The sequence below is a fragment of the Cetorhinus maximus genome, chromosome 2 (assembly GCF_964194155.1).
Source record: "Cetorhinus maximus chromosome 2, sCetMax3.hap1.1, whole genome shotgun sequence".
Taxonomy (NCBI): Eukaryota; Metazoa; Chordata; class Chondrichthyes; order Lamniformes; family Cetorhinidae; genus Cetorhinus; species Cetorhinus maximus.
Window position 1 is genome coordinate 209,591,063 of NC_135880.1, and position 945,795 is coordinate 210,536,857.

The 945,795-nt window shown below is 42.4% G+C and overlaps 2 protein-coding genes and 3 long non-coding RNA genes across 17 annotated transcripts; 1 reads left to right on the forward strand and 4 right to left on the reverse strand.

The window, feature by feature from the left end:
* The first annotated feature begins 126,107 nt into the window (after positions 1 to 126,107).
* LOC144669582 (neural cell adhesion molecule 1-like) lies at positions 126,108 to 611,954 on the forward strand. 13 transcript variants are annotated; one of them, XM_078532174.1, is made up of 22 exons: positions 126,108 to 126,316; positions 389,115 to 389,189; positions 409,834 to 410,046; positions 410,773 to 410,916; positions 423,262 to 423,399; positions 424,280 to 424,397; positions 427,933 to 428,096; positions 431,358 to 431,500; positions 440,454 to 440,483; positions 478,420 to 478,570; positions 487,391 to 487,575; positions 490,049 to 490,145; positions 497,709 to 497,879; positions 505,108 to 505,242; positions 507,128 to 507,145; positions 527,446 to 527,487; positions 540,524 to 540,648; positions 550,150 to 550,330; positions 598,998 to 599,208; positions 600,879 to 600,995; positions 601,921 to 602,775; positions 609,135 to 611,954. In XM_078532174.1, exons 1-22 carry the CDS (start codon positions 126,265 to 126,267, stop codon positions 609,232 to 609,234), a joined length of 3,465 nt encoding a protein of 1,154 aa, XP_078388300.1. In that variant the 5' UTR covers positions 126,108 to 126,264; the 3' UTR covers positions 609,235 to 611,954. The 13 variants fall into 13 exon arrangements, with proteins under 13 accessions (XP_078388300.1, XP_078388214.1, XP_078388226.1 ...); XM_078532088.1 differs by lacking the exon at positions 601,921 to 602,775 and having other exon boundaries at positions 126,113 to 126,316; XM_078532100.1 differs by lacking the exon at positions 601,921 to 602,775 and having other exon boundaries at positions 126,113 to 126,316; positions 599,001 to 599,208.
* LOC144669653 (uncharacterized) lies at positions 597,542 to 646,211 on the reverse strand. The gene is made up of 3 exons (XR_013573708.1): positions 646,154 to 646,211; positions 598,199 to 598,235; positions 597,542 to 597,685 (listed from the first exon to the last, which is right to left on the reverse strand). It is a non-coding gene; the product is annotated as an uncharacterized LOC144669653 (long non-coding RNA).
* Positions 646,212 to 646,720: 509 nt separating this feature from the next.
* On the reverse strand, positions 646,721 to 648,280 carry LOC144690964 (uncharacterized). The gene is made up of 2 exons (XR_013578999.1): positions 648,071 to 648,280; positions 646,721 to 647,372 (listed from the first exon to the last, which is right to left on the reverse strand). It is a non-coding gene; the product is annotated as an uncharacterized LOC144690964 (long non-coding RNA).
* Positions 648,281 to 777,690: 129,410 nt separating this feature from the next.
* Positions 777,691 to 788,847, reverse strand: LOC144690969 (uncharacterized). Its single transcript, XR_013579000.1, has 2 exons — positions 788,656 to 788,847; positions 777,691 to 779,352 (listed from the first exon to the last, which is right to left on the reverse strand). It is a non-coding gene; the product is annotated as an uncharacterized LOC144690969 (long non-coding RNA).
* A 53,856-nt stretch (positions 788,848 to 842,703) lies between these two features.
* LOC144689766 (interferon-induced transmembrane protein 2-like) lies at positions 842,704 to 843,889 on the reverse strand. The gene is made up of 2 exons (XM_078557151.1): positions 843,791 to 843,889; positions 842,704 to 842,856 (listed from the first exon to the last, which is right to left on the reverse strand). Exons 1-2 carry the CDS (start codon positions 843,887 to 843,889, stop codon positions 842,704 to 842,706), a joined length of 252 nt encoding a protein of 83 aa, XP_078413277.1.
* Positions 843,890 to 945,795: the final 101,906 nt, after the last annotated feature.

Consider the following 945,795-nt stretch of genomic DNA (forward strand, 5'->3'; position numbering starts at 1 on the left):
GTGTGTGTGTGTGGCCATACTGAACAGAGTGTGTGTGTGTGTGTGTGTGTGTGTGTGGGGGGCCACACTGAACAGAGTGTGTGTGTTTGTGTGTGTGTGTGTTTGGCCACACTGAACAGTGTGTGTATGTTTGTGTGTGTGTGTGTGTGTGTGTGGCCACACTGAACAGTGTGTGTGCGTGTGTGTGTGTGGCCACACTGAACAGAGTGTGTGTGTTTGTGTGTGTGTGTGTTTGGCCACACTGAACAGCATGTGTGTGTTGTGTGTGTGTGTGGCCATACTGAACAGAGTGTGTGTGTGTGTGTTTGTGTGGGGGGCCACACTGAACAGCGTGTGTGCGTGTGTGTGTGTGTGGCCATACTGAACAGAGTGTGTGTGTTTGTGTGTGTGTGTGGCCATACTGAACAGAGTGTGTGTGTTTGTGTGTGTGTGTGGCCATACAGAGTGTGTGTGTTTGTGTGTGTGTGTGGCCATACTGAACAGCGTGTGTGCGTGTGTGTGTGTGTGGCCACACTGAACAGAGTGTGTGCGTGTGTGTGTGTGTGTGGCCACACTGAACAGAGTGTGTGTGTTTGTGTGTGTGTGTGGCCATACTGAACAGAGTGTGTGTGTGTGTGTGTGTGTGTGTGTGGCCACACTGAACAGTGTGTGTGTGTGTGTGTGTGTGTGTGTGGCCACACTGAACAGCGTGTGTGTGTCTGTGTGTGTGTGTGGCCACACTGAACAGTGTGTGTGTGTCTGTGTGCGTGTGTGGCCACACTGAACAGAGTGTGTGTGTGTGTGTGTGTGTGGCCACACTGAACAGCGTGTGTGTGTTTGTGTGTGTGTCTGTGGCCACACTGAACAGCATGGGCAGAATTTTGCCCTTGATGGGCGGGCGGGCCCGACCAGCTCAGAGGCGGACGGGCAGCCCCACCGCCATTTTAAGTGGGCGGGCCACTTAAGGCCCACCCAGCGTGTTGCCCAATGGGAAGCGCCATGCGCTCCCTGTGTGGGGTGAGGGGGCTTCCCTAACTGCCAGAGTGCGCTCTTTCATGCATGTGCACGAAACAGGGCACATCTCCCTGAGGCTAAGTGCTGTCTCAGGGAGAGCGCTGGAAGCTTTATAAACTTTAAAAATAGAAAAATAATAAAATCCTTAACGTGTCCCCCTCATGTGACAATGTCACATGGGATGGGACATGTTAATAAATTTCACTGTAACTTTAATAAACTTTTTTAAACCCTACATGAAACCACATCCCGCCGGTGGATGAGGTTTCATGTTTTATCGGAAGCCCGCCAGGGCTCCTGGCCTGCCTGACAACCTTAAGGTTGGACGGGCAGGTCCTTTAATTGTTTTAATTATCCTGTCAATGGCCAGTTGAGGCCATTGACAGGTCAGCGGGCAGACAGCTGATCTTGCTGTGTCCCCGCCTTCCTGAAAATTTAAATGGGGCGGGATGTTGTCGGGGGTTCTCCCCAATGTAGTCCCGTGTCATTTTCCCGTCGGTGAGCGGGTCCTGCCCTCTGCTCGCCAATAGAAAAATTCAGCCCTGCGTGTGTGTGTGTGTGTGTGTCTGTGTGTGTGTGTGTGTTCAGCTCACTCCCAGTCTGCGGCTCTCTCTCTCTCAAACACACGCACAGACACACAGACTTTGCAGCTTCAATGAAAAAGCCCAAACTTCTCAAGTTTGTCTCCTAACTCTGCCTCCTTATCCTTCAGTGGTGAACCTACAATGCACCTTTTCTATTACTTTTATAGCCTTTCTATTTGAAGGTGCTCAAAACTACACAGTAATCCCAAGTACACCTGGTTATGGTTCTGTAAAATTCGAATATTATCTCCTTTCTTTTGTACTGTGTACTTCTAGACACACCAAGGATTCATTTATCAATTTTTATAGCCCTCTGTACTTGTGCTCTTATATTTTTGATAATCTGTTATCTGCACAATAAAAATCCTCGGCTCCATTTACCATTTCACATTTTTGATGTATGTATTTCTTTCCCTATTCTTACTTTCAAAATCCATCACTTCACATTTTTCTACATTGAAAACTGCACCTGCCAAATCTCTGACCCTTTCTACATCCCACAAGCCTATGTCCTGCTATGGTCTTTCGCAACCTGCACTCACTCACCCCCGGGCCCAGGAGGGTTTGTGACTAATATCGCCGAGGAGGAGTCCGGGACAGGTGTGAAGGTTGAAAGATGCTTTTGTCGCTTGCCATTTCAACACTCCACTCTGCTCTCATGCCCACATGTCCGTCCTTGGCCTGCTGCATTTTTCCAGTGAAGCTCAACGCAAACTGGAGGAACAGCGCCTCATCTTCTGACTAGGCACTTTACAGCCTTCCAGACTGAATATTGAGTTCAACAATTTCAGATCATGAACTCTCTCCTCCATCCCCACCCCCTTTCTGATTTTCCCCCTCCTTTTCGTTTTGTCCAATAATTTATATAGATTTTTCTTTTCCCATTTATTTCCATTATTTTTAAATGTATTTCCATCCATTGTTTTATCTCTACCTTTTAGCCTTTTTCGATTCCTTCACCCCACCCCATCCCCACTAGGGCTATCTGTACCTTGCTTGTCCTGCTTTCTACCCTTAATTAGCACATTCCTTTAGATAATATCACCACCTTCAACACCTCTTTGTCCTTTTGTCTGTGACATCTTTTGGTTATCTCCACCTATCACTGGCCCTCTATCCAACTCTTCTTGTCCCACCCCCTTAAACCAGCTTATATTTCACCCCTTTTCTATTTTTCCTTAGTTCTGTTGAAGAGTCATGCGGACTCGAAACGTTAACTGTGCTCCTCTCCACAGATGCTGCCAGACCTGCTGAGTTTTTCCAGGTATTGTTGCTTTTGTTTTGGATTTCCAGCACCCGCAGTTTTTTGCTTCTCTTGGCCCCGTCTAACACTCCAGCTGCCTGGGGCCTCACATTGCTGCAGCCACCTCCACCTCCTGGCCTCCCCACTCCGCCATCTTGGCTGCTGTCGTCCTTTAGTGGGTTGCATGGGGGGGGGGGGGTGGCCAAAGGCAGACTGCATCACCCAGAATGCACCGTGTTAAAACAAATGGCTGCACGGGCTCGGGCTCTTGCTCCCGGACAGTCAGTGCTCGAGCGCCCACACCATACACTTACGTGCGGCCACAATGAGATGTGAGGTAGCCGCATGAGAGAGGGGATGGTGCTGCCAAGCCCAGGCCCCCTGAAGGCACAGATTCCAGAGATTATCACCATGGGCAAACCCCTCTCCTGGGCCCTGATCAATTGCAGCTTGGAAGACCACTGCACAACATAAACTGCAATTCCCCCAACCACTCTACTACCTCATCAAAATACTCAATCAGGAGGAAATGTTCCATTCTCCAGTGCTCATGACCTGCATGAAAATTCACAGGAGAAACAGCAAGCAGAATAATATGAATTCTACCTTAATACTGCTGGAACACAATTGGTGCAATCACCACTTCATTTAGACTGGACAAATGAACCCATGACTTCCAGTGAATATAATTAGAAGCAATTCAATTTTTCCCTGAAACAATTAATTATGTTTAGATTGGATAGGTCAACAATGTGTTAGTACTTTGCTATACTGGTGTGAACTAATTTGTACATATTTTCAGAATGCTTCCACTGCTGCAAGAGATAAGCATGAAATATCCAACATTATTACAAGTGGTGAAGGGATACTAGGAACTTTGCATTAAAATTCTTGCAGGCTGTATCATTTATGATCAATGAGAAAAGTTGAGGGCTTTCATTATGGAATATTGTGTTTGTATGTGCGCAAATCTCATCAATGATTATAATAGAATAATGGGATCAGGATAATGCAGCAGTTAAAAGAAAGTTAAACCAAGAAGGTAAAAGGATTCGTGTGACAGCATCAATCAAATCAATTTGTCACACAATCCGCATTCACAGGCCATTCATTTTGATTTCGTCTGAACACATTTTTTTCTTAAATGGAAAGGCTGGGGTGTTGCCAACTAAATCCTCAGTCAGGAATGAGCACATTTATTGTCACAGGGTTAACGTTTCGAGTCAAATCTGACTCTTCAGAGTGCAACAAAGTAGGCAGAATGAGGAGTTCATGATGTCAGTCGGTGCATAAAGCCGATTGGACTCCAAAGGTGCTATTTTCAATCTGAATGCTTCTGCTAACATTCCCTTTTAACCTCACACATGCGTTCAGCAGCAGCAATAACTCTCCCACCAATGCTATTTAACAGGATCAACGACTACATTCGTGTTAGTTGTTAACTGATTTCTACTTGCTTGCTGCCTGCATCGAAAGCAACAAGGAATGGATTAATCCCGCTTCACACTTCCTGTACCTGTTTTTGAGTTTTGTCGAATTTTGCAGCCAGAGTGAAATTGGACAATGGGGCTCTGAACAACAGGATAGGGATGGTCAGTATTGGGAGTCCTTTCAAGAAGGGAGATTGGAACCTAGCATACATGTTTGGTGGGAGGGAGTAACATATTTTGGATCCCACAAAGGCAGGGCACTGAGGACAGAGCTGGGAAGAACTTCAAATTGCAAAGTTCCATTTTGAAAAACTTACATCTTGCAGCATCTGCCAAATTTTCTGAAAATAAATACTAAATTGCTATTTGAGCTTCTTCTGGGGGGGGTATAATCCAATCCTGATGAAATCCTAACCATTATTGAGAAACATCAAAGGTCATCGGACATTGCCAGCTGAGTGGGGGACAGCTGCCTTTTTAGCACATTTCACTTTAACCAGTCGAAAAGGGTGCAGATGGGATATTTTTGGGAAAATTTGGGTTTGCAGCACAGTTCAGTCTTGAACAAGACACTGAGGCTACATACTAGCAGGTTGTTGTATCAGTAGCAACCCAGCTAAAATAAATGGGTTTATGTCTCTGTTAAAGAGAAATGGCACACAAACATGTTAAACAGTTGTCACTACCGCCGCCATTAGCAGTTTCTAACCAAAAGTGTAAATTTACCTTTCGTTATATAGAGAAGTGAACGAAGCTGGTATCATTGAAGAGATGCTGGTTTAGCTATTATTGCCGTACATTTAGAACGTCTCACAGTCCACTATATCAGCACGGAGTGTAGCGTTCAGCTAACTGACCAACTGAGTGCTTCTCATTCACTTCTGGCGGGCTGGAATTTTTGGCACTGTTTTAATGCTGAAGCAGTGCAGAGTTAAAGGTGCGATTTCTTGCTGATCCACTGTGATTCAATGGCATCCATCAATTCCACCTGATGTACAAAACCCTGGTTCATATTGCACCAGCGAGCCCACCGGAGAACTTGACATACGTTTCTTGGCCTTTGTGCTGCCGCCAGGGGAACAGACGGAAATACAGGCCAGAATTTTATGCGGTAGTGTCGGGCGGCCAGCCGACCCGGAAGAATGTCAAATCGCGCATGATGATATCGGGCACACATCCCGAAGGCATCGCGCGATTTCACGGTAGGCGGGAGCGCAGCAGGAGTCTCCGACAAATAATCAGCCACTTAAGGCAATTAAAAGGGCAACTGACTGGAATTTTATGTTGCCCGTGGATTTTTCGGCCTGTGCACAGGCAACACGGGCAAGCAGCCATCCCACTTTTCTCATCCAAGGGGGGGATAAAAGGGGGCAGCAGCATTGGCTGTGTGAGTGTTTAGGAGTTCGGGTGAGATTTTGCTGTTGCTTTATTGTTGAGATTTCAGACATTTTCCTCTGATTTTTTTTCAGAAGTATTTGTTTGTTGGCCTTGTTCTGAGGACTCTTTGTTTTGTCAACTCTGTTGGAGTATTTCTGCCCAGACCAGCCTTCAGTGCACAGGGGCAGTGCCATCTGCATCTCGGCAGAGGGGGGGTTGTGTACTCCACTGGGGTCACCTCCTCTGAGGAGGAAGAGAGGGGCAGAGGGGAGAGGAGGTCAGGTGTCTGCAAGCAGCGTTGTAGGGAAAGACCTGTGGGTGGGGAGGCGCAGGCACAGGGGGTGCAGGGCCAGCAGGGACAGCAAGGCAGAAGGGTCGTGCTGCCAAAATGTACAGATACCTCAACATGTCTGAGGTCCAGTGCCGCTGAAAGCTCCACCTCTCTACGACACCGTGACAGCATTATGCCAGATGATTGGGCTGGCGATCGCCTCCAACAGTGTGGGTGGGCACCCAATGCCAGTGGCTCTTAAGGTCAGTGTGGCCCTCAATTTTTCTGCATCCGTATCTTTCCAGGGGTCAGTGGGGGAATCTGTGTGGAGTGTCCCAATAAGCTGTCCGTAGCTGCATCGAGCCCGTAACTGATGATCTGTTCAGTTGGGTCCACACATTCATTACCGGACAGACCAAGTCAGCCTGGCTGAGTGAGCCAGAGGGTTTGCAGCAATTGCTGGGTCTCCCGCATCCAGGGTGCCATGGGCTGCATTCATGTGGCCATCAAGGTGCCAGCGGGTCAGCCAGGTGCCTTTGTGAACTGAAAGGGCTCCCACTTCATGAACGTGCAGATAGTTTGCAACCACAAGACCCAGTCTCTGCAGCTCTGTGCAGGGTACCCTGGCAGATCCCATGATGCATACGTCCTGCTACACTCCCAGGTGCCAAGGCTGTTCGTGGCTCCAGCTCAGCTGGATGGTTGGTTGCTGGGTGACGAAGGGTATCCATTGAAAAGGTGGCTCATGGTGCCACTCTGACACCCTAGGACAGAGGCGGAAGAGAGGTACAATCGGAGTCACGCCTGCACAAGGGCGGTGGTTGAGAGGACAACGGGGCTACTGAAGGTGAGGTTCCACTGCTTGGACTGTTCCGGGGAGGCCATTCAGTACCCTCCAGCGCACGTGTCGCTTACCGTCAAGTCTGCTGCGCTCTGCACAGTCTGGCACAGGCAAGGGGGAACCGACTCGAGGGTGAGGATACTGAGGCAGCTTCACATGCCTCAGAGGAAGACTCCACAAATGGATCTGACAAGGATGCTGGGCAGGCACAGGTTGAGGACAAGGAGTCAGACTTAATGAACTTCAGGGAGGCAGGCTCACTAGGGAGGCTTTGATTTAACGCTCCTTCAGCTGGGCTGCCAAGGCTTCTATCTCAGTGTAAGGGCACCGCCTCCGTCACTCACATTTCTGAGAAGGCAGTGGCACAACCCCAATGTTACCTCGCAACCTCTGTAATAAACTTTGCTGCCCCTGCCGTCTATGGTAAGGTACTAATGAGACCTGCACCCATGGAAAACATGAGGGACACTCAGGGACATTGAAACTACATTTTGATTTATATCTTTACCAGAGTTGCAAACAAGAAACAAAACATAATTTGGTTGCCAAAGTCACACAAAAACAATATGTAGCACTGATGAGATGAACGCATGTCACCCGTGAAATCCCCATTCTGTACTCACAGTGCCTTAAATGTTACACATGTGAGTGCTACAACTTGGTGGCCCCCACCCCTCGCTGGCATTGGCATTGGAGGCAGATTACTGACTCTGCTGTCGTGTCAGCCCTGATGACCTTGGCAGTCATCCTCTGGCTGGCAGGGCCTGAGCAGGATGCACTTGGGAGGGTGCGGCCAGCGACATGGCTGGGCACTTCTCGATTATCTTGGCCTCAAAAGATGCCACGGTCACTGGCAGAGGTGCGGAGAAGCTGCAGACCTTATCTGGAACACCAGGAGAGGAGCCCACAAAGACGACAGGCAGCTCGTCCGCCAGCGTGAGGTATGTCTGGACCTCCCTGCTCACCATTGACGGGCGGGCACCTAGCAGGGAGACCAGGTGCCTCATCCATCTCCCACACTGGCAGTGACCTCCTGAAGTCACAATGGTGGGTGGGCTTGCAGGTCCAAGCACAACCCCAGGAACCCCATATTCTGTTCCTGGAGCAGCCTCTGCATGAGAGTCACCACTCTTTCAAAGGAGGACGCTGTGCACTCAGTGCTCAGGGTCAACACAGAGCTCCAGCTCCGCATGGACACCTCCATGACAAAGACCATGGCATGCAGACCCTCATGGACCTCTGCCAGATCTTTCCGCGCATCCCACTGGACATCCAGCATCTGCTGCCTGATGGACAACTCCAGAGCTCGTCATCTACCTCGGACACAGCATGGTCCTGGTCTCCATCAGTCTTCTGACTGCTGGCACCCTGGGTACTCTCTGCCTTCGCCAGCTCCTCATGCGAGTGTGATGTGCTTTCACCACAGTGCACTCCAACTGGAGCCGACATGCTATAACCCACCGACATGCTTGTACCTGCACTGGTGCTTGGTGCAGAGAGGGGATGTGATGCGGGTGCATCACTTGGTGGTTCTTCCTTAGATGTCTAGGGGGGTCCTCGGGATGGCGCTTCTGAGGGAGAAACAGAATATGTCAGTTAAGAACATCATCACTAATTGTCTGTGCGAGCACGATGGTTGCTGGCCAAAACAGACACGTGCCTCACTGAGGCACTGAACGGCCAAGGGATGGGTACTCTGAGTTTGGACTTCTCTTGGAGATGCCATGACCCTACCCTTCTTGCACACTCCTCCAGTCTCTCATCTGCCCACTGCACTCTTACCATCCTCCGAGACCCCTGCCTCTCCAAGACCTTTGGGCCTTGCTCCTCGCTTGAATTCCATGTCCAGAACGTCCACTTTAAATCTGGACAGGATCAGGATGTTGGCCACCACACCACCCGTTCGTGTGTACTCCAGCACATTATGGCTTCTCTTCTCCTGTACGTAAGCAAATGCAATCATTAGTCCATCCTCCGCCTGTAACACCATTCCAGCCTCATCACCCCCCCCAACCCCCCCCACCTCTAACCCACCCAGCCAACTTGAAGTGCCTGTCAGATTGGCACTCCTCACCCTGCTATACACACCAGGTGAGCAGCAACATCTCCCACGCTTGGCAAGCACAGAGACGTGTGCCATTTGGCACTATGCATCTCACACCGCTGATCGCCATGACTTATGGCCACCCTCCAAGACATCTATACTCATTTCCATACCAAGTTCCAGTTCCATGCTTGCGGAACGCAAAGATCATTGAACTATGTGTGGCACTGGATCCATGTGCAGCACACCACATCATGCCCACTCACCTGGGTGCCACCTCTGTCTGGCCTTCTTTGCCTGGTGGGGTGGCCTCCTCTTGCCACCCCGCGGCATGAGTATTTCATGCCAGGCAGTCACTCTGTCCGCTAGAGCGCATAGGCAGTTGTCTGAGAATCGTGGGGCAGAGTGCCTGCCAGCATTGGCACCCCACCTGCTGTGCCCACCAGGTGATGAGGTCATCAGTTATGCCAAATTTTCCTCTTCCTTACAGCCGGGGGTGTTTGTTGGGAAGGGGGCCTGGTAGGTGCTGTGGCGAACAGTGATTTACAATCAGACCTATGTTGTGATGTAGTCACACTGGCGATGACAATGCTCCAATATCACATCATCGTGGAGAGCCTTATCAACGGGTTAACAGGGGCGTCATCACAACCAAGTTGTATCCTATCTATCTTATTGACATCTACACCTGCACTTTCGAACAGTAGTCACAGGATAGTAATCGGGAGTGGAAACCATGCCTGATTCTTTCCATCCCACAGCTAAACTGAGGGTGTTGAGGCCATCTGTAGTACCCAATTGCAGCATCCCCCCCTCACAATCTAAGATCAGCTAACTCCCTGAAGACTAGTGACCGAATTTTTGTGGAGGTAGAATCAGGGGCCAGCAGAGCTACCAGCCCACATGAGGCAGGTAGCCGATTAGGCTCTGAAAGAGGCGAATTGAGTCCAATTAAAGTTCCCTGCAGGTGGCAGAGGCCAATTTAAGTGCTTGGAGATAATGTCCAAGCAGCAGGCCAAGTGTGTTGGGGCAACACTCCAGGCAGGATGAGAGGTGCTTCCTCACTGCCTGGGTGCAGGGACTGCCACAATGGCCTGTTTCTGTACCATATATCCTATGTAATCCTATATAAGTTGCCCTGGAGAGGGGATTACCCCTTAGCCCCACAGAAGTGGCCTGGAGTGGCAAAAGCCATTTTTTAATTACAGAATCTTGGGGCACCCTCTCTCTTACTTACCCTCTGTTACTGCTTGTGGCTGCTTTCAAGCTGGAAGACCTCTGATTAGACCACTGGCTGCCTCTTGTTCTTGATTGGATGGTGAACCTCTCTCCATGACAATTAAGGGGCCTCCCCTGTGAAATATCCTATGAGTGGCCGTTTCCACCTTCCACCCCACTCGGGTGGGTTCAGCACCCCAGAAACAGCCCCAACCTCTGTTTTCCAACCTGGAGGGAAAACCCAGCCCTGGGTATTGAACCCAGCACCTTTCTCATCTGTAAAGGGCACTTTTATGCTAGGCACTGACCGAAAGAGCCAATGGTGCAGCTCTCAGTTATTCTCTTATTCATTAGAAAGGCTGTCATACTACTCTGCAGAGTTTGTGAATGATTCATTTTTCTTTTCTTTTACTGTGGGTGGCGCATCCCCACCATCAGCCACTTCTGTCGGGATTTTCACTGTGGTATGCAAGCAACGTGAGCACACAAATCCTGATGAATGGGGATCAGTGGATGATTCAAATGGTTTCTCTCTCCCGCCCCTTCTCCACCCTACAAACACTGAAACATAATTACACCAGTTTAGGCCAAATGTGTGCCAAACATAATATGATGTCTTCGTACATAAGGAGTGAATTATATAATGAACCCATGAGGAGGCAAACAGGTCTAGTGGCATTTACTGGTCAACCTCTCCAATGTAATGAGTAACACATTGGAAAGCTCACAGGGAGAAGCAATACTATATCTGACCTGGACAAAGGCATCGTGTTCTATATGATCTGGAGATCTAATAATCTCCAGAGGCTGAGGAAACCTAGATCTGGCTGAAATATATCGGCCTCCAGCGTCCTGTAAAACTGTCATTATTAAATACTTTCTAAAAGCAATTAAGATTTTTAACATAATAGTTCTGAGACAGGTCACTTCACTGCTGAACATGGACATATTTTAAATAGTTTGAGGAAAATTATGACAAATATTAAACTAATCCTCTTTGTTAATGTGCATAACTTGTAATCAATTGTGAATTTGACATGGCAGGAGTAACATCAGTGTTTAATTGCTTGCGTAAAAGTTTCCCTTTTCTCCTTTTATAAAAGGGTTCATCGATCTTACACTGACGTTTACCTTCTTTAACTATTTGCCTAATATGCAGACAGAAATTTTATTTCTTGTTAGAGTTTGCCCACAAAGTGTATATTCTTTCTTAACTGCACAGCCCTGGACTTTCCCAGTGACTATGGTGTTTGTAGTTCTGCATTATTTGAATTCCCCTTTTCTAGTTAAGCATAAGAGATTCTGCTCCCAGTCAAACTTTCCGATGCTGAAGAGTTCAGGATAAGCTGTTCAAAGGAAGCACCTGATATCGCCATTTGGAATGTGTTTATTTTAACACTGGCAGTTGCATTCAGGAATTGTCCTTTCCTTCACGTTCAGATGAACTGATAATGAGGCGTTTAATGCAATCAGAGCCCATCGAGAACAATAGACTTAGTTCAAATGTTATTTAAATTGTCGGAGTGAAAAGTTAAATGAAAGTCAATGACACTAATGAATTGAGAAAAAATAAAATGGGATGGTGGTGTCACAATGAACCCCTTGCTTGATATTTGAGCATTTTAATACAATTATTAAAAATTAAAAATTTCCAATAAAACTTGATTTCAAAGTATAAAAAGATACTAAATAAATGTTTGCACCATTGCTGAGTTTTGAAGTGCTTTAAATTTGATGTTTTATTGTTAAAAACATCTTGATGTCATCATGTAATTATGATTCCAGCTGATGTTAATACTGGACAAGTCAAATCCCAGAGTGAAACCTGGCTTGGTAGATCCTAACCTTGTTTTTTTTTAAACTAAGGAAGTCAGTTACTGAACACATTCACAAGAGTCTGCCAGTGTACTGTTAACACAAGGAATGAAATGTTTATTAAACAAGAAAAATTGAAGCATATTACACTAGACAAAAATGTTTGAAAGGTTTCAATACAGATACCAGAAAATGATTCAAACTCACACTATTCCTTTTACCCCAGCAACCCTTACAGACACAAAACCCCAGTGTAGATTTACCATTGTCTCAACACCAAAGTTTCTTGCTTGGTTTAGTTCAGTTTCTTCTGGTGCACTTCTGAGCATTCACTAGATGCTTTTCATCAGCTGGTATCTCTCCCGAAGTCACCCAAAACCTGCAATCTAAACTCACTATTACTTCAACTTCAGAGCAAACACATGAGTTCCCTAAACTTGGTTCCCCAGCAGGTTTGCAGGATTCCTTATTAGAGATTAGACCTTTTGCCTGCACTCTCTGGTATACACACACTAATTGACTTCCCTTCTGTGTTTCCCTGTCTCTCTGTGTTTCTCTGGACAGCAGTTTTTTCTAGTCTATTTTTTTTAACTTCACTAAACTACGAACCCCTTGGCAACCTATTTCTTCACTTTGAGTGTTGTAAACCCTCATTAAAAATGCATGTATACAAACAGGGCCCCAGACATTCCAGCACCCATAGAAACATAGAAACTAGGAGCAGGAGTAGGCCATTCGGCCCTTCAAGCCTGCTTTGCCATTCATTATGAACATGGCTGATCATCCAACTCAATAGCCTGCTCCCACTTTCTCCCCATACCCTTTGATCCCTTTCGCCCCAAGAGCTATATGTAACTCTTTCTTGAAAGCATACAATGTTTTGGTCTCAACTACTTTCTGTGGTAATGAATTCCACAGGCTCACCACTCTCTGGGTGAAGAAATTTCTCCTCATCTCAGTCCTAAATGGTCTAACCCATATCCTCAGACTGTGACCCCTGGTTTTTGACTCCCCCACCATTGAGAACACCCTTCCTGCATCTACCCTGTCTAGTCCTGTTAGAATTTTATAGGTTTCTATGAGATCCCCCCTCATTCTTCTGAACTCCAGTGAATATAATCCTAACCGACTCAATCTCTCCTCATATGTCAGTCCCGCCAACCCAGGAATCAGTCTGGGTAAACCTTCGCTGCACTCCCTCTATAGCAAGTACATCCTTCCTCAGGTAAGGAGACCAAAACTGCACACAATATTCCAGGTGTGGTCTCACCAAGGCCCTGTACAATTGCAGCAAGGCATCCCTGCTCCTGTACCCAAATCCTCTGGCTATGAAGGCCAACATACCATTTGCCTTCTTTACCGCCTGCTGCACCTGCATGCTTACCTTCAGCGACTGGTGTACAAGGACACCCAGGTCTCGTTGCGCATTCCCTTCTCTCAATTTATAGCCATTCAGATAATAATCTGCCTTCCTGTTTTTGCTACCAAAGTGGATAACCTCACATTTATCCACATTATACTGCATCTGCCATGCATTTGCCCACTCACTCAGCTTGTCCAAATCACACTGAAGCATCTCTGCATCCTCCTCACAGCCCTCCCTCCCACCCAGCTTTGTGTCATCTGCAAATTTGGAGATATTACATTAAATTCCCTCATTTAAATCATTAATATATATTGTGAATAACTGGGGTCCCAGCACCAATCCCTGCAGTGCCCCACTAGTCACTGCCTGCCATTCGGAAAAAGACCCATTTATTCCTACTCTTTGTTTCCTGTCTGCCAACCAGTTTTCTATCCATCTCACCCAGTTCACAAAAACCTCTAAATGAAACTAAAACCAGATTTTGCCTTTCTTAACCCCCAAATACAAAATGTAAATTAAACCTGAAGCTATACATTATTCCTAAAACATCCTGCAGGGAAAAAAACTGAAAAGGCATCTTTTGGAGGCATTTTAATTTTCTGTTATAATCTCCCCTTATCATTATCTCTAATTTACTTACACAAATTTTACTCTGCCAGAAACAATGTATTTACAGCAAATATAAAGGACTTTTCCAGATACATCATTTTCTACACTAGTCCATTTTAATCATGGCATTCTGGTACCTCCATATTTGCCCTTGATAAAGCATCTGCTATAATATTGTCTCTTCCCACTACACGAATGCTTTTCAAATTGTATGAATGTAGCATTAAACTCCAATGAAATGGTCTCAGATTCTTGTATGAAACTTTGCTAAAAAAGGCTAAAGGATTGTGGTCTGTATAAATAACAGTCTCTGCAGAGTTGTTGGATATGTAAATTTCAAAATGTTGTAGAGCCAACACCAAACTCAAGGTCTCTTTTGAGTATTGAGTATATTGGGCTCCTCTCCTGGTGCTCCAGTATTGAGTATTCAGTTGAGTATTTCTGCTGGTGAGAATTTAACTTTCCAGAAAAGTAACTGACTGGCGTTCAATCCCCATCTCATCATCCTGTAATAAAAATCCATCAACCCCTATATCACTAGCATCAACAGCCAGTTTAAATGGCTTAGCATAATTCAGTGCTGCTAAAACCAATATGGTAGTCAGTACATCTTCAAGCTATCAAAGGCACTTTGACACTCCTTGGTCCATTCAAATTTCTTGCCTTTCTTTAACAAGCTTGTCAGTGGAGCCACTACACAGTGCTGAAATTCAGAACAACCATTCATGCCTATATCTCTCATTTTGTCTTAGGCAGTGGAAAATCCAAGATAGCCCTTATTTTTGATTCCCTAGGTGCTACTTTGGCCTTGTCCCATTGTGTGACACAAATAAGTGACTTTTGATTTTGCCAATTCACTTTTTACCAAGTTTAAGACCAAACTGGCTCTTTGAGCAGAATTTTCCATTTATGAGGCTAAGTGCAGTGGCAGGCGGTTTTAGTGGCACCCACCTCGCTGGCCAGAATGGCAGGAACTCACGCCCAATTCCACACTTGGAAGCTTATTAAATATGCACAGGCGAGTTTTGGACTGAATCACCTGGTGGTTCAGGAACTGATCCATCAGTCGAAGATCCAGTTTAAACACCAGTTGACACATAATCTCATTGTCTCCAGCCCGTCTGTCTCCAGGAGATCATTACTATTGTCTTCCACACACAGGAAGAAGGCCGTAAGCCTCAAGAAGAAGGCAGCACCCGCTTCACCCACCAGGCTCTTGAGGCCTTGTTCAGAGGAGTGTGGATGCACAGGCATGTCCTGTATCCCAGGAATGGATCCAGAAAGCAGAACAGCCTCACCTCTACAGCTTGGGAGGCCACCGCACAGGAGGTCAGCATGGCTGCCAACTGCACCCAAAACGTCATCCAGTCAGGAAGAGGATGAATGATCTCATCCGCTCTGCCAAGGTAAGTCATCCTTCAACTCCCTCCAATATCAAACTCTCATCATGGCATCATGCGCTCAAATGGCTATTTTCTTCAGGGATCTCACATAACCATTCGCAGAGAACACATATCACCACTCATTCTCTCAAGGAAACTTTCAAATCACCACCATCCCGCCTATCATGTTGCTCACTCTCCATCCTCTGCTCCATCTGGGAAGGACTCACCACACACAGGGGACGTGAATCTCACCCAGCCTCTGCTCCATCCCTTCTCATCACATGCCTTTCTTTCATCTTCATACAGGGCAAGCTGCCACACAACAAAGGGAAAAGGGCACAGATCGGATGAAGAACAGCCAACATCTTTGCCCTCATTGAGTTCAAGGGGGCTGCAGCCAAGCTGGCTGGGGAGGGCAGGGATTGCTCCTGTGGCAAAGGGGAGGTTATTTTGTCCCACCGATTTAGTACGGATCACAGCTCTATCACTTCATCACATCCTGACAATCACGGTGAGTCACGTGCAGACTTACATTCTCATGCTCATCAATCGAAACTGTTATCTCCATTTTTTAGGCAGTAGCAGATTGGGGCCACAAGGCAGCCTAGCATGAGTCCAAACCCCCAAAACCATATCCGAAGAGGAAACTTTGGAAGAACCATCATTGTGCTCAACCGTACCCTCCACCTGGGCAGAAACATACACCTCGGTGAGACACAGCTCTAAATTAGGCACGGGGTCACTCTCTGGAGGACACCTCACTATCACATCCCCACAGCAGTCAGAGGCAGGGACAGCCCAAGTCTCCAGCACTGGGAGGGCTGCTGGAGACCAGCCACCTACTCAGTCTGAGTCAGATGATGACCCTCTGGAAGTGGCCCCCAACTCAATGCTGGAGATGCAACGACAGGTGGCGAAACATCAGGCAGCGACTCGACAGTCACTCAGCAGACTAGAGTGAATGACGGGGGAGACCGTCCGCGTTCTGCCTGATGTTGTAGCTCCAACATGCAAGCACCTTGAGTCTCCGTGGAAGATTGACGACCACCAGGGAGACCTTGGTCTAGCAGGTCTTCCCTGATTTGCGCTTGGCTATGCACTCCATAACCACACACCCTGGTGGGCACCATCAAGATGTAGGCGACATGGTGGCAAGGCATCTTGACCCCCCTCCAGGTGCACTATGTCCTGCAGAAGCCAGGACAGGGCCCTCGGGAACCCACAGGGAGGATGAGCATCAGCCAGACACCCCAGGGCCTCTTCTCAGGATGCTCCAAGGGGATGCAGCCACTCACAGCCCCCTCTGCCTGTGACCCCTTCCACTCCAGCTGTTCAGGCCGCTGAGGGTGCATCTGCCCCTGAGCAGAAGACTCTTATTATACCGAGGCCCTCCAGACTTTGAGCCACCAGAGGATGCCCGCAAGGTCATCACAGACATCAGGACGTAGGAGTTAGGTGACTGACTCCACCTCTGCTGCAGATGTTGGGGCTGCGCCCAGGCATAGAAGGAGGTTTAGGAAAGTTAAGAAACTTTGATGTCACTTTTGGGTCATGGGTGTGCTACCACTATAAAGAAATTGCACTTTTATGAATACATTTGATAGCAATGTGAATGTTTTGGTCAACTGAAGGCATGGTGAATTTATACATTGGAATCATCTTATATCAAGACTTAGCCACCCTCCGACTCAGTGATAGTATTCCACTGTGACAGTAACATCCATGTGATGTCAACATCACTTGAACTAGTCTCCACGTCCTTCTGTGATGTGAGCGTTTCTAACCCTTCTTCCTCAAGGAACGCCATTGAGTGAGGGCAGCTCATCAGCAATGATATTCTAGCGGCATTTGTGTCTCCTCAGTGGTAGTGGCAGGAGACAAGACATACACGGGAGACAGAGATCCATAGACATGTCCACATCTCAGTCGCAGCAGTGTTTATCATTACATGGTGGAGAAATCTTCAAGTCTTCTCTTGCATCGCTCTTGTTACTCAGTGGATTCTCAGTCCCCAGAGTGAGCACATTTACATGGCACCAAGGACAAATGCAGAGATCATGGCCTGGAGATTCGTGAGGCCAAAACATGCAAGTGTAAATGCTGGACTCATTCTCGCTGCGAGTGGTTGGCCATCCCCTGAGATGAAAGGGAGTGACATTGAGGGCTAGGAGAGATGTGACCATATTCCCTCACTTAACTTTACTCTTCCTGGAACCTGTCAGCAAATAAAATGTCACCGGCATGTCTCCAATGTCTTGCTTCCTCCATGATGTGATCACGCTCATACTGACCCTCAACAGCCTCCTGAGGTTCCTGGGCCTCATCCTTTGATGAACTCTCATCCTCCTCCATTACAGCCTCTGGCAGGGGATCACCTATTTGCATTGCCAGATTTTGAATGGTACAACACACAGTGATGATGTGTGAAACCCAATCAGGAGGATATTGTAATGAGCCACCTGAGCGGCCCAAGCACATCTTCAGAAGCCCTGTGGTCTGCTCTATAAGGCAGTGCGTAGAGCTGTGAGCAGCATTGTACCTCTCCTCGGGATGACTCTGAGGACAACGCACCGGTGTCATCAGCCAGTGTTTCAGTGGGTATCCCTTATCCACAAGCAGCCATCCCTGCAGATATATAGACCCCTCGAAAACGTCAAGCACTTGGCCGTCATTCAGGATGTAGGAGTCGTAGCAACCCCCAGGGTACCATGCACAAATGTGCAGTGCTGGTAATCACATGCCAGTTGCACATTGATGGAATGGTAGCCCTTGTGGTTTATAAACATTAGGGGCTACTGTCATCAAGCCCGTAAAGCCACATGGTTGCAATCTTTTGCACCCTGCGCTCTTGGGAAGACTGAGATGGAGGCGAAGCCGGTGAATCTCGGAGCCTGGCTATCTTCATCCAGAGCAAAACTGACGTAATGATGTGCTTTCCTACAAAACGCACCTGTGACCTCCTTTACGCTTCTATGTGTTGCGGACTGAGAGATGCCACACAGGTCCCCTGTTGAGCTCTGGAAAGACCCAGAGGCAAAGAAATTGAGCACTGCAGTCATCTTCAAAGCCACTGGCAGGGCATACCCTCCAACCCCACATGGTGCCAGGTCTTCACAAAGAATGCAACATATGTGATGTACCAGAGCTCAGGACAAGTGCAGATGTCTCAAGGCATTGTCTCTCACTCATTTTTAAATAGGAGACTCTTCTATGGTATACCCTAGGTCTGGCGATTTACCTTCATTGTCTGGGTCTCTCCTCCTGACCCTCCTGCTCTGGCTCCCTTTGACCATGTCTCTCATGCGGGGCCCCCTGCTGGAGCTGTGCTCAGTGTCGCCTCTCTCTCCTTTGCCTCCTTCATTGCATTAGGACCATGACAAAGGCAACATTGAGCCCTGGATCCATTTGTGCTTTTGCCTTCTCTCTGAAATGATACATTGAAGACATTAACGATTAAAGGGTCAAGAAAGTTTAAGGTCAGGACATGAAACATATGGCAACTGTAAGGGTCTATAGATTTTCGTGCTCTACTTCCATGGTGACTGATGCAGCCTTGTCCTTGAGACTCGAGCACGCACATCGAGGTGAACAAGATGAAATTCCAGATATGTGACATTTTGAGCCCTGCGTGGGGTGATAAGGTGTAAGTGAGATAAGTGACCCAAGGGAGTAGGCAGAAATGTGGAGTTGAGGCCACAATCAGATCAGCCATGATCTTATTGAAGGGCAGAGCAAGCTGAAGGCACCAAGTGGCCTAATCCTGCTCCTATTTCATGTGTTCATATATAACAACGAACCCTAAGGAAAAAAAAATCAATTTTTCATGTCATCTGGAGGCTGGGCACATTTCATTTCACTGGACACACAGGCCTTCAACAGTACGCTCTCCCCGATTTTCTGGGGGGAGGGAGAACTCCATTAGCAGGGGAATGAGTGCCGCCAGTTTTGTCTGCATGACCATGTTTACCTTTTAAATGACAAGCAAACATGCCTGATGGAATGTAAAGTCCAGGACCAGACACAATTAACTGGCCATTTTGTGGCGATTCCCACCATTTTGGAGTTACAGCAGGTGTCTGATGACACGGTTAAGGAATTATGAGTCCCCAAGGTGCTCCCTTGGTGTCCGATAGCCCCAGAGACAATGTTATGAAACCACCATTGACTGCAGTGTAATGCAGCAAAATCAATTTCTCAGCGGTCAGAATTAGATTTTTTTTAGTCAGAAACAGGCCAAAAAACTCCCATTAGTTAAGCAGCAAGCAACCTCGATGTAATGGATGAGCCCTTAAATAGTACTGCTGAAGAGTCCACCCTGCCTGTTAGTATCGCGAGTTGCTGGACAAGTTTATCATGTGACAAGTCCAATATCACAAAAAGATAGGACCCTTATTTGAATGTTTTAATCACCCATTTTAATTCTTCTGGTGTGTGCAGTGGACAGAGTGGCGCAATCCAATATAGCGGGTGGCGCACTTCTGGATTGTACTCGCCTGACCCGCCATTTTGGATGTTTGGCATCTGAAAAATAGGCACAGAGCCAACAACTTTCTAGGTACAAATTTTGGCAAAGGGCAAAAGGGGAAAATTAAGTTGTGAATTGACTGTCGCACAAATATATCTTAATGGCTATTTATTGAGCAGCATAGGTCCTCAGGCAACCTTTTTATTTTGAGAATGTTGCCCGGCATAAAAAAGCAAAGGTAAAGGTGGAGTTAAAGATGAATCATCATCACTGGAAATTGTTTTAAAAGCAGTCAATGTTGAAGAGCCTTTGTATCGCTAATAATGTTTATGTCAGTAACGCCTTTAGGCTGGTACCTCTGAAAGTGTCATCAGCACTATTGTTTAAACATAAAAATTCCAAATATTACCATAGCAAAACAGAGGGAAATTACAGTTAATCATAACCCTACCACTGTTTGATTTTAAAAAGTGTTTTGGTGTTGAGATTTCGCTTTAGTTTTATTTATTTAAATAACACAATCTCTAAGCTGCTGTTGATAATATAGCAATGATTGGTAATTATGTTAAACTCAACCAAGATTTCAATCACAAGAACGCCATAAACATTTTTGCATTTCCTTTTATAAGATTAGTCCCGCTTCCTCAGTTTTCACATAATTTCCTTCTCCATCCATCATGCCAAACACAAATCTGCAGCTGCGAAGGCAGGTTGGGAATCAGCCTTTCCAAATTGTTATTCTTGCTCTGGCGCTGGGAGATGAGCAAGAGCTGGCTGGATGACTCAACCTGCAATTTTTCTTCCCTATCTAATTTCTTTCACGGTCAGGATCATGGGCTATTACTGTGGTCCTGCTGGCTCATTCTGCCTCCTTCACAACAACACACGTACATTACCTCATCTTCGGGCTTTTTTTCAGTAAAACAATTTTTGAGTTATATGAAGATTTAATTCTGAAAACTTGTTCATGTTCACTATGAGCATACACCACACAACCTTGAAAGCTGGTACTGCATTTGATCCAACAGAAGGGCGATTTCTTGACCACGTGATATAAGATCTCATGAGAAGAGTAACTGTACAGTGATTGGTACACAGAAGCAGTTCCTTCTGCATTTAAGTGGATGGCAAACAGAATGCCCTGTTGCACTGAGAAATGATCAGTCTCCCATTGCCTGTAAATGTCATTGCTGTACTATGAACTTTTGTTGGAGAATGAAAGGAGCTGCTAATACCAAGAGCAACCTTGTTACTGGTGGTGTCTGAGTAAATGATCTGAACCTATTTGCTGAGGATTGAATGTACTCCCTTGGATCCCAGAACACACTGTTGTAGCCGCTGCCTGTTAGAAATTTGAAAACAAGGGAACACTGCTGCTGGAAACTGAGTGCACTGCCAGTTAGGGAGCAGGGCTTTTACTACTTCTATTGCACTACTTCTGAGCTTCCGGGAGTCGTAACTGAGGAGTACCCCAAAGATGCACAGTGGAACTGCACACTTCACCGTCCACCCCAGAAGTCCCCAGGTAAGAATTGCCTGGCAATTGCCTGGGAAGTTCAAACTTCCCTTAGTCAATTGCCCTGCAATCGGAACCATTCGAAACTGCGATTTAAATCACAAATTTTGGATGGTTTCGACTACCTTAGAAAGGTTAGAAGAATTAAAACCACTTCTAACTCCTGAGTAACTATAGCAATGACCCCCCACCCCGCGCCACCTCCACGGAACCCCCCTGAACACCTGACACTGAACACTCCCCCACTGACCACCCATCTGACCACTTGAGCACCCCCCGAATACCCAACCCTCCCCACTGATCACCCATCCCCCACCGCCCACTGACTACCTGACCTCTCCAAACACCCGCTGCCCCCCCCCCCACTGACCACCCAACCTCCACCCCCCACTGACTACCTGACCCCGTCAGAGACTACCCGAATCCAGGACACTTGACCCTCCCCGACCGACCTCACAAAACAATGGCTTTGACCCCACCCCCACTAACTGCCCTACACCCGCTCCCCCATTGACTACCCAACTCCCACTAACCCCAAACCCCCTGGCCACACGACCCCATGGAAGTTCAGGACCAGTGTGTAATGTATTTTTGCAGCAATGTTATCATCTCTTTGGTACACTGCCATGTGCCTTTCTTTCTCTTACATTTTCTCTTTCAATCTTAATGAGACCCTAGAATCATCTGTGTGTAATTAAAAGATTTGACCCTGTGATGCACATAGGACCCCAGTGCCTTGGGTGTGGACTGTCTGGCATGGGCACTTTACCGAATAAAACCTAGTGGACCAGCGGTAGAGACCCCTTAGGATCAGTACTAAAATTTCTTTTTTGGGAACAAAAATAACAGGTGCGCTCCTCAGGATCCACGAGAAATATGTGGCCCAGTGCTGCCCCTCACCACAATCGCAATTCCCTCAATCTTATCATTAGCATTAACCATGATCTCTGGAGGCTAATTGTTTGGAGAGGCTTTAGAAGACACAAGCAGAAATGAAAAGCTTAGCTGGGTGAGAAAAAGGTGCATAGTAAACAGAGGTCAGCAAATTGTGCACCTTCGCAGCCCATTGTCTTCCCCTGCAGCAAATGTAGCAGAGACTGCTATGCCAGGGTGGGGCTCCTGAGACACACCAGGAGATTCTTAACACAGAGTTGGTCACCATGGCGCAAACCATCATCTGAGATGACAGAAGACAGCCAATCATCACTTTTGCCAGTCAATGAGGAATAACCTACACCCAACTACAAGAACATAGTCCAATTATACTCCAAGTATGTGTTTAATTCATGATACCTATTTAAGAACTTTCGAAGCAAGAGACAGACAAATACAGTTAAGCAGAAAAATTCTGTGTTATTAATGATACCTGGCAATTGACTTTTATCAGTGAGACAGATGCAGAGTTTGGCCCACCTCACACAGGTTGCTCAGTGAGATACATCACCGGGTATTTCATTTTGTAGAACGAAGGCTAAGACAGCTTTCTTGGTGAAGATATATGGCATCAGCGCTAATGAAAATGTGCAGAACTCTGTGACCTGGCTGGCTGTTCTTCTCTGGGCATTTGTATAGGGTTGGACCAGAAAAGAAATAGCAATAAAACAAAAAGTACAGGCACTAATGAAAAGTAAAGCACAATGTATTCAATGTACAGTGTGATTACCTAAACTTTTGTGTGAGGAAGATAATACTTGAAAAGACACTCTATCTGGAGCTTAAGGGTAAGCCAGAAGAAGCTATGGTAAGGAGATATGGTTCTTTGAATTCATCAAGGATGCTGATGTCAAACGTGGAGGGGAAGGAAAAGAGATTAACAAATCTTGGGACGCCAGATTCTTTGCTCCTGGAAAGTTTCCATGAGACCCTACAGAACTATAAATATTTTCAGATCTTATTTTCAGAGGCTGCATTTGAAGTGAAGAAATGAATCACCGGTTATCCTGTAGATAAAGGGCTTCTCAAGCTGATGTCCAGAACCTTTCCAATCAATCAAGGAAACTGATCTTATATTCAGAGTGATTACATTCAGGATGTGAAAGATAATAGCCTGGATTTTGCTGTTGTAACAGCAGTGAGGCTATCAGTGCTCACCATTATTACAGGATAAATGTGACAGCAACTTCTGGCACCCACACATGTGCAGTTAAACATGCAAATTCAGAAATCGCTGTCAGAGATACCCAGCTCTTCCAGAGGGTTCACTGTTGGAGTCCTCACTGACAGACACGGAATTAAAATCACTGAAATGCCATGAATTTGGGATGCTTCCACACTAAAGATGAACGAAAAGTTAGGGCTAGTGCATTCAGGAATTGTTGATGACATAATTAGTGATAATTACTGCTGAGCAACTCTCTTTGGCCCTGAAAAGTAGTTTTCAAATATGGAGTTTCATTCCCTCAGAAGAAAATTAATGCTGCATATTTTTTTTAATGGTTAGTTTTTAAGTCTATCTGTTCCTTTTTATCTCTTTTTCTTAATCCCATATTGATGTCCCATTATTTTGCTTTGCATATAATGATTTAAATGTAATCTACAGTTTCTGGGTTTTTTTTTACTTCCTGTTTGCTGCCTTTGCGTCTGAGAGGATCACAGGAGGATAGTGCAATCTCATTGGTTGAAGAGCTTCACTGTCGCTTGATCTCAAATCCCCTATAGGGGGCGATACATTGAAGCGGACTCCAGATTAGTAGAAGTCTCCACTCTGAAGCCATCAGAAGATTTGGGGACAACTGCAGGTGAGGTGAGTGGCAAAAGCCTTTCCTTCACCAAGGAGAGCAAAATATGGCCATTGCAAACAAGGCAAAAAGATAGAGAAATATGTCATAGAGTGACCTATTTCAGACAGAGACAGTTAGAGAAAATAATTTAGAAGGAAATTCTAAATAAGAATTCCAAGAAAAGAAAATCAGTCTGCTGTATTCACTGGGAAGGAACCTCAAGCTATATTTGCAACAGAGAACAGATTACATTTTAAGATAGGGCTTTCATTTGCCTGGGAGAACCTATAATTAAACCATAGTAATTATTTTTGAACCCATGAAGCACAAAGAGGAGAGGTGCAAAAATTTCAGTTTCAGTTTCAAATTTAAAGCTTAATATTAGGAGCTATTTAGTTAACAAAATTCACACTTAAAAGAAAAAATATGTAACAAAGTATTACTCCATAATGTATGCGACCAATAGAAGCTTTTGTCTCTAAGACAGCTGGTAGTAATGGTGTGGTTATCACTGGCAAAGTAAGGCATTGCTAAGTCTATTTTCAGAAGGTTTATAGAGATTAATGTTTACAGCACAAGGGCCACTGGTCTGTAAATTATGCCATTAAACATGTCATTTGTGTGTGAAATTAGTCCAATTACATTTAAATATTTTCTTTAGTAGCAAAGAGCTATTAAACCCACTACTCTCAAACACAATAATTGGGAACACTGATTAGATTCAGGAGAACAAGAGAATGCTGCTAAGAAAATATTATATATATAATATATATATATCAAAATTCCTAATATTGGTAAAGAAAAATGTGAATCATTTTACTATAACTATCTCAGTTTAATTAGATTCCCTGCTTTTTCCCCCAAGTATTCTCCCTCTTCTCTCTTGTGAAGAAGTTTATGCAAAATTACAGTTAAAACTTCACTCATCTGCTCTTGATTTACCATATCTGAATTTGGGAGGCTACCCAACTGTAGAAAGCATACAAATTGCACTTGATTCTGCCCTCTGCCAACATTTCTTCACAGGCGCACTCCGACAAGACTCAGAAAACAGTGTTCAGGATTAAGAACTCTGGTGATTATTTTACTTGTCCTCAATCCAGAGTAGGTCCTTAATCCAGAGTAGTGACAAGATCAGATAATTTGCTGCAGAGCAGAGACTACGCATTGTCTTACCCCTCTGACCAGCAGACAGGAAATGTGTGAGTGGTCAGGGCAAGGTATAATGTATACTGGAATGGTTGGGAATGCCATTCCAATTTTAACATCGTTGACTCTAGCAGCAACAGTTTTAAATTCTTTAATACGATTGCAACATGTTTTCACTAGCCATGAATTTTAGGACTGAATTATGAAAGGACGTGTTCTTCTGCTGTGCAATTTGTTTTTTAACTACTCCCACATGCTTCTAGACCAATTTACAATTATTAGTGTAGGCAGGATTGCCACTCTATCCTTTTATCAGCTTTTTGCCTCCTCATCAGATTTGTTGCTGAACCCTCCCAGCTTGCAATGAAACCTATCTGCCTTGTCATTGCCAAACCCTCCTTGCAACCGCTTCCATTAACATTAGTGCTCCAACCTGCCAAAATTGTTGGCACTTGCACCAGTCTTGATACAGGCCCTGTAGACTGTTCCCACCTTTCTTGGCCCTGTTGCTACTCTTACCAGCTTCGCTCTTGGCCTTGTTGCCATCCATGGTGACTTTACTCCCAGTTTTTCTGCCAAGAGTGTCACTAAGTCATTTTCCCTTCAGAATAAAATCTTACAGGGTTCAATGAGGGTAGGGCTGAAATTTAAGAGTTGACTAAATGGTTATGGTTTGGGATTGGTGTTAGGAATAAAACTGGTTTTAATTTAGGGCTATAGTGAATTTATTTCGGAAAAACCAACTATATTTCATCATCTTGAGGTGAATACTTTGTTCTGGTTGAATTTGCTGGAACATATTTCCACTATCCCTTCTAGCATCACTGCTTCCCATTGACCATGCTATTGTTGGACCTTGGAATTAAAGAATGCAGCACAAGACTCAAAAAGTGCCAGTATGGACAACTTGCCAGGAGCTGGGACAAAGGTACACAAATGGTACTAGTGGGTGAATAGCTCTTCTTGCCAAATTATGCTTTACTGTCATCAAAATATAATTATTTTTATAAGGTTATTGGGATTTATTATAAAGTAGGAATAGTGGAGTCTGAATAGTGTGTGTGTGTGTGTGTGATTTAATTGAATTAAAAACAGCTGGTCCGAAGGCTTTGATGTTACAGAAGAAAAGCTAGGTTTGAAATGCTAAATAAGTAAACATGGTTGAAGTTTTCGAATTGAGGTGTAAAAGGAATAGTTGCTTTTTGAGATAAACCGGTGTTGTCATGAATTTCAAAGAGAGGGTGAAATGTTACACTTAGTCAAAAGAAACCAAACAGTGTGTTTATTTTTCTCAAAGCATACTGATAAAATTGTTACTATGAAATATTTTTATTACTAGAAAGGTAAAGTCCAATGACATATTGACACAATGGTATTTACATTAAAAATGGAGAAACATGCATAAAGGAGATGGGGTTATGTGTAAGGAAAGATGGAATTCTAAGATCTAACAAGTGTGAAGAGCCTCCAGCCTCTATGTACCAAGCTACTGCCTGTAGGAACAAAAGCTAAGATAATTCACTGTGAATATCCCTGTCCAGGGTATTGTGTGCTTTGCATGAGTCTGTCAAAATCTATTTGTTTTTACTGTTGCCTTAACGGAGATGCAACTGGAAGTTAGATTGATTAGGGGAGCTAGCAGTTATCATAGTAGTAATTTGTAGACCTATGTATGTGCTTAAAATTGTTTCTTTCATTAATAAATGTTTAATTTAGTTTTATAAAAATCTTTAAGTCTCAGTAGACTCATTGCTACTGAATTCAAAGCACGCATCTCGAAATCAAAATACAAATTGCAAAACAGTTGTGGCAGTTGTTTCAAGTTTCCCTCTGGGATTTGAGCAGCTCAGCATTTACCATCCGCTGTGCCAGAACAACTACCAAATGAACTTATGATTATCTCTGCTTCAAATGTGCCCTTGGAAGGAATGCTTGAGAAAGATCTTAACTTATATCCATCACACAGTCTGACAACAATCTGATGGTCAGAAGGAAGTGGTACCCAGAACGAAAAAATGGTAAAAACTGGGAAGGATACTGGTCTGAACTGGTCTTGTATACCTTAAAATGGAACACCAGTAAAACTGTGAAATAAGAATACTGGTCCAAACTGCTTTTTCTTTTTGGGTAGAGAGATAGATCTGGGGTCATTAAAGTACGTATGGGAGCTGACCCCTGTGAATGATATCACAGAGGAAAAGTATGTAGATAAGCCTTTGGGAAACTCTGAAAATGACTGTAAAGGGATGGAAAAGAAAGTTAAGCTGGAGATGCAGTGACCACCCCCCCCCTCCTCTCCCTTGAGAAATCACCAGTAGGAATTCAATCATAATTACTATTACTTTGCAAAATCCTGCACCTTTGTGACAGTTTATATTGATAAATTGCATTCTTTAATGCTATCAGTGTCATAAATGCCAGCACGGTGGCTAGCAAAGTACACATTTTACTCAAACTCCCATAATATACTTGTCGCATAGCCTTGAGGTGTACTATAAAGCTGTCGTTATACAAAAGTGAATTCTTTTTCAGAAATGTCGCTCAATGTTTGACAACAGCAAAGTCATGTGTCGAATTAGCTCAGTGGAAGGATGTCAAATAACAGTAGGCCTCTGCAGTAACTAGTACCAGTAAAAAATGGTCAGCATTTTATAGAAGAGCTAATGACAAAATTGTTGACCACATTCAGCAAATTGACAGTTTAAATAGCTCACTCAATCACCATGTTGTGCAGCTGGGGTTGCCAGTTGGAACCAAACATGTGGTGCAGTTCCTGATCAAGTATACTATATTTAGCCTACAATGGTTGGAACATGTGATAACATTGCTACTTGGGCTTCCAGATTAGTGGCTTGTGGCCTATCACTAATGTTAGGAATCTCTGGTATGGCTCTTGACAATGCAGTTTCCATTCCAGTCACTGAATATTCTTTTTACAAAGCCATATTCCATTCTCCACATTTCTGAAATGCCAGTATCATCTTGAAAATGTTGGCAAGATGGTCTGAAATTAAGGCAAATTAAGCAAGGTGAACCTAGAAAGGAAATGCAACTTTTTATATCACCTTCATAATCTGCACATTAGCAACAGAGTTGCACAGAGATAAACACCAGCTGATACTTATTCAGCAGCCCTGAGTAAATCTTAGTTTGTGAAGCTGTTCAACAGATGGTGAACTGTGGGCCATTTCAATGTCCGCAGAAAGTACAAATGCCATGGGTATGTGGGATGCACAAATGGTGGAAAAGGATTGTATTAGCAGGAAGCTGATTCCCTCATCACTGTTGTCTTTATGGGAATGTTCTGAGAGACTCCTAATTTCACAGCTGAATGGACAGGTGTCCGACTATAAGTGAATATTTCTGGATCTACCCTACTTGTAGAATTTCATACAGCTTTACTGTGGTGTATTCTTCCTCCTACGTTCAACTTGTTCACAGGCATTGAATAGTAACAAGTGGTCTGATTTATTTTAATTACCTCCTTGTCATATTTTATTATTTTAAGAGTACTTCAGATCTTATTTTCAAGCATCACTTTTCTGCTCCCTGCTGTTTTTGATGCTGACAGACTTATCTTCCATTAAATTCCATGCGGCTAAGAGGAAGTAACTTTACTTTTTGTAATGAGTATTGCTTAATGACAGATTTTTCTTGCCTCAATTAGAATATGTTTAGCATGCCAGAGAAGCACCGGTAACTTTTTTACTTAGAATACTTTTATTTCCCTCAGGTTTTTCTGTCTTTACATCATGATGGATGGTATCACACTTGGTAAGTATTTTTAGTAAAAAGTAGCCATCTGCACATAATGGCATTTGGCTGATATTGCAGCTGCTGCAGCTTTCAGAATCAGCTTTATACAGAACAGATAGTTAACAAAGAGTAAAACAGAAATTGAAGTATTAAGAGGCTGTAAGTTCTGAACAACTATGATGGCATACTCAACTGAATTCATAAGCTCCAGTCTAAACTAGTGGAGGAGAGTCCACACACCACAAGGCCCTGATCTTTACAGGGAGGCAGGATGGGAGCTAGGGTATGTGTTTGCAGGGAGCAAACTCAGAAATGTCAAGAACACGGAGGTCCTGTTGAATATAAAAGTAGGCCCTCATTAGTAGCTCTTAACTCCACTTCCCCCTCACCGGTAGGCCAGGTTGGTCGGCCAGGTGGTTGTTGGCCGGTATAACCAATGCTAGAAGACCGCTGCCAGAAGAAAGCATGGGGTCGGTGGGAGGCATCAGACTACCAATCTAAAGTGAGAGGACACAGAATTAAACATTGTAGAGCTGGATGGAAGAGTGGTGGTGTTTGGACCGGCCATCTGGAGGGAAGGGTCACAAGCTCAGGATTGCGGGTTAGGGGCTAGCAACCAATGGTGACAGAAAATTTACTTGAGGGACCAGGAGAGCACACCTTGACCACCTTGCACACAGTCTTGTGGATAGCCATGAGTAATATTAAATAAATGGCCGTCTTGAATTCTCTGAAAAACAGGTTATGACTAACGGCCCCATACACAGTGTGAACTACCTACCCAGTGGAGGTGACGGTGTTAAAAACCCAATATCTTTTGAGCTCAGGGCAGAGATATGAGTGAAGACTATACAGCTTCAGTAGAACACAAATAACTGACAGAAGACTACACAGCTGTTTAAAGAACTCCAACTATCAGAAAAAGCCCTAGCTGTCAAAGAAGTTAAAACAGCCATTCCATAACTTGATCACGGCTACTATCATGGGAGCAAACAGGATAATGTTGTTTTATTCTTTAATATTGGTGAGGGATCCTAATGTTGTTTTGATCTCCATATTATTATAATTGCCTTCTAATTTTTTGATACTTTTGCATGTTTGATTTTACCATTAATAAATGAGATATTAATTACCATTTGGTTCCATATCCAGATGTTTTACACCAGCCTGAAGCACACATAGCCAGGTGTATTTATGGTATAAGGATCCGACATATAGAGAGTTAATGTGGGACTGAGAACGGTACCACCCATACAATGATATAAGAAGGCACATGACCCAGACCTAGGGTCAGTGGGCTGTTGGCCAGAGATGTATAAAGATCTAGACATGGAGATAGCTCGTTGCCTGTACCCTTTACTATATAGCTACAAGTAGTTAATAGAGACTTGCTGTTAACATGCAGAAGACTATGAAGACTTCCTTAACAAGCATGTTCTGTAACCAACGCCATTACAACATATTTCTTATATGAACATCATATGTATAATTTGTCATATTGAATAAACATCTGTTTTCATCAAAATGAGGAACATAGGTGCCATGGAATGCAATGCTTTCTCACTTTTGGCACTTGGTGTTGCACTATGCATTGTATAATTAGTACAGCTCCCTCTGTTCTGCTCCAACCATGTGCCTTAACTCCAAAATCAGTCGAATGGTTCCTACTGTACCCGCATGATTTTTTCTAATACCTAAATACATAATTCTTAAAGCCTTTCTGAGCAATGCAGTCAATCTGTCTAATGCCAGTTTTGTACCAGATCATGGGCAGTTCGTTGCTGCTGATTCATGCCAAGAGGAGACTTGACTCGGATTACTCAAACTTATAAGATCTTTTCCGCAAGGATAATGAAAAGATTTTCATCCCACCAGTCAGGCTGGATTTGGGCTTCAATTGCTGAAGCATCAAGTAAACAATTAAAGTGAAATTGAAGACAGAATAGCCCTGATTGTGTGAAAACTGCCATTTTAAGATGTAGCTATGAGGGTCCCAAGTACATTTTTGTGATTATAGAAGAGACTGCACTCAAAATGTTCTACTCAACCACATAAACTAGGCATAGAGGGAGTCTCAAGAAAAAACTTGCTCAATTTTGATTCTTACATGTGATGTGGGCATCACTGGCAAGGCCAACATTTGTTGCATCCATTTATAATTGCCCACAAGGTTTGCTAGACTCAGGGGGCATTCCAGATGTTATTAATTAAATTTACTCGGCTGGAGTGGTAGAATATGAACCTCTGTCGCCAGAAGAATAGCTTGAGCCCGTGGTTTAACTAGGCCAGTGACAACCACTACACCACTGCCTACCTCTGCTTGATAGAGCTCTTAAAGCTAAATTTGAGCTCTGTTGGAATTTAATGTTGTCTTGCATTTTGCTCCATGTTTTACTTGATTTTGCTGAATTCTCCATTTGTGCACATTTGATTCCTTCCCATCCTTAGCATCATTACTCTTGGCCAGCACTAGATTTGAAATCACTCACAAGGAGTTTCTCTATTGTAACATATTTATTTCTATATATCACACAGTACAAGGAGGCGAGAGGTATTCCTCTGAGGATTGCAAGTACACGGCACAGTTAAGATGAGAATAAAAGTTGATATGAGGCTCTGTCATGAAGAGATTAATGCCTATAATGTTTATTTTTTTTAAAGTAGAGCTTAGTGGTGGCTGTGTAATAATTGGATTAAAGCCAGCTGATCTAGAGGCTTTGATGTATTGAAAGAAGTAAGTTTGAAATGGTAATTAGATAGACATGGAGAAATTTAGAAAAGTAGGTGTCAAGGGGGTACATTTGCATTTATTGAATAAACCATTCACGACTGTGGGTGAAACCTTGTACCTAGCCAGAAGACGACAAGCAATGTGTTCGTTTTTTTCAGCTTACCATATAATTGGTGAAATCAAAGGATGTTATTGTTAGAAGAGGTAAAATAAAAACTTAATAATAAAATGGAAAAGTTCCATCCAAAGAGAAATAAATGTATAAAGGAGAAAAGAGATTGTGTGCAAGGAAGAGGCATTTTAAGATCCATCAAGTGTGAGAAGCCTCCAGCCTGTAAGCCCCAAGTTTATCTACAAAGACCCAGGGCTGAAAGAAACTAATTTTGAATGCAACTGCCCAGGGTGTGCTCTGCCAGGTGTCTCTTTAAACCTGTGAGTTTTACTGTTGCCTTAATGGGGGTGTAACTGAGAGTCAGGTTAATTAGGGGATTTTTGTAGTTACTACAGTAGTAATTTTGTAGACATATGTATGTGCTTACAATTTTTCTTGTATTCATAAATGTTTAATTTAGTTTTATAAAAGAACCTCTTGAGACTCAGTGGTCTTATTAATACTGAATTCAAAGCCTGCATCTTGAAACATACAAATTGCAAAAAATGGGTTATTACAGTTGTTTTAAGTTTCCCTCTGGGATTTGGGCAACTCAGCCCTTACCATCAACTGTGTCATAATAAGTTCATAAGTACAGGTGTAATTGTTTCTGAGGCACTTTAGTTATATGTATCACCATCTAGGACTTGTATTAATTGACCTCTCTATGCATTCTTGGGATGGAGAGAAGTTTCCACCTTCCTTGCATCACATAAACATTCATAACAATAATTTGCAATTAAATGATTTGTTTAGTACATAAATCATTGTAAGGTCTACCTTCCTTTTTCTTGGCATCAGCTGGACTAGAGCATAGCTATCACTGGGTAGCTTAGTTCCCTTCAGTTGAAGGTACAATGCTCAGTACCCATGTGGCAGCAAGGCTCCTCATGTCAACACCTTAACAACACCTCATAAACAGAAAGGGTTTGCATTTGATGATTTCCCTGGTAGTATCTGACCACAGAAATATGGTCATGAATATCGAGGTCATTCTGCAGGAAACAGCAATTATACCTTCATTGTGTCTCATTCACTACAATACATGATTTGAAGATAATGAATTACTAAGGGCATGGCACTTAGGAAAATGAATGATCCTCTGTATCAATGGTTGATGAACCCAAAGACAAACCTCTAGGGCAGAATTTTGCCCTTGGTGAGCAGGCTCGGTGGAGGGTGGGCAAGAGCGGTCAGAAAGCTGACTGCCGGCCATGCTCGGGACCGGACCACAATTTCACGCTGGTGGACCAATTAAGGCCCACCCAGCATGAAATGCGAGTGGCAGCGCAGAGCACTGCCTGTGTGGGGGGGGGGGGGGGAAGGGGAGGGGAGGAGGGCGAGCGAGCTGAGCTCTAACTTCGAACATGCGCACGAGTGAGCACTTCATAATCCCCCTGAGGCAGAGCGCTGCCCCAGAGAGATGAAGTGTTGTTAAAAAAAGAAAATGAAGAAAATAAAAATGTAATAAAACATGTCCCCTCGTGTGGCTCTGTCACATGAGCAGGGACATATTATTAATTCAAATTTAAAACTTTTATTTTATTTTTATTTGCTTTTGGAAACCTCATCCTGCCCGTGGATGAGGTTTCCAAAAAAATGCAAAGGCCGCTTGGCCTTTTCGCCAACCCGCCAACCGTTGGGTTGGACAGGCAATGAAAATTTTAAGTTAATTGATTGTTCAATGGCCTTAACAGGTCTTTTAATTGTCGGCGGGCGCACTGCCAGCTCGGGCGCGCACCCGCCGACCGAACTATCGTACAGCTGTGCATTGATGTCGACACACTTGGCCATCATCAATGCATGCATTTCATGCTCGAGCGGGGCGGGCACATGCCCGCCCGCCAAGCGAAAATTTCTGCCCCTAGTCTGGACACTCAGGCATCCAGTTTTTACTTGATTTTTAGAATTAGAACTTTAATTTTGACATTAAGTGCTAAAATGGCCAAACTAGCTTCCAAGTCACTATTATATCCAGTCATAGCAAAATGCCCTTGAACTCATTCACTTCCTGCCCTCCCCAGTAACATTACTGAGGTCAAAAGCTCATTGTAATTTGCACACAATCACTTTCCATGCTCTGTCACTCTTACACTTTAATTGCACCAAATAATTTTTAAATATCTTGACCAAGCATTTTGCTCAGTCTACCTGCTCGGATTACTCGGTTGATGTAAAAAGTTTGAAAAGCCATAGGCCTAGCTATTTCACTGGTCCAGCATCAACACAATATTCTTATACAGTTGTCAATTCTAAGCTGTATAATTTGAGAGAATGCTGTATTCCTCAGATAATACCTTTTCCATGCTATCACCAAGACAGCTAGTCTAAGATCTAAGGGTATGATACAGTACAGCAGGAACCTGTCTGCCACTCCGAATGCACTTTGAAACTCTTGCCCTTGGAGGGTAGCCTGAGGTGCATGCAAACTTGTTGATGAGCAAAAGATGAAAAGAACGACTATGACCTTAGCTTTTTAACTCTAGATTTTACCAAGCTAACACCAGGCAGACTTGCAATCTGACAACCTGCCAATAAATGTGACAAGGTCTTAAGGATTTTAGATAACCTCAGTCACAATATCGCATTACTCAAGGATGTCATGTTTGTCCTAAAAATAAGGAAAGGCCCCATCTAACTTTGAGCAAGAACTAGTTCTAATGGGTATGAAATACAGTTTGTTGCTACCTAAATTATTGAAAGTATCGAAACTTGTACTGTGAGTTCAATGTGTATCATGTAGACATACCAAAAACTCTTCAATAATTTAGCATGATACAGTATGCATGTCCTGAAGAAAGTGCAGTTTCAATGAATACTATTAATTTTAAATAAAAACTAACCATAAATGTTTCACATGAATATATCTATATTATGAGAGCCTCTATGTTGTCTTGTTGTTATGGTCAACATCATTTTTTGGTACTCCTAAAAGCAATGACTGTTGAAGTCAGGCAGCAAGTAAGTATGCATGCAATGGCTGTAGGAGTGGGAAGGGAGTAATAGCAGACAAGCTGCAACAAACTCAGCACCATGTCTCATTTCAATGTGCAAGTTATTCATTTAGAAATATACATTAAATGTAACCATTCAATAATGTTAGCTGCTTAATCATGCCCAGGATGCAGGGAACTGTCACGCTTATTCTATGAACCAGCAAATTAATTAGGCTATATATTAACTTGCCCCTGGTGTAAATTCCAGATAAATACATAGGGGGTGGAATCATCCCAGAAATCGGAAAAGTGCAATATCGGGCGGGGAAATCGGCGTGTGACCCGCCAACTGCAATGGCAGCTTTTTTCACCGTATCATGCCCCACTTTGTTTAAAAAATTGAGAGGCACGGGTTTTACATTGGATCACTGTTAGGGTGGCCTCTGATTCCCCCACCCCGCCGTGAATTTAGGCCTTCAGTAAACCGGGTGCCATATTTAAAGGCCTCCCCTCCACGGAGCTAGCACTCTTCAAAGCAAAGGAAGCTGCTGGGAACAGATGGCTGCCAAAGGGAGGAAACATGCTGCACACAAACTTAGCAACGCCTCTCTCAAGTGGCTATGGGACGCAGAGGAGGCCCTGTCACAATGTCCTCTACCCCCGCTCTGGGTGAAGAACCTCATCCAAGGTGACAAATCCAGCATGGGAGGCAGTGGTAGCGCTGGTCAATGCCAATGCCCTGCAAAAAAGGACAGCCACCGGGTGCCAAAAGAAGATGACTGATCTCCTGCATTCCCAAAGAGTAAGTCACTCTTCTCATCACTCTCAACTCACACACTCGCGAACCCATCACACATCCGCAGGGATCTCACTCATTGCCAGCTCAAGGGACATCACCATTCACTCTCTCACATACACCTTCGCCTGCCCTGCGGACCCTGTCCTCATCCTGTCCACGGCACCACTCAGCACCCACATTTCCTCCTCATCTGGCCTGGCAGGTGTCCTGCTGGCACTCTCTCCATCTGTATTCATGCAGGACAAGCTGGCACAGAACAAAAGGGAGAGGTCCCAGACTGGCGGAGGAATGCCTGAAATCAAGGTCCTCACAGACTTTGAAAATAGAGCCATCCAGCTGGCCGGCAATGATGTGGGCCATTCCTGTGCTGACGGTGAGGTCGGTAGCATTCAACCAAGTGACAATCCAGCAGTGCAACATCCATCATACAACTATTCCCCTGTTCCGCAGCCCCCTGCAATGCTCTAATTATCTCTCTTTGCTTTTGCAAGTACATTTGGAAAGCAGCTGAGGAGGTCCATGAGCCAGCTCCTCAACTTCAGTCCCGAGGACACCAAGGAAGAGGAATCCGCAGACACCAAAATTGAACCTCCGACACAACGCTCACCCATTCCCTCCACCAGCGCAGGGGCACACACCTCGGTGGGACCTAGTTCTAGAGTAGCCTCGGGGTCACAATCTGGTGAACACATAGCACTGTCTGATCCACAGCAGGCGGAGGCTGGGACTTCCTAGCTGGCACTCACAGGACTGCTGGAGGCCAGAAGTCTGTTGAGTCCAAGTCAGATGTGGACTCCGTCATATATCAGTTGCTGCAAAGGCACACTTGGGAACATCAGGAAGGGATGTCCACTTCATTCCTCAGATTGAAAGGCACGATGCAGGAGTCCGTCCACCTTCAGCCTGAGGTGATAGCGCTGGCGTGCCAGCGCACCCAGGTCAACACTGGTAGGATGGCTGCCACCATGGAGACCTTGGTCCAAGACATCAGTCCTGCACTGCTGCAGGAGCTGTACACCATCGCTGAGGCACTTGCAAGCATCCATGAAAGTCAATACGAGAGGGAGGGGGTGGGGCATCTTCAGCTCACACCAGCTGCCCCTTCGTCTAAAGGAGTCAGCCAGGGGCCCTCGGGCAATCATAGGGAGGAGAAGCAACAGGTGCACAGTCCAGGGCCATCCATCCAGGTGACTCCAGAGTGTCCAGCACATCCGAATCCCCTCTTCCTCAAACCCCAGAAGCTCCAGCTCTACAGGCGAGGAGGGTGCCGCCACCACATAACAGAATCCCGAAAGCAGGCCGGGGCCCTCCAGGTCTTGGCCCTCCAGAGGATGCCCGCCAAGTTCATCACAGGCAACAGGGTGTAGCAGTCAGCAAGCTCCCTCCACCTTCACTGTGGATGTCGGGGAAGAACCAAGATGTAGCAGCAGGGTTAGGAAGGTCAAGAAGATGTAGTTGCATAACATGGGCGTAGGTGTTAATCACTTATACTTAATGTTGACCATTGTAAATACACTCCCAAGAATGTCTCCTTATCTATGGCTCCTTGTTATGATGAGCAGTATTTGTGTAAATCAGATGTGAAACCTTGCTTCCTGCACAAAATCAAGGCTAGTGCCACAGTTCAGGGCCTTTCCCTTGTGCAGTGTGTAACTTTTTGAGCACAGTGATTGTTCTGCTTCAAAGTCACTCTCCAGATCAGTGATGCCTGCACCTCCATGTGGCTTTTGTTTGCAGCAATAATCTCGTACCCAAGCGTCACTGGGTTCCGTGATGTTCCCTGTGTGCTCTCAGCACTTTCGAGGTGGGGCTGCACCCCAACCCACACCCCCACACCCACAATCTCATCACCATTCCTGACAGGTGAAGGTGCTGTGCTAAAGGGAATAGGTGATGCAGCCTGCCAAAGGATCAAGTTGTCTCAAAGTCCATGTGCGTTCTTTATCTCAGAAGCGTCTCGATGATATGACCCTCTTCACAAAGTGTATGTTTGCTGCCCCCAGCCAGACAGATGTCAGACGTTCCCAGATGCAATGTGAAGATCTCAGGAGTGTCCTCACTGAATGTCCTTGTCATCACAGGATCACAGAATCACAGTGCAGAAGAGGCCCTTTAGCCCATCGAGTCTGCACCGACACATGAGAAACACCTGACCTACCTACCTAATCCCATTTACCATCACTTGGCCCATAGCCTTGAATGTTATGACGTGCCAAGTGCTCATCCAGGTACTTTTTAAAGGATGTGAGGCAACCCGCCTCCACCACCCTCCCAGGCAGTTCATTCCAGACCGTCACCACCCTCTGGGTAAAAAGGTTTTTCCTCACATCCCCCCTAAATCTCCTGCCCCTCACCTTGAACTTATGCCCCCTTGTGACTGACCCTTCAACTAAGGGGAACAGCTGCTCCTATCCACCCTGTCCATGCCCCTCATAATCTTGTACACCTCGATCAGGTCGCCCCTCAGCCTTCTCTGCTCCAAAGAAAACAACCCAACTCTATCCAATCTCTCTTCATAACTTAAATGTTTCATCCCAGGCAACATCCTGGTGAATCTCCTCTGCACCCCCTCCAGTGCAATCACATCCTTCCTATAATGTGGCGATCAGAACTGCACACAGTACTCCAGCTGTGGCCTCACCAAGGTTCTATACAACTCCAACATGACCTTACAGGGCATCTTGCACACACCATGATCCGCTTCTTATGGTCACAGACCAACTGAACATTGAGAGATGGAAGCCTTTGCAGGTTACCAGGCTGCTTTTTGCCAGGGAGCTGTAAGAGCCACGTGAGTGCAGTTGATGGCACATGCTCCCTGTGGGAATACAGAAACCTCAGCAAATCTCAGTGTTCTTGCTTCCTGGCTTGCCAGATCTCTGTCGAAGTTGACAAAGTCATGTGCATTGGCAAAAAGGCATCTGTGACCTCCTGGATACATTTGTGGGTGGAGGCAGCGAGATCTCGCACAGATCCCCATTGGAGCCCTGGAAGGAGCCACTGTCATAGAAATTGAGTGCAGCGGTAACTTTAACTGCCACTGGCGGTGGATGCCCTCTGATTTCCTGAGGTGCTAAATCCTACGGAATGTCAGTTGAGCTCAAGCTGCACGAGTGCTCATCTTTGACATGTTTTGGCACCTGCCCAGACATTTTCTCCCCCCAACCCCGGCATGACGTTGTGTTCAAACTTCAGTCTGTGATGCCATGACCCCCACCATGCACTCTAGTCCTTAATGCAAGGTTCCCTTCTTCCCTGCACTGTCACCCCTGCCCGAGGCTACCTTCTCCCAGGCACTATCACGCTTACCCAAAGGTTCCCTTCTCCCCGGTACCGTTGCCTTGCCCCGAGGTACCCTTACCCCCAGCACTGTCACCTTTGCTCCAGCACCAGAAGTCAGACTTGCCTGTGACCTCCACACCCCCCCCTCCGAATCCATGGAGCCACTTCCTTGCATTGGGATCATGGTGACCACTGCGCAAAGTTATGTGCACTCACCCCCCACCCCCAAAAGTTCCCCTCGAAGTTCAGGTCGCCAGGTTCATGCCTTTTAAAGGCAGATGTTAATCATACTGTCGTAAAATCATGCTAACGTGAGCTTTAAATTTGATGTGGGCTTGATTATGTCATGCGGCCACAATAATGAGATGCAAATGCATTCAAATTAAATTCCCAATGTTCGAGGATGAGAAACACGGCCCCGCATTGGCGGGAGAGGGGACAATCGCATCCTGCATTCACGTTGCTGGGAAACGTTCCCAGGGCCATCTCATAAGATTCTCTGATCTCACTAACGAACACGCCCGTGGTATTCAAAACAAAATTAATGAATTAATGGCATAATAGAGGTTAATAGGTATGACCTTATAGCCATTATGGAGACATGGTTACAAGGAGATCAAAGCTGGGAACTAAATATTCAGGGATATGTGACTTTTTCAAAAGACAGGCAGGAAGGAAAGGGTGGTGAGGTACCCTTGTTAGTACGAGATGGAATAAGTTTGATAGCAAGAAATTATCTTGGATCGAAAGATGTAGAATCCATATGGGTGGAGGTAGGAAGTAACAAGGGGAAGAAGACACTGGTGGGAGTATTCTATAGGCCCCCTAACAGTAGCTATACTGTAGAACAGAGAATAAATCAGGAGATAATGAGGGCATGTAAAAAGGCAGTATGTGAATCATGGGTGACTTTAATCTTCATGTAGAGGTAGCCAGGAGTAAGAATTCATAGAGTGTATTTGAGACAATTTCCTAGAACAAGATGTTGTGGATCCAACCAGGGATCAGGTTATTTTAGATCTGGTAATGTGTAATGAGGCAGGTTTAATAAATGATCTCAGAGTAAAAGATCCCCTAGGAAACAGTGAACATAACATGGTAGAATTTAGCATTCAGTTTGAGAGTGAGAAACTTGGGTCAGAAACAGCTGTAATAAGGGTAATTACACAGGAATGAGGGCTGAGTTGGCTGGAGTGGGAAAGGAGTTTAGCAGAAAAGATGGTTGATGAACAATGGCAGGCATTTAAGAAAATAGTTCATGACTCACAACAAAGATATATCCCAGTGAGGAAGAAGGATTCTTGGAAGGGGATAAACCAACCATGGATAACCAAGGAAGTTAAGGATAGTATCAAATAGAAAGAACTAAACATACAATGTGGCAAAGATTAGTGGTAAGCCAGAGGATTGGGGAAGTTTTGAAAACCAACAAAAGATTATCAAAAAAAAATAAGAGGGAGAAAATAAACTTTGAGGCTAAACCAGCAAGCAATATAAAAACGAACAATAAGAGCTTCTTTAAATATATACAAATGAAGAGAGAGGCAAAAGTGAACATAGGCCCCTTAGAGAACGAGGCTGGGGAAATAATAATGAGGAACCAGGAAATGGCAGAGGAGTTGAATAAATACTTTGTGTCAGTCTTCACGATAGAAGACACTATAGCATTCCAAAAATATTAAATAATCAAGGGGAAAATGTCGGGGAGGAAATAAATACAATAACTATCACTAGAGAAAAAAGTATTAGGGAAACTAATGGGGCTAAAGGCTGATAAGTCCCCTGGACCTAATGGGTTGCATCCTAGAATATTAAAGGAAGTAGCTACAGAGATAGTGGATGCCCTGGTGGTAAGAATCCTTAGATTCTGGGAAAGCCCCAGAGGATTGGAAAACTGCCAATGTTACTCCCTTATTTAAAAAGGTGGGGGGGGAGACAAAAAAACAGTAACTATAGGCGAGTTAGCTTAACATCTGTCTTTGGGAAAACGTCGGAGTCTATTATATAGGTTGTAATAGCAGAGCATTTAGAAATATAATCAAGCACCATCAGCATGGCTTCATGAAGGGGAAATCATGCCTCACAAATTTATTGGAATTCTTTGAGGAGGTAACAAGCAGGTGTAACATTGCAATTCTTAGATCTTGGTTGGTCTGTCCACATTTGAGAATTAGGGATTTCACCATGTGAACCATTTGTTCAGTTGGACCATTAAACCTAGAATAATGAGGGGAAGAAGTATGACTGATATTCCACTGCTGACACATATCCTGAAATAATTTAACAATAAATTGCAGACCATTATCCATAATGATCTCTGTAGGCACATCAAATAAACTGAAAATAGCACTTAGAGTGTGTGCAATATTTGCACTTGACAAATTGTGCAATTGTCAAATAATGGGCTACTTGGTAAAGGAGTTGTAAATGACAATGAGTTCAGTGCAATGGGCATTAAAGAGATTGGAAGCAATTTTGGACCAAGGATGGGTAGGAACTTCATGTGGAATCAGTGGTTCTTTGTGCAGACTTGGCATATGCTCTTGACATGCCTCGTACTTCTTGATGACAACTTCAATGTCACTATTCATATCCGTGCATAGACTGTCTCTCTTTCAAGTCTTCTCATCCGATCAATGCCCATGTGTGAGTGATGAAGCTGTTGAAGAATATCAGGTTGCAAAGTTTCCGGTATGATGACCTACCTGCTTTAAAAATGACTCAATGGGAAATGCCTAGCTCATCCCAATAAGGCCAAAATGGACTCACATGTTCGTGGACATGCTGGATTGAATCAGGCCTTTCTTCAATGATGGTTTTCCACAGTTTATACAGTGTAGAATCCTTCACCATTCCTTCCTGTAGCTGCTGGCATTTGCATTGTGCAAAATGTACCAGATCAATTTGGAGAGCATCTTCAAGTTCAATGTCAGTGAAGTTAACTTGTAGATCTAAGGATATATCTTCTGTTTTCTCTGGGTTAGGCAACCTGGTAATTGTATCTAACGTCACCATCAAGTTACCTGGCTTATATCTAATCTCACCGTCATAACCATGAATCTTTATCAAGAGATGTCGCAATCTTGGCAGTGCACTGGTCAATGCTTTTCACCAATCATCTCCAGTGACTTGTGGTCAGTCTCTGCCACAAATATTTTACCAAAGAGATAGGTATGAAAATGTATGATTCCAAACACTAAAGCTAATGTTTCCCGCTCAATGTTGGAGTAGCTGGCATTGCGATATGGGCAGAGATTTTGAAGCGAATGCAATCAGTTTGCCTTTTTGTGGTATGCATGCTCCCAGACATTTCTGTAAGGCATCTACCTCCAGGGTAGTTGTCTCCCTGTAAAATTGCAATGTCGATGTTTCTGATAACGACTGTTTCAGGGCATCGAAGGTGTATTGGTGGCCTTTGTGCCACTGGGAAGGCACACCCTTTCACAACAACTCCCTTTGCGATGAAGATTTTTAAAATGAAATTGGGAATGTATGGAGACAAATTACAGAGGCCCAGGCACCTTTGAAGATCGTCCTTATCTTGAAGAGTTGGCATGGCTTTAATATCCCCTATTTTGCTGCTAATCCTGACATGTTCAGCATGTGTAGACCTTCATTCCCAATTACTAGGTGAATTTTTATAGCTTGCTTGATGGTTCTGAATGAAGAAACCACAGCTCTGTATGTTGTTTAAACATGTTGAATTTGATAGTAAGTCCGCTGGATCTGAATTCAAACTGGGGAATTTTGTGGACTTTCTGACAATACCGTTTTGACTTCTCTTCTTCGGTAGTATCTGGGATGAGTGTTGCTGTAGCCATTTTCACACACTTTTCTAAAGCTCCACCCATGAAAATGAGTGATGGTGGGAACGCACCACAAAGTAATGGCGTCTTTGCTTTTTATTCAATTTTTGTTCAGCAGCTCTCAGAGCGTCCATTATAATCACAACCTTCTCTGGCCTGATTTTTATGATTTTTTTTTTGGTTTGACCCTCCCTTGCCCACTTTGGACCCAGCCCACACCCTGGTCATTCTTCTTTCCTGACTGAGCTAACCAAGTGCTGGTTCTCTTGATGCGATGTCCCATTCATAGAACTAACAGGCTATGTGTTGCAATCTCACACAAGAGATTCATCTGCTTACCTGCTTCTTATTTGAGTACTAGCTTGGCGCCATGTCTCCAAAGTTTGTCTTCACAGTCAAAATGCTACATTTTCAACACTCTCCAGTGCTGCATTGTCATTGCAGTCTGATCAGAACGTCAAGAGTCATCTCATGCATGTAGCGTGATATAAGGCTGTTCACCATGTCATATCTGTACGTAATCTTGCTGTCAGCTGTCTTACCACTGCTGATCACTATATTGTGTTACTATAATGATATAAGCCCTTGAGATTAATTGCTGTATAAGGCAAAAGGCACCAATCACTCATAAGGGATTGGGTAAACACGTTGTGGATTCATTTATAAAGACTAGGCACATGGGAACAGTTATACATAGATATAAAGCTTGAAGACATCAGAGCTGTGTGTGTGCGCTCTGCTCAAAGTAAAAGTAAAACTAAGACTTCATCATATGACACATCGCATTACAGCAGGCTCCCTCTTCCTAATGTTGGGTCCCTCGATCAGGCACAGAGTGCCTTTGCACAAGGGACCCCCGCCACCCCCAGTGGCCCCCCCACCAACCCCCTCACTCCACCCAGGAGCCTGCAAGCAACAGCACAGAGGGTTGCTTGTTGTGTACTCCACATATCAAGCTCTCCACCTGCCGCTAGGTTAATACCAGCAATGGTATTAAATGGTAATTAAATGAACATTAACTGGCCACTTAAGGGGCCTCAATTGGTGATGGGGTGGGAAGGCCACCCACAAACTTTCCCACCATGGACTTAAGCGGGGTGGAGGCAGGAAGGTGGTGGCTTCCCCAACCATCCTACCACCTGGCTAATTGCTTCCCTGCCACCAAACTTGCCATGGGGGAGGGCACAAGATTCCAGCCTATTGCACATAAGCCAATTCACACGTGTGTCATAAATAAAAACAAAAAAATTCTGGAAATATTCAGTTCTGATGGAAGATCACAGAGCTGAAACGTTAACTCTGTTTCTCTCTCCACAAATGCTGCCAGGCCTGCTGAGTATTTTCCAGTATTTTCAGTTTTGATTTCAGATTTCCAGCATCCACAGTATTTTGGGTTTGCCACGTGTGCCAGACTGTTCATCAACCTTAAGCGCCAAAGATTGTTTCAATTTTACTACAGAGATTTATTTTCTATCAGCTAATATAGTCTAAAGCTGTTTGCTGTAAATTTACGCTCTGGGACATTACAGTGCTGTTTGTAGCTGTCTTGCAGGAGATTAGAAGGGAGGGAACGAGTGAGGTTTTATATTCCCCAAATAGAAGGCAATTCAAACTTCCAAAATAACTTCTTAAAACTTGAAAACCCCTTTTCCAGGCCAAGCATTACTGTGTGTAATTGAAACCTGAACCATTTATTGGGAGGATAATCACTGTAAGTTTTGTTTGCTCGCTGCATTGGAGTTGGTGACACTTCACACACTCATCCAGTCATCATCATAAAATAAACCCATGCAGACTTCAATTTATTTTGATGTCATAACACTTTTTTGTAGCTTTACTTTGACTTCAGGCTGTTTTATGGCAAAATATTGTTTCTCCAAATATGAAGCATATTTACATAAACTTATGTAAACAAAGCTCTGCACTAAAGCTGACTGCTTTGTCTCAATCTGACTCCTACATTTTAGGCAATAAAACATATTTATAACTTGGAGTAAATGCATTTGTCAGCTAGAAGCTGCCTATTCACTTGAATAATTACTATTTACTAGAAAAGCACGGGATTGCTGTGAAGTTACTCAGTTATTCTACTACCTTGATTTTCTACTTAACATTTTCTACTGAAAAGTAATGTTATGCTTAGTATGTTTAGAATTAGATTTAGTCTGCATGTGTGGTCTGTACCCCCTAAAGAATATAAGTTAAATAAAGAAACAAGTACAGGAGATCTTGCTGGCGACAGAAGACCGAGGTGTTTTGGTAAGGGTGTCAGTTTGCTTAGAGGCAAATTCTTAACATTAGCTCCAACAAAAAAACCACTTAAAGGAAAATATACCAGTTAGAAAATGCCTATCTTTCATGGCAGTAAACATGTGACTGCATCTAATTTTGTTGAAAACATTTTGGAAGTTTGGAACAATATTCTATTTTATATTTAGATTTTTTAAATGTCCTCTCCCTTGTGCCAGCTCACTTACTGTGGCATGTCCAACCTTAGCAATAAACATGAAAAATCTTTGATTTTTATTAACCTTCACTGTTAAAACTTCCAATAAAACCATTCACAAGGGAGAAGTGAATTAAGTTAATAATTTTATTGTGAGATAAATTAAATTTCCTCAGACTTACATACTGTATTCTGTTCAGAGAAACTTTGATGTCAAAACTGATCTGGTCATTGCTCGGTTGTGTAATTTCATATATCAATTATATTGATACGCCAAATGAGAGCTTCAAGAGTGCCTTACAATTATTTCATACACCTCATGAGCTTTTCATCCTGTTTCTGTTTCCACGGGCAGGATTGTCCCAGGTTTGCATTAAGTGCAGTAGCAGGTGGGAAGAAGAACATTTTACCCGCCGGCAGCAATGGCGGCTTCTCAAGCCATATTGTTCTAAACTCACCGCATTAGTTATGCATTCCTGGGAAACATGCTGTTTCCATAGCGGGCTCTGACTCGCCCGCCACACCGTCACCTCGCCGCTTCATCACACTGGGCACCACATTTAAAGTACAGCCGCACGCACACCTCTCAGTGCTTCCAGCTCAGGATTGCTGCAAATAAGACATTGCCCCGAAAGGCAAGAAGACTGCAGCCCCCCCCAGGTTTAGTGACATGTCCCTCGAGTGCCTTTTAGATGCTGCGGAGGCCCACCGTGATGTCCTGTACCCCGGCTCTGGCCGCAGGAGGGCAACAACATTACCACTCCGGCTTGGCATACGATGGCAGTGGTGATCACTGCCAATGCTGCACAGAAGGGGTTGACCATACAATGCAGATACAGGATGAACGATCTCATCTATGTCGCCAGGATAAGGTAACCTCACACACTCATGTCAATCACACATTCACTGGCATCTCACTCACTGCCAGCTCAAGGGACATCACCACTCACTCTTTCACACACACCCTCACATCTCCATCTGGCCTCATCTGCTCTGGAGACTGCCTCTTCACCATCTTGAGGCCACTTGCACAGATCAACTTGTGCCCCCAAACAAATCCCAGGATACCCCCTTTCCTCAGTGCAACCCTCACCCTGCAGCCTCTTCCCTTGCCTGAGGCCACTTCTCCCCCTTCCCCAAGCAAGCCCTAGCCCTGCAGCCATATAAAGCCACCCCCGCCTTACGGCTGCTCTGGTAGGTAGACACCTGCCCATGAGCCCCCCCATAAATATGCTGCGGTGCTGACTGCAAAGCCTGATACTGATGACTGCGAGTTCTGTGCGAAGCAAGGTAGTCAAACAAAACTCAAAGTCCCTAGTGAAGTGTAACTCACCAGGTGCACGTCACTATGTGCAGTTGTGAACCACGTCGGTGTGATTGAGGCAGGTGATCCAGCATGGGGTGATGAGTCTGGCGGGCTAACCTTGTAATGATATGCTGATATATTACAATGAGGTTCCCGGCGTCCGATGGTGAGTAACGTGGCCCACCATCAATGGGCTGAGTGGACAATCGCAAACTGGTTTCACAACGTCGTGAAACCGATTTGTGGCCTTCTCGCCATATTGTCTGCTAATGCCGCCAAACACGCTGCAGTTCATGGACAATTCCGCCCCCCTGCCTTAAACCTAGCCACTCACATTTTTGCCAGCATTAGGTAATATTTGAGTAATATTAGAGGTTACTACCTAGAGAATCTTGCTCATTATAGCTGGCAAGATCTGTTATTCTAATTGATCAAGCAATTAATTGAATGACAGTAATAGATTCTTACTATTTAACACTACCTTGTGATGTCAGTATGTTAAAGCACATGATCAAACCTACGAGAATCATGCTGAAACAGCTCAGCAACTTCAAGTTAACTACTACAGTATAGCCTCCGTTTTATATTGACAAACAAATCACAGGTCAAACATTACAGCAATAAAATGTTTACCTATTCAACTTGACCTACCAAATCAGAAGCAAATTTTGGCATTTAAAACGATGAAAAAGCAGGTTGAAGTTACTGATAATTTCCAGAATCCAAAGAAGCAAAACATATATGAAGTGCATTGTTTATTGTCAACCTTTACTTTCATTAGGTGTATAGTTAAAAGATTGAAATTCACAAAAAAATGACAATGTTCTGCAGTAGAATCACTCCACTTTAAGCCAGCATCTGTTTGTTGAAAAGTGAATAATTGTACAAATGAGAACACACCTTTCCTCGGTGTGTTGAAATCCTGACACATTGCACCATTTCCTACTCTAACTTTCCTGAGGCTTCAAAATTGTGAAACTCCTTACCTCTTTCTGTCTCCCCTTCCTGCTATAATTTCATATAATTAAAATCCAATTTAGCAGCATCTAATCACTATCTGCCCATCTGCTTCAGCTCTTTGGTTACATCCAAGCTTCGAAATGTCTTGTATTATGGGCCAAGGGCTTTCACATACACTTCACAATTCAAAAACAGACTTTAGCAGAAAGCTCCAAAGCCAGTGGGTCAGATTTACATTTTTTTTTTAACAAAAAAACACATTTTAATTTTAACAACCCTCCTAATCAAAAAGATGGTTGCTTATGTGTGCTGCGGGCAATTTTGCCTATGCCAACTCATTAGGAGGAATAACAGTAAACTGGACCATCACAATCTGTTTTTCATAATAATAATTTAACACTTCTTTCACAGCTGACAGAGTTTTTGAACAGGATAAGAGAGGGGTGAATCATTGACCTAGCTGTCGCCTGTGAATATCTGCAGTGAAATGGTTGCGAACAACGTAAGAGTAGTGTCGTTTATTGACCAGACTTTGAGGATGAGACTTTAGAAAGGCATCACCAGCTTCTTGAGCAAGGAGTGGCCCATAAGCCGACAGCACAGTTTTGGAGCACAGCTAAATTTAGACTTGGCTGCTGTGAAGAACTGAAGAGAAGTTAGGTTGGCAGACATACAGCACAGTTACACCCATGGTTAGACAAGTTAATTTAGAACAAGGGCCACTTACAGAATATTTACAGAGGAGCATATGAATCCCAAGTGGGATTCAAAACAGAAAAATGCAGAGCAAGTATAAATTAAATCTATCCTGCGGTTTGCCTGTGAAGCAAAGGAAACATCAGTCCACAAAAACTAAAATAAACTGAGAACATGCATCTCTTTGTGAAAATGAAGTAAATAATATTTCTGTGAATTCTAAGTCTAATCGTTATATAAACATGCTGGGTTCACTCGAGGAAGCATCGCTCACTCTTTCTGATACTTCTCTTCATGGGCCGGCTTTTCTTCTCCTCGTGGAGTCAGGAATCAGCTTGCAAAATGCGGGACATGATTTTCCTGTGCCATCCCCTTGCCATGTTGGTGCAGCCTTTTCACCGGTTGGGAGGACCTTGGACGCAAAACGCACAGGCAGCTCTTTCCCCCGTTTGGGTTCCCCCGTTGTAAGGATCACAGGAACATTGTATTTCCGCCCCGCACACGATTTTCGTGTGGTGGTGCGGAATTTGGAAGCCCCAAAAAAGAAAACGCACCTCCTCAGAGAGTTCAAGACCACTGGTGAATGCCTGCTGAGGAGTTGGGAATACTCCAGCGGTTCAGTGTAAAATATTTTGACACCTTCAAATGTCGCTATTAGATGCTCTACTGTAATATAGAATGCATTTTTAACGTAGTGAATCATCATAGGGCTGAGGTTTATAACATTATTCTCATATAATTTGGTATATAAGAGTGTTATATTTTGGGACTGTATCTTTAAATTTAGGGTAAATGAAAGGGGTCATGTGACATGTGCTGGAGTCTGTCCAAGAGTAAGCCTGGGTGGTTTAATAGAGATCAGAAGAAGAAGACTCAGATTGTTTTAATGAGATGGAAGTACAAGGCATTAAAATGTAGAAAAATGTATTGGTAATCCCTCCTATTATGTTTGGTATCGTGATTTAAATGTACAGATGGCTCCGGCTTTGAGGAAAAAAAACCCTGCTGTTATAAGTTTAAAAAAATACAAGCATTTGCTCTCCTCCATTGACAGATAATCTGCTTTGAAATAGAATTGTAACACCCTTTGTTCTTTCAGTTTCAGGGTCTTATATCTGAAATCTAATTTTTTGGTTGCTGTGGCCATTATGCATGCTTGGCTGAGTTACAAAAGCTGTGAGGGGTTCTTAGCTTGGCAGATGCTCTATTGGCACAGCTGCTTAGGAGAATAATTGACATTTTGAAGAGGTTGTAATAACATAACCTGTCTTTGATGTGGTTTCTCACTACATGGCTGTTTGTTTACACAATGTAATAGCCACCCAAGTTTTTTTTTGCAGTATCAATGATAGAGGTTTGAAAGAAGTTTTTTTACAGTGTTACAGGTTTACATTTTTTACACCTGCATTTAAAAGAATTTCCATTGCTATTGCATGGCTCCTGAGGCCTGTACATAGTGCATATGGCGTGCGTGGCTATGGAGGATACATAGAGGGGACATGACAGGTATGAGAGGGCATAGAGCTATCATGGGACTCCATAGGGGATCTGAGAGGGCATGGAGGATATGACAGGGAATGGAGGGGGCATGGGGATATGAGGGGGAATGGAGGGGGAAGGGGAGTGGTTGGGGGTGAGAGGTGAAGGTTACAGGGCATATAGACAATATTGGGAGCTGTGCTGCAGTTTCTGAGAACCCGCACTCTTCCCATACTCTATCGTGGCTTGAAAATTGCACTGCAAACCTGAACCTTATATAAAAAAAAACAAAAATCCCCGGTAATGTGAGCCGGGTGGAGCGACGAGGAGCGTGGGGTCGGTGAGGGCCCTCGATCTGCACCAACCTGTTCATGATTGAGGGCATGGACATGAGGCAGTAAAGTTACCACTGACAGCCTCCCTCCTGCCCTTGCTGCCAACCCCAATGACCTCCCTCTCCCCACAAGCGCCGCCCCGCAAGACCCACCCCAACAGCACAGATCCTTTATCCTGGGTCGCTCCGCGATCCTGAGGCTCTAGGGGGGGCGTTGTTATGGCAGCAGCCACAGCCTCCTCCATGGTGCTGTTGAGCACAAGAGCTGCCAGCCTCTGATTGGCTCGCAGCTCTTGGTGGGCATATGCCATCTTCTGTGACCCTTAGTCTAGAGGAATGTCTACCCCTGTCCACTTTATTGCCTGATGGACAGAAGATATGGCAGGCTTTCCTCCTCAGAGTCAGCACGTGCGCCTCGCCTTTTTTTTTCAGGCAGCACATGAGACACCCACTGAGAACGGATTGTTTAAGAAACCCAAGATCGCTTCAAATAGGATGCGGTAAGCTTATGTGCCTCATGAAATCTAATCTCTGCTGGGTGTGGGGTTAAGCAGGAGTGTCATCAATCATAATTCTAGCTTTTAACTCCATGAAACCATTAGGAGGAATTTTCTGTGCCCACTGGCACCGGGTGTCATCGTAGGTGCGAGTGGACAATATGGCGGGAAGGCCAAAACTCAGTATCACGCATCGCGAAACCAGTTTGCAAACATCCGCTCTGCCCGTCAACGTCGGGCCACATTTTCCACTATCGGACGTCGGGAACTTCATTGTAATACATCTGCATATCATTATAAGCCCAGCTCGCCGGAATCATCCCCCCACGCTGGATCATCCGAGCAGCTGACGTGTTTCACAACAACACGTAGAAGGCGTGCACTTGGTGAGCTGCACTTCGAGGGGAACCCGGAGGTGGGTGCACAGTGACACTGCGCAGCGCTCGCGAGAGTCGCCTGTTGGACCTCACGTTTGGAGCGCCGCGCATTCAGGCGAGGGCACAGGCAAGTCGCTTTTTCCCAGCCGGCTGACAGTGCGGTGCCAGGGCAAGGGTGGCACTACGGTTGAGGCGAGTTGGTGGGGAGGGGGGGGTGGGCGAGGGTTGCCCTGCAGTTGAGGAGTGTTTTGGGGGTGGGGGTGCAAAGGCAGCATTGCGATTGAAGGTTGTGCACAAGCACCTGCGGGGGAGGGGTGGAGGAAAGCGATCGTGCATATCCTAAACCTTGTATAAAATAATCATTCTTCCACAGCTGAGGCAGCTCAAACGCAGCCACTTGTAAATGCTTCGAGTTGGGCCTCTAGCTCATCTGTCCACTCAAGCAACGCAGAGACATGAACGTGCCACCAAGTGCTCCAGAGCTTTTCCCCCCTCGGGCACAGACTGCAAACTAATAAGCATTTTGGTGGACTGCGGGGCAAGTTGCACAATTTCCTTGTGAAAGCTAGACTTGGAGCAGTCACTGGTCGAGGTGCTCACAGCTCCTTGCAAAGTCAGGATCCTGGTTGGGGGCAGTACCCCCTTGTTTCAAGCTAACAGTGCAGCCTTGCAGTGCAGGCTAGGAGAATGCCTGAGCCTGAGCTGACAGCACAGCATGCAGTCCAGTGGGTGAAGTTGCCACCAATTAGTCAGGTGGAGTAGAGTGGAGTTGGGTGAGGTCTCGGGCAGCCGCGCCATGCGCTAAACTCTGGCCATCCAATTGGCGGCCAGCAGTCTCTGGGATGTGTTAAGGGACCTTCAAACTTAACCAAGACAGGTTCTTAGACCACCCATGCTAATCCACGCATCTCTCTCTTTCATCCTGCAGGAGGAGTACATCAGGAGCCTGGTAACCTAGCTGTATGCCTCAAGACTTACAGAGAGTGGAGATGAAGGAGAAGAGAGCAACAGAGGCACCTGGCTAGGCAGAGGGAGGAGCAGCACCATCAGGAAGAAGTGGATCCCACACACACTGCTGAAGAGCCAGAGCTAGCTATCGCTGGTCGGTGCCTAGCTAGACCCAGGGTTTATAGATGCCACCTTTCATTCCTGCAGATAACTGAGAACCAGTGTCGCCAAAGATGTCTCGGGAACTGGTCGGTTACCATGGGGACATGAAGGGCATCCACTGCCAGTGGCTATGAACATGACCATGGCGCTCAATTTTTACTCCAGTGGCTCCTTTCAGGGCTCCACAGGTGACCTCTGTGGGATATTCCAAACCTCCACCAACAAATGCATCCATGAGGTCACGGACGCCATCTTCAGGGAGGCACCCAACTTTGTGCATTTCGACTGGGACCAGGAAAGCCAGGATGCAAGAGCCCTGGGATTTGCCCAGATGAGGGTTTCCCACAGGCGCAGGGTGCCATTGACTGCACTCACTCAAATCTCCATCGCAACAAGGAGTCAACTATGTCAACAGCAAGGGCTTCCATTTGCTGAATGCTCAGCTGGTGTGCGACCACCACAAACACATCCTGCAGATCTGCGCGCGCTTCCCATGCAGTGTCCATGATTCCTACATTCTCAGCGGTCACAGATCCCTGAAGCCTTCCAGGGTCTACAGAGGCTGCAGGGATGGCTCCTCGGGGACAAGGGCTACACGCAGAGGATGTGGCTGATGACACCCGTGCAACGGCCTCAGACTGCAGCAGAGCAACGGTATAATGAGGCCCATGCTGCAACCCACAACTTGGTAAAGCAAACCATTGGGATGCTGAAAATGATGTTCCGGTGCCTGGACCGGTCTGGTGGAGCCCTGCAAAATCATCCATAGAGGGTGTAGCACATCACCGTGGCCTGCTGCGCCCTTTGTTACAACCCTGCACTGCAACGGGGAGAGGAGCTGGTTGAGGAAGAGATGGAGAAGCTGGACATCTCCTCCAATGAGGAGGACACCAACAGAGATGAGGGTGAGGAGTCCTCAAGGACGAGGATGATGGCGATGAGGTCATCACACTGGGCAGATGATGGAGACGCACTCGAAAGTCCCTCATAACTGCTAGATTTGTGGAGGATGCTGATGACATGCAGTGAGGAGACACCATAGATCCTCACATTGCATCTGTGAACATTTGACTTCAGTCTGGCTTATGGCAGTGCACATACACTCTGTGATAAAGCTCCTGTCATCGAGACCCTAATAGTTGCTCAGTTCCAGGAGGATGATGACGACATGCAATGAGGACACTCCATAGGTCTTCACATAGCCTCTGAGAATGTCTGACTCCTGTCTGTCCAAGAGCAGCTCGCTTGTGCTCTGTGATGGGTCATATCATGGAGACACAGCTGTGAAACTTTAAAAGCACCTGATTCTTTGTCAGTCTTCAGCACCTGACCCCTTTAGGAACACAGTGTCACTGGTCTCAGATGCTAATGAGATGGGAGGCCTGCCCCACCTCAAAGGTGCTGAGAGCACAGAGAGAATGACGGAACTCTGTGACGCCTGCCCATGACATTCTGGCAGCAATGACAAGCACCATCGAGGTGCAGGCATCACTGATGTCTCCATTGAGTGTGACCATCACTTTTGTCTGAAGGATACACACTGCGCAGGGAAGAGGCCCTTGTCTGAGACACCTGCTTTTACCTTGTGCAGGAACCAAGGTTTCACATCTGAGTGACACGAACACTGCTCATCAGAACAAGGAGCCATAGGCAGGAGAACATTCTTGGGAAGTTACTTACAATACTGAACATTATGTACAAGTGATTAACTTGTAGGCTTTGCAAATACATCTTCTTAACCTTTCTAACACTGCCTCTCTGTCTTGGTTCTCCACCGACAGCGGAGGTGGAGGCAGCCCACTAACTGCTACACTCTGTCTGTTAATACCTTGACGGGCGTCCTCTGGAGGGCCAAGTCCTGGAGGTCCCCGGCCTGCTTTCAGGGTCATGTTGTGAGGAAGTGGTTCCCTCCTCGGCCTGTAGAACTGGAGCTGCTGGGATCACAGCAAGAGGGGATTTAGATGGGCCGGACACTCCTGGAATCACCTGGATGGATGGCCCCGGGTATGCACCTGCTGGTTCTCCTCCCTATCAATGCCTGGGGGCTCCTGACTGACTCATTGAGGAGAAGGGGAAGTTGGGATGAGATGGAGCTGCCCCTCACCCCTCTCATGTTGACACTGCTGGAGGGCAAATATGTTGTCAATGATGGAGTTAAGCCCACGCAGTAGTGCAGAAGCGATGCCCAGGACCAAGGACTCCATGGCAGCCACTATCCTACCAGTGTTGGTTTCGGTACGTTGACATGCCGGTGCTATCACCTCAACCTGAGGATGGACGGATTCCTCCATCGTGCCTTGCAATCTGAGGAGTGCAGATGACATCCCTTCCTGATGTTCCCGGGCTTGCCTTTGCAGCTCCAGCAACTGAGGTCTGACCGAGTCCAAAAGCTCGTCATCTGACACGGACTCAGCAGATTTCTGACCTCCAGCAATACCCCGAGTGCCGGAAACCTGTGAAGTCCCTGCCACCACCTGCTAAGGATCAGACAGTGCGATGTGCTCGCCAGATCGTGATCCCGAGGCTCCTCTAGAACTAGGCCCCACCGTACCATGTGTCTCTGCGCTGGTGGAGGGTGTGGGTGGACACTATGATGAGTCTTCAATGAGGGTGTCTTCTTCCAATGTGTCGTCAGGGCTTGACTGGAAGCCCTGGGTTGTGGACTCCCTCACCTGTTTGATGGATCTACCTGAGAAAGCAGGGAGAGATAATTATGTCATGTGGTCTGTGAAACAGGAAACATCACTCATAGCATAGTTGTCTGATGGATGTTGCATTGCTGGATCCTAACTTGGTAGAATACCACCATCCTCACCGTCAGCACAGGAACGGTCCAGATCTTCGTCGCCCAGCTGCATGACACATTTTCAAAGTCCCCGAGGACCTTGACTTCAGGCATTCCTCCACCAGTCTGTGACTTCTCCCTCTTGTTGTGTGCCAGCTTGTCCTGCATGAAAACAGATGGAGAGAGTGCAAGCAGAATGTCTGCCAGGCCAGATGAAATGCATGCCTGGCATGTGTGGGTGGTGAGTGGTGCCATGGATTGGATGGGGACAATGAAGTGTGCATGAGAGAGTGAATGGTGGCAGTGAGTGAGATCCCTGTAGATATATGATGGGTTTGAGAGTGTATGAGTTGAGAGTGCTGAGAAGAATGACTTCCCTGACAGAAACGGCAAGATAATTATCGCTTTTCGGCACTGAGTGACCGTCCTCTTTTTGCAGGGCATTGGCACGGACCACTGCTTCCACCGCCTCCCAAGCCCAAGTGATGTTGCTGCCCCTCCTGCAGCCAGAGTGGGGGTAGAGGACATCACGGTGGGCCTCCATGGCACCCAAAAGGCGTTCCAGGGACTCGTCACGAAATCAGGGGGCTGCAGTCTTTTTGAATTTCAGGGCCATGTCTTCTGTGCAGCAGACCGGAACTGGAAGCACTGACAGGTATGCCCGCAACTACACTTTAAATATGGCACGCGGCATGAGGAAGCGGTCAGGTGATAGCATGGCAGGCGAATCAGTGACTGCCGCCATCAAAACGGCATATTTCCCAGGAATGCATGATTAATGAGATAAAAGCAAAATACTGCAGATGCTGGAAATCTGAAACAAAAACAGAAAATGCTGGAAAAACTCAGCGGGTCAAACCTGCTGAGTTTTTCCAGCAATTTCGGTTTTTGTTGCATGATTAATGAGGCTGGATTGGGATGATTCAGGGTGAAAAGGAGCCACTGCAGCCGGTGGGTAAAACGTTCTTCTTCCCATACGCTACCATGCTTAGTGCAAATCTGGGATGATTCTGCCCATTGACACATATTTCCCTGTGGCAACCATCACATAAGACTTCCAGATTGTTCAAATAATATCCCTTCTTCTTTAAGATGCCGAAGGATTGTGGCAGGCATGTTAATAATTTCATGTGTACAGGCAAAAATGCTCCTTACCTTAGTGAAGTAAATATATTGGTAAAATTATAGCTGTCTCCACATTTTCCTGCTCACTGTATATAGGGTGCATGGCATCAGAGGCATTTGGTTACCGCATCAATGCACCAGTGAATGACACAGTGGCTAGCTACTGTGATACCTCCTGTGGATATCTGAGAGACATTTATTGAGGGCATTGTTGCCTTTCACTTCTGCTAATAGTGCATTGCAGGTAGTTGAATGTCCCTATGGGTCATGCAACATGTTAACAGGAACCATGTTGAGCCTGAGCAACATTATGTACTGCTCCATTGTGGGGTTGTTGTAGTTACACCTATTTCATTATTCAATCCCTGAGACACTTTGCTCCATGTGCTCAATGCTTCCCTTTCATTCTGTAGTCATCAGCAGCTTCTCCTCCAGTTCAGCAAAAACAAAACTGTTATAATTTTCCATTAGTCTAACTTCTCTTTTCATCACAGTTACTTTCCATTAAAATTAATATCGAGAAGTAAAAATGGCCTGATGAGAATTAAACTGTTTGCTTGAGGAATCATGTAAAATTAATTAAAATCGCTCTATGATACTGATTGTGGCGATTGTTATTATATCAATTTGGATTGTGATCCATAAGCTGGATATAAATCTTTTCTTGTTTCTTGGAACAAAGTGAAAACTATCATGAAGCATTTTGCAACCATCTTAAGCCAGAAGTGCCAAGTGGATAATCCATCTCGGTTTCCTCCTGAGGATCCCACCAACACAGATGCCAGCCTTCAGCCAATTCAATTCATAAAGCATCTGAAGGCACTGGATACAGGAAGGACTATGGGCCCTGACAACATCTCCAACCAGCTGAACCTTTAGACAAGCTGAAACCCTGGCATCTACCGTACAAAGTGGAAAATTGCCCTGGTATGCCCTGTCCACAAAAGGCAAGACAAATCTAATCTGTCGAATTACTGCCCCATCAGCCTATTCACAATCATCTGCAAAGTAACAGAAGGCGTTGTCAACAATGTTATCAAGTGGCATCTACTCACCGATGTTCAGTTTTGCCAGGACCACTTAGCTCCAGACCTCACTACAGTCTTTGTCCAATGATGGACAAAAAAGCTGAATTCCAGATGTGGGCTGAGAATGACATCATTTGACCGAGTTTAACATCAAGAAATCCTAGTACAATTAAAATTATTGTTAAACACGAGGAAAACACGCCAATAGCTAGAGTCATACCCAGCACGAAAGTAGATGGTTGTTGTTGTTGAAGGCCGATTATCTCAACCCCCCAAACACCACTGCAGTCGTTCCTCAGGTGGTGTCCTAGGCCCATCTTCAGCTGCTTCATCAGTTACCTTCCCTTCATCATAAGGTACAGTATATGAGGATTTGCTGATGATTGCAGCTTTCAGTCCCATTCACATCTCCTCAGATAGTGAAGCAGTCGTGCTTGAACTGAGCAAAATCTCAACAACATTCAAGTTAGGGCTGATAAGTGGTAAATAACATTTGCAGCACCTAAATACCAGGCAATGAATATTTACAATAAGAGTATAACTACCTTCCCTTGACATTCAATGGGATTATGATCATTGAATCCCCTCTATCAACATCCTGGTGATGACGATGCACCGGAAACCTAAGTGGACCAGTCACATAAGTACTGTGACTACAAAAGCAGATGAGAAGCTGGGTATTCTGCAGCAAGGGATTCACCTCTTGACTCCCCAAGGCCTTTCCATCATCTACTAGGCACAAATCAGATGGGATACTCTTCGCCTACCTCAAAGAAAGAAGCTCCAAATACACTTACAAAGCTCAGCACCCTCCAAGATAAAGAAGCCATTTGATTGAGACCCAATCCACCGCCTTTAGCACTCACTCCTTCCACCAGAGGCACACCATGGATGCAGTTTGTACCATCTACAAGATGCTCTGCAGGAACTTGCCAAAGCTTATTCAACAACAGCTTCCAAACTTGCTATTGCCTAGAAGAACAAGAATTACAGGTGCATGGGAACACCGCCATTTGCAAAGGCTTGCCAGCACCTGCTCAAGGTGCAGTTAGGGATGGGCAATTAATGTTGACCTTCCCAGTCACATCTACATTCCATGAATGAATTTTGAAAAAAATCAGGTCATAAGTTCAACAGAAGGCAGTCTGCTCATGGGGCTTCCATCTTACTATAGGGCAGCTGCACCATAATCAGTTGACTCACCTAGAATTGTAAAGATGTTTTTTTTTAAATCACTGAAGTAATTTAAATTACAGATCAGAGGCCATACCTGACAAGATATTCATGAGATGCTGTCTGAACTGTGAGGGAGCTAAAAAAAATATATTATTTTTGGCTCAATATTTTATCTGCCTAAATATGAGAGATGCTCTCTGATCTCCAATTTCACTGAATGTTCTTAAATTTTACAACTTTGGGACAACAGTTGCCCGCATAGGTTCATTCCCTGATGGTAAGCTGATGGTTCTGAGAGATTTTTTTCACAGGCCATTAATGCATGCATTCAGCTCCTATCCTTATTCTATAATCTCTGTGGTGTGAATTACCAAAATGGAGGAGTTTTACATTCAAGCAGGAATTGTGGCAGACTGTGAGAATTCTGAATGACGTAACGATTCAGCAATGATTTTGATCCAAAATGATTTTCCCGTGCCAAAATTATACTGTGATAGACATTTCAGACAAAAACATATTACTGCTCATGCAATGAAAACAAAAGTTACCTCTGTGTTGACTACATCGTTGAGTTTAAGATTCTTAACCTCATACATACAAAGTAGGTCATTGGCCCTGATATTCCTGTAGCTGGAGAGGGCATCAATCGCATTCAAGGAATCAGTTGGACCAGGCTTTAAGCTCCAGATGGAAAGTTGTGGGCGGATGTTCCATCTACCTCTACATCAAGGAGTGTGACAGGGCAGCTCCCATGCTTTGCCAGGAAATTCCTTCCATTACGGAGAGACTTGACTGCAACAGTTCTGGTTGAGACCTGGGGCTGCGTTTTGCATGCCCCCACCTTATCTTGTAAAAAAAACTTAGTTGACTCTTCCACAATTTTCTTTGTGGTAATATTTCTCAAAAATATTGCTTCAGGAAACCTAGTAGACACATCCATTGTTGTCAGTAAGTACTGATTTCCACGTTTGTCTTAGGGAGGAGTCCTATACAAACAATCATGACCCTAGTAAAAGGTTCTTCAAATGCTCGAATGGGAATTAAAGGTGCCGGTTTAACCACTGCTTGTGGTTTCCCTATCACCTAACATGTGTGACATGTTCTACAGAATTTGACAACATCCCAATGCAATCCAGGCCAATAAAAATGTTTTTGTATTTTCACCTGTGTCTTCCTAAATCTTAAATGTCCCCCACATTGGAATTTCGTAAGCTATCCTCAGACTCTTATTCCTATTTCCAAATGGCATTATAATCTGATGCACTTCCCTCCAGCTTGCATTTGCTGAAGCATGGTAAGGCCTCCATTTTCTCATTAAAATATTACCCTTAAGATAATAACATTCTGGAATACATTTTGCCTCTCTTTCTGAGTAAACTGTCTGAAAAAGCTATTATATTTGTGAATCCTTTTTCTGTAACTCCACTAACTGTCTTGAGTTGAACACCTCAGCTGCATTGTCTTCCAGTCTTCCTTCCTGAACAACCTTACCAAACACAATGTCAGCTAATTGGAATTCAACACCTTCCTTCTGCCTTTGAGTTTTCTATTTTTCTTGTTTCAACCTATGAGCCTGTGATCTTGTTATCACACAATCTCGAAACAATCCAGGATGCTCTTTCTGCAACGGGCATTTTTTCCACTACTGCAACAATCACCTCACCTATTTTCCACTTACTCTTTAAATTTACCTGCCACAATGGAATAAGTTTAGCATCTCCATGAACACCACATATTATCACCTGTACCTGCAATACTCCTTTCTGATCAATAAATGTCACTATCCCACAACATTAAGGATTGACTAGCCCCTATGTCTCTTAAAATTTTAACATCTTTAACTACTCCACCCTATACATATGGAAAGATTTTCCCTTTACACAAAATCTTTAAACATTTCTATAACCTGCTCCTCAGAATTCTCTTGGGTAAATTGCGAACACATTCCCACTTCTTTATCTATCACTGATTCTTCCTATTTTACTTGTATACAAACCATTGGTCTTTCCTGTGCCTGAACCTCAGAACCCACTGTACTTCTACTTCCAGAACTTTTCTGCACTCCTTTGATTCAATTTTTGAGTGTCACTTCTACTCTTAGCACCTTCCTTTTTATTTTGACAAAAAGCTTCCTGGGAATTTCCACCTATTCCTTCTCTTCCCTGATTACCCACCTTCCTTTCACCTTCCCACATTCTATCCTTTTCTATTATAACCTAGGTTTTAACAACAATGTCCAGTTTTCCTGTGGCCATTTCATTTGTTTAGCTAGCTTCTCAAATGAAATAAAGAATGCTTCAACATCTCTTTCCTCAATCTTTGGAAGAACTTGTATAAATTTAAACATCTCCCCACTGGGTTCTGATCTGGAAATAAGGGCTTCCTCACCTCCTGCTGTCTCTTTTTTAACTGACAACATTTGAAGTTGGAATTCTCTCTTTCTCTCTCTTCTCCTTTTCTAACCTTGCCATTTCTAATTCCCTTCCCTGTTTTCTTTCTCTGTCCTGCCTTTCTGCCTGTTCCTATGAAATACTCTTTTTCTTTTCCTTTTTCTGCTGCCTCTAGCTCAAGTTTTTTTTTATTTCCTTTGCTTTTTCAAATTCAAGCTTCTTCATTTGTAACTAAAGTCTCACTAGCTCCAGCTGTGACTCACTAGTGTCAGGTATCACATCCAACTTTAAATGCTATCTATATCTTCAATTATGTCTGAGTCCTTTGCCTCTGCAGGTAATCCCAATTGTAACTTACCCAACAATTCCATTAACTTAACTTTATTTACCTTTTGTAAACCAGCCAAAGTTATAACTTCAACTCCCAGACAAGACTTAGCAACTGCCCAAGCCATATTCAGGTCTCCCCAATTCAAAAAAAAAACCTCACTCCAACCCCTGAATTCAAAGTGTTTCTCGTACTCATAACCTTAAGATTCACCAACTCCAAACCAATCAAGGAATCTCAAATATATCCTGCAAAGAGCCCCCAATTTCTGTTATGGCAGGCGGATGGTAAATGCCAAGCTTCCCAAATCTCAGAGGGAATCATGAAGCAGCCGCCACAACTATTTTCAATTTGTACTTATTTCGAGATGCAAGCTTTGCATTCAGTAAAAAAAAAGGTCACCAAGCCTTATAGGTTTCTTACAAAACTAAATTAAACTTTTATTAATGTAAGAACTTATTTTAAGCACATACATAGATCTACAAATTACTACTATGATAACTTCTAAATCCCATAATTAATCTAAACCCCAGTTACACGTCTGTTAAAGCAACAGTGAAACACATAGGTTTTTTAAAAGACCCAGGCAAAGTATCACACAATACCCTGAACAGTTGAATTCAAAGTGAGTTTTTCTTAGCTTCAGTTCCTTGTAGACAGCAGCTTGAGCTTAGGTGCTGGAGGCCTTTCACACTTGTGTTAGATCTTCCCTTCCACACAACCTTCTCTCCTTTATACATATGTTCCCCTTTGAATGCAAATTCCCATTGTTTCACAATATATTTGTACTTTACCTCTCTAATAGTAGAAATCCATCAAAGCACCAATTTTACCAGTAATTTTTGGGAAAAATAAACACACAGTTTCTTAACTTCTCCTGGCTAGGTGCAATATTTCACCCCTTCCTTTGAATTAAATCCAGTCTGGTTTATTTATAATTGTAAATGTCCTCTTTGCACCTTACATTCTAAAACTTCCCCCATGTTTACCTACTTAACATTTCAAACCTAGCTTATTCCCTGATACATCAAAGCCTTCAGACCAGCTGCCTTGAATTCAATAAAGCCACACACACATGCATGCACACATGTATGCACACGCATCCCCATAGACATAGACCCCACTATTATTCTACTTTACAATAAATTCCAATAACATTATGAAAATGATTACATCTTCCTGACAGTGGCTGGTTGGGCAGAAGTGAGCGGGCCATTTTTGTAAAAATGTTTTTAAAAGGATGAGATAGAATGAGGATACGATCATTAGGGGGGTGCCCCTTGCACATCGAGGGAAGCAACGCCCCCACTAAGATAGTACCTCCCCTTCTTCTTACCTGTCTGCTCTCTAAAGCCCACACCCCTTGCCCCTGCCCCCTCTCTAAGCTGGCCAAACACTCCCTGCCCATTACCCTGGACTTACCTCACTCCAGGGTTCATTGGGTCATCTTGTTGGGGCTAGTTGCAGTCTGGGCAGTGCCCACTAATGAGCTTTTGGCACTGCCGGGACTGTTAGAGCCGCAGGCAAATCATATTGGCCGGCAGCTCTTGAGGGCAGTGAGGAGTGGAAGTCCCACTCTCCACCCACAGCCTGTTATGGCTTGCGGTGCAGGCTGGCATGGAGCGATTTGGCTTCCAGCCAACTTTCCTTCCGGGGGCAAGCCTTCTGCTTTCCCATAAGGCAGCCCTTGGTATGAATCCCTCTCAGACATTCTAAATGTTCCAAACCTTCCCTAGAGTATAGTAATCAGCTCAGAAAGGATTGATTTCATCTTCTGGTTGGAGTGGCTCCAATGGAAGGCAAAGAGATTTTTAAAAAACATTCTTCAGTCCTTCAGTGCTATAACCATTCGATGATTCTTTTCCAACAGAATATTAGCTTGGAAGGACCTTAATTACGCAGACCAGACTTATTGTTTAAAGAATCCTAAATTTATATAAGCAAAGTGAGGGCAGAGGCAGATCCCACCAGGCACGTGAAACACTGCCATTGATACCTAACTTGCGCAATTTTCTTATTGAAGCATAGCTTGCATTAGCCACCATCAAAACCACTGGGCAATATTTAATGTAGATGACTGGGGTCTTGCTCCCATTTGAAGAGCCGTCAAGAGCCCCACTTTTAAGGAAGATCTGCCAAATTAAGTGCCATTCAGACACTTAACTGGACAGTGGCAGGCCTTCCTTGGGATCCAGGACCCCAGGGAGGAGGTTCCACCTGCCAAGAACTGCCAGCCAATCAGAGGCCGGTACTTCTTTGAACGGTAATGCCACCGGAGAGGCAGTGCCTGCTGCCGGTACACCCAACCCGGGTTTCAAATTGTCACTGGATCCCAGGCCAGAGGTGAGTGATGGCTAGAAGGAGGGGGAGAATCACAGGGTGGGGGTCATGAGGGGGTGGTAAGGGGAAAGGGGGAATTGGCTGCAAGCCCATGGGGTTGGCTGACAGTGGGCACGAGTACCTTGATCAAGAAATGAGTGCCTTTGAATGAGGGACCCCACTAGCCACACCCCCACCCACCCACCAGGAGCCCACAACAACCCTGCACATGTTTGCTATTTGTGCTCACCACATGGCAAGTTGCCTATCCTCTGCTGAGTTAATATCAGCAGTGTCGGGATAAGGCCCTTAATTGGGCATTAATTGCTCACTCAATGACCTTAATTGGCAATGGAAGGCCACCAAGGAGCCTTCCTAGCAGGATGGATGCAGAAGAGCGCCGGGGTCCCTATCCACCACCTCCCGCCCAATAAAATGAGCCCCACCACGAAACTTCTCATGGGAGTGAGCATTAAATTCCACCCCTCATTTTATTCACTATATAATGTAGCAGGCTGCGTGGTGAATTAGATCCTTTCATCAACGGCACATTGTATTAAGAAAGGAAAACTTACATTCATTTGGCAGCTTATCACATCTCTCATGATCTCCCAAAGCTCTTCGCACACAAATGAGTTGCTTTGAAGTGCAGCCACTGTTGTTATGGGAGCAAATGCAGAAGCTATTTTGCTCACAGCAACATCCCACAAACTGCAGTGAGATAAATAGCCAGTTAATCCAGGCTTTGGCGGTGTTAGTTTTTGGAAAAATGCTGACCAAGATCCCAGGTAAACAATTCTTTAATTAACGCTATGGGGTCTTGTGAATCTGCCTCAAACACTAAATAAGCAGACATGGTATTGGTTTAATGAAATCTCATCAAAAAGGCAGCACTTCTGGTTATAGATCTCCCTCAATATCTCACCAAAGTATCAGCGCAGTTTAATGGGCTTAAGTCCCAGGTGGGATTTGGAGTCATCACCTTCTGACTCTTTCTGAAGTAATTGTGCCAAGCAATTTCGACAGGATTGACTTCCATTTTTTGAATCTGTTGCACTTCAGCTCTGAAAATTGTGGAGGAAAACATGGTTGCCACCTTCTCAATCCTACTTTCTTACGTTGAGTCCAATTCCTATGTTACCATTTATTTTTTACTATGGCCCAGTGCGAGGATCAGCCAAAGACAGCTAAACCCAAAATAAATCGAGAAGCACCGACACGTACGAGCTATTTACATGATTATGCTTTAATGAATTCTTTCCTTCAGCCAATTATCTCGCTTGGCAACCACAGGTATGTAAAACCAGCGAAATGAGAATTGCAAGGGTGGGGGGGTGTGGAGCACCAGTAGAAAACAGTGTAGTCTTGGTGGAAGGGAAGAGACAGATGCATGATTCACGAGTAATGCTCACATGCTGATTTACTGGCTCTGAACAGGGTGTTTTGGAATTGAGACCAATTATTAAAGTGGATCCTGATGAACAACTTGACCACTGGTTGAATTAGATTCACTTAATATTCTAGAAGGATGTCAAGTCCAGAAAATTAAGAGATTTTGTGAATAAAGTATATTTTTGCAAAAAAAAATATGAATATGATATCCTTTGGGAATATGGAATAGAGCAAAAGGGTTTATGAAGGTAATATTTTACACTGCTTTGTAAAAATGTGAAACTTAATTGCAGTACTTCCTGGAAACCTGAAGCCCAGTGTTTGAACTTAATGAAACTGATTAAGCCAAATTCATATTTATGGAAGACATTCTCAAATTCATTTCAGCATTGCTAATGTTCAAAAGCTGGTCTCCTTTTTACTCTCATAACCAGATGTAGTGAAATCCTACTCTCGAGATTGCATTTCAAAGCAGTTGTTTTCATATAATCAAGACATAAACATGTGCCTAGGCTCTTGCTCTGAATCAGCTCACATTCTACATGAAGTGTGTAATGCCAATGTTCAAACTTACTCAATTCACTTTTTGGCTGCAATTCCAGCCATTGTCTAGATACACTCACAAGATGGAATTGGTCTGGAAAAGGGAAAGAACCTTCCTTGGTTTTCTAAGTGCACAACAAAATTGATTTTCAGCTTAATATCTCAACAAGGTTAGTGAGTGAGCTTATTTTCCTGACGCTGATGAGAGACCAATCACTACAATTCATTTCTATCAAGAACAAAAATTGCTTTTATTGAATATTGTTTAGATCTGACTTCCCTAAGTCTTGAATTTCACACATATAAGGTAGAATTTTGCCCTTGGCAGAGGTGGGCACGGGCAGGCGGGGGGCGGTTGGGAAGCCAGCCACTGCCCATGATCGGGACCAGACCATGATTTCGCGCTGGTGGGCCAATTAAGGCCCGCCCAGCGTGAAACATGAGTGGCAGCACTATGGGGGGGAGGAGGGTGAGTAGGCCAAGAGTGAACATCGAGCATGCGCGTGAGTCTTCATAATCTCCCTGAGGCACGGAGCTGCCTCAGGGAGATGAAGGGATATAAAAAATAATCTTAAAAATAAAAATGTAATAAAACATGTCCCCTCATGTGACTGTCACATAAGCAGGTACATGTTATTAAATCAATTTTAAAACTTTTGTTTTATCTTTATTTGCTTTTGGAAACCTCATCCCGCCGATGGATGAGGTTTCTAAAAAAAATGCAAAGGCCGCTTAGCCATTTTGCCAGCCCGCCAACTGTTAGGTTGGACGGGCAGCAAAAAATTTAAGTTAATTGATTACTTAATGGCCTTAAAACAGGCCTTTTAATTGTTGGCGGGTGCGCTGCTGGATCCAGCGTGCACCTGCCGACCGAAGTATCACGCGACTGCACGTTGACGTCGGCATGCTCGGCTAACATCAATGTGCGTCATTTAATACTCGAGCGGGTCAGGCGCGGCCCACCCGCCAAGTGAAAATTTCTGCCCATAATGTCCATATATCAGGAAAACAATTGGACTTCAGGGATAAAAACTACCCTGTTAAATATTCTAAATGTAAAAAATTTCTTTGTCAGTTGGTACAGATGCTTGCCTGAACATGCCTTGAACACAGATTGCAACTCAGGATCGAGCAAAATCATTGACATAGATCAGGAGCAATGGAGGTGTATATGGAAAATCTGTGATTTCCATACTCACCTATGTAAAATTTGGCCCAATTTTCCATGTACTTCAATATAATGTTTCCCATAAATCATAATGTACCTTATTTAGGTTATATTATATGTTCATTTCAAATGCTTGCATGTTCATTCACCAATATAGTTGCTTGGTAGTACAGAACTTGAGCATTGCCGATAAAAGGGACATGCTGTCAAAGCTTTTTAACTGCACTCATCAGGACAGATGCAAGAATGCCAAATTTCAATGGGAGCAACTACTGAATGAGAAAAAGACGCCGATTAGTTGACAAGCTTACTCTGATTGGTCAAGGTATTGCTATGGAAAATGTAACTACGCTTTTGTTCTAATTCAAAAAAAGGTGCAATGTCTGGACATGTTCCTCTTACCTGCAGAGGACAGGGCCCTGCGTATGAATACATGTAACTTCTAGCAAGCATAAGTGAGCCACATTGCAAGCCCAACTGATAATCTTAAATTGGTTGTTAGTGCAAATCTCAGCACACTCAGGTTTATTCAGCAAGTGCTGTCCAATCAGAATCACATCTAGAATTACATTAGACATCATGCTGTGAGCTTTGCGAGCATGGGCTAGTTGAGTACAGTCAATACTCAGCCTATTCCAAACAGCTGAAGAGATGTGCTGTTTGATACAATCAGCCATATGGTACACTGGCTTCGCAGTGGTATCGAAATTCATATACCACATTACTCACTTGTGTGGTACGCTGAACATCTTTTTGGCTTGACGGCAGTATCCTGTTAGTGGAAAGTACCATTTGTGCTGCTACGACACAGTAGCAGTGTGAAACACTAGCTGTACCTGTTGCTCAAACTTTTGAAATACGTTACCTTTCCAGGGGAATTTGAAGTAGGCTAGGCACTTTTCAGAATCAATGTGGTGGCTTTAGAGCTATTTGTGAGTATGCTCAATATGCTTTGACCAATCAGAGTCAACTTGCCAACCAATCAGCACTTTTTTCTCATGCAGTATAAATGGCCGCTCCCTTTGAAATTTGGCATTCTTGCGTCTGTCCTGACGAGTACAAGAAGAAAAACTTCATCAACATGTCTCTTTTTTCAACAGTTCTCACCAATATATTTATTGATTGACTTGGGTTTTTTAAATTCATTTCTTTTCTATCTGATGGCACATTGGAGTAGAATGTTGCCTTTGTCAAAAGTCTATGTGCTTGATATATCCCAAACATACAGGGGAGAATTTTCCCCATATCGCTGCTGGCCATTGGGGCCATGCCACCATTTTGCGAGGGCGGGCCAATTAAGGCCCGCCCAGCGTGTTTGGCGACTCCTGGGAATGGCAGGAGTGGGCGGGCGAAGGAGGAACGGTAATCGCCGCCAGGTCCAATGGCGCCCCGGTGGTCTGTTTAAAGGCCAAGCTGCAGCTGCACCAAGGCTGCTGTCCATGGCCAGAGGTTGGGGGCAAGGCAAATCATAAAGAGACATGCAGGAGGGTAGGGCGGGTGGCCAGCGTGCACCCAGGTTCTCCAATGAGTGCCTTGCTGCCCTCCTCGAGGAGGTGGCAGTACGGCGGGATGTGCTCATCCGCGATGACAGGAGGAGGAGAAGGCCACCCCACTTGACCAATCGTGCATGGGAGGTGGCTGCAGAGGTGTGAGCTTGCACGACGTGGTGCGGCACTCATGGACCCAGTGCCACAAGCGCTTCAATGACCTGTTGGGCACAGGAAGGATGAGTAGCATGTTGGCATCGTTCACTTCACCCATCATGTAACCTTCTCCCCCGCTGGTGGACAACCCATGTTTGAGTGGCCTGAGTGCAATGAATCATTGACGGCATGTGTCCGTGGCTGCGCATCGCACCAAAGATTGCCTGTGCGTTCATCAGCAAGAGAGGGTTGTGATGAGATGGATTCTGCACCCACAGCATGTGGTGCAGTGACACCCACATGACTGGCGAGTTCAACCTGGAGGAGCTACACCCAGTCGCAGTGCTCGAGCTCCATGTCATGTGGAAGTCAGGGTGATGACATGGTGTGAGGGGATCTTCAATATCCTGTGGCACATATGGATGTCTGTCCTCAGGCCCCCACGTCATTGTGTCTTCTTGCAACGTGGTACAACTGTGTGTTCCCAACTGTGATGAAGGCAGCATGTGGTTGGGGAGTGGGGGTGGGCGCAGGGAAAGGACACAACTGGCATATTTGTGTGAGTACCAGCCACCAGCGGGGGAAGGATGCACTGCAGACCTGCAATGGCCAACTGGGCTTGGGGTGGGCTGGCCACGAGGAGATTGACGGTACAAGTATCACTTATCAATGCAATTTTTGTATTTGCAGGAGAATTCTCGTAACAACGCCGATCGGCTGAGGACTGGCTGTGAGCCAGCCCAGATATTGATACTCAACCGCTATGAGCAGGAGGCACTGGACCTGGAGAGGTGGCACGCGCCCAGGCCCACTGGAGCTGGAGAGGCTGGGGTTCCACAGGCAGGTACGTATGGCCAGTACTCACATCACCAGTAGTCTCCCAACATCCATGCCCTTGCTGATTGTTGAATGAGTGACGTTACCAACATGGCGTGCCCATTGAGTGTAGAATGATGAGCGCTTGATGAGCCGGGGGACAGGTATGTACATTGACATTGCCCTCAGGCTAACTGATCGAATGTCTTTACCCTTCCTTCCAGCATCAGCGGCACACGGCCGGGACCCAGAGCAGCAGGTGCTCCCTCTGATACCTAAGGGGCATGAAGTTGCACCATCAGAAGTATCACACCATCTCTGCCAGGCAGGCACCAGCATAGATGCTGGCACCTCAGTGGGCATCATATCTTCGGTTAGTGTCCCGGGTCACAGCGGTGAGGGCACTTCACAATTGCTGGAGCAGCTGGCAGAGGCAGAGAGTGCCCATGGTGCCAGCAGTCGGACGACTGAAGGGGCCCAGGCACATGCTCAGTCCATGGCAGATGATGAGCCTCTCGAGCCGTGGGCGATGCAGCCCAGTGCTGACATGTGGCCGGGTGTTCAGGAACAACAGTTGGAGATACATGAGGCTCTTCTTGGTTTGGTGTCAGTGGTGGAAGTGTCTACGTGGACTGTAGCCAAGCTTCCTCCATGGAGAGATTGGCAACTCTCATGGAGAGGCAGCTCCAGGGACAGGATCAGGGGTTCCTGGGGTTGCGCTCGGACCTGCGCGCCCTCACAGGGGCATTGACCTCGCCTGGTCATTGCCCATGTGGGCAGTGGTTTGGCCACCAGGTATTCCACCTCGGTGCCCATCCATCTACGGTGAGCAGGGAGGGCCAAATGGACCTCATGTCGGCTGAGCAGCTGCCTGTCGCCCCTGCTGGCGCCTCTCAGGGCACTGCGGATGAGGGCAGCAGCTCTTCCGGGCCTCTGCCAGTGACCGAGGCACCCAATGGGGCTGCGATGACTGGGGAGATGCCAGCTGCGGAGCTGGCAGCTCCCTCCCAGGCGGGTCATCACAGGCTCGACAGGCCAGAGGACGTCCGCCAAGATCATCGAGGCCAACAGGACATCAGAGAGAGCAGGCTGTCTCAGATACCACTGCCAGCGACAGGGCACCACAAAGACTTAGCACCCACAACTGAAAGATGAAGGCACCTTAGGTACACCCCGGGTACATGACTGGTGGCTTTCTGTTGCCACCCCCCCACCGTCAAGAGTTTATTAGAACTTTGTGTGAAGTCCAACAGATTTTGATTTCTGTAATTTGACGAGACTTTGGTAACAATGTTAAATTAATGTTGTCTCAAATGGCTGTGGGTTCCTCTTTATTTGGAATGGTGCATGGATTCCTAAGATTTGATAAGTGATTTGTGCGTCTTTTAGATTTATTGACGGCGCACATCGCTAATCCTCCTATCCAGACCGATGAGGTCTCCAGGATGGGGGATACAGACCAGGCTTGTGTTGGAGATCCATATGTGTTGTGCTAGCTAAACGTTCCTTGGATTAGAGCATTCCGGGTATCCCTCCCTGGAGTATGCCCAGGTCAGTGTGTGGCCCCTCATCATTTCCCTGTGTGTGCTCATCCTCGGACTCACTGCTGGACTCATTGTGCTCAGCCCCAGCCACTCCGTCCACATCTTCTTCGTCCTCAGCATCCCCCATTTGCAGAGCTAGATTGTGGAGAGCGCAGCACGCAACCACTGTAAGCGACACTCGATCTGGGGGTTACTGGAGTGTGCCCCCGGAACGGTCCAGGCATCTGAAGCGCATTTTGAGAAGACCGGTGTCTCTCTCCACCACAGCCCTTGTGGAAGCGTGATTTCTATTGTACCGCTCCTCAGCTTCTGTTCCTGGATGACGGAGAGGCGTCATGAGCCACCTTCTGAGGGGATAGCCCTTGTCTCCCGGCAGCCATCCATCAAGCCGGGCTGGAGCACTCAAGAGCCCTGGCACCTGGGAGTGTCTGAGGATGTAAGTGTCATGGGAGCTGCACAGACTTGTGGAATCAGCATCCTGTGGTCACACACTATCTGCACGTTCATGGAGTGGAAGCCCTTCCTGTTGACAAAGCCACCGGGCTCACCTGCTGGCGCCTTGATGGCCACATGTGTACAGTCTATAGCATCCTGGACACGGGGGAAGCCAGCAATGGCCGCGAAGCCTCTGGCTCGCTCTGTCTGGCTTGCATGGTCCCAACGGTAGTGGATGAAGGTCAGTGCACGCCTGAACAGAGCGTCTGTGACCTGCTTGACACAAGTGCGGACAGCTGATTGGGAGTCAACACGGAGATCACCAACCAAGCCCTGGAAAGAGCCGGAGGCATAGAAGTTGAGGGTAGTTTTGACCTTTAAAGAGATGGGCATGGGGTGTCCACCCACACAGTTAGCTGATATCTCTGGGCCAATCATTTGACAGATCATGCCAACTGTCTCCCTTGACAGACGGAGCCTCTTTCGGCACCGCACCTCAGATAGACTGAGGTAGGTAGTTTGCGCTTTGTATACACTGGCAGCAGGATAATGGCATCTTCTGTGGCCCCTTGCACCTTGGACCACCCCTTGGCCCTGCACCCCTTGACCCTGCACTTGTCCTCCCAAAGGTGGCTCCCCTGGAGGCTGAATGTGCACTGCTGCCCTCCTCCCCCTTCTAGCCCTCCCTTCCTCCTCAGATGAGGTGCCTCCAGTGGATAGATCACCTCCCATCCCCAGGCTCAGGGAGGCTTGCTGAAACCTACAGGCCCCAAAACAAATCCTCACTGAAAAGTGCTGACCTGAAGGTAATGAGTGCAGTCCAGGCAGCTGCTATGCGTTTGAGACTTCTCCACCTCACACACACAACTTTCAATAACTTCTGAGCACTAACTGTTAAGTGCCTGGATTGGCAAAAACAATTACCCCTCTTTCCTGCCTGTGGATGAGGATCATTAAAGTTTCGGATAGCCACAAGCCCGTTGCGCCCGTGCGATGAGCTGAATATCGCGCGGACGCCTTAAAATCCACGACAATTGGAGCCATAACTGCCTTAATTGGCCCAGTAATGACTGGTGGCTGCGCAACAGACATCGTCACGCACCCGCCTAGCGAAATATCGCGATGGCGTGCGGTGACATTGAGATGCGACGTCACCGCACGTCATTTTATGCGTTGGCATGCGGGTCCCGCCCCCTGCATGCCAATGGAAAAATTCTGCCCATGTTAATGTTTTCAGGAGCAGTCTGATAGGCTTTAGGCTAGGGCTGAAAACCCTTTGTGATACTTACTATTCCTTTCACCAATACTGGCTGATGAATCACCAGTACCCTTCAGGCAGATTAACGCTGTGGATACCAACAACAAAATTGAGACATTCTCTGCTGACGCACACTTCTACAATGGCTGCATATGACTTGTTCTCTCCATGAGAGAACAGTGATCAACTGGACCCATTGGTCATTGGTAGACCCATAAAGTTAAATGTTTCTCAGAGGCAGCCGATATTCAGATTCATCCATATGTGCTCTGCCTGAAGGCAGGCCCTTGGCTCATTGTCTGCTGATGCTTCATCCTGAGCTGTTTTTTTTTTGTCAGTTTTTGTCAGTGGTGGTTGTAGGTCCCAAGTCTACCTTATCCAGAATAGGAATCAAGCCCGCACTGTTGGACATTACTCTGAAGCACACGCTAGCCATTTGAGCTAATCGCGCCCCCCCTAATATTTAGATTATCATTGGCCATTGCAGTGACATCATTGGTTGCTTTTTATTGTTCCGGTCAGACCCCAGATGGTTCACCATTCTTAGGGGCTGACAGTAAAGTGGTCACTTTGTCTCAAAATGTCATCTCTTCCTTCCTAATATTTGTTGTTGTGAAGGAAGTTGAATCACCAATTCCATGATCTCTCTCCATTTAGTAGAAAGGGGATCTCAAAGTGTTTTCCATGGAGATATGTCAGTTTGATCATATGTGAACATACAAAATAGGACCAAAAGTAGGCCATTTGGCCCCTCAACCCAGCTCCACCATTCAATAAGATCATGGTTGATCTGTTTGTGTTTCGAATTCCACATTCCCATTAACTTTTGGTTACTCAGCCTTTGCTTTTTAGTAGTTGACAGAAATGGTTGTGTATAATTTGCTGTCACTTGTTGACTAAGATCAAAGTTACTGCAATAATTTGCAGTGCTTGAGGAATTTTAAAGCTATTAGCTGTTTCAAAAATGTAAACTACATTACTGCAACGCTGCCACTTGTAGAAGAAAACTGGTGTTTTGCAATTTTAAAACATAAGCCCTAGAAAGATAATAAATTAACAGCCTGTACTCTGACGCAGAGTTGACAATAGGAAGGAAACTAAAGACTAATTAGAAAATTTCTCTCCAAACAAAGTTTTAATTTACTGCGAAATTCAATTTGAAGGAGGAGCAGCGATGAATTGTCATTAATTCAGACTCGTCTTCCATATCCTAGTAGAATACAAATGAAGTCTATTAGTGTTATTCAGACCAATTTACTGCTGCTGTTTGAGCCATTATGTTGTTTTTGATTTGTTATGATCCCCAAGGGGCAAGCATAAACCAAAATAACCAAATTTACCGAATGACCCCCAAATGAAGAAACTACCAACAAGCTTTCACTTTTTGTAACTTCTACTTTAACACAAATCAGAATCAATATAGGTTAAACATGAATTAACAGGCAAATGATACTTCAAATAAAAAGGTAAATTTCAATTTAAATAGTTTTCAGTAGTTAGTTGAGCAAAGATAAGTCTTACACAATCACAGACACAAACACCCCCCCGACGGCATTCCGTAGGGATCGTTCCCTCCGGGACACCCTGGTCCACTCCTCCATCACCCCCTACTCCTCAACCCCCACTTATGGCACCTCCCCATGCCCACGCAGAAGATGCAACACCTGCCCCTTCACTTCCTCTCTCCTCACCGTCCAAGGGCCCAAACACTCCTTTCAAGTGAAGCAGCATTTCACTTGCATTTCCCCTAACTTAGTCTACTGCATTCGTTGCTCCCAATGCGGTCTCCTCTACATTGGAGAGACCAAACGCAAACTGGGCGACCGCTTTGCAGAACACCTGCGGTCTGTCCGCAAGAAAGACCCAAACCTCCCTGTCGCTTGCCATTTTAACACTCCACCCTGTTCTCTTGCCCACATGTCTGTCCTTGGCTTGCTGCATTGTTCCAGTGAAGCCCAACGCAAACTGGAGGAACAGCACCTCATCTTCCGACTAGGCACTTTACAGCCTTCCGGGCTGAATATTGAATTCAACAACTTTAGATCTTAAACTCCCCCTCCCCCCATCCCCACCCCGTTTCTTCCCCCCGCCCCCCCCTGCTTTTTTTCAATAATTTATATAGATTCTTCTTTCCCCACCTATTTCCATTATTTTTAAATCTAAAACTAAAACCTTGTTAGCCTTTCCACCCCACCCCCACTAGAGCTGTACTTTGAATATCCTGTCTTCCATTCTTAATTAGCACTTTTCTTAGACAAATATCACCACCTTCAACACCTCTTTGACCCTTTTGTCTGTGACATCTTTTGATTATCTGCTCATCTCCACAATCACCACACCCTCAACGTCTCTCTCCCCTCCCCCCCCCCCCCCACCTTATATCAGTTTATATTTCTCCCTTCTCCTAACTATGCTTCAGTTCTGTCGAAGGGCCATGAAGGCTCGAAACGTTAACTGATTTCTTCTCCGCCGATGCTGCCAGACCTGCTGAGTTTTTCCAGGTAATTCTATTTTTGTTTTGGAATAAAATTCACATTGCCAAGTAATATATCCAGGTTTTCTGACAATACAAAGCTAGGTAGGAAGGTAAACTGTGAGGAAATGCAAAGGTTGCAAAGTTTGTTTGTGTGGTGCCTATATTTTCAATGTTATGACAGCCATTTAAGGCCCAAAATGGCATCTGCACTGCACACACACCCTCAGGTACTGGATGCACAGACATCATTTTGGTAATGCCATCAGTGTGGATGCAGGGAACATTGCTGGAAGGATGCAGAGTGGACTTATCATAATGTCAGACAGCGTGTAATGCTGATTTGATGCCAGCAGTGTCATTTTCAATATGAAAACTTCAACTTAACACCCACTATCAAATCTCGCACAGCTGAACATGCATTCAGTAATCGGAAGGATGCCCCACAAGCTCTATTTAAAAAGATCAGCAACTACTTAGACTCTCCGCTTCTTCCTCGAACAGAGGCCCGAACAATCCCCATCCACCACCACTCTCCTCCATCTGGCTGAACTTGTTCTCTCACAGAACAGTTTCTCCTTACCCCGTCTCATTTCTTCCAAATAAAAGGTGTGGCTATGGGTACCCGCATGGGCCCCAGTTATGCCTGCCTCTTTATGGGGTATGTGGAATATTCCTTGTTCCAGTCCTACTCAGGCCCCCTCCCACAACTATTTCTCCGGTACATCGATGATTACTTCGGTGCTGCTTCATACTCTCATCGGGACCTGGAAAAATGTATTAATTTTGCTTCCAATTTCCACCCCTCCATCATTTTCACATGGTCCATCTCTGACACTTCCCTTCCCTTCCTTGACCTCTCTGTCTCAATTTCTGATGATAGACTGTCCACCAATATTCATTACAAACCTACCAACTCCCACAGCTACCTCGACTACTGCTCCTCACAACCCGCTCCCTGTAAGGACTCCATCCCATTCTTTCAGTTCCTTCACCTCCATCGCATCTGTTCTGAACAAAAACAGTTCCTCTGACATGTCTTCCTTCTTCCTTAACCGAGGTTTTCCACCCACGGTGGTTGACAGGGCCCTCAACCGTGTCCGGCCCATCTCCCACGCATCCGCCCTCACACCTTCCTCTCCCTCCCAGAACCATGATAGGGTCACCCCTTGTCCTCACTTATCACCCCACCAGCCTCCACATTCAAAGGATCATCCTCCACCATTTCCGCCAACTCCAGCATGATGCCACCACCAAACACATCTTCCCTTCACCCACCCCCTCCCCGGGCAGCATTCCGCAGGGACCGTTCCCTCCGGGACACCCTGGTCCACTCCTACATCACCCCCTACCCCCCTACACCTCAACCCCCTCCCAGGGCACCTTGCCATGCAACCGCAGATGGTGCCCCTTTACTTCCCCCCTCCTCACCATCCCAGGGCCCAAACACTCCTTTCAAGTGAAGCAGCATTTCACTTGCACTTCCCTCAATTTAGTCTACTGCATTCGCTGCTCCCAATGTGGTCTCCTCTACATTGGAGAGACCAAACGCAGACTGGGTGACCGCTTTGCAGAACACCTTCGGTCTGTCCGCAAGCATTACCCAGACCTCCCTGGCGCTTGCCATTTCAACACCACCCTGCTCTCATGCCCACATGTCCGTCCTTGGCCGGCTGCAATGTTCCAGTGAAGCTCAACGCAAACTGGAGGAACAGAATCTCATCTTCCGACTAGGCCCTTTACAGCCTTCCGGACTGAATACTGAGTTCAACAACTTCAGGTCATGAACTCTCTCCTCCATCCCCACCCGCTTTCCAATAATTTAGAATTTTTTAAGATATATTTTTCTTTTCCCACCTATTTCCATTATTTTTAAATGTATTTCCATCCATTGTTTTATCTCTACCTTTTAGCCTATTTCGATCCGTTCCCCCCATCCCACCCCCACTAGGGTCACTTGCTTGTCCTGCTTTCTACCCTTAATGTCACCATTAGCACATTCCTTAGCTAATATCACCACCGTCAACAACCCTTTGTCCTTTTGTGTATGACACCTTTGGCAATCTCTTCTTTGCCTCCACCTATCACTGGCCCTCTATCCAGTTCTACCTGTCCCACCCTCCTCAACCAGCTTATATTTCACCTCATTTCTATATTTCTTAGTTCTGATGAAGAGTCATATGGACTCGAAACGTTAACTGTGTTCCACTCCGCAGATGCTGTCAGACCTGCTGAGTTTTTCCAGCTATTTTTGTTTTTGTTTCAGATTTCCAGCATCCGCGGTATTTAGCTTTTATCTTTTTACTTTCAGATTAGTCGCTGAGTGATTTCTACTGGATGCTGCTGAGCTAGTTTGGTGATGTGTATTGTTATTTAAAGTTGCTGAAGTCACACCAGGGAGTGGTGTGGCACCTGACAAAGGACTTGGCCCTGATTTCAATAGACTAGTTCAAACCACTTGTTCTCAGAGAGGGGTGCGGTCTGCAACGGAAGAATGAGCGGAGGCAACACAGAGCACGACAAGCTGTTGAAAGAGAGAGAAGGAGGTGGAGGAGGAGAGGTTCCCTCAGCAGAAGGTCTGATCCATCCAGGGAGCAATTCTCCTATCTCAACCTCGGCATGGAACAGTGTGTTTGATGCCCCCACTTTAAGGAGTTGCTCACTTAAATCTGCTATCTGTTGCAACCTGAACTAGAGCCTCAGAGAAGGGTGAGGATGGCACGACCAGTGGCTGTGAAGGTGAGTGTATTCATCAACTTTTTATGCTTTGATCTCCTCCAGGCTAGAGCAGCAGTATTTACAACATTTCCTAATTTTCCGTCCACAGTTGCATATAGCAGGTCACCAAGTCTCTGCACTCCAAGAGAGCTGACGATGTTCCATCCTCTCTTACATGGGAGCAGCAGGTGGAATAAACATGAGGTTTTCAGTGGATCAGTTTTGAGGTACCATATAGCCTAGACCTGCTTCTATTTCATATGTCACTGCCACTCATGCTACAATATAATACAGATCCCTTTTCTCATCAAATATGATGAAGCTTTTTTCTAGATTTTCCCAGCTGAAATTTTGCTCCATTTTGGTTAACTTCTGTTTCAGTTAAATTCAATTTCAGCATGTCTCCCCACCACGTTTGTTTCCATTTCCTTCTGCAACCATTCCCCACTCATTCTTCCAGCTCAACTTTACCCCACACCACACTCCTCCTACTCTCACCACGCCATTCTCCACACCCTTAATTTCCTCCCCACTCCCAATCTCTTCCCCTCTCTTCCCCCTCCAACTTTCTTCCCCCAATCTCTTCCCCCTCCCACTTTGTCCCTCCCACTCTTTGCCCCTCCACACTCTCACCCCCCACTCTATCCCAGTCCACTCACTGCCCCTTCATTTTCTGTCCCCTCCCACTCTCTGCCCCCTCACTTTCTGTCCCCTTCCACTCTCTGCCCACATCCACTCTCTGACACTTTGACTCTCTTAGCCATCCCATTCTCTGCCCCTCCCAGTCTCTGCCTCCCCCACTCTCTGCACCCTCCCACTCTCTGACACTTCGACTCTCTGCACCCTCGCACTCTCTGCCCACCCCCCATTTTCCACCTCCTACTTTCTGCCCCTCTTAATCTCTACCCCCTCCCATTCTCTGCCCCCTCCCACTATCTCCTCACTTAATAGAGGTTTCTGTCCAACTTGCCTTTTTCTTCCCCCACCTTGCATTTCCTTCCCATGAATCACCAACTTCGCCAGAGTTTTCAGTCTTAAACATTTGATAGCAATAAAATCTTGAGATTAACATTAAATATTTAAAGAGTCCAAGATATACCATACTGTAGGCAAATTCTTCAAGAATTGTTTTCTACAATGAAAATTGTTTGTTCATGCATCCTTTATCATGTTATATTTATAAATTTGCAACCTAACATTATGTCTTCATCGTTGAATGCAGATGCACATTTTCCTGTACTTGGACTGTTTCAGAACTATCTGAAAATTCTAAGAGTGGGAGTGTTTCCCAGTCAGCCGTACTGTAGAAGGCAACAGCAAATCCCTGCAGTACTTTGCCAAACATAATCACAAACCAATCCAGTGGAACTCAATGGTCGCCAAGCCCTCTCAGGGGATGGTATCTGAACGAGAAGGAATTAACAATATATTCTTCCAAAAGTGGTATAAGTGAAAAACAACAAAATTTATGTCATTGATTCCCTGTCATTCTGCAGAATTAAGTATTTTTTTTCCATTTGACCTGCTCTCTTGCTTTGCTTTAATTCCCCCTTCATTTTTCTCACCCTTTCTGCCAGACTTAGGCACTGAAAGCTTGTATCTTTCAATTATTAATTGGAGCCCAGCTACAGTTTCATGCTGCTTTTCACTCTGCCACATCTGATTTAGAGGCTCATGTCTCCTGCTACCTAAATATTCAGTTGTACAGTTAGATTTAAAAAGTTACAAATCCAGTAGGCTGCCTGTCTTGAACTATGACAACTGATGTAAAGAAAAAATGGAAACGTGTTAGGATTTTGCCTTGTGTGAGCTGGGACAGAGATCACCTGTGTCAGTAATTACCCTTATACATATTTCCACAGAGTAAAGCATGTGCTGAAATGTATCATTCATTTAGAGAGGCTGGATCAATATTGGCTTTGGAAATATACCTTGTAAGAGCAGCACTGAATGGGTGATCGTCACGTGGACTACAGGCATGCCGGGGGGACCACCTGTTTTGCTAACTGTGTGATTCAATGTGTGCAAAGGGCGGTTTCAGGGGGAATGAGTGATGTAGAGGATCTGTACTTATGTCAGGAAAATATAATAATTTTCATAATGTTATTGGAATTTATTGTAAAGTAGAGTAATAGTGGGGTTTGTGTCTATCTATGTATGTGTGCTGTGGATGTGGGACTTAACTGAATTAAAGACAGCCAGTCTGAAGGTTTTGATGTATTAGAAGATAAGCTGGGTTTGAAATGTTAACTCAGTAAACATGGGAGACGTTTGAGAATTTGAGGGGTTAAGGGAACATTTGCATTTTTAAAAATAAACCAGACTAGCTTGAATTCAAAAGAGGGGGGTGAAATGTTTCACTCAGCCAGGAGAAGTTAAGAAACAGTGGACAGCAATTTTCACTCAGAGGCTGGGCGTGCGCCCAACCTGCTCGAGCGTTAAATGATGCGTATTGACGTTGGCCGAGCGTGCCGATGTCAACGCACAGTTGTGTGATAGCTTGGTCTGCGGGGGGGCGCCAGAGCCAGTAGCGCGCCCAGCGACAATTAAAAGGCCTGTTAAGGCCATTAAGTAATCAATTAACTTAAGTATTTCACTTGCCCCTGCAACGGGCAGGTGAAAAGGCCAAGTGGCCTTTGCATTTTTCTGGAAACCTCATCCACAGGCGGGATGAGATTTCCAAAAGCAAATAAAAATGAAATAAAAACTTAAATATTTCATTAATAACATGTCCCTGCTCATGTGACAGATGGAGTCACATGAGTGGACATGTTTCATTCCATTTTTTATTTTTTCAGATCTCTTCATCTCCCTGAGGCAGCACTGTCCTTCAGGGAGATTGTGAAGCACTAACTCGGCACATGCATGAAGTTCACGCTCGGCCCACTCACTCTCCTCCCCCCACCCCACACAGGCAGCACTCAGTGCTGCCGCTCGAGTTTCACACTGGACAGGTCTTGATTGTTCTGCCAGTGTGAAATTGTAGTCTGGTGCCAATCGCAGGCAGGGGTCAGCTTCCCAACATCCCCGCCTGACCCCGCCCGCCCCCGCCGAGCCCACCCGCCAAGGGCAAAATTCTGACTAGTGTGTTTATTTTTCCCAAATAATACTGGCAAAATTGGTAGTGTGATAAATTTTTTAATTAGAGGGGTAAAGTCCAAAGCCATTGTGAAACAATGGGAATTTGAATTCAAAGGGGAAAATATGTATAAAGGAGAGAAGGCTGTTTGCAACCAAAGGAATTTTTAAGATCTAACAAATGTGAAAAGCCTCCAGCCTCTGTGACCAAAGTGTTGTCTGCAAGAATTGAAGTTAAGAAAACCAACTTTGAAATTGACTGCTCAGGGCATCGTGTTACTTTGCCTTGGTTTTTTTAAATCTATGTGTTTTTACTATTGCCTTAATGGAGGTGTAACTGGGAGTTAGATTAACTAGGGGAGCTAGGAGTTATCATAGTAGTAATTTGTAAACCCGTGTATGTGCCTAAAATCATTTTTGTATTAATAAAGGTTTCACTTCATTTTGCAAAAAGCCAATCAGACTCGGTGGTCTTATTACTATTGAATTCAAAGCCTGCATCTCAAAATAAATACAAATTGCAAATAGTTGTGGCAGCTGCTTCAAGTTTCCTTCTGGGATTTGGGTAGCTTGGCATTTACCATCCACCTGCCATAACAAAATTCAGGGCTCATTGCAGGATGCATTTGAAATTCTTTGATCGATTTGGAGTTGGTGAATTGTAAGATTATGAGTGCAAGAAGCTCTTTGAACTCAGGAGTTGGTGTGAGGGATTTTTAAAGTGGTGAGACTGCAAAACTGGCTGTATCCAAGGCTAAAACTTATTTGGAAGTAGAAGATGTAACTCTGATTGGGTTACAAAAAATATCTAACGGTGAGTTAACAGAGTTGGCAGATACGTTGCAGCAGAGGTTACCTGTAGAGGCAAAGAAAGCAGACATAGTTGAAGTGACAGCATTTAAAGCTGGAAGTGATACCTGACACTAGTGAGTCACAGCTGGAGGTAATGAGACTTCAGTTAGAAATGAAGAGGCTCGAATTTGAACAAGCAAAGGAACTGAGAAAATTTGAATTGGAGGCAAATGAAAAGGGAAAAGAATTGGAAATGAAAAAACTGAACTAGAGGCAGCAGAAAAAGAAAGGGCATTCCAAAGGGAGAAAGCCGAAAGACAAGAGAAGGAAAGGAAGCTGGAACTGGAAATCCAGGCAAGAGAGAAGGATAAAGAAAGCAAGGCAAAAGAAAGAGAGAAGGAACGAGAAAGGGAATAACAGCTTAAAAGGCTGCAAGTTAAAAAACGAGATCTCAGATTCTGAGGAAAGTTCTGCTGATGTAAAAACCTTTAACCTAAAATCCAGTGGGAAGATATTTAAATTTGTACAAGCTCTTCCAAAGTTTGAGGAAAGGGATATTGACACATTCTTTATTTCATCAGAGAAAATAACTAAACAGATGTAATGGCCACAGGAAAACTGGACATTGTTGTTACAATCCAGGTTGGTGGGTAGAGCACATGAGGTTTATGCTTCACTGTCAGAAGAAATGTCGGTGGACTACGATGTGGTTAAAAAAAAAAGGCTATTTAGAGTGCATATGAGTTGGTTCCTGAGGCACAGAGGCAGAAATTTATCAATATGAGAAAACAGCCTGGGCAAACTTATATTCAGTTTGAAAGAGCAAAACAGAGTAATTTTGACCAGTGGATACGGGCAATAAATATAGAGGCAGCATATGCAGTTCTTAGAGAGGTAATTCTGTTGGAAGAATTTAAAGATTCAATTTCTTTGGTAGTGAGAACTTGTGGAGGAACAGAGGGTTCAAACAGTAAGACAAGCAGCAGAGGAAGCTGGTGATTATGAGTTAGTTCATATAGCTAAACCTTTTTTTTTGCAGAAATGTTTAAAGATTTTGTGTGTGAAGTGAAAGTCTTCTCATTTGTACAGGGTGAAGTAGGTAAAGATTAGAAGTTTAAAAGACACAGGGGCTAGTCAATCCTTAATGTTGTGGGGTAGTAATGCTTGTTGTTCAAGGGAAGTATTGCAGAAACAGGTGATAATAAGTGGGGTTCAAGGAGATGCTAAACCTATTCTATTGTGGAAGGTAAATTTAAAGAGAAAGTGGAAAATTGGTGAGGTGAGTGGTTAAGTAGTGGAAAAGTTGCCCATTGCAGGGGTTCAATTTATTTTGCATAATGATATCGCTGGGTCATAGATGTGAGTGATGCCTATGGTAGTTGAGCAGCCTGTAGAGGTGTTTTCAACAGAATTTTTGCAGAGAGAGCATCCTAAATTGTTTCCAGATTGTGTGATAACAAGATCACATGATCATGATTAAAACAAGAAGAACAGGAAGTTCAAAGGCAGAGGGAAGGCGTGGAAGTCCAATTATCTGGCACTGTTCTAATAACTTTGTTCAGGAGGAAATAACAGAGGACAATTCAGTTGAAGTGTTTAACTCAAGTCAGTTAGCGGAGTTGCAGAGAAAAGATTTGCAAATAAAACAGTTAAATCAAACAGTTTACTCAGAAACAGAGGCAAAACGTATCCCAGAATGTTATTACCTTAAGGGTAATGTTTTAATGAGAAAATGGTGACTGTATCATGTTTCAGCAAATGAAAGCTGGAGGGAGGTCCTTCAGGTTGTAATGCCATTTGGACATAGAAATGAGTTTCAAAGAATTGCTCATGAAATTCCAATGCAGGGGGGACATTTAGGATTTAGAAAGACACAGGCGAAAATACAAAAACATTTTTATTGGCCTGGATTGCATAGGGGTGTACTCAAATTCTGTAGAGCATGTCATACATGTCAGGTGATAGGGAAACCACAATCAGTGATTTAGTTGGCCCCTTTAATTCCAATTCCAGCATTTGAAGAACCTATTACTAGGGTCACAATTGAATGTGTAGGACCTTTCCCATGACTAAAAGTGGTAATCAGTACTTCTTGACAATAGTGGATGTGTCTACCAGGTTTCCTGAAGTGATAACTTTGAGAAATATTACAACAAAGAAAATTGTGGAAGGGTTAACTAAATTTTTTTTTTACAAAATATGGTTTACCTAGAGAAATACAATCAGGGTCCAAATTTCAGGTCACAGCTGTTCAAGGAAGTATTGAACAGTTTGGGGATAAAACAATTTAAGTCAACAGCTCACCATCCTGAGTCACAAGGGGCTTTGGAAAGATGTCAGGATTATCCACAGGATAGGGATAGGGGAATTCCATTCTTGTTATTTGCTATTAGGGATGCTTCTTTGTAAAGATGTCAGGATTATCCACAGGATTGGGATAGGGGAATTCCATTCTTGTTATTTGCTATTAGGGATGCTTCTTTGTAAAGATGTCAGGATTATCCACAGGATTGGGATAGGGGAATTCCATCCTTGTTATTTGCTATTAGGGATGCTCCTATTGCATTGACTGGTTTTAGTCCTTTTGAACTTGTTTATGGTCATGAGATAAGGGGACCATTGAAAAAGATTTGTGGGAAATTAATGTATCAAAATTCAGAAACTACCCTCCTGAGTTATGTATCAAACTTCAGAGAGAGATTGGACAGAGTATGTGAGGTAGCTAGGGAACTTTTAAAGATTTCACAGCAAGTGATAAAAGTGAAGGCAGACTGGAAAGCTACAGCTGTAGCTGGGGAGAAAGTGTTAGCTCTGTAAGCAGTACTGGGTGGCTCATTAAAGGAAAGGTTTCATGGGCCTTACCAGATTGAAAAGGAACTGAGTGAAGAAAATGATTTAATAAATACTCCATATAGAAAAAAGAAGCAGAGGGTGTGTCATGTAAATATGTTTAAAAAGTACTTTGACAGGGAAGAGGACAAAAAGGAGGCATTCATGGTGGTAAATGGAGAGAAAGAAGTAGAAATGCAGGATTCTGAAATTGATTCTCCTCTAATCAAATTGGATAGTGAAGGGATACTTGAAAATTTAAATGCAATATTGAGCTACCTTCTAGACAAGTGTCAAAGTGATTTGGGGAAGCTATTGCAGCCACACAAATCTATTTATGGAAATAAGTTGGGAGGACAAATTTAGCTATACATGATGTATGTGTAGAAGCTTTATCTTCAATAAGTCAACATCCTTATAGATTAAATCTGGCAAAGTTATCACAAGTACAGAAAAAAATGGAATTCATACTTCAAAATGATATCATTAAGACTAGTTGCAGTAACTGGAGTTTGCCTATTGTGCTGGTACCGAAAGCAGTTGGAACACAAAGACCAACTCTGGACCATCAATAGGTGAACGTGGTGACAAAAGCAGATTCATATCCTATACCACGGTTGGAAGACTGCATTGAGAAAAATGGAAGAAACAAAATTTATCACAAAGGTTGACTTGCTAAGAGGATATTGGCATGAACTATTATCGGAGAAAGCAAAGAAGATATTGGATGCTGTAATGGCAAATGAACTATATCAGTTTAAAGTCATGCCATTTGATATGAAAAATGCACCTGCAACATTTCAAACAAAGTAAAGGCAGGCCTGAGCAATTGTGCAGTTTATAGTGATGACTTAATAGTTTTCAGTCAGACATGGGGGGAGCATTTACAGCATCTGGAAGAATTGTTTTGTTTTCAATTACAAGAAGCTAATTTGGTGATGGACTTGGTTAAAAGTGAACTTGCAAAAGCGCAAGTTACGTATCTAGGCCAAACCATTGGACATGTTAAGGTGGCCCTGAGAGATGTGAAATTCAGGGCTATCATGGATTTACCCAGGCCTACAACAAAATGAGAAGTTTTGAGGTTTCTGGGCCTGAGTGAGTTTTATCGGAAATTTATACCAAATTTTAACAGGGTGGTTGCTCCACTGACTGAACTATTAAAAAGGAGCAAGAAGTTTTAATGGACACAATAGTGTCAGAAGTCCTTTGGCAGTTTGAAGACTGTATTAACAATAACACCAGTTTTGGCAGTACCCAATTATGCCAAGCAATTTAGGTTGGCCATTGATAAGTGATACAGGCATTGGGGCCTTACTATTACAAGAAGATGAAAATGGAATTGAGAAACCGAAAGAGTATTTTTCACTGAAGTTGAATGTACAACAGAGAAGACATTCAATGATTGAAAAGGAGACTTTGGGATTACTGTTAGCATTGCAATGTTTTGACATTTACATTGCAAACATTTCATCAGAAACAATTGTTTATATAGACCACAATCCTTTAAAGTTTCTGGACAATTTTCAAGATAAAAGTGCAAGGCTATTCAAATGGAGTTTATTATTGCAATCATTTAATCTACAAATTACACATGTGGCTGGACAAGAAAATCTAATTGTAGGTGCATTGCCAAGAGTTTGAAACTGAAAAGGGATAATTGGACATTTAAAATCTGGGCACTGGGCTGGATAGATTTCTGTTGATACAAAGGATTTGTATATATATTGTCATGTTAATGCATGCATCTTGTAATGTAATACTGTAATAAATATAGGAGGTAATGTTAGATAGGTTCAGAAAATGAAACTGTCTTTTTAAATTATGATGGCTAATTTTAATAGGAGGGGGTTGTCAGGAAGATATAGTAATTTTCATAATGTTATTGGAATTTGTTCTGGAATAGAGTAATGGTGGGGTCTATGTCTACGTGTGTGTGTGTGTGTGTGACTCAAGACAGCTTGGATTAAAGACAGCTGGTCTGAATGCTTTGATGTATCAGAAGATAAGCTAGGTTTGAAATGTTAAATAGGTAAACATGGTTGAAGTTTTAGAATGTGAGCTGTAAAGGGAAAATTTGCATTTTTAAATGAATAAGAGTAGATTGAATTCAAAAGAGGGGGTGAAATGTTACACCTAGCCAGAAAAGTTAAGAAACAGTGTGTTTATTTTTCCCAAATATTACTGGTAAAATAAGTACCATGATGAATTTTTATGAGTAGATAAAATCTAAAGACATAGTGAAACAATGGGAATTGCATTCATAGGGGAAAATATGTATAAAGGAGAGAAGGCTATATGTAAAGGCAGGCATTTTAAGATCTAACACATGTGAAAAGCCTCCAGCATCTAAGCCTCAAGCTGCTGTCTTCAAGAATTGAAGTTAAGAAAACTCACTTTGAATTCAACTATTCAGGGTTTCGTGTTACTTTGCCTGGGTCTTTTAAAATCTTGTGTTTTTACTGTTGCCTTGACGGAGGTATAACTGGGAGTTAGATTAACTAGGGGAGCTAGGAGTTACTATAGTAGTAATTTGTAGACCCATGCATGTGCTTTAAATCATTTCTTCTATTAATAAATGTTTTGTTTAGTTTTGTAAGAAACCTATAAGACTCAGTGGTCTTATTACTACTGAATTCAAGGCACGCATCTCAAAATATACAAATTGCAAAACAGTTGTGGCAGTTGTTTCAAGTTTCCCTTTGGGATTTTAGCAGCTTAGCATTTACCATCTGTTGTGCCATAACAAGACTGATTGGTTCAAAGTTGTCTATTTTGGAGCTGAGTAGGGAGATTGTAGAAAGGTATGAATGAGAAAAAGTGATTCAGCCCACCAAACAAACAGCTCTACAGATGATCTACAATTTAGCCTGTGATGGACTCTACTACAATTAGTTAATTTTCAATTTGAAGGTCCAGCATAATTTGCCTCTGACCTACAAAGGTCATCAAATGGAACGTTACAACGTCTACCAGTTTGCAGCTATGAAATGCATCTGGATATTCTCAGCTCAGTTCCACACTGATATGGGCCAGGCCACAACTGTCAATTTCACACGGAAAGGCTGTAAAAGTGACTATTTTGGAAATTTCAGGGGATGGGTGGAGTGGTTGGAAAAATCACTTTGCTGGTTGTTCCTCTGAGGTTGGGTTTAAGACACATTGGTCTGGATTTTCCAGTCAGTGATGAATGAACAGCTCTCGCCATTCACCTCACTGACAGCTGCCCACAAGGCTTTTGCCTGATCTGGAGCGGCGACTTGCTTCTATCCAGCTTCTGATCCAATCTGATCCACCCCACTCTTACAGGTGATCTGTGACATCTCTGAGAAAGGGAAGAAACAGTGAGGCTGTTCAACCCATTAGATACTGCTCTTGTAGCCACACTATTTACATGGCTAATTCAGTTCAGTTTCTGGCCAATGGTAACTATCAACATCCTAGAGGGTACCATTGACCAGCAACTGAACTGGACTAGCCATATAAATACTGTGGCTACAAGAGCAGGTTAGAGGTTAGGAATTCTACGACTCTCAATTCCTGACTCTCCAAAGCCTGTTCATCATCTACAAGGCACAAATCAGGAGTGTGACGGAATCTCTCCACTTGCTTGGATGAACGTAGCTCCAACAACACTCAGGAAGCTTGACACCATCCAAAACAAAGCAACCTACTTGATTGGCAACCCACCCACAAACATTCACTACCTCCACTGCTGACGAACAGTGGCAACAGTGTGTGCCATCTACAAGATGCTTTGCAGGAACTCACCAAGGTTCCTTAGACAGCGCCTTCCAAACCTATGACCGCTACCATCTAGAAAGACAATGGCAGCAGACACATAGGAACACCACCACCTGGAAGTTCCCCTCCAAGCCACGCACCATCCTGACTTGGAAATGTATTCCTTCACTGTTAACAGGTCAAAACCCTGGAACTCCCTCCCTAACAGTACCGTGGATGTACCCACACCACATGGACTGCACCGATTCAAGAAAGAAGTCACCATCACCTTCTCCAGGGCAATTAGGGATGAGCAATAAATGCTGGCCTAGCCAGTGATGCCCACATCCCATCAATGAATAAAAAAAAGTATTGAAGAATCATCACTGAGACACGTAGACTCAAAACCAGGAAGTTATTTTTCCTTTATTCTTTCATGGGATTTGGCCTCACTAGTATTTGTTGCCCATCCCTAATTGCCCTTGAACTGAATAACTTCACTGTGTCATTTCAGAGGAAAGTTAAGAGTCAACCACATTGCTGCAGGTCTGGCATCACATGTAGGCCAGACCAGGTAAGTGTGGCAGATTTCCTTTGCTAAAGGACATTAGTGAACAGAGATGGGTTTTTATGACAATTGATAATAGCTTTATAACTAGACTAGCATTTGATTCCAATTTTTTATTTTAATTGAATTTAAATCCCACCAGCTATCATGGTGGGATTTGAACCCACATCTCCAGGACATGCACCTCAGTCTCTGGATTACTAGGCCTGTAATGTTACTATTACCCCACCATTTCCCAGAGGAAAGCAGAAATACAAATTAGACTTAAATCATGTACAGAGAGGAAAATAAAAATTGGGAAAGGCAGTCGGGATAAAGAGGGAGAGAGCTAAAAGAGATAGACATGCAAAGTAACAAGTTTTTTTTATTTTATTTGATTTTAAATCTCTAAAGCAAAACTAACTTCTGAGAGAATGAGACTACACAAGCGTAAAATTTAATTTTCAAAGCCAGACAGGTTGCAGGGCAATACTTATCATTCCGTTAAATATTCACTTGCATCAAGATCACTAGCATTAACATTTTCTGGTGTACTTAATGGATAACAAGTGGGTCAATATCCAAACCTCACTGCATAGATTTTAATGTTGAGTCTATCAGTAAGGCGTTGTTTTGGCACACTTGTGGAAGAGCAGGGGAAATCAAACTGTATTTAACTAAGCATGGGCATACTCCAGCAGTTGCTGTCTGATTTAGTCCATGATAACAGCGAGCACTGATGGCCTCACCATATTATTAATTCAAGTCTGGGCCACTGCTGCGAGGGAGTAGAATGATGGTGTGTGACCATGTTATAGCTAATCTGCGACTGCTACCTGAACCTTGCTATTACATTGTGTGAATATATGTCTCTATGGGATTCTTCTTTCTTCCATTTTAACAAAAGAATTAACTCTGGTATAACCCCATCTTGCCTGATTATGCCTCTGTTAAAACCAGAGATGAAGAAATTGCATGTGGACTTTTAAAGTCTTTGGACACTAATATTCATGAAGCGTAGTTTCAAGGTTTAAGTGTCCAAAGTGCAAAAGTATTTCATTTCCAGGGTTTGTATCCCTAACCATAAAGGTCACTAGCTCCATGGAACAAAGTAGTCTTGCTGTAAAGAACAGGTATAGCAGTCACACTTAATACACTAAACTGCATTAAATGTGCTACTGCCAAATTGATTTGTTTATGAATATATTGCCTACATAAATTGATTCCAACAGCAATTTGGGATATAAGAAATGTTATTTTATTCTATTTGTTACTGAATAGTTTTCTTTCTGCCCTGAGACATTTTTTAACCTTTTACGTTTGATTTTCCTGTGTTGTCTGTTTCTCTCTACCCCACAACTTTCTTTCAATCCCTTTCTCCACTTCTGTCTCAATTGTATTGATTGTTCTTTCTACTAATGTTCCTTATTGTATTGCTATTTTATTTTATTTATATAACCCCTCAACAGTGCCAACAACTATAGAAAAATCCAAGTTGTCCCTCCATTCAAGGTTGATTATTCCAGAACTGTAAGTATTACAAAATATGCAATTATCCCAAAAAATGGCTGAATTCGGCCAGGTTTTTTTTACTTTCACTTGTTTGCTTGCCTCAGTTTCCACCTCATCCATTTTCCTTGATTCCTAGTGGTTTCAAATGTGTTATGAGACAGCGTAAAGTGCAAATGCAACCTACCTCTCTTACATCTCAAAACTAGTACACATCAAAGAACCCAGACTAGCTGGCTTTAATCCAATTACGACATACCCACAGACTAAACCTCTATTTTAAAAGAAAAATATTTTCCAATGATATTATATACATTAATAGCTTCATGGAACCCCTCCCCATCAAAAAATGAACCGTCATAATTCTAAAAGACGGCTTCATTTTAATAGCCCATCTCACACTATCTCCTACACTATTACATTACCAGATGCATGCATTAACATACCAAGGACTTGGTAACAACAGGAATCACTCCAGTTCAAAGTCTAGGGTTTTAAAAATGTCCAATTGTCCTTTAAGCTTCAAACTCTTGATAACGCATTAGCAAACAGATTTTCTCTTCCAGCAATATGTATAATCCATAGATTAAACGGTTGTAATAATAGACCCCATCTGAAAAGCTTTGCACTTTTGTCTCGAAATTTGTCCAAAAACTTCAAAGGATTATGGTCTGTATAAACAATTGTTTCTGATTAATTGTTTGCATCATAAGTTTCAAAATACTGCAATGCTAACACCAAACTCAAAGCCTCTTTTTCGATCGTTGAATATCTTCTCTGTTGTACATCCAGCTTCCGTGAAAAATACCCTATTGGTTTTTCAATTCCAGTGTCATCTTCTTGTAACAGTACAGCTCCAATGCCTATATAGCTTGCGTCAATGACCAATTTGAATTGCTTGGCATAATTGGTGTACTGCCAAAACTGGTGTCATAGTTAAGATAGTTATCAAACTATTGAATGACTCCTGACACTTCATTGTCCATTGTCACTTCTTGTTCCTTTTTAATAATTCAATCAGTGGAGCAACCACTTGGATAAAATTTGATACAAATTTCCAGTAAAACCCTCTCAAGCCCAGAAATCTCAAAACTTCTTATTTTGTTGTAGGCACTGGGAAATTTGTGATAGCCTTGACTTTCACATCTCTCAGAGCCACCTTACCATGTCCAATGGTATGGCCTAGATACGTAATTTGTGCTTTTGTAACTTCACTTTTAGCCAAGTTCATCACCAAATTAGCTTCTTGTAGTCAAGTAAATAATTCTTCCAGATGCTGTAAATGCTCCTCCCACGCCTGGCTGATAACAATTAGATCATCAATATAAATGGCATAATTGTTTAGACCTGCAATTACTTTGTTTGTCAGTCTTTGAAATGTTGCAGGTGCATTCTTCATACCAAATGGCATGACTTTAAATTGATATAGTCCACTTGGTATTACAAAAGCTGATATCCCCTTTGCTCTCTCTTACAAAGGTAACTGCCAATATCCTTTTAGCAAGTCAATCTTTGTGACAAATTTCAATTGTCACACTTTCTCAATGCAATCTTCCAACCGTGGTATGGGATATGAATCCATTTTTGTCACCGCATTCACCTTTTGATAGTCTACACACAGTCCTTGTGTTCCATCCGGTTTCAGGTACAATAGGCAAACTCCAGTTACTACAACTAGACTCAATGATATCATTTTGAAGCCTGAAATCAATTTCTTTTTGTTTGTGTGATAACTTTGCCAGATTTAATCTATAAGGTTGTTGCCTTATTGAAGATGACATTTCAATGCATGCATCATGTGAAGCTAAATGCGTCTTTCCCAACTTTTTTCCACAAATAGGTTTGTGTGACTGCAATAGGTTTTCCAAATCACTTTGACACTTGCTTGGAAGGTAACTCAATATTCCATTTAAATTTTCAAGCACCCCCTCATTATCCAAATTGATTAAAGGAAAATCAATTACAGAGTCCTGCATTTGTACCACTTTCTCATCATCCGCCATCATGAATACCTCTTTTTGTTCTTCTTCCCTGTCAAAGTACTTTTTAAGCATATTTACATGACACACTCTCTGCTTCTTTTTTCTATCTGGAGTATTTATTAAATCATTTACTTCATTCAATTTCTTTTCAAACCTGTAAGGCCCAATAAATCTTGCATTTAATGAATCACCTAGTACTGGTAAAAAAACGAATACTTTCTCCCTAGAAACAAAACTGTGAGTTTTAGCATTCTTTTCTGCTTTCACTTTCATCACTTGCTGTGATGTCTTTAAATGTTCCCTCACCAACTCACCTACTCTGTTCAATCTTTCCCTGAAATTTGATACATAATCCCGGAGAGTAGTTTCTGAATTTTGACCCATCAATTTCTCATTAATCAATTTCAGTGGTCCCCTTACCTCTTGACCATAAATTAGTCCAAAAGGGCTACAACCAGTCGATGCATTAGGAGCGTCTCTAATAGCAAATAACAAAAATGGATTCCCTGTATCCCAATCCTGTGCATAACCCTGACAGTATGCTCTTATCATAGTTTTTAAAGTTTGATGCCATCTTTCCACAGCTCCTTGTGACTCCAGATGATAAACTGCTGATTTAAACTGTTTTATCTCCAAACTGTCCATCACTTCCTTAAACAGCTGTGACATGAAATTTGACCACTGACCGGATTGTATTTCCTTAGGTAAACCATATCTTGTAAAAAATTAATTAACTCCTCCACAATCTTCTTAGTTGTAATATTTCTTAAAGGTATCGCTTTAGGGAACCTGGTAGGCACACCCATTATTGTCAGTAAATACTGATTTTCACTTTTAGTCTTAGGGAGGGGTCCTACATAATGAATCATGACCCTGGTAAAAGGTTCTTCAAATGCTGGTTTTAGGATTAAAGGCGCTGGCTTAATCAGTGATTCTGGTTTTCCTCTTATTTGCCATGTATAACAGGTCCTACAGAATTTGACTACATCTCTATGCAATCCTGGCCAAAATTCGTAATTCCTAAATGTACCCCCATTGGAATTTCATGAGCAATCCTCAGAATCTCATTTTTATACCCTAATGGGATAACAATCTGGTGCACCTCCCTCCAGCTTTCATTTCCTGAGACTTGATCCAACTTCCCGAAGATAATAACATACTAGAATACATTTTACTTCTATTTCTGAATAAACTTTCTGATATAACTGTTTTAATTGCAAATCATTTTTCTGTAACTCCGCTAACCTCTTTGAGTTAAACATTTCAGCTGAACTGTCGTGTATTTCTTCCTCTTGAAAAATGCTATCAAATACAGTGCCAGCTAATTGGATTTCAACACTTTCTTCTTGCCTTTGAACTGCCTGTTTACCTTGTTTATCTTGTTCTTCCCAATTAGCCTTTGATCTCATTACAACATGATCAGGACAAAATCCAGTATGTTCCTTCTGTAACATCTCTGTTGAAAACACTTCTACAGGCTGCTCAACTACCATGGGCATCACCCACATTTGCGATCCAGCTATATCATTACACAGAATAAACTGAACCCCTGCAATGGGCAATTTTTCCACCATTCCAAATATAAATTCACCAGTATTCCATTTGTTCTTTAAATTTATCTTGCACAATGGAATAGATTTAGCATCTCCATGAACCCCACCTATTATTACCTGCTCCTTCAATACTCCCTTTGAACAACAAATATCACTATCCCACAACATTAAGGATTGACTAGCCCCTGTGTCTCTTAAAATTTTAACATCTTTACCTACCCCACCCTACACACATGGAAAGACTTTCCCTTCACATACAAAATCTTTAAACATTTATGCAACCTGCTCCTCAGAATTCTCTTGAGGAAACTGTGAACACATTCTCACTTCTTTACCTTTCACTGATTCTCCCTGTTTCTCCTCCACACAAACCATTGGTTTCTCCTGTGCCTGAACCTCAGAACCCACAGTACTTATACTTCCAGAGCATTTCTGTACCCCAACAATTCCAACAGATTTTTCGTTCACCCTCCAACACACTGAATTTGTGTGTCCCACTTTATTACAATGAGAACACTTCCATTTTCAAATGTCACTTCTACCTTCAGCACCTTCCTTTTTATTCTGAGAAAAAACTTCCTGGGACTTCCAGCTACTCCTTCTCTTCCCTGACTACTGACCTTCCTTTCACCTTCCCACCTTTTATCCTTATCCAATTTGAAAGCGTGACGAAACAAAAGGTTTAGCTCTGTGAACTAACTCATAATCATCAGCTATCTCTGCTGCTTGTCTTACAGAATCAATCATCTGTTCCTCCACATGAGTTCTCACTACTGAAGGGATTGGATCTTTAAATTCTTCCAAAATAATTACTTCCCTAAGAGCTGCGTCGGTTGTTTCTATCTTTAACGCCCATATACACCAGTCAAAATTATTTTCTTTTACTCTTTCAAACTCAATATAAGTTTGCTCAGGCTGTTTTCTCATATTCCTAAATTTCTGTCTGTATGCTTCAGGAACCAACTCATATGCACTTAAAGTAGCCTTTTTCACCACATCATAATTTACCAACATTTCTTCTGATGGCGAAACATATACCTCATGGGCCCTATCTAACAACTTGGACTGTAATAATAAGGTCCAGTTTTCCAGTGGTCAATTCATCTTTTTAGCTAGCTTCTCAAAAGAAATAAAGAATGGTTCGATATCTTTTTCCTCAAACTTTGGCAGAGTTTGTACAAATTTAAACATGTCCCCACTGAGTTATATTCTAGGGATAAATCCTTCCTCACCTACTGGCATATCTTTTTTAACTCTCAACATTTTCACTTGGAATTCTCTCTCTCTCTTTTCTTTTTCCTCCTTCTCTATCTTCACAATTTTGAATCCCCTTTTAAAAGCCATTTCCTTGTACTTTGCTTCTAATTCAAGCTTTTTCATTTGCAACGGAAGTCTCACTACCTCCAGCTGTGACTCACTTGTGTCCGGTTTCACTGCCAACTGTAGATACTGTGCTATACTTTTAATTATATTTGATTTACTAGCATTCACAGGTAACCCCAATTTTAACTTACCTGCTCTGTTAACCCCAACCCAATCATAGTTATCCCTGCTACTCCCAGGCAAGTCTTAGCAATTGCCAAAGCCACCTTGCAGTCTCACCACTTCTAAAATTCCTCACCAAATCCTGAATTCAAAGTGCTTTACGTACTTGTAATCCTAAGATTCACCAATTCCAAACCAATCAAGGAATTAGAAATATTGTTATCCCAGCAAGAGCCCCCAATTGTTATGAGACAGCATTTTGGTAAAGCTGAGTTATTTAAAAATCCCAGAGGGAAACTTTCAACAACTGTCATAACCTATATTTTAAGTGGTATGATTGAGATACTCTAAATTTAAGAAGCAGACCATCAGTTCTCAAGAAGTTTTATATTAAACTAAATGAAACATTTTACTAAGTTACAACACATTAAACATACACATAGCTACAAATTACTACTATCATAACTTTTAACAAATTCCCAGACTAACCTCCATTAAGGCAACAGCAACCCATAGACTTTTAGCAAACACCAGGCAAAGCATTTTTACCTTACAAATTCAAAATGAGTTTCCTTTCACTTTGGTTCCTGTGGAGACAGTTGTAGGCTCACAGCTATTTTGATCTTACATTGCCTCTCCTCTGTACACACAAAAACTGCCCTCTGATGTACCTGGCATATCTCATTGAATGTAAATTCTCATTGTATCACCAGCCTCTTTTAATAATAAAACCCCTTTCATAGTACCAATTTTATTAGTAATATAAACACATTGCTTGGTCTCTGCTAGCTAGGTGCAAGATTTCACCCCACTTCTTGAATGCTCTATTCAAAAAATGCAAATACACTCTATCTCTATTATATCTAAAAACTAGAAAACATCAAAGCACCCAGACTAGCTGGCTTTAGTCCAATTAAGACACACCCACATGCCACATGCTAAACCTCTATTTTAAAAGAAAAATATTTTCCAATAATATTATACACATTAATAGCTTCATGACAAATGCAATATGGTATCCTGATATCAGCACAGCAAAACAAAGCATAATTCCTATTGATCTCAGGACAATCTATCGGTTTGTAAATATTTCATAAATTTCAATAATTAGATATGTTTAAAGTGAAAATCAATATCAAGCTGTATCATTTCTTGGTTCCAGATAGGCTCAGTGATAGCACAAACATATTTGATGGGTTTAAGCCCTCCTCTAAGAGAGTGAATTCAAAGAGGAGCAGGGAACAGAGTGCCCTGGCCAATTTCCATCTTTTAGCCAACACCAGCAAAGTAAATTAATTCGGCCTGCAGTTTATTGGTACTTTGGAGAATTTGCTGTGCATAAATTAGCTATTGTGTTTGATTACAAAAACCACACTTCAAATGTATAGATGCACTTTGACGTGAGAAGTGTTGTATAAATGCAATTTCTTTCTTTCCTCTAATTTTTTACTTCAAGGGTATAATAAAGATTTTAAGAGTCAGGGGCCAGTTTCTACAAACATGCACCTTTACATCCTTCCTTCTCACCTTCCAAGGCTCCAAACTTTCCTTCCAGGAAAACGACGGTTTACGTGTACTCCTTTCAATTTAGTACATTGTATTCACTGCTCATAAGATTTCCTTTACTTTGGGGAGACAAAACGCTAATTAGGTGACCTTCTGTACAGATGTCACCATACTGGAATCCACCAAAACTCTGTGAAATACCTAAATATGAAGCTCTTTATTCCTTGAACAAGTTAACAGCTATGCAACCGTGGGTATAAGTTGAACAAACTTGGATTGTATTCCTTTGTGTTTAGAAGGTTAAGGTGTGATCTAATCGAGGAGTTTAAAAATTATTAAAGGATTTGATGGAATATATAAAGGCGTGGTATTTCCTGTGTTGTGGAAACCCAGGCCAAGGGGTAACAAACTTGCTCAGCCTTACAACATTCTTCTTACTGAGTGCATTTGTGGCAGATCTCTCCTGGTTAGGCTTGGCATTGGAGGAGAATCAGCCTTGCCACACTGAACCTGCCAATATGCCAATCTATTTCCCTGGGTTCAGGATCATTAATTATATAGGGAAGGTGGTCCTTGTTATACAGGACCACCTTGGGGAGTCTGCCAAGAAAAATGTAATGGTGCTGAGTTAGCTCATTGAAATTTCCTCCTGCGGTTCATTCTCCTTGTGTGTGTTGCAATTTCCATAACTACCATTTTCTCCTCTAGTGCCTTACTAGCTACATTTTTGTCAATATTTCTGTGTGAATACAGCAATTTCTCTGCACAAGTTTAGAAATTGCAATTTTTCTTCATGCCCACATAAGCTTGGTGCTACTTCTGTGTATTTCCTTTAAGTCATATAACTTTCTCCAAACTTTATTCAAGCTGTTGATGCAGTTCGTGTTGTCTATGACATATTGCTATGCTTATTGCCTCCAAATTATAGTGGTGGGGTTGTCCTCATGCCCTAAAACAATCACCACTTTCTCGATTATGCAGTAGACAAGCAAGGGTTCAACATTACTACTGGTTTTGCCTGTGTTCAATGAGCAATTTGTGCATTTCACAGCTGGAAAATAAGTTTTTACGGTGTTGATACTAGTTAATTGGTTTGGAAGTGTTATGGGATAGCTATTACAACTGTGTCATAGCTAGCTGCGATTCTTCACAAATCATAGTTATAATGCCACCATTTTGTGAGCATAGTCAAAGTCAGCTTAAAAGGTCATTTAACCTATTTTTTGGCAAGGAAAAAAAATAAGGCCTATGATGTTCATCTCAGAGAATGTGCAAAACAGATTCCCATAGCTCCTTCCCAAAAAAACTATATAAATTCTCTGTTGTATACATACAATCTTCACAATGGAGATGAGAAAGTAACAGTGTAAGTTACCAAAAGCCTTGAGGATAAAATTGCTAAGGAAATGACTTTACACAACCCAGGTAGGTTTCTTCTATGTACTGTTTCTACTGGCATTTTTAAATCTGTTTATAATCTGTTTAGAATTTTGCTACAAGCAGTGAAGAGAAGATTCCCTCTCGCATTTTCCTTTGGAAATCTCCTGGATACAATCCAAACCATTGAAATAATTTCAGTTTATCTGTGAGGTCTTTCTCACCAGCTCACCCCCACAATTTAATTTAACTATTGTGTCCTGCCTGCAGCCTCAGTTTATGATCAGCACACGAGTCATTTATTGTGTCCTGCATTCCAGTCCAATGGGAATGATTGTTTAATTAGACCCTTTTGGCCATTTCCTTCAAGTTATAGATCTAACCTGTCTGAGAGCTAAACTGACTGTTAAGTACATTGGTACAGATTACAGCCAGATTCTTCATAAAAGGAGGTGGAATTTCACCAACAACATAATTTGCTCTTGACCTAAGTTGGACTTATCAGGAGTTCACCAGTCTGCTGATGTCAATTAACCTAATAGTCATGAATTATTTCTAATTTACTTATTGTCCAGCCGTTTTTACATTGCTGCTTGTTCAGTTTGGATGCAGGGAGACCTCAGTGCCCAGCATTTGCACAAGTAATTCTGGTTCCTTTATCCGGGGGTCATTGTCTGCTGCCAGGAGCAGAATATTAATAGTCTAGATGCCTGAAGTAGGCTCACAGGCAGACTTGCTGGCAGTATGAAAAAGGATTTTAATAAAGTAAGCGGTAAAAGGAAAAATGGATTTGGATGCCGTATTTCATATTATGCTGTATTAAGTGAAGTGTTATTATTGTACAAGGGGTCATTTTACCTCCTTTTAAAAATTGTATCTCTAGTTTTAAACTAGTGGTGACTCACAACCCTCTACTTTTGGGAAATTGTCAGAGAATGTTAGGTTTAATAGCTGAAGTGTAAAATATTTGTAAATCTTTCTCTAAACAGCCAACCTTATCTCAAAATCAGTAAAGATAGTTGCCAAATTTCTAAAATGTCAACTCTTCCTCTGAGTTTCCTTATTTCTCCCCTTCTCCTAATATCCCTCTTTTTTTAATTAATTCTTTCACAAGATGTGGGCGTCACTGGCTAGACCAGTATTTGTTGCCAATCCCTCATTGCTCTTGAGAAGGTGGTGGTGAGCCACCTTCTTGAACTGTTACAGTCGGTGTGGTGTAGATAACCCACAGTGCTGTTAGGAAGGGAGTTCCAGGGTTTTGGCCCAGTGACGGTGAAGAACCGTTGATATAGTTCGAGGCCAGGAAGGTGTGTGGTTTGGAGGGGAACTTGCAAGTGAAGTTGTTCCCATGTACCTGATGCCCGTGTTCTTCTAACTGGTAGAGGTTGTGTGTCAAGCAAGGCTTGATTAGTTGTTGCAGTGCATCTTTTATATGGTACACATTGCTGGCCCTGTGCATTGACTGTTTAAGATGGTGGATGGGGGTGCCAATCAAACAGGCTGCTATTATGCATTTCCTTGGCTGACAGGCCAACTGGATAAGCTCCCTGGTCACAAATGCTGTTACCTATTCTACTGTCAAGATGGTTGCCCAGATTGTGCAGCATATGGATAACCCAACTCTTCCTTTCCTCTGCTTCCATGGTGAAGAGGTGCATGGCGTTTGTGGGATACCTTACCACAGCAATAATACAGTTGAGATTAAAAAGTCACTTGAATGAGGGATTGAATTTCTATCTTGTTACAATAAGGTGCTACATTTTGGAGCTCCAATGACAGCGTTGCAACACCACACATGACCTACCATCCTTTTTTTAGGAAACGGTCACAGTTTTGGCTGTGATTTACCCTAAAATATTGTTCATTTTTTTTCCACTCAAAGCAGAGAATCCTAAGCCACCTGTTAAATGTGTTCTCTGGCTGGATAGGTGGTCTAACCATCAATATCCAATTTGGCGTTCCTCCTGCTGCTTGTTAAGGTATGATATGCTGATAGTGTATCACTCCCTCTGCATTAATCTGAAGCAAAGACTCACTTCTGATCATCTTTGCAGAGATTTGAATAAACCACAAATTAGTTCTGTAGGCTCTTTAACTCTGCTTATCCTGTGACTTTTCTCTCTGACTGGATGGATGATGTTTCAGCTAATGAGAAATATTCTGCGAGCATTCCTTTTGAAATGAACATTTTATTCTAGTTTTACTTAAGGAATTTTATTCGAAAGAGAGTTTTCAAAAAGAAAAAAACTTGAAGATCTCTTTCTACGTAAATGTTAATTTATACAAATTTTAAATATCACATCTATTATCCCTAATCGGGTACATCCAGAGAGTCCCATTCAATCATTTCTTTATCCCTTGACCATCATGCCCATTTTTGAAAATATTTAAGGACTAATGAAGGCAAAGAAGTACATGGATAAAGCAGCTGAAGTACACAGCCTGGTGCACATGTCAAATATGGTCGAGAAAAGGCTGGGAAAATTTCTTCCAATCAATCTTTCCACTTTTCAGTTATATTTTGAATCATAGATGTTCAAAACTGTGTTCATTATTTTAGCCTTAAAATTATGCTTTCTCAGGGTAACCTATTGATGTTTACTGAGATACGAGATGGAAGCAGTCCTGTCACACATCTGCATAACTCAGTGTAATACTAAAATATTTACCTGACAAACATGATGCAGTTGCAGTGCATATTGTGCAAATGTTTGTAAATGCAGGTCTGTAGGTGAAATGATACAATTGTGAACTGACACAGACATGCTTCTTTTACCACTCAACTTTTAGCATCTCTGTTAAACTATTTCCATCAGCTTATATTTACCAACATTTACAGCTACCAATAGGCCAGCTAAAACTGTTTCAGCTTTGCATTGACATAAACTCTACAGTATAACTCAAAAGTGAGCATCCAATGGCCTTGAGGTAATGTCACAACACTTGCAAGTAAAGTTTTAAATAGTTCTCAAATTTGCTTTTGCTGCAATTTATTAATGTTGGCAAAGATTCCACTCCCCCATTTAAGCAACATAAAATTTCACTGGCATGTGGATGTCAGTAAGCAAAAGCTTTGTCTTGCTAAACAGCAATGTGGAACTAGCCAAGTACCATAAACTGCTGTGTACCTAGTGTACAACTAGCTTAGGCAGCCATTTCCACAGCTGGCTGAAGCACATCATACACTATCCAATCACAGTCTTTGCCCAACTTTCCCACTATTCTAGGATTCACCATTATCTACTTCAGTGTAAACCATTCTCTTCAGCCTCTCCACCCTTACATCTAACAAAGGATGTGAGAAATTCATCAATTTCTTTATTACAAAGCTAGAAACCACCAATCAGCTGCCTGTTGCTTCCTTCCTTTCCCTTGTCTATCAATTTAAGCATTCCCTCAGACCCTTCACTTTCACACATTCTCTAGATTCCCTCATGTCCTCTCCAGTTCACCTCTTCCATGAGATCTACCTCCTGCACTTTTGACCACATTGCCACTAAATGGCACGGGTGGAATTTTACACCCACCCTGGGAGAGGGCTGGGAGGCAGGATGGCGTAACATCTGGTAGCATAGCAAGGCCACTGTACCTGTTTCCTGCCCCCTCTGCTGGGATTTTATCAGTGGCAGGGAAGGTATCAGGCAGCCTGCTCAGCCTTGGCCTGATTGAGGCTCTTAAGTAGACAATTAATTGCCACTTAAGGGGCCCTTCCCACCTCCGCTGCTATTTTACCAAAAGTGGGGTTGGAGCTGGGTGTTGCAAAGGCTGCCAGGTGAACGCCTGCCCGCCTCCCAACCCCACCCCCCCAACTTGTTATGCAGCTCCATTGACAGTATTGTGGATTGACTGCTGTCCCATCAGTGACCACCACTTCCAGTGGAACTGTTGGGACTAGATTACTGCTGGCCATTTGGAGGCAAGACTTCCTCACAGATGGGGGAAGAAGTCTTGCCCTGAGTCAATTAATGACCCGATGTTGTAATATCAGCTCACTGAGAACATTGAGGATGATGGTATATTCTTGTCTTACCCACACACCACCCCCCCACCCCCCCATCCCTTCTCAAATCCCAGTTCACACTCATCCTGCTATCTGACATGATGGGCAAGTAGCTGAGGATGTGACCTTGGATCTCTTGCTTCCTACTACACCCAATTTCCCTCCCGTCAATCTTCCCTTTTGGATTTTCGGTTTTCAGGTACCCAAGAACTACCATCTGCCCAACCACAACAGCCCCAGGAACAGGAGAGAGAGAGAGAGAGAGAGCAACAGCACAGAACTGACGAAGAAACCTCCTCACTTGATGTGATGCTTGCACTCACCAACTCAACATGTACCTTAGAGATAATATAGAGCTAGGATTAGAATGTCACTGGGCATGAGTGGGCTGGAGCAAAGCCAGGGATTTGCTAGCTCACCAAGGACAAAGTAACAGACCAATCCTGCTACAAAGCACTCAGATGAGGACTTTGATAGGTCCTTGTGGTTAAAGCAATGAGCTCGCAATGATAGGATTCAGGGATGGCCTAAAAAGATCAGAGGAGAGGTATACTAGCAAACAACAGCTGAAGCTATGTTATTAAATGGTTGTTACCTACTGATGTTCTAATTTGTATACTTCCAGCTACAATAAAATAAATAAAATTTTCACTGCCTTGGGACATTGACTACAGCTTACTGAAGCAAAGGGAAATCAAAGAGAAGTGAATAAGTATAAGATTCTAAAACTCTTAAGGGAATGTTTTTTGGTAAAAAATGACTGCTCTTAGTCTCACTCTAGCTCAGTAACATTAGTCAATTGACCATAAAGAGTAGTTATTTATTTTTGTGCAGCTAACAATATATTGGAAACAGCCTTAGAGAGCAAACACTTTATTCCTAGTCCAGCACTTCAATTAAAAGTACATGAACTTATCATCTTTTCATTTTATATTATCCAGTAATTTATAGGCACAGATCCAATGGATACATGACCCATTTTGATGTGCAATAACATTAAAGTCAACATTTTTAACAATTCTTCAGACTTCTCATCAATCCCACTTGAAAATGAAGAAATAGAACATGTGAAAATTGTGGCTGAGAAATACATTGGTGCCACATCTGATTTGCAAGCGATAAACAGACACCTAAGCATCCATAAGGCGAGAGGTGTGCGTTCATCTCAAGGTAAAAGTGTAGCATCTCCTATATTGTATGAGGCTTTTCCATAAGTGTCCAAGGCACATGGCAGACGTATCTTAGACAATAATTAAGATACTTAATTAAGAATCCTACATTTGTCATTGGACCCTTTTTATGAAATTTGGTTGCCCCAACACCTGACATGATAAAATCATTCTGCAACTTGTGGCACTAACAGGCAACAAGAAGCCTTCAACAGCAGCGTTTAAGGAGCTCATCTGTTGTCAGTTTGTCCTTTTAGACTTCTGGTTAACTTCTGAGCATTATTTGGCCTATCTTCTCACTCCTCTCTTTTTAGCTGGCTATTGACCTCTGAGAATTTTTTTGGCTGGTGCTGCACTGTTTTAGGTCACATTCCAAATGGTTCCACTGAGTCATGCAGTCTGGTAATGCTGCTTTTGGGGCTGGAGGATGATGGGAAGTAGTGAAGAAGACAGGAGAGAACAGGAGCAGTAAGGAGAAGTGAGAGGGGTGGGGCACAAAGCAGGAGGCCACACCCACATTGGGTATTCAAGGCAAACTTCTCTTGCCTCAAAATCATTCAGAAACAATGACACAGGCACCTCCACAAAGGATCTATCTTCAAGCTAAGCCCCAGTACAATATTGAGGAAGTACTGCACTGTTGGAGGTGATGTCTTTCAGATGAGACATTAAACTGAGGCCCTCTGCTCAGTGAATACGTAAGATCCCATGGCACCATTTCAAAAAGGGGCTTATGGTTTATTCGTGCTTCTATTTCTTATTTACTTTCTTTCTTTCTTATGTTCACAAGGAGAGTCACAGAGCAGATCCTTACTGTGGTACCTATGGGTCAGAAATTTTTGCCTGTCGGGCGGGTTGTGTGGGAGCGGGCACAGGCGGGCACAAGCAGGCCCGGACCTGATTTGGCACCCCCAATCGGATCCACACTGCTATTTTACGTGGGCAGGCCAATTAAGGCCCGCCCAGCATGACGCACGCCCGGAAGCGCTCCCTGTGCGGGTGGGGGGGGATTGCCTGAGTCGGGGGTGCACTGTTTCGTGCATGTGTCCAAAAGAGCTCAGAAATCTCCCTGAGGCACAGAGGTGCCTCAGGGAGATAAGTTTTAAGGTTAAACAGCTTAATAAAGTGGTGAAAATTTTTTTATGACATGTCCCCTCATGTGAAACTGTCACATGAGCTGGGATATGTGCATTAATTTTAATAAAAATTTTTGTGAAAATTTAAAATCATGCATGTAACCTCATACCACCCATGGATGAGGTTCCATGAAAAACATGAAGGCGGTCTGGGCTCTTCGCCTGCCCACCAACCTTAAGGCTGGATGGCCAGCTCAGGTAATGGCTTAAGTGGCTTTATAAATGGCCTTAATAGGCCTTTGACAGTTCGGTGGGCACACAGCCAAAATAACGCGCAGTGACATCAGGTTGCATGCCCGACGTCACCCCACGTCATTTTACGCCTTGGCCAGCGGGCCCCACCCCCACTCGCTGAGCCGAAGATTCTGACATGGTTTTATCTTATGTGTTGTATACCATTTAGAAGAATGTTATACAGGAAGACCACATGATCTTGTATAACCAATAATGGAGTAGCGCAGGCTAACTCTGTAGTTAGTTGGAAGTCAGTAGCCCACAAGTGACCAGCAGAAGTATGTAGATAGAGTTTGGTGTAGAAGCACACATGTGTAGCTGCTGAGTATCTTATAAATAAACAGAATGTGTTCCACCTAAGAAGTGCCTGCAGAACCACTCTATATAAAGTACCAACTTGGTCACCCTGCAACAAGTGTGCAATTGGGACTCACAGGTCTCAACAAACTGGCAACGAGGATAAAACGAAGATAAAGTGGAGACCCAACAAACTTGCGACAAGGATGCAACAAACCGGCAATAAGGATAAAGTAAGGAAAAAGTGAGGATAGAAGGAAGATGCAACAAACTAGCATCAAGAGTAAAATCAGGGAGGTACTCAAAAGGATTGAAATCGGGCTGTACCTCACACAGTTGGTGTAAGTAGAAGTTTCTGTTCAAATTGCCGAAGCAATACCCCCAAAGTATGCCACAATTTGGGAGAATTGATCCATTCAACCCAGCCACGGATTATTGGTCTCATTATATTTCCAAGCGAACAACATTACAGGGGATGAGAAGAGGTGGGCAATCCTCTTATCGACATGTGAGAATAAAGCCTTTGGCTTAATTGGAAGTTTGATGGCACCCAGTGCCCCAGATTCAGAAAATTTTGAGGAATTGGGGGACTTCATGAAGCGTCACTACCATCCATATCCTCGGTAACGATGCATCGTTTCAAGTTTAATTCAAGGAATAGAGCTCCCGGGGAGACAAATGCTTGTTGTGTGGCAAGTTTGAAACAATTAACAGAACATTGCAAGTTTGGTACATCTTTAAACGATACGCTCAGAAATTGTTTAGTGTGCGGTGTGAATGAGGACATGATTCAGAAGAGATTACTGTCAGAAACAAATTTGGGTTTTAAGAAGGCGCTAGAGATAGCACTAGCCATGAAAGCGCAGTAAGGGATTTTAAAGCCATACAAGGAGTGCAAAATGGCGCCATCCTCCACATGGGGAGGGAAACCCCAGCCAAAATGGGCGCGAAAATGCAAGACTCTGCCGAGAAGTGGGAACCAGCCACCATTAGCAGGAAAGATAAAAATAATTGACTCAGCAGCAAAAATAAGGAAATTAGAAATGGAAACTAGCAACGATTGGCAGTTTATAAAAATCAAATGCTTTTATTGTCATCGAAATGGACACATTGGGCAGGGTTTTCCCATCATCGGGGGTGAAGTTGAATTGCAGGCGCGCACAGGCGCGCCTCTGATCGGCGCCCCCAGTCGAGGGCTCAGCGCCATTTTATGTGGGTAAGCCAATTAAGGTCAGCCCAGCGTGACGTCCGCACGGAAGCGCTATGCGCTCCCTTAGCGCACTCATCTCCCTGAGGCTAAGTGCTGCCTCAGGGAGATCGGCTGTTCTGTCAACAATATTAACAATAGAAAAAAAAATTCTGACATGTCCCCTCATGTGACACTGTCACATGAGTTGGGACATGTCCATAATTTTTTTAAATACTTTAATAAAAGTTTTTAAAAACCTACAGGAAACCTCATCCCGCCCGTGGATGAGGTTTCATGCTTTTTCTAATTCCCGCCAGGGCTCCTGGCCTGCCCGCCAACCTTAAGGTTGGACGGGCAGGTCCATTAATTAATGAAATTACTCTGTCAATGGCCTCAATTGGCCATTGACAGGTCGGCGAGCGTGCAGCTGATTTTGCTGCATCCCCGCCTTCCTGAAAATTTACATGGGGCGCGGTGACGTCGGGAGCTCCGCCCCATGTCACCACACGTCATTTTACGTGTCAGCGAGCGGGCCCCGCCCCCCACTTGCCGACAGGAAAATCCTGCCCATAATGAAACAGTGTAAGGCAAGAATCAGGCAGATTTTCAAACAAAAGGGAAAACCCCATAAGATTTACAGTGTAGAAGAACCTGAAGTAACCAGTTCAGATATTTATTCATTATTTCATTTGAAGATTAGGAAAACAGAACCAATTTATGTAACAGTAAAAGCGAATGGCAGACCTATTCGGATGGAAGTGAACACACATCTTTAAATACCTGAACTTGGAAGAAACTGCTGCAAAATTAAAAACTTACACGGGTGAAGACATCCAAGTCAAAGGCATAAGTGGAGCTACTGTCCATTACGGAAGCCAATCAGCCAAGCTACCTTTGATGGTGGTAGCAGGTGAAGGGTCAAATCGCTTTGGATGAAACTGGCTAAAGGAGGTTAAGTTAGAATGGGCTGAAACTTTCCAGCTGAGAGCAAGTGGGTTACCAGAGCTACTACAAAAATACACCTCAGCCTTCAAGGATGAACTTGGGAAGATCCAGGGGCTGCAAGCAAAATTTCATGTGGATCCACAGGCAACCATACAATTCATGAAGGCAAGACCATCACCTTATGCACTGTGGGAAAATGTTGACACTAAACTGGACAGATTAGAGAAACTGGGCTTTATACAATCTGTACAGTTCTCAGAGTGGGCAGCGCCAATAATCCCCGTACTTAAACCCAACCAAAGTGTCCGAACTTGTGGAGACTACACTTTGGCAGTTAACAAAGTAGCTAAGCTGGACAGACACTCTATACCAAAAATCGAAGACCTGTATGCCAAGTTGACAAGTGGAACCCCCTACACTAAGCTTGATATGAGTCATGCTTGTCAACAATTAGAGTTAGAGACGGCCTCCCAGGAATTTGTCACAATTAATATCCATAAGGGATTGCACCAATACACTCAATTACCTTTTGGTGTCTCCTCAGTCGCGCCATCTTCCAGAGAACAATGGAAAGTTTACTGTAGGGAGTTTTACTGTAGTAAAATGAAAACATTTTACTCCTCTTTAGCTCTGAAGAGGAGTCTTAAGGACTCGAAACATTAGCTCTGTTTTTTTTCTCTACAGATGCTGTTAGACCTGATGAGTTTTTCCAGCATTTTCTGTTTTTGAGTGAGGGAGGTAATCTATTTGGGTCACTGGGTAGATTCACAGGGCTGAGGAGAAAGTGAGAGCCATAAGCGAGGCACCTGCGCCAAAGAACACCTCAGAGCTCAAATCATTCTTGGGAATTATTATGGGTGTTTCTTACCCAATTTGTTTACAGAACTGGCACCCCTGCATTCTCTAATCATGAAGAACCAACGTTGGTCTTGGGAGGCACCCCAGAAAGAAGCTTTAAACTAAGGTGAAACAATTGTTGCACTCGTCCAACCTATTAGTACATTTTGACCAGAAGAAAGAATTGGTGTTGGAATATGACGCATCCCCCTACAGAGTGGGAGTAGTGCTCTCCCATCGGATGGTTGATGGCACAGAACGGCCTATAGGATATGTGTCAAAAACACTCACCACGGCAGAAAAGGGATATTCACAGATAGAAAAAGAAGGCCTGTCAATCATCTTTGGTGTCAAGAAATTTCACCAGTACGTACACGAAATGATAGTCATTTTACTATCGTTTCTGACCACAAACCACTGCTAGGATTGTTCAGCGAGGACATGGCTATACCACCCATAGCCTCAGCAAGAATACAACGTTGGGCCCTGATCCTGGCAGCATACGAGTGCACTTTTGTTCATAGACCTGGAAATCAAGTTGCAAACGCCAATGCTCTTGGCCGTTTGCCTTTACAAGAAAATAATGCAGATGTCTCAGGTCCACAAGAACTCGTGTTATTGTTAAATTTCTTAGATTCATCACCGGTATGTGCTAGTCAGATCTGAGACTGGACAAGTAGGGACCCAGTCCTATCACAAGTACGAGAACAAGTGCTTCATTGTTGGTCACAAGAACCTGTATCTGACGAAATGAAACCGTACTTTAAAGGAAGACATGAAATAACCAGCCAGGATGGTATCTTATTGTGGGGAGCACGAGTGATTGTTCCTCCAAAGGGAAGGGAGCCATTGTTAATTGAACTACATAGTGCACATCCAGGAATATCCTGAATGAAGACCGTAGCATACAGCTACCTATAGTGGCCTGGATTGGATGGAGAAATAAAGAGCTTAGTGAAGTATCATGTGCAGTGTTAGCAATTGCAAAAGTTACCTTCAGCAGCTCTGTTAAACCCTTGAGACTGGCCAGGAAGGCCATGGGTACGATTGCACGTTGACTATGTGGGGGCCTTTCATCGGAACAATGTTTCTGCTCAGTGTTGATGCCCACTCAAAATGGATGAACATTTATGAGGTGAAGTCACTGTCTTCTGCTACAATTGAGAAGCTATGTCAAAGTTTTACAATTAGTGGACTACCAGAAGTGGTCGTATCTGATAACAGCACAGCACTTGCGAGTGCTGAGTTGCAACGATTTATCAGCCTCAACTGTATCACTCATGTGAAAACTTTGCCGTACCGCTCTTCTTTGAACGGACAGCTGAAAGAGCAGATTAAAATTTCAAGTCAGGCATGGAAAAGTTAATTGGAGATTCCCTAGCAACCAAGCTAGCACGCTTTCTTTTTCATTATAGGACCACACCTCAGACAACAACAGGCGTCACACCTGCGGAATTATTAAAGAAACACCGTCTCAGGATGAAATTGTGCTTAATAATGCCGAACTTAGTCGGGGAAGGTGAAAAAGGGTCAGGGAAGTCAAAAAACTGGACACGACTGGTGTATTCATGACAGGAAATTTACCGTGAGAGAGACGGTATATGTGAAAAACTTTGGAGAAGGACCAAAGTGGTTACCAGGTGAAATAAGTGCAGTGACTGGACCTCTATCTTGCCACGTGAAGGTGGAAGGCTGTATGAAAACATGTGGATAATTTGATGAAGAGAGAGACAAACCACAAGAAATGATTCTACCAGTGTTCACGACCAAGTCAACGTTTCCTGTTGGGAGAACTCAACCCAGTACAGATGTGTCTGTTGTACCTGCAAGAGTTGAAGAAGCAGATTTGCAGGTACCTGCCGAAGAACCTGATGTTCAGACAACTCCAGAAAATGAGGTTCCTAACAAAGCATCTGAAGTTGTAGAGCTGAGACTTTCTACATGCCAAAGGAAACCCTGAGAAAGACAGAATTTATAAATTACTCATCAGTGAAAATAATTTGCTATTTTGAAAAGATTGTAATTGTCAATGTAAAAATATGTTTCCAAGTAAAGGGGGAGGGATGTGGTAACTGTGGTTTTACCTAATGTGTAGTATACATTTAAGAAAAATGTTATAAAGGAAGATCACATGATCTTGTGTAACCAATCGTGGAGTAGCGTAGGCTAACTCTGTAGTTAGTTGGAAGTCAGTAGTCTGTGAGTGACCAGCAGAAGTATGTAGATAGAGTTTGGTGTAGAAGCACACATGTGTAGCTGCTGAGTACCTTGTAAATAAACAGAATGTGTTCCACCTAAAAAGTGTCTGCAGAACTACTCTATCTAAAGTACCAACTCAGTCACCCCACAACAAGCGTGCAATTGGGACTCACAAGTCACAATACTTCCTTTGCTCCAGAGCAGAGTCACAGGGTGGGTCTAAACTTACAAAGAGTCCTCACGGGAGTCAAAGAGTGACTCTGTACTTGTAAGCACCACTGGGAGTCATAGAGTGGATTTGTACTTACAGTGAACCCCACACCCCAACCCTCAACTCCAAACGGCCGGAGTGAAGCAGGATGAGAAAGCATTGTGATTTGTGCATATTGCCATGCAAGGTGTCACAGACAGCACTCACATTGTCTTAGATGCTGTCCATTGCCAGCTTGTTATCTTTATTAATCAAAAGAGATTCTCTTCCCTCAGGGTCCAGCTTATTCACAACCTTAGAAAGTGCATCAACTAAGTCTTTGCCTGGTTTCCTGACAGCAGTCATGAAGCATAGGAACACAGGACTTAGGAGCAGGAGTAGGCTATTTGGCCCTTTGAACCGGCTCCACTGTTCAATAAGACCATGGCTGATCTGGCTGTAGCTTCAGCTCCACTTTCCTGTCTGCATCCCATAACCCTTGACTCCCTTGTCTAACAAAAATCTATCTAATTCAGCCTTGAATAAATTTAAAGACCCAACATCAACTACCTTTTGGAGAAGAGAATTCCAGACTTTATTGGCCGTCTGAGAGAAAATAAATCTCCTTATCTCTGTCTTAAAGTGGGAACCTCTCATTATTAAACTATGTCCCCGAGTTTTAGTTTTGCCCCACAAGAGGAAACGTCCTTCCAACATCCACCTAATCCAGTCCCCTCAAGATCTTATATGTTTTAATAAGATCACCACTCATTCTTTTAAACTCCAATGGGTATTGGCCTAACACGTTCAACTTTTCTTCATAAGATAAGCCCCTCATCCCAGGAATGAATCAAGTGAACCTTCTCTGAACTGCTCCTAAAGCAATTATATCTTATTCTCTGTACAAGGCACTCCAAATGTGGTCTCATCAGCACCCTGTACAGCTGCAGTAAAACCTTCCTATTTTTATATCCCATTCCTCTTGCAATAAATGCTAACATTCCATTTGCTTCCTATTGACTTGCTGTACCTGCATGCTAACTTTATGTGATTGACGTACCAGAACACTCCGATCCATCTGTACCACCAAGTTCTGCAATTCCCCTGACTCACTCTGTAGAGGACCAACAACAGCTTTAGCTTCTCTTTTCCTATTCAAATACTTGTAGAAACTCTCACTGTTCTTATATTACTAGCTAGTTTTCTCTCATACTCTGGTTTCTGCCTCTATTATCCTTTTAGTCAAGCTTTGCTGGTTCTTAAAGCTACATTCATTACATCCCAGTCCTCTGTGTCTCCTTGAGTTGGGTTAGGTTATAGGTTGACTATGTGGCAATGAGAGCTATTTTCCTCAGATTTGGATGCCTCCTATCTGGAACCTGGATACAACTGTAGAAGTGGCCTGCAACAAGAGTCTGGATGTCACTAGAGCACCATTGAGTAGACAGTCAGCATGTTTAAGGAATACTTACACTGCCTGAACCATGTGGTAGGAGCTCTGCAGTACATCACTGAGCAGATGTGTGGTAATCTGCTGCATGCTGCAGTTTTTTTTATTATTCATTTATGAGATGTGGGCACCACTGGCAAGGCCAGCATTTGTTGCCCATCCCTAATTGCCCTTGAACTGAGTGGCTTGCTAGACCATTTCAGAGAGAAGGTAAGAGTCAACCACATTACTGCGAGTTTGGAGTCACATGTAGGCCAGATCAGGTCAGGATGGCAGATTCCCTTCCCCTAAAGGAGCATTAGTGAACCAGATGGGTTTTTACAACAATTGATGATAGTTTCATGGGCACCATTACTGAGACTAGCTCTCAATTTCAGATTGAATTCAAATTCTACCAGCTGACAAGGTGGGATTTGAACCCATGACCCAGAGCATTAGCCTGGACCCCTGGATTTCTGGTTCAGCAACATTACCAAAATGCCACCATATTTTTTCCATCAAGAGGGATGAGCCCCTACCTAGGAAACAAGAAGTTCAGCAAGGACAGGAGTAGAAGCAACAGCGCAAAGAGTTCAAGTAGTATCAACCATCAATGTCCTAGCTGCTGGAGCTATGAAGGAGGAGTTTCTCCAAGATTGCTCCACATGAGCCATCATAACCATACCCACTACATCAACAGTCCTGGAATCTTTATCAACACTGTCCTTACTGTCACCATCCATTTATCTTTGTCAGTCCAGCCTTAAATCTTAACACTTCATCACAAGTATAAATGCCAATACTAAATCCTGAACAAAAAGCAAATTTATTAATTTATTCGACAACTTAATTCCATTTGTACAATATATTTAACAGAAATAACTAAGCATTAACTTTGTGCAAGTACTTAGTACCTGCTTGTTTATCCACCCTAGCACTCCCATGAAGCATTTCCCCAGTGACCACAGCTGGGAAGGTGAAAGGCTGTTGAGCTTCCATTGAGTACACTTCAGATTGTTGCGATGTGAAGGGAGAGCAAAGAAGAAGTGCCTGATGAAAGCCAATGTAGTTTGCCATACAGAATGTGTAGAGTGAGATAGAAGTAAGATGGAACAAAAAGAGGATAAGGGGACGAAGAAACCTTGTGTGGCATCTCGTCCAGCATTTACCACTTACCATGGCCATGATTCTCCCCTGCCTATGATGACAACCTGCTGACACAGTTCATTCATGCACAATCCTCTCCTGCAAGAATGATGGGGATGTGTTCGTAGTATTCTTGTGAGATGTTTAGATAGTTTAGCTGTTTTGGTGGAGTAGTTGTTATGCAGTTTGTAAATGTGGGGAAACGAGGTGTCCAGTAATGATGAGTGTGTGTGTAAAAGGAGAAGAAGATAGATTGAAGTGCGGTGCAGTTATTGTTAGAATGTGAAGGGAATTAGTGGTGAGGAATATTGTGACTGGCAAGGCAGAAAATGTGAGCAAAGAGCAAGAGAGCAGTACTCTTACTTTGACAATGCTGCTGAGGTAATTGAACCTCTTTTGGTTGTAGCCATGTCTTGAGATCTATGTACCCAATATTGACCTTCTCTGGCAGTGAAGGAGTTGCCTAGATTGTTTTCTTCCCCTAAAGAGAACAAGATTTCTGTCCCCCTGTTCATTGCCTGGACCAAGGTCATGTGGCATCAGAGAACTTGGATGCCTCCTCTGAACCTTGTCCAGTCATTTTCTTTAATCCAGCAAGTTTCTCTGTTTTCTGAAGCCAAAGTGCGCCTCTCCTTTTCGAGGTGATGGCTGCCTTTAAGTGGCATCTCAGACGTTTGGCTTCCCCTCCCAACAGTGCCCACCCTCCCTCCCTCCCCACAAACAACATGCCCACCTCCAAATAGGTGTATAGGTAGTGAATATCATGATAGCACTAGCAGCATGCCTGAATCATTTTAATGAGGTCCCATCACCAATTTAATGTGATCTCTAGAACCATGTGAAGAGGCACTTGCAGCTTGCCCCCTGCCCCCTAAGTGCCTGTGTTCAGGAGCAATTGAATTTCTAGGCCTGTTTGTTTTCCCTATTCTAGAGGACTTGTGCCAATTTGTTAGGGTGATGTTGGCTCTTATTAATTTGTGCTTCTCCTATGAGATATATTCAGTGAGTGGGTGGCTACTGTTTGGATTAAAGTACACAACATGAGGAGTGAGAAGTAATTAGGAAAAAATTTAGAAAATGTTATTGGTCAAATGGAATCCTTGTCAGGTGCCAATTGACTTTAGTCCAATGCAACCCATTAGTAAATTTATTTTACAGCCAACCAACCATTTAGCATATTGTCAATTACATTTTGACATAATTTGCTTTCAAGGAAGGTGAGCTATCAGGAAAAAGATAAACCAAAACCTAAGTGATGAACATATAAAGGTAAATATAACATTGATGGAATGTTAGGATCCTGTATTCTTTGATATTTGCATCGCTCTTTAATGGCTATTCCATTTGCTGGCCAAAGGAAGAACAAGTGTCCCATGCTAGGGCATGTAAAAGAGTGACAGGAAATTATTAGCCTCCAATCAGTTCCTCTCCTTGACAACCAAGGTCAGAGACTCCAATGTTGTCTTCCATGTCTACCTGACTGTTGCCCTTCGTCATCCTTTGCTTCTATCTGCCCAGGATGGCATTTCAGGCTTCATTCTCCATCCCCATCCTGCTGCTTGACGGTGTTTTCCCTCCATGTGTATAACTGTAATTTTGAATTTAATGAAAGCTATTAGAAGAGGCGGCCATGTCGTTTGATTAGGATCAACCCTTTTTCTTTTCACCAACTTTTAAAAAACGTTAATGGTCCTGAGCTGATGTCTTTGGTATTTTACAGTAACTGTGTGCTAATTTTTGCTAATTGGGTAGCAGTTATGTTACTTGAGTGTTTAAATTGTTATCTGAGGAAAATATTTCATTAATAAGTTTGGTTATTCCGTTCCTATTTTTTACTTCTTTCTGCAATTTATTTCGGCCTGCTACACCACAAATTATTTCTTAACCTAAAGGACAGGTAGGTGAGCTGCTGCTCACCTCACCCACTGGTTCATTAGGGTCAGTTTATGAGAGCAGTGTGGGGCGATTCACCAACCAGTTGCCCCTACGAAGAAAGACTTCGCGGGCAGCGATCGGCTCCACAACTGCTCCTGCCCAGCCCGCCCGCCGCCTAAAAAATTCAGGCCATAATGTTTCACTCAGGCCAGAGTGAGGTCCATGTGTTTTCACAAGTCCCTAAGCATATCCAATGAAAGAATGCCTATGCTCTATGGAACAGGATGACATGCAGCATAATGTCGAGGATAAGCAGGAGGATTAATTAATTTTTCTGTGGCAATACATTTGGGTGTTTGCCCTTATATTATTAAAAGAACAGTTTTTCCTACTGCAAGGGGAAAGAGAAATTAAAGGAAACTTGGAGCCACTGCCAGGAATTAGCAAGCAGGAGCTCTGATCTTCTGGGCTGAGGATGGGCCTTTGGGCTGCTGATGCTGTACTGCCTGTGCACATAGAGCATCTGTCTTTGGGATACCATGAACTGAATGGGCAAGGAAAGTGTGGAGTTAAGTCAGAAAGGGGGATTATGTATCAGCCGTGGTTCAGTTGATAGCCCTTTCATCTCTGAGTCGGAAGGTTGTGGGTTCAAGTCTCACTCAAGAACTTGAGTGCAAACTCAAGGTCAATACTCCAGTGCAGCACCGAGGTGCTGTCTTTTGGATGAAGAGGTCCTACCTGCCCTCTTTGGTGGATTGAAAAGGCCCCATGGCACTATTTTGAAGGAAGGGAGGTGAGTTATCCCTGGTGTTCTGGCTAATATTTATTCCTCAATTGTGAGATTGAGAGAGTGAACGAGTTAACAAGTGTATTTGAGAGCAAAAGGGTGAATATGAGAAAGTAAGTAATGTGGGACTGAATGAAAATGGGAGTGAGTGAATGAGTTTGAGTGAATATAAGAAAGTGTACATCTTTACTGTGTATGGGAGAATGAGTGGAAGTCAGTGAATGACTGATACTAAGAATGTTAAACCAGGAGATACAACAAGCAGCCTGCAGTGAGCTCTGACATCAGCACTTGCCTTCTCAACTACCCTCCTGCAGTCATACTCGAGATGGGCAAAGGAGACAAATTTAAGTTCTTACACATTGTAATCACGGCGCAATTATCCAGATATTATACGAGATTTCATTATAGATAAAGCAAAAATAGATTGATTCTGAGTTGTCATGTAGCTGATTGAACTGAATAACATTGATGTAATCCCTACTGAAACTCAGGTTCCTGGGTAGTAGGCAATATTTAACCCCTCAAAATTAAAAGGGCAAGGAAATTGTCCCAATGGGAGATCAAACCAGTAAAAAAAATCTGTATTAAAAAGAACATTTCCTTCTTGATATAATCAAAGAGCATACTGAGGGACTAATGATAAATAGGAACCTTTCATAATGTCTGCTTATACGCTTGGTTCTATTGTACAGGGCAGAAAAATGTATGTGGTTTAACTTTGCACCTAACATTTGTGATGAGGCTATTTACATAATTTATATAACTATGAGTACCAGTACCTATGAGTTATGGCCGTATTATGTAAGACCATAATTATTTTGCAGCCGAACTACTTTCCTAAATATCCCTAATCCACACAATAAAAATTGTCTCCAACACCCACAGCCCCAACACCCGCCACCCCCCCCTCACCCCCCCCATGCTCCCATTGCCCAGTTGTAATAGATGAATATCATTCCGCTTGTGCCTTCAGATTTTCTTGCCTCTTCACCCCAGTGTTCTTTCTCCCCAAGTCTGGCACTTACCTAGATGGCCAACAGATAGTTCAGATGGAATACACCAGGCCTGTACCTGGGTTGAACCTTCTATTGCACAATGCTTTTGGCACTTCAATTTGAAATGCTAATGTTCATCTCAGTTTGAGGCTACCCTGACATCACATTCTCAGCCATTCATAGTTAAGAAGAAAATTGAATCCTCAAATGAATTTTCACAAATAACATTGTAATAATCATCTCGCAGTTTATTTCTTTTTGAAACACCTGCTTTGTATCTACAAGCGAGTCTAACTCCCTGTACCTGAATCAATTATGAAATTGTGCTAAATGTAATAATCACTAATGCTGCCAAAATGATTTTCATGCTGCCAAAATTATTCCTATGATTAAGTATTATGACAATTCTGAGAAAAGTAGAAAGGTTTGCATGTATCCCAATATCGGGTGAAGCGGTTTCTGGGTATTTAGCGTCAAGGAATGAACATGAAGCCTTAGAAGAGGCCAAGCCATTTCTAGGACAAAATGTTCCACAGACAAGCCTTATTCTCAAATGGAATGGAGGCTGCCTAATTTACTCATTCTAGTTTTCGATGAAGTTTGAGAAAATTAAATGCTGAATGCAAAAATAAGTTGGTGGTATGAAGTTAAATGACATTTCTTCAAGTGCAAAGTTTTGCTACGTCTTAAAACAAAAAAAAAGATGAAGTTCCATTTTATCTCCATGGGCAGAAATTTTCGCTTGGCGGGCAGGCGCGTGCCCGACCCGCTCCAGTGTGAAATGACGCGCATTGACTTCGGCTGAGCTTGCTGATGTGAACGCACAGTCGTGCGATAGTTTGGTCGGTGGGCGCGTGCTGGAGCCGACAGCGTGTCCGCCAACAATTAAAAGGCCTGGTAAGGCCATTAAGTACTCAATTAAATTTAAATTTTAGCTGCCTGTCCAACCTAATGGTTGACGGGTGGGCGAAAAGGCTGCCTTTGCATTTTTTTTGGAAACCTCATCCACGGGCGGGATGAGGTTTCCAAAAGCAAATAAAAATAAACTAAAAAGTTTACTTTTTCATTAATAACATGTCCCTGCTCATGTGACAGAGCCTCAGGGAGATTATGCAGCGCACACTCACGTGCATGCGTGAAGTTCGCACTCCTCTGACTCACCCTCCTCCCCTCACCAGCACAGGTAGCGCTTAATGCTGCCGCTCGCGTTTCACACTGGGCGGGCCTTAATTGGCCCGCCAACATGAAATCGCAGTCCAGTGCCAATCGCGGGTAGCAGTCAGCTTCCCGACCGCCCCCACCTGCCCCCACCCAGCACCCATGCCAAGGGCAAAATTCTGCCCCATGGGTATAAATACAGCTTTAGAAGTGCCAACAGAAAAAATTGGCTTCTCTCAATTCTAATATATGAGGAACCTCGTCAATACTCTCGGGTAGGTACAGATAACCAGCCCCAAGGCTCAATTCAAATCAAGGCATGAAAGTTGAATTCTTTTATCTATATGTTAGGGACAATTCTGGAGCATCACTGCAATATTTATCCCTTGAAATATGCAAGTAATGAAATTAGTCATTTGGTGTAGCCTCAGCGATAATTGGCTGTATAGAAGAAAAGCTTATGGGCAGAATTTTTCACTCGCCCAACACTTTCGAGCATAAAATAGCGCGCGATGACATCGCGTGAGCGTCCCGACGTCATTGTGCAATATTTCAGTGGGTGGAAGAGTGCGAGACTGGCAGCGCGCCCACCAACAATTACGAGGGCTATTAAGCTCTTTAATGGTGCAATTAACTGGGATTTTCCGCTGCCCGGCCAACGTTATGGTTGGCGGGCGAGCAAATCGGCCAGGCAGCCTTTCCATTTTTCAGGAAAGCTCATCCAAGGGCGGGATGAGATTTCAAGATTAATTTTAAAAAAGATAAAAATGGCTGGACAAAAATCTCAGCACCCATATGTTCAGGTGACACGTTCCGATGCGTGGGCATTTCGCCGGATTTTAAAACCTGTTTTTATTGAATTTAAATTCTTCAGCTCCCTGAGGCAGCTCTCTGCCTTCAGGGAGCTTCCTGTGAGTGCTCTCCTGCGCCTGCGCTGACTTCAGCACTCACCCTCCTCCCACCCCCACCCCGGCAGCGCTGAGCCTTTCAGCGCGCCTTTCACTCTGAATGCCCGTTAATTGGCCACCCGGCGTGAAATCGCGGTCGGGGGCAGATCGCGGGTGACGGTCTGTTTCCCCAGCTGCTCCCAGGCCCACCGATCGCAGCCACACCCGACGACCTGAAAATCCTGCCCTATGTCATGATTAGAGTCAAGACATAAGCCAGCTTTTGTAGTTCCAACAAGGTTGCTATCTATCATTCTGCACAGAGTATTCTATTTTTTTACTTTCTTTTCATGGGCATGTAACCTTTATCTGAAATGCAGTAAAACATATCAAGCGCAGATTATTTTTTCTCGCAAATCATGAAGTGGTATTTGGGGGATAAAAATAGATAGATCATACATGTATTTATACAATCCTGTGACTTTGGCGTGATCTTATTAGGTTTTTATGCCTTAAGCATGTTTTGTGTCAGCCATGCCTCGGCTGGTAGCACTCTTGACTCTGACTAACAAGGTTGTGAGTTCAATTCCCATACTAGGGCTTGAGCACAAAAATCAAGGCACTGAGGGAGTGCTTCATTGTTGGAAGTGACACAAAATTAGTGGCAATGCCATCAAGGATAAAGAGAAGGTTGTACCATTTTGAAAGCTAATCCTTTTAAGAATCAAACCTTTGCAAAGAATTGTGATTAGAATTGACAACTTTGTTTTGTCCCATCCCTTTTTGTCGAATGTCAGGTAGATTTTTGTTAACGGGTAAGTGCTAATGGCATCCATGTGTGCCCTGGCTGGACAAGTAACTGAGACTGATGGTATGAAGCAACTGAATAAACATCAGTAGAAATGTATTTGTTGACCTCAGAATACTTCAGCGTTACTGCATGTTAGCTAAGCTTCCTCATACTGTCATTTTAATACTTTTTCCAAATGCTACCATTAGTATATGCTGATTGCATAAAAATATTTTAAAAGTTGACAAAACGTGGATGGAGCAAAGCAAAAGGATATCAAAGTTCCGCATTGTTCTTCAAAACCATTTAAGTATTAGAGAAATCCTGCAAGACTCTTTCTTCAAAGAACATCCTTACTCTAAATATCTTCTCATACTCCTCCAATTTGACACAATAGTGAATTCTCCTCTAAGACTTTGATCTTTGCTGCTGTTTTATAATGTATTTCATATTTAGTTACCTCCCACTAATTTTTTCTAGTTATTACAATAAATTCAATAATACAAATTTATAACAGTCCCTTGTCGAAAGAAAAATCAAATGCACATTCTAACTTCATCCACATTAGTGGAAATTATGAAACGTGTAGAAAAATGTAATCAAGATATTTTTCATTACTTATTGCTCGTTCCCATCTTGCAACTGAGTACTGTGCATGTATTATATGTAATTATTCAAATATTTGCTAGGCGTTACAAATTTTTTAATTTTGGTTTTATTATAAATTAGGAAAGTTGCATAAGAAAAAAAGGAATAATAAGATGCAGTCATCAAATACAGATAATAAGCCTCAAAAGCATAAAACGGTTACAGCATAGAAGGAGGACATTCAGCCCATCGTGTTCCTGCTGGCTCTCTGCAAGTGCGCCTCACCTAGTCTCATTCCCCCGCCCTTTCTCCATGTCCCTGAAAATTTTCTCTTCAAGTATTTATCCAATTCCCTTTTGAAAACTTTGGCTGAATCTGCGACAGCCAAACCCTCAGGCAGTGCATTCCAGATCTTAACCATTCACTGCATAAAAAAGCTATTCCTCATGACACTGTAGGTTCTTTCACCAATCATCTTAAATCAGTGTCCTCTGGTTCTGGACAATACACACAAATGTAAATAAACCTCAATATGTTTGAAAGAAAAGACACATAAATAACAAATAACAAAGATTAGGAGAAGGTCAAGGTTGACCAGCATTTATCATTTTTAAAACATTACTTGACATTTTTGGCCTAAATGCTATTTTTTGAAAGATGATTTTGATTGTTTCCCTCACTGGTCCAGAATATTATAAAGCTACTCACTGATATTAACTTAGTATCTGAGAGATAATATGGCAACCGATGGAAATTTCTAGGCTTCAGAAGATCCTTTCATTGGTAATAACCCATTTCTTGCTGTATCGTTGTTATAACATTGAGCTATTTGCATGACTGATGAATAATGAGGATTGGAGAAATTTAGGCTTTTAATCCTTGAAATGTAGCAATGAAGAAAGGATCTCATTGAGGTAAAGAAGAAATAAATGGTAAAGAGAATCTAAATCTGGGAAAGTGTTTCAAGTTTATTTCTGGTGAGAGGCCAATTGTCAGGAAGTCTCGTTTTTTAGAAAAAAACATCAACATGTGCGGATAGGGATTGCTCTCGTTGCTATGGATAGCAACATTGTAATTATATTTATGCAGATTCTCATTGGTTGCTATTTCTGGAAAAGCTTTTAAATGCTGTAGAGTAGAATCCACCAATGATTTTGCTGGAAACACCAGTCAGAGAAAGTCTAGTCAAACACCTTTTGTTTAAACAAGGAGGCAGGAATTTAAAAATTTCATCAGGGGTAACTATTATAGTGAGTGAATTAATAGGAGTATTAGTGCTTAGCAAGCCTATAGACATTAATTAAAATTGATAGTTTAAGCAAGGTACTAACTAGATACTAAAAGTGGCAACAGAGTTTTTTTTTAGATCATGGATGGGTAATTTGCAATTCCTGTGCCATGTGGGAAGTTCAGGACACGTCATGTGTCTTGGAAAACCTTGTGTGTTGGAAATGTCTCCAGCGGCTTAAGCTCAAACAGTCACTGAGGAGCATCAGCACGGATGAGAGCTTCCTTGACTGTACTTTCCGGAAACTGGCCACCCCACAGGCAGAGAGAGTTCAGGATAGTAGATAGATCATCATCTGGAAGAGTAGGGAGAGGCAGGGATTGCAGGAATCTTTGGGGTGTGTGCCACTCTCAGAATGGTGCTTAGCATTGTAGGGATGCTAGGAATTATGATACCCCGAAGGACTGCAATCTAGTCTATATGGCACCAATGGGCAAGGGACTGCACAGGAGGGAAGAGCAAAGAGTAGAAGTGCAGCTGTTATAGGAGCTTCTGTACAGACCATCATTGTGAGTCCCTGATGCTGTGTTGCCTCCATCATGGAGAGGGTGCAAAATATTCTGCAGGGGGAAGGGAATGAGCCAGAAGTTGTGGTACATATAGGCACTAGTGGCATAGAGAGAGCAGGTATTGAGGACCTACAGTCAGGCTTTCAGAAGCTAGAAAGGAAGTTAAAAGTTAGGCCCTCAAAGGTAGAAATTTTAGGTTTGCTCCCAGTGTCATGCACTAGTGAGAGTAAAAATAGGAAGATAGGTTAGATCAATGAGTGGCTTGAGGCATGGCGCAGACAGGAAGGCTTCAGATTCTTGGGGCAATGGGACCAGTTCTGGGGCAGGAGGCACCTATTCAAAATGGATAGGGGTTACACCTCACCAGAACTGAGACTATGTCCTCGCAGGGTGGTTCATTTGTTTGGTTGGAGAGGGTTCAACTCAATTGGAAGGGGAATGGGGACAAGCATACAGAAGGAGGAAAGAGGAATAAGGTGCAAAAAGGCTTGAGAATTTGGAAAGTAGTAGCGAAGGAAATAGTGCCATATTAGGAGCAGACTAAGAAGAACTATGAGGAACACAAAGACAGGGTTATGATGAGTATATGCAAATGCACAAATTGTGGTGAATAAGCACAAATAGCTGTGTCATGAAACTAATATTTTTTCATTATATTATTGTGGTTTATTGTCAAGTAGATTTACGGGTGTGAGTGTAGATGGCTCTGTATGATTTAATTGAATTAGAGTCAGATAGATGGCAAGCTTGAAATTATCAAAAGGAGTTAGGGGTAAAAGGCTTTTGAAATGCTGATGAGTAAACATGGATGAGGTCTTAGTATGTAGGGTGTGAAGGAAACTTGCAGTTTTAGATACGTGAAGGGGTTGTTTGGGTTTCAAAGGGATGATAGGATGTTTATAACTAGCAAGATAAGCAAGGCCAAATAGTGTGTTTATGTTTCCCAAATGTACTGACCATATTGGCAACATAAAACATTTTATATTATGGGAAAAGTAAATTTCCAGAGGCATGTAGAACAATGGAATTTACGCATTAAAAGAGAGAAATATGTATAAAGAGAATGGAAGGCTATGTTGTGGGGCCATTTGAAATCTAAAAGGCCTGTGTAAAATAGTCTTGAGGAAGTGTCTAGCCACTCTAGCAGAAGTCTGCTGTGCCCAGTATCCAAAGCTTTTGGATTTCCACTGTTGAGTGGGTGCTATGGTAAACTTGCTGGCTTGCTATTTAAATTTAAAATCTATTTTAGATTGTTGCCTTAAAGGGGGTGTGTAGTTGGGAGTCAGTTTAATTAGGAATTTTAGGATTTGTTGTTGTATTAGGTAACTGTAATCTTATGTATGTGATTGAAATATTTTCTTTCATTACTAAATGTTTTAATTTAATTTTTAAAATCTCTGAAGTGCTAGTGAACTCATTACCCCTGAATTCATTGCACAAACCCTCTCGTAGTAAATACAAATTGCAAAACTATTGTGTTGCGTAGCCAAGTTTCCATTGTGGATTTGGTCTGCCTGGCACACATCATCTGCCACGTCATAACAGCTGTCTGGGAATATGATGCAGAGGCAATAATGGAAACATGATTTAAAAATGGTGAGGTCTGGGCACTTAATTTTGAAGAATGCAACATCTTCAGAAAAGATAGGGAAAGGAACAAAAGATGTGGGTGGCAGTACTGACTAGGGAAGACATTGTAGTGTTGGAAACAGATGTCCTTGAGGGGGAAAAGGCAGAATCCATTTGGATATAATGAGAAGGAAAGAAGATATGATCACATTACTCAGGGTATTCTCTAGGACTCCAATAGTGAGAGAGAGGGAGAGGGGGAGAGGGAAAGGGACAGAGAGAGAGAGAGAGAGAGAGAGAGAAGAGCCAATCTGCAAGGAACTCCGATGTGCAAGAGCTATTGAGTGATGACATTAGAAGACTTTATCCCAATTGATACTTGAGTAATTATTGTTACAGTAAATGGTAAAGAAGGGAGGGGAAACATTTCAAGGCTGAGTTAGATTGATTGACAAAGGAGTCAAAGAGTGTAGAGAGTTGGAAGGAAAGTGGGGTTGAGGCAACAATCAGATTAGCCATGATCTTATTGAATGATGGAGCAGGTGTGAGGGGCCAAATGGCCTACTTCTGCTCCTAATTAATATGTTTGTATAGATTAAGCATTTTTTTTAGCGTCCAATAGAAGTTAAAGGTATACAAGTCATGTAGACTGATGACTTGGAGGATTTCAGGCTGAGCTCAATGCTTCCTCTGGATCTGATGTCAAGATGATTTAAATATGTTTACGGAAGGTTTATCTCTGTTCTTATGGAGTTGGCAGCTGCTGGGTTGACTTTTAAAATTCTGCCTGTGGCACATGGATGGTCCCATAGCAGACAGCGTCTGAAATTGTAAGTTGGATGGGGAGGGAGAGAGAGAGAGAGAGCGAGGGAGGGAGACTGTCCAACTCGAAGTCCTTGTCTCTTGGGCATCTCTTCGACTTCTGCTTTGGGTTCTGGAACCCAAACAGTTTCTTACACACAAAAGGAAGTTAGCTGGCTTGTCACATGATTCTTTCTCTCCAACTGACCATTTGCCCCAAATATGGTCATGGTTTGCTCCCCATGATTGTCTGTATACTTTGTGAAAGGGGTAGGGGATGGTCCCATTCATGCTTCTTCAAGGCAATTGTTTCTGATTTAGCTTCCTAGACAGGCTAATTCCATGTGAATGGTTTTGGAATACGTAAGGTAGAGTCATGCAAAAATGTTCAGCCATCTTATAAACTGCAATTTCAAATCACTGGAATGTTGCTTCAGTTTTTCAATTCTTTATCAGTGGTTTTCACATGAAGTCATTTTTGATATAAGGCATGGCCTTATAACATTTATTTGTAAATTTTATACAGTTTTAAAAAGCAGAAACACAATTTTATTGAAAATCTAAGGAGGAATTCATCCACCAGCCAAATTGATCATTTTTAAAATTTCTTATTCAGTTAAGAAGGTGTTTATCGCCAGGTTTATTTTCACTCCTTATGGGAAACCATCATGCCTTTTTAAAATTCCTTTACCAAAAGGCCGATGGCAACCCCCATGAAAGCATTCAATATGTAGGGGATTGCAAGTGAATCCTACCACTTCAGTGTACAGAACATCAGTTTACCGCCTGATTGCTGCTTCAATCTGCCTACTGTCTTCCCAGTAATGATAATTAGAGTCACATTTAGATGTGCATTCTAAACCAGATAGTGTTGTGGCCCTGCAGCACAATATTGATTATTGAGTTAGCTTTGTCCTGGGAAATGGACACATTCTCCTTCAGAATGCACCTGCAAAATAACTCTTAGGGTCTGATAGCCACAGTCAAAATTCTTGATTGGGCAAGATTTATCAGATTATTTAAAGGACTTGCATTGTCTGGTGCATTGGCAAAGCAATTTACCAAGTAAATAAATAGAGCAGAGATCATCGATGCAATTAATAACACAATGTCAGTTTTAGCTGAGCAGAGTACTCTTGCCTCAGAATTAGACGATTGTGAGATTAACTCAAATCTCAGTCCAGAAGTTTAAGCACAAAATTTAGGCTGACATTTCAGTTCAGTGCTGAAGAAGTGCTGCACTGTCATAGGTGCTGTCTTTCAGATAAAATGATAAACTGACGTCTGGCTTACCCCCTCAAGTGGATGTAAAAGATCCCATGGCACTATCTGAAGAATAATTGGGAAGTTCTCCTGATGTCTGGGCTAATATTTATTCCTCAACTAACACACAAAAGTGATTATCTGGCCTTTTCAGCGACATTGGTGCGTGCAAATTGGCTGCCACATTGCAATATATCATGACAGTGTCTACATTTCAGAAAATAATTAATTGGCTGCAAGGATGCCTTGAAAGGTGCAATAGGTTCTTTCTTTTTATGATGTTACAAATAATATTTAGTCCCAAAATATTTAAATTTAAAATTACAATATAACAAGAGCAATATTATGAAAACTACAATGCAAAATATTGCTTCCCATGTAGCATCTGCTATAAGAAGACTGTTCTCCAAAGGACCACCTTCAGTGACAATTGGGTGCAACAGGTATAGAGTGACTTGCAGGTATTGTTAATATTTTGACTTAGTTAAGGAAGTATCCCTTAGTTTTTGGCGGGACGCAATGCTTATTTTGGCATATTTTGGTTTGATCGTACCATGCCACATTTGAGGGGATACTTGTGATGATGCATGTTAGGTGACCCAGGAGCACCCCACTGGGTTGCCATATAAGTCTCAATGACCAAGATGCCAGTTAGATCAGAGGGATTACAGCAGAGTACACACCCATCTGCCCAAAAAAGCCATTCATTCTTTAAATTGGGCAACCATATTTGTCGCTGGGCCGAAAACATTCCATTCCTCATTATGTGAGTTATTTGAGGTTCAGTCTTGCCTCTGAATCAGAAGATCCTGGGTTCAAGACTCACTCCAAAATTTGAGCACAAAAATCAAAGCTCACACTCCAGTGCAGTACTGAGGGAGTACTGCACTGCCTGAGGTACTGTCTTTCAGATGAAATGTTAAATCGAGATTCAACATCTGTCCTCTTGGGTGGATGTGAAAGGTCCCATGGCACGATATTGAAGAAGAGCAGAGAAGTTATCCTTGGCATCTCGGCCAATATTTATCCTTCAATCAACATCGGATTATCCGGAGGCTATCACTTTGCCGTCTGTGTGAGCTTGCTGTGTGTAACTTGGCTACTGCGTTCCCTACATTACAACAGGGGCCACACTTCAGAAAGAACTTCATTGGCTGTAAAGCGCTTTGAGACATCTGGTGGTCGTGCAAGATGCTATATAAATTCAAGCTTTTCTCTCTTTTAAACTTTGGGCTTTGAGATGTCTGCCGAAAAGGCACTATATAAATGCAAGTCTTTCTTTTTTAATATAAAAGAAGTAGAACCCCTGGCAGTGCCTTAAATCCCAACTCTTGGTGAAATCTTCTTGCACCTTCTGCAATTGGAAAGAGGGGGACACACACACACACAGGCAGGCAGAGAAAGAGAGAGATGGGGGGGCAGAAAGTGATGCCCCCCCCAACATTAACCTCAATGGATGAGAGGGAGAGCGAATCCAGTGCGGGCTTTAAGAATGTCCGGGGGAGGGAGTGGGGGGGAGAGGGGGGGCGGAGGGAGACAGATAGACAAGTGGGTAAGGGGGACTACTTGCGGAGTGTGGCAGCTCCAGCGGGCGGATATGGCGCGGATTAAAGGAGGGCGGAGTGATTAGGTGGAGGCAGAAGGCAGAAGTGGCTCGCGAGCAGCGCGCGCGGGGATTGTCGTCTGGTCGCAGCGAGTGAGCGAGAAAAGCGGAGCGAAAAATTCACCAGTCATTTACCTCCAAGAGCCAATTCCAAGCACCAACAATGTTACAAACCAGGATTTTCCTAACCGGGCTACTCTTTATTAGCACCGCAGGTATGATTTAGAATTTTCCCCCTCCCCTAGAAAACATTAAAAAATTGTTGCTAAACGTACTGAATTCCTTGCAAAAGCAACAGCGAGCAATATTGCATTTTAATTTTCTGCAATGCAATCTTTCTTTCTTAATTCAGTGGAATATATTAAAAAAAAACACATCAAAAATCCAAATTCTGTGCATCTTATTTTAACGTGTACGGGCAGCAAGGGCAAGTGTTTCTGCTCGTTTAATATAAGGCAGTGATTTCTTTGTCTTCTGGTGGTCTTCAGTTAAGGTAAAATATTTGAGTAATCTCCTTTGCTGGTGTAAAATCTGTCCACGTTCTCATGAATAAATGACAGGTTTCTTGAATAGCAGTGGTCTGTTCCTCGCAAAATCTGCGAAATTGTATTCCATCCTTTTGCTTTTGGGGGCTCTTTATTTTTTTTTCATTATTAATTACAGAGCTTTTTTTTTAAAAAAAAATAAAAACAAAAATTGAACTAGTGTCTTGAATAAGGGGCATAACAGTGAAATAAGGAGCTGGTCTGAATTTGTTTTCCAGTAGGAGGTGCTAAATGAACTCTTGTTAATTGGAACCTTTTGTATCTTTCATCTGATTGTATCCATTTTTGATACCACTTAAATAAAACATGGGTTTAAAGAAATGGATGATTACCCCCCCCCCCCCCCCCCTCAATTTCTCTGCTGAGGTTGCAATGTTTGCAATAAATGGGACATCCAACCCTCCTCTTGCTGATATAAACTCCTGTTTATTTATGGGCTCTGGGACAATAGGGTCGGTTGCGTTGCTTTCTTCAGTGTGACATGTTTGGAGAAAATAAAAGCTTAATTTGTGGTGGTGGTGGTGGTGGGGGGGGGAGAAATTGATGTGAGATTCTCACTCCCTGCACGTCTGACCAAACTGTTCCTATTTCACCCTTGGGCGGGAAACCGTTATCTTTTTACTCGCTGCTTCGTATTTTTTTTGTGATCCTTTTTTTTTAAAAAAGGGGGAGAGGATGAATCAAAATCGTGCATTTTTTTTAAGAGATTGCGGGTTGGTTGGTCTTGGGAAAGGAGCGAGTTGTGTGTGTGTGTGTGGTGGGTTTTTTTTGGGAAAGGTAACTGAATTTGATCTGGGACACGGTGCGGGTCCCACTAGGTGACGTAAGTGCGAATTAAATAGGGTAAAACAAATAATTTTCTGATCTCAGGGGGATTGGGGGAAACAATACAAGGTGTTGATTGCACATTTATGCTCTGGGTCTGTGGTCTTTTTTTTCCCCTCTGTCGACTGTGTGACTGCCCTTATTCAACACTTCACCGTTTCTTGAGCCTGACACAATGTTACAGAGGATTTAAAGATTAATATAGCGGCGTCTAGTCTCCCGGTGACCGGAGGAGCGCTGCTATCCGCTTCTTTCAGAGAGAGAGAGAGAGAGAGCCTCTGAGGGGGATCGAGTCTCGGCCAAATCTCTTCTTTTCTCTCTCCCCCCACCCCCCCAAGCTTATAAACACCAGAGCCAAACACAATAAATAATTAGATTCGAAGGAAGGGTCGTTTCCAAATCTCCCTTTTTGGATTATGTCCAAAAATTTCCCCAAATAGGGGGAAAAAAAAAAAGCCGGGCGGCTGTAATCAAGAGTGAAATAGCATCTTTTGTTGAAGGAAAATATTTTTCCATTGACAAGGGGATGCCAATTTATTGCCACTTCCCCTCTGGGTTGATAATGCAATTACCCAAAATGTTTGAAAAGCTCCAACTAACAGTTTCTGCTTTGCAAGTCGGGGTCCTTTGTTATTTTACAGACTGGGGGGTTCTGTGTTTGTAGACACGAGTCCCAGTAGAGTTTGAAAGGGACGTTCATAATAAATAAATATATATATATATATCTACGTGACATCTTTAATCCATTTTAAAAATTAAAAACATTCTTGAAAAATTGGGAAGGGGAGGCACAGGAATAACAAAACCCACGCAGAATGCATTTAATGATCCCCTTTGATAAATTTATCTCGATTACACAGGGCGAAATCTCGCCATCACCCACCCACCGACCCAACCCAAGACTTGCTCTTTCCCTCACCCCGGGCTCGCTTATTTATTCTCTCGGCATCTTTCTGGGTCTAAATATTCGTCGTTCGTGCAAAGGACGGTCGGCACAACATCGAGGGAATGGAAAAGTTATTTGGCCAACAAGTCAGTGAAGTCCTTTGCATTTTGTATTGGACATCCTTTCAACGATGTGAATTCAGGGCGGAGTTCGGCACCTGCTGTTACCCGTCTGAGAGGGAAATGATAATCTTTAGAGGAATAAATTTTGGGGGGGGGGAGAGGGGAAGAAGAAGCCGGATGATTTCTCTGAGAGTAACGCTGGAGCAACGGAAGCCACTTTTCCGCCTTGTTCCAAGCCGAGAAACCGCCGTGTAGAAAATGGCAATGGGTGTGTTAGCTCACGTGGTTTAAATGGCATTTTGAGGCACTGTTGTCAGGATTTAGTGTGTTGTCTGTATCAACAATCCGAGAGCAGACTTGCAAACCATGGACTGTGATTACAGCGCCCGTGGTCCCCGCCCAGAGCACGCAGCCAGGATGAAACTGAAGAGAATTCACGTATCATCACATTCTCTCTTTCTCTCGCATCAGTTTCTGTATGTGACACTTCGACGGCAAAGAGGGAATGTGAAGGAGTCCAAAGGCGTGAAATGGAAAATTCTGAAGTGGGAATTAGGTTTTTATTTTCAAACAACGTGTGGTCCATTCGAGGACAAAAATAAACTTTCGCAACCCAAGATGAAATCTGAAATCGGGAGTAGCGATTGAAAATTAAACTTTCATGAAGATAAATATAGCAGCAATATTCTAATCTTGAGCGCAGGAATATGATTGAGGTGGAACCTCATCTCGCAGCCCAACAGGGAAGGCGTGGTGTTCAGCCTCTGCTGTGCACCCTGAGCCTTTCAATGTCAGGACAGCTAAATTCGACTACATCTGCTTCGTTCGACTGTTTAGCTTTTTGAAGCCCCCCAATGACAGGTCAATGTCGGGCTTCTAAGCATTACTATATGTTATTTATTTGCTGCTCAGTTGATGCAGACATCCATGCAAATACTGTAAGGAAAGTGACTGCTTCCATGAGATTTTTATTTGCTTCTGTTTGATATCACACCACAGAAAGCAGAGGTTTAACTTTCATACCGGGTATGATCTTCTGGTCCATGTTTTATCTGTTGGATAATTAACATGCAAATTTCCCCTTGCAAATCTGACTAATAACCATTCTTGTTCATTTGGTGTCATACAATTAACGAACAATACTTAAGAACCTAAGAAATCGGAGCAGGGGTAGGCCACCTAGTCCCTCGAGGTTGCTCCGCCATTCAGTAATATCATGGGACATGACACCAGGTCACTGTTTAAAAAATAAGGCGTTGCCCATTTAAAACGAAAAAGAAGTGAAATTTTTTCCGCTGAGAGGGTCATGAGTCTTTGCAACTCTCTTCCTGAAAAGGTGGTGGAGCAGAGTCTTTGAATATTTTTAAGGCTGAGGTGGGTAAGCAAAGGGGTGATAGGTTATCGGCAACAGGTGGGATGCAGATTTCGGGTTACTAACAGATCAGCCATGATCTTATTAAGTTGCGGAGCAGGCTCAAGGGGCTGAATGGCCTACTACTCCTGATCTGATCTTGGCCTAAGCTCCACTTGCCTGCCTGCTCCTAATAACCATTGACTCCCCAATAGTTCAAGAACCTGCCCATTTTAGCCTCGAATATACTTAGTGATCCAGCCTCCAGAGCTCTCTGGGATAGAGAATTCCAAAGATACATGATGCTCTGACAGAAGAAATTCCTTATCATCTCTGTCTTAAGAGGGCGAGCCCTTATTCTGAAACTGCTCCTCTAGCTCTAGATTCCCTCATAAAGGGAAACATCCTCTCAGCATCGACCCTGTCAAGCTTCCTCAGGATCTTGTATGTTTTAATAAGATCACCTCTCATTCTTCTAAAGCCCAATGAGTATAGGCCCAACCTATTCAACCTTTCCTCATAGGGCAAATCCTTCATCCCAACTTAGTGAACCTTCTCTGAACTGTCCCCACTGCATGTTTAAAGAGGGAGATTTGCAGCAAAAAAAGAAGTTTTTTTTTAAAACTTAACATTTACCAACTGGTAATGGAAATAGAGTTGAAAAATCTGATAAAGATATTGTGTGTCAAACCCAGTCTTATTTTTAAAAAAAGTCACAGATGTGTGTACATTCATGATGAATTTAACATGTTCATTATCCCTGGCATTGACACAAGAACCCTGGACGGATTTAACTTCAAAGTAGAAATGACAGGCAGCTAAACCCTAATTGATCAGAAATGTATGATAGGTAACCTTTTCAAGGGAGATGTGTGCCGTGTTCATGAAATTAACCAACTCTGTTTGAAAGGGGAGGGTTTAGGCTGGGCACAAACTGATGGGAGGTAAAACCTGAGCCTTGATATTTTATATTGTTTTACACTCAGTTGCTGTATGTCAGCTATTAGTGTTTTTTGGGGGAAAAAAATCTATCCAATTTATATGGAACGGTGGATATCCAAGGGCAAATAACAGGACTATTACTAAATTGATGGTATCCTATGGTTACAAGGGTAAATCTGGAACTCCAATTTGGATTATAGCTTTCAACCATATTTTATTGATTTTTCAAGAAAAAGAAAGTACAAAAGTGGGTCATGAAAGTACATTGTAATGTGTTGCATTACATACAACCTTATTTAAAGTTACTCACCACATAAAGAGGATTATAAATCTGTCACTACATTGAAGTGGGCAATGGAAGACCTAAAAAACTGGTCAGGCTTACTAATTTTAGTGTCTGATATTACTGCCTAATTTTACACTCTCAAGTTAGCCGAGCTTAATATTGGGTGGGGTGTTTAACTGGTGTTCCCGAACCCATGGGATTTCTCACCTGACGAGTTAAGTATTGTAACTGTCCATTGTAATTGTCTCCCTCAATATTTGAATATTGGTTGTTTACACAAACATGTCATAGCAAGTAATGGCAAGGCTATCTCTGCCTAAGTTTCTAGCAGAATGATGTCCTCTAAGTAAATGCACTACAGCAATAGTACGCATTACATATGCCAGTTTTGTTGGCTTCCCCCTCCTGCCCAAACTAGCCTCTGCTTATTTCTTTCCCTCCTGGACCTGTCTGAAATATGGGAGCTCCCAGTGTATAGAAACGTAGACACACAACTATATCTGACTGACTGTTTTACTGGAGTGAGTTAGTACAGATGGTCAGTGTTGGGATATAATGTATGAGATTGTTTGGAAAACATATTACATCATAGAGCCCCAACCTCCAAGGTTAACCTGGCAATTCTAGTTTTGATCTGAAATTCTTTCTAGGCTTCTAGCAATGGATTGGAAAATAAAATCCTATTTTGCACTTCTTTTACAAAGTATTTGATCCCAAAGGATGTGAATACTTGCATTGCACTCCTGTCCCAGAGCTAATCCAAATTCTGTGTCGGTGACAGAGTTATCTGTTGGGTTCAAATAAGAGCGCGCGCGCACAAGATATCAGGGCTTTATCATAAAAAAAATCAAAACACTGCAAATGCTGGAAGTCTAGAACAGAAACAGAACATGCTGGAAACACTCAGCAGGTCAGGCAGCATCTGTTGTGAAAACTGAAGAGTTTTTTGTGCCTTAGCTTTTTATTAAAACTGAATTGCTACGAAGGGTCCACACCAGAATCATCAACTCCTCTCTACAGATTATGCCTGGTTTGCTGAATGCTCCAGTATTTTCAATTATCGTTGCACAGACTTGTCTGTTTAATTACATTGACAGCAATCCGTTACTATTATGGTACCAACTGAAAATTTCTTCCAAGCATTTTCTCAGGGCTTGAAGTGCCATTTTCCATTATTTTCAGTACATTGATGGACAGTGGAGTGGGGATGGATGGAGCAAACACTTTTAATTAAGGAGTTTTCATAAAATGTTAATACTTGTGTAATTTTGTTTGTTGCTATTTCAGCATGTATTCTAGAGTGTGCTACTACTTCTGTATGAAATAGAAATGGGAAATACTGGAAATAGGTCCATCAGCACAATAAAAGAGAATTTCCACTTCATTTGTAGACGTGTCTTCTCAGCTGGTGAACCTATCTTTCCTCTTTTCAAATTGTGGCAGATTCTTATCAAGTCGTCTTTATTTTTCAACATCTATTTTCCCACATTTTCTGTTTGGTAACATTACCTCAGATTTAAGAAGGAAATAACATGCAATCAAAGCATAGATTTATCCTTTATGAAATTTATATAAGGGTAGAAATTTGTGTGGACAAAGGGCAAAACAAGTTCTATTTCATGCCAATTATACCCCCATCCCTCCCTGAGCTTGGCATTCAATTCCATTGACGCCAACAGAGCTGAATATCAGATGGGACATCTAACGGCTGACCAAAGCAGTACCTCTAGTTTTAAAATGCCCACCCAAGACAAATTTCTACCCCTTGTATTTTTGTCTTTTTACCTATTCTTTGGGCAATTCACAAAAATGTTACTAAGTTACTCATAAGATGAGTCAGTTAGTTTTAGGAATACCTTGAGGAAATTACCCTCCACAGGACAGCCAATCCTTCTGTGATCTGGACCTTGACTCCGAGTTGGAAATTTCACACGTGCACCAAAATTCTTTGTGTGAGATGGAGTTCCAGTGCAGATGTTGTTTTTTATTGGGGCTTTTTGCAGCTACAACATCCAGAGTATACTGCAATGATCTGTCATCAATGAGGTAGCAAATTTTCAAATGTCAGCTATGGCACAAGTAATCGTAATAAGATAGCGAAAGAAAGAAAAAAAATCACATTTTAATTTTAAGTCATTCAGTTTTTTAAAAAAAGTGATACTTTGGGCTGAAAGTTTTTTGAAGGGTTATTGAGGGTGGCTGATATTCGTGCCAGCATTGGCAGTACTCTTTTAGACACTTTCATACTGAGTTCGGGTTTTAGAGCCAGAGACTAGTCAGGAATGGTGAATCACCATCCACTCAAGGCTAGTCATTGGAGATTTGACAATGGGAAAATTCTCCTCCTTGTTGGGAAAATTTCCCTTATGTAGCACTACTCCGCTGATAGCTTCAGTGAGAGCTACAAAACCACTGCCAGAAGAAAGGAGGAGAAAAGAAAAGAAGGAAGGGAAATTTTGGGGCAGGAGCTAGTAAGAATAGACAAATAAAGGCTTAAACATAGATGGAGAGCAAAAAAAATAGAAATAACAATGAGGAGGAAGGAAGAAGCAGGTTACTTGCACCTTATACAAATTTTGTAGAATGATAGGCAAATATTACAAGTATATTTGAGGCCTTTTTCAATGAGTGTAACGCTTTTACTTTGTGTCAGCCCAAGTGAGATGTCACTCCAGTGGAATTGTTTCACAGTTTTTACCACTGCTGTTGTAGTCAGACTGAGTGGTACTCTGATAGACATGAAACACCCCTGCTGCAGCTCCCACACTATACTCGAGAGCAATGCCATGGGAAATTTACTAGTACATTGTTAAAACTCTGTTGAATCTTAAATCACGAAGTGTATATTTTAACATTAGATGCTCAGAGCTCTCCTTAATCTGTGTGAATTGGTCATCTTTGTTTAGTTTACAAAGAAAAAAAATGAATTAATAGTCACCTTGTGAGGATATTAGAAAAATGCCTATTACCAAAAGTGCCTTATGTTCTAGTAAATGTTTTTAATGGAGGTATATCATTGTCTAAATGGACTAGATGACGCTATGGCCATTCTATTGTTTGTTGACCATTACTCAATGCTGTCAATCCTTTAATTAGCACTTGGCTCTTCAGTTTTGTTAGCACTCAATATTTAAGGGTATGAACAATATTAATAGAAATAATAGTATTCATTTTGCAATGTTCTGTGTATAGAGACTGTTCAGGTATAACATTGGTTAATGATGAACGGTCAGCATTGGTAGATATAATTTAAATGGTCTGAGTGAATAGCTTCTCTAGGATTTATTGTACAGATAATCATGTTCACCACTTGTCATTTGGCCAGTGTGTGTAAGTAAACTGTGGTTTTATACACAGCATTGTTACAACAAACTTATTTTTTCCTTTGTGTGTCAGCTATTTGTTTCACTGTGTATGCTTAGTCTGCTGTAACTAATAAATGTAAATTGATTGACTATCCACATCGAATGGTAAAGGAGAATAATAGGATTCTTTCATTTTACTCCTGTTGTCTGAAAGGCACCAGTGCATCTTGGGACTGTGTTTTCTTGAACACCATTACTAAAGCATGAATAATATCTATTACACTGAGTATAGTTTATTTATGAGAAATAGCCCCCCATCTTTTATCTAGATAGTTTGCATGTACATCTTTGTAGTACAAGAGTTATCTTCAACACTTTTACCTAAAGAGATTAAACTTTCTGTTTTCAAGCACCTATCTTTTTCACAGAAACTAATCTTAGAGAGTAGACTGACGTTGTCCTCACAATGTAGTTAGCAGAATGTATAGAGATTTGTAGCTTCAGTGAGCTTATCGATGGTGTAGCACCTGGTATGGTAACTGAAAGTGTTGTCACAGCCATTTTCTAACTGAAAATACAAGACAGCTGCAAAAATTCCTGAAGCTGAAATTTGACTCATATAAGGGTCCCTGAACTAATGAGTGCATGGGGCGGGGGGGCTACCATGCGGGAAACTGAGGATATAAAACAACTGTGTGGAGAAAAATGTTAGAAAGTAAAATAATCGTGTTGTGGATTTTATTGCCTGTCAGATGTGCATGTGGTGTGAGGTACATTTTTGGAATATCTTATTTTGTGTGGAGATAGGGAGATATTTTGTTACACAGCAAGTCTAAACTAAGTGCAGAGGACAGGCTGTAGTGAGGCTGATTAGACAAACTATATGCAGGCTTCTGTCTAAAGTCACTGTAGGAAATAAAATGGTTTTGATAATCTTTGAGGTGGAAAGTTCATGGCAGAGGGGGAATCTATGTCTGCCGTGTACAGCTGAAGTGACAGTAACAAGAGGCGGAGAGGCAACGTGTAAAAGGAGGTACTGTCGTTCATGGAGGGGGTTCCATGGGAACATGAGAGCCGTTCGTGTGAAAATAAAACTGGGATGACATTAAATAAACACAGGACGGATGACTGGGTGGTTTGCATTGGAGCAGAAACACAATGTGAATAAAGCACTCAGTAGAGAACACAATGGGAATAGGCTGGACGATGAGGGAAGGTGGTTGATGGGTCAAGTACTGGGATTTGGTGTTTAACAATGAAGCAGGATCAACAGACATGCTTACTAGCTGTCAGCCCTTCACATTTTAACTATACATTTTGCCTCAGAATGAATGAAAACCATATTGAGGAAAGTATGAAATAGTAGTCACACTAATAGGGGTTTGAGGTCAGTAGTAGTTTAACGTTTGGTTTAATGTTTGTCTTTTAAGACCACACAATTTTCCTTTTTGATTATGATAGATGAAAGGGGAGAAAAATATAGGTATTTAAACTGATTTAAGTTCTCACTTGTACATTTTAGTTACAATATTGAATAAATAGAGAGTTACAGATGGCTATGAATGTATTACGAGATTGTAATATGAGAGGGATTCGGATGACATCCTAAGCTACGAGTCAATCTGAGTACCCTGTGTATTTTGCACTTTGTAATCTTAGTCGTCTTTTACTTATTATGCAATCATTTGATTCCCATATTGAACTTCTTGTGTTTGAATATTAGTGTCACAGTTGCCCATTGCAACTATTAATTTTTTGTTACTATGGAATTGTTATCTGGAACATACATGTAAACAATCAACATGGTTCAATTTTCTCCTTCTACACCACCTTCCTGTTGAAAACATCATGACTTGTTTAATATTGGAAATTTGCTCTGAAATTTATTGAACCACTTCATGTTGTAACAACATCAATTCATGACCATGGTTTCAGTAGACAGTTGACAGGAAAAACACTACTCTAACAACTACAGTAATGATTTAAAATGTACAGCAAAGAAGCAATAAAAACTTTGAAAGTACATGCTTTAAAAGTGCCAAAATTAGGTAACATCAGTTTCATCTGCAAGGAATTTTGGAACTGCAAATGTGTGATGTTAATTGTTCTCTGGTGTAATTAAGACTTCAGTTTGTTAGCTGTTATAAATACCCAAGTGCAAACATTACACTGACTTAAGTACATTAGGCTTAACTGGAAGTTAGTCAGATTGTCCATTTCATAATATGCATGTAGATGAAGTTAACAATACTGCATTCCATATTTTATTGTGCATGACAATTTTAACTTAAAAGGTGGTGCCCTTGTACATCAGCATTTTATATATTCAGTGGCACAGCAAGAGAAATGCCAGGAAGGGGTGGGTCTAAATAGAAAAAATGTAGATGGAATTCTAGGCAGGGATTGCAGCTATGTATCACTGCTGGTTTATGTGGTATATTATTGAACTATTCTGATCTAGACAAAGTGATTTTGAAGGCAATTTCAAAGAAATGTTCCTCTGGAGATAATGAAACATTGATCTAGATGTGTTTTCATGTTGAGAGTTTGGGTTTGTCATTTATTTTTATACTTCAAGTCCCTTGTGGAAGAAGTTGAAACCATGATTGCATTTTAATGAAATTTAATGCTATGAAACAAGTGTGGTAGCAGACATAGTCCATACATGCCAAAGTGAAAATACATTGTCATCACAGGAGATATAGGAATGAATGCTACCAGAAAAATATTTGAAGATAATTGTTAAAATGAAATACTAATCTGTAGTGGAATTGTGCTTTCTGGTGGGGAAACCCGACTAACCAGCAACAACACAGCTCCCAGTGGAATGTGTTTGAAGCAGATTAAAGCAAACCAACCATTTTAATCATAGGTGTAGAAAACATTATCATGGGGTTGGGTGTTAGGTGTGGGTTGTGTGAAGAGTGTTTGACATTTTTCTTGAAAAGAAGCATAGCTATGAAGTGATTTCACATTTCCATGCATCTTTGAAGATGTGTTAAAATGGCATTTAGTTGTCAAAAAAACTGTGGTTGCAGGTACTCCAGAATTGGCCGATTAACACACTATTTGAAACAGTTGCATATAACAGATTCAGCACTGTACTGTTCTATTCTGATGGCTGCAGTTGTTAAAATTGAAGGCAACCTAATGCCATACTGTGTTTTTAAAAAAAATTATGGTTTGAATCTCTCTGGTCATAGAATCATAGAAGGATGATGGCACAGAAAGAAGCCACTTGGGCCACCCAGCCTAATTCCACTTTCCAGCATTAATCAGGGAATATGACATGAGTACGACAACAGATTGCGTGTAAATTTTTATACATCTGTTTATAGGACATCTTTTACATTTATTTTGTTTAGAGAAAAAGCACAGTAAATTGTTGATGTCGCAGCTGAAAATGTAATGAAGGGGATCCTCAGTAAAACAACCAAGGACAATGTTAGCCAATCCATGGGTGATCTCTTCCCCTTAATGCTGGCAAGCGTCAGCATGCTTGAGGAGGTATATTGGTGGTTGCTTCCTAGTAAACCTGCAGGCTGTCTCTGCATATTAATCACTTAATGAAAGAAAGCTGGCCTTATTTGCATTGTGCAGGCTTTGAGAAGTCTCATGGTGTGCCTGAGAAAAATACAAGTGTGGGGGGGAGTGGGGGAAGGAATTGCGATTGTCGTTTTGAAAGGGTTTTCATCCATTCAAGTGGAAGAGCTGAATACGAGGGAATTAGCACACTGTTTTGTGCAAAAGCAATCCCATTCGGCAACCACATTTCACGTTGTTTAGCGGTCCTGTCCCGCAGGGAGTCAGTACATTGTGTTGGGTTTTTAACTGGGAGTGACTCATCTTTCGATGATGTAATCAACAGCTCTGATAAGCTCAAGGTACACGCTGAATAAACTTCTTGTGAAATGGCTATGTCATTTAAGTAGAAGTGCATATGCTACAGTGACCTCTATCCCAGTGAATAATGGAAGGTCTGTTTGTTAGCTCAGTGATTGTTAAATCTTTAGGAGTTAAAACTGCCTTCCTCTCTCGCATTATTCAGGGAGATGAAATTCTTCCAGTGGATACCTTTAGTGAATAATTGGGACTTTCTACTTTATAAATTAAAATTAAAGAGGAGCTTTATCCCCATAACGCTTTCAGTTTGGTTTATTGCTGTTAAACGTAGCTAAAACTGCCAGCTTATTGGACACTTCATATTTTATCTCACAACAGTTTTTTTTTAAAGCTTGTTACATTTTACAGATGTTACTGGTAGAGAGAGATATAGTGATTAGTGTATTGTACATTTCAGTAAGAGGTCATGCTATATATCAAAATGATCTAATGCATTAACACTGGAATTAATACAGGCACAGCCAAAGCAGTCCTTCAATGACTGCCTCTTATGCTAGCAAAGAAATTGAAACAGTATGGCATAAACTGTAGCTTTATTTTGAATGAGATTGTAAATGGATGCTTAGAATCAGTCCAGCATCATGGCAACTGTTCACTAACGGATGTTTAATTCTGTTGCAATCCACACGTAATCATTAAAGCTTGACGCTGCTTGATTAAGTTCTCATGCGCAACTCTGCTGCTGGTCCAAACAAATTAGTCATCACAATACATTGCTGGTGAGAAAGTTGTTTAGCTTTCAGTCTGTTTCATTGTACCACGGACGTGTATATCCACAACAAGATGAAGCCCCAGCAGATGAACAGATAATTGCTTCATGTAGGTCTTAAAACAGGTCAGAGTCTTTCTGTGACATAGCTGAGATTTTAGATGATTAGTTGTGGTATGCTATCGTTCTGTGAAGACTTTGCCACCATTTGTAGATCTTGTTACATACGAACATACGAATTAAGGGGCAGGAGTAGGCCATTTGGCCCTTTGAGCCTGCTGCGCTATTCAGTAAGATCATAGCTGCTCTGATTGTGGCCTCAACTCCACGTTCCACCAACCCCCGATAACCTTTGACTCCTTTGTTAGTCAAGAATCTATGTACCTCTGCCTTAAAAATATTAATTGACCCTGCCTCCATCACTCGCTGAGGAAGAGAGTTCCAGAGATTCATGACCTCTGGGTGGAATTTTCTGTGCTCACTGGTGTCGGGTGTCTTGAGTGGCATGAGCGTACAATATGGCATGAAGGCCAAAAATCGGTTTCATGGCGTCGTGAAACCAGGTTGCCATTGTCCGCTCAGCCCGTCAATGGTGGGCCACATTTCCTGTCATTGGACGCCGGGAACCTCATTGTAATACATCTGCATATCATTATAAGCCAGCCTGCCAGAATCACCCACATCGGTGGGAAAACATGCGCTGCAGAACATGTTTTGACGTGCAGAAGTCGGGACTTACTGCCAAGGTCTTGCTCACATCGCGGACATCCGAGGAGCAGAAGATGCTGGAACCAACAGCAACGAGGCCTTGGAGGTACGTCCATGGCATGGTGGGTGGGTTCTCAGGGACATGGCTCCACCGCGAAGCAGCTCGTGCAAGGTGGAAAGTCACCGTTGAGGGTCTGCTCACAACGGATGATTGCTGAGGGGATGGAGAAGAAGGCTCCACGGTGTTTGGGAGAGGAAGATATACTGGGGGTGGGAGAGGAAGGTCTGGTATTGACTGGGAAAGGATGGTTTGTCGGGGTGGGTGACGTTGGGAGGGGGTGAACGAAGGTGTCGGGACTGGAGGGCTGAAGGTGTCGGGGTGGGTGAGGAGAGTGGAGGAATGAAGATGTTGGGAAGGGGAGAACAAAGGTGTCCGGGGGGAGAAGATGGTAATTGGGGAGGTAGATGTTAGGGACCTGGAAGGTGTAGGGGGAGGAGTTTGGAGAGGAGTAGGAAGGAGTAAGGGTATCAGAAGGATTCAGGAAGGGGGGAGGACTAATGGGGGAGTCCAAGGGGCTGGGGGGAGGGACGGACATACTAAGGGGGTGTGGGTGGGGGTTTGAAGGGGGCAGTCTCTAGGTGAATGTACAAGGGAGGGCTCTGAGTCCATGACTGTCTCCTGGGGAGCGAACTGAGTGGGAATGGTACTAGGGAATGGTGAGAATGACTGAGGACAGAGTGAGGTGGTAACGTGGGAGGGTACGGGTTCAATGGTACTGGTGGAAGGGATGGCGAAGATAGTTGGTGAGAACCCTGAGGCAGACTTGGACTCCGGTGGGGTGGGGGTGGGGGTGGGGGAGGGGGGGGCTGGTGGGGAGAAGAAGAAGAAAGGAAGGAGGAGGTTGGGAGGTTAATGCAGATGAGGGTGGGATTCCTGGGAACGTTTTGTGAATGTTCACCTGGACATCTCTGAAGGAAAAGGGTTGTGGCTAGTAGGTCACGGAGGGGAGGTGGAAGGTGATGCCGGGGTGGTCGACATTGATGGGAGAAAGAAAATGGGTGACTGAGGGAGGGGAAAAAGAAGGGGGGGTGAAAGAAAAATGGTATATAACATTGGCTAAATCGAAAGTGAAATGAGAGTTGAGGTGGGTGAGATCAGGTGCTGCATGGGATTTTATGGCTGGGTGGAGCTGCAGGTCAGCTCAGATGGTCAACTGAAAGCAAACCTGCAGGCAGCATTGAAAATGCTCAAGAAATTGAGATGTGTGATACAGGAAGGATCCACATGCGTGGGAGAGTGCTCGCATAAGGCTCCCTCCAGAATCCACTAGTGGGCCAGCTGTGTGCAGCTGAACTGCTAGTGGGGTGGGGAAGGGGGAGGAGGTGCATTGTAAGTACTCGCAAAGCCTGTCAATGAAGCTGAAAGACACCATTACACATTATTCAGTGAAAGTGAATATATTTCCAGATTGTAAAGTGACGTGTTCACCCATGCAACCAACTGTGATCAGAATTTCTTTAACTTTTGAATGCCTTAGACTTCTAGTTGCTGCTCTGACGGGGTGGAGACAGCCTGTACAATGGTCGGCCCTGTTGCCTCTGATGCCTTCTGCGTGGGTCTTCTGGAGAACAGAGGCCTTTAGGGCCCCGGCTTGTTGGCTGTCCTCCTGTGAGCCAGCTGCTCCCTCTGTGGTAACCGAGGATGAGGTTGAGGGGGTCACAGGCAAAGGGGACTCGGAGGGAGAAGACAGCCTCTGAAATTCTTGAGCGGGTGACCCGCTGCCGCTCCTCCATCCTTTGGGTGCCCAGGGGCCCAACTTGACTTCCTGTGGGGAAGGAGCATCTTGGGGGACGTCGAGGTGCCCTGTTTTCCCCCCTCGCGTCGCCACTCCAGGAACTCACCCATGGCTCCCGCAGTGGAGGGCAGGTCTGCGGGCATCTCCGCATTCTTCTAGACCAGGGCCTCCATGGCGTCCACCATCCTCCCCATGGAGACCTCAATACGCGCACATGTGGGCACCACTTCAGAGAGCAGGCGGACCCACTCCTCCGACTCATGTGCCACTCTGTTAAAGGCTTCACACACAGCTGTTGGATGTTCCCCCGCCTTCTGCTGACTCTCCAGGAGCATCTGACTCTGACCTCACAGATGCGTCTTCCCCAGCAGTCCTCGAAGTGCCGGGTAGCTCAGCTGAACCTGCCGCCTCCTGCTGTGATCAAGTGTCCTTGCGGTGACCGCCAGATTGTGTACCCAAGCTGCTCTAGGTCTTGCTCCCACCTGGTTTGTGTCTCTGCGCTGGTGCTGGGTGTGGGTAAGTGCTGTGACGGGGTCTTCCAGTCTGCTTATTTCCAGCTCTTCAATGGCGGATGCATCCTCTTGGCTGGATGTGAGGGTGTGGATGGAGCTGAGGGACTGGCTGGCTGAAGGTGTCAGTAATTTGGCAGAGCTCCCTGTGAACCGAAGTAGAGATAATTAGTACATGGCGGCAGAGTCAAAAGCAAGAAAGAAAGCGCACACAGTTGCATTGAGAGAGACATGATGTCATGCAGGGTCCTCATGAGGGTGTTTGCCGCCAACCTCAGCATCGCCGCAGGCAGGGCCACATCCTCATCTGTCAGCGTGATGGCAAGCACCTCAAAGAAGTGAGGAGCCTAATATGGGCCACTCTACCCCTGATCTGGGACCTCCCCCTGCAGTTGTGAGCAGGCTTTTCTTGCATGAAAACAGATGGAGAGAGTGTAAGCAAGACACGTGGCATTGCATGGAATGTTTTTGTGGTGAGCGGAGACATGGACGGGATGAGGCCATGAGCTCCGGGGGATATGAGCCTGATGGAGATGTGAGGGTGTGTGTGAGAGTTAGTGATATTGTCCCTGAGGTGTGAGATCCCTGTGGATGTGTGATGAGTTTGTGAATGCGAGAGTTGGGAGTAATGAGAAGGGTGACTTACCCTGGTGGAATGGTTGAGACCATTCATCCTGTTGCAGCACAGGGTGGCTGTCCTCCTTTGCAGGGCGTTGGCGCTGACCACCGCCCCTCATGTTGGATTGGTGACGCTGCTGCTGCCCTGCAGCCAGAGTAGAGGTAGAGGACCTCCACTGCGTCCAAAAGGCGCTTGAGGGACGCGTCATTAAACCAGGGGGCTGCAGTCTTCTTGCCTTTCAGGGTCATGTCTTCTTTGCAGCAATCGTGGGCTGGAAGCACCGAGAGTTGTGTGCACGGCTGCATTTTAAACGTGCTGCCCAGTGTGATGAGGTGGCGAGGTGATGGCATGGCGGGTGAATGAAGGCCTGCCTGCCATCAAAACGATGTGTTTCCTGGGAATGCAAGATTAATGAGGCGAGATTGGGACGATGTGGCGTGAGAAGCTGCCATTGTGGCCGGCAGGTAAAACATCATTTTTTTCCCCCCTCCCGCTACTGCATGTAGTACAAATCTGGGATGATTCTGCCCACTGAGAGAAAATTTCTTCTTATCTCTGCCTTAAATGGGAGAACCCTTATTTTAAAATTGTGTCCCCTAGCTCTGGTCTCTCTTACAAGAGGAAACATCCTTTCAGCATCCCCTTTGTCAAGTCCCCTCGAGGTCTTATATGTTTCAATAAGATCACCTCCATTCTTCTAAACTCCAATGGATAGAGGCCCAGTTTGTCCAACCTTTCCTCGTATGATAACTTCCCCCCCAATCGCAGTATGAGTCGAGTGAACCTTTTCTGAACTGCTAACATGTTTATGCCCTTTCTTAAATAAGGAGCCCAAAACTACACAGTACTCTAGATGTGGTCTCACCAATGCCCTGTACAACTGTAGAAAAACATGCCTACTTTTATACTTCATTCCCCTTGCACTAAACGGCAACATTCTATTTGCCTTCCTAATCATTTGCTGGTCTGCGTACTAACTTTTCCTGATTCATGTACCCGGACACCCGGATCCCCTATTCCTCAGAGTTCTGCCATCTCTTTCCATTTAAATAATATGCTGCTTTTCTATTCTTCCTGCCAAAGTGGACACGTTCACATTTTCCCACTTTATACCCCATCTGTCAAATTTTTGCCCACTCACTTAACCTATCTATGCCCCTTCGCAGACTCCTGATGCCCTCTTCACTACTTACTTTTCTACCTCTTTGCGGTATTTAGTAATCATGCATTCGCTCCCTTTATCCAAGCCACTGATATAAATTGTAAATAATTGAGGCCCCCGCACTGATCCCTGTGGCACTCCACTCGTCACGCCTTGTCAACCCAAAAATGACCCATTTATGTCAACTCTGTTTCCTGTTAGCTAATCAATCCTCTAACCATGCTAATGTTAACTCTACACCATGAGCTCTTATTTTGTGTAGTAACCTTTACATCACCTTGTCAAATGCCTTCTGGAAATTTAAGTACAGCACATCCACAGGTTCCCAATTATCCATGTTGCTCATTACTTTCTCCTCAAATAACTTAAATAGATTTTTCTTTCACAAAACCATGTTGACTCTGCCCGAGTGCATTGAAATTTTCTCGAGTGCCCAGCTATAACCCCCTCAATAAGAGATTCCAGCAATTTCCCTATGACAGATTTTAATTTAACCAGCCTGTAGTTTCCTGATTCCCCTCTCCCTCTCTTGAATAGAGGAGTCACATTCACTATTTTCCAATCTAATGGAATCTTCACAGAATCTAGGGAATTTTGGAAAATTAAAACCAATGCATCTACTATCTCAGTAGCCACTTCTTTTAAAACAGTGGATGAAGTCCATCACAACCTGGGACTTGTCAGCTTTTAGTTCTAATAATTTTCGGTACCCTTTTCCTGGTGATTTGTAGTTGTTTTAAGTTCTTCCCTACCTTTCACCTCCTGACTCTCTATTTTTGGGATGTAATTAATGTCCACTACAGTGAAGACAGGCATGCAATATCTGGTCAGTTTATCCACCATTTTCTTATTTTCCGTTATTCCATATTCTGACCAACACTCACTTTACTTTTCCCTTTTTAAATACCTGTAGAAACTCATACTATCTGTTTTTAAATTCTAGCTAGTTTTCTCTTGTAATCTAATTCTCCCTCCTTGTTAATCTTTTAGTCATTCTTTGCTGTTGTTTATATTCTGTTCAATCTTCTTACCTGCCACTCATCTTTGTGGTATTGTATGCTTTTTGTTTCAATTTGATTCCAGGTTTAACTTGGAAAACATTTATGTGAATGGGAAATGAAAATGTATATTTTAGAAATTCAGACTTTTTCATTCACATCGAATGAGACTGTTTTTCTTAAAAAGTGCTTCCTTTCTCTTGTCACTGTTTAAGACAAGTTTGATGAGGATTACACTGCTCAGAATGATGACTACCCAGCACCATACTGCTCACTCCTCTTATTTCTTAAATTTATTCTGAAAGCAGTCATTGATCACCGGGCTACTGCTTGGACTGTTGGATTTCAGGTTGTGCTAGCATTCCTATTCCCATCACTTTATAACTAACAGCTGACCTAACAGGTGTTGTTCTGTAACTGATTGCTAGTTTTACAACTCAGCCTGTACGGGAAATCCATTTTTTTTTCAATTTTATAAACAAACGGTGGAAACTCGGAGTAATAACCATTCTTGTAAATTTCCTGACTTTTGGTTTTTATTGTCTTTATTTTGACTGAAGTTTGGAAAGCTCTACAGAAAAGCATCAAAAGGTTTTCTTCATTCCAAAAATGCCTTAAAAGTATCTCTTAAAAATACCCTCCCTGCTTACATATCCATACAATGCAACGTGTTTAATGCAACAAGTATCCAAAGACTTAAGTAGAAAGTCCTTAAAGGCCAAACCAAGAATCAGCTCTTCAGTGCACAAATGGGCAGGATTGCCTGTGCTTGCAAAGAACCAGCTTCTGTATATCCTATTTCTTGAACTATGTATGTTACCTATTCAAACAGTCTCCCAAACACACATGAACTGACCTATAATGTAAAACATTTTTTTCTCACTGACCCAAACATCTGCCAGAACTTAGCCTCAGGAGAGCACCTTAACTGAACCAATGTATTTCCATTTTGCACATTAGCCAATCTTATGGCCTGCGGGACTACTGGTTGGTGCCAAATGATAAATGGTTTATGCTATGGATTTTGTTTCCCTGGTACTGACTCCAATCAGAATTGCTTTGCTTGAGACCTTTGCGGCCATCCCAAAGACCTGGATAACAAAGGATACAGGAGATGAAGGGAAACTGCTAAATTTGTTTTACCAGGCTCCTCCTGGTAAAATGTACCTATTTATTGCATTTTCTCCATAGTTGCAGAGGAAGAATGCTCACTTTCTACTGCTATATGCTTTTTATAAGACAAAAAAAAATGCTTTGGGAAAGAATACAAAAATCATAGCAGTTTGATCACAATGTCAATGCTAAAGCCACAGAAGCTTTGAAGCCTTAAGTTGATTTAAATTGACACCCCAACTATATCAAAGAATTCAAATGCCTTACTGTGATGTACTTTTTTTTACTCTTTCACAGGATGTGGGTGCCTCTAGCTAGACCAGTATTTGTTGCTCATCCCTAATTGTCCTTGAGAAGATGGTGGTGAGCTGCCTTGAACCGCTGCAGTCCATGTAGTGTAGGCAAACACAGTGCTGTTAGGGAAGGAGTTCCTGGATTTTAACCCTGTGACAGTGAAGGAACGGCCATATAGTTCCAACTCAGGATGGTGAGTGGCTTGGAGGGGAACTTGCAGGTGGTGGCGTTCCAATGCACCTGCTACCCTTGTTCTTTTAGGTAGTAGAGGTCATGGGTTTAGAAGGTGCTGTCAAAGGAGCCTTATTGAGGTGCTGTAGTGCATCTTTCAAGTGGTTGCCACTGTGTGTCGGTGGTGGAGGCAGTGAATGTTGAAGGTGGTGGATGGGGTGCCAATCAAATAGGCTGCTTTGTCCTGAATAGTGTCAGGCTTCTTGAACATTGATGTAGTTGCACTATCCAGGCAAGTGGAGGGTATTTCATCGCACTCCTGACTTGTGCCTTGTAGATGGTGGTGAAGCTTTGAAGAGTCAGGAGGTGAATTACTTGCCACAGAATTCCCAACCTTTGACCTGCTCTTATAGCCACAGTATTTATATGGCTGGTTCAGTTAAGTTTCTGGTCAGTGGTAACCTCCAGGATGTTGGTAGTGGGGATTCAGCAATGGTAATGCCATTGAATATCAAGGTGAAATGGTTAGGTTCTCCCTTGTTGGAGATGGTCATTGTGGTGTGAATGTTTCTTGCCACTTAACAGCCCAAGCCTCATTGTTCAGGTCTTGCTGCATATGGACACGGACGTGCATTAAAATATATCATTTTTAATTTGGTTAGAATATATAAAAAGGCCAACCTTGTATAAGCTGATTCATTAATAAAAAATCATCTTTGCTGTTTCCTAAGGTAGTACACTAACCTCTCCAACCCAGAATGCTTGGGACCAAGTCAGGGTTTTGGAATTTTCTGGATTATAGGATGATGTTAGTATGTCTAACCACAAGTTTGTGAACTTGACAACACTTTGGATATAAATATTTTTACCTGAAGCATAAAACAGTCATAAAATGTTGCAGAGCAGGAATAAAAATTGTTTTACTTATCAAAATATTGTATCTTTCCATGTTCCAGCTCCCAAAGTACTGTTCTAATTGGAGGCCAATGCCATAGGACCCGCTGAAAATTGTCGGACAACTATGTAAATGATTCCCTACCTGCTGTCATAGGAAACCGGAGTTTCTGTTTACAAACTCAAATAGGAGGTCTTACCAATAAGCCATATGATTGTAGAAAATAAACATTTACAACATTGTAACAAACTCCCAATTAGCTTTCTTTCCATGTGTACTAATGGTGCATTGTATTATATGCCTGAATGTTGACGAGTCTGGTGAGTATTCCCCTTGTGGTACGCTAGATGATTAGTGGGAAATGGTGCAAAGGTTTGGATCCCCAGAGCTCTCATTACAACATCTATCCTCGTTCTACAACACCTGGGCGGTTTCTCTCAGTTTCCCTGCCACTCGGCATTTTACACGTAGCATTGAGGCACTCCGTATTTTAGGCAAGACAGCTATATTATTAACTGTTTAAAATATTAAAAATCAGTTGGAGAACTATTTGCGTAAAACTCCAAGTTGGGGATTTTCTCCATGATTATTAGTGATCAAAATATACAATGGCTGGAATTTCCCAGCACAGTGCAGCAGGCCCCGACATTGCGGATGTGGTGAGCCAGCCAAAAGTCCATTGGCTGGACCAGAAGATGCTGCTGGCAGGTGGGGCCGGAAAACCAGTGTTTATAGCCGGGCATATAAAAAAGACTTTGTATTCTCTCCACTGGAGTTTTTTTTCACACAATGCCTTAAAGTGCAACTTTGAAACCAACTCTTGTCTGAAGGATTTCTTTATGGATTGAAAGCACCACACCGTAACGTTTCCAGTCCAGAATGTTTGGGACCCAGTGATGTCTGGATTTCAAAATTCCCTGGATTGTAGAATTATGTTAGAATGCCTAACCACAAGTGTGTGATCTTGGATATAAATATTTACCTGAAGTATAAAACAGTCATAAAACATTGCAAAGCAGCAATAAAAATATTTTACTTTTCAAAACACTATCTTCCATGTCTGAGCTCCCTAAGCACTGCACTAAAATGACGCAAATGATGTCCAGTGTCCCCCTTAAAAAAAATTCTGGACAACTGGTGCTTCTGGACTCTAGAGTTTACAGTGTATTAGGTCTAGATTTTGTAGGAAGCAGAGTTGCCATCTCTATTGTAGACCTGTTGCTAATCCTTTGAGTTAGATTCATGTCACTCTCATGCAGTTGATTTGCTCAGTTTACCGGATGTCAGTGTTTTCCATATATTGAATTACTTTGAAGTTTAATTGTTATTTAGGTGAATGTAGCAGAAATTATGTATCCAAGATCCCTCAAATAGCAATGAAATGAATGGCCAGTTAATTTTCATTTGGTGGACCCTGATTGAGGGTTGAGTATTTGCTAGAGCAGTAGGAGAACATGGGGGTCGTTACTGTCTACCTGAATCACCAGAAACATGTTTAATGCTTCATCTGTAGGGTAGCATTTCTGCTAAGGATGATACCAGAACTGAGAGGACACAACTGTCAGGAAAGACAGCAGAAGAGAAGGCTTGAGGGCTGACCTAATAGTGGTCTTTCAAATTGTGAAGGAGTTTAAGGTAGATGTAGAACAAATGTTTCCACTTTTGGGAGAGTCCAAAACTATATATCATAGTATAAGATGGTCATTGATAAATTCAATATGGTATCCAGGAGAAACTTAATTTCCCAGATACTGGTTGGAAGGTGGAACTTGTTACCACGCGGAATAGTTGATGTGAATAGCATAGATGCATTTAAGGGGAAGTGTGATAGGTGCATGAAGGAGAAAGTAATAGAGGTGTATGCTGATAGGATTATATGAAGTAATGGTAGTAGGCTCACATGGAGCATAAACACAACCTAGATCAGTTGGGCTGAATAACTTGTTTGTGCCATAATTTCCTACATAATTCTATGTAATGCAATCATCCCTCAATATTGCACTAGCTTGTCAGCCAAGGCGTTATAAATGTAGTGGGGCTTGAGCCAACAGCCTTCTGAAACAGACACAAGTTCTGGTAAAGCATTTGCAAAGTGAAAATTCCAGTTTTAATTATCTAATATTATTGTCATAATTATTTGATATACATATTTATAAATGATACAGAACCGTCATAGAATTATATTTTTCTTTGGGAGGTTAAAACACTGAAAACAAAGATGAGCATGTGATGTCACCCAGAGATGTTTTTCTAAACATTACATTTTGTATATCTTATTTGCCTCATGAAGTCTCTTGACGCCTTAGAGGTTAGAAATAAAACAATGTTAACATTAGAAGGCTTAAAATATGTAGCACAATATTGCTTTTTACTACTTTCTGGTTTGGCTTTCAGAGACTTGCATTGTATCAAATATGAATGTTAATGACAGTGGTTTGTATTGTATGGGTGGCCAGACAGACTGACCTTTGTTTTCAGCATTCTGCTAACAATAATAGTTGTTAGTCATTTAAAATGTGAAGCATAATCAGGCAAAAACTGCTTTAAAATTTATATTTTCAGGTGATATCACCACTTCATTATCAGATAGTGAAGTTAAAACTACTTTTATTTTGTCCATCATTTGAAGTAATTTTTTTTGTAATATTTCTTTGTTTAAATAGAATTGCAAATTATTTTCAGAAAAAGTTATTGTGGAGCCTGGTGGTGCAGTGCATATTACACTAACAAACTGGACCAGAAAGGGTAGAACTTGGATTCATATTTGCATTTTCCAACTCTGATTCCTAAATTTATCTGAGCCAGGGAGTGGTGAGTAGATAGTAATAAGAAGGTAAGAAATAGGAGCTTGAGCAGGCGATCTGGCTGCTCAAACCTGACCCACCATTTATTATAGATCATGGCTGATGATCTACCTGAATTCCACTTTCCTGTAGTATCACTAGATCCTTTGATTCCCATAATGTGCCCCAAAAAATTATTGAAGGAAGTCTTTCCAGCAGGGAGAGAAGGGACTGAGGAGTCTGTTGGCGATCTAATAGTGAAAGAGCCTGTTCCACCATTCAGTTAGATGATGGCTCACCTGTATCTCAAATTTATTTACCTACCTGTGTTCCATATTTCTTCGTGACCCTACCTAACTAAAATGTACTTAACCTCACTGCTGAAAATTTCAATTGACCAAGCAGCCATAACTTCTTGGGGACCAATGTTTCCTCTACCCTTGTGTTTTAAAAAAAATACTCCCTTATTTCACTCTGAAATGACCTAGCTCTAATTTGAAGATTATGACCTCTTGTTCAGGATTCCACCACCAGAGGAAATAGTTGGTCTGTAGATAACCTATTGAACCCCTTATTCATTTTTTACCTTCATTAGAAGGCTGATCTAAACTCAAAAGGATAGAAGCCACATTTCTGCAACCATACCTCATAATTTGGCCCTTTGAACCTTGGCGTCAATCTTTGCTGCACCCCTTTCAAGGCCAATGTACGGTCTTGAGGATCGATGCCCAAAAATAAACACAGTACTTCAGATGGGGTCTGACCAAGGCTCTGTATGGATGAAGCCTCACTTTCCCCACTGTTGAATTCCAGTCCTCTTGAGGTAAGAGTCAAATTTCCATTAGCCTTTTTGATCACTTACTAACTGTGCACTTACTATTAGTGATTTATATACCTGGACACCCAAACGCCTTTGCCTCTCTACAGCCCCTGATTCCTCACCATAATATTCCAAATAGCCTTTCTCAGATCCAAAATAGGTGGACCTTTAATTTCCCTTCATTGAACTCAATCTGCCATAGTTTTGCCAGTCACTTTGTATACCTTTATCCCTTTTATAATCCGCTCGCCTCATTCACACAGCTTAATATGCCACTTGTGAAGAGAAAATTTGTCAGATGGGAGGAACCCAAGATCGGAGAAAAGTACATATTCTTTTCCTTTTTAAGGATGGAATGTTATAAGTATTGTACTGTTCAAAGGGTTAAACTGTGACATCACAAGACCACTACATTCTGCAGAAAGCAATGCTCTAGGGTTTTCGCCTGATACTCTTTAGGGATTGGCTTTGTATTCACTGTCAAAGCAATAGACACCATTTAATTAGCCTGTTCTTAGTTCGGACAGAAGGTGTGCAATCTCTCTGTAATGCTAATATAGGGATAAGTCAGCCAGATGACATGCATAGTTGTGTCATATATAACAGTTCAGTTGTGCAGATCTCAGGGGAAAAGTTGGGAACACCAACTGGAGCAGGCAATTCAATGACATTGAGACATTGAAAATTATTCTGATTTATTTTTAGAGCAGCTTGAATGATGTGAAAATAAACTCACGACATAATACGTTTTGAATTTATAGTTTTTGTTCCACACGTGACTAAAATACTAGCAAAATTGCATATTTCAGCTTGCCTATTAGGAGGGAAACATTACCTTCTTGGCCATGACTTTTGCATAATCTCATTTCATGCCTTGCCTTTCGAGAGAATGTTGAAGTTTTTAATTATGGCATTGCTTATTTGTAAGTGTAATCAGTAATCTAAATGCTATTTGTTTGCCAAGCCATAGCTCAATAAAAGGCCTCTCCTGATCAATACTATTTCATAAAATAATCCAGATGAAAGGGGGACTTTTTATTTGAATACCTGCCAACTGGGCATTCAGCCTTTTGTTGTATTTCCAGACAAATTGCATAGTCACTACTCTTCTCCTTACTACTCGTGCTACCCTAACATACTACACACAAACAGTGATCTCTGTAGTGAAGTGGATGATAAATTGGAAATGTTTAATACAAATCTACAAGCCTCTGAAACTTCCAGAGAGTGTGTGCAACAGGAATAAAATGGTTACAGGCAATGCTCAGAAGGCTATAATCATCTTACTCAGCTGGGCAAGCAAGTGAAAAAATGTAATTGATCAAAAATAAATGGATGCCATCTCTGGCAACAGGGCAACTATTAATCTTAAACATGGATGTGCTCTCAAGACATTTCATTTCCTTGTATTTTCTGAAAGTGATGTTTCTGTATATTGCGCATTGCTGTCAGAAAATTAAATTATTTTTAATTTCTGTAATTCTGTATCCGCGTTAATTCACGTATTATGCTATTACACTTGTGGCATTAGATACATATTGCTGCTACAGTCTGTGCATTTCAATTACACTGAAGTGATGCAAGCCTGTTTAGAGTGCAAACAAGGGGGAATAAAAGCCTTGGAAATATAGTGCGAAAAATGATGAATTACTGTTACAGATGTATATGTGCTGGGTTTTGGCTTCAACATTCAAGCACATACTCACCTATAACTGACTCAAGGACTGATTTGAGTTGGTCCAAGTCGAGTGGAATGCCTGAGGTGGTGGCTGCGGCGTAGGGCGTTGCGTCCTGCAAGGCGTCGAAACAGTCACTGACTAAAGTCACCAAGAAGCCGCCTAAGAAGCAGAGAAAACCTCGCAAGCAGAGCTATTCCACTGGTGTACAGGGTGCTGACCCAGGTCCACCCTTCCACCAGGATCTTGTTCAAGGCTATGAGTGTTATGAATTCCTTCGTTGTCGACATTTTCGAGCGCATCGCCTCTGAGGCTTCGCACCTCATTCACTACAACAAGCGCCACACCATCTCCGCCAGGGAGATCCAGAGCACCGTCTGCCTCATGCTGCCAGGGGAACTGGCCAAACACGCTGTCTCCGAAGCCGTCAAAGTGGCCACCAAATACACCAACTCAGTTTAGGCCGATCATTCTAAAGATTATATAACTGACCCGAGGGAAATTTCATATGTGCATACATGATTTTCAGTGTGTAAATTGAGTTTTGTTTAATATATTTATTAACATTTTCTGTACAGTTTTTACACAAGTACTGCAGAATGTGTGCAAGATATTAATAGCTCTTTTTCTGTTTGTTGATCAGAATGTGGGATAAATGGAATTAAAATGGTTATATATATATATGTTGTAATTATTATGGAAACTTCTTGAATATTCAAAACTTTGACTTGTGGCTCATGGACATCTGTAGCTTATACCGTGGTTGCAATCCTTCAGTGATTTTGCCAGGGCAAGTGGTCCAAGCTGATCTTACAGTATTCAGAATATGATTTTAAAGAGAGTGGATGAATTCTGGGCACTGAAATGAAACTCTAGGTTTGTAGCTACAAGATTATATTTATTCAGCTTTTCTTTAAAAGAGTGAGACTCCTTTTTTACACAACAGTTTCACTCCTTCCTCTTTCTTGGCTTCACCAATGGCACACAACATTTTGACTGCATTCAGACTTGGGCTGATAAGTGGCAAGTAACATCTGTGCCACACAAGTGCCAGGCAATGACCATCTCCAACAAGAGAGAACCCAACCATCCCACCTTGACATTCAGTGGCATTATCATTGCCGAAACCCCCACTATCAACATCCTGGGGGTTAGCATTGACCAGAAACTGAACTGGACCAGCCATATAAATACTGTGGCTACAAGAGCAGGTCAGAGGCTGGGAATTCTGTGGCGAGTAACTCACTCCTGACTCCTGAAAGCCTGTCCACAAGACAAGTCAGGAGTGTGATGGAATACTTTCCACTTGCCTGGATGAGTGCAGCTCCAACAACACTTGAGAAGCTTGACAACATCCAGGACAAAGCAGCCTGCTTGATTGGCATCCCATCCACCATCTTCAACATCCACTCCCTCAGTGGCAGCAGTATGAATCATCTCTAAGATACACTGCAGCAACTCACCAAAGCTCTTTCGACAGCACCTTCCAAACCTGCAGCCTGTACCACCTAGAAGGACAAGGGCAGGAGATAACATGGTAATATCACCACCTATAAGTTCCCCTCCAAGCCACACACCATCCTGACTTGGAACTATATCACTGTTTCTTCACTGTTGCTGGGTTAAAATCCTGGAATTCCCTCCCAAACAGCAGTGTTGGTGTACCCATGCCATATGGACTGCAGTAGTTCAAGAAGGCAGCTCACCACCACCTTCTCAAAAGCAATTAGGGATGGGCAATAAATGCTGGCCTAGCCAGTGACACCCTCATCCCATAAAACAATAAAATAAAACAGGAGGTGAATTATTCCCAGGCACCCACTAATGCAGTTCTGAAGCTGGCTGGTAGAAGGTCAGTGAGCTTGGCCGTGTGAACTTCTGTTCAGATTTTTATTTTCTATGTTCCCCAGAAAGCTAACACACTTAGCTATTCACTGCATTAATACAGCTGAAATTGTAAACTCAGCATGATGATAGCTGATCTTAATTGCCCTGTGGGACAGTGCCTATGGAGGGGCTCTGACATGCTAAACCAGCATGGTATCTCATTGCAGCATTATGTAACGCCTGAAAATTTAGACTGGTTAATAAGTGAAAAATAATTATACTTACCTGATGCTACATAACATTAGAATGCTGCAGACCATGATGAAAATATACTGTATTTGCATTATTTGGGGTGCTAAGGAACTTGGGTGCTGGGTGAACCACAGTAATAATTGATCACTCCTTTCAATTGGAAGTTCACTTCCTGTGCAATTCCAACTAGTTGGTCAGCGCAGCTAGTTCTTGAATTGCTCGCACAGAAATCTCTGCCAGAAGAAATAAAAACTGATATCGTTTAACCTTTGTAGATACTTTTCATATATATCAAATGGAAAAGACGGGCAAATTAACATGTTATAAATTTCTGGAAGAAATAGTAGATTGTGCATTGAAGATTTATTTTAGGAATTGAAATTACCACCACGCTGAATCACTGTGGCATGTAATGAGAGGATGCTAACTGGATTCATTTTTTGGTGGATGTGAGTCTGTGATGGCTGGTATGCAGTGATTGATGGTGTTGGAACATTCACCTTTAGTAGCCGAGGTGAAGGTAAGCAACTACTGCTGGAATGGGAATAGTTTAAAAAAGATAAAATGGGATTTAAAAATTTAAACCTCTATTAGGTTTATTTCAGCATGGGTGTATGCCTAATATATATATTTATTGATCGTGAAATCTTTATTTTGTTTAATTCTGGCACAAATGTGGAATAAGCGGTGCTGGCATGTGGCTATGCACAAGGAGTGGCAAAGCTGCCTAAGCATAAATTAATTTCAATGCTTTGCCACATTTTCATTTGTGCCTGTTAGTTCAGAAAATTTAATGGATGTGTTGTGCTCAAGCTCTGTTACCTAGGACAGAATCACCTGGCCCCGTTGGTGGCAGGCGTGAGCAGACAATATGGCGAGAAGGCCAAAAGTCGGTTTCACGTCATCATGAAACTCAGATTGTCTGCTCCAGCCACATTTCCCACCACCGCACATCGGGAACTTAATCTCAATACTTTAGCATCCCCCCCCCCCCGCCCCCCCAACATTACATTTACCACCCACGTCGGCGTGAAAGGAAGTACATAAGCACATGCTGGGTGTGTGAAGGGAGTGGGGGGTGAGGGAAGTGGCCATGCACTTGGGAAAGCTTGTCAAAAGTGAGCATTCTTCCGCAGTTGAGACCATTCAGCAGCAGCTACATTGACATGCTTGGAGTTGTGTCTCTGAAGCCTTACTGTCCACTTAAGCAACGCAAAAGCATGAAAGTGCCACCAACTGTTCTAGAACTTTCACCCCTTGGAGGCAGGCTGCAAATTAATGTGTGTTTTAGGGGGCAACAGAACAATTGACCGACTGGGCAAGTTGTCCAATCTCCTTGCAAAAGGTGTCCATGGCGCAGTCATTGGTGGAGACACTTGGCCCCTTGCAACACCTTTTTATTAAGATTTGGAACAGTATCCCTCGTGGATCAAGCTAACAGCGAAGCCTTGCAGTGAGGGTTAGGAGAATGCATGCACCTAAGCTGCAGTCCAATGGCCAAAGCTGCTACCAATCAGACAAGTGGAGTGGGGCGGAAGTGGGTGGAGTTTCGGACAGCCATGAAGTGCACTACACATTGGCTCTTCAAGTGGTGGCCAGCACTGTCCTGCAGTGCTGAGTGGCATCATGGATGGGATGAGGACGCAGTCTCCAGAGAGATGAGGCCAGATGGAGATGAGGGTGTGTGTGAGAGTGTGTGTGGTGATTCCCCTTGAGCTGGCAGTGAGTGAGATGCCAGTAAATGTGTGATGGGCTTGAGTGGATGAGTTGAGGTTGATGAGATGGTGACTTACCTTGGGTGCCGCAGATGAGATCTTTCATCTGTTTTCTGCACTAGATGGCCAACCTCTTGGGTGCAGCATTGGCACTGACCACCTCTGCCACCGCCTCCCAAGCTGGAGTGGCGAGACTGCTGGGTCTCCTGTGGCCAGAGCAGGAGTAGAGGATTTTTTGGTGGGCATCCATGGCCTTCAGAAGGTGTCCCAAGGAGGCATCACTGAATCAGGAATCTGCAATCTTTCAGGCTTTTGCGGCCATGTTTTCAATGGAGCAGTCCTGGACTGCAAGCTTTGAGAAGTGTGCATGTGGCTGCATTTTAAATATGGCGCCCGGCATGAGGAAGTGGCGAGGTAATGTGTGGTGGGCCATTCGGAGGCCTGCTGCCAGCGATCTGGCATGTTTCCCATGACTGCATAATTTATGAGCCAGGAAGGGTATGATACGGTGTGAAAACCCGCCATTGCAGCTGGCAGGTAAAACCACTTTTTTTCACCCCTCCTATTGCCCTTAGTGCAAATCTGGGATGATTCCGCCCCTATTTTTTAAAAAAATAAACATACTGATCAGATTATGTTGAAAATCAAATCCACTTTTAAAATTCGGAGCATTTTCCATATTTTTATTTTTTAAATGGACTATGACCATTGTCTTTTTAATTCGGGCAAATTCATTGGCTTCTTGCTCTTGCGGCAAACAGGTGGCAGCTCTCAGATAGCATAGGATGGATAATTAAGGCCACAACACCCCAACCCATGGTTCCTTTGACCATTGAAAGTTCTTTAAATTGAAGGTGCACCGGGGAAGTGATGCACAGGAGGCTGGAGTCAGGAGAGTGGAGGGTACTTCCTTGCAAGTAGGGCTGGAGAAGGTTTAAGAGATAGGGCAAGGATTTGGAATGCAGCACTTTGTGGGGATGGATTGGCAATAGAGGTTAATATGGATAGGAGTAATAGTCAAGTGAGGCTGATGAGGGATAGGATGTGGACAGCAGTTTTGGACATGCTGACGATTTAGTGTGTAATTTGGGAGGCTGGTGAGGAGAATTGGAGAAGTCAAATCTCGCGGGTGGGGCGGGGCAATGACAGCAAGGCAGTGTTGAAGAGATGAGGTGAAAATAGATGATCTTGCTGATGATTAGTCTATGGGGTTTGCAGCTTCAGCTCTGTTATAGGATATGGTCACCATAGTAACATGTTAACCCATTCTAATTTGCCATAATTGTTCAAAGTCACTCAGTTCGTGGGAGGACTGACAATATCTACATCTGGTTGAAAGGGTTATTTTGAAGGTTACAGTTTTTAGTATTCACACATGTCCTTTTAACTAGTTCCCTTTGTAGTCAGCAGTATTGCAAATCATTAGTTTAGTAGGCAAAAAAATTTGAAAGAGTACTGTCTTATCTTAAAAAAAACTGTTAATCTAATCCCTTTAGGGACTTGCAGTGCAGTCAGTAGTTTTATAGCACATAGGGTACAGGGAAATATAGTACTGAGTGATGTGGGACTGCTGATTCCCTAGGAATCTGTACTTTAAATGGATTACCATAATCATAAAGAACAGATCCCTTTGTTCCACTTGCTTTAAAACTGAAGTGTGATATTTGATAATGCAGCGCTAAACAAATACATTTTAACTTTAGTATTTCAAAACCATTGAAGCTTTTGAATACTCTAAAACAAACTTATATTTTAAATGCTATCTGCCTCAGTTTCTTTGAGGTTAAAAATTAATTGACCATGAAATCTAAACGGGTTTAGTGCAGATAGGCTGAATGACTTTGATGCCATAAGGTGTATTTTTGATGGTTTTTACTTCACACAAGTTATGAAGATGAAGCTTTCAATCCTATCAGATCTGGGGGACTTAATCACATGATTTCAGAACATGGTATCAAGATTTTTTTAAATTGGTAAATTGAATTTAAATGATTTGAAACCATATGTAAACAGTATTTAAATGGAGAAACATGTGAAAATGGGGTGAGATTTAGAACCAAATCCTTCAATTGGTTTCAACTAAAACCAATCCTATGGTGTGTTTTATATTGGAAATTTACAGTGTGAATTCTCAATGGGAAAGGTATACAAGAAAAGTATCTTCCATTGGAACACAGAAAAGGTCAGAACAAACTTTGAACTGTTAGAACTCAGTCAGCAAGACTGTGAAGAACTGGAGCCTAGCCTTAATACTCTTGTAAGCTTCTACTTACAGAAAAAGATATGGTATTACATGTCATGAAATTCCAATCCAACAGCTTGAACTTGTATATATAAACACAGGTGAGTCCCCAAATAATGTGCACTACTTAAATACAATTAAACACCCATTTTTCTTCTTCTTCAGTTCTGAACCCTCAGAACATCTGTTCTGACCCACAGCGCTATGCCCTTCACCACAAGCAGGTCAAGGAGGCAGGTCCCAAATCCACCCCAGCGAACGCCGTGCTGTTGGCATCCGTCTGATCCACACTGGCTGTCCAGCCACCTGAGCCAACAAGCAGGTCAAGGAGGCAGGTCCCGAATCCACCACCCCCTCCCCCAAGGAGTCAGAGTTGCTTTGGCAACATACATTTTACATGCGTGTTATAGCCTGGTGCTATGGATCATGATGGAAGAGACTTCAATTTCTTTCCATCGCATGGCTGACCAGGAATCTGTCCAGTTCTTATTGGCTGTAATTGGCGTATGTTGGAAGGATTTACAAGTCGATTCTCGCTTGGTGATGAGGTCCTGGAGTGGGACTTGAACCCAAAGCTTCTGGCTCAGAGGAAAGGACACTATCCACTGCACTACCAGACCTTATATGCAATTAACAACTGTCTTTTTTTAAATAAATGTTGGATGGAGTGAATATACCATTCAGACATCTTAATATTGCTTCCTTTGGTATCTTGAGTGGTTCAAGCTCTGTTCGATCACTATTTCTCAAATTTGGGTCATGTTAAATTTTGTACTATTTCAAGGCTTTAGAGATTGGATAATAATGTGCATTTTTTAAAAAATGGATTGTGAAAAATATTGGGCTGCTTACTTTCAGCTGGATTTGGTTCTATTGCTGCCAGATCTGTTCTAACACCTCACAAGGTGGCTGTTCTTTGTATGAGACTAGATTCTAAGAGTTGATGGGCTAGGGGCATTACTGTTATCCAGTCTTTACAAATGCACATTTCCAGCAAAAAAAGTAATTTGGCCATATTTTCCGCTGTCTTTAACTCAAGAGAACTGGGGCTAATTGAAGTGCCTCAATGTCAGTCCTGGATAAAATCAGCTAACTTCACAGGCATGTCTGTAAGATTCAGTCCTTTTCTGATTGAGACAAATCCAATTGAAAAACTTGGACAAATGTTTTTACAATATATTCATAGTTGTAAAACTGAGCCTCAGAACAAGTTCACAGTGGTTTCTGCTATGAATTCTGTTCTAGCAGAGATAATGCTATCAAAGAGTCAAGAATGCTTGCCTTCATTCAATGGAGAATGCTTTGAGATTTGCTTGGGAACTGTTCTTTATTCCTTCTGTTTTAACAGAATTGTCAGGAATGTTGTTTTTCAAGGTGTCTTTGTAACTAAATTTTTAGTAACAAATGAACACGTGGAAATTTCATTGTAGAGTTAGCTTTTCAGACATGTCTCAATGTATCTGAATTTCAATTTCGTGTTTCTTCTTTGTCCATAATCCAACCATATTTTTATAAATGCAATACTCTTCGGATTGTAAAAAAATATTTTCTAGGATGCTTTTCTAATATTCTCCTTATGTAAGGTCATTTGCTAACTCAGTGTAACCAATTGTATTGTCATGATGCTTATTAAATCCTATACATGAACTCAATATTTATAGTGCCTGAGACAGTGTTCATTGTGTAAAAAAAAGAAATGCAGTCTGCCACGTTTATAGTTGCTAAACCTTGAGCTCCATGTGGAATGGACAGTATATCCTCAATATTTTACTGCCAAGGAAATTAATAACTTAAGTACAATAAATTAGTGTGTTGCATCGAATACATATGTAAATTACATAATTTGAATATTAGCGTGAATTCACGATTCACTTTCTGTATGAAACATTTTGGTAAAAACGTTTGAAAATTATTTATTAATACTCAGCTATTTTCACAGTCTCGGGTACAGTCATTTTATTCAAAGGAACATAATAAGCACCTGAGAAAATGCTCACAACTCCCTGTCAATACTAAACTCTCCAAGGCATTTAACTATGATCTTCAAAGCCACTGCTGGACTAACTCATCCCATGAAGCTGCTGAGTATCCATTGTTCCAAAGGAGAACTAAGGACTTTAGTGTTCAGCGGTTCAATTATTCTCTTTTTGATTGAGTGTTTACTGTTTATGCTCACTGTGCTTGATTTGTTTAGCCTGGGTGTGGACTCGGAGTAAAGTAAACAAAGCTGTAGAAAGAGCTGGAAGCCTGAGCTTAAGTATGGAGTAGGCATTTTAAAGTACTGTGAATAAAAGCTATGGTACACATGCAAACCTGTCATATCTGCTGAGATATAAAATATAGTACCAGACTAGATACTAATGTTTCATTACTCTGTGATCTATCTTGCCTAATGACACATGCAGTGCTTAAAGTTATATCATTTAAAATCTGATTCCTCACATAATAACAGTGTATAATGGAATATTGTACCAGGTCATTTTTGTGTGTGACAGGTCGATTAGCACGAGTGCTTTTTGCAGCAGGATAGTTGTGTTTAATTCACAAGTAAGAAAGATCTCTATAGTGTCCTGAAACAGCAGCTGCTCCTGAATTTTGGGCCTACCACTAAGATAAAATGAGTTCGGTAATTCAATGTTACTGGGACACTAGGTTTGTGTTTCTGGAAAAGCTACAAAGCTCCTCTACTTTAGTCTTTTCATGCTAGAATGCCAATTTTTTTTTTTACAATTGATCATATGCCGAAAACCACTGTTAGAGTTGAAAACAAAGACATTTTTGTTATAGTGCAAAACAGCTCTTCTAAATCAATATCAGTAATGGCAAAAAGACACAAGCAATAAATCATGGCACCTTGCCCCCTGGCGTTTATTTATCTGTGTGCGTCAGTCTTCCCCCTCCCCCAATTCCTACGGGGACTGTTGTATCCATGGAAACTCTTTTGTACCCACCATTGCTTTGATTGTACCATTTGTCTTTGGTAGAATTAGAAGAGGCAAAAGGCACAGTTGACTAGTAACACAAAATATAGAAATCTCCCATTAAGTGGCCTTTCAGTTCTGAATCCAGGACTTATAACAGAATTTTTTTTGTCAGCAGTTATACTAGTCAGCAAAATCTCAGTGCTTTTTATAATTTGCAAAGTACTAGTAAAGAAACAGATCTTTGGTAATAGCAACTCTGCTTTCAAACATGCAGACAGCATATCTGAATAAGTTGCTATTGTATGCTTGTGTGAACTGGACCACAGTTTCTAAACCATTCCGTAACTTCCTATAAAATGTAACAAATATGTAAGTTCATTTTAAGGAACGTTCAAATAAAATGTGTATTTTTCCCAGTAATGTTCACCTTGTATAATCTACTGAATTGCAGCTTAAAGAAAGGCTTTGGAAAGAAATATTAAAACTAACAGCTTGTGTGAAAGATAATTTGGAACATATTGAATCTTGTAGGTTAGAAAGATATCAGCTTTTTGCTGTCTTGGTGGGTAAAGCAAATTCTTTGTGTTTATGAACTAATGAATTAGGTATATCTCCAGATACATAGATAGGACACTTCATATTGTGAGAGAACTAAGTATGCCACTCTGATATGCGAAACATGATCTTGATTTGTCTGCCTTCTGTTCCTTTTCATTTGAATCAATTTCATACTTTCTAATATCTTGCTGATTTTCTCAATGAGTAAACACAGACATTTATTAGCTTCATCAGATCATCCAGAATCAATTGATGAGGTATGAATTGCTAAATTAGGATATCTGACTAGGAAGAGGTTATTTTTCTTCTGTAATTTTCATCTATGTAAAGCTTGGTTGCTTTATTTAGATGCATCCATTAGCACCTTTAGGCCATCAGCTGGACATTTAAGGTCAAATAAACAAGCAGTGAAGTTTATTATAGGACTTTTTACAAATAATGCAATTTAAATTTATTGCCAAATGTATTTCCTAAATTCTAAAAAAAATTGTGTTTCTTGTGCTTTGAAAGCACATTGATGAAGAGATCATATTTGAAAATTAATTGCAGACTGAGTGCTATGTTCTTAAGCAAAGTCAGTGTTCTTTCGCTTGGTCAGGATTTAGTTCTTCACAGTCACTCAGTAATGGGTCTGGATTATTGCACAAACCTGAGAGGAAGCTGACATTAATTCCAATAGATATTTGCTTATTAGGCGGGAAGGGATGATTTAAAAGTTATCCCAAAATATACAATGTTGAGAAATCTTTTTTTTCTCTCTCATGAAGCTGCAAAATAGCCAAATTACCAAGTGATTTTATAACCAATGCAATTAAGTTTGAGGTAAAGATAACACTTGACAAATGCTGATTTGATACTGGTATGATTCAATATTTTGTAACTGAAATGAAGCTATAAATGCCAAAAAAATGTGCCTATATATTTTTATAATGTTAAATTACAGCAAGTCATAACAAAGTGCACTTTTGTTCATATAAAACCATTTTCTATATCCTGTAATTGAGGCATCATTATGTGGCGTCTTAAGGCAAGCGCTTTTAAAGATATTGTTACCAATTAAATCTAATCTGAGGGAGGTGATAAATTACTAATTCTGTATCTAGTGTCCCTATTTATAAAAATTGATACATGACATCATGCTTTAATTACTTTGAGAAAAAGCCACAGGAGACATTAAGAGGTAAGGGCATGTTTGCTGGTAAGAATAATGTTTCAGCCAAACAGATGGTACCAGCTTCGTATATTTTCCATCAGCCAAACCCAGGATGTGTAGAAGACAGCAGATAGAACATCATTCCCCAAGGCCTTCTCCTTCTACATGGCCTCACCAGTGATTTTAGCAGACATGACAGATTTGGGACTGAGAAGGCTGCAGGTATCTTGAAACAGAAAACACTGCATCATTTCAAGATTTTTTTTTTCTGGAGCAAATGCTTACTTTCAGAAACTTGTGACGTTCATCAGCATAGCCTCTGAATGTTACACTACTGCAGCAGAATTTGTCTCACAGAAGTAAAGGTCCCTTACTCAGTTAATTTACCCAGACCATGCTAACCATGATTTTTCTAAGCTGTGTTGCTTGAAAAGTAATACTGCAGCAGAGAATTGTTTGTTGAAAATTTAAAGTCCTTGGTGGATTGTGATAAAACTTGCTGCACAGTTACTGCTGACATTCATTTTATTAAGGTTTGATTGTAAGCTAGGAAAATGCCAAGAGAGTGCCTTTTTTCTGATAGTACAACTTCACGCCAACAGAAAATCGAAAATGCATATTTCAGTAACTCAGGCTTTATTCTGTTAACAATAGCATAGCAAATCTCACTTACCACTTCATTTTTTTGTAAGACAATACTCCCATGTTTCTTTTGACTAATTTTTTTTATTTGATCACTGTTACCGTTAAATTAGGATTGGTGTGAAAATACAACAAGCTTCTAATTATTTTGCACAAATATGCTTTCAGTTAGACAAAGTAATGGCCTATTTTTACTTATTTCTGGTTTGGGTATAGTTTGAAAGAAGACATTCAATCCCATGTTTTGCATCTTAAAATATTTTTAGAAGTTCACTGGTTGCAAGAATCAATCTTTGCTGGAGTATCAGTCTCTGGCTTTGTGTTTTTATTTTAATGTATTGGAATAGTTTTTAATATATTTTAATTAAAGTTAGATCTCTGTGATTAGGGTAATTTTCTTTTATTGTTATCAATCATTTATATGCAATGTTTTTAATGAACAAGCAGTGTACCTGCAATGAATTTCCGTAAGCACAATAAAGTGAATTGAAATTGAAAAAGGCATTGGGTAAATTACAACATTTTTTGATTAGATCCTGTGATGTTAGTAGGAAGTTGATGAAATTTGTATTTGCTGATAAAAATAATTTTAAATGCACTTGTTTAGCATCATACTTTATTTGGCTGAGTCTCATAGGTGTTTCAGTCCTTCACCTCTGAAGATCTGGGATAAAAACAATCTCTGCTTTATTGATGGTCAGAAGTTGTTTGTCAATAGTAGTGTGGTTTGCAGTGGTAAAGTGCACAGATAATTGGAAGGAAACAATCAAAGTGGGTAATTACAGCAAGGATAGACATGACATTGTCCGAAAGCAAACTTCCTGATATACCAGGTGATGTGTGATGATAGCCCAGGCATTTGAGTTATACATACTCTTAAATTGGGTGAATTCTACTCCCCAAAATCATTTTTGTGTAAGCAACAAGCTATCTTTTCAGAATTCTGAGTGACATTGTAAACCTGCAGGATAAAAACTCTATGTAGAAAGAATTGGGCAACAAATTGTGATAATTTTGCTTCTCTTAACCATGCCTTAACTACTTCAGATATGGTCTAGACCTTATTACGGTGACATATGGTGCATTAACACTTAATGGCTAGAAACCTTTCAAACTTTGCATCTGCACATGGTATCTATTTCCACTTTAGATTCAATTCCACAACAAATTGCTCCATCAAGCTGGGTGCTTCCAATACCCCGCCCCCTAAATGCCACATGAAGGACAATAAGTGAACTGGATAGTAAACCTTACTTATATTCTAGGTTTCATATATTTAGATCATCACAATTACAATAAAGACAGGCAGCAGATTTTAGGGGTTACATTGCAGGTAAATTCCTAATTCAGGATTTCTCTAATTTTGCAATGATGGAAATATTCAAAAGAATTGTGCACTTAAATTACATGCTTCCATTTGTTGACTGATGAACTCCTGAATCTCCAAATAGTTTTAATATTTCACTGTTCCTCTTGGTGTGTGGCCGCTCTTTCAGTTTTAATTGTCTTCAAGGAAATCAGAGGCACTGCCTTGCAGGTCTGCCGTCTTAGTGTGCAGTAGTGTGGGAGAAGTTGGCAATGAATTGTTAATCAATTTAAGGAAAGCCAGGCAGAATACTGCTCTAATTCACCTATTTAAAAGAAAAATACAACCATTATTTCTTCTCAGTTGCTAATTTCCAAATGATGCTACTGTAGCCATCTGGTTAATCTACCAGAAAGTGCATGTAAGTGACATTAGAGAACACATCTTTCCAGACTGCTTTCACTTAATGGGAAACTGAATTGTAACCAGTTATTGAGAATTGTGACTCAGACCTGTTAGTAACTGGAGCAGGAACTCAGGCTGCTTTTCCCCTTCTTAAACTAGGGGCATTGAAACAAATTCAATTCACTCCCCATGATATCAAGAAATGGCTGAAGGCACTGGATACTGCAAAGGCTGTGGGCCCTGACAATATTCCGGCAAAGGTACTGAGGACTTATGCTCCAGAACTTAATAATAACCTGCTCACTGATGCCCAGTTTGGGTTCTGCCAGGGCCACTCAGCTCCTGGCCTCATTACAACCGTGGTTCAAACATGGACAAAAGAGCTGAACTCTCAAGGTGAGATGAGAGTGACTGCCCTTGACATCAAGGCAGCATTTGACAAGTGTGGCATCAAGGAGCCCTAGCAAAACTGGAGTCAATGGGAATTAGGGGGAAAATACTACGCTGGTTGGAGTCATACCTAGCGCAAAGGAAGATGGTTGTGGTTGTTGGAGGCCAGTCATCTCAGCTCCAGGACATCACTGCAGGAGTTACTCAGGGTAGTGTCCTAGGCCTAACCATCTTCAGCTGCTTCATCAATGACCTTCCTTCCATCATAAGGTCAGAAGTGGGGATGTTTGCTGATGATTGCACAATGGCCAGCACCATTCGCGAATCCTCAGATACTGAAGCAGTCCATGTCCAAATGCAGCTAGACCTGGACAATATCCAGGCTTGGGGTGACAAGTGGCAAGTAACACTCATGCCACACAAGTGTCAGGCAATGACCATCTTCAACAAGAGTGTATCCAACCATCGCCCCTTGATGTACAATGGCATTACCATTAATGAACCCCACCCCCCACTATCTACATGCTGGGTGTTACCATTGGCCAGAAACTGAACTGGACTAGCCATATAAATACTGTGGCTACAGGAGCAGATTGGAGGCTAGGAATCGTGCGGCGAGTAACTCACCTGACTCCTAACGTTTGTCCATCATGTACAAGGCACAAGTCAGGAGTGTGATGGAATACTTCCCACTTGCCTGGATGAGTGCAGCTCCCACAACACTCAAGAAGCTTGACACCATTCAGGACAAAGCAGCCCACTTAATTGGCACCACATCCACAAACATTCACTCCCTCCACCACTGACGCACAGTAGCAGCAGCATGTATCATCTACAAGATGTACTACAGGAATTGACCAAGGCTCCTTTGCATCTTCCAAACCCACAACCACTACCATCTAGAAGGACAAGGGCAGCAAATAGATCGGAACGCCACCACCTGGAGGTTCCCCTCCAAGTAACTCACCATCCTGACTTGGAAATATATCGCCATTCCTTCACTGTTGCTGGGTCAAAATCCTGGAACTCCCTCCCTAACAGCACTGTGGGTGTACCTACACCACATGGACTGCAGTGGTTCAAGAAGGCAACTCACCACCTCTTTCTCGAAGGCAACTAGGGATGGGCAATAAATGTTGGCCCAGCCAGTGAGGCCCACATCCCATGAATGAATTAAAAAAACCAACATTTTTACCACCATCTCCTTATCACCATCATCCTGGCTGAGATGCAGTATAAAATGTCCTAAGGCGCTTTACCCTTATCCTTACCTTTGCCTATCCGCTGCTCAAGCGCTCATCTATGGCTTTGCCACCTTTATGCCAGGCTATTCCAAAGTTCTCCTGCCTGGCCCCTCATCCTCCATCCTTTCTGAGCATTTAGTCTTCATAGCGCTTGACTATGTTCCTTGAGAGGTTGTCTGCGGTCATTGTTACAGGAGATATCACTTGTAACTTCAGCCAAGGCAGCTTTGACACAGAGACCGAAATGTAGCGACTGGAACATGATGGAAGGGGGCTCATTTTCATCTTCAGCGTAAACTTGTAGATAGTGTGTAAGACTTCCCCTCGTTCTGCCCGATGGTGCCAGTGGGAGGCTTGATAGCTCTCGTAATCTGGCTTTATTAGAATTGCCAGCTGCACTAATCCCATTATCTATAGGCAACTAACCATTTTGGAGGATGGGAAATCTGGTGGGACTGATGCTGATCATGGACTTGCAGATGAACGTTTGGTTTGGTGGGGAGGGAGAGTGTGACAGTTAATAGAGCAGTTAATTTTAGCATGCAAGTTGTTTAAAGAACACGCCCTTCTGAGGAAGGAATTGAAGTGAGGGAAGCCTTTAAATCCAAAAATAATCAAGAAAAACTAAGTGCCAGGACTGCTGTAGCTGTCCTTTACTGCAGTGCTAGTAAATGCAGTCTCTGCACTTGTGTTGCTCATAACTTGTGGGCAGATCAAAGAAAAAATGGAGTCTTAACTGTTATTTAACACTTCACATATGTTTTTTAGTGTTTCACTGATTTTCTAGTAGTAGCATTGGAGACTTAAATTAAGGTTCACTTGAATGTTAAAATGATTGCACCTCCAGCAGCAAGCTGAAGGGACCTTTTTTGTGCTGTCACCTCGTTGTATATGGTGAGATTAAAATTGTGTTTGGAATTTTGCAAAACATCATCATGGACTGGACAAATGATAGTACATTTGAAGACATTAAAGGTAATAGTTGGGGGTGGTTGATGAAGAGGGCGATTTTGAAAAGCAAACATAGAGACCTGAGCATTGGAGGCTATTAATTGGCTTGGCAGCATGAGTGCCAGGAGAGGTAATTGAGTTATTCGGACTTGAGTGGGGAGGGGGTTTATGGAGGAGGAGGCAAGTGTATTGTCAGCAGTGAGAGGGAAAATTCATTTGCAGCTATTTTCACACACTTCTTTACCAGGATATTTCACACTAGTTTTCACACAAGTGCAAAATGTTCTTGATGAAGTGAGGTTTACACTTTTTCCCTAAACATTATGACAAACAGAAGGGGTCATTTTAGTACAGAATTCTGTTGGGTCCTGCTGATTTCCATGGCTAGATTCCTGATGTGTGCGTTTACACGGAGATGATTCACGCTGGGGATGTGAATTTACTGTGGCCCTGCTGGCCTAGTTTGTGTTGCATTTTGCAGGATGTTTTCAGGAAGGAAGGAGTATTCGGCTGCCTTGAAAGTTATAGTCATGAATTTGCATGAGAGCTTCAGGAGCAACAGAGAGTGTAAGGTGATAACAGGAAGGTTTTATTTTCTGCACATAACTAAATCTGCAAACCGAAATGAAGACGATAGTTATTCTGAAAGCTTATGACCTTCAATCCACTGGTGTTATTTTTCTGTGAACAGTTAGATATGAAGGTACAGCACTGAATATTGGCAAAGACGTTGAGAACACAGTGGTTTTTTGGCAATACTTGTGTTGGTGAAAGTTCAGAATTGTTAAATAAAATGGCAGTGCTCTACAGTTACCCTGCAATTATATTTTTCAAAGACATTTTAGGTGGGAGCCAAAGAAGCTTGTTTCTTTCTGAAAAAGATCTTCCTAATTCAATCTATTATGAAGATATTCAAAGTTATGCATTGGAGTTCAATTTCTGTCATGAGGGACTTGTATACTTAAGGCACTAGACTCAATTTTTCATCACAAATTTATATTTCCATGATTAAGCCATCTTGAAGGTTTCTTTGATGAGAACAGCTTCCTTATAGTGTGAAATCCTGTTATTGCCACTTGATGGTAATTGTATTTTTGCTGACTGACGAATTTTAAGTGGTAATAATGTGAATTGACTACGTAATAAAGTCTTATGTCATATAGGGGTGATATTATTTGTCCAACATTTATGAAATGTTGAAATGATTATAAATTTCAAGTAAAGCAAAAAAAATGCTGGAAACAGGCCTGGCCAACATCTGTAGAGTGAGAAGCTGAGTTGACATTTCAAGTCGGTGAACTTTCATCGGAGACTTAAAAACTTCGCTTTTACATCTCTCCAATTGCATCTCTCTCATTGCATAATCTTCTCCCTCCTCCCCTGAACAAATTGACTCCTTGCTGGGTATTAACACCAAGGCTGGGATTTTCCAGTCCCGTCAATTGTGGGAACGGAAAATTTGGAGAGCCAGTCAAAAGTCCAATGACTTTCGGTGGCACACAGAAAATCCCAGCTGTGGGTGGGGCCAGAAAATCCCAGTCGAAGTGTTGTCTAGATCTTTGCCTAGGTGACAATTCTTAAGAAGTGAGCTAAGGCAGTGAGCATGGGGAGGTTATTTGACTGCAGCTGACTTCACACTGGAACCTGATCTTGTTTGCACTTGACATTGGCACAAGTGGATTTTCAGTAGGCATCACTGGGATAGGAGTACTGGCTGATTGTCTCTTTCCGCCTTTACCTTGTTCAATGGAGCTGCAACCAATTGTAGCATCTCTGCAGCTTCTTCTGATTCTGAGGTTGGAGTGAACTTCAAACAATGGCAGGTGTGAATTTCACAAAGGGGTTCTGTCTAGGCAGGTCCATTCAAGGGGAAGTACCCCACCCAGGATGACTCAATTTGGGACATTCCATAAGCCTGGCATAGTCTGTGCTGAAGTTGGAACATAGCAGCCATCTAGGCCATCTTGTGAGTGTCCATTTGAAAAAAACAATGGTGTTATAGACATTTTAACTGCAGAAAATGGTTCATCTTCAAGGACTAAGAACATTCTGGAAGAATTTGTTTCTTAAAATACACTGTCCCTTAAAGGGTTATTGCAAGGACTCTGGTTGCTGCTGTTCCTGGAAAAGACAGAATTTTACAAGAAAAGGTAATTAAGCAGTTTTAAAGAAGTTAGAAACCTCTTGACCCTGATGGACTGTTTACAAGAGGGTGACATTGTCGTTTATGGCCTTGAAACAAACAATGCCTTGAAAACTGTGTTAAAAAGCTTACCAGCTCTTTTGCTTTGGAGGAAAAAAGAAGGATCAACCGCTTGGGTAAAGAAGACAACAGCTCCTGAAGCTCCTGACCCAGTCCAAAACAAAAAATGAATGGAAATTGCTCTGAAGTCACTATGTTCTGAAATCGACTGACTGCAAGTTTTCCTCTAAGTCCACCTGAGAAGTCGTGCAAGAGTCATCAATTGTTTCCCATACCAGTGCCAAGACACCAACCCTATAACCCAGATGTATGTGTGTATTTAGAGTCATAATTATGCTTTCATATTTCATATTGTTTGTTAATAAGCTTTGCCTTTCTACTTGATAAGTCTGGTTTCATAATAAATTAATAATTTTGTTGTTAATTGAAGAAATCTGGGCATTGAGTGGTCATCCTGAGACTACCAGGTAAAGCACATAGGTGGCCGTATAGCTAGCTGGAAAAATCATTTGAATATATGTTGTGATCGGTGGAGTAATGGGACTGCAGACAGAGAGTGCACTCCTCCCATCTCAGTCATAGCAATAGACAGCTCCAGAGGCTTCCGCATGTTTGAAGTTATGAAAAGGACATGCCTTCACTGGGCATAACACTGAACTGAAGCCGGGATTTGACTCTAAGGATTAACCACACATGATGGTGACCAGCTGCAACATTGAGAAAGCTCTTCCCCACTTTACTTAAGGAGCCTATAATGTGTCCATTTAATTTTGCCTCAATTCTGATAGGTTTCTGGAAGTCTGATCATTCTCTGTAGTGGAATGTAAATTTGAGTAGCCATTTTCCATTGTAAATAACATATCTTCTATCTTCTGTTGGACTGTGGATTAAAATTACAATGGCTGCAATTGAAAGACATGTCCACTGGAACAGTGTGAGGGATATATACAATGTTGCTGTCCTAGAACAGAGTGTACCATGAAAGACTGGATGGCACTGAGGAGGAGTCTGGCCTAATGAGGAAATGCCTGTCAACAATGCTTTAATTGGCTCCTGACCAGGTGACCAGTGTTTGTGTGAGGGCAGTGCAGCAGAATAGCTCCTAGCTTGAAAGGAACAACACCTAAAACCTCCCTCTCCTGTGTGTAAGACTCCAGTAATCCTACAATTTGGAAGACATTGATCAAGATCCGCCCATCAAATCCTGTACTCAGGAATTGTGCTATTGCTGTTTCATCCCACCCTTAAAATCCATGTTTTTGTGTGTCTTCTACGTGTGTGTATAGGGATTTAAAAAGGGGTAGCGTTTAGGTTAGAGTTAGAAATTAGCAGTTCATATGCTCCTTAGACAGCACCTTCCAAACCCACGACCAATACTACCTAGAAGGACAAGGGCAGCAGATAGATGGGAACACCACCACCTGGGATTTCCCCTCCAAGTCACTCACCATCCTGACTTGGAAATGTATCGCCGTTCCTTCATTGTCACTGGGTCAAAATTCTGGAACTCCCTTCCTAACAGCACCGTGGGTATACCTACACCACATGGACTGCAGTGGTTCAAGAAGGCAGCTCACCACCACCTTCTCAAGGGCAACTAGGGATGGGCAATAAATGCTGGCCCAGCCAACAAAGCCCACATCCTGTGAATGAATATAAAAAAAAATATTTATTTTGCCATTGGTCAAAGACAATTTGTTCAATAACAGCTATTTGCTTATTAAATTTACAAACCTGGTGCTTGTATTTTGTTAACCCAAATTAAACAATTAGGTGGATTGATCAAACTTTTTTTCACATTAGTAGCAGCTCGGGGAGCAGTGGGGCTTGATATTGCAGTGCACTATTCCCAGTGAGTCGTGACACCATGCATTTAAAGAAAACTATTAAGAGATGTTAACAATTCAATAGAAAAACTGGAGAAAGGTAAAATGAATTGGCAGTTAGAAAACAATTATCAAACCAAGAATAAAGCATTCATGTTAAGGCTGTCAGTTTAACAATAAATTACTCTGGTATAGTAAAAATAGATGACAATTATTTTTAAAAATCTGAATAAGTTAATCAAATAGGAGGAAATGGAGTTCAGCTTGGAATTTGGATCTGATACAGTGATCTGGCATTCAGGGACTAAGGAGCACAAATGGCAAACACAAATACCTATGAAGGATTGGTTAGAACTGGCTGATCCAGGGATCAAAATTGTAAAGAACTGAGCTGTCGGGGCCACATGCTGCTGCCCCAGTTTGAACATATGCTCATGAAAATGTACGATGCACTTTGTCAGGAGAAGACCAAATGCTGGTATTGAAGTGGACAGTAAAGCCATCAGTCTTGAAGCTCCTATAGTTCCAGCCTTATTGACTTTATAAGCTTCAGAGGTAGGGATATGGCTTAAATGATCAAAAATGATCTTTTCAAATTTCTGTTGTATTTTTCTATTTTCATAGATGCCCTAAAATAATAATGCAATTCACATAAGCGAGGGGCTTGATTGAAAAGAGACTGGGAAGGTTGAAGGAATTTTCAAATCCTGAGATCTCTTGAAAGCGTAACCATGGTGAGCCTTGATAGTGTCATTATGTTTAATTTACTGCAATTCCTAGTGCTGGAATTCAAAATCTATCCATTTGTATTTGCTATATTAGTATGTTGAAATCCTATGAATCATACAGATCCATGGCTATTTCACAGTGGCCTGTTATATAGGACTGAGTGTCATTGACAAACCCCTGAAACTAGGTTCTTTTTGAGTAACTTGAACAAGAGCATTTTCATGTAGTAATCTTTAGTAGAATCCAGTGCAATGTCCTATTTGCACAGCACTATGCATGTTTCAATATTACCAATATTATTACGTTATATTTTACTCTGTTTACAAAAGGATTTGAGGATGGAAATTAACTTGGTTGGTGGTGGGAAACAGGTGGTATTGCATCTGCCAGTTTATACCCTCTTCCCACAATTCAGTTCCATTGCAGTAAGTGGAACTGAATAAGGTAATGGATGTATAAAGGGGTGATACTGACTGTTTTATCTTCCAAGTCGTTAAGCTTTAGCCCCTTTTTTGTATCTTTGACATTTCCATAAAATACAAATGTATTGTCCTGGTAAACCTTTCAAATGATAGGTATGAATAGAAGGTCAGTAAGAGGTTTCATTTCCAGGAACAATGCCCTTTGTCCAGGCCTGGAATGGTAGACATTGGGCATTATGATCCTAGACATACTATTTATTGCCATGCATATGCAGACTTCATGTTCATACCATGGGCTGCATGTGAGAAATAAATTTTGTATTTCACCACACACAACATGTAGGGCCTCATGTGCTAGGATAGATATAAAGAATTTAGCCAGCTGAATAAATTTCTGATACATGTCACTGGCACGCAAAGCCCTGGGCGAGTTGCGCTAAAGGTGAATTCATTCCATGATATTTATGGGATATCTTTTCCCATAACAGCTACACTAAGAACATTGTCTTCACTTATACAGTAAAGCAAATTTTATGTTGTCTAATAAATATTCTTTGCAAATAGACTTGCCAATGAGCAGGACATAATAAGGATACATTTATACTTCTGCCTGCAGCAGCTTGTATCTGGAAATCTTCTATTCCTAACCTGAGAGTTTCTGTCCATTAATTGTAATTGACAGAAAAATCATGTGCTTTGGCTAAGTAATTTCACAAACCTGCTCACGAGCCTTATAGTGCAGGGAAGATGGAATGCTTGTGTCGAGGCCTACAAACTAAACATTACGCTCTCACTTTTGTCTACGTCCGGTCAAAATCTGTCTACAAAAAGTGAGATAAAGCCAATTCCTGCTCCAGCAGCCTACTCTCAATTATCAGCAAAGTTACAGAAGGTGTCATTAACACTATTATTAAGGAGCGCTTAGAATCATAGAATGGTTACAGAAAGTGGCCATTCAGCCTGCCTTGTCTCTGCTGGCCCTCCTGACGGAGCTATTCACCTAGTGTCACTCCCTTGTCTTTTCCCTGTAGCCCACAAATTCAGGTAATGACCCATTTTCTTTTTGAAAGCCCCGATTGACCCTGCCTCCATCACACTCTGGCAGTACATTCCACTCGCTGTATGAAAACCTTTTAACTCATGTTGCCATTGTTTCCTTTCCCAGTTATCTTAAATCTGTTGCCTCTGGTTTTCAACCCTTACTCATCAATAACCTGTTCACTGATGCCCAGGCCAGGTTCTGCCAGGACGACTTGGCTGCAGACCTCATTACAGTGTTGATCTAAACATAGACAAAAGAGCTGAATTCCAGAGGTGAAATTGACTTACTGCCCTGGATATCAAGGCAGTAAGAAACCCTAATAACATTGAAGTCAAAAAGATTAGGGGGTAAACGCTCCACTGGCTTGAGTCATAGCCAGCCTAAAATAAGATGGTTTTGGTTGTTGGAGGCCAATCACCTTAGCTGCAGGACATCACTGCAAGATTTCCTCAGGAAAGTGTCGTAGCCCCAACCATCTTCAGCCACTTCATCAATCATCTTGCCTCCATCTAAAGTCAGATGTGGGGACGTTTGCTGAAAATTGCCCTGTTCAGTTCTATTCCTACCTCAGATAATGAAGTAATATGTATCCATGTGCAGCATGACCTGGGCTAATAAGTGGCAAGTAACGTTCACACCACACAAGTGTCGGGTAATGACCTTTTCCTATAACAGTGTGTCTAACCACTGCCTCTTGACATTCAATGGCATTACTATACCATCGACTTCCTGGGGTGGGGCCGGGATGGTGGGGGGTGCGTGGTCATCACTGACCTAGGGAGGCAGTGGCGTCATGGTATTGTCACTGGACTAGTAATCCAGAGACCCAGGGTAATGTTCTGGGGACCCGAATTTGAATCTCACCACGGCAGGTGGTGGAATTTGAATTCAATAAAAATCTGGAATTAAGAATTGAATGATGACCATGAAACCATTGTCGATTGTTGTAAAAACCCATCTGGTTCACTAATGCCCTTTTAGGGAAGGAAATCTGCTGTCCTTACCTGGTCTGGCCCACGTGACTCCAGACCCACAGCAATGTGGTTGACTCTTAAATGCCCTCTGAACAGGGGCAATTAGGAATGGGCAATAAATGCGGGCCTGGCCAGTGATGCCCACATCCCATGAATGAATTAAAAAAAAGCTTAACTGGACCAGCCACAAATGCTGTGGCTGCAGGAGCAGGTCAGAGGCTGGTTATTCTGCAGCAAGTGACTTACTTCCTGACTCTGTTTCCTTGTTTTTCCACCATCTACAAGGCATAAGTCAGGAGTATAATGGAATACTGTCCAACTTACATGAATGTGTGCAGCATCAACACTCAAGAAGCCCGACACTGTCCAGGGCAAAGCAACTCACTTGATCGGCACAACAGCCACAACCTGAAACTTTTAACCCATCCTACACTGGTGCACTGTGGCTGTAGTGTGTCTACAAGATGCACTGTAATAACTTATCATGTAGCACATCAAGGTGCCGTCAGCAGCATCTTCCAAACCTGTGAACTCTGCCACCTAGAAGAACAAGAGTAGCAGGTGGATGAGAACACTACCACCCCCAAGTTGCACACCATTCTGATGTGGAAATAAATCTATGTTCCTTCACTGTCATTGGGTCAATATCCTTGAACTTCCTATCTAATGACACTATGTGAGTACCTTCACCACATGGCGAGTGCAGCGGTTCAGGAAGTCAGCTCACCACCATCTCGAGGGCAATTACAGATGGGCAGTAAATGCTGGGCAGCAATGTCTGTATCTCATGAATGAATTTTAAAAATGCATGGGTCTGGTTATTTGAGTAAATATCATAAGCTTCAAGCATAGCTTGGGCCTGCCAGGCATTTACTTTGGAGAAAATCTCAGAAGCAGCTCAAATTTAAAGAGTTGCACCCATAAAGATGGAACTACCTCTGGTGTAACATGATCTAGCCTTTCTCGAGTTTCAAAATGGATTTTAACTATCATCCCCTGTCAAGGGCAGGAAGAGTGATGGAGGGAGGGGTAAGAAATGCCAGAAGAAAATGAAGTAATAGAAAATTTGATGTGAAGTCCTGTAAAGGATCTGACTTTGGCTGGAAAAATGGGCATGTTGCTTCATGAGTTGAGTGCAAGGAGTGTAGCTCTCTTGGCAATCTTGGATACTGTCGTCAGAGGACAGTAGTGCCCCTTTCCTCTCGGGTGGGGGGTGGTGGTAGTAATCAGTCTTCATTGTTTGTACAGTATGTGGATGCCATTTTGTCATGTTGGAATTCTAACAATGAGTCCAGCACTCTAGAGGCGATGCCTCCCTAAGCAATGGACAAATTTTCCCTTGTAAACAAGGCTTCTATTTGCGAAGGCCAAGGTGTTGCATAATGTATCTACAGAAGATTTGGTATATTTCACTGCTGGTTCTTTACACTGCCAAACCCTTCTAAACATTTTAAGACAGCAGTTTTCTGCTCGCAGGAAGAGTCATCCTCCTGGTGCATGTTAACATAGCTATGTGGTAGCCTTCTTTATGAAACGGAGGCACCAAAGATAGGTTCCCTCGGAATTACCTAAGAGGACCCTGCCTGGGCTGGAAGTTGCAAATCCTATTTCATTATGACATTACTGCTGAGGTGTTATGGTTATGCTGCCTGCAGACCTGAGGGGCAGAATTAAACCTCATGTCAGCATCATTGAACCCATAGATGAGGCCCAGTAACCCATATCAAAATGGAGGAAGAGGCAAACCAGAGTAACATGTGATGCAGCAGCTTGGATGAGTTCCGACTAAATAACTGGTTTGCCAGCATTTGAAAGATCAGACTAATTTTCTGTAAATTATTCAATTAAACGGAAGAGGAAAAATGTGCTGCTTGTATTAAGCGAACTTGTATTATGCATTTTGGCAGCACACAAACCCACAAACTAAACCTGGCCTGTTCCCACAATGTTTGCAGAAATTGTGCTGTTGCATTTTGCATTAGGACCAAGACTGCATAACTGAATCTTGGCACCAGAGCTATGGCTGCCTTCTAATAAAGCTTTGTAGACTTAATCTCTGAGGAACAACTAAACGCTTGGAAAGTTCAACAATTTCCTATAAGATTTAGAAATTGGCATCAGGTAGCTGTTGCCTTTAAAACCTAATGAAGCTAAGTATTTTTGATGTAAACATTCTGGTGTCAGCCACACAGCTGGGACTCTTTTTTTTTCTACCCAAGGTCAGTCAGCAGGATCTTTTAAAATGAGCTATCTGTGAAATAGTCACTTAATCCAATATTGACCCATAGAAAGTGGAAATGTGTAAATACATTCTGTTTACTGCAATGTATTTGAGCAGTACTCCAGGAAAATGCTCTCCTAATTAAGGATGCCATTTTTTTTCATAGAGGAATATTAAAAATGATGGCGAGCAAGCTGGAGAGTGGGAATTAAATAAAAAATACTTACTTGAAGGTCTAGTTTCTGCACTGTAATATTCTAAGGTTTCAACTGCAGCTTAAAACAGTAATAATTAGACAATTTCAGGATAGGTGGAGTTCAAGATCAGCACGACTAAAGGGACACTAATAATTGAGACAACTGGATGTCAAAGATGCTCATTTGTGTTCTCCTCTGTGTGGTGAAGCCCATATTGCAGCAGGTTTGTTCTTGACTCATGAGTCTCATAACACTGAGATCCCAGCAAGGTGTGGAGCTGCCGTTCATTCTGTGCCATCGGCTGCAATCAGAGGCAGGGAGGGAGATGGAACGCCTCCATGGGGCACGGCTGGTGGAGGGCAGCCAACTCGAGACTCCAAACCTCCATACCCTCAGGTGAATGGTCATGGTGACACATGATCATGTAGCAAGTCTTTCTATGCTGTCAAGGTGTCTCCTACAGAGTTTTGAGGACAATGGAGCAGAATAATGTCTGAACGAGGCTTCTTGTAAATGGCTTTCATCACCCTGGTCAAAGAGCAATGTCTGCATAGGCATTCATGTATGAGCAGGAGAAAACTCATCTGTGGTCCTACACAATGTCCTTTACCCTGGGCGATACCATGGCTAGATGGAGGCCAGCTGAAGGGCTTAGCACTTGCCCACTGGCTTTGAGTGGAGGGAAACCCTTAAAGGGCATGCTCACTAAACCTATCACTTCAATTCATTCACACGCCCGTTGAGGCATTGATGCAGGCAGCCCTGCCTTGGTAATATGTCTCATCCAGATGAGGAGAAGGAGGGCCTGTTGCCATTTGGCACAGGGTCAGGGAGAGCAAGGGCCTGAGCAACAAGAGGCAGCAGGGCCTCTAGAAGATAGAGGTTGGTGAGTAAGGACCACTGAAATAGTAAGTATTGGCCTGACCGTGGGTGTATTGCTGGTGGTGCTCTTATCTAGAGATAAGCAAAAGGCAATGTCGGAGGCACCCTCGTATGTCCCGAGATGTGGTTGCTCACATCTGTGAGCTTCTCTAGTATGAGCTGCAGCTGCAAGGACTTTTTTCTTACCACAAAGAAGCTCTGTTTTGCTTTAGGCACAGTGCAGGCATCTTAAGAATTCAATGTAGCAGATGATGTAAATTGGGTGCTATGAGTGTGTCCCCTATCTGCCATCAGAGGGGGCATGCACTCATGGAATAAAATTATGCCATATTGGTAAAGGCAGAAAAATAGGTGTGCAGCGCCATTAGGAGTGTCACTAACCAGGACTTCAGATAAAGTTTGTTTTAGCAGCTGCATTCTTTTCAAAAGCAAAATACTGCAGATGCTGGAAACCTGAAATAAATACAGAAAATGCTGTAAATACTTAACGGGCCAGGTAACATCTGTGGAGAGAGAAGCAAAGTTAATAGGTCCGATTTTAACATTGTGGCAGTAGGTGGATTTTGAATGGGTTAAAATTAGCCCTAGTGTTTCAGGTTGGTGATCTTTCATCAGAACTGGAAAATGTTAAAGGCATAGCAGGGGTGATGCCATTGCTTTTTGTTGTTCTCCTCCCGGCCCCCCACATCCCACCCCTTTCCCTTTTTTCTTAGCTTTTACTCTGTTAAACCCCTTTGATCTCTAGTTTTTTTTTTCTAGTTCTGATGAAAGATCACCAACCTAAAATGTTAACCTCATTTCTCTCTTCACTGATGCTACCAGATCTGAGTATTTCCAGCATTTTCTGTTTGTAGTCCAACTGCTGAATTACTATTATTTTTGAAAAAAGAACCCGGTTGGGTTGGGGGAGGTGGTTTGGGAGTGCTTTCCAAAGTTGTATTTTTTTCTAATATAAGCGTTGCTGCTGAAATAAATTCAGAATAAATGTTGCCATGTAATGCACACCAAGAGCAGAATCATTTGCACAAAGTACAGTAGCGGGCGGGGGAAAAAAGTCATTTTACCCCCCACCAGAAACGGTGGGTTTTCACGCCATATTGTCCCATTCCCACCTCATTAATTGTGTAGCCACATGAAACACGCTGACTCGCTGGCGGGCGGCCTCCGAATTGCTGCTGTTATCTTTCCGCTCCCTCACCAAGAGCGCCACTCGGGCCTGAGTGAGGGACATTTATTTTCTTCAGTTCCAGCATATAGACTAGAGTATCTCCATCAGATAACAACCAGATTTAATTCTGCGTTTTAGATGGTTACTATGCGTTATAGTGTTATTTTATTAAAATCATTTGATTTGGAATTGTGGAAGACCAGTCTGGAGGAAACAAAAACATGAATGATGGTTTCGGCAGCAGATGGTTTGAAGCAGGGCTCAGATGGGTGATTAGGTGGTCTTTGTAATAGAGATGCTATGGAGTTGGAAACTTGGCTTTGGGAAAAATCAGACAGTGGTTGCAAATCATTTGGTTCAGCTTAAGACAGTGAGTGAGGTAATAGTTGGTGGTGAAGGAATGATTACTGTTTTCTGCAAACAATGAATTTGATCTTGTCACAGGTTAATTGGAGGAAACTGCGACTAACCAAGGACTGGATGTAGGAGACGCACACTACCAACATAGTGAAAATGGTTCGGACTGAGAGTTGGTGGTGGCATAGAGTTGATAGTGTACACGTGTAATATAACGTGTATTCGGATGATGTCGCCAAGGGCAGAATTTATATGAGCAATAAGAAATGGCTGAGGATAGATCCTTGGGGACTCCAAAAGTTACAGTGAAGGGTATATATAGTAAGAGAAGCCATTACTGGAGATCTCTGGCTGTGATTGAAGAGGTATGTATGAAACCAAGCAAGGGCAGTCCCACTCAGAAGGTGAGGTGTTGGAAGATTTGCAGTCATAATTGTATGAACGGTATGAACCTATTTAATGGTCATTTTGCAGATGTTAAATCCTGGTAAATGAACGTTTCTTGAAAAGCAGTTAGATTCAAATCATTTTTTATAAACAGCAAATTAAAAACAATTTAGTTGGAAATGTTTATTACACAACCCACATGGTTTTCATTGTGCATGTTGAATCTAAATCAACAAAAAAAGTAAAATAAAATGGTTAGATTATTAATGTAGTTGGAAATGGAAATTGGCAGTGGATTTATTCTGTTTTCTAAGATTAGCATTTAGGTAACATTTGACACTTGTCCAACTGCAGCTCAATGTAAATGCTGATCCAAGATTTTTTGTAATGAAAGTGAATGGGATGTGATTTGTTTTTTTTTTAAATGGAACATTACATTGTGAAACAGAATAAATCCATTGCCAATTTCCATTTCCAACTACATTAATAATCTAACCATTTTATTTAACTTTTTTGTTTGATTTTAGATTCAGCATGCACATTGAAAACCATGTGGGTTGTGCAATAAACATTTACAACTAAATTGTTTTTAATTTGCTGTTTATAAAAAATGATTTGAATCTAACTGCTTTTCAAGAAACGTTCATTTACCAGGATTTAACATCTGCAAAATTACCATTAAATAGGTTCATACCGTTCGTACAATTTTTTTATTGGCTATGCGTACCATATTTGACTATAGTTTCCATATTTTTTTTCTGAATAGATAGCATTTTGAAGTAACCTTTATAAACTGAACTGGGAAGTTTCAGTTCTTGTACAGACCAGGTACAAGACAGATAAGTGGCTTTTCTTGTAACAGCCCAGGCAGATAATTACCTGCCATTGCCTGTATGCCTATCTCTGTTTGTTTAATTAGTGCCCTTCATTGTAGGTATAGAGGAGCCTTTTTCAAAGCGCTGTTAATATTTTTTCTATGGCAGAGCTTGAACTGATTTGATAAACTGTAGGTGGGAGTGTTTAATATTGAGATAGATGAACTTAATTTAGTTGCCAAATCCATTTGATAGCTTCCTCGAGGTTTACTAGCACAGAAGTTTGTGAAAAGGGAATCTCAGCTCTTAATCTGTGTCTCTTTTCCATTTATCTTTGCCACTGTAGACTCCACTGATTTGTAACAGCTGAAACAACACTTAACTCGGGGAAGATAAACCAGTCCATATGGTGGGCAGCAGTATGACCAGCATTCTGAAGATCAGGGTAGTAAATATTTAGAATGATGCAGCCTGCACATTTGATAATACATCAGAGTTGATTTTCTGAGGCCACACTGGTATTGTAAAGCTTCACCAAGGGTGATCATGGGCCCTATTCGCAGCATATTGCTTTTAACAGGAAATAACAATATCAGACAGAGAGAGACTGTGCTGGCAGTTAAAGTATTAGCCTGACCCAAACGTACTGAAATTTAGTTCTGAAATTAGTGCTCATATTGAAAAGTTGATATTAAATTTGTGCTGGGGATTTTTTTTTCAAAGACACAATGTTGAGTGCATGGGGCAAAAATGCAAATAGTTTCTTGTGTTGTAGAGCGCAATGCTTGAATACGTGCGTTGTTTTTTTTTTGATAATGGTCTTGCATTATTATTGCTGCTGAAATTTAAGTTGCCAGATCAGTGGCATTGTGGCTTTTGAATCCATCCATTTTCCTAGTGCTCTGACCCAAGTGCATACTTGGGGGTCAGGTTCCCAGTACTGTATCCCTGACCCCTGCCGCGCCCCCCCCCCCCACCCCCACCCCACCTTTAGCTGGCATAGAACTGCACTCTAACATGGCAAGGACTCCTTGGGTTGACATAAATTGTTTTTACTCAAAATAATTCAAAAAGCACACTTTACCAAGTGCAATCACTGTCTCTATGATTGATTCCACTAGGCTTGGCAGCCTCTTAAATTTTAAAGGCCCCTTTGCTGACTTTGCAACATTGAACACACAAAATGTAATATGGCTTTGCTAATTATGGCTGGGTATAGTCAATATCTGACATCACTCAAGAATCAGGACTTGACTAAAGCTGAACTATATTCTTCTAAATTACCTCATAAACTCAGTGCTACAAATGGAGATGCATGTTGACTTAAAGGTTACATCAGTGTATTTTATGCCCACCTCTCTTTCCAATGTAAAAATAAAAATACCTGTAAAAATTCAGCAGGTCTGACAGCATCTGCGGAGAGGAACACAGTTGATGTTTCGAGTCCGCATGACTCTTCAACAGAACTAAGGAAAAATAGAAAAGGTGAAATATAAGCTGGTTTAAGGGAGGGATGGGACATGTAGAGCTGGATAGAGGGCCAGTGATAGGTGGAGATAGCCAAAAGATGTCAGACAAAAGGACAAAGAGGTGTTGAAGGCGGTGATATTATCTCAGGAATGTGCTGATAGGTGACATTAAGGGTAGAAAGCAGGACGAGCAAGGTACAGATAGCCCTAATGGGGGTAGGGTGGGGGGAAGGGATCGAAATAGGCTAAAAGGTAGAGATAAAACAATGGATGGAAATACATTTAAAAATAATGGAAATAAGTGGGAAAAGAAAAATCTATATAAATTATTGGAAAAAGGGGGGGATCGGAAAGGGGGTGGGGATGGAGGAGAGAGTTCATGATCTAAAATTGTTGAACTCAATATTACCCAGACCTCCCTGTCGCTTACCATTTCAACACTTCACCCTGCTCTCATGCCCACATGTTCGTCCTTGGCCTGCTGCATTGTTCCAGTGAAGCTCAACACAAACTGGAGGAACAGCACCTCATCTTCCGACTAGGCACTTTACAACCTTCTGGACTGAATACTGAGTTCAACAAATTTAAGTTGTTTCTCGCTTGACACCAACACCACCCCCAGCCATCCAGCATTTAATTTTCCTGCTAGATTTGTTTGTTATATGTATTTCCTGCCTTTTGGCTTTGCTGAATAGGCTCTATTCTTCCATTGAGATCTGACATTTGAGATTATGTCACAAGTTAGGAGTGATTAATAAAGAGGATATGCAAAACTACCAAATGACAAGAAGGGACAATGTTACTTCTCACCTGGATTTCCTATCAAATTTAATCCATAAATTAAAATAACTAGAAATGTCCATGAAGTGTGGTTAAATATTACATTTCATGATAGCAAATTTACTGTATTAATGTGTTTGGATCATGTTTCACAGTTGGAAACTTTTTAAATTCGGAAATAATTATGGGTAGTATTGTGCATAATATCAAAAGTAAATGCATTAAAATTGAGCAATAGGCATTGCATAAGGATATTATGAAAGACAATCATTCATGAAAATAAATAGGCAACCACTGCCAAACAAATTTTCCTTTTAAAACCCCACCAGAACCGGGGGTGTTAAATTCAGATTGAAATGTATTTGTTTTCAGCTATTTACTGTTTTGTTTGGACTTTGACCTTAGTTTCATGTGTTTTGATTGTGTTAGTGTTTTTAGGTTCTTTAGATTCATACCAGGGAATTATAATAACGTGTGTACTAGTCAATCTTATAAATGGCAGTGACTAACAGAATAGAGGTTAGAAATTTAAGTATTAACCTGAAAATGGTAAAGAATATTAGATTTAGTATGTGAATATTATTTCAAAGATATATTGGTTAGCGTTTTAGTTGTGCACAACTACCTTAACTGGGGCAGTTTGTTGCTATAAGCTTAAAACATTTCCATTGTGTTGAAAAGCTAGCGACAATCACATGTACCAACTTCTGAAGTCTGAGCCTGAGTTTTGCATTTGGACTGCCTCATTGATCCACTTCAAAATGAACAATCTTTGAGTGTCAGTTGTCAAGATGGATGATTTTCCTCATGTCACTTTTTATGCAGCTTTAATTAAATAAAAAGCGATAATATATGGTAATTTCTTATTTGATTAACTTTTGTTAAATATATTAGTGATGCAACAACTATACAAAACATCATGATTATCATGGCACTTAATAATTGGAAAAAATGATAGCGCGAAAATGAAACAGAACATCCCCCTCCACCAACTCCAGTAAGGATTAGCAAAATACTGAAATGATATGTAGAGATTTCCAGGCAACAATCTCTGCTCTGGTTTCAGTAATGGTTATAAACCACTTGAGCTTCATTCTGAACGACGCATGATGCCATCTGAATCCTTTTCGTACAATTGCATGCTTTTGTAATTACGTGTCTCTACATCTTTTTTGTCAGTTGAACTCCTGTTGCATGTGGTACAGCCTCCAGGTAAAGTGGAGCTAGTGGGCAGGGGATGGTTGAGGGAGTGTGTATATATGCTCAGTCCATTCTTTAAAAGTCATACATTTTCTCAGTATTTTTATAATGCAATAAATTAATTTATTCATGTTTATAATGGAAGCTGACCATATGAATGTATCACATTGCATTTACACTCGCCTAACATCGACATTTTTGCATAAGCAAATGAATGGTTATATTTTTAAGTGGATTTTACAAATGACTGGTAGAAAATTTTGGCTTAGATTTTCATGGAGTTGTGGAGACCCTGGGGACCTTTTTAAAAATGGCGGGTGGAATCGGGAAGTACTGCCCCCATTTCTGAAAAATTCTATTTTGCAGGGGCAGGGGTGGAAGGACAGGAGAAACATGTGACTCATACAAGCGAAACCCAAACCCAGCTGGGCTGTTTGAACTCCGTGCTGAGTTCAAACAAACAAACAAACCCCTTTTTCACTGCAGTGTAAAGTTCTTATCCCACAGTGCGTGAGTTATGAATTTTTTTTGAGGACACAAATGCTCGTGAAGGGTAGATAAGGGCTGTAGAACTGTCAAGCGGTCGTCATTTAAGTAGCCTGTCTTTTAAAAATGGAAAGAAAAATCTGCCCTTCCTGTGACTGAGACTTGAAAATATATGTTCTAGCTATTTGACATAACCTGAAGTGCTATCACTATAGCAGTAGCTTGATTGCTTTCCATAACATATCATTTTCACAGTTGGGTCTGTAAGTACACAGTTTGAATGATAACTCAAAGAGCTTATTAAAGGATTAGCTGTCTTTGATGTGAGATTATGAATACAAATGTTTGTTTTTATAAGGGATTAAGCACTTGAGAGGATTTAAATGATTTGAGTGGGCTTTCAATTGAAAGATAAATGTAGTGAAATCTGTAATTTAGAACTTCAGATATTTTGAGCTTTTTCATCTCATCTCAGCATGGATAAGTTGGCATGGAGGTTGTAAGCGCAAAGGGTGGTGATGTGGGCATGAGTTGGCATTAAATGGCATAGGGACTATAAGGGACCGCTGGCTGGTTGGGGGCCATGGTTTGGCATGTATGGACATGGGGAGTGGGCGGTGGGTAGGAAGGGGTGAGGCTTAGAGAGCCTAATTTTTAAGAAACAACTGGGGCGATGTCCCAGAGAACTGAGGTGGGCCTTTTTTACCAGCCTGCTTTGGCATTCTGTAGCCTCTGTGGCTGCTTCCAATCTTTATCCGGGGTTGATAGACCCGACTACATCCCACACCCCTGCACCCACTTCCACCCGGAGCGAAGATCTTGCCATTTGGGGCACTTTCTCCCGAGATGGGTGCGGCTGTGCACCCGCCTTGGGAGCAGAAATTCAGGTCTTTGTCTTTTGTATTGTTTTTGAATAATAGTACACCTTGACTATTTTAGAAAACTACAAACTAGTGTTGAGTAGCATTTTTAATTCTATTCTGGAAGTAAATGTTCCAGTCTGTAGCATTCCAAATAAAAATTGTTCACATTCCTACTTAATTTATTGAAAGCCTACAAGTTTTTCGCAAAGGTAAACCCTCAACAGTCTGCCCATCTTTAAATGAACGAAGGAGAGTCTCCTTAAAACTACATCTCTCTTCAAGTCTCCTAGAAAACTTGCCTACACTGAATCGATGGATTATTAAGCACATTAAATTTTTAAGCGAATACCAATGTGTATTCATGGCGGTCATTCACTGTGGACATCTTATCCAAAAATACTAGAATACAGAAGATGCGAACTTGGTTATCATTCTACTCAAGGGAATTGCTGCTTTTATCAGGAACATGAAGTGGGTCTATCGATGGCTGTGTAAGTAAGCCTGTTAATCCAAAAAATAAGAGTTTGGGATGAATATTTAAGGCAATATGTTGCTAGCAACTTAGATACTGTTATGTATAAATATTTAATGAAGTAGTAGGCAAGTTGTCTTTGTTCTAGTTCTGCTTTTTTGTTAGAATTGTTAATACATTAGGTATTACTAAAAATGAAATATTACTCTTCCATTCTAATAATGTAATACTTGAAATCATGTTTGAAAAAGTGGTGAATGTAATGGTTGCTTTCAACCCATGTCCTTGTATGTTCCATTTGGGTTCAGATAAAAGGAAGGACTTGAATTTGTATATTTTTCACAAACACAGGATGTCCCAAAATAGCCAATTGGGTTTTTTTTTTGAAAGATAGCCACTGTTGTGCTGTACGCAATAAATGTCAACGAGATAAATAAGCAGATCATCTGATTTTAGTGATGTTGCTTGAGCAATGTATGTTGACCAGGACTCTAGGAGAACTAAAAAATAAAAAAAATGCCCAAAATACTCAGCAGGTCAGGCAGCACCATGGAGAAGGAAATAGTTAATGCTTCAGGTTGATGACCTTTCATTTGACATATTCCAGCATTTTCTGCTTTTTGTTTTTAGATTTCCAATATCTGCAGTATTTTGTTTTCTCTAGGAGAACTAATGTGCTCTTAGGGCAGTGTCATGGGATCTGAGAGGGCATACATTGCCTTGGTTTAATGTCTCATACAAATGACAGCCCCTCTGACAGTATAGGATTCTCTTAGTAACTGTGCTGAAATGTCAACATAGATTTTGTGCTCAAATTTCTGAAGTGTGGCTTGAACACATGACCTTCTGACTAAGACCAGAGTGTCATGGTTGATGGTTTGTAAACATGTAGAAAAGTAAGAGCAGGGAGGGAATATTTACAAACTGTAGTACTTTACTGTGTAACAACATCCAGCTTTATCAGACATTATTACGATATTTACGTAATTCACAAGCGGCTTTTACCGATGATAAAGGCGTCTCTATTTTCTCTCAAGACCAGAAAATTTTAATAACAGCAATTTCTGAACAAATATTCCAGAAAAAAAGTGGAAATACTGCTACTAACAGCTAGCTAAAAGAATGTGGAAACTGATTTGATCCATAAACTGCAATCGGGTCTGTCTAATCGCTGTAATCTGAAACGTCCAACAAATTGAGCAGGTCACTTTGAGAAGCCTGGAGTTCAGATTCCAATCTTGGCTGTCATTTGAACTCTCTTCCTCCAGTGTGTCAACTTTTCTCTTATCGGGGGTAGTAAAGGAAGTAGTTCCAATGAAACACTTGTTTTCTCAGCAGGAACAAAAAGCTAACAGGACCAATCCAACCCTAAAAGGTGGCCCTTCCAGTTAACTACTGTGCGAGCAACCCAAAATTGAAACACCTAGTTTAAAACTAGGTCAGCATTGAATCCGTTTTGGAGAACTTGTTAATCATTGACATTGCTCATAGTTCTGCAACTTCAGATATTGACAGGTGGAAGTTGCACACTTAATTCAAAGGCAGCATTTCTAAGCTTTAGGTCATGGACTTACTTTAGAACATCAGTTACTTTAAAATAAAATGTAACCATTCCTGCACAAAATATTGTTGTCCCTCTTCAGGTGAAATGATAACACTTCCATAAGTTCAAAATAACATGGTCAAGGGCTTTTTTGTGTGTTTTGAAATGTTCTACATATTAATAAATAATTCCTTTGATTGTGATGGGAGTGAAGTGAATCAGGAATGTAGATCGGATTGCACATTACCTGCACTGTTTTATTCCCTGGAAATGTTCAATATGTTTCGAAATAATGTTTCATCCTTGTGCTGCCCGTGCTTTCTATTTTGCATCCCATTGTTTGTGAAGTGTGTAATAGTGTACTGTTCTCCTGACACAGCAAAATTAATGATGCAATCTCAATTCAGTGTTAGTGTGATAAATATATTGAATGGCCTATAAAGCAAGCCACATTTACCAGCACTTTTATATTTGAATATAGTAAGCTGCACATAAACAGACATTGGCTTGATTTTCCTTGAATATTTCCTAAGATTTCCCTAGATTTATGAATCAGACAAGCGCTTGCTAACGCATGCAGACTTTGGCGTGGGTATCTGAACACAAAGAGGCAGCTGTTGTGCTTCGTTTTTATCCTTTGTCCTATTTGACTCTGAAGCCCACAGTGACAGTTGGGTAGGAGCTGTATATCAGTCTTTTCACGGCAAATAGACAAAAGGAACAATCCTGCTCGTGAAATTTATTTATTTTTTCACCCTCAAAGAATTTTTGGAAAGGCAAACTTTTTAATATTGCACCATTGCTAGATGTGTTGGATAGCTGCAATATAGTATCAGAAAGTAACTATGTTTTTTCAAAAATTCTAAAGAAAGGTCATTACCTATTTACTGTACAACATGCATAATAGTTACAAATGATAGAACTGTTAGATTTGCTAAATGATGACTGCCATTATGATCTACATTAGTAAACTCAAACAAATGGGGTTCTTCTTGGATAATTCCAAATTTAACAATTATTTTGGGATAGAGAATTGCTCATTGTAAGTAGCATGTTAAGATGGTGATTGTACAATTAGCTACAGCATGTTGCATGCCATGTATGTTGGGTAAGTATTGATGTAGGTCAAAAGTATGTTTTAGTAAAATCTCTAATCTACAGATAATTTAGCAGGTTATATGTAAGCCTAAATTTTAATTCTGTATATACAGTATCTTTGTGGATGGCTCACTGTGTCAGGACAATGTAATGTCCATTAAAATGTTTTCCATCCTAGTGGTATATTATCTAATTTGCCAAAGAAATGTCTTTCTCCAGATGCAGTTCATCCCCTGCTGATCTACCTTTTTTTGTTCCTTCTAAATATCTTGGCCTGTTATATCCATTCTGGCTGCCCACTGGAATTAAGGGCAAAACCTAGATATGCTAGGTTATGATTTCATATCGATTATTGAGAATGGAACCTCTTCCTACTACCCCAAATAAAGGGTAGAATGGGAAAGCATGGGGAAATGGGTTTTCTTGTATGCAAAACTCCATGCTCCATGGTCTGCTACTGACATGGTGTATTGTTGGTGGAACTGTGTGAGATCAATTCAGCCAAGCTTCCCTGACCACAGGTTGACTGTGGGGACCTGGGATTTGGACCAGCAGTGAAGCTGGGACTCCTAAAGAAAATAATTGTTTTTTAAACTAAAAAAAATACATTTACAATCTTCCAAAGTGGACTATAGGGACAGATACATGTTCTTCCCTTACCTGGTTGAGCCACCTCCTGTCTTGCTTCTGTCATAGATGCAACCTTAATGATGTGGGCGGCCACTGTAGAGACACAAAATAGGGAATTCCACCCCCCGCCCCCCCTTGCCCAGTGATCAGTGTGTCTGCAAGTTGCTGGCAGCCAGAATACTGGTACCACCCTAGCTGTTTACACATAGTCACGTCTCAAAATTCAGGTGGTCACTAAACCAAATTTAAACTCATAATTTAAAAAGCCATTTAGAATCTCAACATTTTAAAATCACTGATACTACTATATATTGTGGAAATGATAGACACATTGGCAGTGGCATGTGTCATGGTGGATATCAGTTGCCAGATACTGCATGCATGATGAATGATACTAATACTAATGGTGATGATGTAATTGATACATTTTTATTAATTGATAATCAACAGTCGATTAACACCTAATAACTGTGAACGGTTAAAGTGACTATCTCCTGTGCTGTTTCTTGTTCTAGTGGTGTCATCTGAATATCTGGATTGAATTACAGATGTAATTGATTTTATGGTTAGAGTGGCTGTTCCTGTGGGTTTGGCGTTGGAATACAAAACGAGGCTGTGAATCTCCAACTAAAATCAGCTGGACGCCCCCAGATTCATTCCAGTAAAATATATTGGAATATAATCCTTAGCAACACAACTCAATAGTTACAGTTTAAGAATTTATGACTGAAGCTTTGATTTGCTGCACTCAAAAGTGCAGTTTAAAATTATACCCATTCTCCTGACCAATTGGTTCACTTATTTAGAATAGCCCTTTCACTGATGTATATTTAATTTTGTATGACCACAAAGCGCTGATAACTAGTGCCTCCATATTTACTACTATGTCCTGTTGCAGTAATTATTTGCTAGTTCTAGAGTATATCCATGTAAAAGGAGATGAGTTGTAAGAATAGTTATAGATGTGCTGAACACAAGACCAACACAAGGTTTATTTGTTTTTATAAATACCTCATGAATTTTAAAAATCAATATCAATAGTCTTATTTATTATTCTCCATTTAATTCATATTTGTAAGCCTCTTTCCTATTATGAATTGCTTATTGAATGGATCCAGTGTCTCTGGTAATGTGAAATTACCCTTTGGATATTGTCAAAGTGTCAATTGGAATGTGGCTTTCAACAGCTGATACTGTGCAATGTGAGAAATGTTGCTATTATTAAACTGTTGCATTTCGTTGTTGTAATTCATGTTGACATAAGAGAACACAAAGTATCAGTGCAAACAGAAATCTGTTGCATTCAGCAGCACAGACCAGAAATTCCATTCCCTCCCTGATTGGGCAGGTAGAAGGCCTAGCCTAGCCTGGCACCCTGTCTCTTGGAGATAGCATGAATGTTCCTCCTTTGGCCCTGATATTTTATACACGTGAAACAATGGGTTAGGATTAACTTGTATTGCATATCCCAGGGCAGGGATCAGTGCTACATCTACTTTTTCAGTTTAGAAATTCGTTGATGATACAAATGTAGGAGTGTGGGCATAGCACCAAGGAGGACTGTTTGAAAACTTCAGATGTAATATAGCTGAGCAGAATAGTCCGATAAGTGGTAGAGGCAATTTAATGCGCTGAAGTATGATGTAATAGATCTTGGGAAGAAACGCAAGAGTGGACTTGCACACTCAATGGAGAGATGCTGAAGATTGGGGGGGAATGAAAAGATCTAGGAATGCAAAGACATCAACATCAGGAAGTCAGGCTATGGAATAGATTCAAGTCTTATGTGCTTGTAGCTAGCAATGTTTCCAGAACTTGAACAATGTCATACTTAGAGTGGACATAAGTGAACTGGTTGCCTCGCCTTTATCTGGGAGAATCTCAATTGGTGGAGGTGTTGGGATAGTCAGCCAAACCAGCTGAACAGATCCAAGAGCAAGTTATATGCAGCGTAAATTGAGTTACCTTGATGCTTTGAGCTCTTTTTTTAAAAAAAATTGCATTGGAAGCTGGCCCGGCCCTCAAGATTGGCCACTTCCTCCAGATCAGATTAATTACCATGGCAATGTTTTTGTTAATTGCACCTGTTTTTCAGGAGCCTTTTAAAATAAGGCCTTTCTAGGTGCCAGGACACTACATTAGGCACCTTAAAAAAATAAATATTAAAATATTTAATTTTCTAAAACTGCTTACCAGTAAATGGTTGTTTATAGATTTTTAAAGTTATTTAAAATTGGGTTGCTCATAGGTAGAGGATTCAACACTGATTTAACAACATTTATCTTTTTGCCCTGAGCCTATTTCCTGTTGTCATAAACCTGAACCAGGTTACCACTTTTAAATATATCAAGGATTTTTTAAATCCAAAAAAGTACGTTACAAAATGCTGCTTGATTGTGCTGATTCATGCATGGTTTTGTGAGAGAGATTATGCAAATGACCATGAGCAGGAACTTGAATGATCAAGTCAGTTGGGCAGTCTGGGTGAAATTTTGAATGTAATTTGCACCCAGATTGCCAATTGGCATTCAAAGCAGATGTTATCTGATACTGCACGCCTGTTATCTGATAATCTTGGACCAATTCAACTGTAGCTGTATCTGGACTAGCTGGTGTAAATGTCACCTCTTGATCTCAGGAAAACTTCTGCATGGGAGCTCAATACATATCTATCTGGTATAGCCATATAATCATTACTGTAACCACTCCCTCTGAAGATGCATTTTCCAATTTTATTTCTACGCACTAGACAAAGTACGACTGAACGACAAAGTACAACCATATTTAAAGTGATTCTTGTGGCATTTCTCAACACCCTGTTCCCCATTCAGTATAGTTTTCTATGGGGTGTTTTAGAAATACCAATTCGATGTATCATGTTACCCATGCTTAATACTGCTATAATAGAATTAAAATGACAAAAGTGTTTTGAAATCTCTGTACACAACAGGGTAATTTAAACAAGAGGAAAATAGCGCAGGTGCTGAAAATCTGAAATAAAAACAGAAACTGGTGGAAACAGTACAATGGGCAGGTTGATAGCCTTTCAAGAGGAAAGACAATTTAAAAAAAAAAAATTATTCAGTCTTAATGTAGGTAAAAACAATGGCTATATTACAATGCATATTAGAAAATGCATTAAACCATGTGACAACAACATCAATTTTATAGATTTCTTTGAAACATTCTGAAATGTACTCCTATGGTGGCATTAACACAGCAACCAAGCCTCCTCTTGTATTTGGTTCTCCATTTTTGTTGTCGCTTTATGCTTTACTCTCTTGTGTATGTTTGACTTGTTTCTGTCTGCTATCTCTAATTTGTGACACTGTTGTAGTTTTGTCTCATTAATTACCAGTTCTCATAGGCATAGTGAACTGTCTGCCTTCAAATCACAAGATATGCCCATGAAATTCTCCAGTGGCTGAAGGCCAGTAACCAAAGGGCACAAATTTTAAGTGATGCCAAAAGAGCTTTGAAAGTCTGGATTTTGTTGAGATCATTACCTGTGCTTCCAATTGTCTCAGCAAAGCTGTTTGAAGTTTGGTTCTGGGCTAAATTTAAATTTTTGACACTTTGCCCCAGAGTATCTATCTACCGGATAGATTTTTGGCTAAGCCAATCTTACGGGCAGAATTTTACATCCTGCGGGCAGGCGCCTGCCTGACGAAGGGAAAATCCTGCCCTATGTGTTCTTTTAACGCAAAAATATCTATGACTCAGATTTGTTTCAGAATGATTTTCTGCCTTGTCGGTCATATCACTGTTTTGTGTTGATATTGCTATACTGTTGCATCTGGTGGCTGCAGCTGGGAGTTATTATCGAGTTGGATTTTTATTTCCTCCTGTTTTAATGTAATGTCTTTTCAGATTTTCGGTAATGCCCTCCCATTCTGGATCCACTCTTGGAGCTCCATTTTCAATATGTAAGGCAACAAATGGATAAATCCAAAGTTATATTTTAACTGCGGCAGGAGCATGGGCCCATGGAAGGCTCACCATGAGTCGCATTTTAAGTCCGATGTCTTGGAATAATCTGGGACTATTTCCTGGTCAGAATTCTCAGAACTAGCAAAAGTTAAGTCAAGAACCCAAAGGGCACTTGGCTACTGTCATGGTTTGTCTCTAAGGGATGGCCCTCTGTGAGCTTCCAAAATCCAGGGGGAGAATTTTCTCTGTCGGGCGGGCCGGTCGGGAGCAGGCGCAGATCCGAACACTGCCAGTGATTGGTTGCGAGCAACCATTTTGCGTGGGCGGGCCAATTAAGGCCCGCCCAGCGTGATGTGCACCCAGAAGCGCTACCTGTGCGGGCGGGGGTAGGAGGGAGAGTCAGGGCCTGCACTCTGTTGCGCATGCGTGCAAAAGAGCGCAGAAATCTCCCTGAGGCATGGAGCTGCCTCAGGAGATTTAAATTCAGTTATAAAGATTGCAAAAAAAAAAAAAAAATTTCAGACATGTCCCCTCATGTGAGTGTCACATGAGCTGGGACAGGCTTGATTTTTCATAAAATTTTTTATTTAATTAATAAACACTTCATGAAACTTCATCCCGCCCGTGGCTGAGGTTTCATAAAAAATGCGAAGGCCGCCTGGGCTCTTTGCCTGCCTGCCAACCTTAAGGTTGGGCGGGAAGCCCTGACAATCACTTTAATTAGTTTATTAATGGCCTTAACAAGTCTTTGACAATTCGGCAGGTGTGCAGCCGACTCTGGTGCGCGCCCACCAAGCTAAGGATCGGAATGCCGTGCCCCCGCACGCCGAACAGAAGATTCTGCCCCAGGAGTTAAAATGCAGTTGTCATGTTGATGATGTCATCAGGCCATGTAGTAGGCATCCAACTGTTGAGAGCTGAGAATTCTTGATTCCAAATTAAAGAATTATGGTGGGGCAAGAACACAAGATGATCCACCTATGATCTCTAACTGGAACCCTCCCCCTTCTTTCCCCAGCCCAAGTCTGTGCAGTTCCTTTGGCGGAAAGTCTTTTTTGTCTAGCATCATGGGAGCTGTTTTAAAATCCTGTTCCCAACCTTCAGCTCAAGCTGATCAACAAAACTCAAAAGAGGGCAAAAACAATATAGAATAAAAAAAAGCAGAATCAGCAAAGAACAAAAACAAAAAGAATTGGGAAAGAAAACAAAGAACCAAGTATGTGAAAAGATGAAACTGAAAAAGAGAATGATAGAGGAAAATGAAAACCTGAACAGGACTTATAGCATTGCACAGTATCTGATTAACAATAACAGTAACGTCTTGTACTTGCCCTCTCACCCCTCACCCACATCAAAATTGGCAGAGGTTAATAATTGCAAATGAAGCTAAACATGAAAGGATCACTTGTGGGTGAGCCAACATTTTACATGATGCAAGCTTTCAGGGCAGCTGTGCTTCATGTTAGAATAGTGCAGTTGGTAAGAGATTTCAGGCTACTGGGTGAATGAATTTGGTGTCCTTTTTTGTCATAGCATTTTTTATCGTTACCTGAAATGGTAGTGCATGAACCTGCTCCAAAACTTCTCTGCAATATTGTTCTTATGCGGACTTTTATAAAAATGTTGAACAAATTGAGTTGACCCTCATGTTAAGGTAGGCGTTTGGAAAGTTGCAAGTGCGAACTTGTATACTGCACAGGACTGTTTACTGGAGGACCTAAGATCTTTAGGTAAATTTCCAGACGAACTATTCCCTCTGTTGTTTGGGTCTACAGATCAACAATAACAACTTACATTTATGTTGTGTCTTTAATGTAGAAACGTCCCAAGATCACTCAGCCAAACATGAATGCTGGGCTAACAGATCAGGAGTGGCAATTGAAAGCTACATTAAAGTGGTGAGCATTAAGAAGGGATTGTAGAAGGAGAGGGACTAAGGGATGTGGAGGGGTTTAGAGATGTGGGGAGTGAATTCCAGAGCATGGGGCTTACTTGGCTGAAATTATTGCTGATGATAATAGGGGGAAGAGAGGGAGAAATGTACATAAGGTCATGATCATAGTAACTGAGAGTTCTGTAAGGTTGGAGGATGGTAGGGAGGGTCAAATTATGAAGGCATTTAAACATGGGGATGCATATTTTAAATTTTGAAAGTTTGGGAACCAAGAACCAATGTAGGTAAGCAAGGGCATAGGTGTGCAAGACTTTGTGCAGGATAGGAATTGGACATCAAATTTTGGATGAGCTTAAGTTCAAAGATGGTGCAGGAGATGAATGCTTTGGAATGGTCAAGGCTTGGGGTAATGAAGACATGAAAGAGTTTCAGGGATAGGTGGACTGAGACAGGACATAGGTAGGTGATCCTTGTGATGGAGAGAAAATGAGGTCAAGAGTTCACTTTGGCTTGTTTAGGATGTCATGATTATGAGTAGTCTTACTGGGCTTGAGACAATGCCCAAGTGGAAAATGGAATCAAGCCAGGAGTGATGGCTTCAGTCTTCCCAGTGTTTAATAGTGGGGAGTCAGTGGTGTAGTGGCATTGTCATTAGACTAGTAATCCAGAGGCCCAGGCTAATGCCCTAGGGGGCAAGGGTTCAAATCCCACCATGGCAGCTGGTGGAATTTAAATTCAATTAATACATCTGAAATTGCTAACCATTGGTAATGGTGAGCATGAAACAATTATTGTAAAAATGTAACTGGTTCACTGGTGCCCTTTAGGAAAGGAAATCTGCTGTCCTTGCCTGGTTTGGCCTACAATGTGACTCCAGATGTACAGCAGTGTGATTGACTCTTAATTGCCCTCTAAAATGGCCAAGCAAGCCAGTCAGTTCAAGGGCAATTAGGCATGAGCAACAAATGCTGTTATCAGTGACACCCACATTCCATGAAAGGATTAAAAAAAAAACTGGAGGAAATTGTGACTCATCCAAGACTCATCATCACTCACAAGGGGGAAGATTGGAGGCAAATTGGGAACAGTGGTCTCTGTTCCATGCTGCTATAAAGTGGACCTTCCCAAAAAATAACCTAATGACCTCGTGTGTGATTTATTTTTAATCTGTTTGATTTTAATGAATATTAGTTAGATTAATCCCTACAGTTCATAGGGATTTAGTTCCATTCTTATTGGGACTTTGTAAAAAGAAAAGTATTAAAGAAAATTATGGTCTTGTTGAATGTTGCTCATTCTTTTTAGTTTGGAGAGGCACCTCCTGATTACAAAGCTGGTGATGAATGTTGGACAGTGTCACTGGACATGTATATAAAAATGCGATAAGTTGGAGGTCCAGCTGGTCCATTGGATGCTGTAGATGTTGTTCTTTCATCAATTAGAACTGGATTTTTTTTTAAAAAAGCGTTCAGATTGTCACGTTTTATATGAAATGAATTTGGGCAATCTAAATGCACCTTTTAGTGAGCATGGGGTGCGGGAGTGGGAGGGAAGACCTTCTTGAATTTAGATTAATAAATTTGCAATCTCACTTGGGCCACAGAATGGTTGGTATGGGAAATTGAAGAAAACATTGTCATGGTGTAGTAGTTTTGCTGCTCATAGGCAGTTTGGGATAAAGTAAAGGGAGCTTACTCCCTTGGACTGGGTACCTGTCTTGCGAATTCTTGGGCAGAATTTTGCCCTTGGCGGGTGGGGGTGGTCGGGAAGCTGACCGTCGCCCGCGATCGGCACCAGACTGCGATTTCACACTGGGCGGGCCAACTAAGTGGGTGGGGGGGGAGGAGGGTGAGTGCGAGTTTCGCGCGTGCGCGGCAGTGACCGCTTCATAATCTGAGGCACGGAGCTGCCTCAGGGAGATGAAGCGTTTTTAAAAAAGAAAATGAAGATAATAAAAATGTAATAAAGCATGTCCCCTCATGTGACTCTGTCACGTTAGCAGGGACATGCTATTATTTTTTTTGAAAACTTCTATTTTATTATTATTTGCTTTTGGAAACCTCATCCCACCCGTGAATGAAGTTTCCAAAAAATTGCAAAACCAGCAAAAATTTTAATTTAATTGATTATTTAATGACTTTAACAGGCCTTTTAATTGTCAGCAGGAGCGATGCCATCCCACCAACCAAACTATCGCACGACTGTGCGTTGACGTAGGCACCCTCAGCTGACGTCAACGGGTGTAATTTTACGCTCGAGCGGGTCAGGGGCGCACCCACCCACCGAGCCAAAATTTCTGCCCCTTGGTGCTGAGTAGCAGACAAAAAAAAAAGCAGCAAATAAAACTAAAAGAATAGTAAATTAGGAGTAATATTTTATTGAACCCTTGACAAGAAACCAGTAAAATCGGAGAGGAATCTTTTGTTCGTTGATCGAAACTGTTTTATTGTTACCACTTAGTGATTAATATTTTATGAGCACCACAGTAATGAAATGAAGTATACCATATATTTGTTTGTACAAAGGTTAATGTGAATCCATTTCTTAATGGATGAGCTTGCCGCAGAGTTGAATCTTTTAACTGGAAAGTAATTATATGTCGCCTTGTTAGATGCAAGGCTTTACTAATTTAAAATAAAGCTATCAGCTACTTGGAATATTGAATGCACTGTCACAGTTACCACAAAATTCCAAAACATTATTGTGCCACCTTTTAAGTGTTAGATCATCCAGGACCTTCATTATTGTCTGTTTGAAAAGTTGTGAATATTTGAGTCACTTGATTATACAACAACGCCTCAGTCAGGTAGAAAAATGCTTCTTATTGTTAGACAAGTTGCATTAGAATGCAAAATCCTAAATGAACGTTTCTGCATGAGGGCATTTAATGCATTTAGACTTTCAAAATTACAAGAGCAGCTTATTATTTTGATTTTCTGAAATATCAATAAATTATTAACCTCAGAATTAGAATTAATTGGATTATTTCTGAAGTGTTGCATTAACTATTGTAAAATGTAAATGAATAAAATGGTTCAGTTGCTTACATGTTCATCATCTGGGCACACCAAAGTGCTACTTAATCAATTGTATGCTTGTGGTTTCAGTTTTCAGTTCTGTAAACAACAATGCCATTTCTCATGGCATATTTGGATTCTGTATTTTCAACAGCAATAAGACTGTTGGAAAGGTAAGCCTGCAGCTTTTTTTTCCCCATTTTTGTAGCATCTTTCCTTTCTTGAGGTTTCCTTGTTCCAAACAATGAACTAATTGGTGTTAATTTCCCATGGAGCGGTCAAGAGGTTTATTCTGAGGTTTTTGGTTGTAGCAGCATGTTTGGTACATAATTGTGGTGAGAGTTGACTCACCCAGCTTGTGCTGAATGGACCATCCAACAACTTATAAACAACTTTGCCAAGATCAGAGACTCAATTAAGGGTAATCGTGGGGCCAACATTTATCCTACAGTATCTTAGTGCAGGCACATTCTTGCACACCTAGGTCCACTATTTGATAATTGAGGAACTGATGCCGTATTAGCAGTAGTGTTTCCGATAACTGACACATTCAGAGTAGAAAACAGATACATTCTTAGTCATAATAAGGTAACAAGATTGTTAGCACCATGCTCAGATGTGTACTGTTTGGCTTTCAGAAATTGTCAGCAGAGATGCTTGGTGCTGCTCAACTGAAAAGCATTTCAGTTGCCTTGGGAGCTTGTAAAATTTTAACGGGAGCAATAATTGTTTTCCAGTGGTTGTCCCAGGAGCAGTTACTTTCCAAAATAATGTGTTCTGGTAATGGAAACTGATTATAGTGACTTAACTTTCATATATAATTGCGGATGAGGTGTAATACTTACAATCCCCGTGGAAACACCATGTTGTGAAAATTTTCACCTGCACTTTTTTGCATGTATTAAAACTCTATTGATATGTGAAATGAAGTAAGACAAGTTAGGGTCAAATTATATTTAATGGCTCCCTAAAACTAGAAGACAACTATTAATCCACTCAAACCAGTTGATTTTGTTTTCTTTTGGCTTTCTTCCCTGGGATACCTTAGGTAGTCATGACATTTCTCCCCCTCTCCCAAATCTCTCATCAGCTCTGGTGCTGTGCACTGTTGTGTATTGACTCCTTTGTTCTGTTCAGCTACCTTTTATTCTATCATTTCTGCCTGAAGAAAGTGATTGATATATAAAAACATAATCATCAGTTATTCCTATGAAGTCTATGATGCATCCACACAGCATACTGAATCTACATAATTTTTTGTCTTGAACAGTTCAGTTCCCCTTCTAAATGCCCATGTAATTTTGCTCTATGTGCACATACAAGAGCTTCAAAAGACACAACAAATCCAACACCTAATTTAGTTGTGGGGTCAAAAAGAGTAAGTTTGTTTTTGGTACCAAGCCAAGAGAATCTCCAGGTGTCCAACAACAGTGATGTCACCAAACAGGACAAGCATTCAGTTACATTGAAATATTCTCACAGGCAGCAAACCAGGAGATCAGAACCACTGAATCCCTTCACTTCTAATTTTATTTGTGTACAAAATAGTAGTCGTCTTTAAAAAAAAAACCTCCAATTTGTACCAGCTTTTCATCCAACCCATAAAACACCAAAGCGTGACGTGACAATGATGCATGTTTTTCCATGAAGCACTCTTTCAAAATGAAGCACTGATGAAATGAGCAACATTAATAATTCATTATCGGCATACACTGGGGGTAGTGAAAGAAACCACATACTCATCGATCTACTGTGTGGTTGGGTATTTATTACCACAATTATACTCAGTTACTTCACAAAATAGATTTACATTAACTCTATGCATTTGTGAATATCAATAGCTGTGGTTAGAACTTTAAAATATAAATGAGACCATTGGGCAAGGGTGACCTGATAACTTGTGTTTTTTAAGGTTGGTAACAGGTTAATAAGGCTTTTTCCTATATTTGGACTATAGGAAGGCAGGTTTATGCTCAGTGTGTGATTCAGTGTCGATGGGGCTGGATTTTGTGGCAGAGCAAGAGTCATTAACCTTGAGGAGATCTTCCCACTAAGATCTAGCGATCACTGGTGTGGACATCCCCTTTCCTGACATCAGTTTGTTTTAGGTATCACATCTCCAGGTGTCCAACAACAGTGATATCACCAAACAGGACAAGCATTCAGTTACATTGAAGTATTCTCACGGACAGCAAATCGGGAAATTAGAACCAATGAATCCCTTCACTTCTAATTTTAATTTTTTTAAATCTCTGATCATTTCCTTGTATCACTCTCCAGCCACATCCTACTTTCCCTGTCAACCCTACTTCCTTCGGGAGGGAAAATAAAATCTATTCCTCAAGTCACTTATGGTGCGCATTCAAAATCAAAACTGTCTAGCCTTGGGCCCTCCCTTTCTCATGACACTTGAGCAGCTGCTGATTTTTTCACCTGCATCTTTGATGCCATGGCCCCCTCTAAGCTCTTTACTCTCTTGGAATGTGCCCATTTGCCTCAACTCTGCACCTTTATATCTAAGGGGGACACTTGAGCAGATATGGTAGATAACTGGTTTAGCACTCACTGCTAGAACTGTGCTGGGGCACATAAAGCATTATCATGTACATCTCTCATCCCCCAGAATGGCTCACTATTCCAGGGTCATCTGGAATGCAAAGATAAATCCTGGCTGCCTTCTCTAATGCAAACCGTCTCCTTAAACCCTTCTCCAGAGTCATTTACAACAAGCATGAAGAGCTCATAGACTACTTTGTGTTTAAGATTGAGACCTTATGATCAGCTGATTCTGCCACTTCTTCCCTCCCTGTGCCTGAAGATTCCTCCTGCCCTACACCAGTACACACATCATTACCTAATTTATCTCTTATCTCTCCTTATGCTCTTTCTAAACTCATCCTGTCAATGGGACCAAACTTGTGGTCCCTTGACCCTGCTTCCAATAAACTGCTGACCTCCCAACATTCCCTCCTGGTTCCCGTGTTAGCTGATATTGTTAACAGAACTCTCTCTTGAGATTCAGCCCTCCTTTCCCCCTTCAAATCTGCCATCATTAACCTCCTCCTCAAACAAAGCCAGCCCTTGACCCCACCACCCTTGGCAAATTACCATGCCATCTGCAACTTGCCTTTCCTTTCCAAAGTTCTTGACTATTTTGTGGCTACTAAATCAGTGCTCATCTTTCCTGGAGCTCCATGCTTGAATCTCTTCAATCAGGTTTTTGCCCTGCCACATGACCTGCCTGTAGCCTTCAACAAGGTAGACCATGAAATTTGGCTCCAGTGCCTCTCAACCAACATCTAGCTTTGTGGGACTGCACTCACCTGGTTCCACTCGTGTATCTGATTAAAGCTAATGACTTCTCTCCCTGTTCCACACCGTTATCCGCCAAGGATCTATCCTTGGTGGTCTCCTATTTCTCACCTATGTGCCGCAATTCAGCAATATCATCCGAAAATGCAGCATCAATCTTCACATTTATGCGGGCAACACCCAGCTCTGCCTTACCACTTGACTCCTCCACTGTCTCTAAAGTAGACTGCCTGTCTGTCTTCCAGTAGTGGATGAGAATTTTTTTTCCCGGTTTAGTTATTGGGAAGACCAAATCCCAGAAGGACAATTCCTTGCTACAAATTCTCTTTCTTAGCCACCAATACCACTTCCTCTCCCTGCAACTGTCTGAGGCGGAACCAGACTGTTCGCAACCCTGTTGTCATATTTGATCCCAGGGTGATCTTCCAACCATGTTCCCACCCCATCACTAAGACTGCTTATCTCCCTCTCCCTAATGTCACTCAACTCTGCCCCTGCCTTAACTCAACTGCTGTTGAAACCCTCATCCATGCCTTTGTTACCTCCAGACTTTGGGCTGATAAGTGGCAAGTAACATTTGCACCGCACAAGTGCCAGACAATGACTATCTCCAACATGAGAGAATCCAACCATCTCCCCTTGACGTTCAATGGCATTACCATTGCTGAATCCCCCACTCTCAACACCCTGGGGGCACTGAACTGAACCAGCCATGTAAATACTGTGACTACAAAAGCAGGTCAAGAGCTGGGAAATTTGCAGCAAGTAACACACCTCCTGACTCCCAAATCCTGTCCACCATCTACAAGGTACCAGTCAGGAATGTAATGGAATACCCTCCGCTTGTCTGGATGAATGCAACTTCAACAACACTCAAGGAGCTCAATACCATGCAGGACAAAACAGCCCACTTGATTGGCACCCCATCCACCACAATTAACATTCACTCCCTCCACCACTGACGCACTGAGGCAGGATGGTTTACACTGTACAAGATGCACTGCAGCAACTCATCAAAGCTCCTTTGACAGTACTTTCCAAACCCGTGACCTCTACCATCTAGAAGGACAAGGGCAGCAGATGCATGGGAACGTCACCACCTGTAAGTTCTCTCCAAGCCCCACACCATCCTGACTTGAACTATATTGCTGTTCCTTTACTGTCACAGGGTCAAAATCCTGGAATTCCCTTCCTAACAATGTGGATGTGCCAACACCACGTAGACTGCAGTGATTCAAGAAGGCAGCTCATCACCATCACCTTGAGGGCTATTAGGGATCGGCAGTAAATGCTGGCCTAGCCGGTGATCCCCACATCCTGTGAAAGAAAAAAAAAGACTTGACTATCCCAATGCACTCCTGGCTAGCCTCCCACATTTTACCCTCTGTAAACTTGAGGTCACCCAAAACACTGCATGTGTCCTCACATGCACTAAGTCCTTTTCACCTGTCACCCATGTGGTTACTGACTTACATTGGCTCTTGGTTAAACAACACCTTAATTTTTAAAATTCTCAAACTTGTTTTCAAATTCCTCTGTGGTCTTGCTGCCCACAATCTCTGTAATGTCCTCCAGCCCCAAAACTCTCCAAGATATCTGCAATCACCCAGTTCTGGTCTCTTGAGCACCTCTGATTTAATTGTGCCACCATTAGTGGCTATGTATTAGGTCCAAAACTCTGGAATTCCCCTCAAGCATCTCCATCTCTCTATCTCTCTCTTCTCCTTTAAGGTGCTCCTTAAAATCTACCTCTTTGATCAAGCTTTAGACCATCTGTCCTAATATTGCCTCATGTGGCTTGGTGTCAGATTTTGCTTTGTAATGCTCCTGTGAAATGCCATGAGATGTTTTGAGATTGAGGTGGAAGATAAAATATTAAACTTTTTAAAAAGTTCTTTTAACAATGTGAGGATTTTCTTACCGTAATGCAGAAATTTGATATGCAATAGGCACTATTTCAGGGACACAGAGGGTGTTCAGCAGTAATTATGGTGTAGAAACCCAGTTACATTTCAATTAACAAGATGCAACTTTTTCAAGGCTTTATATAGTGAGACTAAGATCTTAAGAGTGAAAGTTCTTGTCAGTTCATATATTTCCATTGATTACAGTCTGGGAGGAACCTCAACAGTGTACTCTCTAGAGGAATATAAAATCACTACCAGCAGCCTCTGGGTGGTGCATATGCACCTACAGAAATTGCTGTCAGTTTCAGAGGAGTAATGATGTTGAATGCTGATGATTTTGGCACCATTATTAATGCACAATCCAGGCTGATGAATTTTATTCAAGGGAGAGACTAATTGTTCATTATTGTTGCCAAGATCAATGCTATTATAATATTAAGGCAACATGTCTCCGAGCTTTGGCAGAGATTATGGAGAACTTTCAGGAAGATTGTACTAACTGCCATGAGCATGAAGTATGGAAATGGAAAGAAACAGTACAGATTTGTGCTGATTGTATTCCTTTCTATGGTACAGATGGAAATAAATAGGTTGATGCAAGTTCCAACAAGATCTATTGTAACATACAAACAACAATGCTTGATCTAACAATGCATATAATATGCACGTAGCCTCTGGTCAAAATACTTTTATTGCTCTGGGTTTTCTCACTGCAATAATAAAAACAGTAGGTAAATAGGAAGGTAGAATACTCAAATACCTCCATGTATAAGAACATTAACCAGTGCAGTATTGTATTAACACCTGTATGCATCTCTTTAGTATGCATTGGTATTCGCCAGGGACAGGGAAGAGGAAAAAGAGGCTGAGATCCTGCTTGCCAATACCTGCGATTTGCTGGAGCCTTGAATTGTTATGCCACTATGCCTGCACCTGTACTCCTGTTCCCTGTCTGGTTTTAAAGCATGAAGCCCAGCAATCCTGTGGGTCTGTGGCTGCGCAGCGAATGATCTGGGATGCACGTATGCCCGTTTCCTCCCAGTGAAGTGCAATAAGTGCCCATTGATCTTCAAGTGACAATGTCATGTCAGATAAAGATAATATTTTGGAACTATTTTGTTACTTTTCAGTCTTTTGCTATATAATAAGATCAATCAAGCTCATGAGAAAACAAATCTCAAAATATCCTTTTAAGATGTCTTTTTGTTGAGACTTCATTGTCATAGGGCATCGGACGTGACTTTCACCTTCATATTATACAGCTGTATTTTCCAAATAGTTTAAATGCTATATTTGTTAATAGACAGCTTTTCCACAAATAATTATCAGCTTTACATGATTTAAAATGTACTGAAATGTCAGTATAAAATAAATTGGCATAAAATAGAATGTCACTATTAATAAAAGAAGACAATGCCGACTTTGGCCTCACTGATATTATGGAGAATTAAAATAATAATAAAAAGGACAAATTAAACCTAAACTGGTTTATGTTTTATATCCTACAAATTCTTTGCAATGCCATCACATGGCATTTAGTTATTAGCATTTGGTACTGTTGCCAACTCTAATTTGATAATCCATAACAACTTTACAGCCATTTTCTTTTATCAGATTCACAGAAGAGCCAGATAATTGCTTTAGAAGCAGAAAATCTTAGATGGTTCCCAGGTACCGCGTGTTATTTTTAATTTATTTAAATATGAAAGAAGGACATAGTTTTCTTGGATTATTATGAAGTGTTACAATGATATTGAAAATAAGATGAAACAAACTAACAGAAGTGTCAGTTTTCAATAAACAATTATTTACTCAGTCCATCTCAACTTAAAGGACACAACTCAGTAGGTTCCCGAATTACATAGTTGGCATTGTGATATATAATTGGCGAATGAGCCCTCTGTGCCACTTCAATGATAACCTATTAACAAAAGAAATTAAGGACATACAGGTTAAATTTGCTCTGTGCAATACAAAGTATGTCAATATTGCTTATAAAATTCCTCCATTTGCTATTTTAATGAAGGCATTTACCAATTTAAAAGGTAGCATTTTCTAGAAAATGGCAGACAGTAATATTTTATGAATACGAGAGACATTTGTTGCTGCTGTTCACACATTTCAGTCTCAAGCGTGTCTGCTTTGAAAATCTGTGCACCTTTTCAAGGACCTCTGGAGGCTGGTGATAGCTATCTCAGAAGAATAGTGAATGTGCTAAACTTGACCATGGCAGCCCATCCCTGTGCAATTTGTTATCACCTTGGCTGACTGACTAAGGAGCTCCCAGGGTGTTTGTGATTGATGAGGTGTGTCTATTGTCCTTTAGAATCTCTCTGGCAATCGGCATTGTTTCAGTATTTTTAAAATAAATATTCCAGTTAGCTTGAAACTCCAAATCTTTGCAGTTCTTTTGCAATCTTGTTCGATTTTTTTTTTAATATTCCAATTTCCTCATCACAGATAAAGCCACAAGAGGTATTTAAACTTGTATCATAATGAAAGTCTGTTGTGGGTCCAAGGGAGCAACAAGCCTTTCATTCAATTTGGAGTGAAATAAGCAGTCATTTACTGATACTGGCAACAATGATTTGAATGCGTTCTGTGATCTTGGGGGCATTTGCATTATGATAGGTTAAAACAAATCTTCCACTTCTGTAGAACATTTTAAGTAGGGTCTAGAATTGGTGTTTAAAATAAACACTGAACTAATAGATGCTTTTTGTATTTGACTGAGAAAGCTAATCCTTCATTGCCGGTAGAGTTTCTTGGCTTTCAGTTAGCACCTTTCTACAGTACTGAGACTGAAACTGGGAAGGCAGTAAAGTGGGAAATGAAAGCTGCACCTTACCATTCTCTGAAATATGATCAGTGCTGCTGATTTAGTCAGTTTCCCTCATTTCAAGTATTTAAAATTCCTGCAAGTACCTTAGTTGAGCTTCACACCGTGAAATCATTTGATGATCAGCCTACAGAATGCAGGAGCCTTATTTGGTTGCTAGATCAATTTACGTTGTCTTTGAGTTTTCTATAATAGCTTAGACTTTAACTGACCCTCCAGTACTTGCAAGCTTGAACACAACAGGAGACACAAAATTTGTTGTAGATGAATACTTTGTACTGAACATACAGATGCATGATGTGTCATTTCAATCTGGCTAATGCTTTGCTAATGCAAGACAGCTGCTGCTGCTGAACTTCACTTAGAGCTGCCAGTGATGCAGCTGTCATTGCCACAGCTGTGTGAAATCTGTAATACTAGTGTTTGTAAATGTGGATATCGAGAAGATGGTTTATTTTTACTTACATCTTCAAAAGAATAGTTAGGAACAGTTATCAAGTCGGTCATAATTGGATTTGTATCATACAATGGAAAGCTATGATGTTGAGTGCAAATGACGTGGGATTACCACTGCAGAGCCCACAGCATCTTTTAGAAATAAAATAAATACGTGTTTGAGGTGGAGTAGGGAGTGAGCAAGGCATTGGGATTAGTATTGGACTTCTCCAGTAAAGAACCACCAGAAAAACACTGCCCTGAAGAGCCCACTACCTCAATGTAAGCTTCTCCCTATGGTTCTATGGACCTTTTGTTAACTCCTTGCAATTAGATTTGAGAACAATATTGGTAGATGACCGAGAATGGAGATAGAATGATGTGTGGGGTTTAGGGAACCGCTTTTTCCTTATATTGATAAATGCAGCTTAAATAAATAAGGCAGCAGCTTTCTGGATATGGATTTGTTATCACATTATTAAATAAGCAATAAGATAAAAGCAAAATCCTGCAGATGCTGGAAATCTGAAATAAAAACAGAAAATGCTGGAAAAACTCAACGTCTGACGTCATCTGTGGTGAGCGAAACAGAGTTATCGTTTCTAGTCCGTATGACATCTTCAGAACTAAGGAGAAGTAGAAAGTGATGGAATTTATACTGTTTAAGGGGGGGTGGAGCAGTATAAATTCCATCACTTTCTACTTCTCTTTAGCTCTGAAGAAGAGTCACATGGACTTGAAATGTTAACTTCTTTCTCTCTCCACAGATACTGTCAGACCTGCTGAGCTTATCCAACATTTTCAGTTTTTATTAACTAAACAATGTTGCTTAATGTTTGGTCACTACTCTAAAAGCCAATGGTGGTTAAACTAGGATTAAAATTATGTGATTGCAATCCGAAATAAGCCCATTCCTTTCTCCCTCTCTAACCTTGATGGGCTGAGGCTAAATGCTGCTTTCCATTTGTTGTGATTGACTTACTTCGCACAAGTTAGGTGTCAATCCTGGGATCTACCTACTCTACAGTTTAGCTGCTCATTGGGTAAACTTGTCCAGTTATTGGGGAAAGCCCTGTAAAGAAAGACATTGAGCCATATGAATTATTTTTGTAGAAGTGGACTAATAGAGATTACTTTGACTCTTGGTGGTTTAGCATTGTAATTAACAGATAGTGTTGAGTATATGGGCATCTTAAATTGGAGTGCATCATTAAATGAATTTGAAACATGCTACCAGTGACTAACATCTCCCAAAGGACATGGCTACCCCATCCATCTTGGAGGTTTTCTCATAATCCAATTTATTAGAAAGCCTTGAAGAAATTTGATCAAGGGGTAGTCATTGATTTTGAATGCTTTATAGTGACACAGCTATGGGTTTAATAATTTTTCTGCATGAGCTATGTATTTTCCTTGTTTGGGATACCAAACAACCACTTGTGCCACAGGTGGTGTACCTTCTGTAAAAAGGATGGAGTGATGTATCATCTTATTTTGCTGGCAATGTTACTAGATCAGTGTTGTCCACTACATTAGCCACTGACCTCTAGTGGCTCATTGGGAATCCAGATGTGAGTAATTGTATATTTGAGTAGAACATTTTTAAAAATGAGCAGTTAACACAGCTGATGGGCATATGATCTCAATATTCTTATTACATGGTGTTCGCTTGTGTGCTTAATGCTTTTTGTGCATTTGATGGTAAAATGGTAAAACTCGAGTCGGGGTGTGTGTGTGATTTTTAATCATTGTGTGGTTTATTTCCTTGGTTGCTGATTATTGGTTATCTGCTGAAGCGGGGTGTAACATGCGTGAAAGTGCTGGCCATCAGCACCCTGAAAACAGTAGCAACATTTTATAGAGGCAGGAGTTTGTCATCAGTTTGGTTAATTGGAGTAAGTTTTTTTTTTTCTTCACTCATGGGATGGGGTGTCACTGGCTAGGCCAGCATTTATTGCCTATCCCTAATTATCCTTGGCTTGCTATTCTGAATCAACCACATTTCTGTGTGGTATGGAGGCACACGTAGGCCAGACCAGGTAAGGCCAGCAGATTTTCCTTCCCTAAAGGGCATTAGTGAACCAAATAGGTTTTTATGACAATCTACATTAGGACTTTTTAATTCCAGATTTTTTTGTTGAATTCAAATTTGATCATCTGCCATGGTGGGATTTGAACCTGGATCCCAAAAGCTCTCTGGATTACTAGTCCAGTGAAAATACCACTACACTACTGCCTCTGGTGATGCAGGCAGCTCCAATAGGACATGTCATAATAAAGGACAAGTGGCCCAAATGGCTTCTCGCCTCACTGTGAAAGTCATAATTCTCAGCAATCACTTTGATAAAGCCTGCTTGCAAGAGCTGGATGAAACCTTAGAAGCTGTACTAAGATTTGTTGTTTCTGATGAATTCATGCCAGAATTATACACTTTGAACGAGAAAGACTGCAATGTTTGTTTATACACATAAAGCTGTATAGTGTGTAAGACACCTACTAAAGTAAGTAAATATAGATAAAATGATGTTGCCGAAGACACGCTTGTTGAGTAGCCAGTGACTTCTGCTGAACAACCATGCACTAAACCTTGTAGCACAAGTGACATATAAATTGGCTCAGGCTTATTCCTGTATCAAAAATACAGGTCCGAATTTTACCTCGGGCTTCGTGAACCTGGCGTCAGGCTGAAAAATGGGCCCTGAGCTTGCGCTTGTCAGCAGTGGGACAGGTTCTGCAATTTTACCACAGACAACCTCCTGACTGGATGCCCAGTAGACTCACTGCCCTTGGGCGGACTCCTGATGATGTCGGCCCAATCAGAGGGCAGGCTTCTCTGAAGCCTCAGCAATCTCACCAGGAGAGTTGGGTGCTGCTGAGGCAGGCAGTAAGCCTCAATATAGAAGCACTCCTGGACAGGTAATGAAAATTTAGTGGGCCAAGGGCTATAGGCCCCCACGGGATGGAGGGGAAACACCTTTGTGGGGATTGTTGGGGCTGTGGGAGCTGCTTTTCCTGCCCACGGCCAACTCTTTGGGCCCTGGAGCCCTAGACGGTTGCAGGAAGGACACTTCCGAGAAAATTGTGGCCTGCTCAAGTGGCCGAGGGCTGCCCTGCCAATGTCAAAATGCTGGCAGTCTTATAGAATGGCTCCTAATTATGGCCTTAATTATGCAAATTGGCTCTCTGCCCCTGAAGTGGTGCCACCTCACAGCCTGCTTCCTGCCCACTCGTGGGAAACCTCCCCAACTATTATACCAGTCATTCGCCCTCTGGCTGGTAAATTCTGCCCATAGTGTCTGTATGTATGGAGCTATATAAATGATTTTACCCTGCAAGCAATTGTTTTGCACTGAAGCCCAAGATTCTGGACTTGGACATTTACAACACAAATATCATATTGAGTATACCAGAATCTGAACTTTAAAGAAACATTTAAGAGATTGAATGTTGCTGATGGTAGATCCTGATGGAAAATGAGGTTTTTGTTGTTGGCTTTATGTTGTGTTTATTACTACTTACAATTGAAAAGCAGAGGTTTGCTCTTGTCATCAGAGCACCAGCTTGGTCCTGGCAGCAATTTATATCTTACGCGTTTTCTGTGTTTTTGCCACTGTACTTTATGGTAACATTAGTAGCACGATCTAAACGCCTTTGCTCAGATGAATGGCACTTGCTATCACTGGTAGTCAAATGTGGGCTAGTTCTGTTGATCCAGAATAGAAAGTAGCAAAAGTTACCTTAAATTAAAAGAGGGGAGGGGTTGGAGTGAGGGTTGCATGGGTGGCAATTCTCCTCCTTGCATTTGTTTTAATCGTTACTTTCAGCAATGTGTAGTCTAAAGCTTTTGGCATAAATGGGAATTTGTTTTGATCCATGTGCTCAAGTTTATGTCTCCACCTCTTTAGAGAAGTATAGTTTTACTTAGTCTTGGCTTCCCTCACCTTTTGCTAATGACTTTTCTAAATTCTACAAATTTATCCCAGTCTTTGACGTCTATCTTCCACAAATTGATACAGATGATTACATTCTCAACCAACGAGATGATAAAGTCTAACAGTCTAATTGAAAATCAATACATTTTTGGACTAACAGGAAAGCAAATGCCTGATCACCATAATAATTTGGGTGGCATGGGGAGACTGCAGGTAAAGTACTATTTAAGATATCATTTGAATGCATAAACAATTTCTTGCAGCTATTTTAAGCTGTACATTCTGTTTCTACTGACTCTGCACCGATTACAATTTATCCTTGGCATCTCTTCCATTTAACTAATGCATTTTGCCATTAAAAACAATAATATTCAGAAGCCTGTTACTTGCAAGAACTGTAGTTTGGTTTGTGGATATACAAAAAAAAAATCCATCTCTCTACTATCAAATACAAAAGCAAACAACAGCTGTGGAACTCTGGATAACCACATTTTGATATTTTTTGATCGAGTGGCATGACAACGCTGCAATTCTGGTGTCATTCAAGGAAACCAGTTTGGAAACTCAAACTTATTGATAAGAAATTCCACCTTTACAGTTCCCATCCAAGCACACTTAACTGTGTGCTTGAAAATGTAGTAATATTTGTTACCTGGTGTCTGCTTGTAACGCTGACTTGGTTTGGCAGTTAAAGTAACAGCAATGCTACAAATGATGCCCATTTGAAAATATATTTCTTCGTTTAACTCTGGTTAAATACAATATATTCCTGTACTGCAAACATGAAACAAAAGTTGCTTATTACAGATGCTATTTTGAATCAGTTCAGCCATTGCTTCACTTTGGGTTTGAGAAGATGCCAGATGGCTGCAGCTTGCTGCATGTATTTAGGCTGTGTCAATTGACCTTGCAGTTGCTGTGTGTAGTAAATGAGTTGTACATAATGTTCTTTGTGTACAAGTAGATACAATTTTCATATACTGAACTGAGCTGTTTATCGTGTGATAAATATTGTAGTTCTGCTGTATCAAAAATATTGACAAGGTATTTCAGGAGGAACGGAAGTCTGTATGATGTCATTGTGGTAAATCTTGCACTAAAAGCACTGTACTGCACAATAGGCATTAGGTTGTCATGGCAGCAGCTGGCAATTTTGATTAATAGCATGACCTTGAGGTTATCTTTTCTTCCTGGACGGAATGGAGTGAAATGGGCAACGCTGATGTTCAATAGTAACTCTTCATCACCAATGTAATTGAACTCTACATGCACGGCTGTGATGCTCCTTGTGCAAAAAAAGCACTAATTGCATTAGCTAGCCAAGTAATACAAGGTTGTATCATGCACAGTGTGCTGGGATTCAAAATAAACACTAGATCTCCTGTAGCATGGGTTATGAGCTGGAGTTTCTGCTGTTGCAAGTGGGGGGTAAGAATGATGCTGAGGGTGGGGAGGATTTAGAACAATAGTTATAAGGCAGCTCCCCAGAAATGTTTCTTATCGATTCCTGGAAAATATTGTGTTTTTCTCAGCAGTCGTTTAAATCTCTGCATGTAATATGGTGGAGCAGTTGATTGCTGTTCATTTATTCAGGGTGTAAAAAAGACCAGGAAATGTATAAACTTTTGAAATTTTTTATAGTTTGCATCAAATAATTTTGCAGAGGTATCTGATACTTAAGCAGCCTTTTGGTCAAGTATTTTAAATCCAGGGCCTTTCGCAAAGGACTGTGTGAACCTCCTGCCAGTTCAGCTGATGAGAGATTTGTTGAGGTGCTTTAAGGCCACAAAAGGTAGGATTCCACGGGTGACCTCAAACATGACAGATTGACATAGTCAGGGTTTACAAAAGATCTACTCACTCAACATCCAGTAGAAAACCGTTGGATTGAAAAGAACAGGGCCAAATCCTTGGCGAAATCGGGTTCTATCTCATTTTGTGAGCTCCGTGCTGGAGCTCGGCCAGGTTTTTGCCCTGATGTGGACCAAAATTCTTTCTCTTTCTTCACCATACCTAGTAGCACAGAAGACTGCCTATTTCTTCCATTTATTTTTAAATCCAGCAGATTATGCAATACCTTGTTTCTTTTTGATCTGGACTGGTCACTAACCTGATTGGGGTGAAATGTTAGATGAGCTGAAATGCTATCTTTCCGCTCCCATCAGATATGAATACCCGGCTGTCAGCTCCGCAATCGGGCTGGAATGAGCACTGGTCCCTGCTGGGCAGAGCTACAACCTGATTGACACTTGGCTGCTGTCGGGTGCCAGTACTGCATTGGATGTCAACCAGGTATTTAGAGACTGAAAGTCTTGACCAGGGCAGTCTAGATGGGGTGTCAAATTCATAACCTTCTAACTGTGAAATGGGAATGTTACAACTGAGCTGAGGCTGACTCCTAGAATTTTGGGGCTTGAGATCTTCGCACACTCTGTGAATCTTCACCAGAAACTAAAGGGAAGGATTCACCAAAGGCATTCTGAAGCCAAAGTGACAAGAGGAACAGCTACTGTTTTTATTTGGACTTTGGCCAATCACGAGCACATTTGGACTAAACATTGCACAAAGTTCAGTGCAGTGATTTAAGTTCCAGCAAAGTAATTTGAATGGACCCTCAGGCTTCTAACATAGGATTTTCTAGGGATTTACAGCATGATGCAGATAACAGTATGAATAATAAAACATTTATTTTGAATTTTTAAATGAAATTCTTGCCTAATAAGCGTGCAGTTTTCACCAGTGAAAAATTACCAATAAAACTGGCTCTTCTGCTTGGAATTTTATTGCTCTGTTATTATAGCTTTCTTTGGGTGGTTTCAACATCATTGATACGCCAGATATTAATTAAAGTCACTCAGGTTTGCAGTGGTCATAAAACATAGAAGGAGCTTCATTGAATTACTCTACCAGTCACCAGTGGTTCAGCATAGCTTGCCTGCATGAAGACCATTTGAAAGCTGTCTTCAAAGGAAAATTCTAAAGAAACAACTCATAAAGGTAGTTGGGAAAGTTTGCCATTCCCTCACCATTATCGTAAGCTTAAAAGTTCACCATTGTTTCAGCTCTTAAAGTTGATGGATTCCTACCCCACCAAGTAACTCCCAGATGTTCTATTCTGTGTATAACTGACTTGGTTATCAAGCATTTTCTGCAAGGATTAGATTTGTTGTCAGCTAATTTACCTCCTTCAGCTTGATTAGCATCTGTCTCTTGGACTCTATGAAGTGAACCTACAACAAAGAATTCACTGGACAGAAATGGGGCTATTAAAGCTTAACAAAATAGAACACATTGGCGAACAGAGTATTTTATACCAAGTATACTTATCCCTACATTAACAATATAAATTAGCATAATTGTTCATTGCTCTAAATTCATGTGGGATTGCTTATGATACTAATTTTGTTTGCTCTAAGAATGTATCACTCTCTTCAGGATCTGGTATCTGATTGTTAAAGTCAGTGCTAGGTTTTTATTGGTTGAGAAATTAGGGAGAACCATGTATCTAGACATTTCCAAACTGAAGTATGTGCTGAAGATGTGTTAGCAATATAGTTGTGTCACACAACTAGGGGGAAAAAATCTGAAATGGTGTCATATTCGTGAAGAAACATCTGTTGAAAATCGTTTATTTAAACAACATTTGAAATTGTAGATTACTTTGAGGGAAAATATATTATGCGGCCAAAAGTACACTTCCAAGCATTACTTCATTTTTAATTTAAGAGACTGCATTATGATTTTATAAAATAATCCTTTTTGAAGTTTTAAAAAATATAACTTTTGCATATATCTTCCTGTCTCCTCTTGAGAGGACTTGCCTTCCACAGAAAGAAACAAAAATGAACCAACCTCCATGTTGCAGATCAGGAAAGGTGAAATAATAGCCGAGCTGGGGTTTGAAAACAGGCTTCCTGATTGAGACTGAAACTGTCAGTATTGTTGCACAAAGAAGTAAAACACTTTTTATTGGTCATGTATGGGATTCTTGACTTGCTATGTACAAGGGTAATAAATAAAGATTTGAAAATTCACAGCATGACATAACACATTGAGCTTAATGTTTCTATCACTTTAAGAAATGTACAAATTGCTTGCACAAATGAAAACTTGGCTGCCGTGTGTCCTTTAATAATAGCACCAATTTAATATAATTTTGCTTTGCTTCAGGGTTTGCATTGATTTAGTGATGTGTTTTCATACTTGACATTTAATCCATTGAAAATTCTGTAGGGATTTTGTATCCTTAAGAATCCCAATTTTCAGACTGTCTAATGTTACACCATTTTAATCTTGTTTTCTTTTGTGGTCAGGTTACATAGTTAAACCATATAATTTTATTAACTTGGCAAAAATATCTTGCAGTTCTCAAGTTTTGTGTCAGAAATATATTGTGATGAGTTATTCTACGTAAATATATTTAATTAATTAGACATTTAAAGTTTAGCTTTAGTTTAGGTCAGTCTTATTAGGCCTCCATTTGCTTTGGTGCCAGCAGGCGGCCTCATACCCCAGGAATTATATCTGCCTGAAGACGGCCAGCTGCTGCTTTCTGCCCCAAATTGAGAGCAGACTTAGCCTTTCTGAACGTGTACTCAACCATGGATGTACTTACCTCAGGTGTTCAACTCTGTTGTGACGTTTTGGCATTTTCTGAGAAATGGAGGAGTGAATTGAATCTTCTCAGTTTTGGCAATATTACAGAATATTTTTCACACATACATGTTTTCCTTTACTTGATTAGTTTGTGTTCATAAATGTGAAGCAGAGACGATGGATTAATATAGAGAATTTTCTTTTGTGTTGTGAAGGATATTACTTGCGGTGAGAATTTATTTTGAGGGTTGTGCGACTTTCAAACTCACTGCCTCAGAAGGTATTGGAGGTGGGGTCATTGAATATTTTTAAGGCAGAGGTAGATAGATTCTTGTTAGGCAAGGGGATGAAAGGATATCGGGGTTGGATGGGAATGTGGAAATCAAAAGATGATCAGCCATGATCTTATTGAATGGCGGAGCAGGCTCGAGGGGCTGAATAGTCTACTCCTGCTCCTATTTCTTATGTTCTTATGTCACTCAACTAGTAATTCAAAGAATGAGCTCCAGTTCCACCATGGCAGGTTGAAAATTTAAATGCAATTTTAAAAAAAATCTGGAAATAAAAAAAACTGGCATCAGCAAAACTGACCATAAAGCTGTCAGATTGTCATAAAATCCCAGTTTCCTTACCTGGTCTGTCCTATATGTGACTCCAGCCCAACACCAACATGGCTGACTGCTCTGTGAAGTGGCTTTGCAAGCAAGGCTGTGTCAATCTACTCCATACAGAAACCCATAAAAATGGCCTGCCACCATCTTCTGACAGCAACTAGGAATGGGCAATAAATGCTGGCCTTGCCAGTACTGATAAACAAACACACAACACTATTTTCGGGATGCTACTCCCACATTTCTCCTGAGCACAGACACCTTGCCTCAGGACCTACTCTTTTTAAGGTTGAGAGGCTAAACAGGTTACCCAATCTGGAGTCTGCAAGCTTCTCTGGAGTATAAGTTTTCTGCTTATTGCTGGCCTGCTCTATGTTGATATGAGCTGACCTTCAAAATGAACTTGGCCTCCTTCCAGGACTATCAGATGGTTGTCTGTCTGATTTTGCCAGACATTTGCTCCAGTGTCACTTTGGTGGGGTTGCGGTGGTGCAGGAAGTTTTCTCCCATGTCTCACATTAACAATACATGTGTATTTCTGTGGTCTGTCATTGAAATCTATGAATTTGGCTACCCCTGGCTAACAAATATTGTATGTGAGAAGTGAATAACAAATAATAGAAGAAAGGAGGTTTTGGCTATTATTCCTAGGTGAAAATGTTAACATGTTTTTTTTTAATAACAAGCAAACTGGAGGACCTTGACAATGCAATAATTGGCCTTCCAGAGCACTACAACATGTAATAATAGAAAGTGACTTCATGCCTATTATCATCTGAATTTTGAATTTCTGATGCCATTATGGAGGAGTTATAGTGCGGAGAGTGTGCACAGTATTACAGCTAGTAAAGTTCAGCCAGCAGATTGGTGCCAGGTGTCACAGCAGTAATTTATGCTGATGAGCAGAATCTGAGGTTTAAGTGGCCTTGTGAAAAAATAGTCCCAAATAAATTAATTTGAATGATTGTAAATTGGTTGAAACATAGTTTTTATCGTTTTCACTTGTGATTATAGTGTACAGTATAATGTTAAATCTTGAATATTGTAAGTGAAGTATCAATGCTTAAAGCAGGTATCATTTTTTTGTAGGATAGTCCATTGTGGTTTTAGGAGGGAGGGAGATTAGAGAAGAATAAATTGTTACACAGTTATCTTGCATGAGACCTACCACCTGTAGTGTCTTGTAATTAAAAAAAAACTATTTTTGGTATCAATATTAACTGTTAATCAACACAACATTGTGAACTGTGGATTAACAAGAAGCAGGTAGTTAATATTCATTATCTCTTTAAATATACCACACTGTTCAATCCAAATGAATAAAAGCAGGTTAGTATTGCAATTCATTCTCTAGTGAGAAGGGCTGAAACAGTCCCTGTGCACTATAGTGTACATTCATATCTATTTTATGTTGTATTGGTCATGCTTAGCATTGTCCAGTACATTACCCACAAGCTTTATGTTTCAGGTCAATGACCTGTCTCATGTGACTAGTTGGGAATCCTGAAGTGGTTAATTCTTTTCTGATTAGTCAGCTGCTGGCATAATTTAACCTTTTTGTACATTTGTTCCTGAAATATTAAGAGGAAAAACCATGTGTTTTTTTTTTATCTTATGTGCTCTACTTTCTTGAAAACTGAATGGTGGTAGATGTTGATAACAAATACTGACGTAAAGTGCAGCTCCCTGTTTGTGTGAATGCATGTAAGGCATTGCATGTGGGCTTTAACAGATGTTGGTGTAACCAGATCTTTGGCTAGTCAGCACTTCCTATTGGACAACACTGGGTTATATGGCATTTCTGAGGATGCCATTGTGGTTCAGTATACTAATGGTTGAGATCATTTCAAATCGATGCAAATCCTTATACTTATGGTATAAGATAACCTTCCATCACAGCAGGAATTGATGACAGAAACAAATGGAATTTATGATAGCACTTAGAAACGGAGGTAGAATTTTCTGCATATTCCTCAGAAATGGTTTTTTAAATTTCATCGGAACCTATCAAAAACTTTAAAAAAAACAAAACAAGTATAATTTTCCATTTGAATTCTAATGCCATTCTCAATTGTGCTTTTGGAATAACTGCTGTCACGTGATCAGTCCCATCTGCACTAGAATAATTAGCTTGATCAGCTTGTTTGAAGAAACAGTATTTTGATTGGTTGAGAACTGTACACCCAAACTTAGTTGAGGCCAGTGAGGCATAATTGAAAATACATTGACATGTGGCTGCAACATGTGATATATAGCATGATCATTTGATTCTGCAAGTTGGCATAAATATGCTACGGGAGGTAATTGAAGATAGGCAAACTGATCTGAGGAATGAATAAGTCAGTCCATAAGCAGGTCTGCTGTTAAGATCTGCCTGATACTGTACTGCTTGATCAGTTCTTAGCCCATGTTTTAGGTGACCATATTGTAGGTGGCATAATTTGAGAATATTCTATTTTTGTTTTGCCTTGGCACTTTTTTAAAAAAAAATGACAAGGGATCATAACATTGAAGATGGTCACCTGAAACATGGGGCAAGAACTGATTAAGCAGTAGAGTATCAGGCAGATCTTAATGGCAGACCTGCTTATGGACTTACTTATTCATTCCTCAGATCAGCTTGTCTATCTTCAATTACCTACTGTAGCATATCTGTCAGCATTTGACAATCCAAAATCTGAGTGGATTGGGGGGTGTTAAATCTCAGCAGGATTAAGTCGGCAAGAATATGTTTAGCAACAGCAACTTGAGTTTGTACACAGTGCATTTATTTTGTTTTAAAGATCGGGCTGCTTTACAGATGTTCAATCAAAAATATATGGACACTGTGCTAAAGAATGAATGAGACATTATGACCAAAAGTTTGGTTGGAGAGATGTGGTTTAGAAGGTTTTTAAAGGAGGAAAGGCAAGGGCATTTGGGGCAGGGGGTGGGGGTGGAATTTCAATGTATGGCCTAAGTGGCTGAAGGGTAAGGTTCTACTGAGATTCATTGACTCAGCAATGCACAGCTACAAGATGAAGGTGTTTTATACTGGATAAGGAGTCATTCTTTAAAAAAAAAAATTGGGGAAAAATTAGAGAATTGTGGAGTGTAAAATTGGCACTCTGCTCAAAGGCGTGAAACCAATCACTGTTTTTCTTTTGAGTCTTGCTGCTGTGGCGTGAGTGACGATTGCAAAGTAAGTGGCACCGTACAGATGATTGTCTTTTTTTAGCCCGAGGCTGTTGCATTACTCAAAATAGCCATATGGTCTGCTTAGACAATCAAAAGTGAAAGCATCGGGGCTGATTTTCCTTCCCTCTGCTGGCTGGAAGCAGGAAAGCGATGAGATTGAAATTGCAACACAGCATTTATCACACATCTCCACTGATGTTTGGGTTCCGAACACTTCGATTTGTCTCAATGGTCTCCTGGAAATAGATGGGAGTATAAGTCGCCCATGCAGACTGATTAGGACACCTGGAATTTTGAAGTACCAATGGATGGACCGTGCATCTCACACATTCTACTCATTGATGTTTGGCATAGAGTGACCTAACCAGCAGTAATTAAAGGGACTGTTGCAGGTTTCTCCAAAAAAGGTTAAACAGGTTTTGTAATTGGTATTTGTTGGGTCAGGAATGCTGCTGCTGGTCAATCAATCGTCAACTTCAGCAATGCCTAACCATCCCTGATTTATCAAATTGAGGAAATGTATCTCCTTGCTCCTGATTTTGATATATTTTAATTGCAGCTGTCTTATGAGGATGCAATAATATTTGTAACTACTACTGAGATGAAAATGAAAAGCCGAGAGGTGGAAAGGTTTTACAAGGGAATTTCAGAATCTAGGGCCTAGGCAGTCGAAGGCAAGGCCACCAGCGTTGAAGCAATTAAAGCAAAGATGTGCAAGAGGCCAGAGTTAGAAGAGCACAGATAGCTGAGGGTTGTAGAGCAGGAGGAGGACACCAAGATAGGGAGGGGTGAATCTCTGGACTTGAAAACAAGGATGAGAATTTTAAAATCGAGGCATGGCTGGATCAAGAGACAAAATTAAGTCTGGAGATAGGATCATAAATGAAAGAAACATTTTTTGCTAACAGATCTCATATTAAAATTATTAATTTATTGCATCACCTTGACAAAAGCTATATACACCATCCTGACTTAGAACTATATTGCCCCTCCTTTACTGTTGCTGGGTCAAACCCTGGAACTCCTTTGCTAACTGCACTGTGGGTGTTTGTACAACACATGGACTGCAGCGGTTCAAGAAGGCAGTTCATCACCCTCTTAAGGGAAATTTAGGGATGGGCAATAAATGCCAGCAACGCCCACATCCCATGAATGAATATATTAAAAAAAACGTTGCTTTGTACAGACTTGCTGCCTTGTTTCTTTAATGGTGTTGGGAGAGTCCTCCATTTTCTCAAATTATGCTGATATTTGTATATTGATCAATTCTAAAGTAGTGTAACTGTGGTTCATTGATGCAAAATGCCATCACAGGCACAATAGGCCGCATGGCTTCCTCTTATGCTGCATGATCCTATCTTGTTATCCACTCTGCCATTGTGATTCTGGCCATTAAAAGTGATCTTTCAGTCTCTCTGCTGCCGGCCAATAATTGGCCTTTTGCTATTGTTAATCTGCACTGTCCTTCCCCAAACACCAGAGAAGGTCCTCAACCAGAATCAGGAAGCCACCAACACAACTTTCAACTGGATTTAATAATAGTCAAAAAAAGCCAGGGTGGAAGATGGAGAGAAAGTTAAAGCTTCCAAATGTTCTTTTTTTAATGGTCAATTCACCCCAAATTATATCAGTTTATGAGAGGATTTTATTTTGCGGAGCAGTAGAATATTAAACTCAGCTTTCGGGCTAGCTGAAACAAACCAAATTTGTTCATGTGAAACCATTAAATGTCATTTGTGGAATTTAAAACTTTTTTTGGCCTCAAGTTTTCTTCTCCTCTGCAAAAATCACTGACTCGTGCCAGGCTGGTACCATGGATATTGATCCAGTACCTGATATTACTAAATAACTTTTACAGTGTGTATCAGGAAGTTGTTTGGACATGTGGGCATTATAACTGAATTATTTCTGACCTCCGCACTTATGCACATGCTGGCAGAGACCACAGGACTGTCGTTAGGAGTGAGAATGCTTGTTAATTTGTGTTGAGAACAACTGTAGCAACCCAGTCAAGCCTCCTGCCTGGATCAGCTGGCTAAACAAAGATCAGAGATCAAACTTTAGGATGTCTGAGGTTGACTTTCTCTTGAAATTTAAGATAGGTGTAAATACAAGGCAAGGAACATTTTGTTTGTTAAAGCATCATCCTGTGGAGTGAGTCTGAACATTAAACTTTAACAGTGAAATGAAGAAAGCTAAAAGAAGCTTCGAGCCCTTGAGCATTTTTCCTGTCTGGTGGTTTGTTTTCCTCCTTTTACCTTTTTTTTTAAAGAAACATCAGTTATGTACGAACCACTAGAAAAAGACATGTCACGAAAAGAAAAAGGACCATTAAAATAATTAAAAACCATTAAGGGAACCCATGGAGCAGAATTTTCTCTCATCGGGCGGGTGCGCGCCCAACCCGAACGAAAGTAAAACAGTGTGCGATGACAGTCTGCGAGCGTCCGGACGTCATTGTGCACTGTCATGATATTTTGCTCGGCGGGCGCATGCGAGAGATGGCAACTTGCCCGTCGACAGTTATGAGGCCTATTAAGGCCCTTAATCGATTAATTAAATTGGATTTTTTGCTAACCGGTCGGTGGCCAGGCAAAAAGGCCAAGCGGCCTTTGGATTTTTTATGAAACATCATCCACAGGCAGGATGAGGTTTCCAACAGGAATAAAAAAAAAATAAATAAAAATGTTTAAATCTCGTTTATAACATGTCCCTGCTCTTGTGAAAGTCACATGAGGGGACACGTTCACCTTATTTTTTAAATCTTTATTTGTATTTTCTAAATCTTCTTCAGCTCCCTGAGGCAGTGCTGTGCCTCTAGGGCGCTTTCAGTGCGTGCACCCGTGCGCATGCGCAAACTTCAGCGCTCGCCCTCCTCCCGCCCTCACCCCGGCAGTGCTCAGCATCACAGCGCGCCATTCACGCTGGATGGCCATTAATTGGCCAGGTCTCTTCACATTTGCCTGTAGATCCTGTGCTCAGGGTAATGCCTCCTTCACCTTTATGGCCCTTGTCCCTCTCCTCAGGCCTCCAGATGTCCAGTGCCCTGTCCTTCTGGTGCAGGCTGCTGCTCATCACCTCCAATAGTCTCGATTTCTGAGGGTGCAGCACCCATTTCCATCTGCATTCTTCCGGGTGTCCAGGTGAAGTCCAAACAGCCGTGCCCACTGTTCCAATGCCCAAATAATGCCAGGTGGGTGACGACCACCTGAACTGGAAAACTACAAACTGCGTGTACCATATACAAGCCCCGAATTCAGCATGTTGAGTCTGAATCTTGAATCTGAATCTTTTAAGTAATCCAATTAATTAAAAATCTTGAGCTAAGCAATACATTTCTAAACAAGTTTCTCATCTGAGGTAATACGTTTCCTTTATTGCTTCCTCCTGAACATAACTGCAGTCAGTTCATTTTGCCTCTAGCATATGTTAGAGGTCTAATCAGTTTTGTGCAAAAACATGCTTTTAGACATTTCCTGGTTCTGTTTTGATTGAATTGCTGAATGAATATATGACTGAGTTCCAAAAAAAAAATGCAAATTGGCTTTTTTATGTGGAAATTAAAACACTTTCACTGAAGCAGAACTTTTAAAAATTCATTCATGGGTTGTGGGTGTCCCTGGCTAGGCCAGCATTTATTGCCCATCCCTAATTGTCCTTGAGAAGGTGGTGTTGAGCTGCCTTCTCGAACCGCTGCAGTCCATGTGATGTAGGTACACCCACAGTGCTGTTAGGGGGAGGGAGTTCCAGGATTTTAACCCAGCGACAGTGAAGGAAAGGCGATATATTTCCAGGTGAGGATGGTGAGAGACTTGGAGGGGAAATTCCAGGTGGTGGTGTTCCCATATATCTGCTACCCTTGTCCTTGTAAATGGTACTGGTTGTGGGTTTGGAAGGTGCTGTCGAAGGAACCTTGGCGAATTCCTGCAGTGCATCTTGCAGATGATACACACTGCTGCCCCTTTGTGTCAGTGGTGGAGGGCGTGAATGTTTGTGGATGTGGCGCCATTCAAGCAGGCTGCTTTGTCCTGGATGGTGTCAAGCTTCTTGAGTGGTGTTGGAGCTGCACGCATCAAGGCAAGTGGAGAGTATTCCATCACACTCCTGATGGTGGACAGGCTTTGGGGAGTCAGGTGGTGAGTTACTCGCTGCAAGATTCCTAGCCTCTGACCTGCTCTTATCTCTTGTGGAGATGGTCATTGCCTGGCACGTGTGTGGCACGAATGTTACTTGCCATTTCTCAGCTCAGCTGGATAATGTCCAGGTCTAGCTGCATTTGGATGTTGACTGCATCAGTATCCGAGGAGTTGTGAATGGTGCTGAACATTGTGCAATCATCAGTGACCACCCCCACTTCTGACCTTATGATGGAAGGAAGGTCATTGATGAAACAGCTGAAGATGTTTGGGCTGAGGACGCTACCCTGAGGAACTCGTGCAGTGATGTCCTGAAACTCAGCTGATTGACCTCCAACAAGCACAACCATCTTCCTTTGTGCTAGGTATGACTCCATCCAGCAGAGCTTTCCTCCTGATTCCCATGGACTCCGGTTTTGCTAGGGCTTCTTGATGCCACACTCGGTCAAATGCTGCCTCGATGTCAAGGGCTGACATTCGCGCCTCACCTCTGGAATTCAGCTTTGGTGCCCATGTTTGAAACAAGGCTGTAATGAGGTCAGGAGCTGAGTGGTCCTGGTAGAATCCAAACTGAGCGTCAGTGAGCAGGTTATTGCTGAGCAAATGCTGCTTGATAGCACTGTTGACGACCCCTTCCGTCACTTTGATGATCGAGAGTCGACTGATGGGGTGGTGACTGGCTGGGTTGGATTTGTCCTGCTTTTTGTGTACAGGATATACCTGGGCAATTTTCCACACAGCCGGGTAGATGCCAGTGTTGTAGCTGTACTGGAACAGCTTGTTAGAGCGTGGAAAATTCTGGAGCACAAGCCTTTGGAACTATTGCCAGAATGTTGCCAGGGCCCATAGACTTTGCTGAATCCAGTGCCTTCAGCCGTTTCTTGATATCACGTGGAGTGAATCGAATTGGCTGAAGACTGGCACCTGTGATGCTAGGACCTCCGGAGGAGGCCGAGATGGACCATACGCTTGGCACTTCTGGCTGAAGATTGTTGCAAACTCTTCAGCCTTATATTTTGCACTGATGTGCTGGGCTCCTCCATCATTGAGGATGGGATATTTGTGGAGCCACCTTCTCCAGTCAGTCGTTTAATTTTCCACCACCGCTTATGAATGGATGTGGGGAGAGTGTCCAGGGAAGGAGGGGGTGAGGAGAGTGTCCGGAGAATGGGGTGGGGAGTGTCCAAGAGGGCAGGTCAGCGGTGTCGATTATGGGGTCCTGGGGGGGAGAGCTCAGGGTATGGGTACTAAGGGAAGGAAAGGCATGTGGAGGTGAATCGTGATTGGGTCCAGGGTAACGAGGGGAGGTTCAAGGGTGACAGAAGGGAGAGGAATGGTGATATTGGCTGGGACTGTGGTGATGGGAGGAAGTTTGTGGATGACAGGGGGAGGGTAGGAGGTGATAGAGCAAGTCAGAAAGCTGACATGCACCATTTTTCCAAACTGACTTTGACCACGCAGTTAGTCAGTCAGTAAGATCCCTTCAGGTGGGTGGAGTTCAGTGGCAGCACAAGTAGCTGATTCAAGGGACACCCTGCTAATTATGAGGCAACTGGATGTCAGAGGTGCTCACTTGTGTTCTCCTCTCTCTGGTGAAGCCTGCATTGCAGCTGGTTTGTTCCTGACTCATGGGTCTCATAACATGAGATTCCAGCAAGGTGTGGAGTTGCTGTTCATTCTGTGCCATTTGCCATTGGCTGCAGCCAATGCAGGGAGGGAGGGAGATGGAATGCCTTCAAGGGGCACGGCTGGTGGAGGGCAGTCAACTCATAACTCCAAACTCCCATACTCCCAGGTGAATGGTCATGGCTGACCAGGGCTCATGTGGCTAGTCTTTCTATGCTACCAAAGCAGTGGTCTTTCTATGCAGTCTCCATGGTAGCGGGGACAAGTGGAAAAGTGTCCTTGTGAGGCTTCTTGCACATTGCTCTTTGACCAGGATGATGAAAGCCATGTCCCAATACACATTCATGTATGAACAGGAGGAATGTGATTTCCTTTACCTGGAAGGGGTTGGGCGGGGATGCCATGTCTAGATGGAGGCCAGGTAAAGGGCTTAGCACTTGCCTGCTGGCTTTGAGATGGAGGGAAACCTGTTAAAGACAGGTTCACTTAATGTATCATTTTAATTAATTCACACATCCACTGAGGCATCGATGCAAGCTGCAGGCAACCCTGCCTTGATAATGGCTCCTCATCCAGATGATGAAAAGGAGAGCCCATCTCCTTTTGGCACAGAGCCATGAGGAGCAAGAGGCAGCGGGGCCTCTAAGATCAAGAGGCAGGGGAATATGAACCACTGTAGCAGCAAGCATTGGCCTAACCATGGGTGTATTGCGGGCGATGTTCTTAGCTTGAGATGAATGAAAGGCAATGCTGGATGCACCTTTTGTGTGTCTCGGGATGTGGTTGCTTAAATCTGTGGGCTTCTCCAGTAGGTGTTGCGGCTGCAAGGGCTCTGGAGGAGTAACCCTGGCCTGGAATGAGTGAATGTGCATCCGGATGCCCTTTAAAGGTGGCCCAGGCCCTTCATCCCCTTGTGCTAATGTTGGTTGACTTGCTGCCCGCCTCACCACGAGATTCCCCAAGCTCCTCGCAGATGCATAATTAATGAGCTAAAAAGTGGAAGATCGGCGTATGTTCACCTGCCCTGCTGCCCAGCGGAAGCTATGCCGACTTTCCTGCCTGCCACAGGACTTGGTCTCCAAAATGGAAAATTCCACCCGTTGCTTCCTTATTGTAATTCTCAAATTAATGAAGTGTAATGGAAATATTACTTTTGCTTGGTGCCTTTTAGAGCTTAAACTAAACCCTGAAATGTATTTCATTATTTCTTAACTAGGCTGGCTTATTGAACAGTGAACAGAGACCACTGAAGGATAGCACAGGCTGGGGTTAGATGTCCCTTGTCCCTATAAATTGCAAAATAGGAGAAAGGAAATTAAAAGATGAGTCACACAAGTAAATACAGCTATTTTAAAGGCATGAAGCCGATTTCCTGGGTCAAAATCCTTGAACTCCCTACCTCACAGTACTGTAGGTGTACGTCCACCACGTGGACTGCAGCAGTTCAAGAAGGTGGCTCACCACCTTCTTAAGCGAACTTAGGAATGAAGTAAATACTGGCCTTGCATCCCTTGAATATGTACATAAAAAAAATGCCCCTAGTTTCCCTTTTGGGCCAAGACACCGAGAAGATGATGAGATTATAAGGTGAATGCAAGGCAACTAAACAAAGCTCAAGCAAAAATCTGTATGGTTCAATGGATAGATGACTCTGAAAAGTTAGCATAAAATTCTTTGTGAAGCATCAGTACCAATAATTGAAATACTAGCGTATTAAGGATACCTTAACCTAAATTAAGCCTGTCACTTTCCCAGGCCAACTGCCCTGACTCCAGCCTGCACCTGACCCCAGCAACGAAGATCCGCCTTTGTTGGCACTTTCTCTTGATGTGGGTGGGCTGAGTCAGAAATTTTCCCAACTCCCGCTACCTGCCTCAAGGATGAAAATTCAGGCCACTGTGTTAAAACATCATGCTCTTTTCTCACTGGGAACTAGTAGGTGGTAACCAGAAAAAACAGTCAAAAGCATAGGTAATGTTAATGGAGTTGAATATGTGGTCCTCAGGCTGGTGTATATCATGCTTTGAATTGTCATCAGCTTCAAACATTTTGGGGGCACACATATAGGGGATAAATGATTTTATATTTGCAAAGTATAAATAGAAGGTATATATGTAAATGCAAGGAGTATAGTAAATAAAGTTGATGAGCTGAGGGCACGGATAGACACGTGGCAGCATGATATCATCGCTATAATGGAAACTTGGCTTAAGCAGGGGCAAAAATAGCAGCTCAACACCGCTGGATATAGTGTGTTCAGGAAGGATAGGAGGGGGATAAAAAAGCTGGAGGTGTAGCATTATTGGTTAAAGAATCAATTACAGCTATAAGGAGAGATGACATACTAAATGAAGCATCAAATGAGGCCACGTTGGTTGAGCTCAGAAATGAAAAAAGAAGGGAAGCCACTCTGCCGGGAGTGTACTATGGACCCCCAAATAGTGGCAGGGGGTTAGAAGAGCAAATATTGTAGACAGATTTCTGAGTGCAAAAACGATAGGGCAGTAATTGTTGGGGACTTAAACTATTCCAATATCAATTGGGATACGAACAGTGTGAAGGGCACAGAGGGTGCAAAATTTTTGAATTGCATTCAAGAGAACCTTTTTAGCCAGCACGTAACAAGCCCAATGAGAGGGGCACAATTCTAGATTTAGTCTTCGGAAATGAAGCTGGGCTAGTGGACGAAGTAACAGTAGGTGACCGTTTTGGAGATAGTGACCATAATATAGTTAGATTTAGCATCATTATGGAAAAGGACAAATATAGAACAGGAGTATACATTCTAAATTAGGGGAAGACAAATTTTATAAAGCTGAGAGGTGAGCTGGCGAGAGTGGACTGGATACAGCTATTAGAAGGAAAAACTGTTACATTAGTGGGAGGCATTCAAAGGTGAGATTCTATGGGCACAGTGTAGACATGTTCCCACAAAGAAAAATGGTGATACCACCAAATCTAGAGCCCCGTGGTTATCCAGAAGCAAGATAAAGCGGAAAAAGAAAGCTTATGACAGTCACAAAAGACTTAATAATGTAGAAAGCCTAGAGGACTATAGAAAATATAGGGGGTGAAGTAAAAATGGAAATTAGGAAAGCAAAGAGAGGATATGAAAAATAATTGGCAGGTAAAATCAAAGAAAATCCTAAGATGTTTTACCAGTCCATTAACAGCAAGGGAATAATTAAGAAAAAGGTAGGACCTATCGGAGATATACATGGTAACTTGTGGGTTAATGCAGATGATGTGGGCAGCGTTCTCAATGAGTACTTTGCCTCTGTCTTCACTAAGAAGGAAGAGGCAGACATCCTAGTTAAAGAGGAGGAGTGTGACATATTAGATACAATAAGCATAGCGAGAGGGGAAGCACTGGAGGGACTGGCATCCTTGAAGGTGGATAAATCACCAGGGCTGAATGGATTGTATCCCAGGCTGTTAAAGCAAGCCAGAGAGGAAATAGGATAATTTTCCAATCTTCACTAGATACAGGCGAGGTTAGAGGATTGGAGGTCTGCGAACATTGTATGATTTTTAAAAAGGGTGCAAGGGATAGGCCAGAAAATGGTCAGTCTGACTTTGGTGATGGGCAAAGTATTGGAAACAATTCTGAGACAGGATAAACTGTCACTTAGGCACAGATTGATCAGGGATAGCCAGCATGGTTTTATTAGGGGTAGATCGTGTCTTACTAACTTAATAGAATTTTTTGAGGAAGTAATAAGGAGGATTGATGAGGGTAGTGTAGTGGATGTTGTCTACATGGATCTTAAGGCATTTGACAAGGTCCCATATGGCAGACTGGTTAGGAAAGTGAGATCCCATGGGATGTAGGGAAGGTGGCAGGTTGGCTCCAAAATTGGCTTAGTGACAGGAAACAAAGGGTCATGGGTAATGGATGTTTTTGTGCATTGAAAATGATTTCCAGTGGTGTTCCAGAGGGCTCAGTGTTGGCGCCCATGCTGTTTGTTGTATATATTAATGATTTAGACTTAAATGTGGGAAGCACGATTGGGAAATTTGCCGATGTCACAAAAATTTGCTGTGTAGTTGATAGTGAAGAGGATAGCTGTCGACTTCAGAATGATATCAATGGTTTGGTTGAGTGGGCGGAGAAGTGGCAATTGGAATTGAATCCGGAGAAGTGTGAGATAGTGCATTTGGGGAGGGCAAACAAAGCTAGGGAATACTCAATAAACGAGAAGTTATTGAGAAGGATTGAGGAAGTGAGAGACCTTGGAGTGCATGTCCACAGATCCTTGAAGGTGGCAGGACGTGTGGACAAGGTGGCCAAGAAAGCATATGGAATACTTTCCTTTATTGGGCGAGGTATTGAATACAAAAGCAGGGGTGTAATGATGGCACTGTATAAAATGCTGGTTAGGCCACAGCTGGAATTTTGTGTACAGTTCTGGTCACCACAAAACAGGAAGGATATAATTGCTCTGGAGAGACTGTAGAAGAGATTTACAAGAATGTTGCCAGTGCTTGAAAATTGCAGCAATTAGGAGAGATTGGATAGGTTGGGGTTGTTTTCCGTAGAACAGAAGAGGCTAAGGGGTGACCTAATTGAGGTGTACAAAATTATGAGGGGGCCAAGAAAGGGTGGACAGGAAAGACTTGTTTCCCCTAGCTGAGGGGTCACTTACCAGGGGGCGTAGATGTAAGGTGATTGGTAGAAGGATTAGAGCGGACATGAGGAAAAACATTTTCACCCAGAGGGTTGTGGGTGTCTTGAATTCACTGCCTAAGCTGGTGATTGAAGCTGAAACGCTCAACTCATTTAAAAGGTTCCTGGATCTGCACCTGAAGTGCTGTAACCTGCAAAGCTACAGACCAGGTGCTGGAAAGTGGGATTAAGATGAGTGGATAGTTTATTTTTTCCCTTTATGTTCGGCGCAGACACGATGGGCTGAATTGCTTCTTTCTGCAACATAACTTTTCTATGGTTCTAAATGTCAGTCATTCTGATATATTTGACTGAATGAAATGTTGCATCATTAATTTTCAGATATGGAGTAGCTGTTGAAGATGTAAAAATGTTTATGACTTGAGGTTTGTGCAAAGTGAGTGAATATTTTAGAATGAACATGCTATTGGCTGGATATTTTCAGGTGCTATTGTTGATAAGAAACCGGTTTTATGTTCACTCTTTTCATGAGTAATCTTGACTTTTATATACCGATGAAACTTGGGTTGAATTTTGGTGCAAGATAAAATTGATTTATTTTGAGCATGTAGTTTCACTGGCAGAGGCAATGCTCAACACTAGCTAATGTTACTGAATATTTTGGATTTTTTGTTCCCACTGGCCGATTTGTCCTATAATCCTGCAAAATTATCTGGTGTCGTGAAAGAAGCAGAGGTGAGTTGCTAGGAGCATCAATATTTGCTCTCTAGTGTTTAATTTTCCTGGTTGTGAGTAAAATTGTGTTTGTCCTTATTTTGGTTGAAGCATTGATTTTTCAATGGATTGAGTAGGCTTTAATCTTACCGCGATAGATTCCTTTAATGTTGAGTCACCAGCTTTTTAGATATTGAAGCTTATAAAAGTAGTGATTAATGGACTTGGTGATGTAAAATGACAATGGGTTTCATAGAATATTAGGTTTCATACTTAAAATGATGCGGACCTCCCAGAATATGGGGCAGAATTTTCCATTTGACGTGTGGTGGGCAGGTCCCACACGTCCATGCATAAAATGACATGCGGTGACGTCGGGCGAGTGACCCGATGTCACCGCGCGCCATCGCGATATTTCGCTGGGCAGGCGCGCGATGAAGTCTGATGCGCGCCCACCATTAATTAACAGGCCACTTAAGGCCCTTCAGTCTTAAATCGATGTTGATCTTCGGCTCAGCACATGGGCGCAACAGGCAGGTGAGTAGGAGACATTTGTATTAACCTCATCCATAGGCAGGATAAGAGGGCTCAGAGGGGTTGTGAATCTGCTCTGTGAAGTATTTATTGTTGAAAGTTTTTCAAACTTGCTTGTGTGATCTGCAGTACTTCAGAACGCATCCCAACTGCTTTTTCTGGACTCTTAACCCTCAGGTCAGCACTCTGCAGTGAGGAATCTTTTCCGGGCCTGCAGGTTTCAGAAAGCCTTCCCTTAGCCTGGGTTTGGAAGCTGATCTGTCCACTGGAGGCAGCTCCTCTGAGGAGGAAGGGAAGGCTAGAAGGGGGAGGAGGAGTGCAAATTCAGCCTCCAGGGGACCCACCTTTGGGAGTACAGGCACAAGGGGCGCAGGGCCAAGAGGTAGTCCAAGGTGGAAGGAGCTGCAGAAGACACCACTATCCTGCTGCCAGGTTATACAGGCGGCGAAGCAGTTAACTCAATGTGTCTGAGGTGCAGTGCCGAAGGAGGCTCCGACTCTCAAGGGAGACAGTCAATTACATCTGTCAGATGATTGGGCCTGAGGTCTCCCCTAATTGTGTGGGCGGATACCCCATGCCAGCGGCTCTGAAGGTCACAGCTGCCCTCAACTTCTATGCCTCCGGCTCCTTCCAGGGGTCAGTGGGTGATCTTTGCGATGTCTCCCAATGAGCTGTCCATACTTGTCAAGCAGGCCACAGACGCTCTGTTCAGATGTGCATTGGCCTTCATCCACTTCCATTGGGACCAGGCAAGCCAGACACAGTGAGCCAGAGGCTTCGCGGCGATTGCTGGCTTCCCCCGCATCAAGGGTGCAATAAACTGTACACATGTGGCCAGCAGGTGAGCCCGGTGCCTTCGTCAACAGGAAGGGCTTCCACTCAATGAACGTGCAGATAGTGTGTGATCACAGGATGCTGATTCTACAAGTCTGTGCAAGGTACCCAGGCAGCTCCCACGATGCCTACATCCTCAGACACTCCCGAGGCTCCTCAGTGCTCCAGCCCGGCTTGCTGGATGGCCGCTGGGCAACGAGGGCTATCCGCTCAGAAGGTGGCTCATGACACCTCTCTGCCATCCAAGAACAGAAGCTGAGCAGCACTACAATAGGAGCGACGCCTCCACTAGGGCCGTGGTGGAGTGAGCCATCGGTCTCAAGATGTGCTTCCGATGCCTGGACCGTTCAAGGGATGCACTCCAGTAGCCCCCCAGATCGTGTCTCGGTGATAGTGGTCGCATGCTGCACTCTCCACAATCTTGCGCTGGAAAGGGGGAACGCAGTGGACAATGAAGATGTTGACGCAGTGTCTGCGGCTGCACATGATGAGTCCAAGAATGAGCTTGCACAGGGAAATGCTGAGGGGGTAGACGCTGACCCAGAACTACTCCAGGGAGACAGGGACACCCAGGATTTTTTAATCCAACGAACCTTCAGCTAGCGCAACACAGATGGATCACCAGGACCAGCCTGGCCTGCTGCCTCGATACTTGAAATCTAAGTGCAAAATCTGCTAGGTCAGCAGCACTAACTAAGGACTTGTAGATAAAGCTGAATGTCCAACAAATCACTCATTACTCTTTTCTTCTGCATGTGTATATTTAAGAAATGTGGCACCCTCAGCCATGGTCACACATCTGGCATTTAATGTGTGAAGCAGAGGTTATCACAAATAGAAAACAATAGTGTAAACAATCAAAAGGAAATCATAAGGACCTAATTTTGGGCCAGCGGCAATGAAAAACCCGGGATGTGCCTAAGGTGCCTTATGCTTTTGTTTACGGGAGCTACGTCTTGGTGCTGTCCCATCGCTCGGAGTGGCACCCGAGCCAACCTGCTGACTCTGCTGTCCTGTTGGCCTCGATGACCTTGGCGGTCGTCCTCTGGCCTGTGGAGCCTGTGCTGGCCTCACCTGGAAGGGAGCTGCCTGTTCCGCAGCTGGCATCTCCCCAGTCATCGCAGCCTCACTGGATGATACGGTCACTGGGAGAAGGACGGAGGAGCTGCCACCCTCATCCGGAGTGTCCTGAGAGGAGCCCTCAGAGACGACAGGCAGCTGCTGTGCTGACGTGAAGTTGCTTCGGACCTCCCTGCTCACCGTGGATAGATGGGCAACAAGCTGGGAAGCTTGATGGCCACACCATTTCCCACATTGGCAGTGACCAGCTGAGGTCATTGCTGATGTGAGGGCTTGCTGGTCAGAGCGTATCCCCAGGAAACCCTGGCAGGTCTCCTGGAGTAGGCTCTCCACGAGACTCTCTCCATGGAGGACGCTTGGCGCTCAGACATGTGGCTCATTGTTTCGGCGAGCGTCCCCGTGGACTCCTCCATGAGCATAGCCTCATGTATCTCCCCCAGATGCTCCTACACACCTGGCTGCATTTCCTGCACCTGCTGCATTGCAGGCGACTCCAGAGGTATATCAGGCACCGAATGAGCATGTGTCTGGTCCCCTGCAGTCCTTTGACTGCTGGCGCCATGGGCGCTCTGTCTCTGCCAGCTCCTCCAGCGAGTGTGAAGTGCCCTCACCGCTGTGCCCCGGAACATTAGCCGTTGTTCTAATTCCCACCGAGGTGCTTGTACCCGTGCAGGTGCCTGCCTCTCAGAAATGGTGTGACACTGGTGAGACTTCAGGTCCCTCAGGTGTGAGAGGGGGCATCTGCTGTTCCTCCTCCCAGCCGTGCTCTGATGCTGAAAGGAAGAACAAGGACAGTTGATCAGTTAGTGTGCAGACAATGACGAGGTTGATCCCTCTCCCCCCGGCTCATTATGCGCTCAACCTTCCATACATACCAATGGCCCAGCAATGTTGCAACAATAACTAATCTAACACTCATCAGTGCTATGGCTGTTGGAAGGACAATGCGGACATCACTGTTGGGCGTAAACATCTGGCCGTGGCACCCCAGCCTCATCGACACCTGGGTGCATGGTGCCTCTCCAGTTCAAGGGCCTCCTGCTCGAAGCAGCTTAATATGGAGAGCTGTGCCTAGCCACCTCCAGTCCTCGCACGCTTGGCTGTGTTATGAGCATTCTTCTCCTGAAAAAGAGAGAAGAGCATTGATTAGGGCAAATTGCACGTGGACTCTGTTCGTGCATGGCATACCCCAACCAGAGTGGGACATATCAAGCCTCCAGTGCCTCCTCACCCTGCTGCTGATTACTCAGACAAAGATGCTAGGCCTGCTCCCCAACCCCCACTGCGCCCTTGGACACATGCTGCCTACATCACATTAGGAACCACATGGTATTTCCTCCCATAGTAAGGAAGTGCAGCGTGGAGGGCAGCAGATGGTTCATTGCCACGCCACCTTGAGGCCCCTCTTCCACCATCTCATCACCCTGACTAGGACATGTCCTGGAGTTCTGAGTCTGCGCCTAGGTGCAGCTCCTCCAGGTTGCCCGGTCATGTGGGACTAAGATCAACATATGCTGCGGGGGAATACTCATCTCCTCATGACCCACTCAGGCTGACCTCAGCATGGGCACTATCTGGTTGCCCACCCAGCAAAGGAAAAATGCCCTCAATGATTCAATGCAATCACGACACTAAGACTTGGGGGTGTGGGGGCGCAGAAGGTAAGGTTACCTGCTGGGTTAAATGCCTAATGCCAACATGGTACTCACCCTGCCAGAGCGCAACAAATCGTTGAAGCGCTTGCGACACTGGATCCAGGTGCACCGTATCACGTCGCGGGAGCTCACCACCTCCACCACCTCCTTCCAGGCACATTTTGTCATGTGGGGGGGCTGCCTCCTCCCACCCTGGGGGACCAACACCACCTGCCGTGCTGCCACCTCCTCGAGGAGGGCAACAAGGCAGTCATCAGAAAAACGAGTGGCGCATTGGCCTACCCTGCACCCTGGCCTCTTCCGCTGGCCTACCCTCCAGCCAGGCCTGCTCACAGGAGCCCCTCTGCTGCTACCTGGAACTGGCCATTGTGAACAGCCTACAAAAGGCTGCCAGGCCTTCTTTTAAACAGACTGTCAGGTCACCACTGGACCCAGTGGTCTGTGCACGCCCGTCGCCACCCACACACTCCTGCTATCCTTGGGAGTCGGGAGATACGCTGGGCAGGCCTTAATTGGCCCGCCAGGTAAAATGGCGGCGTGGACCTGATTGCGGGCGGCGATCAGGCCCGCGTCTGCTCCTGCTCTCCACCCTGCTCCCCCAGCCAAACGGAAAATCCTGGCCATGGTGTTTTACCAGCTGATGAATTGCAATGAAATTTACCTTTTCTATGAGATGATAAGGAAAGTTTAGGATGCATGTATGTTTTTAGATAGCAAAATATCTTAAATTAATTTAATAATAAAACACAGTCCACTGCCTTTAAATAGGGCATTGAATTCCTGTGGGTTATTACTTTTGTAGTCATGCATTGCTGAAACTTGAAACCATTTTAGGATCAGGGTTCTGAAAATACAAGCTATTAAGGTTTTGTTGTCCAATTTTTAAGAGGCCAGTATGGGATTTAAGACCTTTGAGATTGGTGTTGGTGGTGGCGGCACATGACACTTAATGCATTTGTATGAAATTCCTTTATCCATTTATTTAATAAAGGTATTAGTCAATATAAAATAAATGAGTTACCACCAGTATTAAATAGTAGACAATAGTAGAGTGGTGTGTTGGGATTTTCCTAATGTTATTCGTCAGTTATGGTAAAAGGAGTTGATATTTACTTCTGGGTGACATGGTGAAGCACGCTGCTCAATAACCTGTATCTGTGGTGCTGAAGCACTGACCTCATTATGAGCCAGGGCAATCGGATATTGTAATTTAGCTCACTAGATTGAGGCCTTCCAATAGTGGGCCGTCCCAGCCACTCAAGATCAGTTTAGGTTTTGTGGGGTGGGGGAGCGATGTCCTGAGGTAGAAATGGACCAGAATTTTTTTTTTGTGGGGACCGGAGGAGCACTCCTGTTCACCCACCCCCCCAGAAATAATTCTAAACTTACCCTGAGTAGGCATACTTACTCTTTGGCTACATTGACCCTGGAACTGTTCGGAATCTGCATAGTGCACCTTCCAAGTGGCCGTGACCTAAAATGGCAATAGGGAACATAGGATCTCTTCCAAAATGTTGGCAGCCTCTTCACCAGTGCTCATGGAGCAGTCAGAGCAATGGCAGTGAAAATGGATCCCCTTTATTCTCAGTGCTAACAAAATTGATGTAATGACTTTGTTATGTCCCTCAATGTCTTTAGCTTCATAAATCCTGTAGAGCATAGTGACAATCAGATTTGCTATTGCCATTCAGTGGCAATAATTATTCTATCAACAATAATTTATGTGTGTGGATGTCTGTTATTGGGAGCAGTTGAAAGCTGGCATTAAAATGGTTTGAGCTGTTGGTGAATACTATTTACTAAAGTTATTAAAGTTATATTGTCTATATCAGTATCATGTTTCTGTATATCATAACAGCTATACCCAAAATATCTGTGTATTTTAATAATTAAAATGGTGTATATCTGTCCAAAACATGGTCTCAAGGTAGTTATCTTAATTACGGCTGTTGATTCAAACACAATGTTTTGACAGAGTACCAAATGCAGCAATGAACTGCATCTTGTGTTCAGCCAGCCACCTGGATAAAAATAGACAGGCATGTACATATAAATCTCAATAACGCCACAGTATATGAAATGCAAAGAATAAAAATGGCATTAAGCTGCGTTTCATGCTGAAACGGGGCTAATGCAGCAGGATTCAGATGAGTTTTGAAAATAAGGACACCATCTCAAATTGGCCTGCAAAGGATAATTAGCACAGCTCCTCCAGTACTGAAAGTAGTGCTACATATTTGAAATAAATTAATGTATGCTCCAGGCACGTTTTGAAGCTGTAAGTTGGATAACATTGTGGATTTTTCATATTCAAATTGTAATAGCTATATTAATTTATCATATTGCTAAGAGGGAAGTAGTGTTGTCTTGAGTAATTTTTGTTTGTCTGTTTTAACTTGTCTGTCTGAGTTATAATGACAAAATTCTGATCAGCATTTCTTTCATAGGAAAGGCCTCTGTTAATTATAAATAACATTTGATGGAGGTAAGATTGGCAGAATATTTGGAAATTACTTTGGTGTAGGGTTAATTATATGCAGCGAACATAGCACCACATGACGTTAGATAATTGTTTTTCATTCTGAAAATTTTAAATTCCTGTTGCAAAGGATGATAAATGGACAAACAATAAACTCATCCAGTTTATTTTCAGTGTTTGTATTAAATTGTAAGAATGACCTGCAATATTTAATGTGTTATAGGCAAAAAGCCAACAGGATTAAATAGAATACATTGTACAGCATTTTTATAGGATGGAACTTACATCTTCAGTGGGAAAACAATATGGGCAGCGTTAGACCAGCCACCAATTATACACTCCTCCAAACCCTCCATTGAAGCCCATGGGAAGTCAAATTGGATGGAATGCTGATCCGCTGACTCAGGTTGCAACAACAGGTACACAAGTAAACAAGAATTAGAAGCAAGAAGTAGGCCACTTGGCCTCTGAAGCCTACTCTGCCATTTATTAAAATCACTGTTGAACAGATTATGGCCTCAACTCCACTTTCCTGTCTGTCCCCATAACCCTTGACGCCCTTGAGGATCAAAAATGTATCAAACTTAGCCTTGAATATATTCAATGATCCAGCTTCCACTTCTGACTGGGGAAGAAAATTCCATAGATTAATAATACACTGAGAAAAAAAAAATCGCCTTATCTCAGTCTTTAATGGGAGACCCCTAGGCCTGAATTTTTTCAGGCAGCAGGCGGGCTTGGCGGGAGTGGTCGTGGAGCCGATTGCTGCCATTTTACACGGGCGTAATGCGTGAGCTGTAGTGCTCAGTGCTACCTGAGCGGGCAGAGGGAGGAGGGAGAGTCAGGGCCAGTGTTCTTTCGCGCATGTGTGTAAAAGAGCGCTTTAATCTCCCTGAGGCATGGAGCTGCCTCGGAGATTAAATCGACATTGAAATAATTAAATAAAAGGATTAAAAATGAATTTAAACATGCCCCCTCATGACTGTCTCACATCAGATGGGACATGTTTTTATATTTTGGAAATTTTTAAAATTTATTTTAATAAAAACTTTAGGAAACCTCATCCCGCCCATGGGTGAGGTTTCCTAAAAAACGTGAAGGCCACTTGGCCTTTTCACCTGCCCGTCAACCTTAAGGTAGGATGGGCAGCATTAACAGTTACAATAATTACTTTGTTAATGGCCTTAATAGGCCATTTACATTTCGGCGGGTGTGCAGCCGACTCCGGTGTGCGCCTGATGAACTAAATATCGTGGGACTGCGGGATGACGCCGGGATGCATGCCCGATGTCGTCATGCATCATTTTACGCATCGGCGTGTCGGGCCCGCCCCGTACGCCGCCTGAAAAATCCTGCCCCTATTCTTTAAACTGTCCCCCTCTAATTCCAGACTACCCCACAATGGGAAACACCCTCTCAGCTTTCACCTTGTTAAGACCCTTCCAGATCTTTTATGTTTCAATCAGATAACCTCTTATTCTCCTAAACTCTAATTGGTGTAAGTCCAACCTGTTTAAACTTTCCTCATAAGATGACTCCTGCATCCCAGGAATCAGTCAAATGAACCTTCTCTGAACAGCTAATAAAATGATATCCTTTCTCAAGGAGACTAAAGCTGTACCCGCTACCGCAGATATGGTCTCACTAAGCACTCTGGGTGTACCTACACCATATGTACTGCAACGGTTCAAGGAGGCATTTCACCATGACCTTTCAAGGGCAGTTGGTGATGGGCAATGAATGCTTGTCTAGCCAACGATACCCACATTCCATGAATGAATTTAAAAAAACTAAGGCCCTGTACAGATACTGCAATACTTCTCTACTGCACTCAATTTCCCTTGCAATAAATGTCAACATTCTAGATGCTTTCCTAATCACTTGCTGTACGTGCATTCTAACCTTTTGGGATCACTCTGTGCCATAGAGTTCTGCAGTCTCTCTCTATTCAAATAATATACTGCTTTTACTTCCTGCCAAAGTGTACAAGTTCATGTTTTCCCACATTACATTCCATCTTCCAAATTCTTAACCGATCTAATTCTCTTTGCAGACTCCTTATATACTCTTGATAACTTACTTTCCCACGTCACTTTGTATCATCAGCAGATTTAGCTACCATACATTTGGTCCCTTCATCTAAGCCATTAATATAGATTATAAGTAGTTGAGGTCCCAGCACTAATCCCTGTGGCACTCCACTAGCTAAAGTTTGCCAACCCAAAATGTCCCATTTATCCTTACTCTCTGCTTGTCAGCCAATCCTCTATCTATATTAATATGTTACCACCCATGCCATGCGCTCTTATTTTGTGAAGTAACCTTTGATGGTGCACCTTATCGAATGCCTTTTGAAAATCCAAGTACACCACATCTTCAGGTTCCCCTTCATCCATCTTGCTTGTTACTTCCCCAAAGAACTCTAATAGATTTCCGTTTCACAAAACCATGTTAACTCTGCTTGATTATGTTATGATCTAGTATGTTCCCTATGATTAATGTTAGGCAAACTGGCCTATAGTCTCCTGCTTTCTGTCTCCCTCCTTTCTTGAATACAGGTTTCACATTTGTGAGTTTCCAATCCGCTTGAACCTGTCCAGAATCTAGGGAATTTTTGGAAGATTACCAGTGTATCTACTATCTCTACAGCCACTTCTTTTAAGACCCTAGGATGTGGGACATCAGGTGCAGGGGACTTGTCAGCCTTTAGTTCTAATAGCTTCCCTAGTACCTTTTCGCTGGTTTTTGTTTTAAGTTCCTCCCTCCCTTTTACCTCTTCATTTTCAAGTATTCTTGGGATGTTTGTGTCCTCTACAGTGAAGAGAAGGATCAGGAGGCGGTTGGAGAGCGGGAGGGAGGCAGAGAATGGGGAGTGGGATGACGAGAGGGCTTCAGTGGGAGGGAGGGAAGTGGAGAATTGAGAGGGGGTGGCGGAAGGGAGGGAGTGAAGGGGCTGTGAGTGAGAAGGAGGGAGGAAGTAGGGCAGGTGGCAGGAGGGTCGGGGGGTGGTGAGTGAGAGGAGGGAAATGATGAGCTTGAGGTAAGTACTGTAGAAAGAGTTAGTAGGTTGGTAAGAGGAAGTTTAGGCCTGTTAGGTTCAAGACCACCAATAGATTTTTTTAAAAAAGTTACATGTAAGGAATATAACAACATTATTAAGGGTAAATGGGAAAATCATTTTAATTTAGCATATTTTATAGGATCACATTCGGACTGCTTAACGAGAGAAAGCTTTTTAAGTTCCATTTTTCTAAATGGTAACGGTTACATAAAATGCAGACTTGAAAGTATATGCTTACTCATACTTTAATTGGTTGAGTACAGATGAACTCTAATTCTGGTCCCCAGCAATATTCATATGGCACTTGTAAATGCCAGCATTTCTAATTACATTGCATCATTTTTAGAGCCTACAGCACAGTGATTATTCTAATTTCCTAGTGAACAAACATTTCAATACTTAAGAATTTCTAATGGCAAAATATTAAGTGAGAACAATGTTAAAAGAACCTTCATATTGTGTCAGACCAATCAGAAATCTTTAGCCTGCCATTGCAAACCCAATAAGTGGGATCTTTGTTGTTTACGGACAGTGCTGTGAATTTACATTATTTCAGTTTGCACCCAGTCAGTTGTCATTTTTATTTTGCTGCTAATAGTCATTTTAATTAAACAGCGACATTCTTTCTCCGTACCTGGGATTTGTGCCACAATCCTGTGTTTGGCTTCTTATTTTTGGTGCATTCTGTAGCAGGATGGTTCTTGCTGCTGTCTTAAGCCAATAAGTCAATATAAGGCTTCACCCTGTATATACATGCAGCCTCTTTAGACTGCAATATCCAGTGGAATTCTATTAAATAAATAATTTTTAATAGGTTATCCTGGTGGGAAATGGTGCCTTAACATTTAGAATTTAATGGTCACTGTCTACATTTGGCTGCTTATATTGTGTTTTGATTAAACAGCCATTTAAACCAGTTTCAGAGGAATTTGCAGCATCTAGTTGGAGATCTTCTCAATTTGCTTTGCAGAATTAGTTTTTTGCTCAAACTACCTTTCAACAATTTTTGCTGCAGATTCCATATGAAGTTGTCTAAGATGAAAGCATTCTTGTTCCATTAAATTTACTGCATATTCAGGTATCTTCTATTTGAACTGAATAATTATTGGCTTATAGTTATAGCCCATGAAATTGGTAGGAATCCACTTTATTTGAGTGAGTGTAATAGATTATCGGTGGGATGACTGATGTTTGCTTTCCCATGTGCTTGGTTACACAGGACAGCGTTCCTCTGTTTGGGAGAAATTCTTTTTAGAGATTTAATAAGTGTGGGAATTAAGTATTTCAGAGGATTGGAGCTAGCTTATGGGCATAACGTGAAAAGGCTCCAATGCCAATTCATTTCTAAAATGGATAAAATGCCAGTTCGGGTTGAGGTGTATGGAGTCAGTGGCCAGTCAGCAGAATGGATTGAAAGATGGCTACCATACAGAAAACAGAGGATAGGCGATGAGAGAAAATGCTTAGACTCCCAAAAAATGGGGAGATCTTCGGTTGAGATCACTGTTTATCATACTTTTTTTTTATTCATTCATGGGACATGGGCATCGCTAGCTGGGCCAGCATTTATTACCCATCCCTAATTGCCTTTGAGAACTGAATGGCTTGCTAGGCCATTTCAGAGGGCATTTAAGAGCCAACCACATTGCAGTGGGTCTGGAGTAAGCCAGGTAAGGATGGCAGATTTCCTTCCCTAAAGGACATTAGTGAACCAGATGGGATTTTCATGGTCATCATTAGACTTCTAATTCCAGATTTTTCATTTAATTCAAATTTCATCTGCTGTGGTTGGATTTGAAACCGAGGCCCCAGAGAATTACTCTGGGTATCTGGAATACTAGTCCAGTGACAATACCACTATGCCACCACCTCCCCTTAAAAATACAAATGGTTTGAACTCAAAAATTGGAGGAACAGTGTCAATGTTTTTAGATGATACCAAACTGGGCAATTAGTTAACTATGTTAAAATAAAGAAAGACATAAAGCAGTTTGCTGGGTTGGTTGATAAAGGACAAGCAAAATTTAGAAGTGTTGTAATTCATTTTGATTGGCTGGAGGCTACTTATTTCCCTGGAGGGGACTAATCTAAACGGAATACAGGAGCAGAGATCTGGGAATATGGATACAAGTCACTAAAAATAGCTCTGCAAATTGGTAAGACTGGAGAACTCAAAGTACTGGGTTAATTTCTTGAAAAATAGAATACAAAAATGGGGAGATAATGTTAAATTTATATCGAGCTTAGGATAGATCACATTTGGATTATTATTTGTGGTTCTGGGCATCATATCACAAATAGCGTATTGAATTACTGGAGAAAGAGCAGCAAAGATTTATGAGGATGTTTCTGGAATTGAGAGGATGCAACAATCAGGAAATGAGCATTGAGGTTGGGGCTTTTTTCTTTAGGAAAAGAGAAGACTAAGAGGAGATCTAATAGATGTTCAATCGGGTGGATATGGAGAAACTGTTTTCTTGTAAGTGAGCCCAGAAAAAGAGGACATAAATATAAGATAGATACCAACAGATCAAGAACTTAGGAATTCCATCCATTGTTTTATCTCTACCTTTTAGCCTTTTTTGATTCCTTCACCCCACCCCACTCCCACTAGGGCTATCTGTACCTTGCTTGTCCTGCTTTCTACCCTTAATTAGCACATTCCTTAGATAATATCACCACCTTCAACACCCCTTTGTCCTTTTGTCTGTGACATCTTTTGGTTATCTCCACCTATCACTGGCCCTCTATCCAGCTCTACTTGTCCCACCCCCCTTAAACCAGCTTATATTTCACCTCTCTTCTATTTTTACTTAGTTCTGTTGAAGGGTCATTGGGACTCGAAACGTTAACTGTGTTCCTCTCCGCAGATGCTGCCAGACCTGCTGAGTCTTTCCAGGTATTTTTGTTTTTGTTTAGGAATTTATTTACTGAGTCTTGAGAATACTTGGAGTGGTTCAAGCAGGTGGTATTGATAAACTTAAGGGTTGCTTGATGCATACACAAGGGAGAAAGTAATAGAAGGAAAAGAGAGCAGAAGAGGTAAATCAAGAGATGAGGCTCTTGGGGAATATAAGTACTAGCATAGATCAGTCGGGCTGAATAACCTGTGTCTATGCTGTAGGTTGTATGTAATTCTATCTAAGTAATGAGACTAATCATATGCTAAGTTTATGATTTTGTGACCAAATGTGAACATTTTCAAGCAAAACTGATCAGTTTGAACACACTGATTTGGTTTTTTCCTATTGTTGAAGATCATTAGCTGCTTGTCCATGTTTTAATTAAACATCATGCCTGTTCAACCATTGCTAAAACTGAGCTTAGATATTGTTTTTCTTTTGAAGATCTTCAATATCTAAATGAGAAAAAACACATTCAATGAACAGAATTTCTGCTTTAATCTTTCCAATTAATTTTATACATGTTTTGTTATCAAGTAAAATTTAGCATCTTTAGAATTGTGGAGCTTTAGTTGATTAATTAATTCAAGTGTGAAATGAGATAGGTTACATGTCAGACCTTGAAAACATGTTGAGAATATTATAACCAATTTAGCTGGTGAACTTTGTTGGGTAACATTGACTCATGTAAACAGAGTCAAAAACAAGAAAGATTTGCCAACACTGATTTTTGACCACAAAATAATAAGTAAATTTGACTTCCAAACTATAGAGAAGATATTTCCGGGCTAATGGTACAATAGTTGAACTGTGCATGAGCACAATGATGATTAATACTCAAAATTACTGTTGTCCATTCCACCAGTTAAAAGTAATCTATAAGTGGAGTTTTTACTATTGTGCAGTGACCAACCTAATGGCAAAGTAATATAGATTGTTAATTAATTGGGATGCTGTCAAGAATATATGTTCAACCCTGCATCAGCATCTGCTCTCAAAGCTTTGACAAGGAATGGTGAGCTGGGTGGCATACCATTGGATCTCTACCCCATAAATCGTCAAATTTCTAACATGGTTGACTTTCCTGCTGCAATGGAATGACACCAGAGCAGTAGGGCTAAGGAAACCACCTGATTTCTCAACCTTCCTGCTTTTGCACTGCTGGAAAGAGCAAATTAAGCAAGCTCGTGGTACATGTTGAAGTAGCAGCAAATGATTTGTTGAAGAAACAGGATGGGGACCTGTTCCTGGCCACTTTTCTGTCTTCCAGATGCTCCTCGAGTGGGCTCTTCCTGAGTAATCTGAGGCACAGATGTTTGCTTTCTTTATGGGCTTAGCCTTTGGCCTGCAACAAGTGACCTGCTGCAGCAACCTTGTATTTTTCTATGGTAGGATGGACTTATTTTGAATTTTGGAGGTAGCACTGGGATCTTGAATGAGTCCCGACCCAAGAAAATGGGTTTGTGATGATGTAAGCTGGGACTGCAGCAGAAGATCCCATCCTGACCTGCCTTCAGTGCTGAAACTGCCTCAGGTGAAATGTCCAGCCCTAATATTCTTTAAGAGCTGCTGTGTTGTCCTTATGCATTTATAAAAACTACTAATCCAAACTTTATAACATTCTCTTGTAAGGCATCTTGAGCATTGATCGTTTGATCACCACTGGAAAGATCATTATCAGTGTGCTTGCTTTACTTTGTCAATTCTTAGTCTGGCTGCTTGATATTGTTTGTCTTGGCCTACTTACAATTTACTTCCAATTGGTTGATCGTGAGTGGCTTTAATGAGGATGACATAGATGATTTCAAACAGGGTGAGTGAAAGCCTAGTCAATCAAAGTTGTATTTTGAGAGATGGAGGCAGCTGTAATCCTGGAGTACATAATCATCAAGTCTTCTGATACAGTGGTATGGATTGGAGCACAAACCACTTCATACCTTGCAATCATCAGTGGCATTTATGGTAATTTCTAGGAGACTTGTGCTCTTGTTTTCTTACTTTTTCTGTTAGAAGAGGATGCATGATTGACAGCTTAAGTAATGGATGAAGATGTTTCCTTAAAATATTGAGAACAGTGTTTTCCTAATGTTTCTTGGCTTTAGGCATCATTAAAATTTCAGTATTAAGCTGAGGAATTTGTTTCCATTTTGAACAGCAATTCATGATATGGAGAGATAATTGAATAGATAATGCTGAAGGGTCCAACGAAGGGTCATGCCCAGCTGCTGCTCATTCTGAAAGATAGGAGGGTCACACCCTGGGGGAACCTAGTAAAGGAAGAAAATTTAAGGATGTCCTCTAATAAATTCCAATGTAGGCTCTCTGGAACCTTATATGGCCCAAAATAAATGATTGAAGAATAAAACTTATTTTGATAGCTAATTGTTCTAAAAATAAATGTTTGATATTTACTTCAACTTTAATCATGGATAAGATGGTCAGCAACTTTGAATAATCTATAACATAGAAATTAAGGCCAGAAACTTACCTGTGTTGGGCGGGAGCGGGCAAGGGTGGGCACGGAGCTGCCTCAGGGAATTTAAGTTGATGGTACAAATTTTTAATAAATGATCTGAAAAATTATTTAAACATGTCCCCTCATGTGACAGTGCCACATGAGCTGGGACACGTTTGCACCTTGCAAATTTTATTTCATTAAATTTTCAGGAAACCTCATCCCGCCCATGGATGAGGTTTCCTGAAAAATGCAAAGGCCGCTTGGGCTTTTCGCCTGCCTGCAAACTTAAGGTTGGATGGGCAGTGCTGTTAATTAGCTTAATTAAGTTTCTTAATGGCCTTAATAGGCCTTTGATAGTTCGGGCGCGCAGCCGCTTCAGGCACGCGCCCGCCAATCGAAATATCTAAATGACGCACAATGACGTTGGGATGCATGCCCGATGTCATCACATGTCATCACATGTCATTTTATGTGTCAGCATGTTGGGCCTGCTCCCCCACACCATCGGCAATATTCTGGCCTAAGTGTGTAAATGTTTTAGTTCCTTTTTGACCTTTAGATTCAGCTTCTGCTGCTGTATTGTGAACTGCGAAAACTTACTGGCTGCATTAGAGAACTCTGCTGAGAGTTTAAAATTGTTTGAAAACCTTTCAAAGATTTAAGCAAAATAAATTCTTGATGGAAACAATTATGAAGAGTTACCGTGTTTCATAGAATATTTCTGCACTTTTTGCATAAATATAGAAGTTGCCCATTGACTAGTTGTTTATTCCTCACCTTTTACTTCAAGACACATACATACTTTCAGAAATGGTTATTGGTTCAATTTCTTTCCTTTGAGGGCAATGGGAAGCCACAATTCCCTGCCGTTACTTTAAAACTAATGTGAACTGTCCATGGTGCTGATGCTAACAAAGTTCTTGATCAGGAGAAAATCAGAGTTTAAAGTTAATTATAAAACTTGCATTATTGGTTTGGCTTGAATTCATTATAATGTGGTTAGTTTGATTTTAGTATAATCAGAATCAATCTGGATTGAGCTACCTTTGCTTTTGCACTACTTAAAAACAACATAAATTTTACAAAATACTGCAAATGCTGGAAATCTGAAAAAAAAACAGAAAATGCTGGAAATACTCAGCAGATCAGGCTGGATCTGTGGAGAGAGCAATAGATTAAACATTTCAGGTTGATGTTCTGAAACATGTACTCTTTCTGTCTCCACAAATGCTGCCTGATCTGTTGAGCAATGTCCCCTGGAATTTTTGTTGTTGGGTGGGGCTGCTCATTTTAACGTATATCTTCAATTTTGTTTTGGCTTCTCACTTGTGGTATTTTAAATGAAACAGCTTGAGGGGCCTGCACAGTATCTTCTGGCTTGTGTGTTTGTACATGTGTTGCGGAATATTACCACTGAATATCTCTGGTGTTTTCTGCTTTTTTTTTGCAGTAATGGAGCAGTAGTGTTAATAAAACAAAACAGAAGTTAATATGAAATGCTGGAAACAATGATTTTAGTAGTCCCCCTAAAATTTCTCCCCCTTTTCTTCAAGAGAGTGAACCACAGTGTGATTCCACAAGAATCAGTAACCCTCCAGTATCTCACTCGTGGCTATTTGTCTTCTATGAGTCAATAAAACTGAGTGTCATCCAGCTGTTGAATCATGAAGTAATGTAACTGTGCTGGAGATATACAAGTACACACTTTATAGCATGGGTTACTGGATAATAATACAGAGGGCGGCAGTAGAAGGGATGACAGTCCAGGTTGTGACATTTAACATTAAAGCTGCAAGACCACTCATGTATCTTATTTTCTGGTTACTAATTTAAAAAGTTGAGTACTGCTGAAAAAAGAAACTTGTTGTCGAAGCTTTTCATCTTGCAGTCATCAAGAGACACGCCAAAATGCCAAATTTCAAAGGGAACAATAATTTATGCAGCATGAGGAAGAATGCTGATTGAAATGCAAATCAACTTTGGTCGAGGTGTTACCATGCAGAATTATTGGCTGCCCCTCAATTTGAGGATGACATCTACTTGGTGCGAGTTTCTGCCATGGGTCTTGATGTAACTGAGCAGGTCGATTCTTGGCCCGAAGGTCTTTGGGCACATGGGGAAGGACATCCCATGAGGTAGCGGGATCCAGAATGCAGGATTTGCTTCCTTTTCTTTCCTTTTGTGTCACCGCCCAGCCTTGTCATTAAGGTGCTTGGACTCGAAGCGCAAAACGGCTTGATGGACAAGTTGTCGTCATGTTGAATGATCGGTAACAAGCTCCTATCAGTCATTAATATCAATGCTGCCGTTCTTCAAGAACTTCACAGTGACTTTGAAACATCTTTGAATGAATGGAGAATACACCAGGGAAATATTGTTTCCCCCATGTGACCATTCGGAATCAACCTGCCAATCAATCAGCACCCTTTTCTCATGCAGTATAAATTATTGCTCCCTTTGAAATTTTGTATTCTTGCATTTGTCCTGATGAGTGCAAGATGGAAAGTTTCAATAGTGTGTCTCTCTTTTCAGAAATTTAAAGACTTGTAATTTAGTGGCTTTTTTAGTTAATCCATGTGAAAAGCAATTGTAAAGTAATGACTGAAGTTACAGAATTGTAATAGAGCAGGTGGTGGCCATTCGGCCCATTGTGTCTGCACCAGCTCTCCAAATGGATAAGTCACTTACTGCCATTCTCCTGTCTTCTCCGCATAACTAGTCACATTCTGCCATTTTAGATAACAGTCTAATTATGGGTGCAAACATAGTGGAACAGTGGCTTTGCCCTCCTGCACTCCAGTTTTGCTGGTGTGGAGCCCTAGCCATTTCAAGGCCTAGGCCATATGAGCATGCTGCTGGTGAGCCACAGAGGTGCCCTGCTGCATCTTGCCGAATCAGGGAGTGTAGGAAATAAGCCAACTCCCATCCTGACCTGATATACAGATTGCAGTGTGTGCGGATGCTGTGGAGGTTAGTAGGAGGGGAAGAGACAATCTTGGATAAGGGGGCCCCACACTTTCACTTCTTAAAAATAATTTTTCCTCACCTGTTTCCCCTGCTATTTTTTTTCCTCCTCCATTCTCCATGACTGAAGGTGTTTACTACTTGCCTGGCTTCAGTTTCGTGTTTACTGCCTGCCTTCTGGGCAGCCATTATTCCTGTGGAAAACTTGTGATATGTATCAATGGGCTGACTAACTGCAGAGGACATCACAGCTGAGACTGAGCCTGTGGGTGCCCTCACCCACCCAACATCCACACATGTTCAATTTCAATAAGGTCTGTTGAAAAATGATCATAAATTTGATCCTTGTTTGATTTCCACCCTCCCTCCCCAATCTTTAAGCTGGAAATCAAGACCACCGGTAGCTTCACTTAGGCTTCCTTGGTTGAGATCAATAAATCCAAACTAAAATTAATGCTGTTTTTTTTTCCTCTAAAGGGGAATTGTTACTCATTTGACGCGGTAGGACCCAGTACCACATTTATTGTTGGTGTCTTATATTCCCACATGTGTGCAAGACGTGATGTTTTTGCAGTGGATTCAGGTTTTCTCAGCAAAATCCAAAAGGTTTTATGTACTCAGAATAAGCACTCTGAACAATTTAGTGACAATAGTGCCCCATCAAAAAAATACATTCGTAATTATTTTTGAACTCATAAAGGTGAGGGAAGTCGGTGCTTGGAATGAAACTGTTAGCCACTTTTAACACTTCAGTTTCAATGCATTTATAATCATGGGCAGAATTTTGACCTCGGCGGGCAGGGTCAACAGGGGCAGGCGGGGCGGTCAGGAAGCTGATGCCTGTGATCGTGAATGGACCAAATTGGCCCATCCAGCGTGAAAATGTGAACGGCAGTGCTGCCTATGTGAGGTGGGGTTGCGAACCGGGCAAGTGCGAACTTCACGCATGTGCGTGAGTGAGCGTTTCATAATCTCTCTGAGGCACAGAGCTGCCTCAGGGAGAAGAAGTGCTGTTTGTTTCTTTAAAAAAGCTGTCACGTGAGCAGGGACATGTTATTAATTCAATTGTAAAATTTTAATTTTATTTTTATTTGCTTTTGGAAACCTCATCTCGCCCGTGGATGAGATTTCCGCTTGGCCTTTTCGCCTGCCCGCCAAAATTTAGGTGAAAAATTTAGGTTAACTGATTATTTAATGGCCTTAACCGGCCTTTTAATTGTTGGCGGGCGCACTGCTGACTCCAGTGCACACCTGCCAACCGAACTACTGCACGACTATGTGTAGATGTCGGCATGCTCAGCCAACGTCAAGCGCGTAATTTCACGCTCAAGCGAGTCGAGCGGCGCCCACCCACCAAGTGAAAGTTCCTGCCCCATGTCTCTTTGGCATTGAAATTGATCATTCAGAGAATGTGCACATAAAAGTAATTTCTCGGCTGTTTTAATGGAGTTGTTAATCCATTGCAAATAAATGATGGTGTTACATGATATTAAATTGGGTTATTGTTTCTCAAAATGGGACATTTCACCTGTACATGTTAATATTTGCATTCTGCTGTCCTACCAAATCATTAAGACTTTAAAATGTATAATATTTCTATTTCTCCAATCCTGCTGTCTCTGTGGACATTTGATTGTGAAACTGTGGGGTATATTTTGTTCGAGATTCCTCTATTCATCAGGTAATGGATTGAAGCTGTCCACACTCTTAGCACTTAGAATGCCAATGGCCATCATAGTGATGAGTCTTTCCTCTCATCGTTTTGGGCTGAATTTAAGTCTGGGTTCTAGCGCCAAAGGGTACTTTTCAAACCTACTCTGCCACCCAGTGTGAAGTGAACTTGTACATCCAGCTATCTAGTAGGCAGTTGACATTGTGTATCATAGGAAGTAGCAAGCCAATACAAGTTAAAACCAAAGGCAATAGATGTCACACATACATTTAGAATTTTTTAGATATCATAAGAACATGTCAATGATATCTAATGGTGGAAGATTGTTACTGCCAGAATTTCTGTGTACAAAGGATTAGTGGACTGGAAACTTCACCCAAAGCTCTTAATATTATAAATGAGCACATGTTACATACAGAAAACATTTTCATGCAAAATTATGCTACATGAATATTTTTTCTCTAGTTTTCTTAAAATCTAACGATGAATTGAGAATTGAATTCCTGCTCAGAATTCTTAATAGATAGCAAGTCTGTAAAGAATTATTTAATATTACATTAGTAGAGGCTTTCATCTAGTTTATTAATTATGTAAGTAACTACAGTATAAGTTCTGAGAATAACTAGAAATTGCATGACTATTAATTTAACCCCTTGTTTAGATTCCTGCGCATACTTTCAAAAAGTAAACAGAATAAATGCTCAGCAAAGGAGATTTTTTCCATAGAGTATGTTTTCTTGAATAGTAGGCTGACATTTCAGGTCTCATTTTCTAGTTTTCACTGTGACCGCCACTAGTGGTGTATTATTAATTAATTACTCATTGCAATGAATTCTGCATCATATGTATTTTTGGATATGAAAATTAAGCATACCTATCCAAAATTACATCCTTGCAACACCCACAAGATCTGGTTATTTGAAGTGATCTTAGATGGCAGATGGTAGACTTCATCTGTAGCATGTGCTGTTTTTAATCAGATTGGATGTGTCAAGAAATGTAGCTTGGTGATGGTGCTTTTATTAAAGCAGACTAAATCGAGTTGTTTTCTTTTTTTTCCCTCTTCCCATTTCCCTACCCACTCAACTATAATCTGACTACATCTGTCGAACAATCTACTGCTAAATGAATCGTGGCATGTTTTCACGTTCTCTATTGATGTTGAAAAGGTAAGTGTAACCTTTTTGGCCAATTTCCCAAGCTAATATCTGTGCAACTGACATACAGTAGCATTGTGTTTTCTGCACCCTCTGGAGAGGTTTGTGACAGGTTATATCTATTCTGGTGTAATTTAGGCACTGCTTAACTTGGCTTTTCATTTCCTGATGCAACTTTTCAAGAATTCATAAGTTGATTAACTACTGTACAACCAGTTTTATTCGAGTCTGTTCTTGATAATTGCACAGTTTGGCAATGTTACCAGGAGACGAAGGACATCTATTCAAATGTATGAGATTCCTTTCTCTCCTATTTTAAAAGGATTAACTTGTTTCACTTGAATGGACTAATTACTTCATTGTAATAGCCAATAAGAAGAATTTCACATAAATATGCTCCGAGATTGTTTCCTAATAATGACGCTGCAATTAATGAGCAGAGAGAGTTTAAACTTAGTAACAGTTGTAAAATCAAACAGTTGAATTTGCATGTGAATTCAAATGTGCAGTGTCACTGATGAAAGACAACTTCTATTGCTTATCTGCCATAACTTTGATGGAAAAGCCTGGGAAAATAGTAATATTAATGCTGTTTTCCTGCAACTCTAGTGTCAAAGTTATGGTGGATAATTGGAAGAGCCGTAGTGGAAATTGACCCTGCTGCCCTGCAGCCCATTTCATATAACCTATAAGTCAGTTGCCACATGCTGCTAAACTAGAAACAAGATTGTTGAGCCTGATTTTCAAATTACTACCTCCTTTTTAAAAAAAAATAGAAGACTGAATTTAATAATTCCTTGTGACTGATGAACTAATTTGTCAAGTGGGTTCTGCGCATTAGTAAGCCAGAACTGGTCAGTTTGTGTGATATTACTAACTGCCAGGATTAATTACACTGCACATTTTATATATATATTATATATATATTAGCTCAGATTTTGCAGTCAGTGGAGAAGTGGCAGCATTTAACATGGACTGCACAGAGAGAAGCAATCTCGCCTGACTCATTGGGCGGAATTTTATGGCAGCGGGATTTTATGTTGCTGCTGAAGTCAATGATTTCAAATGGCTCGCCACATTTTATGGCCTTGTCCCTACCGTGGCAAGACTGTAAGTTTCCTGTCATTGGGTGCAACAAGGGAAGGGTTGAAGAGCAGCAGGGTGGGAGTTAAGAGCCAAGTGGTGTTGATATCCAAGGGACAGGTTTCTGGAGGCAGGAGGCTTAGGGCCTGTGTTATTACTCAACCCCATAATGACCTTTATCAAAAGGGGTCAGGTTATTTTATTTTCACTATCTGCAGTTAGTTGGAGTATGCGCAGGTTAACAGATCTCCAAATAAGAGCTTCAACATTCCCTCCCCACCCCCTCTCCCAATTAAAATAACACTCTGAGGCGCTGCTGTGCCTACGATTATCAGCCCAACCTCCTTGCACGTTTAAAAAAAAAATCTCTGCAGGTTTTGGGAAAATAGCCATAATTCTCCCACTACTGGTCCCTGCTGCTTTAAGGATCAGAATGGTGTTTCATTAGTGTGTGTTCCACCGGAGCCTGTTGAGGTGCACAGCGGTTTCGGCGGGATTGATATTGCCGGACGACGTGATGCTGTTGCTGCCCCCGCGTGAAATGTTTGCTGCTATTGGGAAAGCAAGATCTGGGCCAACACAATAACAGCATACGTTATTTAATGTAAAATCTAGTGATTTTTCAAAACATTGCTTTGTGTAAGTCATACGCCTAGAATAATTCATTGACAAGTCATCATTTACACATTTAAACTTAACTTGAATGATTGATTTACTGGTTGTACAATGTATATGTTTTTTTCTAGTAAAGCTAGATTATGCTTTAGGGAAATGCTATTTTTACCTTGTATTAGCATTCTATAATTTGATTTAATAATCTAAACAATGCAACTATACCTATTGGTGGGTTTATCCTGTAAATTGTTGAGGCATGTAGATCAGGAATATCCCAGATCTGAACAGTGCTAAGTTAGCTGATCTCAACAGTGGTGATAGAATGCTTCAGTTGGCATTAGCACCCCCAAGGGGTGAGGGAAATCAGCTACATATGTGTGTGGGCTGAATCAAGTTCAGCCTCCATGTCACTTACGGTGAATAGTCTGACCATACTCACTTGCCAAGACTGGTGTTAATAGTGATCTTTTTGGTGCTGAAAGGTGCTTTGGCATCTGTGGACCTAAAACACCAACAAGGAGAAAAAATCCCCAGGAATCAAGGAGAGGGGACAAAATTGATGAGCACAGTATTAAAATAGAGTGGGATGTGCCGAAGGGGCGGAATTTTGCAGCAGCAGGATTTTACGTTCTTGCCGAAGCCAGCAGGGTTTAGAACGGCTTGCCACATTTTACCGCCCAGTCCCCCACCGCGATGGGGTGGTAAAATGCCGGCCAAGGTGTGCAACACAATGTGGCGCCTTGCAAATACCAGAGGAGAGGTAAATTAGGAACTTGGTTAAAAAAAAAATTGAATGGGAAAACAAATTTGCAATCCAAATGAATATAAGCTGTCACACTGTTTCACTTTCATTTGCATTTACGTCACCTGAAGTTCTTATGTAACCAGTCAGGATGGGATAAATCTGTAATATCTGATACTCGAGTTATGAAGTCAATTTCTAGAACTGATGACTGTTGATCTTTCAGATAATGTAGGAAAATGGGCAGTTGGTCAAGGCACAAAAAGGACTTAACAGCATCCATTGGGCAGGAGGGGCTCATTTGCATTTACTTTTTGTTGAATGCTGTAGTAATTGTATCTTGTGATGTGAATGCTCAGCATAAACGTCTCAGACTCTCATTAAAAAAAAACTGTGGGCAGAAATTTGCCCTTGGCGTGCGGGCTCGGCAGGGGTGGTTGGGAAGCCGAATGCTGCCCGCGGTTGACAGCACAGTGTGACTTCACGCTGGCGGGCCAGTTAAAGCCCGCCCCAGCGTGAGACGCAAGTGGCAGCTACCTGTACGGGCAGGGGGAGGAGGGCGAGTGGGCCGAGTGCAAACTTCACACATGCATGTTTCATAATCTCCCTGAGACTCTGTCACATGAGCAGGGGCATGTTTTTAATTAAAAATTTTATTTGATTTTTATTTGCTTTAGGAAACCTCATCCTGCCTGTGTATGTGGTTTCCTAAAAAGGGCAAAGGCTGCTTGGCCTTTTCGCCTGCCCGCCAACTGTTAGGTTGGATGGGCAGCGTAAATTTGAATTTAACTATCCTTTTAATGGCCTTAACGGGCCTTTTTTAATTGCCGGCGGGCGTGCTGCCAACTCTGGCGCGTGCCCGCCAAACGAAATATCGCGGTGCACGATGATGTCGGAACGCTTGCCCGACGTCATCGCACGTCATTTTATGTTCGGCCAGGTCCTGCGTGCGTCCACCCAACGAGCTTAATAATCTGCCCTCTGGTAAGCTTCTCGTTACTCACCATCAACAGACAAAGCTCTGTGGCAGATGCGGCAATCGTTAAATTTACATATTACTTAAAGCAGACCAGTCAACATCTGTTACAAAAAGATAATACTTCTATCCTAGGTAACATAGAATCCTATTTAAGATTTTCATTTTTACTTTTGAAGAGTATGCTTTTTGTACACCAGGAGGTATTTTATTCCCCTACGTACAATGGGCACTTCAAACATTCCAGTGGATGAATCATTAAAGACTCAACATTGAAATTGTGACACCACATACATATTCTCTCACATAAGTACATACAGTAATTCCATTGCTTTCATCAGAGCCTGAGTGATTTTAATAATGTAAATTTCTGTCAGTTTCTGGCTTCAAAATCAGTTTGGGTTTTGGGTCTGTTGTTTATCTGCACTGGTTTAGGCATCTCAGTAGAATTCCGCATGCTATAAATGCAGCTCACCTACCAAAATGAGTCTGGAAAGAAGACTTGTGGTTTGGAAAGCTTAACTAGCCCATATGCCCTCTGCTCAAACGCTAAAACATGCAGATTTATCCACGGGTCATTCCCCTCTCATGACTCTGTTTCTACCAAGTTAGATAATTTTCTAAAAAATTGGGAAAATATTGGCTTGGATTTGATGGAGTAGAGTTGCGGTTTGGGAGTAATCAAGCACAAATACCACCCATTTTGAAAAGTGTTTCTCCCTCCACCACCACTGCCCCGACTCCGTCATAACAGTCTCCACTCAAACATATTTGTTGAATTGTTGACTTTTTTTTTATATTACTCATTCATCCTCGTGGACTTTAAGTTTAGTGGCAGGTGTGGTCTTGCGCTCAAAAGGAATTGGTGTAAGTTTCCCAACTTCCATTTTTTTTGCTACGCTTGCAGCTGCCAGGAAGAGAAAACATTTATTCCATCAGCCTGAGCTGTTTTCTAATGCAGGGTCAATTAATGAAAAGACAAATTGCTGACGCACCCTGTTACCAAGGGCCCGTTGCAGAACATAGTGGTGTAGAATAACAGAAAACTTGTTATCCTATCCGAGGGTATTTATAGAATTACACCTTGTACTGTACAATATATAACAAAATAATGTCTCTGGTCTTTTATTCACTGCTACCTTTAAGTCGGGAGTTCTATGGCACAGCTGGTGCCCCTGCCTCGGAGCCAGAAGCTCTGGGTTCGAGTCCCATCCCAGTACTTAATGGCCAAGAAGGTACGTTCATAACGCAGCCAAACAAGTTGAGTATCAACCTGCAGATCCTTCCAACACATGCCAATGGTATGTAGTAAGAGTGGGAGAGATTGCTGGTAAGCCATGTAATGGAAATAAAGTTGGGGCTTCTACCATCACTATCCATAACTCTCAACTGTAACATGCATGTTAAAAGAGCACGTTGTCACAGCAACATGGACCCCCTGAGCGAACTGTAACACATCACCGCCCCTAAGTCAGGATGGATGAATTAGGTGACAGCTGCTATAAAGCCTTGTTCTCTTTAAGGCAGTGGCAATTTGTGAATCATGTGGAGTTTTATAAATATCACAAGATATGGTGGAAAGCTTCAGACTGGCTTGTGAATCTGAATTTAGCCAAATTGGTGTATCTAAATTCTGATGTATTCACACTGTCTTCACCCATCTGGAGTCCTCTTAAATGTCCTGGTATTTGGGTGGTGTTCATGGATCTTATTGAGGGGACTTAATAGGGAGGATGTTTCCTCTTGTGAGGGAAACTAGAACTAGGGGACACAGTGTAAAAATAAGAGGTCTCCCTTTTAAGACAGAGGTGAGGAGAATTATTTTCCTCTGAGGGTCATTAGTATGCAAAATTCTCTTCAGAAAGCAGTGGAGGCTGGGTCACTGAAAATTTTCACAGCAGAGTTAGATTTTTGATAGACAATGGAGTGAAGGGTTATGGGGAGGGTGGGGGGGCGGGCGCAGATGGGAAAGTGGAGTTGAGACCACGACCATATCAGCCCTGATCTTATTGAATGGTGGAGCTGGCTCAAAAGGCCGAATAGCCTACTCCTGGTTCTAAGCCCTATGTTTCTGTGTTCCCAGTTGAGATTACTACAGTTTTTGTGCTAGCGAGCATAGGATTGGAAACTTCTACAATATAGGAAAGTACTGAAATGATCTGAATCTCTATTTCTTTAGCTAGATTTGAATAGTATGTTTTTTTTCAACAAAGCAAATTTCTCCAAGATGTCATCTTGATGTAAAGATGAAAAAGAAAGGAAAGGCTGCAATTGTGATTGAACGGTCTTATTAGAGTACAGGGGTAAAATTGGTTGGTAATGAAGTCTAAATTGATGTGAGAGGGTACAAATGAAAAACTATTAATTACTTTTTGTAGCTTGCCATGGTTTATAGTTATAATTCTTCATTAAAATGTGTGCAGTTGGTATCACCTTTGTAACTGTTTTGAAATGTAAATGACTTCACCATCAAGTGCTTGAATTTTATGGGTTGAACGTATGTTAATTTATCCTGTGTTAATGCATTTTCTGAGAGCAAGCATAAGACTGTTGCTGTCGCCTCACTTATCAGTAGAAAAGGTGTCATTAGTTTAATAGTGGAATTTGATGCCTGGAATTCAACAGAGGGCTAGATTAATATCGCAGTAAGGCAGCAGCTTGGCTATTATTCTACCTAGAATATAATTTGAAATTGGGTGAGAAAGGGTCAGTGCTGAAGGACATTCTAAATAGCAGAGATCAGGTGACGGATTGCCTGGTCTTTGAACACTGAATAAGGCAAGTGTTACTGTGCACACATTCTTATGCACAGTTATTATTGGGCAAATGCTGAGTCATTAATAGCTGAACACTTAAACATTGATCATTTTAATCTTTAGTGATTTTTTAAATTTAATCCATACTTGCCTAAAATTAAATCAATCTGCCTTTTATAAATGATCAAATTTAGGGTTGAATTGTTAAGGGAAATTAATTTGAATAAGTGAAATGGCTAAAGAAGTATTTTTATTTGGAGGCTAAGAATTTTAATTGTGAAAGTATTATTTTGACTTTGCAAGGGGTTTAGCAAAATAAACTAAAATTAAGCTACCATTTCCAGTTAAAACATTGAGAGCACATTTTTATTGCTACTAATATGAATCTCTCTCTAACTTACTGCATCATTGATCTGTAGCAGTTAAATGGAGGTAATTTATGTATGCAAATAAAAATTGCTTCAACATTTAAAAATAAACCCTTTTTAATTGCATAGTTCCTGTGACTACTTTAAACTTATTGCAGAATAAATATTGAAAGGGACAAATGGTCCAAGTTGGATTGAACGTTAGAAGAATAGATTGAGGTAAAGGACCCTTTGGATTTTTTAGGCCACACATTACAAAGGTGATCTCTCAGTTCGACAAACCAGTAATGAAGAAATAGTGGATATGTTAATTAGGACTGACAGCTTGGCTAAAGTAAGACGATACTTTATCCAAAGAAAATTGCATCATGGTCATTATATGCAGCTAATATGCAAACTATATTAATTCAGAAATTCAATATATTAAACATTATGCTGTAGTAATCTCTTCTTTCCATTTTATTTCGAATACACCAACTCATAAAGCATTCATAAATTCATTGCTAAACGTTGAAGCTATTGGTCAATAATTTAGCCACTTCAGCCCTGATTAACAAGAGGAAAGTTTGCCCTACATGATGCATCAAAGTACCATGAATTTGGGCAGTCTTAACCCATTTCTTAGTGCACAGAGTCCACTACGTACACACAAATATATAACCTTTGGAATAATTTGCACAGGAGAACATATAAACATATTGAGAAGTTGTTCTGATCTAGTGAGACCTCCCCACCCAAACTTGCGGCCATGTACATCAATGTTCCACAACCCATCTACTCAGTCGCAGAGTAGAATCCTGAAGCCAAATTAGGAAAAATTCTGGGAATGCCTTTCTGACCCTCTAAAATACCCAAGCATCTTTTAGGAGACCATTGCAAATTGTGTATCCATCTACTTCCAGCAACTTATCCTCTATAACAAGAAATGTCCTTTTGTCTTTAGCTCTTTTAAAGGGATGTGGGGAATGTATTATATACATGAAAATAACGTGAAGGAAATAGAAAATATTGACAGTGGGTAGCTAGCTCAGCTTTTCTGCAATTACTTAAAATATAATTGGGGAGGTTTTATGGATCGCTATCTATGGGGAAAATAGTATTTTTTTTTGCTATGCTCATATTTACAGATCTGGAGTACTCCATTGTTGAAATAGTGTACAAAAAAGCATTGCCCTTTGCTTATGTAATATGATTCTGATAGCAAAAATAGAAACATTTTACCTTCCTAACTGCGATATTGACACCTAGCTGGATAGAAAATTCATCACAAATGAAATAAATGTCTTCAATGTTTTCTAATTTCATGGTTGGGAGATGTGGTTATTGGAATGTATAACCAAACAATATGAAAGTTGGTAATTTCCTATAATACTAATGGTGAATATTTGAATCACAGTAGGGAGCAAAAGTGGTGTGTGGTCAGTGATCAACCAATTTCAAACTGGTCTCAATATTAGCTCTTCACTGAGAGGAATCTCAGCATGTTTTTAATGTGCTTATTTGCTTTTTAGGTATGGCATTAGAACAGTTTTACTTCAATAGTTGAAAGTGGTCACATCTTTTTAGAAGTGATTATTACATGATTCTAACTGCTGTCAATCTTCAAATATGAGATTGCTGGTGAGAAAATAGTTTAGATGACCTTCAGATTTCAAAATTAGGAATAACTGTTCAGAATGGATTTGTAGGCACCTCGACCTAATGCTGAGCTCAGAAAGAAGAAATAACTATCAGATTCTGAGTGCTTGTTACAGAGGAATATGGTAGACCAGCCAGCCCCATGACCCTATTGTCGCATTCAAATAGACATTGGTTGATGAGTACCTTTAGCTTTATCCCTTAAAAGTACTTACCTAAACAGTTTTAGCAAATGCCATTCCAAGCAAAATACAAAAGTTGAATTAAGCCTATGGAATCCTATTAAGGCCCGGAAAGTTAGTCGTAAAGGCTGAGTGTTGGGCCCATGATTAGTGTTTCTGTATTTTGTGGATTATGAATTTTATTTGTAGCGTATACTTCTGTCATGGAAAGCGTTTACAGAATCAACTTTTTAGCTATCCCAAATATTGTGCCTCTAAGATTGCATTTACCAGTTTCTCTGTCACAGATTAGTGTTTGTTACTTAAAGTATCCCAGATTCATAGGATTGTTACGGCACAGAAGGAGGCCCTTTGGCCCATTGTGTCTGCACCAGCTCTCCGAATGTGCAGCTCACTTATTGCCATTCTCCTGTCTTCTCCCCGTTACCTGGCACATTCTCCCTTTTTCAGGTAACGGCCTAATTCCCTTTTGAATGCTTCAATTGAACCTGCTTCCATCACCCTCTTGGGCTGTGCATTTCAGACCCTAACCACTCACTGCATGAAACATTCTTTCCTTGTATCACTTGTCCTTTTATTAATTACTTTAAATTTGTGCCCCCTCATTCTCAATCCTTCCACAGGTGGGAACAGTTTCTCCCCACCTCCTCTGTCTAGATCCTTCATGATTTTGAATACCTCTAATAAATCTCCTCTCTGCCGCCTTTTCTCTAAGGAAAACAGCCCTAACTTCACCTAATCTATCTTCAGAACTGATGCTCCGCATCCCTGGAACCATTCTCATGAGTCTTTTCTGCACCCTCTCTAATGCCTTCATGTCTTTCCTAAAGTGTGGCGCCCAGAACTGCATGCAATGCTCGAGCTGAGGTGAACGAGCGACTTATATAAGTTCAATACAGCCCCCTTGCCCTTGTACTCTATACCCCTATTTATAAAGTCCGGGGTACTGTATGCTTTATTAACTGCATTCTCGACTTGTCCTTCCACCTTCAGTGACTTTTGTACATATGTACCCAGGTACCCTCTTCACCTGCACCCTCTTTACAATTGTACCCTTTATTTTATCTTGTCTTTTCATGTTCTTTCCACAAAAATGAATCACTTCACATTTCTCTGCATTGAACTTCATCTGCCATCTGTCTGCTCACTCCACCAACTTGTCTATGTCATTTTGAAATTCTACACTATCCTCATAGTTCACAATGCTTCCAAGTTTTGTGTCATCTGCAAAATTTTGCCCTGTACACCAGGATCTAGGTCATTAATATATATCAGGAAAGAGAATCTTTTAACAAAGTATAAAAAAGTATAACTCACTTTTGGCTCATTAGATTCAGATGACCAATTTTAGAAGTGGCTATGAACATGTCAAATGATTTTTTTTTTAATAAATTGGAGATACGGTACAATTGATACTAATTCAGGACTAAAAAGATGAATATGAGAGACTGATGCTTCAGGAAGAAATAATTCATGTTTTGAAAGCAACAAGACCTTTTGTCAATACCAAAGCCTGCAATAGCTGCCTTTTATAAATGAATAAGCATGTTTACTTTATGGCAAAGTTAGGGATTTGATGTAGCATACATATGCTTCAATCTCCAAACTGAAGTGACTCCGTATGGCTGATTATGTAACCATTGAAGAACTGGGATAAGGCAGTCTAGCACAGCATAACTAACTTTCAATCATGTCACTGGCTCATTAGATGCTGGAATCCAACAGCAGAAAGTAAGAGCAGTTATGTGTTTCGCTGGTAAGCTCTAATAAATCTGTTGATGAACAAAGACTGCGACTGGTATTCAGCTGGAGATGATTTCAGTTTGGAAGTGAACAATGTTATCGAGGACTAGGTCATTTCACTCCTCAGTGGATAAAGATATAAATCTCAGTGAAAGTTGACACACTAGTCTTCTGCTCAGATAATTGAGATAAGCTTCAGCGTATTTCTGTTGGCTGTGGATTCTGACATCCCACCATGTCTAACACATAGATCAAGATTAGTTAGTGGGGTCTGGATTGTTTGCCTACAGTCTATGTTATAGCTGGAATAAGATCAGAAACTTTGAAGGCAAGATTAGGTACTATTGCCAAGTAAGGTCATGCATGTTTAAAGGGTTTAAAGAGCTGTTATTTTTGTTACGTTCATTTTGTCTTTTCTCAATTTAATTATTCTGAAGACATCTCAGCTGTTTCTTACTCCCCTAGGTAGAATATTCTGTTAATTATTTGTTTATGGTGTCTCAGTTGCTATGACATCATACTTTCCAGCTGAGGAATATGGTTAGATGATGTCACACAAACACTGGTTAGGTACTACTGAAAGGCATCTGTTGGGAGTTATTCATGGAGCAATATTTATGTTTTCCATTGAGGTGCCTTCTCAAGCTTGAAGTAGCAGTAATGCTATCTGTGGAGATATTTATGAGCTAATGCCAAGTTCTCCCAAAAGAGAAGTGAACTGACTGCATTGGTTGGGTAGGGACAATAGAACAAAAAATAAATTGTTGTCATTGAGGTTGGGTGGAACAGAATGCTATTTTCAAAAATGACCTTAGACTGCTTTTTCTTCAGCCACTGACATTTTTATTAGTCCATCCCTCTGCTGAGATTGAATGTCGTGTTTTACTATACTCTTGCGTAAATAAAATAGTCATGGCGAACAATAAGAAATAGACAATTTAAGAAGTACCTTCAAGTTTTTCATGTAAATGTTTTACTTCATTTCTCTTAAGTGGTCCCTGGTGCCCTTACCACTTACTGCAGAAGCATTAAAACAGCAATTAAATGACTCAAATTATTAGAGGTTCCTTTAAGTGGAAAGCAACTTTTGTCTCTACAACCAGATACATTTCCATTTTTTTCATTGCATCAGACTTGAAATTTAAAAACCGTCAAGTCACATTGCTACATGGATATTACCATATCTCCCACCCACACTCTGATATCAGCATGACCTAAATATGAGCAGCACAGGTGGACCCTGGAGCTTCTCTGTGACTGACTGGAACTAATCTCTTGTCCCTTGGATTTAAAGTGCATGGAAAATAGTCGGCAACATTAATAAACTAGTGAGCTGTGTTTTTGTTACCTGATGTTGAATCTACTCTGAAGAATATCGATTTCTGTCCTAATAAGAAATCACAAGAAGTAATGCGAAGTAAAATTGCACTGCAATTAATATTGCCAGGGTAGACTTTTTTTCTTACAAACTTACCGCCCCCTAATTTTGAATTTATTAAGATGATAAATCACTGAGCATGAACGTGCAGTTTCCTTGCTTTTTGCTAGAAGAGCAGCTGTTTGCTATTGGCAGTGCCACCCAAGCATGGTGGAATGGCTCAAAAGACAAATGGTTGACAAATAGTGTGGATGTGTTAATTTTACTCTTTTTTTTACCATTCGTTTGTCATTATTATGACTATCTGGAGACAATGTAAGCAGTGTGTCAGTCTTTTACCATAATTAATTTGGACCTAGGCAATGTTGTAAATATTATGCAATTTTAAAACAGATCTTAACTGGGTAAAGTACTATTCTCCCCATGAGTTATAGCCATTTAACATTACAAAGCATATTTGTCACAAACAGATTTAAAGAGCATTTTTTTTTGAACACTGAGCCTTGTCTTGATCCCTCAGGTTTCTTGTGTTTCTAACAAGTCACAGATGTAAGAGCTTTAAAGCTCAGTGACTTCATTATTGATGTAGCCTGTAGCTGGTCTTTCCAGAGCCTACAACTGCTAGTTGTAGAATTACCTAGCATTAGCTGTGATTATTTATTACTGGTGGGTAAATTCACTGATGTTCAACTATGTTTTCTTCATTAGTGTCCACAAATTATTTACTGAGTATTGGAAAGAGGGTGGACAGGTGGATGATTTCCCACAAGGTTATACATTTGGGTCTGCCTGGAGAGGTGTCAGTTGCTCCTGTAAGTGGTTTGATTAATGGGAATTGACTCATGCTGCTCTTTGCCAATTTGCATAGTTGCATTAGTTTGGGGGTGTAACGATTCCAGCTATCCAAATAGGCACTCTAATCCATGCTCACTGGTATAATTGGCCCTCTAACTTGGGAGTGTCCAAAGTTTTTTGTCCTGTTCTGATTGAGAATTTATGCACCAATGGGGAACTGTCCTTTCTAAAGCAATTAGCAGGCCGCTAATTGAGAATTCCGGTTCGCTGATGTCCTATGGGAAAGGAAATCCGCTGTCCTTACCTAGTCTAGCTTACATGTGACACCAGCCCCAGAGCAATGTGGTCGACTCATAAATGCCACCTGAAATGGCCTAGCAAGCCACTCGGTTGTATCAAACTGCTACAAAGTCTCAAAAAAGGAATGAAACCAGACGGACCACCCGGCATCGACCTCGGCATCGGAAACGACAACGGCAAACTCAGCCCTGTTGACCCTGCAAAGTCCTCCTCACTAACATCTGGGGGCTAGTGCCAAAGTTGGGAGAGCTATCGCACAGATTAGTCAGGCAACAGCCTGACATAGTCATCCTCACGGAATCATATCTGACAGACAATGTCCCAGACACCGCCATCACAATCCCTGGGTATGACCTGTCCCACTGGCAGGACAGACCCAGCAGACGTGGTGAACAGTAGTATACAGTCAGGAGGGAGTTGCCCTGGGAGTTTTCAACATCGACTTCGGACCCCATGAAGTCTCAAGGCATCAGGTCAAACATGGGCAAGGAAACCTGCTGTTGATTACCACCTTCGCTTAGCTGATGAATCAGTACTCCTCCATGTTGAACACTAATTGGAGGAAGCACTGAGTGGCAAGGGTGCAGAATGTACTCTGGGTGGGGGAACTGCAATGTCCATCACTGAGAGTGGCTTGGTGGCATCACTACTGATCGAGCTGGCCGAATCCTAAAGGACATAGCTGCTAGACTGGGTCTGCGGCAGGTGATGAGGAAACCAACGAGGGAAAAACATACTTGACCTCATCCTCGCCAACCTGCCTGCCGCAGATGTATCCATCTGTGACAATATCGGTAGGAGTGACCACCGCGCAGTCGTTATGGAGACAAAGTCCCACCTTCACATTGAGGATACCCTCCATCAGGTTGTGTGGTACTACCACAATGCTAAATGGGATAGATTTTGAACAGAACTAGCAACTCAAGACTGGGCATCCATGAGGTGCTGTGGGCCATCAGTAACAGCAGAATTGTACTTGAACACAGTCTGTAACCTCATGGCCTGGCATATCCCCCACTCTACTGTTACCATCGAGCCAGGGGATCAACCCTAGTTCAATGAAGATTGCATGGGGGCATGCCAGGAGCAGAACCAGACATACCTAAAAATGAGGTGTCAGCCCGGTGAAGCTATAACGCAGGAGTACTTGTGTGCCAAATAGCATAAGCAGCAAGTGGTACACAGACCTAAGCAATCCCACAAGCAACAGAATGGTCCTAAGCTCTGCAGTCCTGCCACATCCAGTCGTTAATGGTGGGCAATTAAACAACTCACTGGAGGAGGTGGCTCCACAAATATCCCATTCTCAATGATGGGGGAGCCCAGCACATCAGTGCAACAGATAAGGCTGAAACATTTGCTACAATCTTCAGCCAGAAGTGCCGAGTGGATGATTCATCTCTACCTCTTCTGGAGGTCCCCAGCATCACAGATGCCAGTCTTCAGCCAATTCAATTCACATGATCTCAAGAAACAGCTGAAGACATTGGATACTGCAAAGGCCACGGGCCCTGACAGTATTCCAGCAATTGTACTGAGGACTTGTGCTCCAGAACTTGCTGCACCCCTAGCCAAGCTGTTCCAGTACAGCTACAACACTGGCATCTACCCAGCAATGTGGAGAATTGCCCAGGTATGTCCTGTGTACAAAAAACAAGACAAATCCAACCTGGCCACTTACCACCCCATTAGTCTACTCTCGATCATCAGTAAAGTAATGGAAGGGGTCATCTACAGTACTATCAAGCCACACTTGCTTAGCAATAACCTGCTCACCGACGCCCAGTTTGGGTTCCGCCAGGGCCACTCGGCTCCTGACCTCATTACAGCCTTGGCTTAAAGATGGACTAAAGAGCTGAATTCCTGAGGTGAGGTGAGAGTGACCGCCCTGGACATCAAGGCCACGTTTGACCGAGTGTAGTATCAAGGAACCCTAACAAAATCTGAGTCAATGGGAATTGGGGAAAACTCTCCACTGGTTGGAGTCATACCTAGCACAAAGGAAGATGGTTATGGTTGTTGGAGGTCTGTCATCTCAGCTCCAGGACATCACTGCAGGAGTTCCTTGAGGTAGTGTCTTCGGTCCAATCATCTTCAGCTGCTTGATCAATGACCTTCCTTCCATCATAAGGTCAGAAGTGGGGATGTTCGCTGATGATTGCACAAAGTTCAGCACCATTCAGGACTCAGATACTGAAGCAGTCCATGTCCAAATGCAGCAAATCCTGGACAGTATCCAGGCTTGGGCTGGCAAGTGACTTTCCTGCCACACAAGTGCCAGGCATTGACCATCTCCAACAAGAGAGAATCTAACCATCGCTCCTTGATGTTAAATGGCTTTACCATCAATGAACCCTCCACTCTCAACATCCTGTGGGGTTACCATTGACAGAAACTGAACTGGACTAGCCATACAAATACTATGGCTACAAGAGCAGGTCAGAGGCTAGGAGTCCTGCAACGAGTAACTCACCACTTGACTCCCCAAAGCCTGTACAACTACCTACAAGGCACAAGTCAGGAGTGTGATGGAATACTCCCAACTTGCCTGGATGAGTGCAGCTCCACAACACTCCAAGAAGCTTGACATCTTCCAGGACAAAGCATCCCGGTTGATTGACACCATATCCAGAAACATTCACCCCCTCCACCACTGACGCATAGTTGCAGCAGTGTGTACCATCTACAAGATGCACTGCAGGAATTCACCAAGGCTCCTTCAACAGCACCTTTCAAACCCACAACCACTACAGTCTAGATGCACAAGAGGAGCAGATAGGTGGGAACTCCACCACCTGCAAGTTTCCCTCCAAGTCAGTCACAATCCTGACTTGTAAATATATCGCCGTTCCTCCACTGTCACTGGGTCAAAATCCTGAACTCCCTCCCTAACAGCACTGAGTGTACCTACACCACATGGACTGCAACGGTTCAAGAAGGCAGCTCGCCACCACCTTCTCAAGGGCAACTAGGGATGGGCAATAAATGCTGGCCCAGCCAGCAAAGCCCAAATCCTTTGAATGAATAAAAAAAAGTATAAACATGAACAGGATTGTGTTGCCAAGGCTGAGACTGGATTTCTTGTTCTCTGTGGCTGTTTTACAGCCGTAGAATGATGGGTTAGAAATCTCTGGGGAAGCCCATGGACATTGAGCTGGTAATAGTGTTTTGACTGGTCAGTTATACAGGTTACACAAATACATTATTCCACTGGGAGTCATAAGGTAATGTGTTTGAACAGGAGCAGGACTGCCATGGGGCATTCTAGGACTGTTTTGAGTCCAGTAAGAAGTGGGCTTGTATTCAGTAAAACATTCAAAAAGGGAAAGAATTTAAAGAAAGGGATGAATGAAAACATTCTCTATTTTTCATAAAATTGTTAATTAGTACAATGTCTCTTCTCTTACTGCCCCCGTAATGCAGCTTGCTTGTCTCCCAACTCCCATAAATTGTGTGTAAAAGGAATTACAGATAATGGGAGGATAGATAATGTCTTTTTGTGGACTATTGGCTGAAAACACCATTCAGGTAATGGACTATCCAGTAAGGCTCATGGCTTGTGATGTTGAAACCCTTTCAATTAGATTGCTAACTTCTAATATGTTACCATCCATCCTATGCTCTTTTAAAATAACTAACTGTGAATTGTCCCCTTGGTAAATCTATTACAATGGCACCACAATGAAGGCTCACTACTATTTTCAGTATTGCATTATTTTGAAATAGAATTTTCAAAAGACATTTGTTGGTCAAGAGTGCAAATTTAATTATCAGAGTGTCTGATTTTAACTGGATAGCAGTGAAAGAATGACAATTGCACTGTGTATCTGGGTGGGGGTGGAGGGGTGGGAGGGCAATTCCAAATTTGCCAGCTAGTGACCCCTGCTGGAAACTGATTTAAATTGGGCATAAGTGAGGATACGGTGGGTCTCAACTGATGTACTGAATAACACTTTGACATTATTTGCAAAACCTCGTATAAAGAACTGGCACTTTACTGCCGATTTTCAGGTGAGGGTAGAGATTGCAACTATCTCCCAGGGTGATTTACAGGGTGTGGGGAGAAAAATGGAAGAAAAAAACCAAGCATTTTGAGAGCAGCTCAAGCTTGCTTTAGTACCATGATTATGGCAGCTCACACCAGTTGTTGTTAGATTGGGTGCAGTCAGCACCATGACTTTAGTGGGTTTTCTCTTTTGCACTGCAAGGAGACAAAAGTTATCTAAATTATATTGTGAAGCTTTTTTAATTATAGCAGTGTCTCTCAATTTGACTTGTAAGGTGTCATCAGTTTCTCATGGTGAAGAGTTATCAATGTGACTTCCCTTTTGTTTCTTGTATGCAGCTAAATGGAAAATAGAAATTACTTGCTCTTTCTGGAATCACACTTGAAAGAGATAATGAACTCATTGGAAGCCCTTTTAAATCCATTCTTTGTGAAAATTCAAGATAAAATAATGCTATGACTTGGCAACACTCGTAATTCGCTGGGCAATTATGTTTCGCTAATCAGTTTCTATCATAGGAAAACTTCCTGCCAACCTATAATTTTAAATTTACATCTTCAAACACCCTTTGGTCATTGAGGAAAACAGAAAATGCATTTTAAGCTATGTCCTGATTAAGTTTAAGTATTTGCAAGGCTGACTTTGGTACCAAAAATGTTTTTAACTAATACTTTAATTGCAGGACATATTGATGCTGTATCTTGAATTTTAAGTTAATCTTTCTCCCATAAGGTTGGGCACAGCTTAAAAAGGATTTATGTGTGTTTCAGCTGTGGATGAGTGAAATTTCTTTCCTCTCTGGCTACAGACTGGTTACCTGTTGTTATTTCAACAATAAGTTAAGAATTTCAGCAGAGGGGATAATCAGGTAGGGAGGATTGTAGACCCAAAGTAGCAACTACTCCATTTTTCCCCTACCAAGTGCAAGAAGGACAGGGCAGGCTCTGTTATGGACAGTATCGATCCAATATTACCCACCCTGTGCTCCATTCAGCAGTTGCTTTATCTTATCTCCATGAAGTAGAAGATAATCTCACTGTAAGTGCTATTTCTCTTTGAGAAGTAAATTAAAAAAATTGTTGTGAAACTTGATTCCTGTTTTATGGCCAGCAGGATAGAGGAACCACACTGCAAATGAAAAGTACCAAAGCAAAGCTGAGCAGAAAAACTGGACTTCAATTGACTGTTCTTCCAGGTCCCAGCCTGGCTTTGAAAGGAACCTATGGATGATTTCCAGAATTTGAATACAAGTAGAAAGATAATAAGTCAATGTTAGAATTACAAATATCGCAATGATAAATGTTGCTAACTGAAATAGGTGTATTATTTATTACATTTGTTTACTGATTCAAAGTGAAACAAAGATATTGATGAACAATCCAATCCCAAATTCTGGAATCATGTGGGAAAACTGGCCATTTGTGTGTCAGAAATAGCACGAAAGGAGATTGGGAATCTTGAGGACAGAATCTTTCGTCCCGCGGGCAGGCGTGCACCCAACTTGAACGGGAGTGAAATAGTGCACGATAACGTCGGGCGAGCGTCCCAACATCATCACGCACACTCGCGATCTTTCGGTCGGTGGGTGTGCAAGAGGTGGCAGTGCGCCCGCCGACAATTGAGAGGCCCGTTAAGGCCCTTTCAAGTAATTAACAAAGTTGTATTTTTCGCTGCCCACTCAACTGTTTGGTTGGTTGGCGGGTGGGCGAATAGGCTAGGCGGCCATTGCATTTTTGACGAAACCTCATCTATGGGCGGGATGAGGTTTCCAACGCTTAACTTAAAAAAAAATTAACATCCCTTTTTACATGTTCCTCTTCGTGTGACTGAGTCACATGTGGGGACATGTTTATCTCATATGTAAAATCTTTATTTTTTCAGGTTAAAAATCTTCAGCTCCGCGAGGCAGTTCTGTGCCTTCAGGGAGCATTCACTGAGTGCACCCCCACGCATGCCCACATTTCAGCGCTTGTGCTCCTCCCTCCCCCCACCCTGGCAGCGCTGAGGCTCTGAGTGCACCTTTCACACCAGCTGGCTGTTAATTGTCCAGCCAGCGTGAAATCGCAGGCAGCAGACTGTTGCACGGCCGCTCCCGGGCCTGCCCACCACACCCGCCCAACGAGGGGAAAATCCTTCCCTCGGAGCCAAGAAAACATGATTTTTAAATCCTAAAATAGGTGAGGTGAGTGTGACTACTCTTGACATCAAGGCAGCATTTGACTTGAGTATGTCCTCAAGGAGACCAAATAAAATTAAAGTCACTGGAAATCAGGGCAAAATTTTCCACTGATTGGAGTCGGATCTAGCACAAAGGAAGCTGGTTGTGGTTGTATGAGGCCAAACATCTCAATCCCAGAATATCACTGAAGGAGTTCCTCATGATAGTCGTAAGCCCAACCATCTGCTGCTTCATCAATGGCCTTCCCTTTGTCATAAGGTCAAGAGGGGAGATGTTCACTGATTATGGCAGTGTTCAGTGTCATTCTCAACTCATCAGTTACTGAAGCAGTTCGTATCCACAAGCAGCAAGACCTGGACAACCTTTAGGCTTGGGCTGATAAATGATGACTAACATTTGTATCAGTGAAATGCCAGGCAAAAACAACCTCCAACAAGAGAGAATCTAACCATCTCCCTATGACATTCGATGAAGTTACCATCACTGAATCCCCCACAATCAACTTCCTGAACAGAAACCTAACTGGACAAGCCATATAAATGATGCTGCAAGGTTAGATCAGAGGCTGGGAATTCTGCAGCCAGTACCTCATCTCATGACTCCCCAAAGCTTGCCCTCCATCTACAATGCGCAATTCAGGAGTGTGATGGGATACTCTCCACTTGCTTGGATGAGTGTAGCTCCAACAACACGCTAATCTCGACACCATCCAGGACAAAGCATCATGCTTGATCGGCAACCTATCCATCACCTTAAACATTCACTCCCTCCACCACTGATGCACAGTGGTAGCAGTGTGTACTATGTACAAGATGCACTGTAACAACTCCTGAAGCCTCCTTCATCGTCACCTTCCAAACCCAACTTTTACCACCTGGAAGCATGGCAGTAGGCACATGAGAACACCACCATTCGAAAGGTCCTCTCCCTCCACTGCCCACCCCTCCCGATGTCACGCACCACCCTGACTTGGAAATATATCACCGTTCCTTCACTTTCACTGGATCAAAATCCAGTGACTCCCTTCCTAATAATGTGGCTGTTCCTATTTCACGTTATCTGCAGCAGTTCAAGAAGGCAGCTTACCGCCTCTTCTCAAGGTCAAGACAAGTGACACTCGTGTCCCATGAGCCAGTAAAAACAAGTTACAATAATTTCAGGGAACAATTCGGGCTGTATTTCATTCTCCCAGCATTCCCCCTGCATTGCATTTCATTATACATGATATGTTGGCTATGTTTCAAAAATATGACCGTAGGGTACATGGACTTGTTTAGATTTAATCTGCAATTAATTTACCGCAAAGCCAAACAAGCTGAAGGACATGTTTATGTGGATTTCTTATAGACAGAACACCTCTCTATTAAAGCTATTGGAAAATTCAAGGATAATTATGTGCTTGAAACTAGTGAACACCATGTCCAGGTACTGTGGCGAATTACATTTCATTGATGATCACATTGAGACCTTTCTGTTCACTGGAAACTGTTGAAAAGCTATAGATTGTCAGAATGGATGTTCAGGTTTTAGTCATGAGGACAATTTTGGAGCCCTGTGTTCTAAGTAATTTGTAATCTTTGGAGAGTGGATACATGTACATTGGCTTGGATAGTATTTTAGAAGTTGGCCTTAGACATGATAATGTGGATTGAGCTTTTATCAGTATGTTAATCACATGAATCAAGATAGAGACGTGGTGGGTGATGCTGTAATGGTAGAGGAATGTGTTCCAATGTTCCTGGACTTGACAGCGAATGCAAATCCATTTTGTAGCATGAGTTCCCAGAGAACTGGAGGAGAAGAAAATTGAAACCTGATTTCAAGTTTGAGGAATTGGATATTAAGAGTACTTTGCTGTTTACAAAATGTTTGGATTAGCTTCAAAGATGGAGATTATGGTGTAGTGATTTCACGAATGTTTAAAATAACGCACAAATAAATCAATTCAAAATAATTGATCATCTGATAGTTATCTTAAATCAGAGTGCAATCAAAGAATAAATAAAGTTAAAATCATATCAAAAAGCTTAAACTAGTCAGACAATGGAATGTAAGTATTGTTCATAATGCAAACTAAGAAGTTTAATGAAAAACACATGACCAATAACTCAAGTCAGGCACAGAAACGTATTGATTAGGTCACAATAACTAAACCTTTTGTCAGATTACTCTTAAATCATTTCTTAACTTTCTTGTTATCTGTAACTGGGTCACAGGATGTTGAATAAGAAAAGAACTTTATTCAAAGCAAAGAACAAACATTTAGGACATTTTGATGAATTATGTTCGCTGTAGAATTACTTGCCACAAACTGAGTCGTAATGAATAAGTGTCACTGTGTGTGCTGTGTCCGGAAGCTATGTTTCTCAAATGAATGGACAGTACCTTCAAAGCTTCAAAGGAATTTGGAGACGAAATGTGAAAGATGTTATGGAAATCAATGGAGTGTTTGCACTCATAATTAGCAAATCACGAAGTTGTCAAAGGAAGATAATCCAAAGGCTATAAGTGTAAGTAGCTCTTGGATCCTGCCTGTGCAAAACGCAGAGTTTAAAAAAAATATATGCACGTCCTGAATTTTTGTTTCAAGCATGAACATTTATGAAATGACACTGGAAGATTGGGTGCCTGAGAAACAAACACATTCATTTTTAGACAACATTCTTTGTAGCAGAATTGACAAACTAGTGAGAAATCTCAAAAGCAGCTAAGTTAACAGACTTCTGAACACCTGACTATTTGATAAAAATTGATAAGAGCACTGATGCTTCTAGTGCAGCTCAGGTGCCTCTATCTTTGTTGGTATTTGCAATGAACAGCAACAGTTTGCATTCATATAGCCTCTTTAGTGTAAGAAAATATCCAATGTGCTTTACAAACATAATGACACAAAATTGACCCTGAGCCAAAGAAGAATATATTAGAAAAGGTGATTAAAAGATTGGTCAAAGGGAAATATTTTTATGGTGGCTCTTAAAGCACAAGAGAGAGGTGGCGTGAATTCCTTGGCTTGGAACCTTGATGGCTAATGCCATGGCTGTGGTGGTGTGAAAGAAGTGGGAGACGCACAAGAGGCCAGTGCGAAGTTGAAGTATGCAGAGTTTTTGGAGGTAGGGTGGGAGGGAGGTAAGAGATAGGGGTGATACCATGCAGAGATTTGAACATGAGGATGAGAATTTTAAAATTGAAGTGTTTGTGGACTGGGAGACAATTTAGGTCAATGGCAATAATGGGGAGCTGGTAGAGGTTACAATACGGGCATTACAATTTCGGATGAAGCTGAACTTTTTGGAGGCTTATCAGGAGTGCATTGGATTTGTTGCCTTTGGAGTTAATGAAAGCATATTTGAAGTTTTCAGCAGCAGATGTTGAGGTAGAGGTGGCTGATGTTAGAGGTGGATGTAGACAATCTTCATGATAGATAGGACGTGGGGTTGGAAACTCAGCTCATTTTCTAATTGGATGTTGAAGTTACAAATCATCCTGTTCAGTGAAATATTGGCAGAGAGGGGGATTGATTCATTGGTGAGGGCCAAAGTCAATAGCATCAATTTTCCCAAAGTTTAATTGGAGGAATAACCAATCAAAATCATAAGAATTTGAGGAGCTTTGTGAAGTAATAGCAATTAATTGTCCAACTGTTTAAAATTTCCTTTAAGAACTTAATAAATTAAGTGATGTCTTAACGACTGTAATCTTCACATTGTTAACGACTTGAAATATAATGAACTAACACATACAGCAAGGCATGTTAACATTTGACTTTTAAAATGTTGTGTTCTTAAAATGCATATCTCTTTTTTCTGAATGCTTTTAACTTGGTAACTGGCCAACAACATTTGTTTATCTTGTTGATTTTTTAAAGAGTGCCAAAGCTGAGTATTAGTGTAAGAGAGAATAGAATCCAATATTTTGTAGTTAATGGACAAAGTTGAAGTCTTTAATAAAATACTGTTGAAGTGAAAAGAATGGAGAAGTGGACAATCAATTCATCCAGCTCTTGCCTGTCAAAACTGTTAAGAGATTGTTAAATTGGTTTTCTTGAGACCCCAGGCAACCATCTATTCAAAACAAAAGTAAAAATACCTGGAATAACTCAGGTCTGACAGCATCTGCGGAGAGGAACACAGTTAACGTTTCGAGTCCGTATGACTCTTCAACAGAACTAAGAAAAAATAGAAAAGAGGTGAAATATAAGCTGGTTTGAGGGGGGTGGGTGGGACAAGTAGAGCTGGGATCTATTCATCTGCACCCCCTCAATCAACAATTAGAAATATGCTTACTTAAATCAAGAGCAACTGAAAAATAAAGCAAAATAGATAAGAAATTCTGTTTTGGTTGACAAAATTGATATTTTGATATCATTCCAAGATTGTAGTAATATACTTTTAAGGAATATACAGTCCATAATGCCTTTGATAATTTGCCTTGCTAATGCATTGCAGAAGCATAGTTTTAAAAACAACTTGTATACATCGTACAAAACCTCTCTGGGCACTTCATGGCAGTGTAATGAAACAAAATTAGATGCTGAACCACATAATGTGATATTAGGGCAGATAGCCATAAGCTTGGTCAAAGAGATGGATGGAGTAAATAAAATTGGGGTTGCACAAGAAGCTAGAATTAGATGAGCGCAGATATCTTAGAAGATTATGGGGCAGGAGGAGATTATGGAGATAGGGAGGAGCAAGGCTGTGGAAATATTTGAAAACTAGGGTAATAATTTTATTGTCAAGACTTTGCTTGACTGGGAACTGATGATAGATGACTGGGACTTGGTCAGTGTAAGGACATGGGCAGCAGAGTTTTGGGTGACCTCAAGTTTACAGAGGATAGAATGTGGGAGGGCAGTCAGAAGTGCATTGGAATAGGCAAGTCTAGAGGTAGAAAGAGCATGAATGAGTGTTTCAGCAGCTGCTGAGCTGAGGTAGGGGTGAAGTCAGGCGATGTTGTGGAGATGGGAATAGGCAGTCCTTGTGATGGCATGGATATTGGTCACAATTAGGTAAATATTAACTGAGCCAGAAAGGGAGATCCTGAGGCAGTGTACTAAAAATTTCATAAAAAGCTGTGTTTTTTTAAGAAAGCTCTTGAAGGAAGAGAGGGAGATCAAGTGGCAGAGAGTTTTGAGTGAAATTCCAGAGTTTGGAGCCTAGGCAGCTGGAGGCACAATAGCTAACATTGAAGGGAAGAGAGGGGAGAAGCACAGGAAACAGTAACTGGAGGGTTGTAGAAGATTACAGAGATAGGAAGAGTTAAGGCCATGAAGGGATTTGCACATGAGGATGAGAATTTTAAAATTGACACTTTGGCGCTCTGGGAACCAATGTAAGAATGTGGGAATAGGAATGATTGACATGATGCAAGTTAAAATGTAGGAAGCAGAGTTTTGGATGAGTTAAAGTTTATGGAGGATAACAAGCTGGCCAGGGGAACATGGGAATAGCTGTCTAGAGGTGGAAAAACGTACGCAGATGGTTTTGACAGCAGATGGGCTGAGGGTGGAGCTGAGGTGTGTGATATAGGTGGAAGTCAGTGGCCTTTGCCCTGTGCCAAGCTTACGCCCCAAATACTCCCCATTATACATAGGACTCTAAGGTTGTGAATAACATGTTCAACCTGACACTGGCTAATGAAGGGAAAGCAATCAAACAAGAATTTGTGCACTGGAGATGTTGACTTTGATCTTTCCAGTGTTTAACAGGGAAGAAATTGTGACATCCAGGAATGGATGCCTGACATGCCAGCTGTATATATAGCACAAGGCAGTAGAGCCATCAAGAGAGGTGGCTGGGTATGTGCTACTGACTTTTTTTTTGTTAGTGTACAGTTGGAATCTGACATCATTGAGGGAACCTGATTCAGTGGGATTGGATGTAGTTGGGATATTCATTGGCCCATGTTGGTAGCTGACTTGAAGCTACTGACTGCTAGTTTTTACTCAAGTGGGACTATGGATGGGCAGCCCTGCTACCAAGAGCTGGGTTGGGATTTTAAATACCTTTATCCCGCTGGAAGCCTCAGATTTAATCATCTCTGCTGCCTGTTGCGTTTCCTGGGCCTTGCGAAAGCCAGCAACAGCAGCAAGGAAAGGGCAGCCTCAGAGAGCACTCCTCATGGGCCAGGAGAGGCAGAAGAGTTTCCCCTTGGCATCCTGTCCCCCACTAGCCAATCCCTTCACACACACAACTACTTCAGGATTGGAACAGGCAGACTTTTGGGTGGGAAACCCAACAGTGATGTAAGTCACATGCTGTGGAGTTGAAATTCAGCAGAAGTTAAAATTCTCTCTTCCTACTCTTTTCACCACCCCTCCACCCACCCACCACCCATGTCTTCAAATGAGTTGGTTAAAGGGCACTGTGTATGTGAAGAAGAGCATTGGCGCAAGGATAGATTCTTGGGGATTCCAGAAACACTGGTGTGGGAAGAGAAGCTGTTGCTCAAGGTGCAAATATCTAAGAATGGAACCAAACTAGATAAAAGAGGGAAGGCATTGGAGGAGGATGGAGTCATCGACTGTATCAAAAGCTGCAGGGAGATCAAAAAGGAAGATGACTTATCCGTAACTAATTAGTGTGATTTTGATGAAGGAGGGGCTGTAAAGAGAAGGAACCATTTAGAATGTCAGCTAGAATGGGGTGGGAGGGAACAAGGGTGGGGGTTGGAGGTAAATAAGTTTGGCATATTAAAAGCAAGTGTGCAAGACACACACTTTCAATTTTGTAACTATGACTCTCAAAATATAAATTGGTATGTAAGAAAATCTAGTTTCTGACATCTGGTTATTTATTTGAAGGCATCTGGTTGGGGTAAGGTTGGTTTGGGAGAGGGGGAAGGACCACAAGCAGGCACATATTTGGAACTTTCTTTCTTAATCTGAGGCTTCTTATCTTAAAACCCTCACATTCACATGGTAGGAATTGTGTTAATGCATGGAAAAGTTGAGTCAGGCAAAGGTTATACAGTACTATTTAAAAACAGCAGAATACAGCAGATTTGTTTTACAAAATTGACAGCATTTTCACCAGTGCTATTGGTATTATTTCCTGATGCACTACATTTTAATAATGTTTCCTTAACATTCCCACGTATGGGTTACATAGTAAACATGCTATGACGAGGAATTTTGATATACTGATTCTTTGTCATTCCCCATGTGCTTAGTCATTGATCTTTGTGCTGTTGTGGGGAATCGCGGAATGGGAAACAGAGGTTTCTCCTTGAGATGGTAGGGTCACCCAGGGGTCATATTTGCATGTCTAGTGTAGAGTTTGTGAAGCTCTGTAAAAAATATTGGCCAAGGCTGTTGTATGCTTTCAGAAAATCCCCAAGAAGGGTAAATATATAGAAGAAATGAAAATGCTTCCTTTCATTATATTTTCTTATTTGTAAACATAAAGGTACTTTCACTAAGTGTTAGATTTTCTTTGTTACTCTGAGAAACTTCAGTTTGGGTTTATATAAGAAAAATATAATTCACCAGAATGAGATGGTGGTTAGTTATTTCTTGAGGATATAAGGAGGAAGCTGTAGCTTTGATCGCTTTTTGTTTTGCATTCTAAAGTAACTAACATTTTCTAGCGAGATATGGATTTGAAAGAAAGACGCATACTTTGGGAGCTGGGCGGTGTTAAATTCATGACACTACTCTGCTTCTTTCTGACCTATTACACATTACAAACCATTAGCGCCAGCAGCTCAGCTATATGTGCTTCATATACAGAAGAGTCCAAATTAACCAGTGCTCTGATATTTGATGCAATTAGGTACATTTAGATAATAGCTGGCAGAAGATTTGAAAGTATGCAACTTTCTCACCCAATGTTCCTGTAATGGAGTGCCTGTGTTGGCAACTCACACCTGTTTGTTTTTTGCCACACTGCATTGAAACAAATCCAAAAATGTAGAGCTTAGTCGTGAATTTAGGAATCAGAGTTTATCACAGATGTGCACTTTTCCAAACTTTCTGATCAAAAGTGAAATGTATTTTTTAATAAACTATCCTTATAAGTCGGGTTTATTGAACATAATTTGTTAATTTTATGTTTATAAAACACCGGAATACTAAGTTCATCTTTATATGTTATAATCTCTGCGGTTACTTGAATTTAAGAGGGCCAGTGCTAGTTCATATTCTTGGGATTTCACACTGCTGTCAAAGTTATTTACTGCCCATCCAATGTTACCCTGGGATGATGGTGGGAGTAGTTTGATACAACTGAGTGGCTTGCTAGGTCACTTAAGAGGGTAGTTAAGATCGAACACGGTGTGAGAATGGAATTACATATATGCTAGACTGTGAATATATGCCAGATTCCCTTACAGACATCAGTGAACCTGTTGGGCTTTGACTACATTCTAGTCTTCCGAAGCTAGCAAGGCTGGATTTGAAATTGCGGTCAGGATTGTTAGTTTAATGAAATAAACACTACATCACTGTACCCTGAAACTGCTGCTGCCCTTGGTGTTTGGAGTGATTTATTGCTCTACTCCATGCCTCCCCATTGATGATCACAGCATTCCACATGGCACTCTAATTAATAGTTATTTTAAACCCGTGAGATTAACTGAGTTTAAATGACAATTGCGGCCGATTTTGAAACTAGGGCTGTTGCATGGGAACCCCTCAGTCCAATACTAGATGCCCTGTGCTATGCTTACCACTTATTTTTACTTATTGGTGTATTAACATATATGTTTTCCTGAAAGTTTCATTCTGCTACTGATGTCTTTTATAACTTTTTTTTCCTTGCAGTGAATATTGAAGTGAATTTTGCAATAATTTATCATTGTAAATAAGTTGATTTGAGAAAATACACTTTAGACAGTTCTGATTTCTTCAGGTTGCCGTTGTCTTATTCTTTCTGGGAAATCATAAAACTTTTTTTTACTGATGTTGGACCCCCTTGATACGTTTTTGGGCTGTCAGATGTGGCTTGCAAAGTGCACTGTCACATTGCAACAAAACCTTCCAGAGCCTGTTATGGATAACTTGAACAGTAAATCTTTCCCTTTTCGATAAAGAAGGTCTTTGTTATGCATTCTGTTTTGGTGCTTTTGCTCAGCTATTCATTTCCTAGGAAATGACAGGACCTCCTTATGCTGATGTTGACTTGGAATTGCTCTTTTTAGTTCAGCTTCATGTCTCACAGGCCATGAAGTCAGCAGGATTGATGTGGGAGGAACATGATTTCTATCACAATGTGGCAAAAGAATGAGATGCGTCTCACAAGCTTGAATGATCTTGAAAGCTGTTATAAATTTTTTCAATGTAGTTCAGATTTTCTCATTTTATTCTCGAATGATAGATTTTGAAATTGTTTTGCCTTGTAGGATTTCTACATTAAAACCAATATTTTGTATGCTGAGACTCAAACCTCTGACAAATATAATGTCCTATTGTTAATTAAAAATAAACTATTTATTGACGATGACTGTGGATCCGTATCACGTGCTTGTTATTTGTACAGGAGAAGGGGAAGATAATTGGAAACTAGATTATTTACTATGTGCTGATGTGTTCAATTTTACCCTTATTCATAAAGACTGAAAATATATCATGGGATATGACCATGCAAACTCTTAAGTCATTTAATTCTCTCTGATAATTTATCAGTAGTATTAAGCAACTTAAAGCAAATGTGTTGACAATTCTGCTAAAGTAACCGATATTTCAGATGAAAGTATTGAGCATTTGTAGGCTGATATCCCATAGTATAATATCAAGGCCAAAAACTAGATATCCTTTAAAAATGGTAATCAGAGAATTGTTATTGCACACATTCTCAAATAAATGTTCTGGGAGAGTTGTTATTGCATAGTAGTCTGGGTCAACTGTGGAATGTTGTTCGATAATACAGGTTATTGCAGTACTGATCAAACATCCATCTTCTGTATTAGGGGTCAATACCTTTCATTTTGCTTGTATGCTGGAAGTACAGAAATGCTTTGTCACATGTTAATTGAACCTTTTTTGCTTGAGCCGACAATAACAGTTGTGTGGCAAATGGGTGTTCAAGAACTATTCAACATGTAAAAAGCACAATCCATCAGATCACATTGGAATTATCTATAATCCTACTAAATAATGAGAAGCTTCATTCAGCTAGCACAACAAATTATGTGACTAAAATTTCAGTTGGTTAGCATTTCAGCCCAATATCTTAAGTACCGCTATAGTATACAGGGATTGGAGCTTTTCTTGTTGCCAGTCTATGACTCTAATATCAAATGAAAATTACCAGCGCACATTTTCAGTGTGAAAGATACAGTTTTGTCAGCAGTAATGTTGCCTATCTGGGGATTTTTCATAATAAAATATGACAGTTGCAATAAATTATCTTAACTAGCAAACAGAAGTTTTCCAGGTTTCTACCAGCCCATCGTCAGTATTTCTGTTGGGAAGAAAACTTCATCCAATTGCTTTGCATGCAGGACAGCGAATAGTGAGGTGAATGAACGAACATAGTGTGAACCAACATAAAAAAAGTGGTAGAAATTAACTTAATTCAGTTCAGTTCTCTTGAGTAATCAACAAAACCGTGCTATTGGCAACTGTGGGATACAGAAAAATTAATGAGGGCAAAATTAACTGGTGCCGGGTCTCATGGTGATTGTTCTTATCTCAAGATTTTGCAATGAAAGCTTATTTCAGCCTTGAACACTTGAGTATGTCGAAGCAGAAATATTTCCCAAGTAGATACATTTAAAAAAAATCAGCTGATAAAAAATATTTAAACCTAGCCAAATTTGACAAAATAAAACACGTTTTTAATGTGAATGTGCACGGTACTTTCATTCCTTCATTGTTGCTGGGTCAATATCTTGGACATTCCTGCCTACCAGCACTATGTAGGTTCAGGAAGGTGGCTCACCACTACCTTCTTGAGGTCAATTAGGGAAGGACAATACATGCTGGCCTTATATGCAATGGCGACATCCAATGAATGTGAAAAAGCGCACTCCCGACTTGGGGAATCCCCCCTCCTGCTCACATAGGGAGCACATAGCAATTCCTGGCAGATGTCACGCTGGGCAGGCCTTAATTGGCCCACCCACGTAAAATGGCGGCGCGCCCCCAATTAGGGCCGCCGATCGGAGGCGCGCTTGCACGCACCTGCTCCTGCACCCCCCCCGACCCGGGGAATATTCTTTCCTAGATGTTTGGTTTGTTGAGTTTGTGCTATTCAAGTCAGTGTGTTGTAGCTCCTCTTGTGGAGCATTGATAAACACTCAGCTGGGATTTGAAATGTATTTTGGACCATAAGTAGACTCCTCTCGCTGACCAGCAGTGGCACTTAGAAGTTCAACCAAGAATTGGCAATGGGTAATTATTCTGGAGATGAAGCTGTGATTTGAACAGCCCGCTCTCTGATTTAGACTGTAACGCTGTACAAGAAAAGTTGCTGGTTAGGCTCTGCAATGTTTTAAATTCTAAAGTTTACACTAACGAGGAATAATCTATTTGCAGGGTTCAGATGAAGTTATAAACCACGAGTGTAGCTGGACTGTTTATAAATGGACATCTAAATCCTTTAGATCAGGTTACTGCCCTGAAGTCACTCCATTACTTTTGTAATGTCTACAGCTAATTTATAGTTTAGTCTGAGTTTGCCTTGGCGCCATTAGTGTTTTCAGTGCAAATACAGAAAGCATGAACGTTTTCTGGTGGGGAGGAATGGGCAACACTATAGCTGTTCTAGTGTGTTTTCTTTTTCAAACCACCCCTGAGGGTAGTGGCTTGTCTAGAGAAAAGTTTAGGAGGTGACAGTAGCACTGCAGGAGCATATCTAAATGGCCATGTTCTCATATAGGGAAAGATATTGATGGGTAGTGGTTATCAGTAAACTATTTTAATTGGAGAAGGGGAAATGGTACATGACAGTCAATTATTTATTTATTTTCATATAAGGCTCATATATGCATACTTCCAGCAGGGGTCTCTGCACAGCAATCAGGAGTAGGAACAATGGTTAATAATTTTTCTGTAGCCTAGGGTCACTGAGATCAACTGTAGTATCCGCCCTGTTACTGAAGAGTAGAAAAAAGCAATATTGAGTGACAGTTTCTATATCGATACATACATATGCTGGCCTGCTGACAGATTTTACTATTTATTTATACTTATTAGGTTAGTGCAAATATATTCTTTTGACATCTGAAATGGACAAAACTTAAATCATAATCTCTGAAACCTCAGATTGACCTTAAAGGTGTAATAGTTACAAGCTAGCAATGGTGGCCAATACTACTTTCAACCTACTTTAGAAAAGTTATCAGTATCTAAACCAAATATTTAAACTTTTCTTTCCCTAAAGAGAGGTGAGTGCAGATATATACCTCCACACCAGAGTCGGAAAGGCAGAGGGCTGGATGCGGTTTCGGAGGTGGGGTGGGGTGAGGTCATGGAGGGTTTTAAATGAGGATAATGCCCATTCCGATTTCACTGAGGTATCATTGCAAATGCCCTGTACGTAATACTTTTTTGGGTACGTATTCCCTGTTTGAGTTTAGAACAGTTTCAAAATGCCTTGAATAAGGTGCTGTATAGTAGATTCATGATGAAGGTCAGAATGTGTGGAGTCGGGACAAGTAGCAGAATAGTTAGCCAGCTGGCTACAAAACAGAAATGGGAGCAGAGTTTTAAAGTAATTACTCAGACTGGCAAAATGTGGGACGTGCTGTTCCACAAGGGTCAGTATTGGAATCACCATTGCTCACAATTTACAAAAAATTATTTGGACTCGGGAACTGGCAGTACAATTTCAAAATTACCAGACTGCACCAAATTGGGGTGTATACCTAATACAAAGGAGGACTGCAATAAAATACATTAATAAACTTGCAAAACGGGCATGTAATTGACAAATTAATCTCAATATAGAGAAGTGTGAGGTAGTACAATTTGATAGAAAGAATAAGGAGGCTAATACATTCCTTGTAAAATAAATGTCTGAATGGAGTAGAAGGGCAGTGGTATCTGAGGATAGATCACTAGATGTAGCAAGAATATATGAAAAGCAAACAAAATACCAGGGTTCATTTCTAGAAGGACAAAATTAAAAAGCAGAGTAATGCTGAACTTGTGTAGAACCTTGGTTAGATCACACTTGAAATACTGTGAGCAGTTCTGGTCTCCATATTGTAAAAAGGATATAGAGGAACTGGAGAAGGTGCAAAAAGATTTACTTGGATGATCCCACAACTGAGAGGTTACACTTAGCAGGAGAGACTGGGCTATTTTTCCAGAAAAGTGAATACTGAGGGTGACTTTTAAGAGTGCTTTAAGATTATAAAACTGTTTTGATAGGGTAGATGTAGAGAAGTTATTTCCACTCATGGGGGAGACTATTTGACATAGCAAAATTGAATGAGAAGTGTTGGCATTAAATTTACAGTGGTAAATGATGACAAAAGCATGACCAGAATTGTGACAATAGGGAGTAAGTTTATGGGGACGAAACAGCAAGCCTTACACAACAGTTAGTTGTAGTATGGATCTTTTCACCATCAATTAGGGAAAACAAATGTAGCAATCAATGTTAATCAGATAGTTAGAATATTTGTTGGGTTATAGTTTTATTTCCAATAGAAGCTGAAAAGGAGAATCCATAAAGTCCATTAGTATTGAAGGTTTCCTATCTGAAATAGAAAAGAGACAGTTTAAACATGCACTACCTCACCTCAGGAAGGCCCTGAAATGGATTTTCCGCAAAAGTGAACCACACAAGTTAAATGCCAAATGGGATAGTGAAAATCCGTTTCAGGGTCAGGGCTTTCCTGAGATGAGGTAATGCATTATTCTTGTGCTGATTGAAACAAACATTTCATTTAATCAATATATACTTTGGATCGGTTATTTAAACTCGGTCAAAATCATTTGATAACTTTGATTCTTAAGCAGCCAGGTTTTTTTTCTTCATTCTTTCCCGGGATGTGGATGTCACTGACCATTTGTTGCCCATCCCTAACTGCCATTGAACTGAGTGGCTTGCTGGGCCATTGCAGAGGGCAGTTACGAAGTCAACCGCATTGTTGTGGGCCTGGAGCCACCTGTCGACCAGACCAGGAGAGGGACGGCAGATTTCCTTCCCTAAATGAGGTCAGTGAACCAAATGTTTTTTTTTACGGCAATTGGTAGTTTCTTGGTCACCGTTACTGAAATTAGCTTTCAATTCCAGATTTTATTAATTGAATTCAAATTCTACCAGCTGCCATGGTGGGATTTGACAGAGCATTAGCCTGGACTTCTGGATTACTGGTCCAGTGATATCACTACGCCACCACCTCCTCAATTCCATTGTCGTTTCTTTTATGTATGAGATATTAAAATTACGAGCTTTTCAGATTCTTCATAACAAGTTTATGTCCGAGCAATCTAATCTGTGATTGCTTCAAAAAGGCTAGGCGGTTTAGGCCTGGTTTAATTTATTTTATTCAACTTTCTGATGTAACTTGCTACATATGGAAACTGCAAGGTCAAAAGGGTGGCCCAGTTTTAAGAAAAATGGACTCAGATTTTCTCAGATCTTTTTAAGTATTTTCTTGTGGAAAATATTTGCACCTAAGTTTTTTTTTAAGATGGGTGTGACACAAATTTATTAAAGAGAGCCAAGCTAATGAATTACTGCTGTGACTGCAATGAATTTTCACCCCCGGGTTGGGAGTGCAGTCAGGATAATTCCGGACCCCAGAAACCCAACCAGGGAATAAGTGTCCCGGAGCTTAACGTTTTCGCCCAAGTGGGGTGTATGGTTGGGATGGAGTGAAATGGGACTCGTGGTGGAAGACCTCAGAAACAATGTAGAGGCAACACACAGGCTGCCGTATATAGAGGCGGGCTGGGCGAAAAGGCCGGCCTCGGTACTGTGGGACTTTGTCGCACCTTTCAAAATAAAATAAAAAACAGCCCCTGCCCCTCACCCCCCTCCGCACACACCCCACTGACTCATCCATGCCACCTCACGCCCCTCCACCTACCCCCATGGCCTCATTCCCTCCATGCCAACCTATGCCCCTCCCCTCCCCTTTATAGAATCTCTGTCAACTTAGTGCCAACTCATACCAACCCATGCCCCAAAACTTGCCACCCTTTTGCCCTTGCAGTGTCCATGCCAGCTCACCCATTATCTACTACGGACAGACTTCAGGACCCATGCTGAGATTAAATAAAGGTCTTAAATGTCTACCGATGAATTAGCTATTTTAAAAGCGCACACTCATTGGTTAAAAAACATTCACTACATTAAACTTCCTTCAAATACTTAATCTCTTATAACAACAAGCATTTGTATTCACGTTCACACTTCAAAAACTTTAAGTACTTGGAGCTGTCAACACCCCACTATGGTAATGGAAGTTGTGAAGTCGGCCATGCACTTACCCTATAATGATAATTCTCCAGTTACATCAACAGACACAGTGAAACAGCAAGCATTGATTTTTTTCTAACACTGCAGACAGTTTTTTCAAATATTTGAAGAACAGGAGATTTAAATGACTTGCCAGTCCCATTTGATAGTTCGAATGAACTTGACCATTCCAATGAGTTTATTCCCTCATTATGCATATTTATGTATACTTTTAACATTCCCAAAGGGCACCCTCTCTGTCCCAAAGGTGCCCCGGGACCATATCCAAAAGGTACCCTACCTCTCCAAATAACTCTGCTAATTTTAGACTTTCTCCTACCAGGTCTAAAGTGCATACATTGCGTTTTGGACATCCCACTAGCCAAAATCAGATCAGCCTGAAGGCAACTGCATTTTAATGTTTACAGTTGCCTCCATGAACCATGTATGTGTAAAGTGCGACCTGCCCCTGTTCCCTGCCTGCAGAAATAGTGGGGGCTATGTTCGGGGTGGGACTTCTGGATCCGGGTCTCCGCAGCCAATTTCGCAAAGATACACAGCCTCTCTGTCTGCTTAAAAAATCAGGCCTTAAAAAATAGACAGTCATAGGTTCTTAGTCAACATGAAAGTTTACACAAACTAGAGTTGCATGCCCTGGAATTTAGAATATTGAGGGTAATTTGATTTGAGTTTTCAAGGTATGAAGGGGGACTGATGGGGTAAATGGAGAGAAACTATTTCTGTTCTAATAAAATAAACGTAAAATACTGCAGATGCTGGAAATCTGGAACAAAAAATGCTGGAAAAACTCAGCAGGTCTGACGGCATCTGTGGAGAGAGAAACAGAGTTAACGTTTCAAAGCCGTATGACCCTCCTTCAGTGCTAAAGATAAGTAGAAATGTGATGAAAATGCGATGACTGTTTCTGCTGGCTGGGAAATTTCGGACTAGGAGACATAGCCTAAAAATACAGCCAGGCCTTTCGGGAGTGAAGTTAAGAAACACTTCTACACTAAACAGAGGGGTAGAAGTTTGGAACTCTCCCACAAATGGGATTTAATGTTGTGCTAATAACTTTAAATCTGAGTTTGAGAGATTTCTGTCAATCAAAGGCATTATAGGATAGGGGCAGAGATGGGTATAGGGAATCAGGTGACAGATCAGCCATGATCTCACTGAATGGCGGAACAGACTGTGTTAAATGGCCTACTCCTGTTTTTATGTCGTTAACGCTAATGGGACAGTCACTGCAAATCTTGCCTCAGTAAAACGTGATGTTTGAATTGCGTTTTTGCAAGATGAATCATATAATCCAAAGTGCACATCTACGTGGCATTGCTTAGGTATTCTAAAGCATGCAGAGGTGGTGTCATAGTCAGTTCCAATTTGAGTGGTTGCGACATATCTAACTATCATTTTGAAACTTTATACTCATTTCTAAGTTTTATAATGATGCAAAAGGAACCAAGCATAGCCAGCATTTTCCTATATTTAAGAATGTTACGAGTAACTGGAGGCTGCTGAGTAGAGCTTTGAACATATGTTTAGAGATCACTGCAAATAGTATAATTGCACCGTACATTTTCAGTAGTACGCAACCTCATTTTAATTCCTGAACATATGGCTGGAGGGTAAGTAGAACTACCCTCCATTCCACTGCCATGGTGGATAAAATTACTCCTTGCATCTCGTATAAGGATTATAGTTTGATGAAGCAAAACAAAGATTACTGTCAGAATGTATGTTACTTTCTGCAGGTTATGTATTTATAAAAATAAAATTGACTCAATGTTCATGGAATAATGTGTTAAACATGGTGGGATGTAAATTTTAGTTCCAAAGCTTGATGCAGCTGGAATGAGCACCAGGTGCTGGAGAACAGAGGGTAGCCCGAAATTGGGCTTCATTAATTGGGTGAGTTGCCGGTTCCTGTTGCACCTCTACAGACAGACTGCCCATTTGAAGACATGAATCTCATGCCTCTTTGTTCACTGGCTGTGGTCTAAAGTTAAATCCCAGGGTGGTGGGGAGGGTAATTATGGAGTTGGAGAGTACTGTTCCTCCTGATGTTATAACAACAAATCTTTAGGTGGCAGTTTTTTAGAGGCTGCTTAAAAATATCAAATGGGGCAGTCCTGGATCCTGCTCTACTCTGATAGCAAATTTAGCAGGAAGAGCCTCAAATAGACATTAGACCCCACATAGATGAGCAATCTAACTAGCTGGCCATGGAAGATGAATAAAAATGCACAGCTCAATATTGGGTTAGATGTCTTTCCAGCATCCTTTGGACAGGGGACATTGGCTCTTGTGGGCCTTTTTATGTGTATAGAATAACCGCAGTGTGCCCCCGTTTTTACACCGATGTTTTTAATTGTTATTGATTTATTCTTCACACATTCTTGTCAAACAATGCTGCTTTATGGAAACTTGAGCTTGTCAAGTTTTACAGTTTTTAGGGCCTTGCAGTAATTGGTTTGGTATTGGACTAGTATTACTGACTATCTTTTTTCAGTAGCATCACCTTCATGTAATTAGCAAAGTGTTGTGATTCATTATGATGTAATGAAATGTTTATAGAACCAGGGAGATTGGTACACAGGTCAATAGTATATGTACACACTGTTCCAGATCTCTCATCTGCTACAGAAGCTCTGCTGAATAAAAAATCTGTCAATTAATGACCTCGTATTGGAAGGAGGGCAGTTGCTATTCCTCCTCCTTCAGGTGTATGTCTAAAAGATTAACCATTTGCAAGTAGAGTTAGCACAACGCCCTTTTTGTCTTCTGTTCTGACTGCTTTCAGATTCCCTCCTTCTGAAATATTGAAATAGCAATCATTTGCAGCATGAGTAGAGAATTCATTTAGTGATGTTATTAAGCCTGACAACGTGTGAGAGCTGAAATATCCTCCACAAATGAAATGACTCGATTTCCATGACACTCCTGCTTCAGCTCCAAAATGCAGTCAATATCAACAACCCCCCTGAAATAGTTTCCTAATGGCGCCATCGGTATTTGCTATTCAAGAAAAATAGCAAAAGCAGAAGAATTTAGAAAGTGTATTAAAGTTAATTCTATTTGCGCCATTAATTTGTGACAAATTGAGAATAGAGGAACAGTAAAAGAGCAAAAAAAATGGTTTGAAATTAGATTTATTCCTGTAAATGTGTTACGATCAGATAAGGACAGTCGGGGGGAGGGTTCCCCTCCTTTCCCACCTCTCGGGCAGAATCTTCTTTTCTCGGCAGGTGGCTTACCTGCTGCCTGAAAAAGTGGCAAGATACCCACGCTGGCTGATGAAGAAGGCCTGCATATCTTCTGCCCATCAGGCAGTTAAGTGGACAGCAGTGGGCCTTCCTCCAGGCTAAGGAACCCAAAAGATGACTTCCCACCCACCAAGAGCTGCCGGCCAATCAGAGGCTGGCAGCTCTTGCACTCGGTAACACCATGGGAGGAGGCTGTGGACGCTGCTGGGATAACATTCCACACTCCCCCCCGCCCCCCCCCAACCCCGCCTGCCCAACCACCTGGGTCCCAGGATTGAGGAGTGATTCAGGAAAAAGGTAACTGATGTCGGGGTGGGGGGGTGGGGGGGGTGGGGGTGGGTGGTGGTGTCTCAGGGTTGGGGGTCATGGGGAAAGTGGTGCCATGGGGGTCGGCAGCAAAGGCGGTGGGGAGGTGACTGTCATTGCCACCCCCTGTTCCATGCCCATGCCCTTGATCATGTACAGATTAGTGCAGATTGAGGGACCCCCCACCCCCCCTCCCCACATCTCCCCCACCATTCCTGCCTCCAGCTAACATGCAGCCTGCACAGTTTTACCAGGCATGCAGACCTCATGTCGGTAGGCCTGCATGGAGCTGGGAAGATTTCAGTGGAGGGGAAGAGGCCCTCAAGTAGTCACTATTGGGACTTGAGGGACTTGAGGGGAGGCGGGCAGGGCAAAAGATTCTGGCCTTCATTTGACCGCAACAGGCTTTGTTAAGGGGTATGCATGCAAATTCATTGTGTTTTAGCTATTTACGTGATGTGACTATAAAAGACACAGACAGCTTCCCTTGAGTTCTTAAAAAGAGAAGAGGATTGTATATATTGTAGCTAACTCAGCCTAAGTAAGATAATAAAAAAAGCTCCAACTTTCTCTCACGACTTGGATGGTTCCTGGCATGGCTCGGTGGCTCCTCAGCATTCAGCATCAAGGTGGCTTAAAGACATTGGCAGTTCATACACCTTATTTTCTGAAGGCAACAGCGGCTGTTTTTTTTTAAATAAGCTCTGCCTGCGGCATGTGGAAGGTCAAACAGCAGACAGGGTTCGAGTTTGCAAGATGCATGGTGGGGGTTATGGAGAGAGAGGTCTGCCTGGGACCTTCTATCCCCTGGCTCTCCTGTGCTGTTGGTTTCCAGACTGGCTTGCTCTTGGAGTAAATAAGATTTGTTGCCTGAAGTCAGTTTCAATCACGTGACCACATGATCAATACTTTTTGCCCATATAAATGATGTGAAGTTAGAAGCCATTGCTACACTCATGGTGTCTGTTCACATCTACTTATAACGAACTAGTTTCTCTGCAGCCCTTTTTGTTAAGTATCGAGCTTGGAGACTGAGAACCTGGGAGGTAATAGATTTTGAGTTTAGGTAAGGCCACAGACAAGAGATGTGAATTCTACAATGGCTTCATCTCAGTATGTCCGTTCAAGGGAGGGCACACCCCACCCACGGTCATTTAATCAAGAATTTTCTGGAGATTTGATGTAATTCTGAGTCTGCAGAAATTACAAAAGTCACCTGACTCTTGGCAGCCATCTTAACAGCTTGCTGTTTTAATCCTTTTAAAACTTAGTCAGCAATTTTCAGCCAGTAAGGCATGGCTTCACAACAAAATTAAACTGAATAGAAGATGGAAGTGAATTCAGTGTTGTATGATTGAGACATTATTTCAAAAATGAGCAAAGTTCTTCATAGAATTTTCTTGTTTTCACTCCAAAAAAAACCCATCATCAATAATGGAAAGGATGTGATTATACATTTAGCATTTTACTATTTCAGAAAATATCGAAACATATTTGCAATCTGTACAACAATTTTAAAACATTGTATGATAATCATTATAGAGTGCTTCATATGCACTTAGCAGCAGGTATTTCACCAACTGAAGGAATGTGCTACTGCTTCACTGCAGATAGTGCTGATTCCTGTTTACTTGCCCAGGCGCCCGTCATAGCAAAACATAGATAGTAAAGGCTTCATTGTATTTATTGCCTTTTAAATATTATTTACATGCTACTGTTTATAACATTTTCTGCCTTTTACGTTTCCTTATCTTCAACCTTGATGGTAGCGGTAAATAGAGAGAATGCCTTAACTGCTTTTTGATAATATAAAGATTCAGTTGTGATATATTTAGAAACCACTTTGATGCATTAGCTTAGCATTGTCCTTTTGTTTAAAGAAAATGGTATTTAAATGAAGTTCAAAGTCTCAATTCAGATATGGAATTTTTACTGTTTTTTATCCACTAGCTGGTGTTTTAAATATATTGAATCCTGACAGATTCTATTATGAATTTTTCATCAATTTTACAACAGAAACATTAACAATATTTGGTTTTCTTCTAGTTTTCCCACATTTTATGTTGATTTAAAAAAAAATCCACAATCAAAGCAGCTTTACAAGAGCGATATAGTTACACAATTGAATTTTGTGCAGTGCCTTTTAGAGATTTATTAAACGCCATAAACAATATCTGAGTGTGTGGTTTTCTGGTCTCGGTTGCCATGAGAACTTATCTTGCAGTTTGTGAAGGATCAAGAGATTTTTGGAAGTATTCAGCATTCTTATGGAATGTTTGAGGGGCACAATGGTTATATTGCTACTCTTTCTTCCACTTTTCCCATGTTACATGGGATCACCACAATGCTGGTTGATCACTTTAATCTCAACCATCATTTTTTGGATTTGGTGGGTGGTTTTACAGTTCCTGCCACTAACTTTCCCCATTTATCCAGGGTTGGGAACAAGACCATGGCTGACCAGGAGTGTCTCCCACTCTTTCCATTTTCCAGAGGCATGTTGAAAGGATTTACAGATTAACAATCATCCTGTTTGGCCAAGTTATGAAGCACCTTTCTTGGCCAGCAAATACTGGAGTGGGACTCAAACTCAGAGCTTCAGGATCAGAAGTAGGCTTGCTACCCATTGCGCCCCAAGGCCTCCACAATGATGGAATTGCAACTATTTGATTAACTTCAAAGTAAATTTGAACAAAAATCTGAAATTTACCAAATTGAAGGGATTTGTATTCATTCATTTTCAGATTTTGTCAATGTTTCAGACAATGTAATCTGTTTCACTAGTTGTTTCTAAAAAGAGAAATAAACAATGAATCATCGCCAAAATTCATGAATTCACACTAATGTTAAAATTTTGGTATCCATATTTTTTTTTCTATATTTCCTACCAGGCATTTTATGTCACTGCCAGCAATTTTTGAACATAAGGGTAGAATTATCCAGCAGACTAACAGTTAAAATCTAGAAACCATCAAAACTTAAACTGTAACACCAAGCTCCAAATGGGGAAATACTTGACTACTTAATGCTGTAGCTCGCTGGAGACTAGATTGGTTGACCACCTATAGCCATGATTTTGATCAGTGGTAATGACCACATAATGAGTAGAGAGGGTAGATATGTCATAACTTTGATGAATTCACTTCAAAGACGATAGAACTGTATTCAGTGTTTAAAACCTCCAATAAGAACTATACATGCCTCTTGGGGAATTCTGTAAAATCTTTAGCACAGTAGAACACAGTTGTGTGCAGTGGGCAAGCTGGGATAATAAAGCTGCTTATAATAAGACTGTAAGGTCAATAAAACCGATGCCAGAATTGTATACTTTCAGTTACGTTTGATTGCATAATTACAGCTTTAGATTTATTATTGTACCTTTTTTCCTTCCCCAAACGTTAAACTGTATAATTTATTAAGAACAATTATATCACTGTCCTTTTTGACAATAAAGGACACCATATTTTCGCCAATAAAAAATGGGGGTTTTACTGATGGCATCAATCCAATTTGAGATGCACAGTTTGGTATGGTGTTTTTTTTTTACCACGGTGCATTCAACCTGGTGCTTATGAAGGTGTTAAAATCCAATATTAAATACTTTTGCCCCTCATTGATTACCACAGAGGAATGGTCTCACATGCTCTGATGTTAATAGTGTAAGAGAACTTGAATCTGGTTGCAACTTCAAACTCTTATTGAGTTTAACCAGGTCTTGATGCATACACTGTATCTTAAGCAGTAAATGGAAATAAAAGTAATTACCCAATTTGTCTACTGGGTAGAGATGCAACCTTCATTGAACCACTTGTTCTCATTTCTCTACAAATTGTGAAGGAAAGCTCAAGATCTTTATAGGCCTTTAGTCACGCATACTGAATTTGATGATTCATTATATAGCATGTCAAGTGTTACTGTCAACAAGGCTCCCAGAAATGAGGGTGGTTTCTACAAAGCATCTGATGGTAATTTGTTGACGATTAAGCATGTAGCTGATCATCTGCCCATTGTGCTTTTTTTTATAGCGACTATCTCTTTTTCCAAAAAAAAATCAACAAACACCAATAAGATTTGGCACCTCACATCCTGCATCTCAGCAGAAGACAAACAATAAAGTGAGCAGAATTGCTACGTTAAGTCCTAACACATCCTGGGAATGAATAATTTAACAATTTCATTTGTTTTAAATAGCCTACAAATCACAAGTTAAAAGAAGGCCAAAAACCTTAAACATATATGAGAAACCCCAACCCTAATCCGACATATATTTTTCATATATGATTAGGGCATCTTGAGGTAGAAGTATTGAGTCACCACTGTTCTAGCCCTGAGACAGAGATATTGTGGCATCAGACTGTATTGTCAGTTGCATTTTCAAAAAAGGAATAATTTGTCATTTTTCATCTTTCATCACTATTTAAATTCCGCACAAAGCAATGTGAAATTGGGGGCTGTTTATAAACCTGGGAGACATGAGTAACTATGTTGCTGCTTTTGCATGGCTGAATTGTGATCAAATTAAATCAGAAGGCATTTGATATATTAGGAATGAAATTAGATTATAAATAATAGAATACAACTCTAGAGAAGTTGGCATTAGGATGCAAGTTATCATTGTCAGAAGTAACACTGTGTACATAATGTTTTTTATTTACCACGGTTTTGTTACTGCTCTGTCACAAGTATGGTTTCACAGCAAACCTGATTTGTGCAGCGAGCAAAGTTCCAGATAGAATTGTTTAAAATGTATCAGGGATTTATAAGGGCAATAATATTGCATGACCTTAGCTGGAGTTAATTTCCTGGATAGGAAACTAAATTGAAATGCAATGGTATTGCCAGTTAAAGTCGTTGTTGGTGCATCATGATATATACTTTGTTTGATTTTGTATTATGCTGGTCTTCTCAGAGTTGAAATACAAATCTACTAAGTTGTCAACATTTATCATCAAAATCCATAATTTTCCAAAGCATCATTATAGATGTAAGCAGTAATAGGATGATAAAATTATTTCATAGGGGGCTTTAAAATATTAATAGATCTATCAACAATATTTCTTAACACTAAACAGAAAAAAAATGTATGCATATATTATTCAATATACATATTGAAATCTTATTAGATGCTGCTTGTATTCAATTGCATTCTGCCACTATTTAAAAAAAAACCCTCTAGTAATACTTTAAAACATGCAGCATTACATTCCCTGGGCCAAAATTACAGGACTCCTGCCCCGCAGACAGGAGTGCAGCAGAGCAAATCATTGAGAAAGAGACACAGTTTACACCCAAATCTGGCAACACTGTCATTAGCAGATTGGGGATTGACAGCCAGAGACCACACAGTTGGCAGATAGGTAGATCATTGGGAGAAGCGGGTAGGTACCAGTGTAACTTTTGTGCAGTCCAGAGGAGCACTCATGCATTCCCTGGCCTTTGGAAAATAATTGCAAACTTACCTTTTTAGGTGCCTCTTTTGCTGTATTGCCTGGTAAAAAAATTGGCCAGTAATGATGTCAAAAGTAACAATGTGGAGGCAGTTTTTAAAAAAAACTTACTATGGTTTTATTACTGTTCAGTCAGAGATATGATTTAACAGAAGATCTGATTAGTGAAATGATCAAGGCTTCAGATAGAACTGTACCGTTTGGTGAAAGTGGACGGGACACATGTTGCACATCCACCCAGTTATCTGTCATAATTGCAATTGGTGTCCTACATATGCCGTAGGAAAACAATGCTCATGTTAAAGAGACTCGTTGCTGAACAGACCAGTAAAAATCAAGTGGCAAACCATTTTTGGCCGCTAGCAACCCTGTTTGTGCTGCACGGGCAGTCCAAGATTCAAGATTCAATTTACAGTCTACACTGAGTTAGTTCAATTTAGCTAGGGCATTGATTGGTGTAAAACCATGGGCCTTACTGCCTCAGGAGTAGAAAAATCAGCCAGGAGAGCAGCACTTTGTCAGTGACCAATGACAGATGCTACACATGTTGAATATTGGGTGAGGGCAAGACTGTTGTTGCCCCTGTTTGAACAGCCTGTTGGTCCTCAATGCCTTTGCTCATCTGCAAAGAGTGTCTATCTGGGCAAATGTGCTGAGGAGCTCCTGGCACCAGGGAACCAATACTCATACCTTCATGAGAGCATGGGAGGAAAAACGAGAAACAAATAAAAATGCACATTTTCTAACATATTATGGGCACCCTGTGCTACCTTGAAGAAGGCAGCTGAGTAGAACTTGGAGAGTTGTGGACTATGCACTGATTTGTCGTGGGTGGAAAACAAGTGCAGTAGCAGAGCATCCCAAAGTTAGCATTGAATAGATCGGGAGCAGAACGGGGATGCTAAGCTTTTCCCAACATTTTTAGGGGTACCCCCTCTCTGTTGAAAATGATAAAATTGTTTTTATCAATATTTTAAAATTATTTTTGAGTGAAATTAAGCAGTAGCAAGCAAGAAATTATTTGTTGGATTTTAATGTAGTACAAAGTCAAATGTTAAAATGTTGTTATTAGATTGCAATATTTTAATTGTTTTTCCTTTTTTGTTTGTGCCAATTTGTCCTGGCACCATAAATGAGCGCACACTTCACAACTGAATGGCCCTCGATCCAAGGTTATCACTCATATGTTTGATATTAATGTGAGAGGATCATCAGTTCTTTGCTGTGGGAATCAAGATGGAGTTGCGCTGTGGATGTACATTTACTGTGCTGCAGTGACACTTTCCATTTTACAGCAGGGAAAAGCCTAGTAAAGTTTTATGTCACAAGGAATCAGAAACTTACAGCATAGAAATAGCCCATGTGACCTGTCATTCATGTGCTGGCACTTTGAAACAGCGAGGCGTACTTAGCTCCAAGTCCCTGCTGTTTGTCCATAACCTTGTAAGTTCCTCATCCTAAAATATCTGTCTAACCCCCTTTTTATTGAATTGCCTTCCACCACTCTCTGGTGGGTTGTTCCAGATCCCAAAATATAGTAAAAAATTTCCTCCACATTCCAGTCTAGATCTTCTGCCAATGATTTTGAACCTATCAATCCATGCGCCAGAGGGAGCAGTTCACTTTGATTTACTTTTTACCATCTTGAAAACCTCTGAGGTGACTACAACTCTCTCTGTTCCAAGGAGAACAGTACTAACTTTTTCTGATCTCTCATACCTGAAGTACTTCATCGCTAGTAACATCCTGATAATCCTTCTCTGCACCCTTTCTAAGCCCTTTGTTCACAATACTCCAGCTGAGGCCTAACCAGCGATTTTAAAAATTCTAGCATGATCTCTTTGCTTTTATAGCATTTTTCTCTATTTATATACCTAAGCATCTACTTTTTTAACCAATTACAAACCACCTCCCACTCGGAGGTGGGTATGGTGGGGTGGATTCATCCAACATCACCCTTTTCACCACTGAGAATATTTTATCCATACTGCCACTGTTCTCTTAATTCCATGCGCTTCCATCTTATTAACAAACCTCCTCCATGCACTTGATAACTTGATATAGAAGCAGGCATGACAGTGATTAAGATTGTGGCATCTTAACTGAAGAAGTCTCAATAAGCAGTTGCTATGGATAATTCAATTATAAATCTGGACTGATTATTTGTGGTATTTTGTTAAATGATGCTTTCAAAATAAATTGGAAATTAAAATTCAAAATGTGTTTTGTGTTATGGAAGAATGCAATTTTGTAGTTTGCATTCATTTATCGCTATTATGAGTATTTCATTTTAGATGTTTATAAAGGTTGATTATTATTGTTGTAAGTGGAGATGGAGGTTAAATTACACAGAAAATATTGTGTCCACGAATGGGTATCCTACTCTTTCCATATTTGCTAATCTTGACAGAATATGTTGTTCACTGGTGATTGGGGTCTTGGTAGTATAATCAATATTCAATCAAGACTTCAGAAGGGAACAAATGGATTGATGTTTTATCGTAGCAGTAATGACTTTGGAAAAATTTAGGTCAGATATCAGTAAAGCTGTAATTGAAATCCATGTTGATGGATGAATTAATAAAAGAATTTAATGTTGGCATAGTGTTACAGTTTTATAACTAGGCCATTAAAAAATTCAGTAAAAAATGGGCTTATTGTAGACATTTTCCTGTGGTGCAGTATGATTTATTGTAATTAATTCTAGAAAGAGTTTGGGCAGTGACAGTTGATGTAATTCACACAGCTAAGCAGTATTTTATTCTTTATTTGAAGTTATAAAAATATCCAAGGTCATAGTCCTTCGGAGATTAAATATAATTCTGTTTTCAGCTGCAAGTAATCCTTTGTCTCAATGATGCTGTTGTGCAGAATATGAAGAGAGTTGAAGTGGTCAGACATATTTTATTTACCAAAAGGGATTGTCTATGTAATCTAATTAGTGGGGATGAATATAAATACCTCTTTTATAATGTCTTCATATATTTACCAAGAATACAATAGGGCATAAATCAGATTTGTTTTGATGTATGTATGATCAATAATGTCATGGGAAACTTTGAATTACAAATCAATCTTTGATGAATTTATTCTTCTTTGAAATCATTGCAGTTTTGCAGCTGTATTAGATTTCCCCCATAATCTGCTTTTATTAGGATTTGCAAATTTACAGTTTTTGCTAAAATGTATGTTAAACAGACTTAACATTTTGTTTGATAGAGGGGCTGATTTTAACCGTTGTCTTCCTTGTCCACGTGCTGCCCTTTGGCTTGGGGGTCAGCTTTCATTTGTATGTAGCTGCCATATGTAACCCCTCTGGCCCCTCCAATATTTGTATATGGTGGTGCCACATGTAGGCATTGAAACTAGCATGTAGTTCTTCATGTAGTATCAACCATGGCTCAGTTGGGAGCCCTCTTGCCCCTGAGCTACAAGCTTCTGGGTACAAGTCCCGCTTCAGGGATTGAGCACAAAAGTCGAGGCTGACACTCCAGTACAGTACCAATGGAGTACTGTAATGTTGGGGGTTTCACCTTTTGGATCAAATGTTAAACTGAGGTTCTATCTGCCTCTTTGGGTGGATGTGAAAGTGCCCATGACACTATTTTGAAAAAGAGCAAGGGCGTTATCCTCTGTATCTAGGCCAATATTTATCCCTTAATCAATGTCGCAAAAAAAAGATTATCTGGTCAATAGCTCTTAATAGGAACTTGCTGTGCGCAAACTGGCTGCTGACTTTCATTACATTACAGCAGTGACTACACTTCACAAAGGTACTTCATTGGCTGTAAAGTGCTTTGAAATGGTGATCATGAAAAGGGCTTTATAAATGTAAGTCGCCTTTTCATTTTTTTATACATCACTATTGTACTTAGATTTTAATATCACTTTATGTTTGTTCCTTTAATTGTGTTTATGATAGAATATGATAACTGGGTTTGGAAAGAGTAACAAATGAGAGAAGAGACGACTTAATTTTGTAATTGAAAACAATGAATGTTCCGCACAATAATGTTATAGTGTTCATAGCCGTTAAAATGCTTAACTTAATAATACCTCATATTGTTGATTCAAAAATTCAAAATTTAGGTTTCAAATAATTGGATGTATTACAGCGATTGTAAGTGATGCTCTTCAGACAATAAATGGACTGGATATATCTAATTAAGAAGTAATTCATATTTTTGCCCATATGCATGAGATTCTAAACTGATTTAATAGATCCCAATGTAACATCTTCCACTCTTCCCCTGACCCCAAAATGAAGTGCCACACCTCTTTGTTAAACAAAGGTATAAAACTTAATCAAAAGCTCCTCCTTAGAACAAAGAGAGACACTCATGGAAGTTACATGGCAAATAATAGGAGAAACATTTGTGAATATTAAGATGACTATGAATTCAGTGGGAGCGTACGTGTGTGTTTCAATAGCCTGTTGATTCTAAAGGGAAAAGGCTTAAATTGATATAGCATCTTTAACAGCAGGACCTCTCAAAGTGCCAATGAAATAATTCTGAATTGTAGTCACTACTGTTATCAGGAAACACAGCAGCCAATCTGTGGACAGTCAGCTCTTACAAACAGCAATGTGATGATGAGCCAATAATCTGTTTTAGTGATGTTGATTGAGGGATAAGTATTGGCCAGGATGCTGGGGATAGCTCTCCTACTCTTCGAAATAGATCCTTTAGATTCACTTGAAAAGAAGGTCAGGCTCTCATTTAATGTTTTATCTGAAAGATAACACCTCTACCAATGCATTAGCTCCCTCAGTACTGTACTGGGGTGTCAGTGTAGGTTTTTTACACTCAAGTATCTGGACCAGGACCAAGCCACACTTTTACTTGGGTAAGAGTGCTATCAACTAAACCACGGTTGATACTGTAGCATGCATTAAATTGACCCACATTAAAACCATAATTGGGTGAGATTCTATTCCCTATTCATTGTGAAATTCTAAATATTTTTTCCTATATAAATGTGCTTCAATAGTTAACAGAGGAAGTCTTCCTCTATGTCTATGAATCTCTGATCATATTTTCATTGAGTGTATTAGAATATACTGATTATCCCAGTTTTTCCTGCAAGTCATGAAAATGGATTCAGTACAGTATACCCTGTCAACCTTGTAGAGTTGGCGATGAAGATTTTACAAAACAACGTAGTATCAGAATTGTATTTTGTCATTTGCACATGAACCTGGGGTTATTACAATGCACAAGTGAAATTCTGGCAACACAAAAGTACTTCCCATTTAACCTCTCAGCCACATAGGAAGCTGATGAAAAATGTATTAATATCTGGGTTTTATGATCAATGAGGAGCAGCCCCAATAGTTTGTGACACAGGAACAAACTTACTGATCGTGAATCAGTTCCATGTTGCTTCCAGACAGGTTTAAAATCATTCATGTGAAATGCTCGATTTTTTTTGAGCATGGTGAAGGACACTGGCATGGCCCATGTAACATACTGTAGCTCTCTTTGAGTTGGTGTTGTGTGTGGTTATCCATGTTGCTGCTACAACTGATCCTTGCTCTATTGGTCCTAATGGCTGATCACTAATCAAAGAACGTTCAGTGCTCATCACTGGTCACAGAATGTTACTGTGTGGGCTGGTTTATAGTTTCAATTTATGTAACTGGCCTTGAAGCATGTGGGCCAACTAAATGACCATAGTCTTCCACATCAGTAACCATGAGTGAAGCAGATAGAATAGGAAGGCATAAATAAATTAGTAATTAATCGTGTTTCAGTGGCTTACTACTGAATGCTCCCTACATTAAAAATAAATGAAAGAGCAAAATGAGATACTGAATTATGGAAACCTAATGTATAACATTGTTGTGTTACAAACCCATGAAGATGTATGGAGATATGATATCTTTTACAAATCATCTACATGTGAGCAAATGAAATGATTAAATAAGTCATAATGTATAAGTATCCAAATAAGCCACCAGACAATAATAATTGCACTAACAGGCAATGGTTCAGACTGACATTTCAAGAACCATATATATGCTGTGCTAAAACCAGGGGGAAAGTTGTTTAAATTAGTTTGTTTGTTTAAACAAAACAGAAGTTGCTTCAAGAAAATGATCTTGTTTTGATGTAACAGCATTGAACTGTGGTGCAAAGAAATTGCAGGTTTATTGCTCTGTGCCAGGGAAACAAAGGCATGGGTTACTGACGAAACGATAGAAATGCAAATGTGCTATTCAAATTGGCTCCTGCAGCAGTATCCTTCCCATGAGTCTGCGGAGAAAATTTCATTCCGCAAGCAGCTAGTATAGAGACAAAGAAACAGCAGCCTGCTTCATTGTTTCTGCAGTTCACCCCAGTCTGTGGCTGCGTCAGCTTTTTCATACCCTTTGAACTTTGAAATGCCCAATTTCTGGTCCAAGTAATGTGTAATAAAAAGAGTGGACAGCTAATATAATATGTGAATCCATTTGCAGCTTTTGATAGCGTTGCATATGATGGAGATCTCAGTGGGGGTTAATCACATGACCCTCTTTGCGCTATGGAAATAGAGCACCATTTTACTGACAACTCAAAGAAGGAAGCAGAAAATGATTATGGAAATGGACTGCAGTTCATTTTTTTTACACTAGCCAGATGGAAAAGTGCCACAAAGCCACATGATTTTATATGTCTAACTTACTGACCTAAGTGCAGCATTGTGGCAGTTATTACTATTGCACTGCTTTGTTAGCAGTCAATTTAATTTTTCTTTAGTTCTCTTTCCTTGCAGGATTCTGGTCACCACACAGATGGGCTGGATCAGGGCTTGATTAATGTAGAGTAGATTGAATTTTTATCTTACCTTTTTCTTCCACAAGCTGGAGTGTGAATCATGTCTTTGTGCTGTCATGTCCGGAAGAGAACTGGCGAGACTCAACCAACTGGTGGAAAATAATAGGTAACTCGGAACTCAGACCCTTGCCCTTCTAGTTGATAGTCAAGTATATGACAGCTTGTGGTACCAGGCTTATTCTTACTGCATTTAAAAAAAAAATCAGAAGAATGTTAACTATTGTAACAACAACATCGTACAGCACCTTAAGGCATCTGGTGAGAATGCTGTCGTTAAACAGACATAATTTGGCACCGAGACACGTGAGATGATGGACAGGTGCCAAAAGCTTTCTCAAAGGTAGTTTCTTTTTATTTATCCTTTCACAGGATGTGGGTGGTGCCATCCATTCCTAATTTCCCTTGAGAAGGTGGTGGTGAGCTGCCGCCTTGAACAGCTGCAGTCCATGTGGTGTAGGTGCACCCACAGTTAAGAAGGGAGTTTAAAGAGTTTGACCCAGTAACAGTGAAGGAACAGCGATGTAGTTCCAAGTCGGGATGGTATGTGGCTTTGAGGGAAACTTGCAGGTGGTGGTGTTCCTATGTATCTTCTGCCCTTGTCCATCTAGGTTGCAGGTTTGGAAGGTGCTAAGGAAGGAGCCTTACAGAGCTGCTGCAGTGCATCTTGCAGATGGTACGCACTATTGCCACTGTACGTCAGGAATGAATGTTTACAGTGATGGATGGGGTTCTAATCAAGCAGGCTGCTTTGTCTAGGATGGTGTCGAGCTTCTTGAATAGTTTTGGAGCTGCACTCATCCAGGGAAGTGTAGAGTTGTTCATCACACTCCTGATTTGTCCTTGTAGACGGTGGACAGGATTTGGAGAATTGGGAAGTGAGTCACTCACTGCAGAATTCCCATCTTCTGACCTGTTCTTGTAGCCGCAGTATTTATATGGCTGGCTAATGGTAACCCCCAGGATGTTGATAGTGGGGGTTCAGCAATGGAAATACCATTGAATGGCAAGGGAAGATGATTAGAATCTCTCTTGTTGTAGATGGTCATTGCCTGGCACTTGTGTGATGCACTGTAAATTGCCATTTATCAGCCCAAGTCTGAATGTTATCCAGGTTTTGCTATATGTGGACATGCACTGCTTCAGTATCTGAAAGATTGGGAATAGTGTTGAACATTGTTCAATCATCAAACATCCCCGCTTTTGACTTTATCATGGAAGGAAGATTATTGATGAAGCAGTTGAACATCATTGGGCCTATAACACTACCCTGAGGAACTCCTGCAGCTAAGATGATTGACTTCCAACAACCACAACCATCTTCCTTTGTGTAAGTTTTAACTCCAACCAGTGGAGAGTTTTCTCCTAGGTTCCCATTGACTTTAGTTTTGCTATAGCTCCTTGATGTCACGCTTGGTCAAATGTCAATGCCTTTTTTGTCAAGGGCAGTCACTCTCACCTTTCCTGTTGAGTTCAGCTCCTTTGTCCATGTTTGGATTAATACTGTAATGAGGTTCGGAGCTGAACCCAAATTGAGCAGCAATCGGCAGGTTAATGCAAAATAAGTGCCACTGATAGCACTATCAATGACACCTTCTATCACTTTACTGATGATCAAAAGTGGACTGATGGGGTAGTAATTGACTGGGTCAGATTTTTCCTGCTCTTTGTGGACAGGACATACTTGGGTAATTTTCTACATTCTCAGGTAGATGCCAGTGTTGTAGCTGTACTGGAACAGCTTGGGTAGGGGCACGGCTAATTCTGGAGCACAAGCTTCGGTATTACTGCCAGTATGTTGTCAGGGCCCATAGGCTTTGCAGTATCCAGAGCCTTCAACCATTCCTTGATATCAAATGGGGTGAATCAAATTGGCTGAAGTCTGACATTGGTGACGCCATGGACCTCAGGAGGAGGCCACATTATGCACTAAGTACTTCTGGCTGAAGATGTTTACGAGTGCTTCAGCCTTGTCTTTTGCACTGGTATGTTAGGCTCTCCCATCATTGATGATGGGGATATTTGTGGATCCGCCTCCTACTCTAGCTAATTGTTTAATTGTCCACCACCATTCACAACTGGATGTGGTAGGACTGCAGAGCTTAGATCTGATCTGTTGGCCGTGAGATCGCTTAGCTCTGTCTATCGCATGCTGCTTATGCTGTTTGACATGCAAGTAGTCCTGTGTTGTAACATCAACAGGTTGACACCTCATTTTTTAGGTGCACCTGTTGCTGCTCCTAACATGCCCCACTGCACTCTTCATTGAACTAGGGTTGACCCCCGGCTTGATAGTGATGGTGGAGTGAGGGAATTCTGTGCCATGAGGTGACAGATTGTGGTTGAGTATAATTTTGTTGCTACTGATGGCCCACAGCGACTCATGGATGAATAGCTTTGTGTTGCTAGATCTGTTCAAAATCTATCCCATTTAGCATGGTGGTGCCACACTACACAATGGAGGGCATCCTCAACGTAAAGGCGGGACTCTGTCTCCACAAAGTGCGATGGTCACTTCTGCCAATACAAAGGTGGACAGTTGCATCTGCGACAGGTAGATTGGTGCGGATGAGGTCAGGTAGGTTTTTCCCTCTTATTGGATCAATCAACTGTTCAGGACTTAGCCAGCTCAGTCAGTAATTATGCTACTGAGCCACTCTTAGTGATGAATAGTGAAGTGCCCTACCTAGAGTACATTCTGTGCTGTTGCCACCCTCATTGCTTCTTCCCGGTGATTTTCAACATGGAGGAGTACTGATCCATTAGCTGAGAGGCTAGGGAGGGCGGGAGGGGGTGCTGGTAGCATGGTGCGGTAGTTGCTAGTCAGCAATCTTGAATCTTGAGGTGTGAAAGGTTTAAGCAGAGAACCCTGGAGCTAGCCATTTAACTCGGCAGCTAAATGCAGGGTCACCAGTGTTGGCGCACTGAAAATTGTAGATGCAAATATTACCAAAGCTTTGGTATGGATAAACTCATAGGTAGAGTTCTCAACATTTAGTTTTATATATTGTGCTTGTTTATGAAATGTTTAAGATTGGGAGTAATTCCTTATAAGTAAACTAAAATCAAAACATGGCTGTAACACCAAGCATTTGTGTAGCGATACCTTGTGCCTGTCTGATGAATGGCAATGGCGAGAATTTAGTAAACTGCAACTAAATCTAATCAGTTTATGTAAAACCTAATCAGAATCACAGCCAATCTATGGCACTATAACCAAGTAGCAGAATCTGCTGAACTAGCCAAATTGGATCCAATAAATTAACTTACAAAACCCATTCCTACACTTTTTATACTGCCACTACTTATTCTGTTTCTTTTTTCCTTGTTGCTGCCTTAAATGGGAAAAAAATGTGTATATTTATGCCTGTACTAGTGTACATGGATTATGCTGAGCTACAAAAAACATCTGCTGTGGAGCTATTCTTCTTAGAGTGTTCAATATAAATTGTAGAATTTTACACATTTGACTATGCATATTGGGTATAATGAGGGTAGATCATTATATTATCTTCAGCTTTGTACCTAACAATGAGCAATTCCACACTAAACAGTGACTATATATATGTAAGAAATAGAAAATGGATCAGTGCCCTGAACAAATTATCCCTTCACACATACTTCAGATGGGTATGTTCCTGATAATTGACACCTCAAAATTATTTGAGTCATGCAATACTTGTAAAGATATCTTATGGATTTATGGGAATAAGATTTTATAGATCTTTGTCAATTCGCACCATAATCTAATGGTGTCTCAAATTAAAGAAGCTTGGGATATCACTCAGAAATTGCTTGGGATTGAGATCGTTTGCTTCATAGTGACTAAAACTGAACAAGATACAGGTAACACTGTCCAATTAGCACGATATACTGTTTGTAGTCATTTCCAAAATGAAGCCATTCTTCTGAGTTGTCTTGGCAGCCATAAAATAAAATTGACAGCCCTGCAATGATTCAGTTGAAACATATGTGCAATTATCATTTTTAGTTTTCTTTGTTAATTATGTTCATTGCTATAACATTATTTCTACACTTGAAATCTTTCAAAGCCTTTTGGTCCACTTTATAATCGCTTGTTAAATGTGGGACTTCAGGTAATGCAGACACAGTGGCAGAATTTTCTGAACTTATGAAATGTTAGGACCATTAGCAGGTCAGAAGCCTGTTGGAATCTGTAGCAGGCTCTTCTGTGGCTCTTTAACTGAGCCTCGGAATGAGTATCATCACTGCAGGCTCCCTGAGCAATCGGACAGTGGGCAAGATGGTGCACTGGATCTGTCATAGCAACGATTTCTAATTAGTGGAACCCTGGCATGAGTTACAATGAGCTCAGTTGCACTTGGATTTTTGAGGCTGCAGCAACCACAGGAATGGAGAGGAGAGTTGAGAAGGCTTTTCGCTGGGGGTCTCACTCTTACCTGGAAGCCCTGCGCAAGGGATCTGAGGGTCTATAGTGAGGTAATTCTTTTCCAGTGATGGGAAGAAGAGGAGAACCTCAACAACCAAGCAGGTGTGGATAGAAGTGTGGTCCCTGCAACCTGGAGACTGTGCACTAAGAGAATCCAGGGCCCTCAGGAGGGCGGGAAAGCTGTGTGTCAGAGCAGGTTCAGGTGCCTAGCCCCACTCTGAACTTTCCCAACCTCCTCCTGCACAGCGTTCCTCAGAACAATATAATTTGCAGCTACACTTACTCCTCTCTCTCCAGGGACCTGCTCACAACCCCATCTGAGCTCTCTTGCACCCATACCTCAAAGACACCATCCACAAATATTAGCCTTCCTTGCTACCCACACAAGCCACTGCTAACACTCATAACTCTCTGCTTTCTCTCCTTGGAGTAGAATAGATCTCTCAACCTTGGGGAAAGGCAGAGACCCCAGGTCAAAGGAGGGGGGGTCCACTATTTACAGACACCTTGATGGCCAATGACAATGGGTGCTTACCTGGCCCACTGGGAGTGAGGTCTTGTCTCAAAAGACTGCAGGTGTCAGTAATGATGTGTCAAAAAAACCTGAGCCTCCAGAGGCACAAGTGCTTACATATGTCGAGTGAACTGATCCTTTGCCTTTAGGCCCTTTGTTGGAGGGGGATCTCCTTCTTTGAGCTGGTTCTCTGTGCCCATCCCCATTGCTCTGTGGAGCAGCATGTGGTTGAGAATAAGCCAGATGGTGTTGGTGCTGTTGTTGCCCCAGTTGCTGCCAACGTTGTTGCTGCTTCTCTTACTCTTGGTCAGAGGTGTGAGGTAGAACTGCATATAGCACCCCATGCTAGAGGGAAGGCTGGCAGCGGAGGAGTGGAGCAGGTGAAATGACCTCCAAGAAGTTAGCAATTGCCTGTCAAGCACAGAAAGCACTGTCTCAGAGGGAGTGCTGTGAGTAGCATCCCCTCACCTAGCCATGGCTAAAGCTCTTCAGTTTTATTGATCAACAGCTTCCTAGCTTGTCATTTTAATTGAAGTCACGCTCCCTGATGTGCAATCACCTCCGTGACCCTGGTGACTTGCTGATAGCTTGGGGAAATAGGTCTGCTGGCAGTTAAAGCGAGGATCCTTGGCAAAAAATAAAACTTAATGAGCTATTTGAATTTTTGATCACTTACTCGGCAGCTACACTGGCTTCAAAGCTGGAAGGTGGTGGCATGGTACTGGAATCCTGATCTGGCGCCACTTCTAGGGGATTTAACTTTGCTCATATACCCAAACTTGCTTCCCCCTTGCCCGGGGAAATTCCCCTCGGTGTGTAGAGAAAAAAATCAAAAACCCTTTTAAGAATTTCAATTAATTTAAGAATTTAGGAAAGAAAGAAAAGACTTGCTACCTTTTCATATCTACATGCTTCATAACCAATGAAGTACTGTTGTAGGCAAACATGGCAGCCAATTTGCAAACTACAAATTTTCACAAACATTTAATGAAATAAATGACTATTAAAATGGGGTAGAAATTTTGTTTCAGGTGATAGTGCAATACACTCTCACATCAACCATTTATTCATTATATGCCCCACCCAAAAGACAGTTCAGTTGAAGTCAATGGCCTTTATTTCTCTCATCACTGTTCCACTTCAGTGTTACAATCTGATATTTTTTTCAATTCTTTCTCCAGTTCTCTACCCCTGTCTAGTTTTCTAGTAATTTTATCATTGAGCCTCAGGCTAGCTCACCAACGTAGACACATGGGATGTCACAATAATTGCTGTTCCTCCCAGCAATACTCAAGTATTATCTTACATCAATTGTAAAAATTATTTATTTTTAATAATTGATAGCTGGTAAGTTAATCCTAGAGTTGAATTTTGCAATAACCATAATGAGGTAACAATCAAAGCTGTTAGAGGCTGAGTCAAGGCCATGGATTCAAGCTCAGTTCCAGACTGATTAGAACAACTAATCTATGCTAATGTTTCAGTCCAGTACTATTCTATCGAACACGCTGTCTCTCATACGAGACTTCAAGCTAAAGCCACGGTTAATAGTTATCTGCATTACAAGAACCACACTTGTGCCAACAGCCTATGTGCTGTTGCCATTGCTTGATAAATCTCAAAGTTGTAATATTAAAAAAAGTGCCTGGAGCTTTTAACTTGCATCTTCTGAATGAATCCAGTGGGAATCCCATAGGATTATGTTATGCAATTCCTACTTTTCTAACATCTGTGAAATAATGCTGGAATAAAGGTCTTAAAGGTCAAGTGACAAGCAATTGTTGCCGATCACATTTTTTTCCAGACAACTGCTGCTGTTTGATTTATGAAAGCATGTTTTAACAACAGGGCACGATGATTGAGGAATGGACTTGGAGGACGTTTCTTGCTAGTTAACACACAGCATTGTAAGGAGCTGTGTCCTGATTGATCATGGAAAATCCATATTGCAGGACATTGCCGAAGAAATAAAAAGATCATTGAATATTGAACATAGTTTATATTAATAGGTGTGCGAAGTAGTGCTCTTCTGTTTCAGTTCCAGATGACTGGGTTCTGAGCAGATGGTGTGTTATGACTACAATAGCACACATTCATTTGGATGATGCATTAAGATCATTGAATATTGAGCATAGTTAATATTAATAGGTGTGCGGTTTCAGTTCCAGATGACTGGTTTTTTTTCACTCCAACAGGAGCAGAAGGTATGTTGTGGCTGCAGTAGCACATTTATCCATTTGGGTGATGTATTGTTGTTATGCACTACGTGAGATCAGGCTGATATGACATATTGTATAAATCATAGAATATCTGAATAACATAATGCCTACCAAGATTCTATGCTCTGTCCCAATCTCCACAGCTTCCTAGCTATCCTCCTTGAACCATTGAACAGTGACTTTCCTATAAGTACATGTCGGAGGCTGAGACCTCTGGCTACGTAACAGCTTTTTGATTTATTTCCTTTATCATCATGACGTATATAGCATAAATTTTACAACCCTGTTTTCTTGTTACATTCCTGCTAACCATTCTATGCAAATAAGTTTTTTTTGCACACTGCAGCAGTTCTTGCTTCCTTCACACGTACGAGCGTTCTATACTGCTACTTCATAGTAATATGGTTTACTTTGTCCTTTTTGTTTTAGGTTATGCAGATTCTTTTGGATCTGTCGTAAGGTCCTCAATCATGGAATCATTGGTTCTATTTATCATTCCTGCCACATCAACTTGCTTTTACTTTGTGGAAACCTTCTTTTCATCATGTTCTGTAAAATGGGTTCTTAGCTTTGGTATCAATCCATTTTTCATAAAATGTCCACATTCCACAGCTGTATAAATATGACTTTGCGTATCTAAGTCAGATAAATGGCTGTTCAGCTGCATGAAAAGTGTTAAAAAGGATCATTGTTACAGATGCTTTCTGATTAGATGGAATGAAGAAAAAAACAGCCAATTGTATTGCATGCTCAGAAATCCAGTCCCTCTGGACTGCTGTTAACAGGCTGTAAATAATAATGAAAAATGGTCATCTCTCTATTTGGCTTCCTAAACAAAAAAATAGATGGTCAAAAGTTTGTTCATCTATGGTGATACAGGCGATGCTGTGATTCATAAGTGAAATAGGGAGGCAAATAATAGCTGGAGTAAATCAACAAACCCCATGTTTTTAAAGCTAAATATTTACAGTTCAAACAAATATATATTAGTTTTTCAGTTTGAAAACTGCATGCCAACTATAGAAGTGTTGAAAATCTTTTTTGCACTTTTGTTCAGTGTTAATTTTCACTCCCCTGCTTGTTTTTGAATTCTATCAGCGATTTGTGTTACATTACAGCAGTAACATTGATGGAAATTGATTTTGCTTTATACTGATATTAAGAAGTAATGTATAAATTATAAATCCAGAGTCAGTGCCCAACTTGACTTTGAAGCAAAACAATGAGTTGTCTGCTTTTAGGTACTCCACAGAGTTGGGTCAGAAGCTGACTCTTGCCTGCAATGTTTCAACATAAAGTGCCACACAAAATGATAACAAAAACAACTTGGATTTATCTAGAACCTGAAATGCATTAAATTGTTTCAAGGCACTTCACAAGAATATTATCAAACAAAATTTGACACGAGCCACATGAGATGTTAGTGCAGATGTTCAAAAGCTTGGGCAAGGAGTCAGATTTTAAGGTGCATCTTAGAGAAGGAGAAAGAAAGGAATAGAGAGATGAGAGATGTTTAGAGAGGGAATTCCAGAGCTTAGGGTCTCAGAAATTGAAGGCACGGCAGCTAGTGGTGGAGTAATTGAAATCTGGGATGGGTGCAAGGAGTGTCAATGAAATCTGAATCAGTTGTTTTAAGATCCTTGAGCGTGCATGTCTCTTGGTCATTATCATAGGATCATAAGGTATACGATACAGAAGTTAAGTCATCTGACCCATTGTGCTTGTGCCATTGTGAACATTATATGTTCAACTGTTTGAATTTCTTAAACCTTCAGATGTGGTGCCTTTTTATCCTGCAGGCTCTCCTTTCATTCTGATATTAGAGAGTGCCAGTTACAACAAAAAATATTTTTTTCCATGTTATTTTCTTCCATGTTATTGCGTCTTTTTAGAATAATGAGTTATAGTAATATAACATGTGAATAGATGAAATGCACAGAATCCTATTACCCAAAGCCTTTGGTAGAGATAAAGCATAGTTTGAGCTGTATTGCTTGAGGTAAAAAGTTAAAGTTCAGTGTGTGTGTGTATATATATATATATATATACACAGCATGATTTCACCCTCGCCAATAATTGGCTGAATTGGTATTTTTCCGTTATCTGGTTTAAACTCGCTTATTTCTTTTGCAACATATGAAATGATGTTAACGCCACCTGAAGAAGTACTGCCAACATCTATGGTGTACAAAAGCTGTGCGAATCACCACACCTTTCTGCTTCCTACCTCCAATGGAGAAATGCTGACCAGAGCATATCTTTCTCCATTTGTCCACGTGTTACTAGACTGAATGGTTAGAGAAAGTCAACTCTGCTTGTTGTTAGGACCTGTGGAAGAGTAGTAATGGCTGACTTATTGTTTTCCCTTTTCTTTATTAGTATAAAGAGAGCCAATTGGGAATGAAAACTTGCCCATTGGAATATTGTGAGGAATTGGGAATAGAATGTTCATCATAATATTCCGAGAGACAGCCTCAGAGATATTTGACTTGTCCACAAAATGTACGTGAGGTTGGTGGAGCAGCCGATCTGCCTTCTGGTTGTGCTGGTGAGGGATCCAAACCAAACTTGGGTTCAAGTTTTATTATATATTTTTTATTAATTCCCAAGATGTGGCAGTCACTGGCAAGACAAGTACTTATTGCCCATTCTTAATTGACTTTGAGAAGGTCCTGCTGAACCACTGAGGTGGAATTTGAGCTCATCTCTCTGGATTATTAGTTAAGGCCTCTGGATTGCTACTCCAACCGCATTACTCCTATACAGATACTACACTACTGAATCTGTATATTCTATACAATTCTTGCAATATTTAGGTTTCCTTATTTAAATAGTCTTAGACATATTTTAGACAGACAGGCTGCTCATCCATTTGCAGTTTCACCTGAATATTGTATTTGGTGGGATTTGATGCCAAAACGAAGTCCCTTTTTGAGTGAGAGCTGTTGGTAGTACCCTTGCCTCTTAGTCACAGGTACCAAGTTCAAGTCCTACTTCAGGATTAGAACACACAAATCCAGGCTCATATTCCTGTTCAGTGCTGCACTATTGGAGCTGCATTCTTTCAGATGAGACCTTAAACCCTAGACCTTGATGGCTCTCTCAGGTGCGTGTAAAAGATCCCATGGCATTATTTGAATGAAAGGGGAGTTATCCCCAGAATCCAGGGCAATATTTATCCCATCATCAACAACACAAAAAAAGATGATCTGGTCATAATCACATTGCTATTTCTGAGAGTTTGCTTGCACAAAATTGACTGCCATGTTTCCTCCATTTCTATAGTGACTATGCTTCAAAAGTATTTCATTGGTTGTAAAGCACCTTCAGATGTCCAGTGGTCTTGAAAAACACTATATAAATGCAAGTCTGTCTTTCTTTCTCAAACTGGATGGCAGTGAGCTGAATTAGTACTCCAGAAGGACCTTTTCAATTATGCTGCATTAAAATGCATCTTTAGGATGTTCCAGTCCTACAAAATGTTGACAAGGTTAAACAACATTCCTGGAATTCATTATCCAGTGGCAAGTTTAATTAAAAATGAAATGAAAGAATTTTTCTATTTTTGAGTCTCTGCTAGTTAAATCATTAGATCTTCTTCTTATACCACTTCTGTGCTTATCTCTTATCAGTTGATAGACATGCATTTGCCTACTGATCACTGCTCAATTTTAAATCTTTAGAACTGTAATGAAATATCTTGATGCTGAAAATTGCAAGATTGTGGAGAAGCCACATTTGAAAGATAAAAAGCAGTCTGCAAATACATATAATATATTGTACACATCCACGCTCTGTAGTTTCATGGCTGAAATTGTCTAAAAATGGATTAATGGATGTTTTTTAGAGCCAATAACGTCAAATCTAAAATGCTCACTTCTCCATCAGGCTGTTCAAAAAAAAATCTATCAATTGAATGTCCGTACTGAATTGTCCACCTGTTATGTTAAAATGAGCTCATAAAGTTAGCTGTTAAATTTTAGGAATATGAGACTGAAAGCAGTTTTATACCACCTGCCCACTTTATGCTCATGGATCCTGCAGATTCCAGGGTGATTTAAACATTTATCTTCAGCTGTCCCAGTTGTCTGGTTCTCTACAATTTGAAGTGACCGTGGAAGCAATGATACTAGCCAAAGTGGTAGTTAAGGTTTTTAGTGCCATGGTTGGCTTTTAATACCTAATTTGTAGCAAATGAAAACTCAATGGGGGAGAAAGTTCAAATGATTCCATACCTGCTTTCTGCTGTGAATTTGTAATAATTAAGAAAATCATACTAGGAGTTGAATTTTATAATTCTATTGGCCTAAAATTTTCTGACAGTTTATTATTCTTCAGTCATTTACCTTCATTAGAGACTTGTAGAATGACTGACATACAACCTTATTGACTTGAAAATAAAACTGAACTCTGCTCACAGCATACCTTATTAACAGGAAGTAAGGATTCTAGGTGAGCCTAGATTATTAAGATGCTTACTGAATATGGAGATATTGCAACAGGAATTTAGTGACATAGGCCTGAATATTAATGGAGTGAGTTGGGTAGGTGGAAAGGCAGAGCTTTGAATGGGAAACCTGAATGTCTAAGTTTTCCCCTCATGCTGTGTAACCCCCTGATGTGCATCTTTTGCCCTTCCCTGCAAACCTATAGACTTTGGGATACGGTGGAAGTTTAATGGAGTCCGTCAGAGCAGGCGTGATGTTGGGGAGGCCAGGAGAATTGGACAGGAATATCCGCGTCTGACTCCCGGTAGTGGAGAACAGCCGCAAACTTAGTGGGGTCGGAGGGGGTGGGTGGCGCGGGTGGGTGCAGCATGGGCAGGGGAGGCATCTGTGGCAGGAAGGGCCCAACATGGGAATCCCGCCCGCTAATGATGATATTTCAATTTGGGTTTCTGGCTCCTCAATGAGTCTATTACCCCAAAGCCTACTGGGATTGAATGGTGACTTATGAATAAAATGGGATGCTCACAGGTCTCCCATTACTCCCAAAAGCCGCTCAGCAAGCTCATCAGGTTTGCCAGTGGCCTACCAAGGGGGCCCGTTGTTGACGGGCACTCAGTGCCCCATCGAGGGACCCAGCAGCACAGGAAAAGGGGCCCCTGAAAACCACCCAGCTGCCCTTGCTTCTGACTCCCTGCTCCTCCTTGCCGTGACCCCCGTCCTGCCCTACTTAGCTGTCTCTAGGGATCCAGTGATGGCCCCTAGTGAAGGCCTCAGAGCATTGCCAGCAGCAGCCACTGCTCTTAGTAGTGCTGCTGGCAAAAACGAGCCTGCTAGCCTTTGATTAACCGGCAGTTCTCGGGGGGTGGAAATTCCACCATAATGGGGCTTTAGTCACACGGGAGGTCCAACGGTCACCAGGTGAGTGCCACTATGCACTTAAATTGCATTGGGACTCCCGGAGAGAAGCAATGGAGGGCTCCCAATGGTTTTCTAACTGGTGGGAGGGACCACCGTTGTACCAACTAAATTTTGCCCAGTATGTGTTTGTTTTAAACTCCTTTAATTTAAACATAGATGATATCATCACTAAAATGCTTTGTTGCTTCTGGTTTAAAAATAAGTTCATATGAGTATGTTGTGTTAATATCCCATGGCATAATTTCAAGGCTCTAGAAATTGAAGATGGTAGAGGTGGTATTCCACAAATGGAGCAAGTGTAAATTGAATCCCCTGTTTTTAGTAAGTCTAGTTATCACAATGGCCACTAATTGTCAGTCTTATTTAGACTGTGATTAGGCATTCTGAGTTTTTGATTGTGTTTCCATGAATTGGGGTCAAAACATATGAGTTCTTGTAACAATGCATGCCTTTCCAGGTCAAAACTAAAACAAAATATTTATAATCGGAATACTTCTTTCTTAAATCAGCAAAAGACACTGGGTAGAAACCACATTAATCATAAGACACCCATCTTCACAAAGAATATGTTGAAATGTTTGGCATGCATTATTAGGTACATCTTCAAGTATCCTCCCCCATTGAAACGATCCCTGGCATCTAGTCATGATGCAGGAGACTGAAAACATGCTCTATGCAAATTGTGCTTGTTGATATGGAAAGAACATGAAATGCTGCTTCTGCCAAACACAGAACTTTTGCATGCATCACATCAGAATTGTTGTGTGTCAATTTTGACACAATGTTCCGAAATCAAATTTAACCTTAGCTTTGGAATTTACCTTTTTGAAGGCTAATTATCAACTTTAATACTTAAGTCAGACGGAAGGAGATTCCTCCTCCTTTCAAATAGCAAAAGAGAATTAAGTGTGGTTAAATTAGTTAATGAACGTGCATATAAGATTATGCTACAATATTTCAGATTTTAAGGATGTTTTGACTAAGCATAGCTAACCTCTAATAAATTAATGTCTGTCGGCAAGAGTGAGTGTTGATTCTGGTTGTTTTGCTTTCCATATTTACTGCAGTGCATATGGGATGAGCGAATGACAGGTCTATGGAGACAGTGACCTCATTGTGACACAGCTCTAGAGCTCCCAGCTTGTTAGCACAGAGAAAGATCTGGTGAAAAGATGCAGGGAGACATCTCTTTCAGAACAAGAGCATTATTGCTATCAACACTGTTTAATAAAATGTGCAGCCAGTTCTTTGCTCAAGAGCTGGATGGTTGGCCAGTGTCTGAACCATTACCATTTGGATGAGATGTGCTCAGACATGCATAAATAAAAACCCCAAGATGCCTAGGGCCGGATAGTTAACTGTGGAAAAAAAAGAGTTGTTTTTCTGTTTTTCGTGTCACTCTAGTTAAGCAATGAAAGGGACCTGAAAACTTTACAAGGAAGGACCAATCTGCTAGGTGATATTATTGGTTTTAAACACAGGACCAAGCGAAACAAGGATTTTAAAAAGTGAAAAGTATGAACTGACAATTGTATCATGAGCTGAAATAGAAATGTTGAATAGAAACAGATAATTGTGCACTCTATATTTTTTTATAGCTTTGGCTTAGTATTTATTGACCAGTTCAGATCATGCAACATGCTTATGTTACCCTCAGTTACCTCCAGTTTCCTTAGGTGCACATGATCTACGTCCATAGCCCTGATTCTTAACCCCATCCTAGGCCAAAGCCCCGATTCTTAGCCAACTTGTACAAGGGTAACTTGTAGAGACTTCCCGCCTGATCTTCCTTTCTTGCCGTCAGAAGGTACCTGACCTTAAATGATCACTTCTCTGCTCCTAAAGCTGGGAATTTGGTAGAGATGGTTAATTAGTGGTTCTGCCAAAAAGGGGTAGTTGGACAAAATGCACTTGTCTTCATCCCAAGGTGAAAACTTGCTCATAGAAACGGTTCTCATCTAGTTGAGACTTAGCTTGAACAAAATAAATAAGCAGATTTGTGTGAAACTTGAAGGAAAGTCTTTCTATTTGGCAGATTACTTGAAGAGGTTATCGGATTTTATTAATCCTGCATGGTTTCTGAATTGGGGTATCATACGTGCTTTGCTCAAAATTTACAGATTCTATGTTTTTGATGGTGGAAAATGAGGTTATAGCTTTTATGATAATTATGTCAATTGTGGCTGATGGCAGTCATGTTTTAATGAGATATGTAACTTGTTTTCGTTTTTAATTAACATAATTTACAGTATATGTTACTGACACAAGGCACCAAAATATTAAATTTACAGAGCCTAAGCTGGTTATGTTTTGTTGTGCATAATGAAAATGCTATTATGTGTTCTTTTTTTCTATCAGTGTAAATAACATCAGGCAATTATGGAGTGAAAAGGTAACTGTTGCACATCTAGATCTTTTAATTTCCTTGGTTGAGAAAAGTGTAGTTTACTTGGTTCTAGAAAACAAAGCTATACTATTGCTGGAGATCTTGTCAATGCCTCTATCCAAATGAATTTCAAAGGTCAGCAAGTTTTTCTTTTATTCACTCGATGTGGGCGTTGTCAGCAAGGCCAGCATTTATTGCTCAGCCGTAATTGCCCTCGAGAAGGTGGTGATGAGCTGCCTTCTTGATCTGCTGCAGTCTGTGTGGTGAAGGTACTTCCACAGTTACAGGGGAAGTTACAGGATTTTTAGCCAGAAACTATATTGTCAGCATTTTATTGCATAGTCAGTTGCATGACTGTAGTAACATCATTCCCTTGTGTAGAAGTGCTTTGTCTCCTCTTTCTAATTCATTCTCGAGGGTGAAGCAGTTACTGGTCTGTTGCTTCAACCTTCAACCATATTGAGCTTATTCCCTAGAGCTGTACAGTTGCATCACAATCATTATAATAGAATGACTTGAATCTCTATGGTAACTGAGAGTGAGAGCTGGCCTATGTAACTAAGAATCAACACCCTGCTATCGCCAAGCAGCATCACAGTTTATATCCCTGTGACTAGGGGCAGGATCTCCCCGGCCCCTGTTGAGGGTGGCTGCTGTGGTTTGTGTGGGAGTGGGCAGGTTCCCGATGGGCACCCCCAGTTGGGGGCGCACCTCCATTTTACGTGGACGGGCCAATTAAGGCCCGCCTAGTGTGACGAGCGACCGGAAGTGTTGTGCGCTCCCTGTGTGGGCCAAGTGGGTTTCCCTGAGCCGGGAGTGTGCTCGTTCGCACATGTGCGCGAAAGAGCGCACAGATCTCCCTGAGGCAAAGTGCTGCCTCAGGGAGATCGGCTCAAATGCGAAAAACAGATTAAAGAATAGAAAAAATTCTACTGACATACCCCCTCATGCGACACTGTCACATGAACTGGGACATGTACATAGCTTTCATTTGAAGAGTATGTTAAGATTTAAAAACCCTCATGAAACCTCATCCTGCCCATGGATGAGGTTTCATGTTTTTTCTGAAGGCCGCCTGGGCTCTTTGCCTGCCCCGCCAATCTTAAGGTTGGACGGGCAGGTCCATTAAGTGTTTTAAGTACCTCACTAATGGCCTTAAGTGGCCGCTGACAGGTCGGCGGGCACGCAGCCGAGTCCACCGACCTGAAAATCTAAATGATACGGGGTGACGTCGGAACACAGGTCTGACGTCACCCTGTGTCATTTTACGCGTCGGTGAGTGGGCCCCGCCCCCGCTTGCCAACCTAAAATTCTCCCCCAGGTTTATTTAGTCGGATGTTTTTCTGTTGTTCCTCACATTGTTTAATGGTTAAACTTTACCTGTGATATGTGTTCAAGTCATTCAGGATGTGGCATATGTTTAAGTGTTGTCTATGCAGACTTCCATTATAATATTGAGAATGTGAAATAAGCACAATATGTAAATGGCAGAAATATATTGAGCAATGCACTAAGGAATGTTGTTAATGATCAACTATTCTGGCAGACCTTGGAAAAAGGCTGATAGTACAACCTTGAATATGTGTGGCCTTGCTCATTCCATTTCTTCCATAACTTTGCAGTCTATGGATTGCAAGGCAGTGTCATCATATCTCACAGAAAAGGGGATGATTTAATGGATAAGGGATTTTGGTAGTGTCTAATGAATCATGGGACAATAATTTAAGCTTGCATACGAGATGCACTACACCAGTAAATTTATCCCAATAAGTGGCCAGCAGGCGTGAGAGAATTTGGGCTATTTGTTCAGTGACCACATTAGTGGAAGTGATGCAACATTCTTATTTGTTGACACAGGTGATGGGCACAGAAGTTGATTTTTGTTTCAGGTGCACAATGGGTGGAACACACCTATTATCCACTTAAGTCTGGGACTTGTTGCATTCCAAACTGGCCTAGAAATCCAATGATACTCTACCCATTTTTGGGATGCCCACATGCACTTATTCCAAGTGCACTGGCTACCATATTGGCCATGGATGCTCAAACATCCAAGAACATCATCTGATGGTTTGGGCCCATTGCATATGCAAATCGGGTTTAACACTTGCTTCAGGCCACATTACCAAACTGGCCTGTGAATGATCGCAGCATGTACCTTGCATATTGTTACCTGGATGTTTTAGGTTACTGTGGTGCAGAGATGTTTGTTTTTTTCTTATCGTTCACTTGAGCATAGTAAATTCAGAGAGGGAAGGCGTCAGGCAGGCTGGCATTTTCCCCATAGGGAGGCAAAATTATCCTGAGCCTGTATCACGCACCTTCCATAGACAGAGGCCTGGAGCAGATCACCTGCCTTCTCTCCTGTCTGGGGAATGGCGTGTGACGCTGGGGAACCATTAAAAATCGGAGAGATGATAAATAATTAAAATCCAATGTGTACGATTTGTCCTTGTTGCTGTCACAGGTAGTGATGTCACCTCTATTGTTTGGTACTACAAAGGTGTGGAAGTTATTTAGAGGTTTTAAGAAATAAATATGCACGTTGAATCTTGCCTCTAAGTAATTTGTATTTTGACATGCTATAATTACTATTTCTCTGTTTTGCATTGGGGTAGATTATTCCTTAAAACAAAGTTGTTCAATCAGATTTTACTAACCCTATTGTTTCCACTCTTTGTGAAGTAAATTTTCTTTACTGGAAATACTTGTCTAAATTAAGTACTCTTGGAAGAGGAGATTTTATTCAACATCAAATTACTGAAATGGACAAAAAGAGATTTTTCCTTTTTTGCAATTGTTGACTTCCCCTACAACTTGAAGTTATGAATCAGAGGATATTCACTACCATTCATTAGTTTTGATTAAAACAAAAAGGGTTATTGATTTGCAGAGCTACAGTATGTATGAACTAGGTTGTGCTAAACAGAAAGATAAATGCAACCAGTGTCCTGTCATGAATATATTGCCATTGAATTCCTCGGTCTCTATGTTTCACCTTGGCATGATGCGAGTTAGCAAATCTCAGCCAGGGCAAAGGTTGAGGATCTACAGTTGACCTCCGCAGTCCAAGCTACGGCATTGAAGTAAAAAAAAATCAGCTGAGATTTCTGCTATTCATGACCATTATCAAGTAACCCCTGCTAAGAGTATGTGTGTATCTAGATGTATTGTCTGTACTTTTGAGAGAAGAAAATAAAATCTAAGTTATAAATTAAAGCAAAGGAAATGACAACAAAAATACACAAAATAATACAAACATGACACACATTTTGATACAATGTTCTTAAATATGGGAAGATTGAGTCCCAGATGTATAGGAAACAGTTATTGGTCATTCAATGTCTTGTGCTTAAAAACAAAATATCGCAGGTTGACCTGAGTTTTTTGGCTGCATGAACTCACTCGTTGAATTCTCTGCATATGTTTTAATGAACAGTTTTGTTTTAAATCTTATTTCCATTGTTGAAAGTCAAATTCCTTCTGTTCTGCTTTATATTTAGGCATAATAAATACCAGGCATTAGGATTTCACTGGAGTCAACTGCAGACTATTTTCCGATAGCCTGCAGCTAATAATGCTTATTACCACGTGTTAATGATATCACACAATAAGGACATATACTGACAGCGACTGTCTGCAAAATAAGTGATAGTAGAATCATATCTCTCTGCTTACATAAGATCAAAGCAATATGTCTGTGATATTTTATATATATATATATATATACACACACACACACACACACACACATATCATCAGGAAGTGATTTTGTGACTGTAATCAAATTATACTTACAATCCATTCTCCATGCTCTTGGTTTATTGTTTAATAAAGTACCTTGATTAGGTAATGGTTTTGTGGTCACACCCAGGTAGCCATTGTTCTATATGCAGATTAGTGAACATCAATCTGTACATTAGCTACCATTTGTTTTTGTCATTCATTCAGTCTTCCCATATTTAAGAACATTGTATCAAAATGTGCGTCATATTTGTATTATTTTATGTATTTTTGTCATTTCTTTTGCTTTGATTTATAACTTAGATTTTATTTTCTTCTCTCAAAAGTACAGGCAATACGTCTAGACACACACATACTTTTAGCAGGGGTTACTTGATAATGGTCACGAATTGCAGAAACCCCAGCTGATATATTTTTTTTTACTTCAATGCCCTAGCTTGGACTGCGGAGGTCAACTGTAGATCCTCCACCTTTGCCCTGGCTGAGATTTGCTAACTCACATCATGCCAAGGTGAAACATAGAGACCTAGGAATTCAATGGCGGTATATTCATTTCTCAATATGACAGGCAGGGCGCAACAGTCAATATGTGCCAGAAGAGGATCACTCCACCATATTGGGGAAGACAAGGGCACTTACCTGAAATAGGTATTAGGTCCTTTGCATATACAAATAGTAAGCCTACTGCCTTTTTGTGAGCTCCTTTGCAAAGTTTAGCAGCACTGAAACTAGCCGATGCCAGGTTGGCTGCATTCGCGAAAATGTGGCCCAAGTGACACTTAAAGATGCCTACTTACCTGAGTGTAGAGCCAGGCACAATACTGTAAGTAAAAATTGTTTTAATTTGGAGCTGGGAGAAACTCTAGTGGCAGTGTAGTGTTCCCTTCAGGACCACTAGTTAGATTACATCCCAAAGGATTTGACTTGTCAGGAGTCAAGTCTTTTGGAAGAGGAGGAATAGAAGGGGAAACTTGGTATAAAAAAGAAAAAGAAATCTTATTCATTTTTTTTTTGTAAAACAGTTGTACGCTATATTGGAAATCAAATGAACTTCTACATTGATGACATGAGAGCAATGGGAATGGAGGTCATTAGAAGTGCCTAATTTGGAATGCATAAAAGTTTGGCAGGAAATATTTTTCCTTCATTTAGAGCTTTACATCTCAATAAGATTCACATTTAACATGACTGAGCAGTGCAAGCTTTCAGGCAAGTTAATTTGTGTATTATCAGGAATGATGATAGATGCTTTTGATTCTTTAATTTGATAACTTAATTTGGCAGAATCCTTTAGATACCCTAGAGTATGCCAGACCAGCTGGATTTTGGTGATTTAATAAATTCTGACAGTATTAATACATACTTTCTTTCTTTATTTGCCGTGGGTAAATTAGATGATACTGTGGAAACTTTGATGGCATTTGTAATTAGAATTGTGGATTCTTTGTTGATAATGTATCATAATGTGGAATTATTTCATGTCTAAGGAATTTAACTGAAATACTCACGAATGGAATTTTAATTTTATTTTTTTTGTATTACAATTGGCACTGCCTAAGCAGCTTGCTGCTAAGTGTCACTGGTGCACTGGATGACAAAACCTGCTAGAGAGAGATAATGAGGCAGTGTTGTATTCCTCAGCACAGTATAAACATTTAGCAGCGAACTAATCTGTATCTTCTCACCCTGCATACCTATTCAGTGCTTGAGAATAGGATCTGATTAGCAGGCCAAAATAGTTTTGAGCTCAATTTAAGCGCATGCAGGCCTTATAGCTTATTAATTGCTTTTAATATCTGATGTATGTAAACCAATCATTCTCTTCAGCATTTTACTGACAGCCATGGTTCTCTATTGACCTTTGAGCACAAGTAGTGGTTTTTGAAAGCTCTACAGAAATACTGCACCACTTTTCTCAAGTCATTGAAAAGTCTTTTGAATTTTAATAACCCACTTGAGCTGTGGTCTTGCCTTTGAGATTCACACTCAATATTCAACATAGCATGGACACCTACACTTACTTTAAAGGCCACAGGAGAAGCAAATGACATTAATTTAGAATGATGCTTTCAGTAATTCTTTGAATGGTGCCTTCAATAATTTATATCCACCCAGTTGTTCACAGTTTCATGTACAGGCCTTCACCTCCTTAGTACCTTTGAACAGGGGTTTCATTGCAACTGAAAACACTGGCATAATTTTCACCATAGAGGCAGGAAGCCTGAGGTGCGACATCTTCCGACGTAGCAGACCAATATCCATGGGAACGACCCCTGCACGTACGATTTTTGCTCTGGGGCTTGGGGCGGGAGCGTGATTGAATCGGGCCAGCAGATTCCGGAGGCAGTTTGGATGCAGCCACAGAGTCAGACAAGTGCCAAGGTTAGAAGGCCTACCTCAGTTCTCTGAGGCTTCTATAAAAAGCTGTTATGCCCTTTATCCCTCACTCCTCATTCCCCCACCCATTCCTTCACCACTTCATGCCCCATGCAACCTTTACACCCCCCACCCCCATTCCACCTCTATAGCCACTCACCCAGTATCCGACATTGGCAGACCTCAGGAGCCATGTGGAGATGAAAATAATTAAACTTCTAACAACCTAAGAGAACTCCCACTCAAACACACATGATACAGAAATAAACTCTCATCTATGAAACCAATTCAAAGATTTTAAATCCTCTCAACTGGTTAATCTGTTAACAAAGTGAACAAACTTCTGTTCAGTAATCACTTCATAGACAGTTAACCCTTTAATAGTCTCTTAAAACTGCCAATCGAAATGTGAACTCAACCACCTGCTAAGGTAAGTGGTTTTAGAGCTTTTGAAACTTAGCCACATATTCGTAATAGGCTTGCAGGAACAAATGGTAAAGGTTCTTTTTCTAAGATACACCAAATGGCCTGTCAATCAATGCACTCCAGCATCAGGTGTTTGCTTTTTACTCTAACTGACAGTTGTAGCCATTTTTTTACAATTCAGATTAAGACACTTAACAGACCTTATCTGCCTTCAAGAGCATTTGAATCTCCTCCATCAATTTGTGACTCTCACACTGCAGGTTAAGGCCCTTGAAGCAGCCAAAATGGGGCCTGTTTGAATGCAGCGATAAGTTCAACTGGCCTGTTGAGTTTGGATTTCATGCCTGTGAGATTCACACCCGACCCCCTTTTACTTTGCCGGCAAAAATGGATCTGCCGGGAATGGGGGTGGAACTTACACATCTGGGTGCTGCCCACCATTTTAAAGGCCTTCAGAGTCAGCCCGACCTTGTGAAAATCAGACCCTGCGTGTACGGAATTACAATGGCACAAGGAAGAAATAAATCAGTGCCTAAATCTTAAAAATGTGTTACCTGGGTTCATTGTTTAAGTCTTACTAATTTAGGCAAACTGTCTTGCTCTCAAGTGAATGTATTGCACACTTTGTACTGCCTCCTATTGAGATGGGCTGAGGATGATTTTGATTTTGCCCTATATCCATGCCAGTTCTGCAAAGCGTCACTAATTGCAAATTTGGGAGAATCTGTTCCACTATCAATCTGTCAATTGAAAATGGTTCAAATACGGTAACGTGAAAGATATAGAAGTATATTAGAACATCCAAGATAGTATCCATGTAATTGAAGAAAAATTTCAGGTAAGTTTTTTTTAAAAAAAATCTCCCTTATATGCTCCCCAAAGCATTAGATCCAATGTACGTTGTCTTTCCAGAAACTGCTGCCTATGTAGGGAATAGATTGTGTTCCAACATGACATTTTTGTCTTTATTGCCTCTGTGAAAGCTTCACTTAATAGCAGCGCATATGGAAGTTTCAAGCATGAGCTCAATTCGGAATTTTTCCATCCATTATGGAGGCACAATCAAGGAGATCATAAATCAAGCATGCCCCAATTCCCAATATGTGCTAGTGCCACTCAAAATAACAGTGGTGAGTGATAACCTTTTTACGAATGGCTGTGTAAGTACATGTAATACCTTGTACGTATGAGTGTTGAATTTGTAACTCAGTAAGCACTTCATCATACTGTACTGTGATTTGCTTTCCTTTGGACAGTAATTTGATTATCTCACAAGTTTAAAAGTGTGATACTGAAATAAGCTTGAACATGGTGATAGCACTTCAGCCAGTAGAATTTGTGTTGTGTGCTGCGCATATAAATCAATTCAAATTATTCTTAACATCAGTTTACTTGGAGTGACTGATATATCACTCATAGGATTAAACCTACTTTGAAAGCAAATTCCTAAGTCAACCATAAAAGAAAGTTGTGATTAGGTCTGAGTCCCTCTGTTGTGGTGGAGGGAAAAAATATTTGCAAACATGTGCAAGCACATGCGTGTGTAAATGCACATGCGCTCTCACGAATGTTGCTCTTGGTTCACCAACATATCATGTGTAATCTTAAATATAAAAACAGAAATGATTACTAGGTCAGTCAACATCTGTGGAGAGATAAAACAGAGTTAACATTGACCTTTCGTTCGTGCTGGTATCAAGCTCAATGTTCATTGAGGTGGCTGTGTAATTGGATGAAGATGAACCCTTTGCTGAAGACTGATCTTGCAATTGCAGGCCTAATGTGACAGTCCCAGTCTCATTAATGTTATTATAAGATATCTGCTAAACAGAGGCAAATAAGTTGCCTACAGGAAGAAGCTGAAATTACAGAGACCCACCTTGCTTATTCATGCCAACCTACCAGAAACCAATTTCAGAATGGTAACCTCCCATCCTCTTCTGCTGTAGATGGCATGCGAAGATCGAGGAAACAAAGGAGGAGAAATTTTGTAAAACTTCAATTTAGAATTGAATTAATTTAAATTAGGTTGGTGTATGTTTCAGATATCTATTAAATAGAATATTTAAGTGAAAAAGGAAAGTTAATGTTAAAAAATTGAGGTACATTAAAAATGTTGTATTGTACCACGCAGTAGTTCTGAGTAAAAATAATTGCTTTGTCTTGGCTCTTAGGTAATTAGAATATGTACAACCGCACATTTGTAGATTTCTTTTTGAAATAGCTTATGAACTGAAATCAAATCAGCTTGGTAAGTCTGTTGGTTTTGATGACTTTTTTTGCTAGGTCGCTTTGGGAAAAAGCCAAGATCAATCGTGAAATACTGTATCTATGGCAAATGAGTAAGAAAATGGCCTGGTGTCTCTCCTAAAGAAGTACTCAATGTCAAACATGGCGTGAGGATCTGAAGGGTTTGGAAAGTCTACTGCTAATGTAGCATAAATCCCATCTGTTCATCTGAGGTCTGGTATTCCACATGGAACAGAAACCAGCGTGGATCATAATTTTCTAGCTCTCCTTCAAGGTCCTCACCGCATCATCTAGTGTGTTAGTACCTTTGTGCTTCTTCTGCTTTGGTTGCTCTGATAAAATGTTGAGGACAATCTGCCACAATGCATCAGTGGTATTTCTCATAAACCATTCTTAAAGTTTCTTTAATTAATGAGCAGCATTTATTTAGCCTTAATGTCATGCTGACCTTCCTGTTGCACTGCATTTATAAATGGATAGATCAAATAGAAAGTTTAATTAACATTCAATGTTGCAGATGTGAGAGAGGCAGAAGGATGATGGTAACATGATTAGAAGGTGTTCCTGTGCTAATCATGCAATACAGATTTGACATAATTGTTAGAAAAGTAACAAGCTCTATTTTAAAAAAATCACTTTGAGAAGCGCTCATGTTGAAATTCAAATGAAATGTGTTATTAAATCAGGGTGAACAGCTCTTATGAAATAAAATAAGGGACACTTTGACCGGGGGCGGGGGGGGGATGGTGGAATGGGGTGTGGGTGCGCCTAAATAAGTATCCAAATAATGCGTTATCTAAATATGAATATGTGTGCTTTAAGGTAATTTGTAAAAATGTTATTATTTCATACACTTATGTTGATTCCACTCAAGCTTTCTGTACTCTAGTGAAACCCTTCTCATCCACCTTCCTAGCCCAGTAGGGCTGTATATGCTCCCTTTTGCACATTGCCCCCTATGAAGATGGTGGCCATGCACGTTTTCTGGGGCTTCCAATCCAACGCCATCTTGTGACTGATGGCAGGCAAATAACTATAGAAATGTAAGACATATATAGTCTACATGGTACAATGAGTGAAATTGTAAGATGACGTTGTGAAAAGTGGGTTGGTTGGTCACCCTGCACAAAATGTTATATTGAGAGGACTGGGTGCTGCTGAACATCGTTTCATTTCTGCGAATTGCTACTTTTCAGGACAGATGAAAAGGATGAAATACTTTTTTCAATGAGGTAGGAAGGGAGTTCAAAGCCCTTTCACTTTATTTTCTGAAAGGTTTGCTGGAGGCGTGGCAAAACAAACTGTCACCAACCCTTATCTGGATTGTGTCCTCAGATTGGAGTGTCTGAGACAGGAGGGTAGCAAGACATAAAAAGGCCCAAAACAAAATTGCCTTTTGCCTCAACATGAACCATCATACTCTGAGGGCTGGAGACCTTCTCACTCTCTGTCTTTTGGCTAGCAGCTAGGTTGCCCCACTGTTGACAGAGAGCCAGCCTCTCAGACCTCCAGCAAAAAACTGGCTTTCTCTTCCTCGCATCGGCCAACAGCACATCCAAGCCATTGCATGTATCCTAAGCCTGAAAATCTAGGTGAGTGTAGGTCAGGGTGGATGCAGCACACTGAGTGGCAGTTGGAGGGATGTGAGGGCTGGAGACAACTAAAATCAATGCTTACAATTATTATCTGAAACAAAATCATTCAGTTTTCTAAGTTCATAGATCATAATGCTTTCCTCCCAAACAGTACAAGCCACACTGATATCCTGAAATGAAATTACTCCTTACAATTGCTGTTGAGGGTTTAAATTTAAATAATGCATTCTACTACAAATGCAATCGTGCAGTTAGACAATGCAAACAGACTGTGACAGGTTTTTGTCATCAGGTGTTTGCTTACTATTACAAGATAAAATTGATTTAATTTTCTTGGATGACTAATCACCATGATTAAATATCTATGGAGATTTATTATTTAATCAATGATGTGCAATAATTTAACATTTTTGTTTAACATGCCACGCGCAGTGAAACAGAATAGCACCTAATACTAGAACTTAGAATTAAACACTGCCTTTTTATTATGGGGAAGGGCATTTTCAAGAACATTTGAGGGTTTGTTTCCTACAATTAAAAATTATTGGGGTCCTTTTATTTATAGTTGAAAATTTCATTGTAAATTAGTTATGTTAAAATGTCTTGAGTACGTGATAAATACTTAGCTTTGCAACACAACAATCACAAAATGCTATGAGTAAGGAAGCTTGTACTTCAAGAGTGCCATTAAGCTAATGAAGGACCAAGAAGAGACCCTTGAGACCCACAAGGATGATCTGCCATTCAATGAGATACCCATATTGTTTCTGTAACCCTTATTATCTTTGCCTAACAAAAGCATGTTGATCTCAGTTTTGAAATTTTCAATTGAGCTTGCCTTAACAGTCATTTCGGGAGGGGGTTCTAGATTTCCACCATCTTTTGTGTGACGTTCCTCCTGACAGCACCCTGAATGGCCAAGCTCTGATTTTAAGGTTATTTCTCACCTGCATCACTGGAAGTAGTTTCTCTCTACATATTTAAGTCTTTTCATCATCTTCAGCTACTTAGTTCTTAATCCTCATACACAGGGGAATGCAAGCCTAGTATGTATTACCTGTCCTCATAACATTAACCCTTTTAGCCCAGGTATCACTCTGGTGGACCTATGCTTCACCCGCTCCAAGCCCAAAATACACTTCCTGATGCGTGGTACCCAAAACTTAACGCAATACTCTTATAAAGAAGTAGAATTATCTATTTATTTAATTGTCAATTATTTTCTCAAAAAGCCCCAGGAACAATCTAACAGACTGCTCCATTCAGACATTGCATACAAGGATAGATATGTGTACAATAAAGCACCAATAATCTTTTGCAACCTGAATTTTTTCAGCAGTCTCGTGTAATGAGACCTTACTTCAATAAAGGCTGCTAAGTACAGGCTACGATTTTGTTGTAAGGTGTTGGGCATAATTCAGTAGGGCTTATTAAGGTAAAGGCAAAATACTGCGGCTGCTAGAAATCTGAAACAAACACAAGTGCTGGAAAAACTCAGCAGGTCTGACAGCATCTGTGGAGAGAAAGACAGAGTTAACGTTTCGAGTCTGTATGACTCTTCAGAACTTCTTATTCTTCAGATCTTATTAAGGTATTCGTAGTCTTAGGTAGCTCAACAGTAAGCATTTATTAAGTACTAGAAACTATATATGTAGGTAAAGGTCCAAGCTAGGAGCAGACTTTATGCTCGCTTCTTCACACGGCTCTGTCCAACACTACGCTGACCCCTAGGTGCGAATTATGTGTTCTCCTACAACACTCTGTGGGTGGCACTGTACTGTATCCCACGTTAACTCTTTATGTGCCAAGTTGTTATACTAATCACCACCATCCCCCCACCCCCAAGCCTTTATCCAACGTATTGACAAATTATCCCAGTTTAGCCCATGTATTTCCATCATTACTGCTACCCCATCTGTCTCCTCTCCCCACACCGCTGCCCCCCCCCCCCCCCCCCGGCCAAATCTCTGAGTTTATAGGTTCAGGTGGGCTGGAGGCTTTATGATCCTTCCATATCTTTGTCTCACTACTGCCAGAGGATGGTAGGCCCTGTCGCGGCAGTTGAACGTTGTTGAATCGGAGGTTGTTCTGACATCTGGGTGTCTTTTCATCCTCTTTTTCCATTCTTTAGCATTGAATTTTTCCTTGTCGAGTCCCCAATTGTGATGATTGATGATGGCCGGGTTACCCCATTCTTTATGTGGCAGATAAAATCTGGGCTCTTCTCTATAGCATTTTCTTCTCCTCTTCCCTTGTGTGGCTTGCTGGGATGGAAGATGGTTCTTCCTGTTGTGAAGGTGTGACCTTGTGGTAAGCTCACCTTTGCGTTTGGCTGTCGGGTGTGCTGTCATCAGTGGTTGGCTGCTGCTCAGTTCCAGTGCCATTTGTGACACTTTCATGCTGACTGGGGATTGCAGCTTCTGCTCTATAGTCTCAAGATTCATCTCTCCACTTGGCTTCAGAGCTGAAGGTTGAGGCGCTTCTCATTGCTGATCCCTGTCTTGACTATCATCTACTCGAGGTGTCATATTAATTATCTGAGTGGTTGGCTGGCCTGACCAATGAGGGGCTTCTGGCACCTGTAATGAAAGTGGGCAAATCTGCTCTGCAGAGAGAAGACAGTTCAGAGCCGAAGTCTCAGTAGAGAGAATCCTTCATGTTGGAGCTCTCAGGAACTTGCAGTTCTGTATAGTTTACAACAGTGGTTGTCTTGACATGAGGAGATTCAAGGCTACATGGGCAGCTCTGCTCAAGAGAGGAAAAAACTGGTTACGGATGACTTACATCAGCTTGAAGATTTGTTTGCCGCCATACCTTAATAGTTCCACATTCGTGCCTAGGACCAGAAGTCGGATTCCTCTGAGCCCATAAAGTGATGTGCCTGTTGTTTGTAGACAGAAGTGTCTCAGCCATGGTTCTCTGTCCGTTAGAACCATAACACTGGCACCCGTGTTCAATTCAAAGTTTGTGAGATGGCCATCAGCCGAGATGTCTGCATTCCAGAAAGAAAATCTAGGATCTTTTACCTCATCCAAGAAGCATGGTTGTGTGTCCCCTTTGTGTGCCGGCTCAACCTCCTGAATCCTCTTGGGATCTTCTATGTATTTTGGTGTTTTGGCTTTCCACAGCTTCCCGAAGTGTCCTATTTGGTTACATTGAAAGCATTGGGCTGAAATTGCCGGACATTGATCATGCCTGTGGGGGCGCTTTGCTACACAGCACTGGCATGTTTGTTCTACTGTTTGGTTAGGGTATTGCTTTCCTGGGCCTCGTGTCCCTGTTTCTGTGCTGTTTCACTAATTGGACAATGGCGTTTACTTGGTACCATGGTTTGCTTTCCCATCTTATTATGGATCTATGTAGAAAATGGATTTCAGATTGCCTGACAATCTGGATGGCCTTTTGAAAGTTTAGATCTTCCCTCGCTTGAAGCAGGTCTAAGAGTGTGTCGTCCGCCACTCCAACAACTATTCTATCCCTGATTAGCTCAGATTTCAAGCCACCATAATCAGAGCCTTCAGCCATTCTGTAAATCTCGTTAATGAAGGAGTTGGCAGGTTCTCCGGGCTGCTGAAGACGTTTATTAGATTTAGTCCTCTTAAGGATTTTGCTACTTAAAATAAGTGTCGAATGATTCTAAAACTTTTTCAAAATTTGGTGATTTCTTGATTCCTTGTCTAGCTGTTATATCGTCGAGCCTACCGAATAAAGCAGTGTGCTAACTTGTTTGGCTTCTGTCTTTTTATCCTGACCTGAAGCAATCATGTATCTAAGGAATCTCTTTCCTTGACGTTCCCAATTTTGTGACTGATTTGGGCCTTGGATACGTCTAAATTGATCTGTAAAAGTGGATTTCTGATCCATGGTTAAAATTTTTAAGTTGCAGGTTCAGCTTTAAGAGGTTTCCGAAAATCCAAATGGTGCCACCATATGCTTGCTGCACAAATGGTCCTCCCAGGCATGCCAGTTGTGGCAGGCTGATACTTGCACCTGAGCATCTAATTTTTTTCAACAATGGCTGCCTGGATTGACAACGTAGAGTTTTCTCTGCTTTAGTGCAATGTTCTCTGATCTTGGAAGCATTGAATCCTGTCCTTTTCTGGGTTTTAAAGTTGCCTACTCAGTCACAATTAATTTTTAATTAATTATTTTTTCTCCTTTGTTCAGAGCAGGCTGGGCTGCTGCGTGTTCGGGTGCCAACTTGGGAATTGTGTTTCTCGGACTGTGATTTAAATGGGAATTTCTGACCACTGCAGTATTTAACTTGTTTCAGGACATGTGCTGTCCATGAATTTTAATTTTTTTTTAGCTCCCCCTGCTACACCTGTTGACTGCATACTCTGGGCGTTGAAGCTGTAATTCCACGAGATTCAATGGAGTCTTCTGCTGCCGTGAGGAATTTAATTTCTGCCTTCTGCTTCCAAGCCTGCCTTTGGAGCTTTTCTCTGACGATTTCCTTCTGCACCTTCACTTCAGCTTTTCTTTAGGCCAGAATGCTTCTTTAATTTTTTTTTTTCCTTCAGTTTTCCAGGATTTTAATTTTCTTCTGCAGTCACTGCAAGGTTTTGAGTTGTTCCGTTCACTGGCACCATGTTGTAAGGTGTTGGGTGTAGTTCAGTAGGTCTTGTTAAAGTATTTGTAGTCTTGGGTAGTTCAACAGTATTTATTAATGACTGGAAATTATATACACAGGTACAGTAAAGCACCAAGCTAGGAGCAGTCTTCATGCTTTCTTCTACACATGGCTCTGTCCAACACAATGCATGACCCACACCTAGGGGTCAGTGTTCTCGTACGTCACTCTGTGGGCGATGCTGTGTTCCGTCCCATGTTAACCCTTGATGCGCTGGATCCTTACACTTACAAGCTTCCTTTGAAATCATTCGGAAAACAAATGAAAATCTTATAGTAGCCTGAGTGAATCATAGTGCTGCAGGCAGTAAGATTCTTCCCACTGCACAAGTTCAGATTCCAGCATCCTGGGATTTGTATGCACAGGTGTAGTTGGTAACTGCTGACAACTGTTAGACTGATAGCTCTGGGAAGAAAATCATATCCAACTCAGACTCGTGAGAGAAGTGAGGCTCCAAAGAATTCACATCCAAGACTAATGGTCAAGGCAGAAACATGTCAATATTCAAAATTAGATTTGATTGGTTGTAGAAGACAATGAGGATAAAGGGATTTTGGAACAATGTAGATAAATGTGGTTAGGACTATTTGCTTTCATGGAGGGTAAGCACCGACATAGACTGGATGGCTTGAATTGTTTGTTTCTTTATTTTACCTTTTGTGTAACCAGGATATAAAATCTCCACTAGCTACCTCAACAGACATTATTTGCCTATCATACTCTCCCCCACTCCAACTCCTTCATAGTTCAAAGCTGCTCTCTGTAAACCCCTCCCCTAGTTCAGAGACACTCTTTCCCACCAACACTCACCTCTCTTCGCCCCCTCCCCCATCCCGCGCACACAGGTTGTCTGACTTCAACAGCCTTTAAGTTACAGACACTGTTCCATTACAGTAGTCCACAGTTCACAGGCACTGTCTCCTCCAACAACCCCTAGTTCTCAGAAATACACTGTCCCTCCAATTTCACCAGTTTTTGAGCAATCCTCCATCGCTAAGTTCATGCTACTGTTCTCCCACACCTTATCTCAATTTTCTTGGGCTACTTTTTTTTTTTGGCTCACCCTGCTTCTCGCCCTTCCTCTTTCCACTCCCATCCTGCTCTCTCTGTCTCCTAACTGCTTCCGTCGTGCCGTTATTTGACTTAGCTTAATCCTTAGACTCCTGCACCTTCCCTCGGTCCTCCTCTTCCAGCCTCAAGGACCGTTCTTGTTTTTCATTCCCTCACAGCAACAGTTAAACTTTCCATACCTCAACTTGCTCTCCAAGCAATTTTGTTCCAGGATAATAAAAACAAAATACTCCAGATACTGGAAATCTGAAATATAAGCAGAAAATGCTGGAAAAACTCGTCAGAACCAAAGAAGAGTCATTTTGGACTCAAAAACGTTAACTCTTTTTCTCTCTCCTCAGATGCTGCCAAAACTGCTGAGCTTTTCCAGCATTTTCTGTTTTTATTTTAGTACTGCTCTAGGGCTCTACTGTTCTTATTGCAGCTGATTCTGAACGTGTGCACACTGTGGTGTGACACCCTGATCTCTTCCGAATACCTGACGCATGTGTGCACTGGTTGTCTGAAGGTGGAGGAGCAGACCCAACAGCAGGAGACTGCAGCCCAAGTGCAGTGCTGATTTTCATCTGCATGCATGGCTAAAATGCAGTCTTCCTGTGCTAGATGGATGTTTGAAATAGATTTGATTTTAAAATCGATGAAGGTAAGCGGGCAAAAACTTTTGTTACCTGCAACACAGGGAGTTTTTGATCTTGGTGAGCAAAATAAGTTATTACTTGTGAAGTGTTTCCCACAATGTTGCTAAAATACTATTCAAGCTTTGTACCCTAAGAATTAAAAATACATAATGCCTTCAAATTGCAACAAAATGCTATTGTGTATTCATGAGTACAAAAAAGAAGTGACAAAAGTGACATTTCTAGATATACAATACAAATGGCTCATAATTGTATCCTGCGGCGCAGTTCTTTTGTCCTATTTTCAGTATTTTACAGTGAGGAAAACTCATTATTTATCCTGGATCATTCACAAATTTGACATTTTTAGATTTGTAAATTTGTTCGTGTTTCACTTTGGCTGCACAACCTTACATTCTTAAATTCAACGTTCCCTCTGTTCCCTCAGCTGAGCTGAGCTGCTGATCTTTTTGAATGTAATTTTAAGGATACATTTGCACTACAATTGTACAATTGGTACAAAGCAGTTATAATGTAAATACAGTCTGAATCGAGAGCTGGCGTCCAATCTGGCATCAGCGTTTTAAAAAAGTGAAGTCATTTCACTCCACTGTACTTCAGAAATTGCACTTGACAGCCCCAAAATTATTGGAGCCAGAGAGGGTAGAAAGTATATATTCTCCCCCCAGGAATTGATGGGAGTCAGGAATTTAGGACAGGACCTCTTTCTTAGATTTCATTCTTCACACTCGCCATTTAAATTCTGGAGAGCTGCTGTGAGCTGACCCTGTGCTCGCCCCCCCCTCTGTCAGGCAAGTGTGCCTGGGGTGGTTCCTGCTCTTCCCAGCCAAATTCCATCCTGAGAATTGTGAGTACAACTAAAACCTCAGAGCTATCAAACCTACCAGCAGTCTGCCATTCCAGTGTCAGTCTCAGGGTGGGTGGCCACTTTTATTTTAGCTGATAATGAACTAATAGGGCAGACTTTTGTCTTTACTGTCTGGGTGTTAAGCATGCCCTTTGTGGAGAAGCACAGAGGAAAATTGACCTTGAAGGACTGCACATCATTAACAGAATCACTTTATTTTTCATTCATTTGATGTAAAGGAAGTTATGGCATGCAGGCTTGAGCAGGCATACAATCTCCCCAAGCAGTCTTCCTCTGTGTTCGACCAGGGTGCCTTCGTACATGAATCAGAAAAAGTTAGCGTGCTGGTACAGCAAGTAATTAGGAAGACTAATAAATGTTAACCTTTATTGAAAGAGGGATGGAGTATAAAAGTGGAAAAGTCTTGCCCAAAACTGTGCAGGGCATCACTGAATGCTGCGTATAGTTTTGGTCGTCTCGCTTAAGGAGGGATAGTCGTGCCTTGGAAGCAGTTCAGAAAAGGATCACTAGGTTGATTCCTGGGATGAAGGAAAGGTTGAGCAGGTTGGGCCTATACTTGTTGGAGTTTAGCAAAATGAGAGGTGACCTTATTGAAACATGCAAGATTCTATGGGGGGATGACAGGGTAGGTGCTTAGAGGATGCCTCCCCTTGCGTGGACATCTAGAATTAGATTTCAAAATAAGGGGTCTCCCATTTAAGATGGAGATGGGGAGAAATTTCTTTTCTCGGGGTTTTAATCATTGGAATTCACTAACTCCAGAGAGCAGTGGAGGATGAGTCATTGAATATATTCGAGGCTGAGTTTGACATTTTTAATTGACAAGGAGTCGAGGGTTATGGAGGGCAGGCAGCAAAGTGAATTAAGGCCACAATCAGATCAACCACAATCTCATTGAATGGTGGAGCAGGTTCAAGGGACCAAATGACCTCCTGTTCCTATTTCTATTTCTTTTATTCTTATGGAAATCTGACCCAGTAGTGTGAATGTGAGGCTAGTGAACCTGTTCATTTAATTTGGTTTTCTAAAAACAGTGCAAGATCCTTTATAGTTTTTAATTAAAATCCTTGAAGATCTCACCTAGTGAAATAGCACCAAAGCTACCAACCATTCCTTCCAAGTTACTCGGTAGACAGTTTTTGCATTGCTGAATTAAACTCCTGTGAATAATGAGCAGAATAACCAATGTGAATTATTGTTCCTGAGATGTGTCTTTCAGCGGGTGACCTACGTTTTAGTGGATTTATGCTGAAGAAGTCTTTGTTAGTCTCATTAGATTTGGCTGAAATATATCATCAGCAGAGAGGGATCTTGTACAGTGTTTGAAGGTGATAGCTATCAAATTCTACTGCCCCTTTGTGTATGTGGACAAGCTGCGAAAAAGTATTATAAATTTATCAGTCGTTTTGCCCAATTCCTCTTAAGTGAATGGATGTTGCTGTTCAGTATATTAAATGCAATGGGAAGAATTACAGTTCTCAAGGAAATCATTAGAGAACAGTGACATTTACAGAATGGCTAGGAACCTTGAACCAACATGTTAGTCAATTGCCTCAGAAAGGCTTCCTACAAACCAATCTTTTGAGTATTAAATTAGAGAAATTATCTCAGCCATAACATGTTGTAAAATACAGTGTTAAGTAGGCTTCTGGTTAAAGGGCTTGGGAATAAAATGAACATCACTGTTTATCTGTTATATTTTAAAACTGTGGAGGTACTGGAAACTAGACCACTAAAGTATATGATGTGTGAACACATCCTTGGAATTTAAGGAACTACTTTTATGGTCAGATGCCTGCTGCTCTTTCCTCCACTGTTACATTCTTTATTATCAAAGTACATGTTATCTGTGGAATATTTGTGTAGGGCGGGGGGGGTTCTTATCTGTGTTATGTTGTTAGGGAGTTTGTTTACGTGAATCTTGTTTATGTGATCGTTGGGTGAACAATCATTCCTTTTTATTTTGTATAAGGATGACGTTATTGTAATGTTCTACACTAAGTCATGATCTTTGTGTTTTGAATCTGTGTAGTTCAAATTGTGTTGTTTAACATTACAAGTGGCTTCTTATTTACTGTAAATTCTGATGCGAACCCCCAATGTCAAACAACAACAGATACTGCAATGGTTTTTATCCATCAAACTCAAAAAAAGTTTGAAATGTCTCTCCAGCAGCAGTGAAAACAACAATATGCATTTCTGTAGTGCATTTAATGTGGCAAAACACCCTACGGTGCTTCACAGAGGTGTAAGAAAAACTTTGATACTGAGCCAACAAAATGTATTAGAAGGTGTGATCAAGAGTTTGGACGGAGACCATCTTAAGCAAAATTGAGAAGTAGAATGTTGAAATAGTTTGGGAAGTAAATCCTAGAGCATTAGGACATAGCTGAACGCCTGGTCTCCATTGGTGATGTGAAGGGGCAGGAGTGCACATGAAGCCAAGGTAACAGGAATGCAGAGCTTGGGTGGAAGCTGTGGGTCTTCGGAGACTGTTCTTTCTGGTTTGATTGATGGAAGGTTTGTGTTACAATGATATTGTTTGATTACTATTGGTATTTCATGTGAGATATATATATTTATTTATGGGGCGTGCCTTAACTTTGAACTTCATGATTGGATTGGAGCATCATAATTGTGTTGATGCTATTATTTTTGCTATTTGTTTTTGGAGTTGCAATGAATTGGAGACACATCAGAGGTTGAAATGTCACTAATAGCCAGGGAGCAGTTATACTAATACTAGTGTATTGTTGTGAACTTTGAGCTTACCATTAACTTTCTAGAAATCAACTCCTTTTCATACTTAGTTGAATTACTGAATTAGTATAATTGTTGATCTCTCCCAATGTGTTGGGTGCTATGGTTCAACTGCCGCCCATCTGAGTCAAGTTCATTTTTTTTTATTCATTCATGGGATGTGGGCTTCGCTGGCTGGGCCAGCATTTATTGCTCATCCCTAATTGCCCTTGAGAAGGTAGTGGTGAGCCTGCCTCCTTGAACCGCTGCAGCTCATGTGCTGTAGGTACACCCACAGTGCTGTTAGGGAGGGAGTTCCAGAATTTTGACTCAGTGACAGTGAAGGAACGGCGATATATTTCCAAGTCAGGATGGTGAGTGACTTGGAGGGGAACTTCCAGTTGGTGGTATTCCCATCTATCTGCTATCCTTGTCCTTCTAGATGGTAGTGGGTTTAGAAGGTGCTGTCGAAGGAGCCTTAATAATACAATATTTTAATACATTTAGATCTATTTAGTCAGATTTGCATATAAATCTTTCAAATTGTGTAGGGCAATCCACTTGTCATGGTAATCAAAGAGCAAATATAAGCCCAAACTGTAGTAATCCAGGAATCCTCTCATTGGCAGTGTAGAGTTCAGTTTGAAGTTTAAAAATCGTCCATTTTATTCACAGTGTGCAGGAACTAAGCTTTTTCACCAGATATCTCATGTTGTGGACATGAAAGTCTTTTTAAAGCAGGTTGTGCGGAGCCTTTAAGGAGGCTAGAATTTTCTAGTGTCATCACCTTTGGTTTTGCATGCCAAAACATGACATTACTTGCAGAGAAATACTGCAGGTTTATTTTTCCTACCCTATAGGTTCAATAGTGCAGACTATTCTCTCTTTTTGTGGAAGAACTTAGTGCCATGGCTTCTTCTACAGATATTTCAGCTCAAACAGAGGACTCCGGTGAATTCACAAGGAACTATGATGCAATGACATGATATCACTGACCTGTTGTCCCAGGTTAAACAGAATAACAACTTATGGGCAAAATTATCAGGAATAATTATTAAAACCCCAGCTAATTTCAGTATACTATCCTATAATTGCAACAAACTTGTATGTTACATGAACACAAACAAAAATTGCTGGAAAAACTCAGGTCTGACAGCATCTGCGGAGAGGAAGACAGAGTTAACGTTTTGAGTCCGTATGACTCTTCATCAGAACTAAAGAGAAATAGAAATGTGGTGAAATATAAGCTGTTTAAGGGTGGTGGGACAGATGGAGCTGGACAGAGGGCCAGTGATAGGTGGAGGCAAAGGAGAGATTGCCAAAGATGTCATAAACAAAAGGTCAAAGGGGTGTTGACAGTAGTGATTTTAGTTAAAGGATGTGCTAATGGTGACATTAAGGGTAGAAAGCAGAATGAGCAAGTGACAGATGGCCCTAGTGGGGGTGGGGTGGGGGTTAGGGATCGAAATAGGCTAAAAGGTGGAATTAAAACAATAGATGGAAATAAATTTTAATACTAATAGAAATAGGTGGGAAAAGAAACAAATATATATAAAAGTTATTTTTAATATATAATATATATAATAATATATATACCATATGATATATAATAATTAAATATATAATATTATTAGAAAAAAAGGGATCAAAAAGGGGGTGAGGATGGTGGAGAGAGTTCATGATCTGAAGTTGTTGAACTCAATATTAAGTCTGGAAGGCTGTAAAGTGCCTAATCGGAAGATGAGGTGCTGTTCCTCCAGTTTGCGATGAACCTCACTGGAACATTGCAGCAGGCCAAAGGAAGGACATGTGGGCATGAGAGCAGGGTGGTGTGTTGAAATGGCAAGCGACAGGAAGGTCTGAGAACAGACCGAAGGTGTTCTGCAAAGCAGTGACCCAGTCTGCGTTTGGTCTCTCCAATGTGGTGGAGACCGCATTTGGAGCAGTGAATGCAGTAGTCTAAATTGAGGGAAATGCAAGTGAAGTGCTGCTTCACTTGAAAGGAGTGTTTGGGCCCTTGGACAGTGAGGAGGGGGGAAGTAAAGGGACAGGTGTTGCACCTTCTATGGTTGCATGGGAAGGTGCCGTGGGAGAAGGTTGAGGTGTGGGGGTGATAGAGGAGTGGACCAGGGTGTCCTGGAGGGAACGGTCCCTACGGAATGCTGACGGGGGGTTGAAGGGAAGATATGTTAGGTGGTGGCATCATGCTGGAGTTGGCGGAAATGGCGGAGGATGATCCTTTGAATGCCGAGGCTGGTGGGGTGATAAGTGAGGACGAGGGGGACCCTATCATGGTTCTGGGAGGGAGAGGAAGATGTGAGGGTGGATGCGCGGGAGATGGGCCGGACACGGTTGAGGGCCTTGTCAATCACCGTGAATGGAAAACCTTGGTTAAGGAAGAAGGAAGACATGTCAGAAGAACTGTTTTGGAAAGTAGAATCATCGGAACAGATGCGACGGAGGCCAAGGAACTGAGAGAATGGGATGGAGTCCTTACAGGAAGCAGGGTGTGAGGAGCTGTAGTCGAGGTAGCTGTGGGAGTCGGTGAGCTTGTAATGAATATTGGTGGATAGTCTGTCACCAGAAATTGAGACAGAGAGGTCAAGGAAGGGAAGGGAAGTGTCAGTGATGGACCATGTGAAAATGCTTCCAATTTCCACCCCTCCATCAAAGTTAATAAATTTTTCCAGGTCCAAATGAGAGCATGAAGCAGCACCGAAGCAGTCATTGATGTACCCGAGAAAGAGTTGTGGGAGGGGGCCTGAGTAGGACTGGAACAAGGAATTTTCCACATACCCCATAAAGAGACAGGCATAACTGGGGCCCATGCGGGTACCCATGGCCACACCTTTTATTTGGAGGAAGTGAGACGAGTTTAAGGAGAAATTCGTCAGTGAGAGAACAAGTTCAGCCAGATGGAGGAGAGTGGTGGTGGATGGGGATTGTTCGGGCCTCTGTTCAAGGAAGAAGCCGAGAGCCCTCAGACCATCCCGATGGGGGATGGAGGTGTAGAGGGATTGGACGTCCATGGTGAAGAGGAGGCGGTTGGGGTCAGGGAATGGAAATTGTTGATATGATGTAGGGCATCAGAGGAATCGCGGATGTAGGTGGGGAGAGAGAATGGAGTCAAGATATCAAGAAATGAGTTCCGTGGGGCAGGAGCAGGCTGACACGATCGGTCTGCCGGGACAGTCCTGTTTGTGGATTTTGGGTAGGAGGTAGAAGCGGGCCGTCCGAGGTTGGGAGACTGAGGTTGGAAGCCTTCCGGACTTAACATTGAGTTCAACAACTTCAGATCATGAACTTTCTCCTCCATCCTCACCCCCTTTTTGATCCTCTTTTTAAAAAAAAATATTATATTTTTTATATATATATTTTTCTTTTCCCACCTATTTCTATTATTATTTTTAAAATTTATTCCCATTCATTGTTTTATCTCTACCTTTTAGCCATCTGTCACTTGCTCATCCTGCTTTCTACCCTTAATGTCACCATTAGCACATCCTTTAGCTAATATCACCACAGTCAACACCCCTTTGACCTTTTGTTTATGACATCTTTGGCAATCTCTCATTTGCCTCCCACCTATCACTGGCCCTCTATCCAGCTCCACTTGTCCCACCACCCTTAAACAGCTTATATTTCACCACATTTCCATTTCTCTTTAGTTCTGATGAAGAGTCATATGGACTTGAAACGTTAACTCTGTCTTCCTCTCCACAGATGCTGTCAGCTCTGGTGAGATTTTCCAGCAATTTTAGTTTTTGTTTCAGATTTCCAACATCCGCAGTATTTTGCTTTTATCTTGTATGTTACATACATGTTATATACATTAACATTAAATATTATTCACCATAAAAATGAAGGTTTTAGTTTTAGCTTAATATTGCTATGACACTTCCATCTATTACTTGATTATCTTTCAAGCCTTTTCTTGTTGGCTTAACAATGTAATAGAGTGTACTTTTCCTGACCCACTATACCCACTCTGACCAATGTGTAAATTGAACATGAAAATGAAAATTTAAGAACTGCAAAATAATTTAAAATTTGATGCCTTTGTTGTGTGGAATACCTAGTTTGAATTACTTGGATTAAAACATTCACATGGTTGATGTGCTGCAGGAAAGGGTTAAGCTGTAAAGGTAATGGTTGTCAGCACATTTTTGGTCTGTAATGCACTACAATTTTTCAAATGCCCATCAGATAATACAAAGGCTGTAGATTATCCTAAAAGCCTTTTCAGAAATAATGCTTAATTTATGTAGTCATGAGAAAAGGAGGGATGATGGCAGAAAAGATTTGACAATTGCAAACAATTGCTCAGGAACATTGTGGCTCATGTCAGGACGAATTTCTCTCACATTGAGGTATATTTTAGTAAATTGGAAACAGCACATTTTCTGAGACTTCAGAACTATTAGCAGCAGTTGAGTGACTGTACTATATTTTGGGTATCATCCTTTCTTGACAATTAAATACCAACCACTGTGCAGCTTCATAGTCTCTATTGTTAAATGCATATTTTCTGCGACATACTCATTTAACGTGAAAGCTTTTTGTTCATGTGTATTCCTTGTGAAGATATAAGATAACTTCAAAATTAGTAAGAAAGAGTGGGAGAGGCCATTTAACATGGTGTTACTTTTGCTGCCGCATGAACACGGGAAAGGTTGGAAAGGTTTCTTGAAAAAATCCCCTGATTTGTGGATTTGCCAGACCATCATTGCATAGTGATCCGAGCAGGGTAATACCATCAGGAACAATGCTGGATCAAACATTTCCCTATGAATACTTAATACTGAATTTATAACCATAGTGTAACAAAAATAACGTCATGTAATAAGAGTATGAGAGATCAGACTTGTGGGGAGCTGTATTGCTATGAATGTGAATTGTTGTGCTAAGGCAAGCAGAAAAAAAATCTCTTGTGATCCTGCCCAGAATCGTATTAGCAGTCCCACAGACCGCAACAGATTATATTGTTATCCTGCAGGGAGCACCATTTCCTCATACATTAACATTTTAAAAATGACTTATTACTCTATATGAATTTATACGTGGAATTTGTTTGCACCCACTGCATGCGCTGGGCACAGTCATTTAATAATAGAGTGGAAGTGAAGCAAGTACAGGTCGTGTATCCTGTATCTGAAACCCTTGGGGCCAATTGCATTTTGGATTTCAGATAATTTTGGTTTTCGGATACGGCGTATAAACGTACACCACGATAGCCTAAGCAAGATGTATCACTGAATAATAAATACTGTAATACTTTTTGACATGTTTAACCACAAAAATTGCAAGGTAAAAAGTGCAGGCAAACAACTATATTTCCCACACGAAAGGTTAATGAGGTTAAAAAAAGTATCATTTTTAGATGTTATTGGCGTTCGGGTTTACAGATAAAGGACACTCGACCTGTAGTTTAGGGTCAGAATGTTTTGAATGTTGGATTTGTATGGCAACAAGATGTGTGCTTGCACCAGTAACAGAGTAATGTGCTGTTGCTGATATAATGATGTATACTAAAATGATACAAACACTAACAAATAGCATAGTCTAGCCTAACTGATCAGAAAAGCTCTACTTACAGTTGTTGCTTTTAGTCAGCAGTGTATAGGTACTGGTATTGATTATAAATGCTTAATGAAAGCTTGCAATCAGAGTAAAATGGGGTGGTTCTTCACCCCCTACCCACACTACCATGAACACCCCCCCCCACCCCCCCCCAAACACACACGCACACACCATACTTCATACTTCTTAAGAAGGTCATTTTTCTAGCCTACACAAATGTGCTTGGGCATGCACGGTTAGAGTCTGATAGCCTGCTGGGAGAAGAAATTAGGCCCAACCAGTTAGAACAGATGGCAGTAGCTGTTTATTCAGATAAAATCTTTGGGGATCTTTGCTTATAATGACTTAACCATTTTAATATTGGATAGCAAGTCTATCTCTGTGAAATATACCAAAAATGTGTTTTCCTTTTAAGACAGAACACTAATGAAAGCATGTTCAACCTGTGTGGGCTGCAAACAGTGTTATCTGATCTATATTTTCAAGGATTTGATGTACAAAACCCTTTCAGACCTTAGGAGAAAAATATTCTTGCCTTCTCCTGTGCAGTCCTTGTTCCCATTTGAAATTGATTCTCTAAAAAGGTCCAGGGTATGTCTTTTTTGGAGTCCCCAGTTGCACTTTTTGGACTTCTCTTGCAAGAAGTAATTTTATTGATCTATTACATGAAACTAAAAGAAGCTGGAAGAATCGGCAGGGCATGTCTGCTCATTAGCAACAAGATATTAATAACAGAATCCCTTTGGAATTCTGGAAATCTATTTGAGCAAGTCAATAATGCAATTACATTAAAGAATTGAGGTGTCACCAAATACACACTCAATACATAACAGAGGAGCAAAGTAGCTTGCTGTTCAGTCATTTTTGTGATTCTTGCAAAGTGCACACAGGAATTGAAGAGGATGCAAATATGCTTTTTGCATGTCCAATTTTAATGGATGCAAGCCTGAAGAATACTTGATACAGCAAAATCCGGATGAGTCGAATCCCTGGGGATCCCCCTCCAAATTTGCGTTAAGCGGAGCTTCGTGATAGTTGAAGAGGCCCCATTCCTACGTGAATGGCTCTCAATGTAACCCGATATGCTTACAAACACAGCCTATGTCAAATTCAACAGATTGAAATGCCAAATTAAAACACAGTAAAACAGTAAATGTGTGAAAACGTCTTCATTCAATTTGTTCACACCTTACAATGATGTGACCTTGCAAAAGGCCAGGGCTTTGCATTGAAAAAGGCTGGGAATTAGCTCTGGTACAACTCCATAATCTATTTCTGCTCAGCATGCTGTTTTTGGATGTGACTGTTACAGTCTGCCATGCCTTCAATGCAGTTAAACACGTTTTCATGCTGCAGTGCGAAATCCCAGAGCATTTCTACGGCTTTTGTGGCATCAGGTAGGGAAGTGGGCCGAGTGGGCAGGCATTCATCAGACTCTTCAGGGTCATCAGCCTCCTCGGTTGAGGAACGTACTGCATCTACGATGGCACCATTAAGCCATACTCTCAGGTTGTGGCTTACCTAGCGCTCTGATTTTGCACCCTTGTATGATCCAACTCCACTGTGGTCGGCGCAGCCATATGACAAGCTTAGATAAGTTTGGCTAATCCAGCATTAACAGTGCAGAATTTCAGCTTATCACAGCATCATTCTATAGGATTTGCTGTTCAGCCAGTAGGCATGGTTGACGATTTTCACATAACCAGAATTTTGTGTCATCCGAGTTTGACTCATCGTGGTTTAATTGTAATTTAAGAATGGAGCTAGCTTAAAGTGACTATTTTTGGTATGGTATATCTTTTATAGTAATTTTGAAACATGAAGAATATCACTATTATAATTGCGACAACTTTGCTCAATATTCATCTTGATCACCACAGACACGTTGGTTATAGTATTGTCTCCAATGGCATCTGATATTCATTTTAATGTTTTGGAAGGTCCCCAAGTGCATGACTCATTATTAGGTGCTGGACAACATTTAAAATGAAAACAACATTATAATGTCAGTTTGTGTTGTGTTGACAATATAGAGGAGGACCTGACACAGTGAATAGGTTTAATTATACTATGTGGTTCTAAAACTCTCAGTTCAGCTGTACTAAATTGTTCAACAGTGAATATTATTGTCAGTAATATACAACATTATACTTTGAAGGTAGTTCTTTAGAATGATCAGACAGCAATGCCAAAATTTTCATTTCACTAGACTGTAATAGTCCTGAGAATTATTTGGGAGCCTTAATCTAGTTGCTCTTGGGTCCCCAGTATAAAACTAGATCTGTTTTGAAATTTTTGATACAAAGTAGCAACCCCCCTCAAAGGCACCATAAATTGGTTCAGAAATTAAAAATATTCCACTTTGTACTCTGGTTTGGCTAAGGTACATTGGGACAGAAGGAGCTTTACTTTGTATCTGTGCTATCCTGAACTCGAGTGTTCAATGTGATACTTGGTTCTTGGTCCAGCACCAGAATACATGATGGGCACAGAATTAACACACAGTTCAACCCAGTAACTAAACTAAATTAAAATAAGTTTTGGAATGTTGAGGTGAGAATAGACCTTAATGGCAGTATTAATTAACTAATTAACTAGACAGCAAGAATTTTTAAAATATAAGATGTTTGAATTAGGGAAGAGGATAGCTATAGAAAGTAGAGTATAATTTCTCTGCTGCGTTAAATTTAGTACATTAAAGATTAAAAATGATCAAAGTTTGTGTGGAGTAGTTATATCCCCACCTTATGAGGTCTTTTCATCATCCGAATAGACGTAAATCACAGAGATGGTCTTGTCATGCCATCTGTTGAAATATGCAGATATAAATATAATGACACCCTTGGATTAATAACCAGGCTGCTGAATGCATCTAGCTATTTTAATACAGCTCCGGTGTCATGCTCTGGTGCAGTGAAGCACTTCGTGGCCTCTATTTCATAAAATGGACATCATCTTTATATTGTCTTTTATTTTGTCTGTGCCGAAATATTATTCCGCTAATGCCATTGACCTGCACCCAGTCCATAACCCTCCAGACCTCTCCCATCCATGTATCTATCCAATTTATTCTTAAAACTTAAGAGTGAGCCCGCATTTACCACGTCAGATGGCAGCTCGTTCCACACTCTCACCACTCTGAGTGAAGAGGTTCCCCCTAATGTTCCCCCTAAACCTTTCCCCTTTCACCCTAAAGCCATCCTCTCGTGCTTATCTCTCCTAATCTAAGTGGAAAGAGCCTACTCGCATTTACTCTGTCTATACCCCTCATAATTTTGTAAACTTCTATCAAATCTCCCCTCATCCTTCTACGCTCCAAGGAATAAGGTCCTAACCTGTTTACTCTTTCCCTGTAACTCAACTTCTTAAGACCCAGCAACATCCTAGTAAATCTTCTCTGCACTCTTTCAATCTTACTGATATCCTTCATGTAGTTAGGCGACCAGAACTGCACACAATACTCCAAAGCTGGCCTCACCAATGTCTTATACAATCTCACCATAACATCCCAACTCCTATACTCAATACTTTGATTTATGAAGGCCAGTATGCCAAAAGCTTTCTTTACAACCCTGTCTACCTGAGATGCCACTTTCAGGGAATTATGTATCTGAACTCCCAGATCCCTTTGTTCCTCCGCACTCCTCAGTGCCCTACCATTTACTGTGTATGTCCTACCTTGGTTTGTCCTTCCATAATGCAACACCTCACACTTTTCTGCATTAAATTCCATCTGCCATTTTCTGGCCCATTTTTCCAGTTGGTCCAGATCTCTCTGCAAGCTTTGAAAGCCTTCCTCGCTGTCCACAATGCCTCCAATCTTAGTGTCATCAGCAAACTAGCTGATCCAATTTACCACATTATCATCCAAATTATTGATATAGACAACAAACAACAATGGTCCCAGCACAGATCCCTGAGGCACAACACTAGTCACAAACCTCCAGTCTGAGAAGCAGTCTAAGGACTGAAAATGTTGGAAATCCTAAGTAGATCAGGCAGCATCTGTTGAAGAGAGGAAGAGTTTTAGATCAATGACCTTTCATCAGAATTGGAAAAAATTAGAGATATAGCAGTTTTTCTCCCTCAAAAGTGTATGGCTCTAAGCAACCTGGATGGTACCATACAGACTGCCCACAAGTCATCCTCTTTTGAGATACTACAGCATTCCTGCACGAATGAATTTAAAGGTACCGCACACCTGAAGGAATGAGCCATTCGCAACAACAAAAAATAGAGGGGACCTTGGTGGCAGGGTATGGGTGGTGGCAAACTGGATTGGAGATGCATTACTCTTTTTTTTTATCAAATACACTTCCAAACTGGAAGGTGGACATTAAGCATAAATTAGTGAAAAGTTATGTTTTCCAAAAAGTCATTCAGCATCCTTATATGTTAGGAATTTTCATGCGAGGTACTGCATCCTAGAGAAGAACAAAGTTACGCCCCTCCCCACTGCCACCCATCACCCCCGCCCCCCCACCCACTGCAAAAGCACAAGGTTTATAGTATTGTTTCATATATTTCTTACATTGTGGGGGGATGGGGTGGGGGCGGGGGGAGAGAAAAAATATAGCTTGCTGGGATTGTCTACATCTTGGTGAAGATTTGCAATTAAACAAAAACAAGTGGCTTTTCAGGTTATGTGATGCAGCAAAGGCAAGGGTTGCCAGTGTAACAGGGGCACCCACCCAGTGTTGCAGTTAGAATCTTGGAGTACCACATTGCACCTAGGAGTCAAAAACTGCAAGATAATCCAGTCAAAGACTAGATCACTCCTCAATGGTACCTCCCATTGCTACCATGCCAGTAGGTCCTCGATCATAGTGATTGCATATCCGACCCCTGAGTTTGATGGCTGCCAAAGGAGGCATTCTATGAGATGCTTGCAAAGAGGGCTGCCATTTCAAAGGTACCGTGCCCCTAGGTATGTGTGCCTCTGACTAAAGAAATGTTTAGAGGGATCTTGATGAGTGGTCAGTCAGGCAGTCTTGCTTCTTGAAGATCCTGGCATGTCTTCTTTCATGTGGATACAATACAAACGTTTTCGTCCCAGGGCACTGGACACATTAAAATTGGCGTCAAAGACTGAGAAACGCAACAGTTGTAAATCCTGATAAAGAATGGGCTCAAGTAGCACACTGCATAACCAATCTTTAATTTCAACACAAGTGGTTCTCAGTCAAGCTGCTTGGATAGGATGCTGCTTACAATTCCTGTATGATTATGTAGTGTACACACAAAACAGGCAAAGAAATATCATCAGTAGATAGATTTAATGTGTTTTGGTTGGTTGGCCAGCCATCAATTATCAATGAGGCCCAAATCCTAAAAGGCTGTTTGAATTATAAACCAGTGCTGTAAACAGTTTCTTAATCATAACACTGCTGAATGGCCCATGATGAAAAGTCCCACTTAAAGCTGTTGATCGAACAACTAAATCCTCCATAAATCTGCTTTGAAATCCCTCCTTAAAAACTGCTTTAAAACTCAGTCAAATTCTTTTAATGCAATAGAAATTAAGTGCCAGGGATTTTTTGGACAGTACTGCAAATTTTGTGTTCACAAGCAGCAAAACCAATATTGAACCAAGCCAAAACCCTGTTAAACTTTTAACACCTTATGATACTGAATGCAAGAAAAACAGCTGAAAAGGCAATTAGTAGAGTGCATACCTCCACCACAATGTTAAATCAACGTTATTACAATTATGCAGGTCTTTCTTGAGGCTTTTTCTTGCCTGGTTAATGCTTTGTAATTACAAAACTGAAAAAAAAACTAAGAACTTCCATCTCACTGAAAAGGCTTCAGACCAATCCGCATCCAACAACCTGCACTGAAAACTCTGCTCACATTTTTGACAGTTGTGACAAATTCCACAATTCCACCACAGCAGTTAGAACAATCCACAACATTCTAAAATAATCAACAAAATTCTAAATAAAAAAACTTTTAGTAAAATAGTTAAGATGTAAATTTGATCTTGACCGGGCAAGACCTTAAAAAGTAAACATTAGAGCTTATTTCTTATTTCCTTTCCTAATAAAACTTTGAAGGTACATTTTAACGTTCAGGTGGGAAGCCTGGAAGCTGATAATTTTCCCGTCTGGAAGCCCCAGTAGGAGCTTCCATACTAGCACTTCTCATATGTGTTCCTTTTCCCTCAACTGCTAATTCCCAGAACACCTCTGTTCAGTCCGAAAGCATGGCCATGAACCTCCTGCTACTTGTCATTTCAATTCTCCACCTTGCTCTCACTCTGTCCTTTCTGTTCTTGGCCAGCTGCAGTGTTCCAGTGCAAGCGTGAGGAACAGCACTTTATCTTTTGACTGCACACTTTGCAGCCTCGGGACTCAACGTCTGAGTTGAACAATTTTAAATTGTAACCTCTGCTCCCTCCCGTTTTGTTTTGTTTCATTTTCTTTACTGGTTTGTTTTTTTTCCCCTCCTGTTTCTCTTATTTCCTTTATTTTGCTTTCTGATGGAAGCTACTCAGGATCCTGACATTCATATCTCCTCTAGCCACATCTTTTATTTCTTGTTCCATTACAACTCACTTTGCCCTTAGACCAGGGGCAGGATTTTGATCTTGGCGGGGGTGCTTGGCGGAGGCGGGTAGGGGTGGTCGGGAAGCTGACCGACGCCTGCAGTCGGCTCCGCACTGTGATTTCACGCTGAAGGGCCAATTAAGGCCCACCGAGCGTGGAGCGCGATCAGCAGCCCTCAGTGCTGTCTGTGTAGCTGGGGGGAAGAGAGCGAGCGGGCCTAGCATGATATTCAAGCATGCGCACGAAGGAGCGCTTCAATATCCCTGAGGCACGGAGCTGCCTCAGGGAGATGAAGCGCTGTTTAAAGAAAAAATAAAGGAAATAAAATGTCAAAAAACATGAGCTGGGACATGTTTTTAACTCAAAAATAAGATTATTTGATGTTTGTTTGCTTTAGGAAACCTCATCCTGCCCATGGTTGAGGTTTCCTGAAAAATGTAAAGGCCACTTTTCGCCTGCTCGCCAACCATTAAGTTGGACAGCAGCATAAATTTGATTTTAGTTAGCTTCTTAATGGCCTTTAGTAGGCCTTTCAATTGTTGGCAGGCAGGCAGCCGACCTCAGTGTGTGCCAACTGAATGAAATATCGCAGGACTGCGCGATGATGCTGGGACGCTCGCCCGACGTCATCATGCATCATTTTACACTCGGGTGTGTCGGGCGCGCTCCAGCATGCCTACCGTAATATTCTGCCCTATGAAATCTTTTACCATTTTAATCTCTCCTGCCCTCTACCCTATTACAGAGCTTCCCTTTTGTTGTTCTTCCCACCCTTACCGTCATTCCCCCCCACCTCCCCGCCCGCCAACCCCTGCACTTTCACTAGCTCAAATCCAATTACATTTCTAACATATTCCAGTTCTGATGAAGGGTCACAGACTGAAACATTGCCTCCTTCTATCTCCTCAAATGCTGCCTGAGCTGCTGAGTATTTCCTGGTTTTATATTAGATTCCTTACATGAGTCCTGAAGGTGTAAATCTGATTCTCTTGGTCCCACAAAGGAAAGTTTTTGGCTGCCTTAAGAGGGCTACCTCTGGAACCTTCAGCACCACCCACGCCCCCTTCCCCCCCAACCAATTTTCACTAAGGGGGTGCCTGTCAGGTCCCCCCACTCATTAGACTGTTGAAATGCCATCGGGTCCATAATGACATAACAGCATCCTGATTTTGTATGTATTCATGAGCCTCTTGCCTACTTCTGGTTGCTTCAGCTACATTGGAAAAATAAAAAGTGCGCAGCTAAAATGACACCAGCATGAATTTCAGACAGTAAATATTTCCCTTTGTTTTTATTTTCAAAATATATTATTTAAACCACATTTTAAAACAATAATCACTTGTCTATTTGCAATTGAATAACTGTTGTACCTTCAGAATTGGAAATACATATATAGTAAATGCCTAGAGTTAACTGAATTAACAATTCCTAAATTGTTAGGGGACCAATATAGAAAAGGATATAAAATGATTTATTCTGTTTTCAAGGCAAAAAGGTAGATGCAAACCAAAAGGTGTTGAAGTATTTAACTGCTCTTCACTGGCACTTACCAGACAGATGAATTTGCAGATGACTGGAAGTTCATCCAATGCATGAAGGGTTAATTCTTCAGTTTGTAACATGCTTAAATGTGCTTTGACAGCTTCTGCAATTGGATAATTTATAAATGTCTGCATGAAAACTGACCTGTACAGCAGGAAACGAACGTATTGATTTTCAAATTAAAAGGAAAAAAAACCTATGCTGTTCCTCATTGGTCAATGTTAGGATCACTGCTCTTAATGTACATTAATGCTATAATTAATATTAATAGGGGTCAGAATTTCAAAGTTTGTAGATGACATATATCTTGGAAATATGCTGAACAGTGAGGGAGATAGACATCAGGAGGATATAGCAGACTGGTAAAGTGGGCAGACACACACTAGATGAAACAAAATGTCTAGAAGTGTAAAGTGATACATTTTGGGAGGGAGAATGAGGAGAGGCAATGTAAACAAAATGGTACAATCCCAAAGGGGTGCAGGACAGAAAACCTGGGGGTTCATATATGCACATCTTCAAAAGTGGCATAACAGGTTTATAAAGTTGTTGAAATAGGGCATGGGATCATGACTTTATAATAGGAATTAATTCACTTATGAGGTGGGAAGGCCCGAAAATTGCTGCGAACCTAGTAATCTGCTCCCGGATGCCATGTTCTTGCCTCTGGGTCATTTTTGCTCTGGAATGATTGGGGTTGGGAGGACAATTACATGGCATACTTAAGGCCACTCCATCATCTTATGGGGCCTCCACTGAGGCCAAAGCACAGCCAAGGGCTCCAGGCGGCCTCCCAGCCAAAGATTAGAGGAGTGTGACAAATGCTCCATCCCACTAAGGAACTACCTCTGCATTTGCCATTGTTGTCAGCCACATCTGAAGCCACTGGCTGTCCAGTGGAGGGGCTGCACTTTCATGATAGCCTGGCAGCTGTGGCCTTAAGTGGAAAGTTTTTTTAACTTCTCTTCAAGAGGGTGCCTCTGTTTTGAGGTGTTGCAGCCTCAGGAGCCCGCCTGCTGCCTTTGATTGGATGGTAAGTGCACTCCCTGGCCACTAATAGGTCATCCCTAGAGATGTGATGTGGGGGGGTCTGCCACCTGTGCAACATCGGGTTCAGACCTAGGTTTACACTCATTTTTGGATCTTGACCTCAAAACAATAATCCAGCCCATAGAGTACTGAAGCTAGGAAGTTTGTTAGACATGTACGAAACACTGCTTGGGCTTCAGCTGAAGCATTGTGTCCTGTTCTGGGCACCACATTTCAGGAAGGATGTCAAGAAATTAGATTAAGTTTGGTGGAAATATTAGAGAACCTGGGATTATGCAGAGTATGCTTAGGAAAGAGTAATAGAGGTGGTCAAAATTGTGAGGAGCTTTGATAAGGAGTTATGGAGAAACTGTTTCCACTGGCAAGTTAATGATGAGTGGGCACAGATTTAAGATAATTGGAAACAGAACCAGAGAGGAGATGACATTTGTTTAACAAACCAATTTGTCATGATCTGGAATACACTGCCTGAAAGGATGACACATAAGGACCAATTTTCCAAAGATTTACTCCTGGCATAAAGCCTCGCGTGCTGGAAATGTATTTTGGGAAATCATGGGTCCGCTTCCATGACTTTCTGTCCATTAGGGATGGAAAATTGTGGGTAGTGCACCTGCGTTTTCCCAAAACATGATTCCAGTGGGAAAAGTGGGAGTGTGCATTTGTAAAGTCTTCCTTCAAGATTCCTGCAAATTGCACCATTTTCACAAAACAGAGGCACCATCTGGGATGAGATCACCTACCCAGACGGCAGCTCTAGTGTTTATTTTTCTTTCCAAAGTTTGTTTGTAGCTTTGGAAATATTATGCTTGTGTACAAGTTATTTTAAAATGTGAGGCTTAAGAAGACCTAATAACAAATTCCTCTAGGTTAAGTTATGATGCATTGGATAATTTTGCTATATATGCAAGCTTACATACAAGTTAGTGTATATAGATCTACAAAAATAAATGTTGAAATTATGTTCTACAATATTACTGTTGAGCATATTAACATGTTTGTTTGAACTACCATTGTTCACTATTTGAGCAGAGTTGTTAGCCCATTTAATACAAATGGCACAGGGTAATTTCACTCAGCTGTCTGCACAACCAGGATGGTAAAGTAGAGGAAGAGCATTATAGAAAGTTTTTCTGTTAAAGGTGAAAGCAGCCTGGTTCTATTACTAGTGTCTGTCATCAGAGGCTTGAATTTTGTTCTTTATTGAAAACTAAATTTTCAATAAAGTCTAGTGTTGCAGTTGTTCCGCCTTGCCTCAACAACAATACCATGTTGCACGGCCCTGACCACTTTCATGAGCAAATGGCTTATTAAAATGTTTGTTGAATATGGAAGAGTATTACCTTAAAGAGTATTTTTTTGATGCTATAACCAATGGAAAACTTCGTTTGAACAAACAATGTACAGCCAACTTACAATGACATTGTTTAATTTAAAATACAATTTCTATTTCGTGAATAGAGTTTTAAAAAAATTAAAGTTAGTTATAGGCAGAAGCAACTATTTTAGAAATAACTTAATCATAAGTAGAATTTGAAGGCTCTTTTAAAGCAGCTTGATTTGTCCGTTGCGAGAGATGTTGTAATCCAGTATCTGGAAATTAGACAAAACTGGTTAAAAAAAATAATAATTCTGCTGAAGTCAGTGAATTAATGAAGACATTAATTCATCTCCTCTTTATCATGTTATCAAACTATAGCCTAAGAAACAATTCAATTTTTGCACAAATGACAGTGAGGAAAATTGTTAGAAATGTGCAAGGGTTTATCATAACAATTCAGTATACAAGGGCTTACTGAACAAACACTTACTGTTTTCTTCTGTAAGTGAAAGGATTACGAATAGAATGATTTAAGCTCCATTTGTTTTGTATTTCACCTTTGAAAAGTCATATTGTTTCAACTAGACTTTTCCTAGCATTATCTAACCTATTTTGTCAGTTCTCATTTGGTATGTCTAATCGCTGTCAGTTTTTCACCCTAGAAGTTTGTTTTTAGCATTGAGGCTTCCAGGCAATAACAATGTTCTAAAATAGCTTTTTGAATTTTACTTAAGCAAACCGAGGAACTAAGGAGACTTTTGTAACATTTAAACATAATAATTCTGTTGAAGAGCACGCAGAGGAAATCTAATGTCACAGTCCAAAATTATGAAGAAGATAAACCTGTGTAAATTAGTCTTAAGCAGCTTTACAACATTTCAGCATAGGTGGCTGACCTACCGAGCTTTTGTTGCAGTAGTGATCATAGAATAGGAGAGTGGGTTATACTTAAGTGCAACTTATACACATGTTCATGTAAATAGTTCATAAACACATGTAAACCACAACAAAAGAGTTTAGCTGAGAAATCCTTTGCAAACCTTATTTTGACTAAAAATATTGGCTGAAGCTTTTCCAATGATCTGGGATTTATCCTGTGGGTGGCTGAACCATACTGACTCGAAAGGTGTCAGGTTCAAACCCCAGCTTGCTGAGTTAGCTGACCTTGGCTAGAACCACTGTAATGGCTGCAGGAGCAACTCAGGGCTGTCGGGTGGGTTAATCAGTCAACTTTCTCACTCCTGGCTGCCATGCCAAAAGTGTGCAGATGCAGATGTCAGGTGAATACAGTGTCAAACTCAATTGTGAAGCCCATTTTCCATAACTAATGGCCTGCTGGCACTCACTATATGAAGTCTTAACTGCAAGGAAAGATCACCAGAGGATGCCTGGTTTCAATAAAATTCTGTTAGAGTAAATAGGCCGCAGCTTGAGGTGAGAAGGGGAAGGAAGAGAATTGTCAATAAAAATTACGGAATGGGAAATGACCAAATTTCTAACACTACAGGTTTTCAAATGAATGAGTATTTCCAAGACTAAAGCTTTAAGGTCACCATGTTTTATAAAGTATTTCCCCAACTAGCCCTTTAACGTTGATTAAAAGACCTTTAATTTCATCGTATTAGTGATGTAGTAAAATGCGATTTATGATTAGCAGTTTCCCTTTTGGAACTGTCAGTGAATCACACCAATCTCGAGTCACACCCATGTGTTTTGAGTTGATAGTTGCAAGCTTCAACAAACTTTATATTACTACATCTAAAAACTTAGTTATTTTGGAAACTGTGCCTGCTCTCTTTCATCTGTGCCTATTTTAAGAAGGACCGAACAAAAGAATAGATATGGCCAGGATTTTACCGCCCCTGCTGTGGTGTATGTCCCTCAGCGGATGCAGCGAGCCATTTAAATCTCCATTCAGTTCGGCGGGACCGTAATATCCCGCCGGGCGGGAGGGGTCGTAAAATCCTGGCCGATGGCTTTCACAGTGATTCTCACCTTTATGATAATACATAAATTCTGATGACATTTTTCATTCAGCCATATAGAATATTGTAAGATCTGATCTTATTGTGATGCTGTGTTCTCTGTTGAGAGTGTGAATAAAATGCATGACAACATGTTGCCTATTAAGTGTGGTCTCTGTGCTATTTCCGCTCTAAGACATCACAAGCAGCCCATTAAATAATGTCAAATGCCACTCAGAAGTTTATAAAATATAATCAAGATTTATTCAGAAAACGTTATGATTTACAGATCATAACGCTGTATGTTAACACTTAAAAGTAAGACTTAAAATCATTGATTTATAGTTTTATGCTTGTAGGAGAGGATTATAAAATAAGCAGATTGCAAGTTCTTTGACAGAAGACTTAAACTAAGATCAAAGTAAAATTAATATTTTAACAAGAAATGCTGATCTGAAACTGACACCTTGGAGAGATCTGCATGAGTGACTCGGAGTGACTCCGCCTCTTATTTTTCTTTCTCCTCCCTCCCTGTGAGGACGCTGTATGTCCAAGCTGATTGATTCAGTTGTTACCCTTTCTGTCATTTACTGCGACCAGAATTTATTTTTCCTTAAAACCACCATTTGGCTAACCTTTGAAGTTGGATTGTCTTTAGTGATCAGCCGCACAAAAGCCACGTGCGGTATTTGAATGGAGACACATTGGGAGGGAATTTTGATTGTATGCAATTGTTTAAAATGAATGACAGAGAATTGGGGGGCCGGTTTTACTTGACTTGTTATGAAGTCCAACTTACCTAAAGGGTGAGAGCAGACGTCGGGAGCTCCAAATCCCAATGGACCTTGGAATTTTGATAAATATGCAGACTGGGAGAGGGTTGCACATGCACAATTCAGCAGTGTAAGTTGTTTGGGCCGAGGAGGGACCCAGCGTGCCTGTGCAGAAATGGAAACCATGCAAAAACCTGGGTCATGTGATAGGGAGTGGAACACTATGCCACTGAAGATATGTGCCCCAAGCAGGGACAGGGAGGGGTGCCAAAAGAAGAGCCCCAGACAGGAAGAGGTCCCAGTTAAGTGAAAGAGGAAGGAGCAGAGAAAGAGGCCCCAAACAGGATAAGTGCTGCAGTTAGCAGACTTTAAATGAAGTGGGCTCAGGAAAAGCCCTGTCAATCAAAGAGGGCTTGGGAGAAGCCCTGAAGATTCAAGGAGACAGCAGAAGGTTGGCGGCTCCGTGCTGCAGGCCGCTGGGGTAAAGGTACCCCTTTGCGGCAGTAGTGTTTTGCCTGGCACGGCCGAAGAGCTGAAGCTGTGCTCGTATATTGGTGCTTGAGTGCAGACTCGGGAATTCAAGGGAACAGAATTTCGGGAGACAAGACTGAAACCCTGCGAGGTGGGCCACTGTTGGAGCATCTTCTGGAGAGCACTCCAAGGCAAGACCTTTGGAGGTAAAGACTGGAACCCCTCGTGAGAGAGACAGTTTCAGTGAGATTAGTTGAGTCAGTGTTACTGATGTCTGGGTGGGTTGTTGAGAAATCCATGGACTTTGTCTTGGTCAAATATACCATTTACTGTGTAGAGCGATGTGTTTGAACACAGTTTGCCTGTTAATTCACATGCACCCTATATCCACTCTGAATGTAGAGTATAAGATAGATATTGTATATTGTTTTATCTTTCTGACCTTGTATGGTAAAGCTATCTTTGTCTGTTCAAAATGTGTGGAATCTTGTGGCTTTATTCACTGAGAAAGTTTTTTGAACCTCAGGCCAGGTTTTATGGCCCCACCGCGATGTCTCTCCCCCCATCCCCCGGCAGATGCGATGAGCCATCTGAATCTCCATCAGTTTGGTGGGGCTGTAAAATCCTGGCCTCAATCTTAGTCTACCTTAAAGTGTTATGGGTCTCGAACAGAACCCGACCAAAAAACTTTGGGGTTTGGTCAAGGATCATAACAGACTCCAATAGAGATAAAAGTCAGGAGAGATGTAAATTAGTGGTCAATTCGCTATCATTCATTTTGCACTGTCACACCAACGCAAAATAACCCCTCCTTTTCTCCAGATGTATTTCTCCTTTTATATTTCCAAACTTATAAAACTGATTGTTTTACCTTTGCTCACAAAGCCAATTCCACTAACATACTGCTTGCATTTAAAATCACCAATAATTGAGTATGGTTTACTGTGTTCTTTCTGAGCCATTAGTGTTGCTTCCTCTTGACTGTCCAGAACTCTTAAGTACAGTTTGGATAAAACGTGAATGTAATTTAGTACTTCATCAACAATGAGATCAATTCCTGTGAGACTGATGCCCTTTTCTTAGCATTCTTAATGAAAACATCACACGAGATAAATTCTGCAAGCTTTGATGAGCCTTTGTGACCCTTCACCATGAATCTTTCCTGTTTGCTTTCTGGTGGCGGATTGGTATCTGTGAAATGAGGGTATCTGTGATGGTTTGGTAAATAGAGATGCCTTTCAGAAATACTGAATTTCATTTTTTTTTTAAAGCAAATTATTGGGACCAGCATCCGAAGAATATTAATTCTTATTAGAATTCCTATAAGAACACTTATTAGATTTTAAAATATTTTTTAACAATTTTGTCAAATTTTCTTAATTAAAAACATAGTTAATTTTGGAATGCATTTTGAATGTTCTTTTTCTTGAGGCAAATTAGCAAATGAAGTAATTAATGAGTAAAGAAAGCAGGAGCAAACACTAGTTTACCCCTAACCAAAGTTGATTTTATCTCTGACAATACTCAGAGTACAGCAATAAACAATTAGTGTGTGTAGTGATGTTAAACTTAATTCAGCCAATGATTCCTTGGTCAATTTTGACTTAAAAATATAATTTTCCAGCTTGACTTTTAATAGAAAGAGGAGAGAATGATAAACATGGGGGTGAATTCTTTTTTTTTCAATGAAAGTAAAAGTGAATGGTGCCTTTTCCTTTCATATCAACATATGTAAATGCCGGGCAGGAAAATAGCCAACTGGCCAACTAAGCCTACCCTACATTGATGTCTGGCACATCACAATTTGATACATCATAGCCCTCACAGACACAGAATGCCCTGGGAGAAGCAAAACAGAACAGAACACATAATCAGGTTGGAGTTTGGGGGGGGTGGTGGAGGGTGGAATTGGAAAATTCCTCTGACTTTCTCAAGTGCTCAAATCCAGTGCAGGAGATTACATTAATCGCGTGCACGCTAACTATTAAACCCATTTACCTCTTAGATGATGTGATCCCTGCCTCAAACAGCCCAGTTCCTTTTTGAAGAGGGGGATACACTGTCAAAGCTGGCAACACATTCACTGACCTCTGGGATTAGGGGAAAAGACATTTAATATCTAGCCTCTTTCTGCTCTTGCTTAGTTTAAATGCCTGTCCCATGGTTCTCCCCAATCTATCAAACTGAAATAATCTAGCAACAGGTATGCAACTAACCCTTTTTAAAATAATTTTGTATACCCTTATCGGCCCTCCTCTGCTTTAAAGTAAATAGATCCAACTGATTACACCTGTCTACGTAATTAAGCCTCTTTACACTAGGAGTCATTCTTGTAGCTCTCCTGAAACTTTTCCATGGCCGCTAAATCATCTGTGCCTGTCTTTTCCTGAAAACACTGGTTCTTGCTGCACTATGGTTTCCTGAGTACTGATAGCTTGGTCGAGGGACACTATTCAACGGTAGAGCAGAGTGTGATCCTGTTCTCACATATGATATATGCATACAAACACATACATGTTTGTATACGTCTACACTTCCAGTAGACATCAGTGAATAGCAATTTGGAGCAAGCACCCAGACTGAATTATTCTGTGTCCTTGGCTCCAGGGGGGTGTTGAGGCCAACTGCAGAAATCCAGCTATTGGCCCAGACTTAGGCAGCATAAAAAGAATATGGATTAATGTAAATGTCAGTGACAGAAAAATTACATGATTGCTGTGAAGTTGATGGTCTTGCACTTGCAGAATCAATGCATTGATCTGCAAGAAGAGCTATGGATGTAGCTGGCTATCGCAATATTCCACAAAATGTGATAGTTTGACTTTCCTAATGTTCTCTGAACACTTATTATTTTCTCAATTAGCAACTGAACAATTCACTGCTGCCAAGATCTTATGTAGTTTTTTTATTTGCATTAAAGAATTCAAACGCAGAAACATTTGCTTACCAGGCGAGTTGCCTGTGTTCCGAGTGATGCGAACATCGCCATTAAGGACATTCTGCTCCTGACAGAAATACACTGCATAGCAATCAATTATATTAAGCTGCAAAAAGCCACAAAGCAGAATCGATAGATTCTTAAAGCAGGTTTTGTAATGAGCCATCAATTTTTAGATAGCTATATTAAAGCAAAAATAATTTCTGTTTGGTAGGTTTTTTTCCTTTAGTAATATAATTGCAGCAGGGGCGGATGCAATCTCCATATTTATTTATTTAGGAGTGATGATAATGGTTCTGCGTTGATTAACTCTTAAAGGGCTTCAGTATTATTTCAGCGCTAGTCTTTTTCTGAGACTGTTTTTGATTCAGTATTAGCATTTTTGTGATTTATGCAGGCAATGTGATTCAGCTCCACAAAAATGTTAAGGAAATGTTTTTGAAAATGTCACATGATAACATGAGGGGAGGTTATTTTCCAACATGTAATTGATGTCCGTAAAGCAAAAGGTTGAAAAATTACAGTCTTGACAACATCTCACTACATCGTGCCAACCCAGTACGGTAGCATTTCACCTTCATTGCTTGGGCAGTAATCTGATGGGTAAGATCACTCATCCTTTATAGAACCCTCCATTGAAATCCATGGAATGAAAAACAGATGGGTTCTATAAAAAACATTTGATCTGCCCTTGCAGATTACCATTGGCAGTGAAGACAAACATCTACCTCAATACATAAATGATGAGGTGTGAATTTGTCCTGAGGAAGGTAGGTAGGAATATGCTGTGCTTCTTCAAGGGAAGTGGGAAAGCCAATCTCTGCTGTTCTTCTGCACATCCTGCAGGATAGTTATAAAATCGACAGACCTTAGGAATTCATCATATGCCCTTCCTCTCCCAACAGTTAACTTGGGGTGCTGAAGAGAATACATTATCTACATAGGCATATTTGCTTTTATTGTTATTTAAATTTGACAAAGTGCTTAAAATAAATAATTCATATATAGCTTTTATCAACTATCAGCTTTCTTGATTTGATTTGGTTGAGATGAGTTTTCTGCTGGCATGCTACAATATGATGCAATTCCATGTTAATTCCATTAATTGTATCTTGAGGAAGAATGAGTCTGAAGCTCGCCTACACCTTAAAACAGGTTTATTTCCAAGACAGCAAAGTAAAGTCACAGGCTCTCCCAGTCCCTCAGAGACCTGGAGTGAATTGGTTCATATACCCTTGCAATGATTCCCTAATCTTTCTCCAATTGGGAATAGCTGTGCTTAACTACCAATTTAAAGCATGTATTCTATTGCGCACAATTCCAACATTAACATATGGTGAGGTTCATAAGGAACCAAAACTGTGGCAGTAAACAGTAGTCATAGTCTACTGTCAGTTTTATAGACCTTTTTAGTAAATACATTTGGTGAAATAAGATGAAGTACAAAATGATCTGTCTTTAATGACGGATTGTTATTCTTCGTTTAATGTTTAATCTTTGCACAATTCAATAAATTCAGTAATTTTAATTGATAGATTCTTGTCTAACGATGAAACCCAGTTAGCCATGTTGACCAGACAAAATGCATAGAGCAGTTAAAACTAACCTCTGAGGGACAGTGTTCATTTAATACTGAAAATGGAAATTATGCAAGCTATAAATCATAGCCATTTAACACATTTAATCACATCTTTCTATGGTGGAAGCGTTTTATTTACATTAACATCTGTCACTTCACAATAATTGGCATATTTACCTGTTCACCTTTCTAGTTCAAAAAGATGATCATGTTATGGAAGAAAAAATGACCAAGGTTTTGTTTAAGGTACAGAATTTCATTCTGCTGATAATCTACATTTAATGCTGAAACGTTTCTATAACTGAAAAGCAAGCAGCTTCCGAAATGATTACTGATGATTGTATTATACTGGTATTGGGAACAGATGATATTTGCCAAGTAAATGCAGTATTTGAGAATAAGGACAAAATTAGCAAAGGACCATTGTTAGGAATCCATATCTCCAAGAACTACATTTTTTTTTAAATTGGAAGGATGTTGAATTATTTGGACTTGCTTGGGAACTGACCTGATTTTATAAAAGAAGGTTATAAGTTCACTGTGGACTGTGAACAGTCTGTTTTCTTCTAAGAAATCACATGACTTCATCTAAATGACCAGCACAGCCTGGGTAGATAAGGACTAATTGTTTACTTGAGGGAATTGCTGATGAAGAAAAGCTACTGTTTCTAGGCTGTGGGCCCTGCTGACTTTTTGGAAAACACCTGACCAGAGATGAGTTCCGTTTGAACATATTTTTTGAACTCTGTGTGTTTTGGGAGCAAACTGAAAAGGAAAGTTCCCCCTCTCTCTCTGCCTTGTCTGGAGTCCAGTGTGATTACCCACTTTCAGCCAGAAAACCCTCATCACAGCATCATTCGTCTATATTTGGAAGTTCACCGAAGCTCATCTGGAAAGAACTTCTAGACACCTCCTGTGAAGAGTAAGCTGTCTTCGCACGCAGGACCACCAGATCAGCAGTGTCAAAACCCTTCGAACTTTATCTTTTTTCATAAAGTACTCCCAATAGGAAAAGGTATTTTTTGTCCCCCACACCAAGCTCTGCAGAGACCTTATTTGTTTTGTCGTTTGTGTGTGTGCATGCATGTGTGTTGGGAATGAAAAGGGGTAGATAGTTACACTTCCAGATTACAAATTGTATGTTAACTAGTTTTTGCAACTTTTATAAAAAAAAAGTTTTGCTACGTAATCAATCATTCTGAGTTTATTGAGAGAGGCCTGGTTAAAGCCTCTTTTATTTGGGGTCTAACAATAGCAAAAGTAAACAATTGGCCATTTTGGTGAGTGAATTAAACATTTACACTCATGGTGCGACTTGTGGACTAGTGGGGTTAGAGAAACTGTGCACTCCTCCCATCCCGGTTGTAACACCATAAACATTTACAGCAAAATACTTATTTTTAACATTTTCTGAATATTTCAGTGCAATTCACGTGAGAGTTGTAAACAACATATAGCACAATGGGCAGACCTATCAGATGGTGGGTTTCCTACCACCAAAGAATTGGCGGGGCTGTGCCGCACCCATTTAAGGCTTCGAGGAGCGTTAATTGGATGAAAGCAAGACTACCGCCCCTCACTCGGGAAGACATCTGTCTCAGAGAATGACCTGCTATCTGATTGGCTCGCAGCTCTGTATTCCCAGCAGTGCTGTAGGGAGAATTGGCCACTACTGGGATTACAAGCAGCCTCCAGAATCCCAAGTGCTGGAGCCCACAGGAACAAGTAGGTGTGGGGTCTCCCGGTGGGAATGGGGTAGGGGTGGTGGAGGGTAGGCCCAGGGAGTGGGGTAGGTGGAGGTCACGATTGCAAGGCCAAGTGGGGAGGAACACCCAGGGTTGGTAGACCTTTTTGAGGGTGGGATTGAGGGTGGTTGTGGTACCCAATCTGGAATGGGGACCAGTGATGGAGTTCCCTCCTCCACCCACCTCCCCCCCAACCTTTCCCAACCAGGACCCAATCAGGGACTTATGGGCTTCCCCACCCCATCGCTCAACTCCCCTTGCTAGCTGAAAAACCGTAGTTTGGTGGGAAGCAGCCCTTAAGTGGCTCATAATTGGCCTCAGTTGGAGTGAGTATGGGCGGCCCATCCCCATAAAATTGCAGACAGTTCGGGGATGGGTGAGAAGGTGGTGGGTAGGCCAAACAGGGAATTTTACAGGTCAACCAGCCTGAAAACAATCTGCTGGCGGGGAGTAAAATTTTGTCCAATGAGTGTTCTCTTTTATATCCTTTTCACAGAATCAACGATTGTACAAGTGGCTTTTTCAGTTTATTTGGTGCCAAAGTAAAACAGTTTAACAATTGTGTAAAGTTTGTTAATAACTAATAGGTGTGGCTACAAAAAAAGCCTTGCAGTTTCTAGACTACAGATATGGTACAGCTCTGGTAGGGAAGTAAATGTGCAATAAAGCTGATATTTTCAGCTTTTTACTTTCATTACCCTGAGCCTTTGAAGCCTCAAAGCACTGTTGACAATGATGACCAACGGGGAACCCTGAATTGCAGTCTAGGGAACTGAAAGAGAATACTACAAAGGACTTGAAAAGGTTGTAATTGAGCTTTTGAAGCTTGAGTGTTCGTTGAGTGAGGCATTGGCTGTCTCACATGCCTGGAGTTCTGTTATTACCTTCATGGATAGCCTAATTTATAAGTTAGCCCACTCTAAAAATATTTCTCTTAGGTACTGTAATACAGAGGCCCTATGCTCATAGAAACATAAGAGGTTTTAAAAGTACCTGAGAATAGTTGCCATGTTTTACATTGTGTAAAGTTTTACTTAAGTATGGGCAGGATTTTCGGGTTGTCGGCTGCTGCCCGTGATCGGCCCCCGACCGCGATTTCACGCTGGCTGGCCAATTAACAGCGCGGCACGGGGAGTGCGCAATGAATGCGTCTTGAGGGCAGAGAGCCGCCTCAGGGAGCTGAAGAATTTTAAAAACAAAAATAAAGATTATGAAATCCTTGAAAAAAAATGTCCCCACATTGGACTCACTCACCTGAACATATAGACAATAAAAATTCTGTCAAATCATTTTCATTTTTAAAAATTAATCTCGGAAGCCTCATCCCACCAGTGGATGAGGTTTCCTCAAAAATCCAATGGCCGTCTGGCCGATTCGCCCGCCCACCAACCGTAACATCACGCGTTACTTTGCACTCGGGCGTGGTGGGCACGAGCCCGCACACTGGGCGAAAAATCCTACCCCGTGAGTTGCAAGCACAATTAAATCCTTGCATTTTTCATTGTAATATGTAAATAAAGAGGGATGACATCAAATTGCCCGACACACTATTTGTTGATGCTCCAGCAAGCATAGCACGCCATTATCTTGGTCACATATAATGGCCATCCGGTGTTGGTAGGGCAATCAGCTGTATGTGGGAGTTCAGTTGAAGAGCTTACTACCAAGAATTAGTGAAGAATTCTCAGGCTGTTATGGCACTATTTTTCTGGACTTTTTTTTTCTGCTGATCCTTCGGTTTCCAATTTAATCAATTAAAGAATTTTTGGCTGATGTTCCATGACTGCCTTGTATCCTACAACTCCATTACTGCCTCAATAAGTTTCCTAGTGGAAATCCTCTAATATCAGAGTCTGGTCAAGAGAAGGAGCAATGTAAGAAAAACAGAAGAGTCAGACCACATCACAAGTATTTTGCGCCAATTCGCATGCAACCCTTTATCTGCGTCTACAGAGGATCAGTGCATGCAGAGTCTTCACTTTCCTAGAAAGACTGACAGCAGCCCTGATGGCACAAATGTGAAATGTGAAGGGTTTGGGGTGGGGGGGAGGAGAAACTCCAGTAGGATGTAACTTCCGCCATCCTTCACATCTGTCCAAACCCAACCCATTTTCCTGGATCAGGACTCAACGGGTGTGTAGTGCGAGTTCCCACCAAGATTTCTTCCATCCATAGAGAGCCCTGCCAGTGCCATCAAAAAGCCTGGCTGACCCACTGGGCTGAGTGGCCTTAAAGGAGCAGAAGCATGACAGAGCAGAACAAGCACTCCCACTGATTGCAATTGGGGCCAGAACCTACAATGGGTAAGTGTTTGGGATCAACGCAGGAGTGAGGAAATTGCTAACGAGCCTTTTCCCGACAGCATAGAAATTAGCGTTTTTAACCACCTAATCCAGGAGAATACCATCACCTTCCTGATGACACCCCTGACAATGATGGTAGCTGGGACAGAAATTCCACCTGGGACACATCACTTTTCCTGTTGAAAGGAAACACCAGCTGGCCAGGTAACGTGTCCACTCGAGTGCAAAGTGTTCTTCATGGCATTCATATGGGCTTCACAGCTCCTGATAACAACCCCACAACTTTCATGAATGGAAAGTATTTGCACTCCATTCCTGTTCATGCTTTTGACAACTGAAGCATGATTTCCAGTGGCTATTACTTAGCAAGCAGCCATGATGCTCTTATTGTGCTCTTAAGCACCTTATCTAAAAGGGAAGAAATATTTTGTGAGTTGTTCTTAGAAAGGAAATCAAGGCTATCTTCATCAGTGGATGCTGGCAGCACCGCCTAATAATAAAAGACCACCTTGGTTTGGATGACTTAGCCTCTGTCTGCTTTTTCTTTAACACAGTGCCACTGTAAAGGAACCAAAACAAAAGTTGCTGGAAAAACTCAGCAGGTCTGACAGCATCTGTGGAGAGAAAGACAGAGTTAACAGAGCCCGTATGATTGTTCTTCAGAACTAAAGAGAGGTAACAATGTGGTGGGGGGTGGGGGGTGGTGGGACAGGTGAAACTGGATAGAAGGCCAGTGATAGGTGGAGGCATAGGAGAGATTGCAGAAGATGTCATAAACAAAAGGTCAAAGGGGTATCGATGGTGGTGATACAGGCTAAAGAAGGTGCTAATGGTGACATTAAAAGTAGAAAGCAGGATGAGCAAGTGGCAGATGGCCCTAATGGGGTGGGAGGGGATGGTGTGGGGGAAAAAAGATCAAAATAGGCTAAAAGGTGGGGATAAAACACCTACATCCGTGATTCCTCTGATGCCCTACATCTTATCAACAATTTTCAGTTCCCTGGCCCCAACCGCCGCCTCTTCACCATGGACGTCCAACCCCTCTACACCTCCATCCCCCACCAGAGTGTTCTGAGGGCTCTCCGCTTCTTCCTTGAACAGAGGTCCGAACAATTCCTATTCACCACCACTCTCCTCCGTCTGGCTGAACTTGTTCTCTCACTGAACAATTTCTCCTTAAACTCGTCTCGCTTCCTCCAAATAAAAGGTATGGCTGTGGGTACCTGCATGGGCCCCAGTTATGCCTGTCCCTTTATGGGTTATGTGGAACATTCCTTGTTCCAGTCCTACTCAGGCCCCCTCCCACAACTCTTTCTCTGGTACATCGATGACTGTTTTGGTGCCGCTTCATGCTCTCATCTGGACCTGGAAAAATTTATTAATTTTGCTTCCAATTTCCACCCCTCCATCACTTTCACATGATCCATCACTGCACTTCCCTTCCTTGACCTCTCTGTCTCAATTTCTGGTGATAGACTGTCTACCAATATTCATTACAAGCCCACCAGCTCCCACAGCTACCTCGACTACAAGTCCTCACACCTTGCTTCCGGTAAGGACTCCATCCCATTCTCTCAGTTCCTACGCCTCTGCAGCATCTGTTCTGATGATGTCACTTTCCAAAACCGCGCTTCTGACACTTGTTCCTTAACCGAGGTTTCCCAGCCACGGTGGTTGACAGGGCCCTCAACTGTGTCAGACCCATCTCCCGCGCCTCTGCCCTCACACCTTCCTCTCCCTCCCAGAACCATGATAATGTCTCCCTTGTCCTCATATTTTACCCCACCAGCCCCTGCATTCAAAGGGTCATTGTCTGCCATTTCCGCCATCTCCAGCATGATGCCACCACCAAACACATCTTCACTTCACTTCCCCCCCCTGTCGGCATTCCGTAGGGACCATTCCCTCCAGGACATTCTGGTCCACTCCTCCATCACCCCCAACACCTCAACCCCCTCCCACGGCACCTTCGATGTACCGGAGAAAGAGTTGTGGGAGGGGGCCTGAGTAGGACTGGAACAAGGAATGTTCCACATAACCCATAAAGGGACAGGCATAACTGGGGCCCATGCGGGTACCCATAGCCACACCTTTTATTTGGAGGTAGCAAGACGAGTTTAAGGAAAAAATTTTCAGTGAGGGAACGAGTTCAGCCAGACGGAGGAGAATGGTGTTAGATGGGGATTTTTCATGCCTTTGTTCAAGGAAGAACTGGAGAGCCCTCAGAACATTCTGGTGGGGGATGGAGGTGTGGAGGGATTGGACATCCATGGTGAAGAGGAGGCGGTTGGGGCCAGGGAACTGGAAATTGTTGATATGATGTAGGGCATCAGAGGAATCTCAGATGTAGGTGGGAATAGACTGGATAAGGGGAGAGAGCATGGAGTCAAGATAGGAAGAAATGAGTTCCGTGGGGCAGGAAGAAGCTGTCATGATCGGTCCACCGGGACTGTCCTGTTTGTGGATTTTGGAAAGGAGGTAGAAGCGGGCTGTCTGAGGTTGGGAGACTGAGGTTGGAAGCTGTGGAGGGAAGATCTCCAGAGGAGATGAGGTCAGTGACAGCCCTGGAAACAATGGCTTGATGTTTGGTGGTGGGGTCATGGTCCAGGTAGGAGTAAGTGTCTGCGAGTTGGCACTCAGCCTCTGCGAGGTAGAGGTCAGTGCGCCAGACAACAACAGCACCACCCTTGTCGGCAGGTTTGATAACAAAGTCAGGGTTGGACCTGAGAGAACGGAGTGCAGCAAGTTTAGAAGGAGGCAGGTTAGAGTGGGTGAGAGGAACAGAGAAATTGAGACGGCCAATGTCATGTTGATAGTTCTCAGTGAACAGATCAAGAACAGGTAAGAGTCAAGAGGGAAGGGTCCAGGTGGAGGGAGAATATTGGAGGCGGGTGAAAGGATCCGTTGAACGGCGGGAGGACTCCTGTCCAAAGAAGTAAGCACGGAGGTGAAGGCAGCGGAAGAAGAGTTCAGCATCGTGCCGAGCCCGGAATTCGTTGAGGTGAGGGCTCAAGGGTATGAAACTGAGTCCTCTGCCGAGTACTGAACGCTCAGCATCAGAGAGGGGAAGATTAGGGGGTATAGTGAATACACGGCTGGGGCTGGGATTAGAAGACGGTTTGGGGTCAGAGGGACAGGAAGGGGTGGAGGGTCCTGGATGGGCGTTGGTATCAACGAGTTGTTGGAGCTTGTGTTCCTTAGCACCTGAAAGAAAGAGACAAAGTTTCTTGTTAAGGCACTGGATGAGACAAAGAATGAAATGAAACTGGAGGCAAGGACAGCATTGAGATAGGGTGAGTCAGTGCTGCCGGAGGGAGAGATTGAGGGTGTTCATATGGCGGCGCATGGCACTGAGTGTGGATCTCAGGATGCGGCGAGAACAGCAGTCCGAGGAGTGTTGTATGGCCCGGAGATACTTGTAATTCTGGGTGGATTCGAAACATGAGGGCTGGAACTTCAGTTGGAATCCACGTCGGAGACAGAGACAGTCACTGAAGAAGGAAATATGACTGTGAAAGTGAGTTCTAGTAAACACCTTGTCAAACACCAGGAGGGAGATGGTAAGCAATAAAAGTGAGCAGGGCAAAAGAGATCAGCGGAAATCGTTTTGGAGAGAAGAGCAGCACTTCTGCGATTGCACGGGAAGGTGCCGTGGGAGGGGGTTGAGGTGATGGAACCGTGTCCGACCCATTTCCCGTGCATCTGCTCTGACACCTTTCTCTCCCTCCCAGAACCATGATAGAGACCCCTTGTCCTCACTTTTCACCCCACCAGCCTCCGCATTCAAAGGATCATCCTCTGCAATTTCTGCCAATTCCAGCCTGATACCACCACCATCTTCCCTTCACCCCTGCTGTCGGCATTCCATAGGGACTGTTCCCTCTGGGACATCCTGGTCCACTGCTCCATCACCCCTAACACCTCAACCCCTTCCCATGGCACCTTCCCATGCAATTGCAGAAGGTGCAACACCTGCCCCTTTACTTCCCTCCTCCTCACCGTCCATGGGCCCAAATACTGCTTTCAAGTTACACTTCCCTCAATTTGGTCTACTGCATTCGCTGCTCCCAATGCGGCCTCCTCTACATTGGAGAGACCAAACACAGACTGGGTGATCGCTTTGCGGAACACCTATGGTCTGTCTGCACGCATGACCCAGACCTTCCTGTCGCTTGCCATTTCAACACACCACCCTGCTCTCATGCCCACATGTCCGTCCTTGGCCTGCTGTATTGTTCCAGTGAAGTTCAATACAAACTGGAGGAACAGCACCTCCTCTTCCGACTAGGCACTTTACAGCCTTCCAGACTTAACATTGAGTTCAACAACTTCAGATCATGAACTCTCTCCTCCATCCTCACCCCTTTTTGATCGCCTTTTTTCAAATATTTATTTTTAACTTTGTGTATATATATATATATATATATATTTTTTTTTTTTCCCCCACTTATTTCTCTTATTTTAAAAATTTATTTCCATTCATTGTTTTATCTCCCCCTTTTAGCCTATTTCAATCTTTTCTCCCACACCGTCCCCTCCCACCACTCCATCCACCCCCACTAGGGCCATCTGTCACTTGCTCATCCTGCTTTCTACTCTTAATGTCACCATTAGCACCTCCTTTAGCCAGTATCACCACCATCAACACTCCTTCGACCTTTTGCAATCTCTCCTTTGCCTCCACATATCGCTGGCCTTCTATCCAGGTTCACCTGTCCCACCCCACCTTAAACAGTATATATTTCACCACATTTTTACTTCTCTTTAGTTCTGAAGAAGAGTCATACGGACTCGGAAACGTTAACTCTGTTGTTCTCTCCACAGATGCTGTCAGACCTGCTGAGTTTTTACAGCAATTTTTGTTTTTGTTTCAGATTTCCAGCATCCGCAGTGTTTTGCTTTTATCCACCTTAAAGGAAAAAGCAGCATTACTGCTTTGAAAAACTGGGGAGTCATTTTATTTTTTTTTTTATCACTGGGTGACAAAAAGATGATAGTGAACTGACATTCTCCATGGAGACAGGTAGTATGTAAAATGGGCTGCCAATCACTATCACTCATTTTTACGCAGGGATATGTGTTTAAATTACTTCTATTGGGTGTAAAAATGCAATGGCTGTGAACAGTCGCTCAAGGTTCGGCAGCTTCCAACTTAATTTCGTGTCGTAGTTCATGAGCCCCTCAAAAATGCAAGCATTTTGATGAGTGTGGTTACTTTTCACTTCATCAAGTTACCATCAAAGTTCTTATTTCGAACCAGATCACGAGTGAATGCGTTGTTGGTCAGTGGCTTTTTGCAATTTGTCTTGCCGCCGTGCTCACCGTGCTTTTACTGGAGGGCGAGCTTCAGCTCCAAATAGGACACCCTGCGTGGTGCATCTCAACAGCAGGGTCTCATCAGTTCAGCATCGAAAGTAAGGGTGCTGCTCAAGCATCTCTAGTGCACCATGATGATCAACTTAATTATTTTTCCTGTTACCAACACAGCTTCCCTCTTAATGGTGAGCAGCAGTTCTTTAAGAGCTGCTGCATTGCTAAATTTTCTGGTTCCCAACCAAGTATATTACAGGCCAAGCTTACTAGGCAAGCTTTTCATGTACCATCAGCCTGTTCAAGTTGGGGGTGAAAGACTCCTCTAGAAAAGATTGGAAAAAGCCAACCCACTAAGCTGCTGGCATTGGAGCACTTGTACCATAACCTAGCTCTAGCCCAATTTGCCATTATTGGAAAATCGGGATTTGTGTTTGTTTATAAAACACTTGGCTTTCATTGCCATGTATTATGTTGTTATTCAAGCCATTAAAATACACTAAGGTCTTGGAACACACTCTAACAATTTTATATTACGTTTTTGTTGTGTAAACATTTTTATAACTAACCTCATGGATCACAATTGTGCGCTCCTCTGTAAGGTGCAGGCTCTGGCCTTCAGCGACTACAGGGACTCATTAAACTAGATGTTCCGTTTCATATCCTGGCAAAAAGCTTTTTTTAATAAAGAACATCTTTAGTATTCAATTCAGTATTGTGGTAAAATTGTTAGATTGAAGTACCATGGAGGATATTCCAAAACAGTTACATTTCACTAGTCTCCTGTTCCATTCCAAGAGTATGTTGCTATGAGTTGATGTTCAAAATTGGTCTTCATTTAGCCTTGTTAAAGGAATTCTCCTTGCAACCTTTTTTGAGCTGTTTGAGGAAAGATTAAAGATACTGGAGATTATTATGTTCTTACAATATCTGAACATTAATATATAACTGTAGCAAATTTTTTATTGTTACATTGTTTAGAGACATTTTCTGTGGCCAATTGACTTGTTAATTTCTAAGCCATGTGCATTTGACATAATTTACTTGTGTTCTGAATCATACATTCAGCTATTCTCAATAGAATTGCTGTAAGTAGTAGTTGGCTGCATGTTCTGGTTATCTAAAATCACATCCAATTAAAATACAACCAAATTAACAAATGACCCTTATTGGGTGATGTTCTGTGTGAATCCTACAGTTAATACAGATTGCCCAGTTCCACTATTGCCTTTTTACTGTTCTCGGAACATATTTGAAGTATTTTAAAATAATGGTTGTTCTCCCACGGCATTGCTCATGTTACTTTGAAGGATGTGATGCTTTATAAAGATGCAAATATTAATACAGCCTGCTGCTAAGGGCTTTTTACCTTTAAGGTAACAAAAATACACCGATGGAGCCGGCCTATATCCAGCTGATGTAGTATACATCACTGTAACTACCATTAAGACCGAGTATCTCTCAATTCTTTAAATGTAAGTTTCTAAGCACTGGATTATGAGATTGAAAGTACAGATATTCTGGCTTCTAAGGCAAGGCATCCTTTGTGTTGAGGGAGAATTTTATATAGACTAAAAATAGCTGGTCCTTTTGCTCTGATTTTATACTTTTAAGTATAGCATAGAAAAAAAAGAGGGAACAAACTTGCATTTATATAGCTACCTTCATGACTGCAGGCTATCCTAAAGTGTTTCACAACCAATGACAGTGCGAATAAATTGCCAGAGAATCGTCTTCTCAATTAGTGACATGAAGAGAAATATTGGCTAGGAGACCAGGAGAACTCTCACCCTCTTCAAATATGTATGTAACAGCGTGTGACACTAGAAAGGTAATGAACATGTGCTAGGTGCAGGTTTTTTTAGTTAGCTTTGTGCCAACTAATTTCTTATGGCTTTCTTCTGAAAAAGAATAAAGAAATTTACCTTGCTCTTTTACTGCAAATTTATTTTTGTAGGTAAGAGAAGCAAAATCTAAGGCTGTGATTTGTAATTTTAAAGGTCAGTTTTATCATTAAACCTTGGAATTCATGTTGGAATGCCATCTTGTGGTATTACAGATAAGTGACATTTAAAGGTCTCTTAGAAATGCTTTCATCATAGTGTTTTGTAATGGGACACTGTGGCCTAGATAATGTGCAAGTCTTTTTAATATGTGGGTAGTTACTTTCTTTATTGATAAAAATATGACATTCAATAAATGCGTAATGTTTGTCACAACTTTTAATTGTGGACATTAATATATCAGTGCAGGAAGAACGAAGCTAATGAGCATTCCCTTTGACATCTGATCTAGAAAATAGATTCACGATGATAAGACAAACATCCTCAGAAGCCCAGTTTTTAAAAAAGGTTGACATTTTGAAGCTGCAATTTCATCTCTGTCAGATAAGAGCTATCAATTAATTGAAGTTTGCTCTTGTTGGTTGATGTGATCTTAAGCCTTTGATGAGATTACTTTCTAATATCCATTATCTATTTAATGAAGTACTTTTTCAGGAAATACTGTCACAGAGAAACTAAGTATTGATCTTGCTGTGTTTTCCATTGAGATAATGCTTCAAATCTCAGGATTCTGTAGAACAGTGAAAAGTTCCCAAGTAATTAAAACCACAAAACAATATCTTTGTAACAAATACAGCCGTACAATATCTCAGTTCACTGGAGGTTAATTTCCTGTAATTTGCAGTGTTATCTTATATAACCTATAAATAGTCCCCAAGTCTTTCCTTTCCCTGCTCTTTCTTACCCTGATTCTGGCAAGAATGTGGTGTTCACGTGTGCTCGCTCACATTCCTGTTATACTTCTCATTGTCATGATGTTGGTATAGAAAAAAAGCATATTCAAACCTCCCGTTTACTTAAAAAAAAAGTTTTGAAACAATGTACTCTCCCTATCCCTTTTCCCTTCAGTAAAATATGGCCAACCATCAATTGGGGACCAGTGCAAAGGAGATCAATTAGATCTTTTAAACAACATTTAGCTGTCATATTAGTATCTCATAAAACAACTGTTTGCCCCTAAAAATTGAATAAATAGCATAATAAATTTTAAAAATCCTAAAATCTCTAAACCTATCTATGAAGTTAGAAATATTCCAAAGATATAAAATAACTAAACAATTTGTTTATAAATTTGCCTCACTTACTGGGAAAGTATATCAGAAATTTAAATGTATGCCATGCACAATTTTTCATCAACATTAAGTTCTCTGACCTCTGTCCTTTGCCTTGTTCCCATCTCTTGCTGATCTCTAATTCCAGTTCAATATTTCAGCCTCTGCTTCTCCATCCTAGATCCCAGCCCCATCTCCTGTAATCACTTTGTCTGAACTCCTCACTCCTTTTCAGCCCTTACCTTTCCTATCACCAGTACATTTTTAAAAATGAGACGGGGATGTTAAAATTGGTCCACCGTGGGACCGGGAGCTAAAGGAGTTCAGAAGGAAATAGGTGCATGGGATTGGTGCAGGCAACAAATTTACGAATGAGTGGGAGCTTCTGTAGGTTGGAGTTGAGGCCAGCAAGAAAGCTGTTGAACATTTTGAAATTGGAAGTGACAAAGGCACTGTGTATGAGTGTTCAGGACAGAGATTATATCTAGGAGGTAGAAGTAAGCAGCCTAGATGATGGACTGAATAAAGCATTTCAATTTCAGGGTTGAATCAGACTCTGCACCATTATTGGTGAGCTTCACTGGGGGTCCAGAAGATGGTGGTGACCTCAAACGATGCAATCGGGGGGGGATAGGGAGGCGATGGGCTGTCCACCTTGTGCCTTCCCACCTGATTATACGCCACCCCCTCCACCCTCCCAACCTGCTTCTGGGTTTGGGCGGGGTTGCCAGGGGTATTAAATTCTGTCCAAGTCATACACATCGGCAATAACTAACCACTTTTAGTTGAGGATAGTGGCTGCATCTCATAGAACCATGCCCTAAAAGGAATGAACACCTTTGGTGGAAGAGAACAAAGGAAGAAATAGGTAAGGAGAATGGAATAGAGAGAAATGTATTAAAAAATATATTTTAAAAATTTTAAAAAGATTTAGATAATAGAAAAGTAAATTACGTTACAGAAAAACTTTGTCTAACCAACCTTAAATATTTTAGCTGATATGAAGAAATTGTCCTCTTATTACCACCTAATTTTTAGCACCAAAAGGATGAGATTTCACACACTGGACAGAGACGTTTACTTTGACATGCATCGTTACAAAAGGTTGTGCCTTTACTGAAGTTTAAGACTGTGAGAATGTACCATTTTTTTTTATATCATCTGGTCACTAAGCTTTTTTTTTACTCTTTCTTTGCTACCCTTTTGATTTGTTGAATGAAATCACTGTCCTCATATTCAGGCTCTGAGTTCTGTGGAAAACCTCACAGAGTGAAGCTGTATTAATCATAAAGAAGGCTCTGTACCCCTTGTTCAGAGTTAGCAACTGAAGGCAATGCCAAGAGCAAAACAATATGTGGGAATATAAAGTGGTCAAAAACACAATGGAACTTTTTCACATTTTGAACAAAACTGAATTTCCTTTTCCAGTGACTTTAGAAAAGTCGCGAGAGCTGTGTTGGAAGTGTGCTTGTAACTCACCCAAAACCAGTTCACTGCTGCTTTCTTGCTTGCTGTTTTGTGGTAGTTCATTTCCTCATGCGTTCCTGCAACCACGTGACCTCTTTCATGTCCTTGGGTCGGACGCTGTTTTGCAGCCCTTCCCTGCAATCAGCGTTTACAGCTGTTGTGCTTTGCCTGTTAAGGTACTTATAAATGAAAGCAGGGGAGAAAATTAGTTATTTTTCTTTTATAATCACACTATTTTTATAAGCCACCTTTTCATACATAATTGAGATTTAACATCCACTCTGAATTTCATTGATAAGTTACACTCCAGTTGTACTGGAAAGCTATGCCATTCACCAGCAGAGGGGGTTGCACATTGCTACCTGGGATAAGCTACTTCAAGGGCAGGGTTTTCAGGTCAGGTCAACAGGAATGGAGGCAGACGAGGTCCAAAAATACTGGAACTGGCCGGTGGACCTGTCTCCTGATCCCATTCCTGGTTTCGACCATTTTCCTGACATGGGTTTGAGGCCAGCAGTGCTGCCCATTACAACAAGGTGGGCAGCCAATTAGGCTTGTTACGTTAAGAGGCTTGTTAAAGGTAAGTTAAGGAGGAAAACTGGGATTTTCAAATCATCTTACAGTTTCCTCACACCACAGTGGTCAGATCAACTGCCTGGAAGTAGTCATCCAGAGGGAGGTCTACAGATGGGGTGCAGCCAAAGACCACTCTACAGAGGGCCCCACCACCACCACCACCACCCCATCCCCCTTCTCTCCTCCCCACCCCAATAGCTGCTTTCTCTATTTTTAAATCAATTTTTCAAAAATGTGGCTGAGATGGCACCTTTATATTGAAGCACACTCAGTTTCCCATAGTTTACTGCAGCCTGGTGTTTCTCTGAAGCTGAAAGACCTTTTGATTGGCCCCCCTGCTTTGAGAGCAGCTTGTTTTTTAATTGGAGGGTGAACCCATCCCCATGGCAATTAAGGCGCGCTTGGTTCAAAATTCCAACGAGTGTCTAGATCCCCCCCAGGGATGGGTTGAGGATCCTGAAACAGTCCTAGCTTCTGTTTTGAGCTCCAAAAGTGAAAATTCAACCCCTTAAGTTTTCCACGTGTCTTTGGTGTAACTTTAGTTTAGAAACAGAGCAAATTGTTTGTTTTTTTTCCCCCATCCCCCAACTTCGCTTAAAAGCACCCTGTAAACTTTGAGCAGCAGAACACTGGTCCAAAAGCAAGGTAAGCACCTGACAAGTGGTTTTAATAATTTTAGGAGAGTTGCTTGACAGAATCTCTCGCACATAGCATCAGCCTAGATTGACATCATCAAGAGCACCTAGGTGCCAGCTGTTCCCATCATCTGGTAAAAGGAGTGCAAACTTAATTCCTGTTTAATAAGTCCTCCCAATCCTTTTGACTGAGACCTCGCTACATCCTCCATTTCCTCCCTGGCCACCACCAGTCTTTATGCTCCTAAAGCATGATTCACATTACTGAGCGTTCATGCTAGGTTATTGGTGAGGGCACTGCAGAAAACAAAAGTGCAGGTATTGGTGATTTATAAAATGTAAAAGAAGGGGCTAAACAAATGTTCCTTGGATTATAATTGATAAGTGAATTTGTTGCCCTCTTCAGCTCTACAGTTTCTCATACATGCTTGTCTGACATGGTAAGACGTTTTTTTTTTGAGCTTTTAATGTTGCACTAATTGTAGAAATGGTGTAAACATGAGAGCATTCTGTATACATGTACAGTGTAGCTTCCCAAAGAAACTCCAAGGGTCTTCGACAGGTATAATGGTTACACTGTTAAAGAGATTGACAAAATTTGCACTTAGCTCATTGCCACCTATTTCTCCTGCCCTCAGCTTGCTGCAGCATCTCTGTGGTCCCAGACTGGCACAGCTCCTCACTAAAGGCTTGAGTGCCTGTTTCCCATATTTAAAATACCCCACAGCCTGGAAAAGTCAAGAGATCGGGGAGAAACTCAGAAGTGGGCAGCGGTTCCACCCGGCCACAAATAGACCCCCAATAACATGGAAGAGGATCTGAGGCTGCCATGCTTGAATATTCCATAAATTGCTGTTTACATACTAGTGGAATTTACCTCCCAACGCAACACCTGTGAAAACATCACCTAATGAGTTCAGAGACAGACCATATATTACATTGAAAGGATATTTAAAGTCATCCCCTGTTGAGCATAGTGTAACAAAAGAATGATTAACAAGATTTTCTTCCCCCCCAGTGCTTCCATACAAAGCTGCCTTCACATTCAACCTCTTTTGAGCAGAAGAAATTTACTGTCCTTTGGTTATAGCACTGCTAATGAGATACAGCCTGCACTCTGGTACTATACACACCCAACCATTGTACTTCAGGCTTTAATCAAATTCAATTAATTGGAAGAAATTTATTTTGTTTTTTCGAACTTTTAACAAAAGACTCATCTGTGTGTGTGCAACAAGAGTGGAAAAAGGACAAATGGTAAAATGTGATAGAGCTTATATTTTGGGGAATAGTTTTGTTTAATTTCTTCTCCTTTTCTCTTAGTCCTACCGCTAAAGGACCTTTCCAGTGAAGAGCTCCATCTGAAATGTGAAGCTCCCTTTTAGGAACCGAATCGCCCAATATGCATTTCCAGCATAGTCTGGATTTCCCCTGTTTAATGCTAGCATTCACTACCAATAAATTCTGGTGTGTAAAACAAATTATCTTATCGAATAAAGAAGTTATTTAAGTCTCCAGAACCTCCACTATAGTCAAATTTGCTGATGCTGTGCTCCCTGTGTATTGAGCAAAAAAAAAGCAATTTTATACACCGTTTTCCTGCTCAGTTTGCCTTTTCATGCTCTTGACTCTCAATGCTGAATGTGCACAATGTATTCAGTTCATCACAATACATTTGTAGTCCACAGAAATTGGCAATTTAATTTACCTGTGCCTCAGATTTCTATTAGTCTACAGTGCAATTATAAGTGAGGGTGAGGTGGGAATTGAACCTATCGACCCCTGCTAATAGTTCCATTAAGTTGCTGAGTTATCCTGGCAGCTGGGACATGAACACTCTTCTTTTGTTCCTCAAAGTCTCTTTAAACTGCTCAATCAGCTTTAATGGAGTAAGATGCACTCTTGTGATTATTGAAAAATATAGTCCTATACTAGAGTAGCACTGACTATTTTTGCATGGCTATCATATTGCAAAACTGTTAGCTATTACCTTTTTATCTGTTTGCTGTTAAAATGCATCCCAGAGTTTTACAATATGGATCAAAAATAAAACGAGCAGACCAAAAAATAGCTGCTATCAAAATGAGATAATATTCTGGAACATGCTATAAAGGTCCAGGATATGCAAAATGTGAGTGTCTGTGTATGTATACAATCAGTCTGATTTGTACTGCCAACCAATGTTACTGTGGTTAGTTGCAAAATGAGGATTCCTTTCCTGAGCTAAGATTTTACTAACTTAAATATTAACTGATAAACACTGACTATCAGTTCACTTAACTCAGTGCATTTTACAATAGTACTTGTTCAAAATGTAATGCTAAAGTAAGGACAAAACAAGTGTTTGAACATTTTCCAAGGATTTGAACTGTTGAGATTCTTTCCAATGGAACACATTGAATTATGAAAATGTTTGATGGAGTAAATAGGGAAAGACTATCTCCTTTGGTTTGTATGTCAGCGACAGATACATCAATTTAAAATCATCACGGTGATTGAGGAGAGGGCTAGGAAAGAATCATTAATGCAGAGAACTGCTACAGTGTGGAATGTTTTGCCATTTAGGGACATTTGAAGAGACCATTGCAACTTGCAAGGGAAAAGTAGATAAACTCATGAAACAACAGAAGATACAGGACCATGGCAAATGCCTGAGTATTGGGACTTGTTCTAGGTTGCTCTAACAAGCAGCTGACACAGACATGAAGGGATGAATGGCCACCTTCTGTGTTGTAAACATCTGTGGCTCTGAGGCCTGTTTATTATTCAGACAAAAATAGTATGAATCTGTTCCTCTTATTATTTGTGATCAGCGATGTGACCATTTTATATTTGTAAATGATTTCCTGTACCACAAATGTCACAGCAAGCTTTCTCTTATTTTCATGTTTTTTCCAAGCAATTATTATAAAAGAAATGAAAAAAAAAGTGTGGAGACACAGTGAACATACACATACCTGCACATCTGGTGTAATTTTCTTTTTCTTGGAATTTGAATATTTCGGAGAAGTTCGAAGCTATAATACGACATAGTTGTTCCTGTTCATTTAGTAGCTGCAATTGGGGAATATTTCTTCTTTATACTGGAAATCATATACCAGCAACAATTATGTTTACTGTAGTATCTTTAAACATAATGAAATGTCCCTGCTTCACAGCAGCACGATGAAACAAAATATGACATGACATGACGTCAGGATCTGTTAAACCAGGCGACCAAAAGCGTGGTCAAAGAGGTCATTTTTAAGGAGTGCCTTAAGGAAGGAAAGCGAGGTAGAGAGGCAGTGAGGTGTAGGGAGGGGGTTTCAGAACTTGGCCCTACTGAACTGAAGGCATGGCCACCGATGGTGGCGCAAATATAACTGAGAATGTACAAGAGGCCAGAAGTAAAGAAACACATATCTTGGAGGTTGTGCAACTGGAGGAGGTTACAGAGATAGGGAGGGGCAGGGCCATGGAGAGATTTGAAAACAAGGATGAGCATTTTAAAGTCAAGATGTTGCTTAACTTGGGGAGCCAGTGTAAGTCAGCGAGCACAGGGATAGGGAAATGGACTCACTGCAAGTTGAGACATGGGCAGCAGAGTTTTAGATGACCTCAAGTTTACAGAGGGTAAAATGTGGAGACCAGCCATGGAATAGTTAAGTCTAGTGGTAACAAAGGAATGAATGAGGGTTTCAGCAACAGATAAGCTGATACAGGGACGAAGTTGGGTGATGTTACGTACTTGGAGAGACGGGGTCTTAGCAATGGCACAAATGTGAGGTTGGAATCTCTGGATCATAATCCCAGGTTTGTGAAGTAATCTTATCCTTATGTTTTTAGTGGTCACAGACATGGAATGAGCTAACCAAAAATATATTTCATTATGTATAATTAAAGGTGAAGCAATTAACGATAACTTTATTTATTAACAATATTTGGTTAGCATACTACTGTTGGAATGCTTGCAACACAAACTTGGGAGCTGATGTTTTGAATATATTTCTCCTCTCCAGTGCTCTAATAAAAGTGCTAACCTATTTAAAGTAAATAGGTTAATGCCTCTAAAATTAGTAGTGAGGAATTTCTCATGACTGCATTAAGCATTTATACACTAACACTCTTTAATTTTCAGGCTACAGTTCCTGTGCATCAATTCCCCAATTCTCTCAGCAGTTTACACATCTTATTTAAAATATTTATTAAAAATAGTTGTAATAACAATTTGCATTTATATAGCATCTTAACATAGTAAAATGTTCCAAGGCGCATCAGAGGAGCAGTATTAAATAAAATTTGATACCTAGTCACATAGCAAAACATCAAAACAGATGATTAAAAGCTTGGTCAAAGATCTAGGTTTTGAGAATGAGAAATAGGAGCAGGAGTAGGTCATAGGGTCCCTTGAGCCTGCTCTGCCATTCAGTAAGATCATGACTGAATTTCTGCATGAACTCCATTTAAGGAGTCTTGTTAAGGAGGAGAGAGGTGGAGGAAGGGAATTCCAGAGCTTAGTGCCTAGGCATCTGAAGGCACAGTTGCCAGTGGTGGAGTGCTTAGAATCATGAAGGAACAAAATACCAGAATTGAAGAAACGGTCAATCAGCTCAGTAGCTTGACATTCAATGGCATTACCATTGCTGAATCCCCCACTATCAACTTCCTGGGGGTTACCATTGACCAGAAACTGAACCGCACTAGCCATATAAATACTGTGGCTACAAGAGCAGGTCAGAGGCTAGGAATCCTGCGGCAAGTAACTAACCATCTGACTCCTCAAAGCCTGTTCACCATCTACAAGGCACAAGTCAGGTGTGTGATGGATTACTCTCCACTTGCCTGGATAAATGCAGCTCCAACAATACTCAAGAAGCTTGACACCATCCAGGACAAAGCAGCCCACTTGATTGGCACCCCTTCCACAAACATTCACTCCCTCCACCACCGACGAACAGTGGCAGCAGTGTGTGCCAATTAAGATGCACTGCAGAAATTCACCAAGGCTCCTTAGGCAGCACCTTCCAAACCCACGACCACTACCATCTAGAAGGACAAGGGCAGCAGATACATGGTAACACCACCACCTGGAAGTTCCCCTCCAAGTTACCATCCTGACTTGGAAATATATCGCCGTTCCTTCTCTGTTGCTGGGTCAAAATCCTGGAGCTCCCTCCCTAACAGCACTATGGGTGTACCTACATCACATGGACTACAGTGGTTTGAAGCCATCTCACCACAACCTTTTCAAGGCCAATTAGGGATAGGCAATAAGCCCTGGCTTAGCCAGTGCCGCCCACATCCTGTAAATGAGTAAAATAAAAGCTGAAGTTTCTTATAAGTAGCATGTTAATTAGAATTAGAACAAAGGACAATGACAACAACTAGTTTTCTCTTCGGCCTTTTAACCTTTTGTTTTGTCTGTTTTTCTAAGGGCATTACTTCACCATTCCGTTGAACATTGATATAAATTTTGGGGGAAGGAACAAGTGACCACCTAGGGCTTTAAGTACTATCAAGTAAAACACAATTTTGGGGATTAGATTCAAGAGCTTGGAAACGTATAAATGAAACCAAGCAATTGCCAAGAGGTTAAGGAGAAACTAAGTTTAAACTCTTTAACGAGATGTTTGAAATTGAGTATGGACCCCCAAAACTGGGGCATGTAAAGCTGAGATGTATATTGGCGTGACGAGTTTACCAGGACAGTTTAGGAACTCTGATACAGGTCAGTGCAACAACACAAAGTATTTCATTGTCATAGCGTTATTACAGCACAGAAACAGGCCCTTTGGCCCATTGTGTCGGTGTTGGCCATCAAGCACCTATCTGTTCTAATCCCATTTTCTAGCACTTGGCCTGTAGCCCTGTATGCTATGGCATTTCAAGTGTTCATCTAAATACTTAAATGTTGTGAGGGTTCCTGCCTCTACCACCCCCTCAGGCAGTGTGTTCCTGATTCCAACCACCCTCTGGGTAAAAACAATTTTCCTCAAATCCCCTCTAAACCTCCTGCCCCTTACCTTAAATCTATGCCCCCTGGTTATTGACACCTCCGCTAAGAAAAAGAGTTTCTTCCTATCTACCCTATCTATGCTCCTCATAATTTTTTATACTTCTATCAGGTCCCCCCTCAGCCTTCTCTGCTCTAAGGAAAGCAACCCCAGCCTAACTAGTCTCCCTTCATATCTTCCTTCAGAAGATTTTGTTTCTTGCTTTATGTATCCAGCTTCTTTCTCCCTTTCCTCAGAGGTAGGAAGAACCACAGCTCCTCAGGATTGTTAAACAGGTGGATGTGTAGGGGAATGGAGATGGGGAAATCATTGGAGACAGTCCAGGTGATGAACACCACATGCTATGCCTGATGACCAATTTGAAGGCGTGGTCAGTGTGTAGGCTGAGATTATGCAAGGCAACCAGGGCCAAGGAATTGGTGGAGATGAACAAGCATAAATTCAGGTGAAGATTAGATCAAATACTCTCATATTCTATTTATCACAAAGACTCCTTCCTCCAACCTTTGCAATACTGTCTGTCTTCATTCTTAACTCAACCTGTTCAGCACAAAACAATTAGGCATAGCTTTGTAACCCCAAATTGATTTCTCCTGGCCACTCATGAAATTTAACTTGCCCAGACCTTCATTGCATCTATCTCATTATCCCTGCCCTCATTGTACTAAATCAGCTTCCTATCCCCTTGGTGCCTTAAATTTAAAGGGATTGAGATTCTTTTCAACCAGTTTTCAGGCCTGAAATGCCTCTGCACGTGGAACATGTTTCACAACCAGGAGGCCTAAGGTTGGCCTGAAATTGGGCCTCAACCTTAATGTTATTTGGGTGAGCTATTGGCACCTGTTGTGCCTCCAGAAACAGCTCAACCCTTTTTTTAATTAAAGGAATTTCTCTCACATCTCTCTTTGGCCAGACTTTTGGTTACCTCTTCAAATCTTATTCTCTGCTTTGTCATCCATATTCTATCTGCCCATCAGTAAAAGACCTTGCCTAATATTGACAGAAGTCATTGTATCAAAATGATTTTGCCTGTCCTTTGACTACAGTTTAGAAGCGAGAATTAGTGCACATGTATTATTTGTGCTTTTGAGATATATTATAATTATAAACAATGTCTCTAATGTATCTTTAATAACAACATACCATCATTTCAGAACTGGGATGGGCTTGCAAGTATGCAGTGTGTCCTTGGGGAATGCTGATAGCTTTGGATAAAATTATATGGAATAGTAGACCAAAGGTTCGAAACACTGAAAAGAACAAAAACTTGAAGCATTTGTTTTCTTTCAGTTTGAAGTCTACAGAATGCATAAGATGACAGTAATGGAGATATTAGTAGAAAATGCACCCAGTTTCTTTGTGCAGCAACATCTACAGTCACTGTACAAAGTCATCTTTCTCTGCAGCACATTGAATGGCCTTTTGACACTTCAGTGTTTTCAACTACATGCAAATGTTCACTGTTGCACTTTCTAGCCCATATACAGTCCAAGGTTGAACAGGACAATTTAACAAAGTGTACGCATGTTCGTGAAAAGAGTTGAAGCAATGCTATGCATCCACTTCAGTGGGGGAAAGCCAAATGTTAGTTGAGCTTTTCCTCTCAAAGGGGAAATAATGTGTATTGTGCAATGGGCGGTGACTTAGAGGAGGAAAATAACTTTTAAAATAAGATGACCTGTGTAGGAGAAAATTTGTAAACTTTATGGCTAAAATTAAGTGGAACAGGATTTAAAACTGTGGTTGTATATGGGCCGTTAAATCAGAAAATGCTGGAAATACTCAGCAGGTCTGACAATCTGTGGAGAGAGAAAACAGAGTTAACATTTCAGGTTGTGACCGTTCATCATTATCTAAAACATCAACTCCATTTTTCTGTCTCCACAGATGCTGCCAGATCTGCTGAGTATTTGCTGCATTTCCTGTTTTTATTTCAGATTTCCTGCCTGTGGATTATTGCTCTTGTGTTGTTTATTAGGGCCCCTTGGTAACCATCATGAAATGGCAGAATGCTTTAATGTTAGACAAGAATGTTGTAAAGGCATAAATGGTTTTCAGGGGGGATTTTAACTTCCTTATAGTTTGGGATACTCTGCACTCGTGTCAGAAAGGTAGAAATTTTTGATCTGTGTTCAGGACAGTTTTCAGCAACAATATGCTGTGGAATCAATAAAGGGGCATGCCATATTAGATTTAATAGTAACAAGCAGATTTAGTTAATGCCCTAATGGTGCATGAGCATTTATCTGATAGTGATCATAATATGATAGAGTTCAGTGTTGTGTTTGAAAGGGAAAATTGCGAAACAGCTACCCAAATTCTAGATTTAGGCAAGGTTGGCTTCACCAAGACACTGTCCACAGTAAACGGGGAAAATTTGTTAGAGGGTAAAATGAGAAAAGACCAGTGAGAGATGTTCAAAAAGAATTTGATATGATGCAGAATCAGTTTGTATCCCTGAGGGCAAGAACTCTACTAACCAAGGATGACTAAAGAAGTAAGGGACGACATAAAATTAAAACAGAAAACATAAGAATACACCAATCCTGGCAAATGGAGGAGACACAAAGAGCATCTTAGAATGACAAACAGATTGGAAGAGCTAGAAAATGGGAGTTGAAAAGGAACTGAGAAGGATGTCAAGATCAACACAAAAAACTTTTAAAATTATATTAACGGTCAGTTGGTAGTACATAGCTCGAATGTTACTGAAAAGAGAGATATGTTGTTGAAGCTTTTCATCTTGCACTTGTCAGGACAAATGCAAGAATGTAAAATTTCAAATGATCACTGCAATTTCATCTACAGGCAAAAAGGGTGTGATTGCTTGGCAAGTTAACTCCAATTGGCTGAGGTGTTGCCAAGGAGAAAGCAATTGGGAGTTATAGGCTCCCCAACTCCTGGGTAATTCAAAGAGATGCAAGGCTTGAACAAAAACAAAAATACCTGGAAAAACTCAGCAGGTCTGGCAGCATCTGCAGAGAGGGACACAGTTAACGTTTCGAGTCCAAAAGACCCTTCAACAGAACTAAGTAAAAATAGAAGAGAGGTGAAATATAAGCTGGTTTAAGGGGAGGGTGGGACAAGTAGAGCTGGATAGAGGGCCAGTGATGCAAGGCTTGAACATATTCCTTTCATTTGAGAGAACGGGACCTTGCATATGAATGCATGTTCCTTCTAGCAAGTATAAACAAGTCACGTTATGAGCTTGACTGATTTAATTGGTTGTTAGTGTAGCTATTAGCGCACAGTGAGTATTGCCCAATCGCAAAATCGCATCTAAGAATGGAGTTTTTTTGGGTTTTGCAAGTGTGGGCTGGTTGAGTATGGTCTGTATCTGTTATGAACAACTGAAGGAACATGCTGTTTGATTCAATCAGCCAGTCACTGGTACGTATGGCCTACAAAATATTTGCTGTTAGATGTGACTCATTGGCTGTAAAGTGCTTTGAGAAATTGTGTTTGATAAATTTATTAGAGGATGTAACTGTAGGGTAAATAAAGGGGAACCAGTAGATACAGTATTCCTGGATTTCCAAAAGGCATTAGATAAGTTGCCACACCTAAGGTTAATAGGCAACATAAGGGCTCTGGAATTAGAGGCAATATATTAGCATGTATAGAGGTTTGGTTTGCAGACAGGAAGCATAAATGGGACATTTTCAAGTTGGTGGGCTGTGACTAGTGGGCTGTAGTCACAACGATCTCTGCTAGGTCCTCAGCTATTTACAATCTATTAATGGCTTAGATTTATTGCTCTCTGTCTTTGTGTCTAAGTTTTGCTGATGCTAGAAAGTTAGGTGGAAATGTAGCATCTGAGGAGAACACGAAGCTGCAAAGATACAGACAAAAGTGAGTGGGAACAAGATGGCAGATGGAGTATAATGTGCGGAAGTATGAGGTTATCCACTTTGGGCATAAGAATAGAAAAGCGGAATATTTTTCTCAAAGGCATGAAACTAGTAAATGTTGATGTTCATAGATAAAAGCAAAATATTGTGGATGCTAGAAATCTGAAATAAAAACAGAATATGCTGGAAAAACTTAGCAGGTCTGACAGCATCTGTGGAGAGAGAAACAGAGTTAACGTTTCGAGTCCGTATGACTCTTCTCCAGAGCTTTGAAGAAGAGCCATCAGGACTCAAAGCGTTGATGTTCATCAAGTCTTGCATATGCTTGTTAACAGAACTCAAAGATAAAATGCAGGTGCAGCAAGCAATTAAGAGGCTAAATGGCATGTTGGCTTTTAGTACAAGGGTATTGGAGTACAGGGCTGAAGAAGTCTTGCTACAATTGTAGAGGGCGAATCCACACCTGGAATATTGTGTGCTTTGGTCTCTGTATTTAAGGAAGGATATACCTGCACTGAAGGCAGTACAGCAAAGGTTCTTTAAATGGGTCCCAGTGACTAGGGTTATATAATGAGAGGCTGAGTAAGTTTTTCATTTTGGAATGAATTATATATAGCAATTTTATGGTTAATTTTAACAATCCTGACATGACTGGTGGGCAGAGTGAGTATTTCCTTTCCTTCCTTGTGGAAATTGTCATGTCTGCTTAGAGTCTCAACCTCCACATGTGACAGAGATCAGGAACTCAGCATGTGAAAGAATCACGGATGCAAAGCAATTACACATCAACTGATGGCAGTGCTAAGTGTTGTCATTTGAATAGGCCTTCCTGTTCATGCAAATTTTCAGAAGGATTAATTATTTTTACAATTAACTTTCTGCTAGTTTTTGTGGGTACCCCTTGAAACAGCATGTAAGTGCACAGCAGCAATTGTATCTTATAGGCAATGTGCTTATAATTGTCTGTTTGTAATTCCACACAAGCTATTTTACTTGAAGCTACCATAAGATTTATTAATTCAAGCGTTCATGACTCAGCACAGCTAACATAATTTCAGTTGTCATTAGTTTTCACTGTTAATAGAACACTTTGAAATATCTTGATGGTTGAAACATGACAATAACCTGGAATTACAATGAATTGCAAAAAGTTCTTTATTATTTGTCCATGTTAGATTTGCGATTAGAAGAGCCTGTTGATTCCTAATTACTATCTTATCCTCCCTGTGTAGAATGTAATTACAGTACTCAGCTGAGGAAAGTAGCCTGCAAATAAATGAGATCAGAGATCAAGTCCTTTCATTTCACAGGTCAAAATAACAGTCGCTACAGCAACCAACAGCACTGAAGAATCACTTTACCCAAGGGAGAATATAGACTCCCTCAATATATATTCATGTTCTGTATCTCAGAAATAAAGGCATCATGCCTATCCCTGATGCTTTGGCTAAGTAGCCAGTATGATGAAATGAAATCAGAAGACATTTCATATGTCATTGAAAAGAGCAATTGACTTATATAGGCTGAATGGTATTTCAGGCTATACATCTGAACTGTAAGATTCACCTGGGCAATTTATGCTGTAGCTGAGCTCTGTCTCCTATATTCGGAACACTAAGGAAAAATGAATGATTTTTAAAAATAATATTTAATTGAAAAATATTTTCAGAATGTTTGTTTAAAACAAAAGGAACAACAATTGCTGAGCTGCACAACACTGGCTGTGTAATGGATGTTTTCTGCATCATTTGGCCTGAGCTGTCTTAAAATTTACAGTTGGTTCAACAGTAAGTAGGTCATTAGATTTGATCTCAGTATCTCCTTGATATCAAACCCAGCCTCTTCCCTGTAAAGAAATAACATTAAATGAACAGAAGCAAACTAAAAAACGATTGGCATTTGAAATAAAGTTTCTAAATCATATTTATGTGAAGTTTATATCGAGTAACATAAAAGTTAAGCACCAGGTTGTTAAAACATAATTTGATAGGTCGTTTGCTGAATGTAATAATATGGCAGAATTATGCTTTAGAAATAATATTTCTGCCATTTTTATATTTCCTACTGTATTGGTTTGCAGCCCCACACAATGATTCTTCAACCAGAAGGAGTGCAGTAATGATGTGATCATTAGAGGTCACTATTTGCCACTCTCATGCTTTTGTTATAGAGCACGATCACAGAGGTTTGCTAATAAATTCTTGACGCATCTTTTAGACTTGGCAATAGTATGTGGGAGGGAAGTATATATCATCTGGAATTTCCAAGGGAGATCATTAGTGGATGATCAATTGAACTCTCAGAAACAATTAAAAATGGCCACTTCTCCAGATTTTTTTCCCAATCTTAGAGATTGGTTGGGAGATCAGAAGAATCCTACAGAATTTTCAGGATCTATATATAGTAAGTTAGAAAAAAAAATCTCTCCTGAAGAGCATCTTTACTTGATGTCTAATATGATGTGCGTCTTCTGTTTATGGTAGAACAAGAAGTTTTAATGTCACATGTACAATATATCAAATGCATGACCAATGAAGTCATACCAATGGAACTAAATATTGAGTGCTAATGAATATTTTAAACTTAAGTGTAAGCTTGTTGATTTGGTGCCCTCTATGAAATCAAGCTTGAAGGGAGCAAAGTTCAGGGATGAATGGTGTAATTTTCTGCTCTTGCTGGTGGCGAGCTTGGAGGCAGGGAGGGCATGTAATTAGGCAGGGTGGTGGCATACCTGAACCCCACCGCCTTTCCACCTCCACCAGTATTGAAATCTAGATGGGAAAGCCCATGGTTGACCTTCTCACCCGACTGCCAATTGAGGCCCTTAAGTCACCAATTAATGACCACTTGTGGCCTCATCCTGCTGTCTCTGATATTAACCCAGCTGCAAGCAGGCCTGTTGTCATGCAGCGTAAATGATGCTTCAAATTGTGCAGGCCACTTGTCACCTCCAGAAGATGGGGTCCCTTGATCAAAGGCGCTCAGTGCCTGACGGAGGGACTGGACCTTGGGAAGGGGAGCCCTGCTGAGAGCAACCCCCTGTCCTTGCTTCTGACTCTGCTGCCTGCCTCTCCCCATGACCCCCACCCCACGAATACTCCCCTCCCTGCCTCCAACATTGTTTAACTATAGCCTGGGTCCTCCACAATCCTGGGACTTCAGGGGGTGTCCTTCTGGCAACGGCCAAGGCCGCCTCTATGGTGCTGCTGAGTGAAAAAGCTGCTGGCCCATTCTCACTAGGTGGACTTTGGCCCCAAGGTCCTGATTTCAGGGGTAGGCCCATTGGTGGCCTTGCCACTGCCTGATTGGCTTGTGGTTCATGGACCTTCCTAAAAAGAGGCACAGCGGGTCTCTTGCCGGATCTGCGGCCAGCAGGCGAGACATCCAACACCTCAACAAGATTCCGCACAAGCTGTGTAAGTGTAATAGCCCTGTAAAAACACAGTTTTTTTTTATCCTTAGTTTGTGGATCTGCTTACTCAAAGTAGTAGTCTCTGTATGTACACTCCACACTGGGACATTAGTGTATGTGTCTATCCTTTCGCCTTCCTTTCACCATGGCACCCTTCTATGTTAAGTTGCCTTGTAATTGCTAATTGTGTATGGGCGGGTGTCTGTGTGTGCTGTTTGTGCATCACACTAGAAGCTTGTGCATGTCTGGGTGTCACACTGGTAGTCTCAATGTTTACTCATTTGTCTCTCTTTTGTCTTTCCTTTCAGCCGCACTGCAAGTTGATATCATGCCATCCCAAGGAGAGGTCAGTGTGGGAGAGTCCAAATTTTTTCTATGCACAGGTAAGTTATGACGTGTCAATTACTTACAGTAAAGTGAATGAAACGAATGCTAATATATATATATAAATAAAATATAGCACACAATACTTCATCGATATTTCTACTGTAGCAAATTAAGTAGAGCAGCTGATCAAAATACTGAACAGCCTTCATCTAAATAATGAGATGCCCAATTGGTAAGTAGCACAAAATTTATAACAATGCAAGTGAGATCTGTCTGCCCTGCTTCAATATGTGAACCACCTACTCTTTCATTTGATGCTACTTGTTGATTATGTATGTATTGCTGATTTTTTTTTAAACAACCCTAGGGCTTCTTGGCTCACTACAGGAAAGTCATCCTCTGTGCACTGTATGTAACTACATGTTCAAATTATTTTAAAATAATTTTTAAATTTTTTTTTGTACAGTAGGAATGCTTCCTCTGTGAATCTTCACTGCCAAGCGCTGTCTACAATAACAAGGCACGGCTTATCAGCACTTGTTCATCACAGTGTACTTGTTATAGATTGATGGACAGCACTAGTATCGTAAATAACCAGCTCAGTGTACTTCCAGTGTAGAAATATTGATTGTAGTGTTGTGCTTCCCCCCTGGCTCAACACACTGACAAATACTTATTTTATAACCACAAGATCGCAGGATAGATTAAGGTGAAGAAGGTCATTCAACCCGTTTGATCTTATCCTTCCAGAATACTAACCTTACCCTCTTCTGCAGCTATGTCTAAATGTTGCTTAAATGAATCTATTGCTCTGGTCCCAACCACTCTTCCTGACAACCCTGGGCTGCAATTGATCCTTCTTTCCAAAGGAATGCCACCTGAGGTTTCTTAAATTTGTCCTTCGTGACCTGGAACCTGTTCCCACGCTCTTGTCATTTTTGAAAGTACTGTTCTTTGTTCATTTTTCTCTATATCATTCAGCAGCTTGTGTGTTTCGACAAGGTTTTTGAAGTATCTGGTTGAGACTGAAAAGCTGTAATACAACAAATTATTTCTAATGGTACTTCCATGTAACGTTACAAATCCGTATTAATGTTCTTCTGTGCGCTGCCCAGGGTGGAGGTTTCTTGGGTGTGGGGGGGAATGAGGAGGGTGCCTGGCATGATCAAACGTCAGTTGGATTTAATAACCAGCTAGGCCCGCACTCAGAAATGATTGGAAACCTGTGAAGTGTAAACCTTGTTGTTGTTCTCATGCAACTGGGAGCATAAAGTCCGCGGAAGCAGTGTGTGTGTGGTCGTTGGAGCTCATGTTCCAATGATTGCAGTGACCAAGAACAAGCCGCCTGCAGATCCATGTGGCAGAAACCTGGATGGCCAAATCTCCCCCTCCTGCACTGGGTGACAGCAGTGACGGCTGGGACACCAGTCACAAACCAAGGCGTGCACTGCCCTCCCGGAATGGAACAACCACATGCAAGCTGTGAAGGGCTCTTCAGTGCCTCTTATTAAAAACTGGCTTAGATATTGGATTCTGCAGTGCCTAAGACTTTGTTCATAACTACTATTGCGCTGCTTCGTGTTGTCACATGTCTTGATTCTCAGAAGATGAGGATTGAGGACATTTGCATCTCCAAAATATTTTATATATATATATATCAAATATAACACATGTATCTACAGGCCAAACTTCTGGTTAAGTGTCTCATACAGACTTCAAACTTGCACATTTCACTGCATTTTCTGGTCCACAGTGGGTATCACTATGGGAAATTTGTTAATAAGTTGCAGGCTTTACATATAGAAAGTATTTCCCCTCATCATAATACTCATTAGTTACAACTGCAAAAGTGCTTTCTGCAGCTCTTCTTTGTCACACATCTCGATCATACTTAGTCATCACCCAGTATGCTCTAAAGCTACCCAGCGTATTTTACATCTATCTGTTTGACTGAACTTAAGGTTGACAAGCCCCTGGGATATGATGGCTTTCATCCTAGACACTTAAAAGAAGTGGCTGCAGAGATAGTAGATGCATTGGTGATGATCTTCCAAAATTCCATAGATTCTGGAAAGGCCCCAGTAGATTGGGAAATCGTTAATGTAATACCTCTATTCAAGAAAGGAGGGAGACAGAGCAGGAAACTATAGACCAGTTAGCCTAACATCTGTCATAGGGAAATGCTAGAATCCATTATTAAGGAGGTTATAGCAGGACATTTATAAAATCATAATTTGATCAGGCAGAGTCAATATGGTTTTAAGAAAAGAAAATCCCATGTTTGACTAATTTATTAGAGTTATCTGAGGATGTAACAAGCAAGGTGGATAAAGGTGAATCTGTAGATGTGATGTATGTGGATTTCCAAAGACATTCGATAAGGTGCCACATAGAACCATAGAAAAGTTACAGCGCATAAAGAGGCCATTCAACCCATTGTGTCTGTGCCAGCCAAAGAGAGAGAAAAAAAGAAACTAGCACCTGGTCCATAGCCCTGAAGGTTACAGCACTTCAGGTGAAGATCCAGGGACCTTTTTTAAATGAGTTGAATGTTTCAGCATCAACCAACAATTCATACAGTGAATTCCAGATTCCCACCACCTTCTGAGTGAAAAAGTTTTTCCTCACATCCCCTCTAGTCCTTCTATCGATCACCTTAAATCTATGTCCCCTCATAATTGACCTCTGAACTAGGAGAAACAGGTCTGACTTGTCTATCGCATCTAGGCCCCTCGATTTTGCACACCTCAGTTGGGTCACCCCTTATCCGCCTCTGTTCTAAGGAACAATTTTTCCTCACAGCTGCAACTTTCAAGCCCTGGCAACATTCTTGTAAATCTCCTCTGTACTCTTTCCAGAGATATTAGGTCCTTCCTGTAATGTGGTGACCAATACAGTACACACAATTTGAGCTGTGGCCAAACCAGTGTTTTATACCATTCCACCATTACATCCCTGCTTTTATATTCAATACCTTGTCCAATAAAGGAAAGCATTCCATTATGCTTTCTTTACCACCTTATCCACCTATCCTGCCACGTCAGGGACCTATGGACATGCACTCCAAGGTCTCACTTCCTCAACCCCTCCCAATATCCTCCCATTTGCTGACTTTTCCCTTGTTTTGTTTGCCCTCCTCAAGTGCATTACCTCACTTTTCTGGACTGAATTCCGTTTTCCACTTTTCTGCCCACTCAACCAAACCATTGATATAATTTTCGAGACAACAGCTGTCCTCTCCGCTATCAACTAGGTGGCTAATTTTTGTGTCATCCGCAAATTTCCCTGCAATGTCTCCCACATTTAAGTCCAGATCATTAAAATATACAACAAACTGCAAGGGCCCCAACACCGAGCCCTGTGGAATGCTGCTGGAAACCGCTTTCCATTCGCAAGAACATCCATCAACCAATTACCCCTTGTTCCTTGTTGCTGAACCAATTTTAGATTCAACTTGCCACCTTCCACTTCCCTGACCAGTCTGCCATGTCAAATGCCTTACTAAAATCTATGTAGGCAACACCCATTGCACTACCTTCATCAATCCTCCTTGTTACTTCCTCAAAAAATGTTATTAATTTCGTAAGACGCTATCTTCCCCTAACAAAACCATGCTGACTATCCCTGATAAATCCATGCCTTTCTAAGTGACGGTTTATCCTGCCCCGGAATTGATTCCAAAATTTGCCCACCAATGTCTGACTGACCGGCCTCTAATTTTCTGGCCTATTCCTCGCACCCTTTTTTTGAAAATGGTACAATGTTCGCAGACCTCCAGTCCTCTGGGATCTCGCCTGTATCTAGTGAGGATTGTAAAATGATCCTCAGATCATTCGCTATTTCCTCCCTGGCTTCCTTTTTAACAACCGGAGATACAATCCTTCCGGCCCAGGTGATATATCCGCCTTCAAGGACGTCAGTCCCTCCAGTACTTCCTCTCTGTGTATGCTTATTGTATCTAATATTTCACACCCCTTTTAAACTACAATGTCTGCTTTCGCCCTCCTTCATGAAGACAAAGTACTTATTGAGAACCCTACCCACATCTTCAGCATTAATGCATTAGTTACCACCTACATCTCTGATGGGCCCTACCCTTTCCTTGACTTGCTCTTCATGTACTGGTGAAATATCTTTGGGTTTTCTTAGATTTTACCTGCCAATATTTTTTTGTATCTCCTTGCTTTCCTAATTTCCTTTTTTACTTCAGCCTTGTACTTTCTATACTCCTCTAAGCTTTCTACAGTATTAAGCTTTTTGTGACTGCCATAAGCACTCCTTTTCTGTTTTATCTTAACTTTTATGCTTCTGGATAACCAGGGAGCTCTAGATTTGACAGAACTGCACTTTGTGGGGAAAAGTCTGTACTGTGCCCATAGAATCTCACTTTTGAATGCCTCCCACTGATTTGACCGTAGCTGTATCCAGCCCACTTTCACCAGTTTACCTCTCAGCTTTGTAAAATTTGTCTTCCCCCACTTTAGAACCTTTACTCCTATTCTATATGTGTCCTTTCCGTAATGATGCTAAATCTAACTGTATCACGATCACTATCTCCAAAATGGTCCCCTGCTGCTACTTCATCCACTTGTCCAACTTCACTTCCTAAGACTAAACCTAGAATTATGCCCCCTCTCATTGGGCTTGTTATGTGCTGGCTAAAAAAATTCCCTTGGATGCAGTTCAAGAATTTTGTGTTCTCTATGCCCTTCGTGCTATTCGTATCCCAATTAATATTAGGGTAGTTGAAGTCTCCAACTATTACTGTCCTATTGTTTCTGCACTCAGAAATTTGCCTACATGTTTGCTCTTACTCCTCCCACTATTGGGGGTGGGGGGGGTCTTAGTAAACCCTAGCAGTGTGGCTGCCCCTTTTTCATTTCTGAGCTCAACCCATATGTCCTCATTTGATGCTTCATTTAGTATATCATCCCTCCTCACAGCTGTAATTGATTCTTTAACCAATAATGCCACACCCTGCCTTTTTTTTATCTCCCCCCACCCCGCCGCCTCTGTCCTGCATGAAAACTATATCCAGGGGATGTTGAGCTGCAATTTTTGCCTCTCTAAGCCAAGTTTCTGTTACACTGATGATATCATGCTGCCATGTGTCCATCTGTGCCGTCAGCCCATCGACTTTATTAGCTATACCCTTAAATTTACATATCCATTTTAAAATTGCCAAATTCCTATGCTGTACACTTTTTAATATGTGCTTCTGTCACAGAATCACAGAATTGTTACAATGCAGAAAGAGGCCATTCAGCCCATCATGTCTGCACCTCTCTCCGAATGAGCATTATGACTCAGTGCCATTCACCTGCCTTTTCCTCATAACCCTGCACATTGCTTCTATTTAAATAATCATCTAATGCCCTCTTGAATGCCTCGATTGAATCACACTTCCAGACAGTTTTTTCCAGACCTGAACCACTTGCTGTGTGAATAAGTTCTCTCTCATCGCATTTGTTTCTTTTGCAAATCACTTTAAACCTGTGCCCTCTCATTCACAATCCTTTTACAAGCGGAAACAGTTTCTCCCTATCTACTTTATCCCAGCCCCCTCATGATTTTCAATAGCTCTAACAAATCTGCTGTTAGCGTTCTCTCCTTGGAGAACAGTCTCAACTTCTCCAATCTATCTTCATGACTGAAGTTTTTCATCCCTGGAACCATTTTTGTAAATCTCCTCTGCACTGTCTCCAATACGTTCAAATCCTCCCTAAAGTATGGCACACACAAGTGTGTGCAATACTCCAGCTAAGTTCTAACTAGTGTCCTACATAAGTTCAGTATAATGTTCTTGCTCTTGCACTCTATACCCTCATCAATAAAGCCTAGGATACTGTATGCTTTATCAACTGCTCACTCCACCTGTCCTGCCACCTTTAATGACTTATGCACATACACACCCAGGTCCCTCTGCTCCTGCACATCCTTTAGAGTTGTACCCCTTACTTTATATTGTCTCTCTATGTTCTTCCTACCAAAATGAATCACCTCTCACTTCTCTGCATTGAACTTCATCTGCCATCTATCTGCCCACTTCACAAACTTGTCTATGTCCTTTTCAAATTCTACACTGTCCTCCTCACAGTTTACAATGCTTCCAAGTTTTGTATCATCTGCAAACTTTGAAATTGTCCCCTGCACACCAAGATCTAGATCATTAATATATATCAGGAAAAACAAGGGTCCCAATACCAACTCTTGGGGAACTCCACTACAAACCTTCCTCCAGCCCATAAAATATCCATTAACCATTACTCGCTGTTTCCTATTATTCAGCCAATTTTGTATCCATGCTGCTCCTGTCCCTTTTATTCCACAAGCTGTAACTTTTCTCACGTCTGTTGTGTGATGCTGTATTGAATGCCTTTTGGAAATCCATGCACACCACATCAACAGCATTACCCTCATGAACCCCCTCTCTGTTACCTCTTCAAAAAACTCTGTTGCCTCTTCTTCCTCCCCTCCTGTTTGCTGAGCACACACGCTGCCAAGAACTTGACTCTGGCTACACTCCTCCAAGGAACCAACACCTTCACAAGTATCCAAAACAGAAAACCAATTAACGAGCAACACCTTGGGATTCCTGCACCAACTGGTTCTCTTGGACTGCCTGGCAGTCACCCATTTCCTTTCTGCCTTCATGCTCTCAACCTGCACTGTGACCAGCTCCCTGAACATGCTATGCACGTGGCTCTCAGCCTTGTGGATGCACCACTGTGACTTCAGCCACCACTTGAGTTGGAGCTCAAGTTTCTGCAGCTGGGTGTACTTCCTGCACATGTGGTCATCTAGGCTACCAGTGTGTCCACAACTTCCCACATACTACAGGACATGCATTCCACATGGCCAAGCTTAACTTGGTCATGTCTTAACTTCACTTGCATTAGCTTTATTTTACTTTGGCTTGCTTATATTAATTTTACTTGGCCTTAACTTAATAAACCTTACAATTATTGATAAACCTTACTAGTACTGATAAATATGACTAATACTTAACACACTTTACGAATTGCACTAAAGCTTAAAGCACCTCTTTACCCCATGTACCGAATTCCCACATGAAGCTAATTCGCTACTCACTGGGTCTCCGTCTCACTCGGGCATAGTCCCTGATTGTGCTCACCTTACATGACTGTACAGTTTGAAAAACCTGCCTCTTATATAAACTCCCTGATGAATCACTAGCTAGTTTAGCTTCCTGCTACAGTAAATAACACCAACTGAACCAACTACTTTCAGCTTATTGACAGATAACTGCCACTACCAGGCTCTTCCCTCTTTAGCAAACTAGTCCAACTTACTTGAAAGTTGTTAGTTCTATGTCAGAGCTTGACTCTTAATCTATATTTAAACCTGAAAAACACTTACCAGACTTACCGTGTGAACCTAATTCGCTGCTCATTCGGTCGCCGTCTCATTCAGGCATATTCTCCTGACTTTGCTCACTTTGCAGACCCAATCAAAGGTTACTTCACAAAATAGGAGCTCATGGTGTTGGGAGTAATTTGTTAGCATGATTAGAGGATTGGTTAGCTAACAGGAAGAAGAAAGTAGGGATAAATTGGTCATTTTGGGCTGTCAGGTTGTTACTAGTGCAGTATCACAGGGATCAGTGCCGAGGCCTCAACCAAATCCAAACAATCTATAGCAATGACTTGGATGAAGGGACCAAATGTATAGTAACTAAATATGCTGATGACACAAAGATAGGTAGGAAAGAAAGTTGTCAAGAGGACGTGAGTCCACAAAAGGGGTAAGCAGGCAAAAATTTGGAAGATGGATTATAATGTGGGCAAATGTGAACTTGTCCACTTTGGCAAGAAGAAGAAAAAAGAAGTATATTACTTGAATGGAGAGAGATTGCAGAACTCTTATGATACAAAGGGATCTGGGTGCTCAAGTACATAAATTGCAAAAAGTTAGTATGCAGGTGCAGCAAGTGATTAGGAAGCCAAACAGAATGTTGACATTGCAAGTGGAATCAAGTATAAAAGTAGGGAAGTATTGCTGCAGCTGTACAGGGCTTTAGTTAGGCCACATCTGGAGTACAGTTATGGTCCCTTTATTTGCGAAAGAATATAGACTGGGATTTTCTGGCCCCATCATGGCAGGACTTGCCGCAGGAGATTTGGCAGCCCCGCCGAAAGTCAGTGGGCCAAATGATCCCAGCGGCAGGCGTGACCAGAAAATCCCACCCATAATTGCATTAGAAGCAGTTCAGAGAAGGCTCACTCATCTGATTCCTGGGGTGAAGGGCTTATCTTATGAGGAAAGGTGGAACAGGTTAGGCCTATACCCCATCAGAGTTTAGAAGAATGAAAGGTGATGTTATTGAAACATATAAAATCCTGAGGGAACTTGATCAAGAGGATGCTGAGAGGGAGTCTAGAACTAGTGGACACTTTTGAAATTAGGGGTCTCCTATTTATGACTGAGATAAGGAGAAATACTTTTCTCTGTAGGTCATTAGTCTCTGGAATTCTCTTTCCTAGAGAGCAGTGGAGACTGGCCACATTAGATTTTTGATCGAGAGCCAAGGGTATGGGGGACCGACAGGTGTTGAGAGCAGATCAGATCAGCCATTATCTTATCGAATGGTGCAGCAGACTCGAGATGCCAAATGGCCTACTCCTGCTCCTACTGCTTGTGATTCTGGCACATGATTAATTTCTAGCCCTCATGCTCCCAGTCCATGTCCAAGCTCCAATTAACCATTAGGTGTGCTGAATCAATGGCAATTAAACCGTTCAGTTGAAAATGATCATCTTACATTCAACAATTTCATCAAGCTCTAAATAGCATTAAATTATTTGAAGACCGAGCCTTTATGGCCCTTGTTGTCTTTCGTACTCTGCAATCCTGACCCCTCTTAACTCACTTGGTTTAGGTGGGTTCTTTTAAATCACTTATTGTGGCCATTGGTGCTCTCAGTTCCCTTAGTGTGTCCCCTGGTCACTTCCTCTGTGGTTCTCAGCTTTTTCAACTCGATTATTGCAATCCACACCAACTCAACTATATTCCCCTAGCCATTTGATGCCCAGATTGATTTTCTCTGTGCCCTGATTGGTTTTTTTTTTATTGAATTTATATATTTTTCATACTGCTTCTAACAACAGTAAAGCAAACTGCATTTAGTCATTTGGTAGTGCAAAATGTCAGTATTGCTGAAAAAGGAGACTCCGAAGCTTTTTGTCTTGCACTCATCAGGACACTTCAAGAATACCAATATAAGGAGGAAGCAACAAGAGGATAGTGTAGATTGGTTGGCAAGTGGGCTCTGATGGGTAGAGGTGTTGCCATGGAGCATGCACCTGTGATGGTGACAGACCGTTAACTGCCAAGCATTGTTTGAAATTTAAACCAGACAGCTTGGCCCTGATTGGTCAAGATGAATGCAAGACGAAACGATTTGTCATGTCTCTTCTTTCAGTAATACAAACTGCATTTTTATTTACAGGAAAGCAATGCCACCAAAAATAGAAAGGCAAAGGACACTGTGAGAGAAATTTCACAAGATCACCCACAACAAAATGCACTCATGGAGATTTCCACTACATTTGCAACAATCTAAATGATACCGAAGGAGCGGAGACAATAACAGATAAAGCACAGATTGTAGACTTAGACCAAGCATAATAATATAAGTAGGATCGATGATTGCACAATGCTCAGCACCATTCACGACTCCTCAGACACTGAAACAGTCCATGTCCAAATGCAGCAAGACCTGGACAGTATCCAGGCTCGGGCTGGCAACTGGCAAGTAACATTCACGCCAAACAAGCGCCAGGCAATGAACAGCTCCAACAAGAGAGAATCTAACCATTGCCCCTTGACGTTCAATGGCATTACCATCACTGAATCCCCCACTATCAATATCCAGGGGGTTACCATTGACCAGAAACTTGACTTGCCATATAAATACTGTGGCTACAAGAGCAGGTCAGAGGCTAGGAATCCTGTGATGAATAACTCACCCCCTGACTCCCCAAAGCCTGTCCACCATCTACAATGCACAAGCCAGGAGTGTGATAAAATGCTACCCAGTTGCTTGGATAAGTGCAGCTCCCACAATACTGAAGAAGCATGACACCATTCAGGACAAAGCAGTCCACTTGATTGGCACCATATCCACAAACATTCACTCCCTCCACTGCTGATGCACAGTAGTAGTAATATGTACCATCTACAAGATTCATTGCAGGAATTCAATAAAGGCTCCTTAGACAGCACCTTCCAAACCCACGATCGCTACCATCTAGAAGGACAAGGGCAGCAGATACGTGGGAACACCACCGCCTGGAAGTTCCTGTCCAAGTCACTCCCCATACTGACTTGGAAATATATCGCCGTTCCGTCACTGTCGCTTGGTCAAAATCCTGGAACTCCCTTCCCAACAGCACTGTGGGTGTACCTACACCACATGGACTGCAGCGGTTCAAGAAGGCAGCTCACCACCACCTTCTCAAGGACAACTAGGGATGGGCAATAAATGCTGGCCCAGCCAGTGAAGCCCACATCCCGTGAATGAATAAAATAGGGTCTAAAAGCTAGTAAAGCAAGTAGCACATAGGCCATCACTAAAAGAGGAAAATAACTTGCTTAAGGCAGAATACAGACATCTCACTAAGTGACAAAGTAATAAGCGCATTGAAAGCACAAGCATCTGTCATTCAATCATCAAAAACAGTGAACTTCTCTGTGTCCTGCGAGAACCCTATTAGATGAATTTGTTTTTCTCCTTGAACAGCGCTGTAAATGATATAAAGCCCTTCGTGTGAGTTGTGGATGATGACACCATTCTTGGATTCATATGGGGCAGGATCTTGCCCTTGTCGGGGGTGCTCAGTGGGGGTGGGCGGGTGGGGTCAGGAAGCTGACTGCCGCCCCCAATCAGCTCCGCACCGTGATTTTACACTGGCGGGCCAATTAAGGCTCAGCGCTGCCCCTGCGAGTGGGAGGGGGAGGAGGGCAAGTGAGCGTTGCATGATCATCGCGCATGCGTGTGAAAGAGTGCTTCAATCTCCCTGAGGCACAGAGCTGCCTCAGGGAGAAGAAGCACTTTTTTACCAAAAAAAAAATAAAGGAAATAAAATTTTCATAAAACATGTCCCCTCACGTGGCTGTCACATGAGCTGGGACATGTTTTTAAATCAAAAATACAATTTTTATTTGATGTTTATTTGCTTTAGGATGAGGTTTCTTAAAAATGTAAGGCCGCTTAGCATTTTTGCCTGCCCGCCAACAATTAGGTTGGAAGGGCAGCGTAAGTTTGAATTCAATTAGCATTTTAATGGCCTTAATAGTCGTTTTAATTGTCGGCAGGTGTGCAGCTGACTCCAGCACGCGCCTGCCGAATGAAATATCACGAGACTGCGCGATGATGTCTGGACGCTCGCCCGGGGTCATCGTGCGTCATTTTATGCTCGCACGCCCGCATGCCTAGCGTAATACTCTGCCCATGAAGTTCACAGTTATCTCGAGTTTCACTAATGTAGTGAATGCCATTTTGATCACAATATTATGTTTGAAGTTTAAATCACAGCCCAATCCTATTCTTTTACGTGGGTCACTTGAAGGACAGATCTTTGCTCGCAAACTGCGATCTGTTAAGCCTATACAGAATACCCTTACCAGGGCCCTATATAGAAATTGAGGATTTATTCTTGTGCCCTTAATATTATTTGTTGCAAACCTGATTTTGTTCATTTGTGCTGAACCAAATGTTCAAACCCTAGGCTGATCAAGTCTTCATAACCTGGAGTGAAATAAGTCAGAGGAGAAGACCCAGGCAGGAGCAGACTGTTTTTGAACACCATTCCAATCCTGAAATGATTTATATTTCACACAGGAAAAAATAGGAATGATGTGCTGCACGTGGCATTTAAACACTTAGTCAGAAAGTGCAAGTGACATTCTAGCTTAAGCTATTCCATGCAGACCTTTCGCACAAACCAAATATCTCAATTGGGATTGCAGGCATTTTTATAGCCATGCAATACCATAATTCATGAATTATGGATCATTTGCACTCCTCAAGGAATACCCAACATTTACTAGTGAGGTTTTTCCTTCAAAATTGATTAATGAGAAACCGAAAAAGACATTAAAATAAAAGCAAAATACCGTGGATGTTGGAAATATGAAATCGAAACAAAATGCTGGAAAAACTCAGCAGGTTTGGCAACATCTCTGGAGAGAGAAACAAAGTTAACATTTTGAATCCAATATGTCTCCTCTTCGGGACAAAGAAGATATTATCACCTTTTCGCCTCTTTTGCATGCTATACTAGATATTATGACAGCCGATGGTAAATGCTGAACTGCTCAAATCACTGAGGGAAACTTGAAACAACTGTCATAACTTATTTTGCAATTTGTATGTTTTGAGATGCAGGCTTTGAATTCAGTAGTAATAAGACCACTGAGTCTCAGGCTTTTATAAAACTAAATTAAACATTTATTAATACAAAGATTGTAAGCACATCATATGTCCACAAAATTACTACTATAATTACAAAAATCTGCAAATTAACCTTACTCCTTTTTGTATCAAGGGCAGGATTTTGGGAAGCCGAGCACTGCCTACGATCGTCTCCGCACCACGATTTCACGCTGGCGGGCCAATTAAAGCCCCCCACCCAGCGTAGAATGTGAGCGGCAATGCTCCACTGCTGGTGCAGGCGGGGGGAGGAGGGCAAGCGGGCCTAGTGCGATCTTCACACATGCCTGCGAAAGAGCGCTTCAATCTCCCTGAGGCACGGAGCTGCCTCAAGGTGATGAAGCGCCGTTTAAAAGAAAATAAAGGAAATAAAATTGTCATAAAACATGTCCCCTCATGTGACTCTGCCATGAGCAGAGACATGCTTTTAATTCAAAAATAAAAAATTTATTCGATGTTTATTTGCTTTAGGAAACCTCATCATGCCTGTGGATGAGGTTTCCTAAAAAATGTAAAGACCGCTTAGCCTTTCCGCAAATTTGAATTTAATTAGCTTTTTAATGGCCTTAATAGGCCTTTTAATTGTTGGCGGGTGCGCAGCCGACTCTGGCGCGCGCCCAGCCGAATGAAATATCGTGAGACTGCGCCCAATGTCATCACGCATCATTTTATGCTCAGGCATTTCGGGCGCGCCCGCACATCGAGCGTAATATTCTGCCCATAGATTTAAACAGACCCCTGGCAAAGCACACGCTGGACAGTTGAATTCAAAATGAGTTTCTTTCAGGTCTGGGTCCTTGCAGGCAGCGGCTTAAGGCTTACAGGTTTTAGATCTTAGAATCCCTCTTCCTTTACCAACAGCCTTCTCCTCTTTTATACATAGTTTCCTCTTTGAATGCAAATTCTTGTTTTATCACTAGGTCTTTTGAACTTCACCTCTTCTAACAATAAAACCCCTTTCATAGCAACAATTTTATTAAATTTCAGAAAAAAAAATATATTGTTTGGCTTCTGGCTAGATGTGATAATTCATTCATTCTTTTGAATGGTTTATTCAAAAATGCAGATTGCCCCCTTGACACCTATGTTTCTAAACTTCCCCATGTTTATCTAATTAACATTTCAAACCTACTTCTCTTCTATACATCAACGCCTGTAGACCAGTTGGCTTTAATCCAATTAAGACACAGACACGCACACACACACACACACACACATATATATATATATATATATATGACACCACTAAACTCTATTTTAAAAAAATAATTTTGAATAACATTATGGACATTATTATATCTTCTTGACATAGACAAAGTCACAATAAAGTGCAATACTGTGAAATTTCACAATGGTCACCTGGTTCATTGTTACCAAAATATAAATCCTTCATTGAACTAGATGAACTGATTCAAGTCAAAAACACTGAGGTTTTCTGCTTGGTATTCTTGAGACATGCTGGGAATGCACATCAAGTGTAACCTCCAGCCTGTGATTTTTCAGACACTAAAATTAATGGGTAGAAAGTCATGGGCTTGGGGTGCATAATTTCCAAATATGCCTCCCTGGCCTATGATATTTTGTTTTATCCTTTCATAGGATGTGGGCATCACTGGTTAGGCCAGCGTTTATTGCCCATTCCTAATTGCCCTTGAGAAGGTGGTGGTGAGCCACCTCCTTGAACAGCTGCAGTCCATGTGGTGTAGGTACACCCGCACTTCTGTTCGGAAGGGAGTTCCAGGATTTCAGCCCAGCGACAGTGAAGGATCGGCGATATAGTTCCAAATCAGGTTGGTGAGTGGCTTTGAGGGGAACTTGCAGATGGTGGTGTTCCCATCTGCTGCTCTTGCCCTTCTAGGTGGTAGAGGTCACAGGTTTGGAGGGCACTGTCGACAGATTTTTTCGCTCGGTGGCCTGGCGCGCACCCGAACTGTTCAAGCATGAAATAACGCTCTTCGGTTTCCCAACCACCCCCGCCAAGCCCTCCGGACAGGGGCAAAATTCTGCCCTTGGAATTCCTCTCTTTGGTTGGGCTGCTTTAGGGTTGAGACGTTGATGATCTCCTGCTTGAACTTTTGAACCTTGCAATGTATAGGTGCTAGTTCATCACTGGTCAAACATGTCAATGATCTGTCCAGCGGGCATCAGTCCCTCACACGGATCAAGTGATACAAACATCACTTGTATCTTTGAGTTGTTATGGTGCGTTTTGTGTATGGTACATGCTGCTGCCACTGTGCTTTGGTTAGAGAGGGAATTAATGTTTAATGTGGTGGCTGGGATGTGAACCAAGCAGACTGCTTTGTCCTGGATGGTGTTGAGCTTCTCGAGTGCTGTTGGAGTTGCACTCATCCAGAAAAGTAGAACGTATTCCATCTCATTCCTGATTTGTGCCTTGCAGATGGTGGACAGTGTTGGGGAGTCGGGACATGAGTTACCCGTTTCAAAATTACCAGTCCCTGACCTGCTCTTGTATCCACAATATTTATATGGCTAGTCAGTGGCAACCTCCAGGATGTTGAAAGCTGTGCTAAAGTAGAAAATCTCCCTTTTATATGCTCTTTTAATTCCCAGTAAAACAAATTAATTAACAAATAAACTAATGAACAAATTAACAGCCTCTTAAAGGGACACTGTAACAAAAGTACTGAACTTTAAAGGAAACTTAAATAATGTTTCTGGGTCTGACAATGCACTCTCTTTTACATATATATGGGCTGTGTGTAATTAGACCCACTATAATGATCAGATTGGCCATGTGAGATTTTTACTTAAATTTCAGTATTAGATCAATAATAAACTAAGAGAAACAAAAACAAAAATAGCTGGAAAAACCCAACAGGTCTGACAGCATCTGCAGAGAGGAATACAGTTAACGTTTCGAGTCCGTATGACTCTTCAGAACATTTTCTTAGTTCTGACGAAGAGTCATATGGACTCGAAACGTTAACTGTATTCATCTCCGCAGATACTGTCAGACCTGCTGAGTTTTTCCAACTATTTTTGTTTTTGTTTCAGATTTCCAGCATCTGCAGTATTTTGCTTTTTATAATAAACTAAGATTTTTTTTATATAGTTTAGGATTAGGTGCATAAACATGCAGTGAATTATGTTTATTCAACATGGGATGAACTAAATTAGGTACAACAGAACTATGGTTTTAAAAAAATGACTGCCAAATTTCAACTGTAAGCTTGTTTATGATTGAACAAAGTCTGCTAAATGTTCAGAAAATTAATTAGAATAGAAGTGCAGCAATTTTGCACATTAACAGAAATGCTTAAATCACGAAAATTGCTCATTCATTTGGAAGTTTTTAGATTAAGTGTTCGATGATTATTGATGAAACAAGTATAAAATTGGACGTCAGCTTCTCCAAATATCCCTCCGTTTACTTAGCCTATATTGTGTAAATTTTAGATTACAGTATTCATCAGCACAATGGACTTTTCAAATGCTCTGTCACAAAATCTGTGGCAAATTTTGAAAATTTAAAAGGCACGTGGCATTTTGGATCTCCTAGGATACTTGTCGCGCCCAAGATGGTGCTCAATTTCATACCTAAAGTATACCTGAACAGTGATGCAGAATTTCATTGATTCAAAGAAATAACACTGTATGTAAAAGATAAAAGCAAAAAACTGTGGATGCTGGAAATCGAAAACAAAAACAAAAATACCTGGAAAAACTCAGCAGGTCTGGCAGCATCTGTGGAAGGGAGCACAGTTAACATTTCGAGTCATATGTAATACTGAGAAACGCAAACTAGGAATTTCCTGAGTTTTAACTCTGGCCTGTAACAGAGTGAAGTGGAGGAACGACAGTTGATTCTGCTGTCTCGGAACCAGTTGTAATCATTGTCTGATGGGGGGCGGGTTTCTGAGAACTGAGAGAGTGGGGTGGGGGGGGGTGGGTGTAGTTGCAGTATCATTTTGAAGGCTCGGAACTTTGCTCAGATAGGTCCCTGGCAATTGAGAGACAATTTGTCTGCCCTTTTCACGCCCCCTAGACCTTTCCGTGCTGTTCACCGCCTCCCTCCCACTTCTCAACCCTGCCGCTCGCCACATTCCTCCCAAGGGCTGCATACTGCTGGATCAAACTCAAGGGAGTAAAATGGAGGCTGACTCCAGCAGGGCAAGTGATAAGCAACCAGACTCTTGCCACAGACCACACCAGGGAGTTGTACTTCAGTCAAAATTGCCCATTGCAAGAATTCTATTTTGCTGCCCCATGGCCGCCATTACAGTCTTGAACCTTGAAACCCCAAAACTTTGTCCTGCAACCATCTGGGGTCATAACCCATGGTTTGGGAACTCCTGCACGAAGGCATTCAACCACAAGATAAGAAATAGGCGTTTGAGCCCCTCGAGCCTGTTCTGCTGTTCAATTTGATCATGTCTGATCTGGACCTTAACTCCAGATTCATATCCCTCAATATTCATACCTAACGAAAATCTATCAGTCTCAGTCTTAAAAGTCTCAGTTGGTCCATGGCCTTTATGGAAAAATAATTCCCGATTTCCACTAATATGCTTCATATTATTGCATACGGGACATAGAACATTTTATAGCAAGGCAGTTAAAATATTTCTGGAAACTTGCGAAATGGGTTTCCCATTTTATATATCACCTTTTTTATTCTATGTCGTAGGTTATTTAACTAAAAATAACAAACTTGAGGGAATTCTAAACCAGGCTCCATGCAATGCTACAATATCTGAGACTGAAAGAATGGCCTTACAGGAGCGGAACAACACAAATTCCTGTGGAAAATTGGTTAGTGGGGATAGTTCAATGATGAACACTAGGCAAGTCCTGAGGGAGCTTTGGGAATTGCAATTTCTTTTGCCACAGAAGTGTTCTGAGTTCCAGCTGAGCTCCACTCCTTCATAGCTCTGCTAGAAAATAGACTTCATTATCGAAAAGCTTGCCCACTAACTCCCCCCACCCCCCCCCCCTCCAAAATCCACAGGCTACAATCCCAATTACTCTAGGATTGTGCCGGTGAACTCCCTATGCTGCATGTTGCTCATCAGCCGAATCCTGCAGGAAGACACCCAATTTGCATGGGTTAATCGGCCATTAAGATTCTATGCTCACATCTTTGGTGCCTGTCTGCCCCATCCAGGAAGAAAAATTCCCTGTCCGGCATGGGAGCTGGGAATGCTCATCACACTCCCTCACAAAGTAACTCACAACTCAATCACAATGTATCAGAAATGCCCAGAAACAATGAGAATTCGTAGAGCGATAAACAGAGGAAAAGGGATGGTGACAGACAGAAAGAGTAAACAGGGCACGGAAATAAACAGAAAGGAGAGTTATAGAATAAGAATGTAACACACACTCTTCATGGTAAAGCTCTTCCAAGGGTTTCTAATATACTTCACAGTACAGTGCACGCTCAGCTCCCCCAACATGGGCATGTGAGTTGCAGCAGGAGTGAAACTTTATTGACTGCCAATGTGTTTGATCAAGAAAACATGAAGTGCTCCACAAACAATGCATCTGAACTGTGTCTAGCCTTGCCCAGAAGAAACAAACAGTTCCGACCAGTACTCTTACTTCCCAGTTTTTATGGGTGTTCCATTTTAAGGTATACAAGACCAGTTCATCAGCCTAACATGCCTTCAGAGCTTCCAGGCTCCATGTCCGCTTCAATGGATGAATGAAGCTTTCAAAAACAACCGGAAGGCTTCGATGAGAAACCAAGCAGTGCAGTGCAGGTCACCTACGTGAAACACTGTGTCCTCCTCCTCATTACCTGTGAGCAAAGTCAAAGTGAATCTGCTAGAAATCAAGCAAAACTGAATTTACATTAAGATTATGAAAAAAATTCACAGTCCTGCACAAGATGAGTCCCACCGACTCCCCAAATACATGCAGTTTGCAGCTTATTCTCGCTATACTGAGTATCTCATTGTATCATGCTATTTGTGCACCTCATTATAATGTGGTATTTATATACCTTGAAAATGGCGGTTTGTGCCTTTTTAAGTTGTTTACTCTTCACCTTGCTAGACTATGTTGATTTGTGCATGTTGTGTTTTTTTTTCCTTTTTTCCTGCCCCCTCTCAACCTCTGAAACTATCCTTAAGTGCTGTTCTGAACAGAGGACAAGGTAACAAGGCATCAGTGGCTTTTACTTTGTTTCATGATCTCTGTTCATTAAATAGAATAAATCCAACATAGCTAGTACATCAAGTAAATGACTTGCCGTTGGATTGCTACTTGATTTGCAACAAATTAAACATCAGTCTTGCTTAAATAGGGTTTAGCTCACTGAGATCTACAATCTGCCCAGGGCGTTTGCTCATTTGGCTATGCTGTGCTTCGTTTAAATCTCACATGCCTTTACATAAAATTAAACGGGCGTCTTTTGAGCATCTTGTACCTCGACTTTCTTGCATGTGAAAGCAAGATCCACAGGAGGTAAGAAAGCTGAGGTTGCCAGAAAGATTGTTGCTGCTATTTAATTAAGAATTTCTTGGGGGAAAAAAAAACTAATGAACCCTTCAACAAAACCGCACAACTTTCTTTGGTAACAATGAGATGCAAGCAGTTAGCTGAAGAGCTTTATGACTTTTTCTGTGTGGATATTTTAAGTGATTGGTGTGTTGGGAGTCCTGCTAGTGAGCAAAACTTTTATTCATAAATTACTTAGCTGATTTTCCTGTACACCCTTTTTCATTCATCTCTGTTTCTCAATCAGGACAGATGGCCTACCTAGCAGATAGTCTCTATTGATCTCCTGGGGGAAAGGCTGCACCTGAGCAATTTCCTCGACTGGAAAGAACCTAAAATTGAAAACCAGTTTTTTTTTTTGTTAAAGCTCAGTACCTTTTTGGGACATTTCCAGAAGGACTTTACTTTTTTTTAATGTGCTTATTTATTTGTAATATGCTGAGTTTGTATTCATGTCACATCTTGATATGGGACTAACAGCACTGCCATATGATTATTTCAGCTTTGATTAATGTGGTCTTTGCTAGATTTCCATGGTGATTTTTGCCATTTATTTGTTTTGCCATGGGGAGAGAGTTCACAGTAGTTTATTATACTGACACTGCTTTTCCCACCAGAATTTTACATTTATATTGCATTTTAATTTATTCCATTACACGTATCCATCAAAAATACACCTTTGCACTGTAAAACATTCATAGACGAGGTGCCAGGCTCACCATTAAATCCCAGGTCTTTGCACTGCTGCTGTATAACACTCTCAGAGAAGGGAGCCTAAAATATGGCATATCTTTGGCTATAATCTCTTACTGTGTAGATGTAGAATTGTGACAGCAAAATTGCTTTACAGAAACATTATTCCAACAGTTGCTATGTGGATGTGAATTTGCCTCAGCTCCTTTGTCTACTTATCTATCAAATCTACAAAGTTAAGTAGAGTGCAATTATAGATTTAGCCCATTTTAAGAAGAGAAAAGATAACTGCCAGTTTTAGTCAGAAAACAGTTTCTATTTTCACTAATATTGAATGGCCCATGGTTGAACGCAGAGAACATTTATCAATGTAGATTGATAAACAACAGTGTCTGGTTAGGTTCACTATAATGTTGAATTTCTGGCTCATCTTGGCATTCTATTGATAGTTATTTTCAGTGAATCTCAAAATATTTAGGGTTGGAAAACTAAAAAGTTGCGCAGTGTTCAATTTGTAATGTCGCGCCTTCACTAGTAAGGTAGTCATTTGTATTTTCAACAATATCAAAATATAAGAGAATGCAACAGAGATTATTGTTGGTGATATCAACAAATAAAGGTCTAGTGTCACTTTTATAGCATTTTTCGACCCACTATTTTAAATGGTTTGGCAACTGCTTTACGATATTGGATAGAGGAACGTCATACAAAGGTGTTAAACATGTCTTCTGATGTGATGAATAATAATTCCTAGTCTGCATTCTTTAGTTTGAACTTTCAAAAGTAAATTATTAAACTATTTTTATGGGCAAGTATTAAGTGATTGAAACTAAGCAGCAGTAGTACTGTGGTTAACTTCAACATGGAACCTGATTCCAGGCCACTAATTGTTTCACCTGTGATTTATAATTGTTTTAAGAAATACTTTGAACATATCCCCATATCAATTATTAGCCAGAAAAACAAACTAGAGTTTGGTGCTAACATTTAGCACTTAACATTTAAAGAGCTTTATTTTTAAAACAGCCAAGTGTTCATATGTTGATGGATATGTATGCCTCGTTAACTAATTTTTTTTTAAATTTCAGTGACTGGAGATGTTAGCACCATTTCCTGGTATTTGCCTAATGGTGAAAAAATTGATCCAAATCAACAACGGATTGCTGTTGCAACAGTAACTGAAGTATCTTCTAGCCTGACCCTCTACAGTGCCAACATCGATGATGCTGGCATTTATAAATGTGTGGCAACGTCAAAGGATGGGAATGATTCAGAGGCTACTGTTAATGTTAAGATCTACCGTAAGATATTCAGCAATTATTTCTGTATTTATTTTGGATGAAAAAAATCTTCTAACAGTTATAGTAGCCCAATCGTGATCTCCCTCACTCTCTGACAGCAATCTCAAGGATCCCAATCCAATTAACTTGGATGTTGTTGCGCCAAAACCTGCGCCCCTTACCTGATGCTGTGCCCCCACCTCCCCCCCTCCCCCTGCCGCCTCCCCACTCATAGCACTATCGCCAAAATGATGAAACCCAAGGCCCAATATCCAGGCTTCCTTGAACCTCATCATTTGTGCATGGGGAATAAGACTTTCGACATGTGCACTCCAGAATTTATATTCCATTGATAGATACTGTTCAGAAACACTGATTACCGGTGGATTTGTTTATCCAAAAGTAACAGTTGTGAAGTTCTTGTGAAAGAACAATTCAATTGCAGCTATGAAAACCATTTCATATTCTCTTTGGAATTTTTTTTTTGTATGTTTCAACTAACATAAAGCTGGCATTTCTGATTTGCTCTGGCATTTATTTTTCTTTAACCTATTCAAGGTTGTAGTGATTTTTTTTATTCTCAAATACTAACTTTCAACATACTTAGACACTGAAAATCAAAAATTGAATCTGACTGAAACTACTGAGCAAAAGGAAGAAAAGGAAATAAGCTAGGTCCAGAGATGATGAATAAATGCACAAGAAAAATAACAACTTATTCAGTGTTTGCACCTTTCTCTTTAATAGAAAAACTTGAATTCAGGAATGCCCCTTCACCACAAGAGTTCAAAGTGGGTGATGATGCAGTTGTCATTTGTGATTCTGTCAGTTCACCTCCACCTACCATCACATGGAAGCACAGAGGCAGAGACGTTGTACTGAAGAAAGATGGTGAGTTAAAAATAATCAACAATCACTATTTGCAAACTTTAAAGATGGTTAAGCAGCTGCATGTCTAATCAGTTACTGATTGCAAGTGTTCACTTTTAGAAATCTGGCTAACATTCTCAAATACTTGTACTTAAGGTTGCAGCATTTAATTTGTTTTTTTTATCCTGCTTCTTGAGCTGGGTTCTTTACGAACGATAGTTGATTCTGATTAAAGTAGAATTGATTAACCAGTAAATAATACCTCCCTCTTTCCCATATTGTCTACACACATTAGAACTTAACAGGCTCTGATTAGGCTATCACACAAAAATATTGTCATAAATTACCAGCGTACTCCTTTGGATTGTCTACTAGCATAGGGGTCAGGAAGAGAAACCGGCAGTCAGGAGTTGAATGGGGGCTTGGCTTAGTGCACAAGGAGAGAGATTCCAGAGGCAGCTGAATGGACAGTCTTTATATTGTTAATGAGGGAACCTGAGCTTCTCTCACTTGTTAGAGGCGAAGGGAGAGAGGTTTAAGTAGTTGGGGGTAATGGGGGGTAACGAGGGGAGAGGGGTTTAAGGTAGTGGTGGGTAATGGAAGAAAGAAGACCGAAATCTTCAGCATGATGTTAGTCCATTGTGTGGTTTGGCAGAGGAGAATATGGTCTAAAAGAGCTTAAAATGGTCTAAACAGATCCAATGAGAGGCTGACCGTTGTGTATGGGCATGATCAAGCTTGCGTACCTTGCACTGGGCTAAATGAAGGTGGTAACATTATTGGAGCTGGGGAACATTTAAGGGTTGGTGAACAGTGAAGTTTTTGACGAGAATGAGGTCATCCCCCTGGCCTACTGAAATCCCACTTCAGTCGGGGCAGCTGGTAATTTGAATGGCCAGCTGCCTCTCTAAACCACGCATGCATGAACCCCGACCTGACTCTACTCCCACCCCCACGAAAATGGAACATGCTGTGTTTCGGTGCAGGACTTTGGATTTCTGACCATTTCCAGGTTTTTCACCGGGCTCTCTCTAGTGGCGAAAATCTGGGCTTTAGAGCTGTTCTCCTTGGAACAGAGAAGGTTAAGAGATAACCTATTGGAGGTTTCCAAGATGGCAGCAATTTATAGAGAAGATAGAGAAAAAATTATTCCCCCTGATAAGGGGGTGAAGCCTGGCAAGATGTCATAGATGTAAATCATTAGCAAAAGAAGGGAGATTGAACATTTTTTTCCACTGAGTTGTCAGGATCTTGAACACTCTATGGGAAAAAGGGGTAAAAGCTCAATCCATAATCAATTTTGAAAGGAAGTTGGACAGGTTGTTGAGGATGAAGAACTTGTAGGGTTATGGATGAAAAGCATGTATATGTAGGACTAAGCATGATTGCACTTTTAAAGAGCCAGCAGAGGCAGGATGGGCCAAATAGACTCGTTCTGTGCTGTAAGTTTCAATGATTGTGGACGCAAAAGGGAGTTCCAGGTTACACCGGCAGAGCGGAAATTAAGTGAGGCATGTCACGGTCATAAACAGAGGACCGGGAGGAAAGGCTGTGAAGAATAGGGTAAGTATGGTTCTTGTCAGCACCACTTCAGTGGTGTCAAGAAGTGGGCCATCTCTCTGTGTGGCAAACTATAAAGTGGAGGAATGTATGATCTGCCCAGCTGCAATTAAGAAGGAATTCTATATTTGTAGCTTGGTCAAAGCCTTGGAATGTTTAATGTGGAAATTGTGGCAGCTGTGACCATTCAGAATTCATTTCTAAGCTTGAGGGCTGGCAGCCAAAGAGAAATATAAACCTCTGTCGAGAGCATTGTGTATTAATGACAAATTAATTGGCCCTGTTAACTGCAATGTTAAATAGATCTGATTCAGTTCTGAATCATACGAGGTAAGGATACTAAGAAATAGTAACCCAAATCTAATTAAGGCAAATTTTGCTTTGCAAGCTTAATTTCTGGTTGAAATTGTTTGCATCTGTGGATTCCTTTTGTCTTTGGTCTCTCACTGCAGGAAACAATCTAAAATGGGTTAGTTTTGATTATTATGGAAGGCTACATTTCTAAATCTTTCTTCATGTCAACTTAGCATATCAAAGCAAACAGACATCTGACAAGTGCCTCATGTTCTCTAGTTATTCTATTTTCACATGTCGCCGTGCGGGTTAGGGGCTCTGTGACATTTAATGTTAATTTATTTTCATTAAGTGTTTCATCGTGGACTTGTACTTAATAGCTACTAAGAATTCAAAAACTTTTACATGTTCATGCCAGTTTGCAGGAGCCAACTAAACAATAAGAAAAATGAAAGGAAAGGAAATCCAATGCACAAGCAAGATTAACAGTATCCCAGCACCTGGATCTGTTTGAAGTAAAGGTGGTGTTGCAGAAGAGTGGCCTGGTGACCCACTCCATAGTAACATCCCCATAAAGGTTGGATTTTCAGCTTGTCTGCAAAGATCCAGAGGCAGGCTGGAAGTTGCAGCTGGTGGGCTACTGTCACTGGCTTCATTTTAGCTGCAGGACTCCTTGCAGCAGATGGCGTGGCTCTGCATCTGTTTATTTGCTGACCCAAATCCTGTCAAGGCAGTTCCCTATGGTTACAGCTAAATTGGCTGGGCTTTACTAGCTCTTGAATCACCCTGGCATTCATTTTATATGCAGTAACATTGAAGAAATAGCAAGTAGTAATTGGGCTGTTCTGAAGTATCATCCTGCAAATAGTTAGTCAGACCTTCAAATATCGATATTATAAGTACTGTCACCACATACCTATGGAGCTTAGCATCTTCCGATCCTCTGTGAAAGTGGACATGTGCACCTCTACCTACAGGTGTCAGTGCCAGGGAACTGTAGGTCGGCATTAAACACCTGCTGGCATGCTTCCTTCGATTCTCCTCTTTCTCTTTCAAAAAGATCACTGTTGCGACCGCTGCTGATATTATTTGCTGAGCAAACCAAATCCCATAGGGAAACTTGGCATACTGATCATAACCTCTTTTTATTGTATTTTGAAATTGAGGCGGAAAAAAAAACTACTGGTCCCAGAAGCATATAATCCCAGTCACACTTTTAGGATTTTAAAATGAAAAGATTCATTAACAGGAAGGAAACAAAAACTTAAGCACACAAAATTAGTTACACAGTTAAAACAGCCTTACAAAACACCCCCTCCAAAAAACCCACTTGGTCAGAACATACAAGTAAACTACTTAGCAACAGCTCCCTTAGATTTTTAACCATAAAAAATCCAGTAATATCACCCAAGGCAAAAACTGCTGTCACTTTAGTAAAGATATATCACATGACTTCTCTCACTCTTCCACTCTGCTGTGGAAATCCAAGAAAGTTCAGAACGCAAAATGCTTCCTGCAACAAAAAGATTTTTCTGGTTTGACTGGATGGCTATTTCAGATTTCATACTACTTCTCAGCACAGAGCTGGTCTCAGGACAGCCACCCCCACTCAGCTGAACATCTTTCCTTAAATATCATTTTCTCTTTCATCTCAGATTCCAATTGTTCTCAGCACCTCTTTGAACTCAGCTCTTCCAAAATCTTCCTCGTTTTTCTGTTGCCTCCACTTGCTCGCTTTTATTAAGTATGTAAATTCAAACTGCATCTGTTTCCGACAAAAATCTTTCTAACGCCCATTTTTACAAAATAGAAATGTATCCGGAGAACAAACCTAGTGTAGATCCTATGGAATAACTAGCAAATTCCTGTGAACATACAAATTAGGAGTAGGAGTAGGCCATTTGGCCCCTCTAGTGTGTTCCGCCATTCAGTAAAATCATGGCTGATCTGATTGTGGCCTCAAGTCTGGATTCTGCTTACTCTGATAACTTAAGATTCTTGACTAGCAAGGGAATCAATCTACTTCTGCCTTAAAAATATTAATTGACCCTGCCTCCACCACTCTCTGGGAAGAGAGCTCCAAAATTCAGGACCTTCCAAGAGAACAAAATTGCCCTCATCTCCATCTTAAAACGGGAGACCCCTTATTTTTAAATTGTGTCAGTTAGTTCTAGTCTCTCCTACAAGGGGAAACACCATTTCAGCATCCACACTGTCAAGTGCCCTCAGGCTCTTGTATATTTCAATAAGATCACTTACAGGCCCAGCCTGTGCAACCTTTCCTCGTAAGATAACCCTCTCTCCCCACCACACCCACCCCCTAAGCTGATCTATTACTTTCTATAAACAGGCCCAAATGAGGAATAATGGAAACAAGTATCAGGGTCACAAAGTAAAGTTAACTAAAGTATTGTATTCAGTGTGAATGATTGATGATGTACCAGTGTAACTATACTTCACATAATAAACAGGATTAACAGTTTCTAGTTTGAGGCATACAGTCTGTCACCACGGTGTTAACACAAGTACACAAGAATGAGGAGCAAGAGTAGGCCATTCACCCCTCAAGCCTACTCTGCCATTCGATAAGATCTTGGCTGATCTGATTGTGGCCTCAACTGCACTTTCCTGTCTGCACCCCCCACCAGAACCCTTGACTCTCTCTTGTTGATCAAGTTAATACCAAGTCAGAGAATTGGAGAACTGAAGTTGGTTGGCCTTCCTTTTCTGATGCACGCCAAATGGTATAGAATTCATTATTTGCCCTATGGCATGCTCTCAAAGGCTTCAAGTGTAACATCAAGTTTCAGTGAAATGTCAAGTTTCAGTTTGTGGGAAGAGCAAGCATGCTGTCGGAAGTTGATTATTTTTGCGTTGTGAACAATAAGTAAAAAGCATTGATTAAAAAGCCCAAATTATGGCACTACTACCTTGATTATAGAAAGCACCTTTGATGTTAGCAGAAGATAGCTGCCATCCTGATATTGCTCAAAGTCTGCCTTTACATGAAGCCTTTTAGCTGAACCTTCTGGTGGTCTCCCCACAGAACTCTTCTTTCTCAGTCATTAAGAACTGCCTAGACTCCAACCCTGGTGGTAGTCACAAAAAGGAAATCTGATGCACAAAATCTGTTAGAAAACCTTTCATGTATTTAGCAGCGGCAAAAGATGCATCTTTGGCAGATTGCAAGGAAATTGGCTTTAAGGAAATTGGATTGGTCGGATTAGCCCAGGAACACTCACACATGAGAGTGTAGGAACAGGGGTGGGCTGAGTATGGCTGAAGCCTAAAAAGGAAGGACCCAATCCTGTTCTCATTTTTCTGTGTGTGTTTCTGGTAGTGCAATATTATCATTGCAAAATTATGTTTTTGATTCTGCATTTAATAGTTAGATGAAATAGTAACAGATGCACTCAGTCATATTTCCTCAAATGCAAGGTCCATCTGGACATAGATCAGCACAAATTTAGGACGTGTGATCATCAGGAAATAGATTTCTGCCTCAGGGACTGATCGATTCCAGTATTTATACTTTTGGCCTGAAATCATATCAGTGTTAGAGGTTGAACGATCAGCCCTATTTTTTTTAAGCATGCATTTCCTTCATTTCCCCTGCTCACAAGAATAGTTCTGAAGATATACAAGCTGACAGAATTATATTTACACTGTTAATTGCCTTTTGGCTGTAAAACCACAAGTACAGACAAAATCTTAGAGGGAATCTTCACTCGCACTTGCAGAATGAAATATTCATTCGAACCCAGAAACATTTCAGATTACAGTATGATTATTGTAAGATGCCAGTTGTTATGGCTTTCCCTCCCTAGTGATAGATACATTGATTAATCACCACTAAGCGTTGAATAACAGAATTTAAAACATGAAATGCAACAAGTTAGTGCATTGGTATCCTATTAAGACTATTAATTCTATTCTGTGTATCATCATGGAGATTGCACAGTGCCTTCAGCATGTATTCAATATTGTGAAATCTAATTGTTTTTCTTTCTGCTTATATCTCTTATCACCCTTTTATGCTAGGATTGTTGGGGATTTCCTGTTGGTTTTCTGTCTTACACAAGATACATGGAAATCATGCCCAGTTAAGCCATTTCTTGATTCCTAACTGAGAGCTCAACTTGGTTCTGCACAGGTTAATGCTCCCATCAATTGAGCCCCTGTGAATGTGAGCTTAATTTCCGAAAATGTCACCATTAGTTTTATTTGCAGACCTCCTTGTACAGGAACCGTATTTGCTATTCCGTTTTAAGAAGCATCCTTATGGCTCACCCAAAGGTCTTAGTTAAAGTTAATTAAGTTAATAATTTGAGCAAGAAATTGTTTTGTTGTTCTGTCCTCTGAGAAGTCAGTGCTGGTGCATTGTTTCCCTGACGTGAATGTTCACAGAGCCCTACTTTATTATGTCTCTGGCACAGAACAACTTGGCAAGTCTTGACAGCTATTTATTTCCGATGATGCAAAGACCCAAGACAAACTGGTGTTTAAGTAGCAGATTGCAAAAGGGCTGGCTCATGCGACTTACCCTGCTATCATCTTACAAGGAAGAAGCCCAGTGAGAAGATTGCAGACCATTCTATCCTTCCACACCAGCTTCCTAGGCATCAATCAGTTTCCAATTGATACCCCACACAAAGCAATAACTGTCACATGCACCAGCCAATACTGTCCAAATTTTATGCTCAGTATATATTTCTTCAGAACTTTCTCTGCTCCATTGTCATAATTTCACCAAAGGTATAGCAGAAATTCAGTTTATATGCACATGATGATGTCACTTTCATGTGCCTAGTTAGCCTGAATTTTCCCTAGAACCTGTCAAACTAAGCTATACTCCTGTCATGTGTGAAGTATGCATATCATTTGAAGGATGAATAAGAACAGTTCGATATCAGTTCCAGGCCTTGGTTTGTGAAGCTGTTTACAGTGTCAATCAAGCATTGCACATGCACTTAGTGAATCCAGATTGTAACGCTGGTTTGATGCTAGTGCTGCCATTTTGAAGTTCACACTCCAGTTAATACCCTGTCCTGTCCTTGCACAGCTGAACACCTGTTCAGCAGCAGTAAAGACCCAACGCCAGCACCATTTAAAAGCATAATCAACTACTTTCAGGTGAGTTGCTAGTTGATTTCTACTGGCTCTTGCTGTGATTATAGAAATGTGTGCTGGTTTTGAGTTTTTTTAAAGTTGTTTGTGCTGAAGGACCTTGTCCTGACTTCAAGTTCTTGCACAGACCACTTGCTGCCAGACATGGGTGCAGTTGTTTGCATCCTCCTTGGTCCACAGCATGGCAGAGAATGAGCAGAGGTGATGCAGAGCAAGGCAAGTTTCTAGAAGAGGTGAGAGGAGAAGGGCTCTCAGCAAGAGTCCACATCCACCTGAAATGTTCAGAGATCAAATCTCTAACCTGAACCTCAGTAAGGAAGAGTATCTCAGGCAACTCCACTTCACTGAGGAGGTCCTCACTGATATCTGCCAACTGCTTCAGCCACAGCTGCAAGAACAGCTTTATCGGTGATGTTGACAACGAAATTTTATGTATCTCGCTCCTTTCACACAATATTTGCAACATCTCCCAGTTGGCATTCACTGTTGCATAAGGAACATCAATGAGGATCTCTGTTCTAAGAGAGTCATGCCGGTTAGGTGTTGATTCCCCCGGTTAGGCACGGCCTTATCCTGCAAGAGAGAGGGAAGTACATCGGTGATTGCGATACAGTGTGTTTGGGTGATGCGGCTGTCATGATTGAATTGCTGGCAGTGTGTGAAAGCTGAGATATGGGTGTGAAGCTTGCAGCAATGTAAAGTGTATGAGGGTGAGGTATGAATGTTAGGTATGAGTCATTATTGATAGATGTTGATAGGTGAGTGGTGGGGTGTGATGCATTGAGCAATATCTGAGGCTAGTAGGACAGTTGGTGGGATACGTCATTTGAGGATACGATCACTGACCTTGACCATTTGTATGGGATCATTGAACTTCTTGCAGCACTTCTTCAGGGCTAGACTCCTGGAATTGATCACCACAGCTACCTATGTCCCAATTCCTTTTGAGTATTTGTCCAGAGGAGGCTTGTCTAACCTTTTCCCTTGTGGGGGCAACCACATTTAAATTTTGTTCTCACTCAAATTTCAGAAAGTTAAGGTTTGGCACAACATTAAACATCAATTTTTTAAAAAAGCTGAGGTATGAAAAGAAACAATTTGAGGAAGAGAAATAAAGTCAAATCGATATTTTTTTTCTTTATTCATACATGGGATGTGAGTGTCACTGGCTAGGCCAGCATTTATTGCCCATCCCTAATTGCCCTTGTTCAGAGGGCATTTGAGAGTCGGCCACATTGCTGTGGGTCTGGAGTCACATGTAGGCCAGACCAGGTGAAGACAGCAGGTTTCCTTCCCTAAAGGACATTAGTGAACCAGATGGTTTTTTTACAACAATCGACAATGGTTTCATGGTCATTGTTAGACTTTTAATTCCAGACTTTTATTGAATTCAGATTCCACCATCTGCCATGGCGGGATTCGAACTCAGGTCCCCAGAGCATTACCCTGGGTCTCTGGATTACTAGTCCAGTGACAATACCACTATGCCATCGCCTACCCCTGACAATTAAAAATTGATAATTTTAAAAATGGCTACTAAATAAAGATGACCATGTAAGTGTGTGTGTCAGTCTCAGGGTGCTCACTCACCCTCACCCTCACCCACTGTGAGAGTAAATGTTTGTGTGTGGGGGTGAGAGTGAATGAGAACCCTGGGATTGGGAGTGACTCAGACTTGTGCACGTACTTCCTCTCCTTCCCTCTCCCCTCCCTCCCTCCCCTCCCCCCCTCTCCCCCTCTCCCCCTCCCTCCCTCCCTCCCTCCCTCCCTCCCTCCCCCTCTCCCCCTTTCTCCCTCCCCCTCTCCCCCTTTCTCCCTCCCTCCCTCCCCCTTTCCCACTCTCCCTCTCACCCTCTCCCTCCCCCTCTCCCCCTTTCTCCCTCCCTCCCTCCCCCTTTCCCTCTCTCCCTCTCTTCCTCTCTCCCTACCTCCCCCTCCCTCACCCCTCTATCCCCTTCTCCTCCCTCTCCACCACTCTCCCCCTCTCCCTCTCATCCACATGCATTCTCCCCTCTCTCACATGCGTAAGCCCTCCCCCTCTCTCACACATGCACACAAACTCCTTTCACTCTCCCACACACACTCCACTCTCTCTCTCATGCACCCTCTCTCTCTTTCACGCACTCTCTCTCTCCCTCACTTACTCGCCCCTCTCCTGCCTTCCTGGATCTTCAGGACGACGTCTTCACCCTCTTCGACTACCACAGCTTCTCCCAAGCCTACATCACTTGAAGTCTGCTCTCTGCATCCTTTTTTCTAATTGGAGCCTGTTTCTCTGCTCCTCCCTTTTTTAAAAACTTAACTGGGCACTGTTTCTGTCCCCTGTCTTTGTCCCTTCCTTGGGGCTTCCTTTTGGGTCCTCTCCCTGTCCCTTTTCTTGCCCCTCTCTCTGGGACACTTCTTTTCTGAATAAAACTAACTGCCTTGAAATAACTGTTCACTGACCCTTGTATTGATCAGGTGACCTATCAAAACATTCCAAAAGGGTCCCACCTTTGTTACTATGCAGGAACAAATCTACAAGCATTGGAACATCCTGTACTATAAATATTACACTCTCCGCAGACTGAAAGCTTACATTGCACACAGAGACACACAAAGAATGGATTTCATAACAACCTCCAGCGCAGCATCAGAAAATCTTGGAGCCTACTTTTGGCCATATTGTACCAGAATTCAGTGATTTTCGTCTCCAACCAATTCCAGCTCTTGCTCCAGAATTAATCTTTGCTTTAAGAAATTCAGACTGGCTTTAAGTGGTGCTAACCTCTCAAAATTTTGTGCTCCCTCTTCAGGTGTGCATCCACTTAGTTGCATGCTTGGTGTTGGCCGTTGTTTCGATGATCAGGCAGCATGAAATATGCATTCTGCTTGGAATCAGAATCAACGTATAAGGTATAAAACCACAAAAATGTCCACAAAAAGCAGGACACAAGCAACCCAGCCAATCACCACCCCAGCTGTCTAATCTCAATCATCAGCAAAATGTTGGAAGGTGTTATCAGCAGTGCTGTCAAGCAGCACTTGCTCAGCAATAATCTGCTCACTGATGCCCAGTTTGGGTTCTTCCAGGGCCACTCAGCTCCTGACCTCATTACAGCCTTGGAACAAGCATGGACAAATGAGCTGAACTGCCGAGGTGAGTGACTGCCCTTGGCATCAAGGCAGCATTTGATTGAGTGTGGCATCAAGGAGCACCAACAAAACTGGGGTTGATGGGAATTAGGGAGAAAACTCTCTCCACTGGTTAGAATCACACCTCGCACAAAGGAAGATGGTTGTGATGTTGGAGGTCAATCATCTCAGCCCCAGGACATCACTGCAGGAGTTCCCCAGGGTCGCGTCCTAGACCCAACCATCTTCAGCAGCTTCATAATGACATTCCCTCTATCATAAGGTCAGAAGTAGAGATGTTTGCTGGTAATTGCACAATGTTCAGTACCACTCATGACTCCTCAGATACTGAAGCAGTCCATATCGAGATGCAGCAAGACCTGGACAATATTCAGGCTTGGGCTGGAAAGCAACATTCAGGCCACACAAGTGCCAGGCAATAACCTCCGACAAGAGAGAATCTGACCATCTCCCCTTGACATTCAATGACATTCCCATCAAAGAAGCCCCCACCATCAATATCCTGGGGGTTACCATTGACCAGAAACTGAACTGGACCAGCCATATAAGTACTGTGGCTACAAGAGCAGGTCAGTGGCTGGGAATTCGCTCACCAACTGATTCCTCAAAACCTGTCCACCATCTACAAGGCAAAAGCCAGGAGTGTGATGGAATGCTCTCCACATGCCTGGATGAGTGCAGCTCCAACAACACTCAAGAATCTTGACACCATCCAAGACAAAGCGGCCCGCTTGATTGGCACCCATCCACCGCCTTTGATATTCACTCCCTCCACCACTGATCATCTACAAGATGCACTGCAGAAACTCACCAAGGCTCTTTCGATAACACCATCCAAACCTGTAACTTCTACCACCCAGAGGGACGTGAGCAGCAGATGTATGGGAATACTACCACATTCAAATTCCCTATCAAGCCACACACCATTCTGACTTGGAACTATGTCGCTGTTCCTTCACTGTCACTGGGTCAAAATCCAGGAACTCCAATCCTAAGAGCACTTGGGGTGTACCTACACCACATGGACTGTAGCAGTTCAAGAAGGCGGCTCACCACCACCACCTTAAGGGCAATTACGGATGGGCAATATATGCTGCCTCGCCACCGACATCCACATCCTGTGAAAGAATGAACTTAAAAATAGTGCATCACAATCTTTGTGCCTGTTTTCATGTCTTATCACATTTTTTGGCCTGGGAGCCCAAATACCAAAATGAAAATGTGTTATTTATTCTTTTGAAACCCTTTTAGTTAATTGAGAGAGTCATTTGTACACCTTGCCAAAAAATGAGCAGGCTTTGTTCCGGTTTTAACAAAAAGAACTGGTATTTGCATAGTGCCTCTTAATGTAGAAAATTACTAAGACGCTTTACAGCAGATTCAGAGAAGCATTTATTGAGCTTGTGACTAAAGTGAATTCCAATATTAATTCTCCAACTTGAAATGTGATCAAAGAAATTCTGTAAATAGAAACTACAATTCAGCACAATGTGGAAAACATTTGTCACTCTATGCAGGACAATAACAGGTTTGGGACAAAGCATATAGTTGTCAAAAAAATGGTATGTATAGAAGTGATTGGGACTTTGTGTTACGAAATAGCAATGTGAGTGCAAAGAATACTAAATGCTCACTGAGTAAGAAAGAGGCAGGCTAATTTCAAGGTAATTGTATGAATTGTCACATAGCGAACTGGATATTGTTTTCTAGGGCAGAAGAGATCTTCATTGCTTGAATGCTTTCTATGTAGACTTTGTATTCAAGTATTTTTAACTGTGACTTTCATGAGTATGTCACAGAAGATACAATTGAGAATGAAATTTCTCCTGTTGATAATTGTAGCAAAAAATGGTCACCAAGTACAAAGCAGGATTTTCTGTTAGTGCTCATGCCAAAATTCATGGTAAAATTATCAATCACTCGAAATTCATCCTTTGAGTTATCAAATTAAAATCCAGTTGTATAGGATTTCTGCTCCCTCTATCATCCACATATCCAGGCATCTGGAGAGTGTGGCAATTCTTGGGAATGCTATAGGAGCAACAATCTGTATTTTAATGGGAATTGCAAACAATGCAATCATATCTATGAACAAGAAAGAGCAATAGCAGCATAGACAGAGATCAAGATTCTGCTGGCAAAATCCCTAAATTTAACCAGGTGAACATCTATAGGCTATAGATTTCCCGAGATGATTTAACATTTTTTTTTAAGTACAAGTACAGATGGTCTCTGTTTTTGTTGTTTCAGTTCGTTTCACTATGTTGCCCAACAACTACTTGCAAATTCGCAACATTAAGAAGACAGATGAAGGTACTTACAGATGCGAAGGAAGAATCGCTGCCCGTGGTGAAATCAAATTCAAGGATATAAAGGTTATCGTTAATGGTAAGTTGTTTAATTCTCAGTACTATCGTCATTGATTCGGTTTGGTAAATTATACATCTCTTTGTTCTTCTTGGGCAGTGGCTGGACCTCTGAGCCAGAAGCTCTGGGTTCAAGTTTCACTCTGGGACTTGATGGCCGTGGAAGGTACATTCATAACATGTTCAAGCAGGTTGATTATCTTTAAATCTTTCCAATGCACCTGATGGCAGGCAGTAAGAGCGGGAGAGTTCGTTGGTCAGCCATACTGCAGAAGGCAATGGCAAACCACTGCAGTACTTCACCAAGCATAATCATGGGCCAATCTAATGGAAGTCCATGGTCGCCAATGCCCTCTTAGGGCATGGTACCTGAAGCAGAAGAGGGTACATCTATTTAGCTTAAACAGAACATTGACCAAAGCTTTAGTTTAAACAGAACATTGACCAAAGCTATTGTATGCAGTTGTTATTTAACACATCATCTTATTTCCAAACTGTCTCAATAATAAAACAGCTTAGTTAGCAACAGTTTACTTTGATATAACACTACATAAATAGGAGGAATGAGTTGAGGACTGGAGCCAGAGAAACAGAACATTTTGGAGGGGATACAAGGATAAATCCTTGGGCCAATGGAGGTACTGATGTGGGAAGATAGAAAAGTGCGTGTGTGTGTGTGAGTGCGTGCGTGCGTGCATGAGCATGTGAGCAGATACATGAGTGGGCAGTCACCTGGCACTCAATGACTGAGAGGCAATGGAGGAGGATGTCATGGTGAAACATACTGAATGTTGCAGATGAGGGTGAGGGATAATACACCAAAGAAAATGACATTTATGACTTTGGCTCATTATCTTTTATTATCACCTCATCTAGTATTCATGTTTCCTCTTGTGTTACAGTCCCTCCCAGCATACGTGCCCGGGACATAGTGGTGAATGCCACAGCGCACAGTGGTCAGTCTGTCACATTAGCCTGTGATGCAGATGGCTTCCCAGAGCCACAGGTGACCTGGAAGAGGTAAGTGATATAAAGAATTTGAACAATAAAATTATTCTTATTGCTTTGGAAGTTTTGTCTGCTCAGCCAGTGATTACTGACTCAGTGTGGGACCAAGAGACCCTTTTCCATTGAGCAGGAGCCAATTTGTTGCTCCAATGATTTCACTCAACATGTTTTAAAAGTAAAAAATGGACACCTAAACCTTTTTGTTCCTCCATAAGTCCTAATATTTCTCCTTCAAGAAAATGCACCCAGTTTTCCTTTGACATATCCCCCTTCTCCACGGTGACCACATTTGCATAGTTTTGTGTAATCGCTATGTATATTCCCAAGTAACTTTCTGCCCCCACTCATGCAACTTGCTTTGTTTCCTAACTTTTCAACTTTTGTAAGTAAATCTTTTCCCTCATCTAAGTCATTAATGTGTACGGTGAAAAGCCGAGGCCTAACTACAGATCCATGGTGAAGACCACTTGTCACATCCTGGCAATTGGTGGATGAACCCTTTGACCTTACTCTGTTCCCAAGCACACCCCACTCCACCACCACCAAAACCACTATTGACTTAGGTCACAAGTTTACCACCTTCTGGGCTATTATTTTGCTAATAATTTCTTGTGCGGAGCATTGTCAAATGTATTCTGTAAGTCCATCTAGATAACATCCGACATTCCTTTATCTGCTGTGCTGGTGGCCTCAAAAATTGAACAAAATTACTCAAACATGACCTACCTTTCAGAAATCGAGTTAAGAAATCTTTTCAATCATTATTCAAACTAGCTGACAAATGTGGATAAATCTCCTGGCTTTGATGGTGAAATGGCAAATAAAGCAGCAGAACGAAAATTTGTCACTGTTGAATTTCATGCAAATAAGGCTGTGTGTAAATCAATGAATTCTAACACTCCCCCACAGTTCTAAAAGAACGGAATCATGCAAGTACAGCTCAACAGATGCAGACAACTCTCTAGTTCCTCAGCCAAGCAACTCCTCCTTCATCTCTTGGCCTTTAATAGCGAGAATTAATAAGGTTGTTCAACACTGCAAGACGAGACACATCCATCTTTCTCCATGGAAGCAGTTTCCAGCAGGGGCCATTGGGTAGTGATCAGTTACAGAGCCCCTGGCTGATTTTTATCCCTCACATTCCTGCCCACTAAAGCCTAGAGGAATGTGACCAATTACGCTGTTTCACTGATAATGGGCTGAGATCACCTGAAGAACTTCTATCTCATGATCTGTAAGGCTTGATGCCAGTCTGGTGGTAAATCCATCCACTAAACCATTAAGAAAGCTGGTTTGCCTTTTTGAAAAAGGACAGCAATTTGAGTACAAACATAGGCGCATGTTAAAGAAAAGGCTAGTGGTTGTGGTTTGAAATGAATACTGATTTGCCGGCTTAGATCAGTGCATTGTGGGAATGAGAGACTAATTGGTTGCAATGCTGAAAGATCGCAGAGAACTATTTTGCAGGCAAAAACCAGAATGAAATAGGTGCTCTCCATTTCTTATTTGTACAAATGTGGGTAGCGGGGCTAAATCCTCTGAAGCGTGGCCATATTTTTCAGCTAGTAATTCTGACCTTGTGCTGTTCATTTCAAGCTCTAGAATAGCAATGCAGTGTGTAAAGAATGGAATTTCGCCTAGCAGCTGCCTTTGTCAAGTATAGAATAATTGCAGTCAAGTGCTAGAAACATTTTGTGTGCTTTGAAACCATTTTTTCTCACTTTCCACTTCATTGAACACCACTGACATTGTTATGAAAGTTTAGTGTAAGCACAAACCAACTGTCTTTTAATGGATGAAAGGCATAATTTTAGTGTAGGCAGTAGTTATTTTTAACCTTTTGAGGACTGCAATCACTTTTGTATGCCTAAACTAAAAATCACATCACAACTTTGAAATTAGACTTGTGGGATATTTATATAGAGATGTGTAACACACTTATCTGAAGTCCAGTATTTTGGCAGATGAATTAGCTATTTTAAAGTAATAAACAAAATAAGGGAGAGCAAAATTTCAGATACATTTATTAAATGTTGATCTATTAATAGCTTGTACCATAATTTCCAGGCCAATCTTTTTCCATCTTGTTACAAGAAAGTGTACATTGAAATGATCTAGTGTTCTACAACGCTGCCTCATCCTAGTGTACAGCCGACAATTTATTTTGTCTCTAATAACGGAAGGCATGTATAGTTCGAAATCTCTAAGTCATTTGCTACTGAGTTAATAATACTTGTTAATACGTTTTTATAGAATATTTTTATAGAATATATAGTAACCTGAAGACTGAAGGAAGGCCTTCTAACATTGAATAGTTTCTATGCATTCTGTGTCTGAAGCACAAGCTTTTTGCAGGAAACCGTTTTATTTGGCGTGTCTAGTTCATTAAATTACACACACTACTTCAGGGTGTCGAAAACATAAATTACTCTATTTAGCTAAGTACAAAGAATCGTTCCTGTTTAAATTTGCCTCAGTAAATCTGAATTAATTTCAAGTTAGTTTTATTCCTTGACACTCTACTTGGGAAGCAATCTGAGAATGGGAACCAAGATGGCGTAGTTTGCAGTTGATTAGCTTTTATGATGCACAGGGGTTTAAAAAAAAATCTTCATTTGCTGTGAAGTAGAGCTATTTTGTAGAAATGCTTTTGCCTCTGGTACATGAGTTGAGTTAAATTGACTTTTTTTTAACTGCTGCCGTAAAACATTGAAAAACGGAACTAGCATTGTTTCAGATATTTCAGTTCAATCTGCTTTGGTTCTTCATCATGGGCAGGATTTTCCCCCCCGTTGGGGGAGGAAGTTGAAGTGCAAGAGGCGTGGCCGCCATTTTACGTGGGTAGCCCAATTAAGGCCAGCCCAGCGTGACGTCCACACGGAAGCGTTATGCGCTCCCTGTGCGGGCGGGGGGCGGGGGGGGAGTCCCTAAACCCGAGAGTGCGCTCTTTCGCGCATGCTAAGTGCTGCCTCAGGGAGATCGGCTCTACAATAAAAAAAAATTAAAAATAAGAAAAAAAAAATTCCCTAACATGTCCCCTCATGTAACACTGTCACATGAGTTGGGACATGTCCACAACTTTTTAAAAAACTTTAATTACATTTTTTAAAACCTACATGAAACCTCACCCCGCCCGTGGATGAGGTTTCATGCTTTTTCTGAAGCCCGCCAGGGCTCCCGGCCTGCCCACCAACCTTAAGGTTGGACGGGCAGGTCCATTCATTGCTTCAATGACTCTGTCAATGGCCTCAGTTGGCCACTGACAGGTCGGCGGGCACACAGCTGATTTTGCTGCGCCCCCGCCTACCTGAAAATTTAAATGGGGCGGGGTGACAATGGGAGTTCCACCCGACTGTGTCTATTTAATAACGGCTGTGTTGAACCATGCTAATCCCCATAAATAGTAACGCGGTGATATCCACTGAGTGCAATATTAGTGTTTTTTTTAGAAAGCTGTGTCTCTGATCTTGTGGATATTTATTCTCTGTAGAACTTCTGATTTGTAGTTTTTAGTCTGACTCATTTCATTTTCCTTGTTCTTTTTCAGAGATGATGTGGTAATTGAAGCAGATGGAGATAAATACATTATGAATGAGGATGGCTCTGAGCTCACAATAAACAAAATTGGAAAAAGGGATGATGGAGATTACATCTGCATTGCACAGAATAAGGCTGGAGATGTTGAACTGGAGATCACCCTCAGAGTTTTCGGTAAAACTCATCACGTTTTAACGAAGCAGTCATCAGGGTAGACCATCTGGCCCCGCCCTGTCTATTTCCCAGCAGGTTTAGGACAAACAAGGCTGGAAGTGTGTTTGGTGATGCACTCCTCCACTTTCCGTTATGCGGATGGAAGTATTGAATGCAACTGCCTGTGTGACATGCAAATCACAGCATTAATCTATGTACCTGGTTTGAACATTGTACCATAGGGGCCACCTTTTTTATGCTAGTAAGTAGTTGAGGCGGCAATTTAAAGATGGGGCCTCCACAACTGTTCTATGTGGGACTGTACATAACATCCAGCAGGAGCAGCGTAGAATTTGATGCACAGAAGTAAATAGATTTTTATCTAGCAACGTGATAGTTGCCCCTTTTTCCTGCTGTGGAGGTAGGCAACTGAGGCCTGACACAGTCTCCACCCCCAGTCGAGAGCAACTGTTCAGCAGTGCAGGGAATTTGCCTCCTATCAGATAACTAGCCAAGATCTTGTGATATGTTGGAATCTGTGGAGCATCTCCAGAACATGTAGCAGTCCAACCTGCCAGAGGCGCCCCCAAATCTGAAAGCCTAGAATGCATTTGTTTAGATACTGGTCCATACACTGTCAGTATCAAAGCATTTAAGGTTTTCAGACATGTTAACTGTCTGCATTGAAACAACCATCTTCGATACTGCCCTCTACCACTAGAGGCCCAAGGCGAGCTTTGAAAAATAGCAAGGCTCCCTCTCGTGGCAGAATATTCTGCTAAGTGAAGCATTCACTTGAGTCCAGGAATTGAGATTTTCTCCCCCTGTTCATTCAAGCAGCACAGTGCTGTATTAAAGAAGCATTTTTGTTTTTCGGTTTGGCAAGTTTTCTTTTCCATTTGTTTGCAAGCACATCCAATAAAAATCACAAACATAAGAACAAAGTGTTGCAAATGCTAGACATCTGAAACTAAAACAGAAAATGCTGGAAGCACTCAGCAAGTCAGGCAACTTCTGTGGAGAGAAACCAAGTTGATGTTTCAGGCCGATGACTGGGTTCACCAACCTAAAACGTGAACTCTGATGATACACGCTGCAGTCAGACCGATGGTTGCGTCACCAGTGTTTAGTCAAGGTGTCAACAATAACTGTCGCTGTCCATGAAAGTGATTGACAAGCATTTTATCTTCAGAAACCACTCCTTTTAGTGGAGATAATTTTACTTATAAAGCAGATTGTTATGGGGATTTTTTTGATTTAAATTGGAGTGCACTTCAGTGAGATAATGGAACAAGACATTTCTTGGTAGTCTTTAACATTCATCACCCACTAAAAAAGGGAGTATCATAGAGAAGAACTTACAACGCAGCCTTGGGATGAATACAATTTAATATTCCAATCACAGTTTGGCACAAATTGAGAATTCAGGTGCAAAGGCCAATACTTGTGCCCTGCCTGATTTAGTCCGCTAATTTTAATTAATTACACTGTAAATCGGATACAATGATCTAACCCCAAAATCCCAATATACATTACCGTTTTGAGATTGGGTGTGCTACATCTGGGAATTTATCTCTACGTTTAAATTAATAATATTCAATCTTCCATTCTTGTTCAGATAATGTCATATGATGTTTTGCATCCCTCTGAGGGGGCAGGCAGGGCTGCAGTATCACGTTATCTGAAAGACAGCACCTCCAAAAGTGAACGACGTTGCATGGTCAAATTCTAGAGTGAGGCTTGAATGCACAATCACCTTGCTCAGAGCCAAGAGTATAACCACTGAGCCAAAGCTGATCCAAGAGCCATGGGTAAGCTCCCTCCCACTCCTTTGCTCAGACTAAGGCTCATTATAAAATCTTGGCCGGAATTTTCCCGCCTCCTCGCGGCGGGGCCGGCGAGCCATTGAAATCTCCGTTCACGTCAGCGGGACCGGAACATCCCACCGGCATGAGAGGCTGGAAAATTCCAGCCCTTGTCTGAGATGAGTTAAATTAGGTCACAGAAGGGATGATTTTCAACTTCAGTGATGGCACGAAGTAAGCAGTCACAGCCTGTTATTCACACTTTCTGATTTTTCCTTTCCATTAACTTTGGGCAGGTTCTATAATGGGCGGCCATTAGGTTGCTGTCCACTTTGCATCACCACCAAAGCTGAGTTTTTACTGGCTGGCCAATTCAAATCGGCATTCAAGAAAGAAAGAAAGAAAAAAGAGAGAGCCATGTTTACTAATGCTTTTCACCACTTCTGGATGTCCCAAAGCATCTTACAGCCCATTAAGTACTTCTGAAATGTAGTCACTGTATGAATATAGGAAACCCAGCAACCCATTTACACACAGCAAGCTCCCACAAACAGCAATGTGTTAATGAGCAGGTAATCTGTGTTTTAGTGATGTTGATTGAGGGATAAATATTAGCTAGGATACTTGTGAAGAACTTCCTTGAACTTCTTGGAAATAGTGCCATGGGATATTTTACCTCCACCTGTGAGGGTAGGTGGGGCCACAGTTTCATGTGCCATCCAAAAGATGGCATCACCAAAGGTGCAACATTCAAAAAGTACTGTCAGTCTAGGTTTCATGTTCATGCCCCTGGACTAGGGTTTGCACCTGGATTTACCCATATTTACCATGGATTCTGTCTCCATGGTAAACCATGGCTGACTAAACAAGAAATGGAAGAACTCCATATCTGATGTCAGTGAGGGCCTCTAACTGATTTAAAATGACAGTGCAGTGGGCTGCTAGAAATTACTAATTTTCTTAACATCGAGGAAATTTTAATAAATATTAAAGTGCACATCAGGGAACCTTTTAAAATTGTAAGTACTTCCCCTCCCCCATAATAATTTTAATGATGCACATTTACTTAAAAGCTTCTGAACATGATGATTACCTAATTGTTTCACTTCATGCTTGCATATTCCTAGAATTTACCCACTTGGATATCAGTCAACTATAAAATACAGTTACCATTTTCATATTTTTAATAGCTGTGTTTTATAGGTCAATCTACTTGGGACGAGTTGGTCCACAAATAATGGCATTAGATGTACCAATTTCTGCATCAGATAATGACAATAGAAAGGGAGATCCCAATTAGGGCAATTTCATTTATAGTCATGCTGTTTTTGTTGGAAATTTTGACTTTGTGGCCCTTGTTTTAGTTACTGAAGCATCGTAATAGCTAACTAAAATTTCAGTCAGTTTATGATGATTCCTTGTTAATTGGTGCCAGCAATCTCATTAACCAGAATTTCAAATGATTTTTGTCTTTTAGTGAAACCTGAAATTACATATGTAGAAAACAAGACTGCAATAGAGCTTGAAGAACAGATTATATTGACCTGTGAGGCTAAGGGTGACCCAACCCCAACCATTGTTTGGATGAAAGGCACCCACACTTTCAAGGATGGAGAACAGGTAGAAAAAAATAAATGCAATCTAGTTTGATCCAAATGTGGATGAAATTGTACCTTCTTCACTCAAATGGAGAATAGCACAAATTTCATCATCTGTATGTCATTAATCATGTCCACTTACCCACAAAAATTAAGCGCAGTTAATAGTTTTAAGTCCACTGTCCCTTGCCTGCTTCGTTATGGTTAAGTTCATTTTGTTGCCTGCCTGCCCCAAGGAGGATTTTAAGGAACTGAACTATAGCTCGCAGCTGCTTGGAATCACAAGTTTCCACAGATTTGCACATATTTCTGATTCTGCCCTCATCCTGTAAAGACACACATCCATTGATGCTGAGGTCAATTGTAACACTCAAATTGCTGCACCGGCAGAGATCACCTAACCTAATACAGACTAGTGCTTGAACATGGCACCTCCTGGACTGTATGGCTTAATACCTAAATATGTGGGGCATTTATTAATTAAATCTTAGGGGAGCTATGTACACTGTTGCATTGTTTGCTGGTAGGAAGGCAAAAATGTTGGTTCCATTAACTGGCTGTCCAATTATAGGAGGGAAAAAAAATCAGTAATTTGCAGAAAAAAAGTCACAGTAAACCATCTTTGAAAAGTAGCAAGATTATTTTGCTTCTACAAGTAAAATCTCGGCGCTAAGATTGAATAATGACATACAATCATTATTGGCAGTCGCCAGCAGAATTGTGCTCACTGTTCAATATATGCTCTGATGATGTTATGAAAAGTATTTGGAAATCAAACCCCTTTCATTAGGTCCATGATATATCATCTCTGAAGATCATAGAGTTCTTGTGATTCCATTGTCTGAGAGTAGGTATTATGCATGATGTAAGATCACATTCTGACAACATGCTCTGCTGTTGCAACTTGTATCACTTTCTACCACAAATGCTTATAATGAACACTCCCTTATGCTTTATGCTGGAAAAGGGGCACCTTCAATTGATTACAAACTTTGGTGAAAGTGGGAGCAATGTAATCAGTTTATGTACTTCCATTAAAACTTGGAAAGGATGTTCATTATAAGAAGGATGGTGCATGCTTAAGTCTTCCGTCCTCTTCAGGTTTGCTTATTTGTGTGTGAGACCTTCTACCCATTTAATTACTACTTATTTTTTTGAGTTGTGGCCCCATTTCAGACTAAAGGAACTGGAAAGAAGTTTGTAACCTGACACGTTATCTTTTTGAACATGTCAGCACACCATGTATTTAGGCCTTGCAGATGAACATATGTTGGGTAAAGATTTCCACTCTGTTCTAATTACAGTGAAATCATATAATTACCACCATCTTCTCAAGGCCAATTAGGATGGGCAACAGCTCCTTGTCAACAATGCTCACATCCCATGAATGAATATATATATTAAAAAAAAGTTTGATTTTGCTACACCTAGCATGCCTAGAGCAAATATTTTCCCCTAATTGTAATTTTGAATTTCAACAGCCAAATATGTTAATTATCTTTGCTTCTTAATACAATCTAGTAGACAAAAGTAGGAAGATAAATCAAACCTGGGTCACAAAAATCCATAGCTCTCTAAGACTTTGTGACCATTCACAATGCATCATTGAGTAAATAAAAACTTTGTTTCTCATCCACTCTTTCTAAATGAATGCAATGCTTGAAATTACTCCAAGGATACTAATGTGTGAGCCCTTGCTGAACTCATACAAAACTGGACGTGAGGAATTTCAGGCACTTGCTAACTGTTCATATGTTGTTATCCCACCATGGACGTTCAAAGCCACGTTGGAGGGGGTAGGAGGCTCCATTTCATTAAAACAGATTTGCTCCTTCAATCTAATAATTCTTGTGAACTAAGGCAAACAGCATAGTGATCGAATAAAGAATCATCACCATAATTACATGTTTGCTATTATTGTGTTTGGATTTCATTAATTTTAAGTTTTAATTAACAGGGACAATGCAGATGGTAAAAATTGACCACGGGATGCCTGAAAAACATAATTATACAAAAATTCACAAATGCTTGATGTCAAATTAATAAAACTAGTATAATACAATATCACTCAGAAAGCCATATCTTTCTCATGTGCAAAGGCCTGCTTTCACCAGTAAAATTAGCATGCACTTTACACAATTAATGTAAAGTGGAATTTAAAAACTAGCATGTTGAAAATTGTTCTACTTTGGTATATAATGGGCACAGACTCAAATGTTAACAGCTTCTATATCGGACCGATGCCAGCTGTAAATAATTCTCCTGGAACAATAATTGCTGTAGTGGAAGAAACTTAGTGGCCAATAGACGGTATTGGAAATTAGCATAAAAGAACAGAAACTTGGATATTCATCTGTGAACACAGGCGTATGGTTTGACTAATGAATCTAATGTTAGGGCTCAATGTGAAGCCACCTCAATGCAGTTGGGCCAGTGGGATATATATTATAAATATAATTTTTTATATATATATATAGATATATATATACACACACATATAGTAGTTACCTAAAATCCCTTATTTTTATGAAATGTGCCTTACTATTTCCACATTGGATTCTTCAGTTTCATGATATTTAACTGCCGTTGCTGTCATTTTTAGGCACTTATTTAGCCTTTCCCAGTCCATGGTTCTTGCTTTACTTCCACTTTAAAGGTTTGGGCCCATCGCCATTCAATCTACTACATCTGAGCGTACTCAGAAACATTTTTTTTTTGGGAAGTTGCTTGCCAGTTTTAGGTGTAATTCTTGCTGCAATATGCTGACAATTTTATGCCAGGTTTCCTTTTAAATGCGGATACTAATGAATTTTCTGAAGAGAAATCAGAAATAGAACAATAAACAGTAATGCATTTATCTGTTAGAAATATTGAAGTAACAGAATATTTTAGTCCACTGTCCCACCTCTTTCAAAATGAAATGGTGAGACTTCAAAAAATTTACAATAATGTTCTTTTATCCTATATGTTAGTCTCACTGATGATAAAGTTCCATGCAAACATAGACCAGGTTCAGTTTTTGTCAGCATCTTACTTTAGACCTTTTGTAATCTTTTAGCCAGCTTGGCTGATGATTGCATCTCAATTGTTAGCTGAAGCTGGTGATGGACAAGTCCAATTTCATAAAATAGCCACAGATTTTCAGGTTTGCTTTTTAACAAGCAAGAAAAGAGAAGCTGTCAAAATGATGTGTTGCTTTGGACCAATTGGGCTGCAAACTGTATATCATTCTTACTGCATACAGTCAGTAAAATCACTTCTTGCCCTTATCAGCATCTGAGCTTAATCTCCAAGGACTGAGAAAGGCTATTTAAGAATAAGCTATATTGTACCAGCCATGCACGCTCACTCCATTTCCATTGGACACCACTACACTGTCTATTCTGTATGTTGCTTGCCTTCTAATATGCTAAAATTAAAACACATTTGATATTAGTCAGAGACTGATACTGCTGAGATAAATGAGGAAAAGCAGAGCTTGTCGTTTATCATGTGCCTTACTTTTCTTTTGTTGCTTGGTCTTGCTGTTCATCTTGAGTGTTTTGTAATTAACTGACCATGTGTATTTTTTGTTACCGTTATATAATGCTTGTATCTGTTTGAATCCAATGGTAGAAAATGGTTCTACAATATCGTGATAATGAAATAGGGTGTGCAATGAATGCTGTCATGTTGTCAAACTTCTAAATCATTGGCTATTGCTGTACATTTTCCTTTTTTATTTGTGGTATGAGCACCAGTTCTAATGTGGCTAGAAAGAATATAAAGGAATCTTTATTTGCACTTTACTTTTCATTTCCACTCATTTTACACAGGAATTCCTTAAATCTTGATGTTATGAAAAATATTTATAACTTTCCGTTTGTCCTCGTATTATTTATTCTCATAGAATACTGTAGAAATTAGTTTATTCTCATTTTCGAAAATAGAGATTTCTTCTTAGGATTTGAATTTACCATCTAGTGTATTATTTCAGAGTCAAAATCTCAAATATAGAAACTCTATTGAAAAGGAATACTATTAAATGTGGAATTTGATACAAACTAGATTGCTGCTTGTAGAAAAATCATAAATTCCCTTGTAAAGAATGCGTTGATGGTATTGCTACAAATAGTGAACAGAGGAAAGTTTAAGTGTAGAATAGAGGATTTGTTGGAATCCAAAAAGAATTTCTTTAGCCATTTATTAACCAACTGATGACTTCCTTTAGGGAACAATGCCAAAGAACTGAAATACAGAAATTATGTTTGCACATATTGTCATATAAAGAATTAACATGTTAGTATCAAATTCCTTGGCCTGCTATTTTAACAGAGGAACAACTACTAAAATCTTTATTGAAATTGCAAGAAGGGGTGATCTTGCACAGTGTAATTTCTTGGTTAAAACCTAAAAGATCAAGGTAGGTTTGATAATTTAAAAATTTGCAACCTAAATCCGTTCTTTCCAACACAATAGAAAATGTTGTAGGAATGTTTAATTATGTTTATTTTTCTGGGTTTAACACTTGACCTTTCAGAACTGGATAGATCACGTCTGTCAGTCTCCATCTAGTTAGCCCTGGAGGTAGAGAGGAATCTAGTTTGGGGTAATTGCAGCAGAGCCATTCTCTGCTATAATGTGAAGTTACCATTAATTGCTTCTCTCCTTTCATAAAATGTTAATTTGGTGGAATTTTGTTCCATTCACTAACCCCATTTTCTGATGGCTTATTGTTGTTCTGCGTATTTTACAGAAATTAAGAGTGGAACACTAATTTAACCAGACCTTTGCTGCATGAGTAATGAAAGAATAGAAATGAAATAAAGCGATAATAAAGAAAGCATAAAAGAAAGTAATTTGAGGGAGAATATTTTAATGTTCTCTACCAGGCAGAAAGTAATGGTAGTGAATCGGCTTACCGCTGTACACCCAGCTCAATTTCCCTTTCCATTTTCTTGCCTCCTGGTGAAATTGCAAAGTACTCCAAGATTAAATTTCTTTGTCAGACAATGTTCAAGTGGTCCATTTTGACATGGGAAGCTTAGGTGAATCTTGCTATTGTATATTATAACAGTATGCTTTATAATCCTGATTCTTTCTGGGTTAAAAACTTGAATGCCACCTGTGGTAAATTTCACTTTTTAAATCGGGGCCTTAGCTGCCCAGACCAGAAAATGGCTGTGGTTTAGATTCTGGCTGAGCTTTATGCCTGCCACTTTCTTCAGCATCACTCGCTCTATTGATAAAATTTGCTCAGAGGAACCCTCAGTACAGCCGGGTTTCAAGCCCCAAGCTTAAGGAGTTAAATTTAATTCAATTTGTCAGCCTGGGACCTTATTACTTGCATTTAAAAGTTAAATTAATTTTATAATCTAGACATAGACACAACACCAAAGACATCCTCTCCAAAACAGATGGAGAATTAGGGGAAATACTCATTTGGTTAAGGGAATCATAGTTGAGGAAATATTCTTTCAAGGTTTGTTAAGAATGCCTTCTTACTGGAATTGAGACTCACGAACCAACTCTTCATCCCTGCTTGGCTGTGGCAGCACTTCCAAACATTGAAGTTTGATGTTCATCTGTATATGAGTTTACTTTAGAGGAGATAAAGACTATATGTTAAAGGTTTTAGAGCTCTTGGGATACTTGTGCTGCAAGAATCAAACCTTGGGCCTCAGTTATTTACAACGTATGTCGATGCCTGACTTAGAGGGGACTGAGTGTAATATATCCAAGTTTGTTGACAATACAGAGCTGGATGGCAAAGTAAGCTGTGAGAAGGACTTAAACAAGCTGCAAATGTATCTAGACCAGTTCAGTGATTGGACAATGAGTTGGCAGATGGAGTAAGATGAGGGCAATTGTGAAATTATCCACTTCAGTAGGAAGAATAGAAGAGCAAAATGTTTGAGAGACTAAAATGTTGGAATTTAGGTGGATTTGGATATCCTAGTACACAAATCACAGGTTGACATAACAGGTAGAGCAACAATTAAGAAGTCAAATGGTATGTTAGCCTTTGTTGCAAGCAGAAAAGTAAGTAAGTCTTGCTGCTATTATATTGAACATTGGTGAGATCACACCTGGAGTACTATATATATTTGGTCTCCTTACCTAAGGGAGAATATGCTTCTCTTAAAGAGGGTGCAGTGAGGGGGCACTAGATTGGACAACCCCTCACATCCAAGAGTCACTGAGGAAAGATTGAGTAGAATTGCCCTATAGTCTCTCCGGAATTTAGAAGAATGAAAGATGGTTTCATTAAAATGGCTTGACAGAGTGGATGTTGAGAGACTGTTTCCTTCAGTGGAAATTTTAGGACCAGGGGTCATAGTCTCAAGATGAGAGTCAACTGTGGATGCTTAGTTCTGGATTTTATTCAAGACCAAGATTGATAGATTTTTTTGGCTCGACAGATCAAGCGATATAGAGATCAGGCAGGGAAGTGGATTTGATGTATAAGTTCAGCCAAAGTCTTATTAAATGGCACAGCAGGTTTGAGGGACCATATGGCCTGCTCTTGCTCTTATTTTTAATGTTGTTATGACCTTATGTCATTAACCAGGATAACAAATTAAATAATTCCAAACCATACGAAGTTTTATTTTAATTTGCAGTAGTACCATACTTCCTAAAGGTGTCATCACTAATTAACTTCAGCTCAAATGGAAGTAACAGTTTTGCTAACTGATTAATTTTGCAGCTTAAAAATTAAAACATAAAAAAGTAAGTTGATAAAGCTCCTGCCAGTGTCAAAAATCATAATTCTTGTATCATTCCTGAATAGAAATGCCAGGATCAGCATAAGCAATGCCTTGTGGGAAGATTAGGATTAGCTATGCAGGAATTCAACAGCTTGATGAACAAAGTTTTTTGACATTTATAGTGTTTGCATGGCTGATTAGCTGCTTGAGAAGCATTAACAGTTCATTATTCCGGGTGCATTGTGATGGGCTGGTATACAGTTCCATTGCCACCAACAGAATTGCCCATTCAGGAATTGCTTATTTCAGTGGCCTGCATTCCTGTGATGTTTTTTGCAACCTGTTAAATACCACCAGTTTTTGTGAAGACAGGAACATTTTATATCCGTTTTGAATCTTCAGCCTGATGTTCCACAGTGACAGAAACAATTAATGGGAATTGCACATTTCAGCAGTGAGAGACTCTGCACCACTCAAGTGCAGTGATCTCACAATGCAACATTTTTTTATTCATGTATTTTCACAGTATATGTTTGGCATGAAGGGACCAAGCCACTGCCTTCCAAATTCAGATAATCCATGGGATGGGGGGATAATTTTCATCTGGTTGGTGTGGGAACTGGCTGTAGTGGATTGGCTGCCTATCAGATACCCTGCCCAAATTTCCTCCCCCCACCTAAGTGAAAATTACCTCCACCCACTTGAAATGCAAGTGGCACTTCACTGTATTGCCAAAAAAGATCATAGTCTTCAACTACTATTTTGATAGGCATTAAGTGTGTTGCGAGGCATTAGTCTTATTATGGATTACTTCTCCCATTTCTTAATATGCTGAGATTTTAATGATTTCAATAGCTTGTTTATTATAGCCACTAAATTAGCCCAGTTTAAATATCTGTTCTAGTTTTTCCTAGAGTGGGTGAAAGCAGATTTTCTGTTGGTAGTACTGAAAGGAAATGAGCTGGCGAAGCACACAGCTATTTTTATTCTGTTGTTCCAAATGGAAACTATTCACGCATTGACCTAGGTGGCAATGCATGTTGCAATTTGCTTGTCCACCAGCAGTATTCATTGGACTGATAAGTCATCAAGTGGTGTATTTTAATCACTCCAACAAATTAGAAACTTTAACTTTTTACAAGGTTCCACCTGGACTGTTCTTAACCCCTCAGGTGATTACAGTAGCACAGAAATGGTTAATGTTGTTATCATGGCAGCCTTCACCACGCATTTTCCCAGAGCATAAAAAAAGCTTAACATTGGTAGAAGTCTTTATTCTTGCCTATTTTGATGATCAAGAACAGCAGAAGCTGCTAAATAATTTGTGTTTCTTGTAGTTCCTAGCTGACGCTTGATTGGTAATAGCAAAATTCATTTTGCATATTGTTTGTAAACTCTATACAAATCGCAAGGACAAAAATTCAATGATGATTGCCCAATATGCTGCTGCTCAGAAAATAGGACACAAAAACATGAAGCTTACAAAATGCCCAAGCTGCACAGCATGCTGCAGTGTGGTGCATGGGGCTGGGTATCTGTTGTATGTTTGGCTCATTAGACCTCCATTCTTCCATATTAGGTTTGGACGCTAAAGGAGATGGGACCTCTGGCACCCATGGTCCCAATGCCTTCTTCACCTAATATCTCTCCCTTGGAAAGTGGCTGCTATGCAACTGGCAACTGACAGCCTTTCACTGGTAGCTGACACATATTAATGCATTCCTGGCACTCCCAGGATATCCTGAAAGGAACATCAGTAGATTGTGCAAATTGTTTGACCTTCCATTTCCCTTTAATGTCAGCCCATTTCATAGCTTCCACTTAACAATGAAGTGCTGCCCTTAAGTAACGTTACCAGTCCCACTATATAGTTTTACAAAGAGATTAGATTTAAGTTCACATGAAAGGATGTGCAGAATATGGGGCAAATTCTGACAACTGTGGAAGCAGCTTAGTTTCTTACTATTTAAAAAACTGAATATCAAATGTTAAGTATACTTTTATTACTCCAGTTGAGCTTGGTTATTGCACACGCTATTTATCTTCCAAGGTTTGGGCATCTTTACTGATCTTAATGGAATTACTGCCAAGACCAAAGGAAAAAAACTTTGTGGTGAGGACTTATCACCTTTTTTTTTTCAGTAATGAGGTTCCACTGTGTTTGCAAAGCCTTTATAGACATTGTTGCCTGCATAAGGCATCATTAAATGTAACACATGTAGCTAGCTGTGCATGTTCATTGTTAACATATCTAAAGTACTTTTGTTTCATGTTTGTTTTCTCCAGGCTTCATGGACACGGCCCGTGACGCTAAAGGTATGGCTACTTATATGTAGCCAAACTCTCTAACTCTCTTAACAAGCACTGAGAGCGAGTTTACAAAATAGTCACTAAAATTAACCAAACTAACCTTTTCGATACAGATTATAATGGAGAAGAGTTTACAAACAGATAACATTTACAGAATTTAAAGTTTAATATTTCAGGCAGACATTCACATGTGAAGGTGTTGCTGCAAGACTTTATATATTTAAAAAAAAAGATAAGGTAATGCACATATATGCAACTCCAGGTGCTATTATTTTCTATAGCATTTTAAATATATTGAGCATTGAAATCATATAATTTATTACTGACTGGGCTCTACATTCATTAATCCAAGGCTTTTTCAGATTAATTTTGAAACTCTTCACTCTAATCTCCTGCATTTGGTTATTTTTTGAAACATACAAACTATTGAGATAAATAAATTAATTTAGATCATTTTACTTAATCTACCTTTGAGCTTTATGGTAAAATACACGTATATGAAATCTGTGTGTGTATATCTATATACAATAACAATCTATTTTACAAATGATCAAATAGCTAGCCATCATATAAGGTTGGGTTGGCTCATACTTATATTCCCTCAGTTACCAATTTGTTTACTATTAATTATTGAAATGATACATTGAAAGTTATACCATATGTGTAAAAATGGTAACTTTTATGTGTTCAATGAACAATGTTATTTATAGGTCAGAATCATCTTGCTCGGTGTACAGGGCCGGCCCGCATGCCCAATCGTAAAATGATGCGCGGTGACATCGGGCGTGTATCCTAACATCACCACACGTCATTCTGATCTTCTGTTCAGCGGGCGCACACCAGAGTCGGCTGTCTGCTCCCCCAAACTCTCAAAGGCCAGTTAAGGGCATTAATTATACAATTAGCCCTATTGAGAAAGCTGCCCGTTCGAACTTAAGGTAGGCGGGCAGGCGAAGAGCCCAGGCAGCCTTCGCGTTTCCCATGAAACCCCATCCATGGACGGGATGAGGTTTCATGAAGGGTTTATTGATTGATTAAGAATTTTTATTAAAATTCATAAACATGTCCCAGCTCATATGACACTGTCACATGAGGGGACTTGTCTGAATAATTTTATTTTTTTATTTTTAACCATTTTCTGCATTGAACTTAATCTCCCTGAGGTCTCTGCCCTCTTTCACACGCATGCGCGAAAGAGCGCAGGCCCCGACTCTCCCTCCTTCTCTCCCCCCCCAACCCATAAAGGTAGCGCTGAGCGCTTCTGGGTGTGCGTCACACTGGGCGGGCCTTAATTGGCCCGCCCACCTATAATGGTGACGCGCAGCCGATTGCGGGCGGCGACCAGCCTGCCCAATGGGGAGAAAATGCTCCCCATAGGATTATATACTTTTTTAAGCAAATTAACTTGGCATTCAGAGAGTCATTTTAGAGAAGTAATTGAAAGTCGCCCGAGCGGTGTGCAAAACTTGCTAGCTGTAAAGACAGATGGCATCATCCTGGGAGTAGTATTCTAAGTTTTAGACTGTTGGGAGGTGGGTGCCCGAGAGAGAATGAGGGTAATTGGGCCACTAATTTCTTTCTGTGCTTACGAGAGAAAACAGTTCGATGTAGTATCCTCTGCACAGTGTTCTGGCCAAGGTTAGGAATGATCTATGCTAACCTTATCTATCATTCCATAACATCGCGTCTTGTTATGGCAGTACACTATGGTGCCTTATTTGAGCCGATATTAGAGTGTCATGTGTAAAGGTAATTCAAGCAATTTTCTTCTGATGATATCATAAGTCATTTAACACTTTAATATTTTGATCCACTGTATCTTAACTTATTTCTGACAATAAATTAAGACATTTAATCAGGTATTAATTTGAATTTATTCAAATTGACCTCTTCAAGCAAATACATATCAATGACTTGATCTTTGTGAATTGGTATGATGGTTACCATATTGGCAAAAAAAAAGCATCACAGAATCTTAGTGGCACAGAAGGAGGCCATTCAGTCCATCGTGTCTGCATCAGCTCTCCAAATGAGCATTATGACCTAGTGCCATGGCCCTGCCTTTTCCCTGTACCCCTGCACCTTCTTTCTATTCAAATAATCATCTAATGCCCTCTTGAATGCCCCCATTGAACCTGATCCCACCACACTTCAGGCATTCCAGAACCGAACCACTTGTGTGAAAAGAAATTTTCTCACATCACATTTGTAAATCACTTTAAATCTGTGCCCTCTCATTCTTGATCCTTTTATGAGTGAGAACAGCTTCTCCCTATCTACTCTGTCCAGCCCCCTGTCTATCAAATCTCCTCTGAGCCGCCTTCTCTCGAAGAAGAATAGCCCCAACCCCTCTAATCTATGTTTGTAACTGAAGTTTCTCATCCCTGGAACCATTCATGTAAAGCTCTTCTGCACTCTCTCCACTGTATTCACATCTTTTCTATAATGTGGTGCCCAGAGCTGTACACAAAATTCCAGCTGAGGTCTAATGAGTGCCTTATATAAATTCAGCATAACTTCCTTGTTCTTGTACTCTATGCCCAGGTTAATAAAGCCCAGGATACTATTTGCATTACAACTGCTCTCTCCACTATCTTACTACTTTCAATGATCTATGCACATATACAGCCAGGTCTTTCTGCTCCTGCAAACCCTTCAAAATTTCACCCCTTATTTTGTATTGTCTGCCCATGTTCTTCCTATCAAAATGCATCACATCACACTTTTCCACATTGAACTTCATCTGCCACCTATCTGCCCATTCCACCAACTTGCCCATGTCCTTTTGAAGTTCTACACTGTCCTCCCAGCAGTTTACAACGCTCCTAAGCTTTGTATTGTCTGTAAACTTTGAAATTGTCCCCTGCACACCAAGGTCTAGATCGTTAATATGTGTTAGGAAAAGCAATGGTCTAAATACCGACACTTAGGGACTACAAACCTTCCTCCAGCTTAAAAAATATCCATTGACCATTACTCTCTGCTTCCCATTTTTCAGCCAATTTTGTACTCACGTTGCTACTCTTTTATTTCATGAGCAGTAACTTTCTCACAAGTCTGTTGTGTGGCACTGTATCAAATGCCTTTTGAAAGCCCATGTACACCACGTCAACAGCATTACCCTTCTCCTGCCCTGCCCATCTCCCGCGCATCCGCCCTCACACCTTCCTCTCCCTCCCAGAACCATGATAGGGTCCCCCTTGTCCTCACTTATCACCCCACCAGCCTCCGCATTCAAAGGATTATCCTCCGCCATTTCCACCAACTCCAGCATGATGCCACCACCAAACACATCTTCACTTCACCCTTGGCGGCACTCCACAGGGATTGTTCCCTCCAGGACACCCTGGTCCACTCCTCCATCACCCCCTACACATCAACTCCCTCCCACGGCACCTTCAAATGCAAACGCAAAAGGTGCGACACCTGCCCCATTACTTTCCCCCTCCTCACCGTCCAAGGGCCCAAACACTCCTTTCAAGTGAAGCAGCATTTCACTTGCACTTCCCTCAATTTAGTCTACTGCATGCGCTGCTCCCAATGCGGTCTCCTCTACATTGGAGAGACCAAACGTAGACTGGGTGATCGCTTTGCGGAACACCTTGGGTCTGTCCGCAAGCATGACTCAGACCTCCCTGTCGTTTGCCACTTCAACACACCACCCTGCTCTCATGCCCACGTGTCCGTCCTTGGCCTGCTGTAATGTTCCAGTGAAGCTCAACGCAAACTGGAGGAACAGCACCTCATCTTCCGACTAGGCACTTTACAGCTTTCCGGACTGAATATTGAGTTCAACAACTTTAGATCATGAACTCTCTCCTCTATCCCCATCCCCTTTCCGATCCCCCTTTATCCAATAATTTATATATATTTTTCTTTTCCCACCTATTTCCATTATTTTTAAATGTATTTCCATCCATTGTTTTATCTCTAGGGCTATATGTCCCTTGCTCGTCCTGCTTTCCACCCTTAATGTCACCATTAGCACATTTCTTAGCTAATATCACCACCGTTAACACCTCTTCGTCCTTTTGTCAATGACATCTTTTGGCAATCTCCACCTATCACTGGCCCTCTATCCAGCTCAACATGTCCCACACCCACCCCCTTAAACCAGCTTATATTTCACCTCTTTTCTAGTTTTCCTTAGTTCTGGTGAAGAGTCATATGGACTTGAAACGTTAACTGTATTCCTCTCCGCAGATGCTGTCAGACCTGCTGAGTTTTCCAGGTATTTTTGTTTTTGAACAGCATTACCCTCATTGACCTTTTCTGTTACCTCTTCAGAAAACTCCAGCAAGTTAGTTAAACATGATTTCCCCTTTAGAAATCCATGCTGGCTCTTCCTTATCAACCCATATGTTTCCATGTGACTACTAATTCTATCCCGAATCATTTTTTTCTAGAATCCTGCCCACCACTGAAGTTAAACTGACTGGTTTGTAATTGCTGGGCTTGTCCTTACAACCTTTTTTGAACAAGAGCGTAATGTTTGCAATTCTCCAGTCCTCTGGCACCTCCCCTGAGTCTAAGGAAGACTGAAAAATGATGGCCAGTGCCCTTGCAATTTCTACTGTCACTTCCTTCAGTATCCTTCCTTCCTGCATCTCGTCCTGCCCCAGTGCCTTGTCAACTTTAAGTACCGGCAGCCTGTCAACACTTCCTCCTTATCAATTTTGAACCCTTCTAGTGACAGAGTTTCCTCATTTGTCACAATGGCCTAGGTAGCATCTACCTCCTTGATAAAGAATGATGCAAGGTATTCGTTTAGTACCTCAACCATGGCCCCTTCGTCCATGAGTAAATTCCCTTTTAGGCCCCTAATCGGCCTTACTCCTCCTTTTACCACCCTTTTACAATTATATGCTTATAGAAGACTTTAGGATTCCCCTTTATATTGGCTGCCAGTCTTTTCTCATAGTCCCTCTTTGTTCTCTAATATACTCTTTCACCTCCCCTCTGAACCTTCTGTATTCCTTTTGGTTCTCAATTGTATTTTCTACCTGACACCTGTCATAAGCGCACTTTTCTTTTTTATCTTGATTTCTATCTCCTTTTTCATCCAAAGAGCTCTGGATTTGTTTGCCCTGCCTTTCCTTTTTGATGAAATATGCCATGAATGTACTCGAACCAATTCTTTTTTTGAAGGTAGCCCACTGTTCAGCTATGGTTTTCCCCACCAATCTTTCATTCCAGTCTAACTGGCCCAGCTCTGTTCTTGCCCCATTGAAGTAGGCCCTTGTCCAGTTAATTATTCTTGCTCTGGATTGCCTATCATCCTTTTCTATCATCATCCTAAAACATACAATAAAATGATCACTGAGATGCCATACAGGCAATCATGTTTTAGTGAAGCAATATATCATGTTCAAACATGTAGTTTTGGCATCGAGTAAGTTTTGCCCAAAGCAGAAGGCAGAAAAGCTTGGACCCGCTTGTCAAAAAAAAAGGATTTTTAACTTGCTGAGCAGTAGAAGGACTTTAAGAAATTTGTCAGTATATTCAAATGTGTATTTAAATTACACGAGTTCAATTAAAATATTCAGCAAAAATGTTCAACAGACAATCCATAATGTCCCCAAAAGAGGTCTCAGTCAACCAAAACAGAATTGTGCAATACAATAATTTTATGCATCAGAGTTGCTTCTCTAGAACCGTCATTTCCTGGTAAGTGCTGAGTACTTTCCTTTTTAAAGTTTATTTTTTTTAACCACTTGGAATGCATTCCCTTCCTCCACTTTCCTCACAATGAGAAAAGAGAACAGAGAAGTGAACAGTGCTTATAAAGCGCTTAATTATAAGTTTGCCAGGCCCCCCCCCCACAGTAGACAGGTGCTGGCACTTCACTATCAGCAGCGCACAACCCATGTATGCTCAGTGATGACATTTGGCTGCTTTTTGAAGTTACTCAAACTGTCAGTGACATTGTATAGTTTAATCACATCGAACTGCCGCAGTGACATATGCACAGGTGGCAGGATAGGTCGGGTGCCCAGTTAACTTCCTTGCCACACTGAGTAGAAACCTAAACGAGCTCTAAATTACGGCCATGCCATGCTCCTTATTGTCTTCTGAAGGCCACCTTGCAGCATTGTATAGTCACCATTTGGCTATGCTTGATGTGATGTGTTATTCAGAGTTTGATCCTGTAGAGGCTCCTTCCAGTAAGTGTTCCTTGCAGCAGTCAACAACCATTCCTTAACAGATTCTGTGAACTGGAGAAAAGGTGTACCAAATTTTGGGACAAAAGGAATGTAGAATTCTACTGCGCTCCTTAAGTGCCATCCTTTTACTTCATTTACACACATGGTGAAAAAATATACACATAACTGTCATTTAGTGAAGGAATATATACTTCACCAGTGTATTTATTTTACTAAATAATGTGGTGAGGAATATAATAGTTTTCCTCATTCATTCAACCTCTGCGTGGAAATATAAATTTCATAGCACATGGAAAAAAGTCAGCAGTGTGTTTTTTTCATGTGATGACAAGAATTACTATCACTTTTGAAGCGAAGTTTCTTTCCAAAAATTATTGGAAGATCTATAATAAGCTTGAATTTTATATATGTAAATTGAGCTCAGAGGACCATTTTTATATACCTGTCTGATTTCGTATTTTCAATTGACTAAGTGATTTATGTAGTTAATTTTATATGCAAATTTGTCTTCTGCTCAATGTCAGTCCATTATTGGCAATTCATATACAGATTATACATTGACAACACATTTCCTACTTACCCTTCTCTGTGTAGCTCTTGCATTTTCTGCAGTTTCCTGTCAATGTGTAGTGCAATGTGTTTTTCTGCGAGTCATGTGTTCATTTATTAATTCATGTGGAGGTTGACCTGAATTTTGCACAGCAAAGTATTTCCTTTTATTTATTAATTTGTGGGATGTGGTATTGCCCATTCCCAGTTGCCCTTGAGAAGGTGGCAGTGAGCTGCTGCCGTGAACCGCTGCAGTCCATATGGTGCAGGTACGGCCACAGTGTGTTAGGGAGGGAGTTCCAGGATTTTGACCCAGTGACAGTGAAGGAAAAGTGATATGTTTCCAAGTTAGGATAGTGAATGGCTTTGAGGGGAGCTTCCAGGTGGTGGTGTTCCCATGTGTCTACTGCCCTTGACCTTCTAGATGGCAGCGGTCATGTTGGAAGGTGCTGTCTAACGAGCCTTGGTGAGTTCCTGCAGTGCATCTTACAGATGGTACACACTGCTGTCACTGTGTGTGGGTGGTGGCGGAAGTGAATGCTTGTGGATGGGGTACCAATCAAGCAGGCTGCTTTGTCCTGGATGGTATCAATCTTCTTGAAGGTTTTTGGAGCTGTACTCATCCAGGCATGTGGAGAGTATTCCATCACACTCCTGACTTGTGCTTTGTACATGGTGGACAGGCTTTGGGGTGAGCTACTTGCTGCAGAATTCCTAGCCTCTGACCTGCTCCTGTAGCCACAGTATTTATATGGCTAGTCCAGTTCAGCTCCTGGTCAATGGTAACCCCCAGGATGTTGATAGTAGGGGATTCAGTGATGGTCATGCCATTGATTGTCAAGGGCCGATGGTTAGATTCTCTCTTGTTGGAGATGGTCATTGCCTGGCACTTGTGTGTCGTGAATGTTACTTCCCATTTGTCAGCCCAAGACTGGATATTGTCTACACCTTGCTGCATTTGGACATGGAATGCTTCAGTACCTAAGGAGGAGTGAATGGTGCTGAACATTGTACAATCATCAGTGAACATCCCCACTTCTGACCTTATGATGGAAGGAAGGTCATTGATGAAGCAGCTGAAATGGTTGGGCATAGGTCAAAAATGCAGCAGCCACACAATTTTCCTAACTCCCCCTTCAGAACATTGGAGAACATTGAACAGCAAAAATGTAAATAGGTTTATTGTACATATTGGAAGATGTGGCACTATTAAGAAATGTATTTAGTGTTTAATATTGTATTGCATCTTTATGATTTAAACTAGGAAATATGTCCATATGTTAAAAAGGAAAAGGCAGGAAATAGGTTGAAATAAATGTCAATTCATAGAGCTGCTGAGATAAGAATTTGCACTCAAGGAATAGATGAGCATTCTAATTTAATTGAATTTACTGCCTAATATTTGGCTGAAATGGCAACTGACAATTGTTAAATTCAGCTGCTTACAGTAACTAAAACTGCTACGATAACCATGTAAATGGTAACCTTGTAAACTGAGGTTTCAAATGACCCCAAATAATTGGATTGAACAAACCGGTTTTATAGGATGATGTGGTGATAAAAAATAATTAGTTTTTTTATTGATCATTAATCAGTTAGTTTGGAGGAAATGTAAGATAACCAGTTTCTTTCATTAGTGGCATTGGCATTATTATTGGTGACATTATTTATGCTGTCCAATGAGCCACTTTATATCTGTTTGAAAATATTTGTTCAATATCAGAGGTGGTCTTTTAGTGCAGTGTGTTACATATTTTCCTCCTCCCTCCTCCAAATATTGCCTCACCTATTTCAACTGTGATCACTATTGGCTTATACATGGACATGAAGATAGTTAATTCAGTACAGAAAGGACTACAGTTAAATGGTCGACAGGGTTTGATAATATCATCTGAAAGCGGACATTACTTTGTAGAGACACAAGATAGATTTCACTGTCCCTGTTGACGTAGGTTAGAAATCTATGCTGGAAACACTGATGGAAAAGGCAAATTGACATTGAAAGAGTATCATTTGAAATATTCATTGGCATTGAATAGGAGTGGTGTCTCTTCAATAATTCATTAAAGGGAATGAAAAGTGTCTCAGAGTTTTAAAAAAAAAAGCCCTCTTAAGAAGAGCAAAGGTGACGGAGAAAATTGATTAAAACCATTCATTTGAAAGTCTAAGATTTTGAGTTCAGTTTGTTGTACTGGCAACTCTGATTCCAAAAATGTTTAATCAATTATATTCAAGTTTACAGCAACACAACATTGGTAGCAATTTCATTCTTAATTTTGTTGTCGGTATTCATTTAATTACAGACAGTTAACTAACTGTAGGGTGTCTGAAAATCAGAGGAGTCACACCAGAAAGAAGCTGTTAAGAAAAAAAAATCCCTTGAAAAGTCCGTTTCTTGGCAACCTTCTGATTGCATTTTCTCCCTTTGGGTGGGGGGTGGTGGTGGCTAAGGTAGAGGTGTGGCGGGGTGCAGGGAGGTGAGAGAGATCTGAAACCTCAGAACCAGTTACATAGACCGCTGCAGCACTGTGTACCATTTACAAGATGCACTGCAGGAGCTCACCAAGGCTTCTTAGGCAGCACCTTCTAAACTCACAACCACCACCATCTAGAAGGACAGGGGCTGCACATGCATTGGAACACCGTTGCCTGGAAGCTCCTCTCAAAGCCACTCGCCATCCCGAATTGGAAATATATCCCTGTTCCTTCACTGTCACTGGGTCAAATTTTTGGAGCTCCCTTCCTAACGCCCTGTGGGCATACCTACACCACAGGGACTGCAACAGTTCAAGAAGGCAGTTCACCACCACTTTTCAAGGGCAATTAGGGTTAGGCAATGGATGCATGCCTAGCCAGCGATGCCCCATGCTGTGTTGAGGAAGGCATGTGCTCTAGATGTGCCACTGGTGACTTGGACAACTATCGTTGGCATGTGAATTAGCAGACCGTTTGAACTTTGGTGTGGTTAGCGGCTGAAGTTCCAGGAAGCTGCATGCCTCATGGATCTTTTTTTTTGCCCCTGGTTAAATTTAAATTGATGGCTCGAGCAGATAGATTTTTGTTGCTCGGAGTATTATTGAAAGAAATTGAGAAATTGTACCTGTCCAGACTTTGCTCATTCTTTGAAAGGCACTACTGAGCTCACAAAACATTAAAATCCACAATCAGTAGTATTTTTCTTATATTATAAACATAGTTCTCATCAGACTAGAACAAAATGATATAGTCAATGGATGTTGGAGAGCTGTTTTCTGAAGGCTGGCAATTTTTGATACTGACATGGGAAAATAAGGGACTTGACATGTCTATATGCTGGAAATACTCGGCAAGTCAGGCAGTACTGGCGGAGGGAAACAGTTAACGTTTTTAGGTTGATGACCCTTCTTCAGAACTGAGGAAGGATAGACATGAAATAAGTTTTGAGCAAGTGAAAGCGAGGAGGAGGAAGGAAGAACAAACCAGAAGGTCAGTGATAGGGTGGAAGGCAGGAGAAATTAAATGACAAAATGTTGCATTGTACAAAAACCAAAGAGAGTGGTAATGGGTGAAGTAAAGGAACAAAAGATGTGCCAGGTGAGATGTGAGTAGCTGGATAGCAGCCATCCTAATTCAAAGTGAAGAAATAATAAAGGAGGAAAAAAGTGAACCAACAACAAAAAGAAACAGAAAATGGTAACAAACTAAAATTGTTGAATTCATGTGAGTCCAGAAGGTTGTGGAGTGCCAAATGAGATGCTGTTCCTTGAGCTTTCCATCCATAAACAATTCAATAGAATGGCCTTACTATGAATACTTGACTGAACTCCAGGACACACTAATGAATTAACTCAGCAGGTGTTTTCACAGACTGAAGTGGAGTATTTGATTGATTTCCACACATTTATGAGGTTGTAATAAGTTATTCTTTACTTGAACTGTTATTTTTAATGGGTGTTTAAATAGATAAGATGAGGCATGAAGTGAGGTAAAGCTTCTATTATTGATATTATAATGGCTCTGTCGGATTGATGCTTTTATAGGGTTGTAAGAGCAGCATTTCTTTTTGAAGGAGATTTTTGATTGGGTGTTTAGGTGCATTTCAAGACTTGTCATTGTTATATGGCTCATTGATTCTATGGTGCAAGCCGGTTAGGGAGGCCATGGAGAGAGCCTAAGTAAGACTTTTTAAACATACTTTTCAAAGGATTCACATATCTAGACTATGGTTCATGTCTCCTTTGAGGGGCTGTGAACCATGGGCAGGATTTTTAGGTCAGCATGCGGGCACCAATGGCTGGGGAATGGATCGACTCCCCCGATCAGCCCCCAACTGTGATATCATGCTGGCTGGCCAGTTAACAGCTGGAATGCTCAGCACTTCCGGGGTGGGGGTGGGAGGAGGACGAGCGCTGAAGTCAGTGTGGGTGAGTGCTCACAGCTCGCCGAAGGCAGAGAGCTGCCTCAGGGAGCTGAAGACTTGAAAAGCTTTAAAGACTCTAAAGTCAGAACAAAACTGTCCAAGCATCACTGTCACCTGAACATAGACCATTTTTTAAAAAAACTTTAATAATGGAAACCTCATCCTGCCCTTGGATGAGATTCCCTGAAAAATTAAAAGGCAGCCTGGCCAATTCACCCTCCCACCAACCGTAAAGTTGGACAGGCAACGAAAAAATCTCAGTTAATTGCGCCGTTAGTGAGTTTAGTTGCCCCTTTAATTGTCGCTTCCGAGTTTAGTGCATGCCCACCGACCGAAATATCATGCAAGTGTGCGGTGACGTTGGGTCACTCGCCCAATGTCATCAAACGCTATTTTATGCTCGAGCAGGTCGGGCGCGCATCCACACACCGAGCTAAAATTCTGCCTCATGTGTCCTCAAGAAGCTGGCCCACTGCCACAAAAATTGCAATGGAACCAACTAGGTTGGGTTTACAAGATGTGGGATTGCTACCCGCACCCTTAGCTCACATTGGTGAAAATTACTGGTGCCGGGAATGAGGGTGGGAATCCCGGAATCAGATTCGGCCCATTATTTTTAAAGGCATCCCGAGTTGACCTGACTCCTGAGAATCGGCCTGTTATCACCAAGGAAAGCAGATTCTGGCTACAGTTGAATATTTAGGATGTTTTGGAGTAACAGTAGAAAATGTGCTTCCAGCTGGCCTAGGGTATGATAGTTTTGAACCAATTTGCTTGTGACTGATGGGGTCACCCATGCCTCCCACACATTCTGTCTGTGGGTATGAAATGGACTGCAACATTCAGTTTTCTGATTATGGGTAATTCCAGTGGAGGAGGTGATTATGCCAGTATTAATCAGAGCACTGTAGGCCCCTGTTCAACATGTTACTGATTAACTATTCTGAAAAGCAGACTGGTTCGTTCATTTCCCCAGAAATCATGGGGGAGGATTTCTCCCCCTCAGCGGCCAGGCCCAGGAGTGGTTGCACAACCTTCCGCAGCCTGCTATCCGGCCCTGACCGCAATTTCACGTTGGCTGGCCAATTAATGGCCAGTCAGGGTGAATCGCACACTGAAACACTCAACGCTGCCTGGGTGCGAGGGGTGAGGAGGACGAGCGCCGATGCCAGCGCATGCGCAAGAGGTGCGCTCAGTGAAATCTCCCTGAAGGCACAGAGTTGCCTCAGGGAGCTGAAGATTTCTAACATTAAAAGTAAAGATTTTAAAATTAAGGTAAACCTCTCCCTGCCCATGTGAAAGAGCCACATGAGGGTGCATGTTAAAAATGAGATTTAAAATTTTTTATTTTATTTTTAATGAACATCAGAAACCTCATCCCGCCTGTGGGTGAGATTTCCTCAAAAATCCAAAGGCTGCTTGGCTTTGTCACCCACCCGCCAACTGTAAGGTTGGACGGGCAGGGAAAAATTTACCTTAACGAATTTATTAATGGGCTTAACAGCCCTCTTAATTGTCAGCGGGCGTGCTGCCGACTTCCGCGCACGCCCGCCAACAGAAATATTGTGCGCGATGACATTGGGACGTTTGCCCGACATCGCACACTATTTCACGCTCTTGCATGTTGGGCACGGGGCCACATGTCGAACTGAAAAGCCAACCCTTGAATTTTATGCACTTGCTGGTTTTCCCGTTGGTTTGTTCAGGCGCAGTTGGATTAAATATAGAAATTACGTGTCATCAGTGCATCCACTTGCATGGATCAAGCATAAGAGCTCAAAATTTTCTCAGCTTTCAGGTCATTTCCAATTCTCCATCCAGGTGAAAAACGACTGTTTTAATGGTCTCATTGTGTACAACTCAATGTTATTCATTGCGTGATCAAAGCAGTCCCTTCTTATTCTAATCTATGTTGATTTGGATTTGAGGATCTTATCTGAGTTGCTAGAAGCTGGTCTCACTGTCCAGATTAACTGTTGTCCAAAGACTGTGTGGATGGAATTTTTTGCCCCTTTGGTGTCGGGCATCATGGTGGGCTTGCGGGGACAATATGGCGAGAAGGCCAAAAATCAATTTTACGCTGTCGTGAAAGCAGTTTGCGATTGTCTGCTCTGCCCATCAATGACGAGCTGTGGTTCCGCCACCAGACATCAGAAACGTCATTTTAATACCTTTGCGTCTAATTATCAGCTCTGCTCGCCAGAATCATCCTCTCCCCACCAAACCCGCACCCCCCACCCCATGCTGGACCATCCTGGGTCATGCCAACATGTTTCACAACTGTACATAAGCAACGTGCACCTGGCGAGCTGCACTTCGCTCGGAACTTCAAGGCTTGTTTGCCTACCTTTCTTCGGGCAGCACTCACGGTCATTAGCGCCAAGCTTCACATATAGCACCACATCACTTTTAGGGGGGGCTCATGGGTAGGTCTCTACCTACCAGACCAACCGTAAGGCGGGGTTGGCTTTTTGATGGCTGTGGAGTTAGGGCTTGCTTGGGGAAGGGAGAGAAATGGCCTCAACTAAAGGAAGAGGCTGCAGGGCAAGAGATGTACTGGGGATGGGGAGCATCCCAGGGTGTATGGGAGCACATGTTGATCTATGCAAGTGGCCTCAAGATGGTGAGGACTGAGGCAGTCTCCAGAGCAGATGAGGCCAGATAATATTATGAGGGTTTGTGTGAGAGAGTGAGTGGTGATGTCCCTTGAGCTGGCAGTGAGTGAGATGGCCTTGAGAGTTTAGAGTGATGAGATGGTTGGCCTTACCCTGGCAGCATGGATAAAATCATTCACCTGTTTTCTGCACTGCATGGCTGACCACCTCTGTGCAGCATTGGCACTGCCACTCTGCCACCTCCGCCCAAGCCAGAGTGGTGAGACTGATGGGTCTCCTGCAGCCTGAGCGAGGGTAGAGATCATTGTGCCGGGCCTCCACGGTGTCCCGAAGGAGTCCCAGGGACGCGTCACTAAATCAGCGGGGGGCTGCACTCTTCTTGGCTTTTGGGACTGTGTCTTCACCGGTGCCCTCCTGGGCTGCAAGCATTGAGAAGTGCCCGTGCGGCTGCAGTTTAAATATGGCGCCCTGCGTGAGGAAGCGGTGAGGTAATGGCGTGGCCGGCAAATCTGAGACCGCCTGCCATCGAAATGGAGTGTTTCCTCTGGCTACATGATTAATGAGGCGGAAATGGGACGATATGGTGCGAAAACTCGCCATTATGTCTGCCAGGTAAAACCACTCTTTTCCAGCCTGCTACCACACTTGGTGCAAATCTGGGATGATTCCGCCCTGTAGGTCTGCAAATCACTGGATGTGAATTCAGATCACAGCTGTTATATTCAAGTGAAAAAGTTTGCTGGCACTAATCTGCAATGTTGCTGTCCTGAAACCAGACATCATCTCAAGTGCAACCTTGAAATGCTGGGGGGGTCAGCTGTTGAGTTCAAATCCCACCATTTGGCAGCTGTGTAATTTAAATTCCATTAATTAATTAAATTTGGAATGAAAGCTAGTGTCATTAATAGTGACCATGTAACTGCAGATCGTTATATAAACCCATCTGGTTCTTTAATGACCTGTAAGAGAAGCAAATCTACTCTCCTTTCCTGGCCTGACCAATATGTGACTCCAGATCCTAAACGGTATGGTTGACTCTTAACTTCCTACTGAAATTGCCCACTCAGTTGTGAAGCAGGCAGCTCATTGTGCAATAAACTCTAGCATTGCCTAAATCCCATAATGAGGATTTTTAAAAAAAATTCTGCCCAAGACTCCATCACAGTCAGTTGATCCCTGGCATTTCAAGAATGAACCTGAAACCAGTTTCTGGACAGCAGCATTGTGGGTCAGTGATAGCGCACCTTTTCATGTGAATACAATGGCTGTGTTCTGAATCCGTACTCCGTGATCTGTAGTCCTTGGGCCCCCATTAAACTGTTCCTAACAGTGAAAGCCAACTTCCAGTAGCATCAGATAAGATTCTCCAAATTCAGTTCATCGTGAACGATTATAGGAAGGGGATTACTTTGAGTAATGTTGCTTAGCACTTTGAGTAATGTTGCTTAGCGCACTGAGTAATCATTGTCTACAACCACTACAGAATTTGGTCTTGTTACAAACAGTGAGTAAGCGACACAACTTGGGGATGTATTAGCATCCTCTGGGTTTTTAAAATGGGAGAATTCCAACACATCCTGAAATCTGTCTTGGCTGTATTGTGCACTGTATTCTTCTGAGCTGATTTCTTATCATTAAAGCAATTGGACATCACTCTCAAACTGCTGCTATATTTTACAGTATGTTCATCCATCACATGATCTTATCCAAAAGCTATTAATTGAAAACTTGAATTGATGGCATTAATTACACTGCCAAAGATTTGGCTATGCTTAGGCATCAATTCGTCTACCAAAACATAAAAGGATGACTTTATCCTGGCAAAGTATTAACCACTTTGTTGCGTGGGCTGTTTCATTATGTTTTAAAGGCTTTATACAAATAAAAGTTGTTATAAAAATTGTTCCTGGCTTTGTACAATCTAAATCTATACTCAGTGATTTGTAGAGCTGTAGTCCTTAATCTGGTTTCATTAGTGGAGGCAGTATCAGGTAAGATCCCAAAATTCAATTTATCACAGATAAGCATAGACAGGCATGTAATTGTGATTACGCCCAGCAAATGATAGTTGAGTGTTGTGGTAAAAATAAAGCATTTTTTGTCATTGATGGATAGTCATTGAATTTTCTTTCTTGTTGACCACAGTATTCTTAGGGTTAAAATTGTCTACTGCATATCCCAGATTGGCTAATATACATACCTACAAGACAGAGATAATGCATCGTGTAGGAAGGCCTTGACATGTATGTGTACACTGATTGCTACCCTTGTCCATGTACTCATTTCACAGGTTATTTGAAATGTTTGGAACTGACCAATGCTTCAACTCAATCCATTCAATTAAAAGCATCCTACAGACTATTTGGTAGCCTTATTTGTGTGGACAAATGCTGTTATGAATCATGTGAACGTCTCACTATCTGAATGTCATTATAAGAAATAGTGTGTCATGTTCTTTGTTCGAATATCTTCAAAGACATTTGGAGTTATAAGTAAACACAAACATAACAGCCAGACTGAAGCCAGCAGTGATAATGGGCATGTCAGCAGGTCAATGTAACATACAGGTACATAAATAAAGGAACAGCATTTCAAAGGTTGGTTTCATGTTGGGAGTTAGTACAAGGAAAACAGATTTATACTTTTGACTCTGAGAAGAATCATGAAATCTATTTATTGTAGATCTCCTTGTAAACTACTCATTTACCTGTTCAATTGTCAAAACGTTTAGTGGTTTAGATGTTGAGTTGCATCCTGCTAATGTCTTCTTGCTCGGGTATGCAATATTAAACTTCAGGTCACTGACCAGGGCTAACTGTTCAAGGGTTGGGGCTCACTATATTTACTGAGATATCTAAAACTCTTTGGCTAAGTATCACTGATCAATCCCATAAGCAGGCTTGATGTGTAACATAAGGTTCTGGCACATATAGGGTTAATGTGGGACTGAGTACAATTCCCACACATTAATATAAGAGAGCACATGACCCACACCCAGGGTCAGTCAAGTGTTCGATGAGAGCCATGTGTACCAGTAAGCATGGAAACGGCTCCTAGCTTGTACCCTTCACTGCATATTTGTAAACATTTGTAAGAGTCAATTAAAACTTACAGCAAACCTACATACGACTACAAAGAATTCTTCAGACCTACCAAACAGTAACCAACACCCTACAATACTAAGGCAGCTTGTGGAAAAACCCAAAACCTTGCAGAAAATGAAAGGAAATGCTGGAAAACTGAGAAGAAATTTAGTGAAGCATTCTGACCTGAAAAGCAGTTCCAGGCATAGAGGAAAAATCACCAGCAGCAAAAAAAGCTCTGAAGAAAGGGATGGAAGCTGAAGGCAGAAATTTAAAATTCCTTACTGCAGTAGAAGATTCCATTGAATCTTCTTTGGAAGTCCAGCTTCAAATGCCAGAGCACAGAGTCAGCAGACCTAGCAGGGGTGAGCTGAATCTTTTAAAATTCCAGGCTACAGCATGGTCTGAGAAATCATAAAAAATTTCAGAGCCTGAAGTGCAGTTTGAAAAAAGCCGTTGCAAAAACATTGGTGCCTTAACAAGTCAGAGATAATGCTTTCTCTGCAAAGGTTTATAAATAATTAATTGAATACTCTGGGAGAATCGTGACTTTTTAAACCCAGTTAAAGGTGAGCAAAAGCCAGGATTTTACTAATTCGCAACTTTAAACATAAATGCTGTGCAAGAGAACTCTGTAAGCAGCTGTTCCAGGCATTCATTGTTGAAATTTTTTTCAAGCTGAGCATGATCATCATTGTAGTGGAGCCTGCAAAAACCACCAAGCGTGGGAAGTGAGCCTGCAAAAACCACCAAGCGTGGGAAGTCCCTTTGTCTCCAAGTGAACGGCAACACCATCTTGAAATTCAGAAAGCGCTTAAAGCAGAACCTACACTGTTAAATTTTTAACCGTGGATCAGAATTTCAGTCACCCAGAACAATTTGGACTTATCCAAGGGCCAAACTTAACAGAAAATTTGGCATCCTTGAGAAGAGAATTTCTGAATTGCCAGAGTACATGAGGTTTAAATAGAATGTCATAAAAATGTTCACGTTAGTTTGTTTTTATATTCATTTGGTGAATTTACGGATGAAGTAATCCTCATGCAAGGCATTGATGAATTCACAACCAGCTTTGATGAAATATTAAAAAGACTTGATGAATATTTTAATCTGAGTTGTGGAGCGTAGAGTTTAAAAACAGGGAAAAAAAGATATTATCTGAACAAACCACATGAGGACGCCAGAGAGGCAAAGGACTTTCCAAAAATCCTAAAAGTATATATTTTTGGGAAGCCCAACACATTATCTGAACTGCAACTGGAATGTCACTTAGGAAGTAGAACACTTGAATGAGGACTAATGCTTAAATGACGAGTTTGTAGAAGCAAATTCAACAAAGATAAATCTTTAATTAAAATTTGATGAACTCCAAGCATCAGAAGTCCCTAAGATGCATCATGCAAAATGCCTGGAACAAGAGAGAGAATTGCTGATGCATCAGCACAGTTGCTTGAAAGCAGAGTGTTCTGCACATAACTCTGAAACAAAGACAGCTAAACTTAGCAGATTAGTTTCTGAACTGAAAGAAAAGACTCAAGCTTGAAAAACAACTTGGAAAAAGAAAGTATTCAGAAATTTTGGAAACAAGTGGGAATGAAGATTCCATTGTTGAAACGCGAACATTCATATACGTGTGATGACACACACGATGATGGAAGAAGCAAAAAAAGTGACAAGGAGATGAGCACAATGGTCATTCACCTCGCAAGAAACATGTTAGAGTAGCAGCCACTGATCAGCGCAACAACTGAACCGACCAAGTGCAGTTCATCGTGAAGGAATGGAAGAAAAGGATGAAAACTTGCCCAGATGCCTGAACAACCTGCATACAGCAATGACAGAGCCTACCCCTCCTCTGACGGTAGTGCGAATAAGATATGGAAGGATTATAAGGCCTCTTCGTGTCTGAACCTTTGAATTCAAGGGGCAGGATTTTCCCAGTGGGGGGGCGGGGCCCGCTTGCCGACGCGTAAAATTACTTGCGGTGACTTCGGGCAGAACTCCCGACGTCACCCTGCCCCATTTAAATTTTCAGGTAGGTGGGGGCGCAGCAAAATCAACTGTGTGTCCGCCGACCTGTCAATGGCCAGTTGAGGCCATTGATAGTCATTGAAGTAATTAATGGACCTGCCCATCCAACCTTAAGGTTGGCGGGCAGGCCAGGAGCCCTGGCGGGCTTCAGAAAAAGCATGAAACCTCATCCATGGGCAGGATGAGGTTTCATGAAGATTTTTAAAATTTTAATTAAAGTTTTTTAAAAAGGTTATGGACATATCCTAGCTCATGTGACAGTGTCATGAGGGGACATGTCAGGGATTTTTTCCCCTATTTTTAATATTTTTTTATTGTAGAGCCGATCTCCCTGAGGCAGCACTTAGCCTCAGGGAGATGAGTGCGCTTTTTTGTGCGCATGAGCGAAAGAGCGTGCACTCAGGTTTCGGGATTCCGCCCCCACCCGCATAGGGCGTCATGGGGCACCAATAGGAGGTGTGCCTGTGCACGCCCGCACTTCAACTTCCTTCCCCCTGCCTCCCCCAACCCCCCAAGACGGGGGGAAAGTCCTGCTCAAGGACTTGAGTGGGGGGGGGAGGGTGGAGGAGATGAGGTAGCGATGATGTGGTAGTGACAATTTACATGTATGACAGTAATAACAATGTAAGATATAAGGTAAACTATAACCACTTAAAATACATTGGATAAAGACCTGGGGGGAGGTCTAGTATAAGGGTCTGACACATATAGGGTTAATATCGGGCTAAGTACAGCACTGCCCACACAATGATGTAATTAGACAGCACGTGACCCACACCCGGGGTCAGTCAAGTTTTGGACAGAGCCAAGTGTACCAGCAAGCATGGAGATAGCTCCTAGCTTGTACCCTTTACTGTATATTTATAAATAGTTCTAAGAGTCAATAAAGATTTATAATTAAGCTATGTATCACTACAAATGCTTCTTCAGACCTACCAAACTGTAATCAACACTCTACAACATTATGTACCAAAGAAAGGTATCTGGGGTTAAAGCCCCAAAATGACTTTGTTATTTTGCTGGTGAAAAATTAATCTGTGGAAGCAAACAAAGGAGTACTTTCAGCTTAGCAGTAAGTGAATGCAATTATTTTATCTCAAGAGTCCCAAATCTTTCCCTCAAAGTCTTCAGGCACGCCATCTCATTGTTCGAATATTTGCTAAAATGAATTTCGGGTAAATATGCTGTGAGCAATCCTGTTTAAATTGGTTATGCACCGCTGTTAAAATATTTTTGGCAAATACATTAGTTCATCCTTTTGTATCGCACAGTGCATTTTCAAGTCCACTGTGTCATTGAAACGTGTGAAATCTAGTGTAACTGTTTTTCCAAAGCATTTAGAATGTCTATGCTTTAAAATTTTTTAAATTTGATCCTTGGAAATATTATTGAAGAACATTAAAATTGGGTATGTGATTATTGCAGTTTAAACATTTCAGGAATTCAATGTAGGACAGGACAATGCCATTGAATGTCATGAGTTATTCATGATCTAGATGATGCTTATGTATGCAGAATTGGAAAGAATGGATGTTGGCCGTTTTTTTTTTAGTTTAATATGATAACCGTCATTTAGAAATAATTCAGCCATATGCAAATTTTTATGAATTGTAATATAGCAAACAAGATTGATTTAACATCTTGGGGGCTAAGTTTGATAGCACTGAAAAATGAACCTGGGGATCAATTAAGCTGTAGCTGTTGACTATGATGCGTCAACACGCCAACTTTGTGCTGCCTGCTTATTTAAAGGATTCCAGAATCCAGCCAATGCCTCAATATGTTGTTGATCGCTGACGCATCAACAGGGGGGCAACATCATGACTGGCTAGCACCAGGCAAAGCTAGCCTTTTATTTAGTTAAAATCAGTGGCTCCTCGTTTCAGTGCTCTGTACTGACTGCACTGCTTAAAGCTGGAACCTCGACTACCTAATGCCAGCTTGCAGCTCTTAAAGGAAAGCTGCATTATGATTGCTGCAGCTTATGGCAGTCATGCAGGAAGTGACTGAGACCTGAAAAGCACTGAAGATGGCATGACATGAGAGAGTGTGGGTTCCAATGTTTTTGCACACTGCACTGGAGAAGATGGAAAGGAGGAGAGATCTGCAGAGGCCCTGGCGTACCCTGCTCCAAAGGGGGAAGCCTGCAATCCGACTGAAGTTACATGCTCATTTCCACCTGCTTCTCTCTGGCAAGAAAAAATGAAATGTAGTTAGCTCTCATTTAATAGGCAGTCTCAGTGTTCCTGATACACAACAGTGACTGAAAAACTGAGAAATGTTGCAAGTATCTGCAGCTTCGCATGGAAGGAGTCAGATGGATAGATGTTCATCCTCACAGCTGCCCACATAGCCACTGACAGTTCTGTCCCTACCCTTCTCTGAGGCAGTTGTGGCTACAGCAGGTGCAGATTTCTTATATAACCCAATGTAAAATCTCAATTTCCACATGCATTTGAAGGCAATCATTTTTTTACACTATGAAAATTCTTTATGCTACTGATGGTTAGAAAAATGCCATTGTTAGATAACATTCGAAATAGCCTATGGAAGGGAGCCTAATACAAACCCAGTGCCTGGAGCTAGCTGATGGTTATTAGCCCAATCAATATATCAGTTCAGTTGCGACGTATTTTGGCTAATTTTTGAACTATTGACCATGGGGAACAATAATCCTTTCTACCAATTATTTTCACATCTGTCAGTCTGGCACAGTACATATTTGTTTATGAACTTGATTACCTATGCATTGGATCTCCAGTTATTTAATGTTTTGACAGCCCTATATCTACCCTGCTAGCACTCATTGGTACTGAAACAACTACAATCAGTTCAATCTGTAAATGGCAAAACCTTGTCATGACCTTCATTTCTTATGTCTCTGTCTGGCAGAACAAAGTACCACTTGGGAAGTGTGATGTTCAATATGACCTTTCAGCTCGGCCCTTTGCAGTAAAATGCTAATACCCCGAAGGCTGTGTGATATCATACAGCCCACTGGATTACAATCATCAAACCATTGAGTAAAGTCCTCGCTCAGATTGATGAACGTGAAAGCTGACATTTTTTTGTAATTTGGGATCATTACTAGTTATTTTTCTAGTGGCTACAGATTTTGTGCCACATTATCAATGTTGATGTAGGGCATGGGATATGTTCGGGAGTCAGCAAAATTAATCAGCAAAAGCCTACAAGCCACACAAAATAAACTTGTTTGCTTTATAAATTACCAGCAATCAGATATGTCTGAGATACATGAAATTTGTGAAGGTAGATGAAGAAAGCAAGGTCATAATATGCTATGCCCTCTTCTCTTCCTTTTTCCACCACCCATAGGGGGATTGAGATATAAGTTTCAGGTTTTTTGACCTTGTGCCCTCCTTTATCGGGATCACAGCTTTTAAAGCCCTCTCAGAAACCATCTTGAAGCTCTTTGTCTTTTAGCCACGACTGCAGATTCTCCGCAAAAGCAAGCAAGCTAATGAGAAATGTGGAAACCTGGGAAGTTTTTCCACTTGCTCCTTAATGCTGTTTGTTAATGTTTATTTGTTGTGTATTCTGATGGCTTTGGAGTATTGTGTAGCTGGTCTTTTGGTTTGTCAAAGCTGTAAAACTCTTTATCCTTTGCTTTGTGAAATAAGATTTCTGCTGATGTATTGGAAGTGTATGGAATAGTGATACTTGTAAGAACCTACTGTAATTGGAGTGTCGTGTAGGCTCTTGCATATCAAATACTTAAGTGTGTATCTGCAGTTCCTTCATTTTCAGGAATGTCTATTGAATGAATAACACAAAATTGCCAAATTAGATGACTTAGTTTGTGGGGGCATGCAATAGGCAGTTAGACAAAATCTTGCTGCTTCAGGCCACTATTACTATAGCTATGATCTTAGGAAAATGACTGTTAAGAGCTCCAGAACATTTATCATATTGTCACATTTCTTTGTTCCCCTTTATCTCAGTGGGGATCTGATGAGTTCCACATATTTAACCGGATGGTTTTTTTTCAGGATGTAACGTGAAAGACATTGTACTTTTTAATTACATAATACGTGCGAGAAAAATGCATTGGTAGAATTCCATAGAAACAGAAAATTTGGGAAGAATATTCATCTAAATTGTGTTCCAGCTACCCAGGAGAGATAAGGGCAGGTTATTCTGTCTAGATAGATTGTGTCATGACAGCGATCACAGCCCCGAATCACTTATGGACATACTGAACTTTTTAAGTAAACACATGGGGCAGAATCTTCTGTTCGTGACGCGCAGAATGACGCGCGGTGACGTCAGGCTCCTGACCGGCCCGCCCGACGAGGAGAAAATTCTCCCCATGGTTTTTAAAATGACCTATAAGCAAAAGCTGGCTGAGAACGTAAAGTAACCACTTTCTAGAAAATTGCTATGTGGATTATACTTGACCGACTAGCCCAGACAAGATGGAATGTCGCACCTAAAAAGGTGTCAAGGCCCACTTCAGACACACAGATCTGAAAGGAAGAAATGCAATGCAAAAGACTGAACTTTAATTTCCTGTGGTTGCAGAGACAATGGAGCCTGATTACCACATCTCAGCAGAAACCATCTCCTGTTGAGTTATATCCCAGAATGTGGAAATGGTCTAAGTTGAAAGAAAGCAGATTTTGGGCGAAAGACATGGATGTTTTTTCCCTTCCAGGAATACATGGGAATGGGTTAAAAAGCCAGCTGCACACCTGATCTGTGTGTTCTAATTCTGGTGTACTTGAGTGCTGTGAAGGTCACAACGGAAGAACAAAAACTAGGCATACTGCTGTGTGCAGGTAAAAGTCTGTCTTTCTTTGGCTGGAGGCAAGTCAGCAAAGGCACCATCAAAGAGGAAACAGGACAACTCCTTCAGCTAACTTGCAGAACCAAGTGTCTCCAAACCAACTGCTCAACTGCCAAAGTCAGCTATACTGGAATTGCACCGCTTAATGGCTGCAATGTTTCGTCATCTACTCCTCACAGTCAAGCCAAAGACTGATTCATATATCTTTTTTAACTTTTATTTTTGGACTCAACTTCACATTTCTTATCGGTGTGTATGTGTGTTGCATTTTTAATGTTTTTTCTCAGGGTTTTTAGTGACTGATAAGCTTTCTCTTTCTTAGAGACTCAAGAAAGCCTGGTAAATCGGCTCTTTCTAAAACATTTGGACTGGGAAAAAGGTATCCATGAGAGAAGGGATCCCTTTTCAGTTAACCATGTTGCGATCAACTGAGGGGGAGGTAAATAAAGAAGGGGAGCCATCACATTCCTCCTCACCCAAGATTACAACAAAACTGGGATCCCGTTTGGGAAGTAAATTGTTATCTCGTCCGGGATCATAACACACTGGGGGAGGGGCGGGGAACGGAGGGAGGGGAACGACCTTGCCCGGGACTGATCATAACAAATGGCATATTTTTTGGTGAGTGCTTGCTGGGCTGGGATGAATGAGCTCTTCACTAAGTGATGTTGAGTTATACTGTTAATGCATAAGATGGTAACTAAAGCAAGACTTTGCCCATGCAAAAGGTTATGACTTGCATGAGGGTCACACCGTTTGATCTAGAGGTGTTTAGTGCTTAGACAGTAAGGAAATGGAAATCAGTTGAGTTTATAAGGGGAAGGAAATCCACTGCACCACATTTACCCCTCAGGCCTTGAAGTTGAAAATGACTCTCATTGAGCTCTTAATCAGATAATTATCCAAATGTTTGAATGTCCTGTAAGAGTCTGCAGAGCATATGATCAAGTTGGTAACATACAGTAGCATATTGTCTTATTGGCAGTATGTGGTCTGCGTACAGGAATATTTTGTGTTCCATCACCTTTGTCTATACTATGGTTCCTTCTCTCACGTGTTACCAGGAGTTCATAGCCGGGGTTGGGGAAAGGGAGAGGAGGAGAAAATATCCCTGCCAGGTCGAAGGGTGAAATGGGACTGGCAGTGAGCTGACAACATGACCAATTTTCTGTACTGAAGGAAATGTTTTTGATGTTGTACTTAACGTACTGGCATTGTGGATTTACACTGGAGATGTTACATGTCTTGTGCACTTGTGAAGAGCCATACAATAATCTCTCCATTTTTTTTTTCTCTTTTAACACATGGAGTATGTTAGGCAAGTTTTGAGAATGTGCTGATTATCTGCTCTGAGTATTTCATGACACAGGATAAACTTGAAGGTCACTGGTACCCACGGGTGACGACGATATTTGTTTAGAACCTAGCTGAGACTAAAGTGATTAAATTCTTCAACTGATGGTTTTGAAGTTAGTTTGAATAGTCTTGCATCAGTTCAGTGCGGATGAGTCCACAACACAGAACTAGACATGAGAAAAATTCTTTAAAATTTCACCTTTTATCCTGTAGTTTTAAATCCCAAGTAAAGATGATGAGATTTATTTGCAAATAACTATTTTCTCAGTTCAACAGAAAACTATTTGAGTATTGCTGAAAAAGAGACACGTTGAAGCTTTGAGCCTTGCACTCATCAGGACACTTCATGAGAATACCAATATAAGGGGAAACCAACAATTTATACTGTGAGAAGAGAGTGCTGATTTGTTAGTACGTGGACTCTGATTGGTAGAGGCATTGCCATGGAGAATGGTGACTGACAGTTAACTGGTTTAAAATTTAAACCAGGCAGCTTGACCCTAATTGGTCAAGGCATTGCCCTGAGGAATGGCCGTCACTTATTTTGTTTAGCTGAAACAGGCACAATGTGCATACATGTTCTTTCTGTCTGCAAAGAATAGGGCCCTGTTTATTAATATATGTAGCTTCCAGTACATGTAAATGTGCCACATTGCGCGCCCAGCAGATGATCTTAAATTATTTGTCAGTGTAATTCTTAGCACACTGAGGAATATTTAGCAAATGTTGTCCAATCATGGAATCACACCTAATGTTGGGCACTGTTTTGAGTTTTGCAAACACAGGCCTTTTGGGTATTGTCTGTACCTTGCCCATTGTAAACAGCGGCTGGGACATGCTGTTTGATACGATCCACCAGTCTTTGGGATGTATGGCCTATATGTGATGCTAGGCATGTGTGGCGCATTTACGTGTACTGGAAGCTACATAAATGAATACACAGGGCCCTGTTCTTTGCAGACAGAAAGTACATGTACACACACGGTCTGTTTCAGCTAAACAAATAAGTGACATCCATTTGCTGACTTATTCCTCAGGGCAACGCCTTAACCAATTAGGGTCAAGCTGCCTGGTTTAAATTGCAAACAATGCTTGGCAGTTAGCTGTCAGTCACAATCAGTGGTGCATTCTCCATAGCAACACCTTTACCAGAGTCCACTTGCCAACCAATCAGCACCCTCTCCACATAGTGTTATTGTTTTCCCCTTATATTGGTATTCTTGCAAAGTGTCCTGATGAGTGCAAGACCTAAAGCTTCAACATGTCTCTTTTTACAGCAATACTCAAGTTCTGTACTACCAGAAAATTATTCAGAATGTGACAATGAAACAAGCAAGAGGCTCCAAAGATAGCTGATGTGGGTTATGTGGGTTAAGGAAATATTACAATCGAACAGTATAGGGGGTATATTTGACTGAGAGCAAGCATATTGCTGAATAAGCTGTACATTACTTGCTCTTGCAACTGAAGTGGGTGTCTCTTGATATTAAGTGCATAAATGAAAAAATGTTATTTTTTATTATGGCCTCATAAAACAGTCCCTGATGTTTGCTTATCTCATACAGACTTTAAAATTTTTATTTGATGGAGCAGAGGGGGGGGAAAAACAGTTCCCTCAAGTGTTTTATGGTAGGGATCATTATTTAATAAATTGCTTTTATTTACAGTGTGCATTAAGGCCATTTTGTTTCCTAGTTCAAGAGCATAAATGTCTGCCTTAGCATTAAAAGCATCCAAATTACTCGAAGCACTTTATTTCCATGGAGACTATCGGCAGGATTTTGCCCTCATCGGACGGGTGCGGCAGGTGGGCCCGGGAGCGACCGCGAAGCTGACCGCCGCCGCCTGCGATCGGGCTCCGACTGCGATTTCACGCTGGCTGACCGATTAATGGCCAGCCATGGTGAAACGCGCACTGCAGCGCTGCCGGGCTGGGGGGGGCGCGGGAGGAGCAGCGAGCGTGGAAGCGTGCACATGTGGGGGTGCACGCAGTAAAAGCTCCCTGAGGCGCAGGGAGCTGAAGAATTTTGAAAATAAAAAATAAAGAAATTTTTAAAATGCTAATGACGTGTCCCCTAATGTGACACTGTCACATGAGCAGGGACACGTTAGAAATTAGTTTGTAATTATTTTTCTAAATTACCGAACGAAACCTCATCCCGCCCATGGATGAGGTTTCACAAAAAAAAATCCAAAGGCAGCTTGGCCTTTTTGCCTGCCCGCCCACCGTAAGGTTGGACGAGCAACAAAATATTCCAATTGACTAGAAATTTAATGGCCTTAATGGGCCTGTTAATTGTCGGCAGGTGCCCTGCCGACTCCCACGCCTGCCCCGCCAACCTAAATATCGCACAAGTGCACGATGACGTTGGGACGCTTGCCCAATGTCGTCGTGCGTCATTTTACACTCACTCGGGTTGGGCTCGCACCCGCCCGACAAGTGCAATGTTCTGCCCTTTAAGTTTGTTTTCTCCATGAGTGAAAATGCAAAATTAAAATGTCATTGATTTTTTTTTTTTGCGGCTGTTTGCTGCTAATGTTTGCTCAGTGAAATTAAAATCAAATAAAAACAATTAAAATGCAATGAAAATTAAATCCCACTAAAATTGTCCTGCAGTAATAGCTTATGCTTAAAGGAATGAAATTGAATGAAAACTATTCTGCGACAATTTTCTGGAATACTGGTGGCCGAAGTCATTAATTTTTGCATTAATTGAAGAAGAGTGTGTAAGGCTCGTTCAAAATAAATGTTATTTTTGAAGCTGAGCAAAACAATTCTTTGGTTCTGTTAATGAAACTATTTTCCATGCACTGTGGGTTCGTAGATGCCTGATAACAATGAGCCATTTTCGAAATGGGGCAAGCCAGCTGTTATGATCGATCATAAACATTTAGCTATTATTTATATCACTTTACAGAGATTACAGAAAAATAGGCAACCTCAAGAGAGGGGAATGAATTCAAGATGCAGATTGGAGAATTTTCAGGAAGGATAAAGAAGACAGGAGAGAAAGTAGGATAGCCTAACATATTCACGATAAGTTGGAATTTTTTGATATTCCAAGGGAAGAAATGAAGATTTGTTTTTGTAGAGACATGCAGGCTGGAATTTTCCAGCCCGTCTCACTGGCGGGATTTTTCAGTCCTGCTGATGGGAACGAAGATTTCAACCGCCGCAGGGGAGCTGGAAAATTCCAGCCGTAATGTTATAAAACTATTGCACAATGCTCCAATTAAATAGTATACGTTATTTACATCTTTCAAGTTAATACGTATTTACCATCAGTGCACAAAAAGCAACCATCACAGCCTATTAGGAATATAAGTATTACATGGACGTGGTGGCAGTGGTATGATTTGCTTCTCCCTGCTTAGATAATAAAGTGGATATGAGCAAAGAAGAAGAGAATAAATGCTCACCTCAATGTTAGTCTCCTTTCATTAGCATTAACATTACGTTCACTCGTAGCAGGAGGGGACTGATGCAAATGGGAAGATGCTGACACATGACTATCCTTTTGGAGGTCACAGACAGGAGTGCATTTGTTGGAAACTCATTCCTCCTGCCTTCTGAGATTCTAGGGTGATACACTTGCTGCAAAGTTTTAAGTGACAAAGAATATCATTTATTGCCAATATTTAGCTTTGATACCTGAGTGAGTGTGCCAGGTGGAACTCTGCAAGAAAGACCTTCTATTTGTTAAAATTTCAAGAGACAGTGTAGATGTGACCTTAACGGATGTAATGGTAATGTAATTAGAGATAGTATTAGATGCAAGAAAGAGGCATACAAATTGGCCAGAAAAAAACAACAGACCTGAGGATTGGGAGCAGTTTAGAATTCAGCAAAGGAGGACCAAGGGATTGATTAAGAAGGGGAAAATAGAGTACGAGAGTAAGCTTGCAGGGAACATAAAAACTGACTGTAAAAGTTTCTATAGGTATGTGAAGAGAAAAAGATTGGTGAAGACAAATGTAGGTCCCTTACAGTCAGAAACAGGGGAATTTATAGTGGGGAACAAAGAAATGGCTGACCAACTAAATACATAATTTGGTTCTGTCTTCACAAAGGAGGACACAAATAACATACCAGAAATGTTGGGGAACACAGGGTTTAGTGAGAGGGAGGAACTGAAAGAAGTCAGTATTAGTAGGGAAATGGTGTTGGGGAAAATGATGGGATTGAAGGCTGATAAATTCCCGGGGCCTGATAATCTACATCCCAGATTACTTAAGGAAGTGGCCCTAGAAATAGCGGATGCATTGGTGGTCATCTTCTGAGATTCTATAGGCTCTGGAACAGTTCCTACAGATTGGAGGATGGCTAATGTAACCCCACTATTTAAAAATGGAGGCAGAGGGAAAACAGGGAATTATAGACCAGTCAGCCTGACGTCAGTAGTGGGGAAAATTCTGGAGTCCATTATAAAAGATTTAATAGCTGAGCACATGGGAAACAGTGGCAGAATCGGACAGGGTCAGCATGGCGTTATGAAAGGGAAATCATGCTTGACAAATCTACTGGAATTTTTCGAGGATGTAACTAGTAGAGTTGATGAGGGGGAGCCAGTGGATGTGGTTTATTTGGACTTTCAGAAGGCTTTCAAAAAGTCCCACATAAGAAGTTGACGTGTAAAATTAATGGGGAATGGAATTGGGGGAAGTGTATTGAGATGGATAGAAAACTGGTTGGCAGACAGAGTAGGAATAAACGGGTCTTTTTCCGAATGGCAGGCAGTGACTAGTTGGGTACCGCAGGGATCGGTGCTGGGACCCCAGTTATTCACAATATATATTAATGATTTAGATGAGGGAATTAAATGTAAAGTCTCCAAATTTGCAGATGACACAAAGCTGGGTGGGAGGGTGAGCTGTGAGGAGGATGCAGAGATGCTTCAGTGTGATTTGGACAAGCTGAGTGGGTGGGCAAATGCATGGCAGATGCAGTATAATGTGGATAAATGTGAGGTTATCCGTTTTGCTAGCAAAAACGGGAAGGCAGATTATTATCTGAATGGCTATAAATTGAGAGAGGGGAATGTGCAACGAGACCTGGGTGTCCTTGTACACCAGTTGCTGAAGGTAAGCATGCAGGTGCAGCAGGCGGTAAAGAAGGCAAATGGTATGTTGGCCTTCATAGCCAGAGGATTCGAGCACAGGAACAGGGATGTCTTGCTGCAATTGTACAGAGCCTTGGTGAGACCACACCTGGAGTAGTGTGTGCAGTTTTGGTCTCCTTATCTGAAGAAGGATGTACTTGCTATAGAAGGACTGCAGCGAAGGTTTACCCGACTGATTCCTGGGATGGCGGGACTGACATATGAGGAGAGATTGAGTTGATTAGGATTATATTCGCTGGAGTTCAGAAGAATGAGGGGGATCTCATAGAAACCTATAAAATTCTAACAGGACTAGACAGGGTAGATGCAGGAAGGATGTTCCCAATGGTGGGGGAGCCCAGAACCAGGGGTCACAGTCTGAGGATATGGGGTAGACCATTTCGGCCTGAGATGAGGAGAAATTTCTTCACCCAGAGTGTGGTGAGCCTGTGGAATTCGTTACCACAAAGTAGTTGAGACCAAAACATTTTATGTTTTCAAGAAGGAGTTAGATATAGCTCTTGGGGTGAAAAGGGATCAAAGGGTATGAGGAGAAAGCGGGAGCAGGCTATTGAGTTGGATGATCAGCCATGATCATAATGAATGGTGGAGCAGGCTCGAAGGGCCGAATGGCCTACTCCTCCTAGTTTCTTTGTTTCTATGTTTCTAATGGCTTCAAACAATGTCTGGAGCTGTGCCAGTTTGTTCATGGCTTATTTATTTGTCAGTGATGCATTCATGTGCAGCGAGCATTCATTTGACAAGGCTCCCCCACCTTTAAATGTGGATGTGATGATCACATATCCCCAGAGCAACCTGAGACCAAAACTTATTAAATTAGAGCACGCACACACCTTCCAGGATTGCTTCATTTTTGCTTTTATTTGTAAACCTATAGTCACTCCTTGCTTTAAGTAAATTGTTTATTTCATTGATTAGCACTAAAGTAGCACTTCATACAAAAATATTTTGGTCGCTCATTGAACACTTTTCAAAAATATGGTTTTGTCCTTATTTTCTATCATTGTTTTTTGATGTGTAACAACACTTAAAATGAAAGTTGTGTTTCTACTCACTTAATAATCAATGGCTTACAAGTATGTTGTAATTGTCACTGTGAGGGTAAAGAAATGGGATTAAAAACGCAAAATGCTGGAAGTATTCTATAGGTCAGGCAATATCAATGAAGAGAGAAGCGGAGATAATGGGCCACTCAGTCACTCAAATCCTGTTCACATACACACAGTTCTGGCCCATAATGTTTGTGTTCAATGAACTTTCATTCTACATATTTTGTTCTATATCCCTTTAAGTAACGAAGCAGCTCTTACAAAATAAAAATCAGTGTACTCCTCAACAAGAGCAATGGTATATATTACCTTCCTATCAGTCAGGATCAAATTCCATTGCAATGGTCTCCTTTGTGGAAATAAGGCAGGGGGGTATAGATAGGGTTGACAGGAAGGAAATTTCCCCCTTGGTGGAGGGATCAATAACCAGGGGGTATAGATTAAAGGTAAGTGGCAGGAGGTTTAGAGAGAATGTGAGGAAGAATTTTTTTCACCCAGAGGGTGGTGGGAATCTGGAACTCACTGCTTGAAAGGGTGGTAGAGGCAGAAACCCTCATAACATTTAAGAAGTATTTGGATGTGTACTTGCGATGCCATGACATACAAGGCTTTGGGCCTAGTGCTGGAAAATAGGATTAGAATAGTTAGGTACTTGTTTGACCGGCGCAAACTCGATCGGCTGAAGGGTCTTTTTCTGTGCTGTGGACCTCAACGACTGTGACTATGTTGTGAGTTGATGCAGAGTTGAAGATAAACCCAGCAGTAACACAACTAACACTTAGCAATTTAACCGACTTAGGTGAAATCATTATTCTATTCAGGAACCTTAGCACAGCCAGTAATGCTGAAATCTAAGGTTTCTGATGTTTAAAGCTTAGACAGAATCATAAAACAGAGCAAACTAGTGAAAAATAAATGATTGGTTAAAAGTATGTGCTGAAAGTTACGCCTTACCTTTGCGCATAAGGATAAAATGATGAAATTAATTTACAATTTTTGTTCACTTGTGTGAATGTGTTTACAAAAATGATGTAAACATTTAAAGGGTTTCTGCAGATTAAAAAGTCAAAATTCTATGTTATATAGTTACTGATTCATGGTACCAGCATTGTGACGAATCCAGGAAAAATGGGAGAAGCCGGAAGGTGGTGATGAAGAAGATACATGTGTCATGTGTAGGGTAACAGGAAGTTGAGGGCAGTGTGACTTCAGAGTGTAAAAGCTATCTATATGAGACGTTCCATTCAACTCAGCAAGGCAGGGCTGCGACCTGGGTGCAGAAGGACAAAATCATCAGTCTACGTGGGTGAGCCCAGACAGATTTTTAATTAACCTTCTCACTCTTCATGTCACTGCACAATGACCCATAGCAGGGGAGCAGCAAAACACGGTTGTACAGTTCAGTCACAGTCACTTCAATTTACCAGCTTTTATATTGGGATACTGTTTGAAATAAAAGCTTTACAAACTCCCTGATTCAATTCATATCCTTGCACTGTTCTCAGGTTCAGATGCCTTTACATTTAGTTCCTACCTAGTAATGTGTTTGAAGACTGCTGCATGGTCAAAAAGCTAAATGTTGCAAACTGGTCAGAAGCAAATGCAAATTTTTCTGTTAAGATTACTTCATGATAAACTGTACCAAAACGCAAACTACAATGCTCAACATTCCAAAATATTGCTTGCCAGAGGAGATTTCAGGCACTTTTTCCTGCAGCTTCAAGCTGCTGCTCTTCCAGTATTCATCTATCTGGGGATAACTTTGTCAGTTTGGACCTGGTCTCCCTGAGTGTTAGTTGGTGCTGCTGGGTGGTGTTTGTACCTTTTGAAAGTATAATAATTAGCTTCATTTTCTCTTTATTTCTCTCTTTTCTGGTCAATAACTATGACTGACCCAGAAGCATTAGTCACTCATATCCTCTTCACTCAACGATCCATTACTTAATATATAAAGTACTTGTTCAGCTCTTTATCATCGTGAATAAAAACAATAGTTTTTGAGTAAGTGATTTTTCAAGACAAAGAGGCAATGATGAAGAAATGCGAATGAATGATGTTCGATGCTACATCGCACAATGGTCATCTAAAGTTGAAGGTTTAATATTAAGATAAAATATAACTTGTACTTTATGACATACCACAAATAAACAGTTTTCAGAAAATACAAATATAAAGTATCATGTAAGCATTTCATACTCTTACATACTTTGTATAATATATGTAAATAAAAATGATGAGTTGTCACATTTCTTGCACCTGTAGTTGATGCTGAGGGGGTGACATTGTGTAATCCATTAAGCTCAACAGCTCAACTAATGTTACATGGCAGGCCAGTGTACAAGGTCTTAAATTTCTCTAGTCTGTTTAATCTTTTGTTGTCACTTCACAGTTTCTTTCACCTTTTCCTTCTGTAAACCGCTACCCTCCTGTGAAAGAAACAGCACTTAGCACAGTCACCTTTTGTCTCCTTGTTCAGTCGTCTTGTCCAATATCAATTTTATCTTTTAAGCTTATCTCTTAATTTTATCACTTAACCTTGCTTTACAGCCCTGTGTGATTCATGGGAGCAGCATAAATTTATCGGTTTCATTGAAAATTCACTATTTAAGACCTTTAGTAGCCTGCTATGAAATCTGATGGCCAAGGTGCAGTACTATGCAGTCAGTGACTCACTCATGTTTCCCCCAAAATATGTCACAATACCATTAAGCGTCCTGCGTTCTCTGTCACCAGGATTAGCATGGCATGGATAACCTGATCATTGGTATCTCTGAATTAAGCACCAACACGTTTTGTGAAACCACTCACAAAACTTTATAATGGTCTGTGCAGCACCAATTTATCCCATTTCTTAATTGATCATCAGAACACTGCCTCTTGTTCCCTACCACTAAGCATCCATGATACACCCCCCAGCAGCCCCACTAAGAATTTAAAATGAGTCAAGCAAAATTCTTCTCCCCTCCCTCTTTCTGCTAGCTCTCATGAGCTTCTCTCTTCTCGCCTTCTTAATCCACCTCTTCTCCAACTGGACAATCTTTCTTCCTACCTTACCTCCCTTCCTTGCCCCCAGTTTCTCCTTGCTACCCCTTCCTCCCTCCCTTAACTGTATCCAAGGGTCGGATTTTTGTTGCCAGGATCTGGAACAGAGGCGGGTAACTAAAAAAAATGGCGACGCCATTCCTAACGACGTCCCGCCTCGGTTACTGACCTTATCAGTTTTTGTGAGAGCAGGAGAGCGGGCAGAGGATGGGACTGTGAAGTCACCCAGATTGTTAATTGGGTACATTTAGGTAATTAAGCAGCTCCTTAGAGCTCACCTTCTAATGTCTGGAAATTTTCATGGGGGCGGGTGGCTGTTGGGAGAGGTGTAAAGCTGAACAGCTTCAGCCTGTCGGGAACAGGGTTGACAGCGTGAAAAATGTTTATTTTTTGAGAAAAGTGCAAGTTTTGAAGAAAATCTATTGCCCAGCAATGAAAATTTCATAGCTAACATTTCCCTACCCCGTCCCAGGTTCCAGCTCTGCCTCTGCCCTGGCCAATTTGAAGATTCAGATGCTTTCCTTTTTAAAAAGAAATTTAAAAGATGGCAGCCTCAGCAATGGCTGCCGAGTTGGACCAGCCATGGCCTGCTTCTCTGGTGAACAGAACTTGGCTCAGGTTAGAATGTGGGCAGCAGAGTATTGGATGAGCTCAAAGTTATGGAAGCCGGAAGGCCACCCAGAAGAGCATTGGAGGCAACAAAAGCATGGATGAGGGTTTCAGCAGCAGATAAGCTGAGGCATAGGCAGAGATGTGTGGTGATGGTGGTAGGCGGTCATTGTTATGAAAAGGATATGGAGTTGTAAGCTTAGCTTAGCATCAAACAGAATGTTCAGGTTGCACACACAGCCTATTTCAGACTGATCCAGTGGCCAGGAAGCAGATGGAATCTGTAGTGAGGGAGCAAAACGCCTGATGTACACTTGCAAGTATATGTACTACACATCTGTATTTTAATGTGACAAGCATCTACCACCATTCAGTAACCAAGGAAGTAAAGCAGTCACCACACTCATGAAACACTTGCAAGCTCTAGTTTTGCTGTACCATTTTACTAACTAATGCAGAATAAGGGTTAAAGCCCAGATGCATACATCTTGTGAATAGGGATAAAATAACTGTCTATTTTCACTTTTCATTTACTAATCAGAAGTAGAATTAGCCACATCTGGATTGCTATTCCACAGCATATGACTCAGCATTGTTTGATTCTGATTACAATTCGTTTTAAAAATAATTTTGGTTAGCCCTTAAGACCTTGTGGCCTTCTCATTGTGACAATTTTGCCCTGGGTCTTTTGACTTTGTACAAAGGAATGCAATTCCTCTCAATATCCCGCAAAATAGTTACAAACAAAGCTGCAATTTTCTTCTGCTATGTTTTCTAGAAGTGATTCCCTTGCAATCTGAAAATGTTACAAAACAGTATTGCTAACAATTTGAGCTAGATTTATTTTGCCTGACTTTGGCAAGATACAGCTTTTTAATATGGAAGCTGGGCCTGGGAACATGTTCATTAATCAAGGTTTGGTGCACAACAAAATTATGAAGTTGAGAGGACAACAGAATGGCAAATTATCATTAACAGCAGAAGAAGGTCCAATCAAGTTTATTCAGTTTGCAGAATTCTAACACATCACTCGACCACTTCAAACCAATAGCTTTAACGCTTCAGCCATAAACTTAATTTATATCGTGCAGTCTCATAAGCAATCTTGCCACTCCATTTTATACATTTTCCTTTTCCTCCTGATATTAGTGAGGCTTTCATCTTATTTAACGTAACTATATCAAGCCAATGATAAGTAAATTATTAACTCAAATGTGCAGTGCTAAAATTCCTGCATTTTGAAAAACTACATGTAATATTGTCTGGTCTATTCACAAGAAAATATTTTGAATTTGCGTGGTTAATATGCTTCCTGTAAAACTTTTTGAATGGTGGCAAGAAATGGATTTTAAGATTTCTGAAATAACTTTAACAATTCCTGGGAATGCTAATTGTATTTCAGAACTTTTATATTATCATTTTCCTCCTCTTTGCACGCTGGTTTTCCGATTGTACAGACTATCTGCTTTTGAATGGGAATGACTTATTCCTGGGTTTTTTGTCGTTGTTACTGTATCACATTGTGACAACGAACTGAGTTGATTATTACACTGTTTTTTCCAATTCTGCCCAAGGACTGTTGCTTAACAAAAAAATACATTAATAATTTAAACCCAGTGTGGTAAAGGACATATGCGCCCTCCTACAGCGGTCCAACTGAAATTGTGAACTTTTGTAGGATTTAAGATTGTGAATCTAATTTCTACCAAGATGTACTTTTTTTTTCCCAAATCACTTCAAAACAAGCTCAAACGTTAACTTTTGAACCTTCATTGAGGTAATTTTTGGTAGGAATATTATTTTTACTTTAGAGCCTGAGATGTGCTAGTTGAGGGAGTTAAGATTGCCTGAGAGATGGAGCCACAGATATGATTCACAGCCATGGAGTGGGAGAGAGAGAGAGAGATTTATGGAGGTTAATGTTATGAAATTAGCATGGAGACTCTCACACTGGGATTGTGAATCAGGAAATCAGGTGAACAATTGTTCACCTGGGAATCTGAGCCAGATGTTCGGCTTCACAAAATTATTACAACAGGAAGAAAAATCCGTACGAGTGAGGTATTGGCCTGGATTTTTAAATTAGTAGGATCGAAGACTGGCGGGAGCACAATTTGGCGCAACAGCCTCTGTGCTCGTTCGCTGCCACAATCCCGATCTTGAACCATTTTCAAAGAGGGCGGCTTGGGGTCAGCTCAGCTGCCTGTATTTTTCCGGTGGGCGGCCAATTGAGGTCAATTATTGATAATTGGCAGCAGCAGACCAACGTGGTAGGCTCAGAACAGGACGTGAAGTGTTTGGGCAGGCAGTGGGGGTGGTGGTTGTGGGGGTGGGGGGGGGGGTGGTTGGGGGGGGCGGGTTTGCACGGGGGCAGGGTGGGTTTGAGAGTTCCCTCTAAATCTCTAAATATGCTGTGTGGAGTTGGCACCCAGAACTAGTTCCCACATCTGGTTCCTGATCCTGATTGAAAATCCAGCCCATAGAGTTCAAGACATAATCCAGGCAAAACATGCAAAAAAAAAATTAAGTTATAACATTGTAAAGACATAGAGAAGGCAGGAGACAAATTGAAAGACGTATACAAAAGAACAATATGGGAGGAAGTCAGAGAGGATACCAGTTTCTAATTAAATGCCTACATTGTGCAAGCTAGACTAGACAAGCAACTGTTACAGTAGCCAGCTGGAAAATTCCTTCATTCTTCAACACTCTTGAGAGAAACACAATGCTGACACTTTAAAAGATATTATTGATTAAAAATTCAGAGTATTGTGTCCCTACTATCATAAGATGGCACAACCTCTGACTTACCATTAGCAGCAGCACAAGAAATCCTTTAGTATTTTCAAATATATACAGATAGACCAAAATAAAATGTGATTTAAGATTATGCTAAATATTTCTGGGAAAAGTGCTTACTTTTATGAAGGCCATCAATCAATATAACTATCATATGGAAAATAAGAACTCCATGTAATAGATGTACCGTAGAGGAATCTAAAAAGGCAAAATGAGAGCTGCTTGTACGCATCAGTTTCTGTACCTAACCTGTACAATGTAATCAGTGCTTCAACACAAGGATTTCTCTAAATTAACACCATATTTTCTTATCTGACAGACTATGGACGGACGAATTGAGGTTCAAAGCTATGCAAGAGTTTCTTCCCTGACTCTCAAGGACATTCAGCACACAGATTCTGGTGAATATATCTGCAAAGCTCAAAATTCAATTGGCCAGGACTCGGAGTCTATGTACCTGGAAGTTCAGTGTAAGTTGGAATTTAACGCAACTTTGATTTTCGCTTGCTAGTCTTTGTTCTCATTAGTTATTGAGATGCTGATTTAGCACTGAACAAGGGAGTGAAGCTAAACCAATTCCTACATAACACAGGCCAATTAATTGTGCTCTTTACTAGTATTGTCTTACCTTTCAAAAATACACAATGGCTTATAACAGCTGTTATTGATTTGCTGGTCAAAAATCCATTCCCAATTTCTCTTCCTAATCATACATGTTCACTGAAATAGTTTTTTGTGCTAGAGATCAAATAGGTTCTACAAAATGTGGATGCTGGAAATTTGACATACAAACAGTTAAGTGCTGGAATTACACAGCAGGTCTGGCAGCATCTGTGGAGAGAGAAACTGAGTTAATGGGTGGAATCAACCCAGATTCGCGCACAGTGCGGCAGCGTGAGGAAAGGTTGTTTTACCTGCCGGCCGCATTTCCGCCTCATTAATTATCCAGCCACAGGAAATAAGCTGTCTCGCTGGTAGGCAGTCTCTGATTTGCCCGCCATTCCTTTACCTTGCCGCTTCCTCATGGAGGGTGCCACAGTTAAACTGCATCCCCACACACACTCCTCAATGCTTGCAGCCCAGGACTGTTCTGGTGAAGACGTGGCCCCAAAAGCGAAGAAGAGTGCAGCCCCTGATTCAGAGACACAGTCCCGGGATGCCTTCTGGGTGCCTTGGAGGCCCGCCTACCCGCGGACGTCCTCTACCCGCTCTAGCCACAGGAGGCTCATGAGTCTCACCACTCTAGCTTGGGAGGCGATGGCAGAGTGCTCAGTGCCAATGCTGCACATGAGATCGGCCATCCAGTGCAGAAAACAGATGAATGATCTCACCTATACCACCAGGGTAAGGCCCAACCATCTTATTATTCTAAATTCACACACACTTAAGGCTATCATTCCTTCACTGGCACCTCTCTCACTGCCAGCTCAAGGGACACCACCACTCACTCTCTCACACACACCCTCACATAACCATCTGGCCTCATCTCTTCTGGAGAATGCCTCTTCAGCCCTCACCATCTTGAGGCCACTTGCACAGGTCGACATGTGCCCCCACACACACCCTGGAATTCCCCCCTTACCCAGTAAAGCCCTTGCCCTGCAGCCTCTTCCCTTGCCTGAGGCCACTTCTCCCCCTTACCCAAGCAAGCCCTAGCACTGCAGCTGTTGAAAATCCACCCCTGCCTTATGGCTGGTCTGGCCTGATAGAGACCTGCCCATGAGCTTCCTAAAAGTGATGTGGTGCTGCCTGCGAAGGCTGGCACTGATGACCGCGAGTGCTGCCTGAAAAAAGGTTGGGGCAAACAAACCTCAAAGTCCCAAATGAAGTGCAGCTCACCAGGTGCACGTCGCTTATATACAGTTGTGCAATCACGCTGATGTGCCCAGTTGATCCAGCGTGGGGGTATTAGGTTCCTGATGTACGGCAGTGGGAAACGTGGCCCGCCATTAAGGAGTGAAATTGACGATCGCAAACTGGTTTCACAACGGTGAGAAACTGATTTTTGGCTTTCTCCCCATATTGTCCTCCCTGCCCACCATGATGCCCAATACCAACAGGGCTGGAAAATTCCAACCAATGTTTCTGGTCTGTGACCTTTCATCAGAACTGGCCCAGATAGATTCCACTTGGATTCTGTCAATGCCACTCTTAAATGTGAAAATTAGGAGGTGCTTGTGAGCAATCTGAGCAATTTCCCTTCAGCCAAAGGGCTTAGATTTGGCTCTGATTACGTCCTGAGACAGGAATTCCCCATTGTGACTTTCAACAACCATGAGCGCAGATGTTTGTGCATACTTGCCGCTATGCAACTGGAGTGAACTTGAATCAAGAAGGCTGAGAATCAATGGACATTTAGGCCAGAATCTCCTGCCCCCTACAGGAGGCGAGGAAGGAGGCGGACAGGCCTGAAAGCTGGTGGGTTGGCATTAGGGCCGATACCCGATGCCTTTTCACCCTGCCTCCACTTAACTTCCTTAAGTGACAAACCGCTTAAGGGCCTCTTCCCGCCTCCTATGCAATCTTCCCATCTCCAGGCAGGCCTGTCGACATGCAGCCTTCACAACTGGTTAAAATGTGCATGACATCTGCACTAATCTGTGCATGGACTTGGGACAGGGTAGTGGCCACTGACGGCCAACCCCGACCCCCCCGCCCTGCCAATGCAGCCAGCCCCCTTGGCCCCATCTCCCTGCAAGACCCCCCCGACCACACTTGCCTTTTCCCTGGGTCGCTCCACGATATTGGGACTCTGGGGGGTAGTATTCCAGCAGCAGCCACGGCCACCTCCATGGTGCTGCTGAGTACAAGAGCTGCCAGCCTCTGATTGGCCGACAGCTCTTAGCAGGTCATCTTCAGGGGTCCCCAGTTGGGAGGGGGGGCCTGTTGCTGTTCACTTAACTGCCTGATGGGCAGAAGATGCAGTGGGCATTCCTCTTCAAAGTCTGCGCAGGTGACTCACCGCTTTTTCAGGCAGGCATGAGATACCTATAGATTTCCCCTTAGTTCTCAGGGATCGTCAGCATGCAGGCAGGTCAACCGTGCGACAATTTCAACTTAACCCCTCTCTCGAGGGAGCGACTTCTCTAGCCCCCAAAGGAATGTTTCTTTACTTCAGAAGAAAATTCCACCGACCTATTGGCTACTGCAGAAGCTGCTGAAGGATCCTGAGCAAAAAACTTTTGTGAAGGGGTCAGTTTACATATTCAAAGAGCCGAATACTGATTATAGGCACCTAAAAGGAGCCCAACAATTTAACAATGGGATCAGCACCCGTGAGGGAGGGCACAGGCCATCCCACAGCTTCATACACTTTGCGCTCAAAGAATAAACATGTACCATTTTTCCGCCCTGTGAGCCAACGTAAAGCTATTAAAAACATAGATTGTCTTAAATTTCAGCCGAGTGAATTCCTGATTATTGGAACAACCTTTACATTGACCACAAGCTTATAAAAAGCAGGTTTGACTGCTAATATCACGCTGCAGCAGAAAGGGCGCCTTGGACTGCACCGTGTTCCCAGTGTAACTCCACCCACTTGAATGAAGGGTCTGCTGCAGTGTCACTGATTGCTCTGCTTCCCATGTTCAGTTGCTTAAAACGATCAAATATGTCTGGATTCCTCCCTTTAGTTCAACTGGGCCTCATACCATGACACCCAGCGTGACACTTTAAAAAGAAACAACAAATTTTTACTGCCTTATTCTGTTTCTTTAAAGACAAATTAATTCAGTCATACTTCACCAAAGTAGCTAAAATAGTGGATGAATGAGAACATCTGGATTTTATGACTGGCAAACTACAATATGAATCTAATTACCTATGTTCTAGTTTATCTGCACAAAGAAAATTTTGTGGCTTAATTATAATGCTTTGCTTAATTACAGTTATTACTAATGAAGTTTCAACTCATTTTAATTTACCATCTAAATTTGGATATAATTAAATTGATGTAGCTGTAGCTTCTGATCTTTTATAGTTGGACACTAACAATGAATATTGCTCAGGTACTACAGGGAAGGATGTGTAAGAGTTGGCATGAATTAAACATTTTTGGGAGATAATTCTTTGAAGTTATTTCATGTTTTTTATTTCGATGAATGTTGTAACATTAGACCACAAGCAGTTGAATGGAACTGTACGTATTACATTCCTGTTCCAATTTGATCAAGCAGAATACAGGTCTATATATACATTCACAGAAAGTTCAGTTGGCAACCAGAAGACATGGTCTCCATCAGGGTAAACCAAAGAATGATAAAATCTGCCTTCATGGTGTGTCTCCATTATGTGTATAGATGCTTTTTTCACTTAATCTCCATGTATTCTGCTACATTTCTGTAGCATTCATAGCACACTTACAGATTACAATTGTTCTCTCCAGACCTGATGGCCTGTTGTTGGATGCTGTCTGCCTTGGAGCATCAGTTCCTAATTTTGGACAGTCACCACTTAATATTTTTTGAGGCATGAACCATCTTGTGTGTGTACAATGTAAGAGAGCTTTTGGAAACAGCTACGGCCTTCTAGTACGTAGGCATCATCACTGCAAGCTTTGGTATCAGCAAACTGGAATAGACTTAAATACAACAAAATTATCATCAAGCATCCTTGCAATCTGTTTTAAAATTCGCTTTCATTCATCAGACATATTTCCACCCACCACTGTTATTATTTCTTGAAGTTGCTTATTTTTAGAAATATAGCTGATTTAGACTCAACTCAAAACACTATTCATCACATCTAACAGCACTGATGATTGTGTGGGTAATTTATTGTACTAATTTTTGTACGATTCCGTTAAATTTCGTTCAGAAGTCAATCATTACACAAACTTGTTCCATGATGAAATGTGAGCGGTACCATTTAAGATTTGCCTCTTTAAAGTGCTTCAATTATATGTTTGCAAGTGTCAGCAGTCTTAAATATCATTAGCGTGAGCAGCATTTCATCTTGAATTGAAGGAGGCATTTTTTTTTTTAGCTAACACCAAGCCCGTCGCGAAAAGAAGTTAAACGTTGTTATTGTTGCTCCTTCTCACTACTGATATTACATAAATAAACTGGCAATTTTCAAGTTCTACTAGTTAAAAATAACTCTATCATGTGTACTGTATTTATGTATATGTAAGAGATAATTGGTTACAAGTTATACAAGACACTATTCTGTACAGCTGGTTTGTTGGCTTTTTGAGCTGCAATAGCAATGTTTGATTAGAATTTACCCGTTGCCCTCTTCCATTAAATGATCAGTAATTTATTTTAAAATTTTTGACATTATCACTGTGCAGCAGGAATGATAAAGTGTAGCAGAGATGGTATGATGATGGATTAGAGGTTAATAATTATGATAAATATGTAAGGGCTGAAAATATATGGAATCAATAAAATTAGTTTTCTGCAATAGTGGAGCTCTGAAAAGTAAGCTATAGGTTATTAAATTATTAATAACCAATAACTTTGTGACGAATGGTATTCATGGGCAATGTACAACTTGTGACAAATTTACACAAATTGCTTTGTAGCAATATCCTGTAGGTGAGGATTATACCCAATTCACAAAGCTTATCAAGAAATGTATTTTTGTCCCACTTAACAGCCTTTATGCCTTCTGCTTTCTAACACTGATTCTGTTAGGGTGCTGCATACCCCAAGAACACCATGTGCATTAAAACAATCTTCTAATATCTCCCTTCATTCTTTTGCTGACAATCTTAAAATTGTACCACTCCCACCAAACCATTGTAACATTTTAGCATTTCCGTGCGATCTTGGCTTGAATTCTGTCGGGCCGATGGGGGTCACCCAGCCGGAGAATCAGCAGGGAACCCCCATCAGTTCCATTGGAGTGGCATGACGGAATCAAGTGCCCTTCAAGCACTTCAACGGCCACCATCAGGTCTTCCCTGTCTTTAAGTCCCTGGCAGCGGAAGTCCTGCCTACTGACAGCTGCTGGCCAATCAAAGGCCGGCAACTGCCCATGTCGCCAATGCCAGCGGAAACAGAGGCAGCCGGTGGCAATGCACCCACCAGAGGTCCACGAGCCTTGTGGGATACCAGACCAAAAGTGAGTGAAGGCAGGGTTGGGATCGCAGGATTGTCAGTGGCAAGGGTAGGGGGTTAGATTTCAATACTGACCCCTCCCCACTTGCAAATGCTGGGTCCCTCAATCAGGCAGAATGCCTGACTAGGAGGACTCCCTGGGAGGCCACTGGTAAATCCAGCTCTGTTTCTAAGGACTTTCTACATACATGAAGCCTTACCTCACTGGTATCACTTAGGAAATCTGTTATATACGCTTTGCTAACAGGAATATAATCTTTTTGCACAAATATATTTTATTCACAGTATCGAAAAGAACATTACAAAATATTTCAAATTGGCCATCACAGAGAGTGCAATAATATTCAAGATTTCTGCATAGATCATGTTGCACTCTGAGGTGCTTCAATACAATAAAAGGAACATTACTAACATTTCAAAATGGTCATTATAGAAATTACAATGATATTTAAGTTTTCTACCTAGCAGGGATATGAAAATGAGCCGACAAGCCTGCCCGACATTCATGCTTGCTGAAGCATCATGATCAGATACTCCCAACATCCCCATAACCCCGCACTCTCCCCGACCCCCCAAATCCCTCCTCACCCCTCTTAGCTATGCTGGGAAATACCTAGTCATTTCCTGAGAAGAATAAAAATTTAGATAAACCTAAGACCAATAACAGAAACGATAGACTGGAAAATTCCTCTTCAACCCCATCAGGTGATTGAAAGCATTCCAGGAGATTCTATTTGCTATGCATATGTTATTTGTAAATCTACATACTTTCTATATGATTCGATCCTTGTTCCAGTAAGAGACCATTGTAGCTCCCTCTTAAATGCATACAGTGTCAGTACCTACCACACCAGCCACTGATGCATTCCAGAGGTTCGCTACTCTCTGGGAAAAGAAGAATCGCCCAATAGCCAGTCTGTTCCTACTCGCTCAATCCCATCTCCTCCCCAATTTGTCAAACTGGGATGATATAGCAATAGATCCACTACACAGCCCTCTGCTACATTACATCAGAGACTACACTTCAAAGATACTTCATTGGCTGTAAAGCATTTTGTGACATCCTGAAGTTGTGAAAGGTGCTGTATAAATGCAAGTCTTTCTTTGAGTCTTACATATGAACACATGAATTAGGAACAGGAGTAGGCCACTTGGCCCCTTGAGCCTTCTCTGCCATTCAATAAGATCATGGCTGATCTGATTGTAACCTGCCTAACCCCAATAACCTTTCACCCCATTGTTAATCAAGAATCTATCTACCTCTGCCTTAAAAATATTCAAAGACTCTGTTCCCACCGCTTTTTCAGGAAGGGAGTTCCAAAGACACTCTACACTCTGAGAGAAATAAATTTTCCTCATCTCTGGCTTAAATGGGCAACCCCTTATTTTTAAACAATTACCCCTAGTTCTAGATTCTTCCACATCCACCCTATCAATACCCTTCAGGATCTTAAAGGTTTCAACCAAGCCACCTCTTACCCTTCTAAACACCAGTTTAGAGACAAGCCCAGCCTATCCAACATTTTCTTATAAGGCAACCGACCCATTCCTGGTATTAGTTTAGTAAACCTTCTCTGAACTACTAATGCATTTGCATCCTTGCTTAAATAAGGAGATCAATACAGTACACAGTGCTGCAGATGTGGTCTCATTAGGGTCTTGCACAACTGAAGCATAACCTCCATACTTTTATATTCAATTTCACTCACAATAAATAATACTCTGTTGGTTTTCCTAAATACTTGCTGTATCTGCACACTAGTCTTTTGTGATTCATGCATCAGGACACCCAGATCCCTCTGAATCTCAGAGCTCTGCAATCTCTCACCATTTATATAATATGCTTCTTTATTATTCTTCCTACCAAAATGGACAATTTCACACTTTCCCACATTACACTTGCCAGAGCTTTGCCAATTCACTTGACCTATTTTTGTCCCTTTGTAGCCTCATTATGTCCTCTTTACAACTTACTTTCCTACCTATCTTTGTATCATCAGCAAATCTAGCAACCATAGCTTCAGTACCTTCACCCAAGTCATTTATATAAATTGTAAAAAATTGAGGCCCCAGCACTGATCCCTGTGGCACACCCTGCCATCCAGAAAAAACCCATTTACGCCTACTTTGTGTTTCCTGTTAGCTAGCCAATCTTCGATCCATGCCAATATATAACCCTCTACAAATTGAGCTTTAATTTTCCACAATAACTTTTGATGTGGCACCTTATCAAATGCCTTCTGGAAATCTAAATGCAGTGCATCCACCATTTCCCCTTTACACATGTGACTCCTTTAAAGAACCCCAATAAATTGGTTAAACATGATTTCTTTCTCACAAAACCATGTTAACTCTGTCTGATTGCTTGAATTTTTCTAATTGCCCTGCCATAACGTCTTTAACAATAGCTTCTAACATTTTCCCAATGACAGATGTTAAGCTGACTGGCCTTTCTTTAGTCATCTTCCTCTCGGCCGTCTTCCTCTCAGCCGTCTTCTTTGCTCTCTGTCTTCCTTGCTGTCTGTCGTTCTGTCTTTCTTTCATTGTTTTTATAAAGCTCCAGCTCTATGCCACTCCGAAGTGACCAGATCCAGCTATTTAAACCTATCTGAATAACTAAGGTTCTTTAAACTAGAAATCATTTTGTAGGATTTTTCCAAGACTACGTCATATTGTTGATGCTATGAATTCCTATCCTACCTAGAAGGAAATGCAAATGAGAAAAGTGAGGGTAATGATGCCCTTGACTATGTCGCTATGTTGCAGGTTGGCTGCAAGTCTCCTGACAGAAGATGGTACAACTCTCCAACTGGTTCCAACCAGGGCCCAAGGGCAGGGTCACATTCGACCTTGTTGTTTGAATTCTTTAAACTAAGTTTTCTAATGTCATGCATAAGATTTCTTAAGGGCTACCAAAAGGACCATTCAGAAGATGGGCTGGCATTTTACGGCCCCGTCACAGCGGGGCAGGGCTGTAAAGTGCGGCGAGCCATTCTAAACCCCATTAACTTTGGCAGGACTGTAAAATTCTATTCATGGTATGCTCATGTGAATCAGGCGGACGCCCACTTCCAGAGTTCCTGGCTCTCGCTCGCCCATTCCATGCCAGTACCATCAATCAGAGTAGAAAATTAGTTTTGTAATGTTTTTTAGTATTTTGAATGATAGGAAATGAAAAGCTTCAGTGCATTAAAAAATCTTACCAGCCTGTGTTTCGCTGATTCTCAGATGCTCCAAAGCTGCAAGGCACAGTGACTGTTTACACTTGGGAGGGAAACCCTGTAAATATCACCTGTGAGGTTCTTGCTCATCCTCATGCTCTTGTAACCTGGTTTAGAGATGGACAGCAGTTACCGAGCTCCAACTACAGCAGTATAAAGATCTACAACACACGATCCACCAACTACCTTCAGGTAAGAGAATTAAAATGAAAGGTTTTAATTGCAGAATAAAGTATTTGTGATATTTTTGGCTAGGCAGGGTAGATTGAGAATACAGACTATTCTCAAGGCTTTACTGTAGGCTTCTGAAGATTATTTTGGAGAATTCAAATCAACAAGAATAAAATGTAGTTATTGGATATGGACTTAGAAAATCTATTGCATTAATTTTGAATACTATGAAATTAGATGTACCAGATTATTTTTTCAAATGCTTCATCAAAAAGTGTGTGTGTGTATTTTTTTATAAAATAGTTATTTTTGGCTTTGTGGTATGAGTGGAACTTAACTGATTTCTAAGAGTCAGGTACAAGAGTTTTTGGGGATAATCATTTCCTTGTTTGCTAATTTTGTGAAAAGTTGAATGAGTTTACTTCTTTGCTAAAATTACCAATGGAGGAAAAAAAACACTCTATATACTCTCTTCAGATCAGTTTTAACAGCCACACAACTTTGTGTGGCTAGTGGAACATGACACGTTGTTTTGAAGACCCTGGTTGTTTTCTGTCCAATGTGTAATCAGCTACAAATGGGCAGAATTTGGCAAGGTAAAAGCAAAATACTGCAGGTGCTGGAAATCTGAAACAAGGACAGAAACTGCTGGAAAAACTCAGCAGGTCTAACGGCATCTGTGGAGAGAAAAACGGAGTTAGCATTTTGAGCCTGTATGACTCTTCTTCAGAGCCAAAGAGAAGTAAAAATGTGATGAAATTTATACTGCTTAAGGTGGGGGTGGAGCAGGTGAAACTGTATAGAAGGCCAGCGATAGGTGGAGGAGGCAAAGGAGAGATTGGCAAAGATGTCATGAACAAAAGGACAAAAGGGTGTTAATGGTAGTGGTACTGGCTAAAGGAGGTGCTGATGGTGGCATTAAGGTCAGAAAGCAGAATGTGATAATAGCAGGATGAGGGTAAGTAATCTGAAGAGAACAACATTAACAAGTGACAGATGGCCCCAGTGGGGGTGGGGTAGGGGAGGGGATGGTGGTGGGGAAAAAGATCAAAAATAGGATAAAAGGTGGGGATAAAACTGTGAATAAAAAAAATGAAAAAAATGTTCCCCAGTTTGTGTTGGGCTTCACTGGAATATTGCAGCAGGCCAAGGACGGACATGTGGGCATGAGAGCAGGATGGTGTGTTGAAATGGCAAGCGAAAGGAAGGTCTGGGTCATGCTTGTGGTCAGACCGAAGGTGTTCCGCAAAGCGGTCACCCAGCCTGCGTTTGGTCTCCCCGATGTAGAGGAGACCGCATTGGGAGTAGCGAATGCAGTAGCCCAAATTGAAGGAGTGGAAGTGAAATGCTGCTTCACTTGAAGGATTGTTTGGGCCCTTGGATGATGAGGAGAGAGGAGCTAAAGGGGCAGGTGTTGCACCTTCTGCGATTTCATGGGAAGGTGCCGTGGGAGGGGGATTAGGTGTTGGGGGTGATGGAGGAACTCTCTCCTCCGTCATCACCCCCTTTTTAATATTTTTTATCCGCTTATTTTTATTTTTACTTATTTTCATTTTTATTCCATTTTTTATTCATTGTTTTACCCCCACCTTTTATCCTATTTTCAATTTTTTTCCCCCAGCCCCCACTAAGGCCATTGGGCACTTGTTCATGTTATTCTTTCCAGATTACTTACCCTTATCCTGCTATTACCACATTCTGCTTTCTGACCTTAATGCCACCATCTGCACCTCCTTTAGCCAGTACCACTACCATTAACAGCCCTTTGTCCTTTTGTCCATGACATCTTTGCCAGTCTCTCCTTTGCCTTCACCTATCACTGGCCTTCTATCCAGCTTTACCTGCTCCACCCCCCTCCCCCACCCTCTTAAACAGTATAAATTTCATCACATTTTTACTTCTCTTTAGCTCTGAAGAAGAGTCATATGGACTCGAAACGTTAACTCTGTCTTTCCCTCCACAGAAGCCGTTAGACCTGCTGAGTTTTTCCAGCATCTTCTGTTTTTGTTTCAGAATTTGGCAAGGTATTGCTAGCATTCACATTCTGGCTACAGTGTTCACAAGTCACTCAATCCAGAAACCCAGTTAAATTCTGTAAATTATGGAGCATTAGCAAGATCTGGAACATAGCCAAGGCATGATTTTATGCTTGTTACTGGGCCTCAGATGCCTGGTTCTGAGTCTGATTCGACAACAATTGATGGAACTGCAAGGACATGGCCAGGCTGAATTGCAATAGGCTCATCAATGACCAGATGGCCCATTGACATTCTCTGGTCATGCAGGAAAAATGTCATCTCGGCAGGTTATTGGGAGCTGCCATTGCCTGAAAAGTTGAACGATTATCCCCTGACCCATGTATACTTTCAGGAGTGGAGGAGTAAGCAGAGAAAATTGAAGATTTAAAAAGTAAGCTTTGATCCATGTGGTCCATAATAATTATAATAAAGTTTGTATTTAATTACTAATGTGTAGCTGCATACCCTTCCTCTAGGTAACTCCTGATTCAGAAAATGACTTTGGTCCCTACAACTGTACAGCAAGCAACCGTGTAGGCATGGAATCCAAAGAGTTTATCCTAGTGCAAGCTGGTAGGTATTAGTTTTGCAGCTTTATTTTATCCAGAGGACGTTCAATCATCCAAATGTATTCTAATTGGAATTCTCCACAACAGCTTATTGGAATAAAATGCAAATAGTGTACATCATGAATTTGTGGACTTTTTGTATGCAATGCACTTTGCTGAGTAGATACAGTTATCATTGGCACATGGGATCTTCTTTCAGAACACTTTACATGAATGGTATGTTTTTAACAATGGCTTCGGAAACTGGACAGTACACTATGTTGACTCAAAGTCATATCACTTCTGGGACTGTCCAGTTTAGACAGAAAATGGAGTAGGAATAAATGGGTCACACTCAGGATGGCAGTCCATGACTAGTGGGATACCAGAAGGATCAGTGCTTGGGGCCCCAGCTATTCACAATCCATATCAATGATTTGGCCGTGGAGATCAAATGTAATACTTTCAAGTTTGTTGATGACACAAAACTAGGTGGGAATGTGAGTTGTGTGGAGGATGCAAAGAGACTTCAAGGGGATTTAGACAGGCTGAGTGAGTGGGCAGATGGAATAAAATGTGGTAAAATGCCATGTTATCTATTTTGGTAGGAATAACAGAAATGCGGAGTATTTCTTAAATGGTGAGAGATTGGGAGGTGTTGATCTCCAAAGGGACCTGGGTGGCCTTGTTCACAGGTCACTAAAAGCTAACATGCAGGTGCAGCAAGCAATTAGGCATGTTGGCCTTTATTACAAGAGGATTTGAGTATAGGAATAAAGAAGTCTTGCTACAATTCTACAGAGTCTTGGTGAGACTGCACCTAGAGTATTGTGTACAGTTTTGGTCTCCTTACAAAAGAAAGGATATACTTGCCATAGAAGGAGTGCAACGGAGGTTCACCAGACTGATTTCTGGGATGGTGATATTGTCCTGTGAGGAGAGATTGAGTAGATTGAGCCTGTGTTCTGTAGAATTTAGAAGAATGAGAGGTGATCTCATTGAACCATACAAACTTCTTATAGGGTTCAACAGGGTAGATGCAAGAAGGATGTTTCCCCTGGCTGGGGAGTCTAGAACCAGGAAACACGGTCTCAGAATAAGAGGTAGGCCATTTAGAACTGAGATGAGGTGGAATTTCTTCACTCAGCATAGTGAATCTGTGTGTACCGCAGATTGTTATAAATTCGATGTTCACTCATTAGTAAGGAAGAAAGCTGGAGTCAATGGTTTATTTTACATCGGTTTATTCACAAGGCCCAGGAAACATAGGTGCAGACTCCCTTTTCATTCTGTCACGCCCCCAATGGTGGAAACTGGTTCTTAGATATGCTTAGGAATAATACCCTAACCTTTCCCCAGTTAGTAACAGCTGCTGTCACTTACAACTAGAGTGTGCACTTCATTGTGACAGGATTGCACCATTAACACAGAGGGCTGTGGAAGCTCAGTCATCGAGTATGTTCAAGACAGAGATCAATAGATTTCTAGATATTAAAGGTATCGAGGGATATGAGGTTAGTGTGGGAAAATGGTGATCAGCCATGATCTAGTTGAATGGCAGAGCAGACTCGAGGGGCCAAATGGCCTACGCCTACTACTCCTGTTCCTATTTCCTGTGTTCAATGAGATGAATGTTTGTGTTGGCTGTGCGGATCCTCTTGAATGAACTCTAAAATCAGAGTTCATTTGCCAACCACAGAACATAATTTGGCACTAAATTGTGAATGGCATTTAAAGAGATTAATTAAAGTGGAAAAAATTACACCAGTGAAAACATTTTATTTCTGAGATTTTCATTGAGGCAGAGGATAAGGCGCTTTGTATTGCATCTGCCTCAAATGTTCTCAATAGAACAGCTTGCTGCTGACACCATATGACAAAGTGTCTCCTTAGATTACCCCACAAATTCAATTTAAAAACTCACTTTCTGTGAATGCAAACTGATAGCTTCAGAAATCTGAGGTTAGGAGACGTACTTCCACGTACATCATGTTGGCAAGTTGTGAAAAGTTATTACACCAGGAAATGTGGAAGAAAAGTAAAAGCATTCATCCCATCAAGTGTTCTCTTTTAATAAACCATGTCTAATTCCTAGTTTTATGCCTCCCTTGCAACTTATTTAATTTCCTGGAAGCATTAAACAGTCACAGGTAAAACTCCTGAGAAAATTGCAATTTGTTTTCTCTGACACCTGAAGGTAGTTAAGTGAAAGTACTGTGAACCTGTCTCAAAATTACATTCTATGATATTCAATCTTGGCTGGCTGCACCCCACAGAGGTAATTGCTGTTTTCTCAGCAGAACTGGAAACACAATTCTCCATCATCTTTCTCTATTGTTACTGCATTTTTTTTTTAACCAGATTTTACCCAACACGGTCTGAAAGGACTTCATCCATAGAAATCCATTCTGCAGGTTTACTGATTTGGTTGAAGAAAAATGTTTAAAAACCTGTAGTTTTGCTTTTGTTTTTTTTATTCATTTATGGGATGTGGGTGTCGCTGGCAAGGCCAACATTTATTGCCCATCCCTAATTGCCCTTGAGAAGGTGGTGGTGAGCTGCCACCTTTAACCATTGCAGTCCTGGTGGTGTGGGGGACACCCACAGTGCTGTTAGAGAGGGAGTTCCAGGATTTTGACCCGGTGACAGTGAAAGAATGGCGATATATTTCCAAGTCAGGATGCCGAGTGGCTTGAGAGGGAATCTTCCAGGTGATGGTGTTCCCATCTATCTCTTGGCCTTGTCCTTCTAGATGGTAGCGGTTGTGGGTTTGGAAGGTGCTTCCTTAGGAGCCTTGGTGAGTTTCTGCAGTGCATCTTGTAGATGATGCACACTGCTGCCACTGTTCATCAGTGGTGGAGGGAGTGAATGTTTGTGGAAGGGTGCCAATCGAGCAGGATGCTTTGTCCTGGATGGTGTCAAGCTTCCTGAGTGTTGTTGGAGCTGCACTGATCCAGGCAAGCGGAGAGTATTCCTTCACACTCCTGACTTGTGGATGGTGGAAAGTCTTTCGGATGTCAGAAGGTGAGTTACGAGCAGAATTCTCTGCCTCTGACCTGCATTTGTAGCCGCAGTATTTATGTGGCTAGTCCAGTTCAGTTTCTGGTCAATGATAACCCCCGCCAGGATATTGATAGTGGGAGATTCAGTGATGGTAATGCCATTGAATGTCAAGGGGCGATGGTTAGATTCTCTCCTTTTGGAAATGGTGATAACCTGGTACTTGTGTGGTGCAAATGTTACTTGCCATTTGTCAGACCAAACTCGGATATTGTCCAGGTCTTGCTGCATTTGGACATGGACAGCTTCAGTATTTGAGGAGTTGCGAATGGTGCTGAACATTATGCAATCATCTGCGAACATCCCCACTTCTGACCTTTATGATGGAGGCAAGGTCATTAATGAAGCAGCTGAAGATGGTTGGGCCAAGGACACTACCCTGAGGAACTCCTGCAATTATGTCCTGGAACTGAGATATTTAACCTCCAACAACCACATCTTCCTTTGTTCTAGGTATGATTCCCATCGGTGGAGAGTTTTCTCCTTGATTCCCAATGACTCCAGTTTTGCTAGGGCTCCTTGATGCCACAATCGGTCAAATGCTGCTTTGACTCCAAGGGCAGCCACTCTCACTTCACCTCTGGAGTTCAGCTCTTTTGTCTATGTTTGAACCAAGGCTGTAATGAGGTCAAGAGATGAGTGGCCCTGGGGGAACCCAAACTGAGCGTCAGTTAACAGGTTATTGCTAAGCAAGTGCTGCTCGATAACACTGTTGGTGGCCCCTTCCATTACTGATGATCGAGAGTAGACTGATGGGGCGGTAATTGGCTGGGTTGGATTTGTCCTGCTATTTGTGTACAGGACATATATGGACAATTTCCCACATAGCCAGATAGATGCTAGTGTTGTAGCTGTACTGGAATATGCTTGGCGAGGGGCGCAGCCAGTTCTGGAGCACAAGTTTTCAGTACTATTGCTGGAATATTGTCAGGACCCATAGCCTTTGCAGTGTCCAGTGCCTTCAGCCGTTTCTTGATGTCACGTGGAGTGAACCAAATTGGCTGATGGTTGACATCTGTGATACTGGAGGAGGCCGAGATGGATCATCCACTCAACATTTCTGGCTGAAGATTGTTGTGAATGGTTCAGCCTTATCTTTTGCACTGCTGTGCTGGGCTCCTCCATCATTTGAGGATGGGGATATTTGTGGAGCCTCCTCTTCCAGTAAGTTGTTTAATTGTCCACCACCACTCAAGACTGGATGTGGCAGGACTGCAGAGCCTAGATCTGATCCATTGGTTGTGGAACTGCTGAGCTCTATCTATCACTATGTTGTTTGGCACTCAAGTAGCCCTGTGTTGTAGCTTCACCAGGTTGACACATCATTTTTAGGATATGCTTGGTGCTGCTCCTGGCATGCCCTCCTGCACTCTTCTTTGAACCAGGATTGATCCCTTGGCTTGGTGGTAATGATAGAGTGGGCCATGGGGGTTACAGATTGTGTTTGAGTACAATTCTGCTGCCCACAACGCCTCGTGGATGCCCAATCTTGAGTTGCTAGGCCTGTTTGAAATCTATCCCATTTAGCACGGTGGTAGTGGCACTCAACACGATGGAGAGTATCCTCAAAGTGAAAACGGGACTTTGTCTCCACAAGGACTGTGTGGTGATCACGCCTACCTGAACAGTTGCACCTGCTTGATAGCCTATTTTGTGCTCCTGTCCCTTTATGAAGCAGACAAAATTTGAGAGCATTAAAATAATTCAGTTTGAAACAACAAAAGTCTGGATGAGAGTGTCAATGAGAGATTTGCTGAGGTAAGAGTTGGAGATAGAGGATGTTATGAAGGTGGGAGTAAGTGGGATATTGAGGTTGAAAATTCGGTTGAGGGTCAAATATGATGCCAAGGTTGCAATCAGTCTGGTTCAGTATGAGACAGTGACCAGGAACAGGATGAAACCAGTGATGAGGAACATAATCTGATGTCGGGCCACAGTCCTTTATTCTTTCTGATGTTTCATTGGAGAAAATTGCAGTTTAGCCAGGCTAACAACACAGAAAATGAAGGTGGCACAAGAGTTGGGGTAGGTAAAGTCAGATGTTGTCAGCATGCATGTGGAATCTGATGTTATACCTTTGGATGATGTCATCAAGGCACAGCATGTAAATGGGAAATAGAAGGCGGGGAGGGTGTGGTGCAATGTTAGATCCTGGGCAGACTGCAGAGATACTGTGTGGGGGCAGGAAGAGAAGCCGTTGCAGAAGATTCGCTTGCTGTGACTGGATAGGTTAGAGTGAAGCCAGGCAAGGGCAGTCCCTTTCAGTTGGACAGCAGAGGAGAGACCGATTTAAAAGGGAGGGGATCAGGATTCTCCCATTTCAGGTTCAGTATTTTGTGGTATCAAATAATATGGATACCAGGAAGGGATGTTGGATAGTCATCAGTATAGTGGGAATAGAGTCCTTAGAGCAACTGATGTCTCTTGGGCATGCTGAGCTCAGGGAGGACATGACAGGCGATAGAGAACCTGGAGAAACATACAGGTTCAAGACTGGTGCAAGGTGGAACCTTGAGAGAGCCTTTGCTTGGTGTTGAGGGAGAGATGCAGCAGAGGTAGCTGAATGGATGACCAACCATAATGAAAAACTGGTTATGAGCTCCTCTCATTTAAAGCAAAGTGCGGTGGGGGGATATGGGGGAGTGAAGGGGAGAGAGGGGTTTAAGAAGTCAGTAGGTAGTGGTAAAAAGAAGTCAGGGGCTCTACTTGCATTTCAGGATGATCTTGGAGCAGTAAGCAGTTTTGAACAAAGTGAGTGCAATCTGATTAATGTTTGTTGTGGTCTGGCCAAGCCTAGCAATAAATGTTTGAACTCACTTCATGTAATCAACTTCTGAACAGCTCTTCTACAGTGGAGAACTTATTCCCTTGTGCATCCTTTGTTTATTTAAAGGGTGCAAATTTTCTAAGCACATAGCGGTGGTTTAAATATTGAACAACATGAAAGCCTATGAGGTGCATCTGCATTAGACAAAAATTCATTTACAATGGACTCTGCAGGGATTGAAAGAAAATGTTTATTTTCAGTGAAAATGTCTATGTGCAGTGCTTATTTCAAACATTGATGTTATTACAGTGCTGTAGAACCCATATTTCTGCTTGTGGGAGATTTCACACAGTACATAAGAACTGCTAAGTAAACCAGACATGCTAAATCACATCAGGAAGAAAAATTGCTTGTCAGCAGTAAGATCACGAAAGCTGAACTATTGCAAGCGCTGTCAATAGAGCACTATTACTTGATGCTCAGCAGCTTGTGCTGTGGTTGATAAAGCAATAATATTTGTGTATGTGATCTTCAGGTTTATATATAGAGGTTTACCTATTCCTTGCTCTTACCGATAGAGAATTAAAATAGATGAGGCATATGTTCAAATGAATAACTGTTTTGTCAGTAACAAATGGTTAGGGATAGATTTTTCTCATTTTGTTTGAGTAGAAGGTGGACTCACCACTTAATACTCATGCTCTCTTTCACAGAAATTAGTTGATGGAAGGAAATATATGCATTGTTCTTAGAAATTAGGCAGATCCTTAAAAGTATTTAGCAAAATGGCAACAAACACATTATTCTTGTGGAGTAAGTGGTTTCCTAATGGTTATCATTCACTTTGAATTGGAGTCAAGGTTGTACTGTATCTTCAACTTGGAAGATAGTGTAAAGTAGTAGAAACATTCACAGGCTGATTAACAGCCTGAAAGGCCAAGATGTGAATGCTTCTTCCATGGTCGTAACTATCCTTATCCTGCACATAGGGTGATTAGCCCTTCATGGGAGGTGAGTTCATAAAACCTGTGTAATCGAGACGGCAGCATCCACACCCACTGGACTCATGTGTCCCTCTGGTTGTCAACCCAGAATTGCTCACTAGGACTATTTGGAGTGGAGACTGCACCCTGTACCTTCTAATGCAGAAGTAGGAATGCTACCAGTAAGCTAAATTCTCTCTCCATTGGAAAGGCAAGAAATTCAGATACCAAGTGAAATTCTAGTAATATAAATCTTTCATTTACTGGTTTATCACCAGGCTTTGCTTCTTGATCTTAAGACTCCATGTATATCCTTTAGCAACAAAGACCAAGTTGGTAAATGCTGGGTGAGATTGATGATGGCCAATTGCAAAATTAACTTGATATTTCTTTAAGGAGGGGACTTTTCATGGGTTATGTGCTTTTTACAAATGTTAGAGGTAAGAAAATGTAGGTGTGTCTAGTTTTCAGGAACTCGAATCATTAAAACAAGTATTTTATAAGCTCTCTCTCCTTTATCAATCTCTCCTTTGCCCCCACCTATTGCTGGCCTTCTATCCAGCTTCATCTGCTGCACCCCCCTTAAACAGTATAAATTTCATCACATTTCCATTTCCCTTTATCTCTGAAGAAGGTTCACATAGACTCAAAACATTGACTCTCTCTCTCCACAGTTGCTGCTAGACCTGAGTTTTTCCAGTATTTTCTGTTTTTGTTTCAGATTTCCAGCATCCGCTGTATTTTGCTTTTATTTAAAATCTTTTTCTAATTGTTCCAGAGACCCCATCTGCTCCAACAGTCCTGGATACCATACCGTATTCCAGCACTGTACAGGTCAAGGTAGAAGAACCAGAATCAACTGGTGGTGTGCCAATTCTGAAATACCTGGTGGAATGGAAAGTCAAGGATAGTGAAGAATGGTTCACAAAGAATGCTGATGCAAGGGAAGGTAAGTTGAGAAAGACAACAGCAACATGGGAGTCATGAGCTGTGAACTTGATCACACAACTTCTGTCCTTTGAAGGAACTCCTGAATGAAGGGCACTGTTTCACACGATGGGAGTGAATATCAGTTGGAGAATCATCCCTGATTTCTCTCATACTTCCTGTGCAAAGCCCATTCCTATCAACACTGGAAAAAAGCCTTAAAGCAATTTTCTTGTCAACCAATCCACATGCCAAATTGTACACAGCAAGAGATGTTCTAAAAATGATTCTGTAGGCACAAAACAGTCTATGATTCACTGGGGCCAAGAAATTTAATGGTACCATGTCTGTTTATTTGGGTGCTTAAGCCTCCAATGCAGCAAGCAAGTGTTCAATCCTTTCACATATTTAAATTGATATTGGATTGCCCAGAATAAACCAACAAAGGAATAAATCAACATTACCCACTCTTCCTGATCCCAGTCTCCACTAACCAGCGTTCCAGATCCTGGCCACTGCTGCCTTTCTTTCCCAGTCACCTGCCCTCCCTCCACTACCTGTTCCCCTTTATGGAAAGTCACAAGAATTGCTGCTTGTGTTGTGGTGACCAGAGCTTTGAATCCCCTTCTCCTATGAGATGCCTTGGGATGCCCATTAGGCACCTTGTTGGCTCGATGATGATGAGGCCTGAGGCACAGTATTGTATGCACCTTGGGTCTATCCATTCGTATGCAGGGATTGTTCTCTTGCTCCCTGTATGCCCATTTTTTGGGACATGATTGAGTTTCTGGGCCCTAATATGCCATTATTGTTATGTGAGCCTTCACACCGTGTTGGAAGCCGATTCTATCATATGGAACATCACAGCCAAGCTGATTTAGTCCACAGCACATGCACTTCCAGCAGAAATTTACTGGGAAGTGTTCAAGAACATTGGTGAATTTTTCCCTCGCTACTTGGAGAATAATAACACTAAATGTAGTGTCTCTTTTGTTACTTCAGTTTAGATTGGCAAGCTCAGTGCAGATTGGGCATCATGCCTGGATGCTTCTTGACTGTAATGCTCATCTGCTGCCTGGAGAAATTGTCTGAATTTTTTGAGGAGCTACAAAATATCTTTGAATAACAAAATATAATGAAATGTTCTTATAAAATAAAAGATTTAGATTTGGTACTGCATGTTGAGACATTTGCGCTAGTTCGTTTTATTATCATCACAGATTGTGAGCAGGAGTGATGAGCTCAGGGGATGCCATGTACTAGCTCTTGACCTCCATAAATGAAAGGTGTCCCATGACTCAGAATGTATCATCTGTACCCTACCTGTTGACATATTTTTAAGTATCCAATTTATATTTAATTCTTGAGCTTATACATAGGTGTGAATATATAAAAATATAGGCATGGTATGCTCTCAATAAATACACAATTATTGGCATATTGAGATAATTGGATATAAGTGATTAAATAGAAAAATGATATAAATATTCAATGGGGTTGATTTTAACTCGAAATATCAAGTGTTCTCATTTTAATTTGTTTAAAAGTATTTGCACGAAAATAATGCAACCTGTAATTGATGGAAAACGTGAGGAATAATGGGGATAGTTATATAATTGCACAAAAACATATCTGGCATCATAATTCTAGAGAGTTATGAAGAAGGTCCTGTTTGGCATTAGATGGTAATATCCTAGATACTCAAAAAAGGAAGCAAAATACTTCACGGAAATTAGAGAGATAGGAGTCCAATCCAGATAATCCTCATTTATAAAGCTTTCCATTATAAAGTATCCCTGTCAGACAGCCTTTCTAATTATTCTGCTACTTTTTTTTTTTGTTTTGGCATTGACTTAGAACAATAAGTAATGCGTCATTATAGTGCTTAAAATGCATAGCTCCTAAAGTGGCTACTAAACCACACAGCAAAGAGATTATGTTGATCCGAAATAATCTGAATAACATTTGAACAGGCCCAAAGATTTTCAGTGTATTCCAGCTATTCTGGCAATTAATTATCTAATACAGTTAAGTTTACTGCTTTGTGTATTTTGTCCTTTACAACCCATTAGAATCCGTTTCTTGGCAACTAGACTAACCAATAGAAATCATACCTTATATCTCAGCCCACATGCATTAAATAAATGGCCTAACATCACTGCTGCTGAATATTTGAAGATCATAGATCTTCAATAAAGTTAACAAGGTTTCATAACATTTAACCTCGAAGGAGCCAATCTTAGCAAGCATCATCAACTCCCTCAGAGAGGCCTAGATTAGCTTCTATCCCTGACAATAAATATTACATGCTATTCCCTTTGTCACGGACATAATTTGTGTTTTATTATTGTCCATGATGTAAGTATTATAATGTGAGGTTAGCGTGTATTTTCTTCCCCTCAGAGTGTTCTCTCAATTTAAATAATTTCCAGCATCAAGCTTTTATAAATTTTAAAATAAAGAAGGCTATTTATTGTCACGCGCTTGCCCCGGAGGTTTTAACGTGACACATCTCACACACTACCAGATAGTGATGAAATAGTGATGAAGGAGGAAACAATACAAGTACAAGTTCCTAGTAGGCTTATAGTTTTTCAATTGAATTGATACTTTCATTGGAGTGGAGGTCTTGAAAAGCAGACAAATCTCAGTAAGCTGTGATGCTTCATGTAGTCGAATTTCCAGGTGGTCAGTTCTTAGTTGAAATTGAAGTCAGACCAACTTGTGGCCGGGGGGTGGGGGGGAGTGGGGGAGGAGGGTGGGGGGGGATGGTGGCGCGATTCCTCCTCCTCCTTTCAAGGTATAGTTGTTTTACCTGGGCTGCCATTGTCTTGCAGCTGCTTTGATTGCTCTTCGGATGATGTTTCTGATCTAAACAGCTTCTGCTGTTGTTTTAAAAATCACAGATAACAAACATGGCTGTCTTAAATCATTAGACCAATTACAAGTTCAAAGTTCTTCTTTCAAGAAAGGATAGTGGGTTGTTTTTCTTCGCAACCTGTGTTTTAGTCTTTCACACGTTGAGAGCTCTTGAAACAGCCAAGGTCGCCTTAATTGAGTGACCCATTCAAATCAAATTACCCTTTGTGCTATTGATGAAAGGTATTCAATGAGTTTCGATGGCTGTGTGGTCCAGGGTGACAAGTTGGCTGATATGTGATAGTCTTAGTCTTGTCCTTGATAATCTTGTTTACAGTTCATCTTTAACAGAAGGATTTGAGAGTTTCACAAGTGGCTGGGATTGTTCATATTTTAATGAGGTATTTGCTTGAGTTTCGGTCCTTTCTGGAGTTGATAATGCCAAAGTTATGTGATGTGTTGTCAGCCATCTGAAATACTTGTGTGTCCATTTAAAAATATATCGTTTTAAAATCTGTAATATCTTCATGCCTGTACTGGGCATGACACCAAATGGATAAATTAAACTAGAATAAGTTGTACTCTGTTCCACAATTCACCTTAATGCATGGTAGACACATTTTTACAGAAGTAACTATTTCAAAAGCCAAACATATCAATTCCCAGAGATAAAAACAAAAAACTGCGGATGCTGGAAATCCAAAACAAAAACAGAATTACCTGGAAAAACTCAGCAGGTCTGGCAGCATCGGTGGAGAAGAATAAAGTTGCTGTTTCGAGTCCTCATGACCCTTCAACAGAACTGAGTAAAATTAGGAGAGGGGTGAAATATAAGCTGGTTTAAGGTGAAGGGGTGGGGGGAGAGAAGTCGGTGGGGGGGGAGGGGGCGGGTGGTTGTAGGGACAAGCAAGCAGTGATGGGAGCAGATAATCAAAAGATGTCACAGACAAAAGAACAAAGAGGTGTTGAAGGTGGTAATATTATCTAAAACAATGTGCTAATTAATGGATGGCAGGACACACAAGGTACAGCTCTAGTGGGGGTGGGGTGAAATCAGACTAACAGGGCATAAAAGGTATAAATTTCACCTCATCTTCCGACTAGGAACTTTACAGCCTTCTGGACTGAATATTGAATTCAACAACTTTAGATCTTGAACTCCCTCCTCCATCCCCACTCCCTTTCTGTTTCTTCCCCCTCCCTTTTGTTTTTTCCAATAATTTATATAGATTTTTCTTTTCCCACCTATTTCCATTATTTTTAAATTTATACCTCACTTCTCCAAATAAAAGGTGTGGCTATGGGTACCCGCATGGGCCCCAGCTGTGCCTGTCTCTTTATGGGGTATGTGGAACATTCCTTGTTCCAGTCCTACTCTGGCCTCCTCCCACAATTCTTTCTCCGGTACATCGATGATTACTTTGGTGCTGCTTCATGCTCTCGTCGGGACCTGAAAAAATTTATTGATTTTGCTTCCAATCTCCACACCTCCATCATTTTCACATGGTCCATCTCTGACACTTCCCTTCCCTTCCTTGACCTCTCTGTCTCAATTTCTGATGATAGACTGTCCACCAATATCCATTACAAGCCTACCGACTCCCACAGCTACCTCGACTACAGCTCCTCACACCCCGCTTCCTGTAAGGACTTCATCCCATTCTCTCAATTCCTTCGCCTCCGTCGCATCTGTTCTGATGACGCTACCTTCAAAAACAGTTCCTCTGACATGTCCTCCTCCTTCCTTAACCGAGGTTTTCCACCCACGGTCGTTGACAGGGCTCTCAACCGTGTCCGGCCCATCTCCCGCGCATCTGCCCTCACGCCTTCTCCCTCCCAGAAACATGATAGGGTCCCCCTTGTCCTCACTTATCACCCCACCAGCCTCCGCATTCAAAGGATCATCCTTCGCCATTTCCGCCAACTCCAGCATGATGCCACCACCAAACACATCTTCCCTTCACCCCCCCTGGCGGCATTCCATAGGGATCGTTCCCTCCGGGACACCCTGGTCCGCTCCTCCATCACCCCCTACTCCTCAACCCCCACCTACGGCACCTCCCTATGCCCACGCAGAAGATGCAACACCTGCCCCTTCACTTCCTATCTCCTCACTGTCCAAGGGCCCAAACACTCCTTTCAAGTGAAGCAGCATTTCACTTGCATTTCCCCTAACTTAGTCTACTGCATTCGTTGCTCCCAATGCGGTCTCCTCTACATTGGAGAGACCAAACGCAAACTGGGCAACCGCTTTGCAAAACACCTGCGGTTTGTCCGCAAGAAAGACCCAAACCTCCCTGTCACTTGCCATTTTAACACTCCACCCTGCTCTCTTGCCCACATGTCTGTTCTTGGCTTGCTGCATTGTTCCAGTGAAGCCCAATGCAAACTGGAGGAACAGCACCTCATCTTCCGACTAGGCACTTTACAGCCTTCCAGGCTGAATATTGAATTCAACAACTTTAGATCTTAAACTCCCTTCCCCCCATCCCCACCCCGTTTCTTCCCCCTCCCTTTTGTTTTTTTCAATAATTTATATAGATTTTTCTTTTCCCACCTATTTCCATTATTTTTAAATCTACAACTAATACCTTGTCAGTCTTTCCACCCCACCCCCACTAGAGCTGTACCTTGAATGTCCTGCCATCCATTCTTAATTAGCACTTTTCTTAGATAATATCACCACCTTCAACACCTCTTTGATCCTTTTGTCTGTGACATCTTTTGATTATCTGCTCCTATCACTGCTTGCTTGTCCCTACAACCACCCCACCCTCAACTTCTCTCCCCCCGCCCCCCACCTTAAACCAGCTTATATTTCACCCCTCTCCTAACTATACTCAGTTCTGTTGAAGGGTCATCTGGACTCGAAACGTCGACTCTTTTCTTCTCCACCGATGCTGCCAGACCTGCTGAGTTTTTCCAGGTAATTCTGTTTTTGTTTTGGATTTCCAGCATCCGCAGTAGTTTTTTGCTTTTATCTCTGTTATCTGTTCTCCGTTCTCTCTGTACAGAGGCCTGGCTAATGAAAGAAAGTTTTGATCTTAAAACGCCTTCAAATGGTGAAACAATCCTTAGATGAATGAATGGCAAATGATGGACACTATGCTTCTGTGGTGCCATCAGGCAAAGCTTTCTGCTAGTGCCAGCATAAAGTTCTGTCTGCCTCTTGTGATCTATAAACATTTCAAACACAATGTCTGAAATTAAAACATTTCCCCTGAAACTCTCAACTTTGAGCTATAAAAGAACAGTTCGATTTGCAGTCACTTTTTTCTCTTACTTAGATTGAAAAGTAACAAGTATTTCCAGGCAAATATAATGATGCCCATTAGTGACTATTCCTAGAGTGAAGTAGGAACACAAAATGGCCTGAAAGTTGCATCACTTACAAGTCATTAACTTCATTCCTTTATAAGGCAGTGTCATAGCCAAGTAAAAAGAACAGAGTACTTTTTTCATGTACATAATGCTATTTTGGGGATCACAACGCTAAGGGTATGCTACACAAACCCATTGTGTTGTTGCTCCCCGCCAACATCATAAAAACATCCAATCACTGGGCGACTGGTAGGATTAGTGAGGCTTTTGATCGTAACAAATGGAGTGGTCAAGATGAAACTAATTGTTTGTTTGAATGTGACAGAGGTACAGTAAATGTTAGCAATGCCAGCTAAGAAGGAAGGAGGCAGCTGCTTTCTCAAAGGAGGTGATCAGAATTTTTGGATTTTTGTGTTTCTCATGGTGCTGCTTTAAAAACTTCCTTTTTCTGCCAAGATAAAAACACTCTTCATTTAAAATGTCATTAGCAGCATTAGATTACTAAGATTCATTGTTTATAATAACCTTTTCTCAAAGACTTTCAACACGTTGGAGTAAAACAATTAGAACATTACAAATTGTTAAAGTTAGGGTAGATTTGTTTCAGCTAATCCAATGATATAACTTCATGAATGTATTATTAACAGTGCATTAATATTATTCAGTCTGAATTATTGATCATTGGTAGGGTCAGGAAAATTTTTAGAGGAACCGGATTTACTTTGTTTTCAGCTCATGTGCAAACTAAAGAAATTGAAAACTACGTTCTACGTTGAAATTGAGAATGAAGCAAGACATATGGAAAGAAAGCAAGAACTTTTGTTTCCGCCTACATGATATATCGTGTTTCACAATCTCATTTATTTTCTTTATCATCTTTCTATATAATACTTTCTTTATCCAGCACCCGAAGAACATATAGGGATCGTATAACTTTCCAGTGTCTATTTGTTAATATTCAATTCTCAAAGAAATTATGATCAAACTTTTTTAATAACTGTAATAGATCTGGAAAATGTGATTCTGCACTATAAATTCAGGGTTATGATGCTGTATTTAATATTTGACAGTCCTAGGTTCAGACAATGTCATTACGGTCGGTGGACTGATCCCAGAAACCATGTACAGCCTGCGGTTATCTGCCATCAATGGAAAGGGAACCGGCGATGCAAGCCAAATCACTAAGTTCAAGACAGAGCCAGTTCGTAAGTACATGATCGTTCTTTCATCACAAGGGTTAAACTGCTTGTTGCAGTGTTGCTTTGAATCAATAAGGAAATGAGAATTGAACCTTTAGACTCATTAACTTTATCATTGTTCTTGAAAAATATATTTTGAGGGATCATTACTGTGAGAGAGAATTGACCCCTCCTGAGTGAAATGCTATTGCATTGTATTTTTCAAATATGGCTCAGAATGCTCCACTATTTCAGTCATAATGTATTAAAGTAAAACATGTTGCTAATATTAGAGTTACAATCCTTCCTCTATTATTTGCAGATGAATTAGCTCAATATTTCTCATGTTTAAACTGTTAGCCCTTTGAAGATAGATTATTTTCTATTAAGAGATCAGGACAGAGTGAAGACTGAAGCCGACGCCATTGGAATGAATGGAAAATGTTTTTTGTTATATGCTCATATCACTTGTATGAATAAGGTATTTGTCGTGTTTCATAAATGCCCTGAAAGAATTTTATTATCGGAAAACTCCAAATGATTCTGGTTTAGGCGCTTGAGATAAGCAGTTATCTGAAGTCACTGTCAATCCACCTCTGGGATACTGGTTTATTAAATATTGAGAAAGGAGACAAAGGACTGTCCTTCCTGATGAAAAATATTTTATGAACATGACTTGCAAATTGATAGTACTGTTCACTGGCTCTAACTTCACACCAGCTCTGAGAAAAGCCAAATTTTAAATGTGTAAATGGCAGTGCTGTACTTGTTCAAGAAGATGCATCCTTCTGGAATTAGGTCGAACAGAGGAGCCCAGCATTGAAATTCACCTGTTACAACTGGCCGAAAAATTTAATGCATTCTGTAACCGTGCCATATCTTAAAAAGTGGTGAAACTTCTGGTTTTCTTCTTTGTTGAAAACTCTATTCAGTTTGTTTGACGAATGCGTTCAATTACACAAAGGAAGTATTCATTCCTCAGCAACGATTGCATATATAAGAACAGTCAACAAAAGAACCACTTTCAGTATTTTTTTATTTCTAATATTTGAGACAGGAAATCTGGTTGAAGAAAAACTATGCATCTGGTTAGCAAATTCCTAGAAATACCTTTTTAAATGCTTCAAAAAAAGGGCACAACGTTAGTTTTGCATTATTGTGATAGCACTGCAACATTTGTTGTTTTGCTGGGTACGTTTTACGGACACGGAAATCTCAATTTACTGACATGGAAGCAGACAGTAAAATAAACCCAGTTGTGTCAATAACTCCCATTGATTATATACATATCATATATGTTAATTGTATAAAAAGGGGATGATAAAATGTTTTAAAGAATTATACAATATTAATTTGATCACAGACTTCACATCAGTATGGATTCGAGTGAGGAGTCATGTTGACAGGTTTCAGTTTTGTTGGTAATCGTTTGTTCTTGTGATATCTGTATGCTACAGACACCCGAGAATTGTGAAGTGAAGTATTTTTTCCTGCCCTTTATTAATCATAGTGAAACACACGGAGAAAGTAGCTAATGGGAAGAAAGCATGTACGTTATAATTTTATTTTCCACTGGTGCGGCGAAGCATCATGTACAACCAACCCGAGTCCTCTTTAAACCTTATATTTTAGCTTTTAATTAAATGCATGATAATGTTTTCCTCTAATTTATTGCTACCATTAGTGTGTTTTCAAAGGTGCAAGTGTCAGCACAGTTTTCCTAGATAATGAACAGTAAATCTGTCTGTTGTAATCATTGTTGACCTCATTTATTGTGGTGAGATCTGTTTAATTTCTCTTTAAACCTTCACTCTTGGTCTTAATCATTTGTACTTCATACCTCTTTACACCTTTTCTTTTTCTTTCCATTCCTCTATTCTCTTCTCATCTGTGTCCATTACAATGGAAGCAGTATTCACTGGTGAGCCAAGTAAGTTCATCCCTAAATCCTGTCTCTGTCTCTATTCATTGTTAAGATTTTACTTGTTAGACTTATGGTGTTTTTAGGCAACGCGATACGGTGTCATGAGACCTGGAGGCACAGTAAGTTGGCATGCCGATGTGCTATGTCATAGAGTGAGTTGACACTTCATTTTTCAGATGGTGAAGCTCCCCTCTTGATCCAACAGGCACAATGGACTGTGTGGTCCCCCAGGGCAAGAAAATTTAAAGGACTATCTCTCTCTAGGCTGCCTCTAAGTATGTCTTCAAGACTAGTTACAAAGCAGCATGAACTGATGCCAGGCAGCATGTTACCTGCCTTCTCTTTTGCCCATGTGTCGCTTGGTGATAAACAATGACCAAAAAAAACCAAATTCCATCAGTGTATCAATCATTTGACATTTGATCACTAAGTATGCACAGATAATTACCTTGAAAACTGTTGTATTTTACTAGTGACTTACTGATATTTTTTTTGCTATAGTTTTCTTATTCTTTATCTTAAGCCAAGAATTCCTCCTATAATTCTTGTCTAAAGAAAATAACCATTTTTTTTTCACTTGAGATCAGTTGCCAAAACAGCAAAATAAATGAGAGTACTTCTGCTGGCAGCAGAGTTACATTTTAATAATTGTAGCATGGGAGACACCACATCTGGCAGTGTCAACCTTCATAAACATCAGCTCCAATGCAATAACATTGATCCATGTATCAGCATAGGTTGACCTTAAATTTTCCCCATTACTTCTGTCGTCAACAAGTCACAATTGAATGTTTTGTAGTTTGTTAAAATTTGCATGTTTCTTTTTTCATTTTAAACAGTAGTAAACAGCAAAAGGTGACAAGCAAGGCTCTGCTCCCACTTGTCTGCCTTAACTTCAAATTTACAGCAGATAAGAGGGAGAACCCCCTGTGGAGCTTAGGTTCTGTCATCAGGGATGTAGTGTTGCTGGAGCACAGTTCCGGCACCTCCAACCAGGGCCTGGGAGAAGGGATGCAGATGGTTCCATTCTGCGGGGCCTGGGCTCGATGTTTTAAACTGAGTTCTCCTCGTCCACACTGAACAGCCAGAACTTAAGACCTGACAAAGCGGCTGAAAAAAAAAAAATCAAAACTCTCTCAGCGTTCTGACTTTTTGAAGCCCGTCTGTCAGGTCAGTTTCACTTGTTGCTGTGCTGCTGCTGGGGAGGTTGCGGGGGGGCGGGGGGGGGGAATTGAGGAGTGTGGGGAGGGGGACATGTCTAAACAGAGTTTTGCTGCTCCTGCCGAGGAAAAGGCAATGCAATGACTTTCACAGGGGTGTCGGCGGAGTTTTAAAAAAACTCAAACAACAGATTGCAAAGTTTAAACAGGATTCGGGTCAGGTATGGGGATGAGATGGCGGGGGCATTAAAGCGGGACTTGGGCCAGGGATTCTGGATTGAAGGGGAATCAGGCCAGGGTGGACAAACAAAATTATTTCACTACAAACCCTTTAAAGCTGGCTGAACATAGTATATTCAGATATAGTTGGAGGTTGAAAAGTTGAGCAGCAGCAGGTACTGGCTATCTGGAGCTCCGGGTTTAACCAGATCACTCCTTGGGAAACCTGTTGGTCCAGTTTTTGCTGGTCTACCGGGAGAGGCTGCTCCTCACTTACTCCCTCCGTCACCATTTGGTAAACTCGTCCCTTTCTCCTTTCAGTTTCTTCTCCATTGCCCTCGGCAGAGTCATGGTAAGAAATCTTAAAACCTGCCCCTTGTATTTGATTGAACTGATTTCAGTGCTTTCAAACATTTCACGAGTGAGAGCACTGAGATCGAGTCCGACTGGGGCTAGACTGCGGCATGGTTCCCCCTCCCTCGGTTTTATGGCCATACCAGAGGTTGCCTCTGAATTTAAAAAAAGAAATACTGCATTTCTATCAGCACCGTTCACAATCTCAGAATGTCCCAAAGTACTCGACAATCAATTGAGTTCTTTTAGAGTATAGTTACTGCTGTTGTAAATGTAGGAAACAGATTAGAGATTTCACATTGACAAATCTGGGACCAAAGGTTGGGTGGGATATGGGTGGAGAAGGAGGTGGCTGGGAAGTGGTTGGGGGGAGAGGAGCTCCCAGTTGGGGTGTTGGAGAGGCAGGTGGAGGGTGAGGTTGGGGGGATTCTCAGTGGAATCCATTAGTTGTCTGACTGGATTTTCAATCTGTAGGATTGGTGTTGATTTTAACCCTCACTGCCTCCAATATTGAAGCTACTTGCTTCCAGGAATATCACAAGCAGGGTGATTTGGCTCATTTGATGGCAACAATCAGAACTGGAGGGAAATCCCCTCTCAATTACGTGGAGCTGCATGACTTCTGATGCAGAGGCGGTCAGCATGGGGACTATGTCGCTTGAATTCTACCTGCGTTATTAGTGGGGCACAAGGGCAAGTTTGGCCATGAGTTCCTGGAGTTTGAGTTCAGGGCGGACGGTAAGAGTTGACCAGAATGTCCAGAGCTCGCGGTGTGACTATGAATGCAGGGTCTGGGGAGGTTAAGAGGTGGCGGAGGGAAGGCCGGGGTCAAGAATCCCGGGCCTTATACTGCTGCTGCTGCTGAATGTCTGAGTCAGTGTGCAGCAGTAACCCTCCTGTAAAGCTCCCTGACTGTGGGGAAAAAAAATACCCTCAAACGCCCTGCTACATTTGCCTACTGAATATTAATTCCTTGGCTGTAGTGGCCTGAGGATATGAAACGCAGTACAGTGTTTGTATTCCCTGCTGACACGGAATCTACGGCATAGAAACAGGCCATTTGGCCCACCTCATTGCTGGTGTTTATGTTTCACACAAGTCTCCTCCCACCCTTCGTGATTACACTATCAGGGTAGCAACCTTCAGCTTCTTTCTTCCTCGTGTTTATCAAGTTCCTTGAATGTATCTATACTACAATCATAGAATGGTTACAGCACAAAAGGAGGCCATTCAGCACATTGTCTCTGTGTCAGTTCACTGCAACAGCAACTCAGTTAGTCCCACTCCTCCATCTTTTCCCTGTAGCCCTGTAAAATCCTTTCTCCTAAGATAATTATCCAGTTCCTTTTGAAAGCCACAATTTTGAATCTGTCTCCACCACATGCTCAGGCAGTGCATTCCAAATCCAAACCACTTGTTGCATAAAGAAGTTTTTCCTCATGTTGCCTCTGGTCCTTTTGTTAATCACTTTAGGGTTCTTGACTTTCAGCAGATGGGAACAGTTTCCCCCCATTTACTCTATCCAGACCCCTTATGATTTTGAACATGTCTAACAAATCTCCTCTCAACCTTCCCTTCTCCAAAGAGAACAGCCCCAGCTTCGCCAATCAATACACATAACTGAAGCCCCTCATCCTCAGAATCATTCTCGTAAATCTTTTCTGAACCCTTTCTAAAACCTTCACATCATTCCCGTTGAGGCTGAACCAGTGTTTTATGAAGGTTCATAACTTACTTGCTTTTGTACTCTATACCCCTATTTATAAACTCCAGTATTCAGTATAATTTATTACTGCTTCCTCAACCTGCTCTGCCATCTTCAATAACTTATGCACATATACACCAATGGGCTCTGGACCTCCCTCCCACCAGCCTCTCCCCAAGACCCCGATCACCCACTTTGCCACCCCAGGCCTTCCCCACCCTCCCCAACCTGAGGCCGCTTGAGCTTACCTGGGCCTCCATTGCCCGGACTTAGGCTCAGGCGTCCTCCTGCATTTCTTCTTCTGTCCACTGCAGCGCTGTCACTGGAGAGCTGCCGGCCAATCTGATTGGCTGGCAGCTCTCTAAGGCGGGGCTTCCTCCCGAGTGAGGGACAGAAGTCCCGCCTGCAACCACTTAATACTTATCCAAGTATGAAATGGCTGCGGGGCACTCTGAGTCAGCGGGGATGTGTTCCTTGCCGACTCTTTGGATGTCAGGAAGTAAGACCCTCGCCATCCAAAAAATTTAGGCCTTGGCTCTTTTTAAATGATGTATCAGTGTCCTAATCCATGTAGTTGGCAGCTGTTACACCTTCACATTTTTAAAAAGCAAAATTTAAGTTGTAAAAATACATTTTCTATTAATGGAATTGACTCCATTCTATTAATGGAGGTTTGCATTGGGAAATGTATTCTTTCATTCTGAAGTATTGATGTTGATCACGTAGGGCTGCATCTTCCGGTCGGTGAGCAGTGCATCCCGACGTCACCCTGCTTCATTTAGATTTTCAGTTCAGTGGGCGTGCAGCCAAATTGGCCATTAAAAAAGCAGTTAAAATGATTAATGGACCTGCCCATCCAACCTTAAGGTTGGGAGGGCAGGCAAAGAGCCCAGACGGCCTTCAGAAAAAACATGAAACCTCATCCACGGGCAGGGTGAGGTTTCATGAGGGTATTGAAATTTGTATAAATAAAGGAAATTGACATGTCCCAGCTCATGAGACAATGTCACAGGATATTTTTCTCTGCCTTTGATGAAATTTTGAATCTTGAGCCAATCTCCCTGAGGCAGCACTTTGCCTCAAGGAGATCTGTGCGCTCTTTCACACACGCGTGAAACAGCGCACTCCCGGTTCAGGGAATTCCCCCCCCCCTCCCGGCCCGCACGGGGAGCACACAGCGCTTCCGAGCGAACGTCACGCTGAGTGGGCCTTAACTGGCCCGCCCACGAATGGGGGCGCCGATCGGGAACCTGCCTGCTCCTGTAGGGTAGCAGTGGAACATGAGGGGGCAACTTTAACTTATCCCTAACCTAACTTTAACGTCAGAGTCCGTGGATAGTAAAACGGGTGGGTACTTGATCATTTTAGTTTACCCACGAACAGATTCCTAAAAAAAACTACCCCCCCCATGTCTTTATAGGGAACTCATTTTGCGTAAGTACATGGCCTAGCTGAACATAAAAATGTAAAGAGCTTGGATGTAGTGAAGCACATGACAAACTAAGCAATGCCTTGAACACAGCAACCATAAGAATATTTTCTTTATCAAACGAATGCAACACTTAGCCTTGCCCATGGGTTAGCATATAGCGATATGAATTGATACCAAATGCAAGAATTGCATTTTAGATTAATATTTATGCACACAGGACAGTGGTTTCGATATACTTGATTTATTTAATATTCTGAGAGCAGTGGTAGTTACTGTAATCTTACTGAATATTACGTAGGAGTAACTGAATCATCAGTATGTGTGGGAGAAAAATTTGGATTGACTTCCATGTAACATGCATGTTTGTAACTAGAGCAGCGCAAGTGCAGATATTGATAGGGATTCGGAAGGTAGATAAAACCTCGCAATGAATTAGCATGACCTTACTTATGTAAGCTACCTCAGGGAACTGATGATTGCCTTCAATTAGGGTTTAAACTCATTCCTATCATGAATATCTATCCTGCACTTGTACAGGTGTCAAAAATTTCACAGTGAAAAAGCAGATCTAATGCATCGTAAAAGTAATTAGAGGGAAATGTCTTGTTACCAATAAGCAGTTAATGGATGGTTCTGTATAAAGGAGCAAGCAGTACAACATTCAAACAGGCGTGTGTATGTCATTACATTCCTTTGAAGATTAGCAGATTTATGGTATAAAAATGGTGGAAAATTACAACCATTCCCTATCAAAACTGACGCAAACCTTCCATTCTACTCTTTAATTTCCTTTATGCCCTAACCCGAGCATGTCACACGAGCAGCTTTTTTATTATCTGACCAGAGGCATAACATGTGTATAGGAATAAATAAGTACAGAATAGCTGATTACTTTTTAGAACCATAAATGCAAACATACACCTTTCCCTCTACCTCATGCTATAAATATTTGACATTTCAAGTTGAGTTGTTTTTCCTCTGGGTACATAATGATCATTCTACATCCTTGAAAGACGATAGGTAATTGCCACAGAAAGTCTATAATAACTTTGCACTCTGCCAGTAGGTGAATTTTAAGTCACACTGTGAATTTATTATCTAAAGTGAGAGATGACTCTGCCAGTTTCCAGCAAGACCAATAAGCAATTGCTATTGTAGAAAAAAATATAGTCTCTATGTGACTTGTATCCTGAAGGCTTATCTTCTACTTACTTTTATTCCTTCATGGGATGTGGGCATCACTGGCTAGGCCAGCATTTTTATTGCCCATATTATTGTATGACTGATCATGGAAAGTAGATATTGGAGGCTTAAATAGATTGGTAAAGGCTTTGTGCATACCCTAGGTAAAAGATAATGGGGTAGAGTTTCCACTTTTGGACATAATTGGCAATCGGAATGGAAATTGTGCCATTTTGAGAAACGTTTTTAGTCTAGTTTCCACTCACTCATTTCTTTATTGCTGAACACAAAATTTACTATGGACCAGTGAAATTGGGCAGCATTTTGAAATCTAATTTTTAAAAAAGGCTTTAAAATATGCTCCTTGTATTTAAGGGTGGTAAGGCTAGTCCAGTTTGATTAATGCAGCTGAAAATGGATTTATCACAAAAAAAAGCATATTTAATCAGTGTCAGTCCAGCACTTGTGAGCAACCCTATTTTAAATTTATGAAAATGACTTTTCTTTAAAAATACAGACCACTTGCTAGTTATATTGGACCCAGTAGTGTGTGTCTCAAATGTTGCGCTCAAAAGCCTTCAAAAAAATTCTTATTAGTGCCCTTGCTCAAAAGAATCAGCATAATCTTTTGAGCCCACAATTGAACGCAATTAGCTGAAACTCATCTTGGGGTTGAGACCAATTTTGTGGATAGCTTCTAGCACGGTGCTTTTTAAAAATTGTGGAAACTCTACTTGCATTGATACTTTACATAGATAATTCCATGACATTTTGCGCGGCTTACGCTAATTTCAGGAATGCTGCGGTGAAAACAGCACACCCTAACGAAAACTCTACCCCAGTAGGTGCAATAAATTTGCCATTAAAAAAGGACATGAAGTGTTTTGTAGCGATGAATGTTCTTAATGGCAGAATTTAAACTTACTTCGACGCTTCTGGCCTTGATTTTCAGTGTGCCAAGTAGAATGGGCTGACTGCTGTTGGTAAACCATTAATGTAACTACTGCAGGTACAGGGGGAGAAATTTGTTCACGTTAAGCAGACTTACATTGATTCCCTGGGTGGGGGGAGCAGTGTTGCGAGTTGCTACTTGCATGGCCTAAAAGGCGTTCTTCAACAATGTAAATGAAGAACATCACGGGTCACGGCCTTCATTGCCAGTCCTGGTGAATCGATATAGATCTGCATTGCACTGTTGGAAGCTACGCAACCAAATTTATCCCCCACAATATGTTGTACTGCTGAAGGGCAAGCCCATATTTTTTAGAGATTTTAACTTCTGTCTGATGGTTATCAGTCATTTCCACCACTGAAGCCAAGGTGAAGAGGGATATATATCTAACTCAGGCATGAACTGTGGACTGGATGGGAATAATAATTTAAAAATAGAATATTTTTCTTTGCAACCCTTATTTTGATAGTCTTATTTTGGCACCTAAACTATATAGCGACTAGTAAATGTTTTACCTGCTAAATGTTAAAATGAAACCTTTCCAGAACTGTGCAAATAACATGGCAATCACACACAAACCCAGGTCTGTTTGTTATTCTTTTGAAGGCCTTATGTTTGTATCATAAACTATAAAACAGCAGTTTGTAACTTTTTATTTATTTATAGAACTGTAATTGAAAGTTGGAACACACTGTTCAAATGCTAAATATTTTGATGCAGTTTCATGCTGCAGTATAATCCATTAAAATATGGATTTGAAGCAACTGGAAACTATATCAATTCATACGTCCTGCCAGTGTTAGAATAGTTAAATGCTATTATTGGCACTAATGTCCATTTATCTGTCAGCGTAAATGAGTTATGTTTCCAAGATAGTCATGTTGTGAATATTTCTTGGTTTCTATTGAATTGTAATTTACTATCTCATTACATTATAAACATCTTCGACAACAGAGACTGATTTATGGTTAATAAGAATTATGTGGTGCCTGGTTCATTTCATTCTTAAATCATCTTCCTTATTTACATTGGTAAACACCGGGATGGTAATTAAATACATCATTTTCAGCGGTTTGTAGTGAGCCTGATGCTGATGATTGTGGGGAGGAAAGCTTAGCTGAAAATTAGCACAAGATGTCTTTTGGTTCAATGGGTTTCATGAGCTTCACACCCAGTGATAGAATAAGTTACATTCTTTTTAATTGAAATGCTGATCCTTGTCCTATTAGGTTTAATCTGCCCTTGTCATCACAAAATGCCAGTCAACTTTTAAATAATAGTGAGTCTAGAAAGAATTGAAGGCTTTAATTAAATGTTTTCTTCCATTTTGTCTGCAGTACATTTGACTAAGATGCAAAGAGTAGAATGCTATTTGAGCCATCAAGCAGCATAAGTACCAGCAAGGTTAGGACATTTAAGGAAAGCTGAATCAATAAAGTCAGATATCAGCACTACTGTTGTAACTCTAATGTGAATCTAGCTATTTTGATTACCCATGTTTGCTGACTGATTCTTATTGTTCTCAGGGAGTCTGGGGTCTGCAGAATTATAGTATTTAGTTGCTAACTTGGGCTTTGCCTTTATAGCTACTGCCTGGGAACTCCCTTTTGGGAAGTAAGCTAAAAAGATTGCAAAGTCCTATAGCTACTAATTATTGATGCTGAAAGCTTGTCTAGATTGGCAGCTGCTTGACTGCTTTCTAGCTTATCTCAAGGTCAGAACAAAACAGAATTTTTTTTGTGCTGTGTATTTTTTTTGAAGAAAAAATTCAGTTATGATTTGTTGGTGCTCTCTATAAGGTGTAGGATGCAAATCCTGATGGATGCTCTCAAAGCTTTGTATAAACCAGTCGATCCTCCCTGCCATTGGGAGACCAGGATGCAGTCCAGTATGTAGGTCAAGCGGGATTAGAGGACCAGGGGAAAAGGAGTGATTGGAGAGATGATTGAGCGAGGGAGGAGATGGTGGGAGAGAGGGAGAGGTTGGGGAAGATGGAGAGAGGTGATAGGGTGAACAAATTGGAGGAGGCGGCTAAATTCTCCATAGGAATATTTCTTCTTCACTCTCCCAGGACCAGAATTTCACTGTGGGAGGGGGACAGGCCCTCGGTTTGTTCTAGACCTGCATTTCTTTATAGGAAGGAGAAGAAGGGGTTATGGTGAATGGTTATATAGTTTGACCCTTTCAGTAAGGTTGGGGACGCTTGACGAAGTAATGATCATGTCTTCAACATGACACAGCCAAATTTAATTCTCAGATTTACACCTACATTAAAATAACAGTCAAATGTTACATGCTTAAAGCATTTCTCCACTAACGTCACTAATAGTCATTCTAGACTGAGGTATGTGAAAGCATTAGAGAGGGTGCAGAAAAGATCCAGTGGTTCCAGGGATGAAAAGCTTCAGTTACATGAGTAATTTGGACTGTTCTCCTTGGAGAAGAGAAGGTTGAGAAGGTATTCAAATTCATAATGGGTCTGGACAGAGTAGAAAATGAGAAATTGTTCCTATTAGTGGAAGGATCAAGGATGCTGGAGGGCACAAGTTTAAGGTAAGTGGCAAAAGAAACAATGGCAACACGAGGAAAAGCTTTTTCAGAGAGCGAGTCATTAGGATCTGGAATGTGCTGTCCAAGTGTGGTAGAGGTAGGATCAATTGAGGCATTCAAGAGGAAATTGAATCATTATCTGAACAATAAAAATTTGCAGGGCTACAGAAAAAGGCAGGGGAGTGCCACTAAGTGAATTGCTCCTTCAGGGGGTCAGCTCAGAAACGACAGGCCAAATGGCCTCCTGTAACCATTCTATGACTATTACGTTATATGCTAGAATGTGGCATCTTTCAAGCCACTGTATTTTAGCATAATTCAACTAACTGCTGGAGGTGCTGAATTTGATTGACTAGTTCTTGGGAACCTTTTGGCAGATCAGTTTAATCATGGTGCCTTCTTTACAGACCAAAACTGTCTATAATCCTCCCCACTGTTATATCCAGTAATGCACAACTGATCATGCATTAAGTAATATAATAGCATTTCTTCATATGTGATAATCTGACCACTTGAATGTCAAATTAAAAGCCATTTCAATGTTCCACAAATTATCAGAACACTTACACAACTTTATATACATCTTACAAGAAACATTGCAGGTATTTTGTTTAATGTTTGCATTTGCAGGATGCCAGAGTAGCTTGATGTGTTAAGGCTGTACAGTCTGATCCATCTGCCAATTAGTTGCTAATTTATTTGTTCTAGAAACCAGATTTTAGTAAATGCTGCTCTAATGACTGCATAATTCAAAGTAGCTGTGGTAACCTGAATGAGTCATTGTCTGAAGAGGGCAGAACAGAGAACCTGTTCTTTGTGCCCCATCTGTGATGTTATTGATGGAGGGAAATTAAATTGATATCTGTAGAGGCTGTTCAAGTATAAGTCACAAATCATTTGCAACAGATAGCAAAATAATGGGTCTGATAGATGCAGCTATATTTGGATGCTGGGAATAGGGACAAATGTCCTTGTAAAGCTCTAAGTACTATGTAAAGTGCCTGATTTCCCATTCGTGCAAGGATATGAGTGTATTTGTTCCCAAGGTATTTCGACCCTCTTCCAAAAAAGGGGAGGCGATGGCGTAGTGGTATTGTCACTGGACCTGTAATCCAGAGACCCAGGGTAATGCTCCGGATTTGAATTCCACCACGGCAGATGGTGGAATGTGAATTCGATAAAAAGTCTGGAATTTAAAGCCTAATGATGACCATGAAACCATTGTCAATTGTTGTAAAAACCCATCTGGTTCACTAATGCCCTTTAGGGAAGGAAATCTGTTGTCCTTACCTGGCCTGGACCACACATGACTCCAGACCCATAGCAATGTGGTTGCCTTTTAAAGGCAATTAAGGATGGGCAATAAATTCTGGCCTAGCCAGCGATGCCCATATCCCATGAATGAATAAGAAAAAATACCAAGTAAGGCTGAAAGCAGTCTGTAAACGATCCAGAATAGCTGGGAAAGCTCTGTATATTTGTAGTTAAACAGGTTTGTCACCTGTATGAAGGGAGCCTTAACCACTCAGCCTAGTAGCAGGCATGTTATTTTGCTGCCTCCACCTCAGCAGGTAACTGCAGTTTTAATCCTCAATGCCTGGAGACCAGCATCTCAAGTGGTTGACACATACATTTGGGTAGCATCACAGTAGCATCTATAGTGGAAACCTGCCACTTTCAGAAGATAAATAAAAAGCAAATATGTTTTGAAAGTGCCATATAAGTGAAGCAATGTTATGATTCAGTATTGGATATAACCATCTGTGAAGCATTTCTACATAGCAAGAAAGACACAAAACCTATTAAAATATATAAGTATAGCAATGGATAACACACAGCAAATACCATTGAACCCCATCATTTAATTAAACAGCTTGGAACTCACACCTAGGGAACTATTGTTTTGCTTTTTATTTACATAAGTATGAATGGGGAAAATATACAATTACAGTCATTGTATCAATAGCTTGTGTGGCTATCAATGCAATGAAATGGCAAATAGTTCTGTCAATCTTTGATCCAACAGGATGATACTGATCAAATGCCACTCATTCTAGGTTTTGAGTTCAAGTTCTCCATTAGCAGCAGAATGTATATATATATTCACTTGCAACTGTTAGCTTTGGAGAAGCAGATGGAACCAAGCAGATGTCTGGTGTTGTTTCACTTAATTGCTTCAGTTTATATAATGTTTCATATGTAATGACTGTCTTAATTTCTTCTTCATGTAATACCCCTTCCACTTACAATTGAGTGGTTGAATAATGGATTCTCATTTTCCAGGTCTGTTCTTGTGATATTTGCTGTCAGTAAAGACTGAAACTAATTGCGATAAAGAAACTCGGCATACGTGGTAAATTTTATAATACTTGGTACTAATGAGGAAAGCTCTATTGGATTCTGCTGGTATTTGAAGTCCCTCTCCAGCAGAAAAAGACTCATTAACATGTAACCAGTACGCTGCAGCATACCGGTACTGGAAAGAGGGGAACCGACCATGCAGGGCTGGCTGGCAGATCAAGGTTGTAGTAGAGAGGTAATCTTAAGGGAGCCTTGATAGGGCGTATTTTGGGAGAACTCAAAGGGCAATCCTGCTCACCCTGGGCCCATGATTTAGAAGAAGATAATTGGAAGCTTCCTAGGCCCTTTTTTTGAGTGACCTCCAAACAGTCTTTTGAAGGACAACTGGTTAGACTTGCTGATCAGCTAGAACGAATAGGCTGAGCATGCACTCATTCTACCCAGTTGTACCTCAAAATTATAACCACGATTCTACACTCTGTCGGATCTTGGGGCAGAATTTCACATTCGGCGTGCGGGTGCGGGTGCGTGCCCGACGACCGAGCATAATGTGACACGCGATGATGTCGGGCGCGCTTCCCGACGTCATTACGCACTTGTGTGATATTTTGGCGCCCGCCGATAATTGAAAGGCCTATTAAGGCCATTAACAAGCTAATTAAAAACAAATTAATGCTGCCCGTCCAACCTTACGTTAGACGAGCAGGCGAAAAGGCCAAGCGGCCTTTACATTTTTTCAGAAACCTCACCCACAAGTGGAATGAGGTTTCCTAAAGCAAATAAAAGTTAACTAAAAACTTTATTTTTGAACCCATTCTCTCTCACACACCCTCACATGTCCATCTGGCCTCCTCTCCTCTGGAGACTGCCTCCTCAGCCCTCACTATCTTGAGGCCACTTGCACAGATCAACATGTGCCCCCACACCATACCCTGGGATACCCTCCTTCCCCTGTACAGCTCTTGTCCTGCAGCCGCTTCCCTTCCCTGAGGCCACTCCTCCCCCGTCCCCAAGCAAGACCTTGCCCTGCTACAATTGATAAGCCGCCCACATATGGCTGATCGGGCTGGTAGAGACCTCCTCGTGAGCCCCCCTAAAAGTGATGTGGTGTTGTCTGTGAATCCTGGCGTTGATGACTGAGTGCGGACTAAAGCAAAGTAGGCAAACAAACCTGGAAGTCCCGGGCGAAGTGCAGCCCGCCAAGTGCACGTCGCTTATGTGCTGTTGTGAAATACGTCGGCGTGCTTTCCCGCTGATGTGGGGTGGGGGGGTGGGGGTGGGGGGGGTGGGGGGTGGGGAGGGATGAGTCCGACGGCCTAGCTTTATATTGATGTGTTGCAATGAGGTTCCCGACGTCCGATGGTGGGCGGAGTGGACGATCGCAAACTGGTTTCATGACATCATGAAACCAGTTTTTGGCCTTCGCACCATATTGTCCGCTCATGCCACTAAACACGCCTGGCATCGGTAGCCACAGAAAACCCCAGCCCTTGATGTCATTAGCATCCAGAAACCTATCAATTTCTATCTTTAACGTGCTGAATGATTAAGCTTCCACAGCCTCTGGGGTAGAGAATTCCAAAGATTCACCATCCTCTGAGTGAAGAAATTCCTCTTCATCTTGGTCTTAAATGGCCTGCCCCTTATCCTGAGTCTGTGCCCTCTGGTTCTAGACTCACCAGCCGGGGCGGGGGGAGAATGACATCCTATCTACATCTACCCTGTCACGTCCTGTAAGAATTTTGTAAGTTTCAATGAGATCGCCTCTCATTCTTAAACTCTAGCGAATACAGGCCCATCTTCCTCACTCTCTCCTCATAATACAATCCCACCATCCCAGGGAATAGTCTGGTGAACCCCTGTAGCACTCCCTCTATGGCAAGTATGCCCTTCCTTAGATAAGAAGACCAAAACTGTACACAACATTCCTGGTGCGGCCTCACTAAGACTCTATATAATTGCAGCAAGACATCTTTACTCCTGTGCTTTAATCACCTTGCGATGAAGGCCAGCATACCATTTGCCTTCCTAATTGCTCGCTGCACCTGCACGTTAGCTTTTAGTGACTCATAAACATGGACACCCGGGTCCCTTTGGACATCAGCACTTCTCGACCTCTCATCATTTAAGAAGTACTCTGCCTTTCTGTTTTTTCTTAATATACCAAAATGGATAATTTCACACTTATTCACATTATATTCCATCTGCCATGTCCTTGCCCATTCACTTAGCCTGCCCTAGTACCTTTGAAGCCTCCCTACATCCTCCTCGCAGCTTATGTTCCCACCTAGTTTTGTCATCAGCAAATTTGGAAATATTACATTTGGCCCCCACATTCAAATCACTTAAATAGACTCTGAACAGCTGTGGCCCCAGCACTGATCCTTGTGATACCCTACTAGTGACAGCCTGCCATCCTGAGAATGACCTGTTTATTCCTAGTCTCTGTTTTCTGTTTGTTAACCAATTCCCAATCCATACCAGTATATTACCCCCAGTCCCATGTGGTCGAATTTTTTTAAGTAACCTCCGACGTGGGACCTTATCAAAAGCCTTCTGAAAATTCAAATGCGCCATATCCACTGGCTCTCCTTTATCTATGCTACCAGTAACTTCTTCAAAAAAAACTCCAACAGGCTTGTCAAACATGATTTCCCTTTCATAAATCCATGTTGACTCTGCCCAATCATTTCATTATTTTCCAAGTGTCTAGTTATCACATCCTTTATAATGGATTCTAACCTTGTCGGCGATCAGGGAGGAAAAGGGCTCGGCTCAATTCCTTTCCAGAGCCACCGGTGGCAGTGCGTGATGTGGAAAGGGAGCACAACACACAGTTGGGGTTTTGGTGGACAGTGGAAGGCTTTAATCGGGAGTGAGAGGAAAGAGGTGCGAGATCGGTGGAATGGCCAGACCTGCGAGCCGATGTGACGGCCCCCCACGGGGGTTGGAGTTGCAGAACAGCGGGTACAAGCTAATAGTTCTGTAGTTCTCTGTTTTCCTTCTCCGTCCCTCCTTAATAGTGAGGTTACATTTGATACTTTCCAGTCTGCAGGAACCTTCCCAGAATCTATAGAATTTTTCAAGTTAATCACCAAGGAATCCATTATTTCCACAGCCGCCCCTTTGAAGACTCTGGGATGTAGTTCATCAGGTCTAATTAATTTTTCAAGTGCCACCTCTTTACTAATATTAATTTTTTTCAGTTCCTCCTTTTCACTAGCACTTTGATTCCCTAGTATTTTTGGGAGACTTCCTGTATCTTACCCCATGGGCAGAATTTTTCCATCGGGGGTGTTGTGCGGGGACAGGCTGGAGCGGGCGCGAACCCGATCAGCCCCCCCCCGATTGGGTCCGTGCCGCCATTTTACATGGGCGGGCCAATTACGGCCTGCCCATAAGCGCTGAGCGCTCCCTGTGCGGGGGTGGGGGGGGGCGGTGGGTTCCCTGAGTTGGGGCATGCACGCGAAAGAGCGCAGAAATCTCTGAGGCACAAATGTGCCTCTGGGAGATTAGTTAAATGTTTTAAAAACTAAATAAAGGAAAGAAAATATTTTAAGACATGTCCCCTCGGACATGTCAAGGAACATTATAAATTAAATAAAGTTTATCATTAAAAACTTCAGGAAGCCTCATCCCGCCCGTGGATGAGGTTCCATGAAAAATGCGAAAGCCGCCTGGGCTCTTCGCCTGCCTGCCAACCTTAAGATTGGATGGGCAGCTCATTTAACTATTTAAATTAGTTTTTAACAGGCCTTAATAGGCCTTTGATAGTTTGGCAGGCGCACTCCCGCTCGCCGACCCGAAAATTCAGCCCTATAAAGTCAGGCACTGCTATTGTTTAGTTTCTCCACCGCTTCTCTATTCTCCATCATAAATTCTCCTGTCTCCACATTTGCCCTTGCTGGTCTTTTTCTTTTCTCATACCTAAAGAAGGTTTTACAGTCCACCTGTATGTTTCTCACCACCTCGCACTCATATTCTCTTCTCCGTTTCTTTGACAGTTTCTCGGTCCTCCTTTTCTGGATTCTAAATTTATCCTAATCCTTGGGCTGACAACCTTATAAACCACTTCCTATGATCTGCAATCTTTAACTTCTTTCGTTTTCCAGATTCACATTTCCTATGGGTTTTTGTGTCTTAGAGGATTGTATATTTGTTATAGACCATATAATACTTCTTTAAATTGCCTGTCTACCATCAGATATTTTTTACTGTAGTTTCCCAATCCAACATAGCTAACTTGCCCCTCATATCTTCTTAGAATATGAAATAGCCCGGTCTCTAGTTGGTTCTTCAATGTACTGCTCCAGAAACCCATTTTGCATACACTCCAGTAATCCATGCTCTACAGCATTAGTGCTAATTAGGTGTACTCAGTCTATAGTAAATTGAAATCGCCCATTATTACTGTATCACCCATGTTACATGCAGTCCTAATTTCCTGATTTATACTGTGGCCAAAGTTAACTACAGTTTGGTGGCCTATAAGCAACTCCCACCAGTGTTTGCTGTCCCTTGCTGTTTCTTAGTTCCACCCAAACTGATTCTACATGTTGACCCTTCAATCTAAGATCCTCTCGCACTAATGTACTGATCCCATCCCTTATTAACAGCATTTTCCCACCTTTTTCTTTTTTGCCTATCCTTCCTAGTTGATGAATACCCTTGAATATTCAGTCACCCTGTAACCATGTCTTTGTAATGGCAGTTAAATCATTAAGCAGCCTATTGCCTGTTTTCAGTCACTAGCTTTTGCTGTTTCTCAGGTGAGAAAATCACCTCCTCTTTATATCTTAGACAGTTTATGATAGAATTGCTTTTGGCACGTAATGAAGTAGATAATCACCTTCGAAGCTTTGCAAAGTAGTTCCTAAGTGTCCAATACAGTTTTGTAGATTGCAGCATTTGAAAGGGCTTTAGACCAGATACTGAGCAGTATTATTCACCTGACACCAATTCTTCTCTGCTACCTGAAGCTCTTATTAACTGCAATAGCTTATTTCTTAGGAGAGATTGTTTACATGCATAAAAGAGACTTGCATTCCCTTGTGTGTTTTTGTGATACCTGTGACAAAATGCAAGACCTCAAGGCATGTACAAGAAAGCCAGAAGGAAAGCTAACACAATAAGTCTTTTGAAGACTGAGAAAACACAAAGCGTAGAACAGGAAAATACATCTTGCTCCTCAAATGACACAATCACACAGCATATACAATTTATATTCAACATGGGACAATGTAATAGGTGATTCTACTGACCATAAAAACTCTTATCAAGCATCTGTTGATGTCATTCACAATCTATCAATTTATGGTCACAAAGAATATCTAACAACTAAGGGGAGAAATTACAGTTGTTTGCACTGCAAATGCTTATATTGCTTCAGATCTGATATATTCTGCTGTCTCAATTGTTGCTATATCTTTTGAACAAGCATAATCATGAGTCAAACTAAGCATAACTTGATGGATTTATGGCCATATTTTCTGTCTCCATGGATTCAAGTGACTACTAAATTTATTTTTCTTGAAAGATTGAGTTCTGTAGTGAGAAGGTAATTGCTGGGTTTATCTAGTCAACATGGCAAGCTTATTGGGCCAAATGGCATTTTATTGTGACCAAAAATCCTTTACTGTGCTCATGCCCTCTGGTAAACGTAAAAGACAAGTTTTGTTTTGACTTGAAGTTAAAGAATTATTTTATTGTAACTGCCAGCTTAATAGTTGACTTTTTAAAATTAGTTGAAGCTTTATTTTTAAGGTGAACCCTGACATTCATCTGAAGCTAGCTCCGATCTCGTTTCAATATTGGTCACGATGTGGAAGATATCTGCCGTTTCTGGCTTCCACTTGATTTTTCACTCCAGCCAGTCTTCACTTTACTCTGGATTAGCCTCAGGTCCCAAAGAAATCAGGGACCATTGTGTCGAATTGAAATATCAAAATAAAATTTACTGATGGTAGGGTAATTGGTTCTATAAGCATTTGCATTGCATCAGTTATTCAGAGGAATCTAATTACTGGAACTTGAACTTTCTATATCCAGATTATAAAAAAAACCCTGCAAATTGATTATCCAGATTTTCATTTTTGTCTGGCATTGTTATCAGACATGGCATTGTTATCATCAATGGCATTATTCCAGTGTTCAATTATCATGAAGAAAATAATATATGATTATCATGCTTCTTTTGTCCTTTGAATTGTTATGGACAGGGATGAGAGAGAACTGAAACCACAATCCCCTTCTTTTACTGCCCGTAACTCTCCCTGTCGATATGCCGTTGAAGAGGAAGATTAACCTTTTGAATGTGTGGGCAATTTGAATAACCAGCAGCAAGCTTTTGTGGGTTTAAATAAAGAGGATTATTTATTCACGCATTCATCCAGAAAGTCCAATGCTAAGTCACTGTCTTGGCACGTGCACGCACAGGCCGTGAAGTTAGTTATTTATAGCCTTCTTAGCAGGAGGTCAAGCCTGTACTGGCGGACTTGGAAAGGAACAGGCTGGGAAGTCTTATGGTGTTGCAGTCTCCGGCTTTAAGGCATGGATGTTGCTGCCTTTGTCACTGCTGTTTCTTCTTGTTTGGTTTGCAGACTGACTAGTTTCTCGCTTGTTCTTTTGGTAATAAGGCTCATTTTCTGAGGACGGTTAAGTTCCATTATTACAGCCATTTAATACTTTGTTAGATCCCTTAATTTAAGCACATTGTTTCACATGTTGTAAATAATGATATAAATGCAATTGCAAACCTAGCTAACTCGAGGAAATGCAAGTGTAGAAGAGAGTGAGTGGAATATTATTGTGGCCTAATCGAAACGTGAATGCAAATTGAGTTTATCTAGTATTTTAATTGAAGAGGAAATTGCAGTAACAACAAATTAAATTTGAAGCAAATGAACAGATTTTTATTCTTTGCTGCAGGGTTTTATCAGGAAAACAAAAGCAAAATTAATATCACTGGTAATTTGCATGCTTTACAAATGTACAGACTGAGCTTCAGGCAATAAAATTTAGATGTGTTTATATATCTGTGCATCATATCTACTCATAAAAATGCTTCATTTGAATTATTTGAAATGGAGCAGAAAATGTGTTCAAGTTCAGAACCTAGAAGTAAATTTCAATGTGCTGATTATAATTAAAGATAAAATATTTAATCAGTTTGTATAGTGTGCAAGCTCAGGGTTGAGCAAGGCACTGTTTTAGATAAGGGAACTTGATGCTGATTCTAAGGTTTTATAAATGGTGACTATAACACTTTATTGAATGTACAGTTTGCTACTTGATCTAAATCTCGCCAATTTAAAAGTAATATTTTTTTGCTTTTTTTTTTCCTAATAAGCAGAGAAGTTTTTCCCCAGTTGCTGTTTCCAGCACAGTTATTTTGTTCATGGGATGTGGGCATCACTGGCTGGGCCAGCATTTATTGCCCATCCCTAATTGCCCTTGAGGACTGAGTGTCTTGCTAGACATTTTTAAGAGTCAGCCACATTACTGTGGGCCTGGAGACACATGTAGGCCAGACCGGGTAAGGACTGCAGATTTCCTTCCCTAAAGAACATTAGTGAACCAGATGGGTTTTTATGACAATCGACAATGCTTTCATGGTCATCATTAGACTTCTAATTCCAGATTTTTTTTTATTGAACTCAAATTTCAGCATCTGCCGTGGTGGGATTTGAACCCGGATATCTGGCGTACTAGTCCAGTGACAATACCATTACACCCTTGCATCCCACCAACTGGAAACAAATGAATCCAGAAGAAAATGACTTACTGATTGCAGAGTTGTTGATCCGTGCATAATATCAACTATGTATAACCAAGTGATCTTAACTCTGTTATAATGACAGCTTGACCGAAATGGATACAACTCATCACTTGGCTCATGTAGACCTAGCCCACAACCCCCTGCGTTAATTGTTCACTTAAGGACCTCAATTGGTTGTGCCTCTCGACTCTCTCTCCACCCCCACCGGCTGGTAAAATTACAGCAGGGCAGGAAGGTAAATGCCAGAATCAGCACCCATGATATGACGCCCAATTATAAGGCCTTCCCACCCCCCCCCCCCCCCCCCCCCCCCCACCCCCCACCCCCGGCAACCCCACCTGCAAATCTATCCCAAGAAGCAGGGTTGTGCTGGACTGAAAAATCCAACCTTTATATGTCCCGCTAACTTTTCACCTAGATTTGGTGTTCATGCCAATACATCAATATAATTTTTTTAATGTCACACCTTATATGCTTCTTTATTTGCCAATTGCTTTTGAAATCTTCAGCCAATTACCTGGCATTTTCTTGAAGTGCATGCTTTAAATATCGGATGATACTGCTGCTTTTGATTCCTGTCATGTACATCACTGCCCATGTTAGGGTTTCATGCATCATTTGAGAATTGAAATCATTATCATTAATTCACTTCTCATTGCCTTTCCTTTTTCTAGCTACTCTGTCTCCATCTTCTTTTCCATCAATTGATTCAGCTAGTGAGTATTTTTGCATGCAGCTCTGTTTTTCCCAGCTGTGATATTCTCCCCTCAGTAGCTATTACCAATTGTGTGTTTAATTGCAGATTTGTCCAAACACTGCTAAAGGTTAGGCTGTAAATCTACAAATATCAGTCACTGCAATATTTATTTCACAGCTAAGAAAGTGTTTTTTTGTAATAGGAAGTAAGAGCTTTAAAATTTGATGCCATGAGTTTCATGCTTAGACTATTAAACTTTGTCCTTTGAAACGTATAATTTTGAACTGGAAGGCTAATCCTGAAAAATTTCCATTGGCATGTTTTTAGTTTCAGCTGTGAAGAGGGTGGCATTTAATTTGCACACGCTTTACTTATAGTCCGCTATATCCACGCCATTTCTAGTTTAGGTATGCACAGTTTACTAACCAGCATATCTTAATTGAATTGGAAATAATACTTACTGAATATTGTTTCATTTGAGAATAGTTTAATACTTTAGAGGTGTGCTCACATTTTTGTTCACGTTTTGTTAACCCTGCTTTGTGTTGCCATGGAGACCCGTTCTTATTCCTTCCTGAAGAAATAAGTCAATAATTAGCATTCACAGCCTGGCTGCAGAATGACGGTTGCCCGGTTTTTACTGTAATCTTGGTTTGGTGCATGTAAACTTAGACTGAACATGAATGTGTAGTTGCAGCAGCTAACATTTCCGAACTTTGAATAGATTATTTAGAATTGTTTATTTCAACAATTCAGTGCATTATATGCATCACATCGCCTTGCAGTAGTAATATTTTGGACAGTAATTGTGCTGAAATTATAAACCTTTTTTTTTAAAAGGTTGATTTTATCTGATTTGGAGCTGAAAATTTATAGGCAGCTGCCAATCTATAACCGTTTTTGTTTAGAGACTCCCAACTACTCCCAGCTTCTGTTTAGGAAAAAAGTGCAATTTTTGAAAAAGATCCTAAGGAAAATAGAGACCCATTTTGTTAATGTTTTCTTGTTGATTTAGATTTCCACATCAGAATTATGAACTTCATAAGCAGTGAAGGATGTTAACAGATAACGTAGTTACTTGCTTGTTTGCAAGCTCTTTATTTTAATATTTTCCATTATGGTGCCTGAAAATCTTACCTTTCAAAAAGTAAGAAATAATTTTCGTCACTTTGTTTGCGAAAGGAAATTTGAATTTTCGGAAATAAAGAAAATGCGTGTTAAAATCAGCATTACCTAACCTCTACCATGCTAGTTTCAAATGTGTAGCTATCTACTATAAGCTACGTAATTTCAGGTGGTATAATTTGAACATAAGTTATTTCAGATCAGCCTCCTAGACCTGAACACAATTCATAATCAGAGTAATGGAAGAAATCTTTCTCTTTAATTTGGTGGTAATAAAATAGACATGTGATTAGCAGGTTTCAGATAGTGTTTCCAGAGTAAATTAAAAACAAGAATGAGCAACATTTTGCAGCTCTGCCTTGTCTAAAGAGAGAACTACAGCGATACAATATTTGTCCCACTAACATCTGTGCATCTATAGTATTGCCGCCTTTTGGTGTCTTAAATCATCTGTGTGAAAGATGCTGTAAAATCTGATTTATAAGTTGTATATTCATGCTTATTATTGTGTCCTGTATAGATAGGGACAACTTTCCTCTCTGTATAAATAGGCAGGCAGTTTATATAGTGGTTCAATTTATAATCCAATTTATAATTCTTTTGGAGAAGTCAACAATAATCCTGTTGGAGTGAAGTACTAGCACTAGAAGCCTAGCATGCTGCTGCTCTGCTACATGCCCTGTGGTGACCTGATATTTTATATTAGTTTCTAATTCATAGTGAGTGATAAATACTTGGGTATCTGCCACAATTATGTTCAACATCTGCCTGCATTAGAATATTAGTCCTTGACTGAATTTTAACAAAAGTGTTAACTACACAAGCTTTGCTTTATTAAGAGACAGTTTTGTTTTTTTCATTTTGTGCATTGTGTGTTTGTGTAATGTCGTTGAAGCAAAGCGAGCAAAAAAAGCGTGAGATTACTAATATAAAGCTAAATTGGATGCAGCAGTTACATCTTTTACTCTTAGGATTTGTGGATCTTGTTCAATGTGTGTCTGATACCCCAAGGAAAACTTGTTTTTCATCCCATAACGCTAGACATGTCACACAAATATTGGCGGCCATGCTATAAAAAAATGTTATTAGTGGAAAATAAAAGGTTTCTGTTAAAGGCAGTTGAGTGGTATGATACAACAATGTGTGTTGTAAATAGTTTTTACCCCCTTCTAAAATATCCTATATAGAAAAAAAAATCCTATATATAAATATAGGATATAAAATATCCTATACTTAAATATCGTATACATAAATATCTATGAACTGATATTTTAAAGGGTCTGGACGATTGGCACTTTTATTGGGCTGTAGTAAAAAGCAGTTTTTTTTAAGAAAGCGGAAAGTTATCAATGAATTTTTAAAAAGCTGTTTTTACACAACCTACTGCCACTATAGGGTTCATTGCTTCTATACAGTGTACAGTGGGTTAATGGGTATGGAAGTGCTATAGCTTGTCATAGGGGCCATAGGGGATGGGTGGAGGGGCGCATGATGGGACATGGAGGGGGTGAGTGCAGGAGCGCCTTTCTGTTTTTATTTTAGCTGTGATGAAGTCCCACAGCACCGAGGCGGGCCTTTTAAACCCGGCTGCCCTTGTGGCTTCGCCCGATCCTTTTCCTGGGTCAGCTGACCGGACTGCAGCCCACGCCTGTCCCCCGGCAATGAAAATTCTGCCTTTGCAGGAACTTTATCCCGTGTTGGGTGGGCCAAGCCAGGAATTTTCCTCAACTCTTACTGCCCACCTCGGGCTTTAAAGTCCAGCCCCATGTCTCTGCATTAGATTTAGGTTTGCTAATGCCTTTGGGCGATGTTACAGAGGTGGAAGTAGGCAATCTTATTCACAACACAGATATGTGGTAGAAAGTTCATCATGGTCAAATGTGACACAGAATTTACAAGCAGTCTGATTCAGCTACAGGCAGTTTACCAGGGAAAGGGATGGAGTTGGCAGCAGGAACCAAACACAATGGCTTCAGTTTTCCCAACATTTAATTGGAGGAAATTTCTGCTCACCCAATACTGGATGTTGGACTAGCAATCTAATGCTGGGGGAGCCAGACCTTATAGTACTTTTAGCCACCCAGATCTGTCAGTGAATGGCAGACCCAATTGTCTGGTACATCTGTTAGAAGTCTACATTCCTTGGACTTAAGGGAGCAGAGATAAGGGCTCTACTAAGAAAATAATTCTAAATTTACATTTATTTCACCTGAGAAAACATCTCAGATTTGACATGATCTGCCCCTTCAAAGGCTGAGCAAGTTTATTCAATGAGTAGCTGAACAATATAGACTGGGAAGGTCACTAGTTTGATCAGTAGCCAATGCTGAGTTAACTGACCTTAGCATAAGTTGTAGTAGGAGTATTACAAGAAGCCTTGGGTGCCTCTAGATTAGAGAGATATGTTTTTCTAGATATCCCACTCCTGGTCAGCAATTCCTGCTGATGATGTAGGTGTATGTATGTATTTGACAAATTAGTGGGACTAAAGGCAGACGAGTCACCAGGACCTGATGGCCTGCATCCAAGGGTTTTAAAGGGAGTGACTGTAAAGATAAAGGAGGCATTGGTCAAAATATTCCAGAACTCACTGGATTCCAGGAGGGTCCCAACGGATTAGAAAACCGCTAATATGATGTGCCCATTCAAGAAGGGAGGGAGTCAAAAAGTAGGAAGCTATGGACTAGCCAGCCTAACATCTGTCATTGGGAAAATGCTAGGAGTCCAATTTTAAGAAAGAAATAGGACATTTCGAAAAGCTTAACACAATCAAACAGTCAACATGGTTTTGTGAAAGGGAAATCATGTTTGACAAATTTGCTGGAGTTCTTTGAGGATATAACAAGCAGAGTTAATAAAGGGAAGTGGTAGATATAGTGTATTTGGATTTCCAGAAGGCATTCGATAAGGTGCCACATTAAAGTGTATTGCACAAGATAGGTGCTCATGGCATTGGGGGTAATGGATTGAGGATTGGTTAACTGACTTAAATATGGAAGATGGAATTAACTCCAAAGATAATTGAATGGAAAAAACACTCATGAAAGGCTTAACTTTTGTAAAGCATTTTCAAAGCCTTTGGAAAATAAAGGGAATTTAATTAACTACAAAACATGACTTTATTTCACAGAAGACAGTGTCGGGATTAATGGGTCTTTTTCAGGTTGGAAATACATAACTAGTGGAGTGCCAGAATGATCAGTCCTAGGGTCACAATTATTTACCATCTACATTAATGACTAGGAGGAGAGGGCAGAGTGTAATGTATCCAAATTTGGTGGTGATACAAAAATAAGTGGGAGGGCATGTTGTGATGAAGACACAAGGAATCTGCAAGGAGATGTAGATAATTTGATTGAGATAGAGTTTAATGTAGGAAAGTGTGATGTCATGCATATTGGTAGGAAGAATCAAAAGGCAGACTATTATTTAGATGGAGAGAAACTCCGCAAGAGTGCAGCACAGAGTGATCTGGGTGTTTTTGTGCATGAAACACAAAAAGTTAACATGCAGGTGCAGCTAGTAATTAAGAAGGCAAATGGATTTTGGCCTGTATTGGTAAGAGGTTGGAGTTTAAAAATAGGGAAGTCTTGTTACAACTGTATGGGGCGTTGGTGAGGCTGCACTTGGAGTACCGTGTACAGTTTTGGCCCCCATATTTAAGAAAGGATATACTGGCATTGGAGGCAGTTCCAAAAGTGATTTGCCAGGCTGATTCCTGAGAAGAAGGGGTTGACTTATGAAGAACAGCTAAACAGGTTAGGCCTTTATTCATTGGAGTTTAGAAGAATGAGGGTTGTGGTTATTGAAACGTACAAGAGTCTGAGGGGGCTTGACAGGGTTGATATTGAGAAGATGTTTCCACTAGTGGGGGAATCTCGAACTAGGGGAAATAGTTACAGAATAAGGGGACACTCATTTAAAACTGAGATGTGAAGGAATTTCTTCTCTGAAGGTAGCGAATGTCTGGAATTCTCTACCCCAGAGAGTTGTGGAGGCTAGATCACTGAAAGTATTTAGAGGAGATAGATAAATTTTTGAAATATCAGGGAGTTGAGGGCTATGAGGAGCTGCCACGAAAGAGGAGTTGAGGCCTGGGGCAGATCAGCCATGATCTTATTGAATGGCAGAGCAGGCCAGCCATGATCTTATAGAATAGCAGGGTAGGCTTGAGGGGCTGAATAGTGTACTCCTATTTCTTATGTGTATGATTTAAGATGTAAAGAACTACCTTGGATTAGTTGTGGTATCATTCTCTCCTGTGAATTGGGTGTAGGCCCCAGGTACCTGTTAAAATGCTCTTTTAATAAGCAGTCATGCCTTAAGGAGGGGAGTGAGAAAAGCCATGTAGATTTGCTACCTGTGGCACCAGAATGAACAGTCATTCATCACTTACAGGAAGCCTATAAACACTATTATAGTGTAAGGAACTGTATTACAGCCGTTAACCTTACTCCACATAAGATTCAATACTCAAAAAAATTGATTTTTTTTAAAAAGTCCTTTTTGCAATCAAGGAAAAAGTCATCATTCTAAATGACTATTAAGGATTTATTTTGCTTATTAACTGGAACCGACTTAAATATGGAAGATGGAATTAACTCCAAAGATAATTGAATGGAAAAACACTTATGAGATGCTTAGCTTTTGTAAAGCATTTTCAAAGGCTTTGGAAAATAAAGGGAACTTAATTTACTACAAAACATGACTTTTTTTCACAGTGCGGATATGACTTGAAATTTAATGCAACAAACATTAATCTACTTTCTATTTCAGAGCAGCAATATTAACACCACCTTTCTTTCAGTGAAGAAAATATTAATCCAACTTTTATAATGCAGCATTAATACCATTTTTATTTCAAGATAGAAGATATCAACACAACTTTTATTTTAATACAGCACTAATATTTTATTTCGAGATAGAAGAATATCAATGCAATCTTTATTTTAATGTAGCACTAATAGCATTTTTATTTCAGCATAGCAGAATATGTATGTACCTTTATTTTACTGCAGCAAAATGTGCTTGGATGCCACTTATTACAAACTGAAAAAACATTCAGAAAACCATTGATCAATTGTTTAGGTTCTTAAAAAGCGAAGCTCTTGAAAGCAGCGCTGGAGTCAACATAATTTTTTTTTATCTCCTCTTAACCTGTCTTAACCAAATATATATGTTCAATGATTCCGCTCAATTTCAGAAAATGATCCATTATTCCCTCAAAATACTTCTGCGGGGTATATATCTGCAGGACTCGAGAATAGCAAGGGCTTCTACCTGTCGGCTATTATGTGCCCTATAATGCCCTATATTGTTTGTAGATCAGATGTTCCAGACAGCAGCAAAACTCTCATTACAAGTTTTTTAAAACCTTTTTCACATCATTTCGCATTCATACCACAAAATTGCTGAATCATTGCCCTAGCATCACATTATATAATGGAATAAAATTGATGTCTTAACATACATTTTCCATTTGTAATTTTCCTGAATCAAATGGAAATTGCTGGTGCTGAAAAATATTAAATTCAGACATTGTTGTGAGCTTTGCGGATGATGAAATTCACAACATGTGATCGAAGTCTGCTTTTGCTTGTGAAAAGAAGTGTTACTGTTTGTAAACCTGCAGAGTTTCCTCTGAATTACGATTGTGTGGGGAGAGCACAGACAGGTCCTTCCTGGAAAAAACTGGTATTCCATTTTGATCAGTTTTACTAAGGAGAATGATCAAGCTTTGCCTGATACTAATTGCATTTCTATAACAAAATGCTTTGCAATTTTTAAAAAATTGTTAACAACTAAACATTCTCATTTACAATTACAGCCAGAGGAAATACTGCTGATCTGTGTTGCTTCCAGAGAGTTTTATTTAAAAATCCCAACGTCCCATTTGTATTTTAATGTTTTTTGGTTTGATTTTGGTTTATTCAGTCTGTAACTCTATTCCTACCCATGTTTACATCAGCTTTAATTTTGTATTTTTCATGTGCTCTCCTCCACTTTCCTTTCAACCAATCATGTACGTGCGTATCATGTGACTTTGTCATGTGGCTTGCATGGTGCTGATGATGTCGTCCACGCTGGTGAACAGAAGGTAAAATCTTTGTTCTGATTGGTTGAATAAATTGAACACACTGAACAAGTTTCTTAAAAGGGTTCAATATAGTTGAGCTTTACAGAAATTTTATAATTGTCTGATAAAATACGTAATTATGCATTTAGTAAGATGTTGCAGAACCAATCTGTTTTTTAAAAAAAAGTGCCAAGGTGTCAAACACAATGGAAGAAGGATTAAAACCAAAACGTAAAAATATTCAATCAAGCTCCAACCTCCCTTAATCTGTAAGGATATTAAACAATAGCTTTTATCTTAGTAAGAAATTAAACCATTAGTTTATTTAATCTGCCATTCAATTCATAGAGTTTAACTGTTAACACGCCATGGGCCAGTTTTTTTGTCTGAGCTGCCGCCACACATGTATGTGCTTCAGCAGCAGCTTCCTGTTTGATGCAACAAGAATTAATCTGGTTGCATCTGTAATGTGACTGTGTTAGTCTTTCGTTATCTGCCACTTGCTTGGTTCAAAACAAGCTGGCTTTTAACTAATAAAATTGCACCTATTTCCCAAGTTGTGCCTACCTCCAAAATAGATTGTTAGAGCAGAGGAACAGAAGAAGCAATGAAAACTTTTTAAATAGAAAAACAAAGTGAACAGAACATTTTAAATAAATAAAATTGATTATAAGTAAATAACTAAAAATATAAAGACCTTGAATGGAGAGATAGTAGGAGTGATTGGGGGTGTGGTGAACAAAGTGTAACAAGGCAAGTAGAAGTGTTTAAAGTAGTTTAGAAGTTTTTGTATCTATTCAAAATTGAATTTGTGTCCACCAAAGGCTTAGTGGATTTGACCAGTAGCCGAACCACATACACTTGCAGAGACTTGGATTTGGTCTGGCCTCTGATGTCTTGCCTAATCTCAGCCTTGGTGGTGTAAAATCCTTTCATGTGATCTCTACTCCCGGATTAGTGAGAACATTTCGACCATTATGCAGCGAGCTTTTTTAGAAGTATGTAGAAGTTAGAAGTGTGTGAACATCAGATAAGGACAGAATCAGGCTTGATTTTGATGCCTTCCCCTTCCCTCAGCCCTATCAAATACTTCACTGACACTCGATATAAAAACTCTCAAATGAAAAACTGTATCCCAGAGAGGACTCAGTGCCTTCAACAGAGAGAAAAATGTAACACTATTACATTGTCCTTGTGTTTACTTTCATTCACAGTTAATATTCTAGTTATAGATCTGTCTAATATTTGCGTGGCTTATAGTGTTGTAATATTAGTATTTTTTTCAGTGTCGTATCACAAACTGATAATTTACAAACTGATTTACTCACAGACAAGAATTTCCTGGGACTGATTTGCAGTGATCAATCAAAGACTAACATTTTTTTGCCAGTCTTATTAAAAATAATCCCCTCTTAAACAGTTGAATTATATTTAATGTATAAAAATTCTCTAAAAATCACGTACAATAACACAGCCACTATGCAGTTATCGACTTTATTTTATTATCTACCTTACCTTGAAATGCTAAAGTAGATTTAGATATCTGATGTTGTTTTCCAACAATTAACTTCAATGCTGATTTTCATTTTCTGAGTTATTTGTTCACCCACTTGTGCAGATTTCAGTATTGAAAATAGATTTTGTTTTATAATGCAGAGTAAAAATGAAGAAGTGATTAAATAGTAAAGATCATATTAGGAGACGTAAAATAAATTTCAATCTCCCTGCCATTTTAAGCAAAGATTTTTTTGAAAAAATTCAAAAATCAAGGTCATCATTAACATGAACTTAATGTCATATTAAATTTAGTGTTATGTTGGCTCTAAAACGTTGACATCTTCTGAAGCTAAATGTTAGGAGAAACTATGGTTTTTTTTATGTAGTTAGCTTTAATAAATACAAATAATTAATTGATCCCTAGTGAGATTTCTGCCCTGCTGACTGCTTTGTGTTTGCACAAAAAATAAATTACAGTCTTGTTGTCATTTCAAGCAAATTGTAATCCTAAATTGTTGATCCTGTGTTTTAATTTTAACAAAAAAAAACAAAATGAAGCTGTGTGCTGGTGCCAAGTATACAGGGTTAAAATGTGTGCGCTATTAATATTACTAACACAAACACCTGCCTTAAGCTCTACAAATATTGAACAAGCAAAGATTATTTTTTTTCTGCCTTGCTTCCCCGCAAAATATAAAAAAAATAATCATTCTGATTGTATCCTCAATGTAATTCTTTTACTGTCATTAACTTTGTTAGAGTATTCCATTAGTTTTTGCTTCTTAATCTTCTTTTTTTGGTTTTTAAGAGGGAAGCATCTAGGCAGGTTAGAGCACAGATCAAGACTAACACTTGTAATTCACAAGCATTATTGCATGTATGCAAGTAGTTTTATTCCCCTCTTGAAGCCTATTGGGCGACATCCAGAAGGATAATAAGAGGCTGAGATTTGTATTTCGTCCCCCACCCCCCCACCCCTCCATGCATGCCATTTGTGTAGTGGATGCAGGCTGGTTTTGCCATGGGTTTTTCACCTGTGTGTCTTTCGCTTCCTTTTGCATTAAATCAGTTGCAACTGAATAGTTTCCTTACACTCAGCAAACATTACGCAACATTTTTTTTTTCATGTAGGCATTGTCTTTGAATATTTTTGTACCATTTACACTCAGTGTGTTTGACACAAGGCAGGATGGAAAGGATCCAAATGCTGGAACTCTGAAATAAAACAGAAAGGGCTGGAAATACTCAACAGGTCTGGCAGCATCTGCGGAGGGAGAGCAGATTTAATATTTCAGGCCTGTGACCTGTGGAAAGAGTGACTTTTAAACTTCATTACAGGTGTCATGATGCTTTAATGTGACTTGGTACCAAATTAAATGCTGCTACCTGAGAGAAATTGGATGTTCCAATGGGTAAAATATCCCTTTCTCATTCTATAGAATAATGAATTAGACCTGCCCCAGTACAATCAGATGTATTTCTTTGGCCAGAGAATGGGATTTGGTAAAACCAGCAGAATGCCTATAAGCCAAGATTATTTGTTCAAAATCTCTGCAGTAAGCAAAGAGCTATTGGTGAATATGAGAAGGCACTTGGTGTAAATGGGACTGTCACATGCATGCTAACTGAGTCTTTTTCTTCATTTAGAGCCAGAAAATCATGTAGTTACATAATCTTTGGCAATATGATGTCTGGAAAGTTGTTGCATGACCGAGCATGATTTGTGTTGGTGCTTCTTTCTTCTTTAACTTCTTTATTTTGCCCAGAAAAGGAGTAAACCTACACTTAAGTGATTGGATTGTGTAGAATTGTCGTACCATTTGGAATCAGCCTTCACAAGGAGCAACTGTTTTTCTGTTTCTTCCTTTTGGAATGTCACTAACCTGTTAAGTTACAGCATAACGCTATTTATTTCAATTACAAAACTATTCTTTGATAAGGTAACCAATATGTGTTCATAGCTTCAAATGAATTTGTTCATGAAAGTATAATATTTTATAAGCATGATTTCCCTGATAGTCTAACTTAAGGTAGACACTAACAACAGAGTGAATGTTTAGTGGTGACTCTTATACTGGAGACTCAGTGAAGTCTTATAGTCATTTTTTTTATTTAATGCACTCTTAAATGGTCGCATTTTTTTGCTGTGTCCTGCGCATTCTTTATATAACAGCCTGCAAATCGCATTTATTGAAAACAGTGATTGTACAAATAACATTTATGTAATATCATTATTATTAATATCATGAGGCAGTGAATAAAACCACGGCTAGCACTTGTATAGAAAGAGGGTATAATTCTCAGCATATGTTACAGCACTAGAATTGAATCCATATCCCTCCTGCCTCTAGAACCCTGTTCCACTGACTCTAGCGACTTATGCATTCTCCCCTCCCTTCACCTTCCCATTGCTTGCTATGCCCTCAAGGCCCATGCCCTGAACCCCTCCACCTACTTGTCCTCCTTTAAGACCCTCCTTAAAGAAAAACACACTCACCCCGACAATATCCCCTCTTTTGGCTCAGTGTCATATTTTTGATTATACCTCTTGCGAAAAGCTCTTGTTTTGTTATCTGCAGATATATAAATGCAAGTTGTTGAATCAACCTTTGGCATCCTGGCCATGTCAATCTCTCTCATGTCTATATTTCAGCTGATAAACTAACTGTGATGAGGTATTAACAGAAACAGGAGCTTTACTTTGAGTACAAAGAACAGGAGGGTCATCTGTCAACCAGTTCCATGCCCCTTGCCCCTTAGTGATCAATGCAGGCGGGGTTCAATAGATGCCAAGGAAGAGGCCACATCTGCGTACTAGAGAGCAGTTGATTTGTGTTCTTGGAAAACCAAATATTAGGCAGAAATTTAGAGCTGCTTTATACATAAAAACAATACATGAAACTATAATCTATTTCTTGCATGAAACTTTGAAGGTCTTGTTTATAGATTGATTTTAATTTTGTTGCAAGGATCTTGATAACTGGTCTCCTTACAAGAGCCACCACTCCACATAACTGATCTGGTTGAGCAGAATTGCATTATTACTTTAGTTATTTGATAATTTATCATTTTGATATAATGCATCGTGCAATCTGGAACACTGAAAGGTAATTTATAAATAAAAATGTAGCTTTCAGTTTCCTCACACTTTCACCAGTGGTATCTGATAATTTATTGATGTTTTGCCATTCTATTGGGTTTCCTAGGGATTAGCTGCTGCTTTTGATCAATGTCTTGCAATAGTGATATATTTGGCACAAAACTTTAGAAATTTTGGGGTATTTTGAAATGAAATAAAAGAAAAAAAATATGATTTTTTTTTAAAACTCCCATTGCAGTCAAGTGGAAATTTCAGTATCTCAAGCACTGATGCCCAGAGTTTAAATTTTGTTTTCCTATATTTCAATCGGATTTCAAACAATTGAAGAAAGTTGCTTTAAGATTTAATTGCTCCCCCTCTAAAAGATAACACTTAAAACCAATTTTACTCAGGCATATCAAATTGTACATTTCTCATTAAATTATATGAAAAGTTATATTTCTGGACAGTCGGTGTTCTCTTGGCTCATTCGTTTTATTTTTTAAATCCTCAATGATGCATCTGAAAGCTGTTATATGTTATGAGACAAAAATATAATCAGCATTATTTTCTTGAATTTATCAAAAATAGTAGCATAAAATTCAGAGATCAATGGTCAGAATAATCTCTACAGATAGTCTAGCAGTGCTAGTTTGCTGCAGCAAGTTGTTCTATGAACTACTGTTACCTAATTGCTAGATTTTTTTAAAAATTCAATCATACCAGAGTGTGCCCTTTTCAGTGTTTCAACAGCTGTTAATTACCACTTTGAACAGTTTATCTTCCATCCTTTGTGCATAGCACTGGACCAGATGGGTGTTAGAGCCAGGCAGTGTGGGCGGCAGTGGGTCAGTTTCGTGTCAAAATCTGCTTGGATATTTTACTAACAGCTGAGAATTTGCATAATTCAGTGTCAAGTACTTTTCAAACTTAATGAGTGGGAACTTGAAAACTTAAAATTACCTTGGCAATTTTGAATTTTTAAAATTAAATTAAAGCTCCAAACATGGCATTGCCTGAAGTGCGTTTACTTTCCTTACACCTAATAACTAAATAAACCAATTACTGCAATGTAGCAAACACTATCATTACAAATCATTTTAAATGCAGTTCTGTTCTCAGTGAGTTATTGAAATCAATTTTTTTTTGCAAGATATCTAAAAAAAATTAATCAACATAAAGCTAATGATGTCTTCTGAGTAAATGCAGTGATGTTATTAGATAAGAACATTTGGATTATTGGATAAGAAATGTGGTGTTACCAACATTAACTTATAGGAGAACCAAGTCCACCAAAACTTGAAGGAAAGGTGCTCGGAAATGGAAACGTCTTCAAAGTAAACTGGATCAAGCAGGATGATGGTGGTTCCCCTATCCGACATTACCTGGTCAGATACAAAGCTGTAAGTACAGAGATATGCATATATAATGTCATACCAACATATTACAGGAAAGTGTGTTAACTTATTATGGTTTTCTTGCAGTAACAGTAGAAACTTTCTGCCTAAAGCATAATATACATCAGATTTATCTTTCAAACATCTCAGCAAAAGTTACTGGAAGCCAGCGAAAACATTTAGTAAGAGAAGAATAAAAAATACCTGGAAAAACTCAGCAGGTCTGACAGCATCTGCGGAGAGGAACGCAGCTAACGTTTCCAGTCCGTATGACTCTTCAACACAACTGTTCTGTTGAAGAGTCATACGGACTCGAAACGTTAACTGTGTTCCTCTCCGCAGATGCTGTCAGACCTGCTGAGATTTTCCAGGTGTATTTATTTTTGTTTTGGATTTCCAGCATCCGCAGTTTTTTTGCTTTTATGTAGTAAGAAAAGCTTTGTTACAATTTGAATGGAAGGGTGCTTTCATTAATTTTTGTTGGATTGGGTCCAACATGTTTCATAATGTCAAAGCATTCTTTCACCCTGCATGTACAATTACAACCATCTCACAGATGAGAAAATAAACAGGTAGCGATGTGGGCATAAATTTTCAACGTGTTACCTGGTGGCTGTGGTATTGCATATCACTCATCTATTATAGAAGCCATCCAATTTATATTACCATAGAAATCAGTGGTAATGAATACCAGGTGAACTCTGTAATGGGATGATTCACTGTGTCCATTTTACAAGCTGAGGTAAGGTGACAGCTTACCACTCAGTTCCATTAAAATCGGCATTTTCCACTGAAATTGGCACCATTATTCTGTGAAGATATATGTTCAAGTTTCTGCATGTTGAGTGATTGCATTACCTCCAGACTGAAGACATTTTTAAAATATTCATTCACAGGATGTGGGCGTCGCTGGCAAGGCCAGTATTTGTTGCCCATCCCTAATTGCCCTTGAGAATGTGGTGGTGAGCCGTCACCTCGAACCACTGTAGTCCAAGTGGTGTAATTGCACTCAGAGTGCCACTAGGAAGGGAGTTCCAGGATCTTGACAGTGAAGAAATAGCAACATAGTTCCAAGTCAGGATGGTGTGTGGCTTGGAGGGCAACTTGCAGCTAGTGGTGTTCTCCCATGCCTCTGCTGCCCCTGGCCTTCTATGTGGTAGAGGTCGTGAGTTTGCAAGGTGCTGTGGAAGGAGTGTTGAGTTGCTGCTGTGCATCTTGTGTACACTGCTGCCACTGCGTTGATGGGGGGAGTTGAAGGTGGTGGATGACTGCTTTGTCCTGGATGATGTCAAACTGCTCGAGTGTTGGAGGAGCTGCACTCACCCAGGTAGATGGAGAGTATTCCATCACACTCCTGACTTGTGCCTTCTGGTCAATGGTAATCTCCAGGATATTGATAGTGCAGGGGGTGGGGTTTGTGCACCAATGGGAATGTCAAGGGGAAATGGTTAGGTTCTCTCTTGTTGGAGACAGTCATTGATTGGCATTTAATTGGCACAAATATTCCTGCCACTTCTCAGCCCAAGCCTGGATGTTGCCCAGGTCTTGCTGCATATAGACGCAGACTGCTTCAGTACACGCTCGGTTAAATGATGCCTTGATGTCAAGGGCAGTAGCTCTCACTTCAGCTCTCCAGTTTAGCTCTTTTGTCCATGTCAGCTGAGGAGGAGGTGGGGAACGGTTGCTGGGGAGACGGTAGGTGGTAATCAGGAGGTTTCCTTGCCCATGTTTGACCTGATGCCAAGAGACTTCATGGGCCCTGGACTCGATGTTGAGGACTCCCAGGGCAACTCCCTCCTGACTACATACCACTATGCTGCCGCCTCTAGTGGGTCTGTCCTGTCGGTGGGACAGGAAATAACCAGTGATGGTGATATCTGGGACGTCGTCTGTAAGGTATGATTCCATGAAGTATGACTGTCAGGCTGTTGCTTGACTAGTCTATGGGGCAGCCCTCCCAATTTTGACACAAGCTGTTGGATGTTAGTAAGGAGGTCTTTGCAAGGTTGACAGGATTGGGTGTGCCTTTGTTGTTTCTGGTGCCTAGGATAATACCAAGTGGTTCCTCTGGTTTCATTCCTTTTTGACTTTTCTGTAGAGGTTTGGTACAAGTGAGTGGCTTGTTAGGCCATTTGAGAGTTACCACATTGCTGTCGATCTGGAGTCACATCTAGGCCAGACCAGGTAAGGTGTCTCAGATTTTCTTCCCTACAGGACATTAGTGAAATAGATGGACTTCTATGAAATCGACAATGGTTTCAAGGTGATCATTACTGGGTCTAGCTTTTAATTCCAGATTTATTAATTAATTGAATTTCCACCAGTTGCTGTAATGGGATCTGAGCCAATGCCTGGACATCTGGATTACCAGTCCAGTGATATTACCATTATGCCACCATCTCCCTGGAGTGCCACCCCGAAGTCCAGACTGACACTAACGATGCTGTGAAAGTATTTTTTGAAAGCTTACAACTTACAGACTTGTAAACAACATTTTTAATTTTACTTGATCTTAAATACAAATTCCTGCAGATATTACACTATTTAACATTACTCCCAGCCCAATGGGATATATGACATTTGACAACCATTCCTCAGCCTTCAAGTAGATGTGTGTTATCGGTTTCAAATTTTGCTTGATTATCATGGGATCGCCTCAATGACCAAGATCCAAGATACCTGTTCAAATTGTCTTCTAATGCTATACAACATGTGTTCAAGCATATATTGCATGAAGAACTTTTTAACATTTATCCTAATTTTTGCAATTTGCTCATTTGAACCTGTGTCCTCCTGGCCTATTCTCGCAATTTAGTTTGAGGTCCTTTTCCAGTTGTACATTGTCCATAGCATTTATTCTCTGATATACCCCTATAAAACCTGAATAAACTCTGATGCATGCATGCCTTTTATCCCTTTGTCTCAGTGAGGTTAGCCTACAGCAGGAATAAATATGGTAGAGGAAGAAAATTAAATAGATGAGTTATTAGCAAGAAAAAAGACACATAAAGGAACAAGGTGCTATCTTTGACAAATTAAGGAAAAGGTACAAACCAAAAATATATAAAATACGCCTACTGCAATGCTCGGAGTATACATAATACTTTAGTAGAATTTGAAGCCTTTGTGCCTGGGAAAAATATAGATTGAACAGTATTAATCTGAAATAGGTTGGGAGTGGAAAATAAACAATTCAGGTTATAATAACATTCGAAGGGGCGGGATAGATAAGGGAGAGGAGAGTAGCAATATTGGTGAAGAAGGGAATATATGCTTTAGAAGAAACTGGCTTAAATTAATCAGGTTGAAGCAGGGAAATGGAAAGTGCACAGGACCACTACTATCGTGGAGGATAAACACCAGCAAAGGTTTGAGCCAAATGATCCGTTTTTCACATTTTAATTCCAAATAATCTTCATTATGCTCTGAACAAATGTCCCTTTACCTACATTGGTTTCAGCTCCAGTTCAACTGCCAAATATAACCATTCTTGTCACCCCCATTAATACAGTATCTAATACTGTATCAAGAATACTTTCTGGGAACAGTACAATTAGAATGCTACTGTATGATGTTCTGGTGTTTCCCCTTCGTGACAGTATGTGACTGATGTTCTCAGGAATTTATCTAATGCTTCCCCTACTTGCTCTTCTGTGGCCAGATAATTTGCTAATATCACATAATACATCACAGGAAAATAGAGGGCAGATTTTAACCTATTCGAAACCCACCCAGTCGCACAGAGCCATTGTGTCCATGGATTTAAAGCACTAATGTCTTTGTTTGTTGAGTGGTCAAATTCTGCATTCCCCACAAGTTCACAGTACAATGAGGAATCAACATGAATCTTCCAGGGGTGGTACAGGAGGCTGAAACTCCCATAGATGCCTGTCCCTCATCAGCTGTGGCCAAATGTACATTGGTTCATCTTTGCTTGCCATTACCCCTGGCTCCTGATCAGTAATGCTCTGTGAATCATCGTATGCACTCCTGCCCTCAGCACCCCCAATTCAAAATTCATCATGCTAGATGTACCTGGGCTGTTACTCTGCGGTGTTATATTGAAGGACAAAGCTTGTTGTGAAATGCTGTTCCCTGACCTCTAACAGAAGTTCATGTAGCACACCGAGTAAAAGAGAATAGGGACATGTGTTGTAGTGTTGACCTGATGACACCACCTTCATATTTAGAATTCTGCTAAACAGCTGACAAAGATGCATTTCAGTTTATGCTTTGGTTTTATTGGATGATTAGGATGAAAAGAAGAAGCTTGAGGAATTTGAAACAAACTATGAGCTGAGGCTAAACTTACTTCTTCTGCATCCCCTGCCTCCGCTTCTTCTCAGCGTTTGATCTCTTGGATTGCCAAGAGGAATGTCTGCAAAATGCTAATTCAATGGAAGAACCAAAACACCTAAGTTACAGATACATTGACTATTAAAAGTAGGGATGTAGATAGAAAAAAAGCAAAAAAAAAGTAAATGGGGCTGAGTTTTATATACAGGTACATCAAATACAAAAACAGGGAGGGGATGATAATCTTCCAAAGACATTGGTTAAACCACAGTCATACGTCCTGCAGTTTGGAGCATGGGATTATTGAAATGAATGTGAAGCCAGGAAAAAGGTGCAATGCCGATTCACTAAAATAACACCAAAGATAAGCGGGTTCAGTTATCCTGAAATGTGTAGAAAAACTAGGACTCTAACCTGGATTAGGTAAGTCAAATAGTGAAACATCAGTTTCAGTGGTGATTGAATTAATAATAAAAGACCATATATTTATGATTAGCACCTGAAGCATAAGTAGGTAGGTTACAATATTTTTCGTGCAAATATTTCTAAAATATGAAATGCACCACCACAGTCATTTAATAGGAAATGAGATGAACACTTCAAAAAATACTAAAGAGAACTAAGAGATAACAAGGAATTGGAATGAGAGTAGATATCTTCGATGTGCAATTGGTGGGCACAGTGGGCTGAATGTTCTCCTTCTGTGCTTGAGTTTCTAAGATTCTGTATGGAAAATGTGTATACTTCCCTCCCAAGACTATAAATCATTAAAGCATAATGTCCCAATTATTTTGTAATAATGCTAGGCCAAGATCTCTTCCAGCAGTCTGAGAGCTCATGTTATTGCTATACCTTGTTCAACTTTATTGTTATTTATCATAGAAACTTAGAATTTTACAATATAGGAGGAAGCCACTCGGCTCATTGAGCCTGTACTTTCGAAGAGCGATCCTGTTAGCTCCACTCCCCACTTTTTCTCCAAACGCCTGCAATTCTTTCTCCTTGAAGTATTTGAATGTTATTCTAAACAAGATGTTATCAACACATTTGAGCTTCTGAAGTTGTATGACCTTAAGTGGCTTTGTTAGTGGACCTACTTTGGCAATGGTGTAGTGGTATTGTCGCTGGCTCAGTAATCCAGCGACCCAGGGTAATACGCTGGGAACCCGGGTGGCCTCCTCCTATATGGAATTTGAATTCAATAAAAATCTGGAATTAAAAGTCTAAAGATGACCATGGAATCATTGTCGATTGTTGAGAAAACCCATCTGGTTCACTAATGTCCTTTAGGGAAGGAAATCTTACCTGTTCTGGCCTACACCTGACTGCAGACCCACAGTAGTGTGGTTGACTCTTAAATGCCCTCTGAAATGGCCTAGCAAGCCACTCAGTTGTAACAAACCGCTACAAAATCACTAAAAAGGAATGAAACCGGACAGACCACCTGGCATCGACCTAGGCACCGGAAGTGACAATGGCAGCCTCAGCCCTGTCGACCCTGCAAAGTCCCCCTTACTAATGTCTAGGGGCTAGTACCAAAATTGGGAGAGCTGTCTCACAGACGAGCAACAGCCTGAGATGGTCATCCCCATGGAATCATACTTTACAGATAATGTCCCAGACACCACCATCACCATCCTTGGGTATGTCCTGTCCCACCAAAAGTCCCAGCAGAGGTGGCGGCACAGTGGTATACAGTCGGGAAGAAGTTGCCCTGGGAGTCCTCAACATCAACTCTGGACCCCATGAAGTCTCATGGCATCAGGTCAAACATGGGCAAAGTAACCTTCTGATTACCATGTACCGCCTTCCCTCAGCTGATGAATCAGTGCTCCTCCATGTTGAACACCACTTGAAGGAAGCACTGAGGGTGGCAAGGGCACAGAATGTACTCTGGGTGGGGGCTTCAATGTCCATCACCAAGAGTGGCTCGGTAGCACCACTACTGACTGAGCTGGCCGAGTCCTAAAGGACATAGCTGCTAGACTGGGTCTGCGGCAGATGGTGAGGGAACCAACAAGTGGGAAAAACATAGTTGACCTCATCCTCACCAACCTGCCTGTCACAGATGCATCTGTCCATGACAGTATCGGTAGGAGTGACCACCTCACAGTCGTTGTGGAGACGAAGTCCCACCTTCACATTGAGGATACCCTTCATCGTGTTGTGTGGCACTACCACCATGCTAAATGGGATAGATTTCAAACAGGTCTAGAAACTCAAGACTGGGCATCCATGAGGCACTGTGGGCCATCAGCAGCTGCAGAATTGTACTCAAACCCAATCTGTAATCTCATGGCCTGGCATATCCCCCACTCTATCATTACCATCAATTCAGGGGATCAACCCTGGTTCAATGAAGAGTGCAGGAGGGCATACCAGGAGCAGCACCAGGTATAGCTAAAAATGAGGTGTCAACCTCGTGAAGCTATAACATAGGACTATTTGCATGCCAAACCACATAAGCAGCAAGTGATAGGGCTAAGTGATCCCACAACCAACGGATCAGATCTAAGCTCTGCAGTCCTGCCACATCCAGTCATGAATGGTGATGGACAATTACACAACACACTGGAGGCAGAGGCTCCACAAATATCCCCATCCTCCAAGATAGAGGAGCACAGCACACCAGTGCAAACATAAGGCTGAAGAATTTGCTACAGTCTTCAGCCAGAGGATTGAAGATTCATCTCGGTCTCCTCCAGAGGTCCCCAGCAGCACAGATGCCAGTCTTCAGCCGATTTGATTCACTGCATGTGATATCAAGAAATGGCTGAAGGCACTGTAGTCTGCAAAGGCTATGGGCCCTGACAATATTCTGGCAACTTGCCGCGCCCCTAGCCAAGCTGTTCCAGTACAGATACAGTAAAGTAATGGAAGGGGTCATCAACAGTGCTATCAAGTGGCACTTGCTTCACAATAACCTGATCACTGGCTCCCAGTTTGGTTTCCACCAGGGCCGCTCAGCACCTGACCTCATTATAGCCTTGGTTCAAACATGGACAAAAGAACTGAACTCCTGAGGTGAGGTGAGAGTGACTGCCTTTGACACCAAGGCAGCATTTGACCGAGTGTGGCATCAAGGAGCCCTAGCAAAACTGGAGTTAATGGGAATCAGGGGGAAAACTCTTCGTTGGTTGGAGTCATACCTAGCACAAAGGAAGATGGTTGTGGTTGTTGGAGGTCAGTCATCTCAGCTCCAGGACATCACTGCAAGAGTCCCTCAGGGTAGTGTCCTCAGCCCAATCACCTTCAGCTGCTTCATCAATGACCTTCCTTTCATCATAAGGTCAGAAGTGAGGATGTTCGCTTATGATTGCACGATGTTCAGCACCATTCATGACTCCTCAGGTACTGAAGCAGTCCATGTCCAATTGCAGCACGACCTGGACAATATCCAGGCTTGGGCTCACAAGTGGCAAGTAACATTCACACCACACAAGTGTCAGGCAATGATCATCTCCAACAAGAGAGAATCCAACCATCACCCTTTGATGTTCAATGGCATTACCATCACTGAATCCCCACTATCAACATCCTGGGGGTTACCATTGACCAGAAATTGAACTGGACTAGCCATATCAATACTATGGCTACAAGAACAGGTTAGAGGCTAGAAATTGTGCAACGAGTAACTCACCTCCTGACTCCCCAAAGCCTGTCTACCATCTACAAGGTGCAAGCCAGGAGTGTGAAGGAATACTCCCCACTTACCTGAATGAGTGCAGCTCCCACAACACTCAAGAAGCTTGATGCTGTCCAGAACAAAGCATCCCAGTTGATTGGCACCACAAACATTCACTCCCTCGACCACCAACGCACAGTAGCAGCAGTGTGTACCACCTACAAGATGCACTGCAGGAATTCATCAAGGCTCCTTCGACAGCACCTTCCAAACCCACGACCACTACCATCTAGATAGACGAGGGACACATAGACACATGGAAACACCACCACTTGCAAGTTCTCCTCTAAGTCACTCAGCATCCTGACTTGGAAATATATCGCCATTCCTTCACTGTCGCTGGGTCAAAATCCTGGCACTCCCTCCCTAACAGCACTGTGGATATACCTACACCACCGGGACTGCAGCAGTTCAAGGAGGCAGCTCACTACCACCTTCTCAAGGGTAACTAGGGATTGGTCAATAAGTGCTGGCCCAGCCAGCGAAGCCCACATCCCGTGAATAAATTTTAAAAATTACAGGCAATTCTTAGATCCCACTCATTGTATTCACCAAAAATTGTATCTCAATTTTACATCTGGAATTCAAGATATTTATGTTTTATCTACTGTCTGCTGTTTAGTCCATTGGCTTTACAGAGAAAGAAAAGTTCACAACAGTTTAGAAATGAGCATTTGTGTCATGGGGTTAAAGCCCTGGATAAACCATCACTAAAATTTTAGAAAAAGTGGTAATTGAATGTATCCCTTTATTTTGTTCTAGAGCAGAACATGACTTACCAGATAAAATCAGAAGCAAATAGTGGCATCCTAAGCTATTTGTGTATCAACCAAATTCTTTCACCAAACATTGTCATTCCTCAATTCACAAATCTGATTGACTGAACTTAGGAACTCTATTGATCAAATCTGCCCTAAGCATGTTGATCTGGAATCCTATTGCCAGTTACTGCATTCCTTTCTGATAGATGCTTTTTATATTGAAGTTGAAGAAATAAAGAAAAGTATCTTATTTTGACTAATGTTATCTTATATTCTTTTGAAAAAGTTCAACTTTCACACGCCAAGCTCAACCCCTTTCTTTCCAAGCTTACCCCTTAATTGTATTTCTGCCTTTATGTACTTTCAAGAACTGCTTTTGCTTATATGAGAGTTATATTGCTTTCATTGTTGAATCCATGATCACAATACTACCACTTCCATCCAAAAAGTAAAGTAATGGAAAACCCAGAATACAATGGAAAATCACCTGATTGAGCAGCAGATGAATGATTGTGAAATGCATCCCTGGGCGTTCAAATCTGGAGTACTCCTTTTCTGAATGTCTTGTTGGTGAATCTGTACACCATTTATCTCTGCCTCCAAATCAAAAGCGTGAAAGTGAATCACTGACAAGCTTTACATTTTCTGGAACTGATTAAAAATTAGCAGTGAGATAGCACAGCAAAACCGTAGCTTTAACGTGTGTATTCGTCTAGTTAGGCTGAAGCTTCGGTCGCTCTTTTTCACCAACGGTTTACTTCACAGAAACATCACTCGGACTGGAAACCTGAGATGAGATTACCGTCTGACAGCGAATATGTTATTCTCGCAAACCTGGAGTGGAACTCTGAGTATGAAGTTTACGTCGTGGCTGAGAACCAGGAAGGCAAGTCGGAGGCTGGATCTGTCTCCTTCCGGACATCGGTAGAACCCACTGTCATTCCAGGTACGATTTCCGGCTGCTTTAAATATTATTTGCATTAAATCTTGCAAAGACGCTGCATCCCCAAATCTAGTCGTGCTCGTAAAATTGAATACTACATTATATGATATTCATCAGTTTTGTGTATCAGATATATTCAATTCAATTTATTTCTTTAATGAAAAAAACTGTACCAGACTGTACTTTTCTACATGCCTTTTTTTTTAAAAACTAAAAGCACTTCGTTGTCAGATCATATTTTTATACTTCCCGACTGGTTTGCAGCAAGAAACTTTGGCTTGCAATGCAATATCATGGGTACAGCCATTAACACAATATGAAATTGGAATCTTACATTAGGTCAGAGTGTAACAACTGTGCAGTGAGGCAAAATTGCAGCAAACAGTAATACTCTTCAGTACATTGACAATTAGGCTTTCTCTAGTAATTTATAATTACCCCACTTAACAGGCGGAATCCTGTACCCTCACACGTGGCATGTTTGGTGGTGGGGGAGCATTTAACCAGGCAGGAGGATGGCAGTTGGGGACCCAACCACCTTCTCGCCTCAACCCCAGTTAAGTCCATGGAGGGAAGGCCCGTGGATAGCCTTCCCGCTCTGCTGCCAATTGAGACTCTTCAGTGGTCAATTAATGATATTAACCAAGTGGTGGGTAGGGTGAAGGGGGTGGGGGGGTTACAAAAAAGGAGCACGATGAGCAAACTCTGATGTGTTTGCTTGAAGGCTCCCGGGATGGGGGTTGGGCGCTGCTCGTTCAAAGACACTTAATGCCTGATCGAGGGACCTGGCATCGGGAAGGAGGCAGGCCTGCTGAGAGCTGGCGCCCAACCCCCTCCCCTCCCCTCCCGAACCATCACTCACCTGTGGCCTGGGATCCAGTGTCAATCCTGGGGCTTGGATGGGTGTCATACTAGCAGCAACCACTGCATCCCTGATGGTGCTAATGTTCAATAGAGCTGCTGGTTTCCAATTGGCCAGCAATAAGTGGGCAAGATTTCTGCCCAATAATTCATATACCTGTGTGAATCACATCTAACTTTCAGCAACAAAAGCTCAGACATCATCTGTTTAAAATGAGACTGGTTCAAGACCTATGTCTGAAGTCCGTATAGCAGCAAGACAAGTTCCTCAAATTCTGAATGCAACTATCATCTAAAAGAAACTGAATCCCCTGAAGTGGCGCAATGTTTTGAATCACTCCAGTAGCAACGGGGTACAGTAGTTGTAGGAAGGTTGCATTGTTATTGAAGCAGTAATGTCAAAAGATTGAACTGAGGACAAAAAAAAAAATCCACACCTGTGTTGTAAAACAATTTTGATTTAAAGTCTTGCAAGATCAAGATTTTTTGACAACTTTGAGTTGTGAAATCTGTAATTACTATATGCCATGTGGAGCATATTGTTTTTGTTCTCCAAATTGCCATCAATATTAATAATCATTATAAGTACTTATTTTTGCTGAAATTTAATTGCAGTGACATTCCAGAATTTAATGATACAGTTTCCCTCATCTCACTGAACTCGAGACTGCTGATGGTAATAGGTTCAACTGAATGATATGCATCCTCTGTTGTGCTATCCGTGACAAGTTTTATATTGTCAACTCTTTCTCGTGCTTACTGATTTCTGATAACCCCCATGGTTATTAAGGATACTTCAGTGGCGATTGTACTGTTTGAACTTTACAAAGTTGCCAGTGCTGTATCCAGTGAAATAGCATACCTTAATGATAAACATGCTGCTGCGTCCTGCTTTGGAACAGGAAATGACAACTGGCACCTCAATGTTCAGTTAGTTTGCTGAGGCTCCTGGTTTCAATGTGAAACCTGCTGGAATGTTTATTTTTTGCAAGGAGTAAATTTGAAGATTACAGTTTCATCACAGGTTATTGGCTGCTCTCCCAGGCCCTTGGATTGCTTGCTATTGCTCTTGTTTACCTATCCAGCAGTACTAGTTTTCTGTGAATCGGATCACAGGATTTTCATTGACAAGAATTAGACCAACGGTAATTTCATAATTATTTTAGAAGTTTACAGTGTGCCTAGAAAATCTGAGCGAGTGCAAGATTTCCTCAAGATATTAAGGACAATATTTTCCTCTGTATCTAAAATTTAACAAGCAAGGTGATGTATTGCTGCTATAATTTAGCTCCTATGGAAAAATGTTTATGAAAATTAGCAACAAAAATAATTGTTACATATTAAACATACAAAATTATTTTAGAATTTTTACATCAGGCTGTGAGTTAGTTCTATAAAAAGAGGGCAAGACTTATTTATATTGGACCAGAATGTTGGGATAAATAACATTGAAAAAAAATTAAATATTTGAATAGAAGTTAGTTTTCCCAAAGGGAAATTTTAAGAAGCTCTATTGTAACATGTCCTTGAGAGTGTTCATATATTTTACTAGCTGTGTAGTTCTCTCATTTCAAGTTCAATAGAATTTGATAAATGCAATATATAACTAGTGAAAACATACAATGATCTATATATAATATGCATATATTATATTATATATGCAAATAGCTGGTTTCAGTGATAATTTGGCAGCCCTCTAACATAGTTTGAGTATCCCATGAAATATCTATCAAGGGCTAGAAACTCCTGCAAAAGAATTAAAGGAATTCCAAAAAGTTTGAGCATCTCTTGTTTACCATTAAATATAATGGAAACTTCCTAGCAGTATCTGTGTAATAGATTAATTGTAGTGCATTCTTTGCTAAATGATGACCACTATGCAAAAAGCCTGGCCATTTGTGTATTTCAGGTTCAATGTCCCTGGAATATTGCACAGTTGTATTCTGGCTGGATTATTTACTTCATTCATGGAAGCAGATTCAATAATACATTTCAGTGGAGCATTGGATACATAGTGAAGTGGAAATATTTTCAGGGTTATGGGGAAAGAGGAGGGAAGTAGGATTAATTGGATAGCTCTTTGAAAGAGCTGGCACAGGCACCATGGACTAAATGGGCTCCTTTGTTCTGTGCCATGCTATGATGATGCACAACTATTTTCAGCAAAATGTTTTTTACACTTTGATTTATGATTTATTCATTAAATTGATGAAATAATAGCTATTAACACTTTATTTTCAAAAAGAGGAAAATATGGTCCTAAACGTGTATAATCTTACTCAGGCAAAAATAATGATTTTAACTGATAAATAATAATTTCACATATGTGCTATTGCATAATTTTTGTAAAGTAAAGCTTCCTTATTTCTTTGATAATATCAATGAAAGAACTGTACTGACTCACTTTATTAATGGCACAAGAAATGATTAATTGGATTTCTGAATATTTTAACTGTTCTGTAGATGTATTCTAGCGTTCAGTGGTTAATGAATTAACACATGAATGTTTTATGGGGATGCAGCAGAGAGTGCTGCAGTTTGCATGACAAGGCTGAACATGTTAACTGGCCTGTTACATCTCTAAGGCAGTTACTTGCACAACAGCTTGTAGCATGGGCAAGGGATCTGCTTTTCCATGCAGTAGTTGAAAGTCATTTAACCGAATGCAGCTAACATAATGCCAGCAAAATTAAAAATAGCATTAATTTCAAATCCTTTCTTACCAGCCTTATTCCAGCTTCATGTTTGTCTTTCATTGAGACTACTTACTGTTTCTTTTTGCTCTATTCTGTACTTGCAACCCATTGTGTGATCATTCCCATTCTCCCAGCTTAGTTCTGTGCCCTTTTACCCTGTAACCATGAAATATGATCTTTGACCTAGTGTGCTCTGCTTACAATTAAGCATACTTACTCTTTTATGTTACACAGATATTTCTCTAATCTGTTTTATTTCAATTTAACTTTTACACTTTATTTGTTTACCTTAAATTCTTAATTTGGTTTTGTATTTATGATCTTTTTTTTCTCTCTTTTCTCTCTTACCCCACCCCCTTTTCCTCCCTCCCTTTTTTCTACCTGTCTGTCTTCATATGCACATGTTTCCATTACCCTATGCTTTCTGTGAACACTGAATGATTGGACTGGCCATTTTGTTTCACAACTCTTTGCTGTCCTTGGATGGAAATACTTTGGCTACAACAGCAACTTTGGGTGGTTCATCAATATCATGCACACTCTTCTCATTACTCTTCTCTGCAATTCTAGTTGTTTTGCTGTCTTAGACCCTCAATAAAGGCATGCTGGTTTCTCCCCAGACAGTTCAACACACAATTTTATGCCTTTGCAGTTGCTTCAGATGTATTTGAATGTTACTTATAAACAGAATTGTACCATTTGTATTCAAAACAAATGAGCTGTTTAAGCGAAATGTCAATTTAAAATCCGTTCTCCTTCATGTAGTTCTTTTATGTGCATGTACATTTAGTTTTCATTTTACCTAAGCTAAGATTTTCTGCCAATTTCTTCATTTTCCTTTAGAAGACTATTTCTGTTGCCCTGTAATTGCCTTGTTTTGTGAGGATCTGTCACTCCCTGTTGCTTCATTCTAGAGTTAGTTATTTCTTCAAATTTCTGTCATCTTCCTTTTCCTCTTTCACCCAACAAGTCATTACTGTAGCCTGGCAGCCTGATGAATGGAACAATGGCTCGAAGGAATTAGCAACTGTATGTGTGTAAACAGAAGTAAAACCATGGTATAAATATTGTATATTGTATATCTGGAACAGCTACAAAAAATTTCATACAAGTTATTGTCAATTTAAAGTTTAATTGAAAAATAATTAAAATGTAATTTTTGATTTAAGAATCTAGTTCCAAAAATGATACCGAGGTTTTTTGCTGTATTTTGCCAATTGGTATTTTAGTGGTAATGCAAGCACATGCAAGGAAAGCTTATCTCAAGCACACAGCTTGGTTAAATATACTTAATTTTATACAGCTATGCTAGCATGCACCATACCATATGCAGGAGACTCCTGAAAATGTGTGTAGGTCATGGCTCTAGATATTTTTTCCAGTGCTTTCTCTAACTAAACTATTTGTAAGCAAATTAATGTAGACTCCTAAGGTCTGACTGCAATATGGTAGAATTGCCTTAAATATAAAGATTCTAATTCAATTGTTTTTACAGATTAAAAAAAAATGTGCCATAGGTAACTAAGAAAATGTGGAGGCATATTGCTACAATTTCCTCAAGACACACGCAATTGACTAAATTCTATTTCCTTAAATAAATAGTTTTCATTAAGAAACGGTTAATTTGTTTATATACACTTATTTGTTCTGGTTCATAATTTACACCTGTGTTGACATGACTTTATATGATCAAGAATTAGATTTAAAGTTTCCTCTAAAATACAAATCAAGAATAGAGATAAAAGCAACCTGATTTTTTTTTTAAAAAAAGTTGGAAATGCACACATCAAGATTGCCAGCATCTAAAACCTTGTATTAACATTTGGATATAAACTTCATCAGAACTGGAAAATAAGCAAGGTCATTTATAGAACTGAACAAAGAGAAGAGAGGATTTGGGTTAGTTCTCTCTTTTTAATCTGCAAACTAGTCCACTGTGTAATTCTGTGTTTATAATGTGGGATATGGTCGAAGCCGTGTTTAATTGGTAATGAATTAGAAAATGTACCTGTTTATTCATTGTAATCATCATGCACTGTATCTACGTTGTTCACATTGAGCATGTGACCAGTAACTTGTTATAAGTTATTTTTCATTGAAAAAACTTTTCATATTTGCATGTTTTCACAGAAACGCAACCGGTAAATACTACAAAACTAATCATGGCAATCAGATAAACAGGAAAAGGCTTCTTGATAGTATTGAATGCCAAACTAATAAATGTAATAATTTTTCTATGTGGCATTTATTCTCAATACATTTATTTCTTTAACTAATTCCATATTTATTTAACTAATTCCTACGAAGCACCCAATAAATTTAATGCAGCAAGGAAATGAAAAGCAAGTGGAATCCCTATTGATTGCCATTGTTTGAATTGCCTGATAGGTTAGGGTGTGGCAGGAGAGTTCATCCAAATGCTTTCTGTTCTGCCATTTTCCTTTGTTATTGTCAAAGAGGTGCACTTACTGAATTTAGCAATTATATTAGTTCTAAATAACTCAGTACCTTTCCACGGAAGTGGTCAATGTTTTTATGGTGAAATCTCATTTATTTGCTAATGTGAGCTGTATCTAGTCCATATTTTGTTATTACTAGGCAAGAATTGTTGCTATTAAACAGGATGGCAGTTATTAATTACTAAAACGTACCTCAATTGAGGCATGTCCATGCTTGAATGGAAAATAAATTTGCATTTGGCATAAAAAATCCTTGCTAAATTTTTGTGCTCTCTTTTATACAAAGTAACTAAACACAAAATGTTTCTTATGTATGACATAAATTTACATAAATTCAGGCCTGTAGATGCTGTAATTACAAACATATGAGAACTTAGCACCAAAATCACTTTTGTTGCTTGGGTTTGAAGATACTCGTTTCTTTTGAATGTTACCATTCACCGAGATCTATCCTTCTCTGTTCTTTGTTTCTTCACGTGTGCTATTATTGCAAAGTCTTTGTGGAACCTGTGGGATGGAATTGTCATTGGTGTTGCCACCTTCAAATGAAATTTCACTGTATGATATCTTGACATATTCAGTAACCATTTAAAGAAAACAAATGGGCAAATATGTTAAATAGTACAGAGAAACTTCATACAAACTGCATTTGTTATATTTAGAGCAACGTTATCCCTCATTTCCTGAAATGGTTTGAAAAGATTTTCTTAGTTGATACTAATAAGCATGAGCAAGCGTGCTTCACAGCTTTCTATAGGAGTTGTCATGGCACATAAATTCTACAGAAAGAATAGTGTAGCATTTCTTCCAAGGTAACTGTATCTCACAACTGCACTAACATTATCAATATACTACTGCAGGCTTTTCTTTCGGCAGTCGTGCAATAGTGTGCTCTATAATCTTTATTCAGTCTATGTCCAAATTAATGAACTCTATTGCATGTAGTACGTACACTTCTTAATTAATTTTGTTTCATAAAAGCTGAGCCCTGCATTCACATGATCATCAACCCTAAAATAATATATTTTAACATTTAAACCTTGAGATATATATTTGGACAAAATCTTATTCCACTGAGTTGAAACCCCTTTTTTTTGGATTTGGCACTAAAGATTACTATGTATGTTGAGACAACAGTGCACAATTAGGTGGGTGATCAAATCTAGTCTTAATAAATATCCCATTTTGTGCATTAAGTTCATTTGTTGCACTAGCATGAACAACTCTGAAAATATCATTGGAGATGTTTTAAAATATTGTATTTCCTTGAAAATTTGATGAATTTAAGAGTGAGTCTAGCTTGAAAAATTAATGTACTATTATCAGATTCACCTTTAAGATTTCTTCAGCCTAAAGTTGAATGTTTTTATTTGTGTTGAATATGCCGGCAGTCTAAAGAAGTTGGGACCTATAGGATTGCACTTAACAAAGCGGACAATAGTTTAGGGAGAAAATCCTGCCAATGGCTTTAAAAAAAACTGCTGCGAGATTGCAGAGCAGGATTCTGCTTTCAGAGAGAATTCATGTTTTTAAAAAGTCTCTGTCACATTGTAGAGATTTGATAGTTCAAAGTTTAATGTATCCAAACATTCAGTGCAGAATTTTAGAATTCTTATGTCCTTTCAATTTCAGCATTCTTAACATTGGCAGGAGCATAAAGTACCCAACCTTAAATTTTCAATGAAATATGTTTACAAAGAAGAGGAGTTTTCATACTAAGGCTTGAAAGTTGTTAAAAATGTACTAATCTTTCTAACTGTAAAGTTAAGTTGGCATTAACTGTCTGAAAGACTGCACTAACTTTGGGGAAAGCTTGAAATGTGTAACATAAAGTTCCTGCCAACAAATGAACAGTTCTGCAGAATTTTATTACAAAATAAAGTACACATCTGACAGACTTTTGATGTGTATATTTACCAAATGTTTGAATTCAGATTTATTTCAAGAACTACAGGTCTACACAGAAAGTCAGGTTTAGTTGGCCTTTTGACATTTTCATAACAATAAGATGGTTTTGATCATTTAGTCAGTCCATCCCACCATACAATCCAGATGTCAAAGTCAATTTAAATGCTCTCTATTTAAATGCTGAACCTCCTGTCAAGAATCTGGCTGCTGTGTTATTTGTCTTCATTGTTCAGGTCAGCCAATGCAGAGCAATCTGTTGACCCAGTAATAATAATGTTGATGTGCCATTGCTTATATTTCATATATATAGGAAAATGGATGTCTGAAAGTGACTTACAAGGCTGCAATTCATTCAGGTGGTTCTGATGATGCCAGAAACAAGAATGAAACTCAGCCAGTTAATAAGAACTCACAGAGTCAGCTTTATTGAATTCCAGCCTCTACCAAGAGATCATACTGATTATTCTGTACATTAATACATATATTTTGAAAGAATGCATTTTTGTGGCTTTCTGATCTTTATGCTCCAAGCATTCCCTATGCAACATAACTTGAACAATGTAAAATGACACGGTAGCAAAGTGAATCATGATTTAGCACCTGAATGTATATGGAACCTCATAACAGGTACCATACAGGTGTTACATAGTACATTTCAACATTGGACTTCCAAAAAATGACTATTTAGTATGTTTCATTTGAGTATATCTGATGCATGCATTTTTAGTTTATTGCTTCAATAAGTTACACTACTAAAGTATGCAGTAAGTAAAAAGTCCAATCTGTCAATATAATTCACCAAATTCCAAGCAGATATAAGGATAATTGAAATTTTGAGAATGATTAACTTTTTTTATTTCTACAGCATGTTGGAATTTATTGCCTGTTCCATAATTGTCCTTGAGAAGGTGGTGGTGAGCTGCCTCCTTCAACCACTGTAGCCCATGTGGTGTAGGTACTGTTAGGAACTAGAGATAGTTTAAGTCAGTTATATTTGCATTTGTGGATGTTAGGAGAGGGTTTTAGTTTTAAGTTTAAGTTTGATTTGTGTTTCTGCAGTGGCATGTTAAGAAAGGGGAACTTGAATTTTTGTTTCACTTTAGAAGATACCTGCATTTCTAATGAGGTTTTATGACTCTTGAAGGGAAATTAAAACAAACACAAGGTAGAAAAAATGTGTTGTTGCCCAGCAACAGGGGTCCAAAAGAGGGGCCCACACACACAAAGAAACCAGCAACAGTTTGAGTTCAGTTGGTGATTCTGCTCTAAGGTGGAGGGAGCAGTTTGAAGTCTCACTCTAGCTGGACAGCAGATTGCTGAGGAAAATGAGTCTAAGAATCTTAGGTGAGTTGCTCTAAAGTTAAAGTGACAGTGAATGTCAAGTGAGTTCTGGACCTCAAGGGAGATACCGGCCTGAAATTTTCCCTTGTCGGAGGGGCTCGGCGGGAGTGGGCAGGGGTGGTCAGGGAGCCGACTGCCGCCCGCAATCGCCTCTGCTCCGCTATTTCACAATTGGCCCGCCCTGCTTGGATCACAAGCGGTAGTGCTACCTGTGCGGGCGGGGCATAGGAGGGAGAGCGGGCCTGGCATGCGATTCAAGCGTGCGCACGAAAGAGCACTTCGATCTCCCTGAGGCAGCTCAGTGTCTCAGGGAGATTGAAGCACTTTTTTGAAAAATAAATAAAGACATGAAAATTTAATGAAACATGACTGTATCACATGAGAGGGGACATGTTTTTATTTAATCTGTATTAGCTTTAGGAAACTTCATCCTGCTTGTGGGTGAGGCTTCCTAAAAAATGTAAAGGCCGCTTGGCCCTTTTGCCCGCCCACCAACCATTAGGTTGGACAGGCAGCGTAAGCTTCAAGCTAATTAGCTCATTAATGGCCTTAATAGGCCTTTCAATTATTGGCAGGTGAAATGTCGCGTGAGTGCGTGATGACATCGGGGCGCACACCCAAAAAAGAAAGTCCCAAGAAGACCTTCTAATCAAAGGAAGAACAGAAATCTGGAACAAGGTCCTGTTCAGTGGAAGTGAAAGTAAGGAGCGGAGAAGAAGGCTACAGGCTTAAAGGGGGAAAGCTGCAGGACACAGATTTTTAAGCAAAAAAGGCTTGGGAGAAGCCAGAAGACCCAATGAGACAGGCAAAGGTCTGTATCTCCTTACTATGACCATGTGAAGCAGTTCTGTTGGCATGGATGACTTTGAGAGAGAGTGCGTGGATGGCAAAGATTGAATGCACATGGTGATCCAGGGGAGGAGGTACAGTGGAAGGAGAGTTCGGAACCCTGGAAGTGGACCCTTGTGGAAGGCATCCAAGCGAAAGCATCATTTGGCAGAAGATTCCAAAGCGGGTTCTTCAAGAGTGGAGATCAGAAACCCCCATGTGAAAGACCAAGTTCAGTGAGACCAGTTGGCTCATAGTATGACAAGCGTTTGTGGGGAGTTGAGAAATCCATAGTCTCTGTTTGGGGTGGCACCTGCCACTTGATTTCAGAATGTGGTGTGCCTGACCACAGGTCACCCATTGGCTTATGTGGACTGTGTACTTAATGTGAACATTGGAGTATAAGAGAGTGAACCCTGAAGAAGTCATACAGGGTTGAAATGTTAACTTTGTTTGTCTCTCCACAGATGCTGCCAGACCTGCTGAGCTTTTCCAGCATTTTCTGTTTTTATTTTGCTCTTATCGGAGTTTAAGAGAGCTTTTATAACCTATGCTATCTTTGTGAATCTGTATATATCTGTAAAGGCATTGTTGTGGGTAAAGGAGTATTGTCATATAGTTCATAATTTCTTGTTGAATAAATGTTTTATTCTTTTGTTAAAAGTTCAGCAGCTGATTCCTGTGACTCTGTTCAGTAGCCACTCTGCATGTTTCTAAACAAAATACAAGTTAGGGTCTATCAAGCTGGGTTCCACCTTGGGATCTGGCTTGACTAGTAGTAACATCAGATAGGATTATTACAAAGTGAGGGCTCATCCAGGATTATTGCTATAAGGTGGTAGCTCTTGTGGGATTGGAGATCCTTGACTTTTGGTGGGATCTGTGAATCCTTAAAAAAAAACGAGTACGTGGAGGTCAGAGGTACTGGACATAGGACTGGAGTTGCTGCGAGGTATTTGATACAGGTTGGAATTCGAAGTGGCTACCTTTGATGCAAGCGAGTTTTTGAAGCAGCCCGGTTTAAATTATGATTCGTTAATGCTATTAACTGTTCCTTAGTTGGTGAGTGTGGCAGACGAGTTACAGATGGAAGTAAGAAACAAAGCTTCAAAAACTAGTGGCCAAAAAGCTGAAAGTTGAAGTGAAAGAGCTTTAGAATCTGAAGGAGACAAGTTTACATGAGCACAGTTTCAGTTAGTAGAGAAAAAGTTGGAAATAGAATTTTGGACGAAGGAAAAGGCAAGGGAATGAGAGGGAAAGGGAGTACCTGCTGGAACTAAAACACAAGGCTGGCCTTGACTTTAAGGAAAATATTAATGGGAAGGAAACTACCTTTAAACCAGAGCCCAGTGGGGAGATGTTTAAATTTGTACAAGCCTTCCCAAAGTTTGAGGACAGGGATGTAGAGGCTTTCTTTATCTCATTTGAAAAGGTGGCTAAGCAAATGAAGTGGCCAAAAGAAATCTGAACATTGCTCTTACGGATTTGGTTGGTGGGTAGAGCTCATGAAGTTTATGCATCGTTGTCAGAAGAGGTTTCTGCAGATTATGATGCAGTAAAAAAGGGTGGCATTAGTGCATATGAATTGGTCCCTGAGGCATACATGCAGAAGTTTTGTAATGTAAGGAAACAGCCTGGGCAGACCTATATTGAGTTTGAGAGGCTAAAGCAAAGTCATTTTGACCATTGGATATAGGCATTAAAGGTAGAGACAATGTATGAAGCCCTTGGGGAAATAATTTTCCTAGAAGAATTTAAAAATTCACTTCCTGCTGTAGTTAGAACCCATGTTGAAGACCAGAGGGTTAAAATGGCTAGACAGGCAGCAGAGATAGCTGACAGTTATGAGCTGGTACATAGATCTAAACCCTTTTTTCATCATCTCCTCAAACCCAAGAAGGATAGCAGATGGGAAGGTGAAAGGAAGGCAAGCAGCCTGGAATCAGAAGGCACAGCTGGGAATTCCCAGGAAATTCCTCCACAGATCAGAAAAGAAGGTGCTGAGGGTGGAAGTGACGTTAAAAGGCTGAAGTGTTTCCATTGTAACAAGGTGGGACATGTTAGGGCAGGTTGCTGGATACTAAATGGTAGATCTATTGTAGTAGTAGGAATGTCTGAGGAATCCTCAGGAAAAGTTGCATCAGAAGAGGAAATGGTTGTTAAAACTGTCAGTGGTACAGGTGAAACGTGTTCCTTCAGAACCGACAGGAAAGGGAGATATGGTTCAGGATAATCCAGAGAGGAGTTCTTTGATTACTGGTGAAGGGAGTCAGGCAGTTAGGGGGTCTGAATGTTTTGTCTCAAAGGGAGAAGGTTTCCCTTACTCCTCCAATAACATAAGTAAACAAATTAAAATTTTGAGAGATACAGGGACAGATCAATCATTGATGGTGGCTGATTATACAATTTGTGTTCCAGGCAGTTTTAGGAAAGAAAAAATATTAATAAGAGGTATTAATGGAATTTATTAACTTGTTTCTTTGTGTAAAGTCAACTTATAGTGTCACTTGGTAAATGGAATTGTTCCAGTGGGATTTATTCCTAGATCACCTATTGAAGGGGTAGATTTTATTTTGGGCCATATTTGACTAATGTGGCAATGACTGTATTGTAACTCTTTCGAGTACATTCACAGTTCTTGGTTTCCGGGAGTGGGACATGAACCCACAACCCTCTGATTCAAAGGCGAGGGTGCTATGAACTGAGCCACAGCTGACACCTCCATGACTGTATTGTAGCAGGCAGTTGATCATGCTGATCTTAACAAACTTCAAAAAACTACTGTGCCCAAACATGAGATGCTGATTGCAGATAACAAGCAATTGAAGGAAACCCTAATTAATGCAGAAAACCAACTTTAATGCGTAAAAGAGGAGGTTGCTATTGAAAAAAGAGAATTGGTAAGAGCAATTGAGAAGCAGTCACAGAAAGTAGAACAATTGAGGATGTGAAACCTCTAAATGATAAATGTGTGGAAGCAAATTTAACAAAGGTCAATCTTCAGTTAAAACTTGATGAACTTCAAGTATCAGAAGTTGCTGTGAAATATCATGGGACATGCCTTGAACAAGAAAAGGAATTGTTGGTGATTCAGAATAGTTGGTTGAATGCAGTTAAAAACCAAGACTAACGAACTGTTAGAACTTTGTTGGGAAAAGAAAATGAGATTCTCAAACTTCAATGAAACCTGGAGAAAATGAAAGAGGAGATGTGTGGTATGGAGCGTCACTGTTCTGAAGTTGTTCCTGAGAGTAAAAACTTGTTGCTGAATTCTGGTCTAATTGAACAAAGAACTAATCCAAGTAATATTGCTGATGTTATCAACTTCAATAGTAGACAATATGAAAACAACTGAAGTGCTTGCAGAACTGGAACTTAAGAATAGTCACCAAAAATGACAAAGTGCAAAATGACGCTTCCAGGCCAATGACCAGCGACACTGATTTACAAATGCTTGCTGGTGTTAATACACAAGATGCCGCAGCTGGAATCCAGGCAAATGGATAGTTTGCAAAAGACCATTCAAAACTTGCAGAGGAGTGGGAATGATATAGTTTGTAAATTATGAAAAAGGGTTGAACGGTTGGAATGAAATGTGAAACTCCTTGGAGAAAATAACTGACGCTGCTCAACGAGAAGTGGAAAGAGCCTATTCAAAATGGGATTGGGAGAAACAGCAGGATCATAGTTAAAGAATAAAGCAAGCAGGAGTACGAAACCCTTTTGTGTGAACAGAAAAAGTACCTCAACAACATCCTTGAAATGGCAAAAAGAGATTTTGATCAGAGGAGAAATGAGATGTTAACTCACAAAAATGCCATTTTGTCTTTGTTAAATTGAAATGAGAATTTACCGTATTTGAGATCAGAAAATGAGTTTGAGGATGGAATTACACCTACAGCTAATGAAATGGACGATTGGGTTGTGGACTTAAGTGAAGCATTCTTTGCTGAGCCAAGACTGGAAATAAGAGGAAAACAAAACATGAGGGTTGAGTTATGATAATGTTATGATGTACAAATTCTACTAATGTTACATTTATTGATTTTCTTTAAGTACATTTTTGGAATGGTACAATATGATGTGTAGTTGTGAAACGAGATGGAAAATTTATTTGTGTGGTATATAATAAACCATTGTTATAGGTTTATGTGAGGTTTGATGTAAGGCCATTGTAAAGAAACCTTCACTGTTGTGAAGCTTTCTTTCTTTCAAGGGATTGGTATTAGGAACTAGAGATAGTTTAAATAAGTTGTATTTGTATTTGTGGCTGTTCGGAATGAGATTCAGCTTTAAGTTTAAGTTTGATTTGGTTTTCTGTATTGGTGTGTTAAGAAAGGGGGGAACTTGAGTTTTGGTTTCATTTTGAAAGATGCCTGCATTTCCAATTAGTTTTTATGAGTCTTGAAGGGAAGTTAAAACAAACCCAAGAAAGAAAATACAGTGCTGTTGCCTAGCAACAGGGGTTCAGAGAGAGGGACCCACAGACACAGAGAAACCAACAACTGTTTGAGTTCAGTTGGTGCTTATGCTCTAAGGTGAAGGAAACAGTTTGAAGTCTCTCTCTAGCTGGACATACTAGCAGATTGCTAAGGAAAATAAGTCTAAGAATCTTAGATGAGTTGCTCTAAAGTTAAAGTGACAGTGAATGGCGAGTGAGTTCTGGACCTCAATGGAGATGCCAAGTTGCGAGTAGTCTACTGGGAGAGGTAAACCAGTTCCTAAAGGAAGAAAGAAAGTCCCAAGAAGACCTTATAATCAGAGGAAGAACAGGAACCTGGAACAAGATCCTGTTCATTGGAAGTGAAAGTAAGGAACGGAGAGGAAAGCTCCAAGCTTAAAGGAGGAAAGCTGCAGGACACGGACTTGAAGTAAAACAGGCTTGAGAGAAGCCAGAAGACCCAAGGAGACAGGCAAAGGTCTGTAACTCTTTACTGTGGGCATGTGAAGCAGTGGCACAGATGAGCCTGAGAGAGAGGGAGTGCGTAGATGGCAAACATTGAATGCACATGGTGATCCAGGGGAGAGGAACAACGGAAGCAGAGTTTGAAATCCTGGAAGTAGACCCTTGTGGAAGGCATCCCAGAAAAAGCGTCATTTGGGAGAAGATTCCAAAGCGGGTTCTTAGAGTGAAACCTTCATGTGAAAAGCGGAGTTCAGTGAGACCGGTTGACTCTCAGTGTGACAAACGTCTAGGGGGAGTTGAGTGAGCTATAGCATCTGTTTGGGATGGCATCTGTCACTTGGTTTCAGAGTGTGGTGTGCCTGACCACAGGTCACCTATTGGTTTACATGGACTGTGCACTTAATGTGAACATTAGAATATAAGAGTTTTTGTAACTTGTGCTACCCTTATGAATCTGTATATATCTGTAAAGGTATAGTTGTGGGTGAAGGAGCATTGTCATATAGTTCATTTTTTTGTTTAATAAATGTTTTATTCTTTTGTTAAAAGTTCATCTGCTGACTCATGTGACTTTGTTCAGTATCCACTCTCCACACTTCTAAACAAAATTAAAAGGTAGAATCTATTAAGCCGGGTTTCACCCTGGAATCTGGCTTGTCCACTAGTGACATCAGCTGGAACCATAACAGTGCGCCCACACTGCTGTTAGGAAGGCAGTTCCTAGATTTTGATCCAATGACAGTGAAGGAACAGCGATATAGTCCCAAGTCAGGATAGTGTGCAGCTTGGATGGGAACTTGCATTTGGTAGCATTCCAGTGCATCTGCTGCCCTTGTTCTTCAAGGTGGTGGTGGTCATCAGTTTGGAAGGTGCTGTTGAAGGATCATTGGTGAGTTGCTGCAGTGAATCTTGATACAAACCGCTGCCACTGTGCATCAGTGATGGAAGGAGTGAATGTTGAAGATGGTGGAAGGAGTGCCAATCAAGTTGGCTGCTTTGTCCTGGATGGTGTCAAGCTTCTTGACAGCTGCACTCATCCAGACAAGTAGAGACTATTCCATCACACTCCTGACTAGTGCCTTGTAGATGGTGGATTTAGGGGAGCCAGGGAGTGAGTTATTCACCACAGAATCCCCAGCCTCTGATCTACTCTTGTGGCCACAGTATTTATATGGCTGGTCCAGTTCAGTTAATGGCAACCCCCCAGGATGTTGATAGTGGTGCATTCAGCAATGGCAATGTCATTGAATGTCAAGGGGAGATGGTTGGATTCTCTCTCTTTGGTGATGGTCATTACCTGGCACTTGTGACAAGTAACTTGCACCACACTTACCAGCCCAAGCCTGAATATTTTCCAGGACTTGCTGCATATGGGCACAGACTGCTTCAGTATCTCAGGAGTCGCAAATGATGCTGAACATTTGAGCAATCATCAGCGAACATCCCTGCTTCTGACCTTATGATGGAGGGGAAACTATTGATGAAGCTTCTGAAGATGGTTAGGCCTAGAGCATTAATTACCCTGAGGAACTCCTGCAGTGATGGGAGGCGGTGGCATAGTCACTGGACTGGTAATCCAGAAAACCCAGGGTAATGCTCTGGGAATCTGGGTTCAAATCCCACCATGGCAGATGGTGGAATTTGAATTCAATAAAAAAAAGGAATTAAAAGTCTAATGATAACCATGAAACCATTGTCGATTGTCATAAAAACCCATCTGGTTCAATAATTTTAGGAAAGAAATCTGCTGTCCTTACCTGGTCTGGCCTACATGTGACCCCAGAGCCACAGCAATGTGGTTGACTCTTAAAGGCCCTCTGAACAAGGGCATTATGGATGGGCAGTAAATGCTGATCTAGCCAGCAACGCCCACATCCCATGAACAAATTTTTAAAATATCCTGGGACTGAGATAATTGACCTGCACTAACCATAACCATATTTCTTTGAGCTAGATATGACTCCAAACAGTGCAGAGTTTCCCCCCTGATTCCCATTGACTTCAATTTTGCTGGGGCTCTTTGATGTCGCACTCAGTCAAACGTCTTGATGTCAAAGGTTGTCTCACCTCACCTCAGTACTGGAGTTCAGCTCTTTTGCCCATGTTTGAACTAAGGCTGCAATCAGGTTAGGAGCTGAGTGATCCTAGCAGAACTCAAACTGAGCGTCAGTGAGCAGGTTATTGCTAAGCAAGTGCCACTTGATAGCACTGTGATGACCCCTTCCATCATTTTATTGATGATCAAGAGTAGACGGGGCAGTAATTGGCCAGATTGAATTTGTCCTGCTTTTTGTGTACAGGATACACCTGGGCAATTTTCCACATAGCCGAATAGATGCCAGTGTTTTAGCTGTAGTGAACAGGCTGGTTAGAGGCATGACAAGTTCTGGAGCACAAGTCTTCAGCACTATTGCCGGAATATTGTCGGGGCTTTTGCAGTATCCAGTGGCAACATGATTTTGTGAAAGGGAAGGTCATGTTTGACAAATTTGCTAGAGTTCTTTGAGGATATAACAAACAGAGTTGATAAACGGGAACCAGTAGGTGTAGCGTATTTGGATTCCCAGAAGGCTTTTATAAGGTGTCACATAAAAGGTTATTGTACAAGATAGGAGCTCACGGCATTGGGGGTAATGTATTAGCATGGATTGAGGATTGATTAACACACAAAACAGAGAGCCAGAATTAATGGGTCTTTTTCAGGTTGGAAAGATGTAACTAGTGGAGTGCCACAAGGATCAGTCCTCGGGCCTCAGTTATTTATTATCTATATTAATGACTTGGAGTAGGGGGCAGAGTGTAATGTATCCAAATTTGCTGCTGATACAAAAATAGGTGGGAGAGCATGTTATGATGAGGACATAAGGAATCTGCAAGGCGATATAGATAGGTTGAGTGAGTGGGCAAAAACTTGGCAGATGGAGTTTAATGTAGGAAAGTGTGAGGCCATGCCCTTTGGTAGGAAAAATCAAAAGGCAGACTATTATTTAAATGGAGAGAGACTCCAAAAAAGTGCAGCACAGAGGGATCTGGGTGTTTTTGTGCATGAAACACAAAAAGGTAACATTCAGGTGCAGCAAGTAATTAAGAAGGCAAATGGAATTTTGGCCTGTTTGCTAGGGAGTTGGAGTTTAAAAATAGGGAAGTCTTGTCACAACTGTACAGGGTGTTGGTGGGGCTTGACAGGCTAGATGTTGAGAAGATGTTTTCACCAGTGGTGGAATCTTGAACTAGGGGACATAGTTACAGAATAAGGGGACATCATTTAAAACTGAGATGCGAAGGAATCTTTTCTGAGGGTAGGGAATGTCTGGAATTCTCTACCCTAAGGAGTTGTGGAGGCTAGATCAGTGAAAGTATTTCAAGAAGAGGTAGATAGATTTTTGAAATATCTGGGAGTTGAGGGTTATGAGGAGCTGGCACAAAAGAGTTGAGGCAGGGCAGGCGTGAGGGGCCAAATGGCCTACCCCTCCCATTTTTTATGTTCACCAGTCTCTTGATATCACGTGTGAGTAATTTGAATTGGCTGAAGACTGGCATCTGTGATGCTGGGGACCTCTGGAGGAGGCCGAGATGGATCATCACTCAACACTTCCGGCTGAAAATTGTTGCAAATGCTTTAGCCTTATCTTTTGCACTGATGTGCTGGGCTCCCCCGTCATTAAGAATGGGGATATTCGTGGAGTCTTGTCCCCCTATTTAAACTGCTATAAATCTATTGCAAATTATTTCTCTGTCCACATGCGATGATACTGCTATGATTAAGTCTAATTCCCTGATAAGTTTCTTACTACATAGCCCACCATTCAATTTACATTTCCAATATGGCTATGGATATAGACAAAGGCAAAATAATTAACATGGGAGCAAGAAATAAGAAAGGAAGTGGCATTGAATGAAGGAGTCATGTAACAGAATAATAAAGAAAGGTGTGGAGGTGATTGTGGAAGATTCTTAGGAGTTGTGCATTTCACGAGTGAAAAACGAGGTACTGAGTTAAAGTAAAGGGATAGAGCACAATTACAATGACTATTACATCTAGTTCTGGTCACCATACTTAGGGAAGATGTCCTTGAGAGGGTCCACGTAAGATTTACCTCCTGTGCAGCAATGCCTATTTTGATTTGTCATGAAGTCAATGGGACAAATTTTCACTCCCGAGCTGGGAGCGCAGTCAGGAAAGTTCCCGATTCGCAAACCCCTCTTGGGAGAAAATGCCCTGAATGATCTGATTTTCGTTACAAGGAGAGAGGAGGGGGGGGGGGTGTGGGTGCTAACTGGAATTGGACCCGCCAACACAGAAGGAGCTTGAAGTCAGCCGTAGGGCCTTCCATGTAAAGAGGAGGGCGAGTTAAAAGGCCCACCTTGGTGTTCCGGGACTTGGCCCCTGCTGTTTTTTTTTTAAAAAGCAATAAAATGAGAAACAGCCTTAAAGCCCTCACATCCTACCCCACCCCCCCTTCCCGTCCGTACCAACTCATGCCACATCATGCCCCCCACTTAACCTCCATGGCCCCTCATACCCTCCATTCCAACCTATGCCCTTGTACCCACCCCCCATAGCCCCCATGCCCTGCATACTACCTCATGCCCCACACCCACCCCTGGCTCTTTATAGCTCCTGTGCCCACTTAGTGCCAACATATGCCAACCCATGACCTCAATTTATCCCATGGCCCCTAATAGCCCCTATGCCAAACTAGTACCAACTCATGCTCCCCACCCGCCACCCTTTGCCCTTACATCCTCCATGCCAACGCACCCAGTATCTACCACAGGCAGACCTCAAGCCATGGTGAGATTAAATAACAAAGTTCTAAGTGTAGATTGCAGATTTCATTTATTTTTAAACACACATTCATAACTCATTCAAAACATTTAAATTCCTCAAAGCACTTAATCACGTAAAAAAAAACACTTCCTTCAGTACTTAATCCCTTATAAAAACAAATATTTCCTTCATTTCCTTACAAACATTCTATTCATAGCCCCACATCAAAGACAGCTTATAAGTACTCGGGTTTGTTAATCAAACTGAATTTACAGGACCTCCACTGTGATAATGATAGGTTGTAGAAGCTGTCAAGCAGCACTAATCCTACAGTGATAACGCTTATTTCAACAGATAGCTAATGAAATTGCAAGCAGAGTCACAGCAAGTTTTTATTCCCCCCAATAATTTAAAGGGCTTGGGGATTTAAATTACATCACAGCTTCACAGTTCCCCTAAGCTCAACCACTTTTTAATGCAGATTCATGGGAAGAATTGCCCCCCTGTCAGGGTGGAAGTGCAGGTACGCCTCCGATCGGCGCCCCTAATCGGGGGAGCACCACCATTTTATGTGGGTGGGCCAATTAAGGCCTATCCAGCGTGACATCCACCAGGAAGCGCTTTGCACTGCCTGTGCAGGCAGGGGAGGGGGGAGTGGAATTCCCTAAGCCGGGAGTGCGCTCTTTCACGCATGCACATGAAAGAGCGCACTCATCTCCCTAAGGCTAAGTGCTGCCTCAGGGAGATCGGCACCAAATTCAAAAATGATCAGTGGACAAAAATAAATTTTCCCTGGCATGTCCCCTCATGTGAAACTGTCACATGAATTGGGACATGCCCATGACTTTTATTCAAACATTTTATTAAATTTTTAAAAACCCTCATGAAACCTCATCCCACCCGTGGATGAGGTTCCATGCTTTTTCTGAAGCCAACCAGGGCTCCCAACATGCCTGCCAATCTTAAGGTCCATTAATTATTTCAATTAGTTTTTAAATGGCTTCAATTGGCCGTTGACAGGTTGGCGGGTGCATAGCTGATTCAGCTGTGCCCCCACCGACCTAAAAATTGAAATGGAGCAGGGTGATGTCAGGAGTTACACTCAACGTCATCCCGCGTCATTTTACGTGTCGGCAAGCAGGCCCCCCCCACCCTCCCTCGCTGACCTCAATATCCTGGCCCATGTCAATTCTCAACAATCCCAAAGGGGCATCTTACCTCTCCAAAAGGGTATCTGGGCCTCTCCAATAGGCTACCTTACATCTCCAAATAACAACTTTTCCTCAAAAGTCTAAAGCCCACGAGTCATATTTTGGATATCCTAGTAACCAAAGTTGCATCTGTTTGAAGGCAGCTGCCTCCCTGAATCTGGATGTGCAAACTACAACCTGCCTCCGTTTCCCCCGGCAAAAATGGTGGGTGCTGGGTTCAGGGGTAGGACTTTCAGAATCGGAGTCCCAGCATCGTTTTGCTAAGGAGCGGAGTATTTTCGGCTTTGCAAAATTTCAGGCCAATGTCATTATGTAATGTGAGGCTGGTTAGACCTCTCTAGGAGCATTGGGTGCAATATTAATCATGATAGCATAAAACTGTATATCATACTCTCAAAGCCAATAATGAGGCCACCCAAATGATGACAAATTCTCAGGAATCCAATGAAAGAAATTACAGAAATTGCCCACATTCTCATGGGGAAAGAGAATACAGGGCAAGCTAATCAAAAATTATGACAGGAATTAATTAAATCTGTCTGAAAATATATTTGTGCTGCTGAAGGTTTAAAAAAAAATAGAAGATATCATTTAATCCCATGGAACTATACTAGCCTAACATCTCAGATCCTTCAAACACCAGCCCTGAGTATGATCAGCCCCACCAATCAGACAGACCCATGAACGGTGTACTGTTGGGTGAGTCCTCAACAATGATTTCAAACTCCATGAAGTCCCTTGCCTTCAAGTCAAAGATAAATAAGAAAATCTCCTGCTGGTTACCACCTACTGCTCTCCCTTGGCTGATAAATCAGTAATGCTCCAAGTTGGACACCACTTGGAAAAAGCAAGGGAGGTACACTTTCAGTGGGTGACTTCAGTGTTTATCAGCGATTCGGTAGCACAACCATGTTGCAAAATAATGCAACTGGCAGTCTGGAGTTTGACAAATGTTGAATGAACCAACGCGAGGGAATAATCTACCTGATCATACACACTCTATTCTAGCTGTGGATAACCGTACTGGTAGGAATGACTGATGCTTAATCTCATCTTTAAAGAGGACAGCTTCCATTGTGTTGTGTAGCATTACCACCTGAGATAAATTGAAAACAGATCTAGTGATTTGTTGTGGGCCATTAGAAGCTAGTAGAATGGTGTTGCGCAATAGCCTGTAAGATCAGGAACCAGTGTATCCCTCATTCCTCCACCATCCATTGAAATGACCAACCTTGGCCCAATGAGGAGTGTAGAAGAGCATGCTGGAAACAGCACAAGGCATACCGGAAAATGGTGAAGTTACAATGATGTGTGCCTGCTAAACAGTAGACAGCTAAACAGTTTACATGAGGATGATTCTCCATGAAGATCCCCGTCCTCAATGATAATAGAGCCTGGCACATGCGTAGAGAAGAAAAGAATGAAGTTTCAACAACATACTTCAGCCTTAATTGCCAAATGGATGATCCCCCTCAGTCTCCTCCTGAATCTCCACCATCACAGATGCTAGTCTTCAGCTAGTTTGATTCATTCCACACGCTATCAAGCATCAGCTTGAATGCAATAGACTAAGCAAAAACTTTAGTTCCCTAAAACATCCCAGTTGTAGTTCAGAACTAGTTGTACCCTTAGTTGTTCCATTACAGCTACAACACTGACCACAATGTAGACCATTGCCCGGATATGTCCTGTCCACAAAAGCAGGACAAATTCAATCCAGCCAATTGTCATTCTGTCAGCCTGTTCTCAGTCATCAACAAAGTGATGGAAGGAAGGTAGTGATGGTCGTCAACAGTGTTATCAAGTGACACTTACACACCAATAACCTGTTCATCAATGCTAAGTTTAGATTCCTTCTGGACCACTGAGCTCCAGATCTCATTATAGCCTTAGTCCAAACAAAAGAGCTGAATTGAAGAGGTGAGGAGAGAGTGACTGCCCTTGACATCAGTACAGCATTCAACCAAGTGTGGCATCACGGAGCTCTGGTGAAACTGAAGTCAAAGGTAATTGGAGAAACCCTCCAGTGACAGGAGCCATACCTAGCATAAAGAAAAATGGTTGTGGGAAGCCAATCACCTCAGCCCCAGGACATCACTGCAGGAGTTCCTCTGAGCAGCACCTTGGATCCAAGTATTTCTTGAGTCATCAATGACATTCCCTCTATCATAAGGTTGGGTTTACTGATGCTTGCACAGTGTTCAGATCTATTCACAATTTCACAGATAATGAAGCAGTCCATGTTTGCACACCATGCCAGGCAATGATCCATCTCCAACAAGAGAGTCTGAACACTTCCATTCAACATTCGATGGTGCCACCATCATTGAATCCCTTAGCATCAACTTCCTGGGGACAGTTGCCACCATTGATCAGGAACACTCTCCACCAGACAAATAAATGTGACGAGATTGGCTCACCTGCTGACACCCCACAGTTTTCTCCACCTGCAAAGCGCAAATCTGGAATGTGTTCGAACACTCGCCACTTGCTGAAATATGTTGAGCTGCAACAACTCTCAAAAGAACTCAACACGATCTGGCACATTATGGCAGCAGCCTGTATGATTTACAAAGTGCACTGCAGCAACTTGCCAAGGCTTCATTGAAAGTACCTCCCAACTCACAGTATGTGAATGGGAACACCATCACATCCTGGGATGGTAATAATTGTTGGTGGTGTTAACAATGCCCATATCCTGAGAAAACACCAGGAAACAAAGACTTTTGGCTGAACTCAGTTTGGAATAACTCAAAATACATCTGAGAATCGAGTTTGCTGTAAGGGGATGGCCTTGCCTGCTATATCAAGAAATTGTGGATGTGTTACCCAAAAGTGTCTATTGAGTAAAATTAATGGGCAGGAAACCATGAGCAGCCTGCTTGTGATGTCCCATATGCAGAAGCAGTGGCCCACGTCTCACTGATTGTAGCAATAACTGAGAAATCAAACCCATGGAATATGTTACTAGAGAGGCCCAGTGAGGTAATTATCGGCAACTTACTAGTGGAGAAGGAGCGATTGGGCCAGAAGTCAGGAACATGAGGGTGAATTTTAACTTCTACCACCACGTAGAACAGGAGTAAACGTACACATTACCATCCTTTTCTCACCCACCCCCAGCCATTTTGATGCTACTATTTTGTTTGTAGGCCGTGACGCCTGCCCTACTCAGGCAGGAGCCTCATAAATATATTCAAATTGGGGCTGTGTCATTTAAGTATGATATATAAGATGTGATAACTTTAGTTTCTTTTAGATGAATAAAGAAAGAATTTGCAAATATATTGTGCCTTTCATGATCTTAGGATGTCCCAAAGAGCTTTCAGCCAATGAGGTATCTCTGAGGTTTAATCACTGTAGAAACCTCAGAAGCAAATGTGTACATTTAAGTTTGCAAAAAGAGCAATGTGATAAATGATTAGCTGATTTGTTTTTGTGCAGTTGGTTGGGGGTGCATGTTGACCAGTGCAATTGCTGTGGTGGGGACAAGACCGTTGTTCACCTCCTTGTGGATTGTGCCTTTGCAAAGAAGGTCTGGAGAGAGATGCAGTGGTTTCTGTCGAGGTTCATCCCGAGCAGTTCTGTGACACAGGACTCTGTGCTCTACGGGCTGTTCCCAGGGACGCACACCGAGACAAACATCAACTGCAGCTGGAGGATCATCAACTCGGTGAAAGACGCGCTTTGGTCTGCCCGAAACTTGTTGGTCTTCCAGCACAAAGAGTTGTCCCCGACCGATTGTTGCGGACCGGCACAATCCAAAGTCCAGGACTACGTGCTGAGGGACGCACTAAAGCTTGGGGCAGCTGCCGCAAAGGCGCAATGGGGAAGGGTCGCTGTCTAAGACCTTTCTGCCACAGCGCACCGAGAGACTGGGAACTGTTTAGAGCCCCTCGGGCTGTACAGCTCAAAATGAAAGGCTGTAAATGATTGTAATATTGTTTGTACTGATGCACCTGGTGATACATTTTGTAAAAGTTTAACCTGGATTGTACCCTTGTAATGGTGTTTTTGAAATGGTTTGGAATGTGATTGAAGATATTTTATGAATAAAGTATATTTTTGCAAAAAAAAAAGTATTTCCAAGGATTCAGCTGTGCATTTAAATAGGAAGGTGCTCTGTAATAAATGTTTTATTGCTCCATCAAGATGATAACTTGGCTTTGTAGCAGTTTGTTCTGTTAAGCAGTAACGCCTAGGCTTGCTAAGTAGTGAATATAAGATTACCCATTGCTCAGAGCCACCCACAGCAATAGACTAATTATCCAGATAAGACCTGGTAATTTTCTCAATTATTACAATAAATAATAAATTCTGTTTTGTGCCTCCATATTAACAAATACCAGGTGCCATATTTTTGCTTATTTGCACAATGGGGTTATTCTGAATTGGTGAGATCAGAAAATTGTCTATATGAAGGGATAAAATGTTTTTTTTTTTGGTTTGGCAGACCAAGAATTAATTATTCAGACCGTAACTTTGATAAACTGAAATCTAATTAATCCCAATAATGTAATTCATGATGATTTAATTATGACAGTAGAATGTTTTGTCTGCCAAATTTGAACAAAGCTGGTGTGAGTGAAGAATCAGAGATAGCATGTTGCGCTCCAGTTGTCACCGTGCTTCAGCAATGGGCCTTAGAAAATTAAGTCAGATAAGATTTGAAAGGCTTCCTGAATGTTACTGCTTGACATTTTGCTGCCCTGTACTCAGTGCTGGTTATAATTAACCAAGCGTCATTGAATTATTAATATTTGCTGTGAGAGACTTTCAGAATGGCTTGCTTGAGCCTTTGTTTAATGCATCTGATTTTGAATTTGGACACAGCCATTGTGAAAAACATTCACAATTAAGTCTGATTTAAATTGCCAGAATCAAACAATATTCCATTCACAAACCCACTTACTTAATAGGGATGTGATTCATTTCTAAATTTTTATTAGATCATTAATAAAATAAAATTAGATCATTTTCATGGCTACAGAAAATATCTTTTTATTCATTCATGAGATGTGGGTGTCGCTGGCTCGGCCAGCATTTATTGCTCATCCCTAATTGCCCTTGAGAAGGTGGTGATGAGCTGCCTCCTTGAAACGCTGCAGCCCATATAGTGTAGGTATGCCCACAGTGCTGCTAGGAAGGGAGTTCCAGGGTTTTGACCCAGCGACAGAGAAGGAAGGACAGTATAGTTCAAGTCAGGATGGTGTGTGGCTTGGAGGAGAACTTCCAGGCAGTGGTGTTGCCATGTGTCTGCTGCCCTTGTCCTTCTAGATGGTAGTGGTCATGGGATTTGAAGGTGCTGTCTAAGGAGGCTTGGTGAGTTTCTGCAGTGCATCTTATAGATGGTACACACTGCTGCTACTGTGTGTCGGCGATGGAGAGAGTGAATGTTTGTGGATGTGGTGCCAATCAATTGGGCTGCTTTGTCCTGGATGATGTCCAGTTTCTTGAGTTTTGCTGGAGCTGCACTCATCCAGGCAAGTGGAGAGCCTTCCATCACACTCCTGACTTGTGCCTTGTAGATGGTGGACATGCTTTGGGGCGTCAGGAAGTGAGTTGCAAGATTCCTAGCCTCTGACCTGCTCATGTAGCCACAGTATTTATATGGCTAGTCCAGTTCAGTTTCTGGTCAATAATAACCCCTTAGGATGTTGATAGTGAGGGATTCCACGATAGTAATGCCATTGAATGGCAGGGGTGATGGTTAGATTCTCCATTGTTGAAGATGGTCATTGCCCGGCACTTGCGTGATGCGAATGTTACTTGCCACTTGTCAGCCCAAGCCTGGATATTGTTAAGGTCTTGCTGTAATTGGATATGAGCTGCTTCAGTATGCTTCATAGGAGTCACGAATGGTGCTGAACATTGTGCAATCATCAACAAACATTCCTGCTACTGACCTTAAGATGGATGGAAGGTCATTGATGAAGAAGCTGAAGATTGTTGGGCCTGGGACACTACCTTGATCAACTATTGCAGTGATATCCTGGAACTGAGATGACAGACCTCCAACAGCCACAGCCATCTTCCTTTGTGTATAGCTCCAACCAGTGGAGAGTTTTCCCCCGCATTCCATTGACTCCAGTTTTCTAGGGCTCCTTGGTGCCACACTCGGTCAAATGCTGCCTTGATGTCAAGGGCAATCACTCTCACCTTTCCTCTGGAATTCATCTTTTTTGTCCACGTTTGAATCAAGGCTGTAATGAGGTCAGGAGCTGAGTGACCCTTCTGGAAGTCAAGCTGAGTGTCAGTGAGCAGGACATTGCTAAGCAAGTGCCGTTTGATAGCAGTGTTGATGACTCCATCGATCACTTTACTGATGATCAAGAGTAGATTGGTGGGGCAGTAATTGGCCGAGTCGGAATTTTCCTGCTTTTTGTGTACAGGACATAACTGGGCAGTTTTCCACATAACCGGGTAGATGCCAGTGTTGTAGCTATACTGGAACAGCTTAGCTACGGGCACAGCAAGTTCTGGAGCACAAGTCTTCAGTACTATTGCTGGAATATTGTCAGGGCCCGTAGCCTTTGAAGTAACCAGTGTCTTCCGCTGTTTCTTTACATTACGTGATGTGATTTCAATTGGCTAAAGGCGCCAATTCAAATTCTGTGATTCTGGGGGAGGCCGATATGGATTGTGCACTCGGTACTTCTAGCTGAAAAGATTGCAAATGCTCCAGCCTTATCTTTTGTACTGATGTGTTGGGCTCCCCCATTATTATGGATGGGGATATTTGTGGAGTCTCCTCCTCTAGTGAGTTGTTTAATTACCCACCACTATTCACGACTATAACATTATAAAATAAAACTAATGTTTCAACGTAACTTAGAATGTGTGAGGAATCCTGCATTGGACCAGTGCACCTGATGGAGAAGCATAAAATCACTGGCTTCTGAACTATCATGTTTTATTTTGCATGTGTGATCTCCGGAAGTTGCTTTCAGTTTCAGGGTGAATGCTGACAGTTTCACTGTCATTTTGACTACAAAATCTGAACCAATGTTAATTAAAGGTAACCCCCCCCTTTTTTTCAGATGCAGCTACCCTAACTGCCTACAGCCAAGGCAGCCTGATCTCTGAATGCCAGAATTCAGTCAAATTAATTTACAGGTTACAGTGGGTCAGGCTTAAATGAGTTAGCAAAACTTAAACCCCTTTACTAAGTGTGTAAAGACAACTTCTTTGTATTACAGCAAAGGACTGATATTGGCAGCATCCATAAGATGAATTTAGTTGGGATTGGCTTGACAAAGGAGCTTGGCATGTTTTTTAAATTTATTCTTGGAAATGCTGCATTTATAGCCCATATCTGCTTGCCGTGAGAATGTAGTTGGGCATGCCTGTTGTACTGCTGCTAAGATTAGAGACCCACAACAATGAAGTAACAAAATTACATGTTGAAAAGTTGGAGAAAAAAATGAGAAAATAAAATTATTAAGACACGGCCCCTCATGTGACAGTGTCACATGAGCTGGGACATGTTTATGAATTTTAATTAAAAATTTTATTTAATTAATAAACCCTTCATGAAACCTCACCCCACCAGCGGATGAGGTTTCTTGAAAAATGCAAAGGCCGACTGGGCTCTTTGCCTGCCCACCAACCTTAAGGTTGGACGGGCAGCCCTGTCAAATAGCTTAATTAGTTTATTAATGGCCTTAACAGGACTTTGACAGTTCGGCAGGCGTGTAGCCGAAAGATCGGAATGACACCCGGCGACGTTGAGATGCACGTCCGACGTCACCATGCGTCATTTTATGCATCGGCATGCGGGGCCCAGTTTGGGGGGGATGTGTTTCATGAAGTGACCTAATCCCTTGTTACATACTCCAAGCCTTCCAATATGGCATAAGATTAGAAGCACTTTATAAAAACGTTTTAACATAATGTTACTATTGTTCTCAAGGACACTGAAGAATTATTTCAAAGTTGGTAATTTTATAGCATCAGTGTAGTAATTTCTCTTTTTTTTCAAAAACAATCTTCTCGAGTCTCAACATCATTAAATTATGTCAGCTCATCAATCGTAAAGTAACATACCGTGTTAGTGCTACTAGGTTTGTCATAGAAATCCATCACATTATCATGTTTTTCATCTGTATAAATTAAATAATTGTGGGTTTCTTTACCATCTAAAACACATTGCTGTCTTTACGATGTTTCTCTGCGCCAAATCCAAGAAAACAATATAATAACAAACAGGAACGAGAGAGAATGACCGAATAAGAGGAAAGAAACCATATTTTTGGTGTCATCAAAGTTTTCCTTTAATTTTCCTCTTTTAGCGCAAGATGAAAGTATTTGTAAAGTATATAGTCTTTTGGTTTCATGTGAAGTTCTTGTGTCTATAGAGTTACGCTCCCTGGTCATTTTCAGTTTACTGACGGAAATGTCCTCTGACACTACAACATTGAAATCCTGGTTCAAGACACCATGTTGGTATAAGTTATATCAAATAGTTTTATTTTGCATCATCTGTGAAGTTATAATACATTAAGTTATCAAAATACCACAGTCATCAATATAATTTTTTTTTTGCTGGACGTCATTTCTCCAGGCCCCACTAGGAACTGCGCATAAGAATGTTCATGATTTACAATTTGCTGACTCCACCCCCCAATGTGTTAATACTTTATTAGTTGATTATAGAATCTAATAAAAGCAACAACACTTCCTGCATCAATAAATTATCAGAGCTCCAAATTGATGTACATAATAATATTTTTGGGACAAGAGCTCTGTTACATTTCTACGGTGGGTAAGTTGCAAACTCTAAGAGCGACTGATGGGAAAACTGAGATAAGCACAGAAATGTAATAGCTAATTAACACAAAAGTGGCCTGGATTATCTGTTATGGCCTATTTTTTCATTCATTTGCCTTTTTTATTGACGTTTACATACTATCAACAGTACTCGCATTGTGGACGAAGGAACTTTCCAACCTTATAATTAATTTCCTCTAAGACAGTACCTTAAGGCTACATCCGTACAATGATTGTGTTACGGCACTAGTAATCCAGAGGCCTGGATTAATAATTCAGTGAATGTAGGTTCAAAAGCTATCAGCCTTGGTTCTTTCATGGAATGTGAGCATTGCTGGAAAGACCAGCATTTGTTGCCCATCCATAATTGCCTTTGAGAACGTGGTAATGAGCTGCTGCCTTGAACTACTGCCATCCATCTGGTGTAGGTACACCCACAGTGCTGTTCGAAGGGAGTTCCAGAAATTTGATCCTGCAACACTGAAGGATCAGTGATATAGTTCCAAGTCAGGATTGGATGTGACCTAGAAGGGAAATTTCAGGTGGTGACGTTCCCATGCATCTGCTGCTCTTGTCCTTCCAGGCCGTAGAGGTCATGGGTTTAAAAGGTGCTGCCAAAGGAGGTTTGGCGAGTAGTTTGAGAGTTTGAATACAGTTCTTTAAAACATATTTGGAAGTATAAAGCTGCTATAAGTAAAAATGACTCAAACTGTTGTTAAAACTGGTTCACTAAGGTTCTTTACAGAAAGAAACCTGATGCCCTACCCTGTTTGGCTTATACGTGGCTCTAGTCAATCAGTTATATCAAAACTAGTAACAGCATTGTGGGAGCACCATCACCACAGGGACTTCAGTCTGAAAAAGCCCACGACCTTCTCAGGGCAACTTGAGATAGGCAATGAACGCCAGTTTTGACAGCGAGGTTCATGAATGGATCAACATAAAGAAAAAAAGATCATGAGCATGTGGACATGCATACTTAAAAATGTAATGCAATGATGTGAATAAATCAGGAGGTTAAAAAGGTTTTTGATTACAACTGAATATGGCTATTTAAAAAATCTTCACTTGTGTCCTCCACTATTCAGACACAGTGTGAAATGAAAATATAAATGGAACCGGAAGAAAGTAAACTCCCCAGGTTTTACCTGGAGGCTTGATATCAATCAGGTCTTGTGGAATTGAACAGAACAGCACGGGGCACAATTAACGTACGCCCAAAGGGGGTCTGCATCCACTGTTTAAAGAGAATTTTTGCCCAAAATACTTTAGTGACACATTGTAAACTGCATCACTTATGTCCTTTTAAGGTGATTAAAAAGAGAACTAACATTCATTGCTGTTTTATCAAACTGTCAGAAGAAAGATTTCCCGTAACCTACGTGTTGCCAAATCCTGAACACGTTCTTTATAAACATTTTTGCGATTTTGCTACACAGTAGCATTGAGGAAATATTCCCCTAAGGTTTTTAACCTAGTGAATGACTAATGTAGAATGGCTAGATCATTTCTTCACTAATAAAATGATATAGTATGAAGCAAACAGATCACCTTCAAAGCCCTCAAGCGAATATTTTAACATTCTTCGCTAAGATGATTGACAGTGAACTTTGAAAAATGCTGACTTAAATTTTAAAAGGCAATATTAAGCACGTACGCAAACATCAATATTGCTCAATATATTTCATATTTAAATTGCCAAATACTGAATAACGAAAAGTACGTTTAATGTTGAAAGGCCGGCTAATTAACTGGCTAAGCCTAATTAACTGGCAAAACACATTGACATTGCAATGCAGTGGCAGAGAGTAATGGGAAAGAAACTTTGACCATAGATTCCTCAAGCACCAAATTCCCAATCATGGACTATTCAGAGATGATGTCATTGGAGTTGTAGAAGCAGCCTGAATCTGGTAATACCTCACATGATGGAGGCAGACTATTTCCTATTGTAGTGAACGTTTAAAAAAAAAACCGAAATGCTAAGTTATTTTTTTCACACTGCTTAGCACATATCTACAACACTGACATTAGCAAAACGCAAAGTGATGGTCATCTGTCTCTGCATTTAGCTGGCGGAATGATACCTAGTGCACTTTTTTTAAAAAAATGAATACCTGAGAAAAATGACAAGAAAATACACAGTTAGTTTCCAGAAATGCTGAAACAACTTTGTATTGTTACTGAATTTATTTTGATTCTATAGTCCATTGAGCTGTGCAACACTATATTGCCAAAACTGCCAATCTTTTTGAAACATTAATTGATGGAACAATAACAACACTTGCATTTAAATTAGGAAAACATTCCAAAGCACTTCAAAGAATTGTATTCAGAAATAAATTAACATTGAGCAATGAAATCTACAAGCTTGGTGAAAAGCTTTTTTTAAGGAGTGCCTTCAAGCACAAAAGGGAAAGAGATGCAGAGACTTAAGAAGGAGTTCCAGTGAGTGGGCTAAGGTGACTGAAAGCACGGTTGCTAGTGATGGCTTGAAGGTCAGGAGCAATGCACAAAATACCAGTATTGGGGAACAGAAAGTTTGGGGAGAATTTTGTAGGGCTAAAGGATTTTAGAGCCAGGGAGCGCAAAGGTTCTGGAAGGGATTTAAACACGAGGATGAATATTTTTAGTTTGAGGCACTGGGGGGGGATTCAAAATTAAAGTAAGCCTGGAAGGACAGAGATGATGATTAAGTGGGACTGAGTACAGAGTAAGATATGTTCAGGAGAGGTTTACATGAGCTGGTTTAGAGGGTGAAGAAGGGGACCAAAACAAAAGACTACTGAAGTAGTTGAACCTGGAGGTTACATCGACATGAATGAGGGTGTCAGCGGAAGAGGGGCTGAGCTAAAGATGGAAACCAATGGCGTTATGAAGATGGAAGTAGGTGGACTTGGTGATGGGGAGGAAGCTTAGCTCAGGTTCGAATAGGATGCTAAGATTATAAACAGTCTTTTTCAGCCTGAGACCATGACCAAGGAGGGGGCTGAAATAAACAGTAAGTGTGTGGGGACTGCTGTGGGGCCTGAAAAAAAATGGCTTTGTTTTTTGCAATGTTTAACTGAAGCAAATTGCACTTCATCCAAGACTGCAAATGTTGAAAAAGCAAACTGACAGCATCAAGGCAGTGGAGCAGCCAAGGGAGGTGGTTGAGAGGCAGAGTTGGATGTCATTACCATATGAATGAATGCTGATGCCATGACTGTGAATATAATAGAATTGTGCAAAGCTTGTTTAAATGGGATACCACTGAACCATAGTACAGGGACCAGTAATGCATTCAGAGGTAGACATGAACCATACACCATGAGTGAAAAACTCAAATACCTTATTAGTGTCATCTCAGATAGTACAAATAGAAAATGCTGGAAAAACTCAGCAGGCCTGCAGCATCCGTGGAGAGATAAACAGAAGTTAGCTTTTCAAGTCCAATATGATTCTTCGAAACTGGAGAGAGGTAGAAATATGATGGGTTTTATGCTGTTGAAAAATGTGGGGAGGGGCAGGTGGAGCAAAATAGAAGGCCAGGGATAGATTGGAGGACAGGAGAGATTAAATGACCAAGATGTCATGGAACACAAGACAAAGGGAGTGGTGACGATATTATAAAGACAAAAGCTTTGGTCCAGAGTAGGTGTTAATAGCAGAATAAAGGTCAGCACTTATTAAAAGCAAAATAGCAGAATGTGTTAATAGCAGAAAAGGGGGTCAGCACTGTCTGAAAGCAAAAACATGAGAACAAGATGCAGACTGGCACTTGAGAGGGGGATAAAAATCAAAATGGAGGACAGAGTTCATGGTCTGAAGTTGTTGATTTGAATGTTGAGTCCAGCAGGTTGTAAAGTGCCTAATTGGAAGATGAGGTGCTGTTCCACCAGCTTGTGTTGGGCTTCACTGGAACATTTTAACAGGCCAAGGGTAGAAATGTGAGCATGACAGCAAGATGGTGAATTTAAATTCCAAGCGAAAGTAAAGTTGGGCTTGTGGCCTGAGCGAACATGTTCTGCAAAGCAGTCACCCAGTCTGCGTTTAGTCTCCCCAGTGTGGAGGGCACCGCATTGTGAACAGCGAATACAGTAGACTAAATGGAAAGGAGTGCAAGTAAATTGCTGCTTTGCCTGGAAGGAGTGTTTGGGGCCTTGGGCAGTGAGGAGCTAAAGGGACAGGTGTTATGCCTTCTTTGAATGCATGGGAGGCTTCTGTGGGAAGGGGATGAGGTTTTGGGGTGATAGAGGAGTGGACCACGGTTTCATGGAGGGAACAGTCCCTTCAGAAGGGACAGTGCCAGTTCGGTCTGCATCACCTTTTCATGCTTTTGCTTTCAGACAGCACTGATCCCCTTTTCTGCTATTGACACATTCCGCTATTTTGCTTTCGGACAGCACTGACCTTTATTCTGCAATTAACACCTACTCTGGACCAAGCCTTTCATCTTTGTACTGTTATTAACACTCCCTTTACCTTATGTTCCATGACATCTTTGTCATTTAATCTCTCCTGCCCTCGAACCTATCCTTAACCTTCTGTTTTGCTCCACCTACCCTTCCCCACTTTTTCAACAGCATAAAACCCATCACACTTCAACCTCTGTCCAGTTACAAAGAAGAGTCATATTGGACTCAATGTTAGCTCTGTTTCACTCTCCACGGATGCTGCCAGACCTGCTGAGTTTTTCCAGCATTTTCTATTTTTATTTCAGATTTCCAGCATCCACAGTATTTTGCTTTTATTTTAATGTCATCTCAGCCCTGAGTTGTGCTAAACCTTCTAAACCAATGTACACAGGCAAAAAGAACAATTTTATTCCATTGCCCATTGTTCTTTATTGTCAATAATGGATGTAGAAGCAACCAGAAACAGGTAACAAGGTTTTCTCAATGTCATCATATGATTTAAACTGAAGTGTTGTTGTATTGAATGATTTAATTGATGTGGCACAATGTTTGACTTTACTTGGATGCTTTTGGGAAGTAGCATACCGTACATTGTTACAATATATGGAACAAATTGTCAGGGCATTTTTCATTGCCCCCTAGATAGTACAGTGCTTCCCCAAATCAGGATTCAAGTTGAAAATAGGCAGATTGCAGTGCTGACTTATAAGTAATTTAAACTCTCATAATATAGTGCTTTTATTTTGCACAGAAGACACCCAGACTAAGCAGAACCTGGCATGAATGGCTTTATTAATTCACAATATGAAGTGGTAACATTTTCAGTGACATACATATCATATTTCAAAAATCAGTGATTTAAGAATTTTACCAGGCAGTATTTTACTAAATCTGAACATTTTGCATGAGTAGTAAGGTAAAGAGCACTAAAATAGTTTATTCTTCCTAAATTCTTCCTCCTCCATGTACAAATAAAATACTGTCAATATTTCACATGTGTAGACTTGGACATCTAGAGCACCAAGTTAGCTGGCACTTGCAAACGGTCCTGTGTTGGTCCTTCCACCAGTTGTCCATAATGTATCAGATGACAATGTTAGAAATGTAGGTCCCTTTAAGAGTAAACCAGGACAAGCTTCAGAGTGAATTGGGAGCAGGTGTTGCTTATTGAAGCCTGTACTTAAGAGCTAGGTTTTTCCCAAGTAGGTGGGTTTTTGCTTTTGGACAGGGAAAGGATTCAGGAGGGAAAGAGACAATTGGTATTTGTATTGAACTGTGGTTTAACAATAAAACAGTTGTGGTTCACATAATGTCTTCTGCCTGATTCAGTAAATGGCTATTCACATATGAAACATCAGATGAGGAAACTATGTCTTGAGACAACAGCTGTTTTAAGATAAAAATGACAGCAACCTGCACTTAGCAGTTTCTAATATCTAAATAGTAACTATTTTCATTTGGGGTACATGGGCCCCTTTGGCTCCAAGGTGAAAAATTGATAGCAAGTTAACCCTCTGTGGCAGATGTAGTAACCTGACACCAGAATTAAAAGTAATTCAGAAAAATGTTGATGATCGACTAGTCCGTCAGATACATGAATGGGATGTGGAGTGGGCAGTCTGTCATGAGAACTGAGATTCTTATCCTTAGCTATAAATAACTGAGCCAGCCAGTGCCCTAAAAGATAGGGTGATCCTAGCTGGATAAGCAGCAGAAAATGATGTGCTGGTAAACCGCAAAGTGCCAGTTATGCAACTCCAGGGGCAGAATTTCATGGCCTCGTCGTGGCGGAGGCAGGGCCGTGAAACGCAGCGAGCCATTCAAAAGCCCATTGAATTTGGCAGGACTAAAGAATCCCACCGGTGGGAGGGGCTGTAAAATTCTACCCCGCAGTAGCACCGTGCATATTTGGAGGTAGGTTTTCAATTCACGACCCTGAAATAAAATGAGCATCCTGAGTATCCGCCCCTTCTACAAAGTGGCATTTTTAATTAAACTCAATGGAAATGAAAGCCAGGCAGCTTTTATTTATAATGGGAAGCTGATCCACAATACCAGTTTTATGCCCAACTTCAAGCTAAAAATCTACCCCATGCCTGAGCTTTCGGCTCTTTCCAAACTCTGCTTGGGCTCTCTACGTTTAGTTACGTAGGGTGTGTGCAATTCAGAACAAGCAAACAGAAACTCATCCTGAGTGGATTTCTTGACAGCTCCATTGGGAGATTAAGTGCAGTGGTGAGTATCTCTGTGTTTCATGCAGTCAACTGACACAAAAAAAAATTTCCCCGAGTGGACACCTAAGACTTACAGGAAAATGATGCAAGTGTGATGCTAGATCTTTAATCCAGGGTTGGGCCCCTGAAGTTGGGACTAGCTCTGGATTCCAATCCCTCATGATGTGTTCCGGATATGCAAGGCCAAGTTTTTGAAGGGCCAAGCCAATTAATGGCTGGGAGTGCGCTCCCCATCCAATTAAGGATAGCTGCTGGTTTCCCAGAGGCTGGAGGGCCAATGGGAGGACCTCAAGCACTGTTACATCAGCACCCCCGCTGGCCAAGATGGGAGCTGCCAATTCATGACTGAAAGAGAGAGCACCTTAACATGGAGGCACCCTCCAAAGAAGAGGTCCGTTTTTTAAAATTTAAAACAGTCATAGCTACCTGGCAGTGATTGTGGAGGGGGAAACCACTCCGAGGGGCGCTCAGCAGCCACAACTGTAGCCAGCAGCCATGACTGGTGTGGGTGGCAGAGGGCCCCTCACAGCATTAATCACAGCCTCCCCCTTTCCTGACATGAGCCCACTTGGTTGCCTGGCTGTGGTCCAGGCTAATGTCTCTTGCCCACATTGCCAACTGGAAATCCCACTCAGCGGAGAATTGGCCTTAATTGGCTACCCACTGCTTGCCAAAGTAAATTTGTGGGCCTGCCCACTTCAATCCCAACCTGACCTACTTGTAAAATCCAGATGATGATCACCTACTCTATCGTGTGAAAAGTCACACATTGACAATTGCCATCGACTCTTTGTCTGACCACCATGTGTGAAGTTGATTACTTTTTTAGAGATCCAATTTTCAATTGCTTTCTTTAGATTCCAACCAAATTTGCACAGGTACTTTTGTACTTGCATTGATTAATTGGTATTCCTGAATCTATGAGCTGTCTCCCAGTACTTCTATAATTAAAATTGAGTTCCACCATCTCGACAGTATAGACCCATGAAAACTAGGACCTGAATTTTCGCAACACTGGCTTATGCAGAGTGACACTGGAGGCCCAATTCTGGAAGTCCTGCCCCCAAACCTGCACCCACCATTTTTGCCAGGGGGCAGTTGGGGTGAGTTGAACTTTGTACATCTGCGGTTCACATGCAGCTGCCTTCATTATTCAGATCTAGTTTTCACCAGTGGGGTGCCCAAAACACAACTTGTGCTCTTCAGACCTATCAGGAGAAAGTCTAAAGTTAGCAGAAAGTCTAAAATTGGCGACATAGGGTACTCTTTTGGATTGCCACAGGGCACTTTTGGGAAAGGTAAGGTGTCCTTCGGGATTGTTAAAAGTGGACATGAATGTGTATAAAATGTGGATGAACTCACAGCAGCTGTCAAAAAATTTAAATCTCCTGGCCTTTAAATTTGAAAGAAAGTGTGCTTGGGTTTTTGTTTAAAGTGTTAGCCATTTGTCTGTTGACATAAGCCTGAGGGCTATCCTTGTAGAATTTGTGCTGCATGACTGATTTCACAACCTATCATCAAAGCTGGATGTCTGTCTGTTCACAATTTGATTGACAGCTCCAAGTGCTTATAAAGCCAATGAAATGGGGTTGTGAATGCAAATGCCTGTTGTTATAAGGAATTGAGGTGGCTAAAGGAATTTAAATGTAGTGAATGAGTTTTTATCAGTGAGGATGATTTTTTAAATGAAATCACTTAGAACTTTATTTCCTCTCAGCATGGGTCCTTTGTGCCCATTGGCGATACTGAGTGATTTGTCATGGAGGGTGTAAAGGCAAAGGGTGGGCGGGTGGGTGGTACTAAATTGGCATAGGGGCTATAAAGGGCCATGGGGTTGCGTGAAAAGTCATGGGTTGGCATGGAGGGTATGAGGGGGCATAGGTTGTTAGTAGAGGGGTATAGGTTGGCATGCAGGGTATGAGGGCCATGGGGTACAGGTGTGGGGCATGAGTTGGCATGGATGGGATATGTGGGAACTGTGTGGGTGTTGGGGTGATGACTAGAGTGCTGTTTTTTTGTTTTATTGGGTTTCTTTTTTAAGCTGGGACAAAGTGCCCAATCACCAAGGTCAGCCTTTCACCCGGCCCGCTTCTATACCTGTGGTTGCCTCCAAACTATTTTTGGGGGTTGGGGGGGGGGTGGGGGTGGGGGGCAGCAAGCATGACTCTTGTTAGCACGTATATACCCAGAATTCAAATCTGACCATTCGAGGCACCTTCTCCCGTTTGCAGACCCTGGAGTTTTCCTAAGCCGGGAGCGAAAATTCAGACCTGTGTCTGCAACTCTGTACTGGAATAAGGGAGCTCTTCTTAGTAATACAGGTGTCAGGGCTGTACTACAGGTTCTAGTCTCCCAGAATCTGAACTAAATGAGTATTAGTGTACAAGTGGTTTCAAATCTATTTGCAGCTATGGAATCCACGTGCAAAGGGTGATTTTCAATTTCCAACCATGCCGTTCATGCCAGAAATTGGAGCAGGCTTGCCCAACATGTAGAGTAGGCCTCAATGAGGGGCTGGCATGTCCATACAAACTAAGTGAGCATCTTATCAAGCTTCTAAAATCAAGATCTTATGCTGTCATTTTCTGCTCGCAGCTTTCCCAGAACATTTAAATGAGGCCTAGCCATTAAATGGTTCAGACATCTTGCTGGAGTCATTCAGTGGACAATGAGAATGGTCTCTCTACCTCCTTCCCAATATAAGCTTCAGTTGAAAATTGCCTCCATGTTATTACCTCTGGTCGCCTCACCCCTCCACCCATAGAGGGAAAGCCTCAGTAGAACATAATGTAGCATGAGTTTTGCTCTCTATCTTCACTTCTTCATTGAACTGAAAGGTGATTTCTTAAAGGGAATTGCTTCCCTCTGGCAGTGATTATCTTTGGCAATCACATTTTGGAGACATAGGATTTTTATTTCTGATTGGAGGTATTCCTGGAGGTTTCTAGACATGATTTCCTCTAACCACCCTGCACAGACAACAACTTTTTTTTCAATATCCTTAACATTTTTAACTAACAAAAGAAAGTGTGCAAGAAAAAGAATCTCCTATGATTTGATCTTAGCAATGTCTGTGAGGTTGCACATTATTTCCTGGAGAATCCAGGACAGTTCTGGAGGGTTGCAACCACACGATCGAGGACTCTTGAGTGCAGCACGGTTCACAACAAAGAGGATTGAAATATTAGGACACAGCCTTCTTCCATTCCCACACTTACTTCCCTCAGCAACCAAGGATGCTTCTCAACCCAACCAGATGATTTGCACTTTGAGCACTGGAAAGATTTAGGAACTGCACAGGGCTGGGTGGATCAAATGGCAGGGACCAAAAATGGAATACAACTTTGTATCACAAGGACTTTGGCTCAAATCCCATTTCAATGGCAGTATTTAATGGAGGCAATGGGGGTCATGCCTGTTGGCTGGAGAGCTGGCGAGAGCCTGTGTCACCTCTTTTAGGAAAGGCCTACCTATGGAGTGCCACTCAGACCTGGGACCCCAGGGGTGGAAGTCCTGCCCAAGAGTTGCTGACCAATCAGAGACAACAGCTCTCAGTGGCAAAATGGTGTAGTGCTGCTGAGGGCAGTGCACTGAATAGGCCAAGGATCAGCACTGGATCCCAAGCCAACAGGTGAGTGAGGACCAAATGGGGTTGTGGGGAGGGAATCATTGGCTGTCTGTGACGGGGGTCGGCAGAAAGGTTAGCTGGAGTGGCTGTCCATGGCCCCGCCTTCCTGATGCTGAGTCCTGGGTCCCTCACTGAGTGCCTGACAATGAGGACACCCCCACAGCCCAGAAAGCCTGACAACAACTTGCCAAAGGATTCAAGAAGAAAGAAAGCATCTGTATAGCACTTTTCGTGACCACTGGCATCTCAAAGCGCTTTACAGGAGGTGAAATACTTTTGAGGTGTAGCCACTGTTGTAATTTAGGAAACGCGCAGGCAAACGAGGTCTCAGCTTAATTCTTAATCCAGATGCGTTGTAAACGTTGCACCCCTGCTCCAGGAGGTTTGTTGGAAATACTAAGTAGTTCAGGTAGCATTTGTGGGGATTGAAACAGAGTTAGGGTTAGAAGTTGGTGTCAGATTAACAGGCTAAAAATGAGTGGTATTGAATATGCCACTCGTTATACTCTGTGCCTAATAATCATTTTCATTCACTCAGTAGAACTGTATATCAAATGTTAACATTCAGCTCCACAGCCCCAGCTGAATTTCTACCCCTTAGCATTTCAGATCAATAACCTTTCATCAGAACCGCTGATTGATTGATTGTTTATTGTGAACAGTGCTGTATCTGACTATTTTTAATTGCTGTGGTTATTGAAAGCAATAAATTAATAAACCTTTATATTGTGCTGGTGCTTATGGATTCCACAAGTGCTGTCTCATCTCGTTGGTTGAATTGGTAAAACTAATTGTCTTCCAAATCTTTACATTAGGAAGGAACTCAAATTCTCATTTTCCATCACTAAAACTTGGTGCACATGTTGTACACACATTCCTGGACAATTTTAAGAAAGACAAAGAACAGAAAAACTGAATTATTTAATTGATGGGCTGGGGCTACTTGACACAAAGAGCTGAAGCTTTGACTTTTTTTGGCATCCTTCATTATTGCTAGACAATCGATCCTGTAAATGTGAATGAAGTAAAATTTTACAAGTGCTGGTTTTCCAACTGTACTCTCTGTATACTATTCAGATATATTATTCCTATTGTATCTGTGATAGCATTTAATCTAAGACTTTTGGAAAGGAATCTGTAATGCTTATTAAAAAGGCATATAATTTCCTGGTACTCGATATGAATCTTGGCTCAGTGCCCAAAGGCTCATTTCACCTCTCAGTTAGAAGATTGTGATTTCAATTCCCACTTCAGAGCCTTGAGCACATAATCCAAGTCAACAGTTCAGTATCATGCTGAAGGAGTGCCAAAATTTCAGAGACGACATTTTCCAGATGAAATGTTGAATCAAGGCCTTGTCTTCCCTTTCAGATGGACACAAAAGATTCCATGGCACTACTTAGAGAAGATCAGAAAGGTTCTCTTAATGTGGAGATGATGGTGTCGTGGTAATGTCACTGGACTAGTAACCCAGAGGCCCAGGCTAATGCTCTGGAAACATAGGTTCAAATCCTACCATGGAAGCTGGCAAAATTTAAATTCAATTCCTGAATCTGGAATATAAAGCTAGTCTTAGTAATGGTGATCGTGACAACTATAATTTTTTGTTGTTAAAAACCCATCGGGTTCACTATCCTTTAGGAAATGACATCTGCCATCCTTACTTGGCCTGGCCCACATGTGACCCTAAGCCCACAGGAATGTGGTTGACTCTTCACTGTTCTCTGCAATGGCCTTGCAAGCCACTCAGTTTAAGGGCAGTTAAGGATGGGTATCAAATGCTGGCCTTGCCAGTGACACCCACATGTCATGAAAGAATAAAAAAAATGTCCTGGTGCCAATATTAATCCTTTAACCAAACAGGTAGTTGGCTAAAGAACCAGGGGTGAGGCAAGAATATTTTTTTAAACAGTGACTCATAATCCTCTGGAATGCACTGGATGACGTAAACAGATTCAACAATAAATACTTGAAGGGGAACACATTGCAGGGTGATGGGGGAAAAAGGGCAGGGAAGTGAGACTGATTGGATAACACTTTTAAAGAGCCGAGAAATACGTGATGGGCCAAGTGGCCTCGTTCTGCACTGTACGACTCTGTGATAGCCATTCTATCACCAAAAATAAATTAGTTGGTCGTGATCTCATTGCTTTTGTAGGAACACGCTGTGAGCAAATTGGCTGCTGCATTTCCCTACATTAAAGCAGCAACTACACCTCAAAGGTACTTCATGGGCTGTCAACCACGTTGGGACATTGAGGTTGTTGTACAAATCCAAATCCTTTCTATCCTGTCTGTTTGCCACCTGACTGAACCAAACAATGCAAAACCTTGACATCCCATTTGATCATGAGCTGAACATCAAATTCCACCTCCTATTTGTTACCAACATTACTTATTCCCACTGTGCACTATTGCCCACATCCACTCCAAGTTCACCCCATTGATTCCCTTATCCATATTTTGCCACCTTTATGCTTGAATGTTAGTGGTTTCCTTTCTGCCCCCACGTTTCATAAAGTCTAACTCGTCTGCTATTCAGCTGTCAGTATGCTGTCCTACACAATTAAGCACTTCTCAAACATCACCATTGTCCTTATTGACAAATATTGGCTCCATGTTCTGCCAAAATATTAAATTTGAAATCCTCACCTTGGTCTTCAGAATTCCACATTGCTTCCCCCCACCCCCCGGCTTATCTTTGGAGCCTCTTCCAGCCTTATATCCTTTCCTGTTCAGATTATGTGCTTTGTGTGTCCTATTGTTCCTTTGTCTATTATTATTTGCAGTGTGTTCAGCCATTTTGGCTTAATTCTTGAGAGGTTCCTCGCTAAAATCTTTCTCTTTCCCCTTTTAAAAGGTTTCTGAAATCCCAGTTTTTGAACAGGCTCCTGGTTACCTCTCCCAATCTCTGCCTGCATGACCCAGCCTTTTCCTTATCTACCTGGGACCATTTTTAAATTAAGGGAATGATAAATGGAGGTTGCTGCCTTTGGCATTTATTAGGTTGGTTGTATTAATCAGAACATTATAGCACAGTGTTCAAAGTCATAATTGTACTGACAAATGTGCCATTACTAAGTATGAATATAATGTATGTACCCTGTCTACTTTGTAATGTATACTGTTCAATAATCATAATGTACATTTAAGTTGACAATTTGTTCTGCTTCCCCACCATCATGTAATATTCTCACCGTTTCATCATGTATGTCATTATTTCACCAAGAGATGTTAACAGAGGCCCATAGCTGCCTTTTGACAATCAACAAGATTTAGGAAGCCATTTTTTATCTGTTTTGACTAAGATTTCTAATGACCTTGCTTTGCCAGCGATAATTATTGTAACTCCCAAATAAGGGCCGCCACACCTTGTAGCAGTGTACACAAATCATGTAAAACCAATGGACCAAAACCAGACACAGCTTAGTGCTATTCTGGCATTTTTTTACTCACATAAAATCCACCCTAAATGAAAACAAGTAAACTTTGTTGTTGTACCATTTTCTTGAACAATTTTAAAGATTTTGCCTTTGCTAGCCTACCTGGAGAACTACTCAAGGTAATAATCACTTTTTATGTGAAGGAATTCTTCCTGACTTCTTCCTGAACTTGGCTTTGTCTAGTACTAAGCTTTTAATTCCTTTTAGTTCCAGGACATTTTGCATCAATACTACAATTCCAGGGGCTATCGTAAGATCATGTTTTATGTTGTGTTCACTTTGAAAGAACTGTAGACATGAGTAACTTTACTGTTATTCTGTTTATGCTCCAATCCTAAATTATGTGTATGAAATTAGCCATGTGGACTGTTCAGATCTAATTTGAGGCCAATTAGGTTAAAATTGGGATGAGTCAAGGTATTGTGGGGTACTACTACAAGCACAGCCAACATCACAGACAAGATGAATAGAAATTAGAAGGCAAGAATCCTGTTTATGACCGAGGTGATTGGTTTTTGTTTTGGTTTTAAAACCATGTTTTGACTGGACACTCGTTCTAACATCGAAATCTGTCGGTGAGGCCTTCAGAAAGCTTTTTTTCAAAGAACTGCAGCTTATTGTTGGTGAAAATGTTGTCATTCAACCAAAGTCTGTAAATCCAACATAGCCATTTTTCTGTTGTTTGAAGCTCCCATCTAAATCACATGCAAAAGCATACATATAGCAATCCTTGGTGAAATATAATCCTGTCAAGTGTTGTAGAATATCAGTTAATCTAACTTAAACAGGTCTTGATTAAATTGGATTTCATTTAAAACAATAAGATTAAAATGAAGTTGCCTTCAGTGTTGTCTGGTGCTTACAAGAAGGGAGTGTTAAATACGAATTGTGCACATTAGACCTGATAGGAGAAGATCTTAACTGATCCAAGTCCTTTGGAGAGTTAGGGTGCCCTTTTGGTGAGATATGGTACCCTTTTGGATATGATATCAAGACACCTTTGTAACCGGTCACGTGCCCTTTGGGAGGGGTCAGGTGCCATTTAGGATTGTTAAAATTAGACATGAATGTGAGTAAAAAGTGCATAAACTCAGTAGAATTGTCAAAAAGAGCTGTCAAGCTGACAAGGCATTTAAATCTGCCTTTTAAATATTTTTTGAAAAAGTTCAATGCCAGATTTATGAGTTGAATTAAATCCCACCAACTGCCATGGTGGGATTTGAGCCCATGTCCATAGAGTTTTCACTTGGGCCTCTGAATTATTGCTTCAGTGACATTAAGATGTCATCATCTTCCCCCATAATGTTGCCTTGTAACAACAGCCTTGATAGTTTACAATAAATTGTGAGCATGTTATTGGAGTCTATATCAGAGTCAGAGTGACTAAACAATTGGGTAAGATTTTATTTATTCATTCACAGGATATGGGGGCCTGGCAAGGCCAGCATTTGTTGCCCATCCCTAATTTTTCTTGAGAAGATGAGCTGCCTTCTTGAACTGCTGCAGTCTATGTGGCATAGGTATACCCATAGTTCAGTTAAGAAGGGAGTTCTAGGAATTTGACCCAGTGACTATTTTAAAGTCAGGTTGATATGCAACTTGGAGATGATAGCGTTCTCATGTGCCTGATGCCCTTGACCTTCTAAATAGTAGATATGGTGGTTTTAGGAGGTGCTGTCAAAGAAGCTTTGGCAAGTTGCTGCAGGACATCTTGTAGTTGGTATTCACTGCAGCCCATTGCACTAGTGGTGGAGAGGGTGAATGTTTATACTGAGATAGATAGGTTCTTGATTGTTATGGGGATCAAAGGTTACGGGGAGAAGGCGGGAGAATGGGATTGAGAAACTTATCAGCCATGATTGAATGGCGGAACAGGCTCGATGGGCCGAATGGCCTAATTTCTGCTCCTATGTCTTATGGTCTTATGGTTTACAGTGGGCAAATGGGGTGCTGATCAAGTGGGTGCTTTGTCCCGGATGGTGTTGAATGTTTTGAGTGTTGTTGGAGCTGCACCCATCCAGGCAAGCAGAGGGTATTCCATCACACTCCTGACATGTTTTGTAAAGTGAAGGAAAGGCTTTGAGAAGTGAGAAGGTGAGTTACCTACTGCCAAGCACCCAGCTTTTGACTTTTTTTATTTCAATTCATGGGATATGGACATCAATGATAATGCCCACATTTATAGCCCGTAGCAAATTGCCCTTGAGAAGGTAGTGGTGAGTCATTTTCTTGAACCAGTACCTGCCCATGTGGCATAGGGCCACACAGAGCACTGTTAGGAGGGAGTTCCGGAATTTGATCCAGCTATGTAAATGGTAGCAGGAAGTTATTAATGTAAGTAGACTGACAAAGGAAGAGGAATATATTTCCAAGTAAGGAGGTTGTTTGACTTGGAGGGGAACTTTCAGGTGGTGGTGCTCCTGTAGTTACAGTATTTATGTGGCTGGTCCAGTTAAATTTCTGGTCATTGGTGATCTTCCACATCACCCCTGCCCCCACCCCTATAATGATCGGAACGTTGACGAGGGAGTTCAATGGTAGTAATGCCATTGAATGTCCTGGTGAGGAAGTCTGAGCTGATGAAAAAAATCAGCATGGATATTTAGAGAGTAGGTCATGTATGACTAATTCAGTTTCAGTTATTGAGGAAGCTGCTAGCTTGGTTTATAGGAGAATGCATTTGGATCTTATCTATCTGAGCTTCCAGAAAGCACACAGATTATTAGTTTTGAAAAAACTATGATATTGGAGGTAACTTTATCATTATGTAATTGATTTGGAGGTAAAGAGACAAAAGTAGGGATAAAGAATTAATTCTCCAATTGGTGGGATCTAACGTGGTGTTCCCCAAGGATCAGTACTTGGACTTCGGCTGACTTGGATGGAAGGGTAGAGTGCACCCAGGTAACATGAAGTTGGAAACCAGTTAGCTATGTAAATGGTAGCAGGAAGTTATTAATGTAAGTGGACTGACAAAGCGACATGACAAAGCTGTGGAGTTCAATGTGAGGTCTTTTACTTTGGATCTGAAAAAGATGTATTGGAATCCTTAATGGCAAAATACTAGGAGCTGTGGAGAACAAAGGAGTTCAGATGTCCATGTAGGCAAGTCACAAAAACGTAACCAAAACAGCTAATGAAATGTTGACCCTTGTGTTTTTATTTTTTCTCCCTGTTATTGTTGGTGTATGAGTGCAAATATACAAAATTATTACGATTGCTGCATAAGAGGCAGACCCAAATATCCAAATGGAAGACGTTGTATATAATAAACAATAGCTATTTTTGAATGAGCCGAGTTAGACATTCTCAGACATCAGCTGACCTGAAGAAGTCATCTCAACCTCTTAGCACATGATAGTTATGTGATTCCTGTATCAGTCTGAATAGCAGACATGTATGTCCAAGCTTTTTGTTTTCTTGAACTGCTCAGATACAGACCAGAAAGCCTTGTGGCCAACGTAATATTGAAAGCAATGTTGCCGCCATGCTGCATGTATCTCAAGCTACAGATACTAACAAGTCTAGGCACTTTTGTTCATGATTTATTTACCTGTAAAGCATTTAATAGAGGTCTTTCAAGACTGAGACACCCAAGACCTGCAAACTAGACCAACTTCTGAGTGGAAATAAAGCACAGGTACAACCAAGCTGCCTTAACTTTATGGGCTGGATTTCCATGATTTTATTACAAATAATGCATTACATTAAATACCATGGCCATATTGTGTTTTTCTTTAATCTTATAATGCCACACACCATCCATAGCTGAGATGACAAGTACTGGACCTGCTCCCAGGCCTTTGCTAATGACACTTTATACATGGCTGTAAGTTGATGGGGAGGGTGGCCTGGATTTATTCTTCCCCTCATCCTTATAATCTTGATCTCTTCCTTGTGCAGCATCTGGAATACCAGCAGGTGTATAAAACATTATTAAGAATATACTTAAGTATGTCTTGACTCTGACATCAAGACAAACTGTGGTAGTCTTTGTGTGGTATAATATCATTTGGTGCCAGGTGTGGCACTGGAAGATTATGTCTACTAAAGTAGATGTCCCAATGGATTTTATAGCCAGTTAAATACTCTGAAAGTGTAATCACTGTTGTAATATAGGAAAGACAGCAGCCAACTTGTGCATAGGAAGGTCCTACAATAGCAACATGATAATGACCAGACAATCTGTTTTAGAAATTGCTTGCAAGTATCTAAAAGACAGATTTTGTATGGATGAGTGTCCTACTTAGGCTTTTGGAAAAGTTCAAAAGTAAAGGAATAATGTGAAACGTTTTTTTTCAAATCCAGTAGAAGGACGTGCGTTTGATAATGTCATTCATAATTCACCACAAGCAGCTCACTAACAATATAAGATATGTGGAAAGTCTGTCTTATGGTTTATCAAACAGAAAACATTACCTGGTAAACTTGCAACATCCCTTTCTTGAACCTTGGCCTGTAACACACACACAATTTGTAAAATGTTCCACATGACTGGATGGTATTTGTTTAAGGGGACACTACAAGTTTAAATAAATCTACATTTTCACATACAAAATTTGATTGTTTTATACTTCTGACCGGATTAGATCTAGACTGATGTTTTGCACATTTTTAAGTGCAGTACAGGCCACGTATCCTTTATCTGAAACCCCTGAAGCTGATTGCATTTCCGTGTTTGGATATTTTCGGTTTTCCAATGTGATATACCCTACCGTATTGAATCTGGTTAGGATGAATAAGTAATGACTTGTAGAAACCTAGCTAGTAATTAAAAGTTGGAGAAAAGGTTTTGTGTCCCTCATCTTACATTAAACAGCTTGTGAAGCAAGGGAAAGCAGCCTCTGGCAGACCAGACTTGGCACTCACACCTGTACTTCCAAAGACTTCCTGATTCCATTTGGATCAGATATCGTTATTTGCCCGAGGGGCAGCATTTTCTTCGTTGAGCTTAGTTGCCGTGATAGGGTTCGGGTCAGAAGCAAAAACACTCTCTCAGCAGCTGGACGCAAGGTAAGGCAAACAACTAGACTTTCTGTGCTAAAGGTCGGGTCCAGTTAGCGAAGTTCATGTCGGCTTGGGTCACAGATTTCCTGCGTAAAAAATTTCAGTTTTTGGATGTGTTCGGTTTTCTCATGCACAGATAAAGGATACTCAACCTGTATATTAGACAATTGTTGAGTGTTGTTTAGTACTTAATTGATTCCCTTTCTTCCAGAAGCTGATCCATCAAATGGTTCAAGTCTGGGGACCGGTGCCATTGTTGGTATTCTTATTGTCGTCTTCCTCATCTTGCTCGTCGCTGTCGATGTCACCTGCTACTTCGTTAATAAGTGTGGCCTGCTGATGTGCATTGCAGTTAATTTCTGTGGACAGCCTGGTCCAGGATCTAAGGGCAAGGACATGGAAGAAGGAAAAGCTGCTTTCTCGTAAGAAGCTTAAATCATTAGTTTTTCTGAAATATGATGAGTGTATTATAGCAGCAAAGTTAAAGTGCTTAGCGATTGGTGTACTTGTAAGATCATCTGAATTAGTTTCATTCCTTTCATTATTCATTTTGCCAGTACTGGAAATAACATGTGAAAATGTGTTGACAAGCCTAAGTAAATGAACATATTAATTGGAAATCACAGAGCTCCAGCATTTAAAGTAGCTCAGAATTTTTTCTGAAGTAAGGTGCCCAATTTGAGTACTGGAAGGAAAAAAAAATCACACCACTTTCTTCACAACTTTGAAATGCCCATCTAAGCCTAGAATTACATCACAAGATCCCTGCTATATTAATTATATCACAGTCAAGTTAAGTATTTTGGACACAATTAACAAATTGTATTTCCTTGCAATTTATTAAATTATCAGAGCCCTTTAACTATTTCCAGAACTTACTGAGCTCTGCGTAAAGGATTAAAAACCATTTATTTTAATGGAATGCATGTCAGAGACAAGAAGGGTCCCTTACAGTACTGCTATTTTCATTCCTCGCACTTACACCAATGTCCTTCTTTTGCAGCCTAGTAGGGATTTCAGGAGAAGACCTTAGTTCTATCTAGCATATCTATCACAATGTCTTCTTGGTATGTTTCTTATAACCATGTGTCCCATTTATTGACAAGAACCTATTCTAATTCTTATTTGAACCCCCCACTCCCCAGGTTTCTTATTCCACCATTCATGTCCATAATTTGTTCCTCTCACTCAGTGACAATTTTAGTGCAACCAATCTGTAAGTAGTTCAGAGACCAGACAGTAAATTTTAAACAAGGAGACACTTGATGCAATGGCATCAGGACAATTTATTAAGCAACAAAAGGTATACTTAACAAATCACGGTAATCGGTATCAGGTGGTCAGTTGGTTCCCACCAATGCCTGTGGTGCAGGCAGCTCGTGATTCGTCTGTCTTGTTTCTCCATATGTCGCCTTCAAATCTGTGCCACAAAACTCTCCAGGTCTGTTCTCTTATCCTCTGTCACCAATGGGGTATTCCAATGTACTTGTTACGCTCTGATTAGTTGATGCATACATATCACTGCTTTGATTGGTATTTCGTCTATCAATTACTTCATTAATTATGGTCAGTTGACCTTGAATATATGCAAAACAGCCTGCCCTTTATTAGTCCATTGTTAGCTCCTTTCTGAATAGACATCTGCCAGGCTGGCTGATCACTTTATTCATTAAATTTAGCTCCAAAGTTCATTAGTTCATACATTTTACGTGAAACATATCCTGCCTTTCAGTTACATTTAGACCACAACTTATGATATAGTTCAGATACCTGTTCCTTTCCTTCTCTTTATGGCATTCATGTTACCGATCCTTGTGACAATGTGGTTTGGGCTGACTTAAGCCATGCAAGCATTATTTTTTCCAATGAAGCACATATCTATAATTAACTCTCCATCTAGCAAGAGTGCGTACAAAATGCACGCAGTATAAAAATTCATAGCACAAAACATAAAAAGTCCACATATCTTACAATATTCGCTTTAATTCTACGTTTGCTACAACATTTATTGTTGGTAACTAATTGATCACTGGTGTATCAAAATTTGCCCTTATCCACCAATTTGAAAATTGATATCTCGCTTTGCTTATAGGAAAGATGAATCAAAGGAGCCAATTGTGGAGGTGCGAACTGAAGAGGAACGGACTCCCAACCATGATGGTGGAAGCCAAACAGAACCCAATGAAACCACTCCATTGACAGAGCCTGAGTAAGTTTCATTGTGTTTGAGAATGTGGCTGCTTTTGTACTGGTCAGCTGGTCTTTTGCTTAACATTTTTTGTTTACATGGTTGGTGGATAATTTCTGCTTGCGTTATGACTTATGTGAATTCTGTGAGCTACTGTGCAGTGTTCAATCTAATTTGGCTTGTGTTTTCTTGATAGTGCTTCCCAACCCAGAGTTACTTTATCATAATGTTGTTGAATGTTTTTGAAGGACCAGGTCAAAATCAGGAAAATTAAGGTCCACGAATTAGTAGCTTAAGAGTTATAGCCAGTCATGAATTTCCAGGAATCAATAAGGGTTTGCAAATAGAGTTGAAAATGAATTTAGTCAAAACTGAGAGAAATGAACCAAATTTCTGTTTAACAGGTATGGATAAAATAACCTTTAAATAAGTTTTTCAGGAAAATTCTGACCTCTGTCTGTTTTTATGATTGGCTACACATCATGAATATTGGTGGAAAAAAGTTTATTTTAACTAACAAGCACTGCAAAGCTCTTAACACGATCGTACACATATTGTAAATTAAGACTTGAATCTTAAAGTGCTTTACAATTTTTCAAGAAGACATACTGAAACAGTGAAAGTATTTAATTATGAATTTTGCTTTAAATTAATTAATGGATAGAAAGGAATTAGGCAACCAGCTAATTTTGTCACTACAGCTTAGAATGTGTTCGGATTATTGAAGCTTAAGTCCCTTCCCATCAGTTTTCTGTAACATCTCAGTAGTCATTTATTATACTGACTAAGACAATCCTATTTTCAAACCCAATATATGGTTCTTATTTAATGTTATAGGTTGCATATATGGCAGCATGATTTGGTCGTTTTATGTGCTTTTGCTTCTTTCTGTCACTATTGCTATATTGTCTATTCTATCCATTTTCTACTCCTGTTGTCCTCACAGGCACGCAGCAGATACCCAGGCTACTGTCGAGGACATGTTGCCTTCTGTCACCACAGTAACCACTAACTCTGACACTATCACTGAAACTTTTGCCACTGCTCAAAACAGTCCAACGAGTGAAACGACTACACTCACTTCCAGTGCTGCACTCCCAGCCTCAACCACACCTGAGCCATCACCGGCTTCAGCTGCTCCACCTCACTCACCCAAGGCAGCTGTGGCATCACCCACCTCACCTTCTGCCAAGTCTCAAGTTGAGGCAGCTCCCAAGGTTGCACCCCTTGTTGATCTTAGTGATGCCCCTGTCTCTGTTTCTGCGACTCCTCCATCTGTCCCAGTCTCTGTTTCTTCACCGCCTCCTTCTGCCCCAACCTCCAGTAATCCAGTCAATTCCAACCAAGCCTTTGCCCCTCTTCCAATTGCCGGAGCAGTAGAGGAGGCCACAAAAGCTCCTGCCAATAACAGCAAACCTGGCCCAGTTCCTAGTCCCGGAAACCCAGCCAGTCCCCCAGCTACATCGGCACCGCAGCAGCCCAAGCCAGAAGCTCCAACGACTACCAAGAGCCCAGAAATTGAAGCTGCAAAACCTAACGCAGTGAAGAGCCCCGTGGAGACAACAAATAACTCCACCAGTGTGAAGAACGAGGCTGCTACTGACAGCAGCAAAAAACCCTCCCAGGGTGAGGACTTTCCAGTTGACGGAGGGACCTTCAAGACCTCAGACATTGACCTTGCAAAGGATGTTTTTGCAGCTCTTGGCACTTCTTCTCTTCCCACTATGGCTGGTGGGAAAGCTGCTGACCTTGTTCCTTCCATTGCAGACGCCGCTTTACCATCTACTCCGGCAAAGGAAGAGTATGGGCATTTTTCACACTAATGCTACTTTCTTGTCACTGTGTCTTTGTTGTGATGCAACTCTGCTTTCATGTCCTTTCAACTCCTGCATAAAACCTGGTCACTAACTTTGCTGTTACAAAAAATAAGAGAATTTGAAGCTGCTTTTCTATTAGACTTTTTTTAAGGCTGCATCTTACTTTAACATACTTGGAGAAAAATTAAACACTATTGGATAGTTAAGTATGGCAGATCATGTGAAATTAGATTGGTGGCTTCCTTAAGTGACAGAATTTCTGAAAACTTTTAACTAAAATTTGCAAGCATCATTCCAATTAAACAGCATATTGTTGCATTTATTTACCTTTCTTTATTCAGCATGAACCCCTCTCCAAGTGAATTATGTGCAACTTAATCAATTTTAAATTGTACGGGACAAGGAATCTCTCTCTTTGTTTCAACGGTGTTTTTAGTTAGTGTTTTACACAATTTCGCAGTTCCAATGTGCTAGATTGAAGAGACCAATGTGAATAAAATGATTTGCAACAATGAATACAACTTTGATTGACATGGAGGAGCAAATAAACTTCCTACGGTGGATCTACCTTCTAAAGCAATTGCTTTTTGCAAAAGCAGCAAATAAATTTAAATACACTAGTGACAGCCAACCAAAACTTACACATTGCCATCGTTCGTGTTTCATGTTTTTTGAAAACGTTGTAATTGGCCCCTCATTCAAATTTGACCCTAAGCCCAATTTTCGTCTGGGCTCAGGGAAACACAACCTGCACACTTTAGCTGCTCACAAAATGCGCACACAACCCACTTTACAAGGGATTTTCATCTTTTCGTATGGGAGTCAAGCTTGCAGCACATTTTGCGAGCTGCGATAGAGTCGCCAGGAGTGTGGGTGCAGAAGTGGGCTGGTTAGAAGGCCCGTTCTCGGTTCTCCAACACAGCAGCCTAGCCCCCATTGTCATTTAAAGGCCCCCTAAACCTCACCCCTCTCCACCAGCCCCCATGTCTTCTCACATTTCCCCATGCCATCCCTGACCACCTCACATTCCCCGTGTCCCCCAGTGTCACCTTTGATCCCCCCCATGTATCTTCCATAGCCACTCACCCAGTATCTGCTATGTACAGTTCTCAGGAACCATGCAATCGCAGTGGAGATTATTTTATAATCGTTGAAAAAAAACCATTAAACCGCCAACAATCTAAGAAAACTCTGAAGTCAAACTCATTATCATTGACACTGGACCAAAAAACCCCCAGATGGGATAACAACATTGAATCCTTTATGCTGCAATAGAACCTAGTTGCTCACAGTATTTTGATCAAAGAATCTGGTGACACAGATTATTATATTGTAAGGTGCTGTGTTTTTTTTAACAAAAGTAGAGTAGCATGAGGACTTCCCACTCCTACGATAACAAAAGTTCAGCAATCAGCAAATATATTTAAGATCTTTGTCTGATTAAAATATACAGAATGCTTTGTGAGCCTTGTTGATGCTAATGGTGAGTCCCCCCCACCGCCCCACCACGCAGTGCAGTTATCAAATAGTGCTGCACCATGACTCTAGCCACTTTAAGTAAATTTGTGTACACGTTGTGCTGACCTCAAAACTGCATCAAAGTGAGTAGTTGTCTTTGTTGTTAGGGCTAAATGCAAAGACTCTACATTCTGCGCTAGCAGAACAAATTGATTACAGGACTCAATACACTTACTCTTTGTTTTCTGATATTCAGTAATTTCCAGGTTCATAGAAACTATGTAAATATGTTAATATTTTATCTAAATTTTACAGAAAATTCCCCCAACTACCCCAACGTCTTTAGTATGACTCATATCACACGGTCAAATAGCCACATGCTCCAAGAATATTCTTAGCATGGATCAAGGAGAAAAAAAACTTGCATCATATCATGCCTTTCACAACCTTAAGACATCCTAAAGCCCTTTACAACCAATTAAATGTAATCTCTGTTATAATGTAAGAAAGACAGCAACCTATTTGCACACGTTATGGCCTCACAAACCAAACTGAAATAAATGACTAGATAATCTGTTTTAATTATATTGGTTGAGTGATAAATATTGGTCAGTACTCCAGAGAGAACTACCCTGCATTGTTTCTCATAGTGCCAAGTGATGACTGGAATGCAAGCATAGATTTTGTGCTCAAAACTCTTGAGTTGAGCTTGAATCTTCTAACTCAGAAGTGTCGCTGACACAGGATCACTGGGAATTACATAAGAATGACCTAGGATTCTTGGCCAAGGGTGGTTCTCCACTGAACCCCCCACCCCCCCAAAAACGCATCCTATAGTGAAGAAGGGCTTCACCTCCATTCTGCTACTCCCTATGGTTCCCTGACCTTGGCCATGATGATAATGTAGCAAACTCACATTCTTCCAACATGCCACAGCATTTTACAGATTTATTAGAGATGTCACAATACAGTGTCACAGTATACAATCCAATGTTATAACTAGCCATTAACTCCAGGTGCTGTAGCAAACTTGCCATTTCAATTATGTGTTACTTCCACTCCAGAACTAGCAAAAAAAAAACTTAGCAGAAATCCTCCCTCAGGGTTTACTGACTTTTTCTTAATGATGACCAAGTTTCATGCATGAGTGTCTTTTTGGATGTGCATGTGTTTTGTTTACACAGAGTGAGTTTTCTGCTGGGGGTAGGCATGGTCTCAGTTCCTTTAAATATCTAGTTATACGTTGTTTTCCATTTGCTGATGGCCAGTTACTGCAATGATTTTTATGTTCCTTCAGAATCTCATTTTCTGCATGCAAGGACTGTGCAGTAAACTAATCTTTAAAACTGAACCCAAGTGTTGACCCTTAAGACATTATAAACACTAACATGTATGATAAGATACTGTAATTCTAAACCTTTTTATTAATGCTTTGTTGTGCATTCTAGTATTTGGTTTTTGGACTGGGTGTAGTTAAGGCTGTGAAAGTTCAGTCATTGTTAAGATTTGTAATGAGGCACCATTATTAATCTTTGCATTATTCCCCCTTCAATATAATTGTCTTTTAATAAATAAATATACATTTAATATCCTTACCAAGCAGTAAAAGCCATCTTAAGATTCCACCAGCTTGAAATTAGCATGCCTACGCCATTTTCTTTTTTAGGTGTCCCTTGAAGATGCCTGTTGAAGGAACCCTGATTATCAGTGTAGATCTCAGAATGCCACTTGGGATTCTTCAACAGCCCCATTGAGTGCTCCCCTGACTTTTGCAGCCAGCCTATCTCCTCTCTCGAGATTTATGCAAGGGCCACTGCCAGTGAGGCTGGTGGCCCTAAATTGGCAATTCCTGTCAGCCAAAATTGAGCCTAGATGAATTTTTACCACCAAACATCCAATGAGACTAATAGAATTTTGTTCTGATTGCATGTTCCACTCTAAAGTTTCCAAAGAAATTGTATTATATCTACTAGAAGGTTCAAATGAAAAAGTTATAAAACATATAGGGCAGAAATTTTTGCTCGGCAGGCAGGCGCACTGGAGCCACTGGAGCATGAAATGACGCATGGCATCATTTGACGTCGGCCAAGCGCCAACGCACAGTCACGCAATAGTTGGGTCAGCAGGCGCACGCCGGAGCCGGCAGTGTGCCTGCCAACAATTAAAAGGTCTGTTAAGGCTGTTAAGTTAGCAATTAATGTAAATTATTCACTGTCCATTCAACCTAACGGCTGACGGGCAAGCAAAAAGGCCAAGCGACCTTTGCATTTTTTTGGAAACCTCATCCACGGCCAGGATGAGGTTTCCAAAAGCAAATAAATATAAAATAAATTTTTTTTTTTTTTTTTTTTATTAAAACATGTCCCTGTTCATGTGACAGAGTCACATGAGGGGACATGTTTTATTACATTTTTATGATATTTTTAAAAATATTCTTCATCTCCCTAAGGCAGCTCCATGCCTCAGGGAAATTATGCACTGCTCAGTTGTGCGAAATTTGCTCTTGGCCGGCTGGCATTCCACACACCGCCCCGCCCCCCCCCAGCACAGGCAGCACTCAGCGTTGCTGCTCGCATATCACGCTGGGCGGGCCTTAATTGGTGGCCCGCCAGTGTGAAATCATGGCGCTGTGTCAACCGTGGGCGGCAGTCGGCTTCCTGACTGCTCCTACCGATCCCGCACGCCAAGGGCAAAATTCTGCCCTTAGGTAATAAAGCCAAGCCTGACCATGTCTTCAACCAACTCTGCATGCACCTCATCTCGCTTCCTGTCAAGGCTCACACATGAAACATGATCACTTAGATGAACCCAGCATGCGTAATTATCTGAAGGAGAAAGGAGAGGAGAGAAGAAAAATGGTGTCTCTGTTGCCCACTTATAAAAAGTGATTTGGCCCCCCCCCCAATTTTAAAATTGTTTCACCAAATTTTAATTTAACTTATGTGCCATCCCATTGACAAACTTCTTTATAAGATGGACACCCTTAAAACTCTTCACATGTCACACGTTTGCACAAGAAATCTGCAGTCACCTCAGTAATAAAAAAACTAGTTGGACCCTTCACAGTTTTACCTCCTCTAGAATGCATTCCTCTGGTAATGGCAATCAGCCATAGTCCACAAAGGACCATAGGCATCTCTCTCCATTAGAGAGACACAATTGGTTATATAGATTGAAGGGCGCCACTCTGCATCAAACGTGGGGCAAGGTAAAGAGGCAGGCCTCCAAGAACTGCCACTGCAGCCACTTCTGAAAGAACTTCTTCATGTGATCATTTTATTATTTGTTCTTGGGATGTTGACATTGCTGGCATAGTCAGCATTCATTGCCCATCTCTAATTATCCTTGAAGAAGTGGTGCTGGTGAGCCTTAACCACAACTCGCTGGTACCTCATTCTAATGCTCGTTTTTTAGGTGCAAGTCAAGACAGTGAATATTAGTAGATTGAGGAGCAACTGAAAACATAGCAGCGAAGAACACCACTTGACAACCTAAAACACTGGATGGTTACTGGATTGTGATTAGGAGCAGAAATCTGTCCAAGTTTTCCCACAAACTTCAACTTCTCAACATTGCCCTGACTGAGTTCAGCTAATTTAACTGACGCTAAGGATTAAATCTTTGACTTTTCTGTTTTGCATGGGCCGAGTTCCACACCATACAGTCTATTGAAGAAGCTGATGTTAAAGCAAATTGTCAAATTAAATTGTGCCCTGGGTTCTTGTCTAAAATGGCCATGATGAGTCTTAGCAGGATGTTGATCACATATCTAAATACATTCTCCATAAAAAAAAAACTTAGCCAAGGACCCTTGTTATATTGTTTGGTGCCTTCACCTTTTGAGTAAATGCATTTTTCCTAGTTACAAGCCTGAGGGAAAAATCCAAATAAACTGAAAAGAAACAGTGATTTTAGTGGGGATATTGTCCTAGGGAGACTAAATTTGCTTATGTGTAGTTTTTGTAGCAATGCAGCACTGTGAGTGCACCTACACCACATGGACTGCAGCGGGTCAAGAAGGCAGTTCACCACCACCTTCTTGAGGGCAATTAGGGATGGGCAATAAATGCTGGCCTAGCCAGCGACACCCACATCCCACGAGTGAATTAAAACAAAATCTAGGCAATGATACCCTACAGCAAGATTGCTTTGGTGCACACCCTTGAAGCTGTGTAATGAAGCAGCACAGCACTTCAATTGCACTAACTGGCATTTGTTACTGTACATGTTTTACTTTCTACCAAGTTGGTCGTTTCTCTGGCTATGATTCTTTCTGTAAGTTGAGTTTTGTGCTGTTTTTCCTATTTGAAGCATGCTCAATGTTTAAGTAGTGTTTAGAAACACAAAGCTACCTTTGATACAGTGCTGTAACATATTTTGTTCTTGTTTCTTTTCATTTGTCTCTTTGTTTCGGAACAGTTTTATGTATTTGGTGTTAAAACAATTTACCAGAAAGTAATGCAAAAGGCTCATTTTAAAAATGTAATAAAATTCTCTCCTCCAATCCTGGGATCATCCTTGTTCAGGAGCATATGAAAATTGAAGATCCACCAAAGGTAGTGAGTTGTGGTGATACTTTGCTGGTTCCATTTATTGATATTTTGCAATGTGCAGGCAAGGAGCAAATTCACTGTTTGGTGACAGCATAAGTAGCTTATGAACAGAGTATTTTAGTAATGGTATGAGAAGAAATTGTATTTAGTGTAAAATATAGATGACATAATCTGCACAATCTTGTATACTTCATAATATGTCTCCTTGTTAAGGACCAGTTACAGTGTCATGAACCGTTTTTGATGTGTCCACCTACTGTGCTTTGTTTTCCAGCTCCTTTTGCTCATTGCACCATATTAATTCATGTTTTTACTCGTTTTCTACTTGACAGGAAGGTCCCATTAGAGGACAAACCCAAACAAGAAGGGACAGAAGTAAAGACGGTTCCTAATGAAGCCACACAAATAAATGAGAATGAAAGCAAAGCATGATCAAAAAAATACACAGAAACTGGTTTCCCTTCAGTGTCTCTTTTATTATTTTTGAACATGTTTTCCTGTTTGTAGATTTCAGCTGAGAAGGGGATCAATTGTGGCACACTTGCTTTTTGTAAAATTCCTTCATTAAGGGGTTGACCACATAATTGGAATTGGTACTTGTTGAAAAAAAAACCTGGGATACTTTAATTACAGTTATCATTTTTCACTGCGCTTAGCAAGAATTGTGATTTTTAGATAATGTGTGCGTTCTTCAGTTAGAAAGCACTGAGATACTCCTTCAGTTTTTCCCTATGTTAGTAGAGTGAATAGTTGAAACAAAAGAAAAAGTTTTCGGTACATACCTGTAGAAATGGCCACAACTGATTTTTATCTTCTTACTTTTTTCAAAGTTAAAAATTATACTGATTAAAACACAGCTTTATAAATTACAGTTGTAAGGCTAGAAATGTGATTGCTTCACCGTTCATACAAGTACATTATGTGCACAAGGCATTGCTATCTTAACCTGTTTATATTTTTTTTATTTGCAAGTTTTGATTCTGAGTTAGCTGTTGACTAAACAGAAGGTTTGTAAATTTGCATATGTGAAGTATATTTCAATTTGCAGTATTCAATTTTAAGAAATGAATATTAATTTTTGCCAACTTTTATTTTCAGTGTTTATTGGTTTAAGACTGCAAACCATAATTGTTTAACCTTTACATGTTATAATTGTGTGTAAATGTAACAGGCTTTGTATTTTTTTCTTTCAAAGCTTGTTTAAAATGACAATAGTTTAGCCTGCTTGCTTTTGTCACTATTTTTTTTGAATGGACACGTTTACGTTATCTTCCCTCGTTACTTTTTGGTTAGAATACGCATTGCTTATTTGATCTATCAGAATAAAAGATCTTAGTTATACCATATGATTGCCCTCCATATTAAGACCAGTTTTCTCCATTAAAGTCTGATATACATTTATGTTAATTGTCCCTCGCTTGTTTTCACTGCAAAATGCCTTCCATTCTTGCAGCTATGAAAGGAATTATGTAGCGTATTTCTGTTTCTGAAGCAATGTTTCAACTTTTTAGACTGCAAGCTTGTGCACTGTGAATGCGTGAATATTATAGTGTGTTTTTGTCATAGTATTTCAAAGAAATTCAGCATAGCTTGGTTGTGAAAGGTGTAGCAGGTAGTTCTGAAGATTGTGTGGGAAAATGCCATCACTGTGGTGGGGGCGGGGGGGCGGGGGAACTTTAAAAAAAATAAGGGGAGGCAAACATGTTTGGGCATGAATTCCATGTGTATTAAGTTTTATTGCCTGTAATGTTTAACAATGATGGTAAGACTGGGAGCATTCCCCATTAGCACAACCTAATGGGGCTTTACTCTTTCATGTACTTTAATTTTGTGTGCAGTCTCAGTCCAGTAATGATTGCATTGCTAATTTGTAAGTTCAAACTGTGAAATACTGGTCTTGTCATTTGCTTCAAGTGTTTGCATATATTCAACTTTAGGGATGACACTGGAGGCACCTTTTAAGTCACACACACAATAACTAAGGTTTGCCCTATGTACTGATGTGACTTGCAGCTGTATCAGAATACCCTTTGGACTCATTTACTACTATAGCATCACAGCAAAAAGAAATGGCATTTTTATTCCAATGCTGCCTTAAATCAAGCCCTACTCCTAGTGTAACTACCCAGTGACATTTAATCCCATTACTTGTTGGAATATTTGTGCTGGCATTAAAATGGGACCAAGTTTACGCAGATCATTGCAACCATGCAGTGATCTTTTAGTGAAGGGAATGAATGTTTGTTGTCTTAACTGTGCCATTTAACAGATCTTCAGTAAACAGGTGACTGAACAACATCATTAGGGCAAAGGATTTCCTCCTGTGTTGCTTGTAGTAAAATCATGAATGCGTTTATCAAAAACACATTTACCATTTTACTTCAAATAGCCAGTAGAGGAAATCCATTAGATTCCAAACCCGCGACCTCTACCACCTCGAAGGACAAGGACAGCAGACGCATGGGAACACCATCACCTGCAAGTTCCCTTCCAAGCCACACACCATCCTGACTTGGAACTGTATCGCTGTTCCTTCACTGTCGCTGGATCAAAATCCTGGAACTCCCTTCCTGACAGCACTGTAGGTGTACCTGCACCAGATGGACTGCAGCGGTTCAAAAAGGTGCCTCACTACCACTTTCTTAAGGGCAATTAGGGATGGGTAACCAAATGTTGGTCTTGCCAGCGATGCCCTGATCCCATGAAATAATTTTTTTTAAAATCCCCTTTTACAATTTTGAACTCGGTTCACATTGTAGGTACATTGGCTGAGGTTTTTAACTTCTGCACTCAGCTGTGACTTTCTTCCCTAGTCAATGGGCAGAAGATTAATGGCTATTGAGCAGGGAGGAGCAAAAGCCTAGCCCTTGTGCCTTGAATAAATAAGGAGTCAGCCTTATGACTTTCTAGTGCAAATCCCAAAGGCTGGACTTCATCTGTTATATCCTATAAAGATTAAAACCTCCAACCTCCACTGTCAGCCCTAATTAGAATACCCTGCATTTAGGGCCTTCTCTCCTGTTACAGAACTTTTTATTGAGTGAAAATTAAACCACCTTTCCACTATCACTGGTGTAAATACTGACTACTAACCGAGATTTTTGAATTTGCATTATGTCAGATACTTGTGTTCAATAAAAATTACAAAACAAGATGACTACTGCTGTGTCCATGTTTTTAGCAAACCTTTTCCTGTCTAATCAGGAAGCCAATAGTAACATCACCACTGGCACTTTGCTCGCATCAGCCAATTCAAGGATGGATCTTGAGAAATTCCTGGCCTTCCTGGTTTAGCTACTCACTGCATAAACTAACCAACTCGGAAGAGTTGAAAATAAGACAACAAATATTGAAATCTATAGGATGGAGCGTTCCCAATTTTAATTTCTCCACCACTGGCGGCTGTGCTTTCAGCTATTTGGATCCTAATTCCCTCCCTAAACTTCTTTCCTATACCTATTTTTCCTCCCTTAAGACTCTCCTTAAATCTACCTCTTTGATCAAGTTTTTTGGTCATCTGCTCCATTATCACCTCATGTGGTTTAGTTCCAAATTTTGCTCCTCTGAATCACCCTGGGAGGTTATGAAATTAAAAACACTATAGCAACACAATTGATCAGCCTAAATTTTATGCTCCAATTCTGGAATGGACTGGAATCTACAACCTTCTGACTCGAGCAGCTATCAATATTAAGTAATTCTCTTCAGCCTAGCCTGATTCCTGTGGCTTTAACCGCTTGCTAGAAGTAGCAGCTTCTGTGAGACATCAAGGACTAAATATCTATCTGTCGGTTCTCAACAAGTACTGTCTGCAAAAGTTGATGCATTTCAGCACCTCCTAAAGTTGGTGAGACAACTAGAATTTCCACTGCTTCCCTGCAAGATCTGACTTCAAATGCCCTTCATACAATGGTGAGTAGTTTTCCCATCTACAGACACGTTTAACATGATTGAAACAGAATCGCCTGTTGAAAGGAATTATTTAATTAATTAGTATTTTGCCAGTTTTTTTTTTGAAACAAAAAGACAGAGGTTAGCAAATTGGGTCGTGATATGTATTATTCGTGAAACCCCTAGAAAAGATAGGACTGAATTCAACCCCCATTGGGAGGGTTGTGCGGGGACAGGCAGGAGTGAGCATGAACCCGATCGGCGCCCCCGATCAGGTGTGCACCGCCATTTTACGTGGGCAGGCCAATTAAGGCCCACCCAGTGTGATGCGCACACGGAAGCGCTGAGCGGTCCCTGTGCAGATGGGGGTGGATTCCCTGAGAGGCCCCCTGCGCTCTTTCACGCACATTCCGCCTGTGGATGAGGTTTCATGAAAAACGTGAAGGCCGCCTGGGCTCTTTGCCTGCCCGCCAACCTTAAGGCTGGGCGGGCAGCTCATTGAATTGAATTAATTAGGTTTTAAAAGGCCTTAATAGGCCTTTGACAGTTCAGCGGGCACACAGCCGAGTCGGCTGCACGCCTGCCAAACTGAGGATCTGAATGACGCATGGTGACGTCGGGACGTCACCGCGCGTCATTTTACGCGTCAGTGAGCGGGCGCCACCCCCGCTCACCAACGGGAAAACTCTTCCCATAGAACCAACTAGAACAGTTACTGCTTGTGCATTGGCCATGTGCAAATGGTCAGTCTTAGTGCCATCTGCAATAATCTGACCTAATAACGAAAGTTCACAAACATTTTGGTGCTGCTTTTCTCCAAGCTGATTTGAAGATGCTGACCTCGTGATTTGTTCACGCCAACCCAATGCTTCTTGCGCTGAGGCGCACCTATTATAGATATTTAGATGGGACCCGTAAGCTGCGGACACTGGCTGGACATCCGCCAGGCGGCTCAGCAGGGAAACTGCTTTGAATTTCATGCCACTATGTCATCAGCAGAGACCTCTGGTAAATTGTTAAAGGGAAAGCAATACCAACCAGGAATGGGAGGACGATCGAGACATGGGCAATGTAGGAGGCAGTCAGAAGGGGGTTGTGGTGTGAACTAATAGAGGAAAAATCAGAAGGGGGGAGTATTGGAAGCAGTCAAAGGAGGGTGAATAATACAGTATCTCACAATGTGATAATATCATTTGATCCTATTTAAGCATCACATTAGTGACCATTTTCCTACATCTTACCTCCTTCCCTATGCTCGACCACTTAAAGAATGAGGAGAAAATAATGAATGCCACGTTGAGTTTAAGGCAGTAAATGGGGCTTCTGGTTATGCAAATCCTGTCAGGAGGTGTAACGCCTGTGCCTCAAATTTTAAAAAATGAATGAGATAAGTATATTTTTACATATTGCCAGTTTTATTACTTAACAATCAAGCAATTTAGTCTATCATAATTCTGGGATCCTTGCATGCTATATATTGGCAACTATATATATATATATATATATATATATATATATATAGTTGTAGAAGAAGGCTTTTTGGAAAGTGGCATCATGGCACTCAGCCAATGTAGTAAATCTCGTTGACAGGAGCACTGTTACTTCATGCTGTGTGGTGTCATTTTGAAATCTGTAGCTTAAATAGAAACTGACAGCAAGTACAGATAAAAATAAATGCTCATTAATTATAAGTGAACATCGATAACTTGGTGAAAAGAAAAGTTTTATGTTTTGTGTTTCTCATTAAAAAATAAAATACCCAGCGTTATTCAACTCAGTTGCTTTGTCATCTTACACACCTGCCTTAAATAAATTCTCACTATTAGCAACTACTTGGTTTACAGTCATGATGCAGGTTTTCAACATTGCTTTGTTTTTCCTGCTGCAATTTTCATTCATACTGTGGTTCAACTATACGGTTCAATGATATTCAAATTCAGTGACATTAGTTGATTTCTTTATTGCCAGTTTGAGCACCAATCTTTAGTTAGTCAGTACTGATACCACATAAAGTACCTTGCCTAACTGACTATCTACAACGTAAGCAAAATGCTGCTTATGCTGAAATCCGAAATAAAAGCAGAGAATGCTGGGAATACTCAGCAGGTCAGGCAGCATCTACGGAGAGAGGAAGAGAGTTAACAGTTCAGGTCAATGAATTTCACCAGAACTTCCTATTCATATTTTGTGAGCCTGAATAGGCTCAGTGGACTTTTTGATCACAAGGGCCATCACCGTTAGAATTGTTTTCTTCTGGCTTTGAAATTAGACTGTTCTAATATTAACATATGAACTCATAACATGGTTGTATGAAAACCCTTTATATTTTATGAATGGGTCAAGAATGGTGGCAGGTGGGCATGCTGCTGGCACACTTGCCAATTTTCTGGCACCATCCCACCCTCAAGCTATTTTACTGGAGACTGGGCTGGGGGTGGACTGGCTACCTGCTCAGCTAAAGGCCAATTAAGGTCATGGATCAGAAGTAGACTGGAAATTTTGTTGTGCCCTGGCAGCTGACTGGAGGAGACCTCCCAGTTGCAGACTGGGCTGTCAGCGGGTGAGCGGGCCAGTGTTCCAGATGCTCCAGACAGATTTTGAGCCCCCCCCCCACCATCCGTTGTAGTATTTTAAGGGATAGCAGCATGATATCACTAGAAGTTAAGTTTGTCATGCGATCTATTATTAGTTTCACTTTTGCTTTTGAGCACAACACATACACAGACAGCTCCCTGCTAATGTCGTCAAGCTTTCAATCCATACATATCTGTTCTCATGTGTCTAGTCTAAATAAGAGAATGCACAACATGTTTACCCAATCCCTTAGTGATTGGTGCCTTTATATCAATATAATAACACGCCTCCCACTCCGCCCCAATCCACTACCCGGCCACAGTTGAAGCCATGAGGCTGCCCTATCAAAGGGCTTCCCTTCCACAATGGTGGCCTGGCTGTTTTTGCAAAAGTTGCAGAGGGAGCGCTCTGAGATGGCAAGCAACTTTTCTCTTACCTTCAATGACTGCAGCACTTTCTATGCAGGATATGTGCAGGATTTCTTATTGGATATCTAGCTTCAAGAGTCTGCCACCATTCTTAATTGGATGGTGAACATGCCCTCTGGCTACTAATTGGCCAATCAAGACAAAATCTAGGTCAGGTTGCTGTTCCTAACACCATGTTGGGGTCAGGATCTGCATTTGACAACAACATCGGGATCCAAAATGCAAAACCCTGCCCATATATTTACGTTTTTCGGTCTTAATCACAAAGTTTTGAGTTTTTATTCTCGTATAAAAATTTTAAAATGCACAGAACCGGTCGGAAGTCGCAAATACACATTTGGGTCCAAATTTTAAATTTAGGTGGAGTTTGGGTAGCAGTGCAAGAACAAAACTCACTGGAAATGCTGCCTGGGCAATTTTGATTCCCAAGCCTCACTGAAATCCCACCTATTGGCTTCCTACTGAAAATGAGCAGGAAGCAGGTGTCAACTTGGGGAGGGCTAACAAGGCAAGGGATTACACTATGAATGGTAGGACCCTGGAAAGCTCTGAAGATTAGAGGGACCTTGGTGTGCATATCCACAGATCCCTGAAGGTAGCAGGGCAGGTAGATAAGGTGGTTAAGAAGGCATATGGAGTACTTGCTTTTATTAGCCAAGATGTAGAATACAAGAGCAGGGAGGCTATGCTAGAATTGTATAAAACGGTGGTTAGGTCACAACTGGAGTACTGCGTACAGTTCTGGTCACCCCATTATAGGAAGGATGTGATTGCATTGGAGAGGGTGCAGAGGAGATTTATCAGGATGCTGCCTGGGCTGGAGGGTCTGAGCTATGAGGAAAAATTGGATAGGCTGTGGTTGTTTTCCTTGGAGCAGCAAAGGTTGAGAGGGGACCTGATAGAGGTGTTTAAGATAGGATGGATAGGAAGGCACTTTTTCCATTAGTAGAGGGATCAGTAATCAGGGGGCATAGATTTAAGGTAAGAGGGGAGCTGAGGAGAATTCTTTTCATCTGGAGTTGAAAAATTTTAATTGATAGCTTGGTCATAGAAATCATTGTCTCTTCCCCACCAGGTAAAGACAGTGGGAGAAAGGGCCGGATATGGAAGGGGGTCAAACAGCTAGGTTTTTTGGTTTTGCTTCACTGGGGCCAGGAGAAGTAGGAATCTTTCTCCAGTCCCCTCAAGAAATGCTTAGTCCTCCTCTGCTGTGGGATCTTCTGCCAAAATCAACTTCAATCTCACCCCCGCCCCAATTGAGAGATGAACAGCAAAGTCTGGAACTCACTGCCTGAAAGGGTGATTGAGTCAGAAACTCTCGCAACATTTAATAAGTATTTAGATATTCACTTGCATTGTCACAGCCTTCAGGGCTATGGGCCAAGTGCTGGAAAATGGGACTAACGTAGTCAGATCTTTGTTGACTGGCACGGACATGATGGGCTGAATGGCCTCCTGTGCTGTAAACGTCTCAGCCGATGAGCTATGGTGTTCATCTCTCAATTGGGGGATGAGGGAGGGGTTGAGATTGGAGTTAATATTGGCAGAACCTCTCACAGCAGAGGAGGACTACATTTTTCTTGAGGGGAATGGAGAAAGATTCCTACTCCTGGCCCCAGCGAAGCAAAACGAAAAAACCTAGCTGTGTTTGGCCCCCTACCATCTCTGGCCCCTTTTCCCACAGTCTTCACCTGGTGGGAAAGAGACAATGATTACCGTGACCAAGCTTACATATCAAATCATAGCTATGATTTTAATTGAATATATAAAGAAGGACCCCTTCAGCTTTGGGATGCCTTTGCTACTTGCTCAGTATTGCAGGTTAAAACTAAGAACAGTGAGTTCTTGGCAATTTTCTGACGGGTAAGTAACCTGGGCAATTTTAACTGCCCAGCTGTGTGGCTTGCACTGGCCAGCTAGTGTATAAAATCACTCTATTTTAACATTTCCTGCCGTGGTATCTTTCACTCCTCCTTCCCCACTCCCGAAAGAGGGATGACTCCCCAAATTGAACCTCTGGGCAACAATGTCTTTTTCTTCCTGCTTTTTTGCAATTGGAACTAGACAGGCAAGATTTCAATGAACCTGCGAGTTAAAACAGCCCAGGCAGCACATTGTGTTTTCTTTTTCTTTTACGTTGAGTTCAAACTTGTAGGGGTACGTGTGAATACAATTCAATGTCAATTCTTGGAACTTGTGAAAGGTCAGATCATGCACACAATACATGTGGTGAAGATTTGCTGCAGGGTTTAGATATAAGGGGCAATCGTTACAAGATGTAGGAACTAAGTATTAAATCCCTGCCAAAAATAAAGGTGGATATTTAATCTTCACCCTAGGGGGGAGTGAAATTATTAGTAGTGAAAGCATAATGGTACAGTATGATGAAGTTTCTTAGTCAGCAATTGTAACAAAGACATAGGGCAGAATCTTCTGGCTGGCATGCGGGTGGCAGAGTCAGCGTGTCACCCGATGGGAAGTGCTATGCGCTTCCTGTGTGGGGCACACACACACACACACACACACACACACTCCCCAACTGCCAGAGTGCGCTCCTTCGCAAAGTGCTGCCTCAGGGAGATCGCTGAAAGGCAGCGAAACTTTAAAATAGGAAAATGAAAAAATCATTAGCATGTCCTCCCTCATGTGAGCATGTCACACGAGATGGGACATGTTAATGAAATACACAAAAACTTTATAAAAATGTTTTAATTCCGATATCAAACCTCATCCCGCCATTGGAAAAAAAAATCACTTACCCGCCTGCCCGTTGGGTCCATGCGCCAACCCGAAGTTCGCACAAGCCCCTCAAAATCCTGGTCGATTGGAGAGTTAATGGCCTCAACAAGGCCTTTCATTAATGGCGGGTGCGTGTTGCGCTGCATAGTGTGCCTGCCGAACGAAATATCGCGATGCTGTGCGCTGACGTCAGGACGCTCGCGCGACATTTTAAGCGCTGGCGTGCGGACTCCACCACCCGCATGCCAGCCAGAAGATTCTGCCCCATGTCTTTGTTACAATTGCTGACTAAGAAACTTCATCAAACTGTACCATTATGCTTTCACTGCTAATAATTTCACTCCCCCCTAGGGTGAAGATTAAATATCCACTTTTATTTTTGGCAGGGATTTAATACTTAGTTCCTACATCTTGTAATGATTGCCCCTTACATCTAAACCCTGCAGCAAATCTTCACCACGTGTATTGTGTGCATGATCTGACCTTTCACAAGTTCCAAGAATTGACATTGAATTGTATTCACACGTACCCCTACAAGTTGGAACTCAACGTGAAAGAAAAAGAAAACACAATGTGCTGCCTGGGCTGTTTTAACTCCCAGGTTCATTGAAATCCTGCCTGTCTAGTTTCAGTTGCAAAAAAGCAGGAAGAAAAAGACATTGTTGCCCAGAGGTTCAATTTGGGGAGTCATCCCTCTTTCGGGTGTGGAGAAGGAGGAGTGAAAGATACCACGGCAGGAAATGTTAAAATAGAGTGTTTTTATACACTAGCTGGCCAGTGCAAGCCACACAGCTGGGCAGTTAAAATTGCCCAGGTTACTTATCCGTCAGAAAATTGCCAAGAACTCACCGTTATTAGTTAAAATGGCGGCGGCGATCGGCTGCCTGCCCGCCCGCTGCCAAGTCGGTCAGGCCTGCCCGCCCATCAAGGGCAAAATTCTGCCCACAATGTGCAAGAAATGAGTCCAATTATGTGCCTATGGAGTGAATTTTAGCTCCTATTAGCTGAGGTGGGTTGGTTGGTCAAAAATGCATCTGCATCCAGAACCTGGCCCCAACTTTCAGGGTTGACTCGGGTGTGTGTGTGTGGTTGGTTGTGCCTAACCTCCTCTGGAGAGGTGGGTTAGCAATTTAGATTAGCTAATGGATCAGTTCAAGGGTAATAAAGGGGATGGTAGGAAAGTGGAGCTAGGGCCTCCGTCCAATCAGTCATGATATTATCGAATGTCTCAAAAGACCAAATGGCCTACTCCTGCTCCTATTTCTTATCAATTCAGTGATATTTTAACCTGCATTCAAATTTAATGGCACCTGCATAGGTTACCCAGGCTTTCTGAAACTCACCTTTGAGACCAAGACACAAATACAATTCATGGAGCTTATTAAAAGTCAAGTAAATGAAAAGACTCATCAAACCACCACTGGGTGAGCAGTTGTTGAGAGCACTTGTGGTAAAAGGTTATTTCTTTGGACGTATTGGGTGGAACCACGGCTGCCTTATATTGGACTTCGAATGAGGAGCAAGATGACCATCAGCAGTGGCAGATCATCTGACCAACTGCTGTAGACCAACACGCAGGTGGTCAGCACAGAGGCAAGAGCAGAGGACTTGACCTTGCAGGAAGTGCTATCTGTGTAAGAGTGTACAGACAGATGATTAGCTTCCTCAACCCCCTCAATAAAGGCTGAGGTTGCTGAGTCAGGTGCTGCCTGATATCTGTAGCTCCCTAGAAGAAAACCCACTACCTGGCAGCTGTGAAAGTGAGCACTGCTGTCAACAATTTTTGTTGCCAGATCCTTCCAGGGCTCTTTTGGAGACATGACCAGAATCTCCCAGGCAGCTAGCTGCACATAAACAGTGGGCTGTTTGCCTGACACAGATGATGTTACCTTCACCAGCGATGATACTAGTCAGAATGAGAAGGCACTCTAGTATTATTTCTCTGATTGACATCCCACAGGCACAGGGCATCCTCGACTGCACACTCACGGCAATCAGCGCAACACTAGATCAACCTGGTGAAACTGTGCCCATTCCATTTAATGTGCAACTGGTGCATAACCACAGGAGAAGTTTTCTGCAGGTGTGCTCCAGATTCCCATGGAGATGCTATTTCATCCTGGTCCAAGCTCTCTGACTCCTTTCAATCTGCAAAGAGGCTTCAGGGATGGCAGTCTGGAGATAAAGGATGCACCCATCAAACTTAGCTGTGGGAAATCCAACAAATGAAACCCAAGAGCAGTGCAATGAAAGCCACATGACCACCAGATGTGCGCTTGAGCAAGTGATCAACATGCTCAAGATATAGTGCAGGTGCCTGGACAAGGCAGGAGGTGTCCTGCAGCTCTCACCAGTCAGGGTCTCCAGAATATTTGTCATTTACTGTGCTATGCTCAACATGACACAGCAACGAGGAATGGATCTTTAGGCGGAACAAGACTTGATGCACACATCATTTGCGAACAAAGCTAAGAAGAAAGATAGCAACTCCAATGTAGCACCAGCCATGCTGATGATGCCAGGGATTTCCTTAAAGCTGAAACATTCAGTTAAATACTACTACTAGACCCATGGAATGATCCAATGGCCACTCTTGCTCCCGCCCCCTCCCCTGAATTCTATGGGAAAATACTGTGAAGTAATAAATGTTGTACAATTCCACAAAACTATAGAAATGTAATAAAATAATATTTCTCATACACCCATATGCTTACCCTTCCGCGACTGGAAAGGTTTAATCTTCCTACATCTTCGACATGAAGCAACTCCTGTGGATTCAGGAGAGGTTGAGGGAGGCTGCTCGGGTCCCACTGTGACTGCCGAAATGCTCTTGGCTCACAAGTTGTCGGAGCCCATGATGGTCCCAATGAAGACTGCTCCACCTGCACCTATGAGGGACTGTAATGTTCACCTCATGGTTGCAGTGAATTGGGTGAGAATAACGACTGTTATAGGCATCAAACTGTGTAAGGATCCGGGTGAGTGAAGGGCGGCTGGATGGATGGGTATGTGCATAGAAAGAGAGTATTGGAGCTGGTTTCAGTTTAAGTGGTTGGGAGAAATGCTGTGACAACGTAGGCTCAACAAGGCAGAGGGGATGCAATTGATGTGTACAGCAGGGTGCAGGTGAATATGAAACTGTACTCATCTTTACTGAACAAAAACAGAATTACCTGGAAAAACTCAGCGGGTCTGGCAGCATCGGCGGAGAAGAAAAGAGTTGACGTTTCGAGTCCTCATGACCCTTCAACAGATCTGTTCTGTTGAAGGGTCATGAGGACTCGAGACGTCAACTCTTTTCTTCTCCGCTGATGCTGCCAGATCTGCTGAGTTTTTCCAGGTAATTCTGTTTTTGTTTTGGATTTCCAGCATCTGCAGTTTTTTGTTTTTATCTCATCTTTACTGACCTGATTAAGCCATTGAAGCACTTGCTGCACTAACTCCACGAGCATAACACTTGTTTTGCTCCTACCACACCTTCTTGGCTGCAGCAGTAATCTTTTTCCTCCCTGGCTGTATAACCTCCTTTTAGCTAAACAACCCTTTGAGATAAAAGCAAAAAACTGCGGATGCAGGAAATCCAAAACAAAAACAAAAATACCTGGAAAAACTCAGCAGGTCTGACAGCATCTGCGGAGAGGAACACAGTTAACATTTCGAGTTTGTATGACTCTTCAACAGGACTAAGGAAAAATAGAAAAGGGGTGAAATATAAGCTGGTTTAAGGGGGGGTGGGACAAGTAGAGCTGGATAGAGGGCCAGTGATAGGTGGAGATTGCCAAAAGATGTCATAGACAAAAGGGCAAAGAGGTGTTGAAGCTGGTGATATTATCTAAGGAATGTGATAATAAAGGTACAGATAGCCCTAGTGGGGGTGGGGTGGGGGGAAGGGATTGAAATAGGCTAAAAGGGAGAGATAAAACAATGGATGGAAATACATTTAAAAATAATGGAAATAGGTGGGAAAAGAAAAATCTATATAAATTATTGGAAAAAAGGGGGATCGGAAAGGGGGTGGGGATGGAGGAGAGAGTTCACGATCTAAAATTGTTGAACTCAATATTCAGTCCGGAAGGCTGTAAAGTGCCTAGTCGGAAGATGAGGTGCTGTTCCTCCAGTTTGCGTTGAGCTTCCCTGGAACAATGCAGCAGGCCAAGGACGGACATGTGGGCATGAGAGCAGGGTGGAGTGTTGAAATGGCAAGCGACAGGGAGGTCTGGGTAATGCTTGCGGATAGACCGAACGTGTTCCCCAAAGCGGTCACCCAGTCTGCGTTTGGTCTCTCCAATGTAGAGGAAACCGCATTGGGAGCAGCGAATGCAGTAGACCAAATTGAGGGAAGTGAAGTGAAATGCTGCTTCACTTGAAAGGAGTGTTTGGGCCCTTGGACGGTGAGGAGGGGAGGAGGAAAGGGACAGGTGTTGCACCTTCTGCGGTTGCATGGGAAGGGGGTTGAGCTGCAGGGGGTGATGGAGGAGTGGACCAGGGTGTCCCGGAGGGAATGATCCCTGCAGAGTGCCGCCAGGGGCGGGTGAAGGGAAGATGTGTTTGGTGGTGGCATCATGCTGGAGTTGGCAGAAATGGCGGAGGATGATCCTTTGAATGAGGAGGCTGGTGGGGTGATAAGTGAGGACAAGGGGGACACTACCATGATTCTGGGAGGGAGAGGAAGGTGTGAGGGCGGATGCGTGTGAGATATGTCCGGACACGGTTGAGGGCCCTGTCAACCACCGTGGGTGGAAAACCTCGGTTAAGGAAGAAGGAAGACATGTCAAAGGAACTGTTTTTGAAAGTGGTATCATCAGAACAGATGCGACGGAGGTGAAGAAATTGAGAGAACGGGATGGACTCTTTATAGGAAGCGGGGTGTGAGGAGCTGTAGTCGAGGTAGCTGTGGGAGTCGGTAGGCTTGTAATGAATATTGGTGGACAGTCTATCACCAAAAATTGAGACAGAGGTCAAGGAAGGGAAGGGAAGTGTCAGAGATGGACCATGTGAAAATGATGGAGGGGTGGAAATTGGAAGCAAAATTAATAAATTTTTCCAGGTCCAGACGAGAGCATGAAGCAGCGCTGAAGTAATCATCGATGTACCGGAGAAAGAGTTGTGGGAGGGGGCCGGAGAAGGACTGGAGCAGGGAATGTTCCACATACCCCATAAAGAGACAGGCATAACTGGAGCCCATGCGGGTACCCATAGCCACACCTTTTATTTGGAGGAAGTGAGACGAGATTAAGGAGAAATTGTTCAGTGTGAGAACAAGTTCAGCCAGACGGAGGAGAGTAGTGGTGGATGGGGATTGTTGGGGCCTCTGTTCGAGGAAGAAGCGGAGAGCCATCAGACCATCCCGGTGGGTGATGGAAGTGTAGAGGGATTGGACGTCCATGGTGAAGAGGAGGCGGTTAGTGCCAGGGAACTGGAAATTGTTGATATGATGTAGGGTGTCAGAGGAATCATGGATGTAGGTGGGAAGAGACTGGTGAAGGGGCGAGAGAATGGAGTCAAGATAGCAAGAAATGAGTTCCGTGGGGCAGGAACAGGCTGACACGATCGGTCTGCCGGGACAGTCCTGTTTGTGGATTTTGGGTAGGAGGTCGAAGCGGGCCATCCGAGGTTGGGCGACTATCAGGTTGGAAGCTGTAGAAGGAAGATCTCCTGAGGAGATGAGGTCAGTAACAATCCTGGAAACAATGGCTCGATGTTCAGTGGTGGGGTCAAGGTCCAGGGGGAGGTAGGAGGAAATGTCTGCGAGTTGACGCTCAGCCTCTACGAGGTAGAGGTCAGTGCGCCAGACAATAACAGCACCACCCCTTGAGATATCTGAACTCATCTGATTCTGGCCTTTTATGCTTCCCCAGTTGTAACCACTCGGCCACTGGTGGCCATGCCTTCAGCTGCCAAGGCCCTATGCTCTGGAATTCCCTCCCAGGCCCTCTCAGCAACTCTGCCTCTCTTTCCTCTAAGTAGCTCCTTACAACCTATCTCTTTGATCAATTTTTTTGATCTTTGCCCCTAATAGTTCCTACTGTGGCTGGTATCAAATGTTATTTGATATCATACCTGATAACCACCTTGGGACTGTTTACTGCTTTAAAGAACTGTATAAATGCCAGTTGTTGTTGGAAGTTTATGACATAGGCACGATGGGCCGATTGGCCTCATTCTGTGCCCTAAATCATCTCTGTTTCTATGAGCATCTGGCTCCGACTCATCTCTTCCCCAGGGTGGCATTGTTAAGGAGGTGTACAGCCTTGGAGCGTTCAGAGTCCACCTTCAATTGCGGTCTCTCTCAGTACTTCCTAAACATTCCTAATTCCATTTTTGGATTGTCCCTTTAAATATTCCGTTGTGGTTTCATCATGTGGGTCCCTGGAGCACCCACTGCCGTGTTAACTACACTAACTTCAGAAGCAATATACTGAGGTGGCCGCGTTAATGCTAAAGACAGAAATATTGCAATTACTTTGATTTCTCATGTGATATTGGACCAGGCCACTCCAAAAAAGAACCAAGGCTGATGGTGTCTATTTTCTAACCTGGCACTGAAAGCTCAATTAGAATATTTCACTTTCTTCTTGAGAACTGTTATCTCTGAGACAGCTGAATTGAGGAGTGCAATACGAGTACCCAGGGGATGAAGAACCATCAAACCTGACAGTGATCTAAATTAGCTGAATGCAATATTAATGTGAAGTAGGACTCTCAGTAAAACTAAGTTAGACTACTATAGTTACATATCAAAGGTACATCCATTTACAGTGTCAAAACATCAGGCTATCAGAACAGTCTTAACGAAGCCATGGAATTAGTTAATGCTGATTTTGGGACAGACCGCCTGTTGCCTGTATGTTTGTGATAATCTCTAGGGGACACTTGGAAGTGGCCCATCTTCACTCAATACCACAACGCCTGCTCCAAATAGTACATTAAATCCGCATGAAAATCCAACTGCTCGTCTTTACTATGTCAGCTATTTGGTCCAGAGCTCTTTTGAAAACTGTTTACTTCCCCTCTGAAGATCAGCTGATCACACAGCCCATGTCATCAGCAAATTACTTGGAATTCTCTCCTCTAATTCAATTCTCCAAGGTGTGGCTTAAAAACAAATTAAAATACAATTAAATTGTATCTGAAATAAGACAACCACAGATTGTATTCTTTGTCTAATTGTGAATTAACTTAATGTCCCTTTTTTTACCTGCTCGGATCCCCTCCTTTAGTTCATTGCTGCATATGTAGAGAAATAATATTAGCTAATCATTTGTTTGGTTGTGTTCTATTATGATTTTCTTTTAAGGCTAGGGACCATGTGCCTTAGGTCAGAGATATTGGGTTAGCCCATATTTCAGACAACACTGGTAGCCACCTAAAATAGGTATTAGGTCCTTTATGAATGGCATTTGCTGATGCCACAACTGCAGAGGCACACTCCCCCCACATACCCAATTTCAGGCCATCTTTGGGCCTCCTTTCCGTGCCTGCACTGATGCCACATAGCTAGCCTTATGCCCAAACTGAATGTCAATAAATTGCCACTCCACCTTCTCTAGAATTGTGAGTAAAAGTTCAAGTCCTGATAAATGCTCCCTCAGTCTTGGGGCTGGATTTTAGTAACCCCTTGCCAGGTTTTTTTTTCAGCGGAGGGTGTGGGGGGCAGTGGGGCAAGTAAAATATGATGGGCCGGTAGCCCTGGTCCCCATAATATGTGGGTTGGTTAATGTGCCCACTAGCCTTTAGGCCTATTGAGGTCCTTAAGTGGTCAATTAATGGCAACTTAAACACCTCAATCCGCCTCCACTGCTATGAGTGGACAATGGAAGGCAGACCAGAGTGGGAAGGCCATTTTTTTCACCTTCGTGGGGCCCCGTTGTAGTCCCAAGAGCGCCTGAAGAGATTAGTGGCCACTTCTGGGACTTCAAGCTTGGGTGACAGCCCTCAAGGGTGGGACTTCCTGTTCCTCGGGCAGAAATCCCACTCTCTGCTAAGGCTGCTTGCAGTGCATTATCACTTTTTTCAAGGTCGGTTGGCTAGTGACGGACTTTTCTTCTGGCAAGCCATAAGCACCCCTCCCCCGTAAAATTCAGCCCCTGAGTCTGTCTTATCTCTGTCTAGCTTACACACTCTCTCTTCCTCTCACCTGTTATGAAGATGTGAAAATATTAGGAAGAGTGAGGCTTGGGGCATGAGCTTCCAAAGGCAGAGACTGGTACCACTAATAAAAGCAGGAAACGACTTGATAATACTTGGGACAAAAATGTCATCTGGAATTACTTTATTTACATCTTATTATCCCTATATGAGCTCAAAAAGCAGAAAACCAAGAAAGAGAATAATGAGATCCATCTGAGCCATGCGTACTTCCATGGTGCATTGTTGTATCGGGAATGTATGTGCCTGAGGTCAGGCCACAAAGCGGTCTGGCAGGATCCAAAGGATTGTGTGGGAAGAGTTGCAAGTGAATAGAAAATAGATTGGATAAATTTGTATTTGATCTTCTGAAGTGTTCTGTTTCTGTGACTGGGGTGAGGAGGCACACTTTGAACATAGAGCCCCTGGGTAGCTTATCAGTGTCCCAGTGCCTTTGGGATGCTCTGGTATTTTCAAAGCGAGGGCTGCGGCGTAAGGTTGGTGAGGGGTGGTGGTTGAGGGTGGCGTTGGCAGGGTGGGGGGCGGGGGGGGAGGTGGTCGGGGTAGTGGTGGTGAGGGGGGGGTGGTGGGGGGGCGGTCAGGTAGCCAGGAGCCTGTTCATTTTCAATTAACTGGCTGTTAAACTCCTTGTGGAGCTTGTTAACAGGTCAGGGCGAACCTGAAAGCAATTTTCGAATCACAGCTTGGCAAGCACGCACAGTTTGGTGCGAAACAGTCAGGGACAATGTGGGGAGCCATGAAGTAATGTTTGTTCAGAGGAAACAGCATTGTTAATAAGGGTTATTGTCTCAGATTGGGTGTGGTAGCTGTTCATTGGTCATTTGGACACTTTTTTGTGGCTGTGAGGCTGCTGGGACTCTGATGTCCAACCTCCTCTATCCTTCAAGGCAGCAGAAGGCCCTGTTACAGCTGCTGCCTCCTTTTTGAGGATTGTGCTCAGCAGAGCTTGGCACCACAAATTGGACAAGTTGCGATGTTGGGACATATAAATTATACAGGCGTTGTGTTCCCAATCCAACTTGAAAATCAAGCCTTATGTGTCAGCAAATTTCTTAAAATATAGTCATTTTATAAAAATAGATTTTTTTTTGAAAGGGAACTAACTGAGCAGGAAGTTTAACTGTGGCAGAAATCTTTTATGCATTATGACAGTAATGTCTAATTAAACATGAAGGCAAACGTCAAGGGAGGAACATTTTATTTTGAGCCAAGTGCCTTTGTGCTGCATTACACAGCGACTTCTCTAGAAGTTCCTCATCCTCCTCCTCGTGCACCATGACTTGTTGCTACTCCTTACCCACAAATGGGCGGATGCCACTTTTCATGGTTATGTTGTGCAGCATCAGAGGTATATTGTCAACTTCCACATTACAGGCCAAGCATGTGAACTATTGCTTCAGCACTTCAACTTTCCTTATGATGGGGTTTCTCCTTTTCACATGCTTTCTTGTAAATGTTTTGCTAAGGGAAACTGGGGTTGCATAGTGAAATTATCAGTAACATTTTGAACATCTCCCAAAGGCCACTGTGTAACTTGTTGCTACATCAGAAAAAGTAGGGAATCCAGAACTTTTCACATGATATGGCTAATGTGGGCACTGCCTAGCTGCAGCACATTATAAAGTAAAATTCTTTGGCAGTGACCACATCCGATTTTTACTTTCTTAGATTGGTATAATTTTTTTACTGAATGAACAGCATGGATATTGCATGGATGCTTGAACGCAACTTCTCAGATAATGAAGCAGTCCATCCCCACATGGAGCAGGACCCGGATAACATCCAGGCTTGGGCTGATATGTGGTGCAAATGTTACTTGCCACTTGTGTGCCAGGCACATAACCATTTCCAACAAGAGAGTATCTAACCACCTCCCTTTGACACTCAATAGCATTATCATCATTGAATCCTCAACCGTCAACATCTGGAAGGTCATCAGTGACTAGAAACTTAACTGGACCGGCCTCTGTAATGCAAAAGCAAAATACTGCAGATGCTGGGAATCTGAAATAAAAACCGAAAATTCTAGAAATATGCAGCAATCAAGGAGCATCAGTGGAGAGAAACAGAATTAACGTTTCAGGTCGATGATTGACTCCTAGAATCTTGTCACTATCCACAACGAAGTGTGGTGGCCTAGACAAATAAGGAACCCACTTAGTACTAAAAGGGTTAATGGAGAAATTGAATTAAATGCCTAGGCCTAAGAGAAAAATACTGCAACCTTGAAGAACAATACCATCTTGTCTGACGACTGTAGGATGAGCCCTGAGAGATTCCATGTTGTTCTTTCTCAGGCCGAATGTAATTAAAGTTGTGATAAGCATTTGCATAACTACAATGTCTGTTGTGATGGGAATGGAAATTAACTAAAATATGGATTGGTCAGTTAACGTATGCAAATAAGCGGATTGAGATGTGCAGAATTTACTGATTGGTTGTAAAATGCTTTTAAGCAAGTGTTTGTGTATTCTGCTTTGAGACGGTACAACAGCTCTCGTTGTATTGTTCTCCCTTGTGCACAAGTAATGAATGGGGTTTCTGCGTACAAAATGGTGCCTTGGTGTGATTAATCTCCGACAGAAGCAGCCCACTTGACTGGCAGCCCATCAACTACCTTTAACATTCAATCCCTCCACCACCAGCTGTAGTGGTGTGAAGCATCTACAAGATGCGCTTCAGCAACTAACCTAGACTCCTTTGTCAGCACTTTCCAAACCTGCAACCTCTGCTGCTGAAATGGTCAAAGGTAGCTAGCACATGAGAACAACACCACTTGCAAGTTCCCCTCCAAGTCACACACCATCTGACTTGAGAATGTGCCAATGTTCCTTTATTGTCGCTGGGTCAAAATTCTGGAACCCCCCCCCCCACCTAACAGCACTCTGGGTGTACCTTCACCACATGAACTGCAATCATTCAAGAGGGTAGCTCAAGTGAAATTAGGGATGAATAACAAATGCCAACCCTGCCAGCAATGCCCAAATCCCATGAATTAAGAAATAAAATTAAAATAGCCAAACAGATCACTGAGGCCCTCGTGATTGGGTGTAAAAGGTCCCAAGGCAGTATTTTGGAAGGCTGAATTTGCTGCCAACGCCATGCATATGCAGTTTGATTGTTTTGCTCAGTTGCGTGTTTGAGAGGGATGGTGTGTGCAGTGGCCCAGACCAAAGATGGCGCTGCTCAAATCATCACAGCTGAGTCTTGCAGTGAGCGGTTAACTAAAATTCTTCCTTGTTAACTATCCGGGCTCAAGCTGTAATGTTAACACCTTCACATTTTCAAATTCAAAGATTCAGGTCACCAGCGAGCTGCAAGGATTTTTCCTTTCATGCCAGTCTAAGAATTTCAAAGTTCCAATCTTTAAAGAGCAAAAGTGCCTAAAGCTCTGAGGGGAAAAAAAAGTGCGCGCAAATATTGCTTTACTCCAATGAATTGCAAGTAAAGCTCATTGAAAATAAAAATGCCAATAACAGATTAAGATGGTCACAGTAAAGCAAACTGGTGATTCAGTTTTTTAGTCCTTGTTTGCACAAGAACTTCTTATTCTATCCCTTTACATTGTGTCTCTTGGAGGTCCCCATCCGATCCTCCTCACTCCCTCCCCCTCGGTAAATACTGCCCATCACTCCCCATGTGCCTACTGACGCACTCTCCAGGAACTGCCGAATGTTGAAATTTGGACACGTGCGCCCCCTTCTGACGTCATGGTGGCCGTGCAGAACACCCACCACCACCCTCCCTGATTACCTTCCCACTGATCATCCGACGCCCCACACCCTCTCCTGAACACCGCGCCTCCCCCAAAACCCCCCTCCCCGAACCCAGACTTCAGACGGTTCTGACTTTCTGTCAGATAAAAACAGAAAAAGCTGGAAAAATTGGCAGCACCTGTGGAGAGAGCTGAGTTTTTGAGTGTTTTCCGTTTTCATTCAGAATCTGCAGCATTTTGTTTTCATTTTCTTCGCAGGAACCCTCGGCCCATCCCCTGAACTCAGCCACTAATCAACTTAACCTCTTTCAGGCCGGGGGCTGGCTGAACCAGGAATTGAGGTCGGGGCCAACCAGAAATTATGCCCAAGGCCTTCTGGGTACGTTTCAAGCCTACATGGGACCATTTAAGAGTGGGATAAGTTTTGGACTGTGGAGACTGGGAGGAAGGGAGAGAGAGAAAGAGAGACGGAGAAAGAGAGGCAGAGGGAAAAAGAGAGAGAGACGGAAAGAGAGACAGAGAGAGAGAGAGAAAGGGGCAGAGAGAAAAAAAAAGAGAGAGAGAGGCAGAGAGGGGGCAAGGAGAGGAAAGGGGTCTTGGGGAGTGATAGAGAGGGCTGGTAGGTTGAGAGGGGGGCTTTGGGAGAGAGAGGAGAGACGGGCTTGGGGTGAGACAGGGGTATGGGGAGGGGGAGAGAGGCTGGTGTGGAGGGGAAGACCAAGACAAGATGGGAGGGGGGGAGAGGCTGGTGGGGGAATGGGCTAGAGGAGAGGGGAAGAGGCTCGAGGCTTGAGGGTGGGATGTGAAGGCCTGAGGCTTGAAGGAGTGCCAGGGATAGGCCCCAAGATTGGAGTGGGGGCTGGCACACAGTCCCATGTAGGTACATTGCCGAAAGGCCTGAGGAGGAAAGTGAGGGCCCGGGCCATGAGAGCTGGTGCTGGTTGTTGCCGATAAATGGCAGGGGAAGTAGGATCAGGAAAGAACTGAAGAGGTGAGGGGGTGGTATACCACAAGATTATGGGTTTTGTGCCTTGCATGGGGCAGTATGTTTTTTTTCTTCTAAAATGTTTTTATTCACAATGTGTTTTTACTTTTTTCTGATCTTTCCTCTTCAGGTGTAAACCTTGCTGGGGTGTCCAGTTTTCTTGAGACATAGCATGGCCTATGATGTCCCATCTTGTCTTGGTCTTCCCCTCCACACCAGCCTCTCTCCCCCTCCCCATACCCCTCTCTCACCCCATGGCCTAGATGTTGGCTAGGACCCCATCCTGTGCAATGGTGACTCCCACTGGCAGTTTGTTGTGCTCCTCGTCATTGCCTTTGGTGAGCTCCAGATGCTGGATGATGATACGGGTCTTCTAGTCATCCCGGGCCACATTACCTGCTAGCTCCTGGGTCTCAGCAATCAGGTACCCAAGAAAAGTGGCCAAGTAGATCAGGCCTGCTAGGAAAGTAGTTGCAGGATTTTGACTCAGTGACACTGAAAGAACAGCAATATAGGTGCAAGTCAGGATGGTATGTAGCTTGGAGGGGAACTTGCAGGTGGTGGTGTTTTCATGCATCTGCTGCCCTTGTCCTTCTAAGTGGTAGAGGTTGCGGGTTTGGAAGATGCTGTTGAGGAGCCTTGGTGAGTTGCTAGCTCTCTTATTTCATTATATACTTTTGAATTTAATTCCAGTGCACTGTTATTTCTCAATGGTGCCACATCTACTTTGTTACTTAAATTGTTGACTATATCTTCCCCACCACCCCTGTCTCTCCCCAGAGTTGGTGAACTTGGTGTAATCGGCACAGCAGAGGCACCAGGGAATGATCAGAAGGAAGGGGTGACATGCCCAGCTGAAATGGAACAGGTGAGGGAAGTTCTTGGGAAAAAATTTTGAAAATAAGCGGTGAAATTTGTTTATTTTTTTTCATCATAGCTTTCAGGAAGCTGCACTGATATCATTCTGATCGCTTTGATGCCTAATGATTGCATTTAATGCCTACAATGCCTAATGATCACTTTTGAACACGAATGATCACTTCCACAAATTTAACAAGCCTTTTTTTTGTGAGTACTTCAATGATATGCAATCAATACTCAATCCAAATTATGATATCAGATCAGTACTAATCGCTTATAAACTTTTATAACCACTGAGTTGATGTCAGATCTTTCAGGCAGGGATATTTCATTCAGTAACCTACTGTAATGTTTGATTAGACATATAACAAATACATTTCTATTACCTTTTTATTCCTCCTACTTTCTCTCATCAAGGATAGATCCTGATCTAAGAAGGGCACGATTTATGTACATTTGGAAATAATTTTCCTGTTTTGTTAAAGAAAAAATGAAATTTTATGGCTTTCTCGTGTGGAAGCTAACTTATTACACAGGCCATATTTATGGCCTGACTGCCCTTTTCAATACTACCAGTAAGTCATAACAGCTATGGAGGTAGTGGCAAGTAATAAAAATAGAAGGTGCAGGAAGAGCTCAGCAGGTCTGGCAGCATCGGTGGAGAGAGAAACAGAATTAAGCAATTTTGAGCCTAATATGACTCTTCTTTGGAACTCAGAGAGAAGTTAAAGGAAAGATTGTTCAATGAGAGAATAAGTTCAGGTAGGCTAAGGAGGGTGATGGTGGACTTGGACTGTTCGGCTGTCCGTTCAAGGAAGAAGCAGAGAGCCCTCAGACCTTCCTGGTGGGGATGGAGGTGGAGAGGGATTGGAGGTCCATAGTGAGGGGGAGGCGGTTAGAGCCAGGAAACCAGAAATTGTTCAAATGACATAAGGAAGAATCACGAATGTCGGTGGGAAAAGACTGGACAAGGGGAGAAAAAATACAGGAAGAAATAAGTTCAGTGGGGCAGGAACATGCTGGAATGGTGGGTCTACCAGTGTATTCCTGTTTGTGGATTCTGGGGAGTAGGTAGGAGCTACGGGGTTGAGGATCTATGAGGTTGGAGGCTTTTGAGGGAGTATCTCCAGAAGAGATGAGGTCAGTGACCATCCTGGAAACGATGGCTTGATGTTCATTGGTGGGGTCATGATCCAGGTGGAGGGAGGAAGAAGTGCCTGAGATCTGGCTCAGCAAACTTAGCTCAGCCTCTGCAAGGTAGAGGTCAGCACACCGGACAAAAACAACACTGCCCTTGACAGCAGGTTTCATAATAAAATCAGGGTTGGACCTGAGAGAATGGAGTGCAGCCAGTTCAGAGGGAGGCAGGTTAGAGTGGATGAGAGGAGCAGAGAAAATAAGATGGTTGATGTCACGCCGACAGTACTCAACGAGAAGATTAAGGGCAGGTAAGAGGCCAGAGGGAGGGGAACTTGTTCCCAGTTCTGAAGAAGATGATCAAAGTGTTAACTCTGTTTCAGCCTGCACAAATGCTGCCAGACCTGCTGAGTTTTTTCAACACTTTCTGTTTTTATTTCTGATCTCCAGCATCTGCACCATTTTGCTTTTACTTTGGGGTAGTGGCAAGAACTGTTTGTTACTGGATAGACACTAGTTCCGGCAATTAAAATCTAATTAAAGCTGTGCTGTACCGTAACTGGCAAGCTAAGTCCATCTTCAACATCAAACCTGTCATAATGTTCCCCTCCTTCAGGTAAGATGTCCCTCATCTTTATATCTTCTATTCTTTAGCCAGTGCTAGGAGTTATGTAAACAGTCAGTGTGACATTTTTAAATATTTGTTCATGGATTGCTGTTTTCACTTGATGGCACACAGTGACCATTATTCTAGCAAGAAATCAATTGCAATGTATATTCAGCTTATTTTTCCTTTAGGTTGGCCATGAATAGTAGGCCTGCAATTTCCTTTTAATTAATATTTTCTTAATAAACTTAACAAGCATCACAAGCACTTAGGACTTGCTGCTTGTGAATGCCATATAGTGATTTGGAACAGGGATTCTTCTCCCTATCCTGAGGCATTTTGTGGAGTTTTAGTGTCCCGATGACTGAACTTCCCATTCAAGCGATCAGCTAACATTGCACATTTTAAGAATTGAATTTAAAAGCCATTTGTGCGGCTCAGCTACTCAAACATATTAAGACAAGTTGAACTTATCATTCTTGAATCATTCTACAGTGAAATAATATTGCCTAACATGTCGTGTTCTGCAGGCAAGAAAAGCAACAGAGCCTGGTTATAAAGAAATCCAATGAATTTGACCAGAGTTTAAGACCGCCTTTGATTATCTCACAAATCTATTGCCAAAAGGAAGGGAAATTCAATATAAATGAACGCAAAATGGTATTTCTGTTAAAATTCTTAGTGCTTTCTTATTTTTAAAACCTTTCGGATGAGGTGCTAGGAATACATTTGACTAATCAAGCAGTAGATTACCAGCAAAATCTGAAGCTCATTTTAAATATTGCTCCCTAATATTGTGCTTTTCAGCAGTAAATTTGGAATTTTGTACACGCCATAAACTTCCACATTTTCTTTTGATTAATGGACTGCCTGGGAAAAGTACACTTTTGCATCGTAGCTGGCTATCCCTCAATTTGAGGATTTGCTCAGGGTTGCGAGTTTCTGCCATGGGTGTTCAAGTGACTGAAGAGGCCAAGTCTTGGCCCGCATATCTTTGGTCACGTATGGGCAGGACATCCCACACTGCAGTGGGATCGGAGTACAGGATTTGCTTTCCTTTCTTTCCTTCTTTGCCACCGATCTGCCTCATCATTAAGATGTTGTGACTCAAAGTATGATGCAGCTTGATGCTTGATAATGGATGTCTTCAATTTGAATGATTGGTAGCAAGCTCCTCCTAGTTATTAATGTCAATGCTGCCACACTCCAAGGAGAGCTTCAGAGTGTCTTTGAAACAATTTTTTTTGTCCTCCCCTGGTGTGGGCCATTTGAGAGTTGAGAAAACAGGACCTGACAGGGGAGATTGTTTCTGGCCATCCAGACACAACGTCCAGTCCATCGAACAGTGTCCTGTCCTTTTGAAGCCAGCTGCACTCCTGCATATTGGCAATGTGATTCAGCAGGACTAGATGAATGCAAATAGTTATTTGTTTCTATTACATGAATTCTGTGAATGGTTAGAGTCTGTGTGTCCAATAGTGTCTCAACTCATCTGCTGCTGAAACTCTCATCCCTGCTAATTATTATCTCTAGACTCAACTATTCCAATACACTCCTGGCCGACCTCCCACTTTGCACTCTCTGTAAAATTGAGCTCACCCAAAACTCTGCTGTCCAAATCCTAGTTCACACAAAGTCCCCTTCACTCACCAACCCTGTGCTCACTGACGTGCATTGGTTACCGGTCAGGCCCCAACTCAATTTTAAAAATCACATCCTTGTCTTCAAATTCCTCCATATGACCTCAACCTCTCCCTACTTCTGTCAACTCCTCCAGTCCCATAACCTTCAGAGATATCTGCACTCCTCTAATTCTGGTCTCTTGAGCATCCCTGACTTTATATGATTGATGACTTTGTGTTCAGCTTCTTAGACCCTAAGCTCTGGAGTTCCTTTGATAACCCTCCCCATCTTGCACCCTCTACCTCCTTGAAACTTACCTTTTGACCTATCTCTTGATCAACTGTCCTTAATTCACCTTATGGAGCTTGATGTCAAATTTTGTTTGTTAACACTCCTGTGAAATGCCTTGGGCATTTTACAATGTTAAAACTGCTATATTAGTGAAAATTGTTGTTACCATAACAGCTACCTATCTAAGAGGAGTGATGTAGTTTAAAACATGTTGTAGTATTGCTTGACCTCTTTAATGAAATGTGTACTGTCATGATGACCAGAAACTGCGACTGAGTAAAAATTGCCTACAACTTCACCAGCTAACCACAGACATGTTAAAATGTTTAAAGAAGACCTGTTTATAAAAAATAAAATAAGACACCAGTCGAAAAATGCCATGAGTCACATGATGTCTGATATTGTAAGTTGACCACTTCTCTGGAAAGTTTCCATATGAATTGCATTTCAGAGCAACAAACCTTTGTTGTGACCAACTGAGGGGGTTGAATAGAAGGGGAACCAGCTCACTCCTCCTCACCTGGTCATAACAGCTATTCTCAACAGGACTATTGCTTTCAAACAACATAAGCAGGGCCACTGACTGAAGAGATGCCTAATTAGATCAGGACCTGGGGGGCAAGGGTAATGGAGGGGAAAATAAGCAAATGATCTACCAGTATCTGGATACGGGACAGTGCTATTGCAATTATTAAAATGAACATTGTTAATTATTTTACCCCCAACACAATGCCTTCCTTGATAGGGGACTGGAGTCCTGGCCTATTGAGAATACAAATCTTACTGTGCATTTTGAGAAATAGTTTTTTGTTACTCAGTCATGGGATGTGGACATTGCTGGCTAGGCCAGCATTTATTGCCCATCCCTAATTGCCCTTGTTCAGAGAGATTTAAGAGTCAACCACATTGCTGTGGGCCTGGAGTCATTGTGTAGGCCGTAACTCAACCAGCCCTGCGGGTTTCAGATCAAGGGTGTGTGACCTGATTTTGGAATGAACTGAGGGTAAATGGAAACAATGTTACTGCCATGTCTGCATGAATCAAGTTGCTTTGTGCTGATGCTATAGTCATATTGTGAACATTCCCTTAGATTATCTCCCCCCCGACTCTGCCAGCATAATTCTACACAAACTCTTTTTGATTGGCTTCAACAAATGTAATGTTTGTCCTTCCATGTTTTGTTTTTTTTTGTCCCCGAATCTATTATTGTCGCAATCCTCCTAATACTTAAATTCACCTGAATTGTAAATTGAGCATTCAGAAAAATCTGCCTGTAGAATCCCACAGAACACAAGGAGGTTATCTTGGCCAATTGCATCTGTGCTGTCTCTTTGAATGACCTATCATGTATTTCTAAAATGTTATGTTAATTGAGTTATCAATATCCAGTATCTATATTTCTTGCGTAGAGGTTGTGTTTGCACTTTCATTTACTTCCGGTCTTTTTCATTCCAGGCCTGGAAACTTTAACTCCAGAACTGTCTTTCATGGTGCAAATTTTCTTGGAGACTTTCCTGAATCTAAATCTAGGCAAATCTTCCCGCCTCGTTGTAACTTCCCACAAATGTGTTTTATCCAACCTGAGTGCGAGCCCCCACCTGCATTCCTGCATGGTGAACGCCAGCGTCATGCTGCCTTTTGCTGCTCTCCCTCTCCTGGATCGTGGTGGACTAGCCTATCTGTGATGCTCAGGCCAGAATTTTCCCGTCGGCGATTTGGGGACGGGGCCCGCTCACCGACAGGAAAATGACGCGGAATGATGTCGGGAGGAACCCCCTTTAAATTTTTAGGAATGTGGGTGGACAGCAAAATCATCTGTCCACCCGCCAACCTGTCAATGGCCAATTAAGGCCATTGACAGGGTCATTAAGATAATTAAAGGCCCTGCCCGTCCAACCTTAAGGCTGGCGGGCAGGCCAGGAGCCCCAGCGGGCTTCTGAAAAAACATGAAACCTCATCCACTGGCGGGATGAGGTTTCATGTCCATTTTTTAAAAATGTAATAAAGTTTATGTCATTTTTATTAACATGTCCCATCTCATGTGGCATTGCCACATGAGGGGGACATGTTAATAATATTTATATTTTTCTATTTTTTAACTTTTGTGCACTGTCACTAATCTCCCTGAGACAGCACTTAGCCTCAGGGAACAGTGCGCTCTTTTGCGTGCATGTGCGAAAGAGCGCACTTTGACAGCTGGGGATTCCCTCCCTTAATTGGCCCACCCACTCAAAATGGCAACAGGCCCCGTTTCGGTGGCGGGGGTCGGCTGTCCACCCGCCGCTGAGCCGGTGGGGCATGCGCACCCACCAAGGGCAAAATTCTGCCCTCAGTGATATTTTAGGAAAGCCTGTAATGCAGTAGTACAATGGCTTCATCTGTACCCTTCCCATATCAAAGCCAATCACCATGGCAATGTGAATCACGTGGGCCTTGAATTCAGAGATACTTGTTAGATTAGTTATCCTTGAGACCCCAAATCTCTTTTATCTTGTGTTGGGTTCCTCTGACATGGAACAGAAACCCAATCCTTTATATATTAAAAAAACTTTACCCTTATTAATATTTCTTATTTTTAAACTGGACTTTTCTGCTGAACAAAAACACTTAAAGATGGTTGACCCTCTGTCTGGAAATTATCCCCAGTTGTCTCGGGAACAAAAGAATTCTCTTCTCAGTTTCGGGAATGTCACACCTCGTTATACCTAAGGAGATTCTAACAGACCACTTGGGACTGTACAGACCAATTTCAAAGGAGCTACAGGAATGCCATTTGCATCTGATAAGCCAATCTTGCTCATGGACTACTGCTGAGACAGTGGATTCCCAAACACCAGACCCCTTTCAACCTATAGTGGCTGCAACATTATTAGTCCTGAAAACAAAGCCAAAGATGCTGCATAAACATCCTTTGTTGAAGTCACTGTGGAGAAGGAAGGCAACATGACCTAAGACTCTGGCCTTTTGAGCAGTTTAAATATTACCTTTCTGAGCTGTGCAGCCAATCTGCTGTCTAACATCCAACTATCAGGCCACACAAAAGTAAGCTCTGTCCAAGCTCTTTGACTCCACTGGATATTTTTGAATCATCGCCTACACAACTGATGCAATCTATGTGTGCCTACTTCAACTTGTGACATCAACGCCCCCTGAAAAGCAAATCTTACAACACTGGTCACCATCGAAAGCCTACAAGAAAGATTTCCTCATTGGACTCCGACTTTGGGACTCTGGAACTCATGTGAACCAATATTCATTTTATCCATGGTCCTTGCACTGTAAAACCTCCTTTTCTCTATCCCTCCCTTTACTGTATGAGTGCCAAGTGGGACTGCTACTGCTCCTTTTCACGGGTTTTGAATGTGTGCAAGAATCTGACCTGCTGAGTTAATCCTAATTCAAGCTTGCTGTGGGATTATTAGTAAAATTGGATCACACAAAAACCGAGGTGTTTGGAAAATACGCTATCACTTACTCTTTAAAAAAAACTAATTCAAAGCACCTTCTGTTTACTGACAGGTGATAAGAGGGAACAGTGCTGTTTGAACTGATCCCCTCCCATCTGTAACACGTGGAACAGTTTGATGCACAACTGCATACAACCTGATATTCTCAACACTTTCCCAGCACTTTGGAGATTCATGGTCTATCTATTATTAGCACATAGGTGCTGCTATTGGGTAAATCATGCGCCCTCCCCCATGGCAAGTTTTTGTGGCAGGGTAATTTACTCAGGTGGAAAGGTGTCTGCTTTCCCACCCCACTCAACCCCGATTAAGTCAGGGGTGGAAAGGCCCATGGATGACCTCCGGCCCTGCCACCAATTGAGGCCCTTAAATGGGCAACTAATGTCCACTTAAATGCCTCATCCCGCTGCTGGATATTAAAGCAGTTGTGTGGTTGGGGCATGTGATGGGGCTGACCACTTGGCAATAGTACAAGAAGTGGGCCATTCGGCCCATCGAGTCTGCTCCTCCATTCAATGAGATCATGGCTGATCTGATAATCCTCAATCCCATTTTCCTGCCTTTTCCCCATAAACCCTGATTCCCTTACTGATTAAAAATCTGTCTATCTCAGCCTTGAATATACTTAACGACCCAGCCTCTACAGCCCTGTGCGGTAAAGAATTCCACAGATTCACTAGAGAAGAAATTCCTCCTCATCCCTGTTTTAAATGGGCGACTCCTTATTCTGAGATTATGCCCTCTGGTCCTAGACTCTCCCACAAGGGGAAACAACCCCTCAGCATCTACCCTGACCAGCCCCCTAAGAATCTTATATGATTCAATAAGGTCGCCTCTCATTCTCCTAAACTCCAATGAGTACAGGCCCAACCTACTCAACCTCTCTTCATAAGAAAATTTCTCCATCCCTGGGATCAACCTAGTGAACCTTCTCTGAACTGCCTCCAATGCCAGTATATCTTTCCTTAGATAAGGGGACCAAAATTGTTCTCAGTATTCTAGGTGCAGCCTAACTAGTGCCTTGTATAGTTTTAGCAAGTGTTCCCTATTTTTATACCCTATTCCCTTTGAAATAAAGGCCAACATTCCATTTGCCTTACTTATTACCTGCTGAACTTGTATGCTCGCTTTTTGGGATTCATGCACGAGGACCCCCAAATCCCTCTCTACTGCAGCTTTCTTCAGTCTTTCTCCATTTAAAGAAAATTCAGCTCCTCTATTTTTACTTCCAAAGTGCATAATCTCACACTTTCCCACATTATATTCCATCTGCCACATTTTTTCCCACTCACTTAATCTGTCTATATCCCTCTGTAGGCTCTTTGTGTCATCCGCACATTTGGTGATAGTACATTCATTACCCTCATCCAAGGCATTAATATATATTGTGAATAATTGTGGCCCCAGCACTGATCCCCATGGCACTCCACTAGTTACAGGCTGCCCCTCATATACCAAACTCTGTCGTCCATTAGTTAGCCAGTCGTCTATCCATGCTAATATACTACCCCCAACACCATGGGCTCTTATCTTATTAAGTAGTCTTATGTGTGGTACCTTATCAAACATCTTTTGGAAATCCAGATATATTACATCTATTATGGGGAGCAGGTCGGAGGTGGGCAGGAAGGCATTGGGCCAGCCACTCGTTATCTTTGTCATATTTGACGTGCCCTTCTCCCCTTGCCAAAGACACGTCCAGTGGTGGTGGGGGTAGGGATGGGGGACGCAGCAGGCTGTAAAATCTAGCCCATAGTCTCAAGATATAGCAATCTTATAAACCTCATAATTCTAACAATGGCCCCCTGTATCGAATGATTCTAAGCTGATGTGGGGCCTGACTTCAGATTGTGCTGTAGTTATATTACATACAATATATTCTAGGAAATTATTTTTGCTTCAATGCAGATAACAATGAGATAGACAATTTAACTTCAGGTTTAAAAGCTCCAGTTTTGCATGGCTGTGTATCTGGAGAGGCGGAAGTGATGGTAAAACAGGCCCACTAATATTCTATTTTTGCCTTGAAAGGGTTAACATGGGAAAATTTTCATTAGGTTCTTGGGGGCATCGAATATTTTGACTGATGTGAGATAATTTTCACATTAGTGACATTGCGTCAAATGGGAACAGTAAGTGAATTGTACTATTTTTATTTTTCTGCTGTAAAATATCAGGGAAAGCTTTTACAAAATGCCAATGGTATGGCTACAATGGAATGCATTCATTTTACTAATTAGCTGATTTTCCCCTTATATGACCCTTTGCATCATTCTCTTGCCAGCCTCACGCACTTACTCCATTAAAGAATAAACTAGTACTACGAGATGCCTGATCTTGGGCCTCTGCCTGCTATTTACAGGGTTTATTTCACTGAGCAGCTCCAAATCAGTTGCTGAATGTTCAGATTGCCTGGTGTACAAAATAAGTACGGCCATCAACCGGAACTAAACACATCAGAGTTTCTTTTCTTTTGAAAATTTTATTGCGTTTAGGCTGCACAATATTTTTCTTATTTTCCCAAAACATTATTTGTGCAAAAGAAACAATTGCAATAATGAAATGACAACTGGATTCAAATGTAAGTAAAATCTGAAAGTACTACAAAATAAAACCACATACCTATGGTGTTAAATGGCCGGATGGCTTAAAATTCACAGGGTCCTTAGACAGAATTTTTTTATTCAATCTTGAGATATAGTCTGCACTAGCAAAAAAGAAAGGAAAGACTTGCATTTATATAGTGCCCGTCACAACCACAGGATGTCCCAAAGTGCTTTCAATGAAGTACTGTTTTAATTTACGAAGGCCAGCATTTATTGTCTATTAGCTATAATTAACAGGAGCTAGGCTTTTGGAAAATAGTCTTAAGGGCACAAATTAAGTTGACAGTAACCAATGCCATACTTCTACAGAATACAGGGAGCACAAGAAGTTCCTAAATAATAAATGATATTTTCATCTAAATAGCATGGACCAAGTAATAAGTAAGGTGGATAAAGGGGAACATGTAGATGTGGCGCAAAAGGCATTTAATATGGTGCCACATCAAAGGTAGCTACACAAAATAAGAGCTCATAATATATTGGCTAACATATTAGCATGGGTAGAGGATTAGTTAATGAACAGGAAACAGAGAGTAAAGAAAAATGGGTCATTTTCAGGTTGGAAAGCTGTAACTAGTGGAGTGCCAAAGGGATCAGTGCTAGGGCTTCAACTATTTACAATCTATATCAATGGCTTGGATGAGGGGGAACTGAATGTATGGTAGCTAATTGCCGATGACACCAAGATAGGTAGGAAAGTAAGTTGTCAAGAGGAGGTGAAAAGTCTACGAAGGAATATAGACAGATTAAGTGAGTGGACAATAAATTGATGGATGGAGTATAATGTAGGACAATGTGAACTTATCCATTTTGGCAGGAACAATAAAAAAGCAGCATACTATTTAAATGGTGAGCGATTGCAGAACTCGATGGTACAGAGGGATCAGGGTGCCCTGCTACATGAATCACAAAAAGTTAGTATGCAGGTACAGCAAGTGATTAGGAAGGCAAATGAAATGTTGGCATTTATTGCAAGGGGAATGGAATATAAGAGTAGGGAAATTTTACTGCAGCTGTACAGGGCCTTGGTGTGATCACATCTGGAGTGTACAGTTTCCTCTGTGGAGAGGAACACAGTTAACGTTTCGAGTCCAAGTCATACGGACTCGAAACATTAACTGTATTCCTCTCCGCAGATGCTGTCAGACCTGCTGAGATTTTCCAGGTATTTTTGTTACCATTGTCTGATTGTCTGTAATGACCATATTGAAACGATTGTAATATTCATTGATTGTATTGAAGCACCTCATGATCAATGTGTAAAAGTTGAATCTGATTGTACTTTTTGTGATGGCAATTTTGAAATGTTTTGTAAGGGTCTTCCAGATATTCTATGAATAAAGTATAATTTTCAAAAAAAATTTAATGTGGGGTTCACAGTTTTCAGAATCTGCTAAGCAGTTTATTTTTCTTTGCTAATTTTGGGCACATAATTCCCCAATCTACCTTTATACTGTTCTATTTCCTTTTACAGTGGCTAGGTCCAAGTGGAAAGTTGTGAACAAAAAATAGGGCTAAAATAATCAAGAAGAATGGGTGTTACATGTGAAGCAGGTAAGGAATCGGGGAAGGGGTTGACAATCGGAAGGCAGGGGAATGATTGGTGGGCGGCAGTGATCTTTGACACTACAGTGGAACTGGGAAGAGCACATCGTTTTTTCCAGCTTTATAATCAGGTTAGTACCTTTTTGGTAGAAGGCTCTAGTGGTCCCTTTAAGGCCATTGATATTCCAATGTCCCAGTTATCAGCAGGCTGACTGATCTACTGAAAGCTATCAAATGAGTTAAGTGTTTGGGTGTGTGACAACAGATTGATTTTCTGCTGTTCGCCTGGCACCTTTCTTCAGCTTGTTAATTGTCAGTGATAATATGCTTCTAATTCAGAAGTTGTTGGCTAAAGCATATGAGCTAGACTAATACTTCAATGCAGTGTTGAGGAAGTACAGCATTGACAGAGATGCTATCTTATTGATGAACAGACACTGCATCTATCTACCTAAGGTGATGTAATAGAGCACATGGAATTATTTGATAAAGGTATTATAAGAGATGTCTCTGGTGGTAAGGTTCAAATGGACAACCAGGTCAATAGAGATGATCCAATAGTTAGTGATGCCCAAGGAATAATTAATTCTGTGGCAATAATTGTGTCATACACAAAAAAAAACGTATCTTCTTGAAGGATACTTGCCATTCTTGTTATCAAGTCAAATAAAATGAATGGCCAGATTCGGTGGTAATGATAATGCAACGCACAAGTATAAAGCACCACTTAAATCTTAGTTCAATTACCTCAAGATCTTATTTTGTGTTTTATTAAATAATCTAGTTGTTGTGATAGATATAGTAACGAGTTAGTAAACGTGATTACCAGAATTGAAAAGCTGCAGGTTGCTGTGACATCGATTAGCATCTGATATGTTTAAGTTGTTGATAAATGGATGATTTGTGGGCACAGTATAGTTAGTCCTCCAGTTCCTTGACAACTAATTGATGATCAATGTACGCATGGTTGATGTGGCAGTCTGTTCTTCAGTAATGATGAGAATAAACTACTCTAAGAAGATTGAAGTTTAGTCTCTAATGAAGTTGTGACTGTTTTATAGTTATATGTGTATTTTTTTGCATTTGAAAAATGTCTTTAATACTATGCTGAAAATCAGCATTTGTGCTATTAAATCCACTCAAGCCTCAGGTCCTCTTTCCTTAATGAAGATCCAACACATTTATGACAAATACAGGAATGTTGTTTTCCATATGTACTTGTAGTAATCCAGATCTAAGGTGGAATCCACTTCCATTCTTTAATCTAAACTGACAACATAGAGACTTAAGCTGGGATTTTGTCAACATTGTGTCGTTCCCGGTGTCATGACTGGAACTGTGCACCACTTCTGCCTTCTCTCTTTTCGCCTTTTCCCACACAATTACAATTGACATTCTGGGTGCCAGCAGTGTGCATACAAAACATGTTTGATTTAGCAGGGGGGAAGCTTTTCATTGATGGGTTAAATGGCCTCTTTCCATGCTGTAATTTGTTTCTATTAGGCCAGTTAAAATGATGGGAAGTCAGAGTTGGGAAGTTGGGGGCAGCGGGATGGAGCAAGGGGATGGGAGGTCCGGAAAGGGTGCAGGATGGATCCATAGATGTGACTTTCAATCCCTGATGGACTGTTCTCATTGAGTGGGAATGGCAGGGGCAGAGGTAGGGATAGAGGTTGAGTGTTAAACTTGTCCCTTAATATTAGAATGAAAATTAGCATTCAGATAATCTGGGCAGTCATAATTAACAATTCCCCTCAACAGATTTGACTAGATTAAAGACAATGAAAATTCCAATAGAATTATCACATTATTATGATTTTACAATTAGCTGTGAATCAAGTTACCTGCCCTTTTGTAAGCTGCTCATATGTTTGGAGATGTTGAGTTTGGACTGGTCAGATCTGCGTAACACAGTTAACAGCATTCACAAGAATTCACCTTTTTTAAAATTAATTCATGTGGTAGAATTTTCCATGCCCGCTGGCATCGGGTGTCACGGTGGGCATGAGTGGACAATATGGTGGGAAGGCCAAAAATCAGTCTCACACTGTCGTGAAACCAGGTTGTGATCGCCCTTTCCCCCCGCCACACATCAGGAACTTCATTGTAATACATCTGTATATCATTATAAGCCCAGCTCGCCTGAATCATACCCCCCCACCCCACCCCACGCTGGATCATCTGAGCACATCAGCGTCCTTTCACACTGGCGTGTTTCAGAACTGAAGATAAGCAACATGCACCTGTCAAGCTGCACTTTGCTCGGGACTTTGAGGTTTGTTTGCCTAACTTGCTTCGGGCAGCGCTCGCAGCCATCAGCTCCAGGCTTCATGGACACCACCACATCAGTTTCAGGAGACTCATGGGCAGGTCTCTACTTATGAGACCAGTCATAAGGCTGGGGGTGGCTCTTTAATAGCTGCAGGGCTATGACTGGCTTGGGGAAGGGGGAGAATTGGCCTCAGGCAAGGGAAGAGACTGGAGGGTGAGGGCTGTACTAGGGAAAGGGAGTGCAGGATGTGTGTGAGGACACATGTTGATCTTTGCAAATGGCCTCAAGAAGGCAAGGGTTGAGGAGGCCATCTCCAGAGGAGATGAGGCCATTTGGAGATATGAGGGTTTGTGTGAGAGAGTGAGTGGTAATGTCCCTTGCGCTGTCAGTGAGTGAGATGCCAGTGGCTGTGTGATGGGCTTGTGAGTGTGTGAGTTTAGAGTGATGAGATGGTTGCCTTACCCTGGTGGCACGGATGAGATCATTCATCCATTTTCTGCACTGGATGGCCGACCTCTTCTGTGCAGTGATGCACTGACAGCCTCTGCCACCATCTCCCAAGCCAGAGTGGTGACACTGATGGGCCCCCGGGGCCAGAATGGGAGTAGAGGACATCACAGCAGGCTCCAAATGTGTCTAGAAGGCGTCTCAGGGATGCGTCACTAAACTGGGGGGACTGCAGTCTTTCTGCCTTTCAGGGCCATGTCTTCTGTGCGGCAGTCCTGGGCTAGAAGCACTGAGAGTTGTGCAAGGGGCTGCACTTTAAGAATGGCGCCTGGTGTGAGGAAGCGGCAAGGTGACAATGTGGTAGGCGAATCAGAGGCTGCCCACCAGCGAAATGGTGTGTTTCCTGGGGATGCATGGTCAATGAGGCAGGATAGGGATGATACGGCGTGAGAAGCCACCATTCTGGCCAACGGGTAAAATGACCTTTTTCCTGCCTGCTATCACAATCAGTGCAAATCTGGGACGATTCCACCCATAGTCTAAAAAAAAGGGAAAGGAATAAACTTCATCCCAGCCATATCATGTTGTTAATGCAAATCAAGTATTTAATATCATTATATAAACGTTTACATCAAGCTACTTGCACTATACACTGAATTTCTTTTGTGTGCAAGCGTATATTAATTAAATCCATTACAAAAGAGAAATCTATAAGTATGAAATTACAGTTGATGATATAAGTGATTAAACAAAAACGCTGAAACAATATTTCTAATTTTAATGGACACTTTAACTCATTCATTACCAATAGTAGTTATATATAGCACAGCAGTAAATGTTTTGCAGTCATATCAACATAATGTGCCAGAAGGATTTACATTTTAACAGATGTAAATGCATTTTATGCAAGCATAGAATGATTGGAACATACCACAAAAAACACAGGCAAATTTAAAACATCAGAAGTTTGTGGTATAATACATTCCAAAGCATAATATTATTTGGTGCTAGTAAGAAATGAAATGGTTGTTGCTCCTCCAGATGTTCCTTTGTAAATAATATTGTTCCCTGGCTAATCTGCAAATCATTGAACTATCTATGTTTTAAAATAAATAACAAAAATTAATATTATTAGAATGATTCCAATTACAGTCGCTGCTATGTTCAACTTTTTGGCAATTGAAGATGCATTCTTGGCCCTTTCAATATTTCCCAGATCAGCAGCATTCTTAACCTGCAAGAGGAAGTTAATATTATCAATAACTGTAAATCATTAAGCTGTTTATACCCCAGAAATGTAACTGTCTGAGAACTTTGAATTTGTCTCCTAAATAGATTTCCTATTGGTACTGAGGAAATTGTTTGCTTCAACAAAAGCTTGAAGTAACAAGATTTGTTCCAGCTACTCTCTTGTATTCAGAACAATGCTGAATATTCTAGTTAGATTCCATTATGTAATTTCAGTGGCTTGAATACTTTTATAACATTATAGCAACACATTTTAAAACTTTATGACAAACTGATTTGAAACATTGTGCAGACAGTGATTTAAGCCACACATGCTTTTATTCCAGATGCATTTGTAGACAAGGTTAAAATAGGTTGTCATTGAAAATGTGTTTTACAGAATAGAGCATAAAACTGTTGAGTAAACGGAACCTGATAATATAAGAGATTAGATTCAAAGTTGCCCAAATACATCCATAGGAAACCGATGCAAAGATTGTACAATTTTAAAAGCTGTTCTTCCTTTTTCACTTTGATTAATTTAGGAACTAACATACTATTGTAAGTATCAGTCAACTTTGTATGTAGACTGAATTTTTGTTTTGTTTAAACGTGACGTTTGCAGAATAGTGCATTCTGTTTAAATTTCAGTCTTTTCATCATAATTCTTCCAAATTCTGAAAAGTCAGACCCATGTATACTAACCTGGCAGGAGTAAATGATCGCCACTATTCCAAGTGGAAAACAACAAAACAGCAAATTAAAGATGGACCATGGTAGATATGAACTGGTTTCTGAGCTTGGCATCTTGCTCTCCTCCTCAACAATGCTGAACGTGTATTTCTACTCTCTCACCGATGTTCTGCAATACTTTTTTCAGTCCTTCAGCTGCTCTTTATAAATGTCCAGTTCATATTGTGGGCGGGACCTCATCAAATGCATGTATATGTTAGCAGAGGAACAGTCAGGCCTTTTCAAGCCATAAAAGTACCAACTTGTGTCAGGGATTCAAACAGAAGATTTTATTTAGCAAATTTGAAATGATTTCTAAATTTAAAAAAAGCCCTTTAAAAACATTTGTTAAAAACAGAGTTAAAACAGTTCAGGAAATGTGTGGAGAAGCAAATAGATTACAAGAGTTGTTAACAAGCGCCTGGGTAGGTGAACAGATTTTACTGTAAATGTAAGGACCCTCACCAACACATGTTCACAAGCTGGAATGAAAGTTAATGAGTCAGCATAGTACCTGGAGAGCTGGCCATTTCCAAGAACTAAACTGTAAGTACATATTATATTTCAGGCAGATTTGTTAAATAAAACCAACTAAGCAGACCAATACCAAAGATAAGAGAGTAGCTGTCACATTCCAGAAATTGTGACTATCGTCACAGAAGGGTTAGGTTCCTGGAACAAAATTGTTGGAAGATAAGCATTAAAATCAGGTGAACCAATCTGAAGCATGATACTTCATCTGTAACTTCATTCAGTTCAGTTTTCAACAAAGGACACGATTTAAATCTTTTAGCGAGCCATCCAAACTCAGTGATATTTTTAACTCTCGTGCATCTGGCAGAAGGGAGCAATAGTGGAGTTGAAATCAGATTGGGAGGCTTACTACTCCATTCCTGTTTCATTTCCATTCATTGTCTTCTTAACCGTGTACTTTTTTTAGGCACCTCCACCATCTGCCCAAAGCAGATTGAAGTCCTATGATATTATTTGGATTGTAATGAAGTTTTAACATGCAGACACAACAGTCCTTTCCAGTCTAACAACTCCTGTGTAACAAGTGCTGGAATTGGGTTTCCAAAGGCCTAGTCCAAATGCAATTTAGAGGAACGCTTAACCAGCAAACACACAGATCATCGATGTGTGCTCGGAGTGAATGTCCCCTCTCTGCTGTGTGCATGCACTGGCGTGTAGCAACCCAGAAGGCACTGTGCTCACAAGTTGTCCGACTTAAGATAACATGCACCGCTTATACACAGAATAATTTAAAGGTGCTGAGAATTGAAATGAACAGGCTGAGCACAGCAAAAAAGTATTAAAAGGGAACAGTGCTCGTGCAGTAGAAGGATGCGGTATCTAAAGGGTTAACATGGGACTGAGTACAGTGTCGCCCACATAGTGATGCAAGAAGGAACATGACCTAGAGCTAAGGGCAGTCTAGAGATAGGAAGCAGCACATTAGGACCTACTCTGGTGTCCTCCCCATACTTTTACCCTCTGCCCTCACTTCTTCGTAACTTCAATGAGACTGCTTCATGGTGTCCAAGTGGCACACATCATGGGCGGTGACAACAGAACACATCATGGTGGCAGCAGAATAAAAATCCACATCCTCTCTAAAAGACTGAAGAACTCTCAAGAAAAGGACACCAGCAATGAACCTGCCCTGAAACAACCTCACTCAAGAAGCAAGACACTGAGAAAACTCATCTGAAAGGCTCTAGAGATATGAGAACCTGACAGCAGAAAAAAAGGCAGAAATTAAGCTCAAGCAAAAGTCTCCACTGAATCCCTGTGAAAAATCAATTTCAATAAAGCAGAGCCAGCGGCCAACAGCCTGCAGGGTGGGATAAAATTCCAGGCAAGCCAGTCCTGTTAACCATATTTTAAAAATTTAGTCAGGCAGAAACTCTGTTATGCATTTCATCGCTAGCCTGAACTTGGACTCGGTGCCCTCCCCACTGAGTCCGGAAGGTCACACAAGGAAAAAACAAAAAAAGAGCTTGAACATGGATGAATTTTTCTTTTTAAAAGACAAATCAGGTGCCTTGTGATTCTTTGGCCTCCCAGCCAGCGAGAATTCTGCCCTCCTGACCTGTCCCCAACTCACAGCATGCTGTCACGAGTAAAACGACCCTCAGCAGCAAACCAATCTGCAGCCATCTTGAGCCTTCCTCTTCTCCAGTGAACCACTGCCGCCATTTTGAATTTTGTGCCGAAACTGCAAAGCGTGCGAAAACCCCACCTTTATCAATACTGGCGACACCAGACACCATCTTGAAACCCTCTTCGCTCTTAAAGGGGCAGCCACACATTAAAATATTTTGAAGATGGAACACAATTCTTCACTCTACCACCAGTGGCCTCACCTACGGCCCTGACCAATCTCACAATTGGAGTTATTGGAGGTAAAGGTTCCTGAGTTATAGCACTGCTGCAGGAATAAATAGAAAGTCAGAGGTAGAACAAGTTAGTCCATTACTTTATTCCATTGGGCCAATTGCAGACAACATCTTTGCCAAGCAAGCCATAGATGAATCATCTGCTAAATTTGATGTTTTAAAATCTTTCGACCATTTCCTTAACCTGAAATCTAACAAGATCTTGGAACTGATGCAAAGATTGTACAATTTTAAAAGCTATTCTTTTTATTCACTTTGATTAATTTAAGAACTAACATCCTATTGCAAATAACAGTCAACTTTGTATGTAGACTGAATGTTTGTTTTGTTTAAATGTGACGTTCGCAGAATAGTGCATTCTGTTTACATTTCACCATAATTCTTTCAAATTCTGAAAAGTCAGACCCATGTATAGTAACCTGGCAGGATTAACAGGAGAGTCCAGCAGCCTGGGGAGTCTGTCAATTCCTTTATCAATGACCTTTACCGCATGGCAAAAGGAAGAGAATACGGTGATCTGAAATCTAAACTCATCCAAGACAGAATTGTGGTGGGTATCATGGACAATTTGGTCTCCAACCTTCTCCAAGCCAAAGTGACCTTATTCTCAACAAGGCTGTCCAGCTAGTTAGGCTGTCCGAGCTGCGAGACCAACACAGGAGCATTTGCAGAGTGGAATATGCTTCATGGGGCAGAAGTCACACTTCGGTCCACCACATCAAGCCAAAAAAGAGTAGGGAACGTCCAAGCCAGGGTAAACCACCCCCCAAGCACCCAGCTGAGCGACCGTGTCAGCAAAGCACACAGGAAGGACCAATATCCTGCCAAATGCTTCCACTACCACAGACTGAGACACTTAAGTAAGCTGTGCCAGTCACAACCTCAGCACCACACAGACAACCCAAGAGCCATCCTCAAAGCCGAGGCCACCGAGCCAGAAGACACATGGCCTTTCATCCTTGGTGACATCAGACGAAGTAGCTTTTCCTTCTGGAATACAGTGAACAGCCATCTAACCAACTTTAAGTTAGATTCCAGCGCCAGAGTGATAGTCCTATTGGACAAGGCCCCTGGGTCTGAATGACAGACATCCTACTCTATGGCGCGTGGGGAGTCCAACTCCCTGTCATTTGTATGTTTCAGGAGCTATTGAGATACGGCAACAGAGTATGGAGCTGATGTACGTCGTGTGGAATCAGCCCTTTTCACTCCTCAGCAGAGATGCTCGCATAGCTCTTGACCTCCTGCAACTGGCAGAAGATGTGAAGACAGCCATAGTTCCAACCCAGCCTGAAAGGCATCCTCCCGAAGACCCAACCACGACACAATATTCAAATACAGACTTTATTTGTAACCTCTCTTCTCTGTTCAGGTCTGATCATCTTCATTCCAAGTCACCGAACCTACCCAAACACCAGACAACCCACTGTGGAGGAGGGTGCCACAGAACCTCCAGTAAAGGTGACGCCAGAGCCGGAAAGACCTCTAGGGAAACCTCTGCCTCCACCAGTGGCCGTGGTGCAGATAGTTTAGACGCCAACCAATGCACAGCCCCAACAACTAATAACCAGCATGCTGAAACCACAGCGTCAGCTGGAACCAGATAGCAGCCTCACGTAAACATAACTACACAAAGCTTAGATACCTCCCTACATTCCTTCCATCCACAGGGCTGCTTTCCCTCAAGTGCAGAGAGCTTCCAGTGCTGGAAAAGGCAAAAGAAGAAGAAGCATCACGGGAAACCTGACGAAAACTGCTTTCATCCACGCAGAAAGAAACGGTCACCACTCACTACAACAAATCGCCAAATCAACCAGACCGACCAGGCATGGTGCAGCATTCATCAATGGAAGAAGCACATGAAGCCATGCTACACCCCAGATACAACCTCAAAGCTACCACCAAGGTCAAGAATCTCTAGAACATACCATTCTCCCAACCAGAAAACAAATGAGAGGTGGCAGGGGAACAAGACCTCCAGACTGCCCAAATCCCCAATTTCAAGGACTCAAAGGGGGGAGATGAGGTAGTAAGGACATTGTTAATGCATGCTGTTAATGTTGTATTGTTAATTATGAAGTAGCTTAGAGTTAGGATAGTTTATAGTTGCAACATTAAAGTTAAGTACACAAGACTTATAGCGATGTAAGACTTGAAGCAAATTATAAACTAAATAATAAACTAAACTAAACTAATGTCAGTCTATCTCCATCAGATAAAGACTTGGGGAGGAGGTGTAGTAGAAGGATCTGGTACCTAAAGGGTTAACTTCGGACTGAGTACTGTACTGCCCATGTGGCGATGTAAGAAGGCACATGACCTAGCTAAGGGAAGTAATGTTAATAAAGACTTCTTTGTAGCTTCAACAAGACTGCTTCATGGGGGAGAGTTTTCCCCATGTCGGGTGGGTTGGTCAGGAGCGGGCGCCGACCCAACTGCAGTCTGCGATTGGGTCCTTGCCACCATTTTACGTGCGTGGGCCAATTAAGTAATTAAGTCCCGCCCGGCGACATTCATGACTCCCGTGCATAGCGGGAGTGGGTGTGCTCAGACCGCCGGGTCCAATGGCGACCCGGTGGCCTGTATGAATGAAGCCTGGCAGCCTTGGAAAGGCTGCTCACAATGGCTGGGAGAAGGGCTCTGCAGAGGGGCAATGTTGGTGATGGCAAGTCCGGAGGTTAGGCCATCGGGGCAGGCCAGGCCGGAGGGTAGGCCATCGGGTCAGGCCAGGCCGGAGGGTAGGCCAGCAGGGCCGTGTGCTCCTCCGTTTTCCGACGAGTGCCTAACTGCCCTCCTGGAGGAGGTGGCAGCGCGACAGGAGGTCCTTCTTCCGAGGGACGGGAGGCGAAGGCCTCCCTACCTGACCAAACGTGCGTGGGAGGAGGTGACCGAGAGGGTCAGCTCCCGTGATGTGGTGCAGTGCACAGGACTCCAGTGCCACAAAACGTTCCATGATGATCTGCGCTTGGGATGGGTGAGTACCATGTTGCCTCAAGTCTCTTAATTCAGCCGTCACCCTTTCCCCCACCACACCCCCGCCAACTCTGAGCACAGTAACATCGTTGAATCCCTCACGGCATGGATCCCTCGCTGGGTGTAACAGCAGAGATTTCCCATGACCAGTTCACCTTGAGAGGGTTGAGCTAGGATGTGTTCTGCATCCTCAGCATGTGTGACACCCAGAGTATAGAATGGTGGTGAAAGTCAAGGGTCTGCACCCAGGCAGAGTGCTGGAACTGCGAAGCATGTCGGAGTCAGGGTGCTAACATGCTGGGAGGGGAGCTTCCAGTTGGCGGGGCACCAATCCATCTGCTGGTCTTTGCGCTTCACGTGCTTGTGCCTCCTTGCTTAGCAAAGTGGCACCTTGTAGTGCCACATGTGAAGGAGGCAGCATTTGAGCAGTGGGGGGGGTGTGGGGGGATGTGGTCAGCCTTGGCTGGTTTTGGTGAGTGGGCGACAGCTGTGGGGTGACGAAGAGCTGGAGTCCTGCAATGTCCCACTCTGGCTGGGATGGCAGGGATGCGATGGGAATCCAGGTGCAGGATGGACTAATCAAAGCTCCTCTCTACTTTTCAGGAAAAGACTGTGCACAATGCATCGGAACGAATATGGCCTGGCGGAGGGCAGGCCCAGCTGGCCACACTAACGGCTTTTGAGCAGCAGGCCATGGACCTTGAGAGGTACCATGCCCCCAGGTCCACCGGTGGCGGTGAGGCTGGAGTTCCATGGGGAGCTATGTTTGGCGAGCACTCAGGTCACCATGTGTGTCCCAGAAGCCATGGCACTGCTGAATGCTCCGTGATTGAAGTTAGCAACATGGGTTGACCATTGATTATGGAAGGATGAGTGCATAATGATCTGGGGGAGCAGCAAGCAAGTTGACATTGTCTGTACTGTAACTAGTCAAATGTCCTTTCTCTTCCTTTCACCGGAGCAGGGCCGGCAGGAGGAGGCAGAGGGCCCACTTCTCACCCCTGAAGCCCCCGAGCAACTGCACTCACCAGCATCACAGCATCTCAGCCAGGCAGGGACCAGCTCAGATACTAGCACCTTGGTGGGAATTAGATCTTCGACTAGTTTCCCAGGGCATGGCGGTGAGGGTACTTCACAGTCTCTGGAGGAGCTGGCGGAGACAGAGAGTAGCCATGGCGCTGGCAGTCGGAGGACTGCAGGGGACCAGGTACTTTCTCGGTCGGTGGCTGATGATGTGCCTCTGGAGTCATCCGTGAGGCAACGAATACTGGAAGTGGGCAGCAGGGTATGCGGGAGGATCTGGCGGAGATACATGAGGCTATGCGTGGCTGTATGAGACGACGCAGAGCATCACCGATGCAATGAGCCTCGTGGCTGAGCACCATTCTTCCTCCATGTAGAGAGTGGTGACTCTCGTGGAGAGGCACCTCCAGGAGAACAGTCAGGTCCTCCTGGGGTTGCGCTTGTACCTGCAAGCCCTCACAGCGGCATTGCCCACAGCTGGTCAGTGCCATGTGGGAGTTGGTCTGGGCACCAAGTATCTCAGTTTGGTTCCCATCCATCTACAGTGAGCAGGGAGGTCCGAAGCGACCTCACGTTGGCGCAGCAGCTGCCGGTCGTCTCTGCCAGCTCCTCTCAGGGCGCTCCAGATGAGGGCAGCAGCTCCTCCACCCCTCTGCCAGTGACCGTTGCATCCGATGAGACTGCGGTGACTGGGGAGTTGCCAGCTGTGGAACTGGCCACTCCCTCCCAGGCGGGGCCAGCACAGGCTCCATGGGCCAGAGGACGTCCACCAAGGTCATCGAGGCCAACAGGACAGCAGAGTCAGCAGGCTGGCTCAGATGCCAGGGGACAGCACCTAGACATAGCACCTGTAAGTATAAATATAAGGCACCTTAGGCACACCACAGGTTTCTCACTGGTGCTTTTATGTTGGCCCATAGTACTTAGTCGCAGAGTTGGTGTGACATCCAACACCGTTTTTGTTTTGCTTTATGAATTTACTTTTGTTCACTCAATAAATTTTGACATGTTGCCATGCCTCAGGGTGATTCCTTACTTCTGCAAGTGGACGGGAAGCCATGATGTTATGAGTGAGTTGTTTGACATTGAGCTTTACTGACAAGGGCCTTAGTTAATGTTATTATCCAGGCTGATTTAGCACTCAGGTATCGAGTGTGGAGCCTGCAGCCCTGGCTGTGTTGAAGGTCCATCTGTGGTGGGCTAGCTTAAGGTTCTTTGGACTAAAGCCTCCAGGGTGTCCCTGCCTCCCGGATCAGCGTCTACCCCCTCAGCATTCTCCTGTGCGTGCTCATCCTTATACTCGCTGCTGTACTCATCGTGTGTCTTCCTCGTCCACAGCGTCCCCCCTTTCCAGCACCAGATTGTGGACAGCGCAGCATGCAGCCACTATCAGCGGCACACGATCTGGGGCGTACTGGAGTGCGCCCCCTGAGCGGTCCACGCATCGGAAGTGCATCTTGAGAAGGCCGATGGTTCTCTCCACCACAGCCCTTGTGGAGCCGTGGCTCCTATTATATCGCTGCTCAGCCTCTGTTCTTGGATGGTGGAGAGGCGTCATGAGGGGATAGCTCGTCACCCAGCAGCCATCCATCCAGCCAGGCTAGAGCACTGAAGAGCCTCGGCACTGGGAGTCTCTGAGGATGTGAGCATCATGGGAGCTGCCTGGATACCTTGCACAGACTTGTAGAATCAGCATCCTGTGATCACACACTATCTGCACGTTCATGGAGTGGAAGCCCTTCCTGTTGACGAAGGCACCGGGCTCACCTGCTGGCGCCTTTATGGCCACATGTGTGCAGCCTATAACACCCTGGACACGGGTGCAGAGATGCTTCAGTGTGATTTGGACAAGCTGAGTGAGTGGGCAAATGCATGGCACTATAACGTGGATAAATGTGAGGTTATCCATTTTGGTGGCAAAAACAGGAAGGCAGATTATTATCTGAATGGCTATAAATTGAGAGAGGGGAATGTGCAATGAGACCTGGGTGTTCTCATATGCTGAAGTTAAGCATGCAGGAGCAGCAGGCGGTAAAGAAGGCAAATGCTATGTTGGCCTTCATAGCCAGAGGTTTCGAATACAGGAACATGGATGTCTTGCTGCAATTGTACAGGGCCTTGGTGAGACCACACCTGGAATATTGTATGCAGTTTTGGTCTCCTTATCTGAGAAAAGATGTACTTGCTATAGAGGGAGTGCAGCGAAGGTTTACCCGACTGATTCCTGGGATGGCGGGACTGACGTTTGAGGAGAGATTGAGTTGATTAGAATTATATTCGCTGGAGTTCAGAAGAATGAGGGGGGATCTCATAGAAACCTATAAAATTCTAACAGGACTAGACAGGGTAGATGCAGGAAGGATGTTCCCGATGGTGGGAGAGTCCAGAACCAGCGGTCACAGTCTGAGGATATGGGGTAGACCATTTAGGACTGAGATGAGGAGAAATTTCTTCATCCAGAGAGTGCTGAGCCTGTGGAATTCGTTACCACAGAAAGTAGTTGAGACCAAAACATTGTATGTTTTCAAGGAGGAATTAGATATAGCTCTTGGGGCGAAAGGGATCAAAGGATATGGGGAGAAAGTGGGAGCAGGCAATTGAGTTGGGTGATCAGCCATGATCATAATGAATGGCGGAACAGACTCGAAGGGCCGAATGGCCTACTCCTGCTCCTAGTTTCTATGTTTCTATGTTAGAGTGGGGAGGTTATGCTGAATTTATATAAGACACATGTGGGACCTCAGCTGGAATATTGTGTACAGTTCTGGGCACTACATTTTAGGAAGGATGTGAATACATTGGAGAAAGTGCAGAAGAGGTTTACAAGAATGGTCCCAGGGATGAGAAACTTCAGTTACAAAGATAGATTGGAGAGGTTGGGACTGTTACATGGGCCTAATTGCTTGCTACACGTGTATAGCTGCTTTGTGTATTTGCTTTATAACTCTCAGTTACCATTCCAGAAGGGTGCAGACTCAAAACTGAAACTTGGAATTGAAATTCTGAGAATTCTTTTCGTACCATATCACCTTCATCATCACATTGTTATCCGGGGCCAAGATTTATTTCCAATTATTTAGCAAATATAAGACAAAGGTAGGTTAGGTCTTTCAATATCTCGTACACATGTGCACACCAACTCATTCAAATTATTTGTCCTAAGAAAGAACAAAATATATCAGCCGTTTTGTAAACCTGCTTTTTAACAAATATATACTTGTCAGAAATTTGAGTTAATGAAGTGTTTATTGAAAAGAGAACAGAAAATTAAAAATAAAAAGTACCTGAAGATAACACACATCAAAATATAGATATTTGTTGAAGAATTGCTCTCTTGTGTAATTCTTATGTTTTGGCTTTGCAGATTGATATATACACCGTTTTGAATTAATATGAAAAATGACTCTTGTTATTCCTAGAAAAATAACTCCAAATCACTATTACTCATCTATCAATTGGTGCATGTTCCAAATGCCTGGCCTTTTCCATGTTTCCCAAGTCAGCACCATTGCTAGCCTGAAAAATACAATGGACAAATGATAAAACACTGACCTTTAAAATCAAACTTGATGAAATGTTGAAGATGCACAACGTATTTTTGTTGATAGTTTAAACAACTTCACCGGAGAAAAGATGATCAATGAATATGATAGAAATTAATTGTCATGTTGGCATTGTACAGTATGATCCAGATAATGCGTAGCTTGCTTGTTCTAATCACGTTTGTTCTGTTCTGAGGACAATGACTTTGCTGTTGCAAGGTCCCAGGATTATTAGCAATGTTTGGGGTGCATTCAAGTGTCCATGACCTCAAACAATAATTCTTGGCAGGGCATTGAACTTTGGAAGGACGCCATAGCCAAGAGAGTCCCATCAGTGCCCCACATTTACATGTGCAGTTGTGTCATGAAAGTATAATAATTTTCATAATATTTTTCTGCTTTATTGTGAAGTAGGTTTATGGGGGTAAGTATTTGGGTCTGTCTGTGTGTGATTTAATTACATTTAGAGTGAAGTAGACTGCAAGCTTTAACCAATCAAAAGAAGCTAGGTGCTTGACATGCTAATGAGTAAACATGGATGCTGGCTTAGCATGTAAGGTGTGAAGGGAATTTGCATTTTTGGATAGATGAAAGGAGATTTGGATTTCAAAGGGATTTTAGTCTGTTTACAACTAGCTAGATAAGCAAGGCTAAGGAATGTGTTTGTTTTTCTCAAAGGTTACTGACAATAAATTGTAGCAACATGAAAGCTGACGTCACCGCTCATCATTCAGATCTTCAGTTTGGCGCGTGCACTGGAATCAGCTGTGCATCTGCTGAACTGTCAAAAGCCTATTAAGGCCATTTAAATATCAATTAAAAGAATTAACAGAGCTGCCCATCCAACCTTAAGGTTAGCGGGCAGGCAAAGAGCCCAGGCACCCTTTGCATTTATCATGAAACCTCATCCACAGGCAGGATGAGGTTTCACGTAGGTTTTTAAACTTTAATAAAAAATTTTAATAAAATTCATAGACATGTCCCAGCTCATGTGACACTGTCACATGAGGGGGCATGTCAGAATAATTTTTAAAAATCTTTTATTGACTTTTTGATATTGAAATTAAACTCCCTGAGGCAGCTCCGTGCCTCAGGGAGATTTCTGCGCTCTTTAACGCACATGCATGAAAGAGCGTAGGCTCCAACTCAGCCTTATTCCCCCCAACCGTACAGGGAGTGCTCAGCGCTTCCGGGTGCACATCACGCTGGGCGGGCCTTAATCGGCTTCCTCACGTAAAATGGCGGCGTGCAGCCGATCGCGAGTGGTGATCAGCTGTGTGCCCGCTCCCGCTCCCGCTCCCGCTCTCGCTCAGCCCCCGCAACGGGGGGGAAAATTCTCCCCAGTTTAAAGACATATGAAACAATAGAATTTACATATTAAAAAGAGAGGAACATATATAAAGGGGAATGAGGCTATGTGTCAGCAGAAGACCCTATGAGATCTAACAGAAGTGTGTGAAATAGCCTTAATGAAGCCTCTGTGTATTTGTGTATAAGCCTGCTGTCTACCAAAATTGAAGCTGGAGAAAAGCCAGTTGGAATTCCACTAGCCAGGATATTGTGTTCATGTGCTGGATCTGATTAAAATCTAAAATCTATTCTTGGACAATTGTGTTAAAGGGGTGCAACTGGGAGTCAGGTTGACTAGGAATTTTAGGAGTTATTGTAGTAGTAATTTGTAGTCTTATGTATGTGCTTGAAGTATTTTCTTTGGTTCCTAAATATACTTAATTATTTAAAAACAAAATCTCTAAAAGTCTCGGTAGACTTATTACTTCTGAATTCAGTGCGCACATCTCGAAATAAATACAAATTGCAAAATGTTGTGATAGCGTGACTAAGTTTCCCTTGTGGACTTGGTCCTCCCAGCACACATTATCTGCCACATCATAACAAGTTGTTATAGCTTTAGGATAATGGAATGAGGGACCCGGGGCAAGATTTTCATCATGGAATTGGAAAACAGGAGCAAGGCCTGTTTTTCTGTCAGAAAGCCACCTCTGGCAGGAAACTAACTGAAGTTCAGATTTTTTATAACAATGAACTCTTAATACATATGGAGGCATTGTTCTGATGAAGGGTCATTATTAATTTGAAACATAATGCTGTATCTCTCCACAGGTGCTGCCTGACTTGCTGAGTTTTTCCAACATTTTCTGTTTTAATTTCAGATTTCCAGCATCTGCAGTATTTTACTTGATCTCATGCTTTATATTCTTTCACAGGGGCAGACTGGATGTATTATTGGCAAGGTCTTTTCCTCTTCTAAAGATTTGCTTTATTTCAAAATAACTTATAAAAAGGCAAGTTCTTTGTCTAAACCATGGGGTGAAAAGTCAGCCTTTAATGTCATTCACCTGAAATTAGCTTTTTTTTAATTCATTCATGGGATGTGGGCATCACTGGCAGGGCCAGCATTTATTGACCATCCCTAGTTGCCCTTGAGAAGGTGGTGGTGAGCTGCCTTCTTGAACCGCTGCTGCCCATGTGGTGTAAGTACAGCTACAGTGCTGTTAGGAAAATAGTTGCAGGATTTTGACCCAGCAACATTGAAGGAATGGTGATATAGTTCCAAGTCAGGATGGTGAGTGACTTGGAGGAGAACTTCCAGGGTGTGGTGTTCCCATCTATCTGCTGGCCATGTCGTTCTAGATGGTAGTGGTCATGGGTTGGGAAGGTACTGTTGAAGGAGCCTTAGTGAATCCCTGCAGTGCATCTTGTAGATGGTACACACTGCTGCTACTGTGCTTCGGTGGTGGAGGGAGTGAATGTTTGTAGGTGTGATGTCAATCAAGTCTGCTTTGTCCTGGATGCTTCTTGAGTGTTGCAGGAGCTGCACTTATCCAGGTAAGTGGGGAGTATTCCATCACACTCCTGACTTGTGCCTTGTAGATAGGACAGGCTTTGAGGAGTCAGGAGGTGAGTTACTTGTCACACAATTCCTAGACTCTGACCTGCTCTTGTAGCTGCAGTATTCATATGGCTAGTCCAGTTCAGTTTCTGGTCAATGGTAACCCCCAGGATGTTGATAGTGGGGGATTCAGTGATGGTAATGCCATTGAATATCAAGGGGTGATGGTTGGGTTCTCTCTTCTTGGAGATGATCATAGCTTGACACCTGTGTGGCGTGAATGTTACTTGTCACTTGTCAGCCCAATCCTGGATATTGTCCAGGTCTTGCTGCATTTGGACATGGACTGCTTTAGTATTTGAGGAGTCACGAATGGTGCTGTACATCAGCCAACTGAATCATCAGCGAACATCCCCACTTCTGACCTTATGATGGAAGGAAGGTCATTGATGAAGCAGCTGAAGATAGTTGGGCTGATGACACTACCCTGTGGAACTGCTGCAGTGATGTCCTGGAGCTGAGATGACTGACCTCCAACAACCACAACCATCTTCCTTTGTGCTCAGTATGACTCCAACCAGCGGAGAGTTTTCCCCCTGATTCCCATTGACTCCAGTTTTACTAGAGCTCCTTGATGCCATACTCTGTCAGTTGCGGCCTTGATGTCAAGGGCAGCCACTCTCACCTCACCTTGGGAGCTCAGCTAACTTTTGTCCATGTTTGAACATCTTGAGCCTTCGCACTTTTGTCTTTTACCTTCTGCCCTTGATCAATCACTCTTACCTCATCCTTTCCTTATCACAACTCAAGCTGTTCTCCCTGACTGGTTTTATCCTCCCAAGAAACATTTGCTCTGGCATCAAACTAGCTCCCAGAAGTTTCATTAATTCATCTGTTCTATCTCCATTTATGTACGGTGAAAGCTATTCATAAAGCCTCTTAATGAACTATATATAATGACTATCCACTCTACCTGTTCTAATCCCTTATCTTTTGAAATATGTTGTTCACTAAAGTAACTTTGGTTCTACTTCCAAACTGATGAATGGATGTGTTTCATCAAACATCCTAATTCAGCAAGGTTAAATGAAAAGCCTAACATGGCTGTTTGTTTTAAGTGTCTACCGGGTGCTTGTCTGTCCCTGGGCCCTTGTCAAGCTGACCACAACTGTCATCATTTAAAAATAGTCATTCAACTGACCTGTTTCGAGAGCAATGAAACCTTAAGGCTTTTCTAGGAAAATGAAATTTACAGCATTAACCGTTCCTTTACATATTTCAACACATATAAATATATATAAGGCATGTTTTTAATTTCTAACCTGTCAGAGGAATGGATCGCCTTTTCAACATTACACCGATTCTGCAAACCGTACTTAAATGGAACATTCTCAAATGTTCAGTTCTTCAGTAACAATTCTACAAAATTCTACCCCCCAAACCCCCAACCCCAGAAATCAAATCAAAATGTTAGATATGTAATATGTGGCTGGTTAGTGCAGTTGGCTAGATGGCTAGTGTGTGGTTCAGAATAACGCCAACAGTGCAGGTTCAATTCCCATTCTAGCTGAGGTAGACTTGGGACCTGCCTCCTCACCATGGCCCAGCGAGTTTGTCAGACCTGGGGTACTCTTTAACTTTAATTGTAAGACTTAAATCAATTACAATTGTTAGATTGAGTTGCGAGAGCTGATCTAAAAGGAACCTGCAGTCTGACTAGCTACAGACCACTCTGGGTATAAGTGCATTGTCACAAGTTTATGAAGTTAATTACAGTAAGTGCAAGAATGCAAAATTTAGACAAAAGAATACAACAGGCACAAAGTTACTCCAACATGAAAGTATGCATAAAAATCAGTGCATAGAGACAACCAGTGTGTTAAAACTGAGGGTAGCCAGATACACATATAAGATGCAGCATGATTCATTCAATTAATACATGTTCATAAGGAATAAATGTCACAAGAACTACATAACTACAAAATTGATTACAGAACTGTAGTAACTGAAGGCATGGCCCTCCTGCTGTCTATCAGGGGTCACGTGATATTCTTGAAGGCTCCGACCAATGAGCCCTAAGCATGGGAAATTCAGGGCTTGGGGCTTCCTGACGAGTGTTCTGATTGAGCATGTAGCATCTAAAAAGCTCTCTGTAATAAAGGTTATCTGTTTCTTGCTGAAACCTGTCTGCTCCGTCAAAGTTACAGAACCCAAGTAGAGGACCAAAGTAATGCATAAGCCTGTTCTATACTTTGAAGGAAAATGTCTGCTTCTCTTTTAAGACACTACAAGTTAAACTGAACTAATTGAGGACATAGAACTGGAATATTTGAAAACTCACAGCTGTTTTCTTCACACAATGGGGTCTTCTAACTCAAGTTTAACTGATAAGTTTTGATGGCTAGGGCGAATAACAGTTTCAGGCCTTGGCTTAACCAACCTTGACAAGCTTTGCAGCATTTGCTCTGTAATTAAACCACGAACGTGTACTTTGCACAGGACTGGGGCCATGTGATGTATTTCACTTGACAAGTAAGCATGCAGCTACAGGCAAAGAGCCAGCCACATGGCGTGATACTAGTGTTTTCCATTAACTAGATTTAAGCAGAATATCATATTAGGTTAGTTGATATATTTCGACTACTTGATCTTGACACATAACTAAATTACAAACTAATTATTAAGCATGGCCTTTCCTACAACTGTAAGGCAATGGCGAACCACCACTGGAAAAAAAGGGCAAGGAAATGGCTCAAGTCGAAGCAGAAAATAAGCCAAGCCTTAAAACGCACGCACACACACACACACACACACACACACACATACATAATAGTAACCGTTTGCAGACTTAATTTCTGTTCTGCATTTGTAGAGGGGTGCACTAAAATCTCCATGTGTGGATTTGTGCCCGAGTTAGTAGTGAACACCGATGGAAAAGGAGGAGGACAACACTGGAGAAAGAAAGAATTTATTCTTGGACAGCTAACCTGACTGTTCCAAGTGGAATGCAGCAAGATACCATATTAGAGATAGGTCAGCCATTTAGGTTAACTGCCACAGGCATGGCTCTCTATGAGTTCTGCATCTCCAGATGATCTTGTGAACAATGCAGAGGAAGTAGTCTTCTTTCTGAGGCTCCAGTTCTATGAATGATGCTATGGTTGTTCTTTATAATGAGAACTTCCTGTTGTAAGTGGGTTCAGATAAATATTTGCATAAAAATTGGGGCACAGAGTAATTAAATTATAAAAATACAGAAGCATAAAAAGGGAGGAAAATCAGGTTTGATTTGCTACATTCATTAAGAAAAGCAGAATGAAAGTTTAAGCTCTTTTTTCCTTTTTCTTTACAAAATGTTTTCATGTCATCAACGGCAATCCCTCATGTCAGGGATGATTTTTCCTTGTGGATGGCTGAGTGGGACTGAGATATCGATGTTGGCTGTGATTTTGCAGATGGCCCTATGAGCCCTATCACAGCCTTGCAGCCACTCCCACAGTGAGGACATCAGTTGTTATCTGGTGGAAATGCTGGCATAGTGTTGGTTCAAGCAGCTGCCCTCTCTTTCTGTCTCTGTCAGTGGTCTCTCTCAGTGGTTGCTCTTGTTGATCAGAAGGCCCTCACACCTTTGATGGATTGCCATTGTAGTCACAATTGGGCATCTGCTTCGCATGTTGATGTTAGTAGAGCAGACCCTCATGGAAGCTTTGAGTTTGTCTTTGAAATGTTTCTTTTGACTCCCATGTGAATGGACACCCAGCCATAGCTCTGAGGAGAGCACCTGTTTGGCAGTCTTGAGTCAAGCACTCTGATGACATGTCCCGTCCATCTCAGCTGATGTGAGATTATCATGGCCTCTATACTTGACATGTCTGTGTCTTAGAGGATGCTTATGCTTGTTCTTTTGTCGTCCTACTCAATTTGCAATATCCTTCTGAGACAGCATTGATGATTTTGTTTAGAATTTGACTAAGCTTCAGCACCACAGAGAAGCTTGGAGAGATTCACTGTCTGATAGACTTTGAATTTGCAGTTCATCTGGTATCATGATTCTCAAAATCAAGTATGTAATTTACCATAGCTGAGGCACCACATTGAATATGGTGGTGTACCTCTCCATCAATGTCAATTTGTTGGGTTAGATAGGTTCCAAGATATGGGAAGTGTGGGACATTTTCCAACACTTCCCAATGAATCTCAGTTGAAGACATTGGACTCATTACATTTTGATGTGGGTTCATAGAGGACTTTGGTCACCCTGGCATTCAGGGCAAATCCCTAGGCTTTGATGAATACATCAAATATCTGTTGTAGTTCTTCTTCAGAGTGAGCACTAACTTGTGTATTGACAGCATTCAAATTCTGTGTTTCTATTACAGAAGTTGTTCTTGTCTTGCTTTTAGGCTTCAGTCTGTTGAAGTTGATAAGTTTACCATTAGTTCTATAAGTTATTACTTCATTCGGTTTTATTTTAATTTATTTATGTATTGGTTTGTCTCTTTCTTAAATGTATCCATTGCATCCTTTAGATTTCTTTCCTAGTCCAGCCTGATTTTCATCCTGTGAGAGTGGGTGAGTTTTGAATGAGTTAACATCACGCCCCACATGTTCCAACTAACATGTTCTTTTTTTATGTAAAACAAAAACAGAATTACCTGGAAAAACTCAGCAGGTCTGGCAGCATCGGCAGAGAAGAAAAAGCACCTGCCGACAATTATAGGGCCAATTAAGGCCATTAAAAAGCCAATTGGTGGAAATTTTGCCCATTGCCTGTGCGATTTTTAGCTCATCGCACGGCAAAATAGGTGGGCGGATTTCACGTTTTTATCATTTCCTTATCCATGGGCAGGATAAAATGTCCCCAGAGCAGCAGCACTTCCTCTGTCATTGCCAGTCCTTTGCTGTGTAAGAATAGCGTTGTTCCAGAGTTTCTTGGCATTTTGTTTGATTGTCAAGCCTGCCTTTCAGCATCTCAGGCCCTCATCTTCCCTGGAAGCTTTCTCTGAGTATTGCAGCCCAGCGCTCCCTCATTTTCAAGGCACTGCTCCTCTGCATCCCATCTAATGGGGATAGTGTATTCCACCGGTGGAACCTCCTCAGAAGGGGAAGAGAGGGGCAGGAGGGAGAGGAGGCCTGGTGGGCACGGGCAGCGTCCCAGGGACAGATCTTTAAGAGCAGAGGCAGGGGCTTAGTTGGCGCAGGGCCAGCAGGGAGGCCAAGGTGGGAGGGCACGCTGAAGACACCACTAACCAGTGTCTAGAGTGTTCAGGCAGCGCTCCAACTACCTCCAGATGTCCGAGGTCCAGTGCTGCAGGAGGCTCTGCCTCTCCAGGGACACAGTGACAGCAATATGTCACATGATAGGGCCAGTAATCGCCTCCAACTGCGTGGGCGGACACCCCATGCCAGGGACTTTTGAAGGTCACAGCAGCCCTCAACTTGAATACCTCGGGTTCCTTTCAGGGCTCAGTGGGGGATCTGTGCGATGTTTCTCAATCGGCTACACATAATTGCGTCAAGCTTGTGACTGATGCTATCTTTAGTCACGTCCACATTTTCATCCACTTCTGGACAGACAGGCGAGCCAGGTGGAGAGATCATGAGGCTTCGCTGCGATGGCTGAGTTGCCTCGTGTCCAAGGTATAATAGATTGCACTCATGTGACCATCAAGGCACCAGCAGGTAAGCCGGGAGCTTTCGTAAACAGAAAGGGTTTCTACTCAATGAATGTTTAGATCATCTGTGACCACAGGACACAGATTCTCCAAGTTTGTGCCTGTTACCTGATGCTTATGTCTTACAGCACTCACTGGTACCAAAGCTGCTCGCGGCTCAAGAGGTGGCAGATGACCCCAATCTGTCACCCAAGAACTGAGGCTGAGGAGAGATACCACAGGAGTTATGCTTCCACAAGGGGTTGGTGGAGAGGACCATCTGGCTGCTGGAGATGTGCTTCAGATGCCTGGGCCGGTCAGGGGGAACATTGCAGTAACCTCCAGAGCGTGTCTCCCTCATAGTTGTCACATGCTGCACCCTGCACAACCTGGCTCTGTCAAGGGGGGAACCCACTGGAGGCTGAGGAAAGTGAGGCAGCTCCTTAGGCCAGGGAGGGTGACTCAAGTGATGGCTTGGAGAAGAGCCTGGGGAGACACAGAGTGAGGATTTCAAGGCAGAGGACAGGAACCCATATGGAGACAGAGACAACAGAGTCACTTTGATCCAGCGAACCTTCTGCTAGGCATCCAAGGCATCGATGGCTTGTCAAGCCAATGGCACTGTCTCCTTTGCCAACAATCAATAAATGAGAACCCAACACATTACGCCAGTACCATACCAACACCATACCTTTACAAGCCGCATCTTATTCAAACCATCTAGACAATTCAGCCCATTTAAGTGAAATAAATGTTTGTTACTTCACACAAACAAAGTGTCCATCCCTAACACAAGAGTCAAAAATGCAAAAAAATGTCACCCGTGACAAGCCCCGGCTGTGCTCAAGCTGCCTTCAACTTACCTCTGTGGGTGCTGCGTCTTGGTGACCGCCCCCCTGCCCCTCACTGACAGTGGTGTTGGAGGCAGCTGGCTGACTCTGCTGTCCTGGTGGCCCTGATGACCTTGGCGGTTGTCCTCTGGCTGCTGGAGCCTGAGCAGGCTCCGCCTGGGAGGGTGCAACCAGCCCAATAGCTGGGCACCCCTCAGTTGTCACGGCATCATCAGGTGCAGCAGACACTGGCAGAGGGGCAGAGGAGTTGGTGCCCTCATCCAGAGCGTCCTGAGAGAAGCCCATAGAGACAACAGGCAGCTTGTCTGCCATCATGAGGTGCGTTTGCATCTCCCTGCTCACCATTGATGGATGGACCTAGCAGGGAGACTAGGTGCCTCATCCATCTCTCACACTGGTAGTGACCTCCTGAGATCACTGCCTGTGTGAGGACCTGCAGGTCCGAGTGCAACCCCAGGAACCCCTGAGTCTGTTCCTGATGCTGCTTCTCCATGAGAGTAGCCACTTTCTCAATGGAGAACGCTGTGCGCTCGGTGCTAAGGGTGAACACAGGCCTCATGCTCCGTATGGACTCCCCCATGACAGAGACCATGGCAAGCAGGCCCTCTACCAGTTCTTCCCGCCCATCCTGTTGGACATCCAGCATCTGTCGCTTGATGGACGACTTCAGAGGCTCATCATCTGCCTCGGACACAGCATGCTCCTGGCTCCAGCTATGCTCCCACTGTCGGGTCCCTGGGACCTCTGCCAGCTCCTCAAGCAAGTTTGATGTGACCTCACCATTGTGCATTATCCAAGGAGCCGAATACCTAATGCTCACCGATGTGTGAGTATCTGCGCTGGTGCCTGGTACAGAGAGACAGTGTGATGCTGGTGCAGGTGTGCTCTTGTCCCCGGAGCGCAATTGGGGGGGTCCTCAGGGTCACCAATGTCTCCTGTGGATGGCACGCCTGCAGCAGGAAGGCAAAAGGTCAGTACATTCAATCATCATAGTCACTATGCATGCTGGGTGGTCTGAGGAGACAGTGAGGGCCTGCTGCATAGTGCCATCTGCATTGGAGCTTCAATGTGCTCTCTGGCTACGTCAGTTCAGTTTCTGATGAGAGGAGCCCGTTATGTTTCCAGTACCCACCGCACACGCATCTGTCACCTGAACACTTACCTTCATCTGTGACCCCAGCCTCACCATGACTGGAGGAGTGAGCTGGCCGTAGGCATTCAAGTTCCAGTGCACCACTCTCATGTTTAATGAGGTAGTACAGATTCAGCACTCCTCCATCTGTTCTGCATCGCTCCACGATGTTATGACTCCTCTTCTCCTGGAAAGGGAAAATATCCTCATTATTGCTCCATCTCCCTGAAGGGCCTTTCCTGTATACCCCCCCACCCCCCACCTGCCCTCCCACTCAGGCATTAGGCGGGCCATGTCACTATGGCACATCTCATCCTGCAATGCACGGAGGCCAGTTGTGCTGTCACCCCAGCCTTGGCAGGGCATGCTTCAGTGTCAGTTGGCATACACACCTTTAGACCCCTGAACGTTCTAAGAAACTGGCAGCCGCCTAAAGTTCTCTGCACAGGTCCATGCCATTTCTGCACTTACCGTTGCTGACCGCAGCAGACCATTGAATCTTTTGCTGCACTGAATCCCCGTGCAGCGTACCATGTTGTGCCCACTGACCACGGCAGCAACCTCTGTCCAAGCCTCCTTGGTCAGGTGGGCCGGCCTTCTCTTGCTGTCCCATGGCATTAAAATGTGCTGCCTGGCACTGACCTCCTCGTCCAGCACTTCCAGGCATTCATCTGAGAAACGGGGGCAGAATGCCCACCCAAGCTGCCCTCCATGAACTCCAGGTGCTGAGGCCATGACTGTACACCAGGATGCATCTTGAGTAGCTTTCAGACAGCTCCCTCAGTGCCCCCCACAACTCCTGGCAGCCTTCAGGGAGCTCCCTCTTCTGTTTTGAACACTCTGCAGGGTCCCCGTTGGACCTAGCTCCCGATGTGTTCCCGCCCCCGCAATCACGTTTCACGCTGGGGTGGGCCTTAATTGGCCACCCAATGTAGGATCACATTTACAGTGCAATCTCGGCCGGAAGGGGGTTTTACATCCGCTTCTGGCCTCTCCGACCTTAGGCGTACCCCAAGGGTACAATTCTGGCCAATTATTTATTCACATCTATCATTTTTCTTTGTTTACTTGCTCTTTTTTTGCAAATATCAATATTTTACTTCCGTTTCCCTCATCTAAGGCCTTGAGATATTGCATATTTTTAAAATTCATTCACAAGACTGATCATCCCTAATTACCATTGAGAAACTGAGTGGCTTGCCATTTCACAGGGCATTTAAGAGGCAACCACATTGCTGTGGATTTGGAGTCACATGTAGGCCAGACCAGGTAAGGACAGCAGATTTCCTTCCCTAAGGGACATTAGTGAACCAGATAGTTTCATGGTCATCATTAGACTTTTAATTCCAGGCTTTTACTGAATTCAAATTCCACCATCTGCCATGGTGAGATTTGAGCCTGGGGCCCAGAGCTTTATCCTGGGTCTCTGGATGACTAATCCAGTGACAATCCCAATACTCCATTGCCTTCCCCTCTAATCAAGTGTGTCAAGAGAAATCCTTGGGGTTATCTGTTTTCAATCTCTTTCTAGCTAATAAAGATTCCATACTTGGCTATCATCTAATTAGAAAAAAATCAATTTATAATAGTACTTGTGCTTTACTTTCCCATTGCCTTTAATAACCTCAGTTACATCCATAAGATCAATGTTTTAAAGCTACAATCTTTAGTAGAAATATTATCATTTTTTCTTTACCATATACTCAAAAGGCAGAGTCGGAGTGTTCCACCAAATCTACAGTCATCGTAGTCAACTTCCCTACTGGCACCTACCATCCTCCCAACTTGCCTCCTTACAACTCTCACTCTTACCCTACCAGAAAATGTTGACATCATTTGTGTTCAACAGGTATCATTTGTGCTCATTTTCACTCAAAAGTGACTATTTAATCATTATTTGACATCCCAAGTAGTGATCAACTGACATCATTGTGCTCAATTGACATCAAATGAGACCACACAATGCTCAAACAACATCACTTGTGATCATTTAGAATCATTTAATTACCTTCAATGCTCAGAAGCATTCAGTTGATATCAAAAGTGATCATTTGTTTGTGAGAAATTCTAAGTTATAGCTATCACAACAAAATTTGACTAAGTTTCGCACATCAGTTGATATCAACATTATTGTGCCACAGATTTTTCTAAATTCCAGCTGAAGGAGTACATAATGTATGCAGTGTGTAGATTGTTTAACATAGGGTCAGTACATAGATTATATAGTGGGGATACGACCATGCCTCCCTTTTCATTTTTCCAATTCCCTATATATGAGTATACTGCACTTTTTAATAACTGTCTTGAAATCATTGATCCTTGTGTCCCTGGGTAGCAGTCTGTGGAGTATGTAACATTTAAGGTGCAGGATGTTCCAATACTTGTTACATTGGTTATTGCCTATTAACAAGGGTGGGACCCTCTGGCAATGTTTTGATAGGTCACCAGAACAGTTCAAGGGTCAGTGAACAACTCTTCTTGAGGCAGTCAGTTTTAATAAGTCAGCCTACAAATGTCACAGAGACAGGGACAAGAACAGGTTCCAGTTAAGTTAAGTTAAAGAAAGAGATGTGGGGAGCAGACTTTAAGTAAAGAGGGCCATTGGGACAGTGGAGTTCTAATTGGCACGTCTGTAGATCTGAAAGTGTGCTGGTGAGCTAGTATTCACCCATAAGCCAGTAGGCCCCCGTGCCATCAGGTTAGTCATGGGCAAAGAAACCTTGTGCTGATTACCACGTACTGCACCCCCTCAGCTGATGATTCAGTACTCCTCCATGTTGAACACCACTTGGAGGAAGCACTGAGGGTAGCAAGGGTGCAAAATGTACTCTGAGTGGAGGACTTCAATGTCCATCACCAAGAGTGGCTCAATAGTACCACCACAGGCTGAGCTGGCTGAGTCCTAAAGTACATGGCTGCTAGACTGGGCCTGTGGCAGGTGCTGAGGAAGCAACCCATGACAGTATTGCTAGGAGTGATCACTGAACAAATCCTTGTGGAGACGAAGTCCCATCTTCACACTGAGGATACCCTCCATCATGTTGTGTGGCACTGCCACCATGCTAAATGGGATGGATTTCGAACCGATCTAGCAACTCAAGACTGGGCATCCATGAGGCACTATGGGCCATCAGCAGTGTCAGAATTGGACTCAACCACAATCTATAACCTCATGGCCTGGCATATCCCTCACCATCAAGCCAGGGGATCAGCCCCAGTTCAAAGAAGAGTGCAGGAGGGCATGCCAGGAGCAGCACCAGACATACCTAAAAATGAGGTGTCAACCTGGTGAAGCCACAACACAAGACTACTTGCATGCCAAACAGCATAAGCAGCAAGTAATAGACAGAGCTAATTGATTCCACAACCAGCGGATCAGATCTAAGCTCTGCAGTCCTGCCACATCATCGCGAATGGTGCTGGACAGTTAAACAGCTCATTGAAGGAGGAGGCTCCACAAATATCCCCTTCCTTAATGATGGAGGAGCCCAGCACATCAGTGCAAAAGATAAGGCTGACAATCGCAACAATCTTCAGCCAGAAGTGCAGTGTGGATGATCCATCGTGGCCTCCTCTGGTGGTTCCCAGCATCACAGATGTCAGTCTTCAGCCAATTCTATTCACTCCATGTGATATCAAGGAATGGCTAGAGGCACTGGATATTGCAAAGGCTATGGACCCTGACAATATTCCAGCAGTAGTAATGCAGACATGTGTCCAGAACTTGCTGCGCCCCTAGCCAAGCTGTTCCAGTACAGCTACAACACTCATCTACCTGGCAATGTGGAAAATTGCTCAGGTACATCCTGTACACACTAAGCAGGACAAATTGAACCCGACCAATTACTGCCACATCAGTCTACTCTCGATCATCAACAGTGTTATCAAGCGTCACTTGCTTAGCAATGACATGCTCACTGATGTTCAGTTTGGGTCCCAGAAGGGTCACTTAGCTTCTGACCTCATTACAGCCTTGATTCAAACATGGATAAAAGAGCTGAACTCCAGAAGTAAGGTGAGAGTGACTGCCCTTGACATCAAGGCAGCATTTGATCAAGTGTGGCATCAAGGAGCCCTAGCAAAACTGAAGTCAATGAGAATTGGGGGAAAACTCTCCACTGGTTGGAGTCCTACCTAGCATAAAGGAAGATGGTTGTGGTTGTTGGAGGTCAATCATCTTAGTTCCAGGACATCACTGCAGGAGTTCCTCAGGGTAGTGTCCTAGTCGCAACCATCTTCAGCTGCTTCATTGATGACCTTCTTCCATCATAAGGTCAGAAATGAGAATGTTCGTCATTGATTGAATAATGTTCAGCCCCATTTTTAACTCCTCAGATACTGAAGCAGTCCATTTCCAAATGCAGCAAGACCTGGACAATATCCAGGCTTGGGCTGACAAGTGGCAAGTAACATTCGTGCCACACAGGTGCCAGGTAATAACCATCTCCAACAGGAGAGAATCTAACCATCGCATCTTGATGTTCAATGGCATTACCATTGCTGAATCTCCCGCTATCAATATTCTGGGAATTACCATTGACCAGAAACTGAACTGGACTAGCCATATAAATACTGTGGCTACAAGAGCAGGTCAGAGGCTAGCAATCCGGTGGCAAGTAACTCGCCTCCTGACTCCCCAAGGCCTGTCCACCATCTACAAGGCACAAGTCAGGAGTGTGATGGAATACTCCAATTGCCTGGATGAGTGTAGCTCCAACAACACTCAAAAAGCTTGACACCATCCAGGACAAAGCAACCCACTTGAGTGGCACCCCTACCACAAACATTCACTGCCTCCACTGCCAACAATCCATAACAGCAGTGTGTACCATCTACAAGATGCACTGCAGAAACTCATCAAGGCTCCTTAGGCAGCACTTTCCAAACCCACGACCATTACCATCTAAGAGGCCAAAGGCAGCTGACACATGGGAACACTGCCACCTGGAATTTCCCCTCCAAGCCTCACACCATCCTGACTTGGAAATATATCACCGTTCCTTCACTGTCAGTGGGTCAAAATCCTGGAACTCCCTCGTTAACAGCACTGTGGGTGTACTTACAACACATGGATTGCAGCGGTTCAAGAAGGCAGCTTACCACCACCTTCTAAAGGGCAATCAAGGATGGGCAATAAATGCTGGCCTACCCAGCGACACCTACATCCCGTAATGAGTTAAAAAAAAGACACTCTGGAATCCAGGGAGAAGGAATCTCGGAAGGTGAGATTGAAACCCTATGATGTGAGCCATTGTTAATGCCATCCGAGTGCGAGTGACATTTGGAGAGAATTCCAAGGAGACATCTTCAAGGGTGAAACTGGGAATCCTTCTTGAGACAGAGTTTCAACGAGATAGTTTGACTTGGTTTTTACTGATGTCTGGGTGGGTTCTTGAGAAATCTGTGGACTCTGTCTTGGTTGCACCTGTCCTTTACTCTGTAATGTGTTGTGTTCGACCAAAGTTCGTCTATTAATTCACATGTACTTCATACTTACCCTGAATGTTAGGGTATAAGATACATATTGTAAATTGTTTTATCTTTCTGAACTTGTAAAGTTAAGTTTGTTTTTGTTGATTTAAACCCGTGGAATCTTGCGGCTTTATTCTGAAAGCAGGTGTCTTGAATCTCAACCTTTATCTACTTTAAACAAAACATTATTGGTCCCTAACCGAATCTCAGCCCACGTCCCGGTGCCTGGCCAAAGATCAGAACATAACTAATTCCATTCCATGCAGAAGTAATCGCACAGGAAATATAAATTAGCTCCATGAGCATAAATTTGTAAGTACATTCCTATGTTTTTAGTTTTTTGTCACCAGCAGTTTGGTTATAAGGTGAATGCTTAAAACTAGGTTTGATACACATGTGAGCTTACACAATTCAGCATTGTCAGGAGTAGCCCAATTTGCCCATGTTCGGCAAAGGCCAACTTGTCTGGAGAAGTTGTGCTTGTTGTATAATAAATTGAGACGTCGGCATTGAGCCAACTTAGGATAATTGATGAATTACAAGATGCTGATGTGTCCAAGTTCACCTGATACCTTGTGCTGTGTTTCAACTGAAATCAGATAAGTGAAATCAGTATCGTAATGCAATAGGTATATTGAAACAAGACACAAGGCAAAAAAGATTTTAAAATTTCTTGGGACTCAAGTGTGTCTTCAAAATTCTGCAAGGCGACAACTTCAAAGTAGGTATTTTATGGTTGGGCAGGATTTGGTGTTGCCAGTACTGTAATTATACAATTTTGATCACCTTCAACATGATAAGGGGACAAAAATATAAATTAAAGATCAGGCAAGTTGTTCCTGGACACACCAACACTGATGGAAGCACAAATATCTTTTATGGGACTGCTATAACTGCTGCAAGCTGATCAGATTTCCTTTGCATTAAACACATCTGCTGTGGTGTAACAACAGCACAACAGCTAATCTTCCTGCCACAGCAACGCATACGCAGTCACATTCACATCCTTGGGTATTGAAACCAGAGCAGCTAACGCTTCTTAAAAATAATTCTATGCTGGCAAAGTTGTCATCTTCCAAAGAAAAACAACTGATGCTTTGCAAAGAAAACAACTCTTTAGTATGGAATGACAAAGACCATACACAATCAAACCATGAACCTTGTCACGGAGAAAAGAGAACAAGGCTTTTGGGGCCAGCTCTGCGCTTTCCACAGCAGATAACACTTCCTAATCAGTTACTGATGTCATTTTACCTATTGTGTATGTGGTAATTGGAGGTGCAATACACCTTTAAGAGAATATGAGCAGTTTGACCACGTGACTGTATTACCTAATTGTTGTGTAGCGCAGGCCACAATGTCAATGAGTTTAGAACAGGGGCTGGTTGGAGAAGCACACATTGTGTTAGTGCTCTGTTACTTGTATTGATAAACAGCATGTGCTTCATCTTATATTGGTCTCTGTGTCTGCAGTATCTTCTTTACCAACTCACTCACCATTAGATAGGCGAGCAACTGTGTTCACTGAGCAAAGCGACCTGACAGAAGGAACATAACAGTATAGACATCCTGTTATGGCAGATCCACTTTAATGCTTGGTTCCTCGATTTCGCAAGTGATTGTGGAGACAGTGACCAATTCTCGTGGAGAGAATTAAGGGACACGCCGGCATGGCTGTGCAGTAGAAGGCAGGCTGCTCCCAGGGCTGCTCGAGTGTGGGTGAGGAGGTGTGGCTGCTGTCAGGGCTGCTCGAGTGTGGGTGAGGAGGTGTGGCTGCTCCCAGGGCTACTCGAGTGTGGGTGAGGAGGTGTGGCTGCTCGAGTGTGGGTGAGGAGGTGTGGCTGCTCGAGTGTGGGTGAGGAGGTGTGGCTGCTCGAGTGTGGGTGTGGAGGTGTGGCTGCTCGAGTGTGGGTGAGGAGGTGTGGCTGCTCGAGTGTGGGTGAGGAGGTGTGGCTGCTCCCAGGGCTGCTCGAGTGTGGGTGAGGAGGTGTGGCTGCTCCCAGGGCTACTCGAGTGTGGGTGAGGAGGTGTGGCTGCTCCCAGGGCTGCTCGAGTGCGGGTGGGGAGGTGTGGCTGCTCGAGTGTGGGTGGGGAGGTGTGGCTGCTCCCAGGGCTACTCGAGTGTGGGTGAGGAGGTGTGGCTGCTCGAGTGTGGGTGAGGAGGTGTGGCTGCTCGAGTGTGGGTGAGGAGGTGTGGCTGCTCCCAGGGCTGCTCGAGTGCGGGTGGGGAGGTGTGGCTGCTCGAGTGTGGGTGGGGAGGTGTGGCTGCTCCCAGGGCTACTCGAGTGTGGGTGAGGAGGTGTGGCTGCTCGAGTGTGGGTGAGGAGGTGTGGCTGCTCGAGTGTGGGTGAGGAGGTGTGGCTGCTCGAGTGCGGGTGAGGAGGTGTGGCTGCTCGAGTGTGGGTGTGGAGGTGTGGCTGCTCGACTGTGGGTGTGGAGGTGTGGCTGCTCGAGTGTGGGTGTGGAGGTGTGGCTGCTCGACTGTGGGTGTGGAGGTGTGGCTGCTCGACTGTGGGTGTGGAGGTGTGGCTGCTCGAGTGTGGGTGTGGAGGTGTGGCTGCTCGAGTGTGGGTGAGGAGGTGTGGCTGCTCGACTGTGGGTGTGGAGGTGTGGCTGCTCGAGTGTGGGTGAGGAGGTGTGGCTGCTCGACTGTGGGTGTGGAGGTGTGGCTGCTCGAGTGTGGGTGAGGAGGTGTGGCTGCTCGACTGTGGGTGTGGAGGTGTGTCTGCTCGACTGTGGGTGTGGAGGTGTGGCTGCTGCCAGGGCTGCTCGAGTGTGGGTGAGGAGGTGTGTCTGCTCGACTGTGGGTGTGGAGGTGTGGCTGCTCGACTGTGGGTGAGGAGGTGTGGCTGCTCGAGTGTGGGTGAGGAGGTGTGGCTGCTCGACTGTGGGTGTGGAGGTGTGGCTGCTGCCAGGGCTGCTCGAGTGTGGGTGAGGAGGTGTGGCTGCTCGAGTGTGGGTGAGGAGGTGTGGCTGCTCGAGTGTGGGTGAGGAGGTGTGGCTGCTCGAGTGTGGGTGAGGAGGTGTGGCTGCTCGAGTGTGGGTGTGGAGGTGTGGCTGCTCGAGTGTGGGTGAGGAGGTGTGGCTGCTCGAGTGTGGGTGAGGAGGTGTGGCTGCTCGAGTGTGGGTGTGGAGGTGTGGCTGCTCGAGTGCGGGTGAGGAGGTGCGGCTGCTGCCAGGGCTGCTCGAGTGTGGGTGAGGAGGTGTGGCTGCTCGAGTGTGGGTGAGGAGGTGTGGCTGCTCGAGTGTGGGTGTGGAGGTGTGGCTGCTCGAGTGTGGGTGTGGAGGTGTGGCTGCTCGACTGTGGGTGTGGAGGTGTGGCTACTGCCAGGGCTGCTCGAGTGTGGGTGAGGAGGTGTGGCTGCTCGAGTGTGGGTGAGGAGGTGTGGCTGCTGCCAGGGCTGCTCGAGTGTGGGTGAGGAGGTGTGGCTGCTCGAGTGTGGGTGAGGAGGTGTGTCTCCTCGAGTGTGGGTGAGGAGGTGTGTCTCCTCGAGTGTGGGTGAGGAGGTGTGGCTGCTCCCAGGGCTGCTCGAGTGTGGGTGAGGAGGTGTGGCTGCTCGAGTGTGGGTGAGGAGGTGTGGCTGCTCGACTGTGGGTGAGGAGGTGTGGCTGCTCGAGTGCGGGTGAGGAGGTGTGGCTGCTCGAGTGTGGGTGAGGAGGTGTGGCTGCTCGAGTGTGGGTGAGGAGGTGTGGCTGCTCGAGTGTGGGTGAGGAGGTGTGGCTGTTCGACTGTGGGTGTGGAGGTGTGTCTGCTCGAGTGTGGGTGAGGAGGTGTGTCTGCTCGACTGTGGGTGTGGAGGTGTGGCTGCTCGAGTGTGGGTGAGGAGGTGTGGCTGCTCGACTGTGGGTGAGGAGGTGTGGCTGCTCGAGTGTGGGTGAGGAGGTGTGGCTGCTCGAGTGTGGGTGAGGAGGTGTGGCTGCTGCCAGGGCTGCTCGAGTGTGGGTGAGGAGGTGTGGCTGCTCGAGTGTGGGTGAGGAGGTGTGGCTGCTCGAGTGTGGGTGAGGAGGTGTGGCTGCTCGAGTGTGGGTGAGGAGGTGTGGCTGCTCGAGTGTGGGTGAGGAGGTGTGGCTGCTCGAGTGTGGGTGAGGAGGTGTGTCTCCTCGAGTGTGGGTGAGGAGGTGTGTCTCCTCGAGTGTGGGTGAGGAGGTGTGGCTGCTCGAGTGTGGGTGAGGAGGTGTGGCTGCTCCCAGGGCTGCTCGAGTGCGGGTGAGGTGTGGTTGCTGCCAGGGCTGCGAGAGTGTGCAAACTGGAGGAGAAGGGGTACTGTGCATGCAAGAGATTTAAAGAACCAAATTACTGGTGTCTTGGCAGCATTTGACCTGGGAGACGGGCCAGTGGCCTCGAATACAGGACAATTCGATAAAATAAGGGATTGTTGGTCATCCTGATGGTAGAAGCTAACAACCTTGGAATAAAGAGACAATCTCATACCAAATTCAGGAATTCTAAGCATAGAAGTAACGACATTTACTATCTACATGTCAGGTTTAGTTACATCGTGGACAAGTTTCAGCAACTTTCCATTAAGCCCTTCAGAAGAAAAGACCTAAAATGGTCTCAAAGCCTGAACACCATCAACTAAATAAAGTAACTAATACACCTTTATACTCGTGTCGATCAGTGTACAAAGCTCCAAAAATTGCACAGTAATAAATGATTTCCTATCTACAGTGTGAAAGCTCAGCATTTTCTATTTTCTCCTTGCATAGTATATGAACAGCTGGAACTAAAAGGTGGTGTTGGTAGGAATCATTAATTAGAATGGCACACAGCACAGGAGCAGATTAGTATAAAAGCCATGCCCTGTATTCATTTGCTTTCCAGTATACCAAATGCTTTATGATGGACCTTAGAAGACGAGAGATGAGGTTTGGTGGCTTTATACGGATTAGCCTCTGATCAGCTATGTCAGCATATTTACTAATGCTGAAGGCAGGGATGTCTTGCCTGAGGGAGACATGGACAACCAAGATATCTCCTCTGATGATGAGGGCAGTGAAGGGGCTGGAGTTGACGAAGGCAAGGCTATCGATGAGCCACATGCAGAGGTCATAGCCGGGCTACCATGCAGCAGACACACTCGTGCCAATCTCATAGTGCTCAGATTCCAGACAGTGAGCTGTGGACACATTTCTTTAGCTTGTTGGTTTTCTATCCTCTGCTGTCAGGAAGGCCCCAGCTTCTTTTTGGTTACAGGCACTATAATTTACTCTAATTTATGAGGGCTGAATTAAAAAGCACTAGTTACTGTCTGCCCTGCTAATGGTCTGTTCCTTTGTATTGGCCAAGCTATGCTAATATGCAGGGCCCTGGTGCTAATTTCCCACATTGAAACCTGAACAGCACTCCGTTCTCCCATGACTCTGAGAATCTGTAAGTGGAACTGTGATTTTTCCCATGCCCTCACAAAGTCCCTGTGCAAGGAAACTTGGAAGCAACCTCAAATCTAACCTCGGCAGGGATACACTCATGTCAACTTCACATCTGCTCCCATAGGGGGCAAACCTGGAAGACAGCTCTCAGGCAGAGGCAGATAGGTGGGTCCACTGGGAAGACCAGCATCTGGCACCTTGGAATTGTTCCTCCGTACAGATTGATCAGGTAAGTCCGCATTCCCGCCCTCCGATCGCCATTGCTCAAAGTAAACCCATGTCCCTTGACATCTTTATCATACTGAGAAGTTTCCATGTAACTTTGGAGTCCAGTCACTGAGAGTGCCTCACCTGGGCTATGGATTGCTGAGATGCAGCTACTCTGGACCCTTTACTGGCAGAGACCCCTACACCTCAGTCCTAGATGGCCTTAGCGATAGTGTGAAACCATGATCCGTCACTGTGGACACCCCAATCAATGTAAAGGTCTTTCCTGCATGGACCCTGCAGAGCCCTGTTAGAGGTACCGATGCTTCACGTGGATGGCCTCACAGTCCTCAGCACTGTCCAGCACACAGACCCATTCTACTCTCTCTCTCCTCATGCACTAAAACCCCAGTCCTTCAATGACGTCTTTTGCACATTGGTTGCAAATCCTTTACACAAGGTCTACTGGCACCCTTGATAAGGAGATGAGCAAGCCAAACAAATCTCCATGTGAGGTCTGACAGGCTTCAGTCAACTGCACATGCACCTCTTAAATTCTACACTCAACTCCCTCTTACAGTAAAAGATAATGTGCCCATTGCCTCCTTAGTAGCTGCCTTCAGTGCTCAGAATGACAAGTCACCAAGGAAAGCCATTAATGATTGAATGTGCCCACCACAGCTCCCTCCAGACATGTAGGGCAGCCTCTGGTTTTCCACTGTTAAGAAGACAGTATAGAACTTCACTTTCTCAGCCCTGAAATTGCATCTACAGTGTTCTTTGTTACTCATATTGCAGATTTAACCCCCCTCAAGTACTCATGGCACCACCCACGTCTCACATAAGGGCAAAAGCACCAGGAGATGCAATGACCTTGATAAATACATTTTCAGAGGTCAGAACATGGTGAGTTGCAAGTAATGTCATGCATGATGTGTGGCCAGGCAGCATACTCACAACTGATGGTCAGTGCTTAATGATGCACATGTGGGATTATTGAGTAATCACTACGTTGATAATGTGAGAGTAGTGAATCTATGGAAGTTCATGATCGGACTCTGATGGGGGCCCACATTCCAGACCCTTTAATGCCCGCGGCCATTGAGGCAACTCGCAGAAAGATGGAATTCAGGAAACTTCCAAACAGTGCAAGTGAACGTATTATTACAAGTGCCAATTCACTATATGCAATGGTTTTACATCCGTGCAACCCGTGCTTTAATACTTCTGAATCTTTCATTGCCTACTGCTACGTCTAGATGTAGCCCCGACATCTGTAGCTGCAGTGGAGGCAGCCTGCTAACTGCCCTGCCCCGTTCACTCTGAGGACTTTGACAGGCCCGAGACCTGGAAGGCCCCGGCCTGCTGAGGGTCTCCTGCTCAGGTGCATGTGCACCCTCCTCAGCCTGACCTGCCTGAGGCAATGAGATCACTGGCAGAGGGGAGGGGAGGTTGATCTCAAGGAGAAGAGCACCTGGAGGGAAGTTGGGGTGACCTGCCCCCTTCTGCCTAGCCACTGTTGCACTGCACCAATGCCTAGAGTGATGGCTTACGGGTCCAAGCACACATCCGGCAGCCACTGTCCATTCTGCTGGACCTGGGTTTCTAAACCACAGAGGCAGTCAAGCTCACACACCAGACCCACAACATCACGCAGAATTTGGATGGATTCCTCCAGCCTTCGGTCCAGACTGTGCATGGCCTTTGGCATCTGTGCCTGATGTTCCCCTGCCTGTCCCTGCATCTCCAAAAGGTCTCGTAGGGTAAGTCCAGATGTCTGTTCAGCAGGGGCCTGGTCTCTAGCAGTCCTCCAAGTGTCAGAGACCTCAGCTGCCACTTCCTCGGCCAGCTGTGAACCCGTGTCAGTGATGTACTCACCAGGTAGTGACCCCGAGCCTACTCTAGAACTTGGACCCGCCATTGTGTATGTATCTGCATTGGTGGAGGGCACAGGTGAACACCACGATGGTGCATCCTTTGAGGATTCTGAGGCATCCTCCTCAGATAGGGGTTGGGGTTGGAGTAGTAGCTGGCCTGGGTTGCTGGCCTCCCCTGTTTATTGCCAGTAACTGCGATGGAGAAAAGAAAGATTTAGTGATTGATTAAGCAGGTTCTTTAATTAAATAAATCTCTCACACAGTGGGTGCCACTGACAAATGCAGGCTGGAGGCATCCTTACTGATTTCCTGGGAGGGTCAAGCTTGGTCCTGCTGCTCCCCGGCGAGCTCTGCAGCCTGTCCCTCATACGGGGTGTGGATTTGAATGTTAGGAATTCTATCTCCAGCCTGGGACTGCTTGCACTTGTTGGTGTCAGAAAGTCAGGATTGATTGCCATGCCAACGGTTGCGTGAGCAGGTCTGGTGAGATCTGCTGGCGAGAGCCACAACCCAAACTCCTGTGTGACATCCCTGTGCACTCACACACTTAGACTGCCTGATGCCCTTATGAGTGTAAGTTTGCAGTCAGTAGATGGAGCGGAGCAGATCATTCATCCTCTTCCTGCATTACTGGGCATCTCTGTGCTGGATCCCACGGGTCCAACTGCTGCAACCTCTGCCCAGTCCGCCGAGGTCAGAAGAGATGTCCGCCTGCTGTCATCCTGCTGCACCTCCAGCACCTCCCGCCTTTTGTGGACGGCCTGGGGGAGAGTCTTCAGGGAGGCTTCGCTGAACCATATGGCTGCACGCTGTTTGCGTTTCTGTGACATCCTGGACGAGTCATCTGGCCTGCTTCTGGCCTGCAGTGAGTGAATTGTCTGCAGCGAGTGAATGGCTGCCTGGAGCTCTGGAAGTATGGCGCCCAGATCTTTGACCCCATGAGGTAATGGCCGGGAGGGTGACTTGCTGTATCTTGTATGCTACAAGAGGACCTATTATTCTGCAAATAAAGGGCATGAGTCAGTGTAATGTATTCATTATATAAAAAGGAAAGGGGCACACAGAATAACATGATTGTATGCATAAGCAATATGGTCAAGGACCAGCTAACTTCCCTTGTAAATTCACTCCCATTACAGTCATCAGGCAGACTGGCAGAGCATCACAAATGCTGGCTAGGTTTGAACAGTCTCCCCTTCATTCACAGCTTCTGGTTCGCAGTATGAGGAATTGTTATTGTTATCAACTTTCATCATTGCATTCACTGGCTGGCAGCCAGTGAACCTGGCAAAGTTAAAACCGAATCTGTAGCCATGGCAGTGGTCCGGTTCATCATACCACAGCTCCATGATTTACAGGGCCAAGGGGAGTCCAATGAGACAGGGAGGTACTGAGCTGTGACAATAAGTGCCATCCCTCAGTCCCGGAATCGTGGTTCCGTTGCTGTCTGCAATGTCAGTGTTATGAATGTTGGGGCTCAGCCTGCCAGAATAACAACCATCTTGTTCACATGAATTAAAAGGCACTTCCTCATATTTGTGACGGTATAGGTGTAAGCCCATGTCATCGCCAACTGCAGGCCTTGGTGTTATTATTTTTCCTTATTCATTCATGGGGTGTGGGCTTCACTGGCTGGGCCAGCATTTATTGCCCATCCCTAGTTGCCCTTGAGAAGGTGGTGGTGAGCTGCCTTCTTGAACCGCTGCAATCCATGTGGTGTAGGTACACCCGCAGTGCTGTTAGGAAGGGAGTTCCAGGATTTTGACCCAGCGACAGTGAAGGACCGGTGAAATATTTCCAAGTCAGGATGGTGAGTGTCTTGGAGAGGAACTTCCAGGTGGTGGTGTTCCCATCTATCTGCTGCCCTTGACCTTCTAGATGTAGCACAGAACCCAGGCAGCAGCCTGAGCAAACCTACATTTGCACTTCTCGGAGATTCACCATCTTCTTGTTCTCAGTGCAGTTGGAAGCCGATCTTCATGTTTCAAATGCTCATTGTAAAATCTCTTGGCTTCCTGCTCAACATGCTTCCTCGGCTATTGAACCAGGCAGATCAAATTAATGCACCATAAATATGGCCTAGCACATGGATGGAAAATTTTCTCCAGAGTCTGACTTTTGATCATGAGATCACCATTTTATATTTTTTTCTGCACTCCATCTGGAACAGGGAGAGCCCTCAATCATCCCATCTCTCCTTCATCCGCCTCCATTTTGACCTCTCTTTGACTCCCTTTGCATGCTGGGAAATGCCAAGGCCACACACCAGTAGCTGTTGCTCTCTGCAGCCTATGAAGTCACATCCTCCACTGTACTTCCTTCCTTTTGCTGCCTCAGATGAGTAAGTAACGGCTGCTGAGAGAGAGAGAGACTGAGAGGAGAGTGCAAGCGGCAACGGGGACAAGGGAAGAGGCACCAGGGAAGGCCGCTAACTGGGTGAAAGGGCAATCAGGGAGGTTGAGAGGAGAGCGGGACTGGGGCCAGGGGAGGGGGTGGAAAAAGAGAAGAGGTGGAGAAGTCCAGGTAGGGAGAGGATGGAGGAGGGGCCAGGGGGTAAGTGAGTGGTCATGGGAGGGAATATGTGTGTGATGGGGGCACAGCAGCTGATTTTGTGTGTGCGTGTGGGAGTGAGAGGGACTTCATTGAGTCATCTTTCATCATGGAGGCACTACACTGAAGTTCAAAAGGGAAATTAGGTAGACAACATGGTCTCCTTTTTCAACAGAGGGAAAGCTAATGTCTCAACCCACTTGAAGCCTTATAATGTGACCCCTTTGAAATGGCCTAGAAGCATTTATATTTTACTGCAGATCGCATAGAATGCTATAATTACATGGGCCAGAATTTTTAGCTCAGGCTGGGCACGCGCCCGACCTGGCCAAGCGTAAAATAACATGCGATGATTTTGGGTGAGCGCCGGAGTCAGCAGCGCGCCTGCCGACAATTAAAAGGCTTATTAAGGCCATTAAAAAGTCATTAAATTCAAATTTACACTGCCTGTCCAACCTTACAGTTGGCGGGCAGGTGAAAACGCTAAGCGGCCTTTACATTTTTTAGGAAACCTCAGCCACAGGCAGGATGAGGTTTCCTCAAGCAAATAAAAATGAAATAAAAATTTTACACTTGAATTAAAAACATGTCCCTGCTCATGTGACAGAGTCACATGAGTGGACATGTTTTATGACATCTTTATTTTCTACATTATTTTTATCTCCTTGGGGAAGCTCCGTGCCTCAGGGAGATTGAAGCGTTCTCTTGCGGGCGTGTGCGAAGTTCACGCTAGGCCCACTCGCCCTCCTCCCCCCGCCCACCCAGGCAGCGCTTAGCGCTGTAGCTTGTGTTCCACGCTGGGTGGGCCAAGCCAGCATGAAATCGTGGTGCGGTGCCGATTGTGGGCGGCAGTCGGCTTCCCGACCGCCCCCGCCAAGCCCACATGCCAACGGCAAAATTCTGCCCATGATTCCTTGTCACAATGAATTTTCAGACCTTTTTTGTCTTCGTCCAGTCTCTCCCCTCAGTAGGTTATAAACCACATTCTCTAATCGTCCACCATGTCATCGCATCTGGATGTAAGTGACAATATCGCTTCTGCCAAACATTCAACAGTCCCACCTGTGCCAACTAAAATGAGCCAAAGGTTCTGCTGGGAATTTTGATTGGTGAAAACCTAACCCACACTGAGGCATCGTCCAGTGAAAATGATCGGGAGGGAAGGGGTAATGTGCTGGGTGAAGTGGAAGGAGCGAGGTCTTGGCCAAGATTTTGAAATAAACTTGAGGGTTTTTTTCCATCATAACATGTAGGAAACTGAATTTAGACACTTATATTAACCGGGTAAAACTAGGCTATTGAATAGGCCTGGTTGCCTGCGAAAGAAAATACAGATTGTTTTGCCTAGTCGTATGTGTTGTAAGTCACAATAGACTAGGGCTACTTTAACATTGCTTCAAGTGCATGATTTACATTCTCGATTGAACTAGCAATGATTATTCCAATGTTTGGCAATAGAAAAAGTGAACTGAAGTTGTGATAAGCATGATATGAAACTAGCCTTTTAGTCAAGAAAAGCTTACCTATTCAATATAAGCTGAATTATTTCTGAGGCATTTCCATGTATTTTTTCAGAGTCAAGGGAGGAGCAGATTGCAGATCAGCAAAGTGTCTCTTCTCCGCTGAGCCTTACTTTTGCTGAACACGATGAAGATGTGGTCACACAGACAGCGAAGAAAACAAAGGTTAACAGCAGTGCGAAGCTGGATGGTCCAGCACAAAAAAAAGGATCAGCCAAGCCTAGCTTGGAGGTAAACTGGCTTATGTATGTGGCAATAATAGAAAAGCTTGGTAAAGCCAGCAGGAGAGGAAAAGCGCCATGATTGCTTCAACTTCCAGGCCCAGTCGCCCTGTACAGCAAACAACATTGAGAAATAAAGCAAGCACGCTACAGCCAGCCAGTGGAAAGGAGTCAAGTGACCATGAGTCCAAGGTTCAACCGCAGCCCCGGCCAATCTAAGAAATGATTGAGCCAATGATATCCAGAGGCCCTCTGGCACCATCTTCATGTGCAAGGTCACATACTGACCTTCTGGTTCCAGCTAAAGCCACATGGGTGGGTTATGGCCAGGGATGGCCCAGTAACATCCCAGCTCCCGCATGACTCATCCCAGCACCCGCGTGACTCTACCCAGCTCCATACATGCGGAACTGAATTATCAAGCTTATCCAACTGTTGACAAATGGTGAAACGCATTTGGTCCTGTCAGAAACATGGCATGCAGTAGAAAGCTCTAAGAGAAGAGAATTAATTTCTGCGGGCAGAAGCGCTCTGAAGAAGAGTCATATGGACATCTTAAGACCATAGGACTTAGGAGCAGAAGTAGGCCATTCGCCCCATCGAGTCTGCTCTGCCATTCAATGATATCATGGCTGATCTGATAATCCTCAACTCCTCTTTCCTGCCTTTTCCCCATAACCCTTGATTCCCTTACTGATTAAAAATCTGTCTACCTCAGCCTTGAATGTACTTTATGACCCAGCCTCTACAGGCCTCTGCGGTAAAGACTTCCACAGATTGGCTACCCTCTAGGAGAAGAAGTTCCTCCTCATCTCTGTTTTAAATGGGCGCCCCCTTACTCTGAGATTATGCTGTCTGGTCCTAGATTCTCTCACAAGGGGAAACAACCTCTCAGCATCTATCCTGTTAAGCCCCCTAAGAATCTTATATGTTTCAATAAGGTCGCCTCATTCTTCTAAACTCCAATGAGTACAGGCCCAGCCGACTCAACCTCTCCTCACAAGAAAATCCCTCCATGACCCCGGGATCAAACTAGTGAACCTTCTCTGGACCACTTCCAATGCCAGTATATCTTTCCTTAGATAAGGGGACCAAAGTTGTTCACACTAAATATTAACTCTGTTTCCCTCTTCACAGATGCTACCAGGCATTTTACAGTATTTTCTGTTTTTAATTGCTTGTTATGATGCCTTAATTGATAGCAAGAAGTAAAGGGCATTCAACACACTTCAGAGGGCCTGTGGAGATAACCTTATATCTTAAATGATGAAAAGATATCCTTATAATGAAATCTTGCACTTTAAGGGCAAGAGCCTCAGCATTCTACATTTTCATCCATAAATGCCTTCACCATAAAATCTAGCCAACCACTGGAGTTTGTTTTAACATCCCTCAAACCCATTTGATCTGCTCATTCAGAGATGAGCTCTAATCTGCTGCGATTTTATCAAGTAAATACATGTTATCATTCCAGGACCCATGAGACAACATCGCAAAATGAATGGAGTGCCAGTTATGAGTGAGTCTGAGCTCACCTGCACCATTAACAACTTCTGCTGACATGTGAGATAGCCCAGAAAACAGGGTAATTAGTGACAATAAATGGTCAATTGATGCACGTAGTGAATTAAGAACTAATGGGTATCTGGGTTTTTATGGTTTTTTTAATGGTTTTTCTATAGTTTTTTATTTTTCTGGTTTTATAGTTTTTATGTTTTTTTAATGGATTTTATGGGTTTTTTTTCAAGCATGTATAGTGGAATTTTTTTTGGACTTGTTATGAACAGTAATCGTTTAATTTCAAACAGCCCTGATTTCTCCGCTCACCAACCATCGTTAAACAGAGAGGTTTTTTTTAATATTTTTTATTTCCCCCTTTATAAGTGGTGGCACGCTTTCCCCAGATCTTCAGTTTTGGAGTGATCCAATCCTCTGTTAATAATCCCACAGCAAACTTGAGATAGGGTAAAATCAGAGGGCTAGTTTATTTTACACACACTCAAGTTGCAAGAAGGGGTTGTTGCTATGTAACCCCAGTGCATTCACACAATAAAAGAAGGATAAGGGAAATAAAGAGGTACAGGGCAAAGGCTACACAAAAAAGATATAAGAATTATTGTTTCACGTGAGTCCAGTAAGTCACTGCCCAAGGAAGGTTTTTTCTTGGGAATTTGGTTGAAGGCTGAGGCAGGTGAAGATGCAGCAAAGTGTTCTTGTATTCTGGGAATTAATTCACTTTGTAGGCAAAATACAGATTCTTTCTGGAGACTAGGCTTTGAAAGAGACGGAGGTCAGAGGCAGCCTGCTATACCTGGAGCCCTGTGATGACCTCTGAGGTTAAAAAGCAATGAAAGATGGAATCCAAAAGCAGTATAGTTAAAACAATTTAAACAGTTCAATTCTCGGTTATGTGACAGGCTTCAGGTCAAGCCATTTGGCTAATGAGGCCCCCTTGTTAGAAACCATTGTCTTTTGAGCAGGTAATTGTGGAACCATGAGCACAACATTGGAGATGAAGAGTCATAAATTGCGCTGCCTTTGTCCAGAGCTGCTTGGTGCAGCTGTCTTGTGTTTATAGTTCTTCGTGTTAGCTTGGCTGGAACGTTCATATAATACAAGTCCATATGATACATTCCAGGAAGTTGATGTGTTCTCCTTTGTCCATTGGACCTGCTCAGAGTTTTACAGAGCTACCAGCATGTGACTAGCTGCAGCCATTTTATCAGGCCAGCAATTGTCCATTAAAGAAAGGATTTAAACAAGAGAATATGGAAGAGAAACACATTTCTTTTCAATATTTTTCATGCCTTCTTGGCACTACAGACTAAATGAAAAATAATAAATTCAGGTATTAAGTCATTTTTCCTTGTGTTTTTCAATGCACCGGGTTGCTGGTCACCTTGATTGCTTTTGTTCACATTTGGGCCAGGATTTTCGGGTGGTCGGGCAGGCTCGGCGGGCGTGCCCTGGAGCGGGCGGGAAGTCGACTGTCACCCGTGATAGGGCTCCAGCCGCGCTTTCACGCTGGCTGGCCAATTAACGGCCAGCTGGCATGACCCGCATGCTGCAGTGCTCAGTGCTGCCTGTGTGGTGGGGCGGGGAGGAGGGCGAGCACGGAAGTTCGCGCATGCCCACGGGCACCCGCAGCAAAAGCTCCCTGTGGCACGGAGCTGCCTCAGGGAGCTGAACCTTTTTGAACTTAAAAAAATAAACAATTTAGAAATGTTAATAACATGTCCCCCTCATGTGACTATGTGGCAAATGTTGCAAATTAGTTTGAAATTTTTTTTTTCTTAAATCACTGATCGAAACCTCATCCCGCCCATGGATGAGGCTCCGCCAAAAAATCCAAAGGCCGCATGGCCTTTTCGCCTGCCTGCCGACCACAAGGTTGGACGATCAGCGAAAGATTTCATTTAATTATAACTTTAATGGCCTTAATAAGCCTGTTAATTGTTGGTGGGTGCGCTGCCAACTCCCGCATGTGCCCGTCGACCGAAATATCGTGCGAGTGCACGATGACATCATCGCGCGTCATTTTATGCTCATTCGAGTCGGGCGCCTGCCCGATGAGCACAATATTCTGCCCTTGATGTTAAAGGTGGCAAGGAGCACTGCTGACTGATGAAAAACATTCCAAACTACAGCTTTTGAAGTTAAATGATCATTTCTGAGCGCATATGAGCACATTTGGACACAGGTTGATGTCAAAACTTTCTGGTAGGGTGACCTTCACTTGGCTGCAAGCATCCCAACGTTCGACATTTGCCACGTGCAAGCTGTTTGAGGAGTTGCAGAAGGCATGAAGTGGAAATGGCACCCAAGTTCCAAGTCCTGACCAGCCTTAGGCCTCCCAGGATGGATGCAAGCTGTTGGAGCAGTGCCAGTTCTGGGTCCATAAACATGTCCTGATTAGTGTAAATAGTTGTGTTTGGTAAAAGCAAAATACTGCGGATGCTGGAAATTTGAAACAAAAACAAAAATTGCTGGAAAAACTCAGCAGGGCTGACAGCATCTGCGGAGAGGAAGACAGAGTTAACGTTTCGAGTCTGTATGACTCTTAATCAGAACTAAAGAGAAATAGAAATGTGGTGAAATATAAGCTGTTTAAGGGGGTGGGACAGGTGGAGCTGGATAGAGGGCCAGTGATAGGTGGAGGCAAAGGAGAGATTGCCAAATGTGTCATAAACAAAAGGTCAAAGGGATGTTGGCAGTGGTGATATTAGCTAAAGGATGTACTAATGGTGATATTAAGGATAGAAAGCAGGATGAACAAGTGACAGATGGCCCTAGTGGGGGTGGGGTGGGGGGAAGGGATCGAAATAGGCTAAAAGTTGGAGATAAAATAATGGATGGAAATAAATTTTAAAAATAATAATAGAAATAGGTGGGAAAATAAAAATATATATAAAAAAATATATATAATAATTATTAGAAAAAAGGGGATCAAAAAGGGTTTGAGGATGGAGGAGAGAGTTCATGATCTGAAGTTGTTGAACTCAGTGTTAAGTCCCGAAGGCTGTAAAGTGCCTAATCGGAAGATGAGGTTCTGTTCCTCCAGTTTGCGTTGAGCTTCACTGGAACATTGCAGCAGGCCAAGGATGGACATGTGGGCATGAGAGCAGGCTGGTGTGTTGAAATGACAAGCTACAGGAAGGTCTGGGTCATGCTTGCGGACAGTTTGGTCCCTCCAATGTAGAGGAGACCTCATTGGGAGCAGCGAATGCAGTAGACTAAATTGAGGGGAGTGCAAGTGAAATGCTGCTTCACTTGAAAGGAGTGTTTGGGCCCTTGGACGGTGAGGAGGGGGGGGAAGTAAAGGGGCAGGTGTTGCACCTTCTGCGGTTACATGGGAAGGTGACATGGGATGGGGATGAGGTGTTGGGAGTGATGGAGGATTGGACCAGGGTGTCCCGGAGGGAACGGTACCTACAGAATGCTGAACGGAGGGCGGGTGAAGGGAAGATGTGTTTGGTGGTGGCATCATGCTGGAGTTGGTGGAAATGGCGGAGGATGACGCTTTGAATGCTTTGATGTTTGGTTTGGAAGTAAATCAAAATCCTAAATTGTTTCTTTGTTACAATGCAAAAGTGTGTGCATCTATGTGTGTACTTCAGTCGGACTTTAGAAAGTATTAAATAATATATAGTCTCCTTCACATGTTTCCTATATACTTAAGTTTCTTATTTTCTAATGAGTATTTTTCTTCCAATCCAGTTCTTTAATTAAGTTTGAATTTCATATGAGGTATTGTGGACAACATAGCGCAGAAGGTATGACAGCTTTCACTTCAGTCTCAGTCAACTCCACCAGAATTTTCAGGACAAAGATTTCCACCACTTGGGGAATTTATCACATTATGTTCCACTGCTGCAGAAGTCTAGGTGGTTAAGACAAGTTCCTGTTTGGTGATTCTCTTAACATAAGAAAATCATTTCCTTGCCTCCTAACTAGGCCTAATGACTGGTACAGATGGCATTCACCGACCTGTTATTTCCTTGTATGTGGATTGTGCAGGTTACTGCCTTGGCAAAATGTACTGCTTTCCTGAACAGTATCTTGTGAACAATGAAGGGTTTTGCTATGTCTATGTAATGCACCTTTCTTGTTTTATTTTTGCAAGTTTCTAATCCTAGCAAAAAAAAAAATAAAGTAATAGGGCACAGGAGACTCGTTTCTACTTAAAATGCTGTACTAATTCCTGAAACACTGCCATCATGGAATAATTGTTTTCTATGTGTTCTGCCTTCTGTAGCAGCACACAAAATACTCTCCCCAACATGGCATCCACTTAAAGTTACCTCTTTGCAGCTCCTATTGCAATGTAGATGGTGGTAATAATTATTTGCAGTGGAAATTGAAGGAAGTGGGTTAGGGGTTAGCTATACCTCCTTAATTTATTTACATTTTGCAGATGGGTATGATTATAACAATGGGCAGGATTTTTCAGTCAGAGTGCGGGGGCGGGCCCGACACACCGATATGTAAAATGACGTGCTATGATGTTGGGTGTGCGCCCTGATGTCATGGTGCAGTCCCTTGATATTTTGTTTGGTGGGTGCGTGCCGGAGCTGGCTGCATACCTGCTGATATGTTAACAGCCTACTAAGGCCATTAAGAATGTGATTCATGCCATTAGTAACGCTGCCTGTCCAACATTAAGGTTGGCGAGCAGGCAAAAAGGCCAAGCGACCTTTGTGTTTTTTAGGAAACCTCATCCACCGGCAGGATGAGGTTTCCTAAAGCTTTTATTAAATAAATAAAAACTTTTCCCGAAATATAAAAACATGTCTCATCTCATGTGACACAGTCATACGATGGGACATGTCTAAATAACTTTTTAAATCCTTTATTTAATTATTTTAATATCGATTCAATCTCCCTGAGGCAGCTCCGTGCCTCAGCGAGACTGAAGCGTTCTTTCGCATGTATGTGCTGAGGTAGTGCCCGCATATTACACAGGGTGGGCCTTAATTGGCCTGCCCGCGTATAATGGTGGCGCGAAGCCGATCATTACTGCCCCCGTCCGCTCCCACCGAGCCCGCCAACCTTACGAAAAATCCTGCCCAGTGGCTCCTAAAGCAGATGGGCAATTTTTTTAGGGCAAGAGAAAAGAGCCACTAAAAATGGCAGCAGGATTAAAGCAGCAGCCTCAAGCACCCATTTACTCCACACTACATTCTAAATGGACCCCAAAATAGTGGGTGGATCAGGGGAGAATCCAGCCCAGTTAGTTTCAAGGATTTTGTTCATTTACCCTCTTTATGAATTCAATTATTTAGGAGCTGTGCTATTTTTAAAATACGTTTGAAGCACATTTCAAATGCCCTAATAAAGATTTGCATTTGAAGCCATTAAATGCAAATTAATGGCATCGATGCCAGCCTGGACTTAATGGTAGTACTTACACCTCAGGACTAGAGATCCTAATCCAGAGCTAGGTGACACTTCAGTACAGTCCAATGATTAATCTTACATTTCTTCCACAAGAATTGGAATGAGCACTAGGACAATCTGACCAATCATAATCACCTATTTCTCCGTATTCTCTGTATTAGTGCATAGTGTATATTCCTATAGCATATATACCTCTGTAGTAGTGTATAGCACCCAATTAAGCACTAGGCGAAAGTAGAAATGAAATAAAGTATTTCCAATTATGTATATGTCTAAAACGATCTCTTAATGCATCTCCATAAATTGCTTGCATGTTTGAGAATGTTAGGAGTTTCAAGTGCTTGCATGTACATCGTTAATTGATTGCCTTAAGCAAAGGAGATGAATCAATCTTAACTTTAACAATTGTAAGATTAGAACAAGTCAAAAATGATTCCCATTTATTGCATAGGCCTGAATTTTCCTGGCCCCAGGCTGTGGGCTTGCAGGGGTGGTGACTGGTAAAAGGTAGGGAGCCACAGGATAGCTGCCAGGGAAGTTTGCCAGGTTCCAATCAACTCCCTGCTGAACAGAGGCAGGTAGCCAACTTAATTAACTAGGGCTCCAAACTGTGGTGATTTTTATGGCTGGACAGTATTTTGCCAGTGTGGAACAACCTCATGCTGCAAGAGGCCATGAGCTCCATGGAGCAACTGGTGTGGGGGTGTGAAGCCAGGGTTCCCATTCCCCAAAGAGGGGCCCACCGCAGCAAAGGCAGCATGTGTGGCCCAAGCAATGTTGTTGATGGGGTTTCCACTCTGAGCGGCCCACCTGCTTGGGCCCTCAAAATTTATAGTTTAAATTATGCCTACATTGGGGCCTCCATATTGTGTCACCTTCAAGGTCTCCTATCTGCCTGAGCAGTGCCCACTTCTCCCAGTGGGGTTCCTAAGGCTCTAGGGCTGTCGGTCCTGTGATTGAGCTGACAGCATCAGGAGCCCCCTTAATTGTATCGTAATTGCATACTTAATTGGATGGCACTGTAGAAGAGCAGAATTAATGAAGTATATAGTATGGAGAACACAGAACAAAGAATTAAATCTCCTGAGCAAAATATACTTCATAATATGAATTATTTGATATAATAAGTAAGATGTGAGATTAACACACAAAATATTTTATGAATGAGCAAATATCCTCATGCCACCAAGACCGGCAAAAATCAATAGCAGTACTAAAAGAAATATTCCAGTCACAGTCGCTGCCATGTTCAATTTCTTGGCAACCAGAGATGCACTTTCGGCTGTCTCCTTGTTTCCTTTCTCAAGAGACTTGGTAGCCTGAAAGCACAATTAAATAAATTTTAATGACAGGTGATAAATAATTGACCTACACAACACACATAATACATTACAACGCCCATGTATTCATGCCAGTTTAAAATTAATTTCATATTAATAAGTTAATCTTTATGTACATCCTTAATTTGCTATGGAATTTGCATGGTTAGTGTGTTTTTTTGTAGTAGATGTTAGTCTTAGCTCAATAGTGACATTCCTGCTTCTGAGTCAGAAGATCATAGCGCTAAGCTCTAGGCCAGGACATCTAGACTTATACTTCAGCACAATACTAAGGGAGTGCTGAAATATTGGAGGTATCATCTTGGATTCAACCTTAAACTAAAGTCTCATCTGCCCTCCCAGGTAGGTGCAAAATATCTCAAGATGAGCAGGTGAGTTTGACTGGTGCAAACACTTATCCTATAACCAATTACACTAAAACTTAGAAATTATAGTGGCAATATTAGAAAATGAACATTTAATGGATACATATATCTTTCCTTTCTCTGTTATTTTAACCAATGGTTATTGCACCTGCTAAAATAAAGAAAAAGAAAGAAATTGAATTTGTACCATGCTTATTAACAAGTTAGCAACATCCCGAAGCATTCTTTTTAAAATTCTTTCATGGAATGTGGGCAGTGTACGAAAGTACAATAATTTTCATAATATTTTTCTGGTTTATTGTGAAGTAAGTTTATGGGTGTGATAATAGTTGGGCCTGTCTGTGTGATTTAATTATATCTGAACTCAAGTAGACTGCAAGCTTGAAATCATCAAAAGAAGCTAGGCGTAGAAACTTGCTTCAAATGTTAATGAGTAAACATGGATGCATATAAGGTGTGAAGGGAATTTGCATTTTTAGGTAAATGAAGGGATTTTTTGGATTTCAAAGAGTTCTTAGTCTGTTTACAACTAGCCAGATAAGCAAAGCTAAGGAGTGTGTTTATTTTCCCCAAAGGTTCCCTACAATATTGGCAACATGAAAGTTTTTATATTATGAAGAAGATACACTTTCAAAGACATATGGAACAATAGCATTTACATATTACAGAGAGAAACATATATACAGGAGAATGAAGGGCTATGTGAAGAGAAGGCCATATAAGATCTAACAGGAGTGTGTGAAACAGCCTTTAAGAAGCCTCCAGCCATTTGTGCATAAGTCTGCTATGTAAAATAACTGAAAGTGGGGAAGCCATTTGGAATTTGATGGTCAAGTGAGTTAACTTGCTGGTTCTATTTTAAATCTAAAATCTATTTTGGACTGTTGCCTTAAAGGGAATGTATAACTGGGAGTCAAGTTAATTAGGATTTTAGGATTTGTTTTACTAGTAAGTAATTGTAGTCTTATGTATGTGCTTGAAATCTTTTATTTTGTTAATAAACATTTTAATTTAATATTTAAAATCTCTAAAAGTCTTGGTGGACTCATTACTTCTGAATTCAGTACACACATCTTCTCATAATAAAGACAAATTGCAAAACCTTTGTGATAGCATGACCAAGTTTCCCTTGTGGATTTGGTCTGTTTGGCACACATCATCTGCCATGTCATAACAGTTGCCCATCCCTAATTGTCCTTGAACTGACTGGCCTGCTGGGGCATTTCAGAGGGCAGTTAAGAGTCAACCACATTCTTGTGTATCCAGAGTCACACATAGTCCAGACAAGGTAAGGACAGCAGATTTCCTTCCCTAAAGGACATTAGTGAACCAGATGGGTTTTTACAACAATTTATTATAGTTTCATTGTCATTATTACTGAAACTAGCTTTCAATCCCAGATTTTGTTAATCAATTTTTTAAAAAATTCACTGGCTGTCATGGTGGGATTTGAACCTGTGTTCCCAGAGCACTAGCCTGGGCCTGTGGTTTACTAGTCCAGTGACACTAGCAATATGCCATCCTCTTACCCCAATGTAAAGCACCATTAACATGATGAGACCCCACCACCTCCCTCCCCGCTGCTCCCAAGACATTATCAGATGAAAATTTGACAGCAAGCCATTGTAATGCAGGAAAATAGTGAACAACAGAATTCCATGTGCACATGCCTGCTAATATCAGCAACAGTAATTTCTAGACTTGTATTTCAGAACCTCTTGTGAGCCAGGATTTTTCTATGCAAATATATATTTTAGCTATTATACATCTTTCTTTAGTTGAGTTTTCAGCAAGACTGATAGATTTGTAAAAACAGGAATCTGAAATTTACATCTATTTCTTCCAATCATCTACCATAACCTCAACAGAAAATCGACAAAGCCCCTGGGAAAGTTGCGTAGAGAGTCAATTGGCAAGTGTGGCATTCTTGGGAGGTGCACTTGGTTTTGACCTATGGTTCAAAAGCTTTCAACCTACGGGGGATTTTCTCATCTCATGTTTGGGTCTGTTGTCGACTAATTGGTAAAGAATTAATGCTATGGTTAATCAACTGCTCCATTGTCATCATATCATGTGACTATCAAGATGATACAAAGGCAAAGTAGATGGGTTTTGGTTTTTCTTAGCCTTGCAATTCCTATAGTCTATTTGCACAATTTTGCAAGCATTTCCAATGGTTCCTGCCAAATTGATTGAAGCAGAGACCATATAAGCATTTAGAAATCAGTTTGGTGATGGTAAATGAAAGAGAATAAGGGGATAATGATGAGGATGGGCATATGAGAGCATTTTAAGTTAATTAATAAGACTGAACCATATGATTACTTTCATTAACTGAACATTTTTCAAACACTCTAACTGTGTGAACTACAATTTGTAAGATATGGAATTTACAGCACAGAAAGAGGCCATTTAGCTCAAGTAGTCCATCTCTTTATTTTCCAGCTTGATCAAAAATGGCTAACTGATTTGAATTGAAATTCATGCATACATTATTTCATATTTCCACCCTAAAGTTTGAGAAACTTACGCATGTTGGAGCACTAACCTTATAGGAGAAAAACACTGCAACTAGTCCAATTGGAAAACAGCAACACAGCAAATTAAAAATGGACCATAGTAAATAGGTTTGCACCGGTGGATCTGGAGGTTTTTTTGAGTTTTTCATCTTCCAATTATCTTCCCAATCTGCTGTGCACAATGTTTTAGTTCTCCTGTTTTAAGTAGGTTCTTTACAATTCTAGTTTTTGGGAATTGATTCTCCAGTCACTCTTTCTCGTGTTCCATTTGCTATTACTACAGGTGGATGTTGAAAAGAAAGGTGTGCTTAACATGGTGCAGACAATGGTCATGCAATGTTTTAAAGCAATATAAAGACAAACCTATATAAAGGAAAACAAAAATTGAGATTAGATTTGCTTAATTCAGAAGTAAGTAAGTGTTTAAGCTTAAACCTACATTTTAAATTTAATGGTTAAAATTATAGTAAGGGAAAGTTAATCTAGTGATGTTACCAAGAAAATAAATCATAACATTGGTGACTCTAGCTTCTAGTCAGTAAATGCACATGACAACTCCTTCATTTTGGTTGCTGTTAAATTATGGCATTGAGTGAAACATGATCACTTCTGTGTACTGATTCTAATAATATTTTCCTTAAGTTAAACTTGGAAAAAACAATTCTGTGGATCAACCACATTCTATGTTATTTCTATTGTCCAATATAATCTTTGGTATATTACATGTACTTCTTTATTCTATACCTCAATATAATCCTTCAATCTAATCTGTTCCTCATTATAGTTCTTATTTCTTTTCAGTTTAATGTTTTGCCTCTGAAATGGCAGCTTTATGTTTATTTTTGTTTCTGCACTCTGATTATCTGAGTTAATCTGCCTATTAGTTCCATACTTGCTTTCTATTTGCGACTTTCCTTTTCTTAATAAACAAAACTTCTCAATCTTCTAGCTTTTCCTTCTAGGTTTCCACTTCTCTTCAGTCTGCCTACCTTCATTCTTACATATGTATCCATTTAACTCCCCAACCGTCACTCATTCCCCTTATTATTACTTCCCCCTCCACATTCTAGAACTTGCCAGTTTTAAATGTGAAAGCTCCAACATCTTACACAGAATTTACAGCACAGGAACTTGCCATTCAGTTCAACTGATGTTGATGCTTCATGCGAGCCTCCTTTCAGCCCTGTTCACATAAGCCTATCAGCATAACCATCTAGTTCTTTCTTTATGTGCTTATTTAGCTTCCCCTTAAATGATCTATAGTATTCACTTCAGCTACTCCTTGTTGATGACAAGACTAGTGCAGCAAGTTTGAAAGATTGAGACTGTTATTAGCATTAATTACTTACAAGTACAACTAACAATAATGATGGACTCATTGTTTGCAAACATTCTGTAAACCATGCGCAAATTTCTGCATAGCGCTGCAGCCTAAGTTGCACATAAAAATAGACTTGCACTTCATGACTATGTGAGATGCCAAAGCACTTTGCAGCTAATTAAATATTGTTTGTTATAGTTACTACTGTATTGTAGGAGATAAAACTGCCCATTCAAAGGCTGCTTTTTTTTCTTACAGAAAGCACTGGGTACAGGCAGGTGGAGGGGTATAGCTGTTTAAAACCCTCACCTGAGTATTGCTGAAAAAAAAGAGACATGTCTTGCACTCCTCAGGACATTTTGTAAGAATACCAATTTATGGGGAAGAGAACAATTTATACTGTATGTGAAGAGAGTGCTGATTGGTTGGCAAGCGGACTCTGATTGGTACAGGTGTTGCCATGGAGAATGCACCAGTGATGGTGACTGACAGTTAACCACCAAGCATTGTTTGAAATTTAAACCAGGCAGCTTGACCCTGGTTGGTTAAGGCATTGCCCTAAGGAATAATTCAGCAAATGGCTGTCACTTATTTTGTTTAGCTGAAACAGACGCAATGTGTGTACACGTTATTTCTCCCTGCAAAAAACAGGGCCCTGTATATTAACATATGTAGCTTCCAGTACACGCAAATGTGTCACACCACGAGCCCAGCTGACAATCTTAATTTGGTTGTCAGCGTAATTCTTATCACACTGGGGATTATTTAGCAAATGTTGACTGTCAGTCACCATCATTGGCTCATTCTCCATGGCAACGCCTGTACCAATCAGAGTCCACTTGCCAACCAATAATTCCCAAATTCCCAAAGCTGTTGTCTGCAATGATCCGCAGACAGGGGAGGGCAAATGAAATACTATAAAAACCCTGAAGGCCACCTTGAAGTCTTACAATATTTATGCATGCACCTGGGAAATTATAACTATCAACATATTACAATAGTAACATGCCTGCTTGGCTGATTCAAATATGGGGTGGCAGTGGCTGAGTTGCATTGCGTCTGGATAGGTAAATCAGAGACCCGGGGTAATGCTCTGGCAGGCGGTGCAATTTGAATTCAATGCAAAAAAAAATGAAACCATTCCCAATTGTCATAAAAACCCACCTGGTTTACCTTTACCTGGTCTGGCCTACATGTGGCTCCAGACCGACAGCAATGTGGTTGATTCTTAAATGCCCTCTAAACAAGGGCAATTAGGGATGACCAATAAATGCTGGCTTAGCCAGCGACGCCCACATCCCACGAATGAATTTTTAAAAAATAATAAATTTGATGTTGTGAGGTGGTGAGGTTTGCCTGCCATACAAGGCAACTCATCTCTCCCTGGCACACCTGTCTTTCCATGTGATGCAACCTTGTGTGTGCATCCAAGACTGGGCTCTTCACCCATCAGCTCATCACATCAACTGAGACGCCTCCATCAATTTGGTGGAAGACCCCGTCAGCATCTAAGTATAAAACACCATCGCTTGAGTAGGTATCAGCCAGGAGACTTTTAAAAAATTCTTTCATGGGATGTGGGTGTTGCTGGCAAAGACCTTGAACTGAGTGGTTTGCCTAAGCCATTTCAGAGGCAGTTAAGAGTCAACCACATTGGTCACATGTAGGCCAAACCGGGTAAGGACAGCAGATTTCCTTCTCTGAAGGATTTTAGTGAAGCAGATGGGTTTTCACAACACAAATAATGAAAGAATGTTTAGAAAAGAAAAAAATCCATGCAAACCCCTTTTCTCCCCCAATCACAGCAATATATTTCTGGATGACCTACAATATCTTTTTTCAAATCTTTAGTTCCCTTTTATTGTGGTATTTTCTCAGCATCTGGTACTCTTTTCTTAATATCCTGCTGCTTCTATGCCAAGTCAGCAATGTACAAATGATGGGCAATAAGGACCAAGATAGTGGCTCAGAATAATTTACTGTGTTCTTTTATGAACAGCAAATGCATGTATTGTATTTATTTTATCCTGCAGTACATTGAAAGACAGGCGTGCCACAGAGAGACGGCAGGCATGTAATCTTTATTGGAGGTGAAAGGTTAGTATGATGGCCTGGTGATTCCAGTTTGGCATTAGCAAGGCTTTGCCAACAGGCATACCCTTTCACCATGCAGTCAAGCTGGCAGAGTGGCCACAGATGATGGGAATGTAGAAATTGACAGGAGGGTCATTTTAACTGAAGGATATGAAACAGTTAACTCCCAAACTGAAGGACATGAACATACAGAGATATGAGCTAACTGACTCATGATTGATTTAGCAACTGGACAAACACGCAGGTTAACTGTAATTACAAATTGCAAGCAGTTCCTGCTGAGAATGAAAGCAGCATTTACACCTGAATAAGCTTTGACCTAAGTGCCCCTCACCATGGGAGGGAAATCATATTATGCTTCTGTTGTGTAAACAGCAGGAGAATTGTCCATGCCCTTGCTGTTCTGCCTAGCTCAGGACACTGAAGCGACCTGGATAAAGGGGAGCGAAGAGTGGGATAATCCAGCGGACTGTTAACGGAATCTACATCTGTGGCCCAGATGGTCTGATAGTGTGACTTGAACACTAAAAAAAGAGACAGCATTGAAGTGTGGCTACTGCAGTCAGGAGAAGAAGGACAGGGACTGGTCATCTCCAGATCCAGCGCTACAATCAACACCGGTAACGACCAGTCACGTGGGTGATTGTAAGTTTTAGTCAAATGGTAAAGGGGTTTGTTCTGTGCTTTTGTAGGTTTAATAAATGAACAAATCTAAGGTTGAGTCAAATTGCTGCATGCAATTTTTTCTCGTAATTCAAGGGTCCAAGAACCACTGTAAGGAGGAAGGGAAATTACTCTCTAAAAGATCTTGGTGATCACAGCAGGGACCTAAGGTCGAGAATGAAATGATGAACAGCGTCAAGAGCAAGAAACCCTTGATGGAGGGTGGGATATCCTTGCATCTATCCGCAGTTTTTTGCTTTTATTTTAGGATATCCTCATATGTGTGTAGTAAGGTAAACATTTCTGAGCCATGGGTGCAAGAAATGAGGCATTTTGAAAATCCACAGGTGAAAGCTGCAGAGTGGACAAGCTGTAGCGACCATAAAAGATCAAAGGAAAAGGTGATTTGGCTACTGTGTTTACAAAAACAGAACCAGATTCTCATGGAGAGAGGAAAGCAATTAGAAGAGGAAACAAGGGACTTGGAGAGTAAGGCGCAAGCAGCAGAGGGGCCGTGGTGAATTGGGTGACAAAAGGTTTAAGTCGTAAAAGACAGGAAAGGAAAGTGCAGGAAGAAATGGCAAGAAATATGATAGAGTACTTACAATGTCAGGTTACAGAATGTGAGAGGCAGTGTCAGGCTCATTGCGAGGGACATGCCGGAATCTAGACAGACTCAACAAGGCAGAGGGACAATTAAAGGATATCAAGGTGGCATACAGAGTCGCTCAACGTCAGGGCAATGAGGAGGCTGACCATGGACCTTGTAACGAGAAAATTCGTAAACTGACCCTAGCATTATCCGGATCCAGAGGTATGGCTTGTCTCATGGTGCTGGGGAAATTTGGGGAAGACTGGATGAGAAGGGAAAGGAACCGGCAATGGAACCCAATGTCGTGAGCGTTGGCCGGCTTCCGACGTATCGGGTTCACCGAGACCGACGTATCCCCCCGCGACAGCAAAAGTTCAGTCCACCCCTGGTGGATGGTGGTCCTGCGCTGTTGCAGAGTGTTAATGTGCTTCCATATACATCCCTCCAGCTACAAAACATGCTGACCACCACGCCAAAACTGAAACATGGAAGAGACGTCTCTGTCCATTTTGCCAATGTAGAACAGAAAGGAGGTATCAATAACTGTAACTATGATGAAATGAAGAAACTGACACTGTTCTCCCTAGACAGGAAGTTGTATCAGAGTCTGTTGGCAACCACTAAATTAGGGAGGGGGCACCATGGGCCATTTGAAAGATGAGATTTTAGTGGCGCTAGGACATAGCCAAGGTAGCCCATTCTTGCAGGTTGAGCAGACCAGGCAGCTAGTAGGCGAGGTGCCAAATGCTTTTGCAGATAGATTGTGGCCCGTATACTTGAAAGTGACTGGAGGAAATGGAGTTTGCACTAACTTAATGGGGGCTCCCAGGAATCCTCGGCTGAGGGGCATAATGGCCAACAGTTTGCCACGGATCAGAGCAAGGGCTGAATCATGGTTTGGCCCTGAGGACAACACAAATACGGAGGTGAGTGTGTTAAGGAAATTTAGTTTAGCTTTTAAATGTGATAGAGGGGAAGAAAATAACAGAAGTAGAAGGTGTATGAAATAAGAGGGGACGTGGGTAGTAAAAGGGAATGGAAGCAGGAGTGGGGGTAATGAGGACAGATCCCAGGCATGTTTCAACTGTGGGAAAATGGGACACCAGAGCAAAGAGTGTAGGTTTCTGAAAGGGTGGAAACCAGGATACGAGGGTCTCTCAAGGTTGAAACCATGAGCGGTAGAGGCAGGGAAAGAGGAGGTAGAAGACTCCGTGAAACTGCTAGTGGTCACATTACAGCAGGCTACGGCTACAGGATCAAGGGAAGCTGGAAGCTGCAGTGCGCATCAGACATCTGTAACCCTGCAGTGACAGGGCTGCGGCCAATTCAAATACCTGTGATGAATGGGGCAGACCGCGTGTGAATATCAAGGTAGAGACCATTCAGGGGGAGTATCTAGTGGACAATGGGGCTTCCAGTACAATGGTCCACTCACCAAATCCGACCTCTTCTCCCTGGACGAGCCAAGTCCCTTTTAAATCGATAGGTTTTAGAGGTAATGAGCAGGCTGGGGCAGTATCGATACTCTTGACTATAAAGTTAGGACCCCTGGTCACTAAACGGGAATGTGTTCTTATAAAGTGGGAACAGCCCAGCGCGGGGGATTCTCAGGATCAATTTCTCAGGACCAGTTACAGGGGAGGCGATGGCGTAGTGTTGTTGCACTAGTAATCCAGAGACCCAGGGTAATGCTCTGGGGACCTGGGTTCAAATCCCGCCATGGCAGAGAGTGCAATTTGAATTCGATAAAAATCTGGAATTAAAAGTCTAATGATGAACATGAAACCATTGTCATAAAAACCCATCTGGTTCCCTAATGTCCTTTAAATTTGCTGTCCTTACCTGGTCTGGCCTACACCTACATGTGACTCCAGACTCACAGCAATGTGGTTGATTCTTAAATGCCCTCTGAACAAGGGCAATTAGGGATGGGCAATAAATGCTGGCCAGCGACGCCCACATCCCATGAATGAAAAAAAATGTTGACTCACTATGTGATCATGGATATGAAAAAGCACAATCTATGGGAGCAGTTGATTTGGATAAACTAGAGGAAAAGGTGAAATCCAGTGCCTGTACAATAAAACCGAAAGGAAGTTTTGGCTTGGCACAATTGGTCCAGAGCGTCCCAGCAAGTTATCGAACACATGTGTGAGATAACATCACTGTGTTTGCTTCTCACAGACATGGCTGTGGAAGGATAGCGGGGGTAGAGGTGAAGGCAGATGATCTAATGTCCCGACCTCAGAAACAGTGCCGTTTTCATCGGGAGGCAGAGAAGGAATTGGAAACCTGGGTTTTTGTCTCTCCCTCTGAGACGGAGGAATCAGTATACGTTCGCCTTTACATTCAAGGAGCAATAGTATTCATGTGTCTCCCACAAGGGTTTCACAACAGTCCCTCAATTTTCCACCAATACATGGCCGATGCTTGAAAGGGTTTTAGTCAGCTCAACCAGCTGATCCAATATGTAGACACCACGTTATTATTTTCGGACGGTGCAGTAGATCACGGGCCACTGAACTATTGAATTTATTGAAAGAGGCAGGCTTTAAGGTGAACCCCAAGAAAGTCCTTGTTGGGCGGGGGAGGTGCAATTTCTAGGACTGATGATTAGGATAAGAAAGAGAGCTATAGATGGGGCGAAAACCAGGGCAGTTGAGTGACCACCTGCCCCGAAGGATGTATCTGGGGTGAGGTCCTTTCTGGGAGTAACAGGGTACTGCAAGGAGTTCACCAAAGGTTATGCAACCACAACAGCCCCTTTGCTTAGACTCCTTAGGAAAGTAGTAGGATGGGAATGGAATGAGAGTTGCCAGGAGGCATTTATCTGCCTAAAGGGAGACCTACAAACTGCACCCGTGTTAGGAGTGATAAATAGGAGTCAGGACTTTTACCTGGAAGTAGCAGCTACTGGGGATAGTTTGACTGCAGTGTTTCTCCAAGTGCAACATGGCAAGTTGAGACCGGTGGCCTATGCCTCCCAAGTCCTGATGGACGTAGAAAGAAGCTATTCGAATTGTGAACACAATCTCTTGGTGATCCTTTGGGCCACCAAACACTTTCAGTTAGTGGTGGATTTACAGTTAGTGGGGCCCTGTGCTCAGCTTCATTTTGGGGCCTTCATTTTTGCCCCCCACCCCACAACCCCGGGCACAACCCAAAACTACGGGGCATTGGTTATTTCACCAGCTTTTTCACAGTCATGTAACTACTTCTGCACACTATCTGCAGACAATCTCAGTTCTTGCCACTCAATTGTAAAGACTTAGTGCCTCTAACAAGATGATACAACTTGAAATGTGTGTGCAAATGAGCGCTGCTTCTCGTGGGACGCGATCGGTTAGCACGTGGTACGCTAATGGCAGGATTGAGGTGTGCAATGCCAAGGTTTTGAGTTCAAGTCAAACCTAGAGGAACTTCTGTTGATCAACTCATGTTGCGAAAAACGTTTGCTTTCGACTGGCTGCGGAACGGGACACAGTGCAATCTCGAGCAATAAATTAATTTAATTGAAAGGGACCAATTTCTGTAGATTGAGAATAGATCTGTCATGGTTAAATGTCTCAATTATTAGCGTAAATGCTGCAAATAATTAGCAGGTGAAGCAGCTTCCGTGGAGAGAGAAACGAAGGTGACGATTCTTCTGGTATTGCTGTTCCTGCACTGTGTTCCATCTCAGTATTGACTCTTTAGCTCATTTCATGATGTTAAATTTGTTGTCAATTTCTTGGATCGAAAAACGCTACAGTGATGATTACTATAATCTAAACCATCCAATGCTTATCGATATTACAAGATTTTATGAATAGGTTAAACATTCAGGTCAGAGATTAGACTCTGTGGTTAAGCTCAATCTTATAAAATGGTTAATTTATACCCGAGTTCACCTCGCAACTTATTGCCCTTTAAAGTACATCAATATATGAAGCAGACAATAGATTTCTCGAAGTACGTTAGGCAGTGTGGGTTGGGAGGTGGGTTATCATGTAATTTCCCGACAAGCGGTCTCCAGGTTAATTTAACCTGAGGCTCTCTTCGATCTTGCCACAAAACATCTGTTTTGTAGAGAAATTGAAAATGCACATATTCTTTTTCATGTGCTGGCCCTTCTTGCCATGAACGTTTGTATATTCTATAATTAAAAATAATATAACACTGGCAATTTACAGTGTGAATATTTTCTAATCGAAAATCCAGGGCATGTTTCTGTTTGAGTTCTGGTGGTTAACCTTGATAGAAAGGTGACACATTTATGTCATGATGTTTCGCAAACTTTACGACTCTGTTCATAACCAATAATTGCAATTGACGGTACTCACCACATAGACTTGCATTACAGTGTGTAATAGTGATCCATTTATTTCCAACTATTACTATGGACATTGTTCCAATGTTGCACATTCTGGTTTCAAAACACTATAGAAATGGCAGCCTAAGACTCAGGTAATGTGCCGCCAAACTGATTGAATCAGGAGGGTTTATATCTATTCACACAGGGACACGTATTTCAACCTTGTTCGAATGCGTGCAGTTGTCATTTTGTATGTATGTTCTGATAAAATTTAATATTTAGAATCAATTTTCCCCAGTGGCAAAATCTCTCAAGAAAAGAAAACTCCAACTGGATCAGAGAAGGCTGATTCTGTGGTTTTGCTGTTATTGTGTTTACAAGCGGTTTGTTTGGAGCAATTTCAGCTGGTTTGTGCATCTTGTGGTTAATAAAAACAACCTGTAGGGAGGAGCTCTGACTTCAGTTTGTGTAATCACTCTTGAGCCAAACTTGCCTCTCTAAACTCGCATGCCAATGCGCTTTGCATGCCTCTGACAGCTGGTTTAAACTTTCTGCCTGAGGGAAAAGAGTTTGGTCTGTTAATCATCGACGACATGCAAGTCCTGAGAAAAGTTGCCTCAGTTAACAAAAATCCACAACACTTCCAACAGTTCAGCGCTCACTCATCATTTTGGGACCCCCATGCCACAGCACTGTGTGTTTCATTGTAAACCTGCCCCTGCTTTCAGTTATTCATGGGGTCACCCTTGGTGACCCTATTGTCCTGTCACATCCCGGCACAAATGTTATTGGGCGGTAGGATGAAAGATGGGACAGTAAGTAGCAGTCATATTGCCTGCTGGATGTTGTTGCTCTCCCAAATGACCCTGAAAGTGGAGAAACTGGTGGACCCAAAGCTAACCCTGAAAATGATCTGCCTGAGAACGGACAATGTGTGCTCAGTAGAAGGAGTGTGGGATGTAGATGTGGGATTCCGGGCCAGGGAATACCCGACAGATAGAGATATCTATGTGGATGGGTCCAGCTCAGTGATAAATGGAGAAGGTAGGACAGGGTGCGGGGTTTATGACCCAGGGGCTGGAATAGAAAAAGCCATAAACTCCCCAACACTCTAAGCGCACAACAGGCTGAACTGGCAGCTGTAGCCTATGTAGCGACGCACCCCAATGAATCCCAAACCCTCTGCACCATATGCTCAGACTCGATGTTCACCAGAAATTCCTGTACCGCCTATTTGGTGGCATGGGCTAGGAGAAGATTCAAGTTCTCAGATGGGAAACCGTTAGTGATGGTGTCAGGAAGATATAATAATTCTCATAATTATTGGAATTTATTGTAAAATAGAGTAATAGTGGTGTGTGTGACTTAATTGGATTAAAGGCAGCTGGTCTGAAGGCTTTGATGTAAACATGGTAAACATGGGGGAAGTAAAGAACATTTACATTTTTAAATAAACCAGACGAGATTGTTTTCAAAGGAGGGGTGAAATATGTCATCTAGCCAGGTGAAGTTTAGAAACAGTGTGTTTATTTTTCCCAAAGATTACTGGTAAAACTTAGTGCTATGAGAGGTTTTTATGATCAGGAAGATAAAGTCCAAAGACATAGTGAACAATGGGAATTTTCTTTCAAAGGGGAAAATATGTATAAAGGAGAAAAGGCTGACTGTTAGCGTAGGAATTTTAAGATCTTACAAGTGTGAAAACCCTTTAGTATCTATGCCTCAAGCTACCGTTTTCAAAGAACTGAAGTTAAGAAAACTCACTTTGAATTCGACTTATTCAGAGTATAATGTTTCTTTGCCTGGGTCTTTTAAAATCTATGGCCAGAATTTTTCCATCGGTGAGTTGGGGGCGGGGCCCGCTCACTGACGCAAAAATTATGCTGGATGATGTCAGGGGGAGCCCGGCATCATCCCACCCAATGTAAATATTCAGGAAGGCGGGCAGACAGCGAAATGGCCAATTGAGGCCATTGACAGGATAATTAACTCAATTAAAGGCCCTGCCGGCCAACCTTAAGGCTGGTGGGCAGGCCAGGAGCCCCAGCGGGCTTCTGATAATACATGAAACCTCATCCACCGGCGGGATGGGGTTTCATGTCTGTTTAAAAAATCTTTAATAAAGTTTTTGTCATATTTATTAACATGTCCCATCTCGTGTGGCATTGTCACATGAGGGAGACATGTTAATAATTTTTTTATTATTCTATTTTTGAGGTTTCAGCGGTCTCCCTGAGACAGCACTTAGTCTCAGGGAGATGTGTGCTCTTTCGAGCGCACTTTGACAGTTGGGGAACCCCTCCCCCCTGCACAGGAAGTGCATAGCACGTCCCGTTGGGCAGCCCGCTGGGTGGGCCTTAACTGGGAGTCATGTCAAGAAAATATAATAATGTTCATAATGTCATTGGAAATTATTTTAAAATAGGGTTCTAGTGCTGTCTGTGTCAATGGGCAGAATTTTACCCTTGGCGTGCGGGATCGGTGGGGGTGGTCAGAAACCTGCCCGCTGCCCATGACTGACAGTGCACTGTGATTTCATGCTGGCGGGCCAATTAGGGCAAAGGAGGGCGAGTAGGCCTAGTGCGAACTTCGCGCATGCAAGTGAGAGAACACAGAATAATCTCCCTGAGCCACCTCTTTGCCTCAGGGAGATAAATAAGACAGTGAAAATATTAATAAACAACAGGAAAATGTAATAAAACATGTCCCGTCCTGCGGCTCTGTCACATGAGCAGGGTCATGTTTTTAATTAAAAAATAAAGTCTTTATTTTATTTATATTTACTTTTGCAAAGGCTGCTTGGCCTTTTCGTCTGCTCGCCAAACATTAGGTTGAATGGGCAGTGAAAAATTAATGTCAGTTGATAACTTGATGGGCTTAATAGGCCTTTTAATTGTCGGCGGGCGGGCTGCCGGCTCTGGTGTCGCCCGCTGACTGCACTATCGTGTGACTGCGCGTTGATTTCAGCATGCTCGGCCGACGTAATCGCGCGTCATTTCATGCTAGGTCAGTTCAGGCATGCGCCCGCCCGCTGAACTAAAAATTCTGGCCTATGTGTGTGTGTGTCTTAGTTGGATGAAAGCTGGTCTAGAGGCTTTGATCTATAGAAGAGAAGTAGTTTTGAAATGTTAATTAGGTAAACATAGGGAAGTTAGAAGGTGAGGTGTAAAGGGGGCAATTTGCATTTTTAACTAAACCATTCGAAAGAATGGATGAAATATTACACCTGGCCAGAAGAAGACAAACAATGTGTTTATTTTTTTCCAAAGCTTGCTAATGAAATTGGTGCTATGAAAGGATTTTATTGTTAGAAGAGGTAAAGTTCAAATAAACCTAGTAATACAATGAGAATTTGCATTCAAAGAGGAAAATATGTATAAAGGAAGAGAAAGTTATTGGTAAAGGAAGAGGGATTCTAAGATCTAAAGCTTTCATTCTGTAAACCTCAAGCCACTGTCTGCAAAGACCCAGAGCTGAAAGAAACTCATTTTGAATGCGGCTGCTCAGAGTGTGCTTTGCCAGGGGTCTGTTTAAATCTATGGTGTTTTACTGTTTCCTTAATGGAGCTGTAACTGGGAATCAGATTAATTAGGGGACTTTTCTAGAAGTTATTATAGTAGTATTTTGAAGACATATGTATGTGCTTACAGTCTTTTATTTAATAAATATTTAATTTAGTTTTATAAAAACCTCTTGAGACTTGGGGATTTTATCACTACTGAATTCAAGGCACACATTTTGAAATTTATACAAATTGCAAATCACACAGAATCACAGAATCACACAGTGCAGAAGGGGCCCTTCGGCCCATCGAGTCTGCACCGACACGTGAGAAACACCTGACCTACCTACCTAATCCCATTTACCAGCACTTGGCCCATAGCCTTGAATGTTATGATGTGCCAAGTGCTCATCTAGGTACTTTTTAAAGGATGTGACGCAACCCGCCTGCACCACCCTCCCAGGCAGTGCATTCCAGACCGCTACCACCCTCTGGGTGAAAAAGTTTTTCCTCACATTCCCCTTAAACTTCCTGCCCATCACCTTGAACTTATGCCCCCTTGTGACTGACCCTTCAACTAAGGGGAACAGCTGCTCCCTACACACCCTGTCCATGCCCCTCATAATCTTGTACACCTCGATCAGGTCACCCCTCAGTCTTCTCTGCTCCAACGAAAACAACCCAAGACTATCCAACCTCTCTTCATAACTTAAATGTTTCATCCCAGGCAATATCCTGGTGAATCTCCTCTGCACCCCCCCCCAGTGCAATTACATCCTTCCTATAATGTGGTGATCAGAACTGCACACAGTACTCCAGTTGTGGCCTCACTATGGTTCTATACAACTCCAACATGACCTCCCTACTTTTGTAATCGACGCCTCGATTGATAAAGGCAAGTGTCCCAAATGCCTTTTTCAGCACCCCACTAACATGCCCCTCTGCCTTCAGAGATCTATGGACACACACGACAAGGTCCCAAATAAGTTGTGGCAGTTGTTTCAAGTGTCTCTCTGGGATTTGAACAACTCAGCATTTACCATTCACTGTGCCATAACAACAGCCTCACTGCTGGAAACCATCTTGGGTGTTATGGGCAATAAGCAAGGAGATTATGACATTCAGAAGGTGAAGGCACATTCAAAAACAAACCCTAAATAGGAGGGCAGCTGAAAGGCTGATGAATTGGAAGAAAGGGGAGCCAGGGAAGGAGTACTTTGGGACCTGCACCAATCTGGGCAAATCACAGCCATAAAGGGAGGTAAATTTGTCCCCAGATCTGATACAGGTTCAAACGCACGAGGTGCTTCTAAACGCAATAATTAGGAAAAATGAGAAAGGTGAGCCAATTGAGTTACTCTTTGGAGCAGTAGATGTAATGGTTAAAGAGGGGATTCTGTTTAAGGGAGAAAGGTGAGTCATGCCTGTACAATACTTGGAAGAATTCATGCAACTAGCTCATGGGGAAGAAAGCGGAGGAGGTGGGTGGTGGTCTTATTTCAGAGAATATGTAAAGGAGTATTATGATAACTGCTTAGTATGCGCAGTGAATAACCCAGACCCCCACCAAAGAAAGGTTCCGTTTGGCCACGCTAGAAGGGTGGATTGACCAGGGCAGTCTATATAAATAGATTTCATTGGGCCACTGCCCATCACAAAAACAGACAATAAACGCTGCCTGTTGTTGGGAGGCGGGGGGAGGGAGGTGTCCTCTCCAAGTGGCTGGAGACTTCCTTTGTAGAGCAGCTACAGCATTAACCACTGCTAGGATCCTGGTGAGAGACATGTTCTCCTAATGGGGGCTTCTCCAAATAGTGATCAGATCAGGGAAGCCATTTCATTGGATGGGTTATGCAGGCCATCCTGAAACTTCTAGGGATACAGGGAAAATGGCATGTGGCCCATAACCCCAATCATTGGGCATGGTAGAGAGAACCATAAAAGAGAGGCTTAGGAAGAAGATAGGAGAGGATCCCAGGAGATGGGATGAGGTCCTGCTCCTAGTTCTAATGAGCATCAGGGCCAGCATCTCCAAAAGTATAGGGCACTCCCCGCATGAGCTGATGATCAGAAGGGTGATGAGGACTCCCACTCATGTGTTGCTACCGATCCTGACTGAAACCCAGGTTAGGGAGGGCACCCGGGACAGTCTTGTGAGAGATCTACATGATACTCTAAAGAAAGTGCATTGAGAGGCTGCTATTAACATGGGAAGTCAGCACCAAAAGAATAAAGTGTTGTTAGAACCACGGAAAGCGCAGGGTGGCAAATAGGGGACCAGGTCGTGGTCACAAATTAAACAAGAATAGGGGCATTCGAACCGTTATATAACGGGCCATATAGTATAGTGGATAAGGCAAGGCCTATGATATATGCAGTCCAACTAGCAAAATGGATAAAATGGTTTCACATTAACCAGTGTAAACTCTATGACCCTGAAGAAAGGAGATCAAAACAGACCAGGACACAGGGAACAGTCATGAGTTTAATCAGCCTAAGCCTTCCTCCCATGTTGTGGGACGGTGATGACCCAGAAGGCCGGGTGGCAAGAAGGAATCGTCGGACACCTTGACCAATGTTGCCTTGGACACCACCTTCTACACCAACCTCGAGCAACAAAAGGTCCAAACCTGGGGGAAAATGAAAAGGGAACGCGGTAATTGTACCGTGCAGTGTAAATACGTATGCAACCTAAGTCCGACCTATGGAGGGAAGACCTCTCATAGAGCGGTGTTGTCTTTTCTTTCTTTTTTTTCGAAGCGAGTCAAATCAAGGGTGTGGAGGATGAAATACACATGCTGGCTGAGCATGTTGATAATCCTGAACTGAGAAGGACGGGGAGATCGAGTGGGCAATGATATGCCTTTTATTTATAGGTGTTTGGGAGGAGCTGGGCCCATCGTATCAAAGCAGGGAGAAACACAGGGCGAAGACAGGGTAGTTACATATTTCCTTAGGGGAAAGTGGCCGGATTAGTTGGGGTCATATTCCATTAAATATTCCAATCATACCGGTTACAAACTTGGGGAAGTATCGGTACCTTGCCAAAATTAAATATCATGGCCAGTAAAGAACTAGTGAAACAGGGCAGATGAGTTTGTCTGTAATGTCGAGGAAGCATCTCCATAGGCTGGTGGTGGTGGTTAAGAAAGACAGATGAGAGTAAAGGTGATGCATCCATGGGTTGAGAAAAATTGGAGAACAACTCACATTATGGGAACTAAGGAGGGAGTGAAATTGTGTTGGGACAGGTGATGGAAGGAGGAGTGAGGAGTTTATGTGTGTGTAGGTCAGTCGAGACATAAATGCCAAAAATGGGTGACTTTTTAAAAACGACAATGGCAAGACTTTGGGTCTGGAATGAATTGGACTCAGAGCTTAGACTCTTGTGTGGTCCCAGACCCTCCAAATACAGTCAATGTTACTGAACTGGTTAGGCACAAAAGGAAGCCCTTACCAATTACCCCAAAGACCCAGGATAAAGCGGTTAAATGCTCCATAACAACACCTAGACCTAGGAATGGGTTGGTGTTAATTCCAACAGGGAAGGTGTTGTACCATGATGTAAATGATGAGGTAGTAGCTGTCATCCTCAACTTAACGGAGGTACAGCTGCCCAGGTGGTGCCCACCAGAAACTGTTAAAGGAGATGGTTCTGGCAATTTTATGAGTGATTATGGAGTTGAAAGTTGGGTTGATTTATATAATCTCAACAAATGCAGTGCGATAATAAATTGCACAATCATAAATGTATGTAACGCAACTCGAATCCAAGGAAACTTTATGACTCAAACCTTTGTTCAGACCCCAGATAGACCAGGAAAGGACAACCCCTATCCCAGATCACACCCCAGTAAATCTCATGCTGAGCAGTACTTTACCAACCTCCAGGAATACATAACCCATTTTGGATATGATATCCCACCATTACCCATACATTTGTTAAAGGACATAGACCTTTCCCAAAAACATTATTATGCTTCACACAGGAAAATAGGAAAACAAGGGATGAGATTGAAGAAATAGTCACCCCACTTTGATAGGATATTGAGCTCAACCTTGAGGTTTCTCCTTGGAGTCGAGTTGCGTCACATGTGTGAATGATTGTGCAATTTATTATTGCACTGCATTTGTTGATATTATCATGTAAGCTAAAAAGAAAGGAAGAATCTTGAAGGGTTATTAAAAAGGGGATTTGGGGTGATGGAATCAAATATATAAACTGATTAAAGAAATGTAAAGTTTGGGTGAGACTGGCAAATGCACATGGGATACAGGGTAAATTGTTAAGGTGGATTCAAAATTGGCTTAGTTGTAGGAAACAGAGGGTGATGACAGAAGCATGCTTTAATGAGTGGAAGCTAGTGTCCAGTGGCGTACCACAGGGATCTGTGCTCGGTCCCCTATTATTTGTCATTTATATAAACGACATAGGGGTAGGATTAGTAAGTTTGCGAATGACACAATGATTAGCCGGGTGGTTAACAGTGAGGCTGAGTGTCCTGGGCTGCAGGAAGATATAGACGGGATGGTCAAATGGGCAGATAAATGGCAGATGGAATTTAACCCAGAAAAGTGTGAGGTGATACACTTTGGAAGGAGTAATTTGACAAGGAAGTATTCAATGAACGGCGTGACACTAGGAAGTTCTGAGGAACAAAGGGACCTTGGCGTTGTGTCCATAGATCTCTGAAGGCAGAGGGGTATGTTAATGGGGTGGTGAAAAAGGCATATGGGACACTTGCCTTTATCAATCGAGGCATAGATTACAAAAGTAGGCAGGTCATGTTGGAGTTGTATAGAACCTTGGTGAGGCCACAGCTGGAGTACTGTGTGCAGTTCTGGTCGCCACATTATAGGAAGGATGTGATTGCACTGGAGGGGGTGCAGAGGAGATTCACCAGGATGTTGCATGGGATGAAACATTTAAGTTATGAAGAGAGGCTGGATAGACTTGGGTTGTTTTCGTTGGAGCAGAGAAGACTGAGGGGTGACCTGATCGAGGTGTACAAGATTATGAGGGGCATGGACAGGGTGGATAGGGAGCAGCTGTTCCCCTTAGTTGAAGGGTCAGTCACAAGGGGGCATTAGTTCAAGGGCAGGAGGTTTAGGGGGGATGTGAAGAAAAACTTTTTTACCCAGAAGGTGGTGATGGTCTGGAATGCGCTGCCTGGGAGGGTGATGGAGACGGGTTGCCTCACATCCTTTAAAAAGTACCTAGATGAGCACTTGGCACGTCATAACATTCAAGGCTATGGGCCAAGTGCTGGTAAATGGGATTAGGTGGGTAGGTCAGGTGTTTCTCACGTGCCGGTGCAGACTCGATGGGCCAAAGGGCCTCTTCAGCAGTGTGATTCTGAGATTCTGTGAATACACTCAGCGGCAGGAGGATCATCGGAAGTATTATCTCTGGTATAAAAGAGATATTACAAGGAGGGAGAACGGAAGATATGAAACAGTCAACCTCGACTCACACAGAGAACGAACTAATTGATTTAGAAACTGGACAATCACACAGGTTATCTGTAATTATGAATTGCAAGCAGTTCCCGCTGAGAATGAAAGAAGCATTTACACCTGAATAAGCTTTGAGCTAAGTGCCCCTCACCATGGGAGGGAAATCATATTATGCTTCTGTTGTGTAAACAGCAGGAGAATTGTCTATGCCCTTGCTGTTCTGCCTAGCTCAGGACACTGAAAGGACCAGGGTAAAGGGGGAGAGAAGAGCGGGACAATCCAGTGGAATGTTAATGGAACCTATACCTGAGACCCAGGTGTGTGATAATGTGACTTGAACACTGTAAAAAAAAAAAGACAGCATCAAAGCATGGTTACTGCGGTCAGGAGAAGAAGGACGGGGACTGGTCATCTCCAGATCCAGCGCTACAATCAACACCGATAAAGACCAGTGACGTGGGTGATTGTAAGTTTTAGTCAAATGGTAAAGAGGTTTGTACTGTGTTTTTGTAGGTTCAATAAACGAACAAAACTAAGGTTTTGTCTAACCCTGTTTGCTGTGTGCATTTTTTTCTTGTAATTCTGGGTCCAAGAACCACTGTAAGGAGGAAGGGAAATGAATCTCCAACAACTCCATATGGGGAATGATATAATGTGGGAGATTTGAACCCTTGAAACTGTGTGCTACCTCTTACCCTTTGGCTTAGTTAGAAAGTGACCGTTCTGCTCCCCTTTTAGTAGTGCTCTGGGTGAAAGATGGCTCATTCAAATGTGGACTATTTCTTTGTTGGGAGAGAATGGGGGAGGTAGCAAGTTGCTTGACTGGTTATTCTCTTCCAAGATCAACATCGACTTAATGCAATGGCACACAACTAAAGAAATTAATGCTTTACTCTCTCTAGAAGAGTTCATTATTTTGTAAATGCAAAGAGAAAATTCATATTATATTCTGAGTATCTCATTGGGAACAAATGAATTTCTAAACAAGTAAAGTTACTGTTCTGTATTTCTCGAAATTGTGCACCAACAATTATGTATGTACACATATATGGACAGAATATAATAAAGGTGAATAAGGAAATCAAAAATGTCTTAAACATAATGTATTCCATAATACAGATTTATTTGATATAAACTTGATATGATCATTAATCTTTTATGTAATTTTTTTGAGATAAAACACTTTTACACTACCTAGAATAAAAAAAATTATAAAAGTAAATATTGTTATTATTCCGAGTGCAGTCGCAAAAATGTTCAATTTTTTGGCTGTCTTAGAGGCAGATAAAGCTCTTTCAAAGTTTCCCATATGCATAGAACTGCGAACCTGAAAACACAAATAATTTTTAATGATGAGAAATTAATAATTGCCCATGTTATACAGAAACACATTTAATGTCCAATGTATTTATGCACGTTTTCAATGAACTACACAGTAACAATCAAATCAGTAATTCAACATAGATCTTTGAACTTGGAACCTTTTTGTTATGTATAGCTTAGTATCACACTGTGCAGTGGATTCATCCTGGAAGGATATGATAATATTGCGGGTATATTACTGCACTACTGATCCAGAGGGTAGAAGTTTGCACTCCCTGTGGGGTGGGTTGGCAGGTGAGAGGGGGCCTAAAATTGGCCATGGGCATTGTGCCACCCAACTACCTGCCAGCACCCAACTCCACCACAATTTTAGGTGCAGCAGTGGAAGTGTCAGGCAGCCCATCCTTGGACCAATTGAGGCCCTTAAGTGGCTAATTATTTGGTGCTTAAGAGCCTCTTCCTGCCCCCATCACAATTTGAAGCCAGGTCCCATTCCTCATATTTTTGGCCCTTCTGGGCCCAACAGAGAACCCATACCCTCCGCCACCAAGGTCTTCCCCCCCACCCCGATTTGCCCTCTCCCCCCTGACCCGTGTACTATGGCTCATGCTGCTCTCACAAGGGCCTCCTAGCTGACTCTGCTGAAAACCTCCCCAACTTACCTCCCCATCCGGCTCCATTGAACATCACTGTTGGGTACTGGATGCAGCCCCGGAGGTGGCCATGCTCCTGGTGGGACTGAAGAGCTGCTGGCCAGTTGACTGGCCGTTAGCTCTTGGAAGTGGGACTTGGTCCCGAAATGAGGGCGGAAGTCTCACCCTGGGCCAACTAACGGTCCTTTGAATGTTAAATGGCTGCAGAGGAACTCGTGGAGTGGAGGCAGGTTTGCTGTCGACTTTTTCACTGGGGAGGGATGGGAACCCCGGCACAACATAAAAGTCTGCCCAGAGAATGTGGGTGCGAATCCAACCATGGTATTTTGAGAATTTCAATTCAGTTTTGTTTTTAAATCTGGAAATGACAAAAAAAATCTAGCATCAATAGAAATATTGTTTTGATATAAATACCCAACTGGTTCACCAATGTCCTTTAAGGGAAGGTAACCTGCAGACTGTCCGATATGTGACTTCAGTTTCCCACCATTTATGGCTGATTCTTGGCATTTGAAGGATGGGGAGATGGTGATGTTGTGTTAATGTCACTGGGCTTATAATCCAAAGGCCCAGGTGAATTCTTTGGGAGAATGGGTTCAAATCCCACCACAACAGTTGGTAGAATTTGATTTCACAAATAAATCTGGAATTGAAAATCTAGTCTCAGTAATGGTGGCCATGAAACCATCATCAATTGCTGTAAAAACCCATCAGGTTCACTAATGCCCTTTAGAAAATGAAATCTGCTGTTCTTATGTGGTCTGGCTATATGACTCCAGACCCAATGTGGTTGACTCTTAGCTGCCCTCTGAAATAGTCTAGCAAGTTTAAGGGCAAGTAGGGATAGGCAACAAATGCTTGCCTTGCCAGTGATGGCCACATTCTATAAAAGAATAAATAAATACAAGTGGCTTGGTAAAGTTGTTCAATCAGGAGATAGCAAGAAGTGGGAATTACTCAGGATGCCGAGAATGATTAGTCCTTTTTTAATGTATGATAAGCCACTTATTCTATGACTGTATAGTATAATCACCTTTTACAGTTTTTTAAAGGTAAAGGGGGTATAATATGTCACCAACTACTTGAGCTAACAGTATTTAAATCAAATACCAGCGTTGTGCACCTTTGAATTCCAACATGTGTAGATGTGATATCTAGCATTTATTTTATGTTCAAATACTTTTATCATTTTTGAGAGAGTTTCCTAAATGAAACTTCAGGAGAACAAGCAAATAACATAAACATTGCAATCGCATACAGCACAGTAAGATTTTACTCAAAGGCCTCACTGTATACATATCAGTCAGAGATTTTTAGCCTTGGTCTTGGAAGAAGCATGTATCCTCATCTGGAGTCTGTAAATAAAGATTACTGTTTCTTATAAGAAACTAGCCCTGCATTACAAACTTATTACAATTGGTGACAAGGGTAAATAGCACCAACACAGCACCTCACCTCACTGCTGTGAGTTTTCCGATATTTTAAGGTGAGAAAGAAAGAAAAGAAGTATAATCACCAGCAATGCCTGTCTGGTAGAATTGGCCCGTACGACTCATCCGTCGAGGACTGGAGTCACTACATTGAGCGATTAGGTTTTTACTTTGTAGCTAATGAAATAACGGCAGAAGAGTAACAGAAGACATTTCTTCTAAGTGTCTGTGGGAGCAAAATGTATAAGCCAATCCGTAGCTTGACGGCTCCGAATGCGCCAAATTACAGATCTTTCACTGAGCTAGTCAAGCTCGTGAAAGGACATTTTCAGCCTAAATCCTCCATGACCATGCAAAGGTCAAGTTTAACTCTAGAGTAAAGGCCCCCGGTGAGTCGATCACAACATACATCGTGATGTTGAAAAAGTTAATGGGGCACTGTGACTTCGGTGATACTATAAATGACATGTTGGTTTGCGGCATAAACGACGACGCCCTTCAGTGCTGTTTGCTTGCAGAAGCTGAGATAGACCTGAAGCGCACCATGGAGATAACTAGCTGGCAAAATGGAGAGTGCTGAGGGGGACTTGCAGGCTCTGCAGAGCGTGCAACATGACACCATTTTGCAGGGAGGGCGGGAGCCTGCCACTGGGCACGGCGCAAAGATCAGGGAGGCAATCGTGAAGCGGGATACGGTCCCTACCGCTAGAAAAATAAAAAGAAATACTGGAAGCAGCTCACCAGTAATCCAAAAGTTTAAGTGTTACCGATGTGGGGGAAATCATGCACCCAAAGTCTGTAGATTTAAAGAAGCAGAATGCCACTCCTGCCACATAAAATGGCATATTGTTAAACACTGCAGGACTAGAACAAGGCAGCCATTCAGACATCAGGTCAATTTAAATGAAGTGCACAATATAGTCCTTTAGTCAGGAGTTACTGAGGCTGACGGTAATTTACTACACAATCTGGAGCCCAGGAAAACTGTACCAACCACTGTAACACTTCAAACAAATGGAAAACCTCTGCTCATGGAAGTTGACACAGGAGTATCGACCACAGTGGTGGGGGAACACATCTTTAAATACCTCAGAGAAGGTACCCAGCCATTGGGTTTGGAGAAAACCGCTGCTCAATTAAAAACATATTCAGGAGAAGCAATACAGGTGAAAGGCATCACCTCTGTACCTGTACCACACAGGCAACAGACAGCTCAGCTGTCAGTAATTGTGGTGACTGGAGAAGGACCTAGACTCCTGGGCCATGAATGGTTGAAAGAAATCAAACTAAACTAGTTGGTAAATTTTTAGGTCAAGACAGGAGGAATTCCAGAGTTGCTGAAAAGGTATGACAGAGTATTCCAAGATGAGTTGGGGAAAATCAAAAGTCTACAAGCCAAAATATATGTGGATTCCGAAGCAACACCCCGGTTTTTTTAAGGCAAGACCTGTGACTTACGCTCTAAAAGAAAACATAGATGCAGAATTATGTTGTTTGGAGAAATTAGGAATAATACAGCCAGTCCAATTTTCAGAATGGACAGCACTTATAGTCCCTGTGATGAAACTAGACCATACCATTTGCATCTGCAGGGGTTATAAGTTAACGGTGAACAAGGCTGCGAAATTAGACAAATACCCAATACCAAAGATTGAAGATTGGTATGCTAAACTTGCAGGAGGAAGATCCTAAGCTAAACTGGACATGAGTCATGCGCATCAACAGCTCGAGCTGGACAACACATCAAGAAGTTGTCACCATAAACACGCGCAACGGCCTGTAACAATATACGTGCCTACCCTTCGGTGTGTCATCAGCCTGTGCGATTTTCCAAAGAACTATGGAAAACTTACTACAAGGACTTCCTGGATTTATAGTGCACCTGGACGATGTCCTAATCACAGGATCAACACAAGCGGAATATGTGGCAAACATGGAAGAGGTTCTGAAGAGATTTTTGGAGGCTGGCATTCGTTTAAAAAAAGATAAGTTCCAAGCAAAGGCAGTTACATATCTGAGTCATCGAGTGGATGCCCAAAAGTTGCATTCATTAGAGGAGAAAGTCAGGACAATCATGGAAGTGCCCCCTCCTACCAACGTCACATAGCTCAAGTCTTTTTTGGGCATGGTAAACCATTACGGTTGATTCTCACCTAATCTATCAACAGTGTTAACCCCTTTACACTTATTATTGAAGAAGAGCCACAGATGGTCTTGGAAGGCTCAGGAAGAGGAAGCCTTCACAAGAGTTAAGGAGCTTTTACAATCATCATGTCTGCTAGTGTACTATGACCCATCAAAGGGATTGATACTCATTTGTGATGCAGTTCCCTACGGAGTGGGAGCAGTATTGTCACACAAGATGGAGGATGGATTTGAAAGATCAATAGGATATGTATCCAGAACCCTTTCTGCAGCCAAGAAAGGATACTCACAAATTGAAAAAGAGGGCTTATCTAAAGAAGTTCCATCAATATTTGATAAAAACAAAAAACTACTGCGGATGCTGGAAATCCAAAACAAAAACAGAATTACCTGGAAAAACTCAGCAGGTCTGGCAATATTTGCATGGTTGACACTTCACCATAGTGTCAGATCACAAACCACTGTTAGGGTTGTTTAGTGAAGATAAGGCAATCCCACCGATAGCCCCTGCTAGAATTCAAAGATGGGCTTTAATTTTGTCGGCATATGAGTACATTTTTATGCACTGTCCTGGTGTCCATATAGCAAATACAGATGCCCTCAGTTGTCTCCCTTTGCCAGATAGTATTACACATATTCCAGTACCTGAAGAGGTAGTACTTGTGTTGAGTTTTCTGGACTCCTCACCAGTCTGCGTGAGACAGGTAAAGAATTGAACAAATCGAGAACCAATTTTAGCAAGAGTCTGTGAACAAGTATTGCAAGGATGGTCAAATGCACAAGTACCTGAAGAATTAAAACCATTTTTTGTACGTAGATCCAAGCAGAATTGTGAACATGGTATCTTGTTATGGGGAGCAAGAGTTGTTATCCTTGTGCAAGGAAGAGAAGCTTTACTGGAAGAACTTCATAGCGCGCATCCTGGTATTTCAACAATGAAGATGTTTACACAAAGTTATATCTGGTGGCCATTTATAGACAGTGATATAGAAAAAATGTTGAAACACTGCCTCCAGTGCCAGCAATAATAGAAGTTGCCCATTTCAGCTCCACTGCATCTGAGGGAGTGGCCAAGTTGACCCTGGGACAGACTACATATAGGCTGTGTATATCCATTTCTAGGTATTATGTTTCTTGTGGTTATCGACACACGTTCCAAATAGATGGACGTGTTTGTAGTGAGATCATCCACTTCCCTGCAACCAATGAAAAACTGCGCCAGAGTTTGTGTTCATGGTTTACCTGAGTTGATGTGTCAGACAATGATAATGCTTTCACTAGCACCGAATTCCAAAGATTCGTGAACCTAAGTGGCATTAAACATGTCAGAATAGCACTGTATCATCCCTCGTCCAATGGGTTAGCAGAAATAGCAGTACAAACCTTTAGAACAAGCATGAAGAAATTAACAAAGGGAACGTTAGAAACATGAATTTCAAGATTCCTGCTCAGCTATCGCACAACCCCTCAGGCGACCACTGGTTTAACACCTTCAGAATTGTTAATGAAGCACCAACTTCGTACGAGATTGAGTCTTGTATTCCCTAATTTAGAGGGGAAGGTGGAGAGAAACCAGGGCAGTCAGAAAATTAATCATGATGCTCAACGTAAAAGTCAAAAGTTTACTGTGGGAGAGACAGATTTTGTTCGAAATTTTGCAACTGGACTTGAGATGGGTCCCTGGTACAATTGCCTCTGAAACAGGACCTTTATCTTATCAGGTAGAAGTGGAAAACAGGATTGTTAGGAAACATGTGGATCATCTCAGAAGTCGAGAAACCCTCTGACAATCAATTAATTCACCTGAAATCAAAGTCAAAACTTCGACTCCTGAGGTGCCAGATTGACAAAGAATAGACATATCAGATGTCTCTATTGACGTAAATAATTCTGAACTGCCATTGTCTAAGGATGTCCCTGATGCTGCAGTTCCTGTGCAAGTCGATCCAATGGAAGAACCTCCAGCTGTAGAGTTGTGTCGCTCTACCTGAATCTGAAAACCTCCTCAAAGATTAAATTTATAATGGCATGAACTGTATATAATTGTAGATAATATGGGTTAAGATGGTTTTGTAAGTAAGAGGGTAAAACATCCTGTGAGCATCCCTGGCTAGGCCAGCATTTATTGCCTATCCCTAATTATCATTGAGAAAGTGGTGGTGAGCTGCCTCCTTAAACTGCTGCAGTCTATTTCTGTAGCAGTTTGATACAATAGTGGCTTGCTAGGCAATTTCAGAGGCCAATTAAAAGTCAATTATATTGCTGTGGCTCGAGCATTACATGTAAGTCAGACCAGGTAAGGACAGCAGATTTCATCCCCTATAGGACATTGGCGAACCAGATGTGTTTGAACAATAATCTGGTCGTTTCATAATTATCATTACTGAAACTAATTTTTATTTTAGTTTCAGATTTATTATTTAAATGAACTTCAATTCCCTCAGCTGCTATGGCGGGATATGAACTCAAGTCTCCAGAATATTAGGCCAGGCCTCTGGACTACTAGTCCAGTACTATTACTACGAAATTTACATAAAACAATTGAACAAATAATAGTTCATGTAGCCAAATTTAATTTGTGCTCATATTTTTTCCCCATAACACTAAAGTTTAGTAAAGTATGGAACACTAACCTGACAGGAGTAACACATTGCGATTATTCCAACTGGAAAACAACAAAACAACGAATTGAAAATAGACCAGCCTAAATATGTTCTCAGCTGTGGAGTTTCATAACTCTGGGAGTTTGACCTCAGTGACATCTTTAGATGGTTCGTTCAGTGTTACTGAATGCCATGGTTTCAATTCTGTTGCAGTTTGGTTGGCAAGTTTAGTTTTTGACATATGATTTCACAGTTGCTCAATTTTCTTTTTGTGAATGGATTCTGAAAAGGAAAGGATGTTTAATAAAATGGTGGCAGCAACAGTCATATATCACCAGAAACCTAATGCAAAAACAAACGTGCAAAGCTAGATAAAGGCTAAGATTAATTTGCTAAATCACACTGCAGTCCAACTTGATTTTAATAATGCTGGGGGGCTGACATTGTGTGCTGTAGTGTCAGCATCTAAGTATACCCATGTAATACATTTTCCCTGCTAAGGAACTAATAAAAATACAGATAAGTGGATTTCTGCTCCCTGCTGTTCCTCATTGAATGCACACATCTGAATTGTGTATAGACTTTGGCACAAGTGCTTAGAACTTACAGGATGCACTGCTGGCTACAACAGACTCATTTAAATGTTCTGACTCTTTCCCTCATCATCTGTTTGCATATTACCTGGAGAAGAAATCAGTCAACGTTTTGAGTCTTCATGACCCTTCGGCAGAACTGAAGCATAGTTAGGAGAAAGATGAAATATAAGCTGGTTTAAGGTGGGGGGGTGGGGGGAGAGAGAGAAGTTGAGGGTGTGGTGATTGTGGAGATAAGCAAGCAGTGATAGGAGCAGATAATCAAAAGATGTTACAGACAAAAGGATCAAAGAGGTGTTGAAGGTGGTGATATTGTCTAAGAAAGGTGCTAATTAAGAATGGAAGACAGGACACTCAAGGTACAGCTCTAGTGGGGGTGGGGTGGAAAGACTAACAAAGTTTTAGTTTTAGATTTAAAAATAATGGAAATAGGTGGGAAAAGAAGAATCTATATAAATTATTGGAAAAGAAAAAAAAAAAGGGAGGGGGGAGAAACGGGGTGGGGATGGTTGTGGTGGGGGGGGGAGTTTAAGATCTAAAGTTGTTGAATTCAATATTCAGCCCGGAAGGCTGTAAAGTGCCTAGTCGGAAGATGAGGTGCTGTTCCTCCAGTTTGCGTTGGGCTTCACTGGTTTTGTTTTTGTTCTGGATTTCCAGCATCCGCAGTAGCTTTTAGCTTTTTGTTTTTATGCATATTACCTGCACTGGGCATGAATCTCAATGTGATAGAGCACTGCTCATAGCTGTGATTAGCCTCAACTCAGAAACAGTTTGATAGTTCTTTTTTGTTTAACCCTAAAACATTTTTCCTCTCTTGGTCACACTTCAAGCCCTATCCTGAGTTCCTTCCTCAGGCTTTGTATTGGGACCCTCCAATGTCTTTGTGGACTGATGTTTGGTTCAAGTGCTTGTCATGAGGAATCATTGTTCTAAAGTTTTGCTGGTAGGGACTAGCATCAGTCTTCTGACATTTCTGTGGAAACGAAGAAGGTGACATTTGAGTATACAGCCTCAGAAATCTCTGGCAACAAGCATTGGTGGGACATGCTGTTCAGCAATGTTGCGCAATGAATATGTGTAGGTAGCTGTTTTGTTTAATAACCAAGTTTCACAAGTTGAACATTATAGTATAAAACTTGACCATAGTCATCGCTTCTTGCTTCATTGCCTTAATCTTCTCTAGGTTGCTTCTAAGATGAAAACTGCTGCTTCCTTGAAAGGGTATGGTGCTAGTCTGCTTAAGCTGTCTTGCAGTCTGGATTTGAGAGAAAAAAGATATCTGCCATGAATGAAATCATTAAGGTAAGAAATGAGCATTAATGTGAACAGCATAAACATGCCATATTAGGATTTGTGCAAGCAGAATGAGAGATTTTCCCTCTGATAGAAGCCCTTCAGCAGAAGTTAATTAATTGTAAAGAGAGAAGCAAAGTTAATGAGCTAAAATTGGTTTGCCCTTGTTTATTGTCGTGGGATTTGTGATTTGCGACCTTTCCTCAGTCTTTCTGCTGGAGGTAGGCAGCACAGAAATTAAGTGCTACCATCTCACTTACCTGATAGCAGTGTTGTTGGCTGCCTCTGCACATAGCAGGGATTGAAGCAGCATTGTGCTGATTGCACGTGGTGCTGTCAACCTTCTGTTCTTAAAGGCAATCTGTCACTTTTCAAGGGAAGCTGTATTGATTTATAGGAAGCTGTTGCTGAATGCTAATGCTGCAATTCTACGTGAGGAAAATTGAACACCAGGGCAGAGAGAGGGCTCCCCAATCACAGATGCAGCATTGTAGGCCTTTGTGGGGAGGTGGATATGGGGAGAGATGTGATGATTCTGCAGGTGTCCAGCAGACCCTCAGAAGGCATGAGGAGCAGGTAGTCAAGGAGGCCGATTCCTGATGTTTGGCCCTGAGGATCTGGCGGCAGTGCCACAAGACATCTTACAAGGGTGATCGAGGTCAGTGAATACATTTTCACATGACATCTCCTAACCACAGTTCCACTAGCCTCTCATGCTGCTATATGCACCCACCTGTGAGACCCAAAAGCACGGCAATTGCAGCCCCCATATCTGTTGCAGTATTTGTGTGGAAAGGTCACCTAATTCTCCACATTCCCTGTGAGAATGCAGCAACACTCCTTTCAAATTCAGAAACTCACCACAACTCTTCCAAAAACACTGCAGAGAACTTTCAGACTTTGCATTGGCAGGAATTCTTCAATGTTATCTTGCCTGCAAGTTGGATGCCTTGCTCTTTAAATGGAAAGTGCTGCGTCCCTCTTGCAACTGAATGTTGGATCTTTGGTGAACCATGTACTAACCATGAATGAACCTGCATGGCCCAAGTAAGGAGAATGGATGCCACTGCTTGGGCTGTGTGACCTCCAGTTGGCACTGGCTCAGCTGCTTCCGAGGCACATAGGGACATTCGCATGAGCGCCCTTCACAAGAGAGCGTGCCAGAAATAGTTGACAGCACACCGCGCACCCCCAGGAGAGAGATTGGTTTCTGTAGAGCTGCTGATGTGAACTTCGGGCTCAATGTTTCAAGTCAATGTCCATTTGGTTCTAATGAAATGCCAGCGAGCCTGAAACTTGAACTCAGTTTCTCTCTCCACAGATTGTATCATATCTGCTGAGCATTTCCAGCATTTTCAGTTTTATGTTTCAGGTTTTCAGCATCTACAATATTTTGCTTTTGCCCATAAATTGCTAAGCGGAATTCAGCAATACTGATTAACATTGCATGTTTATGCCATTTAAATTAGTTTTAATTTCTTATCATTGGGTTTTTATTCACATCAGACACTTTTATCTGTACTTCCCTGAATGTGACACCATGTTGACATTATTGCTTACTTCTTGCCATGTCAGCCTTGCTCTGTACACAAGAAGGAGGAAGTTACCACTCATCCTGTAAATTATATCTTTATTGCAAAACACCCTTGGCAGGATCACCAAGTGTATTTCCTGCTGCCTCCTTTGCTCCATCAATGCATCAACCTACTCCTGCTGACCTTATGGAAATGCGTTCTTTAGTTGTTTCTTTGGTTACAACAATTTCAAGCTCTCAAGTGCCGGGAGATACAATAGAACTCACAGAAAATAACTAGGGATTGTTATCCATTTATTTCCATCCTATTAGTACCTTACTTTCTTTCTATCTTGTGTTTCTCCTTTTCTGATTAAATATTCACCAGTCTTTTTCGTTTTTCCTCTCAGCTGTTCTTGTGGTTTTCACCTCTCTTCACTTTGACTAACTTCATCTTCTCATTACAGGTATATCCCTCAACTAACTGTCACTTAACCTCCCTCCCACCCACCCCTGCTAACATTCTAGAACTTGTCTGCTTCAAATCAGAGGTCCATCCTTTATGATGATTGACTTCACAGCAGTAGTTGCTTCTATTGCTGATTTAGCACAATTGGCTAATTCTTCATTCATTGGTGCATTAGTGGAAGCCTGTGATTTAATTACATTTTGTAGCCAAGCAGGTTGTAAGTTGAAGTTATCAAAAGAAGTAAGGTGTAGAGGTGTCTTTAATATGCTAATGAGTGAACATGGTCTTAGCATGTAAGGTGTAAAGGGAATTTGCATTTTTAGATAGATGAAGGGAGATTTGGAAAGAATGCAACTTACATATTAAAAAGGGACAAACATATATAAAGGAGAATGAGGCTAGGTGTCAGGGGAAAGCATTGTAAGACCGAACAGAAGTGTGTGAAGCCTCCAGTATTTGTGCATTAAGCCTGCTGTCCACGGAAACTGAAGCTTGCGAAAGCAACTCTGGACCCCACAGTCCAGGGTATTGTGTAAATTTGCTGGATCTGTTTATTTTAAATTCTATTTTTGGACTGTTGCCTTAAAGGGAGTCTAACTGGAAACCAGGTTAATTAGGGATTTTAGGAGTTCTTTAGTAGTAATTTGTGGACCTATGTATGTGCTTGACATCTTTTCTTAATAAATATTTTAATTTTAGTTTTTTTTAAAATCTCAAGTCTTGGTGGACTTATTACTTCTGAATTCAGGGCACGCATCTTAAAATAAATACAAATTGCAAAGCTGTTGTGATAGTGGGATCAAGTTTCCCTCATGGACTTGATGCGCCTAGCACACGTCATCTGCCGAGTCATCACACTATTCACTAGCAATCCTTCCACAATTAGTATATACCTTGAGATATCCAGAAAACTCACTGTAAATTCACTATTACTTTAACTTTAGAACAATACATATGAGTTCCTTAAACTCATATCTTCAGCAGGCTGGCATCATTTCCAACTAGAGATTCTTAGACCTTTCCATTTGTACTCTCTGGTATACACATACCAATTTAACTAAACCACCTTTCTGTCTCTCTCTGTGTATTGTGGGTCTCTCTCAGGACCCCTGTTGCTAGGCAACAACACAGTTTTTTTTCTCTACTTCATGTTTTTGTTTTAACTGCACTAAACTACTAACCCTTAGTAACCCATCTTTTCACTTCAAGTGTCATGGAACCTCATTAAAAATGCATGTATACAAAAAGGGCCCCAAATTTGCTGACTCTATCTGGAAAAAATGTCTAAAATGAAACCAAACCCAGGTTTCACCTTCCTTAACACACAAATTAAAAAAGTATAAATTAAGCTAAAAGCTAGAATTTGTTCTTAACACCCACAATTACAAATATAAATTATTTAAAACTCTATCTGGTTCTAACACCTGCAATGTATGTAATCTTCACGGAATAACAGAATTGTTACACTGCTGAAAGAGGCCATTCAGCCCATTGTGTCAGCACCCGCTCTCTGAGCATTTTAACTTCCTGCCAATCTCCTGCCTTTTCCCCGTAGCCCTGCACATCTTTAAGTGATCGAGTTGCAAAAGCAGGCTCCATCAAAACAGCCTTGCATTGTGGGTTTTGAATTTCTCCACAAATATTAGGGGGTTGTGATCTGTATAGACAAAGGTGTCTCTATATCCATTTTGGACACATATTTCATTGTGCTTGAGAGCAAGTAACAGCCCTACAGTTTCCTTCTTGATAGTAGAATACCTCTTTTGGTGTCTCTTCATTTTTTTTGAGAAATACCCAGTTGTTCCTTTGATGCTTGATCCATAACCTTGGAGCAGGACTGCACCTACCCCTATGTCACTAGCATCAATTGCCACATTACAAGGCTGGTTAAAATTTCGAGCTGCCATTACCGGTTTGTTAGTTGGTATGGCTTTCAGGCCCGTGAAAGTTGTTTGACACCTCTCTGACCACACTACCTATGTTTATATTTTCTGTTAACCAGTCTATCAGTGGGGCAGTTAAAGTACTGAAGTTTGGGACAAACTTGCAGAAGAACCCACATATCTCTAAAACTTGCATTTTTCCCAGTTAGTTCATGGAGACAGGGAAGTCCATCAATGCCTGCATTTTCGTTGCCCTGTGCAACACTCGCTCTTGCTCTTACCCTTCAAAACTCCAGTGGATACAAGCCTAGCCTGTCCAAATTTTCCTCATAAGACAACTCACCCATTCCAGGCATCAGTCTGGTAAACCTTCTCTGAACTGCTTCCAACGCATTTACATCCTTCATTAAATAAGGTGACCAATACTGTACACAGTACTCCAAATGTGGTCTCACTAGTGCCCTGTACAACTGAAGTATAATCTCCCTACTTTTGTATTCAATTCCCCTTACAATAAGCTATAAAATTCTATTAGCTTTCCTAATTACTTGCCGTACCTGCATACTAGCCTTTTGTGATTCATGCACTAAGACAGCCAGGCCCCTCTGCACCTCAGAGCTCTGAAATCTCTCACCATTTAGATAATATGCTTCTCTTTTATTCTTCCTGCCAAAATGGACAATCATCAGTGACACATGATCTGGGGGGTATTGGCGTGCGCCCGCTGAAAGGTCCAGGCATTGGAAGCGCATCTTGAGAAGACCAATGGTTCTCTCTACCACAGCCCTTGTGGAGGCACGTCTCCTATTGTACCGCTGCTTGGCCTTCGTTCTTGGATGGCAGAGAGGCGTCATGAGCCACCATTTGAGGGGATAGCCCTTGTCATCCAGCAGCCATCCATCCAAACAGACAGGAGCACTAAAGAGCCTCGGCACCTGGGACTGTCTCAGGATGTGAGCGTCATGGGAGCTGCCTGAGTACCTTGCACAGACTTGCAGAATCTACATCCTATGGTCACACACTATCTGCACGTTCATGGAGTGGAAGCCCTTCCTGTTGACAAAGGCTCCCGGCTCACCCGCTGGTGCTTTGATGGCCACATGTGTGCAGTTGATTGCACCCTGGACATGGGGGAACCGAGCAATCGCTGCAAAGCCACTGAGGCGGAGCCTCTTTCGGCATTGCACCTCAGACATACTGAGGTAGCTGCATCGCCACCTGTAAACCCTGGCAGCAGGCAAGTGGCATCTTCTGTGGCCCCTTCAACCTTGCACTTCCTGTTGGCCCTGTGACCCTTGTGCCTGCACCTCTTCTCCCACAGGTTGTTGCCCTGGAGGCTGAATAGGGACACCTAGCCTCCTCCCACTTCTGGCTCTCTCTTCCTCCTCAGAGGAGGTGCCTCCAGCGGAGGCCACAATCCCCATTCCCAAGGTAAGGGAAGGCTGTCTGATACCTGGAAGGCCCCAAGTGTTATGACTCCTCCAGAGTCCTGAACTGAAGCCTGTTGTTTCTGTCAAAGCAGCTCTGAAGCGAAATGAAGATGACCTGTTCACACAAGCAAGCAGCAGCAAATTATAATTTAAAGTTCTAACAACTCGCAATCGCGAGCCCACTCACCCCTCTTATCCCACCCGTGGATGAGGTTTTTGAAAATGTGGCCTACCCGTCTGCCCGTTGTGCCCATGCGACGCCCTGAAAATCACACGGGCTGCACAAAATTGAATTGAATTTGTGCCTCAAGGGCCTTAACTGGCCCCTTAATTAAAGGCGGATGCATCTCCATCCTCATAGCGTACCCGCTTCCTGAAATATTGCGCTGGTGCACGGTGACATCGGGGGACACACGCCCGACGTCATCGCACGTCATTTTATGTGCCGGCATATTGGGCCCGCCCTCGCACATTCTGCCCCAGGAATCAACAAGGTTTTTATCTGAACTCTAAATAAAGAAAGCTGGGAACTGAACTGAAATGATACAAATAGAAAACAAAAATAAAAATACCTTGAAAAACTCAGCAGGTCTGGCAGCCTCTGCGGAGAGGAAAACAGTTAACGTTTCGAGTCCGTATGACTCTTCAACAGAATTAAGTAAAAATAGAAAAGACGTGAAGTAGAAGCTAGTTAAAGGGAGGGGTGGGGAATGGGACAGGTAGAGCTGCATAGAGGGCCAGTGATAGGTGGAGATAGCCAAAAGATGTCATAGACAAAAGGACAAAGAGGTGTTGAAGGTGGTGATATTATCTAAGGAATGTGCTAATTAAGGGTAGAAAGCAGGACAAGCAAGGTACAGATAGCCCTAGTGGGGGTGGGGTGGGGTGAAAGGAAGGAATCGAAAAAGGCTAAACGGTAGAGATAAAACAATGGATGGAAATACTTTTAAAAATAATGGAAATAGGTGGGAAAAGAAAAATCTATATAAATTATTGGAAAAAAAGGGGGGGAATCGGAAAGGGGGTGGGTATGGAGGAGAGAGTTCATGATCTAAAATTGTTGAACTCAATATTCAGTCCGGAAGGCTGTAAAGTGCCTAGTCGGAAGATGAGGTGCTGTTCCTCCAGTTTGCGTTGAACTTCACTGGACAATGCAGCAGGCCAAGGATGGACATGTGGGCATGAGAAAAGGCTGGAGTGTTGAAATGGCAAGCGACAGGGAGGTCTGGGTCATGCTTGCGGACAGACCGAAGGTGTTCTGCAAAGCGGTCACCCAGTCTGCGTTTGGTATCTCCAATGTAGAGGAATCCGCATTGGGAGCAACAAATGCAGTAGACTAAATTGAGGGAAGTGCAAGTGAAATGCTGCTTCACTTGAAAGGAGTGTTTGGGCCCTTGGACGGTGAAGAGAGGGGAAGTAAAGAGGCAGGTGTTGCACCTTCTGCGGTTGCATGGGAAGGTGCCGTGGGAGGAGGTTGAGGTGTAGGGGGTGATGGAGGAGTGGACCTGGGTGTCCATGAGGGAACGATCCCTGTGGAATGCTGCTGGGGATGTGAAGGGAAGATGTGTTTGGTGGTATCATCGGTACAAATAGAGACTTGATAATGTGACTTTATGGATGTGTTTGCCAAGCGATAGCTGATGCAGTCAGACCACAAAATAGCATGTGTTTATCCAGATTAAAGTGACTGTTTTGACTGTTGAAGTCCTGTAGCCAAACTCTAAATAACACTTAGATAAAAGCAAAAAACTGCGGATGCTGGAAATCCAAAACAAAAACAAAAATACCTGGCTTATGCTCATGGTTTCATTATTTTTGGGTTGGCACCCATGTCCTTTGGAAATATTAATTCCAAAATTGCTTCAGAGGGTAAAGCTCATTCACCAATCTTGATGATGCTGATAAGCCCACAATATTCCCCATCCTTTATATGTTAATGGGCTATTCACAAATCCAGGATGTGGAATTGACACAAGAATGAAGATGTTAGAATCAGAAGTTGTTGGGGGGCGAGAAGTGCATGCGCGGTTGTGTCAAACATTGTCGCTGGTGTGATTTTTGGACAATAAAAAGCATGAATGTTAAAAGAATACTGAATTGTATTGAGTTGAGAGCCTTGGCCATTTTACCCCACCCAGATGGGTTGAGGCTTGACTCAGGAATTAGAGTGTGGAAGGGGAGGGCAGGTTCACCTGCCTACAGTTATTTCAATGCTAAACACTTAGAACAGAGAGGGCAGATAGAAAGATGATAATTTAAAACAGTCTGTGTCCTATCTACTGAATTAGCAATTTGTTTTCTGAGTGAACGCTTGATGTTATGGGTTGATATTCATGACCTGGCAGTGTAATGCTTTCTCCCCATGGCATATTCTGCAAAATGAAACTGGCAAGGAGTGGCAATGGAGCAAGCATGGATGAAAGTAATAGAGATCTAGGAGCATAGGAACATAGTAAATAAGAGCAGGGGTAGACCATTTGGCTCCTCAAACTTGCTCTGCCATTCAAATAGATCACGGTTGATCTTCTACCTCAATGCCTTGTCCCCACTTTATCGCCAAATCCCTTGATATCTTTAATATCTAGAAATCTATTGATCTCTGTCTTGAATATACTCAAGAACTGAACCTCCAAAGCCCTGGGGTAGAGAATGCCAAAGAATTCACCACCCTCTGAGTGAAGAAATTCCTCCCATCTCAGTCCTAATTGGCCTATCTCTTATTCTGAGACTGTGTCCCCTGGTTCCAGATGACCCCCCTGGTCCTCACTGTCCCAGCAAGGAGGAATAGCCTTCCTTCCTCTACCCTGTCTAGCCCTTTAAGAATTTTGTATGCTTCAGTTAGATCACCTCTCATTCTCCTAAACATATAGGCCCTGACTCCTCAATCTCTCCACAATGGACAATAACACCATTCTAGGGATAAATCTGGTGAACCTTCATTGCACTCCTTCTGTGGCAAGTATATCCTCCTTAGGTAAGGAGACCAAGGCGGTACACAATACTGCACTCTCACCAAGGCACTATATAATTGCAGCAAGACTCCTTTACTCCTGTACTCAAATCCTGTTGTGATAAAGACCAATATACCATTTGCCTTCCAAATTGCTTGCTGCACCTGCATATTACCATTCAGTGACATATGAACAAGGACACCCAGGCCCTTTTGGACATCAATACTTCCCAATTTCTCACCATTTAAGAAATACTTTGCATTTCTGTTTTTCCTACCAAAGTTGATAACTTCACATTTTCCCTTATTATATTCCATCTGCTATGTTCTTGCCCAGTCACTTAGCCTAGCTAAATCTTCTTGAAGTCTCTTTCCATCCTCTTCCCAATTCACATTCACCTAATTTTGTTTGGTCTCCCCACATCCAAATCATTGACATGGATTATGAATATCTGGGGCTTAAGCACTGATCCTTGTAGTACCTCACAGCAGAGTGTTTGTAAAGCAGAGTGAAAGCACCTTCTTATAACTGGTCCCTTTAATTGTGGAGATCATTTCTGTGCTTCCTGTCATGCAAGGCAATTCTTCAAACTGAAGAAATCGCAAAGTTGGCATTATTTCAATTGGCTGTTTCCAGGCAGGCTTCCTGGTGTATGGATCACAGGATGTGTTCTGGAGCTGAAAACCTCCATCCTTCATCTCAGTGTCCCATGACAGCTGAATAAACTTCATCTTATATGAAAAGATCTTCTTTCCTGTGGTTTATGGAGCTTTCATTTTTTTCTTTGATTAGCAGATCTGCGGTATAAGAACTATAGGAGTTATTTTGGCCAAAGGATGAAAACAGATGTTAATTGGTTGCTGTGCTAATAAGTCCTGGCTCTTTGAAAGTCTAGATTCAGCACAAAAATTTGGCTCTAATTGCTGATGACCATAAGTTGAACTTGCCTGGAGGTGCTAAACCAGAAACCAGCACTGAAGTGCTGATTATATGCAATTTTTGTGATGCAGTCTATGTGGGATCTTTTATTCCCACTTTTGCTGAAGGTGTGGAATTCTCTGGCTGTCACACAGCAGCATGTTGAAGGATGGAAAGGGACCAAGGGAGAGGCTGCACAAGCTCTCAGATGTGACACAGAAAGTCCAAGTAGAGGAGGTGAAGGAGGATGTCCTCTACCCAAATGAGGGATTAATGCAACCTTGTCTTCTTTCGCCGCCTGTCCCTCTCGCCTATAGCTGCTGATGCTGCAATGCCTAGACTCATCTCCTACTCCAACTCCTATTCTTGGCCAAGAGGGACCTTAGAAATATATCCATGGCCAAGACTTTTCTCCTGCTAACTCCTTTAATGTGTTCAATAAGATGGAGTAATGTAGTATGTAGTCTTTTTCTGTGAAGTCCTCAAAGAATTTCCAGAGGAAATATTAATTGAGTGTTAACAAAGTCTTGACATAGGCCTGGGTTTTCTCGGAGTCATGGAGTCTCAGGAGATTTTCCAACATGGCAGGTAGGACCCGGATCCAGATGTCCCGCCTACATTTCTGAGAGTGTCTATTTTCACTAGTAGGTGTGGGGGGGGTGTGCAAAGGAGGGGGGTGGTGCGGGATGTGACTCCCACAAGTGGGAATCCTGAATTCAGCAGGGCCATTTGAACTCATTGCTTAGGTCAAATAGACCTCATTTTCACTGGAGCAAGGGCTTTTTTCTGCAATGTGGCAGTTACAAACCTTTATAAGGGCGGATGAAGTCTGCAGAACTGTTAAACTGTTGAGTTATTCATTAGTTGACTTTGATGTGGGGATATGAACACAAATCTGTTTGATTTGATAAGGGGGATTAAGGGCTTGAGGGATTTAAATGTTTTGAATGCCTTTCAGGATATTTTTTCTTTTATGGAACATGGACATTGGTGGCTAGGCCAGTATTTTTATTTCCCATCCCTAATTGCCCTTGAGAAGGTGGAAGTATTATACTGTGAACTCTGTAATGGATATTTAGAACTTTATGTTATTTCATTTCAGCATGGTTCCTGAGGTCCGCCCATGGTCGATACTGGATGAATTGGCATGGAGGGTGCAAAAGAAAAGGGCAGTGGCCCTTCATACCCTACATGTCATCTAATACCCCCACCCACCTCACTTGGCCTTCCTACAGATCCTATGCCAGCTTAGTGCCAGCCCATGCCAACTCATGGGGTCATTGACAAGCTAGCTAACCTTCTTTTGTGTTTTTAAGAAACTGTTCCCCTGCTGGCCACAGATCAGAAGCACAAGAGATGCTGAAGAAAGATCCTGAATGGGTTGTCTTACTGTGCCTCTCCGCATCCAACTTACAAGTTTGGGGTCCAGTCTGCTGCTTGACTATCCCCATGCATCGGCAGAGAGTAAAGTATCACCAGCAGCCGCTTCACACCTCGATGCCAAACCCAGAAGGACCACTGAGTTCAACATGAAGCCAGCCAAGTCACCAACATTTGAGATGGGTATGACCTTTAACTTTACTGGATTTTAAATTATTTAATCTATCCTTGCACTCTGTAATCTGTGTGTGTGTGTGTGTGTGTGTTGTGTGTGAACTCGAGTGTGTATGTGGGCACTTTGAGTGTGTGTGTGTGGGACCTTTTCATTATTTTACTTAGACTGGGTTAAGGACAATAAATAATATCCCTTTTTTTAAAAAAAAAAGGAAACCTGTCTGTATGTGGCTTTTACAGTCATGGCACGTAAACAGTTAAACACTCATTGAATTGGCAAGCATTTCCTTTTTTAAAAAAGAAAAACACGTTGCTGTTAACTAAGAAGCAGGGAAAGAGGGGAGCCATCCTATCCCCTCACCTAGTCACAACAGAAATGTTGGAGCTGCATCCGAGATCAGACCCACAGACAAACAAGAAATCGGAAGCAGGAAATCCAATTGATCCCTGGAAATATTTAAAAACTTCCAAACATGTTTTCTTGTGGTTTCTAGTGCTAGAGTACTAAGAAAGTCCACATTTGAGGCCAGTACCTTCCTACAAAAGGGTGAAGTAACTTGGGGCAGTTTAAAAGCCCTATCCATTGAAGGGCTAAAGAGTGTAGCTAGGCATTTAGAGATAAGTGTCCAAAATCCTAAAATTTGTGGTCAACCATTTTGCAATTGAACTCGAAGAACAAGGGACATGCATAGAATCTGAAATTGTCAGGCTAGCATTTGCAAAAATACAGCTGGAGCAACAGAGACTGGGACTAGAGTTCCAAGCAAAAGAAAAAGAAAGAGAGAGGCAAGAAAAAGAATGAGAAAGAGAATTCCATGAAAAAGAAAACGAGATGACAGGAATGGAAGGAGGAGAGGGAGTTCCAGGAAAGGGAGAAAAAATGAGCTTTCCAGAGGAAAAATCAAGAAAGGGAACTAAGACAACTCAAAATGAATAGCGAAAGGCCCACTGTATCAGGTGAGGACGCCACTAGTGGGGAGACTGCCCCTAGCTCAGGACCGAATGTTGAGCTCTTAAGGTACTCACAGTTAATGAAGAGGATGTAAAAGCATTTTTTTTGTCTCATTTGAAAAGCTTGCAAAGCAGTTGACATGGCCAATAAACTTCTGGACCCTTCTACTGCAAAGCAGGTTAACACGGAAAGCCCATGAGGTTTATTTCCTGTTGCCTGATGAGAGTTTGTCAAACTATAAGATGACCAAAAATGCCATCCTGAGTGCATACGAGCTGGTATGGGAAGCGTACCACCAAAAATTCTGAACTTTCTGAAAATGGCTCAAGCAAACTTACATTGAGTTCAAAAGGGTTAAACAACTCACTTTCGACCAATGGATGCAGCACTTAAGATAGGACCCACCTATGAGAGCCTCAAAGATATGATTCACCTTGAGGAGTTCATAAACTCTCTTCTCCTTTCTATAAAAACCCATATGGGAGAACAAATGTTTCAAAAGCCAGGTAGGCAGAAATTCCAGCTGATGATTATTAGCTTCTCAACAGACCCCTGTCCCAAGGGAAATCCTTCTCCAGTCACCTCCAAAAACACAAAAGGGATAGAAGGGTGATAGGAGAATGAGCAGCCACATGTGGGAAGGTAAAGGTAGAGACACAGGGGGCCCTCCTCAGACCAAAAGGAACGTGCTGAGTACAGGAGTGATGCCCGAAAGCCTGTGTGTTTCCATTGTAATAAAGCAGGTCACCTCCGAGCTGAATGCTGGAGGTTAAAGGGAAAATCTGTTGGTTTTGTCAGAATACACCAGACCAGTGCAGGCAAAGGGATGAAAAGCACAGCAGACAAGGGTGTGGTTCTAAGCTTGGCACTAAATCCCTGTAGACACTGCTGTGAATGCGGTAGAATTTAACAAAATTCTTGAGAGTTATTAAGATTTTGAGTCTAAAGGAGAAGTGGATCTATGAGGCAACTAAGCTCATAGTCATACTTAGGGAAACAAGGGCCACCCAATCCTTTTTGCTCGTCATAGGCATGACATTTCTACATTGCACATTGAATGCCAAAGTATTAGTGAATGGTGTTGGAGGGAGGTATATGACCATACTTTTACATTGAGTACACCTGGAGTGTGACCTTATTTCAGGACCTGTTACCATGGGGGTTGTCCCTAGTTTACTTGTGGATAGGATCGACCTGCTCCTCGGTAATGACCTAGCAGGGGCAAGGGTACGAGTTTCCCCAGTGGTCTTAGAGGCCAAATGAGGCTAGAGAGACAGAGCAGTTACAGAAGAAGGTCAGCAGGATCTTCTATTGCTGTGTGGTGACCTGATCCATGGCCAAGCAAGTCAGAGGAGGCACTGCAGATGGATGACCCTGTGGCTATCTGAAACTTTCTTCGGAGATTTAGACAAACCAAAGGAAGTGTTAAGCATGTGTTACTTGGTTGAGCCTCAACAAGCTGACCCAATGTTTAAAAGGTTAGCATGGACTGCCCAGACTGAAGCTAAAGCAGACCAAGTTCCAGAATGCTAGTATTTTAAAAATGATGTGCTAATGAGGAAGTGGAGGCCTCTTCATAGACCTGTGGGCAAAGAGTGAACAGTGGTCCTCCAGGTAGTGTTGCCACAAAGGTGCCGTAGGGAAATATTGAGAATAGCCCTCGAAATTCCAAAGGCTGGACACGTCGGCATCCAAAAAACTAAACCCGTATAAGCCAGCATTTTCACTGGCCATACCTCCACAAGGACGAGGTGGAGCTTTGTAAAACTTGCCACACATTCCAGATTGTGGGTGAGCCCCAACCTGCAATAAAATCTGCTCCACTAATTCCCATACCAGCCTTTGGGGAACCATTCAGCAGTGTGTCGTTGGACTGTACCTGCCAAAAACAAAAGAGGTTACCAGTATCTTCCGACCATCATGGATGTGGCTACCTGATTTCCAGAGGCCATTCCCCTAAGAAATATCTCAGCCAAAGTAGCAGTTTAGAGGCTCACTCAGCTCTTTACCCAGTATGGGCTGCGGCCTACTGATACCTAATCGGATCAGAGCACGAATTTTATGTCCAGAATCTTGCAAAAAGTCATGAGTAATGTGGGTATAACACAGCTGAAGTCTGTAGCCTGTTGTGGTGAAATGAGGAGTGGGAAAAGGGGGAAGCCATCCTCACCTGGTCACCTTGGGCATTAACTCTTCAGCGTCTAAAATACTCAGTGAAAATTGCTCCTGATTTGTTCTAGGAGCCAACAGGTCCATCCTTTGTCCTACTTATTAAGATACTAAACTGTGATTATGGTGCGATTAGTGGCTTAAATTCCTGAATGACAGGCACAGTTCCCCTGACAAGAACCTGATGCAGCTTCACACTTTCTTAACTTGTGCAATTTGCCTGAAGCCAGTGCTCCAAGAGTGTACTAGCTCATTAAGAACTCAAAAAAAATGTCAATGACTTATTTCCCCTTAATGCAGCCTGAGTGTCTGAACAAAATTGAAACAGGTATCGGATGGTTGGCCCACTTAGCCATATTTCTTCCTATTCCTTAAGGGATGGAGTAGGGAGGTGCCCAACATGGATGTGGAGGGGTAAGGTGAGGTGAGGTGGGGTGGGGTGGGGGGAGGGGGCTCTAATCCTGCATGGTACAGACTTAAACTACTGCTGACTATTTTTTTTAGATCATAGAGTTTTCCCTATCTTCCTACTAAAGAAATCCTGTTGATTATCTTTTTCTTTGGTTACTGCCATTACTTCCCCTATGAACATACAAATTAGGTGCAGGAGCAGGCCACTCGGCCCCTCGAGCCTGCTCCGCCATTCAATAAGGTCATGGCTGATAAGATCTTGCCACGAATCTCTTTTCCCTTTGCCTCAATCAGACCCTGAGTTAGCCTCAAGGGTAGGTGGGCTTAGGGATAGATCCAAGCCAGGTGAGGGAGGAAGCAGCAGTGTCAGGGGAAGCCCTTTTAATAAATTGCTTCACTGCCACTTGTTTCCCTCCCTTTCCATGACAGGGCCCTTCCCACTGCCTTATGGCATAGCCTTGAAGCCAAAGGCCAGGGTTTTCTGGCCCCGCCCACCGCCGGATCAATGGCTAGCCCGCCGTAACCCCCACGGTGGGTCTTACCACAGCAGGGCTGGAAAATCCCAGCCAAGTCTCCTCATGCAGACTTCTGAAAACTCCATTCCCAGCCCCAGAACATCTATCTTGGGAGGTTTAGTGATAAGTAAGCAGCCATATTATCCACCTTGGAGTTCGGCCTGGAAGAGTCAACATCGATTTCAGACATGGGTAAAGACAAACCTGCAACCTTTACATAACCTTTCGTACAATTCTGAAAGTTTCTATCATTTTTGCTTTCATGAATAATAGTCATGTAGAAGTAAACAGCTTGTGCCAGCTGAAACCATACATTATTTTCTCCATAAGTATAATGCAAATTTTCTCTATGCATCAATTTAAAACAACAAATCTCTGAATACTTGTTTAAATGTTCATCTAAACTGAATGTCACAAAATGTGCCCTTGAATAAGGTGATAAAAAACTATCTTCCTTTGAATACTGACAACTAAGTTGTTGAAACTAAAATTAGAATTCAGATAATCTCATCAAATGTGATTATTAATTTACACTACAATTTAAAATATCTAATTAAGCAACAATAACAGCATTAATCTCACTTATCTTTATAATATACAATAATCAAGTTATTATTCTCTTAGGGAGAGATGGTAGCACAGTGGTAATATCACAGAATCCAAAAGCCCAAGCTAATGTGCTGAAGACATGGGTTCAAATCCCAACATTGGCAATGGAACTTCAATTCAATTAATAAACCTGGACTTATAAAGCTATTCACAGAAACTATCATTATCCTATTTTGTTCACTAGTGCCCTTTGGGGAAGGTTATCTGCATCCTTACCTCGTCTGGTGTACATATGACCATAGATACAAAGTAATATCATTGACTCTTAACTGCCCTCTAGCAAGACACCCTATTCATGGGTAACAAATGGTGACCTTGCCAACCATGCCCACATCCTATGAAGGCAAAAAAATAACATCCTGATTAGTGGACTTGGGAACATTACCATACATGTAGAATTCTGACAAGTTTTAAGAATTCACATGGACAGTGTATCCGATAGTCTTAAAAAAAAGGAACAGAATCAAAACTTGTCCCAGTTGCATCATTTTAACTATTATACTGTTAGTACAAGCCATCTATTATTTTTGACTGCCAGGCAAATGTAACATGAGGATAACCTGACTCTGTGTACAAATATAAATAACTTTGTTATTTTTATGGTTGTTTTAAGCTGGGCCAACATTTATTGTTTGTCTCTAATTGCCTTGAAAAGGTGGTGGTAAGCCAGCTTTTTGAATCATTGCAAGTCCATGTGGTGTAGGTACACCCACAGTGCTTTTAAGGAGGGTGCTCCATGACTTTGACCCAGCAACATTGAAGGAACGGCGATATATTTCCAAGTCAGGATGGTGTGTGACTCAGAGGGGAAGTTGAAAATGGTGGTGTTCCTATGCGCCTACTGCCTTCTCCTCCTTGGAGATAGAGGCCGGGGGGTTGCAAGATGCTGTCGAAGAGGTCCTGGTGAATTGTTGCAGTGTATCTTATAGGTGGTACACACTCCAAACAAGTGAACTGATTGTGGACAGAGTGAATACATTTTTTAAAACTAAACTGCAAAATAAAAGACAAGAAGTTCTACACCATATTGTGTTGCCAATATATATTTTATGAAGTTGCATATAACAGATGCTCAAACATATTCCAGTTGAGCTATATTAAATACGTATTATATGCAATGTAGTGAATCAAAAATATGAAGTTTCTGGGCATATTTTTCACAATGAAGAATAATTTGGTGTACATAGCAACATCTCTTTTTCCCGATCATCCTTTTTAAACAGACAATAGCAAAATAAAATGCTTTATATATGAGATTTTTCTGGGAGATTATGAACAGCAACATAAATGATTACTGCTCCAATGATAACGATTCCGAATGCAGATGCTGTTATATTTAATCTTTTGGCAGTCCTCGAGGCACCCCTGGCTTCCTCGATGTTTCCATAATCAAGAGCTCCATTAGCCTGAAAGCACAGTTAAATAAATTTTAATGACAGATGATAAGTAATTTGAATATGTATTTCCTATGCACTTATGCCAAGATTTTAATTACCTTCCATGATAATAAGCTAATCAGTAAATATGATGGCAATTCATTATTCAGATTATACTACACATTGTGGTCCAAATGAATGCTGATTCCTGTTTTGTTTTGTTCAATTTTCACCCCACCCTACCTACAGGTCGTGACTGATGCCACAGCATTGCTTCATGAGTGCCGATGGGCCTCTGCAGTTTGTCTTAATGACAATTCTTCCAAAATAATTAGATTCTGTGAGTGTCGACAGGCTATTTGAGGCACAACAAAACTGAGGCTGTTTGTGCACACACACACAATTTCCCAGCAGGGCTCACTGACATGTGATCAGGAGAATTGGAGGTAAAATTGCTGATTAATTTGGATCCACATGCCAGCTCCCCACCCCTGCAATTAATTACCAAGCCTCCACCACTTTTGGGCTGAGATCAGCTAATTCAGTACAAACCAGGAGTCAAACCGGGTACCAGTCTTGCACTTCTCAGTATCAGACCAGACAGTATTCCTACAAACCCAAACTATGGAGATCATGACTATACTTAAGAAAAAAGAAATACAGGTTAAAAAATCCAAATTTTTGATTTTTATCAATTCAGAATAAACTTTATGATCAATCCTCAGATCATTAAATGAGGTACTCATTGCTACTATTACATTGCTAATATTGTGTGATGATCATGTGAACTTCCTTCTATTTTCAGGTGAGTTAGTCACCATGTTATCTACAAAATATAGGATATTTCACTTGTAGCAGTTCATTAGTGGATTAATTTCAGAAGTATCAAAGATGTGTAACTGATGAGATGAGAGCCACAGTGCTAAATTCAGTAATTCCAACTGTAATATGTAGAAGAAACCCAGCAGCCTTGGGGTTTCTGCTTTGGAAAACGTTTAGAGAAGTGTATTTTCCCCAAGTTTCTGCTCAAACTCATTTGCATATTGCCAAAATCTGCCATGAACCATCGCAATCTGGCAAAATTGTGGAACCTGTTTCTTTGAAAATTTGCTTTGAAAAATATTCCTTGGTACATTTAAGTGTGGTAACTTGATGCGTTTTTGTTCATAAAACTGTCACAAAAATGTGTCTTAATCAATGTCTATTCCATCCCTCGTGTGTAACCCGATTTTGAATAATTGAAAATTGTTTTAAAAAAAGGGCATGGAGTCATTTGCTAGTTTTACTATTTTACAGTAGTAAATTAAAAACAAATTTAAAAGATTTTTAAAATTCCCATTTGTGCACTTACGATTGAAAAACAAACTTCATTTTAATGAGCCTCCTTAAAGACCCAAAAATGGCGAAGTTAGAAGACAGTTTGCTGCGATGACAGTTTGGCCTGGGGACGTGACCAGTTCTATGGGTGGGACCAGCTCCTGGCGTCGTGCTTCCCAAACCTATTTTCCAATACAACCCCATTTTAACACTTGAAAATTAACGCCACTCCAGATGCCACAAGTGTCGCTTAAGCTTATTTGGTTTCACACTTTCGCTGGACAGCACATTGAGTCAAATGAAACTTTTTGGCTTTTATTCAGGTTTGTCAAAAACATTCATGAACTCATAATCAAGGAAAGCTTAATTGGCCCAAATCTTCTGATCACGGTTGGAGCCCCTATGTCTGACCCTGATCAGACAAAAAGGTACACACTTACTTTCGTCCGATTTTCCAACAGAGGATGCTGCAGAACTCATTCAGCACAGGAAATCTCGGAGACATCAGTGAAGGGAATCCGAGCAGAAGCCATGCCCCCTTTTTATGTCACTAGCTGCCGTATTCTGGTAATTGTTTACTCACACACTCAAAAGCTTTGGGACATTTGAACAGCTTTCCAGTGTGTTCGTGGACGAATGTTGTAGGGCAGATGAGGTAAGTGGTTAAGGAAGTAGGGTGGGTGAGTTAAGGTAGATAGTTGAAGGTTCGAAGGGGGAGTCGATGGGGGAGGAGGGGTGGGGTCAATTGTATAGTTACCCAGGAGTTAGACTAGAATTTTTTTGTCCAACATTTCCTGGGTAACTATTCAAGTAAGTTGGAACCGTCTCAAATCTCTGGGCAGAATCGTCCCAGATTTGCACGAAGTGTGGTAGCGGGCGGGAGAAATGACGTTTTGCTTGCCGGCAACAATGGCGGCTTCTCATGCCCTAATCCCACTGCATTAATTATGTATTCCCAGGAAACACGCCATTTTGATGGCGGGCAGGCTCTCATTCACCTGCCATGCCATCACCTCGCCGCTTCATCATGCCAGGCGCCATATTTAAATTACAGATGCGCACACACCTCCAATGCTTCCATCCCAGGACTGCTGCACAGAAGACATGGCCCCGAAAGGCAAGAAGACTGCAGCCCCAAGGTTTAAGGATACATCCCTCGAGCGCCTTTTGGACACTGTGGAGGCCCATCGGCATGTCCTCTACCCCTGCTCTGGCTGCAGGATGGGCAGCAACATCATCCATGCAGCATGGGAGGTGGTGGCAGCGGTGGTCAGCGCCAACACCCTACAAAGCAGGACATCCACCCAGTGCTGAAAAAGGATGAATGATCTCCATTCCACCAGGGAATGTCGCTATTTCCATCATTCTCAACTCACACTCACAAACTCATCACACATTCACCGCGATCTCATTCACTCCCAGCTCAAGGGACATCATGGTTTCACTCTCTCACACACACTTTCATTGTCCTCATTCTGCCCGTGGAACCACTCACCACCCACACATGCCAGACATACTTATCATCTACCCTGGCAGGTGTTCTGCTTACACTCCCTCCATCTCTATTCATGCAGGACAAGTTGGCACACAACAAGAGGGAGAGGTCACAGACTGGTGTAGGAATGTCTGAAATCAAGGTCCTCATGGACTTTGAAAATAAAACCATCCAGCTGGTCGGCGAGGGTCCTGACTGTTCCTATGCTGACAGTGAGGTCGGCGCTGCTCTACCAAGTGAGGATCCAGCAGCGCAACATCCATCAGATAACCATGCTGTGAGTGATGTGTCCTGTTTCACAGGCCACTGCCATGCACTATTCATCTCTCCTTGCTTTTGCATGCATACCTGGGAAACAGCCAATGGAGTCCATGACCTAGGGCATCCAATCAAGCCCGAAGAAACCTCTGAAGAGGAATCTGAAGGCATCCTCCTTGAAGACCCATCACAATGCTCACCCACACCCTCCACCAGCACAGAGACGCACACCTCTGTGGGACCTATCTATAGAGTACCCTCGGGATCACAATCTGGTGAGCACATCACACTTTCTGATCCATAGCAGGCGGTGGCAGGGACTTCCCAGGTATCCGGCACTCAGAGGACTGCTGGAGGCCAGAAATCTGATGAGTCCGAGTCAGATGAGGAGCCTCTGGACACACTTCAGTTGCTGGAGCTGCAAAGGCAAGCTCAGGAACATCAGGAAGGGATGTCCGCTGCACTCCTCAGATTGCAAGGCACGATGGAGGAGTATGTCCACCTTCAGGCTGAGGTGATAGCGTTGGCATTGCAACATACCGAGGTCAACACTGGCAGGATGGCGGCCGCCATGGAGACCTTAGTCCAGGACTGAACTCCATCGCTGACGCCGTAGTTGGCCTCCAACAGTGTGTATGTGAGAGGGGTGCAGGTCAGCTTGATCTCAATCCAGCTACCCCTTCTCCTCAAGAAGTCATTCAGGGGCCCTCAGGCACCCATAGGGAGGAGGATCAGCAGGTGTCCCTCCTGGGCCCTTCCATCTAGGTGACTCCAAGAGTGCCTGGCCCATCCAAATCCCCTCTTCCTGTGACCCCAGCAGCTCCAGTTCCACAGGCTGAGGAGGGTGCTACTGCTACACAGCAAGACCCCAAAAGCAGGCTGGGGCCCTCCAGGTCTTGGCCTTCCAGTGGACACCCACCAAGCTCATCACAGACAGGGCATAGCAGTCAGCAGGCTGCCTCCACCTTCGCTGTGGATGTCTGGGGAGCACCAATATGTAGTGGCAGGGTTAGGAAAGTTAAGAAGATGTAGTTACACAGCATGGGCATGGGTGTTAATCACTTGTACATACTGTTCACTATTGTCAATGAACTCCCAAGAATGTTTGCCCTGCCTATGGCTCCTTGTTCTGATGAGCAGTGTTTGTGTTACTCTGATGTGAAACCTTGGTTCCTGCACAAAATAAATGCAGGTGTCTCAGTCCAGGGCCTCTTCCCTGTGCTTTGTGCAGCCTTTAGACCACAGTGATGGTCCGGCTTCACACTCCTTGGACACATTAGTGATGCCTACACCTCGATGGTGCTTGTCATTGCTGCCAGAATGTCGTGGGCAGGCGTCACAGAGTTCCATCATTCTCTCTGTGTGCTCTCAGCACCTTTAAGGTGGGGCTGGCCCCCAGATTATCAGCATCTGTGACGAGTGACGCTGGGCTCCTGAAGGGGTCAGGTGTTGAAGGCTGACAAAGGATCAGGTGCATTTAAAGTTTCACAGCTGCGTCTCCATGATATGACCCTGATCACAGAGCACAAGTGAGCTGTCCTTGGCCATACAAGAGTCAGACATTCTCAGAGGCTATGTGAAGATCAGTGGAGTGTCCTCACTGCATGTCACCATCATCCTCCTGGAATTGAGCGATTATTAGGGCTTCCATGACAGGAGCTTATCACAGAGGGTATTGGCGCTACCACAAGCCAGACTGGAGTCAAACATTCACAGATGCAATGTGAAGATCTATGGGGTTTCCTCACTGCATGCTATCATCAACGTCCACAAATCTAGCAGCTATGAAGGCCTCCCAAGTGAGCATGCCTTGTTTGGCTTCATTGCCATCATCATCACCTTTGAGGACCTCCTCATCCTCATCCCCGTTGACATCTTCCTCATCAGAGGAGACCTCCAGCTCCTCCATCTCCTCCTCAGCCAGCTCCTCTCTTCGTTGCAATGCCAGGTTGTGAAGGATGCAGCAGACGATGACGATGTGTGACACCCTCTGTGGACTATATTGCAGGGCTCCACCAGACCAGTCCAGGCACTAGAACTTTCTCAGCATCCTAATGGTCTGCTCCATCAAGTTGCGAGTTGCAGCATGAGCCTCATTATACCGTCACTGTGCTGCAGTCTGAGGCCACTGCACGGGTGTCATCAGCCACGTCCTCTGCGGGTAGCCCTTGTCCCTGAGGAGCCATCCCTGCAGCCTCTGCGGACCCTGGAAGATGTCAGGGATCTGTGACTGACTGAGAATGTAGGAGTCATGTACAGCCCCTGGAAATGGGTGCTGATCTGCAGGATGCACTTCTGGTGGTCGCACACCAGCTGCACATTCAGTGAATGAAAGTCTTTGCAGTTGACATAGTTGACTACTTGTTGTGATGGAGGTCTGGGCACCACATGAGTGCAGTTTATGAAACCCTGCACTTATTTCCCACAGGTTTCCCACCTGAGATCTAGGCAAATCTAATCGCTCTTTCACCCTGGCTTTTTTGGTCTCAGGCGAAATGCATAAAGTTGTGTGCCTTCGTGGAGATGGCACCTGTGATCTCATGGATGCATTTGTTGGTGGAGGCTTGTGATATCCCACAGAGGTCACCTGTGGAGCCCTGAAAGGAGCCACTGACATAGAATTGAGCATCGCCGTCACTTTCACAGCCATTGGCAGTGGGTACCCTCCATGTCCCCGTTGTGCCAAATCCTGTAGCAACTGGCAGATATGGCCGACCAGTTCCCTAGACATGTGCAGTCCTCAGTGATACTGGTTCTCGGTGATCTGCAGGAATGAAAATCGGCATCTATGGACCCTGGGTCTAGCTAGGCGCTGACTAGTGATGGCTCGCTGTGGCTTTTCAGCAGCGTTTGTGGGAGCCCCAACTATCTCTCCTTCCTAAAGGGTGCTGCTCCTCCTTCTGCACAGCCAGGCACCTCCTTAGCTCTCTTTTCCATTGTCCCTGCTCTCTGTATGCTCGTGGCTAGGTCACCAGGCTCCGTACCCCTGATGTATTCCTCCTGCAAGATGAAAGAGTGAGATGCATGGGTTAGCTTGGGTGTTCTAACAACCTCCCTTGGTTAAGTCTGAAGGTCCCTTAACGGGTCCCAGAGAGTGCTGGCCACCATTTGGATAGCTGCATGGCTGCCCAAAACCCCACCCTCCTCTGCCCCACTCCACCTGACTGACTGGCAGCAGCTTCATCCACTGGACTGCAGGCTGTGCTCTCAGCTCAGATGCAGACATTCTCCTAACCCACACTGCAAGGCTGCACTGTTAGCTTGAACCATGGGGGAGACTGGTCCAAACTGGGATGATGACTTTGCAATGGGCTGTGAGTGAGCACCTCCACCAGTGACTGCCGCATGGCCAGCTTTAGCAAGGACATGCACGTACAATGTGCGCAGTCGTCCAATTGTTCTGTAGTCCACTAAAACACTCATTAGGTTGCAGTCTGTGCCCAAGGGGTGAAAAGTCCTGGAGTACTTGGTGGCACTTTCATACCTCTGCGTTGCTTGAGTGGGCAGATAAGCTAGAGGCCGGACTCCAAGCATGTCAATGTGGCTGCATCTGAACTGTCTCAGCTGTGGAGGAATTGTCACTGTATACAAAGTTTCCCTGATACGTAGCCGCTTCCCTCCCCTGCACCCCAGCACGTGCTTGTGCGCTATCTTCAACTGCAGGTCAGCCTTGGAACCCCCTACAACTTGCCTCAACCACAGGGCAACCCTTACCCCCTCCCCCTAACTTGCCTCAACCACAGGGCAGTCCTCCACCACCCCCCGCAACTTGCCTCAACCGCAGGGCAGCCCTTGCTCCCCCACAACTGGCCTGCACCTTGAAGTCCAACAGGCGACCCTTGCGAGGGCTGTGCAATGTTACTGTGCACTGACCTCCGAGTTCCTCTCAAAGTGCAGCCCGCCAAGTGCGCGCCTTATATATGTTGTTGTGAAACACATCAGTGTGCAATCACGCCAGCGTGTTCAGACCAGCTAGCGTGGGGTGATGATTCCGGCAGGCTGGCCTTATAATGATATGTAGATGTATTGCAATGAGGTCCCTGACGCCGACGGCAGGAAACGCGGCCTGCCATTGGCAGGCTGAGCGGACGATTGCAAACTGAAACCGATTTTTGGCCATCTCACCTTATTGTCTGCTCACACCACTGAACATGCCCGATGCCAGTGGGCACTGAAAATTCCACCCTCTGACTCTAACTCAGAGTTGGAGACCTTTTCAGTGGGTCTCACAGAGCAGGGTTATTGCCCAGGGGAAGTTCAAACCTCCTGGGCAATTCCCATGGAGTCAGTGCATTGGGACTTCCGAAGGTCCCATGATGTATCCTGGGGGGTAGGTCAGATCTCTGACAATCCAGAGACAGGAAGATCTAGACCATTATCGTTACGGACACGTTTCTTACTTCTTTGTTTCTCATTTGCAACAGAATCAGATGGCTCACTGCTGGAGGTAGAAGCACTACATAAAAATTTGTCAATGATGTTAGAAGCAATTATCAAAATGACTCTCACTTACACTAATTGTGTAGATATGGCTTTTGGAAGACATGCATGTGACTGCAGGCACAACCAGAGAAAAACTGCAATCCTCAGAAGTCAACACACTGACTACATGGATGTGGTGTATCGGCAACGAACACCACACAGAAATATGATTGCTCGGCCTTGATGCCAAATCTTAATATAGTATGCATGCTGCCAAGTCTTACATTTTGCAACCAGTATGAGATTAAAGTGATTTTATTTTGCGCGACACCAGTCAGTGTTTCTGCAGCCCCAGTTGAGACTGTGACCCACAGTGTGGGAAACATTGGCCTGAATAATACTCTCCCAGATCGGAAGCGTTCCCTGTAGCGCTGAACGTAATAATGGGCATGATGACATCGAGTGGCATTTCTGACATCATCTGCGCTAATACACCATGTGGGTTCAGCAAAATAGTTGAAAACCCACTGCGTTATTTAACTGTCAATTGAGGAAGTAATTAAGGTAATTAACAACCCAACTGACAGCAATAATACACTTTGAAAGCAATAATGCACCTTTAGAGAGAATTATGCCAAGCTTATTTGGGTGATTTTTACAAGTGCAGCTTAGACTAGAGTCTCAGCTTTGCAGTTAACATTTCAGTGACTGCAGGCAGGGCTCATGTGAATGGGCAGACTGACCATTTGGTGATTGTTTGAGTTGGAGGACTCTCCTCTGATTCAGAGGGCTCTTCTGAGTGATATTTTCCCTGGCCATTTCCCAGGGGTGTCTCTGAGACAAATGGATATTGTGGTCTTAGTTGGAGACACAACCTCCAGTAAGGAGGAGAGAAGGATTAGGAGGAGAAGGGAACACGGGGAGGCTCAGGATTCTATGGCATTGCAGGAAGGGGAAAGGGTAGCACCAGACCCCAACAGTCAGAAGGAACTCAAGAGACTCTCAGTGGAGGCGCAGACGATCTTATGCTGCCCCTAGACTCTACAGGCAGAGATTTAGCTACCTGCAACTGACTGGGAGTCAGTGCAGGAGAAAACCCAGACTTTCAAGAGCTACTGTAACATCACTATGTGAGATGCCTGTAGGGAAGACCTCATCCAACTGCACTGGGGGCCACCCAATGCCTGTTACATTGAAGGTCACTCTCACACTGAACTTCTTTGCAACGAATGAATGAGTTTGCTCATTCCAGGCAAACTGTGGAGACCTTAGTGGCTTTACACAGCTTGCTGCACACCATTGCATAAAGGTCTTCACAGATGCAATGTTCCAAAGGGCTGGAAATTACATCTCCTTCACACGGGATGTCTCAAGTTAAATGGATAGAGCCTGACGATTTGCAGCATTTGCAGGTTTCCCCAGGGTATAGGGAGCCAATGGTTGCCCACACATTACCATAAGGGCGCCTGCTGGACAGCCATGCACATTAATCACCAGGAAGGGCTTCCACCCATTCAATGTGCAACCATAATCAGCAGATTATGCAGGTGTGTGCCAGGTACCCGGGCAGCAGTCATGATGCCTACACCTTAGGGACTCACAGATTCCAGACCTTTGCACAGGCCCTGATTCCTTGGAGGGATGGCTACGAGGTGACAAGGGCTATCCACTGAAAAGATGGCTAATGACACCTGTGAGTGTGCCCAGGTCTGACGCAGAGAGGCAGCTGCTGCTCACTCTTCACCACTAGGACCTGCTGATCCTCCCTGCCAAACGGTGAGGCTTCAAGAGTTGGGTGTGTGACCAAGCTCCCAGTTCTCCTGTTGCCCTGGGTCACTGCACCTGAGTTCACAGCCAGGATGATGCTGTGCAGGTTGGAGTGCATCCCGATGATTGTGTCTGCAATCCGCTTGGTTTTCCTCTCCAGGACAGTCACCAGTCTGTCCATGCAGGAAGCTTGGCACTCTGAAGAGTGGGTGATAGCAGCTCACATGGCTTGAATGGACACCTCCACAGTTTGTGCCAGAGCACGCAACCCCACTGGTATATTCGCCAAATCTTCACAGAGCTCGCACTGGACATCCAGCATCTGCCGCCTTATGGGCGACTCCAGGGGCTCAGATTCAGTCTCCGGATCACCCCAGACACTCCTCCAGCTGCCCGAGGCCTGTTCCACCACACTCTCCAGCAGTTGCACGTGCAAATGTGAAGTGCCTTCACTAGTGTGTGCATGACCCTTTTCCAACGCAACCTTCCCTGCCAACGTGCCAGTATCCGCTATGGTGCTGCGTGCTGTGAGAGGATGTGGTGCTGCCTTCTCCAAGGGTTCCTCCTCAGAGGAGGAAGGTGGCTGGACGACTTCTGGTAGGGGTTGTGCTGAAGAGGCTTCTCTTGTAACAGGGAGTCATCAATGAGGGGGTAATCGGGAATCAAATACCTTGCCACATCAGCCCTATAACACGACGCACGTCAACTGCTTCACTGTCTGACATGAATGATTAAACTCCGCAGACACAATGAATCCTTGAATGCTGATGTGAAGCTTCAGATGATGAAGCATGTCAAGGTTCCAATGTGTGAACTATATTCACCAGCCACATTGTATAATGCCTGCTCTCCATGAAACCTCCAGTAGCCATCTCCCCTTCTCAGTCAGTCTGAGCTTTTTGCCATTTCACTAGATCCAGGCATTCCTCCAATCTTGCCTCTGCCTATACTCCTGGAGGCGTCAGGATCCAGCAGGGCCAACACTTGCTCTTTAAAAGGATTCACAGCTTCGTTATTCAGTAGACCCGTGCCTGTATGGGTCCTCTTGCGGGCGTTGTGGGTTTGCTTTTCCTGAAAAGATTTGACACAGAGCATTAATCAAAAATTTCAAACAATCATATGGCATGCCTCCAACCCATTATCAGATCAGTGTGTGTCAGCCTGGAGCCTATGCTCTGTACCCTGCCTGCTGTGAACAGCAGCTGGGACATGCTGTTTGATATAATCTGCCAGTCTTTGAAATGTATGACCTACATACCTAGCATCACACTGGCACTGAAATTCAAATACCACATTACTCATTTGTGTGATAGGCAGAACGTCTTTTTGGCTTGATTTTGAGCAACAGGTGAAGCTAGCTGTTTCACGCTGCTTCTATGCAGCAGCAACACAAGTAGTATTTGCCACTAACAGGATGCTGCCATCAAGTCAAAAATCCATTGTTTAGCTAAAGTTTTTCCTGCCAACCTTTAGTTACAGTCTATCCGGTCCAGCTCTGTTCTTGCCCCATTAAGGTCGGCTCTCCCCTAGTTAATTATTTTTACTCTGGGTTGCACTTTGTCCTTTTCTACCATCATCCTAAACCTTAAGATACAATGATCACTGTCTCCTAAATATTTCCCCACTGACACTACTTGGCCCACCTCATTTCCAAGAACCAAGTCCAACAGTGCATCCTTTCTTGTTGGATTGGACACATACTGATGTAGAAAATTCTCCTAAGCACAATCTAGGAACTCTTGCCCCTCTCTGCCCTTTACACTGCCACTGTCCCTGTCTAAATTCAGGTAATTAAAGTCCCCATTATAACTACTCTATAATTTTTGCATCTCTCTGTAATGTTCCTGCAGATTTATTCCTCTACATCCTTCCCACTAGTTGGCAGTCTATAGACTACACCAAGCAATGTAATTGCATCCTTTTTGTTCCTTAGCTCTAGCCAAATTGATCCTGTCCTTAAACCCTCTGGGACATCCTCTTTCTCCAGCACTGCAACGCTCTCCTTAACCAATACTGCCATCCCTCCTTCTTTTCTTCCTTTCCTATCTTTTCTGAACACCTTGTACCCAAGAATATTTAACACCCAGTCCTGCCCTTCCTTGAGCCAGGTCTCTGTTATCACCAAACATCATATTTCCACATGGCAATCTATGCCTGTAACTCCCCAATCTTATTTACTATACTCAGTAACCCTGATTTAGACTTCATGACTTTCTCCCTTACTCTGACTCCACCTGTTAACTTACTATTATCTATACTAGTGCTATCTGTCTCTCCCAGCATTTTGTGCACCACCTTGTATTCCTCTCTAAAGCTCTCTCCTGGTTCCCACATCCCTGCTGAATTAGTTTAAAGCCCTCCCAACAGCACTAGCAAAACACCCCGCAAGGAACTCAGTTCAGGTGCAACCTGTCTGGCTTGTACAGGTGTCATCTCCCCCAGAGCCAGTCCCAGTGTCTGAGGAATCTAAAGCCCTCCCTCCTGCACCATCTTTCCAGTCATGCATTCATCTGCCTTATCCTCCTATTTCTGTACTTACTTGCACCTGGCACTGGGAGTAATCCAGAGATTATTACATTTGAGATCCTGTTTGATAATTTTCAACCTAGCTCCCTAAATTCTGATCACAGGACCACATCCGCTTTCCTACCTAAGTCATTGGTACTAACGTAGACCACGACCTCTGGCTGATCACCCTCCCCCAGAAGAAATGTCCAGCAACTGCTCGTTGACATCCTTGACCCTGGGACCAGGGAGCAACATACCATTCTGGAGTCATGTTTACAGCAGCAGAAATGTCTGTTTGTTCCCCTAACTAATGAATCCCCTATCACTACTGCTTTTCCACTCTTCTTCATCCCCTCCTGTATAGCTGAGCTTCTCGTGGTGCCACAAATTTGGCTCTGACTGCACTCCTCTGAGGAACCAACAACCTAAAGTATACTAACAGTATCCAAAACAGAAAACTGATTAGTGAGTTTCTCACCAACCAATCAATAACATCACCTCTCAATCTTCTCAATTCCAATGGGTATAGGTCCAACCTCTTCAACCTTTTCTCATAAGATAAACCCCTCATCCCAGGAATGAGTGGAGTGCATCTTCTCTGAACTCTGCTTCATATACCTTTAGCTATTCCGCTGCAGCAGGCACATCAACCAAACAAAGTGCACACAATCACGAATTGTCCTCTCTCTCCTACAGGACACGATTGCTCATAACTACTGGGAGCAGAGCAGAGCAGGTTAGTTACAAGGACACCTACATCTTCTGAGCCCAGTGGAGGAGCAGTGTCTCCATTTTTCCATAATGGCTGCAATAGCGGGGACTTCTGGCATCACTGAGAAGGCTGAAGATGATAGCATGTCACCTTCTCAACACTTAGCTCACCCTCATCTTATAATGTGGCATGATGAGCAAGCAGCAGATGGTATGATTTTGGCCACTTGCTTTCCAATCCATTCACCTTCCCTCACACCAACCTTCCCTTCCTGATTTCCTGCTTTTAGACAACTGTGAATTGCCACCTGCCCAACCATCGTATAGTAAGTCCTTGCTTTCAGTTGCCCCATTTTAAGCCAATTTAAAATTGTGCTCTTTGGGGCTGGTATTCCTGATTTAAGTCTTCAGTTTCGATTTTAAATCATTTTGTGGCGTCTCATGTTGTTTGGTATCATCATTTTGTGTGAAGTCGATTTGCATCACTGTTTTGCTTTGGTTTGATGCCTGATCCCGAGACCTGATCGGTGCTAATTGTAAATCAAATTGTTTTCCTTGTCTCAGGGCTTGTTTGGGTGTAAAACTGTATAACCTGCTGTAAACTGCTTGTCTATATTTAACCAGACGTATAAGCTATATGTAGTTGATCTAACGACGTGAATAAAGCAAATTTAGAGTTAAGAAAGAATTGACTCTTCTCCTCTTTGTACTAAGCCAATAACTGTTACCGGTGACCTCCGGCAACATATTTGGCGTCCCTGGGTGGGCTCGAGGATAAATCTCTCCGTTGAGTCATTGGGAGACTCAAGCCGAACCGAGTTGACAAAGTACACAGAGAACAAGAGTTTGGGTTAATTCATAGCTGTTAACATAAGATGACGAATCAAAGGGAATCTCCAAGCCCTGGGGGCTTGGATTGTTTTGACTGGAAGAGACTCCTCCAAAAATACGTAATAGGGAAGTGGCCGCAATACCAGGAGTATGCAGGTCACATTGGTGACAAGGGAAAACCCGCTGGGGAGGCCCTTTGGAGAATTGCACAAACAAAGATGTCAGAAAAGAAATTTAAAAAGATACAGAAGTCCGTAGCGATTGGATGTTTATTTGAGGAATGGATAGAATGCCGACAGCAGGCTAGGAGGGAGAGAGACAGACTAGAGGGAGAGAATAAAAAACTCCGTGAGGAGATAGCCTGCCTTAGTGAGAAGGTAACTGATTTAAAGGGACAGAGAAGTGCGGATTTGATGCACGTGAACCAATATCAGTTACAGTGTGAAAAATTGGCTAATGAAAAAAATAAGAGAGAGGGAGAAGCCCAAGCAGCTAAAGCTGAGGCGGAGGGATGGAAACAACGATGTAGTGATTTAAAAACTGCTAGGAATGTGATTCACAGAGCAGCTCGGGAAAAGAGGAGCAGTTCCGGTGATCACACAAAGTGTCAGAAACTGATAGTGAGGCTGCAAGATCAGCTAGCCGCACAGAGGGGCATACTGTGTGCTTTCGCACCCGGAAGAGGTGAAGAAAACGGTCAAGGGGATATAGATTTAGCAGACGGGGCGGATAGATACAGCAGCGGTGATGGGGAACCTCCACCAGAGGATCCACCGCCAGCATATGCTCCAGAGCCGGAAAAACCGTCTGTCCCAATGGCCCCCCTTGTAACCACTAGAGCACAAGCAGGGGCAGATGGCCAGGGGCCAGCCGGCCTGAATATGACATATTCCACCCCACTTGGGGTACAAGAACTGAGGGATATTGTGAAAGATATTGGGACGTGTGCGCCCGGGGATGGCAACAGAGAGGGGTACACGGTTTAGACGATGCTGAAGAAAGAAAATTAATTCTAATGTGCCTACACCTACATATACGCTCCACCCTACCGGAGGAACAAAAACTTGGTAGAGGCACAAATGAGGCCTTAAAGAACCAGGTATTATCTGTCATGGGCGATAACAGAGGGGACACAGTGGAGGCGCTGATGAAATGCTATCAAAGAAAAGGTGAACACCCCACCACACACTAAATAAAACCATAATTACTACAGTTACCAAGGACCACTCACTTATCTGCAAACAAACAACTGCTTATTGCCTGTCCTCGGAGGCTTAAATCACCATAGCCCCATTCTTCCACAGGCGGCCAGGAAATTAGTTGACTCCCCCACCAGAAACTTGCTGAGAGTTAAAATCCACCCAAAGATTTCTATTTAATATGTGCTGCTTCCATTGTGCCACTGTTCCTAATCTTTCTACCAGTGTTTTCTCTCGAGAGTTTGTCCAACTCCACGATCTTACTCTGCAGCGTAGTACACAGAGTAAGAATAATTAACTTTAGTAGCAGGTGGTCAACTGGGAGCTCTGTGGCACTCTTTTGAGGAGCTGGGCTATAGTAAGAACCTCCTTGGATCTTTTCTTGCCATAATCTGAGTAAAGGTCTTCCTGTTGAATGCCTATGACTGTAAGAGAGCAGTCCAAATGGTGTCTCACGTAAGAGTGAAATCTGCTGAAACTGTTCTTTCTAAGTGTTCAACCAGTGCCTCAAATCCATTAGCAACAATGTCCTCTATCTGAGTGTTCGATGTTCAGTGGCACTGTTACATTGTTGATGAGAGACCTCTGCCCTATGCTTGCTCCATCATTGTTTTGGAGCTCGCTCATAAAGTGTTGTCAAGGTGCCGCTTCATCCATGGTCTTCTACAAGTCAATAACTCTTTTCTATGTCATGGCAGTGATGGAATAAGAGCTCAGCTGCATAGAGTTTGACAGTCATTTTATGCTTTCATGATGGATATCAAGCTCTTTGCAAATGCCTTTTGCTCCTACATTAATTCCCATTTGAAGGCAGTTCCAGTCAGAAATCAGTCTTTTTGACTCGGGTCAAGAACTTGCAACAAGAATGGGTTTGGAGGGGGAGCTCCAGCTAGAATTGAATATTGATACCATTCAGGCCAAGAACATTTCTAGTGCACTGCTGAAGTACATCCTTGTAGTAATTATGGTTTTATTTAGTGTGTAATGTACCTTTAAGAGTAATACGTATTAGGAAAGATCACATGATCTGTAGTAACCAATAAGAGAGTAGCGGGGACTACCTCAGCAGTCAATGTAGAGGTAGAGTTGGAGTTGAAAGCGCACATGGTAGTTGCTGCTGGGTATATTGTAAATAAACTTATTGTTTCCACTTAAAGAGCTACTTAAAAAGTACGCCACCATCTTCAAGGACAAACTGGGGAAAATCCAGGGCCTGCAGGCCAAGATTTATGTGGATCCGGAAGCAACCCCTCGCTTCATGAAGGCGAGACTGGTGCCATATTCCCTGCGAGAGAAAGTCAACACTGGGCTAAACAGGCTGGAGAAACTGGGCGTTATACACCCTGTTCAGTTCTCAGAGTGGGCAAAGCCCCCGTCCTTAAACCCGACCAAAGCATCCGAATTTGCGGGGACTACAGACTGATGGTTAATAAAGTAGCCAAGATGGATAGGCGCCCCATTCAAAAAATCAAAGACCTGTACGCCAAGTTGGCAGGAGGGACAACGTACACAAAGCTTGACATGAGTCATGCTTATCAACAACTAGAGTTGGATAATGCATCCCAGGAATTTGTCACAATTAATACCCACAAAGGATTGTACCAACATACACCATTGCCTTTCGGTGTCTCCTGAGTACATTGTAAATAAACGTAATGTTTCCATTTAGGAAGCTGTCTGCGGATTAACTCTGTTACTAATAGTACAAATTGGCCACACTACAACATTTTCTTCTCTACATTTTTAGGCTTCTTTCCAAAGTTACTGATCACCAACCTAGATTGTTATTTCTTTTTAGAATGCACACATTTACACATTGTTAAAGTGGATTAGTTACTTGAATTTTGGAAAATTTTACAGGCAGCTGAATTATCTATCAAACAACGTATATGTATGCCTTCTTACATATTTGTATAGCTCCAATAATCTAAAGGATAATATCCAGGAATTTAAATCACTTATTTTTCCACAAAACTTTCTTTAAATGTCAATTGATGTGTTATGAAGTACAACTTTCATTGAAAACCTCTTCTAAGTAAAATGCTGAGGTATAAACAACAGTGAATTCATGAAGTTTAAAATGTTTAGGTTTCAATCTTTCTTTGTCCCCATGACAATAGCCTGAAGTTTATCAAAGTCATGAGATTGGACAACTAACCTTACAAGAATAAACCACTGCTGCTAGTCCAAATGGAAGACAACAAAAGACTGCACTGAAAATGGACCAGCCTAAGTAGGTTGCCACTGGTTCATCTGTGTGTTTTTGTGAGCGCTTCATCACCCAGCTCCACTGAAGTTGTGTGATGTTCTCAGTCTTTCTTGTGCACGAAGTAAGTTCTACAGTAGTATGGTCGTGCTTTTTTGGCAACTAATTCTTCAGTGAGTCTTCAAATTATTCCACTTCCTATTATTATGGGCGGCCCCTGGAAATAGAAACATACGTAAAAATATAATTTAGGATTGTGTGGTTCTCCAAAGGAGACGTGTAACTTTCAAAGCGCAGGGAATTCATTCTTATTTGCACTTACATTTTCCTGTCATTTTTTTACCATTTGATTTTTATGTATATTGAAGTTTGAAAAGGTCTGTTTAGCACTGTTGTTTCATTGGTAGATAAATCCTAAATCATATCGCCAAGAACTAGTAGTATCATCAACTTAAGATCTATGCAAATTAGTGGGAAATATATTTAAATTTATGTTATTTTATTCAAATATATGCACCTTTTTGATCCTAGAGATAAAACATGGACATTCCTGCTGTGAAGCCAAGACAAGTGCTGACTTTAAGGTCAGTTTGACTATTAAAGATATGCTAGTGTGCTGTTATCAATACATTCTAAAATGGTGGTTAATTTGTTTATGCTCATGAAAGCTATGTTCCAAGTAGAGCCCCCAAAAAGGATGAAAACATTTCAATGTTAAGGAAATTAGGGAAGGATAATTGGAAGCTTGGTCTAGCTGGAGCACTTTGTGATAATGGCTATCACAAGACTGGAAAGTGTACAATTCGTGCAACAGGTCAGCTTCCCACCTTTATCACCATTGAAATGATGCACGCATTGGGAGACCTGCAAGGAAGGGAAAGAAAAGTTTTGAAAGAAATACAGCAAAATATTAATTTCCTTCTGATCTGGTATTATTTTGAATTATCCTATAGTGGGTTTTCTTATTCTTTAACTCTGCAGGAATTTGTATTCACAATGTATGTATTTCCTTCCCTTTTATAGGTTCCGCCTCCATAATAGAGTTGCCTAAACCACTGTCTATCAGAGAGTGGTTGTTCATATTCCTAGATTAATTTTTTGCCCAATGCCAAATATATTTTTTCTGCATTTCTTTGTTGAGTTGTGTGCATCTTTTGGTATACAATGATGTACACAAGAAATTAGGGAATTATGGTGTTGTATTTCAGCAAAATAAGATGCGAGTAAACAGTGTAAAGTAGGTAGAGAACACTTTTCTAGTCCATTTTTATTGTGGCGGTAATGATTTTTACTTTCAAAAATGAATTAAAAATGAATAAATGAACATTGACAGGAACTGTGAAAAAGGAACCCTTTGCTTGTTAAGGTTATTATTGAGAAATGTATGCAGCATTCCACAGGTATAGTAGCAAGAAACATGTCCAGGTATTGGGGCAATATCTCCCTCCATTCTGACACTTTAGACTACACCTTTCATGAGTACACTTTGTTTTCTATTTCTTGACCAATTTATTTCCAGCATTGTGATTTTCAAATATTTTTGAAACCCCTTCATGTGTCAAATGTTTTCTGGAAGTTCAGAGAAACCATTTCATTGGGAGTTAAGCTATCTACTTGGAATAGCATCTAAGGAGAAGCAAAATTCTCATATTCTGAATCCTGTCAAGCATTTTAAGCTCTTGCCGTGAAGGTAATCCTCCAAACCTTCGGCCAGAATCTTCGGGTCAGCAAGCGGGGGCCGGCCCCACTTACCAACGCATAAAATGATGCATGGTGACGTTGGGCGTGTCCCCCAACATCACTGCACATCATTCAGATCCTCAGTTTGGTGGGCATGCAGCGGAGTCGGCTGCACGCCCGTCGAACTGTCAAACGCCTACTAAGACCATTTAGATTCCAATTAAGATCATTAATTGAGCTGCCCGCCCAACCTTAAGGTTGGCCTTCGCATTTATCATCCAACCTCATCCACGGGCGGGATGAGATTTCATGAAGGGTTTATAAATTAAATAACTTTTTTAATTAAAATTCATTGACATGTCCCAGCTCATGTGACACTGTCACGTGAGGAGACATGTCTTAAAAATGTTTTTTTCTTCCTTAAAATTAAAAAAAACCAAACTCATCTCCCTGAGGCAGCTCTGTGCCTTAATTGGCCTGCCCACGCAAAATGGTGGCGCCCAGCTGATCGTGGGCAGCGATTGGCTGCGCGCCCACCCGCGCCCACTCCCGCCCAACCCCCCCCACCCCCACCGGGGAGAAAATTCTCCCCTTAGAATAGTTCCCATTATTTTACTTGCTATTGATTTTAGGCTTGTAGTTGGTTGGATTAGATTTACCTTCCATTTTATATAAATAGCTATTACATATACTGGCTTCGAAATCCTTAATACCATTATATATAAATAGGTTTCCATTACAAATGCCTGTAGAAAGCCTTAATCATAATAACACTAATTGTATTACTTTGGGTAGAATGGACAAATTTGAATATTCAATTCACACCTAATTCCATTAACAACTAAAATTGATTTGATTAATTGTATTAATATTGCCTTAACTCAGTAAGCTACCCAAATTAAGTAACTTAGGCGGAATTTTCCACTGTTAAGAAATAGCAAATTTTATTTTAGAAATTCCAACTCTGTAAAAGAATTGTAGGCTGATTTAATGAACTACTGTAGAAAGTAATTTCTTGTGTTTACATTCTTTGATGGAAATTTGTAATGTGAACTGATTGTATTTTAAATTATAATTAGGTTATCATGTTGTACACAAATGTAGTAACTATGCAGAGTTTTCCAAATCTTGCTTTTTTTTGACTGACCACCCCCTGCCTGTCCCCCATTGCACCACCCCCTCCCCACCCCCACCCCCACCCCCACCGCCATTCTGAATAGGAGCTCGCAAATTTTCTTTTGCAGTATTTCTAGCGAGTGTCTGTTCAAATTTATCATAATTTGCCTTTAACAATGCTTTCACAATCTACAGTCAAGTCCCGAATAAGCAGTTTCTTTTTTTTTGGTTGTTTCTCTTCACTAATTTCTTTGGAACTATTTTAAGTTCTGAGCAGCCAGATAGGAGCAAAGGCATTGATTATTGCTTCAACTGGCCCTCCCATCTGTTTCTCATTAAACATAAACATAGAGGACCCTGACTCTCCTTTATGTAAACTTCAAACTATTTACTGTCCCTCTTTATTACAGAATACTTCTTAGACATTTGGCTTTCTCTCTCACTGTTGTGCCGATTTCCATTTACACTCGTTAATTTGCCCACCTTCATCCTGCCTTTACAGACGCATTCCTTCAACTGCTTAAACTGTCACTTGTTTGCCTCCTTTATTCCTCACATTCTAGAATATGGCAATTTCAAACATCAGTGCTCTGTTCCATCAACTATTCATGTCAGTGGCTGAGATTTTGCACTATGTTATGTCATCTGGATGCACATTAACTGTCAGCGTGAATGGTCCTCTGACACCGTTAGCTTCTCTGTTCTCAGTACAAACTGACATAAGAGATTTGAACTCACCAACCTATCTTACAGAAGTTGGTGGCATATATTTCAGTGGCGGATTTGTTTCCCATTTATATTAAACACTAATTGCTAGAAACCACAAAATAGTACAACCAAAATAATGAAAATGTCAGCAGTAGCTCAGTGGGTAAGACTCTTGTGCTCTGAGTCAGAGGTTGTGGGTTCAAGCCCCATTCTGGAGACTTGAGACCAAAATCTAGGCTGACACTCTGGTGTAGAGAGGGAGTGACATACTGTCAGAGTTGTCATCTCTTAGAAGAGATGTTAAATTGAAGCCATGACTGGCTTATCAGGTGGATGTAAAAGATCCCTTGCCGCCATATCAAAGAAGAGTTCTCTGCAGTGTCCTGGCCAATATTTAGCCTGCAAAAAACATCACTAAACCAGATTGTCTGGTCATTATTACATAGCTATTTGTAGTATCTTGCGACGCACATGACTGCTGTGTTTCGTGCACCACAACAGTGGACGGAATGGTCCGAGATTTGCACTAAGTGCAGTAGCAGGTGGGGGAAAAGGATCTTTTACCCCTCGGCTACAATGGCAGCTTTTCACGCCATATCGTCCCAATCCCATTCGTTAATAATACATTCCCAGGAAATATGCCATTTTGATGTCAAGCAGGCTTTAAGTCGCCCACCATGCTACCTCCTCGCCGCTTCAACACGCTGAGCACCATATTTAAAGTGCAGCTGCACGAATGCCTCCCAGTGCTTCCAGCCCAGGAGTGCTATAAAGAAGATATAGCCCCAAAAGGCAAGAAGACTGCAGCCCCCAAGTTTAATGACACGCTCCTCGAGGGCCTTTTGGATGCAGTGGAGGCCCACCATGATGTCCTCTACCCCAGCTTTGGCTGGAGGAGGGGCAGCAACTTCACCAATCCCGCTTGGGAGGCAGTGGCAGATGTGGTTAATTCCAGTGCCCTGCAAAAGAGGACAGCCACCCAGTGCCTCAAGAGAATGAATGATTTCCTCCATCCTGCCAGGGTAAGTCACTCTTCTTATTGTTCTCAACTCACACATATCACAAACCCATCACACATCCACAGGGATCTCGCATTTCAAGGGACAACACCAATAACTCTCACACACACCCTCACATCTCTATCAGGTTCAAAACCTCTCGAGCTCGTGCCTTCATCCCGTCCATGTTTCCGCTCACCACATAAACATTCCGTGCAGTGCCATGTGTCCTGCTCACACTCTCTCCATCTGTTTTCATGCAGGTGAAGCTGGCTCACAGCAGCAGGGAGAGGTCCCAGACCGAGGGTGGAGTGGCCCACATTAGGCCCCTCACTCACTTTGAGGAGTGTGCCATCACACTGACTGCTGAGGATGTGGACCGTGCCTGCAGTGATGGCGAGATCGGTGGCAAACACCCAGGTGAGGATCCTGCGCCACACCATCCCTCTCTCAATGCAGATGTGAGTGCTCTCTCTCCTGCTTTTGACTCTGCTCCCTTGCACTAATTATCTCTACTTTGATTCACAGGGAGCGCTGCCAAGTGACCGACACCCTCAGCCAGGCAGTCCTCAGCTCCATCCAGGTCCTCACCTCAAGCCAATGGGACCTCAGCTCCATCCATGTCCTAATCTCCAGCCAAGGGGACTCCTCCTCCATTGCAGAGTTGGAAATAAGCAGCCTGGAAGATGTGTCACAGCGCTTACCCACACCCTCCACCGGTGCAGAGACACACACCTCAGTGGGACCTAGACCTAGGGAAGCTCGGGTTCACAATCTGGTGGTCACCGCACAGACTCGTGTCCGCAGCAGGAGGGGGCAGGTTCAGCCGAGCTCCCTGGCACGTGAAGGAATGCTGGGGAAGAAGCATCTGTGAGGTCCAAGTCAAATGGCGAGCCTCTGGATTCGGCCTTCCAACGCATCATGGAGAGTTTGCAGAAGGTAGGGGTACATCATGCAGAGCTATTGGAAACCTTCAACAGAGTGGCACATGAATTGGAGCAGTGCGTCCACCTGCTATCTGGTGAAGTGGTGCCCCCATGTGCGTGCATTGAGGTCTCCATGGGGAGGATCATGGATGCCATGGTGACCCTGGTCCAGCAGAACAGAGATGTGTGCAGACCTGCACTCCATCACAGTAGCCATGGGTGGGTTCCTGCAGTGACGATGCGAGAGGGAAATGGGGCACCTTGACATCCCTCCAGGTGCTCCTTCTCCTCGAGGAGTCAGGCCAGGGCCCTTGGGCAGCCATAGGGAGGAGGAACAGCAGCTGGACACCCCTGGGTTACCCACTCAAGAACCTCAGAGGCTGTCCGCTCCCTCCTAGTCCCCTTTGCCTGTGACTGCCTCAACCTCATCCTCTGTCACCTGCAGAGGGAGCAGCTGGCCCACAGGAGGACAGGGGCCCCCAATGCCTTGGCTCTCCAGAGGACCCACGCCGAAGACATCAGAGGCAACAGGGCCAGCCGTTGCACAAGCTGTCTCCATCCCTACTGTGGATATCAGGGCTTAGAAGTCTAAGGCATTCAAAAGTTAATGAATTATGATCACAGTTGGTTGTACGGGTGAACACGTTTTGTTGCTTTACAATCTGAAAATATATTCGCTTTCACTGAATAATGTGTAATGGCATTGTTCAGCTTCATTGACAGGCTCTGCAAGTCCTCCCACTGCATCCTCCCCCACCCTCCCCACCAGCAGTTCAGCTGCATGCAGCTGGACCATTAGAGATTCTGGAGGGAGAAGTGTGTGTGTGTGGCAGGGTCTATCGGAGCCTCGTGCAAGCACTCTCCCATGCCCATGGATCCTTCCTGAATCACACTCATCTCAATGCCCTGAACATTTTCAATGTTGCCTGCTGGGGTTCACCTTTAGTTGTCCATCTGAGCTGACCAGCATCTCTGTCTACCCACTGATCACACTCCCATGTAGCACCACCACGACTCTCATTTCAGTTTCGATTTAGCAGACCTGCTACAGAGTGCAGCTGAGGTAACTGAGTGAAGACTTGGAGTTTGGTGAGAAGAGTAGTTTTAAGTGTTAATTTTGTTCTTAAATTTTGCTGTTAAAATCCAATCTCATCTGTAATTAGCAGTAACTGGAAAGTACTGTGTAAGCAGAATAAGTTTTTTCTTTCTTGCAGTTTAGACAGGGTAAACTCACTCTCAGCTGAAGGAGCTGAGTGATTAATTAGCTAACCGGTTGTATCTGGTTACTGTAGCCCCAGTTCAGTTTACTATAAATTTAGGGCTCTTTGCTGAAGCCTTGGCAAATGGAGTGAAGCTGAGGTAATTGAGTGAAGACTTGGGCCTGAATCTTCTGGTCATTGCTCGCCGATGTGTAAAATGACGTACAGTGACATCGGGCATGTGTCCCGACATCACCTCACGTCATTCTGATCTTCAGTTCGGTGGGCACGCTGCGGAGTCGGCTGCATGCCAGCCGAACGGTCAAAAGGCCTATTAAGGCCATTAATCAACTAATTGACCTGATTGTCTGGGCTGCCTGTCCATCCTTAAGGTTGTGGGCAAGGGAAGAGCCCGGGCGGGATGAGATTTTATTTAAGGCTTTATAAATGAAATAAAATTTTTTATTGAAATACATAAACATGTCCCAGCTCATGTAACACTGTCACATGAGGGGGCACGTCTGAGTAATTTTTTAAATTCTTTTTTTCCATTTTTCATAATGAAATTAATTTCCCTGAGGCAGCTCTTTGCCTCCAGGAGGTCTCTACGCTCTTTCGCGTGCATGCGCCAAAGAGCGCAGGCCCCGACTCTCCCTCCTCCCCCTACCTGCACAGGAGCGCTGAGCATCACGGGCCTTAATTGGCCCGCCCACATAAAATGGTGACACGCAACCGATTGCGGGCGGCGATTGGCTGCGCGCCCACTCCCGACCGGCCCGCCCAACGGGGAGTATATTCTCCCCTTGGAGTTTGGTGAGGGGGTGATGGGGGGAAGGAGGTGTTTGTTTCCTTTTTCTATCTTTTTCACCCTGTAGGAACAAGGACAAAACGAAAACTGCTGTATCTAAATGCACGTAGCATTAGAAACAAAACAGATGAACTGATAGCACAAATAGAAATAAATAAGTATGATCTAATAGCCATTACAGAGACATGGCTACAGGATGATATCAATTGGGACCTGAATATTGAAAGGTATGTGACATTTAGGGAGGGCAGGACGTTAGGAAAAGGTGGAGGGGTGACTCTGTTAATTAATGATGGTATTAACACATTAGAGAGGGATGACCTAAGTTCAGGATACAGAATATAGAAGCGGTTTGGGTTGAGGTGAGAAATGATAAAGAGAAGTCACTTGTGGGAGTGGTGTACAGGTCCCCTAATTGTAACTACGTGGTAGGACAGATTATAAAAGAAGAGATAATGGGAGCTTGCCAGAAAGGTACAGCAATAATCATGGGGGATTTTAATCTACATATAGACTGGAAAAATCAGATGGGCAAAGGCAGCATAGATAAGGAGCTCATAGAATGTTTTTGGGATAGTTTCTTAGAACAACACATTCTGGTGCTAACCAGAGAGCAGGCTATACTAGACCTGGTATTGAGCAATGAGATAGGATTAATTAATAACCTCATAGTGAAGGCACCCCTAGGTAGCAGCGATCATAATATGATTGCATTTTACATTCATTTTGAGGGAGAAATGAGTGCATTCAAGACTAGTATTTTAAACTTAAATAAGGTCAATTATGAGGGCATGAAAGCAGAGCTAGCTAAAGTGAACTGGCAAATGAGGTCAAGGGATAGGTCAATAGAGGTTCAGTGGCAGATACTTAAATGGATATTTCAGAATACACAGAATATATTCATTCCAATGAGAAAGAAAAATTCCAAGGGGAGGGCCAATCATCTGTGGCTAACTAAAAATGTTAACGACAGTATCAGACTTAAAGAAAAAGCACATGATTACGCAAAGACAGGTGGCAGGTCAGAAGATTGGAAACAATATAAGGAACAGCAAAGAAGGACAAAAAGATTAATTAGGAAGGAAAAGTTAGAGTATGAGAGAAAAGCTAGCTAGTAATATGAAGACGATTAGTAAGAGTTTCTACAGATATTTAAATAAGAAAAGAGTTAACCAGGTGAGCATTGGTCCTGTAGAAAGTGCTTTTGGGGAATTGATAAAGGAAATTAAGGAGATGGCAGATGAATTAAACAAGTATTTTGCTTCAGTCTGCACTATAGAGGACATCCTTGAGATAGCTGTAAATCAGGAAATTGAAGGGAGGGAGGAACTTTGGAAAATTATAATCACCAGGGAAGTGGAATTGTGCAAATTGTTGGGCTGCGGGCTGACAAATCCCCAGGTCCGGATGAACTTCACCTTAAGGTCTTGAAAGAAGTGGCTAGTGAGATAGTTGATGCTTTGGTTTTAATTTTCCAAAGTTCCCTAGATTCGGGGAAGGTTCCATTAGATTGGAAAATAGCAAATATAACTCCTTTATTCAAAAGGGAGGGAGACAGAAAGTAGGAACCAGTTAGCCTAATATCTAACATAGGAACTATTATTACAGATGCTTTAGCAGGGAACTTAGAAAACTTCAAGAGAGTCAGGCAGAGTCAACATGGTTTTGTGAAAGGGAAATCATGTTTAACCAACTTATTGGAGTTCTTTGAAGCAGTCACATGTGCTGTTGATAAAGGGGAACCGGTGTATGTACTGTACTTAGGTTTGCAAAAGACATTTCATAAAGTGGCGCATCAAAGGTTATTGTGGAAAATAAAAGTTCATGGTGTAGGGGGTAACATATTGGCATGGATAGAAGATTGGCTAGCTAACAGGAAGCAGAGAGTTGGCTTAAATGGGTCTTTTTCTGGTTGGCAGGATGTGACAGGTCGTGTGCTTCAGGGATCAGTGCTGGGGCTTAAACTTTTTATAGTTTATATAAATGACTTGGCTGAAGGGACCGAAGGAATGGTTGCTAAATTTGCTGATAACACAAAGATAGGTAGAAAAGTAAATTGTGAAGAGGACGTAAGGAGGTTACAAAGTGACATAGGAAGGTTAAGTGAGTGGGCAAAGATCTGACAAATGGGATATAATGTGGGTAAATGTGAAATTGTTCATTTTGGCAGGAAGAATAAAAAAGCTTATTATCTAAATGGTGAGAGATTGCAGAGCTCTGAGATTCAGAGGGATCTGGGTGTCCTAGTGCATGAATCACAAAAGGCTAGCACGCAGGTACAGCAGGTAATTAGGAAAGCTAATAGAATGTTATTGTTTATTGTGATGGGAATTGATTTCAAAAGTAGGGAGGTTATGCTTCAGTTGTACAGGGCACTGGTGAGACCACATCTGGAGTATTAGTACAGTATTGGTCTCCTTATTTAAGGAAAGGTGTAAATGTGTTAGAAGAAGTTCAGAGAAGGTTTAATAGACAAATACCAGGAATGGTTGGGACATCTTATGAGGAAAGATTGGACAAGTTAGGCTTGTATCCACTGGAGTTTAGAAGAGTAAGAGGCAACTTGATTGAAACATTTAAGATCCTGAGGGGTCATGACAGGGTGGATGTGGAGAGGATGTTTCCTATTGTAAGAGAATCTAGAACTAGGGGTCACTGTTTAAAAATAAGGGGTCAACAGAGATGAGGAGAATTTTTTTCTGGTACTAAGTCTTTGGAACTGTCTTCTTTAAAAGGCAGTGGAAGCAGAGACTTTGAATATTTTTAAGGCAGATCTAGATAGACTCTTGATTAACAAGGGGGTGAAAGGTTATTAGGGGTAAGCAGGAATGAGGGGCTGAAATTACAATCCGATTAGCCATGATCTTATTGAATGGCAGAGCAGACTTGAGGGGCCGAGTGGCCTACCCCTTCTCCTAATTCATATGTTCGTATGTACAGTTTTTCTCCCGTCCTTCCCCCTTCCCCAGTCGCCCATGTCCTTTCCCCCTGGCACCACCTTCCACCTCCCCACCGTCACCTGCCAACCACTTGTCTTTCGGGGATGTCCAGGTGAACATGCACGTTCCCTTCCTTCCTGAAAATCCCACCCCAATCCACATTAACCTCCTCAATTACCCCTTTCCCACCCCTAGGAGGAGCCTGCCTCCGAGTCCCTACCAACCATCCTCGCTGTCCCTTCTACCGATACCGTTCACCCTCCTATCCGACCGCCTCACTCTGCCCTCAATCATTCTCACCATTTCCTCCTACCACGCCCACCCTCAGTTCACTCCCCAGGAGCCAGTCATGGACTCAACAGAGCCCTCCGTTGCATGTTCATCTGAATATGCCCCCCTCCAGTCTCCTTCCCCTCCTTGGAACTTCTTCCACCCCTCCATCACCAGATACCACCGCCCCCTCCCACCCCGGAACTCCTTCCCCCCCACTCCCAGGACTCCTCACTCCCATCCCCAGCCCTCCCCCCTTCTTGACTCCTTCCTCCACCCTTACTCCTTCGCCACCCTCAATCCTTCCCCCACGCCAGGCTCCTTCCTGCGCCCTTAGTTCTTCCTCCAGTTTTACTCCTTCCCCCTTCCTGACTCCTCCTTCCAATCTTACTTCTTCCTCCCCCCCGCGGATTCCTTCCTCCCTTTGAACACCTTCCCTTACACCTTGCTCCCCCCTTACTCCTACCTCCCCAGTTGCTGTCTCCTCCCCTGTTACTCCTTCCTCCCCCGTACTCCCTTCTCCTTCCCAACCTTAACCCCTGACACCTTTGCCCTGCTCCCAACCTCACCCTCCGGACACCTTTATTCTCCCCCACCAGCATCATTGCTCTGACAACTTTGTTTTCTCCCCCACCAAACAGCCTGACCCCACCGTCCACTCCCCTGCCCCCCCCCTGACACACCTTCCTCTCCCAGTCGATCCCAGAACGTCCTCTCCCACCCCCGGTACATCTACCTCTCCAAAACACAGCTGGTCTTTCCTCTCCACCCCCCGTCAGTGATCATCCATTGTGAGCAGATCCTCAACGCTGACTTTCCACCTTCCATGAACTCCTTTGTGGCAGAGCCATGTCCATGAGAATCCACCCAGCATGCGATGGACATTCCTCCAGGGTCCCGTTACTGTTGGGCTCCAACTTCCTCTACTCCTCGGATGTCCACGATGTGAATAAGGCCCTGACTGTAAGTCCTGACTTCTGCGCATTGCACTTGTCAAGCTGTGTTCTGCGCTGGTGTGTTTTACCGCTGGTGTGCTTGGATGATCCAGCATGGGTGGATGACTCCGGCAGGCTGGGCTTATGATGATATGCAGACGAGGTTCCCGATGTCCAACGGTGGGAAGTGCAGCCCGCCACTGACAGGCAGAGCGGATGATTGCAAACTGCCTTCACAACATCTCAGAACCAATTTTTGGCCTACCTGCCATATTGTCCGCTTGCAACACCAGTGAGCATGGAAAATTCCACCCAGTGACTATACTCCAAAAGTACTTGTTTGGCTGTAAGAAATTTGGGGTGTCCTGAGGCCGTGAAAGACACTATGCAAATGAAAGTTCTTTATAATACGTGTGCTGTGATGTAAAAATGATACAAAGAAATTTCCAAATAAAGTGTATTAAAGTTCTTCTTTTCTCTCTCCTAGTGTCACACCTCATATACTGCCAGATGGACTTTTAAAAAAAAGTTTTCTGATTTATTCTTTTGTTTTCTTTTATAATTCTGGTATTATTTCCTAAATGTGCCGTTAAATTTCTAATTAGCAAAGCTTATACTGAGGATGGGAATTTCTGTGCCCGCCAGCGTTGGGCATGTTCGGTGGCGTGAGCGGACACTATGGTGTGATCGGTTTCAGGACGATCGCCTGCTCAGCCCGCCGATGGCAGGCCGCGTCGCCCGCCATTGGACATCAGGAACCTTGTTGTAATATATCTCTATATCATTATTAGACCAGCCCACCGGAATCGTCCTTCCCTGCTGGATTGTCCGCCCACGTCAGTGGGCGAGCACGCCAATGTGTTTTACAACAGCATATAAAAAGTGTGCCCTTGGCGGGCTGCACTTTGAGAGGAACTTGGAGATGAGTACACAGTAAGGTTGCGCAGCGCACACCAGGGTCGCTTGGTGAGGCGGGTAGGGGTGGGGAGTGCAGCTGAAGTGACTTGGTGGGGCAGGGAGGGTGGGGGTGCTAGGGCTGCACTGTGGTTGAATGTGGCACACAAGCATTTAGGGTGGGGGGGGATGGGGTGGGGTGGGCGAGGGAAGCAACCACGCATGAGGGGCACCTGATATAAATTGACCATTCCTCTGCAACTAAGACAGTTCAGGCGCAGCCATTGATATGATTGGAGTTGGGCTTCTAGCTTATCTGCCCACTCAAGCAACGCAGAGGGATGAAAATGCCACCAGGTGCTCCAGATCTTTTCACCCCTTGGGCACAGACTGCAAAGTAATGAGCATTTTAATGGACTGCAGAACAGTTGGACGACTGAACACATTGTACAATCTCCTCGCTAAAGCTGGCCATGGAGCAGTCACTGTTGGAGACGCTCACAGTCCCTTGCAATGTCAGCATCCTGGTTTGGACCAGTGTCCCTGTTCAAGCTAACAGTGCAGCCTTGCAGCATGGGTTAGGAGAATGCCTGGACCTGAGCTGAAAGTACAGTCTACAGTCCGATGGCCAAAGCTGCCGCGAATCGGTAGGGTAGAGTGGGGCAGAGGTAGTGGGGTTTCGGACAGCTATGCAGCGCACTATTCTCCTGCCATCCAGGGTGGTGGTCAGCATTCCCTGCAATGCATTAAGGGGCCTTCGTATTTAACCAGGACTGGTTCTTAGTACACCCATGCTAACCCACGTGTCTCTCTCTTTTATCCAGCAGGGGGAGTACATCAGGATCATGGAGCCTGGTGAATTAGCTGTATGCCTTGTGGCGTACAGAGAGCAAAGACGATGGAGGAGAGAGACTGGATGTCTTGCTGTGCAGAGGGAGGAGCAGCACCCTCAGGAGGAAGGGGTGGTTGGGGCTCCCGCACATGCCGCCAAAGAGCCACAGCGAGCAGTCGCTGGTTAGCAACATCCAGGGTCTATACACACTGCCTATCATCCCTGCAGATGACTGATAACCAGTGTTGCTGAAGACTGTGCATATCTAGGGAACTAGTCGGTCACATCTGCCACCTGCTGCAGGAGTTGGCACCATGGGGACATGGAGAGCATCCACTGCCAGTGGCCTTGAAAGTGACAGTGCCACTCAATTTCTATGCCAGCGGCTCCTTTCAGGGTTCTACAGGTGACTTCTGTGAGATATCACAAGCCTCCGTCCACAAATGCTAGAGTGAGTTTGAGCTGCCTCGCAACCCTCTCCTGTGTACACTGTTGGAGGCCAACTATGGCATCAGCAATGGAGTTGAGCCTGTGCAGCAGTGCAGGAGCGACATCCTGGACCAAGGTCTCCATGGCAGCCGTCATCCTACCAGTGTTGACAACGGTGAATTGGCATGCCGGCGCTATCACCTCAGCCTGATGGTGGACGAACTCCTCCATCGTGCCTTGTAGTCTGAGGAGTGCAGTGGACATCCCTTCCTGATGTTCTCGAGCTTATCTTTGCAGTTCCAGCAACTGTGACATGACCGAGTCCAGAGGCTCATCATTTGACTTAGACTCAGCAAATCTTTAGCCTCCAACCATCTTCTGAGTGCCAGAGACCTGGGAAGTCCCAACCGCCACCAGCTGTGGATCAGACAGTGTGATATGCTCACCAGCTTGTGATCCCAAAGCTATTCTAAAGCTAGGTCCCACTGAGGTGTGTGTCTCTGCCCTGGTGGAGGGTATGGGTGAGCGATCTGACAGAACTTCAAGGAGTATGCCTTCAGGTTCAGAGTTTTCTTCAGGGCTTGATTGGAGGCCCTGAATCATGGGCTGTTGGCTATTTCCCAGATGTGGCTGTGGAATCAAGGGGAGATAATTAGTGCATGGCAGTGGCCTGTGAAACAGGACACATCACCCACGGCATGGTTGTCTGATGGATGTTGCACTGCTGGATCCTCACTTGGTAGAGCAGCACCGACCTCACCATCAGCAAGGGACTGGTCCAGATCGTGGCCAGTCAGCTGGATGGCTCTGTTAAAGTCCGTGAAGACCTTGATTTCAGGCTTTTCTCCACTGGTCTGTGACCTCTCCCTTTTGTTGTGTGCCAGCTTGTCCTACGTGAACAGAGATGGAGAGAGTGTAAGCAGGACACCTGCCAGGCCAGATGATAGGTATGCCTATAGGTATGGTGAGTGGTCCCATGGACGGGATGAGGACAGTGAAGGTGTGTATGAGAGAGTGAATGGTGATGTCCCTTGAACTGGCAGTGAGTGAGATCCTGGTAAATGTGTGATGGGTTTGTGAGTGTGTGATTTGAGTGTGAAAGGAGTGACTTACCGTGGCGGAGCGGAGTAGATCATTCATCTTCTTGCGGTACTGGGTTGCTGTTATCTTTTGCTGACCACCGCTGCCACCACCTCCTAAGTCTGTTTGGTCACGCTGCCCATCCTGTGGCCAGAGGGGGTACAGGATATCGTGACGGGCCTCCAAGGCATCCAAAAGGCATTCCAGGGACACACAGCTAAACCTGGGGGCTGCAGTATTTTTGCCTTTCGTGGACATCTTCCCTGTAGTGGTTGGGGGGCTGGAGGCACTGAGATGTGTGCATGCGGCTGGACATCAAATATGGTGTGGTGAAACGGCATGGTGATAGCCTGGTGGATGATTGAGAGCCCACCCGCCATGGAAACGGCATGTTTCCAGGGAATGCATAAATAATGTGGCAGGTTGGCGACATGGTATGAAAACCCACCATCACGGCCGGTGAGTGAAACATCGTTTTACCCACCCACTACCACACTTAGTGCAAATCTGGGATGATTCCACTGTGTGGCACAACAGCATAAAGGGTTATTTAAAACATGAGTACCATGTTTTATGTCACCATTCCTAAGTTGTAAATCATCATCCTCGAGACATTACTTCATGGACAGGATAAAGGCATTTTTTTGTGTTTTTGCGGGGCACAGCAAAAGCAAAATATGTGGATGCTGGAATTCAAATAAAAGAATGAAATGATGGAGGAAATACTCAGTGGTTCTGGCAGCATCTGTAGAAAGGGAAACAGAGTTGGCCAGAATTTTCCAGCCCCTCACGCCAGCGGGATCTTCCGGTCCTGCCGATGTGAACGGAGATTTCAATGGCTTACCGGCCCCGCTGCAGGGAAACCCAGCGTGTCGGGGCTGGAAAATTCCGGCCAATGTTTCGGGTCGGTCACCTATCGTCAGTTCCAAAGCATAGTCATCACCCTGAAACCTTAACTACTCTTTACTTTAACTGTGGCCTAACTCATATCTTGTATAACTTCATCATCAGTCCATAATTTGCTGTGGCAGCACAATGAATCGCATCCACCATTATTTAGACTTCTCATCATTTAATCATGATGATTTTTTGCGTAGAAAGTAGAATTGATAGCATTGCAGTGAGAGAAACTGAGCATCTGGAACCTGAGTGAACAGGGCAAACAACTGCATATCTCCTTATCCAAGCAGATTGAAAAATTGTTAAATTAACAACAAAGGACTGAGAAGGAAGTGAAAATTAATGTGGGTGAATTCGATGCCAAATCAGGTACAGAAAGAAAAATAAAGAGAGGAAAAGAAAGATTGTTTTAAGAGTAAAAGAGTCAGAAAGGAAGAATTTTAAAAATTAAATTCTTTTGAAACTCTAACAACAATTAAAATGTGAAGCAATGAGACTCCATGGGCAGAATTTTCTGCCAACCGGGCGGGCGGGCCCGACCCGACCCAATCTCTGGCGGGCGGGGAGCCAATCCCCGCCGGAGAAGCAGGCCCCACCGTCATTTTAAGTGGGCCGGCCAATTAAGGCTATGCGCTTCCTGTGCGGACGTGGGGGGGGGGGTGGGGTGGGGGATTCACCAAATGCGAGAGTGTGCTCTTTCGCGCATGCGCACAAAAGAGCACACATCTCCCTGAGGCTAAGTGCTGCCTCAGGGAGATCGCTGAAAGTTGTTCAAACATTAAAAATGGAAAAATAAAAAAATACTTAACATGTTCCCCTCATGTGACAATGTCACATGAGATGGGACATGTTAATAAATTTCACTAAAACTTTATTAAAGTTTTTTAAAACAGACATGAAACCTCATCCCGTCGGTGGATGAGGTTTCATGTTTTGTCAGAAGCCCGCCGGGGCTCCTGGCCTGCCCACCAAGGTTGGACGGGCAGGTCCTATAATTGTTTTAATTATCCTGTCAATGGCCTCAATTGCCCATTGACAGGTCGGCAGGCGCACAGCTGATTTGGCTGTGCCCCCGCCTTCCTAAAAATTTAAATGGGGCGGGATTGCCGGAGCCCTGGGTCATTTTGCGTGTCGGAGAGTGGGACCCGCCCCCTGCTTGCTGACGCCAAAATTCAGCCCCATGGGATCCACACCCCCTCCCACCCGCCAGTGTGTTTGAAGTCAAGTGACTTGCGAGGTTGTTGTTTATAGTATTATTGTCTCCAACTTTAAATGCCTGATACAAATAGAATTAAGCGGATGGGTGCTCTGTGCGTGCTTTCCAGGTTATCCCCGTGGGAGTACAATAGTTGAATAGATGAACATTTACTTTGGGTTCATAACATGTATGAAGAGAAAACATATGCAAGGCAATAGGGAAAAAGTGGGGGAGTAGGACTAGCTGAGTACCACTTATAGAGAGCCAACACAGGCACTTCGGAGAAAATGCCCTCCTTCTGTGCTGCATCAATCTATGATCCTAAATTTTTTCATTGAGGGGGAGGGGCTGGCCTTGAAAACTGTGGTGATGCCAGCCCTCCTTGTTATTGGAACGGGCTCGTATAATAAATAAACAAAAGTAGAAAAGCACCGGTGAATGGGTCCAGACCAATAGCTATTTGATTTAAATACAGTTAGTGTCTGAAATCCAGCTATCTAAAAACTGGTGATGTCCAAAAACCAGATTTTTTTTAAGCTGACATGCATAAATTTTTTATCATTATTATCTGAATAAAATCACTTACTGCTTGAAGTGAAAGCAAAATACCGCAGATGCTGGAAATCTGAAATTAAAACAAATAATGCTGGAAAAACTCAGCAGGTCTGGCAGCATCTGCGGGAGAGAGAAGCTGGGTTAACATTTTGAGTCCATATAACTTACTGGCTTGTTAGGCTAGGTGCTGCATTGGCAGGGTGGTGCACCAACTAGTTATCAGCTTTGAGTGCCTGCCTTTTCCTGTGGTCCAAATGATCTGAGTGACCCTTGACCCAACCCGGCCCAAACCACCCAATCCGAACCACCTGACCCAAAATCTGGCAAGAATCAAAATCTGGCACAGACCCAGTCCTGAGGTTGCTGGCTTTAAAACACCACATCTGTATAATACATATGGAATGAATTGCTTTACCAAAAAATCTGAGATTTAAACAATCGCACTCAAGTTTAGAAAAGTAGATTTTTGTCTTCATCACCTGGCTGGTAATCTAGTGGAATGGATTACATGCCTTTTATAGAATCTGCCCAATTTTCATTATGTTGGTTTTGTTAAGTCAAAGGAAATTTCATGGGAGGGTGTTCCTGAGTGCTAAGTAGTGCACTGCACCTTATAGAGCAGCACATTACCTTCAACCACCAACCATTATATTTGGCTGACTTAATTTCCTGCCTTTACATTTATTTTGCCAGCTGCTGAGATTAGTCAGTTACTTTTTTTGCATGAAAGAGCCTTTTTTCTGCTTAAAGTATACACATTTAAAATAATTAAACCTTTACAAAAGCTAAAAAAGAAGTTACCTTTAGGTGGCTGCATCCCTATAAATTGTGCCAGCCGCCCTCTGGAGATTGCTCACTCAGCAAACCTCCCACCCTGAATCTTGGTGCAGTTCCAGCGTTTGACACTATATCGGCTATGCGTCTGACATGAAAAATTAATTATTGCTCGCCTCAGGATAACAACCTAGCTTGAAATTAGATTTGTTGCTTTTTTTTCAAATTGCAGAAAGCCAAGTATTTCATTTCTACTGCATGAGTAACACTTCACAAACACTTGGTAATTAAAATCTTCTAGTCCCGTGTACAAGCAGACTGCAACCCAAAAAGCCACTATTTGGAAAACTAAACACTGATTTGTCACGGATATGTATGAAACAGATATTTATGATACATTAAAAATTGTAATGCATTTCCTACAGTTATCACACAGGAACATTATATACAGACCTGGTTACACTAAAGATAAAATACATTTTCAAAAAATACATTGCCATTATGTATTTCTGGAATTTGCATTTAATAAATACACATTACAAAAAGTTAAAAAATACATTTGCTATAGAATATAATAGTTACTAACTCTATGCCAATAAAAACTGTTTCCCAAAAGATGAGTTACCAATGCTATTAGAGGAAAGTATCAAATGTAGCTTTAAAAAAAGTATTCGCAGGGAAGGAAGACCAGAGAATGAGTTGATTTATACCTCCTGGTGACTAGTAAACAAATAGCATTTGTCTGTTTCTGAGCAGAGAGATGCAAAATAAGGACAAGGAAGAGAAGATTTTCTTGGAACTGGATGATACAGTAAATTAGATATAACCTTTGACAAGCAGAAAGGTTTTCTCTATCCATTGACTACACAGATCTTGAATGGCTTGAGTGTGTGTAGTTTCTACATTAAATAAGTAATACCAATAGCCACTGAATTAGGTATCTCATGCAAAGGTCATTGAACAGTTGGTGTAGAAAATATCTCAATGGTGCAGAGGGGACTGCTGTTATGAGGTTGTACAGAATGGTAGGAGTGCCTAACCATATACTTGGCTGGGCAGTACTTGATGATGAAAATGAAAGCTTAAAGAGGAAAGGATTCCATTCATCAGCACTAAATTCCTTCACCTTGACGAGTACAAAAGAAATTCCGAAGAAAGACAGGTTTAATAGCCTCTTTATTAATCTCTTTTAAACAAATATAATCGACAAACTTTACAAATTGCTATTTGTCATATTTAATGTTTGCATTTCTTCCTTTATCAAGACTGTTAAATGATTAACAGTGATTAAAGGTTGTAATTTAGTGATTCAAGCAACAACACAGAAACCACTACAGAAATCGGAAAAGATACAAAGTAGATTGATTTGGAGGATACCCCAGAAATGAAAGGATATATTAAGGATGATAGAATTGGAAAATTTGTGCTGTGTTCACAATAGCACAGAGGATAAAGGGGACCAAACAGAAGGCTAAATTCTGAACAAGTTTAAGAGGAAAATTGATTGGTGAGTTGATAACAAGGGACCATAAAATTATGATCAGCTTTAGAAGCAGAGAGAGAAAAAAATTGAAAGGTTATTTTTCTATGAAAGGTAGTGAAATACAGATTACATTAGCACAAGTGGCTATCGAAGTTAATCAAAATGTAGCAGAATAAAACAACTGAAGGGCAAGCATATAATGTGATATGGGCAAACAGTAAGAATTTGGGGTTGTGGTAGGTAGCTCTGGTTAAGGAGCTAGCAATGCACAGGTATGATGGATTGAAACGATCACCTGTACCAAAATTTCTCTGAAATCATGACACAAGACCTCATTGTTTATAATCATCTTCTGAACCCTCAGAATCAAACACTGCCTACATATCACCACATTATTCAGTAATTCAAATTTATGTGGATTTGATTTGTTATTAGTCAACTTTTGAATGAGTAGTGATTATGGGCCAGGATGCCAGCTGTCAGCATACTCCGCATCCTGTGTGTGTGATAATGTTAATTCAAGAGACTTAATAATTATGAATCCATTACTGCATTTCATGAGAGATAGTGTAGAAATTTTGGCCTAGAAATTTGATGATGTCATGCCTGTTTATCAGATTCAAGGTGGGCAACCAAGTACCTAATATGGCTGCAACTGCAAGCAGGGGTAAACACAAAAATTAAGCATCCAGAACCGACACTTTGTACAAATAAAACGGGGAGTCTAATGCCTAGTTGAGACACTCTTTGTAAAATTGGGCTGACTGCCGCCTAGATTTAGGAAAACATGCTCAATGTATGACGTAACCAATTAACATAAAGGGACTGCTAAAGCTGTGACCCAAAATATATGTTATGTGAAAAGAAAATTTAACCGAAATGTGAAATAGGGAGCTTCAGGCGTCCTTTGTGCTCCACATTAAGATGACGAGCTGCTGCCAGCCACCACTTACTGCCCTGCTGAATGCCTCTCTACTGCTCCCGATTGCTTCCCTCTCTCCTATGACCTATCTGAGGCCACTACTAGCAGTGGCCCAAAATTCAAATACTACTTTCTGGCATCTTAACTGTTTGCCCAGCGTACTGTGTAGCTCCCTGGCATCGTGCAAACAAGGTCCGAGATCCAACATCAGATGGGTCTTCGTAGGAAAAGTTCCTTGTGTCAGTTTGTGCTAGCATGAACCAATTTCTAGGCCTTTATGACCAGTATACTTGACAAGCTATAACTACAATGAAGATTATAATCCCAATTATTGTTGATAGAAGGTTTAATAATCTGGTAATGCGAGATGAACGCTTTGCACTTTCTAGGTCATCATTTCTAGAAGCAATGTCAACCTGAAAATATAAAGAAGCCATTTAAGAAATTTGTATAAAATTTGAAAATTATTCCCCAATTTCTTATCCCATGGGCTGAATTTTCCCCCCATCGGGGGGGCTGTGCAGGGACGGGCTGGAGGGAGCGCCAACCTGATCGGCGCCCCCGAACGGGAGCGTGCCGCCATTTGACATGGGCGAACCAATTATGTGACAGCGTGACGCACACCCAGAAGCACTGTGCGCTCCCTGTGCAGGCGGGGGCTGGAATTCCCTGAGTCGGGGCCTGCGCTCATTCGCGCATGCGCGTGAAAGAGCGCAGAAATCTCCCTGAGGCACGGAGGTGAGTTGATAACAAGGGACCATAAAATTATGATCAGCTTTAGAAGCAAAGGGCAGAATTTTCTGCCGAACGGGCGGGTGTGCCAGACCCAATCTCTGGTGGGGCGGGGAGCCGGTCATCGCTGGAGAAGTGGGCCCCGCCGCAATTTTATGTGGGAGGGCCAATTAAGGCCCACCCAGCATGAGGCCCGGCGGGAAGCGCTATGTGCTTCCTGTGCGGTGGGGGGTGGGGGGGGGCGGGGGGGGGGGGGTGGGATTCCCCAAATGCGAGATTGAGGCTAAGTGTTGCCTCAGGGAGACTTTTTACACTTGTTCAAACATTAACAATGGAAAAAATGGAAATAAAAAATCCTTAATATGTTCCCCTCATGTGACAATGTCACACAAGATGGGACATGTTAATAAATTTCACTAAAACTTTATTAAAGTTTTTTAAACCCTACATGAAACCTCATCCCGCCGGTGGATGAGGTTTCATGTTTTATCTATTTGCCGCTGGGGCTCCTGGCCTGCCCACCGGCCTTAAGGTTGGACGGGCAGGTCCTTTAATTGTTTAAATGATCCTGTCAATGGCCTCAATTGGCCATTGACAGGTCGGCGGGCGCACAGCTGATTTGGCTGTGTCCCCGCCTTCCTGAAAATTTAAATGGGGCGGGGTGACGTCGGGGGGAACCCCCATCATCCCGCGTCATTTTGCGTGTCGGCGAGCGGGCCCCGCCGACGGAAAAATCCAGCCCAAAGAGACAAAAAAATTGAAAGGTTATTTTTCTATGAAAGGTGCCTCAGGGAGATTAGCTTAGGCTCTGAAAAATTTAATAAAGGAAAAGAAACTTTTAAGGGCATGTCCCCTCTTGTGAAACTGTCACATGAGCTGGGACATGTCCATTAAGTTTTTCAAAATTTTTAATTTAATTAATAAACTCTTCATGAAAGCTCCTCCCACCCATGGGATGAAAAATGTGATGGCCACCTTAAAGTTGGACAGGCAGCATTCTTAACAACTTTAATTACTTTCTAAATGGCCTTAATAGGCCTTTGACAGTTCACCGCCAAACTGACAATCTAAATGACACGTGGTGACATCGGGCTGCACGTCACCACATTTCATTTTACACATCGGCGAGCGGGCCCTGCTCCAGCTCACCGACCTGAAAATTCTGCCCCATGTTTTTTCATTTAAAGTCACTGTTTTAAAAACTACTTCCACGCTATCATTTGTTGTATCTTTCGAGAAATATTTAGTTTCTGATGAACGGAGTAAACGTTCTATCTGAAATAAGTTTAGGAAGTCTCAATCCAGTTCAGAACGAAAATATTCTTTGGGAAAAAAATCATTCATTAATTCAATGTCAATTGGCATTGAGGTAAGGCCACAGGATGATTGGTGGGGAAAAGTGGAGAAGTCATACTGATTTATAAGGAGATGCTCTTACAAGATTATGTTATATTCTTCGGTAAGAGTAGAGGAGCTTTACTTTGCACTTAACTGTGCAGTAGTTGACTAACAATTACTTGATGCTGACACTGGGTGTTCAAAGTGAGAAGTATTCCATTAACATCCCTCACTTTTATAGGCTCAAATTTCAATTAAAAAAATGTTTTGTTACAATCCCCATAGAGACCGATAACTTTAAAAAAGATTTGACATCTCACCTGACAGGCTTAAAGGAATCATAGAATTGTTACAGCACAGAAGAAGGCTGATCATGTCAATACTGGCTCTCCTAAGGAACAATTCATGTACTGGCACTCCTCCCCACATCTCTGCACATTCCTCATTTTAAGATATTTAGAAAATTTAGAAAACGTAGAAAAATTTATAGCACAGAAGGAGGCCACTCTGCCCATCATGTCTGCAGCGGCCAAAAACAAGCACCTCAGCCTAATCCCATTTTCCATTCTTGTGATGTGGCAGATGATGCGGATTTAGTCTGCCTGGCACACAAGGGAAACTTGGTCATGCTATCACAACAGTTTTACAATTTGTATATATTACAAGATGTGTGCACTGAATTCAGAAATAATGGGCACAGTTTTCCCCCCATTGCGAGGGTTGGGGGGGGGGTTGGGGGGAGTCCAGGAGTGGGCGCGTGCAGGCACGCCTCCGATCAGTGCCCCTGATTGGGGGCGTGCTGCCATTTTACGTTGGCTGACCAATTAAGGCCCGCCCGGCGTCACGCCTGCTAGTAAGCACTATGTGCTCCCTGTGTGGGGTGGGGGGTGGGGGGAAGGGATTCCCTAAGCTGAGAGTGCATGTACGCAAAAGAGCGCACTCATCTCCCTGAGGCTAGGTGCTGCCCCCTTTAAGGCAACAGTCCAAAATAGATTTTAGATTTAAAACAAAACCAGCAAGTTAACACAATACCCACTTGATAGTGGAATTCCAAATGGCTTCCCCATCTTCAGTTACTTTACAAAGCAGACTTATGCACAAATGGCTGGAGACTTCTTGAAGGCTGTTTCACACACTCTTGTTAAATCTTATATGGCTCACATAGCCTTTCATTCTCCTTTATACATGTTTCTCTCTCTTCAATATGTAAATTTTATTGTTCCATATGTCTTTGAAATTGTATCTTCCTCATGATATAAAAACTTTCATGTTGCCAATACTGTCAGTAACCTTTGGGAAAAATAAACACACTCCTTAGCCTTGCTTATCTGGCTAGTTGTGAACAGACTAACATCCCTTTGAAATCCAACAATCCTTCCCTCATCAAAAAATGCAAATTCTCTTCACACGTTACATGCTAAGCCAGCATCCATATTTACTCATTAGCATATCAAACACATTTCTACACCTAGCTTCTTTTGATGATTCCAAGCTTGCAATTTACTTGACTCCAAATGTAATTAGATCACACAGACAGAATCACCTATACTTATACCCATAAACCTTACCTTACAATAACCAGAAAAATATTATAAAAATTATTATATTTTTGTCAAACCATCTCTTGGTTCATAGCCCTGCAGGTTATGGGACTTCAGGTGCATATCCAGGCTCCTTTTAACTGAGTTGAGGGTTTCTGCTTCCACATCCCTTTTAAACAGTGTGTCCCAGATCCCTAACACTCTCTGGGTGAAAAAAAAATTGTTCATCTCCCCTTTAATCCTTATACCAATCACTTTAAATCTATGCCTCCTAGTCATTGACCTCTCTGCTAAGGGAAATAGGTCTTTCCCATCCACTCTATCCAGACCCCTCTCAACCTTGTACACTTCAATCAAATCGTTCCTTAGCTTCCTCTGTTACAAGGAAAACAACCCCAACCTATCCAAACTTTCCTCATAGTTGAAATTTTCTTGTCCAACAACATCCTCATAAATCTCTTCTGTATCCTCTCTAGTGCAATTACATCCTTTCTATAATGAAGTGACTAGAACTACATGCACTATTCAAGTTGTGGCTTAATTAATGTTTTATATATGTTCAGCATAACCTCCCTGCTCTTATATTCTATGCTTCAGATAATAAAGGAAAGGATTCCATATGTCTTCTTAACCATCTTATCGACCTATCCTGCTACCTTCAGGGGTCTGTGGACATACACTCCAAGGTCCCTCACTTCCTCTACAACTCTCACCATCCTCCCATTTATTGATATTCCTTTGCCTTGTTTGACCTCCCCAAATGCATCACCTCTCACTTCTCCAGGTTGAATTCCATTTGCCACTTTTCTGCCCACATGACCAATCCATTGATATCTTTCTACAGTTTACACCTTTCTATCAATCACCTGGCTATTTTTTGTGTTGTCTGCAAACTTCTTGATCATTCTCCCTACATTTAAGTCAAAATCATCAATATATACCACAAAAAGCAGGAGACCTAGCAATGAGCCCTGCAGACTCCACTGGAAACAGCCTTCCAGTCACAAAAATACATGTCAACCATTACCCTTTGTCTCCTACCACTGAGCCAATTTTGTATCCAGCTTGCTACATTCAATTGGATCCCATGGGTTTTTATTTTTTCAACGAGTCTGCCTTGTGGGATCTTGTGAAAAGCGTTGCTAAAATCCATGTCGACCACATCAACTGCACTGCTATCACCAATCCTCCTTGCCACCTCCTCAAAAAATTCAATCAAGTTAGTCAAACACAATCTTCCCTTAATAAATCCATGCTGAATGTCCTTGATTACTCTGTGCCTTTCTAAATAACAGTTTATCATGTCTCTCAGAATTGGTTCCAATAATTTGCCCACTACCGAGGTTAGGATGACTGGCATGTAATTACTTGGTCTATCCCTCGCTCCATTTTTAAACAAAACCAGGAGTCCCCCAATCCTCCAGCACTATGCCTGCATCCAATGAGGATTGGAAAATGATGATCAGAGCATCCGTTATTTCCTTCCTGGCGTCTTTTAACAGCCTGGGTATATCATCCGGCGCTGCTGATTTATCCACTTTCAAGGATGCTAATCTTCTTAATACTTCCTCTCTCCCTATGTTTACCACATGCAATATTTCACACTCCTCTCAACTACAATGCGTGCATCTTCCTCCATTTTTGTGAAGACAGTTGCAAAATATTCATTAAGAACCATACACACATCTTCCGCCTCTACACACAGGTTACGTCTTTGGTCTTTTATAGGCCCTATTCTTTCCTTAGTTATCCTCTTACTCTTAATGTATTGATAAAACATCTTTGGGTTCTCCTTGATTTTACTGGCTAATATCTTTTCATGCCCTCTCTTTGCTTTCCTAATTTCCTTTTTGACTTCACCCCTGTACTTCTTATTCTCCTCTCTGTTTTCTGTAGTATTGAGTTCTTGGTGTCTGACATAAGCTTTGTTTTTCTGCTTTACCTAACCCTGTAAGCTCCTTGGCATCCAGGGGGCTCTATATTTGGCCATCCCACCCTTTTTCTTTGTGGAACATGTTTACACTGAAACCCTTGAATTTCCTATTTGAACGCCTCCTACTGCTCTGACACTAATTTACCTTCAAGTAGCTATTGCCAGTCCATTTTTGCTAAATCACTCCCCAGCTTAGTAAATTTGGCTTTACCCTAATTTAAAACTTCAACTCCTGTTCTATCTTTGTCCTTTTCCATAACTATGTTAAAACTAACTAAATTATGATCACTACCACCAAAATGCTCTGCCATTGTCACTCCCTTCACCTACCTAGCTTCATTTCCTAAAACTAAGCCCAGAACCACACCCTGTCTTGTTGGACTTGCTACATACTGGGCAAAAAGGTTCTCCTGAATGTACCTCAAGAATTCTATTCCCTCCATTCCCTTAATGCTAAAACTATCCCAGTTAATACTGGGGTAGTTAAAATTCCCTACTATTACTTCCCTATTGTTTTTGCACTTTTAAGAGGTTAGCCTACATATTTTCTCTACTATCTCCCTCTGACTGTTTTGGGGATCTATTGTACACCCCCAGTAGTGTGACTGCCCCATTTTTGTTGTGCAGCTCAATCCATTTGATCTCAGTTCATCTAGCATATCATCCCTCCTCACAGCTGTAATTGTTTCTTTCACCAAAATTGCCACCCCCCCCCTCCTTTTTTATCCCCCTCACTATCTCATCGAAAACCCTGTAATCAGGAACGTTGAGCTGCCATTCCTGTCCCTCTTTACGCCATAAATTGCATGACAAGATTTTAATTTTAAGACTTTTAAGGTAACAAACTAACATCGACATTGACTAAATATTACTTGGCAACTAATCCTCCAAACTACTGACTGATAACATCACGCCACGTTTATACATTACATCACACTCTGCAGAATTATACGGCGGGATTCTCCAGCCCCACCTGCCACCGGGATCATCCAGTCCCTCTGAAAGTCAATGGGTTTTTGGCTGGGCTGCCGCATCCCCTGCAGTAGGTCCCACCATGGCAGGGCTGGAAAATCCCAGCCATAGTCTTTCCAGGAACAAGTTGTTTCCCTCAGCCTGCTGAGAATCCCTGAAACAACCTTGAGCGGCAGCAACAATGCCCATTCCAGTGATTCCTTCTCCTAGCTGCGCCAGAGCGAATCTTCCAATATCCTTAATTTTCCACTGTTTCCATTTCTTCAACCAGAGAATGTGCTCCCACTCACATTCTGCCTGTTAGCTAACAGAGAACAGCTTTTCCCCTTGCTGTCCACAACATTATCTCTCTCTCTCTTTGATCCGGGATTTTTTTTAAAATCAGGCTGCCGAGAGTCTGTAAGTCTACTATGGCAAAGCAAGCTGCTCTGTCCTTTGTTTTCAAGTGTTAAACCTGGCACGTTGATTTCAATAGTACTTAACCTGGGCCCCCTGTCCCCCTGGTAACCAGATCACATAGTTACATAAAAGCAAAAAACTGCAGATGCTGGAAATCTAAAACAAAAACAAAAATACCTGGAAAAACTCAGCAGGTCTGGCACAATCTGCGGAGAGGAACACAGTTAACGTTTCGAGTCTGAACTTTGTTCTGTTGAAGGGTCATTCGGTCTCAAAACATTAACTATGTTCCTCTCCGCAGATACTGCCAGACCTGCTGAGTTTTTCCAGGTATTTTTGTTTTTGTTTCACATAGTTACATACATGGGTATCACTAGATGCCCCTAAGCTAATGAAAGAGGTTAATTTGTACTAATTCCAAATAAGGGATGAGGAACAGTGAGAATCAGGAATAAAAGTTGGAAAATCAAAGCCTTTGGTGGCATAGTTTGATTATGATTTTACCATAGTTTCTGTGGTATGATTCTGCAGAAATTCAAAAAGTAGTCAAGATGAAATCCATAAATGTTACTGCAGACCAACAAAAACCCTAAAAATTAGTAGCATTATCAAAATCTTACACCATGTTCTCTTAAAGCACTTGTGTATCTTTGTGTCACCTCCAGACTAAATTATTCTAATCCCCTCTGGACTGACCACCCACTCTTCATCCACCATAAACTTCAGACTCATCCGAAGCTCTGCTGTCTACATCCTAGTCAGTACCAAGCCACCGCAACTTATCAGCACTCTGCACACTGGTTCATGGATGGGCCCACAAGTTTTCTTATGGACTAAGCCACCAATTCCATGCTGGAGAGGGTGGGTTCCAAGCTCTGTGCAAAGCCCTATGCCAAGTTGATGCCAGACTCCTCCATGCTCTTTGATACTGACCACACACCTTGTCATAGGCCTGCAAATGCATTAAGCATTTCGCTGGGTATGCCCATCAGCCTTCTTCTGTTTGCCACCCCACTGAAATTCTCATCTGTGTTCTCTGAAACAGAACTCATGTGCAACCTCACCCTCCAGTGAGCTGTAATCTGTGCTACCCTTGTCCCCTGCTCAGGCTCCAGGTCACTCCTTCCCTGTGTCCCACCATGTATGGATCCCATCTCTAAAGCATCCTCTTAAAGTAAGCAGCATCAGTATTTGAGCTGGTGGCTGTTAATTTAAGAGCAAGAGACAATGTTTCTTCATCATCACTGTCTTCATGCTGTTACACTTCTTTCACTTCTACCACTGCTTGGCTAAGTTGCAGTTCTTGAGTATCTAAAAGGAGAAACACACATGGTTATGGTTTTGGTCAGGGAAGAGGGAGAAAGCAAGAGGTGCATGGTTAAATTTGTAATTTGCAAATAAAAAGGCTGTGGGATGAGTGGGAAGTGTTATATGAGAAGGAAGATTAAGCATGAGCATACCTTCACCTTGGACGATTTTAGCTCCACTGCTGGTCAGGGCCTCAGTCATGGACGATCCAATGACAGTGAAAACTGTCTCTTCTACGGACTATGGACATGCAGCTTTGTCTGTTCCCCACCATTTAGGTGCTGCTGCCTTCAGTTGTGCACCCCCTTCTCCTGTAAGAGAGAGGGAAGCGCGTCAGTAAGTGGTGCAACATGTTTAAGTTATTTGGCTGTCATATTGAATAGATGGCTGTGAGATATGGGTGTGAGGCTTACAGCAATACTAAGTCTGTGAAGATGAAATGAAGATATGAATGTTGGGTACAATCTGTGATTGAAAAAGATTGCTGATAGTGAGTGAGTGAGTGGGGTATAGTGCATTGAGCAGTGTCAGAGGCTAGTGAAGTATTTGATGGGTTACTAAGATACATTCACTGACCTTGACCACTTGTAGGAGGTCAATGGGCTTCTTATGGCACTGTGTGCAGGTCCTCAGGACCAGACCTCTGGCAATGACTGCCAGAGCTATTTGGTCCCACTGCCTTTTGAGAGTTTGTCTGGTGGACCTCCTAACTCCCAGCAGATAAATGAGATCTCTCCTCCTCCTCAACTAAAGCCTCCAGTACAGCATCGGAAAATCTTGGAGCTCAGTCTCTACCATGTTGTGCCAATATAGGTCTTTCCTAGGTCAACCTCATTTTTACAATGATTTCCAGCACCCGTTTCAGGCAAAATGCAACGCCCTCTTTTAAGTACAGGCTGACTTTAAGTAGTGCAGACTGGTTTGAACCTTTTCTAGCCTCCATGATTATGCACCCCTTGCTCCGGTGTACAGTCGCTCAACAAGATCTTTAGCACTGGCTGCATGCCACTATCAATTAAATGAATAAGCAGCATAAAGTTTTCTGTGTTGCCTGCATCAGTAGCAATGGGTGCAAGTTAATCATGCGTCATGATCTCCCCACCCATTTTTGAAGTTTTCAATGGATAAGGCTGGGGTCAAATTAAAAGCAGTATACCTTTTCTGGATTCATCAAGTTGAGGAAGCAGGTTGTCATAGACAGTAACCCATACGTTATTAACTATAATACTGTTGAATAATTTTCTCCCATACAGATTTATGAGAAGCAGTACGAATTAATAATTGTGATCTCCCACAGGATAAATCTAACTTATTATAAATTATACTTGTACTGTAATTGCATTGAACAAGAAACTATAGGTGATCTCTATATAAGTGTCATAACCTTGATCAATACTTGTTTAAATTTTAGTCATGTATTGAAACTGACCTTGCAGGAGAAAATCAGTGCCACTAACCCAAGTGGACAAAAGCAGCATAGCATATTAAAAACTGACCAGCTCATATAAGATTCCACCCGTTCAGGGTCAGATAGTTGTATATTTTCCATCTTCAAGTAATTTTTGCAGTGTTGTTTGGCTTCTTTTCAATGCAGTTTCATGCAGCTTGTCACACAATGTCAAGCACAAACTAATAGTTCTCCAGTCAGTCGTTGTAATGTTCTAACATCCACTGTTTCCCCAAAATGAACAAAACCAAACAAAACCTACAGAACAAAATTACAATTTACAGAGTAAGTCATACCTTTTCAGCTTTTTGTAAGTTATGTACCATTATTTTAAAAATGCTACTTTGAATTGTGTGTTCTGTATGAGATGTGCATTGCTGCCAATCATAATTTCATAGCGGTATTCTAAATGACAGAAAATGTGTTAATCAGGTTACTTTAATTAAACCAGTTTTGATATAGGTCACTTTGGGATCACAAAGCTAAGTCCTTCCATTTCTAGACTGTTAGCATGGAAGAAATAAATGATGCGAAAAGCCAGGGGCCTTAAAAACTTTTGTGTAATGTCATATTTTTCTTTACTTGACCTCTGCCTGATTATATGTCATTTTATCATTTCATTTGAGTAATGTGTCTTTTTTAAATTAATTCCACGGATGTGGTCATCACTGTCAAGGCCAGCATTTATTGGCCAATGCAATTTAACTGTGTCAGTCATCAACTTTGATGTACCATGAAGGTCTTTGTCAACCACTCATTTTTTCCAAGTCAAAGTTACAGTGCTCATAAGAGCACATACAGCCAGATCATAAGAGATTTCAGACAGATTATTTTTGTTTTCTTTGTTTTTTCGATTATGCTGGTGTCAAAATGGCCATTCCCAAAGTAGATTACATTTTGAACATCATAACTGATTTGCTTGTGAGGGGAGAGTCTGGCAGGACAGAGATACAGGGATGCACAGAACACCTGGAATTTATCAGGTTAATCATCATATAGCGGGTAAGGTTTCTCTCCAATGTGCCTAAGGAACGTTCAGTTCCTGTGCACTTGGTGCTGGTCCTCTGATGTCTCTGAGGGGAGATGATGCTTAATTGTTCAAGCAGCAGATGCAAGTAAAGGACTTGCATGATTCATGGTTTTCTTAACTCATTGTTTAGTTATGGGCATCACTGACATTTACTGCCTATACCTGGACACTCTTTGAGAAGGCAATTGTGAGCCTTCTTCTTGAACTGCAGCAGTCTATGTGTAGCGAAGGTGCTCCTATATGTTGTTAGGAAAGGTGTTCCAAGATTTTGACCCAGGGAGGAGTTCTAACCCTGCTGCCTCATTTTTCCCCAAAGTGTTAGAGGAAGACCACTTTGGAGAGAAAACAGGTGAACAGGACAACTCCACCACCTTTTTCCAACCCCTCTGAAGGTCATTAGGCCTCTTGGCCTACAAGCTGCTGAAATTTGTAATCAGTTATTCCAGCAGCAATGTACTGGGCTGGACAGTCTTAAGGGGCAGAATTTAATGCCCTCCCCCAAGGCAGGTTTGGAGGTGAGGAGGTATTTAATTAGGTGGGATGGTGCTAGATGGCGATCCCACCATCTAACCATCTCTGCCCCAATTAAGTCTAGGCCAGGAAGGGGCCTTATCGCCCCAACTCCAATAACTAATGACCACTTAAGGACCTCATCCCGCCACCATTGGTATTCACCCATTTGCAGGTGGGGCAGTTGCCACACAGGAAGCTTGAAAATCAAAACCTGTCGAGTTTGCTTGCGAGGTCCCTTCTTCAAAGGCACTCAGTGCCTGATCAAGGGACTCGGCATCAGGAAGGAGGGAGAGCCCACTGAAAGTCACCACCTGCTCTTTCTTCAGATACCTCAGCCCCTCCGTCCCCAAGCCAGAGACCCCTCCCTGTGACCCCCAGCCTGCCCTCGCTCACCCATGGCCTGGTCTCTTGCTGATCCCGGATATCTAGTGGGTGCAGCAGTAACCACCCGTCCCCTGGTGGCACTGACAGCAATGGAGAGTTGCCAGCCTCTGAATGGCAGGAGAAGCAGCTGCAGACATTTAAGGAAGTATTTCATAACTCTCAACAAAGACATATTCCATTGGGGAACTGAACCTCTACCAGAAGGATGCATCATCCGTAGCTAAGTAAGGAAGTTATGGGTGGTATCAAACTGAAGGAAAGGTGTACAACACTGCAAAGATTAATGGTGGACCAGAGGATTGGGAAAGTTTTAAAAGCCAGCAAAGGATGACTAAAAAAATAAAGAGGGGGAAATTGGAGTAAGAGAGTAAACTAGCAAGAAATACAAAAACAGATAATAAAAGCTTCTATTAGTATATAAAGGGAAAGGGGTAACTGATGTGAGCATTGGTCCCTTATAGGGGCAATTAATAATGGGAAACAAGAAGATGGCAGAGGTTTTGAACAAGTATTTGTATCCACCTTCACAGCAGAAAGCACAAAAAGCATCCAAAGAATAGCATTTGGATAACTGGGAAGTCTAGAGCTGGAGGTGATTGAATGAGCACATATTGTGTGACTGTTCTGTTCTTAGTTCCAATAAACTACCAGTCTTTGTTCAGATAATCGGTCTCTCTGCCTACTTTGTTTCAAGCACCAGCTAATGTGTTAATATCAAGGGTGCAGCCAGTGTTCACCAGACAAAGTGAACCTGATAACCAAAAACATAAAATCCCTGTACCTAGGCCTGCATCCTAGAGTCTAAAAAGAAGTAGCTGCGAGATAGTGTATCCCTTGGTTGTAATCTTCCAAAATTCCCTAGATTCTAGAAAGGTCCCAGCAAATTGGAAAACTGCAAATGTAACACCTCTATTCAAGGAAGGAGTGAGATTAAAAAGTAGCAAACTCTAGACCAGTTAGCCTAATGTGGGAAAATGAAAGAATCCATTATTAAAGAGGTAGTAGCAGGACATTTAAAAAGCCATAATACTATCAGACAGAGACAACATGGTTTTCTGAAAAGAAATCCTGTTTGACTTATTTACTAGAGTTCTTTGAAGATGTAACAAGCTGTGTGGATAAAGGGGAACCAATAGATGTACTGCATTTGGGTTTCCAAAAGGCATTCGGTAAAAGGTAAAAGGCCACATAAAAGATTACTACACAAGTTAAGAGCTTATGGTGATACATTAGTATACCTAACAGAGATTCAGAATAAATGGGTCCTTTTCAGGATGGCAAATTGTGACTGTACTACATTGGAGTGTTGCAGGGATCAGTGCTGGGGCCTCAACTATTTAGGGTCTATATTAAAGACTTGGATGAATGGGATCAACTTTACTGTAGCCAAATTTATTGAAGATATGAAGATAGGTAGGAAAGCAAGTTGTGAGGAGGCTACAAGGAGTCTGCAAAGGGCTCTCGACAGGTTATGCGAGCAGGCAAAAATTTGGCAGATGCAATATAAGGTGGGGAAATGTGAGGTTGTATGATTTGGTAGGAAGGATAGAAAAGCAGAATATTAATTGAATGGAGGGAGACTGCAGTACAGAGGGATTTGGGTGTCCTTGTGCATAAATCACAAAAAGGCAGCATGCAGGCACAATTAGGAAGGCAAGTAGAATGTTAGCATTTATTGCAAGGGTGGAGGAGGTGGGGGTGGGGGGAGCTGTCAGGTGTAGAGCATAAAAGTAGGAAAATCATGCTAAAACTATACCAGACATTAGCGAGATGGCACCTAGAGTCATGTGTACAGTTTTGGTCACCTTGTTGTAAGGAAGGACATAGTTGTATTGGAAGTAGTTCAGAGAAGGTTCACTAGGCTGTTTCCTGGAATGAGTGGTTTGTCCTGTGAAATAAAGTTGAGCAGGTTGGTCCTATACTGAATGGAGTTCAGAGGTGATCTTATTGAAACATATAAGATTCCGAAGGGGGTTTTACAGAGTAGATGCTGAGAGAATGGCCTGCATTTTACAGGGGGTGGATGGCAAGAGCAGGTGAGCTCTTCCCCCAGAAGGAAAGTCAGTTGGAAGCTATCGCTTTGTGCAAGCCTGCCCCATTACCATAGAACACTGTGGCTGGGCTAAATTGACTCAAAGTTGGCCTTCAGCCCCTCACTGGGAGGAAGTTCTGCCCTCGGGACCTGCTGGCCATGCCAATTGGCTGGCAGCTCCAGCAGTTGAGAGTTCAGTAGTGGACACTGTCAGAACATGCAAGCAGTTCCAAGAAGGCGGCCCAATGGATCCCGGAGTGAGGTAAGTCCAGGGTATTGGGCAGGGAGGGTTTGGCCAGCTTAGGGAGGGGGCGGTGGGGTGTACATTTTGGAGAGCAGGTGGGTAGGAAGGACGAGAAAGTACCATCTTAGGGGGACTGCCCCTGATGCGCAAAGGGCACCCCTAAAGATAGTACTGCCCTTCCTTGCTGCACTTCTAAAAACTTTCATTTTAAAAAGGGCCCATCCACTCCTGCCTGCCCATGCCAACTGTATCATGGCATGAGCAGCACATTATTGGGGTCAATTGACTTGTTAATAAGCTCAATTGACCTTTAATTACTATTGACTGACTGATGATTTTGGCACCCACCCACCTACAGCGCTTATTGGTGTGAGCGGGAAGGTGAGTCGGCTGGGCACCCACTCTATTTCATGTGCCACCCTCAAAACATGCCAGTGGGAGCATGTAAAATCCAGCCCGATGTTGCCCCTCATGGCAGAATCTAAATCTGGGGGGCATAGTATCAAAACAAGGAGCCTCCCATTTAAGATTGAAATTCAAGGCTCCCTTAGACTGATTTTTGATTGACAAGGGTTATGGGGGGGGTTACGGGCAGTTCAAGCCACTATCACATCGGTCTTGATCTTATTGACTGGCGGAGCAGGCTCGAGGGAGCCAATGGCCTACTCCTGGCTCCCATTTCTTACATTCTTACGTGACCATGATCCCCTGCATTCCCAATTTGGGACATGCCATTGGGCGCAAGTTTAGCAGTGAGAATAATTGAAGCAGTCAAGGAATTCCTGACACAAACATACACTAAAAGTAAGTTTCATTTAACCCGGAGGTGCAGCCGTGATCTTATTGAATGGCGGGGCAGGCTTGAGGGGCCGAATGGCCTACACCGGCTCCTATTTCTTATGCTCACCCTAGGAAAATACATTTGCTCTTTTAATGAGGATTTAGGTTATACTCGGCTGAATCACCTTGAAGTGTCAACTCCTTCCCCCCCCCGCCCCCCTCATGCTTATTAGCAAAGGGTAGGGGCCCAATGAGCCATTTCTAAGGTGTTACATCTGCAGAGGGCCGAATGGTTTACAGCCGCCATTTTGAGGGGCGCGTTGCCCTCCACAACCTCGCCGCCCCAACTCACCGCTCCTCCCGGCCCGTTGCTCAGCCTAGAGCGCGTGCGCGGCGCGGCAGGCCGGGTCCGGCTCTTGACCCATAGCGCGTGCGCGGCGCGGCAGGCCGGGCCCGGCTCTTGACCCATAGCGCGTGCGCGGCACGGCAGACCCCCCCCCCCCCCCCCCCCGAGCACGTGGTAGCGCTGAATCCCAGTGTCAATCATTTCAAGTGGTCCAAAATGTACACGTTTCTTAATGCATCCCAAACTGGCTTCTTTCCTTTTTGTTTTTATCCATTCCTTCCTTGTCGTTTCATGCTGGAAATCTGAAATGAATGCAGAAATTGCTGCAAATGCACAGGTCAATCAGTTTCTTTTTGAAAAAAACAAGTTACAATATTTCCATTAATGCAAAACCCTGCAGATGCTAGAAATCTGAACTAAAAATCGGAACTGCTCAGCAGGTCAGGAAACATCTGTGGAGAAGCATAGTTCAGGCCACTGGTGCCCTTCAGAACTGGGGTTGACCCATTCTATGTTACTAACATTTTCTATTTTATTTCAGTAACTTGGAATTTTGAGCGAGGGTATTGTTATTGGTTACTGAATGTCTGTCTAGGTTGTTCCTGAAAATTTACACCAGTGCTCAGTTGGCTAGATGGCTAGCAAATTGATTGTATTAGCACGAAGAGCATGGTGTTCAATCCCCGTTCTGGCTGAGGTAGACTTGGGTCCTGCCTGCTTGCCTACCCGTTGTTAAAAAGTCACAGGACTTTGTTGTGGCTCGGCGAATAATCGTCAAAGACCTGCCTTTGGGCAGAGAACTGAAGAAGATGATTTCCAGAGGTTTTGTTTTCACATGTATAGAAAACTACATTTTGAGGATTTTTTAACCACACTTAATACTTACAATATGTGACAACCACAAGATTCTACTCTCTGTTCTTTCCAAACGTTTGCGCAAAACTGATCATTAAATCTTGGCCTTCCATTACAAAAACATGGCAAGGCAGTTTGCTGTGCCTTTTTCTTCCAATTGCGATAGTTGAAAGAGTAACTACCAGAGATTTATTTAAACAACAATAATGGCAACAACTTTCACTCATATACTGTAGTGTTTTTAATGTTGCAAAATGTCCCAAATTGGTTAAAGTTTCCAGTTTTTAGGGACTTCAAAAGGAAATCAAGCTGTGTTTAAGAAAAAAAACTACAGAGGAGTTGTGCAGAGCTGAGTTAAGCTACCAAACAAATAGTAGAAAGATATTGCAGGGACAGTATTTGCAGTTACCTGAAGAAGTTCTGTTGCTTCCTGAAGTAAAATTAATATAGGTGCTCTGACAAATGTGCTGTGGTAGGTTTGTGCAAAACGCTTCCTGTTCTGTTCCATAAATATGCGCATAACTAACTTAGAAATCAGTCAGTATGGAGTAAAGAAAGCTGAGAAACATTTTAATAATGTTATTCAAATATTTTGTAAATTCCATTCCAGCAAAGTGACCATTGTAAATATTGTATAAGCTAAATAAAGCACTGTAATCAGCTTATGTGTTCAATAACAATCTGTAACATATAGACACATTCTCAAACATTTTTTTAAATGTCGCTGGTATATTAAAGTGTTTCCATGTAATCCAGTTTATCTCACAAGGCAAGATTGAAGGTTGGAATCTCATTACCTGGTGCAGAGCTACTAACTTCCAGAGGAGCACTGGATATTTTTCCAGAGACTGGAGAAGGGAGCTGATGGCAGAGAGAGAGAGAGAGAGAGAGGGAAGGTGATGCTAAGGAAGAAGGATCCACTTACACAATGAGAACCCACCCTAATATGATGCATAATACTCATGTGTCCTTAATGAGCCTTTGCAGAGGCTCCGAGTGCTCCAGTTGCTTCCTGATCTCATTAAGGTACACTATGTGCATAAGACACAGCCTTGAAGCCCAATAATATAGGTGCCTGCCATAGTATGTTGGACAGCTCTGTTCCTTGATAAATTACCTATAGAGTGGGCTGATAATTTGCCAAGTATTTAATTCAAATGAAGAAATTTGCTGAAGTCACATAAGGTCTTTAGAATTCTTGGTATTATTATTTTTCATTTTATGGAGATTTTAATCCATATTGCTTTTTTTTAATACATCCAAAGCTTTTGGTGTGAATGCAGACTGTCAATATGCTCCAAGTCCTGATTACAGTGTATTACCAAGACAAAGATTTTGATAATCACTGTCGAATATGTTGTGTTGCAATTTTTGGCTGGATTTTCCAGTTGGTGTCAGGTTTCTGACGTTGGGCCATAGTCTGTTTATTGACACAATTAATTATCTTTTTTCCTCTTTAATAAAAATTGTCATTAATTTCCATTGTGCATTTTGCTCCTCTTCCTCTCCTGCAGACGTTGGCTCCATCCAGATTATGGTTCGCTAGATTCTGCCAGCCCCTTGTTAATGTGAGAGCTGGAACAAGACGTGCTGACAGACTATTCAAACATGGAGGGCCCAATGGACTTGTGAGATCATTTAATTTGGTATAGCCTAGAAATCAAACTTGGGACCTTTTGTGTGGCTCAAGCACTCATTGAATGAATTTACTGAGAAATCAGAGGTACTAGTTCAGGCTTGTCCAACCTTTCCCTTGGTGGGGAGGCAGATTTCAATTTTTCTCACACTCGGAGGGGCAATGAGCAAATTTCAGAAAGATAAAGGTTTGGCACAACATTAAACATGATTTTTTTAAAAAGCTGATGTGCAAAAAAATTGTCACAATAATACATTGATAATTTAAAAACTGAATATTAAATAAAGGCACCTATTAGAGAGTGAAAGAGTGAGAGTGTGTGTGTCCAGCTCATTCCCAGTCATAGGGTGCTCATCACTCATCCTCACTCACTGTGAGTGTGGGTGATAGTGCCTGTTGGTGTGTGGAGGTGAGGGTGAATGAGAACCCTGAAACTAGGAGTGAGCCAGACGCATACTCTCCCCTCCCTCTCATCCCCTTTCTCTCACACACACACATGCTCACCCCTCACATACAATCATCCCTCACACACACAGCCCACACACACACACACACACACACACCCCTATAATTAACATTAAAAGAATGGTCAGCCTATATTTGGATGGGTTATAACAGTAAACATTAGGTCAGTCAAGTATCTGGATTGGATATTTGCAGTAAAAATGATGTCAATAATCCTTATGGATAGGTGTTCAACACTTGAGTTTTACCGAGACAAATTAGGTTGTGCTGTAACAGACAACCTTAGTTGAAAATTCACCTATTGCATAGTTCAAGGACATTGTGTGTAAACTGACCACCCTTACATATTCATTCACCCACCCTCTCCTAACCTCACTCTCACCCTCTCATCTGCCCTCTCACCCACCCTCTCACCTACTCACTCTCACCCATCCTCTCACCAACCCACTCTCACCCTCTCACCTACCCTCCCTCACCCTTTCACCCACCCTCCCTCACCCATCCTCCCTCACTTTCACTCACCCACCCACCCCCTCACTCACTCACCCTCCTTCACCCACTCACCTGCCCTCACCCACTCATCCATCCTGATCCTCACTCACTGACCCACCCTCACACTCGTTCAAGCCAACCTCACACTCACTCACTCACCCACCTTCACTCACTAAATCTTCTGGGGTGGGGTATGTGTGATGAGAGCAGAAGAGAGAAATGGAGTGAGGCCTGAGTCCTAGTACCACCTTAACGCGGGTGTCCACTAAGGGGAGGACCTAAAGCTGGAGAACGCGGAGAGAGCTGGGGGAAAGCGGGTAGAGCCAGAGGAAAGTGTCCGGAGCTGGGTCAAAGTAGTAGGAGACGGGAGAAAGTTGCTGGAACTGGTGGAAGGCAGTGGGTGCTGGGCCAAAGCGCTGGGCCAGTGCAACAGAAGATAGGGAAAAGTGTCCAGTGCCACAGGAAAGCATGGTGAGTGGAGGCCTTGCATGCTTCAGAGTATCTCTCTCTCTCTCTATCTCCACATACATAAACTGCCCTTCCCTAAAAAGAGAAGTTGAGCTGCTGCTTATCTGGAGGGACACCATTAACAGTCGTAACAAGCTTTAGGCCTAGTCAAACTCTTCTCCCAAGGGTTTCTTGCACTATTGTTTTAAAGGCACAGGCCAGGTTGAACACAGCTCTACCTCAATACCACAATCTAGTTTACCCACAGACAATGCTGCTGAAAGCATATAACAAAATATAAAGATGTAAGAAAAACAGAGAACAAAATATGATTCAGTACACTAAACGCTGATAAAGAAATTGTCTGTCTTCAATCCTGTCCGGGGTTTGCTGAATTCTTCTTTATTAGAATTGAGCTTGACAACTCTTAAGAAGTAAGAAGACATAAAGTACAGCACGGCTAAATGAATTTGTCAGGTATCTTCTCTTGCTGCCTGTTCTGCAGAGCCCCATTAATATTCTTACACACTGAGGAATAGCTTTTACGTGACAAGTGCTAAAATTCTTCAATTCAAGGCTGCCATCCTGTTGCAGGGTGACACCTAGTGATTATGACTTGTATGGCTGAATATGAAAAAAACTGTTTGTCACATATTACTGTTCTCTCATACAGCCAGTTATGATAGATTTTACCAACGCAGGATTGTGTAATGGAAGTATGACTTATCCACTTTGCATACCAGTCAGCCTTTTGGTTGTTTTGAGTGGAAATTGTCCAATTAGAACCGAATAATTATGTTGTTTTGCTCTGTGGCACAAATCAAGATAAGAAAGAAAGCCATCACTTGAATGAAAAATCTAAGAAATAAATAAACTCAGATTAATTAACACATGGCCAGTTTTTGCCACAGTTTAGACCATTCACTTGGACAAATATGAAATGATCAGACAGCACCAGTATGGATTTGTAAAGTGTAAGTCATGTCTAACTAACCTAGTTGAATTGATGAGGTTACAATTGTGATGGATAAAAGAGTGTCTGTGATGTTATTTCTTCTTCTTCAGTTCTCTGCCCAAAGGCAGGTCTGACCCATAGCGCCATGACCTCCACCACAGGCAGGACAAGGAGGCAGGTTGCGACTCCACCCCGATCAGAACAGGGATTGAACCTTGTGCTATTGGCACCAATCTGATCCAAAGTGGCCATCCAGCCAACTGAACCCCTCCTTGGCCCAAGGAGTCTGAGTTGCTATGGCAGTATACACTTTTACATGCATGTTTTTGTGTGGAGCTATGGATAGTGCTGGTAGAAGCTCAAATTTTTTTCTATCAGATGCCTGACCAGGAATCTCTCCTGCTTTTACTGCCTGTCATTAATGTATGTTGGAAGGATTTACAAGTTGACACTCAACCCGTTTGACCACGTTATGAATTCACCTCCCTTGGGCATCAAGTCCTGGAGTGGAGCTTGAACCTGAACTTCTGGCTCAGAGGCACAGATGCTTGCTACCCACTATGCCACAAGATCTCCCAGATGATATTTATAAGGAATTAAATCAAATGAGTTGACGAAGTTCCACACAAGTGACTGTTAGCAAACATGAAAGCACAATGAATTGGAGCGAACCAGTTAGCATGGGTAAGGAATTATTTGGGTGACTGAGAGTTAGGCTAGTGAGTGTGCATTCCAATTTTCAGGATGAGACTAGTGATATCACCTAAGGACCTGTACTAGGGCTTCAGCTTTATAGTAAACATATCAATGCCTTAGATGAAGAAATAGAGAACCATATATCCAAGTTTGCTGATGACAATAATTTAGGTAGCACAGTAAGTATTGTAGGTAGAGCAGAAAGTTGCAAAGGACCATTGATAGATTATGTGAGTGGGCAAAATTTTAAAATTAGAGCTAAGCTATTCAGTGGTTATGTCAGGAAGTGCTTCTTCACACAAAGGTAGTTGAAATCAGGAACTTTCTCCCTACAATGTTGTTGAGGTTAGGTCAATGAAAATTTCAAAACTGAGGATTGCTAGATATGGGGAGGTGTTGGCATAGTGGTATTGTCACTGGACTAGTCATCCAGGGGCCCAGGGTAATGCTCTGGGGGCCCAGGTTTGAATCCCACCATGGCAGATGGTGGAATTTGAATTCAATCTATACAAAAATTAAAAGTCTAATGATGACCAAACCATTGTCGATTGTTATTTTAAAAAACCCATCTGGTTCACTAATGCCCTTTAGAGAAGGAAATCTGCTGTCCTTACCTGGTCTAGTCTAGCCTACGTGTGACTTTAGACCCACAGCAATGTGGTTGACTCTGAAATGGCTGCCTAGCAAGCCACTCATTTGTGTCAAAACTGCTAGAAAGTCAATAAGGGTACCTGATCAGTGCTATCAAGTGGCACTTGCTTAGCAATAACCTGCTCACCAATGCCCAGTTTGGGTTACACCAGGGCCACTCAGCTCCTGACCTCATTACAGCCTTGGTTCAAACATGGACAAAAGAGCTGAACTCCCGAGGTGAGGTGAGATTGACTGCCCTTGACACCAAGGCAGCATTTGACCGAGCATGGCATCAAGGAGCCCTAGCAAAACTGGAGTCAATGGGAACCAGGGGAAAAACTCTTCACTGGTTGGGGTCATACCTAGCACAAAAGAAGATGGTTGTGGTTGTTGGGGGTCAGTCATCTCGGCTCCAGGACATCACTTCAGGAGTTCCTCAGGGTAGTGTCCTAGGCCCAACCATCTTCAGTTGCTTCATCAATGACCTTCCTTCCACCAGAAGGTCAGAGGTGGGGATGTTCGCTGATGATTGCACAATGTTCAGTATCATTTGCGACTCCTCAGATACTGAAGCAGTCCTTGTCCAAATGCAGCAAGACCTGGACAATATCCAGGCTTGGGCTGACAAGTGGCAAACAAGTAACATTCACGCCACACAAGTGCCAAGCAATGACCATCTCCAACAAGAGAGAATCCAACCATCACCCCTTGATGTTCAATGGCATTACCAATCCCCTACTGTCAACATCCTGAGGATTACCATTGACCAGAAACTGAACTGGACTAGCCATATAAATACTGTGGCTACAACAACAGGTCAGAGGCTAGGAATCCTGCGATGAGTAACTCACCTCCTGACTCCCCAAAGCCTGTCCACCATCTACAAGGCATAAGTCAGGAGTGTGATGGAATACTCCTCAATTGCCTGGATGAGTGCAGCTCCGACAACACTTAAGAAGCTGGACACCATCCAGGACAAAGCAGCTCACTTGATTGGCACCACATCCACAAATATTCACTCCCTCCACCACCGATGCACAGTAGCAGCAGTGTGTACCATCTACAAGATGCACTGCAGGAATTCACCAAGGCTCCTTAGATAGCACCTTCCAAACCCACGATCACTACTGCCTAGAAGGACAAGGGCAGCAGATAGATGGGAACCCATCACCTGGAAGTTCACCTCCAAGTTATTCACCATCCTGACTTGGAAATATATCACCGTTCCTTCACTGTCACCGGGTCAAAATCCTGGAACTCCCTTCCTAACAGCACTGTTGGTGTACTTACACCACATGGACTGCAGCGGTTCAAGAAGGCAGCTCACCACCACCTTCTCAAGGGGAACTAGGGATGGGCAATAAATGCTGGCCCAGACAGCAAAGCCCAGATCCTGTGAATGAATAAAAAAATAGACCACATGGACTGCAGCGGTTCAAGAAGGCAGCTCACCACTGCCTTCTCAAGGGCAATTATGGTTGGGTAATAAATGCTGGCCTAACCAGCAACGCCCACTTCTCATAAATGAATTTAAAAAAAGAATATTAATCAATCTGGAACCAAGGTGGGTAAATGGAGTTAAGACGCAGATCAGCCATGGTTTAATTAATTGTTAGAACAAACTCAATGAGCTGAATGATCTACTCCTGTTTCTATTTTCTTAAATTGCCATTGGATTCCCTGTTTCTGAAATGTAGCTATACTTGTTGTGATATATTTTAAATAGAAAGCCATCAATTTTTGGACTAAATTTACAATGGCAATCTCAGTGCACTACAGGGCAAGGCTTATTATTGATACTAGAAAACCTGGCCCAATGTTTTGTAGGCTATATTTATTTATTGCTCATCCTTAATAGCCCTTGAGAAGGTGGTAGTAAGACACCTTTGATTACAACTGAGTTGCTTGCTTAGCCACTTCAGAGGGGAGTTAAGGGCCAACGATACTGCTGTAGGCCTGCAGCCACATATAGGCCAGACAACGTAAGGATGACATTCGCTTCTGTAAAGGATGTTAGTGGACCAGATGGGTTTTTACGACAAACCTGGATATTTTCATGGTCATTGTTCTGATGTAGGGAACGTGGCAACCAATTTGCACACAGCAAGATCCCACAAAGCAGCAATGTGAGAATACCACAATTCATCTGAGTTTTTTTCTAACTTTTATCAGAACTGGAATAAGTTAGGAATGTAATCGGTTTGAAGCTAGTGAAAGTGGGAGGGTGATAAAAAGAGCAAAAGGGAAAGTCTGTGATCAGGTGCAAGACAGGAGAGGTCAAATAATAAAAGAGTTGGTGGTGTAGTGCCAAAGGGAGTGAAAATGGGAAAAGTAAAGCAATAAAAGATGTGTTTGCAGGAGGTGTGAATGTTAGAATGATAAACAACAGACAACTGAAACCAAAAACAAGAGTAAAAAGAGAGTAAAACTGAAATCTGTAAAGTAAAAGGAAACAAAATACAGTATGAAATTGTTGAACTGAATGTTGGGTCTGGAAGGCTGTAATGTGCTTCATACTTTTTTTTATTATGAATTCAATTATCTTGGTTACTAATGAAACTGTGATGCCAGATTAAGTCAACAATATTCTCTAAAGATCCAATAAAAGTTATTTTTTTTAAATAGCTACAATTCGGCAAGTTGAAGCTTTGTTATAAAGTTCTACAGCTGGCTCGAGGACTGCATGTAAACAAATCTTGTCACAGATGGAACTGTCCTTTGGGAGAGATTTTGTACCTCAGGACAATAAGCCACATGAAGAGCTTGTTGGCAAGGTTTCACCTCAATACTAGATCTAATTACCACAGGACCTTCTCTGCTGAGGATTCTGGATAAGGTCATAATTAAGGAGTCTATGATGCTTGGGCTCAAAGCACACAGCAGTCACAGTAAACTGGGGCTTCATAGGCGGTCCATTAATCTACTCAATGGTGGTGCGGGTGTCTTTATTCAATAAAGTTAACAAGGTGCTAATTAATATAACTATTTTCAGCTGAAACATGTAGAGCAAGTTAACTCCTTAAATGCTTGAGTGGGCACAATTACAAATTGTGCAATGCTTTCCCTGATATCGCAGCTTGAGGAGTCAGTGAGCCCACAGCCTAGGTCTGAAGTTTCAAACATGATTTACAAATGAGACAGCTCATCTGTGTCACGATATTGATGGAAGTACTGTAATTAGGCTTGGTGTGCTTTATGTAGAAAGGGGAAACTCGCCAGAGTGCTGTTCTTGACCCTGTTTGAACTACAAGTAATTGGTGGTAATGCAGAGCTAAAGAGAAAGAGAGAACATTTGGCTGGCTAACTAAAGTCTTAGGGAAAAATTATGATTTTTTTTTAAAGAGTACCTTAAAAAGGAGAGGGAGGTATACTATTGGGATGTTCAGGGCTATAAAGGGTTAGTGTGTGGAACTGGAGAGACAGTACCACCCACATGATGATATAAGAGACACTCACATAATTAAGAGTCTAGAAGGAGAAAGCTCATGGCTTAGACTGAGTAATACCTATAGTTTTGTATATCTGTAAATAGTTCTGTTCTACAATAAACCAGTTAGTGTTCGGACATATCTATGCCTCTGCAACCATTCTTTAGCCAGTCACAACCAGCATACAACAGGAGGTAGAAAGGAGAAGGGATCAGAGAGAAAATTTCAGTGAGTGGGACTTATTTTGCTGATGGCATATCAAAATGTTAAAAGAAAGTCAAAATCACAGGAATTGACTGTTTGGGAGGGTAGTAAGTTTGGCAGAGATTGAAGTAGTAATGTAGGGCTATTAAAACCAGCCTGAAGATTTTAAATTTTAAAATGTTAGTGGATTGGATGACAGTGTAAGTTAGCATGGTTACAAATGATTGTCATAAAGATGTGGTGTGGGATAGTATTCGCATAACGAACTTTTGGATGAGTTCCACTTTATATTGTAAAATGATGGGAAACTGACAAGGAGATTGTTGTACTAGTCAAGTCATGAGTTAATAAATGCATGAATGAGAATTTCAGCAGTGGGAAAAAGATGTGCTGGAGCTGGAAGTAGGTGGTTTCTATGATCAAGGGGATATGGGGATGGAAGTAAGGTTAGTAGCACCAGTTAGAACTCAAACTTTTGAGTCAGTATATCGTATGAGCAAGCCCTACTTTAGAATTTGAGCATGTATTCTAGATTGACACAGTAGCGCCTTCTTTTGGGTGAGATGTTAAACTGAGTCTCTTGTCTCCTGTTGAGGGGAAGCTAAAGGATCCTGTCACACTAATTACACAACATTAGGGAAACTGCAGGTTCCTTGGCCTACAACATTAACAAAAAAAAATTCATGGTCATTTATCTTGCTTTAATTTGCTATTTGTGGGGAGCTGGCTGTGCATAAGTTAGTTGCTGTGTTTACTAATAAAACAGCAATGACCACACTTCAAAAGTAACTCATTGGCTGTGAAGCACTTTGTGATGTCCAGTGAAGAGGACAGGCGTTACATAAATGCGCCTTTTTTTTTTCCTTTTTTTGACACGAATGTAGCCTAAATTAAACTCCAAAGTAAAATAATTTCTGGAATCAATGATAATACAAATTTGACTCCTGCTCTGCTTTGTGCAGTCTGTAAAGGGAATTGTTTTGAGGTTTGCCTAATTGGCAGCAAAATACTCAGTGGAGATAGGCTGAAACTCCATTTATACTAAATAAATGGGGTTTCTGCCAATCTTCTGCTGAAGTTATGCTGACTAATTGGGAGAATCCCAAGGAAATTCCCAGCTTTGGTATTGATGAAGTTTTAAGCCAAATAACTCTACATATTGCTGGATACCTGGTGTGCAGTCTTTGTTGGATTTCCCTTGTTTCCTTAGTTCTATCCAAAGACTGCCATCCATGTTCCTCACCATAGAAATATTTGCCAAAGTATGAGAAAAGCAATTCATAGGTTTAGATGAATGTATACTTGTGTTCTTTTCTTTCAACATACTGAAGTAGTCCGAATCTGAGCAATTATAGAACTCTAGAACATATTAAAAATGGTCAACAGAGGGACAGCACCTTGACCTTCAATTAAGCACTTTACAATTTTCAAAACTCAACTTTGATCTTCAATGATTTTAGATCATAACCACAACTTCCATATTTTTTTCGGAAGCACTTGCTGCTAGTGGTTCCATGATTGCCATTTACAACTCCTCTAGATTCCTCATTTCCTTGCCTGTCCAATCACCACCCCATTTTGCCTTGCACCATCAACCCTTTTGCCCTCCACCCTATCACAGAACTTCCTCTTTGTTCTTTACCCACCCTCCCCGGAGGGTCATGAGGACTCGAAACGTCAACTCTTTTCTTCTCCGCCGATGCTGCCAGACCTGCTGAGTTTTTCCAGATAATTCTGTTTTTGTTCCCCTCCACCTTTCCCAGGCTCTGTACTTGTTTAAAAACTATTAAATATCTAACTGCTTTCAGATCTGATGAAAGGCCATTGACCTGAAATGTTAACTCTGTTTCTCTGCTGCCTACAACTTGCTGAGTATTTGCAGCATTTTCTGTTTTTATTTCAGATTTTTTGTTTTTGTGTATAGGCCACTTCATCTGCTAAACTAAGTATGGAATATAACTTATTTTAAGGGTAAACTCTAAGCTGAATTAAACATTCAAATGTGAACTGGGTCAGTTATGATTTCCAATTATAGATTATTTATACAGTTTCATCATTTAGTATAACTAATACTATACATTGCAATGGATCATTTTGCTACTTCCTATATAATCTCATATTTGCAATACATTATCAGCAGCTCCACAACAATAAGTCGAGGAACGATAGACACTGGGCAAAATTTTTCCCCCGTTGAGGGGGAAGAGCGGGAGCGGGCATGAGTGGGTGGGTTCCCGATCGGCGCCCTTGGTCTGTGGCGTGCCGCCATTTTAAGTGGGCGGGCCAATTAAGGTCCGCCCAGCATGACGTCCGCCAGGAAGCGCTCTTTGAATAGAGACTGATGAAATCCATGAGAATCTACAGTAAAGGTTTGAAAAATAGGTTGGGTTGTGATGTGTTTTAGAGCCAATATTACAGCCATTTTTTTTCGATTAATTTCTGGGTTATTTTGTATTTTTTCATGGTCAACTGGTGAGAAAACTATGTCAGTTTTTTTTAGTCCTACTTTTAAATATAATTCCCAAATACCAGCATTACCTGATGCCTCAGCAGACAGAATCATAGCAATTAAATAGACTTGTATTTAATGTACAGGTTACACATCCAGGGAGGAGTTCAATAGCTTGAATTTTCTCCTTTGCAAATGCAAATCTGATGAGGGTTTCTTCATATATTTCAATTTAACTTAATCACATATCAGACTAGCCAGTGTAGAATAATAATAACCAATTTTGATTTTCAAATTGGTGCTGGAACAATTTCAAAACGGCTTTGGCAGATTTTGTGCTGATAATTCGGCCTCTGCCATTTTCAAAAGGAAATCCAGGATGTGTGGCAGTTTTGGGTGGTCGGTTTCCTGATTATGTAAGTAGTATCCTATGCAATAGTTAGAACCGCGACTGCATTTTCAAGGGGCTGTCATGCCCAGTAAAGGCATGTCATATTCATAGCTTTAAAAATGGACAGTATTCAGTATAAAATTTTCTAGAACCGCATTTTCTTTTTAAAAATAGAGATTAAAGGCAGAATTTTATGTCCCGCTGGCGGACGCGCGCCTGACCTGACCCGACCCGATCGAGTGTAAAATGATGATGTCGAGCGAGCGTCCCGAAGTGATCGCGATATTTTGCTCGGTGGGCACGAGCGGGAGTTGGAGCCATGCCCACCATTAATTAACAGGCCAGTTAAGGCCATTAACAGTCCAATTGATGGTGATTTTTCGTTACCCATGCAATTTTGCGCTTGACGCACGGGCAAAATGGGCAGCAGCATTGCCAGTGTGCGTAGTGAGGAGTTTGCTAGATAGTTTGCTGCTGGTGACTTATTGATATTTGGCAGCTTCATCTCTGTTCGGGGCTTCATTCTTAGCATTTCCAGGCTTCATTTCAGGTCCCCTTGGTATCTGCAAGGCCCCCGGAGGATTTAGACTCTGTGGACCCTTCAAGGTATCATTTAGCCTTCCGTTACCCTGGTATCGGGGATTGTGGTCTCTGCTGATGGCACCTCCTCTGGGAGGAAGAGAGGGGCAGAAGGGAGGGGAGGAAGAGAGGGGCAGAAGGGAGAGGAGGCCAGGTGTTCCTGTGCAGCTTCCAGGGGAGGGACCTGTGGGAGGAGAGGCACGGGCACAAGGGGCGCAGGGCCAGCAGGAAGTCCAAGACAGAAGGGGCTGTAGAAAACGCCACTATCCTGCTGCCAAGTTTTACAGGCGGTGATGCAGCTACCTCAATATATCTGAGGTGCAATGCTGAAGGAGGCTCCGCCTCTCAAAGGAGACCGTGACCTCCATTTGTCAGATAATTGGGCCTGAGATAAGCTCTGACTGTGTGAGTGGACACCCCATGCCAGTGGCTCTGAAGGTACAGTAGACCTAAACTTTCATGCCTCCAGCTCTTTCCAGGTGTCATTGGGGGATCTGTGGAATCTCCCAATCAGCTGTCCACAGTTGCATCAAGCTGGTGATGGAGGCTCTGTTCAGGTGAGTACTGACCTTTATTCTTTACTGTACAGACAAGGTCAGCCAGGCAGAGCGAGCCAAAGGCTTTGCAGCAATTGCTGGGTTCCCCCACATCCAGGGTGCAATTGACTGCACACATGTGGCCATCAAGGTGCCAGTGGGTCAGCCGGGTGCCTTCATCAACAGGAAGGGATTCCACTCCATGAACATGTCGTGTGTGACCACAGGATGCACATTCTGCAAATCTGTGCAAGGTACCCTGGCAGCTCCCACGACGCTTACACCCTCAAACATTCCCAAGTCTTCAATGCTCCAGCCCGACTGGATGGATGGCTGCTGGGTGACAAAGGCTATCAGTTGAAGAGGTGGCTCATGATGTCTCTCCGCCACCCAAGAACAGAGACAGAGAAGCGTTACAATAGGAGTCATGCCTCCACAAGCATGGTGGTAGTGAGGGCCATACATCTTCTCAAGACGAGTTTCTGATGCCTGGGCCGTTCAGGGGGAGCACTACAATACCCCCCAGAGCAGGTGTCACTGATAGTGGTTGCGTGCTGCACTCTCCACAATCTGGTACTGACAAGAGGGGACCCACTGAGGAAAATGATCTTGACACAGCTACACAGGCCACAGATGATGAATCCAGTAGTGAGTCAGAAGGGGAGCACGGTGAGGAGAACGCTGAGGGCGTGGAGGCAGACCTCAGTAACCTCCAGGGAGGCAGGGACACCAGGGGTGCCTAGATCCAATGCTTCTTCAGCTAGGCTACCAAAGATCAGCTTCAACAGTATGCCAGGGCTGCCTCTTCCATCCCAAATGTCTGAAAGGACCCTTTCATTTGAACCTAACGAACACATTCAGTGCCTATGCAATAAAGTTCAGTCACTTTCATCCAGCAATTACGTACTGGTGTACCCAGCACCAATAAAATGAAAAGGTGAAGCATACTCAGGCCATGACAACAAAACAAAATTTATCTCATTTTGACAATTCCAAACTATTTACATAAGCTATCTGGCCTTCATTTCCAAACTAATATAGATAAAGTAAACATAAATGAACACAAACACCCCTGTCCCTCTGGTGTTCATGATGCCTTTAATTTACACTTGCTAGTGCTACGTCAAGCGATCTTTACATTTTTTAGGAAACCTCATCCCACGAGCGGAATGAGGTTTCCTAAAGCTTTTACAAATTAAATAAGACCTTTTTTTGAAAAATAAAAACATGTCCCATCTCATGTGACACAGTCACGTGAGGGGACATGTTTCAGTAAATTTTTAATGTATTTATTTATTTTTTGCAAAAGCCCTTCAATCCCCCTAAGGCAGCTCCGTGCCTCAGGGAGATTGAAGCGCACTTTAACGCGCACGCGTGACAAAGCGCTGGACCCGACTCTCCTTCCTTCCCCTGCCCACACAGGTAGTGCTCAACGCTACCTCTCGCGATCCACGCTGGGCGGGCCTTTATTGGCCAGCCCGCGTGAAATCGCGGCGCCGAGCCGATCGCAGGCGGTGGGCAGCCCCGCGACAGCGACCACCCCTGTCCGCTCCCGCTGAGCCCGCCTGACAAATGGAAAATCCTGGCCTTAAAGTCCTCCAGCCTGTTCCTTTTCAAGTCCACCAGTATGGATACTTGACCCCCTCCCCACCCCTCCGTCCCCATCAGAAGATGACAAGTAACTAACTTTGTGACCGATTGAACTCTTTGAGGGAAGCCTGCAAAAATCCTGGTATACGATTCTGGCTATTTGAATCCACCTAAACAACCATTCAGGAGTAAAATGCCTTCTTCACCAGGCTTGCAATGTTCACTCCTTTCCTAAGATGAGCCAAACACGTGAACTATGAACTGTTCCTTTCTTTATAATTGGTAAAAGTGCACTATCCTCTGTACCTCTCTTTTTTCTTTCAGGTTGAATGTGTGAATAAATAATCCTTTTTATTTACACCACCAAAAGTTTATTGCCGGTTATTCCAATTGGTCCCACACTCTGGAGCTGAGAAACACACACATCTTCCTTTTCAAAAAGCACACCGACAGTGGAGAATTAGGGAAAAGATTTGGGGTTTCAGTTCTTACTGATCCCTATGAGTAACAGGGACCCATTGCCATATATCCTTTTGGTATTGAGAATCTTAAACAATAATCCTTAAATGGATTTTGGCTCATGATTTCAACATTATATTTTTGTGCAGCCAGAAGAAGCAGATGTGCTTCTCTTGACTTCACAAATATATTGCAGGCTCACCTCTTCTCTGCTTTGCTTCTCTCTTTCCCCTTTACCTTGCTCCCCCCCACCCCCCCCCCTCCACAACCAGAAGGGCTGCCTGACTTAAGAGCTGACTAAAACTTCTCAGCCCCTCCCCCTCACCCCAATTGCATGATTTGCCCATTAGCCACCTACAAGTTAAAACTTACCCAATGTCTTTCTGTATCACCTTTAGTTGTGTATTGTTGGATAAATGTATAAAAATTATGGGAAATCTACCATACTTGCAGTATAGTGTGTTAAATGGGAATATCATTTTGTGCTTAACCACAGGGTCTGATAAGATTTTGATTGCTAGGCTATTGAATAAAAGATTGATGTAGATGTGTTGGAACATTTTATTCACAACTTGGTAAAAGTTTTGATGTGTCTATGGCTCACGCTATACTGCCATAGTTGGCTGAGTAGTTCTTTAATGTCCATCTACTTTTGCCTCTCTTGAAGGCATTGACTTCTTGCTCAACTTTAGATTCAGTGGGCTGACTAGAATGGGTCATGTGGGGATTTGAAATTGGGGCAACATCCTACTCACTGGACCAATGGCCATTTTGTGTTGTGCATCACTTATACGAATATGTTTAGGCCAGCATATGTTTTGGTATCACACCGGAGTAGGCCAAGAATTGGGACAAAAAGACAAATAAATTAACTTTTCAAGGTTCCCTTGTTGGCCATGAGAAGCTGGACTGCTCCACTAGGACCCATAAAGCTTCCCTTGCTCTGCGCTTCCTTTCTCTCTTCTCTCCCTGACCATGATTGCCTGCCTCACCTCTCCACCACCCCCCACACCACCATCACCACCCCAATGCACTTAACCTGACTGTCTAGCTGTCTAGGATTGTTTCCTTGGCTCACTGGCAGGAGACTGAAACACCAAATTTCCCAGTTCCTCCTGCTAGCCTTCATGGCATTCTGCCATATTTAAGTGGGAGTCCATCCTGAGAGATTATAATGTTGTTTTGCCTCATGCAGGAATGGCAGTATTGTTACAGCCACATGAGGTGGGGTAAAAATGACTTCCCTATTCTGCCACTCCAGGTCTGACCATAACAGGGCTTTTTGTAAGTTTAGGAGTATATGCTTTACCAATACTGCAGGAGTCCCACAACGTACACTTTCAGATTATAAAGAATTACTCAGGCAGCTTTCCTGAGTTTAAACAAAAAACAAGATAAGTTTATTGAAACAACTTCCCAGGTAAAAATAAAACTAGGTAAACTGCAACTACCATTCATACGTCACAGACATTTCCTGGGCCCACAAACATACTAGTACAGATGATAGAATAAGAGGATAGACTTAACGATTTTTTCACGAAGAAGATAAACAAAGAGGTATACAGTTAGTAACATTTTTGCAGGTCTTGATGTGGTGATTCCACATTGCAGCCATATTGTTCAGTTATCTTCCTGGGTTATGGAGCAGATTTCCTTGATTCATCCCCAAAAGATCACAGATTTCTCTTCTCAGGATGGTTACTTTGCAAACCTGGGCACAATACTTTTGAAAGAAGGAGAGAGACAGCTTCTTTGCAGCCTTTCAGTACAGCATTCAGATCTCTGATCTCTGTGGCATGGTAAACAGTTCTTAAAGTCCTGATGGCTGTATATTCTTGAGGAATTGAATTAATCTATGTCTGTTGTGGTCATTGTTTTATAGAACATGTAATTGTATTTTGATGTTTCACCTCAGAAACTTTTGAAAAGTTTCAGGATGCTGTAAAACCAAAGGAAATGGGGTCTTTCACACTCCCCACTGGGGTTTGGGTGTCTATTCCATTTCATCCACTTGGTGGAACGCAGCTTATACAATGTCGCTGGCTGGCAGTCCTCCATTGTCTTAATAGGATTTCAGCTTATTTTTTTTTTAATCCAGTCAGAAAAGAAGAATTAGAAATTATATCTTAAAAAAAAACACATTCACGTAACAGTATGTGCTAATAGCTCATTTTGTGTTGTCCAGCGCATCCCCTCACACCCCATGACAATTCCACATGAGTTGAATTAAAATCAGGACTTAAGCTTCCGATTTACTTGATGCCGTGATATCACATACTCCCATTATGATCTTTACGTAAATTTGTTAAAATGTTATGCTTATTTGTGCATTGTGAAGCAACATATTATATCATTGCTTATCACGAAAGAATTTATATTAAATGTTAAAGCAGAATATCAAAGGCAACAAAATCCAGGCATTTTCATTGTCAGGAATATGGGTTTGTTAATTGGATTAGAATTAATTTGTAGATCTAAATCAAAGTGAGGCACTGACAAAAATACTACAGTTGATGGTTGATAGTAATTTTCCCTTAAATTCCACATACACTTACAATTCCACTTGTAGGAATACAGGCACGAAGAACATTCTGGTTTTGATTAAAGCCATTTGAATTTAATGTGTTAAACCTTCAGTTCATTCCATCCTGAAAACAAGTGAATTGAATTTCACGTTGCTATTTAAATGTTGCAATAACAATTGAGCCCAAAAATCTTTCTCAGCATGGCACTCTAGTTATTGGTTCCTATAGCAACTGCTAGCTATTTAAAGTGGACCAGTTGAGATTCAGCATTTCATGTGGCTTGATATGGCCATAGCCATGTCTTGCAGGTACAACTGCATCATTTTCTGTGTAGAAATCATTGAAACAGATATTACCCATGGTTGAAGTCTATTAGAACAGTGTAATCTCGGAGTATCCTCCTGTTTTAATGTCACTTACATTTTTGTTGAGTTCAGTTTGGAATGATTCCTACAGTAGTGGCAATGAAATCCACTTTTCATCCCTGGCTTCTGGCTGTTGGAGTGGCAGGGTCTTGGGGAAAGAGAAGCTAAATCTCAATCACTGTATAAATATGAAATCTGTGCTGTTCTGAAATTGATTTTTGCGGCACAAACTTAAATAACACAAACAGCTGTTGCAACAGTGAATGGTCTTTCAGAGGTAGCTATCCTTATCCATTAACTCATACATAAGGTTAGTTTAATTAGGCATTGTGAAACTTCAGGGTTAAAGTTGAGTTCCTTTCAGGAAAAATGAAGCGCCCCTTTTTTTACACCGTCTATGATTTTCTGTCACCATATATTTAAATATTTAAGTCAGCAATTGTTTCAACCCTCTCATAGCTGTTGAGCTGCTAAACGGGAATTCAACAGTAGTAGTCCACAATTGTTAAGTTGGTTATACATATAGCAATAGTTTTCTTTTAAAAGAGTGGGCTGGATCTTATAGGTTGATGTTGGGTGGATGGGTGTGGGGTAAGGGTGGATGGGGGATGTGCGTACTGCTCTTCCCTCTGGAAGAAAAGTTGGTTCCAAACTGATTGGCTTTAAAAAAGGCTGCCCTGCAGCGATTACATTTTCCAAGTGGCCTAAACAAGCTGAGTGTTGGACTTCTCAGTGTTCCTCAATGGCAGCAAGTTTGTTGTGTGCCTTCCCCCCCCCCCCTCCCCCGCAACCCCCCCCCCACCACGCCCCACCCATCCCCCCAGCATTATGGTTGAGGGTGGACTAGCCACCCAACATATTTTACATGCTCCCCCACTGAAACATGCTCGGCAGGGGGGAGGGGCATGGCGGGTGGTGGTGGACAGTATCTTACATGTTGGAAAATATTCCGTGATGCTACGCAAAATATGCTTCCTAGGTCAAAGATTTGAGTTTTAAAGAGGTACTTGAAGAACAACATAGAACTGGCAACTGGCGAGGTAGAGTTATTTAGATTGAAGTGCTGTAAAGTGGGATGTAGGTGGTTGAAGGTGTATGCACTAATGGTGTACCAAAAGGAGAAGAAATGCTTAACATAAACATTTGCAATCTTCAGCAATTGGTCTGCTAACCTTACTATTTAAGTAAGAAATCAAAACCCAATTTATTTTGTAGTAGCTGGCACTGTAGCAGTACTTTCCATCAGTTAGAATCGCCAAGGGTTTTAAAATAAATGGTTTTATGACTGTGTTACAGAGAAGAATTTAACACACATTCATCAACCACCAGCCTATAAATAGCGAACAAAGGAAATTAAACCCTGAGATGTCAAACTCTCCAGACCTGGCTATGCACAATAGCATTGGCCAGGAATTTGCAGGGTTTTCTGATGGTGAACTGTCAGTGTTCACTATCATTAGTCCTCTGAACTTGACAAACCTTCGCGATTTAGCACAAGTGCAGATTAACACAGCAGCCAAAGTTGTGGTCTGTCATTCACCGCTTTTTTTCAACTTTATACAGTATAGCTTTGTAAGTGAAACTTAGTTTTACTTAGGTAAAAGCAAAATACTGCAGATGCTGGAAACATGAAACAAAAACAGAAAATGCTGGAAAAACTCAGCCGGTCCAGCAGCATCTGCGGAGAGAGGAACTGAGTTCTGAAGAAGGGTCATACGTACTCGGAACGTTAACTCTGTTTCTCTCTCCGCAGATGCTACCAGACCTGCTGAGTTTTTCCAGCATTTTCTGCTTTTGTTTTAAAAGTTGTACTTCATTGATGTTGACAGTTATATAAATCTGGACTGAGCTCAGTTTACATTGTGTAAACCAAGGAAATCAATGTGGGTTGGGAAGAAGTTTGTTATCGCTTGACTTGACCTTTCAATTTGAGTCAATCAGGACGTGACCTTTCAATTTGTTTCTGCTGAAGACATTCCAGCAACTTTTATAAGTGAACTGTTAAAATTTGATTTTCTCACCTAAGATGAAATTTCTCTGGTGATTTCTGAACTACTCTAAAAAGTGTCTCAAATCAAATGTGCAATTTAGAATCTCGGATTTGAGTACATAATCTATGAAGATATTTCAATTCAATACTAAGGGAGTGCTGGAACAAAAACAAAAAATGCTGGAAAAACTCAGCAGGTCTGACAGCATCTGTGGAGAGAAAGACAGAGTTAACGTTTTGAATCCGCATGACTCTATGATATTCATCCAGCTTCATCTGTCCCACCCCACCACACCCCCTTAAACAGTATATATTTCACCACATTTCTATTCCTCTTTAGCTCTGAAGAAGAGTCACACGGACTCGCAACGTTAACTCCGTCTTTCTCTCCACAGATGCTGTCAGACCTGCTGAGTTTTCCCAGCATTTTTTTGTTTTTGTTTCAGATTTCCAGCATCCGCAGTATTTTGCTTTTATCTAAAGGAGTGCTGTACTGTCACAGGAGCTGGCCTTCAGAGGAGATATTAATGTGTCACATTCTAGATTATATAAATAGGGGCAGGGTGTACAAAAAGGATGTGATGCCAAACATATCAATTATTAGTTAGAATTAAATTTGGATGTTTTATCCAGTTTTAACACCTCCCACTCAGGGAGGATATCCTGAACTTTAGTAACAGAGAAAGTCTAGAGTAGTCGAGGTTTTTATTTCTGGAACAGAGACGACTGTGAGATTTGCTAGAGGTGCTAAAAATGGGAGAAGTTTTGATAAAGTAAACAGGAAAAAAACTGTTTCTACTTATCATGATGTCCAAATGTGCTTTAAAGCCAATTAATTGCTTTCTAAAATGCAGTCATTGTGTTGGTATTGATTAAAGGAGGTATGTTGACCAGGAACAAGTTGGGAGAACTTTGAGATTTTCTTCGACTAGTCCACTTAGGTAGGCAGATGAAACTTTGGCTTTATCCCTCATCCTAGTACTCCCTCAGTCTTGCACTTGAGTGCCAGCTTAGATTTTGTGATTAAGGCTTCATTGAGCATTAAATCCACAATCTTCTGATTCAGCAATGAGAATGATACCAACCGACAAAAGCTGCAACATAAAATTAAGATCTTCATTCTATGCTCTGCATGGAATTTGGCAGATAGAGTTTAACGTGGACAAGTGTGAGGTTATCCATTTTGGTCAGAAGAATAAAAAGGCGACTTGTTATTTAAATGGAGAGAAGCTTCAGAATGCTTCAGTGCAGAGGGATCTGGGTGTCCTCGTGTATGAATCGCTGAAAGCTAGTATGCAGGTACAGCAGGTAATAAGGAAGGCAAATGGAATTTTTACATTTATTGCTAAAGGAATAGAGTATAAAAATAGGGAAGTGTTGTTGAAACTGTACAAGGCATTGGTGAGGCCGCACCTGGAGTACTGTGTACAGTTTTGGTCCCCTTACTTGAGGAAGGATGTAGTTGCCTTGGAGGCGGTTCAGAGGAGGTTCACTAGATTGGATCCAGAGATGCGGGGCTTGTCTTATGAGGAGAGATTGAGCAGTTTAGGCCTATACTCACGAGAGTTTAGAAGGATGAGAGGAGATCTAATTGAGGTATATAAGATGCTAAAGGGGAGAGACAAAGTAGATGTGGAGCAGATGTTTCCCCTTGCGGGGCATTCTAGAGCAAGAGGCCATAGTTTTAGGCTAAGGGGTGGTAGATTTAAATCAGAGATGAGGAGGAATTACTTTTCTCAAAGGGTCATGAATCTGTGGAATTCACTACCTCAGAGTGCAGGATGCCGGGACGCTGAATAAATTTAAGGAGGAGATGGACAGATTTTTATTAGTAACAGGTTGAAAGGTTATGGGCAGAGGGTGGGAAATTGGAGTTGAGGCCAAAATGAAATCAGCCATGATCATATTGAATGGCGGGGCAGGCTCGAGGGGCTGAATTTGCCTACTCCTGCTCCTAGATCTTATGTTCTTATGTTTTAACATTATTCTCTAATGGTTGGTTGGTGGAGGAAGGTGGGTTGTTGAACAAAACTGCACATAACACTGTAATTGTGGGCTTAAACAAATTCATCATTAACTCTTCATTCTTATAATCTATTCCCCTATATCTGCAACCTGAAATGCTGTTGTTCTCTTTCTTAAGGCTTTAACTACTTGCTCTCCTACTTTGAGGAATTATGAGCAGAATCTTCTGCCCTTAGATTATGAGGGTAAGTCAGACCCATTTCCCAATTCTGATCCCACTATAGCTGTTGGGCCTGCATGGGAGATCTTTCCAGACATGGCCAATTAAGAGGCTGCCTCCAGTTCACCATCCAATTAAGGATGGTAGGCAGGCCCCTGAGGCTGTAGGCCCAATCAGAGGCCTGAAATCTTAGAAGGACGGAAGTCCCGCTAGCAGAAGTGGGTGCTTCAGGAGGGAAAACACATGGGTGCTGAGCAGGTGACAATATAATAGAATAGACAGTGAGCCCAGCTGCAGAGCCACCCCAGTGGACAGGAAACCCTTCCACTGGATGGCTGGTGGCAGCAACTGACAACCATGTCTCTGGTGGAGGCATTAAAATGAGGCCTAGTGGGCCCTCCCGGTCAGCTGACAGCAGGCCCCTGCCAGGTTTGGACGTCAGCGAAGGGATGTCTTCCACCTGGAAGATCTTGGCAGTGGCCCCAATCGACAAAATGGGTACTTAATTATGTAGATTGACTATCCCTCGTTGTTGGTGGTGTATCCTCTTCGGGTGATGGCATCTGGCCCACTGACCCGACACCAACTTCCATGAGATTCCTCCCAATCCCATCTTCAAGCCTTTCCCTGCAGGACTGAGAAGATCCACCCGATATATTTGAGCCTTTAGATCTCTCATTTTATCTGCATCTTTCAGAATCTTTTCACTGAGTGTATACTCCCATTCCTTGTTTTTATATACTTGCCAGCTGTCTGCCATTCTGCTGACTTGTCTTTGTCTACCTGAAGTCTTTTGTAGTACTTCTCGGTGTCTTCCGAATCTCCTACTTTTGTGTGATCAGCAATTTGAGCATAGTGGTTGGTGTGTTGATGTTGAAGCCACCTAAAAGTACTTAGAATAAAAGTGAACCAAACAATGATCCTTAGGAATACAATTCCCATGTAATATGAGGGTGTTTGGCATAACAAGGGTTAATGTGGGACTGGGGAACAGTACCACCCATATTCTGATGTAGAGAGTCACATGATGGTAGAATATAGACCATGTGTAGAGGAGTCCAAGGGAAGTCAGCATGAACAGAGCACCTAGATAGGGCTATGCCTTGGAGATATGCATATACTTGTGTGTTAGCAATAAACTATTTATGTTCAACCACACAAGCCTCCAGAGTTCTTAGTAAGACATCAAACAACATTACAATCTGGTGGCAGGTTATGAATGAACCCAGAAACCCAGAGAAGCTGGAGAAGGATATTGGAATCTGAAAAACTAAAAGAACAGCATCCTGACCTGACTGGAGTGCACGTTAACTGAAGATACAGATGGACATTGCTTTAAAGGAAGCTCCATTGCAGATGTGGAGGCTGAAAGAACTGAAGAAAAATCCACTGTGCGGCTAAAGACCCCACTAGAGCACATGAATGGTCATTGTGAGTCCCCATCAATTGCAGAGTCAAAAGGCCTAGCCAGAGCACAAGGGTGAGCAGATAAAAAAAAAAGTTCAATACAAAGGCTGAACTAACTTTAATAATATTCAGGGAATTGATCAGGCAGAGAAATCCGTTTCTTTAATCACCGCGGCCATCCCAGGTCCAGGGTCAGTGCCATACCATGTGGTGGTTGTGCTCTGGGAAAACAAGACAAAAATAAATTTAAAACCTAAGACAGAGTCAGGAATTGCCTTTTAATCAGCTTAAATACTCTGGAAATGTTCTAAAGGGCCCAAATCTTTGATTTAAAGATCTTCTGCAAAAAAATGAATCACTTTGAAATTGGGCCCATTGCAGTGGGAGCCTGCCAAAATCCGACAAGCGCTGGGGGAAAAATGGTTACTGCAGCATCATCTTCAAAGCAAACATAACATTTAAAGCTGTTTTCCCCTGCACTGAAGAACTGTCATGGATAATAAACCTACCCTACTAGATCAATTTGGACACAAGGGCCAGACCAGACGCAGAATTGGGGGCTTTGGCAAAAAATATTTTCAAGATACATGATAGCTTCATGATTACATAAGAAGACAGAGGCTGGACAAGTGAATACACTGCTGGATTCAGGTCCGATAGCCAAAGACATCGTTGCAAGACAAGGAATAAATGAATCTTCACATACATTTGAAGATGTTCTGAAGTCCTTCAATGCCTATTTTAATTTAAGTAATAACATTTCAGAGTGAGCAAAATTCAACAAGCAAGTCCAGCAGTCTGATGAACCTGTTAACTCTTTCATAAATGAGTTATACAGCTTTGCTGAAGGCTGTGACTACGACGACCTTAAGTTCATTTTATTCTTTCACGGGATGTGGGCACCGCTTGCTTGGCCAGCATTTATTGCCCATCACAATTTGTCCTTGAGAATGTGGTGGTGAGCTGCCTCTTGAACTGCTGCAGCTCATATGGTGTAGGTACACACACAGTGCTGTTAAGGAGGGAGTTCCAGGATTTTGACCGAGCGACTGGGAAGGAAAAGCAATATATTTCCAAGTCAGGATGGTACCTGGCTTGGAAGGGAAACTGCAGGTGGTGGTGTTCCCATGCATCTGCTGCCCTTGTCCTAGGCGGTAGAGGTCACAGGTTTGGAAGGTGCTGTTGAAGGAGCCTTGGTGAGTTGCTGCAGTGCATCTTGTAAATGGAGCACAATGCTGCCACTGTGCATCATTGGTAGAGGGTCTGGATGTTGAAGATGATGGATGGGGTGCCAATCAAGTGAGCTGCTTTGTCCTGGATGGTGTTGAGCTTCTTGAGTATTGTTGGAGTTGCACTCATCCAGGCAAGTGGAGAGTATTCCATCACACTCCTGACTTGTGCCTTGTGGATGGTGGACAGGCTTTGGAAAGTCAGGAGGTGAGCTACTCTCTGAAGAATTCCCAGCCTCTGACCTGCTCTTGCAACCACAGTATTTATATGGCTGGTCCTGTTTAGTTCCTGGTCAATGGTAGTACCCAGGATGATGATAGTGGGTGATTCAGCGATGATAATGCCATTGAATGTCAAGGGCAGATGGTTGGATTCTCTCTTGTTGGGGATGGTCACTGCCTAGCACTTGTGTGGCATGAATGTTACTTGCCACTTATCAGCCCAAGCCTGAATGTTGTCCAGGTGTCGCTGCATATGGACACAGACTGCTTCAGTATCTGAGGAGCCGTGAATGGTGATGAACATTGTGCAATCATCAATGAATATCCCACTTCTGACTTTATGATGGAGACAAGGTTAATGATGAAGCAGCGCAGATGGTTGGATCAAAGATACTATCCTAAGGAACTCCTGCAGTGATGTACTTGGACTGAAATGATTGACCTCCAACAACCACAAACAGCTTCTTTAGTGCTAAGTATGACTCCAACCAGTGGAGAGCTTACCCCCAATTCCCACTGACTCCAGTTTTGCTCGGGCTCCTTGATGCCACACTCAGTCAACTGCTGCCTTGAGTTCATCTCCTTTGTCCATGTTTGGACTAAGACTGTAATGAGGGCTGGAATTGAGTGGCCCTGGTGGAACCCAAACTGGGTGTTAGTGAGCAGGTTATTGCTGGGTCAATGCCACTTGATAGCACTGTTGTCAACACTTTCATAACTTTGCTGATGATCGAGTGTAGAAAAATGGGGCAAAAATTGGCTGGGCTCGATTTGTCCGGCTTTTTGCGGACAGCCACACCTGGGAAGTTTCCCTATTGCCTGGTGGATGGCAGTGTTGTAGCTGTATGGCAACAGTTTGGCTAAGGGCGCAACTAGATCTGGATCTGGAGCATAAGTCCTCAACATTAATGTTGGTATGTTGTCAGTTGTCAGGGTCCAGAGTTGATGTTGAGAACTCTCAGTGTAACTCCTTCCTGACTATACCACTGTTCTGCCACCTTTAGTGGTTTTGTCCTGTCAGCAGGACAGGACATGCCCAGGAATAGTGATGATGGCGTCTGTGACATTATCTGTAAAGAATGATTCCGTGAGTATAACTATGTCAGGTTGTTGCTTGACTAGTCTGTGGGACAGCTCTCCCAATTTTGGCACAAGTCCTGAGACATTAGTAAGGAGAATTTTGCAGGGTTGACAGGGCTGTGTTTGCCATTGTCATTTCAGGTGCCTAGGTCAGTACCGGGTGGTCCATTTGGTTTCATTCCTTTTTGTAGACTCTAGTGGTTTTGACACAACTGAGCGATTTGCTTGGCCATTTCAGAGGGCATTTAAGATTCAACCGCATTTGTGTCAAAGCTCATAAGAGACTGAATAGTAGCTGATGTGGCTGATGGCATCCTTTCAGACGTACTACAGGCAAAAGAAGTTCTGACCTTAGAAAAAGCCATCCAAATAGTCAGGCAACCTGAAATCTGCCAGCAACATTGGTCCATTTTACATGGCATAGTTAAGCCATGGTATAGATCACACTTGTCCAATCTGTTTCGTGGATGGGGGAGGTTGGAGTTGGTACATTTCAATTTTTTTCTCACTCAAGGGGCCAATGAGCAAGTTTCAGAGAGATAAGGTTTGGCACAACATTAAACATGAATTTTAAAAAAAAGGTGAGGTATGAAAAGAAGCAAATTACTGGATGGGAGTGGCCATAAAATCCTGGCCATAGAGTTTACATCCCAGGTACATGGAGAAACTTCTCCATGCCAGTGTTTATTCACCACACAAGTCTCATTCAATCCCTCTTCATCTCAGCCTATCATCATACTCTTCTATTCCTTTCTCTTTCACGTACTCGGCTAGCTTCCTTTCAACACATGTATGCTCTTTGCTTCAAGTACTCCATGCAGTGGTGAGCCCCATATTATGACAATTCTGCTGCTCGTTATGTGAAAATATTCAGGAAGATGGGACAATTATCAACTGGGAAAAATGAAAGCAAGTAGGTATTAGCTCAGCCACTGAATTGGATGGCACAGTTAAACAGTTTTTGAGAGTATTTGTGGATTATACTGTGAGTGCTACATTTCTCGTTCTGTGCTGTTGCCAGGAGAGAGCTGTCCAGGATCACAGGCTCCAGTGGGCATCCCATTCACTAATATCAAGGTATTTAAACAATCTACAGTTCTGTGCTAAAGGGCAATTTAATAGATGGATAATGCAGTTTGAAAACTTCAGTGTGCAACAGCGATATATTTCATTCTCTTTCAGGGTAGATAGAAAATATCAAGATTTAGTTGTTTAAAATGGATCAATATAAGTGCAAGGAAAGTCAGAACCAACCAGGATTAAATCCATGCAAACTAAACTTATAGACATTTAATACACCTTTAAAACTTGAATTGCAATGATTAATTTTCCAATTTTATGAGCCCTTGGTTGGAGAAGGTCAAGAAATTGCCCCAAGACATGGATTTGCATCCCAGATTTGCGCTAAGTGTGGTAGCGGACAGGAAAAAGGATGTATTACCTGCTGGCCACAATGGCAACTTTTCATATTGCATCGTCCCAATCCCACCTCATTAATCATGCATTCCCAGGAAACACGCCAGGCCGCTGGCAGGGCAGCCTCTCATTTACCCACCCTGCCGTCACATCAGGCCTTCTGTAAACCGGGTGCCATATTTAAAGGCTGCCCCTGCAAAGAGTGAGCACAGTTCGAGGGATAGGAAACTGCTGCGAGCTGATAGCTGCCAAAGGGAGGAAGCATGCTGCCCCCAGATTTAGTGACGCCTCCCTCGAGCGACTACTGGATGCAGTGCAAGCCTGCTGTGAAGCCATCTACCCCACTCTGGGTGAAGACCAGCAAGCAAGGTCACCAATCCAGCATGGGAGGCGGTGGCAACGGTGCTCAGTGCCAATGCCCTGCAAAAGAGGACAGCCACCCAATGCCCAAAGAGGATTCTCATCTGTCCTGCCAGGATAAGTCACTCTTCCTCTCACTCTCAACTCACACATTCACAAACCCAGCACACATCCACAGGGATCTCACACCTCAAGGAACAAACCACTAACTCTCACACACACCCTCACACCTCCATCAGGCTCCTTTCCTCTGGCGCTCGCATCCTCATCCCGTCCATGGCACTGCTCACCACACAAACATAATTTTCCAGCAAATCAGGAAATGCACCACTACGGAGGATTGAAAAATTGCTGTCAGACTATCAACATTTGGATGTTTTTATGAAAGAGAAGAACTAATCAATGAAGGAACTTTGCCCACATCTATTGCTTCGGTTACAAAGCCTGTGTAATTACTTGTTTTCTTATAGGTAGAATCAAGGCCATTCTTGACTTGGAAATGTATCGCTGTTCCTTCACTGTTGCTGGGTCAAAATCCTGGAACTCCCTTCCTAGCAGCACTGTGGATGTACCTACACCACATGGACTGCAGCGGTTCAAGAAGGCAGCTCACCACCACCTTCTCAAGGGCAATTGGGGATGGGCGATAAATGCTTGCCGAGCCAGAGAAGCCCACATCCTGTGAATGAATAAAAAGAAACAATCCACTCAGTGGACCTCTCACACCTGTTTTCAAGCAGGAAAAGCCTGCTCACAACAGCAGAGAGAGATCCCAGACTGGAGAGGAATGGCCCACATTAGGCCCCTCACTCATTTTGAGGAGCTGCCATTGCGCTGACTGGTGAGGATGTGGACTGTGCCTGCAGCGACGCTGAGGTCAGAAGTGAACACCCTCTTGAGGATCCTGCACCACATCATCCCTCTATCAATGCAACTGTGAGTGCTCTCTATCCTGCTTTTGACTCTGCTGCCACGCACTAATCATCTCTACTTTGGTTCACAGGGAGCTCTGCCAAGCGACTGACACCCTCAGCCAGCCAGTCCTTCAGCTCAATTCATGTCCTCACCTCCAGCCAAGAGGACACATTCTCCATTGAAGATTTGGAAATAAGCAGCCAGGAAGGTCCATCACAGCGCTCACCCACACCCTCCACCAGCCCAGGGACACACTTTGGTGGAACCTAGTTCTAGAGCAGGCTCGGGTATACAATCTGGTGGTCACCACATGGACAGGTGTCCACTGCAGGAGGAGGCAGGTTCAGCCAAGCTCACGGCACTTGGAGGACTGCTGGGAAAGAAGCAACAATGAGGTCCGATGCAGATGACGAGCCTCTGGATCCGGCCGTCCAAGTTATTGTGGAGAGTCAGTAAAAGATGGGGGATCATCATGCAGAGCTGTTGGAAACCCTGAATAGAGTGGCATGTAAGTCGGAGAAGTGCATCTGCCTGCTCTCTGATCAAGCAGTACCCACATGTGCATATATGGAGGGCTCCATGAGAAGGGTGGCGGATGCCGCAGAGACCCTGGTCCAACAGAATATGGAGATGCGCACGGACCTGCAATCCATCGCGGTATCCATGGGTGAGTTCCTGCAGTGGCAATGTGAAAGGGAGACGGGGCACCTAGATGTCCCCCCAAGTGCTCCTTCTCCTCAAGGAGTCAGATTAGGCCCTCCGGAACCTGAAGGGAGGAGGAGCAGCAGCTGGACACCTCTGGGTCATCCACTCAGGAATCTCATAGGCTGCCTTCTCTATCCGAGTCCCCTTTGCCTGGGACCCCCTCAACCTCATCCTCCATCACCGCAGAGGGAGCTGTTGTCGTTTCCAGTCCCTTGGTCAATCCGGTTTCATTCCTTTCTGTAGACTTTGTACAACTGAGTGGGTTGCTAGGCCAATTTGAAGGGCTTGTATTTTAAAAGAGTCAACCATATTGCTGTGGATCTGGAGTTTCATGTAGGCCAGACTTGGTAAGGACAGCAGATTTCCTTCCCTAAAAGGCTTTTTACGGCAATTGATAACAGTTTTGTAGACATCACTTGACTAGCTTCTAATTCCAGATTTATTGAATGAATCTAACTTACACCAGCTTCCCTGGTGGGATATGAACCCATGACCCCAGGCCATTAGCCTGAGCATCTGGATTGCCAGTCCAGTGAAATTATGCCACTGCCACTGATGAAACTGGTATCTGTTTTTCGTAAATAACGGTTGTCTCAAGCCCACTCCTACGATTGTGACCAGGCATCCTAGCATTCAGCATCCATTGCAGCACAGCATCTAAAAAATATCTTAATAGTGCAGCAAACATAATTCCAGGTACAAAATATACTATTTAATCAGAATGCATTGCACACAGTACAGAGTATAAATCTTCACTAGCACAATCGTATTATCCCCTGAAAGAATCCTATTTTAAATCATATCACAAAGATTTCTGTAGCAGAACACAGCTTATGCAACCATTATTCTAGCACAGAGTCTCAGATGAAGTGGTTTTGCCCACATTCATTAATTTTCGCAGACACGTTGACCACACAGCCTCTTAGTCTAGATACATTTCCTCTTTGCATAATTTCATACTTGCAAACTGTGACTACCAACTTGCTGCAGCCATATATTAACATATTTCAAGCAAGCTGAACAGTCATGCTTTGTTATTTGGCCTTAGCATAAAGAGATCATTAGAAACCCAAAAAATGACAAGATAAAAGAAGGACCAACCAAACCTTACAGTGGACTGCAGCGCAGCTAGAAGCAGTGCTACGGAAAAGTGATAGCCATGAACAGGTTATAGGTTGGCTGATGGGTCATGGTGGAGAGCAGTGATTGTTACAACTCAGACAGCAGACAGTTGAAGGATAGAACTGGAACCTAGTCTTCATACATTTGCGAGCCTTTACTTACAGATGCACGTGACATACCATGCAGCTCATGGATCTCCAGTTAATGCCCTTAATATTTATATAAATAAAGATCCAATTGGTTGTTGGGACAGATATATAACATAGACCAAATTCGGGATATCAACAACATCGTTCAACTTACAGGTAAGTTAAGAACAGATAAGCTATTTTTTGAATTTCTCCAAGAGTGGATTAAACCCAAGATTGTGCCAGTTTTCATTTCCAAATGTATCGATAATGTGCTAAAGTGAGACAAAGTCCCACGATTGAGCGAGTGTTTGTGCAAGATGAGCTTGAACAGATTGGTAATAGGGTTACTAATTTACGCTGTGCCCTACACTGCACTTGGCCTGAGGTGCACAAATTTATTTTATTTTTCAATTTGGTTGATTTATGCCACTATATTGATTCAACAGGTGACGGCACAATCGACAGTATTGTCTGGAACACGTCCACACCATAAACTCACTTAAGCAGAAATGGTTTGGCAACGCAATTAACACCACTAAATATGTAACAAATCTCTGACCGTGTACTCTCAGAAAGCGAGCAGTTTGTTCTTGTGCATGATTCTGATTTTGGTGTGCCTTGGACCATAAGACCATAAGACATAGGAGCAGAAATGTGGCCATTCGGCCCATTTAGTCTGCTCTGCCATTCAATCATGGCTGATAAGTTTCTCAACCCCATTCTCCCGCCTTCTCCCCCTAACCTTTGATCCCCTTACCAATCAAGAACCTATCTATCTTGGTCTTAAATACACTCAATGACCTGGCCTCCTCAGCCTTCTGTGGCAATGAATTCCATAGATTCATCACTCTCTGGCTAAAGAAGTTTCTCCTCATCTCTATTCTAAAAGGTCTTCCCTTTACTCTGAAGCTGTGCCCTCAGGTCCTAGTCTCTCCTACTAATGGAAACATCTTTCCCACGTCCACTCTATCCAGGCCTTTCAGTATTCTGTAAGTTTCAATCAGATCCCCCCTCATCCTTCTAAACTCCATTGAGTATAGACCCAGAGTCCTCAAACGTTCCTCATAATTTAAGCCTTTCATTCCTGGGATCGCTCTCGTGAACCTCCTCTGGACCCCCTCCAGGGCCAGCACATCCTTCCTGAGATACGGGGCCCAAATTGCTCACAATATTCTAAATGTGGTTTGACCAGAGCCTTTTAAAGCCTCAGCATCCCATCCCTGCTTTTATATTCTAGTCCTCTCGAAATAAATGCCAACATTGCCTTTGCCTTCCTAACTACTGACTCAACCTGCAAGTTAACCTTAAGAGAATCCTGGACTAGGACTCCCAAGTCCTATTGCACTCCAGCTTTCTGAATTATCTCCCCATTTAGAAAATAGTCTATGCCTCTATTCTTCCTACCAAAGTGCATGACCTCACACTTCCCCACATTGTATTCCATCTGCCACTTCTTTGCCCATTCTCCTAACCTGTCTAAATCCTTCTGCAGCCTCCCCGCCTCCTCAATACTACCTGTCCCTCCACCTATCTTTGTATCATCTGCAAACTTAGCCAGAATGCCCTCAGTTCCTTCATCTAGATCATTAATGTATAAAGTGAAAAGTTGTGGTCCCAACACTGACCCTTGCGGAACTCCACTAGTTACTGGCCGCCATCCTGAGAAGGACCCCCTTATCCCCACTCTTTGCCTCCTGCCAGACAGCCAATCTTCTATCCATGCTAGTACCTTGCCTCTAACACCATGGGCTCTTATCTTACTGAGTAGCCTCCTGTGCGGCACCTTGTCAAAGGCCTTCTGGAAGTCCAAGTAGATAACATCCATTGGCTCCCCTTTGTCTAACCTGCTCGTTACCTCCTTAAAGAATTCTAACAGATTTGTCAGACATGACCTCCCCTTGATGAAACCATGCTGACTTTGCCCTATTTTACCATACACTTTCAAGTATTCTGAAATCTCACCCTTAATAATGGACTCTAAAATCTTACCAATGACCGAGGTCAGGCTAATCAGCCTGTAATTTCCCGTCTTTTGCCTCACTCCCTTCTGAAACAGAGGGGTTACATTAGCGATTTTCCAGTCCTCTGGGACCCTCCCTGACTCCAGTGATTCCTGAAAGATCACCACTAACGCCTCCACTATCTCTTCAGCTATCTCCTTCAGAATTCTGGGGTGTAATCCATCTGGTCCAGGTGATTTATCCACCTTCAGACCTTTCAGTTTTCCTAGCACCTTCTCCTTGGTAATGGCCACCATACTCACCTCTGCCCCCCGACTCTCTTGAATTTTGGGGATGTTACTCGTGTCTTGCTCCATGAAGACTGACGCAAAGTACCTATTCAGTTCCTCCGCCATTTCTTTGTTCCCCACTGCTACTTCTCCAGCGTCATTTTCCAGCGGCCCAATGTCCACTTTTGCCTCTCTCTTACCCTTTATATATCTAAAAAAACTCTTGCAATCTTCTTCTATATTACTGGCTAGTTTACCCTCATATTTAATCTTCTCCCTCCTTATTTCTTTTTTAGTTATCCTCTGTTGGTCTTTGTAGGCTTCCCAATCCCCTGGTTTCCCACTGCTCTTCGCCGCATTGTATGCTTTCTCTTTAGCTTTTATGCTGTCCCTTACTTCCCTTGTCAACCATGGTTGCCTCGTCCTCCCTTTAGTATGCTTTTTCTTCCTAGGGATGAATTTTTGCTGTGTCTCCCAAGTTACTCCCAGAAACTCCTGCCATTGCTGTTCCACTGTCTTTCCTGCTAGGCTCATCTCCCAGTCAATTCTGGCCAGCTCCTCCCTCATGCCTTTGTAGTTACCTTTATTCAACTATAATACCTTTACATCTGATCCCAGCTTTTTCCTCTCAAATTGCAGGGTAAATTCTATCATATTATGGTCACTTCCTCTAAGAGTTCCTTCACCTTAAGCTCCCTTATCAAATCTGCCTCTTTACACATCACTAAATCTAGAACTGCCTGTTCCCTAGTGGGCTCCACCACAAGCTGCTCCAAAAAGCCATCTCATAGACATTCCACAAATTCCTTTTCTTGGGATTCACTACCAACCTGATTTTCCCAGTCTAACTGCATATTGAAATCCCCCATGATCACTGTAATCTTGCCTTTCTTACATGCCTTTTCTATCTCCTGCTTTATCTTGTGCTCCACATTCTGACTACAGTTCGGAGGCCTGTACATAACTCCCATTATGGTTTTTTAACCTTTGCAGTTCCTCAACTCTACCCACACAGATTCCACATCATCTGACCCTATATCATTTCTTGCTATCAATTTAATTTCATTTCTTGCTAACAAAGCAACCCCACCCCCTCTGCCAACCTGCCTATCTTTTCGATAGGATGTATATCCTTGGATATTTAGCTCCCACTCCTGATCCCCCTGCAGCCATAATCTCCACGATGCCCACCAAATCGTACCTGCTCATTTCAGGCTGATCTCAGTGATCTTACTGAGTTCAGTGTCCAGGTGGTTTAAAGACTGGAGTGGAATATGAAGCTTCCCAGCAGAAACGGACTGTAGTGCCCTGAAAATATTAAGCAATGTGTATTGCATCATTCCCACCATGCTTCTGGCTAGGAATCTGGTTGACTCTTAATTGCCCTCTGAGTGGCCAAGAAAGCCACTCAGTCAAATCAAAACAATTCTAAAAATCTATAATAAGAATAAAATTGGATGGGCCATCTGGCATTGACCTAGGACAAAGGATGTGGATAGCACAAAGACACACTGAGCCCATTGACCCAGCAAACGTTTAACAACTTGTGGCAAAATTGGGAGAGCTGTTCCACAGATTATTCAAGCAAGAGCCTGCTGTAGTCATATTGACAGAATCAGCTAACACTCCAAACTCCTCCATCACCATCCTTGGGTATGTTCTGTCCCAGTGGCGGTGGCAGAGCAAGACACAATTGGGAGGGATTGCACCTCAACATTGCTCTCAACATTGACCCCATAAAGTTTCATAGCACCAGGTCAAACATGGACAAGAAAAGCTCCTGCTGTTTACCACCTACCAACCTTCCTCAGCTGTTGAATCAATGTTCCTCTATGTTGAACACTTGTTGCTTTAATACAGGTGGCATTTATGTCCTACAGGCAATATCAGGTTGAATGACTAAGTGAAACTCCATTTTTATTAATGGATCTTCTGGGATTTTTACTGGTGTTTTGTAGTTGAACTGGTCACCCAAGGAAAGCCGTGCATGCACATCTCACGGTTGTTGGAGTCAGGGGAAACTTCATGGTCAGCTCACCTTAATGCTTATTCTGTGTTCCCAGTGAAGAATAGCCTGCACATCAGGGATGTACTGACTCCTCAGCAGCAGCTAGGGGAAGTCCAAAATGACAGAAGCAAATTCAGCTAAAGCAAGGCTGGATCTGGACCTATTCAAAGAATTTGTTCCTGTCACGGTTCATCAATCAAGCTCTTATTGCAATTTCTCCAAAATGGTTCATGATGTTTAAAGTAATTCGTACATTTGCTTTTACCTTCACCACAGCAAGCACAATCAGCATGTAATTATATCCAACAGCAAAGGGGTTATGTCCACACTAGAGCAAATGTTAGTTAAACACAGAATGGCAATCTGGTTTATACCACCACAGCATACAAGCAATAGTGATGACTGTAGCATTACATTCCTCTGTCATGCATACCAGCAGAGTAGCATACCAACATTCAAGTATTTCAGACTGTTTAGGGCATACATTTGTTCCTGGTGATGATATAAGTTTTAGTATCACATACTTCAACTGGATGCTTCACTGTACATTAGTCACATCATGCAGTGGCATAAACTGAATGAAATATTTGACAGCAGTGGAGCATTAACACTGGCATAGACCAGTTGGGCTGAATGGCCTGTGTCCATGCTCTAAATTCTATGCAAAATTGACCAATACCTCAACAAGGACTTTCATCCACAGCTTCAAAAAGCTAGCAGCTCAAGAATGGTGCAGATTATAAGCCTACAGCATGTGAAAGTTAATTACACAAAGTTTGCCATTTAAACAGTGGATGTACTCAATATTTCTTCATGTGTTTTTTTTTTCTTCTTCAATACAAGAGTGTATGAACGTCTGACACAAGAAAGTTTCATCCTGAGGTGTCTTCACTGCAGAGAATGTTGAATATAACTTCAAATGCACTTGAGAGCTGAGCTGGAGTCATCTGATCACTGGAGATTGCATTATAGCATAGAATGCAATTTTCGCCAAAACTGTTGATGTCCGTCAAAGCCTGGAGGTGGAGGTAAAACAAAAGAGCAGCTGCAATAAAATTTCCCATCACATCCCATCACTATCCTTATTCTAATTTAAGGAAAACTCCATCAATGACAATTTTTGTTTCTACAAAGGGATCTGCAGTCAGAGAGTTGACAGCATACATTCAATGGTGGCCAAGTGATTTGTGTCATGGAAAAGATGTTTCTCTCATCACTGGCTTTCTAACTGTGTATCGATCTCAATTTGAAAATGTTTTACCTTCACTTTGCAAAATATTGTATAATAATATTCCTGTAATCAGGAATATTTTCTGACTTAAAGGATGTCATCACAATCCATATGGCATCATTGTGTAACAGGTAGGAATGGGTTTCCCAACATTTTCACCAGTTCCATTACATTTAGTTCCATAAAATACATTTAGTTCCAACCATATCACCAAAATGGGAACTTACACATCTGCTTCAGGTGTTATGTAATTTCCTTTCAATAATGCAAGAAACAGTACTAAAACACTGGATTCTTGCAATAACTTCCTGGTTGCTTCCATAGAGAAGTTGACTTATTTTAGAGTTGTTGTTTTGTAGGGTCCGGAGTCTGTTCTGTATAGCTATTTGGCTGTTTTTGTTTTGTGGCATGAACCATTTCGGTAACTCAGATATTTGTAAGAACGCTTTGAAGCTTAACTCACGACAGCAGTATTTAACATTAATCAGCTCCATTGATGACTGGATTAAGATAAAAGATAAGCTACAAATAATAAAAAGCCCCAACAAAACAGTTTTACTATTTAATAATTCTGGGATGATGTTTTATATCCTTAGCAGGGATTCAAATATATGTCATTCTGTCAATAATGGACATTAGATGTGTGGGCCATGAATTGACCACTACACCTTCCTCCCCCCCGCCAACTCCCTACCCCCCCATGCAACCTCACCCCAGCGACACCATTGTTACCCCCTCCCAGCCTAATTCAATCAATTGAAACTGGGGATGCATAAGAGGCCAGACAACTAATGGGAGGAGGAGGCTTCATGAACATCCTAATGCTCAGCTTGTTTGATAGTTGTACTTGTGAAATACCTTGGGATATTTTACTGCATTAAAGGCACAAGATAAATGCAGGTTGTTGTTAAGAAACAGGAAAAAATATTGATCAGATGCAAACTGACATTTGAAAGAACTCCTACTATGACATCCTTCTGCACCTTCCTGCTAGTAGTCAAATGCCTTTCCTCTTCACCATTATCCTTTTTGATATTTGTTCACCATCTGCTCAGTGCTCATTATGATATGCCAGTGTTGGGCCTCTTTTGATGACTATTTGTGATCCAATAGTTGGAAGTGCCATTGTATGTTTGTCAAACATGTTGGTTTGATTCCCACTGTGCTTGGCGGAGTGAAATTATAAACCTTTCCTTTGCGAAAGAATATGGAGGAAATCTTCCACCTGCATCTGTGTTTAAGCACCTGTTTTCTCTGCAGACCAGGGCAAGCAAGTGAGGCATTGAAGGAGAAAATCCCTGAGTGGGTCCCTCTCTCTCTCACTCTCCCTCTCTCACACGCTCTCTCTCTCTCCCTCCCTCTCTCTTTCTTTTTCTCTCCATGCAACTTGCAAGTCTCAAACCCTGTCTGCTGATTTTGACTCTTTAAGTGCCGCAGTTGGAGATTTTTTATAAGAGCTCAACCCAATAACTGCTGTTTTCAAAAGAACAGATAAATCATTTGTCTGCATCTTTAAACCACCTGGACACTGAACTCAGTAAGATCACTGAGATCAGCCTGAAGTGAGCCAAGTCGCCAACTTTCAAGAGCCACATACCCTTTTACTTTACTGGACTTTAAATTGCTTAAGCTATCCTCCCACTCTATCATTTAATTGTGTGAGAAAGTTAGAGCATTTAATATTTTTCTTAGACTGGGTTAGTGCAATACATACAATTCTCTTTTTAAAAAGTCAAGGAAACTTGACTTCCTGTGTCTTTTATAGTCGCAGCACGTAGGCAGTTAAACACCCTGAATTGGCAAACATCCTTTTTGAAAAAAAACCTCTTGTGATCAAATGATATGTGGAAAAAGACCTAATTGTAACACTTACATACGCAGAGAACATAAAGGCAATTAAAACAACCCGCCCCACCCCTACACCACAACTGTCACTACAAAAAAAATCTAAATGTTATTGCCTGCTCTTGTCAGTGTTTTGTCTCCTTTCAGTCACCAACTGAGGTGTGGGCTTAAATTTTACCTTTGGTGAGCGCACCCAATCAGCAGGCCCAGGAGCAGTCGGGAAATGGACCTCCGACTGTGATTTCACACTAGCTGGTGAATTAGCCGGCCAGTGTGAAACGTGCGCTGAAACGCTCAGCGCTGCCGGGTTGGAGGCGGGAAGAGGGTGGGCGTTGACGTTTCTCGGGTGCGGGTGAAGGCAGGCAGCTGCCTCAGGGAGCTGGAGACTTGGAAAGACTAAAATAAAGATTTTAAAAGCTGAAAAAAGTGTCCATTAATCATAATCAATCATCTGAAAATAATGCTGATAAAAATACTGTTCACAGAAATTTATTTTTATTTTATTTCATCGCAGAAACTTTATGCCGCCCTTGGATGAGGTTTGATGAAAAATGCAAAGGCTGCCTGACCGTTTTGTCCATCTGCCAACCATAAGGCTGGATGGGCAACGGAAATTCAGAGTAAATTGCGCCATTAAAGAACTTAATTGCCCTGTTAATTGTTGATGGGGTTACTTCTGACTTTAGCGCATGCCCGCCGAGCGAAATATTGCGCGAGTGCATGATGACGTCGGGACGCTCGTCCGACATCTTCTCCTGTGATTTTACACCTGATCGGGTCAGACGCACGCCCACCCACAGGGCGTAAAATATTGCCGATGGAGAAATCTCTCCGCTCAAATGGTTGTGAATCTTTGGAATTCTCTGCTCCAGAGGGTTATGCATGATCCATCATTGTGTGTATTTAAGACTGGGATAGACAGGTTTTTGGTTTGTCAGGGAATCGAAGCATATGGGAAGGGGATAGGAAAGTACATTTGAAGCCCAAGGGTTGCCATGATCGTACTGAATTGTGGAGCAGACTTCAATGGGCCTAATCCTGCTCCTATCTCTTGTGTTCAAGCATCCTTTCTTGACTTCCACATTCTCTCTCTATGCTCCACTGTTGATCATCACTCCTGTTTACCATTGTCTGTCAGTCACTGTGTGGCCCATCCTTGAACATCACTGCTCCAAATACTGCCAATGAATTGCTGTATAGCCCATCCATGGCCATCCCTCTTAATTGCATATTAATTGGATCTTTATTATTGCTGAAAAAAGAGACATTTTTTGTCAAAGCTTTTCCTCTTACACTTATCAGGACAATTTGCAAGAATAACAAATGTAAAGGCAACAACAATTTATATGAGAAGAGAGTGCTGATTGATTGGCCAGTGGACTCTGATTGGTAGAGGCGGATTTGGAAATTGGGAGTAGAGGAGTTCAAACTCAGTAAATGGCTTTTCCCATTTGATTTGGGATGAAGGCACACCAAAATCAGAATCATGCAGAAGAACAAACTGCTCGCTTTCTGAGAGTACATGGTCAGAGAGATTTGTTACATACTTAGTGGTGTTGTTAATTGCGTTGCCAAACCATTTCTGCTTAAGTGAGTTTATGGTGTGGACGTGTTCCAGACAGTACTGTCGATTGTGCCGTCACCTGTTGAATCAATATAGTGGCATAAATCAACTAAATTGAAAAATAAAATAAATTTGCGCACCTCAGACCAAGTGCAGTGTAGGGCACAGCGTAAATTAGTAACCCTATTACCAATCTGTTCAAGCTCATCTTGCACAAACACTCGCTCAATTGTGGGACCTTGTCTCACATTAGCACATTTTCGATACATTTGGAAATGAAAACTGGCACAATCTTGGGTTTAATCCACTCTTGGAGAAATTCAAAAAATAGCTTACCTGTTCTTAACTTACCTGTAAGTTGAACGATGTTGTTGATATCCTGAATTTGGTCTTTGTTATATATCTGTCCCAACAACCAATTGGATCTTTATTCATATAAATATTAAGGGCATTAACTGGGGATTCATGAGGTGCATGGTATGTCACGTGCATCTGTAAGTAAAGGCTCACAAATGTATGAAGACTAGGTTCCAGTTCTATCCTTTAACTGTCTGCTGTCTGAGTTGTAACAATCACTGCTCTCCACCATGACCCATCAGCCAACCTATAACCTGTTCATGGCTATCACTTTTCTGTAGCACTGCTTCTAGCTGCGCTGCAGTCCACTGCAAGGTTTGGTTGGTTCTTCTTTTTTGTTGTCATTTTTTGGGTTTCTAATGATCTCTTTACGCTAAGGCCAAATAACAAAGCTTGCTTGAAATATGTTAATATATGGCTGCAGCAAGTTGGTAGTCACAGTTTGCAAGTATGAAATTATGCAAAGAGGAAATGTATCTAGACTAAGAGGCTGTGTGGTCAACGTGTCTGCGAAAATTAATGAATGTGGGCAAAACCACTTCATCTGAGACTCTGTGCTAGAATAATGGTTGCATAAGCTGTGTTCTGCTACAGAAATCTTTGTGATATGATTTAAAATAGGATTCTTTCAGGGGATAATACGATTGTGCTAGTGAAGATTTATACTCTGTACTGTGTGCATTGCATTCTGATTAAATAGTATATTTTGTACCTGGAATTATGTTTGCTGCACTATTAAGATATTTTTTGGATGCTGTGCTGCAATGGATGGTGAATGCTAGGATGCCTAGTCACAATAGTAGGAGTGGGCTTGAGATAACTGCTGTTTGCAAAAAACAGATATCAGTTTCATCAGTGGCAATGGCATAAATTCACTGGACTGGCAATCCAGACGCTCAGGCTAATGGCCTGGGGTCATAGTTTCAAATTCCACCGGGGTAGCTGGTGTAATGTAGTGGTGTAATTCATTCAATAAACCTGGAATTAAAAGCTAGTCAAGTGATAACCACAAAACCGTTATCAATCTTCGTCAAAAGCCATCTGGTTCACTAACGCCTCTTACGGAATGAAATCTGCTGTCCTTACTGAGCCTGGCCTACTTGAAACTCCAGATCCACAGCAATGTGGGTGGCTCTTTTTAAAAACAAGCCCTTCAAATTGGCCTAGCAACCCCACTCAGTTGTACAAAGTCTACAGAAAGGAATAAAACCGGATTGACCAAGGGACCGGAAACGAGAACAGCACAACCAGTCCTGTCACCCTGCAAAGTCCTCCATTTTAGCATCTGGGGTCCTGTGTCAAAATTGGGAGAGCTGTCTCACAGGCTAGTCAAGTGTTATGACATGGCAGGTGATGTATGCCTAGTGGACCAAATCCACAAGGGAATCTTGGCCACGCTATTACAACGATTTTGCAATTTGTATTTACTATGAGAAGATGTGTTCAGTGAATTCAAAAGTAATGAGTTCACTAAGACCTTTAGAGATTTTAAAAATTAAATTAAAATATTTATTAACAAAAAATTTCAAGCATATACATAATACTACAATTACTTAATACTATAACAAGTCCTAAAATTCCTAAGTAACCTGACTCCCAGTTACACACCCCTTTTAAGGTAACGGTTTAAAAATAGATTTTAGATTTTAAAAAAAACAGCAAGTTAACACAGTACCCACTTGGCACTGGAATCCCAAATGGCTTTCTTCAACTTTAGCACTGGACACAATAGACCTATGTACAAATGGGTGGCGGCTTCTTCAAGGCTGTTTCTTACTCTCCTGTTAGATCTTACATGGGCTTCCACCCAACACAGCCTTTCATTCTCCTTTATATATTTTTCTCTCTCTTCAATGTGTAAATTTATTGTTCCATATGTCTTTGGAAGTGTACCTTTCCCATAATACAAAAACTTCCATGTTGCCAATATTGTCAGTAACCTTTGGGAAAAAGAAACACACTCCTTAGCCTTGCTTATCTGGCTAGTTGTAAGCAGACTAACATCCCTTTGAAATACAATCAATCTCTTCATTTATCTAAAAATGCAAATTCCCTTCACACCTTAAATGCTCAGATGGCATCTATGTTTATTCATTAGCATTCCAACATTTCTACACCAAGCTTCTTTTGATAATTTCAAGCTTGCAGTCCCCTGACTCCAAAAGTAATTTAACCACACAGACAGAATCATCTCCACTCATACCCATAAACCTACTTTTACAACAAACCAGAAAAATATTATGAAAATAATTATACTTTCGGAACACAGGTAACAGCCTGATATAATTATACTCACTGAATCATACCTTACAGACAATATCCTGGACACTAGCATCACCATACCTGGGTATGTCCTGTCCATCGAGGACAGACCCACCAGAGGTGGCAGCACAGGGGTATACAGTCAGGAAGGAGTTTCCCTGGGAGTCCTCAACATCAACTCTGGATCGTATGAAGTCTCATGGCATTAAGTCAAACATGGGCAAGGAAACCTCATGCTGATTACCACCCATCAACCCCCCTCAACTGATGAATCAGTATTCCTCCATGTTGAACATCAGTTGGAAGAAGAACTTAGGGTGACAAGGGCACAGATACTCTGGGTGGGGGACTTCAACATCCATCACCAAGAGTGGCTCGGTAGCATCACTAGTGACCGAACAGACTGAGCCCTAAAGATGTAACTGCTAGAATGGGTCTTCAGCAGGTGATGAGGGAACCAACCTGAAGGAAAAATTGACTTGAGCTCATCCTTACCAATCTGTCTGTAGCAGGTTCATCTTCCCATGACAGCAGTGGATGAAGTGACCACAGCATAATCCTTGTGAAGACGAAGTCCAGCCTTCACATAGAGGATACCCTTAATCATGTTGTGTGGCACTACCATTGCGCTATGTGGTAGAATTCGAACAGATATAGCAACTTAAACTAGCTGCACACCTAGCCAAGCTGTTCCAGTACAGCTACAACACTGGCATCTACCCAGCAATGCAGAAAATTGGCCAGGTATGTCCTGTCCACAAAAAGCAGGACGAATCCAATCCAGCCAATTACCGCCCCATCAGCCTACCCTTGATCATCAACAAAGTGCTAGAAGAGGTCATTGACGCTATCAAGCGGCACGTGCTCAGTGATAACCTGCTCATTTGACACTCAGTCTGGTTCCACCAGGGCCACTCAGCTCCTGAGCTCATTAGAGCCTTGACCTAAACATGGACAAAAGAGCTGGTGAGGTGAGGTGAGAATGACCTGCCCTTGACATCAAGGCAGCATTTGACCAAGCATGGCATCAAAGAACCCTAGCAAAACTGAATTCAATGGGAATCAGGGGGAAAACTCTCTACAGGTTAGAGTCATGCCGAGCACAAAGGAAGATGGTTGTGGTTGTTGGAGGTCAAACATCTTAGTCGCAGGACATCAGGGGTTGGAGGGAGGCAGGTTGGGGATGGTAGGTGCCAGCAGGGAAGTTGATTACGCTGACTGTAGAATTGGTGAAACGTTCCTACCCTGCCTGGCTCCACATTTGAGTACACAGTGAAGAAGAAAAAGATGAGAATATTTTAACTAATGATTGTAGTTTCAAAGGCAATGAAAAAGTAAATTATAAATGCTCCTTTAAATTGCAAGGGCAAGAAATACAGTCCCAGGAATCATTGCAGGAGTTCTAGTGTTCTAGATGCAACCATCTTCAGCTGCTTCATCAATGACATTCCTTCCATCATAAGGTCAGAATTGGGGATGTTCACTGATGATTGCACAATGTTCAGCACCGTTCATGAGTCCTCAGTTACTGAAGCAGTCCGTGTCCATATGCAGCAAGACCTAGACAACATTCAGGCTAGGGCTAATAAGTGGTGAGAAACATGCACGGTGCCAGGCAATGACCATCTCCCACAAGAGGGAATCTAAACATCTCCCTTTGACATTCAATGGTATTACCATCACTAAATCCCCCATTATCAACATCCTGGGGATTATCATTGACCAGAAACTGAACTGGACCTGCCAAATAAATAGTGTCCACAAGAGTGGGTCATATGCTGGGAATTCTGTCATGACTAACTCATCCTGACTCTCCAAAGCCTGTCCAACGTCTACAAGGCTCAATGTAAATCAGGAGTTCCTCAAGGTAGTGCCCTAGGCTCAACCATCTTCAGCTGTTTCACCAATGACCTTCCTTCCATCATAAGGTCAGAAGTGGGGATGTTGACTGATGATTTCAATAATGTTCAGCACCATTCATGACTCCTCAGACACTGAAGCAGTCTGTGTCCGTATGCAGCAAGACCTGGACAACATTCAGGCTTGGGCTGATAAGTGGCATGTAACATTTGTGGCACACAAGTGCCAGGCAATGATCATTGCCAACAAGAGAGAATCTAGCCACCTCCCCTTATGTCCAATGGCATTACCACTGCTGAATTCCCCAACATCAACATCCTGGGGGTTACCATTGACCACAAACTGAACTGAATCAGTCATATAAACACTGTGGCTACAAGGGCAAGTCAGAACCTAGGAATTCTAAGGAAAATAACTCACCTCCTGACTTGCCAAAGCTTGTCGACTGTCTGCAAGGCATAAGTCAGGAATGTGATGGAATACTCTCCACTTGTCTGGATGAGTACAGCTCCAAGAACACTCAAGAAGCTTGGCACCATCCAGGACAAAGCAGCCCACTTGATTGGGATACGTTCAACATTCATTCCCTCCACCAGAGTAGCAGCAGTGTGCACAATCTACAAGATATACTGCAGCAACTCACCAAAGCTCTTCAACAGTACTTTCCAAACCCAAAACCCAGACTACCTAGAAGGACAAGGGCAGCAGATAAATGGAAACACCACCACTTACAACTTCCCCTCCAAACCACTCACCGTCCTGACTTGGAACTATATTGCTGTTCCTTCACTATCGCTGAATCAAAATCATGGAGCTCCCTTCCTAACAGCACTGTGGCTGTACCTACACCACATGGACTGCAGTGGTTCACAAAGGTGACTCACCGCCACTTTCTTAAGGAAAGTTAGCGATGAGCAAAAAATGTTGCCTTGCCAGGAAATGCCCACAATCATGAATAAAAAATATCAGTTTAAAACCACAGGGTTACTTAAGTTGTGCTGCAGCTAGCAAAAAATGTGACCTTTTGAATCTTTTGCAAGAACTTCAGATCAGCAGGAACCATCTGTGACTATTGTACAAAATTCGCTAGACCCAGGGAAGTTTTCATTAAATTGCAAAATAGCTGGATGTAACTCCTCTATTCACAAAAGGAAGGAGACAGAAAGCAGGAAACCAAAGGCCTGTTAGCTTAACATCTGTCATAGAGAAAATGTTAGAAGCTGTTATTAAAGATGTTACAACAGGGCACTTAGATAAATTCAAGGTAATCAGGCAGAGTCAACATGGTTTTGTGAAATGGAAATCATGTTTAATCAATTTATTGGAGTTCTTTGAAGAAGTAACATGTGCTGTGGTAAAGGAGAACCAGTAAGTGTACTGTGCTTAGATTTTCAGAAGGCATTTGATAAGGTTCCACATAAAAGGTTATTATGAAAAATAAAAGCTTATGACGTAGATGGAAACATATTGGCATGGATAGAAGGTTGGCTGGCTAGCTGGAAACAGAATTGCTATAAATGAGTAATTTTCTGGTTGGCAAGTGTAATGAATGAGTGGTGTGCCACAGCTATCAATGCTGGGGTCTCAAGTCTTTACAATTTATATAAATGATTTGGATGAAGAGACTGAAGGTATGGTTGCTAAATTTGCTGATGACGCAAAGATAGGTAAGAAAGTAAATTGTGAACAGGACATGAGGCTACAAAAGGATGTGGAGAGTTTAGGTGAATGCAAAGATCTGTCAAATGAACTATAAAGTGGAAAAATGTGAAATTGTCCATTATGGCAGGAAGAATAAAAAGGAAGCATATCATCTAAATGGTGTAGAGCTCTGAGATGCAGAGGGGTCTGGGTTTCCTAGTGCATGAATCTCGAAAGGCTAGTTTGCAGGTACAGCAAGTAATTAGGAAAGCAAATTGAATGTTATCATTTGTTGCGAAAGGAATTGAATACATAAGTAGGGAGGTTATGCTTCAGTTATACAGCGCATTGGTGAGACCACATCTGGAGTACTGTGTACAGTATCGGTTTCCTTATTTAAGGATGGACGTAAATGTGCTGGAAACAGTTCAGAGAAAGTTTACTAGATTAATACCTGGAATGGGCGGGTTGTCTTATGAGGAAAGGTTAAGGACAAGCTAGACTTGTAGAAGAGTGAGAGATGACTTGATTGAAACATATAAGATCCTGAGGAAACTTGACAGGGTGGATGTGGAATAATGTTTCCTCTTGTAGGAGAATCTATCACTGTTTAAAAATAAGGAGTAGCCCATTTAAGACAGGGACGAGGAGAAATTTTTTTCTCTCAGATGGTTGTGAGTCTCTAGAACTCTTTTGCTCAAGATGTGAGGGAGTCAGAATCTTTGAATATTTTTTAAGGCAGAAGTTGATAGATTCTTGATAAGCAAAGGGGTGAAAGGTTCTCAGGGGTAGGCAAGAATGTAGATTCGAGGTTCAAATCAGATTAGCCATGACCTTATTTATGGCAGCGCAGGCTCGAAGGGCTGAGTGACCCTACTGCACCTAATTCTTATGTTAGTTTTGTACATATGTATATCCGAGTGTGTATATACAAGCAGAGTGCAGAGAATGGGGCAATGTATGGATAATGAACTCAACTCTGATCAGTTGTATGTTGAAATATTGGAATATGGGCTAAAATGGTATGAAGGTAGTCCAAGGAGAAGTATAACACAAAGAGACTGAGAGGTATCAACAGCACAGTTTGAAAAGACACAGACAAGCAAGAAGAAAGAAGAGGCTGCTGAAGGCATGACCTGGTGGTGCAGCATCATGGAAATCAAGAGCCACTGATCGTTGATCATCTACTGTTCTTTGTTAAGTATTGCATAGTTACTTAATAAATCTGCTTGATTCACAAAGACCAGTTGTCCTATCTGTGTTGGGTTAAAATCAAGGACGGAAGTCTCTCACTTCTCATGTTCTAAATAAATCACATCAATGTAAAGGGCAGGTTTCTGTCCCTAAAATTCCTGTTCCTTTTTCCTTCTTTTATGATCCTTAAATCAATCAATATATTTAGAATCACAGAGGTCAGAACTAAATTTCAGTGGGTAAAACAATGTTTATTTTGGAATGTTTATATATTTGGCTCTTTGTTTGCTTGTCGTTTGTCTTACTTTACACACAGCTGTGTACTGTTCCCCATTCATTTGAATCCTTGAAATCTATTCCACTTCTAACCCCCATTTCCATTAATCATTCTGCCTTTATACTTAATGCTTCTTTAGTTTGTCCCTTTTTATACCATTCTATTTTCATTGTTTTGCACAACATTTTGCTCGGCAATTTTTTATATATTATAACATCTTATGTTATAGACTGTAACGTTCCTACTACTATTGTATCATCCGACACGCTCCGAACAATGTTCGAGCAGACCTGTTACTAATGATAAAGCCTGAATGGAGATGCAAATTAAGAGAATTTTTATTAAATCCTTACCTCCCCCAATTTGGTCTTATAGTAATATTACATTCCATTTTTCCACTCAATTTTAAACTGACATTTTCTGATTTGTTTCAAAGTTTCAAAGCCTTTAATTCAAACGTAGTTACTGGCCATTAAAAAAAAATTCAAATTCAGTTTGCAATCTCAAAATTTTCATTTTATTTAAGAATTACCATTTGTGGAGTAGAAAAAAAAACAAGACATTATATTACAAATAGATTGTTTGAGCCAATGTTTGACCTTTATTGATTTGTGCTCAATAACTGGAAACATACACTGGAGTTTAGTAAAGCATTGTTCTCAGATAAATGCAAGATACACTTTATAATTAATCTTTTTGACATTTCTTTCTCTATATCACCGGATAATTCCTTCTTACACACAATTTTGTTTCAATATAAATGAGCCAATACCTTATCTCATTCCGTATTAGGCAAAAATGCAATTGGATCTTCTTTCATTCAACGTATTTATTATTTATGTCTTGAAACAGCTAACGCCTGGAAGACAATAAACGTTATGATAAAAATGAGCCCAATCACCAACGCAGCTATATTCAAATACTTTGCAATGTTAGATGATTTCTGTGCTTCAGTAAGATCTCCACTCTTGGCTGCGGTTTCAGACTGAAAAATAAATTGCACTGCGATTAGATACGTTGTGCTGTTTCACCGACAACTGCAATCTATTGAACTGGTCAGAACCCAGTCAGGATACAACAAAAATATACTTAGCAAGAAATTTAGGCTATGGTTGTATATATTATACTGGCACACATGATTTGGGTGCTGAATACAATGTTAGATTGCCCCATACAAAATCAACAGTAAGGAGAATCCAGAAGGAGTACTTTCTCTTCAAAGTATTCTTGCCATCTTTATCTAAAATAAGGTTAAGTAAAATTATCTGTTTGAATAACACTGATTTTAATGTCTCCATGGAGACCAGTCATTTCGGGTCATTTTCCCTTCAGAACTGACCTCTATTTCTTCATGGTCTGCTCAGCTGTATAGTATGAATTATTTGAGTGAGTACCAGAACTTCAGTGCCGCTTAGTTGCTGAAATTTAACTGAAGTCCCTGGAGTGCCTCCAAAAAGAAAGGGATCCAAAATCCCAGGGCTTGGTAAGATTTTAGTACAATGTATAATTAATTAGTCATTATCCTTCAGATAGAGATAGCATAAAGTTCTCCCCCTATACTTTCTTTCCCTTTAAGGTCTTTCTTAAAGTTGGCACTTTGTTAAAGCAGAAATTTGGTTCAGGGAAGTAGAAGATTTATTGCTGCTTCTGACATTCTGGCAGTGGCACATTCCATGATTTCTATAACAAACATTTAGAATAATTTAGAAAGAATTACATTAATGGCAGTGCAGCATGGCACTGTTTAGAAATGTTTAGTATGAATCTGCAAGGGTGAACAAGGCAAAGTCTGCTGCATGCAATCTCAACTAATATTTGAACTCACAACTAATATTTCAGCACAGGTCATTTTGCTTATATTTAAATGAAAGGGCTAAAAGTGTAAACTTTATACAAGAGGTAAAGGAACAAACACCAACCTTAAATGAGAAAATTGTTGCTAATACTCCAAGTGGCAAACAACAGCATAGGAGATTGAAAATGGACCAGAACTTATAGGATGGGATGTTGCTTTCCATCGTGGTCTGACTGCCTCCTCTTGGCCTCAGTTTCCTCTGTGCTCAAGTGGTTGAATTGAAGAGGTTTCTGAATGCTTTTTGCTTCACCACCCGTGTTTTATATGATCCCGATGTGTGCTGCACCATCAGGCAAGCTATCTGAATATATCAGTGATGAAGTCACATGCTGCTTTTGAGAAACCATCAGGTGATCTTTCATAACATTTGGTCTTCTTTATTCTTCCGCAAGGCATCAGAGCCAATTTTCATTTCAGGTGTAGAGCAGCCCATCAGCTGGCAGAGCATGCCAGCTGCCTGCCCATTGTTACATCTGTGTGATCTCAGCCATTTTTAGACTCCCTTGGCACTGCTTCTCTTTAGGGGGTCAGTCTAAGCATCCATCATGAAATGAAAATGAAAATCTGATGACATAAAATAGTTTTTATTTGCTGAAAATCAATTGTAGCTGTGGGAAAGAGGTGAGCTGTATAAACTTTAGGAATGGTTTTCATATTTCCCTCCCTACTAGACTGTATCATGGAATATTTTAACCACAATAAGCACTGGATATGACTTCCAGTCATATGAGATTGGAGGTAACATCATGTCACCCCAGGAAAGTGCACTATGCTTGCAATAGAGCTTTCCCCTAAATCTTTGGCCTCAGGTGGGTTTTGTTCTGACAGCAGCCACCACCTCCCAGAAGAGTCATACGGACTCGAAACGTTAACTGTGTTCCTCTCCGCAGATGCTGTCAGGCCTGCTGAGTTTTTCCAGGTATTTTTGTTTTTGTTTTGGACCTCCCAGATACTGTTGCCATTCAAAAGAGCTGTCGACATCTGATTAACCAGTAACACTCAGTAGGCAGGACCTCCACCTCCCGGGACTGATCCCAAGGAAAGGCCGGTTGGCCTGTAGAACTACCCGATTGGCAGAACTGCTGGTGGGCCTTCCTGAAAGAGGTGACGTGGGGTCTTGACAGATCTCCAACCAATGGCCAAGACCACCGGCACCAGCACAAGATTCCATCCTTGATGTGTGTATCCAATATTATCTCATATCATTTTGACAGAGTGCCATAATACTGGGGGCGGAATTTTCCCAGATTTGCGCTAAGTGCAGTAGCGGTCGGTTAAAGCGACATTATACCCGCTGGCCGCGATGGCAGGTTCTCACACCGTATCATCCCAAACCCGCCTCATTATTTATGTACTCCTGCGAAACACGCCATTTCCATGGCGTGCGGGATGTCCTTCACCCGCTGGCTATCACTCCGTCGCTGCATCAGGCCAGGTGCCATGTTTAAAGTCCAGCCGCAGGCACAGTGCTCATTGCTTCCAGCTCACCACTGCTGTACGGAAGACATGGCCAACAAAGGAAAAAGGACCGCAGTCCCCCCCACCGTTTCAACGATTGGTCCCTCGAGTGACTGCTGAATGCCGTGGAGGCCCACCAGGATGCCCTGTGCCTCCACTCTGGCCACAGGATGGGCAGCAACATGCCCAACCAAGCTTGGGAGCTGGTGGCAGCGGTGGTCAGTGCCAACGTCCTTCAGAAGTGGACAGCCACCCAGTGCCACAAGAGGATGAATGATTTCTTCCACTCCGCCGGGGTAAGTCACTCTACTCAACACTCTCAGAAACCAATCACACATCCACAGGGCCCGCAGTGACTAGCAGTTTAAGGGACATCACCATTCATTCTTTCACACTCACCGTCATTGTCCTCATCCTTTCCATGGGACACTCATCACCCATACTGGCCAGGCATAATTATTATCTGGCCTGACAGGTGTCTTGCTTACTCTTTCTCCATCTCTATCCATGCAGGACAAATTGGCAAACAACAAGAGAGAGGTCCCAGACTGGTGGCAGAAGGCCCGAAATCAAGATCCTCACTGAATTTGAAAACAGAGCCATCCAGCTGGCCGGTGACGATCTGGACCAGTCCGGTGCTGACTGTGAGGTCGGCGCTGCTCTACCAAGTGAGGATCCAGCAGTGCAACATCCATCAGACAACCATGCTATTTCACAGGCCACTGCCATGCACTAGTTATCTCTCCTTGCTTTTGCAGGCACATCTGCCAAACAGCCGACAGAGTCCATGACCCAGGGCCTCCAATCAAGCCCTGAAGAAACCTCTGGAGAGGAATCCCTGACGACTCATCACAGCGCACGCCCACACTCCCACACTCCCTGCCACTGCAGCTACACACACCACGGTGGGACCTTGCTTTTGATTAGCCCTGGGATCACAATCTGGTGAGCACATTGCACTGTTTAATCCACAGCAAGTGGAGGCAGGGACTTCCCAAGTGTCCAGCACTCGGAGGACTGCTGGAGGCCAGAACATTGCTGAGTCTGAGTCAGATGAGGAGCCTCTGGACTTGGTCATGTCACAGTTGCTGGAGCTGCAAAGGAAAACTTGAGAACATCAGGAAGGGATGTCCACTGCACTCCTCAGATTGCAAGGCACGATGGAGGAGTCTGTCCACCTTCAGGCTGAGATGATAGCGCCAGCATGCCAATGCACTGAGGTCAACACTGGTAGGATGGTGGCCGCCATGGAGACCTTGGTCCAGGACTTCGCTCCTGCACTGCTGCGTGAGCTCAACTTCATCGGCGATGCCATAGTTGGCTCCCAACAGTGTGTATGTGATGGGGTGCCGGGCAGCTCTCATTCCAGCTACCCCTGCTCCTCAAGGAGTTAGCCTGGGGCTCCCGGGCACCCATAGGGAGGAGGACCAGCAGGTGCGCACTCCAGGCCCATCCATCCAGGTGACTCAGAGAGTGTTTAGCTCATCTGACTCCCCTCTTCCTGTGACCTCAGCAGCTCCAGCTCCACAGGCCGAGGAGGGTGTCACTGCCACACAGCAGGACCCTGAAAGCAGGCTGGGCCCTCCAGGACTTGGCCCTCCAGAGGACGCCCACCAAGGTCATCACAGACAGGACGTCACAGTCAGCAGGCTGCTTACACCTCTGTTGTAGCTGACCGGAGAGCACCAAGACATAGCAACAGGGTTAAGAAAGTTAAGGAGAATTAGTTGCACAGCCTGGGCATGGGTGTTAATCACTTGTACATACAGTTCACTATTGTCAATAAACTCCCAAGAATGTCTCTCTGTCTATGGCTCCTTGTTCTGATGAGCAGCGCTCTTGTCACTCAGATGTGAAACCTTTCTGCACAAGATAAAAGCAGGTGTCTCAGTCCAGGGCCTGTTCCCTGTGCTCTGTGCAGCCTTCAGACCAAAGTGATAGTCCAGCCTCACACTCCCTGGATACATTGCAGATGCCTGCACCAGAGGTGCTTGTCATTGCTGCCAGAATGTAGTGGGCAGGCGCCACAGGATTCTCTCATTCTCTCGGTGAGTTCTCAGCACCTTTAAGGAGGGGCTGGCCCCCATCACACCAGCATCTGTGACCACTGATGCTGTGCTCCAGCTCCTGAAGGTGTCAGGTGCTAAAGGCGGACAAAGCATCAGATTTTTCTAAAGTTTCATGGCTGTGTCTCTATGATATGACCCTGATCTTGGAGCGCAAGCCAGCTCCCCTTGGCCAGACAGGAGTCAGACATTCTCAGAGGCTGTGTGAAGATCTATGGAGTGTCCACACTGCATGTTGTCAACATCCTCCTGTAATTGAGTGACTATCAGGGCCTCCACTGCATCTCTATGACAGGAGCATTCTCACAGAGGGTGTTCATGCTGCCAGAAGCCAGACTGGAGTCAAATGTACACAAATGCGATGTGAGGACCTATGGTGTCTCCTCACTGATTGTCGCCATCATCCTCCACAAATCTAGCAGCTATGGGGCCCTCCCGAGCACTCCTGCCTCCTGTGGCCAGTGCGAGAGCCTCATTCCCGTCATCGTCACCTCCGAAGACCTCCTCAGCCTCATCCCCATTGGCGTCCTCCTCATCAGTGGAGACGTGCAGCTCCTCCATCTCCTCCTCAACCAGCTGGTCTACCCGTTGCAGCGCCAGGTTGTAAAGGACGTAGCAGACGACAATAATGCGTGACACCCTCTGTGGACTATATTGCAGGACTCCACCAGACCAGTCCAAGCACTGGAACCTCATTTTCAGCATCCCAATGGTTTGATCCACCATTGCGGTCTGCAGCATGAGCCTCATTATACCGTCGCTCTGCTGCAGTCTGAGGCCCCCGCACTGGTGTCATCAGCCACGGCCTCTGTGGGTAGCCTTTGTCCCTGAGGAGACATCCCTGCAGCTTCTGTGGACCCTGGAAGACTCCAGGGACTGACTGAGGATGTAGGTGTCGTGCACACTCCCTGGAAACCGTGCGCACACCTTCAGGATGTGTTTCTGGTGGTCGCACACCAGCTGCACATCCCTTGCGGTTGACGTAGTCCACCGTGTATGGCGATGGAGACCTGAGCGCCACATGGGTGCAGGTAATCGTATCCTGCAACTGTGGGAATCCAGAGATCCGGGACAATGCAATGGCCCTTGCATCTTGGCTGTCACAGTCCCGGTAAATGCACAAAGTTATGTGCCCTCAAGAAGATGGCATCCGTGACCTCATGGATGCATTTGTGGGCGGCAACTTGTGATATCCCACAGAGGTCACCAGTGGAGCCTTGAAAGGAGCATAAAAATTGAGCACTGCGGTCACTTTCACAGCCACTGGCAGTGGATGCCCCCCACGTCCCCTTGATGCCAAGTCCTGCAGTATGTGGCAGATGTGAGCGACCAGGTCCCTACACCTGCGCAGTCATCGGCGACACTGCTTCTCAGTCATCTTCAGGAATGGCAGGCGGCGTCTATAGACCCTGGGTGTTGCTTGACGCCAACCAGCCATGGCTTGCTGTCACTCCTGGGCAGTGTGTGCCACAGCAGCTCCTTCTTCCTGAAGTTGCTCTGCTGCCTTTGCACTGCCAAGAGCCTCAACCGCTCTCTGTAGGCCACCAGGCATACAACTAGGTCACCAGGCTCCATGCTCCTGATGCAGTCCTCCTGTGGCATGAAAGAGAGAGAGAGACGTGGTTAGGATGGGTGTACTTAGTACCTTTCCTGGCCCTATGCGACGGCCCCTTAACGCTTCCCAAGGAGTGCTGGCCACCCCTCGGAGGGCCACAGGTGAGTGCGCTGCATGGCTGCCCTGTCAACTTGCGAGATGAGGGGAGACTGCTCCTAACCAGGATGCTGAGATTGCAAGGGGCTGTGAGCACCTCCAGCAGTGACTGCTACATGGCCAGCGTTGGCGAGGAGATTGTACAATGTGTGCAGCCCAACTGCTCCGCGGTCCAATAAAGTGCTCTCGGACTCGCAGTTTGTACTGGTGGGGGGTTGGGGGGGGGAGGGGGGGAGGGGGTGGGGAGCGAGGAAGGGGAGCATGGGGTGGGGGGTAAGGTCTGGAGCGCTTGGTGGCCCTTTGGTGCCTCTGCGTAGCTTGTGTGGGCGGACGGTCTAGGAGCTCGATCCCAATCATATCACTGTGGCTGCAGCTGACCTGTCTCAGTTGCAGAGGAATTGTCAGTTTATACAGGTTTCCCTGCTGTATGGCCACTTCCCTGGCCTACCCTACCCCCCCACCTCAATTTCTTCTGTGCGGGATCCAATGGCAGGGCAGCAGTTGCCCCTGGACACCCCCACCGACAGCATCCCCCACCCCCCTGACAACCGTCACCTCCATGGCAGGGCGGCACTTCATGCCGGCACCCTGGTGCCCTTTAAGCCTGCAAAGCAACAGGCGACCCTAGTGAGCTGTGGAAAATGATGCTGTTCACAAACCTCCAGTTCCCCCAAAGTGAAGACCGCCAAGTGCACGTCGCCTGTGTGCTGTTGTGAAACACGTCGACTTGCTTTCCCGCCGACCTGGAGGGATGATTCGGCAGAGGCCCAAGAGCCTGGCAGGATGGCCTTTTAATGATATGCTGATGTATTACACTGAGCTCCCCGATGACCGTTGGTGGGAAACGCGGCCCGCTGTTGACAGGCTGAGTGGACAATTGCGACCTGCCTTCATGAAACCGATCACGCCATATTGTCCGCGCACACCACCTATCATGCCCGCTGCCAGTGGGCATGAAAAATTCCACCCCAGGCTCTTGCAAAAGCCAAATTCTGGCTGGTTTGTAGAGAAGCTCTCTTCTAGAACAATTACAGTTGTTTTTGTGGCATTGTCTCTGTTCTGTGCAGTTATAATTTATGTCAAGAAACAAAAAACAAGTATCAGCCTAGTTCATCTTCAAAGCTCCTAAACATCAATGATAAAATCAATAATTAATGTCAATCAGTCCTAGTCATGGTTGGAATCAGGATTAAAATGAGAAACTTAAAACATACACATATAAATTAGCTCTTCTGGGACAGCACTGCGTGTGAGTACATATCAGGCATTCAGACACTGAGATCATTCCATCAATAATGGACAGAAGATCATATGAGTCATTCATTGACCTCTGCGTCTAAATTCCCAGCATGCACTCCTGCCACATGAAGCTCTGTGTCAGGAATACTAGATACTAACATCTACTTCAATGTACCGCTTTATATCCCTCGGGGACAAATTGGTGAAAACGTGGAACTCAAAACCACAGTGGTTGAGGCAACTATCAGATGAATTTAAGGGAAGCTAAATACATGGGAGGGGAAGGGCTACAGAGAATGCCAGCAGTGTTAGATGAATTCATGGGAGGAAACCCATCTGGGGCATAAAGCCAGCTTATAGTAGTTGAGTAGAATGGTCTGTTTCAGTGCTGGAACTTAGAAGTACACTTATGTAGCATATGTTTCAAAAAAAATCTTCTTTTAAAATTTTATGCCCATTTTCCAGTGAAATGGGAAAAAAAACATCACTTTCAATTTTCTTCTAGATCTTGACTCAGGCACATGCTAAAAATAGCACTGCAAAGCCTGTGTGCTGGTCCCCAGGCTCCATGCCGCCCCCGGTCCATTTTGGCAGCAGTTGAATGGGGGAGAGTGATAGGGCTTCTTGCTGGCTAGTGGCAGGTAAGCCGATTAAAATAATCAAAGGCCCATTAACAGCTGGAATTTCCCAGAGCTGGTGGGGGCCAGTTCAATTGCTTGGAGTCAACTTCCTTTGGGGTGGCGGTAGAGGCGGTGGGGTCAGCACTCCAGGCAGATCTAGATACCAACTCCCCCCGACCCCCGCCTGCTTGTGTGCTGAAGCAGCTGCAGGCTGTCCCATAAGGTGCACTCTTCCCCCAACTCCCACCCCCTCCACCAGTGATGGCCTAGTTACAAAAGCCATTTTTTTTTAAACCCTTAATTTAGATTTAAAGTGCGGGCACCTCCATTTTGAAGTAGCCTCTCTGTTACTCACCTGCTGTCTGCTGCTGCTTTCAAGCTGGAAGGCCTCTAATCGAGAGCCTGCCCACTGTCCTTAACTAAACAGTGAGCCAGCATCCAGCCATTAAGTGGCTGCCCACATCCCCCCCCCCGCCCCATGAAAACCAGGCCCTGTGACTGTTTCCACCCGAGGGTGGGATGGAGGTCCAAAGACAGTCCCAACCTCCATTTCCTACTCCTGGAGGGGAAAACCTGCTCCCAGTTTCAGCTTTCACTATTGCGATGATTACCCTTAAACAACAGCAATGGGGTTGAGGGGGGGGTGTTGGCGAAGAATACAAAGGCTTACATTTTTACAGTACCACATGTCAGAATAATACTGAGATACTTCACAGACAATGAATTGCTCTCAACTGCAATCACAGTTCTCAAAAACAGCCACCATTTTTCTTAAATGGTCGATGGGTATTTTCATTTTTATTAACTACTGGATTTCTTCAGCAAACCTTTTTTTTAAAAGGGCTTTACTTACAAGTTACTGTGTGTCAGTTAGGAGCTCTAACAAGTATACGCTATAAGAAGTTGCACAGTACATGTATCTTCTTACAGCACATTCTACTGAGAAATGATGGACTTTGGAAAAACAACTATGAAAAATGCAGAAACTGAAGGTGATCTAGATATTGACCAAAATTAGGCTAATAACCAAATACACAAATTGACATATTTTGGATAAAAGCTACTGTCGGTTGCATGGACATTTTGTGAAACAAAAAGCCCTGATTTTAACTCTTCTACTGGAGATATGCTTCTGCTATCCGATGCAGAGGGAAAGCCTAACGCAGCTCAGGAGATTTTAAATCTCAGGCCTCATTCGAAGAGGTCCCCGAACCTGGTGAGAAGTGTTGACTTGGTGTTGAGCAAGATCAGGATTTCAGGTGGCAGGAGGCTGCTAAGGACTCTGTGAAATGCTCCCCAGCATTTAGGTAAATGGTTGGAAGAAGGATTAGGAGGACATTGCAATTGAAGGAGGAAGACTAAAGCCCAGGGCAGGAGAGATCCAAGGTTTCCATGGGGGACTCTTGCTCCTCCTGTCCCGCAAGGAAACCAAAATAGAATACCCTAAACCAAGCTTTTTCTTAAGCCTCTTCTAGTTCACATTTGGCTGGCTTCTCTGTGATGCCTCAGGACTTCATTAGAGCCCAACTTGCTTGATTAAAGAAATGTGCGTGTTCATCCTGACTGGTGTCTCTCTTAACTGCTCAAAGGAGCGGGTTGAAATTGCAACATGGATTGGAGGGGGTAAGTTTATGCAGCAATTTGAATGCCCACAGAAGCTAGAAAGACAGGTTTAAAATTGGCCCTAAATTGTCCAACAAATTGTCATCCACACACCAATATAAATAGCAGGGAAGAAACTAAATACACAGGCCCAGATTTCCACAGAGTAGCAGAGACATTGCGGACATTCCAAAATTCTGGGTCTGGAAGCTTAAGCAATTCCACAACTAATGGGTCAGATCAAAGCTCTGCAGTACTGCCACATCCAGTTGTGAATGGCGGTGGATAATTAACAACTAACTGGAGGAGGAGGCTCCATAAAAATCCCCATCCTCAATGATGGGGAAACCCAGCACATGGGTGCAAAAGGCAAAGCGTTTGCAACAACCTTCAACCAGAAGTGCCGAGTTGATAATCCTCCTCCTGAGGTCCCCAGCATCATAGATGCCAGTCTTCAGCCAATTTGATTTGCTCCAAGTGATATCAAGAAAAGGTCAAAGGCACAGGATAGTGCAAGGACTATGGGCCTTCAAAAAATTCCAGCAGTAGTACTGAAGACTTGTGCTCGAGAACAAGCTGTGCCTCTAGCCAAGCTGTTCCAGTACAACTACAACACACCACCCGGTAATGTGGAAAATTTCTCAAGTATGTCCTGTTTACAAAGAGCAGGATCAAGCAAACATGACTAAATACCGCCCCATCAATTTACTCTTGATCACCAGCAAAGTGATGGAAAATGTCGTTGACAGTGCTATCAAATGGCACATACTCACCAATACCCTGCTCAATGACTCAGTTTGAGTTCTGCAAGGAGCCACTTAGCTTCTGACCTCATTATAGCCTTGATTCAAACAAGGACAAAAGAGCTGAACTCAAGATGCGAGGTGAGAGTAACTGCCTTTGAAATCAAAGCAGCGTTTGTCTGAATGTGGCATCAAGGAGCCCTAGCAAAACAAAAGTCAATGGCTAACAGGGGGATCCTCGCCACTGGTTGGAGTCATATTTAGCACAAAGTAAGATGGCTGTGGTTGTTCAAGGTCAATCATCTCAGTTCCAGGATATCACTGCAGAGGTTCCTCAGGGTGGTGTCCTAGGTCCAATCATCTTCAGCTACTTTATCAATGACCCTCCTTCCATCATAAGATCAGAAGTGGCGATGTTTGCTGATGATTGCACAATGTTCAGCACCATTCACAACTCCTCAGATACTGAAGCATTCTGTCTCCATGTGCAACAAGACCTGGATAACATTCAGGCTTGGGCTATGCGGCAAGTAACATTCATGCCACACAAGTAGCAGACATTGACCATTCCCAACAAGAGAGAATCTAACCATCTCCCCTTGACATTCAATGGTGTTACCATCACTGAATCTCCTGCTATCAACATTTTGGGAATTACTGTTGACTAGAAACTCAACTGGACCAGCAATATAAATACTGTGACTACATGAACATGTCAGAGACTGGAAATTCTGTGGCGAGTAACTCACCCCCTGATCCTCAAGGCCTATCCACCATCTATGAGGCACAAGACAGGAGTGTGATGGAATACTCCCCAATTGCCTGGATGAGTGCAGTTTCAACAACACTCAAGAAGCTTGAAAACATCCAGGACAAAGCAGCCAGCTGGATTGGCACCCCATCCACCACCTTAAACATTCACTGCCTCCATCACTGATGCACAGTGGCAGCAGTGTGTACCACCTACAAAAGTCACTGCAGCAACCCTCCAAGGCTCTTTTGACAGCAGCATTCAAATTCGTGACCTCCACCACCTAGAAGGACAAGGGCAGCAGATGCATGGGAACACCACCGCTGCAAGTTCCCCTCCAAACCACACACCATCCTGACTTGGAAGTACATCCCCATTCTTCCACTCCCTGTGGGTCAAAAGCCTGACCTCCCTTCATAACAGCACTGTGGGTGTACCTACTGGACCACAGCAGTTCAAGAAGGCAGCACACCACCACCAATTAGGGTTGGGCAATAAATGCCTAACTAGCCAGCAACACCCACAACTTGTGAAAGAATAAAAAAATGTCCTGACCTCATTTCTGACAGATGCCACCCGGGGGAACGGGGTGGCGGAGGGACAGGACATCACTTATACATGTGTGAAACCAGAAGTCAGCAGCGCCATTTGAACTCAGTGCTGAGTTCAGACCCCATTTTTAGCTGCAGCAAAAGTCTTCACCTGCAGTGCGGTGATTATGGCTCTTTAGAGTAGTTGTAAATGCTCTTGAAGTGTGGATAAGATCTGTACAATTATCAAGCGGTGAAGTTACTTAAATGCCCAGCCCTTTAAAAATGGAAATAATAACAGCCTGCCTGTGACAGTGATAAGTAAAAAAAATACTCAAGCTGTCAAGTTATTTAAATCCCCAACCCTTATCAAAAATATTTTTACAAAGGCTTCCTGTGCCAGTGAGAGTTGAAAAAATCTGTTCCATCAGTTACAATACCTGTTTGTAGACATCATCCTAAAGGGCTATTACTATATCATTATTAATGGTTGGCTGTTTTCCACAACCTATCATTACCACAGTAGAGGTTTGTAAATTCACAGCTCAAAGAGGTTATTAAAGGGGTAACTGTCTTTGATGTGGAGTTATGAATACAACTGTTTTTATAAGAGATGAAGTACTGTAGGGTATTTAAATGCTTAAAAGTGACTTTCATGAATGGGAGTGTTTTTTTAATATAGTGAAGGTTGTAATAAATATTTTGAACTTCATTTAATCACAACATGGCTCCTGAGGTCTGCCCATTGTGGATTCTGGGTGAGTCGGTATAGAAGTCATTAGGGCAAAAGGTGGTGGATGGGTTGGCATTAAGTTTGCATTGGGACTATAAGGGGCCAAGGGGGTGAAGGGGGGCATGAGTTAACATCAGCTGGCATTAAATTGGCATGAGGGCTATAAGGGACCATTGGCATGGGTGGAGGAATGAGTTAGAAAGCAGGTGGATGGGAAGTGGGTTGGAGGAGTGAATGTTTGTGAGGGTTGAGGGCTAGGGGACCTAATGTTTAAAAGAACAAACTGGGATGAATTCCCAGACTGCCAAAGCGGGACTCTTAAACCGCCCACCTAGGCATTCACCAGCCTCCGTTCTACATCTGGGGGCGATGGGCCTGGCTTCATCCTGTATCTCCCACCCCTGGAATGAAGATCCCGCCATTTGGGGGAATTTCTCATGAGGCAGATATGGTGAGCTGGGAGATTTCCCGACTTACGCTACCCAACTCAGGAGCAAAGATCCAGGTCATAAAATCAGTAAAATGCTATCAATAAAGGCTGTTCATTGCATAATTGGTGATTTAATGAATGTTCTTCAGCTGTGGTTGCAATTCTAAATGTTTGATTTTTGTATGTACACACAGAATCAAAATCTTGCAGCTAGTACATTTGTAAATTGTTTCATAGTTGCATAATTGAACTTCACACAAGTTACTTCAATTGCCGTCAATTTATTTGCAATGTCTTTGTGTTACAGGTAATTCATTACTTTGGACAGGAAACAATCTCAAATTCTGCTTCCTGCTCCCAAAGGGAAATCCAGCCCTTTAGGTTTCTTCACTGCAAACAGAGCCTTTGTATGATGTCAGATTCAGCTGAGAGCTTACCAGATTCAGCTTATTATAGCGGTAAAGTAAAAGAGTGACTCAAAGCAGGAACCCCTAGAGAGTCCTGAGCGGTCAGGCACCACACCTGCCCAGCTCAACACTGTTCAATCTCACAGAAGAGACCTAAAGCATCAACATAAGTAGGGGACCCGACTGCCTATTTTAGGTTCCAGCCAGAGATGCCTGAAAGATGGCCCAACTTAAAGTTGTGTCAGCTATTTTGTTTTGCTGTCCTTGGGGTGCAGAATATTCGTAGTCAATATTGGACCTCATTGCACCAGTTTGATACCCATAAAATATACACAATGAGCTCTAAGTTATATTGGTTTAATTTTGGCAACCTTTTCAATTCAGTTTACAAAATATTGCGTATGTAATTGTCAGGTAAAGTGTTAATTCTAATAAGAGTAGACTGAGAAGGTGCAAAAGAAGCTACGTCACAGTGATGTCACTCACTGGGTGAGGATGTCCGAGTAGCATCTCGGAGGGCAGCTCTAGCTATTATGTTAGTCCATTTTGTAAATAGTTAGCATGTAAATAATTTTTTTTTGAACAAAGACTGTTGCCTCCTGGGGATCTCTTTTAGAATAAGAAGCTAACGTATCCCAAGACAAATCCCTCATAACAACTATGCCCACAGCAGAATGGTAGAAAATGGCGGGAAAAGCCTCTAGTGAAGCCCAGCAACAGTGCAGCTCAGCAGATGAAGGACTTTAAGGCCAACCCAGCAGCTATAACATTGAGTAACGAGGGCAGCCCAACAACTGGCAGGACAAGCAGCATGGGAAAAGACAACCTCAGACCTGGTTGAGCAATGGCTACTACTTTGCCCCTATCCGACACACACGCACGTGCACACACATGCGCATGCACATGCTTGCATGTACACACAAGCAGCATCCTCTCCCACACACACCCATGTTACAATTTCCCCAATATTTACACTAAACAGTGATGTCTTCTAATTTAAAGCATATCACTACAATCATGACAATATGAAAGATCTTTCCAACAATATTGCCACGGTGATGGTGAAATGATCTGTTGCACCAAAATACATCTACGCTACCAAAATAGGAGCTGATAATAACATCTGTGTATCAAGTTCCATTTCCTTCAAAATTGCAAGGTCAAGTGCTGAAACACTTGGTTCTTGCAAAACCAAATTCTAGTTGGTTTTTAGAGAAATTCTTGTGTTGAACAATCACCGTGGCACTGAAGTGTCAGCCTGGATTATGTGCTCAAGGTGAGGAGAATAGGAAGGGTGGTTAAAGGTGGGATTTTTGGAAGGCCTAACGGAAGAGAGGTATTTCCAAAGCAATAGTTGCTCCAGAGCTTTAACCGTGATGATTCTGCAATATGCTCCACAGCAGAGACATGCCTTCTCAAGCCTCCATTCTTAATATTCACATTTGGGCAAACTGCCAGACTAAATGCTGATCACAACCCTGACCAAGAGCAGCGGAACTTTTTTCCACATCATTCCCTTAATTATTCTTTTCAAGGGCTCGAAAATGGCATATTTGTTATTTTTGTCCATGAGGCATCAACTGACTGTGCAGCAGGCTCAGGAAATATTTTAGCTGACATTTAGCCAGGGGCCTTGAACTTAATTTAAAATATGTCACTGGTAGTTCAAGCTATTCTCATATGTACATGGGATTGTTGTTTGTGGTGCTTCTGAGGTTCAAATCTTTTGGATGTTGCTGACAAGATATTGCACAGGGCGAGGTTCAGAGAAGCAGAGGTGGTTGCATAATATGAATGACCAAATTGTGTGTAATTGTCTGTGATTGTAAAGTGCATCATGCTGAAGCCTACACTTTCGGTGAGCATAATAAATAGAGACATAGGGCAGAATCTTCTGGTTGGCGTGTGGGGGCAGGCCCCGCATGCCGATATGTAAAATGATGTGCGGTGACACTGGGTGTGCGTCCCGATGCACCGTGTGTCATTCCGATCTTCAGTTCGGTGGGCGCACACCGGAGACGGCTGCATGCCCGCCAAACTGTCAAAGGCCTATTAAGGTCATTTATCAACTAACTGAAGTACTTATCAGGGCTGCCCGTCCAACCTTAAGGTTAGCAGGCAGGCAAAGAGCCCAGGCAGCCTTTGCATTTTTTATGGAACCTCATCCACGGGCGGGATGAGGTTTCATGAAAGGTTTATAATTTTAATAAAAAATTTATTAAAATTTATAGACATGTCCCAGCTCATGTGACACTGTCACATGAGGGGACATGTCTGAATAATTTTTTTAATTCTTTTTTTCAGTTTTTCACAATCAAATTAATCTCCCTAAGGCAGCTCCGTGCCTTAGGGAGATTTCTGTGCTCTTTCACGTGCATGCGCGAAAGAGCGCAGGCCCCAATTCTCCCTCCTCTCCCGGCCCACACAGGTAGCGCTGAGTGCTTCTGGGTGCGTGTCACGCTGGGAGGGCCTTAATTGGCCTGCCCATGTAAAATGGTGGCGCGCAGCCGATCACGGGTGGCAATAGGCTGTGTGCCCACCCGTGCCCAATCCCGCCCAGCCTGCCCGACAGGAAAAAATTCTCCCCATAGAGTACAGAAGCCGAGGAGTTTTTCTGAACCTATATAAAATAACCCCATTGTGACTATGGCTCCTATTTCTGGGCACCCAAAGGTTGTGAAGGCTTTCTAGGAGGTTCAGAAGAGATTTACTAGAATGGCTCCGGGGATGAGGGATTACAGAGAAGCTAGGTTGAGTCTCTACGGAGCCAAGAAGCCTGGGGGGATTTTGATGGAGGTGTATAAAATTATGAAGGGTTTAGAGAGAATAAATAAAACCTATCTCCAATAATCAGATGGCCCAGATTTAATTTCATTTAAGTTGATTGTCAAAAAAACCAGAGGCGACACGAGGAAAAGCTTTTACATGAAGAGGTGTTTAGATTTGAATGCACTCCCTCCCTGATACTATGATGGATACAGATTAAAATTAGTGTTCACAAGGAAATTGGATAAACATGGAGAAAAAAAATACAGGGGAAGAGCAGGTGGCAGGGGCCAGGGGAGTGGTAGGCCTGACTGAATTTCTCTTCAAAATAACTGATGCAGGCCTGAAAGGCTGAATGGCCTCCTTCTGTGCTGCACTATCCTATTATGTAGGACCCAAAGCGCATTGCAAAGGCGCTCAATGGAAGCTGCCGAGGGTTAAAGGGCGAGGGGGGGGGTGAATAAGACGCTCGGAAACAGGAGAAGCACGCAGGCCCATGATTTCTCTCCATAACCCTATGGAGGACCGCACTGAAGGGTAGAAAATTTCATTGCAGTACACTTGAAATGAAAAAAATTGTAATATTTAGTAAAAGCTTGAGTGAAATCATATTGCATAAGGGTTTTGAGAAGGCTGACACTTTGAAGGAAATCATCTGTCCATACTCAGTCACTGTCACCTATTTGGATGAGTTCTCAAGAAATTTGTAATGGCTTAAATGGACACAGAGGTTAATTTCTTCTGTGTGCTATTTACAATCCTCTGGAAAGGCATTTATATCCTAGTCTTGACCGTTTTGCATTATATCATGCTATATTTCAAATATTGAACTAAAGATAGTCATTGAATTTAATAACTGCACAATCTAAAAATCTAACAACTCTGAGCACTTATTCCAAAGTCAGGTATGCTAGTGGGCTACAGAAAAGAGCAGATTTTTCTGCTGCAGAATTAATTGCTTTTCAAGCTGCCTTGAAGTCCTCTGTGTAAATATCCCAAACTCCAATACAAGGATCTCTAGAAAGCTTTATTAATTTAAATTGACAAGACCAAACAACATTTGACTATCTTTGAAAGCAGCTGTTAGGTTACAAGTCCTGTCGCAATGCCTTTCATTGGCTGTTGCAGTCGTATCGGGCTATAAATTGGCCACAATGGCCAAACTACTTTAACGCACTTGAGGTCTTCCTAAAAGCTTCCATTTCAATAATGTAGCAGGTCTTGTAGTGGCTCCTCTAGCAAATACTCCAATATAAGTATTGTAAATGCCATTATGATGGATGGTTTCATACAGTTCCATTCAAAAGAAGTTTGTTCCTCCCTGTTGGTTTCAAGTAGCAGGACTCAAGAGTTATTTTCTTCTTGAAGGTCCTTTATTACAGATTTTTTGTGTGTGTGTGTGTGCACAGATAACAAAGAATCTTCCACAAATCATTGTAAAACCTAGAATTTCTGCAACCCGAACTTTATGGAGGTGTCAGTACATTACTGGGTTTGGTTCGTCCCTTTGCTTTCACTTTCTTTCACTTCTGATAAACAGGAGCTACGCTAATTGACTCCTTAATTATCCCAATAATTATGGAAATATTATCTTGTGCATAACCTCCAATGTTACTGTTAATTCAATTATGTTGCTTTGAAATAAAGCTGCTTGAAGAACTATTTATCCATTGGTCTGTTTGACATGAAACTCTTGGATAGATAGTGCTACTTGAGATCAGGAAGAACCTTCATATGGGTAATTTTACCTTCACATGGGTTCTAACTCAGTAACATATGTGTCTGCAGAAAATGAACTTGTGTCACCTATTTCCAAAAGGTTTGCGTAGACCCTTATTTAAAGTTAGTTAACTCAAGCTTTTACTAAATAGTGTAAGATGCATTTCAGTTAGTAGCGCTCATCTTCAAGTCCCACTCGAGGACTCCACACAAAAGTTAAGGTTCACGTTGCAGTGCAGTACTGAAAGGAGGAGTCATCTTTCAGATGAGACCTTAAAAACTAGACCCTGATTTCTGTCTCAGGTGGGTATAAAAGATCCCATGGCATGATTTTGATGAAAAGTAGGAGATTTATTCCTGATAACCTGGCCAATATTTATCCCTCAATCAACATCAAAAAATCAGATTATCTGGTCAGTATCCCATTGGTGTTCTGGGAGCTTGCTGTGCGCAAAATGGCCACCTTCTTCCTTACTTCAACTTCATTTTCCCGCTTGCTCCCCATATCCCTTAATTCACTGAAAGGCCAAAAACCTGTCCATCCCAGCCTTAATGTGTTCAACAATGGAGCATCCATAACCCTCTAAGGCAGAGAAGTCCAAAGATTCCTGTAGTAATTGTAGCTTTAAGGAATGCAGTGACTGTAGGTTTAAGACTTATTGTGTTGTATAATATCACACAACAGCATGAACAAATCAGCTCAAATGCGGGGAAGCTTACGCTGGGGTTGTTTCTTCTTGTTATGGAACTTGATGGAAGCGTGTAACTGCTGCTGCAGCCTGTAAATAAAGTTTGATGTTTCTAATGAGAAACCTATCTGGAAAATTAAGTCCATAACAATTCCCGACCCTTTTCTCCTCATCTCAGTCTTAAATGATTGGCCCCTTATCCTGAGAGTGTGTCCCCATGTTTTAGATTCCCAACCAGCAGAAACAATCTCACAGTGTCCACCCTATCAAGCCTTTTCACAGTTCTGTAGGTTTCAATAAGATCGCCTCTCATTCTTCTAAACTCCAGAGAATATAAGCCCAAATTACTCAGCCTCTCACCATAGGTCAGCCCTAAATGGAGTTTCCAAACCTTCAGCTTAGATCCTCCACCATTACATCTGTGAAGGATATGGTACCCATAGATAATGAGCCGTAACTTCCTCGGAGTAGCAATCAGCATTGGGCATCAGGATGGGGTTGGGGGTGGGGAGGTGTGACTGGACATTCGGCGGGGGGCACGTCAGACATCGGTGGGGTGGGGGAGGGGTTCGGACATTCGGGTGGGGGGAACAGTGGTGAAGGGTATTGGACATTGGAGGGGGTGGGTGTCAGGCCAAACCCTCAGAGTTGGGGGGTGGTGTCAGGTCCGGGGGTGAGAGTCGGGCCCGCGGGAAGGGCTGGAGGTGTCAGGTGGGGAGTCCTATGCAGGTGAGAGGAATCCCATTGGGGGTCAGGGGGTGGGGAATACCATGGAGGGTGGTTAGTTAGGGGTGGAGAGTGTCCTGGGGGGTTCAGTCTGGGCCTTTACCATAGTTACCCAGAAGTTAGAAGAGGTTTTAATTCTTTTAACTTTTTCTGAGTAACTGTTGGTGTAACCCTGGCGGAACCATCCAAAGTTTGCCTTTTAAATTGCATTTTTGGATGGTTCACAGCACAGGGCAATTGCCCAGAGGAAGCTTGCACTCCTAGGCAATTGCCATGCAAATGCTTATGTGTGAAGTTCCGAGTGTTCTATTTACCTTTAAGAATAATACTTGTTAAGGAAGATCACATGATCTGTAGTAATCAATAGGAGAGTAGCACAGGCTACCTCAGCAGTCAGTGTAGAGATGGAGTTAGAGTTGAAAGCAGGAATCTAGTTGCTGCTGAGTATATTGTAAATAAAGTTAATGTTTCCAACCAAGAAGCGCCTGTAGATCAACTCTACACTAATAGGCCACCCTACAACAGGTACTTCCCCCAATTCAACACTGGGGAGCTTTGAGGATACGGCCCAATGCATTTCTACGATGTTTTCAAAGTACTGACTCTAAAAGGGTTGTAAAGGAGGAACATCAAGTGTCACCTGCGAAACAATCAATTGCACTTTGGGCAGCAATGAGACTTCTTGTCAGTTTTAATACAACACTGCAGGTTTAAAGTAGCAAGTGCCTAACATTAGCAAACAGAAAAGCACCAATTCAATTATTCATTGGGGGAAGGGGCATTCAATTAGTTCAAGTAAATTCATTATTTTTGTAGATCTGAAATCCCTTACATTTTCAATACCGGGTGGCAGCCTCCTGTCTCATAAGATGCTGGTTTGCACTGTGATGGTCAATTCCGTGTTAAGCATCGCCTGGTGTGGCTCAGGGGCCCCACTCTGGCATGACTGTCTCTGCTACATTCGCTGCGGAAGAAGACATCTCTGGGCCCTCTTCTTGGCCAGCCGAGCTTTTTGTTTCTACTCGCCTCTTCCAATTCACTTCTGAGCAGTCAGCCTTCAGAAGTCCTGGTCATCAGCCACTGTCTGCGAATTGTCAGTGTCAGTGTCAACGTCCGCCATGTCCAGCTCTTGCTTGCAGGTGTCCTCGTGGCGGTGGTTTGAATGCCCAGGAGGTCCTGACCCAGTGGACAGTTTACCAAATAGAAAGTCTGCGTGTAGGCGGCCGTCATCCATCCGAGGAACACGGAAAACCAGTGTGCACGTTGTTGGCTTTGTAATGAATGCGTGCTGATGGAATTAACATGCTTCAGGACTTTTTTATTTAGTTACCTTGTCCCACCAAGAGATGCCAAGGATATGCCTGAGACAACGAAGGTGGGGAACTGTTCAGCCGTTTCTCTTGCCGAACATACATTGTCCAGGTCTCGCCATTGTAGAGCAATGCACTGAGGATGCAGGCTTGGTAGACCTGCAGTTTAGTATTTTCAGTCATGGTGCTGGTCCACATTCTCTAACCCAGCTTGGACATAACAGCTTTAGCTTTTGTGATGCATGTGTTGATTTCCGGATCAAGTGGCAGATTTCTGATGATTATAGAGCTGAGTTATGTGAAGCAATCAAAAATCTTTAGTGTCACGTTGTCAATGCAGATAGATGGCGGAATGACCACATCCCGGACCATGACATTCATCTTCCTCGTGTTGATGGTGAAACTAAACTCCTTACAGGCATGAGAGAGTCTGTCCATTTGCAGTCTCAGTATGGAATGCGAGTGCAGCATCATTGGAGTAGAACAACTCTCTGATGAGGACTTGCCGCACCTTCCTCTTGGATCTCAGGCAAACAAGGTTGAATAGCTTTCCATCAGTTCCGGTCTGTAAGTAGACACCCTCTGTAGGGGACCAGCAGGCATATGAAAGCAGCAAAGAGAAGAATATGCCAAACAGTGTTGGTGCCAGAACATAACCCTGTTTGATCCCACTGTAGATCTCAAAGGGTCCCAATGCTGCCCCATCATAGCTGACCTTACCCATCATGTTGTCAGGAAAGAAAAACAGGAAGTGCTGGAAATACTCAGCAGGTCTGGCAGCATCTGTGGTGAGGGAAGCAGAGTTGCAATTGCTACTATTGCCCATGTTTCTGTACAGGGTCACGATCTTTGTATCATGCGCATCCTGGGGCATTGCCCTCTCCCTTCCCTATGTCAAAGGACATCTGGATATTCTAGCAAAATTGTAACCAGCAGTCACTGGTGTACCACCAAGCAGTCTGTAGGACTTTACTTTGAGCGGCTCTTAGTGCATACAGAGTCTCCGCGCTTGGATCTCTCTTGTAAATCTCATTTATATGTAAAATTTGAACTAACTTCAAAAATAATGACTTTTTGTAATGCCTTTCAAGATCTCAACACAACTCAAAAAAACTTTAGAGCTAATGAGTATTTTTTTTTCTAAAGTCTCTTATGTAATGTAGGAAGTGAACACCTAAATTTAGATAACAACCCATCAGGTTAAATGTTGGACCATATTTTGCTGGAGTGATATGACCTGTTAAACTTTCTAAGAACACAAGAACGTAAGAAATAGGAACAGGAGTAGACCATTTGGCCCCTCGAGCCCGCTCCGCCATTCAATAAGACCATGGCTGATCTTGTGTTTCGATTTCCACATTCCCATCTCGCCCCGATAACCTTTGATCCCCTTGCCTAACAAGAATCTCTGCATCCTTTGGCTCAAGTTTTATTTGTGCCCAAATTTACTGGAGGTTTGAGCTGATGATGACATTGTGAGCTGGATGTTGTGACTGGCAGGACCAACAGTGTATCTTCTTAACAAGTGAGATTTGACAATTGAGAAAGAAACAGAAGAATGACTGAGGAGAGTGGGTGAGTTAATGTCAAATCAAGAACAGAAATCAAAATAAATATAGGGAAAATAAGATTGGATTAAAAAAGATAGGGACAGAAGGGAAAAGTAAGAAACAATGGGTGGAATTTTCCCAGAATTGCACTAAGTGCGGAAGTGGGCAGGTAAAATGGAGTCCTACCCGCCGATGAAAATGGTGGGTTTCCACGCCGTATCTTCCCTAGCCCGCCTCATTATATATTCACTCCCGCAAAACATGCTGTTTCCATGGCAGGCGGGCTCTCATTCGCCTGCTCGCCATCACTCCGCTGTTGCATCATGCCGGCCGCCAGCTTTAAAAGGCAGCCGCCAACAAAACGCTCATCGCCACCAGCTCACCTCACCACTGCTGCCTGGGAAACATGGCCAGCAAAGGCAAAAAGACTGCAGTCACCTGCTTCAATGATGGGTCCCTCGAGTGACTGCTGGATGCTGTGGAGGCCTGCCGGGATGTGCTCAACCCCTTCTCTGGCCGCAGGATGGGTAGCAATCTCACCATGAGAGGCGGTGTCTGCGGTGGTCAAAGTGAACGCACTGCAGAGGAGGACAGCCACCCAGTGCCGCAAAAGGATGAATGATCTCCTCCATTTCGCCAGGGTAAGCCACTCTTTTCATCACTCCCAACTCACACACTCACATACCCATCAAACACCCACAGGGCCCTCACTCACTGCCAGTGCAAGGGACATCACCATTCACACTTTCACACACACAGTCATTGTCCTCATCCCATCCATGGGACCACTCACCACCCACACAGGCCAGGCATACTTATCATCTAGCCCGGCAGATGTCCTGATGCACTCCCCATTTCTATCCATACAGGACAAACTGGCTCACAACAGGAGGGAAAGGTCACAGACAGGTGGAGGGTTGCTGGAGATCAAAGTTTTCACAGAATTTGAAAACAGAGCCATCCAGCTGGCCAGCGATGACCCGGACCGGTCCTGTGCTGATGGTGATGCCAGCGCTGCTCTACCAAGTGAGGATCCAGCAGTGCAACATCCATCAGACAACCATGCTGTGAGTGATGTGTCCTCTTTCACAGGCCACTGCCATGCACTAATTATTTCCTCTTGTTTTCGCAGGCACATATGGGAATCCACAACCCAGAGCCTCCAAGCAAACTCTGAAGAACCTCTGAAGAGGAATCTGAAGGCACTCCCCGTGAAGTCCTGTCACGGCGCTCATCACGGTGCTCACCCACACCGTTCACCAACGCCGAGACACACACCTCGGTAGGACCTAGCTTTAGATTAGCCTCGGGATCACAGTCTGGTGAGCACATCGCACTTTCTGATCCACAGCAGGTAGAGGCAGGGACTTCCCAGGTCCCCGGCACTCAGAGGACTGCTGCAGGCCAGAACATCACTGAGTCTGAATCAGATGAGGAGCCTCTGGACTTAGTCATGTCACAGTTGTTGGAGCTGCAAAGGTAAGCTCCGGAACTTCAGGAAGGGATGTCCACTGCACTCCTCAGGTTGCAAGGCACAATGGAGGAGTCCGCCCGTCTTCAGGCTGAGGTGATAGCGCCGACATTGCAATGCACCAAGGTCAACCCTGGCAGGATGGCGGCCGCCATGGAGACCTTGGTCCAGGACGTGACTCCTACACTGCTGTGCGGGCTTAACTCCATCACTGATGCCATAGCTGGCCTCCAACACGAGACGGGTGCTGGGCAGCCATATCTCACTCCAGCTACCGCTTCCGCTCATGGAGTCAGCCAGGAGCCCTAGGGCACCCATAGGGAGGAGGATCAGCAGGTGCACAGTCCGGGGCCATCCACCCAGGTGACTCTGGGAGTGACTGGCCCTTCTGACTCCCCTCTTCCTGTGGCCTCTGCAGCTCCTGCTTCACAGGCTGAGGAAGGTGCCACTGCCACACAGCAGGACCCCGAAAGTAGGCTGGGGCCCTCCAAGTCTCAGCCCTCCAGAGGATGCCCACCTAAGTCATCACAGACAGGACGTCACAGTCAGCAGGTAGCCCCCACCTTCGCTGTGGATGTCCGGGAAGCAGCAAGACTTAGCGGCAGGGTTAGGAAAGTTAAGGAGAATTAGTTGCACAGTCTGGGCATGGGTGTTAATCACTTGTAAATAATGTTCACTATTTTCAATAAACACCCAAGAATGTCTCCTTGCCTGTGGCTCCTTGGTCTGATGAGCAGTGTTCTTGTCACTCAGATGTGAAACCTTTCTGCACAAGATAAAGGCAAGTGTCTCAGTCCAGGGCCTCTTCCCTGTGCTCTGTACAGCCTTCAGACCACAGTGATAGTCCAGCCTCACACTCCGTGGAAACATTACTGATGCCTGCACCTCAGCAGTGCTGGTCATTGCTGCCAGAATGTAGTGGGCAGGTGTCACAGAGTTCTCTCATACTCTCTGTGTGCTCTCAGCACCTTTAAGATGGGGCTGGCCCCCATCACACGAGCATTTGTGACCAGTGATGCTGTGCTCCAACTCCTGAAGGTCTGAGGTGCTGAAGGCGGGCACAGTATCAGATGCGTCTAAAGTTTCATGGCTGGGTCTCTGAGAAGGCCCTGATCATGGAATGCAAGCGAGCTGCCCTCGGCCAGATAGGAGTCAGACATTCTCAGAGGTTATGTGAAGATTTATGGAGTGTCCGCACTGTTGTCATCATTCTCCTGCGATCGAACGACTATTAGGGCCTCCACCATCTCCATGACAGGAGCATTCTCACAGAGGGTATTGGTGCTGCGATAAGCCAGACTGGAGTCAAACATTCAAAACTGCGAAGTGAGGATCTATGAGGACACCTCACTACATGTTGTCATTATCCTCCACAAACCTGGCAGTTATGAGGGCCTCCCGAGTGTGCCTGCCTCATCTAGCCAGTGCGAGAGCTTCATCCCCATCAGCATCCTATTCATTGGAGGAGACATGGAGCTCCTCCACCTCCTCCTCAGCCAGCTCCTCATCCCATTGCAGCGCCAGGTTGTAAAGGGTGCAGCAGACGATGATGATGTGTGATACCCTCTGAGGACTGTATTGCAGAGCTCCACCAGACCAGTCCAGGCACCGGAACAGGAACTGTATCTTCAGTACCCCAGTGGTCTGCTACACCAAGGTGCGAGCTGCTGCATGAGCCTCATTATACCGTCGCTGTGCTGCGGTCTGAGGCCACTGCATGGGTATCATCAGCCACGGCCTCTGTGGGTAGCCCTTGTCCCCGAGGAACCAACCCTGCAGCCTCTGTGGATCCTGGAAGACTGCAGGAATCAGCGAGCAACTCAGAACGTAGACGTCGTGCACAATCCCTGGAAACTGTACTCACACCTGCAGGATGCGTTTCTGATGGTTTCATACCAACTGCACGTTCAGTGAGTGGAAGCTCTTCCGGTTGATATGGTCTGCAGAATGTAGGGATGGAGACCTGAGCACCACATGAGGGCAGTCAATCATACCCTGCTCCTGTGGGAATCCTGAGATCAGGGCAAAGGCGAATCCAATGGCCCTTGTATCCTGGCTGTCCCAGTATGCACAATGTGGTGTGCCATGGAGAAGATGGCATCCATGACCTCATGGATGCATTTGTGGATGGTGGACTGTGAAATCGCACAGAGGTCACCTGTGGAGCCCTGAAAGGAGCCACTAGCATAGAAATTGAGCACTGCAGTCACTTTCACAGCCACTGGCAGTGGATGCCCTCCATGTCCCCTTGGCGCCAAGTCCTGCAGTAAGTGGCAGATGTGAGCCACCAGGTTCCTAGACATGCGCAGTCGTTGGCGACACTCTTTCTCAGTCATCTGCAGGAATGACAGGTGGCGTCTATAGACCCTGGGTGTCACTAGGCGCCAATCAGCCACGGCTCACTGTCACTCCTGGGCAGTGTGTGTGGGAGCCCCTGCTGCCCCTCTTTTTCATGAGGTAGCTGCTCCTGCCTTTGCATGGCCAGGTGCCTCAGTCACTCTCTCCTCCGTCTTCTATGGTTTCTGTAGACCATCAGACATACAGCTAGGACACCAGGATCCATGATCCTGACGTGGTCATCCTGTAGCATGTTAGAGAGAGAGATGTGTCTATTATGGCTGTATTTAGCACCTTTCCTGGCCCTGTGTGACTGCCCCTTAATGCTTCCCGGAGAGTGCTGGTCACCCCTCGGATGGTCAGAGATGAGTGTGCAGCATGGCTGCCCTGTCAACCTGCGACATAGGGGACATTGGTCCATACCAGGATGCTGAGATTGCAAGAGGCTGGGAGTGCCTCCGGCATTGACTGCTACATGGCCAGCGTTGGCTAGGAGATTGGCGAAGAGATTGTACAACGTATACAGTCCAACTGCTCCGCGGTCCAATAAAGTGGTGGAGGACTCGAAGTCTGTGCCAGGGGAGTAGGGGGCAGGGCGTGGGTAAGGTAGGGAGCGCTTGGTGGCTCTTTGATGCCTCTGCGTTGCTTGCTTGGGCAGGCAGGCTAGGAGCCTGGCCCCAATCATATCACAGTGGCTGCACCTGATGTGCCTCAGTTGCAGGGGTATGGTCAGTTTATACAGGTGTCCCAAATACGTGGCCACTTCACTCACTTACCCTACCCCCCACCTATGTGTGGGATGACCTGCCAGGGCAGCACTTGACATGCCCCCCAGCAGTCGCCTCTGAGGCTGGCCAACATTTGCCCCCAGACACCCTCACCCCTCAGCAGTCGCCTCCGAGGCTGGCCAGAACTTTGCTTTATTCTTTTAATAAATGTTCGCTCTACTATAAAATCATCACAAGTAAGAGACATCATTTCCTGATTTCAGAACTTCTTCTCATACTATACAAATTGCAAAAACTGTTTTGGAAGCTATTTCAAGTTTCCCTCTGGGATGTGGGCAGCTCGACATTTACCATCAGCTGTTCCATAACAAAATTGGGGGCTCTTTGTAGGATATTAAAAGAATAATTCATTGATTGGCTTGGAATTGGTGAATTTAAATACAACGAGGGTGAGGAGTATGTTGAACCAGGAGTGGTATTGGGAGATTTTAAAGTGGGAGGCTTGCAAAATGACTTTGGCAGTTGCTAAGACTTGTCTGGGAGTAGAAGTGATGGGCAGGATTTTCCACTGGGCTTGAGGGTGTGTCTGATATGCTGGAGCGTGAAATAGCATGCAACGACATGCTATTGGAGCATCCCGACGTCATCATGCACTCGTGCAATATTTCAGTTGGCGGGCACGCGCGAGAATCGGCAGCTCACTTACCGACAGTTAAAAGGCCTATTAAGGCCATTAATCAATTAATTAAAATGTATTTTTCGCTGCCCAACCAACATTACGGTTGGCGGGTGTGCAAATCAGCCAGGCAGCCTTTGGATTTTTGGGGAAACCTCATCCACGGGCGGGATGCGGTTTCCATTATTAAATTTTAAAAATGATAAAAATGCTTTGACATAATTTTTACGATGTTTATGTTCCTGTGAGTGCGTCCTATGTGGGGACATTTTGCTCTGATATTCGAAATCTTTATTTTTGATGTTAAAATTCTTCAGCTCCCTATGGCAGCTCTCTGCCTTCAGGGAGCTTTCATTGCGCTCTCCCCTGCGCCTGCACAGACTTCAGCGCTCGCCCTCCTCCCGCCCCAGTAGAAAAGCAAGCACAAGTATTAGCCGAAGGTGTGAAAATGGGTTCACAGCCTATTCAAAGGAATATTGAAAGGCAGGTTGCAGACATGTTTAAACATTTTATTTGTGGGGGAAAGTCTGTTCATGTGTACAAAGTGGAATTGGAAAAGATATACAAATTTTAAGGGATACAGGAACTAGTCAATCCATAATGTTATAGGATAGTGATATTTGTTGCCCGGGGGGAATTTTGCAGGAAAGGGTATTAATAAGGGAATTCATGGAGAAACAAAAAGTATTCCATTGTGTAAGGTGAATTTGAAAAGTGGCTTGAAAATAGGTGAAGTGATTGTAGGAGTAGTGGAGAAGTTGCCTATTTCAGGGGTTCAATTTGCCTTAGGATATAATATAGCTGGGTCACAAATGTTGGTGATGCCTACTGTAGTTGAACAGACTGTGGAAAAACAATCCACAGAATTGTTGCAGGAAGAATGTCCTAGCTTGTTTCCAGACTCTGTGGTAACATGATTACAGACTCATAAGTTGAGATAGGAGGAGGAGTCTAGAAGACAGGGAGAAGAGACTGAAGTGCAATTAGCTGATACTATCTTTGATAAGATTGTTCAGGAAGAGAGAATAGAGGAGAATGAATATGAAGTGTTTAGCTCAAGGAAATTAATAGAGTTACAGAAAAAAGATCCAAAAATAAAGCAGTTGTACCAAACAGTTTACTCAGAAACAGAGGTGAAGTGTATTCCAGAATGTTATTATCTTAAGGATAATATATTAATGAGGAAATTGAGAAACTCTCATATTCCGGTGGATGAGAAGTGGGCAGAAATACATCAGGTAGTAATACCATCTGGATACAAGAAGGAAATTCAGAGTAGTTCATGAAGTGCCATTTAAGAATAAAGAAAACCCAGGCTAAAATACAGAAAAGGTTTACTGGCTTGGACTGCGCAAAGACGTAGTCAGGTTCTGTCGAACATGTCACACATGTCAGGTGATAGGGAAACCCTAAGCAGTAATAAAGCCTGCATCTTTAATTCCTATTCCAGCATTTGAGGAACCTTTTACTAGGGTCCTAATTGATTGTGTAGTACCCCTCCCAAAGAAAAAAAGTGGAAATCAGTACTTGCTGACAATCATGGATGTATCTGCTAGATTCCTGAAAGGGATACCATTGAGAAATATCACAGCAAAAAGGATTGTAGAAGAATTGACCAAATTCTTTACCAAGTATGGTTTACCAAAAGAAATACCGTCAGATCAGGGTCAAATCTCATGTCACAGGCGTTTTGGGAAGTCATGATCAGCCTAGGGATAAAGCAATTTAAATCATCAGCTTATCATCCTGCATCACAAGGGGCGTTAGAGAGATGGCATCAAACCTAAAGACTATGGTGAGGGCATATAGTCAGAATTACCCACAAGACTTGGATAGAGGAATTCCATTCTTATTGTTCGCTATTAGATATGCACCTAATGACTCAACAAAGTTTAGTATGAACTGAGAGGATCACTCAAACTAATTCAGGAGAAGTTAGTGAGTGAGAATTCAGAAACCACACTCTTTGACTATGTATCAAAGTTCAGGGGAAGTTTGAACAGAGCATGTGAGTTAACTGAAGAGAATTTTAAAATATCACAGCTGGTGATGAAGACAGAAGCAGATAGGAAGGCAAAGACTCATAGCTTTGTAGCTGGGGAAAAATTGTTAGTTTTCTTGCCAGAATCAGGCAAGCCATTAAAAGCCAGGTTTAGTGGGCCTTACCAAATTGAAAGTAAATTAATTGAAGTGAATTATTTAGTAAGAACTCCAGATAGAAGAAAAACCCAGAGGACATGTCATACAAATATGCTCAAAAAGTACTTTGATAGGCAGGATAACCAAAAAAGAAGTATCAGTAGTGATGACTTAGGAAAAGGAAGTAGGGACGGACGATTCTGAAATTGACTTTCAAATTCAATTGGACAATTAGAAGTGCTTAAAGAATTGAATGAAATATTGAGTTACCATCCAGAAAAGAATCAAAATGACTTGAGAGAGCTATTTCAGTCATATAAAACTATCTGTGGGGATAAATTGGGCAAAACAAAGGTCACTATACATGATGTGGGTGGGGAAATTCTATTCTAATTGAGCAACATCCTTATAGGTTGAATCCAGTAAAATTAGCACTAGCTGGGCTAAGTCACCATGCTGTGTACATTGATGATTTGGTGGTATTCAGTTGAACATGGCAGGAGCACTTACAGCATCTGGGAGAAGTATTCAATCTTCCACAAAAAGCTAATTTAGTGGTAAACTTGGCTAAGAGTGAATTTGTGAAAACACAGGTCACATATTTAGGTCATACTGTTGGACATGGTAAGATGGTCCCATGAGATATAAAAATACAGGTGATTGACAAGTTCTCAGTGCCTTCAACAAAATGGAAGTTTTACGATTTGGGAATGAATTGTTTTTACAGGAAGTTTGTGCCAAATTTTAGCAGAGCAGTTGTTCTATTAACTGAACTCATAACAAAGAACAAAGAGTTCAGTTGAACATCACAGTGCCAAAATGCATTCAAAAATCTGAAAACTGAAACTGTGTTGACAACCACACCAGTTTTAGTGACACCAAATTATGCCAAGCAATTTAAATTGGCTATTGGTGCAAGTGATGTGAGTATTGGTGCTGTATTGCTGCAGCAAGACAACACAAGTATTGAAAAGCCGGTGGGATATTTTTCAAAGAAGTTAAATATTCATCAACCGAAATACTCCACCATTGAGAAGCAAACACTAAGTTTGGTACTGGCTTTGCAACATTTTGAAGTTTATGTTGCCAACAATTCATCACAAACAATTGTTTACATTGACCATAACATATTAAGATTTTTGGAAAAGTTTTGAAACCGGAATGTGAGACTGCTTAGATGGAATTTATTATTACAACCACTTAACTTGCAAATTATACATGTGGCTGGATGAGAAAACCTAATTGCAGATGCATTATCAAGGGTTTATGGTGCAAGGAAAATTGGACATGTGAAACCTGGAGAAATAAGGACTGAAATGGACTCTATTTTTACTGAAACCTTGAGCGTATTATCATGTTAATGCATTCACCTTATAATGTAATAGTATAGTGTATAGAGATAAGTAGTAATTAATAGGAAAGAGGTTGAGAAAATGAAACCATCTTCGTGAATTATGACGGTTCATTTTCTAAAAAAAAAGAGGGGTGTCAAAAAAACAAGAAATTGTCACATTTTTCATCTGGTAATATCACTGTCATATTTCTTATGTACTGGAAGACAAGCTGTTGGGGGTTTGTAAATATGGTAATTGGAGTAAAAGCCAGAGTGACTGCAAGAGTAAAAGCAAGAGTCTAAAATTGCAAGAGTAAAAGTGGTTTTGATATGTTAATGAACCAAGAGGAACTTTAATCAGAGTTTTACATAAAGCGACAATAGGAATGATTTTGAACTGAGTTGTTTTAGTTCGGGGTGGGGCGGGGTGGGGGGTATATGCAAGTTGTAAAAAGGCGTTAGTAAGGTAAAATAGGGTAAGTTTACATTGTTTTCAACTAAGAACTAAGGTAAAGAAACAAGTTTAATCAATTCTGGGAAGAAAGCATTTCTGAAAAGACTGGTTGGGACAATAGAGAGGTGAAAGGGAATGAATGCATTGAAGGAAATACTGATGGGAGTAGCTGCTTAGATCTACCAGAATACAGCAGGATAGCTGGTCAGAACTCCCAGAAGACAATGTGAAAAAGGCCAGACTGGGAGAACCAGGTGCTCTCAGCCTCAGAGGAGACCCCAAGAGAAGAAGGCACTGTGTGGTAAAATTACTGGAATTCTATAGATTTTGAAATCTGTAAGGATAGTTGCTGAACAGAAAAGGGGACAGTTAGCCTTGAGCGTAATTAAGATCATGTGGAACTGTTTTAAAGTACTGTTTACTGTGTGAAGCCATTCTTGTGTTGAGGTGTAATTGTGTTTTTTTTTGTTTTATTCTTTTAATAAACGTTTACTCTTCTATAAACTCATCACAAGTAGTTGGAGACAGCATTTCCTGATTTCAGAACCTCTCCTCATACTGTACAAATTGCAAAAATCCTTCTGGAAGTGCTTTCAAGTTTTTCTCTGTGATTTGGGCAGCTCAGTATTTACCACCAGTTGTGCTTAAACAGTACTTACACTGTTAATTACCAGATTTGACTTTCTGTGGGAAATGTACTGGGTAATTAATGGCAAATTAAGCAGCTTCTTAAAAATAACATGGAGGCTGAGAGCAGGATGCCATTTACATGCAGCAAATTGTGGAATAGCATAAATCAACCAGCATGTTTTGGAGATTGTAAGTCACAGCATATCCCTCAATTCTGTGAATTTACTGAATGATTTGCATATTCAGAACAGCATGCTTTGTTAACATACTTATTTTTCCAGTAATGTCTGGCCCAAAGAGATTAACTTCTCACAAAAAAACAAAATTTCCAAGGTAAAATGAATGTTCCCAATATTGTCTTTAAATTATGCTTCATCATGAAGCAATTCTAACTATTTTTGTCTCTTGCTGCTCAGTCTGGTAGACTTAGCAAACCTATTTGCACTATGCACCATTACTGCGTTGCTGTGAAGGGATGTTTTTGAAGAAAATAACCTGCTTATTTGACCTGGCATCTGCTAAACCATTTTCTGTATTAATTACAGCATTAATTAACACGAGGCGCAGAGAACCAGAGACCTATGCATTAATATTCCAGTCAAGTGGCTATTGTTGCTAAAATTAATCCCCAGTTAATTTTAGGCAATGGTACAGCATAGCTGCTTCATATTCAGAGTAAACCGACACTCAGCTGTGTATCATTCTGTGTATTATGTCCCCTGCTCAACATTATAACATTGTCATTGCAAGATTAATTTTGTGTGACATAAAATTATACACATTAGGAGAGACTTTATTTAGGAAACAATTCAGAAAAGACAACCTGTCTTACACACCGTCCAAAGATACAATACCCTTTTCCTGAGCACGTTATTTCACTGTCTTAATGGAAAATTTATTTGCTATGATGAATTATGCTCCATGAACCATTAAGTTCCTGACATGATTTTTAAAGTGTAAAATTATTATTTACTGTAAGATCTGTCTTACAAGACATGTCCCTGTGTTACTGTTCCATAAAAAAATGGCAGTGAATCTTTCTATAAGATGCTCCCTATTCCCCATTCTATTAAGTAGTTTCTACATAATTTTTACTTAATTGTGCTGACCTGGGATGCTCTTTCCTGAGATGGGTGCGCTGAACTGAGAAATTTCCTGATTTGAGCTACCCACCTTGGGATCGAAAATCCAGCCCACATTTGGGGCAGAATTTTGCCCTTAATGGGCGGGTTGGCCCCACCGGCTCGGCAGCGGGCGGGCAGCTGATCACCGCTGCCGAAACAGGCCCTGCCACCATTTTGAGTGGGCGGGCCGATTAAGTCCCGCCCAGCGGGCCACCTGACAGGGATCGCTATGTGCTTCCTGTGCAGGGGGAGTGGTGGGGGGAAGGATTCCCCAACTGCCAGAGTGCGCTCTTTCACACAGGCGCGCGAATGAGCGCACATCTCTCTGAGACTAAGTGCTGTCTCAGGGAGAGTGCTGAAAGCTTTATAAACTTAAAAAATAGAAAAATAAAAAAATTATTAACATGTCCCCCTCTTGTGACAATGTCACACGAGATGGGACATGTTAATAAATATCACATAAAGTTTATTAAAGTGTTTTAAAACCTACATGAAACCTCATCCCGCCAGTAAATGAGGGTTCATGTTTTATCAGAAGCCCGCTGGGGCTCCTGGCCTGCCCGCCAGCCTTAAGGTTGGACGGGCAGGGCCTTTAATTGGCTTAATTATCCTGATAATGGCCTCAATTGGCCATTGACAGGTCGGTGGGCAGACAGCTGATTTCGCTGTCCCCCCGCCTCCCTGAATATTTAAATGGGTTGGGATGACATCGGGGGTTCCTCCCGACATCATTTTCGTGTCGGTGAGCGGGCTCCGCCCCAAACTCACTGATGGAAAAATTCTGGCCTTGATTTTCGCTTCGGGGTGGGTGCGGGTTGGAGTTGGCCTGCACCGCCAGACGCAGATTAGAGGCAGCCACAGGAGCTGCCAAATGTTAGGGTGGACTGTTTAAAAGATCCCCCTCAATTCTCTGGAACTTTGTCCCAGTTGTTTTGTGAAATATTTGGCCCTCTATTCCTCACCCCTTATACTCCATCACCTCCTTCATGCCCTACTCTCACTCACTCACCACTGTCTATGTCGCATCCATGCCAAATTATGCTCCATGCCCACTCCTCATGGCCCCTCATACTTTTCATACCAACTTAATGCACCCATACAACCCCCATGGTCTGTTATGGCCTTGATACCAACTTAATGCCAATTCATGCCTCCACCCTCATACCCTCCATGCAAATACACCCAGTATCCACCACAGGCAGACCTCAGGAGTCATGTTGAGATTAAATAAAGACCTAAATTTCTATTACAGCTTTCACTCAAGTACTTAATCCTTTATCAAAACAACCTGATTTGTATTCATAACCATACATCAAAGACAGCTAACCCTTTAATAACCTTTTCAAGCTATCAAACAAGCTCTGAAATTATAGCCCCCTTGCTGGGATAATTGTAAACATTAATCATGATATAATGATTACCATTGGAGTAAAGTCAACAAATAGCTATTGTAACTGCCAGAACAGAATTTTTTCAACTCTGATATGAGCAGGTTGACTTTTTTTTTCAAATTTTTGAAGGGTCAGGGATTTAAATAATTTATCAGCTTGACAGCTCTACCTAGTTTATCCACTCTTCATGAGAATTTATATCTCCTCGATAAATTTGTGACTCACATACTGAGGGATGAGGCCCTTTTTACAGGATTCCCTCTTGTGAGTCATGCCCTGTCCCCTTTCCCCTACTGGTGCATCTGTCAGAAATGGGGGCAGGACTACTGAATCAGAGTGCCATCCACCATTTTTAAAGCTCTGTGGAGCCTCAGTGGCTGTGAAAATTTGGCCCTAAGTTTTAAAAGGTTTTTCCTTTACTGCATTGATTTTTTTTCTTATGTTTAGTATGCATCTCTAAATAATATCAGAAGGTTGTCCATTTCTAAGGCTGCTTTCTCCCCTTCTCCTCTTGTCCGCATTCATATTCCTCACACACTTGTCATACACTGCACAGAGCTGAGATGTTGATTGGTTGAGTAGCTCTCAGGTCTCAGGTAATGCTGTGCTACACATAGCCACTAAGTGCTCTTGGAAAATACCAGAGCAAATACCCTACCACAACATAGCAAAAAAAAGAAAAGAAATACATGCAATTGTATAGCACTTTTCTTGACCATCAGACATCTTAATGTGCTTTACAGCCAATGAAGTAATTTTTGGAGTGTAGCCTCAGTTGTAATGTAGGAAATGGGGCAGCCAATTTGAACTCAGCAAACTCCTACAAACAGCAATGCGATAATGACCAGATAATCTGTTTTTTGGGATGTTGATTGAGGGATAAATATTGGCCAGGACACCAGATACAACTCTTCACACCTGTCCGATATAAGATCTTCTTCAAAATAGTGCTATCAAATCTTTTACATCCACCTGCACAGACAAATGGGGCCTTAGTTTAACATCTCACCTGAAAGATGGCAGCTCCAACTGCACTGGAGTGTCAGCCTTGATTTTTGTGCTCCAGGCCTGGAGGTTGAACCTAGAGACCTGTGATTCAGAAGTGAGTGTGCTACCAACTGAACCACAGCTGACACACTGTTTTTAATTGGCATCTCCCCAGACATCTACTTATCACATTGCACCTGGCGATGAGCGCACAAACTTTTTATAGATTTTATTTTTTTAATACTATCAACCTATGGGGAAAAGGAGGGAATCTGATACAACCCTGTCTTTACACTGATATTTATTTATACAGGGCGGGGTGTAACATTGTTGTTCCACCAGATTCCCTTGGAATTCTACCTGGGGAAAAAGATTAAAATGACCCCTAACCTTTATTTCCTTTATTTCCCTGGATATCCATATCTAAATTATATTGTTAAGTCTTTTTGAAAAGCCGTTTTTATTTTCTGTTCTTGAATTTCATGGGCCTTGATTTGTCCCTAACATTGACATTTGGACAAATCTGATGGGGCAGTTTGTATCTGTCTTTGCTCCTGTTGGGTGCATCTAACCATTCCAGCCACTTCCAGTCACTGGTGTGATTTTCTGCCTGCCTGTGCTGTAAATCTGTGGGAAGAGTAGGGTTGAATTTGAACACAGAATTGAGTCAGTTGAGTTCAGGTCAGATGTTAAATTTTAGAAATCTGAACCCTGACACAAATTTGCCCAGTTCCGAGTTTCATGGAAGCAGAACAAGGTGGCGGGCGGTAAACTGATCTCAGGGAGAGCTTGGCATTCTAAATATGTTAATGAGCCTGATTTATATGAGTGACTAGGATTCCCAGGCCTCAGGAAACCTGGCAGCTGAAGTGAGGTGAGGATAGCTTTGGAGAGAAGGTAAGTGCCTTTATAGCACTGCTTGTGGGTCAGGAGCTGCATGCGTGCTTATCCCATGACCCCTTAGGCTATCCCCATCAGTCCCTCCTACACAAATGTTGCCAGGATTGGAGATCGAACCTACCACCACTCCCCGTCATCCCACAACCTCCTCCCAGACCAGTCCTAAGTGTACCCGCCGTTGGTTCTGGAGGGCCATAATGAGCTTGTCAATCCGACTGACTACCAAATGGATAATCCATCAAGACCAAATGACTACATCATATGGGGAAACCCAGACTTCCAGGTTTATCATCTGAAGAAACGTGCTCCCCACCCTAAACTACATAATCTGCCAAGTAAATATTCAGGCCAAAGTCCTTTTAGTAGCATTTTAAGAAAAAAAAATTGAAAGAAAATGTTGTGGCCTCTTATGATTTTCTGCCACCATATATATTGAGGTTCTTGATGTAGACCTCAAGGGATCTGTCTATATGCGATCTATGCTGAACAAGATATTGAGACTGATGAGGGTTCTGGTCAAAACAATTACATGAAGTTTATTACTAGCAACAACTATGTACAGCTCTGCACAGGCCTCGATCTAGCCTGGGTCCACACAGTTACATAGGCTGATTACTTTACCATATGCCTGACTCAGAAGGCATACATAAAGTCTTACCGATACAGAATCACAGACAGTAGTGAACATCAGCAGTAGAGATCACAGGCAATGGTGAGCATCTTAAGCTGCATCTTTGATCCTCCAGCCTTACACATGGTGATGTCATAGTGATGTCACTATGTAGCTTCTTAAAGGTACATGTCATTGTCTGCACTGGCATGCATACAATATCACAACAGAAAAAAAGATGAAACAGCCTATAAATACACATAGTGATTGTTAACAAAAACTTAATAGGAATGAGCAATCCCTGCTTAAAGCACAATTAGTCATTGTGTGGATAATTATCTTTTTCTTTTCCTCCTACAGGTTACAAAAGGTTGGTTTAGTCATTTGCACATTGACCCACTAAGTAAGCTGAGATATCTAAAATTAAGAAAAATGTCTAGTCCCATTTGGATTTTTCACGTTCGTTATCATTGAAGGCACCAGTCAGACCTGTCAGAATGTTAGGAATACAATGTTAGGGATATGATTAATGATCAAAAAACTAATTGCAAACTCAAATGTAGGTTTAATCTTTTGGAGTGAATAACAAAAACAACAACTCAAGTTCATATATTGCCTTTAGTTAGCCCAATGTTCTGAGGTGCTTCACTGGAACTTCATCAAACACAATTTGCCACTGAGCCACATAAGAGGATATAAGGGCAGATGACCAAAAGCTTGGTCAAAGTGGTAGGTTTTAAAGAGGCATCTTGAAGGAGGAAAGAGGGGCATGGAGGTGGACATATTTAGGGGGGAAATTCCAGAGCTTAAGGCCAATTTAGCTGAAAGCGTTATTACTACAGTATTAAAGGATGAGGGTTTCAGCAGCAGGTGAGCTGAGTTAGGAGCAGTGTCTGACGATGTGAGAGGTGGAAGTAGGTAGTCTTAGTGTTGGCATAGATATGTGGCCAGCACTTCAACTTGGGGCCAACAATGCACCAAGGTTGTGAACAGTCGGATTCAGCCTTGGACAATTGCCAGGATGAGGGGTGAAATTGGTAGCTATGGAACAGAGTTTCTGGTCAGGACTGAAGCCAATGGGCAGAATCATTCCAGATTTGCACTAAGTGCAGTAGCGGGTGGGAAAAACAAAGTTTCCTGCTGGAGGGCTAGGGCTTGCTTGGGGAAAGGGGAGAAGTGGCCTTAGGCAAGGGAAGAGGCTGCAGAACGAGGGCTGTAGTGGGGAAGGAGCGTAACACAGGGTGTATCTGGGGGCACATATTGATCTGTACAAATGGCCTCAAGATGCTGAAGGCTGAGGAGGCAGTCTCCAGAGGAAATGAGGCCAGATGGACATGAGGGGGTATGTGTGTGAGAATGGACGGTGATGTCCCTTGAGCTGGCAGTGAGTGAATGTATGATGGGCTTGAATGTGTGAGTTTAGAATGATGAGAAGGTTACCATACCCTGGCTGCACGGATGAGATCTTTCATCCTCTATCTGCATTGGATGGCCAACCACTTCTGTGCAACATTGTCACTGATCACCACTGTCATCGCCTACCAAGCCAGAGTGGTGATGTTGCTGCTTCTCCTGCGGCCAGAGCAGGGGTAGAGGATATCACAGCAGCCTCCACAGCGTCCAAAAGGTGCTTGAGGGCTGCAGTCTTCTTGCCTTTCAGGGCCATGTCTTCTTTGTTGCAGTCCTGGTCTGGAAGCACTGACCGTGGCTGTACTTTAAATGTGGTGTCTGGCATGATGAAGTGTGAAGTGATGGTATGGCAGGCGAATCAGAACCTGCCCACTATCGAAACAACCTTATAATGATGTGCGGATGTATTATAATGAGGTTCCCGACATTCGATGGCGGGAAACACGGCCTGTCATTGATGGGCTAAGCGGGCGATAGCAAACTGATTTCACATGTTGTGAAACTGATTTTTGGCCTTCTTGCTATATCGTCCACTCACGCCACTGAACACACCCGATGCCAGCAGACATGGAAAATCTCGGCCAATGGCTTTGTCCTTCCCAATAAGAGGAATTTTCTGCTCATCAGTACAGGATATCAAAAAAAGTGACAATTTAGACAGTGGAGGGGTTGTGAAAGGTAGTGCTGAGATAAAGCTGGTGTCATCAATGTAGAACCTGACATGTTTCCAGATGATTTCAAGCAATATTTCTGAACCCAAAAGTGTGCGTCTCAGCCCCAGAGCAGCTCGATATGACAAATCTGTTGCCTGTTGCCTGGGAAATGGCAGTTTCACTGAAATGTAAGTTGTATAGTTCGGAGAGTGACAGTCAATGCATCAAGACATCCTGATAGGATACCTGGGCTTCCCTTTAGGTTTGGTGAAGCACTCTCTTTACCACAACAGATAAGGCATCCAGGAGATTTTAAGCTTGGATATGGGTTAGATGTTAGAGCAGAGTGCATTCAAATAGTCAACTTAGAACAGATTGTACATCACATGAAGTAAGCAGAACAAAAATCTGTGGAACCGGAAAGAGAAAAATCAGTGAGGCATAATATCATCAGAGACTGGTAAAAAAATCACAGGGCTGGGTTTTAGAGATATATGAATTAGATCTATTATAGACATTTCCAGAAATGATACAGCTGTTTGTGGAGGGAACTATCTGTGAATACTAGCCCTCCAAATGGTTTAAATATTCCATCATAAGCCTTCCTGCCCATAATAATTGTTTCTTTTGAGCCAATTGAGAACGTCTTTTAGTGATGTTTATAATTGCACTTGTATTTTTTTAAAATATCACCTCACTGAAAATAAATGGAAAACATCTCTAGGCAAAGTTTGTTTTGCTTCTCTGCTCCCATTTGTAAGTGTCCCACTTCATTCAACATTTTTCCACTAACTTACCCACACCCCCCCAACCCACCGAAGATGGATAGCACTGTAGGTGAATAACAACACTGTTCTTTGTCAGGATATAAACAGAGGGCAGCATTTAATGGAGGAGACTAGGGTCTTGTCTGCCAGCTGGCGAGCAGGTGAGATCCCCTCGTTTTGGGAAGGTCCACCGAATTATCGCAATTAGGCACTTAACTAGGCAGCAATGGGCCTTCCCAGGATCAAGGACACCCCTGGGCCATAAGTCCTGCCCACTGAAAGCTGCCAGCCAATCAGAGGCCAGCAGCTCGCCATTGCTTGGCAGCCACAGGAGGAGGGGGGGGGGCATGGCTGCTGTTGGTGCTACACCCACCTGAGGCCTAGGGTTATCGATGGACCCGAGCACAAATGGATGATGACAAAAGGGGGAGTTACTGGGGAGGGGGGTCCGCAGCAAGGGCAGGGGGACAGCTTTCAGCAGGCCTCCCCTTTCCAATGCCAGGTCCCTCGGTTAGGCACTAAAGGACCCTCCAGGAGCCTGAAAGAAACTGTGATAGGGCTTGCTTTTCAGGTATCCCAGATAGCATGTCCTCTGCCCACCAGGATACCAGCAGTTAATTGCCCAGTTAAGGGCCTTGATTGGCACTGGGGTGGGAAGGCCATCCACAAACCTCCCCGCACGAGCTTAATTGAGGCAGTGACGGGAATGCCCCCCTGCCAACAAACTCACCATGGGGGTGGGCATTAATTTTAGCCCAGAATTACAGTTGCATATATGTAAATGATTGGTGTGGTCAGAATTGTTAATTATTGTTATCGTAGTTTACACATTTACGTTATACTACCTTGAAGTGTAAATGAATACAGGAAATTTGTGTTATTCTAGTTTTTTTATTCTTTCATGGGATGTGAGCATAGCTGGCAAGGGCAGCATTTTTTTCCCATCGCTAATTGCCCTTGAACTCAGCTAATTCAGCGGGCAGTTAAGAGTCAACCACATTGCTATGGGTCTGGAGTCACATGTAGGCCAGACCAGGTAAGGATGGAAGATTTCCTTCCCCAAAGGGCATTAGTAACTTTCTCTGCATGTGGAAATCCCCCAGGCAACAAGGGTGGACAAAAGGTTAACAGTTAACAGTTTGACTATGTGTGCTCCTCCAGACACTCTGCAAACCTTTGTGTTAGCTCTACTACATCTGTACTATTTACTGAATCAATTGAAAGCTCCCATTGTCAAGACCTGAGCTTTGAGAGCAGTATAGACTGTGTTGGTGATGAATTGTGCCCTTATTTCACGAGAATCTCCAATGAGCATTGCAGAGGTATATGGGCAGAATTTTGCCCTCATTGGGCGGGCTCGTTGGGCGGGCCCGGGAGCGGTCGAGAAGTCGGCTGTCGCCAGCGGTCGGGCCCCAACCACGATTTCATGCCAGCTGTACAATTAACGGCCAGCTAGCGTGAATCGCGCGCCCAGGGTGGGGTGGGAGGAGCGCGAGAGCGTAAGTTCACGCATGCGCGCAGTAAAAGCTACCTGAGGCACAGAGCTGCCTCAGAGAGCTGAAGATTTTGAACAATAAAATTAAAGAACTTTAAAATAATGAAAACATGTCCCCTTATGTGACTCCATCACATGAGCAGGGACATGTTAAATATAAGTGCAAAAAGTTTTTTTTTCTAATCACTGGACAAAACTTCATCCCACTAGTGGGTGAGGTTTCGTCAAAAATGCAAAGGCCGCTTGGCCTTTTCGCCTCGCCCGCCAACCAAACGGTTGGACGGGCAGCGAAAAATTCCAAACAATTAGTAGATTAAGGGCCTAAATAGGCCGCTTAATTGTCGGCGGGCGCGCTGCTGACTCCCGCCGGCTGAAATGTCGCGCGAGTGCGCGATGACATCCGACATCATCTTGCGTCATTTTACACTCGTTTGGGTCAGCCGCACGCCCGCCGATGAGCGCAATATTCTGCTCCATTTGTAAGGTATACATTTTCTGTAAAACTGACATGTACCTCAGATATGATAAATGTGTCTAATGTACGGTCCAATCTCAACCTTTATGTGGGTTGTGCTGCTATATTTTATTTAATATGACATATAAGTCTGAAATATTTATATTTTGCAATCATCCCCACCAGCCCCAAAAAAGAATATTTAGCAATATTAGCAGTAATGTCCTTTGTACCATAAATCGCATTCATTTTTTATACAGCAAAGCTGCCCAGCACTTCCTTACCCAAGTGGCATGCATGGGGCATACCAAGTTGATAGCTACTTTATTTTGCACATACATATGCAAATGAGAAGGATAAGCTGTTTTGGTGATGGATTGTAAGCCACAACATTACTTACAAGATTAGTTTTAAAAATCAATCATTAATATTCAGGGGTCAGCAACCTTCTGTCTATCCATCAATATGAAGAAAAGCAATTTAAAATTAAAGATTTGCAAGGGTCAGAATTTTGTGAGTTTACTCTTTTGAAGATTTGAATGAACTCCACTTTGTTAGAAAGAAGTTATTTTATGTAAATCAATGATTTTCAATCTCTTCTGTGTGGGAGAATTCCCTGAAACTATTAACTCCCTGTAAATATTCACACGCTCCTGCTGGCCCTTCTGCAAATATTAACATGCAATCCGGGGAATCTTCCGTGGATATTAGAACAGTCCCATGCTGTGTGATAATTTCCCAGTGGTTTCAACAGAACTTGTGGAAAGCTACCGTTGCTGATGTATGGACTCTCCAGATGCTTGTGGTTAGTGACTCCTGATTGCACGAGCTTGAGTTGGCCTGCCTCTGCACTTTGGCTTCTGCCAGGGGAGGCTAGCTCAGCTGGCACCCTGGTTTGTATTGATTGAGACTGGCTCCACCAATCTGTTTAATGTGAATCTGTCATCACAAGCTCCTGCCAAAGCTGCAAAGCTTGTGAACTTTAATTCTTTTATTGACAGTCCAACAGCAGCATCCCTGGAGAAGGCCACATTCTGAAAGCCAGATTGAAGACTGCTGATGCCATATGAGATGAACATAGGAATTGGATCAGGCTATTCAGCCCCTCAATACCTGATTTGCCATTCGATTAGATCATAGCAGATCTGTACTTCAACTTCATTTACCCACCTTTGCTCCATAATCCTCAATTATTAAACAGACTTAAGACAGATTTTTGCTGTAGTAATGATGGTGTGTAGGGGGTGATGGTGTGTGTCAGCTTCACCTCTGACTTCGGAGCGGTCCGAATCGCTCCCACTCCCTGGGTTCTAGACCTTGGACTTATTTGGGGGTTATGACAAAGTGCAGCAAACAACTGGTTTTGGTGCAAGAAAAAAAAACTGGGTTTATTGAAGTCACAAATGAACTTATAACATTAGGATTACACTGAGATTATACAGACCTACAAAGTACACTTAGTTAAGAATGATGAACACACGGCATAATGAGGGAAAATCACACTACTAATCCCCTTACCCTTGTCCCATCCCCAAAACCTGGCTAAATTGAACTAGGAGAGGTCAGGGATCATGCTCACCAACCAGGGTTCCTTGACAGTTCGAAATCCAGCCAGGTAAGCCGGTTGTAGTTTTGGGGTACGCTCTTTGTGTCCCCTGGGGCCTGCCGTCCCCACGTGGTCCTGGTCTGTGGAATCTGCGAAGGTTCTTCAGTTGGGTGGAGGGCGCAGTTGTGGGTGGTCGATCTTCGTGGAGGGCTGCGGTTGCGGCCTTGTTGTCTTCATTTGAGCCTGCCACCCCATGCCCCTCGCCATGATGTTGCCTGTGGGCCTGCAAACCTCCAGATCTTCTCCCTCCGCTTGGCTCAGCTACCTCTCCCTTCATAACTCTGCTTCAGCCGCTCCAAAACTGCTCACCCCCTCTGCTTAAACTCTGCTTCAACCGCTCCAAAACTGCTCACCCTCCTAAAACTGCTCACCCCCTTTGTAACTGGTGGCCCAGTTATACTGTTTGATTTGAATTTCTTATCTGAAACCAAATCAAGGTTAGTTATTTGTCTGATTTGGGCTTCTTCAGGTGATTGTAGTCTCGTTGCTTTTAATGGGCTCACATGATGTTTATCGTTATCTTCCTGCCCCAGTAACTAGTTTTGAACTGAAAGCCATTGTATGTGTGGAGTATTGATAGGTTTGCATAATTGCATTGATTGCTGCCTTCCTGCCTTAGTAGTTAGTAGCGATTATTTATGGAAGATTTTGATGGGCTTTAGTTTCATGTAAGATGAAGTCTTTCTCTGGGTTGATTGTTTTGAAGGGAAGAATGCATATTCTGTCTCCTCTCATTGTCGGGTTTCAGGCAACAATCCACACTGCACTCAACAAGCCCGGGCATGTCCAGTCCCAGGCCTTCATGGGCTGCAGGGTTCTACACTTAACTCAGCAGTTGGGTCCTCTGCAATAAAAGTCCAAAAGTCGTATCCTTGTTGATGATATGAAAAATGTGGGAATTTTGAGAACCCTTCATGTGAAACTGTCAGCATTCGCTGTCAATACTCCTCTGAAATTGACAATAACTTCTTGAGTCTGCATATGCGTATTTAAACATGGAGATCCAGAAATTGCAGTACGTGATTCCAAGCTTCTCCATTGGGTGTTGAAGTTGTGCAGGCTGCAGTCAATTAAAGATCATAGAACTGATGAAAATGTGACCTTTTATGCTGTAATCTTGTCGTTTAAAAAAACACCCAAGAAGTTACACCTTGTTAATGAAAACAATTTTCTTCACCTAAGTATGAAAGGAGGCCTAAGCCTCTCTGGTATGATAGATAAAGTATATCACTGAATAGACTCATTGCAGAATGAAAGCTATTGTCCCAATAACGTTAAGAACTATTATTACAGTAACAAAAGTGAAAGCTGCTTCTTCTGAAATTCTTACATTGAGCTAGGCTAACAGTAACCTTGGAGACAGAGATTCCAGGTTTCTTATACATCCCAAGGTGCTTCACAGGAGTGTTATCAAACAAAATTTGACACAGTGCCACATAAAGAGATATTAGGACAGATGACCAAAATCTTGGTCAAAGTGAAAGGTTTTAAGGAGCATCTGAAAGGAGGGGCGAGAAGTAGAGAGACATAGACATTTACGGAGGGAATGCTAGGGTTTGGGGTTTAGGCAGCTGATATTATGGTGGTCACTGATGGAATAGTTAAAATGGGTGATGCACCAGAGGTCAGAATTGGAGGAATGCAGATATCTTGGAGGATTATATGGCTGGAGGAGGTTACAGAGTTAGGGAAGGACAAGACCATGGAAGGCTTTAAAAACAAGAATGGGGATTTTAAAATTGCGAGGCATTGCCAGGCAAGGAGCCAATGTAGCTCTGAGTACAGGAATGTTGAATGAATAGGTCTTGGTGTGATTTAGGATGTGAGATACGGGTAACAGAGTTCTGGATGAACTCAAGTTTATGGAAGATGGAAGGACAGCCAGAAGAGCATTGTATTAGTCATATCTAGAAGTAACAAAGGCATGGATGAGGCCTTCAGCAGCAGATGAGGCTGAGTTGGGAATTATACAGAGGTTTACGTTGGTGATCTTAGTTATGGTAAAAATATGTGTTGGAAGCTTATCTTGGGGTCAAATAATCAAAGGTTGTGAATGGTCTGATTCAATCTCAGGCAGTTGCTGGGGAAGGGCTGGAATTGACAACTAACAGATTTTGGAGTAGGTACCAAACCTTTAGTCTTCAGACTAAATAATTAATTGGAGGAAATTCCTGCTCAACCAGTATTGAATCTGTCTTTCATCTCTCCCTCTTCCTCCCTCTCTTTCTTTGTCATTTCCTCCCTCGTTGTCTCTTTCTGTAACTCATTTTCTTACCTTATTTCTATGAATCTACCAGGTCACTGGTTGTGTGATACATTTCCTTGCTCCAGGGCCATATGTGTAGCAATTTATCTTGACATAACCTGTGTTTCTTCCTATTGCCCAATAGTTAGAGGACACAAGTAAACTGTCATCTCACTTTAAATGAGATTAGCAGTAAGGGATTTGAAACTGTGCTGTGCTGCAAACTCTTTAACATGTTCTCTCAAAATTCCTTTGTCTGCCATTAGTAGGAGGGTATGAGCCCATTTATTTTAAATGGGTTATGACTTTACATCAAATATTGGAGAGAAATTCCATATCAACAGGTTAATCTGATCAGTACTATATATTGCACAGTGTGATGTTAACTCCAAGATGCCATTTTTCTATAGATTAGTTAAATAGACTTCCTTTTTAAGTAATTGATAAAATGTTGATTAATTTCTTGCAGAAAGTAATCAGTAAAATATCTGTTTGAGAACGTGACTAGTGGAGATAGGTATAGGCGTGGTTGAATAATTGGCCTGTAGAACAGTACAATTGAGGACCATTGGGACCACAGAAATGTTACCTGTTACAGTTAATTGCTAGAGTTGAATAACACTGATTATAATGGGGACTGATATCCTGCAACTTTCACTGTTACCTTCAGGGTTGGAGGCAAAATTTATCACAGCAACTTTACTGCCTAGTTCATATCTGTCAGCAGATTCCAAAACAGCTATACTTGTGTAAACTGTAAGGGGTTTGTATGCAAGACCAGGAACGAGAGGCAAAAAATCATTCCCTTTTTCATATTTTGTTTTTTTAAAAGTTATCCCACTGTAACATGGATGTTCTGACATTTTAGGATCATGTGATTTATGCCTGATTTTGTGGTGAGCTGCTCTTGGCATTCAGAGGGGATGTTGGTCAGGAAGTCGGAATCCTGGTCCATGCATTTACATAACTGGACAGAAATTCAGGCACATTGGACCTGTGAGTACCAACCCATGGATGAGGGTTTCAGCAGGAGATGAGGCTGAGTTGGTCAATATTACAGCAGTACATGTAGATGGTCTTAGTGAAGGCACAAATCTGTGTTTGGGAGCTCATCTTGGGGTCAAATACACCAACGTTGCAAATGGCTTGATTCAGCCTCAGGTGAGGGAGCATCTGAATGACAATCAGCCCTTTGATATCCTTCCAACGTATTACTATTCATCTATTTATCTTTCTTTCTCTCCATATCTCCTCCTCTCTCAGATTATGTTTCCTTAATTTAGTATCTCTTTCTGTGTGTCAGGAAGATATAATAATTGTTATAATGTTATTGGAACTTATTGTTAAGTAGAGTAATAGTGGCGCCTGTGTCTATGTCTCTGTGGGTGGTTTAATTGAATTAAAGGCAGCTGGTCTGAAGGCTTTGATGTATTAGAAGATAAGTTAGGTTTGAAATGTCAATTAGTTAAACATAGGGGTAAAGGGAAAATTTGCAATTTTTAAATACATCAGCCTAGATTATTTTCAAAGGAGGGGTGAAATGTGTCACCGGGACAGGAGCAGTAAGAAATAGTGTATTTATTTTTCCCAAAGATTACTGGTAAAATTAGTACAATGAGAGCTTTTTATTATCAGAGAGGTAAAGTCCAAAGACATAGTGAAACAATGGGGATTTGCATTCAAAGGGGAAAATATGTATAAAGGAGCGAAGGCTGTGTGTAAGGGTAGGTCTTTTAAGATCTAACAAGTTTGAAAAGCCTTCAGCATCTATGCCTCAAGCTGCTGTCTACAAAGAACTGAAGTTAAGCAAACTCACTTGGTTCAGAGTATTGTGTGCCACCTTGCCTGGGTCTTTTAAAATCTATGTGTCTTACTGTTGCCTTAATTGAAGTGTAACTGGAGGTTTAGATTAATTCGGGGTTTTAGAAGTTATCATAGTAGTAATTTGTAGAACATGTTTGTGTTTAAAATAATTTCTTCTATTAATAAAGGTTTAATTTCCTTTTGTAAGAAACCTATAAGACTTGGTGGTATTATTACTACTGAATTCAAGGCATACATCTTGAAATTTATACAAATTGCAAAACAAGTGGCAGTTGTTTCAAGTTTCCCTCTGGGATTTGAGCAGCTCAGCATTTACCATCGGCTGTGCCATAACGCTCTGTATTTATCTATTTACCTATCTGCTTTATGAGCCAGGTTTCTTATAGATTAATGTGATACATGCCGCTATCAACATGCAAATCAGCCAGCATCTTGTGTCGAGGGACAGATACCCTATGATAATGAATGGTCGCAAGTTGTTGACTGATTTCTGTCACTGTGCTATTAGCTTTGCGAAAAACAACATTTCAGTGATTTTCATCAAGTTGCGACATTTGCACATTAATTATTCATTAAACACGTCATAGTAAGTTAAGTCTAGCAACTAACTTTTTCTTTCCGACTCCCCTTTTCCCTTTAATTTAATCCAATGTTTCTTTTGCTCTTTTTATTTCCAACGTATTGTATTATATTAATAGGACCATTAAGTATAAATCAAAGGAAACCATTTTGACACTCATACAGATTGCTGCTCAAACAAGGCACACTGCAAGACCAAGCCCCCTGCCAGATATCATCATATTAGTCATATCTTGTGGTTTGACCCAGAAAAGGCTGCCACCCATACAATATCTTCAACTAATTAATAATAGCTTGCAGTATGACCCATTTAAAATTAAAAAAAAACACCCTGCATGATCTCATTATTATTCTCCAGGCTTTTGTTTACCCACACCTCTCTCTCTCTCACGTACATACTAAGCTCTGTCCTGCTCATTGATTTCTGCCCATGCTGCTCAATAACTGGCTGTTCCTGGAAAATGAGAGCTGATATATAGTCAACCTCGGGCTGGTTTTTGAATATCGGCAGCTCCTTGTGTTGTCTGACCTCAGTTTGTTTTCATGCTAGATTTAATCTCACATTCACTGTTGTTTCATGGACCTGGCTGTGAATTTCAACCAACCCACTTGACCTCCCATTGAACTTAAATCTTTTCATTATTTGTAACACACTTCGTCCCTTACAAACTTGAGCTGATTTGTAAAAGAAACCTCGATGACTTCCTTCAAAAAGGAGAAGCCATAAATAATCAGAATCTGGAAAAATGAAACCCAGGGAATTTCAGGGGCGGAATTTTCCATTCTGGGCCTAAATCCCGTGGCGATTGTGGAAGCTGAATGTTTCCCGCCGGTGGGAATTTGCACAATGCTGGCCTATTTAACTATGAAATTGGCGGTTTCCCGGTGTATTGAGTGGTGGGGCAAACCGGATAGCGCGCGCCCCGCTGTCATATCCAGGCGCCATATTTAGAAGGCGCCCGGACATCATCTTCTTCTGTACTCAACGTTGAAGGAGGGGATAGCCCACCAATCTCAGGGAGGTCTGGCCCCCAGATTCAGTGATGCGTCCCTGGAACTGCTGCTCAATGCAGTGGAGGCCTAGAGGGGCTCTATCCCAAGGATGGGAGGAGGAAGCTGAACCGTCTGGCCAACCCTGCATGCGAGGAGGTCTCCAGGGTGGTCAGTCCCCAGGGCTTCCGCCAAAGGACTGTCCTGCAATGTCAGAAACAGGTGAATGACCTCATCTGCAGTGCCAGGGTAAGTGAACCCTGTACTACTCACACTCACCTCATTGAATGGGAGAGGGGACATGGGCCTCAGTGGCAAGGGCACCATCTGTGCGGCCTATGCATAAAATAACTACTCAACGTGATAAGGTGGTACCTCATAGCCTCACTGCAGCCCATCTAGACTGCAGGTGGAGAGGCCACTGTGGGTCCCTGACGCTTCCACACAGAACTCAGATGCTGTCTGGGGGTGGGGGGCTGTGGGGGGTTGTTGGGCATTGAGGGCACCAGCAACCATTGCTAATGCCGTGCCTCTGTCAGCCTTATCCTTCTACCTGCATGGGCTCACTGCTCTGGAGGGTGCTGCTCCAGAACCCTTGTGGACAACCTGCAACCCAGTGGGCTGTTCATAAGACTGGAAGCTTGAGAAAAATACATGAAACCCAATTACTCTCAACCCCATCTCCTCTTTTTGCACAGGAAAAGCTCAGACACAACAAGAGAGATCCTCAGTCTTGTGTTGGCTGGTGTGACTGCTGGACATGGCTTCCTCTTGCTCCCTTGCCTTCTTCCTGCTGGCACCAGTGAGTGAGAGAGGAGAGAGTGAGTGACTGCATGAGCTGCTTCCAAAATGGAGGAACACATGACCCTTGGGTTTCTCTGTGACTACATTATGCATGGATCCTTACTGAATGGAGGCCGCCCGCTGATCTCTCCATCCGCAAAGGCTCAGTCCAGTTCCTCCACTGCCAGGTGAGATGCCCGTTCCTCTCACTCAGTGAGGTTCTTGAGGCCAGGCCTGCAGGTTATGGCACTTCAGGTGTATCCAGACACGTTGAGGGTTTCTGCCTCCACTACCCTTTCAGGCATTGAGTTCCAGACCCCCACAACCTTTTGCGTGAAAAAAACTTTCCTCATCTCCCCTCTAATCTTTCTACCAATCGCTTTAATGGCCTCTGGTCACAGACCTCTTTGTTAAGGTAAGTAGGCCCTTCCCACCCACTCTATCCAAGCCCCTCACAAATTTGTACATCTCAATCAAATCTTCCCTCAGCCTCCTCTGTTCTAAGTTCCAAGGTTGGAAAATGCAACACCCCTATGATTCATCACCACTGAATCTTCTGTGCTGTTGCACACAGTAAGTTGGAGAAAAATGGGGCTAGAATTTCAAGCACACCCATTTTTGGAGGCATGGCAGGGTTAAGGGGTGGGGGAGGAGGGGGGTGGCACAAGGATTGATCCCTGAACATGAATGATGAGGCCCAAAATACACTCATCCCCTCCATCCCTCCATTGAGTCTTTGGCCACATTTTCACTGACCTGGTCAGCTGAGGAGGATAACAGGCAGCTCAGTAACAAAGTGGAATTAAAGATCTGGCAGCAGCCCTCAGATAGGTATGGTTGAGAGGCAACCATTGGGAAAGGGTAGGGGAGCGTGCATGGTGATGACCAGGCCAGGGAGAGGGTGTCCGAATGAGGAAGAGAGTGGTCAAGGGAGGAAGAGGATGATTGAGCTGATTGGGTTGGGAGATAGTAGCTGGGCTGAGTGGTAGTGATAGCTGTGGAGGTCGGGTAGAAGTGAAGAGAGGAGATAATGGCAGCCAAGGGGAGGGTGGGGTGGGGGTGAAAGCAGGTAGCAGTGCCTCAGGGTGGAGCAGCCCTCCATGAAATGTGTACAAAAGTGAGGAGTGCACTTATGCTTAATAACATAAGAATTTAAGAAATAGGAGCAGAAGTAGGTCATTTGGCCTCTCAAGTCTGCTCCACCAGTCAATAAGATCATAGCTGATCTGATGTGGCCTTAACTCAGTTTTTCTGGCTGCCTGCCCAGAAACTTTGACTGACTTGTCAATCAAAAACCTGTCTAGCTCACCAAATCAATGCAGGCAAAATGATTCGGGAGTCGCTCAGCAACTTCCCATCATATACCTACATTTGGGCCAGTCAAGGACACGCTCCTTCAAGCCACCTTTTGCAACAGGGCCTCCAAGCATTCAGCATCAAAAGCAGCAGCATTGCCTACACGCCTCTGTTACACCATTACAAAGGTTGCCACCTTTCTGCTACCCGCACAACTCATCTTTTAATTGCACGCTACAGCCCTTTAAATGCTGCTGCCTCACTAGGTTGGCAATCAATTATGCTGCAAGCCAATGATCTCAGGGGAAATCTTTCATTTTCCAGTAATCTATTGAATTTAGAAGGATTCCACCCTTGTTGAAAATTTAGTTTGCCTAAAGTGTTCTCCACCTTCCTGAGGCTGTTAATTATCCTTAGTCAGTTTGCTTAACCATATAAACAGTTTTCAGTGCTGCATTATAAAAACATAACTTGATTCGTCACAGGGAGATCTTCTGATACCAGTCACTCCCGAGGAAAATGTGGTGAATGGGGCTGACAGTGCTTTAGTGGAGCAAAATTGGCAGGTCGCCCAGAGGAGGCTTCATCACCCACCAGAACCTGATTAAGGGGCATTATAGGTCTGCTTTTATAATTGTTTACTTGTTTAAATACTGATGTGAAGGCTGGACTCCCACTTTAGTTGATAACTCTAATTAGAAAATTGTTTTAAATTTTAATTTACAGCACTGTTAATGCCGTGCGGCTAACTGTAATGATTCTTGAAGGGAAAATATCATTGTACTGGAGGAAATGAAATGTTAGTTATTGACACTTCATAATTAACCTCATTTTTTTAAAAAATGCCAACTTGGAATTGTCAAGTATCATGGGGGTGGGGGAAGGGGTAAATATTCCCCAGACCCACTGAGAGGCCCCAGTCTGTCTTCAGACTCATTAGCTTCTTATGACTGAATTAGTCCAATCAAGTTTCCACCCCGCCACAGTACCAAAATGATTCTTATCAAAAGTCACAAATTACATCCTATGTGACTGTGACAAAGGCCCTCCTTATCCTCCTCGACTGGTCTGTAGCCTTTGACTGGTTGACCACACAATCCTCCTCCAGTGCCTAAGCACTGTTGCCAGCTGAATGGGACTGCTCTTGCATGGTTCCATTCTTATCTACCTAATTGTAGCCAGAGAAAGACTTGCAATGGCTCCTCTTCCTGTTCCTACACCATTATTTCTAGCGTTTCCCAAGGTCCTGTACTTGACCCCCTCCTATTCCTGATCTACACGCTGCCCCTTGGAGACATCATGCAAAGACCACCTCTCTCAATTCCTCCACTGTTGCTAAATTATTAGACTGCTTATCTGACATCCAGTAATGGATGAGCAGAAATTTTCTCCAATTAAACATGGGAAGACTGAAGCTATTCGATTCCCGCTCTCCGTTCCCTAACTACCGACTCCACCCTCTCCCTGGTAACAGCCTGAGATTAAGGCATTCTGTTTGCAACCCCAAAATGAGCTTCTGACCTCATATTCCTGCCATTTCTAAGACTGCTTATTTCCATCTCTGTAACAACGTTCGACTTTGCTCCTGTGTCAGCTCAGGACTCCTGTGTCAACTGTGCCAACTTCTGAAACCTTCATCTGTCTCTTTGTTACCTCTAAAATCGACTATTTCAATGCACTCCTGGCTGGTCTCCCACATTCTACCCTCTGTAAACTTGAGGTCATCCAAAACTATGTGCTGCCCATGTCTTATGTCACAACAAGTTTTGTTCTTCCATCATTACCGTGCTCACTGACCTACATTGACTACCGGTCCAACAACATCGTAATTTTAAAATTTCAATCTTTGTTTTCAAATCCCTCCATGGCCTTGCCCCCCTCTATCTCTGTAGTCTTTTCCAGCCCCTTAACCTTCCAAGATATCTGTGCTCCTCTAATTTTGGACTCTTGTGCATACCAATTTTAATCACTCCACTATTGGTGGACATGCCTTCAGTTGCCTAGGCCCTAAGTTCAAGAATATCTGCCCTACACGTCTCCACCTCACTACCGTGCTTTCTTCCTTGAAGACACTTCTTAAACCCTATATCATGGTATCATGGATAGAATGTATTTGCTCTATTACTACTCATAATCAGTGTGTTTTGTATGGAAAGAGGTGTGGTTTTTAACCCTTGGAATGTGTATTCCAACAAATAATTTGGAAGCAATCTTTCATGAGATTAAAATAAAGAAAGTTCATACACACACGCACACACACACACACGCACGCACACACACACACACACACTCACACACACGCACACACACACACACACACACACGATACGGATTAAGATGGTACACTTTTACAGATTAAAGTTAATGCAGTCTCTGATTTATGACTTCCGGTCTCCCATGTGGCAGGCCTGTGGTTTCTTGATTAGATTTGACTATTTAAAGTTAAAGGTTTTGTAAAATGAAATGTTCACAGCAGGTTGCAAGGTTTTCAGAAGTCGAATATCCAGGAGGTTGGTTCTCAGGTGAACTTGGAAACTGAAACAGGTTAACTACTTTGGCTGCTTCATGAATTACAGCTAGTTTCAGAACCTGGTTCTCTGACTGGCTGACAACTGATGGTTCTTAAAATGCAAAGATGGTGCAACCTTTCTCTGCAGCTGTTGTCTTGTTGATGTTCTCCTGCAGCCTTCACAGGACTCTTCTGGGTTTTGGGATAATAAAGGGTATCAGTACCAGAAGCCAGTTTTGGTCACAAGGTCAACAGCCATTGTCCATCCAGAATGGCTTAAAGCTAAAAGACCATTGATTTACAATAGGAGATAGATGGTTGTCTTTCACACTTAACTGGTAGATAACTGGTCTCGTCGGCTTCCCTTTGTTGTACTACAAACCTAGAGACATAGAGTCTAGGAGTCCATTGACTCTGTTTTGAGTAAGCTTTGAACAATAGCAGGTGTGAAATCCACAGATAACATTTGTCTTGGAGCCTCCATTCCAGGAGGCAGCCCCTACCCATGGTTATTCAATTGGGAATTTTCCAAAAACTTGATAGTCTGTGTTAACCTAGCAACGGTCACCTGATCTCTTAGCAGCTCTCTTAACAGTTCTTACATGGTGGTCCATTTTAAACAAATAAAAGACAGTTCCAGAAGCTCAGTCCATGTGTAAAGTTATGGATATGAAATGCCTTTACCTCTTTGACCGAGCTTTAATCATCTGACTTACTATCTCCTTATGTGGCTTGCTTTTATAATGCTTCTCTGAAGCACCTCGGGATGTTTCATTATGTTAAAGGTACTACATGAGCAGAATCTTTCACTAAGAGGACGGGCACATGGCCGACCCGCTCAAGCATAAAATAGCGCGTGATGGGGCCGGAAAATCATGGCCAAAGTTTTTCATGTTGACAGTCAAAACAAATTAACAGAACCTTCTCTGTTCTTCAACCCCAGACCAGCAGACATAAACAAAACATTACACAACAGAAGATTACCCATGACCAGTCCCTCTTGTGCTCATGGCGCCTTTACTTACCTCTTGGTGCTCTCACCTCACTGGCACCGGCATTGGAGACAGCCTGCTCACTCTGCCGTCCTGTTGGCCTTGATGACCTTGGTGGTCGTCCTCTGGCCAGTGGAGCCTGTGCTGGCCCTGCCTGGAGGGAGCAGCCAGTGCCAAGGCTGGCATCTCCCCAGTCGCTGCAGCCTCATCGGATGCCATGGTTACTGGCAGAGGAGCGGAGGAGCTGCTGCTGTCATCCAAACCGCCCTGAGAGGAGCCTGCAGAGATGACAGGCAGCTCATGCATCAATGTGAGGTTGCTCTGGATCTCCCTGCTTACCACTGATGGATGGGCACCTAGCTGGGATACTGGGTGCCTCTTCCATCTCCCACACGAACACTGACCACCTGAGGTCATTGCCTGTGTGAGGGTTTGCAGGTCTGAGTGCAACCCCAGGATCCCCTGATTCTGTTCCTGGAGCTGCCTCTCCATGAGAGTCACCACTGTTTCAATGGAGGAGGCAGTGTGCTCAGCCATGAGGGTAAAACCAGCGCTGATGCTCCGCATGGACTCCTCCATAATAGAGACTATGGCATGGACCTCATGGATCTCCGCCAAATCTTCACGCACATCTAGCTGGACATCCAGTATCTGCCGCCTAACGGATGACTCCAGAGATTCATCATCTTCCTTCAACTCAGCATTGTCCTGGTTTCCAGCGGTCCTCCGACTGCCGGTGCCCTGGGCACTCTCTGCCTCCGTCTGAACCTCAAGTGAGTGTGAAATGCCCTCACCGCTATGCACCGACATTCTAGTCAAAGATCTAACACTCACTGAGGTGCTAGTATCTGCAATGGTGCCTGGTCCAGAGAGCAGATGTGACACAGGTACATCTGGAGCCTGGCGGGCCTCTGGCATCAGGGGTGGGTCTTTGGGATCCTGCGATTGGGTGTATGGTGGCAAACCTAAGGGAGAACAGCGATATGTCATTGGTTTAAGTCATCACACTGTCACTGTGCATGCCAGGCACCCTGGTGGGACCATGGAGATCTGCATCATGGTGCCATCATCTTTCAATGATCAATGGAGGTTTTGAGGCTCCCATCAATGATGAGACTACACAAGAATGTTTGCACCACTTGAAACTCTCACATCTGTGCTCTGCATTCTTAACTTTGTCTGACACCGCGGGCAGAATTTTGCCCTTGATGGGCGGGTGGGCCCCACCGTCTTGGCGGCGGGCGGGCAGCCAATCATCGCTGCCGAAACGGGCCCCGCCACCATTTTGAGTGGGTGGGCCAATTAAGGTCCGCCCAGCGGGCTGCCCGACGAGAGGCGCTATGCACTTCCAGTGCAGGGGGGAAGGATTCCCCAACTGTCAGAGTGCACACATCTCTCTGAGACTAAGTGCTGTCTCAGGGAAAGTGCTGAAAGTTTTATAAACTTCAAAAATAGAAAAATAAAAAAATTATTAACATGTCTCCCTCTTGTGACAATGTCACACGAGATGGGACGTGTTAATAAATATCACATAAACTTTATTAAAGTTTTTTAAAACAGACATGAAACCTCATCCCGCCGGTGAATGAGGTTTCATGTATTATCAGAAGCCCGCTGGGGGCTCCTGGCCTGCCCACCAGCCTTAAGGTTGGACGGGCAGGGCCTTTAATTAGCTTAATTATCCTGTCAATGGCCTCAATTGGCCATTGACAGCTCAGCGGGCACACAGCTGATCTCGCTGTCCCAACACCTTCCTGAATATTTAAATGGGGCGGGATGATGCCAGGTTCCCCGCGATGTCATCCCGTGTCATTTTTGCATTGGTGAGTGGGCCCCGCCCCCAGCTCGCCGACGGAGAAATTCTGCCCCCCAGCCTCTCCGCGGCCAGTTTACCAAGGTACGTGGTGCCTCTCCAGCTCCAATGTGTCCTGTTCGTATCTGGTTAGGATTAGGAGGTTTGCACGGCCTCCACTGGTCAGTGACTTTTCAACGTTGTTATGGGATGTCTTCTCCTGAAAAGGCAGAGGAGCATGGATTAGTTCACTCTCTACCTGCAGCATCATTGCAGCCTGGCCAATCCCAGCTGAGGATCACCTTGCAGGGCACATCCGAGCCTTGCCCTTCAAGCCACAAGGTACTCAGTCCAAGCAGCCAGGGCTCACCCACTTGGCCAGCTTCAGTATCATTGACAGTTGGCACTCAGACTCTAACACCTCTGAGCTTCACGGGGGTGGGGGAGTGGGGATGACCAGCCCTTAACACTTCAACACACTGATCCATGCTAACACGGTACCCACCCTTCCTGAGCACAGCAGGACGCTAAACCTCTTGCGCACTGGACCCAGGTGCGCCGTACAATATCATAGCTGCTGACCAGCGCTTCACCTCCTCCCACGCTCCTTTTGTTAGGCGCAGTGGCCTCCTTCTTTCATCCTTGGGGACAAGGGTGTCCCTCCTGGCATCCTCCTCCTCCAGGAGGACCGCGAGGCACTCATCAGGAAATCGGGGGGGGGTGCTGAGTGCCCACCCAACCTGACCTCCCGCCTGGCGTCTGCAGCCACATTTGAATCCATAATTTATAACCTCCTGTTGACAACACCGAAGATGTCTTCATCGCTGGCAGCCTTCCAGGGCCTGACTGTGCCGGTTTTAAACCGGCTACCAGGATGCCGGTGGCCCACAGGCCCCCTCCCCCACCCGCCCTTCCCCGACTATTGGGCAGCCGCCGTTCACCCTCAGCGGCGTTAATTTACCAGCCAGAGTGAAATCGTAGTCGGGGGCTGATCGTGCCCACCCGCCAAACTCAGAATTCTGCACTTTAAATATAAGTCGTTGTTGTTGTTACATGTGAACTGCCAGCACCAGAAATGACTTACCTCATGTTCAGTGGCCTCACGCACATCTCGCTGGATATCCAGCATCTGCCGCCTAATGGATGACTCCAGAGGCTCATCATCTGCCTTTGACTTAGCATCGTCCTGATCTCCAGCGGCCCTCCGACTGCCGGCGCCCTGGGCCCTGGGCACTCTCAGGCCATGTTCAGTGGCCTGAACGTAAGTCCCGGGAGGGGAGTTGGAGAGATAAGCCTAACCCTGGTCCAATTTCGTTATACAGATGTCTTTGGAGCACAGGTCAGTGGTCCCCAATATCGGGCCTTAACGCACCCATTTACCCCTGTAAAATGCGCACAGCTAGATCCAATAATATTCTTCAAAACTTATACAAAATAACCAAAAACGGAGGGAAAATTATTTACCTCACTTTTGAAAAGGGGCAAAACTCTGAAAGAAAAGGGAATGCACTACAGATTTTTTTTCTCTATTGAAAGTAGTTTTTTTGTCATCCAGAAGGGACAAATTATTAAAATTCATGAAGAACTTCCTTCAGCACTGAATTGCAAAAGATGTTAAATTACATCATTCAGGAGGATCAGCTGCCCAGGCTTCATTTAAAGGTTTTGGGGCAGTCAGTTCCAAAGTCAACCACCGGTTTTACATCCAAAGCAAAATACTGCAGCTCCTGGAAATCTGAAATAGAAACTGAAAATACTGGAAATATCTAACGCGTCAGGCAGCATCTGTGGAGAGAGCAAAACAGAGGGTGGAATTTTCCGTGCCCGCTGGCATTGGGTGTGCTTGGCGGCATGAGCAGACAATATGGCAAGAATACCAAAAATTGGTTTCAAGACGTTGTGAAACCAGTTTGCGATCATCCGCTCAGCCTGTTGATGGCGGACCGCGTTTCCCACCATTGGACGTTGGGAACCTCATTGTAACACATCTGCAAATCATTATAAGGTTAGTCCACCACACTCATCCCCCTGACTCTGGATCGTCCACCCATGTTGGCGTGATTGCATGCCAATGTGTTTCCCAACTGCACATAAGTGACGTGCACCTGGCGAGCTGCACTTTGCTCGGGACTTCAAGGTTTGTTTGCCTACCTTGCTTCAGGCAGCATTCGCAGTCATCAGCGCCAAGCTTTGCAGACAGCACCACATCGCTTTAGGTGGGGCTCTGGGGCCGTTCTCTACCTACCAGATCAGCCATAAGGAGGGGGTGGCTTTGTACGGCTACAGGGCTAGGGGAAGGGGGAGAAGTGGCCTCAGGCAAGGGAAGAGGCTGCAGGATGAGGGCTGTAGTGGCGAAGGGGGGGTGCGGTATCCCAGGGTTTGTACAAGTTGATCTGTGCAAATGGCCTCAAGATGATAAGGGCTGAGGAGGCAGTCTCCAGAGGAGATGAGGACAGATGGAGATGTGAGGGTGTGTGTGAGAGAGTGAGTGGTGATGTCCCTTGAGCTGGCAGTAAGTGAGATGCCAGTGAATTTGTGGTGGGCTTAAATGTGTGTGTTTAAAGAGATGAGATGGTTGCCTTAACCTGGTGGCAGGGATGAGATCATTCCTCCTCTATCTGCATTGGATGGCCAACCTCTTCTGTGCAGCATTGGCACTGACCACCGCTGCCACCACCTGCCATGCTGGATTGGTAATGTTGCTGCCCCTCCTGCGGCCAGAGCAGGGGTAGAGAATATCACGTGAGCATCCACAGAATCCAAAAGGGACATGTCACTAAACCTGAGGGCTGCAGTCTTCTTGCTTTTCAGGGCCATGTCTTATTTGCAGTGGTCCTGGGTTGGAAGCACTGAGAAGTGTGTGGGTGGCTGTACTTTAAATATGGTGCCCGGGTGTGATGAAGCAGTGAGGAGACGGCGTGGTGGATGAATTGGAGCCCTCCCGCCATCGAAGCAGCATGTTTCCTGGGAATGCATAATTAATGTGGCGATTTTGGGTGATAAAGCGCGAGAAGCCGCCATTGCGGCTGGCGGGTAAAACGTAATTTTACCTGCCTGCTGCCGCACTAAGTGTACGTCTAAGACGATTCCACCCAGAGTTAATGGCCGGAATCTTACCAAAACCTAAGAAGTCCCATTGCCAGGACGGAAAAATGGTCCTGAGGCCACGTGGACAAACGGCAGGACCCCAGTGGGGTTTTGCCGGAGGCGGCCAATTGAGAGGCCGCCACCAAGTCCACCAATCCAATGAGGATGGTGGCCAACCTCGCAGAGCTGCTGGCCCAATCAAAGGGCCAGCTGGCAGCCTCAGCAGTGCCACCGATAGCGAATTCTACCCAACGCTTTCTGATAAAAGGCCATCGGCCTGAAATGTTAACTCTTTCCCACTTCACGGATGCCGCCTTATATTGTTGTTTTATGTTGCAAGTACAATTAATGTCACTTTACTCATATTTAAGCAGATAGACAAAGGAACACCTCAGGCCCACAACTCTCCAAGATATCTACATTCCTCTAATTCTGGCGTCTTGTGCATTCCCAATTATAATTGTTCCCCTATTGGTTGCCCTGCCTTTAGTTGTTTCAGCCTGAAGCTCTAGAATTTCCTCCCTACATCTCTCTACCTCTACACCTCGCTTCCCTCCATTAAAACACTCCTTAAAATCTTCCTCTTTGCAAAAAGCTTTTGTTCATCTGATCTAATATCTCCTTATGTGACTTGGTGTCACACTTTGCTTTACACCAGCATTAAAAACAGCTTGGAATGTTTCATTATGTTAAAGGTGATTTAAGTTGCGACTGCTGTTGGAGGAGACAGGGAAGGAGGATTTGAAAACAAGGGTAAGAATTTTAAGTCAAGATGTTGCTTGACTGAGAGCCAATGTATGTCAGCGAGCACAGGAATGGTAGGGGAACAGGACTTCCTGTGGTTAAGACAGACTGACCTTAGATGACCTTAGATGCAGAGGGTAGAATGTGGGAGATCAGCTCATAGTGCATTGGGATATAGTTGAGTCTACATGTAACGAAGGCAAGAACGAGGGTTTTAGCAGCAAATGAGCTGAGACAGGGTGAAGTCATGCGATTCTGCGGAGATGGAAATAGGCGGTCTTAGCGATGTCATGAATACGAGGTTGGAAGCTCATCTTGGGGTCAAAGGTGACACTAAGGTTGTGAACAGACTGGCTTAAAAGCTGTTTGACGTAATGGCCGATAAGCTCTGGTGGAATGGCAATTGAGTCGGGTTGCCACTTCACTCACAATTACTTACCTTGAAATCCAGTCAGCCCTGTCCTGCCCGACTTTCAACTTAGACCAGGTGGGATCTGTGTAGCACAGCAGGTTCTCAAGGCCTATAGCACAAGCTGCTGTAAGGCAGATAAGTTTAAAGGGCCAGCCACTTTAACAAGCCAGGGAGAAGAAAAATATATACGGTAAGTTGGTAGGATTTGGTGTGGGTGTGGCCAGGGGGTTCGGGTTTGGCCTTGGGGGCACTGATGATCGGGTCGGGTCAGATCAGTTCAGGTCAGGGCTGGGGTGAGCAGCTGGGTCGGTTTGGACCTGGAGGTAGGGGGAGTGTTGGGTTGAGTCGGGCCGGGCCTATGCGGGTGGTGAGAGGTTGGGTCGGGCCAGGCCTGGGGTCGGGGTGGGTGGTCTGGTCATGTCAGTGGTTGGGGGGAGCCTGTGGGGGTTAGTGGAGGGTGGGGGGGTGTCCCTTGGGGGGTTGGGGTGGGTCAGTGCTATAGTTACCAAGAAGCTAGAAGTAGTTTTAATTCTTCTAACTTTTTCTGCATAATTGATACTGTATGACAAGAGGAGCAATCCGAAGTTTGCGATTTAAATCATATTTTCGGATGGTTCCCAGTGCAGGGCAATTGCCCAACAGAAGTTTGAACATTCTGAGCAATTGCTGTGCAAACCTTAGCTGGGAGGGTGTGGTGGTCGGGGGTGGTTTGGGGGGAGGGGGCTGTATGGGGAGGTTCCCCAGTGCATCTTTGGGAAGCCTCCCCGCCTCCCACCCCCACCCCCCCAACCCCAAGATACACTGCGCTGGAGTTCGCAAGTTACAGCCCGCATAATATTTCTTCAAATGAAAATGTCTTGTTATTATTACGCATTTTAAAAAATCAAAAAAACGACCATCGTATCAGCAGGATGTGGAGTTTGGTTAAATAAAATGCTTTGAAGCATGAGAGCTGGAAATTTGCTGCTGCTCTCAGTACATCAGTGGCTGGAATTCATCACATAGGAAAGATTAAAAGTGCCACCTCTTGTACATTAATACTCATTGCAGCAGAACACAGAGCACAAAGCCACTATTTCATTTTTTTATTGTTTTGTGGACTCGGAGCCTTGCTGGCTCATCCCTAATCGCCCTTGAGAAGGCGGTGGTGAGCCGCCTTCTTGAACCATTGCAGTCCCTCTGGTATAGGTACACCTGTTAGGAAGAGAGTTCCAGACGTCGCCTCAGCAACAGCGAAGGGACGGCGATATAGTTCCAATTTATTTTATTCCCATTTATTTTTGTTGGTTTTCTGCTTTATGTAAAGGTATGTTTGTGCTATTGGTGATGTATATCGACTCCAGGAAGATTGTAATTTAAAATCTAAGTTGAGTTAATTGAAAAATGAAGATAATAAAACTGCAAAGGGGCAGATTTTAACTATTGGATGGAGCCTGCTGACAACTGGGGCAGAATTTTGCCCTTGTCGGGTGGGCTCAGTGGGGGTGAGTGGGAGCAGTCAGGAAGCTGACCACCAGCCGTGATCGGGGCCGGACCGCAATTTCACGCTGGCCCGCCCAGCATGAAACGTGTGCTGCAGCGCTCAGCGCTGCCTGTGTGTGTGGGGTGGGGGGGAAGGAGAGCAACCGTGCAACTCCATGCATGTGTGTGGGTACGTGCTGGAAAAGCTCCCTGAGGCACAGGGCTGCCTCAGGGAGATGAGCAGTTTTGAAAATGATAAATAAAGCATTGTAGGATGTTGAAAAACATGTCCCCTCATCTGACTCTATCACACAAGCAGGGACATGTTAGAAATTAGTATGGAAAGTTTTTTTTAATGACGGATAGAAACCTCATCCCGCCCATGGATGAGATTTCACAAAAAATGTAAAGGCCGCTTGGCCTTTTTGCCTTCTCGCCAACTGTAACATTGGACCGGCAGCAAAACGTTTAAATCATTTGGAGTGTTAATGGCCTTAATAGGCTTTTCAATTGTTGGCGGGCTTGTTGCCAACTCCCGCGCGCGCCAACTCCTGTGTGCGATGACATCGGGACCCTCACCCAACGTCATCAAGCGTCACTTTACGCCTGTTCGGGTCGGGCACACACCCACCCGGCAATCAAAAAATTCTGCCCCTGGTCTTTGGTACTGGTGGAAGACCAAAGACATTTTGAGGTGTGTTTTGGACATCAAACAGACATCCCAACAGAGTTTACAAAAACACACAATTACGGATGCTGTAAATCTGAAGTGATAACAAAAGTGCTGATGAAAGGTCACAGGCCTGAAATGGTAACTCTGTTTCTCCCTCCACCGATGCTGCCAGGCCTGCTGTGCATTTCCAACATTTTCTGTTTTTATCCCAATGCAGCTTGCTGGCAATGGGCTGGTCAAAAGCCGGGAGAGCCGGAGGTTAACCTGACCTAGAGTTGCAGATCTGGAGTGGTGGAGGGGGATGGATTGTGATTGTGGAGCTTGGGTCAGTAGTGACACACAGTGTCCTTGTGGAACTTGGAGGAGCACTCTTCTGGCAAAACAAGAATCTTTGTAAACTTACTGTTTTTGATCCTTTTCAGCTAAAGCGCTGGACAAAACTGGTAGAATGCCCACAGTACACATTCCAGCTGGTTGTCTCCCAAAATGCCAAGCAAGGTCCTGTATACATCATTAAATCCCAATAACCATATTATAAGGGTGCACTGCCTAAAACAGATGTCTGCCCTGGTCACCCAGTGATAGCCTTCTTTCAGGCAGGCGTAATATGAACCAGGGGTTGGAATGGGTCAATAAGTTTTCACCCATGATTTTCAGGGATGCTGCTGCTCCATCTCCACCCAGCGGAGTTAGTTCTATCACTGGTTGTGCTACCGAGCTTTTCTTGGTAATGTACATCGGAAATCCTTCACCCATAATATATTTGTGCCTTGTTAACCTCTGCATTCCCTCAAAGTGATGTTTAACGTGGAAGGATTTGGAGTAAACACGATCTTGAGACTCTTTGCACTCACAAACTCATATGGAGTTGTTGCCTCAATTTGAGGCAAGTCCTGATTCAACATAATTGAACCAAACTGAGTGTCTGAGGGCCAGTTAAAGTTGTCAATGACAGTTTGAAAAACCTAGGATAATTTAAGGAAGAACTTTTTCAGAAGAAAAACTTACTTTTTTTTAAAGGAATTAATTTTATATGTATATAAAAGATGTAGGGCGGAAACTTCCTTTAGGCATGTTTTGGGGCCTGAAATGGGTGTGTACCCCAGCCTGGAGTGTACCTCAGACATCTATGACTTTATTTGACTGTTATGTTTTACTGTAGGGTCGCTTTGCTCGTGAACCAGTTGTACGCTTATCTATCGGCAGGTGAGTCGATTACAATATGCTGCAGACACAGAGCCCAATATGAAATGAAGAACATACTATTTATTTACACAAACAGCAGAGCACTAGCATAATGTGTGCTTCTCCAGCCAGACCTTACTCTAGACTAACATTAACATGGTAGCCTGCGCTACAGAGCTATTGGGTCTTACAGTCACGTGATCAATCTGCTCACATTCTCTTAAAGGTGTATTACACCTCAGCTTACCACACTGACCATTTCAAAAAGATGTATTTCAGATTGGTTGCCTCATCAACAATGCCTGAAGAAAAGCGTCAGAAGAAGGATTGGGGCAACAATGCAAGAGGGGCCTTAGTCCCAATACTGTAAGATTTGGGGAGAACGTCTAGCTTCACATGATCCTTTTTAAATGTTTATTTTAAAAATAAGCTTACCATTTGCTGGTGCCCACTGAGGCTGGAGAATCCTGAATACAGAAGGCCTGCCTCCAGCACCCTAACACCTAGTTTAGGGTATTAGATGGCTGCCAGGGGCACCTGAAAAATGGCCTGACCCAATGTAAGTTCAGAGGTCTTTCAGGTGTGATTTGGATGTGGGATATTGGTGTTTGCGAACTGAATGCAACTAGGTTCAATTTTCACAGCTATAGGTGGATCTTCGAAACAAAGGTGGCTCAGTAGTTTCAGAGTTAGGCTAATGGATTCCCAATTTGAGTAATTTGATTACTCAAATTGAGGATTTGAGTTTTTCTTAATGGATGACATTTAAAAACTTTCAAGGGGCAAAGACTATCAACATCAGTTCCAGCTTGAAATGATGCACCTCTGGCTAGTCAATCATGGGAAGGATTTTTTTAAATAGCTGTGAAGATGTTCTAGGCCCCAGAGTAAGTTGTGCACTGCAGTAGCAGGGAAAATATGCAATAAATTACAGAATGATTATGTGTTAATGTTTGTGCTAATGTTGCTGTAATTCAGTGGATATATTCCTACCTGTGGAGATCAATCTTTGCATTAAAAAACAAGCCCTTGTTAACCATGTATTCATATGATTAGTAATAGATTAATATGTACTGGAACCAGGTCATAAAGTTATTATGTAAAAATACTTCGCATCAACAGCACAGAAACAGACCATTCAGCCCAACATAATAATGTTGCATTTATTCTTTCCACATCAATTCCACTCTTCACTTCACCCATTAACATATTCTGTTCCTTTCTCCCTCACGCACTTATAGCTTCCCCTTGAAAACATATCTGGAGTTTTCAATTACTCCTTACAGTAGTGAGTTTCATATTTTCACCATTCTGTGGGTAAAGACATTTCTCTTAATGTTCCCTGTTAGATTTATCTTGTGTGTTGTCTAATTTGTTGCACCTCATTTTAGTGATAGTCTTATATTTATGGCCCCTAAGTTTGGTCTCTCCAATAAATGTAAATATCCTTTCTACGTTTACCCTCTCAAACTTTTTTCTTAATCTTCAAAGTTCCTATCAGGTCACCACTGAGCATCTCTTTTCTGGAAAAAGGAGCCCTAATCTGTTTAACTATTCCTAGTAAGTATATCCTCTCAGTTCTGTATTCAACTGTAGCATAAAGGATTAATAGGTATTATGCTAATAGCTAATACATCATTGGTGATGTTAGATCATGTGTCACTGGAACGCAGAGATAGATGTTTCTGGCTAGGAGCCCGATGCTTATCTATCCCTGTAAATATCTTTACATGGTTATTAAATGTTTGGAAGCTCCTGGATGCCTTGTTCCTGGTAGTCTCTGTTAAACACACCCCTGGGACCATTAATGATGATACCTCATGGTGGCAAGGATCCCCCACAAAACTGCCGGTGGTGGGAAAGTGAAAGCCAGCAAAAATAATGTAATGAGGGAATGACTGCAGCAACAAATCAGAAGGAAAAATGCCAACAGAGTCCCAAGACAGTTGATTAAAGTAACAGACAATCACAGAAAACAATTGCCTCCACCCGACTTCTTTGACCATGCGGAAGGCTCCACACAGGCAAAATTGGCATCGGAGATTCAGCAGTTTTAGGACTGCTTCAAGGTTAGCACAGAAGCCTGATAAACAGCAGGTTAGCACGCTCCTCTATTCCATTGTCAGCAGTACAGATGACATTTTAGCAAGACTAGGTGTTAATGAGGGCACAGTGACCCATGAGGAGGTCATTAAGGCTTTAGATTTACATTTCAGTCTTCAGAGGAACATTATTATAGACCAGGGGTTATTTAACAGGTGCATTCAGGAATCCAGGAAAAGTATTGATTTTTTGATTAATGACCTAGTATCATTTGGCTGTGTGGTTGTGAGTATGGGCCATGAAAGGATAAACTCATCCAAGACTGCATGGCAGTGGGTGTGCTTGATGAAGCCCTATCTGATTTTTTTTACAGTCCAGAGAAGATCTAACATTATCCTTGACAGTTCAATTAGCGAGACAGGTTGAACTACAGAAGAACTGAATTTTAATGGGGGCAATAGAGAACCATTGTGGAGTCAGGCCACTGATGCAGTCCAATTTGTGAGCAATGAAGCTACCAGCGCTCCTGTTGCGGCATGAAAAAAACTCCATCGGTGTGAAGACTGTGCCACCATAAATGCAGCGTTTCATTCCTGCGGGAGATGGGCTCATTTTAAAGCGGTATGCTGCAACAGAAAGCCTCCTGCTCCAACACTCAAAGGGAGAATGATCAGATCTAGCAGCATCCAGGAAATAGAAGATACAGAAGAACATGAAGTGCCATTCTTGGGTGAAGTTGCAAAATCCAAGGCAACCTTTTGGAAAGCGGCTATCACAGTCAATGGCCACAAAACCAATTTTAAGTTGGACACAGGTGTGTCCATTCTTTCTGAAGCCTGAGTTCCTGGAACCATCTACCACTCGATTTAACGGTCCAGGGGGCACACCACTCCCAAGGGCAGATGACTGCCACTCCGATATAGTGGAAGAGAATCTACCTACACTCTATACGTTATTCACAGTCGAGGTTGCTCTTTGTTAAGCAGAGACACTTGTGTAGCTCTGCAGCTTCTTTACTCACCAGTTGCAGTAGAAACCCAAGGCCACCCAGAAGGGTTTGAGCCAGTGTCCATAGAGGAAGCTCCACACCTGCAGCCACAGGAGGACATTCTGGAAATTGCATTGCTTGTTGAGGAGAAACTGGATGAAGAAGGAGACTGGACCAGACTGACCATGGTAACCAACCAGAGGAGGAAATACTGGACCTCACACTACTTTTTGAAGAGAGAGTGGATGAAAAAATAACCAAGATGCTACTAACGAGTGTGACCAGAACATGACTGATGGATGTGATCAGGATATCAATCTACCTGATTCTTATGGTGAGGACTCTGGTGATGTAAAACAGCCTGGTACGGCAGAGACTACCATGAAGAGAAACCAGGAACAGAAGCTCCGACAATGGCCAATGAGACAAAGCTGACTCCCCAAACTCTGATGTCAAGGCTGGAGAGGAAGTGACTGAAATGCTTATGTACTAGCTACTGGTCTCTCACACTCTACAGATGTACAAAGAAGTGTAACTTCTCTGAATATAGTAGAAGAAGCAGAACAAGAACCTAACCCAGTAAAACATTATATAGTAACAGAATCGGAGGTGGCATCCAGCTCTATTCCAGATGTTGCCTTGACTGCTGAAGCTCTCGAGATATCAAGACTTGGTGAACAGCAAACTCACACTGATGTGAAATCAGAGTGAGTATAGGCCAAGCAGCCACAAGCAGAAAGACAAAACCCCACAGTATTAACAAAGGTAACATCCTTCATTCTTCTGTGTGTCCATCAGATTCATTCTTGAATGTGACATTGGGATTGCACAGCACTTCATTCCGGGCACAGGAATCAATGAATGTAATTAAACAATGAATACTTTTGCCAGGCAATGAAATTGCTGGATCAGAAGATTGCAGATGCACTACAGCTGTAAGAACATTAACAGAAGCTGACCAGGTCTCATTCCCTCGAGAGAGAGCAGCCAGCAGCACAACCTAGAAAGCGGGTACAAAAAGAAAGAAAAAAAGAGAAAGTATTTTCATCACCTTTATACAGTACACCAGAAACAACAATCTCTGTCTATTGAATTAAGTGCATCCCAGGAAGAATATGGAGAACATACATCCTATACATCCTCTAAGAGAGCCGAGAATACAGTTCGAGATTGATGCTGTCAGTGTGAGAGACTGTGAGGGCAGTGATGAAGGATGGGGGTGGGGGGGTTGGGAAGTAGGATGTGTAAATATTTAGTGAGTAGAATGAAAGACTTGTGGGGAGATGTAGTATAATGGGTTAATAGCTATTATGCTAATAGTTAGCATACATCATCAGTGATGTCAGTAGAACTCGGAGAGAGATGGTTCTGGAAGGAGCCTTGTACTTATAATTTTTTTGTTCTTTCACAGGGCATTGCTGACTAGGGCAGCATTGGTTGCCCATCCCTAATTGCCCTTGAGAAAGTGGTGGTGTGCCACTGCTGCAGGCCATGTGGTGTAGGTACACCCAGAATGCTATTAGGAAGGGAGTTCCAGGGTTTTGACACATCGACAGTGAAGGAACGGTGATTAAGTTCCAAGTCAGGATGGTGTGTGGCTGGGAGGGGAACTTGCAGGTAGTGGTTTACCATGCATTTGCTGCTCTTGCCCTTCAATGTGGGTTTGGAAGGTGCTGTGGAAGAAGCCTTGGTGAATTGTTGCAACACATCTTGTAGGTGCTACACACTACTGCCGCTGTGCATCGGTGGTGGAGGGAACAAACATTGAAGGTGGTGGATGGGATGCCAGTCAAGCAGGCTCCTTTGTCCTGGATGGTGTTGAGCTTCTTGAATGCTGTGGGAGCTGCACTCACCCAGGCAAGTGGAAAGTATTCCATAACACTCCTGATTTAAATTGAGCCTTGTAGATGTTGGACAGGCTTTGGGGAGTCAGGATGTGAGTTAGTCACCGTAGAATTCCCAGCGTATGACCCGCTCTAGAGAAAAAGTATTTATTCGGCTGGTCCAGTTCAGTTTGTGGCCAATGGTAGCCTCCAGGATGTTGATAGTGAGGGTCTCAGCAATGACGATGCCATTGAATATCAAAGAGAGGTAGTTAGGTTCTCTCTTGTTGGAGATGGTCATTGCCTGGCACCTTGTGCATGTTTCTTGGCAATTATCAGCCCAAGCCTGAATATTGTCCAAGTCTTGCTGCATATGGACATGGGCTGCTTCAGTATCTGAGGATTCGAGAATGGTGCTGAAGATTGTGCAATCATCAGCGAACATTCCCACTTCTGACCTTATGATGGAGGGAAGGTCATTGATGAAGCAGCTGAAGATGGTTGCACCTTGGACACTACCCTGAGGAACTCCTGCAGCGATGTCCTGGGACTGAAATGATTGACCTCTACAACCACAGCCAAATTCCTTTGTGCTAGGAGAGTTTTCCCCCTGATTCCCATTGACACAGGTTTTACACAGGCTCCTTCATGCCACACTTGATTAAATGATGTCAAGAGCAGTCACCCTCACCTCACTTCTCGAGTTCAGCTCATTTGTCCATGTTTGGACCAAAGCTGTAATGAGGTCAGGAGTCAAGTGGCTCTGGCAGAACCAAAGCTAAGCGTCAGTGAGCAGGTTTTGCAGAGTAAGTGAGCTTGATAGCACTGTTGACGACCCCTTCCATCACTTTGCCAATGATCACGAGTAAACTGATAATTGGCTGGGTTAGATTTGTCCTGTTTTTTGTGGACAGGACATACGAGGGCAATTTTCCATATTGCCGGGTAGCAGCCAGTGTTGCAGCTGTACTGGAACAGATTAGCTAGGGATGCAGCAAGTTGTGGAGCTCAAGTCTTCAGCACTATTGCCAGAATGTTGTCAGGGCCTGTATCCTTTGTCGTATCCAGTGCCTTCAACTGTCTCATGATATCACATGGAGTGAATAGAATTGGCTGAAGACTGGCTTCTGTGATGCTGGGACTTTAGGAGCAGGCTGAGATGGATCATCCACACTTTTAGCTGAAGATGGCTGCAAATGCATCAGTCTTGTCTTTTGCCCTAATATCACAGAATGACAGAGTGCAGAAGAGTCCCTTCGACCCATCGACTCTGCACCGACACGTGAGAAACATCTGACCTACATACCTAATCCCATTTACCAGCATTTGGCCCATAGCCTTGAATATTATGACGTGCCATGTGCTTATCTAGATACTTTTTAAAGGATGTGAGGCAACCCGTCTCCACCACCCTCCCAGGCAGTGCATTCCAGAACATCACCACCCTCTGGGTAAAAAAGTTTTTCCTCACATCCCCCCTGAACCTCCTGCCCCTCACCTTGAAATTATGGCCCCTTGTGACTGACCCTTCAACTAAGGGGAACAGCTGCTCCCTATCCACCCTGTCCATGCCCCTCATAATCTTATACACCTTGATCAGGTCGCCCCTCAGTCTTCTCTGCTCCAATGAAAACAACCCAAGTCTATCCAATCTCTCTTCATAACTTAAATGTTTCATCCCAGACAATGTCCTGGTGAATCTCCTCTGCACCCCCTCCAGTGCAATCACATCCTTCCTATAATGTGGCGACCAGAACTGCACACAGTACTCCAGCTGTGGCCTCACCAAGGTTCTATACAACTCCAACATGACCTGCCTACTTTTGTAATCTATGCCTCGATTGATAAAGGCAAGTGTCCCAATTGCCTTTTTCACCACCCCACTAACATGCCCCTCCGCCTTCAGAGACCTATGGATACACACGCCAAGGTCCCTTTGTTCCTCAGAACTTCCTAGTGTTATGCTGTTCATTGAATACTTCCTTGTAAAATTAATCCTTCCAAAGTGTATCACCTCACACTTTTCAGGGTTAAATTCCATCTGCCACTTATCTGCCCATTTGACCATCCCGTCTATATCTTCCTGTAGCCCAAGACACTCAGCCTCACTGTTAACCACCTGGTCAATCTCTGTATCATCCGCAAATTTACTAATCCTAACCCTCAAATAGTCATCTATGTCATTTATATAAATGACAAATAATAAGGGACCGAGCACAGATCCCTGTGGTACGCTACTGGACACTGGCTTCCAGTCACTAATATGCTGGGCTCTCCCATCACTGAGGGTGGGGATATTTGTGAAGCCTCCTCCTCAAGTTATTATTTAATTGTCCACCACCATTCACAACTGGATGTGACAGGACTGCAGGGATTAGATCCATTGGTTGTGGGATTGTTTAGCCCAGTCTATTGCATGCTGCTAATTTGGCACGCAAGTAGCTTCACAAGATTGACACCTCATTTTTTAGGTATACCTGGTGCTGCTCCTGTACTACACTCTTCATTGAACCAGGGTTGATCCTCTGGCTTGCTGGTAATGGTAGAGTGGGGGATGTGCTGGGGCATGAGGCTACAGATTGTGTTTGAATACACTGTTGCTGCTGATTGCCCACAGTGACTCATGGATGCCCAGTTTTGAAGTGCGAGATCTGTTCAAAAGCTATCGCATTTAGCATGGTGGTTGACCCAGGCATACATGATGGAGGGTATCCTCAATGTGAAAATGGTACCATGAGGACTGTGCAGTGGTCATCCCTACCAATACTGTCATGGACAGATGCATCTCTGGCAGACAGGCAGGTTGGTGAGGATGAGGTCAAGCAGATTTTTCCCTCTGGTTGGTTCCCTCACCATCTGCTGAAGACCCAGTCTAGCAGCTATGTCATTTAGGACGTTGCCAGCTCAGTGAGTAGTTGTGCTACCAAGCCACTCTCGGTGATGGACATTGAAGTCACCCACCCAGAGTACATTCTGTGTCCTTGCAATGCTCAGTGCTTCTTCCAAGTGGTGTTCAACATGGAGGAGTACTGATTAATCAGCTGAAGGGGGATGTGGTAGTTGATAATCAGGCTTCCTTGCCCATGTTTGACCTAATGCCATGAGAATTCATGGGGTTTGGAGTCAATGTTGAGGACTCCCAGGCAACTCCCTTCTGGCTGTATACCATTGAGCCACCACCTCTGGTGGGTCTGTTCTGCCAGTGGGACAGGCCATATCCCGGGATGGTACTAGTGGTGTCTGGGGCATTGTAAGGCATGATTCTGGATTTTGTCAGGCTGTTACTTAGCAAATCTGTGGGACAGCTCTCCCACTTATGACAGGAGCTCCCAGTTGTTAGTAAGGAGGACACATTCAGGGTCACATTCACAGGTATCTTTTCTGGTGTCTAGGTCAATGCCTGGTGGTCCATCTGATTTCATTCCTTTTTGCAACTTTGTAGATGTTTTGATACAACTGAGTGTCTTGCTAGGCCATTTCAGAGGGCTGTAGGTCCACAGTCATGTGTAAGCCAGAGCAGGTAAGGACTGCAGATTTTCCTTCCCTAAAAGGCATTAGCAAACCAGATGGGTTTTTTATGACAATTGCTTCATGGTCACTATCACTGAGATTAGCTTTGGATTCCAGGTTTTTATTTATTAATTGAATTTAATTTCCACTAGCTGCCATGGTGGGATTTGAACACATGACCCCAGAGTATTATCTTGGGCCTTCTGGATTGCTAGTCCAGTGATATTACCACTATGCCACCGCCTCCCCTGTACATAGTAGTACATGGTTAACAAATGTTTGGAAGTTCCTGTATGCCTTGTTTTCAGCAGTGTTTGTTAAACACACTCTAGGACTGTTTATACTTCATCAACCTTGTCAATCCTTTTTGTAAATTCTCCAGTGCCCGTATATCTCTTTGTTTATATTTTGGAGAGCAGAACCATGCACATTGCTCCAAGTGTGGTTTGAGCGAGGTTCTGTGCCAGTTTAGAGTAACTTACTGCTTTTCAACTCTATTTCTCTAGAAATAAACCCCACTGATTTGCTTTTTTTTTCAATGGTTTGTTAGCCTGTGTCACTGTTTTTTAATGATGTCTGCAAGAATGCACTTATTTATTAGAAGGATGAAAATGAGAGCAGGGGAGTTGGGGTGGGTGCTGCCAGGGTGGCAAACTGGAGGAGAGTGGGTGTGAGATTTAAAGGATCGAATTATGGGATAAAGAGCATCCCGGCAGCATTCCGCCCAGGACGTGGGACAGTGGCCTCAAATGCTCCTGTAAAATAAGGGATGGTTGGTCACCCTGGTGTTGATCATGAAGTAGAGAGAAACCACATCAAAATCTAAGATCACGATGGTCCAAGCCTATTGGCTGTGAAAAAAAAACTTGCATTCATGTAGCGCCTATGACAACCTCGGCATGTCCCCCAAAGCACTTTACAACCAATGAAGTACTTTTGAAGTGGAGTCACTGTTGTAATGTAGGAACCGCAACAGCCAATTTGCACAAAACAAGCTCCCAGATGCAGCACTGTGATAATGACCAGATAATCTATTGTTTATGAAGTTGATTGAGGGATAAAAGTTGGTTTGGGCACCAGGTATATTTCCCCTGTTGATCTTCAAAAGGGTGGCACAGGATCTTTTATGTCCATGAAAGCAGAGGCAGGGCCTCGGTTTAACATCACATCCAAATGACAGCTGCTTGGCCATATCTCACTGGAGTGTTAGCCGATAGTTTTATGCTTATTGAACCAAGATTGGTCTTCTAGCTTGATGGCAATGGTAGAGTGAGGAACCTGCCATTATGAGGTTACAGAGCAGGGTGGAATACAATGCTTCTGCTGGTGACCCATGGCATCTCTTGGATGCCCAGTTTTTTGAGCTGCTGGATCTGTTCTCATTAGCCTTTTTCATTGTGGCTTAATATAACTGTGCTGATCCATTCAGAGGGCAGTTAGCATTTCACCACATTGCTGTGGATCTGGGTTCGTCTCTTGGCCAGACTGGGTAAGGATGGCAGATTCCTTTCCTTAAAGGACATTAGTGAACTGGATCTTTCTTTTACAACAACAATCCAGTAGCTCCATGGTGACCATCACTGACACTCGTTTTTTATTCCAGATTTATTTAACTTGCTGAATTTAAATACTCCAGCTGCTGTTTGGGATTTGAACTCCTCTCTCAGCTGCTTCCACACAAACAAGCCAGAGCATCATTTTTAATATTATAATTATTAAATTCACTTGTATATAAAGTGTTCATTCCCTCCATAAACCTCTCCCTCTCTCTAACCCTGTCTCCTCCTTTGAAATTTTCCTTAAAACCAAGCTGTTGGTAACCTATACCATTATCTCCTTATGTGGCTTGGTGTCAAATTTTGTTGGGTAACACTCCTGGAATCACCTTGTGGACATTTTAAAACATTAAAAGTACCATTCATATGCAAGTTGTCCTGCAATTTCTGATCACCTTAAGCTCATTCTGTTCATATAAAATGAGAGATAAGGGACAGGCGATTGTCATGATAATAGTTGATTGTGGTAGTGGACTCCAGTATTAGATACTATACGGTACTCTGTATTAGACATGGAGTCACCTGACCTGGGGGTTGAAGGTCAGATAGCTGATGCTGGAGCCTTTCTTGATATAGATCAGTTATTGCAGATATGTGTTCGTGTTAGGAAAATGTGTTATCAATGAAGTTATCTCAACTACAATGTTGACAGCATCATTGAAACAAAAAAACAAGACATGGGTCAGAAATTTCCCCATTGGGGGGTGTTGGGCAGGGGTAGGCACGAACCCGATTGGTGCCCCCAACTGGTTGCACGCCGCCATTTTATGTGGGCGAGCTAATTAAGGCCTGCCCAGCGTGACGTCTGCCCGGAAGCGCTGAGCACTCCCTGTGCGGGTGGAGGGGGGGGAATTCCCTGAGTCAGTTCTGCGCATGCGCGCGAAAGAGCGCAGAAATCTCCCTGAGGCACCTCTGTGCCTCAGGGAGATTGGTTTAAATTTAAAACTTTGAAACAAAGGAATTTAAAACTTTTAAAACATATCCCCTTATGTGACAGTGTCACATGAGCTGTGACATGTCATTGAATTTTCATTAAAACTTTTATTGAATTTTTAAACACTTCATGAAACGTCATCTCGCCCGTGGATGAGGTTCCACGAAATAGGCGAAGGCCGCCTGGGCTCTTTGCCTGCCTACCAACGTTAAGGTTGGACAGGCAGCTCCTTTAACTGTTTTAATTACTTTTCAATGGGCCTTAATAGGCCTTTGACAGTTCGGTGGACGAGCAACCGACTTGGCTGCGTGCTCGCAGAACTGAAATTCTAAATGACGTGGGGGCGCCCACCCAACGTCACCATGCGTCATTTTACGCGTCGGTGAGCGGACCCCGTCCCCGCTTGCCAAATGGAGAATACTGCCCATGGTGTCAAAAGTAAACTAAGCGCAACAATGGGGGTTCTGAAACCACTGACAGCTCAGTTTTGAGGAAAATCTCACCAAAAACTGGAGGAGGTTCTGGCAGAAATTTGAGCTGTATCTCACAGCGACAGGCAGTGATAAAAAAGACCCTCAAGTACAGTCTTCCATCTTTCTTCACATAGCAGGGGAAGAATTTCTCAAAGTCTGTAACGTATTCATGTTTGAAAGTGTTGAGAAACGAAATGACTTGAAAGAAATAATGGAAAAATTCGAAGCCTACTGCAGCCCTAAGAAAAACATCATGTATGAAAGACACTGATTTTTTTTATGTACATGCAAGGCAGTGACAATAGTCAGTATGTAACTGAGCTGAGAAAATGAGCTAAATCATGTGAATTTGGAGAGCTTGAAGAATCCCTCATCTGAAATAGAATAACTTGCAGAATCGCAAATCACTCTCTGAGAGAACGGCTTTTGAGAGAAGTTGATCTCAAGCTGGAGAAAGCAATAAACATCTGCAGACCGGCAGAGACAACGAAATTCCAGATTAAACAGATGACAGATGATGATGAGCTATGCACGGTCAAGCAGTTAGATGTAGTTAAACAGAAACAGCCCCGGGAAAGAATAAATAGACAGGCTGAGCTTAAAAAGAACAAAACTGCTATTAAAACATTAAATGCAGCCGATGTGGAATAAAGCATTTATCACATTGTTGCCCAGCCTACGGAAAGCAGGGTAAGAACTGTGGTAAACTAAATCACTTCGCTAAGATGTGCAAGTTGAAGAAAGTGCACACGATTGCAGATGATGACACAGACACTGAAACTGAACTTTTTATTGGTGCAGTAATAACTGCAAAGAAATTCCAAAGAAGACGAATGGAAGGTTGATTTAAAAATTGCCAACCTGATGGTGAATTTCAAGCTTGACACAGGTGTACAAGCAAATGTCATTCCCATAAGCCTGTATCGTAAGATCAACAAAGAAGAACAGCTAACTAAAACAAAAGTGAAGCTGTCTACTTATGCAGGTGAAAAAAACTGCAGTAGAAGGCAAATGCACATTTAAAGTGAACTACAAAAAACAGTCTCAAGCACTTCCATTAATAGTGGTGAAAACTGATGCAAAACCCATTCTTGGAATCAAAGCTTGTGAAAATCTGAAGCTAATCAAGAAAATAATGACTGTCACCACTGATGACACCCTGAGTGAGTGTAAAGATGTGTTCCAGGGGATTGGCTGCTTAAAAAGAGAATACCCCATGGAGATTGACGAAACTGTGAAACCCAAAATACACCCGCCCAGGAAAATACCAGTAATGCTGAGAGACCGACTGAAAGCAGAGTTGGACAGAATGGAGAAACTTCACATCATCAAGAAAATTGAAGAACCGACAAAGTGGGTTAATCCGATTGTAATTGTAGAAAAATCAGGTGGGAATCTGCGGGTCTGCCTGGATTCCAGAGACTTAAACCAGGCAGTGCAAAGGGAGCATTACCAGCTGCCCACAGTAAAAAAGATCACATGTAAGCTAGCTGATGTTAAATACTATTCAGTCTTGGATGTGAGTTCAGGTTTCTGGAAGGTCAAGCTGGATGAACGCAGCTCCTATATCTGTACCTTCAACACACTATATGGGCAATACAGGTTGTTACGCTTACCTTTTGGTATTAATTCAGCGCTGGAGGTGTTCCACAGAACAGTGAAGCAGCTGTTTGAAGGGTTAGAGGGCGTGGAAACCTATATCGATGATGTGCTGGTCTGGGGAACCTCAGGAGAAGAACACAAACATAGACTGAGGCAGGTGTTGGCCAGAGGTAGAGAAAGGAATCTCAAGTTGAAGAAGGAAAAGAGCAAAATAGATTGTCATGAAATAAAGTACTTGGGACATGTGGTCACAAGTGAGGGACTGAAGCTGGACCCTAGTAAAATCGAAGCAGTCGTGAGCATGCCACTCCCATAATGTAAGAAAGACTTGGAGCGGTTTTTGGTAATGGTGACCTATCTTGAGGAATTCTTTCCGAACATGTCAGACCTGATAGCACCACTCAGAGAACCCCGACAAAATGATGTGGAATGGCACTGGGAACAAAGTCACCAGGTAGCTTTTACCAGTCGGAAGAGAACACTGACCCAGGCACCTCAAGTTGAAGAAGGAAAAGAGCAAAATAGGTTGTCATGAAATTAAGTACTTGGGACATGTGGTCACAAGTGGGGGACTGAAGCCGGTATTACGATGTCAGTCAGCCAGTCAAGATCTCACTGGACGCTTCAAAGACTAGCCTGGGAGCTGTCCTCTTGCAAAATGAGGCACCAGTGGCGTACCCTTCGAAGGCAATGACTGAAATATAGCGGTGGTCTGCCCAAATAGAGAAAGAAATGCTAGCAATTGTGTTTGGCCTAGAAGGCTTCCACCAGTTTGTTTACGGCAAAGACATGGAGGGAGAGTCTGATCATAAGCCTTTGGAAGCTATATTTAAAAAGCCCCTGAACTGTGCACCACCAAGAATCCAAAGGTTACTAATGTGTCTGCAGAAGTACCAGGTCAGAGTTAACTACAAACTGGGCAAGGAAATGTACATCACAGACACTCTGTCACGTGCATACCTACTCATCACGGTGGAAGAGGATAATAAATGGAAGCACAGGTTCACATGCTGACAAAGAACTTACCTGTGGCTGTAACCAAACTGGATGAGATCAGGGAAGTGACCAAGAATGACGCCACCATGAGAAAACTGAAAAGTGCAAACTAAGCTGACCCACATGTCGGAGTTCATGATGAGGTTTCCGATATTAATTTAAAAATAAATAAGAATGTTTGGACAGAATTTTTATAATCTATATGTTTAGATGAGTGAGTCTGATGTGTGGACATTTTTTTCTGCATTTTTAAATCCTCATTTGATGGTTTCAAATTCTTCAGCTCCTTCAGGCAATTTTCTGCCTTCAGGGAGCTTTCATTGCATGCTCCCCTGCGTCCGCGCTGAATTCAGCGCTCATCCTTTTCCTGCCCCTGTCCCAGCAGCGCTGAGCCTTTCAGCGCACCTTTCATGCCATTAACTGGCCAGCCAGAGTGAAATCGCGGTCGGGGGCCGATTGCGGGCAGCGGGCCGCATCCCAGTCGCTCCTGGGCTCGCCCACCGTGCCCGCCTGATGACCTCAAAATTCTGGCCAGTGTTCGAGAAGGCCCTGGCAGAAAATTGGAGTGGACTTGTTCACATTTGACAACAGTGAGCACCTACTAGCTGAGAGATGGTAGTAAGAGGATCACTGTAACAAATCATTTAAAATCAATTCTTTGCTCGCCACGGCATACCTGAAGTGCTCATCTCAGGTTACGTTCCACAATTCTCAGGCACTGAGTTTCGCAAATTTGCACAGTACTGGGAGTTTTGCCACACTACGTCACAAATATCCACAATCCAACGGGATGGTGGGACGTAGCGTGCAGACCTTAAAACCCCTGTTGAAGAAGGCAAAGGCGGATGGAAGAGACCCCTACCTGGCTCTGCTGGATTCCAGGGATACTCCATTAGAGGACATTGAATCATCACCAGCACAGCTCCTGATGGGGAGGAGACTAAGAACCAAGCTTCAGATTGCACCCTCGCTGTTATTTCCACAGCCGGTGAGCTGCAGCGTGCAGGACCTGCTCAAACTGAGACAACAGAAACAGAAACAGTACTTTGATCGAGGCGCCCGACCTCTGTCTGATCTGAACATGGGAGAGACAGTGAGGATTCAGCATGAAAGGATCTGGAATCCTGCTGCTGTCACAGGAATCACAGGAGAACCAAGGTCTTATGTAGTGCAGACTCCAAACGGACAACAGTACTGGAGAAATCGGAAATTCTTACAGAAAACAAATGAAATGCGACCCTGCTCTGAACCAGAAAGTGTAGCTGAAGATCAAAAACCAGAATGCACCAGTGAAGGAACAGATAACCAGACAAAGCCTGAGAGTCCTGGGAACTAGTCAAGGGGTGATAGTGACACATAGCTGAAGAAGGCCCCTTGTCCTTCAAAACCACCTCTGTCACCGTTCAGAACATCCAATGGAAAAATTGTGAAAAAGACCACAGAGATACAGAGATGAGTAAAAGACAAAACAGACTGATCAAAACAGAGTGTGAAAGAATAGATAAGAGACTTTGTGTACTTGAGCTGTATAAAAGTTTTTTTTTTAAAAAAGGGGAAATTTCACGATAATAGTTGATTGTGGTCGTAGACTCCAGTATTAGACACTCTACGGTACTCTGCACTAGATATAGGGCCACCTGACCTGGGAGTTGAAGGTCTAATTGCTCATGTTGGAGCCTGTATTGATAGAATTCAGTTACTGCAGATATGTGTTCATGTTAAGAAAATGTGTTCTCAATAAAGTTATCTCAGCCACAAAGCTGATGGCCGGTGTGCATCATTGAAACAAAAAATAAGACAGGTGATGACAGATGCCAGGAAATCGTCATTAAACTGGGTACCCACCTGCTGTTTTTGAACTCCAGCCCTGATGAAGGTGAACTTTATCTGTGAATGCATGCTACTATTTTCTTGAATGCTTCAGTCCAATTATCAGTGAGACCTCCTTTGCTGCAATTAAAATTCTGGAAACAGACTGTTATAGGGATCGCCCTTTTTTTTTGTGTGTGTGCTATTTGGAAGAGAGACACAAGAATGCAGCCCATGTTTGTTCATAGCAAAGGCTTTTCATATCTGTGCTAGCCCACACACCGCTATGCACAGACCCAGGCTCAAGGATTCTAGCGATTTTGGAGAAAACCTGCCATAGCTAGCACAGTTTTCTCAGTGAGACATTTCCTCTAGCTTCCAAGAAAACTGCAAACAATTAAAATAAAGTGCAACCAAATTTCACAAGTGATCTTGCCACAAATATGAAGTTTTTCAGGTTGTTATGTTTTGGCACCGCCTCTTTAATTTAAGGTAAAATGGACCTGCTCTGAATTCTGCCCGACAACAAGCCTGGGTGACCTGATTGTCCTAAAGGTTAAAGGGTTCATTTACTCGGAGAAAGGTATAAGATGTTTACACTGTAGACAGTGGCAAAAGCGGCTGTACTTATAGTGTCCAAGTCTCACAGGGAGGTGTTAAGAATGTCAGGCTTTATAAACAGTTATACTTCAAACTGCCTGCTTAATTATAAGGTAGAATGGAGCCTAGGAGTCTGGAGGATAGATAATTAGCATTTCCAAACTGGATAGAAGGCCTAGGTGATTCACGTTGCCATGGAGTTGGGCCTTAGGAAGGGAAGCGCCTATTTAAAACCATTGTAGTATGGGGTTGGGGCTTTTCTAAGATATCCTTGAAACTCAGAGACAATCAATCTGCAGCCATCTGAGAGACAGGGAGCAGGAAATAGAGGCAGTCAGTTCTGCACCAGAACCAGGGAAAATGCTGACTCTTTTGGTCACCATGCAGAATGCAAGTGGGAGCTCGCAATCAGATTGAAGAGGCCAAGTTCATAAGGATTTAAAGAAGGCTGGAAAATTCGCCTAGCTTGGGAAAGAAGGAAGGAATCTCCAAAGTAGCACTCACAATGAAAGCCTGGGGTTAGAAATTACCCATCTGGGAAAGGGAAAAAGGGAGTCTGCTATCAGAAATTAATAACTTTGGACTGATTCCTGGAGAATAAAATGTCCACTTAAGGGACAACGTAAAGTGTAATTGTAGTGGGAGATTTTTGGTTGTGCTAAAAGCGAAGTGGGGACTTTCTTGACTGTACTTTAGAGTATCAGTATCCTACTGAATAGTGTTTAGACAATGTTGTTTTTAGTTTGTTTGTTAGATTAAAAGTCTTATAATTTGAAATCTTGGCATATGATCCTTTCAGACAGTCACTGAAAATTCAAATATCTTTTTAAAATTTATCGATCTCTATGAGGACCATAACAATCTATATGTAGCTAGTGATGTTTTTTTTTTTTGCTCTGATGCTTCCCCTTGTGACAATGTATTTTTGTTGTCCTAAAAACATTGAAATTAAGAAATAGGAGCAGGAATAGGCCATACACCCCATCAGACCCGCTTCACATTCAATAAGATCATGACTGAACTTCAACAACAACTCCAATTTCCTCATCTATCTCCATATTCTTTGATTCCCTTAATGCCCAAAAATCTATTCCAATCTTGAATATATCCACCAACTGAGAAACCACAGCCCTTTCTGGCGGAGAATTCTAAAGCTTCACAACACTCTAAGTGAAAAGACTTCTCCTCGTTTCAGTCCTAAGTAGCCAATCTCCTATGCTGAAACCATGACTAGTATTCCTAAACAATCCCACTTGGACAAGTAACCTCACAGCATCTACTTTGTTAACCCTTCTAAGAATGTTATACATTTCAATGAGATCTCTGCTCATTGATCTCAACTCCAGAGGATATTGCCTCATTCTACTATGTCTATCCTCACAAACCAACCATCTCACCCCTGAAATCAATCTAGTGACCCATAGTTATATCCCCTCTAAGGCACAGTACTCAAGGTATGATCTCACCAAAGTCCTAGTAAATTGCAGCAATACTTCCTTACTCTTAGGCCTGAATTTTTACTCCCAGGTTGGGAGCGTGGTGATGGGACAATTCCTGATTCTGCAAACCCAGTCCAGGAAAAAAACGCCCTAGAAGTTGGGGTGTGGATGAAAGTGGGAGTCATGGCGAACAATCCTGGAAAGAGTTCGGAGGCTGCCAGGTACGGAAGCAGGCTTGGAAAAAGGCTGGCTTCAGTGCTCCGGCATTTTGTTGAAGATATGAAAAAATGAATCAAACAAAATACAGCCTTTATCCCTCTCACCACCCCCACCACTCCCCATGACACATCCAAGGCAACTCATACCAACCTATGCCCCCCAACTCATCCGATGGCGCCTTTTACCCCCATTTCAACCTATGCCCCCAACCCAACCCCCAAGGCCCCTCTTTGTCCCTCTAATCACCCTGCATGGTCTTTTAGAGTCCCTATGCCCTTGTACCCATCCCAGGACCTTTAAAGCCCCTATGCCAGCTTAGTACCGATCCATGCCTCCCACCCATCACCCTTTTCCCTTACACCTACCATGCCAAGCCATCCAGAATCCATCACGGGCAGACCTCAGGAGACATGTTGAGATTGAATAAAGTTCACAAGTGTCTATTGATGAATTCACTACCTTCAAAATAAAACATTCTCAGTGATAAAAATCCACTTACGGCATTTAACTTCCTTTAATCCCTTATAAAATCAAGCCTTTGTATTCATAGTCCCACTTCAAAGAGTTTAAAAGCACTTGGAGTTGTCAAAAAGCGAACAGACAGGCACCCTACTGTGATAATGAAAGGTTGTGAAATCAGCCATGTAGCACTAATCCCATAATGATAGACCTCAGGCTTAAGGCAACAGAGTTAAATAGCAAGCACTGATTTTTTAAAACTGTACAGACAGTTTTGTTTCAAATATTTAAAGGACAGGAGATGTAAATCATTGACAGCTTGATAGCTCCATTGACAACTCTCTTGACAGTTCTCTTGACAGTTCAAATGAGCTGACAGTCCCCCTGACCTTATGCACTTTTTAGAGCACATTCATGTCTAATTTTAACAATCCCAAAGGGAACCTTATCTCTCCCAAAGGGCACCTGGGATCTCCTAGGACTATATCCAAAAGGGTACCCTACCTCTCCAAAGAACTCCAGCAGCTTTAGATATTTTCCTAGCAGATCTAAAGTGCGCACGTGGTGTTTTAAACATTAGGCAAAATCAGATCTGACTGAAACAGCTGCACTTTAACATGTGTAGTTGTCTCCATGAACCACGGATATGCAATTTAGAACCCCCATTCCCCCTCCTCTCATGAAAATAGCAGGGCCGGATACAGGCCGGTGGGTCTGCTTGATTCATGTCTTTGCGCTTCTTTCATTCAGTTGGAGAGCTTCTCCGTCTGCGTGAAAATTCAGATTTATAATCCACGCCCCTTTCAATAAAGACTAACATACCATTTGTCTTCCATTTGCTGTTCTCTGGAGCTTAACCTTGTGCCCCTGCCTGATATTTTCCATTGGCAGAGCACACTTGGCTAAGTATCAATGGGAGCCTGGTAGCATTGAAGTTGTCCTCTTCCTCTTTATTTTGGATCATGAGTGAGTCCTGTAAATTGTTTGTGCCATGTACCAGGTGCTCACCTGCATTTCTGCACATCTCGCTATGTACATAAGAACATAAGAACTAGGAGCAGGAGTAGACAATTCGGCCCCTCGAGCCTGTCCCACCATTCAATACGATCATGGCTGATCTCATTTCGGCCTCAACTCCAATTTCCCGCCCTCTCCCCACAACCTTTCAATCCGATACTAATTAAAAATCTGTCCATCTCCTCCTTAAATTTATTCAGCGTCCCGGCATCCACTGCACTCTGAGGTAGTGAATTCCACAGATTCACGACCCTTTGAGAAAAGTAATTCCTCCTCACCTCTGATTTAAATCTACCACCCCTTAGCCTAAAACTATGGCCTCTCATTCTAGAATGCCCCACAAGGGGAAACATCTACTCCACATCTACTTTGTCTATCCCATTTACCATCTTATATACCTCAATTAGATCTCCTCTCATCCTTCTAAACTCTAGTGAGAATAGGCCTAAACTGCTTAATCTCTCCTCATAAGACAAGCCATCTCTGGATCCAATCTAGTGAACCTCCTCTGAACTGCCTCCAATGCAACTACACCCTTCTTCAAGTAAGGGGACCAAATCTGTGCACAGTACTCCAGGCATGGTCTCACCAATGCCTTGTACAATTGCAACAACACTTTCCTATTTTTAAACTCTATTCCTTTAGCAATAAATGCCAAAATTCCATTTGCCTTCCTTATACCTGCTGTACCTGCATACTAGCTTTCAGTGATTCATGCACGAGGACACCCAGATCCCTCTGCACTGAAGCATTCTGAAGTTCCTCTCCATTTAAATAATAAGTCGCCTTTTTATTCTTCTGACCAAAATGGATAACCTCACACTTATCCACTTTAAACTCCATCTGCCAAATTTTGGCCCAGTCACCTAACCTTTCCATATCCATTTGTAAATTTCTTATTTCTTCATTGCAAATTACTTTCCCACCTATTTTGGTGTCATCTGCAAATTTAGCTATAGTACTTTCTATCCCTGAATTCAAGTCATTAATATAGATTGTAAATAGTTAGGGCCCAAGGACCGAACCCTGTGGCACCCCACTAGTTACTGCTTGCCATCCAGAAAAAGACCCATTTATCCTGACTCTCTGCTTTCTGTTGGTTAGCCAACCCTCTATCCAAGCTAATATATTACCCTAACTCCATGTGATCTTATCTTGTGCATTAATCTTTTATGCAGCACTTTATCAAAGGCCTTCTGGAAGTCCAGATATACTACATCTACAGGATCCCCATTATCCACTTTGCTTGTCACATCTTCAAAGAACTCTAGCAAATTAGTCAAACACGATTTACTCTTCATAAAACCATGCTGACTCTGATGGATTGCATTTTGAATTTCCAAATGCCCCATTACTACTTCCTTAATAATGGATTCCAACAATTTCCCAATGACAGACGTTAAACTAACTGGTCTATAGTTTCCTGCTTTCTATCTCCCCCCCCTTTTTGAATAAGGGCATTATATTAGCATTTTTCCAATCCACTGGAACCTTTCCAGAATCCAGGGAATTTTGGAATATTATAGCCAATGCATCCACTATCTCCACTGCCACTTCCTCTAAGACCCTGGGATGTAGGCCATCAGGTCCTGGGGACCTGTCACCCTTTAATTCCAACAGTTGGCTCAGTACTTTTTCTCTAGTGATGGTGATCATTCTAAGTTCCTCCTTTTCTATATCCTCTGCACTACCTGTTACTATTGGGATGGCACTAGTGTCCTCCACTGTGAAAACTGAGACAAAATATTGATTAAGCGTCTTTGCCATTTCTGCATTCCCCACTATTAACTCCCCAGTCTCATCCTGCAAGGGACCAACATTTACTTTAGCTACTCTCTTTCCTTTTATGTACTTGTAGAAGCTTTTGCTATCAGTTTTTACATTTTCGGTTAGTTTTCTTTCATAATTTACCTTTGCTTTTTTAATTATTTTTTTAGTAACCCTTTGTTGATCTTTAAAAGTTTCCCAATCTTCCAGCCTGCCACTGACCTTTGCAATTTGGTATGCCTTAGTTTTTGCCTTTATGTTATCTTTAACTTCCTTGCTTAGCCATGGATGCTTTTCCCCCCTCTTACCATATTTCTTCCTCTTTGGAATATATTCTACTTGGGAGGAATTGAATATCTCCTTAAATATCTGCCACTGTTCATCAACTGTCCTACCTTCTAGCCTTCATGCCCAGTCCACGAGGGCCAAATTTGCCCTTATGCCTATGTAGTTACCTTTGTTTAACTACAGAACACTAGTGTGGGACTCAAATTTCTCGCTCTCAAACTGAACTTGAAATTCTAGCATGCTATGATCATTCTTCCCTAGAGGACCCTTTACTATGAGATCATTAATTAATCCCATCTCATTACACAAAACTGAATCCAGAATAGCCTGTTCCCTGGTTGGTTCCACAACATATTGCTCCAAGAAACAACCTCTAATACATTCTATGAACTCTCTCTCGAGGCTACCCTTGCCAATTTGATTAGTCCAGTCTATATGCATATTAAAATCACCTAGGATTATTGCCGTGCCTTTCTTACATGCTCCCAGTATTTCCTGATTTATACTGTGCCCTACTGCTGAATTACTGTTTGGGGACCTATGGATTACTCCCACCAGGGACTTGTTTCCCTTGCTATTTCTTATTTCTACCCAGACTGACTATACGTCTTGCTCTCCAGTGCCTATATCATTCCTCACTATAGCACTGATCTCTTTCTTTACTAACAAAGCTACACCACCTCCTTTTCCTTCCTGCCTATCCTTCCGAAACACTGATATTCAACTCCCAAACCTGTTCTCCCTATAACCATGTCTCAGTAATTGCCACCAAATCATACCTATTTATCTCTACTTGCACTGATAACTCATTAGTTTTATTCTGAATGCTACACGTATTCAGATACAAAACCTTTAAGTTTGTCCTATTGTCAATTTTCCCTACTCTTATATGATTCTTCAGTGCAATATGGCGTTCACACACTCTGTCCCTTCCTTTCACTTTTTGGTAACAATCAGCCTTGTCACTAACCTGCACTCATACCCTCTCCTTAAACTTTGATTATTTTATATTTCCATGCAATTAAACTCTCCCCCCCAATATTTAGTTTTAAGTCCTATCTACAACCCTAGTTATGCAATTCGCCAGGACACTGGTCCCAGCTATTCCAAACGGAATAGTTCCCTCTTTCCCCAGTACTGGTGCCAATGTCCCATGAATTTGAACCCATTTCTCCCACACCAATCTTTGATCCACGCATTTACCTCTTTAATCTTATTGACCCTGTGCCAATTAGCTTGTGGCTCAGGTAGTAATCCAGAAGTTATTACCGTTTTGGTTCTGCTTTTTAATTTAGCCCCTAGCTGCTCGTATTCCCTCAGTAGAACCTCTTTCCTCGTTCTACTTATATTGTTGGTACCTATGTGGACCACGATAACTGGATCTTTCCCCTCCCACTCCAAGTTCCTCTGCAGCCCAGATGAGATATCCTTAACCCTGGCTCCAGGTAGGCAACACAGCCTTCGGGACTCTCAATCCTGGCTACAGAGAACAGTATCTATTCCCCTAATTATACTATCCCCCATTACAACTACACTTCTCTTTTTTCCCCCAACTTGAATGGCTCCCTGTACCACGGTGCTATGGTCAGTTTGCTCATCTTCCCGACAGTCCCCGCTCTCATCCACCTAGGGAGCAATAATCTCAAACCTGTTAAATAAGGGCAAGGGCTGAGGCTCCTACAGTGCTACTTCCTGGATCCCTCCACCTGCCTCACTCAGGGTCACACCCTCCTGTCCCTGATCACTGGCCGAATTTAAAGTAGTTAATCTAAGGGGGTGACTGTCTCCTGAAACACAGCAATTAGGTGACTCTCCCCCTCCCTGATGTGTCACAGTGTCCGAAGCTCAGACTCCAACTCATCAACTCTGAGCCGGACTTCCTCGAGCAACCAACATTTGCTACAGATGTGGTCACTAGGAACCACAATGGGGTCCACATGCTCCTACATCATGCAGCTACAACACATCGCTTGGCCCTGCACCTCTATTTTATTTAATTAGTTTTTCAATTTGTTTTTAAATTTCCAACTGGTGTCTAGTTTATCAATCTGTAAAATATTTCTCCGATTTACCTTTAATCTGAAAGCAAGTTAGAATAGAGATTCAAAATAGACTTTTTAAAATCAACTGGAACTCGCTCTCTCTGCTGAGTTGAAGCTGAAGTGTTAGACCTCTGATCCTGTGCCCCTGTAGTCACCTTTAATCTGAAATCAATTTAGAATAGGTAGTTCAAACTAGCAGTTACTTACCAACCAATGAACTTGTGGTTTTCCTGTGATGTCACTCTTGTTTTTTTCACACGGCGACAGTGACTACAGAGGACACTCTTCCCAGACTGCTTTAAGGGTCTGTTCCCTTCTGTTCATTGCCACCTTTTGTTGCAAGGGCAAAAGCAGTGTTGAGATGTTGGATGTTTGAAGAGCATATAGACCGACAGGCAATTATCTCCCCTTCAAACCAGACTGTATGTTCGTCACTGAGCATACATCAAGGTTCATTGGTTTGCCTTTCAAAATGTAACAGTACCTTAAAATGTCAGTAGTGAAGCGTGTCTCACTTAAAGCAACCTCTCAAAGACCAATCTAGAAGTTAGCTATGAATGGTTAGTGAGGCCAATCTTGGAACCTCCCACGATGTAGGTCATGAGTTATATCACTGATCACTAAGCTTGTTGTTCTGTGGTCATGTCAGTTTAGCACCTAGAAATGGGATACTACTGGAATTTAATGCCCTCCCCATTGGTGAGGGTGTGGGGGGTATTTAATCAGGCGGGAGGATGGTACATGGGAATCCTGCTGCCTTCCCGCCTTCATGTGGGGACCTCCCCATCCCGCTGTAAGTTGAAGCTCTTAAGTAGGTGATTAATGCCCGCTTAAGGGCCTCATCCTGTTGCCACTGGTATTAACCCAGCGGCGGACAGAGGACTCACCATGCAGAAAGCCCGACAAGCAAACCAGTGCGGGGTTGCTCGTGGGCACCTGGGGTTGGCATGGGAGGGCCTCGTTCAAAGGCGCTCAGAGCCTGATCGAGGGACCCAGCATCGTAAAGGGAGCCACTCCCGTCCTTGCTGCTGATGCACCCTTCCCCCATGGTTCCCCCCCATCCCACCATCACTCATTTGTGGCCTGGAATCCAGCGAAGACCCTCAGCGGGTGTCATTCCAGCAGCAGCCACAGCCTCCCCATTGGCACTGCCGTGCAATAGAGCTCAGGATTTCCGCCCCTAGGATCCTTTTTCCCAGGAAAGGCCCAACATTGTCCAGTTAAGTGTCACTTAATGTGGCGGGCCTTCCCTAGAAGAGAGAACTTGGGGCTTCTGGCAGCTGTCACCTCCATTAAATAGAGCCCCATGGTTTCGAATAGAAGTAATGATGATGCATCCACCTTGACCAGTAGAGGGCAACAAAGGGTAGCAACAGAGCTGCAACTTTCTCCATTACAGGGTCTACATGATGTAACATTTACCTGAGCCTTTTAAGAGCTTCCAATTTTAAACAGTTTTATTTGAGATTTTTCATGACAAAATACAAACCACTAGACAAGTCAAATCTATAAATATAATGCATAAGCTTATAATAAGTAGCTGAATTGAAGTGACGGGTTCTTAAAGGTACGGGCACTGAAATAGAGAACTTATCATACTGATTTCTAGTACAAAGTGTGCAATAAATTTAAATGAGTCCACATTCGTCATTTACATAATTTATTCTACACCAGCAGTCTAGACCATTTTGCTACCAGCCCTGAGGTGCAACAATTAGTGCACTCCACACTGCACAAAAATTACACTGAAGTCATTTACCATGGTGGATAGTAGTGTTTCGATCTCCGTGACACGTTTATGAATATAAAAAAAAATAGGCTTTTAATATTATGACCCTACATGGACTCCCAAACATCAATTCTATGTGCAGCTGGTTGGATGAGGCTGCTAGATGGGAATGAGAAATAAACGGCATCACTCTAATATTGCAGTTTAATGCTAAACCTATGATTTAAAAAATGTGCTTCTATTTCTGAAAGAAGTCCCAGCAGATCAGCAGCTGCAACTAGATCTAGACAGATTATTAAACCAAAGGCAGTTAATTTGTAAGCAGATAAATCTTACACGCTTCTCTTTTTTGTACAGTATTAATCCCTAGCCTGTTGGTAAATCAGAAGCAGGTACGCACACCCCTGCTCCTGAATGTTACACATTGCTCCATTTTCATTGCTTTATATCTTGATGCTGCGTGCTCCCCTGCTTAGAAACCACTGGGGTCATTTTACAAGCCTGCATTGCAAGGAGGAATCTCCCCTACTGCCAGGATGTGCAAAAAAATTCAGGCCTGTGCTGGTTGGAAAATCGTAGGCAGCAAGTGCCTGGATTTCCTATATGTGCTGCTGTTGGAGAAGCTCATAACATTACAACACAAAAGCAAAATACTGCGGATGCTAGAACTGTGAAATTAAAACAGAAAATGCCGGAAATATTCAGCAGGATCTGTGGAAGGAGGGACAGGGCTAATGTTTCAGGTCTGTGACCTTTCATCAGACTGGGAAAAGTTAGCACTGCCCCCTCCCAGAAGGTAAAAAACAGTAAAAACTGGGAAATAAGAATGCTGATCCAAACTGGTCTTGTATACATTAAAATGAAACACCCCAGCAAAAGCTGGGAAATAAGAGTGCTGATCCGAACTTTTTTTTTCCCTTCTGGGCTGTTATCCCTGTTAGGAATAGACCCGGATTGTTTAAGAAATAGTTCAAATAGATTTCCCTCCATATTGCCATGTCCGTTCCATAGACTCTTCTGCCTAGCAACCATGATCATCCATTTTTCATCATTCACTTCTGCTTCTGCTTTCATCACTTTCATCATTAATACTGCTATCCTGCACTTAGGGTCCAATGCACCTCCAAACACAGACGTAAATTAAGCATCATCCACTTACTAACTCTGCTATTAATCAAGCCTGCCAGAAAACACGGCCAAGCACAAAGTGGACAGGGGTTACCCCTCTCCCATCTTCTGCACCCAGCACCAAGTTACAGGTGGAAAATCTGATAGCAAATGGTGCAAAATATGGGCTTGAATATTGACTGGCTCTTTGGCCCGGGAGTCCATCACAGCCAGTCCCAATGCTGCCCCCACCTCTTGCCCACATTCCCAGCAGGAATGTGGCTAGATAATGATCATGGTGCAGGGTGAAGCTTCACCATTTCACTCAGTGATGCTGCAACCAGTTGTTTAGACACATCAAGGCGCTGGCTGCAATCGCCCAGCTGAATACCTAACCGGGGTTCGAAACTGAAACCTTCCAGTTCAGGTTAAATAGTTTCCTCTCAGCAGATTATTCACCCATTGGGCCATCGGGATAGTAGAGATGCGTTCAGATATAACAAGGATTTAAAACACGCTTAATTGAACTTTAAAAACAGGATTTGCCCCTCATTTTTAGGGATTGCAACTCATAATGTAGCAGCGAGTTGACTGGGAGAAGCTATGATAAAGGAGATGGAAATGTCATGCTGATGCTGCTGGGCCTTCAGGGGCAAATTTTAGGGGTGGTTTTCCAGATCTTACTTAGGTGATGATCCAGTGCCCCTCTAGGGAGTTTCACCAAGGAGATGAACGTTTAGAAGTTTGGAGAGAAAGATAAGGGCAGGATTTTCCCCTCGTTGGGTGGGCGGGCGGGCGGGCAGGCGTGGCGGGCGAGACCGGGAGCAGCTGCGAAACGATCCGCCTGCCCGCGGCCGGGCCCCGCCCACAATTTCACGCTGGCCAATTAACAACCAGTCAGTGTGAAAGGCACGCTGAGACCCTCAGCACTACAGGGGTGGGGGTGGGAGGGAATGCAAGCGCTGACGTTTGCGCATGCGCTGGGGTGGGTGGGGGGTGGCAGGGGGGAGATGCGCACTGAAAGCTCCCGGAAGGCACAGAGCTGCCTCAGGGAGCTGAAGATTTTAAAAATGAAAAAAGAAGAACCTACAATTAATATAAACGTGACTCAGTCACATGAAGAGCGACATGTTAAAACTGAGTGTAGGAAATTTTTATCTTTTTTTTATTCATTGTTGGAAGCCCCATCCCACCCGTGGATGATGTTTCGCCAAAAATGCAAAGGCCACCTGGCCTATTCGCCCACTCACCAACGGTAATTAGCTGCTTAAGGGCCTTAGTGGGCCTTTTGATTGTCGGCAGGCGCGCTGCTGACTCTCGCGGGCGCCCACCGACCGAAATATCGTGTGAGTGTGCAATGACGTTGGGACGCTTGCCCGTGTCATCGCGTGCTATTTCACGCTCGGGCGTGTCGGGCGTGCACTCGCACGCCAGGCTGAAAACCCCCTGGCCCAATTGTCAAGAATATGCAGCCATACCCACAGCGCAGCATTGAGTATCAGACTTGGCTATTGCCTGAGTCGTCCTGAAGCTTCCCAAGGTTCATATACATGAAGACAGGCCTTTGATGGACGCAGTTGCACTGCATGTGTTTCTATGCTGTGGTGCCATGTGTATAATTCACCCTGATCAGATTCTCGGAAGAAAGTCATTGTATTACTGTTTTTAATCAGGTGAGCACAGGGTCAATTGAAAATCCAGCTGGCTGTAATCCAACATGTAGCAATAAAGGAAGTTACATATAGGATTCTGTGAAAACTGTTTGTGCCCCAGGTCTGTAATAAATCACCTATATTTGAGACAGGAAAAGGCATTGTTTAAGGCAAGGCCAACATGTACTGAACTTCAGGACAACATTTTCAAACTTTTCCATTCCTTCTGTATTTATTTTCTATCCATACACAATAAGTTATGCCGACTGTGTGAAGTTCTTATTGTTCAAAGGCAAACCAATGGCCAAGTTAAATGGACCAAGAGAAGAGCTAGGGTAGACAGGGGCCAGGAGAGGAACGCTCTGCTAGACTGATCAATGAAGGTAATAAAAACACTAAATGCTGGAAAAATTCAGCAAGCCTGACAGCATCTGTGGAGAGAGAAACAGAGTTAACGTTCTGAGTCCGCACGACTCTTCAGAGACGTGCAGACTGGAAACGTCAACTCTGTTCCTCTCTCCACCGTTCCGCCAGACCTGCTGAGTTTTTCCAGCATATTCTGTTTTTATTTCATAATTTCAGCATCTGCAGTATTTTGCCGTTACCTTTAACCAATAAAGGTGATGACTCAAGTAAGAAATGTCAATGAGATTTCAATCCGGGCAAAATTTACACACCTGACATTTTAACTCGGTTATGTGAGGGGAGTTTGATAAAAAGAACCAGGTTAGTTTGTTTGAGTGCTGTTTTGGATTTTTACCTTGAGAAGTACGTGCAGTCTGGAATTATTTACAAAGATCACACTGCTTTGTTATCACACCCCAGCATCAAAATCCTCTTAAAAACCTATCTCTACAAATCATACCTTTAGTCTCCCCTCCTAATTCCTCCTTCATGCTAACTGTTTACTCTATGCCATGTAAAGTGCTCTGATGGATTCTTTCTACATGAGGAAATGTATGGATTTGAAGGGACAGTGATAAGTGATGAGATGCACAATAAACACGTGATGAAAGGTCCCTTTGAAAAGGAGGGCAAATGAAAGCCGACTTAGACAATGAGGCACAATGGGAAGGATTATGGGGAGGTCAGGACCTCGATGTCGAGGCCAAATGGGGGTCACAACCCTGCACTGCGTGGAGAACAGTGGTTTTCCTTGAATTGGCCTGCGGCTGATGCTGTGACCAGGCAGGTGGGGAGGGCCCCATAACCTGTCTGGAACACTGGACCCCTTCCCCCCTTTCTCTTCATATCAGCCTCCGGAAGGCTGCCTCCAGGCCCCTAGCCTAGCCCCTGATGCTTCAGGGCAATTGGTCTTAGGTGGCCATTTAACACCCTTAATTGGCTCCGGCTGCTTGGTGGTTGGTAGCCCTGATGTCTCCCCTTCCTGCCTCCTGGAAAATGGCCCGGGGTGGGATATTGCTGGCAAACTGGTAGGCTGGCAAGTGACAGGAACTTTTGCGCCTGCCCCCTCCACACTCACCCCCATTGGTGCCTAAAAAACCTGCCCAATGAAACTGAGGTACTCCAAGTATGAGATACCATCAAACTAGCTTTAGGAATGAAAACACTGAAGTTAGTCGAGGCAGTTGCTCCTCCATCTGTTAACCTGCTCTCTGATGATAATTCCCCCCAAGTTTCTGACATCTTATAGTGACAATGGGCTCCTGATCTTGCTGCTACTGTCATCTCTGAGTAACAAAGATAACAAGGGCAACCTCAACCTCTCCTGTTACAATAAGGTAGAAGCGGTTCACCAGCCTTGAGGCCTGGTCATCAAACTGGCTCAGGTCTTTCCAACAGACCTGAAATCTACTTGAATCCAAAATAGCTTCCATTGTGTGTATATTTGCATTTTTGTCATGAATTACTGAAAAATTTCAGATGTTAATTGCTACAAAAAATGTGAAAAGCCACCGAGGCCAATCACAAAAATGCCCAAAGAAATGAACTCGGCAGAAATTAATCAGGCCCACTGCCAGCCTGTGCAAGGTGCCTACTGGAATTGCCTCCTCCCCTCCAGGTTCCAACTGTTAGCTGATGTAAACAAGGGCTGGATTCCCCACACCACCCCGCCCCCCAACCCCACTCCCCACTCCCCAATCCTCCCAAACAGTAAATTGAGTCAGAGCGCCAGTTTGGCCTCATGCAAATGAAACCCATCAACTGTTCACGGTACACGTAAACTGGAGACCAGCCTCATTCTTGTCATGGCAAACTATCAGCAAGCTTTTTTTCCTTAACTTGTTTGAGGACACAAAAGGATGAATTCACCAATGCTGTGCTCCTGGGAGGAATTTGCACTCTCAAGAGATCACAGGTCAGGGATAATGCGACAGTACTGTGGAGCTGAAGTGGCGAGATGGGACACGAAACAACCGATGATAATTGCTGACTTTACAATTGATGTTTTTAACCCATGATCTAAGATAATGTAAGTAGCTACTATATATAACATTACATTGCTTACAGGCCTTCCTGACTCCTTAAAATTATTTAAGAATAACAGCTTTTCATGAAGGGCAATGTCCCATTAAGCCTTTTATCTTTAACATGCTCTCATCACTGAATAACGTCCGAGTCAAATCTCAGCCTTGATCAATTTTCATTCAAACTCAGCTAACCTCTATGGGAAAAGATAGCACCTCACAGCTGAACAACTGCAAGATGGAGAACGAGTAAATACATTTATTAGAAATTCAGAAATGGAAGGGGCAGGATATTGAGTTCAGCGAGCGGGGGGCGGGGCCCAATTTCCAATGTATAAAATGACATGGGATGATGTCACCCCACGTCATTTCAATTTTCAGGTCAGCGGGGGCGGGGGGGGTGGGGAGGTGGGTAGCCGAATCAGCTGTGCGCCCACCAACCTGCCAACGGCCAATTGAGACCATTAAAAAACTAACTGAAGTCGTTAAAGGACCTGCCCGTCCAACCTTAAGGTTGGCGGGCAGACTGGGAAACCTGGCGGGCTTCTGAAAAAACATGAAACCTTATCCACGGGCGAAATGGGGTTTCATGTAGGTTTTTAAAAATTTAATAGAAGTTTAATGAAAAGTGATGGACATGTCCCAACTGATGTGACAGTGTCACATGAGGGGACATGTCAGGAAAATTTTATTTGTCTATATTTCACATTTTAGAATTTGGCTCTGATCTCCCTGTTGCAGCACTTAGCCTCAGGGAGATCTGTGCGATCCTTTGTGTGCATGTGTGAAAGAGCGCATTCTCAGCTTAGGGAATCCCCCCCCGCCCGCACAGGGAGTGCATAGCACTTCCTGGCGGATGTCACACTGGGCAGGCCTTAATTGGCCCGCCCACATAAAATGGGGGCACTGATCAGAGGCATACCCGCATGCGCCCGCTTCTGAACTTACCCCCCACCCCACCCCCCCCACCCGGACGGGGGGGGAAAATTCTTCCCCAAAACGTTTGTCAATGTTAAAAAGATACATTTGTGATTTTTTTTTTTCTAGGACGTGATAAGAAAACAAATTGTTCCATGGCTTTATTTACAGGCAACTAGATTGTGATTTACAGCCAAATTGTGATTTATATGATGCAGGTTTTCAATTCACTTTTAAGGGCGGCTGTTTCAACTTTACTGGTTTAAAATGAAAAAGCAATGACCTTGTTTGTAAGGGAAGTAGATGATGAAGTCTAAATTGTGGAACACTGTAACTGAGTGACTTGAGAAGTATGGAATTAAGAAGGAAATGTCCTGCCAGCTAATTTATTGACGCAACTTTCTGTCAAAATAAGCCAAAGTCAATAGCACTTGTTGAGTGCAAATGCCACAGCAACTTCAAGCAAGGGTAGATGCATAATTAAACAATGTTGGTGATGTACCGGCCTGCTGTTAACTTTACAAATTTACAAATAACATTGGGCAGGATTTTCCCCCTGTCGGGGTCAAAGTTGAATAGCAGGTGTGCACAGGCGCGCCTCCGATCAGTGCCCCCAATCGGGGGCCCGGCGCCATTTTACGTGGGCGGGCCAATTAAGGCCCGCCCAGCACAAAGTCCACTCAGAAATGCTATGCGCTCCCTGTGCGGGCAGGTGGGGGTGGTGGGAGAGAGGATTCCCTAAACCCAAGAGTGCGCTGTTTCGCGCCTGCGCACGAAAGAGTGCACTCATCTCCCTGAGGCTAAGTGCTGCCTCAGGGAGAAAGGCTGTTCTGTCACAAATATTAAAAATAGAGAAAAAAAAAATTCCTGACATGTCTCCTCATGTGACACTGTCACATGAGTTGGGGCATGTCCATAACTTTAAAGAAAACTTTAATAAAATTTTTTAAAACCTACATGAAACCTCATCCTGCCCGTGGATGAGGTTTCTCGCTTTTTCTAATTCCCACCGGGGCTCCTGGCCTGCCCGCCAACCTTTAGGTTAGATGGGCAGGTCCATTAATTGCTTCAATGACTCTGTTAATGGCCTCAATTGGCCATTGACAGGTTGGCAGGCGTGCAGCTGATTTTGCTACGCCTTCACCTACTGAAAAATTTAAATAGGCCACGGTGATGTCGGGAGTTCCGCCCAACATTACCACGTGTCATTTCACCTGTCGGCGAATGGGCCCTGCCCTCCGCTCACTGACGGGAAAAATCCTGCCCATCTTCTCACTGTCTGGCTCCCCATTCTAATACTTTGGATGTTGTGAAGTTGCTGTATTTGTGTGGTAGATTTGAACTAAACTTACCACAGAAAATTAAATCATCACTTTATGTCAGAGTAGCTTTTTAAAGATGTGTTAATTGCCAGCAGTCAATCTCTCTGACAGAGCATTAACTTTTACAAATGCAAAATCTAATTTCCTCAGATATTAATTGTTGTTAGAGATTTTTTAAAACTTTTTCTTCCTGTCACTTCTTTCTCTCGGTTATTTCAATATTTCATTTTTTCTCTTTATTTCTCCTTCTGTACCTGATTTACCATTGAATTCACCCACTTTAATTTATGATTCCTTCTTCAGACCTTGCAATTTTTATTTCACAATCCTTCAGTTTGATTAGTTAAGGAGATGCACAGTTGTTCACCCTTTTCACTTAAATTCAATATGTCATTTTCATCTCCCAATCTCAACAACTTTACGTGCAAAATCTCAAGGAGATTAAACGGGCAAGGGCGAGTGTAACTAATGGCAGGCAGCATTTGTTGACAAGTTACAGGAACCTTTTCGCCAAAACTACTTTGTGCTGTAGTAAAACTTATGATATACTCACATGTTGAGTTCATTATTATTCAATTAATCTCCTGTCAGTGTTTAATACATTAAAGCTGTGAAATGGTGCATTTTTGTCATTTAAGTCTAATTACTTCCATATAAAGAATTTGACCATGTTGTGGAATTATTGGAAAACTGTAATGTTAATTTATTGCATTTGTTAATTATTAAAGCAGATGTAAATGTAAAGAGATTGAAGGTGGCTATCAGACTGGTGAACCTGATACTGTTTATGTTTATAATGTTGAACAGGAGTTAAGTCATATGAAAAAATCTATATCCAACTCTACACAGCCAACACTCTTTTCCAATGTGACATTTGGATCAATGTGACCCACCTCCTATAGAGGTTTAGGTTTAGGTTCTGGCCCATTTCAAAGGTGCATGGAGTTCTTCCAGTATAAATAGGCAGGCAGGCTATTGTGTGAAGGCTCCAATTCATTACAGAGAATAGATGCTTGGGCTCCCATCACACACTCCCTCCCATCGTCAACTCTTTGTCACTTGCCTTCGCTTGAAGTCAAAAATCAAGGGAGATGTAAAACAAGCTACCCAGACATCATCATTAAGTCAGCTGTGGCTAAGTTGGCAGCTCTCTTGTCTCTGAGCCAGAGTGTTGTGGCTTCAAGTCCCTCTGCAGAGACTTGAGCACAAAAACATATGGGGCAGGGGTTTAGCCCTTGGGTGGGGATGCTCAGCGGAGGTGGGAGGGAAGCTGATTTTACGCAGGCGGGTCCATTAAGGCCCGCCCAGCGTGGAATGTGAGTGGCAGCGCTGAGCGCTGCCTGTGCGGGCAGGAGGAGGAAGGTGAGTGGGCCTCACGCAAACTTTGTGCGTGCGCGCGAAAGAGCACTTTAGTCTCCCTGAGGAGGCTCCGTGCCTCCAGGAGATGAAGCGCTGTTTAAAAAAACTAATGAACAAAATGAAAACGTCATAAAACACGTCCCCTCATACGACGCTGTCACAAGAGCAGGAACCTGTTTTTAATTCAAGTGTAAAATTTTATTTTATTTTTATTTGCTTTAGGAAACCTCATCCCGCCCATGGCTGAGGTTTCCTAAAGAGTGGAAAGGCTGCTTGGCATTTTCGCCTGCCCGCCAACCCGTTGGACGGGCAGCATAAATTTGAATTTAATTACCTTTTTAATGGCCTTAATAGGCCTTTTCATTGTCAGGGGGCGTGCTGCTGACTCCGGCGTGCCCTCGCCAACCGAAATATCGCGGGGCTACGCGATGACATCGGGACGCTCGCCTGACGTCATCGCACGTCATTTTACGCGCAGCCGGGTTGGGCACGCGCCCACCTGCCGAGCTCAATATTCTGCCCATAGATTGACATACCAGGACAGCACTGAGGGAGTGCTGCACTATCAGAGCTGCTATCTTTCAGATAAGATGCTGAACTGAGTCCCTGTCCGCTCTTGATTGGACATAAACGATCCCACGGCACTATTTCAAAGAAAAGCAAGGAGCTCTCCCCGGTGTCCTAACGAATGTTTATCCCTCAGTTGGTGCCCCAAAAAGCACATTGGGCCAACCAGTGTTCGGAAAGAGATGGCCCACAGGAAGAAGTAATTACATACTTACCTGCCGCTGAACATTACACTGACACTTCTGTTTGCCAGAGCTTCTTGGGGCCTGCATCGAAAGGCTCCTCGCAGGCCTCAGCAAAGTGCAGCTCCAGCGTATTCAAGGTGGTCATGCCCCTTTTTTATAGCACTAGCTGCTGTAGAGTAGGTAATTTTAAAGGGCCCAGTGAAATTGGCAGGTCAGGAAGAAGGTAAATGTCTAAGGAAAGTGGATGGGATTTGGGAGATGGATGAGGGGTGTGCAAGTCGGAGGTCTGGAGAGGGCCGGAGGTCTGGGGGTGGTGGGGGGTGCTCAGCCGGTAGGAGGTGGGGAGGTGAGGGGGGGGCCATAAGTCGGGGAGAGGGGGTGGGGGCGCAGGGGAGGGGGTGGAGGTCCGGGGGAAGGGGTGGAGGTGTCGGTGGGAGGGGGTAGAGAAGGTTTGGTGGGTGTGGGATGTGAGGGGGTGGTGGAATCAGAGGCCGGGGTCTGGGGAGGTCAGAGGTCGGGGGGGGGGGTCGATGTCAGGTGTTGTGGGGGTTGGGGGCGTGGGGGTTGTCCCATGGGATTCTGTCTGGGTCTTTACAATAGTTACCCAGAAGTTAGAAGAGGTTTTAATTCTTCTAACTTTTTCTGAGTAACTATTGGTGTAACTCTGTCAGAACCATCCAAAGTTTGTGATTAAAATGGCATTTTCGGATGGTCCCCAGCACAGGGTAATTGTCCAGTGCAAACCCTTACCTGGGAACTTCCGTGAGGAATTCCCCAGCGTATCTTTCGGGTACCCCCCCAAATACAACGCCGGGGAGCTCAGAGGTTATGACCCATTATCTGGTCATCTTCACATTGCCAGTTGTGGGAGCTTGCATGTGTGCAAATTGACTGCCATGTTTGCTACATTACAACAGTAACTATACTTCAAAAGTACTTCACTGGAGGGGACTAGTTCCTAATCTTAGGTGAGTGTCAAGATCCAGGTTTGCATATAAGGACATAGATCACAGGGAATAATAAAAGATTTTGTGACCCACAAGGTTTGTCTCTTTCCCATTTGGTCCACAACCTGCTCCTGGATTATGCCCAACCTATTTAGTCCCATGAGGAAAGACTCAGAAAGGTTTCTCCCAAAGGTAATCAAAGGATATCAAAGGTAATGTTATCCAAATCCCTGAGTATCAATCCAATTTTACAATTTACATTATTCTCATTTAAATGATTAATTTACAGAATAATTTCAATTATCATGACTTGAACAGGTAAGGAATGATCATATTATATAGAGCATTTGACCTGTCTTATCTTTATGTTTACCATAAGCTTCATTCCCATTGCCAACCAGATATTAATCCATCTATATTTAAGCAAACATTAATTGCTTTCGCTGGTAATTTACTTTACATATGTGAAGTTGGAAAATACATCCTTATTTCCGATCTTGCTTGATATTGTTTAACTTGATGTTCACTTTCTCTAGATCTGCATGCTCAGACCAAGTTAAATAATTTGCTTTACATTATTAATTCTCTGAGCTCCTCAAAAGCTTGGATTATAGCTCTTCCGATGTCCTGCCTTTCAGAAAAACCAAGGGCAGGATCTTCCGGTCGGCAAGTGGGGGCGGGGCCCGCTCACCGATGTGTAAAATGACGCGGGATGACGTCCGGAGGAACTCCCGATGTCATCACGCGTCATTTCTATTTGCAGGTATGTGGGGGCACAGCCAAGTCAGTCACACACCCGCCGACCTGTCAACGGCCTATTGAGGCCATTGAGAAACTAATTAAAATCATTAATGGACCTGCCGGTCTAACCTTAAGGGAGCGGGCGTCACACTGGGTGGGCCTTAATTGCCTATGTAAAAATGGCGGCGCACCCCCAATCGGGGGTGCCGATCAGAGGCGGGCCCACTCCCACACTTCCCCCCCCCCCAACCCCCCCCAATGGGGGGAAAGTTTTTCCCCCAAGTCTGTTTTGCCAAGTGCCTCCTCATAACTTTCATACTAAAGGATTCTATTTTGTGTATGAACCCTCTATGCACCGAGACTTGCTCTCCAACAGTGCAGAATGGGAAATTGCATGTGTGCATGATTTCCATTTGCTTTTTTTTAACAGATGGAAGATCACAGGCAGAGGATGGCACCAAGATCCCACATTTGTAAATTCAGAACATTCAGAGTTTTGCTCCTTTGCCAGGCTATTGGATAAATCAATAGCAGACCAAAGGACACCTGGATTATTGGAGCACACGCAAGGATTTCATTGAATAGTCTTGTGATGGAAATGATTGGAGTGAGGAATAAGGACTGCCATGTATCATTGCTGATATTTGATGCTTTGGTGTATTTGGAGAGGATATGATCAGTGTGTTGTAAATAAAATGCAAATGTTTACCATTGCTATTTTTGACCATGACCATCATTTAGTTCCAAAATCACTCTGCTCTACAAGTTATATGGAGTCTTCAGATGGTTGCTGCATCACCTTTACACAAGAACTTCCACTAAGTAGCATCTTTAACATTGAAAAACATCCCAAGGCATTTGAAGCATATGGAAAATGGGCACCAAATCAAAAAAGGAGATATTAGAAGGGATGACCAAAAGTTGCTCAAGGAGGTGTGTTTTAAGGAGGGTCAAAGGAGTAAAGGAGGACAAAGAGACAGAGGAGCTCAGAGAGGGAATTTCAGAGAATGGGAGGCAGGCTACTGAAGACATGGCCACCAATAGTGGGCAAAAGAGGGATACACAGGAGGTTGGAGTTAAAGGAATGGAGAGTTTAGGCAAGTGGGTTATAAACCTGGAGGAGTTTAAAGAGCTTGGAAGGGTGAGGCCATGAGCAGATTTAAACACAAGGATAAGAATTTTAAATTACAACAGTCGGAGGACCAGAAACCAATGGAGATCGGTGAGAACAGGGGTGCTCGATAACTATATATTTGATGACTATATATTACATGATACAGGCAGCAAAATTTTGCAAAAGATTAGGTTTATGGTGGGTGGAGAATGGGAGGTCAGTCAAGGGGAGCATTGGAGTAATCTAGTCTAGGGTTTAACAAATGACTTGGGGTTGAAAAGAATACCTATGTGTGCAGCTGGTGCTTTACATGTCATTCTAGGCACTCCATTATAGGGAGTATACTATCTCCATGGAAAGGGTGTCCCAAAGATTCATTCGATTGAAAGCAAGAGTGAATGGATTTAATTTTGAAGCAATGCTTGAAAAATGTTTGGCTTTTTTTTTACTGGAACAGGAAAAATTAAAAAGGACAAACCTGAAAGGTTTCAAGAGGGTGTAGGATTTGTTGGTAGGTTGGTAACAAGAGGATATAGGCTCAGGAAGAACAAAGATAGGAATTAAATTAAATGTTTGCACACAAATAGTTATTAGAATTCGAAATGCTCAGCTACCACAACTGACTATTAGGGCAGAGACTGTAATGTCACATAAAGAAAATTCAGTAAGTATTCAAAAAGGATGAATGTAAAAGAGATACAGGGAAAGAGCAGGTAAATTGAATTCAAAAGGCGAGTTCCAGTTAGAGGGGCAGCACTGGAACATAGGAACATAGGACTTAGGAGCTGAAGTAGGTCATTCAGCCTTTCGAGCCTGTTCCACCATTCAATAAGATCATGGCTGATCTGACTGTGGCCCCAACTTCACTTTCCTGTCTGCAGCCCCCACCTCCCCAACCTCCAGAACCCTTGACTCCCAATCGTCCATCAGAAACCTACCTAACTCAGCCTTGAATAAATTCAACGGCCCAGCCTCAACTGCTTCCTGGGGAAGGGAATTTCACAGACTAACAACTCTGAAAGGAAAAGATTCTCCTCTGTCTTAAAAGGGAGACCTCTTATTTTATACTGTGTCCCCTAGTTCTAGCCTCCCCATAAGAGGGTCGGAGGTCTGGGGGAGTTGGGGGGAGCTCGGCGGTCGGAGGTCATGGGTCAGAGGTAGGGGGTGGGGAGGTGAAGGGGGTCAGAAGTTGGGGAGGGTTGTAGGGGCTGGAGGAGGTTATAGATATGGAGCGTTGTAGGGGCAGGAGGAGGTTACAGAGATAGGGAGGGTTGTAGGTGCTGGAGGAGGTTAGAGATATGGAGGGTTGTAGGGGCCGGAGGAGGTTACAGAGGTTGGGAGAGGTGTAGGGGCTGGAGGAGGTTACAGAGATAGGGAGGGTTGTAGGGGCTGGAGGAAGTTACAGAGATAGGGAGGGTTGTAGGGGCTGGAGGAGGTTACAGAGATAGGGAGGGTTGTAGGGGCTGGAGGAGGTTACAGAGATAGGGAGTGTTGTAGGGGCTGGAGGAGGTTACAGAGATAGGGAGGGGTGTAGGGGCTGGAGGAGGTTACAGAGATGGGGAGGGTTGTAGGGGCTGGAGGAGGTTATAGATATGGAGCGTTGTAGGGGCAGGAGGAGGTTACAGAGATAGGGAGGGTTGTAGTTGC

Excerpts from the sequence above, each read along its gene's own strand:
- LOC144669582 (XM_078532174.1), top strand. The coding sequence starts at position 126,265 with ATGTTACAAACCAGGATTTTCCTAACCGGGCTACTCTTTATTAGCACC. Across the intron at positions 478,571-487,390 it reads TATGTACCTGGAAGTTCAGT|ATGCTCCAAAGCTGCAAGGC; the intron begins GTAAGTTGGAAT and ends GCTGATTCTCAG. Across the intron at positions 550,331-598,997 it reads AGAACCCACTGTCATTCCAG|AAGCTGATCCATCAAATGGT; the intron begins GTACGATTTCCG and ends CCTTTCTTCCAG.
- LOC144689766 (XM_078557151.1), bottom strand. The coding sequence starts at position 843,889 with ATGGAAAGCAACATCCCATCCTATAAGTTCTGGTCCATTTTCAATCTC. Across the intron at positions 842,857-843,790 it reads CAACAATTTTCTCATTTAAG|TCTGAAACCGCAGCCAAGAG; the intron begins GTTGGTGTTTGT and ends TTTATTTTTCAG.